Source organism: Elephas maximus, chromosome 24, assembly GCF_024166365.1.
Source record: "Elephas maximus indicus isolate mEleMax1 chromosome 24, mEleMax1 primary haplotype, whole genome shotgun sequence".
Taxonomy (NCBI): Eukaryota; Metazoa; Chordata; class Mammalia; order Proboscidea; family Elephantidae; genus Elephas; species Elephas maximus.
Genome location: NC_064842.1, coordinates 20,344,017 through 21,497,449, shown reverse-complemented (window position 1 = coordinate 21,497,449; position 1,153,433 = coordinate 20,344,017). Strand labels below are relative to the sequence as shown.

At 38.9% G+C, this 1,153,433-nt stretch overlaps 3 protein-coding genes and 4 pseudogenes across 25 annotated transcripts; 2 read left to right on the top strand and 5 right to left on the bottom strand.

Annotated features, from left to right (window-relative positions):
- Nucleotides 1–36,241: 36,241 nt before the first annotated feature.
- LOC126067092 (uncharacterized) lies at nt 36,242–36,360 on the bottom strand (annotated as a pseudogene).
- An 18,237-nt stretch (nt 36,361–54,597) lies between these two features.
- On the bottom strand, nt 54,598–56,210 carry LOC126066686 (UPF0711 protein C18orf21 homolog; annotated as a pseudogene).
- Nucleotides 56,211–392,643: 336,433 nt separating this feature from the next.
- Nucleotides 392,644–526,185, bottom strand: CEP170 (centrosomal protein 170). 11 transcript variants are annotated; one of them, XM_049868119.1, is made up of 21 exons: nt 525,762–526,179; nt 494,865–495,010; nt 479,493–479,582; nt 469,282–469,360; nt 463,466–463,524; nt 463,208–463,370; nt 462,036–462,167; nt 454,767–455,243; nt 449,642–449,805; nt 449,162–449,455; nt 438,611–438,760; nt 434,910–435,036; nt 431,385–433,214; nt 423,193–423,427; nt 409,825–410,002; nt 407,436–407,606; nt 403,595–403,683; nt 397,916–398,009; nt 397,125–397,176; nt 394,841–394,966; nt 392,644–394,357 (listed from the first exon to the last, which is right to left on the bottom strand). In XM_049868119.1, exons 2-21 carry the CDS (start codon nt 494,967–494,969, stop codon nt 394,347–394,349), a joined length of 4,626 nt encoding a protein of 1,541 aa, XP_049724076.1. In that variant the 5' UTR covers nt 494,970–495,010; nt 525,762–526,179; the 3' UTR covers nt 392,644–394,346. The 11 variants fall into 11 exon arrangements, with proteins under 11 accessions (XP_049724076.1, XP_049724070.1, XP_049724073.1 ...); XM_049868113.1 differs by lacking the exon at nt 392,644–394,357 and having other exon boundaries at nt 394,364–394,966; XM_049868116.1 differs by lacking the exon at nt 392,644–394,357 and having other exon boundaries at nt 394,364–394,966; nt 409,906–410,002.
- Nucleotides 526,186–526,641: 456 nt separating this feature from the next.
- SDCCAG8 (SHH signaling and ciliogenesis regulator SDCCAG8) lies at nt 526,642–769,059 on the top strand. 8 transcript variants are annotated; one of them, XM_049868124.1, is made up of 18 exons: nt 526,642–526,923; nt 546,531–546,683; nt 547,396–547,481; nt 550,706–550,819; nt 553,388–553,513; nt 560,054–560,194; nt 563,713–563,777; nt 566,878–567,066; nt 575,834–575,972; nt 588,719–588,871; nt 601,981–602,115; nt 605,588–605,704; nt 645,279–645,421; nt 679,982–680,109; nt 682,207–682,315; nt 693,071–693,202; nt 756,718–756,844; nt 768,752–769,059. In XM_049868124.1, the coding sequence occupies exons 1-18, from the start codon at nt 526,857–526,859 to the stop codon at nt 768,779–768,781; spliced, it is 2,154 nt and encodes a 717-aa protein (XP_049724081.1). In that variant the 5' UTR covers nt 526,642–526,856; the 3' UTR covers nt 768,782–769,059. The 8 variants fall into 8 exon arrangements, with proteins under 8 accessions (XP_049724081.1, XP_049724083.1, XP_049724085.1 ...); XM_049868126.1 differs by lacking the exons at nt 756,718–756,844; nt 768,752–769,059 and adding an exon at nt 732,011–733,239; XM_049868128.1 differs by lacking the exons at nt 756,718–756,844; nt 768,752–769,059 and adding an exon at nt 711,278–712,514.
- On the bottom strand, nt 570,088–570,312 carry LOC126066660 (FXYD domain-containing ion transport regulator 4-like; annotated as a pseudogene).
- A 1,668-nt stretch (nt 769,060–770,727) lies between the features above and the next one.
- Nucleotides 770,728–1,096,345, bottom strand: AKT3 (AKT serine/threonine kinase 3). 6 transcript variants are annotated; one of them, XM_049868133.1, is made up of 14 exons: nt 1,096,186–1,096,342; nt 1,085,466–1,085,622; nt 934,956–935,081; nt 899,620–899,731; nt 898,844–898,988; nt 884,517–884,648; nt 872,145–872,210; nt 870,708–870,776; nt 840,746–840,868; nt 832,535–832,663; nt 817,974–818,188; nt 810,177–810,264; nt 783,560–783,662; nt 770,728–774,312 (listed from the first exon to the last, which is right to left on the bottom strand). In XM_049868133.1, exons 2-14 carry the CDS (start codon nt 1,085,509–1,085,511, stop codon nt 774,227–774,229), a joined length of 1,440 nt encoding a protein of 479 aa, XP_049724090.1. In that variant the 5' UTR covers nt 1,085,512–1,085,622; nt 1,096,186–1,096,342; the 3' UTR covers nt 770,728–774,226. The 6 variants fall into 6 exon arrangements, with proteins under 6 accessions (XP_049724090.1, XP_049724094.1, XP_049724092.1 ...); XM_049868137.1 differs by lacking the exon at nt 1,096,186–1,096,342 and adding an exon at nt 1,021,857–1,021,918 and having other exon boundaries at nt 1,085,466–1,085,616; XM_049868135.1 differs by lacking the exon at nt 934,956–935,081 and having other exon boundaries at nt 1,096,186–1,096,345.
- LOC126066659 (60S ribosomal protein L36-like) lies at nt 920,559–920,875 on the top strand (annotated as a pseudogene).
- Nucleotides 1,096,346–1,153,433: the final 57,088 nt, after the last annotated feature.

Sequence of the window (1,153,433 nt, the reverse complement as noted above, 5' to 3'; positions counted from 1 at the left end):
AGCTAGAATCTGTAATTGTTCATATGTAATATTACATTTTCAATAATTACCAGATATTCTAAGATATCGGATCAAATAAATGAAAAGAAAGAAAGAAAACACATAGTGGAGTTATGACCCAATGATTTTTAAATAATTTTAATTAATATGTTTAATAAATTCGATAAGATATAGATTTCAGCAGATAATTAGAAACTGTAGAAAAGAGTTCAGTGGAAATTCTAAAACAGAAAATGTAACAATTGAAATTAAGAACACAATAAATTAATTTATCAGTGATTAGACATAGTAGGAGGGAGAATTAGTCACCTGAAAGATAGGACAGTAGAAAATATGAAACTTTGAAGCACACAAAGAAGAGAAAGATAGGAAACACCGAAAACAGTATAAAAGAAGAATGGAACAATGTGAAAAGCTTTAATATACATGTAATTGGAGCCCCAGAATGACAGTAGAAGTAGAATGGGTGAAGCAATATTCCAAGAGTAAATGGCCAACAATTTTTGTCTAATTGTTGAACAGCAACCATCGACTTAATGAGTACTACAAACACCAAGCAGCATATATAAGAATAAAACAAGATCAAGGCACTTCATTTTAATACTGTTGAAAGTACAGAAAAAGAAAAATTAGATCAGCCAAAGAAAAAAATAAATTCAGAAGAAAATAGAGTAATATCTTTAAAGCACTAATTGAAAGACATTCCCTCTTTAGAATTTGGTATCCGCAGAAAATATCCTACATAAATTAAAGTGAAATAAAGATATTTGCAAACAAACAAAAAATCTAAGAAAAATGCTACAAGGTCTTCAGGCGGATGTAAAAATTGATCCTAGATGGAAGCACAGAAATTCAGGAAGGAATGAAGGCCACTAGAATGTTAAAAAGTTGGGTAGATATACATTAATGTTGACTGAAAAAAGGAAAAATAGAATTTTTCTAGAGTTTTAAATGTATGTAGAATTAAAACAGTGAAAAGAGAAAGAGAGGGATAAATAAAAGTATTTTAAGGTTCTTATATTTTCTGGAAAAAATGGTAAAAGTGCTAATTTTCAGCAGGCGAAATTAACATAAGATGCATGGTTTAACCTTTAGCGTACCACTATTATTTTTAATTTTTTTAAATTATTTTTAATAATGATTAAACTAAAGGAAGACAAAAGAAAAGAAGGAAAAAGAAGAAAATCAGATCAGTGTAACAGAAAACAAATAGTGAATGGTAGATATAAAATATGACTGCAACAACAACTATATACAATATAAATGGACTACTCACTCCAAGTAAAAGAATTAAAGTATCAGACTGGATGAAAAGAAAACTCTATACTGCTTACAAGCAGCACACCATAAATATAATGACACAGAGAACTTGTAAGTAAAAGAATGAAGAAAGATGTACCACACAAACACACTAATGAAAAAAAAAAAACTTGTGTAGCTATGTTAAAAACAAACAAAGAAGACTTTAAGACAAGAAGCACTACTAGAAATAACAGGTATATTTCATAATGATAAAAAAAGTCACATCAATAGGAAGATATAATAATTTTATATTTTTAAGCATCTAATAACATCTAATAAACAAACCCCCCAGAGCTAAAAAGAGAAATAAACTCACAGTCACAGTGAGAGATTTTAAAGCACCACTCTTAGTAACTGATAAAACAAGCAGACAAAATATCAGTAAGAAGAGTTTTGAATAACATAACTTTTTTAATTGGCATAATTCACACACATATAAAACACTGCACTCAACAACTAAGCAAAACACTTTTAGTAGGTGTACATGAAATATTTACCATAATAGACCATATGCTGTGATACAAAACAAGATTCATTTGACAATAGTGTAATTAAATCAGAAATCAATAATAATCAGATAACTAGAAAATCCACAAATGCTTGAAAATTAATAATCTATGGTCAAGGTAGAACTCACAATGAAAACTAGAAAATACTTGAACTAAATGACAGTGAAAACATGACAGATACGTTAACACTCTTGGGATGGGAGAATTCTGCTTCTGCTGAAAGTCTAGAAAGTGGTGGGAGAATATCACTCCCATATTAACAAGAAGAAAAACCCAGATAATCTACAAAATTAAAACTTTTTTGACCTCAGTGACCTGAGGTGTTGTCATGGATTGATTTGTGTCCCCCCAAAATACGTGTATCAGTTTGGGTAGGCCATGATTTTCAGTATTGTGTGATTGTCCACCATTTTGTCATCTGATGAGATTTTCCTATGTGTTGTAAGTCCTGTCTCTATGATGTTGATGAGATGGGATTAGTGGCAGTTATATTAATGAGGAAGGACTCAATTTACAAGATTAGACTGTGTCTTGAGCCAATCCTTTTTGAGATATAAAAGAGAGAAGTGAGTAGAGACATGGGTACCTCATACCATCAAGAACCAAGAGCCAGGAGAATAGTGCATCCTTTGTACCCAGGGTCCCTGCACTGAGAATCTTCTCGACTAGGGAAGGTTGCTGACAAGGACCCTACTCCAAAGCCAACAGAGAGAGAAAGCCTTCCCCTGGAGCTGACTGCCTGATGACTTAAGACAGGTCTGAAGGTGACAAATTACATGGAATTCCATAGGGTTGTGAGCACTTCCAGGGAGAGATGACTCAGAGTATATGACCTATGTCACTTTTGGTAAAGCACAGAAAATAGAAGACTACCCAAATTATTTTATAGGGCTAGTATTACCCTAATATTAAAACTATACAAAAGAATTGCAAGAAAAGACTACTGTACACCAATACTATTTATCAACAAGTATGCAAATTCATTAATAAAATATTAACAAAACAAGCCCAGCAATATAAAAAGGAGGAATTTTATGTGAACAGGTTCAGTTTATTTCAGGAATCTAAGGCCATTAAAAAATCAATGAGTATAGTTCACCATATCTACGGATTTAAAAAGAAAAACCATGTAACCATATCAATAAATGTAGAAAAAGCACTTGACAAAATTTAACATTCCTTTATTATAAAAACCAAGAGCAAACTAGAAAGAGAAACTTGTCAAGATGACATCTACAAAAGACTTAACACTAACCTCATATTCAATGGTGAAAACTGAATATCTTCCTCTAATATCAGGAGTAAGAAAATTTTGTCTGATCTCACCACTTCAACAGTATGCTGGGGGTTCCAGTCAGTCCAATAGTACAAGAAAGAAAGTGAACACAGTTTGGAAAAGAAGAAATAAAAAATCTTTATTAGCAGATGATATTATGGTGTACGTAAATTTTTTTTTTTAATCTACCAAAACAAAACAAAAAAAAAGTGCTATTAGAACCAGTACATGACTTTAGCAAAGCTGCAGGATACAAGGTCATTATGTTGTTGTTGTTAGGTGCCATTGAGTTGCTTCCAACTTATAGTGACCCTACATACAACAGAGTGAAACACTGCCAGGTCCTAAACTATCCTCGCAATTGTTATGCTGGAGCCCATTGTTGCAATCACTGTGTCAGTTCATCTTGTTGAGGGTCTTCGTCTTTTTCGCTGACCCTCTACTTTGTCAAGCATGATGTCCTTCTCCAGTGACTGGTCCCTCCTGATAACATGTCCAAAGTATGTGAGATGAAGTCTTGCCATCCTTGCTTCTAAGGAGCATTCTGGGTGTACTTCTTCCAAAACAAATGTGTTCATTATTCTGGTGGTCATTATAAGTCAAGAAGTTTTATTTCTATGTAATTGGAAATTGAAATTTAAGAATACTATTTATGATATCATCAAAAGTATGAAATACTTAGGGATATATTCAACAAAATAGTTGTTAGTTTTGCATGCTTAAACTAGAAAGCATCGATGCAAGAAATTAAAAAAGGACCAAAGTAAATGGAAAGATGTACCTTTGTTCACAGAGAAGAAGACTCAATGTTATCAAGATGTTATATACAAAATAAAAAAAACCAGACTTGTTTCCATCAAGTCGATTCTGACTCATAGCAACCCTATAGATGTTAGATATTTCTCCCCATACTGCGCTATAAATTCAGTGCAATTCCTGTCAAAATCTGAGTAGGTATTTTGGGTAGATATTTGCAACTGATCCTGAAATATGTATGGAATAGCAAAAGATCTAAAATACCCCAAAAACAACACTGAAAAAAATCGGATAAATGGCAGCACCTGAATTAAAGACTTCCTCTAAAGCTATAGTAGTCAAGACAATGGGTATTGACCTAAGGCTAGATATACATATCAATGGAGCACAATAGAGAGTCCAGAATTAAACCCACCTCCATCCTTTCTTCACGCCATATACAAAAATAAATGCAAAATGGGTTGTAGGCCTAAATATAAAACCTATAACTATAAAATGTCCAAAGGAACACATAGGAGAAAATCTTTGTGGTCTTGGCTTAGGCCAAGATTTCTTAGATAAGCACAAAAAGCATAGGCCATTAAAGAAAGATTTTTAAATTGGACTTCTTCAAAATTAAAATTTCTGCATTTTTAAATAAACCCTTAAGGAAATGAAAAGACAAGCCACAGACCAGGAAGAAAATATTCTGAATATACATATCTGATGAGAGATATTTATCGAGAAAAAAATAAGAAAATTTTATACCTTAATGATGAGAGGTCAAACAACACAATAAAAATAAGAGCAAAATATTTAATAGATACTTCAATAAAGATTTGTAGATGGCAAATAAGCACATGTAAAAATGCTCGGTACCAATAGCACTCCAAAACCGAACCAAATCCATTGCCGACGAGTCGATTCCAACTCATAGCGACCCTATGGGACAGAGTAGAACTACTCCATGGGATTTCCAAGGAGTGGCTGGTGGATTTGAACTGCTGATCTTTTGGTTAGCAGCCAAACGTTTAACCACTGCACCACCAGGGCTCCAATATCACTCCCACTCCTAGGTAATCACCCAAGAAAAATAAAAACAAATGTCTGTACAAAAATCTCTAAACAAATGTTTATATAACGTCTTTATTAATAATAAACAAAACCTTGAAACAAGCCAAATGTTCACCCACTAAGATGAACAAATTGTTGTACATCCGAACCATAAAAAGGAACAAATTCCTAATACTTGGAATAACATAGATAAATCCCAAAGGAGAAAGTGAAAAACACACACACACACACACACACACACAGAAGGCTACATACTGTGATTACATATGACATTCTGGAAAAGGCAAAACTGTAGAGACACAGAGCCGATCTGTGATTGAGAGAGGTTGGGGTGGGAGAAGGAGACTGATTACAAAGGGGCATGAAAGAATCTTCTGGCATGATGGAAATATTCTATGTACCTGTTTTGGTGATGGTTGTCATTGTTATGTAACTATATGGTTATCAAAATTCATCAAGTTGCACACTTAAATGTGAATTTTACTGTGTGCAAATTATAAACTTTTCATTAAAAGAAACTGACGGCATATGTTGTTGTTGTTAGGTGCCATCAAGTTGGTTCCGACTCATAGTGACCCTATAGGACAGAGTAGAACTGCCCCACTGGGTTTCCAAGGAGCGGCTGGTGGATTTGAACTGCCGACTTTTTGGTTAACAGCCATAGCTCTTAACCACCGCACCACCAGGGCTCCAGATGGGATATAGATAAAGCTATTCTTAGAGAGATACGCATAGCCTCAAATCCCAACATTATAAATGAAGAAAATATAAGGATTAATTCTCTAAATATGTATCTCAAGAAATTAGAGAAAAGGGGTGAATTAAACCCAAAGATTGCAGAAGGAAGGACAATGTGATACTGGCAGCAATGCTGGACAAGTGGACCAACGGTACAGATTAGAGTCCAAAAACAGGTCCACACATATAAGGGCTTCTGATGTATGACAAGGTGTCACTGCTGTGCAATGGGGAAAGAATAGTCTTTTCAATAATGGGCCCTGGGTCAATTGGATATACAGATTTAAAAAAAAAAAGAAAAAAAAAACAGGTTCTTGATCCTATCTCATGCTATTTACAAAAATCAATTCCAAGGAGATTGTAGAAATAATTAGTAAGATAAAACTAAAGCTTCTGGAAAATCATATAAAAGAATATCTTCATGACCTTGGAGTAGGAAGATATGAAACTAGAAAAACACATTAACTAAAAATAATATTGAGAAATCAGACTTTATTAAAACTAAGAGCTTCTTTTTACCGAGACACATAAGTAAGAAAGTGAAAAGGCAAGCCGCAGAATCTTAGGAGATGTTTGCTACGCAAATACACACATCATAAAACAGTCATTTCCTGAACATATATGAAACTGTTATAAATGATAAGAGACAGTGAGAAAACCCTGTAAAATGGGCAACACACCTGGATAGACATTTTACAAAAACCTGGAAAAAAAAGCATATTAAAATTGCTCAACCTTATTAGTCATCCAGCAATACAAAATAAAACCACGCAAGATGCCACTATACATTGCTGAGTGTTGACAAGGTTGTACTACACCCGCAATTCTCGTGGACTGATTGGGGCCATCTAAATTCAGGAAAGTTGACACTATCAGCTGAAGCTTACTATATACATACCCTATGACCCAGCAAATTTAGGCATATACTAACAGAAACAAATACATGTAAGCCACACAGAAAAGTATAAAAATGTTCATAGCAGCATTATTTGTAGTAATTTAAAAACTAGAAACAACTCAAATGCTCAACAATCAAACGGATAGATATATTGAGTCATAGTCATACAATGGAATAAGATACAACAATGAAAATGTATGACCAGTTGTGGCATGTTACAACACAGAAAAAACTCATAGTTTCTTTGAACAAAAGAAGACACACAAAGAATATATACTGAACAATCCTATATATGTGTGTGTGTGTGTAGTATAAAAATATGCAAAACTAATCCATGATGATAAAAGTCAGGATCGTGGTTACCTTTGCTGAGGGTCATGATCAAGAGGGTGCGTGAGAGAGGCTTCAGTGCTGGTAACATTCTGTTTCTGGATTTGGATGGTGGTTACCTGCGAATGCTCATTTTGCAAACATTCACAGAACTGTACAGTTATGATTTGTGCACTTTTATGCATATAGGCTGTATTTCCATTTTTAAAAACTTAAGAATATGGTTTTTAGCAGCTGCACAGTGTATGATCACACGGATATTCATTATTTAATTCACCCCCTCTTGTTGAATTAAGGTGTTGCCGTATTTTGCTATTATGATCAATATTTAACTATTTTTGCAATTATTGTATTTTACTTTTGTGTTCTAAATCTTTGACTATTTTCTAAAGATAAATTTCTAGAAGTGGGCAGACTGAGTCAAAGAATATAAACATTTTAATGCCACTGAATGCATATTGCCAGTGAGCCCTCCAGAAAGATCATCTCACTGTTACAATATTGAAGGTCAATCTTATTCAAGACAGATTTAAATGTTCATAGCCCTTATTCTGCATGACCTTTACAATACTTGACAGTGCAAACCATCTCTTCTTCTGTAAAATTCTCACCTGCTTCAGCTGTCCTGGCATTGCCCTACCTAGCCCATTCTCCTCCCCCTCTCCCTATGCCCAATTATGCATGTGCCCCAAGGGGCAGCTCTTGGCCATTTTCTTCTCTCATTTAGAGGAATTAGCCTCTTGCATTTTTACTTTCACCTATATATTTGTGATTTTCTATCCTCTCTTTCCAGCTTCAACCACCTATCTTGTTCTACTTTTCCATCAGCTGAGCAGTGTCTATTTTTAAGTCCTATCATCTCAAGGAGACTTGGTGGTGCAGTGATTAAGAGCTCAGCTGCTAACTGAAAGGTAGGTGGTTTGAACCCACTAGCTGCTCCTGGTAGAGAGATGTGGCAGTCTGCTTCCATAAAGATCACATCCTTGGAAAACCTATGGGGAAGTTCTGCTCTCTCCTATAGGGTTGCTATGAGTCCAGAATCGATTCTATGACAACGGGTATCATTTTCTCAAATGTGTTTCAGTGTTATGAACAATGGTGAATGAACTAATAAATATCTGCAAAGGCAGAAAGAATGAGTGATAATATTCTGAAGCTCAAAGACCACATGAATAGCGGGACACATCCTCCAGCTAACATTCCCTTCAACACTAATAACCTCTCTCTTTCCTTCTTTTCTCCCCCTTCTTCTTCCCCTCTGCCTTCTCGCTGCCTTCTGAAAATCTCTTTCCCATTTTTGTTCACAACATTACCATTTTTTTTTTTCATTTTGCTTTCTGTCCGTACTAAATTCTATAAAACATGTCTGACTGTTTTATTTTTCCATTTAATTTGTTTTGGGAATATAGTTTTATGATCCTAGTTTTCCAATTAAAAATCACTAAAATTAAAATTAAAAATAGGTGAGCTAAGTATCTTGTTTTTCTAAGAGAAAAAATAAATTTGCTGTTTTGAATGTGGACTCTCCTAGGAAGAGTCACCCTAAGGCTGTTGATTAGTGCTATGCCCTTATTCTTTACAATATTCCTTTGAGGAATCTATTATCTCAGATGAGAAAGTGAGACATAAGCAGAGCGTCTTGGTAGGTCACATTCTGGTGAGTGGCAGAGCTGGGATTCAAACCCAGGTCGATGTGACTCCTGAGTCTGTGCTCTTAGCCACTATTGGGAGCTCAGTGAATGCCACTTAACTTGAAAAGCAACGATCTTTCTGGTGACTGGTCTCTGGGGGAAAGGAACAGACAATACACCACACAGGAAGAGATAGATATTTAGTATGTCTCTCTCCTTGCCCCTTCCCCTTCTATAATCTCCTTTGATTATCACAAGATAGATTAATAAAGTTACTAGTCTTATTGGACACTTGGGGAGTGGAAAGGTCATCAGAGTGGAGGCCCTGCTACCCACACTGAGCAGTACGCTCAGAGTAGAATGTGGCATATAGGTCACAGGTTAGAGACCTACGAGACAGACAGACATCAATTACAGTATCCCGTATATGATCTCTCTATTTCATTCCATGTCATCTTCACCCCTAAAACCACTGGGAAAGAAAACAAAAAAGAAACATGGCCCAAATATATCTTGTTTGTCAATTCTATGAGTTAAAGTGTGCATTAGGAAAGGGCTGTCTGAAATCATATTGTTAATATGTAAGCCAGAGCTTGTTGTTGTTAGGTGCTGTAAAGTCAGCTCCACCTCCTAGCAGCTCCACGCACAACAGAAAAAAACCTTGCTCGGTCTCGCACCATCCTGATAATTATTGCTATGCTTGAGCCCATTGTTGCAGCCACTGTGCCAATCAATCTCATTGAGGGTCTTCTTCTTTTTGCTGATCCCATACTTTACTAAGCACTATGTCCTTCTCCAGGGACTGGTCCCTCCTGATAACACGTCTGAAATACGTGAGACAGAGTCTCACCATCCTAAGGAGCATTCTGGCTAAAGCCAAGGCTTACATGACAATAATTGATCAGTGTGGTCTTTTGACCTCTCTGGATTCCTGTCTTATGTATGGGTGAGGTTTTACGGCTGTGTTGGTTTGGCATTTGGGGGTGCTACAAAACTCTGCTTAAAACCCTTCCTCTCCTTTTTTGTTTGTATGTTTTGTTATAAACGGATAAGTTTTATTTGCCTACATTATACAGTGGGTAGCAGAGCATCACATTAATTTATTTACACCTGTCTTCACATAATATAGAATTTTGCCCGCTTTCTTTATCACATGCGTGTGCACATGTATACGTGTGCATGTGTATATATGCACATGTGTGCATGTGTACTTGTGTGCGTGCACACACACACATACCTCCATCACATCTCCATTCATGTAGGAAAACTCAAGATATGATTGTTGTGGAATTAAAGAGTGATGAAGCGCTCAGGGAACGGAAAGCTTTCCTTATGGCTGAGAAACCAAGGAGGATTAAAGGTTGTTGGTCTAACCATCAGGCCTGAGGAAAGGGTGGCAACGCATCTGTGCTTTTGTGGAGAATGGGATCTGTACTTCTCTACCACAGCATCTGACATTTGCAAAGCACTTACTCACTCTTTAAGACCTGGTTCAATCATTATTCTTCGTGAACCGTTCATGATTCACAAGACTAGTGACTCACGCTCTTTCCTCACGCTCTTTCCTTACCCAGTATATACTTTCAAATCCAAGTAAAAACTTGGGTGTCAGCTGGTTGCAAAACCACGGAGACTGTGTTGGGCCTCCCTGGCTTGAAACCAGGAGGAGAATCAGCTTGAGGCTCTGTAGAAGGACTTTGGGGGTCCACCAGTTCCAGGTGCTGTTGAGTCGACTTCACCTTATGGCGGCCTCATGTGTGTCAGAGTAGAACTGTGTTCCACAGGGTTTTTAATGGCTGCTTTTTCTGAAGTAGATTGCCAGGCCTTTTTTCCAAGGTGTCTCTGGGTGGACTTGAACTGATAACCTTGCGGTTAGCAGCAGAGTGCTTACCCATTTGCACTGCCCAGGGATTCCTTGGAGGTCCACAGCCTATGAAACTGGAGAACGAAGAAGGGTGGTTAAAGCAAAGTGATGGTTAAGGTTGTGTGTCAGCTTGGCTGGGTGTGGTTCTCAGTGGTTTGGCAGTTACGTAATGACGTAGTTCAGCAGTTCTGTGATGGTATAATCATCCTCCATTTTGTGACCTGATGTAAGCAGCCAATCAGTTGAAAAGGGAGTTTCCTTGGGGGTATGGCCTGAATCCAATACATGTGGATAGTTCAGCAAAGCTCACTCCCTTGCTCTGGATCCTGCCTCTGGCTCATCATCATCTGACCTCTAGTTCTTGGGACTTGGGCCAGCGGCTTGCTGTCTTACTTGTGATCTTGGTTTCATAAGCCCCTGCAGCTACGTGAGTCAGGAGAAGCCTCCAGCCTGGTGCCTGACCCATGGACTTGGGACTTGCCAGGCTCTACAACCACTTGAGCTATTTCCTTGAGATAAATCTCCCTTTCTCATGTTCCCCTGGTTTTGCTTTTCTAAAGAACTCAGCCAGTTGTTGCTAGGTGCCATTGAGTCAATTCCTACTCATAGGGATCCTATGTACAACAGAATGAGACACTGCCCAGTCTTGTGCCTTCCCCACAATCCTCGTTATGCTTAAACCCATTGTTGTAGCCACTGTGTCAACCCATCTCTTTGAGAGTCTTCCTCTTTTTCACTGACCCTCTGCTTTACCAAGCATGATGTCCTTCTCCAGGGACTGATCCCTCCTGACAACATGTCCAAAGAATGTGAGACAAAGTCTTGCCATCCTTACTTTTAAGGCACATTCTGGTTGTACTTCTTCCAAGACAGATTTGTTCATTCTTTTGGCAGTCTGTGACATATTCAATATTTTTCTCCAACACCACAATTCAAAGGCATCAATTTTTCTTCAGTCTTCTTTATTCATCATCCACCTTTGACATACATAGGAGGCAATTGAAAACACCATGGCTTGGATCAGGCACAAAGTGACATCTTTGCTTTTCAACACCTGAAAGAGGTCTTTTTAAGCAGATTTGCCCAATGCAATGCGTCTTTTGATTTCTTGACTGCTGCTTCTATGGGTGTTGATTGTGGATCCAAGTAAAATGAAACCCTTAACAATTTCAATCTTTTCCCCATTTATCATGATGCTGCTTATTGGTCCAGTTGTGAGGATTTTTGTTTTCTTCATGTTGAGGTGAAATCCATACTGAAAGCTGTGGTCTTTGATCTTCATTAGTAAGTGCTTCAAGTCCTCTTCACTTTCAGCAAGCAAGGTTGTGTCATCTGCATAATGCAGGTTATTAATGATTCTTCCTCCAATCCGGATGCTCCGTTCTTCTTCATATAGTCCAGCTTCTAAGATTATTTGCTCAGTATTCAGATTGAATAAGTATGGTGAAAGGATACAACCCTGACACACACCTTTCCTGACTTTAAACCATGCAGTATCCCCTTGTTCTATCTGAAAAATTGCCTCTTTATCTATGTACAAGTTCCTCATGAGGACAATTAAGTGTTCTGGATTTCTCATTCTTCGAAATGTTGTCCATACTTTGTTATGATTCACACAGTCGAATGCCTTTGCATAGTCAATACAACACAGGTAAGCATCTTTCTGGTATTCTCTGCTTTCAGCCAGGGTCCATCTGACATTAACAATAATATCCCTGGTTCCAAGTCCTCTTCTATATTGGGCTTGAATTTCTGGCGGTTGCCTGTCGATATACTGCTGCAGTCACTTTTGAATGATCTTTAGCAAACTTTTGTTAGCATGTGATATTAATGATATTGTTTGATAATTTCCACATTCTGTGGGATTGCCTTCCTTGGGAATAGGCATAAATATGGATCTCTTACATTTGGTTTGCCAAGTAGCTGTCTTCCAAATTTCTTGGCATAGATGAGTGAGTACTTCCTGCGCTACATTCATTTGTTGAAACATCTCAATTGGTATTCCACCAATTCCTGGAGACTTGTTTCTTGCTAATGCATCCAGTGCAGCTTGGACTTCTTCCTTCAATACCATTGGTTCCTGCTTATATGGGACCTTCTGAAATGGTTGAACCTCGACTAATTCTTTTTGGTATAGTGACTCAGTGTGTTTCTTCCATCTTCTTTTGATGCTTCCTGAGTTGTTTAATATTTTCCCCAGTAGAATCCTTCAATACTGAAACTCAAGGTTTCATTTTTTTTTTTTTCCGTTCTTTCAGCTTGAGAAATGTACAGCATGTTCTTCTCTTTTGGTTTTCCATTTCTAGGTCTTTGCACATGTCATTATAATACTTTAGTTTGTCTTCTTGAGTCAATCTTTGAAACCTTGTGGTCAGCTCTTACTTTGTCATCTCTTCCTTTCACTTTAGCCACTCAGTGTTCAAGAGCAAGTTTCAGAGTCTCTTCTGACATCCATTTTGGTCTTTTCTTTCTTTCCTGTCTTTTTAATGACCTCTTGCTTTCTTCATATATGATGTCCTGGATGTCATTCCACAAGTTGTCTGGTCTTCAGTCATTAGTGTTCAACGGGTCAAATGTACTCTTGAGGTGGCCTCTGAATTCAGGTGGGATATACTCAAGGCCGTACCTTGGCTGTCATTGACTTGTTCTAATTTTCTTAGCTCAAACTTGCACATGAGCAATTGATAGTCTGTTCTGCAGTCTACCCCTAGCCTTGTTCTGACTGATGACATTGAGCTTTTTCATTGTCTCTTCCCCCAGATGTAGTTAATTTGATTCCTATATATTCCATCTGGTGAGGTCCAAGTGTATAGTCACCATTTATGTTGGTGAAAAAAGGTATTTGCAATGAAGAGGTTGTTGGTCTTGCAAAATTCTATCATGCAATCTCTGGCATCATTTCTATCACCAAGGCCATGTTTTCCAATTGACGATCCTTCTTCTTTGTTTCCAACTCCTGCATTCCAATCTCTAGTAATTATCAGTGCATCCTGATTGCACATTTGATCAATTTCACACTGAAGAAGTTCGTAAAAATCTTCATTTTCTTCATCTTTGGCCTTAGTGGTTGGTGCCTAAACCCAGCCTAAGACAGACAATATTTCCAGATCTCCAGGGTCAGAGAGACCTAGCCAGCACCGGGATCACAGCTGTATTATTGCACATAAACAGTATGGTAAATATTTGTTGATGTTCCTGCCTTTCCTACTAAGAAGTGACAGCCTTAAAGGCAGGGATTTTGTCTTATTCACACTTTTACCCTGTCGCCTAATAGAGAGCTGGAACAGAGCAGACGCATAATGAATGTTTCCTGAGTGAACACATGTAGACAGAAAATGACATTCAAGGCAGTAAAAACACTCATCCAGGAGACAATGAAACCAGTCAAGCTCATGATTTTCATTTTCTCTACAGAGAATGAAATAGAGAGCTTACGCTATTCATGAGCGTCACAACACCCTTCCCAAATCAGGGTTTCTTTTACCCCATACGGAGGGTTGACAACGTTGTACAAGGCTCCCTGCTCAGTGCTGTTACCATTCTGCACATCTCAGCCAGGTCCCTGGGAAATTGACTGTGTGACTGGCAAGCTTTTAGTACCAAGAAACCTTTGGAAACATGTAATCTCCAAGGGAAGATAACAGGGGAAAAAAAAAGCCAAGCCAATTTCCATCAAGCTGATTCTGACTCATGCTAACCCAGTGTGTGCAGAGTAGAAATGCTGCACAGGGCTTTGAAGGCTATGATATTCAGAAGCAAAAAACCAGGCTTTTCTTCTGAGGTACCTCTGAGTGACTTCGAACTGCCAACATTTTGCAGAGCACTTAACCAAGGTGATGAGTATATATTAAGTCCAGTTACATTTTCTTAACTGGCTTACAGATATAAACACTTTGGAGTTAGTGGGACATTTCTTGGACAAGATATATCAGACCAAAGCAAAGCTGAAGACAAAGTAGTTGTTCATCTATCTGTGCCACAGAGGTGAACTGGAGCCAAGCCTCTCAGACAGCTGGTTCCCTCATATACTTCTATTGATAAAAGGTCCTTCTTATAAAAAAGGCAAAAGGAGACAGGACTGGAATTTTAAACTCAATTCTCTTAAGAGTGCTCTTTCATAATCAAAGACTGTAATTGCTTTTCTCTGGGGCCCCAGATCCTGCAGAGAAGTTTGATTTCTTTCTTGCTTTTTAAATTTCAAGCTAAAAAGCAGTTTCTGGATGCAAGGATAAGCTACAAGGAAAGACTGGGGAATGTAGAGGATGCTGGTCAATCTTTTTTTTTTTTTTAAAAAAAACATTTTATTGTGCTTTTGGTGAAGGTTTACACAGCAGTATGGGGACCATTCAACAATTTCTACACAAACAAATTGTTCAGTGACATTGATTATGTACTTCATAATGCATGAGAATTCTCATTATTTCCGTCCTGGTTGCTCCATTTTCATTAATCTAGTTTCCCTGCCCTCTCATATTCTCATCTTTTCTTTAAAGTAAGTGTTGACCATTTGGTCTCATATAGGTGATTTTTTAAAGGCATATAGAACTTCTGGATGATAGTCATTATTTTTTTAGTTAACTTGTTATTTACGTGTAAGGTGACCTGAGGGTTAGTTTCAGTTCAAGATTTAGGGTATCTCAGGGTAACAGTCTCAGGGAGTCCTCCAGTCTCAACCAATCCAGTAGGTGGGTTTTTTTTTTTTTTAAGGAATTTGAGGTTCTGTTCCACATTTTTGTCCCATTCTATCAGGGTCTCTCTATTGTTGCCCTGATTAGAATCATTGGTAGTTGTAGCTAGGCACCATCAAGTTCTTCTGGTCTCAGGGTAGGTGAGGCTGCAGTTCATGCAGACTATCTGTCCTGCAGACCAGTTTCTTCTTTGAATTTTTGATTTCCTTTTTTCTCTTTTGCTCCAGATGAGTAGAGACCAATAGTTGTATTTTAGATGGCTATTTAAAAGCTTTTAACACCCCAGACACCATTCACCAAACTAGGATGTGGAACATAACTTTATGAATATTATGCCAATTGACCAAGATGTCCCAGGAGACTATGGCCCTAATCCTTCAAACCCAGAAATTCAATCCCATGAGATGTTTGGTTATATCTAAGAAGTATCCATAATTGTACTTCCTATGTAATTTATTATATGAATACATGTACATACAGTCAGATAGATGCATATATATATATATATACATACACCTATGTAAAAACACATACATACATAACTACATGCAGCCGCGGTGGTACAGTGGTTAAGAGCTTGGCTGCTAACCAAAAAGTCAACAGTTTGAATCCACCAGCCACTCCTTGGAAGCCCTAAGGAGCAGTTCTACTCTGTCCTGTAGGGCTGCTATAAGACAGAATTGGCTCGACGGCAATGTTTTTTTTTTTTTTTTAAATACATGTATATGCTTACATATAATACATACATACCCACACATATACTTTTTGGTTGTTTTTGCTATTGTTTGAAAATTATGTATGCCATAGCAATTCTCAGTAAGTCCTTTTTTCTTGTGTACTTTTTAGTGACACTATTTACCTTCATCAAGCTGTGCACACTCCACCCTCATTCGGTGTTACCTTTCCCATCACCAAAAATAACAAGTGTCTACTACCTAGAGCTGGGCAATCGTCATACTCTAAGACTGTTATGCCAGCTGCTGTCAGGATGACCCTGACTCATGGCAATTTATGTACAACAGATGAAAACACTGCCCAGTACTGCATCATCCTAAGGATCACTGGCACGTTTGAGTCCATTACTCTGACTACTGTGTCTCCCATGACCTCATTAACCCTCTACTTCACCAACATGTCGTTCCCCTTTAGCAACTAATCCTTCCTGATGATCTGTCCAAAGCAAGTAAGTCAGGCAATATTCTATCGTGATCTACAGGGTTTTCATTGGTTAATTTTCAGGAGTAGATCATCAGGACTTTTTTCCTCGTCTGTCTTAGTCTCAAATCTCTCCTGAAACCTGTCCATAGTGGGTGACCCTGCTGGTATTCGATATTCCAGTGGCATAGCTTCCAGAGTCACAACAACATGCAAACCACCACAGTACAACAGACAGATGATGGACTGTAAGACTAAGGATATAAATTCAAGAGCATCGCTTCACTCAGGGAGAGGTAGAAGATGTCAGTCCTTGGCCTGGTCCTTTCATCCAGGCAGGGAGCAGTGGAACCAACACTGGTCCCTCCATCCCAACAACCAAGGCAAAAAGCTGTCCATTTCTGAGCAGACATTGGGATGGGGGAAGGGTGGTATTCTGAAATGTGAGAGGGGAAGGACGTCAGGCACACATGGGAGAAGTTACACAAGCATTTAAAACTGGTGAAACCACCAGAATCCCTTTGTGCCTATAGTGTTCCTGTCTCCCTACACCCTAACCTCAACACCACCAGTGTTTAAACAGGTCTCAGGGAGGATTAATTAAGGCCATTTTCCTGGGTGGTGCAAATGCTTAACTTCTTGGCTGCTAACAGAAAGACTATAGGTTTGAGTCTACCCAGAGATGCCTCAGAAGAAAGGCCTGGAGACCTACTTCCAAAAATTCAGTTATTTCAAAACCCTATATAGCACAGTTCTACTCTGACACATGGGGTTGCCACGAGTCAGAGGTGGCTCGACAGGATCTGGTCATTTTCCTCTCAGAGCAAACTTAAGCCAAAGCCTTTCCTCTTCAGAGGTCAGTTGCACTTCAAACCTTCTATTTAATTGTGGGAGCCCTGACGGCATAGTGGTTAAAGCACTCAGCTGCTACCTGGAAGACAGGTCAGCGATTCAAACTTACCAGCCACTCTACTGGAGAAAGACATGGCGGTCTAGTCCATAAAGATTTACAGCCTTGGAAACCCTTTGGGACAGTTCTACTCTGTCCTATAGGGTTGCTATGAGTCAGAATCAACTCAATGACAAGGGGTTTGGAGGTTTTTTATTTAATTGTGACTCATGACTCTGACCTCTTCATAAGAGCATTTAAAGTGCCAGGGAGAAGGTAAAGGTGATACTTTTGTACCACCTTTCCCCGGCCAACATGGGCAATGATTCATTCTGCTAGCTCTGATGCAAGGTTGTCTTCATAGGAGAACTTCATCCTTGGTCAGGTCTGTCCTGATACGTGCTTTCACTGTATCTTATAAAATTGCTTTCTCAGATTCCAGCTAGTTAAAACAACATATACAAACTCAAATACTCTTTGAGTCATCTGTTACTATTTCAACTATGAATTATTTGCCATACTCTCTAAGTAAGAAAAATGTTTCACTCATGTGTTGATTTATTAAGTATTTACTGAGAATATTAACTGTACGCCAGGTACTGGGCTAGATACTGGAAACGGAGACCTAGAGATTTTAGAGGAACTTGAATTTCGAGTAACTTAAAAGAAGCTGAATATTGATGAAGTGCTCAATTTGATCTGACTCAATGTTAAACTGTCATACTGATTTATTTGTTCATTGAAACATTTAGTAAGTTCTCATCATGTGCCAGGCACGTAGACATTGATGGAACAGCCCAGACAATCTGACTCTAGGCTCTCCAGGTTTAAGTTTGACTCTACCACTTATAAGCTGTTATTTAAACCCTCTAACCCTCAGATTTTTTACCTTTCGGTTAGGCATAATAACAGTAAATATCGTAAGGATGTTTTAAGAATTCCGTGAGGTAATCCAAGTAAAGAAAACCTGGTGGTGTAGTGGTTAAGAGCTACTGCTGCTAACCAAGAGGTCAGCAGTTTGACTCCACCAGGCACCCGTTAGAAACTCTATGGGGAAGTTCTACTCTGTCCTATAGGGTAGCTATGAGTCAGGATCAACTTGATGGCAATGGGTTTAATCCAAGAAAAATGCTTATTACGTGATAGGCACTCAATAAACATTAGTTATTTCACTGGGTATAGGGAATGATGTCTACAGTTATCTGGAAGAACAACCTGGGGTTCGATTCATATATCAGGTTGAGAAAGATATATTTCAGGAATAGTTAGAGCCATTGGAGGCCCATAGACCTATAGAAACAGAAGGTGCACTCCGGTAGATAGAGTGAACTCTTCCGCATCAGGTGGTACTGCACAAGAAGAACGATCATTACTACCTCTACCGACATCATCACTATCACCACCATCACCACCACCATCGCTACCACCTCCACACCATCTCCACTATTATAATCACCACTATCACCATCACCACCATCACCATTACCATCTCCACCACTACTATCACCACTATCACCATCACCACCGTCACCATTACCATCACCATCACCATCCCCACCATCATCACCAACACCATTCCCACCATCAACAACCCATCAACACCACCACCCTCAACATTGATTATTACCACCATGCATCTCAATGTTTTTCAAAGAATGGCCAATCACCACCTGATTCAGAATCCTCTGGGCCTTTTATTAAAATTATAGCATCTCGTGGCTCACCACAGAATCACTAAATGAGAAACTGTGGATAAGTCTCCAGAAATCTGCATTTTAAACAAGCTCCCAGGTGATTTGTTGGAAGCTCAACTAGGAAAATAACTGAACTTGAGGGTACATGAGTCCAATAAACCCAGGTGTTTCATTCACAGAACTAGATTCCCTAAATTTCCATTGAAGCCTCTACTGGGAGTTGACTTCATTAAGGCCGGTGGAACGTTTAAGAGATGAGTTAGTTCATAGGCATCAACTCATTACAAAAATCGGGATGAAACTAAAGGAATGATCAAAGGCTAAAATGTGCTCAGACTAAGTGCTTAAGCACTCTGGGCAGCTATAGGCTCGATGACATCTCTCTGGCCCTGGATCCCTCACGGGTAAAATGCGGAAATGCCTCAAGTCACACAGTTGCTAATGCCAAAGGCAGAACCAGAGCCCATGTTTTCTGGCTTTCAGTCCAGTATGGTCGGTTTTCCAAGGAGCTGGTCCAGGGGAAGGGAGGCAGATGAAACAGCAGCAAAAGCAGATTGGTTTGGGGCCAGCTGTGACTCAGCCCACGGACACGACTGAGTGTGCGACAATAAGGAAGATAATGATGTGTAACCAGGGACCAGGCCTAGCTGCAAACATATGAGAGAGGAACATTTGTCTTTGGACACTGATTTCTCTTCTCCATTTTCTCCTTTCCCTTTGTATTCACCCTCCTCCTCAGTCTACTTCCCATAGGCTAGTTACATCAGGGTCTGCCCTCCCGTCCAAATCTTCTGCTGCATTGCCCTACATGATCTTCCCTCTCCTACCTCCCAAACCACATCTGCTGCTACCTTCCCCTGGACCTGCTGCTCCAGCCACAAGGAACTCCTGGCAGTATTCCTGGAACACATTAAGAACCTTCCTACATCAGGGGCTTTGCACTCCGTGGTCTTTCTGCCCAGAAAGTTACTTGTCTCTCTCTCTCACTTCTTTTCTATCTTTGTTTAAATGCCACCTATTAAATAGACATTTCGTAGTAGGCCTGTGTAAAAATATTAAGCCCTCACTCCCTATCCCTGTACCAAAAACCAAACCAGCTGCAATTGAGTTGATTCTGACTCATGGCAACCCCATGCATGTCAGAGTAGAACTGTGTTCCATAGGGTTTTTAGTGGCTGAATTTTCAGAAGTAGATCACCAGGCCTTTCTTCCACGGTGCCTCTGGTGGACTCAAACCTTCAACCTTTCAGTTAGCAGCAAGGGTGTTAATAGTTTGGACCACCCTGGGACTCCCCCTCCCCATCCTTTTACCCTGCCTTATTTTTCATTATCTGACATATTTGTTGATCTATTTCTCTCTCTCCCCTGGCGAGAACGTAAATTTTTGAGGGCAGGGATATAACGGCTGTTTTATTCAAATAGTGCCTGAAAGGTAATATCAATGGATATTTATTACTTCAATTAATGAATATCCCTTTCTGTTGGCGTGTTAAACTCTGCTAGCACACGTGCCAGTTCATATCTTACGTCTTTCCAGCTGGCACATTTGCGTTAGACAAGGGCCTTCAGCAGGGACTGTTTCAGTCCAAAGAAATAACTCTAATGGTAGATGCTATGGCATCCAGTCAGTTCAGTGAGGTTGATATTTGGAAGTGCATTGCTCAGCCACCCTATAATTGTTCTATGATTATCGTTCATCACTGTAAACCCAGCCCCCTGCCCAGGATCTGGCACGTGGTAGTTGTTCAATAAGTGCTTGTTGAGCTTGACTGTGTGGGAGACTCTGTTTTGCCCACACAGAAGGCTTGCTCTATATGTAATAATCCAGTTGTCACTTCCATGAGGCTTCCTGTGATTGCTGCTACTCTGTTTGCAAAGCTGTAATCTCACAGCCAGGCTGACGGCTGACACAAACTCAGGTATTGCCTCCCCGTTTGCTGAGGACTTTGCTGCCTATTATTGCAGTTTCTCTGCGTGTAACTCACCGACAACAAGGAGGTAGTCTCACAAAGAACCCGGGCTTTCTTTAGAGAACAAACAATTGCTTAAGTTCACCGCCAATTAAGAAGTTTGGGATCCAATTGTTTGTTTTGCACCAGGCTTTTGTAGTAAGCCATTTCCCTGGGAGGGAAAGAAAACCCTTGTGCTAAGCAATTGTTCCTTTACCCATCTTGCAGCTCAACGATTTAGTTTTTAATCAGTGCTAAATTTATCAGATCTCGCCTGGATTTGCAATAGAACAGCTGCCAAGCAAACTGTGAAGGAACAGAACGCATCAATGTTCAGCTGAAACCAACAAGGAGATCCTTCCTAATCAAAGCCAGTAGTCACCATCAAAATGAGCCCACCCTGAGTGACTGCCACTGGCAAATGAACACCCTGCCTCCAAAGCTTCTGCAAAACAACCTGAACACGTGTCCATGGGCATTTTACACCTCGAGCGAAGAATTGCCATTCTCTGGGCAAGGTGCCAACATGGCGAATCCATTTTGTTTATGCATCTTTAGTCATGTCAATCGTGAACTCACCATTTATTGCTTGTAATTTTCACCCATTAGAAAGTCTTGTTTTCAAGATCTTGTTCATTTCACCATTTATCTCATTTAACTAACTTTTGATTTAACAGTATCTTTCTTTATTCTGGAGCCTTGGTGACACAGTGATTAAGAGCTACAGCTGCTAACCAAAAGGTCGGCAGTTCAAATCTGCCAGACACTCCTTGGAAACCCTATGGGGCAGTTCTACTCTGTCCTATAGGGTCACAATAAGTCGGAATCAACTCAGTGTCAATGGGCTGCTTTTTTCTACCCCAAATTTAACTAAAATATCACAGCACTCATCTTCTCAACAAGCATCCTCTGGTGAACCCACATATCATTTTTAAATCCCACAGCACTCTCTATCCTTCTTTCCTATTTTCCTGTCCTTCAAAGCTCTTGTCACCATCTAACCTACGATTTTTGACTTACTTATTTTGTTTAGTACTTGTAACCTACCCACTCACGGCCCCTAACTAAACTGTAAACTTCACAAGGGCAGGAATTTTTATCTGTTTTGTTTTCTTAGAGTGTGCCTGACCTCTAAAAGTTGCTCAATAAATATTCGTTGAATGAATGAATGAACAAATGAATGAACAGTGGTTAAAAATGTTAGCTCCAGAGTCAGGCTATTTAGATTGATGTTCAGTCTCTATCTTGAAAAAGATGTTTAAACTTTTTAGGCCTCAGTTTCTTCTTCTGAAGAATGGGACAATGATGATGATGATCATCATCATAAATCTCACAGTGTTATGAGCGGCAAAGGAACGTCGTATATAAAACATTAGCGACATTCTGTACACTTAGAATGCTCTTGGTAAGGACAGCTGCCCTTCATTGGTTTTATGCTCCAAGTAGCAGCCCCAAAGCCCTCAGGAGCTGAGTGGGCATGTGCCTGGAGACCATGGGGTTGGGAATCCAGGCCCCAATCACCAGCTCCTTCAACCGGAGTAGCTAGTTTGTTAAAAAGTATATTGCTGTTTAATTCGTTTACAATTCTAGGTCAGATTTCATTTGAAAAAAAAAGTGTTCTACCCTTTGAAAAAGTTTAAGGACCACCGTTACCAGTAGTTAGAAGAGAAAAGTCCTTTAAGCAAGTTAACTGCCACTCTTGTAGATTATACCTTCACTTTCATCTAAGGGGTAAAGCGCCCATTCCAGCCAGGGGACAGGCAGGGATCTGAGAGTAAATCTGAGAAGGAAGAAGGGAATAAAGTGAGTCAAGTTATGTTGCTTGCCAAGTACAGTCTCTGGCACCTAGCATGAGCTCAGGAAACAGTGGTCCCCACTGATTCCTTGGAGAAGGCATAAGTCGCCTGACAAACCCACATCCAAACAGACAGCAAACTTTCCCAAGTGTCAGTGCTCCTAAAGTGAGGGCTGCCTGTCATTTTGGTTCATTCATAGCACAGCTCCCTGCACAGTGGCAGCTAGAAAGGTCTTACAATTTCTTGAAAAGATTTCAGGAACTTCAGCTTGAACCTCATTCCCTTCCCCCCCTTTTCTTCTTTTTTTCTGTATTAACTGCCAAAACCACCAGGATTCCCAGAGAAGCTGGAGCTTGCCTGCCAACCCCACAGCAAAGTCAGCTCAGCCATCATCCCAGGGGAGCCACACCTGCTAGCATCTGCACCAGTATCAGGCAGCCAGCTGGCCCACCCCTGGGATCCCTCCTCAATAAATGCTTTATTATGTGGAGATGTTATCAATTGGGTATTAATAGGTTTGCTCTAGAAAGCCTCTCTCCTAGAATCAACAGCCATGCCCATCGGTGCATTTGTAGAACGGTGCTTGGCCACCTCAGCTAATGACGTCCCCAGGCTCCCAGGCTGAACTCTCACCTCCTTGAGATTATAGTGAAAGGCCTCCCTCAGCAGACAGGTGGGATGAGGAGGGCAGGTTTGGCACAGGGCCAGCACACTAGGGCTGGAAGCAGGATGTGGAGAACCTGAGAAAAGACAAAACTGGGATTCGGGAAATGGTGTTCCCCATCTCTGATGGGCAAAGAATGAGATTTAGGAAATATCTTAGGACCCCTCCCCCCCACTGGGCTGAGTTGTCTAGGGCTGGCACTAGGTGATCGCGGACAGTGAGTCTGCAAAGAAGAGCACTTGAGGAAAGTGATGGGAAAGAAGGAAGGAGAGAGGTCGGTGATTTCTCAGACACGGTACAGACAGAAGAAACAAGCTAGGACTGACCCTGAAGCACAAAGCCTGGGTTTGGCCTTTGTCAAGGTCTCTGCCTAATTCGAATCTCTGAGCCCCAAACCTGGCCTGACTCCAACTTTGGCTTTAATCTCTGGCTCACTGTGAACACTGCTCAGCCCACCAGAGGTATCCACTGACCCTCATCGTGAACACCACTGTAGAGTCTCCACCCTTGGCCTTGTAATCATCTTTTCCTGGGCTCGGCTCCATGGTCAAGCTCCTGTTCTGACCCCGGCTGGCAGCTGGCCTGCCTTCCCCTGGCCTGCATCCTGCCTGCCTCCCTGCCTACCTCCAGTCCTTCAGCATATTGAGTCCAGTAGGCCAGGCTCTGTACTGGAACTAGAGATACAGCCATGGAGAAGGTTCTGTCCATGGCTTCCAGGAGGTTCAGTGTAGCATTTGCTAAAACCTTTTCCAACCTTAATTCACAGCAAGAAAAACCTTTTACATCATGACTCAATGCTCACACACACACAAATAAACTTACATGTTTATGAATGTGTGTGAAAATAAAACAATGACAATTTCACAAAACGATACTTATTAAAAAAATTTTTTTTTTTTATTAAGGAGCCATAAAATGAATTTTTTTACTTTCCGTTCTATTTTCTTCCATTTCTTGTTGCCAATCACAACCCACTAAGCTGATTTTGTGGCCTGCAATTTGAAAACCTTGAATGAGTGCAGGAGACACAAAAGGAAATAGACAATCATAATGCAGTCTGGGAGTTGTCATTACACGTCACAGCCAGGACGGGACTGAGGCACAAGGGAGAAGCAGCCGGCCCAGCCTGAGGGCAGATGACATTACAATGCTTCCAGCATCTAACTACGAGACTGTGCTCTGAACCACTGTGTACACTGCTTCCTGGGGGCTCCAAAAGTAGGCAGCAAGTGTGGCTTCTACACTTTGGGATAACAGGAGTTGGATAACCAAAGAGGAGACAGGTGGGGAGAAGCAGGAAAAAGTGTCCCAACCTGAGGTCACAAGGTGTTTGCACACTGAGAGGCCACACAGCTGGTGATGCTTGAGAAGATGGACAAGAAAACAGACAAAACCAAACCCATTGCCATCAAGTCGGTACTGACTCATAGTGACATTTATAGGACAGTGTAGAACTGCCCCATAGGGCTTCCAAGGCTATAAATCTTTACAGAAACACCTTTCTCCCAGAGAGTGGCTGGTGAGCTTGAACCATTAACCTTTTGGTTAGCAACCGAGTTCTTTAACTACTGCGCCACCAGGGCTCCTTGAGAAGGTGGGTATGAGCAAGACACAGTGTGCTGATCCCAGGAACTTAGTCCTGCGGGTGCTGGGAGAATTTGCAAGGGGTTTTACATGGATGAGTTTTATGTTTTACCTTTTTGAGCGCTAATAGAAAAGAAAATGTGTTGTATCATCAAAAACAATTAGGGGCAGACCTTTTGGGCTCACTATTTACTTGGTGGTATCCTTAGTTAAGCACTAGACTACTAAATGAAAGGTTGGTGGTTTGAACCCACCCAGCAGTGCCTCAGAAGAAAGGCCTGGCAATCTGCTTCTGAAAAATCAGCCATTGAAGACGATATGCAGCACAGTTCTATGCTGGGACACGTGGGGCTGCTGTGAGTCACAATCAACTCAGCGGCGACTGGTTTTATTTTTTTGTTTACTAGGTTTTTTAACAGCAGGGGAGGGCAAATAGAATCAAAAGACTAAGATGCAACAATGATTTGCAGTTTCTGTTTTCTACTCTTCAGCTTTCCACTCTACTGTTTTGGCTTCCGGAATAGAGAAATTTCAGGCTACAAGTCCTTTTAGAGTCGGCCCAAGAAGGCTGAGGACAGAGGGAAGGTGACTGCGAGAAGACAAAGAGACCATTACGTAACAGGACATTTTTTTGTGTCTAAATTTGTCCTAGAATTTGTGTTGTTCAATATGGTAGTCAGTAGATTCATACTGCCATTTAGATTTTAATTTACGCTAAGTGAAAAAGAACAGATTTTAGGAGATCTTCCAGACTAATATGGATTAGGAAGAAAGGCCTGGCAATCTACTTCTGAAAATCAGCCAGTGAAAACCCTATAGATCACAATGGTCTGATCCACAGCCACTCCTGGGGATGGTTCAGGATCAGGCAGTGTATCCTCCTATCGTGCTTGGGGATGCCACAAATTGGGGTCTCCTGGATGGCAGCTAACAATGACAATGATACCTGTCCAGAAGGTGAGCCATATAGAGTTATTTTCCCCACTTTGACAAACCCTTACCTATTCGTCATTAACATCTCCAGTGAATGATCAGATAGAAAACCATGTCGATTCTGCATTAAAAGCAACAAAAATGCATCCCTAGTATACCAGGAGCAGTGCTACTATAGGGGATCAATACAGAAGTCCGCTGATATCTCGTTCATTCCTTCCACCTAGATATTACATACATGCGTCAGATTTCTTACACTGCAGGTAGCACTGATTGATTTCATGGCCTTACCCTTCTTATGTTAATTAGAAGAACCAAAGGTATCATTTAGGTGGCAAGAGAAGCAAATGTTTACAACCCGAATGTTGTCACTGTGGTTCTGTATATGCAATAGGGTCTCAAGTGAGCAGTGAGATGAAATTTCATCCTGCTTCTGGGCACTTCACCGTGGGCAGCTGCCAGGGCCTAGAGTATGCTCTGTGTTCAGCCAGAGAGGGAGGAGAGAACAATGCTGTTCAAAATGTGATGGGAACTGGGCTTTGCCTCTGCATGTTCATAACTTCTTTTCTCCCAGAAAATGCTATTTGGGCCATCTAACAAGGTTACCTCAATTGCATCCCAACAGCCCTGGCTGTTTTATGGTCCTCAGCAAAATAGAAAGTGAACCCACCTCTGCCAGCTTTAATAACAGCGCCAGATTGCTGTTTGCTTCTAAAATAATAAATAAATAAAATTTCTGAGCTTAAAGGGCAAGACTCTTTAAGAGGAGCAAACATCTCGGTTTTCTTCAATACATTTTTAAAGTGACAGTTCCCACATTACCCATTTACCACTACGACTTGTGTTTTATTTTCTAATTTCTCATTAAGGTCTCCTTACTTGATTCAGATGTTTCCATTTATGGTGCCTACTTGTATTTCCAAAACATACAGCACTTCCTGTCATTTCTGAGTCATGAAAATGAGTTTAGCTTTTTTTCCAATGCAGTTAGTGTTTGAAGTAAATGAATAAAATCAATGCATTATTTATCATTAGGAGGGATAGGCAGCAGACCACAGAACACACCGGTGCCTGTGGCTTCAGTCTTCCCCTGCTAAGGGTTCTCCCTTCATCCTCTGTCCCCTAGTGCCAGAACTAACCACAGCAAGTACTCATCCGAGTTTTCCAGACTCCCATCTTCCAAGTATATTTTAAAAAAAAAAGAAAATGAAGACAACAAAAGAGAAAGCATTTAACTACTTCTAGGTAAAAATTTTCCCCTTTCAAGAAGCCCTGGTTGGACCTTGGTTAAGCACTCAGCTGCTGACTCACAGGGGTTCAAACCTACCAGCCGCTCCACAGGAGAAAGACGTGGCAGTCTGCTTCTGTAAAGATTTATGGCCTTGGAAACTCTCTGGGGCAGTTCTACTCTGTCCCATAGGAGTCGGAATTGACTGGAGGGCAGTGGATTTGGTTTTCGGTTTTGTAGGTAATTTTTCTTTAGAACTTTTAAGCCCACTGCTAGTATCTGTATGAAGGGAGATTAAATATTTCCCCACTCATTCAAATATTCAGGAAGACTGGCATGCTGCTAAAGGATCAGCATTTTAATACAACGATGTACAGACTCATGGACGTCCACCTGCTTATGTGCAGTACTGTCGTTGTGCTTAGCTGCCCTGGAGTCTGCCCCCACCCAGCTTGTGGGTATCCTGCAGGGCCCTGGTGGTGCAGTGGTTAAGAGCTCAGGTGTTAACCAAGAGCTCAGCAGTTTAAATCCACCAGCCACTCCTTGGAAATCCTATGGGGCAGTTATACTCTGCCCTATAGAGTCGCTATGAGTCGGAATCGACTCGACGGCAACGGGGTATCCTGTATTTTATCTGGAAAAAACCCTGTCCTCTACTCCCCCTTCCCTCTGCCCTCCCACTGGGGCAGCTCCACCATTATCCATTTCAAACATTGAGATTCTGTATAAGATTGTTTTAAAAAAGGGTTCTGGTGCTTTAAAAAATGAAAAAAAGAAGATATTCACTGAAAATCACCATCACGCTGTAGCAAATAGATTTTATCTCTGTGCATATAAGGGAAGAAGAATGTTCACATAGTGTAACTCCATGGAAACAAGTTTTTAAATTTATTCTATTACCATTTGACACCCTCCAAGAAAAGGCACATGTAGTAGATTGGACTATTGATTTCAGCTCTTCACCCTTTCCTGTACTCTTTTAGCTCTGTAGCTTTGCAGTTCCTCCCGCTAGAGGCAGAATGCATTTCCGTGCCCTCCCACTAGAGGCAGCATGCATTTCCCTGCCCTCTCACTGGAAGCAGCATGCATTTCCCTGCCCTCCCACTAGAGGCAGCATGCATTTCCCTGCCCTCCCACTAGAGGCAGCATGCATTTCCCTGCCCTCCCACTAGAGGCAGAATGTATTTCCCTGCCCTCCCTTCCCGTACTTTGAGCTTGACTACCTGTCTGCTTTGGCCAGTGAGATATTAGCAGGTGTGCTTGTATGATTAGGCTTGCCCTTTTGCACTCTGCCATGGTCATTAGGAGAACATGCTTTGGGAGGTTGCCCACTTGTTCCAGAAAAATGAAATGATCAGAGCAGAGCTAAATTGAGCCTGTGGCCTGGAGCCAAGCCCAGCCAAGCTGACTCTCATATTCCTGAGCTAGAAATAATTTTTTTTTTTTCTGTATGACCCTAAATTTTGTTGTAGTTTGTTATGCAGCATTACTGTGGCAAAAACTGACTGATACACTCTCCCTCATTACTCTCAGGGTCTTTACCAAGGCTGCCAGTTGCTTCAAGAGCCCAGATTCACAATCGCATGCATGACACATATTTTTTCCATTTACAAAATGATTTTTTTGAGCAAAAAGTTTAAAGGCAATGAATTCCCAGGATTTGCCAAGATTCACAGAGAAGCCACTCACTAAATGAAAATTACCATTCAGATCGCTTATAAGATTATCACTAATCTGCTCAATTTAAAAACCAAATGTTCTTCCCAAGATTGTTTTTTTAAAGTATTCCAAAGATGGAAAGAGGACTAGCTACCATGAGAAATTACAAAACTGAACAGCTGTGCAGGCAGCTCATTTATGAGAGTAAGCATTTAACTGGGCAGAAGATGGTGATTGTTATCCCCCCTTCAATGTATTTTACATCCAGAATGTATGTTCCATTAAACTTGATATTTGCAGGAGAAATTCAGTATGTAGCAGATGAGAAGGTTAAAGAATGATTTTTTTATTTTAGTCAGCAGTTTTCTCTAGAGATACCTGCCACCAAATTTCCTCCCTCTAAACCCCTCCTGGAAGAATATGTCAAAACTCCACTTCAATTTCTACACTATTTGCCTCCTACAACACCACCTTTCAATGGGATAAAGCCAAATATTTGTACTAATATTTCTAAACACCACTAGAAGAATTAAAAATCTTCAAAAAAATCACACTGCAAACTATATTTACACAATTTCCCCACGTTTGGAAATCAAAATGAACTCTTCAAAGGTGTCTTGTTCCAGAGACGGAGTCAAGAACTAGCATCAAGTTGCCACTGCAAGCAAGGCAACAAAATAGTTTTTAAGTGGAAACTTTAAAAATCACTCTGCTGAGATGGAATATTAACTTAAATTAACCAAAAACACAATGTGATTCCAAAAATACAATGTGGCTTTCAGGAGTCAGTGCAGAGGAGCTTAAAATATTGCTTAAACATCATAACACTCACCCTCGCATGTAGTGTTAAATAACCGAAGTTAAAAAAAAAACCAAACCCCTAGCCGTGGAGTCAATTCTGACTCATCACAACACTATAGGACAGAGTAGAGCTGCCCCATAGGGTTTCCAAGGAGTGGCTGGTGGATTCGAAGCGCTGACCTTTTGGTTAGCAGCTGAACACTTAACCACTGTGCCACCAGGGCTCCAATGTCAAGTAAAGAATGGTAGATTATTGCATTAAAATCAAGTTTCGCAGAACTTTGTATCAAAAATATTCTTTCAGACAGAGAGGAGAGAATCTCAATAGATCTATATGTTTAGCTTAAATTGGCTTCCTGCAAGTTAGGTGTTTTATATTAAAAATTCATAGGATTTTTCATTCCATTTCATAATACATCCACATGGTTTAACATGAAAAAAAAAAAGTTCCACTTATCATCAGGACAAATAAAGTAGTTTCTTCAAAGTTCATTGGTTAATAAACAAATCCATGGATGGAAATGATCAGACTTGGGAAATTGGTCAGTCATCGAGTGCTGCTGTAACAGAAATATCACAAGTGGATGGCTTTAACAAACATGAATTCTCTCACAGCCTAGGGGACTAGAAGTCTGAATTCAAGGCACCAGCTCCAGGGGAAGGCCTTCTCTCTGTCAGCCCTGGGGGAAGGTCCTTGTCATCAATCTTCCTGTGGCCTAGGAGCTTCTCCAAACAAGAACCCCTAAAAGACGCCCCTGCTCCCCGCGCTGCTTTTCTGGTGGTGTAAACTCTCCCTGTCTCTTTGCTTGGTTCTCTCTTTTATATCTCAAAAGAGATTGATTTAAGACACAACCTAATCTTGTAGATTGAATCCTGCCTCATTAACATAACTGCCTCTAATCCTGCCTCATTAACATCATAGAGATAGGATTTACAACACATAGGAAAATCAAATCAGATGACCAAATGGCAGATAATCACACAATACTGGGATTCATGGCCTAGCCAAGTTGACATAGATTTTTGGGGGTGGACACAATTCAATCCATAACAATTAGGCTACATTTAAGAGTCTTAAATCTGCATAATGGTTAATCATTGTGGCAGCTTTAAAATATCTCTGACTTGGCGTCACAAGATTTTGAGTATTCAGCTCCACATAAATAGGGAGAGACAAGTAGCTGCTCCTTCAGTCCTTTAAAGCCCGTGCGGTGAGGAGTTAATGGCAACAGGTGGGCCCCACTGGCCTTGAGTATGCACTCCTCTACCCCCAACTTGAAACCCACCGAGATGATAGAGTCAACCTGGGTGGCTGCCTCCTTCCAACGCAAACTGCCCTGGGACTTTAAAGATGAAGCCTTTACTCCAACAGTTGCTTGGTAGGGTGAGACTAAATAGGGAGGCTAACTGTGGTTTTTGGTGGCCACGGCTTTCACCCCTAACCATTCCTCTCCTAAAGCAAGCCAAGTTGTTGTTGTCATTAGTTGCCTGCGCCGAGTTGATTCCAACTTATGGTGACCCCATGTGTTACAGAGTAGAACTGCTCCATAGGGTTTTCTTGGTTATAATCTCAACAGAAACTGATCAGCAGGCCTTTTCTTCCTCGGTACTGCTGGTTAGATTCGAATTGCCAACCTTTAGGTTAGCATTCCAGTGCAAACACTTTGTACCACCCAGGGACCTTTAAACAAACCATAGAGAATACAAACTAGATTAGGGCTGGCCTTTAGTCTGCTCCTTGAAAACCCTAAGGGCAGTCCTATTCTGTACTACAGGGTTGCTATGAGTGGGAATCGACTTGATGGCAATGTTTTTTTTCCCAGTTCTTCCTAATATGCGTTACCCAAGGGAAATAAGCTTATGGGAGATAGGGAGAAGCGACTAAGACTTAAAAAAAACGAAAGAATAAAATAATCCCAAATTAAAAATCTGGATAATCTCTTCAAACCAAGGGACACGACAGTATGCTAATACTTAATAGGTGGAAGCTATAGATATTAATTTTTTCTCATATAAATTTTTGAGACAAAAATCATCATTTTAAAGAGTAAATTTAGTAATTTTTAATATATTCACCGAGTTGTGCAGCCCTCACCACATCCTAAATCCAGGATATTTTCATCACCCCCAAAAGAAACCCTTACCCACTGGCAGTCACTTTCTATTGCTCCTTTCCCCCAGCCTCTGGCAACCACTAATCTACCTTCTGTCTTTACAGATTTGCCAATTATGGACATTTCATAGAAATGGAATCATATATGCGGCCTTTTGTGTCTAGCCTCTTTCACTTAACATACGGTTTGCAAGGTTCATCCATGTTATAGCATGCATTAATAATTCATTCCTTTCTAAGGCTGAATAATATTTCATCATATGCTTAGAACATATTTTTTTAATCCGTCAAGATGGAAATTTGGGTTGTTTCCCCTTTTTTACTAGTATGGGTAATGATGCTATGGTTATTTGTGTGCAAGTTTTTGTGTGGACATATATTTTTAATTCTCTTGAGTATATACCTAGGAATAAAATTGCTGTGTTATATGGTAAATCTATCTGTAATTTTCTGAGGAACTGTCAAACTGTTGTCCACAGCAGGTGTACCATTTCACATTCCTACCAGCAATATTTAAGAGTTCCGGTTTCTCCACATTCTCACCAACACTTGTTATTGTTTATCTTTTTATTTTTTTAATTTTTATGGACATCATCATGAGTGAAGTGTATCTCTTTGTGGTTTTAATTTGCATTTTTCTATTGACTAGTGATGTTGAACATCTTTTCATGGTCTTATTGGCCATTTATACATCCTTCTTGGAGAAATGTCTATTCAAGTCCTTTTCCCATTTTTTGATTGGATTGTCTTCTTATTGTTGAGTTGTAAGAGTTCTTTATATATTCTGAATCTTAAGCACTTAGCAGATTTTTGACTTTCAAATAGTTTCTCCCATTCTATGCTGTCTTTTTGCTTTCTTGATAGTGCTCTTTGTAGCATAAAAGTTTTTCATTTTGATGAGGAAAGTCTGATATATCTATTTTTTTCATGGTTGCTTGTGTTTTGTTGGCATATCTAAGAAACAGTTGCCTGATTCAAGGACACAAACATTTAACAAAATTTTTATTTAACTATTTATATAGTTTTAGGTCTTACATTAAGCCTTAGATCCATTTTGAATTAATTTTTGTATATAGTATAAGGAAGGGGTCCAATTTATTCTTTATACTTGGAGATTCAGTTTTTCAAGCACAATTTGTTGAAAAGACTATTCTTTTCCTAATTATTTTGGCATCCTTGTTGAAAATAAATTAACCATAAACACATAGATTCATTTCTGAACTCTCTTTCATTGGTACATATGCCAATTCTTCTGTTAATGCCACACTGTTTTGATTACTATAGCTTTGTAGTAAGTTTACTTGATGTCAGGATATCAGGATCAATGATACCAGGAAGTGTGAGTCCTTCAACTTTGTTATTTGCCAAGATTTCCACTTTGGCTTTTCTGGATCCCTTACATTTCCACATGCCTTTTAGGATCAACTTGTCCATTACTGGAAAAAACACAGCTGGTATTTTGATAAGGATTGTGTTAAACATGTAAATTAATTTGAGGAGTATTGTTACCTTTAAATTTATTAAGTGTTTCAATCCGTAAACATGGGATGTTTTTCCATTTATTTATGTCTTCTTTAATTTCTTTCAATGACGTTTTATAGATTTCAGTGTTCAGTTGCTCTACTTCTTTTGTAAAATTTATTCCTAAATATTTTATTCTTTTGATACTCTTGCACACGGAATTGTTTTCTTGATTTCATTTTTAGATTTAGTTCCAGTGTGGAGAAATACAATTCATTTTCTGTATGTTCATCTTATATCCTGCAACCTTGCTGAACTTGCTTATTATTTGTAATAGTTTTTGTTGCCAGTTGTTAGATGCCATCAAGTCAGTTCCTACTCATAGCAACCTTATGTACAACAGAAAGAAACACGGCCCAGTCTTGCACCATCCTTACATTTGTCTCTATCTTTGAGCCCATTGTTGCAGCCACTGTGTCAATCCATCTCTTTAAGGGTCTTCCTCTTTTTCACTGACTCTCTACTGTACTATGTGTGATGTCTTTCTCCAGGGACTGGTCCCTCCTGATAACATGTTCAAAGTATGTGAGATCAAGTCTCACTGTCCTCGCTTCTAAGGAACATTCTGGCTATATGTCTTCCAAGACAGATTTGTTTATTCTTCTGGCAGTCCGTGGTATATTCAATATTCTTCGCCAACATCACAGTTCAAAGGCATCAATTCGTCACCATTCGTCCTTATTCTTTGCCCAATTTTTGCATGCAAATGAAGCAATTTAGTCCTCAAACTGACATCTTTGCTTTTTAATGTTTTAAAAAGGTCTTTTGCAGCAGATTTGCCCAATGCAGTATGTCATTTGATTTCTTGACTGACACTTCCATGGGTGTTGGTTGTGGATCCAAGTAAAATTAAATCCATGACATCTTCAATCTTTTTTCCATTTGTCATGATGCTTATTGGTCCAGTTGTGAGGATTTTTGTTTTCTTTATGTTTTCCACCTATATTCTGTAATTCATCAGTAAGGTGCTTCAAGTTCTCTTCACATTCGGTAAGTAAGGCTGTGTCATCTGCATATCACATGTTGCTAATGAGGCTTCCTCCAATCCCGATGCCCGGTTCTTCACATAGCCCAGCTTCTCAGATGATACGCACAGCATACAGATTGACCAAGTATGATGAAGGAATACAACCCTGGCACACATCTTTTCTGATTTTAAACCACACCGTATCTCCTAATTCTGTTTGAACAACTGCCTCTTGGTTTATGTACAGGTTCCTCATAAGCACAATTAAATCTTCTGGAACTCCCATTCCTCGCAATGTTATCCATACTTTGTTATGATCCACACAGTTAAATTCCTTTGCATAGTCAATAAAACACAGGTAAACATCTTTCTGGTGTTCTCTGCTTTCAGCCAAGATCAATTGACATCAGCAATGATATCCCTAGTTCCACATTCTCTTCTGAATATGGCTTGAATTTCTGGCAAATCCCTGTCGATCTACTGCTCCAACATTTTTCAATTATCTTCAGCAAAATTTTAATTGCATATGATATTAATGATATTGTTCAATAATGTCTGCATTCTGGTGGACCACCTTTCTTTGGAATAGGCACAGATATGCATCTTTTCCAGTCAGTTTGCCAGATAGCTGTCTTCCAAATTTCTTGGCATAGATGATATGTTCCCTCTCGATTTTTTAGTGGAGTAGAAACTAATTTTTAAAAGAAAAGAAAGAGTAAAGTAAAACAGATAATAAAGGATATCTTGAAATAAAAAGTGAAAGTATAGAATAAAAGTTCAAATAGCCAATAATCAAAATAAATATAAATGGACTGAGCTGTTCTCTTAAGAGACAGACTTTTAAGTGACATTTAAAAAAAATTCCACCTATAATCTGTTTTCAATAAATCAACAACAGTGTAAGACACAGAGATTTTGAAAGAAAAAGAATATAAACTACATAGCAGAGAAATACAATCTAAAAGACTGCCGGTGTAGCAATATTAATAGTAAAAATTTAGACTTTAGGACCAAAAAAAAACACCATTTGAGATAGAGAGGTTCACTGTTGTTGCTGTTAGGTGCCATCAAGTCAGTTCCAACTCATAGCAACCTTATAGGACAGAGTAGAACTGCCCCATAGGGCTTCCAAGGAGCAGCTAGTGGATTTGAACTGCCGACCTTTTGGTTAGCAGCCAAGCTCTTAATCACTATGCCACCAGGGCTCCAGAGAGGTTCACTATGTGATGTAAAAAAAAAAGTTTTAATTCATTAAAAAATACCAATTCTAAGCATGTAAAAAAAATAACATAAAATAATAAAAATAATAGTAATAGAACCACAAGAAGAAATGACAAATCCAAAACGGGAAATACTGAATTTCTGTCTCTCCAAAACAATGAAAGAACTGTACTTTTCCCTATTCCTCCCACTAAGTACAACTAAAAGCCCAGGACATTACATAGGATACAATCATAAGATTGTGAGACAGACCAGTTAGAGCTCTCTGGGCCCAAAGAATGAAACAGTGGTAAGCTGTCTGGGTTTTCTTTTGGCTACATGCATCCCAAATTTGGAGTTGAAAAATCTGGAAACCTGAAAATGCCAATGGACACAGACAAAAAATAGCACCAACACAAGCCTACTCCTTTTCAGCTAAAGGACCAGGAAAGGTGAAGCATATCAAGACAGAAAACTTTAGACAATAACTGCTTTAATCCAGCCAAGAATCACAGGAAAAAAAAAAAAAAAACTGGCTCCATCCTCACTCATGACATCAAGGCTGTGGGGGAGAGCCTCAACTTCTACCCTTGTGAGGCTGTGACTAGGCTCCCCAATCCCCTCTCCAGGGTGGTGTCAGAAATGGCTGAGTATGGAGTCAGGCAGCAATGAAACTCCCCCTCTATGGTATTAATGGAGACCATGTAGGAAACTGGAACTTCCAAGCCCATTTCATAGTAATGAGGTGACTCTCCATCCTGCCACTGGGGTGGTGTCAGAGGAAACCTAGTAGAAAGTTTGAACTCGCATCTCCGCAGAAATAAGGAGCCCTTCCCTACTAAGGTGTCAATGGAGACTGAGTGAAAAACTTGAACTTTTACCCTCATCTGGCGATAACATGATGGTTAATTCCAACTCATAGCAACCCTATAGGACAAAGTAGAATTGCCCCATAGGGTTTCCAAGGAGCAGCTGGATTCAAAGTGCCAACCTTCTGGTTTGCAGGCACAGCTTTTAACCACTTGACCGGCTAGGCCTGATAAAGCCTGCAGCACCTGGCATTCCCAGGCGGTCTCTCGTCTAAGTACTAACCAGGCCCAACCCTGCTTAGCTTCCGAGATCAGATGAGATTGGGTGCATTCAGGGTGGTATGGCCTTAGACACTTAATTGTGTTCATAAGGAATCTGTGCATAGATCCAGAGGCAGTTGATCAGACAGAACAAGGGGATACTGATTGGTTTAAAGTCAGGAAGAATGTGCATCAGGGTTGTATCTTTTCACCATATCTATTCAATCTGTACGCTGAGCAAATAATCTGAGAAACTGAACTATATGAAGAAGAACGAGGCATCAGGACTGGGGGAAGACTCATTAACAACCTGCGTTATGCGGATGACACAACCTTGCTTGCTGAACATGAAGAGGACTTGAAGCATTTACTAATGAAGATCAGAGACCACAGCCTTCAGTATGGATTGCACCTCAACATAAAGAAAACAAAAATCCCACAACTGGACCAATAAGCAACATCATGATAAAGAGAGAAGAGGTTGACGTTGTCAAGGATTTCATTTTACTTGGAACCACAATCAACAGCCATAGAAGCAGCAGTCAAGGAATCAAACGACGCATTGCATTGGGTAAATCTACTGCAAAGGACCTCTTTAAACAGTTAAAAAGCAAGATGTCACCTTGAAGACTAAGGTGCACCTGACCCAAGCCATGGTATTTTCAATCACATCATATGCTTGTGAAAGCTGGACAATGAATAAGGAAGATTGAAGAAGAATTGACACCTCTGAATTGTGTTGTTGATGATGAATATTGAATATACTATGGACTCCCAAAAGAACGAACAAATGCATCTTGGAAGAAGTGCAACCAGAACGCTCCTTAGAAGCAAGGATGGCAAGACTGTGTCTTACACACTTTGGACATGTTGTCAGGAGGGATCAGTCCCTGGAGAAGGACATCATGCTTGGCAAAGTGCAGGGTCATTAGAAAAGAGAAAGACCCTCAAGAAGGTGGATTGACACAGTGGCTGAAACAATGAGCTCAAGCATAACAATGATTATGAAGATGGCTCAGGACTGGGCAGTGTTTCTTTCTGTTGTGCATAGGGTCACTATGAGTTGGAACCCACTTGACAGCACCTAACAACAACAACCTGTTAGACTGATACTCTACTAAAGAAATCTGTATGAACGCAAAAAAGTCAACATTTGACTCGAAGCAAAGATAAGGAGATAAGGGGGCAGGCAAACTAGAGTACTGGAAATGGAACAACCATAACACAATTAATGAGAATGTTGAGAGATGTCCCAAGATGGTGGCTTAGTTAGACAAACCATGTTGTCCTTCTACAGCAAACACCCAAGAAACCAAGTAAAACATATAGATGACAACCCTGGAACACTGAGCATCAAAGAGAAGGATAAAGAATTAGACTGAACACTGACTGGAAGGACAAACTGAAAACAGCAAACGAGGAGAGATACAGAGTAGAGGTGCCCTGCCAGCCGGCCTGGCCCAGTGTGGTCATCTTTTTTTTTTTTTTTTAATTAATTTTTATTAAGCTTCAAGTGAACATTTACCATTCCAATCAGTCTGTCACATGTAGGTTTACATACATCATACTCCCTTCTCCCACTTACTCTCCCCCTATTGAGTCAGCCCTTTCAGTCTCTCGTTTCGTGCCAATTTTGCCATCTTCCCTCTCTCTCTATCTTCCCATCCCCCCTCCAGTCAAGAGTTGCCAACACACTCTCCAGTGTCCACCTAATTTAATTGGCTCACTCTTCATCAGCATCTCTCTCCCCCCCGCTGACCAGTCCTTTTCATGCCTGATGAGTTGTCTTCGGGGATGGTTCCTGTCCTGTGCCATCAGAAGTTCTGGGGAGCATTGTCTCTGGGATTCCTCTAGTCGCAGTCATATCATTAGGTATGGTCTTTTTATGAGAATTTGGGGTCTGTATCCCATTGGCCTCCTGCTCCCTCAGGAGTTGTCTGTTGTGTTCCCTAGCAGGGCAGACATCGATTGTGGCTGGGCACCAACTAGTTCTTCTGGTCTCAGGATAATGTAGGTCTCTAGTTCATGTGGCCCTTTCTGTCTCTTGGGTTCTTAGTTGTCGTGTGGCGTTGGTGTTCTTCCTTTGCCTTTGCTCCAGGTGGGTTGAGACCAATTGATGTATCTTAGTAGGACCCCAGGCACCACAATTCAAAGTGGGATGCAGAATGTTTTCATAATAGAATTATTTTGCCCGTTGACTTAGAAGTCTCCTCAAACCATGTTCCCCAGACCCCAGCTCCTGCTCCGCTGACCTTTGAAGCTTTCATTTTATCCCGGAAACCTCTTTGCTTTTAGTCCAGTCTAATTAGGCTGACCTTCCTTGTAGTGTGTGTTGTCTTTCCCTTCACCCAAAGCAGTTCTTATCTACTGATTGATCAATAGAAAACCCTCTCCCTCCCTCCCTTCCCCCTTTGTAACCACAAAAGTATGTGTTCTTCTCCTTTTTTTCTATTTCTCAAGATCTTATAATAGTGGTCTTATACAATATTTGTCCTTTTGCCTCTGACTCATTTCACTCAGCATAATGCCTTCCAGATTCCTCCATGTTATGAAATGTTTCAGAGATTCGTCACTGTTCTTTATCGATGCGTAGTATTCCATTGTGTGAATATACCACAATTTATTTACCCATTCATCCGTTGACAGACATCTTGGTTGCTTCCAGCTTTTTGCTATTGTAAACAGAGCTGCAATAAACATGGATGTGCATATATCTGTTTGTGTGAAGGCTCTCGTATCTCTGGGGTATATTCCGAGGAGTGGGATTTCTGGGTTGTATGGTAGTTCTATTTCTAACTGTTTAAGATAACGCCAGATGGATTTCCAAAGTGGTTGTACCATTTTACAATCCCACCAGCAGTGTACGAGAGTTCCAATCTCTCCACAGCCTCTCCAACATTTATTATTTTGTGTTTTTTGGGTTAATGCCAGTCTAGTTGGTGTGAGATGGAAACTCATCGTAGTTTTAATTTGCATTTCTCTAATGGCTAATGATCGAGAGCATTTTCTCATGTATCTGTTGGCTGCCTGAATATCTTCTTTAGTGAAATGTGTGTTCATATCCTTTGCCCACTTCTTGATTGGGTTGCTTGTCTTTTTGTGGTTGAGTTTTGACAGAATCATGTAGATTTTAGAGATCAGGCACTGGTCTGAGATGTCATAGCTGAATATTCTTTCCCAGTCTGTAGGTGGTCTTTTTACTCTTTTGGTGAAGAAGTCTTTAGATGAGCATAGGTGTTTGATTTTTAGGAGCTCCCAGTTATCTGGTTTCTCTTCATCATTTTTGGTAATGTTTTGTATTCTGTTTATGCCCTGTATTAGGGCTCCTAGGGTTGTCCCTATTTTTTCTTCCATGATCTTTATCGTTTTAGTCTTTATGTTTAGGTCTTTGATCCACTTGGAGTTAGTTTTTGTGCATGGTGTGAGGTATGGGTCCTGTTTCATTCTTTTGCAAATGGATATCCAGTTATGCCAGCACCATTTGTTAAAAAGACTATCATTTCCCCAATTGACTGACACTGGTCCTTTGTCAAATATCAGCTGCTCATACATGGATGGATTTATATCTGGGTTCTCAATTCTGTTCCATTGGTCTATGTGCCTGTTGTTGTACCAGTACCAGGCTGTTTTGACTACTGTAGCTGTATAATAGGTTCTGAAATCAGGTAGAGTGAGGCCTCCCACTTTGTTCTCCTTTTTCAGTAATGCTTTGCTTATCCGGGGCTTCTTTCCCTTCCATATGAAATTAGTGATTTGTTTCTCTATCCCCTTAAAATATGACATTGGTATTTGGATTGGAAGTGCGTTATATGTATAGATGGCTTTTGGTAGAATAGACATTTTTACTATGTTAAGTCTTCCTATCCATGAGCAGGGTATGTTCTTCCACTTAAGTATGTCCTTTTGAATTTCTTGTAGCAGGGTTTTATAGTTTCTTTGTATAGGTCTTTTACATCCTTGGTAAGATTTATTCCTAAGTATTTTATCTTCTTGGGGGCTACTGTGAATGGTATTGATTTGGTTATTTCCTCTTCGGTGTTCTTTTTGTTGATGTAGAGGAATCCAAGTGATTTTTGGATGTTTATTTTATAACCTGAGACTCTTCCAAACTCTTCTATTAGTTTCAGTAGTTTTCTGGAGGATTCCTTAGGGTTTTCCATGTATACGATCATGTCATCTGCAAATAGTGATAGCTTTACTTCCTCCTTGCCAATCTGGATACCCTTTATTTCTTTGTCTAGCCTAATTGCCCTGGCTAGGACTTCCAGCACGATGTTGAATAAGAGTGGTGATAAAGGGCATTCTTGTCTGGTTCCCGTTCTCAGGGGAAATGCTTTCAGGTTCTCTCCATTTAGAGTGATATTGGCCGTTGGCTTTGCATAGATGCCCTTTATTATGTTGAGGAATTTTCCTTCAATTCCTATTTTGGTAAGAGTTTTTATCATAAATGGGTGTTGAACTTTGTCAAATGCCTTTTCTGCATCTATTGATAAGATCATGTGGTTTTTATCTTTTGTCTTATTTATGTGATGGATTACATTAATGGTTTTTCTGATATTAAACCAGCCTTGCATACCTGGTATAAATCCCACTTGATCAGGGTGAATTATTTTTTTGATGTGTTGTTGGATTCTATTGGCTAGAATTTTGTTGGGAATTTTTGCATCTATGTTCATGAGGGATATAGGTCTAAAATTTTCTTTTTTTGTAATGTCTTTACCTGGTTTTGGTATCAGGGAGATGGTAGCTTCATGGAATGAGCTGGGTAGTATTCCGTCTTTTTCTATGCTTTGAAATACCTTCAGTAGTAGTGGTGTTAAGTCTTCTCTGAAAGTTTGGTAGAACTCTGCAGTGAAGCCGTCTGGGCCAGGACTTTTTTTTTTGTTGGAAGTTTTTTGATTACCGTTTCAATCTCTTTTTTTGTTATGGGTCTATTTAGTTGTTCTACTTCTGAATGTGTTAGTTTAGGTAGGTAGTATTTTTCCAAGAATTTATCCATTTCTTCTAGGTTTTCAAATTTGTTAGAGTACAATTTTACGTAGTAATCTGAAATGATTCTTTTAATTTCATTTGGCTCTGTTGTGATGTGGTCCATCTTGTTTCTTATTCGGGTTATTTGTTTCCTTTCCTGTTTTTCTTTAGTCAGTCTGGCCAATGGTTTATCAATTTTGTTAATTTTTTCAAAAAAACAGCTTTTGGCTTTGTTAATTTTTTCAATTGTTTTTCTGTTCTCTAATTCATTTAGTTCAGCTCTAATTTTTATTATTTGTTTTCTGCTGGTGCCTGATGGGTTCTTTTGTTGCTCACTTTCTATTTGTTCAAGTTGTCGGGACAGTTCTCTGATTTTGTCTCTTTCTTCTTTTTGTATGTGTGCATTTATCAATATAAATTGGCCTCTGAGCACTGCTTTTGCTGTGTCCCAGAGGTTTTGATAGGAAATATTTTCATTCTCGTTGCTTTCTAAGAATTTCCTTATTCCCTCCTTGATGCCTTCTATAACCCAGTCTTTTTTCAGGAGGGTATTGTTCATTTTCCAAGTATTTGATTTCTTTTCCCTAATTTTTCTGTTATTGATTTCTAGCTTCATTGCCTTGTGGTCTGAGAAGATGCTTTGTAATATTTCGATGTTTTGGATTCTACCAAGATTTGTTTTGCATTTTTTTTTTTTAATGTGGTCTATTCTAGAGAATGTTCCATGTGCACTAGAAAAAAAAGTATATTTTGCAGCAGTTGGGTGGAGAGTTCTGTATAAGTCTATGAGGTCAAGTTGGTTGATTGTTGTAAGTAGGTCTTCCGTGTCTCTATTGAGCTTCTTACTGGATGTCCTGTCCTTCTCCGAAAGTGGTGTGTTGAAGTCCCCTACTATAAATGTGGAGGTGTCTATCTCGCTTTTCAATTCTGTTAAAATTTGATTTATGTATCTTGCAGCCCTGTCATTGGGTGCGTAAATATTTAATATGGTTATATCTTCCTGATCAATTGTCCCTTTTATCTTTATATAGTGTCCTTTTTTATCCTTTGTGGCGGCTTTAAGTCTAAAGTCTATTTTGTCAGAAATTAATATTGCTACTCCTCTTCTTTTTTGCTTATTATTTGCTTGATATATTTTTTTCCATCCTTTGAGTTTTAGTTTGTTTGTGTCTCTAAGTCTAAGGTGTGTCTCTTGTAGGAAGCATATAGATGGATCGTGTTTCTTTATCCAGTCCCTGACTCTCTGTCTCTTTATTGGTGCATTTAGTCCATTTACATTCAGCGTAATTATAGATAAATAAGTTTTTAGTGCTGTCATTTTGATGCCTTTTCATGTGTGTTGTTGGCCTTTTCATTTTTCCACATACTTTTTTGTGCTGAGACGTTTTTCTTAGTAGATTGTGAGATCCTCATTTTCATAATGTTTAACTTTGTGTTTGTTGAGTCGTTAAGTTTTTCTTCAGTTATGGAATTGATATTCCTTTTTGTGGTTACCTTATTATTTACCCCTATTTTTCTAAGTAAAAACCTATCTTGTATCGTTCTATATCACCTTGTATCACTCTCCATCTGGCAGTTGAATGTCTCCTATATTTAGTCCCTCTTTTTGATTATTGTGATCGTTTATCTATTGATTTCCATGATTTCCTGTTATGTGTATTATTTTGTTTATTTATTTATTTTTTTGTTTTTGTGCTTTCCCTATTTGAGTTGTGACCTTGTATTGTGCTGGTACCTGATATTATTGGTCATCAGGCCAAACAATCTCCTTAAGCATTTCTTTCAGTCTTGGTTTAGTTTTTGCAAATTCTCTAAACTTGTGTTTATCTGTAAATATCTTAATTTCTCCCTCATATTTCAGAGAGAGTTTTGCTGGATATACGATCCTTGGTTGGCAGTTTTTCTCCTTCAGTGCTCTGTATACGTCGTCCCATTCCCTTCTTGCTTGCACGGTTTCTGCTGAGTAGTCTGAACTTATTCTTATTGATTCTCCCTTGAAGGAAACCTTTCTTTTCTCCCTGGCTGCTTTTAAAATTTTCTGTTTGTCTTTGGTTTTGGCAAGTTTGATGATAATATGTCTTAGTGTTTTTCTTTTTGGATCAATCTTAAATGGGGTTCGATGAGCATCTTGGATAGATATCCTTTCGTCTTTCATGATGTCAGGGAAGTTTTGTGTCAGGAGTTCTTCAACTATTTTCTCTGTGTTTTCTGTCCCCCCTCCCTGTTCTGGGACTCCAATCACTCGCAAGTTATCCTTCTTGATAGAGTCCCACATGATTCTTAGGGTTTCTTCATTTTTTTAAATTCTTTTATCTGATTTTTTTTCAGCTATGTTGGAGTTGATTCCCTGGTCCTCCAGAAGTTCCAGTCTACATTCTAATTGCTCGAGTCTGCTCCTCTGACTTTCTATTGTGTTGTCTAATTCTGTAATTTTATTGTTAATCTTTTGGATTTCTACATGCTGTCTCTCTATGGATTCTTGCAACTTATTAATTTTTCCACTATGTTCTTGAATAACCTTTTTGAGTTCTTCAACAGTTTTATCAGTGTGTTCCTTGGCTTTTTCTGCAGTTATCCTAATTTCATTTGTGATATCTTTAAGCATTCTGTAAATTAGTTTTTTAAATTCTGTATCTGATAATTCCAGGATTGTATCTTCATTTGGGAAAGATTTTGATTCTTTTGTTTGGGGGGTTGGAGAAGCTGTCATGGTCTGTTTCTTTATGTGGTTTGATATGGACTGCTGTCTCCGAGCCATCGCTGGGAAACTAGATTTTCCAGGTAATCAGCTAAAAAAAAATGCAGTCAGATCCCTATCTGAATTCTCCTTCTGGCTCAGGGTATTCAGATGTTAATGGAGCCGCCTGGGGAGGGTGGGGGAGGGATCAGAGAGCTAGGCGTGTAGCACCACAGAATATAGAGCTGATTCCCGCGTTCACGCTCCGCCCCAGTCCGCCAGAATCACGGCAGGACGGCTCCCCAGCTGGGATGCTACTCTCCCTGCTCCAAGATCAGTCACTTCCTCCCAGGGATTTCTCCCTCCGGTGCACCGGACTGCTCGCGCGAACTGAGTGGGCGTGGCCCTCACGAACAGCTGGGCTCGCCCCCGTGGTCTATTCAGGGGAAATCGCTCACACCCCGCCCACTCTTGCCAAGATCCCAGCGGGACGGCTCCCCGGCTGGGACGCTGCTCTTCCCGCTCCAAGACCTGTCACTTCCTCCCAGGGATTTCTCCCTCTGGTGCGCCGCACTGCCCACTCTCGCCAAGATCCTAGCGGGACGGCTCCCTGGCTGGAACGCTGCTCTCCCCACTCCAAGATCAGTCACGGCCTCCCGGGTGTTTCTACCACCGGCTGCGCCACTACGCCGCCCGCGCCAACCAGCTAGACTCCCTCCCGGGATGGGTTGGGGGGGTAGGGCTGGGCCCCTTGTCTGTGCCATCTGCCCCCTGGGCTCTGCCCCAGCCCAGGCTCCGAAGGTCACCTGCCTGGTATGCTGGCTCTTAGTTCTGAAATCGATCACTGTCTGCCCGTATTTGTTCGTTCTCCGTCTCTAAGTCTGTGTTTGTTGTTCAGAGTTCATAGATTGTTATATATGTGATCGATTCACTTGTTTTTCCGAGTCTTTGTTGCAAGAGGGATCCGCAGTAGCGTCCACCTAGTCCGCCATCTTGGCCCCGCCTCCCAGTGTGGTCATCTTGAGACAAAGCCAGCAGTGATCCCAGGTGAGGAGCACAGGAAGGCAACTGCATGAGAACCCCAATAGGAGACAGAGAAACTATATAGACGTACTTGGAGTGAAGCAATGTGAGCAGGACATGAACTGGATCTAAGGAGGGAAAGTTGAGGAAAGAGGGCAAGAGCTCCAATGATCCTGGAGTCCACAGAGCAGGAAAGGAGCCAGGATCCAGAGACAGGGCCACTCACCAGCGGCAGTCCCTGACCTCTCGGGAGGTGGCGCATATGGATTAATAGATCCATAGGATGTCAATAGAATGTCCTGCACCCAAACAAACTTTGGGTAACACACCGCTCCTTGCACTTGGTCAGGGCCAGGTCCCAAATGAAGCTGCAGCCAGTGTGAGAGCCCAGGCACCCACGCCCATTTACCAAAGGAGCACGCCCCCCTTCCCTCCAACCCTGCCTCTGCACCCACCTGGGGACTGTAGTATGAACTCCCCTTATCCCTCCCACCCTGCCCCCACCCAACTCCTTCCCCTCACCTGGCAAGTGATAGCAAGAACAACCATGCCACTGGTTGCCTACCATTCTCCCTCCCACCCATTACACTCCTGCACTCACCACACCACTCACCCAGCAAGTGGCAGAGAGTGCTCCCACTCACCTGGTCAACCATCACACCAACCCCACCAGATGCCTCATCTACCCAGTAAGTGGCAGTGAGTGTGCCTGCTCTGCTGGTTTCCACCAAACCTTCCAGCCCCCCCACCCTGTCTGCCCACCCAGGAAGCAGCAGTGAGTGCTCTAGCACTGCTGGTCACCAGCTAAACCCCCTGCCTGCTGCCCCATCCACTCAGTGAGTAGATGTGAGCACATTCACCCCACTGGTCACCCACTATACCCTCCACCTACCACACTCTACCACCCACCTCCCTCCAACCTGGCAAGTAGTAGTGAGCATGCAAGTGCCGCTGGTGGCCCTCCACATCCCCCTGCCCACCACCTGGCCACCCAGCAAGTGGCAGTCCCAAGTTTGTGGGTCAGACTGAAGACTTCTGACTCACATAGCCAAAGATGTTGGCAAATCCAAGATTGAAAGTTCAGATAGGAGGCCTCTGGCTCACAGTCTATGGAGTCTGATGAATCCCAAGATCAGGAGGTAATACAATAGGTAAACTGCTAGCTCAAGTCTCAAGAACCAGAGGTCAGACGAATAGGAGCCAGCTCCAGGATCTGGAGCAAGCAAAAGCTAGTGAGCCTTGCCAGAAAGTTCACCTATATTGGATGCATGCCAACACCCAAGGAAACTCCCTTTCAACTGATTGGCTGCTCACAACAGATCTCATCATGGAGGTGATCACATTATATCGAATCTCATTATGGAGCTGATCACATCATTAAAAAGCTGCCAAGCCAAATCATAACTACCAGACCACTGAAGGTCATGGCCCAGCCTAGCTGACACACAACTTTAACCATCATAGATACAGAAGATCTAAATCAACCAACTTGACCTCATAGACATGTACAGATCATACCACCCAAGAGCAACACAGTACACATTCTTCTCCAATGTACTTAGATCATTCTCTAGAATAGACCATATTCTAGGCCATGAAGCAAGCCTCAATAAATTAAAAAATATCGACATAATACAAAGCATCTTCTCTATAACGCTATAAAACTAGAAATCAATATGAGAAACAAGAAGGAAAAAAATTAAATACATGAAAACTGAATAACACTTTACTTAAAAACTATTGGGTCATAGAAGATTTTTAAAAAATAATTTTTATTGTGCTTTAAGTGAAAGTTTACAAATTAAGTCAGTCTCTCACACAAAAACCCATATACACCTTGCTACACACTCCCAATTACTCTCCCCCTAATGAGACAGCCCGCTCTCTCCTTCTACTCTCTCTTTTTGTGTCCATTTCATCAACTTGGGTCATAGATTTTAAAAATGAAATTTAATAATTCCTAGAATCTATTAAAAATTTTTTTTTTTTTTTTTTTTTAGAATCTATTGAGGGTAAAGATGCAACATACCAAAACTCGTGGTACACAGCAAAGGCTGTGCTCAGGGGAATATTTACAGAAATAAATGCACACGTCAAAAAAGAAGAAAGGCCCAAAATCAATAACTTAACCTGACACCTTGAACAAACAGAAAAGAAACAGCAAAAGAAGTCCACAGTCACCAGAAGAAAGGAAATAACAAAAATCACAGCAGAGATAAATAAAAAAAAAATAGTGTTGACAAAACTAGAAATTGGTTATTTGAGAGGATCTATAAAATTGACAAACCAGTGGCCAGACTGACAAAGGAAAAAAAATGAGAGGACACAAATAACCAAAATAAGAAATGAAATGAGTGACATTACAATAGAACCAAATGAGATCATAACAGAATATTATGAAAAAATGTACTCTAACAAATTTGAAAACCTAGAAGAAATGGGTAAATTTCTAGAAACACACTGTCTTGGTCATATAGTGCTGCTATAACAGAAATACCACAAGTGGATGGCTTTAACAGAGAGAATTTTATTCTCTCACAGTCTAGCAGGCTACAAGTCTAAATTCAGGGCTCCAGCTCCAGGGGAAGGCCTTCTGTCTCTGTTGGCTCTGGAGGAAGGTCCTTGTGATGCATCAGTCTTCTCTTGGTCTGGGAACATCTCAGCACAGGAACCTTAGGTCCAAAGGATACACTCTTATTCCAGCACTGCTTTCTTGCTCACTTCTCTTTTATATCTCAAAAGAGATTGGCTTAAGACACTATCTAATCTTGTAGATCTCATTAATAAAACTGCCACTAATCCATTTCATTACATCATAGTGGTAGGATTTAAAACATGAAGGGAAATCACATCAGATGACAAAATGGTAGACAATCATGTGATACTGGGAATCATGACCTAGGCAAGTTGACAGATATTTTTGGCGGACACAGTTCAATCCATGACATGCACTATCTACCTAAATTGACACAATAAAACCTAAATAGACCCATAACAAAAGAAGAAATTGAAGATGTCATAAAAATTTTTTTTTCTTAAAAACTCCAAATAAAAATAAGTCCCAGCCCAGACGGCTTCACTGGAGAGTTCTACCAAACATTCAGAGAACAGCTGACACCAATTCTACTCAAACTATTCCAGATAGTAGAAAAGGAAGGAATACTTCCTAATTCATTCTATGAAGCCAGAATAACCCTAATACCAAAGCCAGGCAAGGATACCACAAAAAGAAAATTACAGACCAATATCCCTCATGCATGTAGACGCCAAAATTCCTAACAAAATTCTAGTCAACAGAACACAGTACCATATTGAAAAAATGATACATCATTATCACATAGGATTCATACCAGGGATGCAAGGGTGGTTCAATTTTAGAAAATCAATCAACATAATTCACCACATAAACAAAAAAAAAGAATAAGAAATCATATGAGAGTTTCAAATAATGCAGAAAAAGCATTTGATAAAATCCAACACACTTTCCTGATAAAAACTGTCAGCAAAATAGGAATAGAAGGGAAATTCCTCAACATAATTAAGGGCATATATACAAAACCTATAGCCAACGTTATTCTCAATAGAGAGAGATTGAAAGCAATCCCCTGAGAACAGGAACAAAACAAGGATGCCCATTATTTCCACTCTGATTTAATATTGTACTATAAGTCCTACCAAGAGTAAAAAGGCAAGAAAGAGAAATAAAGGCATTCAAAATGGTAAGGAAGAAATAAAACTAACCCTATTCGCAGATGACATGATTCTATACATAGAAAATCCCAGATATTCCACAAGAAAGTAACTGAAACTAATAGAACTTTCAACAAAGTGGCAGAGTACAAGATCTGCATACAAAAATCATTTGGATTCCTCTACAATAACAAGGAGAACTCAGAAAAGGAAATCAAGAAAACAGTACATTGGAATAGCTCCCAAAAAGATAGAATACCTAGGAATAAATCTAACCAGGGATGTAAAAGACTTATACAAGGAAAATCACAAAACATTAATTCAAGAAACCTAAAAAAATGGAAAAACCTACCACACTCATGGATTGGAAGACTTAACATGAAAATGTCAATATTACCCAAATCGATCTATAGATGTAATGCAATCCCAATCCAAATCCCAAAAACATCCTTTAATGAAATCGCAAAACTAATCTCCAACTTATATATGGAAAGGAAAGAGGTCCCAAATAGCTAAAGCATTATTGAAGAAGAAGAACAAAGTAGGAGGCTTCACACTTCTCCATCTCAGGACTTACTGTACAGCCATGGTAATCAAAACAGCCTGGTACTGTACAATGACAGACTCATAGGCCAATGGAATAGAATTGAGAATTCAAGAAGAAAATCTATCCAGCTGTGGACAGGTCATCTTCAGCAAAGGATCAAAGCCCATTCAGTGGGGGAAGAAACAGTCTCTTTAACAAATGGTGCTGGTGAAACTAGATGATCTATTTGCAGAAAAATGAAACAGGGTCCATACCTCACACGACACACAGTAAATAACTCAAAATGGATCGAATAAATATTAAACCTAAAACTATAAAGTTCCCAGAAGACAACATAAAGACAAAGCTAGGCATCCTAATTTATGGCATAAATATACTATCAAACATAACTAAAAACTGCACAAACAACAGAAAATAAACGAGATAACTGGGACCTTCTAAAAATTAAATACTTATGCTCACCAAAAGACTTTACTGAAAGAGTAAAAACAGAACCCACAGACTGGAAAAAAAAATTTGGCAATGACATATTTGGAGAGACTCTAATCTCTAAAATATGTAAATATATTTATATATATAAATAAATGTAAAATATATAAAAACTTCAACACTTCAACAACAAAAAGGACATTCCAATCAAAAAATGGGCAAAGGACATGAACAGACACTTTAGCAAAGAAGACATCCAAGCTGCTAGCAAACACTTGAAGAGACGCTCATGATCATTAGCCATTAAAAAAAAAAAAAAAAAAAGCCATTAGATCATTAGCCATTAAGAGAGATGCAAATCAAAACTACAATGAGATACCATCTCACCTACGCAAAAATGGCACTGATCAAAAAAACACAAAACAACAAATGCTGGTGAGGTTGTGGGGAGATTGGAACTCTTTTATAGTACAGGTGGGATTGTAAAATAGTACAACCACTATGGAAAACAGTATGGCATTTCCTCAAAAAGTTAGAAATAGAAATATCACATGATCCAGCAATCCCACTCCTAGGTATATATCTTAGAGAAGTAAGAGCAGTGACATGGATAGACATATGCAAACCCATGTTTACTGCAGCATTATTCACAATAGCAAAGAGATAGAGACAACCTAAGTGTCCATCAAAGGATGAATAGATAAACAAAATGTGGTACATACACACAATGGAATACTATACAACAATAAAGAATAATGATGAGTCCACAAAACACAACATAGATGAATCCGGAGGAAATTATGCTGAATAAAATAAGTCAATCACAAAAGGACAAATATTATTTGATACCACCTTGTTTACCAACAAAGAATGTTGTTTTTTGTGTATAAACCTATTCTTGGCTTTTTATAAAAAAAATTTTTTTTTTTTTTTTTATAAAAAGCCAAGAATAGGTTTATACACAAAAAACAACATTCTTTGCTGGTAACCAGGGTTGGGAGTGGGATGGAGAGAGAATCATTTACCAGATAGTAGACATATGTTAATCCTGGTGAAGGGAAATGCAATACACAACATGGAGGAAGTCAGCACAATGTGACCAAGGTAAATGAAGACACTGAGAGGTGTGGAAGAATAAAGGACAAGTACTTAAATGCTATAACGTGTACAGTTCTGCAACAACAGTAATATGTAGCCAAACCAAAAATTTGTGAGTGGCTACATAGGCAGATATGTATGCTATCTAGGTGTGGGAGGGCATATGGGAGTGCCTGTGTGTACATATATAGGTATAGTTGTGGGCATTTGTACATACATATTCGTATGTGCTACAGATACATTCATATGTACAAGAGAGCACACAGGTGGAACAGTTATGGAAATTTCCTAGACATATGCAAATACCTCATGGGACTGAGTTACTGGGTTTGAGGGCTCAGGACCATACTGTCAGTGGACAGCTTGGTCGATTGGCATAACATAGTTCACAAAGGTAATGTTCTGCATTCTAGTTTGGTGAGTAGCAACTGGGATCTTAAAAGCTTGTGAGCAGCCATTTAAGATAAACTATTGGTCTCCTCTCATCTGAAGCAAAGGGGAGTGAAGGAAATCAAACACTCAAGGAGACAAATAGTCCGTAGGACAAATGGTCCACGTGAATCACTGCTTCCTCTTGCCTGAGAGCAGGAGAACTTGATGGTGCCCGTCTACCACTACTGACCCTTCTGACACAATAGGAGGTCCACCTATATTGGATGCATGCCAACACCCAAGGAAACTCCCTTTCAACTGATTGGCTGCTCACAACAGATCTCATCATGGAGGTGATCACATATCAAATCTCATTATGGAGCCAATCACATCATTAAAAAGCTGCCAAGCCAAATCATAACTACCAGACCACTGAAGGTCATGGCCCAGCCTAGCTGACACACAACTTTAACCGTCATAGATACAGAAGATCTAAATCAACCAACTTGAGCTCATAGACATGTACAGATCATACTACCCAAGATCAACACAGTACACATTCTTCTCCAATGTACTTGGATTGTTCTCTAGAATAGACCATATTCTAGGCCACGAAGCAAGCCTCAATAAATTAAAAAATATTGACATAATACAAAGCACCTTCTCTATAATGCTATAAAACTAGAAATCAATAAGAGAAACAAGAAGGAAAAAAATTAAATACATGAAAACTGAATAACACTTTACTTAAAAACTATTGGGTCACAAAAGATTTTTTTTTTAAATAATTTTCATTGTGCTTTAAGTGAAAGTTTATAAATTAAGTCAGTCTCTCGCAGTGCTACACACTCCTAATCACTCTCCCTGTAATGAGACAGCCTGCTCTCTCCCTCTACTCTCTCTTTTTGTGTCCATTTCGTCAGCTTGGGTCATAGAAGATTTTAAAAATGAAATTTAATAATTCCTAGAATCTAATTTTTTTTAATGAGGATAAAGACACAACATACCAAAACTCATGGTACACAGCAAAGGCTATGCTCAGGGGAATATTTACAGAAATAAATGCACACATCAAAAAAGAAGAAAGGCCCAAAATCAATAACCTGAATTTGGCCTTCTAGCCTCCTAAACTATGACAGAATGAACTTCGGTTTGCTAAAACCATCCGCTTGCAATATTTGTTACAGCAGCAGTAGGTAATTAAGACAACACTCTTTTGATCTGGAAATGAAGTCACCTTTAAGCCAAATAAGAGACTGGCCTATAAAATAAACAACACCCAGGAGGAATGTGCTCCTTAAAACAATCAACTATATGAGACCAAACAGGCAACATTTGCCCAAAAAGCAAAGACAAGAAAGCAAGGAGAGGCAAGAAAACTGGATGGATGGAAATAGAAAAAAAAAAAAAAAAAAAAAAAATCCATTGCTTTCAAGTCATTTCAACTCATAGTAGTCCTATAGGACAGAGTAGAACTGCCCACAGGGTTTCCAAGGATCGGCTGGTGGATTTGAACTGCCGACCTTTTGATTAACAGCCTGACCTTTTAACTACTGTGCCAAACAGGGAAGGGAGGGTGGAAATGGGGAGAGTACTAACACATTCTAGAGACAGCTGTGGAGCTAATTCCTATTCATAGCAACTCTGTAGACCAGAGTAGAGCTACCTATAGGGTTCCCAAGGAGCAACTGGTGGATTTGCACTGCTGACCTTCTGGTAAGCAGATGAGCTCTTTAACCACTGTGTCACTAGGACTCCACAAGTACCATATGACACAGCAATTAAACTCTAGGCATTTGTCATAGAGAAATAAAAACTTACATTCACACACAAAGCTGTACACTAATGTTTATGGCAGCTTTATTCATAATAACCAAAAACTGGAAATAACTCAGATGTCTTTCAGTGGGTGAATGGCTAAGCAAACTGTGCTAAATCCATACTATGTAATATTACTCAGGAATACAAAGAAATGAATTATTGATATACACTGAAACTTGGATGAATGTCCAGAGAATATGATGAATAATAAACAAAATCTAATTTCAAATGTTCCACAGTATATGATTCTATTTATATAACTTTCTTGAAATGACAAAATCATAGAAGTGGAGAATAGATTAAAGGTTACCAGTACCAGGGATTAGGTGAGAGATGGTGACATGGTGGTGAAGAACATTGAATATACCACGGGCTGCCAGAAGAATGAACAAATCTGTCTTGGAAGAAGTACAGCCAGAATGCTCCTTAGAAGTGAGGATTGCGAGACTTCATTTCACACACTTTGGGCATATTATCAGGAGGGACCAATCTCTGAAGAAGGACATCATGCTTGATAAAGTAGAGGGTCAGTGAAAAAGAAGACCCTCAATTATATGGACTGACACAGTGGTTGCAACAATGAGCTCAAACATAGCAATGATTGTGAGGATGGTGTAGGACCAGGCAGTATTTCATTCTGTTGTACACAGGGGTGGAAACTATGAGTTGAAACCACCTCAACGGCATCTAACAAGAACAGCAACATTGTGGTTGGGGGAAGGCAATGGGAGGGAAGTGGGTTTGCTGCTATAAAAAGGCAACATGTGGAATCCTTTTGAAGATGGAAGTATTCTGTGTTTCGACAGTACCAATGTCAATATTTTAGTTGAGTTTTGCAAGATGTTAGCATTGGGAGAAACTGGGCAAAGGCACATGGGATCTCTCTGTGTTATTTCTTTTTTTATAGTTCAATGTATCTAAATCATTTATTTAAAGAGCTTTTGAAAAGATACGTTGAATATAACTCTAGCTCCTCCTTTTAAAAAAAAAAAAAGTGTATCTATGTTCCAAAAAAGATTTAAGAACTGCTAAACCATTACTATGTTGTGTTCTGATGTAGTTTTTAGACCTAGAAATCGGTTTCAACAGAGCAAATTAAAATGTCACTTGAGGTGAAATACTACTGTAGGAACAATAGAAAATTGTAAAAAATGAAAATTTCTGTATCTTATTAAATCATGTATAATCAAGGCTGTCCCAGATATTTACTTTTGTGCTAGGAAATACCTTCAGATCTTACTGATACAGCTGTACAGATGACTGTGGGAACATAAGGACAAGTACACTTGACCCTTTTATTGAATTAGCGAGAAGGCTGTAGATACCCAGAAGAAAGCTTCACAAGTTCATTGACCCTCTCTAAGAGGTCTGAATTTCCTTAGAGAGAAAACGACATAAATAACGAAAACTTCTAATTAAGGGAAGGGAATATAAAAATACCACTCTATAGCCCTATATATCTTTACTACTTCAAAGGACCTTTCATATATTTTTTTGCACTGAGAGGTAAACAAGTTTCAGTTATTTATTCCAGTGAGGTATTTTCCCTATAAACACTGAAGAATACCAAGAAAAGTTTGCTCTTGGACCTAATATTCATGTATTCAAAGAATAAATAAAAATTTTTAAAAGTATTGTTTTTCTGATTAGATTTCATTTCAGAAATTACTTTCTATATTTCTTATTTTCAAAATCCATCCTTTACAGAGAAGGCAAGAAATTTCTGAAGTCCAGCTTTGGGTTCTTTTGGAATTCTTGGTGACTAAGCAACATTTTTTTGTTGTTGTTGAGAGAAGTGTTTCTTCGTTTTGCTCGTATTCTTTGAGGAAGAGAAAGTGCATGTTGACTGTTCAGATGTAGGTGTTCTGAAAATCAGTGCAGGGCTCTTGCCCTGGGAAGCAGACATACCGCGATTTGGCTTGGTGGAAGTCAGAGTCTTTCTCACCGGTGTCTTCAGGATGGGTTTAGTCGTAGGAGCGCTAGGCTTGCTCTTCAGTGATGATAGAAAACTCCTACATTTACCACGATGTTTAACTGTTCTCTTGCATGTTTTACAAGTAATCAACAATATACTTTTGGAGTCTGTACTTTTTCACAATTTTTGCTTCTTTAAAACTGAGTGTATAATTTTTTGCTTCTCGATTAAGAAGTTTCTTTATTTCGGGTGTCAGTTTGGGCTTGAGTTTGAGGTGCACCCAAGAGTTATCCAAAGCCAGCAACTGGAAACAGTATGGACATGTTTCTTCAAAAGTGTTCTTAGCATAGAGATAGCAGGCATGGCCTGGACAGCTAGCTTGTACTTTCTGAGCCTCGGCCTCAAGGTAGCGCTTTTGCCTCGTCGCTGGTGAGACAAGGAGACGCTGGAAGCAGCTGTGTTATTTCTTATAACTGCATGCTATATTGTGGTGAAAATGACTTCTAGCTACCTGAAACAAAACAGACAATTTTTAGTAATGATGTTGTGGGAAAAAAAGCAAGTGCCCAGAAGACTACGTACAGCATAAAAAAACTTTATATACATTTTACTAACAACTAAAACTAACAATGTATTTTAGGTATGCATATACTTTTTTTTTTTTTAAAAGCAGGGAAGCAATAAACCCAAAATTTGGGATACCGAGGATGGGATAGAAAACTGCTTATTAGAAGATATAGCTTATCACTAATGTTCTTGGATTAGGTGGTGAATTCATGAGTGATCATCACATTATTAAAATATATTTTAAAGTAAATAATATGAAAGGGGTTTACGAATAAATTAAAGATGACAAAAAGACATGAAACAGACTGAGGATTCATCAATAGTGGGTTCCTGGGGTCCATTTAGGGAAAAAAAAAAATCTGACAAACACTTTCCCATAGTTAAGCCAGTTCACAGCTGTCCTTTAAAGACATTTCTGTTTTCTGAAATATTTGTTTTAAGAAGATGATAATTTTAAGCGATTTTTTTTTAGAAAAGGCAAGTGTTTATCTCCCTGTTTTACTATCTGTACTGAACACACGGAGAAAGCGGCAAACCTCCTGAGGTGTGGTGTCTTGGTAGAGAGACAGTGGCTGCTGGTCTTTTCCCGGGCATATTAACAATCTGCGTGTAAGACATCCCTCTCCTCAGCTTTGCCTTTCACAGATTCAGCTCCATCTGTGCACTTGGCCATGCATGTTTTGAAATTGATACAGTGCCTGCTAAATACTTCATAAATCTCGCTGAAAATGTCCTCACCAGTTATTTTGCCAAAAGTCCTTTTTAAGTTGACAGCACCGTTGTAAATACGGTAACCTAAGACCAATAAACCAAGTGTGTTATTCACGTCCATGCCTTCAACCGTCTGTAATGGAAAGAACCAAGTGAGCCCCAGTCTCTCAGCTACTGTTTAAGTATGTCTTTGGAGCCCGTTAAAATGCACCACCTAAAGGTGTCAGCCTCTCCATTTGTCAGCCATTTTTGACCAAACAGAGATTCGAGTTCTCACTAAATAGTCTCCGTTTAAGGTGAGTGGAACCTAGAGAGAAATCCTGCAACTGACCTTAAAAGAGGCTTCAAAACACTTTTTTTTTTTTTTTTTAATTTGCTTATTTAATGGTACATCTCATTGGATGGTCTAACCAAGACTTGACTCATATAGTTACAGGTATTTAATTCTAAAGCGACATGAAGAAACCAGTTGCCGTGAAGTTGATTCTGACTCATGCTGACCTTATGTACGTAAGGGCAGAGTTGTGCTCCACAGGGCTTTCAATGGCTGCTTTTTCAGAAGTAGATCTCCAGGTAGCTCTTAGTGGACCTGAACCTACAACTTCTGTTTAGCAGCCAAGTGCATTAGCTTTTTCACCTACAAGGGACTTTAAATCTTGGGTTTCTTGTAATTAGTGCTGTAGGTTTTTATATGGCTTGTATTCTTTACTTCTGCACAAAAATAAAAAAGTCACATTCTAAATAAGCATATAAGTACGTCATATGCCTTTGGGTTAATGCCACCTACACCAATATGACTATTAATGCTCTAGGGGTGCTGGAGGGGGTGCTTCCATCTGTACCATCAGGTGAACTACGGGGAGCCCCCTTGATGACTTCCAAATGCTCTGAATTGTCCATTAGGACCCTGAGCATTTCCTCTGGGCTCAGGCTGAGACATTCTTGTGTTTAGCCATAATTTTGTGTCTCCGTTTGAAAATATATCTTCAAAGTTATATTCCTTTTAAAAGATAAAGAGTGACATTCATTTCAGAGAAAAGCCAAATACAGGCATCAGGGGTCTTAGGGTACTGGCAAAGTGAGTACAGTAGCAAGTAGATTGAAGTACAATTACAAGCTCGTCAGCTAAACAGTTTATAGTAATCAAGGCAAGAAAGTTAGACTGCTTTACGGTAATAGTAGCTTTTGGGTGTAATTGTTTAGAACAGAATCTCTTATTTGTATGATGAAAAGCTCATTAGAACAAACAAGCAAGTGGAGGGCTCATCCATTGCTGGTGGGATTAAAAAATAGTACAGCTACTGTGGGAAACAGTGATGTAGTTTCCTCAAAAGGTTAAACATAGAAATACTGTTACCCACCCATTACCACTGAGTCGATTCTGACCCACAGTGACCCTGTAGGACAGAGTAGAAGCACCCTATAGTGTTTCCAAGGCTGTAAATCTTCATGGAAGCTGACTGCCACATCTTTCTTCCATGGAGCAGCTGGTGAGTTGAAACCACTGGTCAAATTTTGTTTAGCAGCCAAGCACTTAACCATACGACCCAGCAATTCCACTCCTAGGTATATACCCAAAGACCTGGATGCAGAGACACAAACAAATACTGTACACCAATGTTCACAGCAGCATTATTCACAATAGCCAAAAGGTAGAAACAACCCAAGTGCTCATCAACTAGTGAATGGATAAACGAGATGTACATACATGCAATGAAATAATACTCATCTATAAAGAGAAATGAAGTCCTGATACACGCTACCACATTGATGAACCCTGAAAATACTATGCTGAGTGAAAAAATCAGACACAAAAGGATAAACATCGCATGACCTCACTTACGTGAAATATCTAAAATAAGCAAATGCATAGAGATAAAAGTTTATTAGTAATTACTAGGGGCAGGTAAGGTGGAGGGGTGTGTGGGAGAATCAGGGGTATCGTTTAGGGGATACTAAGTTTCTGTTAAGGGTGATGAAAAATTTGGAAGCAGATAGTGGTGATGGTTGCAAAACATGGGGACATAATTGTCACTGAATTAAAAGTATGAAAACAGCTGAAATAGCAAATATTTATTTTACCATAATAAAATTTAAAGTAACGATAGTAAAGGGGAAAAAAAAAAAAAAAAACCATTGCCATCAAGTCAATTCCAACCCACAGTGACCCTACAGGACAGAGAAGAACTGCCCCATAGGGTTTCCAAGGAGCTCCTGGTGGATTCAAACTGCCAGCCTTTTGGTTAGCAGCTATACCTCTTAACCGCTGTGCCACCAGGGTTTCCATAATAAAGAAAGATAAAAAAAAAATCATAATAATAATCAAACAAACAAGCAAAAACCACACCCTACCTGCCCCAGCCTCCAGTATATCTGGGAATGCTGGGATTGCAGCCTCTCCCCTCTGGCAAGTTGCAACTGCTGCCACTAGACAAACATCATTTCCTTCATAGCTCTTTTGCTCCCAACATGGTTAAACGCACCTGATTACCTGAAAACTCAAAACAATCAAATTTTCTCCTCACTCACTCCCCATGAGTTGTTCCACATACGTAAATAGTAATCTGCTGAGTTTACTTGCACACGCATGTTATAAAATATTTTAATGCCATAAGAATTCAAATCTTCTGTTCCCAAAATTGTCAGGTAAAATTAATTCTCCAAGCTAATGGGCCACATTAGTTATTCCCGGCTTAACCATTACGGGATGGCTCAGATTTCCAAAATCAGTCTTAGAGAACTGCATAACCATTCTAAAAATCATCCTGAAAAAGTAAATAAAAGAGAAATTCTCAAAGGAGAAATTTTTTCAAAAGCTCTGTAAATCTTGAAGTTCAGATCTTAAGATAAATATACTTCACCTTATACCATAAATGGTATTCTGATAAATTTTAAATGTCATTTTGATAAATGAAATCATATTTAGAATGTACTGGGAAAATCACTCTTTAAAACCATGAAATGGTTTGGCGACTCAAGCCAATCTCACTGTATTAGTTATCTATTCCTCACTCACAATGTTACCCCAAATTTAGCTGCTTAAAACAACACAATTTTTATCTCTCTGTTTCTGTGGGTCAGGAGTCTGAGCATGGCTTAGGTAGGTCTCTTGCATCAGGGCCCCTGAACACTACAATCATGGTGTCACCGGGTCCGTGGTCTCATCAGAGAGCTGGATAGTGGCCAGATCATATAGTTATGTGTTCATGAAATAACAAGTCTGAAAACCTCTTCTGCTCTCCCCCAATAAACTGCTCTTCCTGCATCTTCCCTTTTACAGTCATTGGCAGTTCTATTCTTTCAGTTACTCAGACCAAAAATGTTAGGGTCATCCTTGACCCCTCCCTTTCTCTCATACTCCACATCCAATCGGTCAGCAAATCCTGATGACTCTGCCTTGGAAATGTACCCAGCAAAGGAGGCAGTTTTTCATGGAGGCAATTAGCCACACATTTCATTTCTCCCTCCTATTCCTGACTCTTGTTCCTCTGCTGCTCCAGGTGAATAGAGACCATTTGTTGTGCTTTGGGTGGCCATTTGCAAGGTTTTAAGATCCCAGGCACTATGCAATGAACTAGGAGATAGAACAGAAGCACAAAACCTGGAATTAGGTCAATTAACTGGGATGTTCCATGAAACTATAATCCTAAATCTCCAAACCAAGGAACCAAAGCTCATCAGGTGTTTGGTTGTACATAAGCTGCTTCAGCAGCAACCTTTTTTTTTTTTTTTTGCCATTGTTGTAGATATATCTATCACACAAATTTTGCCAATTCAGCTTTTTACAGGTGTACACCTTTTTCACAGCCATTACATTAATTGGTCTAAGTGGGTGGTGCCCAACTACCATTATTAAACATTTTGATCAAAGATTCGATAGAGGAATCCTCATAAAAAGGGGAAAAATGCATAAAAGAATTTCAAATGCCCTAAGATAACCTTTAAACCTTAAACCAAAAATATACCCTGAAGTTTTCTTAAAATCATAGTTTAGCTTAACTAGTAGAGAATGTCTGTCTTGAGCATTATGCTCTTTTAAGATCTATTTGTATGGGATCAAACTGACAACAGCAACTTGAAAAATTAGATAGGAACCTTAGGGGGCAGTGAGCTTATGTTAATGGGGGAACAACTTAGAAAAGAAGGGTGAGGATGGCTTTACAACTTGAAGAAAGTAATCAGTGTCATCGAATTATACATGTAGAAACTGTTCAATTGTATTTTTTGTGTGTATATTCTCAACAACAAAATAAATTATTAAAAAAAAAATGTACCCAGGATCTGACCACTTCTGATAACCTCCACTCGGCAACTACCTTATTCAAGCCACTATCATCTCTCAGGGGATTACCGTAATAGCCCTCTAACTGATCTCTCCAAATCTGACCTCATCCCCTTTAGTCTAGTCTTTTAATATAGAGGCCCTAAGTGACACTGTTAAACTGCCATTTATTTCTGTTCCAAAACTTCCAGTATATTCTCATCTCACACAGATTTAAAAACCAAAGTTTTCAGCATGGCCTACAATGCCCCACATTTTCTTTGTCCCTCCCGTCCCCTGTCTGTTACAACTCTCCCCTAGCACACCAGTCCCCTGGCTATTTCTCGACCACACCACAGGCCCAGTCCCACGTCAGGAATCTTTCATTAGATGTTCCTCTGCCTGGAGCTGTCTTCCTCTCAGATGGTTCCATGAGTCTCCCCTCTCCTCCTTCAGGTCTTTCTCAGGTGCTACTTTCCACATTTTCAGGGAGGTTTTCCTCCATCGCCTTATTTAAAATCATACCACCATTATGCCCCTGAAGGGCCTTCCTCTTGCTCTGTTGTATTTCTCTCCAGAGCACGAAAAAATGGGTCTATTTCAGTGGTCCAGGTAAGAGATGGTGGAGGCTTCATCTAAGATTGTAGCAATATGGATGGTGATAAGTTGTTGGATTCAGGATATATGTTGAGATAATGCTGACCAAACTTGCTGATAGATGAGATATTGGGTACGAAGAATGGAATCTAAGCTAACTTCTAATATTTGACTAACAAAGGAGACTAAAGAAGAGAAATTGATGAAAGAGAAGGAAAATCAGAAAAATGTGGAGCATAAGGCAAATGTATTTAAAGAAGATGGTCATGATCAACTCTATCGGACATGTCAAATAAGATATTGAGTAAGGAAAGGAGAATCGACATTGGAGTCTGTTAAGATGGAACTTCTTAGAGATCTTGATAAATGACATTTCAGTGAAGTGGTGGCTGGGATTGACAGCTCTATTCAAGTGGAATAAAACGGGAATACGGAAACAGTGAGATAGCAGTTCAGTCAACTCCCACAAAAAGTTTTGCTGTAAGATGAGCAGGAAAGTGAGTTGGTAGGTGAGGGAACACATGAGTTCAGAGAAATATTTTATTAATGAAAAAAAAATGAAGGCATGTTTAAATGCTGATAGATATGATCAAGGAAAGAGAAAATACTTGATGGTACAGAAGGGGAATTGTGGGAAAATTTAAGAAATAAAATCCTTGAGAATGGAAGGGTAAATGGGATCCAAAGTACAACTGGGAAGGTTGGCTTTAGATGGAAGCAGGATGCGTCTTCAATGCAGCAGGGGTGAAAGTCAGACGTGAGAGCACAGACGCAGGTGGGTTGCTGCAATATTTGTTGACAGGATGGGGGTTGTCTAATCTGTGTGCCTCCATTCTGAGAGTTGGAGATATAAACCCAGTAAAAAAAAAACCCGGTGCCGTCGAGTCAATTCCGACTCATAGCGACCCTATAGGACAGAGTAGAACTGCCAGGAGATATAAGGACAGAAAAAAAAGTGTGAAATAGTGGGTGATGGAAGGGATGGTACAATTTTCTGGCAAAATCGAATAGCCATATGAAATTTAAGATGATAAATTAAATTTGACCATCAGCCTGGCTTTTTTTTTTTTTAAGTTTTCTTCAGAAATATTTAGCTACTCAGGCACAGGCACAGGAACAGGGTAGGGTGATGGTTAGACAAAACCAGAATTAGAATGGTTTCAAGAAAGTTAGATGGGAGGAGAAAGAGACAAGGGACTGGAGAATATATGTCAGTAATTAATATTGCTGAGTCATGGTTTCTAAAAGGGGTAAGCAGTGCAGTAAGGACATAAGGAAAGAGAACGGTGAGGGTAGGGAAAGCAGGGAAGTCAATGCACCAGAGGTCCCTGTGGCTTGAAAGATGTGGGAAGGGATTCTAGAAGATGAGAGCAGAGGGGTTAATAGTGAAGATCAGAGAGAAGTATGCTTAACTCACCTGGAGAGTGTACTGAAAATATGGATTCTTAGGCTAAACTGATGATCTATACTTTTGATGATCTATACTTTTCACAAGTGGCGGAGGTGATTCTGAAATAGTCTGTCCAAAGAAAGGCATTTGTTTTTTTTTTATGAGGTAACAAATATGAGAATGCCCATAAAAGGGTGTGATCCTTAAGTATACAGGTAGTAAGGAAGACACTGAAAGACATGGGACTTGAGAGGGACACTAACAAACTTGCTGACTGGCTCATGGGGTTCCATGGCAAACCCAAGTTGGTAAATTTCAATGGAAATAAACCCATTGACTATTACAGCACACACATTTCTTTAGGACTGGAGACAGAAAATTCAAAGCAATACCTAGGAAGGCTAAGGAAGCTGACCAAATTTCCCTAGATGAGAAAAATATTAAATGACTCACCCAGACACCCCAATTGAAGGCAACAATTACCACTGAAAACGCCACCTAAGAGTATGACACCAGAGTCAAAATACCTCAGGTGGGCATTGGAATTGTGTCTGGCCAGGAATTCTGTTGACAGGGACAAATGAAGCAATTTCCTCCCTCTGTAATCAGATGTCATGAAACCTTTACCAGGTGTCAAGAATTGAATTGTGTTCCCCCAAAATATGTGTCAACCTAGCTAAGCTATGATTCCCAGTATTGTGTGGTTGTCCTCAATTTTATGATCTGATGTAGTTAGTTATCTTCTATTTTATGTGTTGTAAATCCTGACCTCTATTGTGTTAATAAGACAAGATTAGGTTGTGTTAATGAGGACTGGATTATGTTTATTATGTTAATAACTCAGGTTTAAGGTGGGATGCACCACCCTTACTCAGGTCATAGCCCTGATCCAATATAAGGATGTAAGAGGAGTTTCCCTGGGCTGCGGCCTGCATTACCTTTTATCTTACAAGAGATAAAAGGAGAGAGAAGTGAGCAGAAAGAGAGGGACCTGAATACCATCAAGAAAGAAGAGCCAGGAGCAGAGTGCATCCTTTGAACCTGGGATCCCTGCTCTGACATCCTCCTAGGCCCAGGCAAAGATTGATGCAAGATCCATGGAGATCTCTATGGAACACCAAGGCCCACAGATTTTGAAAGGAAACAAGTATATTCCCCAAGAGCTGTCAGAGAGAGAAAGCCTTCCCCCAGAGCTGGCACCCTGATTTTGAACTTCAGCTTCCTAAACTATGAGAGGATTAATTTCTGTTTGTTAAAGCCATTCACCTGTGGTATTTGTTATAGCAGCACTAGATAAGCCTTTTTGGTGGTGAATGCCCATACAGGACATTGAGAGAAGAGGAAATAAGCAGCTTTTCACTCCCTGCTAGTTGAGGTTGAGAAATACACACTTAAAAAGACCTGCTAGGTTTATCAGAAGGGCCAGGTCAATTTGAGAAAATCGTTTGGTATGGAGTGCTGACTTAATAGGGTCTAAAAGAGGAAAGCAGTATGCCAGCACGGTGGGAAAAAAATAAACAGGTGTTGTCACTGCAGAAACACATTAACCCCGGAGTTATCAATATTGGCTATTTCAGTGTACTGTGAGTGGATGTTCAAAATTCTAGAGGGATTAGGTAATAGGAGACACACATACAAAAATGAGTAAGTCATTCAGAGATAGGTCTATCCCAAGTTTTCTATAAATGTGACTAGTGCAAAACTTTTCCCAGTGATAATAGGGACAGATTATAAAAAGGGAGGCGATAGAACACGGTAAAGAGCTAAAATTTTCTGGGTTCAATTCAGATTCTGTCACTTATTAGCTTTATAGCTTTGGTCAAATTACCTACTGTATGTCTCAGTTTCCTCAAGTAAAGAAAGGTGATAATAATAGTATTTAGCCCATAGGATTGTTTCAAGGATCTTTGTTGCTGTTGTTAAGCACCATTGAATAGGTTCTGACCCATAGGAACCCTACCTACAACAGAACTAAGTGCTGCCCAGTCCCGCACCATCCTCAGAATCATTGCTATGTTTGAGCCCATTGTTGCAGCCACAGTGTCAATCCATCTCACTGAGGGTCTTCTACTTTTTCAGTGACTCTCTATTTTGCCAAGCATGGTGTCCTTCTCCAGAGATTGGTCCCTACTGATAACATATCCAAAGTATGTAAGACGAACTCTCACTTTAAAGATCTTTAAAGAGATCTCTTGCAGCAGATTTGCCCAATGCAATACCTTGTGTGATGTCTTGATAACTGCTTCCACGGACGTTGATTGTGAATCCAAGCAAAATGAAATCCTTGACAACTTCAATCTTTTCTCTGTTTATCATGATGTTGCTTATTGGTCCAATTGTTAGGATTTTTGTTTTCGTTATGCTGAGGAGTAATCCATACTGAAGGCTGTGGTCTTTGATCTTCATTAGTAAGTGCTTTAAGTCCTCTTCACTTTCAGCAAGCAAGATTGTGTCATCTGCATAACAAAGCTTCTTAATGAGTCTTCCTCCAATCCTAATGCCCTGTTCTTCACATAGTCCAGCTTCTCGGATTATTTGCTCTGCATACAGATTGAATAAATATGGTGAAATGATATAACCCTGTTGCACACCTTTCCTGACTTTAAACCACACAGCATTCCTTCGCTCTGTTCAAACAACTGTCTCTTGGTCAATGTACAGGCTCCTCATGAGCACTATTAAATGTTCGGGAACTCTCATTCTTCGCGGTGTTATCCATGATTTGTTGTGATCCACACAGTTGAATGCCTTTGCATAGTCAGGAAAACACAGTAAACATCTTTCTGGTATTCCCTGTTTTCAGCCACGATCCATTCGGACAACAGCAATGATATCCCTTGTTTCATGTCCTCTTATGAATCTAGCTGGAATTTCTGGCAGTTCCCTGTTGATGTAATGTTGTAATCGCTTTTGATACATCTTCGGCAAAATTTTACTTGCATGTGATATTAATGATATTGTTCAATAATTTCTGCATTCTGTTGGCTCTCCTTTCTTTGGAATAGATACAAATATGTATCTCTTCTAGTTGATTGGCCAGGGAGCTGTCTTCCAAATTTCTTTTCAGAGACGAGTGAGTGCTTCTGTTTGTTGAAACACCTCAACTGTTGTTCCATCAATTCCTGGAGCCTTGTTTTTAACCAGGAAACCCTAGTGGCATAGAGGTTAAGAGCTATGGCTGCTAACCAAAAGGGCAGCAGTTCAAATCCATCGGGCACTCCTTGGAAAGTCTATGAGGCAATTCTACGCTGTCTTATAAGGTCACTATGAGTTGGAATCGACTCGTCGGCAGGGGGTTTGGTGTTTTGTTTTATTTTGTTTTTCTCCAATGCTTTCAGTGAGCTTGGACTTCCTCCTTCAGTACCACTGGTTCTTGATCATATGATACTTCCTGAAATGGCTGAACGTCCACCAATTCTTTTTGGTAGAGTGACTCTGTGTATTCCTTCCACCTTCTGTTGGTGCTTCCTGTGTGCCACTTAATATTTTCCCTATAGAATCCTTCAACATTGCAAATCAAGGCTTGAATTTTTTCTGCAGCTCTTTCAACTTGAGAAATGCCAAGCATGTCTTCTCTTTTGGTTTTCTATCTCTAGGTTTTTGCACATTTCATTATATAATACTTTACTTTGTCTTCTTGAGCCATCCTTTGAAATCTTCTGTTCAGGTCTTTTACTTCATTTCTTCCTTTTGCTTTAGCTACTGTAAGGTCAAGAGCAACTTTCAGAGTCTCTTCTGACATCCAGTTTGGTCTTTTCTTTCTTTTCTGTCTTTTTTAATTATCTCTTGCTTTATTCATGTGTGATGTCCTTGATGTCATTCCACAACTCCTCTGGTCTTCAGTCATTAGTGTTCAATACAACAAATCTATTCTTGAGATGGTCTCTAAATTCAGGTGGGCCATCCTCAAGGTCGTACTTTGGTTCTTGTAGACTTGTTCTAATTTTCTTCAACTTCAACTTGAATTTACATGTGAGCAATTGATGGTCTGTTCCACAGATGGCCTTGGGCCTTGTTCTGACTGATATTGAGCTTTTCCATCGTCTTTTTTCACAAATGTCACCGATTTGATTCTTGTATATTCCATCTGGTGAGGTCCATGTGTATAGTCACCATTTATGCTGATGAAGAAAGGTATTTGCAATCAAGAAGTTGGTTACAAAATTCAATCGTACCATGTCTGGTGTTGCTTCTATGACCAAGGCCATATTTTCCACCTACCAATCCATCTTCTTTGTTTCCAACTTTTGCATTCCAATCACTTGTAATTATCAATGCATCTTGATTGCATTTTGACCAATTTCAGACTGCAGAAGTTGGTAAAAATCTTCAATTTCTTCATCTTTAACCTTAGTGTTTGGTGTGTAAATTTGAATAATATTTGTATTAACTGGTCTTCCTTGTAGGTATATGGATAGTATCCTATCACTGACAGCATTGTACTTTAGGATTGATCTTGAAATGTTCTTTTTGACAATGAACACATGCCATTCCTCTTTGATTTGTCATTCTCTGCATAGTAGACCACATGATTGTTTCCAAATGTCCCATACCAGTCCATTTCAGTTCACTAATGCCTAGGATATTGATGTTTATGTGTTCCAATTCATTTTTGACTACTTGCAATTTTTCTAGATTCATACTTCATACATTCCACATTCTGATTAGTAATGGATGTTTGCAGCTGTTTCTTCTCATTTTGAGTCATGCTACATCAGCAAATGAAGGTCCTGAAAGCTTTACTCCAACAACATCATTAAGGTTGACTCTACTTTGAGGAGATAGCTCTTCTCCAGTCTTATTTTGAGACTTTCACCTTCCAGCACTATATCAGACAATGTTATGCTACTAAGGTTTCCACTGGCCAATTTTTTAAGTAGACTGCCAGGTCCTTTTTCCTACTCTGTCTTAGTTTGGAAGCTCCGCTGAAACTTGTCCACCAACGGTGACCCTGCTGGTATATGAAATACCAGTGGCAAAACTTCCAGTATCACCGCAACACACAAACCACCACAGTATGACAAACTGACAGACCCATAGTGGGAGTTAGGAATATGAGGAAGAAATGGAATGTTTAGCTAGTTGCCTCCATGAACAACTGCCTCCTTTGCAATGAGACCAAAAGAACTGGATAGTGCCTGGCTACCATTACTGAACACTTTGATTAAATGTTCTGTAAAAGAATTCTGATCAACAGGGAGAAAATGCAGAACAGAATTTCAAATACAGGTAGTCCTCAACTTACAATGTATTTGAGTTATGACAAACCAAACAACCAATTTTTTTTTTTGTACATCTTATCCTTAGTAATATGTACTAATGCAATGTTGTAGTGTATAAAAGGACCATATAGGCAATTCTCACTAATTTTCCTACTAGAAAAGCCATCCCCATTCCTAGGGATAATCCATATGATCCAGAACCTTCTACAAGTAGAGTTATTATCTCAACGGACAAAATGCCAACCCAGTCCATTTTTTTATGACTGTGTGTATTTTTTTACATATTTATGTATTAATATATTTGTAAGTTTAAATGCAATGTTTGCAACCCCCAAAGACAGATAAGGATCAAAGGCAATAATAATGAAAACTAAAAAAAAAAAAAAAAAAAGTTATTTAACTTATATCAGAACCAACTTACGGTGGAGTAGGCAGAATGCAATCCTGTTGTAAGTTGGGGACTATCTGTATATCGTTAATCCATTAAAAGACTTCTTGTAAAAGATGTCTGCTGGAAGATAAAACTGTGGTTTCATACTGTCTTAAGAAAAAAGGCAAGGGGCAAAAGCATTGTTAGTTGTTATCGAGTTGATTCCAACTCATGGTGGGTCCAAGTGTGCAGAGTAGAGCTGCTCTATTGGGTTTTCAGAAGCAAATCACCAGACCTGTCTTCTAAGGCACCTCTGGGTGGGTTCAAACCACCAACATTTTGGCTAGTAGTTGAGTGTTTAACCTCTGTGGCATCCAGGGACTCCTGCAAAAAACATTAGGGGAAAGGAAAAGAAGCTGACTTCTGCTGTCAGACCAGGCATAGTATCAGCCATTTTTCTATTCGTTTCCATTAATTCACACAAACACAATACAAGGTGATTATTATCCCATTTGCTAGTGTTATATAGCTCTTGTTCCCATTTTAAATGGTGAGTAAACAAAAATTTGAAAGATTAAGTTAATTATTTGAGACCACATAACCACTAAATTGATTGAATTCAAACCATTAATTTCTGGCTCCAAACCTCATGACTTTGTTTTGTTTGTTTCCCAATAAAATGTTATTATTTTTTTATTTATATCAAACTGTCTGCATCAGACAACTAACATCAAATTTCATTCTTCTCTGGTTTCACCCAGATGGGTTAAGAGTGGGAGATGGCGTGGTTCATTGTTAGGCTTTGGGATTTCTATATTATGATAAAGCCCTTCATATTCAACTGTGAATAAGAACTTCACACACCTCCAACCAGCCGGGACTCAGAACCTTGATTAAGAGGACTGCTCTGTCTGGAAGGGGTATCCTGGGAGCAGAGTGGCTATGTTTTGGATGGGGTTCAGTTCCCAACATAATGAGAACAGCTATTAAAGCCCATTTTATCTGCCTCTTTGCCAGGGTTGAAGATGATTGTTGATCATTAAAACATGGCTCAAAGCAGGGAAAAGATATTAAGCCAGGATGACCAAATGCCATCCATGAGCGTTCATCTGCTTAGTAATACATCTGGCTTACATGAAGTCTTCCGAGACATCAGAAAGTACTTGGAAGTAGTGAGTAGTCTAAGCAATGTACATTTGATTATATGCAAAGAGCAGAGCCAGCTGCAAGCAGGTCAAATACAGTCTCCCTACTTCAAATGATGAGGTTCCCTTGGAAGCCCTGCCCCTCCTTCCCTGCACTGATTTATGAAATCACAGCATTAGAGGCTCGTTTGTTTGTTTTGGAGTCTATCTCTTCCCATTAGATCTGAATTAAACTATAATTATCTTGTGAGAGATGGTACACTAAGATCCTTATAACATAATGAGGATGTTCTTGCCAGACTTTTGCTTGATTGGAAGGACAGTCCTCAGTTCCAGATTATAAAGATGGGAAAAGTAGCCGGAGGGGAGGGTACCTGAAGGTAGAATAACTGATTTAGCTGACTTTCCAATTTTATTTAGGACAGGGCCATATAACTGGTCCTTGCTTGCTGTTTTTGTTGTTGTGATTGCCAGTGAAATTAACTGCCTAACAGAGAACTCCCTGATGTAAGGTGGCTGGCCATGGAGTAGTGAAGGAGGGTCGGACCATGGGGGAGGGATGGGGAGAGATATTTCTAGTCACGTTGGCCTGAACAGCCAGATCCAGTGGACCTCAAAGATCTCCCAATTGGTAGGTTTGCATCCATGTGGAGATAAATGATGGTCACTCCAGACACTGAGGCTCCTACCTCCTGTACCCTTGTGATGCCTCTCTTCTCCAGAGAATAACATGTTCTATTACATCACTTGGAAAATCTAAAGATCATAAAGGTCACCACAAATTAAATTAACCTTGGATATACTTTCTGAAAATTGTATTTTTTCAGCTGCAGAATCACAGAATTTTAGTGCAGAAAAGAACCTCAGAGATCACCTGGTCCGACTATTCTCATTTCACAAATGAGGTAATCAGCAAAATATTTGAGATCTGTACCCATTTCATGACCTTTCAACAGAGACTCAAAAAACATTTTTTATACTCTTTTAAACCTCTTATAGAGAAAACAGATAGGAAGGGTAAAAGTCCTGCATATTCTTACAGAATAACTTTATTAGGAAAAAAAATCCTTTGCCTCTAATGTTTTATTTTTTATGGAGAAAATCTTAATAAAAAACACTACTAATGATAAGTACCTGTTGTTATTCTTAGGCATTTTAGAACACACTGACGTACAGGCCAAATGCATCTCAATATTTTTATATTTGCTTTGATTTGATCTCTTAAATCAAGCAGATTCAAAGTGGCAGAAGCATGACTTGCATTTCGCTTAAGAAACCAAGGTCCTCACTGATGAAAGTGTAAGGCTCTGCTTTATTATCTTGTTCGGATTTCCTAAACATTGCTCCCAGTAAAGAAAAAGAAAGTACTTTGTGTATGTCTGTGTGCGTATTTTTTTAATACACAGCACAGAGATGGAGATTTCTGGGTTAACACAGCAGCAAACGAGCAATGCATATTGGTTTGCTCATAACCTCCTATTTAAATACCAAAGAAAATAAAGTGGAAAAAAGTCTATATGAAACTGTATGCAGAGTATGATTCCAATTATATCATAAAACATAATTTGTCTGCATGTTAGGGGCCATCTGTGCTATAATCTTATGTGAGTTCATTACTAGAGATAATGGTATGAGATGTCACTGTAATTTTTACTCATTGGATGGATCACCCTGTATTCTAGTTATGGAAGAAATCAGACAATATATTGGCCATTGAAACCAAATATACTAAAACCTGGAGGACAGTTCCTCAACCTTACAAGGAGTGTCTTGACCAGCACTTACTAAGATTTCGATAAGTCATTCTCATTTCTCCAAGGCCAGTTGCTTATAGGAGATAGGGAACATTGTAATATTCATGAAACCTGTAATAGTCATAGCCCATTGTCTTAATTTTTTCTTCATAAAATTAGTTTCATTGATTAGGGGACTTCCAAGTTCTGCTTGGGATGTAGAGAGCTGGAGAGCATGTCATTCCCAACCTTACAATAAAAACAAAACAAGAAGCCTGACAAACTGTAAGTTCATGACTTTTCCTAAGCCCATCAGGAATCTGAGGTTTCAAGGCAACCAGCTAATCTGAGCTATAGAAAGAGACAGGTGTCTGCAAGGAGACACAGAACCTGAACACTTACTTATGTGGGGCAGACTCGGCTGGATGCTGGTAAGAGGAATTCAGCTAGAATTGTTGACAAAAGTAAAAGTAATAACAGACAACAAACCAGAGACCCAAGAACCCCAGAGAACACAAAGAAAATAAATATCTGTTAAAAAGAAAAACACCTACACACATTATATTTAAAGTACTAAAAACCAAAGATAACGAGAAAATTTTGAAGACAGAGAAAAAAGGCACATTGCATAGAAAGGAACAAAGACAAGAATTATAGCAGACCTTGTCCAAAACAATGCAAACCACAAAACAATGGAGTGACATCTTTAAAGCACTAAAAGGGGGTGGGGGGGGGACTTTTAACCCAGAATTCTACATGCAGAGAAAATAGCTTTCAAAAATAAAGGAGTGGGAGCTACCCAAAGAGGAGAGAAGAGATGTAAATGGAGTTGCAATCACAAGTGGGTCAAAGAACATTTGAATTTTCTGTCAATTATTTGAGGTTGAAACACAAGTAAGGATGTTGTCAGATTTTGGTTGTCTTTGTTAATGGAAGTGACCAGAGCTGTAGTTGCTCAGAGCTTGCTACTTGATATTCCAAAAGATTTTCTTTGTTAACTAATTATTTTTGGAGACAGATATTTGGCTGGACTTACAGTGTAGTGAACCAGTTTCTTATCTACATTGCTATGGCCCTTAGAATTGTGATTTTTCAAATCTCCTGTATTTAAACTAAGTTAGCATCTGACAGGTTGGTCTTTAAAGTCCCTTCTAGGCCCTGAAATCTTCTTAAAACCAAACAATAGTTTAGCTTAACTAGTAAAGAATATCTGTGTTGAGCATTATGCTCTTTTAAGATCTATTTACATGGGATCAAATTGAAAACAACTCAAAGGATTAGATAGGAGCTTTAGGGAGCAGTGAATTTATGTTAATTAGGAAAGAACAACACAGAAAAGGAGAGTGAGAATGGTTGCCTAATTCAAAAATATAATGAATGTCACTGAAATGTCCTTGTAGAAACTGTTGAATTGGTCTGTGTTTTGCTGTGCTTATCCTCAACAACAACAGCAATAGCAAAAATTAAATAAATTATTTTTTAAAAAAGCCCCTTCTAGGGCTAAAATCTTCAGAGAATGACTCTGTGTTCCCATACATAGCATGGGGTGCTACTGGGAATGCTACAATACAGAGCACACTCTCTGCCTAGATTCCATCTTAATTTTGCCCCTGAAGAAGTTTTAAGCTCATCCTTTTGACAGCTATTTCTTATGGAAATATGCCCTTAGTTTTATAACATGTCTGTGGGAAAGTATGGTTTGAGGTGTAAAGTTTGATTCGTATGCAAGTATTCAGGAGAACAAAGAAAAATTCTTTGAAACTTACTTTTCATTGTTTGATTTAAGCAGACATTAAAACTGGTTTGAACAAAAAATTGTAAGAGAAATATTTTCCTCAGACAAAAACTGAGAAAATTCATTGCCCTCAGATCAGCTCCACACACACACACACATGCACACTCACACACATGCACACACACACATTAAAAGAAGTTCCTAAGACAGAAGGGTTATGGTCAGGGTGACCCCATGAAATTTGGATCTATATAAAGAAATAAAAGTGTCACAAATGGAATAAATCAAGGTAAAAATAATAAAATTCATTCTTCATATGTTTAATTTCTCCAAAAGATAACTATCTAAAGCAAAAATAGTAGCAATGTGTTTTTATACCATATATAAAAGCAAAATATATGACAACAATAGCACAGATGGGAGCAAGAAATTGGGAATATACTGTTGTAAGGTCCTTAAACTACACATGGACTAGAAGCAGTACAAAAATATTTGAAAGTAGAGTCTTATTAATTAAAGATGTATATCATAAACTCTATAGAAACCACTGAAAATCTTTGAAAAGAAGTATAAATAATACTCCCTCTTATTTTAAATGTAATTATAATAAATGCTTAACCCTCCCCCAAAAAAGAAGGTAGAAAAAGGGAAAAAATATAAAAGATCAGATGGCACAAATATAAAAAAATCTAGCAAGATGGTAGAGTTTAATTCAACTACATAATAATCACATTAAGTATAAATAGTCTAAGCACACCAATTAAAAGACACAGTTTATCATATTGGATTAAAAAAAAAGTATGACTCAGCCGTATACTGTATACAAGAAATTCACTTTAAGTATAAAGGCATAGATAGGTTAAAAGTAAAAGGGCGGGAAAATATATACCATACAAACACTAATAAAATAAAGTTGGAGTAGCTATAGTAATATTAGAAAAAGTACATTTCAGACCAAGAAATATTACCAAGAAAAAAAGGGGTGTTACATAATAATAAAAGGGTCAATTTGCTAAGCAGATGTATCAATTATAAATGTAAATGCATCTTTAACAACAGAGCATGAAAATATGTAAAGCAAAAACTGATAGGACTGAAAGTAGAAATAGACAAGCCCACAATTATAGCTGAAGACTTCACACCTCTCTGAGTAACTGATAGAACAAATTGATACAAAATCAGTAAGGATAGAAAAGATTTGAACAACATCATCAACCAGCTTGATCTAGTTGACATTTATAGAACAATCTACCATACAGCAAGAGTAAATACATATTCTTTTCAAGTACACATGGAACGTTCACCCAGATAGACCATGTTCTGGGTCATAAACCTCAAGAAAATTAAAAAGAATATAAATCATACAAAGTTGATCTCAGACCAGCACAGAATTATAGATCTTAATAGCAGAAAAATATATGGAAAACCCCCAAATATTTGGGATAAAAAAAGAGGACATTTTAATTTTTTAATAAAAAAGAAATTTAAAGGAAAATAAGGAAATACTACAAATAACTCTGTGCCCATAAATTTAGCAACTTAGATGAAATGGATCAATTCCTTGAAAGATAAAAACTACTAAAATTCACTAGAAAAGAAATAAATTACCTGAATAGTATTATATATATTTTTAATTTTAATTTTCTGGTAAATTTGTGGTTTAAAACACACTAACAGAGAAAATTCCAGGCCCAGCTGGCTTCATAAGCAGAATTTACTGAACATTTAAGGGAAAAATATACCAATTAAACATAATCTCTTCCAGAAATTAGGAGAAGGAACATTTTCCAACTTATTTTACAAGGTCAGCATTACCCTGATACCAAAACCAGACAAAAGTATTTTGTTTTTGAAAACTACAGACTAATATCCCTTAAAAAAAAAAAAAAAAGAAAGAAAGAAAACTGCAGACCAATATACCCAATAAGCACAGATTTTAAAATTCTAAACAGTATTTTAGGAAATTGTATCCAGTAACATATAAAAAGATAATACATAATGACCAAGTAGGATTTATCCCAGGAATACAAGGTTAGCTTTACATTTAAAAATCAAAGTAATTCACTGCACTAAAAAACTAAAAAGGAAAAAAATTCATATGACCATTTCAAAGGAAACAGAAACGCATTGAGGAAATCCGACATGCAATCATGATTTAAAAAAAAAAAAATTTTTTTTTTTTCAGCAATCAAGGAATAGAAGAAAAATTTCTTAGCCTGATAAAAGACATCTACAAGAAAAAAAAAAAAAAAAAAGCTATAGCTCATATCATACTTCATGGTGAAAGACTGCTGCTTTCACCCTGAGATCAGGAACGAGGCAAAAATATCCTTCCTTGCCACTCCTATTCAACATCAGAGTGATAAATTGATAAGCTGAACTTCATTAAAATTTAAAACTTCTACTCTGTGAAAGGGACTAAGAAAAAGAAAAGACAAGCCATGGACTGGAAGAAGTATTTGCAAAACACATATCTGATAAAGGACTTGTATCCAAAATATATAAAGAACTCTTAAAAGTCAACAATAAGAAAACAACCCAATTAAAAAAAACTGGGCAAAAGATCTGACAGTTCACCAAAGAAGATATACAGAAGGCAAATGTGCATATGAAAAAAACTCAACATCTTATGTCGCTGGAGAATAGAAAGTCAAAATAACAACTGCACAACTATTAGAATAAATAAAATCCAAAACACCGACAACGCCAAACACTAAATGCTGGGAAGCAAGTGGAGCAATAGGAGCTCATTCATTGTTGGTGGGAATGCAAACTGATACAATCACTTTGAAAGACAGTCTGGAAATTTCTTACAAAGATAAATACAGGCTTACCATGTACAATCACACTCCTATATATTTACCCAAATGAGATGAAAATATATGTCTGCATAAAAATCTGCAAACAAATTTTATAACAGCTTCCAAAAATTGGAAGCAACCAAGATGTCCTTCAGTAGGTGAACACAAACCGTGGTACATCCATACAGTGAAAAGAAATGAGCAGTCAAGCTCTGGCCTCAATCTTATTAGCTCTGGTCCTTGCGGAAATTTCTTAAACTCTCTGTGCCTTAGTTTCCTCATCTGTAAAATGATACTTTTTAATGATATCTACCTCATAGCGTTGTGTCCTCTAACATAATTTCTAATATAATCTGAGCTATTACTTCCTTGAAGGAAGAGGAGAGGAATCTTGGCTGTTTTATGAAACCAAGCTATAGAAAGTAAGAATTTTGCATTTGACAAATATACTTAACCAACCTACAAAACGTATCTCATTGTTCTAAAAGAATGAGAATAAGAATGAACTTCTCAAAAAAGACTGCAACAATTTAAATCTTAGAACAGCAGTACTCAAAGTGTGGTCCACAGAACCTGCTGATCCCCAAAACCGTTCAAGAAAAATGTGAGGTCAAACTGTTTTCACAGTAACACTAAAACAGTATTTACCATTTTTATTGTGTTGACACTTGGATGGTTCAAAAGCAATGGTGAGAAAAACTCTGGCATGTGAGCAGGAATCAAGGCAATGGCACCAAACTACTTGTTCCCATTATACTCTTCTCCACCATGCATTAATAAAGAAAAAAAAAAAAAAAGTTTAACTAAAAAAATCCATGAAGAAACAGCAGAAATTGTTAATTTTATTAATTCATGAGTGCATGTCTTTTTAATATTCCATCCAATGAAATGGAAAGTACGCAAAATTTTGCTGCATACTGAAATTTTATATTTTCTCAAGAAAAGGCACTACTGCAATTCTTTGCCTTTGAGTTGTGAGCAGATGCAGCCACTTTTCTTACTGAACACTTTATTTGAAAAAACAACAGCAGACAAGAGACCAACCTTGGTTACTCAGCCTTAGACATTTCACAGACATTTTGTTGAAAGTAAACAGGGGTCCAGGGACTTCAGCAAAAACAAATGACAGTATTTACTGAACTGACAATGATAAAATTCAAGTTCCCAAATAAAAATTAGAATTTTAGAAAACCTGTCTACCACCAAGAGCTTGAAAATTTCCAAATACTTAAAGATAAACACTTTTCCAATGAGATTGGTGGTAGCATTTTAAAATGTTATTTTTTTAATATGTATATTCTATAATGGCATGTGGAGCCCTGGTAGCTCAGTGGTTAAGAGCTCAGGCTGCTAACAAAAAGGTGGGCAGTTCAAATCCACTCTTTGGAAATGCTATGGGCAATTCTACTCTGTTCTACAGGGTTGCTATGAGTCAAAATCAATGATGGCAACGGGTTTGGTTTTGGTTGGTATAATGACATGTATCAGTATTTCAAAGATCTGCAAAACTCAGTAAACCATTATTCTCCAAATAATTAATATGTGACATTATAGCTATTTTAAGTTAATATTTCTAAGGTTTTTCAGCTTTCATTTGAATATGGTAAATAACAATTGATAAAACACACAAATAAAAGCTCTTTGAGTCCTCAATAATTTTTAAGAGTATAAAGGAGTCCTTAGACCAAAACATTTACAAATCACTCTCTTGGAAGGTTAAATTATAGAAGGAAAGATATTAGAAATAGACAATCAGGGACACTTTGGGGGGAACTGATTACAAATATGTGATTTCTTCTCCCTTTTTGTTTTGCCACCAAAGCACTCAGCAGAAAAATAGAGGTTTGAGGCAGATGCTTCTAGTTGGCTCTGCAACAGAAATGCTCATTTTATCCTGGTGATAATGTGTCCGGCACCAGAGACTGAATCATATTAATCTGAGCTGTGCAAAAAAAAAAAAAAAAAATTTTTTTTTTTTTTAGTGCAGATCAGACTGGTCTGATCCCAACGTCCTTTGACTGACATTTGCTTTTCCAGCTTCCACTGCAGCTAGGAGTGCCCACATGACACACATCTTGACAATGAGATATAGCTGGAAGTCTGCTGTGGGCTTCTGAGAAATATTTTGCCTCTTGATTAAAAAAAAAAGAGACAGGACTGCAAGGAGAATTTGCTAACTGAGGCCTTCCCCTATTTCTTGACTTCCATGTGATGTCAGGATATGATTCCTGCGAAGGTGTCTAGTTTCTGTCAATCATTAGGGACAAGTATGAAGACCCAACATACAGAGGATGGGGGAGTAGAAAGTTTAAAAGATAACAACCTTGATAATTTTAAATTGCTGAATTAACCTTGAAACTATCAGCCTCTAGTCTTTTTGTTATGCTATAGAATTAAATATCTTCATTCAGTAAGGCACTGTTATTTTGTCATTCTCTGATTTGTCACTGATACAGATCTCTATATTAAAGAACTAAAAATTAGTACTAAGGAGGTAACCTGCCGTCTATCAGTTTGTCATACTATGGAGGCTTGTGTGTTGCTATAATGCTGGAAGCTATGTCACCATTATTTCAAATACCAGCAGGATCACCCACAGAGGATAGGTTTCAGCAGAGCTTCTAGACTAAAACAGATTAGGAAGAAAGGCCTGGTAATCTATTACTGAAAATTAGCCAATGAAAACCCTATAGATCACAATAGAACATTGTCTGATACCAGGCTGGAAGATGAGCCCTCTCGGTTGGAAGTTACTACCCAATGGCCACAACAATGGATTCAAACATGAAGATGGCTTGGAACCAGGCAGCGTTTTGTTCTGTTGTACATGGGGCCACCATGAGTCAGAGCCTACTCAAGGACAGCTAACAACGATAATAACAAGGTAATGCATTTGCCTCTGAAAAGGTGAAATCAGACATATGTATATATATATTATATATATATTTGTTAGAAATTAAAAACTGGAGGAAAACCACCTGAAAGAACTTGACACCACGTGTTTTAAAAATCTTGAAGAACACCTTCTAGAGCTTGTATGTGCCTAAGAGGAGCTTTAATTTTCAGAAAAAGTTCAAGAGAAGTTATTTGCCCTCAAATTTGGCAATAAAACCATCAGCAATGAAGAATGTTGGTATTTTGATTGGATTCCTATGTAGCTTCAATTGTTTTTCCCATCTTTTCTTGGCTGAGACAATAATTTTGTGTAAGCCAACCATGGGGACTTGCTGATAATGAAAATTACCAACTGGCAACTGTGGTGTATTTCCTGATAGACGTGTTTCCTGGGCTCTAGCCTCATGAGTAAGAGAATCGAGAAGAACCCTGGTCCTGGATATCATCCAAATTTACAAAGTGACAGCAAACATCACAGCCTTCAAACTGGGGAAATGGTACAAGGTGTTATTTCTCACACTATCTACTAGTTCTACTTCAGTGAAATGTTGGCAGGACAGGATTGGCTAGAATTGAAGAAACTCAGTTTGTCAATAAAAATAATTACAGTTTTACTAAGGCTGTGAAACTCTCAGCTTGATTTCCTTCTTTCTGTGAAGAAGGATACATCCATGCCACACACTGGGAGAAAAAGGAGAAATGAGCAATTCAGAAAATGTCTTCCTCCCCTTGCAAACTCAGATCTTTACAATTCTTCTTCCTGTCAGAATTTTTAATCCTTATGTTTGTGTTTCCACATATATAACATCTTGATCTGTGGAAACCAGATTACTCTTAAAACAACAACTAAACTCCTTGCTGTCAAGTCAATTTTAACTCATAGTGACCCCATGTGCTAAAGAGCAGAACTACTCCATAGGGTTTTCTTGGTTGTAATCTTTATGAAGACAGACCACAGGCTTTCTTCCATGGCACCTCTGGGTGGGTTCAAACCACCAACCTTTAGGTTAGTTGAGTGCAAATCATTTGCACCATCCAGGGACCTAGATTACTCTTACCTTCCACCAATTTGCCTAATTCCTAGTCCTCTTTCAGAATCAGCTGCATGTCTCTTTCCAAGGAAGCTTACCCAATCCCTCCAAAGTAAGTCACTTCCCCTACTTACCCCCTCACACTACCCTATTCTTTGCCTTGATAACACTTAGAATATTTGTAAAGAACCAATTAATTCTGTAATTTGTGCTTAATATCTAATTCTCCCGTGGACTGTAACTCCTATGAGTGCAGAGATACTATGTGCCTTATTTAATATTTATTGTGATTCTTATTAGAATCCTAATATCTTACACACAACAGACACTTAAAAAATATTTAGCCAATATTTAGTAAAATCTTGACCATAAATCTAAGCTTGCAATGAAATTAAATACTAAATGTAAAACATTTAGTCCATGGACAGGGCTGCAGGAAATCTTCAATAAAAGTTAATTGATTGCATTTTAGGCCTTTTATCAACCCTGGGAAATAGGTATAGCATGTTATATAAAATCCTCACTATTTTCATGCTAGGAAATGTTCTCAAAAGGGATGCAACTTGTTCAAGCACACATCACTTGTAACAACTGGGGCCCACACTAAAACTAAAGCTATCTCAATTCCTTTCCAATGCTCTTTCTGAAGTATTGAACTCTAAAAAGAGTGTACTTGGGGTGCTGAGGGCTCCTGTGCTTCTACAACACCTATTAAAGTGAAAAAATTCATTCAAGGCATCCTCAGTGTTGGGCCAGAAGCAAATATTAATGCAACTTGGTTTTTTCATCATAGTGGCAGAGGATGCTACTTACCATCCAATATTCATTCCCCATCTTTAAATAAGACTATAATTTCTAACAAAGACAGTAATGCACTCAGATAGAAAATATATTTTTTCCCAGCTTCCTTTGCTTCAAGGTGAAGCCATTCACTAAATTGGAGCTAATGAGATACAAATTCAAGGGATGTATAGGTATTTCAGGAAAGCTACTTAAAGATAGCTGATTCACTGGGAAGAGTGTCTTTTATTCCTGAATTCAGGCCTGATGACCGGTGCCCCAGCAGCCATATTAGACAATGAGGTGACCTTGAAGAGGGAAACGATGCCCTGAGGATGACAAATTGGAACTCTAGGCATCTGAACCACAAAGGAAGCTAACAAAGCTACCCATCAAAATAAAAAAGAAGAAAAACATAAAGGTTCAGTAAGCACAAAATCAACAGTAATGAAAGAAATGAAAAGAAAACCCATAAACAAAAAGAACTCACCACAGAAAATTATGCAGAACAAAGCAAGGCCAACACCACAAAAAAAAAAAAACAGCAAACAACAGGAGTAAACTCATACCTATCAATAATTACACTGAATGTAAATGGCCAAAATGTACCAGTAAAGAGACAGAGAGTGGTAGAATGGATTAAAAAGCATGATCTGTCTATATGCTGTCTACAACAGACACACCTTAGACATAAAGACATAAACAAACTAAAACTCAAATGATGTAAAAAAAATACATCAAGCAAACAATAACCAAAAAAGAGAGGAATGGCAATATTTATCTCTGATAAATTAGGCTTTAAAGCAAAATCCACCACAAAGGATAAGGAAGGACTCTATATAGTGATTAAAGGGTCAATACCAGGAGGACGTAACCATAATAAATACATACGTACTCAATAGCAGGGCTCCAAAATGCATAAAACAAGCTCTAACAGCATTGAAAAGAGAAATAATTCCACAATAATAGAAGGAGGCTTCAACACTCCACTTTTAGCAAAGCATAATCTAAAAAGAAACTCAATAAAGATACAGAAGATCTAAACGCCACAATCAACCAACTCGACCTCATAGACATATACAGAATGCTCCACCTAACAGCAGCAAAGTATACATTCTTTTCCAACACATGTGGAAAATTCTCCAGAACAGATCACATTTTAGGCCACAAAGCAAGCCTCAACAAAATCCTAAACATGAAATACTCAAAGGATCTTTTGTGATCATAATGCCATAAAGTAGAAATCAATAACAGAAATAGCAAGGAAAAAAAATCACATACATGGAAACTAAACAACATCTTGCTTAAAAACTACTGAATAATAGTAGAAATCAAGAATGGAATAAAAAAATTCATAGACTCAAATGAGAACGAAAACACATTTTACCAAAATCCTTGGAAACCCTGGTGACATAGTGGTTAAAAACTAGCACTGCTAACCAAAAGGCCAGCAGTTTGAATCCATCAGGTTCTCCTTGGAAACTAGAGACAGGGCAAAAGCAGTGCTTAGAGGTCAATTTATAGCAATAAATGCACACGTCAAAAAAGAAAAGCCAAAATTAAAACATTTAACCCCACAACTTGAACAAATAGAAAGAGAGCAGCAAAAGATGCCCACTGGCACCAGTAGAAAGAAAATAATAAAGTTTAGAGCAGAAGTAAATGAAACAGAGCACAGAAAACCAATAGAAAGAATGAACAAGACCAAAAGTTGGTTCTTTGAAAAGATCATCAAAATCTACAAACCACTGGCCAAACTGACAAAAGAAAAACAGGAGAGGAAGCAAATAACCTGAATGAGAAACAATATGGGTGATATCACAACAGACCCAAATGAAATAAAAAGAATCATAACAGAATACTACGAAAAACTGTACTCCAACAAATTTGAAAACCTAGAAGAAATGGACAAATTTCTAGAAACACACTAACCCAGTACCTACCTAAAATAACACAAACTGCGGTAGAAAAAGTAAACAGACCCATCACAAAAGAAGAGACAGAAGAGGTAATTGAAAACTCCAAACAACAGCAACCAAAAACCTTGGCCCTGACAGCTTCGCAGGAGAATTCTACCAAACTTTCAGAGAAAAGCTCACATCAGTATTACTCAAACTATTTGAGAACATAGAAAAGGATGGAATACTCCCAAATTCGTTCTAGAAAGTCAGCACAACCCTGATACAAAAGACAGGCAAAGGCACCACAAAGAAAGAAAACTACAGGCTAACATATCTCATGAATTTAGAAGCAAAAATTCTCAACAATATTCTAGCCGATAGAATTCAACAGCATATGAAAAAAATAATACATTGTGACCAAGTGGGATTCATACCAGGTATGCAAGGATGGTTCAACATTAGAATAGCAATCAATGTAATCCACCACATAAATAAAAGAATTATATGATCATCTGAATCAATGCAGAAAATACATTTGACACAGTGCAACACCCATTTCTGATAAAAATTCTCAGCGAAATAAGAATAGAAAAGGAAACTTCTCAACATAATAAAGGACATTTCTACAAAACCAATGGCCAGCCTCATTCTCAATGAGGAGAGCCTGAATGCATGCCCCTTGAGAACGGGAACCAGACGAGGATGCCCTTTTTCACCACTCTTATTCAACATTGTGCTGGAAGTCCTAGCTAGAGCAGTAAGGCAAGAAAAAGAAATAAAGGGCATTCAAATTGGTAAGGACGAAGTAAAACTATCCCTATTCACAGACGATATGGTCTAAATTAGATAGTAGAAAAGTATCAACTTTGGTGAAGGGAAAGACAACACGCAATATAAGGGAAGTCAGCACAATTGACCAAGGCAAAGGTATAGAAGTTTCCTAGACACATCCAAACACCTTGAGGGATGGATTTGCGGGGGCTGAGGGCTGGAGATTATAGTCTCTGGGGACATCTAGATAATTGGCGTAACATAGTTCATAAAGAAAACGTTCTGCATCCTACTTTGGAGAGTAACATCTGGGGTCTTAAAAGCTTGCAAGCAGCCATCTAAGATACATCTGTTGGTACCATCCCATCTGGAGCAAAGGAGAATGAAGAAAAACCAAAAACACAAGGAAAATGTTGGCCCAAAGGACTAAAGGACCACGTGAACCAGAGCCTCCATCTGCCTGAACCTAAGATTAACAGTTTGAGTCCATCAAAAGGCTAGAAAACTAGAAAAAGAGCTACCACCACTGATTGCTCCGACAGAGATCATAGCAGAGAGTTCTGGACAGAGCAGGAGAAAAATGTAAAACAAAATTCAAATTCCAAAAAAAAGACCAGACTTACTGATCTGACAGAGACTGTAGGAACCCCCCAAGACTATGGCCCCTGGATACTCTGCTGACTCAGGACTGAAACCACTTCCAAAGCCCACTTGTCAGACAAAGATTAGACAGGACTATAAAATAAACAATAACACATATGAGGAACGTGTTTCTTAGTTCAAATATGTGAGACCAAATCGGCAACTCCTGCCCAAAGCCAGATGACAAGGCAGGAAAGGACAGGAACTGGATGAATGGACCTAGGGAACCCCGGGTGGATGGGGGAGAGTGCTGTCACATTGTGGGGATTGCAGCCAATGTCACAAAACAATATGTGTATAAATTTTTGAGTGAGAAACTAACTTGAGCTGTTGAAGTGAAGCTGTAAACTTTCACTTAAAGCACAGTAAAATTAAAAAAAAAAACAAAACCTCTAGGCACCTGGATCCCTGATGCCTGGAGCCACCATACCAGCCTCAACTGCTTACCTCATGATTTCTTTTGTGTGTGTGAGCCATACATTTCCAGCTTATTTAAGCTTCTGTTGTTATTTTTTATGCAGCCAAATGTAATCCTGACTGATATGATCATTTGCAAAGCTATGGGGAAAAGGAGTTGGACTCATTGTTATTTTTTGATCCTCTGAGTGAGAACCTGAAGAAAAAAGAAAAAAAGTATGCTTTTATGGAATGTATTTTAAAGCAATACCTTGAGATTTGAATTGCAAATATTTCAACATGTCAGCATCAGTAAGTCTGTGTGAAGTATGCCATTTCGGAACTCATCAGGGTAAGATTTATGAGATAATTTGGGACCACGTTTGTCTATTTCAAGCTTTTAATCAGTTGCATTTGGGGAAATTTTTCTTTAACAGAACAGTAAGAGAGAGAATTTTGAAGCAGTTTCTTCATTCGTAAAAGCTTCAAATATAGAATTTCAAAGCAAGAAGGAGTCTTAGAAATGACTTATTCTGTCTTTATTTTACAGACATGGACACAGAACCAAAAAACCAAGCCAAACTCCTTGCCGTCGAGTCAATTCCAACCCACAGTGACCCTATAAGACAGAGTAAAACTGCCCCATACGGTTTCTAAGAAGTGCCTGGTGGGTTCGAACTGCCAACCTTTAGGTTAGCAGCTGTACCTCTTAACCACTACACCACCAGCATTTCCCATGGAAACGGGAATGAATAGTTATTATGAGATTTTCTACTATTTTCTCCCTGCTTTTCATTACCTTCCTCCCAACCCCCAAACACTTAGAAGGAAAGGAAGTTAATTGAATTGCTCAAGAGTCCAAGTGATTGATGTTGCTCCTTCACTAGTGAATGCTATCACGGGGTATTAAAGGCCGTCCTGACCTCTTCCACTGCCTTCTTTTCTATCCATCTCAGTGGGTCAGTTATACCCAGCCTGGCCTAATAGGACAGGTCAATGGGCCATCTCTTCCTTTCTCATGTTTGAACTTCTCTTTCAATGAAGCTGTGTGTTAATGAACTTGGAAACTGCTGTCAACTTTTGGATGGTATGGCTTGCATGCATAGCTGACTGCTGGTTGTGTGACAGCCTCCTCTGCTGTAGGAACTAGCTGAAGGTGGTAGTAACCCAAAGTTTCAATTCACACTTAGGGCAATGCAAGTGGCACTCCCTTAGGCTGCCAGCTTAAGCTTTATCCTCTAACCCAGCTTTTACCAGTCAACACCAGAGGTATTGGATGATAGCTTATACCTTGGTTCTCATTTGGCTGATGTTCTTTGAGTGTAGCTCCTTAGGCAGTGTGGTTGCAGCTTGGGTGGAACAGGTTGGGGCAGGAGAAATACCAATTTCTCCATGGCCAAGGGTGGGGCATTACCGCTTGGCTGCTAACAAAATGTTCTGAGGTCCTATCTGTGGCTCCACAGGAGATAAGATCTGGTGAGCTGCTCCCATAAAGATTAAAGCCTAGGAAATCCTATGGGGAAGTTCTACTCTGTCATATAGGGTCACTGTGAGTCAGAATCAACTCTATAGCACACAACAACAACGATCTCAATATAGAAGTCCCAGGGTGGTGCAAATGTTTACACAGTCGACTGCTTACAAAAAGGTTAGAGGTTCGAGTTCACCCAAAGGCGTCGCAGAAGAAAGGCCTGGTGACCTACTTCTAAGATAGCAGCCATTGAAAACCCTATGGAGCACAGTTCTACTCTGACACACATGGGGTTGTTGTGAGTTGGAATTACATCGATGGCAAGTGGTTACTGGTTAGTATCAATACCATAAAACACTTTCAAAATTTTAGTATTATACCTCCTCCCCAAATTGTGGTCAGATCAGCTGATGCCATGATATTTGATCATTTGAACAGGTATGGATTGAACAATAGCAGACATTGACTCAAATAGAATCATCTCATTAAAACTGCACGTTTACCTCTCCCTTACTCTAACCACACTTCCCCCACTAATGCTGCAAACATGAATAAGAACAATGAGCCAGATTCAACAACTTCCTTCAATATTCCCTCCTCTTTTTCCTTATCCCACCCTTTCCTCCCTCAGTCACATTTCTTTCTTCTGTCCTTTCTGAAACTTCAGAGCCAACTACCCATGGTCCTTACTCCACCACCTTCCTTGTCCCTTTTTGGATCCAGCAGCTATGTAAGCCCTCACTACCAGGTTGCTACCATCTCATTACAATCACTTAGGGCAGTTAAGCTGTTACGGGGCACAGTACATCACGTGGTCATTCCTTATCCTTACATCAGAGGTCAGGCAACTTTTATTTGTAAAGGGCCAGAGAGTAAATATTTTAGTCTTTGCATGCCATCCAGTCTCTGTCTCAACTACTCACTTCTGGCATTGGTGTGTGAAAGCAGTCATAGACAATCCATAAATGAATGAGCCTGGCTGTGTCCCAATAAAATTTTGTTTATGGACATTGAAATTTGAATGTCATATAATTTGTCTGTATGACAAGATATTATTCTTTTTCATTTATTTAAAACCATTTTAAAATGTAAAAGCTATTCGTGGCTTGAAGTCTGTACATAAATAAGCAGTGGAACAGATCAGCCCATGAGCCATTAGTTTGTGTTGACCCCTAGTTGACATGATGGTGTCCCTGAGTGGCATAAATGGTTAAGGGTTTGGCTGCTAATCTTAACAGTTTGAGTCCACCAAGAGTCTCCTCAGAAGAAATGCCTGGTGATCTACTTCTGAAAGATCACAGCTATTGAAAACCCTACAGAACACAGTTCTGCTCTGACACACATGGGGTCGCCATGAGTCAAAGTCAACTCAGTGGCAATGGTTTGGTTTTTGGTTTAATATACATGATACCCATTAGTAGTTTTTTTGAATGCTGTTTTCCTTTTTGCCTACAAAACATGCCTTTAGAAAGTCATCCATATTGTTGCTACCTGTTTACTCCTATTATTTTTTGTCGTTGTAAGTTGCCGTTGAGTTGATTCCTACTTATGGCAACCCCATCTATACAGAATAGAACTTTTCCATAAGGTTTTCAAGACTGTTACCTTTCAGAAGCAGATTGCCAGGCCTGTCTTCTGAGGCACCTCTGGGGGGGTTGGCATCACAAACCTTTCAGCTAGTAGTAGAGTGCTTAACTGTTTGCGCCACCCAGGGACTACTGATACTATATTATCAAACAATTCAATAGCCTTATAAGTAGCCCTGGAGGTGTAGTGGTTAACAGCTCAGCTGCTAACTAAAAGATTAGTTCATATCCACCAGCCGCTCCCTAGAAACTCTATGGGGCAATTCTACTCTGTCCTATAGGGTCTCTATGAGTTGGAATCAACTTGCCAGCAATGAGTTTGATTTTTTATAAGCTAGCTCAAATCAGTTCTGGAATAAAAGAGAATATATATAAAATAATATAAATACGTTTATTTCGTGAAAAAGCATCATTAAATTTCAAGTTTTCATTCTACGAATCTTGTGCACAAATATTCACCTTGAGGATTTCAGCCAATTGAATTGAGGCACACTTTGGTCATAAGCATAGTACTGGCTTGCTCACCACAAATACTCATCCATATGACATCTCTTTCATTCCCTTTAAAATCCCATTTGATTTTTGGCATGTCAAAATCTTTATGGATTAGATATTTCCCTTCCCACCTTATTCCTAGTAATAAAGCAACACTAAAACAATGCTCTGAGTTCTTTGGATAAATGTCCTATGGAAACAGATTATGTGATGGACAATTGGAATTCGTTAGGAATGCTTCCCAAGCCCTTCAAATATCTCAAATACATAAACGCCACTACAGTATATATGCCCTTAAAGTATAATAAAATATAGCAGAACTATCTCAGTGACTAATTTTGGATCTTTTATAAATAATAAATATAGGACCAAAGTCATTTATAAGGTTATTTACTCCTTCCATGAGAGTTATTGTGAACATAAAGAAGAGAAAAAATGTTAAAAGTGAACGCTGGTTTTCTGGAGAGGTCTACTTACTAGGTAAATGACTCAGTTCTATACGCCAGCCTAGCAGAAGACATTATTCAAGTTAATGCCCTAAGATCATCATAAATTAGGTCATTTCATGAACCTTTGAGGATCATCATGAAATTGGAATATGAATGCTAAGGTTCTACTTTATTTGAGCAGCCAGGAAAGAAGGGCTGTCTGTAATAAGATAAGTTATAGCATATTTGATTTCAGATCAATATAAAAACAATGAAAGTAAGAGGCCTCCCAAGATGGAGTGGGCTGTCTTGGGAGAATGCGAGCTCCTTCCCAGGGCACTGACCACTTGAAAGAATGATGAAGGGAGGAGCCAGGAGCCAGGAGCCAGGAGCTAGAGGGGTTGGTTAAACTGTTTCACAAATATTTTCCACACAGCAAAATCCCCTTGTATAAAGGCTTCTCAATGAAATCCTAGAGAGAGACCAGGTTTTCTAAAACACCAGACTAGATGGCCTATAAAAGCCATTCCAAGTCTAACACTTTATGACTGATAAGGAGCCATGGTGGCGAAATTGTTAAGCACTTGGCTGCTAACTGAAAGGTTGGTGGTTCGAAGCCACTTAGCAACTCCACGGGAAAAAAGACCTAGCTATCTGCTCCCGTAAAGATTAAAAAAAAAACTAGAAAACCTTATTTGGCCATTCTACTCTGTCACGTGGGGTTACTATTAGATGAAAACTGACTTGATGGCACTTAACAACAACATTTTTAACTATGAGTTAGAAAATTGTGACAAAAGAAAGAAACTAATCCTGGAGCAGCTTAAAAAGCAGCTTAACATGCCCCTAATCTTCTCACTCATTTCCCAAACTTGGCATAGGGTGTTAGCAATAAGAAAGGTCAGAGCATGGTTGGGCCTCTGCAAAACTGTGAAATCAGTGACTTCTGAAACTCAGAAGTCAGCTCCTGAGGGATTAGTCCTTTATTTCTAAGGAAAACTGGGGCTTAAAGCCAGCATCCCGCCCAATATCTGCAAGATTTTAGGAAGGCAAAAACCCGAGTGGGGCACTGCTCCCACCTGCCTCTCACTATGCAGCCCAGCTCCCTGAATGTTTGCTCTCTGCCCCGTTGTGTGCCTCTTTCACAGGTAGCATTTCTTCTGCACCACACAAGCCAAACACCACCACAAGGCATTGCCCAACCACTTGATGGCCCACAGCTCCATCAGCTCAAATCTGTGCATACATAGTGCACTTTTCAGAAGGTTTGAGGTAAAGGTCGGGGTGGGGCATGAGGCAGGGGGAACAAAATGGGACAGTCCAGCAAAAAAGCGAAAAATACACAATAAAACCTTAATATTTAATACTAGGCGTTTATTCCCTTTGAAGTTTTTCATCCATAACCATAAGCCAGGATTATTTTTTGGCCACCCCCGCCTACTGCTGTGTTGTTTGGCTACTCTTTTATCCCAGTCTACACATCTCAATAAATTTCAAAATGTTGAGAACGTACTGGCCAGATTCCCTGACTACTGTGCAAAGAAACTAAATTTTTATACTAGGAGAGCTTAGCAAAGAAAGAGCTATATACTTGGAAATTTAAAATCACTGCCTAAATAAATAAGAAATAAAAAGAGAAATGGCAGACAATTTAGAAAAACCCACAAAAGGCAGCCAGGGAAGCATTCATAGGAGTAATTATGACCACAAAATGAATTTTTAAGAAAACTTAATAAAAATGAATACATTGGCATTCAACTCAAGAAGCTAGAAAATGGACAATAAAGTAACTTTAAACTACAAGGAAAGGATCAATAAAGGTAAAATAAGAGATTAATGAACTCCATCTAAAAACACATGGTAAATAAAAGCAAAAGTTGTCCTTTCGTAAATCCCAATAAAACAGAAAAGTTCTGACATACTTGTTTAAAAAGAAGGAGAAAACAAAAATAAGCTGGATTAGAAATGAAAAAAATGCTTGAACTTTAAGTAGGAAGAAATTTTTTAAGTATAGAAGAATATTGGCTATAAATTTATAACAATATATTTGACAATCTGCATGAAATGGATAATTTTCTATAAAAGTATAAATAGCTAAAACTTAAGAGGTAAGAAAATCTGAAAATACAATTATTTATGCAAGAAATTTTAAATTAGCCAAAAAGCTCTTCTTAAAACAACAAATACTAATAGTGATAGTAAAACATGAAACCAGTTAAGTTCTGCCAACTCATCTAAAAAAACTATATAATACAAACTTTTGTAGAACATATAAAATAAAGAATAGAAAACTTCAAACAGTACAATAAAACTAACTCGACCTCAGAGATGTAAATATGTATGCAGAATATAGGTGCAAATCTTATTCTTAAAATCAGCAACTTCAGTAGAGCAGCGCACAATGTGTGCATCCCAGGAACACAAGAATTGCTCATGATTATGATAGCTGTGTTTTTTGCTTTTTTTTTCTTCCCTGACTAGAATGTTTCTTTCTCACCTCCAACCCCTAACCTTCTTTGGTAGCAGTTCCATTTTCCTTTAAGGAGTTGTTCTTCCTCCCTTCCCCAATAGCCCACATCACCCCTGCTCAACAAGGAAGTAGATATGAGACCTAAGTACACCAATCGGATTCTCTCTTTTTGAAATGTGGCTCTTGGAAAAGACATAAAGCAACAAAGGCAGTTGGAGTAAATCGTATGGTATTTGCATCGTAGAAAAATGGCCCGTTAGTGTCTGTTGGTCTATCTGCCTCCCCCAGCAGCCCTGGTTACTGTCATTCTTGAGCTCTAGTCACTCAGCTCCTCCTGGGCTTCTGTGAACTATCCCCACTATATTTCCAATACATCCTTTTTTATTGTTATTGAGTAGCTGTTTTTCATTGCTTGCCACCATAGACATTCAACTAGAATTATTAGAATATCTATAGATACAATTTAATGCATTGTCAGAGGTGGCGGTAGGTGGTGGACTTGGGGGGATCTGAAAGTGGCCACCTTACACAGAAGGTAGAGACAGACTGAAGAAAGAGGCAGACCACTCCAGGTTGAGTAAGCAGTCTAAGATTTGTTATGAGAAAAACTTACATACGAGGCGAGGTCCTGAGCAGCAGCAGGGCAGGCAGATCTCCGAACTGCTGCCCCAAGCTCCAGAGACTATATAGAGGAGCTGTCTTAGCCTGGGTTCTCTAGAGAAGTAAAACCAGAAAAGCATAAAAATATGTATACAGAGAGATTTATATGAAGGAAATGGCTCACACAATTGGAGAGGCTGGAATGTCCCAAGTAAGTGGGTCAGGATAGAGGCGTCTCCTGATTCATGTACCCCCAGGGGCTGGTGAACTCAAGATCGGCAGGTCAGACAGTAGGACACTTGCTCAGAGGCTGCAGAAGTAACAAATCACAAGATCAATAGACAAGACCAAGGTAAGTTGCTAGTTCAAGTCTCAAGAACCAGAGGTCAGATGAACAAAAGCAGGATCCAGAGCAAGCAATTGCCAGAATGTCCATTTATATTTCATTCAGGCCACATGCCCAGGGAAACTCCCTTTCAACTGATTGGCTAATCACAGCAGATCCTGTCATGGAGGTGAACACATTACATCAAATCTCATCGTAAAGTGGTCACATCACCCTACAACTGCCAAACTATTTCATAACTGCCAAACCACAGAGAAGCATGGCTCAGCTAAATTGACATGCAACCTTAACGATCACAGGAGCTAATGTGGATCCGTCGTGCAATCCCTCTTCCCTCAAATCCAAAATGTTATCGTTTGGATCCGGACTTCTTCAAATATGTTTCTTGCTTCAAGGATGTTATGTTACTTGGCCTTCTACTCATTTCAGGGAATGAGATTTTTGCCAGGACTGTGGTCAGCTTCAGGCCTGAAGTAGCTTGCAGGTCCTGGATTAGTCACATCTTCATTTGTCCTCCCAGTATACACTGATAAAGATAGAAAAACTATGAACTATCAACAGAAGCCAAAACAATTTGTTAAATCCGATGCTTAGTCCTAACTAAAAAAAAAAAAAAAAAAGCTTAATAAACTAAAAATGGAAGGAATTTTTCTCAACTTTATGAGTATAACTTCCAGAAAACATCCTAATATGATGGTGAAATATTAAAAGTATCTTCATGACAATCAGGATAAGAAAAGGCGACCTCATATCCATGCTATCATTCAGCATTGTCCTAGAGGCCCTGGCCAGTGCAGTAAAATAAGAAAAATAATGACAGAGGCAAAATCATTTGCCATTATCATAAAGACCTTGTAACTAGAGTAATGTGAAAACCATTCGGTCCATGATTTTTACCCTAATTGATGAGGGTCTGATAGGATACAGATGATAATTTGGTACTACAAAAAAGAAGCCATTAGCATTCAGCTTCTAACATGAAAATAACAATAGTGTTCTTTTGAGCAGAAAAGATACCATTTCTTCCTATGACTGCAAAGTAATATTAGAATTAAAAAAAGAGTAAGTTTAAATCTTTTCTGAGTTCAGAGAAGAAATGGATGCAGGAGAGCAAAACAGGCAAACATTGACATGATTCCCCCCCACCCCACCCCAGGCAAGGAAAGGGAGAGCTGTGTAAGATAAATGAGGATAAACTGAGGGCAGAGAGATTCTCATGTTTTCTGCTCCCCATTTAAGTCACTGAGAGGAGTCCACCTCCTAGGTTGCCAATTTCAAAAATGAGATTCAAGCACATCAACTCAAATTGGAGATAGGGTGTGCTCACCAAGAGTTGGGCATTAGCACTTAGCTTTTCAGACCAGTGTCAGCTCTTGGATGGTGGAATTCTAGGAGAGCCTGGGGGCCTGTGACCTGGGGGCCAGAGAGAGCATGAGACAGAGACTCAGGGGTGCAGCCAGTCAGAATGGAGAGAAGGGCACAATAATAAGATTGGGACTCAGGGATGGAGAGCCACGGGCTGGTGAGGGGGGAATACGGCCACTGCATCCAGGAGCAGAAAGGGAAAAGGAAAGAGTTTTATCACCAGGCACAAACTATAGTACTGGAGCAGAGTACAGCAAAGTTGTCACTGCAGAGAAGACAAAATATGGGCATTATACACACATTGGATCCCCTCCCCACCACCACCATGGAGACAGAGTAATCTCCTCACAAACCTAGGCGTCATCTTGGGGAAAACGAAGAGACAGGGGCAGATCTCCAAAAGACTATTCTCTTTGTTTTCCCCAGAAAGACAGAATATTCTAAAGAGACTCTTCAAATTATTAGATTGAACTAATGAGGCTAAACATGTAGTTGAATGTTTTTGCTGCTAACTAGCAAGTAGATAAACCAGATTGACTATGTGAAAAAGAAAGTGAGTACATTTTCTCTCATATGTAAGTTGCAGGATGATATAAATTTTATAACCAGATGCCTGTCCACTAAGAAGCTGCCAAAAAATCAGCTGGAATATTGTTAAAGATGAGAGTAAGGTAGCCAGGTATAATATCAAAGCCAAAAAGCCAGTGCCATCGAGTCGATTCCGACTCACAGCGACCCTATAGGACAGAGTAGAACTGCCCCATAAGTTTCCAAGGAGCACCTGGCGGATTCGAACTGCCGACCTTTGGGTTAGCAACCTTAGCACGTAACCACTACACCACCAGGGTTTCTGGTATAATATCAACATATAAAAATCAGAAGTTTTACTACGTACTAAACCAAAAAACACCAAACCCAGTGCCCGTTGAGTCAATTCCGACTCACAGTGACCCTGTAGGACAGAGTAGAACTGCCCCATAGAGTTTCCAAGGAGCACCTGGCGGATTCAAACTGCTGACCCTTTGGTTAGCAGCCGTAGCACTTAACCACTACACCACCAGGGTTTCCACTACATACTACAAAAAAAAAAAAAAAAGTAACAACTAATTAGGAATGTAATGGGGAAAAAAGATCCCATTAATAATACAATGAAAACTATACTTAAGAGAAGTGCCCGATCCGTACAAAGAACAAAAATGAGTGTGAGTGGCCATCTAAGATACTCCACTCGTCGCACACTGGAGCAAAGGAGAATGAACAAAAACCAAAGACACAAGGGAAAGGTTAGTCCAAAGGACTAATGGACCACAGCTACCACAGCCTCCACCAGACCGAATCCAGTACAACTAGATGATGCCTGGCTACCACCACCGACTTCTCTGACAGGGATCACAATAGAGGGTCCCAGACAGAGCTGGAGAAAAATGTAGAACAAATTTCTAACTCACAAAAAAAGACCACTGACCTGCCAGAGACTGGAGAAACCCCGAGAGTATGGCCCCCAGACACCCTTTTTGCTCAGTACTGAAGTCACTCTTGAGGTTCACCCTTCAGCCAAAGATTAGAAGGGCCCATAAAACAAAATGAGACTAAGTGGGCACACCAGCCCAGGGGCAAGGATGAGAAGGCAGGAACAAACAGGAAAGCTGGTAACGGGGAACCCAAGGTCGAGAAGAGGAGAGTATTGACATGTTATGTGGTTAGCAACCAATGTCACAAAACAATATGTGTACTAACTGTTTAATGAAAAACTTTCATTTAAAGTACAATGAAAAAAAGAATTCAGTGACACTAATCCTTCATAAAAAAAAAAAAAAAAAATCCTTCATACATCCTAACATATACAGTAGTCCCTTAGGCAATTGCTGTAGGAGAAGAAATAGAAATTCAGCTCCCAATTTTAGTTTAGCCTAATCTTCGTCCATGGAGTTCAGCCAAACCACTTCAATAGCCGTGACAGTTTGTCACTGGGGGTGCAGGATATCAAAGAAATCTCCCTTCCAAACACATCAGTGTGAAAATGCTCTTCCTGACCAGCTGCCAACAGATAAGATACATTCGAGACTTGAACAGAATCAGAAGAGAAGCTTGCCACACGCAATTTATCTTTGCCAATTGTCTTAACTGTTTTTTTCCCCCCACAGTTGACAGAAAAGTAAGTATCCTCTTCAAACCAACTGTAGCTCAATAAGTAACATATAAACTACCCAGGCAGAAAGGCCATTTTGTTCCCAGCTTATACTCCTGTATTTTTATATGTGTGGTACATAGAGAAGTATATGATGTTTCTTTAAGTTTTTGTTTTGAAATAATTATAGCCTCATAAGAAGTTGCAACAGTAATAAATACATGGAGTCCTGTGTGTTCTCCATTTAGTTTCCCCAAATAGTGACACTGTATTTAACTACAATACAATTTAGGGTTTCAGGTTAATGTTGAGTAATTTTTTTTAAGTATAAGTATGTCCCAGTATTATTTGTTGTTTATCTGAAATTCAAATTTAACTAGTCATTCTGCATTTTTGCTAAATTCTGGCAACCCTATAGATACACAAAATGTGGTATATACATCAAATGGAATATTACTCAGCCATAAAGAGAAATGAAGGCCCAATACATGCTACAATACGGTTGAACTTTGAAACTTCATTCTGAGTGAAGTAAGTCAGTCACAGAAGGACAAATATTGTATCATTCCACTTATATGAAATTTCTAGAATAGGCAAATGGGTAGAGAGCAAAGTTTATTAGTGGCTACCAGGGGCAGGAGGGAGAGGCAAAGAAGGATTAACGCTCAGGGCACAATGAGATTCTATAAAAGGTGATGGGAAAATTCAGGAACGGTTAATGGCGATGGTTGAACAACGTGATGAACACAATGTCACAGAACTGTACATGTGAAGATTGAAGAAATGGCAAATGTTTATTCACTTATATGTTCACCGCAACAAAAGTAAAAAAAAGAGGGAGTGAAATGAAATTCTGATACATGCTACAACATGGATGCATCTTGAAACCATTAGACTGAGTGAAATAAGTCAGTCACGAAAGAGCATTATATGACCTCTCTTACACGAAATATCTAAAATAGGGAAATGTGTACAGACTGAAGCTGTTGATGTTTTTGAAGGGTGGATGGGAGGGAAGAGGAAAGGGGTATTCATTTTTTTTAGGGGACACTGAGCTTCTGTTAAGGGTGATGGAGACATCTGGAAATGGATAGTGGCGATAATTGCATGGCATGACAAACACAATCTATGTGAAGAATCTTGAAATGGCAAATGTTTTGTAACATATATATTTACCACAATGAAAAAAAAAGATTTGGCAACCCTGAGTAGAATATAAAACCAGGAAATTGACATCGGTGCAATTCTGGTAACCAGACTACAGGTCTTATTCAATGATCACCAGCTTTACGTGCACTCACTTGCATGTCTATATATAGTTTACAATTTTTTTTAATTATTTCAATAACAAAAATAATCTGAGGGTTTTGCAACGCCAAGCCCAGTGCAGCTGTACCTAATCCTTGCCAGATATGCCATGGGGACTGGTGGGCCCGCCCAAGAACCTAGCTAAATGAACAGGCTATGTGCAGCAACATCCTAGGAAACCAAGAGGTTTAGGTTTTGCTCTTTTTCTAGAGAACTCAGTTGGCTTTCCGTCCGCCTGGGGAAGGTCTACTACTTGAATTTCCTTTGTGTTTATTGTCTCTGGACTATGATTTCCTCTGTGAATAGCCACACTCTAATGCTTTATAACAAGACGAAGAGCCAAATTCCTCCTCCTGGGCATAATTTATATTCTTTCTCCCAGTGATTCGATATTCAATCTCTTGGATATTTATCTTTATTATCTATGTGAACAGTGGTGCTAAAAATAAGAAAGGAAAACCATGCAGGGAAACAAATCCAATGCACACTGCCTAAGCCATGCTGATCAGGCAGCTTTCATTAATGACTGCTGGTCAGAGACACTATCAGCCTCAGTGGCCAACACCACCAGAGGAGCCAGGAAACAACTTGCAGCCCTTAGAAAAACTTACATTCCCCAGGTGAAGGGCAATGGTGTTTTCAGCAGCAGAATTCTCTCCTTCCGTGTGGGAGGCCTGAGTTCCATTCCATCCAACGCACCTCATACGCAGCCACCGCCCAGCTGTCAGGGGAGGCTTGTGTGTCACTGTGATGATAAACAGGCTTCAGGGGCACTTCCAGACCACGCTGGGCTAGGAAGAGAGGCCTGATGATCTACTTCTGAAAATCAGCCAGTGAAAACTCTATGGATCACAACAGTTTGCTCACAATGTTCTGATCCGGTTGCCCATGGGGTCACCATGAGTCAGGAGCCAACTGCGTAGCAGCCAACGACAACATCTCAGAAGCAGGCATATTTTAAATACGTGGGGTGGTGCTTTTGAAGAGTTAAAGAAAGAAGGCTTTTATGAAAGATACATTACATCAGGATAGTACCCTAAAACACAGGAAAAGAAATACGCAAGAACTTTGACTTATAGATAGCTGGGAGACCAGGGAAATCTAGGAAATCCACACCTAGGCCCTTCTCCTTTATGGAAAAGACACCTATTGTGCTCAAAATTATTTCTCGGACTTCTACAAGCCAATGGGGAAATTTTCAGTTTCCCGTCAAAAATGAAAAAAATGAGAATTCTGTATGTTTTTTGTAGTTATAAAAGTATGTATAAGACAACATTTGCTAGTTCAACATTTTTTACATGTACAATCCAGTGACACCAATTATGTCAATCACGTTGTGCAAGCATCACCCATAATCATTGCCAAATTTCCCATCACCTTAAACAGAAATTTAAAACCCATAGCTGTTGAGTTGATTCTGACTCATGGTGACCCTACAGAGCAGAGTAGAACTGCCCCATAGGGTTTCCAAGGCTGTAATCTTTATGGAAGCAGACTGCCACATGTTTCTCCTGCAGAGCTGCTGGTGGGTTCAAACAGCCCATCTTTCAGTTAGCAGCCGAGCTTAACGACTTGCCACCAGGGCTCCTAATAGAAACTTACTGCTTCCTAAACAATGACTTTCCCTTTCCCTCTCCCTCCCACCCCTAGTAACCACTAATAAAGTTTGATCTCTATGCATTTTCCTAATATAGGTATTCCATATAAGTGATAGCATACAATATTTGTCCTTTGTAACTCACTTCCTTCACTCTGCATAATGTTTTCAAGGTTCATCCATGTTGCAGGACTGCATTTCCAGAGTTCAGTGTTTCTTCTTAAAGGACTATCCTTTACTCTAAAGTATGTTCTTTCTGCTTTTTAGTACTAAAAACCCCAGGTCCAAAGGATATGCTCTGCTCTCACTGCTGTTTTCTTGGTGGTATAAAGTTTCCCTACCTATCCGCTTGATTCTCTCTTTCATATCTCAAAAGAGATTGGCTCAAGACACAATCCAGTCTTGTAGATTGAGTCCTGCCTCATTAACATAACTGCTGCTAATCCCATCTCACCAACATCATAGAGATAGGATTTACAACACATAGGAAAATCACGTAAGATGACAAAATGGTGGACAATACTGGGAATAGTGGCCTAGCCAAATTGATACACATATTTTTGGGGAACACAATTCAATCCGAGACATACTAAATGAGAGTTTTTGTCCTTTGCTGTTTCACTTGGCAAATGAACTAGTTATATCCACAATATGTAATTCAATATAACACACAACTCCCGTACTCACTGGTAGACAACACTAAGCATTTATTTCTAGTTCTCACGTCTATGGATTGGCTGGGGCAGCTCTGATCCATTGGTCACATCTTCCTGGGACCAACAGGCCATGTGGTACATGGTTTTCTCATGACAATGGCAGAGAAGCAAGAGGGCAACCTCAAACAGCCCTTCGGCCAAAGCAAGTCATACAACTGAGTCCAAAGTCAGGGGCTGGGAAATTACACCCCACACCCTCCTCATGAGGACAAAGTTGTGAAAGTGTAACACTGCTTGTTATAGAGTCACCTGTGACTCATGGAGATCCCACATATAACAGAATGAAATGCTACCTGGTCCCACACCATCCTTATGATCACCAGCGTGCTTGAGCCCATTATTGCCTTCCAAACTAGGGGCTTATCTTCCAACACTATATCAGACAATATTCTGTTGTAATTCATAGGGTTTTCATTGGCTAATTTTCAGAAGTAGATCTCCAGCCTTTCTTCCCAGTCCATGTTCGTCTGGAGGCTCTGTTGAAACCTGTCTGTCATGGGTAACCTTGACAGTATTTTAAATATAGGTGGCGCAGCTTTCAACATCACAGAAACATGCAAGCCACCACAGTAAGACAAACTGATAGACGGATGGTGGGTATGACTCTGCAAGGGAGCAGAAAACTGTGACTGATGCTTCAGTCTACCACATTCGACTGTGTGGATCATAACAAATTATGGATAACATTGCGAAGAATGGGAATTCCAGAACACTTAATTGTGCTCATGAGGAGCCTTTACGTAGATCAACAGGCAGTTGTTTGAACGGAACAAGGGGATACAGACTGGTTTAAAGTCAGGAAAGTTGTGTGTCAGGGTTGTATCCTTTCACCATACCTATTCAATCTGTATGCTGAGCAAATAATCTGAGAATCTGGACTATATGAAGAAGAATGGGGCATCAGGATTGGAGGAAGGCTCTCAAACAACCTGCGGTATGCAGATGACACAACCTTGCTTGCTGAAAGTGAAAGCGTTTACTAATGAAGATCAAAGACCACAGCCTTCAGTATGGGTTGCACCTCAACATAAAGAAAACAAAAATCCTCACAACTGGACCAATGAACAACATCATAATAAACAGAAAAAAGATTGAATTTGTCAAGGATTTCATTTTACTTGGATCCACAATCAACAGCCATGGAAGCAGCAGTCAAGAAATTAAAAGATGCATTGCATTGGGCAAATGTGCTGCAAAGGAGCTCTTTAAAGTGTTGAAAAGCAGGGATGTCACATTGAAGACTAAGGTGTGCCTGACCCAAGCCATGGTATTATTCAATTGCATCATATGCATGTGAAAGCTGGACAATGAATAGGAAGACCGAAGAAGAATTTATACCTTTGAATTGTGGTATTGGCAAAGAATATTGAATATACCACGGACTGCCAAAAGAAGAAACAAATCTGTCCTGGAAGAAGCACAACCAGAAGGCTCCTTAGAAGCAGGGGTGGCAAGACTGTGTCTTACATACTTTGGAGATGTCAGAAGGGATCAGTCCCTGGAGAAGGACATCATGCTTGGCAAAGTACAGGGTCAGCGGAAAAGAGGAAGACCCTCAATGTGATGGATTGACACAGTGGCTGCAACAGTGAACTCAAGCATAACAACGATTGTGAGGATGGCGCAGGATCGGGCAGTGTTTTATTCTGTTGTGCATAAGGTCGCTATGAGTCGGAACTGACTCGACGGCACCTAACAACAACAACCACATGTTGGTAAGTATATCAACCTCAGTTTTCCCTGCTATTTGCTGGCCTGAGAAACATAACAGTTTGAGAGCCACAGTTTCAAAGGATATTTTTGACCAGAAAAAAAAAAAAAAATTAACAGAGTAAACAGTAGTTTAGGAAGACGAGAGGTGGAGGCACGTATTAGAACTTGTTGCCATCACCAACACAATGGGTCCTCATTAGGCCTTGATTGTGTCAGTTTCAAATGTTCTGTTCCAACATCTCTCATTTTGTAAAACATGACAATAATCTGGGGTAATTTACAACAACTGTACTGTACCTGCCGTGTTTTTAAGGTATCTTTGCTATAGCATTTAGGTGTTTTGTATTGTCTTGTTATGAACATTGGAAAGAAATTTATTATCAGATTTCTGTAAGAGAACATAGGTAATTGATTCATTTACCTGGTCCAGCTTTCCCTATGCAAATGCACCCAGTCTCCATCTTAGGAACTTAAAGGCATTAGTTCATTATTAATTCATCATCCAAATTGTCCCTTTATGACAGATCATACCCTTTCAAGCTCGTTCACATTCAGCTTTGCTCAAAGCCTTTTAAAAAAAATTTTACTTTTTAATTAAAATTGCCCTTGAAACCCGTAACAATGGCCTCAAGTCAGAAAGTTTAATAAACAAACACAGAAAATTCCAAGAAATGGTTAGAGCGTTTTGAAAATTACCTACTCACTTACATTATGCTCTTATCAGAACTAGGGTCTCCAGCAGAGTCAACTAAGATAAATGGCTTGAACTTTATTTCAAGACCTTTCTCTGATTTGCTGAGTTGTAGTGGGCAGGGTGCTTAATTTCTCTGTTCCTTTGATTCTATGTTTACAAAAATATGTATGTGGGTGCGTTTCCAAGTTCTTTGGAAGAGAAACGATACCTGGGAATTGCTTCATAGACCTAGGAAGGATGTTCTAAAGCTTCAGCACAAAGTCAGAGGAGAACAACCTCCTCTTAACAAGGACTTAAATACCACACTTCTCCTTTCTCAAAAGAAAGCATTGCCTGGCCACCTGTTCCCCAGTCTGATTGCTGGGTGCAGCTACACAAGAGGAGACAAAGGCCTTTTGTTTTCTAACCAGCTGCATCTGGCCATTGGTCTGGTTGGAGAGTTCTGTAGAACAGTGAGGACTACAGAGCTTCTTGCTACTCAGCTCATCTCTCTGGTTTCTCTATGTTATAGGGTCCAGGGGTTTGTGTCTTCTTCAAGAAAAGGTCATTTGGCCATTACGACACCCTCAACCTTCACCCAGGGTCAACTTCAGGCAGTTTACGTCAGGTGAAAAGAACTTTTTTGGAAGTGGGAGGGAGACAGAGAGAACCGAAGCAGAGGGGAAGTTAGTGGGGAGCCTGGTAATTCGGTGGGGCACTGGCCGTTTGGTTTTGGTTTTCATCATAAACATGTGAATTGAGCTCCTTCATCACATGGAGATGGTATCTCACATGGTGCCAGGTAGCTTAGGCGCTGAGCTGAGAAGGCTGGTGAGACTCTAACCCTGATGCCTAATCTTTGAGGGAATGAGAAATGACATCCTCCTCAGAAAAGAATGACAGCTGGGAATTGACATTCTCTGCCCCCCCCCCCCCAAAAAAAAGTTAGAAAGGAGAGGAAAGAAGAGCAACAAAATTTTGGAAGCTAGGAAATAAAGGGTAAGTAACTGAACTAGGTTGAATAGTGTCCACCCCAAAACTTATGTCCAACCAGAGCCCCAGAATAGGGCCTTTGAAGATGTAATTGGTTAGTTACAATGAGGTCATACTGAATTAGGCTGGGGCCTAAACTGAATAACTGGTGTTTTCCTAAGAACATCACGTGAAGACACAGGGACACACACAGGGGGAAGAAGGCCATGTGACTGCAGAGGCTGAGATTGAAGTGATGCAGCTCTAAGCCAAGGAATGCTGAGGACTGTTGGCAACTTTCAGAAGATAGGAGACTTAAGAAAGAATTCTGCCCTAGAGCCTTCAGAGGGAACACGGCTGTCTTAGTCTCCTAGAGCTGCTATAACAAAATACCACAAACTGGGTGACTTATAAGAACCAAAATTTACTGTCTCTACAGGATGGAAGTTCGAATCAGGATATCAGCCAGTTGTTCCCTTCTGAGGGCTCTGAGGGAGCATTTGTTTCATGCCTCCCTCCTGTCTTCTGGTGGCTCCTGGCAATCCTTGGCACTCCTTGGCTTGCAGCTACGTAGACCTCCTTGGTCATATGGCCATTATTCCTTTTTCTATGTAGTGGCATCTGTTCTCTTTTATAAGATGTCACTCAGATGGGATTAGGACCCATCCTACTCCATGTTTGTTGTAGTTGTTAGTTGCTGTCAAGTCAGCTCTGACTCTTGGCGACCCCGTGTCCAGCAGAACAAGTTGTTGCCCAGTCCTGTGCCATCTTCAAAATTGTTGATATGCTTCAGTCCATTGTTGCAGCCACTTTGTTCTTTCCAACCTAGGGTGCTCATCTTCTAGGGCTGTATCAGACAATATTCAGTTGTGAGCCATAAATTTTTTATTGTCTAAGTTTTTAGAGGTAGGTTGTCAGATCTTTCTTCCTGACCCTTCTTAGTCTGGAAGATCAACTGAAACCTGTCCACTGTGGGTAATCTTGCTGGTCTTTGAACACTAATGGCATAGCTTCAAGCATCACAGAACGTGCAAGCCTCCACAGTACAACAAACTGACAGATGGATGGTGGTACTCTACCTTAAAAGACTATTTCCAAACAAGGTCACATCCACAGGTGCAGACATTAGGACTTCAACATATCTTTTTGAGCGACAAAATTCAATCCATAGCAACAGCCTCACCAACACCTTTGTTTCGGACACTTAGCCTCTAGAACTGTGTGAGAATCAATTTCTGTGGTTTTCAGCCACCCAGTCTGTGGTAATTTGTTAGAGCAGCCCTAGGAAATTAATAAAGTGACTTTGAAGTCATGAGAAAGCTGAATCTCAGCCAGCAGAGGGGCAAGCCAAAAAGTCACAGGATTTATACCATGGAGCTCCCCATGGTCTCAGGAGTTGGCAGCTCTGAGTAAGTCTAGAAGTGCAGTGATGGTGGGGCAGGAACAAGAGGATTGATGAATGGTCTCTTTGAAAAAAGCTAGAGCCACACATAACCTCCCCAGTTTGGGTTAGCCAGGCAACTGCCCCTGCCTGAACTGGCCAGAAGACTGGATGTATATTCTCTGATAGTATAAAACAGAGGATCCCTAGGCAGAGCAACACCCAGGCATGATGGAGAGCTGTAGGTAAGGGTTGCCTCAATGGAAGCAGAAGCTTATTTAAAATTCTGCATATTCTATTTTGAAAACCTCCCTCAACACTATCCTTCACCCCAGATTTTCCCTCACCACCCTCTGAAAGACTAGCAGCTGAATTGAAATCCTCAAGGCAGGATATTAGAGGAGCCTTCTCAGGGGAATCTCTTTCCTTAACAGAAAAGACTTTATGATACTGAAATTGAGGAGTCCCAAAATGAAACAGGCCACCCATGCCACCCTACAATGAACCTAGCAATAAGCAAGCCACATTCACACAGCTTCTAATCAAATTTTTAGCACGACTTCTTAAAATGTATGGGCATGTAGCAAAGAATTGTCTGACATTTGAGTAAAACTTTTTAATTAAAAAAAAAAAAAAGGAGAGGCCAAAACATACAAAGAGAAAAAAAAGAAATGTGGAGAAAACTATTATGCAATAAAAAAATTGCAAACAATTATTTTTCTAAAAACAAATGGGAAAAGGGTAGATCGTTTAGAAGGTGGTGTTAGAAAGACTGTTTTACCCTCCTGAGAATTTGAAGTTGGATCACTATCTAATGCTACAAAGAAGGGCTCTAGAAGGATTAAAAGCTCAGAATACACTGGACTTGTCCACAGCAAGGTTGTAATCTAGAAGAGAGTGAAGCAATGTCTTCAGAATTATGAGGGAAAAATGGTTTCCAATCTAGAATTCTATACACAGCTGATCTATCAATCTAATGTAACAGTAGAAGTTCAAGTTCTCAAAATATTCACCGCCTTGCACAGTCTCAGGAAGATACTGGAATATGTGTTCCATCCAAACAAGAGAAGAAACCAAAAGAGGATCCCAATAGAAAAGAAAGGCCAATGGAGTCCCCAGGATGATTCCTTTGCAGATTTGCAGCAGACCAAGAAATCAACCCACTCAGATCAGAGAAACCCAGAGGCTTTGGGGGAGACATTGTCAAGAAGATGGAAGATGTAAAAATATTTAATCTATTTGAACTTATTGAAAGTAGATTTATTATATAAGTAGCAAAGAGTTGGAGATAAATTAGCGAGAAGAACATGGAAAGCTAAGCACATACACATGCAAGATAGTTGTTAAATTCAGGGAAAACAAATTGTTCAAGAAAGGAAAATAACCAAAATACACTCTCATCACACCAGGAGGATACAGGGCCCTGAAATATGTGAGAGAGAACTAAATCCTCATCTTTCAGAGAGGTGAGTCAGGCAGAAGGAAGGCCTAAAACTGAAGAGATAAATACTAAAAGAATTAGTTATAAGAGTTGAAAGCTCTTTTAGCTCCTGATATAACTCCATGTGATTTCAATGCCCACACAGATGATCCTTCCAACATCCTGGTCCCTCAGTTCTTTGACCCTCTTGTTCTCTCTGATCTATAATCCCACCCAGGAATTGTTACTACCGATAAGTGCAATGCCTCCATATTGTCTGTTTCAAGAATAATGGTTCTCTGATAAACTCCTGCTATTTTCTATCAGACTCTCTCTAATACTCCAAGTCAAACAATTCTTTGATCCCTCTGGGATCTACAATCAACCAATTCTACCAGCTTTCACTTTTCTTCATCCCCTGACGCTCTTCATTTCCCTTCCATCCCAGCTTAGATAATCAGTAAATTAAAAATACCCTCAAACGTCCTTTCCCTTTCCTTACTTGTCATTCTCTCATCCTCATAAAACCTCAATATTGGTTAAATCCAACTTTCCTCTTACAAGGAACCCCTGTTAATCTGGATGTCGCTGGAGAAAACATACAATGACACTGACTAGCCTCACTTCACATTCATGAACACCAACTTCAAGTATGCCCTTAGTACTTCCCCCTTCAATTCACGCTGACACTCTTTCCTCAAATCCCAACAAACATTTCTGAATCCAAATCCTCAGCTGATGACCCTGCTCCCTACTTCAAGGAGAAACCAGAAGCAATCAGAAGAGAACTTGCATAGGCTGTCTCCACCTCCCACCACCTATGTCAATGCCCATATTCTCTGCATCCTTCTCCATCCTTTGAATGAACTGTCAGGGCTCCTAAGTCCAGGTCTTCTGTTTGTGAAATAGACCCCCTCGCCTACTCAAGGACATCTCTGAAGCACTTTCTCTCCTGTACCATTAATGGTTTTCCTTCTCTACTGGATCATCTCTATCAGCCTATTCACGTCTTATTTATCCTATTTTAACAACACACTCTCCTGACCCCACTTCAACCCGGTTTTTCTGCTAGCCTTCTTAGAAACGTCCCTAAGGATAGATGTCTAGACTCCTTGTCTTCAATTCTTCTCATTCTCTTTTTAAATTTTGCTCATGTAATATTTAATTAATACAATAGAATGTATGTAATTCAGGGAACATAAATAATAAAATAAACATCTACGAACCTCCTACTCCACTTAAAAATTAGAACATCACCAGTTTCATTGTATCAACTAATGTGTTCCTTCCCTCTCCCGTCACTTGGCCCTTTCTCCCCCAAATGGAGCACTTCCTACCTTGAATGTTATGTTTCTCATTCTCTTCATGCTGTAAGGTTTTATCACACACATGTGCACTCCTAAACAACACATATTAAACATGAGCAGTGTAGGTTTGTGTTCCCTTCACACTGAAGACATTTCAAATTTAACGTCTAGAAGCTCCTGATCATTTCCCACTCACCTACCCCCAGTCTTTACAGTCTTGCAATGTCATCTTTCTAGTTGCTCACACAGAAATATTTTAGTTATGTATAACTTCTCTCCTTTTCTTAAAACATATTATTCAAACTTTTAGAAAATTCAGTTGGTTTTGCCCTCAGAGTATATTCAGAATCCAACCACTTCTCACCTCTACTGCTTTCATCCTGGTCTAAGCACCATCCATCTCTCCTCCCCGTTACTGAAAGACCCATAAAACCATATCCCTGCTTTTTGCTTTGCTCCCAACCCCAATCACCCAAACTAAACCAAACAGTTGCCATCAAGGTGATTCTGAGTCATGGCAATCCCATGTGATACAGAGTAAAACTGCCTCATAGGGTTTGCTTGGCTGTAATCTTTATGAAACTGGTTCATCAGGCCTTTCTGCTGCAGAGCTCCTGGGTGCGTTTGAACCACCAACTGTTAGGTAAGTAGCTGACTGGAAACTATTTGTGCCACGCACTCACTCACTCACAGTCTATTGTCAACATAGCAGCTGTGTGATTATCTGAAAAGCTAAGCCAAATCATATTATTCTTTAACACTCTGCAGTGCAAAAATCGACAAAGGGCTACATGCTGTGGGCTGCCTCTCCCCTCACACGTAACTTTGCAGATTTCCTTTCCCACAAAAAAAGAAAAACAAAATAAACCCATTGCCATCGATTCTGACTCATGGTGATTCCATGTTTATCAGAGTAGAAATGAGCTCCACAGGGTTTGCTCAGCTGTAATCTTTATGGAACCAGATTGCCAGGCCTTTCTTCCATGTTGCCTTTGAGTGAGTTCAATTAGTAGCTGACTGCAAACTGTTTGCACCAACCAGGGACTTACCTCTCCCAGAGAAGAGACATTCACATTTCTCTGACCCATCTGATGTCCTCGAAGGATATCATGTCCACCATACCCCATTTCAGGGCCTCTCTCCATGCCACTCCCTCTGCCTAGGAGGCTCTTCACCTTGCACATTCTCTCCTCCCATGTGGCCAGCTGTCCCTCACCTCCTTCACTTCTTAAATATCCCCTTACCAGTAAGACCTTCCCCACCAGTCTGCTTTAAATAGCATCCTTAACCCTAACAACACATCTTATCCCTCTTTCCTGCCTTATTTTTCTGCATAACATTTATCACACTCTGACATACTGTATCTTTTGCTTGTTTGTCTGTTGTCTAACTTCTGCCACTAAAATATAAGCTCCTTAAAGGCTTCTATTTGTCTTTTTTGTTTGCTGCTCTATACCCAGCAATGCCTATAACATACTAGTATTATGGATTTAGTTGTGCCTTCCCCCCAAAAATATGTTGAAATCCTAACCCTCGTACCTGTAAATATAATCCTAATTGGAAATAAAGGTTTCTTTTTGATATATTAATGAGATCAGATCCGGTCGGGTAGTTACTAATTCTAATCACTTCTGAGTTATAAAAAGAGCAGACCAGATACAGAGACACACACAAGGGAAAAGGAAGACAGACAATGCTGACAGATGCATCTACAAGCTAGGGACACCACCTATTGCTGGCAGCTACTAGAAGCTAAAATAGACAAGAAAGGACTTCCCCCTAGAGCCATGCCCTGAATTCAGACTTCTAGCCTCCTGCTCTGTGAGTAAATATATTTACATTCTTTAAAGACACCACCTTGTGGTATTTCTGTTATGGCAGCACTAGGTAACTAAGATATTAAAAAAAATATTCACTGAATTAACAAATGGATGGATGAATAAATGAATGAGCGAATATAAGCAATCTTCTCACTTCTCTCATCTCGTACCAGCTACCAATATCTCATTCTAAACTCCATATCCCATCCCTTTTTGCTTAGCCCTAACCAAACCCCAGACCAAGTAAAAATGGTGGTTATCACCTAACCTCAGTGATTTCTACATGGTAATTACGCATTCTCTCTCTGCCTCTTCCTGGATCCTTAGCATATGTGCCCCACAAGTTTTACCTCTCTATCATTCAGCAATCCTGAAGGCCGTGTCGTAAAATTGTTCTTCTTGTTGTTGGGTGCCATCAAGTCAGTTCCGACTCATAGAGACCCTATAGGACAGAGTAGGACTGCCCCATAGGATTTCCAAGGAGCAGCTGGTAGATTTTAACTGCTGACCTTTTGGTTAGCAGCCAAGCTTTTAACCACTATGCCACTAGGGTTATAGAATCAGAAATTTTTAAATGTGTTCTTCTACAGCTAAAGAAAAAATGCTGTCTCCCTGGGAGTCATTATCTATATTTATCTTCTATCACTGACAAAAGTCCATTGTCAATTACCCACTCCTCACTTACTGACATGGTTAGGTTCCAAAGTCTATGTCACTATGCAAAAATCAGGGTTATGTGAAAATGGAGGATGACTACATCATTACATAACTGCGAAATTACATCATTGCATAACTGCCAAGCCACTAAGAATCATGGCCCAGCTAAGTTGACACATAACTTTAACCATCACAGCCAGTGTTTCTCTTGCCTCACGCCTCGGTGTTCATTACTGTCAGACATACATGCTTAATGTGAAAAATAATCAAATAGTAGACTTTTGCTATTGTCGTAAATGCAAAATGTCAGATAACGAGATAGATGATAAGTGAGGAGTAGGTGTATAAGGCCATTAAAGCCTGAAGCCTGAGCCTATGGGTGAAACATCTAATTTCTCAGTTTTCTTTTGCTTTTAAGAAGTTGTGGCATATTTGGATTTAATATTTCACTTAGAAAAATTAAAGGAAAAAGACCAGATTCCATTTACCCTTCCTTTGTCTCAGAAAGTTTTACATCAGAAAACCCTAAATTACATGAAGTTTACAAAATTAATTGCCTCATGAATAAATGGATTTATTATTCAACATGCTGGGAAGCACATTTTATTATTCAGTATCCTTGGAACAAAATATTTGAAATGTGGGATGAAATATTTTCCAGCTGCTTCACCAAAATGTGGTGGCCTACAAGGAGCACTTGCAGATTAACATAAAACGTTCATCAGGAGGCTTGCCGGCAACCTGGAAGGGAAATAGCTGCATTTTTTTTTATTGCTAACAATTACCATTAAATGTATGGTTTGTAGCCATTTTTATCGTATTGTACTCTGAAACTTACCTAAGATCACAGCAGCTATATCAAGAGATCTCATAAACTATCCAGGAAAGAACTAGAATCTTACAGAAATGTTCTTAAAAATTAGGAAGATATGAATGACCAAACAGCTTAAAAATCAATGGTTTCATTATATGTTTTGTTGAAGAATTCACGTTCAATATTCCTATAACCCACGAGCTCTTAACAAATATAACAATCAAGGAAAACAGTTTTCAATTTTTAACTATCTTGCTAAATTCCAATTTCCTGACATCTCTGAGCTCCCTCTTATCCTCCCTCTGAGTCTGGCTTCTTATGATGCACTGTTTTATCAAGGTCAAATTCCAAAGGTGAGTCATCCGCCTGAGCGTTTCCCTCATAACATTTTCAATAAATGTTGGACCCTTAGGGTCTTAAAGGCAAAGCGAGATACATATTTTTAAGTTTACTTTAATGAAAAATAGCACGGGTTTTATGTATCACTGATTTTAGAACAAAGTATTATCAAGGAGGAAAAATAAAAGTATTATCAAGGAGGAAAAATAGGTTAGAATAATACAATCTTTGAGCTGGAAGAAACTTTAGGATTTCCAGTTAATTCTTTTCCTATTACAAACTCAGAGAAGTGAAGTGGTTTTCCTAATGACAAATAGCCAGTTAGTTGCAGCTTCAGAATTGGAACTAGGGTGGCTGAATTGCAGCACTAGGTTTTTATCATCACCTTTTTAAAATTTATTTTTATTGTAGTAAAATATGTCCAAGAAAAATTGGCCATTTCAGCCATGAGTGGTGCAAATGGTTAAATGGTCGACTACTAGCCAAAAGATGGGCGGTTTGAACTCACCCAGAGGTACCTTGGAAGACAGGCCTGGTGATCTGCTTCCACAAGGCCACAGCCTTGAAAACTCTCTGGAGTTCTACTCTGCACACACGGGGTCTCCATGAGTTGGAATTGACCTGATGGCAATTAATAACAGCAACCACATGTATAATAAAAATCTGCCATTTCAATCATTTTTTTAAAATTTTTATTGTGCTTTAAGTGGAAGTTTACAAATCAAGTCAGCCTCTCATACAAAAACTTATACATACCTTGCTATGTACTCCTAATTGCTCTCCCCCTAATGAGACAGCAGGCTCCTTCCCTCGACTCTCTATTTTCACATCCATTCTGCCAGCTTCTGACCCCCTCTGTTCTCTCATCTCCCTTCCAGACAGGAGCTGCCCACATAGTCTCATGTGCCTACTAGATCCAAGAAGCTCACTCTTCACCAGTATCATTTTCTATCCCATAGTCCAGTCCAATCCCTGTCTGAAGAGTCGGCTTTGGGGATGGTTCCTGTCTTGGGCTAACAGAAGGCCTGGGGACCATAACCTCCAGGGTCCCTCTAGTCTCAGTCAGACCATTAAGTCTGGTCTCTTTAAGAGAATTTGGGATCTGCATCCCACTGCTCTCCTGCTCCCTCAGGGGTTCTCTGTTGTGTTCCCTGTCAGGGCAGTCATTGGTTGTAGCTGGGCACCACCTAGCTCTTCTGGTCTTGGACCAATGCGTGCTCTGGTTTATGTGGCCCTTTCAGTCTCTTGGGCTCATAATTACCTTGTGTCTTTGGTGTTCTTCATTCTCCTTTGCTCCAGGTGGGTTGAGACCCATTGATGCATCTTAGACGGCTGCTTGCTAACATTTAAGACCCCAGACGCCACTCTTCAAAGTGGGATGCAGAATGTTTTCTTAATAGATTTTATTATGCCAATTGACTTAGCTGTCCCCTGAAACCATGGTCCCCAAACCCCCGTCCCTGCTACATGGGCCTTCGAAGCATTCAGTTTACTCAGGAAACTTCTTTGCTTTTGGTTTAGCCCAGTTGTGCTGACTTCGCCTATATTGTGTGTTGTCCTTCCCTTCACCCCAAATAATTCCTATCCACTGTCTAACCAGTGAAAACCCCTCTCCCACCCTCCCTCCCTCCCCCCTTTCATAACCATCAAAGAATATTTTCTTCTCTGTTTAAACTATTTCTCCAGTTATTATAATAGTGGTCTTATACAATATTTATCCTTTTGCAACTGACTAATTTCACTCAGCATAATGCCTTCCAGATTCCCCCATATTATGAAATGTTCCACGGATTCATCATGGTTCTTATCGTAGTATTCCATTGTGTGAATAACAATAATTTATCCATTCATCCATTGATGGGCACCTTGGTTGCTTCTGTCTTTTTGCTATTGTAAGCAGTGCTGCAATAAACACGGGTGTACATATATCTGTACGTGTAAAGGCTCTTATTTCTCTAGGATATATTCCAAGGAGTGGGATTGCTGGATCGTACGGTAATTCTATTTCTAGTTTTTTAAGGAAGCACCAAATTGATTTCCAAAGTGGTTTTACCATTTTACATTCCCACCAGCAGTGCAGAAGTGTTCCAGTATCTCCACAACCTCTCCGACATTTATTATTTGGTGTTTTTTGGATTAATGCCAGCCTTGTTGGAGTAAGATGGGATCTCATTGTAGTTTTGATTTGCATTTCTCTAATGGCTAATGATCGTGAGCATTTCCTCTTGTATCTCTTAGCTACTTCAATGTCTTCTTTAGTGAAGTGCCTATTCATATCCTTTACCCATTTTTTAATTGGGTTATTTGTCTTTTTGTAGTTGAGTTTTTACATGTAGATTTTAGAGATCAGATGCTGTTTGGAAATGTCATAGCTAAAAACTTTTTCCCAGTCTGTAGGTAATCTTAATCTTTTGGTGAAGTCTTTGGATGAGCGTGGGTGTTTGATTTTTAGGAGCTCTCAGTTATCTAGTTTTTCTTCTGCATTGTTAGTAATGTTTTGTATACTGTTTATGCCAGGTATTAGGGCTCCTAGCGTTGTCCCCATTTTTTCTGCCATGATCTTTGTTGTTTTAGATTTTATATTTAGGCCTTTGATCCATTTTGAGTTCGTTTTTATGCATGGTGTGAGGTATGGGTCTTCTTTCATTTTTTTGCAGATGGATATCCAGTTATGCCAGCACCATTTGTTAAAAAGACTGTCTTTTCCCCATTTGACTGATTTGGGGCCTTAGTCAAATATCAGCAGGTCATATGTGGGTGAATTTATGTCTGGATTCTCAATTCTGTTCCATTGATCTATGTATCTGTTGTTGTACCAGTACCAGGCTGTTTTGACTACTCTGGTGTTATAATAGGTGCTAATTTTTTTTTAAATCAGGTAGAGTGAGGCCTCCCACTTTGTTCTCCTTTTTCAGTAATGCTTTACTTATCCAGGGCCTCTTTCCCTTCCATATGAAGTTGGTGATTTGTTTCTCCATCTCATTAAAAAATGTGGTTGGAATTTGGATCGGAATTGCATTAAATGTGTAGATCGCTTTTGATAGAATAGACATTTTTATAACGTGAAGTCTTCCTATCCATGAGCAAGGTATGATTTTCCACTTAGGTAGGTCTCTTTTGGTTTCTTGCAGTAGTGACTTGTAGTGTTCTTTGTATAGGTCTTTTACATCTCTGGTAAGATTTATTCCTAAGTATTTTATCTTCTTGGGGGCTACTGTAAATGGTATTGATTTGGTGATTTCCTCCTCGATGTTCTTTTTGTTGATGTAGAGGAATCCAGCTGATTTTTGTATGTTTATTTTGTATCCCAATATTCTGCTGAACTCTTCTATTAGTTTCAGTAGTTTTCTGGAGGATTGCTGCGGGTTTTCTGTGTATAAGATCGTGTCATCTGCAAATAGAGATACTTTAACTTCTCCCTTGCCAATCTGGATGCCCTTTATTTCTTTACCTAGCCTAATTGTTCTGGCTAGGACCTACACCACGATGTTGATTAAGAGTGGTGATAAAGGGCATCCTTGTCCGGTTCCCGATCTCAAGGGGAATGCTTTCAGGTTCTGTCCATTTAGGATGATGTTGGCTATTGGCTTTGTATAAATGCCGTTTATTATGGTGAGGAAGTTTCCTTCTATTCCTATTTTGCTGAAAGTTTTTATTGCGAATGGGTATTGAACTTTGTCAAATGCCTTTTCTGCATTAGTTGATAAAATCGTGTGATTCTTGGCTTTTGTTTTATTTATATGATGAATTACACTAATTGTTTTTCTAATGTTGAACCATCCCTGCACACCTGTATGAATTCCACTTGGTTGATATGTTGTTGAATTCTATTGGCTAGAATTTTGTTGAGGATTTTTGCATCTATGTTTATGAGGGATATAGGTCTGTAATTTTCTTTTTTTTGTGGTGTCTTTACCTGGTTTTGGTATCAGGGATATTCTGGCTTCATAGAATGAGTTTGGGAGTATTCCATCCTTTTCTATGCTCTGAAATGCCTTTAGTAGTAGTGATGTTAACTCCTCTCTGAAAGTTTGGTAGAACTCTGCAGTGAAGCTGTCCGGTCCAGGGCTTTTTTTTTTGTTGGGAGCTTTTTGATTACATTTTCAATCTCTTCTTTTGTTATGGGTCTATTTAGTTGTTCTACCTCTGTTTGCATGTGAAAGCTGGACAATGAATAAGGAAAATCAAAGAAGAATTGACGCCTTTGAATTGTGGTGTTGGCAAAGAATGTTGAATATACCATGGACTGCCAAAAGAATGAATAAATCTGTCTTGGAGGAAGTACAGCCAGAATGCTCCTTAGAAGCAAGGGTGGCGAGACTGCATCTTACATACTTTGGACATGTTGTCAGGAGGGATCAGTCCCTAGAGAAGGACATCATGCTTGGCAGAGTACAGGGTCAGGGGAAAAGAGGAAGACCCTCAACGAGGTGGATTGACACAGCGGCTGCAACAATGAGCTCAAGCATAACAACGATTGTGAGGATGGCTCAGGACCGGGCAGTGTTTCGTTCTTTTGTGGATGGGGTCGCTATGAGTCGGAATCGACTCGACAGCACCTAACAACAACAACAACAGTCACCTCTGTTTGTGTTAGTTTAGGTAGGTAATGTGTTTCTAGGAATTCATCCATTTCTTCTAGGTTTTCAAATTTGTTAGAAATCTAACACTTGGAAACTCAACAATACTTTGCTCAGAAACAACTGGTTGTAGAAGACATTACAGATGGAATAAAGAAATTCATAGAATCCAATGGGAATGAAAACACTTCCTATGAGAATCTTTGGGACACAGTGAAAGCGGTGCTCAGAGGTCAATTTATATCAGTAAATGCACACATCCAAAAAGAAGAAAGGGCCAAAATCAAAGAATTATCCCTACAACTTGAACACATAGAAAGAGAACAACAAAAGAAACCCTCTGGCACCAGAGAAAACAAGTAAAAAATTAGAGCAGAACTAAATGAAATAGGAAACAGAAAAACAATCGAAAGAGTTAACAAGACCAAAAGCTGGTTCTTTGAAAAAATCAACAAAATTGATAAACTATTGGCCAAACTGACAAGAGAAAAACAGGAGAGGAAGCAAATAACCCAAATAAGAAATGAGATGGGCAATATTACAACGGACCCAACTGAAATTAAAAGAATCATATCAGATTACTACGAAAAATTGTACTCTAACAAATTTGAATGTACACATTGCACATTACACAGAGATCATTAACTCTGAGTGCAATGATATGACTGGATAAGACTTTTGTGTTGACTCCCTTGGGAAGGACATTCCCATATTTTATGCAAATAACACACATTCTGAGATTTTTTTTTTCCCAACCACAAGGTATTTTCTTAAGTGCACTATACCAATTTTTTTCATGTTTGTGCAAAAAAAAAATTAGCATAGCATACTTACAAAAATACCTCACAAGGTTGGAAGGTACTATTGGCAAACATACCTAAAACTCTTGCAATATTTGTGTAAAAATATGATATGTATCTGCATGGAGGAAGGTAGAATGAACCAAATATTTGACGTCTAGATCAGTGGAATATGGTAGATATTAGTATCCCTGGACAATATTTTCAGTTGTTATCCATCAAAACAAACAGTAGGATTACACCTCTGTGATCCCGTGAAACTAGCTTTAGACCATGTGTGGCCATGTAACTTGCTTTAGGCCAAAAAAAAAAAAAGTAAATAGGAATGATGTGTGTTGTTTCTGGATGCTATTATTTAAAAGCCAAAGTACAATTTTCCACCTCTCCTTTATCTGCCATGTTGATAAGAAACTTTCCAGATGGTGAAAGTTCTGGAGTGAAGACAATATGATGAAGTAAAGAACTCTACCGCACTGACCTGTATTTGAAATGCAACATACGTAATAAATGAATATTTGTTGTATTAGGCCACTGAGTTTAACATGTGCATGACCCCTGACCTAACGATTTCACTCTTGGACGTATATACAGCACATCTTCACCAGGGACACATACACACGTTTTTAGTAGCATTCTTTGTTGCAAAAAAAAAATGGCTATATCCAAATATTCACCAATTATAAAAAAATGTTCACCAATTATAGATTTAAATAAATAAGAATCAGTTGCCATCAAGTTGATTCCAACTCACATTAACCAGCATGTGTCAGAGTAGACCTCTGTTTCATAAGGTATCCAGTAGCTGACATTTTGGAAGCGAATTGCCAGGCCTTTTTTTCCAAGGTGTCTCTGGGTGGACTCGAACCTCCAATTTTTTTTTTTTTGGTTAGCAGCTAAGTGCTTTAACCATTCCCACCACCCAGAGACTCCTTGAAATAAGTAAGTTGTGTTATGTCTGTAAGAATAAGGAAGACTGAAGAAGAATTGATGCATTCGTATTACGGTGTTGGCGAAGAATATTGAATATACCATGGACTGCCAGAAGAATGAGCAAATTTGTCTTGGTAAAAGTTCAGCCAGTATGCTTCTTAGAAGTGAGGGTGGCGAAACTTCATCCCACATATTTTGGACATGTTATCTCCAGTTCCTGGAGAAGGATATGATGCTTGCTAAAGTAGAAGGTCACCGAAAAAGAGGAAGAGCCTGGATGAGACGGATTGACACAGTGGCCGCAGCAATGAGCTCAAACACAGCAATGACTGTGAGGATGGCTCAGGATCAGGCAGCATATTGTTCTGTTGTACATAGGATCGCTATGTGTCAGAACTGGCTCGACTGCACCTAGCAACAACATATCTGTAAAAAAAAAAAAAAAAAACCAACAGTGTAAGGATGAAATGAGTAATACACAGCAATGAAAATGACTGAACTATAGCTACAGAAATCAATATGGCTAAACCTTTTAAAAACAATTTTAAGCAGCCATAGAAGAACACATTGGTATGATTCCAAATGTTTAATACAATCAAAATTAATAAATATATAGAGATTCAAAAGATTTGTAGTAACAGCAGGGAAGGAAAGCCAGGGAGTAACAATCACAACATTTAGGCAAACGACTACCTCTGGTGGATAAAGAAGTATGATACAATGGGAGAATGCACACGGAGAGCTCCTGGGTAATAAAAAATAGTGATTCATTTTTCTGGTGTGATTCGTGTACACATGGTGTTAATTTTTAAACTTTTGATCTTTAAACTATATTATTTGTGCTCTTTTTCCTATTATATATTTTGCAACCAAATTAAATCTTGGGTAAATGTATATGCAAAGCTTTGGTTAAGGAAGTAATTTCATGGTCATTTCTTCCATAAAATGAAGAAAAAATTTTTTGCACAAATAATGGCTATTTAACTCACTTGTGTGGCGTAGTGATTAAGAGTTTGGCGGCTAATCAAAAAGTCAGCATTTGAAATCCACGAGCCGCTCCTTGGAAATCCTGGGGGCAATTCTACTCTGTCCTATAGTGTCACTATGGGTCAGTATCAACTTGATGGCTACAGATTTTTTATTAAACTCCCTTGTAACCCTTTACATTTCTTGATTTTATTAAAGCAGGGCTAGTCTTAAAATTTTAAAAGTTTTGTCCTTTCCTTCTTATGAAATCAAGGAGGAAAAACAGAAAATCACAAACATATGAAGCCTTCTTTTGGGGTAGAGAAAGAATTTCCCCATGTTTGTTAAACAGTCACTCTCAGCATATTTCCATTTTTCCCTTTATTTGTTTTTAAAATTTTAATGGCTTTCCTTTAAAATTTTTACCGTAAATATTTTCCATAACAAAGAAAAATTAATATGTAACTGCCTTCCACAATAATAACTTTGTAACATTTTAATTCTTATATCCATCCTGCTTAATTACTTGCTCTTTTTAAGAAATGTTTTGATTTGCTCCAGTTTTAAATGCTACAAAAAAAGTTTTTTTTTAATTTACTTTATAAGACAAACTTGTTTGGATTTACTCACAGGTTTAATAATTTTTTTGCTCACATATCACTTGCATCTCAGAAGAATCCTCCAGGGAAAGCCTTTGACTTCTTGCTAAAGCATGCTTTACAAATTCTTAGTGAAGGTCTGAGCTGCTATGAGTGGGAACCAACTCAATGGCAAAGGATTTGGTTTTTTTTTGGATGGTAAATGCAGCACTTTTTTCTTCTCCTGAAAATGTCTTTATTTTTCACCAATTTCAGAAAGAGTTTTTCTAGGCACACAATTCTAGGTTAAAATTTATTTTCTCTTAGCACATTGAAGGTATTGTTGCACTAGTTTCAAGATTCCATTGTTGCTGTGAATAACTCTTCTTAGTCTACTTGTTTATGTTTAGGTCATCTGTCTTTTCTCCTTATCTACTTTTATGCTCTTCTTTTTGTCTTTAGTGTTTCATTGTGAGGTATGGATTTCTTTTTATTTATTCTGTTATGTATACATTATTTTTCTGGAGGTTTTCAGGCATGTGTTCAGATATTGCTTCTTATCACTCTCACTATTATCTCCTTCTGGGATTCCAATTAGATGTTTGTTAGGTCTCCTCACTCTGTCTGCCATAATTCTTAACGTCTCTTTCATATTTTTCATTTCATTTTCTCTCACTGGTTCTATTCTTCAGAACTGTCTTCTATCTTACTGATTATTTTTCCAGCTGTATCTAATCTGCTATTTAATTAAGTTTTTTTATTTAAACAATTATATTCTTCCTTTGCAAAAAATTCTATTTTGTTATTTTTCCAGTCTTGCTAGTCGTAAAGATTTTTGTTGCTTGCTTATTTTTTTAATATCATATTTTATTTCTTTACACACTTTATATGTTATTATTTTAGATACTGAAGTTGGTCACCCCAATATACAAAGTCTTTGAGATCTAAATGTTTTATGCTCTAACTGCTCTGTTTCCCTGTGTGCTTATTGATGACTGATTATGAGCTAACATTTACTTGACCACCCATGGGTATCCTGGAGGAATTACTCCAAAAAATTCATGTTTTCTTCTGCCCAGCTTCTAGGGGGACAACACTGACCTATTACCGCTTTAACCCTCTTCCAGGGTCCCAGTAATAATTGGGGATCCCTTGGCCTGCCTCCCTCACTTTGCTGCTGATGCAAATTCTCCCAATCTTTTAAAGATAAAGATAAAATTTATCTTTAAAAAATCTGCCTCTTGTGTTGGTTTACTGCTTTCCTCTCCTTCCTCTGGTTAACTTGTTTTTTGCTGGGAGAAATAGGGAGCTTTAGAGATTTCCTCAATTCCCTGTAAGCCCAACAATGCAATAAAAATGACAGTGTTTTGTTCCTGTTGTTGTTGCTGTTTTCCATTTTTTTAAGCCCAAAAGCTCTCCAGGTATAGTTTTTTCCACTAAACCCACTGCTGTTGAGTCAATTCGGGCTCATAGTGACCCTACAGAATAGAGTAAAACTACCCCATAGGGTTTTCAAGGAGTTGCTGGTGAATTCGAACTGCCAATCTTTTGATTAGCAGCAAAACGGTTAACTACTGTGCTACCCTCTAAATGTGTTCAATTTGGCTTACTTTTTATTTCTAGAAAATAAAAAGGCAAGTTAGTTTATTTCACTTTATTTGTAAGTATTAGAAGGGCTCATAAATTTTTTATGTTTCGTACCCAAATGGCCTCAGTCTAGGAGGGTTGGATTCCTCAGGGGCCTGCCCTTTAACCTCTAGGATAATCTGTCTGTCGAATGATTTTCCTGGGGACACAATAGTAGCAGTGACCTAAGGTCCACTGACATTGGATAAATATAGCATAATGATGTGGTTTAAAAAAACTGCCATATTTAACAATATAACTACTTATTTTTCTGTCATAACTCACAGATATTCAGACCTTAAGCAATAAAATGTCTAAAACCTTTCCTGCTGCCCTCACTGTTATAATTTCTCTTTCTAATATTGGCTTAGCAAACTCAAGTTGTAACTAGATAGCGTGTATTGCATTTGTTTAGCCTGTAATAAGTCATCCAGATCCTTTCCCCAATGTCCTATAACACAACCTTGGAGAGTATAAACACTGAGGTATTTTATTCCTCTGAGTCATGTTTATGTGAATTTACTAGACTGCTTCAGCTCACCAAATGCACCCACCACCTCACCCTGCATTTTCAGGGCCACATCCCCTGACCACCTGCTCTAAAGTGGAACCCTTATTCTCCATGTCTGCTTAGAAATACTCTAGGTTTGCTATTTGGTGGCTTTAGCTGTTATTACTTCAAGGGCAGAAAAAGATTTCAGGGACTCAGTGCATTTTCAGGGCTGACCCAGGCAAGTTTTTGGAGTAGTTCAAGTTTGTTTTTCAAATCTCTCTTCCCTCTCTGGCATTTCTCCCTTCCTTATGCCTCCTAGACCCAACAGTGTAAGAACCTGGGTCCATCAGTGGGTTCAAAGTCTCTACCCACGTAGTGCACGTGCTCCAAAATATCTTTCTTATTCTCTCAACCAGACTGTCAATCTTCCAGGGATGCCAGCCATGAAAAAGCTGGGAAAGAAGCTCATTTAGCAACTAACTGACATCAATGTGAGAATAATTGATAATGTTTACATTCCCAGAAGTTTTTGAATTTTAACACTGGATGAGTCTTAATGTAAAGAATCTCCCTCATTAATAAGATTTCAGGAAGTGTGAGTGACATAGGTTGCTTTTTTCCAATCCTTCACCTTCATCCCCACTACCCTGTTATACAACATAGAAGAGAGAGAGAGAAAAAGAAAAGTAAGGAAGGAGTACAGATGGATAAGAAAAGAAAGGATAGTGAAAATACTATGATTAGGTAGGCTAATGATGCTATAATTTAGAATAGCTTAAAAAATAAGAAGTAATCAACACAATTACAATATGTGTGTGTGTTGGGGGGAAGAGGGGTGTCACAGTTGTTAGTTACCAAGGCAGTAGGCTAGTCCAGAACTTAAATGTGAGGCTATAAATGATTTTCAGTCCATTCTCTTTCTCCTTATTTAAAGGCTCTGTATTTGATCAGAATTTCAGAAACTGCATTTCTGCACTCATTCTGCCTCTGTGACCTTTAAAATCAGAATGATCCATCAGAGGTCTCTAAAGGGTTTATTGGGATAAAAGCACATTATTTACTAAGTGGAGAGAGGTGAAAGTGAAATAAACTCGTTCTTTAGAAATGACCATCGAAAAAACAGGAAAAAGAACAAGTCCAACACGTAATAATGTACCTTCACTTACAATAAAAAAAAAAAAATAGAATCAATGGATTACCCCCTCCCCCCAAATGGAGATAAGTTAGGAGCCCTGGTAGTGCAGTGGTTGAAGCACGTAGCTGCTAACTGAAAGGTCAGTGGTTTGAACCCTTCAGCTGCTCTGCAGGAGAAAGATGTGGCAGTCCACTTCCATAAAGACTTATAGCCTTGGGAGCCCTGTGGGGCAGTTCTACTCTGACCTATAGGGTCACTATTAGCTGGAATCAACTGGACAACAATGAGTTTGATTTTGGGGGGATAAGATAAGTAAATCTAGCATATTCCATCAATGAATTACTATACTTCCATCAAAAAGAACAAGATAGAACTATGTGCCCTAAAATGGGAGATTCCTTAATACCAATGTAAAAAAAACAGGTTACAGAAATATGTAATTGCAAACTTAAAAAAAAAGGCAGAAAATGAGAGAATGCTCCCAACTCATTTTATGATCCTAGAATATATATCCTTGATAGCTAATCCAGACAATATTTGTACATTAAAGAAAAATTATAGGTCAATAACATTTATGAAAAGACATGTATAAATCATAACATAAAATAAAAGACATTACATGATGCTGAAGTTTAGTTTTTTGACAGGAATGCAAGTTGTAATTAACGTTGGAAAATCTATTGCAATTCACCTCATTAACAGATTAAAAGATGAAAAATGAAGTGATTATCTCAATAGATACAGAATTAAAAAGACAATAAAATTCCACATTTATTCATAGTGGGAATAGAAAAATATAAAACTCTTATCAAATTAGGAATCTATGGGAATTCCTAAATCTAATTAAGGATATCTACCAAAAACCCAAAACACAGGTCACAATAATAAACTGTTCCTAACAATTCTGTTAATTAAGAAAAAAAAATTTTTTAAAGAAAAGACAAAGATGCTTTCTTCAGTAAAATGATGGAAGGCCTAGTCAGCACAGGAAGACAATAAATTAGATAAAAAATGTTAATACTGGAAAGAAACAAAACTGCAATTATTTGCAGATGAGATGGTCTATGCAGAAAATCATAAAAATCAATACAGAAATCATTAGAGTTAATAGAATTTAGCAAAGAGACTGAGATGTAAAATCAATATAAAAATTAATTGCATTTCTATAATCCATTAATAATCAGTTTGAAAATGTAATTTCAGTGTGCCACTTATTCCAGCAGCATAAAGCCAATTGTAATAAACAGAATCAAATATGTTAAGATATTCACCGAAAAAATTTCAAACTTTCTTATTGTATTCCTTACATGTACATTCTATAAATCCTCTTATGAACTATTTCATAGTACAAAAGTAAAATAAAGAAAATTATATTAAATTATTGTAAAATTCCTATGGGTCAAAATTTTTATACATAAACTCACCAAAAAACACAGGTAACAAAATCTTATTTAGGGAATAAGTATATTAATTAAAATGTGTTTGGGTAAATTACATCTTTTTTTACATAGAAAAAAGCCTGGAATTATGTAAATAAAAAGGTTAACTTTAACTGTGTTTTTCTGACTATATCATTTACTTAACAAAAATATGTTATTTGCTATGTAGTGGACACTATTATGGAAACCCTGAGGGCAGAGTGGTTAAAGAGCTATGGCTGCTAACCAAAAGGTCAGCAGTTTGAATCCCCCAGGTGCTCCGTGGGAACTCTGTAGAGCAATTCTATTCTGTCCTATAGGGTTGCTATGAGTTGGAGCCGGCTCAACGGCAGTGGGTTTGGTTTTTTTAGTTTAGACACTGTTTTATAAATATTAATTCACACAATCCTCAGAACAATTTTAAACAATACGTACCATGATCCCCATTTCAGGAATGATAAAACTGAGGCAAAGACAGATTAACTGATTCACACATTCACACAGCAAGTGGTAGAATCAGAATTAGAACTCAGGCAGTTTGGTACCAGAGTCTGGGCTTTTTATGACTACATGACAATAGAATTTATGTAGCGATTTTTTGTTTCTTCATTAAACTTTTTTTGAACCGTGCACTTTTGTAATGAGCACATCTTACCATTAAAATCAGGTATTAAGTCATCCCATTTTGGACAGCAAAGTAATGCATTATTGGCTTTGTTATGGAACATGGAATTCACATAAATGTAGCATAAGGGGGAGAACAAAAGATTCCTTCAAAAGTCAATACACACTCATCCTGAATTATATAACTTACACTTTAGTATTTGGTTCTGTATACTTAAATGCTTCAAATGATGCTGTTTCCACTGGGGAAAAAATATGTTGGTGTTACATCTTAATTCCTCAACTCTGGTTCTTCCTGAGAAGACAACTGGAACAAAGAAGCTGTTTAAACCTCTCGTTGTGTAAACTATCTTTTCTTCTCTACTAGTGTTGATGATTTTCCAATAAAACTGTCAGATTTCTCTCAAGGTACAAGTAAATTAACTACAGCAAAAAAAAGCTTCAGTTTCTCCAAGATCATCTTAATGCCAAGTTCGGGAATGGGTAGTTTTAAGTCCTAATTGAACAATTTATGGCAGAGTCAGAATTGATGCATTTCATTGATGCTGGCGAAGAATATCTAATATGCTGTGTATTGCCTAAAGAACGAATAGATCAGTCTTAGAAGATACACAACCAAAATGCTCCTTAGAATTGAGGATGGTGAGACTTCATCTTGCTTAGTTTGGACACATCATCAGGAAGACCAAACATTAGAAAAGGATATCCTGTTTGGTGAAGTAGAGGGCCAACAAAAACGAGTGAAACCCTCAGTGAGATGGATTGACACGATAGCCACAATAGCGGACTCAAACGTTCTGTTGATCAAGGAGATGGCTCAGGACTGGGCAACGTTTCATTCTGTTATGCATAAGGTCCCCACGAGTTGGAGCCAACTCACTGGCAGCTAACAACAACATGGCTGATTCCAACAGCCCCAAAAGTTTGGCCTTGATTCAATGCTTGTTAGAGAGAGAGTGCCTCCTGTTATCCCATCTTGACTCATTTCATGGGTTTAAAACATATTTTAATAAGTATCTGTGAGGTTCCAAGGACTGTGCTAGGTAGCCAGAATACAGCAGCAAATAGCCATAGTCCCAGCATCAAACAGTAGAAGGACATGATCCGGAATCATAAAGTCAAGGGCCAGATAGGTGGCAAGAATAGGGCCCTGGGGTAGAAGAGAAAGCCAAAGAGAGAGGAGTTCAGCAGACACTGTACAAGGGGCTGCCTTTATTCATTCCCAGCAATTTGTTTTCGTGATAGAATGTGATATCAGTGTTTCCACATTTCCAGTTTTTCAAAAGAAGTCAGATATTTATAAGAAATATCTCAATTTTTAAATGATAGCAAGCTATTCAAAGTTTTTTTTTTTTTTTTTTTAAATATTGTGCAACTCAAATAAAATGCATCATGGCAGCAGCTAGGGAAGGTCATGAATTTGCACCCTAATTTACTTGACTTATTTTTGTGGTCTTTCACCAAAGAACCTCCTATATGTCTCCCTATGTTCAAATCTGAATGATCGCTCCAAAGGCAGTTGGGTCAAACCTTCAGAATTCTGGTCTATTGGGCACAGTTTCCAGCAGTGACAGGTTAATGCTGCTACCTTGTCCTCATCTGAGAATGCGCACTCACACAGCTCTTCCCTTGTCACCAAGGTCTTGCATAATCCGGCCATCTCACTGGCCTTGACTGTTGACAGTTTCTCCATTCACTTTTTGCTTTGTAATCAAAGAAGTCATGCTCCTTCTCAGTTCATAGCCTTTGTATAAGACATTCTTCTGCCAGGGATAATTCCTCTCCCCGTGCCTGGTTAATTCCTGCCCATCCCTCAGATCTCAGCTCAAATGTCTGTTCCATAAGAAAGCCTTTCCCAGGCTAGGTTATTGTATTAGTTTCCTGTGGTGTTGTAACAAATTACCACAAACTTGGTGGCAGGGGTGGATTAACCAGTAAAGCAAGTTATACACAGGCTTACAGTAAGCAAGGTACACATAGGCTTAGTTGTGTTGATTTACTAATTTGCAGAGCACAATTTCACATGGGTTTCACTACATCAAAGATGTGGTAAAAGACAGGTGAAATTGTCCACTACAGATTAGTAAGTAAGCACAAGTAAGCTTTGCTTATTGGATAACTAGTCCCTGCTTGGAAATTTGTTCTCTCACAGTTCTGGGGGCTAGAAGGCCAAAATCAAGGTATAGTCAGGGTCATGTTCTCCTCCACAGGCTCTAGGTGAGAACCCATCCTTGTATCTTTTAACTTCTGGTAGCTCCAGGTGTTCGTTGGTTTGTGGCTATGTAATTCCAGTCTCTGCCCATTACTCACATGCTGTCTCCATGCCTGTGTCTTCTCCTCTTCTGTCTCTTACAAGGACACTTGGATTTAGAGCCCACCGAGATAATCCAGGATGATCTCATCTTGAGATCCTTAATGTAATTGCATTTACAAAAAGCCTTTTTCCAAATAAGGTCACACTTACAGATTCCAGGGGTTAGGACAAGGCGATGTCTTTTGGGGGACACAATTCTGCCCACTGCAGCCACATTGCCATATTATACAGCTCATGGCAGCTGAGCAGGGAAATCCATCCACTGATAAGCTTAGTTGTACTATTGATGCTAAAAAGGGTTTAAACATATTTCTGTGTAAATGATAACAGAAAGAGTCCAGACTCCTCAAAATCCCAATGCTGAGTCACTCACCCACCTAAGGCACTCAAATGGATCTGGTCACAGAAAGAACCAAGGTTTCAAAGGCAAAGGCCATTCATAAGTCTAGCCAAGGTGAGGTCTGAGGTCTTAAGAGCTTGTGAGCAGCCATTTAAGATACTTGACTGGTCCCACGCCACCTGAAGCAAAGGAGAATGAAAAAAAAAAAAAGACACAAGGGAAAAGTTAGTCCAAAGGACTAATGGACCACAACTACCACAGTCTCCACCAGACTGAGTCCAGTACAACTAGATGGTGCCTGGCTACCACCACCTACTGCTCTGACAGGGATCACAATAGAGGGTCCTGGACAGAGCAGGAAAAATGTAGAACAAAATTCTAACTCACAAAAAAACCCACTGACCTGACAAAGACTGAAGAAACCCCAAAAGTAGGCCCCCGGACACCTTTTTTGCTCAGTAATGAAGTCACTCTTGAGGTTCACTCCTTAGCCAAAGACTAGACAGGCACATAAAAGAAAACAAGACTAAACGGCCACACCAGCCCAGGGACAAGAATGAAAAGGCAGGAGGGTACAGGAAAGCTGGTAACGGGGAACCCAAGGTCGAGAAGGGGAGAGTGTTGACATGTTGTGGGGTTGGCAACCAATGTCACAAAACAATATGTATATTAATTGTTTAATCAGAAACTATTTTGCTCTGTAAACCCTCACCTATAGTACAATAAAAAAAATCAAAGAAGTTCAGCCAAGGTGAGTACATCACAGAATAGTTTCATCTATCTAGTCCAAAACCTTTGTTTTACAGATAAGACAACCAAGGCTTATGAAAAAAAAAAAAAAATTTTTTTTTTTTTAAGGCTTGTAGGAGACAGATAATGAGAGAAAAGAGGATGCTCCCAAAACCAGAAAGTTGCTTCAAAGAGAAAGGGTGCACTTCATCTGTTCCAGAGCATTTCCCCCAGGAGATCAGGGAGGGGACTGCTGGTCATCTTAGAACCTAAAACGAAGCAAGCTAGGTAAATTCTAGCCCTAAGTCTGGAGAGAAAATGTGAAGAGACTCATGAAACATTGAGCCTGAGGGTGCCTTAAAAACTAACTAACCTGAAGAGTTAAGTTTTAAGTTGTAAGAAAACACGTGTACATATCCACATAAAAAACAGTTACCACTGAGTCAATTCCAACTCATGGTGACCTCATGTGTGTCAGAGGGCTTTCAATGTTTGATTTTTCAGAAGGAAATCATCAGACCTTTCTTCTGAAGTACCTTTGAGGAGACAAAAACCTCCAAACTCTCAGTTAGCAACCAAGCAAGCTATTTAATCATTTGCTCCAGCCAGGGACTCCATACATATATATATGTGTATATATATATACCCACTATACATACACATTTTATATATATAGTGGGTATATATATACACTTACATATATATATGCTTATTGGTCCAGTTGTAAGGATTTTTGTTTCCTTTATGCTGAGGTGTAATCCATACTGAAGGCTATAGTCTTTGATCTTCATCAGTAAGTGCTTCAAGTCCTCTTTATTTTCAGCAAGCAAAGTTGAGTCATTTGCATACTGTAGGTTATTGAAGAAAAGAGGAAATCCCTCATCGAGATGGATTGACACAGTGGCTGCAACAGGGGGCTCAAACATAGCAATGATTGTGAGAATGGTGCAGGATCAGCCAGCATTTTTTCTGTTGTAGGTGGGGTTGCTAAGTCAGAATCGACTCAACAGCATTTAACAATATATATACATTTCGGTATAGGGTCCGTATGAGTCAGCAGCGACTCGAGGGCACTGGGTTTGGTTTTTGCTTTATATACATTTTATATATATAATACACACTCATCAGGGACTTATTTTCCTTTTCTTCACTTCCCAGTTTTGATAGTTTACTTGTCAAATACCTAAGGCTCAAACACTGTACCTGCTTGGATGCCCAAAAGAGCCATAAGAATCACCTGGAGGCCGTGTCTAGAATTCAGGGCACATCCAACGAGCAGCAAATGCCTGTAAGTTTTAGATATTTTCAGTGAGGGTGACTGCCTCTCCCCCACCATTAGCGACCTCTGACTACCCAGTGTCCAGTGCCCTCGAGTCGATTCCAACTCATAGCGACCCTATAGGACAGAGTAGAACTGCCCGATAGAGTTTCCAAGGAGTGCCTGGTGGATTCGAACTGCCGACCCTTTGGTTAGCAGCCATAGCACTTAGCCACTACTTCACCGGAGTTTCCAACCTCTGACTAGTCACTGTATTTCCTGAAGCAGTGGTTTAATGTGTATCAGAATCACATAGGGATTGCCTAGGGAGCTTGCTAAACCTGCCATTCTCAAGGCCCTGTGGACTCTGATGCAGAAGATTGGAGAAATACTGTCCGAAAGCATGATTCGGTTGAACGTTCGCCCCACGTTATCACATGATCAGACTCAGCAGCCTGTGCTGAGGTCATCTCTAAGAGCCTGTCATAAGAACAAGTAAGGCTGAAAGCTCAAGTGTGTTATGGGAGAAGAATGTTGCCACACAGCTGGTACCAACACTTGGTGTTGTTTTACTCTGTGTCACCAGGGTGCCACTGGATGGTCTTGTCATTTAAGATATGACTGCACATCACACAGGCTAAAGGCTAAGCTTCCCTACTAAATAAAAATCTGTACTGCCCTGGGTAACTTATGAATTGTTGCTAATCTAAAGGAATCTAAAATATCTCCTCCGTAATGGAATTTATTTATTTATTTATTTTTAAGGGCTTACTTTACTTTTCACCTTGTAAGCCTTCCTTTCAAATTCTTTAAAATGAGGAGTGAGGAATAATCCAGCAAAAGATAAGTCAGAGGACCGTAGCCACACTTTCCCAATATAGGCTACGTATTTTTATCACACCAGTCTTGATTGTTTCCTACCCTAAAACACTCTCTGTGAGGTGATATAGAATAATTTCGATGGCAATTATAATGAGAATGCTTTCTGAATTGCCCAATAGCATATCTCTGATCAAGCAAATTAAGTCATGCATCCACCCACTTTATTTCCTACAGACGCCTACATAAACAGAAGGAAGGTAATGTGTTATGCCTTCAAGGTATGACTCAATGCATCACAATTTATTGAATTCCTTTTGTCTTCTTCTGCCTGGAGTTAAGTCTATGAGCTCCTCCCCTCAAGAAGCTTAAGTCTTCATTTTAAAATTGTCAACCTGGCATCCTCCCCTCCACCAGAAGCAATGAAAATGCACAAGTTTTCATTGTTTTCTTACCTAATTGATAACAGCTTTTTGCTTAAACTGGGAAACACTGGTGGCTAGTGGTTAAGTGCTACAGCTGCTAACCAAAGGGTTGGCAGTTCGAATCCACCAGGCACTCCTTGGAAACTATGGGGCAGCTCTACTCTGTCCTATAGGGTCGCTATGAGTTGGAATCGACTCGACAGCACTGGGTTTTGGTTTTTTACGCTAACCTAAGAAAACTCTAAGCGGTGGTGGAACACAAGGAAAAGTGGGCTGTGGTGAATTTTATGTGCTGAGGGATACTTCAGGTACAGGACAAACAGCCTGGCCTTTACAGCCAATTAGTCAAATCATTAAAGGAAAAATAGGAATAAAGTGGCTCTTATGATCACCTTATGTTGGTCCTTGCATTTCACTACAAGTTTTCATTCAGCATCTCTTTTGTAAGGTGCAGTTCACTAGGTAATGTGATATTAATTAGACACAAATGACAATCCAGAGAGTAGATTTCCATTTCTTCATTACAGAGGCAGGTTATCCAATAGGCAAAGTAAGCATGGTGCTTACCTTGCTTACCAGATTATCTGTTGTGAACAATTTCACATTTTATCACCACATCAAAGGTTCTTCTTCTAGGTTTGGCTGGCATCTGCCTCTCTCCCAATCCCACAGCACCGTCCTATAGAATCAAAGCCTCTTTTCAAATCTACAATCGCTGACAGGGGTGAATAACCCAGTAAGCAAGGTTAGCACAGGCTTACTTATGATTACTTACTAATCTGGCGTGAACAGTTTCGGTACAGATGATCTAATACGCAAGCTAAGCACCGTGCTTACCTTGCCTATTGGATAATCTGCCCCTGTTTCAATATCAGACAAGTGTTATCTCCTGTGGATAGAAAGTCATCCACTCGAACATACCATTAGCTGCATCATTTTAGCAGATCAGCTCTGGCTAATAGCTGAATTGGTTAAATGGGACGTTCTCTGACATGCAGCCCTGGGAGTGATGAGAAAATAATGGGTTCTCGTGTTTCGACAAAAGAATAATTAGCAATAAGGAGTAGCCCAAGTTCAATTAATTAATGATTTGTCAAAGCAATGAGTGAGACATTTGAATATGGGGTCTAGTTCAGAATTGGTCTGAAGCAAAATGAATAAGCAAACCTGTTGTTTCTTCTTCCTTTCTTTAGTCCAACCTCCAGGCATTTGTCAATCAAAAATCTTGCCTAGCTGAGAAAGCAAAAATGAAACTTCTACTGTCTAAAGAGATAGGCGACATCTCGGTTTGACAGAGGTTTCAGATTTCACCAATTTATTGCTGATTCCCAAAATATTTCAGTATAGGCCACCCTGTGAATACGGAATCAAGGGATATCCTAACTAATCTGGAATGGTGGGGAATTTTAGGTACAGAATCAGAAATCACGTTAGCTGGCTCAGCAGTTGACTTCCCTGCCTATTTCCCCAGTTAAGTGTATCTCCTCCATCAAGACCATGAGACCTGACTTAGTGGAACTCAAAGAGTTGATCACAAACACCTATCACAGTCCATCTGAACATCTCAATGGTTCCAAGCCCTTGGTGTGCATGTAGATGTGAACTTCTTATTTTCTATAGAAGAGGAAAGTGGGTGAAAGAAGTTGTTTTGGAGATATATGCCATAAATAGCATGTATGACAAATATTTGGACTTCCTGAAAGTAAGTTGCTGTAGTCTAGTTGTCCTTATGCCCATCCTGTCATTAGGAACACCTGGGGAACATCTTAAAAATTTCCCATCCCCCCACAAAAACAAAGAAACAAACAAAAAAAACTCTTTGCCGTCGAGTCGATACTGACTCATAGCAACTCTACAAGACAGAATAGAACTGCCCCATAACATTTCCAAGGAGTGGCTGGTGGATTCAAACTGCTGACTTTTTGGTTAGCAGCCATAGCTCTTAACTACTGCGCGTGCTTCCCTAACTTTAATATGTGTAATAATCTCCTGGGGCGGGGGTGTTAAACTTCAGATTCTGTTTTATAGGTCTGGGTTGGGCGGTCAGATTCTGCATCTCTGACAAGCTCCCAGGCGATGCTGATGCTGCTCGTCCATGGCTGGTCCATGATTCCTGTAAGCATTGTTTTTATATGAAATCATTCTTGTAAAAGTGCTCTGTAAATGATAAAGCGTCACATAAATTTAAGTTTTACAACAAACCGGGACTGTATTATTAAAATAGCCATGTAACAGCCCATTTTAGATATGCAGTAATATGGGCCTCAAAATGTTTCCTTTTATCTCTTAATTGCGTGGTACTTTTAAATCCAAACTACTAGCAAATTCTGTCTGTGCTACTTTCTGTGACCTCTTTCTTTCACTCAACATCAACTGTGTAACACCCGTTCATGTTGTGCATAGCTACAGTTTATTTATGCAAAAAAAATATATTCTAATAAAAAATCATAAATTCAGATCTCAATCTCACACCTTATTCTAAAATAAACTGTAGACTGACTTTAAAAAGCTAAATACAGGAAAAAAAACTAAATATGGGGAAGGACTATCAGAAAATAGAGCAGAATGTATTTATAGCTGTAGAATAGGGAAGAGCTTTTAAACAAGACTGAACAACACAAATTATAAAAAAAAAAAAGCACTGATAGAACTGATCACACAACAATTAAAATTATCAGCTATGATTTAAAAAAGGGACAAGTGACAATAATCACAACATATATAACCAAGCCAGTTTCCATCAAGTTGATTACAACTCATGGGGACCCTCTGTGTGTTAGAGTAGAGCTGTGCTCCATAGGGTTTTCAGTCACTAGGCCTTTCTTCCAACGTGGCTCTGGGTGGGCTTGAACCTCCAGCCTTGAACCTCAGCTGGTTAGCAGCTGAACATGTTAACTGCTTACACTGCCCAGGGACTCCCACAGCATACATAGCAAAAGATCATATCCAGAATTCATAAAGACCTTTTACAAATTCATAAGAAATTGATAAATTCTCCAGTAGGAAAAATGGTTTAAGAATATTAACAGACCAGTCATATAGGAAGAAAACTAAATTGCTAATAAACAGTCACATGTGCCCAACTGACTTGGGTAATCATGGAACATAAGTTAAACCATTAAATATAATTTCATACTTATCAGATTGGCAAAAATGAAAAAGTGTAACAACACAGAGTGTGGATAAGAGCATTATTAATGGTGTACCTATAAATTGGTAATAACTTGAGGAGCAATCTTGTAATCTCTAGTAAAGCTATGTTCTCTCAGCCCTGAAATTCTACTTCTGGGTAAGAAGACATATGTGAATCTTCCTTCATTGCAACATTGTTTGTATTAAAGGAAAGATGATGGCCATTATGATAATGACACAGTAGAATTGGGCAGAACTGCCCCATAGGGTTTCCAAGGCTGTAACCTTTACAGACGCCGACTACGTGCAGACCAGCTGGTGAGTTTGAACCGCCAACCTTTTCGTTAGCAGTTCAGTACTTAAACACTGCACCATCAGGGCTCCTATATATATGTATACATAATATATAATATTATATATAATATAGTTATATATTATATATTTATATTTGTTGTTGTTAGTGTGTTTCTGTATAGAGTGCATGTTTTTCAAAGTAAATTAAATGTATACAGGATAGGGTTCATTGAGGCTGTGCTAATATTTAAATTGAAGCTTACACCCTGGAGCCCTGGTGGCACAGTGGTTAAGGTCTATGGCTACTAACCAAAAGGTTGGTAGTTGGAATCCACTAGCCACTCCTTGGAAACCCTTGTGGACCACAGACGCAGGAGGTTGATGTTGGTATAAGAATCATGGATTGTGTTGGCAAGAGAAGCATGGTTTGTGTTAATTATGGAAGTGGGTGTGGATCGACGTCAGTCTTTGGAGTAAATCTGATGCTGTTTGGGTGACTTCTAAAGGATGAGGCTGTCACTGACTGGCTGACTTTCTGAGGTGTGTTCACTGAAGTGAGTGGTCATTGACTTATTAACTGGTTGCCATTGAGTCAGTTCTGACTCTTGGCAACCCCATGTGTTTCAGAGTAGTACTGTGCTTCGTAGGGTTTCCAATGGCTGGGATTTTTCTGGAGCAGGTCATCAGGCATTTCTTCCTATGCACCTCTAAGTGGATTCAGAACAACCTTTCAGCTAGCAGCCAAGTGCTTAACTATTTGTACCACCTCACTGATCTCTTAGAGGGACCGAAAACCAATTCTGATGTTTACTTGTTACCATGGCTATAGACCTATAATTAATTGAATAAATAGGTGTAAAACCAGTTGCAATGTTTACTTATTACTTTTAAGAGTGTTGGGGCTTTTGTTTTTCTTATTTATTAGGAAGGGAGTCATGAAATCTTTGGTGAAGACAAACTACAGAATATTAAATACAATATACTATTAATTATGTAATTTTTCAAAAATAGTAATATATAGTGTGTATATGTATTATTCCTGTGCATTCCCCACACAGAGATACACAGGAATCAAACTGACTACATCTGTGGAAAGAGTCAATGGAGGTATCCCTCATTCCATGTCCTCTTCTGAATCCAGCTTGAATTTCTGGCAGTTCCCTGTTAATGTAATTGCTGCAACCGTTTTTTAACTATCTTCAGCTACCTGCATGTGATAATAATGATATTGTTTGATAATTACTGCATTCTGTTGGATCACCTTTCTTTGGAATGGACATGAATATGGATATCTTCCAGTCAGTTGGCTGTCTTCTGAATTCCTTGGCAGAGATAAGTGAGCACCTCCAGCGCTGGATACATGTGTTGAAACATCTCAAATGGTATTCACACAATTCCTGGACACATTTTTTTTTTTTGCCAATGCCTTCAGTGCAGCTTGAATTTCTTCTTTTGATACCTTCAGTTCTCGATCATATGCTACCTCCTGAAATGGTTGAACATCGACCAATATTTTTTTTGTTACAGTGACTCTGTGTATTCCTTCCATCTTCTTTTGATGTTTCCTGCCTCAATCAGTATTTTGCCCACAGGATAATTCAATATCGCAACTCGAGGCTTGAATTTTTTTCTTTAGTTCTTTCAGTTGAGAAATGCCAAGGGTGTTCTTCCCTTTTAGTTTTCCAACTCCAGGTCTTTGCACATTTCATTATAATATTTCACTTCGTCTTCTCAAGCTGCCCTTTGAAATCTTCTGTTCAGCTCCATTACTACATCATTTCTTCCATTCGCTTTAGCTACTCTAAGTTCAAGAGCAAGTTTCAGAGTCTCTTCTGGCATCCATTTTGGTCTTTTCTCTCTTTCCTGTCTTTTTGATGACTTTTTTGCTTTCTTCATGTATGATGTCTTTGATGTCCTTCCACAACTTATCTGGTCTTTGGTCATTAATATTCAGTGACTCAAATCTATTCTTGAAATGGATCTCTAAATTCAGATGGGATATACTCAAGGTGGTATTTTGGCTCCAGTGGACTTGTTTTAATTTTTTTCAGCTTCAACTTGAATTTGCATTCGAGCAATTGATGATCTGTTCCACAGTTGGCTCCTGGCCTCATTCTGACTGATGGTATAGAGCTTCTCCATTGTCTCTTTCCACAGATGTAGTCCATCTGATTCCTGTGTATTCCACCTGGAGAGGTCCACATGTGTAGTCACCATCTATGTTGTTGAAAAACGGTATTTGCAATGAAGAAGCCATTGGTCTTGCAAAATTCTATCGTTTGATCTCCGGCATTGTTTCTGTCACCAAGACCATAGTTTCCAACTGCCGATCTTTCTTCTTTGTTTCCAACTTTCACATTCCAACCACCAGTAATTATCGATACATCTTGGTTGTATGTTTACTCAATCCAGACTGCAGAAGTTGATAAAAAATCTTCAATTTCTTCATCTTTGGCCTTAGTGATTGCTGTAAAAAATTTCAATAAAAGTCATATTAACTGGTCTTCCTTGCAGGCATATAGGTATTATTCTATCACTGACAGTGTTATACTTCAGGATAGATCTTGAAATGTCCTTTTTGACAATGAATGCAATGCAGTTCCTCTTCAGTTTGTCATTTCTGGCACAGTAGAAATGATTGTCTGATTCAAAATTGACAATATCAGTCCATATCAGCTCATTCTAATACCTAGAATATCCATCTTTATGCATTCCATTTCATTTATGATGATTTTGAATTTTCCTAGATTCATACTTCATACATACTACATTGTGATTATTAATGGATGTTTGCTGCTGTTTTTTCTCATTTTGAGTCATGCCACATTAGCAAATGAAGGTCCCAAAATCTTAACTCTATCCACATCATTAAAGTCAACTCTACTTTGAGGGGAGCCCTGGTAGCATACTGGTTAAGACCTCGGCTGCTAACCAAAAGGTCTGCACTTTGAATCCACCAGCCACTTTTTCGAAACCCTATAGGTCAGTTCTACTCTGTCCTATAGTGTCACTAGGAGTAAGAATCAACTCAACAGCAACTTTTTTTTTCTACTTCGAGGAGGTAGCTCTTCCTCAGTTGTATTTTGAGTGTCTTGCAAACCGAGGGGGTCATCTTCTGGCACTGTATAATCAGACAATGTCCTGTTGCTATTCATAAAGTTTTCATTGGCCAATTTTTTCAGAAGTAGGCTGCTAGTTCTTTCCTCCTAATCAGTCTTAGTCTGAAATCTCTGCTGAAATCTCTCCACCATGGGTGACCCTGCTGACGTTTGAAAAACCGGTGGCATAGCTTCCAGCATCACAACAACAGGCAAGCCACCACAATAGGACAAACTAACAGACTTATGGTGGAACAACATGTATACTATATTTATGTGCATGTGTAAGTATAAATGTTTATATATATATATATATGGTGGCATAGTGGTTAAGTGCTACGGCTGCGAACCAAAGGGTCAGCAGTTCAAATCCACCAGGCGCACCTTGGAAAAAAATATATGTATATATATACATACACATATAAAGAGAGCGAGAGGGAGGGAGGTGGAGAGAGTGAGAGAGAGAGATTGGATACACCAGATTCATAATTATGTCTAACTTTGGAAAGGGTGGGAAATGGATTAGGGAAGAAAACCCAAAGAGCTTTGAAGCAAATGTTAATACTTGTTAAATTGGGCTGATTCATTTTTCGTGTTTCTGTATATAGTGCATGTTTTTTAAATAAATAAAACGTGAGGTTTGAGTAATCGTTTTCCTTAATCACTGCACAAACAATAATCTAAAGAAAAAAAGTCTAAAACTATGACTTGTTCTACTTGCAAAATAAACATAAAACTGAGATTGAATCTGTGCAACTCATCTCAAAGCACAAATAAGGGAAGTTTTAAGTAGAAGGATAAATTCTTTCCCCCAGTTCTGTATTGTTGTTGTTGTTATGTGCCATGGAGCTAATTCTGACTCCTAGCAACACTATATGACTGAGTAGAACTGCCCCATAGGGTTTCTGAGGAGCAGCTGGTGGATTTGAACTGCCAACCTTTTGGTTAGCAGCCTGAGTTCTTAACCACTGCGCCACCAGGGCTCCGTTCTATATTTAGGTCAGTCACATTCTAACTGGTTCCATTCTCCTCAGCCTCTATAATTTCTAATTTAGTAGAGATAAACAAGTTTCTCTCAAAGTTTTCTTTCCGGTTTTTCTCTAGAAGAAGACGGAATTTGCTAGATTAAAAAAGGTCAGGAGAGTATAAACAGCACCCTCTTTTATCTAAACTTTTTGGGGTAATTGTAGATTCACATTCAATTGTAAGAACTGGTACAGAGAGATCCTGTGTACACTTTACCCAGTTTTCCGCAATGGTATTTTTTTCCAAAACTATAGTATATGGAACCCTGGTGGTACAACGGTTAAGAGTTCAGCTGCTTACCAAAAGGTCAACAGTGCAAATCCACTAGCCACTCCTTGGAAACCCTGTGGGACAGTTCTACTCTGTCTTATAGGGTTGCTGCGAGTCAGAATTGACTCGACAGCAAGGTTTTTTTTTTTTTTTTTTGGAATAGCATAATATCACAACCAAGATTTTTGTATTGATTAATTAATCTTATTCAGATTTCTCCAGTTTCATTTGTACTTGTGTGTGTGCTTGTGTGTATTAAGTTCTATACAATTTTATCATGTGTAGGTTCACGTACACACCACATCAGTCAAGATGCAGAACAGTTCCAACACCACAAGTATCACTCATGTTGTCCTTTTGTAATCACACCCAACTTCCTCCTGTACCCCTCCAGTCCATAATTCCTGACAACCATTAATGTATTTTCCATTTGGAAAATGTTATAGAAATGGAATAATACAATGTGTAACCTTTGGAGACTGACTTTTTTCACTAAACATTAATTCCCTGGAGATTCACCCAAGTTGGTGTGTGTATCAATTTTTCCTTCCTTTTTGTTGTTGAATAGTACTCCATGGTGTCCATGTACGACAGTTTGTTTAAACATTCACCTGTCGAAGAATATCTGTATTATTTGCAGCTTTTAGCTATTATGAACAAAGCTGCCATAAATATTTGTGTACATGTTTTTGTGTGAACTTAATTTTCATTTCTCTGGGATAAATTCTCAAGAGTACAATTGTTAGGTCAAATGTTAACTGCATCTTTTTGTTGTATAAGAAACTGTCAAAGTGTTTTCAGAGTGACTGCTCAGTTTTACACAGGAGTCCTGGTGATGCAGCAGTACTAACTGAAAGGACAGCAATTTGAACTCACTGGTCTCTCTTCAAGACAAAAATGTGGCAGTCTGCTTCTGTAAAGATTTACAACTTTGGAAACCCTCTGGGGCAGTTCTACACTGTCCTAGAGGGTCTCTGTGAGTTGGAACTGACTCAGTGGCAGCAGGTTTGGTTGTTGTTGTTGTTTTTAGTACCATTTTACATTCCCTCAGCAATATAAGGATCCCGGTTTCTCTGCATTCTTGCCAGGTTGGTGTTGTCACTAGTTTTTACTTTAGCCATATGAATGGGTGGGTAGTGATATCACATTGTGGTTTTAATTTGCATGTCCCTGATGGCTAATGACATTGGACATCTTTTCATGTGCTTTGTTGTCATCTGTATGTCCCCTTCGATGAACGGTCTGTTCATGACTTTTGCCCACTTTCTAATTGGATTATATGCTTTATTAATGTTGACTTTTGAGACTTCTTTATAAATTCTAGATACTTGTCCTTTGATGGATATGTTATGTATAAATATTTTCTCTCAATCTGTAGCTTTTCTTTTCATCTTTTTCACTTTCACTGAGCTTCCACAGAAAAGATTTGTTTAGTTTTAATGAGGTCCTCCTCATCAATTTTTCCTTTTATGGAAAATGCTTCTTGTTGTCAGGTCTAAGAACTCTTTGTCTAACCCTAGATCCTAAAGATTTTATGCTATTTTTTTTTACTACAAGGTTTAAAGGTTTCCATTGTAGCCCATGATCTACTTGGAGTTAATTTTTGTCAAAGGTGTGAGGTTTAGGTCAAAGCTTTCTTCCACCCCACAAAAAAATGTATTTTCCCTTCATATACACACCCACACACCCCCTCAAACCTTAAATAGAAGCTATAACAAATCAAGAGAACAAATAATTTAAAAAGTTGTTTTTCATTGTACAGAGAAAACTCACAGATGATGTTCATTGCAGTACTGTTCACAATAGCAAAAAGATGGAAACAACCTAGGTGCCATAAATGGATGAATGGATAAACAAATTATGATATAGTCACACAATGGAATACTATGCAATGATAAAGAACAATGATGAATCCACAAAACATCTCATAGCATGAATGAATCTGGAAGGCATTATGCTGAGTGTAATTGGTCGGTCGCAAAAGGACAAATATTGTATAAGACCACTATTGTAAGAACTCAAGAAATGGTTTAAACACAGAAGAAAACATTCTTTGATATGGTCACAAATGTGGGAAGAGAGAAAGAGGGAAATTCACTAACTAGATGTAGAAAAGAATTATCTTAGGTGAAGGGAAGGACAGTACACAATACAGAGGAAGTCAACACAATTGGACTAAACCAAAAACTAAGAAGTTTTCTGAATACAACCAGACACTTCGAGGGACAGAGTAGCAGGTGCAGGGGTCTAAGGACCATGGTTTCATGGGACATCTAGGCCAATTTGCATAACAAAGTTTATTAAGAAAATGTTCTGCACCCCACTTTAGTTGTGTGGTGTCTGGGGTCTTTAAAATTAATGAGCACCCATCTAAGATGCATCAGTTGGTTCCAACCCATCTGGAACAAACGAGAATGAAGAACACCAAATACACAAGGAAAATATTAGCCCAAGAGACAAAAAGGGCCACATAAGCCAGAGACTCCTTCAGCCTGAGACCAAAAGAACTAGATGGTGCCTGACTACCACCAATGACCTCCCTGACAGGCAACACAACAGAGAGTCCCTAACAGAGCAGGAGAAAAGGGGGGTGCAGAACTCAAATTTATGTAAAAAGACCAGGCTTAATGGCCTGAGACTGTAGGAACCCCAGAAGACATGGCCCCTGGACGCTCTGTTAACCCAGAGCTAAAACCATTCCTGAAGCCAACTCTTCAAACAAAGATTATAGGACATAAAATGGTACTCATGAAGGGTGTGCTGCTTAAACTAGATACATGAGACTAAATGGGTAGCTCCCATATGGAAGTGAGATGAGAAGGCAGAAAGGGACAGGAGCTGGTTGAATGGACACAGGAAATCCAGGGTGGAAAGAAGGAGTGTGTTGTCACATTATAGGGATAGCGACTAGGGTCACATAACAATGTTGGTATAAATTTTTGTATGAGAAACTAACTTGAGCTATAAACTTTCACTTAAGTGCGCACACATACACAAAGAAAAACTACCAGGTGATTAATAGCATCAATCACTTCTGGTTTTGAAATGTTATAAATACTCTAAATAAGGAAATGGAAAGTCTACTCACAGCACCCTTACTTTCTGTTATTCTATTTTATATTGAATAGGTAGTATTCTTTTGGATGCTTACAAAAAGGTTAAAGATTTGAGTCTACCCAGAGGTGACCCGGAAGAAGGCCTGGCCATCTACTTCTGAAAAGTCAATCATTGAAAACCCTATGGAGCGCAATTCTACTCTGATGCACACTGGGTCGCCATGAGTCAGAGTCTACTCAGTGGCAATTGGTGGTGATGGTTGTATTAGGCATCATAGATTTGCACAGAGAAATAGATAAATAAAGGTCACTTATTCTTTCCACGTCATGTCCTGGACATTCCCTCTGCCAGGCACTTCATCTACAGAGAAGAAGTTTCAGTTTCAGGACTCCAGGAGCCAGCAGTCTAGGGCAGGGGCCACATATAGTTCTTCATAGAGGTTTGTTTACCTTGAATCTATACTGGTGCCCTTCTGAGCTAATTGGCTATTCTACATAAAGCAAATAGAGTTGCCTCCACCCCTAGGGAAGAAGTCACCTATAAAGTGTAATCTGAGGTTTTCTGGAAGGTTTCGTTTCTTCCAAATCTGTCCCCAAACTTTTTCTATTTCCCAGTTCAACCTGTATCTTTAACTTGTCCAGCATGAGGGCACTTGATCTCAGGGACATATGCTTCCGGAGATCATGAGTCAAAGTACACCTGGTTTAAACCAGAGAAGTTAGCACATTAAAATCTAGTAGCGTCTATTAAAGCTGGGTTAACTTGTCTGATATGGATTCAGAAAAGGCTGAGACACTGCAGGGAAAATTGAAGTCCTAGGAAAAGGCTAAAGAACGCTGATACAAATTTTCTTAATTCTGATTGGGTCTAGGTCTAACCCTGAGAATCAATTCAATTCATGAATATTTGTTAGGCAATGAATCTGCCAGATTTAGCTCAATGCTAAGACATTAAAGGTGGGTTAGAAATAAGCCCTCCCCTGCACAGACATTTGGATTCAAACCCTTGCTCTGTCATTTAATAATATATTCAAATAATTTTACCCATTGGTACTCTTACCTTATCAGTAAAATAAGAACAAGAGTAGAATCTACCTCATAGGGATTTAGTGAGGATTAAATAAGATAATTTTTTAAATAAGCTCTGACACACAAAAGGGGATAAACACACGATTAGATAAAGACTAGAATGACCAGGAAAGACTCCCCCGAATAAGTGATGCCTGAATTGAGTCTTGAATTCTTAAGCAGTTACACTCAAGGATGGAGGCAAGATGTCAACCTGGCGTGGGGAACAACACATACCACACCTCAGATGAAAAAAGACAGAAAAATGCGGGTATGGTGAGGGATTAGGAAGGGAAACTGGAGACTACGTTAGGAGCGGAGATCATGAGGGGAAAGTTACAAGAGATGAAGCAACATTAGTGGCTCAGCTCATCTCAAGTAGGACTAAAAAACTGGTACTTTGTCCATAAGACTTTGTGGGGAGTCACTGAAGGATTGTAAGTCAGAGAGCAAAATAATCAAATTTACTTTAAGAATTATGACTCAGGCAGCAATGTAAAGAATGAATGAGCAAGGCAAGTCGAGTCAGGTATTAGAAGGCTGATGGAATACTCTAGGTGAGGGATCATGTCCGCCAGGTCCTGAATCAATAAGACTGAGTGACTGATTGAAGCAGGGAGTGAGGCACAAGAAGGCATTTGAGATGGCTCCCAGATTGTTGGTTTGGATGACTGAGTAGGTGATCACGCCATCAGTTGAAAATGGAACCATAAAAGGATGCATAGGTTTGGGGTGAGGAGGGGAGAGGCAATGAATTTGGTTTGATACCTGCCATTTTACAGAAGCTGTGAGATATACAAGTGAAGCTGTACAGCAGCAAGTTGAATATAAAACTCTGAAGCTTAAGACAATGGTTTAGGAATGTAGGAGTGTGGCGCCATGAAAGGCCACTGGGAGAGAATGCATAAGATGAAAGGGCGACACAGGATACCAGTGTAGACAAGGACAATCAGAAACTGGAATACAAAGAGAATAAGAATGAATCCAGTGAGACAGAGATGTTTGTCAACATAAATAAAGTCACTAAATATTGATATAAATTTGTAAGCACTTAGATATCTCTACACACATAATCACAGTGATTTTAACATCACTCCAAGCTAGTGATGAAAGTGAAAGAAACTAAAAGCTGGACAACTCAGATAATTGCATGACTAAATGTGGTAGATACATGGTATGAATTGACGACTTATTTTCTGGGGTTTGTAACAGGTTCTGGTCATTGAATATTCAAACTTAAGAGGTTAATCTAGCTGAGATTTTAGATGAATGCAATGCCCTAGAGAGTGAGGACCACGTCTAATTCACACCTCCTGATACCCAATGCAGCATCACATGCAAGGAAACCACGAATGCCTGCTTTGCCCAGTGTTAATGAAATCTGCAAGGTCATGTCTACTTCTAATTCTACTTTATTTCCTAAGAAGAGGGACTGTCTCCAAACACAACAGGTGCTTTTACAATAACGATCCTCAGAATGAAAGAACACTCCATAGAGTTACAAGTGGGAGGCGTGCATTGGCCTTTAGCATGTAAGTGGGTGGCAGGCTGAGAGACTGAGGGACAACATTGTAAGCTTCTATTATTCCTTGGGGTGGGAGGAGGAGAACTAAACCCAAGTGTTCAGGTTTTTAAAATCACTTAGAGAGGAAGCTAAATAGAATAATGATTAAGAACACGGGTTTGAAATCAAATAGACTTCAGTTTGAAATCCTAGATCTACCTCTTAATATTTAATAATGTTTCTGGAGGGCTTACTAGGGCCAGGTACTAGTCAGAATGCTTTGTATTAACTTACTAAATCCTACAGAAAGGTAAGACTGAAATACAGAATAATTAAGTAAATTGCCCAAGGTCACACACTAAGTGGCCGAGCAGAGATACGAATTTAGGCAGTCCAATTCCAGGGCGAGCACCCTTAACACTACGTTTTTATGCCATGCTATCTGTGAGACTGGGAAGCCACAAACTCTCCAAAACGCCATTGTTTTGCATCTAAAGTAGAAAACAATTTTTACCTCATACAGTTATATTGAACAGATACAAAATAATGTATACAAAACACGTAGCATAGTGCCTAGAATACACTGAGTATTCAATAGATGATGGCTGTACTTAATTTTATTAACTCCTTTTTAAAAATATGTACTCGGTATTAAAAAATGAAAGCTAACGCAAGTGACACAAAACCACATTCAAGTCTGCCCTCCGCCACAACAAGAGTAAAGGACAAGTATGGTTGGCATCTGAAGTCTCAATACGTCAAGGCTTTAGATTTATAGATGGCCATGTTCCTGTCTCAAGAACACCTCGCTTTATCCATCAAAACCTGGTGGCAGGTTAACTGAGTGTGAATGATCTACAACAACCAGAATCTGAGCTGTGAACTAGAAGCCAAAAGGGGGGAAATAAATTGTTAATTTGTGAAGAGCATTCAGATGATCTAATATGCTATTCAATGCAAAACTGTTAAGGTGAAAGGCTCACAGTTGGGTAATCTCTCCCCTTGGTTTTGAGACAGAATACCTTGCTTGCTGCATTGATTTGCCCATCTGCATTTATCTGCCCATCACAGATCAATATATTCAAGGAGAAATTTTAAATTAAGCAAACAATTTTACACAGGTACTATTGACCTAGACCCAAAGCCATGTTTCCTCCTGACTTCTAGTGTTTTTTTCTATCTATTGTTAATATAAACATATCAAGAGTCAGTGCTGCCTCACCAGGACAACTATAAATTTTTTTCAGATTACCTTTCTCAAACGGTGGTGAGAATTAGGATGGATTGACACAGTGGCTGTAACAATGGACTCAAACAAACATAGCAATGATTAGGAGGATGGCACAGGACCAGCCAGTGTTTCATCCTGTTGTACGTAGTGTCACTTTGAGTCGGAGCTGACTCAAGGGTACCTAACAGCAACAACAAAAACTGATTATAGTGTAATGAAGGAGTCCTAGTGGCACAGTGGTTAAAGTGCTCTGCTGCTAACCGAGAGGGTGGTAGTTGGACCTACCAGCTGCTTCATGTGAGAAAGATGTGGCAGTCTGCTTCTGTAAAGATTTCAGCTCAGAGACCATATTACTCTGTTCTGTAGGGTCACTATGAGTCAAAATCAATTCAATGGAATGGGTTTGGTTTGGATTTTTTATAGTATGGGGAATAAGTTTTATATTATTAAAAAGTAAAATAAGAAATCAAAACTGTAAGAAAGTGTCTTAGCTATCTAGGGCTGGCATAACCAAAATACCACAAATGGGTGGCTTTAACAAACAGAAATTTATTCTCTTAACAGTTTAGGAGGCTAGAAGTCCAAATTCAGGGTGCTGGCTCTAGCGAAAGGCTCTCTCTCTCCTTTCTCTTTCTCTCTCTCTCTGTCTCGGCTCGGGGGGAAGGTCCTATCTCTCATGTGGCATGGTATCTATCTTCCCCCATCTGCTTTCTTGATGTTTGCTTAATCTGTTCTCTTAAATCTCAAGAGATTGATTTAAAGCACACTCTAATACTGTTTCTTTAACCTAACCTAACCTAACCTAACCTAACCTAACCTAACCTAACCTAACCTAACCTAACCTAACCTAACCTAACCTAACCTAACATAACATAACATAACATAACATAACATAACATAACATAACATAACATAACATAACATAACATAACATAACATAACATAACATAACATAACATAACATAACATAACATAACATAACATAACATAACATAAGAAAACCCTAATCCCAGTTGGGAATATAATCACAGGTATAAAACCCAATCCCATTGCCGTCAAGACAATTCGGACCCTATAGGACAGGTTAGAATTGCCCCATAGGGTTTCCGAGGAGTAGCTGGTGGATTCAAACTGCCAATATTTTGGTTAGCAGCCTGAGCTCTTAACCACTGTGCCACCAGGGCTCCACCATAGGTATTGTAGGATTTATAACACATATTTTTTTTTAATAATTTTTATTGAGCTTTAAGTGAACATTTACAAATCAAGTCAGTCTGTCATATATAAGCTTATATACACCTTACTCCATACTCCCACTTACTCTCCCCCTAATGAGTCAGCCCTTCCGGTCTCTCCTTTCGTGACAATTTTGCCAGTTTCTAACCCTCTCTACTCTCCCATCTCCCCTCCAGACAGGAGATGCCAATCCACAACAGAAAGGGGGAGTGGGGGAGAAAACACTATTTTAAAATAAATTACTGGAACTTCCAGAAATAAAAATTCAATTAGTTAAAAACCAGATTTGACACAGTTAAAGAAATCATTTTTGCACCTCCAAAAAGATCTGTGTAAATTACCCAGAAAATAATATAGGGAAAGAAAGATAAAGAAAATGCAAAAAGGCAAAGTAACAATAAAAATTCTCATATTTTGTGGAAGGGAGCACAACTTGGTACAAAAAAAAAAAAAACTAGTGCTGTCGAGCAACTTGAAAAATAATATGAGATAATCTAGTAAAGATGAAGATCCACACACTCTACTACTCAGTATTTTTCTCTTAAAATAAATCTAGTGATGCTGGAGTGCACCACCCAGATCCCACACCTCAGCACCCAGGCACTAGCTTCCTCTTAGGAAATTGCTCTGATGGAAGGGAGCTGACTCACCCAAGGATATACGCACCCCCTCCTGGAAGGTAACCTATATATCTAACATAGGTTATGAAGGCCAAGCCTTTGGCACAGATTTAGGACAACATGAAGGACCACTTCAATTCAAGAACTGAGGTTTCTGCTATAATGACATTGAAGTTTAATTTTTACCTTTACCCAATTCTGCTTCCTTCAATTCCTTACAGGTGTTGTCCCAAAGAGTACTACTTAGTACATTACCTAGAAAGCATCCTGAAGATCTCAATCTAAACTATTCCCTAGAGTAAAACTCATCCAAATGGCACCAAAACTCATATCCACGTTCACTGCATCAACAGAAAAAAACTTGGAAACAACAAAAATGTCATCAACAGGAACATGGACAAATAAACTTGATATCCTCCACGTATCTGTCAGTTTGTTGTACTATGGGGGCTTGCATGTTGCTGTGAAGCTGGAAACTATGCCACCAGTATTCAGATGCCAACAGGGTCACCCATGGTGGACTGGTTTCAGCTGAGCTTCCAGACTAAGATAGACTGGGAAGAAGGGCCCGGAAGTCTACTTCCGAAAAGAATTAGCAGGTGAAAATTTTATGAATAGCATAGAACATTATCTGATATAATGTCGGAAGATGAGCCCCCCATGTTGGAAAGCACTCAAAAGACGACTGGAGAAGAGCTGCTTCCTCAAAGTAGAGTCAACCTTAATGACGTGAATGGAATCAAGCTTTCAGGACCTTCATTTGCTGATGAGGCACAACTCAAAATGAGAAGAAACAGCTGCAAACATCCAATAATAATCAGAATGTGGAATGTATGAAGTAAACCCAAACCCAGTGCTGTCAAGTCGATTCTGACTTATAGCGACTCTATAGGACAGCGTAGAACTCCCCCATAGAGCTTCCAAGGAGCGCCTGATAGATTCGAACTGCCTACCCTTTGGTTAGCAGCCATAGCATTTAACCACTACACCACCAGGGTTTCCTGTATGAAGTGTGAACCTAATTTAATTGGAAATAGCCAAAAATGAAATGGAATGCATAAACATTGATACCCCAGGCATTAGTGAGCTGAAATGGACTGATATTGGCCATTTTGAATCGTACAATCCTATGGTCTACTATGCCGGGAATGACAACTCGAAGAGGAATGGCATTGCATTTATCCTCAAAAAGAACATTTCAAGATCTACCCTGAAGTACAATGCTGTCAGTGATAGGATAAAATCCATACACCTACAAGGAAGACAAGTTAATGTGACTGTTATTCAAATTTATGCACCAACCACTAAGGCCACAGATGAAGAAATTGAAGATTTTTACCAGCTTCTGAAGTCTGAAATTCATCAAACCTGCAATCAGGATGCATTGATAATTACTGGTGACTGGAATGCAAAAATTGGAAACGAGGAAGAAGGATCGGTAGTTGGAAAATATTTTCTTGGTGACAGAAAAGATGTCGGAGATCAGATGATAGAATTTTGCATAACCAATGATTTCTTCACTGCAAATACCTTATTCACAACATAAAGGGAGACTATACGTGTGGACCTAGCCAGATGGAATACACAGGAATCAAATCGACTACATCTGTGGAAAGAGATGATGGAAAAGCTCAATATTATCAGTCAGAAGAAAGCTAGGGGCTGACTATGGAACAAACCATCGATTGCTCATATGCAAGTTCAAGGTGAAACTCAAGAAAATTAGAACAAGTTGACTACAAAGTACGACTTTGTGTATATCCTACCTGAATTTAGAGACCATCTCAAGAATAAATTTGACGCACTGAGCATTGATGACCGAAGACCAGATGAGTTGTGGAATAACATCAAAGACATCATCCAGGAAGAAAGCAAGAAGTCGTTAAAAAGACAAGAAAGAGAGAGAGAGAGAGAGAAAAGAAAGAAAGAGAGAGAGAGAGAGAAAAGGAAGGAAGGAAGGGAGGGAGGGAGGGAGGGAGGGAGGGAGGGAGGGAGGGAGGGAGGGAGGAAGGAAGGAAGGAAGGAAGGAAGGAAGGAAGGAAGGAAGGAAGGAAGGAAGGAAGGAAGGAAGGAAGGAAGGAAGGAAGGAAGGGAAAAAAGAAAGAAAGAAAGGAAGGAAGGAAGGAAGGAAGGAAGGAAGGAAGGAAGGAAGGAAGGAAGGAAGGAAGGAAGGAAGGAAGGAAGGAAGGAAGGAAGGAAAGAAAGGAAGGAAAGAAGGAAAGAAAGAAGGAAAGAAAGAAAGACAGAAAGAAAGAAAGAAAGAAAGAAAGAAAGAAAGAAAGAAAGAAAGAAAGAAAGAAAGAAAGAAAGAAAGAAAGAAAGAAAGAAAGAAAGAAAGAAAGAAAGAAAGAAAGAAAGAAAGAAAGAAAGAAAGAAAGAAAGAAAGAAAGAAAGAAAGAAAGAAAGAAAGAAAGAAAGAAAGAAAGAAAGAAAGAAAGAAAGAAAGAAAGAAAGAAAGAAAGAAAGAAAGAAAGAAAGAAAGAAAGAAAGAAAGAAAGAAAAGACCGAAATGGATATCAGAAGAGATTATGAAACTTACTCTTGAACATCAAGTAGATAAAGCAAAAAGGGGAAATGAGGAAGTAAAATAAATGAACAGAATATTTCCATGGGTGGCTTGAGAAAACAAAGTGAAGTATTACAATGACTTGTGCAAAGAGTTGGCGATAGAAAACCAAAAGGGAAGAACATGCTCGAAGTTTCTCAAGCCAAAAGAACTAAAGAAAAAATTCAAGCCTCAAGTTGCAATAGTGAAAGATTTCATGGGGAAAATATTAAACAACGCAGGAAGCATCAAAAGAAGATAGAAAACATATACACAGTCATTATGCCAAAAAGAATTGGTCACATTCAAACATTTGAAGAGGTAGCATATGATCAGGAACCCATGATACTGAAGGAAGAGGTCCAAGCTGCACTGAAGGCATTGGTGAAAAACAAGGCTTCAGGAATTAACGGAGTATCAATTGAGATGTTTTAACTAAAAGATGCAGCACTGGAAGTGATCACTCATCCGTGCCAGGACAGTTGGAAGACAGCCACCTGGCCAACCGACTGGAAGAGATCTATATTTATGACTATTCCCACTAAAGGTGAGCCAACTGAATGCAGAAATGAGTGAACAATATCCTTAATATCACATGCAAGTAATATTTTGCTGAAGATCATTCAAAAGTGGCTGCAGCAGTATATCAACAGGGAACTGCCAGGATTTCAGGCTGGATTGAGAAGAGGATGTGGAACCAGCGATATCATTGCTGATGTCAGATGGATCCTGGCTGAAAGCAGAGAACACCAGAAAGATGATTAGCTGTGTTTTATTGACTATGCAAAGGCATTCGACTGTGTGGATCATAACATATTATAGATAACGCTGTGAAGAATGGGAATTCCAGAACACTTAATTGTGCTCATGAGGAATCTGTACATAGATGAAGAGGCAATTGTTTGAACAGAACAAGGGGATACTGGGCGGTTTAAAGTCAGGAAAGGTGTGCTTCAGGGTTTTGTCTTTCACCATACCTATTCAATCTGTATGCTGAGCAAATAATACGAAAAGCTGGACTATATGAAGAAGAACAGGGCAATAGGATTGGAGGAAGACTCATTAACAACCTGCATTATGCAGATGACACAACCTTGCTTGCTGAAAGTGAAGAGGACTTGAAGAACTTATTGATGAAGATCAAGGACTACAGTCCTTCAGTATGGATTGCATCTCAACATAAAGAAAACAAAAACCCTCACAACTGGACCAATAAGCCACATCATGATAAATGGAGAGAAAATTAAAGTTGTCAAGAATTTCATTTTACTTGGATCCACAATCAACACCCATGGAAAGAGCAGTCAAAAATTCAAGAGAGGCAGTGCATTGGGCAAACCTGCTACAAAAGACCTCCTTAAAGTGTTGTAAAGCAAAGGTCTCACCTTGAAGACTGAGGTGCACCTGACCCAAGCCATGGCACTTTCAATCGCATCATATGCATGTATAAAGCTGGACAATGAATAAGGAAGACTGAAGACTTGTGGTGTTGGTGAAGAATATTGAATATACCACGGACTGCCAAAAGAACGAACAAATCTGTCTTGGAAGAAGTACAACCAAAACGCTCCTTAGAAGCAAGGATGGTGAGACCGAGTCTTACATACTTTGGACATGTTATCAGGAGGAATCAGTCCCTGAAGAAGGACGTCATGCTTGGTAAAGTAGAGGGTCAGCAAAAAAGAGGAAGACCCTCAACAAGATGGATTGACCCAGTGGCTTCAACAAAGGGCTCAAGCATAACAACAATTGTGAGCATGGTGCAGGACCAGGCAGTGTTTCATTCTGTAGTACGTAGGGTGGCTATGAGTCGGAAACAACTCGATGGCACCCAACAACAACAAACTTGATATATTCATACAAAGCAATCATGCAAAATATTACTGAGAACCTACTATGAGTTAAGTTTTAGAAATGCATCAGTGAACAACAACAACAAAAACCCCTGCCTTGATGAGAGTTAGTTACAGCATTTTAAAAAGATTCTAAGTGCTTTTGGAGGAAAGGGAAAGGTAAGTAGGCTATTGTTGTTAGGTGCCATCAAGTTAATCTCAACTCATAGTGACCCCATGCAACAGAGTTGAACTGCCCCATAGGATTTTCTAGGCTTTAATCTTTACGGAAGCAGATTGCCAACTTTCTCCCACAGAGCTGCTGGGTGGGTTTGAACTGCTGACCTTTTGGTTAGCAGTTGAGCATTTAACCTTTGGGTTAAGAAGGCTAGGGTGCTATAATTTTAAGTAGAGTGGTCAGGATAGGTACATAAGATCGAGATAGGAAATTAAGAGATTGGTCATAGGCTGTCAAGGGAAAGAGCATCCCAGGTGGAAGAAAGATCATGTGCAAAGGCCCTGAGGAACAATCCTACCTGATATGTTTGAGGAACAATAAGAAGCCCAGAGTGCTAGAATAGTGAAAGTTGAGGAGCAGAAGATGAGGGAGGACAAGATCTTGTAAGGGTTTTGGCTTTTACTCTGAGTGAGATGGAAAGCAGTGGAAGGATTCTGCACAGATGATTGGCAAGATGCAATTTAGGTTTTAAAAAGGATCACTTGAGTTATTGTGCAGAAAGTAAAACTGCAGGAGACAACGTTGAAAAGGATAAGAAGTTGAAGACCATTGGGATAATCTAGGCAAGCGATGACGGTTGCTTATACATGGTTGGAAGCAGTGGAGATGCTGAGAAGTGATTGGATTCTGGACATATATTGAAGGCAGAAACACAGTATTTGTGATTAATTGGTAGGGGAGGTGAGGAAAAGAAGTTCAGGAATGACCAAGGTTGTGGACCTGATCACTAGAAGTATGGGGTTGCCATTAACTGCAATGGTAAAGAATGTGGGAGGCACAGACTTCCAAAGAAAAAATCAGAAGTTTGACTTTGAACATGATATATTTGAGATACCTATTAGACAACCAAGGAGATATGTCTAATATGCAATTGGATACATGAGTCTGGAGTTCAGGGAGAAGTCTAGGCTATAGATATAAATTGAAGCTTCGTCAGTGTGTAGATGGTGTTTAAAGTCATGAGACTGATTGAGCTTATCAAGGTAATTAGAGAAGAGAAAAAGAAATACAAGGACTGAGCCCCAGACATAAATGTACAGGTAGTCCCCAATTTATGAAGAATTCGAGTTACGGCTACCAGCACTTACGACCTGGCATCCACTTTGTGCTTTTTTGGGGTATATCTTATCATTAGTAATATGTTGCAGTATGTAATTTGCTGATGTTATCATTCTCAGGCGGTCACTCAGTGATATTCTATTTTATGATTTGCTGTGAAAAACACTGCCAGATTTATAAAGATACTTATAATAAAAGGCAATAATTAATGAAAAAAAATTTTTTTAGTGCAGTTTTAGGCTTACATGAGAACGAGCTCACGATGGAGTCATCTGTAAGAAAACCCTGTCATAAGTTCGGGACTACCTGTATATCAACATACACAACCTGTATATCAACATATCATATCATAATTACACACTCACTGCCTAGAACATTGAGCGCCTGTAGAGTAGGCACCCAATAAATATTTATTTACTGAATGAGTGAAAGAATGAATGAATAACTTCTGCACAAATTTTCAGTTGAAGACAATATTTAAAAGCTTTTTAAATGTTTAAAAACCGTTGTACTTAGGGATTATATGTCAAGGGGAGCTTTAGTTTTATTTGAAGTGTTCTCATTTTAATAAAATTTTACTCATATATTAACTGTCTAATTAGAACTAAAAATATGTTGAAATGGAAAAATAATACCATGAGACTAGAGAACCAAAATAAGAAATGATTAACATTGCTAAGTGCAACAAAGAACCCACAATAAGAACTGAAAAGTCCCCTAATATTAGATAACTAGAAGGTCATTTATGAACTCAAAGAACTATTTCAGTTAAATAAATGAGAACTCCTCAGAGTCAACTAATATTGGGAGAGTCTTGGCTATGAGGGAAAAGAGAAAAATCACCTGATGACAAGATACGGAAGATAAAGATCATGTCTAATGCTGATGGGAATGGACTAAGAGGGGGAAGAGGCTAAAACTACAGGAGAGCAATAACTGATACAATTACTGGTCATTTATGTATAAGAGGAGATAGATCCAGAGCCTACCTGGTAAGATTTATCTTAGATGAGGGAACCAAAAACCAAACCCATTGCTGTTGAGTCAATTTCAACTCATGGTGACCCCTTGTGTTACAGAGTAGAATTGTGCTTCATAGGTTTTTCTTGGCTGTAATCTTTATGGAAGCAGATTGCCAGGCCTTTCTTCTGTGGTATTGCTGGATAGGTTTGAACTATCAACTTTTAGGTTAGTAGTTGAGCACAAACCATTTACGCTACCCAGGGACCTAGATGAGGGAAGAAAAGAATAAATTATAAAATGTAGGGTCAGGTACATTTTTTAGGGTGATGATCAGGAACTTTGTATTTCTTCTGTGGAGTAGGAGTTGTCTGACATATGTCAAGAGGAGAGAGTAGGAGAGGGAACTTGAAGAGAATGGTGAATATTTTCAACAGGTTGTATAAGGAATTATCTAGTGATAACCTCGAAAGTTGTAAGGCATTGCTGAGAGCTTACCTGTGACCAGAGGCATTGACATCATCATGGCACAATTGGTATAATTTTGTGATTTTCCTCAGAAATCTTCAGAAACTAGGAACAGAGATGACAACTAGTTAGATGGATCTCGAGGAGTGGGAGTTAGGACAAGGGCAATGGAAGACAGAGGGAATAAGATAGTGGTGGAACTAATAAACCACTGGATCTAGAAAAAAGTGAAGATTCAAAATATTTACTATGTGGGAGAAAAATAAGGGATCAAGAAATTAAAATTTGTAAGAAATTGAAGAGCAGATATAACGGGGAATGAGACTGGAAGAGCTGGAAGTTTTTGAAATTGTCATCAGAAAGTGTGATACTTCAGTTCAAATTTTCAGTAATAGAAATGTTCTGACCCCCTCCCCCCCCAGTTGTTGTTAGGTGCCATCGAGTTGGTTCCGACTCATAGTGACCCCATCCACAACAGAACGAAATACTGCCTGGTCCTGAGCCATCCTTAAGATTGTTGTTATACTTGAGCTCTTTGTTGCAGCCACTGTGTCAATCCACCTCATTGAGGTTCTTCCTCTTTTCTGCTGACCCTGTACTCTGCCAAGCATGATGTCCTTCGCCAGGGACTGATCCCTCCTGATAACATGTCTAAAGTATGTAAGACACAGTCTCGCCATCCTTGTTTCTAGGAAGCATTCTGCGTGTATTTCTTCCAAGACAGATTTGTTCGTTCTTTTGGCAGTCCATGGTATATTCAATATTCTTCACCAACACCACAACTCAAAGGCGTCAACTCTTCTTCAGTCTTCCTTATTCATTGTCCAGCTTTCACGTGCACATGATACGATTGAAAATACCATGGCTTGGGTCAGGCACAACTTAGTCTTCAAGGTGTCATCTTTGCTCTTCAACACTTTAAAGAGGTCCTTTGCAGCAGATTTACCCAGTGCAGTGTGTCTTTTGATTTCTTGACTGCAGCTTCCATGGCTGTTGATTGTGGCTCCAAGTAAAATGAAATCCTTGACAACTTCAATCTCTTCTCCATTTATCATGATGTTGCTCACTGGTCCAGTTGTGAGGATTTTTGTTTTCTTTATGTTGAGGTACAATCCGTACTGAAGGCTGTGGTCTTTGATCTTCATTAGTAAGTGCTTCAAATCCTCTTCACTTTCAGCAAGCAAGGTTGTGTCATCTGCGTAACATACGTTGTTAATGAGTCTTCCTCCAATCCTGATATCCTGTTCTTCCTCATATAGTCCAGCTTCTAGTATTATTTGCTCAGCATGCAGATTAAATAGGTATGGTGAAAGAATACAACCCTGACGTGCACCTTTCCTGACTTTAAACCAATCAATATCACCTTGTTCTGTCTGAACAACTGCCTCTTGATCTATGTAAAGGTTCCTCATGAGCACAATTAAGTGTTCTGGAATTCCCATTCTTCGCAATGTTATCCATAGTTTATTATGATCCACACAGTACAATGCCTTTGCTCTGTTAAACCAGAAATGAAATCATTCCCGAAGCCCACTCTTTGGACGAAGATTTGACAGGAGTATAAGACAAAAAATAATACATGTGATTAGTGTGCTTCTTAGTTCAATCAGATAAACAAGATCAAATTTGCAGCTCCTATCTGGAGGCAAGATGAGAAGGCAGGAAGGTGCAAAAACTGTCGAATGGACTCAGAGAGCCTGGGGTGGAAAGAGGGAGTGTGCTGTCACAGTGTGGGGATTGTAACTAATGTCACAAAACAATATGTGTAAAAATGCTTGAATGAGAAATTACCTTGAGCTGTAAACTTTTACCTAAAGCACAATTTAAAAAAAAAAAAAGAAAGAAATGTTCTGACCAATGACAGAATCCAGGATGTCCCTGGGTGGGCAGGTGTGACTAGAGATGAAGGATGTTGATGCTGAATAGGTCAAATATCTGCAACCATGTTTGATGAGTCATTTAGTTCCAACACCCACATCCACATGGATAAAGGCAGCCCTCGAAGAATGGAGCAAATTGTTGCTAGGGAGATGGTTCAGGGATCAGCAATATTCAAGGTACCTGGGAATGCATATGTCTAAGGTACTCAGGAATGTAAGTCGTACTGGGTTAACTAGCCTCAACGATCAGAATGGAATCTAAAATAAAATTATTCATTATGTGCACATACTGACGTCCAGGTGTCTACCAGAGGCCTAATGATATCTGTCCAAGTTTTTAAATGAAGTTCTTCTCCAAAGATGTCTTGTGGCATCTGCAAAGATTCAGCAACTGGTAGGGACATACATTGTTGTTGTCAGTTACAATCAAGTAGGCTCTGACTCACGGTGGTCTTACGTATAACAGAACATAACATTGGCCCGGTCCTATGCAACTGGGACATACAGGAGAAAGGAAATCAGAGGATTTTATGCAGATTACCTCATTTAATCCTCCCAAGAATCCTTCCTTTTAAGAATCTAGAAAGGAAGCCAAGGCTAGTACAATTTAAGCAATTCACAAAGATCATACAGCTATCAGTGATGGGTCTGGGCTTTGAACCAAGATCTTTTTACTCCAAAGTCTAATAATTTTTCAGTACAATTTAAGAGTCATGCAATTTAGGAAGAATTGATTCCCCCTCATGTCCATAAATGGACCCTGATTGGCTTAAGTAATCTGCATATTTCCTTCACCTCCACCAAAGCAATTGGCTCAAGGAATTGGTACCTGGTCCAAATGAGGCCAATCAAGAACACCTTGGGTTCAATTCCAGGATTAAGCTTTCAGGTTTGTTGTAGCCTGCTGGAAAGAATCAAAGGAGATTATATTTCTGGAAACTGCTGGCAGGCATTTTAGGACTAACACCAGGAAGTAGAACTGAGAAATGGAGGGATGAAATACGTAAAATGCAAAATTTGTTTTGAGTACAGACCTACCTCCCTTTGAGCATCTCATTCTTGGTCTCCCAATCACCCACTTGGATAATATCTAAAGATTCTGTAGATGGTCCCATTCTTTTTTCAGGAATAGGTATATTACACACAAAACCCAGCAGTGTTCTTTTTTTCCTCTTCCTGCAGGCTCTCCTCCCTAGACTTTCTTGAAAATCTCAGAGTCAAAGCCAAGATGGATTCAGAAGTAGCTTCTCCTTGGCCCTGCACTGAATCCCTGGCAACACGCTCATAGCTGTCTGAAAACTTGAGTTTTTCACATAATATCCATGGCCATCGAGTCAATTCCAACTCATAGGGACCTTACAGGACAGAGTAGAACTGTCCCATATGGTTTCCAAGGAGCAGCTGGTAGACTCAACCTGCCAATCTTTTGGTTAGCAGCCTTAACCACAGGGTGACGCATTAATAAAGCTAATACATGGACTGGGTGAGGTGCTAAGATTCATCTTCATTTGTTGCTAACGTGTGCTTAAATATACTTTGTTTATCTTAAATTTAAAAGTGAGGAGGAGAAAAGCAAAAAAAAAAAAAAAAAATCCTCCAAGAAATATCTTGGAAGATATTTCTTTTTAAAAATAAATGAGTTAAAAAAGGTTTTTAGATAATCTAAATATTTTATCACTTTTGAAAATATCTGTAAATATAGAATACACCTATCAGAAATTGGATTTTCAGGAAAAAAAAAAATCCCAAAGCTGGGTCAGTATTTACTATTTATTCTTATATTAATTGTCAGGCAATTACAATGTGTAGCTGTGCCCTGGCTGCTCAATTCATACGTAAGAGTTATAATCCTTCTCTTAAACTCCCCTATTACATAATGGGCTAATTGGGCTTGAACAACGTATCACTTTTAGGAATGCAGAATTATGAAAACAAAAAACAAAACAGAGGACTATATAGTGGGTTAGGAGCTGCTTGGAAGAGGTAGAGATCATCTAAAATTAAAAAGGTAAAACTTGAAGGAAGAGATGCGGTATAACAAACAGAAAGAAGACTACTGAGTAACCTGTCAACTTGTGGGCTACAGCAAGTTCTAGAGCCAGAAACATTCAGGACTTATTACCCAGACTTTAGAGGGACATTGGTGGTTCAGTGGTAGAATTCTCACGTTCCATGTGGGAGACTCGGGTTTGATTTCCAGCCAAGGCTCTTCGTGCGCAGCCACCACCTGTCAATGGAGGTTTATGTGTTGCCTATAATACTGAACAGCTTCCAGACTAAGGCAGACTAAGAAGAAAAGCCTGGCAATGTGCGTCTGAAAATAAGACAGTGAAAACCATATGTATCACAACATCTACTCCCTAACTGATCATGGGGATTGTGAAGGACTAGGCAGTGTTTCATTCCCTTTTCGATGGGATTGCCATGAGTTAGAGCCAACTCAATTGCAGCTAACAACAACAGTAATCCCAGCTTTTGCAAGATCTCTCAGACTTAGTGCTGAGTTTGTCTTCCTAATTCCACTGTCTAGCACAGGGCATCTATTTCCAATGCCCAGATGGCCATCCTGGACTCGAGCTGGCCCCTGGCCATTCTCTGGTATAATCCATTCAAGCACCCTCTCAGAGAGCCTGGAGAAGGCATCATCAAGGTTACAAATTACACCCATGACAAGAGTCCTGAGGGTTTTACACTTAGTAGTATAAATATTTACGTAGCGAATAAGAACAGAGATATACTCAGCTGGATAATGAGGTGTCTGAGGTAACATCAGCACCAGGGTTCTGAAATGGGGCTCCTCAGAGCCACAGCGATGCACTTAGACAGCAGACGCTGCTGACAACAGCCCTCATGAAATGGGCCATGCCTGGTCTGGGGAGAGGCTATTTTTATCACTCCATATTGTTTAGAGTTGGCAGTTCTTTGATATCGTGTGGGAGCTTCCTCACAGAATTCAGATGAGTCATTCTCCCCAGTCACAGTTCTGAAGCAAACATTCTCCTACACATTTGTGCTGGACAGAAATTTCATTAAAAGGTTATCCTCTGGGTGTGTGCCTGGACTAACATTCCTTACCAGCTGGGATCTGGAGTCAGACCCAGTCCTGGTGCCTGCCTCATCTCACACTAGCTTACAAAGGAGCTCTAGCAGATTCTACGTCTCCCTTGGCAGCAACAGCATATGGCTCACCCAACAGAGCATCAACAGAGCTAGAAAAAAAAGTAACTGCAGTTCTTTCTCACTATATGTATATTTTTACATATTTAAATATTTACAAACACACATGCTTCAACAAAAACAAAAAGCAAAACAGAGATAAGTCCAATAAAACATTGTCAAAACCCTGGCTATGCACTTCCATATTCTTGCCTGGAAGACATGTTACGTGTTTTGAACTCCAGTGGAAATGTGATTAAATTCATAATTAAAGTTATCTTTCTAAACTTCCTGATTTTTCTTTGCTTTCAGGTTGATTATGTGCTTATTGAGATGTCTACTATCCCAGAAGTCTTAAAAATAAAAATACATTAAATCATTTATTCTTTTTATTGAAAAACTACCATCTACGTAAAATGCCTTCAAAGCATTTTATAAGCATTCCAAATATGAGGATTTCATCCTCTTTTTACAGATGAGATGCCTTCTCACAGAGTAGCCAAATTAGGCTGGTTTGGTTGCTATGACAATTCCTTGACCAAAAGCCCCCCCGCCCCCACACACTCCAAAAAACCCTGAAGAAAATAGTCCTGGTAGTCACAGATAAAGCCTCAGAATTAAAAATGCCTCAGCACTGAAAACACCAAAAATACCAAGACACCATGTTCTCTGAAATGCCACACCACTTTTGTTTCCTGGGTTTACCTATCAATGATACACCTAATATTCAGAAAGATACAAGATAAGAATACAAATTAGTTTTAGATATAGATGGGCATGCATAGAAAAAGAAGAGAAAGAAAATACAGCAAAATATTAGTGACTGGGTTACCTCTGCAGGTTGTGATCAATCTGTGTTTTCTTCCATTTAACCTTTTCTGCTTTTATACATTTTCAACAAATACTTCTATAATAACAAATGTTTAAAGCACTTCTCTTTCTTTCCTTCTCCTTCCTGATCATTTCAGTTCTCAGCCTATTAGTTAAAAAAAAAAAAATTAGGGTAGAGCAAAATAGGCTGGAGGGGATGGGATCAGCCACAGTGGCTCAAAGTGGGGTTTCACAGCACAAGTGAGGCAACGGGGCATTTGCATAGAAGGGCTGCCTGGGCCGGGGTGGTGGAGCCCCAGCAAGGTGAGGAGGGTGCCACCAGCTGGGATAGCTTGGTATGTGGAATCAGAGTCCCAGCAGGTGAGAAGGGCATCTCTGCAGAGGGGCAGCCCAGCATTCAGAGTTGGAGTTGAAGTAGGGTGAGGAGGGTGTTCACATAAGAGGTCAAACCTGAGCAGGTTTAGAAAGGCACCCTTACAAAGGATTGCCTGGCATGGAGCATTGAAAGCCAGGCAGAGTGAGGAGGGAATTCATGCATATGTGCAGCCTGAGGCAGGGACTGAAAGCCTGAGGGGTGACAGGGTATATGTACCGGGAGGAGGGAGTGAATATGCCAAGAGCAGGATGTCAGGAACCAAGTGGGGTGAGGAAGGTTAACTCAGGTTGTCAAAGTCTGAAAAGGGTACAGAGAGCCTCAGGCAGATAGCAGCCTAGCAGAGCCTGAGTAGAGTGAGGAGGGATCTGGGCTGGAGGGTGCAGCCTGGAGTGGGTATCTAATTCCAAGCAGGGTGAGACAGGCAGCCACGCAAAGCAATGCCCTAGCATAGAGTTGAGAGCCCAAGCAGGGTGCGGAAGTTATCAGAATGGCAGAAGGGATGGTGGCCAAGGTGGAAGAATGGTTACGTACGGGGGGGCTGATCGAATAAGTAAATGTATTAAAGAAAATGCAAGCTAGGTTTGTCATTCTTGCAAATATTGAGAAGAAGATAATGGTATAAATGATATTGGATTCAAATTGGAGGTATTGGTGCGAACACATGGTGTGAATGTGTATATATAGACAGACAAAGAAATAGATACAGGTGTAAATGTGTGCGTGTGCGTGTGTGTGTGTGAGAAATGAAGAGTGAGAGAGAAAGAGAGAATGCATCCCCAAATCTGTTCTTTGAGAGGAGCTGGCAGTAAACACACTCTAATAATAATAGCACTTAGCGCCTGTCTTAGTTACCCAGTACTGCTGTTCGCAAACACCACAAGTGGTGGCTTTAAAGAACAGAAATGAATCTTTTCACAGTTCAGGAGGCTACAGGCCCAAACACAGGGCGGGGCTGTACATGGAGATCCGTCGTTGCTGCCAGCGATCCAGCAGTCCTTCCTTCAGGCTTGTAGATGCATCTGTCTCTGTTGTCGTCTTCTTCTGCCCCCTGTGTGTGCCTCTCTGCATCTATTTTGCTCTTTTTTATATCTCAGAAGTGATCAGCTTTAAAACCCACCCTACTCTGGTATGACCTCATTAACATAAAAAAAGAAAATCCCTATTTTCCAAACAGGGTCATATTTACAAGTACTGGGTTTGGAATTTAAGCACATATTTTGGGGGGAAACAATTCAATCCATAACAGTGCCAAAACCTTGGCTTTTAATTATCATTCTCCACAGAAAAAATGAGCCAGTGCTCTTTAGGGAAATGACTGATTCCAGGATTGGGGAAGGGAAAATATAAGATAAGACACGCCCAAGCCCAGTGCCATCAAGTCGGTTCCAACTCATAGTGACCCTATAGGACAGAGTTTCCAAGGAGTGCCTGGTGGATTTGAACTGCCGACCCTTTGGTTAGCAGCCTAGCACTTAACCACTACACCACCAGGAAAAATCTTGTTATGTAAGAAAGCAAGGAAGTGCTCAAAGAATGGTGGGGCTGTGTCTACAGGACATGGAAGCCAGCCCAAGGGCTCCCACTGGCCAAACCAGACACAGTAGAGCATCAAAATTAATAATGATAACAACATATTGAATAAAATAGGAAACCATGAGTCCATTAAATTAAAACTTCGATAACTAACAGCTTATTAAATAGTTCCAAAGAACTTCTTTGAAAATGCTTATTATTTACAAAGGAGAGAAGTATATCTATACAGTGGAGAAGACTGGCAGACATTACCTTAGCCAAGTGATCAACGTGAACATCAATAGTAATGGGGTAAATCAAAATGACATGCCCCAGATTGAATGCAATAAGAACACAACTTTAGTTCTGTGATATTCCTGCCAAAGGTGCATAACACCAATCTAGTCATAAGAATACATTGGGAAGACCCAAGTTGAGGGATATACTAGATTAAAAAAAAAAAAAAAAAAAACCTATTGTTGTTGAGTCAATTCCAATTTAATGTGACCCTATTAGACAGAGTAGGACTACCCTATACGGTTTCCAAGGAGCAGCTATGGATTCGAGCTGTTGACCTTTTGGTCAGCAGCCAAGCTCTTAACCACTGTGCCACCACGGCTCCAGATTAAATGACGTTGTTGTTGTTGTTAGGTGCTGTCGAGTCGGTTCCAACTCATAGCGACCTTATATACCACAGAACAAAACACTGCCCAGTCCTGCGCCATCCTTACAATCCTTGTTATGCTTAAGCCTATTGTTGCAGCCACTGTGTCAATCCATCTTGTTGAGGGTCTTCCTTTTTTTCGTTGACCCTCTACTTTGCCAAACACGATGTCCTTCTCCAGGGGCTGACCCCTTCTGATAACGTGTCCTAAGTATGTAAGACACAGCCTTGCCATTCTTGCTCCTAAGGAGCATTCTGGTTGTACTTCTTCCAAGACAGATTGCTCGTTCTTTTGGCAATCCATGGTATATTCAATATTCTTCACCAACACCACAATTCAAAGACATCAATTCTTCTTCAGTATTCCTTATTCATTGTCCAGCTTTCTCATGAATATGATGTGATTGAAAATACCATGGTTTGGGTCAGGAACACCTTAATCCTCCAAGGTGACACCTTTGATTTTCAACAGTTTAAAGAGGTCCTTTGCAGCAGATTTGCCCAATGTAATGTGTCTTTTGATTTCTTGACTGCTGCTTCCATGGCTGTTGATTGTAGATCCAAGTAAAATGAAATCCTTGAGAACTTCAATCTTCTCTCCATTTATCAAGATGTGGATTATTGATCCAGTAGTAAGGATTTTTGTTTTCTTATGTTGAGGTGCAATCCATACTGAAGGCTGTGGTCTTTGATCTTCATTAGTAAGTGCTTCAAATCCTCTTCACTTTCAGCAAGCAAGGTTGTGTCATCTGCATAAGGCAGGTTGTTAATGAATCTTCCTCCAATCCTGATGCCCCATTCTTTTTCATACAGTCTAGCTCCTTGGATTATTTGCTCAGCATATAGATTGAGTAGGTATGGTGAAAGGGTGCAACCTTGAAGTGCAACTTCCCTGCCTATAAACCACTCAGTATCCCCTTGTTCTGTCTGAATAACTGCCTCTTGATCTGAGTACAAGTTCCTTATGGGCACAATTAAGTGTTCTGGAATTCCCATTCTTCACAATGTTATCCGTAATTTGTTATGATCCACACAGTCGAATGCCTTTGCGTAGTCAATAAAACACAGGTAAACATTCTTCTAGTATTCTCTGCTTTCAGCCAAGATCCATCTGACGTCAGTAATGATATCCCTGGTTCAACATCTTCTTCTGAATCCAGCTTGAATTTCTGGCAATTCCCAGTCTATATACTGCTGCAGCCACTTTTGAATGATTAAAAAAAAAAAAAAAATTCTTTTTTTTTTTTTAATCGTAGTAACATATTAATGATGATTTCCTGATTTTGGTGGCTTTGTTTTGGTTGTGTGGAGAACGTCCTTATCTGAAGGAAATGCGCAATATAGCATTAGCAGATGACAGGCAACAGGTCAGCACCTAACAATCAAATAGTTCACAAAGAAACATTCCTGTGAACTTTTTTAAAAGTTTGTGATTGTTTCAAAATAAAAAAATGATAAAATTTAAAAGCACACTATAGCTGTTCTTAAAGGAAAATCTGTAGCTTTAAACATTTATGTTAGAGGGAAGAAAGTTCTAAGAACAATAATATAAGTGTCCGCCTTGAGAAAGTAGAAAAGGAGAATAAACAAACCCAAAGTAAGTAAAAGAAAGAAAATAATAAGTATCCGAACAGAAATCAATAAAATAGAAAAAGAAAATCAATAAAATCAAAAGTTGTTTCTTTGGGGAAAAAAAATCAACAAACCTGGTAAAACTCTAGCTAGACTGAAAAAGAAAACAAAAAGAGAGAAGACACAAAGTATGAAAATCTTGAATGACAAAAGACCCTACATAAATTAAGAAAGATTACAAGGCAATATTATGAACTTTATGCCAAGACATTTGACAACTTATAAAAAATGGATGAATTCATAGAAATAGTTACCACAAATGAGTCTGAAAGAAATACAAAAATCTGAATAGACCCCTATCAAGTAAAGACTTTGAATTAGTAATTTAAAATCTTCCAACAGCAACAACAACAAAAAAAATTCAAGCCCAGATGACTTCTTTAGTGCGTTCTAGCAAACATTTATGGAAAATAATATCATCTCTACATAAAACTGTTTCAGAAAATAGAGGAAGAGAAAACACTTCTCAACTTGTTTTATGAGACCAGCATTATTCTGATACCAAAGCAAAACAATAACATTATAAATAAACTACAGACCAATATCAGTCATGCACCTAGGCCGGTGGAGTTCTGGTAAATGTTTAACAACCAGCTCTCCAGGGTGTGCTGTTGCAGTGGAATAGGAGGAAGGCCTAATGTGCAGTATTTCTCAATTTAAAAAAAAGTTGCCATGGCGACACTACATGTGTCACAGTAGAACTGTGCTCCATAGGATTTTCAAGGCTGTGGCCTTTCAGAAGCAGACCACCAGGTTTTTCTTCCAAGTCACCTCTGGGTGGGTTTGAACTGCCAACTTTTCAGTTAGTAATTGAGTTCTTAAGTTTTTGTGCCACCCAAGGACTCCATTTACCAATTACCATGGTGTAAACACTCTCGCCATAGTCTATTTCAACCTACCAATGATGTCACTGAATGTGGAGTTGAAAAGAAATGTGCAAATTGGCTCTCATGAGCTGGAGCAAGCAAGTTCCAGCACACCACTATCACAGATGCAAAAATGCATAACAAACTATTAGCAAATCAATTCCAGCAATAAATAGAAAAGGATTATACAACATAAACAAGTAGAATTTATTCCAGGAATGGTGTTTATCTAACATCTGGAAATCAATTAAGGTAATGCAACATATTAATAAAATAAAGAACAAAAACCATATGATTATCTTAATATATGCAGAAAAAGCACTTGACAAAGTCCAACATCCCACCTTCTCTTCCTTTTCTTCTCTGTCTTCTTCATCGTCCTTCTTGACCAACTAGAAATGGAAGGAAACCTCCTCAAACTGATTAAAGATAGCTACCAAAAAACTCCACTATGTGTCTATCAGTTTGTCGTACTGCAGTGGCTTGTGTGTTGCTGTGATGCTGGAAGCTATGCCACCGGTATTTCAAATACCAGCAGGATCACCCTTGGTGGACAGGTTTCAGTGGAGATTCCAGACAAAGACAGGCAAGGAAGAAGCAATATCATGATAAATGGAGAAAACATTGAAGTCGTCAAGGATTTCTTTTCACTTGGATTCACAATCAACCTCAACGGCAGCCTTGTGACCAGCTGCAGAAGTAAAAACTGTCACATCTGTGAGTCTTTTCCTCTTCGTCGTGGCCCTCATATATTTTAACACTTTTTTTTCTTTCCTCTCTCATCCACTTTTATTTTTAGTGAAGGTATTTAGTTAGGGGTTTACCTTCCATGTCATCCATAAAAGTTACATAATGTTGAAGCAGATGAGTCACAGCAATGTACATCTCCTAACGATCTTGGACTTACTGTTTGAGACAAGAATTGACTAGCTTTTAAGTGATCCAATTTTTGTTTTATGAAAGAATATTTACATTTTCCTGGGAGGGAACATTTATTAAATTGCAAGGACAAATTTTGGAAAAAGGGTATTATTGATACTGAACCGTTGAAACAGTAGACTAGGGTAAGCACTAATCTTTTCTTTGTTTTTATTTCTTTTTCTTTTCATTTTTGGCTATCATCTGCTAAACCCCAAGCTCTGATTCATCATCATCATCACTATTGTTATAACTTATGGAGTATTTATTTTGTGCCCAGGACACTTCTAAGTACTCTACATGTAATTAACATTAATTCTCACAACTCTATGTGATCGATATTAATATTACCATTATACAAATGAATAAAATGAGTAACTGAGAATAAATAACCTTTCTAAGGTTATACAGCTAGAAAATTGTGGAGTAATCAGTAGCCAATATTACCTTTCCAAGAAGCAGAGAGGAAAGAGAATTGATTCTGGGGTCAGAAAGTCACAACAGTAGCAGCAAAGGTAGCAACATCACTTCCAGAGGCAGCAGTGGGGCAGCATAAAGTGTCTAGAAGTATCTAGAATGCCAGAAGTGTTGATGATGCCAGCTGTGGCATCTAAGAGCTTAGTGAGGGTGGTGGTTGTATCCTCATTGGACCAGATCTGCGATTTTGGCTGCAGCTCTGACTGCAGAGCCTCCAAGGTTAGTTATCCTGCCTTCTTTGCAATTCTATGAGTTTCCCAACATCCTTTCAATTAATTCCTTTTCTGTTCATATTAGGCAGAGTCCAGTTCTATTGACTGAAACTAAGAAAGCTGAGTGATAGCACATCCAGAGTCTGTCTTCTCAAATGAACCCAGGTGCCCAAATTAGCAAAGGAATTCTCTGACAGACCACCTAATTTAAAGCTAGACTTAATTCAATACAATAAATGTACATTGAAATCCTCTGTGTTATGCACTGTGGTTACAAGGATGAAGAAGTCAAATCTGCCCTCTGCCCTCAAGTTTATGATCTAATAGGGGAAACAAACATCCAAGCACCCAGGTCATGGTGCTCTAATAGGAAAGGTACAAGGTGCTGTGGGAGAACATTGGTCAGCACCTAATCCTGCCTTAGGTGTCAGAGGAGCATTCCCAGAGGAAAAGATACCTTACCTAAAACCAGAATGAAGTGGGTCTTAGCCAAGAAAAGGTATACGGGAGGCAGAGTATGGTGCAGGGCTGCAGGTGGATTGGTGTCCTAAAGCAATGGATTCACTTGTTATGCAGTGATCTAGAGGCAAACGAGCATGGCAAGTCCAAGGAAACTTGAACTTCAATTCAATAAAGCAAGGCTGCGGTGTACAAGGTAAGGAATGCCAGGAGATGGGAGCCAGGGTTAAGGTCATAAAAGGCGTTGGGGGCAGGTTGAGGGACTAGGACTTTAAAAGCAATGGGGAGCCATTAAAAAGTCTTAACCACAGGAATGATGTGATCAGATTTGATTTTGGAAAGGTTACTTTGCTGGGAGTGTGCAGAACAAGTTAGAGTGGAGTAGTTCTGGAGGCCAAGAGGAGAGAGGCAGAGGCCTTAGGACAGAGGTGTAGTAATGGAGAAGAGAGATGTTGGTGCCTTTGTTTGGTTCTGGTGGGATAGAGAAAAGTAGCAAATTTTCAGGCACTGTATCTTCTCTACCCCCATCATTGAATCTACGATGTGGGGTGATCGAGCCCTTGGTTCTTGTTTTGGAAAATAAGATTATTATAGTCATAGTTCTGACGTTTTCGTACACACACTGAGAGAGAGAGAGAGAAAGGCAGAGAGAATGGGCCAGAATAACCAATGTTTTATATATTTTGAGTTTGGGCAGCTTTGTAGAATGTAAATTCCATAAGAGCAACGACTTTGATTTGTCCATCACTGTATCTTTAGTGGAGTCCCCAGGTGGTGCAAATGGTTAACATGCTCAACAGCTAACTGAACAGTTGAAGGTTTGAGCCCACCCAGGGGCACCTCTGAGAATAAAGACCTGGAGACCTACTTCTGAAAAATCGGCCATTGAAAATCCTATAGAGCACAGTTCTACTCAGACATACATGGAGTCATCATGAGTTGGAGTTGACTCAATGGCAGCTGGTTGACTGGTTTGGTATCCTTAGTGACAGTAGGAGTACCTACCATAAAGTAGGCACTTCATAAATATTTTTGAACAAACATGTAAAGTTATATAAATGTGCACAGGCATTGTAAAATCCTATAAAGTCTTTCCCCACATGCAAGAAGTCCTTCCTACACACACGTGGACATCTGTTATTTGTGTGAATGCTGTTCATTTTACTCAAGTAAGTGAGTCCTGGGTATCTACATATGGCAAGCTTAAGCATTTCTCAAATAGTCAGAATATGACCTAATTCTCAAAGAACATCTGAGTCATAAAAGGCTGAGCTACCAAGGGTTTCATTTTACTTGGATCCACAATCAACAGCCATGGAAGCAGCATCAAGAAATCAAAAGACACATTGCATTGGGTAAATCTGCTGCAAAGGACCTCTTGAAAGTGTTGAAGAGCAAAGATGTCACCCTGAAGACTAAGGTGTGCCTGACCCAAGCCATGGTATTTTCAATCACATCATATGCATGTGAAATCTGGACAATGAATAAGGAAGACCGAAGAAGAGTTGATGCCTTTGAATTGTGGTGTTGGTGAAGAATATTGAGTATACCATGAACTGCCAAAAGAACGAACAAATCTGTCTTGGAAGAAGTGCGACCAGAATGCTCCTTAGAGGCAAGGATGGCGAGACTGCGTCTTCTATACTTTGGACATGTTGTCAGGAGGGATCAGTCCCCGGAGAAGGACATCATGTTTGGCAGAGTACAGGGTCAACAGAAAAGAGGAAGACCCTCAAAAAGGTGGACTGACATAGTGGCTGCAACAGTGAGCTCAAGCATAACAATGATTTTAAGGATGGCGCAGGTCCAGGCAGTGTTTCGTTCTGTTGTGCACAAGGTCACTATGAGTTGGAACCGACTCGACGGCACCTAACAACAACAACAACACCATTATCACAAGGCATCCAGGACGAAAGCGATGCCTCTAGTGGTGCTGTGAACTGCTGGGCTGCAATCACTGGGGCGATGCTAATTGCAATAATCTGTTAATTTATCCCCATAAATCATAAGAATATCTTGACAACGTTGGTATTTTAGCATCTAAGTTTTATCTCCCAAAACTGCCCCTCATTAGCTTTAAATAAAATAAAACATGAGAGAGAAAAGAGATGGATCTGGATGAATGTCAAAATGACATTGATGTCATTGAAAAAATGAAAGGAAATCTTCCACCGAAGTCATTTTGTGCCATAAAATTTTTAAAAATAGTCTGTTGCTTTTCATTCGGGTTTTATTGGTCACAGTCTCTCCTCATCCTGGGCTAGAAGCAAAGGCTCCTCAGCTGTATCTGTGTGATGGGGTTTGTGCGCTTAAGTATATTACTCTTTGTGTTCACACTCAGGCAGAACGAAGGCAATTTTGATGTCTGATTCACCCCACAGGGCTCTGATAAAGGAATCAAGACTTTGGAAAATGGTTTTAAAAAAAAAATCAGCAAACAGAAGACAAGCATGCTATTTCACCCCTGCTTTCCATGTCCACAACAGATACCATAATCCAAAAAATACTCTTTCCCACCAGGAACCCCTGTCTCAGAATCTTTTTCAACTCCAGTTTGCCATTACAAAATCAATAGAAGTTGGTACAGAAGATGAAATTTAAGTGCCAACCTTGATATAAAACTAATTGAAATTCTTGCTTAACAGGAGCTACATTTTATATTTATGAAAAGAAAGTATAGCAAGATATCAAAGTACGCTCAGAACCTGTGGGGAAGAAGCACATGGAGACTAGCAACAACCATGCAAACATTTTAAAATCTTAGAATTTATAGGATGCAACTCCTGCCAAATGAAACATTAACCCTACCCAGCACCAAGAAACTCTTTGAGTGCTCATTTAGCTCATGGTGTAGGAATGTAATAATTAATTGGACATGGAATCATCTGAAATTTCAACATCATGTCAAGAGCAAAGCCCACACAACTTCCCTAGAGGACGTTGAGAGCCAACATCAGGTAACCAGGAAATATCCAAGCTGCCTTAGTTGCCTAGTATTACTGTACCACAAATACCTCAAGTGTGTGGCTTTAAAGAACAGAGATTTGTTTTCTCACAGTTGTGGAAGCTGAAATCAGGATCTCAGCTGTGCCGATTCCTTCTGAGGGTCCCTTGCCTAGTTTCCGTGTCTTCCAGCAATCTTTGGCATTTCTTTGCTTGTAGACAGGTCTTCACATGGCATCCGCCTTCCACCAAGCATGTCTCTGTGTTTATTTTGATCTTTTCATAACTCAGAAGCGATTAAGATTAGAACTCGCCCTGCTCTGGCATTACCTCGTTAACATAACAAAAGAAGAACTCCATTTCTAAACAGGATCACAACCACAGCTATAGGGATCAGGATGTCCACGCATATTTTTTGTAGGGATACGGTTCAAATCATAACACAAGGAGTTGTTATGACCACAATCATTTGTTTCAAAGCCCCCCAGAAGGCACAGAAGAATGGAGGAAATTGAGAAAGAGGAAAAGCAGAAAAGTGCATGATGACTCTTGTGAAATACGAGAGAATGTATGTTCTTAACAATAAAGCTTGGAGTAATGCTAGTCATGGCTAACAGTTACGCAGAGCTTGTTACGGTCTGAGCACTGTGCTAAGCACTTGGTGACCGATATCTCATTTAATACACATACAACCCTTTGAGGGAGGTGGTTTTATGTCCACTTTACAAATAGAGCACTAATCTCAAGAGGGTAAGTAATTTGTTCAAGGTCAGGTAGAGCCTCGATTCAAACTGAGAAGCCTGATTCCGCAACCTTATGTAAAATTACCTCTCCGTCCCATGAAAAACTGTAGTCAAGAGAAAGGATGTGTCAGAAGGCAAATGCAGATGACATTTGGGATATTAGAGCTCCATTGCTCATAAAATTGAGCATTTCCTTGGCAGACTTTTTTTTTTTTCAATTGAAAATTAAATATTAATTCATGTGAGTGTGTCATCTGAGCAAAAAAAGAATTATAAACACTGCTTTCAAGAAGGAAAATGTTCCATAGAGGGGATGGGAGGGGTTTGTAGCTAATATATTGTCTGAAAGTTAGAGGAAATGAAGGAAGCTTCAGGATACTCCACAAAGTTTAGTAGATTTTCATTCAGTCAGCAGGCAGCATCTTAAACAGGGATCCCCAGAGCCAAGTGAGAAGTAGCCAGTACTGACCCTTCGACTACCTCATAAGTGGTCAAAGGAATCAAACAGAGGTCGCGATAGAATAAAACTGAGTGTTGAGAAGCACAAAGGAATAACCGTCATTAGAAGCCCAATTCGAATTCTGAAGGATGCAGACCAAAACTGAGGGCTGTCACACTGTGTTACTCAGTGATTCCAAAAGAAGTGGAATTTGAGCTGGATTATATTATAGGGCAGGCTTAAATAAAGACAAGAATGGGAAGGGGAATGAGCAAAGGCACAGGGCAAAGGGGTCCAGCAGTCTCAGAAGTTTCAGAGGGGGACCCCCGAAAGTGTTGTAGGTTGAATAATGAGCACCCAAAGATGTCGAGTCTTAATCCCTGGGTCTTGTAAATGTAACTTTATTCGGAAAAAGAGTCTTCACAGATATAATTTAATTAAGGATCTTGAGGTGAGGAGATTACTGTGGCTTATTCAGGTGAACCCTAAATGCCATCACAAGTGTTCTTATGAGAAAGGCAAAGGAGACAAAGCAGGCACACTAGGGAGACAGTGATGAGAAGATAGAGGCAGACTGGAGTGACGCATCCACAAGCCAAGGAATACCAACAGCCACTGGAAGCTGGAAGAAGAAAGGAAGGGCCTTTCTCCTAGAGCCTCCAGAGGGATTATGCTTCTGCCAATACCTTGATTTCAGACTTCTGGCTTCCAGAATTGTTGAAGAATAAACTTCTGTTGTTTTAAGCCACCCAGTTTATGGTAGTTTGGTATGCAGCCACAGGAAATTAATATAAGAAATAAGAAGTAAAATTGTTTTTACTTGAGAGTAATATTATTTTGTATGTAAAAATCTTAAATACCTACCAAAAAAAAAAAAGCTACTGGAGTTAATACGTGGATTTAGCAAGTTTGATGCATATAAAGTTAATATACAGAGATCAGTTCAATTTTTATATATTTACTAATGGCAAATTTAAATTTTAAAATAATACTATTTATGATAGCATCAAAGCCTATCAAATTTCTGAAAATAAATCCAACGAAAATGTACAAGATGTCTACGCTGAAAACTGAAAATGCTGCTAAGAGAAAATAAAGAAAATCTAAATAAATAGAGAGCTATACTATGTTATTTAAATTGGGAGGCTCAATATTGTTAGGATATTGATCTCCCCAAAATAGATCTATAGATTCAATTAAATCTCAGTCAAAATTCCAACAGTTTCACTTTTCATTAACATTGAAACGCTGCTTGTAAAATTTATGTGGCGATGTTGAGAACCCAGAATAGCTAAGACAATCTAACCCTGTTGTCATTAAGCTGATTTTGACTCATAGCAACACTATAAGGCAGAGTAGAACTGCTCCATAGGGTTTCCAAGGAGTGGCTGGTGGATTTGAACAGCCGAACTTTTGGTTAGCAGCTGTAGCTCTTAACCATGGTACCACCAGGGCTCCGAAAGGGAAAATCAAATTTGAAGAACTTAAATTGCTAGGTTTTAAGACTTACTACATAGCTATAGTAAATAAAGGGAGCCCTGGTAGCACAGTGCTTTAAGTACTCAGCTGCTTACCAAAAGGTAGACAATTCGAATCCATCAGCCACTCCACATAGGAAAGATGTGGCAGTCTGCCTCTGTAGATACTACAGCCTTGGAAATCCTACGGGGCAATTCTACTCTGTCCAGTAAGTCAGAACTAACTTGACGGCAATGGGTTTGGTTTTGGTTTTTATAGTAAATAAACCAATAAGAAGAGCCTGGTAATCTACTTCTGAAAATCAATAAGGGAAAACTCAATAGGTCACAATAGTCCCATCTACAAATGATCATGGAGATTGTGCAGGATCGGGCTCCATTTGTTCAGTTGTGCATGGGGTAACCATGAGTCAAAGGCCAACTCAAAAACAGAGAATAGCAACAATGATAATAAATAAAGCAATATAATATTAGCTCAGGAAATAAAAAGAGAATAATGAAACACAATAAGAAAGACCAGAAATACATCCATACTTGATTTGCAAAGAAGGCATCATAGCAATTCAACGAGAAAATGATAGTCAATGAAAAAAACAAATGGTGCTGGAGCAGTCGGATAGCTGTTAGAAAAAAAAAAAGACAAGAAATTTGACCCCATCCCACTCCATACAAAAAAGTTAAAATTAAGATGAATCATAGATTTAAATATGAAAACTAAATGAATAAATCCTCTACATAAAAAAATAGGAAAATAAACCATTAAAGACAAATTTTGACAAATTGAACTTCAATAAAGTAAAGAATATCTAGTATATATCAAAGACCTCAGTAAGAAAGTGAATAGACAAGCCATGAACTAACACACACACACACACACAAAGGGCTATATCTAGAATATATAAGGAACTTCTACAAGTTAATAAGAAAAAGACAAACAGCCCACTTGTAATTAATAGGCAAAAGACTTGGAAAGGCACTTCACAAAACAGGATGTCCAAATGGCAAATGAGTATATAAAAAGTTACTGTCGTGGATTGAATTATATCCCCCCAAAAATGTGTGTATCAATTTGCTTAGGCCATGATTCCCAGTATTCTGGGGTAGTCCTCCATTTTGTGATTGTAATTTTATGTTAAAGAGGATTAGGGTGGGATTATAACACCCTTACCAGGTCACATCCCTGATCCAACGTAAAGAGAGTTACCCTGGGGTGTGGGCTGCATCACCTTTTAAAGGAAAGGGAAGCAAGCAGAGAGTTGGGAACCTCATACCACCAATAAAGCAGCACTGGGAGCAGAGCACGTCCTTTGGACCTGAGGTTCCTGAGCTGAGATGTTCCCAGACCAAGGGAAGGCTAATGACAAGGATCTTCCTCCAAAGCCAACAGAGAGAGAAAGCCTTCCCTTGGAGCAGGCACCCTGAATTCTGACTTCTAGCCTACTGGACTGTGAAAGAACAAACTTCTCTTGGTTAAAGCCATCCACTTGTAGTAATTCTGTTATAGCAGCACTAGATGGCTAAGGCACTCACCATTAGTCTTCATTAGAGAAATGCAAATGAAAACTGCAATGATATACTACTACCTCCCTATCAGAATGGTTAAAATAATAATTAAAATATATATGTATATAATATACAGATATCAAATTTAGGGGAGAATGTGAAGCACCTGGCACTTTCATACATCACTGTTGTCCAAGTAAATTGGTTCAACTACTTTGGAAAATTTTATGCTGTCTACTGAAGGTAAACATACACCTCAACAATTACCTTCCAAGATATATACCTGAGAAAAGAGTAAAATGAACCTTTATAGAAGCTTTATTCATAAAAGGCAAAAACATAAAATAATCCAAATATCCATCAACAGGAGAATAGACAAATAATTCATGAATTATTCATCCAACAGAATGCTGCACAGCAATAAAAAAATTAAAAAAACGAGCCACTAATACGTGCATCGTCATGAATGAATCTCCCATGGTACACATAATCATGAACAAAAGTTGTATTCCTTGTAGTAAAAACAGGGCAAGCTACTAGGAAATGTTGTCAGGAGGGACCAGTCCCTGGTGAAGGATATCATGCTTGGTAAGGTAGAGGGTCAGTGAAAAAAGAGGAAGACTCTTGACAAGATGGATTGACACAGTGACTGCAACAATGGGCTCAAACACAGCAACAATTGTAAGGATGGTGCAGGACCGGGCAGCGTTTAATTCTGTTGTACATAGGGTCGCTATGAGTCAGAACCAACTCCATGGCACCTAACAGAACCAACAGGAAATAGTTTGCTTTAGGGAAGAGCAGTGCCACTGAGATACAAAGTATGAATTGGTTCTTGGCAAATGTGTAGTACATATAAAAAGGAGACTCTTATCTGCTTATTACTGAAAATCAATGCTATTAAAATAGCAACAATGATTTATTGAGTTGAGTTTAGATTGGAATAATGTGGGTTGGAATCTTTACTAATGGAGCACGAGTCCCCAGCATGGCCAGTGAGCTTCCTTAGAGACAACAGATATTGTCCCTAAGTCAATATCCATATCCTGCTTTGCAAAGTCAGTAGTTGGTGGTCATAATCATGCCTCTTGACCTTGATTCAGCGTTAAAGAAGATAATGAAAACTGTGCAATCAGCTGTTTTAAGCTAGTGCACATCTTTTAAACAGGCAGGGCAAAGAAATAGGAAGTAGGATAAGACTGTGACTACTGAGGGATGGCCATTGAGTTCCTGAAATAAGGGAAGAAGAAAACGTATCTTCATGATATGGCAATGCAGTAATGGCCATTTCTGCAATCTCAAGTGGCCTAATTAAGGAAATTAACTCAGAAATATATATGAGGTCTTAAATAACCTGCAGTGTAACTTCAGGACCCAAGTATCATGATTTTAATCAGGTTTTCTAAGAAGCCTAACCAAAGAATTATGTAACTAAATTGCTAGGAATTTAACTTGGTCTCTATTTTTTGATGTTTTATTTCACTCATTAGGGAAAGAAATCAATCATGTATCATGGGAAAATGTTAAAACCACATCTGAATACTGCAACTCTTTTTTTTTTTTTACATTTCCAGAACAGCATGCAACCAGTGAGTTATTAGTGATCTATTTCCCACTATCTCCCAAGTTTTACTTTTGAATCTTCCAGCTTTTAAGTGTGACCTATTCTTTGCATGGACACAGCCACCAAGCACTTGCAACCATTCTAGACAAGATAAAGTTGTGAATCGGGTATTTCTATTTTGGTAGAAATAAAAAATAAAAAAACAAGTTGGCGTGGAATCTGATTAATGGCTCAAGTTACCTGCCCTCAAGCTGGATACAGCTACTTTGGTGAAAGTTCAAAACATCCTACTCACTGATGTGAATTATTATCTTAAATATTATAATTTACTTATATTTCAAATTTGTGAAGAATCCTTTAAATAATATTTACCTCAATGTGGTAGTCTGTGTTGGTTTGAATTGGTTTGTGGATGCCAAACCCTTGAGAGACACTGTTGAAAGTGATCCTGAAATTATAACACAATGGTAACCTCTTCAGAAAGTCCAGCCCTGGTCAAGAATAAACGTCAGATCAGCAAGTTCCTTATCTCCCACTTGAATTTAGCTACATAAAGTACCAAGGATAGTGCTTATCACATACCCCATTACTGCCGAATCAATTCTGACTCACAGGCTGTAATCTTTATGGAAGGTACCCTGGTGGTGCAGTGGTTAAAAGCTCCCTGCTAAGCAATAGATTGGCAGTTCGAATCCACCAGCTGCTACTTGGAAACCCTATGGGGCAGTTCTACTCTGTTGTATAGGGTCGTAATGACTTGGAATTGACTCGAAGGCAATGGTTTGGGTTTTAGGTTATAATCTTTACAGAAGCAGACTGCCACATCTATCTCCCATACAGCCTGGTGGGTTTGAACCCCTGACCTTTTGGTTAGCAGCTGTATGCTTAACCACTTCACCACCAGGGCTCCATGCTTGTGCGTGTGTGTGTACGTGTGTGTGTGTGCGCTTATTATATTAAAAAAAAAATTGCCATTGAGTTGATTCCGACTCATAGTGACCTATAGGACAGAGTAGAACTGCCCCATAGAGCTTCCAAGGAGCACCTGGTGGATTTGAACAGCCAACATTTTGGTTAACAGCCATAAGCACTTAACCACTACGCCACTAGGGTTGCCATAGTAGGTGCTGAAAAGAAAATCTCAATTTGCCACCTCCATTCACTTTTGCTACTATTTATTTGATTTTATTATAGTTATAGGTGCAATAGAGAATATTTCATTCCCTTTTCTAAGGGGATATGTTACCTGGAGCCAGTAGTAGAGTGGATTCATAAAAGTCAGGAAACTCATCATCTTAAAAAGGAGACTAGAGACTTTGTAATTGATAAAATATCCAGTTTTCATTTTCTACCTGGGCATATGAAAGACCACACTCCCTAGGCCCTGTGAGGTTACACAGGGCTGAACAATGAGCTGTGTCCAGAAGTGTTGTGTATCATTTCTGGGCTGGAGTTATGCAAAGCTCCTGCATCCTTCTCTACTCTTTGTTTTGTTTTTTTCCTTTCCTGGTTATCAAAAAGGACACTTGTGGGGGTTTCACTGTATCTATTAGCCTGGGTCCCTCAGTCACTATTGGGAGCACTGGACACGTAGTACAAACAAAAAATTACCTTTGCTGTGTTAAGAAACTATTTGGGCTTATTTTGGTACTACATCATGACCTAGCCTATCCTGACTACTGTGTATCTAGTTGTCATCCTTTAGAGACAAGATTTATAAGCATGCTGAGCAAAAACTACTACTAATTACAGTTCCCCAAGCTCTTCATGATCCAAAAATTAAAATCAGCCTCTAGTATATAAACCAAAAGACAAAATTTTATTTTTTCTGCAAAAAAATATTGATTTATCCTAACTTAATACTTCTTTAAAATCTACAGGTATGGTAAAAAGCCTACTTTTCCCCCAAAACATCTGCTTTTTAATCTGCCATGAAGTCACTTTTTTCTCCTGCTTGGTTTGAAATTATATGAATTTCAGTTTCTTCATCTCTAGTGTTGGAGCTCTGAGGGCACAGTGGTTAAGAACTCAGCTGCTAACCAAATGGTAGGCAGTTCAAACCTACCAGCTGCTCCTTGGAAACCCTGTTGGGCAGTTCTACTCTGTCTTATAGAGCTGCTATGTCTTGGAATTGACTTGACAGCAATAAGCTTGGCTTGGACATCTATAATATAAAGATAGAAATATTATTTAAATACTTCCTGAAGCAATATGACAGAGGAAAGAGCTCAAGTCTTGGCATCAGACAGACTGCTTTCAAATACCAGCTCATATGTTCACTCATGTTTATTCAACCACAGTTTATTATTTAGAATGTCCCAGGCACTCTGCTAATTGCTGGCTGGGAGGAGAGAGGTAAAAGACATGGGCCCTGCTACTCTCTAGAAGTTTACAGACTGATATCTGAGCCTTCTTTATTCTATCTTATTACCTTCTCTTGCTCCTCAAATTCATTTGTTACCCTGAGGGCAAAGAGACCTTTTAAAAAAATCAAATCTAACCAAGTTCCTGGTTTCCAGTATTCCACAACAGTCACCCAAAACATTTCAGAGTCTTCCCATTCCTCTTAAGACAGAGATCAAAAGCCTTAATGTGACCCGATGCCTCATATATATATTTCTTCTCCGTGTCTGCAGCCACCACACTGGCCTTCTCTCTTTCCTCCAACAAACCTTGCTCCCTCATGCAAGGGATTTTTTTTTATTCAGTCTGCCTAGAAGACACTCTCCCCCTCTAGCCATTCACAGGTTCATCTTTCCAACATAACCTCCTGAATGAAGCTTTCCATGACAGGGTCAGTTTCTCTGATATAAGCTTCCATAGCACCATAGATCCCTTCTTAGCATTTATCACTGATGTAACTTTACCTTTTATAAAAATGGTATGATTCCTTGATCGATGGCTTTCCTCTCCCACCCGCACGCCCTCCTTCCAGCATAAGCTCTACGTGTGCAAGGACTGGGTCTTTTTCTTTGTTTACTCCGGCTCCATTGCAGGAGCTCCATAAATATCTGTTAATTAAATCAAAAGAGCAATCAAGGCATTTTAAGTGGAGTTGGGGTAGGGAGCCTGGTAGAATGCAGTCAGATTTACTCAGGCTACAAGATGTTGAAGGGTTTAGAGTAGAGCAAGAAGGAATAAAAGGAGACCATTTAGGATGTTATTACAATCCTACAAGAGAGCAATTATGGTACCTTGTTTTGTGGACGGTGGTGGTAGTCAAGAAAAGTGTATGGATTTGATAGTTATTTAGGAATCAGAGCTGACAAAACTTAATGGCTTGGATACAAAAAGTGAGAGAGAGGGAGGTATCAAGAATGATTCTGAGGACGCTAACGGAGCAGTTTGATGGTTGGGATGGCAATCATTAAGACAGGACATCTTGGAAGAGGTCCAGGGTGGAGATATTTGCCTCTTTGGGAATGGGACCTTGAGGAGGCTGCTTGGGTTTGTTGTTTAATATTGTGGAGAGATGATTTTTTAATCCAGCATGAGAGGGTCAAAATTCCTTGTCAGGTAACTATCTGTTGTCTTTAAACTCCTGATGATTTGCAAAACTGCCAAGAGTCTTAAAATACAGTGGAAATAAGCCTCCAGCTAGATGCCAGCATTTATTGCCTTAACTATTTTTGCATGGAAATTGATAATTAGAAACACATTAATCTTGCACCAACTTAACTTGAACTGCTGGCTGTCAAAGGCTGTTTTCCAAACTCGTTGCTCAATTTAAGACCAGAGATATTGAGTAATTAAGAAGTTTCTGATCCACCTGTTCCTTTGATGTTTTGACAATTACAGTAATAAAATCTGCCTCTGAAAATAATAAGCTAAGGTGACTTTATAGTATTAGCCCCTTGTGACCTGCTATGGATTGAATTGCGTCCCCAAACAACATGTGTTATAAATCTTAAACGTCCATTCCTGTGGATGTAATCCCATTTGGGAACAGAACTTTCTTTGTTATGTTAATGAGACCATATTACTGTAGGGTGTGTCTTAAACCAATCACCTTTGAGATATAAAAAGAGCAGATTAGGCAGAGAGAAGGAAGCACAAAAGAAGAAGGATACACACCATGGAATCAAGGAACAGAAGCTGAAAAGAGATGAGGACATTTCCCCACAGCTGAGTGAGAGAGAGAAAGCCTTCCCCTAGAGCCAGCACCCTGATTTCGTGCTCCTGATCTACTAAACTATGAGAAAATAAATTTCTGTTTGTTAAAGCCACCTACTTGTGGTATTTCTGCTATAGCGGTGCTAAGAAACTAACACACGAGCCAACTTTCTTTTTTTTTTAATAAGCCTTGGCAACTTCTCCACTGGTTTTCTCATTGATTCTCCCAGCTCTGCATTTTTCAGACAAAGAATCTGGTATATGATATTTTGTTGGTACAGAAAGAATTATGAAACATGCACCCCATACTTTCCACAAGAATTTGGGAAGAAGGCTGTCAGCTTAGAGCAAAACTAATAAAAACCATCTCTGATAAATGAGGTTATCCATTAGTAAGGATAATCTTCATTAGTAAGTACAATCTCGGAGATGACCTATCAGTGCACAACTGACAAGTTCTGAGGACACTGAAAATTCCAATCTTAATGGCCTGGGACGAACCTTGGAACTGTAATGTCGGAGTAAGGTTTAGTAAGCCAAAATGTAATTGACTGCATTCTAAGTGGGTCCCTGGGTGGCACAGATGGTTTGCTCTCAGCTACTAACCTTAAGGTTGATAGTTCAAACCCGCCCAGTGGTACCACAGAAGAAAGGCCTCGTGATCACCTTCCATAAAGATTACGGCCAAGAAAATCCTATGGAGCAGTTCTACTCAGTAACACACGGGGTCCCCATGAGTCAGAATCGACTCGACGGCAACGGATTTGGTTTGTTTTTGATATTCTTAGTGCCTGTTTGGAGAAGGCCTCTGTGAATGCAGTAGGATTCAGCCTAGAGCACCAATAAACAGTCAGCCAGACAGGAAACATTTGTCAGTGTGTCAGGAAGGGAGCCTGGGCGATGGAATACAAGGATGGTTTTCTAAGTTTATAAATAGTAGGACCATTTTTTTTTTTTTCCAAATTAAACCTTAAATAGAACCCCATTAAATTAAAAAATATATATATAAAGTGAGATGTTCTAGTGGCACCTTTGAATGGAGAGCCCAGCATTCCATCCACTAAGCCTTCCCCTTACCCATCAAGGATATCCAGTCCCTTTGACAGGCATATTCAATTAGCATTGTGAAATCAGAGACAAAAAGCTCTCACGGAATAGGTAATAATCATTACACGCATTCAATTCTACTACTCTCTCTTTCTCTGAGTCTATGCTCACCAAGAATCCCTGGGTGGCGCAAATAGTTAACACACTCAGCTGCTAACAGAAAGATTGGAGGTTTGAGTCTACGCAGAGTCACTTCAGGAAAAAAGGCTTAGGAATTTCCTTCCAAAAAAAAATCAGCCATTAAAAACCCTATGGCACACAGTTCTACTCTGACACACAGGGGGTCACCATGAGTCAGAATCAACTGGATGCCAACTTGGTTATGCTTACCAAAAAATCTTTTGATGATAACACTCATGTGTTCCTCTAGGGAGAGATTATCCTGATAAGGGGAGTCAAGTGTCTAGTCTGCTCAATAATTGTATTTCTAGTTATAATGTAGAGTATGGGTGCTCTGGTTTATACATCTACCTTTTATGACATTTTCTATCTTGAAGCCAGTGACACAGAACCCTTTCAACTCTTGGTGCCTTAGCCACATGCCGTCTCAGAACCTAACAAATAGAGACACAGACCCTGAAGCTGTCATGGAGTAATGGCAGCCCGGGAGGCAAGGTTTCAGTTGCTAGTAGGCTTCTTAACATGACCTGTGCTCATTGCTCCCCACCAACTGCCCAATTACTGGAATTTATATGATGGAGGCCTCCCAATGCCCTCTCCAGAGCCCTTTCATTTGCAAATCCCAGTTGTCATTCTAAATTAAGATTTCTCAACCTCAGCACACAACACTCAACATTTTGGGCCAGATAATTCTCTCTTAACTGCAGCAGGGGTGATAGAAGGGTGAGTAGTGGGGGCCAAAGAGCTGTCTGTGCATTGTGGGGTGTTTAGCAGCATCCTTGGCCTCTACCCACTAGATGCCAGTAGTGCCCCCAAGTTGTAACAGCCAAAACTGTCTCCAGACATTGCCAGATCCTCCCTGTGGTGGAATGGATGAGCTCACTCCCAGTTGAAAATCACTCTTCTAAATGAAGACTCTAAAAATGAAGACTCTTCAGCAGGGAAATTCTTACTTACGCACTGTTTCAGGGAAATGGAGGGTTCTAAGGAGTATGGACAGATTCCTATCATAGATTACTGCGTAGACAATTTTCCCATGTAGTTTTAATCCTGCGAGGTGTTTTACCTCACCAAAGCACCTTACCAAAGGATAAGTATCCCCTGAGAAGTATTGCAACATTTATGAGAGCAAATCCTTGACTGAATAAGAAAGAGAACATTTCCTGATAAGATGTACCCCTTTACCTATGGTGGCCAAGGTGGGTGTCTCAGGCTGGGTACTCCAGAGATGAAAAACCAGGAAAGTGCATAAATATAGAGAGATTTATATCAAGGAAATGGCTTACACGGTTATAAAGGCTAGAACGTGGCAAGCCTGTGGGTCAGGATAGAGGCTTCTCCTGATTCACGTAGCCACAGGGGCTGGCAAAGGTTGTCAGCTTAGAGAGCAGGGCTCTTGCCCATAGGCTGCGAAGATCGACAAATCCCAAGATCAACGGCAAGGCCGCAGGTAAGCTACTACTAGCTCAAGTCCCAAGAACCAAAGGTTAGATGAACAAGAGCCAAGTGCAGGATCCAGAGCAAGCAAAAATTCCCCAAGCCTTGCCAGAAGGTCCACTTATATTTGATGAAGGCTACACGCCCAAGGAAACTCTCTTTCAACTGACTGGCTACTTATAGCAGATCCCGTCATGGAGGTGATCACATTATATCAAATCTCATCATGGAAGTGATCACAACATCATAACTGCCAAACCGCTGAGGATCATGGCTCAGCCAAGTTGACGCACAACCTTAACCATCACAGTGGGCTTCCCAGAAGAAGTTACATCTTAACTGGATTTAGAAGTATGAAGAGGATTTTTCCACACAATCCAGATAGAAAATGGGATTCCAAGCAGAAGAAGGAACTGGTGTGAAATATGGGGGGGGAGGCGGTCTGAGTTTTAACCATTACTAACAACTCATTGAACTAATCCTTTGTGTTTAATGGAATTAATAAATTAACTCAACCAAAACTGTATGTCTCATCTAACCCCATTCTATGCAAAATGAAAGAGAGAGGGTAGGCATTATGAATGTGGGGGATTACTGAGACAATGACTGTGAACACTGACTCATCTCCCAGATGAGAGTTACCCACTATGATTATAGCTGCTGTTCCTCGGGCCCTGGAAGGAAACATTTGTAATTGCTTTATTAATGCTGACTTTAAGTTTTCTTTCCTAAGCTAACTGGCCTTAGTGCTTATTAAAATCTTAGAAGGCTCTTATTGTGATCCTAGTGTAAAAGATTTCATTACCTTTTTGCAATAAAAATCTTAGGGACAAATGAGCTTTCCCCTGCAGTTTTAATAAAGTTGGGGGGGAAAATAGCTCGTATCTGCATTAATGTTTGCTAGGGGAGCTGGCAATAAAAACGGGACTTCAGATACTGAGTACTATAAGGCTTGTGCCAGTCACCCTGCAGATGACCTGTCTTGTCATAAAAGCCATACTCAGAACTGCAAACAACTAGTGTTCTCTTCCCAGACTCTAGCCCCAGCGCACACATCAGAAACACTAAGACAATCATCCCAGAGCCTGGTGTGACTGACCCAGTGCTCACTTATCCCTCCACACCAGTGGCCCTTTATGTCCAAACACCTGGTACTGAGTCTAGAGAGTCAGGTTATGCTTTGTGAGTGTCCAAAACAAAGCACTGACAGGGCTATGTGCTCTCTACATTCATCTCTCTCTTTACCTCAGTGTGTGTGTGTGTGTGTGTGTGTGTGTGTGTGTGTCAGCTGTAGGGGAAGATGTTTTCTTGTATCTTTCAGTTTCTGTAGCCCCAGACATTTCTTGGCATTCCTTGGCTTACAGAAGTGTCCTTACATGCAGTCTGTCTTGTCCCTGTGTGTGACTCCACTTCTGTGTCTTTCCATCTCTTTGAATATACACCACTCAGAAGGGATTAGGGTTAGACTCACCCTACTCCAGTATGACTTTTCTAATTTAACTGAAAACCCCTGCAGAGAAAATCCCTATTTCCCCAAACAAGGTCATACTCACTGGTGCAGGGGTTAGGACTTGAACCTGTCTGGGGAGATGGGGGAGGGAGGACACAATTCAATCCGTAACAATCTCTTTCATAAAATAAACAATATTTCATTTAGTTGAAATTAAAGAGAAACCATAAAACTCAAGTTTCATTAGAATTTAATGAAAATCTAAAAAAAAAAAAAAAATGACTTTGGCACAAAAGCTTTACAGAATGCAGCAATGAGGCAGTCATGACTTTGCCGTGCACGTACAGGTGAGGGAGAAGGTTGGCGAGTTCTACCCAGACTGAGTTTAGTGGGCAAATGGTCAACATCAACGTGAGAGAGAAGCCTGAACACAGTCACAACTCTGAAGTATGGAGCTCTGTAGATGTAGAGGCATAAAGCTACATCGTATATTCCAGCCCCACATGCCCGTCAATTCAGACAAAACATTGGAAGTCAAAGTCAAGTGGACCGGTCCATTCCTTGCAGACAAAATAACTAGCTCACTGATTCTTCATATTTACCAGTGGCAGGTACAACGTTCTATACTTGGATCCTCAATAGACTTGCTGATAATTATGTTGACTAGTGTACCTTGTTTTATTCCCTTTAGAGCCTTTCCCCATGATAAAGACTTTCCTGACATTCAGCATCTGACAGATTGTTTTCCAGTTCCAAGTTCAAGGTACAACACATCCTGCTTTCAATCCCTCTGTGCATTCAAATGGCCCATTCAGTACATATGCATCTCTCTTCTACTAAAATTTTAATTAATCCAGATGCTCGGAGTATTTTGGCTCATTTAATATTCTGATTAACTGTGGATTAACCAGAGAGTTCCTTTTGTCCCACCTGAGTCATTGAAAACATGACTATCTTGCATTAGTTCACATTCTAGCCTAAATACCAAGAATTATAAAGTCTGTCCTGGAAATAATCTTTCCTTCTGGTATCCCAGAAAGAAAAAGTTCCTATTCAGGCTGCTTCAGTAGGGTAACTCATTTTCCTAAGTCCTATTTTGGGGATCCCTGGATGGTGCAAACAGTTAATGCTCTTAGCTGCCAACTGAGAGGTTTGAGTCCACCCAGAGGCATCTCAGAAGAAAGCCCTTGGCAATTTACTTCTGAAAAATCCTCCATTGAAAACCATTTGTAGCACAGTTTACTCTGACATACATGGGATCACCACGGGTGGGGATCAACTCAGCAGCAACTGGTATTATTGGGTAGGGGAGCTGCCTGGTGCTGAAAATTTGGAAACAGGCAGCCAAATTTATTAATTTAATCTCCCCACTCTCTTCCTAGCATTACACTCTGGCCACATTTTTATCCTGGTTCTGTATATGCAATGAACTGGCCTGAAATAATGTCTACATGGAAATATGAAGTCAGACAAATTCAGCCTTCTAAGTTTTTTGCCTGTGTACCCTGCCCATACACCTAGGTTTAGGGCTATCAGAGCATGCGTAAGTGTGAGGGTCGATTTTTACTGACGTTCGTCTGAAGACAGATTACCTTCACTATTTTAAGTCAAAAATAAATAACTGGGGGAAGACAATTAGACTGGAAAGTAGGAAGCATACTTTCTTTTCCCAACTACTGTCAGGTTTGGGATTCTGGGCAAGTTATTTAACTTCTCTTATGGCCTGAATTGGGTCCCCCAAAAACGTGTGCCAACTTGGCTAGGCCATGATTTCCAGTATTCTGTGGTTGTCCACCATTTCATGATCTGATGTGATCATCCTATGAGTTGTAAATCCTAACATCTATGGTGGTAACAGGGCAGGATTAGAGGCAGTTATGTTAATGAGACAGGATTTAGATTGTATCTTGAGTCAATCTCTTTTGAGATACAAATGAACGAAGAAGCAGAGAGGAAAGGGATCTCATGCCAACAAGAAAGAAGTGCTGGGAGCAGAGTGCATCCTTGGGGCCCAGGGTCCCTGTGCTGAGAAGTCCTAGACCAGGGGAAGATTGATGACAGGGACCTTTCCCAGAGCTGACAGAGAGAAAGCCTTCCCCATGAGCTAGGGCTCTGAATTCGGACTCCTAGCCTCCTAGACTGTGAGAGAATAAATTTGTTTTGCGCTGGATAATTAAGACAACCTCTATCTCTAAGTTTCCTGATATATATATATTAAAAAAAGGAGGGTATAATTATCTTTAATGGCACTGGGTTAATTATCTTTAAGGTCTTTTCTTACTCAGCCTTTGCATAAACCCATGAACTTCTTCAGTAGCATTCAATCAAATGGCAAAATATTGATTGCTGATTAAAACATATTTCCAGGAATGATTTCAATCTTGGTAAAACCAGTGTCTCACCTGATGTGCAGAACACATTATGATTTTTATTCCTCTCTTTTGGAGCCCCAGTAGTGCAGTGGTTAAGAGTTTGGCAGCTAACCAAAAGGTCAGCAGTTCCAATCTACCAGGCGCTCCTTGGAAACCCTATGGGGGTCACTATGAGTCACAATCAATTCAACGCCAATGGTTTTTTTCATCTTATAATCTTACCTCAACCAGTGATATTTTTTCAACTAACATTTATTATTCTTCTTTTCAAACAGCAGCCCTTGGTTGGAAGGAGTAACTCCACAAATCCTAGTGATCAGGGAGATAATTATTCTATAAAGTAAAAATTGGATCATTTCATCCTTCATGTATAAAACATCTCATATATTTGACAAAAGCATAATTACACTCAAAAGGATCATATCTGGCAGATTCCACTGAGCCCTGAACTGAGAACCTGGAATAATTAATATCCCTATCTGCCATCAGAATTTGGAAGAATCAACAGACAAATGGAAATTCCATTTTTAAGCAACCATTGAACGAAGATCATTTAAAATTTTTCTGGCACAAAGATATGAAGTTACTATTTTTCAATTCAATCCACAAGTTAATAAAATAAGAAAAAAGCATTATTATGTACTTGGTCATTTTTATGGATTAATTGTGCCCCCCCCCCACAAAAAAAAAAATAGGTGTTGGAATCCTAACTCCTATACCTGTGGGTATAATCCTGCTGGGAAATTGGGTTTTCTTTGTTATGTTAATGAGGTCATATTAGGGTAGGGTGAGTCCTAAACCTAGTCACTTCTGAGGTATAAGGAACAGCGTAGACAGGGAGACAAGGAAACAAATGGGAGAAGACAGATGTCACATGAAGATCACCAAGGAATCGAGGAATGCCAGGGCTACAGAAATTGAAAGGTACAAGAATCATCACCCAGAGCTAACAGAGAACCTTCCTCTAGAGCCAGGGCTTTGAACTCTACCTCTAGCCTCCTAAACTGTGCGAAAATAAATTTATTTTCTTTAAAAGCACTCACTTGTGGCATTGGTGTTACAGCAGCACTAGGAAACTAAGACAGTCATTATGCAATGCCATAACCATGACGTCCCTTCAGAAACAATATTTGTTGCAGCTACTTCCATCTTCTGTGTTCTTGGATCTGAATCTGAGTTGGTGATTTGTCATTTAGTTAACCCCAGTAATACAGACGTCAAGAAAATAGCTATACCATACAGAGTATAATGTAAAATACTGAAAAGTCCAAATCTTTGCAATCATCATTACTTTTCTGGTTACTTTTCTGGTTTCAATCCTCACAGTTGGTATGGTTTTTGGGGTGTGGGTTATGTTTACAATGTCACACAATGATTTATTGACTGGAATTTCAATATCATACTCCTCCAAAGGGTATTAACACCTTTTCAAAGAAGACTCCTGAACATAAAATCTCCAGTCCTCAATCACACACACACACACACACACACACACACACACACACAATCACTCCCATATTCACCCTTCCCTTCCTGAGAATATGACCAAGTCATGAGGAGGTTTTACCACGACAAAAATATTACTAGATCATAATTTCAAGTCACTCCTCCAAGTAGGAGCAAGGACAGAAAAAGTCTGAAATGTCTTTCAAGTACCTTGAATTTATATTCAGCCTTCTTCCTTAGAAGACTACACATCTTCTCATTTTGTTTTGCCATTCCCTTAATACCTTTTAAAATGAAAAAGCTCAAATATTCTTTTTCCATTAACTGATATTTCTTCATTTAGATATCTGCCTGTTTCTTTCTTCACCATCAAATGTGATCTTTTATATAAAAATGGGTCACATAAAACTGTTAATGTCAAGCCACTCAAGATCTATTAATCTACTTCCCAGGGCTTAAAAAGCAATATCTGATATTGCCAGGAAGCAATTTCAGGTAGAATGCACTAGCATCTCTCATATACCTCCCTAAGGAAGTGTCTTCCTTTGAAGAAAATGGGTCTCTTAAATATTGCACTTGTTTTCAATGGCTGAAAAGTCCTGAAATTCTAGGATCGGAAGATCGAACACAAAGAAGACTTTGTTACGTTATATGTTTTCTGAGAAATGATTCTTGGAAGTGAGTTTTTTAGAAACTCTTCAGACCAAGAGCGGATGAGGAAACACAATAAGCCTAAGCTTGGAGGCAGAAAATCTAGGTTCTACCTCTGATCTGCCACCAACAAGCTGTGGCAGGTCATACACTCACTGTCAACTGTACTTTCCTCTCTGGAAAATGTGGAATTTAGATGTTTTAGATCTCATAAAAGTCTGTGACATTTCTACAATTCCATACACATGTATTGACTGTTGACTTTGTACCAATCCCCGTTCCAGAGACTAGGGACACAACAGACAGCAAAGTGCAGTCCTGGCCACCCAAGATCCCAATGGGGTAGACCAGCAGGGAGATCCAGGAGTTCACTCTGAGGTATGGCTCATCTCTCAAGTATAATTGGCACGCCGGCTCCTATCACACTCCTCACCTTCCTGCTAAGCACACACACACGTCAATCCCCACATGAATATACACGCACTCAAGCAGCCTCCCCATCACAAGAAAGCTAGCTATTAAGCCAATGAATCAGATTCTAGCTTCACATGACTAAAACGTATCTCTTTAAATGGCTGAATTTTTTGGTATGAATCTGGTTGTTAGAAATCCAAACAGATGGCTGAAAACTCTCCATCATGACTGTAGAAAATAAACTAATTTAAAAATTCTGTCCAGCTGAAAGTAAAAAAGGACCAAGCATTGTGACCAAGCCTGGAAGAAATGACCATCTTGCACTGAAATGTCCTCATTAGTTTCTCATATTGTCTGAAATTCAACTATTAAACACTTATTGCTTTGGTTTAAAGCTATAAAACTAAACCGAAGCTGTTGTCGCCAAGTTGACTCTGACTCGTGGCACTCCCACGTGCTTCAGAGCAGAATTGTGCTCCGTACAGTTTTCAGTGGCTATAATCTTACCAAAGTAGATCCTCAGGACTTTCTTCCGTGGCACTGCTGGGTGGATAAGAACTGTTCACCTTTCAATCACTAGCCAGGCATAAACCATTTGTACCACAACCCCTGTTAAAAGGTAAACCTTCATAATATAGATTATATGCTCTGTCTTTTCCAACCATTAACTGCTTGGTATGACTTAACTTACCTGATTCTGTTTTTCAGCCAAAAAAAAAAGCAGTTTATTTCAACTCATGGGGACCCTATGTGTGTCAGAGTCGAACTCTGCTCCGTAAGGTTTTCAATAGTTGATTTTTTTGGAAGCAGAGTACCAGGTGCCTCTGGGTGGACTTGAAACTCCAATCTTTCAGTTAGCAACTGAGGGTGTTAGCAGTTTGCACCACCCAGGGACTTCGTATTTCATAACTTATTGAAGCAAAGCGCAGCTGAAGTTGACCAAGCCCCTCTGGTATAAGCGGGGATTATGGGCCTGACCAGGCAAAGGTTCTAGCAAGGAGGCTGAGCTTAGGACTGGGCTAGGCTGGGGGCTGTGGAGGGTAGCTGTGCGGAACCACAAGAGAGAACCAGAAAACAGTATCTAGAAGCAAAGTCATAGCCGAGGCTGGAGAACACAGATCTAAGGAAACGTTAATCCAGAGGGGGTTTGCAAGGCAGTAGAAATCATGAAACAAGATAAAGGGCCAGTGATAGGAAACCCTAACACAGAAGAATCAGGTTCAGAATGGGGAGTTAAATGTGGCATTCAAGAAACTTCCTAAGGTACTGAAGTATGAACTCACAGGAGAAGTGTATAGGAAGCTCTGAGGAGGGCCAAGTCCAGAAAGAAGTGTTGTTGTTGTTGTTGTTGTTGTTAGGTGCCGTCAAGTCGGTTCCAACTCATAGCGACCCTATACACAACAGAACAAAACCCTGCCGGGTCCTGAGCCATCCTTAAAATTATTGTTATGCTTGAGCTCATTGTTGCAGCCACTGTGTTAATCCACCTTGTTGAGGGTCTTCCTCTTTTCCACTGACCCTGTACTCTGCCAAGCATAATGTCCTTCTCCAGGGACTGATTCCTCCTGACAACATGTCCAAAGTACGTAAGACACAGTCTCGCCATCCTTGCCTCTAAGGAGCATTCTGGCTGTACTTCCTCCAAGACAGATTTGTTCGTTCTTTTGGCAGTCCATGGTATATTCAATGTTCTTCACCAACACCGCAATTCAAAGGCATCAAGTCTTCTTCCGTCTTCCTTATTCATTGTCTAGCTTTCACATGCATATGATGCGATTGAAAATACCATGGCTTGGGTCAGGCCCATGTTAGTCTTCAGGGGGACATCTATGCTCTTCAACATTTTAAAGAGGTCCCTTGCAGCAGATTTACCCAATGCAATGTGTCTTTTGATTTCTTGACTGCTTCTTCCATGGCTGTTGATTGTGGATCCAAATAAAATGAAATCTTTGACAATTTCAGTCTTTTCTCCATTTATCATGATGTTGCTCATTGGTCCAGTTGTGAGGATTTTTGTTTTCTTTATGTTGAGGTGTAATCCATGCTGAAAGCTGTGGTCTTTGATCTTCAATAGTAAGTGCTTCAAGTCCTCTTCACTTTCAGCAAGCAAGGTTGTGTCATCTGCATAATGCAGGTTGCTAATGAGTCTTCCTCCAATCCTGATGCTCCATTCTTCTTCATATAGTCCAGCTTATTTGTTCAGCATACAAGAAAGAATTGTAGCACAAGATAAATAAATTTACATGTCAGGAAGGAGGCAAAATTGGCCCAATACGGGAATGTCCTGAAGATGGGTTAGGAAATCTCTTTCAACGAATTTTGAGCTTTCTCAAGGAGTTAAAAGGAAGGTATAAATACGTCAGCAAAATTTAACGCCAAATTGTATTCTTCCCATGGAGACGCAGCAAGAATCTCCCATTATCTCTATTTTCCTTTGGCCTTCCTTCTTACCAATGTTCAAGTCTCTACCTTCCATATATGCCCCCAAAGAAAACAGTCAAAATGGGACATAGATTTCAGAGATTAATAGATCAAATGAGTTAGTAACATGACATTTTCTCACCACTCTTTTAGCATCTGAGAAGCTGCTGAGCCCAGCCTCTCCAGCACAGAACCCTTGCTTTGTTCTCCCAGATCACCCCCTTTATACCCTAACACCTCACTCATCAGATGTAATCGTTGTTAGCTGCTGCCTAGTCAGCCTCCAGCTCATGGTGACCCCATGTACAACTGCTCAGACCATTGTGGTCTATAGGGTTTTCATTGGTTAATTTTCAGAAGTGGATCACCAGGCCTCTCTTCCTAGTCCACCTTAGTCTAGAAGCTCTACCGAAACCTGTTTAACGTCATAGCAACATATAAGCATCCACTGACAGACGGGTGGTGCCTGTGCGTGAGATGCTTTGGCCAGGAATCGAACCCCGGTCTCCTGCATGGAAGGAGAGAATTTTATTACTGAACCACCACCGCCCCCTTAAGAAGTAATTACTAGTCTTTTCTGACTATCTTCTCTACTAGAAAAATTATTCTAAGAGGGCAGACAGGAACATTTTTGCCTGATCTAGGGTGTCTTCTGTGTTTGTTATAGAGTCTGGTGCACAATAGGTCCTTAACACACGTTTGTTGAATGAATGAATGGAAAGATGGACACCCCTAACTCACCTTACAGATCAAGTATCCAGATTTGAAAATATTCCTTTTTTTTTTTAAATCTACAACAAATTACCATCCAAATCTACACTTAAGCCCCTTTTCCTACATAAGATACAAAAAAAAAAAAAACCCAAACCCATCGCCAGCTCATAGCGACCCTATAGGACAGAGTGGAACTACCGCCATAGAGTCTCCAAGGAGCAGCTGGTGGATTGGGACTGCCAGCCTTTTCGTTAGCAGCCCAGCTCTTAACCACTGGCTACCAGGGCACCTTTGCCTATGTAAGATACAAGCCCAGGACAAAAACATTTCTTAATAAAAGCTGTTTGGGAACACTCATTTATTTGGGGGCCCTTTCAGTGTGACCCAAAGGCTTTCTTTGCCAGAGGATAATTTCTTTTTTTCCTGCCTTACATAGAGTACTGCTTCTAGAATCACTTTCTGATTACACCGCTCTCTATCTTAGAATGCAGCTTTATAAAGGTAGACAAGATAAGGAAACAGAGGTCTGAAAAGCTTATGAGGAAGCAGTTTTGAATTGGATTTTAACTACTCAGATGGCAAGAGACACTTCAGATTAAACAGTGCTTGGAAATTTAAGCTCATTCCAAAAAAAAAAAAAAAACACTTGTTGCCACCTAGTCGATTCCAACTCATGGCAATCCTATAAGACAGAGCAGAGCTGCCATATAGAATTTCCAAGGCTGTAAATCTCCAGAAGCAGACTGCCACATCTTTCTCCCGTGGAGTAGCTAGTGGGTTCAAATGGCCAACTTTTCAGTTAGCAGCTGAGCACTTAACCATTGTGCCACTAGGGCCCGTTTAAGCTTCTTAGTGTTCCTTAAATCCATGCAGTCCCCAAAGGAGATGATGGAAAACAAGACTGGGAAAAATAGGTTATAGAGGGAAAAGAATTTTTTTGTTTGTATTTTCTGAGAGAAATCCCTTGGAGACAAACACAGGTATTTTCTAATATAACTGAGAAAGGTGTCAATCAAAATGTTCTTAAATTGTTTTAAAGTTTGAAGGTATGCAGTGTTAAAGCCTCAGCCATCCTGGAAAACTCCTCATTCAGAATAATCTAACTCCCAGGGTTGTAGACAGTGAGTGCTGCCCTCTAATTTTGGTGGCTTTCCCTCTTCTTTTGCATGTGATCACTGGCATTAAAAAAAAAAAAAAGCCACACCAAATAGAGAACTGCAGAATGGAAGTGTCTTAGCTTCCTAGAGCTGCTGCAACAGAAATACTACAATTAGGTGGCTTTAAACAACAAAAAATATTTTCTCAGTGTTCTGGGGGCTTAAAATCCAAATCAGGGTCTTGGTCCTGCCCATTCCTGTCTTGGAGGCAGCCCTGGGCATTCCTTTGTTCCTTGGCTAGTAGATGATCCTCACATGGCCTCTGTCCTCCCTATGCAGGTATATACCTCTGTGTCTAATTTGCCTTTTTTATAACTTAGAAGTGATTAGATTTAGAACCCACCCCACTAGGGTATAGTATAATCAGCATAACAAAGAAAATCTTATTTCCAAATAGGATCACTTCCACAGATACAGAGGTTGGGATTCCAACACATATTTTGGGGGGGTCACAGAATTTAACCCATAACAGGATTAAGAGATCAAGTATATACGAGCCCTCTTTATGTAGAAATTATACAGCCAACGCGAGTTGTAACTGGAATTCTTCATGCTCTAGCTCTGTCCTCATTGGAGCCGAGAGGTGAGGAGGCTTCCCGCATGGCATAGAAGCTGTGTAGAAAACAGTTTCGTCTGTCACGCCATAGAGTATTTATGCAGCAGTGATTCCTCCAATGCATCAGTTTTCCCCCAACAGGACCTTTCCTGTTGGATACAGCATCTTCTCTGACCCAGACCAGGAGATCCAAAGTGCCATCCAAGGTTCCCATGTTAGAGTGGAGGCTTGAGGAGGGCAGATGATGACTGGAGTCCTGGCTCTGCACCATCCACAGTGGTCATTTCCCCAGCTCCCAAATGGATGTACTTAGCAGATGGCAGAATCCTCACATTGGTCCCTTGACTCAGGAAGGAGAGTTAGCACTAGGAAAAACCAAGAAGAATCCCCAGAAACTGCCCACTCCCTGGCTAATATTGTAAATAAAAATCAAAACTATCTCCTGAGAAGGATGGCAGAGATTTTTGCCAATCTCAAAAACTTAAACTTCAAGGTCCTGTGGTGGTGGACCTCGTCATATTCCCACTTAATTCCATAGCCTGGCCACTGAAATAAGCAAATGGATCATGATGGATGATGGTGGACTACCTTAAATCTAACCAAGAAATGGCCCAAACGTTAACACTCCTGCTGTCTTTATAATATTGTCTGGAGGGAAACTTATTGTCCGGATATTCCACAGAGCAATACACTGGTCCACTATGTTGATGACACCATGTTAACTAGACTGGAAAAGTAGGAAGTAGCAATCCAAAAAGTGGAAGATAAACCCTACAAAGATTCAGAGGCCTGCCATATTGGTGAAGTTTATAGGGGTCAAAAAGTCTTGAGGGCACAGCACTGACTCATTGTACAACAGAAGTAGCACATCCAGGAGTGGGCTCAAGAAAGCTGCACGACAGGTGATCAGACTACGTTACCAACCCTGCTGCACCAATTCCTCATCCTCGACTCACACCTGTAGGCTCACGGTGGAGTTCCCTACAATCAGTTCTCAGAGGTGCAAAAATCCTGGGGCTGGTTTACAGAAAGGTCAGCTTGCTGTGTTGGCATGAGTTGAAAAAGGACTGCTGCTTCACTATAGCTCCATTTGAGGGAGGCCCTGAAAAACAGTGAAGAGGGGGGAAAAAAAAACTCTTCCAGTGGGCAGAGCTTCAGAAAATGCATCTGATCATATTTTTTTGTTGAAAGGAAAGATGTACACAGATTACTACCGATTAGTGAAATGCTTCTTTGGTTTGTCAGAGATCTGCAAGGAGTAAGATTGCAAGATCAGAAGCAAGGAGATCTGGGAAAGAGACATGTGAATGGACTTATGAGAGTGGGCAAAAAGTGTGAGGCTCTTTATACTGCACTTTAATGCTCACCAGAGGGTATCCAATGCAGGAGAGGCATGAAGAAACCAGGTGGACAAGATGACTCACATGGTAAATGTCAGCCAGCCTCAGTCTTTGAGTATCCCAGTGCTTCCAAAATGGGCCAATGAGTGATGTAGTCATAGTGTTACAGATGGAGGTTACAGCTGGGCCCAGTACTAGTGGCTCTCTCTCACCAAAGCTGATCCACCCCCTGACATGCCTGCATATCTAACCTAAAAAAAAAAAAAAAGAAATTTTTTTTTTTACAGCATTACAAATCAACAGTAATATGGCACTCGCTTGAGGAGACTAACCAGCCACTTGGTGGCAAGTTGATTGCATGGGACCCCTTTCACCTGGAAAAGGCAGCAATTATCCACACTGAGACTGAGACATATTCCAGATATAGGTTTGCTTTTCCTGCCCTTATTGCCTCAGTTCGTGGTACTATGCAAGAGCTCACAATGTCCAGTTACCAGAATGGGATCCTATCTGGTAACATCACCCTGGGCCAAAGACCCATTTTTCATCAAAGGACCTGTAGCAATAGGCAGTGATCAGTATTTGGTGGTCCAACAACATACTATACTACACCACACAGACGCTGCTCACCTGGCAGAGCGATGGCTCAGCCTCTCGAATGTACAGTTTAGGCAGTAGCCTGGAGATGACATCCTGCAACCCTGAGGCACTGTCCTGTAGAATGTGGTGCATATCTTGAACCAGTGGTCCTTATATGGTTCTGTCTCCTCAGTAGGTAGAATACATGGGTCTGGAAGCCAAGGGGTGGAAGTGAAGTGGTCTCACTCACCACGACTACCAGTAGCCCACTGCAGGAATCTGTGCTTTCTGTCTCTGAAACTTTAGGTTCTGTGGGTCTAGAGGACCTTGTTCCCAGAGGAGGAACACCTCTACCAGGAGACACAGTAAGAATCTACCTAGAGCAATAGCTGCTGTTTGGTAAGCCAACAGGCAAAGAAGTTATGATATTGGCAGGGGAAATTGACTACGATGTGGAATTAGGGTTTCTGCTACATAACGAGGGCAGAGAAAAATATGTACGAAACTCAGGGTTTTCAGTGGAGCATATCTTGGTGTTCCTATGCCCAGTTTTTACTGGGAACAGACAGGTTAAGCAACCATGGCCTAACAAGGCTATGGTAACCAGGGGCTCATGTCCCTCAGGGATGAAAGTCTAGATCATCCCAGCAGGCAAGCTACCTAGGGCAGCAGAAGGTGTTAGCCAAGATGAGGAGAATCGGACGTGGGTGGTGGTGGTGATTGTTGGTTGCTGCCAAGTTGGCTCCAACTCATGGTAACCTTATGGATAACAAACAAAATGTTGCTCAGTCCTGTATCATCTTCACGATCATTAGCATGTTTGAGTCTAATCAGACAATATTCTGTCTGATCCATTGAACAGAATTTTAGGAAACATATCGCCAAGCCTTTGTTCCTAGTTTGTCTTAGCCTAGAAGCTCCACTGAAACCTGTTCACCATGGATAACCCTTATGGTATTTGAAATACTGGAGGCATAGCCTCCAGCAGCATAGCAACATGCAAGCCACCACAGTACAACAAACTGATAGATCGGTGGTGGGGAATGGGTCATAGACAAGTGAAATGATAAATAACAGTTATAGCACTGGGGACAGCCACACTAATGGATCAACTGCAGTAGCTTGCCCCACTAATCCTGCACTTATAAATTTTCCCCCAGAAGTTATATCCCATTGCGTGGTGTGATTGACTGCTGATTGATTACTTTTGTGTGGCCTTTCTAGCCATGGTCTTGTAATTCCCACCCAGGTGATTGAGCAGGACTGTGTGATAAGGTAATCCAAGGAGACTGGTCAGTTTTACCTTAAAAGAGCCAATTCCAGAGCAGAAGGGAGGACCCCTCCACCACCAAGGAAGGAGAGACCCAGCAGCAGAGACCCGGAAGCAGGAGATGGTGTAGTAGTCTCCCTGGCCCATGGAGAGAGAAAGCTGAGTGCCTTTGGGAGAGACATGCCTGTGAGCACAGCTGGCGAGAGGCTATCCTGGTGGAAGAACTATATCCTGAGTGTTCTTGAGCCTGAATTGTAACTGTTACTTCCCAAATAAATCTCATAATTGTGAGTATGGTCTGTGAGTTCTGTATGACCACTGCAATGAATTACCGAACCCGGAAGAGAGTGCTGTGGCAGAGATGGCTGGTGTCAGAGTTGGTAAAGTTAGTTGGCAGAGAGAGGAGGCATGTTTGACCTCTGCCTCATAGGAATCAGCCTTGGACTGACGATCTTGATTCTCCTTCCCCCTTATGGGGTTGGAGGAGGTCAGACACCTCCCCCAAGCTGTTTTCACACAATGCTGTCTTAAAGAATTCATGACAGAAGGGAATGAACTTATTGTTGATATACATACGGTGTGAGGGTGTACTTCGATGGACAATGTCAGCGTTCCATCAAGATCCCCTTGAAGCCTTTCCTGCTGTTTTTGTGTACCCCTCACCTCTCTTGCTTCAGTGTGCTTGTGCTTCTAACAACTCACACCTGCTGTATGGCTTCGGAGGGCTGCTCTCAGGCGACAACAGCCATGCTGCTCATACATGCAGAGAACTGGACGTTTTCTTCCCCTACCGCATACCAAGGTCCCTGGGTGGTGCAAACAATTTGTGCTTGACTGGTAACCAAAAGGTTGGCCGTTTGAACCCATCCAGTGGCACCACAGAAGAAAGGCCTGGTGATCTGCATTTGTAAAGATGACAGCCAAGAAAATCCTGTGGAGCAATTCTACTCTGTAACACACGGAGTCACCATGACATGGAATTGGCTCGTCAGTAATGGGTTTAACCTGACACCTTTACTTTTAAAAGATGGTTACTTAGGGCAAGTAAACGCTATGACCGTGGGACAAAACAGCACAGGATATGGAAACAATCTGAACCAATGGCCTCCAAATAAGTTAATGGTCCAAGGATGGGAAAGGCAAATTATCATTTCCTTTGAAAATTACATGCCTAAAAAAGAAACTCTTTCACAAGAGAAAACTGCTATATCCATATAACTCCTGTTTCTGCCATAGAGGATAATTAGCCAAACAATATCCTTTTTTTAGGGATTTAGAGGTCAAAGTCCGTGAGGTAATGCTGAGTATACACTGACAGATATTTGCTTGACAGAACTAAAACAACAGCATCCCCTTTACGTCAGATGGAAATGGCAGCTCCCCTTTTGTCAGAGCCAACGCTGGCAAAGGCCGCGTGTTTTGGACGGCTCCTTTCAGCGCCAGGAGTCTGGGCGCTCTCTACAAACGTCGATCTCAGTCTGTGGAAGGCCTAGCAGTTATCTTTGATTTGGTCACCTCTCTTTCCTCAAAACTTTTCAGCTTCCTTATCTCTAAAATAAACCATTCTGGCAATTTTCTATTTTGGAGGCAGCAGGAGGAAGACAGCTTATCTTCCTTTGTTTAAAGATTTATATACTGTGTGTTTCTGGAAGGACCCGAGACAGTTTTAACATATAACACAAAGGCACAAGGGGATATTTAAACATACAACACAAAGGAGCCCACGGGGCCCAAGGGGAAATAGTTGATACTACTAGATGCCACAGCTGAACAAATTCCTACACTTGGCAATGGCTCTGGGTCTATTTTTTCTAGCCACTAAAGCAAAAATGGGAAATCCATCTTGGTTACTTGACTTTAGTTTTGTAATACTGGAAAGCTCATAAAGTCCCCTTCCATCATGGAGTTATCCCTGAAACAACAGTGATCTTTCTAGAAATAATGTTCCCCCTTATTAAAGTGGAGATCCTCAGAATCTTTTCTGCAGCGAGAGCTAAGGAGGAGATGATGGGGGATATAGCCACCCTACCTTTACTGGCTCACCAAGAGTTGTCTTTCAAAAGGGGTCTAATTCTCTGCTGTAGGTGGCATAGACTTGCTCCAAAACTCCAAGAGCCTCCATTGTGATTCTGCCTCTAGGACTTGTCACAAATTCCACACGGCATCTTTTCCCACCCTGACACATCTACAGCCCATTACCAGGGCTGTTTCTATCACAGAGCTCTTTGCTGCTCTGAGACTACCAAAAGCCGCCAGCCTTTGTATTACCCAGTGGGGTATGGAATATGCTGCCTTCAGACCACAAGGAGGTTCACCAGGTATCATGTTCACTCCTTGTAGTGTAGTGGTTAAGAACTTGGCTGCTAACCAAAAAGTTGGCAGTTCGAATCCACAAGTTTCTGCTTGGAAACCCTATGGGGCAGTTCTACTCTGTCCTCTAAGAATCTACTCGATGGCAATGGGTTTGGTTTTTATCCTTGACAGGAGAAGCAAGATTCAGTGGTTGTTCTTTGTTTGGAGGAGATGTCCCAGAATGCCTGTGACCCCTGGATCCCTAAAACGTTCACAGATTTGACTATATTTGAAGGTTCTGAGGATTTCTCTTCTACCTTCTAGAGTACACCTACCTTATGATGGTCTGCATCATGCTGCCAATTTCTTGCTCATCCAAACAGAACAACATAATTTTTTTGATGGAACAGCTCTCCCAATGATCAAGATATCTCTGGACTATATTGACAGTGGGCAGGAGAATTAACATAACTCTGATGCAAAACTGTAAATAAATATTGTATCCACTCCATTTGATTTGAAGCTGTTTCCAATCCTCTTTTCTAACTGGAATAGAAATGAATGCACTGGCCAAATTCATAGCCATAGAAGGTGTGCCTGAGGCTATATTAATCTGCTTTGGCAAAGATACCACATCTAGAACAGACACTGGAATTGGGGTTACTACTTGGTTAGGTTTGCAGGATCCATCCAGGTTCTTCAGGGTCCAGGCTGGTGAATTAAAGAGTGATATGATAGAAATCACTGCCCCTGCTTCCTTTATAGTCTTAGAGATGGTACTAATTTCTTTCATCCACCTGGGATATGATATTGTTTTTTATTTACTTTCTTAATTAGGGGCACTAATTTCAAAGAACTCTCCTTGGCTTTTGCCACTAACATAGCACTTAGTACAGGTCCAATAAGGACTCAGTCATCCTGGTGGGAACCTCTGGAGCCAGCAGTGACCACCAGGACAGTCCCACACTGGGCCAAAATGGCCAGGCCTTATAACTAATTGGAAACCCTAGTGGCACAGTGGTTAAGAGCTATGGCTGCTAGCCAAAAGGTCGGCAGTTAGAATCCACCAGGTGCTCCTTGGAAACCCTGTGGGGCAGTTCTACTCTGTCCTATAGGGTCGCTATCAGTCAGAATCGACTTGATGGCAATGGGCTGGGGCTGGGCTATAACCCTTGTCATTCAGTTATACAGATGTGGGCTACCCTTGGAAAGAGTAACCTCAGTAGGTCTCAAGTAGGTCTCTGCAGCTGAGCAGGCCCTGAAGGAACTACATATGGAGGCCATTTGGTAACCATCCTCACCACGGCTCAGACAACTCCTTACTTAAAGAGGAATCTAGGCAGAGAAGTTCCATGCCCACCACAGGTGCCAACAACCAAGCTGCTTTGGGGTCCTGGTGCTGCCGTGCAATTTGTAATGTAGTGCCTTCCTGGCTATGGAGAGGGTTGTGGAAGGGCCACTTTTAAATCTCATTCCAAACAACCTCCAAAACATTATCAGTGTTAATTATATCAGGTGGACACTTGAGATTGTGTTGGCAACTCTTGTCTGGAGCGGGGATGGGAGGATAGAGAGAGAGGGAAGCTGGCAAAATTGTCAAGAAAGGAGAGACTGAAAGGGCTGACTCAAGAGGGGGAGAGCAAGTGGGAGTAGGGAGTGAGATGTATGTAAACTTATGTGTGACAGACTGATTGGATTTGTAAACGTTCACTTGAAGCTTAATAAAAGTTATTTAAAAAAAAAAAAAACATTATCAGTGGCACTCTGGCAGGGATCACAACAGAGGGTCCCAAACAGAGCAGGAGAAAAATGTAGAACAAAATTCTAACTCACAAAAAAAGACCAGACTTACTGACCTGACAGAGACTGGAGAAACCCTGACAGTATGGCCCCCAGACTCCCTTTTAGCTCAGTAATGAAGTCACTCCTGAGGTTCACCCTTCATCCAAAGATTAGACAGGCCCACTAAAAAAAAAAAAAAAGACTACAGGGACACACCAGCCCAGGGGCAAGGACTAGAGGACAGGAGGGGACAGGAAAGCTTGTAATGGGGAACCCAGGATAGAGAAGGGAGAGGATTGACACAATATGTGTACTAACTGTTTAATGAGAAGCTAGTTCGTTCTGTAAGCCTTCCTCTAAAGTACAATTAAAAAAGAAAAGAAGCAAATATATATACATATATTATCCGCAGCAGCAGCAGTGTCCATTTATTGGGCACCTATTATGATGGTTCAGTGGTAGAATTCTCACCTTCCATTTAAGAGAACGAGGTTTACTTCCCAACCAACGTACCTCATGGGCAGCCACCACCTGTCTGTTAGTGGTATCCTGCATGTTTCTATGATGCTGAACAGATTTCAGCAGAGCTTCCAGACTAGAACAGAGTAGGAAGCAAGGCCTGGAGATCTACTTCTGAAAATCAGCCAGTGAAAACCCTGTGGATCACAACAGTCCCGTCCACTACCAATCATGAGGATGTTGCAGGACCAGGTAGTGTTTTGTTCTGTTGAGCGTGGGGGCTCCATGAGTTGGGGACTAACTCGCTCGCAGCTAACAACAACCACATTACAAACCAGACACTGTTCTAAGCATGTGCGTGAGCTATTTCATTTGATTCTCACTACACCCAATGGAGTAAGTAGCCTGATTATCTCCACGCTACAGATGAGAAAAAATGAAGCCTGCGAAGATGAAATAACTTGCCAAGATCACACAGCTAGTAATGGTGGACCTAGGACACATTTCCTCATACTAACTATTCCATAGCGTCATATGAAATTAAATTGAGCTATGGGATTCAGAAATAAGTGAATAAATACATGGCGATGTAAGAAATAACTTTATATTGCTTTGTATTTTCTTGCTGATTGAAAGTGTGAAGAACTAGTTCTGCTTTATCGCTTCATTATCAGTTAATTACTCTTCATATTTTAATTCTAATGTTTAAGAATGGCCCTGAATCTTTTTTTATTATCATTATTCAATTAGAAACTGTGCCCCAGTTTCTATCCTTCAATAAATCCTGGAAAGGTGTCTGGTGAGTGCATATATGCATAAGAGAATGATAAGAGTCTCTAATTCTAAAAATATACCGACGCAGGAGAAATAGGTTGTACGTTAATTTTTTTTTCCCTAAAGAAGCTCAAAATGGCATCTTCCTCAGCTCATTAATTCTCGGATCATCCCTATAAAGATGGCTACCAAGTAGCTTTCCCGGGCTTCAGAATGAAAGCCAAGTAAGTGGATGGAAAGAGGAGACATCAAAACTCCAGGAAGAGCTAGCTTATTAGAAACTAGCTGTCTGCCAGTGAAGAAGCTAAAATCAGGTCTTAATTCAAAGCTGCAGTCAAGAGACAGTATCTCTTCTGGGAGACCGGTGATAAAGGGTACGGCAAAAGTATTTTTAGGAATAACTTGTTTTTCATCTAGAAAGGAGAATTTGTGGATACATGAATATTCATTATATTATTACCTGTATTTTCCCACATTTTCTCAAATTTTTTACTACAAAAAAATGGAGAAATCTAAAAAAAAAAAAAGGAAGAAAGAAGGTAAAGAAGAAAAGATGTTTCTATACACACTTGTCTCCTCTTCCTGAAAAGACAAAAAAAAAAAAACCTTAGAGAACCAACTTATGAAAATAACGCCCCCCCAGCTTTTCTTCCTCTAAACCCATTGCCATCCAGTCGATTCTGACCCACACTCTATTACTTTTCAAATTTCAAAACATATATGAGAAGCAGCATCCCCAGCAGCATAGTAAATAACTTTAAGAAAAACTTTGAATCCATCTCCCTGTTCTTTAAGCAGTTTCTTCTTACTAAGAGCACTAAAACGATTGACAACCCAATGGTTAAAAATTTGTGCGTTTGAGCGGGGTGTTACCATCCATGAAGTAAAGGAGGCCCCCGGGTGGCACAAATGGTTTGCCCCCTACTACTAACCAAAAGGTTGGCAGTTTGAACCCACCCAGCAGCACTGCAGAAGAAAGGCCCGGCAATTTGCTTCCATAAAGATTAAAATCAAACCAAACCAAACCCAGTGCCGTTGAGTCGATTCCGACTCATAGCGACCCTATAGGACTGAGTAAAACTGCCCCCTAGAGTTTCCAAGGAGCTCCTGGCGGATTCGAACCGCCGACCTTTTGGTTAGCAGCGTAGCATTTAAGCATTACGCCACCAGGGTTTCCTCCGTAAAGATTACAGCCCAAAAAGTCCTATGGAACAGTTCTACTCTGTAACACATGGGGTTGCCATAAGGCAGAAACTCAACGTCAACTGCTTTTGATTATGAAGTAAGGCAGTATTGTATGACAGAAAGAATGGCCTTTGGCACCAAAGTGACCCATATTCTAATTTGTAGTTCTACCATTTACTAATGGTGTGGCTGGGGCAAGTCATTTAAACTCCAGGTACCTCACTTTTCTTATCTTCATCATGCGGATAAGGAAACCTAGTCCCGACAGTCTTCTGAGATCTAAATGAGATGATTACCATAAAGTACCTGGCATAAGGCAGCAAACATTAGTAAACCCTTCTGCCCACTCAATCTTTTACAAATTGGCTTGAAAAGGAAGTTTCTCTGCCTGAGAAGCTGAGCTCTTCGGATCTTTTTCAGGTGCAGCACTTTGCACAAGAGCTCTTTTCTGCAATGAGCCCGGATGTATTTATTCACAGAAGTCTTCTTCACCATGTATGGTCATACCCAGGGCAGCATTCCCTCTCAGGGGTGACGTTGGGAGAAGCGTGGTGAACACCGTGACCTGACTCAGTAATAAGCATCTCCTTTGCTTTGCTCTGTGCAGTCAGAGCTACGGGGGCTCTTTGTTTTCTCTCATCTTGATGGTCCCTGAAGCAGCTGTGATGAGCTTCAAAGCCCAAGCCTCCTGGGGTTTGAGAATCTATTGCAGGTAAACAAAGGGTGGGCAGGACGGCACAAGCAGGAACACTGGAGGGAGCCGAAGGGGTATATTCACGGACTCAAATGAAAAAGAAAAGAAAGCAATCTGCAAATGTGATTAGAGGTAGTCTTCGCAGGGTTTAACTCAACCTAGACTGGATTTTCCTTCTGACAACATTTTTCATGTCCTGCTGGAAGAAGGTTTGCCGTGGGCAGAATTGGAGAAGATGAGCCCCGATGTCTAAAGGGAGAGTGGCCAAAAAAAACCAGAAGGGTAGCCGGAAAAACAAACCCGTTGCCATTGAGTCAATTCTGACTCGTAGGGACCCTACAGGAAAGGGTAGAACTGCCCCACAGAGTTTCCAAAGAGCGGCTGGCAGATTCAAACTGCCAGCCTTTCGGTTAGCAGCCAAGCTCTTAACCATTGTGCTACCAGGGCTCCGGAAGGTAGAAAGACAAACTTTATGTACCACTGAAATACTCCTAGAGGAAAAGATAAAAGCACTGTTAACATGCTGCCTTGTTAGGCCCTTTTGGTTATGAACGGCCTCTACTCCCGGTAGAAAGAAGCCAAGTAGCTCCATCTAAAGCAGATCCCATTCAGATGGCTCCAGTTGCTTCTCACTGCCTAGCACGTTGAGCACAAAGGTCTTAAACTGTCACCCAAACCCTTGTCTATTATTACTCCAATCCTATTTCTCAACCTTGTCTCCAGCCAAGCTCCTCTTTCCAAGACTAGATCAGATACCAGTACTATTCACCTCTAAAACACCTTGTCATTTTTCTTCATAGGAATTACGCAATCTCTTGTGCAATTGTTTGCTTAATATGTGTTTCACCAATATGCTGATCAAGCAAATTTATTCTTTCCCACTCACTATGCCTTTATTCTATTGGTATTTTGTTTTGTTTTTTCCTTCTCCCGCCTCAGGATGAAACTCCAGGCAGGCTCTGTGTCTTATCTGATTATTTTCAGTAACAGAAGATCCCCTGGAGAGTAACTAAAATCCTATATTAAAAATGTCAGTCTTAAAGTTGAGGTTTCTCCCTCCCTTTTCCTCACCCACCTCAGGACTGATACAGGCAGGAAGCCTGCTGTTGAGGGAGAGAATGTGGCTGGATGCTTCCCTTGCCCCTTCTTCTATCCCTCCTCCCCCATCTTAGCAGCCCCTGCTTCCAACACCTCCAGGGTTAGAGGCTGAGGAGAGAAGAAATAAAGGGACCAGAAAAGTTCTTACTTAAATATCACTTCCTGAACTTGGTAGTTTGTCTTCAGAGACCTCTATCATCCTGAAGCCTCAAGAACCTCTCAAGAACAAATACATCTCTCTTCTAGCTGGTTGTTTACTCCTCCCTCTAGCCCAGCTCTTCTCAAAGTGTGGTCCAGGATCCCTGAGGGTTCTCCAGACCTTTTCAGAAAGCCTGCAAGGTCAAAACTATTTCCACGATTATACTATAAAATGATTTGCCTTTTTCACTGTCATTCTCTCCTAAGTGTCCAGTGGAGCTTTCTAGAAGCTACATGATATATTCACAATTATCTGAAAAGCCTATTAAAATACTCCCTCTTTTTCCAGCCACATAGCTATGTGAAGCCAGATCTTCTTCCTACACTTCAACCAAAACAACATATTGCAACAGACTGAATGCAGAAGCAGATATGAGAATCCAGCTGTCTTCTATTAAGCTAGGCTTTAAAGAGATTTCCAAAACTGTAAAACAATGCAACTCTTCTCGTTGAATATTTTTGTTTGTTTGTTTTGGAAATTAATTTTTTTCATTTTATAAATGTTATGTTCATATATAATAAGATCATTACTGCAGTTTTTAAATGACTACATTAACGTAGTTAATTTTTTAGGTTTAATTTCTAATACTATATATATGAATAGCTATAACCCATATAAACAAGAGCTCTTCAGGATCCTCAATTAATTTTACAGGTGTAAAGAGGTTCCGAGACCAAAAAAAATTGAGAACCATTTTGCTAGCCCTAGACTTCCAGTGTGTACAATTTTTTCCTGCTGTGATCGGGTGCCCCTTCCAGGTAGCTGTCTTTCACAGGATATAAGAAAACACCACATTGATATGCTCTTCTGTGACCCAGGTCTGGCCCATGGAAGACACTCTCACCTCCACAAATTGGTAACGCAGGTTAAACTCAGGCAATTCTTCTCTAAAGCTGCAGAGAAGCCAACTTACCTCAGTATCTGCCCCTTTAGACATTTCAGGGTGAGTCCCACACAGTTGACTGTTCCCCCAAGGGTTTGGGACACACGTCGAGTTCAAAGATTGAAAAAGAAAGCCCCACTCTCATCTCTCTATGTAGGGGCCGTGGTGGGCAGCAGAGTGACAAAATCCAACAGCTCTGCAGAAAAGTCCTCTCTCCTCCTCCAACAACCCTCAATCCATTTATATCCACAAACTGGGTGCCAGGTTTGAAAAGACTGAATTCTCAACCTTTAATTGTTCTTCTTCTGAACCCCTGCAATACATTGCTTACATTCCTACTATGGCTTCGGAGTCAGTTTTGCTTATGGATACTCATGGTCATACCCAAACCTTGACAACTAGAATGTAAGCTACCTGAGAGTCTGATTTATACACCTTTGAATCCCTATGACTGAAAAGAATGGTGCTCATTACCTATCGGTGGAATTTACCAAGGCTAATTCTCATCTCCAGAAAGGAGATGACCCAAAGGAAGAGTCGCTGTCTGACTGAGCTCATCCTCTTGTCCTTTTAAAGTGTTGTAATAAAAGTTCTTCCTCATTTCTCTGGCATCTGTTCTCTTAGATTTCTTCTATATTATTGGCAACGACAGTGAAGCGATGTCACTGGAAAGACAAATCAGACACTGCTGGGTGGTGAAAGCCCAATCATCACAGCCTAAATGAGGCCCTTGAATGAGGCCATGGTGGTTTAGGAACATCATTAGTCTGTTCTAGTAGAAGACCAATTATTGACTGCAGCCTTTTATGCCATCCTTCAGAGCACTGAAGGAACAGTGACGCCATTATCCTCCATTAGGCACAGAGATGAGGACAGCTCATAGACTCATGGAAGATTTTACAAAAGGACCTTGAGACTTCTTCTGGTCCAACTGCTCATTTGCAAATGAGTTACTGATGTTGCTCAACTCCACTGATCTAATTGTAGGTCCCTCAGTGACTCCCTTATGGCTCCCAGTCCAGCACCCTTCCGACTCCACAGATAGTAAACGTGTATGGCTATCACACAGCACTATATCACAGCAGAAACACGGGGACAAAGTCGACTAAGAAGAAAACCATCAAGGGATATTTTGCAGAGAGAGGGCAAAAAGGAGGATGAGAGGGAGAGAAAAGAAGGGAAGAGGAAGGGAGGAAGGTGAAAAGAGAATATAGCCACAGACACAAAGGACATCATGTTTGGTAAAGCAGAGGGTCAGCAAAAATGAGGGAAACCCTTAATGAGATGTGTTGACACAGTAGCCACAAAAATGGGCTCAAACATACCAATGACCTTGAAGATGGCTCAGGACGAGGTAATGTTTCTTTCAGTTATATGTAAAGTCTCTATGAGGCAACTAACAACACAGGTACAAAAAAATTAAAAATATGTTTAATTTTGTAAAAGAAACAAAGCAAAACAAAACAAAACAAAAAAAAAAAAAACGAACCCACTGTCACCCATTCAATTCCTACTCAGAGCAACCGCATAGGACAGAATAGAACTGCCCCATAGGGTTTCTAAGACTGTAATTTTTACAGAAGCAAGATGCCACAGATTTCTCCCATGGGGAGGCTAGTGGGTTTGAACTGCCAACCTTTGGGTCAGTAGCCAGCACTTTAACCACTGCACTAAGACTCTGTCGTTTCTCATTTTCTTCTACTACAAGTCTGTGTGTTAGTTATCTATTGCTGTGTAAGGAATCACCACAAACTTTACCACTTAAAGCAACACTCATTTATTATCTCACAGTTCTGTGTGTGAGAAGTCCGGACAGGGCTCAGCCAGCTTCTCAGCTCAGGGTCTCACAGGACTACAATCAAGGTGTCAGCTAGTCTGTGTCCTTATCTGAATATTGGAGTTTTTTTTTTTTTTTTTTCTGAGCTCATTCAGGTTGTTTTCAAGATTCAAGTCCTTGTGGTTGTAGAACTCATGACAGCTTGTTTCTTCAAGGCCGGCAGGCCTGTCTCTGCTACTTTGAATCCCTCTGGCTTCAGAAAGGGCTCATTGCCCCTTTTAAGGGCTCATCTGATTAAGTTAGGCCCACTAGGACATTGTCGTTTTTATTAACTCAAAGTCAACTGATTAGAAGACTAATCACAGGAGTAATATCCTATCAAACTCACTGGCTTCACCACATTCAAAGAGAAGGGATTATATGGGGTGTATACACCAGGGGGCAGGGGTATTGGGGTCATATTAAAATTCTGCCTACCACAGTCTACCTTCCGGCCCCCATGATTTATGTTCTTCCCAAATACAAATACATTCCCCTCCTTCCAAAATTTCCAAGAATCTCATCCTGTTATAACATCAGCTCAAAGTCCAAAATGTCTTTTTCACTTATGGGTTTTCTAAAAATAAAATAATTCTAGCCACCTGTCAGTTAAAAAAAAAAAGTAGGTCTATTGTTTATAAATAAAGAGACATGTGTTACAACAAGAATACCATTACCATCTTCAAAGGCTATTCCTAGTTTGCAAATCAGCAGTGTTTTCCCATTTCTGCATAGTAATTAGAGGCCTAGAATTTCCCAGAGTTAAAAAAAGAAAAGAAATATCAGAGACTGTTCTCTGAGTGACACACACAACCAGTCTGTGATTCCAGCAGTTACTCTGGGTCAGTTTCATAATCTGTAGGACTAACAGGATGTCACTAAAAACGGTCTCTGACCCCTTATTCATTGGTTAATCTAAACTTATGACACAAGATGTCTTAGTTGCTTAGTGCTGCTGTAACACAAATACCACAACTGGGTGGCTTTAAGAACAGAAATTTATTTTCTCACAGTTCAGGATGTGAAAGTCTAAATTCACAGTATGACTGTAGGGGAAGGTCCTTCATTGTCTATTTCAGCTTCTGGTACCTGCCAGCAATCCTTGGCGTTCTTGGACTTGTAGATGTCTCTGTCTCCACTGTCTGCCTTCACCTTTCCCTGTGTATGTGTCACTTCTGCTCTTTTTATAACTCAGAAGTGATTAGATATAGAACCCACCCTTCTCAAGGAAGATCTGCATAACATAACAAAGAAAGTCCTATTCCCAAACAGGATTACATCAACAGGTATAGGGGTTATGATTCCAACACATATTTTGGGGGATACAACTCAATCCATAACCCAATAGTTCTCCAACTCCTAGTATGCAGGGAGACAGCGGCAGGCAGGTGAACTGGGCATCTGGTATACCTAAGGCAGCAGGGAGTGCTTGGGATTGGCTGTTGCTATTTGTCATCAGTGTTCAGATAAAAAGCAGACATGGGAGCAAACAGGGAGCTGGTGGGAGAATACCTCCCTGCTCTTTATCTTTTGTAGGCAAATGTCTGTTCTATCTCTCTGGACTTCACCAGTACGCCTTTCTTAAATATTATAACCTTATGGAAGTTATAGAAGGCCCTAATATCTGTTCAAGGAGCTCTGGTGGCACAACAGTTAAGCTTTTGGCTGGTAACTGAAAGGTGGGTGGTTAGAACCCACCCGTGGTTCCAAGGGAGAAAGGCCTAGAGATCTGCTCCCATGAGGATTACAGTCACATGCTGTCACTATGAGTCAAGGTAGACTTGATGGCACCCAATAACAACCATATCTGTTGTTGACTTGATGGAAAATTTTGGGGGGGGTTAGTACTTTTAGAATTAATGAAATAGTAATGAAATAATAGTCAAATAGTAATTGCCTTGTCACATTAATAATTTGAGATGTGTATGTTTAATTAAGCTGAGGAAATACCTTCTTATTTTACTTTATGGATAATGAACTATTTTGAATATTGTTTTGTTATCTATCGAGATGATAATTTTTTTTCTCCTTCAAACTATTCATATAGTAAAGTATATTGATTTATTTCTTAATATCGAACTATACTTGCATTCCTGGAATGAACTCTATGGGGTCATAGTGTGTTATTCTACTAACGTACTCCCAGATTCTACTGTGTGACATTTTGTTTAGTGTTTTTGTATCGATATTCAAAAGTATGATTAATCCGTAGTTTTCTACACTGTCATTGTTCTGGTACTACATCATTATGCTGAAATTATACGAATAATAGATGCTTTCTTCTCCCTATAGATTCTAGAAAGGTTTAAATCACACTGCAATTACCAGTTTTTCTAAAGTTTGAAGGAATTTAATTATGAAACCATGTAGGCATAGTGCTTTTTTGATATGGTAGATCTTGACAACTTTCAAAATCTCTTTCATGATATTTGGTTTATTTTGTGTGCAGTAAATGGTTAACTAAGAAAGCCTAAGTTGTCCAAACTGCATATTCCAAAGATATTTAGGTCTGGCCCTTGATCAGTGCCTGGGAGATAATTTCTAAACTCTTGGGTATCCTGTTTGATATGAGTGTCTGTATACTTGGGACCTTGGCCATGCCAGATAATTTATCCTAACAATACGATTTATGGTGAACGCCTGTTTTTGTTTTCCTGGGCTACTCTGCATTCATTTGACCCCTAGAAGGGCTGGAGACTGACTACCTAAGGTCAGTCACATGAACACTCCCTGCCTATGTGACTTACCCCCAATAAAAACCTTGAACGCCAAGTCTCAGGTGAGAGCCCCAGTTGGCAACACTTTGCACATGTTGCCACACACAGTTGCGGGGAGAATTAAGTGCTATCTATGTGAGTCCACTGGGAGAGGGCCACCAGAAGCTTATGCCTGGTTTCTCCTGGACTCTGCCCTATGCACCTTTTTGCTTTGCTGATTTTAATCTGTATTAAACTTTTCATTGTAATAAACTGTAAACATGAGTGAAACAGCCTTTTGGAGTCCTGTGAGTCCTCCCAGCAAATCATCGAACCTTAGGGTGGTCTTGGGGACCTCCAACACATTTGGTTCTGATGTTCTCTTGAATCAATTTTACTTATTTCTCTTTTTCTCAAAAACCTTCCTTCTCATTGAGTTATAAACTTAATTGCAGAATGTTTCTTATGATTATTTTGATTTCTTCTTCAATAACTACAATATTTCTTCTCTCATTCCTAGTTTTGTATATTTACATTTTCTTTTTTTGTTGTTGTTGTTGTTTTAAGATTTGCCTAAGTATTTTAACTACCATTGTGGTTCTATTTTGCTCAGAGGATTATTTCTGAAATCTGTGGATTTTTTGTTTGTTTGATTTATAATTCATTAATTCCTGCATTCATCTAAATTATGTACCTCCTCGTACTTTCCTCGTGTTTTTTAACCTATTTCTCACTTTAAATTGGGCACTTAATTAACTGATTTCCACTCATTTTTAAGAAAGAAAGGGTTCAAAGTTATGGATTTTCTTCTGAGTATACCTTCAGCCACATCCTTATAGGTTTGATATTCAGTATTCTCATCATCATTATTTTCTAGGTCTCTTGGAACTATAACTCTTATTTCTTCTTTGATCCAAGTGTTATTTTAGAAAGAGTGTTTAAATCTGTGATGGGGATATGAGTTCCACTTTTGCTATTTATTTCTAATTTTAATTAATTAAAATCAAATTATGTAGTCTATACTATTTTTACTTTGAGGAGCTTATTAATTGGTTTTTATGTATCATATGGTCAATGTCTGTAAAAAACTTCGTAAGTGGTAAAAAAAGAGCGTGTATTTTCTGTTTGCAGTATATAAGGTTTGGCATACAGCTTTTCATATAAGTATCATTATCTATAATATTAATATCTTCCATTTTCTTTTGTCTACATGATCTAGCAAAGTTCATCTGCCACAACTATTGTGCTTCTATCCATTTTTACTTATATTTCTAAGGATTTTTTTTTTTAATATTAAAGCATGCTGTTTGGTTTATAAAATTTCATTGAGAACTAAACCCCTCATCCTCAAGGAACCATCTAGACTATTTAATACCTTCACTTTGTATTTATCTGACAAACTTTCATTCATCATTTCCTTTCCAAAGTTCTCAAGTCACTTCATTTTAGCTAAGTCTCTTCTAGACAAAATATTGCTAGATGTTTAAGTCCATTCTGAGAGAGTTTTTCTTTCAATAGATGAGTTCACTCCCTTCTGCTATTAAAACAAATTAGTTTTGTTATTCATTCTACTCTATCTTTTATATTTCTGATGTCTCCATTATTTTCTTTGTATTTTTTATTTATATTATTTTATGTTTTCTTTGAATTTTTGTCTTTAGAATTTTGAAAGGTTTATAGTCTGTGTTGAGTTTAGCTTTAAAACTTTAAGCAATATGCCTGAAGCTACATTATTTAGGACCTCAACTTCTGACATAGGAGTTAAAGCAAGGGAATAATTATCTTTGGGGGCTAGGCACATGGGTGGGGTAAGAATGGAACCATAGGCAGATGCAAATTATGGATATTTGTTCAAGATCCTGAGTTGGGTGGTGGGTTCCAGGCACTTGTTATATTATTATGCTTTATAATTTAAATACACATTATTTATATTGTCACATATATGCCAAATGTTATTTTAAAAATAGAAATCTAATTATCAGAAAAAAGTTATCATTATTAACTTCCTCCCTGCCTTCTCTTGTTCTTTCCTTACCAGGAACCCCTCCACAATTCTCAACACACCAGGTTTTATTGTTATGCTCTGAATTTCTACCCTTCTCTTTTTGGGGTTTTTGGGTCTCTTTTAGATAAACTACTGTTTTGAAGTGGGGTGCATTGGTGGTTCAGTGGTAGAGTCCTCGCTTTCGGGGCAGGAGACTCAGGTTCAATGCCCAGCCAATGCACCTCATGTGCCGCCACCACCCATCTGTCAGGGAAGCTTGTGTGTTGCTCTGATGCTGAACAGGTTTCAGGGGAGCTTCCGGGCTAAGAAGGGCTAGGATAAAGTTCTGGAGATGTATTTCTGAAAACCAGCCAGTGAAAACCCAATGGATCACAGTGGTCCAATCCGTAACCAATCATGTGGATGGTGCAGGACAAGGCAGCGTTTCGTTCTGTTGTGTGTAAGGTTACCATGAGTCAGGGGTGGGCTCAATGGCAGCTAACAACAACTATTTTGATACCACGTGGCTTTTAGTTAAAGAATACCAAAAACAAAATGACACATACCCAATGATTCCAACAATACTTAAAAAGTTTAAAAGCACATAAGCAAGGACTAAAGAATATGACACAAAAATAAATATATTTCATGTTAGCATTATGGATTATGTATGACAGTTTTTCCGTGGAATTGTTCTTTGCTACATTGTCATTTGAATTAAAATATCAAAAGAAACAAGAAACGTGGTAGTACAGCTTTCTTACATACGCAGTGATGAAAATATACTACAAATTGTTTCTTAATTTTGTATATTGTGTTATATTCAGAAGTGTTTTAAATTTTCAGAAGAAAGTGGGAAGCAGTCTCTTTAGACTAATGGTTTTAGGAGATTTTAAAAGCCTAAAATTGTTGGCAAACTTACACCTAAAAAAAGTAATTTGATGCTAATTAGCTATTTAAACATGCAGAAGACAAGTGAAGTGAGGGAAAGGGGTAGAAAAGTCAGACATGTCTAAATAGTAATAACTCACAGGAATACAGAATACCTTCCAGCTGGGGAACTAAAATAGTCCTCTGCCTCCTCACAGAACAAAAGCGAGACAGTATTCTGAAGTCTTTGTCCCCATAGTGTGGAAAACCCATATTTGAAAGAACTTATCTACCAAACAGGAGTCCCTGGGTGATTTAAACAGTTCAGAGCTCCACCACCAACCAAAATGTTGTCAGTCAAACAGTGGCATCAGTAGAGTTGGTGTCACCCCGCGAGGTAACTGATGGTATCCCTTCTCCTCCTACACCTGGTGAACTCCCCCACCTCAGGGCTGAGCACCACCCCTCCCAGCCCTGCCCCGACAGCTCTTTCGTGGCTTTCATTGGCCAAGGCAAAGACCTTCCTCTCCACCCGAGGACTGGCAAGTGATGGGCGGAGGGGTGGTGACCAGTTACTGCACTGGGTGACACCAACCTTAGTGACTAGCGGGTGACCTAAGGCGTGACAAGTTACCACACTGGGTGATGGGTAACACCAACCCTAGTGACATCACTGCCTTTGGTGGCTCCTCCCCCCACGGCACCGGCCCACCTGCCACAGCCGCTGCTGCTGCCGCAGACCCTGGGGTCATTTTGGTGTCGCCCCCCTCTGACAGTGTCGGGGGGTGGAGGTACAGTCTGCACCACCCCCCCCACCCCAGATCCCGCTGGTGACACCACTGGTTCAAACCCACCGAGAGGTGCCTCACAAGAAAGGCTCGTTGTTCTACCTCCAAAAGGTCACAGCCTTGAAAATCCTACTGAGTGCAGTTTTTCACCACAACATGTGAGGTTGCCGGGAGGGCAACTGGTTTGGTGTTTGTTTGTTTTTGGTATCTACCAAGCAAACTGCGTTTTAAAAATTATTTCATGTTTTACCAATCAACTTCAAATTAGCATGAGTGTTCCTACGTGAAACGCTAAAGTAAAAACACTGTAGTTAACCTGAACAGCCCTGTCACAGGTAAATGGATAATTTCCTTTCGGATTTTTGAGATGTGAAAAATAGCCCTGGACTCCAGAGTCCAAGGTTGGAAGGAGAGCAGAAGGTGGACTTAGCTGATTGAACTTCCTTCAGTGATAGCAAGTGTCACACAAACCTTAGGAGAGCTGGGGGCATGTGGCTGGCATTATTTTTATCAAATGCCAGTGGCTCCCTTGCAGTTGGCAAAATAACTTAAATGCTCCTTATAGACAAAATCTGGGTAGCTTTTGACAATGGAAGAAATGCGAGAAATGTAGATCCCTCCATCCTGCGGACTTCTTCAGCTTCCTTGAAACTCAAGGTCACCTTCCTTTTCTTCCTAGAATAACCCCATTCCACACAGGGCAGAACAGAGCAGGACTCTGTGATCTCACTTGATCCCTCTTTCTCAAGTCTTTTTCTCCCTCCTGCAGCCAGTGGAATCACTAGGGAGGTGCAGGGGAGTGAGGAACACACCCCCTGACACTGCAGAAGGGGTGACACGAAAATGACCCCGGTGTCTGCGGTGGCAGGGGTGGCAGGGGGACCAGCGCTGCTGGAGTAGCGGCCGCCAAAGCAGTGGCATCACCAGGGTTGGTGTCACCTGTCACCCAGTGTGGTAACTTGTCCCCTTTGTATGGGAGGCAGGGTGTGACCAAGCTGTTCCACCCACCAGGGGGTTTGCTGGCTGGCCCCGCCCACCTAGGGCAGGTGACACCAACCCTAGTGGCGCTGCCATTGGATGCAGCCTCTTGTTTTTAACTCAGTTTGGTGTTGAGAGAGTAGATATTTGTCTACTGCTGTTCGGCCAAGCTGGTCCCTACTCATGGCAACTCTGTGTGTTACAGATATAAACTGCTCCATAAAGTTTTCTTGGCTCTAATCTTTTAGGAAGCAGACTGCCAGGATTTTTCTTCTGCAGAGCCTCCTGGATGGATTCACCGCCAATCTTTAGGTTAGCAGCCAATTGCAAACCCCTCACCACCTAGGCCCCTTAGCCTCTGGTTTTTACCTAGCACATTTTCTTCCATGCCTCAGATGCAAAAACGCTGACACTTCCATCTCACATCCTTCATGCCTTCACTCTCTCCCCATAGTCCCACGTCAAATGTCTCTGTTGGTGCTCTCCATGGCTACTGGTACCATGTCTTTGTACCATTCACTCGACAATGACTTATCAAGCATCAAGTCCCTGAGTGGCACAAATGGTTTGCGCTAAGCTACTGATCAAAAGGTTGGTGGTTCAGACCCACCCAGTGGCATCATGGAAGAAAAGCCTACCAATCTGTTTCCATAAAAATTACAGCCAAGAAAATCCTATGGAGCAGTTCTACTCTGTAACACATGGGGTCACCATGAGTCAGAATCAACTTGACAGCAACAAGTTTGGCAGGGGAGGTTGGTATTATATACAAGGTAAGGACCCTGGTGGTTAATGGTTAAGCATTCAATTGCTAACTGAGAGCTGGCAGTTCAAACCCACCCAGTAGATCCACGAGAGAAAGATCTGGCAATCCACTCCCATAAAGATTACCTTTCTTCAGAATGGGCACAGATATGGATCTCTTCCAGTTGGTTGGCTAGGTAGCTGTTTTCCAAATTCCTTGGCAGAGACCAATGAGCACTTCCAGCACTGCATCTGTTCATTGAAACTTCTCAATTGGTATTCCATCGATTCTTGGAGCCTTGTTTTTCTCCAATGTCTTCTGTGTAGCTTGGACTTCTTCTTTCAGTACCATCAGTTCTTGACCATATGCTACCTCCTGAGATATTTGAACGGTGACCAATTCTTTTTGGTACAGTGACTCTGTGTATTCCTTCCATCTTCTTTTGATGCTTCCTGTGTAGTTCAATATTTTGCTCAAAGAATTTTTCAATGTTGAAACTCAAGGCTTGAGTTTTTTCTTCAGTTCTTTCAGCTTGAGAAATGCCAAGCCTGTTCTTCCCTTTCAATTTTCTAACTCCAGGTCTTTGCTCATTTTTTATAAGACTTTGACTTCTTGGGCCGCCCTTTGAAATCTTCTGTTCAGCTCTTTTACATTATTTCTTCCATTTGCTTTAGCTACTCTGTATTCAAGAACAAGTTGCAAAATTTCTTCTGACATCCATTTTGGTCTTTTTTTTTTTTTTTTTTCCTATTTTTAATGACCTTTTGCTTTCTTCATGTATGATGTCCTTGATATCATTACACAACTCTGATCTTCAGTCATTAGTGTTTAATAGGTCAAATCTATTCTTCTCGTTGTTGTTGTTAGGTGCCTTTGAGTTGGTTCTGACTCATAGCGACCCCATCCACAACAGAACGAAACACTGCCCAGTCCTGAGCCATCCTTACAATCGTTGCTATGCTTCAGCTCATTGTTGCAGCCACTGTGCCAATCCACCTCATTGAGGGTCTTCCTCTTTTCCACTGACCCTGTACTGTGCCAAGCATGATGTCCTTCTCCAGGGACTGATCCGCCCCGACAACATGTCCAAAGTATGTAAGACGCAGTCTCGCCATCCTTGCTTCTAAGGAGCATTCTGGTTGTACTTCTAAGACAGATTTGTTCATTCTTTTGGCAGTCCATGGTATATTCAATATTCTTCGCCAGCACTACAATTCAAAGGCGTCAATTCTTCCTCGGTCTTCCTTATTCATTGTCCAGCTTTCACATGCCTATGATGCAATTTAAAATACCATGGCTTGGGCCAGGCACAACTTAGTCTTCAAGGTACCATCTTTGCTTTTCAAAACTTTAAAGAGGTCCTTTGCAGCAGATTTACCCAATGCAATGTGTCTTTTGATTTCTTCACTGCTGCTTCCGTGGCTATTGATTGTAGATCCAAGTAAAATGAAATCCTTCACAACTTCAATCTTTTCTCCTTCTATCATGATGTTGCTCACTGGTCCAGTTTTGAGGATTTTTTTTTTTTTTTTTTTTTTATGTAGAGGTGCAATCCAAACTGAAGGCTGTGGTCTTTGATCTTCATTAGTAAGTGCTTCAAATCCTCTTCACTTTCAGCAAGCAAGGTTGTGTCATCTGCATAAAGCAGGTTGTTAATGAGTTTTCCTCCAATCCTTATGCCCCGTTCTTCTTCATATAGACCAGCTTCTCAGATTATTTGTTCAGCATACAGATTAAATAGGTATGGTGAAAGAATACAACCCTGATGCACACTTTTCCTGACTTTAAATCAATCAGTATCCACTTGTTCTGTCCAAACAACTGCCTCTTGATCTATGTAAAGGTTCCTATGAGCACGATTAAGTGTTCTGGAATTCCCATTCTTCGCAGTGTTAGCCATAGTTTGTTATGATCCACACAGTCGAATGCCTTTGCATAGTCAATAAAACACAGGTAAACATCCTTCTGGTATTCTTTGCTTTCAGCCAGGATCCATCTGACATCAGCAGCGATACCCCTGGTTCCACGTCCTCTTCTGAAACTGGCCTGAATTTCTGGCAGTTCCCTGTCGATATACTGCTGCAGCCGTTTTTGAATGATCTTCAGCAAAATTTTGCTTGCGTGTGGTATTAATGATATTGTTCTATAATTTCCACATTCGGTTGGATCACTTTTCTTGGGAATAGGGATAATATGGATCTCTTCCAGTTGGTTGGCCAGGAAGCTGTCTTCCATATTTCTTGGCATAGACAAGTGAGCACCTCCAGCGCTACATCTGTTTGTTGAGACATCTCAATTGATATTCCGTCACTTCCTGGAGCCTTGTTATTCACCGTGCCTGCAGAGCAGCTTGGACTTCTTCCTTCAGTACCATTGGTTCCTGATCATATGCCACCTCTTGAAATGGTTGAACATCGACTAATTCTTTTTGGTATAATGACTCTGCGTATTCCTTCCATCTTCTTTTGATGCTTCCTGCCTCATTTAATATTTTCCCTGTGGAATCCTTCACTATTGCAACTCGGGGCTTCAATTATTTCTTCAATTCTTTCAGCTTGAGAAACGCCAAGCGTGTTCTTCCCTTTTGGTTTTCCATCTCCAGCTCTTTGCACATGTCATCATAATACTTTACTTTGTCTTCTCGAGACGCCCTTTGAAGTCTTCTGTTCAGTTCTTTTACTTCATCAATTCTTCCTTTTGCTTTAGCTGCTTGACATTCGAGAGCAAGTTTCAGAGTCTCCCCTGACATCCATCTTGGTCTTTTCTTTCTCTCCTGTCTTTTCAGTGACCTCTTGCTTTCTTCATGTATGATGTCCTTGATGTCATTCCACAACTTGTCTGGTCTTCAGTCACTAGTGTTCAATGCGTCAAATCTGTTCTGCAGATGGTCTCTAAATTCAGGTGGGATATACTCAAGGTCATATTTTGGCTCTTATGGACTTGCTTTGATTTTCTTCCGTTTCGGCTTGAACTTGCATATGAACAGTTGATGGTCTGTTCCACAGTCAGCCCCTGGCCTTGTTCTGCCTGATGATATTGAGCTTTTCCATCATCTCTTTCCACAGATGTAGTCAATTTGATTTCTGTGTGTCCTATCTGGCGAGGTCCATGTGTATAGTAGCCGTTTATGTTGGTGAAAGAAGGTATTTGCAATGAAGAAGTCGTTGGTCTTGCAAAATTCTATCATTTGATCTCTGCCATTGTTTCTATCACCAAGGCCATATTTCCCAACTACTGATCCTTCTTCTTTGTTTCTAACTTTTGCATTCCAATCACCAGTAATTATCAATGCATCCTGATTGCATGTTCGATCAACTTCAGACTGCAGCCGCTGATAAAAATCTTCTATTTCTTCATCTTTGGCCCTAGTGGTTGGTGCGTAAATTTGAATAATAGTCCTATTAACTGGTCTTCCTTGTAGGCATATGGATATTATCCTATCACTGACAGCGTTATACTTCAGGATACATCTTGAAACATTCTTTTTGACAATGAATGCAACACCATTCCTCTTCAAGCTGGCATTCCCAGCATAGTAGACTGTATGATTGTCCGATTCAAAATGGCCAATACCAGTCCGTTTCAGTTCACTAATGCCTAGGATATCGATGTTTATGTGTCCCATTTCATTTTTGATGATTTCCAATTTTCCTAGATTCATACTTCGTACATTCCAGGTTCCGATTATTAGTGGATGTTTGCAGCTGTTTTTTCTCATTTTGAGTCATTTTGATTCTTCAGTCATTAGTGTTCAATGGGTCAAATCTATTCTTGAGAGGCCTCTAAATTCAGGTAGATATACTCAAGGTCATATACTGGCTCTTGTGAACTTGTTTTAATTTTCCTCAGCTTCAATAGCACTTGCAAATCAGTCCTAGTTGATGTTCTGTTCACAATCAGACTTTGGCCTTGTTCTGATTGACGATATTGAGCTTCTCCATCATCTCCACAGATGTAGTTGTTTTGATTCCTGTGTATTCCACCCAGTGAGGTCCATGTGTATAGTAGCCATTTATGTTGGTGAAAAAAGGTATTTCCAATGAACAGGTTGTTGGTCTTGCAAAATTCTATCATGCACTCTCCGGTGCCCTTTCTATCACCAAGGCCATATTTTCCAACTAGCTATCCTTCTTCTTTGTTTCCCAAATTTCACATTCCAATCACCAGTAATTATCAATACATCTTGATTGCATGTTTCATCAATTTCAAGCTGCAGAAGCTGGTAAAAATCTTCAATTTCACCAACTGTGGCATTAGTGGTTGGTGTGTAAATTTGAATAAAATTATATTAACTGGTCTTTCTTGTAGATGCATGGATATTATCTTACCACTGACAAGGTTGTACTTCAGGATAGATCTTCAAATTTTCTTTTTGACAATGAATGTGATACCATTCCTCTTCAACTTGCCATTCCCTGCATTTTAAACCGTATGATTGTCCAATGCCCAATACTGGTCCATTTCAGCTCACTAATGCCTAGGATATCTACCTTCAAGCATTCCATTTCATTTATGACAACTTCCAATTTTCCTAGATTCATACTTTGAATGTTCCACATTCTAATTATTAATGAATGTTTCCAGCTGTTTCTTCTCATTTTGAGTTGTGCCACTTCAACAGATAAAGGTCCTGAAAACTTTACTCCATCCATGTTATTCAGGTTGACTCTGCTTTGAAGAGGCAGCTCTTCCCCCTTCATATTTTGAGTGCCTTCCAACCTGAGGGGCTCATCTTTCAGCGCTATATCAGACAGTGTTCCGCTGCTATTCATAAGGTTTTCGCTAGCTGACTTTTTTAGAAGTAGATTGCCAGGTTCTCCTTCCTAGTATGTTTTAGTCTGGAAGCTCCACTGAAACCTGTCCACCTGCTGGTATTTGGAATACTGGTGGCATAGCTTCCATCATCACAGCAACATGAAAGCCACCACAGTACAACGAACTGACAGATGAGTGGTGGGAAGCACCTCTGGGTGGACTCAAACCTCCAACCTTTTGGTTAGCATCCAAGGATGTTAACCATTTGCATCACAGACACCACCTAAGGACTCAGGCAGGTAAAATAGGTTTCCTTAAAGTAGGAACATGGAGGAAGAAAGAAGAACCACTGAAGAGCTCTGATAGGAAGGGCCTTAGCTAGAAGGAACATAAGAAAATACCCATGGCAAACTTTGCTTGAGATACCAAATTAAGGACCAATACGCAAATTCCGGTTCTATCACATATTGGCTTTAGAAACTGGGGCAACTTCTTCAACTTTGGGGATGAAAACAACCTTAGTGATCTCAGTCTCACCTCAGGCACACTATAGACATATCCTCTTCAGCATTCCCAAAAAGAATGAATCCATCTGTCAAAAAATATGGAGGATCTACTGGTGTCGGGCACTGTTCCAGCAGCTGAGGATTCAACAGTGAACAAAGAACAGGTCCTGCTCTCACAGAGCATATAGTCTAGTAGGCGAGACAATGAAAAAATAGCAAAGAAATACATAATATGCCAGATGGTTATGTGATAAAGTGATAGAGAGTGACAGGGAGTGGTAACTAGGCAGAGAAATGAAGGAATGGGAGAGCCACACAGATGTACTGAGAGCTGATGGTTATGGAAAACAGTCTGAAGCGTTTACCTACCTAAATTCATTACATGGATTAATTCTTTTAATTCTCATAAAAATCATATGGTATAGGACTGCAATTATCCTCATTTCACAGATAGGAAAACTGAGGCACAGAGGAGCTAAATAATTTGCCAAAACTATCTCTCTAGTAGAGGTGGGGTTTAAAACCAAGCAAGCTGGCTCGAGCCCATGTGCTTAACCATCAGACCACGTAGATTCTCTGAGGGTGGCACATTTCAGGTAGAGGGAACCTGAATTCAGGCAAACACCCTATGGTGAGGAGAGGGCTCAACACGTCTGAGGAGCCACCTCCAAGCAAGAGAGCCAAGGTCAGAGACATGGCCAGGCCAGATCCTAAAGGGCCCTGAAGGTTGTCATCAGACTTTGGATTTCTCTGAGTGAACAACACCACTGGAGGGTTGTGGGCAGAATAGTACATGATCTCTCCAAGATTTTAAAGTTCCCTCTGGTTGTGGAGTAGAGAATAATACTTAAGGTGAGTGTATTAGTGTTCTATTGCTATTATAATAAACTACCACCAATTCGTGGGTTATAACAACACAAATTTATTATCTTACAGTTCTGTAGGTTAAAAGGCCAACATGGGTCTTGCTGGGCTAAGATCACGATGTTGGCAGGGCTGTGTTCCTTTCTAACAGCTCTAAGGGAGAATCTATTTTCTTTTCTTTTCTACCTCCTAGAGGCTGCCCACATTTCTTGGCTCATGGCCCTGTTCTCCCATCTACAGAGCTATCAAGAATGAATCAAGTCCTTCTCACATTGCAGCACTCTGACCTCCCCTTCTATCTCTCTCTTCCAACTTTAAGGATCCATATGGTTACATTGGATCCGCCCATATAATCCAAGATAATCAAGGTCATTGACTTAATAACATCTGCCAAGATCCTTTTGCCATTCAAGGTAATATATATTACAGGTTCTGGGGATTAGGCATGGCCATCCTTGGTAGCCATTATTCTGCCCACCACTGTCAGCAAGACTAGAAGCTGGGAGACCACTTAGTAAGCTATCGTAATGGTACAGGTGACTATTGCTGGATTAATTACCTTAGACATTTATTCTAGGCTAATAGATATTCCGCATTTTACACATTATTTCATTGAAATCTTATAACAATGGTGCCAGGGAGGTCTCTCCATCATCCCCGCTTTACAGATGAAGAAACTGAGAGTTACAGCTTGCCCCAAATCACACAGTTTCATATACAACAGAGCTGGGATTTGCATACAGGTCTGCTTCACTCCACAGCCTTTTCTACTTTTCTACTGTGCCACACAACTTCAGTAATAGCAGCAAGAAAAAAAAGGTAATAATAATCAATGTTTAACCTGTCAGAGTGTAGGAGGAATGGGACATATGCATGTTGGGAGGTAGAAGAGGCTAAAGTCTTCACCGATGAGTCGATTTAAAGGACGAAGTAAAGAATCCCTGCAAAGAAATGAGCCTGACTCCCCAGCCCACTACACTTCCAGACTGTTCCGTCTTGTGGAAAGCCATTATCTCCAAAGTGTCATTGTTCTTTGTGTTCATGCTCTAATGCCAACCCACCACAGAATTAAAGCTTTCTGAACAGCAAGCTGGTCACAAAGGATGGATGGAGATTAGATATATAAATATATATTTTCCCTTGACCTATTTCTCACAAGGCATTTACTGGGTATTGCAATAGAAAACTCGTTAAGGATTTTCTTCCCCAATAGACCTTTTCCATTTCTTTCTTTCTGCCTAGCCTGCCCTGTTGCTCTCATTCATGTCTGTTTAATGTGTTCAGGCTTTAGGCTGTAGTGCTACCCAAATCAGATCGAATAATGCCTCAATCACTCATGCTCAGAACTGTCCTAATTGGAACACTTATCTCCTCTCTGCAGAAATGTGCCATCAGTGTGCTTGTTTCTCTTCCCGTCAAGGAAGCAACAGGGGTGAGTATATGGGCACTCTGGCTAGATAGATCCCCAGGTGTGTGGGGAACCAGTGTTGTTGAGGACTGGGAGAGGAGCAGTGTTTTGTTTTCTTTAGTTGCATGATATCGCTTATGCAGAGAGCATAGGGCAAAGGTTATGTCAAAATCCACCTGATATTCCTCTTCATTTACTTCTTTCCACCCAAAGAGTGTTTGGGTGGGAGAGAAAAAGTTGGTGGATACCTGAACCTCAGGGGCAGGGGTTCTGTGACTTGAAAAATCACTGTGGGCTTTGATACCCCTCAAATCGTGTGGTAGAGTAATTGTTCTTAAAAATTAGAGGCCAACAGGACTGAATTCATGGAAAGGGGCTCTTCGAGGATTTCAGCATCGTTCCTGGTGCTCTCATGGAAGGACTAATTGCACAATTGCCCAATCACAGCCAGAGATGTAGACATTGCTTTCCCAGAGTGAGCATGGAGTGTCTGGGCAGGTCTACTGCTCTGCAGCCCTGGGCTACGTCCTTCCTTAGACACCTCTGAAGTCCAAAGTGGATGAAAACCTTGGTGTTCACTACCTTCTTCCCATTGTAGACTTAGTGTTGGATAGAGTGCAGTCTTTCAAATTTGGCTCAGACTAAACTATAAACAAACCTTTCCAAAAGGTCTCTGCTTTCAGCTCTAAAATAAAAAGAAAGAGGGAACTACAATCTGATCAGAAACACAGAAGGCAGAGACCTTTTTTTTAAATGTCCTAGAGAAGGCTTTACCACCCATTTATCTGTCAGTTTGTCATATTGTGTTGGTTGGCATGTTGCTATCATGCTGGAAAGTGTGCCACCAGTATTTCAAATACCAGCATGGTTATCCATGGTGGACAGGTTTCAGCAAACCTTCTAGACTAAAACAGACTAGGAAGAAAGGCCTGGTGATCTATTTCTGAAAATTACTTAATGAAAACCTATGAATCACAATAGAATACTGTCCAATATAGTGCTGGAAGTTGAGGCTCCTAGATTGAAAGGCACTCAAAATATACAATGGCCACAACAATGTCATACCAAGGATAGTGAAGACAGCACAGGACCTGGCAGTGTTTCCTTCTGTTGTGAATGGGCTTGTCATAAGCTGCAGCCAACTCATTGGCAGCCTACAGCAACAAGATAAGCCCCAAGCTCACATTCACTGGAATACAATGGGTTGATTCTTTTGTTCTTTAATCTTGTTCCAGGGACCAAAAATGAGAGAGAGAGAGAAGGCTATTGCTTCATGGAGCCCTGTGCTTTAAAGGACAGCATTATATCACCTTTTAAGTCTGGCAGAAACCAGTAGCAGGCAGCAGCTGTTACCAAGTTTTAGTTAAAAGAGATTCCTTCCTAGAGGGAGAGCCAGTGGAAAGGTGTTTTAACTCTTCATTTTTAGTACGCTTTCAGTTTCCATGGAGACCAAGGTACAGCTGCTGCACAGATTTTTCTTGTAGAAGTCAGAGTGACATCATCACCCCTGAGCAGGCACTTGGGCCTCTGTCCTCCTGCCTCCTTTTCAGTCTACTACCCTTCAGCGGCACCCCACCCAGGGAAGAGGCACTGGGTTGGAAGCTCATGAATGTGCACGACGCTGAAGTGGAAGGAATTCTGGGCTGGCTACCTAATTTGCAAGGCCCAGTACAAAATGAAAATGTGGATCCTCTTGTTAAAAAGACAGGAGGAAAGGGCTGTTAAAGTTGCCAATCACAGAGAAATACAGAGATAGGTGATAGATAAATAGACCTTTTTCCTTTCTTCTGGGATCTCTCTCACTGTGCTTTTTATTTGCTCTTTAATGTTCCAAATAAGAAAAGTTAAAATGTGAAGTTATTAGCATATTCATCTTTTTATGTTCATCCTTATAATACCAGTTTAAAATGCAAATATAAGAATTGCATTTAACTAATGCAGAATCCCTGAAATTATACATTTCATATTTCATAGCTCATATGTACGTACACACATATTGTGTTCTTACCAGACAGTAGAAACACTGTACAAAACAACCCAATTGTCTTTTTTTCACTTCTGTTTTTTTCTTTCTTTGCAAAGCTTGCTGCTATATTTTGACATTAAAATCCTTAAATCTTGCACCATGCTGTAATAGGCATACTTGCCACTGAGGGAAAAGAAGAAGTCAAAACCCAAACTGATGGAAACGTCTGGTTGAAAAAGTCTTCAAGAACTGTCCAGAGTAAGAGTTATATTCACAAGATTTTGCCACTGAGCATGTAGGCACAGTTAGTACATTTCAAAGCCATTTATTTAGTGGGCCCTGTCCAGTAGACCTCTACTTTTTTTTTCAATTGTGCTTTAGATGAAGGTTTACAGAGCAAATTAGTTTCTCATCAAACAATTAACACACATATTGTTTTGTAACGTTGGTTGCCAACCCTGTGACTTGTCAACTCTCTCCCTTTCTCAACCTTGGGTTCCCCGTTTCCATTCGTCCATCTTTCCTGTCCCCTCCTGCTTTCTCCTCCTTGCCCTTGGCCTAGGGTACCCTTTTACTCTCATAAAAGTGGCTAAGCTACGTGTATTATTGTTTGTTTGACGGGCTTGTCTAATCTTTGGCTGAAGGGTGAACCTCAGGAGTGACTTCACTACAGAGTTAAAGAGTGCCCGGTGGTGGACCTCTCCTTTTTGACCTCATTAAATTTGTTCATTTTTTAGCTATGGTAAAATAGATGTTTTAAAAAAAAAAAAAATTGCCACTTCAACCAGTTTCACGTGTATAACTCAAAGACATTAATGACATTCACCATGTTTCAGGGGTGGATTATCCAGCAGGCAAGGTAAGCACGGGGATTATCTTGCTTACCAGATCACCTATAGTGATTAATTTCACTTTTTTCACCGCATCAAAGATTCTGCTTCTAGGTATGGCTGGCATCTGTCTCGCTCAGCCCCATAGCATCTTCTTGCAGAATCTATGGTAAAACTCATGTGAAATTGTTCACTGTGGATGGTCTGGTATTGGCCCACTGGACAATCTGCCCTGCCATGCTGTTTGGTTCACCTCTGGATGTGTGCACATTCTACCACTGCTCTCTGCCTTCTGCTTACTGTACAGAGAGGAAGTCTGAAAGGAAAAGAACTACGTGGTGCCCTGCCTTTTCCTTTCCTTCTAGGCCATCATTTTCAGCGTAAGTGGTTGACTAATGCAGGGATGAAACATGAGTTAAGAAAGGCTATGACAGGGATCTTTGGTCATGCTTGTTTCTTAAAATGCTATTGTCTTCTTTCTGTCTAGTAGGGTTGGGAGACAGACAGACGCCAGCCATAGCTAGAAGCAGAATCTCTGGCATGGTAAAAAAAAAAAAAAAAATGTGAAATTGTTCACTACAGATGATCCTGTAACCAAGGTAAGCACCATGCCTATTGGATAATCTGCCCCTTGGCATGCCCATGACTCCATCCCAGAGTCAGGTGATCTCAGCTGTCATGTTGATTCTTCCTCGGATTATTTATATGGGAAAGTGAAGTACCTATTGAAGCCTCAGTTTCCTCCTCTGTCAAGTGGAGGCAGAACATTAGGACCAAGGTGACTTCCAATATAAAAACTCTGGGCTTCTGGATTTGTGACTGAAATGAGCCCTGGAAACTGGTTAAGATGGCACAGCTCAAAGGATCTGAGGGAACCACAGCCCAGGAGTAGTCTGGGCATTGAAGCAGTTGATGATTACCTGTGCTTCCCCTTCCCAGAGTCCAAATCCATTACAGTTGTTTGCCTGACATGAGACACCCCTGGGATATGTGTTTAAAATAGGATCCTGAAGCCCCTCCCCTATAGAATCACATTTAATAGGTATAGGGCAATTCTTACCTTCAGGCAAGTTTCAGAAACCCTGTCCTCCATTTAAAAGACTCTTGCAGTAAGCAACAGAAAATCCTTTAAAAGATGTCCATTTTAGCCAAAGGCTGACATCTCATCTAATTAGACAAACAGATAGACAGATGCCATTGGGTCAACTCCAACTCATGGTGACCATATGTACAATAGAACAAAATATTGCCCAGTCCTGCATCATCCTCATGATCACTGGCTTGTTGGAGTCCTTCAAGCAGCTACTGCGCCAATCCATCTCGCCAAGGGTCTCCCTCACCCTCACTGGCCCTCCACTTCACCTAACACAATGCCCTCCTCTAGCTATGGATCCTTCCTGATGACGTGTCCAAAGCAGACGGGTGAACAATGTTCAGTTATGCTCCATAAGGTTTTCACTGGCTAATTTTTAAAAGAAGATCTCTAGACCTTTCTTCCTAGTCTGTGTCAGTCTGGAAGCTCTGCTGATACCAGTCACAGGTGACCCTGCTGCTATTTGAAATACTGGTAGCATAGCTTGCAGCATCACAACGATATGCAAGCAACACAGTAGGATGCACTGACAGACAGCTCATTTAATCAAGAGAATGATGCTTCAGTTTAACATTCACAAGTCCCCTGGGGTCTGTGTAGTGCACAATAAAACCAGGCAAGGGACTCAGGTCGGCAAAGACACAGCAGCAGAAATCAACACAGATTATTAGCGGGACAGAAAGGAGACACCTGCCTAAAGGGCAAGATCAAGGGCAGGGGAGGCAAGAGGAAGAATGACCTCAAACTGGGGTCACAAAGAAAATATAAAGCCATGCTGTCACCTAAACTAGCCTCTGGCATTAGCAGCATCAGAGCCTGGAATGGTTATTACTTTCAATCAAGACAAAGCTCAAGTAAAGCTTCTTACAGGTAAACCTGCTTACACAATCTAATTGCCCAATTTTTTTTCCTCTCTCCTTGATTTGTAATGTAGGTGAAGGGCTCTGTCTTAAACCTAGTAGTCGATTCAGATGAAATTTAAGCTCTTCAGGGAGGCAAAGTCAGCAAAGTGGGTTGTAAAGATGGAAGCTGATTGAATGTTTCACTTTAAACCCAATTATAGGACCTCAGGTAGACACAGCTTAGGATTGTTCTCCCTAATGTCCCTTCTCAGCTGGTAATGCCACCAGAATACTGAAGACTATTTCCAAGAAATCAATATTGAAAAATGAAAAGAACAGTGATAGAACAGAATGTAATGGAGTGGAATGCATTCCACTTGCACAGATCCCAGTCAAAGTACACCCATTCCTCACTTATTGACAAGGTTAGGTGCCAAGACCAGGTAAATAGGTGTTGTGCGAAAATAGAGGATGACCACATAAGATCACAGAATGGAGGATGACTAGATTGTTACATAACTGCCAAATTACATCATTACATAACTGCCGAACCACTGGGAATCATGGCCCAGCCAAGTTGACACATAACCTTAACCATCACAGCCAGCGTTACTCTCACCTTGCACCTCAACATTCATTATTGCCAGACATACGCCGTTAATGCGCAAGATTTTGATAGCAGATTTTTTACTGTTGTCGTAGATGTGAAATGTTGGATAACAAGAGAGTCAATACACGAGGTGTAGGTGTACAGATAGGCTTGAAACCTGATGAGCACTTTAAATGGGGTCTTTGGCCACTCAGGTTTCCCAGATAATGATTATTTCTGAAGCAGAGCTTCAAACCAGGTCGAACTGGTTTAGTCATGGCTGACGAAACAAAATCAGAACAGACATGAATTTTTTTAACTTGGGTAAAGTGGAATGATAAGCAGAGTAGGAAAAATTACAGGTAGAGGGCCTGGAATGGGAGACTTAGAAGCGGTGTAGTGAGCCCTTTCAGCAGCCTGCGCAGGATATTGGACTATTGCCATGACTGTGGAGAACATTCGAAGTGGTGTGGTCAGGCACCATCTTCAAGCAAAGCTCTGCTGTTTCCAACTCTGCCTATCAAGAGATCTGGTTGCTATGCAATGCATGCACTGCCTTGTTTTCTAAGAGGGAGATTGAGTTTCTAGCAGGGCTTCGACCTGTAATTTTTCACGTTCTGCTTCACCCACGTTTTAAAAATTTGGGTCCATTTGGCTTTCAATACATCAACCATGACTGAACCCGGCAGAGCTGCTTTGAAGCCCTGTTCTCAAGTCATGTCAGAGAAACCACTGGAGGAATACTTCTTACCAATTTGGCAAGAGAGACCATGTTTGTTTCTTACTTGAGAGAAACCTATGCTTACTTTCCAAGTGTGTATCATAGAAGTTAAGAAAGGTGTTGTTGTTGTTGTTGTCATCAAGTCAGCTCCAACTCATGGCAACCCCACATACAATGGAACAAAACGTTGCCTGGCCTCGCACCATCTTCATGATTATTGGTATGTTTGATTCCATTGTTGTAGCCACTATAATTTGAGTACCTTTCAAACCAGCGGGCTCATCTTCTGGCACTATATCAGACAATATTCTGTTGTGATCCATAAGTTTTCCAGAAGTAGGTCATCAGGCCTTTCTTCCTACTCTTAGTCTGGAAGCTCCACTGAAACCTGTCCATTGTGAGTGATCCTGCTGGTATTTGAAACACCAGTGGCATAGCTTCCTGCATCACAGCAACATGTAAGCCACCGCAGTACAACAAACCAACAGACAGATGATGGAAGGAAGGGGTGGGTGAATCTAAAACATGTTTACACATAAGGGAAAAAGCAAACTCCCCAGAAAACTTTTTTTGGTGCATTGTGGTGATGAAATTCATGTAGTAGAGTTCCCAGGTGGAGCAAATGGTTTGTGCTTGGGTACTAATCTAAAGGTTGGCAGTTCAAACTCACCCAGTGACACTGTGGAAGAAAGCCCTGGCCAACTGCTTCTGTAAAGATCATTGCTGTTATTGTTGTGTGCCGTCGAGTCAATTCCAACTCATAGTGGCTCTATAGGACAGAGTAGAATGGCTCCATAGGATTTCCAAGGGTATAATCTTTACAGAAGCAGATCACCAGCAAAGGCACTGGTAGATTTGAACCTCCAACCTTTCCATTAGCAGTGGAGCACTTAACCACTGTGCCACCAGGAAAAACCCTGTGAACCAGTTCTACACAGTAACACATGAGGTTGCCATGAGTTGGAAATGACTTGATGGCAATGGGTTGGTTGTGGGTTTAGTAGACTTAAGATAAATTCCACCCATGAAATCCCAATTATGCTGCTATTACCACACTTTTACCTTTTATATAGAAGAGTAACTCTTTTTGCACCTCTGTCCTTTTTCTTGGAGAAGAGAAAATCAGTGGTTATAGGTGTCAAAAGGAGAGCAATAATGTTGCTCATTGATGCTGTAAGATTTGACCTTTATTCACTCATCTACAAACTTACAGCAGAGATTTATGTGAAGCAGAAACTCATAATAAAAAGAGAAGTTTATTTTTATAGCTTGGTTTTACTATATTACCCAAAGAATGAAAGTTATTATCTCAGTAAATTACTGCAGTTTGATTTTAGCATTAAATATTAAATAAATATTATGAATTTACAAATGCTGATTCTGACAAAAAGTTTCACAGCTTCATACTTGGCTTACATTCAAATCTGCTGATGAATTTTTCTTTTGGAGAATAAAGTTAGATTATTGTATTTACTCTATTTCTGGGTAAATCCTTGGTAGCAACTTAAATTCTTAAAATAATTAAATTTTTAGGTACCCTTTTGTCTTGCTTATCTAGTGCTGCTATGACAGAAATACCACAAGTGGGTGGCTTTAATAAACAGAAATCTATTTTCTCAGAGTTTAGGAGACCAGCTCTAAGGCAAGGCTTTCTCTCTTTGCAGGCTGTGGGGGAAAGTCCTTGTCTCTTTGAGCTTTTGCTCCTGGACGATCTTCATGTGACTTGGCATCTCTCTTCCCCCACCTCTGCTTCCTTGTTTAATCATCTTTATATCTCAAAAGACATTGACTTAAAACAGACCCTACACTAAACCTGTCTCATTAACATAACAAAGACAATCCATTCCCAAATGGAATTATAACCACAAGCATACAGGTTAAGATTTACAACACATGCTTTGGGGGATGGTGGGGAGGGACACAATTCAGTCCATAATACCTTCCAACAGCTGTTGGATTATTTCACCCACTCAGGGCTTGAATTTCCCCCCAAATCCCAACCCAGTTTCCTATTCCTGATACTGCTTTCTTGACAAGAGAGAAAGATTTATTCTTTCAACAAATAAATATGGTGCACCTATGTGGCAGATGCTGTCTTAAATACTACAGGATATACAAAGATGAACAAACAGATAAAAATCCATTACAGTGGAGAGAAGACAAGCAGAAAAGACAAGTCAACAAATTTGTTCATTTCAGATAGTCATACTGTTGCTGTTATTAGTTCCTGTTGATTTTGGCTTCCCCACTCCTGACTCCTGGTGACCCTATTGTTACAGAGTAAAACTATTCCATAGGGTTTTCTTGGCTGTAATTTTTACAGAAGCAGTTTGCCAGGCCTTTCTTCTGCAGTGCCACTGGGTGCATTCAAACCATCTACCTTTAGGTTAGGTCATAGATGCTATGAAAAAAACAAGATAGGGTGATGACAACTATGATTCTCAAATGTGTTCACATTATGATATGCATAAAAATAGATGCTACCTGCAGGGCACAGAGGTAAAGAGACAAGACTGTGTAAAGATGAAGGCAACCAGTAGACCTTGGCCACCCCAGGCCTTCACTTTCACAGCTTCCTTTTAACCCGTTAGCAGAACACCCATGTACCGAGGCACACAGGTTGAGAAGCTCTGCCCCAGCAGTGACTAAGGTGGGGAGGGGTGCTCTGTTGCATAGGATCATCAAGGAAGGTTTCTCTAGGAGGTGATATTCAAGCTGAGACCTAAGTGATCAGAAGGTGAAGATCCCGTGTGGAATAGGGGAAGAGCAGCCCAGGCATAGGGAACAGCACATGCCAAAGCCCTGAGGCAGGAAAGAGCTTGGCATGTTTAGAAAGACCGCTGAGGCTGGAGCATAGTGGGTGACAAGGAGAATGCAAGGCGAAGCGGGGAGGCGGGGTGATGGGAGTGAGTGGCTAGCTCGCCCAGGAATCCCTAAGCCTTTGCAAGGACTTGGGATTTATCTAATAGCAATGGGGAGGCACTGGAAGGTTTTCAGTGGAGAGGGACATGATCTGTCTTACAAATGATTTGTAAAAAGTTACTCTGGCTGCTGCATGGAGTCTAGACTGTAGAAGGACCAGAGTAGAAACTGGGAGCAGTTAGTAATCAGATTGTTGTTGTTTTCAGCCATCGACACCATGCACAATGGAATAAAATACTGCCTGATCCTGTGCCACCCCATGATAAGTTGCAGATCAGACCATTGTGACCCAAGGGTTTTCACTGGCTGATTTTTAGAAGGAGATTGCCAGGCATTTCTTCCTAGTCTATCTTAGTCTAGTAGTTCTGCTGAAACTTCTTCAGCATCATAGCAACATGCAAGCCTGCACTGCTAAACAGGTGGTGGCCACAGACTAGCTTTTAATCCTGCCTCTTCTACTAAATTTCCCAAGTTATTCAACTTCTTGGTATATGTTTTACAATCTATAAAATGGGGATAACAAAAACTAACTTACATATCTGCAGGAAGTATTGTTAGGATCAAATGAATCATGAGTGAGGGGGGCTTTGAAAAATACCAAGCACTGTACAAAGCATAAAAGCATTATGCATTTCAGTCTTATTAAATCACCCATTCCTGCTCCCTAATAAGCATCCCAGCAACACTGCATCTCACACTGCTTGCTACTGTAACCTTTTAGCCTCTAACCTGTTAAGGTTTATTCTTTTGGAGTTGCCATGGTGTTCTGAATAGAAAATATAGTTTATACTGTAAAGTATTATGTTGGAAATACATAATAATGAAACAGTACCAACCCGCATTGGTTGAAATACCTATTTCTCTATCAAGAATGTTTCAGAAAGGTTAACATTCGGTGACTTCTTCTCCATACAGAAACTGTTTGCATAACATGAAAACAACATCCTTGGCCATGAAATCTGGAAAGCATATACACACTCACACACACTCATTTGTACACACACACACACACCCTGATACATGCACACAGTATATGTACAGAAATTTCTTAGAGATCCAGGAAAGTAAACATTTCAATTAATAACTCAGATGATTGTTCCCTTAATAACAAAATCCAGCTGTGTAAAGAAACAATCTGACAATAGGAAAGAAGTTCATAAGAATTTTCCTAGGTGTATCACTGAACCAGGGTCAAGACTCACTCATCTTCGGATTTATTCACTCAGCGAACATTTAGTTTGGTGTCCTTTCTGTGCAGTGTTTTCTCATCTAACTTTTATACAACCCTGTGATATAAATCATTTTCTGCATTCTACAGATGAAAAAACTAAGGCTTAGAGAGGACATATGGTTTGCCAAAAGCTTACTGCTAGTTAATATTCTAAGGAACCCTGGTGGTGCAACAGTTAAGCGCTCAGCTGCTAACCGAAGGGTTGGCAGTTCGAACCCAGTCTGCAGCTCTGCGAGAGAAAGACCTGGCGATCTGCTTCTGCAAAGATTACAGCCTGGAAAATCCTACGCCGCAGTTCTACTCTGTCATATGGGATGGCTGTGAGTCAGAATAGCTCAACAGCACCCAACAGCAACAAAGTTAGTACACTACTACTGCATTTTAATGCAAATAATGCGCACCTTCTATGTTTGTTTGACAACTGAAACCTCCACCTCCCTGAGGTATTTTCCTAAGTGTGCTACAATTTTTTTTTTTTACAGCAACATTTTTTAAAAATTGCCATAGCAAGCGGCCATCTAAGATGCATCAAATGGTCTCGACCCACTTGGAGCAAAGGAGAATGAAGAACACCAAAGACACAAGGCAGTTAGGAGCCCAAGAGACAGAAAGGGCCACATGAACCAGAGACTACATCAACCTGAGACCAGAAGAACTAGACGGTGCCTGGCTACCCCCAATGATTACCCTGACAGGGAACGCAACAGAGAACCCCTGAGGGAGCAGAAGGGCAGTGGGATGAGGACCTCAAATTCTCATAAAAAGACCAGACTTAATGGTCTGATTGAGACTAGAAGGACCCCAGAAGTCATGGTCCCCAGGCCTTCTTTTAGCCCAAGACAGGAACCATTCCCAAATCCAACCCTTCAGACAGGGATTGGACTGGACTGTGGGATAGAAAATGATACTGGTGAAGAGTGAGATTCTTGGATCAAGTAGACACATGAGACTATGTGGGCAACTCCTGTCTGGAAGGGAGATGAGAGGGTGAGGGGGGTGGTCAGAAGCTGGCGAATGGACACAAAAATAGAGAATGGAGGGAAGGACTGTGCTGTCTCATTAGGGGGAGAGCAACTAAGAGTATATGGCAAGGTGTATATAAGCTTTTGTATGAGAGACTGACTTGATTTGTAAACTTTCACTTAAAGCAAAATAAAAATTAAAAAATAATTGGCATAGTGGCACTCAAAGGGCAGGGAGGAATGGGAAAGAGGGTGAGGCTGGCAAACAAATATAGAAGGCACACATTATTTTTGTAAAGATAGGATAATTAGTGGCAGCACCAAGAATCAATCTTGGGTCCCCAAAGCCCAGCTCCAGTATGTGACCTTCTATATGGCTTAGACTCTACCTCGGCTGCTTCTAATTGGTGGTGGGGAAAAGGAGGCAGTGGAAAGGAAACCAAGGATGAATTTCAAAACATAGGAAAATTCCAGGCCAGAGGAAAACTAAAATCAAAGAATTAGTCTTTGAAAAACACTGTTGTCTATTTCTTCTTCAATGTATGGAGGTAACCGTAAGAATCAGACACACTTGCTCAGCTATGAAGAAAATGTAATTTATTTCGTATTTCCTGCACTCTCATTTCCAAGTGAGTAGGCGCTGGGAATCACTTTAGTGAAACAGAACAGGTGCATTGGGCTTGAAAGTATACCTGAATTTTAATATAAACTTCTCAGGAGAGAGGAGCCTTTGCTACTGTAACTCATGCCTGCAACCTGACAGCTCTCACGCTTCCTTACCTTCTTCTAACATCCACAGAGAGGAATCCACAGGCACCAAACTGAGAAATAGGTCAACTTGGCCTTCCGTAGCCTGCCTTCCCTGTCCAGTCATCCTCTTCCTCTCCTGATGGCCCAGGGCCAAAGCCCTTCATTTTAAACTTGAGCTCAGGAAAGGATTGGAAATCCATTCAAACTCAGTGAGGTAATACAGTTTAAAGCATGAACCCTTAACATACTGCCTTTCCTAAGGGTCTTTTGCTCTCTCTGAAATCAGAACCCTAAGGGAAATGGTCTGCTCAGCCACAGAAAGAAAGAGGGGTTACCAGCGTGGCCAAAACCAGATAAAAGTCCTGAGAACCCTTCTGTTAAGCAGCTACCTTTGCCAGTAACCCATAAGCCAGCCCTGCTTGACAGGCTCTGTCTTAGTCATCTAGTGCTGCCAAACAGAAGTACCACAAGTGAATGGCTTTAACAAAGAGAAGTTTATTTTCTCAGAGTCTAGTAGGTTACAAGTCCAAATTCAGGGCATCGGCTCCAGGGGAAGGCTTTCTCCACCGTTCTGGAGGAAGGTCCTTGTCCTCAATCTTCCCCTGGTCAAGGAGTTTCTCAGGTGCAGAGACCCCGGGTCCAAAGGACACACTCTGCTCCTGGTGCTGCTTTCTTGGTGGTATTGAGGCAGGTGGGGTTAACTGTGCTGGTGGCTGAACAAAAGAGCTTTTAAAATTTTATCATCTAGAAGTTGGGTAAACAGGAACCACACCCTATCGTAAGACAGACAAGGTTAACTGTGCTGGTTGGTGGAACAAAAGAGGTTTTAAAAAGATTACCACCTAGAAGTTGGGTAAACAGGAATCCACCCTGTCAACATGAGATAGGATTGGGGCAGCCCGTGATTTACCATCTCCTTCTTAGTGTCTTTCTAGTCCCCTCCTCCTTTGCAGGCTCCATATGTGCAGAGGAGCTGAGTGTGACTGCTGTTTGACCTTCCTTAGCCCTCCAAAGATGGCAATGTGGTGCCGAAGATCAAGTGTGCATGTGCTATATCTCATAATAAGTGATGCCAAGGGCTGCCAAGAGGACTCCATCTTGAATATCAGCAGGTTCCATCTTAGATTCCAGAAGGATGCACAACCTAATTAACATACACCGCCATTCTGAGAAGTACCTGCCCCTTGAAAGAAGCTCACTAAATATTCATTACTCTATTGTCTCCACTGAACCCATATAAGCCTCAGCCTTGCTTCCCTTTTCGAGTCAGTCTTTTGGAGAGGCTTAAATCCCCGCTGACTCCTTTTGCTTGACTCAAGCAAAATAAAGCTTGCTGAAGATAAAGTTTGTCTTTCACGTGTGTTCTTAACTCGGGAAAAGACAAAGACCCTTTGTGTCAGATTGGCAATTGGTAACAGTGTGAGGTCCTCAACTCTTTGCTTGCTTCCCTTTCCTTTCATCTCTTGAAAGATAAAAGGTGGTGCAGGCCACACCTCAGGGAAACTCCCTTTACATTGGAGCAGGGAGGTGATCTGAGTAAGGGTGGTGTTACAATCCCACCCTAATCCTCTCAACATAAAATTACAATCACAAAATGGAGGACAACCACACAATACTGGGAATCATGGGCTAACCAATCTGATACACACATTTTTGTGGGGGGAAACAATTCAATCCACGACAGGCCCCTTCAGGGAGACTATTCCATGATTAAACCATGGCATCGAACCAGTTTGTTCCAGTCCAAATACCTGCTGAGAATTTGCATTTCCATCCTAGATATACTGAATCAGAATCTACATTTTAACAAGATCCCCAGGTGGTTCTTGTGTATAATAAATTCTGAGAACCACTGCTCTGCTAGTGGTTCTCAGAATTGGTCCCTAACCAGCAGCATTAACATTGCCTGGAAACTTGTTAGAAATGCAAAGTCTTGGCACAGTTTCGAACAAACTGGTTCAAAACCCTGGATTAAATGACCCTCAGAGTTCTAACCGAAAGGTCAGCAGTTCGAACTCACCAGCTGAGCTGCTCCACAGAAGCGAGCAGACTGCTTCCGTAAAGATTTACAGCCTTGGAAACTCTATGGGGTCGCTGTGAGTCAGAATTGTCTCAACAGCAGTGTTTTGTTTTTTTTTGTTGTTGTTTTTGGTTTGGCACAGTTCTAATATCTGCCTAAATCTAGCTCTGGAGTTCCCTATCTCAATCTTTCATAAAAACAGAAAATAATAGTTTCCATTGTCTCTCTCTCATCCAAAACAAAACACAAATACCAAAGGTACTGCAAGATCCTCAATCTGTCCTCCTCCAAGCCCAATACACCTAAGTAAATTTCTCCACAGAAGAGAAGAGTACACCATCTCCATTAACCTTCATCACTACTAGATTACACACAAATAGATGTTTTTAAAACCCACATGACCTGTGAGGCAGTACTCATCACTCTGGGCTGCCAGAAGAATTATTTCAGCCAAAGGCAAGGTCAAAGCTGCCACCTAAAGTTTGCTACCCTAAATTCTTATCTCTGACTATACTTTATCACTAATATTTAAAGAGGCAAAGAAAAAAAGTAAAAATAACTCTAAAGATTTTAGAGATTAAGAACTTGGCTATTGTGTAGTTATGTGTCGGACTAAGAACCAGATTTCTCCGTCTTGCTCAGGCCACTTAAAAGGGACAGCTCTCTTGATGAGAAAACATGCCATTTGTTATGTCACCTGAGATAATCTTGGAAGGCAGTTAGTCCCAAGCATTGGTTTCACTTGTGTGACAAGCATTTCCTGGATAATGGACATGATACCTTTTTCATTCTAACTCAGCAGAGAATACAGTCAGATCTGACAGAGCCACAGAAAACCTCTTACTCTTAATGTGTTTTCAAGATGCATTGAGTCACTTCCATTGGCATGTAATAGCCTATTTTAGCTATAAATGCTTTCCCCCCTCCTCCAAATTCAAAGATATAATTTTTCAAGGCAAAGGTTTAACCAGGACAGTACACCCATAGCTACTTGGACACCTTTTCTTTAGGGCTCCTACTCACCTACACCTCCCAACCATTGACTTATCCACTCATTCCAGCGGACATTTCATGTACATCTCCCATGGGGCAGACACTAGGTGATCCCTGGGCCAGGAAGATGAAGCATCTCTCCACCACAAGCCCAGAGCCCAGCTGCGGAGAGAGTGAAGCTACTGTAATAACCCAACATGGTATGAAAGTAAGAGAGGTGTCATGGAATGTGTCTTAGTCATCTAGTGCAGCTATAACAGAAATACCACAAGTGAATGGCTTTAACAAACAGAAATTTATTTTCTCACAGTCTTGTAGGCTAAAAGCCCAAATTCATGGTCTCAATTCAAGGGGAAGGCTTTCTTTCTCTGTTGGCTCTGGAGGAAGGTGCTTGTCATCAGTCTTCACTTGGATGAGGAGCTTCTGTGCTCAGGAACCCCAGGTACAAAGGACACACTCTTCTTCCAGCCCTGTTTTCTTGGTGATGTGAGGTCCCCAACTCTCTGCTTGCTTCCCTTTCCTTTCATCTCTTAACAGATAAAAGGTGGTGCAGGCCACACCCCAGGGAAACTCCCTTTACATTGGATCTAGGATGTGACCTAAGCAAGGGTGTTACATCCCACCCTCATCCTCTTTAACCACAGCAAAGAGATTACGATTTATAACACATAGGAAAGTCAAAAAATGGAGAACAACGACATGATACTGGGAATCATGGCCTAACCAAGTTGACACATATTATGGGGGGACACAATTTAATTCATGACAGGAGTCTATGGGAATCCAGGTGGAGCAGATGTTAAATCCACCTGGGTGAGTCAGTGAGGGCCTCTCAGAGAAGGTGGGGAGAAAAGGTGATATTTAATCTGGGACTGAAGAAAATCCAGATGGTGGAAACATAAAGGGAAGAGAGGGAACTAAGATTTCTTAATAACTTCTAGACATTCTCACATCAGCCTCAGCTCCAGCTGGTCCACACCAAGTTTTTACACTTGGTTTATTCTCTACACGTTGAGAATCATGTGTCTGCCCTTCCAGGACATCTCTCATTTAAGCAGGAAAGGACTGCTCCACTCACAAGGCTACCAGGGCGTTCACTTTTTGTTGACCCCTACTCCACCTCAACATGAAACAAACCCTTACTGAGAGTGTCCTGGTATTTTACTTTGAAATGTCTCCTGCTGAAAGAAAAACATCCCAGCAGCTAAATGTCTATCGTGGAACACAATAGAAACACCGTCTCAGCAATTTGTGTCAGCCACTACTAACTCTCATAGCACAGGCAGAAATAAGTAAATCTTCAGTGTAATAAATATGGCTTGTTCTTTTCAGAATCACAAGTATATATACAATTATGTCCAGTTATGTCCAGTAGTCAGCTAATATTACTTAGAAGCCCATAACAAGAATATTCCACCGTGGCAGCCAAGATCTAGGACAGTAGTTGCCAACACTGACTCCACAGTACAACAGCCTGGGGAGCACTTTATACGCTAATCAATGCCCCAGAGCAATGGAAACCAGTGTGTGAGGTGATTCTCCTCAGGTGGGGCTGGCCCTCAGGCAAGTGGAGAGCCACTGGTCTTACAGAATGCTGGCCCAAGAGTGAGAAGATAGCTCAAGAATTGACAGTGAATACATCTCTCTTCCTTACTGAGCATTTGTTTCCTGATCTATAATATGGTAAGAGTATCTGGTCACCTTGAGGTTATTGTCTGAATAACATCAGATAGTTTGGGTAGAAATGCTTTATAACTGTCAATAATCCTTTAAAGAAAAGGTGACCCTGTTAATTGGTAGCCCACTGCTGTTGAGTATTCCAACTCATAGAGACTCTATAGGACAGAGTAGAACTGCCCATAGGTTTCCAAGGACTGGCTGGTGGATTTGAACTGCTGACCCTTTGGTTAGCAGCCTGAGCTCTTAACAACTGCTCCACCAAAAAAAAAAAAAAAGAAAACCCAAACCCACTGCTGTCGAGTCTATTCCAACTCAAAGTTGAACTATAGGACAGAGTAGAACTTCCCCCATAGAGTTTCCAAGGAGTGCCTGGTAGATTCGTATTGCTGACCTTTTGGTTAACAGCCATAATACTTAGCCACTACGCCACCAGGGTTTCCATTAATCAGTAGCAACACTTTTAATTTATGTATTGGGTTATGGGGACATGAATTGTCAGGTTGCTATCACTAGTAGTGTTGTTAACTGCCTGTCAAGTAGGCCCTTGAATCATGGGAACCCCATTGTCTTAGCCAAAGGACACACTCTGCTTCTAGTGCTGCTTTCTTGGTGGTATGAGGTCCCCCGTCTCTGCTCTCTTCTCTCTTTTCATATCCCCAAAGAGATTGGTTTAAGACACAACCTAATCTTGTAGGTTGAGTCCTGCCTCACTAACATAAAAACTAGTGCCATCGAGTCGTTTCCGACTCTTGGCGACCACTAACATAACTGCCACTAATTCCACCTCATTAACATCATAGAGGTAGGATTTACAACAGGTAGGAAGATCACATCAGATGACAAAATGGTGGACAATCACATAAGGGCTGGGAATCGAGTCCTAGCCAAGTTGACACACACCCAAGTTCTGGGAGGACATAATTCAATCCATAACTCCCACCTTCAATGTAACAGAACGCTCCCTAGTCCTGTGCCATCCCCCTGATCAGTTGCGGATAGAACCCTTGTGATTTGTAGGGTTTTCATTGGCTGATTTGCAGAAGTGGCTCGCCACACCTTTCTTTCTAGTCCGTCTTAGTCTGGAATCTCTGCTGAAATCTGTTCAGCATCATAGCATCACACAAGCCTCCAATGAACTATAGATGGTGGCTGTGCATGAGACGCATTAGCCTGGAATCAAACCCCAGTCTGCCACATGGAAGGTGAGACTTCTCCCACTGAACCATCACTATGTTACCTCTAGTAGCAGTTTACCTCAAATAACGAGCATTTAACTGTTTGCTTCACTCAGGGAATGCATTAATAATACTGACCAACAAAGATGAACATTTTGGGTGTGGGAGGTTTACTAACTTCAATTTTCATCTGTTAGTTTTGAGGTGCAGTCCAGGGGTCAACCAGGAAGCTGGACAGGTAGACTGGAGCTCGAGAGAAATCGGGGCTAAAGATATAGATTGGGTAGCAATCCATGTGGAACTTAGGTAAGACTGCGACTTCTAACTCACATGCCTGCTTCTAGTTCTTTTAGCCTTTCCTTTAATGTTTGAGTGAAATGGCTCAAGTTTTCATCTCATGTACTATTGGAAACCCAATGCCCTCAAAAAGATTTCTGTAGATTTCCAAGGGATGGAGGTGTCCATACAGATTATATTCTTACTGCACATTTTTCTTCAGTTAAATTTTCTATGACCCTCCTACTGGGTTACCTTTGACTCCCCAAAGCATCACAAGACTGTTATCTGTCCCATCCTTTTTATTAAGTTGTGGTGGTAACAGAGGAAAATAAAGCCAAGACCAGGAGAAATTTCACCTTCAATGTTGGACATCCCACCCTATCACCGAGAATTTCTGCCTGGCTGGACTTCTCCTCAGCCCTTGTCTGGGTCTCTGCTGCTTGTTTCATCTTCTCAACCCTACCTCCACACTCTACTAATAGTTCTTTAATTCTCTGCACTTCCTGTTTCATTTTGTTTTTCACTTCTTCTTTTTGGATTGCCCACTGAAACTCAATTTTTTTTCTCCCTTTACTGTGCAAATGAATTCATTTCTATCTTGTACTTAACCTCATCCAAGCATGTCCTATCCAGAAGGCTTCAGTTTTCTGCCCAAAAAAGGCCCCTCAAGTTCTATCAAACCATGTTCTTCAACGACAAATCGACCTCTTAAGGTAAATTACGATAGTTCAGTAGGTGGAGTTATCTTTTAAAATACATGTTTTTTTTCGTACTCCATAGAGAAAGAAAGGCCAGAGTTCTTAACAATTACATTAGCCACCATTTTTAAGTATATTCCATATAACCCATCCATTGCCACTGAGTCAACTCGGACTCATAGCGACCCTATAGGACAGAGTAGAGCGGCCCCATAGAGTTTCCAAGGAGCGCCGTAGCACTTAACCGTTAGGCAACCAGGGTTTCCACATTCCATATAATGATCCCAGGTATCTTGATAAGTATCTTATTTGCATTCCATTTGTTGGATGGTTACAACAAACCTATTTTACAGATGAGAAAACTAAAGCTCAGAGAGACTAGACAGCTCACCCAAGGTAACACAGTTATTGAAAGGAGTCACAAACCTGCCATGTCATTCTCCAATGCCTATACCCAATCACTGTATTCAGCAGAGTGCTGGGAAATGGTTAACTACTGGCTGTACAGGGGAAATCCCTGATTTGTAGAGTTTGTTGATTTCCATGGTGAAAATATTACCATCGAGGCTGATTTCAAGCTACCAATGTGACATCACTGAACAGGGAGTTGGGAATAAATGCTTAGTGACATACCTTTATATAGTATTTCCACATACAGACACAACATACAACCTCGAGAGCATAGATAATAGTAAAATATGGAAAAATAATTAGGAATCGATGCATTTTACATATTTATTATTATTATTATTGTTAGCTGCCTTTGAGTTGGACCCCAACTCATGGGGATGCCATCCATGACAGAATGAAACATTAACCGGTCCTGAGCCATTCCCATGATCAGTTCTGGATCAGACTGCCGTGATGCACAGGGTTTTCATTAGTTGATTTTCAGAAGTAGGTCACCAGGCCTTTCTTCCTAGTTTGTTTTAGTCTGGAAGTTCTGCTAAAACTGGCTCAGCATCATAGCAGCAGGCAAGCCTCCTCTGACCAGGGAGTGGTAGCTGTTTTAATGAGGCGCATTGGCTGGAAATCAATCCCAGGTCTCCCACATGGATGGCAAGAATTCTACTACTTAACCCTCATATGCTTATTAACTTTGTTTTTAATATAATTTAACTGTAAGTTCAAATAATTTAAATTTCTTTTAATGGCTGTATTTAACAAATGGCTTGCAAAATCTAAAAATTAGCTTGAGCAAGGCAGTATGAGCCAGCTATAGCACACCATGGACACACCTGGCTAAGAGGACTTAGGAAAGGAAATGACATTGAGATAGAAAAAAATAAAACTAGGACACTTGCGTTGTGTCAAGAAGGCAAAAAATTTTCATGAAGCTGAGGTTGGACATAGGCAAGTGTCTTAGTTTGCTAGTGCTGCTAGAACACAAATACCACAAGTGGGTGGCTTTCAAGGACAGAAATTTATTGTCTCGTGGTTTTGGAGACTAGAAGGCTAAGTTAGGGCATTGGCTCTAAGGGAAGGACCTTCTTTGCTGTAGTCCTGGGTACTCCTTGGCTTGTAGAGGAATTTTCACATGGAGTCTGTCTTCCACCTATCTGTATCTGCCTATTCTACTCTTTTTACAAGACACTCCTCAGAAAGGATTAGGTTTAGGACCCACACTACTCTGGCATGGCCTCATTAATATAATGAAAGAAAACCCCTATTCCCAAACAGGGTCATATGTAAGGTACAGGGTTAGAAATTCAGCATAATTTTTTGGGAGACATAATTTAATCCATAACGTGTAGGGAAAACATTTGATGTTAAACAATATGATAATGTTTGGAGACATATTTGTCACAAGTATCAAAATATGGTTCAATAGACAAAATAATTAGGGAGAACCATGGGGTTGCTTGGAGCCTTGGTGGCATAGTGGTTAAAAACTACAGCTACCAAGCAAAAGATCAGCGGTTTGAATCCACCAGCTACTCCTTGGAAACCCTATGGGGCAGTTCTACTCTGTCCTGTAGGGTTGCTATGAGTTGGAACCGACCGAACGGCAACAGGTTTGGGTTTTTCGTTTTTTGTTTTTTTTTTCCCAATGGGATTGCTATTTATCGATCATTTTGAAGTTATAAGCAAAATATGAGCCTAATGATTTCTTACAATTGGAGGGAAAAAAAAAAAGCATGAAAAAGCAGTCAGTGCGATGGTCTTGGATTTAGGAATGTATGGCTTGGTTTTGGGAAATAGGGCAATATCGAATCAACTCCAAATGTCTTTTAATTCATTATAAATTTTAAAATATTTTCATATTGGAACATTTATACAAGAATTTCACAGTGGTTAAAGACAATAATTCCCAAATACTTTTCATATCAGTCCCTTGCTGGTGCAGGGAGTGGGAGAAAAGACCATATATACAACTCCTACTATCATTCTGGGAAAACAGAGACCAAGAGAAGCTAGTGCTTTGTTGTAGAATAAGGGCAGGCTTGGACACATGAGCCCTGGGTTCTAGTCTCTGACCTTTCACCTACTGCCTTTTTAATTTGGGGGCAAGTAAGGTAACTCTTTCCTGCTTCAGTTTGCAAACCTCGAAAACTGACATTCATACCTGTCTTGTCTGGTTACTTACTAGTATGACAGCGATTACAGTGATAGTTACGATGGTTGATTTTATGTGTCAGTGTGGTTAGGCACCGATTCCCAGTAAGCTGGCCAAATACTAATCTAGTTGCTGTCATGGAATAATCACATGTGATTAAGTCAGTTGTCCTTGGGTAGATATAATGTAATGTAATCAATCAGTTGAGGTCATATCAGAGTAGGTTGGATCCTAAACCTAATCACTTCTTAGTTTTGAAAACACCAGAATAGACATAGAAACAAACACACAGGGCAAGATGGATGACATATGAGGATTGCCTAAAAGCAAAGGACCACCAAAGATTGCTGGCAGACGCCATAAACTAGAGAGAGGCTCACAGAAGGAATCAACACAGCCAAGACCATGATTTGGACTTTTAGCCTCCAGAATTGTGAGAAAATAAATTTCTGTTCTAAAGACACCTACTCGTTGTATTTCTGTAGCGGCAGCACTAGGGAACAGTAATAGGAGCCAGAGTCCCTAGAATTCAGGTCACCTTGAGAAATATTGGTTAAGCACATAGCTTTGTGCCAGGCACTGGGGCTACGATGGTGACAAGGCAGATGAGGTCCCTGCCCAGAAGGAACTTTCAAACTAGCAATAAAGTGAATGGTGCTCAGAGAAGTAAAAACCTATATACATTATATGTATTCCTGTTGTAGTTTCCTGTTCAAGGACATCCATTGGAAAAGTTGAGTATTGAAAAAGTATCCATGAACATCAGAACTTGCAGGATTTTCTACAGAGTCTCCTGAAATCCATTCAACATTCCTCCATCAGCCTGGATGAGCTATGTTTATGTAATTAAAAGAAAAGGACAGAGCTACACTGAGATAATGATTTTTGTAATAAAAAAGACCTATCATTAGCACCAGATCCAAAGCCAAGACAACTTCTACTTCTTGAAAATGGTATTTTTTTTTTTTTTAAGAAACTAAATAGATTTTTCCATTACAAATAGATAGCATGAAGACGATAATTACACGGTGAAAGGAAACCAAGACAAATGCCTTAAGCCTTTTCATTCTCTCGTACATGGCTAATGTTGGCCACAAGGTTAGTTTTAATTTGGACTCAGGATATTTAACCTTGAACGCCTGATTTTCATTTGCATAACAAAAAGTTCTGGCTACTGTACGCTCTGTCCAAAAATCTACACATCTATTATTACTTGGCTTAATGGCCTGTGTAACCTAATTTAAAATGGGAAAGTGAACTGCAGGTTCTCTCTTCAGTTTACTGTGAAGTCAGCGTTACCATACCATTGTCCTCTTCCTATCATTTATCATTTACGGTTTCTTCTAGTGAAAGGAACCTGCTGCATCATGGTGTTTGGTTCAAAGGTAGCTGGTTAGACCTGCCCAGAGCGAAACAGGGAAGGAGTGTAAACTATAGATGCAAAGGCATTAAGTTTTAATCTGGGTTGGCTGTGTGACCTTGAGCATGTGACTGAACCTATCTGGCCTCTAGTTGCCTCATCTGTGAAATGGGAACCGTCATTGCAGCAGACAGCTCCTGCAGGGGCTGCCTCCTCTGCACACACAGTGTTTTGGAGCCCCAGAAGCCATATCCAGCCAAGCCATAGTCTCACCCCTGCCACCACTGACTCGACCAACGGTGACCTTGGCTCAATACGAGGCAACTAAATTTGCTTTCCTTGAAGTTGGATGTTTGTAGATAGAGAGAAACCTGCGGGTCTCTGGAGCTAATAATAATAACAGAGGAAGCACAGACAGGTCTTACTATGTGTTCTAAGCTCTCTATACATATTGTTTAATCTTCAGAACCAGTCCACCTACTATGTCGTTGTTGTTAGTTGCCATCAAGTCGATTCTGACTCATGGTGGTCCCATGCGTGCAGAACAGAAGTGCTCCACATGGTTTTCAGGGCTGTCACCTTTTGGAAGCAGATCGCCAGGACTGTCTTCTGAGACTTCTCTAGTTGGATTTGAACCACCAAGCTTTCAGCTAGCCGTCAAGTGCTTAACCATTCCAGGGACTCCTTATGTACTATGCACTAGGTACTATTATCACCTCCATTTATCAGATGAGGAAACTAGACACAGACACATTAGTGGTAACACTCTGGGGAAAAGATGCACAAAGTCCTCCTGCTGAGGCACCTGGGCTGCCAGGCTCTGACTCTTTCTGAGTGTGGTCCAACTCTTTGGATTCTATGGGAGACATCAATATTCCCTGAGAAAAGAATCTTTTTGCTAAAGTTGGCCAATGTCAGTTTGTTTGCTAACATAAAAAGGTTGTTGGCAAATAAAGAAAATCTTAATGCAACACTTAGAACCAGGGTTGTTAGAATGAATTTATTTAAAGCAGCTAACAAATGCTTAACACAATTCCAAGGGAGATTCTGGAAGAATTTTAACACTAGACCTTCTCAACTATCCAATGTCCTTTACAGCCCCCATAGATTAGCCCTCAGGATATAGCTATGATACTAGTAAAAGTAGTAGTTATTAAAAGATTGTCCTGACCTGGTACTGCACTAAGGGCTTTGCTTACACCATCTCATTCAATCCTCAAAATGTCTCTGAGGTAGGTACTTTTATTTACCTCTATTTCACATGTTGGAAACCCTGGTGGTTAAGTGCTACCCCTACGGCTACTAACCAAGAGGTCAGCAGTTCAAATCCTCCAGGCAGTCCTTGGAAACTCTATGGGGCAGTTCTACTCTGGCCTATAGGGTCGCTATGAGTCGAAATCGACTCAATGGCAGTGGGCTTTTTGTTTTGGTTTATTTTACATGTGGCAATACGCACTTCTGGTTCCTTTCATACCCTCCTTTTCCCCCCTTCCTCACCCCTGAGTGGAAGGAGGGTTCGACTTAAAAACCAGTAAACCAGTTGCCATTGAGTTGACTCTGGTTCATAATGACTCACATGTGTCAGAGTAGAGCTGTGCTCCATAGAGTTTTTAATGGCTGATTTTTTGGAAGTAGACCATCAAGCCTTTCTTCCAAGGTGCCTCTGGCTGAACTCCAACCTCCAACCTTTTGGTTAACAGCTAAGTGCCTTAACCATTTACACCACTCAGGGACTACTGGGTTTGATTTTGTTGTTGTTGTGTGTCATCAAGTCCATTCAGACTTACAGAAACACTCTACGACAGAGTAGAACTTCCTCATAGGATTTTCTGGGCTGAAATCTTTATAGGAGGGGATGGCCAGGTCTGTTCTCCTGCAGAGCCATTAGTGGGTTTGAACCACTGACCTTTTTAGTAGCCAAGCTCTTAACCATTGAGTCACCAGGGCTCCTTTGGGTTTGACTGAGTATAGATAGCCAGACTCTGTTATCAGAAGCAGGCCAACATTAACAAGAGAAAAGTTGGTTTGTCTTGTAGATACCACAATTTACAGAATGTACAAGCCCTAAAGCTACCCATACCTGTATGTCTAAAGCTAGAAACACGGGTCATCAAGGTTGGAGGTACCCACCAGAGGAAGCTAGGATCCTGAAGGAGAGGGAGGGGAAACAGGGAGGTGGGTTGAGTAGAACAAGAGACCAGAGAGGGGGACCAGGGAAAAAAGAGGCTCCCCAACACTCACCAAGTCCCGCCTGGGGACTTGATGAGAAAAGTCAAGAAATCATCTGGATGTTGGTGTACTCCTCATCACCAAAGCCAAGATGGTTTCCTATCTGGTCATGAATGGCAAACTGACTCAATGTTGTGGGCAACACTGAGGGTTTTCATGAAAATGAGAAGACTTTGGCTGCAAGAACCTAAGTAATTTGCTCACAATCACACAGCTAGAGTGGTAGAGGCAAAAGCTGAACCCAGCTATCTGCCTCTGGAGTCCTGTTACTGCATACTGTGTCCTCTTTGGCTGCCAGTTGCTCTAGGTTTTACACCTGGAGCTTTTCTTGTCCTGCACTTGCTCACATCAAACCCCAAACCAAACCCATGCCGTCAAGTCGATTCTGACTCATAACAGCCCTATAGGACAGAGTAGAACTGTCCCATAGGGTTTCCAAGGAGCGCCTGGCAGATCTGAACTGCCAACCTCTTGGTTAGCAGCCGTAGCTCTTAACCACTATGCCACCAGGGTTTTCCAATTGAGTTCCTCAAGGACAGAGATATTTTATACATCTTCTGCTTTCCCCCACCCCACCCTGACACACACGCCACCACTCCCGTGGTGCTTTGCTCAGTTAAAACCAGTTGCCATCAAACCAATTCTGACCCATAGTGATTTCATGTGCATCAAAGTAGATCTGTGTCCATACAGTTTCCACGAGCTGATTTTCTGGAAGTAGACCATCTGGCCTTTCTTCCAAGGTACCTCTGGGTGACCACCCCATGTCCAACCTTTCAGTTAGCAGCTGAGCTAACCATTAGCACTACCCAGTGACTTCCCTTTTACAATTAACCTTCAAGAAATTTTTACTGAAGAAAGCAGGGATTCAAACACTTCAAACAACCACAAACATGCCACAGTCTCAAAGAGCGTTTCAAAGGCAAGTGTCTTCTTCACTCCGTCCCTCAAACTGGAACACCTGCATGATCCTATGAATCAACCAGCTTCAGGAAGCTTCTTCCAAAGATAGAGATATGGTATTTTATGAATAAGTCATCAGCTGACTGTGTACACTTGAAGAGTTAATTTCCTATCTAATTTAAATGCACAAAAAAGAAACTGGAAGGAAGACAGGATCTATGATTCCTTGGTGGAATTGATAGAATTTACCACATTTACTCTGGTCATTTCTCTGATGCCAATTTGGTACAGGAAATGGTTTCTTCACCTCACATGCCTCCCAGCTCCCGTCCTGGCGGTCAGCAGGGCCCAACGCCCCCTTGTGGCGACTTGGCCTGTTGTTGCCACTAAGGCATCTTTCCTGCTGCTGCAGCTTCTCAAGTTCCCACACTAAGCAAGAGACCAAGAGACCCTTCAACCCCCACCCCCAAGCCCCCCACCCCAGGAGCAATCTACCTAGTAAAACCAAGTATGGGAGGTGAAATATCTTTGGGAGGAGAGGGGACATTATAAGTAAAGATCATACTAAAACCTGTTACCTCAAACCACCACATATTAGTGTCAATGGGCTGTAAGGATGGTGCCTCTGAGAGAAATCGCTCCACAAGCCTGACAGGAAACAGGCCTTCTTCAGCTTCCGTTTGTACCTTTAGTTGTGTCGCTGCTAAGTGTGTATACCCGTTTGTGAGGATGATCGCAGAATGAGAGAGAAATGAAAAAGTAGTGTGCACCTTTTCCCTGGAGGCCTTGAGGATCCTTTCTGAGTTTTCTTTCGCAAGAGCAGAAATATCCAGGGGACAGTCAGGACTTGTCTGATAGGGTAGAGCCCTCCTCCTCACCCCACAAACCTCCCAGCCCACTGACCACACATGAAATACCCGCTTTTGTTGAAGTGGTTGTTTTCTAAGAGCTTAATAAAACATGTATGTGCTCACAATTCTTGAAATGGATTGAATGATTTCACTTTTCTCCTCCTCATTTTACATCTGGTAGATGTGGACTTACTGTGGAGATTAAGCTCTCTCATCCTTTTATGTACTTGTAGATTTCAGGAAGTAAGCTGCCCTCTTTGAGCCAAGGAATTTTCAGACTGTGGCTAATCCACAGGTTCCAAGTAGACCTCATATCTCATTTGAGCTCTAATCAAAAAGAAAAACACCCCAAAGCTCAGTAGCTGAAATTCCACTTCCTTGGAAGAGTTTTTTTTTTACAACCCGTTGTCAGCATCACCCAGAAACCACCACCTCCCCAAGCCTAGGATTAGCTGTTTACAACATTTCTGAGTAACATTCTAAAATACAAACACATCTTTATTGCATATCTACTTTCTGCTTCGCCCTCTGCTAAGAAGAGTGGTTGAAGTCGGCCACAAGGAAGTGCTAAGATGCGATCTAAAGGAGATCCAGAATTCAAAGGAGAAAGGGAAATAAACGAAGTCAAGCAGTCAGGGACACCTAGATGGAAGATTGGACTTAAGCTGAAGCTGGAAGGACAGGCTGTAGATCAGGAAAACAGCAGTGAGGAAGAACAGTCTAGAAAAGGAGGCAGCTTGAGGAGAGGAACTAGCTCAATATACTCGCAGGGCTGTGAGAACCGCACCGTGAGAGCTGGAAAAGGATATGTCCCTGTCGTGGGAAACAAGGCTTGAAAAAGTAACAAGACTGTGAAGGATCTTGAAAATGTATTTAGTAATTTAAAGTTAACATATGAACTTTTCAAAAATTCCTCACCCTTCTGCCCAGGTGCATTAGCTGCTTTTTACATTTTAAAACACATTTTTTTTAATTTAAATATTGTATGCCTAATTGAAAATTTAACAACTATTTATTGAGTGTGAGCATATGCCAGGAGTTCTGCCTGGGGCTGGAGATCCATAGATGAAAGTCTTGATCACACTCTTCAGTGGCATCACTAGGGTCTGTGTCCCCAGTGTGGTAACTCATGGTACCACTCCCCTCCCACCCTAATTACCACAATATTGTAGCTAAAACACCAGAAAGTTTGACAAAATCAACGACTATAAAAACACCAGCAGCAAAGAAAACAGTGCCTGCTTGTAGCACATAGAGGTGGAACCACGCGATTCGAAGCGTCATTGTAACTGGGTAATAATGGCAGCTCTGACCAGAGTGCATTAGGAGGGTCAGAAAGTAAATTAACATAGAGTTTTAGCCTTGTGGGTATACTGATACACATACACTGGGCTTAAGAAAAAAAATATCATTGTTATAACTATGGGGGTATTTTGACAAAAAAAAAAATAACAAATTTCTGCTGCAACACTGCATGAAAATTTTACAGACAGTCATTTTGGTGTCACCCCCTCTGACACTGTCACCCGGTGTGGTCTGCACGCCCCATACCCCCTAGTGACACCACTGATACTCTACTTTAGGCAGTGGAATTACATGTGGTTCTTATTTTCTTTTTTGTAATTTTCTAATTTTTTTCAAAAGTTCTGCAAGAAGAAAAGATTATATTGTTATTAAAATATCAATAATGCCTACTTAAAATACCTGGTGTAAAAAAAGATGGTATGATAGAAGTAAGAAATAGAGTGTTTAGAAAATAAGGACGAGATTTCCCTTATGCTAAGAAAAAAATAGAAGCTGAAAACCCTAAACCAAACTACTCTTGAGACGAGATTGTTTTCAAATATACTCATATAGAGATACTATACAGGAAGGTTCTGAGGCGACCCCCGCCCCCCCCCCAAAAAAATGACTAGGGTGGTGTTCTAAAATACACAGACACGTCCTCTTTGAAAAGTCCCCCAGGGATCAGCCAATTCAAATGTCCAACTGTTTAGGCCTCTTATCTCACTCTGAGAGTCCAGTATTTGCAGCCAGGGACTCAGTCCTGCTTTCCTTTCTTCTCTTAATAGCTCTGGGAGAGCCTGTCAGAAGCAATCTGAACCCCGGCTGCCTCCATTCACTGCCTTCCTGAGGGAGTCTGGGGCAAAGGAGCTCTTTAAATCATGTCTACCAGTGTCCCTTGGGCAGCACCTGGAGTCTCAAGGGTGGAAGCAACCTTCAGAGAACATCTAATTGGTTCCCTCACGTCTGTTCCTAACTCCCTGCACGCTTTCCTCTCACTTACTCATCTGGAGGAGGCAGGGAAGTGGTCTGGAGCTCAGGCTTTAAAGAAGACTGCTTCAGTTTGCTTTCTGGAACCTCCATCTGCTGCCTTTGTGAGCTTGTTAACCTCTCAAAGCCACAGCGGTGGTTCAGAGGTAGAATTCTCACCTTCTGCGCAATAGATCACCTTCTGCAATTCCCAGCCAAAGCACCTAGTGCATAGTCACCACCCATCTATCAATGGAGGCTTGCGTGTTGTTACGATGCCGAACAGGTTTCAGCAGAGCTTCCAGACTAAGATGGACTAGGAAGAAAAGCCTAGCAATCTACTTCTGAAGATCAGCTAATGAAAACCCTGTGGATAACAATGGTCTGATTCCACTGGGCATGGGGTTGCCATCAGTCGGGAGCCAACTTGACACAGCTAACAACAACAAGAACAAGCCTCCTAGCCTCATTTGCCTTTTCTGTTAAGTGGGGCTCTATTATGCATATTTTTTCCTAACTAAACTCTGTGCTTCCACTGCTACTGCTAATCCTACTTAAAATTTAATCGAAATTGTACTTGTATATACTTTTAAGAGACAAGTAATTCTACAGGTCTTCTTATCAAAAATGATAATGGTAAAGCTGACCCTTTACCATTCCGTTTCCTCCTCCCCAGAATCAGCCTTCTTCAACTCTTTTAGCTGATCCGTCGTATTTACTTCCATATCTCTAAATAATACCGCTTGTACACTAGGCTGTGATTAGTACATTTTAGGCATTATCTATTGACTTCCCACTATGAAAATGAGAATGTGGCTCTTACTCTCCCCTCCTCCACTTACCCACCTCCTAGTCCCCTTCCTTGGCTTCACAGTCTGCTAATTTTTATTAGATTAATATCAGGGTTTAAATTATTATGACTCTCTAAAGCAGTGATTTTTAACCTGGTTCAGTAACACCCCTCAAGAGGAAATTTAAAGTATGGGGCAGCATTTGGTTTGTCAGAGCATTACGGGTTAGGGGGGCTGGTTCAGTGCATTTAATGGGTGAGGGCCGGGGATGATAAAAATCTTCAATGTTTAGGCCATTGCTGTACAACAAAGAATTGTCTCACCTAATATGCCAACACTCCCTACTGAGCACTCTTTACTCCTAAGTCATGCAGTATACTATGTTTACTCTTTCTTTCTTGGTAACTTTTTGTCTTCCCTGAAGTTAATAATTGTCTTGATGTTTTTGTTTTTTTCCTCTGGAAGCGTTTATCGTCATCCCTTTGTTCCTCAGTGTTCTGAGATTTCACAGTAATGTGTCCTGGTCTGCTCCTATCCATCATATTAGGTTTCTAAATAGTGATATCACTAGAATTGGCGTCACCCAGTGCAGTAACTCATGATGTCACCCCTCCCATGAATCTCCTCCCATATCAGACCATACAGAATCCTTAGTAATGTTTTCCATACTAATGTTACTTGTAAATTGTAATTTCCATATATCATTGAATGTAATGGCAATAGGAGTGACATAAACAACTAGCAAAATTAAAATTACACTTCTAAATTACAATGTTATATGTACAACCTAAATACATTTACATTTTCGTAGTCTTGTCTGGTTAAAGTGAAAATTCAGTCAGAAAACAATAGAATTGGAAGTAAAAACAGTTAAGAACTACATCAAAATTATGTTCATTTTAATTTCGAACTTTACTGTCACGTGAGGTACATTAATGGATTAGGTTTGCATAGTCAGTAATGGCCCGATTAATGTTGAAGTTCTAGATAACTGCATATGTCTTAGTTATTTAGTGTTGCTATAACAGAAATACTGCAAGTGGATGGCTTTAACAAACAGAAGTTTATTCTCTCGCAGTTTAGGAGGCTAGAAGTCTGAATTCAGGGTGCCCGCTTCAGGGGAAGGCTTCCTGTCTTTGTTGGCTGTGGGGAAATGTCCTTGTCACCAATCTTCTCCTGGTTTAGGAGCTTCTCACACAGAGACCCCAGATCTAAAAGAGACACTCCGCTGCTGGCTCTTCTTTCCTGGTGGTAGGAGGTCCTCATCTTCCTGTTCTATTCTGTCTCCTTTTATCTTTTATAAAATAAAAGGTGATGCAGGCCACACCCCAGAGAAACTCCCCTCACATCAGATCAGGGCTGTGACTTATGTAAGGGTGTTGCATGCCATCCTAATCCTCTTTAACATAACTTAATCATGCCTCATTAACCACAGGCAGAGATTAAGATTTACAACACATAGGAAAATTACATCAGATCACAAAATGGAAGATGACTGCACAGTACTGGTAATCATGGCCTAGCCAAGTTGACACATATTTTTGGTGGATACAACTCAAACCATGACCATATTCATGAGTGAAATAATACCATAAAAACAAACAGGACCAAATCCTCAAGCATTTTAACACTTAGTGAACATCTCGACTAAATCAGAACTTTCCTTTTCTGTCCTTCAAAGAGCTGCAAACTTGTGAATGACTTTATCGAAATCAATGCCTTTCACCAACTCACTTTTTAATGTGTCACTATTTTTTTAACCATATTTCAATCTTAAACACTGAAAATTTCATTAAAGTCAGATATATATTTGCAAAACAGTGATGTTTTTAAAGAAGATTTTTAAAAAGACTAAAATTAAAAAAAATGGAATTTAAGATTTAAGTTATATTTCTAAACATCTGTCAGGACATACAGCATTTCCTCTACTTTATGTTTTAAATTGTCAATTTAGTTATCAGAGCTATATAATCAGCAGTTGTTATGCATGTAAGTTTATCATCAATCTTAATCATAGAATAATATATGATATAGTCGTAAATTGCATAATGTAATATTTCTTAGATTATATGAATGCTAACAAAATCATTTTGTGAAATCTTTCTACATTGAATTACACTAGTTACAACATTATTAGTAACTGAGCAGAAACTTTTCTCATTTTTCTCCATCTTTTCCTATAATTACTACTTCATTCTCAAAAAAGTTGTTGATATATTCTGCATCCAACTTTGAAGAGTGGTGTCTGAGGTCTTAAATACTAGCAAGCGGCCATCTAAGATGCAAAAATGAGTCTCAAACCACCTGGATCAAAGGAGAATGAAGAACACCAAGGTCACACGATAACTATGAGCCCAAGAGACAGAAAGGGCCACATGAACCAGAGACTATATCATCCTGAGACCAGAAGAACTAGATGGTGCCCGGCTATAACCGATGACTGCCCTGACAGGGAACACAACAGGGAACCCCTGAGGGAGCAGGAGAGCAGTGGGATGCAAATCCCAAATTCTCTTAAAGAGACCAGACTTAATGGTCTGACTGAGACTAGAAGGGCCCCGGTGGTTACGGCCCCCAGATCTTCTATTGGCCCAGGACAGGACCATTCCCGAAGCCAACTCTTCGAACATGGATTGGACTGGACAGTGATTTGGAGAGGGATGTTGGTGAGGAGTGAGCTTCTTGGAGCAGGTGGACGCTTGAGACTATGTTGGCATTTCCTGCTTAGAGGGAAGATGAGAGGGTAGAGGGGATTAGAAGCTGACGAAATGGTTACAAAAAGAGAGAGTGGAGGGAGGGAGCGGGCTCTATCATTTAAAAAAAATAAATCATTAGGGGGAGAGTAATTGGGAGTATGTACCCAGTGCCATCGAGTAAATTGTGACTCATATCGACCCTACCAACCTTTTGGTTAGCAGCTGTAGCACTTAACCACTATGCCACCAGGGTTTCCATTGGGAGTGTGTAGCAAGGTGTATATAAGTTTTTGTGTGAGAGACTGACTTGATTTGTAAACTTTCACTTAAAGCACAATTAAAATTATTTAAAAAACAACAACAAAAAAAAAAAAAGTTGTTGATATAGGTTCACAAATCTTAATTACTGCAATATTGTAGCTAAAATACCAGAAAATTTGACAAAACTAGCATCTGTAAAAACACCAGCAACAAAGAAAACAACAGCCATGCTAGTAGCGTGTGCCTGTAGGGCATGCAGACAAAACCACATGATTGGAAGCATCATTGTAATTGGGTAATAATGACAGCTCTGACCAGAGCGCATTAGAAGGTTTAAAAAGTAAATTAGCATAGAGTTTTAGCCTTGTAGGTATATTGATACATGTAAGCTGAGCTTAGGAAAAAAAAAATTGTTCTTACATGTTTTTGTAAAAAATAATAAATTTCTGCTGAAACACTACAAAAAACTTATAGTGCAGTCCACACCCCCCACACCCCTGTAGTGCTACCACTATTTCTAAAGGACCATTTCAATCTGGAGATTCCTGTACTTTATTTTTGGAATATTTTCTGAAATTATTTTTTGGATTTTGTTTTTTATTCTATTTTCTCTGATGTGTTTCAGAAATTCATGTCATTTAAAAATTCATGTTATTTAAGTTTTGGAGCCCCTAGTCCTTTAATTTCCTTTTTTCTCTGTTTTGTTGTTGTTGTCCTTGTTGTTTGTTTGTTTTGGTCTGTTTTGCCTGTCTTTTTGTTTGTTCTATTTCCAGGAAGATTTCCTCAAAATTTTCTTCCAACCCTTGTGCTAATTTTTGTTTCTTTTGGTCTGGTTTTTATCACAGCTATCCATTTTTTAAAGTCCCAAGATCTTTTTGTTTTCCAAATGTTCCATTTTTATAGTATTTTATTTGTGATTCACGGATGCAATACCTTCTTTTATCTTTCTAGGAAAATTAATAATTTAGAAATATTTGGGGTTTTGTTTGTTTTTACATTTTCTTTTCCTTATATTGAAATCACCTTCCTCATGCTGCTTTGTTCTGTTTATTTGGGGTTCTGGCTTCTGTGTTTTATACTAGAAAAAAATAGAGCCCAAATGTCTGGTGAGCCTTGGCTGTCTGTGAATATTTACATGGTGAGAAGTTCTTTGCACAAAAATAGAGCTTCCTGGCTATTGGTTTCCCCATAAGGTCTATCTGGCTATTTCCTTGGTAAACCCCATGTTAAAATTCCATTTGTTTTCTAAGATGAATAAAATTTCCCCAGAGAGAGCTTTCTAGTATTCAGCCTAGGTCATATAATTTTGGCCATCAACTTTCTGGGAACTCAGTGGGATTCCAACATAGGGTACATCAACTTTCACTTCATTCCTGTTTTCATTCTGGCTTCCCTTCCCTCAGCCATGTCTGATGACCCCAGTCCAGAGACCCTTTGTTTGTACCGTCTCCAGAGAATGAATCACCAGTCTTCTACAAGGGCCTGGGAGGGGCAGTTGCCAGTTGCATGGAATGGGGTTAAGGGGTGGTCAATTTGAAGGTCTATTTGCTTTTTAAACAGATCTTCAATCGAAGCTTCTGTTTACCACTTCCAGAGGTACCGGATCCAGTGATCTTGAGACTTTGTAGAGGCAGAAACAATGGGAAAGCCTGTGGCATAAATCAGATGTTTCTCTGCTTCCCTCATTGCCAGTGTAGACGTCAACTTTCTCATATCTGATAAACTAGATGCCACTCACTCGTTTTTCAGCTTCCAAATTAGGGTTGCTGTCATATCTTCTTCCATTCTCATTGTACCTATGGGTTCTGCCTTTTTATTTAGATTTCTCTATGGTCATTTTAGTAGGAAACTTCGAGGAGGCAGAGATTAATGGGCAAATTCCACTCACCATCATTTTAGAAACCCTATAATTTATTCTTGACACAGCAACCAGGGTGATATTTTAAAAATTCAAACCAGTTCATATTACTACCTTACACCCAACTTTTCAATAGCTTTTCATCATCATTAGTATAAAATCCAAACTCTTTCTCTGGTTTTCAGTTTACAAAGCCCTACATAACCTGGGCACTACCAATGATTTATTCTACTTGGATTAACAACCAACACCCATGGAAGCAGCAGACAAGATACCAAACACTGTATTGCATTGGGCAAATTTGCTGCAAAAAAAAAAACCTCTTTAAAGTTTTAAAGTGACTGAGGTATGCCTATCCCAACCCACGCCTTTTCAATTCCTTCATATGCATGAGAAAGTTGGATAATGAAGACAGAAGAAAAATTGACGTGTTTGAACTGTAGTGTTGGCAAAGAATATAGACTATATCTGTGGACTGCCAGAAGAACGAGCATACCATACTTAGAAAAAATACAACCAAGATGCTTCTTTAGAAGCGAGGATGACAAGACTTCACCTCATTTACTTTGGACACGTCATCAGAAAAGGCCAACTGCTAGACAAGGACTTTATGTTTGATAAGGTTGAGCACCAAAAAAACAAGGGAAATACCCTCAATGACATGGACTGACACAGTAGCTGCAACAATGGACTCAAGCACACCAACAATCGTGAAGATGACACGGGACCAGGCAACATTTTGTTCTGTTTTAATTTTACATAAGGTCACCACAAATTGAAGCTGACTCAAGGACAACAAACAACAACAGCCAACTTTTTTTTTTTTTTTTACCTCATCTTCTACCCCCTTGCCCTTATTCATGAAGTTCTAATCGTGTTGGCTGTTTTCTTATTCCTGCCATCCTTTTTTCCATCTCAGGGCTTTTGTACTTGCTGTTCTCCGTTAAGAAGGCATTTCCCCCAGATCTTATGGCAAGCTGTTTCATGTCGCTTAATTAATCTGTTTAAATTCACCTCCTTAGTAAAAGCTTCCCTGATCTCCCAATAGGGAAGAACCATCGAGTCACTTACGGTCACGTCACCTTGTTTCAATTCTCCACACAGCATTGACCATTATTTGATATCTGTCTTGCTCACTTGTTTGTTTTCTTTATTATCTCTCTCACTCAACAAGAACGTAAGCTCAGTGAAAGCAGGGACCTTATTTTCTTGTTCACCCCTTTATCTAGATACCGAGAACAATGCCTGGCATACAATAGAAGATCAATAAATATTTACTGAAAGAAAAAATTGAATAAATAAGTTCTCTGATCTATGGACTAGCAGAGGTAGATGGTGTTCAGATATACTTAGAAGTCAGTGGAGACTGTCTCCTTGTGCTCCTCCCACTGACATTATGATTCTTCCAAGTATCCCCAACTACTTGCAGACTTAGTTCTAAGCCTCTGTCTGATTGGCATCATGGCCAAGGCCAGTCTTTTCCCAGGCTCACAGTCCCTGCCTTGACAGGCCACCATGATAAGCTCTCAAGACCCTGCCCCAGGGCCTGACTTAGTTAAAGGATGCCAGTTTCAGCTCAGTAATCCCCTGCCCAAGCTATGCATGGCCCATGGAGCTGGAAGATAGCCTATAGAGGGAGGGTTTTGTACCTCTGAGTTTCAGGAGGAGCCTTGTCATGGGCTGAATTTTGTCCCCCCAAAATTCATGTCAACTTGGCTAGGCCATGATTCCCTGTATTGTGTGGTCATGCTCCATTTTGTGATCTGATGTAATAACGTGTTGCAAATCCTAGCCTCTATGCCTGTAGCTATGGTCCAGTTTGGGAGTGAGTTGACTGTTATGTTAATGGGGATTAGAGTGGGATGAGCCACCCTTACTTAAGCCACCATCCTTACTCAATTTACAGTCCTGATACAAGGTAAGGGGAGTTTCCCTGGGGTATGGCCTGCATTGCCTTTTATCTTACAAGACATAAAAGGAGAAAGAAGCTAGCAGAGAGAGAGGGACCTCCTACCACCAAGAAAGAAGAGCCAGGAGTTGAGCACATCCTTTCGACTTAGGATCCCTGTGCTGAGAAACTCCTAGAACAGGGGAGATTGACGACAAAGACCTTCCCCCAGAGCCAACAGAGTGAAAAAACCTTCCCCTGGAGCTGGTGTCCCAAATTTGGACTTCTAGCCTCCTAAACTGGGAGAGAATAAATTTCTGTCTGTTAAAGCCATCTACTTGTGGTATTTCTGTTAAAGCAGCACTAGATAACTAAGACAGGCCTTGGTATGTCTTCTGCAAGGATGGAAGGGAAGCTTCTGAGCATAGGAGGTTTAGGATGATTGAAAATGCTGTATCTCCATGCTACTGTGGACCATAGTGTGACTTTGGTTGGACAACCCACCCCTATAGCCCTCCCCAAAACTACTACCGTAACGATCTCCCCTCCACGATCAATAGATAAGGGCACTTTGAGGAAAGCCTCTGGTTGGCAGAGCAACTCTCTCCCATGATGCTTTCCAACTGATGGATCACACATCAGGTCCTTTCTTTTAGGGTCTGATTATGGAACTCCAGCTCCTGAGGCTGCGTGAGCATTGATCAAAGCAGGACCATTTAGGTATAGTGATCTTGTAAAAGAAGTAAAACATGGTCTCCAGCGGAAAGATCATAACTCTTGTTTTTGGCAAGATGCAATTCATCACTAATGCAGTGGTAGATTACGTTCCTAGCATTTAACTTGTTAGCCCACAGTTCTAGTAGGGAGGATGCAAGATTCTGGAGTAGGGCAAGAACTTCATGCATGTGATTATTGTATCAAATACTTGGTGACTTCAGTTATCCTCTAGGGCCACAGGTCTGAGTCATTGAGGTAGCGCTATGTGAGGAAGCTAGGATCCTAACATAATGTTCCCTGACATGAAAATATTCCTTCCTGATGACCCAGGTATTCCCACCTGGCTGTTTTCTACAAAAAGCACTAGTCCTTCAAACCTCCTTGAAAAAAAATCACAGGGCACCTCCTTCTCTATGCTTTCTGTTTTTAGTTGTACTTTATTCACACCCTCAACACAGCATATCTGCAATGTTTTATGGTTGTCTATTTATTTGCCTCCTCTGCTAGTCTATGAGCTACTTGAAGGTATATTAAGAATTAATTAATAAATAATTACTACAGTAAATCCAGGCAATAGCCATAATAAAACTGTGAATAATAAACTTTTTGGCAATCAAGAAATAGTATATAGAACCAACAATTTTATTCACTTTTAGCAATAATAAGTAGCTATTTAAAAACTTTTCACCACTCATTTGTCAGTTTGTTGTAATGTGGTGACTTGCATGTTATTATGTTGCTGAAAGCTATGCCACTAGTATTTTAAACATCAGTGGGGTCACCAGTGATGGACAGGTTTCAGCGAAGCTTACAGAAAAGGATGAAAAGCCTAGCAAGCTATTTCTGAAAATTAGCCAATGAAAATCCCATGGATCACAACAGAGTATTGCCTGATATAGTGCTCCCTAGGTTGGAAGGCACTCGAAATACACAGTGGTTTCAACAATGAACTCAAGCATACCAACAATCATGAAGATTTCATTCTATTGTACATGAAGTTGCTATGAGTCAGAGCTGACTCATGGCAACTAGCAACAGCAACATTTAAAAAGAAAACTTAGCAGTCATGTGCTGGGAACAGAATGGAAAATTAAAATGGCATTTGTCAGAAACAGTACATTTTATTTTAAAAATTGTTTTAGGACATTGACCAAAAGGAAAGATAAGAAGGCAGGGAGGGGCAGGGAAAATGGACAAATGGAAACAAGAAACCCAGAGAGGAAATAGGGAGAGTGTTGATACACATGGGGATGGCAACCAATGTCACTGAATGAAATGCGTATGAATTATTGAATGAGAAACTAATTTGATGTATAAACTTGGACCGAAATCACAATAAAATGTTCAAAAAAAAAGTACCTGGGGGGTGTGGAAATTGCTTTAGGACATTCAGGAACTACTGGTGGTTATGGGAATGAGAAATATTCTAGGGCAGTCATAATTACAGTAAGGTTTTTTTACACTGTATCAGGCTTTCCAATGGCAACTCCATACACATTTGGACTAGAGTAAACAATCACACAATTTAAAGGACCACGATCATTTTATTATCTCTTCATACCTTCTCCCTTGTTCCCCCCTTCACACAAATTAATTGGAAGAGATAATCCTCACCTTGGCAACCACCAGATATTGTGCAATGCTTGCAGTCCCCTTCATGGTTACTGTCTTGCTCTTTTCCCACTAGATGTAAATGAATTTGTGTACACCCTCTCCCAGATAACTCATAATTCTCAGCACACTTTGTTCAGCTGTCGGTATTAATGTTTTTTATTTAAAAAATTTAAGAAGTTTCTTCTTTTAGAATCCTCATATTTCACAAGGAAATCACTGATAGCCATTCAAAAAGAATGACCTGCTCCAAGCTACTTACTTCTCACCCAATCTTTTTCAGGCCTTATGATTTGATGCCATCCATTTATTAGACACATATCTAATCAAGCTCAAAACTCATGTTGGAAAAATGCAATTAGGGACATCTATCAGCCCTTGTCTTGAGCTTGAAGTTTGTAAATATATAGAATTTTATCCTATCTTGTAAAGGCAGCTGAGGAATTTCAAAGGAATGATTTAACTTGATATCCAGTCTCCAGTTGTGAACCCTGTCTCTAAAGACAGTCTCTTCTAGATTGGAGACGAGGCTTTGCCTTGTATGTCAACAAGAAAACAAGACCCCTAGATTTGAACCTAAGAGTGATGGTGTAGACTTCCTGTCCAAAAGTTCATCTTCAGTCATACTTGTTTTCCTAAAGTCAGCCAAGGCCAAACAGGGTACATCTCAACTTGCAAAGAATAACAGTAGAGCTCACGGGTAGAGTGCCCATGGCAGACCACACCCACGTGGGAAGTCATATTTCTCAGTCCGGCTGCCTGTCACTACTCTTAAATCATTCGCACACACAAAACTAAGCAAAATTTACTCTTCTTTTTCTTTCCCTTAACTTTTATTCACGAGACATTGATGTTTCAAAGGTAGAATTCTACCTTCCATGCAGGAAACGCAACCAATGAACCTCATACACAGCCACCATCCATCAGTCAACGGAGACTTGTGTGCTGCCATGATGCTGAATGGAAACCCGGGTGGCATAGTGGTTAAGTGCTATGGCTGCTAACCAAAGGGTTGGCAGTTCGAATCTGCCAGGCACTCCTTGGAAACTCTATGGGGCAGTTCTACTCTGTCCTATAGGGTCACTATGAGTCGGAGTTGACTCGACGGCACTGGGTTTGGTTTTTTGGTTTTTTTATGATGCTGAACAGGTTTCAGTGGAGCTTCCAAACTAAGATGGACTAGGAAGAAAATCTGGGTGATCTACTTCTGAAATGAAAGCCAATGAAAACCCTATGGATCACAGTGTTCTGATCTGCAACCTATCATGGGGATGATGCAGGACCACACAGCATTTCATTCATTATGTAAGGGGTTGCCATGAGTTGGGGATGATTCAAAGGCAGTTAGCAATAACAATTTTATTCACCTTCTGGTGCTAACAAATTCAAAAATAGCCAAAGAGTGAGCTGGGAGAAAAAAATAGAGGGAAAAAAGAGTTCAAATGAGAGTAGCTGCTTACTTACCCTCTAAAAAATTATTCTTTCGATGGGTGTAAATGCTAACAACTTTAAACTCATTAATTGCAACTAACCTGGCATCTTCCCTTGGAGAACTTGACTGACATTTCAAACAGTGATACCCACAATGTCTGTACATTTACTCCAAGGATTCCTGTTTTTGCCCTTTCTCAGAGAAAGACACCAAGATGGAAAGGTTTAAACATAAGAGAGAGGTGGCAAATTGGAAATCATCCCCAAAGAAGTAAATATTTCAAATCAACCTAGTCTCTTCCAGTGTGAATCTCAACTTTGAAATTTTCTTACCAAGTTAGAATGAAGGAAAGGGAATAATCAGGAGAACCAGAGAAAACAGTCTGCCTCCTCTATTTACGTGAAATTAGAACACCAAACTCTTTAATTCTTGAGCAGAGGCATCCAAAATGCCAGGGAGCTCCCAGAAGGAGCTGGTTTGCAGAGAAAAATATACCTATCTTGGCCAAAGGGTGAGGGAGAGTTCTCTTTGCAGAACTTGCAATTTAAAGGCTAATTCTGTGCTTGACACAGAGGACAATCATTCAGTAAATGCTGTTGACTGGCAAATAACTTGAACAGTGGTCTAAATGCCCCTGGAATTGAGGATTTCTTGACCCTTTCAGTTTGGCCTAGGGTTGGCATTTGAAACATCAACCCTGGTCCTCAGGATCTCTCTTTTAAAGAATAGCATCATTGTGGATTTTTTTGAGACCCTTCAATTAGACCCTATAATTTAATTTAGACTTTATAATTCCATTGACTTCAAAGGCTTAGGGTCAGCTCCACTGAGATCATTACTATGAATGTAGATATGCCTTCTAAGATTTAAAACAATCCTCCTTCAAATTGGGTTGCCAGTCATTGAATATACAGAGAAGTACACAGGGAAGCCCCCTGTAGTGGCTAATATTATCTATTCTCTTGGCTAGGCTATAGCTCCCAGTGGCTTGGCCAAACACTAGTGTAGTTGCTGTCATGGAATTGTTACATGTATCAAATAAGTTGGCTTTGGGTAGAGCAGATTACCTTCGGTAATGTAATATAATTACCTCACATGTAATATAATATAATGCAATTACCTTCCATAATGCAATATAATGTGCTTCAATCAGCTGAGATCATACCAGTGTAGGGTGAATCCTAAACGTAATCATTTTCGAGTTCTAAAAAGAGCAGCATAGGTACAGAGACATACATGGGAGAAGACAGATGCCCTGTGACAATCACCAAGGAATGCCCAGGGCAACCAACAAGGAAGGAATTGACATGATTAAGACCATAATTTGAACTTCTAGCCCCCAGAACTGTGAAAAAATAAATTTCTGGTCCCTAAAGCCACCCGCCATAGTATTTCTGTTACGGCAGCGTTAGGTAATTAAGACATGCCCCTTCCCCTACTTCCAGCTGATGCTCTAGCTGCTCTTGTAAGGAGCAGTTTCCAGAAAGCACAGAACGATACCCACCTACTTTTCCCACAAGGGCTGCTACCTCCAGTCTTAACCTCTCACCTCTAATGTTTAGATGTGTTGAGCAGTATGACCAGAAAAAGAACATTACAACCTCTTCCTCTCTTCTGCCTCCTAAAATGAATTACATCTTTGTGAACTTTCTTAGTTGTGTGGAAATTGGGTAGTGAGTGAGAGGAAGAATTAAAAGACATGGGCTGACTCGATTACACTGGAAATGGCAAGGAATTATTGGTTAAAGGAGTTTGGACTCGACACAGAAGATAAGATTAAAGGGACAAAAAACAGAGGCTTTCAGGGCAGGATTAGAAAGAGATTTTGGGAGAATGGAGTGTAGAGTTGGGAGAGTTCAGATAAGGGAGAAAGCTATCATGTTCATGAGTTGCTGAGTAAGAGACAAGCTGGAAAAAGGCTTTTAATAAACTTGTTCTGTTTTAAGAATGGTTTAGTGAATCATGCATAATATTGAAATTGCTTCTCAAATGTTTTTATTGGATGTCAGGTTGATGTTCCTTTCACTGCCATACTGTGCTGAACCTAGGTGCCTAGGGAGTTCAGCTTTATCTGAGTTAGAGAAGTGACTGCAGTCCTTCTCAAGTTTAATCTACGAGTTCAACAGGAACCATGTTCCTTTACTTGTCTCAACGCTGGTTAAGAAGGAATTTCTAAATTTCATTTCATAGAATCTAAGTGTTGGATGGGACTTTAGAATATATCTAACCCAATCCTAATAAACTTGATTTTTTTTTTTTTAATGAAGGTGAAACTTTCTATGACTTAAATCTATTTCCTTATATATTAAGGTCTATTCAAATTACAAAAGTCTCAAGTTTTTCATTCATTTTTTTTTGTAACTACTTTAATGAGGTACAATTTATATACAATACAATTTACCCACTGAAACTATATAATTCAATGGGTTTTAGCATATTCAAAGTTGTGTAACAATCACCACAATCAATTTTAGAACCTTTCAACACCACGAAAAGAAACCCCACACCCTTTAGCTATCATGCCCTATTTCCCTGTCTCCACCACCCCTAAAACCAAAACCAAACCCACTGCCATCAAGCTGATTTGGATCCATAATGTTACCCTATAGGAAAGCGTAGAATTGCCCCATAGGGTTTCCAACAAGCATCTGGTGGATTTGAACTACCAACCTTTTTGATAGCAGCCAATCTCTTAACCACTGAGCCGCCAGGGCTCCTAGGCAACCACTAATCTACATTCTTTCTCTGTAGATTTGCCTATTCTGGACATTTTATAGAAATGGATCATGTATGATAACACATGACATGTAGTCTCTTGTGCCTGGTTTCTTTCACTTAGCACAATGTTTTCAAGGTTCACCTATGTCATAGTGTGTATCAAAACTTCATTCCTTTTCATGGCTGAGTAATAGTCCATTGTATGGATATACCACATTTTGTTCATTCATCAGTGATGGACATCTGTGTTGTTTTCATGTTTTCTTTATTATTAATGTTGCTATGAACATTCACTTACAAGATTTTTGTGTGAATGTATGTTTGCAATTCTCTTGGGTACCCACTAATGGAATTACTGGGTCATAGAGTAACTCTGCTTAACTTTTTGAGGAACTGCCAAAATGTTTTCCAAAGCAATTGTAAACTTACCATTCCCACCAACAGTGCATGAAGGTTCCAATTTCTCCACATTCTCACCAACACCTGTTACCTATTTGAAGTAGTGCCTCATTGTCATTTTGATTTGTATTTCTCTGATGATAGAAAATGTTAAGCACCTTCTCATATGCTGATTGGCTGTTTGCATATCTTCTTTGGAGAAATTTCTACTCAGATCCTTTGCCCATTTTTTAATGGATTATTGGTCTTTTTGTTATTGAGTTGTAAGAAAACAAAAATCCTCACAACTGGACCAATGATAAATGGAGAAAAGTTTGAAGTTGTCAAGGATTTCATTTTACTTGGATCTACAATTAACAGCCATGGAAGCAGCAGTCAAGAAATCAAAAGACACATTGCATTGGGTAAATCTACTGCAAAGGAACTCTTTAAAATGCTGAACAGCAAAGATGTCACCTTGAAGACTAAGGTGTTCCTGACCCAAGCCATGATATTTTCAGTAGCATCATACGCATGTGAAAGCTGGACAATGAATAAGGAAGACTGAAGAAGAATTGACACCTTTGAATTGTGGTGTTGGCGAAGAATATTGAATATACTACGGACTGCCAAAAGAACAAAAAAATATGTCTTGAAAGAAGTACAACCAGAATGCTCCTTAGAAGCAAGAATGGCAAGACTGTGTCTTACATACTTTGGACATGTTGACAGGAGGGATCAGTCCCTGGAGAAGGACATCATGCTTGGCAAAGTACAGGGTCAGCAGAAAAGAAGAAAACGCTCAAGGAGGTAGACTGACACAGTGGCTGCAACAATGAGCTCAAGCATAACAACGATTGTAAGGATGGAGCAGGACTGGGCAGTGTTTTGTTCTGCTGTGCATAGGGTCACTATAAGTCAGAACTGACTCGACCGCATATAACAACAACAACAACAAAGGGTTCTTTATATAATCTAGACATAAGACTCTTATCAAATATATGACTTGCAAACACTTTCTCCCATTCTATGGGTGGTATTTTCACTTTCTTGATAGTGTCCTTTGAAGCACAAAAGTTTTTAATTTTGATGAAGTTCAATTTATTATATTTAACATAAAATTCTCTCTCCCTCTGTCATGGATTGAATTATATGTCCTCAAAAATGTGCAGTTTCCCAGTATTGTGTGGTTGTGCTCCATTTTGTGATTGTAATTTTAATGTTAAAAGGATTAGGGTGGGATTGTAACACCACCACTCAGATCACCTCCCTGATCCAAAGTAAAGCAAGTTTCCCTGGGTTGTGGCCTCCTTAAGAGATAAAAGGAAAGATAAGCAAGTAGACAGTTGATCAGGGGAAGACTGAGGACAAGGACCTTCCTCCAGAGCCGACAAAGAGAGAAAGCCTTCCCCCGGAGCTGACACCCTGAATTTGGGCTTATAATCTCCTAGACTGTGAGAAAATAAATTTATCTTTGTTAAAGCCATCCACTTGTGATATTTTTGTTATAGCAGCATTAGATGACTAAGATACCTTCTCTCTTCTCTCTCCCTTTCCTTCTGTTCCCTAATTCTAAGTTTTGCCCCCAACCCCTACTCTGCCTCCTTATTGATACCTACTCTAGCAATCTAATACAGAATTTTTAAAAATATGATTACATTACATAAAATAATCCCTGCTACTGTGTTAACTAGCAAATGTGTCATCTTCCTTAGATAGCAGTGCCTCCATCTGCAGTCTCGGTGATAAGAATTACACAAACTATGACAGAGGGGCGGTATTCTTGGTTGCGTTGGCACAGGAAGGTGTCAAGGGCTTTCTTTATCACTCTAATCACAGCATCTTGACAGTTCCAACTACAAAGATGACTTGTTCTGACCTTGCCTATAAAGCTTTCCTCCAGAGGGTACGGGAACTTGTTTGTATTCAAAGCAAGACAGCTGGATCTCTGCCACAGATTCTGGGGAAGGCCAAGGGTACCTGAAATCATTGAGGCAGTGCAGAACCTTTCAAGTTGCATCCCTCTGCAAAAGGATATGATTTGTCCTGCTGCTACGAAAGAGATGCTTAGCTGAACCCCAGGCAGCTACCTGAACCTCTTTGACAGGTTAGTTTAATGCTTTAAGTCAAGACTTTTCCAGACAGTAGTATAATCTGTGTCTAACAACAGCACTGATGACTGAATCTTTAAATACTGACTCTGAGGAAGAAGTAAATCTCCATAGAGTTGGCCATTCAATGCTCTAGTGGTCACAGTTATGGAATTGTTACAGTTCCTTCTCTAGTAATGCATTCATTCACTGTTTTCCACAAATATTTGTCACCTACTTACTCTGTACCAAGGACTGTGTCATCGCTATGAAGATAATAAGCAGAAACTCTGTACCCCAAAAGTCCAGACTTAGTGGGGAATGTGTCATGCAGTGGAATGTGTAGAAAGGAGACTTGCTACCAGACTAAAACCCTTATGCCACCACCAGAGGACTTAGGCAAGAAGACTGTATGACGGCCTGAAGTTATTAGATGGATTTAAAGCTCTAATGCAACATAATCAGAACAAGAATATAAGCAGGATCATTTCTGGGAAAGGTCCACATACTCCAGAGTTTCATAATCAATTCAATAAATATCTCTGAGCACCTCTATGTGCCAGGCATTGTGCCAAGTGTTGGATTACAATGTTGAATAAGATGAATCCTTTTCCACAACAAACTAGATGTAGTTCAATAACTAAAGTAAGAGAGCTCAGATATAAATCCATCCACCTATGGTCTTCTGATCTTCAACAAAGGCTCAAACTCTATTAAATGGGGGAAAAGACAGTCCTTTTAACAAATGAGGCTGGCAAAACTTGATGTCCATCTGTAAGAAAATTAAACAGAACCCATGCCGCACATCATGCACAAAAACTAACTGAAAATGGATCAAAGACCTAAATATAAAACCAAAAATTATAAAGATCACAGAAGAAAAATAGAGTCAATACTAGAGGCCCTAATATATGGCAAAAATAGAACACAAACCTTAAGTAACAATACACAAACACCAGAAAATGAACTATATAACTGGGGTCTTCTAAAAATGAAACTTTTATGCTCATCAAAAGACTTCACCAAAAAAGTAAAAAGAGAGTCTACAGACTGGGAAAATATTTTTGGCTATGACATATCCAGCAAAGGTCTAATCTCTAAAATCTACAGAAAATTCAACACCTCTACAACAAAAAGCCAATCCAATTAAAAAATGGGCAGAGAATATGAACAGATACTTCACCAAAGAAGACATTCAGGCAGCTAACAGACACATAAGTAATGCTCACAATCACTAGATTAGAGAAACGCAAATCAAAACTACAAGATACTATCTCATCTTGACATTACTGACACTGATAGATAAAACAGAAAATAACAAATGTTGGAGAGGCTGCAGGGAGATTGGAACTCTTATGCACTGCTGGTTGGAATGCAATATGGTACAACCATATTGGAAATATGACGCTTCCTTAAAAAGCTAGAAATAGAAATACCATGCTATCCAACAATCCCACTACTAGGAATATATCATAGAGAAATAAGAGCCATCACACAAACAGACATATGCACATCCATGTTCATGGCAGCATTTTTCACAACAGCAAACAGATGGAAACAACCTAGATGCCCATCGACAGGTGATTGGATAAAAAAAACTATGGTACATAAACACAATGGAATACTATGCAACAATGAAGAACAATGATGAATCTGTGAAACAGCTCACAACATGGATGAATCTGGAGGGCATTATGCTGAGTGAAATAAGTTAATCATAAAAGGACAAATACTGTATGAGACAACCATTTATAAAAATTCATGAAAATGTTTACACACAGAAACAATCTTTGATGGATATGAGGAAAATGAGTGGGGGGGAGGGAAAAATACTAACCAGATTATGTTGTTGTTGTTGTTAGGTGCTGTCAAGTTGATTCTGACTCATAGCGACCCTATGAACAACAGAACAAAACACTGCCCAGTCCTGTGCCATCCTTACAATCGTCATTATGCTTGAGCCCATCGTTGCAGCCACTGTGTCAAGCCATCTCCTTGAGGGTCTTCCTCTTTTCTGCACGCCCTGTACTTTACCAAGCACGATGTCCTTCTCCAAAGACTGATCACTCCTGACAACATGTTCAAAGTATGTGAAACGCAGTCTCGCCATCCTTGCTTCTAAGGATCATTCTGGTTGTACTTCTTCCAAGACAGATTTGTTTGTTCTTTTGGCAGTCCATGGTATATTCAATATTCTTCGCCAACAACACAGTTCAAAGGTATCAATTCTTTTTCTGTCTTCCTTACTCATGGACCAACTTTTGCATGCATATGAGGCAATTGAAAATACCATGGCTTGGGTCAGGCACACCTTAGTCTTCAAGGTGACATCTTTGCTTTTCAACACTTTAAAGAGATGCTTTGCAGCAGATTTACCCAATGCAATGGGTCTTTTGATTTCTTGACTGCTGCTTCCATGGGTGTTGATTGTGATTCAAGTAAAATGAAATCCTTACAACTTCAATCTTTTCTCCATTTATCATGATATTGCTTATTGGTCCAATTGTGAGGATTTTTGTTTTCTTTATGTTGAGGTGTAATCCAAACTGGAAGCTGTGAGCTTTGATCTTCATTAGTAAGTGCTTCAAGTCCTCTTCACTTTCAGCAAGCAAGGTTGTGTCATCTGCATAAAGCAGGTTTTAATGCATCTTCCTCCAATCCTGATGCCCCATCCTTCTTCATATTGTCCAGCTTCTCAGATTATTTGTACAGCATACAGATGGAATAAGTATGGTGAAAGGATACAACCCTGATGCACACCTTGCCTGACTTTAAACAACTCAGTATCAACTTGTTTTGTCTGAACAACGCCTTTTGATCTATGTAAAGGTTCTTCATGAGCACAATTAAGTGTTCTGGAATTCCCATTTTTCACAATGTTATCCATTATTTGTTATGATCCACACAGTTGAATGCCTTTGCATAGTCAATAACACATAGGTAAACATCCTTCTGGTATCCTCTGCTTTCAGCCAGGATCCATCTGACATCAGCAATGATATCCCTGGTTCCACATCCTCTTCTGAATCCAGCCTGAATTTCTGGTAGTTCCTTGTTGATATACTGCTACAGCTGCTTTTGAATGATCTTCAGCAAAATCTTGTTTGCCTGTGATATTAATGATATTGTTCTATAATTTCCACATTTGGTTGGATCACCTTTCTTGGAAATAGGCATAAATATGGATCTCTCCCAGTCAGTTGGCCAGGAAGCTGTCTTTCATATTTCTTGGCATAGACAAGTGAGCACTTTCAACACTGCATCCATTTGCTGAAACATCTCAATTGATACTCCATCAATTCTTGGAGCCTTGTTTTTTGCCAATGCCTTCAATGCAGCTTGGACTTCTTCCTTCAGTACCATCGGTACTGTTAACTAAATAATAGATAATAGATAAGTGATAACTTTGGTGAAGAGTAAGACAGCACACAATACTGGGGAAGTCAGCACAACCTGACCAAGGCAATGTCATAGAAGCTCCGTAGACACATCCAAACTTCCTGAGGGACTGAGCTACTGGGCTGAGGTCTGGAGTCCATGGTCTTGGGGGGCATCTAGCTCAACTGACATAACATAATTTGTAAAGAAAATGTTCTACAGCCTACTTTGGCGAGTAGCATCTGGGGTCTTAATAGCTTGTGAGTGGCCATCTGAGATACTATACTTGTCCCACCCTGGTGTGGAGCAATGGAGAATCAAAAAAACCAAAGACACAAGGGAAAGATTAGTCCAGAGGACTAATGGACCACAACTACCACAGCCTCCACCAGACTGAGTCCAGCACACCTAGATGGTGCCCAGCTACAACCACCAACTGTTCTGACAGGGATCACAATAGGGGGTCCTGGACAGAGCTGAAGAAAAATGTAGAACGAAATTCTAGCTCACACCAAAAAAAGACCTGACTTGCTGGTCTGACTGAGACTGGAAAAACCCTAAGAATATGGCCTCAGAACACCCTTTTAACTCAGTACTGAAGTCACTAATGAGGTTCACCCTTCAGCCAAAGATTAGACAGGCCTTTAAAACAAACAATAATACACATAGTTCAACCACGTGTACAAGACTAAATGGGCATACCAGCCGAGAGGCAAGGACAAGAAGGCAGGAGGGGACAAGAAAGCTGGACAAATAGAAATGGGGAACCCAAGGTTGAGAAGGGGAGGGTATTTACACGTCACGAGGTTGGCAACCATTGTTACAAAACACTATGTGTATTAATTGTTTAATGAGAAACTAGTTTGTTCTGTAAACCTTCACCTAAAGCACAATAAATAAATAACTCAAGGAAGACAAAGAAGTTCTGTCTTACTTGATGTCAAAAGTGATGGATTTCTGAAAGAGCCAAAAAAAAAAAAAGATAAACAAAAGCAATTACTGATTCAAAATAAACTAAATTCTGTGTAAGACACAACTTGCTAATTAACAGTGTTTCATAAAGACTTACGGTCTCCAAACTAAGTACTGAATTAAACCTGAATTGATCTGTTTCTCTTTAAACCAAAACCATAGCTGGAAAGACACCTTCCCCAAATCCCTGTAGCACAAGCCATTCAGTATCTTGTAAGAAGAAAGAAAACAATGTAAAATGAAACCTAGGTGTGCTGTGTAGGCCAAAATACATACTCAGGAAAGTTTTGTGTTTTTTTTGTTTCTATCTTAGACCAATAGCCCTAACATTTGCTTTGTGCTCACTCTGTAATGATTGTACGTCAGCATTGAGTGCTTGGGAAGAACAATGGAAACAGTTCTGTGATGAAGCCCCAGGCTAGATGGGTGTCTGCGCTGTGGACACAGGGTGATTCAGTTCTGGATCCCGTCCCAAGGAACTTACAGCCTAGGAAGAGAGTGGATAAAATTTTAGCTAGAAAGTGCAGTTCTGATCAAGCTCAGTCTGGGTGGGGAACTAACAAAGGAAAATATAAAGTGTGACCAAAACCATGGGATTGATTTTCACATGGTTGGAAATGTATTCTTATTAGTTAAGAATCCCATCTTGTGTGCACGAAGGCTACACGAGGGGAAAAATAAGATGCTAGGACATACAAGATTAGCCACTCAGAGATGCATGCGGAAGTTCTCGGGGCTGCTGGAAATGTTACCCCACCTGAGCTCTAGCCAAGCCCAAGCTTGGCAGGAGAGCACCTCAGAAAGGTCACCTAGACCAGATTTCGCATCCTGAGCCCTGGTGGAGCAGTGGTTAAGAAACTGGCTGCTAACCAAAATGTTAGCAATTTGAATCCACCAGGCACTCCTTGGAAACCCTATGGGGCAGTTCTTCTCTGTCCTATAGGGTCACTGTGAGTCAGAATCACCTTGACAGCAATGGGTTTGTTTGGTTTAAGGAGGAATGGGTGAAACAAGAGGTGTTTTTCCAAAAGGAGAAAGTTTACAATGCTAATGGTAATTACTTGCAAATGGGTAAAGCCCCATCACTTACCACCCTCCCACCGATGATCCTGTGCACACCTCGTCCCACCCCAATCACAATGGCCTACTTCTAGTTCCAGGAACATGACAAACTCCTACTTCAGAGTCTTCACACATGTTGCTCCCTCAAATGGAATATTCTTTCCCCTTTTCTACCCTGGCTAACTGCTACTCAGCCTCAGTTTAGAAGTTGGTTTCAAAACTACCTTGTCTGAGTCTTTGTTCTAAACAGAATGCCTCTTTTGGTCTCTTGTGGCATATTATACATTCCCCTCATGGTGTTTGTCACAGTCTGTGCTTATCTAAGAGGTCCCTGGGTGGTGCAAACGGTTTACATTCAACTACTAAGCTAAAGGTTGGTGGTTTGAACCCACCCAGCAGTGCTGTGAAAGAAAGACCTTGCAATCTGCTTCTATAAAGATTAAAAAAAAAAAAAAAAATTTTTTTTTTTTTTTTTTTTTTTTTACAGCCAAGAAAACCCTATGGAGTAGTTCTACTCTGTTACACAAAGGGGTGCAATGAGTCAGAATTTGTTCAATGGCAATGGCTTTTGTTTTTGGTTTTTTGGTGGCTGTATATTTGTAATTATATATATTTATTAATATGTCCCCACTACTAGACTACCTAAATGAGGACAGGAACCACATCTGTTCACCACTGTATACCCAGGGGCAAACACCTGGTAGGGTGCCAAAAGATACGTGATAACTAAATAATAGACTTAAAATGCAAGAGAGATTAGATTATTTTCACTGGCCAGAGCTGAGGCCAATGGAAAGAAGATTGTTCCAAGGCTATAATTAAATATTTCTATTTCTTATTACAATTCTAATTTATATTATGTTGATAATATAAATTAATTTTAATTTGTAGTTTCTGAATTATATGTCCTAATGATCTTGCTGGGACCCCTTGTAGAGCAATGGTTAAGTACCAGCTGCTAACTGAAAGGTTGGCAGTTCGAACCCAGCAGCCACTCCATGGGAGGAAGATGTAGTAGTCTGCTTCTGTAAAGATTACAACCTTGGAAACCCCATGGGGCAGTTCTACTCTGCCCTACAGTGTTGCTATGAGCCACAATCAACTCAACAGTAAGGGGTAGATATAAATAAGGAACTTGCCACGTCAATAAGTAATGAGCTCTCAATCACTAGAAATGTTCGAGTGAAAGCAAGGTGACAACATTGCTTCTGAAAATAATTATTTGCTGAGCATCTCCTTCCCCAAGGAATTTTGCTAGATGCTGAAAATATGGAAAAAAATAAAGTAAGATTCCTGATCTCCAGGATCTCGTAGTTGAGAAATATTCTTAGAGCATTCAAGCTAGAAGATTCATAATCATCCAAATGGGAATTTGTTCATCCGGTTATCTTAGTGACTTACCAAGCTCCAAGACGGGATCGTGGTGATGGTACTGCAAGAACCTTGAAAACAGCATCTTCTCTGCTTCCTCAGTGCCTATGACAGCACCTGTGACAAGATCATGGGTCAATAGATGATGTTTGAATTGAAAGATGCACGCCTCCCACTTGCAGTCCTGCGTAAGACACCGCAGGTGAAGCAGTACAGTGGGGAGACCTGGGAGGTCAGAGAGTAAGAGGGCCCTGGCTGGGGAAGGTGAGGAGTAGAGGGAGGTTTGCAGAAAGAAGGGGAAGCAAATCTTAAAGATAAGTCTCACTTATTTCGCAATTTTTACTTTAGAGTCAACTTGTTCTTTCCCCTCAGTCTTATCCTTATTAAAATGGGGCCACAGCAATGGGATGACATATATAAAGCCTTGAAGGAAAAAAAACTGCTAGCCAAGAATCATATATCCAGCAAAACTGTCTCTCAAATATGAAGATGAAATTAGGACATTTCCAGGTAAACAGAGGTTTAGGGAATTTGCAAAAAGTAAACCAAAACTACAAGAAAACTACAAGAAATACTAAAGGGAGTCCTCTGGTTAGAAAACCAATAACATCAGGTAATAATCCAAGACTAGAACACAGGACAGAGCAACTAGATATCAACGAAGGTAGGAAAATCACAAAAATAAATCAAGATTTTAAAAATGCTCAAAATGGTGCCTCTGCAAGAAAAAGCGACGCAACCAGAGCAGTCCTGAGTCTACACTCACGCTCATTGAGAAGGTGGAACATGTTGACCCAGAAGTTCCTATCACCTGGTTCAGCAATAAAATACTTTAGAGTAGACTTTTTTTTTTAATTTTTATTGTACTTTAAGTGAAAGTTTACAAATTCATTTTTACAAACTTATATATACCTTGTTACATACTCCCAGTTGCTCTCCCCCTAATGAGACAGCCTGCTCTCTCCCTCCTCTCTCTCTCCTCGTGTCCATTTCACCAGCTTCTAACTCCCTCTACCCTGTCATCTCCCCTCCAGGTAGGAGATGCCAACATAGTCTCAAGTGTCCACCTGATCCAAGAAGCTCACTCCTCTCCAGCATCCCTCTCCAACACATTGTCCAGTCCAATCCCTGTCTGAAGAGTTGGCTTTGGGAATGGTTCCTGTCCTGGGCTAACAGAAGGTCTGGGGCCATGACCACCGGGGTCCTTCTAGTCTCAATCAGACCATTAAGTCTGGTCTTTTTATGAGAATTTGGGGTCTGCATCCCACTGCTCTCCTGCTCCCTCAGGGGTTCTCTGTTGTGTTCCCTGTCAGGGCAGTCATCAGTTGTAGCCAGGCACCATCTAGTTCTTCTAGTCTCAGGCTGATGTAGTCTGTGGTTTATGTGTCCCTTTCTGTCTCTTGGGCTCGTAATAACCTTGTGTCCTTGGTGTTCTTCATTTTCATTTGATCCAGGTGGGTTGAGACCAATTGATGCATCTTAGATGGCCACTTACTAGAGTTTAAGACCCCAGACACCACTCTCCAAAGTGGGATGCAAGATGTTTTCTTAATAGATTTTATTATGCCAATTGACTTGCATGTCCCCTGAAATCATGGTCCTCAAACCCCCGCCCCTGCTATGCTGGCCTTCAAAGCATTCAGTTTCTTCAGGAAACTTCTTTCCTTTTGGTTTAGTCCAGTTGTACTGACCTCCCCTGTATTGCGTGTTGTCTTTCCCTTCACCTAAAGTAGTTCTTATCTACTATTAGTGAATACCCCTCTCCCATCCTCCCCCGCCTTCTCATAACCATCAAAGAATATTTTCTTCTCTGTTTAAACTATTTCTCAAGTTGTTATAATAGTGGTCTCATAAAATATTTGTCCTTTTGCAACTGACTAATTTCACTCAGCAAAATGCCTTCCAGATTCCTCCATGTTATGGAATGTTTCGTAGATTCATCACTGTTCTTTATCAATCCATAGTATTCCATTGTGTGAACATACCATAATTTATTTATCCATTCATCTGTTGATGGGCACCGTGGTCGCTTCCATCCTTTTGCTGTTGTAAACAGTGCTGCAGTGAATATGGGTATGCATATATCTGTTCGTGTAAAGGCTCTTATTTCTCTAGGATATATTCCAAGCAGTGGGATTGCTGGATAGTATGGTAGATCTATCTCTAGCTTTTTAAGGAAGCACCAAATCAATTTCCAAAGTGGTTGTACCATTTGACATTCCCACCAGCAGTGTATAAGTGTTCCAATCTTTCCATAGCCTCTCCAACATTTATTGTTTTGTGTTTTTTTTGGATTAATGCCAGCCTTGTTGCAGTGAGATGAAATCTCATTGTAGTTTTGATTTGCATTCCTCTTAAAGGCTAATGATCGTGAGCATTTCCTCATGCATCTGTTAGCGACCTGAAGGTCTTCTTTAGTGAAATGTCTGTTCATATATTTCCCCCTTTTTTTAATTGGGTTATTTGTCTTTTTGTAATTGAGTTTTGCAGTATCATGCAAATTTTAGAGATCAGGAACTAATCGGGAATGTCATAGCTAAAAACTTCTTTCCAGTCTTTAGCTAATCTTTTTACCCTTCTTGTGAGGTCTTTGGATGAGCATAGGTGTTTGATTTTTAGGAGCTCCCAGTTAACTAGGTTTTCTTCTGCATTGTTAGTAATGTTTTGTACACTGTTTATGCCATGTATTAGGGCTCCTAGCATTGTCCCTATTTTTTCTTCCATGATCTTTATCGTTTTAGATTATACATTTAGGTCTTTGATCCATTTTGAGCTCATTTTTGTGCATGGAGTGAAGTATGGGTCTTGTTTCATTTTTTTACAGATGGATATCCAGTTATGCCAGCAGCATTTGTTAAAAAGACTGTCTTTTCCTCATTTAACTGTTTTGGGGCCTCTGTCAAATATCAACTGCTCATATCTGGATAGATTTATGTCTGGATTCTCAATTCTGCTCCATCGGCCTATGTATCTGTTGTACCACTACCAGGCTATTTTGACTACTGTGGCGGTATAATAGGTTCTAAAATCAGGCAGAATAAGGCCTCCCACTTTGTTCTTCTTTTTAAGTAATGCTTTACTTATCCAGGGCCTCTTTCCCTTCCATATGAAGTTGATGATTTGTTTCCCCATCTCATTAAAAATGTCATTGGAATTTGGACTGGGACTGCATTACATCTATAGATTGCTTTCAGTAGAATAGACATTTTTATAATGTTAAGTCTTCCTATCCATGAGCAAGGTATGTTTTTCCACTTATGTAGTTCTCTTTTGATTTCTTACAGGAGTGTTTTGTAGTTTTCGTTGTATAAGTCTTTTACACCTCTGGTAAGATTTATTCCTAAGTATTTTATCTTCTTGGGGGCTACTGTAAATGGTATTGACTTGGCGATTTCCTCTTCAATGTTCTTTTTGTTGGTGTAGAGGAATCCAACTGATTTTTGTATGTTTATCTTGTATCCCGATACTCTGCTGAACTCTTCTATTAGTTTCAATAGTTTTCTTAGGGTTTTCTGTGTATAAGATCATGTCATCTGCAAATAGAGATAATTTTACTTCTTCCTTGCCAATCTGGATGCCCTTTATTTCTTTATCTAGCCTAATTGCTCTAGCTAGGACCTCCAGCAGTATGTTGAATAAGAGCGGTGATAAAGGGCATCCTTGTCTGGTTCCTGATCTCAAGGGAAATCCTTTCAGGCTCTCTCCATTTAGGATGATGTTGGGTATTGGCCTTGTATAAATGCCCTTTATTATGCTGAGGAATTTTCCTTCTATTCCTATTTTGCTGAGAGTTTTTATCATGAATGTATGTTGAACTTTATCAAATGCCTTTTCTGCATCAATTGATAAAATCATGTGACTCCTGTCTTTTGTTTTATTTATATGATGGATTACATTAATTGTTTTTCTAATGTTGAACCATCCCTGCATACCGGGTATGAATCCCACTTGGTCATGGTGAATTATTTTTTTGATACGTTGTTGAATTCTATTGGCTAGAATTTTGTTGAGGATTTTTGCATTTAAGTTCATGAGGGATATAGGCCTGTAATTTTCGTTTTTGATGGTGTCTTTACCTGGTTTTGGTATCAGGGATATGCTGGCTTCATAGAATGAGTTAGGAAGTATTCCATCCTTTTCTATGCTCTGAAATACCTTTAGTATTATTGGTGTTGACTCTTCTCTGTAAGTTTGGTCGAACTCTGCAGTGAAGCCCTCTGGGCCAGGGCTTTTTTTTGTTGGGAGTTTTTTGATTACCTTTTCCATCTCTTCTTTTGTTATGGGTCTATTTAGTTGTCCTACCTCTGCTTGTGTTAGTTTAGGTAGGTAGTGTGTTTCTAGGAATTCATCCATTTCTTCTAGGTTTTCAAATTTCTTAGAGTACAATTTTTCATAGTAATCTGAAATGATTCTTTTAATTTCAGTTGGATCTGTTGTAATATCACCCATCTCATTTCTTATTCGGGTTTTTTGCTTCCTCTTCTGTTTTTCTTTTGTCAGTTTGGCCAATGGTTTATTAATTTTGTTAATATTTTCAAAGAACCAGCTTTTGGTTTTGTTAATTCTTTCAATTGTTTTTCTGTTTTCATTTCATTTAGTTCTGCTCTAATTTTTATTATTTGTTTTCTTCTGGTGCCTGAGGGTTTCTTTTGTTGCTCTCTTTCTATGTGTTCAAGTTGTAGGGATAATTCTTTGATTTTGGCCCTTTCTTCTTTTAGGATGTGTGGATTTATTGGTATAAATTGACCTCTGAGCTCTGCTTTCGCTGTGTTCCAAAGGTTCTGATAGGAAGTGTTTTCATTCTCATTGGATTCTATGAATTTCTTTATTCCATCCTTAACATCTTCTATAATCCAGTCTTTTTTGAGCAGGGTATTGTTCAGTTTCCAAATGTTTGATTTCTTTTCCCTGTTTTTTCTGTTATTGATTTCCACTTTTATGGTCTTATGGTCAGAGAAGATGCTTTGTAATATTTCAATGTTTTGGATTCTGCTAAGGCTTTCTTTATGACCTATTATGTGGTCTATTCTAGAGAATGTTCCATGTGCACTCGAAAAGAATGTATTCTTGGTTGCTGTTGGATGGAGTGTTCTGTATATGTCTGTGAGGTCAAGTTGGTTGATTGTGGCATTTAGATCTTCTGTGTCTGTATTGAGTTTCTTTCTGGATGTCTTAACCTTCACCGTAAGTGGTGTTCTGAAGTCTCCTACTATTATTGTTGAGCTGTCATTCTCACTTTTCAATGCTGATAGAGTTCATTTTATGAATCTTGTAGCCCTGTCATTGGGTGCATAAATATTCTTGGTATATTGCCCCTTTAATCATTATATAGTGTCTGACCTTACCCTTTATAATGGATTTAACTTTAAAGTCTATTTCGTCAGAAATTAATTTTGCCACTCCTGCTTTCCTTTGGTTGTTGTTTGTTGATATATTTCTTTCCATCCTTTGAGTTTTAGTTCGTTTGTGTCTCTAAGTTTAAGGTGTGTCTCTTGTAAGTAGCATATAGATGGATTGTATTTTTTAATCCATTCTGCCACTCTCTGTCTCTTTATTAGTGCATTTAGTCCATTTACATTCAGGGTAATTATGGATAGCTATGAATTTAGTGCTCTCATTTTGATGTCTTTTTTTTGCGTGTTGTTGACAGTTTCTTTTTCCCACTTTATTTTCTGTGCTGAGTAGATTATCTTTATATATTGTCCTTTCCTCATATTTGTTGTTGTTGATTTTGTTTCTGCTGAATCTCTATTTGTTTCTTGTATTTTATTTTGATGTGTAGGATGGTTTGACTCCTTCATGGTTACCTTATTATTTACCCCTATTTTTCTAAATTTAAAACTAACTTTTATTTCTCTGCATCGCCCTATCTTCCTCTCCCTATGGAAGATCTACAATTACATTTCTTAGTCCCTCTTTGTTGTTTAATGTTGTCTTCTTGTACATAATAACATCGCTGTTACCCTGTTTTGAGCATTTTTTAAATCTTGATTTATTTTTTTGATTTCCCTGCCTGGGTTGACTTCTGATTGCTCTGCCCAGTGTTCTAGTCTTGGGTCGATACCTGATATTATTGACTATCTAACCAAAGAACTCTCTTTAGTATTTCTTGTAGTTTTGGTTTGGTTTTTACAAATTCCCTAAACTTCTGTTTATCTGGAAATGTCCTAATTTCATCTTCATATTTGAAAGATTCTTGGCTGGCAATTTTTTTCCTTCAATGTTTTATGTAAGTCATCCCATTGCCTTCTTGCCTGCATGGTTTTTGCTGAGCAGTCTGAACTTATTCCTATTGGCTCTCCTTTGTAGGTGACTTTTCATTTATCCCTAGCTGCTCTTACAATTCTCTCTTTATCTTTGGTTTTGGCAAGCTTGATTATAATATGTCTTGGTGACTTTCTTTTAACATCTACCTTATGGGGAGTTTGATGAGAATCTTACATAGACATCTTCTCATCTTTCACGATATCAGGGAAGTTTTCTGCCAACAAACCTTCAACAATTCTCTCTGTACTTTCTCTTATCCTTCCCTGTTCTGGTACTCCAATCACTCATAGATTATTTCTCTTGATAGAGTCCCACTTGATTCTTAAGATTTCTTCATTTTTAAAAAATTCTTTTATCTGATTTTTCTTAAAATATAATAATGCCAAGTGATTTATCTTCGAGTTCAGAAATTCTGTCTTCCTCTTGCTCAGATCTGCTTCTCTGGCTTTCTATTGAGTTGTCTACTTCTGTAATTTTATTGTTAATCTCCTGAATTTCTGATTGCTGTCTGTCTGTGGATTTTTCCAGCTTATTAGATTTTTCGTTATGTTCCTGAATAACCTTTTTAATTTCTTCAATTGCTTTATCTGTGTGTTCCTTGGCTTGTTCTGCATATTGCCTTATTTCCTTTCTGATGTCTTGAAGGGTTCTGTATATTAATCTTTCATATTCTGCCTCTGGTAATTCCAGGAATGCACTTTCATCTAGAAGATCCCTTGATTCTTTGTTTTTAGAGCCTGTTGAGGTGATCATGGTCTGTTTCTTTATGTGACTGGATATTGATTGTTGTCTCTGAGCCATCTATAACTTATTGTATTAATTTATTTTATGTTTGCTTACTGTGTCATAGCTTCTTGCTTTGTTTTGATGTGCCCAAATGGTTTGCTTGAGTGAGCTAGCTTGATTATTTTCACCTTTGGAGCTCTGACGTCCTGTACCCAGATGGTTAGAGTTGTTATGAGGTATATCAGTCTAGGAGCCCATTCACTTTTCTTGTGCAAATTCAGCTGATCATCAAGTGTGTGGTGCAGGCTCTGTCCTGCAGTCTTAGAGGGGCAGGGATGATTGGTATAGGTACCGGTATCTGGTTGCAGCAGGGTGTCACGCTCTGAACAAGGCAGAGGGCTGAGAATCATCCCCATTTGTCTCTGGGGAAAGTGTGTGCCTGGTCCCTAGAGTGTACAGGTGGGTGGGTTCTGCTGATGTATCATGGGCACCCATTGTTTTTGGTTGTGAGGACTGAGGGGTACCAGTTATCCATGGGTCCCTGTCATGGGGGGCTGGGTGACCTGAGTGGAGCTACCAGTCCTTAGGCCCCTGATGTGCGTAGATGAGGACCCTGTTTAATAGGCAAAGCAATGTCAAACATCAAACACCTACCTCTCTGCCACACAGCTGAAACAGTTGGAGTCTGCCAACAAGGGCCTATTCTCCTGAAATAGGCCCACACAGGTCCATGCGAAGCAGAAAGGTACTCAAAGTCCATGGACCATTTATGCCTGGACAGGAGCCGCTTCTGTCCTGAGCTCCCCCAGTTAGTGGAGCTGGCAAATTATCTTTTCCCCCAACTGCAATTTTTTTCCTTCTCCAAGGCTGGGAGGATGGCTCTAGGTGCTCAACAGGGCCTATCGCAGGCCCAGGGAAGTCACCCACTGAAGCCGGCTTGGGGGTGGGTGGCAGTAAAACATACGCAAGTACTTAGCTTTTGCCAAGAGCACCATTCTTCTCTGGTTCCGGAGGTGTGAGTAGGCTGTGTGGCTGGCTGCTTCTCCCTGAGGAAACTGCGACTGAATGCTAGTATCAGCCCACTGCCACTGCTCCCAGGAATGGTGCCTGAGGGCTCCTCACAATTCAGGTCCAGTAATTCCTCTCCACTTCTGAACCATCTCTTCCTCCCCCTGCCCCTCGGTTCGTTTTCTAAGCTTGTCTTTGATGCTCAGGACACCTAGCTTGTCAGAAATAAACTCGTTTCATTTGTTTTTTCGGGTGTTTGTTGTAAAGAAGGCTCGCCGGAGGCATCTATGCTGCCATCTTGGCTCTGCCTCCCCTTGGGTAAACATTTTTGAAGTACAGATTATTGGGGTCTGTTATGAATTTAATTGTGTCCTCCAAAAATATGTGTTATAAATCCTAACCTCTATGCCTGTGGTTTTAGAGCCCTGGTGGCATAGTGGTTAAAAGGTCAGCAGTTCAAATCTACCAGCTGCTCCTTGAAAACCCTATGGGGCAGTTCTACTCTGTCCTATAGGGTCACTATGAGTCAGAGTCTACTCAATCACAACAGGTTTTTTAAGGCTGTGGTTATAATCCCATTTGGGAATGGATTGTCTTTGTTATGTTAATGAGACAGGGTTAGTGTAGAGTGTATCCTGAATCAATCTGTTTTGAGATATATTGTTGTTGGGTGCCATCAAGTCAATTTCGACTCACAGTGACTACATGTCAGGGTAGAACTCCCTCATAGGGTTTCCTAGGCTGTAGTTTTTACGGGAGCAAACTGCCAGGTCTTTCTCTGGCTGAGTGGCCAGGTGGGTTCAAATCACCGACATTTTGGTTAGCAGCTGAGTGCTTAACTGTTGCACCACCAGGGCTCCTTAAAAAAATAAGGTTTCCAAGGATGTAATCTTTATGGAAGCAAACTGTCATGTCTTTCTCCTGCAGAGCAGCTGGGGGTTTGAACTGACAACCTTTTGTTTAGCAGCCAAATGCTTAACCACTGCTCATTTTGAGATAAAAAAAAAAAAAAGGAGAGATTAAACAAGTGAGCAGAGCAGAGATGGGGCAAGATAGATGCTAAGACACATGGAGATCTCCAGGGAACCAGGAAACAGAAGCTAAAGAGACAAGGACCTTCCTCCAGAGCCCACAAAGAGAGAAAGCCTTCCCCCAGAGCCAGTGCTCTGAAATCAGACATCTAGCCTCCTAAACTGTGAGAAAATAAATTTCTGTTTGTTGTGGTATTTCTGTTATAGCAGCGCTAGATACCTAAGACAGAGCCCACCCCAAACCTACTAAGTTGCACTATCTAAGAATCATAAGGAATCGTTTTATAAATCTCTTACCAATGTTTCCAAGGATTAGTTAGGTTTGAGAACCACTGTCTTCGGCCTTCAGCCTTCTGGCAAAACTAAGGACTAGTTTCTCAGAAGAAGGGTGTCATGCCTTTTCCATGCTACTCCTAATTTTTTCTTTACCCTCAAGGAAGCTCTGCAGACAAATGTAAGTAATTTAATTACTTGGATTGAACTGTACCAATAAACTTGCCAATAAGCTTAAAGAATTCACATTCTTCCATTCAGTCCTCTACCTACTACCAAGCCATTGCTGTTGAGTCGATTCCAATCATCTAGTCATTTATTTATCACTTGTTGCTGAGTACTCACTACATGTTGGGCTCAGTGCCAGATGCTGGAGATGGAGTGGTGGGCAGGATATAGTCCCTGCCTTCCATCCTGCCCCTGGATGTTCCTGTGCAGAAAGCTCCACAGTCTGAGGAGAAGCACTGGGATTCTTTAGCTTCTGGCTGCTGTCTTTGGTTGAAACTGGTTGTAGAATTCTCAAGGGGAGGAATGTACTTTTTACCAGGGTAGGGTGGGGGCTTCTCCTGAAGGTTGAGACCCAGTTGGAAAGGCAGCCACAAATCATGTTCAAGCTGATGGTGCTCTTAAAGAGTAAATCACATCTTGGTCTGATGTAGCTGGATGGTGGTGTGAAGAACGATATTGATTCTATACTCCCTTTCATCAAATGCCAGGACTATGTACAAGCCAATTGGGACATACCTATGCAACTGAATATGCCAATGTGTTACAGTGACAGCCCTGGGTCAAACAGCTTTTCCAGGTTTTTTTTTTTTTCATTGCTCACTGGTACCTGTGGTTCCATTTCCAACTTGGATCTACGGGTAACCAACAGGCCTGACTTGTTGGCCTGAGAGGAATAGCAGTGAAGTGGCATTTAGCCAAGCTCCATTTACCTGTTTGATTTCTGCCTCATGGTCTAAACAGCAGCTCTCTTTGCTTCTTTAGCAAGGATTAGCAGATTAAATGTAATTGTGTGAAAAGCAAAGGACACTAAGATACTCTTGATCCCTAAAAATACCACGTGGGTACTGAGGAGAGGATGAAACACAAATTAGACTTATCTGAAATATTGCTCTTTAGATATTTCCTTCTATTAATGAGTTTGATGGATGCATATTGACTCATGGTTTGAGACTTTTTTTTTATCCCAGCCCAGCTGATGCCCACAATGAGGAAATTCTTTGTGCCTTGCTCACTCTTATCTTGGTTTTGTGTTTATTGTCTTATGAAGTAGATACTATTTTTCTAAGACTATATCCACCACCTGTCTGTTAGTGTGTCATAGTGTGGTGGTTTGAGTATTGCTATGATGCTGGTAGCTATGCCACCAGTATTTCAAATACCAGGAGGGTTCATCCATGGTGGACAGGTTTTAGCAAATCTTCCAGGCTAAGACAGAGTAGGAAGAAAGGCCTTGTGATCTACTTCTGAAAATTAGCCAGTGCAAACCCTATGGATCACAACAGAATATTGCCCAATATAGTACTGGAAGATGAGCCTCCAGGGTAGAAGGCACTCAAAATACACAATGGCCACAACAATGGACTCGAGCAAACCAATGATCATAAAGTTGGCGCAGAACCATTCTGTTGTACTTGGGGTCACCATGAGTAGAAGTTGACTCAGCAGTAACTAACAACAATATCTCAAACTTTGAGACTTGCTAAATCTCTCCTCTACCCCCTCCACTCCTTGCAACGTTGTTTTTCTTGCCTCTTTAACGTTTGTGCTTTATTTAACCATATGAGTGAACCAAATAATAATAACAATAATCCTTAAGCCAATGATTCCATATGAATAGAAGTAAACACCAGAAATGCTAAGATCTATCCTTGCCTTTTGAAGAGAATTCTTTATTTTTGCCTTTTGACCAGAGAAAAATGAATTGCCATTAGAGACTGGAAGAATGTGAGCATGACTGCATTTTCTTGATCATCAGATTCCATTGTGTTCTCAACGTGTGGTTCTTTCTCCTCTCTGACCTAATGTGATTTGAATACTTTCCTCCTCTAGTTCACCTGGTTGAATGAATGTCAGTTCCCCACAACTGGGGAGAGAATTTGGTCTTTGAAGTAGGCTGGGACATTCAGATATTAACTTACCACACCGAGCTCTGGCAATAATGTACCATCAGACATAAATTACTTAACACTCCCACATACTTTCTGCAGAAGCCAACTCTCAACATTAAATTACAAGAATAAAGAGCTGGCCTCTTAAACTATGAAATGAGGGCTTATTAACAGGTGGAGAACATAATTACCAGTTAAATTCATTTATTTTTAACTTAAGTGTTCCTTTCATTATCAGAGTTTGGGCTTGGGAGAATAAGGGGTCAAAGAGGTAAAAAGAATACATGTGGCTTAGATTATATAATGCATCTTAACAAGGTAATAAAACAGGGCAATAAACTCCCTGGCATTTAATATTCAGAAGGACAGTTAGCAATGACAAGGACTAAACAGCTTAAGAAGTTTTCTGGCAGAGGATTGGCATGTCCTCAACCAAAGAACTGTGGGTTGGGATACTCGTTCACATTTTATTATAACATAGGATGGGGCTGCTTATAAACTGAGAAAATAAACCATGTCCATATTGCCATTGCTGATGTCAGATGGATCCTGGCTGAAAGTAAAGAATACTGGAAAGATGTTTACATGTGTTTTATTGACTATGCAAAGGCATTCAACTGTGTGGATCATAACAAATTATAAATAACATTGCGAAGAATGGGAATTCCAGAACATTTAATTATGCTACTGAAGAACTTGTACATAGATCAAGAGGCAGTCATTCAGACAGAACAATAGGATACTGATTGGTTTAAAGTCAAGAAAGGTGTGTGTCTGGAAGGTCAGCTCAACTGGACTGGACCAAAAGCAAAGAAGTTTCCGGGATAAACTGAATGCTTCAAAGGTCAGTGGAGCAAAGGCGGGGGTTTGGGGACTATGGCTTAAGGGGACTTCTAAGTCAATTGGCAAAATAATTCTATTATGAAAACATTCTGCATCCCACTTTGAAATGCGGTGTCTGGGGTCTTAAATGCTAACAAGTGGCCATCTAAGATGCATCAATTGGTCTCAACCCACCTGGATCAAAGGAGAATGAAGAACACCAAGGTCACACGATAACTATGAGCCCAAGAGACAGAAACGGCCACATGAACCAGAGAGTTACATCATCCTGAGAGCAGAAGAACTAGATGGTGCCCGGCCACAACCAATGACTGCCCTAACAGGGAGCACAATGGAGAAGCCCTGAGGGAGTAGGAGATGAGTGGGATGCAGACCCCAAATTCTCATAAAAAGGCCAGACTTAATGGTCTGACTGAGACTAGAGGAATCCCGGCAGTAATGGTCCCCAAACCTTCTGTTGGCCCAGGACAGGAACCATTCCTGAAGACAACTCATCAGACATGGAAGGGACTGGACAATGGGTTGGAGAGAGATGCGGAAGAGGAGAGAGCTACTTGTATCAGGTGGACACTTGAGACTGTGTTGGCATCTCCTGTCTGGAGGGGAGATGGGAGTGTAGAGAGGGTTAGAAACTGGCAAAATTGTTCACGAAAGGAGAGACTGGAAGGAGGGAGTGGGCTGACACATGAGGGGGAGAGTAAGTGGGAGTGTGGAGTAAGGTGTATATAAGCTTATATGTGACAGACTGACTTGATTTGTAAACATTCACTTAAAGCTCAATAAAAATTATTTAAAAAAAAAAGGTGTGTGTCATGGTTGTATCCTTTTACCATACCTATTCAATTTGTATGCTAAACAATCCTTGAAGCTGGACTATATGAAGAACAGAACATCAGGATTGGAGGAAGACTCATTAACAACGTACGTTATGCAGATGACACAACCTTGCTTGCTGAAAGTGAAGAGGACTTGAAGCACTTACTGACGAAGGTTAAAGACCGCAGCCTTCAGTATGTATTACACCTCGACATACAGAAAACAAAAAGCCCCACAACTGGACCAATAAGCCACATCATGATAAATGGAGAAAACATTGAAGTTGTTAAGGATTTCATCTTACTTGAATCCACAATCAACACCCATGGAAGCAGCAGTCAAGAAATCAAAAGACACATTGCATTGGGCAAATCTTCTGCAAAGGACTTTTTAAAGTGTTAAAAAGCAAAGATGTCACTTTGAAGACTAAGGTGTGCCTGACCCAAGCCATGGTATTTTCGATTGCATCTTATGAACAAGAAAGACTGAAGAAGAGTTGATGCCTTTGAACTGTGGTGTTGGCAAAGAATATTGAATATACCATGGACTGCCAAAAGAATGAACAAATCTGTCTTGGAAGAAGTACAACCAGGATGCTCCTTAGAAGCAAGGATGGCGAGACTGCGTCTTACATACCTTGGACATGTTGTCAGGAGGGATCAGTCTCTGGAAAAGGACATCATGCTTAGTAAAGTACAGGGTCGGAGGAAAAGAGGAAGACCCTCAAAGAGATGGATTGACACAGTGGCTGCAACAATGGGCTCAAGCATTACAACGATTGTAAGGATGGCACAGGATTGAGCAGTGTTTTGTTCTGTTGTGCATAGGGTCACTATGAGTTGGAACCAACTCGACGGCACCTAATAACAACAACATATGTGCGAGCTTGGGGGAAAAACTGGGAACCCAAACCATATTTATATTTGCCATTTTGAGTGAAATAAAAGCTTTCAGTAGATCAGCTGACTATTTTTTTGTTTTGTTTTTATTTTAATCACAAGGAAAAAAAGAGAGGCTAAGAAAGAAAGTAAAAGAAAAGCCATTGACCTTTTAGGGACAGATCACAAGGTCCTCAGTGCCATCTTTTCTTGGATACATTCATTTTTATTTTGGATTTTGGCTGTACTAGAAAATGTATCCAACAACTCAGTCACTAACCAGAAAGCACAGAGCGAGTGGTTAAGAACCTGACCCATATATTTTCAAGATATCTTTAAAAGCAATCTCTTTAAAGATACTCACTTTTTATGGTGACTCACCTAGCTGGGCAGTGATCCAATTTAGCTGTCCAATGTCATTTTCCATGAACCATTTCTCAGCAGTCAGGGGAGCTGCACTCAGTGAGTTTAAAGAAAACCCAATGAGGACTTTGACTTTGGCTTGAGATAAAGAAAGTTGCAAGAGAATGTCTCTCCCACTCTAACAATGAGAAAAAGCCCTGGAGTCTAAAAGCTTTTTTTTTTTCTTTTTTCTTGAGCCCCACAGAGAGCTGAGATTTCTGTGTAAACTAACGAATTAAAATCAATGCCCCTCTGAAGAGAGAGGGGACACACACGTGATTCACTTCTGACTGGTAGGTGGGAGGAAGAGACTATTGTCAAAGAAGCAGGAAGAAGAAAACCCTGCAGATCCTGTCAAGATTTCAAAACTTCCTCTCATGCTAAGCCACTTTAAAAAAAAAAAATCTATTAGGGTCCATCAACAGATGAATGGCTAAACAAAATGTGGTGTACCCATACTATGGGATATTACTTAGCCACATAGAGAAATGAAGTTCTGATACATGCTATGACATGGATGAACCTTGGAAACATCGTGCTATTGAAATAAATCAGACACAAAAAGACAAATATTGTATAATCCCACTTATATGGAATATCTAGAATAAGCAAATGCATAGAGATCAAATTTTATTAGTAATTACCAGGGGCTGGGGAAAGAAGGAATGGGGAGATAGATAGATGATAGATAGATAGATAGATAGATAGATAGATAGATAGATAGATAGATAGATAGATAGATAGATAGATAGATAGATGATAGATAGATAGATAGATAGATAGATGATAGATAGATAGATAGATAGATGATAGATAGATAGATAGATAGATAGATAGATAGATAGATAGATAGATAGATAGATAGATAGATGATAGATAGATAGATAGATAGATAGATAGATAGATAGATAGATAGATAGATAGATAGATAGATAGATAGATAGATAGATAGATAGACAGACAGCAATAATGGATTATATACATATATATTTTAATTTAAAGGGGCAGCACCAAGAAAATGTATTCTAGGACATCGTAATACTCTATAGTTTGACGTGTCCCTGACAGTAGTTACGCTTGTTAAGGAACTGAGTGTGCAAGTTCACTTGAAATGAATGTATGTTTCCCTGGGTGGAGGGGTGGAGCACTGGATAGGTAGGTAGGGAAGAGAGTTGACTTCAGTAATCAAGAGAGTACTTTACTATATATGCTTTTGTGTTGGGTAGTTTAGCAAAAATTCCTCAGATATAAGTGGAAGAATCAATTTGAAAAGCCTAGGTGGCAAATATAACAGGCTTTTAAAAAAATGCTTAACGTTAATATTCCTCCATTGGCAAGCAATCAATAGGCTGTGTCAGAACGGGAAAGAGAAGGAAAAGATCTATTAGTCATTTGCCAATTGTCATTGTTAATTACTAACAATGGCTAATGCTTGTATGTTATATGCCAAACTTTACATACTTTGCAACTTTCTACTCTTGAATCAACTAGGTTTTTTTTTTTTACTCTTGAATCAACTACAGCGGTAGGTAAAACTTTTTTATAGACAAAGAAACCAAAGCTTAGCAAAGTGATATAATGTGTCCAGTGGAATTCAAGCCTACTAGTTGGAAACCCTCCTGGCATAGTGGTTAAAGGCTACCACGGCTAATCAAAAGATAGTTCAAATCCGCCAGGCACTCCTTGGAAACCCTGTAGAGCAGTCCTACTCTGTCCTGTAGGGTCACTGTGAGTCAAAATCGACTCAACAGCAATGGGTTTTGGTTTTTTCGGGTTTAGTCTACAAAGCCTGTAGTCAGTACCACTCCACTCTTCCCATTTTTGTTCACAATCAGCATGAAAATCAGGGGGTGTTTATGGTACTTAAACTGCCAGAATAAGTAGGGCAGATGTTTTTTGAACGCCCAAGAAGTCATTGTGACAACCCTGGAGAGATGAAAAAAAGGAAGCTTTTTCTAATGTATGTATGCTTCCAACTTAACTGTCTAAAATCATTTGAGCTGACTATTTGAATTCTTGCAGAAATTGTGCAGGAAAATTAAAAGTACATGAAGACTAAATGTTTTTTGAATGGGATATTTGGATACCTAAGTTCACCATTCCATATTCACTCTCAACATTTTTTTCTTGAAGTGACATATTTCTGAAATCATTTTAAACGTGAATGAGAAAGTAGAATTCAAAATGTAAATAATCACTTGACACATATTTTTAAAAAGAATATTATAAATCTTTAAAACAAGAATAATCTACATTAGCAATGATATTTAACATGCCACTGATAAGTTTTAACATTTAGGATGTGACCCAATTTCTATTTCAGTCAACTAGATCAACGTGGTTGTTGCCTGCCCTTTTCATTTTACCAACCCGTAATAAAGATTGTCAAAAGGGAGGAAGCATGTTTCCTAATGTAGTTACAAAATTAAGCATTTTTTAAATTTTTTGCCCCTTTTAAATAGTTGTGATTGCTTAGCAGCTACACATTTCCGTTGGTTTTGTAATTACTCCCCATTCTTTGGTGGGAAGCAAGGGCTCAGAGGACTTGGCTGGGAGTTAACATAGAATGTGAGATACCCCTGTCACCCACTAGCTAGGAAGATGTTGATGGTGATGATGATGATGACAGATCATTATTAAATATTCATTAAGGTCTTTACATGAACCCACTGCCATCGAGTCAATTCCAACTCATAGCGACTGTATAGGACACAGTAGAAGTGCCCCGTAGAGTTTCCAAGGAGCACCTGGTACATTCGAACTGCCGACATTTTGGTTAGCAGCCATAGCTCTTAACCACTACGCCACCAGAGTTTCCAGCTTGACATTCTAGGATCTGTTAAATCCTATCTACGGACACAAGTAAAACGCACTGGGCCAGCTCTCACCCCTCCACCGTGTAAATCTATTAACCAGCAAGTGTTTATTTAGTGACAGCAAACTTGGGTGCTGGAAGGGATGCTGGAGTGTAGGTCTTTAGCATCTGCTTACAAATAACCACCTTCCTGCGGTTTTGTAAATTAGGCACTTTCTGAAGCAACTCTGTCATCCAAACACTGCTCATATACTCGGATCTCCAATGCTAGAAAATATTTTTTTTAAACATACACATACTCTTTTTTTTTTAATGGTAAAAATATATACAACAAAACATTTGCCAATTCAACAGTGTCCATGTATAATTCAGTGATGTTGATTGAATCAACTACTGCAATAGTTAAAACTTTTTTATAGACAAGGAAACCAAAGCTTAGCAACCATCCTCACTATCCTTTTCAGAATTATTCCACCACTGTTAACATAAACTCAACACCTCCCTACCCAAAAAAACTCCTCCGCTCCCCCTTTCTCCTCCCTCTTCCCCATGAATACTAATAAGCTTTGGTTTCTAATTATTTGCTTATTTCATATAAGTGAGATCATAAAGTGTTTGTCCCTTTGCGACTGACTTATTTCACTCAGCGTAATGTTTTCGCAGTTCATCCATGTTTTGGTGTGCATCAGAATTTCCTTTCTCTTTAGGGCTAAGTAATGTTTCGTTGTATATATATGCAACACTTTTTTTTTTTCAATCCAATCATCTGTTGATGGACATTAAGGTTGTTTCCACCTTTTGGGTATTGTAAAATTGCTACAATGAACATTGGTGCACAGGTTTCTGTCTGCACTCCTGCTTTCACTTCTTCTGGATATATACCTAGCATTGAGACTTCTGGGTCATATGGCACTTCTATGTTCAATTTATTGAGGGACTGCTAAACTGTTTTCCACAATGGCTGCACCATTTTGAATTTTCATCAGCAATGGATGAGGGTTCCAATTTGTCCACATACTCGCCAATACCTGTCGTTTTCTATTTTTTTTTCCATCATTCCCATTCTAATGAGGGTGAGGTGGTATCTCATTGTGGTATTGATTTGCATATCCCTAATGGCTAATGACATATTTTCATGTGCTTGTTGGCCATTAGAATATCCTCTTTGGTGAAATGTCTGTTCAAGTACTTTGCCCATTTTTTGACTGGGTTGTTTGCCTTTTTGTTGTTAAGTTGTAAATGTTTTTTTATATACTTTGGGTACTAGGGAAACCCTGGTAGTGTAGTGATTAAGTGCTATGGCTGCTAACCAAAGGGTCAGCAGTTTGAATCCACCAGGCGCTACTTGGAAACTCTATGGGGCAGTTCTACTCTGTCATATAGGGTCACTATGAGTCAGAATCGACTCAACAGCACTGGGTTTGGTTTTTGGTTTGGTTTGGTTTGGGTACTAGACTTTTATCAGATACGTGGGTTTGTACAAAATTTTTCTCCTAGTCTGCAGATTGGCTCTTCACTTTGTTGATAAAGTCCTTTGATGAACAAAAGTATTTAATTTTTTTGAGATCCCATTTATCCATTTTGTCTTTTGCTGCTTGTTCTTTTGTTGTCATATCTGATAACCCATTGTTAAACAGTAGGTCTATCAGTCACACCACTATATTTTCTTCTAAGAATTTCATGGTTTTCGTTTTCACATTTAGGTCTAGGTCCTTAATCCATTTTGAATTGGATTTTGTGTATGGTGGGAGGCATGGGTCCTGATTCATTCTTCTGTGTATAGAAATCCAAGTTTCCCAGCACCATTTATTGAAGAAATTCTTCTTGTGCCAAATGGGCTTGGCACATTGTCAGAAATCAGTTGACCATAGATGTATGGATGTAATTCTGGACTCAATTTTATTCCATTAACCTATATGTCTATTATTATACTAATACCAAGCTGTTTTAATTATTGCAGCTTTACAGTATGTTTGGAAATCAGGAAATGTGAGTCCTTCTACTTTATTTTGCTTTAGCTATCTGGTGTCCCTTGCTCTTCCATATAAATTTGAGGGTTGGCTTTTCCATATCCGCAAAGAAGATTGTTGGCATTTTGATAAGGGGTCATGATCTTTTTCTTAAAGAAATTTTTTTGAAAGAAAGAACAGTATGATAAACCTCTATGTACACATTACACAGCTTGAGCAGCTATCATCTGATATCGAATCTGCAATTCATGTAGCCACTTGCTCCATACTGCCCCACCCCGGATCATTTTGAAACAAATCCCAGATCTTAAATCATTTCATTTCTAAAATATTGCAGCTTGAATCTTTAAAAATAGTCAAAATTACACTTAAGAAATTGATAACTGCTTAATACCATCAAATATTCAGTCAGTGTTCAAATTTCTGCTGGTCTCCTAATTTTTTTATAGTTTCTTTAAACACCATGCTCTTCTTTATGATAACTATAAATTGTCATTTTCAGTGGCATCTTCTCTGAGACATTACTTAATGTTATGCAATTAAAAAAAGAAAAAAATTCTGTGGGCCAATATGTTTAAGAAAAAACTGAATTTTAAAAAAGTTAAACGGTTATCTTTACTGCAGAACTTTCCTGAGACTTCAACAGGAAAATGTGCAACAAGGTCCTCCAAAAAGGGAGGTCGAGTACGCAGTTTCTCCCAAATCTGTTTGAACGTGGATTTTTTTTTTTTTTCTTGAAACACACTTTAGGAAGTACTGCCATAAAAAAGTCACTTAATTTTTGTCTGAATTTTCTTTCCCTTGTGTGAAATTTAATGGAGTCAGTTTGTCCTTCTACAAGTCGTAACGGGGACCAGTATTGTCTCTACAATGGCGGCATTCGTGGTTCAGTGGCAGAACTCACCTTCCATGTAGGAGACTCGGGTTTGATTCCCGGCCAATGCAGCTCATGTGTAACCACGTCTGTCTGTCAGTAGAGGTTTGTGTGTTGTTCTGATGTTGAACAGGTTTCAGGAACTCTTCCAGACTAGGACAGGTTAGGAAGAAAGGCTTGGCAATCTACTTCTAAAAATCAGCCAATGAAAACCTTATGGATCTGGCTAATTGCCTCCGTCAACAACTGCCTCCTTTGCCATGAGACCAGAAGAAATGGATGGTGCCTGGCTGTATTACTAAACTTGTAGATCAAAGATGCTATAGAAGAACCCTGATCAAAAGATGTAAAATGCAGAATTTCAAATTTCTCATGAAATCCAGACTTTCTGGGTCTATGAAGGCTGGATAAACCCTTGAAACTATTGCCCTGGTATAATCTTTAAACATTAAACCAAAAACATCCCCTAAGTCTTCTTAAAATCAAATGATACTTTAGCTTAACTAGTAAATAAGGCTTGCCTTGAACACTGTGCTCTTTCAAGACCTATCAGTATGAGACCAACTCATAGCGATCCTATAGGACAGAGTAGAACTGCCCCATATAGTTTCCAAGGAGCACCTGGTGAGTTCAAACTGCCAACATTTTGGTTAGCAGCCAAGCTCTTAACCACTGCACCACTAGCAACAGCAATTCAAAAAATTGAATAGGAAACTTAGGGGGCAGTGATTTTATGTTAATGGGAGAGGAACAACTCGGAAAAGGAGGGTAAGAGTGGGTGCACAACTTGAAGAATGTACTCAATGTCAATGAATTGTACACATAGGAATTGTTGAACTGGTGTATGTTCTGCTGTGTATATTCTCAACAACAACAAAAATAAAATAAATTATTTAAAAAAAAAACACACCTGTGGATCACAACGGTCCAACTGGGTAGCATTTCATTCTGCTATTCAAGTACCAACTCAACAACAGCTAACAACAACATTGTCTCCACAAAGTTCGAATTCTGTTAACTGGCTGTTTCAGAATGATGGTTATTAATACAGTTAGAATGTAGGAAGACCAATGACCACCACATTTTTGGAAACAAAATTTAGTATGTTGGACTGATACATGGTCTGAATATACGGCCTAGCAAAGGTGCAGAACCTTCCAACTGGCACTGTTCTGGAAACTCAGAGCGTATGGTTAGACCTTCTGGTTAAACAAAACTCTTCTCTCAGAGAAGCAGCCCATTCTTGCCACAAAACAACTTCCATAGTAAGTATGTTTTCTCAAAACTATTAGAACCCATTGTTTTTGCAAAAGGATATTCGTATCACAAGGGGTCAGGAGTAAGCAATCTGAGAAATAGAGATTCAATATCTGAAGTTACAGGAAAGTTACAGAAATGACGTTACATTTTATCAGTTTATAGAAAGAACATTTGAAATCAGGAGTCTCTGAGAGATTTGAGATGTGCTATCTTTGAATGAGGAAGGTCTTCATAGATTTATCTAGTTCAAACACTTAAATCTTCTCTTTCTTCTGAGATACATGTTATATGTCTAGCACTTACCCTATATTCTAAAACCATACTGTAGAGAAAAAATGACTCAACTTTTATTTTAAAATAAAGAAAGCTGTGTTAGCAGAAGACAGTTCTTTCTATCTCCAGGTAATGGCGGACAGAGAGAGAAGGAAAGGCTTGGTAAACCCAGGCAAATCTGATGCTCTTGTAAAATTACTAGGAACTCACCATCCACCAGGGCTGTTCTTTGAAATCCCCTGCATAATGGGGTGGTGTATATCTGCCAAAAACCTTTCCAAAAAAGTTTCCTAAAAACGTGTATTTTAGGACAGTCATAAGAGTGCAGTAGCCCGAGGTTATGTTTTCTTTTACAATTTTACATTATTTGACTTGCTTTAGCTGGGACAGAAGCAGCAATCAACATGAGTGATGCTAATTAGGAAGCTGGTTGGTGTTGATTTCTATTTTCTTTTGTATTAGCTACTCTGGGAGCAAAGTTAGAAAAGTTTATTTTTGCTGGCAGCCATCAGGAACATGACTGCAATTACCACCCACTCATTTTGCAAGCAAGGGCCATAAAGAGAGAAAAATGCCAGTGTCTCCTGCCATTCCAATGACATTTGTAGAATTGCTAGTCTCTGAGCATGTCTCTATTGCCTCCTGGTTAATGGTTAGACACGTCTATTGAGTCATTAATACCAGAAATCTGCAGAGCGCTAACTGGGCTTGGTTATAAGGGCTATCAAGGTACAAATGGGGTCTGGACCTTGAGGTACTTGGAGTCTAACTGGGGAAACAAAGACACAATGACAAATCATGGAGCTTGTTATCATCTTTCTTTCCAATTTGTTATTATGGAAAATGTAACCAATCAGAAAAGCCAAAAGAATACTATACTGAGTACTCATGTACTCATTGCCTTGATGAAAACATTAATGTTGGCCTTTATTTGCTTTATTGCTCTATGTGCATATGTATGTGTCTGTGTACACATCCAAATATGATCCATATTGTTGAATAATTTGAAAGTAAGTTGCAGACATCATGAAAAAGCCTCTGAAAATTCTGCTACATCCTGAAAATCAAAAACATTCTTCTATATGGCCACAATTCTAATATCTTAGGAAAGAAATGTGTGCTAATTCCCTAATACCACCTAATAGCCAACGTATATTGAAATAGCCCAACTTGTCCCAAAAATATCTTTTAACCCTTTTTCAATTTTTTTCTAACTAGGATAGGATCCAATTAAAGTTTGCATATTAGATTTGGTTGTTCTGTCTCTAGTGTCTTTTCATCTACAACAGCTATCACCTCTCTCTACTTCTCTTTCTGCTTTTCTCTCTCTCTCTCTTTTTCATGACATTGACTCTCTGACTTTTTGGAGACCAGGTCGATTATAGAATGCTCCGCTTTCTGGATTTGTCAGATCACATCCTCATGGTGACCTTTAACATTTCCCTGTAAACCAAAAAAAAAAAAAAAAACCAAACCTGTTGCCATGGAGTCAATTCCAACTCTGGTGATCCCATGTGTAACAGAGTAGAACTGCTCCAGGGGGTTGTCTTGGCTGTAATCTTTACAGAAGCAGATCACCAGACCTGTAAAGTATAGGTATAAAGGTATATAGGTGTGTATACCTGTAAGTTAGGTATAAAAGCTTAATTAAACAAATCAAGTATATTTGGCAAGAAAATTTTATACCCTCATACGCTGCTAGTGGGAATGTTAAATGATGTAACTCCTTTGGAAAACAGCCTGGCAGTTCTTCAAAAAGTTAAACATAGAGCTACGATGTGACCCAGCAATTCCACTCCTAGGTTTACACTCGACAGAAGTAAAAGCATATACCCACACATGACTTAACCACTGATATTCACAACAGCATTATTCAAAATAGCCAACAAAATGAAAACAACCCAAATGTTCATCAGCGATGGAACGGGTGAACAAAGTGTAGTATATTCATACAATGGAACATTATTCGGCCATAAAAAGGAATAAAATACTGATACAAACTATGACACGGATCAACCTTGAAAACATTATGCTAAGGGAAACAAGCCAGTCCAAAAAAAAAACCCCACATATTCTATGAGTCCACTTATGTGAAATGCCCAGAAAAGGCAACTCTATAAAGACAGAAAGTAGATTAGTGGTTGCCTAGGGCTGGGGGATAAGGACAAATGAGAAGTGATTGCTAACAGGTATGGGGTTTCTTTGTGAGGTGATGAAAAAGCCCTGATGGCACAGTGGTTAAGAGCTACGGCTGCTAACCAAAAGATCAGTTCGAATCCATCAGCTGCTCCTTGGAAACCCTATGGGGCAGTTCTACTCTGTCCTATAGGGTCACCATGCATTGGAATCAACTTGACAGCAACAGGTTTGGGTTTTTCAGTTTATGGGGTTTCTTTGTGAGATGATGAAAATGTTCTAAAATTAGATTATGTTGATGGTTATACACAGCTCTGTGGATATACTAAAAACTTTTGAATTGTACACTTTTCATGGGGGCAATTGTATGGTAGGTCAATAAAGCTGTTTTTGAAAAAGATGTGTGTTCATGTTGTATCATAGCATACCACCCATGATTTCAAGTTGTCCCTCAGTTAATGATTCTTAGTTTGACCTCTTGGTTAAGGTGGTCACCTTCAGAGCTCTCCAGAGTAAAGGTATGTTTTCCATTTGCAAATAGTAAGCAAACTGTGGAAGTGACAGATTAAATGCAAATGGCCTACCCCTCAAAAGACATTGACAATCACTGCCTCGATCAATCATTTCTTTGGGAATTGCAGCATGAACATTTCTTTCAACTTTTCTTTCTGCAGATTCAAAAACTCACAGGGACGAACAGACTTGTCAGGGTCAATAGGCAAGTTGGTAGCAGAACAGGGACCAGAAGCCTTTCCTAGTCCACTGCTCATACCATTGTCTCAGGCTATGGCTCTACATAAGTAGAAAAAGAGCTTCTGTTTGAGGGGTAGGGAAGTGTTACACGAGGGGTGTTCGCTGCAAGGATACAGTAGCAAAAATCAGTGCCTCACTACCTGGACGGAATCCAGGGAGACTTCCTGAAAGAAGTTGGACTTGCTTTGGGTCCTGAATGTTAATTGATAATAGACAGGAGGATTCCAGGCTGGGGCAGAACGAGCAAAGAATCCTACCAGGAACAGCTCACGCACAAAGAGGAAAAACAGGTGAGCAGCTGAATTGCAGTTAGTACTAAAGTACCAGTAAAGAGCACAAACTCTACAGCCAAATTGCTGGGATTTGAACCCCAGCTATGTCACCTACTACCCGTGTAACCTGGTAAGTTACATCATCTCTCAGTGCCTCGTTTCCTCAGATGCAAAAAGGGGGAAAATAATAATCCATCCTCAGGAGTTCTGAGAGTATTAAATGACTTGAGAACATTTCTTGGCAATAATAAGGCCTCAAGAACATTGGCTATCATTACATTCCACAAAATGTTTGGATAGCAGTTTGCAAATAGGAGTACTGCAGAGACAAATGACAGAGAGACATCTTTCCTTCTGTAAGAATGGCACCCTCCTCCCCTACCGTTGCCCCCCTGCTCAGAAGGCACCCTGGGGACTGCTATTGCAAGCGACCAAGTAGATTCTAGAGAATGAAGTCAGGGTTGGAACGAGGAGATCTGGGTTGTAATCTCTCATCTGCCACCAACCACTGGGTGATCCAGGGCAAGTCCCCTTTCTTCTCTGAGCCTCAGTATCTGCAATGCTAAAATGCAGAGTTCAGACTAGCTGATACCCATGGTCTTTTCCAGCTCTCATCTTGTGATTCTAGGGGTTGTCAATGGGTGCCTCAGCCAGTCTGTCCTTGTCAGGGCTGCTAGGGTAATGAAGAATTGATTGGCTCTTAGAACTGTAAAATGTTGCTTCCCTGAAGTCAGGGTTGGCACACATTTGGGCATCCAAGGCCACCTCAATGTATCCTTCCAGCTCAGAAGAAGCCACCTTATTTAGCCGTAAAGCTGGCCAATGTTGGAACTCCTCTTGTCTTCTGCTTTCAGCAGCTTAACCTCAGCACAGGGCTTGTTGATCTTAAAAGGTCACAGCACCACCCACAACAGCCAAAACCAAACAAAAGTCCTCTCTAAAAGCCCACGAAAAGTTGGAGAGCGATTGTTTTGGTAGCTAAAGTTTTTTAAATGAGAATCTGAAACTCCTTCTGAACTCAGTGCCACTCGTTGCTCTCCCTAGCAAGAGTATCCAGGGTTATTTTACCCCATGTTTGGCAGGAACTAAGAGACTGATATTCTCCACAGAGATGGTGTCAACTGTGGTAGAATGGGGTGGAGAGAACACTGAGCAGGGGACCTTAGAAACAGAAGTCTGAAATTGAGCCCTGGCTTCTCCACATCAGCAAAGATAACTAACTGGCTGATGGACTGATGTTATTACAGCCAATAGTGGGAAAGGGGGTTGGAAAAATGTCTTGAAGCTGGCCCTTAACATCAAGTGCTAATGTTCATTCATGACAGCTATTCGGATGAAGCATTTGTTCTATTTACTGCTGGGTCTCCAGGACTTAGTGCCTGACACAAAGAAGACACTGGAAAAACATTGGATTCTGGAGTGGTTTTAAAATATGTTCACAAATTTTTTGATACCCTTCCCTTCAAGAGATGGAGCCTAACTTCCCTCCCCTCGAGCTGAATAAAGCAGAAGTTGGCAGTGTATGACTTCAAAGAGTAGGTCATAAAGTGTCCTGCAGCTTCCTCCTCTTTCACTCCTCCTTGGATCACCCGCTGGGCAGGAAGTTAGCCACCACACTGTGAGCAACCCAGTGGCAAAGCCCATGTCATGAGGAGCTGAGGTCTCCAGCCAACAGCCATGCTGGTGAGCCATCTTGGAAGTAGATCCTCAGCCCTGTCAGGCCCTCAGTTTACTGCAGTCCCTGGCTGACAGCTTGACTACAGCCTCATGAGAGACCCTGAGCCAGAACCACCAGCTAAGCCACCACTAGACTCCTGAATCTCAGAAAATGTGAAATAATGAATGATTGGCATTGTAAGCCACTGAGGTTGGGGTTATTCATTATGCAGCAATAAGTAACTAAAACTGATCCATACATCAATGAGTAGAAAGTGTGTTGCACACATAGAAGAAAGCCAGTATACAGAGGTCTTCCTTTTTTTTATTTCTCCATTTTATTCCTTATTTGGTTGTATTGGGAAATATACAGTCCTTGGGTTATTTTCTAGCAGAGCTGTCAAAAGTGACCATAAAAACATAATGGAATATGAACAGACCTGATTAAGATGAAGTTAGAAATATGAAAAGCTTAGCTAAGTGGAAGAAAAGCCCTAAAAAATCATACTGACAAGAGACAAAGATTCTTTGCCTTCTCTGTTGTTTCCATACTCACATATAAGCTGCCAGGCCCCTTTTTCTTCTCTTTACAGACAGTGAAGTTGTTTTTCCTGCTATTTCCTTTTTACTTAGGAAAAAGAAAAAAAACGCCTGTGGAGTGAGCGGTGTTATCTGTGAGAAACAGGGACATTTCAATCAGGGCTAAAATGATTTCTCTAAGGATAAAGGGACAAAGATATCTCAAATGGAATTTTCCAGGAGAGGAACAGATTATGAGTCTAGCTCTGAAGTTAGTTCATGAGCTAGCTGACTAAGAAGTCCGGATTTTCTGGTTGCATCTGTTTCAGACTAGCTGGGCCAAGTTCATAGTTTATTTCAACCTGGTGTAAATAAATCCAAAATTCTGAGTTTAGTAACTGCAGTATTAAAGGTAACACTGCTTTAACAACGAGAAATTAACTGTATTGAAGTTTATTCCCCACTCGCATGAAGACCAAAAAAAAAAAAAAGTGTTCCTGACCAGCAGGGGGCTCCCTTCTGAGACAGGGATCAGCCCCTTACCGCCTGTGGCTCTGCCATCTTCAACAAGTGGCTTTAAGCTCACTGCCTTCCCGCATCACGCCAATGGAGGGGGAACGCACAGAAAGAACCTCATGTTAGAGAACGGGTAGGCCAGGTCTTAAAGTAGCAGCTATCACATGTCATTGACTGAAAGCTTCTTGACCATAAGGAGGACTGGTATGCCCAGGAAGAAGGGGAGATGGATCCTTGAACAACTCGTCAGTGTCTGACCAGTAATGCCATCACTTAACCTTTCTATAGACATAGCTCACCTCCTCAGCTGACTCCTTCCCTGGACCCCTACATGCACCCTCACCCACCCAGAACAGCGTCAACTTCAACCCCCTTCCTCTCTGCTTCCAGAGAACCTGCATCTATCTCCATCGTATCGATCATCACCCAGTTACCTTCATGTGTGGATCTATTCTCCCATCGCTCTATTAGCACCTGGAGAGCAGAGATCACATCTTTTTACCTATGTATCTATGGCGTCTGGCAAAGAGTGGGGGCTCCTTTCGTGGGACAAAAGGATGGATTGATGAATGAATAAAATGTTGGTCACGACAAGGCCAGGTAAGAGAGTTTAGATAGTTGTATGTGTTGGCCACTCTAACACAATATGAAAAGAAAATGTAAGAAATCCCTTAGCTGGGCCATGGACATAAACGAAGGCTCTTCTGGTTCTGCAGCCTATCTGTGGAGGGCTTACAAGTGCCAAGAACAGAGCAAGAATTCTGGTGTTCATCACAGTCTGGTAATGAACGGGCAATGTAAAATCTCACTTCAACACTCAAACATTTTAAAATTTCCACTGTTTACTGGGGACCTGACAGGGACAAAGTTGGAGAATAATTACAGGGAGGCCAAGTTTGGCTGAATTTAATAAAGAGAATAACATGGGATTAAACAGTAGGAACCCTGATGCTCTAGTGCTGATTCTGCCTAGAACTGGCAACATGACCTTGGATAAGTCATTTAATATTTCTGTGCCTCAGGTATCTTGCCTGTAAACTAATGGTGTCCAACTAACTGGTCTCTCATATCTAGAGTTCTAAGATTCCTTGAACTAGCATTTTCCAACAAGCTACTTTATGAGGTAGTCGCTCCCCATCACGGAAAGTATTGACCTTAATAAGAGCCACATTTATCAAGTGCTTACTCGTTCCTGGTGGTGTGCTAAACACCTCTTTGCATATTTCCTCTTACAAACGCTATGAGGTAAGTACCATTATTATCCCCATTTTACAGATAAGGAAACAGACGCTTACAGAAGTTAAGCAAGTTACTGAAAGTCCCCCTGTTGCCAAATAGTGGTGCCAGAATTTGGATGCAGGCCGCTGTTCTTGCTCTGCACACTGGATTTCTACGCTTGGGTCAGGGGTCTGACTGAGTGACCTCTTAGGGACACCTCCTACTTAAAGATTTTATGTATTAAGAAATTGAGCAACTGACTTAAGAAGGAGAAATTCCTGACCGAATTAAAACCAAAAAACCCAAACCTGTTGCCATCAAGTCAATTCCAACTCACGGCAACCTCATCCTGTATTACAGGGTAGGACTGTGCTCCATAGTGTTTTCTTGGCTGTAATCTTTACTGAAGTAGATCTCCAGGTCTTTCTTGCATGGCACCAGCGGATGGGTTTGAACCACCAACCTTTAGGTTAGTAGACAAGAGCAAACCGTTTGTGACACCAAGGGGCCTTGACCAAACTAATTTCTCATATCTTTAGGATCCCAGAGTTTACGATTGCACTTCAGTTACCAGTAGAACTGTACAGAGCCCCAGTGGCGCAGTGGTTAAAGAGCTCAACTGCTAAACGGAAAGGTCTGTGGTTCCAGCCCGCCAGCCACTCCACTGGAGAAAGATGTGGCAGTCTGCTTCCATAAAGATTTACAGCTTTGGAAACGCTATGGGACACTTCTACTCTGTCCTGTAGGCTCAGAATTGACTCGAAGGCAATGGGTTTAAATTTTTTGGTTTATTATGAGTATAGGGAAGATTTCTGAGCTAGGAGGAGTAGCTGCTCTGTCTCTCTACCAAAGTAAGTAACAAGTGCTTGGCAAAGTCTTCTGCTCAGCCACAGACTATGGAGCACCTGAGGCTTATTTTAACTCACGTGGAACAAATAGGAATCTTGAGATGGTTCCGTTTCAGTGGGTTATTTAATGAGACATTGCCTTTCTAGCGAGCTTCAGAAAGGTGACGTAGCAACTTGTACCTGAAGACAGCAGCTTCCTCGGTCCTGTACTCTAAGGTTCCTCAGACACATAATAAAGAACCTTTCATAAAGGAGTCAGTAGAGGGTGTTGTGAAGATGCAGGTTCTGAATACACTGCCTGCGCTCTTGTCTTGACCGTGTGCTTTGGGGCAAGTGACCTGTCCTCTCTGTACCTCACCTTCCCCACCTACAAAGTAGGAGTGGTGACAGGACCTGCCTCACTAGGGTTGTGATGAGGATGACTTGAGTTCAAACATGTGAAGTTCTGACAACAGTGACTGGCACATAACGAATACTTAATGTGGCCATTCATTTAGATTCAAGTGCTTTTGGTTGCTGACTGGAATTTTATTTATTTATTCCACCCCCCCACCCCCGCTCCATTTGGAACCAATGATTCAGGGGGAAAAAAAAAAATTCATCCCAAAGTCATAAAGTGAAAGAGTGAAGAAGGTGAGTGGGCAAGAGCTAACTCAGCAGCATGGTACTGTCCTGGGAAGCCAGGATTATTCCAGAGTCATCTGGTCTCGATGTCACAGCCGTTACGAGACTGGCCAATCCTGCCCCTGCCTGAGCCCTTGTACTAGGAAGGCCCTTTTAAAACAGCTCTACCTTGTGAAACTATTTACAATTTTGCAGAGTGCATTTTCATTTTTTAAAGATACATCCAACTGGATATATAGCATCGCTGTTGAAACTGTTTTGATCATCTTATGGAACTACAAGAAAGCTTAGGGATGAATTAGTAAATATAGAATTGACAGGCACATAACTGTAGAATAATGTCAGCCATTATCCACACATACTAATGGAAGTGGGATCCCTGGGACAGACACAGAACGTTCCCAGAGGGAGCTGGCCCATTTTATTATCTTTATGTAGGTTCAGAAGTTATTTATTTCTCATATGAGGTTTAAAACGATATCTTATCCCATCAGCTATAACCCGGGCACACAGACTCATGCCATTTCCCAAAACAATACAACCACACAAACCTTTAGGCAACGAATGGAAGTGCATTCTCCCTCTCCCGGCCTTCTGAATTAGCAGACCTTCAGAAGAGAAGGCTCTGCTCTCTCAAGCCCCATCTTCAATCCCCAAAAGGAGCAAAATGAAATCAACTCCCATAGAGATCTCCAACCCAGGGCCTTTTAATTCATTAATAAGAATTAATAAAAGGACTCAATAAAGGCTGTGTTGACATGACATAAACTGCTCAATTCCCTGAAGACTTAGTAAAGATGATTATTTTGCATGATGTAAACCAAACATCTTGATGGTTGACTTACTCAAATGTTGATCTGTGGGTTTTGATGTCCTCTGTACAAAGCTTAGGACAGCTATATTTTAGCCAACACACCAGCTCCTCACTGAGCAATACTACTGAGTGGGTAGGAGCCTCTGGGGGTAGGCTGACCTCTCTGCACTCAGTTCAGGGGGCAGAACAGCAATGACCTGACATTTATGAAAACTTCCCTGTGGCCTGGCCTCACAGGAATTTGTTCAGTTAGTTTTATAAAAGCCACTTGATTCCACTGATTAAGAACAAAGGAAGTCATATGATGAGTTACAGAAAACAAACTATTTCCCTAATGGACAGCGTCGGTCAGAACTGGAGCAAGTGTGGAACTCTGATCCCCTGCTCATCTCATCACCCAAATGAAAACAAAACCAAAACCCACACTGACAGCTGGCGTCCTGCACTGCGCTCACGAACAATGCAAAGAAAATTAAAATAGGCTCCCTACCTGGAGTCTTTTCTTGGATCAGACACTTGGCTGTTTTTGTCTGACTGGCATTCTCCACAAATGCGCTCAAAATGATTGAGTCAGTAATTTGATGTGCTGCTTTCTGTAAGATTCTAAGGCACTCCAAAGAAACACTATAAAAAAATTTCACATTTCTGCACATCTGATGCGGTCCTCTTGTTCGCAACCAATATTGGGTTCTCTGGCAAGAGACCCACAGCAGCCCTGCAAGATAGTCCTCATGGATATTCCAACATTTTCCAGCATCTGGAGAGATGTGAGTAGGAACTGTGGCTCTGAACCCAGGACAATGGTGCCATCAAAGTGCCACCATTACTGGATGTCACCTTCTGAGATCCATCCCCACAGGGGGGCCAAAGCAAGCTTGCCAGATAACTGTTCCTCCACCTCCACCCTGGCTGGCCACGTAATCATCTCTCCATGCTGACACACTCCTTTCCTGGGGCTGAATGTGCCCGCACAAGGAAGACCTGGGAAATGCCCAGATTGCTTGAAGAAAGCCCCATTTTCCAGACCTCTGCTGCTCCCTCCTCCCCTAACCCATAAAGTGGCCCATTCTGCATGTCCCGGGCAGAATCTCATGGACCTTAAGGGATTTCAAGCCAGTCTTGGTCACCTCCTGTCTTAGTCAGGGTTCTCTAGGGAAACAGAATCAGAAAGACATATATAGCTGAAATCTGTCCACCGTAGGCGACACTGTGGTATTTGAAATACCGGTGGTATAGCTTCCAGCATCATAGCAACATGCAAGCCACCACAGTATATCAAACTGACAGCTGAGTGGTGGATATATATATATATATATATGGAAACCCTGGTGGCGTAGTGGTTAAGTGCTACGGCTGCTAACCAACAGGATGGCAGTTCAAATCCACCAGGCGCTCCTTGGAAACTCTATGGGGGAGTTCTATTCTGTCCTATAGGGTCGCTATGAGTCGGAATCAACTCCAGGGCACTGGGTTTGTTTTTTTGGTTTTATGTATATATACGGGGAGGGGGGGAGAAGCAGAGAGAGAGAGACCCAGGTTTGATTCCCCAGCACCAATGTACCTCGTGCACAGCCACCACCCACCTGTTAGTAGAGGCTTTCGTGATGCTATGATGCTGAACAGGTTTCAGCAGAGCTTCTAGACTAAGGTGGACTAGGAAGAGAGGCCTGGTGACCTACTTCTGAAAATCAGCCAGTGAAAACCCTAAAGATCACAACAACCTGATGTCATTGTGCACGAGGTCACTATGCGTCAGGAGCTGACTAAACCACAGTTAACAACGAAAGACAGAGAAATTTATTTTTAAGGAATTAGCTCAAGAAGTTGTGGAGGCTGGCAAGTCCAAAATCTTTAGGTCAGGCAACAGGTAGGATATTCCTGCAGCCTTGTGTCCCAAAATCTGTAGGTCAGGCACCTGGAAAAGTGAAGAGCAAGAAAGTTCTCATGAGACGTCTGTTTTTAGTTTGGAGACAGAATACACCCTCAGGAAAACTCCCTTTTTTGCTCATAAGGCCTTCAACTGATTGGTTGAAGCCCACTCACATTATGGAGGGTAGTCTGCATTATCAAGGAGCCCTGGTGGAACAGTGGGTATGTGCTCAGCTGCTAACCGAAAGATCAGCGGTTCAAATCTGCCAGCTGCTCCACGGGAAAAAAGATGTGGCAGTCTGCTTCCATGAAGATTTACGTACAGCCTTGGAAACCCTATAGGGTCACTATGAGTCAGGATTGACTCTATGGCAGTGGTTTGGTTTTTGGTTTCTGGATCTGTGTTACTTAAGATCAACTGAATTCACAAAATTAATTACTTCATCAACTACTAGCCAAAAGGTTGGCAGGTCAAACTCACCCAGAGGCGTCTCAAAAGACAGGCCTGGTGATCTACTTCCAAAAAATCAGCCATTGAAAACCTTATGGAGCAGTTCTACTCTGCACACATGAGGTCACCATGAGTCAGAATCAACTCAATACCAACAGCAACAACTAGTTCATAACAGTATCTAGACGAGTGTTTGACCAAACAACTGAGCCCCACAGCCTAGCCAGGCTGACACATGAAATTAGCCATCATACCTCCCTATTACCTCTCCCTAAAAGGAGATAGGAAGCCCATCAGTTGCTGGTGACAAGCTCCTTTGGTCCCCAAAGTTCAGGAGAAGCATCCATATTTTTCCTTCTTCGCCGTCATTCTGGCACCTTGGTTACTTGAAACAATCCATTTCTAAGCACTGACAGAGGCTCACTGTCCATAAGCAAATTCCACCTTGCGGGCTTCGCAAATGCTGAGTGAAAGAAAGTATAACCAGCCACATGACCTGGGGCCCACCTCTCACTCGCACAAGAACTCGGCACAGGCCTGGTGAGGGAGCCTACCTGCCAGGACTATCTCAGCCCATTTCCTGGTGGTTCAAGTGTACAAAGCCCGATCAGGAGTCAGGGGTTTGCACCTAGTTAGTGGTTCAGAGCTGCGTTTCCTTCTGGTCTAATTACACCCGCCCTATGGGGTCCTGGTGGCACAGTGGTTAACTGTTTGGCTGCTAACCAAAAGTTTGGCAGTTCAAATCCACCAGCCGCTCCTTGGAAACCCTATGGGGTAGTTCTACTCTGTCCTATACGGTTGCTATGAGTCAGAATCAACTCAACAGCAACAGGTTTGGTTTGGTTTGGTTTGGTTTGGTTTGGTTATGGGGAATAGAATTTTCCAGTAGGTGTGCCCTCTGTGAAAATTTGTCTCAGCCCAAAAAGTGAGAAAAGGTTAGCAGTTAATCTCTCCCCCACACAGTGAACTGCAGACACTTATAACCCCTATTGGAATCCCCTGCTGATCCAACCCAAAGGCAGCACTGTGGGCTCCTGGCAGCCCCAGTCTGTTCCAGCTCCGCTGTGTAGGGGAGAGAACAGAGGTTCCTCCCTGCCCAAGTCTTCGCCCCTTTTATTATCTTGACCTTCAAGGTCAGCCCTCAGGGTTCCCACTGTTTTGTCCGCTCCAGCAGGGCAGGAATGGGCTCTCTCAAGCTCTCTCTTTGGGGAGCCCAGTGCTGCCTCTTATCTTGCAATCGCCTCCTGTGCCTCAGGCCTTCCAGCCCTTCCTGGCACAGTACAACCTGGCGGGGGGTGAATTATCCCAAGCTGTTAAGAGTTTGAGTGAAATCACCTCTAACAGATGGAAAGGGTTTTAAAGAAAGAGGTTCCCTTATCCTCGGTTATATCTGAATTCAGCTGATCGCCTTCCATTCTGGATTTTAAAAGAAATTCCTGTTTTGCTTCTGGGTTTGGATAATGGTAAAAATGGAAGGTACCTAGATGGCCCTGGGCCTGCTGAAACAGCTTGGCACCCAGAGGAGCAAGGTTGATATGGCTGAGAGTGAGGCAGGGAGCCAGGGTTCAGAAGGCCATGGGGGCTGGACAATCCTGGGAGCCCTGTCTCAGATTCAGGAGCTGACCCACAGAGTCAGAACATAGGACAGAGTGACGTCACAACAGTCTCTGTGCCAAGTTAGCAAAAGGGATAAGTGGATATTTGCTGTTTTACATCACTTAGCAGCATTCATACTTCTTCTGAGAAACATCCCAATTTTCCTTTGGAAAGGAACCCCCTCCCCCAGTCTATATATTTTTGGTAGAGCTAACCACCACCACAGGAGTCCCTGGGTGAAAAAAATGGTTAAGCACTGGACTGCTAGCCAAAAGGTTGCCAATTTGAACCCACCCAGAGGCTCCATGGAAGACAGGCCTAGCGATCTGCTTCCAAAAGGTCACAGCCTGTAAACCCTACGGAGCAGTTCTACTCTGCACACATGGGGTCACCGTGAGTCAGGATCAGTTCAATGGCAACTAACAACAATAGTAACAATCACCACCACACCCAGCTCCAGGTGTGACATGTGACTAAGATGTGGTCATTGAGAGCCACTCATCCTCCTGAGCTCTTGTGGCTGGCTCAGGACACACATGTGACCCCATCAGAGCCAGAGAGATGCCAGGAGATCTTTGCTGGGAATTTTGGACTTGAGTTTTCTACCACACTTGAATCTGATAGGGTGTAAGGTCTAGAGTCGCTGTGGCCATTCTGTGACCATTCTGTGACAGTCATTTGTATCTGAGAATGAACCAACATAGAAGAGAGTGCAGCCAGGTGAGGAGAGAGAGAGAAACTGCCTCCCATGAGCCCCTAGATCAAGCCATGCCTGAAAGTAGTTGACCCCTGAAATTTTTAAATAAATTATCTTTTTTCTTAAATCATTTTGGATTGAGGTTTGTTCCCTTATAAACAAAAGTACACTAATGACACAGGGAATTCCAAGACAAAATTCAGAGACCCAGAAATGGGGAGTGTCCAGCACCAGAGTCCAGGCCAGCAAGGGAGGCAAAGAGACAGGGAGCATCTGAGAGGGTCATGCCCAGTATCCAGGCCCTGGATCTATGGTGTTCAAACTTTAAGGTGTGTAAGAGTCATGTGGAGAACTTAATAAGAACATAGATCCTCAGCCATTCCCATGGCCAATTCTGATCCCTAAGCCTGGAATGGGACCCAGGGTCTAGTTTGTAACCTGTGTCCAGGGAATTTGGAAGCAGATGACCCAGGGAATACACTTTGAGAAACACTACCCTACACTCTGAGCTGGGAGTTAAAGGGCTGGGTTCCATTCCCACACAGGAGTGAAGAAGAACACTTAACTGTTTGCACCACACGGGGACTCATATATATAAGCTAAAGCCCAAGCCTTGAGCAGGAAAGCAGGGACAAGCATGGCAACAGCAGCTCAGCTGGTACCTGGTGGCACACACACAGCCTGGACCACAGACAACGGTTTTAGCGCTGGAACATCACACTGCAGTTCGGAGAAGGACAAACAACGGTTTGATTAGAAGTACCATGTGAGCGCTTCCAAGTCGACAGATACCTTCATATGTTGACCTAACTGCTCCTACCAACCAATCGGAGGCAACCAGAGATTACCACCATCGTCACCAGCTGCTGTCGAGTCTGGCTCACGGTGACCGGTAGTACTATAGACAGCAGGGTTTTCAATGGCTGAGATCTTTCAGAAGTACATCACCAGGACCTTCTCCTCAGGCACCTCTGGGTGGATCCGAACCTCCAACCTTTCAGTTAGCAGCTGAGCACTTAACTTTTTGTACCACCCAGGGAGATTCCAAAAACAAAACCAAACCAGGTGCCTTCAAATCAGTTCCAACTCATGATAACCCCATGTATGTCAGAGTAGAACTGTGCTCCATAGGGCTTTCAGTGGTTGATTTTTCAGAACCAGGTTGCCAGGTCTTTCTCCCAAGGCACTTCTGGGTGGATTTGAACTGCCAACGTTTCAGCTAGTAATGGAACACAACCATTTGCACCACCGAGAGAGTCATATAGAAGGTAATGAGTGGTACAATAGTGATGGGGGTGGAGGCACAAAGAGGGCATGCAGCCAAGCAAGTTGGTCCCAGAATGGTCTTGGAGGCTGAGTGTTAAAAAAAGTTATCCAGATAATGAAGGAGAACCAGAATGAAAAAGAGGCTATGTCTGGTCAGAATTTTCTTCAAGGCCATGGAAGGAACTTCTGATCAAGGCATTTCAACACTCCTTAGAAATGCAGCCTAGAACTGAATTACTTTCCTAACCTGCTAAGACCAGTAGTCACCCTTCCTGACCTCACCAAAGGTCCAGCAGGTGACCCAGCATACCTTGTTCACAGCCTCTATCTGGGTAGCTCCAATCAGGGAACCTCCTGACCCTCATTGCTGGACAGTCAATCCTTGCATGTATATATAAGTGTTAAAACCAAAATCATATTACACGAATAATAGAAATTGATTGAAGTTTATTGGATATACTATTTGCAAATTGGGGTAACATTTCAACTAGAGTCAAAATGTTGCGAAGATGAGAGGACACTCTTATACCAAATCTTATCAGCATTTCTATGGAAAAAAAGTATTGGGACAGAACTGATAAACAAATTTGTGATCAGGAAGGATTTTCATACGCCATTGTCTTGAAGAACAACTAAAATAATTACCCGTTTACCCTAAGCATAGTTCCCAGTCTGACCCCTGGAGTCTGTTTCCTGAAATTCACTGAATTCTTCAAAAGAACATAAAGCCCAAGGCAAAATAGTCTTCCTGGTTTATCTAGGCCATTGTTTGACCCAAAGTTGACTTCCGGGAACCATTTCTCCAAGGTTCATGGTTCAAAAGGACATCTAAGGGCAAATGGCCTGGGTGGTAACCCCAACTCCATGGACCCAGAAATCTGAATTCCAGGGGAATTAAAACGGTTTCTCACAAGCAAGGAAATGGAACTTACCTGAATACTATTTTCTTTTTTTGAATTAACAATAAAAAATACAAATTTAATATCAGAAAAAAAAAACTTCCCAAAACTTTATCACCTGAAGTCAACCAGTGTCTTTTTTTACTTAAAAAAAAGTGAACATATTATGCATACTGTTTTATAAACTGCCTTTTATACGTATTCAGTGTAAACATCTTTCCATGTCAAATATGTAAACGGAATATAATTTTAATGCTTAAATAATATTTCATGCATCACTAAAAAAAACAATCTCTTATTATTAAATATTTAGATTGTTTCCAATTTTGTGCTACATTAATCTTTGTATATAACCTTAATTAAATCCTTAATAGAAATCCCTAGAAATGTTATCTCAGGGTCAAATGGCTTGGATATTTTTTGAACTCCTAATATTTATTGGGAAATTGCCTTCTAGAAAGGTTATAACAATTTACCCGGTTTGGAACAGCAGCAAAATCTGGGAAGTACACCAAAAAAAAACAAATCCAGTGCCGTCGAGTCGATTCCGACTCACAGCGATCCTATAGGACAGAGTAGAGATGCCCCATAGAGTTTCCAAGGAGCGCCTGGAGGATTTGAACTGCAGACCCTTTGGTTAGCAGCTGTAGCACTTAGCAACTATGCAGTTACCTAATATTTAACTTTGATAGATGTAAATCTCTTTCTTTTTCATTGTGTCCCACCCACTTGTCAGTATCTCTTCACACTAATAAGACAGTTGGCAAATGCTAACATTCACAGCTTGCAAAGCACTTTTACATACTTTTAATCCTCCTAAGAACTGTGAGAGATAGGACTCGTGTTTCTTATTCCCATTTGCAAATGAGGTCCAGAGAACTTGGATTTATCAAAGATTAGGCAGTCAGTAGTGACCGGTAATGAGATAAAAACCAAATCACTTATCTCTCCAGTCCAATGTTCTTTCCACATCAGTGATTCTCCATCCCAGCTGCGCATTAGAATTTACCATGCCCAGGTCCCATCCCCCGAGATTCTGATTGAATTAGCTTGGTTAGATGTCTGGGATGGGTGAACACTCACAGACCATTTTGAGAATCTGATGAAAATAATGGATTCTCTTCCCGGAAAAGTGGACACACATGCAAAAGTTATAAACAGAATTTCTAGAGGTAATCAAAAAGACCTGACACCACAAAGGTACCCAAGGTACAAAGACTCAAAGTTAAGATTTAGGTAGTGGATTATTGATTAACCCTTATGTGTAGGCCGAGTTTTAAAATTACCCCCAGTGGCCCCCCCCCCCCCCCCCCCGCTTTCGAGCAAGGATGGAACCTGTGTATCCCTCTGGGGACTATGTTAAATTATAAAACAAAAGAGAGATTATCCTGGGTGGGCCTGACCTAACCAGAGGTCAGAGACTCAGGGAGTCAGATACGTGAAGCATGAGAGAAATTCCACGAAAGGGAAATTCTCCTGCTGACTTTGAACATGGATTCAACCATGTGACAAGAATCTAAGAGTGGCCTTTAGGAGCTGAGAGTGACCCTTGACTGGCAGCCAGCAAGAAAACAGGAATTTCAGTCCTATAACCACAAGGAACTGAATTCTTCCAACAACCAGTGAGCTAAGAAGAGGGTCCTGGGTCCCAGGTGAGAACACAACCCTTGATTTCAGCCCTCTGAGACTCTGAGCAGAGAATCTAGCCATGTCATGCCTGAACTTCTGACCTACAGAAACTGTGAGGTAATAAATGGAGGGCATGTTGTTCTAAGCCACCAAGTTCAAGGTAATTTGTCACACATCGATAGAAAACTAAGATAATGTAAACACCTGCTAAGTTACCATTAAGATTCCTTTTGAAATGAATAAAAGAAGACTTTCAAATGTTTATTCCCTGCCTTCTATGAGCATTTACTGATGGATGGACAAACACAGCACAACACACACACATGCCTAAAGAAGGCAAACTATGCTGAGTGCTTAAACAAGGCTCAGACTTCCTTTGCTCCGGGCGTCCAGGGAAAGGAGAGCTTAAATGGAATAGAGTCACCATGAAAAGAACACCCACAAGCAGCAGGATTGTGAAGGGGCTTTGACGGAAGCATGCAGGGAGGTGTGCTCTGAAGGTAGGACACAAGGAACATTCTAGCCATAGGGAACTGCCTGGAGAGTAGAAACAACACAGGCCATTTTCTGGAAGTCATGATTAGATCCACCTTGCTGAAACCCAGGATAAGGGATGGATATGCTGTGGTTGTTAGGTGCCAGACTCATAGTGACCCAATGTATTGAAAAAAACACAAAACAAAACCAGTTGCCAGTGAGTCGATGCTGACTCATAGCCATCTATAGGGCAGAGTAGAACTGCCCCACAGGGTTCCCAACGAGCAGCTGGTGGACTCAAACTGCTGACCTTTTGTTTAGCAACTGTAGCTCTTAACCTCTGTGCCACCGCAGCTCCCAATCATTGTATAGTGGGAAATAATTCCAGGAAGGTAGGAAAAGATCAAATCGTGGAAATGGTTGAATCTTTGAGTGAGGCATTTGGACATCTCCCTGTGTGTAGTGGGAAGTCATGAAAGTGTCCCCGCCCTAGTGGCTTTTCCAAGGTAGAAGTTACGAAGGCTGCAGCAGTGTAGAGGGCTGGGGGAGGCCATTCCAGAATCAATGGACAGATGGACCAATGTATTAATAGCCATCTTGTCATTTAATTTCTGTGGTTTCATATTCCTGAGATAGTGAGGGCTGTGCTGAGTAAGTGACAGAGGTGTGGGTCCATACCCCTTCCCACCTCACCCCACCTCTGCTGATCCGTTCTCTGATCTGTAGTTTGAGCCCCAGAAGAAATAATCTGGTTGTCCCCTCATTTAATCCTCCCTCAGGGCTGTCCCTCCTCCTCCGGCGGTGTTTCCTGGTGACTTGCTCTTGAATTACTCTGCCTCAGCAGTAGGGAAGCAGTGATGAGCTCGCTCTTCCGAAAAGAGCACATCCCCACCGGTCCCGCCCAGGCCGCCTCACACCCTTCTCTTTCTCTCCTCTCCTACTCCCTCTTCTTCACTAAGTGGGAAGGTACACTTTCTCAGCGTGTGACAGATAATTTAATCTGCACAATTGCTCTTTCTGCAGGATGGTCTAAACCAGAGACCCTTGACATCCATTCCAAAGTACATGTGGTAACTGTTAAAAGGGTTGCCATTGCTTGGAATATTCCATCTGTCTTGTGCCAAACCATCATCAACAGCAGATCAGAGTCCATCTATAAAGAGGAAAAGTAATACCAGCCTTCATTCCATCAGCTCTGGGGAGTTATAACTACCATCAGTCAGCTCCAGAGTTGTGAGAACCAAAGAAATTGAATTTAAGGCTTGGAGTTGGCTCTTCTGAGCAGAAATTTGATGTGAAAGCTCTAAATTGTTGACCCTTTTTAAAGGGCTAGATTTGGAAAGCATTCAAAGTAAAATTTGTTCCTGGTTTCCCTTCTCATCCGACAGTGGAGTCCTCAGCACACACACTGTTCTGCCTCTTCCAGCTAGTGACGTAGCAGATTTTACCTATCCTTTCTGAGTCTCAGTTTCCTTCTCAGTTATATGGGAATAGGAACATGATCCAGGATATATCTGCCTCATGCTATGTCACAGAGGTAGACATTCTCTCCCAGGAGAAGACCATTGTGGAGGATTGAATTCTATTGCCCAAAGAGATATAAGTCCTTACCCCTGAACCAATAAATGTGACCTTGTTTAGGGAAATAACATTTCTCTTTGCAGATGTTATCAGTCAAGTTAATGAAGTCATATAGGAGTAGGGTGGGCCCAAAACATAATCCCATCTGAGTGGTGGTTTGTAAAAGAACAAAACAGAGAGACACGGCTTGTGTGGTGCGGGGGTGGGGGGTGTGTGGGGGGGAACACCGAGGAGTGCTGGGAGCCCCTAGAAGCTAAGAGAGAGATGTGGAAAAGATTCTCCCTCAGACCCTTCAGAAGGGCCTGAGACTAAGACACTGATTTGGACTTCCAGCCTCTAGAACTCTGAGAAAATAGTGTTCTGTTCTTTCAAGCTACCCACTTTAGTAGTATTTTGTTATGGCCGCCCTAGGAGGCTGACAACCGTGCTACCGATTCATCGCCTGTAAGGCATGTGTGTTCATTGCACACACCTTAGGCCTATGCCTATTGCCAGGACTGTACAGGCCTGACCCCCTAGCTGTGTTTCCATCTGTGCTCTCAGCTGACCCACCATGACTCTTAGTGCAGCGGGCCTCCAGCTTGCCTGAACATTGGAAACCCCTGGAAAGTTTAAAGCATTACCAATACCCTCCCCATGCCCAAATCTGATTTAATTGATCCAGGTGAACCAGGGCACTGGGATTTTTTAAATCTCCCCCAGATTTGAACACGCAGCCAAGTTTGAAAATACACAGGAGCCAGGGCTAGTGATGCTGTTATGGGCTGTTAGCCCAGTGGTAACTGCCTTGCTAAGTCCTTGAACTTGGCCTCATCAGCACCCAGCTGGTAACCACCTGCACAGAAGGAGGGTGAGGAGCTGGGTCAGGAAATACCACCAGGGAGGAAGGAGAAAATTAAGAAACAGGAACCCAACACTGACATTGTGTCCAAGGTGCCAGTACCTAGACCATGGCCTTATAATCAAGACTATTCCCCAAAAGTGAGAGCTCAGGAGGCATACCTGGCATATGACAGGTACAGCAGGTATTGCACCGGCCCTGCGCACATGGCACCACTGAGCAGTTTCTTTTAAACTGGTATGGGCAGCAGCACATGTACAGTAAATGGTGTCTGTGGCAAGCACTGAAATTGTGCCTCTGTCCAAATATCTGATGCCCCTCTTTTAGGTAACTTTATCATAACATCAGGAAACCCTGCTGGAGTAGTGGTTAAGTGCTATAGCTGTTAAGCAAAAAGTCGGCAGTTCAAACCCACCAGGCGCTCCTTGGAAGCTCTATGGGGCAGTTCTACTCTGTCCTTTAGGGTCGCTATGAGTCGGAATCGACTCGACAGCAGTGGGTTTGGGTTTTCTTTTCTTTTTATCATAATATCAGCTGAAAAACACAAGTCAGCCTTGTTAATCTTTTAGTTAACATATTGCTGTGCTTGAGGAAGGACGTTGGGCCACACTGGGTTACTAGAAACTGCTCAGTAGTGCCACATGCCCAGGGCCGGTGTAATACCCTAGCTACACCACTGCCAGCCTTTTGGGGCTTGCTGTCTTTCTCATCCTTCTTTTTCTCACGTCCTCTGCAGAACACCCTTCCAACCCAATGCACCACGTTCTTGGTTAATAAATCCTGGCCTGTTATCCTCATTTGCACTCAGAATCCGTGCGAGTTCCTTGAAGTGGTTAAAATATAAAGTTGATATTGGGAGGTCCTGTTAATGAAACAACCAACCAACAAAAAGTCCCCAAAACCTTTGAAAAAGAAAAAGCAAATACCTTTCTGGTAGAGACTCCAAAGCCCCAGGAAACCTAGACATATTTGGGATGTTACAATCTCAGGACTTTCTGATCTTTTTAGATTATGCATTGTAAGCAGAAAAGAGCCCTGGTGGTACAGTGGCTAAAAGCACTCAGCTGCTAACCACAAAGTGGGTGGTTCAAACCCACCAGCAGCTCCCCGGGAGAAAGATGTAGCAGTCTTCTTCTGTAGAGATTTACAGCCTTGGAAACACCATGGGGCAGTTCTACTCTGTCCTACAGGGTCACTTACGAGCCAGAACTGGCTCGATGGCAGTGGGTTTCGTTTTTTGGTTTTGTAACCCTTCAACAGATGAAGCAGCAAGCTTAAGGGTGGGCTACATAATTAAGGTTTAATTACTGCCATGCCCCCTGTGCTGAGATCTCGACTTAATATAAGTGCTGATCTCTTAACATGAATTTTAACTCAGCTACTGATCATACAAAGGTGACTGCTGACTCCCCTCCAAGTGAGTGAACCATTTCCAGGCTTCGTGCCATCACTTCTCTGAAGCCACATAGGTACAGCTCAGGAGAGATGAGATGCCAGCTCTGACCCCGAAGGAGCTGACCTCTCTTCCCCTCCAGGGCTAAAAGAAACCCCAAACTTGTTGCCTTCAAATTGATTCCAACTCATAGTGACTGTAGGACAGGCTAGGTAGGACTACTCCATACACTTTTCAGGGAGCACCTGGTGGATTCCAACTACTGAGCTTTTGGTTAGCAGCTATAGCTCTTAACCACAACACCACCAGGTTTCCATACCGGAAATGCAGGCAATGATTCTGCTACTTCTTGCATGCTAAGCGAGCGCTCTACCAACCGAGCTAAGAGGGCGAAATCACACCCACCGCCCCTGGAATGTGTGAGTTAAGTTTTTGGCTACAAGCAGTATGACTGTTTCCAGCAGCTCTGCCTGCTGCTGTGCCCACTTCTGTTTGCCAAAGGCTCTAAAACAAAGAGACTGCAGATGTTTCTATGAAATCTTCTGGTTCTCCAGGCCAGAGGAAAGCACCGCGGGAGAATGGGTTGATTGGCGCATGAGAAAATTGCACAGCTGTTGGGCATAAAACAATAAACATGAAAGCTGTATTTTCTTCAGAGCGTTTACTGCCACCAGAGATATATTTCTTTGATTACTTATTGCATCCCTCCTGCCAGAATATAAACTCCCTGAGAGCAGGGAATTTGTGAATTGCTGTATTCCAAGAGCCTAGAAACGGTGCCGTCTACCACCATCAGCTGCCGTCTAGTCAGCTCTAACCGATGGTGACCCCATGTGTTTCAGAGACCGCTCCACAGGGTTCTCAAGGCTGCATGTGATCTTTTGGAAGCAAGGCACCTGTGAGTGTGTTTGAGCTGCCAACCTTTCAGTAATCAAGGTCTTAACTGTCCGTGCCACCCAGGGACAGAGCCTGGCACCTGGTAAACCAAAAACCAGTTCTTTGGAGTCAGTTCTGACTCATGGAGACCACATGTGAGTCAGAGTAGAACTGTGCTCCACAGGGTTTTCAACGGCTGTTTTTTCAGGAGCAGATCACAAGGCCTTTCTCCTGGGGCTCTTCTGATTAGTAGCTGAGCATGTTAACCATTGCACCACCCAGGGTTCCATGGCAGGTACTCAATAAATGTGTGAGATAGAAAGGAAAGAAGAGAGGGAGGAAACGAAGGAAGGAAGAAGGGAGAGAGGGAAGGGGAAGCCACGTGGACTGTGGAATAAGACAGACTTAGATTTAAACCCTTCCTGTACCAATTCCTAGCTGTGTGAGAAACATGAATGAATGATTGAATTTGTTTGAGTCTCTTTCTCTATCATATTACCAATTAACGGGGTAAAGATCAGCAGCATATGTAAAACTGCTTGTCGTATATTAGGCATTGGAAACATGGGAGCTAATTACTGACATTATTAGTGATATTATCATTGATAATAAGTACAGCTCTGAACACCACTCATAAAGGTATGAGTATTAGCTTCTAGCGAGAGCTTATTGGATAAGAGATGTTCATCAGTTTGTCTCTGCTCATTGTGTTGTGTTGTTGTTAGGTGCCGTTGAGTTGATTTTGACTCATGGCAACCCCATGTGACACAGTAAAACTGCCCTACAGGGTTTTCTAGCCTGTAATTTCTGCAGGAGCAGACTGCTAGGTCCTTCCATTTGAGTTGCTCGGTGGTTTCAAACCACCAACCTTTTGAACCGCCAAGCTTTTGGTTAGCAGCCAATTGCTTAACTGTTGTGCCGCCAAGCTCCTTTTGCTCATTGTGTTAAGGACTTCAATTTATCCAGCAACACTCCAGGTTTTTCCGGTTTAGTGAAAGGTTTGATCTTTCCTCTTCACTCTCGTCCTTCCTGCTTTGTTGCTCCCAGTATCCCATTTTTTCTCCTGACATGAGTGTGTTAGCCATGATCCCACCCCAACCAACCTCCATATTTGGCTCTAGTCCAAGACCCTCATATCCAGAAATTAACCTCAAGTTAGCCATGAGAGAAAACAGCCCGTGTCTTAGTCATCTAGTGCTGCTATAACAGAAATACCGCAAGTGGATAGCTTCAACGAAGAGAAATTTATTCTCTCACAGATTAGCAGGCTAGAAGTCCAAACTCAGGGAGTCAGATCCAGGGGAAGGCTTTCTCTGTCAGCTCTTCCCCTGGATTAGGAGCTTCTCCACACAGGAACCCCAGGTCCAAAGGATGCGCTTTGCTCCAGGTGCTGCTTTCTTGGTGGTGGGAGGTCCTCCCTCTCTGCTTGCTTCCCTTTCCTTTTATCTCTTGTAAGATAAAAGGTGTTGCAGGCCACGCTCCAGGGAAACTCCCTTTACATTGGATCAGGGATGTGACCTCCGTAAGGGTGTTACAATCTCATCCTAATCCTCTTTAACATAAAATTACAATCACAAAACGGAGGACATCCACACAATACTAGGAATCATGGGCTAACCAAGTTGGCGCATATTTTTGGGAGACAAAATTCAATCCATGACAGCCCATTTCTATCCTTTTTACTTCTGACCAAGGGCTGGATCCAACAATTCTCACAGAATTCTTTCCAGCCTGTTTGGTTGAGTGGTCAAAGTATAATTTTCCACAAGTTATAACTGATTCTCATATAAGCATAGAGTGAGCATGTGTTATTCATTTAAGGAATGAGAGAATCAGAGGATGGTAAAGCTGTTCAAAGGATGATTTGAAGGGCAGAATTTTAGATGGCTATTCAGGGATGCTGAAGTAAGCTTGTTAACTTAGAGGCCAAACTGGTTGTTGTCCTATAGGCACTAGAATCTTTCTATGGGACAGAAATCATTCGCATCTCTACCCGACAAAAATCTACAAGTTACCATGTAACTTTGTAGAGTCTGGGCCCTAATCAATAGTAAATAGTAAGTGGAGCAAATGTACATTCCCCTAGAGAATTAAATAATCTTTAGATCGGTTTATTAGGCAGTGTTTCTATATGATACTGAAAGGACATGTAGTCATCTTATTTTATATTTCCAAGTTTTGGATAAGTTTTCTTAATGGAGTTGACCCCAACAGCCTAATAGATGTCCCTGAAGTATATAAAAAGAATTGTTTTGCTCTAGATGCCTGACAACACCAGATTCTTGTAATAGAAACTACCCATCCCACACCCCCTACTGACGGAGAAGCTGTGAGTGGCCATGTTCTACACTACACAACTTCCTGGAAGCAGTTAATTAGACCAGGAATAGAACCTGGCTAAAGGACAGCCCATCACATGATGGTCAATAGTCTACAACATACTCCAGGGCAAAAACTGTGTCCCAGCAGGGGCTACATAGCCCAATCCATTGTTGTTTTTTGTGTGTTATAGAATTTGTCTGAAGATACCTTGAGGAATTTGTATGGGAGTTATGGGGAGAACGTCTATTAACATTGGAAGAAGAGGAAACACCAGAAAAAGAGGCAGAAAAAGTGTAGCTGAGTCACAGAGATGTGGTGTCTTAAATAAGAATCCATAGACACCTCATTCTAAGGGCACAACTTCCTTTCAGGTCAATAGGATTGGTAGCAGGGACAAGAGAGCTCTGCTGCGTCCTGAAATCCCTCTGGTCTCCATGAGCCAAGCCCTGGCCAGAAGGTTCAAATTCTTGCCTTCCTTATTTCTATGTCTTATGGGTATCCTTACCAAAAAAACATTCATTAGTCCAGGTAACCTGAGTGATTGTCTTTTTTTAGCCATCAGTGGAAACTCACAAGCACAGAAGTGACTCCTAATCCCCAGAGGTTACACAGCCCGAATTACATTCTTATCTGGAATGGCAGACACAAAACTGTCTCTGAGGGCACCAATGCTCATTCAAGGATCATTAGAAAAACAGAAACTCAGTCAAACTAGCTCAAGTGAAGGGGGATCTGTTGGACGGACACAGGGAGAACCCAGTTTAGTTCTAGAATCTAGGTCTCACTATACAGTTTCCCTTTCTGTCTTTCTCCCTGGGGTCTGTAATCTCTGATGTCTGCTGCTTTCTGTGGTTCTCTTTTTTTCTTTTCTTTCTACAGACTGATTTCTCTGCTTACTTATTACAGGGCCACTCAAACTTACTCCAAAATGCCAATCTGAGTACTCAGGTCAACAGGACCTTCCAGTTACTAGTCACCTAACTTCCAGTTCTAAATTGCCAGAAGAGGGTATCTGCTCGTATCAGGTCAAGTGTCTATCTTGGTCCAAACAGCTGTGCCCAGGGAGGTCTTACTGGGCACACAAGGATGTCCATTTTCTACTACTGATACAGCGCCAAAAAGTAATTGTCCTCAAGTTACCTCTGACTCATAGCAACCCCATGTGTGTCAGAGTAGAACCGTGCTCTGTAGGATTTTCAATGGCTGACATTTCAAAGGTAGATCACCAGGCCTTTCTTCCAAGGTGCCTCTGGGTGGACTCGAACCTCCAATCTTTTGGTTAGCAGCTGGCACATTTACAGTTTGTACCACCCAGAGACTCCACTAGTAGAGCAGCTTCTCCAAAAAGAGGAATAGGCTGGTATAGAAGAAAAGAGTACGAGAGATAGCACTTCATCTCATGTTACCAGAGGCTGGCCTCAGACGAGAGAATTGTGATTTCCCCAAAGTTCCCCTCTAAGAGCAATGGTTATATCCTCCAACGGCTCTAGAAGAGTGTAGTGCTGCCCCTAGAAGGCTTTTAAGAATGGGGAGTGGGAGAGTTGACACGATGACTTACGACGCAAGCTGCAGTTTGAGAACAGTCCTGCTCAACAACAATTATTTCATCCCAAATATCAATATGAGAGACACCGAAAAAAGGTAAATGCTGCTTTGGCTAACATCCCTGTGCCTGAAGCAGGAAGCAAAGTATCAGAGGACGAGGCCTGACTATTATAGTCACCAGACTATTATAGCCACACAGTGGCCCACATCCAGTCCACACAGTGGCCCACAGCCAGTCCACTGGGGTTAGAAAGCATTGCTACAGTCCAAAGCCATCCATCAACTACCCATCTTCACCTGGCATTGGGCCTTTAGGTGCTCCGACAGAGTTGACCCACAGACGCTGTCTTGCGATAACCTCACTGTGAGTAAAGAGAAAGAAATTGCAACAGGGAGAAAATGACATTCCTTACAGTTACAGGAAGTGGTCCTGAGAGAGCCCCAGTTGAATGCTGCCTTCCTTACACATGTACCCAGCAGAGGACGTGTCTTAGGCAAGTGGGTAGAAAACTGAGGATCACCAGCTTGGTGCCCACAAGGGCATGTGAGCATTCAACCCTGGGTGGCGGGGGCATGAGCCCACCTAGGAGAGCCACCTCGCCCCTCCAATTCTACAGGTTTGACTCCACACTCCTGTAGACCTGTCACTAAAACCACCCTTTAGAGAGTTACGCGAAATGGGAGATTTTCTGTAAAAGGAGCAACAAATGGGGCTAAGTCCATTTGGCTCTCTCCCCTCTGGGCCTCGATGGCCAGCCTTTTATTGGTATTCTTCTTATCTTAGTATAACTAATGGATCTATTTTGAGTCAGGGCAGGTACAAAGCCTTTTGAGATTGCAGGAGAAGATGAGAAGCACAAAGCATAATTATAGAATTATCATCATCACCATTATCTCCAATCAACAAGTCATTCTCAGCAACGGTTCCTAAGAGGTTTGTTTTGGAAAGGTGTAGCCTCTCGCGCAAATGCGGGCCAACCAGCGCTGCACCTCGGTCCCATCAGAATTAGGAATGCAGGTCACTATCTAGCCCCTGTGATCCCTGGGGAAGGCAGGGAGCATCATTTCCATTTGCTGAGCAGAAAGAAATGGAAACACCGTGAGATGAGGTTAGGGCAAATATTATCTGTTCTTGAGACAACCAGTCAATTTGGTATCAAAGAAAAACTCAGTCAACTCGCATCCCTTGCTGTCAACACTCAAAATAGCTAGAGTCAAAGAAAGAGCACAAAGCGAAAGGAGGATATGGTCTAGTTCCTGTGAGAGCCTGTTCGTATTTACTTGTTATTGTTAGCTGCTGTTGAGCTGGCCCCCGGATTATGAGCACCCCATTCACAAAGGAACTAAACACTGCCTGGTCCTGCACTATCCCCATGATGGCTGTGGATCACACTGTTTATGAGCCACAGGGTTTTCGTTAGCTGATTTTCAGATGTAGATCACCAGGCCTTTCTTCCTAGTCTTAGTCTGGAAGCTCCGTTGAAACCTGCTCAGCGTCATAGCAACATGCAAGCCTCCACTAGCAGACTGGTGGTGTCTGCGCATGAGTGCTTTGGCTGAGAATTGAATCTGGTCTCCCACATGGAAGGCAATCTCTTCAGCCACCACTGCCCCTTCATGTTTTGTTAGGCATTGTCTAATCCAGATGACTCAGTTTCCAAAGGATCTTGCCATTTCTGATTTCAAAGCACATAAACTACGGGGCTAGTTAACCCAGTCCTTAGCTCTGTGCTCCTCCTCGGATACAAGCTCTTTGCAAGTCAGAAATGGTATGGGGGAGGCAGTGGTGACGTGCAAAGGAACAGAGCACTTAGGGTCAGACAAACCTGAGCTGACATCCGGACTCTGCCACTTGCTAATTTAACTGTATTGAGTTTCAGCTTTATTTGTAAAAATGTCCAAGTTGATTAAATCAAATTAAATGCTGTAATACACCTAAAGGACTTAGCAAGAGCCTGACAGATAATAAGCAGTTAATAAATTAAATGTTGATTCTCAAGAAGAATTTTCCAGAAAGATTCACTTTCGGTCTACTATTTTCCCAGGTTCCTTGGTCATGGGTAGAGGGAAGGATGATACGAGGGCAAGACTAAAAGGGAGAGAGTGGGCACAAAATACCACAGGCCCTGCCAACGATAAAGAACCTGTGCCTGTGTGTTCCCGTATCCATAATTTCAACTTGAAGCAGTTATTCTCTCTGGAGTCCCTGGATGGTACAAGCAGTTAATGTGCCCAGCTGCTAACCCAGATGTTGGAGGTTCAAGTCCAACACCTCAGAAGAAAGCCCTGGCAATCTACTTCTGAAAATCAGCTGTTGAAAACCTATGGAGCCCAGTTCTACTCTAACACACATGAGGTCACCATGACTCAATGGCAACTGGTTTGGTTTGGTTTGGTTTGGTTTGGTTTGGTTATTCTCCCCAAACGCCCATCGCTCTGCTTATACCACTTATACAATATTCATGAAATGTGCTGTGTTTATTGGAATGCATACATCTCCCCAAGAGGTGGGGAGCCTGTCCAGGTCGGGGGCAAGATCCATCCCTGGCTCCTGGCTTAGAATCTGGCACTTACTAAATAATAAATGTCTGTTCAATGAATAGATAAGGAAAGGTAGGAGAGTATGAAGGTGGGGATATAGGGCTCAGTCGGTAGAAATCTTAGCCATTGTGCCTGGGCCCCATCTCTCTGAGATGAACTAAAAACCCCAGCTGCTTTCGAGCTGATTCCGACTCATGGAGATACCATGTATGTTAAGAATAGAACTGTGCTCCACAGAGTTTGTTTGCTATGGTGAAAACGTATGCGCTAAAACATTCCCCAACACAACGATTTCCACACTTAACAATTCGGTGACATTGACTACATTTTTCAGGTCATGACACCGTTATCTCTATCCTTTTCCAAAATATTCCACCACCGTTAATATAAACGCAGTGCCCCTAACCAAGAACTTCTCCTTTCCCTCTGCCTCCCACCCCTGGCGACCACTCATAATCTCTGGAGTCTTTTGTTTGTTTTGCTTGTCTTTAACATTTTATTGTGCTGTAGATGAAAGTTTAAAGTTTACACAGCATATTAGGGCCTTCCTCTTTTTCACCAACCCTCTCCTTTACCAAGCATGATGTCCTTTGCCAGGACTAATCCCCCCTGACCTGTCCAAAGTGTGTGAGACAAAATTTCACCATCCTTGCTCCTAAGGAGCAGTCTGGCTGTACTTCTGAGACAGATATGTTCGTTCTTCTGTCAGTCCATGGTATAGTCAATATTCTTCGCCAACACGATAATTCAAAGGCGCCAACACTTCTTCAGTCTTCCTTATTCACTGCCCAGCTTTTGCATGCATATGAGGCAATTGAAAACACCATGGCTTGGGTCAGGCGCACCTTAGTCTTTAAAGCGACATCTTTGCTTTTTAACACTTTAAAGAGATCTTTTGAACCAGATTTGCCCAATGCAATTGTCTTTTGATTTCTTGAGTGCTGCTTCCATAGGTGTCGATTGTGGATCCAAGTAAATGAAATCCTTGACAACTTCAATCTTTTCTCTATTTATCACGATGTTGCTCACTGGTCCAATTGTGAGAATTCTTGCTTTCTTAATGTTGAGGTGTAATCCATACTGAAGGCTGTGGTTTTTGATCTTCATCAGTGAGTATTTTAAGTCCTCTTCACTTTCAGCAAGCAAGGTTGTGTCATCTGCATAATGCAGGTTGTTAATGAGTCTTTCTCCAATCCTGATGTTGAGTTCTTCTTCATATAGTCCAACTTCTTGGATTATTTGCTCAGCATACAGATTGAATAAGTATGGTAGAAGGATACAACCCTGACACACACCTTTCTTGATTTTGAACCATGCAGTATCACCTTGTTCTGTTTGGTCAACTGCCTCTTGGCCTATGTACAGGTTCTTCATGAGCACAATTATGTGTTCGGAAGTTCCTATTCTTTGCTATGCTATCCATAATTTGTTATGATCCACACAGTCAAATGCCTTTACATAGCCAATAAAACACAGGTAAACATCTTTCTGGTATTCTCTGCTTTCAGCCAGGATCCATCTGACATCAGCAGTCATATCCCTGCTTCCACATTCTCTTCTGAATCTGGCTGGAATTTCTGGCAGCTCCCTGTCAATGTACTGCGGCAGCTGCTTTTGAATGATCTTCAGCAAAATTTTGCTTGCATGTGATATTAATGATATTGTTTGATAATTTCCCTATTCAGTTGGATCACCTTTGTTTTGGCCAAGTAATATTCCATTATGGTATGTACACATCACATTTTGTTTATCCATTCATCTGTTGTTGGGCATTAGGCTTGTTTCCACATTTTGGCTATTGTGAAAAGTGCTGCAATGAACATTGGCGTGCAGGTTTCTATTTGCTTTCCTGCCTTCACTTCTTCTGGGTATGTCTTGGTCATCTAGTGCTGCTTTAACAGAAATACCACAAGCGGGGGGCTTTAACAAAGAGAAATTTATTTTCTCACAGTCTAGTGGGTTACAAGTCCAAATTCAGGGCATCAGCTCCAGGGGAAGTCTTTCTCTCTCTGTTGGCTCTGAAAGAAGGTCTTTGTCCTCAATCTTCCCCTGGTTGGGGAGCTTCTCAGGTGCAGGCACCCAAGGTCCAAAGGACGTGCTCTGTCCTGGTGCTGCTTTCTTGGTGGTATGAGGTCCCCAACTCTCTGCTTTCTTCCCTTTCCTTTTATCTCTTGAGAGATAAAAGGTGGTGCAGGCCACACCCCAGGGAAACTCCCTTTACCTTGGATCAGGGAGGTGACCTGAGTAAGGATACTATTACAATCCCACTCTAACCCTCTCAACATAAAATTACAATCAAAAAATGGAGGATTACCACACAATCCTGGGAATCATGGCCTAACCAAGGTGATACACACATTTTTGAGGGGCCATAATTCAATCCATGACATCTATAAAATACCAACTGTTTATGGAGCAGGCATGTTTTTAAAATCCAGCTTGTGCCTACAGACATAATTTTTGAATTTGCTTTGTTTCTCAATGAATAACTTGAAAGCCATTCTAATATACCAAAAAAAAAAAAAAAAACCAGTGCCATCGGGTCGATTCTGACTCATAGCGACCCTATAGCACAGAGTAGAACTGCCTCATAGAGTTTCCAAGGAGCACCCAGCGGATTCGAACTGTTGACCCTTTTGGTTAGCAGCCGCAGCACTTAACCACAATGCCACTAGGGTTTCCAAACAAAGGAAGGACTTAAATAAAAACCAGGAGGTGATTTTTGACTATCCATGTACATACCTTCTGATTCAAGTGAATTTGCAAATAAGGACATTAGAGAGAGTCAGCTCAAGGAAATTAACGAGCATTCTAATCACGCCTGCTGGCTGATGAACTCTATGTGATTTCCAACAATGATTTAAATATTGCACCTAAAATCAGTATACCTTAGGTATGGAATTGGATCTCCCTAAAGATAGTGGTAAAGTGCTACGGCTGCTAACCAAAGGGTTGGCGGTTTGAATCCTCCATTCGCCCTTTGGAAACTCCATGGGGCAGTTTTGCTCTGTCCTATAGGGTGGCTATGAGTCGCAATCGACTCCACAGCACTGGGTTTGGGTTTTTTTGTTTTAAAGATTACCGGAGGCCTAAATGGTCATTGTAACCATGACTGTGACAGGGAGACTTCTTGAATTTTGACCGATCACAACATACTTTACAAATTCATCTCAGGATTTCTTAGCAATAGTCAGTTGCCACTGAGTAAATTCAGACTCATGGTGACAGTAGAACTGTGCTCCATGAGGTTTTCAATGGCTGATTTTTTGGAAGTAAATTGCAGGCCTTTCTTCCAGGGAGCTTCTAAGTGGACTTGAACTGCCAACCTTTCAGTTAGCAGCTGGGCACTTTAACTGTTTGTACTACCCAGGGATTCTTCCTGAGGAGTACACTTTTTAGCCATATTCTTATCTCTCCTGCCCATCAAACAGGACTGGCTTATTCAAAATACTCACTTATCCTTTGGCCCCACTACCTAAAGTCTATAAACAATGAAATTATTTTCTTGGGTGGGACTTGACTGCTTAATAAAATAAGATGTCAGATATTTCCCCAAAACAAGGCTCAGTCTAACTTTTTTAAGCAGTATTTTTTTCAAAAAAACTTTCCATGGAACTTAAGTATACCAAGAACTTGATAAATAGAGAATTCTACTATATAACAAATTTGGCAAATAATGAGTATTAGACCTTCCTCTTGAGTATTTAGCCTCTCAGGTTATTACAGTCTAAGTAAACACCACAGTATTTGCTCATTTTTTGAGTGATACCTATTACCATTATGAAATGAATTCTCTATGAAATCCGCTTTGGAAAATGTATTGCTCAAGGAGACTCTTGCACATGAAAGCTGCTCATAATAAACCCATTCACAAAATCACACCAAATATATAAAATCACACCAAAAAGCTCCTAGAAATAGGTAGAATTGCCCACTTCTGAAATTGGGTGATTCTTTAGTAGCAATGACTGCTGTTCAGTGGGCCCTTGCTATCTCATTGTCTCCTCAGCACTATCTCACAAGATAGAGACAGTCCTTTTCATTAAAGAGAGGAGGGGAGAGGCTCAGAGAGATTAAGTAACTCGCAAACTCAAACCTGGAAACCCTGGTGACATAATGGTTAAGTGCTATGGCTGCTAACCAAAAGGTCGGCAGTTCGAATCCACCAGGTGTTCCTTCGGAACACTATGAGGCAGTTCTACCCTGTCCTATAGGGTCACCGTGAGTCAGAATAAACTCAACTGCAATGAGTGAGTGCGTGAGTGAATGTCAAACCACTGGGAAGAGGAAGAACCAGGATTTTGAAACTAAACTCAAAGATCAAGTGCTTAAAAACTATACAGTGATGAACTTTTGCACCAGAGCAGACCCTCCCTCATACTGTCTAAACTAGAGGGCACCTCTTCCTCAGAGAGCCTGGCCAGGCCTTCACCCAGGTGTTATGGATTGAATTGTGTGCCTGCCCCCTCCACAAAACTTGTGCTGGAATCCTAACCTGTGGATGTAATCACTTTCCACAATGCAATCTTATGGTATGTTAATGAGGCCATCCATATCAGTGTACGATGTGCCCTAAACCTAATTACTTCTGAGGTAGAAAAAGAGCAGATAGACACAGAGACAAACAACCAGGGAAGAGAGAGGCCACATGGAGATCACCAAGGAAGTGAGCAATCCCAGGGCTACAGAAGCTGTCCTCCAGGGCCGACAGACAGAGAAAGCCTTCCACTATAGCTGGTGCCCTGATTTTAAACTTCTAGCCTCCTACACGGTGAGAAAACACATTTCTGTTCTTTAAAGTCACCCACTTGTGGTATTTCTGTTACAGCAGCACTAGGAAGTTAAGACACTAGAACTCATGTGATGCAAACCAGACTGCAGCCCTCACGCGTGTCCAGGGAGTGCGGAGCCTGGGCCACACCAGGTCTTTCCACATCTTTCCCTCCCCCACCAATCATAGACTCAGGATCCAAGCTCAGCTCCTTCCCAGTGAGGAGCAAATGATAAATGACCTACGGTGGCCTCTGTGTTACAATGGGGATCAAATAAGCCAACCTAAGGAATGGACTCTGGTGTGTAACTTTATAGTTGTCAGGGTGCAGTGTGAACCCTGAGATCCCAGTACTCGTTCTGGATCATGATCCAAAAACACAAGCCTGTTGCCATCAAGTCAATTTTGATTCATAGCAACCCTAAGGGGACAGAGTACAACTGTCCACAGGGTTTCTAAGGAGCGACTGGTGGCTTTGAACTGCCGACATTTTGGTTAGCAGCTGAGCTTTTAACTACTGTGCCACCAGGGCTCCGTCCTGGATCATAGGCCCTGCTTAACAAAACAAAACAAAACAGCTGTGTCAAGTCGACTCCAACTCGTGTCAGAGTAGAACCGTGCTTTTCAATGGCTGTGACCTTTCTGAAATATATTGCCAGGCCTTTCTTTCAAGGTATCGCTGAGTGGGCTCAAACTGCCAGGCTTTTGGTTGGTAGCTGAGTACTTAACCGTTTGTACCACCCAGACAGCCTGTGCCCTGCTTAGAGCTGCTGAATGCTTGGATACTCCTGAGGTTTCTTTTCTCCAGTCCTGACCTCGGGAAGCCTGAGCCCCAATACTTAATTGTCATGCAGTAAATACTTAATAAGCCCCTAAACTAAGTCTGGCCCTTTGAAGGTGCTGGTACTACAAATGAATGTGGAAAAGTCCCTGCACTCATAAAGCTTCCTTTCAAGTGGGGGAACAGTTAATACAAAAAATAAAGGGAATAACATAATGTCAGGCAGTGTTACATACTCTAGAAAAATAAAGCAGGATAAGAAGTTGAGTGTTCTATAGGGTGCCCAGCACAGTCCTTTGTGAGAATGTTGCTTGTTGGGGTAGAGAGACAAGAATGAGGTGAAGGAGCAGCAATCAGAGGACGTCTGGAGGAAGGACGTCACACAAGGCCCTTCTCAGCTCTGTATAGCAGCGGCTGCCTACCTGCTAGATAGATGGCTCTGCACTGCCATCTTGGGGGCTGGCACAGGCTGGCTCTGGTCTGGGGAAGAGGGCTGGGAGCCGGAGGCACAGAGAGCAGGACTGTGTATTACTGCTTGCCGACCTGCTCTTTGTTTGGGAGTGAGTAGAGCAGGGGAGATTAGAAGGAACGTTACGATGGAATTCAGTTGCTGAGACAGAGCTCCATTTGATTCTTTACACCTACATTCCCTTTGGTTGGATTGGACTCTAGAGCCAGATTGCCTCGTTTTGAGTTTTAGCTGCACCTCTCAACAGTCTGGCGACCTTGAGAAAGTTACTTAACCTCTCTGTGCCTCAGTTCCCTCATCTGTAAAATCAAAAGGAATGATAAAAATACCTACTTCATAGGGTTTGTTTTTTTAATTTATTTATTTATTGTGCTTTAAGTGAAAGTTTACCAATGAAGTCAGTCTCTCATACAAAAACTTATACACACTTTGCTCCATAACCCTAGCTGCTCTCCGCCTAATGAGACAGCACACTCTTCCTCTCCTCCCTGTATTCCCCATGTCCCTTCAGCCAGCTCCTGTTCCCCTCTGCCTTCTCATCTCGCCACCAGACAGGGGTTGCCCACATAGTCTCATGTGTCTACTTGAGCCAAGAAGCTCACTCCTCACCAGGATCATTTTCTGACTTATAGTCCAGTCCAGTGCCTGTCTGGAGAGTTGGCTTTGGGAATGGTTCCAGTCTTGGGCTAACAAAAGGTCCAGGGACCATGACCTCCAGGGTCCCTCTAGTCTCAGTCAGACCATTAAGCCATAGGGTTGTTATGAGGATTAAATGAGCTAATATATATAAAATATTTAGAAGCAGTACCTGATACATCAAGGCTCTGAACAAATAATAGCTTTCGTTAAAATCCTGTGTCTGTGTCTAAGTTTGTATGCGTGGTAGATGGACCAAATGATCTCTAAAGTCTCTTTTAGCACTAATTTTTTTCAGTTTCAAGGTTTGCCTGATACTTCACATTGATAGCTGTCCCATAGGCTATCAATAAGACCTACTAATTTAGGGTCTTACTCCCATTGTCATATCAGATTTTATAGTGAAGAAAACTGAGGCAAAGTATAGGCTTACTACTCAGAAAATTAATAATTACAATGGTAATCACTGTGATTATTTGAATGGCAGCATCAGGATAAAATTGAAGCCACCTGAAATATAGAAGAGTCATTTCCCACAGCTAAAACAAGGGTCTCTTTATTTGCTTCTGCTCATTAAAAAATCAGAGCTAAAGATACTTACACACTACAGTTAAAATGGCATGGTTCTCTGTTGGCTTAACGAATTCTCTTATGAAATCAACTCGAAAATGTTACCCATCATAAATGGTGAAATGCAATCTTCCTTGTTCTCTCCTGAGCTATGCAGTTAGTTTTAAAGATCCCACAGTGTTTACATCTGTTCTATAGGTTGCGGGGTAACTTTTGCCCAGAAGAAATAAAATTCTGGCTTTCTGACTTATATGTGTGCTCCTCTAACCAAAAAGGAAAATATGCTTTATTTCAAGTTGACAATTATTGGTGGTGTGAATTTTCTTGTTAGTCCACTTCTGAGGTCTATAAATGTATACTGTCTGTACAACTGCCCATCAAAATTCTACATGGGAATGCTTTCTACATCTGAATGACTTCAACTCCGGTGGCCCTGATGACATCCAGGAGGCCTAGAACTGTGGCTAGCTGAGGCAGAGAGGGTTGCACTCTGGATAAGGTGGACCTAGAAGCTCCAATCACAGAAAAATACTCTGGTTTTATTTATAGTCATTAAAAAAAAAAAAATTTAAAACATATAAGATACATCTATTGGTCCCATCCTGTCTGGAACAAACGAGAATAACGAAAACAAAAACACACGGAAAACATTAGTCCAAAGGACTAAAGGACCACACAAACCACAGCCTCCACAGCCCGAGCCCAGAAGAAACAGATGGTGTCCGGCTACCACCAACCGTTCTGACATGGATCACAATAGAGGGTCCCAGACAGAGTAGGAGAAAAATGTAGAACAAAATTCAAATTCACAAAAAAAGGCCAGACTTACTGGTTTGACAGAGACTGGAGGAACACCTGAGACTATGGCCCTCCATACAACTGGTTAACTCAGAACCAAAGCCACTCCCAAAGTGGCTTTCAACCAAAGATTTAGACAGGCCTATAAAACAAACCCCGGTGGAGAAAAAAACCTTTGTGGCGTAGTGGTTAAGTGCTACAGCTGCTAACCAAAGGGTCGGGAGTTTGAATCCGCAAGGTGCTCCTTGGAAACTCTATGGGGCAGTTCTACCCTGTCCTATAGGGTCTCAATGAGTCAGAATCAACTCGACGGCACTGGGTTTGGTTTTTTCTTTTTATAAAACAAACAATAACACAGATGAGGAACGTGCTTCTGACCAAATGGGCAGCACCTGCCCAAAAGTGAAGACAAGAAGGCAGGAAGGGACAGGAAAACTGGACGAATGGATACTGGGAATCTGGGCTGGAAAGGGGGAGAGTGCTGACACACTGTGGGGATTGCAGCCAATGTCACAAAACAATTTGTGTATAATTTAATGAGATAAATAAATAAATACCGTTTAAAAAACTAAACCCACCATCTTTCCTTCTAAGTTTTCCCTCCTTCCCCCAGGATTCACTATCTCCAGGGTTGTCACCACTCTCTACCCAGTTTCCTCATCCAATCATCAAGTCCCACTAGTGTTGCCTTTTGAATATCTCTCAAGTTTTGGAATCTACTTTCTTCTCTGCAACTTCTGCTCCAGTCCTCAGCCCAACAAGTCATAAATAGACTACTACAATTGCCTCCCAAATGTTCTTCCTGCCTCCAGTCTGGGTACTTTCAAACCCATTGCCCACATAGATGACAGAGTAGCTTTCTAACATGAAGATCTGACCATGTCACTCCCTTGCCTAAACCCTTCTACAGCTTCTGATTAAGTCATAACTCCTAAAAATACGGACTATAAGGCCTTCGTGTTCTGTGTTCTGATCACTGTTTAACAACGTCATCTGCAATCAATACCACTCCCACATCCATATTCTCCTAATCATGTATCTACATGACCATGATGGGGGCATGGGACCATTTCAGTTATCCAGGGGCAGTGGTGGTACAGTGACAGAATTCTTGCCTTCCATCAGGGAAACCTGAGTTCGACTCCCGGCCAGTGCACCTCATCTTCAGCCATGGCCCACTTTTCAGTGGGGGCTTGCATGTTGCTTTGATGCTGAACAGGTTTCAGCTAAGCTCCCAGACTAGGACAGACTAGAAAGAAAGACCTGGTGAAAATCAGCCAGTAAAAACCCTATGGGTCACAACAGTCTGATCTGGTTGTGCATGAGGCTGTCATGCATTGGGGGCTGACTCGATGGCAGCTAACAATTTTAATTATTAATTGATGTATAATAAACCACCCCAGAGTTGAATGGCTTAAAACCACATAATTTATTTTCTGCCTGGGCTCATTCATGTGGCAGCATTCAGTCAGAGGATTTACTGGACTGGAAGGTCCAAAATGGCTGCACTCATATGCCTAGATATGGACTGGGGCCTCTATTCTCTTCCATTGCCTTCTCATCTACAAGCAGACTCAGCCTTCTTATTTATGCCAGTCTCAGGTCACCATTTGAAGACAGTGAAAGCAGAAGCTCCAAGGCCTCGTAAGGTTGAGTCTAGAAAGTCACATAACATCACGTCTTCCATATTTTACTGGCAAAGCAAGTTGCAAGGCCTGCCCAGATTCCAGGGTAGACAGCTCCTCCCAATGGAAGGAATGCCAAGGCCCATTGCAAAGGGATATTCATAGCAGGTTAGAAGGATTTTGCAACCTGTGACATGTACATAAACTAAATGTTTTCCAAAAGGGGTAGGAGAAACAGGGGGAGTCCTTGACTACTCCTTTGGCCCTGATGACGTGCAGGAGGCCTAGGACTGTGGCTGACTGAGGCAGAGAGGGTTTCACCTTGGAAAAGGCAGACTAGAAGTGCCACGTACAGAAAGGTGCCATGGTTTGATTTATATTCACCACTCCCAATGTGCTGTGAGCAGGGTAGCCAACAGGAGGAGTACAAAGGAAGTAACCAGCACACCCATTCTCTCTCTGAACCTGTCATTTTAATCACTTGGAACACTTTTGTGTTTAAAATTTCCCAGAGTTAAGATATGTGTTAAAATGAATACATTGCTGGGAGAGTCAGGTTTATATCATTATGTATCAGACGTGTCTTAGTTTCTTAGTGCTGCTGTAACAGAAATACCACAAATGGGTGGCTTTCAAGAACAGAAATTTATTTTCTCGTCATTCAGAGGCTAGAAGCCTGCATTCAGTGCACTAGCTCTAGCGGAAGGCTCTCTCTCTGTCCTCTCTGGGGGAAGATCTATGTCTCAGCTTCCTTGCTGTTGTTCCTCAGCTCCTAGGAGTCTTCACATGGCGTCTGTCTCCACTCCCACCCCTGTTCATGCTTGCTTATCTCTACTCCTTGTAACTCAGAAGTGATTAGGTTTAAGACACACTGCACTGATAGGGCCATATTAACATAATAACAAAACTTATTTTCAGACAGGATTACATCCACAGGTATAGGGGTTAGAATTCCAACACACATTTTGGGGGAATAGAATTTTAATAAATAACAAGAAGCAACCATTGCAATAAGAACAAAAACAGCAGCATGACACTAGGGCACTTTCTGAGTAACAGCACGTATTTCATTTGTGTATGCTCATTGCAGAAAGTGTAGATGAGTCTAAAGAGGAAAATAAATATTTCCCATGAGACCATAGCTCACAGATAACCACTATATAGAGTCTGGCGTAATTTTAACTAATAGGCCAATCTTGTTAAGTACCATCAAGTTGATTCCGACTCTTAATGACACCATGTGACTGGAGTAGAATGCCCTATAGGGTTTTCTAAGCTATAATCTTTACGGGAACAAATTGCCAGGTCTTTTCTCCCGGAGCTACTGGTGGGTTCAAACCGCCAACAGTTCAGTTAGCAGCTCAGAGCTTCACCATTGTGCCCCCAGTGCTTTAATAGACCAATGGGCACGGTCACTTGCTGTTCTGGCCTTCCTGAGTCCCAACATGAAACACCAGCATCGCAAGTTGCTCCAAGGCTGCAGGTTTCTCGGTCTATAAAGTCTGCTCTAAGCTGGGGCCAGAGTAAACTTGGGGACCAAGCTGAAGAATCATGGTATCCAAGCCACACTGGAGAGGGAGGGAGCATACCTACCCAAGGACGCACAAGGACAAATCAAGCAAAGGAATTCAGGGAGGAGATGACACTATTTACTAGTTCTCTCCTGCTTCTCAATGTCGCTGGAAGGAGCAGTGGGAGGTCATCAAAACTGCTGAGGGGTGTCCTCCATCACAGCCTGAGAATTTTCTGCTGCCTGGGAGCCAGGAGAGGAAGGGGGTTGGAATTTATCCATACCTCTTAGGGAGATTGTGGGCACCTTCAGTGTTAGGCATACTGGGAGCCAGTTTCACAAAGGAGCCTCTGGAAGATGGAAATGTTAAGTACAGGCTGGGAGATTTATAGGTCCCAGGAAAATGTAAACTGCCAATGGAAAGAAAAAAAAAAAAAAAACCCTCTCAATGAACTTATCTTTATGTAAGTCTTATGCCAACAGAAATTGAGATTTCCCTGGAGATGACAAGGTCACTAAACTGATGAAGTTGAAAGGGAAGCAACCCTAAAGGCAGCCCTCTATTTACCTGAGAGGGCACAGGCACAAGGCAGGTGTCTGTGTTGCTGGGGATGGGAAGGTGCTTCGAATGTTTCCATTGTTTCCTCGGTAGATAATAATGAATGGGCAAGGTCCCTAGTCCCTGTTGTTTTTGTTGTAGCTGCCGTGAAGTCAGTTCTGACTCAAGGTGACCCCATGTGTGCAGAGTAGAACTTCTCCATAGGGTTTTCAAGGCTGTGACCTTTCGGAAGCAGATCACCAGGCCTGTCTTCCAAGGAGTCTCTGGGTGGGTTTGAACTACCAACCTTTCAGCTAGTAGTAGAGTGCAAAACCATTTGCGCCACCCAGGAACCCAACAGTCACTGCCAGTAGGAGGAAATCTAAGAAAGTGATTTCTGATGCCCTTTATACGATACAGGGAGACACACACAAGGCAAAATCACAGTGAGTTATAAAAAATGGTTTTTCAAGGCTAGCAATAAATTCTGAAGGGCGAATATGGGCTCCATACTGCAGAGGGGCACACCAACACTTTACTTGCCACTGGGTTGAAAATAATTCACCAAATCTCTGCTAGTCACCACAATGGGCTCAAAGCACACTTTTTATAAGAGCAACACCAAACTATAGACTTTGAGACTTAATGAGCTCTCAGCTTTCATTATTATTTTTTAAATATTATAGTAGCAGTTATAGGTTCCAACAGGCTAAGAAAGTGTTGATGAGTTTGTTTGAGTCTGAACACATGGGTCACCATGAATGGGAATAGACTCCATGGCAACTCCTAACAACAACAAAGAGAAAGTAGCTCAGAAGGCTAATCCCTCATAAAAATAAAGCTGCCAATGTGATTGAAATTTCTGGGTCTTGTTGTGTGTGTGTGTGTGTGTGTGTGTGTTAAGAGACCAAGTGGTAAAAAAATGAGAAATAAAGAGTAAGAATCCTAGATCAAAGGCCTTCTATTTAACAGATGGTGTAAGAGGGGCCCTGGTGCAGTGGTTAAGTGTTTGGCTGCTAACCAAAAGGTCGGCAGTTTGAATCCACCAGCCACTCCTTGGACACCCTATGGGGCAGTTCTACTCTGTCCCATAGGGTCATTATGAGTCGGAATTGACTTGATGGCAAAAGGTTTGTTTGTTTTCCTTTTTTTTCTTTTTTCTCCCTGTAAGAAACACTAGTGCTATCTTTAGCTAAAGCTATACTTTATACTTTAGCCCGAGATGATATTTCCATAACGACACCTTGTGCTTGCTTTGTGCCATCTCTTATGTTCTTCCTGCATAGGCTCAGAACCCCAGTTTTCAGCAATAACATTCCAGGCAAATTTTGTGTTCTGAATGAACATTGGCTGTACTTATTTGATACCTAAGCTACTGCTTTATTTTGTCAGTTCAGCAAGAAATAAGACCAAACGGTGGTTTCATGCTGTATTGTCTTGGCTATCAACTTGTTTTCCCTTTTCAGCAAATTATTTAATACATGGTTAAATTGAATGATATTGATGCCACAGTCATTCCACAATTATCTTAAAAGGCTGTTTAATTTTTCCCTTTGGCCTATGTTATTCAGATTTCAACCTCAGTTCTCAGTATTTCATTTTATTGAGGATATTGAGCCCATCAGTAAAATCTCCATCAAGCCCACCATGTCAGAGTTGTAAAGTAGATCTTTAAAGGAAAAGGAAAATTTTTTATTTCCTTTTAAGAGCTTCCTGCCTCGTTGATAATATAGGACAATCACACAAAGAAAATAGAGTAAACTTTATAAGACAAGCTATAAGCAAGGACTGTGGTAGTGACTAGAGCTGGTTCTCCTTCCAGAAATATAATAGGACTGCACATTCTCTCTGCTCTTGAACTTAGGAAGTTAGGCAGGGCTATGTGACTTGCTTTGGCCAATGAAATATGAACAGCATATTCATTTCAATGAAATGCTGTTTCCAGCAGAAACTTTAAGAGCCTGTGAGCAATTTAATTTTTCACCTGCTGTAGCCAATAGACCATGATGGGCAGAGCAACCTGTGTTAAACCACAAAAATTGGGGGACTGTTTGTTAACACCACATAACCTAGCCCATCCTGACTGATCCAATATAAAAATGTATAATAAAGAAGTCTATCAAAGCCGAGAGAGATTGTATCAGTCAGGACCTTAGGCTCCAAGTCTCAAAATCCATTCTGAATATTATAAATAGGTTAAAAAATTAGAGAAAGTAGGAGTCAGAAGACTCACAGAAGTAACGGTGAGTTGGAGAGCAAGGCTTGGAAAACAGGTCAGAACAGAGTTCCCTACAGGAACACAGCCTGCCACAGGAACATTCTGGTCTACCTATGCCTATGTAGCATGTCTACCATCTCTCATTCTTCAAAACCCCATTGAGAATGTCTAGATGGCCAAGACTAAGTCACACATCTCCCCCACTCCAACTATACTCCCACAGTAAAGAATTCCTGATGACTATACTAATCAGAATTGTGAGATGTTTCAAAGCCAAAAAATGATAACTACAAAGGAAGATGAAGAAATCCTTTGAGTGCTGTTCATCATTTACATCAGAATCTAGACAGAAAATTAGGCAATTTATAATCCCCGGAGTTCTCAATCTCCTACCATCCCATCCTAATATGACAGAAGCAACTCCTCAGCTACTTCTTAGACCTGTGGCTTACCTCCAAATGCTTAGCCTGCCAGATGACTTCTTGGAGAGATCACATTCACTTTTCTCTTTCTTTTATCACTGCTGACTCATTCTAGCTTTTAAAAATGCCTTCTTATCCAGGAACCTCACCTCCAGAAAGGTCATACAAGTAGTACTCAGGAGGCTACATGGCCCCTATATTCCTCCAACCACAATCAAGAGAACAACTACAATAGATAAGAGAAGCTCCAGTAAATATTATGATATGGCAGGTTAGGATACTGAAGTGAAGGTCTGTAAAAAGTGATTTTCCAATTTTCTGATATTTACTGCATGCTGTAGTCTCAGTGGCATTCAGCAAATATCACTGACTAATTGATGAAATATGGCCACTTGACTTCATCATGAAAGATGCCCTTTTCCTGGCATTTAAGACATCAGAAGATGGCTTAGAGAGCAGAGCTACCTTAATTATATCTGCATAGGAGAAATACATTGATGTGTCTTACTAGTAACAGTTTTTTGAAAATCAAATATAAATGAACTTCAGTCTATTTTTGTGCATGTGATAAATGAGAGACAAGTTTATTGCTCTGTATTAAGGGGAAAAAAATGCTCTTGAGATCATAACAGAAGAGCAAAGTTCTACTCTCACCAGCCTCAGTAGCCTCTGCTTTGCTTTTCTGGCCATTGCTCAGATGCCCACCGTACACACAATGTCATTTAGCCCTTGGGAATATTCAGTGCTAAATCTGGAAAATAATGACACGGATTCAACACTGATGCTCTCAGCTGAGAACAATTAGCAAATCCTTTGTGTGTTGCTTGCTCTTCTTCAATCACATATAAACATTGTTAAAAGCTTCCCTTCTTTTTACCAAAAATTGCCTCCCAGGATATGGAATGAGGTTTGGTTTCCCACATGGCTGCTTGAATCTCACACCATTTCATGGTTTCAGGGACCCAGATCCAGTTACAAAATTGCATATAATAGTGAGTGCTGGTTAATACAAGTCAATGTGAACTGGGAGGGGACGCTGGTAGAGTACCACAGGGTCTCCCCTTGATTATACACGGTCTATGCTTTCATTGGGAAGTGTACGGTGATGTCAGAGAGTCTCAGGATAAGACTAGTTGTCAGATTTCCAAAAGTCCTCACACGCAATGGCTTGCTGAATTCATAAAGTTTCAAATTCTGGCTCTGAGAAGGTTTTTTGTGGGTACAAAAGATAATTTATAAATACCTGAGAGACGATGAGTCTTTCTGGAGGTGATGTCATCACACTAACTAAGCTCACAGATAGGAATGTATAGAACTAGGTTACCAGGGTACATCAAATATAGTGAGACTTCTGTAGTCACATGGGCTGAAATGTCAGCATTGTCATACCTAGCACATTCTCTCCCTGAAGATGAAATTATATGGGGTGCTGAATTATAATAAGAATAGTATTTGGTAAGTAAGGAACCACAACAAGGAACGTTAATTGGATAATTTTTTAGAAAAATGTCTTAGTCAAAATAGCTTAAGGCTTTCTCCTTCACCATAAGGATAATCTTGCCAATGAAACAGTAATATTGAAGATGCTAGGAATGATCCCTCTACTAGGACTAGTCCTGGGCTTGCACAGCCCAGAAGCCTTCAGTTAAGCCTTATACAAGACCAGAAGTCAGTTTACCATCTTAAATTCACTCTCTATATCTCTGTTCTACTATTGCACAGTGCTCAAAACACTGAAGCAGAATAACCACGATGTTTCCTGGACCATGTGTGCTGTCCATGGTGCTGAACCACTGTTCCACCCTGAGAACTTGCTGACTCCTAATCAAAATTCCCCCGGAATTTTTAAACTTGTGCTCTAAACATCAGGCAAGGTTATATTCAGGGGGAGGGGGACAGATCTTTGTAAAGGGCAATATCCAAAATTTTGCATACAAAAAAATTTATGTCTAATTTTTATGCGTAAAAAACCATGAAGAAAAAACTTCATGAAATAAAAGTAGATACAGAAAAATGCTTTGGTAAAATGAGACGTTAATGCACGATAGAACAAGAAGTCATCAAAGAAAAGATACACATATACAAAATTATATAGCAAAGCCCATAACCAGAAAAATGAAACACACTGCATTTTTATATCTCCATGAAATATTTACAGTCATCCTTTGGAATCCATGGAAGATAGGTTCCTGGACCCATACCCCTGTGGATACCAAAACCCATGGAAGTTCAAGTCCATTATATAAAATGGTGTAGTATTTGCATATAACCTATGCACATCCTCTTGTACACTTTAAATCATCTCTAGATTACTTACAATACCTAATACAATGTAAATGCTATGAAAATAGTTGTTATACTGTATTGCTTAGGGAATAATGACAAGGAAAAAAAAGGCTGTTCTTTTTTTTCCCCGAATATTTTCTATGTGCAGTTGGTTGAACCCACAGATGAGGAACCCCCCAAAATGGAGGGCTGATTGTACAAAATTGAACATATATTAGACCTCTAAAAAATCTGAGCAAAGTAGAGAAGGTAAAAAAAAAAATGCTACAGATGATGTTCTCTGATTATCATGCAATAAAACCAAAATTACAACGTGTTGTTGTTGTTGTTAGGCACTGCTGAGTCAGTTCCAACTCATAGCGACCCTATGTACAACAGAACAAAACACTGCTAGGCCCTGTGTCATCCTCACCATCACTGTTATGCTTAAGCACATTGTTGCAGCCACCATGTCAATCCATCTCATTGAGGGTCTTCCTCTTCTTCACTGACCCTATACTTTACCAAGCATGATTTCCTTCTCCAGGGACTGATCCCTCCTGATAAAATATGTGAGATGTAGTCTCGCAATCCTTGCTTCTAAGGAGCACTCTGGTCATACTTCTTCCAAGACAGATTTGTTTGTTCTTTTGGCAGTTCATGGTATATTCAGTATTCTTTGCCAACACCATAATTCGAAGGTATCGATTCTTCTTCGGTCTTCCTTACTCGTTATCCAGCTTTCACATGCATATGAGGTGATTGAAAACCATATGGCTTGGGTCAGGCATACCTTAATCTTCAAGGTGACATCACTGCTCTCCAATACTTTAGTGGGTGCAAATACAGTGAAATCCTTGACAACTTCAACCTTTTCTTTGTTTATCATGATATTGCTTATTGGTCCAGTTGTGAGGATTTTTGTTTTCTTTATGTTGATGTGTAATCCATACTGAAGGCTGTGGTCTTTGATCTTCATCAAATGATAATGTGGGGACTTAAAACCTCTCTCATAAATAATTTTTGTGTCAAAAATTAACAAAAAATTTGCAGAATATAAAGAAAATAGTGAGAATAAAAACATGACGTAAAAATATCTGTAGCAGAATGAAAATGAATACTGTATATTAAGTGTTCAACAAGAGAAGGTAATAAAAGATGAACAGCTACTCCTAGGAAAGCAGAAATAATGCATCAAAAAACATGAAAGCAGAAATTAATTCATTAGAAAACAAAAACATAGAACTAATTAATAAATCAAAGTGTTATGTCTTGGCAGGAAGGTGGAAAAATTCTGAATTAGGGGAGGGAAGAGATGGCTGGAGTGAAGAAGAAAGAAGGCAGAGAGGACTCAGTGAACAAAGGCAGCTAGAGAAGGAAAGCCACTGAAAGACCGTTGTTGTTAGTAGCCGTCAAGTCTCAGCTCCAACTCATGGTGACTTCATGTAAAATGGAACAAACCATTTCCCAGTCCTGCTCCATCTTCATGATCATTGGTATGTTTGAGTCCATTGTCCTGGCTATTGTGTGCTGTCTTCCAACCTAGGGGGCTCATCTTCTGGTAGTATACTGGACAACATTCTGTTGTGATTTGTGGAATTTTCATTGGCTAATCTTCAGAAGTAAATCACAAGGCCTTTCTTCCTAGACTGTCTTCCTAGTCTGGAAGCTCCACTGAAGCCATTCCACCATGGGTGGACATGGTGGCATTTGAAATACTGGTGACATAGATTTTAGCATCACAGCAACATGCAAACCACCACAGTATGACAAACTGATATACAAGTGGGACTGAAATATTCCTGGGGTCAAAAAGAATTATTCAGTTTGCCGTCTTTTTCAAATGACTGCAGTTACAAAGAAATTCTTTTTCTCCATGGCATAGTGGTTAAGAGCTATGGCTGCTAACCAAAAGGTGAGCAGTTCAAATCTACCAGGCACTCCTTGGAAACTCTATGGGGCAGTTCTACTCTGCCCAGTAGGGTCACTATACACTAGAATTGACTCGACGGCAATGGGTTTTGTTTTTTGGGGTTTTTTTGTACAGGGAGTTACAGGGGCAGGTCATTTGTCTACTCTTCTCTTTCTTTCTCTGTCTCTCTTTCACACACACACACACATGCACACAGTCCATGCTTCTTTCATTCTATGCTTACATCTCAAATGCCATTCTTTTTTCCCTTATTTCTTTTGGGGCTAACTCACACTTCCTTCCTGTAATACACATCACAGCCCCCATTTATCAAATGCCTGTCATTAGCCAACGAGGGCAAAGTGGCTTTACATTTTTGCGAAACTCACATCAAATTTTTCAGGCATTATGCTATCTTATAGATGAATAAATTAAAACTTGGGGACTTTAAGTCACATGGCTATTAATTTAAATACAGCTCTACCTACTCTAAAGACTCTTTTCCATCCTGATATTATACTGCCCCTCCATGGATGGAAGCAGAGATCACATCTTACTAGAATTCGTATGCAGTTGGCAAATTGTTGGGAGACAATGCTAAGACCATGCATGATTAAATCAAGATCCAAATAATCTCAACAACCTAACCTAAAATGGTTAGCTGACACCAACATGAAGAGCTCCTTGAGGGGTAAATGGAAAGTACTGTATTTGGGAGTTAAAAAAAAAAATTATTTTATACATACAGAATTAAGAAGATCTACCCTGGTTGGTGTACCCTGGTGAGGTTAATGTGAACAATTGCTTAGCATTTTAATGGTTTGTATGTCTCTGTGTGCTGCAAACAGTTAAGCCCTTGACTACTAGCCTAAAGGTTGACAGTTCAAACCCACTCAGAGGCTCCTCGGGAGACAGGCCTGACGATCTGCTTCCAAAAGGTCACAGCCTTGAAAACCTTATAGAGCAGTTCTACTCTGCACACACGAGGTCACCATGGAATCAACTCGACTGCAACTAACAACAACATGCTCCCTACAGCACTCAGGGTTCCAACAGGAAATTGTGGCACTCTCAAAGTGTCTAACAGAGAAGAGTTTAATGAAGGGACTAACAAGAAATGGTGAAACACCCAGGGACTGGCAACAGCTGAAAGCCTTTACCATCCCTAGGCCTGAAGGGGTAAGAAAAGGGAGTGGTGTTACCAGAATGTGGCAAAAGCTGGGACTATGGAATAGGAGCTTCCAAACAGGAGCTAAGGCCATATATGGAAGAACACAACCACTGTTTGTTTTAAAGATCCAATATCTCTTTGCTCTTACTCTCTAAACTTCTGCCTGGGATTTTCTCTGGCCAAACTCAACCTGAAACTAGAGAGCAGGGGAACCTGGATAGTGAATTCAGTAGAGCTCAGCCTCCTAAGGAATATTACAGAGAGGAGAAGGCTAGAAACTGTATCTGATAGGGGAGCAAAGAGAGAATAAGCAACACATCCACCCTTATCCAACAGAGTAACTCAGATGCTAAAAAGCAAAGCTATTTCAGTCTCAGGGTCTATTAATGTATATTCTAAGGCTCAGTCACCAGGGATCACAGTCCTACTGTCCTCTGCACAGACAAGAACACTCTTGGAGGTCATGATCAATCTGATTTGCACAAAAATAATGCATTCAGAGGCACTTACAAGAACTAGGATGTTTTGGGTAGAAAAGAGCCTTCCGCTTACGCACAAGTAGACTAATTTATGGTCCAGAAAGCAGACATTATGTACATTCAAGAGAGTAATTAAAAAGCAGAATTTATCTCAGTATAAACAATGAGTTCCTGGTCTCTGGAACTATCCATCAGTGACATGGATTGCAATTGGCAAACATAATCCCCTGCCACTTACAGGGTCAATTATAGGCTAGGCTACCACCTGCTGTTGGGGCTGCTGTAGAAGAGATGCCCTCACTTGAAAGAACATTGGGCAGGAAGAGCATTTCATCCCCTTCACAGCTGTAAGGGTCTGACTAGGTGACCTGATGCCAGTACTACACACACCAAGCCCCACTTAAACAAATGACTGCCTTCACACTGAAAGCCATGTAGACAAATCCTGAATGTGTTCAGCTTTCTTCCCTGCTAGTGATACATAAACACCTGTGGAAGCAGCAGTCAGGAAATCAAATGGTGCATTGCATTGAGCAAATCTGCTGCAAAAGACCTCTTTAAAGTATTGAAAAGCTAAGATGTCACTTTGAGGCCTAAAGTGTGCCTGGCCCAAGCCATATTTTCAACCACCTCATATACATAGGAAAGCTGGACAATGAATAAGGAAGACCGAAGAAGAATTGATGCCTTCAAATTTTGGTGTTGGCGAAGAATATTGAATATACCATGAACTGAAGAAGAATGAACAAGTCTGTCTTGGCAGAAGTACAGTCAGAGTGCTCCTTGAAAGGGAGGATGATGAGACTTTGTCTCACGTACTTTAGACATGTTATCAGGAGGGACCAGTACCTGGAGAAGGACATTATGCTTGGTAATGTAGAGGTTCAGCAAAAAAGAGGAAGACCCTTGACAAGATGGATTGACACAATGGTTGCAACAATGGGCTCAAACATAGCAACAATTGTGAGGATGGCACAGGACCAGGCAGTGTTTTGTTCTGTTGTACATAGGGTTGCTATCAGGTGGAATCAACTCAACGACACCTAACAACAGTAACTAATGACACACAAGCATTAAACTATTAATCCCTCCATAAACAGTCTTTAAATTTTGCCACTCCTCAGAGGCTAACTGTTGGTAACTAAGTACCCTGAAGCTCAGAATGGTTCTAAATCCTCTCAAAACACAAAAATATTGCACAAAACAGACCAGTTCTGCACTTTAGACTTCATCTCGCATCTCCTTTCTTGGCAATAACCGCAGCCACAATAGCTCTTTCCAAACAGACTTGCTGAAAGTATGGGGCCTCCAGATAAAGAATAAGATACCTGATTCAAGAGAAGGCCTTGGCTGTGGTAATAACACAGATAGCTATTTGTAATCTATTCAGTGAAAAAAACTTATGAAACAATATATATATAGCATGAAATTGTATGGATATAGATTCACACACCTGTATATGCATATATAGGCGCGTGTGTATTTATATATATGGAAACCCTGGTGGCATACTGGTTAAGTGCTGCAGCTGCCAACCTAAAGGTCGGCAGTTCGAATCCACCAGGTGCGTCTTGGAAACTCTGTGGGGCAGTTCTACTCCGTCCTATAGGGTCGCTATGAGTCGGAATCGACTCGACGGCAACGGGTTTGCTTTTGTTTTTTGTATGTGTATATACACACACACAATCTACATAGAGAGTTAAAAATATATATACCCAAAGAAATAATCATCATATCTGAGTAGTGGGATTATATAGTTGCCTTCTATTTTCTTCCTTTTGCTTCTCTATATATTCCTTAAAAAAAGTGTATTTTTAACAAGAAAATAGAAACTTCCTGTTGTGCATTTTTGTTGTCTTTTGTTTAAGAGAGAGGGAGGCTACATAACTACATGACTAGGTAAACTTTCAGGTCACTGGGTGGCACAAATGGCTTGCACTCTATTACTAAGTTAGCAGTTCAAACCCACCCAGCAGTGATGCAGAAGAAAGGTCTGGCAATTTACTCCTAGAAAGATTATGGTCAAGAAAACTTTATGGAGCTGTTCTGGCCTGTAACACATGCGGTCACCATGAGTCGGAACTGGCTCCACGGCAATGGGTTTGGTTTTGGTTTTTAGGTAAACTTTTAGAAAAACTTGGCTACTTTGAAAGTTGATATATCCTTATGTCTTCTGTGGTTTGGATTCTGACCTAGAGGGGGCATAAAAATGTGGATTTGAGCCCTATCTCGGGTGAAACACTTCTACTGCTGAAGGAGTTTTATGGACCATGGGCTGAAAATGCCACTTCAGCAATAAGAGCATTAAAAACAGAAAGCACACGTGATCCAAGACAGACGCCAGAGAACAAAGAGCAAGTCAGGAAAAGCAGGGGCCTTTGAAAAGCCCACGATTAATTACCTTTTGAAATGAGGTTGCACTCCGCTCTGCTCCCCAAGGTCCCCTGTGCAATTATAACTTGAAATGCCTTATTCTGTAAAACCCAAGAGTCCCCCAGTGATGTACCTAGGGCAGAGCGGTGGGAGCATTCAGCCCAGAGGAACCAATAAGGCATTGTCCGTAGAAAAGTCAAAAGTAATAATAAAGCTAAGTAAAATCCACTTTCTCAAAATCACTATGCATCAACAATTCTAAATAATGCCAGTGCTGAAGCAGATGTCCCTGTCACCCTACCCTTGGGACACCGCAGAGGACATAATAAAAACACCCCAGGGGGGAATTAGCTGATGGGACAGGGGCTTTCTTTTCCAGTCTTGAACAAGATAACCATTTCTGATTTTTGTTCTATACCTTCATTCCTCTCTTACTTTTGTATTTCCTTCCCTCTCTTAACTACTCTTCCTCTCTTTCAATTGTCTTTGGGAGCATGTATTCCTTTAACCCTTTTAAGCTCCCATTTTTTTGTGTTTTGCCGTTTTGGATGATGGCCTGTGTTTTCTGTAGTGGAGTGAAAGCTTACTAATTGAATGTGTTCAAAATTGTGGTTGGTAATATGGATTTTGAAAATTTCACTTGGGCATACATTTTCCCACAAACCATTGGTGGTCGTTGGTGCAATGTTTAGTGGGCTTCATCTGTACGAAGGATCTTTGGAGGGTGGCACCTTCCATTTTGCTACATTGGTTTTACGAATATGACACACACACGCAAAAACCAAACCCACCAAGGCTCCCTATTAACCACACAGGAAGCTATAAATCTGCTTGCAAGGATTATCTAGCTGTAAAAAGCCGAAAGAGACAAAGGTTTGGCCCATTCACACTTCCTGGATGTACGGCCTCATACCTAAACCCTCTAGCTTAGTGAATTTTTGCCCAAGAATGTTTCTATCATTTTTTACCACATTACACAAGCCCCCACTGGAGGGCAGCATATATTTTCAGTGGGAAAAGCAGCCTCCCGAGAAGCCTGAAAACTCAAAAATATTTATGGGCACATTTTGTCCCAAGGAGTATAAAAGAGTTAACTAAGGTTCCTGGGTGGTGCAAATGGTTTGCACTAGACTACTAACCCAAAAGTTCATGGTTTAAACTCTTCCAGCAGCCCCTCAGAGAAGTAAAGACTGTTGTTGTTGTTGTTAGTTGCCATCAAGTCAATTTTAACTCATGGCAACCCCATGCGGACTTTCAGAAACAGAGCACCAGGCCTGTTTTCCTAGGTACCTCTGGGTGGGCTCAAATCACCAAGCTTTTGGTTAGTAATTGAGCACTTAACTATTTGCGCCACCCAGGCTACAGCCAAGAAAACCCTAATGAGCAGTTCTACTCTGTAACACATGAAGTCATTATGAGTTGGAATCAACTAGATGGCCATGGGTTTGGGTTTGGGTTTGGGTTTTTTATTCCTTTAACTACAAATAGTGTCAAGAAATCACCTGTGTCCCAAAACCCTGGCAAGGAGAGATTTCAAGATGGAACCATTTCTTTTATTTATTGCTTTCATTAGCATGACAGTCCATCTTAACTGGATTTTAGGACCATATTACTTTTTCTCCACTTAGTGGCAACATATGCCCAAAAAAGCTCCCCAGTTCCTTGAAAAACTAGTTTTCTTTCTTCTTTTATTCACTTCTGCATTTGTATGCATCTTTTCTGCAAATATTAGGGTTCGATCACAAAAGAACACTTTTTGAGGTAAATTTTATTTTTTACATGCTGTATATTGTTTTCCAGATGTCTTATAATATTTTTATGCTAGTAAATTCAACATCACTATGTTATTAGACTAATGTCACCTTGTTTTTGAAAAGCTAAGCACTTTCTTACTACATCTCTGACTGTACAAGGTCGGTATAACTACAGATTTTCCAGGGATGGAAGTATCTTCAAAAATGTATGCTTTCCATTTTTATTCATATGATATTTTTAGGTTTGAAATTCTTTTCAGTTAAGGTTCAATTCCAGGTACCAGAAAAAACACCCAAAGGAGCAATTCTATTATTAAAATCCAATTGTTCTAGTTCAGCTGGATTTTTCTCATTTTAGCCACAATGAAATCTAGACAGAAAAGAATATATTTGATTTATAGACTTATATCATCTCCAAATCTTCAACCTTTTGCAAATAGCAGTGAGAAAGATCAAGGTGTTGGAAATGCTAGAACCGGTAGTTTCTCTATAACCCAGTTATATCCCATTTAAAATGTAAACTTTCATGGATTTTTTGTTTTTCTTTTCTTTTAGCATTCCTTATAGATAATGAAGAGAACTTTGGTGGTTCGGTGATAGAATTCTCACCTTCCATGCAAGAGACCCAGGTTCGATTCTTGGCCAATGTACCTCAAGCAAAACCATGACTCGTCTGTCAGTGGAGGCTTGTAAGTTGCTATGATGCTGAACAGGTTACAATGAAGTTTCCAGACAAAACAGGACTAGGAAGAAAGGCCTGGCGATCTACATCCAAAAATCGGCAAGTGAAAACCCTATAAAACACAATGATCGGATCCGCAACTGACTGTGCAGATGGCGCAGGACTGAGCAGCATTTGTTTCGTTGTGTATGGGGTCACCATGAGTTGGGTGACTCACCAACAGCTACAGCAACGTTGTAATGAGCTAGGCTCTCCCCAGCATCTAAGGTATTATCAGTCTGGAAACAGAGGAACTGAAGGCAAGTATAGTCACGTTGTAAGTTTCTAGGGCTCTAATCTTTTCTCTTTCAGCTTAGTTTATTTATGAAACCTAGCGGTACAGTGGGAACCATGGATTTTTTCAACAAAGTTATTCAGTAGTTTCACTTTTGTGAATTTTTTTTATCACAAGGTTGAATCAATTAACAAAGATGGACAAAATCTCAATGTACTGGAATAGTACAAAGAGTGTCAAGACAATCCTCCTTGTTACACAACCATATCCCCTCGGGTAGATTTATAAAGGTACAGTTCAATATTAAAAATCGTAATTATCACAAAATTAATAAACATCACTTATTGACTACATGCAATGTGCCCGGGACTGTACTAAGCACATTTTATACATTTTCGCATTTAATTCTTACAATAACTCTGGTATGTAAGCATTACTAAGCCGTTTAATGGATGAGGAAATAAGACAGTTTCATCCATGGGAACACACTTGAAAAATAAAGGTTAATATTTGCTTTACCCAAAAAGTCTAGTACTTGATCTACCTTACACAATTTGACCTTTCACGGAATATGACCTAGTAACCCTCAAAAAAACTGTATGCTTATACTATGTGTTTTCTTAGAGAATGCCTTTACTACCACGGAGACTTTCTCTTGTTCATTTTCTAAACCTAACAAAGGGTTCCTAATGTAGGCACATTTTAAATTTCCAGTAAAGAAACAGTCATGCAGACATTTCAAGTGCCTTCCCCAAATGTTACAAAGCAGGATGGATGACCAAAACTGGAACACAATACACATTTCCTTACCTCTTACCCAAATCTGCAAACAGGCAAAGGTGTACTATTTGTTTGAAAAATACGCTACTATTAAAAAATAGCTTTAGACATATTACCTTAAAATTGTGGTTTGATATAAATATCTCTTCTATTTTCTTTTTTTTTTTGTATAAATGTTCTTGAGAAATAATGTTTCAGGGTACACCACAAAGTCCTCATATGGATTTTTATTTCTTAAGCCCAATGGGCCAGGAGCTTGTGGCATGCAGTGATCCTATAGTGGTTAGTACTTTGCGTTGTGGCTGCAGCAACCTCGGTTCGAGTCCGAGTCACGGCATTGTCTGGTGTCTACCATGGCTGAACTTGGTGTATCTTTGGAAACTCTGGTGGCATAATGGTTAAGTACTGTTGCTGCTAACCAAAAGGTTGGCAGCTCAAATCCTTGGAAACTCTACGGGGCAGTTCTATTCAGTCCTGTAGGGTGGCTATGAGTCGGAATTGACTTGAGCACAAGGGGTTTGGGTTTTTTGTTTTTTAAGCCCAGTGGTTGCAGCGGTGGCTCATGATGTGTGGCAGTGGCCCACCAGTAGCAGTGCTTCCTAAGTAGGGGTACTTGTGTCATGACCTGGACTGTGATGGCAGCTACCTAACTGTCCTTAGTCCTTGAATATTCATTTTCCAAGCCTAGTTCTCCAGTCTTCCCATCCAGTTCATGAGCTACCTGATGTTCTTTTGGTAAATTGCTTTTCTGTTGTGTTCTTTCACAAGACTTGGTTTCTATTATTTGTGACCAGGAAGGCTACTACACCCAGTTTATGATACTAAACAGAAGTCAAAGCAGCCTAAAGGCTCTGTGTACTTTGTGTAGCTGAAAGTCCCAGTTGAATTTTTTTAAGGAAGTTACCCCCAAAGATGAATTGAATTCTCCCTTTGTGGTACAAAACACTGCTACAAACTCTTAAATGGCAGGCACCTGGATTAAAAAGATAATCATCTCATTCTCTGTCAAACAGCAGATTTCACCAACATACCATTGTGATACCTGCAAGTGGGTGGAGTATAATGTTAACCACATCCGGTATCTGCATCAGGACAGGAGAATTGGCTTACCTGGCTTTTGTTATTTGATTTCATTTATCATACATTGCTTGCTTGAGGCTTAACTAAAACATCCATAGAAAAGGGGAATAAATGTTTCACTTTAAGGAGGGAAAAAAACAACCCCTATTCCGCTCTATACACACACACACACACACACACACACACACACAGAGGGAACTTTTTTTTAAAGATATTTTGGGTACATGCCACAACATGGATGAACCTTGAAAATACGCAGAGTAAAATGAGCCAGACACAAAAGGACAAACATTGCATGATCCCACTGACATGAAATATCTAGAATAGACAACTGCGTAGAGACCAAAGTTTATTAGTGGTTACCAGGGGAGAGGGGAAGGGGAGAATGGGGAGCTATTAAGAGTTTCTGTTTGGGGTGATGAAAAACCTTTGGAAATAATGATGGTGGCAAAACGTGTTGGGTGTAATTAATGTCACTGAATTTTACACTTACAAATAGTTAAATGACAAATTTTACCACAATAAAATTATTAAAAAAAAAAAAAAAAGATTTTGACTTAGATATATTTAGGTGACTTGGCTTAGGCAGATTCTCATATTTCTTTGCACTGAAGTTATCTTCCCAGGCAACTGTGCGCTCTCTCCACAGAACATGGCGTTGTCAGCACGCAGGGGGCTTTATCTCAAATCAAAAATGGACACCGGCCTACCAGGAAATGCTCTCTGAGGCCAGCAAAAATAGGGCAGGCCTTCTTTATGGGCTGCCATTACTTCCCTGACGAAGACTTAACCTGATAACTCTCTTTCTAAATTAATGTTCTGAGACAGCTTGGCCGCCAGAACCCACTTGGTTAATCACATTCCTCTCACACTCCCCACTCGTTCCTGGCCCGGTGAAGATGCTCTGAGTATTTCTTGCTTGCCAATTACTGAGGAAATCTAAGTTCACTTCGAAATATGGAACACTGCCATGTTCAGATATTCATGACACTCAGGGAAATCTGAAGTTGCCGCCCTTTCTGCAAGTTCTGTAGAAGTTTTTAATCCTTTCCCTGTACTCACTCACATTATCCCCCTGGCAGCCTGTTAGAGCCCACTGCTGATACCCAGGTTCTCCGGATCCTATCAAACAGCACAATGGGGCTGCACTCTTTCCCACCCATCACACTGGCAGCTGGCCTAGGAAATACTTCCTCCCCAGATCTTGATTCCAGAGTGAATATGGGAGATTTTCTGCCTCCCTTCCACTATTCGATCCCCTCCTGCCCCGTAGAAAATAAATAGATTAAGGAGGAGGGAACACAAAGAAATGAAATTCGTATACCTTCAGCATTCTCCAGGTGTCAGATTTCTTATCATGTCTGCATGATCACGTACCATTTATTTAGCAAGCACTCTACAAAGTGCTTTATATTTGAAATGTTGCTGTCAGTTGCTGCCAAGTCAGCTCTGACTTGTGGTGACCCCAAGTACAACAGAAGGAAACGTTGCCCAGTCCCGCACATCTTCACAATCATTGATAGGCTTGAGTCCATTGTTGTGGCCACTGTATATTTTGAGCGTCCTCCAGACTAGGGGGTTTATCTTTCAGCACTATAGCAGACAATATTCTGTAGTCATCCATAGGGTTTTCATCGGCTGATTTTCAGAAGTAGATCACTAGGCCTTTCTTGCTAGTCTGAATCTAGAAGCTCTGCTGCGGCTGTCCATCATGAGTGACTCTGATGTATTTGAAATGCCATAGCTTCCAGCATCATAGTAACATGCAAGCCACCACAGTATAACACACTGACAAACAGATGCTGGTGAGAAATGCACTGTAATTCTCTTTACAACTCCAAGAAAGGGGCCTTGGTGGCATATCGGTTAAGCACTATAAATCAAAATCAACTCAATGGCACACAATAAAACAACACAACTCTTAAGAAATTGATACTGTATTATTATCAACCCCATTTTACAGATGAGGAAACTGAGGCACAGAGAATTAAAGTTAGGTTCTGTTAAAGCTCTGAAATTCTTGCTCTTAACCATCTCCAGGCTATTCTGCATGACTACCACACCATGGGCTATGTGTTATAATTGGGTATGTACCAAATACCTTGGGAGCATCAAGGATGTGGTGATAGGCAGAAACATTTCCCCCCAAAGATGTCCGTGTTCTGATCCCCAGAACCTGTGACTAAATTAGGTTATGTGGCAAAAGAGAATTAAGACGACAGATGGAATTAAAGTTGCTGACTTTAAAATAGGGAAATTATCCTGGATTATCAGTGTAATCACAAGGGCCAGAGAAAGAGATGTGAGATGGAAGCAAGGCCAGAGAGATGTTCTGTTGCCATCTTGAAGTGGAAGGAAGGGGAGCACAAGGCCAGGAACACAGGTAGCCTCTAAAAGCTGGGAAAGGCAAGGGAATGGATTCTCCCCTACAGTCTACAGAAAGGAACACAGGCAACACCTTGATCTTAGTCCAGTGAGAGCAGTGTCACACTTCTGAACTATAGAAGTGTGAAATAATAAATGCGTATTGTTTTAAGTGACTAAGCGTGTGGTAATTTGTTATGGCCGCAATAGAAAACTAATACGGATGCCCTGTCCTGGGTGTTCAGGGAAACAGAAGAGGCAATATCTGAGCAAAGTTGGGAAAGATGTGTAGGAGCTCACTGAACAAGGAAGAAGTATGGAGAAGGGAATCCAGAAGAGGAAAAGACCAACGCTGAGGCTCTGTCATGACCCAGCATGGTGTGGGGAGGGAAGCATGGTTGTCCTGGCAGGGCTGGGCACGGGGTGTGAGTCAGCAATGGAAGGAGGTAACTCCAGATGGGCCTAAAATGCCAGGATAACAGTGGAGATTTTGTGTTACAGGTAAAGGGTAACTGTTAAAGGAATTTCAAGTAGGGGTATGATATAGTCAAATTTCGATTTCAGAAAGCTTTGGTCACATTGTTTACCAATAGCATCGAATATGGGGAACGGGCTGGAGGAGGATTGGCCCAGAGACTGGGAGATCTAATCAGGTTTATTTGCTAAGTAGATGTAGGCAGTAGAAAACGTCAGCTTAAGGAACCCGGAGAGAAAGGGTATGAAGAGTGGTGTGGAGCTTGGTAGGAAATGAGGAGAGGGGTGGTCAAGAGCTAGGTAGAAGGATCCACCTTGGCTAGGAGGAGAGACAGATGGCTCGTCCTTCAGCAATAGGGGATTAGAAATAAAGGAAGAGAAGAAGGATGGAAACACGCAAGTTTAGAGGAAAGAGTAGAAGAAGTTGAATTTGTTTACATTTAATGTTCTGGTGGCATAGTGGTTAAGTGCTACAGCTGCTAATCAAAGGGGTGGCAGTTCAAATCCACCAGGTGCTCCTTGGAAACTCTACGGGGCAGTTCTACTCTGTCCTATTGGGTCGCTATGAGTCGGAATCGACTCGACGGCACTGGGTTTGGTTTTTTTTGGTTTTTATGGTCTCTAGGAAGGAGCTGTGGTAACATAGTGGCTAAAGTCATCTGCTAACCAAAAGGTCAGCAGTTCCAGCCCACCAGCCATTCTATGGGAGAAAGATGCAGCGGTTGGCTTCTATAAAGATTTACAGCCTTGGAAACCCTATGGGCAGGTCTGCTCTGTCCTACAGGGGTTGCTAAGAATCAGAGCCAATTTGATGGCAATGGGTACAGCCTCTAGGGAGTCCCTGGGTGATGCAAATGTTTAAGTTCTCAGCTACTAAATGAAAGGTTGGCGGTGTGAACCTACCTAGAGGCACCTTGGAAGAAAGGTCTGGGGATCTATTTCTGAAGGTTCACAACTTCGAAAACCCTATAGAGCACAGTTCTACTCTGCAACACATGGAGTCTCCATGAGTCAGAAATAGTTTGGTTTTCAGGTAGACTCTTTTGCAGGGGGAGCAGTGATGGTTCAGTGGTAGAATTCTCGCCTTCCATACTGGAGACTTGGATTCAATTCCCAGTCAATGCACCTCATTCTCAGCTGCCACTCAACTCTCAGTGGAGGTTTACGTGTTGCTATGATGCTGAAGGAAACCCTGGAGGCATAGTGGTTAAGAACTACCACTGCTAACCAAAAGGTCAGTGGTTCAAATCCACCAGGTGCTCTCTGGAAACCCTATGGGGCAATTCTACTCTGTCCTATAGGGTCACTATGAGTCAGAATTGACTCGATGGTGGTGAGTTTTGTTGGAGTTTATGATTAACATCATAGTGTTGCTGTGAAGCTGACATGAGATGATGTTTTTAAGGTGCCCAGTACATTACCTGGCAAATAATACAGGCAGTCAGTAAACTGTCTTGGAAGAAGTACAGCCAGAATGTAACTGCTCAGGACAAACTTCATGATTCAATTTCTTTGAGTTTTTTATTAATTTTTAACAGTTTGAATCCTGAGTCCTCCATATGTTGGGAAAAATCTTCTAAAAACAAAATTTACTCCCAACCCAGAAAACCCATAGGCCAAAGCCCATTGCCGTGGAAGCAAATTGCCACATCTTTCTCCCTTGGAGTGGCTGGTGGGTTCGAACCACCAACCCTTTTGTTTAGCAGCCAAGTGCTTTAACCACTGTGCCACCAGAGCTCCTTAACTCAGAAAAGCTCTCCACAAAAAATAGAAGAGAAAAAATAGTTTTGTTATTGAATAAACAGTAAACCAGAATGGGGTGCACCAAGCGTAATCCTTAAAGAAGTTGCAAAGACAGAAAGGAATCTGACCCTTAAATAGATGAGCGGATCTAGCTCATTACAGTCATGTTCTCAGGCAAGATTGCTGATTTTCTAATATCTTTATGGCAGGATATCTGAAGTTATGCTAATCTCCTCCCAGGAAACTAGGGGATTAGAAGTGTGATCTTTCTTGATGATTATATTTCAAAAGAGATGACTCCCAGGTCCCTGAGGAAACATCCTTTATTTATATATTTTTCAAAAAGATGAAGATTTTTACAATTTTAAGTTATCTGAAGCGAATTCTGAAGGAACAGGAGAGGGAAAATCTTCTCCAAGGAAGAAATCTCTTCCCTTATCTTCAACAAGAATTTAAAACCTCTTGTTTTTAATTTCTATTTGTCCTAACATACTAGAAATGTGACTTTGGGAGTCACATAATTTCCCTGAGCCTCAGTTTCCTCATCGGTTAAATGAGTGTACTAAAACCTAATGTAGTGGCTAGGAGGATTAAATAAAATCATATGTGTATGAAGTTCCCAGGTCCAAACCAAAAACCAAACCCCTTGCCATCAAGTTGATTCTGACTCATAGTGACCCTATAGGACAGAGAAGAACTGCCCCACTTAGGTTCCAAGGAGCACCTGATGGATTCGAACTGCTGACTTTTTGGTAAGCAGCAGAGCTCTTAACCACTATGCCACCAGGGATTCCATAGTGTGTGACCACCGAAGTTCGCTGGGCTGAACTGCAGAGGAGTTTGCTTTTGCACTAGCAGCCCCTTATATCTGGTTCCCCGCTCTGCAGATTGAGGAGCCTCAATACGTGCCTTCTTGCAGTGTTCCTGGTTGCTGATAGCTTGATGGATTTCTACTCCAATGCCATAGTCTCAGAGAGATTAAGAGATTTAAATCAATAGGGTTAATTCTCTCATTTTATAAAAAACTGAGACCCACAGAGGTTAAACAAGCCGCCCAGGTCACCCAGCTAGCAAAATGCAGCATGGCACAGAAGAAAGGGGAGTAAGTACGGATTCGTCTGGGTCTGCCACTTGCTTGTTGCTTGACTTTGGGTAATAGCAATAATTACCATTCGTTGTTATTAGATGCTGTCGAGCTGGTTCTGACTCATAGTGACACTACGTACACCAGATAGAAATACTGCCCAGTTCTGCACCATCCTTACAATCATCGCTATGTTTGAGCCCATCGTTGCAGCCACTGTGCCGATCTATTTCCTTGAAGGTCTTTCTCTTTTTCGATGACCCTCTTCTTTACCAAGTGTGATGTCCTGCTCCACAGGCCAGTTCCTCCTGATAACATGTCCAAAGTATGTGAGTCGAAGTCTCGCCACCCTCGCTTCTAAGGAACATTCTGGCTTCATCTCACATACTTTGGACATGTTATCAGGAAGCACCGGTCCCTGGAGAAGAACATCATGGTTGGTAAAGTAGAGGGTCAGCAAAAAAGAGGAAGACCCTCAAGGAGATGGATTGACACATTGGTTGCAACAATGAGCTCAAGTACAACGATTGTGAGGATGGCACAAGACCAGGTAGTATTTCATTCTATTGTACATAAGATCACCATGAATGGGAATCAACTAAAAGGCACCTAACAGCAAGAACAGAGTCGCTGAATCAGGAGGCAATGGTTTTGTTGTGACTGTCCTTTTCTAGCAAGAAAAGACAAATTAACGTTGCTTTAGAGCAGGTTCTGGCAGAAACCAAATCAATGTTTTTTGCAGTTTGGGTCAGGCTTTTTAGGTTAATATTTGGTTTTGTGGACAAGAAAAACCTTAAAATCCAAGTAAGATATCTGTTCTTAATTTTCCTCTTCAACAAAACCCAGATATATTTGAATCCAGAATTCATGATATTTCTACCACTTCAGGTCCCAGAAAGCTTCTTAAAGAGTGCCTCTCTAAGGAAAAAACAATCAGTTACAGGCATGGTGAAATTACAGCCCTTAGGTAAACTCAAGAAGGTGGACAAATTATAATAGGATAGTTCTTTTAATATACTAAACTGTAAGATAAATTGGGAAAGGCTTTGGAACTTAGTAATGAGATCATCCTTTAGAGCTATCTCCACATGTCATTGTCTTTGACCAGGCTATTTTACAACTCTGTGGAGATAGAAGTTGTGATCTTCAAGGTTGTGTGTCAATTTGGCTGGGCCATGGTTCTCAGTAGTTTGGCAGTTATGACGCAGTTTGGCAGCTATGTAATGATGTAATCATATCCATAATGAGATTTGATATAATGTAATCAGATCCATGATGAGATCTGCTGTGAGCAGCCAATCAGTTGAAAGGGAGTTTCCTTGGGGGTGTGGACCACATCCAATATATGTGGACTTTCTGGCAAAGCTCTCTAGCTTTTGCTCACTCTGGATCCTATATCTGACCTCCAGTTCTTGGGATTTGAGCAAGCAGCTTACCTGCCAATCTTAGGATTCATGAGCCTCTTCAGCCTGTGAGCCAGTAGCCTGCCACCTTACCTCCAGATCTTGGATTTCATAGGCCTCCACAGTCGGTGAGCCCGAAGTCTGCCTTGTGACCTGCCCACCTGGGGTTCATCCACCCTGCAGCTACATGAGTCAGGAGAAGCCTCCAGTCTGACCCACGGACTTGGGAATTTTCAGTTTCTATAACCACATGAGCCATTTCCTCAATATAAATCTCTCTCTCCCTCCACACAGACACACACACAGACACACACACACACACACACACACTCTTCACTGGTTTTGCTTCTCTAGAGAACCCAGCCTAAAACAGAAGCTAACTATAGAAACCTAACAGTAATGCAAATAATTTCTGCCATAGAAATGCAAATTACATCCTTGGGCAGTTCTATTGACTTCCCACCCTGACTGTACAAGAAGCCAGTTTCTCACCTATTAAGCAAATACGCTTCAGTATTCTCGGTGGCCTATAATTGTTTCTGCTTTTGAGTTTCTCCTTTGAGCCTGTTGCAATATCTTTCTGGTTCCCACATTAATTAATGAGTTAAATAAAATCTTTAACATCTGTTCCTTTTATATTTGTCCAGGAGTCATAGTTTATTCTTTTTAAAAACCAATGCATTTTCATCCTAGGTTGTCCCTACTTTCAAATGACTCCCTAACATTGGAATATTGTCTGATACAGCAACGATTGTGAGGATGGAGCAGGCCTGGGCAGTGTTCTGTTCTGTTGTACACCTGGTCCCTCTGAGTTGGAACCAACTCAAAGGCACCTAACAACAACAACCATAATTATAGTCTCTTCCTTAGTGTAACAGAAAGCAGCTTGTCTACTGTTAAGACTAAGCCACGATCTGTGTCCCTGCGAAGATGGAGATGATGTGAGCCAAAAGCCTGGCCTTAAGCCCTGATGGAGTGGAGAAAGAAAAAGCTAGGTGAGGAAAGATCACTCAGCAGCACCCTCCTTTCCTCATGCTTACGAATTGAGGGTGGCATGGGGATGGGTCTGAGGAAGGAATGAGGTAGGTACGAAAGCATTCAAGAAAACCGGGCCCCATTGGTAGGGTGGAAAAACCACACTCTTCTCCTGGAAATTCCATGTTCAGATTGTTAAAATGAAATTTCCACAAGATTAAATTTGTGTACAAATTTATAAACTTCATTTGCAAGTCATGAATTAGGGAGCATCTAGTTTGAAAGTCAGACTAGAGCTTTGAAGGACAAGGGGAAGCTATATAGGCAAAGTTGTATAAGAACAAGGAAGTAACACTGGGCAAATGTGAAGAGTTAGTTCTAAGTAACTTTCCTTATATGGCATGGTGGGAACTTTCATAGCCAGGTCATGCACTATAGCTGAAGCAGCAAGCTTGGATTGGTTGACTTAGGTTTCAGCTCCTGGGACGGTCAGGCATTATAGAAAATAAAAACTTAGCTAGGTTTCAGGTTTGCCAACACAGGGCTTAGAGTAAATGACTCTATCTTGGGCCTAAGTATAGTCAGGTTAACAAGATTCACAAAGGTGCTGTGGGGTGGTACTGGTGCTGGTAAAAGGCTGGAGAGTTGAGCCTGAAACATCTTCTGCTCCTCTCAGCCTGTACTGGTGTGCCAAGGTTCTAGAAGTGACGTCTCCTGGCCCTTCTCAGCCTGTACTGGTGTGCCGAGGGTCTAGAAGTGATATCTTCTGGCACCTTTCAGCCTGTATGGGTGAGCCAAAGGTCTAGAAGTGATGTCTCCTGGCCCCTCTCAGCCTGTACTGATGGGCCGAGAGTCTAGAAGTGACATCTCCTGGCCTTCTGGCCCCTCTCAGCCCATACTGGTGTGCTGAGGGTCTAGAAGTGATACCTCCTGCTCCTCTCGGCCTGGACTGGTGGGCTGAGGGTCTAGAAGTGTCTGTGCATCAGTGCAGGATGCTGCAGGGCTCCCAGACCAAATTCGGGACACCGAGTTAAATCTGAATTTCAGATAAACCCCATAAACCCATTGCCATTGAGTTGATTCCAACTCATGGTAACCCCATGTGTTACAGAGTAGAACTGCTCCGTAGGGGGTTTTTGGCTGTAATGTTAACAGACGTAGATCTCCAGGCCTTTTCTTCCACAGCGCCACTGGGTGGTTTCAAACTGCCAAACTTTAGGTTAGCAGTTGGAGCCCTTCGTGACACCTGGAGACCTGAAATATAAATAATCTGTTGCCATTGACTCAGTTTTGACTTATGGAGACCCCATGTGTTGCAGAGTAGAGCTGAGCCCCATAGAGTTTAAAATAAACCAGACTTGTTGCCATCAAGTCGATTCCAACTCACGGCAACCCAGTAGGACAGAGTAGAACTTCCCCATAGGGTTTTCCAGGCTGCAATCTTTACAGAAGCAGACTGTCACATCTTTCTCCTGTGGCTTCAAACTGCCAGTCTTTAGGTTAGCATCCAAGTGCTTAACCACTGTGCCAACAGAGCTCCTTTCTGTAGGGTTTAAACCTGAAACCAAACTCGTTGCTGAGTCAATTCTGACTCACAGTCACTCATATAGTAAAACTACCCCATAGGGCTTCCAAGGAGTGGCTAGCTGGTAAATTCGAACTGCTGACCTTTTGGTTAGGAGCCGAGTTCTTAATCACTGTGCCACTAGGGCTCAAAATTATAAATAGACAACAAATAACTTTTGAGTACTTTTTTAGTCCCATGCTTAATTTAAAAAAATTATTCATTGTTTATAATTTTTATTTGCTGTATCTGACAACGTTGGCTGAGAGGACTCAGTAGTCAGAGGCCAGAGGATATACAGAGAACTGCCCCATAGAGTTTCCAAGGAGTACCTGGAGGATTTGAACTGCTGACCTTTTGGTTAGGAGCCATAGCACTTAACCACTATGCCACCAGGGAGAAGGACAGACAGGAGAAATCTGAAAGCTAGTATAACCCAAACAGGACCATTTAAAACGGAAGAAATTTTGTTCCCGTTAATGGACAAATTTAAAGTTGTTTCCACCTCTCCTGTAGATAGGACTCATGCAGAAGACTATCGGTTGTAAAGAAAAAAGAAGCTATGTTTTTCTTTGCACATCTAAACAGTGTGGGTATTCGTTTTCACCCTGCCACATTGGCTGGAGACAGATATGTATGTGTATGTGGGAGGAGGTGGGGGGGAGTAGGTAAGGTTATGGAAATTTCCTAACAGGAAGAGCCAAGGATGGTCCAGCGTCCCCACTGAAAGAAGTGCTCAAAGTTCAAGATACACCCGAGATCTGGGCAAATGCTGCCTGCCTGCTGGAGCAGCCCACTCCGCTCCTCCCTGTCAGCGGGGCTGGAAAGTGTGTGGCTTCCCCACTTTCTATCATATAACTGTGAGGACCTGATCTCTGGTTTTGTATAGTCATTGCTTTTGCCTTTGGCACATCCAGAGAACCACAGGGAACTTTTGCAAATGACTAATAGAGTAATTAAGTTAAATCCAGCAACTAAAATTTCCCTTAAACGAAAACACCTGAGGTCCTCTCGGCAGGAAGGAATTATACTTTCTACTTCACAAAGCTTTTATGAAGATTAATAAATTGATGCTTTCCAAGGTGGTTGAGAACTCAGGATAATTGTGTCTATATTGCATGCTTTAGAAAATACAAGATTTACATTAATGAGGCACTGACTTTGGATCCAAAAAAACAAACCCAAGAGTACCCAAGTACAATATGGTAGCCACTTGCCATATTGAACTATAGAACAATTAAAATGTGTCTAATGTGACTGAGAAACTGAATTTTTATCTTTATTTTATGTTAATCAAAATTTAAACGGCCACATGTCGCCAGTGAGTACATGTTGGACAGCACAGCTCTAGAACAATCACAAAATAGGTACATTTAATATTTAAACGGTCTGGCTCGTGTTGTTGTTGCTAGGTATTTTAGATGTCTAGAACAGAGTTGGTGGGGTAGAACAGAGTTCTCAAATTGGCATTGCAAGTAACACTTTTCCCTCAGGAAATAATAAGTGGGCTCAGTTTAGTAAAATGATTAAACAGAATTAAACAGGGCTTGTCAAATCCTTTAAAGTTAATATGCACTGTGATTATCCAGGAATAGGTCATAGTGGGAAACCTTTTTCAATGTTTCTCCCAAACTTTAATTATTCCCAGAATCTTTGTCTATTAAGTATCTATTAATATTTCCTGAAACTTGTATTTCAGAAATCCCCTGAAACACAATTTTGTTGCTGAACCTAGAAAGGTGGGTCCTTGCCCGGCACACTCAGATCTGCCAATAACCTGGACACCAGTCTTTGAGAAAGAAACAGTAACTTTATTGCAATGCGAAGACCAAGGAACCAGGAGGAAGCTCCTTAGATTCAACTCTCAAAGCTATGTGGAAGCAGGCCTTCTGTTGGATTTGGGCAGTAAGGTGGCGGCCGTGCAGGCAAACCGAGGAAGGAAAATTCTAGAAGGAAGACATTGCAGGAATCACAGTGGCCAGGAAACGGGGTGACATGGTTCTTGTCAGACCTCTAACTTCGGAATGGGGTCCTGGTGATGATTTCCCTCCTGATTCATTCCGCCTGTTGCTGCGTCCTCTGTTGAGGTCAATTAACAGACACACCTGGCCTTTCTGGGCATTCATGGCAGGCCAAATCTGGTTTAAGGACTCATGGAAATTTACTGCCATTCAGGGTCAGGTTACAATTTGAGAAATGCTGGAGTAGAAAATAACCGAACTAGTCGCTGTCAAGTTGATTCCAACCCATGGCGACCCGATGTGTCTCAGAGTAGAATTACGCTCCATAGGTTTCAGTGGCTGAGAGACACAATAAAATTTAAATCTTGAATCGACGCAGTACTACCTTTGAAACGAGCCATGTCAGGGCACAGCAGTAGGACTTAATACTCTTTATTGCTTTTAGGTTTTTTTTTTTTTTTTCTATCACTATTTCTCTTTTTCTATCACTATTTTTTCCTTATTCCTTGTCCCTCAACTGCCTTACCCTGAATTCTTTCTTGGTTGCTGTCTTCATCTCTTAGTGCTGTATAACAGAAATACTTCAAGTGGGTGGCTTTAACAAACAGAAATTTATTTTCTCACTCTTTAGGAGGCTGTTGTTGTTGTGTGCCCTCGAGTAGATTCCAATTAATGGCAACCCTACAGGACAGAGTAGAGCTGCCCCACAGAGTTTCCTAGGCTGTAATATTTATGGGAGCAGATCGCCAGGTATGTCTGCCCGAGGAGCCACAGCTGCGTTCAAACCACCAAACTTTCAGTTAGCAGTCAAGCAGCAGATCTAGGGGAAAGCTCTTCCGCTATAAACTCTGGGAAAAAACCTTTTTCTCAGCTTCTCTAGCTGGCCATCCCTGGAGTTCCTGGGCTTGTAGTCTGCCTCTGAAGTCTTCAAATAGTGTCAGTTTTCCCCCTGTGTCTGCCTTCTTTTATGCCTAATCTCAAAAGTGATTGGTTTAAGATATATTGTAGAGTGACATGGCCTCATTAATATAACAAAATCAATCTTATTCCCAAATGGAATTACATCCACAGGTATAGGGGTTAAGGTTTACAGCACATATTTTTCTCGGGATGCAATACAATCCGTAACAGCTGCCCCACAGAAATAATTTCCATGATAGAGCCTGTTGTTGTTAGGTGCCATCGAGTTGGTTCTGACCATAACGACCTTATATACAACAGAACAAGACACTGCCCAGTCCTGCGTCATCCTCACAATCATTGTTATGCTCAAGCCCATTGGTGCAGCCACTGTGTCAACCCGTCTCATTGAGAGTCTTCTTTTTTGCTGACCATCTACTTTACCAAGCATGATGTCCTTCTCCAGGGACTGGTCCGTCCAGATAACATGTCCAAAGTATGTATAGATGAAATCTCGCCATCTTCTCTTCTGAGGAGCATTCTGGCTGTACTTCAAAGACAGATTTGTTTGTTCTTCTGGCAGTACATGGTATATTCAATATTTTTAAGCAACACCGTAATTCAAAGGCATCAATTCTTCTTTGGTCTTCCATATTCACTGTCCAGGTTTTGCATGTATCTGAGGTATCATGGATTGAATTCTGTCCCCCAAAAATATGTGTATCATTTTGGCTAGGCCATGATTCCCAGTATTGTGTGATTGTCCGCCATTTTGTCATCTGGTGTGATTTTCCTATGTGTGGTAAATCCTATCTCCAGGATGCTAATGAGATGGGATTAGTAGTAGTTATGTTTTGAGGCAGGACTAAATCTACAAGATTAGAATGTATTTTAAGCCAACCTCTTTTGAAATATAGAAGAGAAAGGTGAGCAGGGAGACATGGGGACCTCATACCACCAAGAAAGCAGCACCGGGAGCAGAATGCTTCCTTTGAACCTGGGGTTCCTGCACAGAGAAACTCCTAGACAAGGAGAAAATTGACGACAAGGACCTTCCACAGAGCTGACAGAGAGAGAGAGCCATTCCCCAGAACTGATACCCTGCATTTGGACTTCTAGCCTACTAGGCGGTGAGAGAATAAACTTCTGTTCGTTGAAGCCATCCACTTGTGGTTTTTCCGTTAGAGCAGCACTAGATAACGGAGACATGAGGCTATTGAAAATACCATGGCTTGGTTAGGCACACATTAGTCCTCAAAGTGACATCTCTGCTTTTTAACACTTTAAAGGGGTCTTCTTTTGCTCCAGATTTGCCCAGTGCAACAAGTCATTTGATTTCTTGACCATTGCTTCCATGCACCTTGATTGTGGATCCAAATAAAATGAAATCCTTGACAACTTCAATATTTTCTCCATTTATCATGATATTGCTTACTGGTCTAGTTGCGAGGATTTTGTTTTCTTTATGTTGAGGTGCAATCCATACTGAAGTCTATAGTCTTTAATCTTCATCAGTAAGTGCTTCAAGTCATCTTCACTTTTAGCAAGCAAGGTTGTGTTGTCTACATATCACAGGTTTCCTTCATATAATCCAAGCTGCACTGAAGGTACTGGCAAAAAACAAGGCTCTGGGAATTGACAGAATGCCAATTGAGATGTTTCAACAAACAAATGCAGCACTGGGAGTGCTCACTTGTCTATGCCAAGAAATTTGGAAGACAGCTACCTGGCCAATCAACTGAGAGAGATCCATATTTATGCCTATTCCAAAGAAAGGTGATTCAACTGAATGCAGAAATTATCAAACAATATCTGTAATATCACAGATAAAATTTTGCTGAAGATCATTCAAAAGCAGTTGCAACAGTACCTTGACAGGGAACTGCCAGAAATTCAGTCCAGATTCAGAAGAGGACACAGAATGAGGGATATCATTGCTGATGTCAGATGGATCATGGCTGAAAGCAGAGAATACCAGAAAGATGTTTACATGTGTTTTATTGACTATGCAAAGGCATTTGACTGTGTAGATCATAACAGATAATATTGCTAAGAATGGAAATTCCAAAACAGTTAATTGTGATCTGCGAAAACTATACATAGACCAAGAGGCAGTCATTTGAAGAGAACGAGGGGATACTGAGTGGTTTAAAATCAAGAAAGGTGTGTGTCAGGTTTGTACCCTTTCACCATGCTTATTCAATCTGTCCACTCCCCGTCTGTCAGTTTGTCATACTGTGGTGACTTGTGTGTTGCTGTGATGCTGGAGGCTGTGTCACTAATATTTCAAACACCAGCTGGGTCACCTTGGTAGACAGGTTTCATCAGAGCTTCCAGACAAAGACAGACTAGGAAGAAGGACCTGGCACTCTACTTCTTAAAAAAGTGGCCATGAAAAACTTATGGATAGCAACAGAACGTTGTCTGATATAATGCTGGAGGATGCGCCCCTCAGGTTGGAAGGTACACAAAATATGATTGGGAAAGAGTTGCCTCCTCAAAGTAGAGTTGACCTTAATGACTTGGATGGAGCCAATCTTTGGGGACCTCCATTTGCTGTTGTGGCATGACTCAAAATGAGAAGAAACTGCTACAAACATCCATTAATAATCAGAACGTGGAATGTATAAAGCATAACTCTAGAAAACTTGGAAGTTGTAAAAAATGAAATGGAACACACAAAAATTGATATCCTAGGCATTAGTGAGCTGAAATGAATAGATTTTGCCCATTTTGAATCAGTCATATGGTCTATTATGCCAGAAATGACAAATTGGAGAGGAATGGCATCACAGTCATTGTCAAAAAGAACATTTCACCATCTATCCTGAAGTAGCATGCTGTCAGTGATAGGATAATATCCACATGCTTACAAGGAAGGCCACTTAATATGACCATTATTCAAATTTAGGCACTGAACACTAATGACAAAGATGAGGAAATTGAAGATTTTTACCAGCTTCTGCAGTCTGAAATTGATCAAACATGCAGTCAAGATGCATTGATAATTACTGGTGATTGGAATGTGAAAGTTGGAAGCAAAGAACAGGTATCGGTAGTTGGGAAATATGGCCTTGGTGATAGAAATGATGCCAGAGATCACGTGATAGAATTTTGAAAGACCAATGATTTATTCACTCAAGTACCTTTTTTCAACAAAATAAATGGCAACTATACATGCGGACCTTGCTGGATGGAAAACAGGAATCAAATCACCTATATCTGTGGAAAGAGATGATGAAAAATCTCAGTATCTTCAGTGAGAACATGGCCAGGAGCCAACTGTGGAACAGACCCTCAATTGCTCATATGCAAGTTTAAGTTGAAACTGAAGAAAATTTAAACAACTTCATGAGAACCAAAATATGACCTTGAGCATACCTTACCTGAATTTGGAGACCATCTCAAGAACAGATTTGATGCATCAAACATTAATGACTGAAGACCAGACAAGTTGTGGAATGATATCAAGGACAGTATACATGAAGAAAGTGAAGGTCATTAGAAAGACAGAAAAGAAAGAAAAGATCAAAATGGATGTCAGAAGAGACTCTGAAACTTGCTCTTGAATGTAGAGTAGCTAAAGCAAATGGAAGAAATGTTGAAGTAAAAGAGCTGAACAGAAGATTTTAGAGAGCGGCTTGAGAAGACAAAGGAAAGTAATACAATGAAATATGCAAAGACCTGTAGTTAGAAAACGAAAAGGGACGAATGTGCTCAGCATTTCTTAAGCTGAAGGAACTGAAGAAAAAATTCAAGTCTTAAGTTGCAATTTTGAAGGATTCTATGAACAAAATATTGAATGATGCAGGGAGCATCAAAAGAAGATGGAAGGAATATATAGAGTAACTGTGCCAAAAAGAAATGGTCCAAGTCCAACCATTTAAGGAGATAGTATGTAATAAAGATCTGATGGCACTGAAGGAAAAGTTCCAAGCTGCACTGAAGGCACTGGCAAAAAGCAAGTCTCCAGGAATTGACGGAATATCAGTTGAGGTATTTCAACAAATGGATATAACACTGCAAGTGCTCACTCATCTATGCCAAGAAATTTGGAAGACAGCTACCTGGTCAACTGACTGGAACAGATCCATATTTGTGCCCATTCCAAATAAAGGTGATACAACAGAACGTGGAAATTATCAAACAATATCATTAATGTCATACACAAATAAAATTTTGCTGAACATCATTCAAAAATGGTTGCAGTAGTACATGGATGAGGAACTGCCAGAAATTCAAGCCAGATTCAGAAGAGGATGTGGAGTGAAGGGTATCATTGTTGATGTTAGATGGATCTTGGCTGAAAGCAGAGAATACCAGAAAGATGTTTTCCTGTGGTTTATTGACTATGCAAAGGCATTCGACTGTGTGGATCATAATAAATTATGGATAACATTTCAAAAAATGGGAATTCCAGAACACTTAATTGTGCTAGGAGCCCTGGTGGTGAAATGGTTAAAATCTTGGCTGCTAACCAAAAAGCAGGCCATTCAAATCTACCAGTTGCTCCTTGGAAACATTATGAGGCAGTTGTACTCTGTCCTATAGGGTCACTATGAGTTGGAATCGATAAATTGCAAAGGTATTGGTTTTGGTTTGCTTAAAATCGTGCTCATGTGAAACTTGTGCATAGACTTAGAGGCAGTCATTCAAACAAAGCAAGGTGATTCTGCATGGTTTAAAATTAGGAAAGGTGTGTGTCAGGGTTGTATTCTTTCACTGTATTTATTCAGTTTGTATGCTGAGCAAATAACTAGAGAAGATGGACTATATGAAGATGAACTTGGCATCAGGATTGGTGGAAGACTCATTTCAACCTGTGGTATGCAAATATCACAACCTTGCTTGCTGAAAGCAAAGAGGACTTGACGCACTTACTAATGAAGCTCAAAGACTACAGCCTTCTGTATGGATTACACCTCAACATTAAGAAAACAAAAATCCTCATAAATGAACCAGTAAGCAACATGATAAACAGAGAAAGGACTGAAGTTGTCATGGATTTCATTTTACTTGAATCCACAATCAATGTCCATGGATGCAGCACTCAAGAAATCAAATGACATATTGCAATGGGCAGATGTGCTAAAAAAAGGCCTCTTTAAAGTGTTAAAAAGCAAAGATGTTACTTTGAGAACTAAGTCGTGCCTGACCTAAGCCATGATATTTTTAATCACCACATATGCACGAGAATAGTGGACATTGAATAAGAAAGACTGAAGAAGAATTGATGCATTTGAATTAAGGTGTTGATAAAGAATACTGAATATACTATGGACTGCAGAAGAACAAACATATCCATCCTGGAAGAAATACAGTCAGAATGCTCCTTACAAGTGAGAATGGGGAGACTTTGTCTCACGTACTTTGAACAAGTTATCAGGTGGGACCAGTCCCTGGAGAAGCAGGTCAGGCTTGGTAAAGTAGAGTGTCAGTGAAAAAGAGGAAGACCTTCAACGAGATGGGTTGACACAGTGGCTGCATCAATGAGCTCAAATATTGCAAGGATTGTGAGGATAGCGTAGGATCCGGCAGTGTTTCATTCCATTGTACATGGAGTTCTTATGACTGGGAGCCCACTCGGCGACACCTAACAGTAACAGGAAGAAAGACTGCTCTGATCCCATCATCCTCACAAAAACAAGTCTCAAAATAGTCAATCTGTTTTCATTTAACTTAACTGAATATGACAACAAAGCTCAAGAATATCTATAGGAATATAAAAATATCCAACACTCCAAAAAGTAAAATCCAAAATGTTCAGTATCTGATCAAATATTACCAGGCAGGCAAAGAAGGAGGAAGATGTGATCCATAATAAGAACAAAAATGAATTAATAGAATTGAAAAAAATGATACAATCAGTAGGCAAGGACATAAAAACAGTAATTATAATCATATTTCTTTTTTCTATATTTTATTTATTTTGTTGTTGCGAGAATATACACAGCAAAACATGCACCAGTTCAACAGTTTCTACACTTACCATTCAGTGACACTGATTATATTCCTTGAGTTGTGTGACCATTCTCACTCTCCTTTTCTTAGTTGTTCCTCTCCCATTAACACAAACTCACTGCCCCCTAATGTTCCCATCTAATCTTTCAAGTTGCCGTTGTCAGTTTGATCCCATATATAGAGTTCTTAAAAAAGCATACTGCCCAAGGCAGACCTTTTTAAGCTAAACTCTTGTTTGGTTTTAAGATGGCTTCAGAGGATATTCTTGGTTTAAGGTTTTAAGTTTCAGGGGTTCATCCACCTTCCATGGTTCCAGAAAGTCTGGAGTCCATGAGAATTTGAAATTCTCTATAACCATATTTCATATGTTCAAAAAGGTAGAGGAAGGATGGAACATGGTAAGTAGTCATACTCATTACTGTTGAGTCTATTCTGACTCATAGTGACCCTATAATACAGGGTAGACCTGCCCCATAGGGTTTCCAAGGAGTGGCTGGTGGATTCCAACTGTCAACCTTTTGGTTAGCAGCCGAGCTCTTAACCACTGCTCCACCAGGGCTCCAAGCAGCCATGGAAGATATAAAAAGATATTTTTAAAAAGAGACACAGATCAAACTGTCTGAAGCACAAACTGGACCCCATGAAAACAGACTGGGATCCTTGTCAGTTTTTATACCTGCACTGGGTGGTATGGGTGTCGTGCAGAAGCCAAACCCTTTGTCACGAGCTAAATCCATACCCTGGCCTAGAAGCAGAAGGAAGATACCGGGGAAGGTGGTGCAGATGTTGGCCTGACAGCTGTTTCACGTCAATGAGGTGAACCAGCAGATAAGGGACAACGTGCGTGAGCTACAAAAAAAGCTGCAGCTTCACTTGCTCACTCTAAGTCTCCCATAAGAATGTGTCTTGTGGCCCACACTCACGAGAAATCAATGGGAAAGGGAATTCTATGAATGTAATTCAACCTAGATAAATTGACACATTAAAAAACCACCACAGTAACTAAAATAGCATTTGTGGGATGGCAGAGAATTTCAATTATCCATGCTCTTTCTGGTCCTAATTAGCATTGATAATCAAAACGTGTCTGTGGGTGGTCTATTTAAGTTTATTGCATAATGAAATGCTTTATAATCACCTTTCCCTGTATTTATAGAAATCTTGCCAGAGCCCTGTGATGAATTCACCATGTACTAGTGGCTCACATTGCCTTTTTAATGGAGAAGTCACACATTAGATAAAAAGATTACAAATCCACTAAATAATGCCAAAGAAAGATTCCATCTGTAGAGACCTTCCCCTCTATAGCCACAAAGATGCAGGAAGGAGGTGAGGGAACCTGCTCTCTGAAAGGAAGATGTTGTCAACCTACAGAAAGAGCTAGAATGGAACTAGGTAGTTAGTGAACTTGAGTCTTGCTGCCTCTAAAGGATGGTTTTCCAAGCATGAACTCTAGAGGTTAATGTCGTCTGATACAGAAAAGAGGTCAGTGGTTGACAAAAGAGGCAGCACAATCTCTCTTTCTTGGGGATGACCCAGGGGTCAGTGTCCCTATTAAGGAGGAAAACAGGAAACAGCTTAATTAGGACCTCAGAGTATTTCAGTGCTGTTAAAAACTGGTGGGAGAAGGAGCCAGAGTTCTTCACAGACATGGTGGCTAAGGAGGTCCACTAATGAGAGCCAGACAAATTTCAAACAGTCTCCAGTGGAGGTAACTTTGGAGCAATCCTTGGTTGTCTGAGGACAAGAACACAGTATCCGGAAGAGAAACATGTGGAGATCAGCAGGCAACAGGTGGTGGTGGGGTGAGGTCTTCTCCTTAGGAATAAGGTTTCTGGGAACCAGGTAGGAAAACAGGCAGACACATCACCGCTATCACCACCACTGTTGTTGTTAGCTGGCGTCAACTCACCCCAACTCATGGTGACCCCGGGCACAACGGAACAAAACACTGCCAAACCCTGTATCATCCCAGTGATCGGTCATGGACCGAACCATTGTGATCCATAGAGTTTTCACTGGATGATTTGCAGGAAGAAAATCTCTCTGGAAGTTTGGCTGCAACCTGTTCAGCATCATAGTAACAGGCTTGTCCTTCACTGACAGACGGGTTTTGGGTGCACATGAGGTCCACTGACCGGGAATCAAACCAGGTCTCCCTCATGGAAGGCGAGAATTCAACCACTGAACTACCACCGTCTCCCACCATTGTCTCTGTTAAAGAGTGAAAAGGACACTGTAACAATATGCGGCTTCAAGTTCTGAGTGTTGGCAACATTTTTACTTTAATTCCTATCAATAAAAAGATAATCAAGATGGAACAATGACCTATATTAGGTCATTCAAGGACTATTGACTTTTTAAAAATTCAAGGAAACTTGGGGGCAAATTTTTGTGTTAATGAGCTAAAGCATTTGTCAATTTCTTATTTCCAGGGGATCCAGGGCTTCAGATTTCTGTCTCGAGTTCCTGTTTCCTGTCACCATTACAGACAATACACTTTTGATTCTTAATACACCCCACTGAGGTAATCAGTTTGATTTTCAGAACAATTCAACTTGACAAAAGCAGCCTAGTGACTGAGACATACTGAGGATCAGTGCACTATGGAATAGGCCAGAGTCATCCATCAGCTTCCACCAAGAGGCACCTCGTAAACTGCATTATGAATTGGACACCTGCACTTAAGATATGCGGTGAGCTTTTTATCTGTTGACATAATTACATTTGCCCAGAAAGGATTAATGGTTTCTCAGCAGGAGGAAACTCTAGTGAGATGTGAGGTGCCTGCTTGTGGCTAAGTGAAGATTAATGAAGTTTTAGTGTCATTAAAGGAGCCCTGGTGGTGCAGCAATTAAGTGCTTGGCTGCTAAGCAAAGTGTTGGTGGTTCAAACGCGCTCAGTGGCTGCATGGGAGAAGGACCTGGTGCTCTGTTCCCTTAACAATTACAGCCTAGAAGACCCTGTGCGGTTGTTCTGCTCTGCCACATGGGGTCTGTATGATTTGAAAATCAATTCACAGCACCTAACAACAGGAAGTGCCCTCCGCCAAGTATTAAATCACGAGCAGGTAATTTCTAGGCTTGACTACATCGATGCTTGGGTTTCAGTTCAGTTCTCCACTACACACACAAATCCCAGGGAAGCGCAAAATGGGAGGACTGAGACTATTTTTTTCTCTCTGCTGAAAACTACTATTGGCCCTTGGTATTCTTGTATTTGGTTTGTTAAAAACGTCATATGTTATGAATTATCAGTAAAAGTCTTCATCAAGCACATGAGTGGAGTTCATAATCAGTCTTATATTAGGCTTCCTAATGAATCTATGATGCAAGTAATTCACTGTCCCTCATTTCCCCAGTTCTGCACTCCAGCAAGGATTAATAACTTACTTTTGTTCAGGAATTCGCTAGCTGTGGTAGATTGAATTATTGTCCCCAAGTGATCCTCCCTCCTGAATCTGTACTTTGTACCATGTAAATTTGCAGTTCTTTCCACTAAAGATACAAAATTTACCAACCTAAAACTTTGGAGGTAGCCATGTGTCTTAGTCATGTGTTGTTGTTAGGTGACTTCGAGTTGGTTCCAACTCATAGTGACACTATAGGAGAGAGTAGAACTGCCCCGTAGGGTTTCCAAGAAGCACCTGGTAGAATGGAACTGCTGACCTTTTAGTTAGCAGCTGAGCTTCTTAGTCATCTAGTGCTGCTATAACAGAAATACCACAAGTGAATGGCTTTAAAAAACAGATGTTTATTCTCTCACAGTCTAGGAGGCCAGAAGTCCAAATTCAGGGTGCCAGCTCCAGGGGAAGTCTTTCTCTCTTTGTTGACTCTGGAGGAAGGTCCTTGTCATCAATCTTTCCCTTGTCTAGGAGCTTCTCCATGCAGGAACCACAGGTCCAAAGGACGAGCTATTTTCCTGGCTCTTGTTTCTTGGTGATACAAGTCCCCTCCTCACCCCCTCCCGTCTTTCTGCTTGCTTCTCTCTTTTGTATCTCAAAAGAGATTGACTTAATATACAACCTAATCTTGTAGATTGACTCCTGCCTCGTTAACATTACTGTCTCTAATCCTGCCTCACCAACATCATAACCCAATCAACATCAACATCATAGAGGCAGGATTTACAACACATGGGAAAATCACATCAGATGACAAAATAGTGGACAATCACACAATACTGAGAATCATGGCCTAGCCAAGCTGACAGATATTTGGGGGGGACACAATTCAATCCCTGACACCATGTAACTTCCTTTGGCTAATTGAATGGTGACAGAAGTGGTAGTTTGACAGTTCTGTGCATGACCTTTAAGAAGCTGTATGAGTTTTCTTTCTCCCTCTTGGGCTTCTTCCATTCCCATGAGAAGAACATGTCCCAACTAGCCTGCTAGTCTAAGGAGGATGAGAGACATGTGAAGCAGAGCTGGACCCACCCTGCAGCTCACAGCCAAGCCCAGCTGAGCCAAGAATAGATCAGCCCACCCCCAGCTAACCCACAGATCCTGAGTGAGAATAAGAGAGTTGCTTTAAGTTGTTGAATTTGGGGGTAGTTTGTTGAGCTAACTGGTCAAAATTGCTGAGCCTCTATAATATTCCAAACATGGGTTAGGAGCAGGGCACACAGAGCTACGCAAGATAAAAGTCCCTGCCCTCAAGGAGGTCCACTTTCACCCAAAGGTTCTACCCGTCCACAAGGAGACGACTTCTGATTGGGCAGGAGTTATAGGGAGTCTCGGGTTTGTAGAGACTCCAGCTTCATGTGCTCATCAGCGGTACTAATATGAACAGTAATTGCCGCCGTGCCCATAGAGAAATCTTGTTAAAGCGTAGTGGGAACTCTTAGTAGCAGCCACATTTTCAAAGGATTTTTTTTTTTTAATTTACAAAAAACAATCATCATAGAATTCCTTTAAATCTGTGGTTCTCAAAAAGCATCATAGAAATCATTTTGGGAAGTATTTATTTTCATTTTAAGTTCAGAATTCTCAGGAATTCTGGTTCAGTACGGTCTGGGATGGGGCACCTACATCTCTGTATTTTTGCCTTTACCAAGTGAAATTATGGTGCAATAAGTCTACAGGCCACATATTGAGAAAACTTGCTCAAAATAGCAAGGTTCTTGGAGACCTCATGTGACAAATTTACATACTCCATTATGGATTGGACACCTGCAGTTAAGTTTGCAGTGAGTTTTTTGCCTGTTGACATAATTGCGTTTGCCCAGAAAGGACTAATGGTTTCTCAGCATGAGGAGACTATAGCAAGATGTGTGGTGTTTGCTCGTGGCTAACTGATGATTAATGAGTGCCATCCATCAAGTAGATGAAATCCTAAGTTTCTTACTGACAGAGCCCTTTGGCCTTTTTCTAAACTTCTACCTGCTTTCTTGTTCCATTATTCCCACCATCTTACCTTCTTTCCTGATACCTGTCTCTTGACCTGATCTGCCTGTATGCTGGATATTGCTCTGCAGTTAGTAGGTGCTCAATAAGTATTTTTTGAATGAACCAGTAAGCTGACACCTGTCAGGACCCAGAGCCCTGCCTGTACCTCCTGGCCTAGCTGATCCATCTGTGGATTGAACGCTGGCCTGACTCTATGGGCTGGCCCGCCCATTTCCAGCTGATTTTACTCTGGGCTGTGACTCATCCTCACTCCTTCGTCCTGTCCCCCACCCCACTTAGCCTTCCTGGTTGATAATTCTCAGTGCTGAGACTCTCTGCGTTTTTTGTTCTATAGCCAGTGGAAGATTAGACCCCAGACCAGAACCTTAGCTGTTGTGAAACTGGTCTGAACACCCACAGCTTCAACATCTTAAGGAGGGAGATGGAAGAAGTTGAAAACTAGTTTCTACTTGTAAATAATAACTGGCCACCTGTGAGTTGGCTAAGGCAAAGCAGAACCAAATGCCACCCCGGACATGTCAACACAGCCACAGTGCAGCAGGCACGTTTACATGCAGTTCTACGCCATGTGAGAAGCATGGAAGCACAGTCCAGAATACAGAGCAGCTGGCTCCTTAATAAGGATCAATAAATAATTCCAGCACACAGAGAAATGACAACTCAACATTGCCATCTGGGACTTGGTGCTCACACACTGACTAGAAACCAGCTACCTGGTGCCATTATATTTCTACCCTGCCTATTTTAAAAGAATTCCACAATATGCCAGAGCATAAAAGGAAAAAAATTAGAGAGTATGAAGTTCAAATCTGGTCTTTGTGTTTAGGAGTTGCTCTCAGACATAAAACTGAAATTTGTTTTGCTCTGTCTTTATAAACGGAATTCTTTATTTAGTGGCCCCTCTGACTTTGGCATTCTGCCTTTTTAAGATGCTGTTTTACATTGTTGTTGTTGTTAGCTGCTGTCGAATCAGCCCCCAACTCACAGTGACCCTAGTACAAAGGGACTGAACTGTTGTGATCCGTAAGGTTTTCACTGGCTGCTTTTTGGAGATAGATTGCAAGGCCTTTCTTCCTGGTCTGTCTTAGTCTGGAAACTCCACTGAAACCTGGAAAGTATCAGAGCAACACACAAGCCTCCACTGACCGATGGGTGGTGGCTGTGCATGAGATGTCTTGGCAGGGAATCGAACCTAGGTCTCCCATGCGGAAGGCAAATTTTACCACTGAACCACCACTGCCCTCCACTTAACATCAATTATCGCTTCAACTCAATGCAAATTGAGGAACAAATACAAGGAGGTCATGGAGTGATATCCTTTACCCAGTAAATATGCGGATAAAAGCGGCACATAAATTCAGTCGTGGTAGATCAAATTACGTTTTTAATTCAACCAGGAAGGCTGCTGTTTACAGAATTCCTATGGTAAAACTAAAAATCCTTTTGAAATATGTAAATAAGAACTGTTCTTTTATATTTTGGTGGACACAAATTTCACACAAATGTACGCAGTGTTTTTCTGTAGCTCTCCAAAGGCACGGATTCCTTTCTTTTGCTCTAGCATCTGCAGGTAGCTGTACTGTATGCCTGGCCAGTCTATTCACTCTTCTAGTCATGGGTCACCCTGATCTTTGAATTCTATTAGCACTGAACTCACGCCATGAGTAAAGTAGGCATTGGTATTTGTTAAACGAGTGAATATCTGGAGGGTACAATTTGTATATCTTTATGCAGCAACCAGGACACATATAACTCTCTTTAGTATCAAGAAGTGGCATCAACTGAAAACGTGAATCAGCTTTGGGAGGAGTTTAGCTATTTTCAGGATGGCAGATCTGCTGATGGTATTATCAGAATGAAATTGCCCTGAATTTTTGAGGGCAGTTAACATTTTCTCCAATAAAATTCCAGCAGTGTCATTGTCAGAAAAGAAATTTTAAACAAGTTTAGTATTCTTTGCATCATTAGGTTCCCAGAGTCATTCACAATTCTTTAGCTATAGCCCAAATAACCTTCAATTACCTCCTACAACCTGGTAAGCCTGCCTTTCCTCACAAACCTTCACTGTGCTGTCACTCAACCTTTATCAAGTGTTGTGGCATCACCTTCATGGTATTTAAATCTTGGGTTTTTTGTTTGTTTTTGTTTTTTAATTCCTGAGGTCAAGGACTGTCTTATGGTTTCGTCTGGGAGTTTTATTGTTTATTACATGGATTGTCATGGTTGTATATGCAAAATGCAGAGGGTCAGTGAAAAAGAGGAAAACCCTCAATGAGATGGATTGACAGTGACTGCAACAATGGGCTTAAACACGGTAACGATTGTGAGGATGATGAGGACTGGCCAATGTTTCTTTCAGTTGTACGGAGGGTCGCTATGAATTGGAAGTGACTGGACGGCACCTAACAACAACAACATGTGCAAAATAGGCACTCAAGAAATAAATTTACAGATTTTGTTGAAATTAGGCTGGGAAGAAAACACACCATGGATGAGATTTTTCATGTAATTGTTGTGTGCTACTTAAATACTTTTTTTTCGGTACCATAAAGAGCAAACACACATTCAAAGTTTTGGTCATGTGACACACTCCTAAAATATTTTCCCATAAAAAGAAAGATATATTAGGTAGCACTACATACACAGAGTCATCGTGAAACTAATGTTTGAATAAACATGTCTGTGATATAGTCGTAAGGGCGTTAGTGTTGGGAGACTCTATGCATCTCCATGGGTCTCATAGCTCTCATAGGCTGGAGAAAACTACCGTAATTTTAAACTTCTTTCTATTCCTTGAAAAATCATTCTTTTTAAAGAAAGGATGAAAAGGAGCATTGATTAAAGAGAACTAAAGGAGACATGACTGTTACTGGATTTTTTTTTTTTCTGTAAATTGCAGGCAAAGAATTCTAATACAGAAGGAAAGAATCTAGTATTATATAAAATATTTTGACTTTGTTAATCTTCTCTAGTTAAATTTTTAATTTGAGCACAATTGTTTTTTGTATACCATTCACAATATTCACACAAATTTTATGCAACCCAAAATAGGGCTGCACAAGGGAGATCATCACAGAAGGGTAACCATTGCAGAAGCATGAACTCTCAATAAAACAGCAGTAGGTATACTTGGAGACATGTCACTTGAAATAAACACCAACTACGGATAGAGGAAAGCTACTCTGCCATCCCACCTGGGGATGAAGAGACCACATGATTCTGATTGAGGCAAGGGGGAGAGATTTGTCAAAGCTTTAACACTCAAAATGGACCAATATCAGTACTTTTCTAAACTGTCAAGGTTCTAATAAACAAGGAAAGACTGAGAAACTGTCATGGACTAGAGGAGACATGATAACTAAATGCAATATGGCATCCTGGAATAGATCCTGGCACAGAAGGAGAACATTAATGGGAAAGCTGGTGAAATTCAAATAAAGTCTGGAGTTTGGTTGACAGTGTTGTTGTTAGATGTTATTGAGTCAAGAAGAAAAATTTGCTCAGTCCTGCACCACCTTCACCATCACCGGTATGCTTGAATCCACCTTCGTTAACAGTAATGTATCAACATTTGTTTCTTATTTTTGACAAATGTACCATGGTAACATAAAAAGTTACCAATAGAGGAAACTGGGGAAGGGGTATATAAAAACTCTCTATACTATCTTTGCGCTTTTCCATAAATGTAAAATTATTCCAAAACAATAAAAAGTTTATTTTTAAAAAATGGATCACTAACAATTATGAGAGAAAGAAATTCTCTTCTACAGCTGTTGAAAAGGCAAAAATTTGTTTCACCCAGTCATCTAGTTGTACATTTGTTTGTTGAGTAATTATCATGATTAGATACTGTTAGAGGCACATATAGCAGTGAATAAAACAAGTGTTTTGCTCTCTTGGGGCTTGCATTTTAGCTGTGGAAAAGGTTTACCAACAATTGGCTGGTAAATAAATCAGTGTATGTCAGGCAATGAGAAATGCTATGAAGAAAATTCAGGTGAAGAGGAACAAGGGTGAATAGCTATCCTATAGGGTGTTATAGATTGAATTAAGTCCCCCCAAAACATGTGTTGAATCCTTGGCCCCTGTACCTGTGGACATAACTGTGTTTAGAATCAGATTTTTCTTTTGTTATGTTAATAAGATCATAATAGAGTAGGGTGGACCTAAACCTAATCACTTCTGAGTTATAAAAAGAGCAGAATAGATACAGAGACACAGAGGGGAAAGACAAGCACCAAGAAATGCCAAGAACACCAAGAAATGCCAAGAACACCAAGAAATTCAAAGGAGCTCCAAGAAACTTCTGGGGTTACCAACAAGAAAGAACTCTTCTGTAGAGCACATGCCCTATGTGGACTTCTAGCCTCCAAAAGTGGAAGAAAATAAGTTCCTATTCTTTAAAGCCACCCACTTGCAGTATTTCTGGTATGATGGCACTAGCAAACTAAGACAGAGGGTATTCAGAACAACTAAGTAGACCCATAACAAAAGAGATGGAAAAGGTAATCAAAACACTCCCAACAAAAAAAAGCCCTGGTCCGGATGGCTTCACTGCAGAGTCCTACGAAACTTTCAGAGAAGAGTTAACACCACTACTACTAAAGGTATTTCAGAGCATAGAAAAGGACGGAATACTACCAAACTCATTCTATGAAGCCACCATATCCCTGATACCAAAACCAGGTAAAAACACCACAAGAAAAGAAAATTATAGACCTATATCCCTCATGAATGTAGATGCAAAAATCCTCAACAAAATTCTAGCCAATAGAATTCAACAACATATCAAAAAATAATTCACCATGACCAAGTGGGATTCATACCAGGTACGCAGGAATGGTTCAAATTAGAAAAACAATTAATGTAATCCACCACATAAAAAAAACAAAGGAGAAGAATCACGTGATTTTATCAATTGATGCAGAAAAGACATTTGACAAAGTTCAACACTCATTCATGATAAAAACTCTCAGCAAAATAGGAATGGAAGGAAAATTCCTCAACATAATAAAGGCCATTTATACAAAGCCAACAGCCAGCATCATCCTAAATGGAGAGAGCCTGAAAACATTCCCATATTGAGATCAGGAACCAGGCAAGGATGTCCTTTATCACCACTCTTATTCAACATTGTGCTGGAAGTCCTAGCCAGAGTAATTAGGCTAGATAAAGAAATAAAGGGCATCCAGATTGGCAAGGAAGAAGTAAAAATATCTCTATTTGCAGATGACATGATCTTACACACAGAAAACCCTCAGGAATCCTCCAGAAAACTACTGAAACTAATAGAAGAGTTCAGCAGAGTATCAGGTACAAGATAAACATACAAAAATCAGTTGGATTCCTCTACACCAACAAAAAGAACATCAAAGAGGAAATCATCAAATCAGTGCCATTTACGGTAGCCCCCAAGAAGATAAAATACTTAGGAATAAACCTTACCAGAGATGTAAAAGACTTATACAAAGAAAACTACAGTACACTTCTGCAAGAAACTAAAAGAGACTTAGATAAGTGGAAGAACATACCTTGCTCGTGGATAGGAAGACTTAACATTATAAAAATGTCTATTTTACCAAAAGCGATCTATACGTTTAATGCAACTCTGATCCAAATCCCAAGGACATTCTTTAATGAGATGGAGAAGCAAATCACCAATTTCATATGGAAGGGAAAGAGGTCCCGGATAAACAAGGCATTACTGAAAAAGAACAAAGGGGGAGGCCTTACTTTACCTGATTTTAGAACCTGTTACACCGCCACAGTAGTCAAAACAGCCTGGGACTGGTACAACAACAGATACATGGACCAATGGAACAGAATTGAGAATCCAGACATAAATGCATCCACATATGAGCAGTTGATATTTGACAAAGGCTCCAAAACAGTTAAATGGGGAAAAGACAGCCTTTTTAACAAATGGTGCTGGCATAACTGGATATCCATCTGCAAAAAAATGAAACAAGACCCATACCTCATTCCATGCACAATAACTCGAAATGAATCAAAGACCTAAATATAAAACGATAAAGATCATGGAAAAAAAAATAGGGACAATGTTAAGAGCCCTAATACATGGCATAAACAGTATACAAAACATTACAAAGTATGTAGAAGAAAAACTAGATAACTGGGAGCTCCTAAAAATCAAACACCTATGCTCATCCAAAGACTTCACCAAAAGAGTAAAAAGACTACCTACAGACTGGGAAAAAGTTTTTAGCTATGACATTTCTGATCAGCGCCTGATCTCTAAAATCTACATGATACTGCAAAAACTCAACTGCAAAAAGACAAATAACCCAATTAAAAAATGGGCAAAAGATATGAATAGACACTTCACTAAAGAAGACATTCAGTTAGCTAACAGATATATGAGGAAATGTTCACGATCATTAGCCATTAGAGAAATGCAGATCAAAACCACAACGAGATTTCATCTCACTCCCACAAGGCTAGCATTAATCCAAAAAACACAAAATAAGAAATGCTGGAGAGGCTGTGGAGAGATTGGAACGCTTATACACTGCCGGTGGGAATGTCAAATGGTACAACCACTTTGGAAATCAATTTGGTGCTTCCTTAAAAAGCTAGAAATAGAACTACCATATGATCCAGCAATCCCACTGCTTGGAATATATCCTAGAGAAATAAGAGCCTTTACATGAACAGATATATGCACACCCATGTTTATTGCAGCACTGTTTACAATAGCAAAAAGAAGAAAGCAACCAAGGTGCCTATCAATGGATGAATGGATAAATAAATTATGGTATATTCACACAGTGGAGTACTACGCATCAATAAAGAACAGCGAGGGATCTGTGAAACATTTCATAACATGGAGGAACCTGGAAGGCATTATGCTGAGTCAAATTAGTCAGCTGCAAAAGGACAAATATTGTATAAGACCACTATTATAAAAACTTCAGAAATAGTTTAAACTGAGAATAAAACATTCTTTTGTGGTTACGAGGCGGGGAGGGAGAGAGGGTGGGAGAGAGGCATTCACTAATTAGATAGTAGATAAGAACTACTTTAGGGGAAGGGAAAGACAGCACACAATACAGGGGAGGTCAGCACAATTGGACTAAACCAAAAGCAAAGAAGCTTCCTGATAAACTGAATGTTTCGAAGTCCAGAGTAGGAGGGGCAGGGGTCTGGGGACCATAGCTTCCACGGACATCTAAGTCAATTGGCTTAATAAAATCTATTAAGAAAACATTCTGCATCCCACTTTGGAGAGTGGCATCTGGGGTCTTAAATGCTAGCAAGCAGCCACCTAAGATGCATCAATTTGTCTCAACCCACCTGGATCAAAGGAGAATGAAGAACATCAAGGACACAAGGCAATTAGGAGCCCAAAAGACAGAAAGGGCCACATGAACCAGAGACTACATCATCCTGAGACCAGAAGAACTAGATGGTGCCCGGCTACAACCAATGACTGCCCTGACAGGGAACACAACAGAGAACCCCTGAGGGAGCACGAGAGCAGTGGGGTGCAGACACCAAATTCTCATAAGACCAGACTTAATGGTCTGATACTAGAAGGATCCTGGTGGTCATGGCCCCCAGACCTTCCATTAGCCCAGAACAGAAGCCATTCCTGAAGCCAACTCTTCAGACATGGATTGGACTGGACAGTGGGTTTGAAAGGGGTGCTGGTGAGGAGTGAGCTTCTTGGAACAGGTGGACACTTGAGACTATGTTGGCATCTCCTGCATAAAGGGGAGATGAGAGAGTGGAGGGGGTTAGAAGCTGGCGAAATGGACACAAAAAGAGAGTGGAGGGAGAGAGTGAGCTGTCTCATTAGGGGGAGAGTAATTGGGAGTGTGTAGCAAGGTGTATATGGGTTTCTGTGTGAGAGACTGACTTGATTTGTAAACTTTCACTTAAAGCACAATAAAAATTATATATATATAAAAAGATTTTGCTTAGAAATCTCCTTAGCTACATATTCAAGTTCATCACTTGCAAGCCCTACTTTCCATCAAACATTTGAGCATAATTCAGACAAGTTCTTTGCCACTGCATAAAAAGCATCACCTTTCCTGCATTGGTCCAATTACATGTTCATTATTTTCTTTTAAAGTCTCACCAGAAGCACATTTAACGTCTACATTTCTAGCAACATTCTGTTGCTGGTGCCATATGTATTCTCTAAGGTGATAGAGACCTTCTCTATAGCACTCCTCACTTCCTTCTGAGCCCTTACCAGAATTGCCTTTGACATCCACAATTCTACCAACAGTCTCTTCAAGGCAATCTAGGCTTTTACTATTAAGCACCTTAAAACTCTTCCAGCCTCTACCCATTATCCAATTCCAAAACTGCATTCACATTTTAGGTATCTGTCAGAACAGCACCCTATTCCTGGTACCAAATTCCGTCTTAGTTATCTAGTGCTGCTATAACAGAAATACCACAACTGAGTGGCATAGCAAACAGAAATTTATTTTCTCACAGATTAGGAGGCCTAAAGTCCAAATTCAGAGCGCCAGCTCTAGGGAAATGTTTTCTGTCTCTGTCATCTGGCTTCTGCTTCCTGGTCCCTTGGGGATTTCCATGTGTCTTGGCATCTATCTTACCCCATCTCTGCTTCTCTCATTTGCTTGTTCAATCTCTTTTGTATCTCAGGAGTCCCTGGGTGGTACAAACAGTTAATGTACTCGGCTGCTAACCAAAATGTTCAAATCCAGCTGAGGGACCTAGGGAGAAAGATCTGGTGATCTATTTCTGAAAAATCAGCCATTGAAAATCCTACGGAGCACAGTTCTACTCTGACACACGTGGGGTCACCATGAGTCTGAATCACCTCCACGACAACTGATTGCAACTGGAGGGAGTTTCAGCTCCACCTGCCCACCATGCTCTCACTGCATGCGCCCTGGTCACCAAGACCTAGTGACAAGCAATCTCTCAGCAAGTTCACAGCATCAGCTCTGTATTTTGGTTTCCTTTTTAATTCTGGTGCCCGGGAACTGATGAATTCAGTTATGCTGTTACAATTATTTTTATTATGTTTTATCCAGTGTTTCTATATGTTCAGAGGGAGAGGGATTTGGAAATCTGGTTGACATTGCTGGAACTAGAAGACCAGTATAACATATCCTAAAATATATCTTCTTATGGATTCCTCTCCTCCTCGGGACATACTGATGACTCTACAAGAGTTTTAATAAAATGCAATAGCTTGAAAGTCAGAGAAGGTGGTAAGTTTAGAAGCACCTTGGGGACAGATTTGCTGATCCACTGGCTACAGATTCTGAATATGAAATACTGGGATTTCAGGACAAGGCATCCATCACTTGCCTCCCTGAAGCCTCTCAAATGGGACCTTCCCTTAGAACCTACTGTAAAAGTAAATAAGTAGAGGCGATATAAGGTTTGATCCTAGAAATTCCTGCAGATTTGGGAGGAAGGCAAGAGAGATAAGTGGGCTAAAGTTCTCTCTCCAACCCACAAACCCCCAAGAGGCTTTGGGAGCTCTGAAAATTTTGTATCAGAACTGATTCCGGACTAGGAGATCAGCTTCAGCTTTCAAAATCCCAGAAAGCTCCAGAAGCTCAGGAACTTTTCTGACATTCTTATTTCTGTACTCCAGGCCAATCACAGTGGCCATAATGAGTAGATGTTCGATAAATTGTCCCTGACGAAATAGATAACCCAGTACATTTTCAAAGGACTGAAGCACTCTGGCTAGAGAGGCAGGGGGAAAGGGAAACCAAAGTCATGTTAGAGGCAGATTTACAGTGAATCCAAAGACGCTTTTGTTTAATGGCCCTTCACTTGCATAGGCCCCTTCCAAAGCCTGGGATGGACCTAGCAATGTGTTCACAGGGTCACTTGTTTTATGTAAAATTTGCAACTGGCTAAGCCTATTGTCCCTGTCCACTTTGGATACTGCTCTACCATACTTCCCCTAGTGTCAGGTGACACTGAAGTGGTCATGGACATTTTGGGGATCCAGCTAAGGGGAATTTGAGTTGGGGATATATTTAGTTTGGGTTTAGTAGGCTCCATATATGTGGTTCACGCATAGTTGTTACTACCTAGTGTGGGGATGGCCTCAGTAGGTCCTCCTGCCAACCACTGGTGCCAACTCAACCTGCACAGTGACATGATGGTGCAGGCAGGATATGAATGTGTTCTGTAGTGCCCAGCACGGGAAGTATGTGGATAGTGTAGGAGAAACAGAGCTTGAAATGCAGAGCTGGAAGCTGGTCTGTACGGCATTCTTTCAGTCATCAGATGTACAACACTGTAAGTGGAGGAGTAGGTTTTCTACCGCTTAGTCAAAATTGGGGATGAGTTGCAATTGACTTGACAGCAACGGGCTTAGTCAAAATCAAAGTTCTCCTCTGCCAGGAATATGCTTGCTAGTGCAACATTAAAAAAAAAAAAAGTTGTCATTGCATCCAGCTCACAGTGACCCCATGTGTGTCAGAGTAGAAGTGTACTCCATAGGGTTTTTGATGGCTGATTTTTTGGAAGAAGCTCACCAGTCCTTCTAACGTGCTTCTGAGTGGACTTAAAACTCCAGCCTTTCAGTTAGCAGTTGAGTACGTTAACGATTTGTACCGCCCAGGGACTCCAAAGCAGCATACACGATTATAAATGTACTATTAATAGTTTTTCTTTTTTTGATGGGAATAGCAAAAAATAGATTTCATCAGAATTTGTGTGTTTGTATGGAACAAATTACAGCAACACTATAAATACCAAGTACACCTAGGTGTAAAGTCACTTGCTTTGTGTACCCTAACAATCAAAAACTTAACTTGATCAACCATGCTGAAAGACTGAAATGTCTTTCTATCCCCTCTAAAAAAAAGTTATATTATAAAATTGTCATCCTATGTGTTTTTGTTAGGTGCTGTCAAGTCAGTTCCAACTCACAGCAACCCTATGCACAACAGAACGAAACACTGCCCAGTCCTGCACCATCCTCACAATTGTTGATATGCTTGAGCCCATTGTTGCAGCCACTGTGTCAACACGTTCTGTTGAGGGTCTTCCTCTTTTTCACTGACCCTCTACCAAGTGCGATGGCCTTCTCCAGGGACTGATCCCTCCTGACAACATGTCCAAAGTGTGTGAGACGCAGTCTTGCCATTCTTGCTTCCAAGGAGCATTCTGGTTGTACTTCTTCCAAGACATCCTATGTAGAGTCTATCGAAGGCAATGCAGCCAAAAATGCAGTGGAAAAAGGTATTGTAGAGGTTTCTTTTTCTGGATTTGGTGATGCTATGGCACCTGTCATCTTGTTAAAACTTGAACTTTGTTGTGATTCCTTTTCTTATTCTAGATAAATATTTACTTCAGTGCCAAATCTTGTATCAATAATTTTATATTCCTTTTCTTTAAAATTGCACAGTGGTTAAGAGCTATGGCTGCTAACCCAAAGGTCGGCAGTTCAAATCCATCAGCCGCTCCTTGGGGGCAGTTAGTTCTACTCTGTTCTATATGGTCACTATGAGTCAGAATCGACTTGACAACGTGTATGGTTTTTTTGTTTTTTCTTTTAAACAGAACCTGTTGGACTGGCTGACCCCAGATACCGGGGACACTAATTGAACCAGAAATGACTTATACCTCCCTTGGTGTTCTTCTGAGTCCTTCTCCTGCATGTGTCTGCAGGCATTCTGAGCATGCCCTGGGCATGGTGATGAGGGAAGAGACACTCAAAAGCCACCTCTCCAGCTGCCAGGTGCCTGACTCCATATGGCTGCCAGTACCGAGGACTTTGAAGAAAGCATCCCACCTTCAGTCCACACTGGAGTCCCAGCTTCAAGCTCCTGGACTCACTCTGGTACTCTCAGCTTTCGAGAATGAGTCAGCAAGCAGTGATGGAAAGCACTGTAGGCATCAAACTTGGGTGATCATATAATTTATTGCCCAGATGGAGACACTTTTGGGAGTGAAAGAGGTTGCTACTAATAATTGGTCAGCACTGTCCCAGACAAACTGATCTGGGCTGAAACATTGGCTCTGCTTCTACTAGACGTGTGGCCAGGGGTAAATAACCAAATCTACACTTGCTTCACTTTACCTGTTAAATGGGAATAAGAACTTCCTCACTACATTGGTAGAGCCCTGGCAGCCCAGTGGTTAAGCGCTCGGCTGCTAACCAAAAGGTCAGCAGTTCAAATTCACCAACCACTCCTTGGAAACCCCGTAGGGCAGTTCTACTGGTAAAGGGTAAATTGCTTGTATATAGAAAATAAAGCTAATATATATGTGTGTGTGTATATATATGTAACCCAAAAAACCTCATAATGACTCTATATACGTAGAGAGAGAGAAATATCACATTTTACGGGTGGTACAAACAGTTAACCCTTTTGGCTGCTAACTGAAAGTTTGGAGGTTTGAGTCTACCCAGAGGTGTCTAAAGAGAGGTCTGGTGATCTACTTCTGAAAAATCAGCCATTGAAAACCCTATGGAGCCACAGTTCTACTCTGATACACGTGGGGTCATTACAAGTTGGAATCAACTTGAGGGCATCTGGTTTATAAGCCCAACTTAACAATCATTTCAAGCTCCCTATCATCGCAGGCTGGGAAGATACTTTACTTCAGCCTTTTGAATTATCTCACTGACTCCCACAATACACACTATGTCACAATACACAGAATCCCACTGTGTCAAATTGTCCACAGAATTTACCCGATAGACTTATCTATCATCCCTAGGAACTTGACTCTTCAGTCTTACTGCTCTCTGCTCCTTTCATGCAATGCTTGATTAAAAAGGGACCTTTTCCAGCCTGCCCACAGTTCTGACTGCTCAGACACACTGTGAGACGGCTTTTCCTCTGGGATGCGGCTCTCAGGTGGCTCTGCTGTGATGCCATAGCAGGTCCCCTTTCCCTCTGGGGACTAAGGGTCTTCATTTTCTTGTGTGGAAGAAATCTTCTATTCAAATTACAGCCAAGACATTTTGTCAAAGCCTGAGAATTTGTTTTCATTTCTTTAAAAATCTTATCAATTCCCTTAAGGGTTTTAGTCTGTTAAAATCCTAGAACTGGAGAGAATTGCAACGTAGTTTTGCTTTCTACTCCGCCATATTCCAGAGACTACGAGCAATTGCTTTGGCCAAAGGGAGAAATAAGGGGGAAAACAAAATCTCGAAATACTGCCCTGGCCACATAGTACCTCGCATATACGAGGGCTGCAGCGAGTGCCAGTTCTCTTACCCCCTCTTCCTGGAAATGTTGCTATGAATTCTAGGATGTCCTGGTTCGTCCAAGCCACCGGCGGTCTCTGTACCGGCAAAAGTGAAATGAGCAAACTATAATGGTGAAAAAAGTGAAAGATTTCATCTGGGAGAAGCAGCTTAAGGAAGAATAACATGAACAAAAGGGTGAGCAGCTGAGAAGGAAGGCGAGGAAGTGGGCAGTAAGAGAGGTAGTTACTGTACAGAAAACAATATGTGTTTCTATCATGAATCTGGGGGGAGCAGTATCTGAAGGTCACAGAAGTATAAACTAATACAGTAGGAAGATACCTTAAAGATCAGCTCATCAACTCCTCTTGAAGAAAATAAGGCTACAGTTGAGATCACTTGCCCAAATCCAGTAACACATTTAGTTGCAAGACTCCCAGCTCTACTGAGTGGCTTCGTACAGCAAGTGCACTAGGTTGTCTCTTCATGACTGAAAATAAAGAGCATTGAAGTAGTTGGCTGGACCCAGGTCAAATTCTGACTCACTTTGTAGTCTAGAGCCTCCTACTTGGCTCAAGCTTCTACTTTTCCTGGAAAAGGAGACTAGCAATTCTTATCAAGCTGCATTGTTGTGAAGATTAAATGAGGTAACAGAGGACCTAGCACAGTGCCAGCACATACTGGTTGCTCATTTTGGGGATGATACTAAAATTCTTTTGTAGGGACCCAATATTGACTCTGAAGGTTTGTCCTGGCTTCCGGTTCTCCCTGTATAGTTCATTTTGATAAACCAAGACATTCATGAGAAAGATACCATTTTCAGTCTTTTCAAAAAGTAAACACATATCAAAGATTTTATTTCACTCATTAGTTAATTAATTGAGGGAAACAAGACCAGGCAAAGGAAAATCCAGAGGACAGATATACATAGGCAAGGAGGAATGCTAATAGACTGCAAATCTGGCCACGTTCAAGGCACAGTAACGTTGCATTTTCACCTGAAATGCATTTCTTCTTTTTTGTAATAGATTTGTTGAAATATAATTTACATACCATAGATTTCACCCATCTAAAGTGTACAATTCAATGGTATATTGGGTTGGACAGTGTCCTTCCAAATTTCATGTCCCTCCCAGGACCTCAGAAGGTGACCTTATTTGGAAGCAGGGTCTTTGCAGATGTAATTAGTTAAGATGAGGTCATACTGGAATAGGGTGGGTCCTTTATCGAATATGACTGGATAAGAAAAGATACAGACGCAGGTAAGACAGCTTCTGTGAAGACAGAGGCAGAGATTGGCCATAAGACAAGGACGCCTGGGGCTACCATAAGCTGGAAAAGGCAATAAATCATTCTCGCCTAGAGGTTTCAGAAGGGCCTGGTAGTGCAGTGGCTAAGAGCTCAGCTGATAACCAAAAGCTTGGCAGTTTGAATCCACCAGCCACTCCTTAGAAACCCTATGGGGTATTAGTTGTAATAAATTTATAATAAACCCATTGCCATTGAGTCAATTCCAACTCATAGCGACCCTACAGGACAGGGCAGAATTGTCCCCATAGATATTCCAAGGAGCAGCTGGTGGATTCGAACTGCTGACCTTTTGGTTAGCAGCAGAACTCCTAAGCACAGCACCACCAGGGCTCCTTAGTAGTAATAGTGACTCTGATTTCAATCAATTCACAATGTTTGCTGAGCATTTCATCAGTATGTACAAGAGTACTAAAGAGAGTACTAACTTACTAAATACTCAAAAAAATTCGTTCTAGGTGTGAAGTGTTGTGCTAGTCAGATTGAGTGGGACAGCTGGGAACTTTTCCTTAGGGGCAAGATACAGGAAAAGAAGCTACAAGAGGTATGAGGCTAACTAACCATGCCTCAGTATTACAGATAACATTGAAAAGAACAGGATTCAAGAACACTTAATTATGCTCATGTGGAACCTGTACATAGACCAAGAGGCAGTCATTCAAAAAGAACAAGGGGATGCTGCAGGGTTTAAAATCAGGAAAGGTGTGTGTCAGGGTCATATCCTTTTGCCATACTTATTCAATCTGTATGTTGAGCAAATAATCCGAGAAACTGTCTATATGAAGAAGAACGTGGCATCACAATTGGAGGAAGACTCATTAACAACCTGTGTTATACAGATGACACAACCTTGTTTGCTGAAAGTGAAGAGGACTGGAAGCACTTTTCAATGACGATCAAAGATCACAGCCTTCAGTATGGATGACTCCTCAACATAAGAAAACAAAAATCCTCACAACTGGACCAATAAGCAACATCATGACAAACAGAGAAAAGACTGAAGTTGTCAAGGAGTTCATTTTACTTGGATCCACAATGGTAGCCCATGGTAACAGCAGTCAAAATGACATACTGCATTGGGCAAATCTGCTGCAAAAGACATCTTTAAAGTGTTAAAAAGCAAAGATCTTACCTTGAGGACTAAGCCGTGGTATTTTCAATCACCTCATATGCACGCAAAAGCTGGACAATGAATAAGGACGACCAAAAAATTGACGCATTTGCATTATGGTGTCAGTGAAAAATACTGAATATCATGGACTGCCAGAAGAACTGGTGGCATAGTGGTTAAGAGTTCAGCTGCTAACCAAAAGGCTGGCAATTCTAATCCAACAGCAGCTCCTTGGAAACCTTACGGGACAGTTCTACTCTGTCCTCTAGGGTCACTATGAGTTGGAATCAACTCAGTGGCAATGAGTTTGGTGTTTTTGGTGCTCAGAAGAACAAACAAATCTCTTAGAAGTACAGCTAGAATGCTCCTTAGAAGTGAGGATGGTGAGACTTCCTTTCACATACTTTGGACATGTTACCAGGAGGGACCAGTCCCTGTAGAAGGACATCGTACTTGATAACGGAGGTCTCAGCAAAAAAAAAAGGAAGACCCTTGTCTTAGTTATCCAGCGCTGCTCTAACAGTAACACCACAAGTGTATGGCTTCAGCAAAGAGAAATTTATTTTCTCAAAGTCTAGGATGCTAGAAGTTCGAATTCAGGGTGCCAGCTCCAGAGGAAGGCTTTCTCTCTCTGTTGGCTATGGGGGGGAAGGTCCTTGTCGTCAATCTTCCCCAGTTGAGGCGCTTCTCAGCACAGGGACCCTGGGTTCAAAGGACCCACTATTCTCCTGGTTCTTGTTTCTTGGTGGTATGAGGTCCCCATGTCTCTCTGCTCACTTCTCTCTTTTATATACCTCAAAAGAAACTGATTTGAGACACAATCTAATCTTGCAGATTGAGTCCTGTCTCATTAACATAACAGCCTCTAATCCTGCCTCATTCACATCATAGGGGTACTATTTACAACACATAGGAAAACCACATCAGATGACAAAATGGTGGACAATCACACAATACTGGGAATCATGGCCTAGCCAAATTGACAGGTATTTTGGGGGAACACAATTCAATCCATCACAATTCTCAGCAAGATGGATGGGCACAGTGGCTGCAGCAATGGGCTCAAACACAGGAATGATTGTGAAGATGCTACAGGACCAGATAGTGTTTCATTCTGTTGTATATGTGAGTTGGAACCAATTTGATGGCGCCTAATAGCAACGACCATGCCTGGAGGTAGGGAGGGAGTAGGGGACTCATTTAGGCCAGCTCAAGGAGGACATTAAACAGGCTTTGAATTGAGAGCTACAGAGTTCAGATATTCCTCTGCTGGACTCCCATTACTGGCTATTCCAACATCCAAAACACAAAAACAAAAGCAAGCATGGATTTCTCCAAAAGAATCAAAGGATTTATTCTTTCCCTTTTTTGCTAAACCTTGGAGAATATATAAGTAGTTATTTGGTTAACTGATCAGAGTATCAGCAATTCAAGTAGCAGAAGAAATAAACAATCATTGTATAAAGTTCCAGAAACACTTTATTTAAAAATGGAGTTTAAATGCATAACAAAATAACATAAGTAATAAATGTAACAAAAATAAATAAGGAGAATAATGTATTCATACAAAATAAAAATAACATAGTAAAAGGCCAAATGCTTATCAATGAACAAAACTGTGTAAACACTTAAACAATAATGTAAGTAGATTCTAATATTTTCTTAAACAACTCCTTACCTTCTACTTCCATGTGGATATAAACGGTACCCAAACATTAAATAAGAGGGAATAATGGTGATTATGGTGTTTGCTTTTTTTTTTAAATGGTGTTTGACGTTTTAAAAAATGGATTGACCCTGTTTTAATGTTTTGTTTATTCCTTCAATGCATTGTTATCTTTCCATTCATGTTCTTTAAAACTTCTTTTTCAGTCTTCCTTTATTAGAGAGAATGAAGAATTTAGCTTTAAAAGAAATTCATTACCTTTTTTTTTACATTAAAAAAAAAATGAGATCCATTATACAACAGACTTTTGTTTTCACATCTCTACAAAAGTTTTTTTGCATCTTTATTAACTCGTCCATCAGTACAGGATTTTAAAAATCCTATAAAGTTTTGCAATGTACAGGATTAGTTTGTTCCTTAAAGAAGTGTAGCACAAGATTATGCTGAAATATTAAAGACCATTTCATAAAAGTTGCAGTTTTAACCTTTACATACTGATGGGATCAAGGGAAAAATCCTGGTCTACTAATAATATTTAACTGTATTACGATTCACCCAAATTATAGTGCTCTGGAAACACAAAGATAATTACTTTTTTATTAAACTTATCCAAATGTGAACTTACGGGAAAGAAAAAACAAGTCTATATAGAAGATAATTTTCATAGGCTTCCTGTTAAGTAGCAGGGGCCCCAAAGCCTTTGTCATTGTCGTCTTCCAGAGTCCTTATAAATGTAAAAGACTGAGGCAGGAATTACTAGTGGGTCCTACAGGGAAACACACAAGCAATTTATTGCTTGGGAGTGCAACTACCAACTAATCTTATGCCTACTGGTTCTCCAAGTCGCCTAAAAAAGACAATTTTAACCTCATGATCATTGCAAGGGAATTTTTTTTCAACTGTCACATATAAACCTGGTAACACAGGACCAATATACATGTTCTTGGTTTTAAAAATATACTCCACCTAAACTATCTGTCTAGTTTAATTTTTCTAGCTATCATCTGACCTAAAATGAGACAAAAACCTTATTTCCATTTTAAAAAAAAAATTGAAAAAAGTGCCAAATTGATCTTTTCGAAAGTGGAGCAAAACACTGTGGAGTTAAAACAAATACAGTATTAGCAATTTCCTATGTACAAAAAAAGACAATTAGTCCTTATCGATATATAGATACGTCCACCTACCACTCCCAGCAAATCTTAGTGCAAACATAATAGTTAATCTCCATAAACCCCAAGACAATTTACGTAGCAACAAAGTTTATAAATCACATATATGTCGGAAAATTTCAAGACACAATGAATGTTTTGAAGGTCTGTTTTACTGTGAAAGTAATATTTCATTGTATCCAATGGTAATGAATACTAATATAAATCCTAGTATTAAGAAGCAAATATAACTGTTTAACAAATCTGTACAGATGAGGAGGAAGTCCATTTCAGGGAGCAGCTTGGCACAGGAGACAAGGGGTTTCAGAAATGTTGGGTATTTAGTTTGCTTGTAGGTCACAGCATGGCTTTAAAAAAAAAAAAAAAAAAAGATCTATGAAGGGAAAGGATGCAATTATAGAATTCAATTTGAAAATCATAAAACCGCAAAAGGCAAAAATGCCACATCAGCTTTTTCCTATCTGTGCATCAAACAGTTATCTAAATGTCTTCAGAGGATTAATACACCACATTACAGATAAAAAAACAAATAAATAAAATTCAGAAGACAGGGAGAACGAAATGGTAGTTGACCAAGCTGTCTTGTTTTATGTAAGTCAACACTATGCTCCTTCCAATATTCCTAGTCACTTCACAGGTAATTATTTTTTAACAATCAAGAGAAAGTCATTCATGTACTGTAACATCTTCCTCTTCCCCATCAGGGTTGAACCTATTGAAATGTATACTGAAATCGGCTTCAGATTCGGCATTCTCAAACTCAGCTGAGACTGAGACAGCAGCAGGATGAAGAACCCTAGCTTCTGGTTGGCAAAGTGTCGGTGTCTGACCGGGGCTGCTGTGGTTATTCACAGGACTGGACTTCTGTTTTGGCGGAGATGGCAAGATAGCACTGGGAAATCCCATGTTATTCAGAGCCTCCAAAGTTCCATCTGGGTCAATCATAGCATTGATCGCTGAAAGAAAGGAAAACAAATTAAAAAAAAAGGAGTTGGGGGAAAAAATATAATTCTAGACACAGTTACATTTGGATACGAACACTGCTTATGATTTGGATAATATTTCAACCATCGGTACTTATGTGATCTTAAATCTGGCTAATCCTTTCAATACTCTATTTAAAACCCCATTCTCAGCAATTATGTGGCTGACCTATGGTACTGACTATACAGACCTGAATGCTGTTCCCGGTTGCTTGGCTAGGCTCACTTACGGGCATTTCAGAACCTGTTAGAAGACTGGGATTTGGAGATGTGAAACTCAAGACAGACCTTTTTGAAATTCGCTTTCATTAATGTGAGAGGACAGTGGAAATACCAGTTTCAATTTAGATAAATACTCCCAGCCCTACTTATCCCTCAGGTAACTGTTGCTAACAGGGGGTTCAGAGTAACCTAAAGGTTGGGGTGGCCAGAATGCTCTCAGCATACTTTGAAAGCTACCACAGCATGCTGCTGCTCACCCTGGTGAGAGAGCTAGGACATCAGCCACGTACAAGCGTATATGTATCATTGAGCCACAAAGGTCCCCTCATAGCCTAGGTACTAATACCCCACGGCAGTCCCAACAAGCTAAACAGACTTTGTTCTCTTCCTGGGAGGAGCCAGTTAAAGACCAGCTTTCAAGCCAAAAGACCCTTCGCAGGATGAGAAAGTTCTTGGGCAGTGATTTTCAACTTCACATTTGGTAGGGTGGGGAGTTGAGAAAAGAAAACATTATAGAAATAAGAATCATTTAGGAGGTCCTTTTTTCCTGTTCTACCAGCTAACAATCATTGTGATAGCAAGCCACTTTTACTCTTGGGAGTATATCAGAACCCTCAGGTGTGCTGGGACTGAATGAAAATGAAGAATCACATAGATAACCCAGTGCCGTCGAGTCGATTCCGACTCACAGCGACCCTATAGGACAGAGCAGAACTGCCCCACAGAGTTTCCAAGGAGTACTTCGTGGATGTGAACTGCCGACCCTTTGGTTAGCAGCCGTAGCACTTAACCACTATGCCACCAGGGTTTCCATCACATAGGCAGGATCTACAAATTACGCCTATTATCAATAAGGACTGAGGAGAATTAGCAGGTGGCTCTGGAACCTTCTTGTTGCACCACTAGGGACTTTTCTAGGTCAAGACATACAGAGCCATTCATGCATGATCTAAATGTGACACTAACGAAAACAATGTCCCTGGCAAAATTTAGAGGGCAAATTGTCTCTTTCATTTTCTTCTCTCCTTACTTTTCTCGTCCCTATGGTTGCATAGTGGTTAAAGAGCTATGGCTGCTAACGGAAGGTCAGCAGTTCGAATCTAGCAGATGTTCCTCAGAAACTCTATGGGGCAGTTTTACTCTGTCCTATAGGGTCTCTAAGAGTTGGAATCAACTTGACAGCAGTGGGTTTTGCGTTTGGTGTGGCCAATACGGAGCCCCAGTGGCTCAGTGGTTAAGAGCTCGGCTATTAACCCAAAGTTTGGCAATTTGAATCCAGCAGCTGCTCCTTGGAAACTCTATGGAGCAGTTCTCCTCCATCCTATAGGGTTCGCTATGAGTTGGAAACAACTCGACCACAAATTTTTTTTATGGCCAGTATGCACTTATTTCTTGTGGTCCATCCGAGCAACTATGATTTGTATGAGTATAAGTTTACTTGAGGTTATACCCCCAAATATAATTTAAGATTTTTCAAATCAAATAAATAATGCAAATTGCCAGTATTAAAATAAGACATATTAACAACGTGTATGTGTTTGTAGAAGTAGAGACACCAGACAAAATTTTTAACTGCATACACACATTTAATTCATTATTTTATATATATTTATACATATTATAATAGAAAACAGAAAATTGTGAACTCTTTTATAACATTTAGCCCATTATCAAATTTAAGCACCAAAACATGCCCCAAACTTAACTTTACTATCTTTTTAATTTTTTATATTAGGTTTTAAAACTTCCTTTTGATGAGTAATTTGGAGATACAGAACTCTATATTTTATCTACATGTCATTACATTTAATCAAATGATAGCTTAATAAGAATATTTTAAGAAATACCACTTAGAACACACTTATCCTAAATTATTAGCTTTTTATACTTAATTCATAAATAAATATACCTTGTAGCTGCTTTTCAACTCTTTTCAGTTCTTGTAAGATAGAAGAAATCTCCTGCAGTGAAATCAATGATAAAAATTAACTTACTTTAACTAAAACATTCTTATTTGACAAGCAATGAATCTCACTCTCGTTTTATTTGTGACAATGTTATCTACATGGTACTACATTAGTACCAATGTGGAAAAGGTAATTATGATATGTAGTCAACAAAATTCAAATTTTAAAATCTTTAATGTTGAAATATAATTTTTCAATGAAATAATGTTAGTGGGTGATAAAAAGTTCAAGACAATTTACTACCATATGAGCAAAGATTTTGTAAAATCTCTTATAACAATGGCATAAAAGCACCTAAGGATTTTCTTTGGAAAAAAAATGCATAAACTGCAACCTCAATATGTGGATGACTCTGAGCAATGAAAATCTACTAAAATGCTTGAAGAGGAGACAAGCGTTCCAATAAGTAAATGGAAACAAATCAGACCAAATGAATATCTGAGTTTGGCTCTTATTTCACAATTACATATTCATAATGCATAACTACATAAAGAACAAGAATGTGTAATAGTGAGAAACACAAAAGGTTCCTCCTTTATGCTCTGCAACTTTGAAGCAATCAATATTTTAAAGTCCTATAAGAGGGCTGAAGGCATAAACTTTCCCAAATTTGTATATTAATATCTTTTTATAAATGTAAATAAAAAATGGTTCAAAAACAGGCATGCTATCTTTTCCTTAAAACAAAACCCTGCTATTAAAATGTTTTAATATTCAGGAAAAACTACCATACCATGCTTGAAGTTTTCACAATAGGGACTTCACTCTCAGTTCTTAACTTGCTTTCTATTTCTTCCCAATTCCGATCTTTGTCTTTAAACAATATTCTATAAATAAATAAATATAACCATGTTACTTTTCATATTTAAAAAGCCTATCACACATCTTTGTAATTATAATACCAAAAACATATCTCTTTTAGAAGCTACACGAAGTGAAAAAAAAAAAAACCAACAAAAACCCAACCATTGCATAAATTGAGAATACTGAGTCAACATTAACAATAAAATCATGTATGTGAGAGATCTATATTAAAAAAGAAATGGAATGATTAATACATGTATAAACACTTCACTATTTATCTCATTCTTTAGTGAAAACTAAAAATAAAAGAAATGTAGATAATGATAACCCCAAAACCAAACCCGTTCCCGTCGAGTTGATTCTGACTCATGACAAACCCACAGGACAGTGTAGAACTGCCCCATAGGGTTTTCAGGGAGCGCCTGGTGGATGTGAACCACCAACCTTTTGGTTAGCAGCTGAGCTCTTAACCACTGTGCCATCAGAACTCCGTAGATGATGATATAACCCTAAAATTTTATCTAATACTTTTAATTAATATGACTTACAATAAAAATACAACTTTATTCAGATACATGTATTATAAACATAAGATGAAATTAAGATGTAAATAGGTTGAATTAGGTATGACATAGAAAATTACATAGAAAAAGCATATCATATTACATAGAAAAAGCATCTTATTGGTTGAACAAAATATGGACATTATTTAAAAGGTTGAAAATTGAAATACTGCGCTTTTCTTTAAAAACTTGAATTCATTAAAGTATATTTGTTAACAGTAATCTATTAGAAGTTAAGATCCTTTTGATAAAAGCAATTGTCAAAAAGATAATTATCCTTATGTTAAAAACTAAATTTGAATATATTATAAAATGAAGTACCACAAAATTTTCATTTTTGTATACCTTTCTCCCCAGTATTTTGGAATTTATGAGACATGATTCAACAGTTTTAGATGTAAATTCTCATCACTTTTTAGACTTCTTTTTAAATGTCTTCATTGAGTCTGGAAATCTAGTTTAACTGTCCTATATAAACATCAGTATTGTAAAACATTAAGTAAATTATTACCACTGGAAGCTGGTTAGTATTTAAGTTGTTGTTGTTAGATGCCATTGAGTCAGTTTTGACTCATAGCGACCCTACATACACTTGAACAAAATGCTGCCCAGTCCTGAGCCATCCTCACCATCATTGTTATGCTTGACCCTACTGTTGCAAGCCACTGTGTCAATCCATCTTGTTGAGGGTTTTCCTCTTTTTCTCTGACCCTATACTTTACCAAGCATAATGTCCTTCTCCAGGGATTGGTCTGACCCTGTACTTTACCAAGCATAATGTCCTTCTTCAGGGATTGATTCCTCCTGATAACGTGTTCAAAGTGTGTAAGATGAAGTCTTGCCATTCTTGCCTCTAAGGAGTGTTCTGGTTGTACTTCTTCCAAGACAGATTTGTTGGTTCTTTTGGCAGTCCATGGTATGTTCAATATTCTTTGCCAACACCATAATTCAAAGGCATCAACAGTATTTACGTAGTAAACTAAATTAACATTCTTATTTGTATTTATTCCAAGGTCAATATGCCAGGTTCACCTTATTTAAATACATGAAATTCATCAGTATCAAATCAAGTCTGGAACATGCTTAAAAAGGTAATAATGGCTCTAGAATCTGGTTTAAGAATAGTCTTCTGACCTACTACTAAATTTTCTAAATTGAAAACATCCCTGCCAGCCATCTTTCTAAGAACTGCTATCCTGTGATATTAAAAACCAGTTGCCTTCAAGTCGATTCTGACTCCTGGTGATGCCATGTGTGTCAGAGTAGAACTGGCATACGGAGGGTTTTCACAATGGCTGGCTTTTCAGAAGTAGATAGCCACGGCCTCTCATCTGAGGCTCCTCTGGGTAGACCCGAACCTCCAACTTTTTGGTTAGCAGCCAATCACATTAATCGTTTCCACCACCCAAGAACTCCACTATGACATTAAGACATAATTATGATGTGAATTTGGAGACTTTATTTCTATATAAGATTATTTAATCAATGTTTTACTTATTCCTTTAGTTATTTCATTTATTTATTCCTTTTTTTTTGTTAATAATCCTTTTATAATGTCCCAGTTTTGGAATACAACTCTAATGGAATTATTTTCAAAATGATAACAATTAACCTTCAACTACACATTGACTTCTTGAGCCAAATCTGAGGCATGAGCCCTAGTATTAACAGTAGGCAGGTGATTGGGCCCTACAGATTTTTTAATTCAAGTATAATAACTAGTTATCATGAAAAATTTTCACAAATTTCAGCTGGGCTCTAGCCCAGAGAATAGTGGACTACGTCTGTCTCTGGCCACATGCTATATGCCCGATCAGGTGGATGGGTTGTCATAGTAAAGGAGAGCTCTCACAGTTGTGAAAGAAGATGAGATTAGCAAATCTGGGAGTGACATGGTCATTGAAGGAACCTATAAACGATACCAAACTTAAGACGGTGTTAGAGTACTAATCACTTTATCACTGAGCATGATTAAAATAAAAACAATGGGCTCATTTACAAGCCCAATCAGACTTCATTAAAAAAAAGTTATTTATAAATAACATATACTATTTCCCTAAAAGCAATTAAAAACTTAAATGTATATAATTCTTAACCTAAAATGTATACATTCAAGTGAAAAAATGAAAATAAGACAAATCAGACATAGACGGTAGAAACAGCTAACTTTAACACAAGTTGATTGGCTCAAATGAATGAGCTAAAATGTAAATTCCATGTGAGCAGAGAGATTTGTTTTGTTTAATGTCTAATTAAACAGTGCCTAGAAAGTGCTTTATGGCTATTTGTTAATGAATGAATATTAAAACTATTATTCTATAAAAAAAATTTTATTTAAAACTTGGATAGGTGAGAAATGATAAAGGTAATTATACTAAAACACAATGTATCACAATATAATGGTAGTCATTAAAATAGTTTTTAAAACTATGTTTTCATAATCCTTACAAAAAGCCAAGCATGCAATTGCTTTTCACTATTAAGGCAGTAAGTGCCTTGTATCCCAAACAAATCTGGAGAGGCTGTCTATACGCTTTACTGATACTCTTTTGAAAAAGTAAATATATTATTAAGTGAAATGACCAAAGTGCAAAACAGTAAATATATTTGGTCCCATTTATAAAAACCTTTGAGAAATGAACCTGGATGGAAGAAGTATTCATTATACATACATCTCCATGCATTACTTTTGTTAAAAATGTAAATTTAAAAATAAACAGAAAAAAGGATAAGATAGTGCCGATTACATTTCTTTTTAACATAGTAAGTTTTAGATTAGTATTTTTCTAGAATGTAATAAACTGAACAGAGGGTTTGGTACATTTTTAAGAAATATAAAGACATGAATTCAAGAAGGCTCAATCCATTACTTAACATGCCAAGTAAAATTTAGCTCCATAGATCAACCTTTCAAATTTGACTGGAAGATAAAGCAAACTTCTTTTACAGTAGCTTAAAACATGTTTTTAAAATGGTTGTTCCCAAAAAATATATAAAAGTTTTAAAAAAGATACTTTTAAAATCATTTTGAAAATATCTTAATTACTTCTCTTAAACTGGATAATTAGCATTATAATACAATAAAAATGGTGTTCAATGTGCTTTTACTGTTTACTGGTACTGATGAAACACTGATAAAATGTATTATCTCAACACATAAGCAATACAAAACTACATTTGCATGTAATATTACAATTCACAAAGCATGTGCAGACATGGTTTCATTATATTTAAAATGTTTAATTATAGGAATTAGAAATAAATTATTAAAAAAACACCCATTGTCATCGAGTTGATTCCCACTCATAGTGACCCTACAGGACAGAGTAGAACTGCCCCATAGAATTTCCAAGAAGTGCCTGATAGATCCAAACTGCCAACCTTTTGGTTGGCTGCCATAGCTCTTAACTACCATGCCACTAAGGTTTCCAAATTAAGTTACAGACAGCATCAATGAATTTCTGAAATATTTTTATGTAAAGTCTTCAAGTTTATGCTTTAAACGATTAATGAATTTAAAGTTGTAAAATAGGACTTGATATTTACTTTGAGGCTAACCTTTTCCAAGGTAAGCACACTCATTCCAAAGGTGGAAAATTTAATTTTGACAAAAAGAAACAAAAAGCAAAAAGGGGTGATATTTAGTTTTAAAAACACACAGGAGATAATTATATATATATATATACACACACATAGCAAAAACATAAAAAAATTTCTCATTACATACATGCACACATATATGTATACATAGTAAAAACAAAAAACTTCTCATACATACACACATGTATATACAGTAAAATAAAAATTTCATATATACGCACTTATACATGTGGGTATATATATACACACACACATATATATATATATAAGATAAGAAATTACTTTCCCCTCTCACAACAAGCCCACGAAGTATACAGTGAAAGTATACTTATTCCTGTACAAGATGATGAAATTGGGGCTCAGAGACAACAGGTAGCTTGTTCAAGGTTACATAGTAAGCGACAGAGGTAAAATGTATGCTCAAGTGTTCTGCTCATTAGTCTGGCCCACTATATTCTACACTTCATTAGGTCCTCTTTTCCTCCACCTCCTTCACTCCCCCAAAGTTCATTAATATAGTCCTTACTTTCTCCAGCCCCCTTTTCAATGGCTCTTTTCTAGCAGCAGTCAAGCTATAAAGAAACAAAGCTATTTCTTCATCCATTCAATTCAACAAATATTTATGGAGTATGTAATCCATAGCAGGGCACCGAGAAACATAACATTCAATACTACATAGTCCCTATTTACCATAATTCAGGCTAGTGAAGGGATCAGACACTGGAAAAATTAATATAATTCAGTATAAATACATAATTAAAAACAAAGCAAATCCAATGCCGTTGAGTTGATTCTGACTCATAGCGGCCCTACAGGACAGAAGAGAACTGCCCCATAGGGTTTCCAAGGAATGGCTGGTAGATTTGAACTGCTGACCTCTGGTTAGCAGCCTAGCTCTTAACCACTGTGCCACCAGGGCTCTAAAATATATAATAAAGGTATTAAAAAACATGAAACTAAAACTGCACCACCTATAGTATTTTCATTTTCAAGAGGTTGCTACATAAATTTTCTCTCTTGAGTCTCCTAAGAGTTCACATGTTGTCTCCATTACTGATGAGGAAAATGAGACTAGAGTGAAGTTTTAGGTCATATAAAAGAAACTCCAGAAGTCTGTTAATTTAAAATATTTACTATTATTTTGCAGAAGAGTAAAAAAGTTTCCAGTAGTTAACAAAATTAATCTATGGAATCACAGCTGTTAATTCTCAGTTATAAAAAGTCTGATTATCTAGGACATTTCTTTCTCTTCTTGTCATCTTCATGACGTCTAGCTTACGGTTATGACCTATACACAAAATGTAAGGAACACGGTAGTAGCAGCAGTGAGATTCAGTTCCAATGGCTTTACTAGTTCCCAATAGCTATGGTAGCAGATGTGAAAAGAGTTGAAAAGGTGATGGTTAATAATTTAAGTGAAAAAGGTTTAAGGAATAGAACAGTACCTGATCTTTCCAGCTGTTTTATCTATAGATTGTCTTATTTTCCTAGAGAACTGAAAGACAGATGACAGCAGTAAATTATCTCCCATGACCTGAAACATCCAAAGAAAAGAGTAAGCATTAAAATATTACCACTGTATTACATAATCACCAAGAGTACTAGTCACAGATCTATAGGGCATTTAGTATTTATGCTAATTTTAATTAAAAAATAATTGAAGAATAAAATTAGAGTAATATGTAACTAAACCGAGAAAAATAAACATTATTAACCTAGGAGTTTCTTTGTTAATTAACTTATCAAGTTTCCAGTTATTTCGGTAATATCCATTTTAAAAAAAAATCCATTTTATTCTATCTTCAGTTACTATCATAACCCTGTTTCTCATACCTTCAATTCAAATGATCATAATAGGAAAGGTGCAGTTTAGAGTACTGTATTTTTTATTCATTCTTTCACCAAATAATGCGAATACAAAGATCGAGAAGAATATATTCCTTGTACTATAACGCAGAGTCTAGTGGGAGACAGACACAAAGGTTTCCGCAAAATGGTTTATGTTTTGGTGCTGGGCGGGGGGTGGTAACACACCAGCTGAGATTCATGGGCTAACCCAGGGGTTGGCCAGCTTTTGTAAAGGGCCAGATAGCGAAGATTTTAGGCTTGCAGGCGATATGGTCTCTGTCACAACTATCCAACCCTCCTGTTGGAGCGTTAAAGCAGCCATGGGCAACACACAAATGGGCAAGGCTATATTCTGAGAAAACTTTATTTTCAAAAGCAGGTGGCAAACTGGATTTGGCCTATGGGCTGCAGTTTGCCAATACCTGGGCTTGACCTTGAAAGTCCTAACTAGTGTACTATGCTCGAAGCAGCACTGAGTTTTGGGCTAGATGTGGGTATCCAAAGCAGCTCTTACACTGTCAGAACTGCACCCAGATTCTGTAACAAAATATTAAGATGCTGTATCAAATATCAAGAGATATCAAGAAGCTTTAAAGACCAGTGGAGGAGATAATAGTAATACACAGGAAATGTTAGATATTTAATAAGAAAGTATGTAAAAAAAGTTACATTGTAGATTTTGTAACTCAGTGTTATAAAAAAGAAATGGAGTTCAATGAAAAACCCGTTGCTGTCGAGCCATTTCCAATCTCACAGTGATCCTACAGGACAGAATAGAACTGCTCCATAGTTTCCAAAGAATGGCTGGTGGATTTGAACTGCTGGCCTTCTGGTTAGCAGCTGAGCTCTTAACCACTGCACCACCAGGGCTCTGGAGTTCAATGAAGGGCGACATAAATAAAGAAGTCATCGAGGAAAAACTGGAACTTCGGAATAACAAGTATTTGAATTGAGTGAGGGACAAAAGGTCATGTAGGATGTTTAATGCAACAGAAACAAAGGCAATGAAAGGATAAACAGGCAGTATGGTATTTTATGAGCCTCGAGGAAACAAGCCAAGTAAGGATGGAAAAAACCCAAAACCAAACCCAGTGCCGTCGAGTCGATTCCGACTCATAGCGACCCTATAGGACAGGGTAGAACTGCCCCATAGAGTTTCCAAGGACCGCCTGGCGGATTCGAACTGCCGACCCTTTGGTTAGCAGCTGTAGCACTTAACCACTACGCCACAAGGGTGGAAGATACATACTAATTAGGAGAAATGAGAAAGGGCAAGATAGCTTAAAGAAAGATTTTAACATAGAATAGGACATCTCCCTTTTCTATCCCATTTAGTTCAGTACCACAATTTATTAAAAATACTAAATAAATTTCTGCTATCAACCTTGAGCTAATTATCAACCTAGATGTTTCCATCCTCTTTAAAAATATAAACTTCATCTACCACCCAAAACAAAAGTGAGGACTTTACAATAACCACTGTGGCAGAGTAGATACTGTCAAAAAATATTCGCTCCCTCTACTGTCCCCACCACCACGGAAGTATACTTCCATTCCTCGCCTTTGGCTTCAGCCACATGACTTGCTCTGGCCAAGGGGATGTTGGTGGATAGGACACAAGAAAAGACTTGGAATGTGCTTGCTTGGTGGGGCTCTCTTGTGCTTCTGAGATCACCTGACAAGAACCAGTCCCAGCTAGCCCAGTGGTCCAAGATGCATAAGAGAACTTGCAGCAAACCTAGACCCAAGTCTGCAACTTTGAATTGCCCAATTGAATCCAGCTGAGTTATCTAGTAAACCTACACGTGAACGATAAAGTGCTTGTTGCTTGAAGCCATGGAGATTTTTGTGGTTGTTATGTAGAAATAGCTGACTGACATAATCTACATCTAGTCTTATGATTTCCTCCACCCCATCATCCCATCTTCCTGACTCCCTCCAAGGAAGGTAAGCATTATGCTGAATCCCATTCCATCATTCCTTTGCTTTCCTTTTTATATCATTTTGTTGGATCTTCTTTGTCCCAAGTATATATTTTAATGTTTTTATTTATGAAAAAAATCACACTGCATATAATTTTTTGAGACTTACTTTTGTTCATATAAAGTTACAGTGGTAAGATTGATCCATATTGTTGCATGTTACTATAGTTCACTTGTTTTGACTATTTTACAATTGTTCAATTTGTGAATATACCAGTTTATACATTCACTTTTCTGCTGATATAAACACTTAAGACTTCCCAAGTTTTTATTATTGCGAACATGGCTACTATAAACGTTTTTATGCATGCCTTCTATCATCAATGTGAAAGGGTTTCTCTTGGGCCTACAGCCCCCCTGCCCCCCCCAAAAAAAACATTGCCGTTGAGTCAATTTCAACTTATAGTGACCCTACAGTACAGAGCAGAACTGCCACATAGGGTTTCCAAGGAGCTCCTGGTGGATCTGAACTGCTGACCTTTTGGTTAGCAGTGGTAGCTCTTAATCACTACGCCACCAGTGTTTTCCTTGGCCCTACACTAGGAGTAAAACTACTGGGTTATGTGGTATGCATAAGTTCAACTTTAGGAAATAGTGTCAAATTGTTTTCCACGGTGGCTGTACCAATTCACCTCCCACCAACAACATATAAGACAGCCTATGTATCTACATCTTCATTAACAATTAGTATTTTAAGACTTTTTAATTTGTTGCCAATTGAATGGATATAAAATAATCCCACTGTAGTCTTGAAATACATGTCCCCAAACACTGAGACTTTCCCTGAATACACGGTTTCAAAGAGGTAGGTAAGTTGCCCAAAGTCAGAGTGATTAAAAGTAACGAGCTAGGATTCAAATCCAGGCCTGTGTAGCTCCAAACTTCATACACTTTCACTATAAGATCCTGTACCACTTCCGTAAGTGCTAAAAACGTCAACATGATTTGAGAAGAACTAAGACAAGCAGACAAGATGACTAATTCTGGTGTTAGCATGTTAAAAAGTTTTAACGTAAAAAATTATTGGCATATTCTGCAAAAAAAATTATGCTGCATAGCCAGAGACTATTACATACATAAAAAATGAAGAACAATAATAGAAAATTAGTGTCCATAGCTAGATTTACTTAGTTAAGGGAGAAGATTCTATGGGCAGACCCCCTTGTTTCAAATCCTGACTCTATCATTTACTAACTATGTCATACCTTGGGCAAATAATTTTACCTTTCTGTACCTTCATTTCCTCATTTGTAAATGGTACTATTTCAGCATGCTGTGAGGATTAACTGACCTTCTATTTTTATCAACTCATCATAAAGCCCGAAAAACGCTGATAGCATCTCCTCTTCTGCTGAGGAGTCAGGTGAATATTCTTTTTAAAAATAAACAAATCACTTTTCCTGATCTTTAGTCTTTTTGAGTAACCATTTTCCTTGGCTTATGTTCTATGACTCACTTCATCTCTGCTCCATGTTCTCCGCCTTGTAATTGTTAACTGATCGGGAGTCTCTGTTGGTTGAGGTCTTGGATCACCAGACCGACAGTTGTTTCCTTCTGGTGGTTTAGAATGAACTAATGGAGGAATCTTTCGGAAGTTGAGGCTTTCATCAAAAACACGATCAACCAACTAATGGGACAAAAGCAAATCCTTATGAGAACAGAGTAATTTGGAAAAGTAGAGATAATGGCATAATTTTTTTATGATTAGACAGATGTTATTCCATTCTCAAGTATTAATAGAAGCATGATATCTTCAATAAACCAATTACTCTTTCTTTTTTAAGTACTTCAATGTTATCTGCTTTATAAAATGTTTGTCCAGATAGATTTCATTTTTATAATCCAAAACATGTAACTGTGTTAAATTAGATTCTTCCATGGATAAGATTTCCCCCCTATGGAAAACAGACAGTAAACAGAAAAAAACTGAGCCATGTAGATGGACTATGAGTTCATTTTGGTCACATTGCCTTACCGGTATAGAATAATGTTTCTTTTTCTTTTAGTTTCCTAGCTTGTTTTTTTCCTTATTTTCCTCCCCAAATTCAGGCGCCAAATTTCTTCACAAGATACACAAATTGCAATTAAGTTTACAAAAAGAAAAAAATTTTAAATCTACAAAGTATTTCAATCTTTGTCAGATAAACTTTCAAAAATGCTATAAAAATGACATATTCTGGTAAAAATGATATACTGCCATCTACAGTGCAAATTATACAAATACAATAGTAACTCAGGTTTACTGAAGAGGGAATAAACTCTAGTAGGATAATTTAAAATAAAAAAAGGAAAAATGGAAATATATTCAGTGAAATGTCTGAATAATTCTGCTATGTCTGAGTGAATGTATAATTGTGTTAGGTAAAATTCAGTTAGACAGCTGAAGAAATAATATCTTTATCATTTTAAATGTGCCAGAAGAATTGTGTATGTCTTGCCACCAGGAAGATCCTTTTGTTCTTCATCAATAAGGATGATTTTATATACATTTACAATTGATCGATGTGGTAACAAAACTCTACACAAACAGACCGACAAAACAATTTATGAAAATTAGATAGCAAATGAAAAAAAAATCAAACTAACATAAAGTGACCATTAAAGAACTAGATTAAAAAAGAAATGTGACAAAAGGCAATGAAAGAAAATATTATCAGCACAGGTTACCAAAATTCAATCTGTCAAAAAGGCTACCCATTTTTGGCTACTATTTACATTATTTTAAAGATTAACAAAGTGGAGTTATCTATATCAGGCTGGTACGCCTTTCTGTAAAGCACCAGATAATAAATATTTTAAGCTCTATGACCATATAGTCTCTGTCTCAATTATCCAACTGTGCCACTGTATAAAAGCATCCATGATGTTGCTGTGGGGCCGAGTTGATCTCAACTCACAGTGACCCCATGTGCCACAGACGATAAGTGAGTGTGGCTGTCTTCCAATAAAATTATTTACGGAGACTGAAATTTGAATTTCATATAATTTTCTTATCACAAAATATTCTTTTGATTTTTTTTAACCATTTAAAAATGTAGAACTCATTCCTAGCTTTTGGGTCATACAAAAACAGGTGGTGGGCCATAGGTTGCTGACCCATGAACCTCAAAAATTCATTCTCTCAAATTCCAAGCCTTTGCTTGCACTTCTGCCCCAGATCAAGATGGTCAACATGGCCAGAAAGTACAATTCATTTTGTATTATATGTTAAAGACACCTTCTGGAGCAATGTTATGTAAACAGTGCCCCCTGACGTTGTACAATAGGAAGACTTGCTTCTACATGGGCAACAGTAGTCTACGTATGTTAACTTAAGCTCCAGAGTTTACAAGAATATTTGCAACTGAAGAGATATGTATTTGTGCGTGTGTGTATGCATTTCAATTTTCAAAGTATCTTTGTGTATATATATGCATACATACACAACTCATCAACAGGATTATATAAAATAGTGAATACTGTAGAATTTTTCTATTTCTTTGCTATTAGAAATACTTCCTAGTTACCTAGGTATAAAAATATCTTTTTAATTATAGTATTTTCATAGCCAAACCTTATACAACCATTTACCAAATTTTGGTTTGCTTTTCAGGTACCATCTATATTCGTATTTTAAGTGAAACCATGGACCCATAATTAGCAAAGTATTTATTCTAAATAGTTTTACAGTTTCATGTTAATAGTAGATCAAATGTCAGCCTTTACTAGTTTGGTTACACAAACAAAAGAAATTTGTTAAAGCAAAGTTGGAAAATGCAGTGCTTCATGCAAACAGGGTGGGTGGATATAACTAAAATAAACTAAGCAAAAGGCTAAAAGCAAAAGAAATAAAGAAAAGAAAGAACCTTATGCATTTCTCCATGAAGATCTCCTACCTCTTCTCTAGTGTCTATGGCAGAGCCAGGGGTGGTGGCAGCAGTGCTTACTGTGGTACTAGGGGCAGTGCCTGATGAGGTCACTGAATCTATCTCTCCTGCTACATCGTTGATCTCCCGAGCAATGAGAGCAAGATCTTGGCTGATCCTGGTAACAATTTTAGAAAACAAGTTTAATCCCTTTTAATTACAGCTCTAGAAAAAAAATCACGTATGACAGAATCAGTTACATAAATTACATATCAAGTTAAAGGTGTTTGTACACAAAACTTAAGATTCTTTGGAAACACTATTAAATATCTTGATACTCAAAATGTTAAACTTTAATTTCACAAATTAATATTAATGAAGCTAAATTCCAAATAATCTACAATATACTACCTTAAAAAAATATATTTTAAACAGCGTAAAATAGTGCTATGTCATATTTTAAAATACCCTGTCAGTGTGACTGACCAGCATTTATATATCACAGGGGTTCTTAAATATGAAGGTGGCGATGGACAGAACTCAAGGAGGGGTCAGTGAATTTGGGTGAGAAAAATAAATCTCAACTTTATTTTCACTTCTAACTGAAGTTTAGCATTTCTTTCAATTACAAATAGAGACAATAAACTGTACTGATATTAGGAATACTGGTGACTTTTGTCATCAATAAAAATCACATTATAGTTGCTATGAGTGTTTCAAAGCATCATTTACACTCACTGTTTCTTCAAAATTACTGCAGTCACTAAACTCATAGCAATGTTTTATTTACATGTTAATAAAGAACCACATATTATTATATTACTTTAAAAATATTTTGATGGCTGTATTTTAATATAATTGAATTCCTTTGTTAATTCTAAGTTATTTTATGTTTATGTATTTAAAAATGTTATTCTGAGAAAGGAGTCCATAAGCTTCACCAGACTTAAGGTACCAAGAAAGTTAAGAGCTCGGAAGTTAGTAAACCTTACACACTACTCTATGCTAGCACTTTATACCAATACACAATTGAGGCAAAGCACTTTATACCCATACACAATTGAGGCTCACAAGATTTTTACGAGGTAGGACTCAGCTTATGATTTTTTAAATGAGGACACATTCTCAGAGAAGTTGAGTGACTTGCCAACAGACACAAAATTTAAAAGTTGCTAAGGCAGGACCAGGTTCCAAGTTTATAGCTAATTTCCATGAAGTCTTTTGTGTTTTCAGCCACATGGACTAAACCCAAAAACCCGCTGTTGTCGAGCTGATTCCGACTCCTATTGACCCTATAGGACAGAGTAGAACTACCCCATAGGGTTTCCAAGGAGTGCCTGGTAGATTCAAACTGCCGACCTTTTGGTTAGCAGCCATAGTGCTTAACCACTACGCCACTAGGGTTTCCACATGGCCTGAAGAACTAAATAATTATCACTGACAATCAAAGAAGAAATAGAAATTTTTTTCCTTAGCATTGTTGCAAGTTTTCCATCTTTGACAGGGTGCAGTCTTACCACTTTTCTCTCTCTCCTTTTAGTGGAAAATATATGAGTTTTCCTTCTCTGACAGGTTTCTGCCTTTACACGAGTTCCATCTTTTAAGTTTTACTGTATACAGTTTATAACAAATGACAGATGGTTAAGCCCTCTTTTATTTACCAACACAAAAAGGCAGGAAGAAAGCCAACAAATATTTACTGAGCCCTTAGCATAGTGGTTAAGAGTTTGGCTGCAAACCAAAAGGTCAGCATTTGAATCTACCAGGCACTCCTTGGAAACCTTATGGGGCAGTTCTATAGGGTTGCTACGAGTTAGAATCGACTCAACGGCAATGGGTTTGGTTTTCTGGTATTATGTGCCAGGCACTGTGTTAGGCCTTTAGAGTCACAATGGTGAAGAAGGCAGACGAGGTCCCTGTCCTCATGGAGTTTAGAATAAATATAATAAGCAATATTATATCATAATATGAAAAGTATCATTATATCATAATCTACTAAGCACCATTATAGAGAACCTGTATATTCATTATCTCATTTAATTCTCACAACTACCCTGTAAGAGAGGTATAAATCATCTTGTTTTACAGATGAGGAATATGAGGCTTAGGAGAGGTTATGTGACCATCTTCCTGGCAAGGTCACAAATAGTAAATGGCACAACTAGATCTTTTTATTATGTCATGCCAAATCTCACATTATCATTCACGTGTATGTGTGTGTATACATATGTGTATATCCATATATATACACACAAATTTTTTCTAAACTAGTTAACTACTGATGTTATTCTTTTGAGAAAGGATTTAAAATGTTCTCGTAGACACTAGGTTCAGTTCTTACCATTTTCTATAGTAAATGAATTAGGATGAGAAACAGAATAACCAAGCTTAATGAGATAAAAAAAAAAGTATTAGCTTATCTAAAAATCAATTTTTCCTTTATTTAAAACTTTTTGTGCAGACATTTTACACAATGAAGTTTCTAGTATTTATGAAAAGCAATATTAGAAAAAACAAGGACGATAACAATCTCAACATGTTTATGCAGTAAAAATTATACTCAAACATCTCTTAATGAACACAGTAAGCATCTAAAACGCATTCTTTGAATACAAGTCTGTTGTGTATATCCCAGCTGTTTTTCTGCATGGCAATTTCTATTTTAAAGCTTACTCAATAGTATAAACCACTAAATTAATTCAAATCCACATTCCTAAAAAAAACTTAGCACCTACAAAACAAGTATTGTTGTTGGTGTGTGCTATCCAGTTGATTCTGACTCATAGCGACCCTATGTGACAGAGGAGAACCGCTCCACAGGGTTTTTTAGGCTTTAATCTTTACAGGAGAAGATTGTCAGGTCTTTTCTCCCACGGAGCCAACTGGGTGGGTTTGAACTGCCAACTTTTTGGTTAGCAGCTGAGCTCGTAACTACTATGCCATCAGGGCTCCTTAAAAACCAGGATACGAATTCTAAAAGGCAAATAAAATTATGGAGAAAAAACCCAAAGTTATGAACATCTTACAAGTAGAAAAACTAGATTTAAGATTCAATACAGAGTATGGGTCTATTCATACGGTTGTTAAAATAAATCTCAGCTTTCATATTAATTTTGTAATTATTCTAGATTATGCTTACTTGAATATTTTATAGTATTGTGTTTCTCTGTATCTCTTATACATACGTTCTTCAAACTCCAAGTACACAACCTGTCCTCATTCTCTACCCCTTTCAAATCTGCTAGAGGAGGAAACTCTAGAATAACACTAAAACATTTTCTTTTGAGCTTATTTGGATTTTATAATCTATCTCCTTCCTTTGCACTACCAATAAAAATTCAATTTGAAAACCTAATAGGTAATTACATTTTATTAAGAAATTTGGATGATATGATAGTCCCTAAGGAACAAAATGTAAATTAAGGATTAAGTTCTATAACATTAATGCTAGTCTGTCAGAACCACTGATCCAATGTTAAAAAGGCAAGCATACATTATTTGTAAAATGACAAAATTTAACACAAAGGAGGCACTTAAAGTCATGAAGTTTATGATTTTCTTATGTAAACTATCTCAGCAATATTGTCTTCTCTAGATCAATTAAAGGTTATTTTTCACTGAAGGAATACACACAAGGAAAAATAATAATATGCTTTTGGTATATCTGAACTTTAAAGGAAACAGTGAAAATTAGATTCCCAGTGAAATGTATGCCTTATTAAACATAATATTTGTAACCAAAACGCATAACAACAAACTTTCAGATTTCATTGATTTAAACTGCCAACATAAACACTCTTTTAGGTTTTAAATTAACTATAAAAAGATAAAAATCTGCTTTATCTTTTTAATAGCATATTAAGTTTCAAAAATTTTATATGTAACTAGAGTTCCAAAGGATATACTTAAAAACCATTAGAATCAAGTTTTCTTTGATGTTAATGGAAAAAAACCAACTGATGGGCTACAAATGAAGCATACTAGCTTCAAAATCCTAACACTGAAGTTAATATCAGCAAATCAAACCTCCTGTTACCTTAACGGAAACCCTGGTGGGGAAGGGGTTAAGAGCTACGGCTGCCAACCAAAAGGTTGTTGGCAGTTTGAATTCACCAGGTGCGTCTCGGAAACCATGGAGCAGTTCTACTCTGTCCTATAGGGTCATTATGAATCGGAATCGACTCAATGGCAACGGGTTTGGTTTTTGGTTTTGGTGCTGTTTTTATAGATTAGCTTTTAATCTCCATCTTGGTCATAAACTCCTTTAGATATGAGTGGTGAAGTTTTAAGTTTTTTATCTCCCCAATAGTATCAAGTACCAGGCAGGTGATTAAGAAAAAAGTATCTGATTTATAATAGGAAGTACCAGAGGAACATTTTAACTGATAAATAAAAGGGATCACGGTGATGTGACATGAAAAGAATAAAGTACTGAAGAATTCAGAAATTCCTGTTCCTCCAGCTCCTGGCAATGATGGAAACACCATTAACCCGAACAATAAAGAACCATAGTTCTTTCTGAAAGCCAAGAAGCCTGTGCTGGGCACCAAAATTTCAGAGGCAGATAAGAAGAAAAAGCTATTTGATATATAAACCTGTGACTTAAATACAAGTTTTCTTTCATTAAATGTTTGCTTTCACTTATATTTTTGTCTCAAGTGACTAGCTTTCATACATGCTTGCTTTTTCTCAAATAGAATAATCAGTATAATGGTTTAGGATTTAGAAGGCATGGAAAAAAATAAGGGCCATTAATATATTGACTTACTAAAATTTTATTTAAATTTTTAATTATTTATAATCTAGGAAAATGCACTTTTAAAAGACCATACAATAATACAAAAAATCCATTGCTGTTGAGTCGATTCTGACTCATAGAGACCCTACAGGAAAAAGCAGAACTGCTCACAGGGTTTCCAAGGCTGTCATTTTTATGGAAGCAAACTGCTACATCTTTCTTCCATGGAGTGGCTGGTGGATCTGAACCATGAACCTCTCGGTTAGCAGCCAAGCACTTAACCACTGGGCTATTATATAGGCTGTTATATATTATATATGGGCTACCTATATAATAGCATACAAAGGTGGGAAAACCCTCAAGTTAAAAAGTACCCAGATGTGGCTTTAATGGTCATAAAACTGTAATTTTTAACAACTTGCTTGGTTCATAAGTACTCATAAATATATGTTCCCTTGGAGCCTTTTCCTAGTTTAGGTCCATCAATTTCAGATTATTTTTCTCAGCTGTTAAAAATAGAGACCATATGCACATTTAAATGACTACTGCGCTACTTAACTAGATCTCTTCTTTCTTCTTTATTAGAAATCACACAGTTTTGATAAGGCCTTTGGCTTGTTGTGAAGCTACTCTCCAACTTCAGTTCTTCATGACATCCCTTTCATACAGGAGACATGTTATCACTGTGAATAGCTCAAGTGGATCCTACCAAATTCATTTAAGTTTTCCTAGAAATGGGATTCAGCATGATTTCTGAATTTTAAACTCTGATTTTTAAAATGAGCTAAACTATTTTGTAATAAAATCAACATATGTACGTGTGAATATAAATAGGCAAGACTGACTTCATACACGGATCTGTGAAATGTTCCATTACTGGTTAATCATATCTTATATAGTGATCAATGTAATCACTGTAAGAAAGACACAGAACTTCTCACATCCGATCCTGTTTCCAAAAAGCTTCATAATAATGGATCTATGACAAAGGATTTATGAGTAAAAACATTTTAGGTTTTGATTTTAAAAATTTGAAATTGGATGCCCATCAATAGAAGAATGGATAAACAAACACACAATGGAATACTATGCAGCCATAAAGAATAATGATTTCTCAAAATATACTATAACGTGGATGAATCTGGAAGACTTTATGCTGAGTGAAATAAGTCAATCACAAAGGAGTAAGTACTGTATGGTCTCACTATTATAAAAAAACAAGAATAGGTTATACACACAGAAAGGAACATTCTTAGGTAGTTACCAGGGATGGGATGGGGGAGGGAGGGGAAATCACTTTCTAGATAGTAGACACTTGTTAGTTTTGGCGATGGGTAAGGCAATACTGAATGAGTCAGCACAACTTGACCAAGGCAAAAGATGACACTAAGAAGTACACAAAATAAGGTATGATTTTGATAAAAGCCACAACATATGCAGTTCTGCAACAACGTAATAACAATCAAAAAATATGTGTGTGGTTATATAGGTAGATATGTATGCTTATATATGTAATAAATGAATATATGGGTATGCATATACCTGTTTCTGTAGGAAAATGTATATACACATTTATATGTGCTGCATGTACATTCATATATAAAATAAAGCATATGGGGGCACAGTTATGGATACTTCCTAGACATAACCAAACACCTTGTGGGACTAGGTTACTGGTGTGAGGGCTTAGGACCATAGTCTTGGGGAACAACTCGGTCTATTGTCATGACATAGCTCATAAAGGATAATGTTCTACATCTTGGTTTAGTGAGCAGCGTCTGGGGTCTTCAAAGCTTGTGAGTGGCAATCTAAGATACAACTATTGGTCTCTACATGTCTGAAGCAAAAGAGAAAAAAGGAAACCAAAAGACTCAACGAAGAGCTAGTTTATAGGACTAACAGTCTACACAAACCATGGCCTCACATGCCTTGAGACCAGAAGAACTAGATGGTGCTCATTTACCACTGCCAACTGTTCCAACTAGGGACACAACAGATGGTCCCAGATAGAATAAGAGAAAAATATAGACCAAACTCAAATTCCTAAAAAAGGCCAGACTTACTGGGCTGGTAGAGACTAGAGAACCCCCCAAGGCTATTGCCCTGGGATACCCTTTAAACTTGGAACTCAAACCACTCTTGGTGGTCACTTATCAGCCAAAAGACAGAGTGGCTTATAAGATAAATAATGTCACCCATGAATACTGTGCTCCTGTAAACAATCATCTAAATGAGACCTAACAGTCAACATTTACCCTAGACCAAAGACAAGAAGGTAAGGGGGGGAGCAAAGGAAGCTGGATTAACGGAAAGAGAACCACCAGAATGGGAATGAGAACACTGACACACTGCAGAAAGTGTAACCAATGCCACTGAATAATATATACAGAAATTGTTAAATGAGAACCCAATCTGCTATGTAAATTTTCTCCAAAATCACAATAAAATATATATTTTTTAAAATTTTAATTTGGAGTCTTAGGTATTTAAACTAGTCAAGGAACGATAATGAGTTGTGAATGGACATTTTAAAAAAATACCGAAAGGAGACAAAGACAAATTTGGAGAGAATCTAGGCTTCGTTTATTCTACAACATAATTTGACATCTACAAAGCCGCGGTTATGAATGGTTCCACGATCTGACACTATAGTGAAGAATCGGATGAAGTCCAGCCCTCCTGAGTCTTAGAGATTAACTCATATATTAGATTTAGGTACAGACTAGAGGGAGGGTGAAAAAAAAAGGTTTTTTATTATTGATAAGGAAAGCTCTTCCTCTTCTTTTGGTGGAAATTGTCAGTTTACTACATGTTGTTAGCATTTTGATCCAATGTTGGAATATCTTGATGAGAAAGAATTCTGGCAAGCCATCTCTCACAAACTTTCAATGAAAGCAGAGAGAATTGGGACAAACAGGCAAACCGGATCACAAAAGACTGGTGTAGGGTGGGATAGTAATATGCTGAAATCAGAGGTTTCTCTTGAGCAGCAAGAAAAAATTAGTGGCCCAAACAGAGGGGTGGAATTTGAATCAAGTGACATCAAGTCTATTTATGGACATGAAAAGAAGTAGGGATTTAATTAAAAAAATAAATAAATAAGGTAGGTCCCATTATTGTCAATAATGCAAGTCTAAATGCTAGCTTAGTACCACAGATAAGTTATATTTGACAAAATATAGAAAAAGTCTTAGAACCAGACTTATGAATATGTTTCAGATAAACTGAGCAAGTCATAAACAAAGAGGTGATGGTAAAATACCACTCTGAAGATCTAGCACACTGTTGTACATCAATAAACACTTGCTAAACAAATGGGAGGTGGTGGAGAACACACCATTTCCACCAGAGAGACAAATACTTGCAAATTAATAGATGAAGATGGCCTGAAGTCATCTGACAGGAAAATGCTATCCTTATTCAATGAGTAATATTTGAGATAGCCACACTGTTCACACAAAAGTAGTGCAAGGCACTTTTTACAAAGATGGTGCTGAAAGCAAAGAAGGAAGCCCCTGCTTCTCCCAAAATTGAAGCCAAAGCAAAGGTGTTAAACGCCAAGAAGGCAGTGTTGAAAGGCATTGACAGCCACAAAAAAAAAAGAAGATCCGTACTTCGCCAACTTTTCGGGCGGCCCAAGACACTGAGGCCCCCAGGAAAACCAAGCTTGACCGCCAGGCCATCATCAAGTTCCCCCTGACCCTGAGTCAACCATGAAGAAGACAGAAGATAACAACACACTTATGTTCACTGTGGATGTCTAAGCCAACAAGCACCAGATCAAACAGGCTGTGAAGAAGCTCTATGACATTGATGTGGCCAGGGTCAATACCTTGATCAGGCCTGATGGAGAGAAGGAGGCAAAAGTTCGACTGGCTCCTGATTATGATGCTTGGGATGTTGCCAACAAAATTAGGATCATCTAAACTGAGTCCAGCTGGCTAATTCTAAATATAAATTTTTTTTACCACACACACACACACACACACACACACATAGTAGAACTAGGCACCCCCATGTCAGAGAACAGGACCAAGGGATGACAAAGTTGAAGGAAATGTTGAAAAACTACACAGAAACCAAAAAATAATTTTCACCTGAACCTGCGGGCAGATGTTTTATTCCCGTATTCTTGCTGTTTGGATCTGGCCTAGCCCAAAAGAAATACAGAAACAGGCTGGGTCTAGACTTTAGCCATTATGAACCGATTGATCAGGTCTTAAAACTGACTTAGCAGCTATGTTGTCTTCTTTGATAAAGTAATTTTTATCTCCATGGTATTGTCAAAGCCTGCTTCCACCCCCACCCCCAAACACACTGTCTCCTGCTATACTGTAATTAAAAACTATTTACCAAAATCGACTGCAATACAAAAAAATGTTTTATTACATTAATCTGCAGACTACATAGAAATTCACGCAATTTAATTTTGGCTACCAAGTTAAACTGGCTCTCGTCAAAAAACAAAGCTAAACTAAACAAAAAGCACAGGGCATTTAGTAATGTACTTAAATGCATTTCAACTGAAAACAATCTTTTTTTTTTTCCTTTTACTGTTAGGATCAGAGCATATTCATAACTTTAACTGCAAATATTTTAGACTTGAAAAATAAGAGCCACAGCTCTATTTTTAAAATGTTTTAAAATACACTTGGTCAGTATTCTTTCCATTTGAATTTCTCTAATAAAACTAAAAGACTTAGTAATAATAAAGGCCTTTTTCATCTTGACTTTAAATGCCAAGTGATTTTATTCTGGGGCCAATCAAATGGAGGAATGGGACTGGTGAGTGTTCTGTGACACATCTATTCAACAATACTTTTAATATTAAAAAATGGACTACTTATAGACCAGTGTCCTTATCAGGAATTATATAATTATATAATATTATATAATATCTTCCAGCATAATTTTTGGGTTACATACATTTTATTTGGTCATCTGTAAAGGTGGTATTATAGCTTTGTTTACACTAACATTCATAAAACCAGTATAATCTGTTACATTCACGCTGGAAGGAAATTTATACCTACATAGTAACAGAGAAACTGAGACAGGAGCTACATGTATCAGGGGTCCCTAGAATAAAAGTTTCTTCAAACTGAAAGACCCAATATGCTATACTTTCTTTTACACTTTATATTCCTGATGGATCCTGTTTTTGTGCTTTTGAGTTTAAATGCAGGTAAAGAATTACTGCATACAGGCTGAAAGAGTGATTAGGTGATACAGCCCTCAATGCAAAACAAAAAGAATAAGCCGAAGCATAAAAGACTTTTGTAATAAATTAAAATTCATCGTTACGTTTTTTAAATAAAAGTATCTTGATCTATGGCTCTGTAATAAATAACGCCCTCAGAATGTGTTTTAAGTGATTTATAGGGGTAACCCCTCTAACGAAATAAAATTATCACATTCTATTTAGTTTGTGGTTGACAGCCATTTGAAAATAATATTTCTTATGTTAAGCAAGCTTGTCACTGCCCTGAAGGAATATCAAATAGTGACATTAACTTTCTTTCCATGCTTTCTATCTTCCCTTCTTCCACACCATCTCCTTTTTTTTTCCCCCTTAAAAATAACATCTTTGGCTTTGAGATAAATGGCTGAAAAATATACCCTGAAAAGTTAAAACCCCAAAGGCAAGTTTTATGAGAACAGCGCTACTGACAAACTAGTAGAAAAAAGCATAAAATCATGACAGAGTAAACGGCTGGCCTTCAACTGTTACAGACAGTGAAAACACATAATCACAAAATGAAAAACATAATGTGCAGCCCCTATTCCCTTACCCCTTTGTCATGGATTGAATTGTGTCCCCCCAAAATATCTGTCAACTTGGCTAGGTCATGATTCTCAGCATTGTATAACTGCCTACCATTTTGTCATCTGATGTGATTTCCCTATATGTTGTAAAGTCCTATCACTATGATGTAATGAGGTGGATTAGCGGCAGTTATACTGAGGAGTTCTGCAAGGTTACATAGCGTCTTAAGCCAATCTCTTTTGAGATATAAAAGACAAAAGTAAGCAGAGAGACATGGGGACTTCATACCACCAGGAAAGCAGCACAGGAGCAGACCACGTCCTTTTGGCCTGGGGTTCCTGCGTAGAGAAGCTCCTAGACCAAGAGAAGACTGATGACAAGGACCTTACTCCAGAGCCAACAGAGAAAGCCTTCCCCTGGAGCTGATGCCCTAAATTTGGACTTGTAGCCTACTAGACTTCGAGAAAATAAATTTCTCTTTGTTAAAGCCATCCACTTGTGGTATTTCTGTTAAAGCAGCACTAGATGACCATGACAAAATTTGGTAACTGAGAGTGGGGTGCTGCTAACAGATGCCTAAAATGTGGAAGCAGTTTTGAAACTGTAAATGGATAAAGGACTGGCAGCAGCAGAGAAGCAGCAGTGGCAGAGGACTGAGAGCAGTAGACAAGTGGCAGCAGGAGAAGACCTGCAGCAGAAAAGGACCCGCAGCAGCAGGGAACTGGTAGCAGCAAAACCAGGAGACCAGCACCTGATAGCGCTGAAGCCAACCCATGGAGTGAGAAAGCTGAGTGCCTGTACATAGAAGGCTTCCTGGCAGAGTTGGTGGAGCTAGGCTTACCAATCCATGGAGCGACCGAGCTGAGTACCTTTTGGCCAAAGTTCACTGGCAGAGTGGGGTGCCTTCAGGAACTTATCGTGGAGCTACAGAGCTTTGGAACACTTGCTCCAGTAGGGGAGATGCAGGTATGAGGCCCAAGGGCCAAGAGGCCAAGGAACCAAGAAGCAGAAGCTGAAGAGATGGAAACCTCATGCCACTAAGAAGGAAGAGCAGAAGCATGTGTCCTTTGGACCCAGGGTCCCTGCAATGAGAAACTCCTTGGCCAGAGAAAGAGTGATGACAAGGACCTTCTTCCAGAGCTGAGAAGAGAAAGCCTACCCCTGGAGCCAATGTCCTGAATTTGGACTTGTAGCCTACTAGACTGAGAATAAGTTTCTCTTTTTTGAAGCCATCCACTTGTGATATTCCTGTTATAGCAGCACTAGATAACTAAGATACCCTTGGTATTATAATCTTTTCTATCTGGGAGAAGGGAAGTGGCCTTTCTAGTTTAGGGAAGACGGTTTGAGAGGGGAGGCCTCCTAGAGGAGACAGACGTACACGTCAGTTCCCTCAGGTGCCACCTGAGCTTGTACAGCTGGACATCTCATCTCCACAGGAAGAGGAAAAAGGATTAGACAAGAGCAAGGCCTGGTGTTACCAATCATGTCCAGAACAACAAAAAATGTGTCAAGATTGTCTCACTACAGGCACTTTGTGAGCCCATAATGATCCGTAGCTTCAAAGAACATATATGCCCCTCTCCTAACCAGGACAACTGGTTTAAAATGTTTCAACAATTAGTCTCATAAAAAGCTATTTATACGGTACAATAAAAATGTTCTAAGCAGTATAATGAGACTAGAAGGACATGTTCTCCAATAAAAGCAAGTGAACAGTCATTAAAAACAAAAAAATAAACAGTACATTAAACTAATGAGCCAGAAAAAGCACAATTCACAGAAGTCAACAAAGAAAAAAAAGACAACCACTGATTAAACTATGGTAAAGGTTTCTTTTTTTAAGCATCTATGGACTACTACATATAACCCTTTTAATAATGTTACCAAGTGCAAAACTCAAAGCATGGCTAAGGCAGAAATAATTTTAGTATGTATACGGTGAAAATATTTAGGCAACATCTAAAATCGGTATAAAACACCCACGGTCATTGAGTTCTTGACTCACAGCAACCCTCGCTGAGTCAATTCTGAGTCATGGCAACCCATGTGTATCAGAGAAGAACTGTGCTCCACAGGGTTTTCAATGGGTGTTTTTTTGGAAGTATGTGGCTGGGCCTTTCTTCCAAGGTGCTTCTCGGTTAACAGCCGAGCAAACGTTTAATCATTTGCACCATCCAGGTACACAAAAACATGATAAAATCTAATATCTTATAAACCTTTATAAAAAGAAAAAAAAAAACACTTTAACTACTACAACATCTCTTTGAGCATAACCTCTCTTAAATGCTGAGCCATAATGTTACCAATTAAAAATTTTGTCTGCAGCACAAATTTTATTTATTTTATATAATCTGATTTAATATTCAAAATACGTATATTTTGACGTAATTAAAGATACAAGGTTGAACAAACTATACTTAGTGAATTCACAAAAGTCAGAGTAAAAAGCTACCTATTCTAATTCTCCCCAAAGAACATTAACAACCCATCTCTAACAAGCATACTATTAACCTCTTTGGACGTTAAGAATAGTCATTTACCACCAGAAGTCTTAATTATGTAGAGCTGATACTGTCTTTCAATAATTTTACTAATTCATCATCATCTCTATTAGAACTAAATAAAGGGGGAGGGAAAAGACCAAAAAATAATAATTCTACAATGTGTTAGTAGCACTGCAATTAAAAAAAAAAATGAAAAAATGCTGGGTGGAACATAACTACAGATAAAGCTGAGTTCACAGTTATGAGTGGATTTCATTTCTTGGACTACCAGTACAAATCAACTGAAAGCTAAAACTTCACACCAAGATGAAACAGGGAAAAATGTCAACTCTTAAAGATAATTCATTAAAACCAACCTCGCTATCTCCTCTCGGTGAGCAGTCCAATCTCGGATGTAGTCTTCCTGTTCTTTTATTCGATGCTTGAATGAAGAACTAGTAGACATTGCTGATCCAGTGCTCTGCAATCGAGTGGTTTTCAGGGCTGGAGAAGTACGTAGACGGGTATGTTTAGGGGAATTACGGTTTGATCCAAATTCATCTTCTGAGGTGGAAGCATAATCAGTAGGAAAGCGCCTCCATCTTGAATTTACTAAATTAGTTTAATTATTAAAAAAAGAATTATTATGTTATCTTTTAAAGGAGATAAAATAAAAATCATGATTTCAAAAACACCATGACAGTACACACAGCACAATTTTCAATAACTGACATACACATACCTCACAAAAACCGTAAGTTTACTACTCCTTAAAGAGAGAAACATTACACTTAGTGAAATAAAAACAATGAATAATTCAAATCAATTGAAAGACTGTTTTCTCTAGCATGGTAAACAGACATTCACATGAAAAATTTCACTAATGATAACTAAGCAAGCTCTATTCATAAATGTTTCACTTGGATACCTTTTAATTGCAAATACTTCTTCTCATACAAGTGAAGATGTGGGTTTTTTTTTTTTTTAATGACAGGAACAACACAACGGAAATAAAAACACAGGAAAAGATTTCCTCATGCCACATGGACTTTCAACATGGAGATGGTAAAAACCCTCTTTTCCCAACATACAAATGTGCATAATTCCTGCTGTGGAAATTATGCCTTTATGGCAGGAAAAAAAAAACAAAAACAAAAAAACATTACCTCTGTCATTCAACATCCTGTTACGCTATGGTTGGAAAAAATCTTTTTACATGGTAAAAAAAATACAACAAAGCATCTTCAGTACAACTCTCTGCTGCTTTGACACTGAAAGCATATGGTGAAAATAGACAATGGCATAAAAACCTACACAAGTGGATCTCTACAAGTTATTCTCACAACTACTGACATTTAAGCACAGGGGATGCTGTGAATACCCACATTAAAGAAAGTGGAAATCACTTTCTTTTTTAAGGTCAATAAAGACAGTTTAAAAATGGTATTGTCAACACATTTGAAAAATCAGAAGACAAAGCAGACACTTCAGTTCTAATATGAGAATCAAACATACAAGTAATTTGTGACACATAAGTAGAGCTAAAAATAGAGCTAAAAACAGGGAGATAATGGCTAGTTCACGTGAACTTCATGAGGGTAGGAACTCTGTACGTGTAATGAGTGGTCACGTATATCTGGCACTTAGCAGAGTGTCTGGCCAATAGGTGTTTAACACATATTTTTGAATAAGTGAATGAGTTCCTAGATACAGAACATTTGCTTTTCTAAAAGCAGGAAAAACTTACTAAGCACACATGGATATTTTTGGCGGCTGAAGCGATGAAAGCTTAGCATCTGCTAAAGAGTTACAGCTGTTGTTAATAACAGGCGAGTCCTTTTCCTCTCATTCTCTCTCTATAACACAAACTCACCCTAGGCTGTGTGGGCTGGTCAAGTCCAGAATTCCTTTATCCTACTTCACCAGAATTTTATACCTTTCATGTCTTTTCCTCCCAAAGCTACATTTTTTTATGTTTCTGGCCTGGGGCTCTCTAGAACTGAGTTGGCACTAAGATAAAACATACACTGTCACTAGAGTTGGCTTAAAAAGCAGAGAAATCTACAATTAGGAATACACTATTAGAGTGTACCCATTTCTCCTGATTCACACCCTTTATGTTTGGTCTTATTTCAAACTCCTGAGGCTTGGAACCAGACTCATGGCTGTGAGAGAATGAGCACATGCAGCAAGTCCATGGCTTCCTTTAAAAATGTATGCAAATACATATACAGAATTGTAGATAATTAATCACAGATTTTTTGAAGGGGGGTTTAGGTATAATTTCTGATTTTACTCATTTTTAAACATTTTAAAACTTCATGCACTGATCTGACCCTGAGACTTGAGCACAATAAGTAAGCTGAGAATTCTTATTTATAACAGAAAAAATCATGTATTTACTTGTGTGAATAACATTAACTGAAGTTTAGAAATAAAAGCAAAGAGGTTTAAGGAAAATTAGGAATGTAGCAAATGAACTGCCAGATTTGTACTCTTGAATAAAATCACAAATTTATTTTTATACCTTAGAATATTTTTCATAAATAAGTAAAAGATCATTTGTTAGATTAAATTTCCTAATTTTTGATGGGGAAACTATGATCACTATGTGTAAAGCTGAAAATTGTTTGTACAGAAAGCCAGTGACAGAGTTTCAATAAATAGCAGGAGATATGAAAACATAAGCAAGTATGATGGAACTAGGGCAGTTAATTTACAGGTAATTTGGCAAGAATGGCATCACTGGCTGATATATTTTATGAATGGCAGAGTACATGAAAACCAAATGAGCAATTGTGTATCAAGTGCTATTAAACCAAAAAAAAAAACCCACCCTCGTTGCTGTCGAGTTGATTCTGACTCATAGCAACCCTACAGGGCAGAGTAGAACTGCCCTGTAGAGTTTCCAAGGAGTGCCTGGTGGATTTGAACTGCCGACCTTTTGGTTAGCAGCCGTAGCACTTAACTACTACGCCCCCAGGGTTTCCAAAGTGCTATTTTATTAATGTATATTAAATGTCAGGTGAAAATACATTAAGTACAAGTAGCCCCCAACTTATGACAAGGTTTCGTTCTGATGACTCTGTCATAAGTCACTTCTGATGGAAGTCTAATATCACTTTTTTAATTTTAATTATTGCCTTTTATTATCAGTATCTTTATAAATCTGATCTTTATTTGTCTTTGGCGGCTGGCCTAAGAATAATAACCTCAGAAAATTATATGCTCTGACACTGTACGTGGTACACATTACTAACGATAAGATGTACCAAAAAAATAAGAAAAAAAGACAGTCACACAGTTCATCATAACTTGAATACGTCGTAAATCGGGGACAACCTGTAGTCTGAATCTACCTGCAGTCTGTAAAACAATTACATTTGGGGGGAGGGGAGGAGTAAAACTTCCTTTTCAAAAGAAATTCATAAACTTTCCACCTATTTTTATAAGTCAATTTAGAAGACAATTAAAACAGTGAACCTTCTAATGATATCTTCAAAAAAGAAAAGCAATCAAAGGAATAAAACATATTTTAAAAACTGAAAGATATCTTTAGGTTTGTTTTCTTATAAGTGAGGGCAGAGTAAGAGGATAAAACACGGAAGTATATGAATAAGTAGGGTATACCAGAGAAATGAAAGTACGATTAATAAATCTTCAGGTTGCCAAGGGATATCTTTACCAAGGGAAAACAAACCATGCACGGTGTGCTGTGATGCAAAGCTCAAGTTACTTCACACCTCTTAGCTTGTACAACAGCAGAGAATAAAGTTGGGACTGGGTGAAATGATGACTACTAGTGGAAAAGGGACTGGGAAAAGGCAGTTTAATGCCAGGACCTCTAACCTGTTATTTTTCATAGAACTTTCAAAGCTTTTCACTTTCTTGGTCTTTGCTTCCAAACCATAACAGCTATAAATTTTATCTGAAGAAAACGGCCTAAAATTTGCTAGTTAATGCAGAGAAAACTTCAAGTTAGAATGTTTTTAGCTTTCCCAAGCCATCTTAATTTAATATTATTCTAGTACTAGAACGGACAGACACAGTGGCTGCAACAATGGGCTCAAACATAGTAACAGTTGTGAGGACGGCACAGGACTGGGGTTTCATTCTGTTGCACCTAACAAACAAGAACGACTGCAAACATGATAGTCCAAATTCTTCAGTTTATAAAGAAACAGGCTGTGCGTTTTGACTTGTTAAAATCCCTGTATAAGAACTACTGACTCCCAAAGTTCAAAATGCACAAATGCTTTACAATTAAACGTTAGAAAGTCTCTTTATTATATTTCTAATTAGATGAGTTTTTTAAAAAGACTTTTGCAATTTCTGATGGAACGACAGTTTTTCTGTTTTCTACCTGTGGAAAGTATTGAAGAAAAACTTTACTTTTTCCTCCTGGATTTTATTCTGCTTAGCTAAAATTATTTATAAAACTAAACTTAATTTTATATAACCAGGCTTATTTGACAGCAACATAAATATTACTAAGGTATTTAAGATGGATCGTTAAATTGAAAAATTTATATATTGAAGATATTTAAAATGCCAGTCTCTAAGAGGTGCCTTGGCTGACAGCAGAGACTTCACCATCTAGTAAAATGAGAGACAGTTCCAAGATAGACAACCAATTCTGTAGCTCACCTGAAGCTTAATTTAATTATATAATTATGCAATACTCCCTCTTGTGGCAGTACTAAGCAACTACGTTCACTATAAAAAAAACTATTCATGATTTCTAGAGTATTAAAAAGGGGAAAAGTACTTAGGATCATGTATCTGTGAATGGAAACCCCGGTGGCATAGTGGTTAAGTGCTAGGGCTGCTAACCAAAGGGTCGGCAGTTCAAATCTGCCAGGCGCTCCTTGGAAACTCTGTGGGGCGGTTCTACTCTGTCCAATAGGGTCACTATGAGTCGGAATCAACTCGATGGCACTGGATTTGGTTGTTTTTTTTTTGGTATCTGTGAATGTTCTGATTTCTTTTGGTGTTAACCAAAACTTCCTTGACATTAACACATATTTATATCTCCAGATTTAACGAACACCTTTCAGAAAACAAACATAACCTCTTCATGCTTTGTATCAGAATATTTCCGTGAGAAATTAAACTACAAACATGTTTCCATGTACATTTATGTGCACGCAGGCATATGATCATTTTGGGGAAAAAAAATCCCTAACAATTTTCTGTATGAGCTTTTGGTATGGAGGAAGAAATAACTCAAGCTATGCGTGCTCAACACAAAATTCCTACCATCTATAAATTTTGACGATTAGAATAAGAAAGGGAAAGTAAATAGTCTAAACAAATTTCTAAGGACATAACCAATGTTTTTATTTTCTAGATTATGCACTTAAAACATTATGAAAACCAAATGTTTTATTTTGATAATTCAGGGTACTTAATTTGAAATATATCTTATGAAAAAATCTGGAATCTCTTCCTAAATCATGCTTTATTTAAATATATTCCTTTTTAAAACTAATTAATTATTTTAACTGTATTCTTAATTTTTAAAAAATGCCATGACAGTTATTTATTACAACTTGACACTGAAGGATTATTTAAGGAATTTTAGGGGAACACCACTAACTCTTAAGAGCAAATCACTTCAGAGCTAAAGAAACATAAAATAATTCTTATCCTTAATTTAGCTAAATCAGAGACTTCCATTTCTCTATTTTTGTGACACATACTTCTTTGAAAAACATTTTTAGACACAGTCTAAAATATGGAATTTGAAATAGCACACAATTATTTTTACACATGCCAATAGGCTCTACAGTTAGATCTTTCCAAGATCTTCAAAGTTTACAGTGGCATAGCAATGTTGAAAAGTCTGATTTCATATTCTTTTAAATCATATTTTGAAAGCTCAGAACTTTTCTTTTTCCATTGAAGGTATTCTAAGTCTTAAAGAGAAATATCATAATATTAAAGACATCTCATTTAGGAATACCAAAAAGGTTTTTTTTTTTTTTTTTTTTTTAACCTACCCCATGCAACTATTTCAATATCCTCCCCACTGACTGGTCATTTCGAGAATCCAAATATACAACCTTGGATGATCACAATGTAGCCTTAGGTCCATAAGGCAGAACAGATAACAGGAGCTGGGTAAAATACTAGCATCATAAATCCTAAAGTGAACAACACCAAAACCTTCATATGTAAAGTGATTTTGTATACACTTGGATAGTAATTCAATACATTTTGGCCGTCCTCTGGATGCCTGCATAGGGTTCAGCACTCAGAGACTATTCTGTAGAGCTAAAGTAGATAGAGTAGAAAAAGCAAATGACTGGAAAGTAAGAAACTTGGATTCTCATCTTGTCCTTGCCATAGACAGCTATGTGACCAGGGCAGGTGAGTTCATCTCTTGGCCTTAGTTCCTAACTAAATAACTATCACAGATAACGTATCCTTCACGCTTAAATTTCGTGATTCTAATTCTTTAATACACTGCTGTTAAGTATGAAGAAGCCTAAAGTCATGTTCCACAATTTCTCCTAAGGAATTTAGTTAAGCAATTCAAGGCACTTTTCAGACACAGAAAACAAGAGTGTTTATCAAATTCTACATTTAAAGAAACAAATCAGAATTTATCTCTAAAGACACATACAGAACATGGCATCTTATAGCAGTTACTTAGTCTTGTTGAAGTAATTATATTTGATTTGAATTTCAAATAGGCATCTCCTGTTACACTAAGGAATGAAACCAGATCATTCATGTGTTAAAAGCTAGTCAACCGGTACAGAAGGAAGAGGTGCTTCATGTTATTTGGTACCATACACCTTAGGTCACAGCTTAAGTTAAAACTGGAATACTTAGACATTTTAATGTACTTAAATGGAGATGAGGTGACTAAACAAACAGTTGACAGAAGAAATTTTATCAGAATACACACCATAGTATGCAGCACAAAGAAAACGTGAACTGAAGAGGTAGAGCCATAACAAACAACAAAATACCACCACCAGATAAACATAAACCAAAAATAGTTAAGTTTAAAAATACTTGGCAATAAATCCATTAATCACCAACCAAAGCTTGAAGTATGGAAACAAAAGGGACTGGGGTAATAAGGAAAATGCCATTTACCCTTTTTGGAACCATGATCTTATGTCATCTATCTGCAGCCTACATCCACTCCTACCACAGACTATGATCATTATCACCACACCCTCTGACCAGCAGAGAGATGGAAAGGTAAATGGGGTGAAGGAAGGCAGCAGTAAAGACAGGAGGTATAAAAAGTGGAAAAAAAAAAAAAAGCTAAGTACCACTGGTATTCCATCTTCTAGGACATACTGTGGTAGATGTAAAACAAAAATAAAAAGATTGCATACCAACTCACCTTCCACTCAAGACTTAAGGCTCATTTAGTGGCTTGTTGACTGACAATAACTGTAAATCTTCCAAGTCTTATAAACAGCTATCTCCCCCACTGGTCTTTTCAGCTACACCCCTACATGAAGCTGATTATGAAGTAATGTGACCATTCTTTCAGCATACACATCATTATCTGCCTCATTAGTCTGGTCACACATGTCCCCTCAGTGGCTTCAGTTTTGAATATAAGGTACACAAAAAGACAAATATGCCAAAAGCAGCTAGATTCTGATAGAGAGATAAGTAGCTTCTGCAATTATTACATTTAATTATTACATGTGGCACAGTGGTTAAATGCTTGACTGCTAACCAAAAGGTCTGCAGTTCAAATTCACCAGCTATTCCTTGGAAATCCTATGGGGCTGTTCTACTCTGTCCTACAGGGTCGCTACGAGTCGGAATCAACTTGATGGCAATAAGTTTTTAAACGCTGTAACAACACCTCACAAGATAGAGCTCAGCTCAGTTAAATTCCTCCAGCCCATTCTGACCCACATGCACTGAGTGATTGCCCCATGAATTCACCTTCTTCAAGCTGAAATAAATTAAGGGTTAGTTTTCACCTGTCCCAACCATAAACAGATCTAACTTTTCAAAAAAAGTTTAAGTGAGGTATATGATCCATTTCAAAATAAGCAAAAAAAAAAAAAGGGCAGGGGAGGGGATGTGTGAATACAGATCACTTCATTTAGCTCTGAAAGGAGAAACCGCTTACTCTAAGGATAGGTTGATTTCCTTCAGGTTCATAAGGCCTCTGAATTATGTGAGGAGACTTAAAGGTTAAAAACATGGTTTTAGAAGTACGATGTTAATTCTTATTATTTACACCAGATAATTCCTAATCTAATTTTGACACACAAATCCAGATACCTCACCTACTGAACAGTAAAAATTTCTAAATCGGTTCAATGTAATTCTAATTTTGAAATCAATATTTTGCCCCAGGACATTAACTGGAGGTCTACATAACTTTTGAATTTTCCACTTACTAATCTAAATAAAAAGTAATTAATTTTTATAGGGGAAAAAAAAAAAAAAAACCCTCTCTCTGTCTTAACCTCTCTGCTGAATATTTTGGGAAAACAACAACTAGAGATTTATTTTTTTAAATAAGGATTCCCAAAACACAGAATATGCTAATATTATAAAAAGTCTGAATTCAACTTACCTGAGGGAGAGCCATGCGATGAGGCCATGCTTTTGACCTTGGAGTCTGACAGTCGAGAGATACTGTTAGCTCTAATTCGAGGAGAAAACTTATCTGATGGCACTAATCTGGCTCCACTCCGAATGACGGCCTCTGCGGTACGTGAAGAGGCACTACCTCTGGATATTGTTGCTTCGGAGTCACTACGAGCGGATAATGAACCAAGCCTTGTTCTGCGGGGCTGAGCCAATAAATCGATCCTAGAGATGCTGCGCCTTCCTGTGGGGGGCTTTGACGTAGAACTTGTTGTGGATACCTCAGAAGCAACGGACGCTTTGTCAGCATCGGCCAGTTCACTGTCTGAAGCTTCACCAAGTCGTGCTCTGCGCAACAGGGAAGTCCTGGTAGGTCGTGGCCTTGGAAGAGTGGTTGATTTACTGGATGACCCAGATGCTGCTGCAGAAGTCTTAGATTTGGTGACTTTACTTCCTTCCAGTTTGGAATGTACATGTTCATCAGCTGAGGTAAGGGGAGTCCTCCCATGAGGTTTACAAGGGTAAGTCTCCTGATCAGATGACAGAATATCAGAGATAGCAGAATGAGGTACACTAGAGGTTTGGTCGTCATCTGTTAAATCTACCGAAGGCTGTCTTATTCTTCCACTGGATTGTACAAATTTACGACCATCTGCTCGTGAGCCTACATCTGTGGATCGACTTTTTGTTTTCTTTTCAACCTTCTCCCTAGCTGAAGATGATGCTTTTGTAACATCTTTGGAAGGAGAACCTGAAGAACACCTATCTTTATAGAGACTAGTGAAGCTCTTTCGCTTTTGGGTTGACTTTCTTTCAGTTTCTCCAGTAACCAGACTGATTGTACTAGCTGTATCCACATCAGATTCTGGTGAAATAGAATTGTCTCTATTATAACTGGGAGTATCTGGGCCGTCATCAGCTTTATTATCTTCACGCAGTTTAGCTTCTAGAAAAGCCATTACTGCTTCTGTGTCTTTGAGAATAAGGGTTGTGTCCATACTAGAATCGGTATCCATAGAGTCGCTTCTGTCTCGTATTCTACTTGCAGAGGTTAATGCTAAGGAAGGGGGGGTAGACGAAGTCTGTTTATTTATATGGGGAATAAGTTCTATGGGTATGTTTGGGCTAGGCTTTTCTATAGTGAAGCTCCCTTGTCGAACTAATGACTTGGAAGATTCCTTCTTGTCGCCTCCCTTTGAAGTTTGACTTTTTAGAATTTCCTCAGCTTTTCTTCTCTTGCCTTCATTTTGTATCATTCTTTCTCCTTTACTTGTCAAATGTCCAGGAATTTTTTCTTGAGGCTGTGACTCTTGTTTAAGAGATTCTTCCCTGCATTTATCTACCTGACCTGAAACATTTTTTGAAGACAATTTAGTGGGTGTCCATTCTGCCTGCTCTTTTTGTTCTTGTTGCTGAATTTTAGCTAACGTTTGCTTTACCAAAGAAGCTTCCTTATCAGTTTCACTTTTCTCCTTCCCAGGAGCAGAGCTGCCGAAGTTAAACAGTGTTTTGTTATCTCCAGCAGTCTTAAGAGTCTCACCATTTACTGTCCTGTTCATTTTACTAAAGCATCTGTCAGCATCTTGTTTATCTTTTTGCGATACCTGTGTTGGTGTTTCTTTCTCCTGAAGTTCTGTGTCTTGTTTTTCTCCTATCTCTGACCTCTGTGTTATAACCTTTGCTCTGGAGCTCTCAAGAGACTTTTCCTCATTTGGAAGCTGGGGAAGTGTTCGTCTTCTTCTCTCTCCCTGACCAGCCAAGGAAGTTGCTAAGCCAGTACCTCTCAATGAAATGCCAGAGTCAATAATGTCTGTATCTGTAAATTAAAAACCACAAATATGAAAGTCATTAGGGCAAGAAGAAAAACGTAATACTGTATCACATTACATTTTGAAGTAAGTATAAAATCAAAACACTTTAAATAAGCCAGTATTATAATCAAGTCATTTAAAAAGTACAATTCCAAGGTGCATAAATAGGCAGCTTATTAATAAAGGAGTCAGGAAAGCAAACTGTGAGTGAGATGAAAATTACGATCACTTGACCTTAAACCTACATCGGTTGCTCTCTTTTTCTTTTAATGTGTTTTGTGTCTGGGCAGTTCACTGTGTGCATTCTTTTTGTGACTTTTCCCATCCTGGAAGTTTTACTCCAGAAAACAGACTGGAACCAGTGTATTGTAGAAGAGAGATGATACTTAATAAGCATTGTTTATCTGTTATCTCTCAATTTTAAGAGTAGAAAATTACTTAACAAAAGTGGAATATGCAGAATACTTTAAGAAAAATGCTTTTTCAATTCTAAAGCTGACTAAATGAATTTTAAAATTATTAATACCTGTTATAATTTTACATATGGAGGGATTTTTAAATTTTGGCCTTCTGTTATATTAAGGTCTCAGAAAGAAATAAGATGATCACTTTCTTTGTTTCAACTAAGTAAGAAAATATATACTTTGGTGTTTCAATGTGAGGAAATCAAGAAAATATTAAGGAGGATTCTCTTGGTTGTTAAAAATGAAATAATTCCTAGAAAAAGATATATATTTTCAGGAAAATATAAATTAAAATTATAAAGTATTCTAGTCTTTTGGGAATCAGTGGGGAAAAGATGCTTGATACAGCATTTGTGGATCCTTTTATCCTTTATAATTCTAAATGTTTGGCATTTAAAAGTCATGGAAATATAATGGCTATGACGCAGAAAAACATCTACCAAAACTTACTGATTAACTCAGCATTTAATCACGTTTTATCCCATTATTTATTTTTTTTCCTGTATATACATCTTATCTCCTTAGTGTGAACCGAAGCACCTAAAATCCAATGACTGTTTTACCTTTTTGTATTTTTCTAGCATTTCTCCCACGATCCTGCCCCTAAGAGATGCTCAATAAATACTTTAACAAAAAAACTTTTAAGATTTAGGAAGATTTTTCAGTTTATCTAAATTATTTATCTAAATAAACTCATTTAAAACATGGTCAAACAGGAATGAAATAATGAAGGTCAAGTGGCCTATTATTTTTTATAACGAGAATAGAATTTTGCTTTCAACAGTTAATACTTGATACTTTCTATAATGGATTTTTTGGTAAATCTATCTAGCCCCTCTGTCTGGTCTATTTGTCTGTCAAACGGTGCCTAGTGTATGTGAACCAATCTGCCAGTTCCTCTCACTGGAAAGTAAATGAACAGGACAGTAAATGGGTAGACTCTGAAGACTGCTGGAGACAATACAGCCTTGTTTAACGGAGGCAGCTTTTCTCCTGGGAAAGAAAAAAGTGAAACTGATAACGGTGTTTCCTGTACAGGTTGTCTCTTTCCCCCTTTTCCTCCTCAGTCAGGGTCACACTTTAATGCTGTCTGCATCATCAGTCAAAACAAAACCCCATCTCTTGTATGAACATGAGGGTAATATGTGAACGTAACAGTTTATTTCTCACCATCTAAATTTAGTTTGTTTTTGAAAAACTGTGATGTCTGGTCAAAAAGAGTGTGAGAGAGAATACCATTTTCTAGAGGAAGAGACGCAGACAACTCCATTATCCTTTCTTCTTGATCATGTCTTGTATGATTAGCAGCCAAACTAGCCCACTGTGAAACCCAACGTTTATTTCCAGGTGAAGGTGCGCTTTCCTAAAGGTGAAAAGCAAGAGAATAAAATAATGTAGCCTGGTCTACTCTGATTCTCACAAAACAAAATTCCATCTAGTCACAATAACATGCTATACAAAGTAATAATTAAAGCTCACACTGCTATATTATCATTTAAATTTCCTCGTATATAAAATGAAGGTTCTCTAAGGTTCCCCTTTTGACTACAACATTCTATTATTACTGTGAATGTAGCATAATTTTCAGTATTAAATACTAATAATGTTACTAAAATAAACTCTTGGAGCTTAAAATTTACTGCGTTGACAGATAGGTTCAGGTGTGTATCATAGTTTTGCGGCTACACCAGTGAGTTAGTTCCCCAGTCTAAGAACAGGGAGTCCAAAAGGTTTATCCCAAGGTTGTTCTCTCTAGCTCTCTAAAGGTCTCTCGAAGTCAGATTGGTTCCAGTGTCTGAGACAGCATTAAATCTGCTAGGTCATGTCTTCAGGATTTCAACAACAAACACAACCTTTAGACGTCTCTCTACAGCACTTTAAACATTTCTAGAAGGAGTTAGAAATTACTCAACCTTTAAGAATCTTTCCATAAACTGGTCTGATCTACACCTGCCCATGTCTAGATCTGTCCTTAAGGCAAGAACTCCTTGAACTTTGAAACCGAATTTAACTCATGATATGGTCTCATGGACTTACTGACATATACTGACAATCTTTCCAACAAAGGCAATCTAGGCATTTAATATGGCAATATCTAGAGGATATAGGGAAAAAAAAAAAAAAAAAGCTCCCTTTCACTAAAAATCTATGCCAAGGTTTAACACTGAAACTGGAATGACACTACGGAATGGAAAGCTATGACTGAAAGTTTATTTTGAACCGTTCAAAACAAATATTTTATCAAAAAGTGTCAGATTTATTGTACTAATGACGACAGGTTAGATACTGATGAAATAAGTATTTCATGCCGATTATGTACTATGTGATTTCAAAAATAGTAGATTAATTATACAGGATGCTGTACATACAATGAAGCCTCTGGGATATTATTTGATGCAAGTAAACCAAAGCCTGCTAAATCCTTGAATTCACTTTCAAGGTCTTATGGTACCTGTCTGTCCTATAGGGTCGCTATGAGTTGAAATCAATTTGATAGCACTGGCTTTGGTTTGTCTTTTTGGTATCCACAGTTCTGTGTACTAAAGACACTACCAGGGCCATTCACACTATGCCAGGAATACAAATTCACACCATGCTAGGAATACCCACAATAAGGTGGGTTTCATTCATAGACTTTTATTTAGAGCCATTCTGTGAAAATTATTATGATTGTCTGTTTAGGTAACTCCTACCTAGGCAGGTACATGCTGGGCTATACATAGATTTTACATGGCCTGGGTTTAGAAATGGAGAACAGGGGGGTGGGGGGAGTCTAAGTTCACACTCATCAGAACCTTTCCTGGGTTAATCAGAATACTCACACAGTGCCTCGAATAAATATTACCTGTTTTCAATAAGTAAATTGAACACCTTATAGAATAAAAACCAGAGTAAAAATTCTTCAAGATCAAGGTGGGGAAAAAAGAACACTAATATACAATAATTGCTTTGACAGTTTTCAGGATATGGCAGACCATAAAGTGACAATTTTAACATTAATTCGAACACATATAGGTCTATTTACCCTTGCATAAAATAAATATTTATATTTTATTTTACTTGTAAAATAAGTAATTTTATCTGTATTTTATTTTGCTTATATCTTAAGGTTTTATTCTATTTATATTTAATTATCATTTGTATATTTTAAATTAACTCATTTCCCAAGAAGCAGTACGGTATAACAAGTAAGAGAATGAGTGGAGAAATCAAGGCTGCTTACACTTCAAATTTGGCTCTATGAGGTACTAGTTATAAGACTCAGACAAGTTAATCTCTATGTATTTCAGTTTCCTTATTTATAAAATGATGCACTGAGAGCTCTCATTGAGTATTAGCTCTTATTATTTGAATAAATTAATTAATACATCTGAGCGATATACATTTTTTACAACATTTCTGCACATCAGTATGGGATGAAACCCTAATGTCTTTTACAAGGCAATAAACATTTGCTGAATGCGTAAATCTGAAGCAGGTGCTATACTGGGTGCTTTATGTACTTCATTAACCTGTTGCCATCTAGTCAGTTCTGACTCATAGTGACCATACAAGACAGAGCAGAACTGCCCCATAGGACTTCCAAAGCTGTCATCTTTACCAAAGCAGACTGTTAGATCTTTCTCCTGGGGAGTGGCTGATGGGTTCAAACTGCTGACCATTTGGTTGGCAGCCAAGAGCTTAACCACTAGATACCAGGGCTCCTTGTACTTCATTAAACTTCCTTTAAATACAATTTAACAAAAATACTACTTACATGAGTGATCTCAGCTAGTACCTTATTTTCACATAAATAACGCATGCCTTCTACATTTGTTTGCCAACTGCTCCCTCCCCTCAACCCTGAGGTATTTTCCTAAGTGCTGCTGTGTCAGTTTTTCTTTTTCATGTTATATAGTGGCACTTGGGAAAATACCTCACGGAGGGAGGTTGTAGAAGGCACAGCATTGTTTGCATAAAAATGCGTCAAGTGGCAGTTCTGAGATTTGAGCTCAGGTCTTTCCAGCTCTACTATACCATTCTGACTCCATACTATATTAACCAAACTCTTGTTAATTTTACATCATTTTAATTACGCCCTGGGCTATAGTGCTCTGGCATTTATTTAGGTATCTAAGTTGTATCTATCACATACTACCTTGCACGTGGTTACTGACATGACATGCAGGTCTTTCCGTTCCAGATACATGACCTCCTAGGAGGTATAAACAGTATACAATTGTTATCGACTGCATTGTGTCCCCCCAAAATATGTGTTGTAGGTCCAACCCATATACCTGTGGATGGAATACCATTTGGGAATAGGGTTTTCTTTGTTATGTGAATGCAGCCATGTCAGTGTGGGGTGTGTCTTAAGCCAATCACTTTTGAGATATAAAAAGAGCAGATCAGGCACAGAAGCAAAGCAGCAGAGATAAAGGGAAGGCAGATGCCACGCCACATGAAGATCACCAAGGAGCAGAAGCTAAAAACAGACAAGGGCTTTCCCCAGAGCCAACAGAGAAAGGCTTTCCCTAGACCTGTGCCCTCAAGTCTTATTTCTAACCTCCTAAAATGTGAGAAAATAAATTTCTGTTCTTTAAAACCACCCATTTGTGGTATTTGTGTTTTAGCAGCACTAAGAAATGAAGACAACAATATTTCTTGTTTTAGCTCATAATGCCAATTAGAGCAGTTACCATACAGCCCAATAACTGTTCATTGAAATTTAACATTTTCCTCACTGAATAAAGAATATAAATTAAAAAAAAAAAAACAGATTAACAAAAACTAAAACTGAATTGTTAAAAAATTGCTTTAGGCTTTCATTAGAAATTGTGAAAATTTGGTTTTTAGAAGTGTTTTATAAGAGGATATATTACTTAATATAATTAACAAATGATAAAAATTTACCTTTTGTGCATGTAAAAAGTTAAGTATGAGAAAGAGATGTGTACCTCTGAGTTGTGAAATCCAGGTGTACTCAGTGGTTTTCTTTCTTCCATTACTACTGCGGCAGAATTGATAGCCCAGTCTTTAATCAGATCTTTATGTTTTTCATTGATAATAGGCCTATTATAATCCTGATTGTCATCTACTCCAAAGACCTAGGGGGAGAAAATTATTTTATAAATAAAAATGGAAAGCCTGAGCACCAGATTAATATGTGAATATTATTATTAGTAACAGCACAGGCAAATAAAAATATTTTAAATTAATTTCAATAAGAAGGAAAACTTTTTAATGACAGAGTAACACCCAACTGGTATGATGGCTGGAGAAAAAAGAGGGAAATGACAGCTTACATAAACATAACTATCTTTTTAAAATATATAGCCAATGTACTATTGGATAAAAAGAAATATTTAGGGTATTATATTTAATTTGTTAAAAGATGTTTATAATGCTGTCAAACATCATAATAATGCAAAGAGGTAGCAAAGAGTACCTCTTCAGCTTGTTTCTTTGCTCTGTATTGTTTGAGAAGCATACTGAAAAACTATGAACATACGACTGACTTTATCTGTTCTTTCCCTAAGAAATGTCTAACATTTATATGAGTTAAATTTATACATACACTTTTGTAAGGGCCCAAATAACAAATTTTACTGTATGATCTTTGTAGAGAGTAGAGCATAACTCTCAGACTTCATTGTGCCTAAAAATTACCTAAAGACCTTTGTTTGAATGAGAATTTCTGAGCCTACTCACACAAATCAGCATTTTCAATAAGCACGTTGTCTTGGTCCAAAGTTTTTAAAATATCCTAAATACAGAGACCACTAATTATGTTTTTTTAAAGGGCAGAACCTGAGTCTTACTCATAAGGCACATAAGAGGTACATAGTAAACCAAAAAACCAAACCCATTGCCAATGAGTTGATTCCGACTCACAGCATCGCTACAGAACAGAATAGAACTGCCTCATACGGTTTCCAAGGAGCGCCTGGTGGATTCAAACTGCCGACCTTTTGGTTAGCAGCCATAGCACTTGACTACTGCGCCACCAGGGTTTCTAGGTACATAACAGGCCCTTGGAAACCCTGGTGGCATAGTGGTTAAGTGCTATGGCTGCTAACCAAAGAGTTGGCAGTTCGAATCCACCAGGCGCTCCTTGGGAACTCTATGGGGCAGTTCTACTCTGTCCTATAGGGTCGCTATGAGTCGGAATCGACTCGATGGCACTTGGTTTGGTTTTGGTTTAATAGGCCCTTGGATACCACCCAACAGACTGGAGAAAGGTGCTACATAAACTTTAACATTCCATCTTACTAATAAAATCTCTGCTTCGTTCCCATTGGAGCCCTGGAGGCTCAGTGGTTGAGCACTTGGCTGCTAATCAAAAGGTTGGCCATCTGAATCTACCAGCTGCTCCTCGGAACCCTATGAGGCAGTTCTACTTTGTCTTACAGGGTCGGTATGAGTCGGAACTGACTTGGCAGCAACAGGTTTGGGTTTGGTTTTTGATTGTTCCCAATGCTTATTCTTAATTAGTTGTGGATATGATTATTGCAATCATGAAAAGTATTATGCATTTGAATGAGTAATTTGCAGAAAGGATCCTTGGAATCTACTTGAAGAGCCTTTATTTTCTGTAACAAGAGAAATACCTTGGAAACCCTGGTGGCTCAGTGGTTAAGAGCTACAGCTGCCAACCAAAAAGTTGTTAAAATTTTGTTAAATGGTCATATGTACTGCTATCAGGTAAGTTTTGAAGTCCACATTTAGTAAAATTGGTATTGGATTTTCAAATTCACTAAAGCTTGTAAATTTCACCACTAGATGGCCTTATTACTTAATATTTAATTCAAATAGAACTCTCACTTTGAAAAATTATGATCTAATATTCTGTTGAGTGGCAACTGACTTGACAGAAACAGGTTTGGGATTTTTTTTTTTCTTCTGTTGAACCACTCAGTACTCAAATTATCTTTGCTTTAAAAGCAAATCGTATATTATTAACTTTAAATCCAGTATGAATTTTAATAATACTTGGGAGCAAAATATACAAAAGCAAAAAAAAAAAAAACTGCTTCATTTTGTTAAACATTAGAACGAGTTAAGTTTAACAATACTAGTAAAAAAAAAAAAAAAAACCTGAGTAAACCTTTCTGTATCTTCTGCGTTTAACCCCATTTGTAAAGGAAGCTAATTAGAGCTACTCAAGTTATTTCAATGTCTGTCTTTAAAAAAAAATTAATTAAAATTATTTCTAACACAAGTAATTTTCTTCCCCTAAATTTACTGGTTTGTTTCCTTATTTTTATGATTACTAGAAAAAAAATCTAACTTAAAATTAGAAATAAAAGGTAAAAATAACCCCATGTGATTATTTGAATTTTTACATATATTTCGCATGTTAATTTAGAAACTGCCGTAAGTAATTACCTGATTTCAGAGATTTAATTCTAATCCATATTCAAGACCTGATTTCCTCAAATATTTATTAAACACACCAGTTTAAAAATAAAATATAATATGCCCTGCAAATCACTTCTGACGCTATTCTGAAATGACAACAAAAGGCATATACAAAAAGAACTAATGGTTTAGGGAAGGGAAGCTAAAAGTTGTATGGAAAGAACATGAACAGCTTGAATCTATGTATTTTAAAGCTATCATACTTTTTAAAATTTAAAAAAGTATATATAATCTGATATATCTAACAACTGGACAGAACTTGAAAGTTCCTCAAAGCTGAAACCTGGCTTGCTTGCTTTCTTATGTTCTCATTCTATATTCTGTCCCGTGGTGATTTCATCCATGTCCAAGGGTTCATACTTCCATTACCAACTATATATAGCTGCTTATCTGTCAACTCTGGATGGCTGTCAAAGGTACTTGAAATGCAGTGTTTAATACTACAATTCGTTTCCCCTCTACTCCACCTTGATCTGGTCTAAACCAAAACCCCAAATTTGGTTTTGTCTATAAAATCGTGGTCTCTCACCAGCTAGGGACTTCCTTAGGCTAGAAGCCTGTAGTAGGAAATGGGGTCAGGTTCCTGTCTATTTTTATGCTGCTTCTGTAACAGAACTCACCACCCCAAGTTTGCTAGTTAGTTTCTGACTATTCCAGGGTAGAAGCAAAGGGAAGGGGAGTGGTACAGGAATAAAACATATTTCTGAACTTGTACTATCTCAGCTCTCTGGGGCTACTGGATGTTTAGAGAGAACTCATTTATCTTGGGGCTGGGGAATGGCTCTCACATGCTCTTTCTTACAGTTCCCTTGACCTAGGAAGATGCATCTCTATTTTGAGGAGTGAACCTATGACACTTCCCCAGCCTCTAGGTTTGGGGTAAGAAGTTAGCACCTCTCTCCCCACCCTACTCCAAAAATTACGGCACATCTTTTTCTATGAATATCTGCATGTGATGATTTGGCATTTCACTTTGGGATTTCACATCTATATCTAGGTGTTTATGCTAAACATCGATTTTAACATCCTGTTGCTGAAATAAGGTACTTATTTATCTGTAGGACAGGAGGCTAGCAACTATACCAAAAAACCAAAACCACTGCCATCGAGTCAATTACGACTCATGGCGACCCAATGTGTTACAGAGCAGAGTTGCTCCATAGGATTTTCTTGGCTGTAATCTTTACAGAAGTAGATTGCCAGGCCTTTCTTCCATGGAGCTGCTAGATGGGTTCAAACCACCAAACTTTAGGTTAGTAGTCGAGGGCAAACCACCAAGACAGAGGATTTAAAAATATTTATGACTTAGTCCCTGCTCCCTCAGAGGTTAGAAAACCAAAAAAACCAAACCCCGTGCCGTCGAGTCCATTCCGACTCATAGCGACCCTACAGGACAGAGTAGAACTGCCCCATAGAGTTTCCAAGGAGCGTCTGGCGGATTGGAACTGCCGACCCTTTGGTTAGCAGCCATAGCACTTAACCACTACGCCACCAGGGTGGTACAGTATAAAACAAACCAAACCAAACCCGTTGCCATCAATTTGATTCTGTTCATAGTGACCCTAGAGGACGGAGTAGAACTGCCCCATAGGGTTTCTAAGGAGGAGCTGGTGGATTTGAACTGCTGACATTTTGGAAGAGGAGAAATTCTTTAAGAGGATAGAGTATCAAGCCCTGTACCGTGACCGAATGTTTTCTTTTCATTTATTGTTTAGCTTTTTGTTCTCACTACAAGTTTTTGTGATTTACCTAGAAGACTAGGAAGGAACCTGGTACTCTGATGGATTTTCTAAGGAGAGGGATATCATAGTGGCAGGAGTCAGGGGAGAGTATTATTATTATTATTATTATTATTATTATTATTATTATTATTATTATTATTATTAGAGGTGTTATAGTTGTTAGGTGCCATCAAGTCAGTTCTGACTCAAAGCCACCCTATGCACAACACAATGAAACACTGCCAGTCCTGCACCATCCTCACAATCGTTGCTATGTTTGAACCCAATGTTGTAGCCACTGCATCAATCCATCTCCTTGAGGGTCTTCCTTTTTTTCACTAACCCTCTACTTACTAAGCATGATGTCCTTCTTCAGGGACTGGAACCCTCCTGATAACACATTCAAGGTATGTGAGACAAAGTCTCACCATCCTCGCTTCTAAGGAGCATTCTGGCTGTACTTCTTCCAAGACAGGCTTTTTCATTCTTCTGGCAATCCACAGTATATTCAATATTCTTTACTAATACCATAATTCAAAGGTAACAACAATACCTCTTCGGTCTTCCTTATTCACTGTCCAAAAAAGCTTTCACGTATATATGAGGCAACTAGAAATACCATGCCTTGGGTCAGGCACATCTTAGTCCTCAAAGTGACATCTTTGCTTTTTGACACTTTAAAGAAGTCTTTTGCAGCAGACCTTCCCAAGGCAATCCGTTATTTGATTCTTGACTGCTGCTTCCATGGGTGCTGATTATGGATCCAGTAAAATGAAATCCCTGACAAGCTCAATCTCTTCTGTTTATCGTGATTTTGCTCTTTGGTCCAGCTGTGAGGACTTCTGTTTTCTTTATGTTGAGGTGTAATCCATACTGAAGGCTGTAGTCTTTGATCTTCATCAGTAAGTGCTTCAAATCCTCTTCACTTTCAGCAAGCAAGGTTGTGTCATCTGCATATCGCAGGTTGTTAATCAGTCTTCCTTCATCCTGATGCCAAGTTTTTCTTCATAGGGTCCAACTTCTTGGAGTATTTGCTCCACATACAGACTGAATAAGTATGGTGAAAGGATACAACCCTGACACACACTGTTCCTGATTGCACACCAGGCAGGGTCCCTTGTTCTTTTCAAAAGTCTGCCTCTTGGTGTATGTAGTTTCCACAAGAGCACAATTACGTGTTCCAGAATTCTCATTCTTTGTAACGTTATCTACCTTTGTGACGTTAACTACCTTTAATCCAGGCAGTTAACAGCATAGTGCTCTCCTCAATATAAGTTTGGATATATAATTTAGAGGTCTTCATAAATATCATCAGGCATTATGTTAACATCACAAAACGTGAATCTTGCGACAATACATAAAATAAGGTTACCTACTGAGAACCACACAGAAAAAAAAAAAGAACCAAACACTATAACTCCGTAATTTGGGAATGGGTGGATAGCTCATGTTTTGAACTGAATTTTGCCCCCAAAAGTACATTGTGTAAATCCTAACCTTTAAGCCTGTGGTTATAATCTCATTTGGGAAGGAGTTGTCTTTGTTATGTTAATGAGGCAGGATTAGTGTAGGGTGTGTTTTGAGTAAATCTCTTACAAAATAGAAAAGAAGTAGATTAACCAAGCAGAGATGGGGGAAGACAGATGCCAAGACACATACAGATATCCAAAGAATCACGTAACAGAAGCTGAAAACACAAGGACCTTCCCCCAGAGTCAACAGAGAGAAGCCTTCTCCTAGAACTGGCACCCTGAATTCGGGCTTCTAGCCTCCTAAACTGTAGAAAATATATTTCTGTTTGTTAAAGCCATCCACCTGTAGTATTTCTGTTATAGGAGCACTACATAACTAATACATCTCAGTACCTATTAACTTCTACAGGCACAGAAAAACAAGGATATGGCATTTCCACTTGGTCATCTTTTTACAGAGATCCTATTTTAATAGCAACTTCTCCCAAGTTAAGATACAAATATATATTCTGCTCCCCTTTAGACTTAGGAATACAACGTGTTTTGGGGAAAACCTGATAAGGTGTTAGTGCTTATCTTACATCTGTGTATCATTTGGAACTTTTGCTTACTCTTGATTTCTTTTGACTCTGCTTTGCTTTTGATTTCAAGACTCTATTTTCTCTTACTCCCCTGTATGATCTTTTTCAGTCTCTGTTCACTCTTATTCTTTTGTCTATCCTATAAATTTTGTTGCTAACAATTTCATCTTTTGTCTATTTTCACTCTATACATTCTCCTCAGATGTTCTCATCTCTTATTTTGTACTTAGCCATCTCCTATTCTCTAATAATCTCCAAATCTGTATTTCTGGCCTAGACCTCTTACCTAAGATCCAGACCTTTATACACAACTAACTACTGGACACATCAGCAGCTTTCCAACTACCTTCTCTACTGCTGGCCTTTCTGATTTACAATTCATTCTTCATTCTTCCACAGTAATTTGATTATGTCACTGTCCTGTTTAAATTCTTCAACAACACCCCACTACCTTCAGCATAAAAAAATTCTAAAGTCCTTTACACAACAGCCTTCAATATCTAATCCAATTTCATCTCTCCAAAAGTAACTGGGGTCATCTGAACAAGCCCTACTCTCTCTCCTACTTCTGCATTTCTCTACAGGCTGTTTCATATTTTTTTGAAAGCTCTATCCTACACCATGCCTGTTATATGCCTGTTATGGGATTACTGCACACATTTTAAAACTAACTCAGGTGGCAATTAAATTAAATGTTTATTGAGCACATTTTATAAGCCAGTATGCCAGGCACTAGATTCCTGAACTCATGGAGTTTACATTCTTTTGTGTGAGTGTGTTTGGTGGAGGGAGTGGAAATAAACAGGTAACTATCAAGTGACGATAACGGTTATGATTAAAATTAAACAAGTTGATTTGACAGTGACTCTGGGGCTTCTGTAGGATGGATGGCTAAAGAATTCTCTGAGGAATGGATGTTTAAGCTGACATCTCCTCTTGGAAACTACTGGTAGTCTTCCTCTAACATCTCGTGTCTATCAAAGCATTTATCATATTATTTTTAATTTATCTATTTTTATCTGTGTATTGCCATCCCAGTTCTTGAGGGGAAGAATTCTGTCTTTTCAATCTGAATCTACCCCAGTGGTGCAATGTTTAAGAGCTCACTTGGCTGCTAACTGAAAGGCTGATGATTTGAACTCCCCCAGTGGCTCTGCAGGAGAAAAGGCCTGGCGATCTGTTCCCATAAAGATGACAGCCTAGAAAACCCTATGGGTAGTTCTACCCTGTCACATGGATAGCTACGAGACAGAACAGACCTGATGGCACCTAACAACAAAAACTCCTAACACAAAGCCTGGCACATAGTTGATGATGGATAAAAGTTGCTAAATGAATCAAGGAAACAAACCAGCTCTCAAATGATGGAGTGAAAAAGGAAAGCATTAGATTGCATGCAAACTTTCAGGACCAAAGAACGTATAAGTTCAAAAGGACAACAGCTGATGGCCTCAATCCCACCTGAGACATCCAAACTTCAAAAGGGAGAAAACAGGTGACAGAGCTCATCCAAGCAATTTGATATGATGCCTATATCTTGCTCCTTTCCTCCCAAAAGGCTTCTTATGCCTTGATTCTGATTATTCTTGGCCTTTGTTTTCTTCACACCCACAGATTACTTCATCTTCTTCAGACATTTGATCCCTGGTTCTCTGGTTTTTGTTTCTCCAGAGACTGACTTTAGTTAACCTGAATTTTTGGCTTTTATCTTTAACTACAGCTAGTGGAAACATCAGTTCTTTTTCTCTGGTATTCACAAGATAATGTAGTGATCCTGGCTTTTCCCTATAGTTATGGTCTAGTTTTGTTTTCTGGTTTATGCAAACTAAGAATGACTCTGTGCTATCTACCCAATCACATACTACTACTACTCCCTTAAATGAACCCTGATACAAAATCTTGGATTTATCTATAGTGTGCCCATAATACTTTGTTGTCAAAACAGGGTCTCTCTTTGAGAACAAAAAGATGTTATTAATAACTACACACTCAAACAACAGGTGTGAACCAGGTTTTATGGTCATCCTGTGCATCCAGGGGGTCCTGGCAGCACAGTGGTTAAAGAGCTCGGCTGTTAACCAAAAGGTCCGCAGTTCAAACCCACCAGCTGCTCCTTGGAAACCCTATGGGGGTAGTATGACTCTGTCCTACAGGGTCTCTGTGAGTCGGAATCGACTTGACATCAATGGGTTTGGTGTCTAGCCAGGAGTTTCCTAAAGAGTCTCATCTGCAACAATGACTTGTTTCTTGGCATTCTGCTGTCCTGGCCTAGCGCGTCCCTTGCACTGTAGTTTCCCCCTGCACTTTATATTTGACCCTTTCAGTATTAAAAGCACTTTCAAGGACTTCTCAGTACCCTGCATAGAGAATGATATACAGAAACTTCTAATAAGGGTAATAATAAACACAAAAAAACAAAAACCAAATCCACTGCCATCGGGTTGATTCCAGCTCACAGCGACCCTATAGGACAGAGTAGAACTGCCCCGTAGAGTTTCCAAGGAGCAGCCATAGCACTTAACCACTACGCCACCACGGTTTCCATCGTTTATAAAGCTGTTATGATAAGCTAGGTATTGGGATAAGCCTTTTTACATATCTTACTGAATTCTTTTAATAACCTAAGTGAAATCTGTCCCCTTTTACAGATAAAAAACCTGAGGCTTAAACCCATTAATTTACCCAAGTGCACACACCTAATACATGCAGAGCTTATACTTGATTTCAGACTTGACTGCTTGCAAAAGTCCATGTTCTTAAATACTACAATATAATCCCTCACTGTAAAATAATCTTTTACTAGAGAACATATCAATCATTATGAATAAAATAGCCATGAATCAAACAAGGGCATAGTAGAACAAATACTAATCTGAATTTTAAAACTTACCATTCCCTTTTTTTTTTTTTAACTTTTATTTCCTGACAGTCTTTAAAACAGCAAACTACTTGTTCTCAATAACCATTGAAAGAAAATTATGGATTTTGAGATAATTTAAAAGAACTATGTATCATTATCAACTCACAATGATGAATATAATTCAAATTCATCAAGGGTCACTCTCTATACCAACAGTGTGTCCTTATTCAACTTTCTTTAACATAAGCAGGAAACTTGCTTTATTCATCTAATGTTTCTCAAATCCTGTATTTCTTCTTCTTAACCACTACAACAGAATTTATTGCATGACATCTATTCCTAGACTAATAGGTCTCCTAAAGTTTGGAGTCGTACACCTCAATAGTAAAACATTTTGAGCGTGCACTCCTCAATAAACATATATTTAGAAATTACATGTGTATATCAATGTAGTAAGAGAACACACTCTAAAAAATAGAAATAAAAAATGATATTAAAAGCAAACCTAAGTGCCAACATTTTTCCTCCATCCCAAAGAGTTATCTTGTGCACCTCCTGAGAGATCACTTTGGAGATAAGCTAAACTACAGCATCTCAAACATTATTATGTATATGAATCACTAGGCATCTTATTTTTAATGCAGATTCTGATTCAGTATGTTTGAATAACAAGAACTTAAACGAAAAAATCAATGTTCAGACAAACTTATATGGCTATTTCCCGGGGAGGGGGGGGGCAGGAAATAGCTGATTCTAAAGTCAACGTTCTCTTGCTGTGGGTAAAACCGGGGGAAACTACTTTTTAAACCAAACAAAAACTATTATACACATAAACTAATAATACCAAAGAACAATCTGAAACATAAAAAATGATGATTACTAGGCATATACTTGGCTAAGTTAAGAATATCATAAACAAACTGGTTTTGTTTTCAATACTTCTTTTCTATCACAAAAGACAACAGTGAATGGAAATTAAGACAAAAAGGATGAAGAAAAAATTAATTTACATATATGTATTTTCACCTGCTTCCAACATGCAATTAGAACACAGGAAACCTGTGGTTAGGTATTATCAACTAACATTTAGGTTTATGATAACAAAGTCATAGCAATCTGATTTTTTGGTTATAGGGTTTTTTTTTAGTGTTTAAATAAATAAGTGAAAATACTATTTCTGAATTGTATCTTAAATTTATACAACTTTAAATATCACAATAGTTTCAATGTACAGGATTTTTTATATTTGAAACTCAGGAAAATTCAGAATACAAGCAAAATAAAATCAGAAGGCATTTTGGTCTTATGGTTACTCTTGCCACTGTCTACTAAAACCCTAAAGTTTCAGTACCACAGACTGCATTAGGACACTTCAAGATGACTTTCCAATAATTTTAAACAGTCAAATATGCCATGCAAGAGCTAACATCATATACACATTTCAATTATTTACCTTGTCAATCATTTTTCTTGCTTCCACTTCCTCACTGTTGGGATTCTCTAACTCAATGGTATAAGTACCCTTGTCACTTTGGTCATCATCATTATCCTTTTCAGAAGTAGCAGAAGCAGCTTGATTTTTTAACATTTTATCCACTTCCTGGCTTGGTCTGTGCCCAAGACTCCCTGAACTTCTTAATAATGCAGTTTGCAGGAAGGGTATTGACATCGATGGCTCCTCTGATTTCTGTTTTAACAATTTCCCATGTGGAACACCATGCCCCCCTCTCTGATGCGCAGAGCTAGTCTGTAAAGACAAAGAAACCACTTTGGCATCTGCTGTTGGAGAGTTTGCTTTTTCAAGTTTTGTATGTGGTGTTGAATAAGTAGTTTCCTGACACAAGATTCCCGCACTCTGAGTAAAAGAATATGACCGTCTTTTTCTGGGATTGTCTTCATCAAAGAATGCAATCATAAAAGCAGTTTGACTTACAACAGCTTGGTCTTGATGCTTTTCAGTAGCCTGGGCCTTCTGCAGCTTTTTGTGCTCTGAATGGTGGCGCCTTAAGTGTTCTTCAAGAGTTGCCCGTTTGCTACAGCGCCTGTGGGCCCCAGCATTCTCTGAATCGCTTTGTGTGCCATCATCATGTTTATTTCCTGGACACAAAAAGAAACCATATAATAGACAAGGAAGAAAAAAATCCCATGTAGAAAATTAGAAGCATATACAGAAGTGCTATTTGTTTTGCCTTTCTCTCCCTTTTCAATCCAGAGTCATATGTTCTTTTCAGTAACAGGCTCTGCAAACTTCCCTCAATTGCAATGCTTACATTCAAATTTTATCAGCTAACAATGAGGTCCTTTATAAACAATTGAATAGGATTGCCTTTCTTTCTCCAAATTTTAACTTTATAATGACTCATCAATGCCTTAATAGATAAGCAATGCTATATCATCTGTGATAGTTTGTATTCATAACACCAATAAACATCCTGACTACAAACCTTGCCTTATTTAAGCAATCAAGACTCTAGCATTAGAGAGAACGAGAGATAGGAAAAGAGTGAGCCCACTAAAATGGTTATTTTTATACAGGAAAAGAGGGTACAAATGTAATAAAAATGTGATGGATCTTAACTTTTGATAATGTTCAATACTTCAAAAAGTATATTTCTTTTTTAATAAAAAGACTCAAATTTGTAACTCCCATCAATTATTGTACCATTTTCCCCCAAATATCTTTGGAGCTTTGAAAATTTGCATTTTTGTGCTCTAAACTCTGGTAGCTTCAGAGTTAAATAAAGCATGCCACAAGGCCTATCAAAGAAGAGTAAATCTATGAAATAACTATATAAAGCTATTGAGTAAATGGCATGATGCTAAATAAAACCAGATAAAAAAATCTACTTCTGTCTTTCCCATAAAGAACATAGAGTCAAGTTAGAATATATTTGGTTTTTGAAACATTAGCTTCCTAGAGGTTTTTCTGTATCATAATCAGTAAAAACCATTTAGTTACTCTACGTGGTTCTCTTAGTGATTAGATGTGAAACTATGAAAATTACTTGATTTTTCACTGATTTAGAATTCTCATTACCTAAAGAAGTATATTAAAAAAAATAATCAAATGGTAACTATTATACTATTACAGTATGAAATTAGTAGGAAGTCAAGAGTTATCCTGTGCATGTTTTAGAGTGTATCACAAATCAGGGCTTAAATAATGGCTTCTTTAGAAGCTACAAATGAATCTAGTCAACCAGGTACGTTCTAATACTTCTGGGCCTAAATCTGATTTTCGGATTTCCCTGGGCTACAAGTTTTAATCTGAGTACCTGCTGAATAATGTGGCACTGAACAAGATGATTATATGAGCTGAAAAGACTCAGGTACAGGGGTCTAGGAGGGAAAAAATTGAGTTTTAATGCTCATGGGTTTGTTTCTAACGGTTTAGAGCTTACCAATTGGTGCTAAGTGATTTGCAGAAAATGGCAGGTTAGAAAAATGCATACAAAAGGAAGGAAAAGGCTCAGAAGAGAGAATGGCACAGCACACAGGAAAGGTAGCATTTTGGAAAAGTAACAGGCAAGAGAAACAAAGAGAATGAGTAAGAGGAACAAATGGAGTGAGACTAAAATGAAGGAGGCTGGGGGAGTACTTCCAGCAGAGCAATAGTGACTAATATCATAAAGCTCAGGTATGATCACAAATATGAAAATCTTCCTTCAAATTAGTCATTATTCAAAGTGCAATCTGAAAAGAAAAAGCAGGTGTTTAATAAATGGAACCCTTGCCTCGGGGAATTAGGCTAAGAATCAAAGATATTGGATGGCAAGCAAAACTCAAACAAAACCACTAGTTCAAACGCAAAATTAAAAATATTACATTTTACAAGCAATTTCTCTGTTCTATTGGCTATATTGGAAAGGTACCTAGTTAGTAATATCTGAAAATAACTCCAATATGTATTTCTTTTGTAAAAAATACGGCATTTAAAAGTAAATTACAGTCTTGAATAATAATATATATAAATACACAAATCATTTTAATGACAATACCATCGTTACAGAATTGAATTCCTGTACCAACATATAATATTTGGTACTTCAGTGGTGTTAGGCCCTTTCAGTGTCTTTCCTATCAGTTATAGTTTAAAACTTCTCTTAGATACTAGCCATTTTCTTTTTCAGAAAATTATATTTCTCAGCATTACACAAACCAAAACTTCTGCTGAAAACTGTAATTTCCTGTTTTCACTCAACAAAAAGATCACTAGAAAACTCCCCTCACAAAGTTTCTTTCTTTCCATTTTTTCTGTCATTAACTAAGTCTACATATGTTAAAGTTCTGTCAGCGTTTTTTTAAGAGTAGAAAAAAAGCCAAATCACTTGTCATTGTTGTTAGTTGCCATCGAGTCAATTCCAACTCATGGCGACCCCACATCAGTAGCTGTACCCAAAAGAAGCTGCAACTCTCCTAAAGGGTAAAAGTGTATGGGCTTTGTGAACAATATTTTCCTCACTGTCCCAAAGCGCGTGCACTTTACTCTTGTAGGAGCAAAGTTTTTTTGGTTCTGTTTTGTTTTGTCTACTTTCAAGCTTCTGACTGATCTAAACAGTTGCTAAAAGTCTAAATATTATAAAATTGTGACTATTTCCTATAATTACAATTTTTTCCGAGTCTGGGTATGTGGGTATATACTTTTGATATCCTAAATTGTGGAAAATCTTTATCCGAGCAGGCCTGATTTTTGGAAAAAGTCAAATGTCATTTGTAAATATGTCTGCAGAAATAAAATGGATCTATCTTGGATCAAAAATGAGTTATAGTCATAAAGACATTTTCTTGGATGGCTTATAAAATGCTCTGAAGGCAAATCCAAAAAAAGGTTCTAAAACAACTTTAAGCAATGGCAATGTACTGGAATATATGTTTACCTATAAATCAGCTTTGAAGGATAATAGTAATTTGCTTGTATATTTCTGGTAAGGTCTTTACAGTCTCAAATCATTAATATGTATTGTATTTTCATGCAAATAACTTACACTTTCTACGTTTGTTTGTCAACCAGAACCCCCTCCAGTAAGGTATTTTTGTAAGAGTACTATGCTAATTTTTGTTTACAGCAACATGAAAAAAAATTGGCACAGTGGCGCTTACAAAAACTTTGTGGGAGGAGGCCACAGTCTGCAAACAAACAAAGAAGGTACATGTTATCTGTGTGAAACTACGATGTATATATACATCAAAATCAGGCTGACTCACAAATGGGCCTTGTTCGAGAGTAGAAACCATCTTAAAATCATTACTTAAAAATAATGGCTCATATAGAAAATACAATAGCACCCTGTCAAAGGTGTAAAACCTGTGAGACCCCGAAAAACAAGGCAGTCCTGTCAAGTTCCAGCTCTCACAGGTTTCACTGTGTTTTCTACAAATAGACAGCAATAGAAAAGTGGTTAGCTGCACCCTGTCAGAGGCAGAAAACTTCTGAGACCCAGAAAAAAAAGGGAGTCCCTCAAGTTCTGGCTCTCGCAGGTTTCACTGTTTTTTATAAAAAAAAAAAATAATAAAATAAATTTTTTTTTTATAATGAATAAAAAAGTTATAAAAGGGTTTAATAAACATTTTTTAGAAATTGTCTTTTAAAAGGCTCTTTTAGCTCATTTTTTTTTATATTAAGAGTGGTTTAAAACAGACTAATTGAATTGTTTCTAAATTTTGAAGGTTGACACTGCCTCATATATTATACTAGGATATCAGTATTATTTATTTATTAAATCCATAAAATGGTCAATTTACAAATGGATAGTTTTTATTCGTATGCTTTAACCTACGCATACACATATAGGTCTCGATTATATATTTAATGCTGTTTTTACTTTTTTAGTAGAAGTAAAAGATCATTTGTTGCTTTGTGTGCCACTGAGTCATTTTTGACTCACAGTGACCCCATGTGACACAGCAGAACAGCCCCATGGGGTTTCTTAGCAATAATCTTTGTGGAAGCAGATCATCATATGCCAGGTAATTGCTGGTAACTACATTTTTCATAGAGTAATAGGCCCCAACAAAGAATTAGATAATCATACTGTCTCAGTAATGTAAAATAAGCACAGGAATACATTTCCTCTTTATTTGAGAATCCTAGGGTATAAAGTGCTGGTTAAGCCAGGGATCACGCTGTCAATGACAGTGAATCTATTCACCATTCATTCAAATTACTGAATGCATAGCACCTGCACAAGTCCTGGGTGAGGTGTTACAGACAGCAGGTAAGTCACAGTCTGACCTCAAAGCACTTTTTTAAAGCCCATTAGCTCCCCGTATAATAAAATAGTCAGAGTAACATGCAACCACAATTTGCTCAAAACTGTTTTCCTTATGGACAGCTTGTTAAAAGTAACACAGAGTAACACAAATCTGTAGTCAATTGTAAAACAAATTTAACGGGCAAAATCAACTGGGGAAAAATGATCAGCTGACACAGGTGTGAAGATTTACTTATTCGGCCAACTGTTAAATAAAGGATATATATTAAGTAAATCACAATGAGCATTTAATTGTGACTTTCACAAAAATTTTTTAAATTAGATTAATAGATTCCTAGCAACTATCTCTAAACCAAAAATCTTTGTTCTATGAGAACGGCTTGAAACACTATGAACAATGTGACTACATTCCCAAAGTAAAACTTTTGCCCCATTATCAAATGGCTTAAAATTTCTTTCAAAATCTAAATATTGATATTTTGCTGGAAGCATCATGATAGAGACGAATAGAATGTATCTTTTCCTTAAATTAAGCGAATGATGGGATTTATCTTCTAGGGAATTCCACTAGTAAACTAAACAAATCTTGTATTTCTATAGAAAAAAGAAACATATTTAATGATATAAATACAAATTCACAAAACCAATCTGGTTTTGGCAAGAAAATGAAGAAAGACTATTTTGAATAAGTAAGTTGGACATGAACAGTGTGGCTTGCTTTTAAGCTTTAAACTTAAATATAAACCTTTGAAAAAGCAGAAGTTTTCTACCGAACAGATAGTTCAGTGAAGAGCGAATTTTCTTTATCGTAAAATAGGAAGTTCTCAAATGATCAATTCACTTTACCTTTCAACCTTTTCAAGTAAACTGGAACATCACTTTTAATGCTTTTGGAATCCACTTCTGTTCTTTCCCATATCATTTGAGGAGGGTTGTTCTGTGCTAGCCAGTCAGCCACTTTGTTTTCTGGTGCCATCATCCCTGTTTGAATTCCCAGCAGGTCTTGAGTTCCAGGAGAGGACTTCTTTGACTTGTGGCGCTGATCAGAAGTAAACTTTGTCACGTGGTCTCTAATAGTTACCTTTCCTGGGGTACTGTCATCAAATTCAATGGTAAATGAAGCATGCCCTGCACCTGTTGTGTGGGGACTTGGTGTGTCTTTTGTTGGGATTTCATGAATAGTGCTCTCTGTTATTTGTGATGGTTGCTGGAATTCTTTTGTAGGGATTTCAAAATAACTTGGTTCCCTACAGAAAGGAAAAAGTACTTCTTCACTTGCAGCTGCAGGTTGTTCCTCAACTCGCTTGGAATCTATGCTGCACCCTAATGAGAAAAATAAGAGAAAATTCAAAATATTTGGAAGCTTCTAGCACTTGAAGGAGTCCAGCAAAGACCACCTGAATTACTCCTTGAGAACCGAAAGGCAGATCCCAGTCTGGATGAAAAACAATGGCATTTGTATCAGAGAATAAATGTCACAGAGAAGAAGAATCTTGACTATCAACAGTATGCTTTAGTGAATCTGCTGACGTCTATGTAGTATTCACTTAACAGGAGAAGATGCAAGTTAGGCAGCAGCAAACGCAAAAGGACAGCAAAGCAAACCGAGATGGACCTTGCATGGCTAGATCCATTATCTTTTCCAACTTGGATCTAGAAATCAGAGTACAAAAGAACTGAAATGTATACATCTAGAGTGACAGAAAAAGGATGAATATCCTTGTCAAGTCATCAGGATGAGATAAATGAAATATCTATGAATATAAGCAGAGCTCCAAAAACAGGTACTCAAAAGAGGATACAGAAGTAAATATGTAAGCGATGCTCTAGAAGTAATGACTGCACTTACCACTCTTCACCATCACATTCACAGACATGACTTGCAGAATGATATAAAATAATATTACCGATGTATGATCCTTTCAAAGAGATACATACATTTTATAAAGAATGGTTAAAGATAAAACTTGTGGGTTTGCAGCATTGCAATCCAAGCAGCAGTGTGAAAGAAATAAGCTAAAAATAGAAAATTGAATTGCCAACCAATAATTCCCGAAAAAAATTAGTGTACGTCTGCTTATAGAAGGATGTGCACAGAATGTCAAAAATCCTTAGAGGAAAGCTGAATTATAAATCTCAGATCATTAACAATGTGGCTGAAGGAGCAAGCACCTCTAGGACACTATCACTATTCTTCTGTTGCCATAAACACTAACATAGAGGCATAAAAATAAATACATTTACAAATATATAAAGGAATATACATGAAAATAACAATTGGAAAATTTTAAGTATGTGTTATTAGTGCAAATGCAAAATAAAAAAGATTAAACTACTCCTGTTCAGGAAGTAAAAGAACCATGTCTACTATCAAGATGGTGAAGAGTGAATTCAAATGATATGTATTCCCCTAAAGCTCAGAGAAGCATTCAGTTTTTAAACAGGTTGACCGAAAAATCATTTGCACAAGAATTTACTAGGAAGAAAAGGCAATATAGGGAGACTAAGTTGTTTTCAACCATTTTCTAACTAAGTGGAGTATTTAGACTTTTGAAACATCTTCTCAAATATTAAACCTTAATGGGATTCATCAGGTGTGATAACTGGTTTCTTGGCAATACTCTGAATATGAAACAATCATAAAATGGTTTCCTTTTAAGTTGTAGAATGGGTCAGCTAAATCCCTGTAATCAAATGTGTGGTGTAGGGTATGGAAGATGTCCATTTCTAAGAATGATAAACTTTCTAAAGGGGGGAAAAAAAAACTAAATAGGAGGCAAAAAGATTATATTAACAATAACAATTTTAATGTAAAAATTATCTTTTTAAGAATCTACTTAGTTTTTCTTTCCACTGAAAACAAAAGAACGTTAGAAAAATGTTATAACAATATAGCAATAATGACACAACTCATAATACCCTAAAGTCATTTTAATTTTTTTATTAAAGAGTTAATTTGTCTTTTTCTTATTAATTAAATGTCCACTTGGTGAATGCTTGGGCTGAAGGTCTGTCACTTAAAATTTCTATGAGAATAAAATGAATTACCTACTCCTCATATATTCACAAACTCATTAATGTTATTTGTTTTATTTTTTAGTCATAAATTCATTTACCATACATAATGTACGGAACTTTATCAATTCCGTACAGTATAATTAGTTTGTAAACCTATCCTATCAATCTTTTTGTGCTTTTGCTCATTATTAGGCTAGCAGAGTAACACTGGGGCCAAAAGGTGGTAGTTTCCTACCACTGTCTTGATACCCAAATAAAAGTGATGTGGTTGAGCTATGAAGCAAAAACCTCAAATAGCTGGTACAGCATTTGTCATCCACTTGTCACTTATCCATCAAGGGAATATCTCCTCCTTTTTCCTCTAAGAAAAATTCAAAATTAATACACATATTCAATGTGTCCCATTATATTAAAACATCAGAAATGAACAACTCCGCACACCACTTTTTAAAAGGGTGCCATTCCATAAACTGGTCCTACTTCAAAACTGCCTTTACCCACACGACTAGAAGCCTGTAATTTATACAGGGTAACACCTACGTAAGTTATTCAGAACTCGCTTATCCAACAATGTCAAAGAAGCACAAGAGAGTGGAAAGGCAACACGTTATGATTTAGCGATCAGAACCAGGCAGCCTGGCTTAGTGAAAACCTGACTGAGATTTGAAATCAGATAAATCCTGTCTCTATCAGTTTTGTATTCTCATTTTCCTAATCAATAAAATGGGGAGATGATATCTACCCACAAGACTGTTGTGGAGGTTTAGTGAGGTAACTATTAAGTGAGATTATTTAAATTACCCAGAACAAAAGCTTGGTACAAAGTAACCACAAAAATAAACTTTTCTTCGAATTCTCTTCCTCCAACTCTCCAACACAGGAAGAATGAGGGAACCAAGAACCTAAAACAAAAACTCTAACTCTAAAAAGCTCAAGAGACAGATAACATTTATACTCTAATGTTCATGAACTTTTCTAATAAAACACATAATCCAGAATAAACGTTCCCTTCCTTTTTATGTATTACAGTAAATAAAAATATAAAACTAATTAGAGATGACAAAGACTATAATTATGAAGGCTCATTTCATTTAAGACATTCATGCAACCTACTCTATTCCAAGTACTTTAAATTAAACAGACTTGGGAATCTCCTTTTGCTAAAAAGGAGTTACAAATTAAAAGTTATCAAAATTGGTTTGATTGGATTAAAATACATTCCTTAGAGCTGGACACACATGAACACCTTTTTAAAATCTATACAACATTCAAAGGCTTTTAATTGCAACCTAAATAAATGTTTAAACCAAGCCAGCAAGTAGAAGAGAGGGTATAGCTGAGCATAGGTGAAGATAAAATGAGGACAAATTTCCCTTCTTTATAACAAAAAATCCATTGCCATCAAGTCAATTCCGACCAATGGCCATGCGTTACAGAGTATAACAGCTCCATGGGGTTTTCCTGGCTATGATCTTTAAGGAAGCAGATCGCCAGGCCTTTCTTCCATGGTGCCACCGGGTGGTTGGAACCACTAACCTTTAGATTAGTAGTCAAGCGCAAAAAAACCAATTATGCCGCCCAAAGGCCTTTCCTTCTTATTAGGACTCAAAACACTCACGCACTTTCGGGAAGCTGTGATTGCTCTAATGTACATATTTGCTTCCAGACTACATGGCAAGCCTTTAGGAGATTTCGGATGCATGTGAACTCACAGAGAGGGACATAAAAAATTCCTACACAGCAGACACCCTATTATCCTTCCTGGAATGCTCACTTCTCAAAATAAGTACTAGATTTTTAAACTCTAAAAATTGGTAGCCAAGAAGAAAATCATTTTTTGTTTTTACCTTAAAAGTATGCTTAGAGCATAAGTTATTAAACTCATTATTTACATTGCATAATCTCAAACTTTTTTAAAAAACTACTTTAATTTCAACGTGATCAAATTAAATGAGAGCTTACTGTGGTACACATTTTCTAATCTGATTCTACAATTTCTGCTTGCTTCAGAAATTATTTTAGGCCAGTAAACTATCTCCCTCACCCTGCATTTTAAGAAAACCTCAACTTAGGAAGTTGAAACAACCACCACCTCATACTCAGATTATTATTCGGATACATCTGACAAGGCTCTTTAAGCTATTTAACACAAGAGAGACCCTCATAAGGCTATTATTCAGATACATCTGACAGGGCTCTTTAATATATTTAACCTAAGACCTTAGTGAATTAATTCTTTATTACTCAAAAACAATACAAGATTATGAGGCAGCTTCTGGTCATCTGGCAGAAACCACACTCCATGAGATACACCACACAGTCATTTAAGAATTCAGTTTCGTTCACATAGCTGAAATTACTGCTGGATGCTTCACAGTTTGAAACGCATTTTATTACAGTGAGGTATGAGGGGTCAAGTTTTTATGCCTAGCTTTCTACAGTTTAAATCTTTGCACCCTATGAAGTATGTCCTTTTGGAGTGATAGTGACTGTGTGTGTATGTTTATTTACAAGAGTATCAATCAATGAAATATCAATTGCTTATGATTAAAACCATGGACTGCCTCCACTTTTTGCCAGCTGGGTGACCATGGTAAGTTAAATTACCAAGGCTGCACCTCAGTTTTCTTATCCATAAAATGAGAAAAATAACAATACCCACCTTCAAGCATTGCTGTGAGGATTAAGTGAGTAAATGTAAGGCAAGCATTAAAAAAAAAAAAAAAAAAATGGCTAAAGTCAATACCATAGAAGAGTCAGCTATTATTATAAATCGGGGTTCTGTTTCCAGTAAAAAAAAAAAAGAAAAAAAAGTGACGTATACATTTTATTATATTCCAGAAATTTATGTTTTTCAGATTACAGAAGTTGTTTTGTATACCGGGTAGGGCCAAATTTTTAGTGTCTACATAAAATCACTATCACAATTATTTTTAGAATTTGCAATGTTTCGATTCCACTATGTTTTCTTTTAAATTAACCACCTAACTAGTAAGGTTGCTATTTTTGTTCTGTTTTTTTCCTACCTCTCTCTACTAGATGGCTCTAGTTCACCATGATCGTGTAATATGTGGTCCTTGAAGTCAGGAACTTACAGTTTAGATGAGAAGAAACAGTACAGTATGAGACTCACCCATTGATATCGAGTGAATTCTGACTCATAGTGACTCTATAGGACAGAGTAGAACAGCCTAGGGTTTCGAAGACTGTAAGCTTTATGGGAGCAGACTGCCAAATCTTTTTCCTTAGAAGTGGCTGGTAGGTTTGAACTGCTGACCTTTCACTTAGCAGCCAAGCACTTAACCACTGTGCCACCAGGGCTCCTTACAGAATGAGATAGTGTTTGGCAGGCAAAGGGCAGCTACTGTAGTTTCTTGAAAAAAGGGAATAAAGGACAGTTTAGGCATAAAAAAAAAAAAAGGCATGTTATGTGAAATAAACTGCAGGAGGGGTGAAACTGGAAGTAGGAAGCTCAATTATGACTCAGTGAAAAAAAAGACAACAGAATTAGGTAATATATTTAAACAGATGAGGGGAAGGGAACAAAAGTCACAAAGACGTCAAATAAAATGGATATTCTTGATTGCCTTCCAATATCCATTTCCTGTTCTTCCCTCCTAAAGGTATTCATTCTTCCCTGACACAGTCCACATGTCTGCCTGAGAGGATAATTAATCCCATACTCAGCTTCAGGGTGGACAACACTGGTTTAAGAATATTCTCATATTCCTCGCCAGGGATTGGTTCAGAAATAAACAGATGACCTACTCATGAATCTGTGAGAGGCCAATGAAATAAGTCTTGAGACCTACTGGGAAGTTCTTTCATTTTCTGGAAGTCTCCTGGAAGCAACCTTTGAGCTTTTCTGCTGGAAGTGATCAAAGTAGCATATAACCCTGACGGCTGCTCATAAGCAGCCCTTGACTATGAGGGGAAACCATCTCGGTACGCAGCCACTGTGGACAGCAGGGCTGAGACAGAGAGAAACTAGATACTTGATGCTGGATTCACCTACTCTGAAAGGGTTCAGTTACATGAACTAGCAAATTTCCTTCCTGTTGAGTCTTGGGTAGCATTTCTATAATTCGCATAGGAAGGCATACTAAATAATACTAAGGTTTTGAGATTGGGAAGGAAGAAAACTGTTGGTGACACAAAAGAAGCAGCGATGGAAATTTATTTGCAAAGTTGACTTCAGTATGGGGCACTGTAAGATCAAGCTGATAATTCCACCTTTCTTAGATTTGTACCCTGATAGAGTATATTTAAAGAACAAGTGCTGTTATTTTCCAGCTAAGTGTCTTACTGATTTTGTAAGACTAGTGTCACGAGCAGAAAACTGACAAGAGCTCAGACTGTTTCTTCCATGCTGATGCCTGGTGCCTGTGGTTAATTTCTCCAGGTCTGGATCCTTGTTTGCTGTTATGACAGAAACTGTGTGCTCCATCCTTCAGTTTTATTGTATTTACCAGGTCCTTACGGGAAACACAACTGATACCTCGTTTATTTCCTGGAAATCTTGACTTTCTGGCTTACAGACACTTAGGTCACTACTAAACCCCTCCAACAAAAGAATATGTTCCCTGACTATCAGTCTGAGAATCTGGCCCAGAACTATTTCTTTTTTTCTGATTGCCAAACACAGCTAATCTTCCTGTTACTATATCCCAACACTGTATCCTGAGATTTAAAAAAAAAATTTAATTTCACATCACATTTCTGAACATAGTAGAAATTACTTGTTTTAAATTATGACATGATTGTAAATATAATGAAAACATGGAATATTAGTTTGTACTATTTTGGTTTCATTGATACATTTTAATAATTATTTTAAAATACTAAAAATGGCCAACTATATCATTATTTTATTTTTCAAGTTTTAACAATCTCATAAACTAGAAAAAAAATAAAAGTGCATTATAAAGATACTGTAATAAATATACAGTGAGACTCATTCAAGAATTTAAAATTAAAATATACATCAATTATCAAGTTACAGAGTAGCAGATAACTCTTTTCAAAGCAGAATTTTGCTTAGATTATAAATTCTTCCCAATATATTCACTTAATGTCATAGTCATTGAGATCTTTTACCTGACATCCCAGTTTCATTTTTCTCTTCAGGTTTGCCATTTGACTTGACAGCACTCTGTTCATCCACCTCATCATCCCCCCACCACGATGGCTGCCCGTATAATGGAGTACCACGGGGCATAGCAGAAGTATCTGGAAAAAGGTGGGAAAAGTCTGTCAAAAGCAGATGAAACAGAAAAAAGGTACGCTTTTGCAGAATGCTAAAATTGCCTTCTTGGTTTATTAAGTGAAAAAAAAAAAAAAAAAAACAACAAAGTATAGTCTAGATACCTGAAAAGCACCCTAAGTTGAATAACAGTATTGTCTAAGACCTTGTCAGTGTTGGACATGACTAAATAAATGAAAATTTACACAGCAAGTAAGTAATGCAACCTGCTATCTCCCAATAGTTTTTTCTTCAAGTGTACGGTTTCTTTGGTAAATAACACTTATAACAAATGGTCCTTGACTTGAAAATTTAGACAGAAAGTGGCCTTACTAGAACAAGTTCAGAGAAACTAGGCAATAATCAGCTAGGGAAAAATGAAACCAGTCTGTCAGCAATGGCTCATTAAGTCTAAATATAAAAGGCAAAATTAACGTTTGCCATGAGCAACCGTTTTTTATTTTTTTAAAAGTCCAGTGGCATTGCACAGTAACTAGATTTAAACTAGTGTTACCAGGAGGACTAATACATTTTTATTTGGGCAAATTTGGTATTACCTATTAATTAAAAATCTTGCTTTTGTTTGAATGAAATTATGTAAAGTATTTTTCACAGTGCATGAAATATGCTAAATATGATAATAATAATTTCAATGATGTAGCATTATCGGATATCTTATTTTTTTCCTTTAAGTCATATTTCAGTTACAATTCAGAAAAAATAGCAAATGTGAAATAAAAAAAAATTATGTGGTAAACTTTATTTCCCTCAAATAAACATTAAATACACCTACACACAAATGTCATATGTAATTATGCATCTTATTATGCTTTCTAATGAATGCATTAAAAAAATTGGCTACATTAAAACCCACAAAGAGATAAACCATACAAAACTCTTAAATCATCATTATTATTATAACTCATTTAGTAAACACCTAACAAGACATGGCCAAGCTTTTAAGAAAAAGCATGCCATTTCTTCACACTCAGTTACAAATACGGTATTTTCAAAGAGGCCAACTTACCCATGGATTTTTCCTCAGACTTTAGTGCTTCTGTAGCTTTGTGCTGCGCTTCTGTTGCAACGTCTGCTACCTTTGAGTCTATGCTTTTGGCACATGCAGATTTTGATAATTCTGATTCTGAAGATTTTTGGGACAACTGAAGCTGAATAGTAAACTTCTCATGCTATAAAACATTTAAAAATGGAATTGAAACACCCATGAGTGAAATCAACCCTAGTAAGTGGTAGGCAGGGTTACAAAACAAATAAAAATTCTTACCTTAAGAGCTTCTTCAGGGACCCTCATCTCTCCTTGTACTACAGTGAAAAGATTTGTATGTAAACAGGGCTAAGGAAGAATATAATTTCAAAATCTGCTAATTAAGCTTAAAACAATCGGAACCGTCCTGCTTTTAACAGGGAATTACAACAGGATTATTATATTCCTTTTAATGGTAAAATGTTAAAAAAAAAAAAAAATCCTTACGAACACGAAGTATTTCATTTTGAAATGCGAAAGAAAATACTCTCAAAATCCAGCAAGTGTTTCTAAACTTATGTGATGAGTTGCTTTTTCAAAAAGGAAACAACTAGATGAGTAAGGGCACCAAAGACATTTTCACTTTTAAATAACCACAGTGAGGAAAAAGCACCAGGATCAAATTATATTGATAGCTAATCATATACATGTGAAAAGATGTACCTCACCAGTGATAACTCAACAGCAAACCTTAAAGGAATTTGATTACTCACACTTCACAAACACTGATAAAAATGAAGTTCATTTTGTAAGTGCAAAATAAATGCTATAATTAGGGTCCTTATAGTAACCACAACCACCCCTTTCCACCACAAATTGCAATCAGGGTCATATTACATTATCAAACAACTGACCCTATACAAATGCTAGATATAATGAATGCTTTCATTATGAAACCAAATAGAACAATGCTTCTGTATATAAAAAGGGTCTATTTACTACCCAGTAGAGGTCACATTTCTCACTATTACTTAACCCTGTAATGAAAGGGCTTTTTATAAGCATGCACTAAATTCTGTACTTCTTTACCCATTCAAAGCATCCACAACTACAAGGGTTGTTGTTGTTGTTAGGTGCTGTTGAGTTGGTTCTGACTCATAGCGACCCTGTGTACAACAAAATGAAACACTGCCTGGTCCTGTGCCATCCTCACAGCCATTTCTATGTTTGAACCCGCTGTTGCAATCCATCTTGTTGAGGGTCTTCCTCTTTTTCACTGACTCTCTACATTATCAAGCATGACGTCCTTCTCCAGGGACTGATCCCTCCTGATAACATATCCATAATACGTAAGATGAAGTCTCACCATCCTCGCTTCTAGGGACCATTCTGACTTTACTTCTTCTAAGACAGATTTGTTCATTCTTCTGGCAGTCTATGGTATATTCGATATTTTTCGCCAACACCATAATTCAAAGGCATCATTTCTTCTCTGGCCTTCCTTATTGTCCAGCTTTCACATGCATATGAGGTGACTGAAAATACCCTGGCTTGGGTCAGGTGCACCTTAGTCCTCAAAGTGACATTTTTTATTTTAACACTTTAAAGAGGTTTTTTGCAGCACGTTTAATCAATGGAATATGTCGTTTGATTTCTTGATTGCTGCTTCCGTGGGCATTGATTGTGGATTTAAGTAAAATGAAATCCTTGACAACTTCAATAGTTTCTCCATTTATCATAATGTTTTTTTATTGGTCCAGTTGTGAGGATTTTTGCTTTATGTTGAGGTGTGACCCATACTGAAGGCTGTAGTTCTTGATCTTTATCAGCAAGTGCTTCAAGTCCTCTTTGCTTTCAGCAATCAAGGCTGTAACATCTGCATATCACAGGTTGTTAATGAGTCTTCCTCCAATTTTGATGCCCTGTTCTTCTTCAAATAGTCCAGCTTCTCAGATTATTTTCTCAACATACAGATCGAGTAAGTATGGTGAAAAGATACAACCCTGACGCACACCTTTCCTGATTTTAAGCCATACAGTATCCCCTTGTTCTGTTCGAATGGGTGCTTCTTGGTCTAAATAACAGGTTCCACGTGAGCACAATTAAGTGTTCTGGAATTCCCATTCTTCGCAATGTCATCCATAATTTGTTATGATCCACACAGTCAAGTGCCTTTGCACAGTCGATAAAATTCAGGCAAACATCTTTCTGGTATTCTCTTCTTTCAGCCAAGATCCATCTGACGTCAGAAATGATATCCCTAGTTCCATGTCTTCTTCTGAATCAAGAGGACACAATAAACCTAAGCATTTATCCAACTAATAAAAGAGGTTCAAATTACATGAAAGAAAAACTTCTGCAAGGAGAAATAGATAAAACCAAAATTAATGTATGAGATTTCAATACCTCTCTCAATAATTAGTAGAGCAAGTACACAACATATCAGTAGGATAAAAAAGATAAGAACAACAGTATCAACCACCTCAACCTAATTGCATTTGTGGAAGTGAGTAAAAAACTTGTAAGTAACTTATGAGTCAAAGAAGGAAAATTAGAAAGTATTTTGGATGCTAAAGCAGTACTTAGGAAGAAATTTGTATCAACTAAATGCCTGTATTAGAAAAAAAGGCCTCAAATGAATGATTTCAATTTCTACCTTAATAAAGTAACAGAAGAGCAAATTAAACCAAAAGTAAGTAGAAGAAATGAAATTATAAAGGTGGCACAAGTCAAACACGAAACAGAAAAACCATAAAGAAAATTCAAGGAAGCCAAAAGCTTGTTGAGAAGTCTTCCCATTTTCTCCAAACTTGCTCCATGCACAGAATTCTCCGTATCAGTTTATGATGGACTCCATTTGACATTTTTCCAATTAAAAAAGAAAAAAGCTTAGGCCAAAATCTTGGATTCAACCTTGACTCTTCCCTTTCTTTCATTCTCTACATTCCACCTAATCAGGAAACCTTACTGATTACACCTTGAAAATACATCCAGAACTCTATCATTTCTTGCCATCTCCACTACTCCCACCCTGATCCGTACCTCCATTATTGCTCACTTGAATTAGTGAAATAGCCTCCTAATTGTTCTGTTTTTTCATTCCTGCTCACTCCACCCTCAGTCTATTCTTTGAACAAGAATAGAGTAATCTTTTAAAACAAGTCATATCATGTCAGTCCTCTGATCAAAACCCTGCAATGGCTCCATTTCACTTAGAATAAATATTAAAATCCTTATATTAGCCTATTAGGGCTCATACATTCTGCCCCAATACCCATCCCATCCTACTCTTCCCTGGCTCCAGCTACACTAGCTTTTAATGCTGTTTCTCAAGCATGCCAAACATGCCCCTGCCGAAAGTCTTTTGTACTTAACTCTTCAATCTACCTGAAGAGCTCTTTCTCCGTATTGTCTATATGGCTAACTCCTTCACTTTTTCGACATCTTCGCTCCAATGCTGGCTTCCCAATGAGGTATCCGTGATCATCCTTTTTAAAATAACTTCCCATGCACCACCACTGGTTGTCTGTACGCCCCTTTCATACTTTTTCTCCACAGCACTTCTAACCCTCCAACATCCCTACTTTGTTGTCTGTTGTCTGCTCTCTCCAACCCATTAAGTGTAATCTCCAAGAGGACTGGGATTTTTTTGTCTGTTTTATTCATTACTGTATTCCGAGACCACTGGGACTGTGTCTGGCAACATAGAACAAATTTAATAAATCACTTAGGCTTGCTTATCTGCCACATTTTTGGCCACCTGGAGATTTATTAGCTCTTTCTCAAGTTTATCTTGACTGTTGTGGCATTTTATTACCCCTCACAAGTTTACTGTCACTTTTAAAACTTGGACATTTCACAGAGTACTTGCTTTTGCAAATTATCACTTGATTTCTTTAGTTAGAAAAAAAGACTTTTGGCATATAAATTTTGTTTCCTCGTTCTAGTCTCAAGCCATGGTAAAATGTTCTTTCTATTGCTGTGGCATTTTAATCAGTTTTACTCTCCAAGGTACAGCAGTTTGTAAACTGGCTAACAACTATGATTAATCTGGTATGTGAATAATGAAGAAATGAGTTAATAAATAAAACACTACAATTCCTTCAGTCTATGGCAGTCCTATTCTGTCAGATGGGGTTGCTATGAGGCGGAAATCAACTCGACAGCACCTAACAGGATAGCTAAATACAGAAAAAGTAAATGTAATATATAAAATCTGTTTTTAAAATTTCACGCAATATAATTTCTGCCACTGTAACAGCCCAATGTTCACTTACGTATAACACTCAAAAATCATGACCAATATGACATGCTATTTAAAAATAACAAAATTAACTGAGTTTAGCCTAGGCCTTTGGATAGTAGCTCTGGCTCAACATTGACTGTAGAATCCTAAAAAGGACACTTGGGAGAAAACATTTATCCCAGCAATTTTAGTCAGACATATTATGAGCCGTTACATATGAAAGAAATGTTAGCTTTCAGTTAAGAAATTACTGTACAATTTATAAAAGCATGAATTATTTCTCAATAGTTTCTTCTTGACTTAAATTTCAAAGTTAACCTTACAGAATTTTATCAAAACTTGAATGTCCTAATGTGCATTTTCTCATGTTTTGAAACAGCTGGTGTCAAGTGGATTAGAGGATGTACTTAAATTCAAAAGATACCTGTGCTTCTTTTTGATGAAAATTACATAATTAATTACATAACCATAATTATATAATTAATAAGCCTATTAATCAAGACTTTAATGCTAATTCTTAATTTCTTCATGAAATACACATTTTTAAAAGTATATAACTCAAAATTACTAATGTTTAATGGTTTCACCTTTAGTATATTCCTTTGACTCTACAAGTATAAATGTTATATGCTATAAAACTACTTTTTTATAAACTTTAAGCTTAACCTAAAATAAAAACTAGTTATGCTCTAAAAACAATTTTTAAACAATGTTACTAAATTTACTTTATCTGAGCATCAACTCTATTTAGCTGAGACTACATTTTCTCTGCTAAAAAAAAAAACCCACTGCCACCAAGTCGATTTGGACTCATAGCAACCTTACAGCACAGAGCAGAACTGCCCCAAAGAGTTTCCAAGGAGCACCTGGCGGATTCAAACTGTCGATCTTTTGGTTAGCAGCCATAGCACTTAACCACTACACCAGCAGGGTTTCAAAAAAAAAAAAACCCCATTACCATAGACTGGATTACAACTCATAGCAACCCTACAGGACAAAGCAGAACTGCTCCATAGAGTTTCCAAGCAGCGCCTGGTGGATCTGAACTGCCAATCTTTTGGTTAGCAGCTACAGTACCTAACCACTATGCCACCAGGGTTTCTCTGCTTGAGTGATCAAAGTCCATCAAAAAGTCCACATACATACAGTAACGCAAAAAACTAAAACTCAAGGAAAACATTCAGCATAATGTAAATATATTTTAATTGAACACAAATAAATCCTTTTGATAAACAGAAATTCTTTTATTCTTCGATCCACTGTGTACCATCTCTTCACTAGTAATTCTAGTCATATCCCTGTTCAGTTCTGAGAATCCTACTTCTAAACAAAATAATTTTAAATACACACTAAATGTATAATGCACTTAATCAGGGAGCCTTGGTCTTAAAAGCCATGGGATATTGAAAAGTTTGAATTAAATAGGCAATACAGATAAAGCTAGAAATGGAAAGAAAAGTAGGTTTAAATTATTCTATTTCTCCCAGGAGGGTGATCTGTGCCACCATCATTCACCTGAAAACATCCCTGGGCTGGGCTAAAATTAAAAATTCCTGTCGTCTCCCCAGTTACACTTTCTGATACCCAAATTACACATGCAACAGCACTGTGGGGAGATCTCTGCAGAAATGATATAAATGTATAGTTTAAAAAAAAAAGCTGAGTCCCTCAACTTTTTCAGGATAATTTTTAGGAACAAGCATAGCAACCAAAGATAAAATATAATTTTTAAATGTATGTTAATATGCGAAGGCACCCAATAAATGGAGATTTTAGCATATTTATATTGTGAATACAAGAAATGTTCATTTACACCAAAGTAAAGATTTTTTAATATACTTAATAAATGTACAAAATCATGTAAGGATATCATATCCAAATCTCAGCTTATCTTCAAGTTTCAAGGTGATATAAGTCTGTTCTGGAATCCTTACATCATTCACAAAGGTCTATAAGAAAAAAAAGATGTTGGATTACATATGAAATTTTAATTCTTATATTTCAGACAAATTCTCAAACCTGATACTTTAAAATACGTATTATATGGTTTGTATATTGTAAGACATGCCATGCATCCTATAGGCTAATGATTTCATACTAAGGCTAATAAGTGACTTCATATTAAGGCTAATAAATGATTTCATACTAAGCCTTTTATCACTATTACAGGTACCACAAAATGAACCAGGTTTCAGTGCCTCTACGTCCCCCATGCTGCCAAACAAATTTAGGCAGCTCAAATAGTTTCTAAAAATGATGCCAAGGAAAGCTCTTAACCCAGAATTGGAAAATTGTAAAAGGGAAAAAACTTAACTGGCAATATACCATCAGGGTCCACTGGACCCAATTTTAGCTTTTTATGGAGGCAATTCTAACTATATGTAAAGCGTGATGTATCATGACTTTTATTTTTAGAGAAAATTTACTTAAAAAATGAATAAAACTCATTTCATCCTGCAATTACCACATGGGTTCTTTGGACCCATTTATAAATCTAAGATACATTATGGGATCTTAGTGATCTTATTTTTTCCATATCTTGAAACATTCTGCTACATCCTAGTAAATATTTCATCGTTATTGTTGTTGGGTGCCATCAGTCGATTCTGACTCATAGTGGCCCCAAGTGACAGAGTAGAACTGCCCCATAAGGTCTTCTTGGCTTTAATCTTTATGGGAGCAGATGACCGAGTCTTTCTCCTGCGTAGTGGTTTGATGGGTTCAAACGATCAACCTTTCGGTTAACAGCCAAGCACTTAACCACTGTGCCACCTTATGATTATTCCTAACTATGCTGAAAAAGACTAAAATAATACAAAAACCGATTAATAATAGAATTAATGAGAACATTCCTACTCAACAGAAATACATTGCAAGCCACAAATGCAACCCAACATATATTAGATTTTCTAGAAGGAAGATTAAAAAGGTAAAATAAAAAAAGAGGTAAAATTAATTTTATTAATATATTTTTTATTTAACCCAATATATCCCAAACATTATCACTTCAACATACAATTAATTAAAAAGTTAACAAGACACTTTGTATTTTTTTTATATGGCATAAGTTTTTGAAATTTAGACGTGTAACACTTCATGTACTCAATAGACACAAATGGCTAGTGTCTACTGTAGTGGGAAGCAGAGACCTAGAAGGATGACCCAAAAGTGAAATAAATCATCACTATTTTATCATCCTTTGGTTTTTTTATTGCACTGTCCAAAATATCATATCACTTTTCTAAGAAGATATAAAAGGCATCTGGAGACAATCTTTTTACTTTCTATTTGTTTTAGTTAGCAAGGACCACCACTGAAAATTCAAATTTTTCATTTACCATCCATAAAAGCAAAGAGAAGAAAAGTGACTAAAAGACATTTCACAATTATACAATGAATACAAAGAGACAGCTAGCAGCACTCTAGACTCCAATAATGATGGTGAAACTGATAAGGTAAGAAAAATGCCAGACTATGAGTCTTTGGATGAAGATATCCAAAATGAATTTTGTCTAACATGAATTTTTCTTAAATTTTTTCAAAATTTTCTCAAAGAGGAAAGAAGAACCAAAAGAAAATACAGTATTTTCATGCAGTCAGTCATTCAGTAAGAAGGGCTTCAGGCAGTATTTTTCAACAAGCACAACCGTTCTGTTTTTTAAAATGACTTGTGACAGTATTCTTTTCTTTATGTTTGTGCTCCAAAACTTATTTGATATGGTTAGGAAGCAGGTAAACACTCAAAGCAAGTACCTATACAAAAGTGGCTACAAGGAAATAGATGGAGAAATAAAAATACTGAATTGATCTTTCTAATTGTTCATAAATCTAAAAATGAGAAATGTTTTGCAATTATGGAACAAAGAAGATGGCCATCCTCTAACAAAACTATGAGCTGTTAAAGTTTTTAAAAATATTGCACTTTGACAATTCGAGAGCAAGAAGAACTAGAAGTAATATTGAACTAGAACCAATTAGAGATGTACTTGAAATCTGGAGTCAACATTTATGAAATGGATATATATCCCAGGTTAATAATGCATGAAAACTGGTATGCAGTTAGGTGCATTCAAAGAACATTGCCCACTTTGTATATTACATATCTTTTGAAAGCAGGAAAATATGGCATAAAAATTTGAATTCACTAGGCCTAAATTTTTACTAAAATTTCAGGCTGTTTTTCACTATTCCTTTCTTCTTACTCCTGAAAATTATCTGTAAAAAGACTATATACATATATATACAATTATATACCCGTTTCTCACTAATCAACATAGTTTAGTTCCAAAGACCAGGTTGTTACGCAAAAACGGAGGATGATCACATCAGATCACAAAAGTGGAGGATGGCTACATCATTACATTACGTAACTGCCAAATTGCATCATTACATAACTACCAGATTACATCATTACGTAACTGCCAAACCACTGAGAATCACGGCTCAGCCAAGTTGACACATAACCTTAACTATCACAGCCAAAGGTACTCTTGCCTCGCACCTCAGCATTCATTATTGCCACACATACATCATTTATGTGCAAAATAGTTGGATAGTGGATTTTTTGCTATTATTATAAATGCAAAATGTTGGATAAGGACAGAGTTGATACATAAGGAGCAGGCGTATACATACATACATGTATATATACATATATATATACAAAAGGATACATCAAATACAGATGGTAAATGGTGATGACTATTTTTTCCTAGCACACTGAAGATTAAAAACCTAGAATCTGCTAGATTTATAGAACACAGGAAAGTGTTATACTTAACTGCCTGCTATGCAGACATCATGTAAATACCCAACCATTTTTCCTTTGATAAATTAAAACTTATTCTTTCCTTTTGAATTTCATCTTTTCCATCTTCTATTTTATTAGATTTGAGTTGGCCATAATACCTTATTTGTGAAGGCTCCCTCCATGGTGAAGAAGTTTAGAAGGCTCTTGAATGACATGCAGTAAAGCAGATAAGGGGATTTTGTTATTGCGGTCATATTCTCAAATTCCAATGCATAACTGGCACTTTGAAATATGTCATTAAATACTAGTTTCTAAGTCTACACACGCAAAAAAAAAAAAAAATTAGAAGAAGATACAACCGTGTTTCAAGCACAGATACATGGAAACTGTGAAATACTGCTAAAACTTCAGCTCACACCTTAGTGGTCCAAAATCATGGGCTTCCAATATACTTCACAGAAAAGTGGAAATGGTAACACAAAAAAATCCAAAGGCTTCCTGGACTTACAAACTCTAATTTCAGATTCATTTCCAAAATTAACATTTCAGAGTGTTTTAACTTATGTCTTGAATTTAACTAAACAAATTATTCTAAGTTAAATTAAAAAATAGAATATTAAGGATAATTACAAAAAAGAAAATGATGGAAAAGAGAATAAAATATTAATCCATTTACGTTATGCAGAAGATAAATGACTGGGTATGCCATGGAAGAGTAATGTCGCAGTTTTAAGTCAATTTTATTTAGAACTCGCTAATAACTTAAAATAATATATTTACTCAACAAGGCCTAAGATGACCTATAATATCCATTTAAAGCTTAAGACTGTAAAATTCTCTTAAATATTAAGTACCTAGTACATCAAAAAAAAAAAAATTTTTTTTTTTTATATCAGGTACTCTGAGAGATCAAGAAACTTTGAATATTATCGGCTGTATTATATCTACTAGTATTTTGCCATGCTGGCACATACAACAGAAAAAAAGACTTAGGAAGACTTAAGCTAGACTTAAAGTTTCAGCTCACAAAAATGCAAGTGAAAACACCTGGGGCAGAAAACAGTCTCCCAAAAGTCTAAAATTACAAAAAAAGGAGAGAAAATTTTTAAGAGCAGCAGGAATAAAGGCATTTGAGTAAATCAAATACAAAGCATTTTAGTAAGTTAAATACAGAAGAAAAATAGATCTTGTTTCTTATGTCAATGCCACCTGATCACACCTCTATCTGGTAAGTAGGACAGATAAGGAAAATAAAGCACAGAGAGTGAAGTAACGAACAATACCTCAGAGTGAGAAGTGTAATTCTGGGATTCAAGCTTGAGTCTCTGTGATAGTTAAGGCTGTGTGTCAACTTGGCTGGGCCATGTGGTTTGGTAATTATGATGTAGTTTGGCAGTCATGTAACGATGCGATCATCTCCATGATGAGATCTGATATGTGATCACCTCCACGATGGGATCTACTGTGAGCAGCCAATCAGTTGAAAGACAGTTTCCCTGGGGGTGTGGCCTGCATCAAATATTAGTGGACTTTTTGGCAAGGCTCTTGGGCTTTTGCTTACACTGGATCCTGCAGCTGGCTCCTTTTTATCTGATCTCCAGTTCTTGGGACTTGAGCTAGCAACTTACCTACTTTCTTGCCTGCCAATCTTGGGATTCATTGGTCTTTGCAGCCTGTGAACCAGAGCCCTGTTGTCTGACTTGCCGATCTTGGGTTCACCAGCCCCTGCAGCTATGTGAATCAGGAGACCAGTCTGACCCACGTTCCAACCTCTACATCCGCGTGAGTCATTTCCTTAACACAAATCTCTCTATATATATGAGTTGGAATCGACTCGACAGCAGTGGGTTGGTTTGGTTTGGTTTTTGGGTTATATATATACTTATATGCTTTATTGGTTTTGCTTCTCTAGAGAGCCCAGCCTAAGACAGTCTCTAAACTCCAAATCTCATATTCTGTCTCTGTTAAGGTTGGGTGCCCAAGCCAGACCTGCTCTGAATACACTCCTATCCAAACCACTAACCTCATAGAAGCAAACCAAATTAGATAAACACCTATTTAATTTACATAAATAAATTGCATAATTGATGGTAAAAATCATATAACCACTGTCTTAGTTATCTAGTTCTGCTATAACAGAAATACCATAAGCAGATGGCTTTAACGAAGAGAAATTTATTCTCTCACAGTCTAGGAGGCTGGAAGTCAAAATTCAGGGTGCCAGCTCCAGGGGAATGCTGTCTCTCTCTGCTGGCTCTGGAAGAAGGTCCTTGTCATTAATCTTCCCCAGTTGAGGAGCTTCTCAGTGCAGGGAACCTGGGCCCAAAGGGCATACTGTTCTCCTGGCTCTTGTTTCTTGGTGATATGAGATCCCCCCTGTCTCTCTGTTCACTTCTCTCTTTTATATCTCAGAAGAGACTGACTTAAAACACAACCTAATCTTGTAGATCGAGTCCTGCCTCATTAACATAACTGCCTCTAATCCTGCCTCATAAACATCACAGAGGTAGGATTTACAACACATAGGAAAATCACATCAGATGACAATATGGTGGACAATACTGGGAATCATGGCCTAGCCAAGTTGACACATCTTTTTCAGAGACACAATTCAATTCATGACAATCAACATTTATTTCAGTGGTGCTATGGGAAATTGAATAGAGTGGCCAGGGACACAACCACCTCAACCATTGAACCCTTTATTTCAACCCTTTAGTGAGGACCATTCCCCACTCTACGCCAAGTGAGTCTGATGTTGGCAGGAACCCCAGCGTGAAAACGGGTCACAGCAGCTACTGGAATACAGTTAGCTGAGGGGGGCAGCCTAGTAACAACATGCAGAGCTAGAAAAGAAAGAGAGTGGTATGGCAGAGACCACAGTGGCATCAGAGGGGCAAGTGCTCCAGTGGAGGAAGAAGGCAGGAAGCACTGAAGGCAAACAAGGGTTTCCACAAAAAGAGAAGCTTCAAGGGGCTTGCAGGTAAATGGCCCACCAAATGGCCCATCAGCAATAAAGTGTTCCAGCTTCCCTAAGCAGAACCACATCATTTTCACAGCAACAACATAAAGTGTGTATCTAGGGAGTATATTTCTGGGTGGGATTAAATAGCATAAGAGTGTAAGTAGTCACAGGAAGATTTATTTATACATGTGTGTAATCTAGGTCTGAACTCATCTACATCCACAAGATAAGACTCAGGATCAGCACAAAGCTGATTCCTCTGAGGTGGAGGTCAGACATATCTCCACTTTTCACCTTTGTCACCATTTCTGACACCAGCTGTCTCCCAGGACCCCCGCCACCGCTGTCACTCTCTACTTCTTTGCTGAGTCCAATAATTTGTTGCAATCGCCACACAGATATCACAGACCATACAGTTATGTCATTTATTAGGGAAGTAACAGGCTACAACTTGTGATCAGGATCAACTTGGAAGTAACAGGATATAACTCAGGAGACAGCATACAGTTCATCAGTCAGAATAGCTTCCAACCAGGATAGCTCTCAGCTCCTTCTTGGTCATGCCAGCAAATGACCCTTCCCTAGGTCATTCCCGCAGGCAGGCACTTCTCTTGTCCCATGCACATAATCTTCTTGGTCATACACGTGCCCTTCTCTGCCTTTGGCTTCCCTGCCATAAGAGTTTCGACTGCTAACTGGCCCAACTCATGGCGGGGCAGCAGCATCCTTAGCTGCTGTCCTAGCAGCAGCCTTCTGGGGTCATCACCAGCTCTGCTGCCAGGCCCCTCTTCCAGACCCTTCTGCTGATAGGTCCCTCTAGGCTTCTGCGCTGCTCAGGCAAGTGTTACTGCTCTTTTGGCTCCATGACAAGTACCCAGAGGCACCCCACTCTGCCAACAAGCCTCCTGCCCAAAGGTCCTCAGCTCTCTCTCTCTCTCTCTATGGGCCGACAAGCCCACCATAGCCATCTTTCTCTCTGTGGGATGGCAGGCCCACCACAGACATCTGCCAGTGCCATTGCTCCTACTGCTCATACTACTGCCTCCACTTCTCTGCCACAGGGCCCTACTGAGCTTGCTGCTGTTTCTCGCCATCTTCAGTGTTATAGCTCTCTCTTCTGGGTCTAGGAAGACCTCCATGCAGGGACCCTGGGTCCAAAGAATGTGCTTTGCTCTAGACTCTTCTTGATGGTAATTAGGCCCCCCGAACCTCTATGGGATTGGCTCTTATATAAGCCTGGCAGGTTGGCAAAACTGAACAATCCCCGAGCTGGGCGACAAGGGGCTCAATTCTATTGGATGGATTTTCAAGCCCATATTTGCACAGTAACAGACCAATCCCTTGTAAGATCGTGGCCCAGCCAATCATTTTTGGCAGAATTATAAACCTAAGGCTGGAAAGGCCATATATAAGAGAAACCTAGTGCGCTGTAATGTGTTTGTTAAGTGCTTAAAAAAAAATTTAGCACCGTCTTCAATGAAAAGTACATAGGCTTCAGGATGCTAAACTTCTCTCAACTGCTTTTCTTATAATAATAATAACAGCAAAGAACATTTTCTGGATGTTACTGATTTATATATAACAAGTTGTTGTTTATAAAAACAACCTCTAAGGTAAATCAGTACCATTTTATCATGTTCATTTTACAGATGGGGAAATTGAGAAACAGAGAAATAAGTGTTTTGCCCAAGGTTATATCATTGGTAAGTATTCAAGCTGGCCTCAGAACCACTACACTGTGTTCCTGATTCTGAAATTACTATTGTAAACCTGATGCTCAAATTTCTGGAATTATATGAATTATTAAGAGTAAATAAGCCGTGAATAACAGTATACGAGTTCTCCTATGAATAAAATGCATGGTAGTTGGTGATTAATAGACTTTCCACATTATTTGGACTACCCAAAGTTCTTTCTGTCTTATTTCCTAGCTGTCATATGCACAACCGTACATTCATCATTTGTACAATGCTTTAAAGTGCTGGAACAGGCGCACACTCAGATGTTTTACCACATCTAATCCTCATAACAGTACTACACATCAGGAATTATTATTTCACTATTTTACAGCTCAGAAAAGCTAAAGAAATTCTCATTAAGTTTTCATTTCCATAAACTTCAACTCACTATGTTGTCAAACAACTTTGGGAGATAATATGAATACATATGAGGAAACTGAATTTCCGAGAGATTAAGTGATTTGTCCCAGGTTACGCAGCTGGTATGTTACAGATGTGGGATTCCAATCCAGGTCCTCATTTCACGTTCAAAATGCAGATGGTTATTCTCTGAGGTATTATATTTCATAAAATTGTTGAGTATTATCAAAGTATGAGAAAGGCCAGCCTAGAGAAATCTAGTTCATATTTCACCTGAGTTTTTAAAAATAGCTATTACAAGTTATGTTTATATTTGATCACAGTCTTTTAAAAGACTACAAGACTGTGATGTAATTCTTACTCGCTATGTTCCAAGATTAAGACACCATACGAGCATCACTGTGGTAAAGATGAAACTTCCTAGGCTTAAAAACAGAATATAACATTGTTATAACAATATTATAAATATAATACTATAAATATAATAAATAATATTATAAATATAGACATAGATAAAAAATTTCTCTGTAAAGTCCATCAAAGAGCAAATTATTCAATTCCACTGAAAACAGATTTACTGGGTTCACACACTATGCTAGCTAGGCACTGTGGTATATTTATGGAAGCAAAAGGCACATGACCTGTTTAGGAACCATAATCCAGCAGAGAGACAAAAGTGTAAAAGTAGACTTAATACAAGTATCCAAAATAAGAGATTAAAACAAAAGTTTATGAAAGTGAAGAAGGAAGAAAGCAATTCTGGAAAATAAGAGCTGGAGCTCGAAACCGCCTACATACATGTCTCATGTTAAACCAGTTTCTACCTAGTCTGCCTATCTCTTTTCACTTTAATCCATTCGACATGCTAACAACAATATCAGCAAGTTAATATTCCTAAATATTACACAAGGGCCTTCTTTCTGTTCTCTACTTTCATAAATGGCAAAAGAGATAAGAGAGCTACTAGGCAGAAGAAAGCTATCTGGAGAAGGAAAATAGTATATCAGGAGGACTACTGTTCTGGAGGCAAGGCAAGGCAAGGGAAAGCGTGATGGAGCATAAATCTGCAAGACTGAGTAGATGCCAACTGTGAGGAATTTCAATGCAAAGCCAAATAATTTAGACTTAAATCTACGTGCCATGAAAAACAAATAAAAGCTTGAATAAGACAGAAGATTATGCCCACACATGGAAACCCTGGTGTTGCAGTGGTTAAGAGCTATGGCTCCCAACAAAAGGTCCACGGTTTGAATCTACCAGGTGCTCCTTGGAAACCCTATAGGGCAGTTCTACTGTGTTCTAAAAGGTCGCTATGAATCGGAATCGACTCAATGGCAACGGTTTTGGTTTTCTTGGTTTACACACATACATACACACAATCTCAAAGAATACAGAAACCCTTCATTAGCAGGCCAATTAAGAACTGGGGCAAAAAACGTTGAACTGAGTTTGCCATATTTCTGCACGTTTTTCCATATAATGCTTTGATGTATACTTTGAAAAGCAATAGCATTTTGAAGCAGGTGGGATACACTTCTGTTGAATTCATTTTAAGAATTTCAACAGCACAGACATGAACGATACTATATATAGAACAAAACTGCATATGCTAGTAGAGCCAAGAGAAATTGAGAAAAGATAAAATACTCAATACTTCAGCATTCTCTTATATTATGTCAATGTGGAAAAACTAAATGAAAAAAAATTACCATAGTAACACAAAAATATCTTCAAAGTAGGAATTCAAAGAAGCAATAATGAGCATTGTGTTTAGTTCCTGTTAAAGAAAATGGATGTCTCACTTCTTTTTATCCTAGTACAGAAGGTCCTCCACCATCTGGCACCAAACTACTTTTCCACTTTGATTTTCTAAAGTTAACACACACTTTTCTGTCCCCTAAGAGTGCTTTTCATTCTTACTCTCATGACTTCCCATTGTTTTCTCACATAAAAATTTAAGTCAAATATTAAGGTCAAGTGTAGGTCTCATTTCCTTCAAGAAGTAACTTTAACCATTACAAATAGAAACCAACTCCCTTATAAATTCCTGAAGTATTTATTGCTTACACAGTTTCTTGGGAACATAAGTTAGTTTCATATTCCTCTTGTGTGGTCCCCTAAGTGCTATGTACCTAGTAATCATTTAGGAGTAAAATACAAGCTAAAGAAAAAGGAAATACAATATAAACAGGGAATGTAATATAATTTGTCTTCTTATAATATGAAACAAATAGTCACCTAAAACAAAAAATAAACTCTTAACTTACCCCGTTTAGGCTGCCCAAATCCTTGACCAAGTGTTCATCCGTAGAGGCATCGTAATTGATTACAGCATGTTGCTTATCCACACTACGAGACTGAAAGGAATTTTTAAGTTAATAAATACAAGAAAATACTGAAGTGTGATATAATACCAAAACACAAAGATTTTGGTTAGATACCTATTACAATAGTATAATAGCGTAAATACAGGAAAATCTCAAAGTAAACTTTGATTAAATGAGAATAAATCTGTGCTACTTTACAACAAAAATTTGATATCACTCCCCAAAGGGGAAAGTAGACAAATTTTTAAGATACTCCTTTCTACTAAATTTACCTGATGTACTTTTAAGAGGATTTAAATCAGCTGACTTTGTTGAATGTATTAAATGCCAATCATTTTTTTATTTGAAACTGTTATATGGAAATCATGTGAATTATAATTTTATAATATGTTGTGTATCTAATTGTAAAAAACAAAAAGAATTATCTTGTAGGATATTCTTCTTTCAATACTGAAAACATAAACTGCATCAAGAAACAACAAAAAGGCACATGAAAATAAAGGATTTTACCCATAAGTGCAGTGACTCTAAAACAAAGATGAGAAGATAAGGGAGCAGAGAAACTAGAGTACTAGAAATAGAACAAGAACACAAAGAGGATGCTGACACAACTGTGACAAATGTAAAGTCACTGAACAATTTGTATAGAAGTTGTCAAATGGGAACCAAATTTACTTTGTAAACTTTCACCAAAAATACAATTTTAAAAAACTGTATAAAGAGTCCAAAGATTTAAAGAGCCATAACGTGATATGTTCCTGAATAAAATTATCCTTACTTAAAAGACTGGTTCTAAAACTGGAATTCATGAGGGAATGCTAGGACAGATAGTCAAAATGAATAAATACTACAATGGCAAACTGCAGTTTCTGAAAATTGCTTTTAAATCTCTTATATTTCCTAAGTCCTCCAGTGCCTGACTGCCAAATAGGCTTTTTAGAGTATACACACACACACACACATACACCAGAGTTCAATGAGTTGTTTGCAGATGGAAGCATCTGAAAGATGAACTCTAAGCCCATGTAATCTTTTATTGAAAGGAAATACCAGAACAGTCACAAGAAGAAATAGTCTGAGAACCACTTACTCTAAACTTGATAACCATTTATTACAGGGTTACTGTGTGAACCTTGGTAAACTAAAAGCAAAGGGAATATACAAAACGGGGAGGAGAGGTTCAGCAACTGATTAAAGTAACAATACATGGTCTCTGTTCGCCTGGAGCAGCAGAGGAAGCAAGCCAGTCAGAAATCAGAAAAGGAATCAAATACACATTCCAGTGCTTCCATGAACAACTCCCTCCTTTGCAATGAGACCAGAAAACCTGGATGACGCCTGGTTACCATTACTGAACATTCTGATCCAAGACTCTATAAAAGAATCCTGATCAGAACATGGGAATATATAGGACAGAATTTCAAATTCTCATGGAATCCCACTTTCTGGGGCCACTGAGACTGGATGATTCCCCAAAGCTACTGGCCTGGGGTAATCTTTGAAATTTAAACCAAAATTATTCCCTGAAGTCATCTTTAAACCAAACAATACCCATTGCCATAGAGTCAATTTCTACTACAGCAACCCTACAGTAGAGGGTAGACCTTCCCCACAGGGTTTCCAAGGAGGCCCTGGTGGATTCAAGCTGTCAACCTTTTGGTTAGCAGCCATAGCTCTAAACCACTATGCCACTAGGGTTTAGCTTTATTAGTAAAGAATATCTGCCTTGAGCACTGTGCTTTTTTAAAGAGTTATTTCTACGCAATCAAATTGACAACTACAAATAAAAGGTTAGATAAGAAGCTTAGGGGGCAGTGAGTTTATGCTAATGGTGGTGGAATACTGTGATGACTAAGGTTGTGCAACTTGGTTGGACCATGATTCTCAGTGGTTTGTTAGTTATGATGTAGTCTGGCAGCTATGTAATGAGGCAATCCCCTCTATAATGAGATCTGATATAATGCAATCACCTCTGTGATGAGATCTGGCATGAGGAGCCAGCCAATAGAAAAAGAGTTTCCTTGGGGGTGTGTCCTGCATCCAACATAGGTGGACTTTCTGGCAAAGCTCGTGTTTTTTTGCTCACTCTGGATCCTGCAGCTGGCTCCCGTTCATCTGACCTCCAGCTTTTGGGATTTGAGCTAGCAGCTTACCTGTCATCTTGCCTGTCGATCTTAGGATTCATCGGCCTTTGTAGCCTATGAGCCAGAGGCTTGCTGTCTGATGTGTAGCTACTTGAGTCAGGAGAAGCCTCTAGCCTGAACCACAGGCTTGGAACTTTCCAGCCTCCATGTGAGCCATCTCCTTGATATAAATCTCTCGATATACAAATTTATAAGCTTTACTGCTTTTGCTTCCCAAGAGAACACAGCCTAGACAAATAGTTTGTAAAAGGATAGTGAGAACAGCTGCACACTGGAAAACGTAATCAGTGTCACTGAATTGTACGTGTAGAAACTGCTGAACTGGTATCTGTTTGGCTGTGTATGTTTTCACCAAAATAAATAACATAGCTATAAATCCTAGTTGAAGTGATACCCTTTTTTAAATATTATTGAAAATAAAAATTAAAAATCTTTTCCCCAATTAGCTCAACATTCCATATTGAAAAAGTTTTGTTTTTAATGACAAATTAATCATCAGTGATGGTCTAATGACAATTACCATATTTTTCCCAAAAATGTACCCACATAAATAATGTGCGCACACATACAACGCACATAGCGCGCCTAGGAAAATGATGCGCGAGGGGCTTGCATGGTTGGCAAAAAAATGTATAATGCATGTGTTATCTGCATAAAAATACAGTGTATTAAATGTCACTAGGAAGAAACAGTGTATTATCTAAAATGATCTATTAACAAAAGCTAACCATTTATCATACTCTTGTTCTTCTTAAAAATTTTAAACGTTTTATGTTTGTTTTTCTGAAATCTTAATTTATCTAGACCAATAAGTAACATAATGATAAACAGAGAAAACAGTGAAGTTGTCAAGGATTTCATTTTACTTGGATCCACAATCAGTGTCCATGGAAGCAGCAGTCGAGAAATCAAACGACATATTGCATTGGGCAAATCTGCTGCAAAAGACCTCTTTAAAGGTTTAAAAGCAAAGATATCTCTTTGAAGCCTAAGGTACACTTGATTCGGCCCTGGGATTTTCAATCACCTCATGTGTGTGGGAAAACCGGACAATGAATAAGAAAGACCAAAGAAGAATTGACGCCTTTGAATTACGGTGTTGAGGATACTAGGCCATGGACTGCCAGAAGAATGAACAAATTTGTCTTGGAAGAAGTATAGCCAGAATGGTCCTTAGAAGCAAAGATGGAGAGACTTCACCTCACATACTTTGGACATGTTATCAGGATGGACCATTCCTGAGAGAAGGGCATCATGTTTGGTAAAGTAGAGGGTCAGCAAAAAAGAGGAAGACTTTCAAGGAGATGGATTGACACAGTGGCTCAACAACAAGCTCAAACACAGCAATGATTGTGAGGAAGGCATGGGACTGGGCAGTGCTTCGTTTCTGTTGTACATGGAGTCACTATGAGTCGGAACTGACTGGAAGGAACCTAACAAAACAACAATAAGACAAATTGTTAACCTGAGTATTAAGAGGAACTTTATGGATAGTATTATTACTTCTACTTCTCTACATCTTACCTGAAAAACCATCTATTGTGGCAGTTTACAACTGTCAACACTGTAAACCATCAGTATAAATCCAAAATTACTTACACTTTATTTTTTTTGTTTTAAATTGTTGCTCTGTTTAAATTAATAAAGTAGTAAATTTAGTTCATAGAATGTTAAGAAGCAACTGTAGCACCACCAGGCAAAAGGAGTTGTGGATTTACCACATTAAGTTAGCATAAGGATAAACAACTCTACACGTTACAAAGCAAGTGAGACTTCAAAGTACATGTGAGCTCTCAATAAATACTGAATATATCATCATAAATAAAGTCTCTGTGAGGAAGACAGTAGAAACAGCGTAAGTCCTTTGAACAGTGTACTAAAAATTGAGAGAAAAAAACCCCGGAATTAGAGTTGAGAAAAGAAAAAACCACAGAGGAGAGTGAAAAGTGGCTGTTAGGTGTGGGAAAGAAGAGGTGGAATGGCTGCTCAGGAAGCCACAAAAAACAGCTTTCAAGAGGGAGTAGTCAATTCGATTTAGAGATATTGAGAAAGAATGGTTTGGGGAAGAAGTAATCTAGGAGAGGCCACTTCACTAAGTTCACAACTTGCTAGAAACCTGAACAGCCTGAATCTGATGTGCACCCTGCCCTCAAATTGCTTATGGGGGTAGATAAGTACATGAATATCTGTAACAAAATAAAGCACACTTAAGACACAAGAGGCTGTCCCAGACCACTGAGTCAAGATACCATTCCAACTCTGGGGGTGGGGAGTGATGGAGTGGGGAAGTTAGGTGGGATTAGAAAAAGCATCTTTTTCTGTTTTTGCTTTTTTAATAAAGAGGGTTACAACTTTTCAAGAAAAGGAGTCTTATGAATTCAAGGCATGGAAATAATATCAGCTTTGAACCCAGAGAATAAATCATTTCCTTTTGTGTAACTCTTTAAAAAAAAAACCCAGTGCCATCAAGTTGATTCCGACTCATAGCGACCCTATAGGACAGAGTAGAACTGCCCCATAGGGTTTCCAAGGAGCCCCTGGCGGATTTGAACTGTTGACCCTTTGGTTACCAGCCGTAGCACTTAACCACTACGCCACCAGGGTTTCCAAAACTAATGAAAGCAAATAAAAATGACCATTTTGAGTTATCATATGCAAGCAAAGCATCAATGCGTTTCAGTACTCGTCACAACAATGAAGCAGAAAAACCAAGATTACAGAACATAATGTATCTAGTAAGTGAGCAGGAAAAACCAAGGCAACAAGCAGGATATGCTATTTACATCTAACTATATAAGCGTTAAGCTATTTTCATTTCCTGACAAATTCACATTTCCTTTAGATTAAACTGAGCCAGGAGAAGGCATGTTACAATGTAATTTTTACAACCCATTTGGATGTTTCGATCAAATTTAGTAACAACTTCTTAGAAACATTTAATTTGACCCCAGACAAAGATTATTAACTTCAAGTCAATAATACTAACGGAAAAACCTGAACAGATCCAGGGTTAAAAACCTCAGGCAGTCAGTGTAACCACTCTCCTTATTCCCCTTACCTTAGGCCTCTGGTGAGAAATGCAAGATCATCCAGTCACTGTCCCCTTACAGTCTGTTTTCCCCTACAGGAATCTATGCCTTGTAAAAAGTGCTGTCAATTCTCAAGCTCTTGGAAGACAGTTACCTCCTACTTCCTTCCTTTAACTGAAATCTGGCTCTCCTCTGAGGAGACTATGTCCCCTGCATTCCTTTAGAGTGAATACTGCCCTCCTCCTAAATCCCACATCCTGTTGAGTTCAGAGATGGAGTGTGAAATCTCCCAGTATACTACTGAGGCTTCCAGACCATTACTTACTTTTCCCCTTCGATGAAAATCCTTTTACTTTTTTGAAGTTCTTGTCATCTACCTGTACACATACCAGCCTCTCCTTGGTTGCTACAATCTATTAAATTTGTAGCCACTCAACTTTTTGACTAAAGATTTTGGATTCTGGTTCAGTTTTCCTTCTCATTCAAACTCCTATTTTATCATGAATGATTTTAAATTTCTGTGCGGATGACCCACACAAAAACTTAGCCTTGTCAATTCCCACAACTGAAATCCCTACTGCATCTTAGCATACCACTCTCGTTGTTACACCTTATAATGTGAGACTGCATCTACCCATGGAATTCTAAATCACAGTATTTCTCTTTGACTACATTCTTCTATTCTTCCAGTTTTCTAAATTATTTACAATAATTTACAGTATCTTACCTCATTTCCTTGACAGCAGCAAGACATCACCTATTCTGGCCTTTTCCTTTTCTCCCAAGGAATCATACCCTCTTACCCTGATTTTACTTCCTTCTCCGTATAACCTAGACCCCTCTGGCTTCAAATATGCCCTTTATGCCCTTCTGCTCCAACTACCCTCCTCAGCTTCAGATACTTATTTTCAGCTTCCTGCTGAATATTTACATCTAGATGTCCTTTACCGTACCTGTTGCTGACGAGTCAATTCCAACTCATAGCTACCCTAAGGAATAGAGTAGAACTGCCCCCACAGGGTTTCCAAGGCTATGATCTTCATGGGAACAGAATGCCACATCTTTCTACCATGGAGTAAATCTTAAACTCATCATCTCATTCCTCAAAAGTATAATTTCTAAACCTCTATTTCACCTATTTCCATATCAGAAACCTTAGGTCTTTAATTCTTTTCTCTCCCTTTCTCATATATAACTAGAGATCATACTCTAACTCTTTTATCTCTCTCTTACTGTGTCTTCCTTTTCTTATTTCAAATAACACTCTCTTCTTCACAACTTTACCACCTCTTGCCTAGAAAATTAAAAAAAAAAAAAATCAAACCCATTACCCTCGAGTCAATTCTGACTCACAGAGACCCTATGGGACAGAGTAGAACCACCCCTAGGGTTTCTAAGGAGGGCTGGTGAATTTGAACTGCCGACCTTTTTGTTAGCAACCGATCTCTTAACCACTGAGCTACCAGGGCTCCTCTAGATAGACTCTCCTAAATGTTCATCTTGGGAAACCCTGGTGGCATAGTGGTTAAGTGCTACGGCTGCTAACCAAAGGGTTGGCAGTTTGAATCTGCTAGGCGCTCCTTGGAAACTCTATGGGGCAGTTCTACTCTGTCCTATAGGGTTGCTATGAGTCGGAATCAACTCGATGGCACTGGGTTTGGTTTTGGGTTTTGGTTAAAAGTTTATCAATCAACTAGACGGCAACGGGAAATATTTATCCTCCTCAAATTCCTGGGGAGTAATACAGAATAGTATTTAAAGCACAGTGCTGGAGTCAGAAAGAGCTGGTCCAGCATTTGCCAGCTATGTGTCTTCGGTGGAATTACTAATCTTTGTTTAATCATCTATTTAAAAGATATGCCTACCTCATAGATTTTTTTGTGTGAGGGATAAATGAGAAAATGCGTGTAAAACATTTGGTAAGGTAATACTGCGCTGCTTAAAAGCTCCTCAGTCTTCCTACTGCCTAAGATAAAACATAAAGTCTTTAATACAGCATACAAGGTCCTCCAAGATCTGGCCTCTTTTAACCTCCAAGTCTTAATCTCTCAAAATGTTTGCCATCACATCCTACATAATAATTACAAGGAATTATATGAATTACCTGAACAGGCACTAAATGCCTGCAATCTTGAATACCATGGCCTCAACTACATGTGTTGTGAGTTGAATTGTGTCCCCCCCCCAAAAGATATGTTGAAGTCCTAGCCCCCTGTACCTACGAATGTGACTTTATTTGGAACTAGGGTCTCTGCAGATGTAATCATATTAAAATGATGTCATAACGGATTAGGAAAGGCCCTTAATCTAATGACTGGGGTCCTTATAAGGAGAGATTTGAAAACAGAGACACGCAAGGGAGAATGCCACATGAAGACAGAAGCAGAGACTGCAGTGATGTGTCTACAAGCCAAGGAACACCAAAGATTGCTGTCAACCATCAGAAGCTAGGAGAAAGGCAGGGAACAGATTCTCCTTCAGAGTCCCCAGAAGGAACAAACCCTGCTGAAACCTTAATTTTGGACTTCTAGCTTCCAGAACTGTGAGAGAATAAACTCCTGCTCTTTTAAGCCATCCAATTAATAGCAGCCCTGGGAAACTAAAACAGCACCCTAACCTTCCAGAAGCCATTTACCCATCTTTAAAATTATTCAGCTCAAGTCATCTTCTCCCCATGGAGTCTTTCCAGATTTCTCATCCCCACAGTCCCCTGCAGGCAGAAGTGACCAGTCTCTTCTTTTTGCATCCAGTGCAACCCACACAAACTCCCTTCGCTGCCCTTTGTCATGCTATTTATACTTAAAAGTTTACATGTCTGTCACCTTCTACAAGACTCTTAAGCTCTCAAAGATAGAGAAATCATATTTGTGTAAGTGTTGATTCCCCTAGCATCTATCATTGTGCCTAGCACATAGCAGATGATTAGTAAAGGTCTACTGGAAAGAAAATAATCCAGTGTTTTTTTCTGTTGTGCACAGGGTCGCTACAAGTCGGAACTGACTCAAAGGGAGGTAGAAAAAAAAATTTTAGATAAGAACAGAAGTACTGAAGTTACAAAGTTCAGACCAAATTTTAGGTTAGTTGCCACTGAAGTACATGTCTCAAAATAAAAATCAATAAATATTCCAGTAGCCATGATTAAAAAAAACGAAGCATTACTTTCTGGATTTGACACATTATTTTCCTGTAGAAGTCAATAAAATTGTAGGAAATGAGTAAGACACTAAACTACACAGCAAATCACGATCAAGAAATACTGTGACCTATTTTCTAGCACATACAGAAATGGATGCTTTCATGAACATCTGAAAATGCTTTGTACTATTCAGAGAGAATGGATTATACATGGATCATGGCTGAAAGCAGAGGATACTGGAAAGATGTTTACCTGTGTTTTATTTACTATGCAAAGACTTTTGACTGTGTGGATCATAAATTATAGATAACATTGTGAAAAGTGGGAATTCCAGAACACTTCAATATGCTCATGTGGAACCTGTATATAAACCAAGAGGCAGTCGTTCAAACAGAACAAGGCAATACTACGTGGTTTAAAAGCAGGAAAGGCGTGTTTCAGGGTTGTGTTCTTTCCCCATACTTATTCAGTCTGTATGCTGAGTAAGTAATCCAAGAAGATGGACTATATGAAGAAGAACGTGGCATCAAGATTGGAGGAAGACTCATTAACAACCTGAGTTATGCAGATGACACAATTTTGCTTGCTGAAAGTGAAGAGGACTTGAAGCACTTACTGATGAAGATCAAAGACTACAGCCTTCGGTATGGATTATACCTCAACATAAAGAAAACAAAAATCCTCACAACTGGACCAATAAACAACATCATGATAAACAGAGAAAAGGTCGAAGTTGTCATGGATTTCAACTTACTTGGGTCCACAATCAACACCCATGGAAGCAACAGTTAAGAAACTGAAGGACATACTGAATTGGGCAAATCTGCAGCAAAACACCTCTTCAAAGTGTTGAAAAGCAAAGTTGTTGCTTTGAGGATTAAGGTGCGCCTGACCCAAGCCATGGTATTTTCAATTGCCTCATATGCATGCAAAAGCTGGACAATGAGTAAGGAAGACCAAAGAAGAATTAATGCCTTTGAATTATGGTGTTGGCAAAGAATATTAAATGTATCATGGACTTCCAGAAGAATGAACAAATCTGTTTGGAAGAAGTATAGACAGAATGTTTTTGTTGTAGTTGTTAGGTGCCAGTGAATCGGTTTCGACTCATAGTGACCCTATGTACAACAGTACGACACACTGCCCGGTACTGTGCCATCCTCACAATCATGGCTATGTTGGAGCCCATTGTTGGAGCCACTGTGTCAATCCATCTCCTTGAGAGCTGTCTTCTTTTTCACTGACCCTCTACTTTACCAAGTATGATGTCCTTCTCCAGGGACTGGTCCCTCCTGATAATATGTCCAAAGTATGTGAAACTAAGATTCACTATCCTCTCTTTTTGCAAGATAGCCCAGAACCCCAAAAGCAAGAGTCCAAACAAGGCATATGCTGTATCAACTTTTCTAACTTAGCTTTGGGAATCACACATTTCTGTCACATTATGTTGGTTACAATCAAGTCACAAACCCACACAAGTTCAAGAGGATGGAGCCAGCTTCAAAGACTGCAATCAGCCATGGGCTCTACAATGTAAAATCCCAACCACCAAACAGTGTTTGCCAGCTCTGTCATTTCTGGTTCCAGGTTAATCTCAAATGTTAATTTCTATCTTGAAGGTTAAGAAATAGGGTGGGTTTTCTCCTTAGGTTTCACCTCTGGCTCACAGTCCTTAATTTTTTGGCCTTCCTTGAGTAAAAAGTCTGTATTCCAGCTTTGAAACAAAACCAAATTCCTCAATTTCAAACTGCCTTTTGAAATTACAATATTATCTACAACTGGATAAAAAATTTCACTGTGAGGAATTCTATTTCACTATCAATCAAAATGGAACCCCTCCCCCACATTGTTGGTACTTTTCAGAATTAGAAGGAATACGATTCTTCCTTCCAAAACCAAAAATCAAACCCATTGTTGTCAAGTCAATTCCAAGTCATAGCAACTGTACAGGACAGAGAAGACTGGCCACACAGGGTTTCCAAGTAGAGGCTGGTAAATTCAAACTGCCAACTTTTTGGTTAGCAGCCCAGCTCTTAACCACTGTGAAACCAGGGCTCCAGTTCTTCCTTCAAGGTACACAAAAGAAACCAAACCAAAACAAAACAAAAATATGGCTCTGAGATATGACCACTGTAAAACCAGAAAAATTTGGAAGCTTAAAAAAAAGGAATTAAAACAAAACAATAATACCCATTCATTTGTTTAAGCAATACTTCCTTCCCTATAAAACAAAACAACAAGGAAAAGCCCGACACTGAATAAAGTCAAAATGTAAAAAACAATTTCAGGGCAAGAATAATGAAAAAAAAAAAAAAAACCAAGGACTCAAATCAACTAATTTCTAAATAAAAAATAACACATGAAATGGTATAAATGGCTACCTCTAAGGGTATGTAATGGCTACTGAGCAACATTATTATTACTACTAATAATAATAAAAATTCTTTTTATTACTAAAGAACTAAGAGGAAGAAAAAGAATAAAGACACAGAAAGACATGGATACATAAACTAAGTAAAACCTAAAAGGCAAAACAGATTTCCACTGCGTGCCATCACTACTTTGAATTCTTTAATATACTGTAGCTAAAAGACTCTTTAAAAGCCTAAGCACATTTTTACAATGACAGTAGTAAACAGATTTACCATGTGCTGTGCCCCTAAGGACAGATAAAAATGAGTTACCTATAATCTTCAAGGAAACCCTGGTGGCATAGTGGTTAAGTGCTATGGCTGCTAACCAAAGGGTCAGCAGTTCGAATCTACCAGGCGCTCCTTGGAAACTCTATGGGGCAGGTCTACTCTGTCCTCTAGGGTCGCTGTAAGTCGAAATCGACTTGACGGCACTGGATTTGTTTTTTTTTAATAATCTGCAAACACATTCCATATCCTTCCGGAAAATATTAAAATAAGTAAGTCATATATAATTTCATTACACTTTCCATTATGCGTTAGAAAAAAAAAACCAAACTGTTTAATTGGCATGATGACATTTCTCAGAATTCAAAATTCAAGTATACAGTATAATTAAAAATTCATGAACATAAAATTAGTAATTTAGATGTGAACTTTTCATAATGTAACTCTATTTGTATTAGAAGTATCCAATATGTTGTAACAACAATTTGAGCATGTTTACTTGCATAAGTATGTTATCAAACTCACTTTAGGGTGCATGCATGCAACAGCAGCAGCAGAGTGGTAGGATAGAAAGATCATTTGATCTTGCCTGAGTCAGGATACTGAGGTTCTAATTCCATTTTCCACCACTTAATGGCTATGTGACCTTAAGCCAGTCACAAAGTCTTTCTAAATCTTAATATTATCATCTGTAAAATGGGGATAATTCTATCTTCCAGATAACTGTTGAGAGGAACAACTGAAATAATGCAAATACACACTGAGAACTAGAAAGTATCATTCAAATGTGAAGTACTTTTAATAGTAGTACTAACATTAACGTGTGTCACTCGAAATAAAGGCAAGTATAATTTTTATCCAGTAATTATACTTCGTAGCTTTTATCCATTGCTCACCAAAGATTAACTGTATATAATGTCATGTGAACTACAGTACAAATCATCTTCCTATAGCTGGACAAACAAACACAGCAAGTCTAATTTGCCCAGCCTTCCTGACTACTTGCTAAGTGGCAGAAACAGAACTCAAATTCCAGAATCCCCAGTTAATCACCTCCTTTTTAATCTCCAACCACATTTTCTTTCTAATGATCACATTCTTTAGACTGCATTTTTTAGAATGAGGTGAAATAACAAAGGCACATTAAAAACTCAGGATGTAAATACAAGTATACCCAATGATTTTGAGAAAAATAATTTAAATTGTGGTCAAAGGGATCATGGGAATCACTTGTTTCCTTTTTGCACTGAGTTATAAGACATATGATCATGAAAGTATTTTAAAGAATGCCAGCAAATCTGTTTACAGTTGAAATCCTTATTGTAAGGAATTATCAGAATTATTCAGAGGCAGAGATTCTAAAGCCTAGCCAATTTGCTTCCAACATGTTAAAAATGAGATAAATACTTCATTTGGTTAATCAAATTTTAAGACCTTTTTCTTTTTACTCATTAAAAAGCAATCATACTATTTTTACTTCTAACAACTTTACTTATCACACTGACCCAACTAATGTATAATCATTTAAGCTATGTAAAACCTTAAAATGAAAACATAATCTCATCAACTCTCCAGCTCTAATCTTTCAAAACAAATTATATTTTACATTTATATATTTGTAAAATTCTTTACATTTTTAAGGCTATAATACATACATAATCTTAGATCACTTTTGAGAAATGATATAAAAAGAATATGCTAGTAAGTTTTCAATAATTCATCTATGCACTAATATACTATCAGAAAGTAAATTAACATTAAACCATTTTAAAACTAAAGATAACTTGCAAAATTTTATTCTTACTTACTTCCACAAGATGCGTGTCTCTGTGCTAAGGACAGTTCCATTAATTTGTAACATCGAGTCAGACTACCAGATAACCAGCATGCCAATCTCACTATGGAACTTTTTCAGAGTACACTGCATCTAGGGCAGTGCTAAAAGCACTGTACTTCTATCAGATAAAGATCAGATGTTTAGGGCTGGAGTCACAGGAACAGGTCAAAACTGTCTTGTTTTTTCTTGCCTGATTATGCAGTTTCCTCATCAACTTTATATTCTACTAAAAAAAAAAAAATGACAAATAAAAACTGTCATAAATAGGATAGAGGCCCATATCTGAAATATTCCTGAAGTTAAAATAAAGGTTAATTTAATTTTTGGTTTCTTTTCATTTAAAAAAAAGATGTTTGCTTTAAGTTTGTTATAATGGCAGTACTTTAACTATGAGACTTGAAACAAATATTTTAAAATTGTATCACCTTTTTTATTTTGCCAAACTCTTCAAAGCCAACAAATCTTTTATCAGTCCTTACTGTGGGTCACATCTTCCTGCTTCTTTGCAAGCCTGGTAATTTTTGACTGAATACCAGACACTGAGAGTTTTACCTCATTAAAAAAATATTTTTGCATTCCGATATATATTCTTGAGTTTTATTCTGGGACCAGTAAAATTACTTGAAAACAATTTGGTCTTTTTGGGTCTTGTTTTTAAGATTCAGGTGACCAAATAGTGCTCAATGTAGGGTTAATTATTTCTAACTATTAAGGAGTTAGAGGCTACTGTCTGATGAATCATGAGGTATTCCAGTCTGGCACTGGAGAACAAGCACCATTTCTGACCCTATGTTAGTACCAGAGACTGTTACCTCTGATCCTTTTGGGCATTTTTTTCCCCTGGCTTTAGGTAGTTTCCTCACATACATGTGCTGATCAGCTGAATACTCAAGGAGGGCCATCTGCAGAGTTCTTTGTGCAACATTTTTCTCTCTGATACCATGTCCTGAGAACTGACCCCACCTTGGTTTCCTTGGACTCTTAGATCCATCTCCTCCACTCAGAAATTATCAGAAAACTTACATGTATTTCAGGACACAGGTACCTCACTGGTAATGTCTCAATGGAACATTCTTAGTATTCCTTTCCTCCATGTGAGAAGTGACTTATCCTACAAACTCCTAACCACAGGGCCACTCCTACCTTCCTTGGGATGCTTCTCTGCCAGGTGATAAAAGTACTACTCTTCCACTCCACGATGAATGAATTCTCCGAGTCGACCCAGTTCCAAGAAGCCTACACTCAAACAGTATCATTACCACCTTTTTCTCAGTTACCACTCTCACTACTCCATCACTGAGGGAGCCAGAAAATCTACGTCCTACTGTATTGTTCACTGGATGTGTTTAGTCAAGGTGTCACTGTATACACAACTTATTCATACACCTGTATACATGGTGGTCTTATTCAAAATTACAAAATAAATTCTTCAATTTTAAGGTAAAAACACGTACATACACAAATTTGATTCTCCTATGTTTCTCAAGGAAACCCTGGTGGCTTAGTGGTTAAGTGCTACAGCTGCTAACCAAAAGGTCAGCAGTTCAAATCCACCAGGCACTCCTCGGTAACTCTATGGGGCAGTTCTACTCTGAATCGACTCGACAGCACTACACACTACTGACATCTTGGGCTAGAAAATTCTTCGTTGTGTGTGTTGGTTGGGTGTGGGTGTATGCTGTGTGCTGTAGGATGTTTAGCAGCATCCATGGTCTCTACATACTAGATGTCAGTAACAACACCCCAACCCCACCAATTATGACAAAGGTCTTCCCCAGTTGACAACTGGGCTAATAAAATAAAAATTTTGGCTCCAAGTACAATTATTAACCAAATAAAGGGAAGAGAGGAATAATACTTTATTCTATATTGCCAGAACCTGTCAGATTCGCCTCCTAATTCACTGCACAGGCTAACTCTAATGATGACATTATTTAGTTTTACCCAACTAATATATAATAACTAAATAACTATAATACCAAGTTCTCAATAATCTGAAGATCCATTTTTCTAATTACCCTACTCAAAAAAAAAAGAAAACCCTACTCAAAGTTATCTTAAAAGTATCTTTTATAAACAACACCTTTACACATGATTCAGTAAATACCAATAATATTTAATTATACTGAAATTACTGGAAGGCATCAGAATAAATATCTCTAAAAGAAGCAATGGAACTAATTTCAGTACCAAAATCCACGATTAAAATTCAGTTTTACTCCATGTTATTCTAATTTTATAAATTACTTGTCTTATTTTAAAAGTGTACAATGTGAAACTTCCTACTTCCTAAGAATGAACGAACTCTATTCTGAGACTTCATTTTGCAGGTCCAAAATATAATCCCCAAGAGTTAGAACTCAGATGGCTCAAGGGGGAGAAATTTACTGAACTGGTAGCTACAGCTAAAGAAGGGCTAGAAAGCCAGAAAGTTCACATCTAAATAGTGTTCGCCAAAGGAGTAGACAAATATTTTATACCAATTCCAAGTTTTGAGTAGACACACATGGAAGGCTGATGCAATTACCTGCAACATGAGCTCACAGTCATCTCTTCCAACAAAAATCATTTCTCGTGGCAGTCTGTGGCGAGTGCCTCCACTGCTCACCAAAAACCAGGATGTTAAGCTCATTTTCTGCTTAGCTTCTAAGTCTTTGGCAAAGCTACGTCATCCTGCAGAGAGAGATGCAGAAAAACACACATTGAGATTTTTTAGCTTTCGTCTCTATTCACCAAAACCCTCAAGGAGACCTAAGAACAGAACTGGATTCATCAGCATTTATACCTGACTAAACAGACTGTCCATGGGTCCCAGGAAATAACATATCTACCAAATACTCATCAGTAAAGTAAGCTCAATTAATTAATTGTGCTCAAGGAACACAAAAAAGAAACACATTAAGTCAGTTAAGCAGGTCATCAATTAGTAACCAGTTGTATAGTCCTGAAAGGCTTTGGGGGCCCTGGTTGCACAGTGGTTAAGAGCTACGGCTGCTGTCATGGATTAAATTATGTCCCCCCCAAAATGTGTGTATCAACTCAGGCCATGATTCCCAGTATTGTGTGGTTATCCTCCATTTTGCAAGTGTAATTTTATGTTGAGAGGATTAGGGTGGGATTGTGACACAACCTTTACTCAGATCCAACGTAAAGGAGTGTCCCTGGGGTGTGGCCTGCACTACCTTTTATCTCTCAAGAGATGCAAAGAAAGAGAAGCAAAAAGAGAGTTGGGGACCTCATACCACCAAGAAAGCAGCACCAGGAGCAGAGCATGTCCTTTGGACCTGGTGTGCCTGTGCCTGAGAAGCTCCTCGACCAGGGGAAGATTGAGTACGAGGACCTTCCTCTAGAGCCTACGGAGAGAGAAAGCCTTCCCCTGGAGCCGACACCCTGAATTTGGACTTAAAACCTACTGGACTGTGAGAGAATAAATTTCTCTTTGTTAACATGCCACCCACTTGTGCTATTTTTGTTACAGCAGTACTAGATGACTAACACAGCTATTAAGCAAAAAGCTGGCAGTTCGAATCCACCAGGTGCTCCTTGGAAACCCTATGGGGCAGTTCTACTCTGTCCTATAGGGTCACTATAAGTTGGAATCGACTCAGCAGCAATGGATTTGGTTTTGAAAAGCTTTTAGCATAGCTTATAAATGCCTATGAGGTCCCCAGGTGGCACAGTCTGTGCTCATTTACTAAAGGTTGGCAGTTAAACCCACCCAGCAGCACCACGGAAGAAAGGCCTTGTGATCTGTTTCTGTAAAGATTACAGCCAAGAAAACCCCATGGAGCAGCTCTACTCTGTACCAATGGGGTCACTATGGGGTCACCATGAGTCAGCATTGATTTGACACCAATGAATTTGGCTTTGGTTTTATAAAGATCTATAATCCTCAAGAGCAGCCCTGGTGGTGCAGTGGTTAAGGGCTTGCCTGCAAACCTAAGGTCAGGGGTTGAAGCCACCAGCTGCTCTGCTCAGTGGGACAAAGATATGGCAGTCTGTTTTCATAAAGATTATAGCCTTGGAAACCCTATGGGGTGGTTCTATTCTATCCTCCAGGGTCAACATGAGTAGGAATCTACTCAACAGCAATGGGTTATAATCCTCAAGTAAATGATCATGTGAATATCAGAAAGAAATAGCAATATTGTACAAATAAATGTAACTTATAAATGGTTTGAGAAAGACTCAACTCCAAATGAATGTATCTGATATCTAATTAAGAACAATGGAGACCAAGCAAATTGCTTCTTTGTCTACCAAATATAGAATCAGTGACTGCAACAGTAACATTTCAAAAACATCTCTTCCCTTGAGGTAGAGTAGATTCCACTCATGGTGACCCCATGTGTATCAGAGTGGAACTGTGCTCCACAGACTCTTCAATGGCAGATTTTTCTGGAAGTAGAATTGCCAGGTCTTTCCTCCAAGACACCCTTCTCTTTTCTCACATGTACTACTTTACTTTCTTTATACATTTTCCTAGAGTAGCAATTCTTATGCTTTTTGTTCTTGGGATCCCTTTAGTCTTAAAAAAAAAAAAAAAAGGATCCCAAAGAGCATTTGTTTACATGGGTTATATGTATTAATATTCGCCATATTAGAAATTAAAGCTGAAAAACTGGTATTTATTTATTAATACATTTAAAATAATAAATTAATTTCATATAAACATATCTAACATTTTTATGAAAAAGAAACTATACCTTTCAAAACAAAAATAGTGATAAGAGTAGCACTACTTTACATTTTCACAAATCTCTTCAATGGTCTGGCTTAACAAAGATTCTCACCATCTGCTTCTGCATTCATTCAATCTATTGCCGTATATTGTTTAATTTGAAAGCATTTGAAGAAAATATGGCTTCACACATACATACAACTAAGAAAAAAAAAAAAAATTCATTGCCATCAAGTCAATTCCGACTCATGGTAACTCCATGTGTTACAGAGTAGAACTGTTCCATAGGTTTTCTGGGCTCTAATCTTTATGGAAACAGATTGCCAGGCCTTTCTTCCATGGCACTGCTGGGTAGGTTCAAACTACCAACCTTTAGGATAGTAAAAAACCAAACAACCCGTTGCCGTCAAGTCGAGTCCAACTCATAGCGACCCTATGGTTTAGTGGTTAAGTCCTGTGGCTGTTAACCAAACGGTCAGCAGTTCAAATCCACTACGTGCTCCTTGGAAACTCTGTGGGACAGTTCTACCCTGTCCAATAGGGTCGCAATGAGTTTACGATAGTAGACAAGTACAAACCATCTGTGCCACCCCGGGGTCTATAGCTATGTCTTAGTCATTTAGTGCTGCTATAACAGAAATACCACAAGTGGGTGGCTTTAACAAAGAGAATTTTATTTTCTCACAGTAAAAGTAGACTAAAAGTCCAAATTCAGGGTATCAGCTCCAGGGGAAAGTTTTCTCTGTCGGCCTCCTCACCAATCTTCCCCCAGACTAGGAGCTCCTCTGAGCAGAGACCCCAAGTCCAAAGGATGCACTCTGCTCCTGGCACTGCTTTCCTTGATGGTATTAGATTCCTCGTCTCTCTGCTAGCTTCTCTCTTTTATATCTCAAGAGACTGCCACAAGACACAATCCAATCTTGTAGGCTGAGTCCTGCCTCACTAGTACAACTGCCGCCCATCCTCCCTCATTAACATTATAGAGGCAGGATTTACAACATATAGGAAAATCACACAATCCCTGGAATCATGGCCCAATCCAACTGATACACACATTTTTGGGGGGACATAATTTAATCCATGACATGCTAGAAAAGGGAGATGTATTCTAATAGTCTTTTCAAATAATTATAGTTTATTTGATACATCAAAACTTCGAAGGTGGTAGTTTCTTGAAGGTTATTTGCACTGTGGAATACGAAACCAATTGTATGAACCTTTCATATTCTATTCCATGAATATCCATTGGTTTATCTTACACTCTGAATGGGTTTGATTTGGTGACATCATGCATTGGTCATTTGGAAAATACAGGTTCCCTGAGTTATGCAGAGCTTCCAAATGTTCACACATTTCATTATATTATTTAAAAACATCACATTCAGTAACATTACCACCTATCACATCACGGAAGTCTTTAAAGTAGTGGGCCTTATCAAGCTCAAAGTGGCAGATTCAAGTTTTCCAAAATTCTAACTTTCTCCCGAAAAGCACAAATGTTATCACTGCGAGCAAATGAGTCAGCTGTTTTCCCTGAAGTGGTAGGCTCACTCTGTCTGCCAGATATCCAAATCTGCATAACCATAATTTGTCTGCCACTCTCAAGTAAAAATGGCATTCTCTAAAACAAGTGGTTAGTTCAGCTCACAACTTAAATAATGACACAAATACTTTGCCATGAGATGATCCCAGTACTCTAGTATGCAGCACAGGTAAGTGCTTTATGTACTAGTTGCACAGAATATTAACAAGTCATGACTCAAGAGTCAAGATTTAATAAAATTAATAATTTTTACTGCTTCATTAAGGTCGTTTTTCAGTGAAAATGACTTTTTATTTATTTATTTATTTTACTGCAAATGCATAGCAGTAAAGAATACAATTACTACTAGTACAGTTCTGGTGTCACTGCCTTGACCTAAGGAGCCAGCAGTTGTACCCATTGTTGTTCTTGTACCATCAGTGCAAATGTGAACACAATAAAAAGGCAATGATCTGATATTATGAAAACAGTTTTGACCAGTGAGTCTCTGAAAAGTTTCTCTGCGGCTCCCAGAGGCCTATGGACTAAGCTTGAGAACTGTCTCAGAGGAAATAAGGCTTTGTTATTAGGAGCATAGGCCTTGGAGTCAAACAGACAGATTGAGAGATAAGAGCTTGAGTCCTGGTTCTACCACTTTTAATCTGTGTGACTCTGGGCAAATTATTTATCCCATGTCCTTTAGTTTCCTCTTCTGTAAAACAGGGGTAACTGATAGTATCTAAAAATATTTTTTCCATGAGATGGCAATGACATATTCTACACATGAATTAGACGGAGACTACACTACAGTGAAATGAAACATTCTGTAATAAGAAATATATCTATATACTAAATGACAATCCTAAAAATATAGGGCTTTATATTAAAGTAAAAATCCTGTATATAACAACAACCAGTTTCACCAAAAGACCAATGTTTTTCTGTGAAGCTAAAAACAATCAAGTCTTCCCTCTTCTCAGCTTATCTAATTGATAGTCAATTTACGTGGATTCTTACGTCTCCCATTCACCTAACTCCTTGATGCAGATGTTATTAGTCTTCCATCTGTCTACTTTGTGCAAAAAGATATCCTTGGAAAAAGCCATCATGCTCGGTGAAGTAGAGGGTCAGTGAAAAAGAGGAAGACCTTCAATGAGATGGATTGACACAGTGGCTGCAACAACGGGCTCAAACGTAGCAAGGACTCTGGGAATGGCCCAGGATTAGGCAGTGCTTCGTTCTGTCGTACCTAGGGTCGCTATGAGTCTTGAAGGCACCTAACAACAACAGCCCAACGTTTCACCTACACAGAATGTTTGACCAGCAGTTCTTAATGAATGAATGAGTAGCTCTGGAGCTACTTACTACAAGTCTTCTTGATGAAGATGACATTGAATTCTCCAGAGTTAGGAGGTGAGAATCACCTAACTTTTGTTAGCAATTAAACCTAGTCATTAAATTCTAGTTACCACCCCTTCAGTTGTCTCTCTCTCTTAATTTTTATCCTCTTGACATGGAAGGCTTTGTTTTCAGCAGCTACCTAAAAAAGTTTCAAGCTCAGACATGTGGAGGTCATTCGGAGATAAACACTGACCCAGCATCACAGTCCCATTTCCATATTCCTGGAAGCTATAATTAGCTTTGAAAATTGACTCTCTTCCTAGATCTGAGTTCATTTCAGGATTCAATGGGCTAAAAATTTAACATTTAAGCTTTAAATGCTTCAAAATAAATAATAAACTCCTCTGCAGATGTTCAGCAGCACTCACAGCTTCACTACAATTCTAGGTTTCAATATAATACGTATTTTAGTGTTTTTATTTACATTTTAAAATGTTGCTTCCAGTCAGTTATGAGTCAAATTGAGGAGTGATGGCTCTGAGTGATCTTAATTACTATAACGCTAGAGCTGAGAGGCAACAATAGTGTACTTGATATGTGGTAAAAAAAAAAAAAAAATTACAATAGAACTACGAAATAATGCATCACACAACCCACAGCAAAGTAATAGTTGACTCAGATTAGAGGGTTTTTTTTTGGGGGGGGGGAGCTATTATACAAATGATAATAAGTGTATGCAATTACTTCGGCTAAAACACGTTACGGGCAGTCTATCCTTATGCTTCTGGTAATCAACAGGCTGATTCATCACCAGATGGCTTTACAGAGAAAACGAGCCTCCTCTTAACACCATAACTCCTGCCACTGCAGGGTAAGAAATCACTGGCTTCGCATTAGGACTATTTGTCTACATGTTGACATGCTTTCCTCTAACCTGTACAACTGTCATTTTAATAAACCAGTATCCATTTATGCATCCATGTGTCAACTTTTCCTCTGGTATCAGGACGCATGAAAGGTTTAAGAATTTCCCTGGGTGTGGCCCAGTGCCTAGCTCTGTCTCCTGAATGAACAGTAACCCATATAAATAGTAGGAGAGACAAAATGTGATTTCCATAACAAAATAAATGAAAATTTAAAAGGGAAAAAAGTGACAAACTTTGCCTCCCAAAACTGTCATTTGAACCAGCAATAAATCTTATAAACACTAAGATGGACTTACTAAGCCACGTCATCAGCTGACACACAGGCTTTCTTAACTTGTACCATGTCTTTTTAGCCCGTCATATCAACAAGGACCCAAAAGATAATTGAATAAAATTTTAAAGAAATGTACAAATTCAGGATTCCTATTTCACTTTTTTTTTTTTCTTTTTTTACCTCCTGCAAAGTCCTTAGTAGAAAATATACTCAACATAAAGTCTCTGCCTTTTGACACTGTGCATTTCAGGAAATGAAAAATATTATAATTAAGGTTACATTCCAGCTAAGAAGTCAGGATCAAATAAAGTGCAGATATAACCAATCATATGTTATAAAAAAAATACAGGCTTATGATTTTGTATAATCCTATGACTGCTTACTATGTACCAGGCATTGTAGCTTACTTCATATATTTATACGTAATTGTTTTAACTACGAAACACTAGTGGTGGTGTGGTTAAGGGCTACTGCTGCTAAGCAAAAGGTCTGCAGTTTGAATCTACCAAGTGCTCCTTGGAAACCCTATGGGGCAGTTCTACTCCGTCCTACAGGGTCACTATGAGTCAGAATTGAGTTGATGGCAATGGGTTTGGTTTCGTTTTTTTGGTTTTAACTACAAAAGTTACAAAAGCTTAGAAAATAGACATAAATATTATACACTGATTATGCAAGAGGTCTCCATTTTATAGAGTACTACAAAATGAATCAATCCATTCTTTTCTTCATCTACAAGTACTTAAGTAGTAGGCTCTATACATACTAGAGAGCGCTGCGATCAAGAGAAGTCCCAAATCTCATGAAAGCAAAAACAGATAATAAGAGCTAAATAAATGAGTAAGACAACTTCAGTGACAATGGGAAGAAAGCAACCTGAAAAAACAAAGAGAATGGTTTGTTTTAACAGTTTTAGGATAGTGATCTTTTAGCCTGGGTGGTCCAGGGAAACATCTCTAAGAAAGTGACACAGAAATAGAAAATATTCAAAATTCAGCTCTGATTTGTAATTAAACTGAAAAGGGACATATAACAAAATGCACTCTTTGGAGAAAATTCAACTTTTAAGGCCCCACCCCCTACTTAAAACTGTACAGTTAATCCAAAAGATAAATCCACAGCTGTGCTGTTTTTGGATACCAACCAAAATACTTGTTCCATGCTCATATGAACAAACTCTGTACTACAGAAACTTTTGTTTTCATATATTCATGATTATTTTGGAATGAGTTCTCTGCATTTTACCTTTACTACCTGCCATATACATTATTGGGGCCCTAGCAGTGCAGTGGTAAAGAGCTTGGCTGCTAACCAAAAGATTGGCAGTTTGAATCCACCAGCTGCTCCTTCCTTGAAAACCCTATGGGGCAGTTCTACTCCGCCCTACAGGGTCACTACGAGTCGAAACTGACTTGATGGAAACGGGTTTGGCTTTACATACATTATTAATTAAATCTTTAAAAAGCAATTAAAGAAAATGTACATTAAGAGAAAACGTAATTTACAACTTTCATCTGAAATATCGTTGTTGTTGTTAGGTGCCGTCAAGTCAGTTCTGACTCATAACAGTCCTAAGTACAACAGAACAAAACACTGCTTCGTCCTGCGCCATCCTCACAACCATTGCTATGTAAGAGCCCACTGTTGCAGCCATTGCATCAATCAATCTCCCTGAAAGTCTTCCTCTTTTTCACTGACCCTCTACTTTACCAAGCATGATGTCCTTCTCCAGGGACTGGTCCTTCCTGATAACATGTTCAAAGTATGTGAGACAAAGTCTCGCCATCCTCACTTTTAAGGAGCATTCTGGTTGTACTTCTTCTAAGACAGATTTCTTTGTTCTGCTGGCAGTCCATGACATTATCAATATTCTTTGTCAACATCATAATTCAAAGGCATTGATTCTTCTTCAGTCTTCTTTATTCATTGCCCAGCTTTCACATGCATATGAGGCAACTGAAAACACCATAGCTTGGGTAAGGTGCACCCTACTCCTCAAAGTGACAGTTTTGCTTCTCAACACTTTTAAGAGGTCTTTCGCAGCAGATTTGCCCAAAGCAATATGTCATTTGATTTCTTGGCTGCTGCTTTCATGGGTGTTGATTGTGGATCCAAGTAAAATGAAACCCTCGACACCTTCAATCTTTTCTCTATCATGATGTTGTTTATTGGTCCAGTTGTGAGGATTTTTGTTTTCTTTATGTTGAGGGTGCAGTCCATACTGAAGCCTACAGTATTTGATTTTCATCATTAAGTGCTTCAAGTCCTTTTCATTTTCAGCAAGTAAGTTTGTGTCATTTGCATATTACAGGTTGTTAATAAGTGTTCCTCCAATTCTGATGCCACGTTCTTCTTCACATAGTCCAGCTTCTTGGATTATTTGCTCAGCACACAGATTGAATAAATACAGTGAAAGGATACAACCCTGACACACACCCTTCCTGATTTTAAACCACACAGTATCCCCCTGTTTTATTCAAACGACTGCCTATTTTTCTATGCACAGGTTCCTCATGATAACAATTAAGGGTTCTGGAATTTCCATTCTTTGCAATGTTATTCATAATTTGTTACGATCCACACAGTCAAACGCCTCTGCATAGTCAATAAAACATCGGCAAACATCTTTCTGGTATTCTCTGCTTTTAACCAATATCCACCTGATATCAGCAATGATAGCCCTGGTTCCACATCCTCTTCTGAATCTAGCCTGAATTTCTGGCAGTTCCCTGTCGATGTACTGCTGCAACCATTTTTTAATCATCTGCAGCAAAATTTTACTTGCATGTGATATTAATGGTATTGTTCGATAATTTACACATCCCACTGGATCACTTTTCTTTGGAATGGACATAAATATGGATCTCTTCTAGTCAGTTGGTCAGGCAGCAGTTTTCCAGTGTTGCATCCGTTTGTTGAAACATCTCACCTGGTATTCTCTCAATTTTTGAAGCCTTGTTTTTTGCCAATGCCTTCAGTGCAGCTTGGACTTCTTCCTTCAATACTGTCAGCTCCTGATCAAATCCTACCTCCTGAAATGGTTGAATGCCCACCGATTTTTTTGGTACAGTTACTCTGTATTCCTTCCATCTTCTTTTCATGCGTCCTGCGTCAGTCAGTATTTTGCTCACAGAATCCTTGAACATCGCAGCTTGAGACCTGAATTTATTCTTCAGTTCTTTCAGCTTAAGAAATGTGCTTCCCTTTTGGTTTTCTAAATCCAGATCTTTGCACATTTCCTTATAATCAGTGAAATATCATGAAGGTAAAAAAAACACTTCTCATAAAACTGAAGATGACATTCCAAATATTAAGTCATATATTCTCTTATTACATATTTTCAAAAGGAAATAGATTTATGGTATAATTAGATGATTTACTAAAACATAATTTCTTCATAAATATCATGCTATAAATGCTTAAATGCTTAAGAGAAAACAAGTTACACTATTCCATAAATTACCTAGGCATTAAAAATTCTTGCCAAGCTGTCTCTAACAGTTCATGCAAAACACGAACTCTAACTTACGTCCTGCTATAAAACTGTGCTAGTTTTTAAAACACAAATCATTTAAGACTTACATTCAAACATTTAACAAGTATCTCCTCTGTGCCACTGTACTAGGTGCTTACGTTATCATCCAACTCCCAAAACAAGCATGTTAGAAACTTTTTTTCCCCTTGAAGAACGCTGAAGTTCAATGATCTGTCCAAGCTCACATCATATTAAACAGGAGCCATCTGGATTCCGGCCTGGGCCTTCAAATACCAAGTTCTGAGCTTTTTACACAGCCACTCTCTCCTATGTATTTTTCTCAAATGAAAAAAAAAAAACCAAACCCACTGCTGTTGAGTTGATTCTGACTCATAGCAACCCTACAGGACAGAGTAGAACTGTCCCACAGGGTTTCCAAAGAGCAGCTGGTGGATTTGAACTGCTGACCTTTTAGTTAGCAGCTATGGCTCGCCTTAGCTTTTCACCACAGCACCACCAGGGCTCCATATACCTTAAAATGATGCTGGTGATACCAATTCCTACACTCCGATTTGGCTAAAGTGTTTGAGTATGGCTAATAAGCAATGTATTTTTTACCTAGGAACATGTTCTGTGACACTATCTTTTGGGCAATAAAATGCTGACGGTTCATGCAAAATCCAGGCTCCTCTTTGGCCAACAGTAGGCTCTAAGATCTTCTTCCTTAGGAGTCCATAGGCAAGAAAGAATCGATCAGTTTTGATTAGAACTGGAGACCCAAAATCAAATGACCAAATTAGGGGAATGAGGCATTCTTAGGAAATCAGGGTACAGGCATGGATCAGAAATCTAGAATCCCGGCAAAGGACTTAAAAAGACATTTCTCCCAAGGAGATATACAAAATGGCTAATAAGCACATAAAAAATGCTATATAGGTAAGTCTATTCTTTTATATACTGTAATTCTTCAGACTATTGATGCTTTAAGTGATTATGTTCATCATCACCAGAATACCACAAGGTATGGAATAGTTTGCCAGAAATTTTGTAGTGTATTTCTGAGAAGGTGAAATATAGGAGTTCTTTTAAGAGAAGAAATTTCTAGGCATAGCTGGTATGGAGCATGATTTCCCACTGACACATTATTATTTAGAGAAGAGCTTCTACAAGTTTGAGGATTAAAATTAGCTAAAAATAGATAAAAAGATTACCGGTATTTTAAGAAGAATTATTACTAGGAGATAATACTCTGAGTCCAAGTGAATATCAGAATATTTCCTCCCCCAAGCCCCCACCCAAAAAAAAGTTTTACCTTCCAAAAACTTCCCTTTCTTCAATTTTACCTTTTCCCCTCCTTTGTCAGATCCTCTTTCTCCTTTACTCATCTCTACTTACCAACATATATCACATACATCTTCCGCTTCCTTTGACATTCTTTTATTCTTGGTTTGTTACTCTAAAGGCCATAAACAAAAAACTGAATAGTCTAAATTTTTCATATAAATAATATTACTTTAAAGGTTGGGGATAACCTTAGAAATTATCTAGTTTAGGCCCTTTATTTTTACAATTGAGCAAAATGAGACACTAAGATTAAATGAGTTGTTCAAAGTCATACAGCTAGGTTGTAACAGTGCCAAAGCTAGAATGAAAACTGTAGCAGGTTGAATTGTGTCCCCAGAAATGCATGTCCTTCCTGGAACCTTCGAATGTGACCTTATTTGAAAATAAGGTCATGGCATATGCAATTAGTTAAGATGAGGTCACAGTGGAGCAGGGTGGGTCATTAATCCAGTATGACTGGTGTCCTTATAAGAAGAGAAAACAGACACACACAGGGAGAATGCAACAACGCAGCCAGAGATAGAAGTGATGGGTCTACAAGCCAAGGAATGCCAACAATTGCCGACAACACCAAAAGCATTGCCGGCAACACCAGAGGAGAAAGGTGTGGAACAGAGTCTTCAGAGCGAGCGTGGCCCTCCCAACACCTTGATTTTGGACATCTAGCCTCCAGAAGTAAGAGAGAATAAACATCTGTTGTTTTAAGTTACCCACCTTATGACGATTTGTTATGGTAGCCCCAAGAAACTAATACAGAGATCTAACTCCACGTGCAAGAATTCTTTTCTTTACACCACGATGACTAAGTATATGTAAGCGCATGTATGCAAATGTGTGTGTTTAACGTTAAGATCAGGAAATGACTGGAAGTGTTCTGTGACATAAAAGAAGCTAAGCCATCTGGTTTTTTAAGTAGCAGACATCTGATGACAGTATTTATTAAATAAAATGATATATGGGTTTTAAATTTATAAAACAGATTTAGGCTCACATAAGCATTGGCTCAAAAAAATTTTAATTATGCTCCTGCCTGCATGTGGTCCCATTTCTTTCCCAATAGTTTTACAACTTTTAACAGTAAAATGGTTCCCATGGCTGCATTAAACAGATAAAATCATGTCACACAACTAAAGACTAATCTATGGGGTAAATATTGGCAAAAGGAAATATATACTAAATTCATTGGCAAAATTTATTATTAGTGAAAGCTATTGGATTGCTACTGTTAATTTTTTTATCTGAACTAAAGTTTACTGCTACCATCAGACATTTGAGAGTCTTATCAAAAGACATAATACTGCATTTCATAGATGTTCATTAATTTCATATTTATTTCCTATAAGGACTTTGATCAGACATTTAGACATGATCAAATAAAAAACAGTGAAAATATGAAAAGAAGCAAATCATTTTTGTGCCTAATAAGTGCTTAGTGACTGATTCATAAATTCCTTAATTATTCTTCCCTGCTCTAGAGGACAGCCCTTACTCTGTCCTTGTCTTTGATAATGATACATTTCATTAAAATTTACATTTAAGCTGGATCCAACACGATACCTTCATTTTAAAACAAGTGATTTGATCAGTATATTTAAATTTTGGCATACAGTTAATAATTTGGCATATAGTAAACTTACTTTTTAGAATGTATGGTATATATAGATGTAAAAGAAAACTACAATCACCTAATCAGAAAGTAATTCTGTAACAGAACTCAGTTCACATGTTAGTAAATTTGAATTTCCAGGGTCAAAGTAACTTTTGGATTTGAACATAATACCACAAAGTTGCTTCACTAATTTTAAGTAAAGAAACTTATTTTCTGTTAAGACCCTTTAATCCAGCTCTTTATGACCAGCTCCTTGGATATGCAGCAAAGTTAACATATAAGAATACAAATGTCCACTAGAATCTGAGGATACCTTAGCCTTTCACATGCTATATACTAAAATTAACGGACTTTCAAAATAAGGGATTGATGTATTGTGACATGTTTTAAGAGCTTTTTTTTAATGTGAGTTTTACATGTTGAAATTAGAATTGTTAAAAATTCACCTTAAAAGAAAGTACTTAAAAGCATGAAAATGAAATTAAAAAAAGCAAATAGTTCATTTAAAGGATCATTTACCTTTTTTCCTTAAGTGCTAGGCTTTAAAGAGTAGTCTATGATTTACTAACAGGGTTTCTGTCCTCTCTCTTCCTCTCAAATTGCCTTGAGAAGCTATGGAAAAAAGTGACCTCCTGACTGATAAATCAACGGTCTCTAACATTTCTATCTGACATCAGTGATCGTTACGGTCTTCTAGAAACATCCACTTTGGTTTCCTCTCACTCCCATGGCTACTCTTCAATCTCTTTCAAAGTCTCCACTTTTCCTCTTTGCTTTAAATCTTGTTTTTTTGAATGGCATTCCTTTCTTGTACGTTATCCCTTTGGGGCTTCTTTGAAGCTATGGGCTTCAAACACCGCTTAATGCATTAAGTGACACATCTAAATTTCAAGTCAAAACCTATAAGATCCAGGCCTTACCTCTAACTGACTATAAATCATTTTGAGTTCAATGTTCCCACTGGCACCTCGGATTTAATTTGAAAAAAATTGAACTCTTCCATCACCTGAACAAAAAACCTGCACTTCCTCCTGTTTTCCCTGTCTTGGTGAATGGCATTACCAACCGCCCAAGTTCACTAGTTCTTCTGGGCTCAGGCTGGGGGAGGCTGTGGGTCATGTGCTCCATTAGTTCTTTGGACTAATATTTTCCTTGTGTCTTTAGTTTTCTTCATTCTCCTTTGCTCTGGATGGGATAGGACCAATAGATGTGTCTTAGATGGCCGTAAACCAAGATTGTGTTCCTATTAAAAAAAAAACACACAGTTGCTGTAGAGTCGATTCCAACTCATAGCAACAACAATGGGTTCCAGATGTAGTGCTGCAAACTACAGGGGTGTTTAACTAAACTAGGGCGCCCAAAACCAAAAAAAAAAAAAAAAGCCAGCACTGATTTGAACACCTTATGAAACAGTGTTAACAACATCCATTTTTTACAGAAATGCCACTAGTACTGAAACAACAGCTTTGTAGATTAAACATATGGTAAGAATGCTCTGTCTCTAAAAAACTTAATTTGAACTGAATTTACAGTTCAAATGTAAAAGTATTTCGAAAGAGGAAACCCTGGCGGCGTAGTGGTTAAGTGCTACAGCTGCTAACCAAAGGGTCAGCTGTTCAAATCCGACAGGCGCTCCTTGGAAACTCTATGGGGCAGTTCTACCCTGTCCTATAGGGTCGCTATGAGTCAGATTCAACTCGATGGCACCGGGTTATTTTAAAAGATGAAGAAGGTAATGTTATGATTAGAGTTAATAAAAAGATTATCTTAACTTCATCACGAAAATGTGTTACTTCCTAATACCTTAAAAAGTCCTTCAGCTTGGACTGGATGGGTTGACAACATACAAGGATGTGGATGGGTGGAGTAGGCTGTAAGTGCGAAGAACTAAAAAGAAAAGAAATAGAGATACCACCGCACAGGAAATGCACAATGTGTTGATTTAGAATGCAGAGATTGGAGGAACCAAAAACCAAACCAATTATCCTGTATTTAATTGCATTCTATTTGTTCCTACCACTTCAATTTAGCAATTTTGAATTCCTGGTTTGGTACAGTTGATTCTTAACATTCTGGAATTTGTTATATACCACTTAGAATCACGGGATCAAACAGTGCTCTCACCTCAAGCGAAGGCACTAGTGTTTTACTGAACAGTCCAACACAGAGTTCTCTGAAGGGTAGGGGAACAGTGGAAGTGGAGGTAATGAGATGTAAAACTTAGAACAATATTTTCACTCCTGGATTTGCTACTGAAGGAAATAGTACAGCCACTAGATTCGCAAACACTGTATGTTTCCTTCCATAACTCTTCAGCTTAAACAAAAAACAAAATTCTATTTACTGTACTTCTCTTTAAAAGTACACACAAACACACACACATGCACACCGCCCACTCCCTCCCCCCAAAAAGGGAGAGCTCAGTGTCAATTTTTTTAGCTAGTTATTTACAGAAACAGAGTTCAGTGATACTACTGAATAAAAAATAGTGCATTTCATTTTTAAACTGTCATCTGTTCAATACAGCCATGGCAGGCTGGAAAATAATTCAATAGCATAAATCATTCAGAAAACTTAAAAGTGAAACATAATTAACACCAAAGGATTTAAGAGCACTTTACACACACACAGACACACACACAAATACTGATACCTGCATTTTACTTTGAAATGTACCCCAAAAATAAGATGAATTGATGAACAGAATGATGGATAGTTGGATGTGACAAAACTAATTTAATATAATGTTAATGGCAGCTCCAAGTTGGCAGGTATATGAGTAAAAAAAAAAAAACTGTGAAATTCTTTCAATTTCTCTGTATATTTGGTAATTCTCATAATAAAGTAAATTTGGAAAAAACAGAGAACAATAACCATACACACACACACACACACACACAGAGCTCCTTGGGTTTAAAAAAAAAAAAAGTTTCAAAAAAAGAAAAAAAACTTCCAAAATAACTAATAAAAAAGAGAATCAAATACCAAATAATTCAGAAAGTACAAACTCTGAGAATACTGTATGTGAAATCTAAGGGCTGCACCTGTAAGTTGTACTAAGAAAAAAATTATAGCCTTAGAGGTGTTTCCAACAAAACTAGAAAAAATAAAAATAAATTCATTATTCAACAAATTAGTAAAGCATTAATGATCTAAAAAGAAATTAATGAATTAAAAACATAAAAATAATTTAAAAAGCAGATTCTTTAAAAGAAATAAATATAAAAACTTGACAGGTTTTCTTATTTTCTTCACTCATCGTAAACACTTACCGTTGTAAGGAAAGGATATAACCACAAAGATTTTTTTATTAATAAAATCATTACACCTACAACTTTGTGCTTCTAAATTTGAAAACTGCAATAAATTAGTAATCTTCTAAGAAAATAAAAATGACCTAACTGACTCAAAATGAGGTAGGAACTTGAATAGATCTGAAAATACTATCAAAAACTAAGGCACCCAAACACCTATTTCAGAGTCCCCTTATCTTCTTTCAAATAAAAAATAAACCAATAAACTCAGTGCAATCTCAATCAAAACCCAAAAGGATTTTTTTTTAATGAGCTTGTCAAAATAATTCTAAAAGACATCAGGAAAAGATAAGTATATGAAAATAACCAGGTAAATTCTGAAAAAGCAATTGTAGTGTAAGAGAAATAGTCTGTCCATTTATACATATAAACTTATATTTTAAGAATATAGTAGTAATATAGCAGTGAAGGAATAGGCAGATAGGTCGATAGAACAGGATAAAAGATCCTGAAGTAAATCTATACGTATTAAGACATTTCAAATAGTGACAAAATGAAGAGTTATGCAATAAATGATACAGAGACAAAAGGGCATACCTGTCTAAATATATTTTAGATAAATTAAACATTTACATGTAAAAATTAAAATCATAAATGTAAGAAAAAATAGATATGTATTTAATAAATTTTGTGCAGTGGGATTACCTCACAAGGAAATGAGAAATTTGGGTATACACATATTAAAAATTTTAGTGGGTAAAAATAACATAAAAAGGATGAAACGACAAGCTAGACAAAAATTTTACAACATATACACGTAACGAAGGAGCTGTTACAAATGAATATGACAAACATTTCTTTAGAAGAAATGAGCAAAGGGTGCATATACAAGAATTCCTATTAGAATATAATGGACAATAAACATACATTTAAAAAAAACTGTTAATATGAACCACTCATAAGAGACATTTAAATGACATTATTATTCTATCAAACGGGCAAAAACTTGAATAATATATGTAACATCCAGCATCAGTGAAGCATATCCAGCATATTGGTATAGGAGGGCGACTTCATTAGAAAAAGTTTTAGAATTCTGCAAATTCTTTGATTCAATTAATTTCCAAAATATTGCCTAAGAAAAACCATGATATGAATAGAAACTCACATTTAAAAAATGTCCACTGCAGTGTTGTTTACAATTTCAAAATTTTCCATAAATTACAAGTTTGATAAGATGTACTCACTCCTAAGCCACCTTTAAAAAGTCGAATCAGAAAGTTGTACCTAAAGGTAAAATGTTAACAGGTTAAACCAGTATGTACACTGTGATCCCATGATTTTTGGACATGAATATGTAGCAGCGGTGTCACTGGCTGGTGGCATTATGAATGTGTGCTCTTCTTTTGACTTACTGGTATCTCCTAAATTTTACACAATGCATAAGAATTAGTTTTACAATATGAAAAAATGAATCAAACAATAGTTAAAATAAAGTGGTCTTCAATTTGCAGTGCATTATTTATTTAATGAGAAGTTACTTATTAAGCAAAGGATCCCTGGTGGCACCAACAGTTAAGCACTTGGCTGATAACTGAAAAGCTGGCGGTTCAAACCCACCCAGCAGCTGGCGATCTGCTTCTGTAAAGATTACAACCAAGAAAGCGCTACAGAGCACTTCTCCTCTGTCACACGGGGTCTCTATGTGTCGGAATCGACTTGATGGCATCCAGTAACATTTGTTGAGCAATCAGGGCAAGTAACATTGCATAAAGCCCTCGAGATACATATTCATAGCTATAGCCCTATTTTTGAGTTACAGTCTCAAAAAGCTTACCACAGAATGTGCTCTATTTGCAGTGTTCCTTTTTTCACCAAAATAATTGTTTTATACTTTACATCATCAAGTAGGCTCATTTCCCCATCCCCTATTTCCTTAACGCATTTTCTAGGTGGCTGCCTGGAGTTAAAGACCCCTTACCAACAAGCTTTGAATCTGTCCTTTTTCAATTCCATGTGACATATAAGAAACAGTGTGACAAACTCCTATCTGGTTGGATAACCTCTGAAAAAAACCCAGTCTTTATAAAGGAGGAAATTTCTCCTCACCAACTGGCCTGCTTACTTTTTTCTGCCTTCTTTCTCATTATTTAGATACTCTGCTTATATTGAAGAATGAGCTTAGGAATGAAGAAAGGTATTATCTCGAACCCTACTGTACTTTTCTTCTTCCAGCTTTATGCCCTTTTCTCTCCTCCTGAGAATATTATAAAATGACGTGCAAACTGCCTAGGGGGATGGAAAGCACACGAAGTGAAGAACTATTCTTACAGAGTTAGAATGAAAAAAAAAAATTTACTACTTGCCCCAGACAATATATTTCTTCAAATTTATCACGATCAAGTTGGTACCACATTTGGGGCAATGCAAAAAGGATATCCCTAACTGCAATTTCACCGTTCATTTGTTTTTCACATCTTCTTCATTTGGTCAAAACAAACCTCTGAAGTAGTTTGACTATCACTAGCTTTATTTTACAGATTAAGAAAATGAGCTTCCAAAATTAAGTGACTTGCTTAAATCATACAATTCTTTTGTGGCTGTGAGGCGAATCCTAATAGCAAGCTCTTTTCTCTGAAAAGCACTGCTTTCCTGCTCAAATCTCAGTACCAGCAGCCTCCAAGTCCATCCATGGAGAAAACAGCAGAGGTCCCCCATGAGTAAACATTTCTTCAGGGCTTTAGACTTTTTTTTTTTTTTTTTAGACTTAGTAGTTTCTGGTAGAGAATAATTATGAACCCCCATCAATAAATTACAATCAAGAAAGGTCTAATAAGTAAACCTCCACCAAAAACACAATTAAAATATTTAAAAAAGAAAAAAAGGTCTAACAAAACTTTTTTTTTTTTTTTGTCTTCTCAGAGATAGCTCACAAAGAAAGAGAATACCTGATTTCTTAAGAAATATTTAGGTGACAATAGGTGATTCATCACTCCTTGCTCTAAGAACACTTTCTCACTTGGCTTCAGGGACACCATTCTCTAGAGTTCTCATCTGACTGGCCACTTCTTTTCAATCTTTCTTGATGGCTTTTCACTTTCTAAGCTTTCAATGTTGGAGAATATCAGGTCTCCATCCTTGGACTTCTTAAACTAATAAACTCTCCATCTAAGTGATCTCTTCCAGTCATATGGCTTTAAGTATGGGCAAATGGTGATGCTTAAAATTTAGATATCTTCTAACCTCTCCTTGAAGCCCTGGTGGCACAGTGGTTAAATATTTGGCTGCCAACCAAGGGTCAGCAGTTTGAATCCACCAGCTGCTCCTTGGAAACCCTACAGGGCAGTTCTACTCTGTCCTATAGTTGCTGTGAGTCAGAATTGACTGGACAGCAACGAGTTTGATCTGGTTGGGTTTTAATCTCTCCTTCTAATTCTAGACTCGGAAACCCTGGTGGCATAGTGGTTAAGTGCTAGGGCTGCTAACCAAGCAGTCGGCAGTTGAAATCTGCCAGGCGCTCCTTGGAAACTCTACGGGGCAGTTCTACTCTGTCCTATAGGGTCGCTATGAGTCAGAATCGACTCGACGGCAGTGGGTTTGTTTTTTGGGTTTATAACTAACTGCCTACCTGAGATCTCCACTTGGATGTTTAACAGACATTTCCAACTTAAGATTTTTTTTTTCTTTTTAACTAGAACGTGATAACCTTCACTATCTCTACCACTCTAGTCTAAATCATTAACAACTCTTATTCTGGATTACTCCAATTATTTCTTAGCTCATCTTCCTGTTCCTATTCTTGCTCCCTCCAGTCTATTATTCACAAAACTACTAGAGAGATCCTTTGAAAATATAACCCAGTCCTCTTGAAATTCCCCTGCTCAAAACCTTATAATGAACTCCAATGGCACTTGCAATAAAATCCAAATATCTATCCAACCTCATTTTCTTCCTACTCTTCCCCTTGCTCATTCACCTCCAGCCACAGTGGCCTCTTTGTTGTTCTCTGAATTTACCTGCCCCATTGCTGCATTAGGGCTTTAAGGCCCAAGTAATATACTCTCCAACTAGATACCTACATGGCTTGTTTCCTTAACTAATGCAGGTCTCTACTGAATTTCATCTTCTCTGAGAGAGGTCTTCCCTTAAAAATAAATTTAAAAATAGCAGCCCTTCATGACTTCCCAACACTTTACTCTGATTTATTTTTCTTTACAGCACCTATCCCTACTTGACTTTATATCATATCATTATAATTACCCATATCTCCACCAAACTGTAAGATTCACCCAATTCCTTTAGTACTGGAGGATACAAGGCTTTTCTTCTTATTTAAAAGAACAACATTTAAATGGTTTTCATTATCTCTGTGTCACCTTTCTCTGTAGCATATTTTATTTATGTAACATGTGTTCTATTTATAAAGCTACATGGCTTTATCCTTGGCTATATCCAGAACATGGCCAGGATGAAGTCAGAGGGCTGGCTTGTTAAATTCATAAATGTCAAAAGCCAGGAAGATAGCTAACCCCTTGGATTATAGAATCAAATTAAAGACGATCTCAAGTTTTAACTATGGCTACTTTCAAGGAGATGAAATTCAATAGGGAGCAAAGGGAAAACACTGCTTCAAAAACATCACATATATGTATATACAGAATGGAAGCGACCTAACTTAACATGAAAAAGATGTTAGGTTTACGCTGACTACGTCAATGGTTTCCAGACAAGAAGTTTCCCAAGAAACAAAATGAAAACCTGCATAAGGTTGTCAACTTTTTTTTGGTTAATTAGGAACATTGGAAAAAAATAAAACCCCAAAACTAATGCCAAAAAAACTTACCACCTACTATCATTTCATTAAGAAGGCCATTTTAACATTAGAGAAGTACAGAATCTCAAAATAAAATATAATCTCTAGAATTATATAAATATAACTTTAAAAGAAACATTTTTTTTTTTTTTGGCCTGGAATTGGCAAAGATATTACTGTTAAAGAGTTAACACAATTTTAGAAAAAAACGAAAGGGATAGTTTCACTACACTCTGCATTCAGACCATAAATGCAGAACTAAATATTGAAAGCCAGATCAGAACAAAAAGAGTAAGACCGACAAATTGGATTGGATCAAGCTAACAGAGATGGGGAAAGGTAAAAGAAACCGTATCACAAGCAGTTATAAAAGTTGTAACATTTAATTTAGAAAAGAAAAAATCTAGCAGGGACCCAATACGTTGGGAGGTGGGATGGAGGGGGGGGGCTTTCTGTATCATACACTTAAACCTTAGACAGAACTGGAACCAATGGAAAGAAGTTACAGTAAAGCAGATACTAGCTCAATTTAAGTACGATCTTTCTGTTAGGCTTTTTGAAAGTCAAATGGACTCTCCTATGCCTATGCTATGAGTGTGAATGGACTCGACAGCACTGGGTGGGTATGTCTATGAAAAGGACCCCTGCTGGTGCAGTGATTAAGCACTCCTCTGCTAACTGAAACGTTGGTGATTAGAAACTACCAGTAGCTCCAGGAGAGAAAGATGTGGCAGCCTGCTTCCATATTTGCCTGGAGCAACAGAGGAAGGAGAGTCAGGAATAGGAGAAGGATATGGAATGTACGGCTAAATTGCTTCCATGAACAACAGCCTCCTTTGCCATCACACCAGAACTGGATGATGCCCAGCTACCATTACTGAACATTCCGATCAAAGATTCTACAGAAGAATCCTGACCAAAAACGGGGAGATGTAGAGCCCAGTTTCAAATTCTCACTGACTCCAGGCTTTCTGGAGCCATGAGGGCTGGATGAATCTCTAAAACTACTGCCCTGAGATAATTTTTAAATTTTAAACCAAAAATATACCTTGAAGTCTTCTTAAAACCAAACAACAGTTTAGCTTAAAAAACAAAAAGAAAAAACCAAACCCATTCCGTCGAGTCAATTCCAACTCATAGCAACCCCTTGTGCATTATACTCTTTTAAGAACTCTTCTATTTTTTTTTTAATATATGGAGCCCTGGTGGGGCAGTGGTTAAGAGCTTGGCTGCTAACCAAAAGGTCAACAGTTTGACTCCACCAGCCGCTCCTTGGAAACCATATGGGGCACTTCTACTCTGTCCTACAGGGTCGCTGTGAGTCAGAATCAACTCAACAATAAGGGTTTTTTTGTTTTGTTTTGTTTTTAACATGAGATCAAAGTGACAACAGCAACTCAAAAGATGAGACAGAAACCTTGGGGGGAGTGAGTTTATGTTAGTGGGAATGAACTAAGAGAAACAAAAAGGAGGGTGAAAATGGTTGCACAACTCAAAGACTGTAACCAATTTCACTGAATTGCAGATGTAGAAACAGTTAAATTGGTGCATGTTTCGCTGTGTATATTCTCAACAACAAAACAAATCAAAGATTATAGCAGTTCTGTCTGTTGTATAGGGTTGCAGTAAGTCGGAATCGACTCAACAGCAACAGGTTATGCCCATGGAAATGTTCATGGAGAAGCTAGAGTCTATAAAATTTCAGGAATATTCTAAGTACCCTCCAATTCTAAAATTCTATGATTCAGAATAACAATTACATACATGTGGCCTTTTTAACTTACTAAAACAAACAAAAAAAGATGAATGGAAAGATTTTCAGTTTTAGTCAAAAATAGATCCACGAATGCTTCAAAGGCCAGCATAGCAGGGGAGGGGGTTTGGGGACCATGGTTTCAGGGGACATCTAGGTCAACTGGCATAACAAAATCTATTAAGAAAACATTATGTATCCCACTTTGGAGAGTGGCGTCTGGGGTCTTAAACACTAGCAAGTGGCCATCTAAGATGCATCAATTGGTCTCAACCTACCTGGAGCAAAGGAGAAGAACACCAAAGGCACAAGGTAATTATGAGCCCAAGGGGCAGAAAGGGCCACAAAAAGCAGAGACCACATCATTCTGAGACCAAAAGAACTAGATAGTGTCTGGCTACAACCGATGACTGCCCTGACAGCGAACAAAACAAAGAACCCCTGATAGAGCAGGAGACCAGTGGGATGCAGACCTGAAATTCTCATAAAAAGACCAGACTTAATGCTTTGACCAACACTAGAAGGACCCCAGACCTTCTGTTAGTCCAAGACAGGAACCATTCCCAGAGCGAACTCTTCAGACAGGGATTGGACTGGACTGTAAGACAGAAAATGATACTGGTGAGGAGTGAGCTTCTTGGATCAAGTAGACACATGAGACTACATGGGCAGCTCCCATCTGGGGAGGAGATGAGAGGGCAGAGGGGTATAGAAGCTGGCCGAATGGACACAGAAATAGAGGGTGGAGAGAAAGAGTGTGCTGTCTCATTAGGGAGAGAACAACTAGGAGTATATAGCAAAGTGCAGATAAATTTTTGTATGAGAAACTGGCTTGATTCGTAAACTTTCACTTAAAGTACAATAAAAATTAAAAAATAAAAATAGATTCAGTGATTTGTGACACTGAAGCAACGTTATTCTCTAACTCAGAGCCTCAAATTTTTCAACTTTAAGTGTATAAAATCATAACTTACAAGACTTGCGTGAATTAAATACAAACACACACGACACACACACGTACAGCCTAACACCTAGTAGATACTAAATGCATGATAGGTGTTATTTATTTTTTCAGTAAATATTATGTACACCAAAGGGCAATATTGTCTACATCATTAATTACCGATATATTTAAATAATGACTTTTACTCCCTGTTATGCCTCACTTTTTGCTTTTCAAACCTAAACCATGCATGCTTGGGGTTCTTCCCACTTCTATGCCTTGTGCAAACCCTATTTGTATATAAGTAATTTTTCTAAGGTTTTTTTCTTTTTTTTTTAATCTTGCTTTTGTTCGTTTCCTCTTACCTTTGTCTGACATAAAAGTGGGCTTTACCTTTAGTACGTATTGTCTATGGCATTCATTTTGTCAAAAAATAATTGTAATATACTGTTGCACAACCTGGCAGATTCAAACTGCTGTGACTCGATGGCAATGCGTAATGGGCTGCACAACCACTACGCAACTGTTACACAGATTACTTCAACTATGTTGTTAGCTACTATTGAGTCAGCCTCCAAATCATGGTGACCCTATGCACAACGGAATCAAATCGGTGTGGTTCACAGGGGTTTTCACTGGCTGATTTTCAGAAGTAGATCATCAGGCCTTTCTTGCTAGTCTTAGTCTGCAAGCCCCAGTGAAACCTGTTCAGCACCACAGCAATATGCAAGCCTCCACTCTATGTCCAGTTTAATCAACCATATTATCAGATACATGTTTCCTTATTCTTTTATATCCTCCACAATGGCTAACTCATTGCTGAACACATCCTTCAAGAAATCTATGAGAAAATCAAAACCTATTTCACCAAAATAATTGATACTGGAAATTGGTTAACAAAAAATCTATAAAATAAAAATGGTCTGAGAGTTCTCCCATGAGAGGAAATCCATTTCTTAATGAAACAGATCAATATTTAATACTCCAGTCAATATTATCTACTCACCAACCATTTTCAGATGGCATGTAATTCCCTTTTTGTTATAATACAGGATAATTTACAACTGTATGCATACGTTAACTGACAATTAAACACAGATGACTCTCATTCATAGTTATGTTCTATAAAGTCACTGCGTACAGTAAATTAGAAAATACCCAGGTGTGATGGTTAAGGTTTTGTATCAACCTGGCTGGGTCATGATTTTCAGTGGTTTGGCAGTTATCATGTAGTTTCGCAGTTGTGTAATGATGTAATCATCTCCGTGATGAGATTTGATATAATGTAATCACTTCCACGATGAGATCTGCAAAGCGTGGCCAATTGGTTGAAAAGGAGTTTCCTCAGCATATGGCCTGCATCCAATACATGTGCCCTTTCTGGCAAAGCTCGCTGGCTTTTGCTCTGCTTTGAATCCTGCATTCAGCTCGTCAACATCTGACCTCAAGTTCTTAGTACCAGCAGCCTCCCATCTGACCTGTGGACCTTGGGTTTCTCAGCCCCTGCAGGTACATGAGTGAGGAAAAGCCTCCAGCCTGATGCCTGATCCACGGACTTGGGACTTCCCAGCCTCTACAACCATTTGGGCCATTTCCTTGAGATAATCTCTCTCTCTATATATATGTGTGTGTATATACACACATATACACACACACAGACACACACACTTCACTGGTTTTGCTTCTTTAGAGCACCCGGCCTGAGACACCAGAGAATACCAAACTCCCAGGGGGAATACAAGGTTAGGTTCCTGTAAGCCTCTGGTCACAACATTTTCCTCAACCAATCAATACATAGCCTTGTTTTGTGTGTGCTCCTGTTTAAAGACACCTTATTTAAGATATATTTCTTACGAATAACTGCTCATTATTTCCTTGTGATAAAACATTAGGTGAAAAAGGTTTAATGTTTTCCTGACCCTAAAAAACCCACTACTGTCAAGTTCATTCTGATTCACAGCAACCCTATAGAAAAGAGTAGAACCACCTCACAGGGTTTCCAAGGAGCAGCTGGTGAATTCAAACTGCTGACCTTTTGGTTAGCAGAGGGTAACATGAATTTCTTTGGTTTTTAGCCTCACGATACCAACCACTACAATTTTTCTATCCATCAACATCTTAGGAATCCACAAATTTAGCTGTGCTTCTTCCATCTTTTCCATAGCTTCATCACCCGCTATAGATACTACTTTAGTGCTTTCCAGAGTGGCCTCACATACAAAGTGGTTAATTTCCTCTTCCTTTTTCTGAATGTACCATACTGTCGATCCATTAATATTGAACTCACAATGGCACTATAACTCATGACTGAATGAAGCTTATATAAACTTCAAGCATGCATTTTCTCTGTAAGGCATATCACAGCCTTCTTACACTTAGGAACACTAGACAGCACTTCAGTACTACACTTGGCGGTCATTTTAAACACCAAAATCACCAAAAAAAAGCACAAAAATGCAAAAAATGTGGCACTAAATAGACTGCTATTCATAAGGTTTTCACTGGCTAGTGCTTTTCAAAAGTAGACTGCTGGGTCCTTCTTCCTAGTCTGTCTTAGTCTGGAAGTTCAGCTGAAATCTGTCCTCCATGGGTGACCCTACCGCTTTCTGAATACTGGTGGCACAGCTTCCAGCATCAGAGCAACACGCAAGCCCCCAAAGCACGACAAACTGACAGACATGTCAGTCACCATATCTATTCAGTCTGTATGCTGAGCAAATAATATGAAAAGCTGGACTCTATGAAGAACGGGGCATCAGGATTGGAGGAAGACTCATTAACAACCTGCGTTATACAGATGACACAACCTTGCTTGCTGAAAGTGAAGAGGACTTGAAGCACTTACTAATGAAGATCAAAGACCACAGCCTTCAGTATGGATTGCACCTCAACATAAAGAAAACAAAAATCCTCACAACTGGACCAATGAGCAACATCATGACGAATGGAGAAAAGACGGAAGTTGTCAAGGATTTCATTTTACTTGGATACACAATCAACAGCCATGGAAGCAGCAGTCAAGAAATCAAAAGACACATTGCATTGGGTAAATCTGCTGCAAAGGATCTCTTTAAAGTGTTGAAGAGCAAAGATGTCACCTTGAAGACTAAGGTGTGCCTGACCCAAGCCATGGTATTTTCAATCGCATTATATGCATGTGAACGCTGGACAATGAATAAGGAAGACTGAAGAAGAACTGACGCCTTTGAATTGTGGTGTTGGTGAAGAATATTCAACATACCATGGACTGCTAGAAGAACGAACAAATCTGTCTTAGAAGAAGTACAACCAGAATGCTCCTTAGAAGCAAGGATGGCCAGACTGCATCTTAAATACTTTGGACATGTTGTCAGGAGGGATCAGTCTCTGGAGAAGGCCATCATGCTTGGCAGAATACAGGGTCAGCGGAAAAGAGGAAGATCCTCATTGAGGTGGACTGACACAGTGGCTGCAACAATGAGCTCAAGCATAACGACTGTAAGGATGGCAAGGATGGCTCAGGACCGGGCAGAGTTGCGTTCTGTTGTGCACAGGGTCGCTATGAGTCGGAAATGACTTGACAGCACCTAACAACAATAACAAACAGACCACAAAAAGGACACTTGTTTACAATGTTGAGAATCGAAAAAAAAGAAGGTAGAGCATAGCCTTGTTGGAACTCAGCTAGGATTGTACACATAAAAGAAAAGTGATTGAAATTTTTCGCCACTCCGCACAAGTCCACAAATGACTGTGAAGCACCACAAGTATTGATTTGGGGGTTACAGGTAAATTTTAGCGAGTAGGAAAATTCACAAATACAGAATCCATGAATAAGAAGGATTGATCTTATCATGTTTTGTTAGATACTTATTATTAGAATAGCACATGTATGCTTAATGACCCCAATGTTCAAGTAAGAATAACATCATTATAAGTTAATTATAATCATAAGAATTATTTTTCAGGAATATAATTTTGTTGAATAAAAACATGTTGATGAAAATAACACAATGAAGCATTATTCAGCTGTAAAAAGAAAGGAAGTTCTGACACATGCTGCGACATGGATAAACCTTGAGAACAATGTAACCCAGATACAAAGGACAAATACTGTATGATTTTACTTATATGAGTTATCCAGAATAGGCAAATGTATAGAGACAAAAGTTTGTTAGTGGTCACCACGGGCTGCAAGGAGCCCAGGGGGCACAGTGGTTAAGTGCTCAGCTGCTAATCACAAGCCACTCCAAGGGAAAAAAGCCACTTCCAGGGAAGAAGGTGGCAGTCTGCTCCTGTAAAGATTTAAAGCCTTGGAAACCCTATGAGGCAATTCTACCTTGTCCTACAGGGTCACTATGAGTTGGAATCAATTTGACAGCAGTGCGTTTGGTTTGGCAATGGGTACCAGGGGCTAGGGAGAGGAGCAAATGGGAGTAATTGCCAAAGATACACAGAGTTGCTATCTGGGGTGACGTAACACTTTTTAAAAATGGATAGTCATGACAGTAGCACAACATGGTGAATGTAATTAATGTCACTGAATTGTACACTTAAAATGGCAAACTTTTTGTTATATATATTTTTAACTGTAATAAAATTTATTTTTAAAAAATAACGCTAAGCTTAAACATATACAGTATTGAGTACTAGATAAGTGATGTCTGATTACTATCAGGTGCAACAATTAAAATTATTTCTATTTTTTAGTAGATAATAGAAGAAAATGATAAATCACAAATCACTAAACACAGAATTTTTAAATACACTGATATTTGCATTAACAAGTATGCAGAATGTATGCTAATGTCTACAGTGCAATTGAGAGAAAACATGCAGATTTACTTATTTTCACACACAATTTTAAAACACTGAAATTTATCAGTAAAATATATTTAAAGTCTAATTTAATTGTGCATATGGGATTTAATTACAGACTACTTTTTTAAAACTAAGTCGAAATTTAAATGAAGTATTACTAAATTCTAAAGAAAATATGTTTATAAAAATCCAATGTGGGAATTAAAGGATAAAAATTATGAGGCAACATAAAAGGATTAATGGCAAAATCAACTCAATAAAAAAGCTTAAAATTTTGAAAAACAGTCCAACATGAATTTTTTCACAGTAGGTAACTTCTAACTTAAGTTAAAAATATTATAATCCATTAATCAAAGAAAAATGAACTTAATAGGTTTTTCTTATGTGACAGTTTTAGTTTTAACACAGTTTGCAGAACTGATCATACTATAAAATGCTATTGAATACCAAGAAATATATTAAAACATGGTCGCTAATTCCAACAGTCTCTGTCTTTATGAAAAACCGATGTTAAGGCATCTTTCCTTATACCAATAAGTTACTTTAAAAAACTAAGTTCCATTTCAGCAGAATTGCTACTTTCATCACAAGGAAAAAGGACTAGATTAATACAACTGGAATACCAATGAACTTGATTCTTAAGAAACAGTCGAAAAAGCATGTAGAGAAGGTATCCATAAATCTTCACAGCGTAGGAGTACTAGGGTTAGAAGACAAGGCACACAGGAAACAGCACTCTGCAGAACAGATCGTGGTTTTATCCGGCTCTGCCTTCCATTAGCAGTTTGGCTTGGAGACAAGTCAGTTAACTTTCAGACTTTTAGTGTTTCCCTCAGTCAAGTGAAGGAACCCTGGTGATGCAGTGGCGAAGCACTAAGCTGCTAAACTAGAGGTTGGCCATTGAAACCCACCAGCTACACTGTGGGAGAAATATGTGGCAGTCTGCTTCCGTAAAGATTTACAGGCTTGGAAATCCTATGGGGCACTTCTACTCTGTCCTACAGGGTCCTTACGAGTGGGAATCCATTCCACAGCAGTGGGGTTTTTTTCTTTTTTTTCTGTCAAGTGCACTCAGACTCTTCTGTTTTAAAATACCAAAATTCTACAGTATCTACAAAGTTGGAAAGAACAAGCAGCAGCCCTGGGGAACATAAAATAATGGCAGAAAAAACAAAATTCTTGTAACCTGCCATTCACCAATATAATATTTCCAGAGCTGAACTCTGAAATCTTTGAAGCATGCCTGTAACTTGGGTTCTATCAGTGAAGATCTAGATACCGTATTCAGAATGTAACTCTCTCCCACAATCTTACATTTTTCCTCCATCTGCTCCTCCCCACCCTGCTTCATTCTCTCTTCTGCTAATCTTAAGTAGAAACGCCCGCAAACGTTGTAAGCTTAACGATCAAATCATCTTAAAAGATTTTTTCCCAATCACATATTATCTGCTTCACTATAATTCCTCCCAAATGGGCGAAATTTCATTAAGAGAATGAAAAATGTTAACAAACGACTTCAGAAAGAGGAAATATACCAGGCCTCTTTTTTTGTTTGTTTGGCTTTGTTTTGAGTTCTTAAAAAAATGTAACGGAAAGATGTGTCCAAATCTATTCTCTTAGGAATACGAATACGTTACCCACCCAATGAAAAAACAATTCTGCTGGTTCATTTCCCTGCTACAAACAGCTGCATTGTCAGTCCCTTCGTAGCCCGCTCTTCATCTAGTAATTTCATATTGATCACCTTGGCAGCGTTTGGGCTCCAGCAGCAGGCACAGTCCCTGCTATTCAGGACCTTACATTCTTCAAATAAAACTCAACTAAACACCCAAAGCAGATTCTACGACCTAGACTACACTTCTTCCCGCCCTGTGTTAGGCAGATATTTATTTATTTTTTTCCCCTTGCATAAAACGAAGGGGACCATACCAAACCCTACACTTGGATTTCAGGACAATGAAACCGACAGGAAGCCACTCTCTCCTCCCCCGGGTTTACTATGGAGCTGGAGCCTACGCGGTTGACATCGCCAGGCGGGGTGCGTGACACCACGTCTTCCACGCCCTCCAACTGCGTCCAAAAGGGCTCCTCGCTCGACCTCCCCCAACCGTCCCACACCCCAAAACCGACCACACGAAAAGGACCGGCTCTGTCCGCTGCCCCAGCAGGGCTGCGGATCTGGGAAAAACCCCCTCCCCGCGCCAGCGCAGCCATTCCCTCGGGCCCTGCGTCCGCACCCTCCACAAACCGCTGCTGCTACGGGGGTGGGGGTGGGGGTCGGGGGTCGGGGGTGCACCGCACAAAGCCGGCGGGGGCGCTGGAAACGACTCTAGACGTTTAGGGGAAGAGAGGCAGTGGCCCGGAGAAGGCCGGGCTGGCGGCACGACAGGGGGACCGGTGCGGGGGACCCGGGGTGGCGGACCCGGGGTGGGGGACCCGGGGTGGGGGATGGGAGGGGCGGGGGACCCGGGGCGGGGGATGGGAGGGGCGGCCCCGCCGAGCCCCTGAGGCGGGCGCGGGGCGGGGTGGCGGCGCCGCGCGGAGCATCCGGGAAGCGCCCCCTTCGCCTCCCGGCCCCGCACCCCGAGCCCATGCCGCAAACCCGAGGCTCTCCCAGGAAGAGGAGGTGGAAAAGCGGCGGCGGCGGCGACATCAGCAGCGCCGAGCCAGAGCAGCCGAGCGCATCACTTACCCCTGACTGTGGCGAGAGGGACCGGACGGTGGAGGCGGGGCGCGTCGCGTCCCGTGAGTCTTTCGCACGCCGTCCTCCTCCCACCCCGTCGTCGTTGTCGCTGTCGCTGCTGTCGAGCTCCGGGCCCCTCAGCTCCGCTGGGCAATAACGTTATTCCACACACGCCCCACACATAGCGGTAACGGCAAAGAGCGACCGGCTAGTGCGCAGGCGCCTTGGGAAAGGGCGAGGAGCCGAGCCCTATCCCCTCCTCCTGCCCTGTCCCAACAATCCCTTACTGCGCAGGCGCCAAGACAGACAATGAAAAGGGGCTGTGCGGAGGGTCTCACCCACACGCTATTTCAGCTGCCCACTGCGCAGGCGTGTCCCAAGAACATCTCGAACAATGAACACGACCCAGGCATTCGCGGAACCGCAACCAACAAGGACTACAGTTCCCAGCGAGCAGTGCGCTAACGCCAACGGGAGGTCGGGTCGCCGGGCAAGCTAGGATTTGTAGTGTCGGCCGCCTTCACAAGCTAGACTGTCTAGGCTGTTCGGAGATATAGAGCTTCTTTTTCTTGAGAATTGATTTGGCCTTTGTGACAAATTTCAAGGATGAAAAGATTCAGAGCTTGTCATTTGAGTCCTTCAGAAGCCTTAGAGGTCAGCCGCGTATTAGAACATTTCGAAGACTCCCAAGGCCGACCGTGAAATCTTTCCGTCAGTTAGGTGGTCCAGACAGAAGGATGGCATGAAGGCCGAGCTATAGGAAAAGGGCGGGGCCTCCAAGCTGTTTCTTGGCAACCGGCTCTGGCAACCGAACCGCCGAAGTTGCTCCTGGAGCGCGGTGTTCTCTGGGAATTGTAGTGTAGTTGGAAGGGCTTAGTATCTCGAGGCTGGAGGTCCTGAGCCTGTGGACTACCACTCCCGACGTCCACCATTAGGGCCAGTGGGTGGGAAGAGCCCCCACGAGCTCCGTCCCGGGTTCCAAGCTCCCCAGTGACAGCAGCTGCAGGAAGCAGGCGGGCCCTCCCCAGGCGGTAGGCCTGTTCTCTGAGCGGAGCCCTCTGGACACGTCCCACTTAACTCCCATCTTGGGCCCCGGGTCCGGGCATGGCGAAGTCCCCAGGGAACTCTGCCGTAGAGGAGATTCTAGGGCAATATCAACGGAGCCTCCGGGGTGAGTTGCTCCGAACCTCTGTGCCCCAGCCCCTTGGTACCCAGGGCCTCGTGGACGGGAACTGACCAGATGCGTTTCCTGACACCTTGGTTAAGCCCCAGCCTGGCTGTATAGGAAGGAGATGGGCGTTGCTCTAATCTTTAAGGAAGGATGAAATCGTATGAGTTTGTTTGACGGTTGAGCGGCGTTGCTTCCCTTGATTCCACCCGAACCAACTCTCTGATCCTGATTTAGGCATCTTTCTCAACCAGTGCCAGCAGAAACTTGTGGACAGCTCTATGTCACTTTTGCCCAGTTCTCATACTTGGCTCTTTAATCCAATTAGTTTCTGATTCACACTTTTTACACATTCAAATTCTGATTTAGTAAGATGAAAGTGATTTATTGGATGGGGGAAAAACAATAATAATGGTTTTAATCGAAATAGCTTCTATTTAGTGGTCTAGGCTATTTACATACATTAGCTCATTTAAAACTTACAGTAACTTTATGATTATTCCTATTTTACACATGGGAAAATCGAGGCTCAGAGAGGTTTAATTACACGCTAAAGGCCACACGGCTGGTTACTGGCAAAGCCAGAGATTGAATTCAGTCCTGTCTTCCTTCAAAGCCTGTCCTTTTGTTTGTTTGTTTTAATCATGTCACAATCACTGTTACTGCAACCTTATTCATTTAATTCAGATTATTTTAGTACAGTTTCCCATAAGTGAGTATCTATGGAAGTGATGGTCATATTTGTAGTAGATGGCTCTGCCATCTTGGACAACTTATATAACCCTAGAAAGCTCAGTTTTGTTTTTTTAAAGTAGAGGTTGATGTATTGTCTACAGGGTTAAATGTGAGGAGCAAACAAAATAATCCATGTAAAGCAGAAATTTTCCTACTTGTTTTTCCATGGTACCCCAGGGTAAGAACTACATTTTACGTGGGACGTACACATGGGGCAAATATAACAAATATCGCTAAAGAAAACTTATTCTATTACGTGTAATAGACGCTATTTTCCATTATGTTTCATTTGCATAACCCACAGTTGGAGAAAAAAAATTATTTAAACTATTTAGAACATTGACTCGTTTGGTAAATGTTCACTGCCTACTGTGTTTACACATGCTAGGTGCTGGGGACACAGTAAGGAACAAGCAAGGTCCCTTCCCCAATGGAGTCTCTGGAATAGTGGGAGATAAAGATGATAAAATAATTACAGATTATTATAATAGAAAATAAGGGTAAGAATCAGTGCTTGGCACTTAAGAAACAATCATTAAATGTTAGCTGCTATTTATACTTGGTCCTGCAACAAAGTGAAGATTTTTCTAGGAGATTACAAAGTTTATCTTCTAGTAACTCTAGACTTTATAAAGGTTATTTATTGTTTACAGCTGTCAACAATGTTACAACCTGTCGACATTCTCAATATTCAACCTAGAGGAGTAAAAGAATCAGTCTAATGATGTTTCAAGCATTGTTAGATATTTATATGATCACTTAAAACTTTTCGTTTGAAAGCAAGAAAAGTACTGCGCTGAATGAATGGTTCTGCTTAGTTTTTGAGGTTGGTAACATTTTTTGGCCTCCATAAAAGTTTCTCCTAATGCTTTTGACGTAATTTTGAGCCTTTATCCAAGCATTGGAAACTGTTTAATATTAGACATTTTGATACAGTAAAAGAGTTAATTGTAAATTAATGTTGCAGTAATATGCTACAGTGGTACTGCTTTCAGTAATCAAAGAGTAAATAATTTTCTTTTGAATGTAACAAAATTTAAAGTCATTTCATTTAATGTGATAACAAAATACTGAAAACATATAGCCAGAAGGCAAAGAATATAGTAAAACAGTGTTTAAATCCTACTTTTAACAGTGTATCAATAAACGGGACCTGAATTTATTGTGGGTTTTTAGGATTTATTTTATTATTTATTTAGTAGCATTTTTTAATTTTTATTTGTTTATAGCACAGCTTCTGTAAGGAAAGAAAACATAACTGACTCTAAACGTACCACTCATTTAAAGAGTTACTCATTGCCTTTGAGCCTGTTCCTACTCATAGTAACCCCACATGGCAGAGCAGAGCTGTTCCATAGGCCTTTCTTGGCTGTAACCATTATAGAAGCAGGTCACCAGGCCTTTCTTCTGCAGTGCCCCTGGGTGGGTTCGAACCATGAAAAGATAATGCCCTTTAAGACAGAAATTTGTATTCCCATATAAAGTATGTTAGAGTTATTTTATATGTGGCACTTCATTATTTTGAGTGTGCCTAATAATTTAAGAATTATGTTAGTATGCAATCAGATAAATTGCGGCTCGAAATTCGTTTGTCTTGTATTGCTTTTGTTGATTTATTTGGTTTTGTATATTCACCACTGTTTTCCCAAAATGCCTTGCCTAGTTCATGCTCAAAGGAAGGCTAATAAATATTCTTGGTCTTCCGTGACAATTATTTCTCTTTTATTAAATAACTGTACATGTCAACATTACTGATACTCCTTCATTTATGTTCAGCTAGGAAATAAAAGGGACCCCTGGGTGCCTCAGTGGTAAGAGCTTGGCTGCTAACCAGGAAGTCAGCACTTCAAATGCACCAGCCTCTCCTTGGAAACCCTGTGGGGCAGTCCTGCTCTGTCCTTTAGGGTCACTATGAGTCAGAATGGACGCGATGGCAATGGGTTTGATTTCCATTTTTTGATTAGGAAGTAAAAATGCTAAATGCTTTCGCAGTTTTCCATGATAGTTCTTCCATTTTTATAGATTTTCTTAATTACTTTAAATATAATTTTTTGTACTATTATAGTATTTTAAGATTTTAAAGCTCTGACGTGAAAAGCAGAGTCAAAGTTTACTTTTTTGCTTTCAAAACTTAAGTGGAATTTTTCCTCTCCTTGATTCTGACTGTCCTGGAACAACCATGGAAGCAGCATGCCCATCTGCAGATGCCATTTTCACCTCTCATCCTTTCCTTTAAACTTTTAAATGCAGTCCTTGTTTGACCCCTCAGAGAATAGCTCCTGGTTTGAGTTGTTTGTGGCCTCTCAGCAAGAAATTGGAGAGGTTCAGTGATTCTTCTTTGATATGAGAATTCTAGCAGAAAAACTTAGTTACCTCACAGTTCTGTAATATTGTACCGACATAATAAGTTATCTCAAAGTTTCCAGTGTGATTTAAAAAGAAAAAAAGTGGGCATATCCCAGGTGTTAATCTAGAGTTGGAAGTGATTTGGGAGGTCTCCTGGCAGTATATTTAGGTGTCGTTCACTCTTATCTTCAATTATAAGTAGTTATAATTCAAGGTACACAGAGTGGCTGAGAACTATATTAGTAACTGGGAAGGATAACAAATGCCCCTCCTCTAATTTAAATTCAATGCACCATTATATAAAGCTATGAGGTTTAAAATAAACTACTTTGGGGCCAAGAAGGGGTCAGAAAAGCAAGAATAACAGGCAATCCAGGATCTGGTTTTAAGTTCTGTAAACTTGAGTGTAGGAATATATTGGACTAGCTAGGAAGAGTCTGCCTTAGTCTGGAAGCTCAGCTGAAACCTGTGTTCCATGGATGACCCTGCTGCTATCTGAATACTGGTGGCATAGCTTCGAGCATCGCAGCAACACGCTAGCCCCCACAGTACAACAAACTGACAGGCACGTGGGAGCTAGGAAGAAGGACCCCGCAGTCTACTTCAGAAAAGCATTAGCCAGTGAAAACCTTATGAATAGCAGCGGAACATTATCTGATATAGTGCTGGAAGATGAGCCCCCCAGGTTGGAAGGTACTCAGAAGATGACTGGGGAAGAGCTGCCTCCTCAAAGTGGAGTAGACCTTAATGATGTGGATGGAGTAAAGCTTTCAGGACCTCCATTTGCTGATGTGGCATGACTCAAAGTGGGAAGAAACAGCTGCAAACATCCATTAATAATCGGAACCTGGAATGTACAAAGTATGAATCTAGGAAAATTGGAAATCGTTAAAAATGAAATGGAACACATAAACATCAATATCCTAGGCATTAGTGAGCTGAAATGGACTGGTATTGGCCATTTTGAATCGGATAATCATATACTCTACTATGCTGGGAATGACAACTCTAAGAGGAATGGTGTTCCATTCATCATCAAAAAGAACATTTCAAGGTATATCCTGAAATACAATGCTGTCAGTAATAGCATAATATCCATACGCCTATAAAAAAAAAAAAAAAATTTTTTTTTTTTTATAAGGAAGACGAGTTAATGTGACTATTATTCAGATTTATATACCAACCACTAGGGCCAAAGATGAATAGAAGATTTTTATCAGCTGCTGCAGTCTGAAATTGATCGAACATGCAATCAAGATGCATCAATAATTACTGGCGATTGGAATGCAAAAGATAGAAAGAAAGAAGGATCAGTAGTTGGAAAATACGGCCTCTGTGATAGAAACAATGCCAGAGATTGAATGATAGAATTTTGTAAGACCAACGACTTCTTCGTTGCAAATACCTTCTTTCACCAACATAAACGGCGAATATACACATGGACCTCGCCAGATGGAACACACAGAAATTAAATTGACTACATCTGTGGAAAGAGACGATGGAAAAGCTCAATATCATCAGTCGGAACAAGGCCAGGGACCAACTGTGGAACAGACCATCAATTGCTCATGTGCAAGTTCAAGCTGAAACTGAAGAAAATCAGAGCAAGTCCACGAGAGCCAAAATATGACCTTGAGTATATCCCGCCTGAATTTAGAGACCATCTCAAGAATAGATTTGACGCATTGAACACTAGTGACTGAAGACCAGATGAGTTGTGGAATGACATCAAGGACATCATCAATGAAGAAAGCAAGAGGTCATTGAAAAGACAGGAAAGAAAGAAAAGACCAAGATGGATGTCAGAGGAGACCCTGAAACTTGCTCTTGAGCGTCGAGCAGCTAAAGCAAAAGGAAGAATTGATGAAGTAAAAGAACTGAACAGAAGACTTCAAAGGGCGTCTCGAGAAGACAAAGTAAGGTATTTTAATGACATGTGCAAAGAGCTGGAGGTGGAAAACCAAAAGGGAAGAACACACTCGGTGTTTCTCAAGCTGAAAGAACTGAAGAAAAAATTCAAGCCTCAAGTTGTAATAGTGAAGGATTCCATGGGGAAAATATTAAACAATGCAGGAAGCATCAAAAGAAGATGGAATACACAGAGACATTATACCAAAAAGAATTAGTCGATGTTCAACCATTTCAAGAGGTGGCATATGATCAGGAACTGATGGTACTGAAGGAAGAAGTCCAAGCTTCTCTGAAGGCATTGGTGAAAAACAAGGCTCCAGGAATTGATGGAATATCAATTGAGATGTTTCAACAAACAGATGCAGTGCTGGAGGTGCTCATTTGTCTATGCCAAGAAATGTGGAAGACAGCTTCCTGACCAGCTGACTAGAAGAGATCCATATTTATGCCTATTCCCAAGAAAGGTGATCCAACCAAATGTGGAAATTATAGAACAATATCATTAATATCACGTGCAAGCAAATTTGCTGAAGATGATTCAAAAACGGCTGCAGCAGTATATGGACAGGGAAATGCAGAAATTCAGGCCGGTTTCAGAAGAGGACATGGAAGCAGGGATATCATTGCTGATGTCAGATGAATCCTGGCTAAAAGCAGAGAATACCAGAAGGATGTTTACCCGTGTTTTATTGACTATGCAAAAGCATTCGACTGTGTGGATCATAACAAACTATGGATAACGTTGCGAAGAATGGGAGTTCCAGAATACTTAATTGTGTTCATGAGGAACCTTTACATAGATCAGGAGGCGGTTGTTCAGACAGAACAAGGGGATACTGATTGGTTTAAAGTCAGGAAAGATGTGCGTCAGGGTTATATTCTTTCACCATACCTATTCAATCTGTGTGCTGAGCAAATAATACGAGAAGCTGGACTATATGAAGAAGAGTGGGGCATCAGAATTGGAGGAAGATTCATAAACAATCTGTGTTATGCAGATGACACAACCTTGCTTGCTGAAAGTGAAGAGGACTTGAAGCACTTACTAATGAAAATCAAAGACCACAGCCTTCAGTATGGATTGCACCTCAACATAAAGAAAAGAAAAATCCTCACAACTGGACCAATAAGCAACATCATGATAAAGGGGGAAAAGATTGAAGTTGTCTAGGATTTTATTTTACTTGGATCCACAATCTACAGCCACGGAAGCAGCAGTCAAGAAATCAAAAGACGCATTGCATTGGGTAAATCTGCTGCAAGGGACCTCTTTAAAGTGTTGAAGAGCAAAGATGTCACCTTGAAGACAAAGGTGTGCCTGACCCAAGCCATGGTATTTTCAATCGCATCAGATGCATGTGAAAGCTGGACAGTGAATAAGGAAGACCGAAGAAGAATTGATGCCTTTGAATTGTGGTGTTGGTGAAGATTATTGAATATACCACGGACTGCCAAAAGAACGAACAAATCTGTCTTAGAAGAAGTACAGCCAGAATGCTCCTTAGAGGCAAGGATGGCGTGACTGCATCTTATATACTTTGGACATGTTGTCAGGAGGAATCAGTCCCTGGGGAAGGACATCATGCTTGGCAGAGTACAGGGTCAGCGGAAAAGAGGAAGACCCTCAACGAGGTGGATTGACACAGTGGCTGCAACAGTGAGCTCAAGCATAACAACAATTGTGAGGATGGCGCAGGACCGGGCAGTGTTTCATTCTTTTGTGGATGGGGTCGCTATGAGTCGGAATCGACTCGACAGCACCTAACAACAACAACAACAAGCTAGGAAGAGAGAGTGCTAGAAATGCAATGTCCTAAACTTAGTAACGAAATCATGTCTATTAGTGCTGTATTAGGTATGGATAGCATTTTTTATTGTAAAAATGGCACAGTGGCAGTGTCTGATCTGCTCTAACTTTACAAGGGAGGAGGAGAATCAAGATCAGTAGCCCAAAGCTGATTCCTATGAGGTGGAGGTCAGACATACCTCCTCTCTCCAACCTTTTTTACCAATTCTGACACCAGCCGTCCCTCCCACAGCACTCTCTACTTCTCTGCTGGCTTTGAAATTTTGTCACAATGGCCACACAACTCACAGACAACAGTCACAATTATGGGATTTATTAGGGAAGTAACAAATGACAATTCAGGATCAGAAACAACTCAGAATACAGTACTTTGATCAGGACATCTTCTTCCCAGCCATGCCCGCAGGCAGGCCTCTGTCTGGCCCTCAGCCTCTTGGCCTGGCCTCTGCCCTGGTGGGAAAAGTGTAACAAAGCTCTTTAGCTCTGCTTGTTAAGTGCCAGAAGCACCCCACTGGTTCAGTAAGCCTCAGCCTGAAGGCACTCAGTTCTCTTGCTCCGTGGGTCGGCATGCCCACTGTAGCTGCCTCTTTCAGCGGGCCTGAAAGCCCACTGCAGCTGTCTCGTGTTGGCTGCCTGGTTCTGCTGCTGCCGTTTTTCTACTGCTGGATTCTGCCATGCTTGCCACTGATTCCCATCATCTCTGGTGTTACATCTCTGTCTCCTCGGTCTAGGAGGTTCTCAGCACAGGGACCCTGGGTTCAAAGGACATGCTCTGCTCCCATCTCTTCTTCTTGATGGCAGTGAGACCCCCTCTCCTGCTCTGGGGTTGGCTCACTTTAAGCCTAGTGGGATGACAAAACTGACCAATTCCCTTGTTAGGGTCCCATACACCTTATTTGCATGGTCCCACACAATCATTTTGTGGGAGTTACTAGACTCACAACTAGAAAAGACCATATAAAAGCAATTCACTGCACCACAGTTGTTTACCTAGTTCCTAGCCACCTTTGTTCGAGTGGACACGCACACAAAAAAAGAGAGAAACATGTAATACGTCAGGAACACAATTTCTTTTTTATATACATTTTATATGCTGTTCCCCTTTTTCTTTCAACATTTTTATGTTTCAGTGTTTTGATTGAATTTGATGGAAGTAATATGATGTAGTAGAGGGTGAGAGGATAGGACTAAGAACCAGGTCTCGAAAATCTTTGTTGCCTTGCTAATAACCATTTGTGTGACCTTAGAAAAGTTAATGAACTATTCTTAGGTTCCTATTTCATCATCTATAAAATAAAAGGTTTGGACAGATGTGGGAATTATTGTCTTTAGGAGCTAGACAGATGGCAAAATGTGTGATGGAATCAGTGGAAGACAGTAGGGAATGGGGAGACTTATGTCTGTTTTGGACAGTTTATGCTTTTTATTTAAAAAATTCAATTTCGTCTTTGCTCTCTCTATCTTCCATCCCTGCCTTTTTTCTCTTTTCCCTTACTCCCTCTCTTTCTTCCACATTGTGCTGGCTAAGAAAAACACACTGAGAGCAGGCTCATCCTCCAGGCCCCAGTTTCTGACTCCTGGATTTTTAATGTCCCCTCCATCAATAATTGACTCGATGGCACTGGGTTTTCCATCAATACTATTTTAGCGCATGTGGATGATAAAGGCTGGATTTCTCTCACAAAAATGAGAGTAAGGAATTAAACTAGGTATAGAGAAAGTGAGAAGATGAATATAGGAAGGGAATGTATAATTTTAGAGATGGTCCTTTTGTTTGTAAGTTGATGTAATTCAAGAAAAACTATGATAATGATATTCTGTGTTTTACTTGTATATGATTAGCACTTTTCTTCAAATCCCACAACATGTTTTTCTCCTGCTAGGGAAGGGCCCACATCTGTAGTCTTATCAGCCAATAATTTTGGTAAGTTAGCCAGCAGTGATATCATTTGGACCTTTGGCTCACTTGAGAAAACATGTGTATAAATTAAGTAAAAGTTCTTTTTGTCAGTTTTACTCAGAAAACTTAAATTTCTGATTCTAATGTTTCCTTTGCTTTTCTCGAATGTTTTCTGAATATTTTTTGTGTTTTTTATTATATATAAAGAATATATAAGTATAGGTATATATAAATATAGAGTCCTGGTGGTACAGTGGTTAAGAGCTCAGCTGCTAACCAAAAGGTCACAGTTCAAATCCACCAGCTACCCCTTGGAAACCCTGTGAGACAGTTCTACTGTGTCCTGTAGGGTCACTATTAGTCGATTTTGACTTGACAGCAATGGGTTTGGTTTTTGTTTTATATATAAATATATGTGTGTGTGTATATATAAATATATATATAAAACATATGTACTATATAAATATTAAATGTATATATATGTATATATATATTTATATATTCTCCACAGCTAGTATTTGTAGTATTTGTTTTACTGTCAGTCTAATTGAGACCAAATAGCCAACAACTATGTGATTCAGTGTTATGAAATTGTAAAGACATTTTTACTTTTTCTTGGCTATGAAAGGAATAGACAATTGATCTCAAGCTTCTGAATTAATTATGTTCTCTCTTTGGATGTTTAAAGACTTCTGCTCTGGTCACTTCAGTGGTCTGTGCTAAGGTTTCACCGTTTTAGTTATTGACACTCTTCTCAGGATCCAAAGGTAGAGAAGGTGGCATGAAATGTACTTGTGTACTTGCCAAAGTGACCTTGATTATGGAGGAGCTTCATTGAAGCCCACGCCACAAAACATAAACCAAACCCATTGCTGTCAAGTCAATTTCAACGCATAGCTACTCCGTAGGACATGGTAGAACTGTTCCATGGAGTTTCCAAGGCTGTAATCTTTAAGGAAGAAGACTGCCACATTTTTCTCCTGCAGAGCAAGTGGTGGGTTCTCATTGCGGACCTTTTCGGTTAGCAGCCAAGTGCTTAACCACTGTGCCACTAGGGCTCCTTTCAAAGCCCACTGACATATTGTAAAGAATGAATAACTGTGGTAGCTTTGAAAAATGATGGTAAATATTGCTTCATGTGTTAAGCCTTGAAACAAAATAAAGCTACGTATTAATACTGAGCTCCAGATTACAATGGCTACAACACCCTTCGGAGCCCTGGTGGTGCAGTGGTTAAGAGCGTGGCTACTAACCAGAAGGTTGGCAATTTGCATCCACCAGCCACTCTTTGGAAATCCTATGGGGCAGTTCTACTCTGCCCTATAGGATCACTATGAGTCAGAATCGACTCGACAGCAATGAGTGTTTTTTGTTTTTTTTTTTTAATAATGCCTGTCATGGTAGTGAGGGTGGCAGGTTATGCCCTACCACCACCACTGCTGTGACAGAATAGCTCTCTGTCCTGCCTAGCTTTCATCAAGAGTTGGCTGCATTTACAGTGTAGTAATCTCATGGATTTGATGGGAAATCTTTCCTCTAGGCTAATTTGGTAACCGTTGTGTTGATCTAGGCCCGTGGTTCTCAACCAGGGATGATTTTGGGGTAGAGACCAGAATGCTGCTAAACATGCACAGGACAGCCCCTACCACAAATAATTATCTGATCCAATATGTCAGTAATGCTGAAATTAAGAAACTCTGATCTAGAAGTAGTAAGACTCTGCTCATAGTCCTTGCTCTGCAAGAATAATACTTAAGAGTAATTACAATAAGGACACAGATTATAATGGCTGGTGATTTCACCTATGTTCTTCTGCCATCCTGGCTAGGATTACTTCTTTATGAAAAGTGACAGGTGCGTAAGCCCTGTCAGTTGATGCCAAAGAGATACCAGGTGTATCCCTCAGAATACATACAGCCAATCTTCTTGATTTGCCAAAAGCCATACATCATTAATGATCTACAGAGTGCTTTCTTAAGATCTTTATATTCTTGTTCAGATTATCTTTCACTCTTGGCGCCAAGCACTTTAGCACATTTTTTTTTTTTAGCTACGGCATTGGGTATTAGAGTCTTATGATTGTATTTTCTTTGAGGTTTTCCTGTTTCTGCATAGTACTTTTAATCTTTTTCTCCTGTTATAACTGCTGTTTACAAAGCTGGCTTTGTCTGACCTTGGATTATGCTGTTTTATCTTGGTGTGCTACCTGTCAGCCCCCTAGTGAACAGTGACAGCAATCTTCTGAACTAGGCTGAGGCCCAGTCAAGTGTGGACAGACACATATATCTCTTATCTTGCTCGGTTTCATTTTTCTGCCTTTCGGCCCTAGTCTAAGCTTGTGTGGGGAACTGCAGTGCCTCTCCTATCCCCGCCTAAGGAGGTATGCTTCATTGCGTGCTTTCCCAGAGACAGCTGGGTGCTTCACAGGGTGTGGTTTCCTCTCCCTGTCACTAAGGCAATTTGCTTTCACGTTTCCCAGTACAGATGGGGGCTGCAGAAATTAATAATTCACACACGATGTATAAGTGGTGATCCTTCCTAGACTGAGATATGTTTGCATTTTGCTTGAAAACATCTTGGTGAAGAGAAGCCCATCAGTGAGCTAGGAGTTAGAATGTACAAAACTAGATTAGGAAAACAAATAATAGAGACTTAAATTAGTTGGCAGTCATCAGCCCAATAACCAGTACTCATTGTACTGATAAATGTTTGGATTGCAGAATGGCAGTAACGTTATTTATTACATAATGTTCCAGTGAGTCTATGGGGCTCACAGGCCCTGTTTGTATTTGTATTTATAATTACCTTTTTTCTATTCAGCATGCGGTGGGGGGCACTGGGCTAAGCGGTGCTGGGGATAAAAAATCAAAATGCGTGTGAAATACCTTACTGCCCTCTCAGTAGAAAAGACAAATGAGTATTCTTTCTACACCTCTTGGTTGTAGATAGAGAAAGCTGTGTCTCACTAGCAGTGGCATACGAAATGATAACCGGAACCTCCTGTCTAATCTGGTTGCCTTAAGTGTAAGCAGCAGGTAATATATCCAGGCAGTAATGCTCTTAGTGAAGATCGGGGGGCTCCGGTTACAGTGGCTCCAGTTGAAGAACAATGGTGTCTCATCTGTGTTGAATGATCTAAGAGTTATTATCTTTCAGGATTAACCGTTTGTATGTTAAAGTGTATAATTATGTTGCTCTATATGTATTTGAAAGCACTTACCATGTTTTGAGATGTAGAACTGAAATAACTTAAAATACCACTCACCTCTTTAGTTTTAGTTTAAGGGCACAGTTCTTGCACGTTCCTCCTCTGCCTTTTGTGGATCAGTTCTTTGATTATTTCCTTTGTTCCTTTCCAGAAAGTTGTTTAATATCTCACTCAGTATTTTACTTAATACTGTTTTCATTGTACAGTTTAACATGTGTATGAATGCTATAAATTCTAAAAGATTAAACAAGAATATTAGAAAAGGGATTAAAAGAGTTCATAAAATTCTGCCATCATTGTAATCTAATGAAAGAACTCTATAGGGATTTTCAACTATGCAATTTTTTTTCAGATTTATTCTTTTTCCTCATATAGCTTTTCATCAGATTAGGTATAAATAAATAATTATCCTTTTGTCTTAGATGTGAAATCATTTGATAGCTCCACAGAGCACGCTTTTAATGTTAGTCAACCCATCAGTTTCCTTCCTAATGGATGCAATAAAGATAAGTGCTTGCTTTGTACATTTAAGTACATAAATCTAAAGCTCCAAGAGCTGAATTGCTTTATCATGTAACACCCTGATTTTCCTTTCTGATTAATAAGTCTCTTTAGAAAATACTACGTTATTAGAAAACCGTTGCTCCTTTTTATTTTAATAAAACCAGGAACGCATCTTATCTGGACTTTTCTTAAACTCACGATGAGTAAGCAGAGGACAGAATTAGTTAATAAAAATACTTAATTCGAGACAGAGAAAGATCTGTCTGTAAATAAGGTTGGTGTAGGAGAAAATGTAGTGATAAATTCACTGGATCTCTTGTGTAGCTGAGTAATATGAACCCTGGCTTGGAAGACCTGTTTTCTTTAGTTTCATGCTTGTCTTAGGCTGGCTTCTTTAGAGAAGCAAAACCAGTAAAGCATATAAATATATAGAGAGAGATTTACTGAAGGAAATGGCTCATGCAGTTGTAGAGGCTGGAATATCCCAAGTCCGTGATTCAGGATAGAGGCCTCTCCTGCTTCACATAGCCACAGGGGCTGGCAAACCCAAGGTCAGCAGGTCAGAGGGTAGGGCTCTTGCTTACAAGCTGTGAAGATCGATGAATCCCAAGATCAGCAGGCAAGACCGCAAGTAAGCTGCTAGCTCAAGTCCCGAGAACTGGAGGTCAGATGAACAGGAACCAGTAACAGGATCCAGAGCAAGCAAAAGCCCACAAGCCTTGCCAGAACGTCCACTTATATTTGATGCAGGTCACATGCCCAAGCGCCCAAGGAAACTCCCAGTCAACTGATGGGCTACTCACAGCAGATCCCATCATGGAGGTGATCACATTATATCGAATCTCATCATGGAAGTGATCACATCATACGACTGCCAAACCACTGAGAATCATGGCCCAGCCAAGTTGACACACAACCTTAACCATAACGGTACTCAAGGTAGAAAATGAAGTGTTATAAGTGAAGAAACTATGTTAGATATTTTGTAACATAGGGTGTATTTTTAACTTCAGTAATGTGGTTATTTTTTTCTGTTCCGAATAGCTAGATGTGCTGTTGGGGGTGCTGAGCCTGTCTCATTCTTTATGTAGTTTCAGGGCTTCTCATCTGAAAATTTAAAATTAATGAGCCTGGAGAAAATGGGGCCTGTTTTTCATAGTCCAGTAGAATATATGTTTATGAATAGGTTCCTATCTCGAAGGTACTGAGTTATATGTGATTGGTACCAAAATATATGTGTATTTGTGACTTTCTTAGGCTTCCCATATAGGTGGCAAGGAATAAATAGGTGCTTCTCCTCTTTTTTCTCCTCTAAAGGGCACAAAAAGAAATAGTCCTAAATTGTTAAAGAAGGGTCTAGGTCAGAAGAGAGCAAGAGCTTCTTGGCCATTATTGTTACATGTCTCTCTTAGGGAAAGTTCCTCCTCTGAAGATCTTAAAAAATTAGTTTAGATGGAATCCACATGAAATAGTTTTGCAAATAGCTGGGGATGTACTTATATGAGTTTCATCTTTTTCAAATACAAATGTCTTTGTGATATGTATGTAAATGATTTGTGAATCAGTAAATTAAAAATAACTTTCAAGTACAGATGTCAAAATTTGAAAATGGGGACTAAAATCTGGGCCTCTGCTGTACTATGCAAAGCATATTCTTTTAGTTATTATTTACTAGATAGAACCCAATGAAATTAATCATAAGAGATTAACAGGAACAAGAAATTTAAACCTGAAAAAATAACTGGACCTTAATTAATGAAACTATCAATTGATTACCTGGTTCTCCAGTTGTTGTAATGCAAAAATATCCATAACCAACCAAAAACCCATTGCCATCAAGTTGATTCTGACTCACAGCGGCCCTGCAGGACAGAGTAGACCTGCCCCACAGGGTTTCCAAGGAGTGGCTGGTGGATTCAAACTGCCAACCTTTGGTTAGCAGCCATAGCTCTTAACCTCTGTACCACCAGGGCTCCAAAAATATCCATAAGGGGGGTAAAATTTTTAGTAATGTTATCACCAGTGTGTTTAGTATAGTTCTGTTACTAATGTAAGTAATACTTTGCTGCAGGCCCTTTGTTAAAAATGTTTGTAGGTGAGTATTTCATTGAATAATTATTTCTGTTATCTATTACTGTGTAACAAACCCGACTCCAAAACTTAGGGGTAGAAAACAGCAACTACAACCATTTTATTGTCTTCCTCAGATCTGTGGATTGACTAGACTCAGCTAGGCAGTTCTTGTGGTCTTCCTTGGGACCCCTTTCACAGTATTGCAGTTAGATGGCCTCTGGTACTGGAGTCATCTGGAAGCTAGATGGGCTATTGGGAGTGCTGAGCCTGTCTCCTTCTCTGTGTAATTTCAGGGCTTCTCCTCTCCACGTGGCCTGTTCACATGGTCTGTCCAGTAGTCAGACTTCTTATTAGTGGCTTAGGGCTCCCAAAAGCAGGCATTACAAGAGAGAGGAAGCGGGAGCTACCAGTCATTTTAAAGGTGAGGCCTGGATCTGGCATGGTTTAACTTCCACTGCATTCTCTTCAGTTTCAGAGTGGGAGGGGACTATATAAGGGCATGATACTTAGGAGGCCATTTTTAGAGATGAACTGCCATAGTAATTGTGTGGTAAGGATCAGCATGAATCCAAACCCCACAAAGTGGAGATGGATTCAATCCTCACATTCCCATTTCCTTGTCTCCAGCCACCGCTGCAATATTCTCTCTCTCTGACCCTGGCCACCTGGACCTAGGTCAGCACTTACAAGTTCAAAGGTCACTATCCCTTGGCACAGAAAATAAAGGATGTTATCCATGAGTACAAATCAAAAATTAATTGCTATCAAGTCGATTTTGACTTATGGTGGCCCTATAGGACACAGCAGAACTGCCCCATAGGATTTCGAAGGAACAGCTGGTGGATTTAAACTGTCAACCTTTTGGTGAGCAGCCAAGCTCCTAACCACTGTGCCACCAGGTTTCATTCCATGAGTACGGTGCTCCATTAAACTATCTCTATGAGGTCAAACAAGGCCCCCACATATCTGTCAATTTGTCATACTGTGGGGGCTTGCTTGTTGCTGTGATGCCGGAAGCCATGCCACTGGTATTCGGAAACCAGCAGGGTCACCCATGGAGGACAGGTGTCAGCTGAGCTTCCAGACTAAGACAGATTAGGAAGAAGGATAATCCGAAAAGCTGGAAAATATGAAGAAGAACAGGGCATCAGGATTGGAAGAAGACTCATTAACAAGCTGGGTTATGCAGATAACACAACCTTGCTTGCTAAAAGTGAAAAGGACTTGAAGCACTTACTAATGAAGATAAAAGACCACAGCCTTCAGTATGGATTGCACCTCAACATAAAGAAAAGAAAAATCCTCACAACTGGACCAATAAGCAACATCATGATAAATGGAGAAAAGATTGAAGTTGTCAAGGATTTTGTTTTACTTGGATCCACAATCTACAGCCATGGAAGCAGCAGTCACGAAATCAAAAGACGCATTGCATTGGTTAAATCTGTTTCAAAAGACCTCTTTAAAGTGTTGAAAAGCAAAGATGTCACCTTGAAGACAAAGGTGTGCCTGACCCAAGCCATGGTATTTTCAATCGCATCAGATGCATGTGAAAGCTGGACAATGAATGAGGAAGACCAAAGAAGAATTGACACCTTTGAATTGTGGTGTTGGCGAAGAATATTGAATATACCATGGACTGCCAAAAGAACGAACAATCTGTCTTGGCAGAAGTGCAACCAGAATGCTCCTTAGAAGCAAGGATGGCGAGACTGCATCTTACATACAGTGGACATGTTATCAGGAGGGATCAGTCCCTGGAGAAGGACATCATGTTAGGTAAAGTACAGGGTCAGCGGAAAAGAGGAAGACCCTCAACAAGGTGGATTGACACAGTGGCTACAACAATGAGCTCAAGCATAACAACAATTGTAAAGATGGCACAGGACCGGACAGTGTCTCGTTCTGTTCTGCATAGGGTTGCTATGACTCGGAACCAACTCGATGGCATCTAACAACAACAGCAGTAACATGAGGTCAAAAGGTCAGCAGTTACTCTAGAGCAAAGATAAGAAGATAAGGGCGCAGGGAAACTAGAGTAGTATAAACAGAAAAACCAGAACGCAATTAAAGAGGATATTGACACATTGTGAAAAGTGTAACTAATGTCACTTAACAATTTGTGTAAAAATTGTCAAATAGGAACCCAATTTGCTTTGTAAATTTTTACCAGAAACACAATAAAATATTAAAAAAAAAAAAAAAGGACATCATCCTTAAGTCTATCAGATAGGCAGTCACCAGCCACAAGTTTGAGGAGTCCATACAACACCCCAGCCTTCTGATCTGCTGGCCACAAATTCGGGGGTGATTTCCCACTATGCCTTCAAGCTCTGGAGTTCACACAACACCCTTACTTTCTGACCTGCTGGCTCCTACTACCACTTTGGGCTTGATAATTCACTGGAACAACTCACAGAATTCACGGAAAGTATACCATACTTATAACCAGAGATTTAGACTAGCCAAAAAGGATATAAATGAAGGGATGCATAGGGTGAGGTCTGAGAGGGTTCCCAATGTGAGGCTTCCATGTTCCAAGGGTTGCACTACTCTCCCAAGAGCAGATGTTCTCACCAACCAGGAAGCTCCTTAGGCCTCTGTGTTCAGGGCTTTTCTTTGCGAGTCCTGCATGATAGAGTAAATCATGCCTCCTGAAGCTAGGTGATATTTGCCTTCCAGGTGAGTCTTTTCTGACCTGGTCAGCCTCACTTGCCAGCACAAATTCTCAAGTGTCACCTAGAAGTCCCAGACTATGGTATCCCAGTTACTCCTATGGTTATTTCTCCAGAGCCAAGGATGAAGGATACCTTACTTAGGGTAAAATTAGGTCCCTTACCCCACAATAATATACCTTAAAATACTTTATTTTAGACATTAAATGTTATGTATGTGCTAATGAGTTAAAGAAGCCCTGGTGATACAATGGTTAAGAGCTTGATTGCTAATCAAAATGTTGACAGTTTGAATCCACCATCTGCCCCTTGGAAACCCTGTGGGGCACTATGAGTCACAACTGACTCAACAGCAATGAGTAGTGAGTTGAAGCTCAATTCTAGGGGCAGTCAATTACACTAACAAAGAATTTGTATATGAAGTGCCATATATAGGAAGGACTATACTAGAGGGGCTGCCACTATAAGCACTCAGCTATTCAAATCTTGATCAAAGCTGGGCCAGAGAGGTACAGTCATAAGCAGCAGTTGGAGTCACAAGTGCGGTATGAGTTCAGGGAGCGGGGGGCCAAGAGCTAGAAGCCAGTCAGATCTCTGCAGTAAGGAAGATATCCATCATCACTCACTTCATGTATGACAGCCTTGACTGCGCCTGCCAGACAACCGTTGGAACTGACTTCCTGTCTAAGATAATGTACTTGGAGGATTGAACAGTTCAGCTACAGCTATGGAACACAGCTGACCAGGAGCATTTTTGAAGCCTATTTCCTAGATACATTTGTGATTCAGCTATTACAGTGGTTGTCTATGACATCATGAACAGTAGTTCTTTCAGGAAGACAGATAAATGGATAGAGGATGTACAAGCCGAAAGAGTTGATGATACCATCATGTTGGTGGGTAACAAGAATGATCTGAACAACAAAAGACCAGTCTCTGCAGAGAAAGGGGAAGAAAAACCCAGAGACCTCAACATAACATAATGTTTATTGAGACCAGTGCCCAAACCAGTTACAAAGTGAAATATCTATTCCAGTTTGTAGCTACCACCTTTCCTTTCAAAAGTGATTCACCTCCCCTGAAGGAAGGGGAGAGCCTTGGGTGAAACCTTCTTGCAGCACTGGGGGATTCCACCCTTTCTTCTCTGACTGCTGAAAGATAGCTATAGAGGATGCGTTTCTACAGCAGATGGGATACCTCAAAGGCCAATACAATTTATTCTTCTTTTTCTTTTTTTTTTTTATTGTGCTTTAGATGAAGGTTTACAGCGCAAATTAGTTTCTCACTAAACAATTAATACAAATATTGTTTTGTGACATTGGTTGCCAACCCCATGACGTGTCAACCCTCTCCCCTTCTCGACCTCGGGTTCCCCATTGCCAGCTTTCCTGTCCCCTCCTGCCTTCTCATCCTTGCTGCTGGGTTGGTTTGCCCATTTAGTTTCATTTTTTGAATCTGTTTAATCTTTGGCTGAAGGATGAACCTCAGGAGTAACTTCAACACTGAGTTAAAAGGGTATCTGGGGGCCATACTCTCAGGGTTTCTCCAGTCACAGTCAGACCAGTAAGTCTGATCTGTTTTTGAAATTTAGAATTTTGTTCTATATTTTTCTCCAGCTCTGTCTGGGACCCTCTACTGTGATCCCTGTCAGAGCAGTCAGTAGTGGTAGCCGGGCACCATCTAGTTGTCCTGGACTCAATTTAGTGGAGGCTGTGGTAGTTGTGGTCCATTAATCCTTTGGACTAATCTTTCCCTTGTGTCTTTGGTTTTCTCCATTCTCCCTTGCACCAGATGGGGTGAGACCAGTGGAGGATCTTAGATGGCCACTCACAAGCTTTTAAGACTGCAGATGCTACTCAGCAAAGTAGGATATAGAACATTTTCTTTACAAACTATGTTATGCCAACTGAGCTAGATGTTCCCCATCTCCACTCTTTTCTTATCTGCTCCTTCAATAATGACTGTCCTTTGAGAAAAAAAAAAACAAAAAACTAGGTCACGTAGTTGAGTGTCCCTTGGTGGGAGAGGAGTATCTCAGGCCAGTGGGGACAGGGGCTTCCTGGGGCCAAGATTTGGTGTGACAGGGTCCCTGTTATCACTTGACTCCTGTGTCTCCAGGTGTGGTAGGGGATTCTTTCGCCTGGGAGGGAAGCAGCTCTTCCTCTGGCCACGTCTTGTTGAAGGGGGAGTGACTCTCCTTGCTGATGATGTTATATATAGTGAATATGAGCCATTGAGGTGACAGGGACCTTAGAGATCATCAAGTCTAACCTCTAAACCATGAACTTTATCTCCTCGTACTTACCCTGGCATGTTCCTCCACAAGCTGATCACAGAATTCTGCATTTTTTCAGAAGGTTGCTTTCTCATATACAAACTGCTATCTTGAACAAGTGTCCATGTGGTACACCCATATTTCATTGGCCTTGACTTTCATCATGTTTGTTGTAGAACGTGCCAGTAGAAGCATTCACCAGCTGAAATGCGCCCTGAGAGAAGGTGATGGCACAGTTGGAGAAGATACACTAGATCCTTCATATAGTACCAGTGCAGGAAATGATGACACTGGGGCTGCCTGGCATGAACTGCAACACAGCCATGCTGGTGAGTTTGTGAATGTCAGTTCTAGCTGGAACAATACAGAGTGAATTCTTTAACCTCCGTAGAGTAACGTCTCCAGTCAATCGTCCACGTTACTGCTAGGATTTTATTTCCGAAACACAAATCAGATAATATATTCCTTTGCTTATTTATTTATTTTTTTCCTTATGCAGTTCCAATTCCTGTAGGCTAAGGTCCAAAATCCCTAGAATGACATAGCAATGTTTTCCTAAGATGGCTGTGGCTTACGTCTCCAGCCTCACTTCTCTATTGTAAGCATTGATCCCATGTAACCATGTTCTAGTCATACCAATTTCCTGGCCATACTTCTTTGCCTTTGCATGTTCTGTGCCTTGTAACTGGAATGTTTCTCATCCTTTTTGCTTGGTAATTCTTGTCCATCTTTCATGGTGAAAACAGGCACAATTGGCTGCTTTTCCTCTTCTCGTAGCACTATGTATAGCTCTAGGTCTGCATATAAATGTGTTATACTGTTTTGTATCTGTAAGAGTATCTTTCTTGCTCTCCAGATTCTTAGCTTTTAAGTAGCAGAGATTTTTCTTATATTTATCTTTGTATCCGCAGTGAATAACGGAGTTATTGATGCATAAAATACATTTAAACAATATCTGTTGGATGGGTAGAAGGATGGATGGGTGGTGATAAACCATGGATCTCAAGTAAGGTTAATAAACCAATTGCTTTTGCTCTGTAGTTAATCAGCTCAAAGCTTTGTTGCACCGACAAGCAGCCAAGGAAAGTGAGATATCGCCATCAAGAAGACGAAAAATGTCACCTTTGGTGAGTATCAATTTCTGCAACTGGACAAAAGCATTGTTTTTCTAGCTGTGTTTTAACTTTACAGTGTCATTTTAACAGTACATGTTGTAAGTAAATTCTAAGCGGGCATGCTAATAAAGCAAAACATTAAAAGAAAAAAAAACAGTAAAAAGAAATTCTCTTCCCTCTGATTACTTTGGATGAAGAAGAGAGACTTCCGTGGCAAAAGGAATCCTAGTAATTTTACTTATTGTTTACTTGAAAAATGGAACAAGAGAACAGTTTGGAGAATTTACTTTGTGACTGTTAGCAAATATATAAAGGGAACAATACATGGAAAAGATAATGTTTAATCATTCCTTTTTTAGAGGTCAAGCCGATAGCATTATTGAAGTTACTTAATTATAATTCTGCCTCCTTTGTGATACTCTTTTGAGTGTCAAAACTGAAGTGTGTGGTATTATACTGCATTTTAAAATATATGATTATAAAATTGTGAGAGATGAGAAGTTACACTCTATTTGTTCTGAAATAGTTCTTTTACTGCTTTGATAGAATGTATGATTCCTGACAGAAGCAATGTGATATGCTAAAGGCAAAAATAGGTGTGGAAAAAAGATCTCTAGATTCTGCTTAGATGGCTAAAATAAAAACCTGAGCCTTAGATTTATCTCGGGTCTACCATGTACTGTCTAGAAAAGATCTATCTCCAGAGCTTTTGTAATAATAAGATAAGATATTCAAAATTCTTTAGAAACCTCTGAAATGTGACACAGATATAAAGTATCATAGCAACAGTAAGCACTTTGCAGTTTCAATATGTGACTATAACTGGACACAAACTCTACATGTTGGAAACTATGGAAACATGTTACTTTACTCAAAACTGAAATGTCAAAACCCCCATATTAACTCTTCATTCCAGCCTTTTATGCTTAATTCCTACTTTAGAGCAAAGACCTTCATGCTCTGATTTAAAATCAGAAAAAGCGTGTGTCAAGGTTATATCTTTTCACCATATTTATTCAATATATGCTGAGCAAATAATCTGAGAAGCTGGACTATATGAAGAAGAACATGGCATCAGGACTGGACAAAGACTTATTAACAGCCTGCTATATGCAGATGACACAACCTTGCTTGCCAAAAGTGGAGATGACTTGAGGCAGTTACTGATGAAGATCAAAGATCATGGCCTTCAGTATGGATTACACCTCAAGAAAAAGAAAAGTAAAATCCTCACACTGGGCCAACGTGATGGATTGACACAGTGGCCACAACAATGGGCTCAAGCATAACAACAATTATGAGGATGGCGCAGGACTGGGCGGTGTTTCGTTCTCTTGTACATAGGGTTGCTGTGAGTCCGAACAAACTCAACCGCACCTGACAACAACAACAGAACAACTTATTTTTTTAACTGTGGATATTCAAAATGTATATCCCAAAATGTATATAGCCTTTTCGGGTATATATAAGTGATTTCTTGGCACATTTTCCACAGAATGTTAGCTTGAGTCCCCCCCCCCCATTAATTTTTCTCTATGTACACATAATAATAATTCAGATTTGCCTATCTTGTGGATCCAACTATTAATATAAAATATGTAGACATTATTGCTTTCTACTTACCACAGGTAATGCATTTAATTAAAGTTACTTGGATTTTTAAATCTCTTAAATATGTCAAAAAGCAAAGCTGTCCTTAATTATTCTGCCCTCAGAGCTGATACTTCACCATTATTTGGAATCGGCAGGACTGAGAAACAGGCTTTCCTCAGGGATCATCTAACCAAAAAAAAAAAAAATACCAGTCGATCCTTATTCTCCCTTTTCCTGGTTTCCTTATCTTTCTTTCTTTTTCTTTTTTTTAGCCTGATGACATGGCATACGATTTTATAAGCCGTTTCAAATTCTTCTTAGAACAATGTCAGATGTACAGTAAAGGTCAGTTCCAGGGAGGCTACAGAAGCAGGTAGCGTTAACACTTTTTCTGAAATCTCTTCACTGAGCTCTTCAGAGAAGTGTATCTCACAGTTCTGTACGGTGCTTATCTGCTTCAGAGTTCTGATCTCAGAGGCTTTGTGCTCCAGAACAGCATAGTATCTCTCAAATTGCCTTCAGTACCAGGATCAAAATTCAAAAACCATCTTATTGCTAACATGGCCTTTATAAGAAGCAATTTTACCTCATGGGCATATACTTGGCATCAAACACCTATCTAAAGAGCTCTTCTTTAGAGAGCTGTTATGCAGTTTTAGCGAGTGATCCTCTTCCATGGCAGTTACTAGGAGAGCGTTGCCCCCTTGTATCTGAGCATTACTGAATGGGATGACACATATTCAGAAGGCTCAAATAGTTGGCTCATCCCAAGACTGTTACACTATTCCAGCATTTTTATGTTTGTCATGTACTTTTTAGAGCTACTTTTACTTTCTTTAAAAAATATTATTAGCATCCCTAAATCTTGTCCATTTGTGGAATGTATATGACAGAGAAATAAATACCATTAACTACATGGTGATCTCTTTCTCCTCGATGTATATATATCACAGTGTCATGGGTTAAATTGTGTCCCCCAAAAATATGTGTCAACTAGGCTGTGATTCCCATTATTTTCTGGTTGTCCTCCATTTTTGTGATCTGATATAATTATCTTCCATTTTATAATGTGTTGTAAATCCTAACCTCTATATGTTAATGAGGCAGGGTCAGTATGGGGTGTATCTTTAGGTACAGCCTTACGAGAGTCATACCCTTACTCAAGTCACACCCTTTCTTGAGTCATACCTTTTATGTTACAAGAGAGAAAAGGAGAGCAAAGTGAACAGAGAGAAGAGGGACCTTACTACTACCAAGAAGGAAGAGCCTGGAATGGAGCATGTCCTTTGGACATGGGGTCCCTGTGCTGAGAACCTTCTAGACCCAGGGGAAGATTGATGACAAGACACATGGAGATCTCCAAGGACCACGAGGTCTACAGATGTTGAAAGGAGACAAGGACCTTCCTCCAGAGCTGACACAGGGAGAAGGCCTTCCTCTAGAGCCAGCAACCTGAATTTAGATTTCTAGCTTCCTAAACTGTGAGAAAATAAATTTCTGTTTGTTAAAGCCACCTGCGTATTGTATTTCTGTTATAGCAGCACTGGATAACTAAGGCACACAGCAATGCTATATTAAGTATGGAGAGGTTATACTGATTCTTTGCTAAATTTAACATATTTAATTTGGCCTTTTTACTTCAGAGTTCATCAACAGATGAGGAAAACGATGTGCCTACTTTGCACAATCTTGTCCCTATCATTAATGATCAGTCTCAATACATTCATCACTTAGAGGCAGAAGTAAAGTTCTGCAAGGTAAGTTTTCCACTGAGAGTTTAAATCTACCTAAATTAAAGTTATATATTAATTATTGCTTGTATAAAATTTTGCTATTGTTAATTTTCATTTTTATACAATACATTGACAATTGCCATCCTTATATGATTGAAGGGAGTCTCTGCTGGCACAAATGGTTATGAGCTGGACTACTGACTGAAAGGTTGGTGGTTCAGACTCACTCAGAGTTGCCTCAAAAGTAAGTCCTGGCTGTCCGCTTCTGAAAGGTCACCACTCTGAAAACCCTATGGAGCAGTTCTACTCTGCTTGCATACGGTTCACCATAAGTCAGAACTGACTCCGCAGCGACTGACAACAGCAACACGTGATTGAAAAGGCCAGTGTGTTACAGCAGCTTGGGGATGCTGGCTCTTGACCATACCACTGCTGAGTGCTTATTTTCCCAGTAGCCCATAACTATGTCTAATTGTTTGATAATATGCTCTCAGGTTTCCAAATTTTTCCTTTCTACCTCATTTACTTTAGCACAGCAATACTTTGGAAAACTAATACCAATCATTCTCCCACACTTGTCAACCTACTAAAACTGTAGTGCAACAAGCAGGGATTCTAAGCTGGTAAACTAAATTTGTTCTGTTGTCAGTATTAAGTGTCTTGCCTTGACCTTGAATAGTAACAATGGCTCATAGAGAATACTGAGAATAATGATGAAGAAGCCCGATGCATTTGTAGCACTGGAAGGTTACACTTCTTGACTATATGCAGCTTAGTATGTCATTAATGCCACTGGAGTCTTTCTGCCTTCCCAAAGCACATTATTTTTTTTTCTTTTTCTTTCTTTCTCTCTCTCTCTTACTTTCTCAATACCAGTACATCATCAGACAGGGTGATATTTTTATAGAAGTTACTGACAGTTTTTACATCATGTGTTACATTTTTCACATTTTGGCTACTATTAAGATGCAAGGTCAGTATGTAGCATAAGGAGTCTTTAGACATCTCATTGTTTTGACTTTACAAGGACGTTCCTGATCTTAGCTTGTCATTTTCTGTTTCTTCCTGGAGGACAAAATCATTAATACGCAGTGTTCTTGAATTACCAGTATAACTGAAATAATATCCTGGGAATCATTCCATTAACCTTCCCCTAAGGTATTGTGGGTAAAATTTACCATCAGAATAACAAATAAAATAAACTTACCATTTTGTTGGGAAGATAGCACTATTACCTACGAATACCATGGCCAGCAGTACAATCCAAAACCCACTGCCATCAAGTCGATTCCAACTCATGGTGACCCTGTAGGACAGAGTAGAACTGCCCCATAGAGTTTCTAAGGAGCGCCTGGCAGATTTGAACTGCCAACCCCTTAGTTAACAGCTGTAGCACTTAACCACTACACTACCAGTGCCTCCAGCAGTACAATAGAGAATATAATGTAGTCCTTCACTCCCTGGTGCCAACTATAATTATAGTAAGAGGAGAATGTTACTAAAAGTTAAGAATGTTAACTTTTATGTTTTTATGGGAATGTAAGATCTTGACACAGTTTTAAAGGAAAAGGATCATTTAGGTTGGCAGAAGGGAGAAGAAAGGTATAGAGAATGGTTAACAATGAAAGGATACATTCAGGATGAATGTGGTTTGTTTGCGGGGCCATAAGGTATCCTGTCTATCTTCCTACAATGGAGGACATCTCTTAGAAATAAGTAATATATAGCAGAATTGGTAAAGTGGAAGATTATGGAAGCCTTCAAAGTCAGACAGTTTTAATTGGAGACTTTTAATAAGGGAGTAATGTTTCAGAGGCCTAGAAATACTTTTTAATAATAGCTTTGGTCTTTTTTGAATAAAATAATAAGGAATTTTCATATATTACATAATAGCTTTTGATTGCACTTGTAATGACGAGTAAGTATTTTACCATCTGTCTATATCAATATGTTTGGCACATTTTTTCAGAGTGGCATACCATGTAATAGCAGTTCTAATTGTTCCTTATCTGTAATTCCTTGTACTACACCCTGAAGGGCCAAGGAAGCCCTCATTATCGCATAACTCTCAGAAGAACTGTTTTATTCACAATTTCCCTCCACCTGGCTACCAGTTCATAGATAATCATTTTCATTTTTTCGTGCCTTTCTGTCTCAGAGTGTCCCACTGTGTAGTCCTCTGTTGGCTTTCAACAAGCTATTAGCATTTAATCATGAATGATAATATATTGTATCATATTTTTTCAGCAATCTAACTTGTTCTTAAAAGTCTTTTAGGTAAATATTTAATTAAAGTCTTCCTATAATCCTTTTTTATAATCCTTGATCCCTTGGAGAAAAAAAGTTGTCAGAAACCATGCATTAAGAGATATGGCTATCAGCAGGCCCTCTCCTACACACCCCAACTTTCTTTTTGTTTGGTAGCTGATGTTTGAATTACCTTTTTGGTCTACATATAATGATTGCATTTCAGGAAATACAGAGCATAAATCTCCCATGCTTAATATTATGTTGAACCCTTTAGTAATCAACAAGTAAAAGCACTGTTTAAAAATATTGAACATATTTGATCTTTACTTCTGTTTTTTATAGGAAGAACTCTCTGGAATGAAAAATAGAATACAAGTAGTTGTGCTTGAAAATGACAGGCTCCAGCAAGAGCTGAAATCTCAAAGAGGAGAAGATACGATGAGAGAACAAACACTTCTGGATGCATCTGTGAGCGTTTTTTTTTTTTTTCTTCTGGCGTCTTTTTTTTTTTTTAATTTAAAATTTTTAAAGTGTGCTTTAGATGAAGGTTTACAGGACAAACTCACTTCTCATTAAACAGTTGGTATACATATTGTTTTATGACATTGTTTAACAACCCCATGACATATCAACACTCTCCCTTCTTCACCTTAAGCTCCCTATTAACAGCTTTCCTGTCCCCTCCTGCCTTGCCCCTGGGCTGGTGTGCCCCTTTAGTCTCGTTTCGTTTTATGGACCTGTTCAATCAAAAGTGAGCTAAAAGGGGCCATATTCTTAGGGTTTCTCAAGTCTCTGTCAGGCCAGCAAGTCTGGTATTTCTTTTTTAGTTAGAATTTTGTTCTAAATTTTTTCCCCAGCTCTGTCCAGGACCCTCTATTGTGATCCTTGTCAGAGCAGTCAGTGGTGGTAGCTGGGCACCATCTAGTTGTACTGGGCTCGGTCTGGTGGAGGCCGTGGTAGATGTGGTCCCTTAATTCTTGGACTAATATTTGCCTCGTGTCTTTAGTTTTCTGCATTCTCCCTTGCTCCCGAAGGGGTGAGACCAGTGGAATATCTTAGATGGCTGCTCACAGGCTTTTAAGACCCCAGGTGCTAGTCACCAAAGTAGAATGTAGACCATTTTCTTTATAAACTATGTTATGCCAGTTGAGCTAGATGTTCCCTGAGACCATGGTGTGAGCATTTTTTAAAGCCATAAATTTTATTTCCATTTGCTTAATTGGGAAAAAAATTCAAACCTAAAATTTACCTAAAAAAAAAATCATACACAGGAGTGTACAGTGCTGCTGGGAGAGAGAGATTTGAAGTCCTAAGAAAAGAGGGTACCTTGCTCCAATTACATTTGTCTTTCTTCTTCTCACCCCAGACATTCCCTCCTGTCCTTTCTTCTAGCATCTCAACCGCTAGAAGTTTGGCAGTACTATGCCAGGATTTGCTTGAGGCCTCAAAAATTAAAATTCACTGTGGTGGAATGAATCCTGAAATAAAATGATTTGTTAGTGGCTAATATCTACTCCAGTTTCCTCTCTGAACATACCATTTATGTTTTTTCCATATGGAAACAACAGGTTTGAAAGCAGGAAGTGTGTTATAGAGGAAGGACTTTGAGGCCTTGTGTTAAATCCAGAAGCTGCTCAAAACCTTAGCTTAGATTTCTGTTGTATTTCTCTAAATTCCCCTTGAGCACTGAAATCCTGTAAGTCTGATTAGCAGCAGGGTGCCACAGAAAGAACATCGGCCTGAGGGTCAGAGGATCAAAATAGTAGTCTTAGCATTGTCCCTAACAAGCTGATTTTTAGCAAGTAATCGTGGAGGGCTTTCCATGGCTTAACCTCTTGTCTCCTCAGTTTCTTTATTAGTAGTTTGAGAAGACTGACCTACATTAGGAGTTCTTAGATTTTAGTATGAATAACAATTATTTGGGGTAATTGTGGACAGTGTAGATTTCTTTTATCCCCTAAAAGTCTGATTGAGCAGATTTGGGTTGGGTCCTAGAAAAATGAACTTTTTAACAAGTTCCCCATTTGATTTTGAGGAACAGTAGACTAGATGATCTCCAATTCTGTGACACAAGATTCTTGTGGTGATATTTAAATAGCACGCCAACTTATTATCTGTTTATGTTCTTTTTTATGTCTTATCAGAGATGCTTCTGTCTTAAAAGTTTTTCACTCTTTTGCTATAAAAACCAGACCCAAGCCTGTTGCCATCCAGTCGATTCTGACTCACAGGACAGAGTCGAACTGCCCCATGGATTTCCAAGGAGCAGTCGGCGAATTTGAACTGCTGACCTTTTGGTTAGCAGGCAAGCTCTTAACCTCTGCGCCACCAGGGCTCCAGCTCTTTTGCTGTAGGAGGCAGTTAATCACAGCTTGTTTTGTTTTTTGAGACAAATTAATTCAAGTTACCATGGGGGAAGCTTTAATGCTTGTCTGTTGCAGCTTTGCAATGGACTTTGGTAGTTTTGACTTAGTCGTCATTATGCCTTAATGCTTTACCTAGACTTCCTATAATTTTTATTTTTGAAGTGTTTTTTTAACCTGATAGCTGAATCGACTCGATGGCACTGGGTTTTTTGTTTTTTTTTTTTTGGGGGGGGAGCTAATATTTCATTTGTAATCCTTGAGTTCTGTGTGTTTTAGAATTTGCCATTTAGAAGAAGCTGATCCTTTTAACTCTGAATAATAAAGTGGGCTGATTAGTGTTTCAGTTTAGCTTTCCGCAGTTACATTTTAGTTTGTAATCAGTTCTTTTCTTTTCACCATAAAGGTTTATTTCTGAAGGTTTACGTAATTATTAATATTAATGGTTAAAAATTCAATCTTAGTTGCTTATTATTTTTGTGTCAATTTGAAGATGGCATAAACCAAAACCCATTGCGTAGATTCGGACTCATAGTGACCCTATAGGACAGAGTCGAACTGCCCCACAGGGTTTCAGGGGAGTGGCTGGTGGATTCAAACCACTGACCTTTTGGTTAGCAGCTTGAGCTCTTGGGCACTGCGCCACCAGGGCTCCTGAAGATGATATAGCCATATAGAAAATACTTAGAAGTAGCTCATTTTAAAGTTTATTCTTTTGTTTTTCTTCCAGTGATATAGTCACTTAGCAAGCATTGACTCAGTTATTCATAGTCTTCAATATTTATACAAGGCAAAGAAATGGAAGAAGGGGAAGTGAGATGAGAAAGGAAATTAGACAAGTGAATCAGAGGGCAAGAGAAGTGAGCAATGTAAAAGGGGAAGGAAATGAGGGTAAAAGCACATAGGCCTTTCCTTCACATGAACAAAGGAAACTGCAGTCATAATTACAGACGGGACAAGGTCTTAGAGAGGTTTTTTTTAGTGTTCACACGAGCTAAAATGCAATGCAAATATTTAAATGATTGTTGTAGATATATTGTGTCACCTTGGTATCTGTTTTAAATTTTTTTAATTAAAAATTTTTAAAAATTTGGTGAAAGTATACACAGCCAAGGATATGCTATTTCAACGAATTCTACATGTACAATTCTGGGACCGTGATCATACTCTTCAGGTTGTGCTACCATCCTCGCTGTCCTTTTCCAAATTATTGTACTGTCATTATCTTAAACTCATCGCCCCCAAGCTTCCCGTCCAACCTTGTGAGGCCATTGTTAATTTGATCTCACATAAATAATTCTTTGAAAGATCACAATGCTCAAAGCAGAAGTACTTTACTAATTAAGGTAAGCTATTTTTTTATTTTTTGGTTCAAAGAAGACATCGAGATAGTTTTGGTATAAAGATTATCTCAGGGTAATAGTTTCGGGAATTCATCCAGCCTCAATGGTTCCAGAAAGTCTGGATTCTATTGACAATTTTAAATTCTGTTCCTTTTTTTTTTTTTTAAACCCCTTTTGATCAGGATTCTTGTATAGAACTTGATACCTGCTTTGATGTTAGTTTTCTGGGTCACTTTGTTGTTACAGAATTGTCATTTTTTACTTGTGTAAGTGAATTTAAGCATATCAGCAGTGCATACATGGTGCTGTACCATGGAGTTTAACTTAAATAAAACTTTTTAGAATATCTTAGATATAAACAGATCAAGAGATATTCTTTTTCTTTTTTTGATCCTCATTAATGAGTCAGTTATAATATTGATATTAAATCTTGCCAAAGCAATTAGCTGATTTGAATATAAATTGAGTGTTTCATAATGCCTTCTTTTGCAAAATGATTTAAACAGTTAATATTTAAAATTATTTAATATTACTAATAATAATTAACATTTACTGATGACAATTATTGGTGGTTATAATGTGCCAGGCACTGTATCAGGCACTTTATTTACATTATCTCTTTTCGGCTTCACAGTAGCCACAGAAGGCCAATGTTATCTCTATTTCAGATGAGTAAATTAAGGTACACAGAAGTTATGTAACCTGAGTAACTGGCATAATGTCACAAAGCTAGAAAATGGCAAAGCAAGGAAGGATTCAAGTCCAGGAATGCCTGACTCCTCAAATCCATCCTCCTAGCTTCTAAGGCTGTCCATTCTGCATAAATTAGGAATAACTCGTTGATATTGAATCAAACCATCTTTATTTGCCAGGAAATACAAGTGTCCCACCAGCAGAGAACAGAAAAAAGCCTCTTTGTTGCCTCTCAGTTTAGCCTTGGACTTGGATAGGTCTCTACATGACTTTTAGCTTTTTGCCTCGTTTATGACTTAGAAGTTGTAGAAGTGAGCAGATTATGTTTAAAAATATAAAACCGTTAGAAGTATGTTATAATTCATTTCTATCTTCATTTTTTTTAAATCATTTTTCCTTCTTATAAAATTTCTCTTCGTGGAGGGCTTTTCTCAAAAAAAAAAAAATACATTATTAGAAATTTTGGCATGTGTACTCATTCAAGGAACTAAGGTTTTTTTTCTACATAGAAAGTTTCTGAACCATTTCTTCCATGTCTTTTCTCATTCCCTTCCACTACCAATCCTCCTCTCAATTAAAGTCAGAGGCTTTCAGTGATCTTCAGGGATATAAGCATAATTAGATTTTTTTATCTTGGTCAAGTACCAGTCAAGTTTTCTAAATTATCTGTGACAGAACAAAAATTTCAATTAGACTATGACTTTTTCCAAAGACTGACAAAGGTTTTATATCATGTCAGCAATCTGTAGTCTATATGCTTTCTCCAATTTCACCATAGGAAATTAGTATCTCACTCTCTCATTGTTCTCAAAGGCAAATATGAATGCCATCAAATCTTGAGAGATTTGCCCTTGCCTCCAGAATCAAGTACAAGCTCATTAGCGTGGCATGCTGCACTGTCAAGACCATTACCAGAAGCTTCTGCTTCATCTTCTGACACTCCTCGCCTTGTACTTTAGCCTCTGGTAATGTTGAATTGCCTAAGGGTTCCCTGAAGGCAACGTTACACCTCTGCGACTTTGCTCAGGAGATTCCCTTTCGTGGAATGCCCTTCGCATCTAGTTGACTCTTATTCATCCTTCAAGATACCACACAGGAGTCAAACTTCTCCAGAAAACTATCCTTGAATCTCCAGTTGTTGTTAGTGTCCTTCTTCTGTTCTGGCATAGTCCCTCATGCACACCTCTGGCAGAACACTTACCTTATTAATTAAAATCATTTGCTTAAGTGTTTGTTTCCCTCCTTAAACAGTAAACTTTTCAGGGCTAAGATTGGTCCTGCTCATTTTTGCCTCTCAAGCTCTTAGCACAGTGTCTGAACATATTAGGTGATACACAAATATTTGCACTAAACTGAACTTCTGGAAGAATATAGAATAGAATCTCAGAACACTTTTTTCACTGAGTACAGTTTACCACATCCTAGCATGAGTGATGCTACCATATGTTCTGTGTGCTAGGGGACCTGTCCTCCTTTATGAATATTACCATATCCTTTGGGGCTTAACAACAGTTCAATAATTATTTGTTTAATTAAATGAATGTATTTTAGTCATTGTTGCATCCATAAAGTACCCAGATCTCTGGACTGCTGATTTGATTGGACGTTGAAAGGGTGCCAGAGGTTGCAAACTGACAGTGGGTGTACCATATTCAGCTCGAAGACGTGTTGTGTTTGTTTGACAAACTTTGAGCCAATATTTAACAGTGTTGCAAATGAAGATCCAGATTTCTGGCTTATCTAAAAAAAAAATCAAAAGGTAATATAAGTTTGTGTTCCCCACATGGCAGTACTTGACTGAAACTGAGTATTGGCTTCTTCCTTTGGATGGGACATGTTTCTATGGTTCACTGTGGTCACCATGGTTCACTGTGGTCACCACCACTCCTTGTTGAATCCTTGAAACTCAGGTTGCGTATCCTTTCTGTTTATCACAACACATGTAAGGTTTTTCTTATTTAACATAAATATTTTTTTTTCTAGAAAGGAAGACTAGCATAGTAGTTTAGGGCATGGCCTTTGGAGCCAGATTGTCAGGGCTCAAATCCTATCTCTGCTATTTATTAGTCACTTTCTCCCTCTGTGACCCTTAGCAAGTTACTCTGCATGACTCAGTTTCCTCATCTATAAAATGGAAATTAGAATAGAGCCTCCTCATAGGGTTGTTGAAATGATTAAATGAGTTATTATATGTAAAGCACATGAAACTGTGCCTGGAACATAGTAAATACTATGTGTGTTAACAATTGTTGTTGTTATTTCTGCCTCTCTGAAATGTGGGAAAATGAAAGACAAATCAAGAGAGGGCTTTCAAGAATGCATGTCTTCAGAAGAGTAAGGAATAATTCTGCTTGTTGAATATACTGGCATCCAGCCTTCTTTGCTCATTTACATTATTGCATGTACCTGTCGGCCTTTGAGCTGTAACACCTTATGAAGAATATGGCCCTAATAGCCCAAAACTATAAAATGGTTCCTGAGTTGTGGCGTAGAAGCATATGCTCTCCTTTTCCTTTCCTCGTAAATAAAAATCAGCGTTCCATTTGTAAAGCGTGTGTGTTTATCTTAAGTTGAATGGCAGCTGCAATTACTGGCACGCTTTATTTTAGGGGAACATGCAGAATTCTTGGATTACAACAGGTGAAGATGCTGGGGTGGATGAAGCTGCCAAGAGACCATTGTCCCAGTGCAACGCGGATCCAGTCAAAGCTGCATCTGCTGCTGAGGCTGAAAGATGGAAAGTAGAACTGGTGAGGATTTCGTCGCTTCCCTCTTCTGCATCGCTTTCGGTTCACCGCTTGGGTGTTATGTATTTAAGGCTTTGATTGCTAATCTAGGTATGGATACTAACAGTTTGTGGAAAATTATATTTTCTTTCCCAAATTGAAGAATCGTCTGAAAACTACTATTTAATAAATATGAGAAGAAATGGTTATATTTTGAAAAATAAGGCAGAATGATAATTTATATAAAAAGCATAACTGTCGAGTTTCTAAGTTGTCTTTGCTATCTTAATTTCTGTATAGTAAGAAAAGTCAGTGGGAAGCTAGGCTATCACCAGGCTTTTTAATCAGAGGAAGGGAGGCTGGTTTTAAGATTCAAATATTTCCTGACAGCCTCATGAGAATATACTTGGCAGATACTCTTAATATTTGTGTTGAGGGCTCAACTGTTTTTAAGGATACAAATTCAGGAAAGAGCCAAACTCTTTTCTCAGAGACAATAAAATACAACACTATAGATTGTGGGGAGAATTTAAATTATAAATGCACACAGCACTAAAGTAAGTATTCACTAAAATGTTGCCTGTAAAAAAAAAAAAATTGCCATCGAGTCAATTCCAACTCATAACGACCCTACAGGACACAGTAGAACTGCACCACAGGGTTTCCAAGGCCGTAATCTTTACAGAAGCAGACTGCCACACCTTTCTCCCTAGGAGCAGTTGGAGGGTTCTAACAGCAGACCCTTTGGTTAACATTCCAACGCTTAACCACTGAGTCACCAGGGCTCCATTCTTTAAAGATTATAACCCGTTGCCGCCACCCAGTCAATTCCGACTCATACAGACCCTAGAGGACAAAGTAGCACTGCCCCATAGGGTTTCCAAGGCTATAAATCTTTACTGAAGCAGACTGCCACATCTTGCTCCCATAGAGCAGCTGCTGGGTTTGAACCTGACCTTTCAGTTAGCCACCCAGTGCTTAACCATTGTGCCACCGGAGCACCTTAGAATAAATAAAGAGTATTATTAATTTTCTTATGAGATCAAATCACTTGTTAGGATTCTATTCCTCTACTCTCATTAGACTTTTTGTTGTTGACGTGTGAAACATTGAATATACGAGAGATTCATGTTAGCCTATATAGCTAGCAGAACAATTTTTTATTAAAAAAAAAAAAAAAACTACACTAAAACCTTAGGTGTCTGGTCTTATTATGTTAATAATTAATTAACAGGTCTATTATTCCTCCTGACTTTTGTCTGTTTGTTGTTATTTAATTATGCCACCTCTATTCGATACCTACTATATGCCAGCACTATCTTGGGAGTTACCAACCAAGGAAAGTGCATTTTCTCTCCCCTGTAAACTCACAAGCATGTAGGGGAAAAAGACTCAAGATAAGTGGCAGCACAGCAAAAAGTGCTAATATAGGTACTGACAAGGAGTCCTGGCCACACTTAGGCAGGAGAGCTTAGGAAGGGATGAGGGAAGAAGAAAAAAGGGACTCAATCCAGGAGGGGAAATTGCTTGGTCTTAATTCTGTTTTAAGACCAAAGGATACTTTTAAATCCTTTGATCTGTGTAACAAACCTTTTTTTTTTTTTCTTGCTAACTGGAAGTCTGGCTTGTATTAAATTTGACAGGTCAGAAAGATCAGCAACGATGAAAGAGCAAGAATGACACTGTAAATGGAATGCTTCCAGGGTAATTCAGAATGAATCATAGTTCAGGCTCTTATTATCATTTACAGGTGTTCCTACAGTTTCCTAAAGGCTCTCTTTGCCTTCCCTCTCTTCCCTATCTCAAACCCTAAGCCAAGCTTTATTTTACATTTTAGGGAAGAGTGCCTTCCTTTAAAAAAGCTAAAAGACTAAATTGTATCTTTTTTTCCACCAGAATAATCTATGGTCTGAAACCCAAACCAAACCCATTGCCGTTGGTTGAGTTGATTCCAACTCATAGTGACCCTGTAGGGGTTTTCCAGTCACTGCCCCTTCATTCCCTTAAAGCTAATCACTGTCCTACTTTCGATGGCACTGGGTTTTTATCCTACTTTATGAGAATTGCCCAAGCATACATCCCTAAACACTCTGCTTGAGTTCTGCCTGTTTGTTTGTTTTTAATTATATAAATGGAATCATATAGTATGCATTCTTTTTCGTCTGGCTACTTTTGTTCAACATCATTTTTGTGAGATTCATTCATGTTGTTGCACGTGATAATCTTTTGTTCATTTTCTTTGGTGGGTCTGCTATATGAATATGCCACAATTATTTATTCATTCCACTGCTGTTTCCAGTTTGGGACTGTTGTGAATATCATATCTGTGAACATTCTTTATATTGGTGTGCATTGCATATATTCATGTGGGATATGTACCTCACAGTGGAATTTTTGGTCTTAGCATATATTTATGTTCAACTTCAATAGATAATGGCAAACTTTTCCAAGGTTGTTTTATGAGTTTACACTCCTACCAGCAGCATGTAAGTGATAACTATTGTTCCACATTTTTGCCAACACATGGTATTGTCAGTTTTTCTTGTAGGCTTGTAGTGCTATCTCGTTGTGGTTTTTATTTTGCATTTCCATGATTACTAGTGTGGGTGAATATCTTCTCATATTTATTGGTTATTTGATATCCTCTTTTGTGAGGTGCCTGTTCAAATTTCCTGTGTATTATTTTTATTGAATTATCTGACCTATTGATTTATGAGGGTTCTTTATATATTCTGAATACAAGCCCTTTGTTGTTTATATGTATTATAAATATATTTTCCCATTCTGTGACTTACCTTAGGACTCTCCTGGTAGCTTTACCTCCCTTCTTTTCCTTCCTTCCTTCCTACCCTTTCTCCCCATCTCTCTTTTTTTTCGATCAATAGAATTTCGACTCCACAGCAACTAACAACAGTATATATACCTCACTAACAACAACGTACCTCACTAGAGCAATTATATGTAATTGAAATTATTCTTTTGCCTTTCCATTCCTTCCTAAAATATAAGCTCCTTGGAGTTAGCAGAAACTCCATCTTAGATATCCCGTAAATATTTGCTGAATGAAAGGACAATTGGATATCAGCAGAGCCTTGTAGATAGTGTGTCCATTTGGCCTGTCACTATGTGACTCGTAACTTTATCTTTTATCGTCCATCCAGCACATATTTATTGTATGTCACATATACAATAGGCACAATGGAGGATTCCAATGTATATGTAAAATTTGATCCTTGCCCTCATGGACCTTACAGGTTATAATTGAATTTTTCCTTTTAAGAGTAAAATACGATCAAAGCAATTTTAAAAAACAAATTTTTTTCCAGTAATCATCATTTTTGCATCTTTGCAGGCATTCACCTAAGAAAAATTAAAAATTTTAAGGGGACTAGGAAAAGTGTCTCCTGAAAGGATGAATATTTTTTTTTCCTTCTTGGGTAAAAAGAGACAAAAATATTGAGTTTAATGTCAGTAATTAAAATTTGCTTGTAAAACACAGGACATAGGGAAATACACCTATAATATTTTTTTCTTTTCTGAAGGAGAGGCTAAAGCTTATTTACATGGACAAGAGTGAAATCCTGGAATCTCAATTGATGTTTCTGAGGTAAAGTGGAATCATCCATTTAATGTCATAGCAAAAACATAATGATCTTAAGAGATTATATTTAAATGTTTGCTGGAATGCCAGTTTTAGTCAATATCAGAATTATATGATGCTATTTTGTATTATACGCGATACAATTTTTTTTCTCAGATTATTAAAGGGTAAAGAAAGGGGCATGAAATTGTGAAGTCCTTTTCCAAATTCCATTTCAAAGAACCATGAGCTAAACTATAAGTTTTATCCCTTCTTCAATTTTAAAATATTTGTGCTTTCTCATAAAAATAAGAATTACTAGCTGCTCTTACAGAAATTATGATTTGAAAGTAAATTAAGTAGTAAAAGTAAAACACTCCAGTTTTCAAATTACATGCAAATGTTCTTTTCTAGGCAATTATTCTTCATTTAATTTTAAAATTGCAACAGTAATATAATAGCTTGAGTGTATACATGATGAACTTGCATATGCATTAATTTGATATACATGATGAATTTTCATATATTTTTAATATGTTTTGAAAATCTCTGGTGCCCAGCTACTACCAATGACCTCCCTGACAAGGAACAAAACAGAGAGTCTCGGACAGAGCAGGAGTAAAATACAGAACAGGATTCAAATTCACGTGAAAAGACCAGACTTAATGGTCTGACAAAGACTGGAGGAGCCTCCAAAACTATGGACCTCAGATGCACTGTTAACCCAGAACTGAAACCATTCCCAAAGCCCATTCTTCAAAGATTAGACAGGATTATAAAACAAAAAACAATACACGTGAGAAATGTGCTTCCTTACTTCAATCAGATATACAAAACCAAACGGGCAGCTCCAGCCAGAAGCAGGATGAGAAGGCAGAAAGGGACAGGAACTGGTCAGATGGACGCAGAGAACCTGGAGTGGAAAGGGGGAGTGTGCTGTCACATTGTAGGGATTGCAACTAATTCCACAAAACAATACGTGTATAAATTTTTGAGTGAGAACTTAATGTAAGCTGTAAATTTTCACCTAAAGCACAATTAAAAAAAAAAAATCCCCATAAGACCTATGTTATAGATTAATCATTAGTGATTTATCATATGAGGTGCCTCTTCAAATTTCCAGAAATTAATTAATTTTTTTAAAGCTTATTTTAAATAGTGGCAATAAAGTAAATATTTTAAAAAGGGTCTAATTTTTGCTTTCTTGCATTTATCTTATTTTTTTATATTTTGATTTCTATTGTGATTTGATTCTTTGGTTTTTGAAGTAACATATTTCTAGGTCATTATACCTATGCAGATGTGACTTATTTTGTCACATTCAGAATTCAAACATGCCGTCCTTAATTACATTAACATATCAAGTTGTAATGAACTAGACTTGTTCTCTGCCTTCTGTTTTTTAGTTTTCTTTTGGCATAGTGTAAGATTATTAAAAGAGGCATTTTGTTAAAGATAAAATCACTACTCTTAGAAACTCTGGCTTAATAGCGCCTTTTTCTTTTTCATTTTCTCTTTTGCCATTTCAAGTAAGCAAATCTCCTTGAGTGTTTTGGGTTTGAACCTGACAGAAATAGTAATGGAGACCCTTTGACTTTGGAATGTGCTCCCAGAGTTCTTTTTTAAAGGCTTTGAAAGTCAGACTTTCTCCACATGATACTTGGGAGAAAACTTCTTATGTGGGAGATATTATCTTGGGCATAGGGCAGAACAGCTCCCCCCCTTTTTTTAACCTCAGGCTGTCATCAGATTAGCTTGTCTTCTAACACTTACATTGCCTATGGATCCTTTCCATCTCCCCCAGGCTGCCTGAAAGCCCCCAAATCCCAAATGTTGGGGTGGTGTATGACAGCCAGCTGCCTGGTTTGTTGGCTTCTCCTTTGGGACAGTGAGCAAACTGGGATAGCTCTAGATCCCTGAGTATAGTAGAAACTTTAACTCTAGGGAGTAGACTAGTCCGGAGATAAAGTGCCTGCCTTCAGTAGTTCGAGAACTTAAGGACAACTTTCTCCTTTTTGAGCTCAGAAGTTTGTTTGCTTTTTAAACATACAGTAGGACAGTGAGGTCCAGGCAAGGAAGCTCCATTGCCCAAGTTGACTTTCTAAAAGTTTTTCTCAGGGGATGGAGAAAAATATAACCTATACACTTGTCACTTAACCTTAAATAGCCAACTTGAAGAAAAACTTCACCCAGGGGCTATCCTGTAAAGTAAAAACAAACAAACACAATTTCCCATCCCTTTCTTTTAGCCCTGGTGGTGCAGTGGTTAAAAGCTCAGCTGCCAACCAAAACGTAGGCAGTTCAAATCTACCAGCTGCTCCTTGGAAATCCTATGGCGCAGTTCTCCTCTGTCCTATAGGATCACTATGAGTCAGAATCTACTTGACGGCAACAGGTTTGGGTTTTTTGTTTGTTTTTCTTCTTTTAGCAAGCTGCATGCTTCTAGTTAATAGCGCAGCTGCCTATAACTGCTTATGACTGGCAAGTTTTATATAACTTCTTTCTTTAGCCTACTTTTTTTTTAACAGCTCTTTGTAAGATAGTGTCATTAGACCTTTTTTTTTTTTTTTAATATTTTCCTCCTGAAGAAAATGAGCAATAATAGATTAGTCATGGATAAAAATCCATACTCTTTATGGTGATCTTTGATGGTATCCTTTACAAATTGTACTTTAAGGGGTTGACATTTGAAATAGGGTATTTCCGTCACTTTAAGAACGTTGTGTTATGCCTCCTCCATCCCCTGTATTAAGCAAAACTATTTAGTGTTTGTATTTGGAGTTGTGCTTTTGTTTTGTGGGTAACGTAAGTAACAGAGGTGGGATCCTGTGGAAAGACAGCCAGCATCAGAGCCAGATGAATCCGTGTTAAACCCTTATAAGAACTTGGGCTAATTATTTTATATATCCAAGTTTCATTTTATTGAGCATATCAATATAGATACCACACCTACCTCTCAGGGCTGTAATAAGAATTAATAAGGTGTTATATGTAAAACACCTTGTATGATGTTTGGCTAATAAATGATAGCAGTAGTAATTATCACTATTATGGTACATTTGAAAGTTGTGGACTTTTATGTGGTCATTTCCTAGAATTGGTTTTCTGTTTTTTTCCCACTTTTTAGGAAAGACTTAGCTGAATATCAGAAAAAGTGTGAAGACCTTCAAGAACGACTAAAGCATAAAGAGTCTCTTCTGGCTGCTAATATTTCTAACCGTGTTGGTGGCCTTTGTTTGAAATGTGCTCAGCACGAAGCTGTTCTTTCCCAAACCCATAACAATGTTCACATACAGACCATTGAACGACTGACTAAGTAAGTATGCTTATACGCACCAGAGTCTTTGGCAACATAGAAAATTATGTCTTTAATGGGACATTGTGTATTCTTATCCCCCATGCTAAATCAGATGTGATTAATATAAGCTTCAGATAAAACGGATTTTAAAAGATTCCTTCATGGTAGCTTTATTGATGACAGAATTGCGGGGGGAGGTGGGGTTCTGCTAACTGTAGGTAACCATGTCACTTTGGACAAGTAATTTTATTTCTCTTGGTTTCAGTCTTATCTGTGAAATGAGAGAACTGAACTAGAGAATCTTTATAGTTCTGCCCAGCTCTGTGAATCTGTGGCTGTACATTCAATCCCATTAACAAAACATAAATTTGGAAGGTGTTCTTTTTACTTCCACACGTCTTGGATTATCCTGCTATAGTTTAAGTAGAGTCAGTTATTACCACGTCTTCATTGTATGCCTGTTGTGAAGAATACTATGAGTGCACGGGCATAAGGACCCACTATGTTGTTGTTCTCGAATTATTTGCTCAGCGTACAAATTGAATAAGTACGGTGAAGGGATACAATCCTGACACACACCTTTCCTGATTTCAAACCACACAATATCCGCTTTTTCTGTTTGAGCAACTACCTCTTGGTCTATGTACAGGTTCTGTACGAGCACAATTAAGAGTTCTGGAATTCCCATTCTTCCAAATGTTATCCATAATTTGTTATGATCAACACCGTTGAATGCCTTTTCATAGTCAATAAAACACAGGTAAACATCTTTCTTAAGGAAGACCAAAGAAGAATTGACGCCTTTCAATCGTGGTGTTGGCGAAGAATATTGGATATACCATGGACTGCCAAAAGAACAAACAAATCTGTCTTGGAAGAAGTGCAGCCAGAATGCTCCTTAGAGGCAAGGATGGTGAGACTGCGTCTTACATGTTTTGGACATGTTGTCAGGAGGGATCTGTCCCTGGAGAAGGACATCGTGCTTGGCAGAGTACAGGGTCAGCAGAAAAGAGGAAGACCCTCAACAAGGTGGATTGACACAGTGGCTGCAACAATGAGCTCAAGCATAACAACAATTGTAAGGATGGCGCAGGACCGGGCAGTGTTTCGTTTTGTTGTGCATAGGGTCGCGATGAGTCAGAACCGACTTGACAGCACCTAACAACAACAACAAACATCTTTCTGGTGTTCTCTGCTTTCAGCCAAGATCCATGTATAATCCATTCTTTCTGAATAGTGCAAAGCATTTTCAGATGTTTATGAAAGCATCCATAGGTGGTAGAAAATAGGTCACGGTATTTCTTGATTGTGAATTGCTCTGTAGTTTAGTATCTTAGTTATTTCCTGCAATTTTATTCACTTCTAGGGGATACCTTACTATGTAACTGTGGTAAAGTTATTAACCTCTTGTGCCTCAGTTTCCTTGTTTTTAAAATGAGGATAGAAATACTTAACTCATAAGGTAATTTTTGGAAACCTTGGTGGTGTAATGGTTAAGTGCAATGGCTGCTAACCAAAAGGTCAGCAGTTCAAATCCACCAGGCGCTCCTTGGAAATTCTATGGGGCAGTTCTACTCTGTCTTGTAGGGTTGCTATGAGTTGAAATTGACTCAACGGCAATGGGTTTGGTTTTTTTTTTTTTATGAGGAGTCATTGTGAGAATACCTATATAGTGGTTAAAACAGCCTCTGCCATATAGTAAGTCCTCAATAAATATTAAAACTCTTCTGTACTTACCATACTCCAAGAATAATCAATAAGTCTGATAGCTATGGTTTCCACACATGACTAACCTATTAGCTGTTATAAAAATTAAATTCCTCCAGTTGTAGAATGGTATTTTTTATGATCTGTGCTGATGATCCTTTTTTGTTGTTGTTGTTAACTGTTAAATACATTTTTAGATCCAAGTAATATATACCGAACATTAACTATATGTTCAAAAACCATGCCAGGCTATTTAAAAACATAATCTCTGCATCCTAGAGAAGCTTGTGTGAGGTAGATATTATTACCTTCATTTTAAAGGTAGGGAGACTGAGGCCATGAGAAGTTAAAAGTGTTCCTGTTTTTATTGGGAAAGAAAAATAGAATAACACTTAGCAAAAATAAATTCGGGATGGCTTAAGAACTTGGATATAGTTCAGACTATAAAAGTACTAGAAGAAGATACAGAAAAATATCTTTATGACCTTGGGCTAATTATAGTCTTAAAACATGACATGAGAAGTGAAAACCATAGAGGAAAAGATACATTTCTTTAAATTAAAAAAAAAAAAAACTTCCCTCTTACAAAATATTAAACATTATATTAAAAGACTGAGAAAAATAGTTGCACCATGTGTAACAGAAGATTGGTACAATGTATAAAGACTTTCTTTTGAAACATACAACCAAGAAAAAAAAAAAGAAAGAAACTAAAACCAAAATCAAACCCATTTCTGTGGAGTTGATTCTACCTCCTGACTAGCCACGAGCAGAGTGTTACAGCGTAGAACTCCGCTCAGGAGGGTTTTCACAGCGGTGACCTTCTGGAAGCACGTTGTTAGATCTTTCTTCTGTGGCACTGCTGGGTGGATTTGAACCCCAACTATCTGTGCCACCCAGCAGCAACTACCCAGTTGCAAAGTACATTAAGAGTAGAATTTGATGACTAATAGAAGAAGATGTCATCAATGGAGAAGGTATTCATTCTGTGAGTATTCAAGAAAATACAATTAAAAATTTTTTAAAAACCCACCATATTGGCAAAAATGAAAGAATGATAATAGCAAAGTTGGTAAGTTCATGAGTAGGTGAATATTTTCATACCCTGTTTGTTTTTATTTTTTTTTTTTATCTTTGAGGGGTGAGAACATTTTAATTTATTAATAAGATTTGGATAGCCTCCTCCCACCCCATCAGAAGCTAGCCTAAGGGCTGCCCTGGGAGAGGAAGAGAGTCCTGGAGGTTAGAGCCCCCAGATGGAGAGGGAGTGGCAAAGGGCCAGTGTAAGGAGACGGGGGCAGGTCCTAGAGTTCGAAGAAGCTGGTCCTGGGCTCAGCAGTTATTGGCAGAGCCTGGAATGATGAGTAGGGTGGCTTTCTCAGGTCAGGGGTTGTGCTTCTGACCGGACTCACATTTGCATTTACTACTCAAAGCCAGCATGATTCCTGCGATGTACAGAAGCCCTGCACAGATCATGCCACCAAGCTGGAGGCCTTCCCAGTCAGAGTAGAAGGGGTTATCTTTATCAAGGATGTCACTGGCTTCCAAGGCCCCATGTCACTTCTTCCATGTCACAAATCAGGCAGGGCAGGGACAGCTGTGTTGACAGGTTACTAAGACTTTCTGTGCGTCAGCGTTTTGAGCACCCCACACCTGAGAGGTGGCACAACTACTATGGAGGGTGATTTAGCACTATCCATTAATATTTTGTGCATTTCACATTTCATGATGAAACACTGATAGGGAATGCTTTTGGTAGCATTGTTTGTAATAGTGTGAGCAACCTGAATATCTTTTAACTACATATGATTTAGCTAAACATGATTTAGTCAAACTATGAAATACTACACACAGCAAAAGACAAAAAACAAGAATGAGGTAGATCTACCTGTGCTAATGTGGGACAATATCCAACATCTGTTGTTGAAAGAAACAAAACAAGATGGCCAAAGATGCACCCGGTGTGAAAGCATGTGTGTTAAAGAAAAAGTCCACACACAACCATACGTATTTTTCTCTAGAGTCATACGTATGCGTAGAAAAGCATAGACAAAGATTTGAAAGTTTAAATGCTAAATATTTAACAGTGGTTTCCACTGGAGAAGTAGAAGAAGGCATTACAATCGGAAGTATAAGCCTAATACGTCCTTAACCGTACTGACAATTAATTTTACAATGAGAATGTAATAAATTAATTTAAAAAAAGAAAAAGCATATTCAAAATCACATAGATTAAAAAATAACAGAGTTTAGAACTAGGTAGTCTAGCAAAACCAACCAAGAAATAGAACACAGGGTTTTTGTTTTTGTTTTGTTTTGTTTTCCTATTACATTGCCTTCCATATTATCATTGTAGATAACGAGAAAAATATTTTTAGAAAGAACCGTTGGTTCCAAGTCTGGCGGTCATTCAGAAATTACATTCTTGCTCAGTTATATATTCGTTTGTCTCTACCCTAAATTTGAGCTCTTAGCCTCTTAAAGTAAATGTCGACCTTCTTAGAGCAATTTTCTGCTTTGTCAGCATATCTTTGACTCATGTTCTTCTTTAGCAACAGAATACAATGAACGGTTTTTGCTTTTATTGTCTGTGGAAATCTTTGACTATATGACTCGCTTGGCCTAAGCTGGTGTGTACTTCTTTCAACTTCTTAATGCAGGATGTTGAATACTGAGTGCCATGCTGACTTTGAAGGGTAGCCAACACTTTTTAGGTTTGCCTATCTTTTCCGCATAGTTAGAAATCTGACCCCCTCAGTACGCTGTTATCACAGCATTTCCTGGCTTACTTTCATATGGAATTTATATATGTATATCCCAAATGCAATAAATCAGGAGAGCACCCTGGCCTCTTTTGGAAGTGTGGTGTTGTGACAGCAGCTAAACCTCCTTCATCGCTTCCTTTAGCATGTACTATATTGAATGAATTACACGAGAATGAGTAATGCAGTGGACAAGGAGGGGATCAGGTAGGACTTGGAGACAAGACCATCCATATTTGTGATGTTTTGCTAAGACCTTAGGACTTTCTGGAGACTATACTTAACAACGGTCGATGACATTGGATATATTTTTAAAATTGATATGGATGTCTTCATAGTGTTTCTGAACTTCTGCCTTTCGCTCGGGCCTCACTGTACCATGAGGCAGGTAAGGGAAACAGTAACCTCTTTTTCTTAGTCAATAATCAGAACATCTAGGATGGTAATTGAGATGGAACTGTTGTATATTAAATTCCTTTCTGTTGCACGTAGTATCTTGGAGAAGTTTCAGTGTACTTTTCAAAAAGGAGAAGTTATTGCTACTGTACTATCCTGGGACCTCAGTCCAGCTTGTGATTTTGGGATGGATCATTGGCAGTGTTCCTTATGGTTGGCTTAGCAAGATTATAGCCAGGAACTTCCCAGAAATGAGGAACAAGGAACTGTTGTAGTCAGCCTCCTAGACTTGCTTCTTAAAAGCAGTGGTAGTAATGCTTTGAATGATGCTTTGTAATGCTAAACATTGGTCATAACTGTGGAATAACTTAGAAATTATAAGGCATTTTTGGGGGACTCCATATATCAAGATAAAGCTATTGCATACCTATCAAACCAACTTTCTCTTTTTCTTAATCACTTGGCCAAGGTTTTTTAGGGACTTTCTCGGTTCTTTTTGCTCTGACTGTTGCACTAAATTCCTTAAATATTACATGCTCACTAGTGTTGTGTAAGTCCATGCTTTTTCATTCCAGAACTGACACCAAGCTCCTTACCTCATCTTTCTGCCTTAGCTGCTCTTTCATCTGGATCATGAAATGTTGCAGCACCAAGACTGTTTTGCTTGCTTTGCTACAAAAAACTGCTTTACCACACCCATCGAAACATTCACATGATGCTGGTGAGCGGTCACAGAACTTCTGCTGTAGGACATGGTGGTTTGGAGGAGTGCCCGCTCACTCTACATGTTATCTGTACAACTTCCTGGTGTGAAAGACTCACTCAGGCCTGTGGACTGGGCACCCTGGAGCAGGCCCCAGCTGACTGTGTTGTTACCCTGGATGGCTGGAATGGACTGTTGCTGAGGGACAGCCCAGAGGATCTCGAGCCAGATGATGAGTACATTGTTAGACCCAAAAGACAAGTGTGGGGCTGAAAATGGGAGATAAATCAAGAAGGTGACGGCTGTAGGAATAGGTAGTGTGGCTGTGGTGTGTGCTGAGGACACAACTGCCATGTCAGAGCTGCTGCTACTCTTTTTTTGGAGTGCTTGCTATTTGGTATAGGCTATGTTAGAACAAAACAAAACAAATACCAAAATGTAGCCACAAAGTGAATAATCTTAACTTGCCAAAATGGCCCCTGTACCTGCAAGTGTAGGTGTCACTTAGGACGATCTCCTGGACTACCCAGATGGTCTGAGGGCCACCTTGAAGCATATAATGTATTTGCAGGTTGGAGTGTATCAGTCTAGTGGTTACACGGATTTTTCGTACAATTATTTGATGGTCTCATTGTTGAACCATGAATTTAACAAGACGTCAGTGTTTAGGGGTTTATCTTTGGTGATCATCTGTTGTTCAACAGTCAGATGTTGAGGAGTTAATATTCTGAAAAATTTTTGATCCAAAGGAAGCTAAACTCTTCATTTCCAATTCCAAATAGCCTAGTGACTTTTTAAATTTAGGTAATAAAATCTTAGAACTTGAAGGGAGCTTAGCATCACCTCTTTTGATGCTCACTTATAGCAGATTTTTTATTCATTTGTTATTTTGTCATTCATGTCATTGAGTATCTGCTGTGTGGCAGACACGCTGCACTCTCAGCAAGAGGATATTCTGCAGGACATTAAGTGTGTTAAATATAAGTCCCCCTCATGGAGAAATTTGTTAGATTTTAATCCTGCTGTGATATGTCTATGGAGCCCTGGTGGCTCATCCGTTAAAGCGCCTGGCTGCTAACCAAAAGGTCATTGGTTCAAACCCATTCTGCAGGAGAAAGATGTGGCAATCAGCTTCCGTAAAGATTTACAACCTTGGAAACCCTATGGGGCCGTTCTACTCTGTCCTGTAGGGTCAAAACAATTTGGAGTCAACTCGGTGGCGGTGGGCTTAGTGATATGTCTACTTATATATTTATAAGCACAGAGGTTTTTTTCTTAATTCTTTTCATTTGGAACTTTGGCTTTGAGGAAGGCGTGGTATCAGGAGCAGATAAGGATGCCATTGAATTGTAACTTGCCTTTCACTAGGTTTTAGAGCTTTAAGAAAGGTGGCTATGCGATGCCTGTACTGACTTGCTACTCTTAAAGAGTAAATTTTTATTTTCTTCCAGAACCACAGGTCCTAGCTAGATTATATGTCCTAGGTGAAGCGAGACTCTTTTATGTTGTATGGCTTTTTTTTGGGGGGGGGAGGGGAATACAGATGAATATTCAATTTTGATTGCATTTCATTTGTGTTTTTTATTTAACTAGAATAATTTAATCTTGCTTTGATTCTTTTACTTTTTCACATTAGTATTGTGTTTGATTATGTATCATCAATTATCTTTGATCATTTCCTTTAGAATTAAATATCTAAACCAAGTTATGTTTCTCAATTTAAAACAAAACAAATGAGGAAATTCTAAAATGGAGCTTACCATGCGACCATGAATTTTATAATACTTGAAGCAATTTATTGGCTTTTTCAACAAGAGTTTTTGTGAAAGTGTTAATAATTATAACTTAGCTCAGTATTATATATTTATGAAAATGTAGCTGATTTTCAAATACTACGAATAGTTTAAATAATTTTATCTTTAAAAGATTTTTATGTATAGACATTGCTTAATTCTGAAAGCGATTTAAGCTGTGTTTATAATTTTCTAAACGATGTCTCCTTAAAGTTAGCTAAATTTTTGAAAAATCACAGTTGGCTTTTGGCAAATAGTTTAGAATTTGGCAGTAGAACAGAAACTGCAGCAGTATTTCAACTGAATTTGAAATCACCACTGAAGACTTGAGCTCTTACACAGTAGTTTACAGAAGAGTCCAACATGCTTTTTTTTTTTTTGCTGTGTGTATAGAACATGACTCTATTCATAAGAAATAAATTCCAAAAATCCTTCTTCCTATCTTTCCAAATAACTTTTTAACACCTCTAACAGGGACTTAATGCAGCTATCGCCTCTTCCTTTATCAATGTTCCTGCCTGTTATTTTGATTGTGCTTGGTGTATATGTTTAATGTACACATTGTCTCAGCCCCCCTCCCCCTTTGGTTTTCTGGTCATTTTTATTCAGTGGATCAATTCCAGTTAATCCTGGCATGTTTTTATATGGAATTTATTAGCCCACGAGATTGGATCCTTGCCAGTTTACATGCCAAAGCATTTTGGCATTCAGTTCACTTTTACCCCCAATAAATAGCTTAGCTTAGAGTGCTTCTGCAAATTGCTGAGTGGGGGGATGGGACTCGGCAATGAACAAACCCAGTGGGATGCGATTTGGTTAAATTATGAGTTAGGCATGACCAAGGCACTTGAGGGGTTCAACAGTTCTGCCCTTGAAGAAGAGAACGTGTTACTAAATGAGGAAGGATAGAATTTAATTGAAAGGGAAGAGAGAGAAAGAGCGTTGTGGAGGAGGATAAAAAGGAAAGAACATAACTTTGTTCAAGTAAAAGAGAGAGAATCAGCAGTGTAAACAAAACGTTAGTAGCCGCCTTTTAAAGTGTTCATTCAACATCGAGATACAATTCCTACCTTCCCTGTTTTGCTGCTTTCTTCCTTTCCAGCCTTACTTTTTTTTTTTCTCCTAATTTCCCCTTTTCTGGGCTTTCATCTGCAGCTATGAGTGTGCCAGTCCCTTGCACAATAGGTTATTGTCCCGCCCAGATGCAGGCCTGCCACTAATGCTCTCAGCCTTTCTGGCTGCTCTGCCTGCCTCCCTCTCGCCAAGTAAGGACAGAGGACCTTTCTCTGGGGCGCGCTCTCATACGTGCTGAGCTGGCCCGCCCTTGCTCTTCTAATACATGTGAATGCTTTTCTCTTCCTGACTTATGACTGCACAAAAGTTTGACCATTTCTTGTTGCGAATGTGCTTTTTTTTGCTGACAGAGAAAGAGATGACTTAATGGCTGCACTAGTTTCTGTAAGGAGCAGCTTGACAGATGTGCAGCAAAGAGAAGCAAGTGCTTATGAGCAGGTGAAACAAGCTGTGCTAATGACTGAGGAAGCCAACTTTGAAAAAACCAAGGCAAGTCTGATAAGATTACAATAAAGGCATGGCATAATTGCTTTAGTTTTTCTTTTTGTCTGAGTAAGTCTTTGGTTATTCTTCCAGAACTAAACTCTCCTTTGCAAACACACACACAGTGAATACCAACCTGTTAATGTTAACTGTTTTCAATTAAACAATTTTACTATTTGAAGAATTGTTACTCTTCTGGGAACACTCTTATATCATTAGTCACAGAATACAGTACAATGTGGTCAAGTGCTTCCAGAGACTTGCATGTTTAATCTTTTTGTCTGCTGATTACTTTTAATGCTTTCAAAATCTTCACACCCATAGTCACCAGTTTATGTATGTTCATGTGTGACTAAAGACAGATGTCATTCCTCTATATGTGCGAAAATTTTGAGAATATCCAAATATGCCACAGAAAATAAGAAGTATGTTTTAATAGTGTCTTTAGCTATGAGTCTGGATCCATTGTATATTAAATCAAACATATTTAATAATAATGACAATAGTAGTTAACATTTATTGACCATTTACTGGGTTTCAAACATCATTCTAAGCACTTTATATTGGGTTATTTCTTTTCTATATGAAATATTAAAATATTCCATTGAATAATGGTAGGTAACAGTGATTCATTGCTGCGAATGAATTAAGGGACCACATCTTAATCCATTAAAGTTGCCATGTATTTTCCTGGCTATTTAAATTTATGTTAAATAAAATGAGAAACTCTGTTCCACAGATACACTAGCCACACTTGAAGTACTTAATAGATACATGTAGCTAATGGCTGTAGGATTGAATACACAGATATAGAATATTTTCATCATCATAGAAAGTTCTGTTGGACAGCAGTGGTCTAAACCATATAGTATTATCAATATTTTATTAAAAGTATTTTATTAAAAGATTAGGGTTGTTCAATTCTATATTATGCCTCTTCTCAGTAATTGTTTTATCCTTCCAGAAAACTTGCCCACCCTCTCTGTTTAGAAACCATGAATATGGTGGTAGCTGCAAACCCAGTTAGTCTGTAACTTCTTCTAATCAGTTGCTTCTATCCAATTCATCCTTAACTCTTTCCACGTTATTTGACCCTCACTGCCTCCATTACATTGGAGCTGTGGTGGTACAATGATAAGAGCCCAGCTGCTAACCAAAAGGTTGGCAGCTCGAATCTACCAGCCGCTTCCTGAAAACCTGTCGGGGTGGTTCTACTCTGTCCTATAGGGTCTCTATGAGTTGAAATCGACTTGACGGCAATGGATTTGGTTTTTTTTTTTTTTTTGGCCTCCATGATTAATGCTTTCTGTGTCTTTTAAAACTTATGTTCATTCTGGACAAACTCCCTAACATACTTGGTTGTTTCCTCAAACATTCCTCCTAGTTCTTCCTTGGTGCCAAATTCTAGCTGTTCCCTGATGATATCATGACCATAAAACCTTCAGTGAAGGTCCTTTTACCACTTACTAACCTCCTGGCACCATGATGGAGAAAGCAGCGTTCACTTCACTCATTACTGCCATTCCCAAATTTGTTTTGGCACCTAATTTCAGTTACTTCAGTTGCTCTTAGGTGTGAATGTCATCTCTCCTTTCCCTAATTCTGATTAATATAAACTATCATTGTAGAAGATACTCTGACACTTTCTAAAAGCTTTAGCATCTAACCCTTTACCCTCTCCAGTCTATCTCCTTTCATCATCCTTAAAGGTTTCAACATCCATGTTGTTAATATATGCAACACCTTACTTATGTGTTGAAAATTGATTCAGCAGCAACTGTAGCAGTCTCAGCATGCCTCTAATATTTTGCCCTCCTCCACTTTAATTCCCACGTGAACTTGCCCATATAATCTCAAATTCTGAAACTAACTGCCTTCTATGACCAGCCTTTTCTTCTCTTCCTATCTCAGATTTACGCTACATCTTCATCTTTCCTCTAATTCTTCAGCCTCCTTTTGTATTTCATTTCATTTGTTGTCTCCAGGCTGGCCTTCTCCCCTTCCTATTTAAGTAGAAATCCCAAACTGAACTCTTTGTGTTCACACCAGTAAATCTGCTGCTCTTTCTATGTTCTTTAACTCACCTAATGGTACTTTGTCCACTAATGTGTCCTGGCCAGAAGACTGAATGCCATCCCCTTTCTCAGCCCCAACTTCTAATCAGTCACTAAGAACAAGTCTTACCTTCTGAATTTTTCTTGAATTCTTCCCTTACTGTTACCTTTCCTCTTTTTTTTTTTTTTTTTTTGCATTTTCTGCTATAGAATTTTTTCCTGTGATGAAAATATACACCCCAAAACATTCTCCAATTCAGTAATTTCCACATATATAATTCAGTGACATTGATTACATTCTTCATGTTGTACAACCTTTATTGCTATCCTTTTCTAAATCATTCCACCACCATTAGCATGCCCCCTAAGCAAAAACTTCTCCTTCCCACACCTACACTTACCAAACCCAGACTAAACTCTTTGCTGTTGAGTCAATTCTGATTCATAGTGACCCTATAGGACAGAGTAGAACTGCCCCATAGGATTTCCAAGGAGCAGCTGGTGGATTCGAGTGGCTGACCTTTTGGTTAGCAGCCCAGCTCCTTAACCACTGCACCACTAATCTTTGACTTCTATATATTTGCTTATTTCATATACATGAGATCATAACAGTATTTTGTCTTTTTACAACTGATTTATATCAGTCAGCATACTGTTTTCAAGATCCATCCATGTTGTGGCATGCATCAGGATTTCATTTCTCTTGATAAAAGACTGCATAATATTCCGTTGTATGTATACACCACATTTTGTTTATCCATTTGTTAATGAACATTTCAGTTGTTGCCACATTTTAGCTATTGTGGATAGCGCTGCAATGAACATTGGTGTACAGGTTTCTATTTGCATTCTTGCCTTCATTTTTTCTGGGTATATAACTAGAATTGGAATTGTTGGGTCATATGATGGTTCCAAAGGAGCAATGATAGTGCAGTGGTTAAGCACTCAGCTGCTAACCGAAAGGTCAAAAGTTCGAACCCACCAATTGTTCCATGGGTGAAAAGACCTGGCTATCTGCTCCTGCAAAGATTAAAAACAAAACCAAAACCCACTGCCGTAGAGTCAATTCTGACTCATAGCGACTCCATAGGGCAGAGTGGAGCAGTTCCATAGGGTTTCCAAGGAGCAGCTGGTGGACTTGAACTATCAACTTTTTGGTTAGCAGCCAATCATTATGCCAATTTTATGGTTTTAGTTTTCACATTTAGGTCTTTAATCCATTTTGAATTGGTTTTTGTGCATGGTATTAGGCATGGATCTTGATGTAGTCTTTTGCATGTGGAAATCCAGTTTTCCCAGCACCATTTCTTAAGACTGTCACCTTTCTCAGGCTACTATAATCTCTGGATTTAGGAATTACAACAGCATCCTAACTGGTCTCCTTTCCCTCAGTCCATTCTCTGCACTGCAGCCAGAAGTGATCCTTCTTAAAAGCGATTCGATCACATGACTCTTCAATTGAAAATCCTTCAGTGATTCCCCACTGCCTTCAGAATGAACTCCATCCAAACTTCTTGGCATGCTTATGAGGTTCTGAGCCTTCCCACCATCCTCACTTCCCCAGTTTCACTCTTAGCACTTCCCTTTCAGCAGATGGCTTACTTCTTACTTTACTGAGATCAAGACGAACTGATGAGCTTCCTCTCAACATTTTTTCTTCCCTCAAATATGTCTTCTACTCTTTTTTTTTTTTTTTCTTGATTAGCTGGCACTGTTATTTCTCAGTATGAATCTTTCTCTGTAAGTCCCTGATAGCCACTCACTTCTAGGTGTTCAGAGACCCTGAGGCATTTGTCATCACATCTTTCTTGTATCTTCAGTCCCACCCACTCAACATTGGTTTTCCCCCTCATTGTATCCATCCTACCTATAACTGTTTTCTTGTTTGAATAAATAAAACACAGCCCTCCTGTGATCACCTTCCACTTGGTTTATTACCTTCTGTTCATCATTTCACTGGCAGACCTTTCAAAACCCTTGTCTACCCTTGCAGCTTTCCATTCACTCCTCAACACATTGCAGTCAGGCTTTCAACAACCTATAATCTGATTTTGTGCTACTAAATTGCTCATTACTGATCACCAGTCATTTCCTGAGTGCCAAACCCAGTGACTTCATCTCAATCCTCACTCGACTCAAACTCTACAGCTTTGGAAACCATTAGCTATACTATCATGGAATTCCCTTTCCCTTGATTTCTCTGACATTTCGCTCTTGTGGGCCCTCTTTATATCTCTCTTGTCTACTCTTAAGTCTCTTTCAACTTATTTCATGTAAGCCTGAAATATAGACATTGTTCAGAGTGTGTCCAAAGCGCTCCCCTCATGTTGCCCTCATTTCCAGGGGTCTGTATTCCTCTGGAGCTCTGGTGGCAAAGTCGTTAAGCACTGAGGCTGCTAACCAAAAGGTTGACAGTTTGAATCTACCAGCCACTCCTTGGAAACCCCATGGGGCAGTTCTACTGTGTCCTATTGGGTCTCTAGGAGTTGGAATTGACTCTACGGCAATGGGTTTTTTTTTTTTTTTTTTCAGTTTTGGTGTTCTCTGTCATGGCTGAACCATTACCTTCATTTGAACAACTCCAACCCCCATATTATGTCTTTAGTTATAACTGCTCTCCTGAGCCCCAGACCTACATTTCCCGCTGCTACTAGACCTCTTTTATATCAATGATATTTCACTAGCATCTGAAATCTCCACAAGAAAATTAATAATTCTCTCTACCTTCCTGTTTACTGCTCCTTTTCTTTTTACTATCTTCTTTTATGTGCTTTTTCAGGTAGTAGCATCACTACCTTGCCAATAGCCCTAGCTTGTATCCTTTAAAATACCTTGACTCTTCCCATCCCTTTCTTGGCATCTAATCAGTTGCCAACCTTCTCTCTTCAGTGTCCCTTAACCCTTTCAGGACTGACAGTGAATATAGCTTCCACTTCCTTTTTGGACCTCTGGCATTCATTGGGAAGCTGCTGTCCCACTGACAGTAAGTGCCGTCAGCAGGCAGGACCCTATATAACAGTTTAAAACAGAAAAAAAAAAAAAAAAGGCATGTGCTGTAAATTACTGTTACTACAGAGTATTGTTGGGAGAGCTCTGGTGGCGCAGTGGTTAAGAGCTCGGCTGCAAACCAAAAAGTTGGCAGTTCGAATTCATCAACCACTCCTTGGAAACCATATGGGGGCATTCTACTCTGTCCTGTAGGGTTGCTGTGAGTTGCAATTGACTTGATGGCGATGGTTTTAGGTATGAGGTGTTGCCAAACTGCTGAATTTTTGATAGGAAAAACATGAACTTTGAAAATTTTTATTCGGCACACATATGTACCCCCCGGGCTCTGGGGGTAGATTTGGTGTTCAAAAGGGGTACTCAGAACTCTGAGGGTATGATTTATAGAATGAGGCATAAAACAAAAACCATATTACCTACCAAAAATTGACACACACCCAATGATTCAGCATGCCCTCCACTACTGAAAACACTATCAATGAAAAATTAAAAGGAAAAAGTAATTGGGTCATGAAATTAAGTATCTCCGGTCCACCCTTCCATTCCTATACTCCTATCCTGGTTCAATTTTTCACCTACTCTTATGCAATCTGTGCAGATGAGTGCAATAGTCTTCTCTTGGTCCCCTCTGGGTCTCTTTCAGTTCCACTATATATTTCACATTGCTGCCTTGTCTTCCTGAATTGTAAATCTCCAAGTTCAGGTAGCTCGCCATCTTGCAGTAGAATAAAACAGGAATTCCTTAGCATGACCTTCCAGATCTTTCACAGCCTGGCCCCACTCTAACTTTTCCAGCATTATCTGTCACTATTTTTTTTTTTTATAGTCCTTCATATAACCGATGCAGCTTCCAGAACATGACCTGCAGTTGACCATTTCCAGAATTTTTTCGTGCTGTTCTTTCCTGTATATTCACAGATACATTCACTTGTGAAATATTGATTCAACCTTTGAGAGTCAGCTTAGACGGCAGTCTTCCATAAAGATTTCCTCAGCCCCTTCTTGTTTGAATTAATCTCTGCCTCTTCTATATTCCTGTTAATGTTGTGTTTGTTTCTTGTGGCTGTTTACGTTGTTCTCTCCACCAAAACACGATAAGCCCTTAAAGTCAGGGTCTGTGACATCTATCATTGTATATCTTACATGGTCATTTACATAGTAATTGCACAATTAATGTTTGTTGAATTAAATTAAACTAAATTATTAGTTTTAAATGTTAATGTGAATTTTTATAGTTATCACTTTTTAAAATTCAGAACTATAGAGAATATTGTATATTATGAATCTATGGCATTTTTTCACTGAATTACTAATGAATGAAAGAATTGATTACTGAACAGTTTATAAAATATAATGGAGACCTAGTTGTCTTTATCTTGAAGGTTTGCTGAAACATATTAGGAAGTTTGGTTTCAGAGGGTAGAAAAATGTCAGAAGGCATAGATATTCTAATTTAAAAACCAGCTACTTCATTATTGAGCCGTGAAATGATAGGTACTTTGCTCTGATGGGATAATGGTTGAGAGCTACCAAAAGGTCGCCAGTTCAAATCTACCAGCCGCTCCTTGGAAACTCTATGAGGCAGTTCTACTCTGCCCTGTAGGGTCCCTATGAGTCAGAATCAACTCCACTGCAACAGGTTTGGGTTTTTTTTTGGTCTTATAGATCATTGATATGTGTTGCCATCTAGTGTTCCATTTGTATATTACATCCTAAATAAATAGAAATTATATACAGTATTTACATTTATAGTGGAGACGAAAAAGCCTGAAGATTTTGTAAGAAAATAATATATGATGTGAGAAAATTATAATGTCATGCTTTCTGAATGCAGTTTCTCTGAAATTGATCATTTCAACTAATCTGATATCTTAATTGTTAATTATTAAATTACTAACTAGACTTCAGTTACTATAAGTAGTCTAAACTATTTTTAAATGATTTCTTTATGAAAACACGGTATAATATATAGTTAGAATGGTAACTCTTTTTCTTGGTGTGAAGCCATGCATAGCTGATAAGGTAAGAGATCCCATGTAAATTCTATAGAATATTAGAAAAAAAGTAATATTCTTTACTCTGAAGACTTTAATTCTGAATGGAGTTTTGACTAAAGCTAATTAAAGGGTGAACTTTCTAAATCCCAGAATACCCTAACAAGGTAACACTTTTTAATTTTAAAAGAGAGCCCCTTAATAAATGAATTTTTTTTTTTTATACCAGTTGCTAATATATGCACCCTAAAAGGATGCGGTAAATTCAGGGATATAGCAAAATCCCAAATTGGTTATTAAGAGGAAAAGAGATTCTTGGATTATATCTCTCCTCTTTTGAAACCGAAGTAATTAATCTTCCCCAACCCCTCCCCTACTTTCATTATTATTCAGTGTTGCTTTCAGCTGTAAACTATTGCACCGTTTGAGACAGGATTTCATATTTCTTTAAGATGTTGCCATTCCGTTTCACCATCAGAACTTAGATGGCATGGGAAGAGAGTGCATTGCGTCTCTAAAGCTCCTGGACTACATGTCTTAGGCACATAGTCATTAGGACCCACCTGTGTATTCTAACTAATTGTGCTGTATTTCAGCAATCACAGACACTTCACATTGAAGTCAGTCAGAAAAAGTTATAGGCTTGTTTTGAAACAGCAGTTCTCTTCCTTTCACCCTCAAAATACTAATTCAGTAACCACACCCTGACCCTGTGCTATAATAGTATGCAATGTTTGCACAGATTTACTATTGTATAACTTTTCCTTGACCATGAAAAATTTGATTCCAGTGTAGGTGGGAGGCTGTATAGTAAGATAGTTAGGATCGCAGATTCTAGTGTGAAACTATGTTGGATCAAATCCCTACTCTGCCACTTTCTAGGTCTGTGATCTTAGACAAGTTAAAGTCTCAAGCCCTCAAATTTCTTCAATTTAGCAAAAAGGACATCTGTGGACTAAAGAATTTAACTTCACTCAGAGAATTTGGTCTTTGTCCTTGGTTCCTGAGAGAGAACCTCTAAAACCTTGGACTTTCCCCAGTAATTGAAATGTCTTTGATAAGAACTCCAGATCACACCTGAGGCATTATGGCTCATGTTGGGTGGGGACGGACTATGCCAGAAAGACCCACTGACTTCAGCAGGGAGGGGCTGAAGTTTGAATTACATAATGAGACCTCCATTGAAAGCTCTGGACACAGAAGCTCCATGTGCTTCCTGGTTGGTGATAGACATTGATGCAGGTGGGAGGATAGTGCATCCTCTGGGCCATAGAAGCTCTGCATTGGGATTCTTCCCAGACCTTACCCTGAGTATCTCCATATCAGATTTACTGTAATAAAACCATGATTATAAGCACAGTGCTTTCTGTAAGTTCTGTGAGTCATTCTAGCAAATTACTGAGCCCAACGGAATAGTGAGAGCCAGCAGTTCAAATGTGGGAGGACCCCAGGGACCCCTGAGATTATAGCTGGTGTCCTGAGGGGGTAGGGAAAACCAGCAGGTCAGAAGTGAAGGGGAGCACTGGGCATCTCTGAGTTTGCGGCTGGTGTCTGAGGTCTTGGGCAGACTTGGCAGTCTGGAGGCCTGTGTCCTTTAACTTGGGAGCTCTGACCTAGCTCCAGGTGGGTAGGGTCAGGGGAAGAAGTGCCACATGTGTAGCATGTGTTAGGATAGAAGATAGAAGTACTACAGAGAGGAGCAGACCTGACTATAGATTTGATTTGCTTCACATTTGGTGTCAGAGGAAATGCATTTGATTTTCCCCAGCAAGCACCTAAAAGTTATTGAGGAGATTAAATAAATTATCCGTGCAGGCCATTTAGCAAAGTATCTGGCACATAGTAAGTGCTCAGTAAATGTTAATTTTGTTTGCTTGTATGAAAATTATAAATCATGACAACTGAGGATAATTTTAAAAGTGCCAGAAATGGAACCTGAAAATAAATGAGGGTGGAAAAGTAGAGGCTTTAGCTGTTATTCCTTGGTAAAACTATAAGAAGCAGACAAAAATGTTAATCAGGTCTTAGACCTGCCTGATTGTGTTAGAAGGGAAGTTGTTGAGAGGCTTGTGAGAGGACTGGAAGGCACAGGCTTTAGCGTGAAGCTACCATGAGCATATCCATGAGGTGATAGCCTTCCAAAGAACATTGTTTTACATACAACTATTTTTTTTAATTCTTTTTCAAGTATTGAATTTATTCTGTTTCTTGAACTACACTGGGATCAGACAATCAGGAATTAGAAACCTGGAGTTTAAAAAAGAGAAAAAATCAGGATGGCATTGAGCATTTGAATACAGGCGCAGGCATAGAAAGTCCTGCCTTTTGGTATGCACGTTATATGCAGCAAAACAAAAACAAATTATAAACACGTTGAAAATAAAAGATAGGAAAAGACTAAGTTTCCAGTAAGCAAGAGATTATAAATTAAAATCAATAGTTTACGTTATTCGTAAGTTAAATGCTTAAAATGTTTTGGTAGTCATTTTTATTTTGTGGGATTCATTTTATTTTATAAATATGAAAACATGTTCATAAGTTTTTAAGTTCATAAGTATAAATCTTGTATTTCTCATAAGATCTTTAATTCTTTAGTCATGAATTTCCCTATCACAAAAATTTCTAGGCACCTAACCCTAACAGTTGGAAAAGACTTTCACATACCCTAAAATAAGTTGTGTATTTTAAACATGGAATTGAACAGATATAAATTTTATTAGGGGAATTTTTTTTTTTACTTTGTTAAGATAGTAATGTATACCCTTTGACTTAATAAAACCAGGACTGATGATATCAAGGCCAATAAATTATGTTTTGAAAAATGTGTTACTGTGGCCACCATAGAATGGCTACAAATGAAGAAATTTCCATAAGAGAAAGGGTCCCTTCTGGATTAAGTCTGGTGGGTGGGGGCAAGTGTAGTTCTATATAGCTTTCTCCCCAAGACCTGAAGCCATTTCCAGCAAGGAGGGGTTATGCCCAAGGAAAGGAAGAAGCCACCACATACATGCCGGGATCTTCTAGGGAAAATGGCCCCAACTTGGCTTGGCCAACTACAAATATCTATTAATTACTATTGATCAGTTACTGATGTAACCTTTGAGAATTCAGTTATTATGTCTTTATTTAATGGTTAGAAGACTCTAACCAATCAGCTAGAATTCTGGAAACTAGGAGAGGGAGCCCTAGAGTTAAATGAGAAAGCTTCAATGGAAATAGTATATAGATATTGGTTTGGTAGACCCAAATCTTTTAGTATGTGTGGTCAATTATAAGAGAGATGTCTTCGAAAAGATTAAATCACGTTTCTGATTCCAAGTATCACTAAGCCTTAATGCTTTCTTCATTGTGACCAGGCATGTATATTCAAACAAAAGCAAAAATTATTTTATAATTTATAATCATTGGTTACATACCAAGAGACACAGATGGCCAGTTTTTGACTTATATTTTTTTTATTGTTTCATTTTTCCTGTTATACTTCTTGATCATCACCCATTGGTATACAGAGATCTATAGATACATAAAAATGCCATCCACAAAACCAACGCTTCAGTATTGATTTTATTTAGGTGATTTGCAACTTCTTTCTTTTTGCTTTTGTTTATGTCATCTTATCTTGATGTCAGTCCAGTTATCCTGGGCTAATGTCAAGGAACAGGATCATTTCCTGTTCCTTATTCCTTGGTTGACTGAGTTATTTAAATTGCTGCTTTAGGTGCTCTTCATGCTAGCCTGACCTTCAGATCTTCAGCAACTCCCTCCCTTATCCTGTATTTAGTGATGCTGACACCTGTGTTTTTGTTCAGTTAAAAGCCTTCTTTACATAATAGGAGCCCTGGTGGCCCAGTGGTTAAATGCTACAGCTGCTAATCAAAAGGTTGGCCATTTGAATCCACCAGCCGCTCCTTGGAAACTCTATGGGGCAGTTCTGCTCTGTCCTGTAGGGTCGCTATGAGTCGGATCGACTCAGTGGCAATGGGTTTTGGTTTTTATATAATAAATATATAATATTGGTTTATATTCAGTAATTATTTTATTCATTCATACCAGTGTTTTTCATTGTATCAGACAAAGTTATGGGCATTTTTATTAGGTTCGAATAAAACATTTTTCACAAGAACAATTGCATTCTGAAGCACAATAGTTACTAATTCATATTTCAAGCTCTGAGAGCTTAAAAAAATAGAATTATGCTTTCTCATTTCTTTTAAAGTCTAATTTAAAACTTTATTTTCCAGGCATATTCAGCTAAAACTGGACTTGGGACAAACTCCCTAGGAGAATCATTTTTAGTCGTTGTATTTGCTCATCAGTTAATATGAGACAATTGAATTTTACCTTCATACTTTATGCCTAGGAGAACAGAAACTTTCCAGAAAAGTCTGAAAGAAATTGGGCCTTAATGCTTTTCAGATGAAGAGAGGAAATTTCACATCCTGTATATGTTTTGTCTGTATTTATTTTAGCTTTCACCAGAGGGAAGCATAGCCATATGTAAAACTTAAAATGCTTCCCAAGACCCTTTTCATCTACATTAACAATGAATGTGATTATCAAAGTTATAGTCATATAATATGTAAATAATATGAGACTTGAGTGTCTTTCTACCAATTCAGGGGAAAATAGAGGTTGGGGATTTTGATATTGTAAATAACAGTCACCATACAATGACTCAGATATTTTATGTTAAATAATTTTATTGGGATTTTGAAGTCATATTTTATTCTGGGATATTACATATAAAGATATCATGAATATGGCCAAAAAAAGTTAGAGAGCTTTTATTTCTGGAAATGCCTAATGGGGAATTTAGATTAAAGGTCAATTACGGACTTTTAAATTACCTGAAATGGAAGGCAACGATTCCCATTTTATAAAACCAAGTAGTGAATGCAGTTTTGAGCCTTTCCTTACCTTAAGTTTTGGTTGTTACCTATGTTTTACATTAGTTATGTGCGCGAGGGGAGTACACTAAATCTCGTCTTAGTTATCTTTAGGAGACTTGATTATTATATAATGTTAAGCAATGTTGTTGTTGTTGTTAGGTGCCGTTGAGTTGGTTCTGACTCATAGCGACCCTACGCACAACAGAACGAAACACTGCCCGGTCCTGAGCCATCCTTACAATCGTTGTTATGCTTGAGCTCATTGTTGCAGCCACTGTGTCAACCCACCTCCTTGAGGGTTTTCCTCTTTTTGCCAAGCATGATGCTCTTCTCCAGGGCCTGATGCCTCCAGATAACATGTCCAAAGTATGTGAGACATAGTAATGATGTTTCTCATTTAAAGTATTCAAATAATTTTTAATCACAAGCAGGTAAAAATCAGTAATATGTATTTCATTTAGTGTAAATATGACATGTAATAAAAATACTGGAACAGTTGGTTTTTCTGGACACATTTTTTTTTTTTTTCCCAAAATTCTGGCTCATCTCTGGCCCTCCTCAAGATCTATGACCTGAATTTTCTTAGCTGATTAGTCAATGTAGCCTTTGTTGTGAAAAGATGTGAATAAAAGTAACATTTTAATACTGTTTTAGATCAGTGAGTGGAGCTGGTGAACAAATGTAAAATTATTCTAATGGATTTTACAGGGAACTGTAACTACTTTAAATAAAACTAAGTCTAATTGTCTCATTTTCCCCTTCCTTCTCCAAATTCTAAGCTGCCATTTCACTCTGTCTTCCCCTGGCAGGCTCTAATCCAGTGTGAGCAGCTGAAGAATGAGCTGGAGAGGCAATCAGAGCGACTTGAAAAAGAGCTTGCATCTCAGCAAGAGAAAAGGGCCTTTGAGAAAGAGATGATGAAAAAAGAAAGGACCAAAGAACGGGAGGACATGGAAGCAAAGGTACCCAGGAACTCGGTTTGTTATCCACATTGCAGAAGACACGTTTGTGGTGATGTCCTGATGATTCTGTAGCCTGCAGTTCTTGAACGAACTTTAGATTTTAAAACCTTTTATTAGTCATGCTTGGTAAAGTAGAAGGTCAGCAATAAAGAGGAAGACCCCCAAGGAGATGGATTGACACACTGGCTTCAACAGTGGGCTCAAAGGGCAACGATTGTGAGGATGGCGCAGGTCGGGGCGGTGTTTCCTTCTGTTGTGTGTGGGGTCACTATGAGTCAGAACTGACTCAATGGCACCTAACAACAGCAATTTAGTCAAATTTTCTTATAATTTAGACTTCATAAACATTTTCTGTTTTCCAAGTGTTTCTCAATAAAATTCTATTCTCTGACCTTTTCAAACAAAATAATTAAATTCCCGGATATAGAATTATGAAATTAACTTTCATCCTGCCTTTATGTTTGATTCCCTTTCTCAGGGTTTGCCAGCGGAGACCAGGTGCTCTGCACATTTTATTTCAACCTTTCTTCAACCTTGACTAAATCAGACAGGGATGACCCCCACCTCAGCTCCCACCCCTAAATTGAACTCGCAGAAGGTAACACACTTGTAAGAAACTGAAGCCAAGAGATAGTGATTATACACAATGTAGGATGTAGGATTTGACAAATTACCTTATGAATAATGAGGATACTAGATGAATTGAAAGGGCAAAAGGGGCAGAGAACTTAAAATGCACAGTGTTTGGAAAAATAGTAAACTAGAACACGAAGGTGACAGGAACATAGCTTTAAGATTGCTGACAGTAGAGTAAAATTGAGTATGAAGTAAACAAAGCAACTGTGTTATATTAGGTTTTTTGTTTTCCAAGTGGACTCACTTGCGAGTTGCTGTGATGCCGGAAGCTATGCCACTGGTATTCAGATACCAGCAGGGTCACCCATGAAGGACAGGTTTCAGCTGAGCTTCCAGACTAAGACAGACTAGGAAGAAGGACCCAGCAGTCTACTTCTGAAAAGCATTAGCCAGTGAAAACCTTATGAATAGCAGCGGAACATCGTGTGATATAGTGCTGGAAGATGAGCCCCCAAGGTTGGAAGGCACTCAAAAGATGACTGGGGAAGAGCTGCCTCCTCAAAGTAGAGTCAACCTTAATGACGTGGATGGAGTAGAGCTTTCAGGACCTTCATTTGCTGATGTGGCATGACTCAAAATGAGAAGAAACAGCTGCAAACATCCATTAATAATTGGAACCTGGAATGTATGAAGTATGAATCTAGGAAAATTGGAAATCATCAAAAAGGAAATGGAACATATAAACATCGATATCCTAGGCACTAGTGAGCTGAAATGGACTGGTATTGGCCATTTTGAATTGGACAATCATATAGTCTACTATGCTGGGAATGACAACTCAAAGAGGAATGGTGTTGCATTCATTGTCAAAAAGAACGTTTCAAAATCTATTCTGAAGTACAACGCTGTCAGTGATAGGATAATATCCATACACCTACAAGGAAGACCAGTTAATACAACTATTATGCAAATTGACAGACCAACCACTAGGGCCAAAGATGAAGAAATAGAAGATTTTTATCAGCTACCGCAGTCTGAAATTGATTGAACATGCAATCAAGATGTATTGATAATTACTGGTGATTGGAATGTGAAAGTTGGAAACAAAGAAGAATCAGTAGTTAGAAAATATGGCCTTGGTGATAGAAACAATGCCAGGGATCGAATGATAGAATTTTGGAAGACCAACAACTTCTTCATTGCAAATACCTTCTTTCACCAACATGAACAGCTACTATACACATGGACCTCGCCAGATGGAACACACAGAAATTAAATTGACTACATCTGTGGAAAGAGACAATGGAAAAGCTCAATATCATCAGTCAGAACAAGGCCAGGGACCAACTGTGGAACAGACCATCAATTGCTCATATGCAAGTTCCAGTTGAAACTGAAGAAAATCAGAGCAAGTCCACAAGAGCCAAAATATGACCTTGAGTATATCCCGCCTGAATTTAGAGACCATCTCAACAATATATTTGACGCATTGAACACTAGTGACCAAAGACCAGATGAGTTGTGGAATGACATCAAGGATATCATCCATGAAGAAAGCAAGAGGTCACTGAAAAGACAGGAAAGAAAGAAAAGACCAAGATGGATGTCAGAGGAGACCCTGAAACTTGCTCTTGAGCGTAAGGCAGCTAAAGCAAAAGGAAGAATTGATGAAGTAAAAGAACTGAACAGAAGATTTCAAAGGGCGTCTCAAGAAGACAAAGTAAAGTATTATAATGACATGTGCAAAAAGCTGGAGATGGAAAACCAAAAGGCAAGAACACGCTCGGTGTTTCTTAAGCTGAAAGAACTGAAGAAAAAATTCAAGCCTCGAGTTGCAGTAGTGAAGGATTCCATGGGGAAAATATTAAACGATGCAAGAAGCATCAAAAGAAGATGGAAGGAATACACAGAGTCATTATACCAAAGAGAATTAGTCAATATTCAACCATTTCAAGAGGTGGCATATGATCAGGAACCGATGGAACTGAAGGAAGAAGTCCAAGCTGCTCTGAAGGCATTGGCGAAAAACAAGGCTCCAGGAATTAATGGAATATCAATTGAGATGTTTCAACACACAGATGCAGTGCTGGAGGTGCTCACTCATCTATGCCAAGATATATGGAAGACAGCTTCCTGGCCAACTGACTAGAAGAGATCCATATTTATGCCTATTCCCAAGAAAGGTGATCCAACCGAATGTGGAAATTATAGAACAATATCATTAATATCACACACAAGCAAAATTTTGCTGAACATCATTCAAAAATGGCTGCAGCAGTATATCGACAGGGAACTGCCAGAAATTCAGGCTGGTTTCAGAAGAGGACGTGGAACCAGGATATCATTGCTGATGTCAGATGGATCCTGGCTGAAAGCAGAGAATACCAGAAGGATGTTTACCTGTGTTTTATTGACTATGCAAAGGCATTCGGCTGTGTGGATCATAACAAATTATGGATGACGTTGCGAAGAATGGGAATTCCAGAATACTTAATTGTGCTCATGAGGAACCTTTACATAGATCAGGAGGCAGTTGTTCAGACAGAACAAGGGTATACTGACTGGTTTAAAGTCAGGAAAGGTGTGTGTCAGGGTTGTATTCTTTCACCATACCTATTTAATCCGTATGCTGAGCAAATAATCTGAGAAGCTGGACTATATGAAGAAGACCAGGGCATCAGGATTGGAGGAAGACTCATTAACAACCTGCGTTATGCAGATGACACAACCTTGCTTGCTAAAAGTGAAGGGGACTTGAAGCACTTACTAATGAAGATCAAAGACCACAGCCTTCAATATGGATTACACCTCAACATAAAGAAAAGAAAAATCCTCACAACTGGACCAATGAGCAACATCATGATAAATGGAGAAAAGATTGAAGTTGTCAAGGATTTCGTTTTACTTGGCTCCACAATCAACAGCCATGGAAGCAGCAGTCAAGAAATCAAAAGATGCATTGCATTGGGTAAATCTGCTGCAAAGGACCTCTTCAAAGTGTTGAAGAGCAAAGATGTCACCTTGAAGACTAAGGTGCGCCTGACCCAAGCCGTGGTATTTTCAATCAGATCAGACGCATGTGAAAGTTGGACAATGAATAAGGAAGACCAAAGAAGGGTTGATGCCTTTGAATTGTGGTGTTGGCGAAGAATACTGAATATACCATGGACTGCCAAAAGAACAAACAAATCTGTCTTGGAAAAATTGTGGCCAGAATGCTCCTTAGAACCAAGGATGGCGAGACTGCGTCTTACACAGATTGGACATGTTGTCAGGAGGGATCAGTCCCTGGAGAAGGACATCATGCTTGGCAGAGTACAGGATCAGCAGGAAAGGGGAAGACCCTCAACAAGCTGGATTGACACAGTGGCTGCAATGATGAACTCAAGCATAACGACGGTTGTAAGGAAGGCCCAGGACCAGGCAGTGTTTCATTCTGTTGTGCATAGGGTCGCTATGAATCGGAACCAACCTGACGGCACCTAACAACAGCAACAAGTGGACTCACAGCTTATGCTCTGAATGCAGTGTCATTAAAATATCCTGATGTGTGATAATTAGCTCATTCAGCAAATTTCTGCTGATTATCTGCTTTGCACTAAAAAAAAAAAAATTTTTTTTTTTTTTTTTTTTTTTTGCACTAGGCAATGTGAAATCCTGAGGATATATAGTCACTAATCCTGTCCAGTGAGTGGTGAGCTGAGGCATTTAGTGTTGTCTTAGGCTGGGTTTTCTAGAGGACCAAAACCAGTGAAGTGTATATATAAATATAGAGAGAGAAAATTATTTCAGGGAAATGGTTCGTGCAATGTGGAGGCTGGCACATCTCCAAACTGTTGTTCAGGGGCTGGAGGCTTCTGACTCACATGGTGGTAGGGCCTGGTGAACCCAAGGACCAGAGGTCAGATTATGCAGGATCAAGAGAGAGCTTTGCCAGAACACACGTTTATATCATGGATGCAGGCCACACCCCCAAAGGAATTCCTCTTCCAACTATTGGCTGCTCACATCAGATCACAAAATGAGAGTTGATTACATAGTGTTTGCCAAACCAGTGAGAATCATAGCCTAGCCAAGGTGGCACATAACATTAGCAATCACAACTATAAACTCTCTTGTCTGTCTTTCTGCCCCGTTTTAAAATTGTGCTATCGGTAAGTGTGTTTCCCTTCTTGGCACTGGCTTAGTGATTTGGGCTGGTGAAAATCCCATGACCTTGCAGATGGCACCCTGTACACTCATGGTCTCCAGTGTCAGTGGTTCTTTCAGTACTTTCTACCAGCCCCCCGCGTTACATACCTCTCTCCCTTTCATTCAACATTAAACAAATATTTATTGAATGTCTCCTATTGCCAGGGCCTGGGAATATGGTAGTCACAGGACCGTGTAATTCCCTCATGAAGCTTTGAGATTAGTGGGAGAGGTAGACATTAAACAATACCTCCATAAATGAGTTTTCATTAACATTGTGTTAAAGATAAGAAGGTACAGTATAGGGCCCTGTGAGAACGTGTATCGGGGAATCTGACCTAGTCTAGGCAGTAATGAAAGGCTTTCCTAAGAAAGAACTTCTGAATGTGAGCCTTGACGTGGGGTGAGTAGGAGTAGACTGGAGAAGTGTTGAAGAGAAGAGAGTTTCAGGACCAGAAAAACAGCACACCCAGGACTCTGAAGCTAGAGTTTCAGGGAACTTAGAGAAGGTCTAGGTGATTGGAGTGTAAGGAGTGAGGGACAGAGTGGTGGAGGATGAGTTCGGAGAAGTATGCAGGAGCCAAATCGTAATGACTTTAACAACCAGGTTAAGGATTTTAAATTTATCTAAAAAAGCAATAGGAAGTCATTGAATGGCTTTAAATTGGGCAGTGACATGATGTCGTTTATATTTGAAAAAAATTATCCTACTGGCACCATTGTCAATAGATTGGAGGGGAACCAGAATAGATGCCTGGAGGTCAAGTGGGAGATGATTACAGTACTCTGGGTGGGAAGTGATAGTAACTTGGACCCATTTATTTAATGTCACTTTTATTTTCCTTAAATTCTCAACTCTACCATCTCTCTTCCCCTTCTCAGCAGACAGTGTTACCTGATGAAGCACAAACCATTAAATGGTAACTACCTCTACTGTTTATCACCCCCCCTTCTGCCCTAAAATTCACCTGCATCCCAATCCTAACCAAATGGAAGAGGCTTAATCTTAGTCCTTTCCCCTGTGTTCTAGCTCCCCTTCCCCTTCCACCATCTCAGGGACCTCATTCCATTATTTCCCCCGTCTTCTGAACCTTCAGCCTTTCTCTCACTACCAGCCAGTTGCCATCAAGTTGACTGATTCATGGTAACGACCTGTGTGTCAGTGTAGAACTGTACCCCATAGGGGTTTCAGCGGCCGACTTTTTAAAAGTAGATCCCTAGGACTTTCTTCTGAGGTCCTCTGGGTGGAGTCCAAATGCTAACATGTCAGTTGGCAATGGAGTACGTTAACTGTTTGCACTACCCAGGGACTTCTTCCTTCACTGTAGCCTCTCTCTTATAAACAAGAAAATATTCTCAAATTTCTCTTACCTGTTGAAAGAAATAACCTTTCTTCTAGTGATTCTCAGCCTCGGCTACACAAGAAATTCTGAAAATCTCATTCCCCAAACTGCACCCAAAACAATTACATCAAAATTTTTTGATAATGAGATCCAGACATCAGTGGTTTTGAAAGTTACCCACGTGATTCCAATGTGCAGCCAAGGTAGCAAAACCAAAAAAAAAAACCCGTTGTTATCAAGTAGATTCTGACTCATAGCGACCTTATAGGACAGAGTAGAAGTGGCCCATAGGGTTTCCAAGGAGCAGCTGGTGGATTCAAACTTCTGACCTTTTGTTAACAGCCAAGCTTTTAACCTCTGCACCACCAGGGCTCCTACCTCAGCAATCCCACATCCCTCTTTTCTCTTCCCTTTAATGGTCAAGCTTCTTGAAAGATTTGTCCATACATGCTGTCACCTCCTATTTCCTCTTCAGTCCACTGCGTTTGAGTGTCTATGCTCACGGCCAATAAAATTACCAACGCTATGTTTACTGATTGGAGTCCTGGTGGAACAGCGGTTAAGAGCTATGGCTGCTAACCAAAAGGTCGGCAGTTTGAATCCACCAGCACTCCTTGGAAACCCTACTGGGGCAATTCTGCTCTGTCCTATAGGATCGCTCTAAGTCAGAATCGACTCAGCGGGGTGAATATTTTTCAATTCTTATCCTCATCCTTGAAAGGTTCTCTTTCCTTGCTTTCTCTGAATCCATATTTTTGATTTGGGAGAAAGATTACTCTGAGTTTAAAGTGGCTTTGAGACAATGAAGTAGACACATCTGGAAAGCAGCTCCATAGAAAGTTCTAGAGTTCAGCAGAGAATTGTGGATTTAGGTGTCTTTTATACATCTGTGACTTTAATTCCATATACAGTAAAACCTGCAAAAGCTGGAATCTGTGTAAAGTGGAAACTTATCAGAAGGAAAATGGAAATATTTTCCACTAAAGGAGCAGTAGAAAAGTGGTAAGGCTATACCCTGTCAAAGACAGAAAACTTGTGAGACCCGAAAAAACAAGGCAGTCCTGTCAGGTTCCAGCTCTCACAGGTTTCACTGTATATGCTATTTTTTCCTAAATCTTTAGCTGTCTACTGATCTTCCAAACCAGCTTCTCCTCCCATCTTCCCAGTGGAACCACTGTTCATCACAGAGGAAACACTTTTCATCCAACTGCCCAGCTCAGAAGTCTTGCTGTCATCTTTGTCTCCTCCCTTTCCTCACTCTACACATCTCTGCAATCACCATTCAGTTCTAACAGTTCAGGCCCCTAAACATTTTACATGGCCATGTCTCTCCATCCTACTGCTACCCATATTTCACCCTTGCATTCTTCCTACAGCACCTAATGGAATCCTTGTCTTCGGTCTTGCCTCCTTCTCATCTGTTCCCTAAACCATAGCTAGAGTGATCATTCTAAAATGAACCTCTCACTATCGGGCAATTCTCTCTCTCCTATAGGGTCGCTATGAGTCAGAATTGACTTGATGGCATACAACAACAAAAACGACAAAATATTTGGAGGATATCTTTTAATAATATTATAGTAGTAAAAATAAAATGAACATCTCAGTGTGCCAGTCTCTTGCTTAAAAATGCTTTAATGTCTCCCCGTGACCCCTTGAATAAAATTTAAGACCCTTTAGCATAGTGTATAGATACTATCTTCTTGCTCTTTTTGGCTCTCATTCTTCCTTGTATTCCCATCATACTGACCTATTTGCACTTTCCCAAACATGCAAACGTGTCAATTTGCCATACAGTGTTTTTATTTCAGGCTTTGCATGTGTTTTGCCCCCTGCCTAGAAGAATCTTCTTCTGCCCTCTCTGACTGATCTCGCAGGATTCATCTTCATACGGTTTCCCCTCAGAGCCTCCCACTGCTGAATTGGGAGCTTCTCTGTGTGCTCCCATAACTCAGCTTATTGCAAATGCTTGTTGAATTCAGTCTCTCCTGATTTACTGTGTCTTCAACATATGACCTGTTCACACACTCATTGTTTGGCACACTCTTCTCATATAGAATGTTCTCTCTCTCTCTCTATATGCACATATGCTATTGTTAGGTGCTGTCAAGTCAATTCTGACTCACAGCAACCCTATGTACAACGGAATGAAACACTGCCCAGCCCTGTGCCATCCTCAAAACCATTGGTGCAGCCACTGTGTTAATCCATCTCGTTGAGGGTCTTCCCGTTTTTCACTGACCCTCTACTTTACCAAGCATGACGTTCTTCTCCAGGGGCTGGTCTCTCCTGATAACATGTCCAAAGTACACAAAACCTATCTATCTATCTGTCTACACATATTTTTTTTTCCTTTTCAATGAATGAGTGTTATACAAGGGGGGAAAGGCCCTGTGCCATTAAAAAGGTGTGCCTAAAGTGCTGAGAGTTCAGAGGAACAGAATGGATCCCTGTCTGCGAGAGATCGTGGAAGACTTTGTGGAGAAGGTGGCATTTAACTGAGCATTGAAGAATAGATAAGATTTGGAAATGCAGAGTGTGGAGGAAGGACATCCTGGCTATAACCAACATGAATAAGGCATCAGGGGAGGTAAAGTTGTGAATTGGGTATTGTGTATGCAAGAGAATGGCATCAATAGCAAAGACAAGGTATTGTTTATACCTAGAAGATTTTTATTTTCTTGGTTTATAAGGTAGAAACCTTTTGTCTTGCTGAGTAGTTCTACTGTATAAAACTATGTTGATAAGAATTACTGATATGAAGGGAAAAAGGAAGGCTGAAGCAATTATTTTATGAATAAGGGTGTCAACAGAACTGCAATGCATCAGTCTTTTAAGTTTATTTTGCCCACTCTTGAGTCATGAGTAAAGATGAGTGAATAAAGAGCTGAAAGTGAAGAAAGCACCCTCACCAGGAAATGGCAAAAGTTTAGAGGCAGTGGACGTAGTTGAAAGAAAGTGGCTTTAGAATAAAAGAATTTAGGATTGAATCCAAATTTCACCTCTCTGTGACCTTGAACAATTTCGCTTAACTTCTCTAAGCTTCAGAGGAGTAAATAATGGAGTTAATAACACCTACTTCAAGGAACTGATAGGATTAAATGAGATTATGTTTTGAAAATACCTAACATAATGCCTGACTTAGTGTAGACATTAATCAACTTTAGCTTGCGACTACTATCATTCTGACTATAGAGAATAAAACCAGTAGCCTTATCGGAGAGTTCTTGGATCTTCATGTTAGTAAACGCAGAAAGACTTGGAAATGAAGCTGAGCTTTTATTTTATTAACTTGAATGAGCTTTGGGAAAATTACTTAATTTTCTGAATCTTGATTTTTTCAAACCTGAAATGAGTCCAATATAATCCCTTCACCAAGAGGATTAAAGGAGAGAATCAGTATCAAATTGCCTTTCACAGGGGCTTGGTCTAGAAGGGGGACTGACCAATTGATCACAACATTGTGAAGTGCTATATAGTTGGCATTAGACCAAGCCTCTCTGCATTCCTAACGGTAAGGACCCCTTGTAAGACTTGTAGAGCTTTCTTTTTCTTTTCTTTTATCCTTCTTTCCTTTCTGCCTTTTTTTTTTTTTTTTTTTAAACTCCATCTGTATGGACATTCATGAATTACTCTAGGAGAGCAGATGCCTTCCACCTAGACAGGCTGAGTCATTCCCGCACCAACGAGTTTGCTTTTGTCTTCAGTAATAGTACTTAGGAACCCTGGTGGTACACAGGTTAAAGTGTCTGGCTGCTAACCAGAAGGTGGGCAGTTGGAATCCACCAGCAGCTCCACAGGAGAAAGATGTGGCAGCCTGCTTCTGAAAAGACTTACAGCTTTGGAACTGCCGTGGGGTAGTTCTGCTCTGTCCTATAGGGTCTCTATGAATTGGAATTGACTTGATGGCAGTGGATTTGGTTTCTTTGTTTGTTTAATAATAGTAGTTGATTGCACTCAAGTTTGTTAGTTCATTCAATCATCCATCATATATTTACTGAGCACCCCTTATGGTTGAGACATGTTCTTAGTTGGTTCCCTTGATAATAGTCTATTGCTAGAGTACTTAATTCTTGTATCTCCTGTGTAGGGAGTACTGCTTCACACCACGTTCACTGCTCTAGGAACTGCTTCAGTGCAGAAATTTCTATTAAGCTTTCCCAACCTGGGTGTCCTTGTCTCTTCCTTGCCCCTGTCAAAGTTTAAAGGACTTACCTGATGTCAGTGCCCTGGACATCCAGCAGTGTTGCAGCTGTGTCTGTGTTACTTCTGTCTCCACAACAGATGTGGATGGAGAAGCTCCTGCAGGGTAATGTTGACTTCCAGATGGAGGGCGTAGGGGAAAAGAAGGTGTGACAACAGGAGGGGAGACCTTAGGAAGTGGGTGACAGGAGGGAGCAGACAGGTAGTGGGCAGAAGACAGAAGTGATGGGTGGCACAGAGAGGGAATCATATGGAAAGGGCAAGGCTTGATACATGTCTTATAATAGAAACTGTCTCAGAATGTACAGTTAGAAAAATAAGTGTCTACATATTTACTTAAAAAAAAAACACACAAAGCTAATGTATCTATCATCAGATATATCTCCACATAAATAAGTAATATATGACTTTTAGTAGCTGGCGATTAAGGCTTATTACTGTTGTATGATTCCAGAAAAGCTGCAGTTATACATATATCATATGGATACATGTGAACTTGAATTTTTAAATTAAGGAAATTACATTGATATTTTTGATGTATTGCATTTCACTTCTTTTGACCTTCAACTTTAGGTTCAGACTGTAATGTGCCTAGGAATATTTTGTAACTTGGTATTAGTGAAACTAATTTTATGTGCAAATTAGATTTGTAGCCGGCCTTTTAGTGATGCAAAAGACATGTAAACAACCATAAGTCAAATATACAATTGTCCACAATCCCCAGAAAAGCTAATTAATGTGCCTACTGCCTGAATTAGAGAACAGCTACCAGGACTCGTTATTTTCCTATGTGTCAACATTAGCTAGTTCTTCAATTTAAAGGCAGACACCTATCTTGCTTTTATTGATGTAAGACACTTTATTTACCTAAAACTTTGGTTCACTGTTCATTTTTATCACAGAATTTTAGTTACTGGTTTCAGTTTTAAGATTGAATTCACACCCATGTCAGTGTACAATGGTAGATTTCAAATGTCATTATTTCAAGTCGTTACCAGTTCTTGTTTTAATAAATACAAACTGGTAGATATCCCTGAATGTTTTGTTCTGGGGTAGGATAGCATTTCTTCTTTATTTTAAAATTGCTCATACAATTAAGAAATTAAGTGCCCAGAAAATTTTGACTTTCTGAAAGCAGAACAAAACATAAGTGCAAACAAAAAGCCATAAAGGATAAACCTAAGCTCTAGCACTTCTAACCCCGAGAAGAAAAACTAAGAACCTGATACCCATAGAGTCACTTGGAAAAGCCATTTATTGTAATTACTCATTCATGCATCAAATGTTTGATGCCTCTTGAGGAGCTTGAGGACTTTCAGTCTAAGGAGAGAGCAAACAGGCAACTAGAAACAGTGAGATAAGGTCTTAGTTTCCTATGGCTTCCATAACAAAATACCACAAAGTGGGTGGCTTTAAAGAACAGAAATTTATCTTCTCACAGTTCTGGATGCTAACAGTCCAAGCCAGGGTGTTGGCCGTGTGGATGCCTTCTGTGGGCTTCTGTCTGAGTTTCTGATGACTGCTGCTTATAGATGCATCCGCCTCTGTCGTTACATGTTGCATGGTGTTTTCCCCTGTATGTCTGTCCCTCTGTCTGTACTCTCCTTTATAAGACATCACTCAGAAGGGATTAAGTTTAGGACCCACCCTACTTAGGTATGAACTCATTGACATAACACAAGAAAAGCTTTTTTTTTTTCAAACAGGATCACACACAGGCACAGGGGTTAGGACTTCAACATAAATTTTGGGGGGACACAATTCAATCTACAGCAGATAATTACTGTGATAGAGATATACAGAGATTGTCATAGGAACACATGCCAGAATGTTCAAAATATTAAACAGCCAGTACATCATGGGCAGCGGTCAGCGAGAATGGACACCAGCTGTGAACAACAGGAACGGCTGTCGCCGTGCACATTCGCTCTGTATCAACCTGAGTATTTGAAGCGGCACCTATTTTGTACTGGGAGCTGTGGTCAAGGAAGACTTTCTAAAGGAGAGGAGATGACGCCTAAGCTGAATCCTATAGGAGGAATAGGAAGGTGCTAGGTAAATGGGAGGACTGATGTGGTTTTCCCAGCAAAGGAAACCAGATAGAGCCTTCGTTAGGTTTGGAGGAGGGAGAATGGGATTCATAGCACACCAGTATCAGTACCAGTTGCTATTGAGTTGATTCTAACTCATGGAGACCTTGTGTGTTTCAGAGTAGAGCTATGCTCTATAGGGTTTTCAAATGGCTGATTTTTCAGAATTAGATTCCCAGGCCTTTCTTCTGAATCTCCTCTGGGTAGACTTGAACGTCCAACCTTTTGGTTAGCAGCCAAGCACGTTAACCATTTATAAAAAATACCACCCAGAAACTCCTAGAAGTAGCTCTCTCTAAATAAGTCTTCACCTCTAACCCTTTTATGCCCTTCATTTGGAAGAAGGGTTTGAGTTGTATGATTCCTCAGCACCTCCTCTGAAATTTATTCATGGTGGTCTATCTCATAACTGGGTATCTGATACCTGTCATCTTAGGGTTTCAAAGCTGTGATGGTAGCATCTTGTTGTACATTTTCCAAAATGAGGGTAGAGACCAGGGGAATGATTAGGGAGGAAGTACATATTTTGAGTCATTGGAGATAGATGAGATAAGGAGGTGAAGAAATGGACTTATCCAGCCCACAGAGAGAAATCATTTACAGACAGAGCTCAGTGGCCATCCTGAGACTCTCTTAATTCAAGAAATTTTTAGTGTTTATTTTTCCAAATGATGTAATTGTTTAGGACATTTATTTCTTCTTACAGATGATGACCTTGTCTCAGAACATTGCCCAGCTGGAAGCCCAGGTGGAAAAGGCTACGAGAGAGAAGATTTCAGCTGTTAACCAACTAGAGGAAGTTCAGAACCAGCTCGCTTCTAAGGAAATGGATGTTACAAAGGTACAAAGAGGAATTTTAGGCTAGTAATTATTTAGATAAATATGTTCTTTTAATAGCTTTTCCTCAATGTACAAAGCTTTTACTGGTATCAGGAAAGAGTTTGGAATGTAAAATTTTTTTTTAATTTCAAGAATAATAAAAGTCTACCAAATGATCATTCAGCAAACGTTGACTTACTCTCAGCAGGCCCTTTGCTGGGTGCCGCAGATACACAGATGAATTACATGTCCTGGCAGAACTTAAGGAGAAAGTGGCAGAGTCAGACTTGTAAACAAGTAAAGTATATTACTTTAATTATGTGAACCAAGGAGTAAAATGTTTAAAGGTCTTAACTGGCTACTATAAACCCGTTGCCATTGAGTCGATTCCAACTCACAGTGACCCTATAGGACAGAGTAGAACTGCCCCATCGGGTTTCCAAGGAGCGCCTGGTAGATTCGAACTGCTGACCTTTTGGTTAGCAGGTATAGCTCTTAACCACTGAGCCACAGGGTTTCCCAGCTGCTGTAAGGCACATCTTTAAGAAACACTGGAAGTCAATCTAGATTTCAGGAGTAAATTGCTTTGAAATTAAAAAAGTAAATATGGGCATACATGATGTAAGAAATCAATTTATTTTTCACTACATACAGTACACTATACTATATGCTATATACAGATAATTTTTTTTTTAAATGTGTCTTTTTCATATTGCACTTTATCCTTTACATATTTTCCCAAATTTTGGCACATTTTTAGTGACATAATTCCTTTAAAATTAAGTAATTAAAAGCACTTAAAATTAAAAATTTTAAAGTGGTTATAATTACTTCTTATATATTAGGAAAGGAACCTGTTTTTTTTTTTTTTTCTTGGATTTCTAAAATTCTGCATTTGCTTTCTAAGATTCAAGATAGTTAACGCAGAAGATCATAGTTGCCAGTACACTTGATGTGTTTGCGTGGGAGCAGGGTGGAGGCAGGGGACTGGTGCAGAGAGATGGAAACGGTCACCCTAGATTTATGGGTGAGAGCTGTGGGGAGATAGTTTTCAGTTCATTATAAGGAGACAACTTTCTGTTGAAATGTAATACAGCACAGAATAATTCTCTGTCTCTAAAACTGTCCAAAAGGACTCAAACGTCAGAGGAGTAATTGTACTAACTGGCCTTGAAGTTGCTCCCAACCCTGAGATAACATAATTCTAGCTCAGCTTAATTTGTTGATTCACTTTAGATGGGATTTAAGTATTATAGATAAATTTAGCACAGAGAAAACTAAAAGTAGGAAGGCAAGGGAACTTTAAAAATAAAATTAAGGGATGACATAATTTTTCTAGAACCCCGATGCTTGACATTTAGTACATTATAAGTTTGTAAAGTGTTGGGTTTTAGACATTGTGGTTGTATAATTGGTATTTTCTGACATTATCGATTAGGGATTTATCAGTTTATTCATAGACATAGATCAAATAGATAGAAACAGTGAAACATTGAGAAAGAAAGTAAATTAGGGCCCTTCTAATTGTCTCACTCTTAATTGTTAACTTTTCTTTAGTTTTTAAGATTAATAGCATTTTGTAAGTTACTAATTTTTTTTAATGGGAAGTTTTAACTCACATAATGAAGGCATTGAATGTCAAATAGAATTTTTAGTAATTTACTTCTTGTTCCAGCTTTCTGACCAAAATTGAAGTGCTAAATAAGTATAACCACTGGATAATATGATTTTTAAAAACCTAGTTCTTGTACATTAGAAGCAGATCCAGCAGCGAGAGCTGTGTATTAATTGCTATTTGTACAGGTTCTCAGTTACCTCAAAGGCACATAATTTATTTACTGATTACATTTTCAAAATACACCTCTATGTCTGTAGAGGCCCTGGATTGTAAAATAAATAAGACAAATTGTGTAAGTTGTCTTTAAATTGAATTTGTATGTAGGTTGGAACAGTTAGGTACAGTTTGTATCTAATGTCAGTTAGTCAAATGTTTGTCTTAGTATATAGTGTACCTTTCTATGCATAAAAAACATTAAAGAAATGCTTCCAGATACAATAAAACATCTTTAACCTAACAATATATGGTAGTAATAATAATAATGTTTTGATGCGTGTCACAAACTAGCACCTGTTTGTTATTATGAACCATTGTATGTACCTCAAATTTTTAATGTAATAGGCATTATGGAGGTTGATTCTTAACCACAAGTTATATGTGAGTTGAACATTTGTAATGCGGTGACTGCCTTATTAAAACCATTTTACTTAACGTGGTGTGTGGTTAGTTCCTGTCTAGTACTTTTGCCGGATATCTTTCTTAAATTGATTAGGCAGTATTGTATGTGATCAGATTGACTTTGTCTAGAAAATTTGCAGTAAATACTAGGTACCATCCATTTAAATGGCCAAGCAGTCTAAGGCCCTGCATTCAGGTAGCAGTCTCCCTGGGTGGCATGGGCTCCTATCCCACTTTGGACTCGAGGACTTTTTTTTTGGAGTCCTGGTGGCACAGTAGTTAAGAGCTTGGCTGCTAACCAAAACAGTCTGCAGTTTGAATCCACCAGCTACTCCTTGGAAACCCTATGGGGCAGTTCTGTTCTGTCCTGTAGGGTCACTATGAGTTAGGAGTGACTTAACAACGGGTTTGGTTTGGTTTGGTACATTTAAATAAGGAGCCCTGGTTAAAACACTCTGCTGCGAGCCAAAAGGCTGGTGGCTCAAACCCACCATGGGCTCCATGGGAGAAAGATGTGGCAGTCTGCTTCTGTAAAGATTTACAGCCTTGGGAACCCTGTGGGGCAATGCTCCTCTGTCCTGTAGGGTCACTATGAGTTGGAATCAACTTGACGGTAATGAGTTTGTTTTTTGTACACTAAATACCAATAGTATAGCCTATCAGCTGACAAAGAGAAAAATCCTTTTATAAGTTTCCTTAAATAGTTAAATGTTGAAGTCTTAAGAGGAAAATTTTATAATATTTAATTTTTTTTTAATTTATTGTGATAAAAATATACATATCAAAACATACACTAACTCAACAATTTTCACATGTACAACTCAATAACATTGATTACATTCTTCAAGTTGTGCAGCCGTTCTTGCTATTGTTTATAATATTTAATTTAACCAAAATAATTTGAGTTGATAAGAATGTTGTTAAATATTTTAATCAATAATTTTATCTGGTTGCAATTTGGTTGATAGTACATTTTGGATGATAATATGCAATTGAAATTGTTATTTTACATAATCTTGAGCACATTACTTAAATTCCTTTGTTAGGTGTTTATTTATCCGTAGTTTGAAGTTCTTAGATCTGATAATCCCTGATAACTCTCTCCAAATCTTAGGCTCTTCTAACAGAAAATGCCATTCTTAAGAAAACTTCTATTGTACTTTATTTATATGACCTCTAGGGGGCACCAAAAGATCTAATTGCGGGCATTGCCTGGTAGATTCCAGCAGCTATTGATCTTGTTTTTACAATCTAACAGGTGTGTGGAGAAATGCGCTATCAGTTGAATAAAACCAAAATGGAGAAGGAGGAGGCAGAAAAGGAGCACAGAGAGTACAGAACAAAAACTAAAAGGGATCTTGAAATTAAAGATCAGGTAAGAGATGACAAAAGATGCTTAGAGCAATTAAACACGTAACTAATGTTCTTTCTAAAGTTGATGTGGTTTTTTGTTCCTAAGTTGTTTATTTCAATTTTATTGTATCTAACTAATAGGACCATCCGGATTATACTATTAAAAGAGTTTCATTTATAGTTGCCTAAAATTATCACCTTTCATATGAAATGGTGAGACTACAGCTGCATGCATATCAGACTCCAATCTGACAGGTCATAAATATACATTTGGGTATGTACATCTATTACTTACAAAGTAAAAAAAAAAAAAAATCTTCTAATGCACATTTTGAACCTAAAATACACGTACATAAACTTCTTGAAAGATGCCAACTTGAATCCAATTTTAAATGAAAAAAAAGTTTAAAATTTCTAAGATGAGATGGGTTGATATGTAAATATGTCAATCAAATTGATTGTTGGCAGAGTGAAACCAGTTTAACTAAGATAACCACACGTACTTTTGCTCAGGAAACCTGAATACAGTGAACTTATAAACGTTAGGGAAAAAATGCAGCTTATTTCAGTTTCGGGTGGAGCAGATGTTTTATGTTACATCTTTGGTGCGATCATTTAGATACTCCAGTCTTAACTGACAACGCAGATAAAGTTTTTGGAGAGACAGTTCTAATAAACTGACTTTCGATTTACTATTTTTATGTGACAGTAGAGAACATTGAAGACTCATTTTTTGTAGATTCAATGAAATCAGATTGTTTGATTTGTTCTTATTAAAATAATAAGATTGAGTTCCCAGTGTCAGTATTTTAAAGAAATTACTACAATTTTAAAGTATGTAGCCCCAAGTAAATTTATTTCAAATATATTTCTACTTCAAGGATTTTTGTCATATTTTTCAACACATCTTCCCTTTAACCTAATTAACTCTTTAAGACAAATAACACGAAAACAATGAGAAAAACATTCAAAATGAAAGTGATATGATAATGAAATTTATTACAAAAAATTGTTCAAGTTGTAACTGAAATCCCAGCCACTAAATTAAAATCCAGACAACTAAAATAAAATTCTTTGTTTGTATCACTATATTCAAAGTGTTTTAATAAGTTTTTAGTTTTCAGAAGATTTTTTCATTGTTAACATGTACAAGTAGGGAACCGATTTTATTTGATCCAGTTGGGGGCGTGCCTGGTAGAGAAATTGAAAATCCTTTCTACTGGGCTGAAGGCCTAGAACTACCAAGTCAAACACAGGGGACTTTTCTTTCCTAATTTAATATAATTGTTTTATAGAAGGTATCATATTGGCATACTCACTAGCATTATTATATTCGTTTTGTATTATTCTACAGCATCCTGCCAGTATAATATTTTGGACTTACTGGAAAAATGTAGCAAGAAAGATTCTCTGAGTTATTTGAAATTACAATTTTCTAGAGAAAAAAACCCCTATAGGATCTATAAGAATATAATATCACTTGTAAATAAATAACCTGTTTAGAAGTTTTAGCAATACTTTTTAGCACTGTATGTCATTTCAATTAACCGGTAATAGGATGGAAGCAAAAGTTGCAAGATTTTAAAAAGAGCAGTTTTCCTTTATAAAAATTTCCTGATCAATAGTGAACCGTTAGCAATTTCCACAATGGTTTTTATTAATAAGTTTTTTTACATGGAGATGTGCCTTTTGGGGTCATAGCATTAGGAATAAAACCCCTGAACAGTTATAAGATGTTTGTGATGTGATGTGCTTTGTTACCATTTTTCTTGCACAGAAAGTGAGGAAATCTTATAGGTGCTCTTTGTAACTATTTTGTGTTGGACAGACAGTTTCAGAAAAGAAAGTAGTGGTATCTCATTCCAGGGATAATTTGGACTCCCAAAGCAGCAATTGTTCTGTGGTCTTTCAGCCATGACCTGACCTTCTGTGTGTAAGACCAAAGAGCTACATTGCTTGGTCCCCATCTGCACTCAAGAGAGAAATTTACGTTTAACTTTTAAAAGCTGGGCATGTTCAGCATTAGTCTGAAATACCTTTAACAGTATAAAATGTGTTTAATTTTGTCAGTGTTCTATATCATGCAATTCAGAGTAACAGGAAGGATACCTCTAGGTTTACAAACAAGGTGCCCTTCACAATATAGTCATTTTACCCATATTCTAGTTAATCTGACCACTTGATACATTTATAAAGTAAGTGGGAAATTGTGAGATTGGAATGTGGTGAGAACAAGAGCTTTTTTGATGTAGGCAAAATAGGGCAAATGGTTGACGACCAGAATCATTTTCCTTGTGACCTGAGCCATGACTCTGGCATAATTAGAAGGAAAGGTTACGAGAATAACAATGGCAGGCTATTCCTCCCACTTTCTCCTTTTCCTTTTTTTTTTATTGTGTCAGGAACTGATGGGTGGATTATCCTTCCCATCAACTCCTTTGTATCCCTTCAGTTTAGAGAGCTCCTGTCAACCTCAGAGGATGCTTGTTGCACACACAAAAAAAAGACATTTGGTATGGAGGAGAAGGAGAAATCCATGCCCTGATTTTATTAGAAAGATTTTGTAGGCAACAGGTATACACACAAACACATACACACATACATAGATACGCACATGTAAACACTCTGTTAGGGACATTTAAAAATATATATAAGGGTAAAAGGACTATTATAATGGATTTCCACATTTTCATCACCGAGGTTCATCATTTTGCCAGTCTCATTCCATCTATGTCACTTTTTTTTCTCCCTACTTTGTCTTCTTCGTCATCATCTTTTTCTTCTTCATCTTCCTCTTCTTCTCTGTCTTCTTTGCCTTTTACTGAGGTTTTAAGGCAGTTCTCAGACATTATGTTATTTCACCCATCAGTACTTCAGAGTTTATCTATAAAGGAAATTTTTTTTACATGAACACTGTCATTATTACACCTAACAGTATTAACAATAATTCTTTAATATCATATAATGCCCAGCCCAGATTCAAATTTCTTTGACTGTCTTAAGAAACATATGTTTTATAGATGATTTATTGAAATCAGGAAAATAGATACACTTTTGTACGTTAGAATGCTATGGGATTGCCTTGTTCAGTAGGGAATAAAGGGAAGTCTCAGTAAAATTTCAGCTTTCTTTGCCTATTGTTGTCTTATGAAATTTCATACATAATATTTTTATTTTGCCCTGTATTTATAAGATGCCTTACAGTCATCGTAAAGAAACATGAATTAACCCTGTAGCAAACTCTTTGGTAGAAATGGTTACCATGCAGCATTCCCGATTACCATATCCAGAAAGCAGCCCCTTAGAGCCTGACACCAAAATGCATAATTAATTTCAGAGCCTTACGTTTGAGAGTTAGGAATGCTGTGGGAAGCCCTGCTTAACCCTGGCATTACAAGGGTTAGCTGACTCTGAACTGAAAGATGCATGAGTGGAATTTTCTTCGTCAGCCTCCATTTTGGTAGATGAATCTCAGAAGATGATTCTTTTTATCCGTTAACCTCTGACCAGAATCCAGAGCAAAAAGAAAATGCAGGCCTCTTGTTCAAAAACAAAACAAGTTTTACTAAAATATAAAACTTTTTCCTTTCTTCTACAGCCTTTCTCATGACCTGTCATGGTGTTTTTTATTTGCTATTGAATGTCAGGCTCCCTCCAGCACAGGGATACTCACGGGCGAGTACAGACCTCACAGGTACCTGGGGGTCTGCCCCTTGGCTGGGCATGTATATGTAGTCCACTGGCTACTTCTGGGTTCCTCGTCCTGCTAGCCACTGGACCTATACACTGTGGCCCAGCTGGGGGTTGGGGAGTCATTCTTCCCTTCCCAAGGCCTCTAGGCAGGTGCCCTCCAAGAGATTGCACTAGAGCATGTTTGGTACCTATATTAGGGGTGTGCAAGCTCAGACCCAAGTTGCCTGCTGAGTGCACCATGATGTTGCCATCCTGGAGCAAGGATGGTCATCACATGCCCTATCCTGATATGGCAGGGGTGTGTATTTCCAGGTTCACATCCTCCCACCCTCCAGGGGCAAAAAACAAGGGTAGAAGACACACCTCCCCTTTACCCACTCCTACCACCAATATGACCTAGTCCCCACCCTGGGTGGAGGATAGCAATGGTCACAGTTTGGGGCAGAAAGAAGGAGGCTGGGTGGGGAAGAAGTGTCTGAGAACTGCCCCAGGCTCCAGGGAGGCAGTGGAGAGGCAAGGCTGCAGTGGAATCAAGGCTCCAAGCTCCCAGCGAATGTTCCATTGTCCTATCAGACTTTACTTACAAAACATATTCCAAGGTAAAATTATCAAGAATTTCAGGACTTCTTAAAAATTGCCATGGTCTCGGGGAACATCTAGCTCAATTGGCCTAACATAGTTTATAAAGAAAATGTTCTGCATTCTTTGGTGAGTAGCATGTGGGGTCTTAAAAGCCTGTGAGCAGCCATCTAAGATACTCCACTGGTCTCACCCCTTCGGGAGCAAGGGAGAATGAAGAAAACTAAAGACACAAGGGAAAGATTAGTCCAAAGGACTAGTAGACCACAACTACCAGGACCTCCACCAGACTGAGTCCAGCACACCTAGATGGTGCCTGGCTATCCCCTCTGACTGCTCTGACAGGGATCATAATAGAAGATCTCAGAGAGAGCTGAAGAAAAATGTAGTACAAAGTTCTAACTCACAAAAAAAGGTGAGACTTACTAGTCTGACACAGAGTATGGCCCCCGGACATCCGTTTAGTTCAGTAATGAAGTCTTACCTGAGGTTCACCCTTCGGCATAAGATTAGACAGGCCCATGTAACAAAATGAGATTAAAGGAGCACACCAGCCCAGGGGCAAGGACTAGAAGGCAGGAGGGGACAGGAAAGCTGGTAATCAGGAACCCAAGGTTGAGAAGGGAGAGTGCTGACACATTGTAGAGTTGTTAACCAATGTCATAAAACAATATGTGTACTGTTTAGTGAGAATCTAGTTTGTTCTGTAAACCTTCATCTAAAGTACAATAATAATAATAAAAAAAGAATTTCAAGACTTCAACCACAGAGCATTAAAGTGCGAGTGCAGGGCCCTTCTGAACAGGAAGCCCTATGCAACTGCGCTTGTCACCTGCCCGTGAAGCTGCCCTGGCTATGGGGATAGGCCAGCAGAGATTTGGTTTGCTAATGTACGTATACAGACATGCATGCATATTTAACATGTCCATGCACCCTGTATCTGTGAAACTAAAAACCAAAAAAACTAAACCCAGTGCCGTCGAGTCGATTCCGACTCATAGTGACCCTATAGGACAGAGTAGAACTGCCCCATAGAGTTTCTAAGGAGCCCCTGGTGGATTCAAACTGCCGACCCTTATGGTTAGCAGCCGTAGCACTTAACCACTATGCCACCAGAGTTTCCATCTGTGAAACAGGGTTGGCAAACTACCAGCCATGGGCCAAACCTGGCCTGCTGCCTTCTACAGGTAAAGTTTTATTGGAACACAGTCACACCTATTAATTTACATCTTGTCTATGGCTGCTTTCGTACTACAACAGCATAGTTGTGGAGTTGCAGCAGAGACCGTATAGTTTACACAGCCTAAAATATTTACTATCTGCCCCTTTACAGAAAAAAATTGCCAACTCCCATACTAAGTATAGAAATGCAGCTGTATTTTTTAAGCTTCCCCTGCGTTACTAGACTGTGGAGCTTTAAGTTTGAAGACCCATTAATCTTAAATTCTAACATAATGGTTTTTGAGTATTTTGTAGTACAGCAAATGCGCCATATCCCCGGTCTCTGAGTTATCAAGTGAGTGTACAACTGGCTTTAGTGCCATTACTAGTGGTGCATGGCTTGATGGTATTGTTTTACATTTACAAATTTGTTTTTAGATAGGTACCATTTTTCCCCCCCAGAGGTAAGAAGAATGGTATAGAAGGCTTACATATCAGTATTGTATAGATTATAAATTTGGAGTTGTGACTACTATTAAGTATGGAGCACTGAAGTTCAAAATTCCCCTTAATGGAGTAATCAAAGGAAATATTTAAGGGTGGAGCACATAGGGCAAAAAAGAATTTGAGGATTGCTCATGTCTACAGCAGTATGATCCAGCAATTTAATACTGACGTTAAACATGGGCTGTATTAATGCAGAAACGACTTTCTAAGTTTAGTTGAATTAACTGGATAGTTTGTTGGGAGAAGCGAGTCTGTTTTTTATGGCTTTGTGTAAGATGAGAGGAAGTCCTGCACGTCCTTTATAAGACAAATTATTTCAGGCCAGAGAAATAAAGGCAGTAAAGAAGAGTTGAAGAATTATATCTTTTTACTTAAAAAAGACTGAAAAATTACTTCACTATCTTCCAGGACTTGACATATTATTTCAAGAAGAAAGTTAAACACCTGTTCTTGATCTTCAGTATGGAAAGAACAAGAACAAAATGATCTAATAACAGCCACTGGAAATCACAATAACCAAAAATAAGAACTTTTTGACAGTAAAAAGATTTAAATAGATTACTACAGCACACTTTGCAACTTTCTTCACTGAAATTTCTAGGTTTAAGTAGTAGCAGCAATATGCTTTTTGCCTGAAGAACCAGCTAATGGACCCCTTGAGGTCCACTGTCATCTACTTGATTCTGGAAACTTCCTAGAAATGTATCATTGCATCTGTTAAAAGTAGATGACAGCAGCCTTTTCTGCTTGTAACCTAGCACCTGCAATGAAAGGAAAGTCAACTCCTGCTCAGCTCTGTTCTCTGCTTCGTATTTGTAAAGCTATGCATTCGCTTAAGCAGGCTTTTTGGGAATGTATTGAGATATAGTGGTGGCTTCTTGAGAGCTAGACTTTAGAGACTTACCCAGCTACCGCCTGCAGTCTCACTTCTGTCTCTAAAAAATGACTGGGAGAGGGGCCATTGTGCATGCCTTCAGCACATGTAATCACTCTGTCCCGGTGATGACAGAGAAGCTCTCCAGTGTTCGTCACACCCTCTTTCAGTGCTGTAAGGCTTAGCACATTCCTTTCCCTGCGCCTCACTTCAAACAATAATTGTTAGAGGGGGCCTGGCTTTCCCAGACCAGTACACTAGACACTGTGGGGGTAATGACCGGAAGATGCGGGTCCTGCCCTTGGGGAGTTTATATTCTAGTTGAGGAGACAGAGTACACATACAAATGCGCCTTGTGAATATTTGCGAAGCAGTGTAAGACAAGTGCAAATTAATGTAGTGTGAACTTCATGCTGGCTACAGCCCATGAGAGGGAGAATCTGGTTCAAAGTGTGTGATGCAATAAAGCTTTTTTTTTTTTTAATAGCATCTTCCCTAAGTATGCCCTAAAGCATTGTTCAGCACACTTAGATACATTTGCGTTCTTACCACAGCCTTAATCAAGATTTCTGAGAAAATTCGTCAGCCTGGCGTATGTCTAATAAATCAGCCTCTTTTGTTCCTATCCTATGTGAAGCTTGAATGGGACAAATAGGATTTATTGGGTTATGCAAATAATTTAAATTATCCCTATTTAATGCAAGTCTTAAATTACTGAACTTATTATTTTTCTTAAATTCCATGCCAAATTAGTCTGTTCATTTTTAACAATAATTTTGTTGGTAAATTCACAAAATTAGCTGTGAAAAATTAAGCTTGATTTTTTAATAATATATATACAAAGGAACAGTGTAGAATTAAGTCAGTAAAAAATACCAAGGTTTTTGGAATATTTAGCATTTAGTAAGTTCGTTAATGATTTAGACTGCAGTTTTAGGTGGTAGTATGAAATTGATATGCTCAAAAAAGACCCTGCCAATTTTTACTTGTCATCTAATTTTCCAGAAAATAATTTATTTCAACCACAATAATTTATTTCAAAAAAAAAATCAAATGTATAAGCATAAACAGCATCTCTGAAAACAGCCATTTCAGTCTATTTAGCACTGACAAGCATACATAAGAAATAAAATAAGTCCATTTAGAAATAATATGCCTTATAGAATAAAAATTTAGAAATAAGGGTTTGCCCTTGGATAGGACTATAAAACTGTAAATGAACTCAAGGAATATTTTTGTATTTTAGTCATAAGGCTCATCTGCTACTGCCCCTGAAGAAAGTTTTTGCTGTATTTTCGGTTTCAGTAAATGATATATATTTTTGTCCCTTAAAAAAAACTGCATGCTTATTGTAACTTTAAAAGTTTAGACTCACAAGGCCAACCTGCCAGCCTTGCAGAATGTCTTCTGAGGAACCAAGTCTGCAAGTCTGATAGCTACCAGGTGGCAGCAGTTTTTCAAATGTGTGTTCATGTGGGCCAGCAGGCTGAGAGGCATAGGAAAGCTACATAAGCTTTTTTACAATACAGAAATATTAGCACCAATATCCATATAAATATTGCTAATTACTACATGTGTATACGCTTTAAAACAATATTTATTATATAAACATAAGCACATTCACAGAAGCCAATAATTCCATCACCCAATAGAGCAAACTGCGTTTTTCTGTTTTACCTTCCACTTTTTGTCCATATGCATATATAATATTTGATGGTAGTAAACATAGCCTAGATGTAACTACAGTTTTTGCTTGTTTCACTCCACGTTATCTTAAGCATTGTTCTGTGTTGCTTCCTAGTCTTCATAATATGGCCATTCACATGTACTTTCAAATGAAAATTATAATAGGTCCACTTTTGAAGAGAACACAGACTGTTACAATTTTAGAAATCTTTTTCCTAAACTTCACTTGTTGCTTTAGAAGGAGAGATGACATCCTTGGAGGGAAGTTAGGATATTGCCCAGCATAGATGGGAGAGAGAGACATTTGGTTGGGAAGTCCAACATGGCACCTTGAGCAAAGGAATTGGGGGGTAGGAAAATAGGATATATTCAAGAAACATACATGTCTTATGATTCCATAGCATTTTTGGATAACTGACCTCATTACCTCAAGTGCTACATCTCTGTTATAATACATTGCCTGTAGAAAAGGGGCTTCTCAAAATGCAAGTATAATTGCCTACTTATACTGCATGCTCTATCATCAGACACAGAAGCCATATTATATTTTGGGAATCTTTGAATATGTTTTTCATTTTCTTAGTAGCATCTTCTATGTAATGGAAATTTTTTAAGATTTTCACATTTCAGATAACATATGATAAAATGTAATTTTATTAAAATGTTAGATTTCAAGTAGAATTAATTTTCTAGAAATAAGGAATTGATGATTTATTATAGATTTCTACATGCCTAATGATGGAAGGTGAAACCCAGAATATAGAGGTTACTCCTTTACCTGTGGACTGGGAGTCTTATAAAGGCTTGGCTTCTTGATTAGGCTAACCTCCTAAGAAAACCTCTCTGAGCCTCAGTTTCTCTCCCTGTGTAGTGAGAAGGTTAGGTAAGTGATTTCTAAGGTTTTCTCTAGCTCTAAACTCTTATGGTTCCAGAAATATTTCCCTCTTTCTTAATTATGAATTATATTATTAAAATCAATAAAAGTGTCACTCTACGTTTTCCAGTTATCCACTCTAAGTTTATAAAAGTAACACTTCTATTAAGATCGTAAGAATGATAATTCTATTATGAAAACATTCTGCATCCCACTTTGAAATGTGGCATCTGGGATCTTAAATGCTAACAAGCGGCTATCTAAGATGCATCAATTGGTCTCAACCCACCTGGATCAAAGGAGAATGAAGAACACCGAGGTCACACGATAACTATGAGCCCAAGAGACAGAAAGGGCCCCATGAACCAGAGACTTACATCATCCTGAGACCTGAAGAACTAGATGGTGCCCGGCCACAACCGATGACTGCCCTGACAGGGAGCACAACAGAGAACCCCTGAGGGAGCAGGAGATCAGTGGGATGCAGACCCCAAATTCTCATAAAAAGACCAGACTTAATGGTCTGACTGAGACTAGAGGAATCCTGGCAGTCATGGTCCCCAAACCTTCTGTTGGCCCAGGACAGGAACCATTCCCGAAGACAACTCATCAGACATGGAAGGGACTGGACAATGGGCTGGAGAGAGATGCTGATGAAGAGTGAGCTACTTGTATCAGGTGGACACTTGAGACTGTGTTGGCATCTCCTGTCTGGAGGGGAGAAGGGAGGGTAGAGAGGGTTAGAAACTGGCAAAATTGTCACGAAAGGAGAGACTGGAAGGGCTGACTCATTAGGGGGAGAGTAAGTGGGAGTATGGAGTAAGGTGTATATAAGCTTATATGTGACAGACTGACTTGATTTGTAAACGTTCACTTAAAGCTCAATAAAAATTAAAAAAAAAAAGGAAAAACAAAGAAAAAAGATTGTAAGAATGAAATTTTACTGTCATCAGCAGTAAAATTTGGTTCATATTTTTTTCCATTGTGATTAATAATAGAATCATTAACAATAAAATATCTAGGCTTTTAAACAGTTGAATTTAATTACAAGACAGACATTGTTTAATTTGCAATACAGGTTAAAGCCCTATACTGAATTAAGAATGAAGTTCTACTGGAAAGATTATAGGCACCACCAACCTGTCTCTGTCAAAGATAGTATTTTTAGGGAGTAGCCAAACCCACTGCCATGGAGTTAATTCTGACTCACAGAGACCTTATAGGGTTTCCAATGCTATAGGTCTTCTTGTTTTTTTTTTTTTAATTGTACTTTAGATGAAGGTTTACAGAACAAACTAGATTCTCATTAAACAGTTAGTACACATATTGTTTTATGACATTGATTAACAACCCCAAGACGTGTCAACACTTTCCTTTCTCAACCTTGTGTTCCCCATTACCAGTTTTCCTGTTCCCCCCTGCCTTCTAGTCCTTGCCTCTGGTCTTGTGTGCCCCTTTAGTCTCATTTTGTTTTATGGGCCTGTCTAATCTTTGGATAAAGGGTGAACCTCTGGAGTGATTTCATTACTGAGCCAAAAGGGTGTCCAGGTGCCATATTTTTGGGGTTTCTCCAATCTCTGTCAGGCCAGTAATTCTGGTCCCTAATTTACGAATATCTGCTGTATATATAGTGATTTAAGCCCTAACCAGTAAAACCAAACCTGTTGCCAGGAAGTCAATTCTGACTCATGTTGACCTCTTGTATGCAGAGTAAATCTGACCTATGAAGTTTTCATGGCTGTGACCTTTCAGAAACCAGCCTTTTCTTCAGAGGCACCTTTGAGTGGGTTCGAACCACCAACCTTTTCAGCTAGTAGCCAAATGCTTAACCATTTGTGCCCCCCAGGTACTCCTATTTAAGCCCTACAAGGGTTTATATAATAAGAAACAGGTATGTTTTAGTCTAATTTGGGAGTCAGGACAGACTAATGGATGTATCAAGTATCTATTTATGTCTATATTTTAAAAAATCGATATGTGGATATATATACATACATATATGTGTGCATGTATATATATGTATATATGTGTATATATAACTCTATAGGACAGTTCCACTCTGTCCTACAGGGTCACTATAAGTTGGAATGGACTCGGTGGCAACAGGTTGGCTACCAGCTGAAAAGGTTGGTGGTTTGTATCCAGGAACTGCCAGAAGTTCATGTGAGATTCAGAAGAGGGCGTGTAATGAGGGATATCATAGCTGATATCAGATGGATCTTAACTGAAAGAAGAGACTACCAGAAAGATGTTTACACGTTTGCGTGTTTGACTATGCAAAGGTATTTGACTGTGTGGATCATAACAAATTATGTATAACATTGTGAACAATGGGAATTTCAGAACATTTAATCGCATTCATGAGGAACCTGTACATAGACCTAGAGGCAATCGTTTGAACAGAACAAGGGGATACTGCATGGCTTAAAATCAGGAAAGGTATGTGTCAGGGTTGTATCTTATCACTATACTTAGTCTGTATGCTGAGCAAATAATCCAAGAAGCTGGACTCTATGAAGAAGAATATGACATTGAGATTGAAGGAAGACTCATTAACAACCTGTGATATGCAGATGACACAACCTTGTTTACTGAAAGTGAAGAGAACTTGAAGCACTTACTGATGGAGATCAAAGACTACAGCTTTCAGTATGGATTGCACCTCGACATAAAGAAAACAGAAATCCTCATGACTGGATCAATAAGCAACATCATGATAAATAGAGAAAAGATTGAAGTCAAGGATTTCATTTTACTTGGATCCACAATCAACACCCATGGAAACAGCAGTTGACAAATCAGACAGTGCGTTGCATTGGGCAGATCTTCTGCAAGAGACCTCTTTAAAGTGTTGAAAAGCAAAGATGCCCTTTTGAGGTCTAAGGTGTACCTGACCCAAGCCGTGGTATTTTCAATGGCCTCATATGCATGTGGAAGCTGAACAATGAATAAGGAAGACTGAAGAAGAATTGATGCCTTTGAATTATGGTGTTGGCAAAGAATATTGAATATACTATAGACTGCCGGAAGAATGAACAAACCTGTCTTGGAAGAAGTACAGCCAGAATGCTCCTTAGAAGTGAAGATGGTCAGACTTCATCTACCAAAGAACTTTGGACATGTTATCAGGAGGGACCAGTCCCTGGAAAAGAACATCATGCTTGGTAAATTAGAGAGTCAACAGAAGACCCTCAACAATATGGATTGACACAGCGGCTGCAATAATATGAATATGGTATATTCAGTATTCTTTGTCAACACCATAATTCAATGGCATCGATTCTTCTTCAGTCTTCCTTATTCATTGCCCAATGGGCTCAAGCATAGCAATGATTGTGAGGATATCACAGGACCAGACACTGCTTCATTCTGTTGTATATAGGGTCATTAGGAGTCGGAACAGACTAGACGGTGCCTGACAACAAAAACACAGAGACAGAAAGTAGATTAGCAGCTGATAGGGCTGGGTGCATCAGGAAAGGAAGGAAATGGAAAGTGATTGCTAGTGGATATGGAATTTCTTTTTGGGTTGGTTAAAATGTTCTAAAATTGTGATGATGGTTGCACAACTCTGAATATACTAAAATCTTTGACTTGTAAATGGGTGAATTCTATGGTATGTGAATTATATCTTAATCTGTTATTTTTTTAATGAAGTCTACAAGAAGGGTAATATTTCAGCATAGTGTGGAAGGAAGCAGAGAGAGGTGGGAAGGGAAGGCCATTCAGGCAAAAGGGATGGAATGAGCAAAGTTCCTTATATACCCAGAGGGCAAGAGAAGGTGTAACAGGTGGGAATGGAAAGATATTTACAATGATCTACAAGGTTCTATACAGTCTGGCCTCCTATTACCTTTGTGCCCTCATCTCCTGCTTTTCTCCCCCATTACTCTGCTCTTGGTACACTGGTTTCCTTGCTGTTTCTCAAATAGATACGTTCCCACTTTAGGATCCTTGTACTTGCTGTTCTGTTTTCCTGGAACAGTGTTCCCTTCTATATTTTTATGAATCACTACCTTAATGCCTTCAAGTCATTGTTCAAGTGTCACCTTCTGTAAGCCCTTTTCTGACCACCTTATTTAAAACTGTGTACTATTTTTACTATTCTCCTGCCAAAAAACAAACCAGATCTGTTGCTGTCGAGTCAATTCTGACTCATAGCAACCCTATAGGATAGAGTAGAACTGGCCTATAGGGTTTCCAAGGAGTGCCTGGTAGATTCAAACTGCTGACCTTTTGGTTAGCAGCTGTAGCTCTTAACCACTATGCCACCAGGGTTTCCACTATTCCCCCAGTAGTACTCCCTATTTCCCTTTCTGCTTTATATTACTTATTTCTTTTATTGGTTATCTGTCTTTCTTCGTAATAATTTTAACTTCATGAGAGTGTGTCCTCTTCAGTTCATACTCTACACATTAGCAAAAGCAAAATGTAAATTGAATCACATTGTTCTTCCATTTCACAACTTTGAGTTGGCTTCCCATTTGCATTTAGAAACATAAATCTGAACTCCTTTTCATGGCTTATAAGGCCCTGCATAATCTGACACTCCCTGTGGTCCCATCCTCTTCTTACACACTCTTCCATTCACTTTAGCCTCAGTGGTTTTCCTTTAGCTTCTAAAATACGCCAGAGCCTTTGTACAAACACCTACTTTGTATGTTCTTCCCCACTCTTCCCTTTACTTGATCAGCTCTTTCTTTTCATTTAGTTTCCACTTAAATGTCATGGGCTAAGACAGGACCTTTCTGACTAGTAAAGTTCACCCCCCTTTTGTAATTCTCTCCTCATGATTTGTTTGCTTCCTTCATGGTGAGTTATTATAATTTTTTTGCTGTTTTATTATTTGCTAATTAAACAAATATGTCAAGGAGGAGTCTAGAGCAAGATGTCAGTTTGAGGAGTTCATGCTCCTATTTAAAAAACACCAAAAAAAAAAAAAAGCAGAAACTGCTAGAACCCAGAACCAACTTTGTCATACTCTGGAAACCAGTCAAAGAGTTACACCAGCTAAGCAAATGATGAGTCAAGAAAAAGGCAACCTCTGTATGAAAGGAAAGCTTTGGTTTTCTACTCACCTATGCTCCATACACTTCCCAGCTCAGTTTAGCTTTCTTACAGGGAGTGGTGGCCTGCCCTCCAAGAGAGGAGCCTGATCTTGGCTCTAAATGAAGCAGAGAAGACTTTATTTGCAAATTATTGTCTGTTTCTTTTTTAACTTGTCTGGGAGCTGCTTGGAAACCCTGGTGGCGTAGTGGTTTAGTGCTTCAGCTGCTAACCAAAGGGTCGGCAGTTCGAATCTGCCAGGCGCTCCTTGGAAACTCTACAGGGCAGTTCTACCCTGTCCCTTAGGGTCGCTATGAGTCAGAATTGACTCGATGGCACTGGGTTTGGTTTTTTGGTTTGGGGGCTGCTTAAAGGACTATATAGCAAGGCATTTGTCTCAGTTTGACCTGTCTTGAAGCTCACACAGTACTGAGGGGTAGCAGGCAGCAATGTAAGGCTGTAACCACCTGTAGTTGCCTGGAGCTAAAGAGTATGATCAGGCATACAATAGGCAACTAAGGATTTGAAGTGGAAGCCAGGGAGAGTTTCTTTTGGAAATTAAGCCTTCCAAAAGCACCTTGTATATGGGGGAGTTGAAAAAGTCACATGCATGTTTAGGGAAAGATACATGCTCAGAAGTTACCTAAGAAAACCTTACATTTTCACCTCAGGCTGGTCCCTAGGTTCAGTACAAGCCTGGCTAAGTGTTGAAGGAGGGCCTGGCACAGAGCCAATTTATAAGGACTGACAGAGGGCTTTTTGTTTGTTTGTTTTATTTTCCTTTCTCAGGTGGTCAAGGAAATCTCTGTCTAAACACTGAATGCACTAAGGAACAGAGACTTCAATGTTCATACAGGTCCAACAAGGCAGTCTTTGCAAAAATAGTTAGGGAAAGTCACTAAAGAAATGGATGACTACAGCCTTCAACAATTAAAAACAAAAACAAAACTATCAAACTTTGGGGAAGGGGAAGAATCTGATTTCCAGAGTTACCACATTATAATATTGAGATGTCCCAGTTTCAGCAAGAAAATCATGAGGTATGCAAAGAAACAGAAAACTGTACCCCATTCAAAAGAGCAAAATAAAGTGACAGAAAATGTCCTTGTGAAAGCTCAGATAATGGACTTATTAGAGAAAGCCTTTAAAACAACAATGTTAAATATGCTCAAAAATATAAAGGAAAATATAGAAAAAGAATAAAAGAAACCAGGAAAAAGATACATGAACAAATTGAGAATATCAATAAAGAGATACAAATTATAAAAAACCATCAAACAACAGTGAAACTGAAAAAGGCAGTAACTGAAGTGAAAAAAAAAATCAGTATTCAACAGCAGATTTGATCTGGAGAAGAAACATGAGTGAACTTGAAGACAGGACAATTAAAATTATTGAGTCTGAATAATATAAAAAAAAGAATAAAGAAAAGTGAACAGAGCCTAAGGGACTTGTGGGACACCATCAAGTGGACTAATGTACACATTATGCAAGTCCCCAAAGGAGAAAAGAGAAAGGAGCAGAAAGAATATTTGAAGAAATAATGACCAGAAACTTCCCAAATTTGATGAAAGACATTAACCTACACATCCAAGAAGCTCAGTGAGCTCCAGGTGGAATAAACCCAAAAAGATCCATGCTAAGATGTGTTATAATCAAACTCTCAAAAACCAAAACTAAATAGAAAATCTTGAAAGCAGCAAGAAAAAAAATGAATTGTCATATACAATGGATTCTCAATAAAATTAAACACCAATTTCTCCTCAGAAACTTAGGAAGACAGAAAGCAGCAGGATGACATATTTAAAGCAGTGAAAGAAACCAAACCAAAACCAAATCCACTACCGTCGAGTCGATTCCAACTCATAGCAACCCTATAGGACAGTGTAGAACTGCCCCATAGAGTTTCCAAGAAGCGCCTGGTGAGTTCGAACTGCCAACCTCTTGCTTAGCAGCCGTAGCACTTAATCACTATGCCACCAGGGTTTCCAGTGAAAGAAAAGAACTGTTAATAAAGAATTCTATTTCCAGCAAAACTGTTCTTAAAAAAGAGGGTGAAATTAAGACGTTTAGTTTGTCACCACAGAGACCTACTCCATAAGAAATGCTGAAAGGAGTTCTTCAGGTTGAAACAAAAGGACACTGGACAATAACCTGAAGCCATATGAAGAACAAAAGATTTCCAGTAAAGGTAATTTCATGGGCAAATTTAAAAGCAAGTTTTATGGTATTTTTGGTTTGTAACACTGTTTGTAATACCCTACATGATTTAAAGACAAATGCATAAAAAAATGATAAAGTTATGTTATTGGGCACAAAATGTAATTTGTGACAACAATATAAAGAGAAGGGAAGCAGAAGAGCCATATAGGAATGGAGTTGTTCTAAAAAAAAAAAAAAAAAAAAATTTTTTTTTTTTTTTTTTTACTGAAGTTAAGTTGGTATCAATTTAAAGCTAGGTTGTTATAAATTTAGGATGTTAAATGCAAGTCTCATGATAACCACAAAAAACTAAAAATATACGGAAAGAAACGAAGAGAATTTAAGTGATACACTACAAAAAAAATCAACTAAACATAAAAAAGGCAGTATTAGAGGAAATGAAGGACAAAAAATATACATGAAACACATAAAACAAATGATGAAATAGCAGGAGTAAGTCCTTTCTCACTGGAAATTACTTTAAATGTAAATTATTTAAGCTCTCCAATCAAAAGGGAGAGACTGATAGAAAGGATAAGAAAACATTATCCAACTATATGCCGTCAGTAAGAGACCCACTTTAAGGTGAAATAAGTCAGACACAAAAGGACAAATGTCTGATTCCACTTTTGAGTTTTTGATCAGGACTAAGGCAAGGATGCTCACTTTCATCACTCACAGTCATCCCTGTACTGGAAGTTCTAGCCGGAGCAATTAGGAAGAAAAAAGAAAAAAAGGAATTCACATTGGAAAGGAGAAAGTAAAATTATTTCTATTTGCAGATGATATGATCCTATACATAGAGAATCCTAAAGAATACAAAAGAAAGCTACTAGAGCCAGTAAATGAATTCAGCAAAGTTGCAGGGCTCAAGATCAACATGCAAAAATAGGTGTTTCTGTACACCAGCAATGAACAGTCAGAAAAGAAAATTAAGAGAACAATTCCATTTACAACAGCATCTAAAAGAATAGAATACTAGGAATAAATTTAACCAGGGGGTTGACAGACTTTTACACTGAAAACTAGAAAACATAATTGAAAGAAATTAAAGAAGACATAAATAAATGGAAAGAAATTCTTTGTTCATGTATTGGAAGACTGAATATTGTTAGATGTCAATATTACCCAAAGTGATCTACAGATTTAACAAAATCCCTATCAAAATTTCATGAGCCTTTTTTGAAGAATGGAAAAGCTTATCAAATTTATAAGAAATTGAGAAGGGTCTCAAATTGCCAAAACAACCTTGAAAAAAAAAAAAAAAGTTGGGGTACCCAAACTTCCTAATTTCAAAATGTCCTACTAAGCTCTAGTAATCAAAATATACTAGTATAAGAATAGACATGGAGACAAATGGAATATAATTGAGATTCCAGAAATAAACCCATAAATCTATGGCCAATTGATGTTTTTACAAAGAAGCCAGATCCATTCAATGGGAAAAGAATAATCTCTTTAATAAATGATGCTGGGACAACTGGATCACCCACCACACAGAAAGAATGAATTTGGGTCCATACCTCACAACATATATGAAAATTAATTCAAAATGTATCAATGACCTAATCAAACCATAAAACTCTTAGACGAACACAGAAGTAAAGCTCCAGGACCTTGTTTTTGACAATGGATTTTTAGATATGACACTAAAAGCATGAGTAACAAAAGAGAAAATAAATTTGATTTCATCAAAATGGAAAACTTTGTGCATCAAAGGACATTATCAAGAAAGTGAAGAGGCAGCCTACATAATGGAAGAAAATATTTGTAAACCATGTATCTGATAAGGGTTTAGTATGTAGAATATTTAAAAAACTCCTACAACTCAACAACATAAAGACAAACAACTCATTAAAAAATGGTCAAAGGACTTGAATAGATATTTCTCCAAAGAATATATACAAATGACCAATAATCATATAACAAGATGCTCAGCATCATTAATCATTACCCAAAAATTCATTGCCGTCAAGTCGATTCCTACTCATAGCGACCCTATAGGACAGAGTAGAACTGCCCAGTAGAGTTTCCAAGGAGCACCTGGTAGACCACTACACCATCAGGGTTTTGTCATTAGTCATTAGGGAAATGCAAATCAAAACCCCAATGAGATACCATTTCACCCGCACTAGGATGGCTGTGGGGTCCTAATGGTGCAGTGGTTAAGTGTTTGGCTGCTAACCAGCCACTCCCTGGAAACCGTATGGGGCAGTTCTACTCCATCCTATAAGGTTGCTATGAGTCAGAATCAACTTGAGGGCAACATGTTTAGGTTCTTTGTTTTGTTTTGTTTTTTTAGGATGGCTATTATCAGAAAATTGGGAAATAACAAGTGTTGGCAAGGATGTGGAGAAATTAGAATCCTCATGTTTTGCTGGTGGAATTTTAAAATGGTGCAGCCATTGGAAAACAGAAAGATGATTCTCCAAAATTTAAACAGAACTAACTACCATATGACCCAGCAATCCCACTCCTAGTTATGTAACCAGAAAAAATTGAAAGAAGGGACTCAAAGAGGTGCTTGTACACCAGTGTTCATAGCTACATTATTCACAATAGCTAAAAGGTGTGAAACAACCCAAGTGTTCATCACAGATGATTAGATAAACACAATGTAGCACATACATACAATGGAATATTATTCAGCTATAAAGAGAAACAAAGTTCTGTTACATGCTATAACATGGATGACCTTTGAAAACATTATGCTAAGTGAAATAAGCCAGATACAAAAGGACAAATATTGTATGATTTCACATATATGAAATATGTAGAACAGGCAGATCAATGTTTATGAATAGTTACCAGTGACTGGGAGAGCCCTTGGTGGTGCGACAGTTAAACTCTTGACTGCTAACCAAAAGGTCATTGGTTCCAATCCACCAGCTGCTCCACAGGAGAAAAGACCTGGCAATCTGCTCCCATAAAGATTACAGCGTAAGAAACCGTATGCAGTGATTCTACTCTGTCCTATAAGGTCACTATGAGATGGAATTGACTTGATGGCACACAACAACAAGTGGCTGGAAGGAGGGGTGAGTGGGAGTTCTTGCTTAAGGGTTACTGATTTCTATTTTGGGTGGTGAAAAACTTTTGGAAATAGATGGTGGTGATGGTTATACAAAATGGTAAATGTAATTTCTGGCACTGAATTGTGCACTTACAAATGGTCAAATTGGCAAAATGTTTGTTATATATATATTTGACCACAATAAAATTTAAAAATCTGTCTCTTGTATTTGAATGTAAATTGTTTGAGGGCAGGGACTCTACATGAATTGTTCACTTTTGTATTCCAGTGCTCCAGTGCCTAGCATAAAATAAGGGTCACAGCAATTATTTTGTAGATGGATAGGTCAATGAGTGAGTGGTTAGCCAAGAGTTCAGGCTCTGAAAGTCAATTGCCTGAGTCAAAGTCTCACTTCACTACCTACCACCTAGTGAATTTAGGCAAGTTACTTAAGACTTCCAAACCTTAGTTTTCTTTATCTGTAAAATGAGGATAAATATAATCCTACCTTATGGATTTTTGGAAAATTTAAGATAATCTATGTTAACCTCATAGCACAGTGCATGGCATATAATGACTACTCAATAAAGGTTAATAATCGTGATTTTCTTAGTCTTGCTATGATTATTCAGATTCTCCATTCTCACCTCTTTCCCCTGACTTAGTTCCATTTTATCTAGTTCCTTTCCAGAGTCATGATGATAATTGAATACACTTTTGGTGTGACCCAACCAGTACACAGAAGTGGGATTGTCACCTAAATTTACATTAATCTAGCTTCAGAGTCAGTAATCCTTTGGGTTATATGTTTATCAGACATGTCACATTGTGAACTCTTACTGAGCTTAAATTCAGTTAAAACCTCCAATGGCACATATCTATGGCCAAACACATAGGCAGTAAATACAGGCATTTGCGTTTATCTCTCTGAAACTTGGTCATATTAGTTAGTACTTATTGCTTCAGCTTGTCTGACCCTTTTGGATACTGTTTTTGATATCTCACCATAATAAATTATTCCTGTCAGATTTGTGTCACAGGTAGATTTGATCAGCACATGATCAATGTTTTCATGAAGTCAGTGGTTTAAAGAGGATAGCACCAATCTCAGGGCCGAGCCCTGCGACCCACAGCTGAAGACTTTTTTATAGCTTATTCCATTTTCCATATTATTTGTCTTAACTGACGTGTTTGTTTTCTGTTTAAGAACCAGACATTTGCCTTCTTCAAAATAATTCTAGTTCAGTAAAAAAAAAAAAAAAAAATTCATTTTTGTACCTACTAAAAAAAAAAAAAAAAATTATGTACGGTTAAACAAAAAAACAACTGGCGTAGTGGTTAAGAGCTAAGGTTGCTAACCCAAAGGTCGGCAGTTTGAATCCACCAGACGCTCCTTGGAAATTCTATGGGGCATTTCTACTCTGTCCTGTAGGATCACTATGACTCAGAATTGACTCCAGGGCAATGGATTTTTTGGTCTTTATGTACACATATTATACTTAGCTACCACCAAGCCATGTGACAGGAGATTACATTGATCACAAATGATGAAGAAATTATAAAGGGATGGCTAAGGAATCAAAGTGCCTTCGTAAATATGGAGGAAATTTGTAGTTGGCAGAATTTAAATCTGTATTAGGAAGTCCCCAATGAAAGCGGAAAACTGAAGTGGACTGCCTGAAATTCCAATTTGTTTATCTAAATAATCTGGATAAATGGGCTAAATTGGAGATTTGAGGAAGTAGGGTCTGTAAAAACACTTTTTTGAGCTTTCTTCTGTTTGTTCTATTGGCCCACTCTCCTTTTTTCAGTCTGTATTTTAGAAGTGTTTTGTCCTTGTCATTATCCTGTGTTTATCTGTTCTATGCCTATGTTATTTTTCTTCATGAAAATGAGTGAAAGCAAGAATTACGTTAGTATTCTGTCACAGCATATAAAATCAGTAATGTATGTGAAAGTGTTTTCTAAACTATGAAAAGCTGCATCCACACATAGCACTGTTATGATTGAATACATGGTCAGTAAATTGAAGAGATGAATTTACTTCTTTGTATGTGGACGATGTTAATGGAAAAGAATTACATTTGAGATATTTATTAGCTAAAGCATCTACTTCACATTGGAAGCTGCTTGAAAAAACTAGTTAGAAAATACAGGTTATTGGAGGTTAAAGAGCAATAAATTCTTAAGTGCCTCAAATAGAATTTTGCAGAAATATTTCTATAAGCCACAGCTAAAGTGAGTTTTCTAAAAACTCCCCATAAGGTGAGATCACGTATGCTAATGTCTCAGTACAGAAGGAGTTTTTTTTTTTTTCTTTCAATCAGTTATGTACCTAAAAATAAACCTGATTTTATTGCTAAAATTTGCGGTTTCCTGCTCACTTAAGAACGTGCCATTAATTTTGGTGAAAACCTTCCAACAAAATAAGGTTAAACTGACCAGTTTTCCAGTGGAACAGGCTTCATTGTGTGTCATCTGTGAGTAGCTTTACAGAGTAGCAGCTAAGAGGTAAGCTGCACACAGACATGCTGTGTAAGTGGTCAGAATATTTTCAGTCTGACCCTTAAGTGCTCAGGTGAGAGAGCCTGGAGGTTTGAATGTTCTAGGTGAGATTTTAGTAATCCTTTCTGCCTCGCCTATTCTCTTTTTGGTTTCAGAGCCAGAGCATTGACACTGATGTTCTTGGTAATCAGGTACACCAAGGAGTAACAGAGAGACTGGGTAGGTAGAAAGAGAGGTGACCTCATCCAGGTCCAGTACATTTACACCGGCAAGAACTGTTTTCCATTGTCCGTACTGTTAAGGGCTCCAGACTGCAAAGATGGGGGGTTTCCATTTTCAGTCATTTGAAGCTGATTTTAGTGAGAAATTAAAATATGATTTCCTGTAACGTAAAATTTTTCTGTTTGAAGCAAAAGGCTAAGATTTAAATGGGTACAAATGTTTGAAGTTTTATTGGTTTGGGACAAGAGAAATATAGAAAAGTAAACACTATGTTTTGTCCCAGTACCTGTATTAAACAGTAATGTTGAAAAAAACCAAATTCAAGAAAATGTATTTTTTTCTCAACTAAGGATAACCTATAAGGCTTTTTGAAACTAGTTAAAAAAAAAAAAAAAAAAAGAGGTCTGAGGCTTAAATTTCTTCTGATTGTCAGAGAATGACGGAGAAAATTTGACTAACAAGAGAATACACAGAGGAAAAAGAAACAGAGATAACTTGTTGAATAACAGTTGTCAGAGGAGAAACAGATGATGTGTTGTCTTTACTGCATTTAAAAAAAATTAATTATTGCCAATAGAAGCTTGTTTATGCTTGTCACTTAGCACTGTGGCTGGCGCGATTCCACATTTGAAGGGAAATGGTATCTGGGAAGGAGGCTGGAGCCTGGGTTCTAGTCCCATTGTGTGGGCATCAGTGAGGGGTTCAGTCTGACTGGGCCCCAGCCTTTTCATCTGTAAAAGAGGGGATGGATTCAGATGACGATGGGTCTCCTGTCCCTAACTGTGTGGGGTTTTTAAAGGGGGGAAGAGGTTATTAAGCAAATGAACAAAATTTTGATGTAAGCAGGGGAGTTAACTCCCAAATGTCTTAGGGCCCTTTTGTACCAAACCACTATTTAAGGAAGAGGAATTTTATTTGCTGAATTTAAAAATGTACGTTGAAGTCTTGAAAGTTAGATGCAAAAGAACCCAGAATGTTCGTTTTATTTTTCCATTTAGGAGTCAGAATATCAACTGTTGGTTTCCAGACAACTATAAAAAGTAACTCTGAGTTTTAACTTTTCTAGTTGAAAAGTGATAAAAATTTGTATATTATCTAAAAGACAAAGTAGTTTTGTCAGGATTGCCTGTTTTTCTAGTTAAGAATAAGTGGGCCTAATTTTTTTTACATAATAATTTTTTATTGATTATACAATAACTAAACTATGCTTACTATTGAAATAGTAATTGACCTAATATTTATCTAGTTTTTGGGGGGGAACTTGTGGTTTTGTAGATGTCAGAAATTCTATATCTACTAAAAAAAAGTTGTTTTTTAAAAGCATATCATATTGATATTCTTGTAATTATAAGTTTATCTTAAAAATATTATTTTTGAAGCATAAACTGAAAACTTAAGGAATTGTTGAAATTCCATCCTTCAATGATCTTTATAGTGCTAGTCATTTAAGATAATAGTGCCAAGTGTGAACATACTTTTTAAAATCACAGCTATTTGTTCATTTTAGGATTATGAATAAGCATTCTCATTCTCTTTTAAGTATTTTTAATCTCCTAATGAGAACTTGGAAGCATTATAAATACATTTAATAATAAAAGATATATTTCCTACACATGAAGCAAATAATAAATATCTCCTGTTTAAATTTACTTACAAAGTTTTCCTGTGGCTAAACCAAATCTAATATTTGCAATAGCAATGTTCTCAGTTCATTTGAAATTCATTTTATTTTTATAGATAAAGTATGTTTATCTCACTATGAAAATACCTTTCATACTCTTGTTTATTAAAATCATTTTAGTGTGGTTTTTATATTTAGATTTGTATCGTATTTATGTTTAACCATATTTCTACACATGGGGAATGTTGCATGATTCAGTAACAGCAATGTTGCTAATTATAATGAGCCATGTGACAAAAGTTATTTTAATCTTATATTTCAGTCAGTTTTCAACTGAATTATTCTATTGGAAAATATTAATAACTTTAATAAACAGAGATAAAAATGAACAAAATTACCCCGCAAATATAGTAATATAATGAGAAAGTGACAGATAGATTTCATTTTGCATGAATTCAGGAGTAGGATATTTCCTGCTATACATTTATAATGTTAGTTTCCAGTTTTTATAAGTGCTAAACAAGAGCAGTATAATAATTTTTATTAATTTACTGTAGTCCCGATGATTCTAAATTTCAGGGGGGAATGATATGATAAATTAGATGTATCATTGCATTTGCTGTTTTTAATAAAATGATAGGGAATGGATTTTATATTTTAATAGTCATGAAGGGCAAGGAAGAGAGTGAGGTTAATAGGTAGGGAGCTGGACAAATTAGATATTAAGGTGTGTGTGTGTGAGAGAGAGAGAAAGAGAGAGAGAGAGGGAAGTACGAGTGTGTACACGCATATAACCAGACATGATGTTTGGCACATAGTAGGTACACAGAAATAGTTACAGTGTTGAGTTGAGCTCTTGGGAAGGAGTTGTTTAAGGGAATAAACCACTGTAAAGAACATCTACTTTATTATGCTGTGATGTTCTTCTGAATTTGCGGAAAATACAGGTTTTTGGGTTTTTTTTTTCCTTAGAAATTCTTTTATCTCCCAGCTTTAGTAAAAAAAAGAGAAAAGCAGATGAAACAATTTCTTGGCTTTTGAAAGACTACTGTTTTTAAATGGTGATGGCCCACCAGAAAAAGGACATTCCTGTTTTTATTATAGGTAATACGGTCGCTATGAGTCAGAATCGACTCGACAGCAGTGGGTTTTTTTTTCATTTTTAATTTTGAGAGAAACAATTCCAGGTTTATTTTTCTTTTGAATATAGTTATTAAATGAGCAAAATAGTTTTGAAGTACGTTCAAAAGGATTGGGTCAGAGTCAGGCCTAACATTTTTTTTTTTACATGAAGTAAATTTAGAGTTGCTGTAAAAAAGAATTGGGTTAATTTGTTAAGCAAACTCAGGTCAAAACTCACCTGCACTGGTGACTCTTGCTTCAAAAGGCAGTGGGCTTATCTTCAGCAACCACCCTCTCCTGCCTCTCCACCAGAAGGTCAGAGCCCTGTTCCCAAGGAAGGAGTTCCATTTTCTTCTTGGCTCTTTTTTTTTTTTTTTTAAACAGGGATGGCTTATTAAATAGCATAAGAAGTTAACTTTAATATATTATATATATTTAGTATATGCATACATGTATTTTTCTTGTTGTTGCTGTTAACCCAGACCCAGTGCCATCATTGCTGTCTAGGTACTCTCAAGTAGGTCCTACTCATAGTGACCATCCTCACAGTCATTGAGACTTGGGCCCATTGTTGCAACTGCTATGTCAATCCATCTCATTGAGGGTCTTCCTCTTTTTCTCTGACCCTCTACTTTACCAAGCATGATGTCCTTCTCTGGGGACTGCTCTCTCCTGTCCAAATTACACAAGAGGAAGTCTCACCATCTTCGCTACTAAGGAGCATTCTGGCTGTACTTCTTCTAAGACAGATTTGTTTGTTCTTCTGGCAGTCCAGGGTATATTCAGTATTCTTCACCAACACCTTAATTCAAATGCATCAGTTCTTCTTTGGTCTTCCTTGTTCATTGTCCAGCTTTCACATGCATATAAGGCGATTAAAAATACCATGGCTTGGGTCAGACACACCTTAGTCCTCAAAGTGACATCTTTGCTTTTTAACACTTTAAAGAGGTCTTTTGCAGCAGATTTATATATAAATATATTTTTAAAATATATGTGTATATTTAAATGAAGGAGCATTGGTGGTGCAGTGGTTAAATATTCGACTTCTAATCAAAAGTTCGAGTCCACCAGCCGCTCCATGGGAGAAAGATGTGGCAGTCTGCTTCTGTAAAGATTTATAGCCTTGAAAATCCTATGGGGAAGTTCTGCTCTTTCCTATAGGATCACTGTGATTCAGAATTGACCATAGAGTTAAGTATATTACATAAATATAGTTTATAAATAAAGTTATTTTATATATTAACTTCTTAAATGGAAGATGGTCTTTCCTTTATATCTCAAAAGAGATTGATTCAAGACACACCCTACACTAATACTGTCTCAACATAATAAAAAAAACTGTATTCCCAAATGGGATTATAACCATAGGTATATTTTTTTTTTTCTTATAGTAGTATTTATGACACATATTTTTGGGGAACACAATTCAGTCCATAACAGCAGGGTAGTCTAAGATTGTATCCACTGAGGCTGTTGGCATCAAGCTCTGGCACAGAAACAGGGAACCATTCAAAGTAGAAAATGAAGAAGGATACAACCTGAGCAGCAGGCAGGTGTGGTTGTGAAATTGTAGGTTCTTTCTTTACCTCATGATTGATGGTTGTTTTTTTAATATTTACCGGTTCTTGATAAATTTTCTGATATTAAACCAATGCAAAATTTATCCTCAGACAATCTTAAAACTCCATGCCATTAATAGATGACAACTGGTGACGCTGACAATTAGCAGAGATATATATGAATTCTTTACTAAATTTAAGAGTCTCCCATTTATTTCAATATTATCTTCTTTAACTTCTTTATTATGTTTTACTCACAATTTTGGGTCTTCTTTGTCTATTTCAATCTGTGATCTGCACTTAGGTCTTCCAGTCATTCTTAGCTATATTCATGATACCTTATCCGGTCTTCTGTCATGCATCATTTGCCACACATCATTTGAAAAAATTATCACCTCTTTTTTTTTCTTTAACAGTGGCTGTCTAACAATCACGTATTATTTCAGATTTTACCACATTCAGTGTTAAGTTAATGTTCTTTATATTGCCAACAATACTGTAATCCTAACACCAGCAAAAGAGTCAAGCTCTTTATCCATGGTGTTTACAATGTGAATGTCTAAGCATACAATGTCTTGAACACTGTTAACATTTTACTCTTTTTAGAACATTGAAGGAGTATGAGAGAATTAGGGGCAAAAAGGTGTCTCAATATTTTAAAGGAAAAAATTTCAATGTTGTAAATAGCCTGGTATATTGTCTATGATGAGAGAAGAAATTTACACTCAATATAGTACAAAGCAATCATTTTTTCCACTTCTGGAAAGCAAATTGTTTACTAAACCAGTCCAAGAAAGTAGTGTTATCATCTGAGCATTTATTGTAAACTGACTATAGAGCTGCAATGATTCTTATTTTGCCCCTGAATCTCCTGCCATCACAGAATAGCAGTATAAACATGGCTTTTCTATAAAGTCTGCCATATTGTCACGATGTAACAGAATCAACTTTAATATACTCCCTTCCAGATATCTTAAATTCTTCTCTTCTTTGGATACATAAGTTCAGAAAGGTGCTTCTTTCTTCCCTTAGTCCTATCTCATCTGTTTTGAATGGTTATTTTGCCTGAAAGCTATTTTACCTCTGATGAAGTCTTTCTGAATTAAAATGATCAATTGATGTCACTTCTCTTAATATAGGAAGAAAAAAACAAACTTTACTTAAAATTCTTTAAAAAATATTTGCTCATAGTGGCCATCTAAGATGCATCAATGGGTCTCAACCTACCTGGAGCAAAGGAGAATGAAGAACACCAAAGACACAAGGTAATTATGAGCCCAAGAGACAGAAAGGACCACATAAACCAGAGACTGCATCAGCCTGACACCAGAAGAGCCAGATGGTGCCCGGCTACAACGGATGACTGCCCTGACAGGGAACACAACGGAAAACCCCTGGGGGAGCGGGGGAGCAGGAGAGCAGTGGGATGCAGACTCCAAATTCTTGTAAAGAGACCAGACTTAACTGACTGAGAGTAGAAGGACCCCAGAGGCCTTGGTCCCCAGACCTTCTGTTAGCCCAAGACAGGAGCCATTCCCAAAGCCAAATCTTCAGACAAGGATTGGACTGGACTATGGGATAGAAAATGACACTGGTGAAGAATGAGCTTCTTGGATCAAGTAGATACATGAGACTGTGTTGGCATCTCCTGTCTGGAGGGGAGATGAGAGAGCAGAGGAGGTCAGAAGCTGGCTGAATGGACACGAAAATAGAGAGTGGAGGGAAGGAGTGTGCTGTCTCATTAGGGGGAAAGCAATTAGGAGTATATAGCAAGGTGTATATAAACTTTTGTATGAGAGACTGACTTGATTTGTAAACGGTCACTTAAAGCACAATAAAAATTAAAAAAATTTTTTTTTGCTTTTGAAAAACTAGATGCTTTCCACCCTGAGATCAGGAGTAAGACAACTGGACATCCACAAGACAAAGATGTTTCCTTTTGCTATTCCTATTCAGCATCATACTAGGAATTCTAGCTTAGTCAATTATACAAGAAAAAGTGTACGGATTGGGTAGTAAGAAATAAAACTGTCCTTGTTTGCAAATGATATGATTGTCTATGTAGAAAATCCTGAAGAATCAATTCAAAAAAAAAAAAAAACCTCCTGGAACTAGTAAATGAGAATAGCAAGGTTGCTGGATACAAGACTAATATATGAAAGTTAATTGCTTTCTATATACCCAGCAATGAAAATTGTAATTTGAAATAAAAATATAACTCTATATTAACACCAAAAAAATGAAATATTTAAGTATAAATCTGACAAAATATGTATAAGATCTATATGAGGAAAACTAAAAAAACTCTGATGAAAGAGATCAAAGAAGTGCTAAATAAATGGAGAGATACTCCATGTTCATAATAGAAAGATTTAATACTATTAAGATGCCATTTCTCCCTAACATGAGCTACAGATTCAATGCAATCTCAATCAGAATCCCAGAAAGTTATTTTGTGGATATCAACAAACTGACTCAAAACTTTATATGGAAAGGCAAAAGACCCATAATAGCCAACACGATACTGAAAAAGAGAAAGTTGGAGGACTAATACTACCTGACCTCAAGACATACTACAAAACTACAATGATCAAGACACTATGGTATCGGTGAAGGAGTGGACAAATAAAAAAAATAGATCAGTGAAATAGAGTAGAGAGCCCAGAAATGGACCCAGACAAACATAATCAACTAATCTTTGACAAAGGAACAAAAGCAATTCAATGGAGAAAGGATAATCTTTTCAAGAAATGATGATAGAACAACTGGATATGCACATGCAAAAAAAAAAAAAATGAATCTAGACACAAAAATGAATCTTTCCCCAAAAGTAACTCAAACTGATTCGTAGACCTAAATGAAAGACGTAAAATGATACAACTCCTAGAAGATAACAGCAGAAAATTTAGGTAACCTTGGGTTTGATCATTACTTTTTAGGTAAAACACCAAAAAAAACATAATCCATAAAAGAAAAATGGATAAGTTGGACTTCTTTAAAATTAAAAACTTCTGGTGTGTGAAAGAGACTGTTAAGAGAAAGAAAAGGCAAGCCACATATTTGTGAAACACTTATCTGCTAAAAGACTTATATCCAAAATATACAAATAAATCTTAAAACTCAACAATAAGGAAACAACCCAATTACAAACTGGACAAAAGATTTGAATGAACACTTCACTAAAGAACCTATACAGATGGGAAATAAGCATATGAAAAATGCTCAACATCATGTATCCTTACAGAATTACGAATTAAAACAACAATGAGATACCACTACACACTTGTTAAAATGGCTGAAATCCAAAAAACTGACAACACCAATGCTGGTGAGGATGTGGAGGAGCAGAACTTTCAGTCATTGATGGTGGGAATGCAAAATGGTACAGTACACTTTGGAAGACAGTCTGACAGTTTCTTACAAAGCTAAACATAAGCTTACCATACAACCCAGAAATTTCACCCAAATGAGATAAAAATGTATGTCCACATAAAACTCTGCTCACAATTGTTTATAGCACCTTTTTTCATACTTGTGAAATATTGGAAGTAACCAAGATGTCCTTCAGTAGGTGAATGGATAAAGAACCTATGGTACATCCATACAATGGAGTATCATTTAATGATAAAAATAATATTTGTCTAGAGTAAGAAGAAGCAATTGGAAAACTGTAAAGTTACACGGAAATGTTATCTAATTTATTGTGAAGGCTAAAAGGTCAAGTCCCATGTTGGTTCTTTTGCTGGTTGTAGAGTCATCATGTCATAAAAGTTGTAGACTGGGACCTAAGGCTAAGCAAATTCAAACTCCAAGACTTCTTCAAGTCACCAACCCTAATGGAAAAATGTTACTTTAGAGTGAAACTTGGGCCAGAGTTTTGCCAGTTGAGATTCTTGTGTTTGATAGCATGGTAGTTGATCCAGTCCATTTTGAATCTTATCTTCTCCAAATGCCTTTAGGTTATTTGAACCAAATGGTGGTTCAGTGGTAGAATTCTCACCTTCCATGTGGGAGACCTGGATTCAATTCCCAGGAAGCTCACCACATGCACTGCCACCACTTGTTCTCAGTGGAGGCTTGCTATGATGCTTAACAGGTTTCATCAGAGCTTCTAGACTAAGAAAGGACTAGCAATTTACTTCCAAAAATCAGCCAGTACAATCCCTATGGATGACAGTGGTCTGATCCTCAGCTGATCAGATCATGGGGATGATACAGTAGTGGGCAGCATTTCATTTCATTGTGCATGGGGTCACCATGAATTGGGGCTGAGTTGGCAGCATCTAACAACAACAGCAAACCATTCTAAATTGTAGGCCCAGGGGTTGTAGAAAGCAGATGATGTCATTTCCTCTTTATCTTCTGTTACATCTCAAGGGTCTATTTAGGGAGACAATATGGCATAGTGGAAACATTATGGGACTTGAAATCAGGGTAACTCAGTTTTGAATCCCAGGTCCATCACTTTCTGACTGGATTATCTTAAGTAAGTTACTTAATGTTTGTGCATTTGAGTTTTCTCATGTGTAAAATGAGGATAAACCAAACTCAAATCCATTGCCGCTGAGTCAATTCCAACTCATAGCGACCCTATAGGACAGTAGAATTGCTCCATGGGGTTTCCAAGGAGCAGGTGATGGATTTGAACTACTGACCTTTTAATTAGCGGCCGATCTCTTAACCACAGTGCCATCGGGACTTCAATATGAGGACAGGATACTTATTTTTATAAGATTGACATGAGCATAAAATGAGACTTTAAAATACAAAACGTCTAGACAGTGCCTGGCACATGATAAGCACTCAGAAATGATAGCTAGTATCAGTATTTTTTTTTTTTTAAGTATTACTCTTAGGCCCACAAAAAAACTTATCAAATCAATGTCATGTGCCCTCAGCAATGGTAACCATGAACAGAACTTCTAGAATGGCATCAGCAACTTTTGACATCTGCTACAGTAAAGAAGACAATCATTTTGAACATTTTTAAAGTGATATATTTATTAACAGTAATAGTCTTTTATTCATATATGCTGGTGCTACATGAGTCTAATGTGGAGATGTGTTTTACAAATAAATTTTTCTGTACTTCAAACCAGAGCCCTGGTGGCACAGTGGTTGAGAGATCGGCTGCTAACCAAAAGGTCAGCAGTTCTAATCCACCAGCTGCTCCTCGGAAACCTTATGGGGCAGTTCTGTTCTGTCCTGCAGGGTCGTTATGAGTCGGAATCAGCTCAATGGCAATGGGTTTTATTTTTTTTATACTTAAACCAGTGCTATCTAATAGAATTTTCTGTGATGATGAAAATGTTTTATATCTGTACTGTGAGTTGTAGCCACTATTTATTTTAATAAACTTAAATTTAAATAGTCCAGAGTAGCTGTGTAGCTCTAGGCAAAAACTTTCCAGTGATTTGGTAAGATCATTCTTAATATCTACAAGTTAATAAAAGTATCAACTGGTAAATACAAAATTTCTAAGGAGCACATGCTTATTACCCACACAGAGCTAGGTACTATTCTCTCCCAAGTGATAGGCTATTATGTTTCAATTTTTAATATCATCTACAACCTTAATTTTCAAAATGTGTTCTGTGAATTTTACATGAATTTTTGAGTGGTAAGTTCATATTGTCAACTTTTGTTAGCTTAAAAACTACCCAGTTCTTACTTACTATGCAAGGACTTCCAGTGTCTGTCATTTTATTGTTTTCTAAACTTTTCTCCCCATTCTTTTGCTTCTCTTACACAAATAAGTCACTGTATATCAAAGAATGTGAAATATTTTAAGTCACGTAATGTTTAGTGGAGGTCTCTGGGTGGTGCAAACAGTTTGAGCTAGGCTACTAACCTCAAGGTTGGCAGTTCAAACCCACCAAGCAGCACCACAGAAGAAAGCCCTGGCATTCTGCTTCCATAAAGGGTTCCAAAAACCAACCCAAGTCCACTGCCATCAAGTCGATTAAGACTCATAGCAACCCTGTGTGTTACAGAGTACAACTGCTCGATAGGGTTTTCTTGGCTGTAATCTTTTATGGAAGCAGATTGCCAGGTTTTTCTTCCATGGCTATGAGTTGAAATTGACTTGACGGCAGTGGATTTTTTTGGTTTTGTCAAATTGCAGGGTTCTGAAATCAGTTTTGTGGTTTGAAACCAAATGTTTAAAAAGAAATGGAATAGGATATGAAGGAATAGGAAATTGAGCGTATTAACACATAGTAAGAATTAATACTGTTTCATAAAATTCTTGTTACATTTGTGCGTGTGTGTGTGTGTGTATTTCTGAATTGTGATATAAAATGAATTTCTCACTGTGGATCTTGGGGAAAAAAATAAGTTTGAAAGCCACTTCCTAATTTATGGTATGGTATGATGGTTTTTTTTTTTATGATGGAGGTAGCGAAGTCAGATGATATGATTCAAGGCTTGGATCTACTTGTTTTGGAGAAGCATTTAATGCCTTTGACTCTCAATTTCTTATGCATAAACAGGGATGCCTGCCTTATGTATTTGTTATGGTTGTTGTGAAGATCAAATAAAATTCTAACACTCCTTATTTCTTTGAAGTGGTTTTGTCAGTCATTTTAAGTGACAATGCTCAATGGCTTACAACAGGAAGCATTTATGCTTATGTTTATGAGACTTCAAGTCAACTGGTGATTGAACTAGGCCATATTTGACTGGATATCTCTGCTTCAGGTTGTGGGATGCAATTTCCCTGGGCTATGGTTCAGGTTTGGTTCTTCTTCACATGTGTTCATTGTGTGGTCCAAGCTGAAGGGGCAGTAGCTACTGAGGCAAGCTTTTGTCATGGAGAATCACCAGAACACAGTAGCAAAGCCAAACCACATAAACATATTTATGTCTTCTGCTTGTGTTACAGCCATGAAAATTCCTTTGGCCAAGTGAAGTCTCTTGGCTAAGCCCAAAGTCAATGGAAATGGATATTGTATTCCACCCTCAGTGGGATCAGGATGGCAGTGAATATTTGCTGAACAATAATCCAAATCATTACATCACTCAAAAATCATTACACACAAGCTTTTGTTAACTGTCTCACTCTTGAATATGAAAGTACAGCGAAACATCACCATGTATTTGAAGAATGAATATATATCAGAGGAGAACACTTAAACTACTATAATACTCTAGAAGAGAGATAAGAAGAGATAAGATATTGTATTCATAAAACAAAAATAGCGTGCTACGTAGAAGGGTCAATGAAAACAAGAAAATAGTTCGTAGAAATAAATAATAAGGTAGAAATTTTAAAAAATAGAAAGTTTGGAAGATAAAGTCAAGAAAATTTTCCAGAAATTAGAATCAGAAGATGAAGAGAAAGAAAATATAAGAAAATTAGATGACCATCCCAAGAGCCAACAACCAATGTCCAAGAGTTCCAGAAAGTACAAATATAAAAATGTATGGCATTTTACACGAAAATAAGTCTCCAGATTTAAAAGAACCCACTGAAATATGAGCACAAAGAATAAAAAAGGCTTATTCCTAGGCCCAACACTGTAAAATTTCAAAATACCAGGGGAAAATAGGTGGTTCTAAATATTTCCAGAAAGAAAGAGCAAATCATAGACCAAGAATTCAGAATCAGCATGACACAGGGCATTTCTGCCATGATATGATATAATTCTTTTGGCCAAGTAAAGTCTCTTGGCTAAGCCCAATGGAAATGGATATTGTATTATTCAAGATAGTAGAGTAGTCCCTGAAAAATTCATAGTAAAAATTAATATTTCAACCTAGAATTCTATACCTAGCCAAACTATCAAGTGTATTTATAAAGTAATTTTCAGAAATACAAATACACACATACACACACAAATGTTTCTCATGTACCCTCTCTTACAAAAGCTACCAGGAAAATGTTCTTCAACCAAAAAGGCAAGTAAACTGAGAAACAGGATGACTTGGAACTCAGAAAACAAGAAATGCAATAGGTGCACGGTGAAGGCTTGACCCAAGACAGAAATAAACCTGGCCAGATATTAGGCACCAAGAAGAATATATCCAGGAAAAAAAAAATTAAAAGTGAACTGATAATATAAGTGATGTTTTTGATTATTTGAAAAAAATGTTATTGATGGGTATTTGACAGATCTGTATGTTAAAAAAAAAAATTCAGAAAATAATAAACATTCAGAAAAAAAGTCAGTTACTTAGAGTAATAAACATTCAGAAAAAAAAAGTCAGTTAGTTACTTTAATGCATACTATTAAAGAAACCTAGGCATTTAATTCCAGAAAAAAAAAAATGTGTAAGAAAATTAAGCTAGGTAATACTTGTCTCAGTACTGAACAGTATTTCCATAACCATTAAAGTTGGCCCTCTGTATCCTTGGGTTCCGCATCCATGCATTCAACCAATTGCAGATTGAAAATAATTGGGGAAAAAAGAAATCAAAAAAGCAAAACTTGAATTTGCCATGTGTTGAGCACTACACTGAATCCATGCAAATGAAATTATGTGTAAGCACACCTGTAGCCTCCCAGCATTTCTCAGATCCTTAGTATCCAGCACTCATCATTTGAGCATTGTTTGCCTTACATCTTATGATTATTCTCTAAACAATACAGTACTGTATGACAATTGTTTACATGACATTTACATTGTATTAGTTACTATAAGTAATATAGAGATAATTTAAAGTATATGATAGGATGTGCGTAGGTTATATGTAAATACTATGCCATTTTATGTAAGGGACTCAAGCATCCACGGATTTTGGTATCTGGGGGAGGAGGATTTTGGAACCAATCCCCCTCGGATACCACAGTATGACTGTGTAATGTAGATGAATTACTGACTAATGATTTAACCAAAATTGGTACATAACTGTATAGGAGGATTAGATGCGTATATTGGATGGGTGAAATAAGAGACCTCAATCATTACCTTTTTTAACATAGGAAGTCAGTAGGTAATGTCTAATATTGTAAAATCAAGAAATTTTGTTATTTAGAAATATGGAGATAAATATTAGATGCGTTGATAGTGTTTGCCATTGGGGATTAGGCTTGGAACGGATGAGGAGACAGGCATGGGCACTGCTCTTCTTTGTTATGAGCAATTGAGTACTGTTTGACTTAAATTAGGTACATTACTTTGATAAGAAAATTTAATCAATAATAAAAATAAAGTTCCATATATCTGTGGTTAAGAAAAAAGCTTCCTACAGTGTTTTTGTTGTTAGTGGCCATCGAGTCACTTCCAACTCATGGCGACCCCATGAGTGCAGAGTAGAACGGTTCCATAGGGTTTTCAAGGCTTTGACCTTTTGGAAGTAGATTGGCAGGCCTGCCTTCCAAGGTGCCTCGGGATAGGTTTGAACTGTCAACATTTCAGTTAGTAGTAAAAAATAGTAGAAGGATATAAATGAAGCTTCATACCCCATCCCCGGTACTGTTCTTCTGAGGTAACTGCTTTTAAGAGTTTCTACTTTTCATTATTCTGGTGATTACATTTATAACTTGAAGTGTATCTCTTTGGTAAAGCATAAAGCTATCTGGACTTGCCTTTGCCTTAGTTAGCCAAAAGATGTTTAGTTGGCCACATTAAACTACACTGTAGACATTGCAGGTTAATAGTGTACTTTGAGAGCATTCTACAATTGGCCTATGACTCTTGTTGGTCTTTCATTCCTGGACCACTATATTCAGCCAAGGAAGCAGCCCTGACCTAGTTGGGTGAGGCAAAGGGTTATTTTGCCAGTGGGAGCTTGACATTTCTGGCAAAAGATTTCTCTTCTAACTGTTGGAGTTGGTGCCATGGCAGATTTTCCTAACTCAGGGTGTAAGTGCTGAGCCCTGGTCCAGCTGGTTAGATTATTTGTTGATTTTGATTATCTGCACCAATAAGCCTTTTTGCTGGCACGGATAATCAGAAGCAGGCAGTAATTTTCCATCTTCCTAACAAAAATGCTTTCTGGATTTTAAAATTGTAATAGGTAAAGTTTTATTCCATTTTCACCAAACTAGTGGTTTATAGAGATGGGGGAAATTTTTAATGAATTAAATTGAGAACTCTTCAGTCCTCTGTGATAGCCATATATCTTTAGGCAGATTTTTTTTTTTTTTTCCTACTTATCACTTGGCTTTTCTTGACAGATAGAGGAAAAAATCCGTAATAATGATGATAATAAAAACACTCATTGTCATTGAGTTGATTCTGAGTCATAGCCACCCTATCGGACAGAGTAGAACTGTCCCATTAGGTTTCCAAGGCTGTAATCTTTACAGAAGCAGACTGCCATATCTTTCCCCTGTGGAGCAGCTGGTGGGTTCAAACCACTGACCTTTTGATTAGCAGCCAAGTGTTTCAACCACTGCACCACTGAGCTCTTCTTATGTGCTAGGCAGTCTGCTACATACTCACTGAATCTTCACAATAGCCTTAGGAGGTTGGGGCAGCTTTCACTCCCATTTGAGACTGAAGAAACTGAGTTCTGCAGAGTGGTTGAATCATCTGTTCAAGGTTACTCAGCTGCAAAGTGCTAGAGCTGTTTCTAGAGCCCTGATTTGTGTTGACTCTAGGGCCCATGTTCTTTACCTTGTGTTTGACTAGCTTACAATTCATTATGCGGCCTCTTGCTGAGTCTTTTCCCCCATGAGAATAAGAAGTAGCTGATTTATACTTAAAACCTAATTACAGTGTAAGGTTGTTGCACAGTGCTTATAAAAATTGTTGTATCTTTTCATTTAAAGAAAGTTTGGAATTTTAGAAGTTTCCCATTTCTGTCATTCTTTTGTATCCTCTCAGTTCAAAACTCTAGAGTCATCTTTGATTTCTCCTGATACCTCTGCTTTTATTCCCATATATTTACTATGTTCTCCTTATATTTCTGTTTTAAGTCACTACTGCTCACGTTTGGAATATTGCAACTATCATTTCATTGGTCTGTCTTCTTCCAGTCTCTGCCACCTTACATTGATCTTACGTACTCAGTTTCTTAAAGCTCAGCTTCTCTCATACTGCATACCTGCTTAAACCATTAACATCTCCCCATTATTTATAAGCAAAATACAGGACCTTTCGTGATGTGGTCTAAATCTATCATTCCATGAGTTTATGTGCCCTTAATCTTCTTGTGCACTTCCCTTTTCTTGCCTGTGCTGATATACCCTCGTCTGGTCCTGAATTTTCTCCACTACTCATTTGGCATTTTTTATATGCTTTGTATTTTGACAGTCTTTTTGTTTGTATATGTCTCATTTCTCCAACTGAATTGTTACTGAATTCCTGAATGTACCGATGGAGACTCTCTGAGTCCACCACAAGATTTAGTACAGTGCCTTGTATTTTACTGTGTAAAAACACTAGTGAATGAATTTCTGCATTTTTAAAGTCAACATATAATTCTAATTTTATACTTTTTTTTGTTTTTATGGGTTTCATAAATATTAGAGAAGTAAAAATTAATAGACTTTTCTATTATGTCCTTTTATCTCTTTAATTATATTTATAATTGGAAGTACACTGATGTAAGTTTAATAATTTAAAATATTTTAAAGAAATAAATCAGGCTTATTTAATAATCCAACCACCTGAAAGATTTTGCAGATCTACTCCGAATTAAAGTGATATACTCATTATTATATACATTAAAAAAGAAAAAAAGCAGTATTTGAGAACTTGCAATAAGTTTTCATGATTTATTATATTGTCGGTAATGTATGGTTTTGATGGGGATAAACTGAATATTTGTAGGTTACGAACATAAGAAAAAATATAGAGATGAATTGCTGAGTTTATCTTGCCTGATGAACTGCGTACACCCCGATGGGCTGAATAGGAAATTGTTCAGAATATGGAGTAATGACATAGAAAATTTTAAAATGTACTTAAATAGTAAATTTAAAACATTCTACTTTGATGTGATTTTATTTTCCAAAAGGTGGCTGCATTTTTGTGTATTGAAAATGCTTCTTGCTTTCAACTGAATTTGAAATATTTCTGCCTTTTACTCACCCTTCTCTTCTTGCTTTTTCTTGTTGTGAGAGTATAAATATTTTTTAAATGTTCATCTCTTTCATTTTCTTCTGTTTAATTTTATAGCCATTTTATAAATGCAATATTTCTACTTTAAAGTATAAATTATTTAAAAGTATGTCCTATATAGATAGGGCTTTTTCCTTGACATATCTGATTTTCAGTAAGATGAGGATAATTTCATCCTGAAACCAAGAAATACACTATCATAAATTTTCATGTATTTTAGATATTCATATTTAATTATTAGCCTAAGAGTGCTTCTGTTGCCTTTTTTAAATGTAAATTTTACTGTAGTAGTTTTTTATTTTTTAGTATTTTACTTTAGCTCAGAAACCTCATACACTCTAAATGCTTAAAGGTTCTTACACTGTATTTTTCCCAAATTATGTTTTTTCCAAATGATTTTGAACATCATAATGATGCCTTCTTTTACACCTCACATGTTTCTAAAACATATTTTAAATTATCTGATCCTTTATCTTGGCTTTTAAAACATGTAAACGGAACTTTAATTGTATCTTTCAGAATGAAGAGTCACAAATATTTGCTATAAATCCCTGCAAGTGTCTTGTCTAATCTCACAAACAAAATGTTAAATCTTAAAAGTAGTGGCGTTTTAAGTTAATATTATTTTTTAAAGGGAATGAGCCTTAGAATGAAAGGGTAGATAATCCATTTTGACCACGTACTTTCATTTAATCATTTTGTTTTTAAAATTAGGCTTTGTCTGACAATCAAAAAAACCCACTAATGTGTATTTTTGGATGTGTTAATTCCTTTTGTCATAAAATGGAAGCTAGCCTAAATTTTCTAATAATTTTTCATCACATTAAAATTCATGGCAAAAATAAAAATGAAGTTAATTTTGAACTCCAGGGCATACATTTTACATAGATACTTTTTTCCCTTTCTTTCTACCTAAGGAAATAGAGAAATTGAGATTAGAACTGAGTGAAAGCAAGCAGCATTTGGAACAGGAGCAGCAGAAGGGAGCCGGAGCCAGAGCCGAGTGCCTGAAACTGACAGAACTGCTGGGCGAATCTGAGCACCAACTGCACCTCAGCAGGTACTCCCTAATCCCATTATGTGCCACAGCACCGATTTCATTCCACTAATTTCTGCCACAGGCTTCCAAACAGTTGTTAGAGTTAGTCTTAGTCATTCAATTCACACACAGCTTTCAGGCATATTAAGAAAAGTGGGGATGTGGTAAGCAAAACACCCAGACATGTGAATGATAAGTGTGGCAGGGAATTACTGATATATTACAAAACCTTTCATCTGCAGTGCTCAAATATTTAGGTGATTCTCTATCAATACAGGCAAAATGACATATTTCTCCTACCACTACCTCTTGTGTTAATTCTACATCTAATAAAAAAGCCGAACTGAAAAGTCAGAGAATTAGATTTAGAAAAATAATCAGACACTGTCAGTGGTGAAAGAGTGAAAGTAAAAGACATCCTAAAAAGCAAGTTGCGATGGAACTGATACAAAATAAGAAATCTGGGTCCTGAGGAAATATAAAATTTAGAGATGAAATACGTCTACTGTCATGGTTTAAAAGTGTATTGTTTCCATCATGAAATATTGTGATGTGATCTTCATTGTCATCAAACTTCAATAAACATATAGCTCAGCCCCAAATTACAGCAAGACTTCAGGTAGCAAGCATCGTGAATTTACTATATTGGAACACACACATGCACACACACAGATAACCACACTGAGAGGAGAATTCAGAAGAGATAGTAGATATTTTACATTACCACTTAAGTAGTTTTTCTCCCTTTGAGTTTTAGTATGGTTTTTCAATTTGCAGGTCAAACCTATGGCTTTGTTCAGTTTTTAGAGAGAATTTTGTCAACATACACATGTAAGTTTGTGGTATTTGGCTTGGCTCCTAAATTAGAAAAACACTGGTCATAGTAATCATAGTAATATGTTGAATTTAGACTATGAAAAGGGGACTGATCCCTTTTACATTAAATATGACAATGTAATTCTGAGCACGGTATGGTAACAGATGGAGAAAAACACCACTTGCACAGTGCCTGCATTTGAAGAAAAAAATATTCGAGAGGTTGGTGAACCCCCCAAAGTTTTGGGTTAGTGTTAAGATGCCTCTAGTTCTGTTAAAACCAAAGTTTGTTAAAAACATTTTGTTATGATAATATTCCAAATGGTTTGCCAACTTCCTTTTTAAACAATGAAAGAAAGAGAGAGGAAAGAAAGGGGAAAGAAATCATCTAAGTGTTTGTGGTATCAGGGAAAAAATCCCAATAGATGAAACACTTCCACGAGAAAACAATCGCTTAATACTGCAGAATAATAACTGCTCTTTTAACGCTCATTTAAAGAATTATCATTGTAGAATTGAGAATGTAATGTTAGCATAGCTCCTATGGTTATTTAATCGGTTACTTAATCTTAGAAGTTTCAGATTTTAGCTTCATCATGAGACTGTTAATAGTTTTTCTTCTCTGTCAGACTTCTATTGAGAATCAACCATTTGTGTGCTGAGCACTACCAAACCACAGAACTAAGACAGCTTTTAATGTTTCAGTGTGGCTTAGCTTCAGTAAATAAATATTAATGCTGGTTTTGCCATTCTGTCTTATTCAGAGAGTTAATTTCTGAAGTCACAGTCCGTAGAGAGTTTTCGGGTGCAGTGTCTATTTGTACTGTCTGACAAGATCAAGTTCTTGCGAGTAGAGCATATTAAGATGCGGCAACTGCTGAAAATGGACGAGTGGTAACTAATTCCTTTGTTCTTAAGAAAAATGATTTTGCTTCATTCCGTGGAACGCTTTTTCTGTTGAGTTGTATTTACAGCAATGCGACAAAAAATTTAAACCTAGTTTTACAAAAAATAAAACGTAATTACCTATCTTCTAAGTACTACCCTTTTGGTAAGCATTTTGTGCTTCTTCATCTGTGTTCGTGTTTTTCCAAACTGACACCCATAAATTTAAAAATGACAATTTAAAATGCAGGGAACTGTGTGTCTATCTCTTTTGCACTGAATATGTGACTTGGTCATTGGCCTAAGTATTTCTGACAACACTTTTCAGGGATTTTTAGATTTTGCTTTCCCATACCATTCTATGTTGATTCAGAATATACAGGTGCATAACAATGAAAAGGTATGTCTTTCTTTTTTCGTTGTAAACTGGATGAAATAACTCCCAGGCAGGTGGTTCCTCACTACTTAGTCTCAAAATTTCCAACATGCTCTAAACAAAAGTTTAAAATTTAATATGGAAACCGTGTGATAAAGTAATGATGGAATAGGGACCCAGATCTTCAGGGACAAAGAAGATTTTAAAATGGGAGTAGAAACCTGTAGATTGCTTTGAAAGAAAAATAATCTACTGCCTCCTTGGTGTTTCCCTTTATTGTTCAATTGGACTTAAAAATGGAAAATAGAAATTGAGAACTTATGAAATAGGACCCAACTGACAAGCATAACATTAATTTTTTCCACAAATATTTATTGAGCACTTAATATCTTTTGAATCCTTTCTTGGCCCTGGGAATAGAGAGATGAATAAAATCCAGTGTCTACCCTTCGTTTGCTTACGCTTTGCTAGAGGAGCCAGACTTCTACGTAGCAATATAACAGAGTGTGACAGTAAGTGCAACATTAGAAGTAAAGATACCACAGGAGCACGTGGGAGGGACAGTTGGCTCATTCTGCATTGGTGGTAAAGGTGATAGTCAGGGAAAGCTTTCTGGAGAAGGAGATGCTTGGTAGGAATCTTGACTAATGAGTTCATGAATAGAACTTACCAAAGTGGAAAAAGTTCCATTAAACACAGCCACAGATGTCCTCTACATAATATCTCTGGCTGCTTTCTCACTACCATGGAAGAGGTGAGTAGTTTCGACAGAGACCAAATGGCTCTCAAAGCCTCAAAAATTTACTCTCTGGCCTTTTACAGAAAACATTTAGCAACCCCTGATTAAGAGACTCTTTAATTCAAGTAAGAAGCCAAGAGAAGCTGAACTAAGACAAGTTGAAATGGGTATTTATAGAAGGTTATTGAGAGGTATTGTGGAAAATCCACTGTTTGAGGAAGAGATCATTGGCAAAGACCCCAATTAGAGTACAGCACAACAGTCCAGGGGATAGTAATGAAATCTGGGCTGTGGCTGTACCAGTGAAACGGAAAGGAAGCTACATATTCGAGAACTATTTAGGGTAGCAATAGGAGAGCACAGAATTAAAGGTGGTTCCAAGGTTTCTAGCCTAAATTGACTAGATGATCCATTAATCCAACTAAGGAATTTAAAAAAGATTACCAGAGAAAAATAATGAGTTTTATTTTGGAACTTGGTGGAGATGTCCAGTGCAGTCTGGTGTGAGGAGAAAGGTCCTGAGTAGAGGTTTTTACCTAAAGGTATTAGTTGTAGCCAAGGGATTAGGTGAAAGCACAGAGAGAGTACCATGTTTTAAATGTAAGGTTGAAAAAGAACCACCAGCCAAGAAGACTGAAATGGAGCCTTCAGCTAAAATATTAAAAAATGTATTATTAAGGGACCCTTGAAAGGGGAATGATTTCAAAGAATGCTTTAGTGAAGTAGCAATTAAAACCATATGCCTCTCCTCCCCAGGCAGCCTGGGGTTGAGGAAACCTGAGTTTTGGGATCCTCCCCAGGCTTTCACTATCTTTGCAACTTTTGACAGATTACTTAATTCTTTGGGCCTGCTTACTTATTTGTAAAATAAACTTAAACTAGATGATTTCTAAGTTTGCTTTTAGTTCTGATAGTCAAGCATTTTAACAATGATTTGAGACAACAATAATTAAGTTCCTGTTTCTGCATGTTAGGCATTTAAATTGTTTGGCATATCCTTTGTCTAAGAAACTTCCTTAGTTCGAATTTCAGAGGCTTTATAGAAGCGTCCTTCGTACTGTCCACTTGGATTCATCGTAATTTAGGTTCTTCTGACTTCTCAGAAAGGTTATGAAAATGCCTCCTCGTACCCTTCCAGTCTCTTTTGCAAACCACTGCCAAGTGAACATTCATAAAGCACTGCCTCGACTGTGTTCCGCTACTCTCCAGACCTTCCATGGGGCTGCTCTGCCTGTCACAGAATGTTCAGACCATTCACATGGCAATTTAAGATAATTCTCGGTGAACTCCCAACCCTCCTGTCTTGCTTCATCACCACTAGCCGTCTCACATGCCGGTTTCCAGCCGGATTTGAACACATGCGTCCCCCCTTGCACTTTTAGACTTTTCTCTCCTTCTGCTGTTCCTGAGACCTAGAGCACCCCTTTGACCTTCTCTTGCCCTGTTAGAATCTTACCTTCTTTCCCAGGCCTCCCTGAAATCCTGTTTTTTCCATTGTAGCCCTCCTGGCTGACCCCTGCCAGAAGAGAAGGCTTCTCCTTCTGAATCTTCCGTCCCACTTTGAGCTGATGGCACTCACTCCATACAGAATGAATCACTCAAAAGAGGAAAAATGGAAATCTAAAAAAAAAAAAAAAATGAAGTAATTCTTTGAAGTTTTTTATGTACATGATTTTCTTCCCTTCTGGATTTCTCATCCTTCAAGCTGAGGGGAGGTCTTATTAATATTATATTTCTCAGAACACCTACCTCAGCATTTTTCAAAGAGTTGGAACTCAATAAATCATTATTATAGGAATGGTTAATATATTGCAAATTTGACTCTTTTTTCAAAGTCTAATATCCATATATAACTAAATAGATGTATCTTCTCAGATATATTAAGGTAAAAAGTCTGAGATGGAGATAATGAAATTTTTAACTGGGAATTTTATTCATTCATATCATACTACTTGTATTAAGATTTTGTAATAGTTTGTTTTTAACTTTACGTGCACATCCATATTTAAGTATAGCAGAATCAAATGATAATCATTTTAACAATGCACATTGGGTTGGTAAAGTGTACCACACATCTCAGTTAATTATACACATTTAGCACACACACTGTTTTAAACTACAGTTCCCAGTGATTAGTCAACATGATTTTTCAGCATACATGTTGTTGTTGGGTGTCGTCAAGTTAATTCAGACTCATAGTGGCCTCGTGTAACAGAGTAGAACCACCCCACAGGGTTTTCTAGACCATAGTCTTTACAGGAACAAATCACCCAATCTTCCTCGTACAGAGCCATGGACTATGTTTGAACAGCCACCCTTTCAGTTAGCAACCGAGCGCTTAACTATTGTGCTACCAGGGCTCCTTTCAGAATACATAACCTAGGCATATATCAAAACAAAGGCAAGGCTGCTTTCTTCCAGTTATCTCTTTATTATAATATTATTCAAAATACTTCTTTTGTTGTAACAAACTTTCAAGTACATTTTTATATCTGTTCATTTATTAATTTTTATGTCTGTTCATTTATTAATCATTACACATGGAGCATTTCCTGCTGCAAGACACTGTGCTAGGGATGATGGGAGATAGAGAGGTAAGATAGCCTCAGATGCTGCCCTTCAGAAGCTTATAGGCTAGTGGGGAAGAAAAGATCATACACACATAGTTGGTAAGGTAAAGGATAGGTCCAGAAGGACGGTTCCAGATAAAGTGTTAGAGGACCGCAGAAGAGGGTCAGGTTACTTCTTGCTGATCTTGGTAGGATTTGGATATAGGAAAATGGGAGGCGAAAGACATCCATGCAGGGGAAGCAACGGCATTTGGGGCTACACAGTGTATGTATGAAAAAAAAAGAAAGGTAAATACAAGCACCCTATTATTTAAATTTGTAAAACTACAAGTCTCTGAGGTTGAGAATATTTTAGTTTCTGCTTAGTACAGTGTTACATGTAGTAGTTGTTATTATTGTTAGGTGCCATTGAGTCAGTTCCAACTCATAGCGACCCTATGTACAATAGAGTGAAACACTGCCTGGCTCTGCACCATCCTCACAAGCATTGTTACGATTGAGCCCCTTGTTGGAGCCACTGTGTCGATCCATCTCGTTGAGGGGCTTCCTCTTTTTTGCTGACCTTCTGCTTTACCAAGCATGATGTCCTTCTCCAGGGACAGGTCCTTTGTGGTAACATGTTCAAAGTATGTGAGATACAGTCTTGCCATCCTTGCTTCTAAGGAATATTCTGGCTGTATTTACATGTATTACATGTAGTAGCTCTTTAAAAAATAATGATTGAGGTAGTAGTTAACAGCAGTAGCTAATATTTACTGAGCCCTTACTGTCTTCCAGGAACCAAACTGAGTACTTTTCATTTAGTCCTTCCAATAGCTGTATAAGGTGCAGACTATTATTTTCCCTGTTTTACAGCTGAGGAAATTAAGGCACAGAGAAGTACAATGATTTAGCTATGTTCACACAGCTGATAGGTTATGGAAGCAGGCTCTGAACCCCAGTAATTTGCCTATGTAAATTATTAGGAAAATGGATTAATGCGATTATTCCTAAAAAGACAACTAAGAGAAATGGTAACAAATTTATAATAGAAATGTTAACTGCTCCCTTTTGTACTAATATAAATATGGGTCATTGGATTTTTGCCTTGGCTTTGGCACATCATTTGCCTTAATCATTTAACATACTACATTACAACTTTCTCTTTGCTTCTTCACTTCATTTTTACCCAAGAGGAAAGAGGAACTTTTATTTTTAAAAGAAAGTAGAATTTTTTTCACGTATTTGTTATTGACATGTCAAATACCTTCAAAGACCTAGGGGATTTAAATCCCTCTCACAAGATTGACATGTATGTGGGCAGATCATGAACGTTTATGTAACTGTTTTTAACCACTTACTGAGGAAAACACCCATCTCCATACTTATTGCATATGAATTGAAACACATTCTTTTGAATCCTGCATCTTTTTCTCAGAGATCATTTGGCACTGATTTGTAGGGGAAATACTGCATGAAGCCTTCTTTTGTTTAGAACATGAATTGCCCTCGGTACAAAAGGGAGACCCACCTGCCGTTATACCTGCAGTGAAGTTCCAGTTTTTATTAGCAGAGCTCTCCTTTAAAATTCTTATTTCCTGTTTTACATAAATGATGTTTTCAATGATTTATGCTTCAGAGAATTCCTCAGAGTAGGAATCTAAGTGAGAGTCCATAAACTGGATATTATGCTATGACCTACTTACACGATCCAAATGCGAAGGCCTGACCTATGGCCTAGAGAGGTAGCAACTTGAACTGTAGTATTTGTATCTTTTCCAAAAGGAGAAAGGTTATAACAGAGCATTCACCAGGTTACCCTCTCATGATGGATGGATTACCTGGGGAGAGATGATTAACGCTTCCTTTCTAGAGCTTATTATATTAACCTTTAGCTTTCACATAATAACCAAATAAATAAAACCTGGTACCGTCAAGTTGATGCCTACTCATAGTGACCCTAAAGGACAGAGTGGAACTACCCCATAGGGTTTCCAAGGAGTGCCTGGTGGATTTGAACTACTGACCTTTTGTTTAGCAGTGGTAGCTCTTAACCACTACGCCACCAGGGTTTTCTTCCACATAGTAAAAAAAAAAACATAGTAGATATTGTAAATTCTCTCATGAATTTAATTGACTTCTCAGACTACCAGTAGAAGTCAGGACTCTTTGGTTGAGATGACAGAAACTCAAAAAGAAGGAATTGGTTAATTTTTATAACCAGACCATGTAAGATCCAGATGCAGCTGGCCTTGGGGTCTCTTGGGTCAACACAGCACCAGAATGCTGTCTTTTCTAACTTTCATCCATTCTTTTGGAATGTCAGCTTAGTCTTCCAGGTTCTTCCACACCATGGAGTCACATCCTTTAGCCTGAAATTGAAGAAAAAGGAGATGCCCTTGATATCAAACTGTAAAGATGTGACTTACTAGCTCCTCTACTTCCAATTTTAAAAATGTCAGTTCCAGAACCACCCCTGGGACCCAGATGGAGTCATGTGCACACTGTGGGTACTTTGGCTCACAGCCTCAACAGAACCACGTGGAGTAAGGGAAGGAGAGTCACACTAAGGAAGGGGAAGTATCTTTCTAGGGGAGGGTGCCAGGGATACTGGGCACATAAAACAACAGGTGCCACTCTATTCCCTCTATTTTCTTTTTAAAAATGCAATCCTTGGTTTTTCCTTTGACTGTAGGAATGGTTTGAAGAGGGAAAACAAAGGATATCTCTTTTCATGCTGGTTTGAGAGTAATATTCCCTATGGCCAACACGTTATGTAAGTCTAAGGAGGCATAGTCAGTTCTTCACAGGGTGGTTTTTTGTTGTATTCAGAGAAATCCAAGAATATAAAAAGAGAGATGTAAAGGACACATCAATGACTGTCTAGCACGTGCCAAGTCCTGTGCCTGGTTCCCTGTGGCAGTGCTACACACAGGGTGGTCTCTGGTGGGCTGTTTGTTACCAGTTTGCGACAAGAGAAAAATCGACAAGGGACAAGTACAAAAATCAAGAGTGAGTATTTGGAAACATTTTTATCAATTTTAAGTTACTGCAGTATTCAAGGGCATGATCAGTGACTTTAAAAATATGTATTATTTTATTGTGTTTTTGGTGAAAGTTTACACAGCAAATTGGGTTCCCATTTAACAATTACTGTACCAATTGTTCAGACATTAGTTAAAATAGTCTTTCTCTCTTTTTTTATCTTTAAAAAAATCTTATTTTTCTAGTAATTCATTTTTAATGCATTTTGCAAAACTAATGTTGCAAAGGATTAGAACTTACAAAGGAAAACAAACAAAAAACCCAGATTTTTTTTTTTCTTTACCATAAAGAATTTGAAAAGCTCTGCCTTCTTAAGCCTCACAGCAACAAAAGCCTGAGGAAGAGCTGTACTTCATAGATGAGGAAGCTGAGTCTCAGAAAGATGAAGCATGAAGTCATACAGCTGGGAGGGCTGGAAAGAGTGAGCAGGGGAAGCAGGATTTGAACCGAGCCCACCAGTTCCAGACCCTGTGCGCTGGACTCACGTTCACAAATAAGTGCGAAAACATATTTCAAAGCTAAATCTCAGCTGGAGGGTCAGAAACCACAGCTCTTTCATTTTTCTGCATCCCCAGCACCAAGTTAGGCAGTAGGCATTTAGCAGATTCTCTATAAATGTTAAATTCACTTCTGGTCTGTTGTTAGAGAAAATTAAGAAGGAACTGCTCTCATCTTCAGGTGACAACTAGCTTAGGTGAAAACAACAGACTCCAGTCTCCGTTCGTTTGAGGAGAGCACCATTGACATGTAGTCTTGCAGTGTTCCACAGTGAACTTCAGCTGTTTTTTTTCCTCCTGAGTTTTATTCAAGAATTTTTAGCCTAAAGTTTCCATTTTTTCCCTTGTACTTCTTTCATGAATAAATTAAGCAGAGAATGTGTCAAAAAATAATTTTAAATGGATATATGTGCAACCAACATCTTCAAGTCTTGAAATAGATGGCCTTGGTGCTGTTTTAAATTGCGTCCTCTTCTCCTTCCCCCACCCAGTATCAGAGAACAGGCTGTCAGAGAGTCGGGAAAGAAAAATTGCATTTTACCCTGGTGGACACCACATTGCCCGAGCCCACTCGGCTCCACCTGTCTGACAGGCTGAGAACCCTGGTCTCAGGGAGACCCAGGGCAGGAGAGGCTAGAGAGCCAGAGGCTGCCAGGGAATGTGTCTGCAGGTTCAGCTTAACGTTCCATGGCTCACTTCTCTCAGTTCTGCGAAGACCAAATGTGTGTGCAATGAACATCGGTGCTTGGGATACGTTCTTCTCCCCTGCCACACAGGCCCACAGCCTGGAGCATGGTGGCAGTAGCAGCCAACTCATTTTCTGAAGAAGCCCAGAGGAAACTGAACAAAGTATTGCCCACACCACTTGCCTGACTTAACAACAGTGAGCATCAAGTTCAATAAAAATAGAAAAAAAAAAAAAAAAATAGAGTTGTCATCACAGTCGTCCTAACTCATAGAGTATTTTTCTTAAAAGAAACTTTTGATCTCCAATATTATTTTAAGGTAAAAAGAATAAAAGGATAAAAATCACCAACTTAATGATGTTTCATTTCTTCTTAAACACCTCCTCCTAATGGAATGTGTTGGTTGGGCCAATTATTAAGCATTACTCACTTGTTATTTAATGTTTCCCTGATACCCACAAGTGTATTACACAGTGACTCATTGATTGATAAATCTTGGATTCAAAGCTCAATTTCAGGATTCTGAGAAAGGAGGAGGCTTGGAAAATATCCAATCTTTTCAGCACCCCGTGTCAGTCTATGTCTCATGGGGGACCAGCACCCAACTCAGGTAAACATGTTTTTATTAACTACTCTGTTAGATCAGTTGACTTGAGGATACAATCGCCTGAATTCAGGAACTCAGAGTGGGCACCAAATGGATCAGAAAATGTTTGGAAGGAGGCTGTTAAGGTGTCATCCAGCTAAGGGGACAACTCTGCTCCTCCTTGACTCTGCGTGGCCTCTCCCCAGCAAGCGTGGGGCCAGCCCATGAGAAAGCCCAGCATCTCCTGCCTTGACCAAGCCATGGGCTGTTAGGGTTGCCAGGTCTCAAAGGGATTCCTTCTACAGGGAAGGCACTGGTGTCTAAGCAATGTATACCTGTAACACATGTGTTGTGTCTTCCTCCATGAAGCATATTCCTCACCAGGAGACTTACCAAACAAAAGTGTACCATGTTTTGAGGGGGTAATTATTATAAATATAATTAGACAAATGAAGTTTATAAAATAAAATATCAAGTCACTGTTGGAACACATACAAGGGACGGAGGTAGAAGGTGTTCAGGATGAGGACTTAAAAGTGAGTGTTAGAAGTGTTTAAGACTAGCCCATTTTTAATCTAGACATCATTTGACTTTGGCACTAGCCATATTTCTGTTTGTGATTATCTTTGGTCATCTTGGCAAAATCTCCTTCTGTACTTTATTCCCTACAGATCTTAACTGCAATTTTTTGAGTACATGTAAGTGTGCAAAATCACATTAACTCATTCAGGGTTCTTGTAAATCTGTGGTGTGGTTATCTGTTAAAGGAACTCCAATTCTATTAATATAAATTCATGTAAAATAACAATCTGCAGTCACAATGCATTGATCAAATCTAAAAAACTTCAGGGCAGTTGAGGGTATATGATCAAATTACTCCAGCCTTTTTTGCCAAGAGGGTTGTGTTGATGAATTAGGGACACAAAGAGAGTATATTGTTAAATATATCACTTTCTGTTTTCTAAAGCTTCAGTGGCCGTCTTTGTCTTTAGAGGGAAAACCATCTTGCCATTCCTGATGTTAACTCTTTGTCAAAAGAGCATCTCATGGAAGCAGCTCTGCAACCTGGGGGCTCTTTAAGTCTGTTTTGTTGCACCAATGACAATTCTCTATTCTTATTTCTGAAATTAGGCATTTATTCAGAACCATTCTCTTTTGAATCAGTGGGCAGTGTTTGGGTTGAGGAAAGATGATAAATATATTAAGTAATAATAAAATACACGTACAGTGAAAATAGAGCCCATGGCAAAACTGTAGAGGCACTCAAATTCAGACCCTGCACCCAGGCCGGTTTGCACAAAGAATTATCTGTTAAAAATGAGAGAAAGAACAACAGCATGAGACAACTCATGTAATTAATAAACTTTTTAGTTGCTGTTTCATATGTTTGCTTTTCATTAAATTCAGGAATGGTTGCAACTGTGTTGTTGTGATTCAGTCAACACTGATTCCTATCTGTTTTTCATATACAAAGGCTTCGGGATGCCAGAAAATAAACTGTTAACGGAGAATTAACTTCTTTGGCATGCTTTCATACTTATCTTCCAAATTAAAGAAAATGAAATGGGCAGAAACAGAGTGTAGATTACCTCCTTTTTGTCAAAAATGGTGGGAATTTGAAAATTAATAATAAAAAAGGGAACAGATGCAGTAACATGCCAGAGGGAGATTAATGTGGAGAGTAGAATCTGTGAGCAACAAAACTGAAGCAAACTGAATCAGTGGGAGGTGGTTGTACAATCAAAATCAGGATAAAAGAGAAATTACAAACAACCCTGCACTTGTCAAAGTAGTAGTAATGAAATCCTGACTCTGCCAGCAGTGAGAACCTGTGTTAGCACTTTGGGGTAAGGATGGTAGCCGGGTGCCAGGTAGGAGGGCAGTGTTAGGTTGCTGGGCAGCAGCCATCTTGTGTAGAACAGATGGCACTGAAAGCTGGCAGGGGAGGGGCTCCTTAGCAGAACTAATCAGACAGTAACAGATAGGGCAGCTGGGAAGACTGACCACAGAGAGGGAGTCTGCGGGGTAGCCGAGTGCCATGATGTTTGCAGTGGTGTGCCCATTGGTCTGAGATAAGACCTTGCAATGTCTTTCCCATCTACGGAAGAACTGAAACTTTTGTTCCAAAGGAAAAAATTGAGTAGAACTATCAAAATTGAGGTTGTGTGGGTTTTGGGGTAGAGACTGGGGAGGAAGAATTTGTCCATCTCTGGATTTGTTGTGAGTTTTGAATTCTAGCTTCCATGGCATTTTGATTTTTGCTGTTTGTAAATGGTTCTGCCGTTCTAATGTATACAGCGTGGCACATGGAATGATCACTTTATATATTTTATGCATCAAAGAGTTTGCAGTATCAAAGCCATAGTTAAAATTAGAAAGGACATTGGATATGATTTCTATCACATAATGCCTTTCATAAGTGAAAACTAAAAAACAACCACACAATACATGCATTTATACTTAATAATTTTTTATAACCTAATTCTGTTTGGCTCAGAGGCACTTGCCCTTCTCTTTTTCCCCATGTAACTGTGGGTAGAGTATCAAAATATAAGCATAATTCAGAGTAAAAAAAAAATCTTAAAACAAAAATTAGGTTAAATCATTCTGAAAGAAATGAAAGAGAAAATTGACCTATTAAATGTAATAGCAAATTAAAGAGTCATGTTTTTTAAATATAGAGTTGGGACATTCGTGCTAGAATTATTACTTCAACAAAGAAATCCATATCTCCTACATCTGTTTTTGAACTTGTATATTTCTTTTTTTTTGCAGAAGGTTTATAGTTTGGCTCAATTTATTCATTTTGGAGGGGGAGGGGGAAACATTACCAGGATTTGAAATAGGTGGTATAACATAGCCATATGCTATTTATGCAGCAGTTTCTGCAATAAATCTAATTTGGTGCTGTCAAAAAATTAGACTTATTTGATGTAGCAGCACATTAGTAAATGATTGTGGCAGATTTAAAGTTGTCATTTAGTCTCTTCTTACTCTTAACAGAATCTCGCAAATCCTTTTTTCCCCCTTGATCAACTCAGTGAAAATGTCTCAGTTCTTTGTCCTGCAGTCCTGCAAATATTTCCACATCTGAAAGAAGGTCTTGCCTTAAGGTAATTGAGGAAGGGGGTGGAAGAACAAATATCTTCTGTTGTTGAAAGGCTTCATGAATGCATAGGCAGAAAAACCAATCAACCAGAGGAAAAAATAAGTTTTTATTTCCTTATTTTCAGTTCTTAGAAAAGCAGAAACTGTTGGTCTCATTCAGAATGTAGATAAATTAAAGGCAGTTTTTTAATGTGTGAAGGAGTTTAAATATTTTTACCTCCATCCTTCATCTATATGCCATTTTAGGAAAACTGGTATTAAAGAACATGAGTGACATCAGCTCTTCGTCTTTACCTAGCAGTGCCCTTAGGAACGGCTACCCTCCTGTACTGTAACCTGGCAGCATTGCTTCAGTGCCTCTTCGTTTTCTCCTGTACAATTTGTGTTTCAGGTGTTGGTATCAAACTATCTAAAACTCTTCCTGGTTTTTCTCTTTAAAAGTAAAATAAGCATATTACACCTTAGGCAGATACGCATTAACTGTATTCCTAAATTAGTCCATTTGTAAAACTAATTGTAACATCGTTTCCCTTTTCTTTTTCTTAAATATTTATGGAGTGGAGAGTGTGTGTGTGTGCACACTCAGGCATCTGTGCGTGACTGTAAATGATATTAAACCGGGTGTTTTTTCATTTCTGTTCTTATCAGACAAATCTTCCGAAAGAACGCTACTAGTGTGTTTTTTTGAAATGCAGTTTGCTAAGATTGAAGAGCCTCTTCATGGTGATTTAAGCAGCCTCTATTAAACTAGCGTTTTGCTAATACTTCTTTTTTTTATAAAGCAAATCAGACCACGGAAGTGATCAAATTACCAGTATTCTTTCAGTGCTGTTCAGAAGCAGGTATCCAGGTAACCAGACTACCGTCAAGCACAGATTACGCTAAAGGGAAAAAATATCCAGAAAAGGGTTAACAAACTTCCTGGGTAAATTAGGTAATATTTTCTGAAATATTCTCCACATAAACAGAAATTATTTAGAAATTATATTTTAGGAAGATAACAAAGAAAGCATCTCTTAGAATTCATATTTTGAGTTCAAAATCTATATTTTAAATGATGTTGTATATTACATAAGAATGATTTATAGTAGTACCTAGGATATCTTTGAGGCTAGTAATAAAATGGAAACTACAAGTCAGAAGAATGTTTCTGTGCTTGGATTTCGAACTGTTTCTTTGGGGTTTTTTGCTTTTGTATTTAGCATTACAGTGATTTTCTTTAACACATTAAAAAGTTGAGTTGATAAAGTCTTTTTTTAGAAATTATAAATATTTAGTCAGGAATTTATTTTCAAACTTCAAATTTAAAATTTCATCTTTTCTGGACCACTTTTATTAATAAAATCTGCTTTCAATTTTATATCAAAGAAGTTTTAATTTTTATCTTTAAAAAAATAACAGGAAATTTTACAGATGATCTAGTATAAGCACATACAATAAGATTAAACCTTGTAATCATCCTTCAAAATATAAAAGCAGCATTATGAACGAGGTGCCCTTTAGGTTAATATATCATGTTCACATTTGTAAACAATACTTTGGTTAAGATTTTTGCCACATATTTTCTCCTAAAAAAAAGATTTTCCTTTTTCTTAAAAGAAATTTGAATTAGGTCATTGCTTTGCCTTTTTTTCCAAAAAAAAAGATTATCTAAAATAATGGTAAATAATTGAACATAAGTAATTTCATGTCTGATTTATGAAGGGAGGGTGACCACTCTAATAGCTGTGAATGACAAAATAAGTTTGAGATTATAAATTTCACTTAACTTCTCTGAGTTTTTTTTTTTTTTCCCACAGAGTGGGCCTGTTGATACAATTTATATTTCTTTCAGTAGATTATTCATTTGTTTGGCAGCATACATTTCAGTATTATTGAATCAGGACTGTTTATCTTTAAAATGGTGGAATCTAAAATATACATGAGTTGATTTGTATACTATGGGCTAAATTTTTCTAAGCAGTAATGGAGCTGTATGTTAATGTATGACTTACAATTGAGATGGTACATATTTATACATTTTAAGCATTTCAGTGTATAATTTCTTAATTGGAATACTTTCTCCCTTGGCTAATTCATTAGTGAAAATATTTACTCCTCAAGTTAATGCTATATAGTATGAAGCAATTTTTACATAGTGTAAACTTGTTTACAATATTTTGATTTCACTTTGAAACTTTTATTTTGCTTCCTATCCATATAGTTCATACTCAATATAATAAGAAGGGCAGACACACATGAAGAAAATACTTATCAGCTGTCTGGTTTTACAAATGATCATTAAAACACCACGTCTTCCTACTCTGACTCCAAGTTATTGTCTTCCCAAACCCAAAAAGTAATTTTCACAAGTACATTACACAACAGAACTTCATCTTCTGCTGGTTAGCAGTGGAGGATTTAAATCCGTGCCGACAGTTCATTTGACAATGACCTTGAGGGGCTTTGCTTCTTGAAGAAGAAAGCAGAAGCTTGCGGTAAACAAAGTTCACTTCTGACAGATGGATTGAATGACAGAAAGGTTGCGAGTGCCAGAATAGCCCTGGCAGAGGAGGAAATGTTCAGTGGAATCCAACAGGAGAGGAGGTGTGAACAGGTGCAGGGTTGCTGACGGAAGGGGAACCAGATGGAAGGAGCCAGAGCCAGTTTATTTAAAGGAAAAGGCAGAAAACATTGAAAGGCTGTGCGATCAGTGGCTAAAAGTGTTCATAGAGGAAGGTAAAAATTCACAAAGCAAAACTGCACAGTGGGGTAGCTCGCACTTAGCATAATGGTAGTAATTTGTGAGTTTAGTTTGGAAGTTGCAATTGAAATACATTCATCTTGGCTCTTGACACCATCAAGTATAGATATTTAAAAGTTGTTTATTTTTTTTTTAAGTTTCTAAGCTTTTTTTTAATCCATCCATTAATTTAATTTTTTTTTTTTTTCCAGCCAGAAGCTCAGTTGAGATAATACTAAAATTGTATCATCAGCTAGGAGAAGATGAAAATTTTAAGTGAAGGTTAACATTCCATTCAAATGTCTCTTGCTATGCCTCAGTTTTGTTCACATATGGGAAGCAAATGCACGCACTGTTGGGTGACATCTGTAATATCTAAGAAATTTGCAATGTTAGGATATGATGCCTTTGGCTGCTTTTGTTGTTTTGAGCCCCTGTGTTCATTTCGTGAAGTCCAGTTTGACTGTTCCAGTTGAAATAATACCCTCTAAAATATACCTTTGCCTGCCATGACCCGTAGGTGAATTTCTGCTGCTGAGTTTGCCCTGATTTCCACTGACTTTCAATGACCTGCCTTCGGGCAGACACCTGCAAACTCGAGTACGATTTACAGTGGGAACAGAAGACAGTTAGATGAGGAAGGAGAACTTTCCCAGTTTCTTAGAGCTATTCAAATTGAACTTTCTCTTCTGCAAACCAAAGGCATCCTTGGTAATTCTCTGCGTGGTGAAATCAGACATGCCCTTGATGTGGGCCCAGGCCTAACACAGTTGTCCTTGAAAAGCTCCCCTGCATTACACTACCAATAAAGAGATGCCAATGGAGGAGCAGCCATTACGAAGCAATTGCCAGGAAAAAACATTAAAAATGCACAATTGTTTAGAGATTTTAAAGATCTAGTAATTTCTTCACCAAAGTTTCTGCACACTTTTCACAAAGATTAAATACACAGAGTAAATTAAATGGACCCAGTATTCACATGTCCCATCTCACAGCAGCTTGGATTAAATACAGGGCATTCCATCAGACTTGGGTTTGGGGGACACTGGTTTTAGGGACAATGTCTGTGACCATGGCAGGCTTTTGGTCAACAGTTAAAGAAATGTGATCAGCAGTTACAGAAGTGTTTATTTATCCCTCTGTTGTTTATGGTAATCGATGGCTAACCGAAAGGTTGGCGGTTCAAAACCACCAGCAGCTACGAGGGAGAAAGCCATGGCAAGCTGCTTCCATAGAGATTTACAGCCTTGGAAACCCTATGGGGTTGCTATGAGTTGGAATCAACTCGACGGCAGTGGGTTGGGTGTTGTTTATGGAGATCAGGACTTTTGGTCATTTTTGTTTGTTTTAGTCTGGGTGACTATTTTGAAGAAAAAAGTAGCAGGTGATTTCTTCTAATAAAAGGAAATTGATAACCAGCATTTTAAAATCAGCTCCAAAATGTGCCTCTCTCTCTCCACTTGTTAGAAAATTTTCTTCTAGTAACTGTTCTTATCCACATAAAATTTTACTGAAAATTGATTGATTGGTATATACTTGTTTTCATTGTAACGCACTGATTTTGCCATCCGTTCTGTCATAGCTACTGAATACCTTTGTATAATAATGCTACTAGCATAGTTGTTGTTGTTGGTTGCCATCAAATCGATTCCAACTCATGGCAACCCCATGCATGTCAGAGTAGAACTGTGCTCCATAGGGTTTTCAAGGCTGTGACCTTTCAGAAGTAGATTGCCAGGCCTGTCTTCCAAGGTTCCTCTGGGTGGATTTGAACCACCAGCCTTTTGGTTAGTAGCCAAGTGGCTAACTGTTTGCGCCACCCAGGGATTACTATTAGCATAGTGCTGCTGTAAGAACAGAAAACTTATCTGGATATGGGATTCAAATTGAAAAGCAGAAAAAAGAAACTGTAACAATTGATGTCATCATTTGATATTCACACCACAAATTAAATTGTAAGCTCTTAATAGGTGGAACTAATAGCTTCTTAGTAATATTTAATTTAGTTGTACCCAGCGTAGTATCTTACATCATAGGAATCTTGAATGTTTTTGAATGAAGGAATAACAGGTTTACTGCTGTTAAACAGACATTCACTCACCGTTTATTGAGTACATGTTCTGTTCCAGCTATACTAGGCACCATGTAAATTTTAGAAATGAAGAAGGCATGATCTTTTGTTACAGGTATCCTATAGCCTAGTGGACAAGATTTATATAATTCCATATGTGTGTTTGTGTGTGTCTGTATGTGTGTAAAATCTAGTACCCACTATGTAGATTTACAAATTTTCCGTAATTCAAGGTCATCGTAAATGAATGAAATAATAAAACTATCCATTTTGCCCAACACTCATTATAACATATAAGAACTGAGATGCAGAGAAGCTAAGTGACTCGCTCAAGGTCAGCAGTTACTTAGTGGCAGCTAAAATGAGAATCTCCATCTCCTTGCTCTTAGTCTAGTGCTCTTTCTTGTATTCCACATTATACTCCTTTGTACTTGTTGATAATGACTTGCATGAATAAACCTATTAAGAATCTTTCTGTAGAAGTCTTCTTCAATCTTTTACTGAAAGGAAAAATCATTTTATTTTTGGACTTTGGCATATGGTTAGTAGTTCTGGACACAAAAAAAGCAAAGGAGCTATAGCTTACAAACAGCATTTACCAAATTGTATTCCTTGGAACACTCCTTCTGGGGATGGTAGTAAAGATAGCTCCTCGCATACACTGCTTACTCTGATGGGCTCGCTATACACGTTTACTCCTCTAATCCCCATGCAGCCTAATGTGGTAGACTTTGCCATGATCCCTGTTTTACAAAGAAGGAAACTGAGGTATCCGAAGGTTAATAACTTGACCATGGTCACAGAGCTACTAAATTGTGGACCTGGGATTCAAACCTAGGCAGTCAGGCTCCAGACTACATTGTTTTATCCATTATACTGTCTTGCCTCTGGGTATTGTGAAAAGTGGGTTCTGAGGTCAATACATTTGGTAAAGTTGTATTAAGGCTAAACAGGGTTCTTGACAGTAGCCTTTAATAGGCTAATTCACATTGTGAATTTCTTAGGAAATTACTTTGTAGTATTTCCCAAATATATATGATTATTGAGAATTTTCTATTAAATCTCCATACATCTCCCAGGAGCGTATTCAGGAATACACTTGGAGAAAACTGATCTAAATTAGTTTGTGGTAGGACAACTGAGCATTGAAAAAGGTGGAAATTACTTGTTTTTCTGTCTCCTCTGTCTATGGAACATCACTTACCACCCCCAACCCCTACTTCTCTTCCCATATAATACATGTGGTTAATGAAGAGAACAGGTAGGTAGGTTACTTTCATATTATATTTAGTCTGTCCTCTAAAGTAGGGGTGAAGGGGAGAGTGTTTTTGACCATTACTTGAAGAGTAGCTGTGTTAGAGTTGTATTGCAGTAAATTCTTCCATATCTTACTATCCCAACTTTGCCTTTATGTGTTAATAGTTGTGGAAAATAAATTTGATAAATAACCAGATGCCAATCAGTTAACTGAATTTAGACACCTTTCAAAGCTTGACTCTTGGAATAAAAGTTCATAAAGTGTTTTCATGGATACTTTTCAATATAAATCTTTTTGGACAATCTTCTGCCAGGTATTACTGGCACATATTTAAAGTATGGGCCTCTAAGTCAGATACTGCAATCAATTTTATTCTACTTTAACCCTCAGTGTACCAATATACCCTCCTTTCCGTATGTATCCTCTCCTGTGCTCTGTAGAAATGGAGCAATCATAGGCAGTAGGCGCTAGAAAATGAGTTTAGCACTCGTAGTGTACTAATTCTTCTGTCAGTACAATTGGAGGTGCTTATAATTTATGATTATTTTAAGCAGCTTCTTCAGGTGAGATTTTCTACAATTGATGATCTTGTAATAATAACAATGACTAGTATTGTGATTCTCATGAGGGTTTATTATGTGTGGTCCTGGCTTTCTCACCCACCCCCCTTTCTGGGTTCTTGGATTATACTTCTTTCCAACAAATCAACTCCAGCAATTTTTACAGAAGTTTGAAACCATTCACCAGCCTATTTGCTTTCCACAAAGCACAGATAATGTTTTGCAGTAAGTGAAAACTACAAAGGTAACAGATTAACTCACCAGGCAGTGGGATAGATTGCTAAACTGACAGATTGACTGACTGACTAATTTGACCTTCATAATCCTCTTGATGAACTTTGAAAGTGTTAGATTCTTACTGCATATGAGTAATGATATGAGAATGATTAGTGGAGACTAAGAAAAGAAATCTGTGGAGAAATATCTCTCAGAGAAACTGTTACTTCACATTTAACAATTATAACCAACCCTACTGCCGTCGAGTTGATTCCGACTCATAGCAACCCTATAGGACAGGGTAGAATTGCCCCATAGAGCTTCCAAGGAGAGCCTGGCGGATTCGAACTGCCGAGCTCTTGGTTAGCAGACATAGCACTTAACCACTACGCCACTAGGGTTTCCTTTAACAATTGTAGATTTTGCAAATTGTACATACATTGACTTATTAGAAGCCTGTAATCCATGTAGATAATTGGATGTTTTTATCTAATTTGCCAGCTTAACTGTATAGAATAACTTTTTCATGTGCTTTATAACTTAATTTTAGATATGAATATATATTTTGGGAGTTGCTTCAAACCAGATCTGATTTACAGGAGAAAAAAAAAAAGTTGTATCACTTACATTTGTATAGTATGGTGACTTCTTCAGCTGTTCTCAATTTTTTAATCAGAATTCTTCTCCTTTGCTTCTCCTTTCAAGCAGGGTTGCCAGCCGGTTTATTCCACTTCTTACAGTGGTTCTCAAAATATACATAACAATCACCTGAGTATATTGCTAAACTATAGATTCTGATTCAGTATATCTAGGTGGGAATGCACATTTTCAGCAGATGTTCAAACTGGAACAAACCAGTTCAAAGCCGTCCTTTAAAGTAATAGTGATTGGCTGACTTAAATGAGAAACGTATCAAGGTAAAAAAAACCTCATTTTAATAGTTTTTGCTTTTTATAAAAATTATGAGCTTTGATATCTTTATGAGGCGTTTAAATTTAGTAGTTCTGGCAACATGATTTTTTTTTGACTTATGGAACACCGGAATTAAAAATGATGCTTTGGTATAGGGAGGTAGACAAAGGAGTTACACTTTGTCCAATAGAAACATAATGGGAGCCACAAAATTCAAACCGCACATGTAATTTAAAATTGTCAAATAGTTGGGTTGAAAAAAAGTAAACAACAGATGAAATTAACTTTTGGGTTAGCACCAAGTGCTTTAACCACCGTACCACAAGCGCTCCTCAGTTTTAATAATACAGTTTACTTAACCCAATATATAGAAAATAATATCATTTCAACATATAAGCAATATGTTCAATTAATAAAGACATAATTTTTACACTAAAACTTCAAAATCCGGTGTGTATTTTACACCGACAGCACCTGTCAGTTTAAACGAGCCACATCTGAAGTGCTCAGTAGCTACCTGTGGCCAGTGACTGTCGTACTGGGCAGCACAACTCTGAACCTTTTCAGTTTTCCCAGCTTTCCCACATGTAGGTGCAGAATTGGTTTCTCATGAATATAAACCCTGAATTCTATTACTGCAATAATTGAAATCACTGTACCTATAAACAAGGACCCTGTCAGCTTTTTATTATTATTATTTTGGAGTTAGTAACCGGGACTCACTTTGGTTAATCCTGTTCTGAAGATTTGGCATTTGAGAATAAGGAGGATGAGGGAAGCTGCTACTTTCTGGCTGTTCCTTCAAGAGGAGCTGAACAGTTATCTAGTTACTGATACCAGCATCACATCACAATAAGCTCTTATCTTTGCCTTTACATGTTAATAAAAACCCATTGCAGTCCAGTTAAGTCTGGCTCATAGCCACCCTATGGGACAGAGTAGAACTTCCCCATAGGGTTTCCAAGGAGTGGGCTGGTGGATTCGTACTACCAACCTTTTCGTTAGCAGCCGAGCTCTTAACCACTGTGCCACCAGGGCTCCCTTACATTTAATAGTTGTTGAAAATACATCTGACAGACGATCAATTAGATAACAATTAGAGGCCAGCCAGTTAACTGAGTTTCAAATGGTTATATGGCCTGGACTTTGCTGGTTCCTTTGTGTGGAATACCTCACCTAATCCTGATAATATCATTTTAGAAGTGAGAAAACTGAGGCTGGGACTGAAGTGAAATGCAACTCTATAAAGTCACATTTTGTACATGGTGGAGCCAGCGTTCAAACGTAGGTTTGTGTGTCTCCAAAGCCCAAGCTCACATCCATTTTGCAATGCCATCTTCCCGTATGTAGCATGTAGCAGTAAATTGAGGGAAACTTTTCTTCTTTCCCCGTGGGTGTATGTCTTAGAGATAATTACATTGATTGTTACACTTTGAGTATCTTCTAGGAAACAATGACAATAATAATAGTACTAATTCATATTTTTGAACACTCACTATGTGTTGCCACTGTACTAAATATACTTTACTTAGGATACTCTGGTAGTCCTAGACGGAGAGGTACCATTGTTAACCCCATTGTGCATTTGAGTCCTAGAGAGGGTAAATAACTTGCTTAGACAGCACTGGTGGGTGGAGAGCACACAGCTGGGGCAGCTGGGGCTCCGAGGTCAAGTCTGGCTGACACCAAAAGCTGTGTCTCAACCCCTGCCTCCTCCTGTGCAAATGAATGACCCAGCCCTGCTGGCACTGGAGCCTGTGTGCTACGGGATAAAGGCCGAAAGCATGCTTGTTTTTTTAGAGATATTTTAGGATTTCAGAAAAGGAACCCTGATGGCACAGTGGTTAAGCACATGGCTGCTAACTGAAAGTTTGCCTGTTCAAGTCTACCAGCCCTTCCGTGGGAGAAAGATGTGGCAGTCTGCTTCCATAAAGATTTATAGCCTTGGAAACCCTATGGGGCAGTTCTACTCCATCCCTTAGGGTCACTATGAGTCAGAATCTACTTGACAGCAATCAGTTTGGTTTGAGTTTTTGGTTAGGATTTCAGTTGCTTATATACCTTTCCACAGGGCACCCATTCTCCTGGTTTCAGTAGGCCCAGGGCTGGCTCTTTGTGAAAATGGGTTTGAAGATGGATTTGGAATAAAAGAAGAAGAAGGTCTTCAGGAATGGAAAAGGCAGCTCTGCAGCTGTAGGACTGTTGAGGGAAAAGGCTAAGAAATGGCTATCAACAAACAACCAGTGCCGTCGAAGAGGAAAATCCAGCAAACACATTACGGAAGCAGAGGAAACCATAAGAATGTAGATAACAATAGTTACAAGCAAGTGGTGTGTTTTACAGTCAAATATGAACAATGTTAAATCATAAAGTGACTAAAAGGAAAACTGTTTTGATCAGGAAAACAATCCAGTTAGTGGCAAGAACAATAATTTTACTAATCAAAGAGTGAGACTGGACTTGATCTGTTAGAAAGAACACTGGACTAGGAATCAGACAACACAGGGTCAGGTCAGTTTCCACTTCTGTAAATGTAATACTTTTCAGCTCTAGGACTGCGCGCACGAATGGAGATGTTACAGCTCTATAAACGAATGGTGTTTGTTATTACACCAAGGTTATCAGTCAACAAATCATAATCCTAATTTCAATATACAAACACATTGGGGGTCTGACCAAAGGCACACCATTTCAGCAGTAATGAAAATCCTACAGCAGTCAGTTCTCCACTTACTCAAACTTAAACTTCTGGCAAATTCAGCCATTTGAAACATAGCCATAGTTAAGCTATAAATTTAAAAGTATTCCTAAGAGTCAAATAACTATTATGAAGTCCTTGCACTTTCCTCTGCAGGATCAATGGAACTATCCTAAGGCATTGCTTTTAGGCACTAAACAAACAAAAAATGGCAGCAAATTACAACAAAGACAAAAAATTACAAGCAGCGGATCAGTATGGTTGTGTGTGCTTTTGGTTGTTCAGGAGAGCATCCAGGGCCTTTCATGCAGCAAATGTTATTGAGTGCCCTGTGTGTTTCCAGCAACTGTTGGATGCTCAAAGATACAACAGTGAGCTTCCTAGCAGAGGAAAACTTCATTTTAAGTTAAGAACCATAGTAATCAGGAAGCTTTTGTTAGATTTGGTGTACCTTGTATTAAGAAGGCAGACACATAAGTACTATGTTTCAGACATATTTCAACAGCAAATGTTCAGAACCCTATGGGTATAATGTCTGGAAAAGTTTTTCATGTGGAGCATTTTGTCTCCCAACAATTCCAGGTAAATGAAGCATTGTTCTATCATGCATGAGAAATAAGATGCTATAATGTGTATTTAATAATTGTAATTATTATTATTACAGCATATTGCTGGATAAATGTAATGGCCTCAAGGTAACCAACATATTCCCCCATTTAATAATGGATCCTGGAAACTAATTTCAGAAACATGTTAATAATAGAAGAACTCCCTTCAGTCAACTGCAATACAATTTGACCCCGGTGCGCATCCATTGGCAGGTTACAGAAATGCCATTATAATGCATATTGACCATACTGATGTCTGATTAGAAGTTACTCATCAGAGAAATTAATTACTAGGAATATCTAGATAAAAACTGATAATTTTCAGAGAGGAAAGGCAAGAGTTGACCAAAGTAATCAGTTAACACAGACAAATCAGAGCTGGAAAATACGAATATTTTGGCAGTTTGAAGGCACAAAGGCAAAATAATAGTCTCATTTATTTTATCCAATAGTGTATGTGTCTTTGTTCTTTCACCTGGAGAATTGGGCACATGGTACTTTAAAGTAGCTCACAGGAGCGCCTTACTGTCTCACAAGAAATTTTTTCCATGCAGTCACTGAATGCATTGGAGACTTCCGAGCTACCACAAGAATTTTAAGGGTGAATACTAGTGAAATGCACACTTGATGGCTGTCCAGCCTCCTATCCACCTATAGCATCTACTGTATCTAAAGAAACAATCACAGAAATTGCTCTTCCTGTTGCTGTAGTAATAAGTGCTCTCCCTGCTTCTGACGCTGTCCCTGCCCCATCTGTTCCCCACGCTGCAGCCAGAGTGATCCTTCTAAAGCGTGAGTGTGATCACAACACTCCCCGGCTTAAAACCCTACATTGGCTCCCTAGTCCCCTCAGGATGAAGTCCTTAAAAATAGCTTCATGTTCTGGCTCCCGCCTGCATCTCCAGTCTCATCTCTCTTCAATCTCCCCTACGCCAACTGCTCGCTTCTACCCCACAACATATATACTCCACCCTCCAGTCATGCCAGACTGTCTGCAGTTTTCCAAAGGCACCTGGTCACTTCTCTTTCCTGGGTCTTTGCACATGCTGTCCCCATCACTTGTAACTATATTCTTTAAGCCTCTGATTTTTTAAGCTTCTGGAAATCCTCCCTCACTGTCCCTAGCCACCCCCCCCCAGCTCCTGTCCTATGCATCTGTATAATAGCAGGAACATAGTCCCATTTTAGTGTTTGCCGTACTATTTTAGTTGTTTTTGTTTTTACTTAATATATTTTCTTCACTAGACCACAGACTCTTTGAAGGTAGGGTCTGTGTCTTGTGTACCTTGGTGTTTGTGTTGTTGTGTGCCATCAAGTCGATTCCAACTCATAGCGACCCTATAAGACAGAGTAGAACTGCCCAATAGGGTTTCCAAGGCTGGAATCTTTATGGAAGCAGACTGCCAAATCTTTCTCCTGAGGAGTGGCTGGTGGGTTTGAACCACAGACCTTTTGGTTAGCAGCCAACCACTTAACCACTGCACCACCAGGGCTCCAGTACGGTGGTACCGCCATACTTGGCACAAGTAGGTGCTCAAGTATTTGTTGAATGGATGAGCAATACACTGTTTGATTAAACACACCGCCCCTGTGAGGCAGTGCCGTGGAGTGGAGAGAATACTGAACTTGGAGTGAGAAGACAGGTTCTGCTTCCAGCTCTGCTCAGAGTGGCTTTGAGCAAAAGCTCTTAATTCTCTGATCTTGAGATGCCTCATCGGTCCAACAGGGCTATCAGCTTCGTTTCCCTGCCTCACCAAGTTGTTACGAAGAGGGAGGTCAATGTATTTAAATGTGCTTTGTAAACTAGAAAGCACAGACGAACATGGAGGACGTAATGGTAAGAATCTGTGATTTTGTTCTAAGTCAACCTGAGTTGTACAGAAGGTGTAATAGAAGCAGGCAATATCTAGTCAAGCATACCAACCTTTGCCTGGAAGGTAAGAGTTTTTTGAATTATTTTGCAGGTACTGTCAGAGAACATTTCGGGAGGGAAAAATGTTTTTAGGAATGTTTCTGTTAAATATTTCCTTCCCTTTGTGTCTGTTTCTTGGAAACAAGTTGCCCCCTTTCTCTTCCCTGCTTTCTTTCCTAGAAGTGCTACGTGCTCTGATCCCATCATTCATCTTTCAACATTGCATTTAAAGTTCTGACATACTTTGCAGTGATGAAAATAGAAATAATTTACTCTAGGAAATATATATGATCCCATTAAGTTTTTTGCATCCTTGAGGAAATAGAGGTCACTGAATCCTAGGTCTCTTTTCCTGTTTGTTCCCTCCCATATTTCCATATTTGCTCAAATATACCAGAACTCTATTATCAATAAACAGCCATGGGACTTTGGGTTCCCCTCAAACACAGAAAGCATCATACCATCTACTAATTTTCTATTGTTTTTGTTTTGACTTGATTGTCAATAATAACAAACTAAATGAAATTCTAGGCCAAAGTGCAGATTATTTTATCACATTCCTTCCTGTTGGGAAAATGGGAAAGCAGTCTATCATGCAGTCTTTCCCAGCCCCCACCTTGGTGGTCTAATCAGAAGCTTTGGGGCCTGGTAATGAAAGCTGGGAATGGAGCCTCTCTTTCCCAGTTTCCTCTCCTTCTCTAGGAGCCTCCCTCCCTGTTCTGGGTACACAGTAACTTTCTCTGTTCTGTTCATGTATGGGTGTTATATGGCACCTGGCCAAAGCCACTTCTATCTCTGTTCCTGGTGGGGTGGGAACACGGTCTCTCAACTACAGCACAAGAGGGGTGCACGTGGACCACCAGCCCTGTGACAGCTGTGGGGAGTGATCCACTGGCCACAGGGAGCCAGTGCCCACTCCTGAAGCTGACCTTGCTCTGTCTCTTCTCTATGTCAGTAAAGCGTTTTCTTCTACTGTCTGTGTGTAAGCTATGCTTTCATTTGCAACCCTGAACCCCTGACCTTGGCTCAACAGTTTGGTGCTGTGAGTTGGTGCAGAGAGCAGGATCAACAGTTTGATATTTCCGCTAGTCAGTAGTAAACAGTCCTTTCTGTATCAAAGCAGTTGTTCATTCATTCATTCATCAAATATATTTGTTGACCACACAACTGTGTGCCAGGCATACCACTCCAGGATCTTGGGATAAATTAGCAAGACAGATGAAGGGTGCTAACCTTGAGGTGCTTACATTACAAATAAGAAGCAACTGTCTCATATTCCCTAGGATTCTGTGTCTTGAGAGGCAGGAGATGTGTTTGTTTGCCTTTTGTGGTTTTAGCAAAGGTCAATATATTTATTTGAGCAAGTACAACTAATGGTTGGTACTGCTGTAGGAAGAAGTGATCCAGTAACATATGGGAAAAATGGGAGAGGGAACTAGTTTGGGATTTGACTGTCAAGATAGATAATATAGATATGAAGTGACACACACACATACAGATAATTGAAATAAGACTCTTTTGTTGTCCTTTCAACCTTTTCTAATTTATTTGCATCCTTGGTAAAATACGAAATTGAAGCATAAGTGGTTCACACTGCAGACTTTGGCATCAGGTAGACCTGGATTTTCTGGCTCTGCCCATTAATAACTAGATGACTTTGGACAAATGTTATAACCTCTCTAGGCCTCAGTTTCCTCATTTATAACGTAAGAATAATAAGAGGATCTACCTCAAAGGGTTGTTGTGAGGGTTAAATAAAAGACTACATATAAAGAGTATAGTGTATGGTAAACATTAATAAATACCATATTTTTACACAAATAACATGCACCTTCTACGTTTGTTTGCCAACCACACACTCCCACTGTGAAGTATTTTCACAAGCGCCACTATGCCAGTCTTTTTTATATGTTTCTACAAAAAAATTAGCATAGAGTGCTTACAAAAATACCACATGGGAGGAGGACACAGTTGGCAAACAAACCTAAAAGGTGCACATTATTTGCGTTAAAAATACAGTAGTAGTTTACTAAAATTGTCAATCTTTTAAGGTAGGAGTTTTCTGTTTTGCCGTGTTTGAAGAACCCCAGGATTAAAGGAGTTAAGTCATCTGTCTATGATCACAGTAATAGGAGGGTAGGTGCCATACTTAGACCCTGTAGCTCTGTGAGTTTTCTACTATACTCCACTTCCTCTCGACATGATCTTCCCAGAACACCAAAGAGAGTCAACTGAAAATGGTATATATGAATTTGTAAAAATCAAAGTAAAATAAAAATGTGTAAATCAATATTTAATTCTAGTCACTGGTAGATTTCATTCTTGTTACTAGTAGATTTGCTTTTCATAGTACATTAGCAATCTTGAAACAACTTTCTATATATTTTAAGTTTGAGCAAATGAGTAAATATGTTCAGATAAGGGGAGGCAGGTTTCTTACTGATGAGGAAGAAAGTTACAACTATAAAAACCAGGAGGACTCAGATATACCCTATCCTGGAAATGGGAAATATCAGTATGAACATATATGTATGTATTAATGAGAACACATTTATATTCATATTTATACATTTATATTTATGTTCTTATCCTGGTTCTGCCTACAAAGATGACCTAGAAGCAATGATGTCTCAGCAATGAACACCACTTAGAGCTAGATCTTGGTTTCTAAATACCATTCTCCACTAAAGGGCACAAGAGCTCCTGGGACAATGCTGATTCCGAGACTGGTGCAGGGATAGTACAAGATGAGCCTGGAACATCTTGTGGTGCTAGAATGTCAAGACATGCATAAGAATAATGGAGATGTACCATCTTGAAGGAGTTTCCACTGGCCAAATCCAGGGCAATTTGAACATAGAAATAATGGTTGTAATAGATTATAATTCACTGAATAAAATAAGAATCCATGACTCCATTGTGATAGCAATAAATTAATAGATGGGAGAGCAGGGAAAGCTCTTCCTTACAGCAGAATGTTAACACCATTCAAAGGAATGATGAAGTTAGACAAGTTACCATTGAATGCTAAAACTAGGTGAGAGTTCTAAGACTAATAGGATATTTGCACAGTCTTCATATCTCCAAACTACTTATTAATTATAAAAAGAGGAAACAGTAACTTTACGGTAGAGAAACCTGGCAGATACCACCTAACCGGTGGTGTGCTGGGACCAGTTGGCCCCAGCTCATGACAGCCAGTTGTGGGTATTTCCTCCCAAATTTGTGTTCAGTAATGTCACTTTGGTAGCTTGAAACAGGTCATGGTGGTGGTATTGACAAATCCTACAAATCAGGGATTTTTCCCCCGGAGACTATTTTTAAACATTTTTCCAGCACACCACTGACTTTAACCTATGAACAAAGCTAATGTCATCAACGTTGGAACAAACAGACATTATAGGCCTTACCTCACAACAGGACCCAGTGCCTCCCTGCTACTTCTCTCCATCAAGAATGGCTCTCAGCTGGTGAGCATGTTAAAAAGGGTCTGTCTTAGTTATCTAGTGCTGCTATAACAGAAGTACCACAAATGGGTGGCTTTAACAAACAGAAATTTATTTTCTCACAGTTTAGGAGGCAAGAGGTCTGAATTCAGGGTGCCGTCTCTAGGGGAAGGCTTTCTTTCCCTGTCAGTTCTGGAGGAAAGTCCTTGGCTCTTCTGAGCTTCTGCTCCTGGCCAGTCTTCATGTGGCTTGGCATCTCTCTTCCCTGATCTCTGCTTGCTTGCTTGTCCTAACTTGCTCTTTTTATATTTTGTAAAAGATTGACTCTAAACATACCCTACCCTAATCCTGCCTCATTAACAGAGACAACTCGTCCCCAAATGGGATTATAACCACAGGCATAGAGGTTAAGATTTACAGCACATATTTTGGGGGGCCACAACTCAGCCCATAACAGGGTCTGATAAATTTCATCACACTAATACGCAGCTGCTCCTAGAACTCTCTACGTTTTACTTTAAAAGGGAAACACCTTTCAATCAAAAGCATTGTATGTCTAATATGAGAACTTCAGACATCAGTAAACAGGTGAATAGCAACATGGCAGGCAGCTTTGCTGCCTTAAATCGCCTTCACTACCAGGTCTTTATTCTCAGGAAGGCTTGAGGCATTCATCATTTCTGTCCCAGGTTCATTATGGAATTTTAGAATCACCAGAAACTCTCAGTGCCTCAGTCTAGCTATAAAATTGAAAATGTATTTAAAAAAATCTGTTTAATAATTCATTTTTGTGTTTCGACATGCATATTTTTAAAGTAGCAAGTTTTAAAATAAAAAATGATACGGAAAAGTTGAGAAACAGAAATGTAAAATTAATTCTTCAGTTCCATTTTTTAACAGGATGTTAAATATTGTACCAGCCAGTTTTTGGAAAATACAATTATCCACAAGTATAATTAGAAACAAGGAATGACTAAACCTCTGTGGGCCATGTTTGAGGCCATGTTTGAGGCCTATCCAGTATTCGGTCACTCCTTTTAACTCTTTCTTATAAAGAAAACATTGACATGGTTCACACATGTGTGAATTAAAGGCGATAGGAATAACTCGGGGATCAAGGTGGAAATTCCTATTCTAGTGCACTTGCTTTTTTAAAAATCAGCTTTATTGAAGTAAATTTACATATAATAAAATTAAACAATTTTAAGTGTGCAAATGAGTGTGTTTTGACAAATGTATACATCACAATAATGATATAGAACTTTCCCATCAACCAGAAGTTTCCCTCGTGCCCCTTGGTAGTCAACCCCTTCCTCTCCCTTCTTCTACCTCCAGTTCCTGGCAAAATAATTCCGCTTTCTATCACTCTAGTGTTGGCTTTTCTAAAAGTTCATAGAAGTGTAATCATAAAATATGCAACCTTTTGTTCAGGCCTCTTTAACTTAGCACGCTGCTTTTGAGGTTCACCTGTGTGTTGTGTCAGCAGCTTGTTCTTTTTTACTGATGAGTAGTATTCCATTGTAAGGCCATGCCACAGTTTGTTATCTATTTAGCAGTTGGGCATTTGGGTTTTTTTCCGTTTTTTACTCTTATGAATAGATCCTTCAGCCCCATTTTAGTATTTACAAAGACATTTTTCTTTACCTCTCTTGCTTTTACTCTAATTTGTAAAATAGGGCTAATTACAGGTTTGGGTAAATGAAGTTATTGATGTTTTGGGTGAACTGAAAGAAGTCTCTTTCAGTCATCTTAGCTAGCCTTCATGAGGCTGTCATAACCCAGTCTCATACCCAGCTAAAATTAACCCCCATTTTCTATGCTTGGAGCCCGCAGTGATGTAAACAGTTAATGTGCTGGGCTGCTAACTGAAAAGTTGGAGGTTTGGGTCCACCTAGATTCCCCTCAGAAGAAAGGCCTGGTAATCTACTTCTGAAAAATTAACCAGCGAAAACCCTATAGAGCACAGTCCTACTCTGACACACACGGGGTCACCATGAGTCAGAATCGACTCAATGGCAACTGGTTGGTTTGTTTCTATGCTTGGGTAGGTTTTATTTATTTATTTATTTACCTTTCTTATGGTGCATTTCACCTTTTAAATTCTATTTTTGGCCGTTTTTAATCCCCTGCTAAACGGTAAACCTCTTAAGGGCAAGGACTTTGCCTTAATTTTCTTTATTTAACCCAGTGCATAGCTGAATGTCTTATATATCAGAGTTATTAAATATATTCAATGAACTGATATGAATTTTTCTCTTCCTTGGATACCTAAGTGGTTTTTTATTAATTCTTTCAATCCGTTGTTTCATTACCTCTATGGCATTATAAATTTCCCTAAATCAAGATATTTTGAATCCCACTTCTGCCTTTAAATCACTCACTATGAAACATTTGAGATTTCTAATCCTTTATGGCTCTCAGTTTTTTCAGCTATAAAGTGAAATTAAACAAATGTGAGATTCCCTTTTATTCTAACATTAAGAGGTTTTATAAAAGACTATTAAGTCAGAAAAAAACCTGTAGTAGGAAAAGGCAACATAATAGGAAATGGGCTAAAGAAGAGGTAGGAAAGCAAGAATATGTCACAGTTTTAAGCAATGAAATGTAAAATGTGTTGTTTCTTAAACAGTGAAAATTGAGGAAGGATTCAAGAAACGTCAGTTGATGTATAACTCAGCAGTTATTGATAGAGAGTTCTTTTATGGAGAACTACAATATGCTGGCAGTTCCTTTGCTATAGTAGATTTAGGATGTCAGTAATTAGGCAGCTTCTCATTCCAAAGATTGATAGTGAGATTGACAGCCCCTTTATGCAAAGGAACCAGAAACCCCAGTTTATGACTGTTTTCTCAGTACAATTATTAATAGTATCCCCTTTCACTCTCAAATAGGTGTTCGTTTTGGACAATGCATTAAATGGTCACCTGATTTTTGAGTTCTGGGAGCCCCAGGTCTCCCTACCTATATTCCCTATTCTAGCTAGGGGTTTCGACTTGGAGACGGTTTCTCAGTTAAAGATGGCACAGGCCGCTTCTTTAGGCAGGCCCCTTTGGCTGCCTGGTCTCTGGCTAGCAAACCCATTAGAGCTATTCTCTTCCAAGCACTCTTCTTTGCTAATATGTCTGTAAAAGTTTTTGCCGCCTCATATGAGACTTGAGCTGATTCTCCAGCTTCACTTAAAGACTTCAGCCTTCCTCCCCCCAGCACCCCTCCCATGGCAAGGGTATAAGGCCATATCTTCATTAAACATTCACCATCCACTTCTTACGTGCCAAGTACTGAGCTAGGCTCAGGGTATAGAGAGACAGAGACGACAGAGGAAGACAGACATGTAATCCACTAACTAAAATATGATTAATATTATCTGAGTAGCATGTTCACAGCATGTATTGAGATCACTGAGGAAAGAATAGTTAATTTAGGAGCAAAAGGGATGAGAGAGGATGAATTTTGAGGTAGGTCTTACAAGACAAGTATACGTTGTGCTGAGGGTGGAGGGAAGAAGGAGCAACATGTTCAACAGATCTATGGCCAGAAACTATGTGGTGTGACTGGGGAGGAAAAAAGTGGCCATTTGTTGCAATACATTAGTTTGGAACTGAGTGTGAGGCAACACCTTGGACCACATCCAAGGGGTGTTATTAGAAGTCCTAGAGGGACCTTATTTCACATTTAGCATGGCCCCCTGATGTTTCCATTTGAGCAAGGTGTGGGTGTATTTTCATTTTACACTACAACATTACTACATGCCTTGACCAATTTCAATACTGGCTTTCCTTATGTTGCTTTATAATTAGAAGCAAGTGAATTGAAGTTCCACAGCGGTACGTAGACTAGGAGTGATAGCTTTATGGAATGGTTTATTTTTAGTTTGGCAAAGGCGAGACAGTAAATATCTCAATTAGTAAACTAAAGCAGCATGGATGAGAGATGCCCACAAGGAGATCAGGAGTTAGAAACAACTGAGTCAGTTAATTGAAGGGAACTCTCATATCACTTAACCATATTTAGAGTATAAAGAACCAACATAATGTGTATCTGCACAGTGTCAGTATCTACAGTGCTGCCAGCCATGAGGTCCTTTGAATTCCTCGGGTTCTTATTGTTAGGAAATTTCTCTCTTTAGGAGTCACTGTGATTGGCTATTGACCCAGTGGGATGGGGGTCAATATTATATTACAGTGGGATGGGATGTTGTCCCTGCCTATGGAAGCTTTTTTTAATCCAGCATGTTCTTTCGACTGGACCCAAAAAGGGATTTTATTATCAAGAACCGAGGGGGTTATTAATTTTCATATTCATATTTGTGTTCTTGGTATATGGCCTAATGTCTGAAAATATTTAATGAAAACATGCACTTGGTACCGCAGAATCATTTACTGGCCTCTAAATAGAGTCTCCTATGTTACATTTGACATTTCGTTTTAAGTTGGGGAGGAAAAACGAAGATGGTCTTCAAATCTTAGCTTTGGTGTATTGAGTCATGTTCTTCCTATAACCCCAGAATCTTTGGGAAATATTGACCATTCAGAAGATAAAAGACTGTGTGGCAGTACAAAATAGAGAGTAAGACTGTTACAGAAAAGGGCACTTGTTTTTCAAAGGTATAAAATGCCACGGTTATAAACTAAACCATTATTTAGTTGAAAATTTTTTTTTTTTTTTTTTAATTTTTAAAGCTGTGTACTTTTGTCCATTTGGACTTTCGGCATGTCTTTTACATTGTACGAAAAGGTCCTTTGATTTCCCCTCTAAAACAGGTCTGTAAAAAGATGATTGCCTTCTTATTCTTAACCATTTACTACATCTCAGCTCGCTGTGGCCTGTAGGGGGTACGATGGGGGTTGTGCACCTGCAGATTAAACTTCTGTACGTCTCCTCTGTTTTGTAGGCTGGAAAAAGATAGCATTCAGCAGAGCTTTAGCAACGAAGCAAAGGCCCAAGCCCTTCAGGCCCAGCAAAGAGAGCAGGAGCTGACACAGAAGATACAGCAAATGGAGGCCCAGCATGACAAAACTGGTAGGTGGTAGGGAAAGATTAGAGCCTGGGCACTCGCTCACAAGCCAGGCCCACGCCTTACTGTGAAATGACATCAGGAACACCTGTAACCTTTGGCTGGCCGAAGGGAGCAGATGCTAACTACACCGGAGATTCCGAATTACATATTAGTTAGCGTTTAAAAGAGAAAATGGAAAGTATTGCCCACTGTCTGTTGATTTCAGAGTGCTGCTCTCACATCTGTTGCACCATCTGGATTATGAGTTTATTTACCTGTGTTCAAGAAACGTAAAGCTGAGAGAGACCACAACAAAGTAGAAAAACAAAGGGCTTGTTTTTGGCTGGGTTTTCAGGCACACATGTTATATAAAGAAAATAGCATCAGAAGCTCTGCGGGAAATGCTCTGAGCTTACAGTTAGAGTCTCCAGAATAGCACTGAACAGTTCCCACAGTACACACATTATAGCTACTCTAAAAGCCTAATGAGTTTGCTTCAGCATCCAAACTGGAGAAAAGCTTTAGCCATTAATCGGTTCTTAATTCACTGTCGCAGCTGGATGTAATTCAGTGGTTCCAAATTGATATGTTCCTTTATTTAATATTTGCAGCTTCAAACATTTTTAGCATTTGTATGATTTCCCCACCTCCCCCACCCCAGATGAGAGTGATGTTTAATCCCTTGCATTCTTCAAGTTCTCACAACTGCTGTTAAAATCCACTAATACAAGGCATTGACCACAGCTGGCAGCTTGGCTAAAAACTGCCATCTTTCATCACATTGGCACGATTCTGCAGATGGAGTTGGCCAGTAACTCTTTACCTTTAATTTGAAAGTAAAATCCACTTTGAAAATAGGCTGTTTGATTTGTTCAGTCGGAGCACTGTGTGGTGCCTTTCACTTTTGAGTTGTGTGTTCACAGACAGCGTTAGTCAAAACAAGACGGTGTCAGTCATTATAATTCCACACCACATACTCCAAGCTGATTGTACTATTAAAACAAAAGTTGAATTGATCCCGTCTCTTCCAGAAAAATGTTGCTTAATTTTAGTGCCTTGATTTATTTTGCTTTGTATGCTATATGCTTTTTTGCCAGTCATTAGCTAATCTTGAAAAGAAATAAAGGGCTTTGCTTAACCTGACACTTAAAGGTAATTTCCACATGATTCAATGTGTACTGTATTTGATGATACAGTAAAAAAATGATCTCTCATCCTGCAAGTGAAAAATGGCTAACATAAAATTTATTAAATACTCTATTCACTTATAAAGAGGTAAACATACCATAAAAAAAAAAAAAAAAAATACCATATCGACTCAGAATTCCTTCCAGCATTTTCAGTGGAGATTTTCTTCTAACAGCCTTTGGCTGGAAGAAGTGAACATTCACCAGACTTAGTGTTTCTCCACTAAAAAGAAAAGGAGGAAATTACAGGATGCATTACTGTTTGCCTTCACAGGATCCCAGTGATCAAAGGGTCTTGGACAGAATCTCTGAGTGCTGTAGATAAGAGCATTTAACAGTTAAAACATTTAGACCACTAAAAACATCAATCTCTCTTCAATTTATTTGACCAAATCTTCACTGCAGCTCATGCTGCCGACAATGAATCCAGCCTAAGGAAAATTATGTATCTCACCTTCAAAATTACAGAAGTGTATGCCAGATGGGGGGAATGAAATAGGTGAGCAAATATGAAACATAAGCCTGGGTTACAGGGTAGAAGAGAGTTCCTCAATGATTTTAAAGTATCTGGTTGTGATCATTTTTGAAACCGTGTATAGTAAATTTGTGAAAATATGTTCATAACATCTTGCATATTATAAAGATATAAGCATCTATGACTTCACTTGGGGTATTCGGCAATTTGTTGAAATGTTACACCAACCCGATATGATCAAAAATGTTTCTGGTATGTAATTATCAGGAAAATATATGTCTCGCAAGATTTAGTATCTTGCCAGATGAGAGGTCCTTTGACTTAGAACATTAAAGTAACCTAATGGTTTATAGGAAATGTGTAGTGGGCTTCGTACTTTTACCACTCTACAAATGGAAGCACTGCAGAGCTACCACCATAAATATCTTATCTTGGCGGGGGTTTATTGTTATTTCTAGAAAATGAACAGTATTCATTGCTGACCTCCCAGAATACATTTTTGACAAAGTTAAAGGAAGAGTGCTGTACATTAGCCAAGAAACTGGAACAAATCTCTCAAAAAAGCAGGTAGGTAATATTATACAATAGCACTGTTTGCACAAATACTGTAATTTTTCCTTAAAAATTTGTATTTCCACTACTTTATAGTCTTAATGTCAAAATTAAATATCTGTTGGTATCAGTTTTCAGTGAAAATATTTTCTTTGTATGGACATTTTTTTAATTGCTCAAACAGACATCTTGATATTTTTCCATGATTACGTATGTATACTATTATTTAACTTTTTTTAATGTTAAAATTGAAAACTCTGAAATTTCAGAAAACAAAGGTCAAGGTGGCAATTATTCTAACAAAGGATGTAGGTAAATCAGTTAAGCAGTTTTAAAATCTTGTCCTGATACAGTTAAGCCATTTTTATCTGTTATCACAGTTCTTGATGAACACACAAAAGCTACCTTTAGGTGAAATGAGAATAAGCAAAATGTGCATATATAAAAAAAAAAAGAAAGTAGATCATTTTTTAGGTCCACTGCTTTTTCACAAATCCATTGATTGGGATCTTAATGACTTTTTTTCCCTGCATATTTTATAGTTAGATTGTCTCACTGAATAAATTATTTTATATTCTAAAGTGTGAGAGGCCTGAGTTCTCATCTCAGCTCTGACAATAACTGGGTAGCCTTTGACAAGTTTATTTGATCTGTTTGGATTGTCATTTCCTCTTTCGTAAATGAATGTTATTGTGCAGAATCACTTTGAATTGAATTGTAAAAAGCAACATTCACATAACTGTGTTGATGTCAAGTATCACATTACATGAGGATCTAATGGAAAAACAATTTTTATCTTTGCTTCTGCATTTTTCAGAAACTTACTTAGATCCACAAAGAGCAAACAATATGCCTCATCCAACAAACTAATGGCTTCTGAATCTCATTCAGAAAGAATTTCTATGAGGAGCAGAGCATATCTGATCATCCCGAGCCCTATCCTGGGTTCCTGCATCAACAAGCTGTCTTAGCTGATGGACTCCTCATCCCTGACATTTTAGGGAATCAGAGTGTGTGACTTTGATTTTTCCTGCTCACAGGGAGGCAGAGGTTTCTATAACCATCCAGAAAGTGCTCCAATGCTCCAACACACACACACATTCTTATCAGATACTGGATGAATATCTTGTTCGGATGAGGGAAAAGCTCAGGGTACCAAAACACCAGATATTTTTAGGAAATTTGGTAAGGAAAACCTTTTTTTGGAGTCATGACAGAGACCCTCATAAAAGATCAGCAGTAGCTATTCCTAGCCAGAAATATTTGATTTGCCTGACATAGATCCAAAAGTTAGGAATTTGTTAGAAACAAACAACCAGGTTATTTAATTTAGGGAAAAAATGACTTTGATCTGGAGGTTATAATATTATATACTCTTTAAGCCTGCCTTGTGAATTATTATTAATTATCTTGCTCTCTAATGAGCTATAAATAGAAAAATTGAAGCCTATAAAAAAGATGGAAGTGCTACATTCCTTGATATATGTTATTTAATTCTCACAACAGCCTGAGACAGGAATTATTATCTTCTTTCACAGATGAAGAAACCAAAACTCAGAGTGTTTAACTGCTAAGTGGCAGAGCTAGAATTCTGACCTAGGTATTTCTGATTTCAAAGCCTCTGGTTTTTCTTAGCATAATTACAATATTTGACATTCACAACTAAAGAAAATCCAAGCTAAAGTAGTTATGCCTGGAAAGTTTGAGAAAGAAGATTTAATCTTTAAATTCTTGTGAACAAATAGGCGTACTTTGCATGTAGAGGTTAACCTGAGCTGCTGGGTGAACCTGTACCCTACGCCCCTAAACCAAAACCCAAACCAAACCTGTTGCTGTCGAGTCAATTCAGACTCATAACAACCCTACAGGAGAGAGGAGAACTGCCCCATAGGGTTTCCAAGGAGCAGACGGTGGATTTGAACTGCTGACCTTTTGGTTAGCAGCCAAGCTCTTAACCACTGTGCTACGGGGCTCCCCCTATGCCCCTATGTCCCCTTTTTCTTGCTTTAGATCTATCAGCTTACCCTAGTTGAAAGACATAGTGAACTCGAACCTCAGCACATCTCTGGCACTTCTTGAATTTGACTCCTATAGTTCCTGAGCACTACTTGAACATGTTCTTTTATGTCTGATACATAGATGACATTCAGTATTTCTTGAACAAATGAATGATGAATGAATGAAACAAGCAGCATTAGTGCTACATCCTACATTTTGATCTGATTCTGATGTCAGCCTGTTTCTTGATGACAGGCAGTGTGCAGTAAAGAACACTGGGGAACTGAGAACTAGGTTTGAATTTCGCTCTGCCTCTTAGCTATGCAACCTTGCATACATTGCCTAATCTCTCCAGACCTCAGCTTCTCAATCTTCAAAAAGAAAACCATGTTGCAGGATTGTTGTGGGAATGAGGGAAAAACCATATGCATACACAACTTGTGGCACAAAGTAGCTGTTATTGTTATCATGGATGGCATTCTTTTAAGAGTTTTGACTGATAATCTTGGTATCATCTCACCCAGCTATTACTGGAAGATTTGAATCTGGTTGTGTTTCCGGTCATGCTCTGCCACCTTGTTTTGTAAACCCAAAGAATTAAAATAGGCATCTATTAAAACTTTATAAGTTGATTCAAAACTAAGGACCAGCAAGTAGTAAACACTTAATAAATTATAAATAGTTAACTGTCAATGCTTTTAAAACTTTTAAACCTCATTGTCATTGAACTGGTTCTGACTCATGGCAACCCCATGTGTTATGGAGTAGAACCGTTTCATAGGGTTTTCTTGGCTGTAATCTTTACGGAAGCAGATTGCCAGGCCTTTATTACATGGTGCTGTTGGGTGGCTTCAAATCCCCTATCTTTAGGTTAGTAAGTTAAGCGCAAACCACTTGCACCACCCAACGATCTTTTAAACTTTTAAGGGGCCCTAAAATATTTTGTTTGCAAAGTGTGCATTTTGTGTGCCTTACAAGAAAGATAGGATAAATTGTGATTTTGAAGTGTTCTTTAAAGTTTTTTTTGTTTTTTTATTCTTAATTTCTGTTTCATTTCTCTCTGTGTCCTTATATGAAATCTGTGGCATTTTCAGTTGCTTATTTGTGCAAAATTTAACATTCCATTTTAATGTTAATTTCTGCTTTGAAGCCACCTATAAAACTTGAAATCATTTTTTAATCTTTTAAAATAAAAAGTATAAACTTATTAAGTCTTGTGGAAGCCCTCCAAGAATATATAGCTCTGTACACCCTATACCAAGCTTTTGAAATGAAAAATTTTCCCTGTGCTTTGAGGTGTGTACATCTTGGAGTTTTTGAATCTTCAACAGTTTTATCATTGTGGAAGCTCAGTGTCCAAAAGAATTCTTTAAATCATAGGGATAATTTTGACTCAGGTTTTTCTCAGAGTACTGTATTAAAACTTTTTATGAAAGTAGATGTATTTATTTTTTATTGATCAGTAATTTAAAGCAAAAATTTTTATCCCCATTCCTTGCTAGTGACATTTCAAAATCCCATGTAAACAAATGAACTCCTACCATTTAAAATCATCCTTTTTACTCACAGATCTAGTCATTTGATTAAAGCAGAGGTTCGGTTTGGGCCCCTGCTGAGAATTTGCATTTTTAAAAAGTTCCCAGGCAATGCTAATGCTACTGGTTAGGAACCAGTTCTGAGAACCACTAGTAGAGCAGTGTTGTCAAAATTTATTATACATAAGAATCACCTGGGAATCTTGTTAAACTGTAGATTCTGATTAAGTATATCTGGGTTAGAAGTGCAAATTATCAGCAGTGGTTTGAACCAGAGAGAAATGTTGGGAGCCCTCTATTGAAGCCCATGCAGACTCACTAGGAAAGCTGACGAGCCCGAGCATTCTTCCTTACTCTTTGCCCAGCCTCATGCGAGGCCGCTCTAGGAAAGTGTTTTGAAATGGCTCCTCTGCGTTTGTGTCTGCGGTAGTATTTTCTCCCCAAGTAGGCCCTAAGCTGCATTGTGGCAATGACTACTGCTTCTGTTGCCTGGAAGTCCTCCACCGTGATTAGCACGGTCCTTTCTGCACAGTGTCTATGCCACACGGCACACGTAGGCGGGTCTGTAAAGCCAAGGTTTGCGAATGGCACATTCCATTTTAAAACTAAAATTGAACTGCCGATTCTGTGCATTTTATATAGCTTGTTTTGACCATCGAACAAGAGAATTAATTCCATTTTTGCTTTTAATTAGCACCAGGCAGACAGTCTGGCTGATTTTAGTTGAAGCTCACGTACTTTAGAGCCTCTCGTCTGTATTCCCAGTACTCTGAGAGCTTATTGCAGTGGCGGGTTTGTTTTAAACGGGGATATTTAAATATCTTTGGTGTAGCTGTGATTTTCCTTTACCAAAGTGGAGGAAGTGTTTCTGTCTCCCCAGACGTTTAGAATAATCAGCAGTAAAACGTTGCAGTGCTATACGCAGTGTGATCTAAAACGTGGCCGGGGGAAGGGCTCTGGAAAGATAGAGCGCTGGCTAGGGGGAAACACTTAAGGCTGCGGAGGGGAATCAACTCCGGGCTACGTGGGGTAGCCTCTCAAAACTTGCAAGTTGAAAAGAACACTGTATAGTACAGAAGCAGGGTCTCTGTGGCTGTGCTTCCCGTTTTTTTCTTCTGTCATGTCACTTTCTGGGTTGCCAGGCTTGTGGAATGATGTCTAACACTGCCCGTTGTGTATTTGTGATTTGCGTTTTGTAATTAAGAGGAACAATGGGAGTCCATTGGGTCTCGTTATATATAATGGTTGGTTTAATTTGTTTCACTTCTATCTTGTTAATTGTAAATTGATCATTAAGATTTGAATTCTAATCTGTCACCAGGGTTGTGAGCATTGAGGCTAGAGCAATGAGCCTGGTTTTAATCACTGATGATGAGAAACAAATTTTATAATTTTGGTACATATTGCAGTTCATATATTTTAACACTGTATTTTATGGTGTTATAAATATTGTTAAATGACTTTTAGTATAGTTTTACAGTGTGGACTATAATGTATAAATTATATTACTGTTTTGGCAACAGTAGGTATCCAACTGTGTGAGTTTAATTGAAGTAAAGAACACACACCCGGTTGAACTATTTTTTTTTCCCTTGCATGTTTAGATGATGTTAGGTTGGGATTCTACAAAAATTACATTCTACAAGAGAACGCTGATATTGGCCTCTGCTAATTGTTACCAAAATGTCAAATCAGAATTGAAAGAATAAAAATTAAGGTGTCATGTTTTCCCTTAAAAAGCAATTACCATTGTAATTCCAATTATAGTAGTAAAATATTATCTTATAGTTCATGCAAATGCAATTACGCAACATAACTGGTATATAAAAATGCAGAGAAAAGTTCATGCTTTTATAAAGCCAGATATTACCTAGATTTTGTATGAAAATGGATTAGAGTCAATTATCCTTTTATATGGCACGAATGTAATCTCATGCCACAAATGTAATCTCAAAACTAATGTAGAAGATGTTTAAGTTTGCTCTTTGAACTTTGCAAACTACTTGTTCTATGAATATATCATGGGCTGTAGATAGATAAGGGATAATGGCTGTGTATACACACCAAGTATTTCTTGAACAATGCAATTCTCAGACAAATGACCATTACAATTACATTATAAACAAATACATATACACACATGTACATATATATCCACATACGTAAGCAAAGCTGAAAAAAGGACTGTTGCAATAACACACTCAATAGTAATATATACTTACAAATAACATTTATATTTTTGTGTATATAAGTAATACATTCTCAGTGTAGACAATCGGGAAAATACAAAGAACTAAGGAAAAAATTTCCTGTGACATTAGCACTTAGAGATAGCTATTGTTCACTGATGCCACGTTTCCTTTTAGTTATTATCCATGTGCATGTAAATGTGTGTATACTCATACATTTGTGTCTTGTCTGAGATTATCGATACCGTTTTACATCCTGCTTTTTGTCATTAGTGTCATCTAATGAGCATTTTTCTCCACCTTTACGTACTCTGGAAACATAATTTTAATTGAATCGTTTGTATGCATAATAATTTGTTAGACATTTATGGTTCTCCAATTTTTAACTGTTATGAATAATAATATAATAACTTTGTACATAAATCTGAATTTTTGATGATTCCCTTAGTTGAAATGCCTGCAAGGGGATTGCTGGTTCAAAGACTATGAACCTTTCTGAGGCTGTTAATGTGTATTACTCTGCTCAAGTATTACACTAAGTTCTGTTCTGTATGGATGTACCCATGTTTGTATGTGACATTAAAAATAAGTGAGAGACAACATTGCTGGGTGGGTGCAGCATCCCCTTTGGAGCTGGACAGACCAGCATTTGTTTCTGGGCTTGGTATTCATCATTTGGGTGACCTTAGGCCAGTAATTAAACCTCATGTTTACCTCACAGAGAAAAGGAAATAAACACCTTGTAGGGTTAATTGAGATCGTAAATGTAAAGGATGGATTGCACTATCTGGCACAGAGTAGACATACAATAAATATTTGACAATGGTATCTGGTTTTACTATGCATTTCATTGAATAATAGTGAAATTTAATATTTTATAGATGTTTAATGACCATATATGTTCCTTCTTTAGTGAATATCTTATCCTATTCCTTGTACAGTTTTTTAATTGAAATTCTCATGGGAAGGGGGTCTACCACTTTAATGATGCTTTTAGCTTTTATGAAAACCCTGGTAGTGTAGTGGTTAAGTGCTACAGCTACTAAGCAAAAGGGCGGCAGTTCGAGTCCAGCAGGCACTCCTTGGTAACTCTATGGGGCAGTTTTACTCTTTTATAGGGTTGCTGGGAGTATGAGTCAACTAGACGGCAATGGGTTTTTTTTTTTAGCTTTTGTTCTTTTTATAAATGTTCTTCCAGTTTTCATTTTGTTTGATTATGAATTTTTTTCAAAATCAAAATGACTTTGTTTTTTTTTTGTTTTAAATATAATACATAAAAAAAAAATACATATCCACTGTAAAAATTTAGAAAATATGGAAAAGGATAAATAGATTAATCCCACCACCCAAAAATAATAAATATTAATATTTTGATATACATGTCAAACTATTTTAACTATGAAATAGAATCACATTAACTCACTGCTACTGAATCGATTCCAACTCATAGCAACCTCTGGGACAGAGTAGAACTGCCCCACAGTGTTTCCAAGGCTATAAATCTTTATAGAAGCAGACTGCCCCACCCTTCTCCCAAAGAGCAGCTGGTGGGTTCGAGCTGCCGACCTTTTGGTTAGCAGCCGAGCACTGTAACCAGTGTGCCACGAGGGCTCCTTAGAATCCCAGCATACGTGCTGATTTACAATGGCTTTCATTTCTTACCAATATGTCACATTTTAGGTCAATAAAAAGCACCAATAAATGGCCACATCATCTGAATAGCACCTTGATATTCTATTAAATAAATAATGTAACTGATTTTCTAGTGATAGATTTCTGGATTAGATTTCCAGGTATTGGATTAAGGAGCAAGTTACTTCTAGAAGCAATGCTACAATGAGCATTCTCATAAAAACCTATGCTTTTTATGTGTATAAATTTTATATTGTAAAATCTATTTTGACCTTTATAAATTTTTCTTTTAAAATGTCTCCTTTTGTGTGTAAAGTACCTGAGAGCAGATAAACATTCTTTTGCATCTTTTTCCTAATCTGATTTAAGGATATTTTTTTCTTCTTTTGGAATTCAATGCACAATGTGATAGGAGATACTGATCTTGGAGTAGTACTAAATTAACAATTTTGTTATAAATGCCCCTAAATTCTTTTACATTGTTTGCAGTTTTGAAATGAGTAACGTAAGTCATTATTAACTGTTATTTAGACTATTTCAAGTATGGGTAAATTCTTATTAAACATAGCAACTGTAGATTGAGCCCTTAATCTGATTTTGGAAATAAGATGATCCATGCCCATGTGTGATCCAGTAAGAAAGATGAGGCACAAAACACAATTCAGAGGAATAAATTATAAGCTAATATTTGTGTAAAGCCTAGAGGTAGTTTAAAAAAATATGCTAACATATTGAGAACTGGGAGATATTCATCCGGGCAAGCTTCCCTTGAGATGACACTTAATCCAGGAAGAAAACAAAATGAGGAATGAGGTGAACTAAAGTGAGCAATTATACCGTATGTGTGAAGCAGCTTGGTGCTTGGGATGACCAACTCCTGAGGTGAGATTTTCCTTAGCAAATCTAAATCCTTTCCTGACCAAGAAGAGAAGACTATCTTACTTAAGGGAGGAATCCTTTCTTTGGAGAGAAATAATTCTATATCAAGAGTCTTACTTTAACTCAGGCAACAAATCCCCAGTCATTAAGCTGAAAACTACTTATATTACAATATGCAAGAGGTTGTATTTTTCAACTTTCACTTCTAATGATAAGGCAGCGGAGCATGAGGAGATGGTGGCAGTGGGAGCAGTGGGCAACATTTAGACTTTAACTAAAACAAGGACAGAGATATTTTGATCTTCACATTTTGAAACTTGAGATACTCATCATCCAAGACACTGAAAAGGTAATGTATTTCATGAGGGACATCAGCCAGCACCTAAGGAGATACCTGTGATTCCAAATAGGATATGTGAAGAGAGAAAGAAGCCTGGGGGAATGGTACTTGACTTAGCACAGCAGAGGAAAATGAAATTAAATGTCTACAGAGGGGGATACATATATGGGAAGCAAGCTTGTCTGCTCTCAGAATTCAAGAAAAATTTGGAAGGCAGTGTGGGACATAGGGCTGAAACCAAAATTGACAATTTTATCTGCACTCCATGCAACCAGGTGACTGTCCCTCCTTTGCCCAAAAGCCTAGAGGCATTCTCTCTGAAGAGATTAAACCAGCAGGTTCTGGTTAAAATAGGGCATAAAAAAGAATCTCAAACCCACTGCCTTCAAGTCGATCCCAACTCATAATGACCTTACAGGACAGAGTAGAACTGCCCCATAGGGTTTCCAAGGCTGTAAATCTTTATGGTGCAGACTATCACATCTTTCTCCTGAGCAGCAGCTGGTGGGTTCGAACCGCTGACCTTCTGGTTAGCAACCGAGCGTTTTCACCACTGTGCCACCAGGGCTTCTTCAAAATAGCACATGGAAGTTAAAATAGAGGAAGTAATTGAAAGTCTGCCTTCTGAAAGGTAAGATTTCCCATCCACCCTTTCCCCTAGACTGCTTACAGCCAGTGTTGTATATAACAAGCAGGAAACTGGGCGAGCCTTCTCGAGTGGTCAGAGAGGAAAGAGTTACAGATACTGGTATCTTGGAATATGCCATAGGAAAAACGGCTTACCATTCAGTCGCCCTACACTAAAGCTCACTTGTTTGGAAAAAAAAAAAACGTACACACGTACAAATGCAATCATAATACACTCCTTGCATGGCGAGGAGCAGTATTTATGTAGTTACTATAAAATTCCAAACTGTGACATACTGGTAATTACTTGACAAGTGGAGATGGAGGAAGGGGAACAGGGCATATAAAAGAGTTTAACTTCATCTCCCATATTGAGTCAGTAGGAGAATTTTAATAGAACAAGAGATAGTGGTATAAGCATATTTATAAATATGGAAGTAAATAGCAGAAGAAATAGCTTTAACAAAATTGAAAGCATTCGTTGCTGTCTAGCTGGTTTAGGAGTCAGAGGGCAAAGGACTGCTGTAGTGCCATTAAATTAAAACCCACATAAATAACCCACTGCCCTCGAGTCGATTCCAACTCATAGCTAGGTTAAATAAGAGAAACAACTCTTTGTTATAGAAATTAGTCTAAGGATTCCTCCTTTAATAGTATGATGGCTGTCCTATAATAGGCACTCAGTAAATATTTGTTAAATGAACGATTGCCTTTAAAATGGGGGATTTGATCATTAACACATTTGTTTTTCCTTAGAAAAGCCATCTCTATTAGAATAAGTTGTTATTTATTAATCTAATACTTAACCAACCCCATTGCCATCGAGTCGATTCTGACCCACAGTGACCCTATAGGACATAGTACTGTCCCATAGGGTTTCCAAGGCTATAAATATTTACGGGAGCAGACTGTCTCATCTTTCTGCCTCGGAGTAGCTGCTGAGTTGGAACTGCTGACCTTTCAGTTAGCAGCCGAGCACTTTAGCCACTGTACCACCATAGATTACATTTTATTATTTTATAATAAAATATGATATTATAAGTAATGTATGATAGTATAATGTTTTATATATTGTGTTATGTATATATATTTAAAAACCCAGTGCCGTCCAGTTGATTCTGACTCATAGAAAAACCAAACCCACTGCCATCGAGTCAATTCCGACTCATAGCAACTCTATAGGACAGAGTAGAACTGCCTTTTAGAGCTTTCAAGGAGTGTCTGGTGGATTCGAACTGCCGACCTCTTGGTTGACAGCCGTAGCACTTACCCACTAAGCCACCAGGGTTTCCATATATATATATAAAAACCCACTGCCATCGAGTCGATTCTGACTCATACTGACATATATATATATATTTTGTTTTACATATATATATATATAGTACTTGAATCCTTGAATCTCTACAGTTCATATATCCCCTATTGGGCTTTTTGTAATTTCTGAAAATTTTCTTTTGACATAAAATAATTTTTGTTTAAACTGTTATTTTTATGCATGGAATTTAGGATAATGTTATAGTAATAAAAAACTCTTACATCTTTCATTTTCATGTTTTGGCCTCTATAGATCTGAAATAGCTCAGCTCAGTCAAGAGAAAAGGTATACATGTGACAAACTGGAGAAGTTGCAGAGAAGAAATGATGAATTGGAGGACCAGTGTGTCCAGCATGGGCGAGTACATGAGATAATGAAACAAAGGTAATAAAGATCTAATACCCTTTTTTATTGCCACATATTGAATGTGTTTGGTTCACAAACAGAATGAGAATTGCTATGAAATAAACAGAATTCATGCTTATTGTGCTATTCAAGGGACATATGCAAAATCTCAACGCTCTTATTTTATGAATTCATGCCTCCTTAACTTAGGTTGTTCTATAACTGTTATATACAGAGGAGAGCATGCCCCCATTTTGCTGTTCTCTAAAGACAGAATTTGGTTTAATATAATATATTGTAGGAAAACCATTTACCTTTAAGGTATAAGACGATAATACTGTAATAATATGGAGGAATTTAAAAACTTTTGCTCTAGAAATTAGGTTTTGTATTCTTTTTGTAAGATAAAATATGTACTAGGTCTGAAGAGGTAAAATATCTTATTAGAGGTTGTACTGGCAGTATTACTAGAGCCAGGATTTGAGTCCAAACCCTTTGCTTCTTTCTAGTGGTGTTACTTTGAGCAAGTCACTTAACTGCTCTGAGTGTTGGTTTCTTCATCTACATATTGGGGGTAATAATATTTACTTTGCAGTTTGATATAAAGATCAGATAGATATATGCGAAGTACCTGATAATAGCCACCTACTAAGAGACATCAATAATTATTACTCTGTTTTTGTAGATGAGAAAACTAAGGTTTAGAGAGACTAAGGGATTTGCTCAAAGTGACAGATTAAGCAGTGAAGTTCAGACTTGAATCTTGATCTTTGGACTCTAAATTCCTTTCCTTTTTGTGCACTACTTTTTTAAATAAACACTGTAACTTATTTTTTCTTATGTCATTTCTAATTTTTGTGTAATGATGGATTCTCCAGAAAGCAATAATTTGTGGCATACAATGAATTGGCTGCTGTAGATTTGAACTTCCACAGGCAATCGCATACATAACAACAGCCGTCAACCTTCCAATGGAGATGGTTTTCTTGAATTCCAGTTCCCAACTCCACCCTATTCCCCAGCCACCCCATGCCTTCTCTGTTTCAAAAATAGTTGTTGATACAGTTCATGGGAGATAAAGATGTTTTGGGATTCTATTTTTTTAGTTTAAAATAAACATGAAGTGGGGTTGCTTATTTTTACAACTTCAGTTACGTGCTCTATTGGATAGAAGAAAGGCAGTGAGAAAATGGCAAAATATTAAATGTAGGTATATTTGCAAAGTAGTAATTGTTCATTTATTCATTCATTCACTCATTAAAATATTTACTTAAGTCCAGACACTGTTCTAGGCCAGGAGTCAACAAACTTTTTCTATGAGTGTCAGAGAGTAAATATTTTAGGCTTTGCAGACTACATATGGTTTTTGTCACATGTTCTTTTTTTAACAACTCTTTAAAAATATGGAAACCATTTTTAACTAGACGGTCAACAAAACAAGCCTCAGGATTTGGCCCTTGGGCCACAATGTGCCCTTCAACTAAGCAACTAAGGCATCTGTTTAATATTCCTTTCCTTATATTCGTGTATTGCATTAGAATTCACAAAATGCACTCACATATATAATCTCGTGTACCTCAAAACAAACCCAGGCAATAGCTATCAGTATCATGCCCATTTCCAGATGGGGAAGTAAGGCTCAAAAATATATATTTGCCGAGTGAAGGTCATATAGCAAATTAATGATTTGTTCATATGACAAATATTTATTGATTGTTACTGTGTCCTATGGGGTTGCTATGAGCCAGAATTGACTTGACAGCAGTGGGTTTTGGTTTACTACGTGCCAAGGAGCCCTGGTGGTGCAATAGTTAAGTGCTCAGCTGCTAGCCGAAAGGTTGGAAGTGGAACCCACCCAGCAGCTATACAAGAGAAAAGATCTAGCAGTCTGTCCCCATAAAGATTATAGCCTAGGAAACCCTAGGGAGCAATTCTGCTCTATCACGTGGGGTCGCTATGAGTTGAAAATCAACTAAAGGGCACCTAACAACAACAACTGTGTGCCACACTCTTCACCATAGTGCATATGGAATAAAATAGCAAAGTAGGTAGTGTTCCTACTCCAATGTAGCTTATAACCTTATAAGGAAAATGGATTTTGACAAAAGAATTTCACAGATATTAATTATAGTAATGATCAGTACTTCAGTGAAAAAGTGACACTCGAAATGAGTCAGTCAGTGATGGGGGAGGGATTATTAGCCTTCTAGAGCGGAACTGGCAAACTACGGCCCCAGCCTATTTTGTATGGTTCAGGAACACAGCCACGCTCATTCATTTACATATAATCTGTGGCTGCTTTCACACTGCAGTGGCAGAACTAAGTAGTTGTGACAGACACTGTATATGGCCTCTGGGCCCACAAAACCTGAGATATTTACTCCCTGGCCCTTTCTTAAAAAAGTTTATCAACTCCTGTTTGAGGGAAAGGAAACTGTAATTGAAAGTCCTGAGGTGGGAAGGAGCATGGTATTGCTGAAGAGGAGACGGAAACTGTGTGGTTAAATTAAAGAATAAAGGAAATAATGGCATGTTTAGAGAGGTAGGCAAGGGCCAGACCTAAATGCAGGGCCTTTAAGTTTTCATAGACTTTTTACTTTCCTATAACTGATGGGAGAAAGTCAAGAGGTTTTTTAAAAACAGAGGAGAATGGTATGATCAGATTTGCTTTTTAAAAATAGGGTTCTATCTAGCTCCTCAGTCGAGAATGGATTAGAGTAGAGGCATAGTATTTACACAAGACCAGTTAGGGTACTACTGAAGTAGTTTAGTCAAGTACTGAGTGCCTTATACAGGGGAGATAATAATGGTGATAGAGAGAAGTTAATAGACTGGTGAAACATATAGAAGGTAGACTCAATGTGACTTAGTAATTGATTGTGTAGAGAAGGAAACATGTCAAGGATGACACCAGATTTCTGGCACGAGTGATGGATGGATATCAATGCCACTTATCTAGACATATTCTTTTCTTTCAATTGTGTTTTAGGTGAAAGTTTCCAGAGCAAATTAGTTTCCTATTCAGTAGTTTGTACATAAAGTGTTCCATGACATTGGCTGCGTTCCCTTCAATGTGTCAGCACTCTCCCCGTTTCTGCCCTAGGCTCACCATTTCTTTTCATCCAAATTTTCTACACCTTCCTGCCTTCTCATCTTTGCTTTTGGGTTAATGTTGTCCTTTTGATCTTATAGAATTGATTTTTCTAAGGAACACATTTCTCTCGGATGTTATCGTTTATTTTTTAGATGGCGTTCTAATGAAGAAGTTAGTTTGTGGTTGAGATGGCCTAGATTTGGGATGAGACCAAGTGTTTGGTTTTGGCCATGTTGAATTTAATGTTTGAGCGCAGTTTACAATGCAGTGGGCATAAGAGACTAGGCTTAGAAGGCAGGTTTAGGCTGGAGATAGAAATCTGGACTATTGAGAATATTTGAAACCTCGGAAGTATATGAGATCACCTACAGACCTACAGGAAAAAAAAAAAATAGAGCAAGAAGAAAGGAAGGCTTGCTGAGCCCTAAAGAACACCACTGTTTTTAAAGGCAAGGTAGGAATTGGCAAATGAGACTGAGAAAAAGTAATATGAGAAATAACTGGAAACCAGAAGAATATGTTATCATACATGCCAAGGGGCGGGACTGATTCAGGAAGAGGAAGTGATCAACCAGATGTTGCTGAGTGATTAAGAAGACTGAAAAGTAGACTCTCAGTGACTTGCCATCATCAATTATATTTGTAAAAATATTTTTAATAGAAGAGTGAGTGTAGCAGCCAGATTAGAGTGAATTGACAAATTGGTGTGAATTGAAAAATGTGAAATAGAAAATTTAGACCACCTTTTCATGAGGTTTAGCTGTAAGGGAAAGCAGGAAAGATGGAGACGAATGGACCACCTGGTGGTAGGGGCGTGTATTTGGAAGGAGATTTTAGGACAGGAATTTTTTTAAGTTGGAGTAGATGCAAGTGTATCAAATGCTAATACTGACAATCCAATAAAGTTACATTTCCCAACTGGTGGTTTGGAATACCTGGGATCCACAAAGGTGGTCCAGGGAATTCATGTTGTTAAAGATAATAACGGCATCTTTTTCTATTTCAGTTTTAAAATAATGAGTATTTATTTCCATATCCCCCCTTCCTAGAAAACAGAACAGTGTGAGAGCCCCTCAGTACACACAGAGTCAGTGGAGATCCATTGAGAGTGCTCCTGTGTTTTCATGTACAACAGTCAAATTCTATGTCACCAACCACCAGCAGTCCTGGTTGTTTGGTTAGTTATATAGTTTTACATTGTTTTCCTTTCTTATAATGGTATATTGTTTAAATTATATACAAAATACCATTGTCTAAAGACATAAAGCTATTGATTGAAGCATAAAATATAATGAGTTTAAAATTGATTATAATTCTATAAACTAGCCTCAGAGCAATCCGTACCAAATCCATAAGTCCCATTTTTTCTAATACTACCCCATTGCCGTTGAGTCGATTCTGACTCATAATGACCCTATAGGACAGAGTAGAACTGCCCTCACAGTTTCCAAGGAGCACGTGGGGGATTTGAACTGCTGATCTTTTGGTTAGCAGCCATAACTCTTAACCACTACGCCACCAGGGTTTCCATTTTTCTAATAGAAGTCTTAATTATTCCAAAATCAGTGTTAAAAAGAACTATAGTGATGATTTTATCTAATTTGACATTCATGTTTGAGGAATTAACACCATCACTATTTTCAGAGAAATGCTTGAAAATTGAAGCCTGAAATCTTTTATTTCATTTTTTAAAAACAAAACTAGAAGGCTATAAAAGTAACAGTTGAATTTTACATTCAAAATATAAGAATTGCAAAAATGTCTTGAAGGTGTTTTTATTTTTCATTCTATAACATAAATTTAATTTCAAATCTATGTTTTTGTGTACATTTTGGCCCTAAAGTATATTGTTATTGGCCAATCATGCCTTTTTTCTTATAAAATTAATGTAAGAACTTACATGTTCTTACATGTAAGAACTTATTTTATGTAAATTAGATAGCACACATTATTTGTTAAATAGAAAAATTACTTTTAAAATGAATTTTATGTTGCTGTTGTTGTTGTTAGGTGCTGTTGAGTCAGTTCTGACCCCATGTACTCATACCAACTCTGTGTACAACAGAACGAAACACTGCCCAGTCCTGCACCATCCTCATAATCGTTGCTGTGTTTGAACCCATTGTTACAGCCACTGTGTCAGTCCGTCTCTTTGAGGGTCTTCCTCTTTCACTGACCCTCTACTTTACCAAGTATGATGTCCTTTTCCAGGGACTGATCCCTCCTGATAATATGTCCAAAGTATGTGAGACAAAGTATCACCCTTGCTTCTAATGAGCGTTCTGGCTGTAGTTGTTCCAAGAAAGATTTGTTCTTTCTTCTGGCAGTCCATGGTATATTGAGTGTTCTTTGTCAACACCATAGTTCGAAAGCATCAATCCTTCTTCGGTCTTGTGTTTTATGTCTAGCATTTTTATCTGCCTCTCATTGTGATTTATATGGGAGAGAATGGAACTTGCTGTTGCTTCCTGAGGACGAGAGGCAATGGTATATGAGGTTGATTATTAAATTTTTAGAAATTTGCGAGTCACTTAATATCATATTGGTAGTTTAAAATCAGCCATGATTAAGTATTTCTATCACAGAAACTGGTAGACACTATGAATCAGTATTTATTTTTCCCCTCAAGAGCCAGCTGTTAAACATTTACCATCCCACTGCCGATGGATTTTGCTTCTACCCCTCACTCAGTACAGTTTACCTTTTCCTAGGACCAGGGCCAAGAGAGTTTCTGTTCATCTCCTAGGGACAGATAACTTTTGCTTCTAATCTTTCCTCTGAGGTAGTGAACCTTTTCCTGGGAAGGTTTCTTGACCCTCTCCAGCAACTTGAAACTTTTGCTTCATATGAAAAATAGAGTCTGGTAACTGGGGGAGTTTTGTGCCTATGTGTCGCCTGGGGAAGATTTCTCAGGTTTCCTGCCATGCTCCAAATCTTTCTTGTAAGCATCTTGTGGAATCACTTGGAAAAGTACTTAAAAGTGAGGGCAGACTCCTCTTGTGTCTGGGACTCCCAGGGATTCTAGACCCTCCACACTAGTCCACATTCTGAGAATCCATTGTACTTCAGCTGCCTTCTTCTCACCTGCTTTGTGGTGGCCATTTCTTTTTGTCATGCTCTGCCAGAGATGAAACAGGTTGAATGCTCTGCTTCTCTGAGAGGAGCATGCTGTCCTTTTGAATTCAGTTCACCTGATTATCTTGCAACCTCAACTCTCTCACTGGCTCAGGAAAGATGATTTTGTAGGTTATCTGACCTCTTCTTATTGTTAGGGTACGAGTGATGCTCTCGTGGCTTCTATATCCTAAGAGGAAGTGGAGCCCCAAGAAGTTAAATCTTTAAGAATCTTTTTCTTGAACCAAGTAAAAATGTTTGAGATTTGAGCACTGTGAGAAATGAGCCCCTGAAGGGTTTTAAGCAAAGGGGAGATGTTTTAAGCAGGGAGTGATGTTAGCCTTTTAAACACTGTGATGCCTGGCTTATGGTTAGTGTCATGGATTGAGTTGTGTCCCCCTAAAATACGTATAACAATTTGAATAGTCCATGATTCCCAGTCTTATGTGATTGCCCACTATTCTGTCGTCTGATATGATTTTCCTACGTGTTGTAAATCCTACCTCTATGATGTTAATGAGGTGGAATGGGAGGCAGCTATGTTAATGAGGCAGGACTCAATCCACAAGATTGGATTGTGTCTTGAGCCAATCTCTACTGAGATATAAAAGTGAGAAGTGAGCCAAGAGACAAGGGGACCTCATACCACTAAGAAAGCAGTGCTGGGAGCAGAGCATATCCTTTGGACCCAGGTTTCCTGCACGGAGAAGCTTTTAGTCCAAGGGAAGATTGACGACGAGGACCTTCCTCCAGAGCCAACAGAGAAAGCCTTTCCCTAGAGGTGACACCCTGAATTTGGACTTCTAGCCTGCTAGACTGTGAGAGAATAAACTTCTATTTGCTGAAGCCATCTACTTGTGGTATTTCTGTTACAGCAGCACTAGATGACCAAGACAGTCAGAGTGGCTCCCTGGTAGTTTTCTGCTTACCATTTCCCATCTTTCATTTTGCAGTTTGTTTCTCATCCCTGAGTTTATTGACGTTTTCACCAGTCATTTTGCTTATATTATCAGACTACTTCCATTTCTATATCTTATGCCTCTGTCTTGTATCTTTCCAAATTGTTTTCAGATATATTAACTAACCAATTTAGCGATTTCAATGAAGATTTTGCCAATTTCTTCATTCCTATTTTCTTAGAACCTGAGCAAGGATTAAATGCTAATGTTTATTTTGGCTGCAGTCCCCGGGCAGCAAGAGTAGGGGAAAGGAAGGTGAGGTGTGGAAAGATGGGAAGCCACCTTTTCTTCATTTTCCCCCTGGAATCTCTCCTTTGACTTCTCAGCTCCAAGCAAGCATGGCCGTTGCACTCCTTGCATGCCTGAGACCTCCTTAGTATTAGCTGCCTGACACACTCCACCAGAGACAGCTACTCCACTTTCTCCAAAAGCAATTCAGCATTTACACCCCCTCCTCACTGTCAAATGGTTAGGTTCCAAAGATCCGGTCGTTAGGCAAAAATCAATGTTATGCAAAAATGGAGTTAAAAGGCAGAGTCTACTACCTTGCCTTACCTTGCACTCAAGCAGGTCATTACGCCCTGGCGTAAAGCAGTGTTCAGCTCTGGAGAGGCCTGCAACTGGACTAATGGGGCCCAGCTACAGCTGTGCTGGGCCCGCGACACCCACCTTCAGCCAGTTGCCCAAATTGCAGAATGCGCGACCAGGACCAAAAGAAGTTGACCTTGAGCATGAGCGGGGCCCTCACCTTCGTTGGTCCCAGCCTGGAGGTGTATAAGGTGTTCTCTGCCATTGACCTCCAGCGCCGAGTACCTCCTGGACATGATCCTGTGTGCTCCATCCCCCAATTGGCCACATAGAAATAATGGAGACTTGCCTCCCTCCTCCCTCTCCCCGCACGGCCTCCTCTGCCAAGAAGGGCTGCATTGTCCTGTCCTCCACCTGGAAGACACCAGGGCTAAGTGCAGTTGCCAAGCAAGTGACCTGAGAGGCTACAAAGCCTGTGCGGCATCTCAGCATTCGTTACTGCCAGGCATACATAATTGACGCGCAAAATAGTTGGATAGTAGATTTTCACTATTGTCAATGTGAGACAGTAAATGAGGAGCAGGCGTATTTCCATTTATCCATATTCTGTAACTTTCACCATTCATATTGTAAGCAGGCATCATGTCTTCAATGGAAACAGCACATTATAGTAAAGAGAGAACACTCGATAGGAAACAAAAGCTCAGGATTCATGGGCCATGTCACTTGCTAACCATAAGATTTAGGATAGGCCAAATAAACTCTTTCAGACTCAACTTCCTTATCCATGAAATAGGGATTAAGTACCATGCAGAATAGTTAGAGGGTCAAATAAGACTATGTGTATAAATTTTTTTTTAAAAACATAAGTTCTGTGTAAATGTGCCAGTTACCAGTTACCATGGACTCAGCTCCAACTCATGGTGACCCCACGTGTGTCAGAGTAGGACTGTGCTCCACAGAGATTTTAATTGTTGATTTTTCAGAAGTAGATAACAAGGCCTTTCTTCCAAAGCATCTCTGTGTGGACTTGAACCTCCAATCTTATGGTTAGTAGCCAAGTTCGTTAACTGTTTGTACCACCCAGGGACTCCATGTAAATATGTTGTTGTTGTTGTTAGATGCCATTGAGTGGGTTCCAACTCACAGTGACCCTGTGTACAACAGAATGAAACACTGCCCAGTCCTGTGCCATCCTCACAATCATTGCAATGTTTGAGCCCATTGTTGCAGCCACTATGTCAATCCATTTCATTGAGGGTCTTCATCTTTTTGGTTGACCTTCTGTTTTACCAAGCATGATGTCCTTACTTCTGGCAGTCCATGGCATGTCCAATATTCTTTGCCAACACCATAATTCAAAGGCATCAATCCTTCTTTGGTCTTCCTTATTCATTGTCCAGCTTTCACATGCATATAAGGCTATTGAAAATACCGTGGCCCGGGTCAGGAGGACCCTAGTCTTCAGAGTGACACCTTTGCTTTTTAACACTTTAAAAAGGTCTTTTGCTGCAGATTTGCCTCAATGCAATATGTCATTTTATTTCTCGACTGCGGTTTCCATGGACGTTGATTGTAGATCTGAGTAAAATGAAATCCTTAACAATTTCAGTCTTTTCTCTGTTTATCATGATGTTGTATGTAAATATAGTGGGGTATTATTATTATTATCAACTATAATCAATTATTATTATAATCAATCCAATCACTGACTCACAATATTTGTGAAGTACACAGGACCTTGTAAATCTCTAGTTTTATACTTGAAGAATCTGCAGCAGAGTCCATTTTAATCATCAGAGCAATTCTATTGAGATAGTATTGTCTCCTATTTAGATGGGGAAACTGAGGCTCTGAGAGGTTCTATAACTTACCCAAGGTCGCATAGCTAATATGTGTATCAGCAGTCTTGAAATGCAAGATGGTCAGCTGCCAGAGCTCATGCTTTTAATCACAGTGCTGTAGAGCCTATGCAAGGCTCCCCAACAAGCCAGCATCTGAACCAGCATGGACTCTCGGTGCCCAGATTCCCAGTTTCTGAGGCATCCTTCCTGATTTTCCCATTCCAACTCACTGGTGGCAATGTTACGTCTAAGGTCAAATTCTCTTCTGGGAGCTTTTCAGGCTAATGCTATGCCTCAGAGCTCTGCCAAGGTTACAGTAAGACTAAATGAACTTCTAAAAGTTTTTTTTTTTTTTTGTAGTTACTAATGGGTCATATGTGCATAGCAGTTAAAATATGCAGTTTCTGAAGCCATTCTTCCTGGGTTCTAATCCCAGCCCCATGACTGAACCTGCCGTGGACCTTGGACAAGCTACTTCACCTCTCAGTGACTCAGCTTCCTCATCTGTAAAATAAAAAGAAAATAAAGAGTCCTCACCTCATAGAATTGTTATGAAACTTAAATGAGTTTCTAAACCTGGCTGATGCATAGAAAGCAAGGTGTTTTTGTTAAAGTTCTTGGGTTTGATTTGGCAGTTTAAACTTAATTGTATATCATTATTAAATGAAAAATACAGCAATTAAAAAGAAAAAGCAAAAGAGTAGGCTTTCCTATAAAGCTGATAGAGGGGACTCCAAGACCCTCACATTCATCTCAAGAAATACTTAGTTCTAAGCTGCTTTTGTGGAGTTTTGTTCCAAGCCAGACATTTTTCACCTCACTTGGGAAGGGAGGTTAATTCTGTCTGTCAGAGAGTCTATTGGTCAGTTAAAGGAAGAATTGCTGGAATTCTCTGCAATGGTGGGAGGGCTACTTGGTGAATTGAGTATATATGTGCAGTCCTTTTGACAATAATGTTCATTGGGCTCTTTTACTACTTGATGTCGCACAAAAGATTGAAATCTAGAATCAATGGAACATGATGAATTAATTCCTTTGTGGGACACCATGTTGTTTTTGATGTTTCTTTGATAATTTTGAACAAAATAACTTCTGAAGTGATTACATAAGAAGAGCAATGCTTTTGAGTCATTTTTAAAATTGTTTCTCTTTGCTTAGTTGAATGCATATATTTAGTGGGGAAAGAGACTTCAGGCATTGCTTTGGCCTTGTATGGCACGCATACTGCTAGTGATGGAAATTTAACAGATTAAAGAAAATATTCGGGAGGCAGGGCCAAGATGGAGGAGTAGTCAGATGCTTCCAGTGAACCCTCTTACAACAAAGACCTGAAAAAAACAAGTGAAACGGTTATATTTATGACAAGCTAGGAGCCCTGAACATCAAAGGCAAAGTTAGAAAACAGACTGAGTGGCAGGAGGAGGGAGAGATGGTTCAGAAGCTGAGAGGAGTTGCCAGACCTGAATCACCGGGATCCCTCAGGCGCCATTCCTGGGAGTGGGCTGGTAGTAGCGTTCAGCAGCAGGTTCCCCAGGGAGAAACAGCCAGTTCAGCTGCAGTTTCCTCAGGGAGAAACAGCCAGCCGCACAGCCTACTCAAACCTCCGGAACCAGAGAAGAACGGCGCCCTCGGCAAAAGCTAAGTATTTGCGTATATTTTACCATGCCCCCAGCTCCGAAGCTGGCTTCAGTGGCTGTTGATTTCCCTGGGCCTGAGATGCGTCCTGCTGAGCACTCTGAGCCATTCTCCCGGCCTTGGAGAAGAAATAAATTCACAATTGGGGGAAAAGATAATCTGCCAACTCCACTAACCTGAGGAGCTCAGGACAGAAGCGGCTCTTGTCCAAGCATAAATGGTCCATGGACTCTGAATACCTTTCCCCCCGCATGACCTGTGTGAGCCTATTTTAGAAGAATAGGCACACTGCAACTGTTTCAGATGTGTGGTAGAGAGGTGGGTGTTTGATGTTTGACAACTTTGCCTATTAAGCAGGTCCTCACCTACCCACATCAGGGGCCTAAGGACTGGTGGCTCCACTCAGGTCACCCAGCCTCCTGCAACAGGGGTCCAAGGATAACTGGTATCTCCCAGTCCTTACAACCAAAAGCATTGGGTGCCCAAGGTCCATCTGCAGAACCCACCCACCTGTGTGCTGTAGGGAACAGGGACACGCTTTCCTCACAGACACTTGGGGGACAGTTGTCAGCCCGCTGCCTTGTTCAGAGCGTGACCCCCTGCTACAACCAGATACCGGTACCTATGCCAATCACCCCTGCCCCTCTAAGACTGTAGGACAGAGCCTGTACTGCACACTTGATGACTAACTACCTGGACACCTGCGCTGAATCCATACAAGAAAAGGGAGTGGACTCCTAGGCTCATATACCTGGTATCAGCTCTAGCCATATGGTGACAGGACGTTAGAGCTTCAAGGTGAAAATAATCAAGCTAGCTCACTCAAACAACCTACTTGGGCAAAACAAAGCAAGAAACTAAGATACAGTAAGCAAACATAAAGTAATACAATAACTTATAGATGGATCAGAGACAACAGTCAATATCAAATCACATAAAGAAGCAGACCATGATTGCTTCAACAAGCTCTCAAAACAAAGAATCAAGGGATCTTCTGGATAAAGGTGACTTCCTGGAATTACCGGATGCAGAATACAAAAGATTAATGTACAGAACTCTTCAAGACATCAGGAATGAGATGAGGAAGGAGATCTGGCAATACGCAGAACAAGCCAAGGAACACACAGATAGAGCAGGTGAAGAAATTAAAAAGGTTATTCAAGAACATAATGAAAAATTTAATAAGCTGCAAGGATCCATTGAGAGGCAGCAATCAGAAATTCAGAAGATTAAAACAATAAAATTACAGAATTAGACAACTCAATAGAAAGTCAGAGGAGCAGAATTGAGCAAGGGGAGGGCAGAATTGGTGAAACTGAAGATAAAGCACTTGGCACCAATATATTTGAAGAAAAATCAGATAAAAGAATTTAAAAAATAAAGAGACCCTAAGAATCATGTGGGAGTGTATCAAGAGAAATATCCTATGAGTGATTGGAATACCAGAACAGGGAGGGACAACAGAAAATACACAGAGGATTGTTGACGATTTGTTGGCAGAAAACTTCCCTGATATCGTGAAAAATGAGAGGATATCTATCCAAGATGTTCACTGAACTCCACATAAGGTAGATCTTAAAGTCACCAAGACTTATTATAATCAAACCTGCCAAAACCAGAGACAGAGAATTTTAAGAGCAGCCAGAGATAAACGAAAAGTCACCTACAAAGGACAGTCAAGAATAAGCTCGGACTACTCGGCAGAAACCATGTAGGCAAGAAGGCAATAGGATGACTTATATAAAGCATTGAAGGAAAAAAATTGCCAGCCAAGAATCATCTATCCAGCAAAACTGTCTCTCAAATATGAAGGTGAAACTAGAGCATTTCCAGATAAACGAAAGTTTAGGGAATTTGTAAAAACCAAACCAAAAGTACAAGAAATACTAAAGAAGAGTTTTCTGGTTAGAAAATCGATAATATCAGATATCAGCCCAAGACTAGAACACTGGACAGAGCAATCAGATATCAAACCAGATAGGGAAATCACAAAAATAAATCATGATAAAAAAATGCTCAAAACAGGAAACAGCAATGTCATTATGTAAAAGAAGACAACATTAAAACAATAAAGAGGGACTAAGAAATGTAGTTATTGATCTTTCATATGGAGAGGAAGACAAGGTGATATAAAGAAATAAAAGTTAGGTTTAAACTGAGAAAATATTTGGTTTTGTGATAGTATCTTAATGATATGTAGTGATATTTTCTGGGCTTGTGTTTTTTAGAAATTAATTTCTTTTTCAGAAATAGCTATTATCCATGAAATAAATTTTTTGTGTGAGATGGGCAGAACCATTTCCCCTTTTCACCCCTGGGAAATAAGCAGCAGTTTCAAAAACAGGTATTTCAAGGGCATTTGTTATAAATATAGAAAAGCCATAACAAGTGGCTCTTGAGTAACTCTTTTCCACTAAATGCAAATTTTTGTGTTTTATATGCTAAGCAAATGCATCATTAAAAGAAAGTAGGCCTCCATCTAGCTGATGTATTGCTGACTCTGGCTGCTAAGTGAAGCTCAACCAGTTCTCTGCAAGTGTGGGTACAGGGGACGGATGGGTATTAAGATGCCAAACATGCTATTCATGCTGAATTGTTTCTAACCACCTAGTGCTGTTTATTTGCGCTTTTTTTTTTAATCTCCTCCTCCTCCTTTGCCTATTATTCCTCTCACCTTTACATTCCTTTCCCTCTTTTACATGGTTCTGTTGATTTGCCTTCACTCTTCATTTCTAGAATATCCACATGTGGCCAAATTTTGTGCTCTTACATAGTGAAATGGTATGCTGGGGTGTGGCATTTTATTAAAATTCACTCTGGTAAGCTGTATTACCCAAAATCTGAGACTTACTCATTGTGAAACATGGACTCTTCATCAAACACCTAGTTGCCAGAAATCTCTGGGTTCCTTAAAAAAAAAAAAAATCTAGGACATGTAGACTTTGAGCTATCTTAACACTGAGGTTGTTTTATGTAAGCCAGATCAGCACTGAGGAAGAAACAAATCACAACTGTAGCTGATCGTAATGTATTGCCCCTTCTGGACTTCGTTATAGAAAGAAGTGCCTTATATTTGGCTTGATTCTTTAGCATCACAGAAATTCATTCAGGAAGTTGGATGAATAGGAGAAATCTGTATTCACTGGCCCAAGTCTTAATTTATACTCCGTACATAACATCTGTATGTCTGTATATAACATCTGTATGGTGCCTAAATTAATAGTGCCAGTTTTTCAGGACAGAAATAGTCTCTTTCAATATTGAAGTGATTAAAATCTTGTATTTTCAATTCCTCAATTATCTCAGTTTGATAGCAGTTAAACTAAATCCATGATGGTTTATAATTGAGGGATATGGTTCATCATATTCTACCCAGAGGAGACTTTTACACCTATATCAACAGTGTCTTTGAGGCTGAGGGTTTGAGAAAAAGACCTTGGAAGGCTGCAATTAGGGGCAGATGTGCCCTGATACCTCCGGCATGACTGGTTGCAATTTAACTATAAAAACGTTGCAGCCATCTGGGTAGCAAAACGGTTGAGGTCTGCTCTTGCCCATTTTTATAAGTATGGAGAAGATTTGTTTGACTTCATGATACTGGATTTGTTAGAGGAGATATGTCAAGCAGAAACTACCGGTATGTGGTGCGCAGCCGGAATGCATCTGCTGCCAACATCTTGGGGAGGCCTTTCCCTCAGTTGTTCACATGTAACATTCAAGGGTGTCTCAGTGCCTGGGTAACACAGTGTCACTGAATTGTACGTCCATTTTACATTCAGGGTAAAGCTGTGATTCTCATAAATAGCCTAATCATTAGAAGGAAAGAACATTAAAAAAAAAAAAAAAAAAAAGCCCTTCCTACTACTAATCTGTAGATTTCCCCAATTTTTCAGAGAGAAGAAACCAAATTACAGCCTCACTGTCACAGAACCTTCGAATTCTGAAAGTTAACGGCTGGCTTCCTTTTCACAGCAAAAAGCTTACTAACCTTTTTGAACCACTGTAGCATCAGTTCTGGAGGCCACATTGTCCTTCCTGATTTAGATAAATGTTTGGCTGTGTACCTCCACATCTAGAGCTACTAGAGTTTTTGCTGATTTGCTTGGCACATCTCCAGCAAAATAGTCCATTAAAATTCAAATCCTTTCCCAATAATTGAGACAATCAATTTGCATTAAACAAGGCACAATTATAATTTTATGTACAATTTAAATTCTATAAGAAATAATCAGTGTGTAATGAAGAGGGACACTTATTTTGATGCAAAACGATGTTTTTAGAGTCTGCATTAAACAAATCTTTCATATTTTCAAAATAGTCCTGTCATTATCTTTGGTGTAGGGGAGCTCTATTGTGTTTTAACATAGGGACTAGTGTATCCTCAGGACCACTTGCTTGGTTAGCAATGTGACTTTCTCTCAGTGGCATTTAAATTGAAAGCAGTGAGATAGAAGAAGTAGGTACTTGTTTGCTACTTAATATGCAACATTTCTTATACAAAGAGCAAACAAAGAGGACACACCTGGAGCGGGTTTGTTGCCTCTGTACCAGCATTAGCTCAAAAGGCATCATTGATTCATCATTGCCTTTACCTTTTTGTAATAGACCAGCTACTTGTTCCTCAAGCAGAGATCTTGTGTTGGTTCCTAAGGAAATCATTCGAAGGCATTTGAGAAGGTAGCGTAGGATAGGGAGGTTAAGTTGCCCTGGTCTGCGCCTTTGTACTGAAGAGCGCCTGGGAAAGCTTCAGCCCCCCAGCTAGCAGCCGTGCTAGACAGCCCGGCGACAGGACGGTGCCTGGAGGCTCTGCGGAGTTCTCTTCCTCTCATTTGTAAGCTCTTAATGAGACTGGTATTGTCCGTTAGGAAATCTAGAATACTGGAGAAATATTATTAGGAAGAATATAGTAAAAATAATGACAAGACAGAAAACAAATCCTGTCAGAGCCCGAGAATATATTTGGCTTCGGCTTGCTGTGTCTGTCTGTTTCCATAAACGGTCCAAAATAGAAACCGGATGTTTAAAATCTCTCTCCCTCTCACATGCTCTCCTCCCCCTGCAGCCTTTCTTCCTCTTCAGTATTAGGAGACTTACTATTTTTATTTATATTCCCATTTTTCAATATTTGCCATTTGTGTGGATGACACATTAATTTTTAATGAAATATTTTCAGACTCTTGGAACTCTTGGAATAGCTGAATCATAAAAGAAAACTTGATATAGACTCAGGCAGCATATAAACTGAATAGTACACTTAACATTATTTTCCCCATTCACAAATGGCACGTGGTTCTTTTAAAAGATGAAGGCTGTTTACATTTAAATTTCTTATCATTGTATGCAAGTCTAAGTTATATAACTTTTATGATGCGAGGGTATTTAGGCACCATTCTAATTATTCATTTTAGAAAGAAATATAAAAACAGTATGTTAAGCAGTTCTCTCCAGTACTTTTCTTTTTATCTACGAACATGTTTTTGACAAGCTACATTTCTGATAAAGAAATACAGTTGTGACTTTTCATTTTAGCTCTGTTGCAGTTAGATTTTAAAGAAGAATGCATTTGTTTCTTGGGGCAGTTCATTTTTTTCAACCAGTAATTGTTTTTGTTTTGTTTTTTTTATACTTTATTTTATCTTTTCGTTTTTGAGAATATACACAGCAGCACACACACCAATTCAAGAGTTTCCACATGTACAATTCAGTGACATTCATTACATTCTTCGAGTTGTGCGGCCATTCTTACCCTCTTTGCTGAGTTGTTCCTCCCCCATTAACATGAACTCACAGATTACTATCTAATCTTCAAGTTGCTGTTATCAATTTGATCTCATATACATCTTAAAAGAGCATAATTAATGCTCAAGACGTTACCGGAATAAGGTTCTTGCTTCTCACTGGTCAAGAATGAGCAGGTAAGGAACGTAGTTTTCCACAGGATCAAAGCTTTATTGAAAAGGCTCGCAAGCTGAGACAAGGAGGGCCTAGAGCAAAGTTTACCCTCCTGTCAGAAAACAAAAGATGGGCCTGAGTTTTTAAAAGTTAATGGGCAGGAAAAGATTCATGTTTATTCATAGGCACAGGCGGGAATATGTTAACTAAGGTGCTTGCGCAGCAGCTTTCCAAGATAGCTCCTGTCCTGGAGGCCTCTGGGGTTCGAAGCAGGACTTATTATGGGGTGTCACGCCTGCACAGTCTGCTGCTCTCTGGGTTCAATTCCCCGGCTGGGGCTATGGCCCCTCACTGCCCCTGGTGGAAGGTCACACGGCAGCCACAGGTGGATGTTCTGTGCCTGTCCCTGGGCCTGGTCTTCCCCATTTGCTTCTGAAAGGCAACTTTAAAGAAGTTTATGGGCTGTTTTTAGATACCCTGCCCCGTTGTTCTGGGGAATGGCTTTGTTTCTGTGCCCTGGCCCATTTCTTGTTACTTTGTTTGCAGATTTGGGGGCTCCTCTGTTTTCTGTCTTACCCTATTACCTCTCTGATGATATAGCCTATTTCTCTTTTACTTGCTTCTCCTCTAACCACAGCAGTCTCTTCACTATTTCTCAAACAGGCACCCTCTGATCTCAGGGCCTTTGCTCCCTGTCTTAAAGGCAGACATTCTTTACTTGTTAAGCTAAACTATTGTTTGGTTTAAGAAGACTTAAGGGGATGTTTTTGGTTTAAGGTTTAAAGATTATCTCAGGGCAGTAGTTTTGGGCATTCCTCCAGCCTCCATGGCTCCAGAAAGACTGGAATCCATAAGAATTTTAAATTATGGTCTGCATTTTCCTTCTTTTGATTAGAATTCTTCTATAGCCTCTTTGACCAAAATGTTCAGTAATAGTAGCCAGGCACCATCCAGTTCTGGTCACATGGCAAAAGGGCGGAAGGGGGGCAATCAGCCATTCATTCCATTTCCTCCTCGTATTCCTGACTTTCTTTCTCTGATGTTTCAGGTGAATAGATTCCAATTGTTGTGGCTTGGATGGCCGCTTGCAAGCTTCTAAGACCCCAGGCACTATGCAACCAACTAGGAGGTAGAACAGAACCATTAAACACGTTATTAGGCCTATTAACTGGGATATCTCGTGAAACCATGACCCTAAACCTCCAAGCCAAGAACTGAATCCCATGAGGTGTTTGGTTGTACATAAGCAGCCTCAGCAACTATTCTTTTTTGTTGTTGATGTTGTTGTTGTAAATATATCACACAGTTTTTGCCAATTTAACTTTATACATTTGCCTGTTCTTGTCTTTTTATGTAAGTGAAGTCATACAGTATTTGTCCTTTTTGTGGTTGACTTACTTCACTCAGCATAATGTTTTCAAGCTCCAACCATATTGTAACGGGTATCAAGACTTCATTTCTCTAACTGGCTGAGTAGTATTCCATCATATGTATGTACCACATTTTGTTTATCCATTCATTTGTTGATGGAAATTTAGGTTATTTCCACCTTTTGGCTATTGTGACTAGTGCTGCAATGAATGTTGGTGTACAAGTGTCTGATTGAGTCTCTGCTTTCATGTCTTCTGGGTATATACCTAGGAGTGGAATTGCTGGGTCATATGATAGTTCTGTTTTTAGTTTTTTTAGGAACTGCCACACTGTTTTCCACAACTGCTGTACAATTTTGCATTCCCACAAGCAATGGATAAGGGTTCCAATTTTCCCACATCCTCACCAAGATTTGTTATTTTCGTTTTTTATTTATTTTTTATCTTAGACATGCTAGTGGAAGTTAAATGGAATCTCACTGTACTTTTGATTGTCATCTCTCTGATGGCTAATGATGCTGAGCATCTTTTCATGTGTTTGGCAGCCATTTGAATGTCCTCTTTGGGGAAATACCTATTCAAGTCCTTTGCCTATATGTCTCGGTTATTTGTCTTTTTGTTGTTAAGTCATTGACGTTTTATGTATATTTTGGTTATTAGGTTCTTATCAGATGTATGGTTTATGAAGATATTCTTGTTGATAGCTTGTCTTTTCACTTTTTTGGTAAAGTCTTTTGGTGAACAAAAGTTTTTAATTTTTATGAGATCCCATTTCATTTTGTGTTTTACTGTTTTTGTGCTCTTGTTATATTAGCTCATCCATTGTTAAAAGCTAGTCCCAGCAGCACTGCCCCTGTATTTTCTCCTAAGAATTTGATGTCAACTGGTAATTGTTTTGAGTTTTGTATTTGTAAAATTAAAATTAATACTAGAAATTATTTAAACAACTTTATATTGCATGTTATTCTCAGAACTAAACCCAGAACTATAGCTTTGTAATTAATTTTGGAACTGTAAACTAATAAAAATAACTTCTTCCAAATGTTTTTCATTGAAGCTAGCATGGACATTTAAAGTGTCACATCTTACAAATTTTTTCCTATTCTCAAATAACAATGATATCATTTATCAATTTTATATTGGTAATTTAAATTTTATTTTAATCTATGTATAAAGTAAGTTAACTTTGTATTTTCTTCTTCTTAATTAAAATTCCTGTATATTTTTACCCTTCCCGAGTAAATTTACTCATTTTCAACATTAAAAATGATATTTTTTCTTCAATTTTTTTTATGTAATATATCCTTAAAAACTAATAAAAGCTTTAAGGAATGCTGCCTGTCATATATGAGTTGAATTGCACAGAATAGCATTTTAAAGAACCAGAGGAGACTGGAGAGATAATCTAGTCTGACTCCGTTTCATAACCTACCACTCACCCTCCATCCCTACCCCTAACACATACACACACATTATAGATGAGAAAACTGAGGCCCAGCAAGGTAAAGTGACTTCCAAGGCTATGGTCCAGGTAATGACTAGAATCTGTTTTCTGACATCTGGTCTAGTATTTTCTACTGTACATACATACGTGGTTTGTATGTTCCCAGAAGCAGGGAGGTGGGGTAATACTAATAATCAAAAGGAAAATGATAAATGGAGGTAAATAATTACATTTTAAGTCGAAGCTGTCTTATCCATTGAGCTTGAGGTCAAAAGTAGGATGGTTAATTGGAAGGTCAGGAAATCATAACAAGTGATGTATGTTGGGTCAAGGCGTTTTCTTTGTGTGTGGACAACCTGATTTGGAGTGCCACATTGTTTTTCCTGCATAAACCTGTATCTTTTTTTGTACCAATTTTGGTTTCTTTAAGCCAAATGAGGATACTTAAAGACACTGGGAAGCAGCCTCCATACAGAATTCTCTATTTTAATGAACCCCTCCCCATAAAGTTTTTTACAGTTCTCTCATTAACACCTACCATGTTTTTACACAAGTAACACACGCCCTCTACATTTGTTTGCCAACCGTGCCCTCCCACCTCTGTGAGGTATTTTCATAAACACTGATATACCAATTTTTTTAACATGCTGCTGTAAAAAGAAATTAGCATAGCGTGCTTATGAAAATACCTCATGGGGGGAGGGCAAGGTTAGCAAACAAACATAAAAGAGTGCGTTATTTGAGTAAAACATGGTAATTTGAGACTTTTTTTTTAAGAAAACACATTTACTGAGTTTTTCTAAATCATTCTACGTTTTTAAACAATCATATTTCTGAGCTCACTAACCATTAAATTATGTTTATGTCAGCAGCATAAAAGAAAATACAACTGACTTTCAGAAGTATAACATAACTGGTGGGAGCAGAAGTGCACGGTTGTCTTAGGGAGTAGCGGCCATTGGCCACACATATCGAGTGTGCCCTGGACATTATTCATTACATCTTACAGAGAGAAAAGGAAAGTGTTGGCGAATTGGGTGATCAGCATAAGTGGTGATCCGTTCCCAGAGCTTCTATTCTACTTCGAAAGGAACTACTAGAGTCAGATAAATGAGAGTATGCAATATAATAACTGGTTTTATAAGAAGGAGCTGCGTTTTTCACACAATCTTTCCATTTCTATCAGAAAGAGACCAACCTGAAGGCAGAAGAAGGGAACTTTTTCTGTTCCTTTCTGCTTTCTCATCCCCTAGGTTAAGAAGCCCAGCCTCACACCAGCCAGGAGCTGGGCCAGTGGAATGTTCTTATACCAAGCAAACATTGCCCCAGTGTGCATGGCAGTAAAAGCAGTGGCCACATTCAGTCTAGAGAATCACCCCTCAGGTGCAAGTTCCAAGTGACCTGCTGCCCGGTTGAGGATGCCTGGAGCTGTAGCCCTGCTTTCTCAAAAGGGGAGCTGGTCTACTCCTTACACAAAGTCACAGAAGGGCTTCCCTAGGGGGCTGCACTGCTGAAGATGCGGATGGTTTCAAAATAGGTTCAGATAAATTCTTGGGTTAAAAGCCCATGCCTAATTCTTAAGAGGTACTGTGAATGTATTAGGGATCATTCCTAAGTAGTGAATAAACAAGTCAGCAAGTAATGAACAACAACCCTCCCTCTCTCAATTAAATGAATATAATCCTTCCACCTTTCCTTTTGTTGTTGTTGTTGTTGTGTGTGTGTGTGTGTGTTGATGCAAGCATCCATTCATTTTCCTTTTTTAGGACATGGTATTTATCAAGATGATGATTGTACATGGTTGCTTGACACACACACAAAAGAAAATGTTTTACCTAACTCGCTCTTCATTCCATTGCAACATTTGCAGTGACCTAAATAGGTGGGTCGCTATGAGTCGGAATCGACTCGACGGCACTGGGTTTTTTCTGGGTTAAATAGGTGGGGCATAATTTTTCCAAATGTGTTCTATGGACACCCAGTCCTACAAGATGGTCTTTAAAGAAAGAATTGCATAATGTTGTAGTTTGAGGACACATTGCATGAACTATTCACATTTTGGAGATTCAAAATGCACATTAATATGTTAAAAGACTTGGTAAGTCTTCGAAGTGATTCATTATTTTTAAAGCTTAAATTAATTTTAATTAAAATAATATCATGGAAATACTAGTGAAAACTTAAAACCTTTGGAATGGGCACAAATATGGACCTCTTACAGCCAATTAACTAGGAAGCTGTCTTCCAAAGTTCTTGACAGAGAAGAATGAATACCTCCGGTACTGCATCTGTTTGTTGAAACATCTCTAGACATTTCTCATCAGAATTACTCTTCCAGGGGTGAGGGTTGAGGGGCTGGAAACTGTTAAGGTTTGCAGAAAACTTGAGCTCCCACTAGTGGTTAACATTCCCTAGTTCTAGGCAGTTAGTCACTCCCTGTTGTTTGTAGTAATACCCTTATTTTCTAGCACTTAGAATTCTGTATTTCATGGTGTTTTATGTCTTTCTCTCTCCTTAGATTGTGAGATCTTTAATGAGAAGCATGTGTTTTCAATCTCTGAAGTCCCAGTGCATAAAACTATGTTGAATCATGAGGAATTCACTAAGAACTGAATTTCTTTTAATTCAAAAGCTATTAGCTCATGGTTGGGATTAATACTCACTGATTCCATGAGTGTCCTCAGTTCTTTCCACCAGCCTTTAGGATTTGAAATCACCTGGCCTTATTAGCTGTTTTTCAATCTTTCCAAGCTACAGAAGTTTCATCCATTAGAACAACAACAACAAAAAGTGATTGAATACGTGTCACATGATTGAAACTCTACCAGGCCATATGTGTAAGATAAATTAAACAATCACTGACTAACAGAAATTCACAGTCTGGTGGGAGCCAGAGAATTGTTAAGCCCTCACTCTACCCCAAGCGGTCAAGATTTCATAGAAATATGCATGTATCAGTATAAGGTCACAGAAGAGACACAAACCCAGCCTGCGGGACCTCAGTAACTTCATGGAAGATGGCCTATCAGAGCTTAGCTTTAGAAAACATACAGGTGTAAACTAAGGAAAGGGCAAGGATTCATGTCAGGCGTTGAGGAAAATGAAGGAAATTTCTGGAGGAGAGAAAAAAACATTACACAGCTCAGAATAACAAACTGGTCAGTGTTGGAGGAGTGGAAGGTGGGAAGCAGGGAGTGCACTGGGCTTCCATGCCAGGGACCTGGCTCTTTAACCTTGTAGGTGTTGGGGAGCCAAGAAAGCATTTAGATAAGGGCATAGTAGTGGATTTGTGTTTCAAATAGCTCACTCTGGTGGCAGCATGAGGATAGATTATAGAGAGCCAGACAGAGAAACCAGATAGGAAATGATGAGTGCAGGTAACAGGAGTGGAGAGGAGGGGGTGGGCTAGAGAAATATTTAGCAGGTAAAATTGGCTAGTTATTGATGGGTCATAAGAGATGAGGAAAAGGGAGGAATCAAGTAATTTTTTCTTCTATTACTGTTAGTACCTGTTTTTTTGATCTAATCCCAGTGACGTTCTTTGTGTCACTGAGAAGGAACTTGCAGAATGCCTTAAAAGCCCATGATTTTAAAATGACATTTGTTGGTTGTGTCTTCATCTGGTTTAAATTTTCCTGAAGCAAGCCTACCTTCTTATTTTCAAATTTAGGTTTCCCTATGTCTATGACTGTTCAAACTAGATTTATTCTTTTTGTAGCATTTTTAAATCCCAAGAAATGGATCTCAAGAATTGTATCAAAAGGGGGATTGGTGCTGACTTTTTCATCATTCTCTCTCTAACTGCTCACATCGCCATTATAATGCCTCCCTCATCACCCCACCGGGTTTATCTCCCCTCTCTGCACTGTGATAGCATTTTCCATCTGTGTACCTCACTTATGCAATGCACTGCCATACACCTGGTACTGTTCTTGGTGCGAGGTAGAAATCCTACCTTACAGGACAGATGTTTACATAAATAATAAAATATAGTGTGATAAGTATTATGATAGTTTTCTTTGACCAGTTCTACTAATTATGAATCCAAAGCAATATTATTTCTAAGAGAAGAACATTGAAAATAATCTAAATAACCCAAATGTCCAACATCAGATTAGTTACATAAACAAGACACAAACCAAAAACAAACTTGTTGCTGTCAAGTTGATTCTGACTCATGGTGACCCTAAGGACAGAGTACAACTGCTCCTTAGGGTCTCCAGGGAGCAGCTGGTGGATTCAAACTCCCGACCTTTTGGTTAGCAGCCAAGTGCTTAACCATAGCACCACCATAACAGGTGATATATATTTTTTTCCTGAAATTGTAAAATGCCATTGAAGTCACTTGGGGGGGGGGGGGGAGTACTTATTGGCATTGCAAAATGTTCAAAATATATTTCTAAGGGGAAACAGGATAAAAGTAGTATATATTATATGATACCATTTTTGTAATAAATGTGCACTCAAAATACTATATATTTTTCATACTGTAGCTTGCATATCCCACATGTGGACTCAGAGTTTCCCCATGCCAACTTATATATAAAACTCAGAATCTCCTTGAGTTCCCCCAAAGACTTCATATGCACAAAAATACTGCTGATCTAGATGGACTTCCCTGAAGATATAAGAAGATGGAGAACATTTATACTACACATCCCTCAGAAATAATGTAACAGGCTCCCTTGATCCTTACTTGTCTCCTCCCAAGTCCTTTCCTTTGTACTCCCACTCTGGAATTTTTTCCTCTCTCCTTTTCCTCCTCCCTCCAGGTAACATTCAGATTCTTTGGCTTCTCATACTCCTGCGAAAACCACAGATTCCTTACTCCTCTATCAAGCAGAATAATCCAACTCTGCCCCAGCTCTTATCTCAAATGTACATGAACTCAAACTACCCTAGTTCTTGACTAAGAGGTAAATTTAACATTGCAACCTTTTACACACACGTGTACACATGTGCACACTAGAATATAATACGTTAACGGTCTCTGGGCAGTGGGATTATTAGTGAATTTTCTTCTTTTTCATTCTGCAATAATTTCTAAGCTTTCTGCACTGGGCATGTGTTACTTTTTTTTTTTTAAGGAAATGTAAACTGTTAAAAAAAAAAAAAACACTTAGCTCAGGTTTTGCCTCTTCTAGTAAACCTTCCCTGACTAACCCCCTCCAAGCAGGGTTAGATCCCTCCATCCATTTTTTCCATTTTGCCTTTTTAATTTCTTTATCCCTCTATCCATGTACTTATCTCATTCCCTTATAATTACCTTTTTTTTTTTTTTAAAATCATGTTTTCCTCCTCGTTCTCAGATCCTTCCTCCTGAGTTCCTTTGACTCGTAGGACCTATCGTAGACCTTCTTCTCTCCCTCTACAACAGATTCTTAAGCTGAAATCCATAGTTGGGTGTGTACCTCCAGAAAATGTATACAGAATTTAATGTTTATTCCCCCCCCCCCCCAAAAAAAAGCAAACCCAGTTATTTCTTGAGTGCCTACATTATGCCTGGCAAGGTTCTAGGTGCTAATCCTTTCTCAGACTCTTAAAACCCTTAAAACTACTGCACCACTGGTCCCTGTACTCCCCCTGCTGGTTCGTTGTGGGTTTTCCTTATCTAGGACGTGAGTCCCATAAGGCGAGACCTTGTATGTCTTGATCTGATTGATATGTTTTCCTACTGCCTAGAAGACTGCCTGGAACATAGTAGCCACTCAAATAGTATAATGTTTTGAATGAGGTAGAAGGGCATTTATTGTGATCTCATTTTTCAGAGTTGAGGAGGCAGGAAGTAATCAAAAGCATTCTAAGACTCTGGGACTTCAAACTGGGCTTTACACTTAGTCCTGTCACAAAATTGATCTTGGAGGAGCGTTCAGCTTAGTGCCTGGGTAGGTGTCTGTTTCTTTGCCTATCAGGCTGCACTCTGTGATCTCCTTAGCCCTTTCTGACTCTAAAATTACACTACTCTTGGCTGACTCAAGATCCGCCTCTAGGTCAGCAGGGTCAGTGCAGTATAAAAGCCCGGGCTTCCTGGCTCTTGGGGTAGAGATGTGGCAAGGTGGCAGCTCTCGAGTTTGACGTTCCCTTTGGCTTCACCTAACATGGATCATTTTGTTTTGGGAGGTAGTTTTTTTCATAGAAACCAGACAGCATATTGTTTAAATAGTAGGCTTGATGTCTCAGTGTAACATATTGGCCCACTGAGATCTCCAGGAGTGTGAATCACAAACCCGCCTCTGTATGTTTCTGATATAGTGTGAATGTTCTGGGTGTAAGAAAATCCTGTTACGAATGATCAGGTTATCTCATTTTGCCATCAATCACGTTTTGAAATATTAAGTTGGTAGAATAGCTACTAAAAAAACCCCACTGCCGTCGAATCAATTCACTAGTCCAGGGTAAATAGATTCTTTCAACTAGAGCAAAATATTTTAAAAAATCAGATAGTGCAGTTTCTAGCCCAACTTATATTTCCTTTATTTTCTTCAGACTGTATCTATGCCTGGGATTGTGTGTTTAAAGTTCAGCTTTGTGTGTGGTATTCCTGTGATAATTTCAGTACATAAAATAAGCTGTTTACAAAAGCCAACCTGAGACCGATACTCCACAGCAGTTTAGCAGCAAATTTCTACTCTGGGTATTTAACAATAATTGAGATCTTTCTATTGGCTTTACATAAACTCCGATTAGTAGTAAAATCTAAGTACCATCCCATTTGGCAAACCCTTAACACTTCAAGCAGTCACGAATTTGCTTCTGATTGTGCTTTTCGTTCGCACCTAGCTCAGAGTTTTGCCTGATGCTTTTTTAAATCCTCTAATTTACAGGCTGTGGTAAATTTAAAATGAGGCCAGATGAATGCTGCTGAACTTTTGTATTGCACTGATGAATATGGTATTTTGCTTCAACTATCTACCTGTTATATATTCAATGACCTTTAAAACATGGAATAGATACTTCTTTTTGTATATGCTGTGTAAGGTTGGTTATTAGTATTGTCTTCCTTTTGAGAGACATAGAGGCCAAGCAGAGCACCTGGGAGCTAATTTCAATGAAACAGAAATACAGTTTCCTGTTCATGGAGCTCACAGCTAGTCAGCTGAGCAGAGAGGCCACTTTTGTATTTGGTTTTCTTGGAGCTGTGGAAGGTGATCATCCGCCCTAAAACCATTTCTCCATCCCCTGCAGCCCCAATGTGCCACAGGGTTTGTTATGTAGGCCTGTCTATGTACCTTTTTGGGGTTGTTAGAACTTATTTTGTAGCTTTGAGTAAGAAAAAAGGTAGCTTTTTTTTTTTTACTGGCTCCTACTAAATGCTTTTAATGTGTTATCACATTTATTATTATGGGTAATAATAGTCTTGTTCTCCAAAGAGCAAAGTGAGTCTTGGAGAGGTTAAATTACCCCTTAACGAGGTTATCTACAGCCTGCGTCATTTCTGTGATCCTGCACTGTCTTCCTGGTTACACAGACCTGTGTTTCCCCCTAGATGGTGAGCGACTAAAGAAAAGTGTTTATTATGTCACTGCATCTTGCGCAGTGAGCAGCACAGTACTTTGCACCAGGCAGACCACCTAGCTATGCAGAATTTCAGTAGACATGACAAGTGTGCCCACCACTAGGCTGGGAGTCTGGGGTGGTCGGAAAAACTTCCTAGAGCTGGTGCAAATAAATACTTGATAAAGTAAGTTGAATCTACATCATATATATAACTTTGTGATAGTGTCGATTTGGGTTACAATAACCAAAATCAATATTAATTTTAAAATTATATACACTACTTAGGATAAAAGTTCCATAATTCATAAGACAAGAAAAGCCTAGGGTACATTTTTAAAGAAAAGTACAATTTTCAAAGGAGGGAATCTTTCTATTTCAGAAAGAAAGTGAGAAAAATTTTAAAGTATAACAAAAAATTCTTAGGGAAAGGGACCACAACTACCACAGCCTCCACCAGACTGAGCCCAGCACAACTAGTTGGTACCCTGCTACCACTACTGACTGCTCTGACAGGGATCACAACAGAGGGTCCAGGACAGAGCTGGAGAACAACATAGAACAAAATTCTGACTCACAAAAAACGACCAGACTTACTGGGCTGACAGAGACTGGAGAGACTCCCAGAGTATGGCCCCTGAACACCCTTTAGCTCAGTAACGCAGTCACTCCTGAGGTTCACCCTTCAGCCAAAGATTAGACAGGCCCGTAAAACAAAATGAGACTGAAGGGGCACACCAGCCCAGGGACAAGGACTAGAAGGCAGGAGGGGACAGGAAAGCTGGTAATAGGGAACCCAAGGTCGAGAAGGGGAGCGTGTTGACATGTAGGGTTGGCAACCAACGTCACAAAACAATATGTGTATTAATTGCTTAATGAGAAGCTAGTTTTTTTTTTAGTATGCCCCGTAAAGCTTCATCTAAAGTACAATTAAAAAAAAAAATTCTCAGGGAATTTTGAGATTTTGTTTTACCCTATCATGAAAAAGTGGACCAGTTGATAAACAGTTATTGTTTTACTTCTATTTGTCTTGATCACACTCAATTGCGTTAAGAGACTGTAGGCTCCGATATTTAGTAAATGACCCTAATTCAAAATGTCTTACTTCAAATTCAGCCAGATAGAAAGCCAGACTGTTGTTACCAAATCTTACTTTAAGCAAACCCAGATTTTAAATCCACATTTACAAAAGAGGCTATTTACGTGGTCATTCTTCACTTAGCAATGTAAGTCGTCGTAGTAAGTTCTCTTTGCAATGCTTGTAAATGTGATTCAGTTCATTAGAAATCTTCTTATGCAGCACATTGCAAGTACAAAGTATATTATTCATCAAACCAGCAGCTTCTGATTGTCAAAGTATTTGGTTTTGTCGTTGTTGTTAGGTGTCATTGAGTCAATTTTGACTCATAGCGACCCCATGTGACAGACTAGAACTGCCCCATAGAGTTTTCTTGGCTGTAATCTTTATGGGAGCAGATCACCATGTCTTTCTCCCGTGGAGCAGCTGGGTGGGTTTGAACTGCCAGCCTTTAGGTTAGCAGCTGAATGAATGTTTAGCCGTTGCACCACCAGGGCTCCTGATTTATTTTTTAAACAAAACCAAACTCATTGCCATCAGGTCAGTTTCGACTCTTAGCAGAGTAGAACTGCCCTATAGTGGTCAAGAGCTCAGGCTGCCAACCAGTTTGAATCCCCCAGTTGCTGCTCCTTGCAAACCCTATGGGGCAGTTCTCCTCTGTTCTATAGGGTCTCTATGAGTCTGAACTGACTCAAAGACAATGGTTTTTTGTTTTTTTTTTTAAATAGGGTTCCCAAGGCTGTAAAATCTTTATGGGAGCAGACTGCCACATCTTTCTCCCATGGAGTGGCTGGTGGGTTCAAACCACCAATCTTTTGGTTAGCAGCTGGGCGCTTAACCACTGTGCCACCAGGGCTCCTTATTTGTTTTTTAAACATACACACACGCACACACACACACACATGCATACAATTATATATATGCATGCACATAAAATCATTCTATTGAGCACCTTCTATGTGTTGGGCACTGTCCTGGGCTCTGATGAAACAAACAGTATGTCAGTGCACAGTCAAGGAGTGAGGACCAGTAAAGCAGGGTGAGGGCAGCGATCACGGTGCCAGGGGCTGGGGAAGCTCGAAGCAGGGGCTCCCTTCTTTGGTCTTCATCATCCTCGTATTCTGTCTCTTCTAATTCCTTACCCAGTGGATGAACCAGGAGCATGCACAGTTCATCTTGGTGGAAAGCCCTGTCCCTCTGCCTCCTCTCCTTGGCCTCATCCACAGAAAGGGGAAGCCTAGCGTGATCAGGCTCTCTTCTCATCCTAATCCTACCTGGGTCAGAGGGGAACTTCACTTATGAACAGTGTGGCTGGCCTGGGTCATGCAGGTGACGCAAGGCCACTGGGCTGCTCAGGTCGTTGAAAGCTAAAAGACACAGAGTGCTTCAAGGGGTTAGTTTAAATGAACCTGCAGAAATAGAGCCAGATGACTATTTAGGGATATAGTGGCAGAATAAATAGTATTTTGTTTAATGGATATACCAATTCTAATCACCTAAACCATTTGATAAACCAGGATATGAGAAACTGCTTAGAAAAAAATGTGATTAGAGAAATTAGAAGGAGCTGTTAGGTGTGCCTATAATTATTTTCATGCAAATACATAAGGAAAACCAGTCTTTTAGCTTTTGTTTTGTACCAGTATGCCTAGGTCAAAGGCATATTGAGTCATTCCTAGGATTTAAAGGGGTGTGGTGGTTTGTATTTGGTGGGGGAGAGGTTATTTTTTCTTTTCCTTTTCTTTTTATTTTGGAGACAATTTTCCATCTTTATCACTTTTTTGTTATTGTTTTTTCCCTGGACCTTTTGCTGTGATCATGTTTAACTTCTCATTATGGAATTGGGCTGGAAGAGCTAGAGTTCAGCCTGAAGATCTTTTCATCTCTAGATGATATGTTTTTAAGAAATGCTAAATACACTCATCATACTGTCTTCTAGAGAATATTTGTTTTTAAGATCCTTGTACATCCATCTGGGAAAAAAAAATAAAAAGCAACCAAATAGTCTTTATTCAAATTCTAAATTCTCTGGGAACAGATTGTCACAGAACATACAATGATGAAAGTCCAAAAAGGAAACCTGGGTTAGAGGAATCATAGGTATTCATCACACATGCCAAATACAGTAATGCTTTTTAAGTAATACATGGACCTTCTGTTGTCTTTTGGTTAGATGCGTCCTGCTTTGTAGCAATTCCTTTATTGACTGTTGTTGTGTCCCATCTAGTCGATTCCAATTCATACTCAAAGCGACCCTACAGGACTGAGTAGAATTGCCCCATAGGTCTCCGAGGCTGTAATCTTTATGGGAGCAGGTTGCCATTATGCCACCAGGGCTCCTTTTTATTGATTGTTTCATACTTTTTCTTTATGGAAAAAATCTTCTAAATATTCATATTCAGCATATGTCTATTCTGCTGATCCTAAAGATGTGAAAAAGGAGGTTCATTCTCCTTGTCACATCAACAGTGAAAATTATCACAAAACCAAAATAATTGATTTGAAAGCTCATATAATTCAATAATTGGTTTTAGGACCAAACCATACTTATTTCTTTTTAAATCAGTCATTCAGAGCTGACAATTTTAGATGTCATATAGGATCCCTGTGGAAATAGGAAGAATCCATCTGTTAAGTAAAAATGCGTTGGCTTTGCTTGGCCTATCAGTCTCCATATTCGCAGTGACTTTCCAGTGTTGACTGGCATTGTGCGTTGAGAAGCAGTCTTTCAGGTACGGTGTGTGTATGTCAGAGCTTCCTACTAGTGGCACTCCTTGTGTAACCGTGACGTTTGTAATGCTGGTGATTCGTGTCAAAGTACAGTATCTAAGTCCAATTTTTCATTGGTTTTAGAAGGCTTTTGTCTTTAACATATTGCTTTAAGTCACTTAAAATTGACTCTTGAAAGAGAGACCATTCTGTGTTTACATAATTGCAACCTCAAGTGTGCCTTATGGATTTTGGTAGGCATTCTTCAAGCCTTCTGTTGTGTAGTTATCAAGGGTGGTTATTACCATTTACCATGTAGGAAACCAAGAGATGTTTACTGACTTATGCTGGGTGACAGCATTGCTGCTAGGCTTGTTAGCTGTTTTCTTCTCTTTTCTAAATAGATGAAAAAATTTACCTGCAATACAATGAGAAATATAATTGTCAGATGTCCAGGTATGAATAGAGATCTCCATGTAGGAACCTTTGGGATCCATCCCAAAAGGAAGCACAAAACAAAGTTATATTAGATCATGATTTTTGTGTGGGTTAGAATATTTTACTAATTTCAAGAGTATTCTTCTTATAAAGAACTATAGCTACCCAACACAGATGATTTTAAGATTTTTGTTATAGAAAAGCTCAGCCATACCTTTAGCCTTCTTGTCTCAGGACCTCATTTTGTGCTTTAAGCTTTCTTGGTTCCTGGCCCTCCTCTTGGTTCCTCAATTTCCATAATTTGATGGCTACTTGACATTGTATTATATGTCCTGCTACCATGTAAAAATCCCTATACACCTGTTATAATATCATTATTGTTGTGGTTATTGTTATTACAGCAGCTAACTTTATATAATGCTTACTATGTGCCAGCCACTGCTCCAAGCACTTACCTGTATTAGGCCATTTAATTCTCAGAACAACCCTATGAGGCAAATGCTAGCATTATCTACATTTTACCAGTGAGGAAACTGAGGCACAGTGAGGTTCAGTAACTTGCTCAAGGTCGGCTCACAAGTCTATGAAGAAGGGATGTTGATGTTAAAAATCTTAGGAATAGTTTAGTTGCCATAATAGCAAATTTTTGAAAAGTTCCCCCTGTATTTCTAATTAGACATGGCATTATTTTATGTTACCACCTTCTGTGCTCTCTGAGCTGCTTTCCCACCATTAAACCACTACTATTGTCCCACAAGGACCACCTGATCAGTTTCTGAATTGAGTCCCAACATACACGTCTTAAGCTGTTGCACACGTATGTTAAGGCTGAGTGTCCTCTGTCTTACATGAAATTCTTATTTTCTGATGAATGGGATAAAATACAATGGAGATAGTGAAATGTTAACAGTTCCAAATGTGTTTCTGTTACTTTAAATGTAAGGGAGATTGACAGTGAGAAGGAGAAGAAGAGAAGCAATAAGTGGAAATAAGAGAATGGCAGAAAGAAAAATCCAGTAAAGTGCCTTCCTTCTGTAATAAGGAACAAACAATTCCTGGTAATTTAGCACTTACTATAGCATTTTTTTTTTTATAGCATTACACTATGTGCTCTACAACAGCCCTCCAAGGTTTACCCCAGTTTATAAACAAGGAAACTAAAGATCAGAGAGCTCAGGAAATGTGACCACAGTTGCACAGGCCGCAAAAGGCAAAGCTAGAATTTCAACAGGCTTGCTTGGCTCCAAAGCTGGTGCCTTCTTCACAACACCACGCTGTTTTCCTGCCTCTCAAGAGAAGATGTTCCCACTGGGATCAAAACTAAGTGGCTCCTACAGGCTTGTCAAGATGGAGTCACATGGAGGCCTGAGACTCAGCAGGCATTGCCCGGAACAAAAGTCATGGAAAAATTAGAAAAGAGGAATATTATAAAAAGGCTAAAAGAGGAAAAAAGTAGTTGGATAGAAAAGGAAATAAAATGGACAACCTTTTGAAAGAGTGGGAATGGAAGGCCATGGTAAAATATTTAGGAAAGCTAATAAGAAGTTTGTACTGAGTTGGCAGAGTCCCTGAGTGGTACATACAGTTAATGTGCTCAGCTGCTAACTGAGAGGTTGGAGTCCACCCAGAGAAGCCTCAGAAGAAGGCCTGGTGATTTCCTTCCAAAATAACCAGCCGTTGAAAACCCTATGGAGCACAGTTCTACTCTGACACCCATGGGGTTGCCATGAGTCAGCGTCAACTCAAAGGCAACTGTTTTTTAATCGGTTGGTCCATGGTTTTGAGTATGTTAGTTCTTTTCATGTATTACCAGTCCACAGTGAAGTGGTAATTCCAAGTTTTTTAGGAAGGGCTTTTTACCGTCAAATATCGTTGTCACATCAGGGTTTATTCCATATATGTCTTATTTTTGTTTGTCTTGCGTGGTTTTATTACGGCCTGCTCTGCCTTTCTCCTTTCTGTTACTATGGCAATATCAACACTTTGGATATGGGTGGAGTCCGATGTTATTCACCAGTGTGGCACAAGCCTGACTTATGAAGTATCTATTTAGTAGAGCAATTTATCAAGTGTTAATAATGTTCATATGCTTTATGTTTTTTTGTTTGTGTTTTTGTTGTTGTTGTTGTTATCCCTTATAGAAGCGTCAACTTAAGGTGGTTAATAAAGAGGCACAATTTTTCCACAAAATGCATGGTTTCTTATTTTGAGCACAAAATTTGTATAATGAGCACTACTTTCTAAAGGAGAATTTATAGGAAGATTTGCAGTAGCATGTTTGTCATTTTTCCCTGAGGCACCTGTGAGAATGGAAGAGGTGACAGGCAGAAACAGTCACACTGAGCAAGCCCAACTTGCCAAGTGCTCCAACGCTACCTCGACATTGTAAAAATGGGACATGTCCTGTTTTCAGGAAGTTGAAACAGATCAGTCTTGAAGAACATCTAACTGGGCATTTTAATGTGGAAGAAGATGATTCAGAAAATAAACAGCCCAACTTTCCATTTTCACAAGCTCAAGGAATTGCAGCTTCAGTTGATTTGTGGCAAAGTGTGAATGATGTGTGTTCATTGTTAAGAAAGAGGTGAACAGGCTGGAGGAGGGATTTACTTAACTTCATTTCTGTAATGTCATGGTCATACAAATAAGCTCCAACTTCCAGTGTCCCTGGTAGTTTTTCCTTCTTCTTCTTTTTTGTGTGTACTCCCACCACAGCTTCTTGGGCTTACTCCGTTTCTCTGGTGGCTGAAGGCAGCGACCCTTTAGCCTGTACCTCACAACACACCTAACCAAAACCAAACCTAACCCACTGCCATCAAGTCAATTCTGACTCTTAGCGACCCTAAAGAACAGAGTAGACCTGCCCCCATAGGGGTTCCAGGGTTGTAAATCTTTACAGAAGCAGACAGCCACATCTTCCTTGCACAGAGTGGCTGGTGGTTCCAGCTGCAGACTTTTTGGTTGGTGGCCCAGCACGTTAACCACTGTGTCACCAGGGGTCCTAACACACCTAAAAAAATAAACCCATTGCCATCAAGTCAATTCCAACTCATAGCGACCTTATAGGATAGAGTAGAACTGCCCCATAGAGTTTCCAAGGAGCACCTGGTGGATTCGAACTGCCGACTTTTCGATTAGCAGCTGTAGCTCTTAATCACTAGCACACCTAAGGAGAGCCACAGTTCCCAGCAGGGCACTGCCTGTTGTGTCTTACTGCTTAATTATTATACCTATTTAATGCTACTTAGAACACTGTCAGCTGTTGAGAAAAGGTAATTATCACTAGTCAAATGAAAAACACTTTTTTTGGCTGCCTTACGGATACACATTTTACTGGTACCTTGATACATAATGAAGCCTGATAGCAAAACTTTTGCTTGTCTCTTCTTCAAGCCACAGCTGTTTCCCTGCTAAATTCATCCCATCTGTCTTCCCTTCCGTAAAGCTGTAGGCAGTATAGCATAAGTACAGAAGCAGTTCAGTGCTATTTTGGATAAACATAGCTGAAATTTGAATCTTTGCCATTTGCGATGCACACATTTTGTTTTACTGCTGTAAAGAGAGCTGTCAAAATACAACTACATGGATAATTTACTAAAATACAGTCAAATATAAGGTTGATCAAAGGAAAAGTACATTGGGTCAGTCTGCCGATTTATTCCAGTATGTGATCTGACGGCGTCACCGCCCTCTTGGTCCCCCGGAATTCTGGTTGGGGAGAGCAGAGTCGGAAATCTGTTTCAGTCCTGCAGCCTGATTTCCAGGGGTTACTGATTCCTTGTAACTGATTGTGACATGACTTGCAGAGTCTTTGAGACTCTGCACTTTCTTAGTCTCCAGAAAAGATTTGCATTAATGGGAAAGGTTTTTTTTTTTTTTTTCTTTTCTTTTTTAGCACATACAGTCAGATTTGAGCTATCTTACTATTCTACTGTGTTTTGACATTTATTGCATTGAAACCTTTGTTACCAGTGGAACAGTCTATTTCGTTTACATCCTATTCCTTACTTCTGATTATTGGTGCATATAAATGCACCATTATGCGCTTTTTTATCAATAACACCAATGCATTAGACTCAGAGGGGACATTTCTTGTGTGAATTCCTCTTCTGAATTCCAAGACCACTCACCCACTCCTAGACCATTCCCCTCACATGCACATTCACTGCTTGCTTTTTTCCATGTGCAAAGGTCTTATCTAGACCCAAATAGTTGTGACCTCTTTTGGGGAAGAGGCCAACATCTAATACATTTTGGTAGCCACTGTTCATAAAATGTATTGTGGACTTATTTAAACAAAGGTAACTGAAACACAACATCTTTGGGATGAGACCATTGAGTAATTCATTAATTTAAAGTTTAGATTTGATTTGTCTCCTCCCCAGTGCTTCTCAACCCTTTTTCTAGCTCCGATAGTGTAGCTAAGAGAGAGTAAGGAGGATTGCATGAGAGCATTTGGTGGCCAGGCCCAGGGGTGGAGCCCAGCACCAGCTCCCCACACTCCATTGGCCAGAACTGAGTTACATGGTTCCACCTAAAACGTAGAGGGCCAGGAAGTATGGTCTAGAAGATGAGAAAGTGCTGGCATTCTCTGCCCTATCATCCCTGCCCCCCCCCCCAAATAATCCCCAATAAATAAAGTGATAGGCACAGGAAGCCCATGTACATAGAGCTGTGACAGAAAGCCATAATTTTTAGGTAAAGGGCTGTATGGCTACAAAGGTGAGGATACTGACCAGTGAGGTTTCTCTCCTAGCACTTTCATAGAAGCATCTTTGCAAAATACCCACAAATGTGGATCCTGTAACAACTCCGTGAGAGTAGAATCTTGTCTGTCTGCTCCACTATATCCCCATACCCGATAGAGAAGAGAAAAGACATTGTTAGTGCTTGGTAAATATCTGTCGAACAAATGAGCGAACAAGTAATAGGACAAATGAGCACTGTGGTATTTCTTTCCCCTTGCCTCAAAGTTCCTGCCTCTTGGTCAGCTAGAAAACACTGGCATCTATAGTGTATTGTATATAAACAGCTTTAGCAAAATTATGATGCTGCTGGGTCCCCAGCTGATACCAATGAAATTGTTGTTCTAGAAGTCCCCAAGGCCTTTTCTATGCACCAAGGCATTGCCCTCTTTCATATAGTTATCTTTTATTTAAAAAAAAAAAAAATAGCTAAAGCTCTTTGAAAGGCATAAGTAACGTCACTGACACAAATGCAACCATGGAAATGGAAGACTTGCCATTGGGTCTTCAAACTGCCAACTTTTTGGTTAGCAGTCGTAGCTCTTAACCACTACACCACCAGGGTTCCCAGTTCTTTGAAAGCTGTCCATATAAAAAGGATAAGCAAGCATTTAAGTTTACACTGTGATGCCCTCTGATCAAGGGCCAGCAGGTGCTTTAGAATCAGGCAAATGCTCTATGATGTCGTCATTAAAATTCATTCTTTCATTTAACCCTTGCATGTGCCAGACTCTGTGTTGGATACTATGGGTACCAGTAAGATTCAGCCCAAAAGGAGCTAACGTTTTAGTGGTGGAGACAGATTTTCAGACAGTCATCATACCCTGTGGTAAAAGCCATAATGTAGAGCACAGGAAAAGGAACAAGAAGTACAAGGAGACCAGAAAAGGCGCTGTAGAGGAGTGATGCTTGACTACTAAGGTGACCCAGAGTGTAGGCAGCTAGTGGAATATAGGGCACTTTCTCTCACACTATTCTTTGTATTCCACACTTTAGAAGACCATTTTAGAGTTATGACTCAAGATGAGAGCCAGTGCATGACTTCAGGCTGACCACCCTTATATGCCCAATACTATGACATGGTTCTACACCTTGTTGAACTAGCCTAGAAGTGGACCCGCACTATCCAGCTCCAAGACCACTCTGACTCAAACCACTTCTTACAGTGCCTGTGCAACACAACCCAATCACGGTGTGGGCTGATGGGCAGATTTTAACGTTGGGAGAAAATAACACAGATAACAAAAAATGTTATCTATAGCAACATTACTCATTAAACTCACCATTTGATGAGTTTTGCAAGGTTTTTCAGTAATCCTTTGACACCTTCTCCCCATCTTTATGATAATTCTAGAGCATATACCTTTGGCTCTGTTTGCATGAGAAACACTCTCTGCCATCTGTGATAGGGAAGATAACACCATGCTGCCAAATGGGCACATGCCCACACAGGCTGTGTAAATAATGATCTCTCCTGGAACTATCTGTCCAAGTAATTGATTCAGTGCTCCTGAGAGTCAGCAGGCATAGGTGGCTGTTAGAGAGAGGGCTGGAAATAACCGCCTTTCAGAACCTCGTGGAGAAAGTTGGGTTGCCTTGGGCAGGTCCTCTTGACCTGGGATCACTGAAATGGTTGGATAAGATGTTGTTCGTAGAATGAAACAAAGTTGGCTATCAAGAGTTAACAAGACCCTGATTGACGTTTCATCTCAGAATGACGTTTAATTTTGTAAATTCCAATGTAAATTATGTGGTGATGTTGGTTACTTCGAAAACTTTTTTTTTTTTTTTTTCCTGAATTTTCTGTACTTAGGCATTGCAGTTGTGCTGTTTCTGGGGAGTTTACATACTTCTTACCATCTCTATAATGGGCTAGTTGCTATATTGTTAATTTTAACCTTCCCATCTGCTTCTGTTTATATTCGTGGATGGTCACAGCTTAAATTCTGTTTAGTATTCAAGCAAATGACTACTCAGTAGTGGATTCATCTAACCGGAGTTTGACTTGAAACGGAAAAAAGCAATTAATAGCTGTCTGAGACTATACTTAATATTTCATTGTGCAAGTAAACTGCTACCACTTAGTCGTTGACTAAGATGCCAAGGAATTACTAAAAAAACAAATTAATACACGTTATTAAACGTATTTACACACACCAAACTATTTCAAACCAGTAATGCTGGAATAAAGACAAAATAATACTGTGTATTTACATAACACCGTAACACCTTTCGTTACAAAAATCTCAAGCCTTTGCAAACTAACTAAGCTGCACAACACGCTGTGAGGTGTGTAGGAAGGAAGGTAGAACAATAAACAACAAGATGATGAAGAGAGAAAGGCAAGTGCCCTCGGAAACGGTAGCAAAGACTCCTGCTGGGTAGTCTTGTGGCCTTCAATTTTAGGTTACCCCACAGTAAGGAAATTTGGGATGAAAATGCTTGTAGAGTTCACAGGTGATTATGGATTTTAGTGTTCATTTTTTATGCTATTGTTTTCCAGACTAAAATCTGATTGACTGCAGTGATGGACCAAAAAGGACAGAGCTAAATCCACACTGAGCTATGACAGTGATTCCTCATCTGGTCGTTTGACCCATTGTTCAGCATTCCCTAGGACCAATTTGGAGCCCTGGTTGCTCAGTGTTTAAGAGCTTGGCTGCTAACCAAAAGGTCAGCAGTTTGAATCTACCGGCCACTCTTTGGAAACCCAATGGGGCAGTTCTACTCTGTCCTCTAGAGTCACTGTGAGTCGGAATTGACTTGACGGCAACAAGTTTGGTTTTTTCGTTTTAGGACCAACTAAGTTACCTAGGTAGTGCAAACATTTTGTACTTGGGTACTAACATAAAGGTTAGCAGTTCAAACCCAACCAGCAGTTTCATGGAAGAAAGGCCTGGCAATCTGCTTCCATTAAGAAGCCAGGAAGACCCTATGAAGCAGTTCTACTCTGTAACACATGGGGTTGCCATGAATAGGAACCCCCTCAACAGCAATGCATTTTTGGTTTTAGGACCAACTTTTTTTAAGTACTATTTCTGTGTTTTTTCCCTTAGCCAGAATTTTTTATCCAAGTGTCACAGTCCATTCTCAGGAAATGCAAAGAGACAGCCAGTCACATTCTAGTAAGTGGGAAAGGTGTTGGTGAGCTCTGGCCTCTTCTGGGAGGGACAGAGCTGAGGAGAACTGAGTAGAGCTCAGGCCTGCCCCTGTGGCTGCCATGCCCAGCACCTCCATAACAGGCGTGACCTCAGCCCCCTGAGAACATAGAATTTACCAGGACTTCTGTGGGCACCTGTGGCAGGCCTGGAGCTTGATGTAGTGGAGTGCCAAGATGAACCAATTTGAACCCAAGAATATCAACGGGCCAATGGGAACAGTGGTTGTTGAATTTAGAATTTTAAAAATGGCATATATTAGCTTCTTTGAATAAAATTTGAATTAAATATTCTGTTGAATTTCCAAAAAGTTTAGTACTAGAACTTAGCACTCATTCCGTTATCCTACACATTGCATTTATAGACCTGATTCTTTGAGGAAAAAGAAGAACTTTCTATAAGTCTTTCTCTCAATGGAGTATCTTGGCTTAACCTTTCAGATTTTCGGATAATTTAGGTGCCACAGATACCCGTGATAGGATGGTTTTCAGACACTATAATTTAAGTGTCTCTGAAATGTAATAAATAGAGCTTTGTCTGGGTTTTGGAAATAATGTTTTCTTCCCAAACAGCTGTTCATTTGTATTAACATTTTCTCTGTCTCTAGAAAGGCAGCATTTATTTTTTATATATAATCTCCTTTCCCATTTCATCATGTTAGCTGTGTTCGGTCTGTTGCGGCGGTGTTGGTTTTAACGTCACTGTGCACTGTGGGCCAGCTGTGAACCTGAGTTCAGGGGCTTCCAGGAGAGAAGCTTCCACTTGTTCTGCTCTTGCCTATTCTATTGCTTCATCTAATTTCCCACAGTAGCAGTATCTTATTGGAAATGGCTAATTTCATTGCCTTTTCAATTCGTCTGAGACCGTTTTGGTAAAGGCATTTATGTACCAAATGCAGTATGAACCAGTCCTAAGCAAAGCATAGGATTCTTCATTTTCACTTTGTAGGCCCCAATTAGCACCCGAAGGATGGCAATTTATGAGGCTACAATGAAACTAACATTTATGTGTGTGCGTGCGTGTGTGTGTGTAGAACCTCAGGGGGTCTTATGAGGATTAAATGAGTTATTACACAGAAATGTTCTGAACAGTGTCTGGCATGTAGTAAGGGCCCAGCAGACATTGGCTATGTGAGGTGCTAAAGTGTTCAGTGCAGGGAACAATGTGTAACAGGCAGCAGAGATTATATAATTTTCCAGGAGGCAAATGTTAAGTGGTCCTATCCAGAGGGGACAAGCTGGCTCAGGAAACCAAACTCAAGTCTGTTAGGGAAAGTCTGTCCTACCCACACTTTTAGAAAGTTAGAATAAAAATAGTATTTTAGTTGTAGAGCCACAACCCAGAACTACTCTAGCCTATGAATCAATGAAGGACAAATCGTTTTCAACGTCTGCCTCTGGGGGAGCCTAGTCTCACTGTCAGTGGGACAGTCAATATGCAGACCAGAGAGCTGGTTCAGAATTGAATGCATACCAGAAATACTCTCAAGCAGCTTTCAAGATCTACATATACCCTTTAAGTTGGAAACCGTGGGGCACTTTGCTCTTATCAGCAGCCATTCCAAGAAACATCTCTCCATTCACAATCTATTGTGCCCAGACCCTCCCTGAAACTGCTCTTGACCATTGACTGATGATGTGATCAAAGATGTGTGAAACTGGAAGCTTTGTAGTGATGACAGAGGCTTTCTTTTGTTTGCTTGTTTGTTTTAAATCCTACTTCTCTTTGAACAGGATTTAAGTCATTAATGAAATTAGGGCCCTGGAAGCCATGGTACTGGAGGAGAGACCCAGTAGAAGGGGCCTGGCTTGGGGAAATCATTCCAGATCAAATCAGGTGAAGGAGACTCAGGGAGGGAGAGATGAGAGAGGCAAGCCCACCTGGGATTGCAGCATTCTTATCCGGTGACATCAGTGACAGGGGGAGACTTCACAGAGAACCACAGCGGCATTATTTAAGGAGGCTTGTCTGGTTAAGCACATATGTGCACCATAAATCCAGATTTCAGTTACACCCGCTCACATTTCTTCCTGTTAGCATCTGATCAGCAACCTCCAAGTGTTCTAGCATCTCTCGCAAATGATTTTGATTTGGAAGACTTCTGCTGATAGTTAATTTTTATTGGAAGGCTATTCTCTTGATAAGAAATTTCTGACAATTCCAATGATGTTGAAATGGCATCCAAATATATATTGACAGCTTTGTTGATGTGTGTGTGTTTATGTGTGAGATGCATTTATATGCATACTTCACGTCCTGCCACCTTATAAGGAACACCGCCTTAATTTTTAACCGTACTCCAAGGAGCACCAGCTTTCGGCCTACAGATGAGTGTGTATAAACACAGGTAGGACTCTTTACCGGTAGCTGTATTGAATTCGGTAGCATTTGGTATAGAATTTGGTAAGGACGAGGATTTTTATGCTAGGAAACTTCTTGTCAGATGTCCAGTAGCTTTAGGCAAGTTTCTCCCAAGGACACTGGTACCAACAAAAGGGAACAGGATTTTAAACAGAGAAAGGTGGCTTTCAGCCCTGTCTCTACTGTCTTACGGCAGTCGTTAGGGTCATGGACATAGGAGAAAAACCTGGGATTGTGTTCTGGCTCTACAACATACTACCCATGTCAACTTAGGCAAGATATCAGTAACATCCCTTGGCCTCCATTTCCTTGTTCCTGAAATGAGGATCATAATAATACCAATAATACCTTCTTTTTTTTACAAAGCGTTGAGTGAAGATTAGAAAATGAATATAAAAAGTGCTCAGCACAGTAACTACACATAGAAAGGGCTCAATACATATTGTTAATTGCTTTAGTTATTTTTATTACTGAATCTCAATTACCTCATTTTTTAGATAGAAGAAGTACTTCCTGTGTTAGGGTTGTTTTCAGAATTGAATGAGCTAACATAAGTGAAAAGCATTTTGTATACTCTGGAGCACTATATTAAAATTAACAGCAATAATGACTGTCCTCTCGTTGAGGACCTACTAAGTGCCAATCACTTCCCAGACTCCAATTCTCACAAGAGAATCTCTAATTCTGACAACAGTAAAACCCATTGGTGTTGAGCCGATGCCAACTCATAGCGACCCTACAGGACAGAGTAGAACTGCCCCATAGGGTTTCTAAGGCTGTAATCTTTACAGAAGCAGATGGCCACATCGTTCTCCTGCAGAGCAGCTGGTGGATTCAGCCAAGCTCTTTAACCATGGTGCCACTAACAGTAGGTAATATTATTTGATATTGCAGATGAGGAAACAGGCTCTGAAGAATTTGCCTAGGATAAAAAGGATCACAGCAGGGCTGAAATTCATGCTCGGATTTCAACCCAGATCTGTTTTATTTTAAACTTAAACTTGTCATTCTGCATAGCTACATCTCAACAATAATAATAACCCTAAGAATTGTTAATAATAGTTGGTTCTTGTTGATGATAACACTGGGATCATACTGTCTAGCCTGGGCTGATATGTCACCTTTGAGTAGTATAGCATATTTGATATTAAATGATGTTAAAATATGTGATTTTGAAGAAATGCACTTAATACAGACTCATTCACAAACCTGCATATGTATCCACTCACAAAAGACAGCTATTTGCAGCACTTCGCCCTAGGGGATGAAGGCAGTTCCGAAAGAGGAACATGTCAGCAACGTCCTAGCAGTGGCGGTGGGTTTAGAGTACATATGCTATCTCCAAGGTGAATAATATGAAGGGCATACATTTTGAATGGATAAATTCTGATTTTCTATTATAATTCTCAATGTTTTTTTAAGTTCTTCTTCATGTTTTTACATTTTAGTTACATGAATTTTCATTCATATTGTAGATTACAAGCAAACTGAATTGACAGTTTGATACCCCTGCCTGCATACTAATTACAACTAGCTTATTTCTCACTAGATAACAGTGATCTACTGGGATTGACAGATCTGATCCTGGGAGTCCCAGTCAGGAAATGAGTTAAAATTGTGTGTGTATAGGTGCACCTGAAAACCTGGAAGCTGGGGTGATGTCAGGAGGGAAGCGTGGGCTTTTGTATTTGGCCGCTTCCTACTTTCAGAGCTTTGAATTTTTAAACTTTCGAAGCCTCAGCCTCCTCACCTGTAAAACTGGAATACTAATACCTATCTCTTAGAGTCTCTGGTCAGGTAAAAGAGCTGTTTCATAGAATGTGCCCAGCACTCAAAACATATAACTTGCTTTTCCACCCTTCTTTTATGAAATCCACTTTTGCAAAACTGGAACATTTGCTTTAATTTTGGGCTGTACCATATTTCCTCAGACATGGAAAACCAGGCACGACAAACGAACACATGGTTCAATAGATTTACAAGATTAGACACGTAGCTCTTCACCTGTGGCTGAGGGGGCCACCAATGGGGCCTTCTTATCAGCAGAGTGCCGTCTGCCCTGACGTGGAGCAAATGTCCTGGCAGCCCCTGATGTGGCTGAAGCTAAATAGTCACCCCGCACCACGGCCTTTCAGGGTTTTGTCCTGAAGCCAGCCAGCATCCTGTCCTTCATCACTCACATGTGTCTACCAGGTTTAACTTTTAGTTTGGAAGGAGCCCATTTTTCACCTGTGTCTTTTGGAATCCTGGCTTGACAGTATATTTTTCTAATGTCCTCTCCCACCCCCAACTGCTCAAAGTTACAAATGGCCAGATTTCAGTCATCAGGAGAGTAGAATGCACTCTTTTTTTTGCAGCCTGTCTCACTGGGGGCCGGAGTCCAAGGAGGCAGCCCGTGTGCTCACAGGCCAGGAGAGCCAGGATTTCAACAGTGTCAACAATCTTTGCTCATCATACCAAAAAAGCAGGGTGTCAGTGCCGACTCATTAGCATACAGTCACGCAGTGCTTGCTAACAAAGCAGGCTTCGGGTATTTGCTAGTTTCTCAGCTTGTCTGTCTTCTTTGATCGAAAAGAAGAGGAGAGATAAAGCTTCCAGGAAAGGTGCTGTCCCTCTCCATGGCAGGAAAGCATCGCCATGATTCCAAGAGAGAGTGCTTTGAAGTAATTTTAAAATAATCATTCTTTGGAGAAACAGCCATCATCTTTTGTTTTCCTAATCTTGTTTGAAATCGTTGACAAGCAAATTAAATTGCCATGTTGTCTAGTTAAAAATGATCTAGCCCTGAATAATTCCCAGCCATCCTTTTAATATTTTGTTTTATTTTGTAATAGTGCTTAAAGAGAAATAACGGTCCAGGCAGAGAGCTCCTTGCCTACCCTCCTCTCTGTCTGTCTCTCTATCCCTCTTTTGTTGGGGGGATGGAGGGAAGAAGAAACGTACAAGCAGATGTGCCGCTAGATCTACAGGCTTCTGCCAACCATATGGCATCTTAAAGAAAGATGGTTGGAGCGTCTGGATTAGTAAAGAGTCGGGATGGGAAGCCATGTGTCGTGTTGGTACAGGCAGTTGTTTGAGCTCTCTCTAAATGGCTTCAGGAGATTGTGTAATGGAACAAATGGTCCTGCGAGCCCAGGAACAGCCTTGCCGCTGCTGGAGAGGCAATTGGCCCTCAGGCGGGTACTGCTTCCCTTTTTTCCCCCAGTATTATGTATTCCTCTTTTAATGTTCTTCGAACTCTGAAAAATTAACTCAGAACTTTTCAAACTTATAATTACACTCGTGCGTTCTCCTGTCCCTCTGGTCTGCCTGATTTTCTCTCTCTCTCTCTTTTTCTTTCTCTCATTTGGTAATTAAAAATTTGCTCATCCCACTCTGTAGGTCCCCGTCTGCAGGGAGTCCAGACACACACAGCGTGCCAGCCTCCTTGGTGCCCACGCTATTGCTCAGCTATCGGCAGGCCTGTGTTCTTCTACCAGAATTCCCAGAAACCCCAGAAGAAGGGAAATCTTTCATTTCTTAGTGAGTCAGCTGAGAGGTTTATGTGGTCCCGGGTGTCCACCACGTGAGAGATGTGTCCCTTCACCGTTTTCGACCTCATGTGTGGCAAGTAGAGTGAGCCAAGGGCAGAGGATTGCTTGTCTCAGAGTTTTGTGTGTGGCTTCACGAGGCTGATGGATTTTTAACTCAGTTTCATGGTGCTTGCCCACAGTAAGGCTGACCTTGAAATGTTTCTATCCCTAAGGCATGGTGCTGCCCCAGAACTTAAGTAAGAGCATTTTACTTTTCACCCATGTTGTAGGTGTTAAGATGTACATTTAAAGTGTGAGTTGGAATGGTGCCTCATGCAGAATTGTCTTTCTAAATACCTAAATAAATGTGTATAGCTATAGCTGTAGATACAGATGTATTTATAGATGTAAATATATATACCCATAAAGAGAGATAGATATATAATCTTTTAATTACGCCAATTCCATAGCAGTGAATCCATTCTACTATTATGGCACATGCCATTTAGTCAGCAATCGGAGACCTTGTGATTCTACTCCCTAATAAAAAGTAAGCTTAAAATGACAAGTTTTAAGAATTGAGACACTGGGATGCTAGCAGCACAAGGGCAAGATTTCAACTGTGGTCAAGTTCTCAGGCCGTTACTCTAGTTTTGAGAGGATGGAAGCAGAAGCAGCTGTGAGGTCCCCTGTGAACCCCAACTAGAGTAAATCTTTGCTGTTTTCTTTGCCAAGCGCTTTGTACATTTCACCTACAGTTCAGGGCAAACAGCTCTCGTTCTGTTGCCATTTCAGGGCCGGTGCACAAATAATGCGTATGTGCAACTGCTAGGAAAGCTAGGCTCACCTGGTCAGTGGGATAGAGAATTAGCTCTGAGGCACCAGGTGTGTCATAAACTGTGGGTAATGGAAGGTGAAGTCACTAGTTTGATTAAGTCAAAAAAAAAAAAAAAAAAGTCAAAGAACGGGTCAATTTGGTTGAAGTAAGTAGTCAGTTTGGGTCATTGAGGGTGGCTGGTCAGTGCCTAGTTTATGCTACACACCACAGGAGCAGGGGACACTGAGATAAGACTGCCATAGGGTCTGAGCTCACCAACTTCTTCTCAGAGGCAGTGACACCAACTGTGCCACAAAAACAAAACAAAAACCAAACCCGTTGCAGTGGAGTCGATTCCAACTCATAGCAATCCTGTGGAGCCTTGTAGAACCACCCAAAAGAGTTTCCAAGGAGTGGCTGGTGGATTTGAACTGCTGACCTTTTGGTTAGCAGCCTGAGCTCTTAACCACTGCGCCACCAAGACCTCCCAGAAAATGGAATCAAGTAAGAAATGCAACATCAGGTTAAAATGAATCACCTGTAGTCAACTGCGATCGGCGAGCTGAGTTACTGCTTAGGTTACCAACTTCTGTCAAAGGTACTTTGAGCAATGAAAACACATTCTAATTTATTTTGCTGTGTAATGATGAAAAGGCTTCCCCCCTCCCAAAAAAACCTAGAGACTGTGTGACTGGGATCCAATAGGCGAGAAAGACCCAGAGCACTGAGAAGTCTGAATGTGTCTTCAAAGCTGCCACCATGTTTACATAGTTGCGTTCAGGAAAGTGATTTTATCATTTGAATCATTTGAAGCTTGTTACCAACTTCATTATAAATAACTATTTCTGCAAGGATAATGATCTCAGAAATTTCAAATAAAGTGCCATTTGAATTTCTTTGTATTAAAAAATTTGTATTTCATCTAATATAAATAGGTTAAAAACACTTTTCTGTTTTTTATTTCAGAGCTGATTTCAGGCTGAATAGGTTAAGTGTGAGAATATTCCTACTTTGTCTTCTGACTTTAAGGTCTGCTGTGGGGGGGGGTCTGTGGGAGCATGATTTTGATATCTACTGATTCCCTCTCAAGTGTGTACAGTCCCAAATTTGCAAGCATTAGCATCCCTTGAAACAATGCAATTAAACAGCAACATATTTCTTAACATCCTTAATTAAGACAGAGACTGAAAAATGTAGATTGACAGAAGTTACTGTTTTTATCAACATATTTTCTCTCTTTCCTGCCACCATCACATCCCCCCCATCCTCTTTTTTGCTTTAAATGTCTGATGTCAGTTTCGTCCACATGTACATTATGCACGTGGCACTGGAGAAACAAAGTAAAAAAACTCTCTCAATTCTGTGCTGTGTGCCCAGCGCCACATGCACTGTCTGTTACATGTCGCTTCTTATGAGGTTCATGCTGAGAGTTTCTTTTTAAAGGCAAAGTGTTTCTGAAGGAAAGAGTTCAGGTTGGGCAGATTGTGTTAGAAAAATCTCACTGTCTCCGAGCGGAATTAATATACTGATTATTCCATGCAGGCTCAAACTGGCAGCCTGTGCAAAAGTTCAAGAGTGTCTGGGAATTGAAATATGGAGGGGAAATCGGGAGAGTGAGCAGAAACAAAGAATTGGAAGTAGGGCTTCGAAGTGAAGCTAAATGGTAACTTTGTGAAGGGGGGAGGGAAGTCAAGTAGGAACAACTGCCTTAAAAGAACACTCAAAATACTGTTATGGAGTCAGGAAGGCCTATCTTCCGCAGCACGAGAATGAGAAAACCAAAGAAGTGCCATGCCCATCACCTTTGTATTTTCACTTTTTTGGGCTCTTAAGACCCTTGCCAGTTTCAGTTAAGTCATTTGAGAAGTTTAATCGCTAACATAGAAATTGAAATGGATTGTACTCTTTCTTTGGCCTTTATTTGCCAAGATTTTTTTTCCCTGCTTAATTAACATTTGAGTCCTGCATGATCATGAGCACACCATGATTAATTTCTCTATTTACAAATAAGGAATTAAAAGGAAAGAAAACAAGTACAATCACGCAGCGCCTTCCACATCACGGGAGAATCAAACTTTTTCTCACTGCTTCTCAGGGGAAAGAAATTGGGACGTGAGCATGGAGTTAATGAAGCTTTCACCCATCTCCTCCTTCCCTCAACTGCCACCTCGGTTTAATCCTCTCCTTCTGCCAAAGTCCAGAGGCCCCGCGAGCCCCCGCGGAGTCTCCGCAGCCAGCTGCTCCGCACCCAGCCTCCCGCTGACCGCGGCGGGCCGCCCCCGCCCCAGCCTCTGTCTCCAGGTGCTGGGCGCCCGCCCCGAGGCTGCGGGGTCCCCCGCGGGCTGCAGGATGGCTCAGCCGAGGCTGGGGCCGGGCGTTGAGAAGCGGTGCCGCTGCGGAGTCGTGATGGGCGGGGAGCCCCGGGAGGACTGGCGGGTGCCAGCTCCAGCACTGGTTGCTGGAGCCCGAGGCCCTTGACCGTGCAGGGAGAGGGGGCGCCTCCGGGTGCTCGGCAGGGCCTAGGACGGTGGGGGCGCCTGCTCACCCCACCCCCACCCCCCGCCCCGCGCTCTCAGAGGTGGCGGAAAGCAGGTGCTGATGTGTAGGAGGCACACTTAGAACTCTGGCGAGGATTCAACCTGCAGAAGCACAATTGCTCAGTATGGGGGTGGGAGATGGGGCTGGGAGTTCCCTGGACGCAGTGTGGCTCGGCCAGTGCTGTGCTTTGTGTGCGCTCTTGGACTAGCTGAGTATCAGAGGAGGCTCGTCCCGGCTGCACACAGCCACTCCCTAATTTCCCTAAAACTCTAAGACTGAAGAAGCCTTTATTAGCAGCATCTAAGATAGGGGGTAAAATCTACCTCCCGTTTTAGGCAATTGCTCTTTTCTTAAGCAGAAAATTCTCTGGGGGTGACTTAGTTTACAGGGCACTCCCATTGCCATGTGGGTCACAGGATTAGGAGAATGTCAGCACCCTGCCTCTTCCTCTTCCTCCCATGCACCTTAAATTGGTGGTATAGCAGCCTGTGAGGAGAGGGGCTGGCAGGATAAGGCTGCCCCCAACCACCACCCCACTGCGTCCATATCCTGTAGCTCCTCCACCCCTGTTGTAGTTTTCTGTAGGGGCAATTGTTTCTACTGCCTTTGACCCTTGTTTCTCCTCTGACCACTACCAAGGAGCTGACATAAAGAGATTAAATGCAATATGGACCATGTAACATACCTGGATTTTTTTCTTCTTAACAGCTTGGCAGTATTGCACAGGGAATTCCTAGTATACACAGTGGGGCTCTTGGGGAATGGGGGACATGGCTGGGAACTGTGGCCTGTACTCTGAGGAGTTCAGGGTGCAATGCTGAACCCACTGCTGGGCAGGCTATGTGCTGCCTGCTATCTCAGGGCGCAGCCCCAAGGCAGGATCTACCTCTGCCCTGATTATATCTGCCGTAATTTAGAAAAACGTGCATTTTTTTATTTTATAAGGAGCACACCGGCCAAGGCCTATTGAGAAAGAAAACGCCTGACCCTCTCTGGGACCATCCTGTGGGAATGCGCCCAGCCCTCTGAGTTAAATTTCAGCATCTTCCCTACTACCTGAAGGACTGCAAATCTTGTGCACAGAGGTGGTTTTTGGTTGGAACACCTAAAAGTTGATTGATGACATCGAGATGCTGTTAGACTGTATTATTCCAAAGCCATCGGAAACAGTTCTCTTTGCCACTTTCCTCAAGGCCAGGAGGTCTCCTGGGGTCCATAGGCATTCTGTTTACTTGTGCCACTTAAAAAAAAAAAAAAATGGAGTGAAGAGTGTTGGAAGTCTGGATTCCTTCCCTCACCACTCCTTAAAATTCAAAATTTGGCAGCCCAAATATTAAAAAATTGACATTGATTGTTCCTTCTTTCCAATGGTGGCATGTAACTTGGCAGGATCCATCTCTTCTGCTCTTGGTGCCCACTGGAAACCAAATGAGCCCTCCAGCAGGCCTAATCACTCTGATCTGTCATGGACCTTCTAGCTGGAAGAGTTATGCCATCATATTATCCCAACACTCATCACCATGTGGAAGACCCCCTTTTACTAAATGATTTATTACTCTTAGCAGAATTCCTTTGGCTGCAGATTTTATTTCTGAGTCACTCTGTTCAGCTCAACTGGTCGCCTTCAGTTACCGTGGCAACCAGCAGATGGGGTTCTTTGACAAGGGTCAGCAGGGAGGCTGCCTCGGTATAGACTGAAGAGGAGCTACATAAAAAGCTTTCAGCATTGGTAGTTCTATAGTGGACAGCCAGGAGTCATTATCGAATTACTTGCATTAAAATCTAATTAAGAGGTGTGCCAACAAGTGCGCTGAGTGATTGAATCTGGTTACTTAGCTGTTGTGGGCACCCTCTTGTTTGATCACACCTCTGTGACCAGTTCGCTGCCTGGAGGATGGTCAGTTATGAGGGAAATAGAGGCTGACGTCACCGCAGCATGGAACTTCATATACCATGGGCCTGTCTAGGACACTCCAAGAGGGTTTAGAGTCTGGAGCACCAGAAAGACCTCATCAGGGCACAGTCTTCCAGAAATTACAACTCTGACTCTAGAAACCCAAGGATGACAGTTATGCAAGACCCGATGCGTTCTGATAGTCCCATGTCTTCTTTTAAGACTATAGATGCTTTAGTTGCAAGTAGTATTTATCAAAATAAAAACAGGTCTGTTAACTGTTTCAGATTAAAGGGGCACGGCTTTTAAGTGCAGAGGATCCTTTCTGCAGGGGTAAAAAGGGTTATTGGGTCAATTGATGACATTGGAATTCAGTGAGTTGAAGGTATTATATCAGTGTTAAATTTACTGTAGTTGATAATATACTATGGTTTTGTAAGATAATATATCTTAGAAAGTACACACTGAAGTTTCTAGGGGCAAAGGGCAATGAGGTATACAACTTACTCTCAGCTCGAAAAAAAATCTTTTATATATATATATATACTATACAAAGGGGGCAAAATGATAACAATAGGTGAATATGGATAAAGGGTATGTGAGTATCCTTTATACTTTTTTTGCAACTTATTATAATTTTGAAATTATTCCCAAATAAGCAGTTTAAAAAGGGGGGAGGTGCTTCATTTTAGGTTGGGGATGGATACAGTATGAGAATCAGTGTGGGTTTTACTTCTAGCCCTTCTGTATGGCCTTGAGTCAGATTCTTGACGTGTCAACTCCTATCCCTGTTATTTCATGGTGTCGGGTTCCTCCAAAGGTATTAGAAGTTTAGTCGTGGTCAGATGGTGCTTATACTTACTTTAAGATGGTTGCAAGGTAGCAATGCAATAGATATTCCTATTAGAAAAGCATGAACCTGTACCTCTGTTTCCTGCAGAAGCATTGTTTTAAGCAGTTGGTCCATGAGTGAGTTTGGATGACACTGTCAGAGGCCTCAAGGGGCTCTCGAGGCTGAACATCTTGCCTTGGCCATTTGTCCATCTACTGAGTATGCACTGAGGGCCACCCACTATGATGCTGTGGGAGACCATCAGCAGCAAGAGTTTCCCAAGTTGGTTTTCAGAGTGTCCAATTTCCCAATTTTACATTCTTCACACCCACCTCAATCTATGGACAGGTCAATGCTATTCAAAATGTGGTTTCCAGCCATGGTCAGTCTTAAAACTGTTACTGCTCTGTGACAAGATAAGAACAGAAATCGAGAGTGTTTAGAAACTTTTATAGCAATTAGATATTGCTACAACATTTTTATTGTATTTCACAAAAATTTCAGCCTGCAGCAGATTGGAAATTTAAACAGACGTGCACATGCGCGCGCGCACACACACACACACACACACACACACACAAACTGGGCACTTCACTGAACTAGTATGGGAAACACTAGCCTAAGGATTTCTTCCTCTTCTCCTACACCCCCAACTCTCAGAAAATGATCCTATGAGTTTCCTAGTCTGTTACCTTTCTCAAGGAACTTGCCTTAAATCCTTATTTTTCAGTATGGGATAGAAGATTTTTCAGGATTTCTAAAAAATAACTTTGAAATGCTGCCAAGACCACTGAATTCAGAGTCAAGAGACACAGGTTGCAGTCCTAGATTTGCTACAGACAGGCTGCGTGACCTTGGGCAAGTTGCTTGTACTCTCTGGGCCTCGGTTTCACTGTAATGGCCTTGGATTAAATGATCTCTAAGGTGTCTCTGTTATTGGGTAAGGTGTCTCTCAGCTCTTATATGACATAATTCCTTTGGAGAAAGAAGCAGGGGTCTTTCCCTCCATCACTGCTCCTAGGCAGCCCCTTGTTCCACCTCTCCAGACATCCAAGGCTAATTGGGACTTTGAGGGAATAAAAAATTAAAGGGGCAGTACAGGAGCAAACCCTATGGGGCTGCTCTCCTCTGTCCTATAGGGTTGCAATGAGTTGGAATTGTCTGGTTGACACACAGCAACAACACAGGAGCATACATTCTCTTTATGGGAGGTGGAAACTCTTCACAGAATTGCTCGATCCTCAGAATGAATTTCTCTATTGAAAACCATCACTGAGTATGGTAGATTTGGGTAAAGAAAATGTAAGTGGCAAATCAGCCATTGAAACTGTCCTGACTTCCTGAGTGGGGATAACTAGTAGAATGTGTGCCAGATTCCTAAGCACATTGCTTATTCTTGATGACTCTGTGTGACCATATTAATGAAATGAAATTATGACAAAGGCAGCAGCAATTTTTAAATGTTGGAACAAAGTATGCAACTTTAATGTGATTTATTTACCAAAATTAATTACCTAGATCAGTAACTAGAGTAATTGGGTTTTTAAAACCTTAAACTTGGGAAAACTAAGTGTAATGTTATGACTACATAAATGGCAATATCTGAAGATAAAACCCATTGCCATCAAGTCGATTCCAACCCACAGCAACCCTATATATATATATATGGAGGCCTCGGTGTGCAGTGGTTAAGAGCTCAGGCTGCGAACCACAAAGGTCAGCAGTTCGAATCCACCAGCTTCCCCTTGAAAACTTTATGGGGCAGTTCTACTCTGTCCTGTAGGGTCGCTATGAGTCACTATGATTTGAAGATAGGACACAGTAAAATTCTATAAAATCACAATATTATAGAAATTTGGAGTTGGACAAGAATTTAAAGAATTTAGTCATCTTCTAACCTAGGGAATGACAATTTTTTTCTGTAAAGGGCCAAGAAATAAATATTTGAGGCTTTGCAACCCATATGGTCTCTGTCACAACTACTCAACTCTGCCATCGTAGCACAAAAGCAGCCGTAGACAATACGTAAATGACTGGGTGTGGCTGTTCCAATAAAACTTTATTTGTGGACTCTGAAAGTTGAATTTCACATAATGTTCACATGTCACAAAATGTTATTCTTCTTTTGATTTTTTTTCCCCAACTATTTAAATATGTAAAAACCATTCTTAACTTTCAAATTGTACAAAAGCAGGCAGTGAGCTAGACATGGCCTGTGGGCTTAAATTTGCTGACACTTGTAGCTATCCTCTCCTTTCACCTGTCGGGAAACTGAGATTCAGAGCAATCACGTGTTTGCTTACGGTCTGCTAACTGATGTCAGAACATTTTAGGAGCTGACTAGTATAGGTTCATTTTGACAGTTAGCTATTTTGGTAGTGAAAGTTGGAGTGAAACAAAAATTATCCTCCAGAAGAACTCATTTTGTATGTGTAATTAATATTGTGGATTATACTACACGTGAACATTCATCAGAGTCACACTGAGGGCCCATAGTGTTGGGCCCCACTCCCAGAGTTTCTCATTCAGTAGGTCTGGAGGTATTATTTTCTTGGTTTTATAAATGGAGAACCTGAGATTGAGAGAGAGATCTAGCCACTTCCTAAGGTGAAATAGCTAGTGAGGATTTTGGGGCCCGTGTTTTCAAGGCCACTGCTCATACAGCTCTTGTAGGGTTTTGTAACAGAATGGCAAATTCCATTAGTGTACTTAAAATTATTTAATATATATGTGATGCTTTTTCATGAACAAAAATATTACATATTAAAATGTACTTGTTCTACAGATGAAATTGCATGCCTTATATTTAGTATAAATTTTGTCCACTGGTCAGTCCTTCACTCGTTCAGATGCATTTATTGAGCACGGTCAAAATGCCAGGAACCTTGTTAAGTGGTGGAGATGGAGGGCTAGACAAGATCCCCTTCCCGCCTTTAAGACATTCTTAGTTCAGTTGGGGAAGCAGGCAAGCAGTGACAGTGGTCAGCGTGGAAGGGTGCTGACCTACCACGTGGAAGGATGACTCTATGCATAAGTTGCGTGGGAGCGCAGAATAGACCCCTCTTCCTATTGTCCCCAGAGGTGAATTCGGTTAAAGTCTTAGAGGACCGAGAGGATTTAACCGTAAGAGCCAGGAGAGGTAGAGGACATTCCAGACAGAGGACAAGGCACCCTCACAGCACCTGGAGGCACTGGGGCATTTCTGCAGAGGCTGAATGTGTGGCTGGGATGCAGGGTGCAGGTGAGGGCGGGAGGAGTTGTGAGAGAGGCCAGATAGTGAAGGTCCTTGTCACCACTGCAAAGAAGCTGGGGCTTATGCTTAGAGCTATAAAAAAGCATAGGTAGCCACTTCTTTCTAGCTATTGTGGGGAGTATGGACTCTAGGAGGGCAAGTGGAAGCAGACAGCCCCTGGCAAAGGCTTTTCATAAAGTTGGATGCGGAATGCTGACAGCCTGACTTCTGGGAGTGAGGGTGGAACAGCCTGGGGAGAGGTTTAGAAGGCTTGCTGATTTGCAAAACCGGATGGATAACTGGATGTGGGTGTTGAGGGAGAAGGAGCAGGCAAGGAGGACTTGGGAGACAGGATGATTAGGGCCGGCTGACCCACCAATGTGAAAGGGAAACGGAGGTGCTCTGAAGGATGAATCCAGTGTGTACATGGTGAGTTTGAGGTGGCTTTAAAGTGCCAGTGAGACGCCCAACTACATAGTCCCATAGAGGAGATACCTGAGGCAGAGATCCGGTTTTGAGAACCGTCAGCCTCTATGCGGTATTTGGGGCTTGAGTGCATATAAAACAATTCCCAGGCTGAGGGTCTAAAGCTTGAAGACCCAGCCCTGGGGCACACCAGCATTTGAGTTCTAATGGAGAAACAGAAATGCTTGAGAAGGAGGCGCTAAAGAGGTAGGGGCCCAGGAGAGAGTTGTGTCCCGGAAGTCAAAGGAGGAGAGTGATGAGTAGCGAAGTTGGTCCTTGGCGTGTCATTGGTGGCTTCGGTAACCCTGGCTATACATACCATTGCTATCTGTGTGAATTTCGGTAAGCGACTTACTCCTCGTTGCCTCACTTTTCTCGGTGCAAAATGCAAATGATAACAGTACCTACCTTGTGGTGTTAAATTAGTGAATGTAAAATACTCACTGTAGTACTCCCTGGCACCTAGTAAATGCTCAGTATACATTAGAGGGTACTACTGGGAGTAGTAGAGAAATGAGTTCATAGTTCACAGTGAAAATAGTTGCACCTTTTAAACCCACGTATTGGTTGAAAAGGAGCCCTGGTGGCAGAGTGGTTAAGTGCTGGGCTTCAAGAGGCCAGCAGTTTGAACCCACCAGCCACTCCTCGGGAGACTCAGGAGAAAGATGTGGCAGTTTGCTTCCAAAAAGATTTACAGCCTTGGAAACTCTGTGGGGCAGTTCTACTCTGTCCTATAAGGTCGCTGTGAGTTGGAGCCTACTTGTTGGCAATGGGTTTTTTGGTTGAAAGTTTTCTTCATTTACATAAGGAGGCCCCTTCTTTCATGGAAACTGTGGGTCTGAGCATTTTAAAAAGACTTTTCTAAGAAGGGAAAGGAAAAGCTTTGCTGTAGCCAGAGTGACCACAGGAAGGGACTCTGGTCTGAAAACTTTTTAGAACAAAAGACACTTTATAACTATAAAAAAAAAAAAAAAAAAAACCTCCCATCTCCAGCTCCCAGGTGAAATGACTGAGTGAAAGGAAAACCTCTGATTAAGAAAACATGCATGCGTGAGGCTCCCGGCTGCATGTTTTCATGCTGCGCTCTTGGAGAGAGAGAACGGGGCTGGGCTGGAGAAGCAGCAGAGGGCCGTGTCCCGCGGCGCTGGTGCTAGGTTCACAAGTGTTCATTTGATTATTATATCTCATAACTTATTTACACAGTGCATATATTTTGTATGTATCACATACAACATAATAAAAAAATTCAAATATATGTACTCACTTGCTTTCACAGTATTCATAGCAAATGAGTTTGTCTGAAGGAGAGGACCAGAGCTGGCAGCTTGCACTGGTTCTGTTTTGCATAAGATATTTTTCCCAGCCCACTGAGATCTATAAAGTTGTTTTGTATTTCACCACTTGCTCCATTTTATCTTGAAGTTTTGCATATTTAAAAAAAAATGCTAGTTCTGATCATGCTTTTGGCGTGTGGCTGAGAAGATCACCACTGGACCAATAGAGAGCTGCCCAGGCCCGGTAAGAGTCCTCTGAATGTTGTGTTCCCATGGTAACTGCTGCCCCTTCCACTCCTGTAGTTCCCGGGATGCCTTTGCTTCTGAGACCTGGTGCTGACCGCTCTGCCAGCATGGTTGCAGCTGCTTCTTCCCAAGACTCCCCAGTTCTGGCCTAGGGGTGGTGACTGTGTACCTGCAGGTCCTTAAGGAAATGGGCCCTGAGCCCCTGGTTAGGATGGCAACACTGTCCTGGGTTGCCGAATGGCCTAGAAAGGTCATTTCTCATGGGCTGGCTGGCCTGCCATGCCCCGTGAGGGCAGGGAGAGCACCAGGTGCTTCATGGGAGAATGGAGACCTCCCACTGCGTCAGGGCCAGGCCTGGCCATAGCTCCCGAGCATCATGACACCACTGCACAGATATCCAGTGTGTTCTGGGGGTCTCTGGTGAGACACAGGTCTTGGGAAAGAAGGGTCCAGATTAGGGATTGAGCTCTGAAATGGGTGTTGCTGCTGTCTCTCCTCCTTGCTGTGTGGGAGCCTGTGTGGTGTGTAGGCTGCTGGGTGTCTTTCCCGCGGTGGGAAGGCGGGGTTAGGGGAGAGGCTACTGCCTCCACAGACTTAACATAAGTTAAACGGCCCGGCTAATGGCAGTGGGCTCTCTTAATCGATCACTTTATGCCTGTAGACAAATGGCTAAAAACAAGAGTCCCAAACAGAACAAAAATTGCAACCTGTCGAAATGATAATTATGATCTGAACCTTGAAAAGAAGTTTCCAGACCTATAAAGATAGAGAGGAGTAACATTCCAGGCAGAGGGAAGGGCAGTTGGAAGGTCTCAGGTGGGAGGAGCAGAAGGCAGGGGGCTTCCAGCAGGGGAGGGGAGGGCAGAGAGCTGGGCAGCACCAGGCCTTGCCTGGGTCAGAGAAGGGGTGGGGTCTATGGAAAGGTTCAGTCGAGAGTGGCTGTGGCCACAGAACCTGTGTTCCGCCTCAGCTTGGCAGGTGTACTCCTGGCCCTAGCCAGTGCTCTCATCCCCCAGGGCAGCTCTCCCACAGCTACCCTAGTGCCTTCCCTCTTTTTCTCAGCAAGCAATCATGCCTTCTACCTGGGAGAGAAAATGGAGGCTACTGAATGTGAGCTCCCTCAGCTCCTGCCTTGGTGCCTGCTTTCCCTCTTGCTTCAAAGAAGAGGCTTCCTTCCATCCATTCATCATCCGCCTTGAGAATTTCTCCTCTCCTCTAGGGTCTCTTTCCCTCAGCTCAAGTCTCTCCCATCCACTGCACTTGCCTAGCTACCCTCTCTTCAGCCAAACCCCTCAGTCTCCCCTTCTCCCACCGCTATAACCACGCCTCTGCTCCTACCTTCTGTGCAGGGCTCTGGCGGACTGCCAGGCGCCTCTTCACTCGCCCCACCACTAGGGGGCATTTCACACAAATTGGTCACTCCTTGAGATCCTGGACTTCCTTGACCTCAAAGTTCTTCTCTCCTGGATTTCCTCCTACCTTCCTTCCTCCTTCCCGGTATCTTCCTGGCTTGTCCTCTTTTCAGTGTTGTCGTTCCCCAGAGCTCTGTCCCTGGCCCTTTCCTCTCTCCAGCACAAGTTCTTAGCCAGTAGGTTGTGGGAGATGTGGATATGTGTGTTTATAACAAGGTTCTCCAGCTATAAATCTCTGCTAGCCTTTCCTGGGTGAACCTGACCTCACTTTCCTGGCCTCATTCTTCAGCAGATAAAGCCCCAGTCCCGACTCATCCTTGGCCCCAGTCCACATAACTGGTTTGTGGGTGTCTCTACCTGCATGCCCCACAAGTCCCTCAGATTCATCCTAACCAAAACTGCTCCTCTTTGCTACAGACCAGCGCCTCCTCCTGTCCTGTCTTGGTAAACGGCACCATCACTGTCTGCAGGATAAAGTCCACGTCTGTCAGTTTGGCTTACGAAGCTTTGCTCAGTTCAGCATTACCTTCGTCTGAGCAGCCCTCAGGCTCTGCTCTCCCCAGGGCCCAGCTCGGAGCTCCCAGATGCTCCTATTCATTTGCAGTGCTGCCTTCCTTATGGCGATGCCCTGCCCCTGGCCCCTGCCAGACCAACTCACTTGTCTCTTCACATTCCAGTTTACTAGAAGAGTGACTAGGCATTTAGCCTGTCTGTGCCTCAGTTTACTCATCCTTAAAATAGGCATAGTAGTTTCTGTCTGATGGGATTGTTGTGACCACTAAGAAAGTTTAGAAATGATAAGCACTTGTCACAGTGCCTGCCACGTGGTAAACGCTCAGCAGATGCCATTATTGTTATGATCATGATGAGCTGCCTCCTAAGTAGAACCTTCCAGAACGTCCTGCCTGCCTTGGTGACCACTTGCCTTTCTGCCTTCAGAGTATCCTGTTGAATTCAGCACCTATTTGTTTCAAAATTGGCCTCTCATTAATTCACAGGGAACGCCCTGAGGGCAGGGGCTATTTGTCATTCTTGATGTATTCCCAGGATTGAGAGATGTTTAACAAAGGCTAGTGAATTTGCTAAATTAATTTAATGAATTAGTTAACCACTAACAGTGGTTAGGAAACTCTGGTAGCGTAGTAGTTAAGAGCGTAGTAGTTAAGAGCTACAGCTGCTACCAAAAGGTCGGCACTTTGAATCCACCAGGCGCTCCTTGAAACTCTATGGGGCAGGTCTACTCTGTCTTATAGGGTTGCTATGAGTTTGGAATCGACTCAGTGGCACTGGGTTTGGTTTAACAGTGGTTAAGAACACAAGTCACTGGATTTGAATCCATGCTTTACCACTTACTTGCTATGTGACTTCGCACAAGTTAATTTTGGCTCTTTTAGCCTCAGTTTTCTCATCTGTAAAATGGGGTGATAATACTGGCACCTACCTGATAGGATTGTATAGGAATTTGAATTAGATAATCAATGTAAAGTGATAAGCCCAGGGGCTCACTAAATATAAGTAGGGGTGGTAGTTGCAGCTGTGGTTGGCTGAAGACATGAACTTAAAAAGACAACAAAAATGAGAGCCATAACTACAATGGAATAAAAGATTATGTGCTTTGGGTTACCCTGAGAAATCTCTTCTAATTAACTGTAACCAAATATTCATTGACAGAGTGTAGGCTGGGTTGTGCAGTGTTTGGGGGACAGCTTTTCAAAAAATAGCTTTTTAATTTAAAAAATGTATTTATTTTTCTAATCTTCATAATGGCCCTTGAAAGAGCTGCCACTGAAATATATTTTTGTAACAACATTGCTTTTATCTAAAATCCATTTTATTTTGTTGTTTTACAAATGTGAGTCTGGCTTTGTTGTTGTTTTTACCTTTTCCAGGCTGTGATTGATTTCATTGCTGCATGTGGAATGACAGAAGAGACTAACCCCAGAAAAGGAAGGTGTATGATTTAAAAAAAAAAAAAAAAAAAAATTTAAATTTTTATTGTGCTTTAAGTGAAAGTTTACAAATCAAGTCAGTCTCTCATACAAAAATTTATATACACCTTGCTGTATACTCATAGTTGCCCTCCCCCTAATGAGACAGCACACTGCACCCTGTATTCCCCATGTCCTTTCAGCCAGCTTCTGTCCTCCCCTGCCCTCCCATCTCCCCTCCAAACAGGAGCTGCCACATAGTCTCATGTGTCTACTTGAGCCAAGAAACTCACTCTTTACCAGTATCACTCTCTTATAGTCCAGTCCAATCCCCATTCTAAGAGTTCGCTTTGGGAATGGTTCTATTGGGCTAACAGAAGGTCTGGGGACCATGACCTCCGGGGTCCTTCTAGCCTCAGTCAGACCATTAAGTCTAGTCTTTTTATGAGAATTTGAGGTCTGCATCCCACTGCTTTCCTGCTCCATCAAGGATTCTCTGTTGTGTTCCCTGTCACAGCAGTCATCAGCTGTAACCGGGCACCATCTAGTTCTTCTGGTGTCAGGCTGGCATAGTCTCTGATTTATGTGGCCCTGTCTGTCTCTTGGGCTCATAATTATCTTGAGTCTTTGGTGTTCTTCATTCTCCTTTGGTCCAGGTGGGTTGAGACCAATTGATGCATCTTAGATGGCTGGTTGCTAGTGTTTAAGACCCCAGACGCCACTCACTAAAGTGAGATGCAGAATGTTTTCTTAATAGATTTTATTAAGGTGCATGATTTTTAAAGGGAGGAAAACATGCGTAAGAGACACTGCTTGGGGTGTTCATGTTGGAATAGAAATGAGTCAACTGTAAGTCCATGCTTAGCTCTTCAGCCTGGATGAGGGTGAGGGCTTTGGCTTCCTGGAGGGAGGGCAGGCAGGAAGGCAGGTTTTCTCAAGGGCTTCTACTCACCTCTGCGGTGCTTGGGGCTTGGTGCTTATGCTGGGAACCCTGGTAGCAGGCTTCCTGCTATAATGCTGGCTCACACTGGGGATTTTATTCAGCCATCTGGGTGGGACCTGGGCCTACAGTTTGCACAGCACAGCCCGCCCACCAAACCCCATCTGGGCTCTGAGGACTCCACAGGAGCAAGACCTCAGCAGGATGACTCTGGATCAGGCAGTGTCCCTTTTCTGGAGCCCACAACCACATGCTGGACCCACCAGCCCACAGCCCCATTACCCCATTGAGCAAAGCCAGGCGAGGCACCACATGGAGAATGGCCACATTGGCGCCCTTCTTGCCATTCATTGAGCCTTAATGGTGGCATTTGTCTATTACGTGTTTCTGTTGCACTCCTTTCGAGCAAGTGGGAAGCCAATGGGCTGTGTCCTCAGTAGCTGTTACACCTGTGGGTCTTCCCCGCCCCACCTCCTTTTGGTTGACGGGAAAAGCCACCTGAGGGTCTAGAGAGATCAACTGCTAATGGAATTGTTGTCACCTGTCTGATTTAAATATTCAAATGGTAGCTCAGTCTGCTTCTCCAGAAGAAGGCAGTTATCATCTCTGCGTCTTCAGATGCATTTATCTGAGTGGGTGCTCAGATAAACAGAGGCTATGTGCATGTGTCAGTGGGCCAGCCTGCCCACGCAGGCTCTTGGGTGCTGGTACCTGCACCCACCAGGCTGCTGGCCAGGGCTTCTCTCCCAGGGTCTCCCCACTCAGCACGGTGGTGACGCAGGAGCTGGGATAGGAGAAGGTACTGTTTGGTCTGCCACAGTGGGGGGTCTGGAGACCGTGGTCTCAGGAAAAGATGGTCTCATGTCACAGGCATGACCACGTGGGGGACAGATTGTGCTTCCCAAAGTGGCGGTGCCTGTGACATCACCAGAAAGAGACTTACTTCTTCCTTTTCCGAGACAGAGGTAGGACAATGGGGCGGGGTGGGGTGGGGTGGGGTGGGGAGAGTGTTATCATTTATACAATACAGAAACAGGGACCACTCATAACTGGACAGAAGACCTTAGCTGTTCTGTTTAGCTCCATCTGAGCCAGGGAACTGGAAAGCTGGGCAGGACTGCAGCCAACCTGGGGCTGAGGGAACTCGGCCCTGAACAGCTACAGACATAGGAAAAGAGAAACAACCCGTGCCCTTAGTCCCCGCAGCTCTTCTGCAGTCAAGCAGGAAGCAGGATGCAAGTGGGCCCGTGGAATCGTGGGAGGCGGTCAGGCGGTTTGAGCATGCCCAAGGTGCCAAGGCTCTGTGGACAGCTGCAGGTTTCTCCTGTGCCACCACCCCCTCACCTTTGCAAATAACTGAGAGTAGCAGAATGCTGAGAGTGATTGAAAACAGGGAGCCACAGTGTTCAGAGGAGGGGCCAGGGCTGAGGGCTGGAGCAGCAGGAAAGGCTGCCTGCTGTGGCAGCTGGAACAAAGACTCAGGAGAAATGATCCAGGTTGAGAAGGGCAGGTGGGGGCGGGCGGGGTAGAGGGTAACACTTGGCAGCAGTGTCTGAGGAGAGTGTGAGTAAAGCACTAGAACACTGCTAAGTGTCCCAGAATGCAGTTGTACCTGTCCCCAGATGCTATAAGTCTACTTGCCCCCACCCTAAGGACAAATCTGTGGCCTCGTAAAGGCCTAGTTGTGCTCAGAGCCCAGCAAACGCAGCTGCAGGAGAACCTGAGGGCAGCCTGAGGCCAGTGTCTGTGGACAGGGTCTGCAACGTCCCTGACTGTGCTGGGCGTCTGACTGGAGTTTGAAAGGCACCCTGAGCTTTTTATCCCCCTTTCTTGTGAAAACACAGGCTAATTTCCCTGTTGGTGCTTTTAATCAGGGATGGCTGTGAGGAAGGGCATACGACATCTAACTGCTTTTCCAGAATGGTCTGGGTAGTTGTTCCACTCTAAATATAATCCAAAGCCTACATTCCACGTGTGTGTGTGTGCTACTGGCCGTCGGAAGCCGTTTGTGGACAAATGACGATAATAGTTTGAGTGAATTAACAAGTCTGGAGAGGAGAGCCCATCAGCAGAACGACAAATTTAGGATCTTTAAAGACATCTGGTCAGTGATGCCGCAGCTCATGATTGACTGAGTGATTAATAATGGAAAGCCCTTACTTTAGTGTTTCCATTGTCCTTCGCCCACTTCCCCAGCCAGGGCGGGCTGTCTGCTCAGCTAGTGAGAGCGTTTCCACCTGGCCACTGGAGGCATGTAGGACCTCATCTCTGACCTCTGCTTGTGAGCTTAAGGTTTCAGCTTTTCCTCTACTTACCCAACTCATCTCTGCATTTTCTAGTTGACCACTCATTGAGAATGTTCCCAGTTCCCTTCCACATTTGAGACCAGTCCAGTAAACTTAACAAATATGTACCAAGGGCCCACTGCTAGCTCAAACTTTGCACCATCAGGGCTTCCAGCTGATTACATTTTGGAATCATAGTGCTGATACAGGTAGCAGTCAAAGGTGTTTAAAGGGCCAGTGTCCTCTCCAACCTCTGATGTCTGTGAACCCCATGTCTCAGGACCTTTCTTTCATTCTGTGGTGGATTTTTCTCCAGGCTAAGGCAGCTGGACAAGCACAGGCAGGCCACCGCGCAGCAGACTGTGCAGCTCCTCAACAAGCAGACCGAGCTCCTCCTGGAGAGACAGAGCCTATCGGAGGAGGTGGCACACCTGAGATCCCAGGTACTGTATGAGCCTGGTGGCAGGGGTGGTCCTCAGTGTGGGGTCACCCACTGGAGGACACACTGGGGTCTGGAGATGGGTCCTTTTTGCAGTCTTTTTTCCAGAGCTCCATTTTTAGAATAGGCTGATGTTCCCATGATCACACTGCTCTGCTAATAAACTGGGAGAGATCTTGAGACTGTACTGGGCACAGTGGGGGACACCAGACAAGTGTGAGTCAGGGTCCTGTCCTTTAAAGGGAGCTGACATCAGGGACCACCACCTGTCTGTCAGTTTGCTGTACTGGCGTGGCTTGCATGTTGCTGTGATTCTGGGAGCTATGCTGCTGGTATTTCAAATACCGGCAGTGTCACCCACGTTGGACAGATTTTGGCAGAGCTTCCAGACTTAGACCAGGAAGAAAGGCCTAGCGATCTACTTCCAAAAATCAGCTGATGAAAACACTCTGGATCACAACAGAATATTGTTTGATATAGTGCTGGAAGATGAGCCCCCTAAGTTGGAAGGAGCTCAAAGTACACAGTGGCCACAACAATAGACTCATGGGGTCACCTTGAGTTGGAGCCAACTCAGCAGCAAGGGCAACTAACAACAACAGCAAAGTCAGGAAGGGAGGAGAGGTCATGGCCATGAGCCAGCAAGCTGGGCTGAGTTCTGAACTGCATCAAGCAGGCTATGCAGCGGAAGGGCAGGAGGGGGAGGGGAAGGGGAAGGACTGCAGGTCCAGGGAAGCTTTGGGGAAGAGGTGGGCCTTGAACGTCCTTGAAGGATGCATAGGATTTGAATTGGCTGAGGAAAGCGGTGTTCCCAAGTAAGGAGTCATCACCAACAGGATGCAGAAGGAATCTTGTCCTAAGCTAGCTGATGATTGAGCTGACATTTTGAGTGCTTGCAGAGTGCCAGGCCCCGTGTTACATTTATGATGGACATTAACTCTTTCCCCTTGAACAAGCCTGCAAGGTTGATATTATCATGTCTGTTTTACAGATAGGTAAGCCTTTTTTTTTTTTTTTTTAAGCCAAGCCTCAAACAAGTGTATACAGCTAGCAAGTAGGGAACCTGCAAATGGAACCTAAGGCTGATTCCACAGCCCAGGCTTTTGCTGTTCAGGTTAGATCTGGGGCCACCAGCAGGGATAATGGAGGAAAGACAGTGTCCAGGTGAGTTTAGAGTACAGAATTAAAGCTTTTTATGCTAAGTTGCTCTATTCTTGTCGGGAAGACTGTGCTTTCTGCCCCGACAAGCAATTTGTTAGGATAATGAGGAGGTCCATGGGCTGGCTGCTGTTAGTTAGGATTGCACCCAGGTGCTCCTGAGTGCCTGGCAAACTTCATGAAGAAAGTACTTGGGATGTTTAATGGGAGAAATGCATTTGGACATGAAAATGATGAGAAATTGTATGTCCCATTCTTCTTTCAAAATGACCATGTACTGACTGGATATTGGGGAACTTCTAAGTACTGACTTCTCCCACCCAGCCCACCAAATCCCTCTGCAAAGAAGTACTCATTTATGCCACAGATAGGAACTGGGTGCCTCCTGGGTGCCAGGCACTAGCTCAGGGCTGGAGTTGGGGGTTGGTATCTGCACCTGCCCTGTTCCCTCCCATGGTTCTGAAACTGCCCCCAGGGAAAAGCACAGTGCATGCTGCTTAAAGACCATGCACCCCCAGTCGTCCCAGATGCTTGTGAAAGGAATAAATAAATTCAGTTTCCAGGGACCCACCGCACATATACTGAGTCAGCGTTTTTTAAAAAGCTTCTGGGGAAATTCTGGAGGATACTCACATTTGAGAGCCTCTGAGGTGTTTGGTACCAGAAAGAGCAGAGAGTGATTCCAGACTCTGTCATTGTTCTGAGACCCTGGGAAAGTCTCTTACGCCTCTTCTAAGCCTGAGTTTTCCACATCTGCACAGTGGGTATTACACCAACCTAACTCCAAGTGATATTGGAAGTGTGAAATGAGTGCAGCTGCACCATGTGTGGCAGGCCTTCGTGCACCTTGTAGGCAGTAGGCATGTCAGGATTGTCTCTTTTCCTCTCTCCTCTCCTCTAACTTGTCCTGGGGGAGAAGCACAGGACAGGACAGAGACCCCGCGGAGCCAGCGGTGACAGGAAGATGCTCACTCCTCCCTGGTCCCTTCCCCCCCACCCCCACTTCTTAGATGCCTTCAGGCATTCTGTCCTCTCTTCCACCTGTGAGGGTCCGGCTTAGGTCAGAACCCAAGCCGCACTGGCAGTCCTGTGGGAGGGCCCCAGGTGAGCCAGCGTTAGTCCTGGTCAGCCAAAGGTTAGGGCCATTGGGGTCACTGGGGCTCCAGGCAGGTGCTAGCCTCTGTCACGACTGTAGGGACTGTTACTCATGGCATGAGCACACCTTTGGGCCTCCAGGAGCCACGACTTCCCTCAGAGCTAGTATTGTGGGGCGTCTCCCCCCCATTCTGCGCTAGATCACTGCAGTGTGGGGTTTGCCTTCTCACTCTCCATCCGCCTGCTTTACATCACACTCAGATCCTCCTTCACATGGACCATCAATGCCGAGAAACCTCTTCCAGGGCTTTAAAAATCTGGTAATTGCCAAATGAATTGCAAAATTTGCACAAAAATGCATTGAAAAAAGAAAAAAAATTTTAAAAATCCTCAGAAAAACTAGCGAGTCTTTCTTCCCTTGCCTGAAGTGACAGAAGCGGTCTGACCATCCTGTGCTGTTTGATGCTGGCCCACCTGGCTCATCTCTAAAGGGACCTTCAGATCCAAATATTACATTTGGAGTTATTTTCGTATGAAGATGACAAAAGAAACTTGGTAGAGAAAATGTTGGCTTTCTGTAGCAAACACTAGTGTCCAAAGAAGAGGTAGGGATCCAGGTTTGCAGCTCTCTGCTGAGCGTCTGAACCCAAAGCCTCTTCTCTCCACGCGAATGCTGCATTAGACTCTACTCGGGCTGTCATGTGCCCGGGCCTCCCCCGGGATGCATTTTCCCACTGAACAAACTTGAATTGTCAGTTAACCTTCAAATCAGCCCTTGAGTTGAATGTGGCAACTGCCTGACACTGAGCAGGTATCTGGGAGTTCATTGCCTCCTGAGGGTTCCAGGCTGACAAGCAGCACCGACTGCTTTTCTGGGGATTGTCCTGTGGGTACAGCTCTTGGGCATCCGGCTTTTGGAGCTGCCGTCTTCTCTGGTTTAGGGCTGGTTTAGCTAAAGCCTCCTAATTTCTTAGCCTGGATGAATTAGGCTTAATAACTCAATTTTGCATGTCAAATTCTAGAAAATCTCTGGCCACCCAATGCTCAAAAGAGAATGGATACTTTCTGGCTGGCCTGGGCAGCTGCTCTGAAGCTGAGTCACTTCCCTCCAGTCCTCTCCTGGGAGCTAAGCCTGCTGCCTTAACCCCGAGGACTAATGGTAGGGCTCGGGGCTAGTCTGCGCCTCTGACAGGAAGTGTCTAGCCTATTTAGAAGGCTTTATTATTCTAAATTGCTTCTGCCTAAATTCTGCAACATGTCTGGCAGAGGGAGATACTCATAAGCGTAACTATGCCACGGTGGCATTTTTGGCCACGAGTGTTCCCATTTTCCCCTTCATTGACGTTGCTGGCAGTGAACCAGCCTGGTGAGAGTGGGGCCGGCTCTGTGGGCTGACGAGTGGGCATGGCTCGGGCGCTAACCACTAAGCTCCAGGCTTATGCTTTGGCTTGCTCTTAATTTAGGGCTGAATAAAAACAGGGTTTTTTTAATCTGCCTCACTCTGGGGGAAAAAGAAACTTCTAGAAAACAGCTTTCAAAATGTCATAAAATGGCTTGGAGGAGAAATAGAGACGATAACGCATTTACTCAGCTCTACCCCAAACACACTTCCGTACCTCCCCTTCAGTCAGGTGACCGTCTCCAGATGGGCACTCTCCCCTCAGCTTTTGTGCTTGAGGGCTAGGTTGAACATAACACTCTTAACACTCTTGCCTCTTCTTAGGGAGCGAGGAGGGGTCTGGTTTGGTGGCGTGAGGGGTGGCGAGGAACTTGCCTCCCAGGGGAGGTTAGGCAAGGTCTGACAGCTGGTAGGAGGGTCAGGGGTTTGTGACCCAGAGCCCGGAGGCTCAAACATCTGGCCAGGAAGGGTGGAGCCAGCTGGTGAGGCAATAAGAGTCTTTTCTTGGGGAGGATGGCATCTGGGGAGGGGAGACACAAATTATCTGTACACTGAGAGGATTCTCTTAAGCATTGAGATGATTTTTTTTTTTTGTTTATGTATGCATTTGGTGACAAATATGGTTGCAACTTGTTTGCACTGTGTAGCAACCATCACCCTGAGCAGGCCGTTTGGCTCAGTCCTCAGTGCTCAGCCTGGGGAGCGATTCCCCATTAGCCCCTCCGTATGAATCACTTTTACAGTTCAGAAACAGAGTCTGCAACTGACTTATCAATGGTTAATCAGTTGGACCTATGACTTTTAAGCATTCTTGGCAGTGAATTTCCTTTTTAATTTGATTTAAAGTTGTGCATGGATCCAGCAGCCATATGTGATTATAGTCAAGATTGTCAACGTTATCTCATTACACCAAAAGACTCAGAGAATAGAGCTGAAAACAAGCACAAGAAGCAGAGACACAGACAGTGATCTAGGGAGGAAAGGCCAGTGGGTGACCTGGAGCAAAAGGAGGAAGGAGGCAGTGGGAGTCTGGCAGCTCAAGTGAGGGTGCACAGGCTCGGGAAGAGCAAGAATGAGTGGCTGCGGCCCACCACGTCAGGACATAGAGGTGTTTGCCTAGTTTGCTGTGTGGTCCCTGCCAGAGCCCTGGGTTCTTTGCCCAGCTGACTTAGGAGCTTCCCCAAAGTTAGCTACCTGCAAGACAGATGGTGCTTGAATAGAACAGCAAATACACTGAATAAAATAAATTAAAAAGCCTCCTCCTGAACCAAGATTTTTTGGAAAGAATTCTAAATAGAGGAAAACAAACAATTTTATTTCAACCAAATTGTTGTTTTTTTGTTTTTATCCTGATTTTCACCGGAATTGTCAGTCTCAAAAATAAACACTGATACATTCCCAGAAAATATTTTTCAAATAAAAACTGACTCTGTTAAAGTTTGCCCTGATTCTTTCAAAACTGTGTACAAGACACTGTCAACCAAAGTGACTTGCATATTTTTTTAAATAAACTTGAACATATGCAGCTAAAATGTCATTAACTCCCTGCTGCTGGAGTGTTTCTGCAGAATGACATAAGACCCCTGGAACCGCGTTTCTAACGACCCTCAGAGAAACTTCCCCATACAACTCAAACAGCAGTTTAAGTTGGTCTTTTTTTTTTCAAAGGAGGGCTTTGTGCATAATTAATATTGAAAAGCACTGAGGGCTTCATTTAAGCCAAACTTGCTCTTCCTTTAACAGTTCATTTTGTCCAAGACTGAATAATCTCAGAACAAGAATCACGGAAGAAAAATAAATTGAATTTTATATTGCTTCAGATACATTCGCTCCACTCATTGCTTCCGAAGTCAGACATTACATTTTGCTATATAAATTCACAATCAAGATTTTAAAGGGAGCTAAATATTTTAATCCAATTAGACAAGTGAACAAAACACTGAATATTACATGTAGTGTAGATAAGTGGTTCTTGCCTTTAAAAGACTGTAATTCCGTCACATTACAACCCCAAATGTCAATGTTGTCTTTATTTTTAACACTTTCAAACACGAGGCAGCCAGAGGCTCTGCTCTGTGCTGTTGGTGACACTGTCTGTCCTTTGGGAATTCTTAAAATCTATTTACCATGGAAACATGGCCCACATGAAACACAGACACCTGCCGGTGTGCAGGGGACACCATTGTGACTTGTGTGACTCCAGAACGCTGGAGGACTACTAACTTGGGTTTCCCCGAGTTGCAGAAGGAACACTGCCTGCGCTCTGGGAAGACGAGAAGGCGCGGCAAAGGGCAGGCCCGGTGCTGGCATTTCCTCCTGTGTGTGGTGGGGTGCTGTCCCCCTGGGTGGAGAGTCCCCTGTCCAGCTGAGATGCTATTTTACTGAGACCCGAAGAATCATCCTCTTCTAGCTTCTTGCCTGCCTGCAGCCTTTCCTGTGCCTGCCTTTTAATTCCGCAGCTTCCACAGTTCTGTTGCTTTTCGGGATCCCCAGACAGCCCAGCCAGGCCCCCTGGTCCAGGGAAACCAGGCTTTGAACTCTGTGCAGAGCTCCCATTGTCAGAGTCTGGCCTGGCAGTTAGGAGGAAGAATGAATTGCTGGGTGTGTGGTGACCTTGCCATGAACTCCTGCCCCGCTTTGCAGCTGGCAACAGGCAGATTCCCAGAGAGGCACTGAGGCTACCCCGAGCCAGAGGGAGGGCAGGGAGCCCCGCCGGAGTGTCTGTCACTTGTGTGGGAGGAAGAAAGGCAGAGCTACACCCACAGACGGCAGCTGGCTTGGGCCTGGAGGGCTGGTTGAGAAGGCTGCCTTCTCACAGTTGAGCGTCCACACTTAAGGCCTCATTTTCACAAAGTCTCACAGGATAATTGGTTGGGGCACCTTTCTCTGAAACAAATCAGTGACTACATAGTTCACTTGGCTTGTTTATTCCAGGTTACTTTCCAAATCTGACCTCTACTTAATTCCACAAAGATCAAATCTGGCTGCTTAGGTGCTCTCTCATTCATCTGGTCAGAATGGGCATTAAGACCCTGGACTTTGAGGTCAGGTTGCCTGCATGTAAATCTTAGCTCTGTACCACGTCAGGTTCATTTTTTGGCTTCCATATCAATTGGTTTCTGGTAAAGAAAAAAAATTACTACTAGAACTGGGCACCCTTTAAAGGGGAGCTCCCCACCTTACCCAGAGCCCAGCAATGATGATCATGAAGCCAACAGGATCGGTACTGAGAGTACTGTGGCCTTGAAAGGTGAATAATTTAACATCTCTTTTGTAGAGATGAAAAAATAAGGCCCAGAGAAATGAGGTGATTTGAACTGAGAAGTAAATGGACAGGGAAAGAATTTCTTCTAGAGAAATTCCATGGGCCACTGGCTGTGGTAAAAGGTTGCACAGAGTGGGAGCTATCCCAATGGGTGAGGTGGCTGCCATTCTCCCAGGGGAACTGCCACAGCCTCGTGTGGCCTGGAGCTGGCCCTGGCTGGGAGAACTGCAGGGCAGTAGTCCTGGCTCCCAAAACATGACTGGAGAGCCACAGAGAGAAGGTACTGGTGGCTACCGAGCAGCTCAGTCAACTCAGGGCAAGATTTTGGAATGTTCCAGATGGAGGTGGAGGAGGGGCTCTGCCCCATCTAGTTAAAAATAGATGCTTTATTGCCAAAGGCACAAGGAACAGGACCTCTTTTTTTTTTTTTTTTTTTTTTTTAACCTGGCAACACAGAGACAAAAGATGCAGAGGAGCAAGGCAGAGAACAAGACAGCATCCCTGGGTACTGCCAACGGTTAAGTGTTTGACTGCTAACTGAAAGGTTGGCAGTTTGAACTCATCCAGAGGTGCCATGGAAAAAAAACCTGGTGATCTGCTTCTGAAAGTCACAGCCTTTTCAAAACCTCATACAGCAAACCGCACGTGGGTTCCATGAATCGAATCAATTCAACAGCAACTGGTTTGGTTTTTTTTTTTTTCAGAGAGAGCAAGAAGGAGGGGGATATTCCATTTGGAAGGGCTACTAAGAGGCTAGGGTGGAGATGCACAGACAAACAAGGGGACAGCAGGTCAGGCCTGAGGTTGCAAGCTTTCCTATAGAGGTGAGGTAGGGCAGCAATATCCTGGGAGGGTGTCGCCTTTCAGGCCTGCTTAGGAACAAACAGAAAAGAAGAAAAGGCTCAACCCCACAGTGTGGTTGCCTGGGGAACAATTCAGGTCACCCAGAGCAACTCATTTTTTAAACTCCGAATTTAAAGTCAAACTTCAGAAATAAATTATAGGCACAAAAGTCCGGGTGTGTGGAGGTGCCCTGATAGGAATTAAAATGAGAAAAAAGAAAATGGGTTAGCAATAGTGGGCTTGCAGACAGGGAGTGCTTATGTCCTCTGTGGACAGTATTCTACCAGAGCAGCTGCCAGGGCGCCTGCTGGTCCCCTTGTGATCTGAGAGCACCACACAACTGCAGATGTGGCCACTCCACCCTGGAGCCACAGCAAGGGGCCTGGCCACACGTAAAAGGCAGAAGGACAGAAAGATGGTGGCTGAGGGCTCGCACCGCAGCTCTGACAGGCTATTGTGGATGTGGCATTTTCATCAGTCCTGTACAGCAAGACCATGGTCAGTGTACCCTGGAACAGTGTTCTGGAAATAAGCATCCCTAAGAAGTAAAGGCAGATTGCTTCTCAGATGCCAAATGCTAGATTTTGACAGTACCTGAAGTGTCCATTATCACTGGCAGGCTATGGAATCAGCACGGAAAGCACTCAGAAGGTCTTTACTAAAGATTCAGCAAACTGAGGGTGACATTATTTTAGCATGCCTGCATTTCGCAGACAAAACAAGGTCTGTCTTAGTCATCTAGTGCTGTTGTAACAGAAATACCACAAATGGATGGCTTTAACAAAGAGAAATTTATTCTCTCACAGTCTGATAGGTTACAAGTCCAAATTCAGTGCGTCAGCTCCAGGGAAAGGCTTTCTGTCGGCTCTGGAGAAAGGTCCTTGTATTCAGTCTTCCCCTGGTTGAAGAACTTCTCAGGTGCAGGGACCATGGGTCCAAAGGACACACTGTGCTCCTGGTGCTGCTTTCTTGGTGGTATGAGGTCCCCAGTCTTTCTGCTCCCTTCTTTTATACCTCAAGAGATTGCCTCAAGACACAGTCCAATCCTGTAGATTGAGTCCTGCCTCCCTAACACAACTGCCGCCCATCCTCCCTCGTTAACATCATAGAAGCAGGATTTACAACATATAGGAAAATCACACAATGCCAGGAATCATGGCCCAGCCCATTTGATACACATATTTTTGGGGGGACATAATTCAACCCATGACAATGACATACTAGAGTGACTTCTTCCGTCACACTTACTGAGTGCTTACCATGGGCCAGGCACAGTTGCAGGCACTGGGGTCGAACAATGAACAGTAAAGCACCACAATATAAAGTGAGGAGGAATTCAAGCCTTCACACCAAAACCAAATAAAACAGAAAACTGATGAAGAGGGAGCAAAAGCTGACTGGCTGCAGGAGAGCAGTCCAGGTCAATGCCATGGGCTCATGGGGAGGGCCCACACCTGTGTCCCTCTCACGTGGATCCGCAGAAGGAGAGGTCACAGCTTCAGCAGAGCCTGGTGTCCCCAGGGAAAGGATCGCACACTGATAAATTACTAGATGGCCCTGGATCCCTCAGGCACTGCAAGACTATGAGAAATGCCAGTTTTCCTGGAGCTTAGTTAAAAACAAAACTACATTTTACTTGTACTTCAGGTCTTTAGAAATATTTTGTATCGTGCGTGGATGGATGTGTTTTCTATCAAAAGTTTAATTTTTTTTTTTTTGAAATTTGCCTGTTGTGGTTTATGCTTGTATCCAAAGACATCTTTGAATTTGTAAGGTGAAAAAGTAAGACTGGGTTTCCAGAGCACCAGCCACCAGGTAGCTGTCCTTACTTGGCCAACCCGGGGAGCGAGGTAGGGCATCACTGAAACCAGTCATTTGACAGAACTGAACTGCGTCAGTTGGGTCAAGACGGAAAGGCTAATATGCTCTAGGTAGAGATGCTGTGTTTGATGGTAAAATCGAGTTGGCAGCCTCTGGGCCGGGTGTATTCTACTGAGGATAGAGGGCACCCCTTCTGCAGTGGCAGGGCTCCAGAGCAGACTCCCTGCAGCTGGCGAGGAAGGGCCCAGAGAACAGAAGGCCCCTGTGGGTGCGAAGGAAGAGAGAGGATCCAGCCATCTCCCCAGCACAGGTCACACCACACATTCACTCGTCCATTTCCCCAGCACACATCACACCACAGTCACTCATCCACCATCTACCCAGCACACGTCACACCACTTGTCCACCATCTCCCCAGCACACACCTCACATCACACATCTACTTGTCCACCATTTCCCCAGCACAAGTCACACCACAGTCACTCATCCACCATCTCCCCAGCACACGTCACACATCACACATCCACTCGTCCATTTCCCCAGCACGTCACACCACATATTCAGTTCTCCACCATCCCCCCAGCACACGTCATACCACATATTTACTTGTCCACCATCTCCCCAGCACACGTGACACCAGTCACTCGTCCACCATCTCCCCAGCAAACGTCACAGCACAGTCACTCATATACCACCTCCCCAGCACAGGTCACACCACATGTCCTCTCGTCCATCATCTCCCCAGCATACGTCACACCACACGTCCACTCATCCACCCATCTCCCCAGCACACGTCATACCACATTCACTCGTCCACCATCTCCCCAGCACACATCACACATTCATTCGTCCACCCATCTCCCCAGCACATATTCACTCACGAGGGAGCGTGCCCTTTTGCTCTAGCCCCTACCTTAGTTCAGTGCTAGATGGAACTGAAACCAAACCGCCATCAAGTTGATTCCAGCTCATAACAACCCTACAGGACAGAGTAGAACTGCCCCACAGGGTTTCCAAGGCTATAATCTTTACAGAAGCAGATTGCCACTTTTCTCCTTCTAAGCTGCTGGTGGGTTCAAACCACAGACCTTTTTGGTCAGCAGCTGAGTGCTTTTAACCACTGTGCCACTAGGGCTCCTTGAGATGGGGCTGTACACATATTCTAATTACCCTGTGTGAAACCATCCTCCTACAGGCTGAGTCATGAAAAAGTCATGATGAGTGTCGCATGCACTAGAAGGTATTTAAATATTACCTTTTCTTTTTTTTTTGAAGGCAACAGATTGGTTTTCATGTATTTCTCTGGCATGAATTCTAAATCTCTTGGTTTCATTCATTGTTCTCTTGGAAATCCCCAAGTAATCGTGGCTTACTCTGGGAAGACAAGAGTCGTCCTGTGATTCTAGTTTAGGAAATGGGGTTGGGGAGTGCCAGCCCACTTCTTGAACATGATCCCCAGCTGACGGAGACCAGGTTTGCCCTTCGATCCTACACCGCACTCTGACCTGTTAAGTGAGAATGGGGTTTGATCAAAGTCATCTGAGCTCCCCTCTCCACTCCCAGAGGGCAAGGACTCTATCTTACTTACATTTCCATGCACTACATGACAGGCACTCAGTTAACTGTTATGTAGAGTATAACTAGTTCCAATGGTTGCTAACATGACTTCTGTCGTGGTAAAAACTAATCTGAATAGCCACATCCGCAGCAGCAGGTAACATACTACTACCCTAAATTATGATCCCCCTTCCCTGGCCCAATTTTTATGACCTAGTTTTTAAACATAACTAAGAGATCATGTACACCAAATCCCCTCTCCCAGCAAACAGGGTTTTGCATAAAAAATACCTTTATATATGTTACAACAAATTGTTTTACAGCTAAAGATTTGCAGGTCACACCAGGGACTTCCAGAGGCACACGGCCCATGTCTGTTTTTGTTCCAGCTTCACCCACTGCATGGCTGAATCAATGTCCGGTAAAGAGATTCTGGCATAAATGAGCCTCTCTGTTCCCGGACAGGGAAAACACGGCTCTCTGGCCATGTCCTAACACCATACTGTCCTTATTTAAAAGGCACAAAAAATGCCTGGAATACAGGTTGTTTTCAGATTTAAAGCATTAAAATCATTATTACTAATATGTGACAAGGGCTCTGATCTGTGGTCAAGATGAGGCACAAACCTTTACATAGTTTCCACATTTTTAGCAACAGAAATTTTTTCTCCAAAAACTGAAGTGGTAAGAGGTGACTACACCAGTAAATGAGAAGACAAGTCACATTGACGAAGATATATTTAAACTTACTTTTTATTATAATTTTTTTCCAGTTACCCAGCATGCCTCAATCTGATTGCTGACCTGGATGAAACAGAGTGAAGTCAATCATGTACAGAGAGATTTACAGTCATCTGCTTTTAATACGCCACAATCCACCACGACCTTTCCAGCGTGACGCGCCTCAGATGGCAGTGGTGCTGGATGCTGAGCGTCTGGAAGGGCTGGGTCTGAAGTTTGATGTTCAATGAGAAGACCTATCTCCTGGTGTATGTTTTCAGAAATGATTTGCAGTCTATTATGCTTTAAACTCTGCCCATTTATATGCTGTTGCACATACGAGTTTCAATAAATGAATTTTTTAAAGACTTGAATTATACTGTTTTCTTTTTATCTTGGGGTAATGAACAAAACACACCAAAAAGGCACATAGTTTAGCTAGGCCAAAGTGTAATAAGGATCAAATCAACTTTTTTTCTGCCATTCATTTTGCTTCCCTCTTCGTGATTTTTGTATCATCCTTCAACTTTATTTGCCTTTTATCAACAACCCGTAAGAGTCCATTGTGACTTATCCTGCCAGGATGTGCACAATAAAGAGACACTGGGAAACACTAGGCATTATTCTCTCAACTCCATTAACAAAAAAAGAAAAGAAAAAGAGCGTCATCTTTGGCTCTGTGGTCAGATTTCTTCTTCAATATGCTATACTTGAGAAGAGCCTAAAAACATGTACTTAGGGAAATTAGAAAATTTACTTGAGTATATCAAGTATCTGTACAGAGGTCATTATTTATTTAAAATAGTATTTGCACTATACAGAGTTAAGCCCGCAAATGCTTTAAAGTAATAAAAACGGACAATGAAAATGTTGTGTTGTCTTTGAGCATGACACTAAAAGACTAAAGGCAAGGCTGCCATCAGGACACGTCACTGACCACAGGCGATTTGCCCCAGCCAGCGACCTACCAGCAGCAGCAGCAGCAGCAGTATTATTATTATTTCGACATAGATCTGATGTTACCATATGCTCAGCCTTGCTTCTCAAAATCCATGTGACTTAGGCTTGGGAGGCAGTGGCATGATTACAGAGCCCATCTGAGTCTCTAGAGCATGGAAAAGGTTCAAGCCTGAAACAGGGAGAACTCTTCAGATTCAGAAGTTTTTGACTTCATCAAAAATGTGCTAGACATAAAGACTGTCACCTAAGATATTTTAATTGTCCTTAATTCTGCTCTTGGAATACTGTGAATAAATTATATGATATTCTAAAAATAGCACCTTTAAAGAAATTAAGAGGTCACTTTATTCTGGAACTGTCCCCCAGTGGTTCTAAGAGAACAGCATGTGAAGAACACCCTCCGATCTGGCTGCCTGACACATATATGCCTGGCTAACTTGGGACCCAAACGCCGTTCCTTCACCTGCCTTCGTCACAGGAGTGAAACCAAGCTTCTAAACCAGTAGATTACGTTGGTATGTGAGGTACAATTGGAAAACAGGCCCCATCCTGAAGAATTCCAGGTCGACCAGATTGTAGCGCACTCATCCGACTCATCTATTCCCCATGTCTAAGTCTGCCGATTTGCCGTGAAGTCTTTAAAATGCATTCTAAGGAAGGAGTGTGCGGAGCGGTACGAATCAGGAAGACATCACTGAGGAGCTACACTCCTTCAGAGTTCTGGTCCAAACCGTCTGCTGCGAGGATTACTAGGGTCGGAAAGAATCTCCAAGGAGACCTGCTCCCCGCCGGCTTCAGAGAAGATATGCCCTGAATCCAGTGCAGAGAGGTCGGGAAGTAGCCCCTTCCTCAACGCTGTACCACCACGCTAGTGCAATCTCACTGAAGTAATAAAATAACCCCCTGTGTGTTTTCGGCTACCGGGAATTAACATAGTTTCCTATCACATTTCATAGAGGGTAGGTTAACACCAGGTGGGGCTATTGAAAATATATATTCGTGCCAGTAAAGAATAACGTTGAATTTTCTGCGATTACAGAACCAGGTCCCACAACAATAGGCAGAGAAGTAGCAGGTTGACATAGTGCTTTATTTCAGCTGTCTGTACGAAGGAAAATCATGTGCATCCCTATCATATACGTGTAAAAATACTAAGGATGTACAGTGTACAAAAACAGGTTCTCGTGGTTATTTCACATCCTTGTGGGTCATAGACTCAAGGAAAGCAACAGTTTTAGTATGACCAATAGTAATACGGTTTCTTGGGTTCATAGTCACGTCTGCTTAAAATCCTTAACCAGATGACTAGATCTTGCACGGATCTAATGAAAGAACTAGCAAGGTCAAGAAATGTCACAAACTATAAAGCTACAGGGAGGTAATTCAATTACCAATTTAGAGGTTTTCTTTTTTATTTAAATAAATACTTTACATTTCATGCTTGCCTGTAATGCACTATCAGGAGCAAGATAAGGAAATTCTACTGTAGACAGTACGAACAGTAGCAGCAAAGTGTGTACATTGAGGTGTAATATATAGACCCTGCAGTTAGTAAGGAAGGCCCTTACTTTTGTACTCTAGGATAAGCAAGTGGCCCCTGCAAGAACAGTCAGCTTTAAGAAGCCGGAAATCAGTTATGGGGAAATGGAAAACAATACTGGAATAACGCTAATTAGTGTAGAAAGCAAAGCTGTGAGCAACCCTGTCGAAAATCCAAGCAGAAATGGCCAATTCCTCCAAGATGGCTGTGTGATTACAATAGGGCAAACTCAATGAAAGTTAGTACAAGCTGGAGTCCGCAAAGTCTGAACTGTATTCTGATGGAATGATTCCAGGTTTCGGGCCTTTCCACCTGCCAGAATCCACAACTACAGCTATGGGCAAATTACAAGGAAGTTTCAGAAATCTCCCTCGACACACATTTTTTTCTATTATTCCTCCACGCCAGCTGATTGAGATCTGGGAGCAAAAGTAAGGGATTCAAAGAATCTAAGCCAAGAGAACACTTCTGTGATGCTCACAGGCTCTTCGAGGGGACAAGTGCCAAGCAAGCCCCAGGCCTTGGCTGGGGATGGAGAGCCAGCTGTGAGGAGTGGCCAGCCCAGGGCACTGTCAGCGGTGGTCATTAATCTTAGAAAGTGTCCTTCGCCACTGTCATGGAATCACCTTAAGATTACAAAACAAACAAACAACAACAACAAAAAAACAAAAGCTATGTGCTCAGTGTGTGGTGTTACACTTTCCCTCTGAAGGAAGGAAAACTCTGATCATCAGCCAGTCTCAGCTCTCTTCTGTCCTCTTATCTGCTTCTTTCTCATAGAATGGATGGATGCAAGACAACTTACAGGACACACCTTCCGGTCTACTTTCTTGTCAAAGTGAAACATTCAACATAATTCCAAGTTTAAAAAAAAAAAAAAAGGTGAGCTATATGTGCAAGAGTGAACTACCACTTACTGTAACTTCCCACTCAATATTAAGGATGAACTTCACTCAGATAAAAATATGAAAAATGAGGACAAAATCTACGTCTGAATATGTCTTAGCTGCCTTAATAAAATGCCCTTTAACCCCCTGTCAGTCCCAGTGGCCTGCCCACCGCCAGCAGTGGTTTCATATCTATAAACCCACACTTCCAGCGTCAAGAGGCTAAGACATCTGCATATGAATATGATTCATCCTACTTAAAAAGTCACTTGCTCTTTCGTACAATGCAATCATAATACTACGTAATGCTGTAGTCTTCCATTTGGGGAGCTGTCAGATAGCTGAACTAAAACACATTTCCATGGTCACTCCAGCGAGTCCGGGTTGCCGCCTGCTTGCTGCAAGAATGGCCCCCCAGCCCCTTGGACTTCATAGGCTGCTTTGGAAAATGTCAGCTCCTAGCACCAAAGGGTTTAATCTGAAGATCATCATTAATGAAGGAGAAAGATGAGGTTTGCATACATGTCCCCCGTCAGTGAGAAAGGTTGGAACTGGGGGACATGAGTATGTACAGAAAAAGGAAAGCTGGAGGTGTTCTTTTTTTGTTGTTTTTTTCCCTGATGGCTTAATTCAGTGATAAGTGTACCATGATCAGACTAAACACACCAGGTTCTAATCCTTTACTGCCTACTCGGTAAATACTCGAGATGTGTTCATATTGCCAAGGAAAGTTCATTGCTCATCATCGTTCAGGTCTCAGTTTTTTCCACCGCACTGTGCTGCCAGGCCTTCATCACAGATCAGTTCTCAACTGAGCACGTATCAACATCCATTGGTTTCATTAACCCCTTGGCATGGACAGTTGGGGATTTTCAGCACCGAGGGGTTAAACGACAGCATCTCTTCTCTCAAAGCCAAATTCTAACCACTATGTACAATTTCAGAGCCTCATCAAGATTTTTTTACAGAGGAGAAAAAGTGCGTGAGTCTCATCGGCGTGTACATTCCTTGCACATGGGTCAAAATAAGCTGCATGCAGTCTATCTTGTGTAAGTTGGAGCTGCATTTGCTAACGTGACATACACTCCTCATCACTAAAAAATAAATACTACTGCAATATAAACAAAACCATAAAAGGATATTCAAAGTTTTAACATCTGAGAGAAAGCTAATTCACGGAAAACTCAAAGTAGAAAATTAAAACAAATAAGGCAAACACCTGTCTGTCTACCTTGGTGTACAAATTTTGGTGAAAAGCAGGATCCTCATACCTGTCTATATTCTTCAGCCATCAGAGGTGATAAATATCAAGAAGAGAGAAACGTTTCCAAGCACAGGGGGAAAAATGCTCTCTGGCGTGAATCGTATCATGAGACCCTCTCTCTGCTGTGCATATGCCTTCATTTCTTGGTAGGACAATGTTCGTTTGTCCATGACTGCCCGTGAAGTCTAGATGTCCGTGTGTGATACAGGCTTCCTCTGGAGTATCCAATAGGAATTAAAAATATACATATACATATATATATATATATTTATCAGCGGTTGTTCAGTCCTTTTCTCAAGTGCTTCCTAATGAATTCCAGCCAGATCTTAGCGCTCAATCCCTACTTCATGCACTGAACTGAATGGCTTCACTAACAGTCTGCATACGTGCATCACCACCCATCCACGTTGCTGTGGATTACACACTAAATCTTCTTAGCCTAGTTAGTTTTTATCTTCTAGAAAGTTTAAAAATGTACCTAGAATCAATGTCTCTCTTCCAGCCTTCACTGTTAGGGAAAACAAAACCTAAAAAGATCAGAAGATGACAACTGGGGCACAAATGAACAATGGTGGACTCATGACTTCGAAAGATTGTAAAATTATCTCTTAAAGTTGCTATAATAGTAAGACAGTAGCAGCAACAGCATGAGACCTTAGACTGAGATACAATTTCATGCAAAAACAAAAGGTCGAGTGTGTTTGCATATATGTGTGTTTTCATGTGTGTGAAAGGTTGCTAGGGGTGAAGACCCTTGATTGGTCTGGGACGTCTGAAGGTGCCCCTGCTATCTGTAAGAGCTAGGACTGGTGGTGATGTCCAGGAACCGTTTTCAGTAATAAGTCTAGGATGACAGTGAAGCAGCAGAATGAGACAATTATTCTCGTCCACTTGCAGAGTAAGAAAACTGAGGGAAATGTGGCCGCCTCTCATTGTCCACGCAGTCCATGCCATCCTCGTCATCTGTGGGCAGGAAACAGCTATTTTAATCTTACATATTTTTTTGCCAATATTATCTCTGGTCTACATTCTTCTAACTGCTAATATAGGAAAGATGAACAGAGGCTGATAACTCCTATAAACTTGTGTTTATCAATAGAACATACAGTAATTACATTTACTTTAAAAATTTCTCATTTTCATAAACCTGTGGTCTACGAGAAAATAATACTATCAAATTATCTCTTTCAAGACACTAAAATTTGAAGACGTAATGAAACGGGAAAAAATAATACTGAAGAAAACAGGATTTTAATATAAGGAGGCACACACCATCTTCAATAGCCTTCCATTTCATGAAGTTACAATTTGTTAAAATTACGGAAGTCCTGGGTGCTAAGGCACCCACAGTGTGTATAGATAATTCATTGCTAAATGTCTTCAAATGCTTTTACTTCATGGTGTTTTAGATATAAATGCAAAATCAAGGTTTCTGTTACCCCATTTCATCTGTGTCCTTGATTGTGTTTTTAAGATTTTGTCTCTATTCAACATTTAACATCTACCTTAACTTCCTGTTCCCAATCTTCTGATGATAAAACTTAATGCTGGGACAGAGGGTAAGAGGGAGGGATGTCAGCATGGAAGTCCTAGTCCATTAGGAAACAAACAGGGAGAAGAGCCGTGATAGGACGAAAGAGGAGGCTGCTTACAATGAAGTTGTTCCTCCCCATCACCTTCCCTGTTTTCCTGTAGTTCAAAGATTACAAATCTTCGCCCAACCTTTTCCCACAACAGCTCTGCTGATTAAATGCTGCCCTGTCAGGATGCCCTTCCTCATAGGTGGTCATCTGTTCAGTCCCTCATCACGAGAAGCTCTGCAAACTCAGACTCGGGGACACAGCTCCGGGCAAAGTCCCTGTCGCCCTCCAGGGCTCACTTTCGCATGGGGGAGGCGCTCCCTTTTACATCTCTCCTGCTTCGCTCCAAGCTCATCTAACTGTACGCCGTCCTAACAGCAGAAATAAAGGAAAAGGTCTTTCAAATACCCAACCTTCTTTTCATCAAGCAAAAAATTCTATTTCCTCAAATATATACAGAAAATACATTAGCAAATCTTTTAATTTCCCAACCTCTCTAACAAGCACCAATCTCATGCCATGGGAGAAAAAATACAGGCCAGATCTTGCTATTCTGTGGATACTGACCCTGCCATACAACGAAGGATAGTGCTTTGCATTTGTCTGAAGGGTACGGAACAAACATTTCTGTTCTTTTCTTCTTGCTATTCTATTCTTAATACAAAAGTTTCTAAGAAATGTGATCAAGTTAAAAGTAACCAAAATTTGTGGCCTCTGATGTATCAGAAAATAGCACTGAATTAGGTGGGTATCAATCAACCAAAAAGCATCGGTGGCTCCCTGCTCCCCGAAAACCACTGAACCATGAGCACCTCTCTCCTTCGGCAAGCAGACCACAGCAGTGGTAGTTGGCATTTCTCGATAGTATTGAGTTTTAGGGAAATCTCTACCTCGTTATAAAGTATTGGTTCTGTACCAAGTAAACCACATGCATCTTTTAGATCAAATACCTTCAGCAATATTTTTAGCAACAGCAAGAACAGGAGGAGCTAGGGGATGATGGCCTATCGGCTGCTGAGTCACAGCATAAAAAAATTCTCTAGAAATATAGAAAAGGCAGCTGAAATCGTACTGTGCAGATTCTGACATACGTCAATCACATTTCCAAGCAACAGTTTTCCCCATTAACAGTCTTGTTTTGCTGGGTGTGTTTCTGCACCTCAAACATGCAGAGCCCAGGACCGCATGTGTGGGGAAGCCTGGTCCTTGTCCTTGTCCTGCCTCGTCCGCGGGAGGGATGCTGCCTGGCTCCCGGGGTGACCCAGCCAGTCAGGCTCTTGGTGGGGTTGGGGGCGGGGGAGGATGCTGGATTTCCTTTCACACAAGGAGTACTGATTGCTTTGTGGCTGGATGGGAGCTAAAAATTAAGAGTCTTCATTCTGTCAGTAACAAATTAATCACATTTCTGAATATAAAAAACCCGAATTTCATAAATAACCATGTGAACACCCCATACCTTGACAGTCTTTTAAGGCCAATATAGCATTCTCTCACTTCAGCTCCCTGTCTTTTCCTTCTCTCTTGGTAATGAAAAACCAAAACCCACTGCTGTCGAGTTGATTCTGACTCACAGTGACCCACTGGGTCCCAAGGCTGTAAATCTTTATGGAAGCAGACTGCCAGATCTTTCTCCCATGGAAACTACTTGATAATGGTGAGGGGCAAGTATAAGATCCCTATACCAAATGGTGCCACGATCCTGGGACAGGCACTGAGGCAGGCCCCTCTGGGTCCACACAGGCCCACAGCGGGATGGGGGTAGGGGGGCGCCCACTGTGAGTGACACCTGACCCTGCAGCTGAGCCTCTGAGTTAGAGACTGAAGAACATGGTACCCATCAGTATACACACAGGAAAGTCCCTGCTCTGAGAGGATGCTCACAGAGAACAACGATGACAATGAAGAGAACTCTGCCTAAAAACACATCTGGAAAAAGAAAACAGTCATCAACTCTATGTCTAAATCCCTGGGTCCAAGAAACTTCAGTTTCTTAACACGTTTAACAAGTGAAATTATATGGCAGTAAAGCTACCATATCTCAAAGAAATCCCATTTCTCTGTAACACAACCCACAGTTGTCAAGTCGATTTCAACTCACAGTGACCCTGTAAGACAGTAAACCATTGGGTTTCCACAGCTGTAAATTTTTACGGAAGTAGACTGCCACATCTTTCTCCCGCAGGAGGAAGGCAGAGGCCCATTAATGGATATAACACGAGACAGCACATTCCAAAAGCTGTTCAATTAGTTACCACCAGCAAGGGCAATCTGGCACGCTATTGCAGCTGTCTGTAGAAAATGGAACATCTCGCCTTCCTAACGGCTGGTTTGTTCTAAAAAAATAACTCCATTCTGTTTTGTAAAAGCAAGGTGGCAAGTGGGAAGACAATTGCTAACTAATGTTACTACTGCGGACTTTTATGAACAAAACGTCTGTGTTTTAGCAGTTAGAGAGCTGCAATGGTTTCTAACCAGCACCATTATTCAGGCCGCAAGGAGAAAAGACTACGTTAAATGTAATCACAGTTCATGGTTTCACTGGTTCTCCTTTAATCTGCCCCTTAAGCGGATCTAGGGTATATCCAGGGACTTTCAAACTAAAAACACTGCCCCTTTGCCCTGGAAAAACCCAGCAGCTGCAGTTAATCATCAGAGGCTGTTCTACAACAGGGCACTCTGGGCCCCAGGTGCTCAGCTGAGCTGGAGACACTGCAGGAGTGCTCCCAGGAGGGCACAGTGGGCTGCTCACCGCTGGACGGGGTGGCCTGCAGAGATACTGCTGCCCATCTCTGGCTTCACACACGCTGCTAAGCTCTTTGATCTGCCTGCCCCACTCCGAGATCCCGAGCAGGGAAAGGTAGCAAGGCCACACTACCCTGGGCTGTGGTAGGCCCGGTTAGACAGAGATGCTCTGCGGGACACTCACGTTCCTGAACCATCCAGAGCCCAGCAGCCCACCCCACTTCACACTTTCCCAGGTCTACAAATTTATTCACAGGGAATGCCCAGCATGGAAATTCCTACAATGTCTGGGCTTCCTATTAGAGCCCCTGGGCAGAGCAAATGGTTGAGCACTGGGGGTTCTAACCAAAAGGGGGGTGGTTCTAACACACCCAAAGATACATCAGAAGAAAGGCCTGGAGATCTACTTATGAAAAGGAACCATTGAAAACCCTGTGGTGCACAGTCCTACTCCGCACACACGGGGTCTCCAGGAGTCAGAACTGAGTGTGTGTGTGTCGGCTTCCTGTACATCTTTGTCTCAATACAGAAACGGTCCTTTTAACCTTTAAAGACATTAATGGGTTTATACAGGAACTTTCGCTGTTAGTCACTGTCAGGTCGGCTCCAACTCACAGCCACCTTATATATAACAGAACAAAATGCTGCCTGGCTCTGTGCCATCCTCATGATCATATACAGTGCTACTCACATCTAAATTATGCATATTCTTTTAAATAACAGAGTTAATGATAAAATGTGACATGCCAGGAAAAATGTTCTATTAATGGCTTCTATGTTGTTGATGCCTGTGAAAGCTGGACAATGATTAAGGAAGACCAAAGAAGAGCTGACACCTTTGAACTGTGGTGTTGGCGAAGAATACTGAATATACCAGGACTGCCAAAAGAACGGACAAATCTGTCTTGAAAGAAGTGCAGCCAGAATGCTCCTTAGAGGCAAGGATGGCAAGACTGCGTCTTACATACTTCGGACATGTTGTCAGGAGGGATCAGTCCTTGGCGAAGGACATCATGCTCGGCAGAGTACAGGGTCAGCAGAAAAGAGGAAGACCCTTAACGAGCTGGATTGACACAGTGGCTGCAACAATGAACCCAAGCATAACAACGATTTTAAGTAAGGATGGCGCAGGACCGGGCAGTGTTTCATTCTGTTGTGCATAGGGTCGCTATGAGTCGGAACCGACTCGACGGCACCTAACAACAACAACAACATGTTGAAGAATGGGAATTCCAGAACAATTATTTGTTCTTGTGAGGAACCTGTACAGAGGCCAAGAGGCAGTCATTCAAACAGAACAAGGGGATACTGTGTGCTTTCAAGTCAAGGTGTGCGTCAGGGTTGTATCCTTTCGCCATATTTATTCAATCTGCATGCTGAGCAAATAATCCAAGAAGCTGGACTATATGAAGAAGAACGGGGCATCAGGATTGGAGGAAGACTCGTTAACAACCTGTGATATGCAGACGATGCAGCCTTGCTTGCTGAAAGTGAAGAGGACTTGAAGTACTTACTGATGAAGATCAAAGACTATAGTCTTCAGTATGGATTACACCTCAACATAAAGAAAACAAAAATCCTCACAAATGGACCAATGAGCAACATCGTGATAAATGGAGAAAAGACTGAAGCTGTCAAGGATTTCACTGATCCACAATCAATGTCCATGGAAGCAGCAGTCAAGAAATCAAAAGACACATTGCATTGGGCAAATCCACTGCAAAAAGTCTCTTTAAAGTGTTAAAAAGCAAAGACGTCACTATGAGGACTAAGGTGTGCCTGACCCAAGTCATGGTGTTTTAATTGCCTCATATGCATGTGAAAACTGGACAATGAATAAGGAAGACTGAAGAATTGATGACTTTGAATTATGGTGTTGGCAAAGAATATTGAATATACCATGAACTGCCAGAAGAATGAACAAATCTATCTTGGAAGAAGTACAGCCAGAGTGCTCCTTAGAAGCAAGGATGGTGAGACTTTGTCTCACATACTTTGGACATGTTATCAGGAAGGACCATTCCTGGAGAAGGACATCACGCTTGGCAAAGTAGAAGGTCAGCAAAAGGGAGGAAGACTCCCAATGAGATGGACTGACACAGGGGCTTCAACAATGGGCTCAAGCACAGCAAGAACTGTGAGGATGGCACAGGACTAGGCAGAGTTTCATTCTGTTGTACACAGGGTATCTAAGAGTCAGAAGTGATTCGGTGCTACCTAACAACATCAACAACATATTGCTGATCCAGGAAACTCAAGAACTAGGTTCAAGATATGTTCTAACTGTGCTGGGGGACTTAAAAAACCCTCTAACATTTTTAACAGTCTTGTTTTAGAAGTTCTAGAAACTGAGCAATAAAATGTTTATTAATGGCTAACTCTCAACAGGACAACTGGCATGAAAGTTTGGAATGAGGGATAAAGCAAGTAGGATGAGTTTTGAATGGGTTCTGGCAATGGACAGCTAGGCTTCGAAATTCAAGTCAATCATGAAAAAATAACTGACTAGCAACGGATGTATATATCAACCACTTTTAATTTAACTTACTTATGATCAAAATGGATTTGTAAACTGTCTCTCAGTGGTCTTTCTAGTCTTACATTTCCTAACGTTGTATTTCAGTCAGCCCTTTTCCCATCCCCTGCCCCCTCATAGCCATTCTTTTTAGCTAGATATTGGGTTAGGCCTATTTTCACCCTTCAGGTAGTAGATCACAGAACAAAGTGACATAAATCGGGTGCTTAAATAAGATTAAAAATTCACACATGTAGAACTCCAGGTGTTGTTCCCAAAGCTTGTCCTAAATAGGCTCCTCAGGCACACTTAGAAAGAGGAAGGCAGGAAGACCCAGGCCTGCATACCCCCATTTACAGGTGAGGGAAACCTGGCCTCCAAGGGCAACGTGGCCTGCCCAGGGTCCAGACGTAGGAAGTGGCAGAGCCTAGGGCTAAGTCCAGCACTTTTTCAACTTTACCACTCTGTCTTTCATGTTGAGATTTTACTTTTAACTTTCTGAAGTAAAATAACTATCCAAGGCTTTGTATTTACAGAGCCTACCTATTTCTAGGACTTCCAAAATGAAATATTTAGTTGTCCTAAAGAGTCCACAGACGTCAAGAGTTCTGTTTAAGAGAGGAAACTGTCTCAAGGAGGACAAGGCATAGGACAGAGACATGTGAGGGCCTTGCTCTCTCGATGCTTTCTGTGGAAACTGAGTGGGGAGCAAGCCAGCCCAGCCAGCTTCTAGGTCCCAATGGGCAACAGCAGCATCTGTAAGTCAGTCATCCTCCTGCCCCTGAAGACCCCAGCACTCAACACAGTGTGCTTATTCATTCACCTCATAGGTAGTTATTGCGCACCTATGATGGCTAGGCATCTAGCTAGGAATTGAGGCTAGCAGTAAATAAGACAAACCAGATCCCTCCACTCTAGAACACTGCGGTCTAGTGGCAGAAACAGACAGTAAACAAAGACACAAGTTAACCAGAAAAATATCAGCAGGTAAAGGTGCTGATGTAGAGAATTAAGTGTGAGGTTATGACTAAGGAGCTATGTTGTTCTTTAGACTGGAGGTCAGAGAAGGATGTCCGCTGAAGTGACATCTAAACTGAGATCTGAAGAACAAGAAGGCACCAGCCATTCATGCACATATCTGGGAAAAGAGCATTCTAGGCAGAGAAAGCAGTAAATACAACATCCCAAGGGAAGGCGAGGTGTGGCACATTGGAGATGTGGCTGGAGCATAGAAACAATGGTGGAAGATAGAACAGAATGAGGTCAAAGAGGTGGAGAGGGTCCAGATCAGACAGGCTGTGCAAGCCAGTTGAGTGGTTTGAATTTAAACTGCAATGGGAAGCCACTGGAAGGTTGTAAGCAGAGAAATGATGGGGCCTGATTATAATTAGAATTATATCCACGTGATGGGGCCTAGTGGATGCTATACAGAGGGAACTGCCCATGCTCCAATCTAACAACCCACGGCGCTGCCCAGCATTGCAGACAACTGCATAGCTCTAGTTCATGCTGCAGTCAGAGGAACTATGCCAAGGCCTGTGTCCATTGTTTCTACTCAGAAAGCCCTTAAGCACTTGTCCACAACTTTGAAGGCTTTCTAACATTGTTATTTAACTCTTAGAAATCGTAAGATTCTATCCATGGCACATAAGATAGAGTGGAAGCTCACTGCCTCACTGCCCCACCATGGGTGATGTACTATGGGTAGCACTTCAATATACTGGTATTTTGCAACTTAACCTGGATATCAGCCAAGATGATGAGTCCTGCTCCTGGCTATGATGACACTGGCTGTGGGACTTGGAGCAGCTCAGCTTTTCTCTGGATTTCAGTGTCTTCACTTATAAAAGGAAAGTTAGGAGGTTCTTAGAGTATTCTGACATTATTTAATATAACAACATAAAGTAACATTTTAAATTTCAGAATGTTCAGTCACAGGGTGTTTTTAACTTCAGACTGTTCACAAGCCATGGGCCCCAAATGAAGAACTCCGGGCCTAGATGGCTCCTAGTTTGCATCCACAGATCCGCTGACCGTGTCCATGGCTGAATCTCCTCTCATGGACACCCAGTGTACATCAGCACTCTCAACTAATCTGCCTTTGAAAAAGGAAGGAGGAGAGAGTAAAACCCCAAAGAAAATAAAGGGAAAGAAACTAACATGATACTACCACTGTGTGAGGCAAAAGATACATGACTCGAAGAATATTTGTAGCCATCCAAATACCACCCTAAATCTCAATCCTCTCCTCCTACCTAAGGCTAGAAGGCTGGTAGATAAGGTTTGGTCTTCCCAGTCAGTAGTCTAAACACAGGCCCTTGAGAACCAACACTTGTCAGCAAATGGGAATGTTTATAAATTTTATCTAATGTTATTCTTCCATTAGAGCCCAGTTATTTAGGGTCTTTCTCAAAGTGTGGGACATATACTAGTGTATGTGCAATGAAAATGTAGTTTTAACAGATACGTAATTTACATATACATACATACATACATATGCATATATAAGAAAACCAAACCCGTTGCCGTCGAGTCGATTCTGACTCAGAGCAACCCTAGAGGATAGAGTAGAACTACCCCATAGGGTTTCCAAGGAACACCTGGTGGATTCCAACTGCCGACTTTTTGGTTAGCAACCGTAGCTCTTAACCACTATGCCACCGGGGTTTCCGATATCGATATCTATACACACACATATATTGGAGCCCTGGTAGCGCAGTGGTTACAAGCTTGGCTGCTAACCAAAAGGTCAGCAGTTTGAATCCACCAGCTGCTCCCTGGAGACCGTGTGGGGCACTTCTACTCTGTCCTATACGGTCGTTATGAGTCGGAGTTGACTGGACAGCAACTTTTTTTTTTTTTAAACATATATGTAAATACATATATAATTACTAGCAAACTAAATTATGACTTCGCAGATATTACTGATTAAGACAAAGCCAAATAAAAGGGTAACTCAATTTAAAGTGAACTGAAAAATTATTACATTAAGCAGGAGACAGAATTGGCAAAAGTCATAAAGGTGGTACTGAATGAGTAAAGTCTGGGACACACGGGAAGTCTCTATTTCAGAATCCTTTCAGCTGATGTCAAAAGAATCTACTGGAAAGCAGAAAAAAGGGCTAATGAGATTACAATTCAGTCTGTAATTCTCAGTCTACAATCCCTCCCTATGTAACTGCTCCTACCCAGGAATACTTTTCTCTCAACTTGCTTGTCTTTTGACATATTTTCATTGAGAGCTCCATATCCTTAAAGGGGATGGAATACGTCACTGTGGGATTTCATTTTGAAGCTGTCAAATGATTTTAAAAAAATAACTAATTTCTTTAAGTATATTAAAAAGTTCTCACTACCTTCTAGATGTACTTACATTTTTCAGGTGGTGTTATTGTAATTGTCTGAGCTGTAAATTCTTCATCAAAATATCTGGTGTCTGTCTCAGATGTTACTTGAGGCTTAAAAGGAGGTACAAGCTATAGGAAGAAAGGAAAAAGGTACTGTTAACAGATTTCAATTCAGGAAAATCCATACCAAGGATAAAATTAGAGAGACAGTAATTAAATGAACATTGCAAGACTAGAAAGCTGGTAGATATAGTACTGGACTTCCCAGTCAGCAGTCCAAACACCACCGAGTACTCAGTTGCTCTGGATAAAATTTAAGAGATTATGTGAAAGAGAACAAGGGAGAACCGCAGAATACAGTGGAAGGAGAATGCTGAGAAATCTGTCCCGACTTTTTCCCATAACAAACACATAAACAAAACCATATGGATGTAGGCCTCTGCAATAAAATGTAGGCTATTCCTTGTGCCTAAGAGCACAACCTTGCTGGCTTTTCCCTTCCTGGTGCCTGCCCGAGCAGGTTATTACTAAAAAGCACAATTTAATAACACAGCTATTCCCTATACAGAGTGCCGTCTCATACTTCACAAAAACTGTAACCACTCTGCTTGGAGGGCAGAAGTTAATGTCTGCCCCTGCTCTGGGGATTCTCGGCAGTCCCTGACATGACTGACATGCAAACGCTCTGTCCACAGCTTTCATCGGATCCTGAACAGGAGCCGTGGCCCCTGAGGAGATTTAAAGTAAAGACTCTGGGGGTCGGGAGAGCTGAATTCACTGTCTAGGACCTGCAGCAGGCATGGGTGTGGGAGGGGATCCCCTGGGTCGCTGGAGGTGGAGGTCATGGAGGTCTGAGCTGTGCGAGCCTCCACCTCAGCAAGCTCCACTGGCCAGGAGGAAGCGGAAGGCAGGGAAGGGGCTCCCCTTTCCCGGGTGCAGGTCTTGAGGGGTACATGGATCCTGTAGGTTTCCTTTTAAGACAGGAAGCCCAGTCCCAGGGCCTGGAGTGAGCGTGTGCTCTGATAAGTAACGTTCAGGACAGAAGACACCATTTTTGGAATAAAATCCTCACGTGGATATGAAAACAGAAAACGGAATGACAGAAATTAGCATGTTTTATAAAAACTTTACAGAAACAAAAACACACAATTGGCTTTAGATCAATGCATTTTCCCACTCCTACTGTCACCAAATTTATGTTAATTAGGCAAAAATCTTCAAAGTACTCTCTACACAGACCATGTTTTCTTAAAATTGTGGGATGAGTGCAATTCGAAGCACGTTTTCAAAATAAAGGACCACATTTCACTTGCCAGCACTTGTTACAAAGCACTTCTTACCTCTTTGTTTTCTACCATTTTTTACCATTTTTTCTGTTCGCCCCTAATACACAGCCATTCTAAGTCTGCAGAATCAGCAAGTACTCTACTGGGGACCAAACCAAATTCAAATTCCATTTATCAGCTAGCAACAGGTACTAAAGAACCCTGGTGGTGCAGTGGTTAAGCTCTCAGCTGCTACCTGAGAGGTTGCGGTTCAAATTCGCCAGCGGCTCCATGGGAAAAAGATGTGGCAGTCTGCTTCCTAAAGGTTACAGCCTTGGAAAACCCATAGAACAGTTCTATTCTGTCATTTAGGGTCTCTATGAGTTGGAATCAACTCTGTGGCAGTGGGTTTTTTGTTTTAATTGGTACTAAAGAGTAATGAAGATCAAAGACCACAGCCTTCAGTATGGATTACACCTCAACATAAAGAAAACAAAAATCCTCACAACTGGACCAATGAGCAACATCACGATAAACAGAGAAAAGATAAAATTTGTCAAGGATTTCATTTTACTTGGATCCACTATCAACAGCCATGGAAGCAGCAGTCAAGAAATCAGATGACCCATTGCATTAGGTAAATCTGCTGCAAAGGACCTCTTTAAAGTGTTGAAAAGCAAAGGCATTACGTTAATGCACCTGACCAAAGCCATGGTATTTTCAATCACATCATACGCATGTGAAAGCTGGACAATGAATAAGGAAGACCGAAGAACTGACACCTTTGAATTGTGGTGTTAGTGAAGAATACTGAATATACCATGGACTGACAGAAGAACGAACAAATCTGTCTTGGAAGAAGTACAACCAGAATGCTCCTTAGAAGCAAGGATGGCGAGACCGGATCCTACATACTTTGGACATGTTGTCTGGAAGGATCAGTCCCTGAAGAAGGACATCAGGCTTGGGAAAGTACAGGGTCAGTGGAAAAGAGGAAGACCCTCAATGAGGTGGAATGCCACAGTGGCTGCAACAATGAGCTCAAGCATAAGAATGATTTTAAGTAAGGGTGGCGCAGGACCGGGCAGTGTCTCGTTCTGTTGTGCATAGGGTCGCTGTGAGTTGGAACCGACTCAGCGGCACCTAACAACAACAACAACGAAGAGTAATATGGCTCATCTCTCAGTACCCTTTACCTCCCTCACCTGGAAGAAGCTCCTCTACCAGTGTTTAAGAGAAACCTGCTATTATGCCAGAACATATTTCTCTCTAGCTGCTCTGTCAGGACAACTTGACATAAGCAAGCAGTTCACTTCACTGAAGGAAATCTTCCCTCTTCTGTTCACAATCAAGTGCATTCTCCTCACCAGCACTGTATGTGTGCACACAAAAACACTAAGGGCGATGTGTACTCTGGAGCGGTTTGGGTTTCCTTTTAGAATCCTGAGAGCTAACTGCCCCTCCCTGGCAGGGAATTGGGTGACTGAGATTCTGGCTGTTGAGTCCTCTTGACTCAACACTCTACAGATGTTCACAAAGCTGAACTGCATCCTTCCATTCAAAAATTTACAAGAAATTCATTAGTAAAAATGGGCGTCATGGGGCGTTTGGAATAGGTTCTGCTTACTGCCGCCCCACCCTTACTATGCACTTCTTTCTGATGTCGAAAGTTTAAATGTACCTTCAGTTTAGGGGAAAGCTGCTGTTCTTTTAGACAATGAGAGAGAGAATGGTCACCTGTAACTTTATTAAAAAACCGAAATTTAAGAGCTTTCAAAAGATTCCAGGGGAGCTTAGCGTAGTCTCTGTTCGAACGTAATGTTATCACATAGGACTTCCCTGACCACCTATGTCAGTTACCCTTCCCATCACTTTCTATCCTCACAGTACTTGTTCTCCAAAAGATTTTTCAACATCTTATACACACATACAGGCACACTCTCACATATGTAAGAGATACATGTATTTGATTATTGTCACTATCATTGTATCTTTCTCCCCAGTAAAATATAAATTCCATGATGGCAGGGACTTTCTTTGTTTAAACAGTTTTACTTAGGTAGAACTGACATACAATAAACTACATATATTATGAGCATATAATTTGATAGTTCTGACATACGTATATGCCCAGAAACTACCACCGCCATCAAGATGATGAACGTATCCATCACTCCCAACGTTCTCTTGTGCCCCATTTAATCCTCCCCCTACCATGTCCCCAGCAGGCAATTACTGACATACTTCCTGTCACAGTATATTAGTTTGTATTTTCTAGATTTTTATGTAAGTGAAATCCTGTTTACTTCTTGAAAGTTTTACACTGAGAACTATGATCCATCTTGAGGTTATTTTGTATATGGTACAAATTCTTTTTTTTTTTTTGGCTTAAGGATATTTAATTCTTTTAGCAATTTGTAGATTTGTTTACTTTTTTTTGCAGTTCTGCTAGCTTTTGCTTCATGTATTTTGAGGTTCTGTTATTACGTGCATAAATAATACTGTATGTCCTTTTGATGAACTGATACCTTTATCATTATGAAATGATCCATCTTATCTTGGATAATATTACTTGCTTTGAAATCTACTTCATCTGGTATTTATAGCTACTCCAATTTTCTTTTGATTAGTGCTAGCATGGTATATCTTTTCCATCCTTTTAATTTATTTGTCTTACATTGAAAGTAGGTTTCTTGAAAGCAGGATATAGGTGTTCTTGCTTTTTATTATCTGACAATTTTAAGTGGAGCATTTAGATCATTTACATTTAATGTGATTACTGACATATCTATACAGATACACAGCAGTTACCGTCAAGTCAACATGAACTCCTGGTGACCCCATGTGTGCATAGTAGAACTGCACTCTATAGGGTTTTCAAGGCTGTGATGTTTCAGATGCAGATTGCCAGCCCTTCTTCCAAGGTGCCTCTAGGTAGGTTTGAACGGCCAACCTTTCAGTTAGCGGTCAAGTGCTTAACTATCCGCGCCACTCGGAGACTCTAATTATTGATATAAAGAGTTTAAATCTATCATCTTGCTATTTGTTTTCCACTTTTCCCTTCTGGGACTTTGTTTCATTTAGTGATGTATCTCCAGTTCCTACTACAGTGCTTGCTACAAATTAGCACTCAACGATATTTATTGAATAAATGAGTAAATCTACCCTTTAGTGTATTCTTTTAGAAATGAGAAAGTTGAGGCTGATATTGGTAAAATGGCTTACCTAAGATGATATAAATAGCAGCTGGGGCAACAAAAACCCATGTATCCTGATTCCAAGCTTGTTCTATGACAGCACTTACAATATGAAGACCACGTATGAAAGCTGCTTTATGCCTTTGCTTCTCCAGACATAAAGTCAAACTTTTACGCTGAGGGACACTACTCCTCTACACATGCGCGTGCACGCGCACGCGCGGACACACACACACACACACAGAGGAGTAGGAAGAGACAACTCAGTGAAATAGAAACACCTGTGAAGACCCTAAATTATGTGCATGGGCAAATCTGTGGGGGAGGGCTAGCAAAATAATTGCCACAGTACCTGAACGAAGGCACTCCCATCAGAAACCACTGGAAATACTCAGATGTTGGATTTCATAACAGATTTTCAGGCCATAATACTGTAAAAAAGACTTGATAAAAATTTCAAATACTGAATTTTATAGCTTGGCTTTAAATCAGTATCTTCATCTCTTCTTTTTTTTCCTCTGGACACATTTCTCAAAACACTCCTGTATCAGTTGACACAACATAAACCCCCATTTCGACCTGAAAAGTATTGACGAAGTCACAAGCACTGTAAATCTCCACTCCTTTTATGTGTTAATTCAACGGATGGCCATAGTGCTTTTAACTGTAAAATTAACAGACTTTTCTGACAAATGCTTTCAGCTGGGAACAGATCTTTCTTTGAAAGCACATTTTTCTTTGTAAAATGTAGTTCCCAATCATCTTAACAGGAAAATAAAGGTGCTGGGTTTAAAACACGGCTTTCAGTTTACTGAAAAGACATCTTCTGGAGCTGGGTTTACTTGTGTAGCCTCAAGTCCATAGAGTGGTAGCAAAGTCGCAGCCCCCTAAATCTTTTCATACTGACTTAACATTTAAAATTTTAAACATTACCAAACTACTCTACCACTTGCTATCTTTCTCAGAGTAGATACTGTGTTTCTCTTTTCAGTGTTAGTAACAGAACAGAGAGAAAAATTTTCTTGAATGTGTTAAAGGAAGTCCCATTCGCTACTTCTGGGGTGGCTGGAAGGACAGCATGGGCACAGGAACACCAAAGTCTTTGAAGGTCAGCTTCCCCTGACCTTCCTCAGCAGGGACACAATACCACTAGGTCTCCATGCTCTTTTGTTTTCGGTTCCAGATGTGTTGGAAACAGAAAGCAGAGATTGAAAGCTGACAGAACAGAATTACGGTACCCTATACTGTCTTGCTGATCTCGACAGCACCGGGTTTGGGTATATTGCCTTCGGAGACCTGGTGAGGCAGTGGGTAAAGCACTTGGCTGCTAACCGAAAAGTTGGCGGCTCAAACCCCCCAGTCACTCTACAGGAGAAAGATGTGGCAGTCTGCTTCTGTAAAGATTACAGCCTTGGAAACTACGTGGGGCCGTTCTGCTCTGCCTTACAGGGTCACTATGGCTCAGAACTGACTCGATGGTAGTGGCGTTTGGGTATTTCTTTAAAAACTAGGTTATCGCCACCACCCTGTGTTGGCATACATGGATCAAAAATACTGGGAACACAGATAAGACAGTAAAATTGATGAACACTATAGAATGCTTAGATTTGCCACAGGCAATAACTGGTGATAGAATTTTCACCTCTGAATCATTAGAGAGCAGCTAAGCTTAGCGGGGATTCTGGTTTATTTCATTTCTATTTTCCCTGAAAATCTGGTTTTATGCTTTGCGTACATATACAAGTGCATGTATGAGCAAAGCAGGAGTATGGTAAGATGGTTTATTTCTACCAAAACTAATAGACCCGTGGCACATATTTATTTAATCACATTATCTGCTAAGCTTTACCATGCCAATTAACCCTTCTTGACACAAGACTGGAAACTAAAATAACTATATTTATGCAAAACCACACAATAGTAATTCATGTTCATAATGTTGACTTTGATCCTATAAAAAAAAATGCACCGAGGGTCAAAGTATATACCACACTAATACATAACTGTTGTATCATAAATTGGACCCATCAAAATAAATATTTTAGCTATAACAAATATTAAATACATCTGCTTTCCCTGATGGAATTTAGAAGAGCTTTTTAACATGTGATATGGGTACTTTTGGGCTGCTTTAAAAATAATCCCCAGGCATTTAAACTCATGTTTTCTTTTCCTTGATAAATTTTCCTGTTTAAAAAGAACTTCACAAGCACTCATCCCACTGGCCGTGGGTCTGTGGGCAGGTGATGTTATTCACAAACAAACATCAGTACATTACCTGACGGCCTCAGTTATGCTTGGAGAGAAGTCATTTATGAGAGTAAAAGGGTTCTCATTAACAAAACCCAGGGGCCTTTTTGAAAGGCAAAGGAAGGTAGTAAAAAGACTTTGCTTCTAAGGTACTATTTATGGGCAAGCTGTGTGTATCATAAATCTTAGGACTGCACTGAGAACCAAGTGGTGTGGGCTGTAAACCTCAGGACTGCATTGAGAACCTGCAAATGAACCACTGTGTATCCCTCCTCCAGCTGATTTCATAGGCACTGTCCAGCATTAGTGGTACGGCAGCCACTGGTCACTATTTCTGATTAGAAATATTCAGCGACATGAGCAAAAGTTGAACAAGTAAGTAAGTTGGGGAGAAATGAGGCATAAACAATTTTCAATGTATAAGCCGGTTATGTTACAAAATGTAAGTTGGAAAAAACTTGGGACCTATTTCAATACAAACACCAAAAAAAAAAAAAAAAGAAAAAGCTATATAATGTGGGTAGGTTCTCAAGCAGTCACGTTAACATGTATTAAACTCAAAATTCAGAAAAAAATGCAATATAAATAATAATAAAGATCCCAGTCAATACTTATACTATTAGTTCTATAGAGAAATTCATATTATATTTCAGGGAGGATGGCTAAGAACCAGTCTCCTTTTGCCCAAGTTCCAGCAATGACAGCCATCCTCTTATCATCACACCAGACCAACCCCTGGAGGATTCAGTGATAAGGAGCTCCTGAGTTGGGGAATAAGATTTTGGTGAGAAGGAGGAGTAGGGGCTCTAACAGCTGAAGAGGAAGAGATGCAAGTGCAGTATGAGGGAGAAAGGCAGTGAACAGCTTCTACCACAGGTCAGGAAACTACTGGGAAAAAAACCCTATATTTATTGGGAGCTACTATATCCAGGCACTGTGCTAATTAACTAATTTTAGAAATTAACTGGAATTTCATGAAGGATCCAGAAGAAAGGAGCTAAGATATGAAGGCTGTAGCTTTAGCAAGCAACAGCTATACAGGGTTCACTCCAAAAAAAAAAAAAGGTAGAAGAATGGAGCGGTTCTAAACACACATCCAACATAAACCAATTGTCCATCGAAAGCTGCCCATGTGGACGTACACTGGACAGTTACGTAGCACAATGGTAAAATGCAAACAAATGGCAAGTCTCACTGCCTGTTAACCTAATAAAGTCTTGGTTAACCAAGAATTTAAATTATTTTAAATACCTATTCCCTAAGTAGAACAAAGTAAGATTTTTACTATCTCTTCTTTTCCGTGGATTTTTATTGAATTATCAAATATATGCATTGAAAAGAGACTTATAGACTTAGTCTAATTCCTCTTTTTAAAATGAAAAAAATTAGAGATCTAAAATTTTCAGACTAGTCGAAGTCATCCTAAAGCATCACAGTATGAATATATGAATAAGCTCCAATTAATTTTTATCAAATTCTGAAGTACAGGCTTCATTACAGGTCCTTTAAAGACTGGACTCGGTGTCCTCTGAAATGCTCCTACGACACCTCAAACATAGCCCTACACACTGAAATACAAACGGCTTATTTATGTTTCTTCTACTAAGCACATGAGCAATTTGAGGGCAGGGACCCTATTTTGCTTATCTCGGTATCCCTGGCACCTAGCATAATGTTTGATATAAACTATGTAAGAAGTAAATGTTTGTTGAATAAAAATGGAAAACATTCATAGAAGGTTCTTTGGCCCTTTAGCTACTGATGTGTCTACTTACCACCAAAAGGCAATGAAAATCCCACATCCCCTAAAATGGTATGAGTTTGCTACTAAGAACTGGGACAAGCGAGAAAGGGAACAGCTTTGAATTGTTCGAATTGTGGTATGCACTTAACTAATGACATTCACTGATAATTCACAGGCTTAAATAAGCTCTTCTACTTACACAAGCTCTTTAGAAAGTTGCACAAACGTGATTTGTGATATATCTTTTTGCATGAATAGAAAACAAATTACTGTGTCATGAGAAGAAAAGGCTTATATTTGGCATGCAATAATATACAATTAAGAATAACTGCTTCTAGGAGTGGCCAAGTAGCTTCTATTGGACCAATCCTCATGCAGATAACTATAAACTAAATATGAAAAACTACTACCAGAAGGTACTGGGACACAACTAAAAACAGGTGACTATTGAAGGGTAGTTGGACACCGGGAAGAAGACAATGGCAAGGGGTGAATTTCCCATTTTTGTGGCTTTTAGCCTCAGGGTAGGCCCCAGCCTATGTCATGAAGGGCTAAAAATTGGATCGGAAACAATATAACTGCCATGAAGGACCAGAAAACAGAGTCTGGGAAAAGTGTAGAACTTTTAAAGTAAGGGTGGGGAAACCCCATAAAACAGAAATGCAAATTGCTTATTTATCTCTATTGCTTGTGAGTAACTTGAGAGCAAGGACTCTATTTTATCTTTGTATACGTGGCACCTAGCATAATATTTGATACAGATGATATAAGAAGTAAATGTTTGCTGAATAAAACTAAGAGGGGAACTCCAAATTCTGTGTATAATCTCTGCCCAAATCTCTGGCCAACCCTGAACCATTCATGTACAGGCTAGACTCTAAGCTTCCTAAAAGAAGGCTAAACAAACAAACAAAAAACAAGCTGACCTGAAATTTCAAACGCCACCCACTGGAGAAGAGACAGAGTTTGTAAGCTGCATTCGGCCATCATAACTTGCCTATTAAAATGAAGAGATCATTACATTTTGCTGCAACCCAAACGAATCCAGAGGCACTATAACATGTCATTCAAGATGCCCAGGATACATTCCAAAATGGCTCGACATAAAAAGAAACAGGAAAAGGAGACCAATACACCAGAAAAAGGCAATCACAGTAGGCACACACACTGGGATGACCAGCATGTTGGAATTAGCAGAAAAGGATTTCAAAGCAGCTTTTGTGCCTATGCTAAAGGATGTAGACTAAAACATGTTCATAAGGAAAGAAAAGATGGGAAATCTCAGCAAAGAAACTGAAATTACATTTAGAAAAACCCAATGGAAGATGTAAAACAAAAAAATCAGTATCTAAAAGAAATTCACTGAATGGACTTACAACAAATTGAAGGTTACATAACAGTCAGTAAACCTGATGACCTATCAATAGAAATTATCTAAAGAACATAGGGGAAAAAATGAACCCAGTTCCAGATAGCTGTGGGACAAAATAAAAAGATCTAATGTATGTGTAACTGAGTTTCAGAAAGAGAAGAAAGAGACAATAAAGGCATAAAAAAAAAGAAACAATGGCTAAAAATTCTCCATAGTTAGTGAAGGATATGTTAAAAGGTTTAAAAAGCTCAGAGAAACCCAAGCAGAATAAATACAAAAAAATTCTCACCTAGACACATTATACTCAAAAGGCTGAAAACCAAAATGTAGCAGTCCATGGTTCAATCAAAACTACTGTGTGTATGTATGTGTGTATACACTTATATAAGATTCATCTCAAAACAAGCCAAAGATGCCAAATCAAAGAAATCTTCCCTAAATACCTCTTGGTCTTCACTGCTTTTATATTATGATTTTCTTTTCCTTAAAAAAAAAAAAAAAAATCAAGCTTTAAGAGTCAGCATAAAATTAAGCTCTGAAGTCTACAACCTCCACTAGGCCCTCAAGCACTATCTGTTACCTCTTTTCATGCCCCTAGTGAGGTTTCTCTCCAGTTTCCTCTCCCTTTCATACAGGCAATACTCTACTCAAACTTCTGATTTTGACCGCCTTCTCACTCTAAGAAGGCAGAACTCCCGTAATAAAGAAAATAGGGTTCTGCAGGCAGGAACTACCCGAACTTCCTGCCCAAATGCCTCTAAACACATTTGCTTCTGTGGCCATTCCTATTTCTTTTCAATCCACATCACTACAAAGGTGCCCCATCTCTTTCATAAAGGCTAATCCTTTTAGCTATATTTCGGGGATCGTACTCCATCTTACTTTTGCCTATATATCTCCACTATCAAAGCCCTTATTGGATCTTTCCCACAAGTATATAAGCAAAACAAAACCGAATATAATCCATTCTAAAGGCTGTGTTCCTCTTCAGCTATTGCTCCCTCTTTTTTTAGTCTTCAATTTTCTTGACAGAGTAGCCTGTGCTTCACGTTTCCATTTCTTTCACCTTCCACGTGACTTAAAAAACTATTTAAAGCACAAAGAAAAGAACAGAAAATAATATAACAGAATCCAGACTTAACAGATGTTAACATTTTGCCATATGTGCTTTCAAACTTTTGTTTTTTGAAGATATAAAATATATAGATGTAACTAAATCTCTACCCCCTTCCTCTCGCTGCTGAACCATGTAACATAGCTAATGTTCAACTATTTTTAACCTACAAGAATGATAATTACTTATAATTCAAACAAACCCTGTCCTGGAGTTACTGTCACTTGTGTATTTTTTTTTTTAGTATTTTAATTGTGATAAAATATAACAAAAACAATCACCATATTGTGCAACCATTGCTACCATCCACTTCCAAATGTTTTTCGTTACCTTAAACAGAAACTCTGTACCATTAAAGCAGTAACTCCTGCCTTCTCCCTCACCCTAGCCCCTGGTAACCAGTAGTTAACTCTTGTATCTATGTATTCACGTATTCTAGGTATTTCATTTAAATGGGGTTCTACAATATTTGCCCTTTTGTTTGACTTGTTTCACTCAGCAGAACGTTTCAGAATTTCATCTTTTTATGGCTGATTAACAACGATTAACAACGACTGTATGGGTGGTGCAGGACCGGGCAGTGTTTCGTTCTGTTGTGCACAGGGTTGCTATGAGTCGGAACTGACCCGACGGCACCTAACACCACCACCAAAACATTTTGTTTACATATTCACCTGATGGTGAACACTTGGGTTGTTTCTACTTTTTAGTTACCGTGAATAATGCTTCTATGAACATTGGTGTACAGTTTCTGATTCCCTGCTTTCAATTCTTTTGGGTATATGCCTAGGAGGGGAATTGCTGGGTCATTTAACTTTTTGAGGAACTGCCAAACTGTTTTCCACAACGGCTGCACCAGTTTACATTCCCCACGTCCTCCCTAACACTTGCTATTTTCTGTTTCTCTGATGATAGCCATCCTAGTGGGTGTGAAGTGGTACCTCATTGGGACTTTGATTTGCATCTCCCTAATAACCAGTGATTAAGAGCTATGGGTGCTAATCAAAAGGTCGGCAGTTCAAATCTACCAGGCGCTCCTTGGAAGCCCTATGGGGCAGTTCTACTGTATCCTACAGGGTTGCTATGAGTTGGAATCAACTTGATGGCAACAGGTTTAATGACCAATGACATTGAGCACGTTTTCGTGTGCTAACAGCCGCTGGTATATCTTCTTTGCAGAAATCACTATTCAAGTCTTTTTGCCCATTTTTTGATTGGGTTGTCTTTTTCTTGTTAAGCTGCAGGAGTTCTTAATATATTCTGAATATTAAACACTTACCAGATATACAGTTCCTAAAAATGTTCTCCCATTCTGTCTCTTCACTTTTTTGATAAAATCTTTTGATGCATAAATGTTTTTAATTTTTATGAAGTCCAAGATTTCTATTTTGTCTTTTGTTGCTTGTGCTTTTGGTTTCATATCTAAGAATCCGCTGTCAAACACTAGGTCCATCCATTGCTTGAGAAGCTGTGAATTTCTGTTTATGCTGATGGGAAACGTGGCATCAGTTATGGGTAATGGCTGCACAAGATGATTAATATAATTGATACTGCTAAGTTGTATGCTCGAAAAAGGTTGAATTGGCAAATGTTGTGTTACATATATTTTTACAACGATGACAACAAAAGAGCAGCTGCTGATGCTAAAAAAAAAGTATAAACCAAATACATCATAGGAATTATTTTCTTGGTTCAGAGGTTTAAGGTCATGATTTTGTGGGACATTCCCATCAAATGGACTAATATAACCTTTAATGTTTCTGTGCTACCTCCTATTTTGTTATGTAGTTCCTTGAGTCTTTAAAGCTTGCATGTGGCCATCCAAATTACAATTGGTCTCTATTTGCCTGGAGCAGCAGAGGAAGAGAGGCAGAAATTGGAGAGGGAACTAGAATATGTGTCTAACTGCCTCGGTGAACAACTTCCTCCTTTGCCACGAGACCAGAAGAACTAGATGGTACCCAGCTACCATTACTGAATGTTTTGGTCAAAGATTCTATAGAAAAATCCTGATCAAAAGAGTAAAGTGTGGAACAAATTTTAAATTTCTCATGGAATCCAGGCTTTTTGGGGACACTGAGATTGAATGACCCCCCGCCAAAAAAACTGATGCCCTGAAAAAATCTTTAAATCTTAAACTGAAACTATCCCTTGAACTCATCTTGCAACCAAACAACAGTTTAGCTTAATTAGCAAAGAATGTTTGCCTTTAGCACCGTGCTTTTAAACAATTATCTATATCTGATCAAATTGACAGCAGCAACTCCAAAGATGACATGAGAAGCTTAGAAGGCAGTAAGTTTATACTAACGGGGGCGGAATAATTTGAAAAAGGATAGTGAGAATGGTTGTACATCTTGTAGAATGTAACTGATGTCACTGAATTGTACATGTAGAAATTGTTGAATTGGTATGTTTTGCTATGCATATTTTCACCAAAAAAAAAAAAACAAACCTAGGTTGAGAGACTTTATCCCTGTTTTCTTCTAAGAGTTTTATGGTTTTAGTTCTTACATTTATGCCATTGGCCCATTGTGAGTTAACTCTCATAGATGGTATGAGGTATGGGTATAACTTCATTCTTCTGCATGTGGAGATCCAGCTAACCGTACATCATTTATTGAAGAAACTATACTTTCCCCATTGAATGGTCTTGGCATCTTTGTTTTTCAACAACTGACCATACGTATGGGTTTACTTCTGAACTCTCAATTGCATTCCATTTGTCTATGTGTCTATCTTTATACCAATACCACACTTTTTGATTACTGTAGCTTTATAGTTTGTTTTGAAATTGGGAAATGTAAGTCCTTCTACTTTGTTCTTTTTTTTCAAGACTGTTTTGGCATTTTGGAACTCTTTGCAATTCCATATGAACTTGATGATGTACTTTTCAATCTCTGCAAAAAAGGCTGTTGGAATTTTGATAGGGATTGTATTGAATCTGTAGATCACTTTGGGTAATACTGACATCTTAATAATATTGAGTCTTCCAATCCATAAACATGTCTTCCCATTTATTTAGGTCTTTAATTTCTTCAACAAAGTTTTTTCTAGTTTTCAGTGTACAAGTCTGTTACCTTCCTAGTTAAATTTATTCCTGGGCTTTTTATTGTTTTAGACTACACTGTAAATGAAATTATTTTCTTTTCTGATTGTTTACTGCTGGTGTATAGAAACACAACTGATTTTTTGCGTGTTAATCTTGTATCCTGAAACTTTGCTGAATTTATTTATTAGCTCTAACAGCTTTTGTTTGGATTCTTTGGGATTTTCTATATATAGGGTAATGTCATCTAAAAGAGATTCGCTTCTTCCTTTCCAATTTGGATACCTTTTCTTGCCTAATTGCTCTGGTTAGAACTTCTAGTACAAGCAAGTTTTTATACTTTTTCCACATATACAAGTGGTCATAAATACAAAGTTTTCTTTAGTTCATTTTCACTTATTTAAATAATGGCATCAGTTTCTAAACATCTCTTATAATTGGCTTTTTTTGCTAACATATTTTGTGATTTATCAATCTTGATACTTGTAAATCTAAGTTATTTTTTCCTTAACAGTGCTTCACTATAAGTCAAAATTTAATTATGTATTCCCCCATCAAAGGCAGTTTTCCCCCCTTTTAAAAATCATACACTCATTTCTTTTTCTTATTGTACTCTGCTGTCTAGAACCTATGGTAAAATGCTACCTAGAATCTTTTCTTGACAGCCTTGTTCCCAATGTTAAATATTTACAATATTTACCAGTAAGTATAATGTTTGTTGAAAGTTTTTGATAAAAGCCTATTCATGAGTTAAAGAAGGTTCCTTTTCATTCTCATTTGGTAAAAGGGTTTTTTAATATATTTTGATCATGAATTATTTCTAATTTCATATTCATGAAGTGTTCCTATAACGGTTGAGACTATCTTGTGAATTGTCTTCTTTAATCTCTAAATGTGATAAATTATATTAATAAAATTTTCTAATGTAATCACCATATTCTTAGAATAAATACTACTTGGATATGAAATCTTAAATATTTTTACACATTGTTGGAAATTTTTAAATATTTTATTTAGAATATATGAGTCTGTTCATAAATGGCTATAATTTTTCTTTCTGGTATTCCTCCTGTCAGGGTTTTTGATAAAAAGGTAATAAATTAGAGAAGCATTCAACTTTTTTTTTTTTTTTTTCTGAAACAAGTTGTGTAAAATGTTTATGATAGAGATTATCTTTCCTTTGAAGTTTTGATGGAAGTTACATACAAAAATCTGGGCTTGATTTACTGTTTCTGTATTGAGGAGGAAACACTGGAGTTGGATGGTAACAGATTTAAACTCATTTAATGATCATTTTTCTTGAGTCAGTTTATAATTTACATATTTAAAAAAATTATCCATTAGTTCTCTTTTTTCAGAGAAAAATTCTTCATGGTAGTTGCATCATATTTTAATGTTTATACTTGTAGTTGTGTCCCATTTTCATTCCTAATATTTTTTGTACTTTCTCTGTTTTCTTGATTATTTTTGCTAGAGATTTGTCTATTTCAGCAATCTTTTACATAAACATATCCTAGTTTTGTTGATCCTGTCAACTGTTCATTCATTTCTACTTTTACCTTCATTATGAGCTTCTACTTATTTTCTTTGGGTTTATTCTGTTTTGGGCATTTGTTTGTCTTCTAACTCTTTTGATTTGGAAGTTTAGCTAATTAGTTTTCAACCTTGCTTTTTTGTTTTGCCCCCCACCCTCCCGCAAGTGTTGTTACCTCCCACTGAGTCAGCCTCTGACTCACGGTGACCACATGCACAATGTAATGAAACACTGCCTGGCCCTGTGCCACCCTCACGATCAGTTGTATATTGGACTGTTGTGATCCAAAGGGTTTTCACTGGGAAGTAGATCGTGAGGCCTGTCTTCCTAGTCCCTCTTAGCTTGGAAGCTCTCCTGAAACTTGCTCAGCATCACAGTAACACACAAGCCCCCCTGACAGACGAGTGGTACCTGAACATGAAGTGCACTGGCTGGGAATTTAATCTGGGTCTCCCACATAGAAGGCAGAATTCCACCACTGAACCACAAAAGCCCGTCTTTGGCAGTATCACACAAATTTTCATTGTCATTGAGCTCTAAATATTTTCTTATTTCCATTGTAACTACTATTTTTTTTAATTGTAAAAATATAGATTTGTCAATTCAACATTTTTCATGTGTACAATTCAGTGAGACCAATTACATTAACCATGTGCAACCATCATGAATACTCATTGCCAGATTTTCCATCACCATAATCTGTAGTTCAATTTAGGGGTCAGCACATTTTTTCTTTGAAGTGCCAGATAGTAATATTTTATGCTTTGCTGGCCACATATGATCTTGCATTTAAAAAAGTGTTTTTGGTAAGTTTCATCCCAGCATCCCTTGGTTTGTAAAGGGAAAATTTCAGTTCGTTTTAGAAGTGGTTGCTGGATTTTATTAATGTTTTTATACAGATCTCTCACCATTTCCCTTCAATCAGTCCCCTCTAGATACAATGGCCTTTTCTGTTCCTCTAATTTGCTTGTTCTTGTCTGAGGGCCTTTAAACTTGCTGTTTTCTTTTTCTGGATGGTTTCTTCTCATTTTTCTGGCCTCCTCCCACCAGGCTCTATCCCATTACCTTGTTTAGATTTTCTTTATAGCTCTTACCACAATCAAAAATGATCAGCTTTGTTTATTTGTTTAGAATGTATCTCTTTTCTCTTGAATATATCATCAAGCACAAGGACTGGAGCTTTTCTTGTTCATGGTATTACTCAGTACTCCAAAAAAAAAAAAAAAATGACTGGCACATAATTGCATTGATAAATATTGCCAATGAAATAGATTACTGACAATAAATCTACCTGGTCAAAGTATATTTATCTTTTTCTATAGAACCAGATTTCAAATACTAATATTTATTTAGGATTCTAAAATCTACATTCATTAACCAATTCTTTTGTATTACTATGACAACTTTGTCAGGATTTAGAAATCAGGGTTATGCCAGATTGGTAAAATGAATTTGGAATTCAGCTTCTACTTAGATTACAGAAGGCTGCAAGAATTGTCATTCCCTTCCTAACAAAGTGAAAAGACTGGGAATCTACAAAATCATGACTTTTCTTGAGTCCATCAAAGAACTAAGGTGCCAGGGCAACAAACTAGACTTGAATCCCAAAGAGTAAAAATCCTCTTGGACAAGAGATTTAACACATGAACTGTTTCATCTTTGCAAGCATTAAAGGAAGAGGTGGCCATCAAACAAGTGGCCAAGAACAAAGCAGCTAAGTTCAATGAATTCTGCAAGGTCAAGTGTGGGCTAGTCTGACAGTTTAGAATAAATGAAAGAACCAGATATGGCGGAAGTACACACTCAAATCAAAAGCTCTCTTTTGCAGGCTTCTATGTGGGCTTTATGAAAAAGATTGTGGACAGGGCAAGAGAGTGGAGAGAGAACTCCTCAGTGGCAAATGGACAAAAAAATTCACCCACTTTTACCAGACGACTTTCACCATTTCACCTTCTTTCATATGAATTAACAGACAAGCTATGCGAGAGTGGCAGAAAATCCTCCTGCCCCCAGGGCTCAGATTCAGGTCCACTGCATCTGGGGAGGGAAGAAGATAATCGGTTTCTGAGGAGGTAGCAGGAACACTTTTGGGCCCAGGATTCTACTCTGATAAAAGCAGGGATCTGAAACTGCTAGAGAAGCAGGGAACTCAGCTATCCAAGACCCACCAAGAGTCAAGAAACAATTCGGCTTCCATAGGGGATGGTCAGAAACTCTGGTGCACGGGGCCTGCCTAGGACAGAGACTGGATGAGGAGCACTAAGGACCCTCCTATCCCCACCACCAGTCTAGCACCCAGTAACAAGGAATAGCAGTCGACTGCAGAGGGCAGGGCAAGAGTATAGAGAGAGAATCCCTGTATGGTGCAGGTGCCATACTAGGTACATAGTAGTATCAGCATATTGCTAGAGGAATATAAAGTCTGTGGTGCACTGAAGGTGAATACAGCAACCACAAACTCAAACCTAGTTCAATACTAACTAGACCAGGGATTGGCATGTAATGGCCCATGAGCTAAGAATGGTTGCTGTATTTTTAAAGGGGTATAAAATATATATATATATGTTGTTTTTTTTTTATAAAAGAAACAAAAAACAAGTACTATGTGACAGCAAACCTAAAATATTTACTATCTGACCCTTCAGAGAAAAAGTTTGAGAACCCATGGACCAAACTGATTCAATCCCCCATACTAGTGTTCTCACTGAAGAAGAGAGATGCTAATATCTACACATAAGAACAATTTGTATCAGTTACCACTCTTCTAATCCTAATAACTGACAATCAATTGAAATAAGAGATACCAAAAAAAAAAAAAGGAAGAAAAACAAACTATGGTCAAGAAACAAAACAATGAACAGCATCAGATCCACAGATGATCCAGACGTTGGAACAACAGGTGACTTTAAAATGACTATGATCAACATGTTTGAAGTGCCAATGGAAAAAGTTAACAACATGCATAAATGGATAGAGAATTTAAGCAGAAAGATGGAAACTAGAGAGTCAATGGAAATGCAAGAAATAAAAAACATGAAATCAACGATGAAGAATTCCTCTAGGACTGGCCACAGCTGTAAAAGAATCAGAGTACCTGAAGTTAGGCTAATAGAAATCATCCAAACTGAAACACCATAAAACAAAACAAACACAGGAGGAGAAAAAAGAGTAAAACAAAATAAACAACAAAAGCTACTACCGTCACAAACAAAAACAGAACAAAGCATTGAAGAGCTTGGGGACAACATGAAAAGGTCTAACACACATGTAATTGGAGATTTCACAAGGAACAGAAAGTGTAAATGGTGTGGAATAAATCTATGAAGAACTAATGGCTAAAATTTTCCAAAATTAATAAAACACAGAAAATCCCACTTCAAAAGCTCAAAAAAACACAAGATAACAACAACAACAAAAAGCAAGAAATAAACTAAAAACAAAAACACCCAACGTACCATGATCAAAATTGTTGAAATTAAAGATGAGAGAAAATCTTAAAACCAGCCAGGAAGGTAAATGCAGAGACATTTTAAAAATATTGAAAAAACAAACAACATTGCAACCCCAGAATTGTTTATCTGAAAAACGTATCTTTCAAAATCAAGACCAAATTCTTTTTCAGACAAACAAAAGAGAGAAATCATCACTGCAGTCCTGACATACAAGAAATATTAAAGAATATTCTTCTGGCAGAAGGAATATAATACCAGATGGAAATTTAAAACGATGCAAAAGAAATAAGAGAACCAAAAATGGCATGTATGAGTGTAAACATGAAAATATTTTTATTTTTTAAATCCCCTTAAAACAATTGCAACAAAAATTAATCTTGGGATTTACAACATTTACAATATATGTAAAGTAAAATATATGACAATAATAGCAAAAAGAATGGAGGTGGGTGAAAACAGAACCATACTGTACTACTCTGAAGCACATAGCAGTATCCAGAATGCTATATTTTTAGTTGAAGATGGAAAAAGAAAGAATAGATGGAACAAAAAGAAAAAAGTAGGATGGGAGAATTAAATCAAACCAACAAATCCAATAATTATATTAAATATAAATGTTCTATACACCGTAATTAAAAACACCAAGATTGTGAGATGGGACTAAAAAGCAAGACCCAACTATACGCTGTCTAAATGGAAACCACCTTAAATATAAAGACATAGTTAGGATAAACATAAAATACACACACACACACACACACACAAAGTAAACATTAATCAAAAGAAAGCTAGAATGGCTATGTTGATATCAGAACTCTGTTGATACCAGCAAAAGTAGACTACAGAACAAAGACTATCACCAGGGATATAGAGGGTCATTACAGAATGATAAAGAGGTAAATTCATCAAAAGATATAATAATTCAACATTTGGGTGCACCTAAAAACAGAGCTTTAACATTAAAAAAAATAAAAAAGCAAAACTGATAGAATTAAAAATAAAACAAGTCAAAGCCTTGATTAGAGTAAGAGATATCACTTTTCCTCTCTTAATAATTGATAAAATAAGTGGTCAAAATATCTGTAGAGATAAACGCATGAACAATACTCTCAGCTAAATTGACCTAATTGACATTTACAGAACACTTCACACAACAAGAACAGAATACACATTCTCTGGAAATATACATGGAGCTTTCATCAACATAACCCATGTTCTGGGTCATAACAAATCTCAATAAATTGAAAATAATTAAAATTATACAAAATATGTTTTCTAACAACAATAGAATTAAACTAGGGCCCCAAAACAAAAAGATAGCTGAACCATCTGGAAATATTTGTAAATCAAACAACACATTTCTAAATAACCCACAGGGTCAAAGAAGAAATGACATTAAATCAAAACACAATGTAACAAAATACACGAGATGCAGCTAGAGCAATACTTCCAGGGAAATACATAGTACTAGGTCTCTGGTGGTGAAAATGGTTAAGCATTCGACTACTTGCTGAAAGGACAGCAGTTCAAAGTCACCCAGCAGTGCCTTGGAAGAAAGTCCTGGCACTCTGTTTCCCAAAGGTCACAGCCTTGAAAACTCTATGGAACAGTTCCACTCTGAACACATCGGTCGCCATGAGTTGAAATCGACTCAACGGCAAATAATGATAAAAACAACATGTTTATACTATGAGAAGAAAGGAGGTAAGCTTCTAATTTTAGATATTGGAAACTGAAGACTGAATTAAACAAGGGCGAGCTGAAAACAGTAAAAAAAGTTTTTTAAATACATAAAACAGAAAACCAATAAAAATAAAGGCTAGTTCTTTGAAAATAATCAATAAAATCAATAAACCTGTAGCCAGAGTGATCAGAAAAAAAGGAACAAAGTGTTAATTTCAGGATTGAAAGTGGGGTCAACACTAGAGATCCTATAGGCACTAAAAGTGTAATAGGAATATTATGACTAACTTCAAGTCAATCAATTCAACAACTTAGATGAAATTTTAAAAATTCCTTAAAAGACACAAGCAACCAAATCTCATTCAAAAGAAACAGTTAACTAGTTAATTAGAATCACCCTTTATCTATTATTAAAGAAATGAGCTCCCTGGGTGGTACAAACAGTTTGCACCCAACTAACCTAAAAGATGGCAGTTCGAACCCACCCAGCAGTGCTATGGAAGAAAGGCCTGGAGATCTGCTTCTGTAAAGATTACAGAGAAGAAAACCCTATGGAGCAGTTCCACTCTGTGTCACACGGGGTCACCATGAGTTGGAATCAACTCGGCAGCAACAGGCTTGGTTTTTGTTTAAGAAATTAAGTTTCTTAAAATCTAGGCCTAGCTGGCTTCCTAGGCAATTTCTACCAAATGATATCAATTCCACTTAAACAAGAAATAGTATCAATTCCACACAAACTCTTCCATAAGATAAAAAAGACAGAAATACCACACAATTCATTTTAGAAGTCCAGCATTATCCTGGTTCCAAAATCAGAGAGAGAGTATCTGAAAATAAAAGTATACTCCAATATCTTTCACGGACAAAAATGTAGAAACTCTTAACAAATTATCAGCAAATCAAATCTAGCACAATATATAAAAAAGATAATACACCATGGCCATGTGAGGTTCATCCTAGGTACAGAGGTTGGTTAATATCTGAAAACCAATCAATGTGACTCATCATATTAACAGACTAAAAAACCACATGGTCACCAATGAATGCAGAAAAAGTACTTGACAAAATCTAGCATTCATTTATAATAAAAACACTTAGAAAACTAGTAATAGTAGGAAATTTTCTCAACCTGGTAGATGGCATTTACAAAAACGAACAGCTAGCATCATACTCAATGGGGAAAATATTTATTTTCCTAAGATTAAGAACAAGGCAAAAATATTAGCTTTCTGACCATGGATATTTTCCAATATTCAATCCTGACCCTCTGTGTTCTAGTTCCCTCTTCCTTCTCCCTCCTGTCTCTCTCCTCTCACCATCCTTTTTTTCATCTCTCTCCTCCTTATAGAGGTAGTCCATTCTCACAAATCTAATTATACTCTAAACTTCCAGATTTCAAATGTTACTGCTGTATTTTTAGCTCTTAGACAATCCCACTTGGAATTCAATATTACCAAAACCAGCTAGAATTCTCCCCCTTAAGCTTGCTCCCATTCTCCCAGGATTGTCAGACTAGACTGCCAATTCCTATTTCTGTATAATGCTGTTGGGATTCACACTTCCTTTTCCTTCCTCACTGCCATTAATCTGCCTCAGTCAGGCCTGTCACTTCACACTTATAGCACTGCAGTCGTCTCTAAATGAGATTCTCCTTTTTTTTCCCCAAGCCCTTCTCCCTAAAAGTCTATACCAACAAAACTCAAAAAGGTCTAATTACCTCATGTCATTTCCCTACATTAGAATCTATAATTCTGGTAAGCAACTGGGTCATGCAAAGCTAAACTTTTCAAAAATTACACAGTATTAACAGGCCCACTTCTCCACTTTCTTGCATCCAATTTCTATCTACCGTGAATTGCTGGTTCCTCCAATCGGCGTATCTTCATGTACTTCACTCGTTGCTACTTTTGTTTTTCTCACATTGTTCTCCTTTTGAAATGTCATATTTCCATTACTTTAGATCCTGTGTTTTCTTCAAATGCAATGTCTTTCCCTATGAATCTTTTCACACTCATAGAGGCCACACCACAGCACATTTCTCTGATATACACACAGGGTCACCATGAGTCCGAATCAATGGCGTTGTAGCTGGATGCTTTGAAGTGGAGTTACATGTAGCCTTAGGATAAAACCAAATCAACTGCCATTGAATCAATCCCCATTCACAGTGACCCCCATTTGTGTCACGGTGGAACTGTGCTCCACAGGGTTTTCAATGGTTGACTTTTTCAGAAGTAGATCGCCAGGTCCTTCTTCTGAGGCATCTCTGGATTGACTTAAACTGCCAAACTTCTGGTTAGCAGCTGCGTGCTTAACCATTTACACCACCCAGGGACTTCAGTCTTAGGATTAAGGCTACTTTAAATGTACCCTAACGAAAAACCCAGACCAGTTGCCATTGAGTGGATTGCGACTCATGGCAATTCCACGTGTTTCACAGTAGAGCTGCGCTCCATAGAGTTTTAAATGGCTGTCATCTTTTGGAAGTAATCACCAGGTTTTTCTTCAAAGGTGTTTCTGGGTGGAGCTCAACTTCCAACCTTTTGATTAGTAGCAAAACATTTAACTGTTTGTACCATCCAGGGACTCCAAATGTACCCTAAAGGAGCTTAAAAACAAACCTTGAAAAATTCAAACAAATCTGCAAGTGACTCTGTAGCAAAAAAGAAAAAAAAAAAGCCACTCTTTAAAAGAATACATATATACCTATATATATAGCTGGAGTCTCAAAAGAAAAGGAATGTGATGAAAGCTACTAAATCCAGAGACTCAAGAAGCTCATTTTTCTTTTGCCTGGAGAATTTCCTTTAACATTTCTTTCTGTTACATCCTACTGGCAATGAATTCTCCTAGCTTCTTTGGTGTAGTCTTCATTTTTGAAAGGTATTTTTTCTAGGTACAGAACTCTAGATTGATGATATTTTTTTCTTTTTGTACTTTAAAAGATGTCTTTCCATTGTCTTCCATTGAGAACTCTGTTGTCATTCTTACTTTTGTTCTCCATAGGTAATATGTGCCTTTTTCTGTTTTAGATTTTCTATTTCAGATTTTCTATCACTGGTTTTGAATAATCTGATTTCGATGCTCTTTGTTGTTTTTCTCTGAAACATTATTGAGAGAAATTAAAGAAGATCTAAATTAAGGGGCAGATAAACTGTTCACGAGTCAGAAGAGTCAATATGTTAAGATGCCAATCTCCCCCAATTCATCCATATATTCAACATAATCTCACATAAAATTCCAGCAGGCATTTTTGTAGAAGTTGACAAATTGCATGTAAAATGTATATGGAATTCTACACAGAAATAAATTCATCTAGATAAATTCATATTCTACAGCATCCCACCACAGAACCTTAAAGCTTGAAGGGACTTCAGGGATCCTAATTTTACGGCAGTAAATGACGTGTCCGTTTCCACACAGGAAAAAAAAAAAAGCAAATCCCAGACCAGGACCCCATCCTACATGTCATAGTATGTTCTTTGGAGCAGCACATCCTATTACTCGTAACTAAGATTAGTTCATTTGTCACTTTGCCAAGGGTGGGATTTAGGCTCCCCCAAAGATACCAGCATTTCTAGACAGGCCTTTATTCTAGATTTGCCACAACACACAGAAACATGGCCAACAAGTATGTCATAATGAACCTACAAAAAATAACCTTCTAAAGCTTTTTAGTAAGAGCTCTAATATAAATATCTGATCTTAGAGATAAATTAACCTTTTATGAGTACGTTACATATTAAAAGACATAAGGAATTCATAAAAATGTGTGATTTTGTAAATTATTTCATGTTTACTGTCCAAAGCACTAGAATTTTACCTGATTTCATTCAAAGAGCTACTGATATCAGGCTGGTTGCAATAATTTCTTGTTGCTTTGTGATGTAATACAAACCCAAATAGACCTACTCACACTCTCACAGCCTTCATCCTCTACTGTGAGCCTGTCCAGCCTGGCAGAGCTTTTTAACTGATGTGCAAGCTAGGTTCTCAGGGCATTCTCCAGGCAACGCCAAGCTACCATTTAGCACGACTAGCTGAAATAATGAGGAAACCATGGCAGCAAGTTTTAGTTTCATCCCAGCCCTGAGGAAGGCTCATGTTTTCCCTGTCTTTACGTTAGCAATGCCACATTGGTATCCTAACCGTTTTGACTCTTAAAGAAACATTTCCTTGTTTGGATTGAATCTTCACCAGGCAAGGTATACTGAATAAATGTTTACTTGTGGCTTATAGCTCTGTAAGCTAAAGAAAACCTCTGACCATGTATTGTTTCTGGGAGACAAAGTAAGACTGGTCTTTTTCAGGTTCTTTGGTGGTCAAACCAAATCCACTTTTGTCAATTCCATCTCATAGTGACCCAGTGTGTGTCACAGTAAACTGTGCTCCGTAGAGTTCTCAATGGCTGACTTTTTGGAAGCAGAGTGGCAGGACTTTCTTCCGTGAAGTCACTGGGTGAGTTCGAACCACCGCCCTTTAGATTAGGAGTCAAGTGCAAGCTGTTTGTGCTACCTAGGGAACCTTCAGATACACACAGTACATAGCTTATCAGTAGTCTTCCCATGTGTGCATACGACTCCTAAGAATCATCGCCAACAATATAAAATAGTTACATGAAGTCAGTAAACATCAGTACATCTAAGGATGGTCACATCCTCCTTGTAAGGGGTCTGAAGGTTTTGGTCATCACCACGTACCTTACACTGCAGAAACTCAAAAAGATGTGAGTTTAATTGAATTGAGTCTTTAAGTAGAGGTGCTGAATATACAATGCAACTATTTTAAACTCCTTATTACAAGAAGCGGAGAAGAAGTTAACACACTCCCTACGACCACCACAAAATAATAGAGAAACGAAGTACATGTATTACTTCCTTAGAATGCACATGCTATCATTCTGTCCTTACTTCAGGGGTTAACAGATGAGGATACCTTGCACAAAAGAGGCACCACACAAATGGTGATTGATAAATGCCTTTCCAGAAAAAAATATGGCAAACTGGAATAAACCAAACAGATGGAATACTTAAACAAAGTAAATAAAAATTTTAAGCCAATTACTGAATTATATAAAAATTACATCATAGAATATTTTTACATGAGCACCAGAAAATCAAAATATCAAAATCAATGTCTGCACTAGGAATGCTGGAAGCAGTAAATGAACAATCAATCGATATCTTCACATGAAACTATACAAACAGTAAAACTAATTCTTAAATGCAGAATTAAAAAAAAAAACTGACACGATAATTATTAACGTGAGAATAATGTGACTGTCAACCATGGGTTTACCCAGGTTTTGTGTTAAAAAGTCATCATGACTTGTATATGTTTAAAAAAATAGAAGGGTGAACAAACACAATAATTTCCCGTTACTAAACTTAAGCAAAAACTGCAGCATTAAAAACAATAAGCATATTACAATAAAGTTATATAATTAGCAGCATCCATTTTGTGGGCAATAAAGTTCTATTTCAAATAACAGAGTATTTCCAAAAAAGACAATTAAATTTATTAGTTTGTTAAAGATTAAAACTAAATTTCTTTAAACTTCTTTTGAAATATGGGCTTGTATACACAAATTGGAAGTTTTCACTTTAAATTAAAAATGTATGGGGGTAAAAAAAATTATGATTTTTTTTGCTGGTTAGTTTACATAAAGAACAACATAACATTAGGCATCTTTATTATTTTTTTAATGAAAGAAAGAGTGGCAAACTAACAATTATGAAAATTAAAAACAGAAAAATCAATTCTTTGACCACATTGAATAAAACGTCAAACTCCATCTTGGGAGTCAAAATTATGAATAAAACTTTGCACTAACAAGTCAAAGAATCACTTAAATGTCAGAGTAAAATGAAAAATGTCATTACTTCATCAAATCTTATTCATTGAACCCTCCCTTTTTTTGCTGTAAGTTCATTTTAGCGCAGTAGCCAAAATACATAACCGCTATGCCATAAATATATCCTACCTTTTTATCATATACATCTTGCCAGTTTACTCCAGAAAAGAAACTGTGCCTCATAATTTCTTTTGCATCATCTGGTCCACCACCAAGCCTACGAGGACAGAAATAAAATCTAATGAGTATGTTTACATAAGCCTGATGTGTGACCATTTTTTTGTGTGAAAGTATAATTTTCTTTGTGATAGCCTGTGTGATCAGTATCTATAAAAATAAAAACACTTTGCCATAAGATCTAATATACATCATACGCTATTAAGAAGAACTAGCCTCCGGTCAGTACAGTATTTAGAAAAGAGCACAGGCTTTGGAGAAAGACCTGAAAGGCAATACCAGCTTTGGCACTCACTGGATGTGTGACAATGGAAAGCTGCTTAACTTTGGTTTTCTTATCTGTAAAGTAGGGATCGTAATACCAATCTCGTGGGGGTCTGCAAGAGTTAGAAATAATATAGATGGGCACCTAGAACAATAAATGATATTACCATCACTGCCAATTTGATAAACCAAATTTCTTTCAGAATTATTCAAGTGAAAATGCACTCTTGTTAACACAAATTCTGAAATGACTAACTGGTTAGAAAGAAATAATTCATGAAGCCTTGTGAATGATTCATGTGTCATTTTAACCTCAAATTTTCACAGAAACAGTATTGATAATCTACAAAACATCACTGCCACTGCAGCGTAAACTAAAAAACAAGGAACACATCCCCTGGGCCCGTCATCCCCCATTTTTTGAAGGTGCTCTTATTTAACAATAGGGTTGCTATGAGTAGGCAATGACTTGACAGCAACTAGTTCAGTTTGGTTTGGGGCTTATTTAAGTGATATTTAACACAGTATTAAATTCAGGTGTTTTCTCACAGTTCAAAATCAGACAATGTGATGATTTCATATTATTTGGTATGCAGTACTGCTTCTTCTTTATATCCTTGTAAAACGGATAATTTTTAAACTAATACCATAGAGCACACCAAGAAGGAAGGAAGGGAGATAAAGTAAGAACAAAGGAAACAGAAAGAGAAGAAAAGGAGGGAGGAGAGAGAGAAAGGGAGGGAGTGAGAAGGAAGAAAAAAGAGAGAAGGAAAGAACAGAGAAAAGGAAAGAAATGAACTCTATTTAGATCTGAATTTGACAAGCTGTTGTCGCCATTAGTTGCTGTTGTCAACTCTGACTCACGGCAACTCCATGTATAACAGAACAAAATAGTTGTCCAGTCCTGCAACATCTTCAAGATGGTTTGTATGTTTGAGCTCATGGCTGCGGTCATTGTGTTCATCTATCTATTGAGATCAAGCTTAACATACCCAAACCAAACCCGCTGCTGTTGAGTCGATTCCGACTCATAGCGACTCTATAGGACAGAGTAGAACTGCCCCAGAGTTTCCAAGGAGCACCTGGTGGATTTGAACTACTGATCTCTTGGTTAGCAGCTGCAGCACTTAACCACGATGCCACCAGGGTTTCCAAGCTTAATATAGCAAGCTATATTTGGATTTGTTCATGGTTAGGAATGACAGTATGCTGGTAAATGCTTAACGACCAGCCCTCTGGGGGAAACTATGCATCTACAACACATGCATACATTTATTATAAGTTGTACTGATATAAAGGATGTGCAGCAGAAAATTTACAAAGAATAAAACAAACAATATTCTAGGTTGTAAATTAATTAGCCAATTGATTCTCACACAACACCTTTGTTAATTTTTGCTGAACTCTTGTATCCAAAGCCAGTCAATGGATACAAATGACTTCTAAGTAGCTCAGACATAAATATTGGTTAATGTTTTTGTTTATATAATTTATTATATTTATATTTTATTTGTAAGATGAAAGTGATACACCAGAGACATATGTCAGAATGTCACTTGTTTGTCAATGACATGAGTGACTTTATTGTTGAATGGTTAATAACTTTTGAATGGTTGCTGTTTGGTGCCGCTGAGTTGATTCTGACTCATAGTGACCCCATGTGCAACAGAATGAAACACTGCCCAGTCTTGCTACATCCTTACAAAGCAACCACTGTGTCAACCTATCTTGTTGAGGGTCTTCCTCTTTTTCACTGACCCTCTACTTTATGAAGCATGATGTCCTTCTCCAGGGACTGTTCTGTCCTGATTACATGTCCAAGGTACAGGAATAGTGGAAGAGTATTTCTTCACATTTTCTGCTATTCACAATGTAAGGGCTACAGACACAACAAACTTAAACTCTGCAATATTAACATTTTATCCATCACTTTCTAAAGTCTGAACAATCAAAAAAACAGCAAATCAAACCCTGATTTACAGTGTTTGCTGATTGCCCTGGTGTAAATACTCCCACCATGGCCAATTTCAAGCTAGCAACATGAGGTCACTCAACACGGAGGTGGTAAGAGATGCCCATTCATTATATGGCCTACCCAGAGATACAGCAGATGTAAAGAACCTTCAGACACAGAGCAGCAAAATGTAACAAAGTTATTAAGTGATGAATTTTGAACATCACCTTTGCTTTTAATATCCTTGATTTAATGGTAAGCTCACGTAATTTAATTCTTTATAATGACTAGGTTTAATAACCAACTCACACAATTTCTGCAAATATAACAACTGGCTCTCCAGAGTTGAGGCATGCCAGTTCTAACAGGTCACTGAGCAGAAAGCAAACCAAGTATGTCACAGAAAATAAACAACTGTGTAATTCTAATGCATTCTGGTACTGCCAGGTGTAGGAAACACGGGTTGAGAAGGACCTAAGGTCCTCCCACACAGTCAGAACGGAAAATAAAACAATCAGCTGATATCTAGAAATCTCTGATGATGATAAGTGTACTTACAACCTGGGTATCCTAGCCCCAGATCCAAAGAGAATTCACTAAATGGACCATCCTCCTGATACGGGACTTTTAGCTTAGATCAGGTCATAATAGCTAAGCTCCCGTTTGGAACCTTCAGACTGGCCATTCTGTATTTAGTTAACACTCAGCACTCCCTAGAATTGTTGACGTCCCCTAGACCACTGCAGATGCCTTTGAGGGCAGAGATCAGTACTGGATTATTCGAAAGCCTTTCTAAGCTTGTGTTCAGGAAACCAGAAAAGCACAAACAGTAAAACATACTTTTTGGAAAGAATATTTCAAAATGTGCATCAAAGTAGTCTGCATGAGAAAAATCAGAACTTCATTGTATTTTTTACCCTTATGCTACGGTTTATGTCAATTTTTTTTTCATTCTGAATTATATTTGTGGGGGTGGGTGAGGTGGGAGTTGGAGTGGAGAGCCATAATTAGTTTGTTATTTAGGGCTTCTAGAAGTCTGAATCCGGCTTTTCTCATTCGTTTTCATGTAGTCCCTCCAGTTCTCTAACTGTAGTTCAACTTTGGACCTAAACCAAAAAAATCAAACTCACTGCTGTCAAGTCAATTCTAACTCATAGTGACGGTATAGGACAGAGTAGAACTGACCCACAGGGTTTCCAAGGCTGTGATCTTTATGGAAGCAAACCGCAACACCTTCTTCCTGTAGAGCTCTTGGTGGGGTTTGAACCACCAGCATTTAATCTGTGTTCATCAAATACATATAAAACTAAGGCACAGGCCATGAACACTATGCAAAGCCTAAGAATATAACCTTAGGCTGCCATTTTAGAAGCTGAGATTGTTTAACACAAACTTCTTCAAAGTGTGAAACTGTCAAAAATTTCAATGTCAAGGACTCCTTAATATATAATTCAAGACTTCAAAATACGTTTTGACCTTGACGTATTTATAGCTAAGAATACGAAACTCCAACACCAGAATGCCAAACTAAATGCCCCCCTATGGATTATTCACTATTAAGAACATCACTCAAAAAAAAAAAAAAAACCCACTGCTGTCAAGTTGATTCCGACTCACAGCAACCCTATAGGACAGAGCACAACTGTCCCATAGGGTTTCTGAGGCTGTAATCTGTTTGCAAGCAGACTACTGCATCTCTCTCCCATGGAATGGCTGGTGGGTTTGAACCACTGACCTTTTGGTTAGCAGCCCAGGGCTTAATCACTGAGCCACAAGGGTTCCTTGCAAGAACATCACAGAAATCACATTTTCCTGGTGTTTCCTGAATGCAACATGAGGTCATAGTTTTCCTATGAAGTCTATATGGGAGGATAAATGAGATACTAATAGAACGACCATAAAGTAACACACAAATAATAAATAAAAGCAAAATCAAAGCTGACCTACTGACAGGACAGCAATCCAGTAAAAAATATCAGAAAAGTTGAAGCAATATTTAAAATAGCTGAATAACAAAAATAAAGATTATAATAAACATTATAAGTACACTACCATGCAATCTGCATTATTTTTCAGAAAACTTTGAGGGTCCTACATTGACTCCTCTTCTTTCTACCTCTTACATTCTGATGTTTCTCAGGATTTTTTCCTAAGCCCTCTTCTTTTTACACCCTACCCTATTCTCTGCTACCGTCATGGCTCCAGCTACCTCCCAGATGTTTGTGGCTCCCAAATCCATGTATTCAGTTACTGTGTTTCTCTTAAACTCTAGTACTACTATTCCCAATTGGTTATTTGACATTTCCATCCAGGTTTTCTATAGAAGGCTCAGACTCAGTATGCCCAAAGCTAATATCAGCATCTACCCCATCAGTGTTTCGTTTGTGGTACATGGGGTTGCTATGAGTCAAAACTGACGGCATCTAACAACAACAACCCCATCAAGCCTTCTCCTTTGTCTATATTCCCGTCTGTTAATAAAACTCTGTCCTCTCAAACTAGTCACCCAACCTAGAAACCTCCAGGTCTCCCTGACTCCTCCCCCTTCTTTGCCACTCCTACTGAATCATTCACAAAGCTCCATTTATTGCTCTTTTACCACAAAAAAAAATTTTTTTTTTTTAAATTTCAGGAGGGGCCATAATTCGTATCTGGATAATTCCATAACTGCTCTGGCTGCCTACCCTAGCCCTTCACTCTTCTAATTCATCCATGACAAAGCTGTCAGAGTTACCTTTTCATAATGGAGTTCTGATTACGCCATCCCTTGCTTTAAATGGAAACCCTGGTTGGTGTAGTGGTTAAGTGCTATGGCTACTAACCAAAAGGTCAGGAGTTCAAATCCACCAGCCACTCCTTGGAAACTCTACAGGGCAGTTCTAATCTGCCCTATAGGGTCGCTATGAGTCGGAATCGACTTGATGGCAACGGGTTTGGTTTTTTTTGTTTTTGCTTTAAATACTCCAGGGGCTTCTCTTTCTCTTCTGAATAAAGATTAAATATTTTCTAGGAAACATAAGGTCCCTTACAATCTAACATATCGGCTTTATCTCCCAATGTTACTCAACTCATATCCCACACTCTAGTCACTGAATTTCTCAAATACCATGCTTACTTGCAATTCTGCTTTACATGTAAATTTTTCTGCTTAGAATGACATTCTCTCCGTAAATTCCAACTCTTTGATGAATCAACTCAAGTCTTTCAATTCCCTTGAAAGGCTAATAATTTCAACAGCAATCTGTACTTAGCTTGACCTGCACATTTATTATATTCCATTGTAAGTATACGTTTTGTGAACATCTAGAGCAGAGGCTTGTTCATCTTTTTCACCCTTGCAGTCCCAATATTTAATGCACCAGTGCAGGAACTCGATACATCTATTATAAAAGGAAACATTAGATAATTGAAAATGCCTCATCTTCTCTTTGGAACAATACCAATCTCCTGGGCAGACAAACTATTAAGAGTTGCCCTGTATACCAGGCTACTAACATTCTAGAAATTTACCTCACATTTATTCAAAAAATTACTAAGTACCTATTATGTGTTACTTATTGGAATGGAGACAATAAAAAAAAAAAAGGATGAGATATAGACATGTAAACCACAAGAACAATTTTGTTTTACCAGCCACTTACAGAGGGCCACTAAGGAAAGGGTGGTAAAAGTTACCTCAAGAAGCCAGGGAAGAATAGAATGAAGATTCACTGCCCTTGAAACCTAAGCCAAATACCAGGTCCCAAGGTCAAACAGATAAAATGGAAATCATAGCTCTATTTAAAGACTTACCTGTCACTAAGTGCAAGTAATATTTCCTCCTATAATAGATGTATCAATTACATTAATCATGAAGTAACCAAATTTAATGGCACATATTTAAAAATCTGAACCAATTGAGAAATAGATACATTGTATATGAGACATAAAAGACACACTGAATAGGCACCAGACTGATTCCTATTCTTGCTTCTGCAAGAATTTTTGGGAGACCTTAGATAAATCACTTAACCCTATCTGAGCCTCTGTCTTCTCCCCAGTCAAAAAAATATCCATTGGCGTCCAGTTGATTCTGACTCATAGTGACCGTATAGGACAGAGTAGAACTGTTCCACAGGATTTCCAAGGAACGCCTGGCAGATTCAAATTGCCAAGCTTTTGGTTAGCAGCCGAACTCTTAAACACTGTGGTACCAGGGTTTCAGGGAGCTGACAATAATATCTGCCCTATCTACTTCACAAGGCTGCCAAAAAAGGCAAGGAAGATAAACAAGGTAAAAGCTGTTTGAAAGAAAACAAACACTTTACAGATAAAACACTTTACAGATAGAGGGTGATATCACAGTTACTATGATTATGAAGCACGTTTTAAAATGGTTTTTTGCAAAGCAAAAAGGTGTTATCTCTTTTATTATGTTTGCTTATTACTGGCTAAGGTAAAACCATGTTACTTATAAATTTAAAAGCATATAAGTATGTAATGAAAGTCATCTCTAAAGGTAAGCAAAGCCCAAATTTTAGAATTAATTTATCCCTTCACATATTTTATTGAGACTCAACCATAAATAGAACATTACAATAAAATGTTACGTTAGGTATTATGAAAGATGAAACACTATATAAAGGTGGCCCAGTGGTTAAGACTGCTAACCAAAAAGCTCGGCAGTTCGAATTCACCAGCCATTCCTTGGAAACCCTGAGACAGTTCAACTTTGTCTTATAGAGTTACTATGACTCAGAATCGATTCCTCGGCAACGGGTTTTCCTCAAGATGCTTATAATTTGATAAACTTGCAGAGAAATACTGATATGCATATACATCTACATGGACTATATAGACACAGATAAAAATGCACACACGCATTAAGGGGCATTTTTAAATTAATAACGATTTCAAATATGATTTATAAAATGTACGTTCAAATTAAAACATAAACATGAACAAACAATGCTGTAGCTCACTGAGCAAAGCATCAAGGGCTGCAGCCTCCTTCAGGTCATAGCTATAGCTACAAAAAATGGGAATAATAAGTATGGAAAGATTGGTTTTTTAAAACCATCAATTCTTTTACCCATGCATGAAAAAGAGTATTTTCAAATAACAAACAAAAAAGTAGTTAGCTATGTTAACACTGGTTGCGGGGAGGGAGTGAGTATAGAGACCAGTCCATTCTTTTCACAATGTAAACCAGCAGAAATGTAAAGGTCCAGAGACTGAAAGGAAAAAAAGAGATCCTCCCCTCCCCACAATATCAAACAGGGCAATTAAGAAATTGTGGACACATAATACGGATAAGAAAACGCAATAGCCTTCTTTGGAAAAATTTGCATAAAATTTCCAAGCTAGGAAAGCATTGAGGAAATTTTTTAAATGTTCAATATTATGCAGTTAAAAATAAGTCACTAATTCAGCAGGAAGATATCTACACCAAATACACTGTATCGTGGAGTCAGTTATGTGCGGATTAGTTTCTACATCATAATTTTTAACCATGTTCATCGTTAACTCAATGAGTATTATTGGAGACTTACCGTTTATTTGGATCCTTTATTAACAGCCCTGAAAGCAATGATTTTGCATCTGAAGAGAGCGTTCGAGGAAATTTAATGTCTTCCATTAGTATTAGTTCAAAAAGTTTCTCGTGGTCCTGGTTGTAGAAGGGTAGCCTCCCACACATCATTTCATACATGACAACACCGAGGCCCCACCAGTCCACTGCCCGACCATAGTCGTTATCTTCTAACACCTAAAAATGAAGCCAGTTAAAAAGATTATTACACTTTAACTTTCAAAGGATTATGCATAAAACATAAGATTTTTACATAAAAATGGACTGCAACTTTCAAGGTCTCAGTATGCTTGACAATTAAACGATGAAGCATCTGTCAAAAGATATAAATCACATCAAATACATGAAATGTCCAATATATACCCAGAAATCATCAGAGTACAGGCAGTCCCTGGATTATCAATGAGTTCCATTCTTAAGTCTGTCTTTTAAGTTAAATTTGTACATAAATTGGAAAAGTCAGGTACAGTTCACATCTAATGTCAGTCAGCCCAAATGTTTTAGTACATAGTAATATAGTGTACCTTTCTATGCATGAAAAATGCTAAACAAACACTTCCAGATACACTAAAATATCTTTAAGGTAATACAGTAATAGTAATAATCCTGATGCATGTTGCCAAGTAGCGCTTAATTGTTATTACAGACCATTCTATGTACCTCAGAATTTTAACATAATAGGCTTTAGAGGGGTTGATTTGTAACTACGGATTGTACGTAAGTCAGACATTCATAACCTGGAGACCTCCCTTACAAAAAAGGGGACAGGTCATGTAACAAAAGTCCAAGTAAATGGGTATATAGAGCTCTAAGGATAAAATGAAAGCAGTTAGCATATTTGTGTATTTTCTCTTAGGGCTATTTTTCATGTGGTTCCACAACGTGGATTTTAAGTAACGACTTATGGCCAGACCATGCTGATTAAAGAGCATACAGTGTGCCTTACACATTCTTGTATTAAAAAGAACTAATATGAATTGAATAGTAAAAGACAGGAGTAAATTAATGCAGTGTCATAAACAAGTGTATAGGGCATGAAAACCATTAAAATAAAACTGAAAGCTTTCAGAGGTCACGACATGCTTAAAATTTTTCAGAAAATATTTAATCAAGGAAGTGAATATTAAGGTTTACTGTTTGGGTTGCAACAAACTTTAGTATCCAAACCTTTAGTACCTTACAAGAAAAATCTTTGTTAAACTCAAAAAACAAAAATCATACTTAATATTTGTGTGGTACATGCCCTTAAATTTGTTTCCCAAACATGTATTACACACAAAATGAGTTTACTAAGAATTTACGAAACTACCAGTTAGGTTATGGGGAGCAATCTGCTCAAATCAAAAAACAGTAGTTTGCCATTTACTCAGAACAAAAATGTGGTTCTATCTGTTAGGTTTGTTTCTCATCCAATGAAATTTTCCTCATTTATATACAGCCTACCAGCCACTCCCCTTGAGACAGATGTGGCAGTCTGCTTCTGTAAAGATTTACAGCCTTGGAAACCCTCTGGGGCAGTTCTACTCAATCCCATAGGGTCGCTATGAGTCAGAAGCCACTCGACGGCAGTGGGTTTGATATTTGTTTTTTAATACAGAATTTTTGATGTTTTATTTTAAATAATTATATACAACCAAAAAATTACATATAATCAAATAACTAAGATTATATCTGAATAATCCTAGAGCTTACTTTATTTGATCCTCTCAGCCTAGGGAGAACCAGATTGAGAAAACTAGATACAAGAAATTTATTAATGCAGGGAAAAAAAACACTTATAACTGATTACAGTAAGAGAGAATTTGATGCAGAACAGGGTAGATCTCATGTGTTAACCTTTCTTAGTACAGATGACTTAAATACTTTACTGAAGATTATTTCCCTGTGACTTTGATTTAAACTTGACCAATAATTTCACAGAATTGCAGATAATTATATTTTTGGCAATAACATTGTAACCACCTATATATCTATAAAAAGGCATCTAGTAGAATATTTAAAGATGGAGGACATACTTTCAAGAAAAACAATTGTGACTTCAAAGATCTACTCAGTACATGCATTAGGAAAGTTATGAGAAAAAATTAAATTCAATTTTATCATTGTTCTGTGGCTGAAGAACACTTGGAACAGCACTGGCAATGTATGAACAAGTCTAGTTCCTATGTTTTTCCAAAAATCCTTTGTAAATCACAAACTAACCAAAATATTTTCTGGAAGAAAAAAAAAAACAACAAATTATAGTCTCTAAAGAAGTCAATCACAGAAGGACAAATGCTGTATGACTGCAGTTACATCAAAAGACAAATATACAGAGAACAAGGTTTACTAGTGTTTACCAGAGGTGGGAAGGAGGGGGGACGGGGGGTTAATGGTGATGGAAAAATCACATCGATTAAGGGCTGCACAGTCAATTATTGTAATTGCTGTCAATAAGTTGTATATCTGCAAAAAGTTGAATTGGCAAAAGTTGTGTGATAGACACATTTACAACAATGACAAAAAGAAAGTAAGAATGGTTGCTGGGGCTGATTATGTACGACCAACAACGTTATGGGATCTGGTTTCTTGGTTTGGAGGTTTAGGGTCATGATTTCCTAGGACATCCAGTTAATTGCTCTAATAACAGGTTTAGTGCTTCTTTTCTACCTCCTAGTTTGATGCATAGTGCCTGGGATCTTTTTAAAGGCTTGTAAGCGGCCATCCAAAGTCCAACAATTGGTTGCTATTGGTCTGGAAAAAAAGAGAGTCAGCAATAGGAGGATATGGAGTATGTGGGTAATTACTTCCATTAACAACTGCCCCTTTGTCATGAGACCAGAACTGGATGCTGCCTGGCCACTATTACTGAGCATCTTGATCAAAGATTCCTTAGGAAAACCCTCATCAAAAGGGGGAAATATAGAACAGAATTTCAAATTCTCATGGACTCCAGACTTCCTGAGGCTATGAAGGCTGGATGAATTCCTGAAACTACTGCCCTGAGATAATCTTTAAACCTTAAACCAAAAATATTTCCTGAAGTATTCCCGAAACCAAACAATAGTTTGGCTTTACTAGTAAAAAATGTCTGCCTTGAATATTCTGTTCTTTTAAGAACCACTGTATTTTTAAATAAATAATGCATGCCTTCTGCATTCATTAGTTGGCCATGGCCTCCCCCCACCCCCTCAACAAGGCACCCTCACAAGCGCCACCATGCCAATCCTCTTCCACATGTAGCTGTAAAAAAAATTAGCATAGTGTGCTTACAAAAAAACCTCATGGGGGGGGGTAAGGCCAGCAAACAGAGAGGGTGTGCATTGTTTGTGTAAAAATATAGGATGAAGTTGACAATAGCACCTTAAAAGATTAGATGAGAATTTTAGGGGGCAGTGAATTGATGTTAATGGGGGAAGAACAACGCAGAAAAGGAGGGTAAGAATGGTTTCACGACTCAAAGAATGTAACCAGTGTCACTGAACAGTACATGCAGACACTGCCGAATTGATGTATGTTTTGCTGTGTATATTCACAATAATAAAAAATAAAATTATATTTAAAAAATTAGTTTCCATCTTTAGTCAAAAAAACGTGAAATTTCTACTTATTTGAAGTAAGTAACATGAGAACAAATAGAAAGCAAGAAATAAGCGAGGGGACCAGAAGGAATTCTGCTGAAAGGAGGTGCTGCATATTTAACTTTAAAATATCAGTGAGCTTTTAAAATCATACTATCGCTTCAAGGACCTATCGCATGGTCAGTGAGCAAAATGTACTGTTGGTGGCCTTCATCTAAGTGATAAAGGATTTTACCGAATTACAAAAAGTTTCCCAATCTAAGTAACCTTTTACTGCACTCTTCCAGCAGCAACAAAACGGCAGCACACAGGCAAAAAGAGCCAAGTGCGGTTTTTAACCTCTTTTTTCATAAAACCATAAAAAGCATAAAAGCTGGATTAACTGCCTCCCGAACCCACACTTCGCCAGCCGGGTTCTCATCCCCAGCTGGCAAAACTGGCAATCCTTTATTTTTGTTTAAATACCTGGTTTGCAGCCAGAAGGGAAAGTGAGTACATAAAAAGGGGTTATATTTTTGAAGAGGAATAAGCAACTGAAAAATGAAACTGCATTGTAAAGAGATCTGATATTAAAATAAACTTTATTCAGCTATGTAAAATGAATACTGACTCTCAAAGTAAGTGGTTTTGCTTCTGAACATACATGTATTAACTGATATATACATCCATAATGCTATAATTGGAACAAAACTGATGGAAGGTATTGTCTTACTGACATGTAACTTCAGCAACGTGGAGGAGAAATACCTCAACAATCTAGCCAGCCCTCTTCACCAGTCTTTGCTATCAATTAAAAAGAAAGATCTTTGCTCAACCCCTGAAGAGCTGGAAGACGAAATAAACAAGAAATAAAAATAAAATGACTGCAATATTCTGCAATCTAAAGTATCTCAAAACATAGTGTTTTGAGATGCTATGGAAATCTCAGAGTCAAATTAACTAACTCAAATAGAGCCTCATTTTTATTATGTTTAAGACAGAATTTTTCTCCCTTACTCAAAGCTCTTCTTTTTCCAAAATACACCGTTATGGTTAGGTGCCATCAAGTCGGTTCTAATTCATAGCGACCCTATGTACAACAAAAGGCAATACTGCCCAGTCCTGAGCCATCCTCACATTCCTTGCTAATGCTTAAGCTTGCTGCTGCAGCCACTGTGTCAGCTCACTTCATTGAAAGTCTTCCTCTTTTTCACTGACCCTCTAACCTTACCAAGTATGATGTCCTTCTGCAGAGACTGGTCCTTCCTGATAACATGTCCAAAGTATGTGGAATGAAGTCTCTGCATGCTTGCTATGCTTCTTCCAAGACAGATCTGTTCATTCTTCTGGCAATCCATGATATATTCAATATTCTTTGCCAACACCATAATTCAAAGGCGTCAGTTCTTCTTTGGTCTTCCTTATTCATTGTCCACCTTTCGCATGCATATGAGGTGATTGAAAATACCATGGCTTGTTCTGGAGGTGACATCTTTGCTTGTTAACACTTTAAAGAGGTCTTTCGTAGCAGATTTGCTCAAAGTACTAACATAAAAAGTTTACATTCATTGAACCTAAGTGTTTCAATTATTTCAGCCTACTTCTGATTTTTTTTTTCCTTAGCAAAAAGGCTAGTTTATTTCATGGTTATCATGAGAACTGGCAAAGAGTGATGTGAAGTAGAGGCGCAGCAATGGTAAAGAACATTTCAACGCCATTAAAATGCACTGTATCATATGATCTGGACATAACTACAGATCAAAGCCTGCTCCTGAAGAAATAATCTGGTAAAAGCTTTATTTTGGAGAGTTAATCCAAAAAAGTAGCTCTTTTCTTTAAACACCAATGTTACTAACTCAAATTAAGTGCCAGATTTAAGTGTGAACACAGACATTTGGTATTTCTTTTTTTCCTATTGTCCTTCGTAACTATACATGTTGCTTTGCATTATACCTACATTTAAAACCAATGCCCAGATGGAGATAAAAGACAAGGAGATTTGGAACACTAAAAGCAATATAAAGTACAGAAATGGTGAAGGGTCACATCAAATCAAAACCGGAACAGAGTACAAACTCAAGGAAACAATGGTTTAGCTTCAATTTTTCCACCAGGAGTCAGAGATTCTGACATAATAAAACCTAAGATTCAAGAAAGTCACAGCAAGTACCAATTACTATTAAATATTCTGGCAATACTTGATGTGGACACTTCCATTTATTTAAAAAAAAAAAAAAAGTGATTTAAGAAAAATCACCATGAATAGCTTTTGAACGGTTACTAACCTCAAAGAATGATACTGAATAAGAAGCTATGCATTGTAAAATGATACTATCAATTAAAAGTTCCCAATGTAAATATTCATTTGGCTAATGAGCATTTTCCAAAAACATATTCTTTCCGATATTCTTTTACCAATTAGGATTTACTGGGAGTTTGAAGGAACATCTCTCTCGGTTGGCTCGCCAAGGCCACACAATGAACCCAAGGCAAGCAATTACGAAGTGGCTACCTATGCCCCGGAGTGGCGTACTGCTCAAGCTATAATCCTGACAGAACAGATGGGGGAAAAGAATTAAACATCTAAACAAACTGTCTGCACACCTATGTTGTGAAAGTAAACTGCGAACTGGGACTCACCAATCTACTGTTACTGCAAAAAAAAAAAAAAAAAATTTTTTTCTGGTAACCTTACATTTCAGGTAACTGGTATGTGTACGTTTTAAATATAAACATACATCTATACACTCTCTCATCTATGGAAGCCCTTTATATATGTGTAACATCATAGGTATATGCAAAAAAAAAAAGAAGAAGAAAGAAAACAAGAACAACAAAAGAACCAATAAATCTTCTAACGTTGATTTTAAACATTATCAATGAGTTATAACTTCAGGAGGCGTACAGATTTCATTCATGAGAAATGCAAATTCCATGGTTTCTTGGTATTTTCTTAATAGGCATTTTACAACCGGTATCATCTGCTGTAATAATTCTTAAGAGACTGAAACTTTAAATGCCATTGTCTGTGAATTAGAATACTGTAAGCTTTATGGACATTTCTAAGCATACGCACACAAACACAGACAGCGAACATCCATCGTACTTTCAAAAGCAAACTGGTTGAGCAGGCAAAATCTTTGAACAAGAAAAAGACTAAATGGACATAAGACTGGTGATTAAACCACACATACACATATCTTTCCAAAGATTTTAAACATTTCCTTTTCAACAGACATTATGGGATTCCAAGAACCTGAGTCTCCGTAGCTCAAAGTAAAAACAGTCACAGTAAAATACTATGGGGGTAATCACTAGTGTTCCCAACGAGGGCTAGTCGTGTATATGTTCCCTTGCTTCAGAGAATTTAAAAATGAACACTGTGCTTGTTTTAGAATTCTAGGTCTAGAATCATACCAAACTACTAAATAAAAATATTCTATTAAAGCCAAAGACCATGTAACACTTAAAAGAACTTCAGGTGGAAACAGCTGCTACGAGAACTGACAGACCTCTAGGCAAGTAAAGACTGACACATAAACACTGGTAGGCATTAACGTTGAACTAAAAAGACAATTTTAGTTCATATTTAAGCAATATCCAATTACGGGACAAAGTGGGATGGATTTTAATATTATCCAGAAGCAGTATAAAACAGCACTGTCATACAGAAAGACGTAGATTAAACACAGTCAATATTAAGTCAATTTACAAGGACAGTCAGAAATTGTTAACTATGAATTCTGACTATAAAGCAGAGAGCTTCTATCTGAATTCATCGCCATTCTCCTTTACTTAATAGTCTCTTTAATACTGGCCGCAAAGCCTTTTAGGAACTCTCAGGAAGAAAAAGGTTTTCAAAACTACTTTGGGAGGACAGGTGTTATAAAAATTACTAATCATTAAATAAAATATTAGTTGTACACAGTCAATTTTAGAAAGGCTACTGAAGCAACTTGTTCTTTTTACAAAAAGCTTAGAACTTCAAAGGCTAGTTTTACAATCTATGGAAATACAATAGACTTTTGTCCGAGGGCTAATGAACATGTACCTATGAATGCTACTATTTTTACCTACAGATTAAATGTGCAAACATATGTAACTTTGGCCTTATTCATTTCCCTTAAGATTCCCTAGAGAAAACATTGATAGGGTCTGTAAAATGATATCATTTGCATTTATGCTTTGTTGGATTTAAAATAAAAAATAAAATTGCACTCAATACATTTAAATCAAGTTAGGTTCTAAGCACACCCCCAGGTACACCATGTCCTTACCAGTACCACTCTTAGCCTTCATTTACGTGACTTTCAACTCATTCTGAAGGAGTTAACGTGTATCTTTGGCTTTAAATTTAAAAAGAATTAAATTTCCATTTGTGCTATTGATGTAGCATCACAATGGCTTTGAGAAAAATCTTTGTATCAAAATATTGTGATCTACTTCAGATATTTTCAAATTATTGTATTAAAGGAATGTTAAAGATAGTAGGCTTCAGAAGAAAAACGACTAAGATTACAGCAAGTACATGTTTTCTAAAAATGGGGTTCTGAAAACTAAGACGAATACAACAAAAAATGCATTTTCAGCCACTGGCAAGGAAAAAAAAATCGTATTTTACACTTAGATGAAAAAAATTATGTATTTTTTCTAAATAGCAACCACAACTAGATACCATATATTTCCCAACAATCAAGTCATTTTTCTGCCATCTTTTTGTTAGTTCTAACTTGATTACCAAAGAATTTTTATTTTTACACTATTACAAAAGTGTATTTCTCTAGGTTTCCAAAACCACCTTACTCAACCTCCCCCATCTGTCACCATCTGCTTCTTTTCAGCATGTACTTTTTGTGTGATCACATAAGCATGTGAGAAATAACTAGCATTCAGATGATTATCGGCTGGTACATTTGAGGACTGGGCATAATAAAAGTGAACTGCCAAAACGTACTTAACACGTTTAATTTTGTTGGGTCTTGCATGTAAGCTACATTTGATTTCCAAACTGTTTTACAGTTGGAAAGTTGATCAGGTACTGCTAACTCAAGAGCAAAGCTGAGACTCTAAATAATTAGCACTGCATAAAATGGTTTGGATTCAATAGGAGCCAAATCAAATAATAAAATTTTACAGTAAGAGTTTATATGTGATTTCTAATTTCTTTTATAACTTCTAGGTGTGAGAAGACCGTGTACACTAAAAAAAAAAATTTTCTCAAAGATTTTTATGATCCATAATTTACTGCGGGTCAAGTTTATTCCCCTGTAATATAAGAAAGAGCAAAAATATGCTCATTTAAAACTACATACAAATGCATTTTTAGATATTTAACACACTGCTTGCTAGGACTAGATCTTTGGAGCTGCTTTTAAAGCAAGCAAGCAAGCAAACTCTATATACATACATACGTGTGTGTGTATATACATATGTATATATACACATTCCGCCCCCCACCCCTTATGACGATAAAGATCTTTAATTCTTCCCAGGTTGGCAAAATTGCAACGTAAGCTCCATCCTTCATCAAAGGGGATAAGAAAACAAATACTTTATTTTTAATATTCTGTTTTCAACCAATGGCATTATTTAAACTACAAGCCTTATTTTTTCTGGTGGTCTTTGCACCAAGAAGAAACTGAAGTTCATTTAAAACTTAAGTTTATTTAAAAATCTCCTATGACTCTAAATTAGTACATTTTGATGAACTGGCTTTGGACTACTTTCTAACATTCTTTCTGAAATATTTTTGAGACACCTTGATCTATCTTTTCACAGCCAAGTATTTCCACCAGATTCAAACAATTTAAAAGGTAAAGGATGACCACAAAGTATAGGTGAAGTAAAGGTTGGGACAAAGATCTCTACGTAATGGGTAAACAAGACTTATATAAGACAGAAGGGAAAATACTGACAGGGAGTCATTTCTAAGATACGCAGTATTCAAGAATGTATTTCAGGTCTGATAAACAACGATTACTTATATTACTATCAAGAATAAAAAAAAAAAATAGGCTGGCATTAATAACAGCATGTACTAGAAATTTCCAAGTTCAAAAAAAGTGAGACACACCATCTGAAGGGACGAGACTAGATTCAGCTCTTGCCAATTCCTAACACCAACCATGTACATTTCATCACATCACTGCCTTGCTCTCAATTCAAGGGTGAATCTCCCACACCCACAGGATCAAATATAAACTCCTTGCATTCTAATCGCTACCAGTGTGCCCACCCTCCTCTCTTCCTGCTTCCTCTTTGCTGCCAGTGGACCTTCCCCACGGCGGTAAGCACATTCCTTTTTCTTCCGCTACACTAGTACAACACTCCAGTCAAACAATTATCTTCTTGCCCAGTAAAATTACTTTATATATCTTATCATCTTGGTAGGCAGCAAGCTATATGAGGGCAAAAAATATTTCTTACTATTTTTGTATTCCCAGCAGTGGCGTCACTGGCGGGGGGGGGGGGGGGTGCAAGATGTGGACTGCATCAGGTGATGCTGTCAGAGGGGGTAACCAAAATGACTGTCCATAAAATTCTTGGGAAGTGTTTCAGCATGAATTTATTATTTTTTATAAAAATATCCCTGCAGTTACAACAACAAAAAAATTTTTCATAAGCCCAGCTTACATGTATCAATACACCTCCATCCATCCATCCATCCATCGCCGTTGAGTCGATTCCGACTCATAGAGACCCTACAGGACAGAGTAGAACTGCCCCATAGTGTCCAAGGAGCGCCTGGTGGGTTCAAACCGTCGACCTTTTGGTTAGCAGCTGTAGCACTTAACGACTTACACCACCAGAGTTTCCATCAGTATATCTACAAGGCCATACCTCTATGCTAATTTACTTTTTGAACATTCCAGTGCACTCTGATCAGAGCTGTCATTGTCACCCAATTACAACAACTCTTTGAATCACATGGTTTTGTCTGCATACACTACAAGTACGCGCTGGTGTTTTCGTTGCTGCTGGTGTTTTTATAGTCACTGATTCAGTCAAATTTTCTGGTGCTTTAGCGACACTATTATGGCAATTAGCATGGGGGAGTGACACCAAGAGTTATCGCACCGGGTGACACCAACCCTAGTGATGCCACTGATCCCCAGCATCTAACAAAATGCCTGCAACCTAGTAAATATTGAATAAATATTTATTTAATGAATGAATCAATGACCATTGTACAACAAAACGGTCCATGCTGGAGACCAAATTAAGGAGTTAAATTCTTGTTTTTAAAAGAGAGGGTGAACACATTCAGAGTTACCTTGATGTAACAAAAATGCAGTATTGATACAAGCTCTTAAAATATAATCATAAGAATTAAATTACATAGAAGGTAGTTGTTTCGAGGTTTGTCGTCCTCAAACAGGAACTACAGAGATCACTCTCCCCTATAAAAATAGGGTGTCAAGATTTTAATACATTAATCAACGTGTATCAACCATGGGTATATAATCTATTTTCAAGGCCAGACTTCTGAAATATTAAAAAAAAAAGGTATACAGAACTGTTTTCTTGTCTTTAAAAAGAAACTGATAATTTCTTGTGAACTGTAAATTTTCTACTCAGAAACAAATGACTCTTCTTGCATTAAATTCTTGGTTTTGTTCTTCAGTTGATGACGTTTGCATAGAAAACAGTATCTTTGTTTCTTAGGAGATCATCTGCTTCTGAAATGACATGTATTTATCTTCTTCCGAAATAATTTCCCCCTAATTGTGACACAACTAATTCTGTTACTCTAAATATGGGATATCATCATCCATGGAAAATGTATAGCAGGGGTAATTGAACTCCAGAGAAACAAAGACTTTGTTTTTCATGACACTCACAGAACCAATCTTGTTCTAGAAAATATGATCTTGTATTTAAATAAACAAGAAACAGTGTTTCTAATATTTTACCTAATTCAGGCACAAAAATGGAGAATTTTAACTTTCTGCAGATTTGGTAACAGAGAAAGTGATATTTTTGCAGCCTTTGAGAAAGTACTGGTTGGAAATTCACTGTATGTCAAATATTAGCAATTATTTTCAATAACTCAACATTTGTGAGATTTAAATTTAACCCCTATTTGAAAAGAACTATTACAATAATAAACAGGCATGAGTTACTGTGAGTATAAAGAGTGCTAACACCACTGTGAATTCATTCTTACTTCCGAATTTCTTTTGATTATCTTTTCCTATTGGGCATTTACAATACATCCATTTTAAAAATTACTACTATTTATATCTGTAAATAGCCTTAAAATTGTGACTTTTTAGCCATGAGGTAGTTTAAAAAGTAAAAGTGGGCTTTAGAGTCAGAGGGACCTAGTTAGAATCCTAATTCTACCTCCACTACCTCCTAACTGTGTAGATCATACAGATTAGGTAAAAAAAAATTCTGATCTTCAGATCCCTCATCTTTAAAAATATCACGTTTGCTATCTATCACAAAAGATTATTCTGAATATTCATTGAGTTAACAGACGCAATGCACTTATACCGTGTGTGGTCCACTACAGCAAATAGTAACCCTCACCCATCGAAGATTAATGACTCTTTAGCCCTGGTGGTGCAGTGGTTAAGAGCTCAGCTGCTAACCAAAAGGCTAGCAGTTTGAATCCATCAGCCTCTCCTTGCAAACTCTATGGGGCAGTACTACTCTGTGCTATAGAGTCACCATAAGTGAGAATCTACTCAGTGGCAACGGGTTTGGTTTGGTTGTTTATTTGGTGCTAGCCATACTAACCTTCTTGGATTTTGTGAGAAAAACTGAGTTAGTTCTAGCCTCAGGGTTTTTTACACTAGCTGCTTCCTATGTCTGGAAAACTCTTCCCTCCTGTCTTTGCATTAGCTGCTCCCCCTTCTTTCCATTCAGGTCTCTGGCCAAACATTACTTTCCCTGAATATCTTATCTATGGAAGATTTTATTTTCCAGAGATGGCTGCAACAATATCTCCCATCCTACATGTCCTTCTACAATAGTCAGATGGGGTTTCTGTCTCTACCTTTTCAATCTTTGTGGGTTTAGGACTGCTTCAACCAATGAGTACATGATGGAAAAGTTGTACGACCTCTGAAACTAGGCCATACAAGGAGATGCATACATGAATGTCCACAGCAGCAGTATTCACAACAGCCAAAAAGTGGAGACAAACCAAATTTCCAGCAACTCATGAGTGGACAAACAAAATGTGGTATATCATATGAAATATGAAATATGATTTGGCCATAAAAAGCAATGAAGTACTGGTAATATGCTACAACACAGATGAACCTTGAAAACATTATGCTAAGTGAAAGAAGCCAGACACGAAAGGCTATATGTTATGATTCCATTTATGTGAAATGTCCACAATAGGCACATCCACAGAAGCAGAAAACAGATTAGTGGTTGCCAGAGTCTGGGAGCAGGAAAACTGGGGACTGGCTGCTAATGGGTATGGGATTTCTTTTTTGGGGTGTGATGAAGACATTCTTGTATCAGCGGTGATGGCTGCACAACCCGTGAACATAGCAAAAACCACTGAATTTCATATTTTAAAAGGTAAAAATTACTATATTTACTATTAAAATTAACATTTTCTGACGAGTTATTAGTTTTGCTAAATGGAAAAAAAAAAAAAAAAAACCGGGGTTGCAGCTTCCACCTTGTTCTCTTGGATATTTGTTTTTAGAGTCCAGAGCCTAAGGAGTCTGACTCTTCTGAGAAAGTAGGCTACTAGAGAAAGCCTAGGCCACATGGAGGGGCTGCAGTAGTGCTCCTGTCATTAGCCCTGTGAAAGTCCCAGCTGACAGCCAGCAGTAATTGTCATACATATGAGTGAAGATGCTTCCAGATGATCCCAACCTCCAGCCAGAGTCACTCTTTGGTCTTTCTGGTGGAGGCTCTGTACACTGTGGAGCAGAACTAAGCCATCCTGCCATCCCATCCTCATTCCTGACACACAGAATCCATGATTAGAATAATATGGTTGTTTTTCACCACTAAGGTCAGGGGTGGTTTGTTACACAGCAACAGTAACCGGGACACTATCTAACTGAGCCACCACCCCCACAGCCTTCCCCTTATCTTGTGCTTTTCTTCCTTCACAGTTCTTATTCATTATATAACACGTTATATATTTATTTTTATTCTTTTTCCTTCCATATAAGTTCCCGGAGAGCAGGGTCCTTTTCTGTCTTGTTCCTGTAACCACATTACCAGAACAATACCAAATGCATAGTACCAAAAAAAAAAAAACTAAACCCACTGCCATTGAGTCGATTCTGACTCATGGCAACCCTACAGGACAGAGTAGAACTGCTCCATAGAGTTTCCAAGGAGCGCCTGGTGGATTCAAACTGCCGACCTTTTGGTTAGCAGCCGTAGCACTTAACCACTATGCCACCAGGATTTCCAAATGCATAGTAGATACACAAAAATACATCATGAATGAACAAAGGAACGAATTACTGCAGAACCCTCAGCATGGGAAGCCCATCTGGTTGGAGCTTCCCTTGATGTGAAGTCCAAAACGTAGCTACCTTCATTTCATTAACTCTCCCAGTGAAATAACTTTCTATAATTAAGTACCAAAGCACACAATACTACAAATTCAGTCACTGTTTCTTTGTTTCTAAGCAAAGTCCAAAATGGTTTATGAAACTGTAAACCTTTTTTGTTGAAATCATTCCATTACTCTATTTTAATAAATGAATCAAAATGGGCATGACCAACAAATAAAATGTGTATCGCCAAGAAATAAAAACTGACTTAATCTACTTCAGTAGTAACTCTGTGCTTATAAAGTTTATAAAAATTAACTTCTATATATTCTTACCCCTATAATTCCACATTAAACAAGTGGGAACAAAATAAATTTGACTCAGGTTGAAATTCAGGGAAAAGTAGGAGGTAATGCAATTTTTTAAAAGTGTAAGTGTTTGTTACTTTGCAAAACATGATGTCAACATAAATTTTTCCTTTGAATGAGACTAAAGCCTACCTCTGGTGCCAGGTATTCTGGTGTACCACAGAATGTCTTCATGGTGGCTGCATCTGTGATCCCTTCCTTGCAAAGTCCAAAATCTGTAATTTTTATGTGGCCATCTTTATCCAGCATCAAATTCTCCAACTGTGTATTAAGAAAAAATGACATATATGTTCTATATAGTCTTCAACAGCAGGAAAATACAGTTTTGAAAATGACTGCATGCTGAGTAAAGTATTTTGGAAATAAATTTTTTAGTACTTACAAACCCAGTAGTTTCCTAACTTTGTGTGAAAAGAGCCATGTTTTATCATGTATTTCATGATGATAAAATGATTCATTTTTAAACCAATGGAAAAGAGGGCTATGCTTTAAGAGCTATTTTTGTGTGAATAACTAAAGCCTAATCAGTTCTTCAAAGCAAATAGCAATCCTCTTTTTTCCTTCTTCTTCTTAAAATAGAACGTGATCTAAACAATCCCAAAGAGATGAGCATCTTCTGCTAGGTACATACAGATGGTTTTCAACAATTTCTCTTGGGAATCTATTGCTATTATAAAATATTCACTTACAGAAATGTTTTTTTGGTGCTGGCTGTAAATCAAACCTAAATCTTATTTTGTAAGGTAAGGTGATATCCTCTTTTGTAGTTCTTTGCAATAAAGAAATACCAACCCTTTTAAACATAAAAAGAAAAAGAATATCAAAGTCAAACATTCAACAGTTAATATAAATATATAACACGAATGTTATAAAGTTAGAATCCCTCTGAGTACATTAATTCAAGAACACATAAGTGAATGCTATATCCGAGATTTCGCCAAGTGGCACAATTACCTGTCTTAGATGAAAGTCAGGATACACAAGGGGAGAGGCAGTTTGCATGAAGGCAGTGCCATTAAAAATAACAATATTTGAACCCAAAGTTACAATTCCCATAAAACAGAGATCCGTATGAGTCTACTTGTGATTCTACAGACTTAGATAGATGGGGCACCCTAACTTGGCCCAGTCATGTAGATACAACCCAAAGGTACACCAAATAGGGCCTTTTCTTATTATACACAAGAAATACAGTTGTGAAAAAAACATTATCAGGATGAATGAAAATTAACTTAAGGAGTATTTAATCTACTCCTTAATATGATGACATTTAAAAGGTCTTCCCTGAACTCTGAAGTTAACATCAAATTAAAAACAGAACACCACGTAAGAACATAAACAGATACCAATCATATAAAATGACTGTCATATTATTAAATGCCTTTTAAACCAGAAACTAGTTAAGCAAGTTACGTTCACTGAAGGAAAGATTAGAAGACACATAAGTCCTTTTATACAGTGCTTAAATCTGCTACCCAAATGAGTTAAATGCTCAATAAATAGTACATGTCCAGCATACTTCAGAGAAATCAATTTTCAATTTATCTACAGAAAGCTGAACAAACCCTAAATATATTCTTGAACCTTTAAAAAGAAAAGTCTTATTTTATATACAAAGATGTCGTCCATCTTCTTTATGATTTTCTAACTAGAATCTAGAAATCGAATCTAATTTGCAAGAATGAAAATAAGTCTTTAATAGTGAAAACTACCAGAAACATCGAGAAAAAGTCTCTCTGTCTACTTTCCTTTTTTTCCTACCTATTATTTCTTTCTCTCTGCCTTGGTCTGTCTTTTTCTTCCTCATAATCTCTGTCTGCATCCAGTTTTTTCTCATTTTTTCCTTCTCTTTCAAACATTTTCTTCCTCCATCCTACCCTAACTTGCCGCAATAGGAAAAAGAATTATATCATGGAGATTCTGTTGTTTTGTTGAATAAAAATATGTATGCCCTATTTTTAATTTTTTAAATGTTGATTATTATTTTAATATATATTAAAATAGATGAAGACAAAACAATTTAATTTTTAAAACGTAAGATCTTTAAAAATATTTAATAAATCTCACTTGCAACACATAAACATTTTCATAAAAACTTTAAATACATAGTACGAGTGAGTAACATTTGATTTGTACCACCATTTCCTTTCTTCTCTCATCCAAGTTGGGCCATGCTCTGCCAGTCCCTCTGTATGTGCAGTTGGAAAGTATTCACAGAAATATGGCACCTGCACTGTTTCTACACATTTTGACATAGCTATTTTCAAGTGGCTGACACAGAAGTATCAAAATGTAGATGCAGCATTTTTAATACAAGCAGTATATATTAAAAAAAAAAAACCTGACTCCCACTTAATTCTTTACCCTTATTGCTCATCTCTGAGCCTCACAGGAAGGGGTGTGACAAACAGGGATAAGTCAAGTCAGAGCTAGTATTTAAACCCCAGCCGGTGGCGTAGTCGTTAAGTGCTATGGCTACTAACCAAAAGGTCAGTAGTTTGAATCCACCAGGCGCTCCTTGGAAACCCTATGGGGCAGTTCTACTCTGTCCTGTAGGGTCGCTATGAGTCGGAATCGACTTGATGGCAGTGAGTTTTTTTTTTAATCCCTTACTAATGTTGGGATCAGGGTGGGTTATTAATTTCTATGTGCCTCAACTTCATCAGGTATAAAATAGGGAAATAAGTAACAGCACCAATCCAACGTGAGAGTTTTGAACATTAACTGAGATACTGGATGCAGAACTTAACACATGGTGAGCATTCAATGAAAGGAAAACTACGTGATGGATCACTCTTTTAAATGTGCAGAGTTTAATGGCTGATTCAGAAGTTGTCAAAACAGTCTGTGCTCTTCAGACTACACTGTATTTTAAAGGAAAGCGCCAAGTTCCAGAATGGACTCCGACAAAACACTTTGTCAGTTCACTGAATTTATTAAAAATACTTTTCAGTATACAGTAATTTCTTTTGAGTAAAATAATAAAACTTCTAAATATTTCATAATTTTCAGGTCAGGTATTTGGTAACTGTACAAATATCTTCCATCAGTTATTTTGCTTCTCTCCTCTTCCTAGGACGTTACTTGCTGAGCGTGGTTGACAACTTGTCCATCAAAACTATGAACAAACAGAGATGTGTCACCTCAAAAAAATGGTATCTGCGAAATCTCTGTTAGCCATTATATCGATAAATCAGAGGGCAACTAAAGAGATCCATGGACTAGTTACCTGCGGTGATGGTTGTGTGGCCCTGTGAGTGTGATTAATGCCAATGGATTGTATTCTTAAAAATGGTTAAAATGGCAAATTTTAAGCTTAACATATTTTACCACAGTTAAAAAAAAAAAACTGAGCATGACTTCCTTAGTGTGCCTAATATTGATATTAAGGGTATTTAGTCATACATTTTAGGAACCCTTCTACTGTGTAAAAAGAGGGAAAAGAATTTATAAATGATCTTTCTTTTGTTCTCTCTTCTAATTCTCACAGCTTTCCTTCTTTCCGTCGTTAGCTATGAAATGCAAAATGAATACTGTCACTAACTGCTCAGGTGCTATTTAGGAAGCTCTAACTGTATCTGTTTTCTCTCCACTGTCAGTCTCGAGAGCAGGTAGTATGTTCATGCCTAACTCACTGACTTGCAAAAGCAATGATGGAGTTATAAGAGATAAGCTAGTTAAAAGAGATAACACTCTATATTGAGAACCTGGGTAATACATGCTATTTGTATCAGTCAGGGGGTTATCATCTAACAGTTCATACTTTCGAGAAGAGAAAAAATATTAGACAAGTCTCACAGAATTTCCACAAAAAAAAAAAAAAAAAAAGCAATGGCAACATGTTTTTAGCCAGTTGAAATAAACAGGGATTATTTGATAGACGGTCTTGATCCACTTGTTGGAGGAAATAGCAGATTTTGGAATCTTTTTCCCCTCTGTGCTTACTTGTGTGTTGAGAAGAAGAAATTAAGACAAGCAAGTGCTATGCTCCTTTCTGCTCTTGCTGGTGCACAGAATAAAGTTATACCCTAAAAACACTAGCTGTCTTTAGTACACTGCTTCCCACCTTCTGCACTTCACAGCACAGAAGAGGAAACTTGAAGAGCACGCAAAGGTAACTGGACAAGCCACTCAAGGCCAGAAGAGCCTGGCCTGCAGGCTAAGGGAGGCCATATCTTGAGCATACCTGTAACCCATTTGTGGCACACAGGCTGGGAAGCTCTGTTCTACTATATGCCAGGCTAGTTATTAGAAATCTAAACACAAAAACACTACATGGGTAATTTTTGTATCCTTTTAGTTAAACGGCTGACATTGTGATTAAGCAAAAAATGAAAATAGCAGCTCCTAAAGGCTTTGGGGGGAAAAAAAAAAGACCCACTGCCGTGGAGTCGATTCTGACTTATACAGGCCCTATAGGACAAAGGAGAACTGTAATAAAGAAGGAGACCCTCAATGAGATGCACTGACAGTTGCTGCAACAATGGGCTCAAACGTAACAACGACTATGAGGGTGACGCAGGACCACGAAGCATTTGTTTCCGTTGTACTCAGGGTCGTTATGAGTTGGAAACAAGTCCACAGCACCTAATAACAGAGACTCTAAAGCCTGTTGGAGCAGTATCAGTAAATAAATCCCTTCATGCACTCCTAACTCCCATTGTAGCACAGATGCATCAAACTCAGCTTCAGGTACCAGGACGATCTCAGGCCCATGGAGGCAGTAAGGAATTTCTCCTCTGAACCTTGCAGACCGAGGTGTAAGGCATCAAATAATGAAAGGAAAATACTTCCTCACTTTCAGCTCTCCTAATCTAGAAAGGATCCATAATGTACAATAGTGGAGACTTGTCAAATTATTTCAGAATTCACTACAAATAAGGGACGTAGCCCAATTGTACAATTTGATTTTAGAGGTGGAAGGGGTTCTTAATAGCAGAGGCTTAAAATTTCTGTAAAGGAGAATATCAAAGTAACTGTCCGGTTAGAAGTAGGAATTAGGGTGTGTCTTGAGGCTAAGCATAGGGTTTTCATTTAAACTGTACATTTATTCGGGATGAACTTCCGGTAGTCGATGAGGGAGGGTGTAAAAGACTCTCTGAAGCCAACTCTTTGTGCCATAATCTGTTACTCTCGAGTCGATTCCAACCCATAGTGACCCTGTAGGACAGAGCTGTAATCTTCATGGAGGCAGACCGGCACATTTTTCTCCAGCGGCTGGTGCATTCAAACCACCAAACTTTCGGTTAGCAGCTGGGCACTTCACCACTGCACCACCAGGGCTGCTCTGTGCCACCACTTGGAAATGATCTAAATCTACTTAGTGGTTTCTCATGTTAATAAAGCAAATGGTTAAATACTCTGTGATTAGATAGAAAACACGGTTAGATGCTCAACAAGTAGAGTACAGCAGCGATTTACGTATTGCTTTTTTTTTCCTCTCATAAACTCCCGGAGAAATTAATTCTTAATGAATTCTAGTAACATTATATGAATCTTTGCAAATGCTGCTGTTCCGCCTGTTCTGTACTTGGATAGATATGGCATTTTAAATACAGGAAGTACTTGCAAAATAAAAACTGAGCAGGAAAAAACAAAAGATCTTAAAATATAATTCGTACCGTTGAAGAAGTCTTAGGAAAGATTTCTTAAAATTATTATATGCTATCATGAAGCAAGACCAGTTTTTCCTAAGTAATCTCAAGCAACTTGTGTCCTTAATAAAACAAAATTTTAGATCATGTCCTACAGTGATAAATTAAGCAATCTTACTTTCTAAAGTGCAACAAAGGCTTTAGAAATATATTTTTTCCTATGAATACCAAGTTATTATGATATATGAACTGATAATATGTAAAACATTTTTAAATTAATGTGCATATGAGAAAAAGCTTTGCCTCCAATGGTAACTGGACAGCAGCACAGGGTACCAATGGACTGGGAAGTGCTGTTACCACTGTCATCTCAAATGGATTTGCATTTGAATAAAAACAAAGTAATTAATAATGACACTTGAGATAAAGTTTGAGACTGATCTCAAAGTGGAAACCTACATCAGTTTTTGATGATGCTTTTTAAATATAGGTGGTATAAATACAAATATATTTGAAACCTTCATCCTTTTATGTTCAACAGCTTTATCAGAATTTTGGGTTTACAAAGGTCTCTCAGAGTTAATCCAATGCATTCTCTCATCTAGATTTTATTTATACTCTAGAAATGGAGAATGATGTCATGGAAAGAACACTAGGCCTGGAGCTAGGGTTCTTGGGTTGCAATAATCTTGACTGTGCCACCAACTTGGTCCATCACTTTAAGTGAGCCATTTACTAGACTTCTAGGCTCCGATTTCCTCACCTGTAAAACATGGACCAGCTCTAAATTTCTATGATTCTATCTAAAGGATCTCATTCTGTTATGCATAATCCTGTGCACTAGGGATAAAATAACCCTTGTGCAAATTTTGAATGTTTAGCTTATTACATTACTGTATATGTATTTTTCTTGGTGTATATTCATATGGTTTCTGTATTAAGCCGTACCATTTACTTAGACCTTTAAGTTAAAGCCATATTTTTAAAAAACAAACTTTGAGAGCACTTAATTGTCTAGTGAAGTTTAGTGATCTCTGCATACTGCAACTACATGACTGGCATTTGTAAATAAAATAGGTACTTTCTATTACAGTTTAATAAATTTAGTCTAATTCCATTATCAGAAAGCGTAGGGAAAGAAACTCATATTTAATAACCTTCAATATACTAAGCAAATGATTCATTTAATAAGAACTGATTAATGGAGAATATTGATCAAGACCATCTCAATGATATCACTCCTTAATCTATACTGGAAATCAAATGAGCACTCTTTAGGCTAATAATCTGACCTTTCAGTTTTAAACATTCTAAATATGCTACTGAGTACTTCAAAATTATCCTTGTTTCCTTAACCCAGCCCCCCTGTCCCATCCTTCGTCTCCTTCCACCCTAAAAATAGGGATTCATGAAACACAAAGTGAGTCTGGGAAAGTGGGCTCAAGCAGAGAGCAGCCATTTCTATCATATTTGAAAATTCAATACACATTTTGCTGTGCCATATAACTAACTTCTTTTAAAAAAATCCAGATTCAAGACATTTAAACATAAAAGGATTATTTCACCACCCAGATAAAAAGGATTATTTGACCATTCAGATATCTGATACAGGGATGCCGAAGTCTGCCAATATTCCTAGTTATAAAAAGCTTCATGGTTAAGTACAATCATACCATTGATTTGTATTCATCTCTAGCCCACTCTGGGATTTTTTTATAGGCAGTAATACATAGATATACCTCATTTTATATAAAACAGAATTTCATTAAAGTCATGTGTAACTTCTATTTGCAAATCAAATTATATTTTAAATAAGCTAATACTTGATAAATTCTGTGTTAAATTTTAATAGGTCAAGATGACTTACATGATTTACTTTTTAAGAAAGTAACATTTAGAATTTGTTCAAAATTTCTCATGGTACACACTTCTTTATTATGGCCAACCTAATTCAGAACAGTGTCATAAGTGTCATAAGAATTACTATTACCTTTTACGAACTACAACTACAGCCCATGTACCAAATCCAGTCTACTGCTTTTTTTGTAAATAAAGTTTTATTGGGATACAACCACACTCATTCATTTACATAATGTCTGGGGAGTAAAATGGCAGAGTTGAGACTGTACGGGCATATTTACTATGTAACCCGAAGGGTCTCAACAGAAAGGAACTTAGAAAAGCAAATTCACTATTAATGACTAAAAAATACTGTTTTTTAAATGTAAAGACAAAATAAATCAATGAAAGGCTATACTAAAATACTTTGATTTTTAAACCCATTAAAAAGTTTATACCAAAATCAAAATATTTTCCTTCCAACTAAGTAGTCTTATTTATTATAAAAGTTTCTTCACACGGTATTTCTTACAAGATGTTAGAATGTAATAAAGCAACTTAATTGTTTTTTAAAATAACACTTTGGAAGTTACATCTTGACTTTTAATCACATGTTTAACATTTCTAATTACAACCTTTACAGAAAAATGAACCTATTATTGGTAGATGATATTTGATCAGAGCAGTCGAGCAGAAATTATTCTGCACATCAGAAACTCGGACATAAAGGAAATACATACATATTGTGAATGCAATTTCCTGTCAAATGCAGTGACACACATTCTTAAACAGACCGCTTTTTTCCCACCTAAATCTGCTCTTCTCAAAACTGTGTAACTTTGTAATTACTTCATGTTGGTCCCTATAGTCTCCGCAAAAACAAATTTTGATTGCTTTTTTTTTTTTTTACCTTGAGATCACGGTACACAATCTTTCCGGAATGTAGATAGTCCAAAGCAGAGACAATTTCTGCACCATAGAAACGTGTGCGGTCCTCAGAGAACACCCGCTCTCTCGACAAATGGAAAAACAGCTGCAAGGTAAACAGCAGGGACAGGATTGTAATAATTACTGAGTTAGTGGGGGAAATTAACACAAACATAAAACACCTCTCATCACCATATTGTGATGATGGATAGTGTACTCTCAGTGGACACCGAGCACTCTTAGACAGCAGCTGGCTTATCTTTTCCAGGTTTCCAAGGGGAAACTGCGAGCTGGTAAATCAGCGTTTTAATCAATATACCAATCTTGTTTAAGGCATTCTGCTTGCTACCCATTTAACCTTCAGTTAGCAGAGGAAAAAAGTACATATCATAAGACTGCATTTTCTCCTCACTATACCATTGCTTCACTCTTTCAAGGATTTGGTATCGGGACATACTATTAAGTAGACACAAGCTGAACTGTAATACTTTTTACCTTAATTGCTTGATTTACATTTGACTTCAAAACAGGACTAGTGATTTGCTGGAACTAATTTATGAGAACTTACTATATTCCATAATTTGACTGATCATAAAATCTTTTCAAGACTTCAATCATTGTTTTCCATGGTGAGAAACTGTAAGGCTTTTTTTACTTTATTTTAGTAATGCCCAAAAATAGATTGAGATCTTCCATTGTTTCCATTACAGTTCTCAACATCTGTTACTTTTCTATTTCCAATAAGAATTAACTATGACTCCAACCTTTCCTCCTGCAGTCATTTAAAACTATAAGCCAATCCATTTCCTGGGTAACCACTTAAAAGATATGCCATTCAACAGTCAACAAATGTTACTGGGTGCTCACTGTGACCAAGCACCCGGCTCTTTATTTAGGATAGCTCTTCAATGAAGAGCCTGCGTACCTCATCTCTCAGCCCAACAATGTACATAAGCACGGAGCAGGTTTCAGCACCATGAACTGACTACTGACCCGTGTTGTACTATTTCACTCTATGAAGGGATCTACCAAGAACAATGAAGGATTGTTTAAAGTGCCAAGTACACCATTGGGCGCCATGGTCAGTACTCAATACATGTGATTAAAGACATGAGTCAATTACTCTGTGTACCCTGGACTACAAGATCAGAATTTAACTGTCTTCCATGCTCCTACGGTTATCTCCAAGACATCAGGGTCAGCCAAGATTTGTTCCAGACACACCAAATCAGAATTCCAAGTAACATAAAACAGGTGTCCTACAGATTCTTCCTTACCCTTTCCCACCTCCACCCTCCACTTAATTTATGCCTAACAGTCTATCATTGTTTTCAAATAAACTTCTTGCATGACCCATAAAAATGAATCATCTATTACCAAAAAAAATTAGTTCAGCATTACCTAAAAACTAAAATATATGGCAGATAGTCTCTAAACTTTAACTGATCTCTAAAAAGTTGTCATATTTTATTAAATCTAAAATGATATTGATCAGGACTGTATCATTAATTTATATAACATGAAGAAAAAAATGTTATCGATTGAAACGATGACACACCATCAATATAAAATTCTGATTAAAAAATGTGAAATGTGTCTTAAAAATGATGAATTGCAGTACACCAAAAATCAAATAAATTTAATTAATTGCTCAGGGATATTTGTCAAAATTCATTCGTTTCATATAGACAACTATATACTATTAATGTACTATTAATGAGGACAGGGCATAGAAGGAACTATGAATGATCAGTAAAACCATTCAGGAAAATTTCTGGGTCAAAATAATTTCTCTGTGCTTTATACAAAATATTACTAACTTTGATTAAGGAGCCTCTCTCTTACGTAGATTTATAGTAATCTTCTAAAGAGATATAAACAGTGGGTTAAAACCCATTGCCATCGAGTCTAGCAGCCCTACAGGACAGAGTAAAACTGCCCCAAAGAGTTTCCAAGGAGCGGTTGGTGGATTCGAACTGCTGACCTTTTGGTTAACAGCTGAATGCATAACCACTGCGCCACAGTGGTTAGGTTTCTAAGTTTTCTTAAAAGATTGTTAAGCCTACTATCCACTCATCTACTTTAGGATATGGATCCTCCCCAGAACAATATAATACATGCAGGATTCTAAATCTTTCTTAGGTAATAAATCCTCAATTTGTCTGCAGGCCAATTACTATAAAACTATCAGATAAAAAAGTGCATTTAAGGAGAAGAATTCTATTTCTCATTCTGCTGACATCTAATATTTACCCCTACTACTTTATGGAATTTATTCTTGTTAAGATAATCAAAAACCTCACAATTACCAAATCACTGATCTATTTACAGTCCCCACCCTTACTTCCTTGTTCTGGAGCTGAGACCATAACTAGCACTGTCCTCTCTTTCTAGAATCAGGTTCCTTGGCTTTGCTAATAGAACTCTCTCCTGATTTTCTTCCTAACTCTCTAGATAATCCTTCTCAATTTCAACCTTAGCTTTGAACTCAGTTTTCAATGCAGCACTCAATTACTGTGCTGGGTATGGAGAAGGGAAAAAGAGGGGATAGAGTGGTGACTGGGACATAATTCCTGCCCTTTAAGGAACTCCAACCCAGTGAAGGAGACATGTGTATAAATAAAAAGCAAGAGGACTGTGATACAGTTTATAACTCAGATATTAAAAATGCTTTGGAGGCAAAATGTGATTAACTTCCAATAGGATTATTTGGGGAGACTTCACAAATAAGGTAATATATCCCTTAAGTTTTAAAAGATGGGATTTTCAAAAGTGGAGAAGGTAAAATATGAAAGTAAGAGAAGTACAAAAGATTGCTACTCAAGTTCTTATTCATCTTTGTTTCTAACAGAGTCTAGTGCAGTACCTGCACAAAATAATAAATAAATGTTTGCAGAAAAAAAAACTAATTCTAAAGGGAAAACAACCCCAGCAATGGCAAGGAAACACGTGGGAAATACATAATGTAAGAAGCAGAAAAAAAGAATGTATTAACAAGGTGATGATAGGACTTAAAGGAAAAGAGGAGACCAGACTGTTTAGGGCCTTCATTGTCAGGATAATGAGTCAGAACTTTGTTCTGTAGAGAAGGGAACATCAAGGAGTTTGCGGTTAAAAATAAATAAACAAAACTGAACTCTAGCATAATTTTAAAAAGGCAATTCTGGCAGCAATTGGAGAATCAACTAAAAGGATCTGAGACTGCAGTCTGGTAAACAATTCATCAAGTACAACAAAAACACAGCTACTGAGCCTCATCCATTCAGTGCTAGCTGCTGTGAAAAGCTGCAGACACAATAACGAGGAGGAAACTGCACCATTCCTCAACGATATCGCTATTGGGGAGAATAGCCAGACACATAAACAACTCAACTAAAAATATGGTAACTATTTTAAAATAGTGAGCACATTTAAAGAAGTGAATAAGTATGTTTGGCAATATCAGAAGCTACCTTTGAGCTGGATAAGAGCTTCCTAGAGTCGTTCACCTAGGGTGGGAGTAAAGGCATTTCAAGACATTTCCAGAGGGAACTGGCCTGCAGAATTTGGGCCAAGGGAGAGAGCAATATTGTTGAGGTTTCCGTATGGTTAGCTGAGTAGATGCAGCTGCCGAGACTATAGAAGAAAAGAAAGGGGATGGAGATAGAGACGTAATGGGTTTTAACCCATCGACTTGTAAACAAGCATTGACAACACAGCCTTGAAACTATGGGTTCCAGGGTACAGAAATAGATATGGAGTTATTTATGTGAAGGATATAGTTAAAACTAAGGAAGTGCAATATAGCGCAGGAATTCAGTAGGAACTGAAAAGAGAGCTAAGGTCAGAATCTAAGGGTGCCATTACACTTAAGACCAGGAAAAAGAAGCACTGCATAATACTGACATAGAGTTCTCAAAAAAAAAGTCCAAAAGGAAACAAGAACACAGTATTTTAGAGGCCAAGGTAAAAGAAAGTTTCAGCAAATAAGTTGACTGGACTTAAGAATTCGGTCAGTTGTCACCCTTTCAGGGAAAAGGTGTCATGTGAGAAGCAAATGTGAGGTAAAGACAGAAAAAGAAGATAATTACGTCAGGAAAAATGAACAAGAGGAGGCAAATATTATTCAAACAGAAGACTTTTGCTGCAAGATATTAAATGATGCTTTCAGGAAAACTTCTACAAGAAAATAAGAGATACTAAAAAACTACAATTCATATAGAACAGACACACAAATTAAAGATCAATGAAATCCAGTACCAAGAAACAGGTTATTTTATATTATAAGAATTTAACAAATGATAAGTTGATAATGACAGTGAGAGGATAAAAAGTACATGAATAAAATGACTACTGAATAAATGTTGCTATGATAATTGCTTAACTTTAGAGAAAAATAAAATTGTATATCTCGCACCATAAAATTTCAAGTATAATTAACAGTTAAATATAATATACAAACTAATATTTTAAAAAACTAGAAGAAAATACAAAAGAAATAGTTACTGGATATCATGATAAAGAATGAATTTCTAAATAGAAAAGAAAAGGAACCAGGAAAAAAAAAACTGGTAGAACTATGTGAAATAACAAAAAAATATATAAAATTATTTATAAGAAATATGACAAAGAGCTCATATCTTTAATATATAAAGAAATAATATGAAAAATAAAATGTTACCTTCTGTCCTGAACAACTGCACAGAAATAAAACAATGGAAATAAATACTGGACAAATTATATATTAGATATGGGACAACAGGCAGTGTAGGACCATGACCCCTCTGAGAATGTAAACAAACAAGGTAAGCCCTACAGCCATCCCACCTTCTTTTCACGAGCACTTTCTGGAACACTATGCAGGAAAGGAAATCCCAAGCAAAACTGAGAGGTCTCGATGCTGGATGGAAAATATCAAATTTTGAAAAGGGTGAGGTGGATGGCATTTGCAGGGAGAGCACCAGAGAAAAACAAGCTATACAATCTGCAGAGCTGGATCTGATGCTAAATATTAAGCAGCGCATCTATATGGCTAAACTTTCTGCGTACAAGCGGAGAAGGAACGGGGAGCTGCATGTCAAATCATTTCCAGAGCTCACGCAGAGCTTACAGGTGTTCGACTTCTGACCAGAGCAGAGATTCATCAACGAACAACCAGGTATACAGTAGATGCCTCAAAAAAGTCAGAGAAAAAGTGAAACCTACACTGAAAAAGCTAACAAACGATATTGTAAAATATCAGTTAGATATGCAAATAATCTAACTGGCTGCTAGAACACAGTCTAAAACTCTTTGAAGGAAGACAACAAAATCCAGAAAATCAACAATGTAAAGTTCAAATTGTCTAGCACCCAATCAACAATTTTTACACATGAAAAGATGCAAGAAAATGTGGTCTGCAACCAAAAGAAAAAATCGGTCATTTGAAAGAAACCAAAAAAATGAAAGACATGATAGAATTAGTACAGTACATAAGCTTGAAGATGGGAGAAACGTAAAATAAAAATAGAAACAAATGGAATTTCTAGAGATAAAAGATAAATTCTCTGAAATGAAAAATTTACTAAACTCGAGAGTAACAATAGTTTAGACACTGAAAGAGAAAAGACCAGTGAACATGAAGGCATAGCAACAGAAACTACACAAAGTTCAAATGAAAGGAAGGGGGGAAAAATAGCCCTAGTGAACTGTTAGAATCTAGGAGTCAAATATATGTCTATCTACAGTACCTGCAAGAGGGGTGGGGAAGGGCACATTTGTGACCCAACACTTGAAAATTTCCAAAATAGGTTGGAAATGACAAATACACAGATACAAGAATCCCAACAAACCTGAACAGGATAAAAATTACAAACATGTGGGCATGCTCAAAACATAACAAGTCATAGTATATTCAAATTTCTGAAAAACCAGTGATAAACAGAAAATCTTTATAACATTCTGAGTTAAAAAAAAAAAAATACATTACCATAAGGAGCCCTGGTGCCACAATGGTTAAGCACTCAGCTGCTGACTGAAAACTCAGTGGTCAAACCCACAGGAGGCTCAGTGGGAAAACAGTCCTGGTGATCTGCTCCCATAAAGATTACAGCCTACAAAAGGCTATGGAGCAGTTCTACTCTGTCCTACAGGGTCACCATAAGTTGAAATCGACTTGATGGCACACAACAACAATTATGTACAGAGATAAAAAAAAAAAAAAAAAAAAAAACAAGAGAATATGCCTGGACTTCTTCACCCAGACAATGTAAGTAAGAGGACATTGTAAAATTTTAAGTCCAAGTTGCTGGAAGAAAAAACGTAGCCTAAAAATCAGATTCAGTGAAAATATCCAGCAACAACAAAAAAAGATTAGACATTTCTTATTTGACAGTAATTGAGTAACAGACACCAGATTTACATTCCCTTCTTCATTCAAAACACATGAAACAAGGATTTTTTTTTTTTTTTAACATTAAACATTAGAGAAAAGCCTAAAAGCAGCCAGAGGGAAGAGAAACAAACATTAAACACAAATGAACAAAGATAAAAATGAAGGCAGACTTCCTGTCAGAAGCTATGCAGGTCAGAAGACAGTAGAGTGACACCTTAGTAACAGTGAAAGATAAAACTAGCAAACTACTGTTCAATACCTAGCTAAAATATCTTTTGAAAAATCATAGCAAAATAAAACCTTTTCCAGAAAGATAAAAGGTTAGAAAATTCATCACCAGAAAAACTGCACTATAAGGAATGTTCAAGGTTATGTTTTAAGCTGAAGGAAAATGATACCAGATAGACTACTGAATCTATAAAGGTAAAGAGACTAGAAATGATTACCAATTACATGGGCAAATAACAATTTTCTTATGTTTTAAATCTCTTTAAAGTATAATTGGCTGTTTAAAACAAAAATTACAATGCATCATGGGATTTATAGCATACATAGAAATAAAATGTATGATAACAACAGTTTAAAGACTGGAACTGGGAAAAGGGTACCGGTGAAAGGATCTTACAACACATACAAGGGGTATAATATATAAAATGTGTTAAAAATGAGTTTGTCCCACAAAGAAAACTGCAGCTTCAAAAAAATTACTGATTCTACCAAACATTTAAAAAAAAAAAAAATTTATGCAAATTCTTCCAGAAAACAGAAGGGAAATACTTCCCAGGACATTATATGAAGCCAGGAATATCTTAATACAATACCATACAAAAACACTACATGAAGAGAAAAGTAGAGATCAATATCCCTCATAATCAGAGATATAAAAAACCTTAGGCAGCAGAGTACAGGGACCCTAGAAAAAAGGAAAAAATACAGTGATGACTATAATTGCCCCAGCTTGCTGTCTGGGCAGAGTGTCCTGGTGGCAGCAAAGGGAGGAAAAACTGAAACAGAGCCTGTTGGTATTCCTGAGGTCAGACTTTGGGGAGATGATAGTACCCAAGATTCATGAGACAGAAAATCAGAGAAAGGATCTACAAAGACAGAGAACTCCAGATATCTGCAATGGACTACCTTTGGGTTTCACTGAGTTTCATTACCAAATCAAATCCAACAATACATATAGAGGAGAATACATCATGACTAAGGGTTAATCCCACGAAGACTACAGCCTTCAGTTTGGATTACACCTCAACATTTAAAAAAAAATTTCTCACAACTGGACCAATAAGCACCATGATAAATGGAGAAAATACTGAAGTTGTCAAGGATTTCATTTTCCTAGGATCCACAATCAACACCCATGGAAGCAGCAGTCAAGAAATCAAACTAAGTATTGCACTGGGCAAATCTGCAGCAGAAGACCTCTCGTAAGTGTTAAAAAGCAAAGATGTCACTTTGAGGACTAAGGTGCGCCTGGCCCAAGCCGTGGTGTTTTCAATCACCTCATATGCATGCAAAAGCTGGACAATGAATAAGGAAGGCTGAAGAAGAATTGATGCCTTTGAATTATGGAGTTGGTAAAGAATACTGAATAGACCATGGACTGCCAAAGAATGAGCAAATGTGTCTCGGATGGAGTACAGCCAGAATGCTCCTTAGAAGTGAGGATGCTGAGGCTTCCTCTCACGTACTTTGGACATATTTTCAGGAGGGACCAATCCCTGGAAAAGTACATCATGCTTGGTAAAGTGTCAGCAAAAAAGACGACGACCCTCAATGAGATGGACCGACACAGTGGCTGCAACAATGGACTCAAACATAACGATGATCGTGAGGATGGCGCAGGACTGGGTAGTGTTTTGTCCTCTTGTACGTAAAAACCCGTTGCTGTTGAGTAGATTCTGACTCATAACAACCCTACAGGACAACAAAACTGCCCCAGAGAGTTTCCAAGGAGCGTCTGCCAGATTTGAGCTGCCAACCTTTTGGTTAGCAGCCATAGCACTTAGTCATTATGCCATCAAGGTTTCTCTCTTGTATATAGGGTCGCTGTAAGTGGAAACTGACTCAACAGCTACTAACAACAACAATCCCAGGAAGAGCAATTTAATGTAAAAAAGTCAATCGATGTAACTTACCGTGTTAACAGACTAAAAAGTAAAACCCCTATCATCTTAATTGCAGCAGAAAAAGGTTTTTAAAAAAGTCAATGTCCACTGACAATAAATACTCTTAGTAAACAGGAGAGAACTAAATCAATCTGATAAAGGGCATATATGAAAAACTTACAGCTAACATTACACTTACCATATTTTTACACAAATAACGTGCACCTTCTATATTTGCCAACTGCATCCTCTCCCCATGAGACATTTGTTAAGCGTGATATGCTAATTTTTTAACAGCAACATGTAAAAAATGGGCATAGTGGCGATTATGAAAATCTCTCGCAGGGAGAAGGCACGGTTGGCAAACGTAGAAGATGTGTGTCATTTGCGTAAAAATATGGTAGTAATGAAAGACTGAATTCTTTCCCCTAACACTGAGAAGCAGCCTTGGTTGCACAGTGGTTAAGTGCTCGGCGATAACTAAAAGGTTGGCCGTCTGAATCCATCAGCCACTCCTTGGAAACCCTACGGGGCAACTCTATTCTGTCCGATAGGGTTGCTATGAGTCAGGGTCGACTTGACGGCAATAAGCATTGAGAACAAAAACAACGATGTTCACCACTTCGACACTGTACTAGAGCTTCTAGCCAGTGAAATGAGGCACACGTAAACAGACACCTAACAAATAAATGCCATACGGATTGAAAAAGGAGTAAAATTGCCTTTATTCGCAGATAGCAAGTTGTCTGCACAGAAAACCCTAAGAAATACACACACAAAAAGGTACCAGAATTAGTTTGTGAGTTTACGGAGGACAAGGGATACAAAATGGAAACACAAATATCAACTGTATTCGAATATGCTAGCAACAAACAATTGGAAAAGGAGAAAAATAGGAATATGTAAGGATAAATTTGAAAAAAGTTTGCAAAGCCTGTACGATGGAAACTACAAAGCATTTCAACAGAAATTAGATAAGACAGAGAGAGATACCGTGTTCACGGATCAGAAGGCTCAATATTATAAAAATGCCAACTGTCACCAAACTGATCTATAGACTCAATGCATTCTAATCTAATCTAGGCTTTTTTTTTAAAAAAAAAATTAGACGCCGATACTAAAATTTATATGGAAATGCAAAGGACCTAGAGGAGCCAAAATGAGTACAAAGGAGTACAAAGTTCTTGCTGATTTTAAGACATGCACTAAAGTCACTGGAATCAAGGCTGCGCGGCATTGGTATAATGAGAGACGTAAGGTCAATAATAGTCCAGAAACAGAACTACGCATGTATGGCAAACTGATTTCCAACAGAGGATGCCGAGATCATTCGATAGAAGGAATGAACAGCTTTTTCAACAAAAGATGCTGGAATAAGCAAATATGCATTTGGGGGAAAAATAAATCTAAATATGTATCTTAAAGCATACATAAAAATTAACTTGAAATGGAGCACAAACCTAAGCATGGTAGGCAAAACTACAAAACTTTTAGAAGAAACTATAATACAAAGTAAGTGTGACCTAGAGAAGACAAAGATTTCTTAGATAAGAAATGACAAAAACTGACGAACAGGACTTCAAAATTAAAAACTTCTGGTCCTCAAAAGATACCCCGGAGAAATTGAGAAAGCAAGCTACAGTGTGAAGAAGCTTTTATTTTCTTTTTAATAAATTCTATTTTTAGAGCAGTTTTAGGTTTACAAAAAAATTGTGCAGAGAGTACAAAGTTCCTATATATCCACCCCTCCACACACAAGCATTGTTTCTATTAACATCTTGCATTCCTATGGTACATTTGTTATAATTAATGAAACAATATTGATACATTATTGTAATCAGCTGAAGTCCACCATTTGCATTAGGGTTCACGCCTTATCCAATCCTGTGAGTTTTGACAAATCCACAATTATCTACGTCCCTCATTCTAACAGCACACAGAACAGCTTCACGCCCTAACAATGCCCCGTGCTCCACCTATTCATCCCTTCCTCCTACCCCTGAGCTTCTGGCAACCGTTGATCTTTTTATTCTTTTGCCTGTTCCTGAATGTCTTCTAGTTGGAATCACACAGTATGTAGCTTTTTCAGAGTGTCTTCTTTCACTTAGCAATATACATTTAAAGGCCTTTTACATCTTTTTGTGGCTTGATAGCTCATTTATTTTTAATGCTGAATAATACTCCATTTTATGGATGTACCAGTTTATTCACTCACCTATTGAAGGCTATGTCGGTTGCTTCCAATTTTGGGCAATTATGAATAAAGCTGCTATAAACATTCGTGTCCAGGATTTTATGTGGGCGTACGTTTTCAACTCACATGGATAAATACTTAAGAGCACGGCTGCTGGGGAGTAGAAGCCTATGTTTAGGTGTGTAAGAAACTGCTAGGCTGTCTTCCAAAGGGGCTGCACCATCCTGTGTTTCCACCAGCAATGGATGGGAGCTCCTGCTGCTCCAAAGCTTCCCGCTCCGCCAGTACTGGTTTTCTCAGTGTTCTGGATTTTAGCTGTTCTGATATGTTTGTAAGGTGGCCTGGTGGCACAGTAGTTAAGCGCTCAGATGCTAACTAAATGGTTGGCAGTTTGAACCTACCAGCCAGTCCACGGGAGAAAGAAGTGGCAGTCTGCCTCCACAAAGATTTACAAGCTTTGAAACCTCATGGAGTTGTTAGAATTGACTTGATTTTTAAAAAATTTTTGTTATTTAATACATTTGTAATGGTATCTCACTGTTCTTTTAACTTGCTAATCCCTAATGACATGTTGAATATCTTGTCATATGCTTCTTTTCCTTAGTGAGGTTCTCTTGAAATCTTTTGCCCATTTTGTAACTGGGCTGTTCGTTTTATTGAGTTTTAAGAGTTCTTTATATATCTTGGATACAAGTCCTTTATCAAATGTGTGTTTTCCAAGTATTTCTCCCCGTCTGTGGCATGTCTTTCCATACTCTTAATAATGTCTTTCACAGAGCAGAAATTTCTGATTTTACTGAAGCCCTACTTACCAATTTTTTCTTTTATGGATTGTGCCTTTGATGTTGTATCTAAAGATCATCACTATACCCAAGTCCACCTAGGTTTGCAGAAACTTTTCTTAACACATATATTTGGCAAAGTATTTGTAACCAGAATATACAAAGATACCATGCAAATTCAACAATAAGATAAACAACCTAATTAATGCATCAGCCAAATATTTGAACAGATAATTCACAAAAAAGTATGCAAATGGCCAATAAGTATGTGAACCAATGTTTAGTATCACCGTAATCAGAGAAATGCAACTTAACACCACAGTAAGATACTTCTACCTACTCACTAACTCACTAGAATGGCTAAAATTAAAAAGACAGACCACACCAAGGGTTGGTGAAGCTGTGAAGTAACTGGAACTCCCAGAACACTGCCGCTGGGAATGGAAAATGACCCAACTACTTTGCTAAACAGTTTTAGAGTTTCTTCAAATGTAAACATCTGTTTACACTGATCTCAACAATTCTACTCCTAAATTTTTAATCATGTGAAAAGAAAATGCATGTTCATATAAAAACTTGTACATGAAAACGCATACCAGCTTTACTCATATTAGGTAGTAACTGGAAAGTCCAAACGTACATCACTAGCAAGAAAGATTAACAGTGTCATAACCATATAATGAATCCTACTTAGTAATAAAAGGAACAAACTACTAAGAAATGCAATGAAATGGATGAATCTCAAACACATTATGCTGAGCAAAGGAAGCAGACACAAAGAGTAAATACTGTCTGATTCCATTCTATGAAATTTTACCAAACGTAAATCAAATGTTTAGTGTCAGAAGGCAGATTAATCATTGCCTAGGGTGAGCGTACAGGGAGTGGGGAGATAGGAATTGACTGAAGACAGGCAATTCGGAATTTTTCGAGGTGATGGAAATGTCTATATCTTTATTGTGATGGGGACAACGTATGTATATTTGTCGCTGAACTATACAATAAGTGCATTTCGTTACATGTAAAGTATACCTAAATAAATTTGATTTAAACAAAGGAAACAATATAAATGTTCAATAATTTGGAAAGGATTTAATAAATTCTAAGTACATAATGAATTACTCACCACCCAGAGACTTCTAGACAACTAGTACATGAACGAAACGTGCCCAGTCCTGCGCCAAATGCAACAAACTTTCCCAAGATGTTCACGATCGTTGGTATGCTCAAGTCCACTGCTGCAGCCACTGCGTAATTTGAGCGCCTTCCGTATTAGGGAGCTCGTCTTCCAGCATTATATCGGACAATATTCTGTTGTGATCCATAGATTTTTTTCACTGGCTAAATTTTGGGAGTAGATCACCAGGGTTTTCTTATTAGTCTGTCTTTCTCTGGAAGCGCCACTGAAACCTGTCCACCATGGGTGACCCTGCTGGTAACTGAAATACTGGTGGCATAGCTCCCACCACCACAGCAACACGTAAGACACACAGTACAACAAAATGACAGACGGGTGATTGCTAACTGGTGAGACTTAGAGTGGTTTTCATCTTCTGCTTTATACCTTGGAAATTACTTCTAATTATTTGTTTAATATAAAAAAAAAATTTTTTTTTTTTATATACATTTCTTAAAACACTATGCTCTCCTTAAACGGAGAGAGACCATCTGTCCTGTTCATACAATATACTGAGCACATAGCACAGTGGCTGGCTTAAGCAAGCAGTCAATAAACATTTTTTCAATTGAGCTGAAATAACTTTATGGCTTTTTAAAGTTCCCTGCAGTAAACATTTATTGTTACTTTTATAATAATAAAAAAAAATCATTTAAAGGTTTCAAATAAATGTACTGTAAACCCATGTACTGATTTAGGCTTATGACAAATTTAAGGATGCATTAATTTTTTTTTTTTTCCTAGGCAGAGGCACAGGGAAAGGAGAAAGACCATGAAAGTATTCTTTATCTTTGCATCTTCAATACTATGCCTAGTATATGGGACATGTTATGTGCTTAATGAATATGTATTGCAAAGAATACAGTTAAATTCAAAATACATTCCAAAAGAATCATTTATAATGAAAATTAGGCTTAAAGCTTTGAAGGTAAAATACTTTTATTAAAGGCATAAACGTTATATACAATAACTGAATAAACTTTGATTTGCTGCTCATGCAGGGAAGAAGCATATCGTTAAGTTCTGTCAAACAGAGGCTACATGTTCTCTTTCTTTTCTGTGTTGTGCTTAGCTATCCTGTAGGAATACAGCAATGCAAGCAGATTATCTTTAACATTAAATATACAAGTCTATCTCATCACCTACCCAGAAGGCTTATTTTAAAAATAAATTGCTATATTTTGAAAAATAATTGTATTCTTAATGCAACAAGCTTTCCCAAGAAAGAAAGATAGATAGATTTGGACTTTAAAAAATGTCCTATGAATCATCACTGCAAATGGAGGTTTTAAACTCAATTTTCTCACTTCTTGCAAATACTGCCTATAAAATTTTTCATCATTCCTTTGTAATCCTAAAAGAGTGGCTATCTAGAGAGTAACAAAATATGCATAATACAAGTCTCATTAACTTCAGTGATTAGATTCATTATCATAATATTGATTGAGCTTGGAACCTGAGTATCTTTAAAGGCAACTAATTAATTAAGCAATAAGACACGCCAGTCTGGGCAATAATGCTGATTAACATCCCTTGGGTATACAAGAAGACCTGAGATGAAGAGAATGGCTCTAGCTTACCCAAGGGGAAGTTAATCAACAATACCATACTACAAAACTGAAATAGTATTAGTTATACAATAAAATGAACATTAAAAACACTTCCTTTTAAAACATAAAAGTTTGCTTAACATTTAATAACACAATTCATATTAGTGATCTTTTAGATAGTTCTGATCTTTCACAATCTGTGCTCAATAGTTTGCATGTACTTTATACAGAAAAAATTCAGGCAAAATCAATGTAAATTTACATTTAGTTTTTCAAGGAAGGTTTTTTTCAGAAAAGACAGTGATGTAGACATGACATATAAAAATGCCCTATCTTAGTAACATTTCATTATAAAAATTCTTTAAAATATAAAATTGATCCCCTAGGAATGCTACAGAACTGAAAGGTCTGTACTGCTGAATTCTGAAAGTTTCTTGTTGGTAACTGTGCTAGCTACAAATTACAAGGTATCTACCTCAAGCCCCCATCTCTTTCTCTCCCTTCTGTTTTACAATTCTGATAATGTAACAAGAGCCCTAGGTCACCAACTAGGTGCTGGAAGCCTGAAGCACTAACCTATAAGTTGGCAATTGTTAAAGAAGTGATGTGAGACAAGTTAAGGAAAGTTTCTAGGTTTTAAAAGTCACCAGATAAAAACATTTAATAAGATGATATGTATTTAAAAAAATCCTTAAAAATAAATTTAGTTTCCTAATTTTTATACTTAATTAATATTAAAATTATTTCGTTAAGAAAACTAAATTAATAAGATTAAAGAAGAGACTGCTCAATTATACTACATTAAAAGTTAACACAGTGTTTATTTGGAGAATATACTTTTAAAAGGGTAAAAATTATCAAGGTAATTATTTTAACATATTTAAGTCTATTAGGAAATATGTGAAATATCTGGGTCATTTATGGTACACATCCAATATGAATGCAATAAAAATAATAAACACTATCATTTATTGAATATCAAGGGCATTACATTCTAACAATCATGAAAGCTACATATTACTCTCTCTATATTACACATAATTAAATATTACTAGTTTTTTTTATTAGTATTAAAATAGGTACTATTTTTGTGAGTGCTGCTACTTGTTCAGCACTGTGTTAAGTACTTTACATGCATTATATCATTTAATCCTCAAAACAACCTTATAAGATAGTCACTACCTTATAAACAAACTAAGGCTTAGTGATGTTATCAAACTTGCCCAATATCACATAGCTAGAAAGTGGCAAAGCTGGGATTAAAAGTTAGGTCAGCTGATCCTAAAACACACCACCTTTTTATTTTACTAAGTAGTTTGTATTAATTTGAGACCATAAATGCATAAAATCATTCTATTATGAACAAATTTCACCCATCTGTCTATTTTATGATGGCATAATACAAGCTACATGAGACAATGGCCTTCATCTAAAGTCCTGCTGTCTTCCCAGAGTCTAGAATGGTACAGATAATTCAATAAATCTTTGTTAAAAGATCAGTGTATCTGCAATTATGTGCTGAAGTCTCATATTCAACAAGGTTCTCATCAGAACCCCTGCACCTGCAGTTCTTTCTGGAAACCCTCGTCCCCATACTCTTTGCCACCACGTCTCAATCAAAATGCTACTTCCACAAAGAAGGAACTCCATTTACAACAGGTTCTTCATTATTCTCTCTTATACCATGCCACTCCTCTCACTGCCATTGTAATGGTACACTTACTGGGTTTATGTTTCCCCTTCTAGAATTCACGGCTGTTTAGTTCATCCTAGTGCACCCTATGACTGTGACATAATTAATACTCAATAAACACTGTTGAATGAATAACCAAAACCCACTGCTGACCAATTCCAACTCCCAGCAACCCTACAGGATAGAGAACTGTCCCATAGGGTTTCCAAAGCTGTAAATCCTTACAGAAGCAGACTGCCATACATATATATACACACACACACACAAACACATACACACACACACACAAATCTATATCACTAAATGTAAAGGCTCTAAACTTTAAAAAGTAAAAAGAAAAAATTGTCAGACTGGATTTTTAAAAAGTATAACTAAACTTGTCTATATAAGAAAGCAGAAAAGAGGAATAGATAAATCTACAATAGTGATTGGGTATTTCAGCCATCCCCTCTCACTATTTGATAAAATAAGTAGACAAAATATCAGTAAGGGTACAGAACACTTCAACAATATTACATAATCAAACAACTTGACCTAATTGGTATTTACAGAAAACTCCACCCAACACAGCAAAATACACATTCTTTCTAAGGACACACAGAAGATTCACCCAGAATAAATATATTCTGAGCTAAAAAACAAGTCTCAATAAATTAAAAAAGATGTAAATCATAAAGTATTTTCCCAGACTGCAGTTAAATTCAAATATAAATCAATTGTTTTTGCTGTTGTTAGGTGCCGTCCAGTCACTTCTGACTCATAAAGCCAAAAACCAAACCCACTGCCATTGAGTCAATTCCGATTCATAGTGACCCTATAGGATGGAGTAGAACCGCCCCACAGAGTTTCCAAGGAGTACGTGGTGGATTAGAACTGCTAACCTTTTGGTTAGCAGCTGCAGCACTTAACCACTACACCACCACGGTTTCCAACTCACAGTGACCCTATATACAACAGAACGAATCACTGCTCATTCCTGTACCATCTGCACGATCATTGTTATGCTTGAGCCTGTCATTTCATCTACTGTATCAATCCATCTCATTGAGGGTCTTCCTCTTTTCTGCAGATCCTTTACTTTACCAAGCATGATATCTTTCTCCAGGAACCAGCACTTCTTCCATGACATTTGTTTATGTTTCTGGTAATCCATGGTATATTCAATATTCTTCACTAATGTCATAATTCGAAGGTATCAATTCTTCTTTGGTCTTCCTTATTCATTGTCCAGCTTTCGCATGTGCATCAGGCGACAGAAAATACCATGGTTTGGGTCAAGTGCACCTTAGTCCTTAAAGTGACATCTTGGCTTTTGAACACTTTAAAGAGGTCTTTTGTAGCACATTTGCCCAATACAATACGTCATTTGATTTCTTGACTGCTGCTTTCATGGGCATCGACTACGGATCCAAGTAAAATGAAATCCTTGACAACGTCAATCTTTTCTCCGTTTATCATGATGCTGCTGTTTGGTCCAGTTGTGAGGATTTTTGTTTTCTTTATGCTGAGTTGTAACCCTTACTGAAAGCTGTAGTTTTTGATCTTCATCAGTAAGTACTTCAAGTCCCTTCTTTCAGCAAGCAAGGTTACATCATCTGCACACTGCAGGATGTTGGTAAGTCTTCCTCCAATCTTGATGCCCTGCTCTTCATATAGTCCAGCTTCTCAGATTATTTGCTCAGCCAGCATACAGGTTGAACAAGTATGATGAAGGATACAACTCTAACGCACACCTTTCCTGACTTTAAACCATGTAGTATCCCCTTGTTCTGTCTAAACAACTGCCTCTTGGTCTATGTACAGGTTCCTCATAAACACATTTAAGAGTTATGGAATTCCCATTCTTTGAAACGTTATACATAATATGTTATGATCCACATAATTGAATGCCTCTGCACAGTCAACAGAACACAGGTAAACATCTTTCTGGTATTCTTTGCTTTCAGCCAAGATTCACCTGACATCAGCAACAGTATCTCTCATTCCAATAAAACAAAGATACATGAAAACCCTCAAGTATTTTGAAATTAAACAACACACTTTTAAAGAGTTCATCAGTCAAAGAAAATATCATGACAAATCAGTGTATTTGGAAACACAGTAACAGATGAAACAGACATGAAACATACAGAAACATCTAACAGCTATAAAGTATATTATATACGTTAACATATATAAAAATAACATAAAAGTATTGTTGCCTAGAGGGAAATTTATAACATTAAATATTTATATTAGAAAAGAAAAATGTCTTAAATAAATGATATAAGCTTCCACATTTAGAAACTAGGAAAAGAAAAAGCAAATTAAATTTGAACTAACCATAAGGAAGGAATAAAGAGTAGAAATCAATGAAAAAGGTAACCCAAAATTGATAGAAGAAAGTCAATGAAACCTAAAGCTGGATCTTTAAAAATATCAATAGAAATTATTAAATTTTGGGCAGACAGATCAGAAATCAAAAGAGAGACGGTACAAACTCCTAAATATCGACAACATGACCGCATTACTAACGTTAGCACAGATCCTACAGATAATAACAGAATAAGGCAACATCATTAACAATATGTAAATAAGTTCAATTTTTCAATGAACTGGACAAATTTCTGGGAACACACAAACTATCAAAGCTCTCTGAAATAAAATTAATAGTTCAATATATATTTTTATTGATTTTTTTTTTAATTAAAAAATTTCAATTCATTGTTAAAATCTTCCCAGAAAGAAAACTTGTGGCTCCAAAATTTCATCGGTGAGATGAAAGTTTTTTAAATTAAAAAATTTTAAATATCTATTGAGTTAATAATGTTCCCTTATGCAGTAAGCCTTTATGTAGAAATTGACAAGTTTATTGTATAATTTATATGGAAATGCAAAGAAAATAGAATTGTCAAAACATTGTTGGAAAAAAAAAGGACACGGCTGGAAGACTCAAACTACCTAATTTCAACACTTACTCCCAAGCAAAAGTACTAAAGACAGTGTGGTACTGGCATAAGGATGGATAGCTATAGACCAGTGCAACAGAATAGAGAGCGCAGAAATGGACCCACACATATATGGTCCACTGGCTTTTGGCAAAGGTGTCAAGGTAATTCCATGGGAGAAAGGACAGTCCTGTCAACAAATGTGCTAGAACAATGAGACCTCCATTTGCAAAAAAATGAACTTTGACCCTTATACAGCACCATATACAAAAATAAACTTGAAATGGATCACAGACCTAAACATAAAAGCCAAAACTATATCACTCTTATAAGGAAACATAGTAGAAAATCTTAACCTTAGGTTAAGAAAAGATTTTTTAAATTAAAACCAAAATTCATAAACCATAGAAGAAAACAACTGAGAAATTGTACCTCATCTAAATTTAAAGGATTTTGCTCTTCAAGAGACACTGGTAAGAAGGTATTATCAGTGGTTTCCAGGGCTGAGGGTAACAGGAAGGAATTGACCGTGAAGGGGAATGAGGGACTCGCTGAGGTGATAGAAATGCTCTCCATCATTACTGTGATGATGGTAAAACTACTGTATACACTTGTCAAAACTCATTGAGCTGTATACTTAAAATTGGTTAACTTTATCGAATATAAATTATACATGAATAAATCTGATTGAATAAAAAGACTGAAACAAAAATACACGCAAGAAAAAATTCCCTGTTAAAAAAATAAAAAAGCAAATCACACACTGGGGGAAAATATTTGCAAAGCATATATATAAGAAAGCCCTTGTATACAAAATACATAAAGTCTGATAGCTCAATATTAAGACAAACCACCCAATTAAAAACAGGCAAAAGATTTTAACAGATACTTCAAAAAAGAAGATATACAAATGGCAAATCAACACAGTAAAAGATGTTCAATATCATTATTGCTCAAGAAATTCAAATTAAAACCACATGACACCACTACACACTCACTGTAACAGGCAATATTAAAAAAAATTAACCATACTATGTGTAGTGATAGTGTTAAACAACATGCTGGGAGTGGAAAAAAATACAGCCAATTTGGAAAACAGTTTGGTAGTGTCTTGTAAAACTGAATATACGCTTACTAAAAATCCTAGAAATTGAATACCTATGTATTTACCTATGAAAATTGAAAACATACATAAGTCCACACAAAGATATGTACTTGAATATTCACACGAGTTTTTTGTTTGTTTGTTTTTAGTAATAGCCCCAAACTGCAAATAATCCAAATGCCAATCTACTGGTGGGTAAGTATAAACAAATTATGTTACATTCATACAATGGAGTAAAAGCCAGAAAAAGGAAGTAACTACTGATATATGCAACAACACTAATGAACTTTAAAAGTATTATACTAAGTCAGAGAAAGCAAACACAAAAGACTGTGTACTGTGGGTTTTTTTAAATTGTAATTTTAAATATTATTTTATTCTAGTATCCTGTTTTTCTTCTTCAGGGTCTCCAATTATACTTGTATTGCTTCTCTGTTTTTGTCCTCTTGAAATGCTTACTCTGTGCAAGAAGACTACCCTGAAATTGCCATGCTGTGCCATAACCATGTGCTGCAGACACATGGAGCTGAATCATGGAAATAAACAGATGCCTGGTCAGCCCCTGCAGTTCCATCCACCTCATCTGAGATTCTAGACACGTGAGTCAAAACCCTGGGTGCTGAGGCTAGTCAAGTCTTCTGATGACTTTAGCCTAATCTGGCACTTGATTGCAAATTTCCTATGAGAACTGCGTAGCTAAACCTAGCCAATCCACAGAGCCACAAGAGATAATCAATTGTTGTTTTAAGCAACCAAGTTGTGAGCGGCTTGAAATACAGTAATAGATTAAAAAAACACCATCCAATCTCCTAAGGGAACTTCTCCATTCCTTTTGATTTCTTCCCTAGAAACAATATTTTCCCAATACCATCGTTGATAATTATGCACACTTTTAAGTCTCCTTCTTGTAGTAACTGGAGCCCTGGTGGAACTGTGGTTAAGAGCTCTGCTGCTAACCACAAGGCCAGCAGTTCGAATCCACACTTGCTCCTTGGAAACCCTATGGGGCAGTTCTACTCTGTCCTACAGAGTTGCTATGAGTTGGAATCAACTCAATGGTAACAGGTTTTGGTTCTTGTGGTAAGTACTCTGACCTATCAGGGCCCTTTTCAGGTATCTGGCAGTAAGATTGGAAATTGTCTTTCTGGTGATAATTTTAGATCAATCTTAGGCATGCCATTAGCTTGTTCTTCTTTCTTCTCTAGAGATTTTACTGACTACCTTTAGTGTTCAGAAATGCTTGGAGCAGAAGCATGAGCGTTTACTCACTGGAATTTGATATCTTTTTTTTTTTTTTTTACTGGCAATTTGAAGTTTGGAGATTCCCCATTTGTTGATTATACTACTGAGGGCACATGTTTTGGGTAGTTTTATCTGTTCATCTTATTTTTTATTATATTTTAGACAATTTTGGGAGATTCAGATTTACCTTACAATTACCTCAGCATTTTTATTCTTTTTAATGTTTTATTTAATCACAATTCTAGAAATGTTATTATCTGATTCAAACTCACATAGAACTTTTATAATCTTTCTACTATTACTGCTTAAAAATCAAGTTACTTTAGATGCAGTTAGTATTATTTATTAGAAAAGAAAAAGGTCTTAAATAAATAAGGTTCCACACATTTAGAAACTAGGAAAAGAAAAGGCAAATTAAACCCAAACTAGCCATAAGGAAGGAAGTAATAAAGATAAGAGCAGAAATCAATGAAAAAGTAACCCAAAACTGATACAAGTCAACGAAACCTAAAGCTGGTTCTTAAAAACTATCAATAGAAACTATCAGCTTTTAGGCAGACAGATCAGAAATCAAAAGAGTGAAGGTACAAATTGCTAAATATCGAGAATAATGATTCATTTTAGGAAACTAACCTTGAAATGTCATAAAATTATGCACAAAAAAATATTCCAACTTTGTTTTGCCTGGAAATTTAGATATTAATTTGAATATTATAATGCCTCCTTGTCTTATGAATTTTTGAAAATGTTCTGGGTAAAAGCAATAGAATTCTGACATAACCTACATAATATAACTAATGACTAAAACAGTTAGCAAGGAAATTAGCTTGTCAGACCCCTGACAATAAAGATATTTATATTTCTATGAGTTTAGTAAAATTTTAAAAATCATCACTTCGAATATGAAATGGTATTTTTCATTTAAAAATCACCCAAATCACACCTCCATAAATTAGTAAGAAGAACTAGAATGCCGACTGCCAGCACTTCTGTCTTATATGAATTTAAAATGAGAGGATTTTGGTTCACTGAAGACAAAATGCCAGCCAAATAATGAGAAATCTGAAATAAGTCTGAGAGGATCTACAGAATGGCACGAAACTGAAAGCCGCATCCATCAAACAAAATTAGTTTTGTTAAAGAAATTAATACAGCATGTAAAACGAGCTAAGTATGGACAAGAAGAGTAAATAACCAAAAGTGGTAGTTCAGCTGTACCCACATAAGTTACATACAGGAATGTGAAGAATTTATCAGCTAAGTAACATTTCTACACAATGATTTTCCTTTACCCCCTTAATGAATCTTGACTTTCCAGGAGATTTCGGCCTTGTGAGAGATTTACGGAAGTCCAACTTATAAGTTTTACATAAATGAAGCTGAGTTAAGATTTTGAGGAAGAATCCTAAGTTAAGGACTTCCTAAAACAAACAACACCACCTTAGTCAATTTTGAGTTTATTTTTTGCCCAAAGTCTCTTTCTGCTTCTCACGGAAATTTAGTAATAACTAAGCTACTGGCGGCATAGTGGTGAAGAACTCAGCTGCTCACCAAAAGGTCAGCAGTTGGAATCCACCAATTGCTCCCTGGAAACCCTATGGGGCAGCTCTACTCTATCCTATAGGGTAGCTGTGAGTCAGAATCAACCTGATGGCATTGGGTTTGAGGTTTTTTTTTTTTTGGTAAGCTACAAAAAGAGAGTGGTTTGGATATGTTAGGAGCAGTGTAACTGGTCACCTTATTAGAGTTGTTTTACTATTGGTTCTACAAATGCTGACTACTGTCCACCATAGATTGCACTAAACTCATGTCTATAACCTTGTTCTACCGGGCTCCAAAATAACCCTTGCATATTCCGCACTACAGTCAAGGCACATGCCGTTCGTGCACCAATACAGAAATAAAGGAAGACTCCACGGTGCTCTCTTTGGGACCTACTAGACGTCAAAGCAAATGAGCATTTTTCCTTTGTTATCTTACAGAATTTAACACACTCTCTAATACTTAAAATACTCTCCCTTCTTAACTTGTAAGGTTTCTCTTGTCTGACACCTTCCCAGGATCTTCCTTTAACTTCTCTCATCACCAACATGTCAAAGGCACCATGCTTGGCCACGAATGTTCTAATTTCACAAACTTTTCTCTCACTGGACGTTTCTTCACTTCTTTGGTTTTAGTATTGATGATAACGCCTATCTGAATCTCTGTTCTATCTTTCCTGCCTCCCTGATATCACACTTGACAACTTAAACATAAGCACCCCAGAACTCAGTCCTCTTCCTGTGTTCCTTTTCTTTATGAACTGCAACAGCATACCCAAGCCAAACAAAAAAGCCAAACCAGTTGTCATGGAGTCAATTCCGACTCATAGCAACCCTACAGGACAGAGTAGAACTGCCCCATAGGGTTTCCAAGGAGCAGCTGGTGGATCTGAACTGCTGACCTTTTGGTTAGCAGCCAAGTTCTTAACCACTGCACCACCAAAATCACTCGACATTTCTCCTTCTACAAGTAGTCATAGGTCCTGGAAATTCTAATTAGCACTAGAATGTGATTCCTTCCCACTAACACAGCCCCAATTAATGCCCTTATCTTTTTTATGACCAGTTCCTAAAAACCTCCCAACTACAATAGCCTCCCAAGCAGTTTCCCTGCTTCCGATTTTGTCTTCTCCAATCCCAGCTTCATCCTGATCCAAGTATTCTTTCTAAAACATTAGCTCACAGCGATGCTTTCATGATACTCCACTACCCCCAGAAAAAAAATCCACTTTGCTTGGGGAAGAAGATCTGTCCTACTATGACCTTGACTCCCTATTCAGACTCTTCTGGGTTTCCCCTGCAGGACTTCATGCCTCATCCATACTGTGCTACATGCAGTATGGGGGCGGGGGGGGGGCACTTGCATGCTTCTGCACTTTATATATTCTATTCCATCTGTGTGAGAACACTTCCCTTCCCATCCTTCCTGATGTAACTTACCCTTTAAGTCTTAGCTCAGCAACTACTTTAGAAAGTGTTTCCTGGCATCTTCCCCTTCCTTTTCTTGCTTCATGTACCTCTACTCTGTTATCTCATAACATCCAGTGTTATCGTAGTAACAAGGACACTATAAAGTATAAGCCTATTCTCTTGTCAGTCTCCCCAATCAAACACTCATCTTCATAAAGGGAAGTACCATGAATTCCTTATGTCTGCATCCTCTGAGGCCCGACCCATAGATGCTCAAAAAATATTTGCTAGATGAATGGACTATAATAGAGTAGGTTCTAAAGTTAACACATAAGTTATTAAGTATAATTAAAATGTTGTTAGTTGCCACTCAGTCAATTCCAACTCATGGCGCCCCCAGGTGAAAATTCCTTGGGAAGGTACTACACTGGAGACCAACATCCTAGTTAAGCCTAGCATGGTTTTTCCTCCAGAAATGGAACAAGAATATAGTTTCTTTAGATGAACACTTCTAGTTACAATACACTTAACGACTATGTTTTATGAAGACTGTGTATTTTTAAACACCAGAATTACATCACATGAAGCTCTAGGGATGGCAGGTAGGAACTGAAATGGAGTAAAAGAACAGCAGGTTTATGTCTCTCATCTTGAGGTCACTCTGCGAATACACTCACCGAGAAGAATAGCAGTCAGAATGACCATACATTTAAATTCCCTATCTAGCTATCTAAGCACTTTCTTGCTAAACCCATTTAGTTAAACTCATGTAAATTAAATGCAAGTATGAGGCAACTCCATTGTACTAATATGCCTATAAGTGGCCGTGCTTATTTTTAATTACCAACATTTCTCTCACAATCCACTTACATCAAGATTATTTAGTGTTTTGAGTAATACCTGCAGACACAGATAACAACAAGCACGGCCACAAGCATGTTAAACTCCTGTGTGGTCTTTTGAAAGAAGTCCAGATATTACAAAATATACAAAAATGTGAAGAAAGTGTAAAACAAAGGAAACGTCTTAACTGTTTTTTTTTTATATCTCAAGATAAACATTCTAGAACCTGGGCCAAAAGAACGCTACTGCTAATTCAAAATGAACAGATAATTAGTATGAATTGAGAAACAAAATGGCCTAGGTATGGTTAGCTGCCTCAGCGGACCCACTAAGAAGCCTGTATCAAGGCAAAAACTGGAATGGAGAGTTTTGAGAATGCTGCCATGTGGGTGAGTACTAGCAATTTACCAGAGCTTACTTTTCAACAGACCAGTGCCGTCCTCTTCAAGTCTCCTAGTTAGCACACAGATATTACTCAATGGGTAAGTCATGGTATATGCATATGCACTGGTGTGGATTCCTTATGTGGGTTCATAGCTGTCCTTCGTTTACTCCCCTCTCTCTATTTCAGTCTTATTTCAAAAACATACCTATTAAGTTTGGTATTTTTTCTACAGCAATTAAGTTTTCTGCATCTCCAGAAAGCATTCCTGGACAGAATATATGGCAAGGTGAACCTAAAGCAAAACCAAAACTAAATATGTCACCATAAGGATATACTGAGCACAGATTTCCTTCCCAGCAATGATAAACTTCATAGTGACCCATGTGACGAAATAGAACTGCCCCATAGGGTTTTCTTGGTTGTAATCTTTGCAGCAGCAGATCACCAGGCCTTTCTCCCTGCTGGGTGGGTTCCAATGGCCAACCTTTCGGTTAGCAGCTAAGTGTTTAACCATCAGAATCTACTTGATGGCACCCCCAAAAAAGTAAATCAAGAATTGAAACAATCATATTAACTTCCAAGAACTAAATAACTACTGTAAGTGTACTTGATAACCTAAAAGAATAAAAAATTGGGAGATTACATATGCATAGATTTCATCTTTACCTAAGTTGTATAAATATAAATAATCCAATTTTCACTTTCTCTATATTCCTAAGGAGACATTTTAATATCAATGTTCCAAATCACTAAAAAGAACTAATTTGGACAGTAATAATGGCAGTGCTATAATTACTGCTTATGCCCTTTAAAATTACATATCACACACAGAAGCAGTTCACCTGCTTTGATAGATTAAATAATTAATCCTTATCTAGTACAGATAGCCAAAACAGAAATTATGGGGAAAAAAAAAAAAAAAAGAGAGAAGAAATCCTACACTAGAGAAATAACATAGGCGTTTCAATGCTAAAGAAAACCATCTGGCTAGTCTGAAAATCTGCTTTTGTGTGTAAAATCTTTTCAACAATCATCAATTAATTACTCTCAAAAGTACTCTAGGCTTACAATGGAAGTGCAGGTGCACCTAGCTCTCTCCGGGAACCTTCATTCAAGCCACCACGCAGAAATCCTCTCTCTCCTGTGACGTTCCATGGCCCTGAACACGTGCTCCTGATAAAGGTGATGATTATTACTTTATACTTAGGGTAGTTTTTGTTCCTTATCTTCTCCACTCAACTGTAAACTCTTTGAGCCTAAGATGTATGTTTAATTCAGATTTGTATGCCCCACAATAACTCCCAGAGTGCTGGGCTCACAGACTCAACAGTATGTATTTTATAAATATACTCAAAGATACTCCCTCTTGAATATACATTTTTAGCTTGTGCCAAAATAAACTACATTGTACATTATTTTCTATTTTTCTCCCTACTTCTTGATAGTTCCTGTTATCACTTTTACTAATTTCTCTTATCCCTGTTTCTTCAGGAAATGTGTTCACTGTTCATTCATTTATTCATTCAAATCATCTAATAAATATTTGTAGAATACCTACTTTGTACCAGGAGTGTGTAAGGTGCTGGGGTTACATCAATGAATAAGCTCCTTAAAGAGCTAAGAGTCTAGTGGAAAAAAGAGACAAGTAAACAGATAATTATAAAACAACGTGATAAGTGTTATATGTGAATACATGATACTATCTAACAAAATAAAAGAGACATTTCAGAGTGTTTCCCTACGTTTCTGTCTGAAGTTTATCTTTTTCCCTGTATTATTCTCTCTCTTGGTCTTTCATCTGTCTATCCGTCTGCCTGCTTGCCAAGCTTCTTTCCTTCAATTTTTTAAATAGCTAATACATGCATGTAGTATAAAATATAAAAGCTGTAGAACAGTACATAAGTGAAAAATATGTCTTCTTCCTACCTTATCCCCAGCCACCTAGTTTACCTTCCCAGAGACAAGTACCGTAATACTCAGTGCCTAATTCTAGAGATATTCTATGTACATACAAACATGTATGTACATATATATGGTCTTATTTTCTTTTAACACAAATGGTAGCAAAATTTGTACTCTGTATTTTGCTTCTTTCGCTTATAACGTATCTGTCATGGACTGAATTGTGTCCCCCCAAAATATATGTCAACCTCACTAGGCTGTGACTTCCAGTATTGTGTGGTTGTCCTCCATTTTGTGATGTGTTGTAAATTCTAACCTCTACATGTCAACAAGACACAATCAGTGTGGGGTGTATCTTGAGTCACACCTTTACTCAAGTCAAAACGCTTACTCGAGTCACAGGCTTACTCAAGTCACACCCTTACTGAGGTCACACCTTTTATCTTATAAGAGATAAAAGGACAGAGAGCTGAGCGGAGAGGGGAGGGACCTCACTACCACCAAGAATGAAGAGCCAGGAGTGGAGCCCATCTTTTTTGACCTGGAGTCCCTGTGCTGAAAACCTCCTAGATCCAATGGAAGACTGATGCCAAGAAACATGGAGATCTCCAAGAAATGCCAGGCCCACAGATGTTGAAAGGAGACAAGGACCTCCTACAGAGCTGACAGAGAGAGAACGCCTTCCCCTGGAGCTGGTGCCCTAAATTCAAACTTCTAGCCTCCTAAAATGTGAGACAATAAATTTTGTTTTTTAGCACCATCCACTTGTGCTATTTCTGTTATAGCAGCACTAGATAACTAAGACAATATCTTACAAAAAGTTCCCTATCAGCCCATATTGGGCTCCCTCATTCTTTTCAATGGATATAGAGTGTTCTTCTGCATGGGTGTAACACAATTTATTTAAATCCTCATTTAACTACAATGTTGCAGTGAATATATTTATCCCTATATCATTCTCCAGTATAACTGTGAGTAGTCTGTAGTATAAATTCCTGAAAGTAAAACTGATGGGTCCAAGAGTATGTACACTTTTTATTTTGATAGATATTGCCATATAGACTTCATCAATTTCATTCCCAAGGGCAAACTTATCCACCCCCATAATTATGAACTTTATGAGAATGTCTCCCAAACCTCTTATTTAAAGCTCTAAGCCTTATTTACTCTCTATGATATTTCCACATACATATTTTCTTCAAACATTAGGAAAAACTTTTTCAAGACCAAATTTACAATCTTTATTCTCAACATGATCTTCATAATTTCCCTAGATCTGAGAATTTACTTTCGATAACTCCCCTCTTGGTTTCTATGCACATCCAATTAATTAGTTGTTAAAACCCACCTATTCTACAATTCCATTGCCCCATGTTCTTTGTATTTTCTCAACCAACGTTTGACTACAAAGGTTCATTTCTGCATGCCTGGCCCATTATCTAACCACTCCAGTTCTTCTGGCCTTCATTCACCCCACCAGTGATCTGTTCACACCATCCTCTCCGTCTTTATGATCTTCTCAAATCACTTCCCCTGTTGAAATCTCATTAAGTATTTAAGGCCTTACCCTAAATGCTAGATCATCCAGAAAGCGTTTTCTTTTATGAATTTATTTAGCACTTAGCTCTTGTATAACACATTCTAATTTATAACAGTTATAACTTATAAACTCCTTCATAACAAGGATAATGGCTTAACACATTTATATAAATCCACACTGCCTAGGCACTCAAAATAAAGGAATAAATTGTTGCAATGAACCATTTCTTATAAATAATTCCATAGGAAGAAAAATTCTATAGAGGATATTTAATTACTTCTTTTGGAAAATAAGCCTGTTTTAAGTCTATGAGATACAAGCCCCTATTTAATAATTATATTTATTTCAGAATGTTCACAATGTAAAATATTTCCACTAAATTACAATTTTTCCTCACATTAATTTTGATCAAAAAACAGAAAGGAGAAAGGATAGGGAATAAAGAAATAAGTAAAACGTACTACTAAAATGACTGAATTTCTCTTCATTACAAGACACCTTGAATCTCTCAAATATAGCCACGGTTACTCTACTACCATGTACCAAAACCAAAAAAACCAAATCCAGTGCCATCGAGTCGATTCCGACTCACAGCGGCCCTACAGGACAGAGTAGAACTGCCCCATAGAGTTTCCAAGGAGTGTCTGGAGAATTCGAACTGCCGACCCTTTGGTTAGCAGTCGTAGCTCTTAACCACTACGCCAACAGGGTTTCCACATTACCAAGTAGGAGGAGTGAAAACACAGCCACAATGTGCCTATGGGCTAGTGTTCAATGGAGTTTAAGATGGGTAAAATGGCTTTTTTGCAAATTTCACAGAAAGCCTACTTAAGGAAAAACTTTGAAAAGCATCATAGATCCTGTGTTTCTGGCTTTCAAAATTCAGTAACATTACCCCAAAATATACTTGTGACAAAACTTTTAATATTTAAAAAATATTTTCAAATATATAGTATATATAAATATGTCTATGATTATGTTTCTCAATATATAAAAGTAGTTATATAGTAAAAAAAAAAAGATCATCACATATCACTAGGAGTTATTCCGCTTTCATCTACTCAGTAGTAGAAAAGAGGTGAGATCGACCCTTTTCCAGAAGCAGAGAATTGCTGTATTATGGCTTGTATTTTTAAATAATGATAACACTACCATGCAAATGAAAGTGCGAGATTTACTTCTTTGACTCACCTCTCCCCCATTAACATATTCCATCACAAAACACAAACGGTCTTTTGTCTGGAAGGAATATTTCAAGGACTTGAAATGAAAAAGAAAAAATGTTATATTATATATTATAATCCCACATTCTTATCATTATAATGATACCAAAAATAGAACACTTAGAAGTAGTAAAGCATGACTGAGTACCTGGATCGTTAGTGTTCCTTAAGAGTCTACCGGCAGTGTTTAAGTAACAGTGGATGGGAAACACCGAACTCATTTGGTTTAACTCAGCAATAGTTATATTGGGGGAAAAATTAAAATTTTAGGTAAAAGTGAACTTAATAATTGTGATGAGCACTTTTCAATCTACTCTGCCATCTATCTGAAACTGCAGTGGTCTCCAAAATTCTCATCCATGCTACTTCAAAGTGCAGCCTACAAAATTCTCTGGTGGAAGTCCCTCAGGATTACGATTACGGTTGTTATATTCAGGTTCCCGGTAAAGCTGGAACATCACTTTTTGCATACTGGGTGTAAAACATGATCCAACCCAGCAGAGTTGGCTGGTGCAATTTTATAGGTTATGAAAGATATCAAAATTTTAGAGCTATCTTATTACACTGAAAAATAAACATCTAATAATGTTACAAAAGAAGTCTAGGTATCTAGTGATACCTCTGAAAATTTCTTTAGATAATCCTAAAACTCTAAAAATGTTCCCCTTTTGAAAGTCTTGCTGTTATTTTTAATCTTACTATACTATGCTGGGACGGACAACATACAGAAACTTCGCAAACGATACCTCTATTACAAGGAACCTAAAAACAGGACTAAAACGTGAATTCATTTGTTTCAAAGCAACTAAGTTATATGCAAATAAATCCGGTTTTACTCTGTCTAGTGAAGAAAAGACATCATGATTTATCCTGTCTTTAACTTAATATACTCAGTATCATTGTATAACTTAACATACTCTATTCCTAAAAAAAGTCTGTTGCTATAAAAGTATCCAATAACTACTCCTCATATTTGAATACCATGTTGGCCGATTATTTAAATATTTACCAGAAGCCCATAAACAAAAGAAACATAAAAATCTTACATTTGATGTTAAGGACTGTTTTTAAAAGTCTACCATTTTCTCAGTGGTTGCCTCAAAATGCTACAGGTAGTTGGTTTGCTCTGTTTCTTTTTTTAAAAGGTCATAAAATTCATGAGAGAAAAAGTCTCAGGAAAGTAATGGGTGTACAATATTAACGTGAAGAGATAACAGATGTATACACACTGTAAACTTAATTCATACATTTAAATAATTTCCAAGAAATCTGACTCTGGTCTTTCCACAAAGAAAATGGCATGTCTAAATGAACAAGTCAAAACTACTGCCCACAACTTAGTTTCTGTAACAAAATTCCTTCAACTTAAATGTTAGGATTTTACATCTGTCCTCTAGTGACTTACTGTTAAAAAGGGATGTCTAGTATTCTTTAATACTCTGCTTTCAGTTAGAGTGTGGGCCACTTCATCCTACAAAAGACAAAGGCAAACTTTTAACATACGTTCTAAGCACGGATAATCTAAAAATTTCACGATTCCTCTAAGACCAGGAGAAGTTAAAGCTAGAGAAAAGATAGAAACAGGTTTTAAAACACAGTAGCATGCTTCCTTTAAGGCTAAGCTTCTCTTCTACCAAAAAAAGAAATTTATATATATACACACACACACATATATCTCAAATTCATGATTTCATTCAGATATCTGTGAATTTTTAATGCATATAAACTCACTTATACTTAACGTATATCAATAACGATGCAAAAATCAACAAGAAAAATTATCCAGGATACAGAAAATTAAATAGCAAGATTTTCCCCTTTTTTTTTTATCACCTAATATGTAGGCATGAGATAGTTAATATTTCCATGTTTGGAATACATTTTATTCATGAGAATATAAAGGATATATTTTAGTAAAGATCATGGAATCTATATATCTTCTACTTAAAAGAAAAAGATTTAATTCTAATTTAGAATTTTTAGAAATAAAAGCAGAGCATAAAAATTGCATCTGCTTGTTTGTGGCTTTTCAATGCATCCCCTTCTTACTCTGGGTGACAATTTGAAAATTTAGGTGAATAAATTACATTTCAAACCAAAAACATATAAAACATTTATTTGTCAGTCAAATCTCTTATAGTGTTAAGAATATATTGCCCCCAAACCACTATGCACCAGAGTTTCCGGAAAGTGAAGTTGGAGAGATTTTCCCAAACATATGGAGAACAGGAAAAAAAAAGTTCCAAATCTCAGAAGTAACACGATCTTAAAGAAGGAAGAAAACTACTGAAACTAACAAGGCATCTCTGTTCCAGGCTTCTGGAAAGGTCCTAAACAAAGGCACTTCTGGTCCAATTTCTTAACACTGTCAGCAAATCAAAATTAGATTATAAGTAAGATATGGAGGTCAGAATATCAGGACACTGCACTGTATTTAACATCTTTACAAAAGCACCTGACCATAGTGAAACGCAGAAGAAATGTGCTGCCCTTGAGTTGATTCCGACTTATAGCGGCCCTACAGGACAGAGTAAAACTGCCCCACAGAGTTTCCAAGGAGCGCCTGGTAGATTCGAACTGCCGACCTCTTGGTTAGCAGCCGTAGCACTTAACCACTATGCCACCAGGGTTTCCGAACCTAGAAAATAATCAAGAAATAGATTGATCAAAGACCCCAAAGCCATGCCAAGAGGGTGAGGCCAATTATGTCTGAACAGAAAGGCAAGTATAATTAACAACCTAGTATTTAAAATCAGTGAAGAAGGCCTGAGTATGAAACCGCAGCCTCTATTTTACAGAAGCCAGGTTTAAATGGTCAAGCGATACGCAAGCCACTGTCACATGACTATAAGCCCGAAATTAATTAGAATAGCAAACATCTTTATATGAAATAAATCAGAAGCAAAAATAGCACCGTAACATTGATCTTTTATGTCCACAGTACCTACCCTAGTATACGCTTAGCATAAGTAAGCACTCAATAGATACTTGTTGAACTGAACTGTTAATCCTAAGAATGAATTCTAAGATATTCAGGTATATGGACGTTCATTCAGTCATTCCTCCATTTAACAAATACATAACTAAGATATGCTGGGCATTGTTCTCGACACTGAAGATGGAGTAGTGAACAAAACAGCCCCAAATCCCTGCCTTCGTGGAGCTTTCATTCTAGTTAAATGGCAATCAGTGTTAATGGAAAAAAACAAAGAAGGGGATACTACAGCTTATGAATATAAAATACATAATTATGCAAGTGGCTATTTTCTATGTGATCTATAGAATCCATTTCATTCATTAGAAAAACAAAATCTTTGATGTGCACTTACTAAATACTAAGGACAGTACAGGTAGAAAGTGGTTAAAAGAATATAAAGACATGGTCCCTTTGTTCATGGAGTTGACAGGCTAGTGGGGAAGATGTAACAAACAAGTAAATGTCTAAGTGAATACATGATTACTAATGCTAATAAGTGGTACTAAGAATAAATAAGGGGAGGAGGGCTCCATGTTTTCAATGGGCAGTGAAGGAAAACTAATGCAATGGAAAGCTATTAGAAGAATTTAAGCTGGACAATGTGGAGGGAGGAGAAGTGGGGGCAAGGTGACACATTCAACTTATATTTTAACAAGTTTACCCAGGCTCCTCTGAGAAAGGCAGCAAAGATAGGACAGTAATGCCCTAGGAAAGAAAGGAGCACAGCTTGAACTGTTATGGTGGCAGCAGAAATAGGAAAAAAGGGGATAGTCTTGAGACACTGCTGAGATATAAAATCAACTGTGATAATCTAAAAGGTATATGCCTCCAATATGAGCAGGAATCCAAAGAAAAATTTCTTTAGGAGGTAAGAAAGAGCGTCACAGGAGAAATGACATTTGCCTGAGACACATTAGGGTGTTAACTGATTGGGTCAGTAAACTTGGAAAAGGCTCAAAAAAGGTAAGCATGAAACCCTTTCGGAAACAGAAAAGATAATCTAGTGCTTCAGAAAATATTTCTGTGGGAGTATCTCATCCTATTTTTAAAAAATAGGCCTATTACGTAGAGTAATCAATAGTTATTTTTTTTCCAAATCACTTGTTTCATGAGCAAAGATTAGTGTCTTTTTTTTTCCCCTAAACTCTCTCATCTGCCTTAGCACATCAAAGGAGACAAACGGAGATGCATGGAGACACAAGAAAAACCAGTATTTCTTTGTTGCACTCATGAATACCATGTGCCCATCTTTCATTTATTAAAATGTAGTTTCTGCCATATTTTACATCTGATCAGTTTAGAATTTTTTCCTGTTAATGCAAATCTAATGGTACTGTATTTCACATACTAATTAGTTTCTGCTAGGAAGATAAGGTAGGCTCAAGCTGAAAAGTAAACACAGATGCCAATAATTTTTAATTACAGTTAAAAGCAACATGTCAAAAGTTAAAAATAACAGCGATAAAACTTCGTGGTTAAAACAATGTGATGCTTCTGGAAAAATCCATTCATTTACCATAATTATAAGTGAAGAGTGCTATAAATGCTTGGGTATACAATATAAATATAATGATGTTTTCATTAAAAGGCTTTTGAAATACAGATATATCCACCCATGGGAAAATACTAAAGAATGAAAAAAAAAATGAGTACTTGTTAAATCTAATTTCTTTCATAGAAAAAATTTGGCAGGGTGGGGGGGAATGGGATTGTATTTCTTCAGGGTGTGAGGCAGAAGAGTGATTCTCTTTCTCGTATTATCTTCCCAAACCTTTCCCATTTCTCACTCACTCTACTACACATGATCTAAAAATGCTTTCTTCCTTTGCCCCATTTACTGATTTGTGTTACTTGTTTGTTTTGGGGGGTGAGAGAGGGAGGAGATGGAACAGAAGAAGAGAGAAAGAGGACCTCTACCCATATCAAGGACACCGAGGGTGTCATTGTCCTCAAACCTTGTAGCAATTCGGCAAGGTCAGTTTTATTAGTTCCATTTTATATGAGGAAAATGGGGTTCATGGAAGTTAAACTGCTCAAGCTCTAGGTGGAAAAGTAAATATTGACCCTCATCTAAGTTTGATGTTAATGATCATTTCCACTTTACAGCACTGCCTCCCATCGTCAAACAGCCTAATATCTACTTAACTAGGTATCTTTACTCTGCTCACATTATTTTTTTGTTTGTTTGTTTTGACCACAAGACTATGGTGACTGACTATCAGGAAGCTAGTTGAAATCAAGATACATCATGTCTAAAGCATTTCATTCATTCAGTCCCTGGGTAGTGGTCTGCACTAACCTACTACTCTCCAGGTTGGTGGTGTGAACCCACCCATCAGTACCACGAAAGAAAGGCCTGGTGGTCTGCTTCCATAAAGGTTACAGCCAAGAAAACACTACGGAGCAGTTCTACTCCATAAGACATGGGTTTACCATGAGTCAGAATCAATTCCACAGCAACTAACAACACCAATGGCAACATCCGGAGAAATAAATAAGACTCAGAAGAGGAGACGGAGCAAGATGGGGAGAAAGGAGGAAGAAGCTGCTACCCAGGCACACTACACTCTTAAACTACAATGACTATGGGTGATCATTATTTACTCTTCCTCTGTCTTCACAAGCCATATGTTAGCAATCTATATTTTTCCAGAGGAGAGATGTGACACTTATCAATCCCTAAATTTCTAGGATCTAACTTCCCCCCACCTTTTGAAAACCGAGTACTAGCCCAGATGCTAACTTCTAATATTTCTCCCACTCTCCAGCTGTCAGACTGTCGTCTCACTGATCCTTGATTTCTGTTTTTATTTTTACTCTATTTCTTGATTTCTATTCTCTTTTTTTAAAGATTTTTCTCCTTGATGGAGAAAATGGAAAATATCTATAAACACTATTATCACCTTTCTCAACTGTTATATCTGATACTTTGTTCTTGATCCTCCTGTTCCAATATTACCTGGATGGAGGGCTACATGAATTTCTGTCTTCCATCATGACACGATCACATTGGACCCTAGTTCTCCTTAAACTGCAGAGTATGTCACTTGTTTGTATTGCTCATCTTTCCTTCTGCCCCTCCCGATTCCCATTATTATAACAAGTCAACCCTACTGTCTCCTCTCTATATTCCACATCTAAAGAAAAGAAAAGAAAAAAAAAAAAAAACACATAAACATACAGACTAGCCCATTACAACTGCTCCTCCAAGCTCAGCTAAATCTTCTTGGGATTCTTTCACCCACCTTTATTTAGGTCACTCTTTAACTCACCAGTATAGTGCTTCCAATCTGTCCCAGGCCTCCTACTATGCCTGGAATGCATGTTGAATGTACACACTAACCCTGCAAGGTCATCCTAACCAGTTAAACTGCCGGGATTTGAACCCACGTCTGTTTGACTTTGAAGCCCAGAAGTTTTTCATTAAATTGTCTCTATCTCATCCTCAGTTCCTCACCATTTCAAAATGTGACCTTACTTCCTACTCAAAGAGAATAGAAGTTACTAATAACATCTGACACACTGAATCACTCCCTCCTCCTGAAAACATGTTCTTCCCTTGGCTTCCCGGACATCATAATCTCTTAGTTTTTCTCTTGCTCATTTTTTTTTTTTCTTTTTTCAGTCTCTTGCTGGTTCCTTTTCTACAAGCCTTTCTTCTACGAGTGCCCCAGGACTCAGTCTTCAGATCTCTCCTCTTGACTAGGTACACTCGTTCCTTTGGTGACATCATTCAGACAGATGGCTCTAATGACAACCTATATTGCTGATGAACTTCCAAATTTATACCTCAAGCCCAGACTTCCTTAAACTCAAGAAATGCCTTTTCAACATGGACATTTAATAGATGTCTCAAACTTGGGGATCTAACAGAAATATCAAATTGGATAAGTTCAAAGCCTAATTCCTAACTTGCTCTCAAAAAACCATGTTTCTCCCACAACCATCTCCATTGCAGTAAATGACAACACCATCCTTCCAAGCTGCTCAGGTCAAAAAATTTGGAAAGATCTTCAATTCCCTTCTTCTCTTTCACACTCTATAGTTAATCTGTCAGGAAGTCCTTTGGCTCCACATCAAAACACATCAGAATATGTTATGTCTCACCACCTTCACTGCAACTACCCCAATGTAAGCCACTATCAGCAATTACCTGACACATTGCAATTAAATCGTAATAAACTCTCTGCTTACAACCCACAGTTTATTCCAAACACTGAATCCAAAAAACTATTACAATAAAAATCAGATCATGTCACTCCATTGCTCAAAAACTTCCAAAGTCTTCACACTTCATTCAGAGTAAAACCAATATCCTTATAATACACGTTGCTGTTGTTAGGTGCTGTCGAGTTGGTTCCCACTCACAGTGACCCTGTGTACAACAGAGAAAAACACTACCCAGTCCTGTGCCATCCTCAGAATCATTGCTGTTTGAGCCTGTTGTTACAAACTTTACATACAAATATCTAAATAATTCCCCCACATCCTCTCCTATTCTCATTCTATACCAGTCATGCTAGATTAAGAACACAGTAAGTATTCTCCTTCTTCAGAGCCTTTTTCAATTGCTGTTCCCTCTATCTGGAACATTCTTCCTCCCAGATATCTGAATGGCTTGCTTCCTCACCTCTTAAAATATTTGTTGAAATTTCACTTCTCATTGAGGCTTTCCATGATCATCCTATTTAAATCCACAAAACCACAAAATCAGTACTGCCACTCTTATTTTTCCCCACAAAAAAAAAGTATGTATTAGTTTTTACATACTATATGATTTACTCATTTACTATATATGTTATTTATTGTCTCCTGACTAGAATGTAATGTACAAAAGAGGTGGAATTTTTTTGGTTTTATTTACTCACCTTAGCCCCAGTGTCTAGAATAGTACCTAGCAAGTAACTAGGTGCTCAACACACATTTATTAAAAGAATAAGTGAGTAAGTAACGAGTGAATGAAAGATGACCTCGGTACATGCTGCTAAAGACTGACAGAAGCATCACCAACTGCAAGCAGCAGCCCTAGAACACACATCAATGAAATTACACCTCTAATGGCACAGTGACAGCCGATGGAGTTACAGCAGATCAAACAAAACACTCATTAACGGCTCCCTACAATAAACCACCATCACTGATGCAACGTTTAGTAAGAGTTTCAAGAAACGTGGTGAAAGGATTGTTTGGGATAAGGAAGGAGACTGGCAGTGATGAGTCTTTGAGGCTTAGATGGGTGCTGTGTCGCCCAGTGCAGCACCCAGACAGTAGCTGCACTGCCATCAGTTACTGCAGGTCAAAGTTACTGATGAATTTAGAAATGACATGCCCAATTCCTGTGGAGCTGGCTCACTGGATACATAAAGAAATGCAAACTAATGAGAAACAAGCAAACAACTCAGTCAATTGGCATAACGTAGTTCATACGATAACTTTCTATATTCTAGTTTGGTGACTAGTGTCTGGGGTCTTAAAACCTTGTGAGTGGCCATCTAAAATATACCGTTGGTCTCTCTTCGTCTGGAGCAAAAGAGAATGAAGAAAAGCAAAGACTCAAAAAAGAAACTAGTCTACAGGGCTAATCGTTCACACAGACCACAACCTCTCCTAACCTGAGAACAGAACTAGATGGTACCTGGCTACCACTACTGGCCGTTCTGACCAGGGATAAACAGAAGGTCCCGAACAGAACGGGAGGAAATGCAGAACAAAATTCAAATTCCTAAAAAGGGCCATACTGAATGAACAAGACTAGGGGAACCCCCAAGCCTACCACCCGAAGATAACCTTTGAACTAGGAACTGCAGCTACTCCAGGAAGACACCTTCCAGCCAAATAATAGACTGGCTTATAAAACAACCGATATCACCCGCGAGTGATGTGTTTTCTTAAACAATCAACTATATGAGACCAAACAGTCAACACTTAACCAAAAGCAAAGATGAGAAGGCAAGGAGGGGAAGGGAAGCTAGATCAACGGAAACTGAAATAACAGACTAGAAACAATAAGAATGCTGACATATTGTGCAAACTGTAGCCAATGTCATGGAATAATTTGTATAAAAATCGTTAAATGGGGAAAAAAAAGATATATTTAGAGGAAAAAAAAAAAAACCCAGAATCCTTTCCTTCCCCTGGCCCATTTTATTAGTTATATTCTTTTAAACTATTTTATTTGTTCTTTTTCTTTTAGGAGAACTTTAAATACATGTATGCCTCTGCCTTTTTTTTTTTCCTTCTAATCTCAATAGCTTTAGACAATATGACTTCTCCCTTCTATTTAATATAAGGATATTAAGTCCTTACATATCCTCTATCTGTCCTCAATCTGCCTCTACCTCCTGATGCCTAACAACTATACCATTTTTTTTACACTGAGAGGGTTTCTAATAATTGCAGTCTGTTCTAGGTACTACTACATCTTGTCTGCTTTGTCTATTGATTGATTCTGAAAACTGAACACCAGTATTTGCAGTATTATAATTAATAATGCTGACTGCAGTATTATGATTAAGTAAATACAATTCACGGCATAACCAAACAATATGGTTGGACCTTTAAAGAAGGAAGCGTTACTCTACTTCAATACGCCGGGCTCCTCGAAAGACAATGTTCAAGTGTCTGGGTCAAATAGTCTCTTTTATACTTCATCCACTGCTCAAAATCATTCATATTTCACTGTTTCACATTTCAACTGTCTTTTCTGAGTAAATATTTGTTTCCTTGGAGTTACTAAATTTTTGTTTTCCTTCTTTATCATTAGGGTCAACCTCAGTTAAATTATCTGATACGGACTGTCTGGCTGTTACACATCTATCATCTTCAGATTTCTTATCATCACACTAAGAGTTTTTAGTTTCATCGTTTCATGGATCCCATCTCTGCCTCTTTCTTCAAGTTTCCTCTAAGTTTTGCTAAAAGTAGTATGAGGCAATTTGGTTGCCATTCCTTTGCTGGGAGGTAATCTGCTGTTCACCTTCAGAAAGATTTTATTTTTTATAGCCTTGATGTTCAGAAATTTCTTGATGATGTTAAAGAGTGTCCTCTTCTTTTTATTCTTTAAATCGGAAGACTTCTTCAGCTATGATAAATTTTATCTCTTTGATTAGTTCAGTTTCCTTGATTGAGGCTTCACGTCATAACTATTCTCCCTTTCTATATTTTTAGTTCTTCATTCTGAGATATTCCCCAAATTTGTTTCCAACCCTTCTATGGAATTTTTTTACTTAGACAATCATATGTTAAATTTACAATTATCCTTTCTTGTGCTTTACGTCTTTTTGTTTTATGCATGCTGTATGTTTTCCTCTGTTTCTACAAGTATAATTTGGAGACTGTTAATTTGCTGGTCTCCGTTTTATTTGTTTTCACCAAGGTCAATTATTCTTTTGTTCCTCTGGGTCCTTCTCTTTTATGCTCTTCAGATTTTTCTCATCTGCTTAGTAACTCTCAGTAGTGTGTTCATATTCTTGAACGACAAATGAGGTGGATTAGTAGAACATGGATTTCCTTGCTGTGACAGGAAAAGCTCACCATAGATTCTCCTACATGGATTGGGAGACATAAGCTGACATGCTTCATTTTAAAAGTATGAGGTGGGGAACTTAAAGGCAATTTGCCTATTCCACTCTGACCCCAGAAATGCCCAGCAAAAGAGAATGCCAATCCTCAAACCTAGGATCTTAGCCAAGACAGAACTCAGTAACAATACTAGTAAGTTCTGTTTTTATCCTGATAACATAAATACCACACCAAGCACTTTGTATGGCTGGGGATAAGGGTAGGATTAAACTGAGTCAGCTACTGTAACCTGAGGTAAGTTAAAACCCTGTATACTGTTCATTATTCACTCCTACTCTTAGAACTTGCTAAATAAGAGCTTGGGGGCTTCTGCGGGCTCTCCAGTTAACAACTCCCACCTCAGCTACATTCCTTTCTTTTGCCTGTTCTGGACAGTGATATCTTCTACTCTACTTACGTTAGTACTATATTATCTGCTTTTAATGTCCATGACTCTATTAAATGTTCTTATACTGTAAAAATAAGGTATTTAAGCCAGGGCTCCTTGGAGAAGTGCTTGAGTCCAAGGCCTGAGTAGGGAAAATACAAGATGAGCCTATAGAAACTTACGGTGCCAAAAAGTAAGGAGATGCTGAGGAAAAAAAAAAAAGGGATGAAAGTTTGTCAAAAGAGCACAGGTACAACCAGAAAGGCTGAAGGCGCTCCCAACACCTAAAGCTAGAACAATTTTCGCAGTAAAAAAACGATGGTATTTGATTATGAACCACAGAATAAAAGAAATATCCATGACTCCACTAACATAAAATCAAAACCAAACCCGTTGGTGCAGAGTCGATTCTGACTTACAGCGACTCCACAGCAGAGAGCAGAATTGCTCCACAGGGTTTCCAAGGAGCACCTGATGGATAAATACATAAGTAATTAAATAGATAAATAAATGAGGGAGAAAGACCAACTCTTCCTTACAGAAGAATTCCAATTAGCAAATGTAGAAGGAGGGAAATAGAAAAATCACCGTTAGAACACCAGAGTAATAACTGTTTTAGAAAATATTCACCGATGGATGCTACAAGTAGTAGGCAAAAGTTTAAGGAGAAGCACGATATTTGCCTAGTCTCAGAGTATTTCATCTAAGATATTTATTAATTACAAAGTGAAAAATAGTGACTTCACTGTAAAGAAACCTAGTAGACACCACTTTAATCAAGTGATTGAGGTTAACTGCACCAATAATAAGACACGTGGACGTCACTGATCCCTGATACAATGCTGTTAAAGGGCACATGAGGATTCAAACTCCAGGTCTTGTCAGACTCTGAAGTCCATGTTGTTAATCACTTGGCTATGAATAAGCACATTTTCTTTCCAGAAACTGATAAATGTGCTTATTGGGGGAAACAGTAAGGAACTACATCAATCAGGATATTCTACCATTTGTGAAATATGCCCAGTTCTGTGCAGTTATCCAGATAAAGTAGAAACAATCAATGAGGTAATACGGTGCCTAGAAGAACAGAACATTCTCGTGTCTGAAGAATAGAAATTAAACAATGGGGTAAAGGGAGGCTAACGAATAAAAGAAAAAACAGAATGATACTGACATTTAATGATGCTTGATACACAGCATGTGGTAATAACAGCAAATATTTGTAACAGTAATACATTTTTATTTAATACTATTTTAATTTTAATTCAGTTTATTTAGTAAGATATGTAATTTATTAAATTTATTTAATAATAAGCACAAATGCTACTACATTTATTTACTCACTTAACCTTGACAACAATCCTATGGGGTGGGTATTATTATTATCTCCATTTTGCAGATGAAGAAATTAAGGCATAAAATGTTGTGTAATTTGCTTGAGATCATTTTAATAACTGGCAGAACCTATTATACTTTACTATTTCCTAGAACAATATCAGTTCAGTTATTAATAAGTGCCAGATAGTATGCTGAATACATATTATTCTAATCCTCATAATATTCCTGTCCAGGAGGTTTTATTCTACCTATTTTACAAATGAAACAACTAAGGCTCTGCTGGACTGTTCAACATATTGCTTGGTGTCTACCTGGTGACTGTCAGTAACATCCCTGGCCCCTGACTCCCCTACCTGTTCCCCAGTCATTGTGACAAGCAAAACTGTTCCCAACAAACATTTCCAAATGCTCCTAGGGGAGCGGTACTCCTGAAAACACTGGCTGCTAAAGGTCATTAGGTGGTAAAATGCCAAAGCTGGGATGTGAGCTAGGTCGGCATGAATCCAAAGCTGATATTACTTCCAGTTACCAGACACTGACTTGCGAAGGAGTTGAGCCTGAAACCAATGTACAAAAACAAAGACAACACAGTTTCACACAGCATATGGAACACCATATTCCAGATGAGGAAAACTCAGTTGCAAACAACTGAAAGGTAGTCTATAAAGTATAACAACTGGTATTAAATGTCATTAGTTGCATTAAGAAAGATATAAAAGCATGGAGCAATTTGTGAAGTGTGTCAAACTTGTCTGTTCAAGGAACTGGGATTCAACTCAGAAACTGAGTGAGAACTGGCATCGTTAAGATATTAATGTCTGTATAGGTCTAAGTTGGATAAAGTTATGGGGAGAGGAAATTCACAAGACCTCTTGGAAGAATTTCAAAGACTACCATTCTTTTTGGTTTCACCACTCTAGTATTTTCAAATCTATTGAGGTTGTTTTCAATCTAACATCATATGAGTCTATCATAAGCTCTATAATTTGAGTACAAAATCATCTGTGCTATTCTAAGGACTAGCGTGGAAACTGAGAACTTTGGGAAGAAATATTAAAAAGCATCATCAGTATAGTTATATAAAAACCTCATTGCTGTCAATTCTGACTCATAGTGACCCTATAGGACAGAGCAGAACTGTCCCACAGGGTTCCCAAGGAGTGCCTGGCGGATTCAAACTGCCAACTTTTTGGTCAGCAGCCATAACACTTAACCACTATGTCACCAGGGTTATATAGGTAGGTCATAAATTACAGCAAAAAGATCCTCCCAAACCCACAAACATAGAATAAATGTCTCCATTCCCTCAAGGAAATAAAACAGATTTAATGTGTAATATTCAGATAATACTATAAACTTTTAAAAAAATTTACATCATAAATAAATATTAAAACCTAGATATTACTGTAGCAGTAGCCATCCATCAATCATTTGAGCACTTACATTCATGAGCACACACGCATTTGGACACAACAAACAAAAAGTTAGTAATCAACTCTAGGAACCTCATTTACCTTTGCAATAATAACTTCTTTCTTCAGAATCTTCATAGCATAATATTTCCCACTTGCCTTCTCTCGAACCAAAATAACTTTCCCAAAAGTGCCTTTACCTAGTAGTTTCAAATAGTCAAAATCATTCATTGTCTGAAAAATACAAATTAAACAATATGAAATATTTCAAGCAATTCTTTTGTAAACATATTTGTGTATATTTGCAATATTCACTCAGTCAAATTTTACCAATTTCTAAGCACTCTTAAATGATTAAGAATCAGACTACTACTGGCTGTCTCATTAACAATCACACCAAAAAAAAAAAAACTAAACCCAGTGTCATCGAGTCGACTTCGACTCATAGCAACCCTATAAGACAGTGTAGAACTGCTCCACAGAGTTTTCAAGGAGCACTTCGCGGTTTCAAACTGCCAACCCTTTGGTTAGCAGCCATAGCACTTAACCACTACGCCACCAGGGTTTCCTTAACAATCATAGATGCTGGACATAATTTAAGCAGTTCTCAGATATTTATGAAAATTATTTTGAACCTAGAATTCATTAGCCAGTCAAATTATCAGTCAAGGATAAGGACAAAAGAAAAATAAAAATCATTTTCACTCTTTTTCAAAGATTCAAGTTTTCAAGAGTTTAGTAGCACCCCTCTTCCTAGACAATGTAATAACCAAAATTGTCCCCCACAAAGTTTTCAAATGCGCCTAGGGGAACAATACTTTTGGAAGGAGCTAGTTAAGAATGCACTCCAGCAGGACAGATACAGAATGTGAGAAAGAGATGTGTTTACAGGAAGTGCTGCAAACAATCTTGGAGCCCAGTAAAAAGAAATACAAGGAAGACAGGCAGAACAGTTCCTAAGAAAGCAATTGGTACAATTCAGAACAGGAAGTCACTGGGAGCTCTAAGAACAGTATCTTTAATTATTCTTCCCACTTTCAATTTCTTTTTTCATTCCCAAGTTAGGTGATTCCCAGGATTCTGCCAGGCAGACCTGCTCCCTGCTCTCTACAGCCCCATGCATGCTTTCCCTGCTCTGCCTTTACCAACACTCTTCTACACTTGTCCATTAATGCCCCTCCCACCCAGCTTTTCATTTTTGTATGCTTGTTCCCTTTCAAAATTCCTTTACTATCATTTTTATGGGCTTTTTGACGGAAGGGGAGGTAAATGTGTGTGCTCAGATTACCACATTAAACTTAAATTCAGTTTAGAGGCTTATGAATAATACATTAAGGAATTTGAGTTTTATCCTACAGAAAAACAGAAGTTACCGAAAATTTCTGTGACTTTTTATAACTATTTTTTTCCTGTTTATTACCCATCTGAAGTGAATTTCAATGATTTCAGTTTCCACCATAAGAAACTAAAGAAGAGCAAATGAAACCCAAAGAATTGGAAGAGAGAAAATAATAAAGATGAGAGCTGAAATCAATGAAACTTTAAAAAGAAAGAAAATCAATGAGAATAAAAGCTGATTCTCTGAGCAGATCAATAAAGTTGATAAACTTCGAGTCAGACTGATCAGGGAAAAACGACAGAAGACACAGATTTCCAGTATCAGGAATCAAAGAGGCTGCATCACTACAGATTCTAAGAGGGTCATAAAGAAATATTAAAAGTGGCTTTATGCAAATAAAATCAACAACTTGAGATACCCACTGCCGTCAAGTTGATTCCAACTCATAGCGACCCCACAGGACAGAGTAGAACTGGCCCATAGTTTCCAAGGAGCGTCTGGCGGATTTGAACTGCTGATCCTTTGGTTAGCAGCCACAAAACTTACCCACTACACCACCAGGGTTTCCAACAACTTAGATAAAATGAACAAATTCTTTGAAAGCCTCAACCTACGAAACCTCAGTGAAAAAGAAATAGAAAACCTGAATAGTCTTATAGTTTTTAAGAAAATTGAATCTGTGGTCAAAAATGTTCCAACAAAGGAAACTCCAGGCCCAGATGGTTCACTGGTGAATTCTATATTTAAGAAAGAAATGATCCCAATTCTATACACGCTCTTGCAGAAAATTAAAAAGAAAGGAATACTTTACAATTCATTGAGGCCAGCATTACCCTGATAACAAATCAGATAAACACATTACAGAAAAAGAAAACTGGAGGCCATATCCCTCATGAGCATAGATGTAAAAATTCTAAGTATTTTAGAAGCGAATGCCTACATTCGTTTTCAACATTTATTTGCTGCCTACGGTTTTTATAATTTCCACCAAATGGCAAGTTATAATGTCTTAACTGTTCAATAGTATCTCTAGTTCAAAAGAAAAGCAGCAAAGGAAAAGAAGAGAAAGTTAAGAAATAGATTTGTTAATTCACCTAAAGATCAAACATGACACCAAGAAAGCATGTGTTCTTTGAACAAATAACAGGTGATATTAGGTAGATTTCATTTTTATTAATATATTTAAAAATCAGGGAATAGTACATAATCACAAAGGTATCTATGATACATGGTCTTCAAGGAAGATCGCCATTAATTTCCCAACTCCCTGTACGCATATACTATCCTTTCCAAGAAGAGGTGGCGTCGACTTTTCTGGATTGGCCTTGTGTTTTGCTTTGAACACAGCATGTGATCAAAGTGATACTGTGCCAGTTCTAGACCTGGCCATGAAGAGGCCTGGCAGCTTATGCTTTCTCCCTCTTGGAAGCCAGCTCTCATGCTGTAAGGAAGTCCAGGCTATTCTGCTAGATGGAAAGGCCCTAGAGGATGAGACACCATGTGGACACAGACGCCACATGTAGGAGAACCAAGGCACCACAACCAACAGTCAGCACCGAGGCTCCAGACATGTGAGCAGGCTTTCTTGGATTTTCCAGCCCAGCCCATACACCAGCGAATGTAGCTACTTGAGATCCATGTGAGACAGCAGAATCGCCCAGTCAAACCATGAAATCATGAGAAATAATACACTGTTGCCATTAAGTTTGACTGGGGTACTTTTTCCATGGCAATAAGTCACTGAAAGAATATTCTCCTAACCAGGCCACAACGCCGTTTTATTGCTCAAAGCTTCATTTGAGCAGTACCTTCCTCATTTTCATCTAAATGTATTAAAAAATGACATCTGGTCTGCCCTATCACTAAATATATAAAATGCAACTGAACTCTAGGAGAGAAGAATTTAAAAAAAGGATTTGTAAATCACTTTATGACTTTTTTTAGATGAAAAGCAATACATGATTATAAAACATTATTATATTCCTTAAAGATTACAATTCTTAAGGGCAAGAAGGTTTTTAAAAAAAGTCTGACAGCCTTATCAAAATTTCACACCTTCTGTCAGTTTTGCTGTCAACCTTAAAAAAAAAAAACAAAACGTGGAAATTATTATTAGTAAAAAGCATTCTATTTGATTAAATCAGAAACATTTAATATCTATTTTGACAAAACTTCAGAAAATTTAATAAAAAAGTATCTTTGATACCAAATGTTCATATTCAGCTCGGTATACACAGTAATTATCTAGTCTTTACAAACTAAGTGTAGCCTATTACAAAGTGTTTTCCTCTTTTGGATGGTATTAAAGAGACTGTCAGACTTAAAAACGGGAGCATGGATAAACTTCCAGAAAAATTAATCCTCCAAAACCCGATCCTAAAAATTTAATAGGGACAAATGTTGCATAGTCACATTCTTTCCTTTTACATAATCTCTCTCTATCGTGTTAATGTGGCTTTGTTAGCTTAAACGATCACACAGAGGTGGTGAAAAACTTTTGGAAATAGTGATGATGGCTGTGCAACTTGGTGAATGTAATTAATGCCACTGAAATACACACTTAAAATTACAATTTTTGTTATATATATTTTACCACAATAAAAATTCTAAAGAGAGATGCATTCATGATAACCACTTCTTATTTTGTTGTTGTTAGTAGCCATAAGGTTGATTCCAATTCATGGGGACCCCATATGTGCAGAGTAGAAGTGTTCCATAGGATTTTATATAAATGTGTTCAAAACCTACACACACTCGGAGTATAAGAAAAAAGACTATCTTGTTCACAAATGTAGGTTTAAAAAAAAAAAAAAAGAATATACAACTGATGAAGAATACAAAGAAATTCTCAGAAAAGAAAACGGTATTAGCATACTTGATTAGAAAAAAAATTAAATTCCAGATATGTACATTTACAATGTAAGAGCTAAACCAAAGAAAGCCCTGTGGGGCAGTGAGGGGAGAAGAGCTTCCATGGATTTCCACCCTCTGCCCACACTTCTGTCTAATTCCTCAGGTGCTTTTTCTTCTTTTTCTTTTTCAAAGGAGGAGGAGGGGTTAACCTAACGGGTCAATTTCTACAACACTAGTTGTGCCACTCTTCCTCTTTGTAGTAAGCAGATCCAAGCAGGTCCTACCATCCCTTCTTCTCATACTAGCCATTGCCTTATATTACTGTAGCGAAGTATTAGTTGATAAAATTCAAAGAACTAGAATCAGACTTAATGAGAAGGTAGAGGCACTGCTTAGACTTTAAACCTAAACCATGAGATTACAATCAACTGTTACCAGAGAGACAGGACATTAGTCAGTTAAAAATTAAGTGGAACACTGATTCTCATTGGGCATTTATCCTTATACGTGGTGCCTCTTCACACAGCTTACAGGGTCAATGAGAAGGGCAGCTCGGTGGACCAAGATTAAGTACTTCAAAACTCTGTCTTTCAATTCAAACACTGAACAGTACTTAAACGTGGTTGTGGAACTGCTGGCTCTTTCTCTACCAGCCGATATCTTTCCCCCTCCAAGAGAGTTTCTAACTGGCCAAGCAAATACTACGGCAATATTCTAACAAAAGGGAAGTAACCACGTGTCTGCTCCAGGCTGTCAAGAGACAGCAGTCAGGACCAGTCTCAGCATCTCAGCATAGCGACCACTATCAGTAGTTATCTTCTTCATCCTACCGCCCATTTTTCATAAAGTGAACAAATACATATATATATATCGTAAATTACAAGAGAAAGGCTATTCTTATTTGAGAATATTTCTGTTTACAGTCAGAAATTAAACACAAATAATTTGCACTTTTGTACTTCTTTTCATCGTAACTGATAAGCATAAAGTATAGTTCTAGAGTTATTTATCTTAGAAAAGTCAAAGTAATTTTCACCATTTTTAACTAATCCATTAGGACCATTATAGGATAACTGATATTGTAAAACTTTCTATTTTCTTCTGCACACTTTGTCATTTAAAAGTAAATTAAAAAAAAAAAAAAAAACTAAAAATCAAGAAGAACAATGGAAATCAGATATAGGAAAAATAAGACAGTAGACTCCAAATAAATTCAAAATATTTCTGATTCTTCCATCAATTTTTATTTTAATTATAAGAATTATAAGAGAACCTGCTTTAGAAAAACATTTATCTTTACGTGGATACAGCAGAATACCAGCTAAACATTTCCTGACCACTTACTATGTGAGCACCTTACGCATTATCTCCTGACATTGATCCTCACAACTCTATGAATTACTATTGTTAGTCCATCTTTGTAGATGAGGGAACTAAAGGACAGAAGCACTCTTGGAGCCAGGACTAGACCCCCAGCAATAGGACTCTGAAGTCCTTGCTTACCACCACCACCTGGTTATAAGTACTAAAAATACAGAGATTAGAGGTTCAGGATACATGAATCAAGAAAAAGAAATGGTGCACGTTGAAGTTGTAGAGTATAATAATTAAAAGAATTTATATTCTGCATCAGCAAGATACTTAACTTCCCTGAGTCTCAGATAACTTAATTATAAAATTATATAATAACAGTACCTACCTCAGATGATTCTCGTGAAGATTAAATAATACATAAAAAACTACTGCTCAGATCCTGGCACAAAACAAGCATACAATAAATGCTTTACAACTGATAATTAGTGATGGGGATGAATTTTAAGATGATCCACACTGGAAGTTGTGAACAGGTGAAAATTTATTACACTTTTATAGTTACATATAACCAGCTTTAGCAGAAAAAACACCTTCTATATTTCTCCATTTTTATATCTTTCAAAATGTTTGTCCCCATTCAAAATTCCTCTCCTGAATTTCCACATTCATTTCCAGAATTCTTCCGTCACAGTGCTTCTAGCGAGGGTATCATAAACTCCACTTACAACCTATAACTACCTTGGCAGCAGATTTTTAATCTTTGTCCTTAAGCAGCATTTTAGAAATTCCACAGAATTAAGTAAGGTATAGCTTTTTTTTTTTTTAATTTTTATTGTGCCTTAAGTGAAAGTTTACAAATCAAGTCAGTCTCTCACACAAAAATTTATATACACCTTGCTATATACTCCTAGTTGCTCTCCCCCTAATGAGACAGTACATTCGTTCTCTCCACTCTGCGTTTCTGTGTCCAATCAGCCAGCTTCTGTCCCCCTCAGCCTTCGCATCTCCCCTCCAAACAGGAGCTGCCCACATACTCTCATGTGTCTACTTGATCCAAGAAGCTCACTCCTCACCAGTATCATTTTCTGTCTTGTAGTCCAGTCCAATCCCTGTCTGAAGAGTTAGTTTCAAGAATGATTCCTGTCTTGGGCTAACAGAAGGTCTGGGGACCATGACCTCAAAGGTCCGTCTGGTCTCAGTCAGACCATTAAGTCTGGTCTTTTTACTAGAATTTGGGGTCTGCTTCCTACTGCTCTCCTGCTCCTTCAGGGATTCTCTATTGTGCTTCCTGTCATGACAGTCACTGGTTGTAGCTAGGCACCATCTAGTTCTTCTGGTCTCAGGCTGATGTAGTCTTTGATTTCAATGTGTCCCATTCTGACTCTTGGGCTCATACTTACCTTGCATCTTTGATGATCTTCATTCTCCTTTGCTCCAGGTGGGTTGAGACCAATTGTTGCTTCTTAGATGACCGCTTGCTAATGTTTAAGACCCCAGACACCACTCTCCAAAATAGGATGTGGAATGTTTTCTTAATAGTTTTTATTACGCCAACTGACCTACATGTCCCTTGAAACTATATTCCTCAAACCCCTGCCCCTGCTACTCTGGCCTTCAAAGCGTTCAGTTTATTCAGGAGACTTGTTGTTTTTGGTATACTCCAGTCGTGCTGGCCTCTCCTGTACTGTATGTTGTCCATCCCTTCACCTAAATTAGTTCTCGTCTACTATCAGTGTATCCCCCCTCCCTCCTCCCCCTCGTGTAACCATCAAAGAGTATCTTCTTCTCTGTTTAAACTATTTCTTGAGTCCTTATAATAGTGGTCTCAAACAATATTTGTCCTTCTGCAACTAATTTCACTCAGCATAATGGCTTCCAAACTCTAAGGGGCAGTTCTACTCTGTCCTATACGGTCGCTATGAGTCGGACTCAACTCAACAACACGGGGTTTGGGTAATGCCTTCCAGGTTCCTCCATGTTACGAAATGTTTCACAGATTCCTCACTGTACTTTATTGATGCATAGTATTCCATTGTGTGAATATACCATAAATTATTTATCCATTCATCCATTGACAGGCACCTTGGTTGCTTCCAACTTTTTGCTATTGTAAACAGTGCTGCAATGAACATGGGTGTGCATATATCTGTTCATGTAAAGGCTCTTATTTCTCTAGGATATATTCCAAGGAGTGGGATTGCTGGATCGTATGGTAGTTCTATTTCTAGCTTTTTAAGGAAGCACCAAGATTCCCACCAGCAGTGTATAAGTCCTCCAGTCTCTTTTTTGTGTTTTTTGGATTAATGCCAGCCTTGAGATAGAATCTCATTGTAGTTTTCATTTGCATTTCTCTAACAGCTAAGGAATGTGAGCATTTCCTCATGTATCTGTTAGCTACCTGAATGTCTTCTTTAGTGAAGTGCCTGTTCATATCCTTTGCCCATTTTTTAATTGGGTTATTTGTCTTTCTGTAGTTGAGTTTTTGCAGTAAGATGCAGATTTTAGAGATCAGCCACTGATCGGAGATGTCATAGCTAAAAACTTTTTCCCAATCTGTAGGTAATCTTTTTACTTTTTTGGTGAAGTTTCTGGATAAGAATAGCTGTTTTGACTTTTAGGAGCTCCCAGTTATCTAAATACTCTTTTGCTGTTTTTGCAGTTCTAGTAATGGGTTTTGGTAATGTTTTACATATTGTTTATGCCATGTATTAGGGCTCCCAGCATTTTTCTTATTTTTTCTTCCATGAACTTTATCGTTTTAGATTTTATATTTAAGTCTTTGATCCATTTTGAGTTCGTTTTTGTGCATGGTGTGAAGTATGGGTCTTGTTTCATTTTTTGCAGATCAATATCCAGTTATGCCAGCACTATTTGTTAAAGAGACTGTCTTTTCTCCATTTAACAGATTTTGGGCCTTTGTTAAATACCAATTGTGCATATGTGGATGGATTTATGTCTGGATTCTCAATTCTGTTCCATTGGTCTATGTATCTGTTGTTGTACCAGTGCCAGGCTGTTTTGACTACCGTGGTGGTATAATATGTTCTAAAGTCAGGTAGTGTGAGGCCTCCCACTTTGTTCTTCGTTTTCAGTAATGCTTTACTTATCCGGGGCCTCTCTCCCTTCCATATGAAGTTGGTGATTTGTTTCTCCATCTCATTAAAAAAGGTCACTGGTATTTGGATTGGGATTGCATTGTATCTATAGATCGCTTTGGGCAGAATAGGCATTTTCACAATGTTGAGTCTTCCTATCCGTGAGCAAGGTATGTTTTCTACTTATGAATGTCTCTTTTGTTTCTTGCAGTAGTATCTTAGTAATTTTCTTTGTATAGGTCTTTTACGTCCGTGGTTAGACTTATTCCTAAGTACTTTATCTTCTTAGGAGCTACTGTAAATGGTATTGATTTGGTGATTTCCTCTTCATCGCTCTCTTTGTTGATGCAGAGGAATCCTACTTATTTACGTATGTTTATCTTGTATCCTGAAATTCTACTGAACTCTTTTATTAGTTTCAGTAGTTTTCTGGAATGTTCTTTAGGTTTTTCTGTGTATAAGATCATGTCACCTACAGATAGAGATACTTTTACTTCTTCTTTGCCAATATGGATGCCCTTTATTTCCTTATCTAGCCTTATAGCTCTGACTACGACCTCCAGCACAATGTTAAGTAAGAGTGGTGATCAAGGGCATCCTTGCCTAGTTCCTGTTCTCAGTGGGAATGGTTTCAATCTCTCTCCATTTAGGATGATGTTGGCTGTTGGTTCTGTATAAGTGCCCTTTGTAATGTTTAGAAATTTTCCTTCTATTCGTATTTTGCTGAGAGTTTTTATCATGAATGGGTGTTGGACTTTGTGAAACGCCTTTTCTGCATCAATTGATAAGATCAGGTGGTTCTTGTCTTTTGTTTGATTTATGTGATGGATTACATTGTTTATCTAATGTTAAACCATCCCTGCATACCTGGTATGAATCCCACTTGGTCGTGGTGAATTTTTTTTTTTTTGATATGTTGTTGAATTCTACTGGCTAGAACTTTGTTGAGGATTTTTGCATCTAAGTTCATGAGGGATACTGGCCTGTAATTTCCTTATTTTGTGGAGTCTTTACCTGGTTTTGCTATCAGGGATACGTTGGCTTCACAGAATGAGTTTGGGAGTATCCCATCCTTTTCTATGCTCTGAAATACCTTTAGTAGTAGTGGTGTTAACTCTTCTCTGAAAGTTTGGTAGAATTCTCCGGTGAAGCTGTCAGGGTCAGGGCTTTTCTTCGTTGGGAGTTTTTGATTACTTTTTCCATTTCCTTTTTTGTTATAAGTTTATTTACTTGTTTTCTCTCTGCCTGTGTTAGTTTAAGTAGGTAGTGTGTTTCTAGAAATTTGTCCATTTCTTCTAGGTTTTCAGATTTATTAGAGTACAACTTTTCATAGTACTCTGTTATGATTCTTTTAACTTCAGTTGGGTCCGTTGTGATAGCGCCCATCTCATTTCTTATTCAGGTTATTTGCTTCCTCTCCAGTTTTTGTCGGTCTAGCCAATGGTTTATTGATTTTGTTAACCTTTTCAAAGAACCAGCTTTTGGTCTTGCTAATTCTTTCAATTATTTTTCTGTTTTCTACTTCATTTAATTCTGCTCTAATTTTTATTATTTATTTTCTTCTGGTGCCTGAAGGTTTCTTTTGTTGCTCTCTATTTGTTCAAGTTGTAGGGATAATTCTTGGATTTTGCCCCTTTCTTCTTTTTGTATGTGTGCATTTATCGATATAAACTGACCTCTGAGCACTGCTTTCACTCTGTCCCAAAGGTTCTGATAGGAAGTGTTTTCATTCTTATTGGACTCTATTAATTTCTTTATCCCATCCTTGATGTCTTCTATAACCCAGTCTTTTTGAGCTGGGTACTGTTCAGTTTCCAAGTGTTTGATTTCTTTTCCCCGCTTTTTCTGTTATTGACTTGTGCTTTTATGGTCTTATGATCAGAGAAGATGCTTTGTAATTATTTCGATGCTTTGGATTCTGTTAAGGCTTGCCTTATGGCCTAATATGTGGTCTATCCTAGAGAATGTTCCATGTGCGCTGGAAAAGAAAGAATACTTAGCCGCTGTTGAGTGGGGGATTGTTTATTTCTATAAGGTCAGTTTGGTTAATTGTGGCATTTAGCTCTTCCGTGTCTTCACTGAGCTTCTTTCTGGATGTCCTGTCCCTTCACTGAAAGTGGTATGTTGATGTCTCCTACTATTATTGTGGCGCTATCTCACTTTTCCGTGCTGTTAGGGTTTGTTTTATATATCTTGAAGCCCTGTTGTTCGGTGCATAAATATTTAATATGGCAAAATCCTCCTGGTTTATTTTCCCTTTTATCATTATATAGTGTCCTTCCTTATCCTTTGTGGTACATTTAAGTTTGAAGTCTGTTTTGTCAGAAATTAGTATAGCCATTCCTGCTCTTTTTTGATTGTTGTTTGCTTGATATATTTTTTCCATCCTTTGAATTTTAGTTTGTGTCTTTAAGCCTAAGGTGCGTCTCTTGTAGGCAGCATGTAGCAGATGGTGTTTTTTTTATCCATTCTGAAACATTCTGCCTCTTTATTGGTGCATTTAGTCCATTTATATTTAGCACGATTATAGACAGGTATGAGCTTAGTGCTGTCATTTTGATGCCTTCTTTTGTGTGTTGACAGTTTCGTTTTTCCACTTACTTTTTTGTGCTGAGAAGTTTTTCTTTGTAAACTGTGTGTTTCTTTTTTTCCTTGTGGTTAAATTTGTTTTTGCTGACTCTTTATGTTTATCTTGTTTTTTATTTTGAAGTGGAGTGTTAGCCTTCTTGTGGTTACCTTAATATTTACCCCTATTTTTCTAAGTTTAAACCTAACTTGTATCTCCCTATATTGCCTTGATTTCCTGTCCATATGGAAAATCTGACTACTTTATTTAGCCCCTTTATTGATTATTTTCATCTTTTACATAATGACATCACTCTCTGTTTTGAGCTTTTTTTTTTTTAAATCTTGATTTAGTTTTATTATTTCCCTATCTGAGTTGATATCTAGATGCTCTGTTCTGTTTTCTAGTGAGGGGATGATATCTGATATTATTGATTTTCTATGCAGAGAATTCCCTTTAGTATTTCTTGTAGTTTTGGTTTGGTTTTTGCAAATTTCCTAAGCTTCTGTTTATCCATAAATGTCTTAATTTTGCCTTCATCTCTGAGAGACAGGTTTGCTGGATATATGTATGATTCTTGGCTGGCAATTCTTCTCCTTCAATGCTTTATATATGTCATCCCATTGCCTTCTTGCCTGCATGGTTTCTACGGAGTAGTCCTAACTTATTGATTCTCCTTTGCAGGTGACTTTTCACTTATCCCTGGCTGCTCTTAAAACTCTTTTTATCTTTGGTTTTGGCAAGTTTGATGATACTATGTCTTGATGACTTTCTTTTGGGGTCTACCTTGTATGGGGTTCGATTAGCATCTTGGGTAGATATCCTTTCATCTTTCAGGGTATCAGGGAAGTTTTCTGCCAACAAATCTTCAACAATTCTCTCTGTATTTTCTGTTATTGCTCCCTGTTCTGGTATTCCAATCACTCACAAGTTATTCCTCTTGATAGAGTTCTTCATATTCTCAGGGTTTGTTCATTTTTTTTTAATTCTTTTATCTGATTTTTCTTCAAATATATTGGTGCCATGTGACTTATTTTCAGTCTCACAAATTCTGCATTCCATTTCCTCAATTCTGCTCCTCTGACTTTCTGTTGAGTTGTCTAATTCTGTAATCTTATTGTTAATCTTCTTAATTTCTGAATGCTGTCTCTCTATGAATTCTTGCAGTTTATTAAATTTTTCATTATGTTCTTGAATAATCTTTTTAATTTCTTGAACTTCTTTATCTGTGTGTCCCTTGGCTTTTTCTGTTTGTTGCCTGATCTCATTCCTAGTATCTTGAAGAGTTCTGTATATTAGTCTTTTGTATTCAACATTTTGGGATTCAACATCTGGTAATTCCAGGAATAGATCTTTATCTGGGAGAGTCCTTGATTCTCTGTTTTGGGAGTTTGTTGAAGCAATCATGGTCTGCTTCTTTATGTGATTTGATATCGACTGTTGTCTCCGAGCCATTTATGTTATATTAATTTATTTCATGTTTGCTCACTGTGTCCTAGTTTCTTGCTTTGTTTTGTTCCGATATAGCCAAATAGGGTACTACCATGAGCTAACTTGGTTATTGGAGGCCTTGAAGCACTACTGTCCTGTTACCAGATGGCTGGAGCTGTTACCTGGTATATGAGCCTTGGAGTACATTCACTATTCTTATATTGATTCAGCACAGGTGTCCTGATAGTCACCTGGTGTGTGGTGTAGGCTCTCACATAGTCACTTAGTGTGTGGTGTAGGCTCTCACTTACTATCTTACAGGAGCAGTGGTGATGGGTGTGTGCACTGGTTTCTGGTAGCAGAAGGGAGTCGCACTCTGAGGAAGGCAGGGGGCTGACATCTCTCCCTCCCTGTCACTCAGACCAATTCCTTAATTTTGCCTTTGATGCTCAGGGTTTCTTGCCTGTCATATATACAATCGATTCATTTGGGCTTTTTTGGGGTCTTTGTTGTAAGAGGGATCAGCTGAAGCTTCTGGCTAGTTCACCATCTTGGCCCCCAACTCTATAGCTTTTTTTTAGTGGAGTGGTTTAGAGTTTGAGGATAAGATTAATTAGGACTTGATCTTAAAATTATGAACACAGTCAAATTTCAAGTAATTATACATGTGTGCACACATAAATACAAAAGAAGCTTGCTTATATCTGAGTAAATAGTTAAGGCTAGGTCATGTTTTTCATTTTGCAAGTACTGAGGAATGGGATGGGGGAGGTGGCTAACTCAAAAGAAAACAGGGGTTCAGTTTAACTAACAAACAGAGGATAAATTTTCAAGAATAGCAGAAAGGGTTCTCTGACATTTGGCCAAGATCAAGCACAGAATATTGTTCTAATTAGAATAGAAACTTCATATAAGGGAAGAATAATTAACCACCTCTAAGCTGTGACTGTACATCTTCAAGTTCACACAGTTAGCATGTGGAAGTGGAAGGATCTGAACTCAAGCAGTCTAATTCCAAAGAGCTCTGAATCACTGTGCTGATAACAAATCATGGATAATACTTTAAAAAGGTTTTCCTACATGAAAATTAACAATCTATTATAAAAATATATGTACAATAATGTTATACTTATAAACGTATATATATTCTAAAATGATAAAAGGCATGTTCATCCCTTTACAATACCTGTATCTTTAAACTAATCTTAAAATACCATTATTTACATAAGAAAGGAACTTTTCTGTTTTCTAGAACTGTGAAAAATATAATATGCGACTCTCATAAGAATATAAATCAGCACGTTATTATTCTGGAGCACTGAGGGAAGAAAAGATTGTGTTGCTCATGGGCTCAGGCGCAGCCACTACAATGAGAAGCTATTACTTCCAAGATTGCTGACTTTCCTCCTGACATTAGTGAGGCTTGGGCACCAACAGGAGTATACCAGAGCCATTTCTGATTCTGCCTTCAGGAGAACACAGAATGCCAAACGGAAAAGGACAAAATCTTTGGTGAAAACATTGTATTTCCAAGTATTTAAAATGGCATAAAAATGCAAATTACAAGGTAATACAATGGCACATCAGTCAGGACTCCCTGGTAACAAGCCCTAGCAGCACTCAGTGGTAAAAGTGCCGAACCACTGAAATGAAGTGATGCTTCAGCTATTTGGTTTTAAACAACAATAGGTATTTCGGATTCACCTGAATAAAAACATTTGCATGTCTAAGATAATCAGCTAGCATCCATTTGCAAATGGCAGTTTATGGCATATTTCTTCCAGACAAATAAATGTGCTGAGTAGGGGAGTAAGTTATCACTAATTTCTACCTTTCTTTTATGATGTGTTGTAGAGGCATCCATCTCTTCCTCCCCAATGTTATCAATCTGTGAAGTTGGGCTACAATTCATTCTCTCCTCTTCTTGCCTCTGCAGTCTGTCTGCTACGGCCTGGATCGCTTCGGTCCATTCTTCCCTATGAAAATGAGGAAAATTTCCCATTAACAAACCAAAACCAAACCAAACCCATTGCCGTCAAGTCAATTCTGACTTGTGGTGACTGTGTGTGTTACAGAATAGAACTGTTCCACAGGGTTTTCTTGGAGCTAATCTTGAAGGAAGATCAACAGGTCTTTCTTCTGAGGCACCGCTGGGCAAGTTCAAACCACCAACCTTTAGGTTCGTAGTCAAGCACTTAACTGTTTGCATACCAAGGGATCTGTTCCCATTAATAGAAAATGATGTTATTCTCTCTCAACCAAAACCAAAACACCAAACCCACTGCCGCTGAGTCAATTCCGGCTCATAGTGACCCTATAGGACAGAGTAGAACTGCCCCACAGGGTTTCCAAGGAGCAACTGGTGGATTTGAACTGATGACCTTTTGGTCATAGCTCTTAACCACTACACCACAGCACATCTAGTAGTTCTAATTCAGTATTTCACAAGCCCCTGTTATTCGTCTACTATAACCAAAACACAAAAATCAAGGAACTATAGCATTGTACAACTATATTTACATATATCTACAAATGGCGAAGTCAGATACAATACATCTTTAGAATTATTGCTGCTTTTTCACAAGATTGGAAAAACAAGTTTCTTACCTTTCCTCTGGAGTATCTACATGAAATGTCCTCTCTATAACCGTGGTCCACTGGAGACATCTGATAATAAATGTGTTTGGCTTTGGTCGTTCTGTTTTCATTAACTGGCATTCTAGAAATAAAATAAAATGTCTCTTTAAATATATTCATATGCTTAAACCAAGAAGAAAATCGTTGAGAACTATAGATTTCTATTCTAAACAAAACCTACTGCAGCCTCACAGCTTTCTATGGATCTTCATTCAAGGTTTTCCAAAAACTGATTGCAGTATTCTTTTTAATTCCCTCGCCCACTCCAACCACATGCTCTATTATTAATCAATGAAGCCAGACTGCTTGATTTTCCCCAAACACATCTTGCTCTTTCTTCTATCTATACCTTCTCTCTAGCTGTTCTCATCATCTCAAATGCCTTCCACTTCTTCTACCCCATCCATAAGCAATCACCAACAGTCAAAACAATGCCTATCTTTTAAGGTCCAGATCAAACCCTACCCTTCCACACTTTTACATCAATCTCGCCCTAAACTGACCAATTCCCTCTCCATATTCACATTATTTATTACTGAATTCCTCACTTTTATTAGCATAATCTTGTATTGTTTATCATTTTAAGAAGGTATCCTTCTCCCTACCTAGATTGTAAGCCTTTGAGAGTATAAACTGCTTTTAATAAATTCATGTAATACTTAGCGCACTGTGTGTGACACATAACAAGCTTTTAGGTGAACACCTGAGCTTTTTAAAAACTAGGCAATATTTGACAACAAGACAAAGGGATAGGGTTGTCTACTGACACTCCTCTCTTAAAACTAATTTACCCCAAGTTGACAAATTCAACAGTCTTTTCCTGGTGCTCACTTGTTTTGTCCTTTCTCCATCATTAGCAACTATCAACTACCACTGCCATGCCTTCTGAAAACCAAGTCATTACTTACACTGGACTAATTCTTTACTGACTCTTTACACTGAAAGTGATTATCCACCCAAGGGTCTCTACTTAGCTTTCTCTTTTCTTACCACCTTCCATGGTTTCAGCCATCATCTCTCAGTCCAAAAACCAAAATTCAAGTTTCTTTTGATCTTGGATCTCTATTTAAGACACTGTACAGTGGCTATTTCTACCTGGTTGAAACACTGGTACCACAACCAAATCCAAAATCAGAAGTATTCCTCCCTAAATCGGTTCCTCCTCCTGGCTTACCTAATTTTTCCTTCACTTAGATTGAATACATGGAGTGATCTTCCATCTTCGTATCTGTAGTACTTGCCATTACCTGGCTTTCCAACAATACATTCTACTTCAGACTCTGCCGAATGCTTAAACCTCCCCAGCTGCCATAAATCCAGAATCTTTTTACTCAGGTATGTTGAAAGGCCAGATAAGGTAAAGTTACCGTAGAAACTGTGTTCTAAGAAATAGCTCAACAAGTCAGGAAGTGAACTCTCACTCTCTTCCAACCACTACCCCTACCAACCTCCACCTATAGCTTTCCCCATCTCAGATGATGGCAAGTCCATCCTTTCAAATGATCAAGTCCAAAACCTCGCAATCATCCTTGGTCCTTTCTTCTCTCACATCACTCCTGGAAATCCTGTTGGCTCTACTTTCAAATATATCCAGAATCTGATCAATTCCCACTACCTCCACTTCCATGGACCAAGCCATCAATATGTCTCAACCGGTGACTCTGATAATCTTCTAACACTTCTTCCCTGCCTCTCTCTACAGTTGGTTCTCAACACAGTCAGAAAACTTAAATGTCTGCAAAAAAAAAAAAATCTGCAACGTTTCCAATCCACTAGGCATAGAAGATAAGTCTTTCACTGGTCTATAAGAGTCATACATGCACCCTCCCACCTGTCCTTCTTAAGTTTCTGACCTCCTCCTCTAGTACTAACTTTCAGACCCACCCTACCAGCCACCCAGCTCCCTTGCATTTCCTGAACAATGCTCTGCACTCTCTCTGCTCAGGGCCTTTGGCCCAGCTATTCACTCTACCTGGCACTCTCTCTCCTCGCTTATCCCCTTGGCTAACTCCCTTATCTTCAAGTTTTAACTTAAATCTAACCTTCACATTGAAGCCTACCTTGACCATCCTATTCAATAATTCAGTCTGCACCCCTAACTGAGAATTCCCAACCCTCCTTATCTGCTCTACTTTTTATTTTCCAAAGCATGTTACCACCTTGTAACATATCAGGTTTGTTGCTTTCTTACCTTTCTCGTTCATTGTCTATCTCCCAAACTAGAATATATGCTCCACTGATATATTATCGGCACTAGAGCAGTGCCTGACATGTAGTGGGCACTCGATTCATATTTTCCGAATGAATGAACACTGATAGTAATAATCCAACAAAGAAGGTAGTCTTGATGATGCAGGAAAGGAGAACATTTCTGAAGCAATGTCCTCTTATAGGCAAGAAGTGACGGAATTTACTGGACGAGTAAGAGGGGTGACTCTAGTCATGAGTACAAACAGTTTAGTGATGTAACAGGAGAGAAAATAGGATAAAAGGGCCCAAATGCAGTTAGAGGTACGGATGCAACTAATAGGTTTGTATAAATTATTTTCTCTATGCTTCTATTTTTTTCAATGAAATAGGAAGCAAAGTAATCAATTGAGAACAAAGTTGGAAGAGGATGCACTGGGGATTTGAATGAGAGATGATATGAAATAATCCTCTCGTAAAATGGAAGAACAAACTAGGGAAATAGGCCATGACTGCTGAGCAACACTAGGGGCCCCCTTGAATTTTATGCTCCAGAATTTAAAGCATTCGCAGGTACAAGGTGTGGACCCCCTTCGCAGTAAACAATCTGGCCTTTGTTCCTGGTTCCTGAGAGATGAACCACTCCTGGGGCCAATGTGTGGGGCTTGACAAGACCAAGATGGACCACCTGGGGGCCTGATACTGACTAAGCCTCAGAAGGCATGATGTGATCTATTATGGCCAATAAAAAGCCTTGGAAGACAGAGGTTCAATGGTGCTTCCTGGGTGGTAAGCTCCAACGTCTACTTTTGAGAGGCTCAGTACATCCCCTATGGACATGGAAGCTCTGCACTGAGACCCCTCCTGGACCTCACCCTGCATGTTTGTGTTTTTTTTCACTGCTAGATTAAAGATAGCCCTTTCCTTGAAGCTTCTGAGTCATTCCAACCAGAGATGGATTATCCAATTGGCAAGGTAAGCATGGTGCTTACCTTACCTACTGGATCACCTGTAGTGAACAATTTCACATGGGTTTCACCAGATGAAACCCATGTGAAACTGTTCACTACAGATAGGTAAGCACAGGTAAACCTGTGCTTACCTCGCTTATTAGGTCACCCGTCCCTGTCAGGGACTGTAAATTTGAAAAGAGGCTTTGATTCTGTAGGAGGGTTCTGTGGGGCTGGGAGAGAGACAGATGCCAGCCATACCTAGAAGCAGAATCTTTGATGTGGTGAAAAAATATGAAATTCTTCACCACAAGTGATCTGGTAAGCAGGCTAAGCACTGTGCTTACCCCTTCCACTGGATAATCTGCCCCGGTTTCAACAGATTGTTGGATTTAAGTCACAGAGAATGGTCCAGCACCCACTGACCTAGCCCCAGGTGAATGGGCATGAGAGAAAAAGGCTGTGAGGAGCAGCTGGCATCTGAACTGACCAGGGAAGAAAGGCTGAGGTTTCTATAGGACGCAGCTGGTGTGTGGAGTGGGATTTACCCACTACACATGTGGCATGAGAGACAGATGATCTCAGCCTCCCTGAACTGGTTTGATACAACTGGTATAGTCGGCAGGATTAGCTTGAGAGAACCCTGAGAGCGCACCAGGTGACAGAGTTGTGTATCTTTCTTCAGATATTCAGCTGCATGGGGGCAGGTGGGGAATACACAGAGGAAAGGACTGAGCCAAAGCTGGGATTCAACCAAGTGAGTTTGGCAAAGCAACAAGGCGGAAAGGAGTAGGGGGTGTAAGGCAGGGGAGTGATTATGCTAAACACCTAAGAGTTTAAAACGGGCAAGGTGGGAAGTGAGAACATAGTGGAGGTTAGAGTCCTGAGAAATAATGAAAATAACGCAGAATCACATAGTGGAACTGGATCATAAATGTAATTATTTCATAGTTAAACCATGTATAGCGGTGCTACTTTTTTTTCAAATATCAAAGTTTAAAAACAGTAAATACAATATAGCAATTTATATTGTTAGAAATATAAAAATTTAAAATACCAAATACCTTACACCAATTTATAGCAATAAAGAACCACATTTACTGATTTACTTTTAAACTAATTTAGAGCAATAAAGAACCATATAATTTTCCTACGATTTACTTTTAAGATACAAATCAAATCCAATTCTCCTTCCAATACAACTCTTTCTTTTTAAAACTCCTATACCTTTTATTCTTGTCTGCTGCTTCCATGGCTGTTGATTGTGGATCCAAGTAAAACGAAATCCCTGACAACTTCAGTCTTTTCTCCATTTATCATGATGTTTCTCACTGGTCCAGTTGTGAGGATTTTTGTTTTCCTTATGTCGAGGTGCAATCCATACTGAAGGCTGTGGTCTTTGATCTTCAGTAGTAAGTGTTTCAAGTCCTCTTCACTTTCAGCAAGCAAGGTTGTGTCATCTGCATAACGCAGGTTGTTAATGAGTCTTCCTCCAATCCTGATACCCTGTTCTTCTTCATATAGTCCACCTTTTTGTATTATTTGTTCAGCATACAGATTAAATAGGTATGGTGAAAGAATACAACCCCGACACACACCTTTCCTAATTTTAAACCAATCAGCATCCCCTTGTTCTGTCTGAACAACTGCCTCTTGATCTATGTAAAGGGTCCTCATGAGCACAATTAAGTGTTCTGGAATTCCCACTCTTCGCAATGTTATCCATAGTTTGTTGTGATCCACACAGTCGAATGCCTTTGCATAGTCAATAAAACACAGGTAAACATCCTTCTGGTATTCTCTGCTTTCAGCCAGGATCCATCTGACATCAGCAATGGTATCTCTGGTTCCACGTCCTCTTCTGAAACCAGCCTGAATTTCTGCAGTTCCCCGTCCATATACTGCTACAGCTGTTTTTGAATGATCTTCAGCAAAATTTTGCTTCCGTGTGATATTAATGATGTTGTTCTATAATTTCCACATTCAGTTGGATCACCTTTCTTGGGAACAGGCACAAATATGGATCTCTTCCAGTCAGTTGGTCAGGAAGCTGTCTTCCATATTTCTTGGCATAGACGAGTGAGCACCTCCAACGCTACATCTGTTTGTTGACACATCTCAATTGATATTCCATCAGTTCCTGGAGCCTTGTTTTTCGCCAATGCCTTCAGAGCAGCTTGGACTTCTTCCTTCAGTACCATCAGTTCCTGATCATATGCCACCTCTTGAAATGGTTGAATATCTGCTAATTCTTTTTGGTATAATGACTGTGTATTCCTTCCATCTTCTTTTGATGCTTCCTGCATCATTTAATATTTTCCCCATGGGACCCTTCACTATTGCAACTCGAGGCTTGAATTTTTTTCTTCTGTTCTTTCAGCTTGAGAAACGCCGAGCGTGTTCTTCCCTTTTGGTTTTCCATCTCCAGCTCTTTGCACATGTCATTATAATACTTTACTTTGTCTTCTCGGGAGGCCCTTTGAAATCTTCTGTTCAGTTCTTTTACTTTATCAATTCTTCCTTTTGCTTTAGCTGCTCGACACTCAAGAGCAAGTTTCAGAGTATCCTTTGACATCCATCTTGGTCTTTTCTTTCTTTCCTGTCTTTTCAGTGACCTCTTGCTTTCTTCATATATGATATCCTTGATGTCATTCCACAACTCATCTGGTCTTCAGTCACTAGTGTTCAATGCATCAAATCTGTTCTTCAGATGGTCTCTAAGTTCAGGTGGGATATACTCAAGGTCATATTTTGGCTCTTGTGGACTTGCTCTGATTTTCTTCAGTTTCAGCTTGAACTAGCATATGAGCAATTGATGGTCTGTTCCACAGTTGGCCCCTAGCCTTGTTCTGACTGATGATATTGAGCTTTTCCATTGTCTCTTTCCACAGATGTAGTCAATTTGATTTTTGTGTGTTCCATCTGGTGAGGTCCATGTGTATAAAAAAAAATTTTTAAAAAAATGTGTATAGCTGCTGTTTACGTTGGTGAAAGAAGGTATTTGCAATGAAGAAGTCATTGGTCTTGCAAAATTCTATCATTCAATCTCCAGAATTGTTTCTATCACCAAGGCCATATTCTCCAACTACTGATCCTTCTTCATTGTTTCCAACTTTTGCATTCCAATCGCCAGTAATTATCAATGCATCTTGATTGCATCTTTGATCAATTTCAGACTGCAGCAGCTGATAAAAATCTTTGATTTCTTCATCCTTGGCCCTAGTGGTTGGTGTGTAAATTTGAATAGTCATATTAACTGGTTTCTTTTTATGCGTATGGATATTATCCTATCACTGACAACGTTGTATTTCAGGATATTGAAACGTTCTTTTTCACGATGAATGCAACACCATTCCTCTTCGAGTTGTCATTCACAGCACAGTAGACTACATGATTGTCTGATTCAAAATGGTCAATACCAGTCCATTTCAGCTCACTAATGCCTAGGATATCGATGTTTATGTGTTCCATTTCATTTCTGACGATTTCCAATTTTCCTAGATTCATACTTCGTACATTCCAGGTTCCGATTATCAATGGATGTCTGCAGCTGTTTCTTCTCATTTTGAGTCGTGCCACATCAGCAAATGAAGGTCCTGAAAGCTTTACTCCATCGACATAATTAAGGTCGACCCTACTTTGAGGAGGCAGCTCTTCCCCAGTCATCTTCTGAGTGCCTTCCAACCTGGGGGGCTCATCTTCCAGCACTATATCAGACAATGTTCCACTACTATTCATAAGGTTTTCACTGGCTGATGCTTTTCAGAAGTAGACTGCCGGGTCCTTCTTCCTAGTCTGTCTTAGCCTTGAAGCTCAGCTGAAACCTGTCCTCTATGGGTGACCCTGCTGGTATGTGAATACCGGTGGCATAGCTTCCAGCATCACAGCAACACACAAGCCCCCACAGTACGACAAACCGACAGACACGTGGGGGTCAAGAAATCAAAAGACACATTGCATTGGGTAAATCTGCTGCAAAGGACCTCTTCAAAGTGTTGAAGAGCAAACATGTCACCCTGAAGACTAAGGTGCGCCTGACCCAAGCCATGGTATTTTCAATTGCATCATATGCGTGTGAAAGCTGGACAATGAATAAGGAAAACCAACAATGAGCTGACACCTTTGAATTGTCGTGTTGGCGAAGAATATTGACTATACCATGGACTGCCAAAAGAATGAACAAATCTGTCTTGGAAGAAGTGTGTCCAGAATGCTCCTTAGAGGCAAAGATGGCGAGACTGTGTCTTACATACTCTGGACATGTGGTCAGGAGGGATCAGTCCCTGGAGAAGGACATCTTGCTTGGCAGAGTACAAGGTCAGCGGAAAAGAGGAAGACCCTCAATGAGGCGGATTAACACAGTGGTTGCAACGATGATCTCAAGCGTAACAACGATTTTAAGTAAGGATGGTGCAGAACTGGGCAGTGTTTCGTTCTATTGTGCACAGGGTCGCCATGAGTCGGAGCCGACTTGACAGCACCCAACAACAACATGCCTTTAAGGAAACCCTGCTGGCTTAGTGGTTACACGCTGGGCCTCTAATAAAAGGTCCGTAGTTCGAATCCACCAAGCGCCCCTTGGAAACCCAAAGGGCAGTTCTACCCTGCCTTATAGGATCGCCATAAGTCGGAATTGACTCAACGGCAATGGGTTTTGTTTGATTTTTGGTTATACCTTTTAAAACTTCTACACTTTTTTAAACTCCTACAGCTTTTAAAATTCTTACACTTTTTAAAACACCTACGCTTTCTAAAACGCTACACAAGCAGCCCTGGTAGTGCAGTGGCTAAGCGTCCAGCTGCGAACCAAAAGGTCGGCAGTTTGAACCCACCAGCTGCTCTGAGGAGATATATGTGGCAATCTGCTTCCATAAAGCCTTAAAACCCCTATGGGGCAGTTCTACTCTGTCCTTCAGGTCTGCTGTGTGTCAGAATCAATTCAGCAGAGATGAGTATACTGTCCTATACTTGTTTAATATATGTTAATTTGATCTTCTAGCTAAAAAAAAAAAAACATAAAAAATAGGAATCATGTATACAACACTTCCTCAGAGCACATTTACAGCAGAGCACAGCTATAGCCCAGAGGGTACAGAGGAGATACTTGATGGCTGACTGGCTTTTAGTAAAGAATGAAGAACAAATGTTAAGAGGGACAGGCCTAACAAAAAGACTCAAGAATGAACCACGGCGTACAGTGAAGTAGGAGGAGCAGAAAAGGAAAGGAAGAACATCCAACATAGTACTTTTACATAAAGATTCCCACTATGATAACCAGCTATGAAATTAGAAGAAACCAAACCCATTGCCTTGGAGTCTATTCTGACTCCTAGTGACCCTATGCGACAGAGTAGGACTGCCTCACAAGGTTTCCAAGGTATAATCTTTACAGAAGCTGACTGCTACATCTTTCTCCCATGGAGCAGCTGGTGGGTTCAAACTACCGACCTTTTGGTTAGCAGCTGAGCACTTAACCACTGAGCCACCAGGGTTCCTTTTTAAATTAGAGTACCACATTCAAATCCAGGCTCTGCTTTTAGCTGTAAAACCAAAACCAGCTGTCATCAAGTCAGTTCTGACTCATGGTGACCCTGTATGTGTCAGAGGAGAGCTGCACGTCCCAGGGTTTTTCAGTGGTCGGTCTTCTGGAAGTAGATGACCAGGGCTTTCTTCCGAGGGATCTCTGGGTAGACTCAAACCTCCAGCCTTTTGGTTAGCAGCTGACCATTTGCACTGCCCAGGGATTCCTTTATCTGTAAGACCTTAGGCAAAGTACTTTATACATTTCTAATCTAAAAGATTCCTCATCTTTTAGAATCACTATCAGGAATTAAAGTAAAAATTTTAAAGGAAGTATATTTTCAATACCACACCTAAATGAAGTTTAAATGCTGTAACTTAAAGAACTTCTCAAAGCTACAATTACAAGAGCTATTTAAACTACTACATATTTTTATATCATATTCTAAGTGATTATCAAATACGGTTAATTTATAAGGCTAAAATTGATAATAAAAGTTATTATATTAATTACCATTTCCAGGAAGAACACTGGAAAGAATTTGTTAAGAATAAAATGCATGTACTTATGGAGCAGTTTTGGAAAAAAAAATTAATATAATGATCTAAGTTGTTGTTAGTTGCCATTGAATTGACTCCAACTCATAGTGACCTTATGTATAACAGAATGAAATGTTGTCATCCTCACAATTGTTGCTGTTTGAATCCATTATTTCATATGCTGTGTCAATCCATCTCACTGAGGGTCTGCCTCTTTTTTGCTGACCCTCTATTTTACCAAATGATCTAAGTAGTTATGTACAACTTCTCTTTTTTGACTAAGTATCTGTGGACTGAGCAGCATACATGAAGTGCCAATTATGGGCCAAGCGCTCTGCCACATTCTGGACATACAACGGTGAGTAAGAAACTCTGTGAGCTCACAGTACACAGTATACTCAGTTATTAATCATTCTACACATTAATTATAAAGTACTTCACTCATGCTATAAAGGTTTTAATCAGGTCCTTGTGAAGCCTTCGGTCCAACAAAAAACTGTTACATGTAATTAAAAACACTATAATAAATAAAACTATATTTTATAGATTTCTATATAAATCATTCTATAAATAAATCCAATTTCTAAGTAATAATACCCATCAGATTGAGACTGGAGAAGAGAGAGGCAGCTACCAAAAGCTGGCTCGGGATATTTCCTGCAGTAGTTGGGTCACTACCCACAGAAGAAAAGACTTTACTGTAAGTCTTAAGTTTGGAGGCTGTACAAAAACAAATGTAATTAAAGGGATGAATCTGAATTCAAACCAGTTGGAACCCTAAATTACTATGTTAAAACCAGTGAGCCAGTATAGAGGAAAATTCTACAACTTTGGGTTCCTGTATGTTAGCCATAATACAGAATCATGAACACATCCTCCAGCTCTCTGTAAAAGAAGAAAAAAATGTGCCATGAAAGCTCTAAGTTTTCCAGTCACATTGGTTCATGATCTGAAAACTCAGATTCATAAAGGGGGCAGTGGTTAATAGATTAGCCAGTATTTCTTCAGAAGAATACTTTCCTTCTCGTTATATGAAGACCCCCAATTCAAGCTGAGTGGACACTTTGGGTAGAAATTCTAAACAGCTATCAACCAAATGATTATCTATGATTTCTGGAACCACGGAATATACATGAATGAAGTACACATTTTTATACAAAATGCTATAAAATACAAAATTTTATTATATTGATAACATGTGATACTTTTCAAGTTATGTTATGCTAGTATTTAAATTAGTTAAACACTGGTTAAACTTTCCTGAGCAACTTGAACTACAAGCTGAATTTCAAACGTTCTGTTTACTTTACACCATTCTGAACCACAGATGACAAAGTTTGTTGAAGCTGTAATTACTCTCTAAAGCCTGAAAACCAATTAGAGGGCCTGCAACATGCCAGTTCAAAAAAAAAAAAAAAAAACACCAAAAAGAATTTTTTGGGAGATCATCTGTTCAGATTTTATTAAAAAGTTTAACATTTTATTTCAACCTCTTTAACCCTTTCAATGCTGATTCTATTCTTTTAAAATAAATTCTACTAATGTTCAACATTAAAAAAACAAAGGCATAACAACAGATTCTATTCCTAATTAGAGAAGCTCTGGTGGCATAGTGGTTAACGCGCTCAGCTGCTAGCTGAAAGATCAGTGGTTTGAACTCACTGGCCACTCTGCGGGAGAAAGATGTGGCAGTCTTCTTCCATAAAGATTTTAGCCTTGGAAATCCTATGCGACAGTTCTACTCTGTCCTATGGGGTTGCTATGAGTCAATATTGACTCAAAAGCAATGAGTTCTGGTTTATTTATAATTAATCCCATTATGAAATAATGCTGAGTTAGAGTGACCATAAAGTGAGTTTAGTTTTAAGCCCCCAAATATAATACTAGCTATTGTATATTCTTTAAAAGGAACAAAAATCATTTTTGTTTAATGTTTTTACTAACCTGATAAAAAATATAGTGTTCAAGTTAAGACTGAATATACCGACATTAAAGAAATTCTTTTGCTCCACTGAGAGGGCAGGGTCCTAGGAGTGGCAGGCGCCCTGGTAGAAAGCAACCCCAGGAGAGGAGGTTTGTTGAGTGATCACTACGTGCCAGGCTGGACACACCGCATGGTTCAGAAATGTTACTCATTTAATCTGAAAGACAAACCTCACAAGCAAGTGTTATTTTCCTCACTTTATAGATGAGCGAATTGAGGTTCTGAAAGACTAAGTAACTGGCCTCAAAACACAGCTTGTGAGTAACGGTGTAAGGATTCATCTCAGGTTTACCTGAATCTAAATTCCACGCTCTTCTGATGAGAATACGCTGTGATGAAAAGCACCTTAAACAGTCGCTAATCATATGTGAAAGTGATGACACTGTGTTCCCTCTTCTATACCTTCCCTTCTCTGGTCTCTGACACCTTTTCTCCATCAAGGAAATCCAGAAAGATTTTCACTTGGATGACAGTGGTGTGTCTGATCCTGGTTCTGAACACAGGGCATGGACGGACAGGAGAGGATTACCCCTCAGGAGGATCCTGCCCTTGGCATTTATTGCTACTCCAGGGAGGAGTGTAGGAAGTGGGCGGTTGGAAGGAGGAGTGGGCTAGGCTAAAGGGAAAGAAGGTAGTAAGGGGGATAGAAAGGAAGTCATCAGAGCCTCTAAGTATTTTCACTGCTGGTTCTCACACCCTCAATACAATAAGATTAATGGTAATAATATTTTAAAATGAGTAATGATAAAAAAAAAAAAAAAAGTGTTTCTCAAACTGACATTGGATTCAGGCCCATTTTCCTGATTATTTGTGTCTGAACCATTTATCTCTTACCTAGAGTCAACATATCCTGAGTTTATAACATACTAAATCCACTGCCATAGATTCGATTCATAGCGACCCAATAAGAGAGAGTAGAACTGCCCCACAGGGTTTCCAAGGAGCGCCTGGTGGATTCAAGCTGCTGACCTTTTGGTTAGCAGCTGTAGCACTTAACTATTATGCCACCAGGGCTTCCTTATAACATACTAAGTCCTTGTAAGTGCTATGCAGAAGAATTAGGCAGGGTAATAAATTACCCTGAGTGACCGGGGATGAGGGTGGGGTGGGGGGGAGGGTGCTATTTGAGAAAACACAATTAGAAACAGTGTCTTTTAATGCAATGAGGAACTGAGCGAATCAGATACCTGTGTCAAGTGTGACCTGGCCTGAAGGAACAGTAAGTATAAAGACTCCGAGTTGGAGGGAGCCCACAAATGGGTTTGAGAAACAGCAAGGAGCCCAGTGTGCCTGACTAGAGTAAGTTTAAGCAAGTTAGAGAAGTGGTAGGAGATAAGGTCAGAAGGGTCAGCAGTGATCTGGTGAGGACTTTGGACTTTATTCTGGTAAGGCTCTCACAGGGCTTCACCTCAATTGATGACTTAAGTCTTCACTCCACTCTTATTAAGTTCCCTTCCCGTAAGGCACAAACAGAATGTTTCAAGGCCCTATCCTTACTGCATTCTCAACATATCCAAAAAGGTCTTTATTATTATTTTTTTTTAATTTTTCAAACTAAAAATTACTTGGCCAATACAATTTTTCTCTTCATGTTATTTCTGTACCGTTTCCCTAATCACCCAAGAATCACATCCTCAGTCAACTTGGACCAATCCCTCTCGTAAACCCACATGGCTCAACCAGCAGCATTCACATTAATGGGTTTTCTCTGTAATGTCTCTTACAGCCATTCCTTCTTTTCACTGCTGACACCCAACTTGGAAAATTCACTACCGAAACCTGGACCACTGAGCTCTCTCCCAGTCTCCTCTCTCTCCACGTTGTCCTACACCCCACTGGACGGATTATTCTTACTCAGACTCTTAGCCACTGAGCTCTCTCCCAGTCTCCTCTCTCTCCACGCTGTCCTACACCCCACTGGACAGATTATTCTTACTCAGACTCAGCCACTGAGCTCTCTCCCAGTCTCCTCTCTCTCCACATTGTCCTACACACCACTGAACAGATTATTCTTACTCAGACTCTTAGCCACTGAGCTCTCTCCCAGTCTCCTCTCTCTCCACGTTGTCCTACTCACCACTGGACGGATTATTCTTACTCAGACTTTTAGCCCATTACATCACTCCCTTCTCAAATAATGACAACTCTCGCAAGACAAAGATCAAATTCCTTTGCCTGACTTTCAAAGCTATTTATACAAAAGTCCTAATCTTTTTCAACCTTTATTCCTCATCACTGCAACTGTGAGTACTTTCCGATGGTAGATGTGTCTTTATCCCCTAAACACTCCCAGATTACTCTTAATTTCAGGACTTAATTCATGCTGTTTCTCTCATCGAAAGCACTCTTTCCTTCTAACTAGAATCCAGTCATTCAAGACCTTCTCTAATTATTTCAATTCATATTTTCCTGCCTCTGATCATCTACTGCACTTAGTATCTACATCCCACATCCTGGTACTTGATCATATGCTAGGACTGTCTCCTGTGCATCTCAACTATATTGTAATCTCCCAGGAATCTGCAATACTCCTCCTATTTCTCCTGTAGTCATCAGAGTCTACGTACGCACAAGCTGAATACAAATAAAGATTCTTCAGGAAATATTTCAGATTGCACAGAGCTTACCACGACTTATTCTTCTTTCTCCTCAAATAACCTGAATATTTGAAAGTTCAAATTCTGATAGAATAAAAATTTACTTTATCATCTCTTTCCCCTCAAAAATCTGACATACTTATTTCCTCAAAATCTGTACAGTCCAGTTTAGACCACTTCTGAGAACCTTAGTAATGAATATTCTTAAAGAAAACTACATGCTTGAAGCAGATACATATATAAAAAAAAAATACTTACGTATAAATAAAACCTAATAACATCCATCTGAAAAAATATACAGGAGTGGCAGGCGCCCTGGTAGAAAGCAACCCCAGGAGAGGAGGTTTGTTGAGTGATCACTACATGCCAGGCTGGACACACCGCATAGTTCAGAAATGTTATTTTCCTCACTTTATAGATGAGCGGATTGAGGTTCCGAAAGACCTCACACTCTTGACATTAGAGCCACAACGAATTCTGGAGACTTATGAATAGCCAACCCTAAGAATTTCATCAAAAGCACATATAAAGATAATCAAAGCGTCAGTACTGGAATCCGCCCTTTATCTGGACAACACTTTAATTTCTTGAAACTTCAGGGAGATGGTACTGGTATTTTTCTTTACATTCAGGAACTCTGATTCCAAATAAGTTAGCTTGACTTTAAAAGGCTTCCAACACAGCCACAAGGAGGTCTCTGGGTCTTTATTATAGCAAGAAAAAAAAAATTCCTTTTTAAATCTGATTTAAATAACGCACAGCAAGCTAAACACAGAGTTCACTTTAGAATAATCACTCATCTCTAAGAGAACAGAGAAAAAAAAAATCTCACCTTAAATCTTTTGTCAGTTTAGGTTATTAGGGAAACGTTGATTTCCATCAGGGTCAGAAACTAGCCCCATTCCCGCGTGTGTCTTTAAGAATGTGTAGGTAAGCTGGAACAGGTGCAGGTGGTCCTTCTTTAGACTTACTCTAGTTTGTCAGAATGGACTTGATGGCAACGGGTTTGGTATTTTTTTAGTTAGTGCAGGAAAGGGCTCAGAGCCTTTTCAATGACTTAAAACTGCATGTGCAGCGAATGAAGGTGATTGTGATGAAGAATTTGTTTCTACTAGGGGTGAGCTCAAGTGTTTCAAAGTGAGGGCAAACTTACATAACATTAAAGGAGCCCTGGTGTTGTGGTAGTTAAGAGCTCCACTGCTAACCAAAAGGTCAGCAGTTCAAATCGACCAGCTGCTTCTTGGAAACTCTATGGGGCAGTCCTACCGTTGTCATATAGGATCACTATAAGTCAGAATCAACTCGATTTTTTTTTTCTTTTTTTTGGTAAAGGGCAAGTAAGAGTTGTCCCTAAATCAGATGTTCGTAACTCAGGGACTGCCTATCCTTCGCCAAAATTTATTCTTTTTAAAGAATTAACTACCAAGTGATTATTTCCACTCAGTAATAGTTGTTTCACCACAACATAAGATTTCAGATATCTGACATCTCACTTAATCCTTCCAATAAAGTTCTAAAGTATTATCATAGTTTTCATTCTACAAATAAGAAAGCAAAACCTGTTTTGATTTGTAAGTCACTTGTTCAAAATCACACAGCTGGTAAGGTGGTAAAACCGACTCTCGAATCCAACTTTCCCAGCCCTAAATCCTTGGCTCTTCTCAGTATACCACATCCTAGTTTCAGGGATGTTAGTAGCTTACAAGAGAGGAAATAAAGTTTCTTTCTTTATAATAAGCTTTATATACTTAGCTTTCTACTTCTGTGCAAATCAATGATTCAAACAGGTGACACACGGAGTATTAAAATATTTTCCCCCAAAGAAACCTAACCAAACTTATTTAGTATTCATAGTAGCCATGCATTCAAGAACAATTGCTATTTTCCTGGTGAATATTACACTTAAAAGCAACAGTGGACTTGGAGCACATGATTGTAAGGTAGGGGAAGCTAATAAGCTGTCAAGAACAATAGTGTCTCAGGATGGCTTTATAGAAATTACATCTGAAAAATGCCTGTCAGATTATTGGCACATGGCTGAAAGCACATTTGAAATATTCCTTGGACAAAATGTTAAAAATCTAACATGAATTAGCATTAGTAACTACAGTTGTTCAGGTTTGTCAACCTATGCCCACTTTGCTGATTTCTTAGCTGTAATAAAATAACATGTCTATAAGCAAAACATGGGTTTTTGGTAGTAGAAAAAGAATAGAGATGTCATTTCTAAAGTCACAGAAATTCCAAATAATTTATGAGGTAAACAGTAAACCTGTAAATAAGTCTGACAAAAACATGATAACAAAACGTCCAATTTCCACAGAACTACTGTGAAGCTGAAAACCCTGGTGGCCTGACGGTGAAGAGGTTGGCTGCTAACCAAAAGGTCTGCAGTTGGAACCCACCAGGCGCTCCTTGGAAACCCTATGAGGCAGTTCTACTCTGTTCTACAGGGTCACTAAGAGTCAGAACTGACCCGATGCAAACAGGTTTGGTCTTTTGGTTTGGATTGTGAAGCTTGAAGGAAACAATGCATATGAATCATCCTATAAAGGAAGTATTTTATATTTATTTTTAACTACCTTACAAGAATATCCTATAGAGATGGAAACTTTATCTGTGTGCTTTTGGAAGCAATAACTGTTGCTGGTTGGATGATTCAATTGTCATGAACTATTCTGGCATGTTTCAAAAGCACTGCCATTTTAAAGAATAAAAAATGTCTAAAAATGCAACCGTGGTAATAGATTCTGAGGGCATGGGTTGGGGGGTGGAGGAGAAAGACAATGACAAATTGGTCCAAAAGGACACAGAGACTTCATAGTTGGAGGACTATTGTGCTGACAATTAGCAACAGAGGAAGCAGAGCACAAAACAAATGAATGAAAAAAGCTGAACTTGCAATGAAAGACCTTATTATAGTGCAGAAACACGATTGTAATAAAGAGGCAATGTACTCGCCTCTATAAAACCTTCAAACAAGCACCCTGTCTCTTCTCGCTGCCCCTGCATTTCATTTTTCGTTAGCATCTGCTTGATTATGTATTACCGCCACCCCATAAGAATGCCTCTATATCTTTCTTGCGTTCCACGGCTTAAAGCTTCTTCCCCACCACTGTGGCCTTGAACCTCATTTAACTTTACTCAAAATATAATAAATGCTTTTAAATTAACATAAGACCTAGGGGGGGAAAAACCCAGAAAGGTGGTGATTTAGCATGTAACACAACTGGAGAGGCGCCAACATAAACACGTGTCCCTGAAATCCAGCTTGTGAAAAATGCAGCGATTGTGTAATTCACTCTAACTAGCCAGACGATTCCACCTCTAAGAATCGGTGTTTCTCCTATGACTTTGTTGATATAATTGGAAAAGCCATGATGAAATCTTCACATGCTAGTGATTCCTCTGCAGTAAGCTTCAGTTTCCTTAAATGGAAGTACACAAAAGCCCTAAAACACATCTTCGCGTACGAGTTGAGAATGATAAGGTTAGATCAATGAAAAACCCACAAATAAAAAAAAAAAAAACAACTGCCACCCAGTCAATTCTGACTCATGGCAACCCGACAGGACAGAGTAGAACCACCCCATAGGGTTTCCAACAAGTGGCTGGTGGATTTCAACTACTGACCTTTTGGTTAGCAGCCAAACGCTTAACCACAGTGCCACTAGGGCTCCTACAAACCAGTATAAAACCAAAACCCACTGCCATCCAGTCGATTCCGACTCATGGCGACCCTATAGGATAAGAGTAGAACTGCCCCCATAGAGTTTCCAAGGAGCACCTGGCGGATTCGAACTGCCGACGCTTTGGTTAACAGCCAGAGCACTTAACCACTATGCCACCAGGGTTTCCATACACTGGTATAGAGACATGGAAAGCCCATACCCTCTGAACTGCTCACACTAGAAAATCTCTCATCTTCAAGTCCTAAAGTAGCCAGAGATGCTATAGTTAAGCAGTACTATGGAAAAAGCACTGGCCCTGAAAACTGAAAGCAGTTTAGCTCCCAGCTCCATTGCTTAATAGTTGCACGCTCAGTGGCAAATTCTATGAGCCTAGTTTCCCCGGCTATAAACTAGAGATACTGTTTATCCTGCCAAGATGTTAGCAGAACTGGCAATATGTAAGTGCAGTGCACAGTACAGAGGTGCTCAGCAAATGGCAACATCATCATCACCTTTATCATTGCTACTACTTCCCAACAGACTGAAAGTTTCAAGAAATTATCATTTGCTGCTGATAGGCAAATCACTGAATTTTAGAAGAAGAAAGGACTTTAGAGATCCTTTAATTTCCTCACTCTAGAGATGACAGAAAAGAGCCCTGGTGGGGCAATGGTTAAGTGCTCTGCTGCTAACCAAAAGGTCGGCAGTTTGAACCCACCAGCCGGTTCATCAGAGAAAAGATCAGGCGATCTGCTCCCATAAAGATTATAGCCTAGGAAACCCTATGGGGCAGTTACACTCTGTCCCATAGGGTCTCTAAGTCAGAATCGATTCTACAGCACCCAACAACAACACAGATGACAAAACTCTTGAATCCCAGGTTAACCGACAAGCTCAATATTACACAAGTTTCAAGCAAATAGTCAACCACCTGGCTATCACCTCCATGCTTGTCCCTTTGTTCTAGGACAGACAAGTACCATGTTTCGTAAAATACGCCTCTGGAGAACAGTGAGAGTTTGCTATTAACCTACGGAATACAATACTTGGCATATCACTAAGCAGTTGAAAGTGCTAACTAAACATTAATTGAAGGAGTAGTCATCATGAACCCCATATATAACTAATGGGGTTTAAGCTAGGTGTTAGACAGACCAAAGTTCAAATCACAATTCTACCATTTATTTGCTTTGAGCCTCTGGGAAAGTTTCTTAATCCCTCCACGTCTCAATTTCATTATCTAGTATTTACTTCTACAAATCTGTCTTGGAAGAAGTACAACCAGAACGCTCCACAGAAGCAAGGATAGTGAGACTGCGTCTTACATACTTTGGACATGTTGTCAGGAGGGATCAGTCCCTGGAGAAGGACATCATGCTTGGCAAAGTACCGGGTCAGTGGAAAAGAGAAAGACCCTCAACGAGGTAGACTGACACAGTGGCTGCAACAATGAGTTCAAGCATAACGTAAGGATGGTGCAGGACAGGGCAGTGTCTTGTTCTGTTGTGCATAGAGTCGCTATGAGTCGAAACTGACTCGATAGTACCTAATAACAACAACAGTATTTACTTCATGTTGTTCCTATGATGAGAAAATGTGAATATATAAATAAAGTACCAACCACAGGTAAGCTCTTAAAAAATGTCAGCTCTTTCCTTAGTTCCTTCCACCCCTATTTCCTATGAGCTAATCATAAAGTACAGTGGGGATTAAAGCACCAAATATAGGGAGCATATAGTCATTCTTCTAAGTACACTTTTTTAAAACTTATAATTACACACACACCTCTACTTTCTAAAAAATAAAAATTTAAAATGAAAGATATTTAGTATCTCTTAGTATATTTTAATAAATAAACATTAAGTCAGGTAGGTATCTACATTTAATTTAACCAAAAATGATCTATGCATTTAATTAAAGTATAAATGAGTATAATCAGAAAGGCATGCAAAAATCATTATTTTTACCCTTCTAATGCAGATGGGTGTCATGGAAGAAGATGCTGAGATCAGTAACAACAACAGTACAAGATTTCTTAGCTCAGCACCAAAGGCTGGCTGGTGTTGGGTGGTGGTACACATGCAGTAAATTTTTATCAGAAAAACTGAGATACATTTATTCATCATTAAATGCAAAGAAGTACAGGGTAGTCCACCAGCCTTATTACATACAGGCTGTAGGTGGTGACCAAAAGAACCCCTGGCACAGGTATGGCTTCTCTGCACACACCCCTCTCTCTACTCCCATCCACATGCCCTCAGATCTCCTACATAAAAGAAGTGAGATTTTGTTTAAACAGGTAAAGAGATAACATACACTTTTTGGGGCCCTGGTGGCACAGTGGTTAAGCATTTGGCTGCTAACCAAAGAGTCGGCAGTTCGAAACCACCAGCTGCTCCTTGGAACCTTATTGGGCAATTATACTCTGTAGGTTTTTTTACTCTGTCCTATAGCATCACTGTGAGTCGGAATCAACTTGACGGCAATGGGTTTGGTTTGGTTTGAGTACACTTTTCCAAACTAAAACTGCAGTTCGAAACTTTTCTAGCTAAACACAAAAACTGAGAGACCAATAATTTTTAAGGTGAAATTTTAAATGAAATATTGACTTGAGTCAGTAAATCTTTTTCACACTCAATATTGCTACAGAAACACATATAAAATGCCAGGCAGTTTAACAGGGTACCTAGTGCCTAACTCTGATCCTGAGAGAACTGTCTAGTGTGACTATGGTAATCTGTTAAATATTTCAAGTGCCAGACTTATTCCTATCATTTATCCTCTTCCTTCTTTTGTATTTTTCACTCTATACCAGGGATAGGGTAATAACATACCGACTGGAGCTTTCTTTCATTTCTGAGGATTTCATAGCCACTTAATTCAACAATAAGGGAATCAGCTAGTTTCTCAGAAATAATTTTTCAAATTAATGTTGGACCTATTACCTGGAATGTACTTCACTCTTTCAAATATGACACACTTTTCCGAACCATCTCAATTTCCAATGAAGCTTTTCTTGATGATCCAGTCCTTAATGACGCCTCCCCTTTCCTAAATTCTTACTGCATAGAGTCATTGTAAACTTACTTCAGAACTTAACCATAAAACACATCAAAGTACCAGTTCCAAGGGTTTATGGTGGATTTTTGCTATTTAGTCAATAAAGGCTTCAAAGCCCAGGGCAATATTACGCATCTGTGGAATAATGAAATGAGCATGGGCTTTGGAGTTACCATTCTGTAAGACATGGGTTCAAATTCTAGTGCTGCCATTTGCCAGATATGTGACCTTAAAGCAAGTCACAGAACCTCTCTGGGTCTCTTTAAAACAGGGAGTGTAATACGTACCTCACAGTGTTGTGAAAATTAAATGAGACAACATACGTTGAAGAGCCTAGCACACAGTAATCTCAAAAAAGGTTGGTTTCTTCCACCGCAGCAGCCACTGAAGAGCAGCAGCCATGGCTCTGCACTATCCCATGGCCATAGGCCTCAAATGAAGGCAACAAGGTGACCCCAAAAGTGAGCAGGTCCAGGCACAGCCACCACCATGGGTGCCTCACCAAGCATACTACGTTTATGTGGGAGCCTGTCAGAGAGGGATGCAGTTTTGCCCAGGAAGAGCCCACCATGGGGCTGCTTAAGGTCTCCAGGGACAAGCGGGATCTGAAGTTCATCAAGAAAAAGGGTGCTGACACACATCCATGCCAAGGGGAGGCAAGAGGTGCAGAGCAATGTCCTGGACACCATGAGGAAGGAGGCTGCCAAGAAGGCCTGAGCCCCCCACCCCTGTGCATAATAAAGTCTTGACAGCTAAAAAAAGAGGGGGCGGGTATGTGGTTTCCTTCCTTATTTCCATTCTTTTATCTCTCAGTACTTGGTACAATGTTGAGAACATAATAAATCTTCAATAAAAGTTTTTTAAATATTCACAAAAATTTGGATATCCTAAAAAATATATGTATACATTAATTTTTGATAACTCCTGTATCTCCAAATTTTGTTACTTTAAATTGTACACACATGCACAGAGGGGAGGAAATTTCAAGAAAGAATAAATGTGCAAGGAAAGACTAGGAAAGGAAGTCAAAGGAATAAGAGGTAATTTGGGGATAAATTTACATGTGGGGTGTTCCTTTACTTAAGCATCTTTGGACACAAGCGATCACTGATTTGACCTCAGGAGAAGTGGGAAGAGAGAGAAAAAGAAGGAAAGGAGGAAACGAGGGTGGAGGGGATGGGGGCAGAGAGGAAAGGAGAGGACAGTGAAGGGAAACCAGGGATAGGAAAGCTTATGCTGGGATCCCTCTTGTTTGCACGGATAACTTAATGTGAGCTGTTGAAGCTGGTCACTATTTGTCTGCCTTTTCCTAAAAACAATCCTCATTCCAGACTCCATTTTACTGAAAAGTGATCATCTAACCAAATTAATGACAATTTCCATTCCAATGGATCCTCTTAGAACAGTCCAAAAGGTACTTAATGATTTTATGATTTGTACCGAGGAGCCCTGGTGGCACAGTGGTTAAGTGCTTGGCAGCTAACCGAGAGGTCAGCAGTTCAGACCCACTAGCCGCTCCGCAGGAGAAAGATGTGGCAGTCTGCTTCTGTGAAGACTACAGCCTTGGAAACCCTATGGTGCAGTCCTACTCTGTCCTATGGGGTCGTTAGGAGTCAGAATCAATTCGACAGCAACATGTTTGGGTTTGGGGGATTATCTGTATTAAAAAACAAATCCAACTTCTGATTTAAAAGAGGTTATGAATAGCAACACAGGTCTTCCTCAGCCTACAGAAGCTTTGTCTTCAAAAGGACAGAGTTTTAAAAATTTGATCTGCACGCAGACCCTCTAGTCCCCACTCAAAGCCTTAAGGCAGATTCAGTAGTACTGCCCTTTTGGTCAATAATGTCTTATTTGCCCAGAAGGAGACCATGGGCAAAGTTTGAAGGTCTATCTTTCACTTTGTTTAGTCATGAGGACTAGCTGCTACAGATCAAACTTCTCTGCATTAAATGAAACTGGGATTTTTCCCTCAAACAAGCAGCTGGCCTAAACTGCAAGAGATTGTTGTGAACAGGTTCTCCTTAAAACTTGTAACGGACTTTAAAGACGTTTACTCTCCACTCCAATGTAATTTAGCCAGAGAGGGATGAATATCAGCCATTTAACTGAAAATCTTCCTTCCACATTACATTAATACGAGTTTTATTTGCATAGCACTTTACAAACTGCAAAGTGTTTTCACATGTATCATCTCATTTAATTCTCACCATAATCCTGGGAAATAGGTATTATTCTCATGTTTAAAGATGAGGAAAATGAAGGTCAGAGAAGTTATGTGATTAGCCCAAGGTCACACATCTAGTAAAGTTAGTAGAACCAAGACTCAAACCCAGGTCTTCTGACTCCAGGTCAGTGACCTTCCAGTATACCAGGTATTACAATAAATGCTAAAAGAAACTAAAAAATGAGCATACACAGTCATTGTCCTCTAGGTGTTAAAGCACCCCCTTGATCCTACGTAAGCTCCTACGCTCCTTTATATTCTGATGCATGGAATTCAGATGGCAAAGGCTGCAACTCAAAATATCAGCATAGGAGCAAATCAGGAAAGAGGGGTGAGCAATCTTGAAAGGTACTTGTAGTGATATAATGAAAAAACTATTAAAGCAGTAATAGGAAACATAAATGGCACACATATAAATTTATGTTTGTAACAGCACATAACGGATGAAATCTTTTAGAGCCGCAGAGAGCTGCTCACACGTGGGAGCTAGATTTGAAACTCTAGACTGCCATAATCGTTTCCATTAAAATGGGACTACACTTTTTTTTTTTTTTTTTATATTTCTTGTATAATGTAGACAAAAAGGGAGGAAGAGTAGAAACTTGAAGAATTTTTTTTCTTGTCAAACTGGAGTGTGATTTGAATGAGAGGAAGGAAATATGTGACTAAATGTGGTATTACTACTTTTTTCTAAAAACTATCTCCTTTTAAAGTAATTTTTAAAAAGGTGGTCTCCATCCCTAATTCTAAACTTGGTTTGTAAGTTAAATTTTGAAAATATACCACCACATATAATAATCTTTGTAATACTGTGGTGGCTTGTGTGTTGCTCTGATACTGAAAGCTATGCCACCTGTATTTCAAATACCGTCAGGGTCACCCATGTTGGACAGGTTTCAGCAGAGATTCCAGACTGAGACAGACTAGGAAGAAGGACCTGGCAGTCTACTTCTCAAAAAACTGGCCAGTGGAAACTTTATGAATAACAGCAGAACACTGTCTGATATAGTGCTGGAAATGAGCCCCTGAGGTTGGAAGGCTCTCTAAATATGACTAGGGAAGAGCTGCCTCCTCTAAGTAGATTTGACCCTAATGACATGGATGGAGTAAAGCTTTCAGGACCTTCATTCGCTGAGCGGGCACGACTCAAAATGAGTCAACAGCTGCAAACATCCATTAATATTCAGAACATGGAATGTATGAAGTATAAATTAGGGATATCTGAAGTTGACAAAAATGAAACAGAATGCTTGCAGATTGACATCCTAGGCATTACTGAGTGGAAATGGACTGGTATTGGCATTTTGAATCAGACAATCACATAGTCTACTATGCTGGCAATGATAAAATGAAGAAGAATGGTGTTGCATTCACTGCCAAAAAGAACATTTCAAGATCTATCCTGAAATACAACAATGTCAGTGACAGGATAATATCCATATGCCTATAAGGAGGACCACTCAACATGGCTATTATTCAAATTTATGTCCTAATCACTAATGCCAAGGATGAAGAAACTGGACATTTTTACCAACTTCTGCAGTCTGAAATTGATCAAACATGCCATCAGGATACACTGATAATTACTGGTGATTGGAATGGCAAAGTTGGAAACAAAGTAGGATCAGTAGTTGGAAAATAAGGCCTTGGTGACAGTAACAATGTGGAAGATCACATGACAGAATTTTGCAAGACCAAGGACCTATTAATTGGAAATACTTTTTTTCAACAACATATATGGTAACTATACAAGTGAACCTGACCAGATGGAATACACAGGAATCAAATCAACTACATCTGTGGAAAGAGTTGATGGAGAAGTTCAATATCATCAGTCAGCACAAGGCCAGGGGCTGACCATGAAACATACCATCAACTGCGCCTATGAAAGTTCAAGTTGAAGCTCAAAAAAATTAAAATAAGTACAAGAGAGCCAAAGTACAACTTTGAATATATCCCACCTGAATTCAGACAAGCTCAAGAATAGACTTGACACACTGAACACTAATGACAGAAGACCAGATGAGTTGTAGGATGACATCAAGGACATCATACATGAAGAATGTAAAAGGTCATTAAAAAGACCTTTTAATCTTTGAAAAAGATCAAAATGGATCTAAAACGAGACTGTGAAACCTGCTCTTGAACGTCGAGTAGCTAAAGTGAAAAGAAGACTCGATCAAGTAAAAGAGCTGAACAGAAGACTTCAAAGGTCAGCTCAAGAAGACAAAGTCAAGTGTTATAATGAAATGTGCAAAACCAGGAGTTGGAAAAACAAAAGGGAAGAACATTCTTGATATTTCTCAAGCTTAAAGAACTGAAGAAAAAATTCAAGCCTAGAGCTGCAATACTGAACGCTCCTATGGGCAAAAAAACTGAACAACGCAGGAAGCATCAAAAGAAGATAAAGGAATATACAGAGTCACTGTACCAAAAATTATTGGCTGGCGTTCAGCTATTTCAAGAAGTAGCACATGATTAAGAACTAACGGTTCTGAAGAAGTCCAAGCTGCACTGACAGCACTGCCGGAAAACAAGGCTCCAGGAATACACCAACTGAGATGTTGCAACAAATGGATGCCGTCTTAGTCATCTAGTGCTGTTAAAACAGAAATACCACACATGGATGGTTTTAACAAACAGGAGCTCATCCTCTCACAGTCTAGTAGGCTAGAAGTCCAAATTCAGGGCATCGGCTCCAGGGAAGGCTTTCTCTCTGTGTCAGCTCTGGAGGAAGGTCCTTCTCATAAATCTTCCCTTGGACTAGGAGCTTCTCAGTGCAGGAATCTCTGATGCAAAGGACACACTTTGCTCCCAGTGCTGCTTTCTTGGTGGTATGAGGTCCCTCACTCTCTGCTTGCTTCCCTTTCCTTTTATCTCTTGTAAGATAAAAGGTAGTGCAGGCCACACCCTAGGGAAACTCCCTTTATATTGAATCAGGGATCTGACCTGAGCAAGGGGGTTACATCCCATCCTAATCGTCTTGAACATAATCTAATCTTGCCTCATTAGCCACAGGCAGAGATCAGAATTTACAACATGTAGAAAAATTGTTTCAATCACAAAATGGAGGACAACAACATAATACTGGGAATCACGACCTAACCAAGTTCACAAGTATTTTCTGGGAACACAGTTCAATCCATGATAGATGCCAACACTGGAGGCACACATTTGTCTCTGCCAAGAAACTCTGAAGACAGCTACCTGGCCAACTGACTGGAAGACATCACATACTTGCCTGTTCCAAAGAAAGGTGATCTAACAGAACAGGGGAAATTATCAAACAATATCATTAATACCACATTCAAGTAAAACTATGCTGAAAATAATTCAAAAACAGTTGCAGCAGTACATCAATAGGGAACTGCCAGAAATTGAAGCCGGATTCAGAAGGGGACATGGAATGAGGGATATCACTGTTGATGTCAGATGAATCTTGGCTGAAAGGAGAGAATACCAGAAAGATGTTTACCTGTTTTATTGATTAGGCAAAGGTATTCAACCATGTGGATCATGACAAATCATGGATAATACTGCAAAAAATAGGAATTCGAGAACCCTTAATTGTGCTCATGTAGAAATACATAAACCAAGAGGCAATCATGTGAACAGAACAAGGGGATATGCATGGTTTATTATCAGGAAAGGTATGCATCAAGGTTGTATCCTTTCACCATACTTATTCAATCTGTACTTTGAGCAGATAATCCGAGAAACTGGACTATATGAAGAAGAACATGGCATCAGGATTGGAAGAAGACGCATTAACAACCTGTGATACACAGATGATACAACCTTGCTTGCTGAAGCACTTACGGATGAAGATCAAAACACTATATAGCCTTCACTATGAGTTACACATTAACATAAAGAGAACAAAAATCCTCACAATTGGACCAATAAGCAACATCGTAATAAATGGAGAAAATATTGGAGTTGTCAAGGGATTTCATTTTACTTAGGTTTACAACTAACGCTCATAGAAGCAGCAGTCTAGAAATCAAACAACATATTGCATTGGGCAAATTTGCTGCAAAAGACCTCTTTAAAGTGTTAAAAAGCAAAAATATCACTTTGAGGACTAAGGTGCACCTGACCCAAGCCATGGTATTTTCAATCGCCTCATATGCACGCAAAAGCTGGACAATGAACAAGGAAGACCAAAGGAGAACTGATGCATCTGAATTATGGTGCTAGTGAACAATACTGAATACACCACGGACTGCCAGAAGATTGAACAAATCTGTCTTGGAAGAACTGGCTAGAATACTTCTTAGAAGCAAAGATGGAGGGACTTCATCTCCTGCACTTTGGACATGTTATCAGGAGGAACCAGCCCCTAGAGAAAGACACCATGGTTGGTAAAGCAGAGGGTCAACAAAAAAGAGGAAGATCCTCAATGAGATGGACTGACACAGTAGCTGCAACAAGAAGTTCAAATATAGCAACAGCTGTTAGGATGGTGCAGGACCGGGCAGTGTTTTGTTCTGTTATATATTGGGTTGCTATGAGTCAGAACTGACTCAACGGTCCCTAAGAACAAAACAATAATGCAGGGTAGGAAAAAATTTTTGATTAACTGTAATTCATTGTGTGATGAATTTTTTAAAGCATGGCGTCTTTTCCTTACAATAAGACAAACTTATTACCAGATATCTGCCTAAAAACCTGACCACAAACAAAGATAAGAAAGCACCAAACCTTCAAATGATCAAGTATATAAAATGGCCTAAAAAAACTCACTTAAAAAAATATATATAGGGTTAGGAATTCTATATGCAATTGAACCTAACAGAAATGTAGCAATTTATGTCAAAAAAAAATTTTATGGAATATTAAGTAATAAAAGAGTAATACTGAAAATATTACAGGGTAGAGTTATGTTTTGGTATGTTTTTAATTGTGGATATATAATACATCAAAAAATGAGAATTCTGTTTATTTAAAGCCCATTTGCAAGGTTCTTTTTTAGGGGAGGGATGAGTCTTAAAAAGAATTTTTCCACAGGAGTGTTATAAATGGCGGTTAGTTTCCCTATCAACCCACGAAAGCCTATTAAATTCCAAATGCTGTTATATTTTGGTGGGGAGAGAGGTGGAGAGGCTAGCAATACAGGTGGGGTGGGCAAGAAATATAAACAGAAACTAGAATTTAATGCCAAATAATCGTTCATTTTTCTTTTTTAATCGTTCAACTTTCAAAATGACTACAACTTTAAAGAAAGTGAGGACGTAAGAGAGTCTGAACCCAAACTTTTATGGCTTCTTTAATTACTTAAGATGTGGAGGGAACTAATTCCTTATTTAGCTAATTTCCTGAGAACCTTGGAGCTTTTATTTTCCTTTTCTTGACTCTACCACTAGATGACTAGTATAATCACCTTTCATTTCCAGGAACTTTTGTCGAAGGCATTCCAGATAGAAAGAATGGCTAGAGCAGGAGAGGGGTGAGAAAAGGAGTAGATGACCAATCTGGAAGAGTTGGGAAATTCGGGTAATGATCAGATGTAGGGGGCACTAAGGGATTTTAACTTTTAGCTTATAAAAATGGAGAAAATGTGAGGCTTCTCTGGGCAGTGTGCACAAAAAAGGAGATGGTATCTGCAAAAGAATATTTTTTGAAGACAAATCTATGCTATGTGTTACTTCCAGATTACAGAAGAGAATATTTCAACGAAAAAGGGATAGACTGTTAAAGTAGGCCAGGTGGGAACCGATCAACCTCACTGAGAATTCTTTCCTCTTCCAAGCACGTACCAATCAAATATCCTCTGTCCTCCAAGGCTCAATTTAACCCCACCAACTATTTCTTCTCTCGACTCTACAATGTTTATTTTCGGTAAAATTCCCTTTGGCACTTGCGGGGAGAGGGTGGTCCTAGTTTTCCACGTCGCCCTAAGTTCCATGTGATTATCTTCCAGGGCCAACGACCAATGTCTACACACAAAGATGGCCCTGTGTACTTCTCTGAGCGTCCACTGTAGGTACGCTGTTGGTGGTGTTAGCTGCTGAGGAGCCGATTTCAACTCATGGCAACCCACGAGCACCGCACAGAACTGCTCCATAGGGTTTTCAAGGTTGCGACCTTTTAGAAACAGATCGTCAGGCCTGTTTTCTGAGGTACCTCTGGGTGGGCTGGAACCGCCAGCCTTTCAGTTAGTAGGTGGGTGCTTAACCATCCACACCACCCAAGACAGATAGACAAATGCTCAAGTCCTCCGTGGAGAAATGATTCCCATTTTTTGAGTTGGGCGAAGTACTTCATCTGAAAGACACTGGTAAGTGTCAAACTGTTTAGAGTCTGTGACTACTAGGTACCCTGAAACACAAAGGGCAGCAACCACGTTTGTGTGTATCCTACATTCTTTACAGCAGCAATGTAACGTTTCTGTACACAGATGATCTCAACCTAAAATCATCAGCAAACTGTTGAAAAAAAAATCTTATTTTTTACTCACATCTTTATAGCACTATATTTACAAGACACCTTCACATATAGTTCATATTTAATCTACCCAAAGGATGTTGTTGTTGTTAGTTGTCATCAAGTTGATGCCGACTCATGGGGGCCCCGTGTGTTACACAGCAGAACTGCTTCATAGGGTTTTCTTGGCTGTAATCTCAATGAAAGTAGATTGGCAGGCCTTTTCTTTCATGATACCAAAAGCATTCAAGTACAATTTGTTTGCACCACCGAGGAACCTTCAAATATTATTACCTAAGGCTTGGGGAATTTATACATTCTACATGCAAAAGGGTATCTGGCAATTTAAGTGCTGCCACTGCCATTCAAATCCAAATTCAGGTCCCATGACTCTAAATCTGGTGAAAATGTCATCATCCTGGGAAGAAAGGGGGTATAATACTGAAATGAGGATGGAGAGATTTGAGTTTTAATCTTCATACTTAACTACCACTACCTACTAAGGTGACCTTAAATAGGTTATTGACTTTGTAAAGGCCTAATTTTTCTCATCGAAAAAGTAAGAAATCTGGACTAGATGTTTTCAGACACTCGTTGGAAAATAATTAAGCCCTAAAATAGAGCACTGGGAGACGAAAGATAAATAAGACTAACCTCTTTCCTTAAAAGAACACATGGATTAGTGGATGAGACACACACATTGTACTGGATTGAAGAGTGTCCCCCAAAATTCATGTCCACCCAGAATCTGTAATAGATCCTTTTGGAAATAGGGTTTTTGCAGGTGTAATCAAGTTAAGATGAGGTCATACCAGGCAGCGTGAATCCCAAATCCAGTATACTGTTACCCTTCTAAGAAGAGTTAAATTTAGATACACACAGAGAAGAGGATGCCATGAGAGGATGGAGACAGACATTAAAGTGATGCACGTGCAAGCCAAGGAATACCCAGGACTGTCGGCAGCTACCAGAGGCTAGGAGAGAGGCAGGGAACAGATTCTGTCCCAGAGACTTCAGAGGGAGCACGGCCCTGATGACACCCTAATTTTAGTCTTCTAGCCTCCAGAACTATGAGAAAATAAATTTCCATATTATTTCCCAGTTTTGTGCTATTTATTATGGCAACCGTAGGAAACTAACATACCCAGGAATAAGATAACCAAGAAACAGTGTGACAACAATGTAAGATAGCTTTGTGAAGTAAAGACAGAGGAGTAACTTAGCAAGTAGTGGGGGTGGGAATTTAAATCTGAAATTAATCTTAATGGATGAAAGAAAATTATTTAGGGAACTAGGGGACAGAATATTCCAGTAAGAGAGAGTAGCATTAGCAGAGGCTCAGAGGGGAAAGCAGCATGGTTTGTATGTTGTTGTTGGCTGTCACTGAGTTGATTTCAACTCATGGCAACCCTATGTGTAATAGCACTCATTGCTCCATAGGGTTTTCAAGGCTATGACCTTTCAGGAGCAGATTGCCAGGCCTGTCTTCCGAGGTACCTGTAGATGAGTTGGAACTGCCAACCTTTTGGCTAAGAGTCAAGCACTTAACTGTTTGTTCTACCCAGGGACTCTATATACAACTAGGGTTGATAAAATGTATACAATGAAAGAAAAACAGATGAGAAAAATACAGGCTGACCATGGATTCCATGGAGAATGAGATAAACAAATGAAGCCTGGGAGAATCGGGAGAGATCAATGGACTAGAGATGGTAAAGAAAAGGAATGAGGAAGTTCAGTAGGGGCGGAGGTGATTTGTATAAGGTACCAGAAAACATTTCAGTACTGCTGAAGCATAACTGCAGAGCAGAAAAGAGATGAAGTAAGAGTTGAGAGCAGAAGCCAGACTGAGGAGATCCTTTGTGATATGTTAAGGAAGACGGACTTTACCCAAGGTGCAATGGAGATCCAAGGCAGGGCTTTCACAGGGAATGGCACCATTAGAATTTAATTTTAGAAATACTGCTTTCAGCCATATTTAAAGAAAGAATATGAGGGGTACAAACTAGAGGCAGGGCATCTAATAGGAATCCAGAACAGAGATGATCACGGCTTGTTCTAGAACAATTCCATGAGAACAATTGTAGGTATGGACATAATAGGTTCAACAAATAAGCAAAATAAGCAGGGCTAGAAATGAAGCCCTGGTGGCTCAAGGGTTAAGTACTTGGCAGTTAACCCAAAGGTTTGTGGTTTGAACCTACCCAACAGCTCCACAGGAGAAAGGCCTGGCAATCTGCTCCCATAAAGATTATAGCCTAGAAAGCCACATGGGGCAGTTCCACTCTGTCGCATGGGGTCACTATGATTAGAAAATTGACTGGATGGCACCTAACAACATCAACAGAAATGGATTGGGAGGAGGATTAAAGATGTGAAGGGAAAAAAGTCAAGGAATGGATCCAAGCTGCAGCTCAGGTAGAGACAGAACTGATACTAAACATGGGAGAAGAAACTGACAAAATTATCTTGAGTAAAGCTTTGGACATGTTGAATCTAAACAAAAGCTAGGTAGAGTTGGCCTGCAGCCATTTGAATATAATAATCGAATGTTCAGGAGACAGGCCTGGCCTGAAGATATGGGTGTGAGAATAAATTGCATACAGGCTGTAACTAAAACCCTGAAAGTGAATATGACCACCCAAGAAAAGGGCTGTTGCTGTCAGGAGCAGCTGAGTCGCTTCCAACTCATAGCAACCCCATGTACAACAGAATGAAACACTGCCTGGCCCTGCACCACCCTCACAATTGTTGCTATGTTTGAACCCACTGTTGTAGCCACTGTGTCAATTTGTCTCTTTTTTACTGACCCTCTATTTTACCAAGCATGGTATCTCCTTCCAGTGACTGGTCCCTCCTGACATTATGTCCGAAGTAAGTGAGACAAAGTCCCACCCTCTCTTCTAAGGAGCATTCTGGCTGTACTTCTTCCAAGACAGATTTGTTCATTCTCCTGGCAGTCCATGGTATGTTCAATATTCTTCACCAACATCATAATTCAAAGGCATCAATTCTTCTTTGGCATGCCTGATTCACTGCCCAGCTTTCACATGCATATGAGGTGACTGAAAATACCATGGCTTGGGTTAGGCGCACTTTAGTCTTCAAGGTAAAGTCTTTGCTTTTTAACACTTTAAAGAGTGTCTTGCAGCAGATTTGCCTAATGCAATACGCTGTTTGATTTCTTGACTGCTGCTTCCATGGGCATTGACTGTGGATCCAAGTAAAATGGAATCCTTCACGACTTCAATCCTTTCTCCATTTATTATGATGTTGCTAACTGGTCCAAGGAAAGGGTACAAAAATGAAAGAGTCCTTAGTCTGAACCCAGCTAAACACCAAAATTGACGGGACAGGCAAAGGAACAAAAGCAGGACGGAGAGGCACCCCAGAGCACGATGGGAGAGACAGCCCAAGAAGGAGGTGGGGACCAACAACATAAAATGCAGCCCAGAGGTAAATCCAAGAAAAATAAGAAAAGAAAAATGTCTACTAGGCTTAGCAATTAAGTGGTGACTGGAGAACTTATTAAAAGTGATTTAAATCAAGTGAATAAAAGGAAGCTAGACTGCAGTGCGTTGAGAAGCAAAATGAAGACAATACACAGGCTATCTTTTTGGAAAATTTTAAGCAGAAGGAAAGGAATCTGAAATTATATGAAAATTGGAATGATCAATTCTGAAGTCTCTTCCAATTCTTACACTCTGTTTTTTTATACAGATAAAAAGTATATTTCAGTAAAACTCCATTAAAAACATATAAGTTTGAAGTGACATTTTTAATTACCAGAAAAAATAGGGGATTCAAAATGTAGCTATCGATGAAATATACGTTTACATAACATTTCCTAGCACACCTTAGAAATACCTTGTCAAACAGTCGTCTTTTACTATACTAAGGAGGCTGAGGCAGAAGTGAAATACTGACTGGTAAGGTACCTCTTGCTGAAATTGCTCCTTCTCTTTAACAGAAAAAGATTCTTTGTCCCTCTCGGCCTGGAATGTCCTCCTTTTTTAATTTGCTTAACTCCTATTCACTCTTCAAGGACCTGATCAAATACCAACCACCTCACAATATGAGACCATGTAAGAGACAAAAAGGACCAAGGACCTGATCTCACAATATGAGACCATGTAAGAGACAAAAAGGACCTTACAAATTCATTGAATCATTGAATCCAAGTGTTTTCACTACACCAATAAAGGAACTAAAGATCAGAGAGTTTGGGAGAATGATCTGAGTAACATCATACTCCTAGCTGTGGCGAAGCTGAAATTTGAACCATTTTTTCACTCGATGCCCGTTTTACTAGACTCATTTTTTCCTAAGGTGATCATTATTTATAAAGTTGAAGTTTGCAATTAAGTCAGGCTGTAAGGATAAGCCACTTAAAATAGTTTTAGTCTAAGACTGACGTTAATAACCCTTCTGAAAACTAAGGAGTTGATCTACAATTCACTGATTAGTTTGAGCCACCTGCCTGCGACCACTTGGTCATCCACATAGAGATTACAGCCGTAGACTACCGTTTCTTTCGTCCCTAGGCTGCCTCAGTCACTGCACAGGCTTTCTCCCCAAGGGTGCAGCATTTATTTCACCCTCTGCCAGTGGAAGCGTTGGAGCAGATGTTGGCAGACTGTGACATACAGTATGTCTTTAAAACTTGTTGGGGTGTGAAATTTCATAAGGTCAAAAAATGCTGCATTTTCATCAGTGAATACAGGAGTTCTGTACTTTTATAAATTATTTCAGACAAGCCAATAGCATTTGCTAGTAAAATGGACGGACTAAGAAACTGCACTGGCTTTAGGTAGGAAATGATAACGTATGCTGCTGATGTTGCAAAAGCTGATTTCTGTCACTGTAACACAAATGTTCACCCATAAGATCTTCAGAACAAAAACGTATTCTTAAAGTCAATACAAGATATCTCAAATGACAACGGCATTTAAAAATCATTTTCTACTGAAAGAAAGCCATATATTTTGGGCATCTGAGTGGGGAAAAAGATACTTGCCTTAACTAATATATACATATGACGACTGTCTTGTTTTATTTAAAACAAAATCTCTGCATAAGAATCCAACAGTACAGAGAATTTTTTTTTTAAGGTAGTATCCTTATCATTCAAATGATTTCATAAACCCTTTGTTTATTGTTTTCTCTTTTCCCTTAAAAAAAAAAAAAAGACTATCCATTCTAACCTACTGAAAAGGGTTAACCTATACAAAACATTAGGGGCAAAAATGGTAAAATGAATTGTATAACATTCAAGGACTTTTGCTTTCGTAAATTTTTTGTTGTTGTTTTATTGTATTTATTTATTTTTTTGCTTAATAGTCGGGGAAATTTTCCCTTATCTATTCTCTAAATGTGGCTGGTAGACGACAACATACAACCAAAATCAAAATTAAGGATGTTACCTAGTTGATGGTTTATCTCAATGGTACACACTCTAGTTTTTATACAAGTTTATTTGATTTAACATACTTTCGAAATGCTTTACTTCTGAGTTAGCACAGAAAAACCCTTTTACTGATTAATCAGTAAATCTCAACAGCCTAAAAATAATAATCGTTGTCATCACCGTCATCACCATCATTCAGTTTTTTATTGTGCTCAAGCAAACACAGAATTTCCAAATAAGCTTAAGTCACAAGCATTTTTGTTAGATATTTGTAAGGAAGAAGAATTTGAGTATAAATAGAAAATCTCCCGGGGAGGGGGGGGAACTAACGTAAAACACTTGTTTCTCATGGTACTATCAATCAGAAGAGCTAAGATTATGATAGAACACTGATTAGAAATGCACCAAGTACTCCAACATTTTACAACCAAGTTCAATCTAGCAATCAAGTTCATAGGTTTTTGTTTAGATTTTATAAAGATAACCTACAAGTACGTATTTATCCTGTTCAAATTCTAACTATGAAAACATTCAACTATATTGCATTATGTAAGACCACATATCATCGATAATCCATATGCTAAGGAATTCAAAGTCTATCAAAGCTGAAAAATACTTTGCTATTAAATACAAACTTAAACTTTTGCACAGGCTTCCCATAGATCCTAAGATACCTGCCACATAAAGTCGTACAAAGAAATAGCTATAAGGTGAACCAACAATTATAATGAACTTACTTGCCACTGAAAAGTTGTTGAGAGGATAAGGTAAATCCACATCTTGAGGTTTCTCTTTATATCCTATGAATGAGCCATCTGTCTTCAAAAGGAAGTATCTTGGCCTCCAGTTTTTTATATATTCTCCTACATGAGGAAAGCACGCATGTTAATGCTGAAAAAAAAAAAACGAACAGCACTTTTATGTGAAAAATAAATTATTGTACAATATATGTCCTACAACACTGGCCTCCAAAAATTTCGTTAGGCAATTTTCTTTTAACTTAGCTTACAAAAGAAAATACATAAGCCTGCAATTAAGATTCAATAAAAACCCAAACATGTTTTGTTCTTAATGATTTCACACTTTGATAATTCATTTACACCATTATTCCTTCAGAGAATCGTTCATCTGAGTACACATTTTGCTCAGTTTCTTATTTTATCAGATGGTTGTTAGAGCATAATTTCAGCAGTTTAAAAAAGCCTTGGTAAATCATCCACACAGTATCAATGAATTTCGATGAATACTTATCATAAGAGGAATATGAAATAGATCTTTCTCTTCCATGTATCACTAATTGGGTCATTTTTTTAAGAGAGGAAAAAAGTCTATTTTCATCGTTAAATTTTGTTCACAACTCTTTTAAACATTTTATTATTCTGCATAAGAATATGACCTTTTGTACAATGCTATAAATAAATTATGAAAATGGACATGGGTTAACAGGGCTTAAAATCACACACATGTAGACACACAGAGGAACATAAAAACTCTAAGAACAAATAACAGTCAATAAATGTATATTTTACCATGTACTGATAGGTTACCTCCTAAAAAAAAAAAAAAATCCTAGCCACCAAAAATACAAAATTCTAAGCCACCAGATCACCATCTGATTACCTAAGCATGGGACAAAGAACAGGATTTGTCCTTTTGTCTCTGATTTCTTGAAAATAGCCCTTGGAATTCCCCACCAATCTAAGGTGTTTTTGTTTTTCTAAAACAGCCAAGCAACAATTAAGTGTGCAAATGAGGTGGGAGCCCAAGGACCCCACCTGATCAACTTGCCCTCAGGAAAAACGAGGGCAAGATGGAATCAGTAATGCAGGTTCGGTTCAGTCGTTTACTACACATAAAGGCCCTAGTCGAGCACATATATTGAGGTCCCAATAACTATTATAAACCAATACCAAACCAAACCCACTGCTGTTAAGTCGTTCCGATTCACAGCAAACCTACGAACTGCCCCATACGTTTTCCAAGGCTGTAAATCTTTACAAAAGCAGACTGCCACATCTTTCTCGCTCAAACTATTATAAAGGATCTCTGATCTTGGAGCTTGAACTTCCGGATTGATGATTGAATCTCCGTGGACCTGAAGCTCCATGCCGAAAACCACTTCCAAACCTCACCTGTACATCTCTTCATGTACACCCCTCGTGGTTATATTAAAAGGGGGGTGGGTATACCCTTACCCGTGAGTTCTGTGAGTCATTCTTGAGAATTACTGAACCCCGCAGGGGCAGTGAGAGCCAGCAGGGCCTGGCGTCTACCTATTTGGCAGTTGATTCTACTTGTTAAGACCCCAGTCTTGGGTGGCTGGTGGACAGGAGAGGGCTGTGCAGGCAGTCATTTTGTAAAGACTTAACTCTGGGTGGTTAGGGACAGAGAAAGAAAATGCCACATGGGTGGCTGGTATTAGAGATTAAAAAGTGGGAAAGCAGGGATGTGAATTAACTCCGCACTTTGAAGATCAGCCACGTGTCTATTATTATTAACGCACTAGGTTTCTCTAACTTTAAGCAACAAGGTGTTCCATGATACCGCAAGAGCTGAAAGGCTACTCTGGTCTCAATTTTCAGTTCTCTAGTGAGTATTGCTCTCTGGTTATTCTATCTTAAATGCTTATCACAGAACTACAAAAAGTTGCAAGCAGTCCAACTTTGTCTATAAATCACCTTCTTCCCTGGATCCCTAGTTATCCAAGCCAAAACCTGACATCCGACTGCTCCTTCCTTTCCCATCAGTTGCAGCTCAATGCTGCCTTCAGAAGTCACTCTGGAAAAAAAAAAAAGGAAAAAAAAATTTTTTTTTTTTTTTTCTCAATCAACCAGTTGCCATCAAGTCAATTCCGACTCATGGCAACACCATGTAGAACTATGTTCCATAGGGTTCCCAATGGCTAACTTTTTTGGAAGTAAATTGCCAGGACTTTCCTCTGAGGTATCTCTGGGTAGACTTGAACCTCCAAACCTTTCAGTTAGCAGCCAAGCATGTTAACCGTTTACACAACTCAGGGACTCCAGCCTAACCTAAAGTAGGCCCTTAAGACCTTACATCAGCACTTCTGCTAATGGTCTTTGACTGCTCCCTCTCCCCCTCCCCCAATTCTTCTTCCATCCTAATATATCACCTGCGGGTTAATCTTATTTATATACGTACCACTTTCCTGCTCAAAAATATTCTGTGACTCCTTACTGTTTAGGGTAAAGTACAAGTGTCTTAGCATAAAATGTAAAACCCTCCAAAATCTCACCAACACATACTACATTTTAGATATATAATCATTCCTCTGAATCTGTAATTCTCAAACTTTTTCATAGCAGAAGCTCTTTAGACTCTTAGGAACTGCTGAGAACCACGGAGAGCTTTTATTTATGTAGGTTATATCAATATTCACCGTATTAGAAACTAAGAAAAATCTTAAATTTTCATGACTTCATTTTAAAATAACAGCAATAAACTCACTACATGTAACATAAATAACATTTTTATGAAAAATAACCATTTTCTAAAACAACAATTTCATGAGAAAAGCGGCACTGCTTTACATTTTTTTGCCAATCCCTTTAAAGTCTGGCTTAATTCAAGACAGCTGGATTCTCGTATCTGCTTCTGCATTCAATCTGTCACAGTATGTTGTTTTTGTTGAAATATAGGAAGAAAACCTGGCTCACATGGATATGGAGCTAGAAAAGGGGGGAGAACTTTAATAGCTTTTTCAGATAGTTATGAATATCCTTCTTTGATACTACACCAGAATTCAACAAGCAGTAGTTTCTAAAAGGTTGGCTGCAGTGTGGAATCTGAAATCATAACAATGAACTTTTCATACTCCATTATGTGAAAATCCATCGGGCTACGCTGCACTTTGAGCGAATCTTTTACACCATGTATGACTTTGTAACACCTTGTACTGGTCTGAAAAGCACAGGTTCAGTGAGTTATGCTGACCTCCCAAATGTTAACACCTTTCATTACACAATCACATTCGCTTTCACTTCCAATCTCATCAGAAAAGTCTAAGTATTGGGAAGCTGTCAAGCTCACTGCAACAAGTATGTTTCCCAAAAGTCTAATTTTTGTTTGAAAGTTTGAATTTCATCACTGGCAGCTAATATTGTCAGTATTGCCTTACGGTGATAACTCCAAGTGCCCAACCTAATGTCTACCAGTTGATGGATGCTCAATACTAGTGTATTAAATGAATAAATAGTATATATGAACATCTTCCCCAAAAGTATCTAAGATCAGAAAAGGAATTTATGAGTCCCTCTTCCCTTCCTCTTTTATGTACCTCTTAAAGGAAAAGAAAAAGAAAACCCAACGCTCCCCCATACTCTGTCTTTCTAAAATAACTTGGCGCTAATGTCAACAAATAGACCAAAAAAAAAAAAAAAACTGGTGCTGTGGAGTCAGTTTCAACTCATGGTGACCCTACAGTGACCCTGTACGACAGAGTAAAAATACCCTGCAGGGTTTCCAAGGAGCAGCTGGAAGATTCGAACTGCTGACCTTTTGATTAGCAGCTGTAGCTCTCAACCACTGTGCCACCAGGGCTTCTGAACAAACACATGACTTAATCAAGTTTATCAAACCAGGATACTAAACTCACAGTTTCCATTTAAAAAAAAAAAAAAATGAAATAGTTCCTTTCAATTACCCTTATTATTTTATTTTTCCATTTTTATTTATACACTGCTATACAAAATTTAAAATCATTGGATATTAATTCTCTAATTAATGATGTAATATTTAGATTTCAAATGACGTAAGACAATATCAGATTTATCGGTACAGCATGCTGTAAGTTTATCAAGCTAAATAACAATAGTAATAGTTTAAAATGAAATTAATTAAAAATGAAACCTAAATTCACTTCCAAAATGTATACAAAGAAAACAAAATGGGATAATACGATTTGTTTTATAACAGTACTGATTACACTTATCCAAGAAATGTGAAATTAAAAGAAATAAAAAGGAAAAGCACCTAAATATTTATATCCTCAGATAAAAGACACAAAACAAACATCACATAAACCCTTTATCTTTCTTATTAAACATATCTTAGCAAATGTAAAATATTTCATGTAGTCTGTAGCAGAACTTCTTGTTGCTAAAAACTTATTTAAAAATAAATCTATTATGCATCCCTTAAATAATATATTATACCAAGATAGTGAGATAGTCATTCATGCAAAGGAAAAATGCAGAAGTCAGAATTTCCCTTCTTGATATAAAGTATTATTTCTGACAAAGTTTTATTAATAATTTTGAGTTGTTTCAATTAATCAACAATTGTACTATCATACTATATTAGTAAAAAAAAAAATTTTTTTTTTTTTTTTTTTAGTAGGAAACATCAAATTTCCAATGAAGGCTCTGGAATCCAGTTTATTTTGTCATTTTGCATCTACAATATGAACAGATGCTTATGAGAGATAATGATTAACTTATTAATCTGTTCTAGGTTCTGAGGACACAACATTGAAAAACACAGCTTCTAAGCACTATAACCAAAGGTTTGTTTACAGAACCTGTTTCCAAAAACAACAACAAAAAAACTATCAAGTTCTTGGCATGGGTGGTATAAGGACTTATAGTTAATACCTTCTGAATGCAAAAGGAAAAATGCCACACCACTCCTATAAACGGTACAGAATCTCATTTGGGAATTGTGCAGTTGGAACAGGCTGTTGAACAGAGCGGTTTTACTTAGTTATCATGACTTCAGATTCTGGATTTTTCCTACTTTCTTACCTTCCTTAATAATTTATTTTCTGTAATCTGGTAAACAAAATCTGAATGTTTTGGAGTGTATGTTGGCCACAGCAAACATTTTGGATTTCCCTACACTGTGCACAAATAATATTTTATTTTGGCTCTCAGGCATAATCTTCAATAACAACCTGAGACAGGAAATGGCATGAGCTTAGAGTCTTCTCACTCACTTTCAATCTCAAATTTTTGATGGAATATTCAAATGGATCATAGTTGTCAGGGATGATAAGCAAACAACTCAGGATTACCTAACAAAGTTGGCAGTGCTCATTTTCTGTTCACCTAATTTCAAATTTCATTTTTATTTGGGAATCTTCAACCGAAATTAGTCCACACATAGTACAGACCTATTTCATTATTCATTAGCACTTTATTGAGAATCATATTTGGACTTTTTAAAAGCTGAAGTTATCAGAAAGTGCCAAAGCAGGAGCTAAGAACGAGAACATATGTCTGTTGGCTTGATTAAAATGTTCAAAGGGTCTTACATCTAGAATAACTAGGGGAAGTTTACATGGAGTCAGACATGCAAATAGAAGATTCTATTCTAATACTCTCACAAATGGATTACATTGACGAACGTCTGATTCCATTTTAAGGCTAGAATGTGTTCAGATAGATTCCCTGGGTGGTACAAACAGTTAAGCACTCAGTTACTAACTGAAGGGTTGGCAGTTTGAACCCACCCAGGGCCCCTAGGAAGAAAGGCCTGGTGACCTGCTTCTGAAAGGTCATAAACTTGAAAACCTATGATGCCCAGTTCTACCCTGTAACATACCGCGTCATCATGAGGTGGAACCGACTCAACGGCAACTGGTTTGGTTTTTGGTGTGCATCTCAGGACGTGGTCCTAACTCTAACCTCACAAGAGGTAGAAAGTTAGATATAAGTTAAAAGTGAAAATGGATGAAAACAGTGCAGAAATACTTATTTATCTACTGGAGGTCTATCCCCAACTGTCAGGGACAATGCTAAAGACACAATTAGGTGGATTAATCAAGATTTTTTTAAGCAAAACAAATACAGATAATCCAATTGAAAAAAACCCTACACAACCGTAGTACTGTTTCTCACAAATCCCATAAAACCATAATCCTTTAAAATGCAATTAGACAAAACACTTAAGCATCATTTCTAAAATATGCTACTTGCCTAAGATAAAGTGTGAAAAAATAAAAGTCCCTGATTACTAACAGTTGTATAGCAAACAAACTGAAATTCCAACTTCTCTAATAGATACAGGTTATATAGCTTTTTAAGTTACCAACGGACAGTCACGCTTGTTATAACATGGGCTTCAAGTGCTAATCACTCCCTAAGGAACAGGGTGGAAGCATTCTTACAAGTGTGTTAGGAAGAGGCATTACTGTTTTGATCTATCATAAAGCTCAAACAACTATATCCTTAGCTTTACAGAGAATACACAGTTTTTTATACTTCCATGTTTAATCACAATCCAGGTTTTTAAGATACATTACTGTTTGTCTTGGAACATGTGTGGGAAAAATAAATAGATGATATCCACACTTAATGCAAATATTAATTTAAAAAAACAATCTCTTTCACAACCTTACTTACTTACAGAGAGAGAGAGAGAAACAGCCAATAGTATTTACGCAAAAAAGAAGGCGACCAGATGGTCACTTCATCACAATGTGGCCACATTTTCAGAATCAAAGAAACTTTATTTAAAACAAATGCTATCCAGAATAATAAAATGTTATGTAACAAATGGATGTGGCCAATATGAGATCAATAAATTTATCAAATTAGGCTTCAGGTTCCCCTTACTACTCCACCTCATCATTGAAATCCTTTAGGATGCAACACTGCAATGCAAGGACTCTGGAGCCATAAGCCTTGGTTTCCAATCCTGATCTACCATGTATTAGCTGCACTGACTCCACCTCCCTGTACCTCAGTTTCCTCATATGAACCACAGTAGAACTACCTAAGGGATTTTGTGAGAACCTAATGACTTAATACATGTACAAGCACTTAGGACATTAAATACATAGTAAGTGTTAGATTATGTTATTATTATTAAAAAAAAAATACCAGTTATGGTATTTTTTATACTTTTACAAGTTTTTGATAAATTTTATAAAAATTTTTGATTTTTTAATATAATTTACAAGCCATCTGCAAACCAGACATTAAATTTTCTACTAATCAGTATTGTACTTATTCAAGAGTATTTACTTGAATAAGTATCAATAATAACTTTACCGTCTCAGGAAAAAATCTGTTCAGCTACTGTCAGGTATATTAAACATGTATCCTACCTAAAGAAATGAAAAGGCTATGCAATAACAAAACATAACAATAATTTGATTAACACTCTTATGTTTTTGTTGGGGGGGCAGGAGAGAACAATAAACTAGTCTTTCAAAAAAAATAACAAAAGACTTAGATCTCTCTTAATGATTTCTAAGTAATACACACAAATATAAAGTACCATAAAAATTCAAATAGTTTAAGAATTTCCAAAACAAAACCCAAACCCATTGCCATCAAGTTGATTTCGACTCATAGTGACCCTATGGCACAGAGTAGAACTGCCCCACAGGGTTTCCAAGGAGTGGCTGTTGGATTCGAACTGCTGACCTCTTGGTTAACAGCCGAGCTCTTAATCACTGTCCTACCAGGGCTCCAAGAATTTCCAGAAAGCAGCTTTAACCTCCCCCACCAAAAAAAATGGCAGCTTTCAAGGAAAATATTTAAATGACTTTAAGAAACGATCTTCAGTAAAACTCACGAGTCAATTCGGACCTAAAACAAAAAGTTGAATGTTAATTTCAGGATAAAATCTAATTTCATGGTTCATAATATTTAGTTGCTTGTTGACAGATGTCAGCCAAATATATACATCTGAACTACCTAAAAGAAAAGATAAAGTCTTTTCTCAACTCGTGGACTGCCATAAATGAATACCAGTTGCCACTGTGTCGGCTCCGACTCACAGTGACCCCATGTGTGACAGAGCAGAACTGCGCCCCATATCGTTTTCAAAGCGGTGACCTTTTGGGAGCAGATCACCAGGCCTTTCTTCTTAGGTGCCTCTGGAGTCCGTACCACCACCCAGGGACTCCAAAATAAATACTAGTTTCACAGTAATGCACGTTAAAAGTATAGGAAGAATGTTCCTTAGAAGCGAGGACAGTGAGACTTCATCTAGCTTACTTGGACAGACATGATCAGGAGGGACCAGTCCCTGGAGAAGGACATCATTCTCGGTAACCGAGAGTCAGCGAAAAAGAGGAAGACCCTCAGCGAGATGGACTGACACAGCAGCTAAAACGATGGGCTCAAACACAGCAACGACCGTGAGGGCGGTACGGGACCCGGCAGTGCTTCGTTCTGCTGTGCTCGGGGTAGCTGTGGGTTGGAACTGACTCGACGGCACCTTACAATAACAACAACAAATGTATATATATATTATCTGTTGCCATTTGAGTGTTTTGAAATATGATCTTATTAATCGATATTACGCAGAAAGCCATGAGAGAAAGAGAGGTGTGATCAGTCTCTTAAAGCCTGAAAAGCTAAGGTGTGTTATATTATGCTAGATGAAAGTATCATAAATGATCTTACTGAGCTTCCAGCTTGTATTGTCATGAGGCTTCAGAGAAATGGGTGGTGCCTTGTCTTGGAGTCACTACAGCAGCCAATCATGGTCTTTTATATATATTATTACATACATATAATGAAATACGTACATTTCATAACAGTATGCTGTATCTCAAATGTCTTAAAAACAAATACAGTTACTGGAGAAATACATGACTGTAAACATAATAAAACATCAGGAATCTTTGAAATTGCCTGTCTATTTTATATAGATTACAAATACATTCCAATTACCCACCCAAAAACCCACAGCCTACTGAAGTCTCAAGAAGAAGAAATGTGCGCTCACTGAATTCATCATCACCCTCTCTTACAGATGACTGGAAAATAATCCTACTGGATTTGTTTACGTGATCTACAGCAAACAAACCAGCATAATAACAATTTTTCAACAGCAGGGGGATAATCTGAAATGAAGCTTTTTAAAAATGAAAGTGTTCTGCATATTGCAGGTGCTTATATTAAACATACGTTGATTAGATTTTCCAGCTCTCGCAAACTTAAAATTTTCAGGTTATCATTCTCCTTTTATTTAAGTCCATTCAAATATGTTCTTTCCTTGTCCTTAGGCAAATTACAAGTGTTAGATTCCACTGTGCCGGCTAAATAATCTCTCTGACCCATTACCATCAACCAGCTTTGAATGTGTAGTGGTAGTCTCTGAAAACTGGGTGATGGCTACAAAATATACCAAAAACATTACAGACTCCTGCCCAGCTCACTCATGATCACAATATATCACAGAATTGGGTCCTTCAAACATTTTTTTTTTTTTAATTAAGAATTGGAGAAAATGGGTTTCTAATAGATGCACTCATTCAACAAATACTTAGTGTCAAACTGTATAAGCACTGAGAAAGCAACGATGAATGATACAGGAAGAGCCACGGCCCTCACAGAACTTTAAGTCTAGCAGGCAACCATGAGAATGGAAAACTGGAGAAAAGGTGATAATGTGAGCAGTTAAAATTCATCATGAAAATTTCTACCATTTCTTTAATTAACCTTAGTATTGGGTGTCCTGGAAGTCAAACTGAGGGACGGCAATATCTCCTATCCCTCGGCATTTCCAAATAGTATCTTATGTGACTTGCAAAAAAAAAAAGGGAGGGGGGTTGCTCAATAGCTTGTGTTGGTTTGACACATTACTGTGGAGGAAGGGACCGGGGGAAAAATCAGCGTATGATCCTTCAATATTTCATGAGAGGACCATGGTTGGCTGCTACGTTGATTCCAAGACGAGGCACCACCCATTTCTCCGAAGCCTCATGACAACACACAGAAACTCAGTAGATCATTTATGATACTTTCATCTAGCATAACATAACACACCTTAGCTTTTCAGGTTTGAAGAGACTGATCACACCTGTCTTTTTCTCTCATGGCTTTCTGCACAACATTGATTAATGAGGTCGTATTTCAAAACACTCGAATGTCTCTTTAAGATGATTTCACCCAGGTTATCTGGCAATTGATTGCGTGACATCATTGAGAGATTCGTCTGCTCTCGCACTGGTCAACGTTACCACTGCCACTGGCCAGATGGAATGTGTTTACAATTTTGGTGATTTCGCACTGTGCTTCTAAGATGCCTTAAAAGCTTTCCAGATGCACCCACATTCCCCTGCTTTACCACATATGCTCCTTCGTGATTATTTTAAAAAGTATATTATAGACAAGAAACTTTGCTTCCACTGCATAATGCATGAACTTGTCATTTTATATCAAGCACAGTTTTCGTATCTACTTCCTAAAGAAGGCTGGGGTCCAGGTTTTGCTTTGAAGCTGAAGCAATGATGAGAAAAATACCTATGCACTGAGTATCACAAGATGTTAGAACGCCAACTTCCCGAAGAACTCAGAATGGCCAGTCTATCAATACTTTACCTGCTTTACAGTTTTCTTTTGGTATCCAGAAAATTCCACAAGCATATACTTGTTTCATGCTATTCTGTGAATTAATGAAAACCGGTTCCTTTTATTTTAGGAAGTCTATTACACTCTTAAAAAATGATACTTATTATTCTTTAAAACTCAAGAACATCTAAAAACAGTTGTAGTATCAAGTTTTATTCCAAGAGAAAAGTAAGGTGAGTGTTTAGAAGGAGAGAGGGAGGGAGGGAGGGAGCAAGGGAGAGAAAATGCAGGGTTCACACAAACTAGCCAACACGAAAACAGCATCCTGGCATGAAATGCAGAATAAACCATAAGATTAGTTTACATAGCAGGAGATACGTTGTGGAGAATTATTCAATCTGTACTCAGTTTCCTGCTGGGTTAAATGTGTGCTAAATGATTATTTTGCTTACATTTACGCCCTTGTAGGTTGTGAAAGCAGTGCTTTCTTTTTAATCTGCTTTCTGCTTTATAGCAAAAAGTCTCCAACTGCACACACTGCATTCAACACAAAGTCATTCACGTGCTCTCTTAACAAAGGAACTGTGGTCATAGAATTTTAAATTATTTCAAGGAAATGGGCCAATTAAAAAAGATGATTTTGTTAGAAATTTTACAACTTCCATTTTGTAAATATTTTCCATTTTACCATACCACATTTAAATCAATGTAATAATACCTATATATGTTGAGCTATCGTTTACAGCCTAGGAAACATTATATATCCATGGCAGTAAATAACTTTAATGACATCAAATATGGAAGCAGCAAGTCCCTAACACAAACCGATTCACCCATGGGTTCTCAACACCCACCACGAGGTCAGGCACGGGGCAGATTAGTAATAATTAGTACTGAATAAATTAAACAAACCTCCCACTATTCAAGGAAGCCCTGGTGGCATAGTGGTTAAGTGCTACAGCTGCTAACCAAGAGTTCGGCAGTTCAAATCCGCCAGGCACTCCTTGGCAACTCTATGGGGCAGTTCTACTCTATCCTGCAAGGTCGCTATGAGTTGGAATCAACTTGACGGCAACGGGTTTGTTTTTCTTTTTGTGTTTACCACTATTCACAATAGGAACTATACTCATGTCAGGGAAGTGCTCTCAAACAGAAGAGGCTTCCCAAAGACCCTGTATAGCTGGTATTCTCAGTCCATTTTTCAGTTATAACACACCTGATGGATATGATATACGACAGTTAACAGTGTCTTGTTACGGCAGTTGCTGGAAATTGACAGAGACAGCTGCAACACTTGCCCATCGCGGAGGGGTGGGGGCGTCTCTGCCATTTTAAAAACTCTCAGGTCATTCAAACTTCACCTACCCCTCTATAAAATTGACTCCATTATAGAAAAAAGGTCAATAAAACAGAATAGCGTTTTATGTTAGACTCTCATCAATGGACCTTCTCCCGTAATAAATTTCCAAAAGCATGGGCCCCAAAAATGACACTTCATCAAACTACAAGGTCTCTTATTCTGAGGGTGAGTCAAGGTTTTCAACAAACCATGCCCTTTGTATCTTCCCTCTTTCTTTTTCATTAGACAACAGATTTACTGAGATATATCATAGCGTGTAAGTGGTGAAAGGAAGATGTGAAAGAAAGGAAAGTTAAACGCAATGAGCCAAGCACTGTGCTCAGGCCTCCCCACAAGAGAGATCTTCACAATGACACCAAAAGACGAGTGTCCTCACTTTTCACAGAGCCATACTGAGCTTCAGGGATACTGATGACAGCTAAGTAGAGGGCAGAGTTGAGATTTGAAGAGATCTACTTGTATCAACAAAATCCTTGTATATCACACTGCTCACATTTTCAACATGAGGCAAAATCTCCCAGTAGCTCAGACTACACACCCTCAAGCCAGACTGCCCCAATTCAAATGTCAACTCTGCCACACACTGGGATGTGTGACTTTGATCACATCGCTTACACTCTCTCTGTCTCAGCTTCCTCATCTGGAAAATGGGGATAATGATAGTACTTACCTCATAAGGTCGTTGTAAAGAAAAAATTAGTATTTGTGAAGTACACAGAACAATGGCTGGCTCATAGTAAGGACTACACGAGTGTGTGTTAAATGAACAAAACATCTTCAAGTATGGATACGGAAACCAATCAAACAAGATTTAGTGAGCACCGTGGGGACCATAGTTTCAGGGAACTTCTAGCTCAATTGGCATAACAGAGTTTATAAAGAAAATGTTCTACATTCTATGTCGGTGAGTGGCGTCTGGGGTCTTAAAGGCCTGTGAGTGGCCATCTAGGATACTCCACTGGTCTCACCCCTTTGGGAGCAAGGAAAAATAAAGAAAACTAAAGACACAAGGGAAAGATTAGTCCAAAGGACTAATGGATCACATCTACCATGGCATCCACCAGACTGAGTTCAGCCCAGTGACCACCACTGACTGCTCTGACAAGGATCACAATAGAGGGTCCCAGACAGAGCTAGAGAAAAACACAGAACAAAATTCTAACTCAGAAAGAAAGATCAGACTTGCTGGCCTTTCAGAGACTGGAGAAACCCTGAGAGTATGGCTCTTGGACACCCTTTCAGCTCAGTAATGAGGCCACTCCTGAGGTTCTCCCTTCAGCCAAAGATTGAGCAGGCCCATAGGAAAAAAAAAGACTAAAGGGGCATACCAGCCCTAGGGCAGGGACTGGAAGGTAGGACGGAACAGGAAAGCGGTAACAGGGAACCCAGGGTTGAGAAGGGAGAGTGTTGACACGTCATGGGGTTGTTAACCAATGTCATACAACAACATGTGTACTAACTGTTTGATGAGAAACTAGTTGGTTCTGTAAGCCTTCGCCTAAAGTTCAATTAAAAAAAAAGATTTAGTGGGTGCCTAATATGTGCAATATATTAGACAATACAAGAATAAATCAAGTGTTCAAAATAAAATTGAGTTTGTTGATTTCAGTTGTCCAGACAATCACTACTCCACATCAGTTTAGCTGATTTTTGTGGAAAATTTTCAATGTTTGTTTTCCAATTTGCTTATCTGTCCTATTTCCATCCCTAATTATTACTGATAATCATAAACTGCATATTTATTTGTGCTCAACCAATTGAAATCTTTATTTCAAAACTGCTAAGTCTGTCACAGAAACTGTCTTCCTTAATTCACTATCAAATAATTCAAGGATAAAAATAATCAAAATCACTTCATTGGATTTACTACTAAACATCTTCAGTGTTTCTTTTAAATTATCTCATAAGAAAGTCACTGCACAGAAAAAGGAAAAAAGAAAAGCACATGGTTCATTAATCTGACATCAGTCTGTTCCCAGTCCTCTTTTTTTATTATACAAGTTAATCATCAATTAATCTCAAATACTCTGAATTCAGAATTATGCTAAATCACACATTAATATGAGGCTTTTATAAGTGCTAAGGGATAATAGTTTATTTTAACTCCTGGCATATTTATATTCACATAAAACAACCGCATACTCGTAATTATTCTTGATTTGTATTTTAAAGATGTTGACTATGTTTAAGTTTACAAAATTGAAGGGAAAAGACGCTGCCATTTCAATGACTGTTGATACGTATTCAAAAGTTTGGCTTCAAATAATTTTGAACACCAGGATATCATTTAACAAAGGAAGAGAAAGTAAAACACAAAGTAAAATCACCCTAACTTTCCTAGGCAGTTTTCTTATCCTCTTTGTAAACTGATCTAATTTGTCCATTTGTGGCCAGTCATCTGTCATCATTTTCTTTGAAAAGAATGAATATGCTTAAATGTTGTCATCAAACTGAAGTACACAGATATACCTAATGTTTTAAAATGAACAGAAGAAACCAAAGAAATGTAACCTCAAATCAAACATTTCAGTTATTCAAGTAAGCCCACTACTATTCCCTAAAGCTTATAAAAAAAAAAAAAAAAAGCTTATAGATAAGATAAATACCAGAAAAGCTGCTTCTGAATGTTAAAAACGAATTTACTTACCTTGGCCCTCTGAGGGCAGTATTACCTAACACATAGGCAGAAATTTCAGAAAATAATCTTTACCTACCATTCTAACAAAAATAATTTTTAAGAAACCCAAAAACTTGAAATGGGCATATATTTATTCATCATACGTAACTATTTCTTTCCTTGTCATTATCTGAATTTCTACAGGCATACTAATGCTTGCTTTCAAACATTTAAAACAGTAACTTTAAAAATATTTAAGAAAATATTTTCTTAAAACCAAGGTATCATAAAGGAAAATGCCTGAAGCTTCAATGACATAAATCATCCAAGATGCAATGCAATGAAAAATCATATAGATAATTCTGCATTGCGTAGACATTCTATGAAGTTCCTATTCCAATGGTCTCTGTAGGATAACTGGCTTTTAAAAATCGTATAAATGAACACATAAATCTTTCAATAAAGATAAATTTAATTCTATGAGATTAACATTCAGCACCAAACTACAGGTGAACAGGTCTCTTCTTAAAAGGAGTCAGCAGCGAATAGGCTCATTTATTACAAATCACCCGTTTATTAAGAAATGATATAAATGACAAACGGGCAGAGGAGGGTCAAAGCATCCACTTAGTTTTCATAATGATTCAGAAGCTGTAAAAATCTTAGGATAGTGTCAGAATTATCAAGTTACTTTCTAGAATCTAATATGCACAGGATGCTTTCTTCTTTACCTCAGAAAGTACATATTTCACAACAAGTAAAAGTTTTCTGGTATTGACTTGTAAAACAGTTTTTTGAATATACAAAAACACTGAATACCTACCCTACACAACCCTGTGGTAAGACAGGCCGATAATTAAAGAATATGAGAAGTGCTAATCTTCACATCAGAGTTTTACATATAAATTAATTAGTGATTGTCTAAGGCTAAACTGCACCCCCTTGATTAAAAAAAAAAAAAAAAAAACTTGCCTAAAAAAAGAAAAAAGATCTTACAGAGAGTGACCTATTGAAGGGACATAAAAATTGCCTCCAGCAGGTACATAAGCAAACCTACCTTTATGCAGTAAGACCACCTAACACATAGGTGCCATTTAGTAGACGTATGCTTTCATTTAGAATTTGTATTTACTTTTAAGAAAAGTACTTGCTTCTGTAGCTTAGGATATTCTGGAACTATGTCATTATCTGGCATAACTTTGAGCAAACTAGGTTTTTTGAAATTTGTACTATGGGAATTAAACAGGGTTTTTTGTTTTTTTTTTTAAGTTTACAGCAATAAGGTCAAAGAGAAATTTTTAACATTAAATTCCAAACTTTTTTCTGTTCTTTTAACTAAAACAAAAAGTACATCCTCACAATTAGTTGAACATAATGCAGAAAAGGAAAAGGTCATTTTATGAAATTCTTCCTTATAATAAACATACATATTTAAGTTTAAATATCTCCTCAGAAAGACGTCAGGGAACAACAGCTGCTGTTCTGTGCGCTTTCACTTCACGTATAAAATTATGAACTCTGATGCTGTGTTCCAGTCTCAGGCAAATAAGTCACTTGCCTCGCCAAAAAAATGCATGCACTTCACGGTTTATGCCTTTCCTGCCTCTGTATCTAATCATCTTCTGTTCTAAAGAGTGCTACCAAGTTTACCAACATCTTTAATCAGATTTCTTGAAACTGAAACACATTAAAAATTTTAAGCCAAAACATTTAGCAAGATGCCGTAAAGAATATGTCAGACAGTGAAATACTCTTCTGTTTTTAACATACTGGCCAATATTTTTTAAGATTACTATTCATGCAGGATCTTTCTGAGGCACAATTCAAATCCATCTATATACCATCAAAGCTAAAAGTTCCTGAATTTTTTTTGAGTTATCTTGAAAATATACCACATACAATTTCATTCACATATGAAAACGTCCTCATAGTTTCATCCTCATCGGTGATATGATGTTTCACGGCTATGAGATATTTCCACCTATTTGTTTTTAGTAAACATGACATCATTATTAAAAAAAAAAAAAAAGACTAACACTTTACTGTGTATTATATTAGCTTCTATCACCACGTGCCATTAAAAATTAATATAATCCGGTAGGAAATGAGCATTACATTTTATAGTATTCAAACTGTGGTTTATTTTTTCTAGTATAACCAGTTTATTCTTTGAAATCAAAACATTAGCCTTTAGTCACTATACCCAGTCCTATTAACCACTCTTAGAAACTTAATGTATTTTTATGCAAATAATGCATGCCTTCTACATTTGCTTGCCAAAAGCGCCCTCCCCCCAACCATGAGGTATTTTCCTAAGCACACTAATCTAATTTTTTAACAGGAACATGTTAAAGAAAAAAAACTGGCATAGCAGCACTTGGGAAAATATCTCATGTGGGGAGGGTGCAGTCGGCAAACATAGAACATGCGTGTTATTAGCATAAAAATATAGTAGTTACTGAATAATCTCTCATACCACACCAATGGGGTGACAGCACAGCAGTGATGCTTTAGTGGTAGAACTCTCACTCTCCACGCAGGAGACCCGGGTTCCGTCCCCAGCCAATGCTGCTCATATGCAGTCATCACCCATCCGTCAGTGAAAGCCTGCATGTTGCCATGACGCTGAAAAGGTTTGAGCAGAGCTTCCAGATTAAGAAGGACTAGGAAGGAAGGTCTGACAGTCTTTTTCCAAAACTCAGCCTATGAAAGCCCTACGGATTACAACAGTCCGATCCACAACCCATGATGGGGATGAGCCAGCACCAAGCAGCTCCATTGTGCACGGGTCTCCATGAGCCAACTGGACAGCAGCTAACAATACCACCACCCCAAAGTGCTTATATTCAATAGTTTTTTATTCTCTTTAAACAACTAATTTATCTCAAGATTTATGAAGCAAACTATTGAATGCATTCCAGGCATTCTAAATATATTATCTTATTTAGTCCTCACCAGATTCTTGAACAGCAGTTATTGTTTCTTCCTTTTTATAGATGAAGAAATTGAAGCTCAAACAGGTTAAGCAACTTTCATAAGGTCACTCATTTAGTTAAGTGATACTTAAATTTGGTCTGTGTAACTTCAAAGACACTCTACCTAAAGTATTTCAATCACTTTAATATGCATTCTTGCCTGTAATACTAAGATTTGGCAAATGGCTGTGAAAAAATGAGAGGTAATATGATATGATAAATACAGCACAGAACTAACCACGCTTTCGTACAAGCTTGCTATTGTTCAGCCTCTCACTAGCATCCTGACCAGTGGCACGCCACACTCCAGAGTTTAATAATACCTGTAACCTGGAAAATGGCACGTTGCTTGCCCTCAAACTGAGCAAGGATATGAAGATTGACTATGAAACTATAAATATATGCACATAATTACATAATTCTACATACAAAAATATGAACATATCTGTGGCCTTCCAAGTAAAAAAATAAATATATCAGACAAAAGAATAGTCCAGTATAGCCGATGATTTTTTATGTCTTTCCAACAAATACAGGTTAGAGACACTTGAGGGAAAACTGACAGTGAGATAGAAAGTCCTCTAGATTGACCTGGCCACTCTTTGTTTAATCCTTTCAGAAAGACAATACTCTGGACACAAACCTCTGTCAGCATCCTTTCCTGGCAACCACCCTTTCAACATGCTTTGCTAAACAATTATGCAGCAAAACCCTAAATGTTTTAGGAAAGCATGAATTTACCAAAGGTCAAAACATAAACTAATTCTCCACACCGATTTTTTTTAATATAAATGCAAATGAAGGAGAAAAAAAGAAAGGATTTCCCTTTTTGCTTTCTATTCATTTAACTCTTACTGTGGTTGGTTCTGAAATTTTACAAAAATATGAGACGTTCTAGTAAATAAGACTGATGTACTTTTAATGATTTTTACCTAACAGAACGGTTTCTTCTCAATTATCTAAGGTCAAGGTAGTAAAACAGACATCTAAATAAAAGCGTTCATTTCAACCTAAATAAAAAAAAAAAAAAAAAATATAAATGTTATAGCATAGAAAAATACTCTTAATCAAATTCCTCATACCTAATGACAAGAACGGATCAGAAGGACACATACAACCAACTCAGCAGTGCAGGATGGAAAGGCATGCCTGTCATTTCTAACATCTCAGAGGCCAAAAGAACATCAGCATCAACCAGCAGGGCAGGTTAGTGCGTAACTTTGTTTCTCAACTAGAAACATCTCCGTTCAAAGTATGATGGAACTACCTTCCTAAAAGGAACCTGGTACTATCTCACCCCTAGCGGTAGGCAAAAAATCAATTCAGTTTCAAGTAACAGTTGATGAACAGCGTTAAACTTTAATGTATGCCTTCGGACCAATGGCAATTCACCTGACTGATTTTCTAGCGGTTCATATCTAACATGAACCAAATGGATCAGCTATCATTCACACAGAGAAATAAAAAAGTTTGTCCTGCCATTTAAAGAAGCTGCTTTCCAAAACTAGAGATGAATAAGGGAGGGAAGAGGAAGTATTAAACCCCTAAACTAATTAACGAAATAAGTGGTGGGGGGGGCACGCGGGAAAACAATGATAATTAGTATGTACCCTTGGTTAACCAAATCCACACATACATTCATTCTGTATACGCACAAACATCAGCAGCATCATAAACCATCTCAAGTTCTAGCCATTATTCAGTTCGACATCTGCACATGTTTATGCGTCTCTCCAAACAACCTCTTGAACACCCTGCTGGAGCTGTCATTTTTTTCTTCTCCCTATCTGGCAGATGGCAAGTCAACAATCGACATCAACAGCAGCCGAGTATCTCCCCCTCCGTCCTACCCCCCTAAACAGACACAATAATAACTTCTTTGTGCTTCCCTACAATGCAGCTGCTTAAACCATTTCGCTACAAGGCTGCTTTGCCTTAAAAAAAAAAATCCCTTCTGTCAAGTCTAAAAAGCAGCATAATGTTAAGCAAGCTAAAGCCACAGCACAGCTGCAAACGGGCAGACACATTGACAGCTCCTCCCTTAACAAAGCCCTGTGAATTGAAGGGGGTTCATCTGAGGCTCACACAGTAATTAGTATAAAAAAGTCCGACAGCCTCTATTATGCTAAGGGAAAAAAAAAACTGGACAGAACTGGGCTGCTGTTTTGAGCAAGAGTTCTGCTGCAGAGTAGATAAATCATGTTGGGTTTTTTCCTCTCTTTTTAAAGACAGTAATAAGGAGGATGAGAGAAGCTAATTTGAAAACTTGGACACAGTAATTGTACCATATGGTGAGCATTTATCCTTTCTGAAATGCACGCTAACAGTCACTTACATGCACACTGCTTTGTTTTACAGTTGTTATTCTCTCTACCATATTCATAAAATGGATTTGAATATCTGATACTCAAGAGAAGTTGTGTGTAATTAGCAACAGAACTGCCTAAGTTTAATTTATTGGCCTTGCACTGCAATCTAGTAAAACACAAAACAAAATTAAACAATGTGTCCACTTTGTAAAATGGTTTTTCTTTAGCTCAATAACAAATGAATGGATGGAATATTTTCTAAGTTAAAGTGCAGTATATTTTGAAAATTCCACAAGAATTAGCTATGGCTGTTGGTAAGGATCTACCGACCCATTTCAAAGACAGTGTATTACCAAGATTATGACCTTTCATTAAGACGACCTGGTTCAGTTCCACATATGTCCAAGTGGCAGATATTAATCTTCATATGTCAGTAAATCTAGACGTAAGAGAATCTCCTCGTATGTGTCCTAGCCATTTTTTCAAGACACTTCGTCAGTTATTGAATACTTGTTAAATGCCAAGTGCCAAGTACCACGCTAGGCACCGGGAGGACACAATAGCTGAAAGTTTTCACATTTCTAAATACAATCTAAACACAGGCTAACTCAATATTTTAGTAAGTCTATTTCAAAATTCTGTAAGATTCTGCCTACTACTTGCAAACAGGCTTCAATAATATTAGAGCATTACTGCTTACCAAGGCCCAAAATATCAAAGTACCATATATCAAACTACAAAAAACTGTACAATTAATTTTTCCCCAACCAGAAATAAATTAATTTTATTGCCAGCTGTGTGCTCCTTTAGACAAAAATGTAAAGTGTTTATCTACCTGCTATAAATTATGTTGTAACTACTCAGACATACTTCACTAGGACTCACATGTACCCTTGAAATTTCAAGTGAAGTAAAATCATAGGTCTGAATTTATACAATTTACATGTGACCACAAGTAGCCATCTGCTCAATACTTTTGAGACAGGAAATAATAAAATATTTTGAGGAATTATTAGCTCAGTGCAGAACTAAACAGTCCCTACTCAAGAACAAAATAATCTGCCTTAAAAATGTATGTATCAATGGTAATAGTATCTAAATACTCCGCTAGACAACTGTGTCTGTCCCACCCAGGATGGGAGGCATAATTACATTCTGAAGGAAAAGCCCCATCCAACAAATGCCATCGATAAACTAATAAACCTCTTTCTTGGCTTAGGAAACATAAACTTCATTACCTGCTTATGGTATAGTGGATAACCTTTATGCTACTGTTATTGGGCCATAGAAGCAATTTAACTTAAGATAAAATTGCATCACTTTCGTATACTGCTTCACAGTCTACTGAACATTTCAAATATTAAAATGGTTCTCAAAAGCTCATTGTGCTGAATCAGAATTTGGTTTGATATATGCAGATGTCTTGTTTGGAAAATATCTGGCCAACAATACATGTCTGATTGTGTATACTTTCAAAGCAGGTGAATTCTACTGTATTAACAAGGCCATGCCACTATCTAGTGTTATATAATAAAGGGGCCAATGTATGGAAGGGGGAAAATCTACCTTTTCCTGAAAATACACAGAGAAACATTATATAGTAACTATCCTGGTTAATTAAATGTGGAAAAGAGAATAATATTGCTTGGTGCCAAGACGTGACTATCTAATGAGCAACCTCTTTATCACATAATAAGTAGCTATTCTTGGTAAAGAAACAAGAACTTGATTAAACTTAGTAAAGTCATGTTGAGGATATATTATGTAAGCCTAAAGCTCCATTTAGTTATAATACTTAGGGAGTTAGATATGAATATAAGGTCTACAAACTTAATGGAATAATGATAGACTTGACTTCAGGAAAGGTATTACCAGCATTTGATCAACAGTTTGTAGTTAAATCAGTCAAGGATTACTAAACTATCAGAAAGCATTTTGCATTATGTCGAAAAAATTAATCATCCATAAGGATAAAATAGACCATTTTAAAAACCTCTTCTAAAAAGAAGCATTTAACAAGAGTACAAATAGTTTAAATAGAATGCTTCCTTCGTGTAATTACATTTCTAAGACTATCCTTTATCTAAGGGGCTATGGAGAGAACTAATTATTTGGATAGAAGAACTTTTTTTTCTCAGTGTTGAAACTGAGATGGAACAAACCTGTAAGAAAATATTCATAAAGTAGAATCCCAGAACCATATAGTACCAGTATTTGCAGAAGGCATTCTCATTTTCATTTAACTACAAGATATCTCTTAAGAGCTCATATATGCTACAAAAGTAAAAAGTTGGTATTGTTAATTATGAATAACTGAAGTCCTCCTAACAAGTTCAACAGACACCAAATAGAATTTATAATGTATGAGATACTCTTAAATACTTAAAAATATTTGGTCAAACATTGTGACACCTACTAGGAAAACAAGGCAGTCATCCACTGATACCCTAACAATGATGGCAAAACCTGACCCAAGACCAATATTTACATATGAAATTCCTCAGGAGAAATTCGAGCAATGCATCAGTTTACAATTTCACATGTCTATTAACAGTGAATCAAGCAATAAGAATATGTATCACAGAATTCTGAAGTGAGGGGGCCTAGATGTTAAAAAAGGAATGATTACTTAATATTTTAAAATGATAACTTCCAGAAAAGAAGATGAGAGGTTATTTTAGGACAGTATTCAGAGCCAGGCCTCAGCCAACGTTGTGCCGGATACCTCAGTGCTCTACTAGGGCTCTTTAAGCTGCAAGGACAAAGACTCACTGAAGCTAATACAAGTAAATAGTCACTTATCCTAAGAATACAAACACCTCACCGAGGAAGGCAACTGCAGAGGCAGATGTTATATAATTTACATCTGGAAAGTGAGGAAACTGCCGTGTTGTTCAGGGATGGGATTTTGCACGATGTGGTATCTGTCTCTGAATCTCTCTAGGTCTCTGAACCCTGCTCCGCCCTACCCCCATCTGTATCTCTCTCAGCATGTCTGCTTCACTTTCCATATTCCCTCTGCCCATTAACTCCTTAGCTTATACACAGGTTTTGTTCCCTTGCAGCTCTTCCATAATGGCAATTCTAACCCTGACACAATGCTATGGCTGCTTAGTTTCTCCATCTCTTAGCTTCTTTAGTCTTTCATGTTCCCTATTCCTTGAAGGAGCTCTTGGGTCAGATGTCTACCCATCAGCGTGACTGGTAGCAGGTGCACGTACCCCAAGCCACAGAAGGTGCAGGTACAGCAGTGTCACTTAAAAGGGGCTACAGATGGAGCAATAAATCCTGGCATCTCTAGTACACTTAGCCATTCTGGTAGAGCATGTGTGTATGTGTACATGTGTGCACGTGTGTCTGTGTGTATGTCACATTCAAGAAGCAAATTTCTAGTTTACTGGATTAAAGTTCAGAAAATGGAAACATTACTAATAATTAAAGGCGTCATGGAATAAGTCACTGAAAATGTAAAAAAAAAAAAAAAAGGGTTTTTACAAAAAGGTCCACATAAACCACAGACTTCATCAGCCTGAGACCAGAAGAATTAGATGGTGCCCGGTTACCACCAAGGCTGCCTTGACAGGGAATACAACAAAGAGTCCCTGACGATTTGACAGGACTATAAAACGTAAAATGATACTGATGAAGAGTGTGCTTCTTAGTTCAAGCAGACACATGAGACTAAACAGGCAGTTCCTGTCCGGAGGCGAGATGACAGGGCAGAAAGGGACAGAACTGACTGAATGAACAAGGGAAATCCAAGGTGGAAAGGAGGAGTGTACTGACATATTACAGGGACAACAACTAGGGTCACAAAACAATGTGTGTATAAATTTTTATATGAGAAACTAACGAGCTGTAAACTTTCACTTAAAGCACAATTTAAAAAACTTTATGATTTATGCTTTCTATGATCACTAGGCAGAACTAGTAAAACATCCAGGAAGAATTCGAGTCTGTTATTCACTGTTAGTACATATACCACAGTCATGTTTTCATACTAGTAAATAGCTTTTCACACAACATATTCAAGAATAACACGAACCCTGTGTCAGAAGTATAACTTCCATGTAATTTCAATTTATATTATGGTCTTTTAATTAATGCTATTGTACACCAGGCAATCTTCCCAAGAAGAGTCTTGACCATTGGCTTTTAAGTTGTGGGTCAAAGTTTTTAATTTTTTAGGGCTATGGGTTATATTTTTTTATGGGTTAAGGAATATCAAAAGTACTCTGAGTACTGGAGGACTCTATCCAACAAACAGGTAGGGTTCCAAAGGTTAGTTAATTTATCAGGCATTTAAAACATTATATCATAGAAAAAATATTAATGTAAATGGTAGTGAGACCCTTACTAAGTCATTAGTTGAAAAAGCACTATCTCATAATAATAACACTTGATATTTTCACAGTACAATCATAGCTTACTTTCACTCCCCTTATTTCACTTGATTCTCCCTTTAATCTGGGAGGTGCAGGGCAGGTTTTAAAACTGACATCAGTATTCTCTGATTCTCTAGATGGCACAACAAAGAATAGTGGTCAAAGTTGTAACTACCTGTCAAAACATGAGAATGAGATACTGAGTTCCCTATCACTGGATGGCCATATATCAAAGATATTATAAAAGATATTTGAGCACTGAGTGAGCAGTTGTGCTAAAATGCCCTTTAGATGACTTTCAGCACTAAGATTTTAGGATATTATAATTTTATAGATTAGGATAATCCAAGATTCCGTCATTAGGAAACATGCCCCTGGTCCAGTTCTTTTGACATCAAGTCTATAGTGTTCCTCCAGCTAATCTGTCTACCACGTAAGTACATATTCTAAATTATACTTGAGGGAAATTCTGCAACTCACGTCACTTTTTACAGCATTTCTATTTTTAAAATGAATTATAACTTAAAATCCAGGCTACTAAATATAAAACATATCTATGATCCTCTACACCTATTGAAGCGTGGGAGTAAGTGGTAAGATAAAAGAAAGGAGCTATATTCTTTTTATGCTGGATGCCACCCACAGGAAGGAAAAGGACCTTCCCCTTCAGTTAGAGGTACTGGTAGTCCCCCATTTACGACGTATTTGAGTTATGATGAACCGCACTTAACAACGGTTCTTTTTTTTTATTTCGGCAAGAGGGTACATCTTATCATTAGTAGTACTATGTACTACATACAGTGTTGCAGCACGTAATTTGCTGATGTTATCATTTTGGGATGTTCACTCACAGATGTTCAATTTTATGATTTACTGTTCAAAACACTGCTGCAGAGACTTAGTTTTCTAAACTAAATCAGGGGCTTCAGTTGCTTGAAAACATGGACCGAAACACTGATTGCTTTGCTGAAGTCAACAAATAGATTCAGGAAGCAGTGAGATGTTACCAGCAAATATATGAAGAAAAAAAGAAAAGGAACATACAGACAACTCTCACTAGTTTTCTGACTAGAAACACCATCCCCATTCCCAGGGATAAACCTTCCACAAGTGGAGTTATTACTGCAACTGACAAAAAGCCAATGTCCTCCAACTCTTATTCATCAGCTGAGTAAACGTGCGTATTTTTTATGTATGTATTATGTATCAAACTATATCTGTAACTTTATATGTAATGTTTCCAACCCTCAAAGACAAAGATCGGATTTATAAAGATACTGATAATAAAAGGCAATAATAATGAAAACTTTAAATAAAAAAAAAAAGGAGGTATTTGACTTATGTCAGAACTGACTTTTGATGGAGCCTCAGAACGTATTCTCTCATAAGTTGGAGATTCCCTGTAGTTCCACAACAACATTCAAGGCATAGTTCAGATGATCTCTTACCACTTGGTTAAAAGAGAATTCCATTTGCAGCTGAAGAAGCTATGCACATAGGGTAAGGAAATTCCCACATCTTACAATCATGACCTCTGCCAACATATACATGACTTGAGACATGGATGTTCGTAAGTCACTGACCTTTTGATTCGCATCTGAGTGCTTAACCACTGTGCCACCAAGGCTCCTTTATTTTAATTTACAGTTATTTTTTTAAAGCTTTTTAAAAATATCTATCTAAGCCATAAACATTTTACAAATCTGCTTTCTTATTGGCTGGTAAAATCTCGATTTGAGACCCGTGATGGTTAAGGTTGTGTGTCAACTTGGCTGGGCCATGATTCTCAATGGTTTGGCAATTATGGTATAGTTTGCCAGTTGTGTGATGATGTGATCACCTCAATGATGAGACTTAATACAATGTGACCACCTCCATGATGGGATCTGCTGTGAGTAGCTGATCAGTTGAAAAGGAGTTTCCTTGGGCATGTGGCCTGTATCCAATACAGGTGGACTCTCTGGCAAGGCTTGCAGGCTTTTGCTCAACCTAGATCCTGCAGCTGGCTCCTGTTTGTCTGACCTCTGGTTCTTGGGACTTGAGCTAGAAGCTTACCTGCCATCTTGCCTGCAGATGTTGGGATTCATTGGTCTTCATAGCCTGTGAGCCAAAACCCTGCTGTCTGACTTGTTGATCTTGGGTTTCCCAGCCCCTGCAGCTATGCAACTCAGGAGAAGCCTCCGGCCTAAGCCACAGACTTGGGACGTTCCAGCCTCTATAGCCCCTTGAGCCATTTCCTTAATATAAATCTACCTATCTATATACACACTTCACTGGTTTTGCTTCTATAGAGAACGCAGCCTAAGATAAGACCCAAAAGGCTAAATGGTATCAAATTAAAATACGAATAGTATTAGTAAAATCAATTGAAGAGTGTTTTCCTTTTGAAATATTCTATCCAATATTTTACATGTATAAAACACAAGGTAAATGTCTCCTAAATTTAGGCATTGTTGAAACATGATACACTGAATTTTATATATGTATAAAACAGCCATAATTAAATCCTTTTTAATACAAGGAAACCTAAGAGAATGAACTAATTAGGGAAATAACTCAAGTAATGTTATCTAATGTCCCAGCACACAAGACATACAAGTTTGCAACTCTGTTCATTTAAATATGCCACCTTTTTCTGAGTATCTTGGTCAAGATATTCATTAACTAAAGCTGCAATAAGCAGAAAATACATCTGCAAATCACATGCAGAATGAGGTATTAAAAAAAAAAACAACTAATGTTTTAAATCCTATCTAACGCTCAGAGATGTGATCTTATTTCACAATGTCCCCTGCTCATCCAATTCCGAAGAAGTTTTCTTCTAATACGTTTATACTATAACTCCCTACTATCTGTCTGTAAGTTTTTTGTATTAATTTCCTAACACAATATTCTGAACTTTTCTCACTATCTTTATCTCCCCTTTTTCCCCATCGAGGTATTCCTCCAATTAAGAGTCACATCCAATATTTCATTCCCCAATTCAACTTTGTTTTCTTGACTCCTCTGCTTCCAATTTGCTAAAAAATGAGAGTTAAATTTTAACTAAACTGAGTTCCTCACCTAACCGAAGTTGAGTGTGTTAGTGAAGCTAATGCTAACTACTGAAGGAAATGAACCATGAGTTCCTAGTGGCTTAAACAATGGAAGTTCTATCTTTGGCTTCCTGTAAGTCAAAACAAATGCTCCTTCCAAGCAGTGACTCAGGAGCCCAAACTCCTTCCATCTAGAGGCTCTGTATCTCCTTGGGCTTCATGATTACCACCGGAAGGGAAAAGATAATGAGGATTGAATACGGAGATGTTTTTGGGCCAGGCCTGGAAGTGGCATCCATTAGTTTTGTCCATATTTCAGTAGCCAGAACTTCTAAGGCAGCTGGAAAACAGTCTAACTGTGTGCCAGGAAAGGGCTGACTTAGTGAACAACTTAGTCATTATTTGCTATATTGAGCATCTATGTATGTTCAGAATCCCCGGGTGGTGCAAATGGTTAACATTTGGCTGCTAACCTGAAAGTTAGAGGTTCAAGTTGACCCAGAGGTGCCTGGAAAGAAAGGCCTGGTGATCTCCTTCTGAAAATTCAGCCATTGAAAACCATGGAGCACAGTTCTACTCTAACACACAGGGTTGCCATACGTCAGAGATGACATTGACAGTAACTGGCTTTTTGTTGTTTTTTTTTTTTCATAATATTTTATTATGTTTTCAGTGAAAGTTGACACAGCAAATTAGGTTCCCAGCAACTGGTTTTTCTTTTGTATGTTGTAAATAAATCCTTAGCTACTTTGGTGTTATGAGGTAGAAATGAAAAAGAAAATACAAAAAAGAAAAAAGCAGCCTCTGCCAATAAGGAGCTTAAAATTTTTTTGGTGAGACCAAATATATATATGTATGTATACACACACACATATACATATACATACATATATAATATAGTAAAAAGACTTATTTCAATATAAGGAAGCACTAAGTCAAACACGAACAAGCATCAAAACATAAATACAATCTTCATGTGTGCTACCCTATTCCACAGCGCTCTATAATTTTTACCTTAAATATTCAGGTTTCAACCTGATTCCACATGGTTGCTCTGGTCTAAAAGATGTGAGGGAAGAAAAAGAAAAAAAACCCAGGTTTGGTAATATCACAATATTACCTTAATTTAAGTTTAATTTCAACCAGCTAAAGACCTACTCTCCTCAAATGTAAATAAATACCATTTAAAATTAAAAAGTAGATAAGCATTAAGGTTAATGCAGTTTGGGGCCAATCAAAATGCAATAACCTCTTCTCTTTTTTACTTTTTCTATTTTCCTGGATGTTCCTTCTATTCTCAAAAGCTTACACTGTTGATATGGATCAGAAAAATAAGCATGTAAACCATTCTGTTTGCTACAACACATTCTGTTGGCAAATAAGTTTACCAAAGATAAATGTATAGTACCCTTATGATTCTTCTATCCTCTTACTATTTTTTCTCATAATGGACAGAAAAAGGAATTAATAACAATGGGAAGTTTATTATTCCAATGAAATCCTATCTACTCACAGAATTGAAGAATTTCAGTGTTAAAAGGAAACATTAGTGTGGTATTAGGTAATTCTGCTAATTTTTTTTTTGAGTAAGGCGTATCGCAGGTGAGATACCTAAAGATAACTTTTTTAAATGAATAAAAAGCAGCCCAGGCATTATAATATCTCCCAGTTTTTATACAAGATTTAAGTCTCTGCATAATAATATCTTTTAATAAAATCTTTTAAAGAGCCACACATAAAACATTCTAAATAATTTCCAAACACATTCCGGAAGAACACACATTTTAATTTTATAGCCACTAAAATCTACATAGTTTAAAAGGTCACAACAGGTGTTATGCTATCCTCTGGAAAAAAATGCTTACCAGGAAGAACGATTCATACCCTGAGACACATCTGCAATGTTCACGTGCTGGACTGTTGGCTTAAGTTTTTATTATTATGTTATGCTTACGTGTGAACCTGTTACCATAAAAAAGAAACGCTGTGATACAAAACTTTAAAGATATAAAAATTGAAATAACAACCTAAATTTACTTTATAATATAAAAACATAATTTCACCTAAGCAGTTCCATCTAATTTTTTTTACAACTCTAAACCATACTCTATACATGCTTAGCACGAAAATAGAAGTGCTAATCAGAAAATGACATAATAAAATTTGGTTTACAAAAGGCATTTCTAAATTATCCAACTTCAGTATTCCCAGTGGCCATCACATTCCCAAGCCAAAGCCAAAGCCAATGAAGACCCTTACACTGCACCTGGAAGGTCAGCAAATTCTTCCAGACTAAGAGGATAAATAAATTCCCAGCTGGAGAACCCTGAATGAGAAGGCTTTGCCCAGGCCCCACTGGGAAAGAAGGGAGGTGTCTTCCTAAATGCCGAAAATAGATTTAAGATCAACATCTTCAATTAAAACATCGAATAATTCAGAAAAAGAAATACGACAAATGACACCTCAAATATTCTATCGGACATGAGTACAATAAATGCAAATACCATTGTAGGGGGCTTGTCTAGGAAAGTGCTCTTTCTCAAGAAATGGAAAAAATAAATCTGGGCCATTTTCAAAATTAAAGCCACTTTTCATGCAACAATTATCATTTTCATTTTAAAAGTTCAAGGCGAAATTTCTGATATGTACAGTTTCTCTTTTTCTCCTTATACATCAGATTGTAAATAATAAATAAGGTCTGAAAGATCATTTATAAAACTGTCTAGATGTCGTCATGATCAACATAAACTAAACATATTTTACCCACTTCTTACCAGATCCTTTACCAAAAAGCATTATTACAAAGTAGCTAAAAACTCCCTCCCACTATAAGGAAACTAAAGTGGGCTGGCACAGGGGAGTGTTTGGAAGTGCTTTCTGGATACCTCAGTCTCACACTCAAATCCGGAGCATCTGGCCGCCAACTGTCAAGATAACGTCTAGCCTAGGAGTTTTCCTCAATTCATCACTATTCATGGATGCCTGTCACTGCTCAAAAAAGACAGAAAGAAAGAAACACCCATACTTTCAGAGCTATTTTCTTTTTCTGTATGTCCCAGTAGATAGAATTTTCCCCTTTAAAGCTAGGCTACTCTAATTCACCTGCCCCTCCATCTCCACATCTGAGAAGGCAAGTTAAATGTTCTCCACCCTACACTGCCACTGATTAAAGGGTCCGACCCCCCTATGCATGAACTCTGTCCCGCCATTACTTTCACAGCTAGATATAGGATAAATGGCACAATCCAGCCATCTCTCCCCAAGGAAAATGCCATAAGAAAGGATAGGAGCTGGCTTCTTTTTAGATGACACTGCAAAATCCAAGTTAAAAAAAAGTTGTCTCTCTTCAGAAGCTTCATCTAAAATCACTGATTCCTATGAAACATGCGTCATTTTTTCCCAAGCCAGATGCAACAAATTCTACTTTCTAACAGACATATGAATAATCCTTGAATTACCCAAGAAAAAAAATACATGTTTTTCTGAGCCCATTGTGCCCATGCTGTGTGAGACAGCAGGGAAAGACAGAGCCCTTGTCCCTGAGGTCCTGGAAGGAAAGTCTTCACCTAGGAACCCACTGCAACAACACAAGGCAGGATGAAAGCCAAGAAAATCTGAGCGAAACCAAAACAACAAACCAAACCTGTTGTGGTGGAGTCGATTCTGACTCCTACTGACCCTGTAAGACAGAGTAGAACTGCTGCATAAGGTTTCCAAGGAGCAGCTGGTAGATTTGAACTGCCGACCTTTGGGTTACCAGTTCTTTGGGTTACCAGTGGTAGCTCTTAACCACTGTTTCACCAGGGCTCTGAACAAGAATTCAGCAAAAGGTAAAAATGTCCCTTACTGAGTAAGCAGTTGTAAGATTTTCTATAGAGTAATAAATTCTCTTGGTTATAAATCTAGTTTTAAAGTGTATAAAACCTACATATATTAGAATACATACAGTAACTAAGACCAAATATTAAGAGTCAGTAAGGAAGATAGTTCCCAAAGAAATATTTTTTTTAAATACAAAAGTGAAGAAATATGTTCCACCTTATAAAATGTACTGTACCTTACTATTAATTGGAAGCATTTTTGACAAAAGTATGTCTAAAATAAATATCTCTAAGCAGAAACAACATTTTTTATTGATTTCCATCATAATGTAAAAGAATGAGTCTTAAATTTTAGTTTAAATATGAATTACCAGGGGTACTTGATGCCAATGTATCCATCTACCATGATCCCAAACCTAGAAATTATAATTCCAGTTTCTGGAAAGTTGTATTTTTAACAAACATCCCAGGGATTCTAATACAAGTGGACTAATACAGCCCACCCTTTAAGAAATATTGACTTAAGAGTTGAATTTCTACTGAGGAAAAAAAAATTCTGAATCATAAAATATAATCTATACCTTACTCTTTCAGCAAATCACAAAAACAAACACAAGATGTCAGAGAAAAAAATGACCTAAGGCTACTACTACTCTGCAATCTCTTATAATATAAAAGGGGAAACTATGAAAAGCACACTATAGAAATGTTTGACAAAGTGTTAGCAGCGTTCTCGAAGGGAGGGTTCATTTTCATATAGGGACATCTGAAGACTGGATAAAGGAAGGGAAACTTGAACTAGATCTTGCAGGTTGGATGGGTAGGATTTCAACAGCTGATTAGGGTGAAGAAAGTACTCCAGGAGGGTAAGGTGCTAACTGCAAAGGCGCAGGAAGAGAGATCACAAGCTGTTTTGTTGAAAAGGGTGACCAATCTGGCTGGATAACGAAACAGCAGATCTCAGCCTTTTTTCTGCCTCTGCTTTACAGATAAGAATAATACACTCCAATAGTAACAAAGTTCACTGCACACAGAGGTTTTCACAGGCCAAGGGCAGGAACATCAACTAGCAAAACTAGGTCCTCAATAACAATAAAACTAAATAACATATATAAGAGGGCATATATTTTTACATTCCTTTTGAAGGTCACTTTGACTTTTTCAATATACAGCTCAAGTAATTCTTCAAAAACATCACTGTCAAAAGAATTAGTAAAAGCGGTCATCAGTGTGGGCATATTAATGAAAAGGATATACATGCCACAGAGATGTGGTTGACAGATGCCATAAATGATTGCAAATGAATAAACAATGCATTTTACTAAAATTTTCTAAGTATCAGTTAAAAGTATACAGAGAAATGAGGTTATGTATTTATCAAATGCTTAACAGAAGATCAACGTGATGAACATAATTAATGCCATGGAATTGCACATGTAAAAAATGTTGAAATGGCAAAAAAAAAAAAAAAAAAAACCTAGAATAACAACCAAAAAGAGTAGTATTAAACATAAAGAAAATTCCTAAATTCCCAAGGGAGCTGAGAGGGATGCCAGGACTTTTAACAGTGTGAAATGAAAAAATATGGGGAGGGAGCAAGCAAATAAGCAACAACAAACCCGAATCACAGCAATAAATAAAACTAGGCAAATAAAGAATAATTTTGTTACAAACTAGTTTAGTGCTCATAAAGGTTTAATATAGGGAGATCTGGAGCTTAACATTGACAAGGATGTGTCCGCTAGGTTCTGGGTGCTAATGGTCTTTTCAAGCCTGTTCTGATTACTCTGCTAGTGGGCACTGAAACAGATTTCAAGTTTGATGAATTTGGAGTTCCAAATAGGGGATAAACCACTCCCCAATATACAGACCGAACCCATTTCAATTATTTATGAAAGACGGCTAACTAACAGAACAGTAACGATGATGTATGTGTTAAACGATACTTAAATAAACTCCAGTGGTACAATGAAGAAGAAATCCCCAGGTGAAGAGTCAGACGAACAGGTGTCTGACTCTGTCACTTAAAGGTAAGTGAGTTAGGGCCACCATTTAATGCACTGAGATTTCATTTAATACCCGGAGGTTTCTGTTAAAAAATGGAAAAAAAAAAAAAAAAAAAGCACAAAATGAATGAATAATGTTGTGCCTCAGTGTTTTTTAACCTGTCAAAAAATCAAGTTAATATCATTTGACCTACCTACTAGATGTAAACATTTTTTATATGTATAATACAAATTCAGCTAACGTAGATAAAAACAGCAAATATTTAAGATGGTCTTTTAGTAATATCTAAGTTCTGTTTCTATAACTTACAACAGTAATTTCTAGGAATATCAGACATAATGTCTTTCCTGAAAAATTCAACTTAGCAACCAACATTCTCTCCTAATCACTGTCATGCAGAAAGTTAAGTGTCTATGGACAAGCAGTCAGGTCCACAGCAATAGAGGCTATGCCTAAAGAGCTGTCAGAAGAAAAGAGGGGAAAATACAGATACTTATTAAACACTTTGCAGGACTGGTTTACAGGGTCTTAAGGCTTAGGAAGGCTTAGTCTCATGGGACAACTTGGTCAACTGGCATAATATAGTACATAAAGTTTATGTTCTACATCCTAGTTTGGTAAGTAGCATCTAGGGCCTTAAAAGTTTTCAAGCGGCCATCTAACATATAACTATTGGTCTCTATGCAGGAAACCAAAGAAGAAACCAATCCACAGCATTTACAGTCTGCATGAACCACTACCTCAACTCTCCTGAGAGCAGAAGAACCAGATGGTGCCCGGCTAGTCTACTGACCATTCTGATCAGGAATACAACAGACGGATCCTGATAGAATGCGAACAAAATGTGGAACAGAACTCAAATTCTTAAAAAGTCCAAACTTACTGAACCAGTTGACACTGGAGGACTCCCTGAGACTACTATCTTGAGATACTCTTTAAACCTTGAACCAAAACTATTCCATGAGGTCATCTTTAAGCTAAATAACAAAACGGCTCTTACAATAAACACTATCACCGGTAAGTACTGTGCTCCTTTAAAAGAATCAGCTATATAAGACAAAACGGTCAATACTTCTCTAAAGCAAAGACAAGAAGGCAAAGGGGCAGGGAAACTAGATTACCTGAAATGGAACAACCAGAAAGGAAATGAGAAAACCAACACACTGTGTAAAATGTTAACCAATGTCAGTGAACAAATTGTGTAGAAATTATTAAATGGGAACCTAATTTGCTGTGTAAATTTTCACTGAAAACACAATAAATTATTATTTAAAGACGAGTTTGATATTAAATCTTTAAAAGCAAAAAAAAAGTGTAAAGACTGTATTTTATTAATAAAATTATATTAATAAAAAAAATTATTAATAGTACCTTGCAAATAGTAAGTGCTTGGTAAATACTTATTTAATAACTAGCTAGAAGGCTAAACAAATGATTATAAAAAAAGAATTTCCAAAGTAAAAAAAAAAACAGCTTAAAAATAAATTCTACTTTTCAAAATAATAATACTGAAAAAAAAAACCAGGGGAAAAAAAATGACCCACAGGTGTTTTTAAGATGCAGGCAAGGTCAAAATAGGTCAGATGCTCAAATTAAATATGTCCTTTTTATGATTCTCACAACCCTCAAAGTCAGAGCATCCTCGTAAAAGCAGCTTATTTGTCAGAAGGGATAAGGACAGCAGTAAGGAACCCAAGCCTGTAACATCCTCAACGAACTAGCAACATAAAGTCAATGCAAGACAGGTCGACTCTGCCAATCCCATGCAGTTGTAGGGTAGCACAGGTAGCCGGGCCGAGAGGAGAGAGATGTCAGCACTACCTACAACCTGCCTCCAGTCATGGCCTCCACTCAGTCTTCGACAGATTCTTTCCAGGTCCCCAGGTTATGACAGAAAATGAGCAATTCACACAAGTACAAATGTTTTCAGTTAATGTGCACACATTAACATGTAAAAGGAACCAAACCTACATAACACATACTGAGGCTGAATACGGGCTGCCGGTCAAAATCAGAGTGCAAAAGGACAAGGCATTTCAAGGGAGAGAAAAATAAAGAGCAGACCGACAAGAGCAGACCGACAACCGGTAACATTGAATCCTAGGGTCAGTCTTCATAAATCAGCCTACAATACCAAAATTTTATTGTACAGATTCTTACCCTTAATTGTAATTTATAGGTTGAAACATGCAAAACTGAAAACTCTACTCTTCTTTAAAGAATAGTTTAGGCTTATTTAGAACTCATGAAAGTACATTTCACGTTCTCTAAGGCTTCAGAAAAAGAGCCTCTTATTCCAAAGTACTTCTAAACACACACAAAAAAATACTTCTAGAAAAGAAAAAAACACATGGAACCAACAAAATAAGAGAACTGCAATGTTGACATTTTATATGAAGGGACTTAATATATGACACTGGTCTAGACCTCTCTAAAATAAGTGAAAAATCACCATACCAACAGCTGGAAGTGAAAACGTTTTAAGACTATGCTATTAGCAGTGTAACAGAAAACGATCCACCCCTATGCACAACTTGGGCACTGAAAATTGAAACTACAACTCTAAACAACTTCCTGTCTACATTAACGAGGCTTTATTATTCCACTGTCTTCATTGGCATGACTCTACTATTTCAGGATACTGGCTCAGGCAAATGGTTTCATTGTTCTTCACAGGAATTTCTTGGAAGGCCCAACAACTATAAAGTTTATTCCCTAAAATTTTTTAATTCCTTTCCTCAAAAATCCTTACCTTGTTGTTTCTATAACCCTTAACTGTTGTTTACTGATCCTTACCCACTCCTAATCAATCCCCATCCCTATAGTTGAAAGACAGCAAACTTTAAAAAAAAAAAAAAATTGCCATCAAATGGACCCTGACTCGTAATGACCCCATTTGTGTCAGAGTAGAAGTGAATTCCATATGGTGTTCAATGGCTTATTTTTTGGAAGTAGATAGCCAGGCCTTTCTTCCAAAGCAACTCTGGGTGGACTAAAACTGCCAACCTTTCAGTTAGCAGTCCAGTGTTCTAAGCACATTAAAGCTCTCAAAAATACCAGCATTGCCTTCTCTCCAAGACACTGTTAAAGCTCCATCTGATGGTGTTCTCCCTTACTGCAGTAAGCAATAAACTGTTTCCTCTTATCAAGAGGTTGTGCTGATACTAAACAGACAATAGATGTTAACTGGTAACTGTGGTGAAGCTTAAGACAGTACACAATACTGGGGAAGCCAGCACAACTTGTAAAGGCAAGGTCGTGGAAGCTCCATAGCAAAAAAAAAAAAAAAAAAAAAAACCCTTTGCCATTGAGTTGATTCCGACTCATAGCAACCCTATAGGACAGAGCAGAACTGCCCCATAGAGTTTCCAAGGAGTGCCTGGTGGATTTGAACTGCTGACCTTTTGGTTAACAGCCATAGCACTTCACCACTAAGCCACCAGGGTTTCTGGAAGCTCCACAGACACATCCAAACTTCCTGAGGGACCAAATTGCTGGGCTCAGGGCTGTGGAAACCATGCTCTCAGGGAACAGCTAGCTCAATTGGCATAACATAGTTTATGAAAAAAAATGTTCTATATTCTACTTTGGCGAGTAGCATCTGGGTTCTTAAAAGCCTGTGAATGGCCATCTGAGATACTCCACTGGTCTCACCCCTTCCAGAGCAAGGAACAATGAAGAAAACTAAACATACAAGGGAAAGATTAGACTAAAGGACTAATGGACCACATCTACCATGGCCTCTACCAGACTGAGCCCAGTACACCTAGATGGTGCCCGGCTACCACCATCAACCGCTCTGACAGGGATCACAAGAGGGTCCCGGACAAAGCCGGAGAAAAACATAGAACAAAATTCCAAGTCACAAAAAAAGGCCAGACTTACTAGCCTGACAGAGACTGGAGAAACTCCAAGAATATGGCCCCCGAACACCCTTTTAGCTCAGTAATGAAGTCCCTTCTGAGGTTCACCCTTCAGCCAAAGATTAGATAGGCACATAAAACAAAACGAGACTAAAGGGGCACACCAGCCTACAGGCAAGGACTAGAAGGCAGGAGAGGACCGGAAAGCTGGTACCAGGGAACCCACAGTCAAGAAAGGAGAGTGTTGACATGTCATGGGGTTGTTAACCAATGTCATAAAACAATATGTGTACTAACTGTTTAATGAGAAGCTAATTTGTTCTCTAAACCTTCATCTAAAGTACAATAAATCTTTTTTTTTTTTTTAATTTTTTGAAAAGTGCAAAAAAAAAAAGTTGTGTCAGTGATACTTGGGGAGCCAGCACTGACACACATTTTATCATCATTTATAAATTTTAATCATTTCAGAAAAACATTTAAAGACTTCTTAGGAACTTTCAGCTTGCTAATGCATCATTCTAGTAACTGCGGATCTGGATCATAAACTCTCTCAAATTCCCTAAAACTTTATGAAACCAAGGCGCTCACAATGGGCTTTGGGGAAAACTGTTCTAGGCATACAGTGTCAGTTCTTCCAAGTTTCAAAGGACAACCAACTGTAAGAAAATGTCAGAAACTAAACATCTTAATGCTCTTGAAGATCAGTGGGTTAAAATACAAATCCTCAGAATTACAAACCCCTTTACCGTCTTCAGACTCCAAGGCAAGAGTCCTGTGCCAGACATCCAGGGGAAGGGAGGAGTTATTAGGTAAAAAAGCATCGAAGAGGAGCCTCGTTTTCCTTAGAAAAGATGAGCCTAGATTGAGTCATTAGCAACTTCCAATATTTAGGCATCAAGTGGAGTTTCAAGACAAAAAAAGAATGGCCAGAGAGTTAGGAGAAGCCAACATAAGAGAATGTTTCGAGAAGGGCTGAGTTGCTAAGTGTGCTGTTAAGAGACAGAGAAAGAAAAAAGCAGAAAAGTGTTCACGGGCTTGGGAAACAGGATGTCATCAGTGATTCTGAAAAGAGCCTTTTCAGCAGAGTGGTGAGAAACGCGGTGAGACTCAAGTGGTTTAGAAAAGTAACTACACGGTGAGAAAGTGGAAACTGGAGGGGTAGGCAAATCGTCCAAGGAACTTTATTAAAAGAAGAAACAGAACAGAAGCAGTAGCTGGAGTGGGAAGCCAGGTGTCAAGAACAGGGGGCTTTTAAGACGGAGGATACTGGTGTGTGTTCAGGTGTGGATGTTAACGATACAGTTTAGTAGGGGAGAGACTGGTGATGCAAGAGAGGGGATAACTAAAATTGTAATGTTTTTGAGAAGGTGAAAAGGGATGGAATCCAAAATACAAGTGAAAAGACAGAAGACCACATTCACTGAAAAGCCATCAGAATATGGTGAGAACATAAAGCGGTCCAAGCTTTGCAGAAAAAAATCAGGTACTTTTTAGAGTATAAAGAGCTTTGCAATAACCGTATCTTTTGAACCAGTAATTTCACCTGTAAAAATCTATCTTAAAAAAAAAAAAAACTGAATGCTACCTTAACTGTCTAACAATTAAGCAGAATTGTTAGATGATCGTAGCTCAAATGCTTAGGAAAAGTCCTTAATGACATGAGAAAACAAATATAGAATTAAGAGAAAAAAGTAGGACGCAAACTGCCAAATGTGGACTTCATATATATATAAAATATGTGCGTAGACAAAAGGCAGAAACATAAATTGTTAATAATTTATCATGGTATAGGTTTATTTTTAATTTTTCCCAATGTGAACGGGTCTTTTTAATACCAGGATAAACTAATTTATTTTCATCTTGCCTATATTTTCAATGTCTCCTTCTCTACTGGCTCCTTCCTAAAAGCATTAAATATTTATGTTTCGGAAACATCTTTAAGTTTCCTCTGTTTATAGCATACAAATTTATCATTAAGTCTCTGGACATCAAAAGCAATTCACTACAAGCCAACATAAAAACAACAGAATGTACTGACCTGCTGTGGATATACATTACATTACTGTGGCACGTCATTCGTATTTCCTACAAACCATACTTTTAAGTTAAATGGCTTGACAAGGTCACCAGTGGTAAGGTCAGAGAGAAGAGACAACCCACAAGAACTTAGAGAATATTTACTCTGATACAGCAACAAAGAGAAGGAAGGGAGCAGGAGGAGATAACCGGGAGCTCCAAGTTGAACTTACTAGATAATCTCAGCAGAGCAGTAGCAGCAGGATGCACCCATCTTTCCTCTAAGCACACTGTAAGGCCAACTTCAAACAAGGAAGCACACAGCCACAGGTTTAGAAACCAGCAGCCACACGTATTTAAAAGTCAACGGAAAGATTATATTGATTAAGTCTGCTTATCCAGAAGTCCCTGGGTGTCACCAATGGTTAAGCTCTGCACTACTAATCGAAAGGTTGGTGGTTCAAATCCACCCAGAGGCACCTGAGAAGACAGGCCTTTCAATCTGCTTCTAAAAGATCACAGCCTTGAAAACCCTATGGAGCAGTTCAACTCTCTACACACATAGGGTCGTCATGTGTCAGAATCCACTTGACAGCAACTAACAACAACAATCAAAAGTAGTGTTCTATGAAGAAAGAAAGAGAAAAAAAAAAAGGCTATAGAACACTGAAAGATAATTTTTACATAGTTAAACATCTCAACTCCTGGCATTTACTGTATTTGTAAATTAAAGGTTCATCTCTTTTTAGGATAAAGTCTTTTGTCAGAAAGCTCTTGATTAGAATTCTAGCCCCTCTATTTACTAGCTGTGCAATCTTGAACCTTATTTTACTTAACTTCATATCCTCATTTTTAATTTGGGGATTGTAGTATCTTACTTACGAGCTTTCAAGAGGAAGAAATGAAATAAAAAATAGAAAACACCTAGTAAGATGTGTGAGACATAATTATAACAATATTTAGTTTCCTTCCCCAATTTCATTATTTACCAGCTTCACAATTTTTGTCATATCCACATATCAACTCTATTATTATTTACTGAATATTCTCTTTATATTTGCTCACCTTTTGTACGTAAATAAATTTAGCCTCACCTTATTACAACCAACTGAGAGGCTAAGTACACAAACAGACAAAGGCCAGACCCCGTAGGACAACAGAACTCTGATCCACAGCCTCTGCAGCAAGCAGCCGGGGAAACCAAACCACAATCTCTGTGGCAACTGGCCCAGGAAGTTAAGGACCTGGACAGTGACTGCCAGCTTCCCTAATTTTTATCCTTGTTCCAACGTGGGACCAATCGAAGAAAGCCAAATACACTCCCCAAAGCAATCACATAAGACGCCTGCCTCCAGCTTCCCGTGCCAGCAGCCTCCAACCACGGCATACCTCCTTTTCTCCCTACTGTAAAGCTTTCCCACCCCTCTGCCTGCCTTTGAATCTCTGTCAAATACAAGTGACAAAGGTGGCTGACTCCCTGGCTGTTGCAAGTAATAATCTCTATTCTCATTTGAAAAAGCCCTGGTGGCACAGTGGTTAAGTGCTCAGTTGCTAACCACAAGGTCAGCCGATGGAACCCACAAGCTGCTCTGAGGGAGAAAGATGTGGCAGTCTGCTTCCGTAAAGAATAGACCTGGAAACCCTATGGGGCAGTTCTACTTTGTCCTACAGGGTTGCTATGAATTGGAATTAACTCAGTGGCAATGGGTTTGGTTCCCCTTTGGGTGGTCTTCTTTTTATCCACACCATGAAAGCACAAGTTTGAGATGCTAGTCATGTTTTTCTAATATATTGAGGTGCGATGGATCACTTTTGTGTGGCCTTTCTAGCCGTGGTCTTACAACTCCCACTCAAGTGACTGGGCAGAACTGTGCAGATATGGTAACTGTGGCCCACAAAAGGGACTGGTCAGTTTTGCCATCCTGCTGTGAGTCATCCCAAAGGCAGGAAAGAGAAGATTCTACCACCACCAAGAAGAACAGCCAGCAGCCAGCACGTCCTTTGGGTCCAGGATCCCTGTGCTGAGAAGCTCCTGGAACTATGAGACAGAGAGGAAACTGTAACACTAGAAACAGCGAGACCTGACAGCAGGACACAGCATGGTAGGCTTTCCAGCCCATGGAGTGAGAAAGCTGTGTGCGTTTGGGCAGAGGCCGAGGGCCAGAGAGGCACGCCTGTGAGTATGGCTGGGAGGAGAGTGTCCTGATGGAAGAACTGTATCCTGTATCCTGAGTGTTCCTGAGCCTGAATTGTAACTCATTACTTCCCTAATAAGCCCCATAATCCTAAGTATTGTCTGTGAGTTCTGTGTGGTCACTGCAACGAATTATAGAGCCCAGCAGAGAAGTAGAGTGCTGTGGCAAGGACGGTTGGTGTCAGAACTGGTAAAGATGGTGGAGACAGGAGGCATGTCTGGCCTCCACCTCATGGGAATCAGCTTTAGGTTGTTGGTCTTGATTCTCCTTCCCCTTGTGAAGTTAGAAGAGGTCAGACACCACCCCCATGCTCTTTCTACATATATAAAAATATATACTTAACTATTCAAATTTTCTAAATGTCCCCCCCCCCATAATAATGTACCACCTAAAACAATCTCAAATACCACACACTGAAAAATGCTGCATTGCACCTGGGTTACAGGCAGGACTGATGGCCACCTGCAAGATTCTCAGTAAACAGGCTAACAGTATAACCTCGTGGGGAGATAAAGTTAAACTTCCTTCCTAACCTATAAAAAAAAGTGTCTTAACACTTCTGAATCAGAATTTCTGAAGTCCGACAACGCTATAAGAATGTTTTATGGAGACAGAAAACAACACTTAGACCTCTAGAAAGGTGTATCAGTGAGTGATCACTTGCTCACAGCTTTGCAAGGGATCAGATAGGGAAACCTGAGAGGATCTGAGTGCGGTGGGAAGGGGGAAAGGAAAACATGTATCCCGGCCTAACAGCTTCCATGGAAGGCTGTCTGAAATGCTGTGAACCTTATTTGCATCACAGTTAAAGATGCAAAGTTCTGAGGTCTAAATACTCCTACCTCAGAGCTATTCTCATCTGACACAATGCAAGAACATTAGCAAATAAGAGACTGTATTTGTGTTTTTGTTTGTTTTTCCGCTTATAGGCTAGACCTCTACATCTTAAATTTACCACCAATGTGGATTGAGTTTAACTATCCAATAAGCTTGACTGTTCCTCCATCTTTGGAATTACTAAACGTCACAATTTAAAATAATCACCTCAGACTAGCAATTTGCAACACTACTTCATAAAGAGTTCTTATACAACTGACACTGGTTCATTAAAAAGAACAAGAAAAACGGTAATAAAAACTTAACTCACGGTCAGAAAAATGAAGAATAAATATCAATGAACAAACAAGGACCCTCAACAACAATATAGTGACACATGCATTGTTCTCTGCTTTTGCCAATCAGTACTGTTATGGATCTACAAAGAATCCAGTGCACCAGACTGTAGCTAATTATGTATATTCAAGTGATTAGCAAGCACTTGTTGCCTCTTTCACACCACCCTCCAAACAGCAGCCTTTGAGAGGAGAATAGACTGCAAATTTATTGAGCGAACACTGTTAATCCTTTGGGGAGAACGTAAATGTAAACAGGACTACTCCACATCAAGGTGCTTTGACAACAACAATCATCTGCATAAACACATGCCCAACAACAAACAGGTGTTCTATTTCACAACTAGCACCCATTTGATGCTTTCAAGCAAGCATTTGCACAAACTGTCAGAAGTACTTTGAAATCAGCTGCAATTACTATAATTAGCTGCTTTCCTACACTTTGTTTTCCTGTTACCTGTTCTGTACTGTGTTACATGCCAATTCTTAAACTCTACGTAAAGTGACCACTTCAGCACTTTCACTCTTAAGGTATGGAAAGAGGACAGACTACAGTCAATTTCACCTCATCTGACCTGAGTCTTCTACAAAAGGGCTCAATCAAAAATACTAAAGGCAGAACTCAAAACTTATGACTTAAAACATAAATTAATGAGACAAAAGACAGAAGTTCCTTTTCAAAGGCTGCTTAAGTTTTGTCTCAGAAGAGACCCAGACTACTGTAGTGTCTATAAAGAGATGGGACAAGGGAAGAATATTCTAAGAGTCCATCAGTAAAAGAATAAATAAAATGTAGTGCTGTATATGCAAATAGAATACTATGCAGCAGTTAAAAGCCATGACTTACCCACATAGCTGTAATTATACAGCATGGCTAGTGCAGAAAAACGTAATACTAAGAATAAAGGAAAACTTTAGAATATCAAGAAAAGCTAAACATCATAGAAATATATATATTAACCAAATCAGTATCTATTTAACAATAAACATGATTCCAAACTTAGGATGACCAAGTTTATTAACAGAAAGCACAGATAATAGAAAAGTAAAGTATGGCAGCACCTCTCAACAGGAAAAATTTGGCTTGGCTAATCCTCCTAAATCCACCCCAATGATACACTGCCCAGTCCAGGAGGACAAGGACTGTGCCAGCCCCGTGAGCTGTCTGCCCTGTACCGAGCTAGCACTTCAAGTAAGCAGTAAGTATCTGGTTGATGAAAAACTCTTGAATGGATGAATGAGTATACAAATGAAGTTCACAAACAGGTGCAGAAATGTTGATTGCTTAAAAATTAAAACATGAACTATAAAATGGGAAAAAAATACCAGTGAGTTATATTGGTTTTTAAAACTTGTGAAAATATGGTTTCACTAACATTTGTGGAACTTTAACAATAGGCTAATCACAGCTGAAAATAATTAGTAACATTATTTTATAGCTGGAAAAATGAAAGTGTTTTGTTTCCTCTCGTAACATTTTCACCACCTTCCTTCATTATTAGAGACTGTTGAAGTAAATGAGCAGCCAGGTCTCATCACCATCATCATCACCTTATCACCATCATTGTCATCACCATCATTACTAGTTCTTTGGCTATTTCCATCCTTTTTAATTAGATTGAGGTGTAGAAGTGGGTACAGGTTTGACACAATCACATATGGAAAAAATATATATAAATCTAATAAAAAGGTCACACTGTAGAAGCACTGGGAAGGAAAGGAAGAAAATGGCAGATACCTGAGATGGTGCCAAGGAAAAATAAGTAGAATGGCACGTTGAATTTGAGGTTGAAAGAAAGGATTCAAATCCTATTAAAAAGTGAAATCACATCTGTTTGCTACTGTTAAACACAAAATATATCATAGAAAAGTATAACCCACTGCCATCAAGTCAATTCTAACTCCTAGCAACCCTATATTATCGAGTACAGTGGTTAAGTGATTTAGGAAGGAAACAGAGGTCTGGCAATCTACTTCTGAAATATCAGCCATCGATAACCCAACGGAACACAGTTGTACTCTGACATTCACAGGATCACCATGAGTAGGACTCAACTCAATGGCAACTGCGGTTTTGTTTTTTTTTTTTTTTTTTTAATGTTTATCTTTTACTATATTCAGCCTAACATATCTGCCACATATTTTTTTTTTAAACCTGCAAAAATAAGAAAATGCAAATACCAGGCAGAAGACTTGAGATGGAGATTAAAAGTATGTGCTTTGTAGTCAGAGATGTTGTTGTCAGTTGTCGTCGAGTCAGCCCCAACCAAGAGCAACCTTATGTATATATATCACAGAATAAAACACTGCTGGTCCTGCGGCAAATGACCTTTGATATTTTTGAGCCCGTTGTTGAGGCTATTGTGTCAGTCCACCTCATTGAGAGTTTTCCTTGTTTTTGTTGACCCTCTACTTTACCAAACATGATGTCCTTCTCTATCAACTGGTCTTTCCTGATGATGTGATCAAAGCAAGCAAGATGATACTTGAATTCAAATCGTGGCTCTGCCACTGAATATCAATGTAATCTTGACAAAGTTAGTACTTAATTCCTCTGAAATGCCATTACTGTCACCATAAAATTGGATAGTAATATAATAATGCCCACCACATAAAATTGCTCCAAGGCTTAAATTACATAACGTGCATAAAAACAATTAGCCTAGCGCGCCTGGCACATACTCTACCATCACCAATCATTATCATCAGTAACATTCAAAGTTGTTTCCAAAAACAGAGATAAGGAAAAAACAAAGACCTCAAGTGGCTGCAATGGATACACAATGTTAATGGATGTTACTAGAATTAAGAAAGGTTTGAAGGAGCCTGAAGGAAGTATAGTCCTGGAAGAAAAAGGAAAGCAAGAAATGGGAAGAAAAATGATTCAGAAGTCTGGAAAATACCAGTTATGTTAAAGAGATTTCAAAGGCAAAATAAAACAAGAATGGAGAATACATGTATAGGACAATCTTAGAGAAAGTAGGAGCCTTAGAAAGTGCTAAGTGCTCAGAGAAAGGAAACAAGAGCCTAGCTACAAAATTAGAAGGTCAGAGCATATGCTAGTTTAAAACAGAACAAAACACAGAGAGGCACAAAGACTTTGGTCAAGATTCAACTACTTCAAAAAACCCCTGACAAAGTCCATCTGATTCCATTCAGATAGATGCCATCCATCTTTCCATCTTCCCAATAGATAGGACCCACATAAATAGCACTTGATAGACTCCTACAAATATCTGCTGTATAAATGATGTGCAGGTATTCTCAAACTTACAACATATTTGAGTTACAATGAACCGCACTTATAACTACCCTTTTTTTGGGGGGGGGTACATTTTATCATTAGTAATATGTACTACATAGAACGTTACAGCATGTAATCTGCTGAAATTTTTTCTAAACTAAATCAAGGGCTTCAGTTGCTTGAAAATATGGAACCAAATGCTGATTGCTTTACTAAGGTCAATAGGCAGATTCAAGAAGCAGTGAGATGTTATCATGAAATACATGAAGGAAAAAGAAAAGGACCATACGGACAACTCTCACTAACTTTTCTAACTAGAAATGCCATCCCCATTCCCACAGATAATCCAAATGATCCAGAACTTCCAACAGTGGAGTTATCACAGCAACTGACAAAATTCCAACATTGTCTAACTCTTCTTCATCTTTGGAGCAAAGTTTTACGATTTGTGTATTTCTTTATGTATGCATGTATTAAAATATATCTATAAGTTTATAAGTAATGTTTCCAACCCCCAAGGACAAATAAAGACCAGATTTATAAAGATACTGATAATAAAGGCAATAATAATGAAAACTAAAAAACAGGTATTTGACTTAAATCAGAACCAACTTATGACAAAGTCGTTGGAACAGAACCCCACTGTAAGTCGGGGACCACCCGTATTGCACACTCAAATAACATTTGTAAAACATTATCTGAATACTTATCTCTCTAGCGTAACTTCTCACCAGTCCCTTCCTCACCGGGACCTCCAGGCCTACAGATCTACTTTCACTTCCAGGAAGGTGTCAGACTCCATTCTGTCACACTTTCTTGTGGGTCCCTCTTCCAGTAACCTGCTTCCCTTCACAGTGTACATGGTAACTCTCACTCTTCCTTCAGGTCTCAGCCTCAATGTCACAACCTCTAAGAAGTTTTTCTTGGTTCTGCTGCATACAAGATGTGTAAGCTTGGGTAAGTCGCTCTACCTCTCTGTGCCTCACTGTATTCATCTGTAAAATGGGGGTAATGTTTCCATCACAGGGCTGTTGCGAGAATTAAATGAGATAATGCACACGTAAAGTGCAATCGTAAGTGCTCTATAAGGCTTATCAGTCATTATCCCCGGTGTCTTTTTTTCTAAATACAGTTAAGAGCTCTTTTTATATATTATTCTTATCACCCGCTTTCCCTATAAAAGCATTTATCAAAGTATGAGTTTGCCTCCATCCTGACTAGGAATGTTACTGTTGTTACCGGGTGCCGTCAAGTCTATCCGACCCATAGCAACCCCATGTGACAGAACAGAGTTGTCTCATAGGGTGTTTTTGGCTGTAATCTTTACGGAAGCAGGTTGCTAGGTCTTTCTCCTGAGAAGCCACCGAGTGGGTTCAAACCACCAACCTGTCAGTTAGCTTTTGTGCCACCAGGGTGCCTTCCAATTAGGAATACCTTAGTATGATTTATCTCTGTGTCTTCACTGCCCAGCACAGTGTCTGATCACGTAAGTCATTCTCAATAAATATTTGTTGGATGAATACTTGATGAAGTCACTTAAAACTGACTTTTCTGTGACTACTTCATATTGTAGTATACTGTGAAATATTCCATCGTCCTGGGCATTAAGGTTTTCAATTTAAGTCAACACAGTCACACTCAGTCAGAGTGCTCTGCTCCCCTACCAGCTTGAACTGGTCTTAAAAAGTTAAAGAGTGTTATTCTGCTTATCGTTAGCCTTGAAGACTAACAAGCCTACCTGAGAAAGTGGAGGAAAAAGCCCCTAAGAGAAAAGATAAGGGTCTGGGAAAAGCCAGTTCACTGAGAACTCCTATTAAGCCAAAACAACAGTTGTATCTAAAATTCTCTACCATATAGAGGAGGGGAGGGGGGTAATCAGGGAAGAGAGATAGCAGAGGGGTGAGAGTAGCTGTGATGAAAAGACTATGATACCAGGATAAAATAAATTTGAAATTATAGCAGGTCTTTTATAATGTCTGAATGTCCTTAAGCAAATTACTTAACTCTTCTGTTCATGAGTTTCCTCACCCAATGGTACACCCCATGAAAGAGTTGCAGGGATTAAATAAATTAACAACGTAAAATTCAGAACAGTGCCTAGCACATAGGAAGGACTCAGTAAGCATTAGCTATTACCATATTCACTCAATATAAAAGTGTTATTTACTTCTCTGGGAAAGACAACCACACCATAAAAGATCAACAGAACATCATACCGAAACAAATACAATTTAATTTAGGAAACAAGTAACAATTGAAAAGAGATCTGGGGGGTAGGTGAGGCTGAGTAAGTCATGCCAGGGATTTTAAAATGTACCTAATTTTTAAATTCAAAAGAAGGATCCTCTGAACCCACTCTTGCACCACCCGTCTGTCATTTGTCAACTGGGGTGGTTTGCGTGTTGCCGTTATAGGGAAAGTGTATGATGCTGGCAGCTATGCCACTGGTATTTCAAATATCAGCAGGGTCGCCCATCCATGATGGACAGGTTTCAGTAGAGCTCCCAAGCTAAGGAGAGTAGGAAGAAAGGCCTGGCAATCTATCTCCAAAAATTAGTCAATGAAAGCCTTATGGACCACAACAGCCTAAACATCCATCAAGATAAATGGATATGCAAAGTGAGACATATACATACAATGGACTATTACTCAGCCGCAAAGAGAAATGAAGTCCTGATACATGCTACAGCATGGCTAAACCTTGAAAACATTATGCTGAGTGAAATACGTCAGTCACAAAAGGACAAATATCTTACAATACCACTTATGTGAAATACCTACGACAGGAACGTGTACTGAGATCAAAGTTTATTCGTGGTTATCAGTGCTGGATGGGAGAGAGGGGGAAAGGGAGACACAATGCTTAGGGTCACTGAGTTTCTGTTAAGGGTGATGGAAAAATTCGGCAACGGTTAATGGGGATGGTTGAACAACATGACAAGCATAATTAATGTCACTGAACTGTACATCTGAAGACTGAAGAAATGGCAAATGTTTTGTTACCTATGTATTTACCACAATAAATTTTTTTACATTAAAAAAACCTTACAGATCACAACAAAACACTGTCCGAATCATTCCCTTTGCGCATGTCATCAGGAGGGATTGACTGCTAAAGGAGGACATCATGTTTGACTAAGTTAAGGGCCAACAAGACCCTCAGTTAGAGAGATGGAGTGGCACAACAGCCGCAATGACGTACTTGAACACCTGGCAACTGTGAGGATGACGCGGGACTGGGCAACATCTTGTTCTGTTGTGTATGAGGTCACTTTAAGTCAGAGTTGACTCATCGGCAGCTAAAAACACCTACAACAAAGGTCATCAATGATGTCCACACTGTTAAATCCAATTCACAACCTTTACCTTACTTAACATTGCAGTTACATGGACCACATGATCATTCTTCCTTCTTGAAACACTTTCTTCTCTTGGCATCCTGGACACCACCTCTCCTGATTTTCCTCCTACCTCACTGTCTGTCCCTTCCTTGGGTTCCTCAGCTGGATATTCCTCCTCCTAGCTCTAAATGTCAGAAAGTCCCAGGGCTCAATCCTCAGACCTCTTCCCTGTCTACACTCACTTTCTGTGTGGCCTCACTGGTCTCCTAAAATCCACCGATAGGCTAATGACTCCCAAATTTGCATCTCCAGCCCAACTTTTCCCATGAACAACAGACAGATGTAACCAACTGTCTTCAGACATCTCCACTTGGCTCTCTAATAGGCATCTCCATTTAACAGTCCAAAACCGAATTCTTGATTTTTCTCCCACAAAACCTGCTTCCCTTCCTTGGTGAATGGCACCACCGCTCTCTCAGTTGTCATGGCCAAAAGCCATGACTTTATCCTTGCCTGTTTATACCTTATGTCCAATCCATTAGCAAATCTCTGCCTTCAAAATAAATTCCAAGTCTGACTACCTCTTACTTCTTCTAACATCCTAATCCAAGCTACCCTCATCTCCTGTTTGGCCTTTGCAACAATTCCTAACTTCTCCTGCTCCACCTCGTCGGCCCCAACATTCTAATACCATACAGCAGTCAGAGGGATACTTTCAAAGCATATGTCATGAGTCACTTTCCTATTCTCAGTCCTCCAGTGGCTTCTCATTGTACTCAGAATAAATCAGTGCATGCAATGAAATACAAGGCCCTACAAGATCTCCCTGGCTTTTCCCTCCACTCCCCCTATATTAACTTTATTCCCAACACGGGACAAATTTTCTTATCTCAGGGCCTTTGCATTTGCTATTCCACTATATGGAATGTATCCACTCTAAATATTCCTAAGATTTACTCCCATGCTTCTTTCAGGTCTCTGCTCAAATACCACCTTCCCAAAGAGGCTCTGCCTGACCTCTCTATGAAAATAACATCCTCAGTCACTTTCTATCCTCTAACCTTCTTCATTTTTCCTTGATAGCACTTTTTACAATCAGGCATTATGTCTCTGTTTGTTTGTTTATTTACTGTCTGTTCCTCCATTACAATTAAGCTCCATGTGGTCTATTTTGCTAATTGCTATATCCTCAATGCCTAGAATAGCAAAAGCCTGGTTAAAAGTTTAACAATAAAATGAGCAAAGACAGGAAGAACAGAGGGAGGGAGAGAGAGGAAGATAACATCTTATTATTTGTGGGCATAGTAGCATAGCATAGTAATTAAAATTATGGGCTCTGGGAAATTGTCTGGGTTTCAAACCCAACTCTAACTTTTAGACAACTTATTTTCCACCTTTCTGTACTTTGATTCCCACATCCATAAAATAGGAACAGTCCCAACTCCTAGGGTCGCTGTAAGGATTAAATGAGTTAGTACAAGTACACTGCTGGGCACAGTGAACCACAGAGATTGCTGTTACCGCTATTAGAATGAGAGCTCTTGAGGGATGGGCTCAACCCTTCATCTTTCCATTCCCAGTCACTGGCACAGTGTCTGACGTATCTATATCTGTTGGCTAAATTCATATATAAGTAGGTTTGAAATAAATACAATACTTATACATACATAAATAAATACAATAAATACAACTTATACTTTAGTCTATTCTTCAATTCCATATTATATTTTGCTAAGGAGGGATCAGTCCTGGAGAAAGACATCATGGTTGGTAAAGTACGTCAGCGAAAAAGAGGAAGACCCTCAACAAGATGGACTGACACAGTGGCTGCAACAATGGCTCAAGCGTAACAACAATTCTGAGGACAGAGCGGGACAGGACAGTGTTTTGCTCTGTTGTACATAGCGTCATAGTGTCGCTATGAGTTGGAACCGACTGGATTGCTCCTAACAACAATAAAGAAGATGAAAAATGCAAAAAGATAAAGAAAAACTAACAAAGACATAGAAGGTAAAAGGCCAAGTGAGGATTCCTCATCTTAATCTAGGAATAAAAACAAAAAATGACACCTAAAAACCAACCTAGGGCACACTTGTAAGGTATGAAAAGATTCCAAAACAACGAAAGTACTTTGGTCTTTTCCTACAAATTAGCCGTTCATTTTAAAATAATATAGACTAGTAGTATGGCCAGAGATTAAGATGAACTAATATACTCAAATTGCACCAACGACATGTATGGCCCAGAGAAGTTAAACAGAAGAAAGCAACAATGAATAGACTCTTCATGAAAAAAGAAATGTTTGTTTTTGCAGGTTAGCTTCACCATTTTTTTCACATTTGCATCCTAATAGTTCTACTTGGTCTCCCCATTATGCAACAGTTCTTTACAATACCGCCAGCTCCCCTGACAACTGGGTTCCTTTGCCAGAGTGGCTTTGTCTAAATCCTAAAGCTGTGCTTGGCTTTGCACTGAGCCAGTAGCTGCCTGTGATCTGAATGCCAATGAAGGGTACAGGCCCTGTTGTCTAACAAGCCAGAGACTAAAAGGTCTCACTGGGGTCAACACACTGTCTCGACTACTTTCATAAGTTTAAGAGACTGGAAAATGAAGCTAGAAATGCATTTCATTTCTTTGCAGGACAATGGGGGAAAGTATTAAACAGTCAACACTCATCAGATACTTCAGGGCTTCAACTTTAGTTAGGGAAGAGCCTAATCAAGTATTTGTTCTTTTAAATAGGAATAATCTCAATCTTAAAAATGTAAATAAATTCTATATTATTATTGTACCAAATCTGAAAATGTTTAGAGAATCTACACGACCAAAATTATATAAAAGCCTTTGGGTTCACTTGGTAATTGGTCCAAGGAGACAAATAGATTATGACAACAAGGAAATACAGAGGATAACTACTACACTGTAAAATCTAGTATTGTAAAATGGAGTATTCAGCTATAATCTAAGAAATGCAAACTTCATAACTCTAAAGAATCGATTAGTAGTACCTATTAAACAGCAAAAATTAAAAGGGCTAAAAAATTCAATGGCAGAAGCAGAATACATTGTTTTAAACATACTGTCAAAGAAAAATAACATGTACCGCTATTCTGTTTACATGTCTAGATTCAGCTACTATGCATTTTCTGATACATTAGTACTTGGAGGCTCCCTTTGTCTTTCTTCTCACTGATTCACCACCTCTCTTATTTAATCAAATGACAGATTCTGCCTGTTTTACCTCCTACATAGCTCTCAAATCCTTCCACCCTAGTTCCTGCTGCCGTAAGCCTCGCTCAGGTCACACCATGTCTCACCTGGATTCCGGCAATGGCCTCCCAACTCATCTCTAGGTCAGCAGAGCCCAACAAGTACATCATGCAAACCATGTATATAATTTTAGATTTTCTACAAGCAGCATTTTAAAAAGTAAAAAGAAACAAAATTAATTTGAATACTGTATTTAACCAAAATGTCCAAAATATTAGTATTTCAACATGTAATTAATATAAATATTGAGACTTCTTACATTCTTTTTTTCATATCACAAATTCAAAATCCAGTATGCGTTTTAAACCTACAGTACACTTCAATTCGTACACTAAATTGTTAGCAGTTAAAGTGAAACAGTCCTACTAAAATAATAAAGTTGTGTAAATCAAAAAATATTTTACACTGCCTCAAGTTTTAAATTTAAAAATTCAGTTTCCTAGGTCATAAGTCAGAAATGACTCAATGGCACCTAACAACAATTATGTCACATTAGCCCCATTTCAAGAGCTTGGTAGCCACATGTGGTTCGTGGGTGGCCTGCTGGGTGGCACAGTTCTAGGTCTTCAGTTTTTGCCTCTTCTAATCCAGTCTCAACATAATTAAAAAAATGCAAATCTCTTCACATCACCCTAGGGCTTGAAACTCTCCAACCACTTCTTATAAACACTTCTGACAAAACCTAAACTTTTACAAAGGTCCTCCAACATTGGGATCCTCTTCCTTTCTAGCCCCATCTATGTCCGCTCTCTCCCTCACGCTCTATGCTCCTGTCAATGCTTCTTCCAGACCTGGGGCACGCTGAGCGCTCTGTCACCCTTGGCGTATGCTGTTAACTCTACCTGAGCATTCTTCTCTTCTCCATCCCTGACAATTCTCCACCTCCAGCTCATCCTTCAGGTGTCAGCTGAGGTATCTATCACTTTTTCTTCTCAATACCCTAACTGTTACACCACACAGGATTAAAACCTCCTCTGAGGGCAGGAACCATGTTGTTCCTGTTGACAGTTTTATCCCTACCATCGTATCAAAATGCCTGGCACTTTGTAGGCACTTAGTAAATACGAATCCATCAACAGAGTAATCTGAGCCATCTTGAGTGAGGTGAAGGCATGTCCTCAAGCTGCCACAGGTGCAGGAAGAACACGGTCTTTGTGTGAGCTCATGACATGGTTATACTATCCCTAGCCAAAAATAGATTGACCATAAGACAAACTCTGCTGAAAATTAAAGCTGAAGCACCAACACTCTCAGAGTTGGAATACTAACTAAAGTTGATTGAGTATTTTAACACAGGAAGAACAGCAGAGGCATAATAGTATATAAAATACTTGCTATTTCAGTATTGTTGTTGTTAGGTGCTGTCGAGTCTCAGTACTAACTGAGGGTTATTTTTGTTGCTGGGAATTCTTCCTAGTGCAAAAATTAGTATAAGATACAAAACTTAAAAAAAAAAAAAAATTAACTTTGTGTAAAGATTCATCAATGAGAGAAAGTGAAGATGAAAAGGACTTTATTTTTCTAAATAAGTCTTCATCCCAATTAGGCTATATGTTCCTTATATTCAGAACACTCAACAAATAAATACTTGCAGGCTACAATACTGTTTTCATTATATATTCTGTCACATGCCTCCTGTGATAAGATCTGTCATCCTCCTAAAATGAAGAGTTTTTTAAAAATATATAAACCAGTTAAAATCATTTTTTAATGTTATAAAAATCATGGGATTCCAGTAGGTGATAAACATGACCCTAGGATTAGAAAGTTTCAACACTTACTTTCATGTTTTCTTCTCATTTGGTGGTTCAGCATTTGGTCTTTTCTTATTCTTCTTATTTTCCCAGCAGACACCTAGTTCTGCACATAAGCATAATCTCTTAACTCTAAGCTTTAAGAAAGACAGCATCCTGCTCACAAAAATCATGGGCATCAAATACCTCAGGAACTTTAGAGTATCATTTTTAAAGAATGTATAGACCACTTACTGAAGTGAAACTGTATTAGGTTTACACTGACCATTGCAACAGACAAACTTTGGCTTCGTCTGTAAACTTTGGAACACATGGTCTCCAAGGTCACCTTGACAAGGGAAAGGAATGGAGGAGGTGCATCAGCTCCTAACTGCCTCAGCCCGCCCAAAGTGACACGTTATTTTCACTTACGGTCCCTTAGCCAGATACAAGTCATATGTACCCAACACAGCTGCAAGGAAAGCTGAAGGATGTAGGAGCACACGGGAAAGTTAGCCTCTGCCTCAGAAGCACAGCTCTAAAATACTGCTCAAGGAAAACTCCAAATTCTACATTAAAAGAGAAGATTGTAATTGGCCACTAAAACTAGGATTGGTTAGACAGACCAACTTTAACTTATACTCTCTACAGTATGCTGCCTAGTTTTTTTTTCTGGAAGGAAAAAACTTACTTGTTTATATGACTCCATTTTGGTAATTTTGTTTTCAAAAATAACATCTATCAACTTGTCTGAAGAACACTTAAAAGATAAGCTTTTGAAACTAATTTTATGATTTGACATACAGAGAGTAGTTTCATTAACTCAGAAGAGATTTTCAAAGAATTTCACAACTTTTCACACAGCAAGTGATAATGCCAAATGTTTTAGATAGTATCTAATTTACAACGTCCCTCACGTAAAAGAAAAAAATTTTTTTTTTTCACGTAAGGTAGTTTAATTTTTTAAAAAATTGAAGTGTCATAAATTATTTTAGTACTCCAAATGCCACTGGGTGAGTTTGAACCACCAACCTTGATGTTAGTAGTCAAGCACAAACCATCTGTACCACCCAGGGACTTTGGTAGGTGGCAAAAACTGTTAAGCATTCAACTACTAACTGAAAGGTTGGTGGGTGAACCTACTCACAAGTGCCTTGAAATAAAGGCCTGGTGATCTGCTTCCAAAAGGTCACAGCCATGAGAAAGAACCCTACGAAGTACAGTTCTACTCTGCATACACGGAGTCACCGTGACTTGGAATCGCCGCAGCAGCAACTGGTATAGAGTGGAATATTGTGTCGCAATGAGTATGAACAAACAGCTGTACATGCAACACGACAGATGAATCTCATGAACATAATGCTGAAATAAAGAGACCACGTGATTCCATGTTCAAAAGCAGGCAAAGCTAATCCACAGTGTAGAAGTTATCTTGCTACCCTGGTAGGGAGTGGTGAACAGAGGAGTAAAGGCGAAAGCACCTAAGGTAGTGGGAATGTTGTTTCTCCATGTGGATGTTGGTTACAAGGCGTGCTCACTTTGTGATTATTCATAAAGCTATAGTCTTATAACTTTATTTTACTTTTCTGTATGTAGCTTATACTTTAAGAACAGTTCACCTAAAAAAATTAATACTGGTACTAGAAGCAGAATCTTTTGATTTATCCTATTTTGCACCATCTTCTATTAAAATTAGCATTCCTTAATGGTCAATAATAATTTTTGAACTGGTATTCTTGTCACCATTTGGAAATCTCACTTGTGATAAAACTATACTTTTCATTAGTCCTTGTTCATTTCATTATTTTTATTAATTTCTCAGAAAGATTTTTTTACAAGAAATGGGGGAGATTTTAAATATTCTTATAATGATCTTGTTGAAGGTCTCGGTTCCTAAAATAGAGGTATAAGGCTTGTCAATTTTTAAGAAAATGTGATATGACACCAAAACACTGATTTTAAAATATCACAGCATGTTATGATTTAAGTCAATCCCTCTTGTTTTACAAAAAAACGAGGTAAAATGACTTGCCCAAGGTCAAAAAGCATCTGGTAATACAAAGAAAACTACGGAACGCTACTGCAAGAAACCAAAAGAGACCTACATAGATGGAAAAACATAACCACGCTCATGGATAGGCAGACTCAACACTGTGAAAATGACAATCTTACCCAAAGCGATTTACAAGTACAATGCAATCCTGATCCAAATACCAACAACAGTCTTTAAAGACATGGAAAAACTAATCATTAACTTTACATGGAAATGGAAGAGGCCCCAGATAAGTAAAGAATAAAGTAGGAGGACTCACACTACCTGACCTCAGAACCTACTATATAGCTACGGCAGTCAAAACAGCCTGGTACTGGTACAACAACAGATACGCTGACCAATGGAAAAGAACTCAGAACCCAGATGTAAATCCATCCACCTACGGTCTCTTGATCTTCAACAAGGGCTCAAGGTTCGTCAAATGGGGAAAAGACAGGCTTTTTAACAAATGGTGCTGGCAAAACTAGATGTCCGTCTACAAAAAAAGAAACAGTACCCACACCTCACGCCAATATACAAAAACTAATCCAAAATGGATCTAAGACCTAAATATAAAACTATAAAGATCATAGAAGAAAAAATAGGTTCAACTCTAGAAGCCCTAATACACAGCATTAACAGGTTATAAACCATAGTTAACAACACACAAACTCCAGAAGATAAACTAGATAACTGCAATCTTCTAAAAATTAAACACTTATGTTCATCAAAAGACTTCACTAAAAAAAGAGAACCTACACACTGGAAAAAAAAATTGGCTACGACAAACCCAACAAAGGTCTAATCTCTAAAATCTACAGGAAATTCAACATCTCTACAACAAAAAGACAAATAATCCAATTTAAAAATGGGCAAAGGAAATAAACAGACACTTCACCAAAGAAGACATTAAAGTGGCTAACAAACTCAGGAGGAAATGCTTGTAATCACTAGCCATTAGAGAAATGCAAATCAAAACCACAATCAGATACCATCTCACCCCGACATGAGTGGCAGGAATCAAAAAAACAGAAAATAACAAATATTGGAGAGGCTGCAGGGAGACTGGAACTCTTGACGCACCATTGGTGGGAACATAAAACGGTACAACCATTTTTGAAAACGATGTGGCACTTCCTTAGAAAGCTAAAAATAGAAATACCATCTGATCCAGCAATCCCACATCTAGGAATATATCCTAGAGAAATAAGAGCCATCACGCTAATAGACATAAGCACACTCGTGTTCATTGCAGCCTTGCTCACAATAGCAAAAACATGAAAACAACCTAGATGCCCATCTACAGATGAATGGATAAACAAACTATATTTTAAAAAATATGTTAGTCCTCAGTTCTCCTGAACGAGTGTATATAGCTCCTCCCTGTAGACCATCCTTCTGCCCAGTTAATCATTGGCACTAGGAATGAACATTTTACTATGTGATGGAATTTACTACAGAATTGAAGTTGAATTTAATGAATTCAACACACATAATTATTATATAAAGTGAGGGATGACAGTACCAGTACTATTCATCTTAAAAAGTTTGTTTCTTTTTAATGCATTCAATAGACCTCCAGAAGTATTAATTTAACAAAATACGCATTGATTCCAGAGCACAAGTTTAATGTAAATATCAAAAAAACTGCAAATATACAAATTCCCTATACAGAACTGAAATGAAAAGATCTTTTAGGTTCACTGGACAATTTTTCACTTTACTTTTCTTTATTTCTAGTTGGACCTAGTTCAGTGCTTATTTTCTAAATTCAAATACAGGTAATATTTTATATCAGAGCCCTGGTGGCACAGCGGTTAAGAGCTTGGCTGCTAACCAAAAGGCTGGCAGTTCAAATCCACCAGCCACTCTTTGGAAACTCTATGGGGCAGTACTACTCTGTTCAATAGGGTTGCTGTGAGTCAGCAGCAAAGGGTTTGGTGGTTTTTTTTTTTTACTTTATATTCTAACATGTTTTTCTCTGTACATCTTTTTCAGTAATTTAACATCTGTCTCTAACTTGGCCTATCAGTCCCGTGTGTTTTTGGATGTTTCTCAATTATGGCTGTATTATATATTTCCATACCTAAATCATATCCTTCTCAGCTAAAACTTATTCCATCTTTACATTTCAAAGAACAAAACATAATTTACTATGAGTAATAAATCTGTTTTTTTCTCTAGATAATACCAATACAAGCTGATATTTGATAAAGCCAAATCAAGTCAAACCCGTTGCCATCGAGTCGAGGCTGACTCATAGTGACCCTATAGAACAGAGCAGAACTACCCCATAGGGTTTCCAAGGAGCACTTACCTGGTGGATTTGAACTGCCAGCCTTTTCATTAGCAGCTGTAGCTCTTAACCACTACGCCACCAGGACTTCCAATATTTGATAAAGCTAGCTAAAATTAAAACAAAACAAAAAACAAGTTGAGAGACTACTTCTTGCCCACCCGTGTCCATGTGCTTTATGTAAGTCATTAATTACTACCTGCCAGAACCTCATCTCATCAACACAGAACGACAGAAGAGATGAAGAAACTTCCAAGTTTGGAGAACTCAGTCACAGCAAGAACTGCAGACTGAACCTCTCATTACTGGGAAGAGGGGAAGCTCCACAGCCCCTGGGTATTTGACACATTTAATATCCTTTTAGAAATGAGGAGTTTATTAAAGACAGTGAGACACGAGAGAAGACAGAGTCAAAGATCCTTCCCTTGAAAATCTCCAGTAGATATTATGGATATACCTAGGATGGAAGTGAAATAGGAGGAACGGTGGACTAAAAAGCCATCAGCAATTTTCAGTCCCGTGTTTTCCCTCTGGAGAAGCCTTACTGTTGTGAAGAACGTGAACAAGGGGGTGGGGGTAGGGGTACAGGAAAGGAACAACTGCAAACTGCCCTGCTGAGCTTAAAGACAATCAGCAAAAGGGGCTTTGGGAGCTCACCAGCTGCAAAGTTTTTCTATTAGGCTGTGATTCCACTGGGACGATGGAAGCCCCCAAGTGATGATGTCAAAAGGGTTTTTACACACCCAGGAAGCTATTTCAAGCAAACAAAAATCTACATTTGTGCCTAATGGAGGTTACGGACTTTCAGGATTAGAGACAGAGAGTATAGATGGTTATTATCTGAATAAATATATCGTTCTTAGAACAGCAAAGAAAAACATTTCTAAAAATGTATGTATGATATTTTCACTATAAAACTCCAAAGAAATGAACACTTTTTTCGTGGGACAAGAAATAAAGTCAGGAAGAAGCTTCATTTTGAAAACTGTATGGCAAAATGAATTTAAGAATAAAAAGGAATTATAGGATTATTTCAAGAGGAATTTCATTATCAGAACACTTTTGTATGGTATTTTAAATGTTTGTTGTCCTAGAGGGTGTGATTCCTAATGACTGAGGGACAGATTTTAAGAAAAGAGAACTGGGATGCCACAGCTGGGAGTTTTCCTGACCCCCTCCCTTGTTCAGTGCTCTGCCAAGTGCACCTCAGTAAACTCAGCACTTATATGGCCATGTGTCCAAAAAGCAAAAGGATTTTTTTCCCCAAGACACAATGAAGACATTAAAGGAAGTGATTTATAGCTGATAATATTTTCAATTAATGGATGAAAATTTTACCTAACAACATTTAGTCTTGAAAACCAATGAAAAAGTTTTTTTCTCAGTCAAGGGTAAGTCTCATGCATAATTTTCAAAGCAAGTTACCTATTTCCAGTTATTTCAAATAATAAGCACTTTTACATTATTGTGGCTTACCAAGCTTGTGTCACGAATTCTGTTCCTGGCCACTTGATGCAAAAGGACTTTCCTGATTAATATTTGTTTTTACACAGACTATAATGATGTTAGGTGGGACAAACGGTTTGTGCCTGACTACTAACCTAAGATTGGTGGTTCAAACTCACCCAGCAGTGCCACAGAAAAAAGGCCTGACAATCTGCTTCTGTACATTACAGCCGAGAAAACCCTATAGAACAGGTCTACCCTATAACACATGGGGTCGCCAGGAGTCAGAGTCTACTTGAAGGCAACAAGTTTAGTTTTTTTAATGTTAGCAAAAAGGAAGCTTTCCAAATTAAAGTTTTAATATTACATTTGGATATATTTAATATTGACCTTGTCTGTAAACACAAATAAAACTCAATAGGGGTAAGTTTAAAACAGTTCACTTAAGAGACATAAAACGAAAAAAAACCAAACCCACTGCCGTCGAGTCAATTCCGACTCATAGTAACCCTAGAGAACAGAGTAGAACTGCCCCACAGAGTTTCCAAGGAGCACCTGGTAGACTCGAACTGCTGAAGAAACATGGTATAGGTTTTTTGCCAGCATGGCTAAAAATGATTTTAAGATCATAATAGATCGCAAGTTAAATAAGTGCAATGAAATGAGGTAAGTGAAAAGCACTGAGATACATGATTAGGCATGTCACATGTAGAAAATGTGGTGCTATGCTTTTTCTATGATAATGATCTTCAAATTGTCTTATGCTGAGACCTGACAGTTCTAGCAGCACTGCATAAACTCTTATCTCCGTTAAAAGGGAAAAAATTGACATGAATGAACATATAAGAATATAAACATAAAACGTACAGTTTGCCTGAGTATTGCTTATATGTGTGCTACTGGGGAAGTCTTCGGAAACCCTGGTGGCATAGTGGTTAAGTGCTATGGCTGCTAATCAAAGAGTTGGCGGTTCAAATCCTCCCGGCGCTCCTTGGAAACTCCATGGGGCAGTTCTACTCTGTTCTGTAGGGTCGCTGAGTCGGTATCGACTCAACGGCACCAGGTTTGGCTTTTTTTGGGCGGCGGGGAATCAACATGGTTTGTTTGCAAATTTATGTGCTGTTTGTATATTTGTTTAAATAAGTATACCACATAGCTTTCCAAGTTGTTCAGCAGTTTTGAAAGAAGGCAGGAAAAAGTTGTGGGGAGGCAGAAAGTCCGACAAAGCGGCTGCAGCAATGGGCTCAAGCACCACAACAATTGTGAGGATGGCGCAGGACCGGGTGATGTTTCGTTTTGTTGTACATAATAGGGTAGCTGTGAGTCCGAATCAACTCGACAGCACCCAACAACAACAGAAAGCCTGACAGGGTTTCTACACATGACCCCTTCATTTGGACGCGAAGATAAAGAAGCAAAACTGTACTTGGTGTTGCTTGTCCGGCTGAGACAAAAAACATGAATTGGATGCAGAAAGCTAGACAGGTACCGTGCTCTTCCTTATGGTTGAGTACATACAGAACAGAGGGCCACACAGAACAGAGCTTTATACTCACAGCTGTGGTGTCCACGTGCACAACCCTGACCATTTAGAAATAAGCAGTTTCATCAATGCTTATAAAAATTAGTCCCTATAAAACCAAAGCCAATTTAGCAGACAAATAACTAAAACAATATTAAGGGAAGAAAATAACTTCACAAACTTTAATGTAGAATTTCAGAAAATTTTACAGTTCACTGGAAGAATAGTGCTAGTGTGATTTACATAGTGAAAAAAATCAACAGAGCAAAGATTTAATAAAAAACACATGAACTCTGTACGAATAAGAAATAAAGTAATAAATAAATAAATGAGTAATAAAGAATCGATCTGCTTCAGCCCTTAAACACTGCCTGTTGATAGAAGCCTGATTTTCAAAGCGATGTATCAAGCGTATGTCGAAGCTAGCTAGCCTTGCCATATGAGTCAGAGTGACATCTAGTGGCAGCTCCATGGAACAGTACACACTTGGTACTTCATTACTTCTAACTATAAACAAACAGTACCTAGCACAGGGGAGGCACTCAAATATTGTTTCATGAATAAACTACTTTACCTTTAATATTTTAAACTAATATTTTAATTTCCTTACCCCTACTGAACTTCCTCATTCCTTTCCTCTACCATCTCTAGTCCTTTAATCTCTCCCGATTCTCCCAGGCTTCACTTGCTTATCTCATTCTTTACTGAAGCCATGGTCAGCCTGTATTTTTCTCATCTACTTTTTCATTGTACACATTGTATCAAACTCCACCCTAGATATATTACACAATCTGCTTTCTGTGTACCTGTGATATATTAAATCATGAAACTAAGCCAAATGAATCCACCATAATTCATGCAATCCTGGGAAATTATTCCATTCATCTCTAGTTGACTTGATCATATGCTTACTTACCAAAGCAATCATGCCAGCTCTTTATTCAAGCCCTTCTCCCCCAGTCCCAACTCTCATTTCTACTATAACCTGATTTCCTAGAGTACAGGGGAACCACTCAATGTGATAGCTTACCAACTCTCCATTGGAAACAGTCTATTTGGAATATTCTCTTTCCCTATTTCAAAGACATACACCGCCCCTCCCTCTTTTTTGCGTGTCCCATTTTTTGTCATCTATCTCTAAGCTTTGGTTACAACAATGATTATATCTCTCCTGAATCTTGAGAATTTTCTTCTGTATTGTGACCATTCTCTACAAACTCTGAACATGCTCAACACACCCCTATCCAAAAACCACCTTCCTTCGACCCTGCTGCAATCTATTTTCTTTTATCATAAAACAACTCAAAAGAATAACACATAACTTTCTCCATTTCCTCAATATCATTCGTTCTTCAGCTCCTTGCAATATGACTTTTACCTTCACTACTCTATTGAAATTGATCTCTAGAAGGTCACCAATGAAGTCATCAGTGGTCTCTTTTCAGACCTCACTGTCCTTAAATCTTTACATGATGGGATAATTGATTCATTACTTGCACAGTAGTCTTTCTATTTTCTCCCTCTAACTCCTTCCCTGACTACTTCTTCTCATACGACCTAAATGTAATACGGCCTCATATGTACTTCAGTAAAATAAAGAAGAGTCTTGTTGTTATAAAGCAGTCGATTCAGTTAATAAGTGGGAATTAATACGTCTGTGAACTCGGCCCAAACTTACATTCTGCCAATCTATCTCCCCTTTCTGCAAAACTCTGCTTTAAACTTTCTTTAAATTTTCTCTGCTTATTTCTAATCATAATTCTCTATCTCTACCGAACCAAATTTTGTATTAATGCATACATTTAAATCATCTTTAGATGTAACCTAAAAAAAAAAAAATAAGGTCTACCCAAATTTCACACCATGTTTACTTACAACTACCGTATGCCTCACTCTCAAGCATGTACACACACAGTGTTTTTTCTCTCTCCTCCAGCCCCCCTTTTCTTCCTCCTCCTCCTCCTCCTTTTTGTCTGTCTCCCCCTCTCATTTTAAGTGCTGCAAGAGCAACACCCTTGACTCCAATTCTGAGTATTTCTTCAACATTGTTGACTAAGTAATACTTAAATAACTGGTCAATTTAATAAAAGAAGAAAAAATAAAAATCATATTTAAGGAATAAGTAGAAAAAAAACTGATTTTCCATTTATTTTACCTGCTGGTACTGACACTATTAGCTTATAAATGTATATAAAGAACGTGTAATAATAGTGATAGCGCTTTTTTAAAAAAAATTAACTTTCTAATTCTGAGCTACCTGACCCAATTTTACTCGTGAAAATTGTCCCCTAATTTATCATAACTCTAATTTGCACAAAACCAGATATAATTTTTAAATAAAAAAAGGCTACTAATGAGAAGAAAGGACTTCTAGAAAATTAATACAGAAATGTGAAAAACAGCAACACATTTCAAGTACCTATGCAACTTTTATGACATGAAGACACTTTGCCAGAAGGCAGGTTCTAGTGTGTGCAACGCTCATTCATAGACCAACTTTACAAACTGTTTAAAGTCTGTCCATGACAATGATAAATGAACTGGACATTCTTGCCAAATGCTTGAATTCGGATTTAAATATCAAGAATGCTTAAATGATGAGTACTCTAAGAAATGCATTTCTATCTAAATTTTATGTATGTGATATTCTCTTGTTCCCTATTTGAGGGGAAGGGGGAAGATGGGTACTATACTCATCTTTTAAAATAATAAATTCTTTATGTATTTTTCTTTTCTCCCAGTTTGGTGAGGAGAAGGTAGGATATTCTACTCTGCGGCCCTGTTTTAAAAAAAAAGGGGGGGGTGGGGCCTTGGCAAATATAATCCAGCAGTTGGGGGAAATGGGCCCTTTGATCTGGGAGGGACATGGGAACTCAGATTCAGAAATGTAAAATGGAGAAGGTAGGGACATTTATTGCTGAATGGACCTTTGTCTACAGGAATAGGCCTGACACATGCATGGAAGAGCTGAAACAGGACACAGCCCACAGGGGAATAGGGTTGGCAGGGGAAAGAGAAGAGAAAAAAAAAAAAAAACAGAAAAGCAGGGCCTAGACAGCTATACGAGGCTGAGTTTCTAGGTATCAGGGGTTTCAGGAAGTTGGCTGGCCTCCAGGAACTTTAGCTCTGAGGCCTACAACTGCCTAAGACCACTTTGATTAGCCAATCTGCTATTCACATTGCTATCCCACCCAACCACAAGTGGCTTCATGGAAAGGTGGGGGGACCTGCAGAAGTCTGGCTATCTAACCATGGCCAGCTGCTAAGCCAGGGCTAAGGCTGGGCCAAAAAAAACTGCTGTTGAGTCAAGGTAGGGAGTTTGAAACGGTGCTTACTGGGAGACTATTTTATTTCTTAATATAATTAAAAGTTTATTTTTGGTACGAAACCAAAAATCACTACAGGAGGAAACTTTTCAAAAGGAAAAAAAGAATCTACTTAGACAATACTAGGAAGCACAAAAAAATGCAACACTCATTCAAAATCAAGCGTATAAGTATCTGAAAGGTATATTTATTAAAGTAGTATGGCAAAACAACTTTAAATAGTCATGAAATGTTACATTAATTATAGAAACCATGAGCAGTGCTTTCTGAACAGCTTTGATACTGAAATGAACATTCTTTGTATCTGATGACACTAATTCAGCCCTTTTTGTGGTTGATGCTATAAGTGTTACGGAAATTATGTACTGCCCATGTTCATTACCTCATTTTCACATAATGATAGGTCTGTTAAATTAATTTTTCCCTAAAATAGATAAAACAATTACTCCTTATTAAGGATTCATCATTTGCCAAATTTAATTTTCTAAAACAACCTCATTTCAATTGCACACAAGTGTTAGATCCAGTATTTTCAAATTTCTATTTTATTTTTTTAAACTCAAATACAGTTTAAAATTTGAAATACCAAACCTTTTGTAGGTTGTTGTTCTGTTTACCTGTAGTTTTGGGATACTCTGAACGCTTTGTCCAGAGCATAATGTATAAACAGTTGTAAAATTCAAGGTTATCTTCAGAAAGGTCGATTTAACTCAGTTAAACAGTACCAGACCCTACTAGCTAAACCAGCCCTAAATCTAGGTCCTTGGAAAGGAAGAGTGGGAGAAAGGAGGTTTATATTTTCATCCTCTTCCCAGGCACAGGACTGGCTCTAAGCAAATATCTGAAATGGGCAAGTGTACCTTTGCCATAATTCCTACCTCTTTTCCCAAAACATACTCTTCTCCCCATCCTTTTGTTATTTCTACCAGTTTCAAGGTCTCCATTCTTCTTCCATATGTCATACCATCTTGACCTGCCTTAACTTCTCAAAATGTCTCATATTTTAAAATTTCCAATCTTCCCTTCCCTGCCATCTGATCTCAGCCAGGCAACAAGAAGACTGTGAATCCATCCATAGGAAGAAAAGACATCCCTAAACCTTTTTAAAGGTAAATAAATTTTAAATAACATGATTAACTTAAATAAAAGTATAACTCAGGAGGTTCTCAGTAGTATAAGACATTAAATAAAAGTACCATTTAAAAAAAAATCAGGGAATATGAAAATATTTTGATGCCAAAAGGTCCTATGTAAGGCCAGCCCTGTTCCAAAGTAAACTTCTTAGCTTTTTACAGTTTCTTCCCTTCTTCTTTTCCATTCTCAAAATCTCCTGCTTTTTTAATAACTGTCCCTAAAAATAACAAAAGAAACAGAACAACAGTGTCCATTTATGCGTATGGATAATCTAGGAAATTTGTTTTCAAGCAGAGACTTACAGATAGTTGACTTAATTTAAGAAGTTTATCTATTAGCACATATATGTGATAGTGGTACAATACTGGTCCTTTGTAACTCAATGTGAATACTACTAAGGCTGGCAGAGAAAAGAATGGTTTCTTCCAGAGGGAATGACTTCATCGTGTTACATTCCTCATTGAATCTCTCCAACGGTTCTCTAGTGCCCATTAACATCAGGTTCGCACTCTTCAACCAGGTAGGGCAAGTAACAGAGGGTAACAACTGAATAGGAAAGGTTGAGATGTGGTAAAGAGAACTTCAAGGGCTAAGCTGAAGGGTTGGAATCTCATCTTTCTCCAGGAATCCTTCTATAAAATGAAGATGGAGAAATTACAACGAACCCCTCCTATACAAATAATATCACATATTTTAGCACTTCCTTTATATACTGTCTTGAATTACTCTCTGTATTTCATATATTGGTCTTGTTGCCTGAGTAGATCCTGAAAATCCTTATGTAGAATTTGACTCATTTCTACCTGATGTCCCAGCTTAGTTATTACTAGTGGACTCTCACTCTCAAAACGGTACTGGTTTGGATGGTACATTATATGGACAGCCGATCCTTAAAATAAAAGACCATGTCTTAACTTTCTTTTCTCACACCAAGTTCCAAATACAGTCAATAAAAAAACCTGGTATATGTTTGAACTCTAAATGTATTATGGAGTCATTATTTTCTTGGTTATAATCTTATGGCTCTCTGTACTTCTTTTAATTAGCACTTATTACAGTTGATAATTACATATATATTTATATATGTATGTAAAAATACGTGTAATATATTTTTTTGAAAAGTGTTGAAGAGCGAAGATGTCACTTTGAAAACTAAGGTACACTTGACCCAAGCCATGGTATTTTCAATCGTCTCATATGCATGCAAAAGCTTGACAGTGAATAAGGAAGAACAAAGAAGAACTGACGCCTTAGAATTATGGTATTGGCAAAGAATATTGAATATACCATGGACTGCTAGAAGAACAAACAAATTTGTCTTGGAAGAAGTACAGCCAGAATGCTCCTTGGGGGTGAGGATAGCAAGACTTCTCTCATGTACTCTGAACATGTTATCAGGTAGGATCTGTCCTTGCAGAAGGACATCATCCTTGGTAAAGTACAGGGTCAGCGTAAAAGAGAGATCCTCAATGAGATGGACTGACACAATGGCTGCAACAATGGGCTCAAGCATAACAACAGTTGTGAGCATGGTGCAGGACTGAGCGCGTCTCATTCTGTTGACATAGGATCGCTGAGTTGGAACTAACATGACAGCACCTAACAACAATAACATATGTGTGTGCGTATATGCATATATATAAATATATATTATTTATATGTTTTGAATAATTACATCTTTAACACCTATATCTGCAGGGAATTTTAACTTCTGTGAGCAGAGGTTCTCAATCTGGGGTGGTGATTTTTGCCCCTCACCCCCACCTCAGGACATTTGATAATGTTTGGAGACATTTTTGGTTGTCACAAGTGGGTTGAGTGGGTTGCTCCTGGCATCTAGCAGGTAGAAGCTAGAGATACTGCTAAACATCCTACAACACACAGGGCAGCCTCCCACCTCAAAAAAGAATTATTTGGTCCAAAATGTCAATAGTGCTGAGGCTGAGAAACCCTATACTATGAAGTAAAGTACCCTGCCTATTTTGACTCACAATCTTCCAGCAGGACAGTGGTGGTCAATAAATATTTAACAAATAAATGAATTACAGAAGATTCTTTACTAAGCCTTTTCATACAGGCCTCTTCTTGTTCCTTGACTGCCTTTTGCTTCATCTGTAAGCTCACCTAAAAAACTGGAAATTAAAGGTTAAAAACACATGGAAATATCTGAAATGTTCCAATAACTATTATATTGATAGACTAGCTGGTAAGAGAGCAAAACTACTAGCCAAATGAGCTTTATGTTAATCATGTTCTCCATGTTATCGGAATTATCAATTAAATTATAAAGAAAACTCTCAGGGTTCCCCAAATTATTTTCTTATATAGTATAATTTCATTATGGCAAACGGTGCTTTAGGCTAGCCATTAGTAAGTTCAAAACACAGCAAACCATGTTCATCAAGTCCAGAATCAAAGTCTAAGACTTATTCACACACTGGATCCCATCAAAAATAGTTACGAAAACACTAAAAGGTCCCCTTGTTATAAGGCAATTTCACCTGGATATCATTACATGAAGTTAAGGAATTACAAAGTATTCATTAAAATGTGATGGTATTTCTTTTTTTCTTTAAGTCACCAAACATGGCCAAGGGAGGCAGGAATCTATAGGCATTATAGGGGCACCCTAAGGGATGTGGGTCAGAGTCCAATTTCTGAATATGGTCAGGAATGATTGAGATACTCGTTACATACCAGGGGACTAATTAAATAAGCAACACACTGAGGAAAGTTAAACCCAAATTTCTCACTGAAAGTTACAAATATAGAAAGGGGAAAGCTAGACAGAATTCTGTGGTATTGGGCAGGAATTGAGATACCTGGTGAACTCAGTCTTCAATATACAGCAGCAAAAATTAATATAAATGTAAATGTGTATATGCAAACATGTATTTCCTAACTCTGCTCACTGAGAGGACCTGATAACAGTGACACCCAAAAGCAGTGAACACACTTAGTACCCAGATTTTGGATTCTAAATATCATTCTCCACTAACAGGAAACAGGGCTCCTTGGAAACAAAATCGCTGATTACAGAGCTGAGGTAGGAAAATTACTAAATGACCCTGGGACATTTCCTTGTGCTAGACAGTAAGAAGATACTCAAAGAAAGATTGCTGGTAGGTGCCCCGGAGCTGATTCCGACTCATAGCAACCCCTATGTACAACAGGTCAAAACACTGCCAGATCCTACATCATCCTCAAACTCATTGTTATATTTGAGTCCACTGTTGCAGACACTGTGTCAATCCACCTCGTTAAGGGTCTTCCTCTTTTTCACAGACCCTCTACCAAGCATGATGTCCTTTTCCAGGGACCCGTCCCACCTGATAACGTGTCCAAGGTACATGAGACAAAATCTTGCTATCCTCACTTCTAAGGAGCATTCTGGCTGTACTTCTTCCAAGACAGATTTGTTCTTTCTTCTGGCAGTCCATGGTATATTCAGTACTCTTCTCCAACACAATTCAAAGGCATCAATTCTTGTTTGGTCTTCCTAATTCACCGTCTACCTTTTGCATGCATATGAGATGACTGAAAATACCATGGCTTGGGTCAGGCACACCTCAGTTCTCTACGTGACATCTTTGTTTTTTAACGCTTCAAAGAGGTCTTTTACAGCACATTTGCCCAATGCAATATGTTGTTTGATTTCTTCACTGCTGCTTCCATGGGTGTTGATTGTGGATCCAAGTAAAATGAAATCCTTGACAACTTCAACCTCTTCTCCATTTATCACGATGTTCCTTATTGGTACAGCTGTGAGGATTTTCATTTTCTTTATGTTGAGGTGTAATCCAAATTGAAGGCTGTAGTCTCTGATCTTTATCAGTAAGTGCTCCAAGTCCTCTTAACTTTCAGTAAGCAAGGTTGTGTCATCTGCCTAACACAGGTTGTTAATGAATCTTCCTCCAATCCTGATACCGTGGTCCTCTTCATGTAGTCCGGTCTCTCAGAGTATTTGCTCACCATACAGACTAAGTATGACGAAAAGATACAACCCTGACACATGCCTTTCTTGATTTTAAACCATGAAGTATCCCCTCGTTCTGTTCAAACAACTGCCTCTTGATCTATCTACAGGTTCCACATGAGCACAATTAAATGTTCTGGAATTCCCCTTCTTTGCAATGTTATTCATAATTTGCTATGATCCACAAGTCTAATGCCTTCACATAGTCAATAAAACACAAGTAAACATCTTTCTGGTATTCTCTGCCTTCAGCCAAGACCCATCTGACATCAACAATGATATTCCTCGTTCCACGTTCTCTTTTGAATCCAACTTGAATTTCTGGAAGTGCCCTGTCAATGTACTGCTACAATGGTTTTTCAATTATCTTTGGCATAATATTATTTGCATGTGATATTAATGACACTGTTCAATAATTTCCACAGCCTGCTGGGTCACCCTTCTTTGGAATGGGCACAAATATGGATCTCTTTCAGTCACTTGGCCAGGTAGCTGTCTTCCAAATTTCTTGGCATAGACGAGTCAGGACTTCTAGCGTTGCACCCATTTGTTTAAACATCTCAACTAGTGTTCCTGTCAATTACTGCAGCCTTGTTTTTCACAAATGCCTTCAGTGCAGCTTGGACTTCTTTAGTACCGTTGGTTCCTGATCGTATGCTACCTCCTGAAGTGGTTGAATGTCTACCAATTCATTTTGGAAAAGTGACTCTGTATGTTCCATCCACCTTCTTTTGATGCTTCCCATGTCGTTCAACATTTTGCCCATTGAATCCGTCAATACTGCAACTCAAGGCTTGAATTTTTTTTCAGTTATATTCAGCTTGACAAATGGTGAGCATGTTCTTCCCTTTTCGTTTTCTAATTCCAGGTCTTTGCACATTTCATTATAATACTTTATTCTGTCTTCTCAAGCCGCCCTTTGAAATCTCTTCAGCTCTTTCACTTCTCATCATTTCTTCCTTTTGCTTTATCTACGCTACATCCAACAGCAACTTTCAGAGTCTTTTCTGGCATCCATTTGGGTCTTTTTTTTTCTTTTCTGTCCTTTTAATCCCTTTTTTCTTTCTTCGCGTATGATGTCCTCGAGGTCATCCCACTGCTCGTCTGGTCTTCGGTCATTAGTGTTCAATGTGTCAAATCTACTCTTGAGCTGGTCTCGAAATTCAGCTGGGATATACTCAAAGTCGTACTTTGGCTCTCGTGGACTTATTTTAATTTTCTTCAGCTTCAACCTGAACTTGCATAAGGGCAAGTGATGATCTGTTCTACAGTTAGCCCATCTTTGTTCTGACTAATGATATTGAGCTTCTCCATTATCTCTTTCCACAGATGGTAGTCGCTTTGATTCCTGTGTATTTCATCTGGTGAGGTCCACATGTACAGTCACCATTTATGTTGTTTAAAAAAAAGCTATTTCCAATGAATAAGCCACTGGTCTTGCAAAATTCTATCATGCAATCTCATGTCATCTCTTTCACCAAGGCCACGTTTTCCAACTATCAATCTTCTTCATTTCCAACTTCCGCATTCCAAACCTGTATCTTGATTGCACATTTGATCAATTTCAGACCGCGGAAGTTGGTAAAAATCTTCAATTTCTTCACCACCGGCATGAGTGGTTGGCTGGTACATTTGGGTATTAGTTGTATTAACTTGTCTTATTTGTAGGCCTATGGATAGTATCCTATCACTGACAGCATTGTATTTCAGGACAGATCTTGAAACGTTCTTTTTGATGATGAATGTGATGCCATGTTTCTTCAATTTGTCATTCCCATATGATTGCCTCATTCAAAATGGCCAATACCAGTACAGTGTCCTTGTTTTTAGGAAAAATGCACTAAAGTATTTAAGGGTAATGGAGCATCTTACTCTCAAATGGATCAGTAAGGAAGTCTGTGTTATTCCTATAACTTTTCTGTAAATACTAAATTATTTCTAATTAATAACTATAAATAATTATAAATAAAAAGTGATACTTCTCACACCTGTGTTCTCTATTTGTATTTTGATATTTAGATACATATTTATATATAAAACTGACAACAACTAATGCTCTTAATAGGTTCTAGTAACAAATTTCATTCATCCCTTTTGTTATTCATTCAACAAATAATTATTGAGTGCCTTGCTCTTTGACAGGCACTGGGAATACTGTAGGAAAAAGTAAACAAAATCACTGCTTTCGTGGAGTTGATACTTTAATGGGAGTGAAAGACAATGAGACAAATAAGAGTATTAAAAAAAAAAAAAATCTGCTGCTGTCGAGTCAATTTCAACTCATAGCAACCCTAAAGGACAGAGCAGAACTCCTCCACAGGGTTTCCAAGGAGCACCTGGTTGATTCGAACTGCCCATCTTTCAGTTAGTAGCTAAACTCATAACCACTATGCCACCAGGGTCTCCTAAAGTAAGTGTATAGTATGTTAGATTTTGATAAATGCTAAGCAGAAGAACATAAAACAGGGAATATACCGTGTTGGTAGGAGGGCTGAAGTTTTAGACAAGGTAATCAAGAAAGGCCTCGCTGAGAAGGTAACTTCTAAGGAAAATTCTAAAGACGAGATAATGCTAGAACTTTCTGGGCATAGAGAATAGCAAGGTTTTGAGATGGAAACGTAGCTGACACGTTCTAGGAACACAAAGGCACTGGAATGGTTAGCACACGAAGCAAAAGGGAGGGACTAGTAGGAAAATAACGTCAGAGAGAGAATGAGGAGCCAGGGCATGGAGAGCCTTGTACATCCCAGAAATGACTCTGGCTTTTACTCTGAGTGAGATGGGAACCACATCAACTGACTTCAGTTTTAACAGGACACTGGGGCTGTTGCCTTGAAAACAGAATAAAGCGGCACAAGGACAGATCTGAAAAGAAAAGAAGCTAGCAACATTAATCAAATTTAATTTCTCCATGATACACAGTCTCATTTTATAAACACAATAAAAACTTAAGTGAAAACTACATTAAGAAGTTACGTTTTGTACATACTCTACTTTTTCAAAATAATATGGAGGCTGAGTATTCAGTTCTGTGAATTTTTTTTTAAAAAAGGAAAAAACATAACAAGTTCAGGGTATTGTTCTGACTTCCAGATCTCATTTTCTTTTAAGTCAGTGACTTTATTTCTCATATTACTAATGCAATCTGAAGGCCACATCTCAGTACCAGCCTGAGAAGTGTAAAAATGAGGACAGTCATTCAATCCTGTAACAAGTAAATAAAATGTTTCAAAAAATAGAGCAAAAGGAGAAGAAGGAAAGACAGTGCTAATATGAAAAGAAGAAGGCAGGAGAAATTAAAATTAAAAGGGAAAAAGAAAGGGAGGTTCCACTTCCATAAATGTCAGATCAGGTAATTCAGATGCATACTCTACTGAGAGCAACTTAAAATGCTGAACAAAAAGAAAACAACAAAAAAACCACCTGTCAACATCAAATCAATTCCAACTCATGGTGACGCCATGTGTGTCAGAGCAGAACTGTCCTTCACAGGGTTCTCAGTGGCTGACTTTTCAGACGCAGATCACCAGGACTTTCTTCCAAGGCACCTCCGGGTGGACTCAAGCCTCCAACATTTTGGTTAGCAGCCGAGCACACTAACCATTTTTACCACCCAGGGACTCCAGATAAAATGAAGACTCCGATAAACCAACTCCCACTTTAAGGCAGAATCACAAGTGGCTATTCTCTAATAATAATGGGGAAACAAAAAATAAACTAGATCTGGCAGGGATCTGTAGCCTGACTTCACGTCATCTGACTGGACCGGGAAGCCTCAGGCCTTGAACTTGGATCACTGGCCTCCTGGACTGCTAATGTGTCCAGGATATCTAGCAGACACAAAACAAAATCCCTTCAAGGGGAAAATAACATTATTCAAGGTTTCACATTTCTACAAATAATTTTCAAATACAAAGCTCAGCACATCTTTATAACCTTGACCTCTCCAAGTATTTACTGAATTCCTGCAATTACGTTTAATGCCTAGGAGTTGCTGGGACATCCTTCCTGGCTCCTGAAAACTCAGACAAGCATGAAGTAATAACTGAGAGAGACTTGCCAAGTCCCTGGTCAGTTAGCAGTCTGCAACAGCATCAACATGCACCCATGAAGGGTACTCCCAGTTACCTGGATGTCTGGGCTCAGATATGACACACCATCTCCACAACCATGATTAGTGATTTAAGGGTCTTTGTCTGCTCCATTCTTAACCATTTAAATGCACTAAATGACATACTACATGCAAAGCACATAGCACTATGTCTGACAAATAGTAAGGATTTAATAAATGTTGGCTGGGAGGAGATATCCGTCAACTTGAAGATGGTAAATATTTTTAAGAAAAATTTTATGAATGTATTTTAAGGCATACAGTATGTATGCGTTTTAAGAACTATAATCTGTACATATTTTGCAGTTGAAGCAAAAATGCACAGAGCTTAGATTCCTTTATCCTGAAATCTCTTTTTCTGACTCAACTATTGATACTAATCCAAATCTAGTATCTCATCGGAAATTATCAAATAATTTCCAAAAGTCAAAAGAGCAGATTTTTGTCAGAACACCGAGCAATTGTATTTAAGTAAAGCATCTGTAGTGTCCCCAAATTTCTAAAGAATAAATTTAATATCTTTATAGTAATTCTGAGTTTCGAAGAAAATTGTGGCATATATTTAGTGGTTTAAGTATGTTAAATAGATAAGTATAAAACATGCTTATTAAAATTAATCTTTCATTCCAAGTGGCAAAAAATAACCATTTATTCTCCACCTAGACTGCTGATCAACTGGTCTTAAAATTTTTTATCTCAACAAAAAATACTAAAATGAAATCAGAGACAACAAATGTATTCTATATAATATGCTTTTTAACTGCCCTCCTTTGAAAACTTCTTTGTAATGATTTGATCAAGCTAACGCAACATTTTTCAACACTAAGTTATTTAGGGAAAGAAAGAAAATGTCAAGGTTATCTTTTTTATCTGATTGATGTATAACCAATGATCCACCCTCTGCAGATGGCCATGAAAGCATCCAAAAAAATGTTGCTACGTGACAGAGTGCATCGTGCTCCACAAAACGGACTGTTTTCCACACTATTAATAAGATATTAACATACTTCTTCTCAAATCCTTCTTTTCAATCCTAAATTCCTTCAAGACTTACTAGGTAATTTCAGAAAATAAATACATGATTTGTTGTAACACTGACCTTAGCACATCTGGCAACACAAATCCTGCACGGCAAGGTAAAGACTGTTGATACTCTATTTAAAATGTCAATTTTCTAATCCTCCAAAATCATTTACTTACTGTTCCAGAAACATTTCTAGAACAAATCATAGCTTTCAGGATTGGGGCCAAGCTTTTACAGTGAATTTTAATGCTGACTTTTACAGGTGTGATAATCTGTCATTTACCTACTTTATAACATAAAGAAAGACTAATCGGAATAGAAAATATTTTAACTTATGAAAGCAAAAAAAAAATGCTATTTTTAAGTATTATTACTCATCTATAAACTCGAATCAAATGTCAAATGTCCCGATTCAATGAAAATTTATCATCTTTCTATTCTTCATTCAATATTGCCTACTGGCTATACAGAATTAAATGGCTTATTACTTAATAAAGAAAAATGACCCAATTTAGTTTATGTTATTATTGCTGATAACTAATAAACTAAAACCAATCAGTCAAACTCTAAATTGTCATTTTACTCTACTGAAACTAAGTTTTTTAAAGTGAATAAATAGCCTATCCAATAGGGTTTAGTTTCTGTAGAGTCTTGTTCATTCTAACAATCTCATCGATTAAATTATTTGAAGTTTATAGCCCTAAGACAAATACTTCAGGTAATTTTTCAAACTGGTACACTGTTTTTCAGGGAATAGTGCTATTTTTAAAGCTGAGAGTTCATAAATAAGTAGGTAATAATTCACATTTTACGAAGGTCATAATGTGAGTAAGAAGCTAGTGTTTTACTATATAATCACTTAAAATGTTCCCCTTTTTATTTAACTTAAGGCTAAGCTCAAAGTTCGACTGGGACAAAATATTCCAGTAACCCCTCATGAATATTTGTATTTATCCACTGGCTAAAATAAATTAATAGGGACTTTTTTTTTTTAACAACATTTAGAATATGAAGGACTCACAGAAAAGATGTTCATACCAAAATTCTTTGTAGAATACTATAAATGAAAACAATGATGACAATATCCAAAAAGTTTAGTAAACCAGTTTAGGTGTTTTCTAGACTTGTTAGAACCTCATAACTGTACATGAATTTTTTTAAGCAAGCAAAGAGTAATATTCTGAGTAGAATCATAGAGTAGAAGCCAAGGGAATGTTATAGTTATCTGCTTAATAATTCTAGAAGTTACATACCATTTTTCCTTTAAGGTTTAAAATCGTATTCCATTTCAGTTTAATTCATTTTGAGGCACAAACACTACTTTTTTGGTTTCATTTAATTTCAGAAGACTTGTAAAATTTCCTTCTTTACGTCATCCATCTAATCAGCAGAGTACTGGGAATCAGAGAAATTAACTTGAACATACTCCAGGGGCTGGCTCTGCGGCGTAACAGCAAACACTCAGAGCCTGAACTCTTACTTCACTGCAGATACTTTTGAATGACAGATAGAAAATTTTAGACTTACATACCAGATAAAAATCATATAAATTTGGGGGAAAAAGCAACCTTTACAAAATGAAAACATAAACAATAAATCACCACTATAAATTTTCAATTTTGACTTAATTTTGAATTACGACTCAAAATTTCCTCTACCAATATTTAGATAAAGTATTTTAATAACAGACTGGTCTAAGAATAATTTCAATCCCTTTTTAATCTACTGTCATGATTAAGCAATATTCCAAGAAATTGTAACTCTATGAAGGAAAAAGGCCTATCAGGAAATCAGTCAAAATGCAAACGGTGTTTCTGAGATGAAAAAAAAGTAAATTTAAAAAACATGTAACTATATCTGCTACATATCAAGAGACAAGCACATTTTGTTTTTGGTCCTTGTTCAAGGATAATCTGACTGAAACAATGTCAAATATTAAGAAAATTCCCCATACATTTGATTTTTTAAAATGTATACTGTAATGCATATGCTAAGGAAAAATATTAACTGGCTGTATTTTTAAGAAATCTTTCACTAAAAAGTATGCCAATTTAGAATTGAATTATATGTTCATATTAACATTTTAAATATAAATCATTAAATCCCAAATACTGACCTCTAGAATTTAGCTTAAAAATACACGGTAACAAAGAATGGTAATGAAAGAAAAGAAACCAAAAAAGCCTATATTTAACTGACTGCTCAGTCATTAGAAAGGTGCCCCATAACTACCATATGTTACTCAAATATGTTATCACACCTACAATTTCATCATATGTCTCCCAAGAAATTAATTAGCTCTAACTTTTTCAACTTTGACAAAAACGTCTGCATCAGTCAGATTACTAGCTGTTGCAAACACTTCAAAATTCAAAGCTTTCTTCAGCTTATATTTAACCTTTTAATTACTATTAATCATTTAGCAACACTTAGAACAGCATTCATTAGACAGATGTCTAATTCTAGAACTTTGAATAATGTAAAGTCACTGACACATGTATTTACTTTTGGTGCAGAGTTGCCTGTTAATCATAAAAAATAAAGCCAATCTAAACTCTGAAACCACGTATTGATACAGTAATGAATTTTTACTGATATACGTCATTTCACAGCTGCATTTAGGCCACAGAAAAGTACCTACAATTTTCATTCTCTTAAAAATCTAGAAAGTTGTAAGAAGTTAATATCATATGACTCGAGGTAATAAATTTAATGATTATAAAACTGATTTTAATTTTAAAAAAGAAACTTATAGGGACATGTTCATTTAAAAAGGCTTGACAAACTACGGGCAGGAAAAAGAATAAGTAACTGAGAATTTTCATATAAATGCTCTCTTTACCACGAAAATTTACAAAAGAAAGAAAGAAAACTATTCTTGTTTGATATAAAATCAGCAGCCCAGGGTAGCGTCTACCATGAAAACCAGCTTCCATCCCAACCATTTTGTTTGAACTACTCTCTTTTTTTTTTCTTATACCTAGCAACGACATCCTGAGTATAAATTCAACCAGTATTTATTGAGCAATGAACTAACTAGACAAAACTCCCTGCCTTCCTGGAGCTTTCATTCTAGCGGGAAGGAAACAAAAATAGGCACAATAAATAACTGATTTTTTTTTACAGTATACTAATAGTGCTAAGTGCTAATGTCTTCTGATTCCTTTGTTAAACAAACAAGCCAAGCATGAACAACAGAAGCACACACTGGCTTCAGGAAAGACACACAGAACGCTACTGAATTCTTTCAGCTACCTGAGCTAACAAAAAATGGATAATCTAAAAATAATCTCTATCTAGTAAGGAGTTAAGATTTAAATTCTGAATTACTCTAAGGTAAAGTAAATGTTCAAGTTATCCAGAAAGAGGGCAGCCTCAGGAACAGCCAAGAACACCCTGCTGGTAGCTATCAGTCTTTTTTTTTTTTTTTTTTTTTGCAGCTCTTCGGGTTTTCACCTACTGCTACAGAAAATGGGAACTGTGAATTACTGTATATTTAAGCTGAAAAGGACCTTAGAGATATCATATGTCCTCTAGGAAGCTTTCTTTAACCTCTCAAGGAGACCCAAGCATTTCTTCCTCCTGATTTCTGAATTCCATAAAAAGCAGGAATGATGTTCTTAGTTATCTTTGTATTCCCTGAACCCTGTCTTACGCCTGGCACAGAAGGAGTTTGACTGGACTTTTCATTAATGAAAGTATTGTTTTAAAAAGATCAACCTGGTGGTAACAGAGCAAAGATTCCAAATCTAAGGTCTGTAACACTTGTGAAATTACTTGCATTTGGTATATGTGCATTCCTCTGCAACTGGTAGGGACTTCTAACAAGAGGGCCCACTCTTTTATTTAATAAATATTTACTAAGGTCCTACTGTGTGTAAGGCTATATTAAAGGACACAAAAATAAGATTGGCATGGCCTGTACCATCATAGAGGGTATACTCTAGAGGTTTGACAATGAAATTAAAAATAATAATAAAAATTTCAAATTGCAATACAAGTTCTGTGAAGAAAATACAAAAGGACATTCTGATAGAGACTCAACTGCTTTCATTAGATTCTCAAAGGGTTAATATTACTTTATTATACAGGATGGACTGCAAGAGAAATGCAAGACCTTAGGTAGAGGCTGCAGAAATATAGACACAGAGATTAGGAGTGCAACTTGCTCAACTATACATTGTTTCATGTACTATGATGCGGGCCTGGTAACACAAGTGGTTAAGTGGCTCCTAACCAAAAGGTCAGCAGTTCGAATCCACCAGCTGCTCCTTGGAAACTATGGGGGCAGTTCTACACTGTCCTATAGGGTCACTATGAGTTGGAATCGACTCAGCAGCAATGGGTCATGTTCTATGAAAGAAACATTAATAACACCCGAATTCATAGGTTTTTTTTTTTTTTTTAAGAGCTTGTATTCTAATGATAGAAAAAATATTTAAATAAATATCCTTGACTGTGGAGTATGCATGAGGGTTGTGGAATCACAGAAAACAGCATTTAGCTGAACCTAGAAATAGGAAGTTTCCAACAGGAAGAAAATGCCTAGAATATGAAAATATAAATAACAACATATCACAAAGGAAAAATTAACATTACAGGATTATAGCAAGTACATAGGAGAATGAATGGTTCTACCCAGTGATCTGAAGCAGCAGCCAAGTGATCTGTCACTAAAGGAAAGCTGAAGGGGAATCAGCACTGATCAGGAAGAAGGCAGACTCAGTTTTCAAGATCTGAATTTATGATGATTACGGGATACCACGGAAAAGCACTAGTCACCTAGAATACTACAGAAAGGTTCATATATGAGTTAGTCTAACAAACATTTAGGATTACATACGTAAGTAGCCACAAGTGCGAAGAGCTCACTAAGAGTTTACAGAGAGGGCAGAAGAGGCCCCAAACAGTCAGGATGGGAGATGGTCACATTTTATGGGGATCAAAAGAAACGGTGTCAGTAATGCAGCTTTCAAACGCAGGGAGTGAACCAAGAAAGTCAAATGTCAGGGAAGCCAGGGGAGACGTGTGTTTCAGTAAGGAGTAGATAATCCATAGTAATCACTGTGTCTAGATATAGACACATCCAAAAGTCCAAACAGAGTAAAGGACAATGAATATGATAAAGAGAGATAATTACTAGCTGCAGAGAAGAGTTTTATCGTGTCTAAGTGCTAGTTAAGGAGCCCTGGTGGCACAATGGTTAAATGCTTGGCTGCTAACCAAAAGGTCAGTGGTTCAAATCTACCAGTCACTCTGTGGGAGAAAAGACCTGGCAGTCTGTTCCTATAAAAACTGCAGCCTAGGAAACCCTCTGGAGAAGTTCTACTCTGTCATATGTGGTCACTACAAGTGGGAATCGACTCGAGGGCACACTACAATAACAAAGTCGTAGTTAACCACAACTAAACATAATGACTAATACATGAACTGCATTCTCATACTATCGGTATTATTATTTTGTACCCACAGACAGTATTTGTTTATTAGAAGGAATAATACGTAAGCAAATGAAAAACTGTTAAAGAGTAACAGACTATTCATTTCCATTAATGGACATTTTTTTAAATAATTTGTTTTCATAAGAAAAAAAATTCCAAGTTTTAAGCTTTTTAAACATATGCTCAATAGTATATGTTTAAAAAGAAAAGCATTCTTGTCATTTAGAGAAAAACAATACTTACATACGAAATGATACAATGTTTGACATTTGCTTCAAAATAATCTAGGGGGTAATGGAGTAGCTTAATACATAGATAAAATGAGTCTGGCCATGAGCTGAAAATTTCTCAAACTGTAATGGTTACATGGGAGTCAATCATGCCATTCTCTCTACTTTTGTACATTGAAATTTTTTCTTAATGTTTTATTACCTAACAGCAAATAGAAATAAATATTTGGAATTCTTCTAAACCTAGAATAAATGCTTACAAGAATATGAAATCACCCTCAAAACTGTCACAAGGAATGAAAACAACACAATTTTTATCAAATGGAAAGTTGGAAACTTGGCTTAAAATATATATATAAATAAAGGAGAGAGAAAATCTAGCATAAACAAATTCTAGATTTTAACTTTGATTTCATGAGAAGTTAAGACTATGAAATGCCATACATTAACATGTAAGAGGATGGAGAATCAAGTAATGAAAAATACTCATTTTCCCCAGAAGAAGCTCGGATATACATATTTTCGTAATAAACATTATTACGTTGCTTTGGTTCTCCGTGGAAAAGATAATTAAATGATTTAAGGCTAGAGTCTTTGAGATTTTTACATAGTGACAGGATCTTCCCCCTCTCCCTAATGTAGCTGAAATCAGCCTTAAGCTGTTCATTCTACCTGATTCCTCTCTGTTTCCTCATTCTCACTGCTACTACTCCTTTCACCTGACCAGCTCCCATTCATTCTTCAGGTCTCTGCTTACGTATTACTCATCCCGGGAGTCTCCTCCCAGCACCACAGGCAAATATCCTACCCCTATCATACAAAAAAAAAAAAAAAAAAAAATTTTTTTTTTTTTTTTTTTTTTTTATCATATAAAAAGTGCATTTTAGCACCAAAAAGACAAGGGCCATGTCTCTATTTCTCTTTTTTAACTTTTTAGTAATTGAGATATAATTCCCAAACCATAAAAACATCACCAATTTAAAGGGCACAAGTCATGGTTTTTAGTATATTCACCCACCAATCGTCTGTAGGTCTGTCATATGTGGTGGCTTGCATATTGCTATAATGCTGGAAGGTGTTCAAATGTCAGCAGGGTCACCCATGGTGGACAGGTTTCAGCAGTTTCCAGACTAAGACAGACTAGGAAGAAAAGCCTTGGAGATCTACTTCCAAAATTAGCCAATGAAACCCTACGGATCACAACAGAACACTGTCCAAGGTAGTGCTGGAAGACAAGCCCTCTAGGTTGGAACTCAAAATACAGTGGCCGAAACAATGTACTCAAGCACACCAATGACCTCGTGATGCTGTACGTGGAATTCTATGAACTGGAGCCAATACGGACATCAACGAACAAGAAAAGCAAGTATATTCACAAGGTTGTATGACCAAATCACCACTATCTAATTAATTCCAGAATATTCTCATCACCTCAAAAAGAATCCATGTGCCCATTAGCACTCAGTCCCCACTGTCCCCTGTTCCCAGACCCTGGCAACCACTAATCTGTTTTCTGTCTCTACGGATTTGCCTATACTGGACATTTTATACAAATGGAATAACACAATACGTGGTAGTTTCCAACTTACCACGTATTCGAGTTACGAGGAACTACACTTACAGCAGGTTTTTTTTTCTTTTGTACATTTTATCATTAGTCATAGGTACTACGTATGATGTTGCAGTACGTAATTTGCTGATGTTATCATTCTCAGACATTGATTCTCAGATGTTCAAAGATTGGATTTATAAAGATACTGATATAAAAGGCAATAATAATGAAAACTAAAATAAAAAAAAGAGAGATCTGACTTACATCAGAACTGACTTACAATGGAGTCATCGGAACAGAACCCCATTCTAAGTTGGGAGTTACCTGTATGTGACCTTTTCTGTCTAGTTTCTTTCACTGAGCAAAATGTTTTCAAGGTTCATCCGTATTATAACATGTTATCAGTGCTTCATTTCTTTTCTCGCTAGGTAATATTCCATTTTATGGATATACCATATTTTGTTTATCCATTTAACAGCTAATGGACACTGGGTTGTTTCCATTTTTTGGCTTTCTGAGGAACTGCCAAACTATTTTCCAAAGCCAATGTACCATTCTACAATCCTACCAGCAGTGTATAAGGGTTCCAATTTCTCCGAATCCTCACCGTTATTTTTTTATTACCTTTTTATCCTGATCATCCTAGTGGGTGCGAAGTGGTATCTCTTTGTGATTTTATTTGCATTTCCCTTGCATCTAATTATACTGAGCTTCTTTTCATGTATTATTGGCTATTTGCATATCTCCTTTGGAGAAATGTTTATTCAGACCTTTTGCTCATTTTTTTTTAATTGGATTATTTGTCTTTTTATTGTTGAATTGTAAAAGTTCTTAATACATTTGGATGCCAGACCCTTACCAGATACATGATTTGCAAATATTTTCTCCCATTCTGTGAGTCACCCTTTCACTTTCTTGATAATGTCCTTTGACACACAAAAGTTTTGAATTCTGATGAAGTACAATTTATCTATTTTTTCTTTGACTGCCTGTGCTTTTGGTGTCAAATCTAATAAACTGATGCCTAATCCAAGGACATGAAGATTTACATTTATGTTCTTCTCAGACTTTTATAGTTTTTTAGTTCTTACACTTAGGTCTTTGATACATTTTGAGTTAACTTTTATATATGGCATGAGGCTGTTGATGTCAGTTGCCACTGAGTCGATTTTGACTCATGGCGACCCTGTTTGTGCAGCGTAGAACTGCTCCATAGGGTTTTCAAAGCTGTGACCTTCCAGAAGCAGATCGCTAGGCCTGTCTTCTGAGATGCTTCTACATGAGATTTGGATCGCCACCTTTCGCTAGTAATTGAGTGCTTATACTATCTATGCCACCCAAAAACTCCTTATGGTGCGAGGTAGGGGTCAAACTTCATTCCTCTGTATGTGGAAATACAGCTGTCCCCGTACTACTTGTTGACAAGGCTATTCTTCCCCACTGAATGATCTTGGCACTCTTTTCGAAAATCAATTGACCATAGATGTAGGAATTTATTTCTGGACTCTCGATTCTATCCTGTTAATCAATATGCCTATCCTTCATGTCTCTTTTTGACTGCACCTAGCATAGCATAGGGTCTGGCTTGCAGGAAGCACTCAACAATATCTGCAAGTTGAATGAACATCTCTGACAAAGTAATAAAGTGATAGGATTTTTGAGCTGAGAAATACCTTAGTGAACATTATCATATTCAATTATTTAATAAACAAGGAAACTGAAGCCTAAGAGAGATTTAATTGACTAGTTAGAACTCAGAGATCAAATTCATTAGAGGCAAAAGTAGGATCAGAGCTTATGTTTCCTAACTTCCAATAAAGGGCTTTTTCCCTAGCATCATGGTACCTTTCAAGTAAAACTAATTGCTTCAACATTCACCAATGTGCTCATCTGTCTGTGAAAACCTTCATGTATATAAAAACACAGAGACATGTACATGCACGCTTAATCATAGTGGAACCCTTTGTAAGTATAACTCACCAAAAAGCCTTATAACCAAAATGGGCTGGAAAATGATATATAGCACAGATTACAACGTTTCCCTCCAGACAACTGTTCTCCAACTTTATTTTCAGCTCAAAAACATAGCTAGCCACACTTTGGTTTTCCAGTTATTTTTAATAGAAGAAAACAGTTTGTGTACCATTTCCTACCACTATTGTGATCCTTCATTCACTACCAAGTGTTATAAAGAACTGCAGAGAAATAGAGCTACCAACATTAATTTGGCTTTCCTTTACCACCCAGAAATACTTTGCTTGCTTCCAAAAGCCAGTGAAATTTAAGAGCTGGGGAGCAAAAAGACAAAGGGAAACAAATGAGCAGCTATAAGAGAAGCCTTCTAAAACATACACAGGTAGAGGGGATAGTTAGTATGATTTAGGGAAAACGGAAAAACTTGATTCCCAATAAGCAAGTTAGGTATAGGCTTACTTGTGCTTTCTTACTAATCTGTAGTGCACAATATCACATGGGTTCACATCTTTGCTGTGAACTGTACACTAGGGTAGTTAAAGTTAAGTAAGCACAAGCAAGCCCATGGGAATCCTGCTTCATGTAAGGCCGCGTGTACCTTGCTCACTGGTTAATCCACACCTGGAGCAGAATATAGTATGTACAAGCAGACTGTGAAATTTCTTGTAGTCAAGAAAATATTTATACTTCAGTTCAAACTACAACCTCTTCTCTGAATCTTCCGCTGAGTCCCCCAAGCACAGTAGCCTATTCCTCTCCCACTGTTGCCATTTTTCTTTCTACATCCTTCCACTGCTGTAAATATTATAGTGTCTTCTAATAGTTACATCACATACTTGTTTCCCTTCTAAACTATCACTGCACTGAGGGCAGCACAATGTGTTTTCAGTGGTATAGTCACTGCAGAATCTAGCATAGCCCTGGCACATGGTAAACACTTTATAACTCTTCGTTGAATCAACACTTTAAAAGTGTTTGTAATACTGAATACATCTGTTCAAAAGTGTCAATAACAAGAAATCTATTGATTCTTGCTGTGGTAATTCCCGAACGTTACAGTTCACACATTAAGTCACCAATACTTCCTTACGCTAAGTACAAACTTCAAAGGTAGCCAATCTGCTTTAAAAAAAGAAAAGAAAACTAATTCAATATATGTAAAACTGAATGTTGTGGCTGTCAGCCATCTCTGCTTAATAAGGCATTTCTCTACTCTAAAACACAACAAAAGGTACAAGACTAATCAACTACAAGCAGCCTGGTCTCATGCGGTGTTTCACAGGTGTTGAGGGACTATCTCTACAGAGGCATGTTAAGGAACTCCTGAGGAGAAATAAAGATACTTTTACGTGCACAGAAAAGAAGTATGGGTAAAACAAAAGACTAAAATGACTGAAATACTGGAGTCTGAAAGTCCTGACTGCAAGCTGCAAGATGTGTTTCCTCTGTGGCCTCCTTAGGAAGGTCAACTCCCTGTGTCTCCTTCAGTTTACTCTTCTGTTAGATGTGAACAGGAATGACTGCCTCACAAGCTCACTATGAGGATCAGATGACATTGTTTAGATAAAGAGTCTAGCACAGATACTCAGGACACTGGCATATAACAGATGCAAGATAATGCTAATTCCCTTCCTACCTGGGTACCACCAAAGACAAGATCTACTTTGGGATATGCTGTTTGCTACACACTTTTCCAAACTGTCAACTGTGTGCGGAGTCCCTGGGTGAACTGTGACTTCAGGGGCAGAGTCAAAAACACTCTCTTCTCTCCAAATATCTCCCCCAATGCATGTCAAATGCTTGAGATTTTACCATAAGGAAATCCTGTTTGGATGTTCAAGAGTTCCAATTAAATGTAAAATAATCTGTCAATACTTAATGTGTCTATTCATCTTTTATAAGATAATCTGTCAAGGCCCAAAGGTACTGGCCACCTCTTTTGATAGGGACAAAATGGAGAAGTCTATGAACGGTGACTACTAGATGAAAAGGTTGAGGGAACAAAAAAAAAAAAAGCAGTAGAAGGGTCCTAGAAACAAATGTTTGCTACTTTATAATATTACTTACGATCAGTCCCATCTAAAAGAATAACTACCTAAATTCATAGAAAATTCATAAATTCATCAGTCAACCAGAGTACATCGATTAAGTTTATTTTTATATTGAGAAATATATACACCAGCCATCGACTGCCCGTTGCCATTGTATGGATTCCGACATTGACCCCATATAATTTTCTCTCTTTAATACGGTTCCACTTTTACAGGCTCTACTCATCTTCCCACAATCTTTTCACAATTATAAGTCACTGCTTTCTTTGCATCATTGCTGCAATTCAAACTGTGTTGTATAAAATCACAGCTTTCAGTTTATACATTATATACTATAGTAAAGCTAATCTTGGGCACAGATTAATTTTCTCCTCAATAAAAATGTTTGTCACTTGATGATTAGTTTATATTAATACTAATTAGAGACTATCTCTGTGATTCTTCTGATTTTTCTCTGAAGTTTCATCTCTGTGGTCCCAAGAGGCTCGTTTGTCCACTTATCATAATTAAAGTAGTATTTATTACCAAGAGTTGAAATTTTTCTTATTAAAACAAAAAAGAAAAGCCCTAAACTGAAATGTCCTGATATATTCTTGACCACTACCACCGAAGACAAGATCTACTTTGAGATATACCGTTTACTACACATTTTCCCAAACTGTCAACTGCGTGCCAAGCCACTGGGTGAATTCTGATCAAATCATAGTACAGATGGCATGATAACTATGCCATGTAAGTTATTAATAAAAATTACATAAACAAAAAAAAATCAAAACCCTTACATTGTCTTCATAGGTTTCACCAAGACAATGTAGTGTCCAAATTTATTCTTCAAATTTTATTCCTATTTTTAAGGAGCAACCACGACCACGTTTTTCCCAAGTTCCAGCCCGAATTCTCAGTCACTCACCCGCCCGCCATCTTATGAATCCTGTGCATCCTCTCCGCCTGTGGGCTCCACCAAAGAGGACTCTATAAAGTAAATGTGGAGACAATTATTGCCGAAAGTGAAAGAATTAGGGGTTCTTAATAATTCTAGAAAGGTTAATAAAATAAGCCCTTGATTCATTAACTTAGAGAAGAGAAAGTCTAAACCCAAAAGCTAGAGAGTAGTAGGAATGGATTTCACTCCAATTTATTCCAACAAAAAAGCACACTATGCCTAAGATTTAAAATGTTTGAAACAGAATTTTTCAAAATCCAGCAAAAAAATAAATACATATGCAGATAAAGATCTAAATGGTGCTGGTACTTTCTCACACTCACATAAAAACCCATCCTATTTGTATCTATAAACTTATCTATATACGTATCTGTGAACCCACTGGCATCTGCGTCCACCCCCTCTCTCCTGCTACAGTGAAGAAAGCATATCTCAGCAGCATCCCTGCAGCCCTGTGCCTCTTCCTACTTTTCCCTTCTTAATTAATGTTATCACTATGCTCAGTCATTGAGGAACAAAATCACTAAATTATTTCTAATTTTCCTCTATTACCTCATATGTAAAATTTATGCCAAGTCCAAATAATGATGATAATAACAGACTAAATAAATACAGCATTTCTTACGTTCCAAGCAGAGTGTTGAGTGCTTTCCATAAATTACGTAATTTCCATAACTACCATAGAGGATAGGTACTATTATTTCCCCATTTTATAGATGAGAAAATTATGGTTTAGATAGACTAAATAATCTCTCTACAGTGGATCTAGGCTACAGTGGTAGAGCCAGACTTAAACCTGGCTTTAAGCCCTGTTAACAGCTTTTAACCAATACTGTTCTGCTGATGCCTCTCTTATTGTTGAGTGCCTAATATGTATCACTGAGTGTGCTACGTGTAAGGGATAAAAATAGAGTTGCCCTTAAGGAACTATCTAATCACTCCGCATAGACAAACACATGGACTACCAGTGATGGACTGCCACAGTATGAGTTCCCTGAGGTCTGGCACCCAAAAATTTGTTTACTGAAATAAACAGAAAAACTATCAAACAATACTACAATGTGGTAAGTGTCGTATGAGTGGGCTAAATAAAATAATAGAGGCATTTCCAGGAGGGAACAATTAATCCTGGGGCTGATTAAGGGAATGACTCTAAGACAAGGTAGAGTAAGAGAAAAGTCAAAAGAAATAAAAATGGAGTGCACTCAGAACAGCATACAATTGATTACAACTGGAAGGAAATTTATCAGGCGAGGATTACTAGCGGAAGTAACACATAAACTGTCTCTTCAAAGATGAATGGAATCTCACTGTTGGAATGGGAAAGGATTCTACGTTGAAGGGGCTCTACGGACAAAAAAGTTAAATTTGAAAATGTGGCTGGCTGTTCCTTTTTTAAGCCCACATTCTGCCTTGTAGTTTACAGTATAAATTACCTTAACAGGTAAGATAACACCTCTCATCCTCTTCCCTTCATTAACCATTCTACATAAAACATAAAAGTAATTACCCCAAAGCACAGATCTGAACATGATGAGTCTTTGTTCAAAAACAGTTAATACTCCTACTCTGCCTACAACATAATATTGAAATTTCTTAAACTGGAATGTTAGGCCTCTCACAATCTGTCCCTGTTTTTCCTTTTCTCCCCAATTCACCTTCAGTCTGATTTCTCTAAACTGAAGCCACGCGAGATTATCTGTGGCTCCTAACCAGGCCTGTTAAAACATCTCCATCTGGACTCTGGCCCATCTTTAAGACCCACGTCAAAGGCTTCGTCTGGAAGTATAACCTTTCCATTTGCCTATTATCTGACTTATTACACTCTGTCTTATGTTACACTCCTGCTTGTCTGTCTCCATTACAGACCATAAGCTACTTGAGGGATGACCTCTACCCTACAGGCAATAATACCAAAGAGAACACACTAGAGTAAATCTTTGAGTTCTATGGCTAGGTACTATAAAGGCACTAATCATTACAATGCAATGCAACAAGAGCAACAATAGACAAATACACAGAGTATAACAGAATCACTTGATTCAGCCTGCAGAGGTTCAGGATGACTTCCTGGAGAAGACCACATCAGCTGATTCTTACCAGATGAATATGAAGGAGATATAGACAAAATGTACACAAATATGAAACACGGCTATATGTGAGAACTACAAGCAATTTGATGTTGCTAGAATATAAAATATGAACCGGGGAGGAGCAAAGTATGAGTCTGAAAAGACAAAGAGCTTTACATACTGTGTTAAGAACATCAGCCTATGGTTTGGAACTAAAAAGTATGAAGGCATGCTGTGTCAAACTCAGGTTAACTTATACTGAAAGTCGTTTTTAAAATGTAATTAATTAAACAGGTGATAGATTCACATGTTAAAAATCTAACAAATTAAAAAGGTACAGTCTCATCCCCACCCCTGTCAATCACCTGCCAAGTTCATACTCTTCTTCCTCCACTGAAGTATTAACCCACTGCCATCAAGTCAATTCTGACTCATAGCAACCCTACAGAACAGAGCAGAATTGCCCCACAGAGATTTCCAAGAAGCAGCTGGTGGATTAGAACTCCTGACCTTTTGGTTAACAGCCAAATGCTTAATCACTGTGCCACCAAGGGTTCCTATTTTTCCTTCCAGAGTTCCTTTATGCCAATATAAGCAAATACAATTATATAACCTTATTTTCTCCCCTTTCACACAAAAAAGTAATGTTTAGTATGTTCTGCACCTTGCTATTCTGCGGTGATTTTTCCAAATAAATATATAGCTTCCAATTCTTTTTCAACTGCATAATATCCCACTGTTTGCTGTACCATGATTTACTCAACCAATCACCTATTAATGGACGTTTGGGCTTTTTTCTACTCTGTTGCGATACGTTGTTTCGGTTGACATATATGAAGAAAATCCAGCCTCATGCAGATATCAGTAGAACAACTGGACAAATATGTTAAAAGATGTTTCAGGTTATTGTGAACAATCTTCAAATCTTTTGTTATTACAAACAAAACTCATAATAATAGCCATATATATATATCGTTAAGAATATGCATAAATATATACGTAGGATACATTCCCAGAAGTGGTAATATACATTTGTAATTTCAATATATATTATCAAATTGCCCCTAGAGGGATGAAACCAATTTAGACTCCCCATGAACAATGCCTGACCATCGCAGTGCCTGGTTCTCCACGTCAAGGGCAGAAGCCTGGGGGCCTCTGCCTATAAAACCCTAATGAAGGAAGAAGAACCCAGAAACAGAATGTGATTGACATTCAAAGAGGTCAGAAAAAATAGGAGATTACGGGTTTCTAAAGGACAACGGTCTCTGGGTGATGCATATGGTTAACGTGCTCGGCTGCAAAAAAGGGTCACTATGAGTCGGAATCAACTCGATGGCACACAACAACGACAACAAAGGACAAGGGTCTCTGGTTGGTGCAAATGGTTAACATGCTCGGCTGCTAACCAAAAGGTTGGAGGTTTGAGTCCACCCAGAGGAAGAAAAAACAAAATCCAAACCTGTTGCCGTCAAGTTGATTCCAACTCATAGCGACCCTACAGGACAGAGTATAACTGCTCCATAGAGTTTCCAAGACGTACCGACCCTTTGGTGATATACTTCTGAAAAATTAGCCATTGGAAACCCTATAGAGCACAGTTCTACTCTGACACACACAGGGTTGCCCTGAGCTGGAGTCGACTTGATGGCGAAAAAAGAAAAAAACAAGGGACAAAGTATGACTGCTCATCAGTTTCAAATATATAGCAAAGAGATTTAATCAGATAATCAGATAATTAACTAAGACATAAAGCTAAAATAATTAAAGCAGTATGATACTCGTGCAAAAATTGAACAGATCAAGATAGCATAGGAAGAAATCATATAGTAATGAAGAACAAAGGCAATTAAGAAAAAAGGAAAGATAAAACTATTCTGTTGAAATAAACCAGAGCACCCTGGAGAAAAGGCTGGTTCTAAGGCTGAGTCAGGGAAAGTATATGAGGAGCCTAGAATATCTCATTGTACCAGTAAGTAAAAAAGTCTGCAAAAATAAATGGGAAAATGTCAAAAGAATTTAAGAGCTAATTAAAGGGGCTTCCACAGGCCAAATTTAGGATAATTTGAATATTCTGGAATAATGATAATAAAAGATTATAACTCAATGAAAAAAAATATATTTTTTTGGTAGGGGGAAAGACATCTCTTCCTTATAGTAAAAAACCAACAAATGAAAAAGGAAAGACAGAATTAGAACGTCACCACTAATAATTAATAAATGATTCCGGCGAGGACCATCAACAGATGCTGAAGCCAGCAGGCCAAGGTCTGAGAAGTAACCATCTATTTATGTAGTCCCAAAGTATCTCACTACAAGATTCTTACTAATTACAAAGGGAAAAATAACTACTATATAATGGAAAAGACACTCGGTAGACACCACCTTAACCACGTGATCAAAGTTATCATCACCGGAACTGGGACAAATCAACACCATGTGCCTCCTGATTAAAGGAGACTCAGACATGACAATTAAATTGAACTCATGACCCAGGAATTTGTTTTGGACGTGGAGGGCTGTAAAGGCAATTATTGGCAATATCTGGGTAGTATTAGTGTCTCAATATGGATTTCTTTACTTTGACAACTGTACTTTCATTATGTGAATAATGTCCCTCTTTAAGGAAGCATACACTTAAGAATGCAAGGTAAAAAGGGCACCACATCTGCAGTTTGCTCTCAAATGGTTCAGAAAAAATATACATATTTACATACAGATATCTCTGGGTGGGGCAGATGTCAAGCACTCAACTACTAACTGGAAGGCTGGTGGTCTGGACCCACCCAAGGACTCCTGGGAAGGGCCCAGTGATCTGATTCTGAAAGGTCACAGCCTTGAACACCTTCTCCAGTACAGCTCTAACTCTGGTACACATGGGGTCACCATGAGTTAGAATCGACTCAACAGTAACTGGGCTTTTGGTTTATATTAAAATATCATTTTAAAATGTATTTTTAGATATATTTAAAATCTCTTGATATAAATACATGTAAAATACCATAGATAGAGAGGAAGGAGGGGCAAAGAGGAGAGAGAGAAGGAACAACAGAGGAGGGAAAGGGAAAAGAGGAAAAGAGTAAGGAAACTGTGGAAAAATGTTAACGTGAGGAATGTGTATACGGAATTATTTGTAATTCTTTTAACTCTTTTGTAGATCTGAAATTACGTCAAGATAAAACTTTAACACCAACGAAAAGGAATAACGAAAAGATTACTTCTCAAAGAAACAAAACTATAGTGATGGAGAACAGATCAGTGGTGGGCAGGGGTCAGGGGTCACCAGAGGGTGAGTATTTTGGGGGTGGTGGAACTGTTCTTTATCCTGACTGTGGTAGCTGGTATACAAATCGAGGCATGTGTTAAAATTCATAGAACGGTACGCCAAGAAAATTACTTTTACTTCACATTAATTTTATAAAAATAAAAATTTTTAAAGTAGTATCTATATACGTAGTTCACACTCTTGAGAGAAAAAAGTCCATTTTGACCAACTCGCACTATACACAAAACAAATTTTATTATCTTTAAGAGTAGAAAAACAATTTAAAAGCGAAACTATTTTTAATAAACAGTATAGTATAGAACCAAATAGCTATCAAACCATCTAGAAATAGGAAAGAGCAAAAGCAGATATCATGGGGAGAGTTAAAAGGAGGAAAAAGAAAGAACACTAGAACAGATGTACCCATACCAAAAAAGCCAAACCTACTCCCATCAAGTCGATTCCAACACAAATTTAAAAGTTCTTTAGGCTAAAAAACAGACTCACAAGCCAAACACAACAAACCCAAAACAAAAAAGCACATAAAATTCCATGACAAACAGATTTGGGAAAATATTTACAGCAACTGTAACAAAGTATTCGTGATTATCACAAAGACAGCCTAGAAAAATAATTTTGTTTAATGACAATTATACAAAGGGTATGAATGGAAAATTTTAAAAGAGAAAACATACTTCTGTATAGGAAAACATTAAAAAAAATTTCAAGTTAAAACTTAAGCTGAATATTATCCTTTGCCTCTCAAATTAATAATGCTTCTAAGAGTATAATAAAATGGTTATTCTCATGCCTTGTTCATGAAGGGTATTAAGAAGTGATACACTTTTGATATTAATTTGACAACATGTATAAAAAGCCATAACTACAGTCATACCAAAAATAATTAAAAAATTATTTCATACTGTACAACTATTTTCTTCTTTCTTAAAAAAAGGGGGGGGAGCTGAAACAATCCAAGTGCCCATCAGTTGATGAATGGATAAATAAATGCTCGACTGCTAACCAAAAGGTTGGCAATTCTAATCCACCAGGCGCTCCTTGGAAACCCTATGGGGGCAGTTCCACTCTGTCCTATGGGGTCGCTATGAGTCGGAATCAACTCGACGGCAGCAGGTTTTTTTAATACCTATATGTGATAGAAGAATAATGGCCCCAAAGGTGTCCATGGCCTCATCCCTGGAACCTGTAGGAATATGTTCGTTTACACTGTAAAAAGGAATTAAGGTTGCAGATGGAATTAGGGTTGCTAATTAAGCTAATGTTAAATTTGGGAGATTATCTTGGTTCATCCAAACGGTCCAATGTAATCATAAGCATCCTTAAAAGTGAAAGAGGGGGCAGAAAAGAGAGTCAGAGAAAAAGATGTGATGACAGACACAAAGCCAGAGTAATACGACGTGAGAAGGACTCAACCCACCACTGCTGGCTTTGAAGATGGCCAGGAGCCAAGGAATGTGGGTGGTCTCTAGAAGGTAGAAAGGGCAAGGAAGCAGCTCCCACCCCACAGCCTCCAGACAGGAATCCAGCCTTCCTGACACATTAATGTTAGCCCAGTGAGACCCACATCAGACTTCCAACCTACAGAATTATAACATGATAAATTTGTGTTGTTTTAAGCCACTAAATTTGTGGTAATTTACTAAAGCATACAATGAAATATTATTCAGAAATAAAAAGGAATGAGGTACTGACACATGCAACAACACACGGAACTTTATGCTAAGTTAAAGAGGCCACTTATAAAAGACCACCAATTGTATTTTTGCAGTTATATGAAATGTCCAGAAGAGAGAGATCTACAGAGACGGAAAGTAGACTGACGGTTACTAAGCAGTTAGTTCACTACCTGAGGAAGTTGGGGGAAAGCAGAGGGGTGGGGGAAAGGGTACTGTTAAAGGGTCTGGGGTTACTTTCTGGGGAGATAAAACGTTCTAAAATTTATTACAACTCTCTAAATATACTAAATATACTAAGAACCACTCATTTGTACACCTTAAATGGTATGTGAATCAAATCTCAATAAAGCTGCTACCACAAAAAGTGGGGGGGCAGACCCAAAGAAAAAACCAAAACCAAACCCGTTGCCATCGAGCTGATTCCGACTCATAGCGACCCTATAGGACAGAGGAGAGCTGGCCCATAGAGCTTCCAAGCAGTGCCTTGCGGATTCAAACTGCTGACCTTTGGTTAGCAGCTGTAGCTCTTATCCACTACGCCACCAGGGTTTCCAGACCCAAAGAAAGCATAATAAAATGCTATAGGTTGTGCCTGGGTGGCAACATTATAGGTAATTTTTATTTTCTACTCAGAATTGTTCTTTATTTATTAAATTTGCAATAACCTACTTATTGAAATGTCACATATAATGGTGAAAAATTTGTCACTTATTCATGTAACAATAGGAATATATCTAAGTAAAGTCATCTCTCTTGATTAGAATATTCTGACCACACTAAACAAAATTCTTGAAGAGCTGGAGGGAACATGAAGAATATGCTTATGATAACAACTAATGACGATGATAGCAGGTAACATTTAATGAGCAATTATTCTGTCATATTCCATGCTAAGAACAAAGTAGGACATGATTTTGAAAAAAAAATCCAAATAATACAGAATTAAAGTCTCCTCTCTTACCATCCCACTGTCTCGGGTAACTATTCTTAAGAGAGCTGCACATAATAACCTTCTAGAATTTTTTTATGGACCAACAAATAAAAACATATATGCACATATTCTTTGCTATGAACATAACACCATATTATATAAACTATTCTTTCACTTACATTTTTCCTTCAACATTATGCCTTAAATATCCTTCCATATTAGCACATAACAGAAAGATATACATATATATTATTTTTTAATGTCTGCTTAGAATTCTACAGTAGGGATGCACTTATTCATCGAATCCTTTTGATAGGTACTTAAGATTGTCTCCAACATTTTTCTTTCCATATATAATACTACGTTGTTACTGTCAGTTCCAACTCATGGTGACCTTACATATAACCAAATGAAACATTACCCCATCCCGCACCATTCTCACAATCATTGCTGTGTTTGAGCCCATTTTTGCAGCCACTAGGTCAATCCATCTCATGGAGGATCCCTTGTTTTCACTGCTCAGCTACATGACCAAACATGATGTCTTCTTCTAGCAATTGGTCTTCCCTGATGACCTGTCCAAAGTAAGCAAGATGAAGTCTCACTATTCTTGCTTATAAGGAGCATTCTAGAAGGACAGGAAAATCCTGTTTATTTTTGTTTTATTTTACATTTGTCTCATCTTTTCACTTACTCTTAGCCATCTGTACTTCCTCCTTTGTCACATCCTTTCTGTACTTTTCTATTGGGTGCTTCTTAGTGACTCAGAGAAGCATATTATATAGTAAGAATATTAGCCCCTATTTTTCCCCAGTATATGAAACTTACTGCTGTAGAGATGATATCATTTTTACAAGATCAAATCTTTAAGGCTTCCTAATGCCACAACAATGGTGATGTTTGGGTAATGCGGCTATGGATGATTTTTGAAAGTTTTTTCTACTTATGTGTATTTACCAATCTTAAAAAAAAAAAAAAAAATTGCTTTTCTAACAAAAAAAACAAAAGCTACATTTTTCTCCTCCTTAAAATAAGCAAAATCACAACAGGGTTTTTCCTGGAAACTGGGAAACTGATTCTAAAATTCAGATGAATATATTTAGCCATGCCTCTCTCTTTATGGATATATAATGGCTCTTTGGTGAGACAAAGAGCCAAGCCAGTCATGAAGAACAAAAAGGGAGAGGCTTACCTAGTAGGTATCAAGACTTGTTATACAGTGGAACTGACATAAGAATAGGAAATTCAGCTAAAGGCAAACAGAGAGCCCAGAAATAAATAACACAGATATATGACAGGGGTAGCATTAAAAAAAAAAAAAATGAAGAAATAAATCAAGGGTCACACAATAAAAGGAATTAGGATAATCACCACATCTTTAGAACAATAGTAAGAGCAGATCCCCTTGCTAACATCACAGAGAGAGAGAGTGAGAGGGAGGGAGAGAGAGGGAAATTACAGATGGATTAAAGACCTAAATGTGAAAGAACTTTAGGTCTTTTAGAAAAAAAATACCAGTGACTCTAGCAGCCAGTTTCCAAGAGGGCCCCTAATGATCCTCAACCCCTGGTATTCAAGACCCTGTAAAGTCTCCTCCCACAATGGGTAAGACTGAGTGATAGAGTGTGCAACTTCCAAACCTAGGTCATCAAACACACTAGTTTCTATCGTGTTCTCTTGGATCAGCACTCTGGAGGAACCTGCATATAATGAGGATGCCCTCTAAAGGACCACAAGGAGAGAAACTAAGACTTCCTCCCAACAGCCATCATCAACTTTCCAGCCATGTGAGTGAACTACCTTTAAAAGAAAATCCTCCCATCCCAGTCAAACCTTCAGATGACTACAGCCCTGACTGTCATCTTGGCTGTGACCTCATAAGAGACCATGAGCAAAACCACCTAGCCAAGTTACTCTCAGATTCCTGAACCAAGAAACTGAGAGAGATAATAAATGTTTATGGTTTATTTTAAGGAACTAGGTTTTTGTGGTAATTTGCTATATGTAGCAATAGGTAATTAATAAAGAGACTATCTCTACATCCTCAATGCAGGGGAAAAAAACAAACACCAGGTGCCATCAAGTGGATTCCAATTCATGGCAACTCCATGTGTGTTTTCGAAGGCTGATTTTTTTTTAAAGTACATCACCAAGCACTTCTTCTAAGGAATCTCTGGGTGAACTTGAACTTCCAACCTTTCAGTTAACAGGTGAGAATATTAACTGTTTGCACCACCCAGGGACTCCTATGTAGGGAAAGAGGATCTTAAATAAGTTAAAAAAGTTAGGCCATAAAGAAAAAAGATTGATAAATTTAACTATATTAAAATTGAAAATTCAATTACAACAAAATTCAGTACAAACACAACTAAAAAGACAAGCCACAAACTGAAAGAAGTATTTGCAATGCAAATAACAAATGATTAATAGCCAAAAAACCTGAAGAATTCCTACAAATCAGTAAGAAAAAGACAAATCATCCAGTACAAAAAAAAAAAAAAGGGACGGAAGGGTAAATGACAAAGGACAGAAAAAACAATTACAAAATAAATAGGGTAAAAGGTATCCAAATTGGAAAAGAAAAATTATCTGTACTTGCAGATCACGTAATTCTATATGTAGAAAATCCCAAAAAGTTACAAGAAAACTTTCAGAGCTAAGAGAAGAATTTAGCAAATTTTGCAGGGTAGAGGTCAATAAGCAAAAATCAGCTAGGTTTCAATGCACCAGCAATGAGAAATCTAAAAGAGAAATTAGGGAAACGACTCCATTTACATCTAAGAGAATAAAATATCTATGAATAAATTTAACCAGGGATGTAAACGACTTCATACAATGAAAATTATAAAACATTGCTTAAAGATATTAAAGAAGAATTAAATAAATAGATGTTCCATGTTCGTGAATTAGAACACTTAATATTGTTAAGATGTCATTACTACCTACAGTGATCTACAGGTTCCATACAATCCCAAATTCCAACAGCCCTCTTCACAGAAACAAAAAAAACCAACCCTCAACTTCATGTGGAATGGCAAGAGGTCCCAAATAGCTTTTCACCAGAGGACATTCAAATGGCCATCAAATACATGAAAAGATGTACACAGTCACTCTATGTACAACAGAACAAAACACTGCCAGGTCCTGTGCCACAATCATCGTTATGCTTGAGCCCACTGCTGCAGCCACGGTGTCAATTCATCTTGTCGAGGGTCGTTCTCTTTTTTGTTGACCCTCTACTCTACCAAGCATGATGTCCTTCTCCAGAAACTGGTCCCTCTGGACAACATGTCCGAAGTATGTGTGTGAGGGGTGTGTGTGTGTGTGTGTGTGTGTGTGTGCGCGTGCACGCATGCGTGTGCATGTGTGCACATTAAGATTCACCCCAAGGAAACAGCTCATGCAGTTGTGGAGGCTGGCAAATCCCAAATCCATAAGTCAGGTTGGGCTAGAGGTTTCTCCTGACTCACATGGTTGCAGGGGCTGATGAATCCCAAATTGGCAGGTCAGATTACAGGCTGTTGGTCCATTGGGCTGCAAAGGCTGGTGAATCCCAGAATCAGCAGGTCAGACGGCAGGCTGTTGGCTCACAGGGCTGCAGAAGCTGGCAGATACTGGCGAATCCCAGAACTGGCAGGTCAGGTGATGACGATCCAGGTGCAGTATCCAAAGCAAGAGTAAGTTTTGCTAGACTGTCCATATATATATTGGATGTAGGTCACACACTCGAAGAAATTCCCCCTATAGATACTTGAGTAAGGCAGTGACTTGTGTACACAATACCACAAAATGGTGGACAGTTACATCAGATCACAAAATGGAGGACAATTACAAAATACTGGGAATCACGGCCTAACCAAGTTGACACATAACATAAACCATCATACCATATATCCTACAAGAATCTAGTAACCAAAATTTATATAAAACTTTTGACAACTCTACAACAAAAATAAAATAACCCAATCAAAAAATGAGCAAAGGGTTTGAATAGGCATTTCACCAAAGAGGATATTCAAATGGCCACCAAATACATGGAAAGACGCTCAACATCATTAACCATAAGAGACACAAATCCAAATCACAATGAGATACCATTTCACTCCCACTAGGGCAGCTAACATAGAACAGAAAATAACAAATGTTGGTGAAGATGTGGGGAAATTGAAAACCTTATCCACTGCTGATCGGAATGCAAAATGTTACGCCATTTTGGAAAACAGTACAGGAAGCTCCTCAAAAAACTACAAATAGAACTACCATTAAAAAAAATGACCCTTTAATTCCCCTCCTAAGTTTATACCCAAAAGACTTGAAAGTGGAGACTCAAACAGAGACTTGTACACCAATGTTCACTGCAGCACTATTCGCAATAGCCAAAAGGTGGAAACAACCTAAATGCCCATCAATGGATGAATGGATAAACAAAATGTGACACATACATACAATGGAATACCATTCTGCCAGTAAGTGAGACATTCTACAATATAAATGGAGCTTCAAGATATTATGCTGAGTGAAATAAGTCAATCACAAAATGACAAACACTGTACAAGCTCACTTATATAAAAAGACAAAATGAACTCACTGCCATCAACTCAATTCTGACACATGGTGACCCTACAGGACAGAGTAGAACTGCACCAAAGAGTTTTCAAGGCTGTAAATCTTTATGGAAGTAGACTGCCACATCTTTCTCCCATGGAGTGGATGGTGGGTTTAAACCATCGACCTTTGGTTAGCAGCTGAGTGCATTAACCACTGTGTCACCAGGGCTCCTTGTAAAAAGACAAGAAAAGGAAACATACACAGACCAAAGTTTAACAACGGCAGGAGGGAGAGGGAAAGGGAAGGTTACTGTTTATGGAGTACTGAATTTCAGTTTATAGGGACGGAAAAATCATATTAAGTGTAGGGTTGTACAGCTAATTAATGTAATTGCTGTCAATAAGTTGTACACCTGTAAAAAAGTGAATTGGCAAAAGTTGTGTGATAGATATATTTACAACAACTACACAAAAACAAAAGAAGAGTAGCTGCTGAGTTGCTTATGTACAACCAAACACTTTATGAGATCTGGTTCCTTGGCTTGGAGGTCATGGTTTCATGGGACATCCTAGTTGACTGTCCTAATAACATGTTTAGCGCTTCTGTTCTGCCTCCTAGTTCATTACATAGTGCCTGAGGTCTTAAAGGCTTCCAAGGAGCCAGTCAAGGCACAACAACTGGTCTCTATTCACTACGAGTAACAGAGGAAGAAGAAGAGTCAGGAATAGGAGGAGGAAATAGAATGTGTGGCTAATTACCTCCATGAACAACTGCCTCCTCTGCCATGAGACCAGAAGAACTGGATGGTGCCCACCTACCATTACTGAACATTTTGATCAAAGATTTTATAGAAGAATCCTGATCAAAAGGGAGAAAATGTAGAAGAGAAATTTAAATCCTCATGGACTCCAGACATCCTAGAGCCATGGAGGCTGGATGAACCCCTGATACTACTGCCCTGAGATAATCTTTAAACCTTAAGTGTGAAACCAAAAATATCCCCTAAAGTCTTCTTAAACCAAACAATAATTGAGCTTAACGAGTAAACAATGACTGCCTTGAGCACTGTGGTCTTTTAAGATCTATCTATGTGGGATCAAAGTGACAACAGCAACTCAAAAGATTACACAGAAATTTTAGGGTACAGTGAGTTTATGTTAATGGAGAAGGAACAATGCAGAAAAGTAGGATGAGGATGGTTGCTACAACTAAAAGAATGTAATCAATGTCACTAAGTCGTACATGTAGAAATTGTTGAATTGGTATACATTCTGCTGTGTACAGTCTCAACAACAAAAATAAATCACAAAAAAACAGAATAGTCAGTGAACATATAAAAAGAACACACGACCTCTCCTCTAACTAGGGAATACAAATCTAAAACACTAAACACCATTTCTCACACATCAGATTGACAAAAGCTAACGTACGACAAAACAAAGGGATGGCAAGGACATGGAGAAATAACAAGTCTCATACTCTGCTGGCGGAAACAAACTGGTGACAACCACTTTAAAAAGCAGTATGACAAAATGTGGTAAAGGCCAAAGAAGAGCACACCCTGTGACCCAACAATATTCTGCTTTCAGTTATAAATCCTAGAAAAAACTTCACACATACACAAAGTACTTACACAAAAACATTCACTGAACCATTTTTAGTAACAGCAAAAATACTGACAACCACCTAAAGGTACCTCAACAGACGAATAATTCAATAAGGTGGTTTATCCATGAATATTACATAGCAGTGAATATGAAGAAATTAAAGCTCCATGTGTCAACATAAATCTCAAAAACATGTTTTTAAAAAAAGGGTTCAGAGGCTATATGAAGAACAATACCATCTCTATTAAGTTTGAAAACTTACCAGCTCTACTGTTCTATTGTTTATATATGAATTTATACATGTTGTTGCTGGTGGGTACCATCAAGTCAGTTCTGACTCACAGCGACCCTATGTACAACAGAACGGAACACTGCCCGGTCCTGCGCCATCGTCACAATCGTTGTTATGCTTAAGCCCATTGTTGCAGCCACTTTGTCAATCCACCTCATTGAGGGTCTTCCTCCTCTTTGCTGACTTTCTACTTTACCAAGCATGTTGTCCTTCTCCAGGGACTGATCCCTCCTGATAACATGTCCAAAGTATTTGAGATGTAGTCTTACCATCCTGGCTTTTAAGGAGCATTCTGGTTGTACTTCTTCCAAGACAGATTTGTTCATTGTTTTGGAAGTCCATGGTATATTCGGTATTCTTCTCCAACACCACAATTCAATGGTGTCACTTTTTCTTTGCTCTTCTTTATTCATCTTCCAGCTTTCACACACATAGGAGGCAACTGAAAACACCATGGCTTGGGTCAGGTGCACCTTAGTCTTCAAGGTGACATCTTTGCTTTTCAACACTTTAAAGAGGTTCTTTGCAGCAGATTTACCCAATGCAATGCATCTTTTGATTTCCTGACTGCTGCTTCTACGGCTGTTGATTGTGGATCCAAGTAAAACGAAATCCTTGACAACTTCAATCTTTTCCCCGTTTATCATGATGTTGCTTTTTGGTCCAGCTGTAAGGATTTTTGTTTTCTTTATGTTGAGGTGTAATCCATATTGGAGACTGTGGTCTTTGATCTTCATCAGTATCTCAAGTCCTCTTTACTTTCAGCAAGCAAGGTTGTGTCTTCTGCATAACACAGGTTGTTAATGAGTCTTCCTGCAATCCCGATGCCCCATTCTTCTTCATATAGTCTGGCTTCTCAGATTATTTGTTCAGCACACAGACTGAATAGGTATGGTGAAAGGATACAATCCTGACACACCCCTTTCCTGACTTTAAACCACACGGTATCCCTTTGTTCTGCTCGAATGACCACCTTTTGATCTATGCACAGGTTCCTCATGAGCACAATTAAGTGTTCTGGAATTCCCATTCTCCACAATGTTATCCATAATTTGTTATGATCCACACAGTCAAATGCCTTTTATACATAGGAAATAATTTTCAGAATAAATTTAAGGTAATAATAAACACTGAACTTGATATGCCTCTGAAATAAGCAGGGAAAAAGGAGAAGGAATAACACTAGGGAGGGATTCAGAAGCATCAAGTGTATTTGTAATGTTTAATTAAAAAAAAAAAAAGGAAGGCTCTAATGCTAAAATCCACCATTTGTCTGTCAGTCTGTTGAACTGTGCTGGCTTGTGGGCTGCTATGATATTGGAAGCTCTGCCACTGGTATTTCAAATACCAGCAGGATTACCCATGGTGGATGGGTTTCAATGAAGCTTCCAGACGAAGACACACTAAGAAGAAAGTCCTGGCAGTCTACTTTTGAAAATTAGTCAATGAAAATTCTATGGATCACAAAAGAACACTGACTCTGTGCTTTAGGAACGTCATCAGGAGGGATCAATCACTGGACGACGGCATCATGAAGTGTAAGGCCAATGAGGGTGAGGGAGACCCCTAGTGTCTTAGCTTTGTAGTATTGCTATAACAGAAATACCACAAATGGGTAACCCATTCCCAAATGGGATTATAACCACAGGCATAGAGGTTAGGATTTACCACGCATATTTCTGGAGGACACAATTCAACCGTAACACCCCCCATGAGACGGACTGGCACAATAGCCTCAGCGATAAACTCAAACATGCTAGCAATTGTGAAGATGACATAGGACTGGTCAACATTTCATTTTGTTGTAATTAATAAGGTCATATGAGTTGGTGCCGACTCAAAAGCAGCTCTTCATCAATGTAATGCTAAAATATGACAAAGCTAGAGGATGGGTACTTGGGTACTCATTTTATTATTCCCTCTACCATTCTATTTGAAGTTTCTGTAACAACAATTTAACTAAAATGTAGTATTAAATAATTAGACTTAACCAATATTTGCTGCAGAAAAGATCAAAAAGGGAGTTTATGCCAACCTGATAAGACAAACCAGGATCATATTCAATAAATACACAAATGACACACAAAAAACTTACAAAATAAGAAAATGCACTAGTAAATAAATACTTGGCAAAATGTACAAGCTCAAACCCATTAGTAATTTTTCACTGAACAAATATCTACTGAGTATCTAAAATGCTTCAGGCACTACTACAGACTCTGGAAATACCACAGTGAACAATCTCTCTCATATATTGAGTTTGTATTCAAAAAGGGGGAAACAGTTAATAGCAATAAAACCAAAATGTCAGATGTTTGTCAGTGCTGTGGAAATAAAACATGTGATACAGAAGAAGTGAAGGAAGGAGAGACACTTTAGATTACATGGTCAGAGACAGACTCTAAGAAGACACCTGCCCTGAGAACTAATACTGAGAAGTCCTTCTAAAAGCAAATGAAGGTATATGCCAGGCAAGTGCAAAAGCCCTGCTGTGAGAACAAACAGAACCATCTGAGGTACAAAAAGATTCATGTGACTGGAATGCATAGTGAGTGAAAAGGTGAGAAAAGAGGCAGACAAGAGAAGATTCAGGGGTAAAGTAAGGTTTTAATGGAGCTTGAAACTTACACCATTTGAGGAAGGGCCTCCTTTAAGTAATAAAAAATTATGAAAGCCAAAACAAAGTTCTAAGCTGAGTATTTATTTAGAATGAAAAGGGAAATTACATCATCAAACTATAAATTTTTAGAAGTTGAGGACCACATTAAAAAAGGTTCTAAATAATAACACCTTATTTCCATTAGTGAACTCCCTGACATACTTTTATAATAAATTTTTCCTGTATATTTTGGGCACATAATATTAGATTGCCTCTTCATATGAAAATGACTTCGTAGTGTTTTTTATAGAGAGACCAAGAAGATAGTTTAGTCTTTCATCTAGAATAAAGGAGGGATATGTTTTTTATAACTGGTAGTTCAGAAAAGTTTCTTTCAGCTTCACAACTCACTATTGGTAGTGCCACGTAAATATTTCAAATGGTCAAATTTGTGAAAAGCCCTTTCCTATTTCCTTTACATGAGCTATAAGATAAGAAGAATGTTAAACAAACTTGCAAATGGCTCCACCCATTTCAATCTGTGTTTCTCCTCTATCGCCCACATCCTTCCAGTGCTGGCTAAGTGCCACAGGACAAGTTCACGCGGGCATTCAACCTTCATACGACAACGCCAGCTGAGTTGGCAGAGGAGGCAGCTAGCAGTGACTAAATCATACATGCAAGTGACAGCCAATCACACAAACATATTCCACCACTCCCACTCTCTTCTCCTTAGGACTCCAACAATGCCTGTGGCCTCTCCAAATGCCTGTGGTCACCTCACAGGACGGGAGCTGTGACAGGGAAGGAGTCAGGGTGGCAAACTATAATAGCCTTAAACCAACGTAGGTCAAGCCTCGGAAAGGGCCTGCACAAGTAAAAGGTCTCAGTTTTATTAGCTTCATGATAACCCACCTCTGACCGGATAATTCTGAGCCTTAAATATCATCAAGAGTAGTTTAGATTTGCTTCTACACGAGACAAAAAAACCAGTGGGGGTTTTCATCCTGGGGTCTGAATTCCGTTTTACCAGCATCCTGAGAAACACACTGGCATAAGGCTACCTACCCTCAGTCTGCTCAGAAAGAGTTATTCAAGCACAGCACGGACCACAAGTATGCTTTCGTCTCCTGAAAATCTGTTTCCTCTTTCTCCTCATCCCTGAATCTAAAACCCCAGAATATACAAATTGAGTCATGCCATCATCTTCCCCCATGACCTCTACTTGAAAGAAAAAAAAAATCCTAATTTTTCAACTTTTAAGTTTATCATTAAAGAGTATAACAGTTACAATATGCAATAAAGAACAGCAACCTTCAAAAGCAAGACACTAAGTTTGAGTGTTCCACTACAGATGTCAGAGATGGAGTCCCAACCCCTGGCTGTGTAGGAGCAATCCTGACAGCCTGGCCTTCGCTTTGATTCCGGAAACCCCAATATCTTTACTAAATCCTCTTTCTGCTTAAATTAGCAAAATTTACTACCGTCTTAATTTTTACTAACAATGAAGAAGTCTGAGTCTAACAGGTATGCAATAAGCAAATCATAGTAAACCAGTCAATCATGAACCCTGAAGTTAATAAAAGCACTGGGCGCAGAGATGGCAAGAGTGATTAGAAGCTACTGAACCAGCAATGCTGGTGGAGGGCTGCATTCTTCAGCCCTTGCAACTCACCCACAGGTCTCCTGTTCTGCCCTTCCATCCACGCAGTGTCATGAGAGGAGCAGGCAGTTCTCATCACACAGTTAGCCCTGCTACTGCAATGCTAAAGAAATAAAAGCTTCAAAGAAAAGGAAATTAAGGAAGGCAAAAGAACAAAAGAAATCCACGTAAGAATCCACTTGAGAAAACTTACAGCATAACGTAACACGTACAGAAGCACGTAATACAAATAAAAATAGAATGTATAAATTCAGGATTCAGAGACATGGAATAAAAGCACTGTAAAAAAAGGATTAGTTTAATACAGGAAATCTTTGCACTAGAGTGGCTGAAAGCAGCCGCGGTGGTGCAATGGTTAAGCACTCAGCTGCTGATCAAATGGTAGGCAGTCTGAACCCACCAGCGGCTCCAAAGGAGAAAAGACCTGGAATTCTGCTCCTGTAAAGATTTCAGCCTTGGAAATTCTATGGGACAGTTATACTCCGTCTTACAGGGTCACTGTGAGTCTGAATCAGCTCGAGGCCACATAACAACAACAAAGAGTGGCTGGTGTGGAAGAACTGCCAGCCATCACCTCCCCCATAAATAAGGACTTGTAGCTAAATAATGAAGACAGTAAGGTGGATTTATCTGTTTCAAATCCAGTTAGACACTGTAGAACCTAACTAACCTAACTGCTAATTAAGACAATACTTAAGCGAGAAACTAAACCAATCAACAAAAATTCTGCTCTAGAACAAGTCTAAAGTAAATGGATTGATTCTCTAAAATTCCAGGTTTTAGAAACAGAGCAGAATCACAGGGTGTTGAGGTTATTTGTTTTTATTTTTATCAATGTTACACATGCATATACATGTAGTTTTTAAACATCTACTGGATGTACAAGGTCTGTCAAGAAAAACTAGTCTCTGGGGCCCCTCACCAACATGTCCTTTCCCCAAAAGCTTTCTTTAGTTAGTTGTTTTGGAATTTATCTCCACATTTCTAAGTAACGTGTGTTTGCATTGCTCCTTCTTAAATGTCTGGGTTGGGCTACTGTCTAACGGCTGACCACTGAGTAATTATAAGATTTAGTTCTCTTCCTAGTTCTTCTACCCTCCACGCTTTCCATCCCCATCATGTCAATACAGTTTTATCCTAGTTTTAGTTAGATCAGTATTTAGGGTGTTTATGATGCCCTAGATGGCACAAATGGTTAAGCAAGCAACTAAAAACCTAAAGGTTGGCAGTTCGAACTCACCTGGTGGCACCACCAGAAGAAAGGCCTGACAATATGCTTCCATAATAATCTGAAGAAAACTCAATGAAGCAGTTCTACTCTAACACATGGGATCGCCATGAGTCAGAATCAACTCAACAGCAAGGGGTTTTTGTTTTATTACTATGACTACATACGGTATTCACAGTTGAGCCAAGTAATAAAAAATAATTACCTTTCTCTTCCTGCACAGCATTTTGCTTTCCTTGGAATTAATAACTGGTTTCTCACTTGTTTAGTTTTCTATATACTTATTTATATTTACTTATTTACTATATATATACTTATCGCTCATCCACCTGACTCCAGTCTGACAAATCTCCTTTGAATATATTCACTTATATCAGGTTCCTACCAATTTCATCTTCTTGAAGAATTCTCTCCCTGTGTCTTCTAACTTGCTCCAGGCTGGACTAGTTACCCTGGACGGGTGCACAGCTATCATTCTAGGTATTCCTTTCACCCCTCTGCTGGGTCTAAACTCTTTCCTCTCTCCCAGGTCTTCTTTCTTGATATGCTCCCTTGTTTTGATGGAAAACATCCCCAACTTCCTGAGGAAGGGTTTGTGGGAGATAAATTCCTTGAGATCTTATCGCTCTGAAAACATCTTTATTCTACCCTTACACTTGGTTAACAGTTTAGTTAGATAAGTTTGGGTATCATTTTTTTTTTTTTTCAGAATTTTGAAGGCACTGCTGCTCCATTGTCTTCCTGCTTCTATTGTTGTTGAGAAGTCTAAAGTTGTCCTGATCCCTGACCCCTTTCTTTACTTGTGCTCTAGGTTCATGAATTCCATAGTGATGTGCTGTACTGGGGCTCCTTTCAGTCTGAAAAAAATTCGTGTCCTTCAGTCCTGGAATATTTTCTTGATTTAGTTCATTAATGATTTTTCCCCTCTATTCTTTCTGATTTCTTTCTGGAAGTCTATAATTCTGATGTTGGAAACTTCTGAACCTGTCTTCTAATTATCTTAGCTTTTTCTCTATTTTCAATACCTTTCTTTTTACTCTACTTTCTGGAAAATTTCTCTACTTTATCTTCTAACCCCTCCAAAAAATTGTTGATTCCTCTTTTCAAAATGCATTTATGAAATATTCAATTTGGTCATAATAATTCAGCATAGCATATCTTATAAGTTCTGGCATAGACAGATTTCTTGATAGTTCTCACCGTAATAATATTAACTAAAGAAAAGGAGTTATGACACAAGAAACTCCTTAAACTAGGTATTTTTTAATTCATTCAACATTTATTTAATAACCACCTATGTAATACAGGCGCATGTCACTGAGGAGGAACAGAATGATGACGGCTAAGGCTTACTGAATAACTACGCTACGCCAAGTATTTTACCTGCATTATCTTACTAAATACGACAAGATAAGAAGATACATAACTTGTCCAGGATCACATAGCTGATAAATGGTATGGACAATCTAGGTTTGTCTGACTTCAGAGTCCAGGCTTTTAAGCACTTTGTCAAACTGCCATGTGTTCGCCAAAACCATTTCCTCTTCTTCCTAGAAACATGCTTCCCCGTTTCCCACACAGTTAAAAATGGCTACATGACCGAGTTCTAGCTAATCAAATGTGAGAAATGAGATGTGCCACTCTCAGGTCTGGTCCACTCAAAAAACTTCCCACTTGTGCTCTTCCATGCTCTTTCTCTTCCCAACTTCATGTGGATGAACATGGTGCTGAAAACGGTGGAGTCACAAGACAGAAGAGTCTATTAGTCAGGAATACTGTACTTGTTTTAGACTTTACTGAGAAAGAAACAAAATTCAGTTCTACTAATCCACTGAGATTTGGAGGTTTATCTCTTGCAGCCATCAACCTCTATACTATATTGCCTCAAGAAACTTAAAATCTTAGCAGTGATAAGCTACATCTACAAATATCTATTATAATCTATATGAGTATCATATATAACAAGAGTAGTACGAAGTCCTGTCTACAGAGAAAAGTTTTATGCACAGAAAAAGTCAACAGCATTTTCAGCTGGAGAGATTATGGCGTAAGCAGCATTTAATGTGAACTTTGCCGATGGGTAAGATTTAGGTAATTAAACAGCTGGCAAAAAAAGGAGGCGCATTCCAAGTAGAAGGAATGACATTATACAACATGAGGTGGTCGTGGTGGTGGCGGTGGTTGTGTGCCGTAGAGTCGATTCTGACTCATAGGGACCCTATAGATCAAAAAAAAAAAAAATAGAAGCTATAAAATCAAGAGCATTATAGGAAATGGTGAGTAGTAGTATCATTTGGGGATCCCTGGTGCAATGGTTAAGAGCTTGGATGCTAACCAAAAGGTCAGCAGTTCAAATCTACCAGCTGCCCCTTGCAAACGCTATGGGGCAGTTCCACACTGTCTTATAGGGTCATCATAAGTTGGAATCAACTGGAGGGCAACGGGTTTTTGTTTTTTGTTTTTAATTTGGTTTCCCTCAATAGGGAGGAGAGGAAGAAAAACATTCTGCCACTTGGCAGGATAAGAACAAACTGTGCCCCTCCAGGCTTCATCCAGTAGCTTTGAGCCAAATGAATCAACATGTTTATCTGCTCATACGGCTGAGCTCATTCTAAACTGTTACGTACTTGAAAGGAAATTCACTTTTTTTTTTTTTAAAAAAAGGAACTAGTAAAACTTAGGAAGATTTTTTTTTCTTTTTTAGCAAATTTAGGTAGGTACTTTGTTTATGAAGACTAAAAATTACTAGAATAAATCTTTGATCATGTCAAAGTGTTTATTACACAACTGAGGAAGATTTAAGGAAACTCAGGTTCTAAAACATTTGCTAGAAGGGTCAAGGCCAGTCTGATGTCTTAGTTCGGCTAGCAGTTTTAGAAAGTTGCTTCCTGTGCTAGGCAATGTCCACTGTTCTTGCACAAACAATAATACCAGTCATTTATGCAACCACCTTGATTATTCTTTCCTTTTAAATCCATTGTTTGGTAATAGCAAAGGCTATAATCCTAACTCTAACAGGCATTTTGAGCTTTTATTTTCCATTATGTTTCTATCATTTATTATTTATGGGGAAACAATGTTAATTTATTCATTCATTCAAAAAATGTGCCCTGAATGCCAATTATGTACCAGACATTACAGAAACAAGTCAGCCAAAGGGATGTGGTCACTGCCCTCCCAGAGTTTTCAGTCGTTTCGAAGAAAGATATCACAAAATTTTATGTGTGTATAATCCAGACTGCAAAAAGGGAAAAAGACCACATAACCAAATAACATAATCTAGCCTGGGGGTCAGGGAAGGATTCCTTTGGCTGTGACATTTAAGATTAGCTTTATGAACATTACAACGTGATTTAAAGCACACACATTCCATATCATCCTAGCAGAATGATGTCCATAACTATGGTGGGGGGCGGGGAAGGTAGAAGGGTCAAGGGTGAATCCACATGACTGAAAATAAAAAGGTGATGGCATCAGGTGAACGGTAGCATCAGATCACTTATCTCTACAGCAAGAAAAGTGGTGGCCACTCCTGGTATATTTCCACCAGGAGATTTCATATCTGGAACTATTTTCCAATGATAAAGCCAAACATCAACTATCAGTCCAGTAATCTCCAATTACCTCAAGTCCTCCGAAAATACTAAGCTGAATTTATAACACTAAATGTATCCCAAGTCATATAACACAGGTCTCAAAAAGATAACTTCAGTTTCACAGATCACAGGATCCTATAGTATTAGAGTAAAATAATTTTTTAGAAATCATCTTGTCATAAAACATTTTCATTTAACAATTCAGGAATATGAGACTCAAAGTGGGTAAGTAAATACAATGTCATACATCTATCTGGTTAGTAGAACAGGAGGCTAGCTAGACCCTGGACCTCCTGAGTCCCATTTCCTATGCTTTTTCCACAGCATTACAACATCAAATCTATACAATGACAAGGAACACACACGTTGCAAATAAATAAGGCAGACTTAAAGAGAAAAAATTCCACTTCAAAAATTTTATACATCTTCAACTGGTCTGCACTTGCCTTAAATTCTAGAAAACAATGTCCCCTTCTTGCTATATGCCATAGAAGGGTGACTGTGAAGGAAACTATCATTTATTGGGTGCTTTTTTTTTTTTTACCTACTTTGGAACTCCGGTGACACAGTGGCTAAGGGCTCAGCTGCTAACCAAAAGGTCTGCAGTTCAAATCCACCAGGTGCTCCGTGGAAATGCTATCAGGCAGTTCTACTCTGACTTGTAGGGTCGCTACGAGTCGAAATCAACTCAACCGCAACGGGTTTGGTCTTGGTTTTACCTACTTTAATCTCATTTAATCATCACAACTACCTTCTTAGTTAGATAATCTCATTTTACTGAGGCTCAGAACATTAAATAATTTACCCAAGGTCACACAGGAGAAAAATGGCGACGCAGAAGGGCAATGTGACACATCAACCCTTAAAACAGATACATTCTCTTTTCTTACCAGTAAAGACCTATTTGCTTTTGATTGGAGAAGTGGACACTAAGGAAAGTATAGATAAGAGGAGCTTTAAATATTTCTACCTAGAAATATCTGATAAAAACAAAACTTTTTACTTATATTCTTGATATTATTTAATTTCCTACAGCATTTTGTTCTATTGTCTTCTCTCCCTTGCCTTTAAATCTTACCCCACCACTTCTACAGCTCATTCCTAAGGCAGCAAGCAAGCATACTTATCTCCCCATTCTAAAAAATTCACTTATCTTGCTACTCATTCGACCTAAAATCCTCTCTATTCCCCTTCACCACATGAAGTTTCTTGGAAGTCTACCTTCTCATTTCCCATTCACTCTCCATCTCTCAACTTCATGGCAACAAATATGGCTGTCAACCCCTTAACACAGTCACCAATGACCTCCTCTCTTTGTTACTCATCATACTTCCCCTTCTGTTTAAATTCTGTTCCTTCTTCTAGATGATTTAAATTCTGTCAGTCTTTACAGAAGAGTAGGATAGTGGGAACCCAGGCAGATCTAGGTGTGAATCCTGGCTCTGACACTTACTATACTTTTCTGAGCTGGTTGACTCATGCATTGATCATCTTCCTAAGGAGTAAGCTACTTGAGGGCAGGTGTTAGTTTCATTCTTTATATGCCTGAGACTGGAATACCCTAGTACATAGGAAAAAACCCACAGTCACTGAGTTGATTCTGACTCATAGCGGCCCCGTAAGACAGAGTACAATTGCCCTATAGAGTTTCCAAGGAGCACCTGGTGGATTTGAACTGCTGACCTTTTGGTTCACATTCGTTAGCAGTTAACCACTATGCCACTAGGGTTTCCTAGTACATAGTAGACTCTCAGTACATATTTGTGGGACATAGGGAAGGAAGAAAGGAGGGGTGGAGAGGAGGGAAAAAAAAATACAGTGAACAGTTTCACTCATCTTTCGATTCCTAAATACAAAGCAGAAAAGTTGAACATGATAGAACCTCAATTAACATTTGGTAAATCTAACACAATGCATAATACAATGCTGCCTATTTAGTGGAGGTTTTTTGTTGTTGTTTTAGGAAGAGGTATGGTTTTGTTTTGTTGAATTTCACTGAAGAGTTACATTTAAAATTCTGAAATTATTCTTTTGCCTTAAAGCTCTGGTTGCAAAAACCGTATTACAGATAAAAATATTGTTAACTATAAAGTTGTAGCGGCTGACTTATTAAAAACTCCATCGTTTTAGAAACTACCATTGAATGAAATACTAAGACACTTTAACCTTCTTCAGTATCCAGATGGAGATGGGGCTGGGGAGAGGGAACACAGGGAAGCTGGGGTCCACATGAAATGAGGTGGAAATAGAAGAAACAACAATGACATTCTGGAGATGGGGTGGTGAGTAAGTTCCATACATTTCCTAAAATTAACTCATAGGTCTATGAAGAAACTGTCATAAATAAGTTAGGTCAGGTCTTAAAAGGCTTTCTATAAAGTCTTAATTCTGTTAAGGGAAAAGATATTCTTAAATTTAAAAACAAAGTAAACAAATCGCTTTAAATAAATGTTCATTTATTATATCTCAAGGAAAACCTATTTAGTACTTATCAAAGACTGAAACGGAAAATATTTCTTTCCAATTAAAAGAGGATGAACACGATTCTTGGGAGGGAAAATTAAAATCACCAAATTCAATTTTATATAAAGTCCACTCTTCTATTTTTAGCTCCTATTCTCTGTCTATGGGTCACTATGAGTCGGAATCGACTCGACAGCACTGGGTTTTTTTTTTTTTTTTTTATTCTCTGCCTTATTTCCAAGTTTCTATTCACTTTACTTGCCTTCAAATATCAGTATTCTCTAGGGTTCTATCCTCATCCTTCTCCTAAGTGTGTTCACTGAACAATTTCATCTACACCAGTCGGTAGCTAGAAGCATACTCTTTAGGAACCAGCTCCGCCTGTGTTTGAATCCTAACTCCACTGCTTACCAGGTATGTGACCTGAGGCAAGTTACTTAAACACACTGTGCCTCAGTTTACTCATCTGTAAAACAAGGATAAAATTGTACCTACTTTACAGGTTGTTGTGAGGCCGAGTCAATATATGTCAAATGATTAGAATGCTAGCTGGCACACAGTAAGTGGTCTAAAAGTGTTGGCTATAGAATGACCATGTAATTCATCATTCAATCCAGAACACTTCTGAGGTTGAAAGAAGAGACTGTGTGTGTGGGTGGGTGGGTGTGTGCACTCATGCGCACCTGCACATGCACGTATGTAGCAGTGATTACCTGTTTTGTTTACTTTTTTGTTTGTTTTTTTTGCTATTACTGAAACTGACCCACAGACAGTTGCTCCATTTTTGTGAAGGCCTAGAAATAGGTACCGTGTTTTACTTATAAAAAAGAAAAAGGCTTCTACAGCATCTTTATGAAACTATACACGAAGAAGCTGATGAAACGCATGTATAGAAGACTCAAAGGCTGATTCTTTCCTAAGGAATTCGATTTCAACACAAGGATTTCATTGGACTATGTGGTTTGTTACACAACGAATATATACATATGCATACAAACACACACACATACATAAGACTGGGAAGATAGGTGCCAAAATTTTACGGAAAACTGATATTAGGTGGTAAAATCATGAGTAATTGTTATTTTCATTTTAATTTTGAACAGGCAGTTCTACATTTTATTAACAATCTATTTTTTTTAATACTCATAATACACACATGGAGACTACTGAGGTTCTCAAATCATAAAAATCTAGAAACCTACCATACACCTGTCCTCCCAAGGCTTTGGGTTCCTTGCAGATGATTGAGGGGAACTTATATGGCCCTGATTCTCCTTTCTCTTCCCCTCCCTCCTCCATTCCTTTCCCCAGGCCTAGGCAGCACAGCTCTGGCAAGCTCCAAAGAGCCTGGATTGGGGATAGGTGGGAGAGTAAAGAACTTGTCCTTTTCTGCACATCTGAACCACTTCCTTCACAGAGACCCATGCAAATGGCTTATATATGATGAGAGACCCATATTCCAAAGTTATAGTAACCCAGTATAGCAGCCAATTTTAAAAAGCTTGCCTATTATCAGCAGTTAAAAAGATAACACAAACCAAGCAATGAAAATTTCACCACTTTTCGAATCAGTGTAACAGATGTCCTCTGAATACTCTGTCTTTCTCACAAGTGTTAAACTATTTCAATATTTTAGACATTCTGTAAATAATGTATCTGACAGGTTGTAATGAAATGTCGATTAATATATATGCAAGCATTCCAATTTTTAAAATCAAATACAAAATAAGAATTTCCTAGGTAATATTTTCTAAAATTTATATTTTTTTGCCTCTTCCATTCTATGTAAATTTAACCTCACTTAAATTTCCTAAGCAAACTGTTCATTCGTTTCTAACCTGTAAAATGCCATGCTGAGAACAAATGACTATTAACAGAAAATAACAGCTAGTATCTTGAGTTTGTTTTCAAAAGCAAGATAAAGGGTATCGAATAGGGAGGCACAAGAGGATTGGAAAGAATACATTTTCTGAATTCCATGATTATTAGATAGGTGGATTTGCAAATTACATTTCCATAGTTCAAAATCAGGCTTAGTGTAAGTTTAAGCTCAGATTTAGTATCTTTATTAATAATTTCAGGAACAGCATGAAGAGACTTCTATATGCTACCTGAGCTAATCTTGCTTCTCACTGTGAGAAATTAAGCCATCCAGTTAAGTCATCTGCTCCAAATCCTCATCACCCTCCAGGACCATCACCTCCCTTCTTGAACCAATCGTGATGAATTTGGCTCTGACGGCCCCTCTCCATTCTTTTCTCACTATCACCCTCAACAGCTTAGCACTTAAATCACAATTTATTAGACCACTGGATTTATGGTTCCTTTCCCATATCTTAACTGCTAATTTTTATCTTCATTGCAGATCTGGTATTTAAGCTTCACTCACTCTCCCCTTATTCCCTAGAAATCTGGGTCCCACACCCCAAACATTACAGAAACTGAATTCACAATGACATTCTTTTATTGTCAAATCCAATAAGTTTTTTCCATCTTTGTTTCCTTTATGTAATCTGTTACGTGCCAACACTATTACCCTCCTGTAAAACTGCCACTCCTTGATTCTAATGACTCTACTATTTGAGCTCTCTTCCTTGGTAAAGATTCCTTTTGCACTGCCCTGAAGAGGTCTCCTTTCCCTCTCATCCCCGAACTGTTAGTAGACTGTTTCTTGGGCTCATTCTTCAGCCCACTGTTCATCTTTTTCTGAAAAAAACATATCTACCTTTAAAATTTCTCCTGCATCGTATGATTATACACACACACACACACGAATAAATCTTCCAGAGTTCCATTCTCAGATTTATAACTGCTGAATAACCATTTCTATCATCACTCCTCACATCAGGGCCACTCCTGAATTTTGAGGAAACAGCATCACTAGTCTAAAACTAAGACATGGACAATCAGAGCTCTGAGTATTTTTGTCTATCCTCTTTGACTAGGGAATACTCTTCTTCTGATCCTCACCTAAAAAAAAATTCTACCAGATCGAAATAACACTCCTCTATAAGTCTTTTCTGTCACACACCTACAGCCCAAGGCAAATGAATTCCTAGTTCTCTCTTCTATACAACCATGACACTAAGTAGATACCTCATTATAGCGCTGCTATGATTTTATGTAGTACAAATTCCTGTTTTTCCTAATAACAATGTTTCAGGAGCAAGAGCCATTCTTTTTGTTTCTCTGGTTGCTAACACATGGTGAAAAAAAAAAAAAAACACATGGTAGGCACTAGATAAACAGATATGAGAAAGAATGTGTGAAACGCTCAGGTCAGAATGCTTAGGACACTTCATATACTTGGGCTGCTTTGCACATGCCAAGGTTCCAAGCGACAGCTTTCTGAACACTGAAAGAATTTACTGACTATACTAGTTACTGGGCACTAACGGCTCCCGGCTGTGAAGATTCTTCTACTTTTGTATGTATATGTGTCTTTTCTTCTCAACTGGATAAGTACTTGAGAGCTACAGTTTAAAAGGTTAAATATCTTGTACAATGATTCCTTGCACTTAGCAGGCAAGGAAAGTGACAAGTAGACTGTTTGATGAGCCTTCACTGTTAGGAATTCTAAAAACTGATCAGCAGATGTTACCTTATTATTATAAAATAATAATTATTATTATTTTAAATTAATTCATAGTTTTTCAAAATGACTCATTAAAAAAAATAAGCATTCAGGGGCAGGGGTTTGGGGACCATGGTTTCAGGGGACATCTAGGTCAACTGGCATAATAAAACCTACTAAGAAAATATTCTGCATCCCACTTTGGAGAGTGGCATCTGAGGTCTTAAACGCTAGCAAGCGGCATCTAAGATGCATCAATTGGTCTCAACCCACCTGGAGCAAAGAAGAATGAAGAACACCAAAGACACAAGGTAATTACGAGCCCAAGAGACAGGAAGGGCCACATAAATCAGACACTACCTCAGCCTGAGACCGGAAGAACTAGATGGTACCCAGCTACAACCAGTGACTGCCCTGACAGGGAACAAAACAGAGAACCCCTGAGGGAGCAGGAGAACAGTGGGATACAGACCTCAAATTCTTGTAAAAAGATCAGATGTAACTGTCTGACTGAGCCTATAGGGACCCCAGAAGTCATGGTCCCCAGATCTTCTGTTAGCCCAAGACAGGAACCATTCCCAAAGCCAACTCTTCAGACAGGGACTAGACTGGACTATAAGACAGAAAATGACACTGATGAGGAATGAGCTTCTTGGCTCAAGTAGATACATGACACTATGTAGGCAGCTCCTGTCTGAAGGAAAGATGAGAAGGCAGAGGGGGACAGATGTTGGCTGAATGGGCACGGAAACAGAGGGTGGAGAGGAGTGTGCTGTCTCATTAGGGGGAGAGCAACTAGGAGTATACAGCCAGGTGTATGTAAATTTTTGTATGACAGACTGACTTGATTTGTAAACTGTCGCTTAAAAAGCACAGTTAAAAGAAAAAAGGATTCGAAAACCACTGGAGTAAATGAAAAAGAAAAAGAAGGATTCATGGAACTCAATAAATGTCTCCAAATCCACAGTTCAAATAGTATATTGATTTTTAAAAAGGAAAATCAACTGTGCATTCTTTTAGGGTGGTACAGCTTCTTCCCTTACAAATATGGATCCAACTACACATGGCCACTAAAAGGCAATTTCCCTACAACTGACAATGTAATAACAGATTCAGGCAAGAATCTGCAACAGAGGTTTTAAAACCAAAGTGAAAGGGTGTTAGGAACTACCACCCCCACAGATTTATAAATGGGAAAATGTACCTTCACAGTGTACAGATCTAGTAGTCACTCCTTGATCCAACATACATCATCATCTATGTAGTATTCTCCCCCCAAAAAAGGTTCAACCGAAATCTAACACTGAGGAAAACTCGGACAAATCCAGAATGTGGGATAGTCTACAAGAAAACTGGCATAAAGTTCCCCCTTAAAAATGAGAATAAATATCACGAAAAGCAGAACAAATGTCAGATTTTTATTATTCTAGAAAAGAAAAGTCAGGAAAGGTGTGCAACAGGGTTGCATTTTTTCACCATACCTACTTAATCTGTATGCTGAACAAATAATACGAGAAGCTGGGCTATATGAAGAAGAACAGGGCATCAGGATTGGAGGAAGACTCATTAACAGCCTGCTTTATGCAGATGACACAACCTTGCTTGCTGAAAGTGAAAAGGACTTGAAGCACTTACTAATGAAGATCAAAGACCACAGCCTTCAGTATGGATTACACCTCAACATAAAGAAAACAAAAATCCTCACAACTGGACCAATGAGCAACATCATGATAAATGGAGAAAAGACTGAAGTTGTCAAGGATTTCATTTTACTTGGATCCACAATCAACAGCCATGGAAGCAGCAGTCAAGAAATCAGAAGACATATTGCATTGGGTAAATCTGCTGCAAAGGACCTCTTCAAAGTGTCGAAGAGCAAACATGTCACCCTGAAGACTAAAGTGCGCCTGACCCAAGCCATGGTATTTTCAATCACATCATATGCATGTGAAAGCTGGACAATGAATAAGGAAGACCGAAGAAGAGTTGACGCCTTTGAATTGTGGTGTTGGCGGAGAATACTGAATATACCCTGGACTGCCAGAAGAACGAACAAGTCTGTCTTGGAAGAAGTGCAGCCAGAATGCTCCTTAGAGGCAAGGATGGCGAGACTGCGCCTTACATACTTTGGACATGTTGTCAGGAGGGATCAGTCCCTGGAGAAGGACATCATGCTTGGCAGGGTACAGGGTCAGCGGAAAAGAGGAAGACCCTCAACAAGGTGGATTGACACAGTGGCTGCAACAATGAGCTCAGGCATAACAACGATCGTAAGGATGGCGCAGGACAGGGCAGTGTTTCGTTCTGTTGTGTACAGGGTCGCTATGAGTCGGAACTAACTCGATGGCACCCAGCAACAACAACAACAACAGAAAAGAAAAACAAACTAAAAAGAGGTAGCAACCAAATATACTGTATGAATCCTGATTGTATTCTAGATTAAAAAAAAATTATATAACATTTTTTGACTATCATATTACGTGTGATTATACAATAACCTAACTTTTTTGGTGTGTTAAGGATATTGTGGCTATGAATACCTTATTCCTGGAAAATCATACTGGAAGGACTTAGGGATGAAGCATCAACATATGCAATTTCCTTATAAATGGTTTAATCAAGAAGAAAGTATATGTAAAGCAAATGTAAATGTAAGGGTGCTTATGTGCTCCCCATGCTATACTTTCAGCTCTTCTATATATTTAAAGTTTTTCACAATAAAAAGTTAATCATGAAAGTAATTTCCCCTTCTTTCCATTCTCTTTAAAGATAATTGATAGGAGGTGAGTATACAGTCCTACTATAACTAAAATTATTCAAATACTTTTACAAAATAAGTTAACCTCTGAGAATATAAACTATGTAAACAAAAGTTCATTGACTAAAACAAGGCTAAACGATGAAGCTAAATTTAAAATAAGTATAAAAATTCTTGCACATCAAAAGTTCCCACACAGAACTCTGGAGGTCTTAGCAACAATTTTTGCTGGTCAGTTAACTCCTTTCTCCCATGTTTAGTAAAACATCAATTAATGAGAATTGTTGAGTTTATGTCTTCTTCCTAATGACATCTAGTTATTTCATGATTCTAACAGTTGATGAGCTTTGAAATCAGAGGACCCATTGTTCCCTCTGCATTAAATGTTCTCCCCAAACACCACTGCCTGCCATCTTTGCAGGGTTCTCTTCTCCTCAGCCTTCAAATCTCAGTTTAAATGTCACTTCATTAGTTATCTACCACTTCATAACGAGTTAGCATAAAACTTAGTGGCTTAAAAGAACAATAAGCCTTTACTATCTCTCAGTTTCTATGGGTCAGCAATTTTAGGAACAATGTGAAGAAAGGCATAGGAAAACTACCATACACACTCATGTTCAAAAAGGGGAAAAACAGGAGGGGCGCAGGAGTCACTGGTCCACAGCAATTCTGAAATCCAGCAGAACAGCAGGAATTCCTGGATTATGATTCAAGGCCTGGTTCTGCCCTCTGGGCTCTTGGTCTGCCTCCCGAGTCCTCCTCTCTTTTCCATGGAGGGTAGGTAGCCAGTGTTCGAAGCTGTGTAGTTTTCTCAGCACGCTTCCTGCCTGAGAAGCACAAGAGTCCAAAGACTGCTTTTCATTTTGTAATGTCTCTCTCCCTTTCAGTCCAAGTTGGCAGTCTTTCTGCCAATTCAATGCTCTTAAAAAAAAAAAAAAACTTTGTTGGTCTCCTGTAAATCTTATTATGGCTTGCTCCATTAGACAAAGACCACATCCACAAATCTCGAGATAAGCCCTTTCCTATCTTGGGCTTCTGCTGAGACGGCTGAGCGATAACTCTACCAGGGTTCTTAGAACCCTTACTGTTTGAATGAACAGTTCTACGAGGCAATGCCTTGGATCTTTCTGAGGTCTTAAAAGATTTTAAAGTCACACCTGAGTGTGCCCTGGATCTTTTCCCAGAATCCATTTTGTAATTTTAGCATCACCGGTCATATGGAGAGGATAGGAATTTTCAAAACCAATAGTTCCTTACTTGTGTTTCACAGTACTTCTTTTAGTTTATGTCTCTTTTTGCGGTAACAAGGAGAAACCAGGCAGTAACTTCATCATTCCGCTTGAAATAGGACATGGCCAAGATTGAGGAGTAATCTGACGCTTCCGGTGAACCCTCTTACAACAAAGACCCAAAAAAAGAAGTGAAATGATTATATTTATCACAAGCCAGGAGCCCTGAACATCAAACACAAAGTTAGAAAATGGACTGAGCAGCAGTGGGAGGGAGAGATGGTTCAGAAACGGAGAGGAGTTGCCGGACCTAACAGCTGGGAACCCTCAGGCTGCAGTGGACTGGTGATAGTGTTTGGCAGCAGTTTCCTCAGGAAGAAACAGCTGCACAGTCTACTCACACCTCCAGAACCAGAAAAGAATGGCGCTCTTGGCAAAAGCTAAATACTTGCATATATTTCACCATGCCCCCAGTCCCCAAGCCAGCTTCGGTGGCTGTCGATTTCCCTGGGCCTGGGATAGCCCCTACTGTGCACCCTGACCCATTCTCCCAGCCTTGGAGAAGGAAGAAATTCACGATTGGGAGAAAAGATAATCTGCCAGCTCCACTAACCTGGGGAGCTCAGGACAGTAGCAGCTCTTGCCCAGGCATAAATGGTCTGTGGAGTTTGGTTACCTTTCCCCCCTGCATGGACCCGTGTGGGCCTATTTCAGGAAAATAGGCCATTGTTGGCATTATGCAACTGTTTCAGCTGTGCAGTGGAGAGGTGGGTGTTTGATGTTTGACATCACTTTGCCGATTAAACAGGGTCCTCACCTACCCACATCAGGGGCCTAAGGACTGGTAACTCCACTCAGGTCACCCAGCCATCCACGACAGGAGTCCAAAGATAACTGGTACCTCCTAGTCCTTACAACCAAGAGCACTGGGTGCCCATGGTCCATCTGCAGAGCCCAGCCACCTGTGCGCTCTAGGGAACAGGGACACGCTTTCCTCACAGACACTCGGAGGATGGCTGTCAGCCTCCTGCCGTGTTCAGAGCATGACCCCCTGCTAGAAGCTGATACCGGTAACTACACCAATCACCCCTGCCCCTCCAAGACTGTAGACAGAGCCTGTACCACAAACTTGATGACCGACTACCTGGACACCTGAGCTGAATCCATACAAGAAAAAGGAATGGACTCCTAGGCTCACATACCTGATAACAGCTCTACCCATCTGGTGACAGGACATTAGAACTTCAAAGGTGAAAATAATCAAGCTAGCTCATTCAAGCAACCAATCTGGGTGTATCAAAACAAAACAAAGCAAGAAGCTAGGATATACTAAACAAACATAAAATAAACTAATACAATAACTTATAGATGGCTCAGAGGCAACAGTCAATACCAAAGCACATAAAGCAGCAGACCATGATCGCTTCAACAACCTCTTAAAACAAAGAGTCATGGGATATTCTGGATGAGGGTGTCTTCCTGGAATTACCAGGTGCAGAATACAAAACGATTAACATATAGAACTCTTCAAGACATCAGGAAGGAGATCAGGCAATATGCAGAACAAGCCAAGGAACACACAGATAAAGCAGCTGAAGAACTTAAAAAGGTTATTCAAGAACTTAATGAACAATTTAATACACTGCAAGAATCCATAGAGAGACAGCAATCAAAAGATTAACAAAAAAAAATTACAGAAGTAGACAGCTCAACAGAAAGTCAGAGAAGCAGAATTGAGCAAGCAGAAGGCAGAACTGGTGAGACTGAAGATAAAGTACTTGGCACTAATATATTTGAAGAAAAATCAGATAAAAGAATTAAAAAAAATGAAGATACCTTAAGAATCATGTGGGACAGTATCAAGAAAAATAACCTACGACTGATTGGAATACCGGAAAAGAGAGGGATAACAGAAAATACAGAGAGAATTGTTGAAGACTTGTTGGCAGAAAACTTTCCTGATATCGTGAAAGATGAGAAGATATCCAAGATGCTCATCGAACTCCACATAAGGTAAATCTTAAAAGAAAGTCACCAACACATATTATAATCAAATTTGCAAAAACCAAAGATAAAGAGAGAATTTTAAGAGCAGCTAGAGATAAATGAAAAGTCACCTACAAAGGAGAGTCGATACGAATAAGCTTGGACTATTCGGCAGAAACCATGCAGACAAGAAGGCAATGGGATGACTTATACAAAGCACTGAAGGAAAAAAATTGCCAGCCAAGAATCATATATCCAGCAAAAATGTCTCTCAAATATGAAGGCGAAATTAGGACATTTCCAGATAAAGAGAAGTTTAGGGAGTTCGTAAAAACCAAACCAAAACTACAAGAAATACTAAAGGGAGTTCTTTGATTAGAAAATCAATAGTATCAGATGCCAGCCCAAGACTAGAAGACAGGACAGAGCAACCAGATGTCAACCCAGATAGGGAAACCACAAAAATAAATCAAGATTAAAAAAAATACTCAAAACAGGGAAACAGCGATGTAATTATGTAAAAGAAGACAACATTAAAACAATAGAGAGGGACTAAGAAATGCAGTCACAGATCTCTCACATGGAAAGAAAGACATGGTGATATAAAGAAATAAAAGTTAGGTTTAAACACAGAAAAATAGGGGTAAATATTAAGGTAACCACAAAGGAGACTAACAATCCTACTCATCAAAATAAATAAATAGAGACTCAGCAGAAACAAATTAATAACAAAGGAGAGGAAAAGACAACATATAAACTACTCGGCACTAAAAATTAAGTGAGAAAAAGAAACTGTCAACAACACACAAAAAAAGACATCAAAATGACAGCACAAAAAAAAAAAAAAAACTTATACCTATCCATAATTACGTTGAATATAAATGGACTAAATGCACCAATAAACAGACAGAGAGTGGCAGAATGGATTAAAAAAGCACGATCTGTCTATATGCTGCCTACAAGAAACACACCTTAGACTTAGAGACACAAACAAACTAAAACTCTAAGGATGGAAAAAAATATACCAAACAAACAACAATCAAAAAAAGAGCAGGAGTGGCAGTATTCATTTCTGACAAAACAGACTTTAAAGTTAAATCCACCACAAAGGATAAGGAAAGACACTATACAATAATTAAAGGGACAATATACCAGGAGTATATAACCATATTAAATATTTATGCACCCAATGACAGGGCTGCAAGATACATAAAACAAACTCTAAGAGCATTGAAAAGTGAGAAAGACAGCTCCACAATTATAGTAGGAGGCTTCAACACACCACTTTCGGTGAAGGACACAACATCCAGAAAGAAGCTCAATAAAGACATGGAAGATCTAAATGGCACAATCAATCAACTTGACCTCACAGACATGTACAGAACACTCCACCCAACAGCAGCCAACTATACTTCCTTTTCCAACGCACATGAAACATTCTCTATAATAAACCACATATTAGCTCTTAAAGCAAGCTTTAGCAGAATCCAAAACATAGAAATATTACAAAGCATCTTCTCTGACTGTAAGGCCATAAAAGTAGAAATCAATAACAGAAAAAGCAGGCAAAAGAAATCAAACACTTGGAAACTGAACAACACCTGCTCAAAAACAACTGGGTTATAGAAGACATCAAGGATAGAATAAAGAAATTCATAGAATCCAATGAAAATGAAAACACTTCCTATCAGAATCTCGGGGACACAGTGAAAGCAGTGCTCAGAAGTCAATTTCTATCAATAATTGCACACATACAAAGAGAAAGGGCCAAAATCAAAGAATTATCCCTACAACTTGAACAAATAGAAGGAGAACAACAAAAGAAACCCTCAGGCATCAAAAGGAAACAAATAATAAAAACTAGAACAGAACTAAATGAAATAGAGAACAGAAAAACAACTAAAAGAGTTAACAAGACCAAAAGCTGGCTCTTTGAAAAAAATCAACGAAATTGATAAACCACTGGCCAAACTGACAAAAGAAAAACAAGGAAGCAAATAACCCGAATAAGAAATGAGATGGGTGCTATCACAACAGACCCAACTGAAATTAAAAGAATCCTATCAGACTACTATGAAAAATTGTGCTGTAACAAATTTGAAAACCCAGAAGAAATGGATAATTTCTAGAAACACACTACCTAGCTCAACTAACACAAACAAAGGTAGAACAATTAAATAGACCCATAAGAAAAGAAGAGATTGAAAAGGTAACCAAAAAACTCCCAGCAAAAAAAGCCCTGGCCCAGAAGGCTTCACTGCAGAGTTCTACCAAACTTTCAGAGAAGAGTTAACATCACTACTATTAAAGGTATTTCAGAACATAGAAAAGGACGGAATACTCTCAAACTCATTCTATGAAGCCAGCATATCCCTGATACCAAAACCAAGTAAAGACACCACAAAAAAAGAAAATTACAGACCTATCTCTCTCATGAACTTAGGTGCAAAAATCCTCAACAAAACTCTAGCCAATAGAATTCAACAACATATCAAAAAAACAATGCACCATGACCAAGTGGGATTCATACCAGGTATGCACGGATGGTTCAACATTAGAAAAACAATTAATGTAACCCATCATATAAATAAGACAAAAGACCTAGCTCATTAAGCACATTTTGGTATTTCCCATATTACTGCAGGTGACACAGCTGTTAAACTTCCTGACACTACGAACAAGAATCCCCTTTCCTTAAGTATCCAATGACATTTTTCTTTCAGCCCTCACCACAGCCTTCTCAAAGTCCATCGAACTTCTACCACCAGTCTATGGAGGCTTTCACTAATGCTTCAACATCCTTCCAACTTGTACCCACTGCCAAGTTCTAAAGACAAGTCAGTATTTTATATTTTTGTTATGGCAAAATAAAACCACTCCTGATAGCAAAATCTGTATTGGTTATCTATTGCTTCATAACAAATTACCCTAAAAGTTAACAGCTTTAAGTACAACGAACATTAATTGCACAGTTTCTGAGGCAAGGGGTGGCTCAGATAGGTGGTTCTGGACCAGGGTCTCTCACGAGCTTGTAAGCAATATATTGGCTAAGGCTGTGGTCATCAGAAGGCCTGTCCTGGGCTGGAACATCTGCTTCCAAATGGCCTACTCACATGCTTAACAAGTTCATGATGGCTTCTGGCTTAGGATTACATATTCCTGGCGGGAAAGGAACCTAAAGATACCCTACCTTTACAACGCTCTGGGGGATGTTTTTCCAAGTTGTGCAGCCAGTTGAATCGCTTTTTAAACTAGCATATGAACAGCTTATTTTACATGTTTCGTATGACAAAATTTGAGCAATTCACAATTTCACTGAAATGTTATGAGTAACTTGCTGAAAACATTTTTATAACATGTTGAACTCAGCACTTAAGCTGAGGAAGTCTCAGTCAAAATGGGAGACATCTGGTCATTTTCCACTAGCTCCCTATATCAAAAATTTGGGACCCTCAATGTCAGTAACAAAACATGGCAGATACTACCCTATTGTTCCTGACTCTGCCTCTAAGCCTGCTATCACACCTGTGATCTGTGTTCTGAATGAAAAATTTTAATAGACTACATAAAATTTGAGATGAAAGATACAAAGAATAGGGAGATAGCTAAAATGTAGAATAGGTTAAAAAAGAAAAACATAAGAAAAGCACGCAGACAGAGTAAAAACACAAGGGCAGAACTAAAAATCCACACCGTAGAAAGTAAAAATTTGTATCAGAAGAACAGAAATCTGAATCAGTAAAACAGAAGACAAACTACAAAAATTCACTGGAAATGAAGAGAGATAAAACTTGTAAGAGGAGAAATGACAGATATGGAAGATAGGATATAAGTATCCAATCAAAGATAATAAGGCACTATGCCACAATGGTAAATCAAAGAAAGCAATGAAGTTTTACTGCTATGGTGGATTAAAGAAGGCCACAAATTCTTTGCCACTCTTCCCAACGAGAGGTGGTCTCTTTCTCCTCCCCTCGAATCAAGGGTAGCCTTGTGACCTTTTTTGACCAATAAAACGTGCTGGAAGCAATGTTGTGCCAGTTCTGTAACTAGCCTTTAGTTTCTGCTCTTGGAAGCCTGCCACATGCTGTAACAAAGTCCAAGCTATCTTGCTGGAGAAAGGCAGCATAGATGAGAACTGAGGCACTTGCAGTCAACAGTCACCACCAAGATCCCAAATATAGGAGCAAGGCCTTCTTGGACCCCCTACTTCAGCCCAGCCACCTTCTAAATGCAGTCACATGAGTGATCCCAGGTGAGATAACCATAGAACCACCCAGTTAAACCACAAAATCGAGAAACAATTGTTGTTTTTAGCCACTAAGAGTTGGGTGGTCTACTATGCAGTGGATAACTGATGCAGCAATACTGAAGTGTAACAATCCAATACTGCCCAAATACATGGATGTATGTGTAGTCTGTGCTGTAAGACACTTGCATCCCAAGTCTTTGCTAGAAAATATCTTAAACTGTTTGAAAACTCAGCTTGTTTCAAAACCTGGCTGAAGTACTTCCATTCCACACATTATCTACTATTATTTACTCAAGTGAAAAAAGATACAGAAGGTTAAACACTAAATTTTAGTATTATTATCTGCAAATTTTACTGACATCTACTTTAAGTTTTAAGAAACCATCTAAAACTCTACCTGTGTAAGTGTATTTTCATTCTCTAATTCACTCATTCAACAGTTTGTAAGAGATTTTTACTATGTGCTATGGCTGCTAACCGAAAGATCTGCAGTTCAAATCCATCAGCTGCTCCTCAGAAACCCTACTGGGCAGTTCTACTCTGTCCTATATGGTGGCTATGAGTCAGAATTGACTCGATGCCAACGGGTCTGGTTGGTTCTTTAGGCATTAAAGCATTAAACAGAAAAGATGAAACTGAGTTGAGGGCAGGTAAAACTTTTACCTCTCCCCTAACTTTTCCAGAAAGCTAATCAGTGCCTCGTCTGTGCTCCCAAAGAACTTTGCAACATCTCTATATTATAGAAATAATCGTAGCTGATGTTTATGGAACACATACAATGTGTCAGGTGTAATTTTAAGCCTTTCACATGATTTAGCTCAGTTATACTTCACAACAACCCTCACGAGGTTGGGAGGTACTACCATTATTTCCATTTCATAGATGAAGAAACTGATTCATCTTAAAGAGTCTTTAAGATTAGACTCCAGGCTCCATGAGGACAGATGACCTGCCTTTTCATCTTAGTATCCTCCAGAGCACTTAAGTTAAATAATCAGTGTATCCAACTATTATAAATGCATATGTTTTGCTTGTTTTTTACAAGCATAATTTTTATTCCTCCTATAAGGCAGTTATATCTTTTTGGACTAGAGAAAAAATGGCTTCGTGTTAAATAAACATCTCTAAATAATTTTTTTTTAAATAATGGGTAAGAAACTTTTATGTAAAACAAAAGTTTATTCATTCATTGGTAAATACAACTATTAAGACCTAAGGCTTTATAAACAAGTCTAATTAGATAGTACTACATTTCATTCAGCACCATTTTAATGCTGAAGTTCCTGAACATCACAAAGACAACTATACAAACCACTATTGACACTGAAAAGCCAGATACTCGCTTTCTCGCAGCTAGGAGCGGCCACAAAACCTAGTTCTGGACAACAGGACATACAGGACGTCTGATAGGGAGCTTCTGAGAAAGCCTTTGCTTTTCTAATAAAGAGTGACAGTGTGGCTGACACCACCCATTTGTCTGCCTCGGACAGATATGCAATGCTTGTTACTACAGCCATCTTAAAGCCTTAAAGCAACAAGAATGAAAAGCCAACAAGCTAAAGGTGATGAAGGAGAAAGAACTTGAATTTTAATGATTTTATCCTGATCCGCTAACCAAACAGCAACTGCCCAACTTGACCCTTCTAGAATGAAAACAATAAACCTGCATTTGTCTGGTTACTGTTGGCTAGTTTTTCTGTCATTTTCAGCAGAGTCCATGCCTATTACATTTACAGGCATCTAGAGGATATAGTGTACAATTCATTTAATTAAAACAAGCCCTGGTGATGCAGTGGTTAAGAGCTTGGTTGCTAACCAAAAGGTTGGCAGTTCGAATCCACCAGCAGCTCCTTGGAAACCCTATGGGGCAGTTCTACTTTGTGCTACAGCGTCACTATGAGTCAGAAACCACTCAACGGCATCAGGCTTTTTTGTATAAATAAAAAGTAAAGTCATACTGATCAAAAACGTGTGGCCAATTACAATTTTTTTTCTGACAACAAAACATATGTATTCTCTTTCAAATATATTACTTAAGATATCAACCAGAAACCAAACCAAACCCAGTGCCGTCGAGTTGATTGTGGCTCAAAGCAACCCTACAGGACAGAGAACTGCTCCATAGAGTTTCCAAGGAGCGCATGGCGGATTCAAACTGCCAACCCTTTGGTTCGCAGCCATTGCACTTAACCACTACGCCACCAGGGTTTCCACTTAAGATATATAAATACATAAAACCAAACCAAACCCGTTGCCACTGAGGCAATTCTAACTCATCTTGGCCCTACAGCACAGAGTAGAACTGCCCCATAAGGTTTCCAAGGAACGGCTGGTAGATCCAAACTGCTAACCTTTTGGTTAGAAGTCCTAGCTCTTAACCACTGTGCCACGAGGACACCATATATGCAAGAATGTATATATAAGAATTGATGCCTCTAAATTATGGTGTTGGCAAAGAATATTGAATATACCATGGACTGCCAGAAGAACAAACAAATCTGTCTTGGAAGAAGTACAGCCAGAATGCTCATTAGAAGCAAGGATGGTGAGACTTCGTCTCACATATCTTAGACATGTTATCAGGAGGAACGAGTCCCCGGAGAAGGACATCATGCTTGGAAAAGTAGAGGGTCAGAGAAAAAGAGGAAGACCCTCAACAAGATGGACTGATGCAGTGGCTGAAACAATGGGCTCAAGCTATGACAACAAGGATTGTGAGGATGGCGCAGGACCAGGCAGTGTTTCCTTCTGTTGTACTCAGGGTCGCTACGCATTGGAAGCAACTCGACATCACCTAACAACAACATACACACACACACATACATATATATACGAAAATAATAATCTCACCAACCAGAGATAAACACTTTTAATATTTTGTTATATTTCTTTCCATTCAATTTTATACACATATTGATATACAAAATTATGCTTTTATATTTTCATACATTGGAAACGAGCAGGATATATTTTATTATTAATAAAGTACATGTATAAAGTAGTAATAATTCAGAATAAGTAAATAATTCAACACATGAAAGAAGAGACTTAAAAGTCTCTCTTCCACTATTCAACACATACACACTCATTCTCCATCCCACTTCTCAAAAAAGGGCACTTCTGATAATGTGGCACTGTGCCTCTGTTTCGTGATTCATCACCTGCAGCCACATCAACTGACTTCCCAGTATGAAAGGTGAGAAACTGAGCTCCCTCTCCCCCTTGCTTCCCAATTTTTGTGAATTTTCTCTCCACTTTTAGTTTTTCTATTGGCTGCTTTTGGATGACATTAAATAATACACATACACCTCTATTTCTTGACCCATGAATTTTAGGGAGATTGCCCAAGCACTCCATACTATGTGAAATAAGGAAATTAGTGTTCTTATAGGACAAATATTTTTAGTCATAAAGCTTAACCACAGGATTAAAAGAGCCATTTGGCTTTACCCAATCCTGAGGTGAGGAATAAAAAAAATACGTATACTCGTTGCTTTAGCACCAATTCATTTCATTTAATTAAGAAGTATTAGAAAAGACAGGAGGAGTACCGTAACAAAGGACAAATACAGAAACAAGAGCGCTTGGAAAGTCTATAATGAATTGCAAAAAAAAAAAAGAAAGAAATACTACAGACAAACATAAAGCTTCAAAAGATGAAGGCTGAGGAAGAGAGCAGAGCATTCAGACCAGATGACAGGAAAGGGACAGTCATCACGCCTCCTCTGCACCTGTCTTCTCCAAAGAGAAACACCACAATGAGAAAACTGATGCCCAAAGTTGCTGAGAAATAGCTAGCAAGTAACATCACTTTAAGTAAGTTCCAGTTAGCATCAATGGTCTTTGAGACACACAGAGCATCAGGGGGCATTTTAAATAAAAAAAAAATTTTTAAAGACCCTGTAAAGGGCAACCATCCTATATAAGTTTCCTATTACAGAGGAAAACAAACACTAAATACTAGGACTACTGTGGAACAGATCACTAAATAATAAATAGCAGCCAATGTTTATTAACTAGTTAGAGTATGTCCCATGCATTGTGATAAGAGCTAATCAAACATGATGATCTTTGACTCTCACAACCATATAAAATAGACACTATTATTATCTCCATTTTATAAGGAACACATTAAAAGGCATATTAAGGTTAAGTTTTTTGCCCACAGTCACTAATAAATAGCAAAGGCAGGACTTGAACTTAAGTTCCACCTTCTTAATCACTAGACTAAACTGACAGTAGGTATTTTAAAAAGATGGGACGTGAGAATGGATTCACTAAAAGCAAGTTTATTTTATTTTTTTCTGAAACGGTTACCATGTTGCAATGGCATGGGCAAACCTCCAAGACACATTGTTAAGTGACTGTGACGCCACTTATAGAAAGTGAAACAAAATAAAAATATAAAAATCTCGCTGTTTGAACTACCCCCCTTCATGGCCCAGCCCAATCTCTTGAAAAGCAGTAACTCCTTACTACAGTTGGGCGTGTATCTTTCTGGTTCTTACTTAAGGAAAATTTTGGCTTTATGTTGACACATCACACTTAACAGTAATTATTTCTGAGAAGGAAAATGGAGTGAAAGAGCCACAATTTACTCTGTAAATTAATTTACTGATTAAATCTTTTACAAGGGGAACTCATATTTTACTTAGATAGTACAATGTTTTCAATCATAAAGAAGCTCAAAAGAAAAAAAACTGGGAAAGGAGTTTCTAAGCATAACCTCTTTGAGAGTAAAATTTTGATATATTAGACTACGTAAGAATTAAAAACTATTCTATATAGAAAAAATATACCATAGAGTAAAAAAGTATGTTCAAACTAGGAAAAACATTTGCAATACGAAGAAAGATATTAATACAGATGTTCTGAGTATATTAAAAACTCATAAATAAGTAACAACATAAAATTATGTAAACTTGGCTAAAGACATAGGCCTCATATACAAAAACTGACTAAGGACAAGAACAAGCTGTTCGTTGGAGGAAAAAAAAATGGCTAAAAAGCATTGACAAAAAAGTTAGACCTCAGTAACAAAAAAAAATACCCAGTGCCAAGATGTGTAAAATAAAATAGCAATATAATGGCAAAAACTGAAAAGAGTAACACCCAGTAATGGCTATGGTATAAGAAAGCAGAAACCTTTACATAGTAGGGATAGGAATGTAAATTGGTAACATCTGGAGAACAACTTGGCATATGTAAATAATTTGTAGAACCAAAATATAATACAAGTTCCTTTAAAAGGTAAAAGGCAAAAAAGTGAATGCAGTGTTATACCGCACTGATACACATCGCAATGGATTGTGGAAGAACAGTCCTGCTGCACTCTTCCCTGCACTGACCACATCTGCAGTCTTACGTTCACTTCTGGGCACCGTGTTTTAAGGCAAACTTTCACAAACAGGTATTTCCACAATAGGACAACAAGACTAAGTAAGAAACTACTAGGAACCACATTACACAACAAATACGAGAATTCAGAACATTTACCTTAAAATGAAAATCTGGGGGAGGACATAATAGCAATCTTGGAATACCTGAAGGCCTAGCACATGGAAAACAGAAGAGACTTGTTTTACATTGCTCAGTACGACAGAACAAAGACCACCATTGCTCAGAGCTCTTAATTAATGAAACAGATAAGCCTTACATAGTGAGATTTTAGTCATCCACAATATCTGAAATGAATGATCCATCAGAAACACAGAGGAAAAGATTCTTCTGGTAGGCCTAGAAAGTTAGGTTTCATGAACTCCAAAGTACCTTCCAGTTCTAAAGAATAAAGCAAAAATTTCCCTTAAATACTTAAGATCCAGGAGGATACATAACACACAATAAAGAGTGGTTACCTCTTGCCAGCACGCTATGATTGGGCTGATGAACAGGGATAAGTGGGTGGGTGAGAAACGACACTTTCAGATTTTACTATATACAGTATATCTATATTGCCCAACTCACACAACCAGAATACATATTCATGTGTTACTTGTATACATAAATAAATGGATCTCAATGATTCTACAACATTCAACACTTTAGAGCTGATCAAGCAAATACATCTGAATGCTGAAAATGAGACAAAAGAATGCAGAATATGCAACAAAAATGGCGTCAACTAAGTGTACAGATTCCTGAATCTTTCAACCTTTCTGTGCAGCTTTTCAAAACACACATTTATAAGGAGACGAAAGCAAAAGATGGCTCAGAAATCACAGTGTAGGAGAACGAAAATAAAACAAATTGAAATAATAAATAAAACAAACTGAAATAATTCAAAACCTCTAGAATGTATCCATAACAATTCTGATTCTTTATCAAACATAACTGATACCAAGCCAACCCAATTAAAACTATAATTTAAATGCAAGATAAAAAACTATGTTTAAACCTAACCAAAACCAAAGACCCACTGCTGCCGAATTGATTCCAACTCATGGCAACCCTACAGGACACAACAGAGCTGCCCCACAGGGTTTCCAAGGAGCAGCTAGAAGTTTCAAAATGCCAACCTTTTGATTAGCAGTTGAGCTCTTACCCTCTCCACTACCAGGATTCCAAACCTAACCAAAAGTCTCCATACTAGTGCTTTCTCCTTATGCAAAAATACTGCAATAAAATTTCTTAACCCATATTACAATGGGTACAAAACTTCTCCAAATAGTAGCAGCACTATTGAAGGGAACCCCCAATTCTCTCCAACCTAATGAAGTCGTATCTACAGCTAGCGAGACAGTAAGCTCTAAGGTGGTGATGGTTTTTACCTGGTTTTTGCTCCCTGTTGCATCACCAGTGTCCAGAAGACTATTTGCCACATGGTACCATTTAACAAATAAGAACACTAAGAACGATTTGGAAGGTTGAGTGTTCTACCTAAGGCGAGACATTCTCAAGGAGTGTAGAAGAACTGGACAATGATTCCTTTGATTACAAATATGTCTCTCTTGCACTACATTATAAACAAGTCCTCAAGGTGAAATTGTTTCCGTTCTCTGACTCTAGTGCACAGACAGCATTATCCCTTGGTCAGCTGTTCCATCAAATTCAACATTGCAAATCAAAGCATTTAAGAATTTGAATGAGACATGGAAACGATGGTAATTAACACATCAGGGGGTAGTGATTAAGTTATAATGAATCCTTGCACATTGCCACCCAGGTGAAGAGTAAAGTAAGAAATTCTAATGCTGACCTCTGATTATGACTCATAACTAGTTCCTTTGAGAACATTTACTGCATCTGCTACTTCTTCCTTCAAACACAAACACAATGCACAAATTCATTTTCTTTACAATCCCTCTAACAAGCCCCCAAACAGAACTACAGCCTCATTTGCCTTGACTAGCCTCTGCTCCTAATCTCTAACACGTGGGCTGCTTCCTCATCAGTATGGACAAATCTTCCAGAACCATGACCATTACCATATTCCCACTTGCTGTTCCATTTTGCTACACCCAACCATCCAAAAAAAAAAAAAAAAAACCCAGGAGAAGCACAACATAGTTCTAGAATCCCACCAATGCCCTTACCAAAATCCTGTCCTGGGTATGAGGTGCTATCATAACTGTGATCTACTCTGTATCCCCTGCCTTACCTCAGCTGTTCCAATTCTAGTTCCTTGCCCTGAAATCTCTAACTTACTGCTCTTTATACCACTGGACCTGATATTTAATTCCTCTTCCTCATTCACTCATCAAATACTGATTCAGAGAGCCTATTATGTTCAAGGTTGTGCTAGACTCTATATGGTAAAGAAAACCAGTGGTATTAAGACACAGTCCCTGCCCTCTGGGAGTTTACAGTGCGGAAGGTGAAATGACAGATAGATCTACGTAATAACTGGTCTATAAAAAGCCATAACAAAGCAAAGGCACAAAGATGTTATAATTATTACAGAGAATTCACTCTAACGTTTAAGACTATGACCTGAGAAAATATTGATGAGATGACATTAGAATTTGGCCTTGAAGAACACAGAAGATTTCTGTTGAAAAGACAGAAGGAGAAAAATATCCCAAGCAGAAAACCCACCATAAGCCAAAACACGGAGAGAAGAAAATATGATAGGTGTATGGTTATCACATCCATAAGAAAATGTGACTGACAGAAGAATGTTGTTGTTAGGGGCCGTTGAGTCTGTTCTGACTCATAGTGACCCCTATGTCCAACAGAAAGAAACATCACCCAGTCCTGCACCATCCTAACAATCCGTTATGCTTGAGTCCACTGTTGCTGCCACCATGTCAATCCATCTCATTGCGGGTCTTCCTCGTTTTCACTGACCCTCTACCAAGCACAATGTCCTTCTCCATGGACTGGACCCTCCTGGTAACATGTCCAAAGTACTTGAGACTTTGACTCACCATCCTCGCTTCTAAGCAGCATTCTGGCTGTATTTCTTTCAAGACAGATTTGTTCGTTCTTCTGGCAGTTTATGCTATATTCAATATTCTTCGCCAACACCATAATTCAAAGCATCAATTCTTGAGTCTTCTACCACTTGTCTGTCAGTCCACCACTCGTCTGCCAAGTTTGTTGTATAGTGGTGGCTTGTGCGCTACTGTGATGCTGTAAACTATGCCACTGCTATTTCAAACACTAGCAGGGTCACCCATGGTAGACAGGTTTCAGTGGAGTAAGACAGACTAGAAAGAAGGACCTGGCAGTCTCCTGAAAAAACTGGCCAGTGAAAACCTTATAAATAGCAGCGGAACATCGTCTGACAAAAGAATGCTAACAGCTAATTAATGAAAATTTCACTAGGTCAAAGGACATAGAAACTTATAGTTACTCAAAGGATAATACCACTAGTTCAAGAGATACAACCTTCCCAGGTATCCCCGTATTCCCTCCTGGGACACAGAGCAGTAGAAGATACTATTTGCACAGGGTTAGAATTCCACCAGATGAAGATATTCCCTTTTCCATTTTCAGGGAGTTTTAAACCTGCCTACCCAACAGTTCTCCAACTGGGTACTAATAATAGGTTTAAAAAAAGAATTCTAATGCATTCCTGAGCGTTCACTGAGAAGATTAAATTGCCACAAGCCTCTTCACGAAGGACCATGCTTCAGATAGTTTGAAGTCCACTTCTAGAAGCGGGTTTGCAAAAAGAACAAAGATAACACTAGAAATACAGGTTGGAATTCCTGAAGGTTTTTGAATAGATAATGCTAGCTTATGAAGCTAAAGATGACAGTATGAAGTTGAGGAAAATATGAAAGCAAGGATTTAGGTCCTCTGTGCCATAAGTGTCGGCTGCATCTGGTAGTACCTTTAGAACTCAAGCAGCACAAGCCATCAGCACACAGCAAGAAAAATATTTCAGGGCCACACATACACCATCCACCCAAACTAAGCCCAGGTCTCTCTCCACTCCCCTTTATTTTCCCAGTTACTATCCATGGCTTCAGCTTCTAAATCACAACTCCAGCTTCGACCCAGATTAAGCTTTGGCAGCGCTCCTTCAAAGTGAATGTTTCAACCTCAGCCTTATCCTGGGAGTTCATCACTTACCACTCAGGCTGAATAAGACACTTACCACTCTTTTTCCTACAGTTTCAATATTTCTACTCCCTTCAGCAATAGGTTTGGTTTTTGGTTTAATGTTCGGTAAGGATCCCTGGTGGCCCAGTGGTTAAGGACTCAGAGGCTAACTGAAAGGTCGGCAGTTCAAACCCACCAGCGTTCTGTGGGAGAAAGATGTGACAGTCTGCTCCTGTAGAGATTGCAGCCTGGGAAACTTTATGGGGCAGTTCTACTCTGCCCTATGAGATCGCTAGAGTTGCTATCGACTTAGTGGCAACGGGTTTGGGTTTTTTGGTTTTAATATCTGGCACCATGAGAGAAAAGCCTATGGTCTGCTTCCATAAAAATTAAAACCAAGAATATGGAATAGTGCTCTCTATAACACGAGGCTGCCATGATTCAGAATCTACTTCATAGCAATGAGTTTAATTTCCCTGGAATAACCCTACCACATGAGGTGATAAGAAAATTAATTAACGGTGGTCGCAATGGAAACAGAAAGAAACAGACTTTTTTTTTTTTAATTCAACACAGAACAAAAGAACTGTTTACTTCCTCATCCTTCCATATATTCTCAGCTTTCCTTTCTACCCTTTCATTCACTCCTCAGTCACCACTTATTTCCTTCTTTCCTTCCTTTCTACTCCTACTTCCCTGGGCCCTTAAAATAATTAGAATATTAAAATTAAATACAGTTTAAAATTTGGGGGGAAAAAGCTTTCATATCTCTTCTTAATATAGAAAGTGAATTAGTTGAAAATTCTGTTTAATTCTAAGGAAGATATACATTTTTAAATATAGTTCTCAAATTATCTTCTTTTAATCATTCTATTTTCCTTTTATTCAAAATTAAAAAAAAAAAAAATACCCTATATTACTAACAACTTTCTAGATCACTGCCCTACTGGGGAAAGAAAACACACATCCTATAGTCCCTCCACGAGATGGCTGGACACAATGGCTGCAACAATGGGCTTAAATATAACGATCGTAAGGGTGGCGCAGGACCAGGCAGCGTCTCGTTCTGTTGCGTGCAGGGTCACTGGGAGTCGGAACTGACGGGATGGCACCTAACAACAATAACAAGTAGTAAAGGGAAGCAGTTACGGAACACGAAATAGCATAACAATAAAAAAATTCCAAGAACTGGTCCCGGCTCTGTCCCTAATACGACCTTTGTTTTCTAATCTGTAAAATAAACGGGTATTGGACTAGACACTTCCCAAGGCCCCTCTAGCCTGAAATTCTGTAAGTGTGCTTGAAGGAAAGCACCAGCTATGCTTTCACGTACGTGACTGGACCTCAGCCTCATAAACCTTTAGTTTCCTCAAACGTAACTGCAGATGGAATCTCCACTCCTCACAGGTTGTTATGGGCATTAAGTCAGGTAATAAGTAACAACCGTATGTGAATTTTGCAATTCACAAACTGTAAACAAATTCAAACAAAATTTTATACCTATACATTAAAATATGTATCTAATTAGTAGTAGAGTAGCTTAGATTAACCCCTATATATAAAATTAGAATCTCTACACAAAATACAAAAAACCACTATTTGAATGCAGTGGCAAACAGCAAAAACAGGTAGAAACCAAAGGTGAGTCGACCCTTAAAAGAAGAGAAACGCACTATGTAAGATTTCTATTTCCCATGTTTTTACACAAATAACACGCACCTTCTACATTTGTTTGCCAACCACAAATTAGCATGGTGCGCTTATAAAAATACCTTGTGAAGGGAGGGCATTGTTGGGAAACAAACATAGAAGGTACACCTTATTTGCAAAAAAATAATGTATACGGCTTTTTGCCTGAGAGGCTCCCCCATTCCATGAGATTAGGATGGTATGGCTAGAACTATGACAGAAAGCCAGTTTTAATGTTGTTAGGGGTCAGAGGATGTAGTTTAGGGCTGCCAGAATGGCTGGAAAGTAAAAGGGATATCCCCTAAAACAGGGAGACACAGACATGGGAAGCCCCAAAATCCACATATAAATTCTGCCCAAATCTTGGTTAACTCCTGAATTATGCATGCATAAGGTAAACTCCAAGGAGCCTGGCAGGAAGTAAAGAGTGGAGGAAAATGCAGTTTTCAGGTGCTGCCTACAACAGGGGAAGTAAACTTTGGAGTCTGAAGAGAATCAAGGTAAGTACCAGCTAGAACAACAATCAACACTCTTCAGGAAGTTTAACAGATCCAGAGTCTCTACAATATGTCATCACAATAAAGTGTACACAACTCAAGATTACCAGACGTGAAGAAACAGGAAAATGTAACCATAGGCAAAGAAAAAAAGAGTCAACAGAAACCAACCCTGAGAAAATCCTGATGCTGGAATTAGTAGACAAGGACTTTAAAGGATCCATTATACAAATATGTAAGGACTTAACAGAACATGTGGTCAAAATAAAGAAAGAGATGGAGAATCTCAGCAGAGGAACAGAACCTACAAAGAACCAAATGGAAAACTCCTCTGTATGAGCAAACAGATTAGAGACGACAGAAGAGCCCAGGAACTTAATAGATTACTAGAAATTATCCAGTCTGAAGAATAGAGAGGAAAAAAAATTAAAAAAAAAAAAAAATGAACAGAGCCTCAATGACCTGTGGGACATTATCAAGTGATGATTAAACAGATGTAACAGGAGTCCCAAAAGCAGAGACGAAAACAGAGCAATAAAATGTTTTGAAGAAATAATAGCCAATGACTTCCCAAGTTTGGTCAAAAACAAATTCATGGATCAAAAAATTTTAATAACTCTCAAGCACAATAAATACAAAGAAAACAACACCTGGGCATGTCATACTCAAACTGCTGAAAATCAAAGATCGAGAAAATCTTCAAAGCAGCCAGAGAGATATAGCATATTATATATACATGTACAACAATACAAAATGACAGTTGATTTCTCATTGGAAACAATGGAGGCCAGGAGACAATGAAATGACATTTTTAAAGTGCTAAGAGAAACAAACCTATAAATCAGAATTCTATATACAATGAAAAAAATCCTTCACCTGGACCAATTTTTGCCTCACTAGGGATGATATCAGATATCACTCCCCACTGTGAGTGTACGGTAATAGAGGGATTTAAATGAAATAAAGATATTTTACGATGAACAAAAAATGAGGGTATCAGTCACCAACAGATCTTCTCTTAAAAAAATCCTAAAGAGCTTCAGACTGAAGAAAACTATCACATAGAAACATAAATCAATAGGAAGAAGCGATGAAATCAAAAAATTGTAAATGTCTATATATAAATATAAAATGCTATAGTCTTCCTGCTGTTATTTTCTTTAAAATATGTATGACTATTTGAAGCAAAAAATAGAGCATTATATTGTAGGGTTTATAACATATGTAGATGTAATATATATATAACAAGAATAAGAATAGCACAACAATTTGGGGTGTGGGAGTAAAAAGAACTATGGTCTGATAAAGGTATATATTTTACATGAATTAGTATACTCTTAACCCATTATACAGTATGATAAATTAAGGATTCATAATGTAACCCCAAGGGCAAGGTTTCTCAACCATGGCACTACTGACATTTTAGACAAGGTAACTCTTTGGTGTTGGGCGCTATCCTGTCTGTGCGTTATAGAATGTTTAGCAGGATCCCTGGCCTCTACCCACTAGATGCCAGTGGCATACCCATTCTTAATTACAGCAATCAAAAATAGCTTCAAAACCAAACCCATTCCCGTCGAGTCAATTCTGACTCATAGCAACCCTATAAATATCTTCAGACATTGCCAAATATCCCCTGGGGAGCAAAATAATCTGGGTTGAAAACCACTGCTCTAGAACCACCACTAAAAAAGCAATGCAAAGAGGTATAGCTAAAACGATGACAGAGCAGTGTTTCTAAAACCATTTTCCATTAGCGCCCACCTAAGAAGCCTTTTTAGACTTTTTCTTCCTAATTGCTCTGCCACCCATATAAAATGTTATTCTCACAGATATACTGTATATCTGTTTATATAATGTGGCCCTTTGATGAGACACAAACCACTGTAATATCTAAGTTTTTTACACCTAAGCCCCCACCATGAACAAATTTTTGCTACACTGGGAACGATACCACCGCCACTGACGCCACTGAAAATGCCTGCTAAAGAGGAATTTAAGTGGAATGCTAAGAAATCAATTAACCCAAAAGAATCAAGAAAGGACGAACAGAGAATTTTTTTTAATGAGACAAATAAAAGTAACAAATAGTTACTATTAAGCCTAAATTCAACCATATCAACAATAACTGTATATATATTTTTAATTTTAAATAAGAGGCATAGTTCATAAGCCAGTTTAAAAATAAAACAAAACCTGCTGCCGTCAAGTCAATTCCGACTCATAGCAAACCCTAGAGGACAGAGTAGAACTGCTCCATAGTGTTTCCAAGGAGTGTCTGATGGATTCGAACCGCCAGCCTTTTGGTTAGCAGCCCTAGTGCTTAACCACTAAGCCACCAGGGTTTCCGTAAGCCAATGTGGAGATAAAAATGAAACATTAATACACTCGATCCAAAAGAAGGTAAGAAAGTAGTAACAAAGGATCAAAGAAAACATAGGATAAACAGAAAATGGAGCAAGACAACAGATTAAAACCCAATCATATCAATGATAATGGACTAAACACACTTTAAATAGACAAAAACTGTCCAGTAAGAAAAAAAAAAAGTAAAACCACGTTTGAGTATGCTGCAAATATATTCATACAGGTAATAAAGCACATACGTGTCACCCACTGCCATCAAGTAGATTCCAACTCATACACAGGGAGCACAATTACAGAGACTTTCCAGACATATCCAAACACCTTACAGCACTGGTTTACTGGCTTAAAAGACTTAGGACCATAGTCTCGTGGGATAACTCAGTCAACTGGCACAACATGATTTATAAAGATAACGCTCTACATCCTAGTTTAGTGAGTAGCGTCTGGGGTCTAAAAGCTTGTGAGCAGGCACCTAAGACACACCTATTGGTCTCTACTCATCTAAAGCAAAAGAGAATGAAAGAAACCAAAGACTCAAAGAATAAACTAGTCCACACGACTAACAGTTCACAGAAACCACAGCCTCTTCTACCTTGAGACCAGAAGAACTAGATGGTACCCGGCTACCACTACTGACCATTATGACCAGGGAGACAATAGAAGCTCTCAGATAGATTGGGAGAAAATTGTAGAATAAAATTCAAATTCCTAAAAAAGGCCAGACTTACTGGACTGATAGAGACTAGGGGAACCCCCAAGATTATCACTCTAAGAGAGTCTTTGACCTTGGAACTGAAGACACTCCTGGAGGTCACCTTTCAGTCAAATAATAGATTGGCTTATAAAATAATATCACCTATGAGTAATATGCTCCCTTAAATAACCAACTATATGAGACCAAACAGTCAACATTTACCCAAAAGCAAAGATGAGAAGGCAAGGCGGGGCTGGGAAGCTAAATCAATGGAAGCAGAACAAACAGAATAGAAACAATGAGAATGCTGACACATTGTGAAAACTGTAAACAATGTCACGGAACAATCTGTACAAAAATGGCTAAATGGGAACCTAATTTACTGTGTAAACTTTCACCTAAAAGCCTGTTGCCGTCGAGTTGGAAAAAAGTTAAGACCCAACAATATGCTGCCTTCCAGAGAGGCACTTTAAATACAAGACATGGATAGGCCAAAAGTAAAAGGGATGTTTGAAAAAGATGTAAGATGCAAACAGTAAGCAGAAAAAAAGCTGGACTGCTTATATTAATATTAGACACATTGAACATCAAGACACAGCATTACCAGAGATAAAGACGAACATTACATAAAAATAAAACATTCAATTCATCAAGAAAATTTAAGTCATAAATATGAATTCATCTGATAAGAACTTCCAAATATATAAAGCAAAGTAGGCAGAACTAAAGGGAGAAAGAAAAATTAACATAGTTGGAAATTCCACCTGTCTTCTCAGTAACTGATAGAACTAGAGAAAAAAAAATCAGTAAAGCTATAGAAGATATGATTAACTATCAATTTTGACCTAATTCACATTCATAAAACAGTACACCCACAACAGCAGAAAATTAAGATAGAACATATCCTGGACCATAAAAAAAGTCACAAAAAATTTCAGAAAACTGAAATCTTATAGCATGTTCCATAACTATACTCAACTAAAAAATAGCAATCAGTAACACTAAATATATCTAGAAAACTGCTATAAATTTGGAAATTAAAAAACTGTTCTAAATAACACGAGTCAAAGAAGAAACCAAAGGAAAATTTTTTTAAAAATCCGTACTAAATGATAGTGAAAATACATTATATTAAAACTTGTGGGATAGAGTTAAGCAGCACAGTAAGATAAATTCAAAACTTTGAAAGCTTACCTTAGAAAAAAAGAAAGGTTCAAAATAAATGATCAATGTTTCTACCTTAAGAAGCCAGAAAAAGACAAGCAATTTAAACCCAAGGTAAATGGAAAGAATAAACATAACAAAAAGTAATGAAATTGAAAATAAGGATAAAGAAAATAAACAAAAGTTCTCTGAAAAGATTAATAAAATGGCTAAATCCTATCAGGACTGATTAAGAACAGAAAACAGAAATTACCAATATCAGGATTTAATAGGGAGATGTCGTTACAGATTCTGAAGACATTAAAAGAGAAAGGGAACGTGAAGGAGAATCTTACGCCCCATAAAGTCCACAACTGAAAAGAAACAGACAATACCTTGAAAAGCACAACTTACCCAAAATAAAGAGCCTTACATCCATCAAAGAAATTAAATTTATTATTTAAAAATCTTCCCACCCCACCCCAAAAAAAAAAAATCTAGGCAGATGGCTTCACTAGTGAATTTTATCAAACAGTTTAGGAAGAAATAAAACCAATTTTATACTTTTTTTATCAAAAATAGAAGAAGAGGAACTCTTCCCAACCTACTTATAGTATATAAGCATGATATGCAAACCTGAAACGAAAATGACAGGCCAATACTCTAGTAAACATAAATGCAAAAAATCTTTAACAAAATATTAGCAAATCAAAACTGGTAATACATTAAAAAGATAATAAATCATGACCAAATGAGATTTAGTCTAGCAATAAAAGAAAGTCGCCACATTAACAAAATGAAGGGGAAAACCAAATGGTCATTTCAATAGATGCAGAGAAAAAAGAAAAAAAAAAAACATTTTCCACAAAATCCAACACCCACACAAGATAAAAACCTCTCAGTAGACTAGGAACAGAAAGAAACTTTCTCAGCCTGATAACGGGCAGCAAGGAAAAACTTACAACTAACATGACATTTAGTGGTGAAATAATGAATGCTTTCCCCATAAGATGAGAAGGCAAAAATATTCATTCTCAGGACTTTTGCTCAAATCGTACTAGAGGTCCTAGCCACTGAAATAAGACCAGAAAAAGAAATTAAACATATAAAGATTGGAAAGGAAGCAGCACAACTGTTGCTCTTGGCAGATGACTCGACTGTCTGTATAGAAAATCTTAAAAAGGAATTACTAAAATTAAAAAGCAAATTTAGCAAGGCTACAGATACAAGGTCAACACACAAAAAACAAGTGTTGATTGGGAAGGGACGAAAGTATGTGTGTATGTGTGAAACACAGCAACTTCAGAATTCCATAAATAACTTTAGAATGCATATGGAAGCTGGTCATTATTTGATGGTTGTCTCTTCATTTCATTGTCTTTTGGTTAAAATTTTCAAAACAAATATATTCAAATTGTTAAAAAAACAATTTTTATATTATTGTAAAAGCACTAGTCAAATCTCAGAGTTTTGATGCCATTAGAAAATGAATGCAATCCTTCCACGTATATTCTCCATTATACCCTGAACAGTCAGAGCGAGCTTCTCTAATCTATCATGTGGTTTACAGAGTCACTACCGCAGCTCTTTACGCTCTATGGAAAAAGCTGGCTGCCGGGTAGTAAACAGGAAATCGTAGTCATTTTCTTTCTCCTTAATCACTGTATAAATTATTTCTAAAGTCATACTGTGAATAAAACATGAACAAAAAAGCATACAAGTACACACAAAGTAGAGGAGAAGGAAAGGCCTGAATTTAGGTAAGGACCAAAAACAATGCGCATTCTGTTCTGAAAACTTGTAAAATTTGACGAAACCACAACAATCACACACTAAAACACAAACAGCTCACAGATTTTATGTTATTTAAGTATATTCTGCATAACAGGATTAAGCTATTTTTTAGGATATCTCACAGACTTTTAAAATTTTCAACTTGGAGTTAGCAACTACTAACACTCTAGTTGCAACACTGGACTCAAACGTAGCCAACAACTCTGAGGAGGCACCAGAGGGGCAGCATTTTGTTCTGTTGTGCACAGGGTTGCTATGAGACGGCACAGAATTGATGGCACCTAACAACAACAACAACAACACTCTAGTTCATCTAAACAAACTATATGATAGAATATATGACAAATACCATGAAAAGGACAAAATTTATAGACATCCCCCAACTGGAAATCATAAGTAAAAGGCAAACTAAGGGAAAAAATTAATTGAACGCACAAAGTGGATACACAGAAAGAACAGAACACAACACAAAAGTTCCACCTGTTAGTAAGAAAGACCGTAAGAAATGAACGTACGCGTGCAGCATTTTCATCAATCAAAACATTTTTGATGATAAAACAGTGTCTTAGATTTGCACCAATTCCAAAATGGTAAGATTTCAAATTGTACTTAAATGTAGCTAAATATATTATTTTTAAAAATACATTATAGATTTTAATTTGTTCTGAAGGAACTGACCTTCCACATTTAGAAGTGAATACTTAGGTTCTTAAGTAACAGTATTATTAAGCAAATGAAATTTTATATAAATTATAATAAACTCTTCATGTACATTATTGCAATTTACTTATTTTCATCATTTAGGACCTTTAAACTAAAGTCACACGTTAATAATGCACAAATAATACCTTAGATTCTAAATTATTTGGATTCTAAATAAATAATATTCAGGATAATAAAATAATTTCCACAAAGTAAATATCACCACTATCTGTAGGGGAACAAACTCTAAGAAAGCAAAATTTTTGGCATCTAGGTTAGAGATTGAGAGTAGCCTAGCATAGACATACAGACTGGCCTTTGAACAAGACCATGTCCTAAGTCTTTAGTACACACACAGGCACCTCCTACACTGATGTGCGGCCAGGCTGTGAGTTGCTCTCCTAGGTCTAACACGGAGGAAAATATAGGACAATACTTTACTCCATGCTGACTATATGAAGTTTCATTTATTTTCATTTGTAACACTAACAATACTATGCTATAACGTGTTATCTCAATTAATACTTGTCATTTTTCAACCGCTCCAGCAAAGTATGGAAAAGTTTTTTTGGTAATAACCAAGGTTATACTCTACACAATATCAGTATTTATCTTTAAGTCCTTTCTTTCTTTTCCAGGACAATATTTACAGAGAAGCACTTTATTCACATTACAAACCCATTTTCGTTGAGTTGACTCTGACTCATAGCAACCCGACAGGACAGAGCAGAACTGCCCCATGCAGTTTCCAAGGAGCACCTCGTGGATTCAAACTGCCAACCTTTTGGTTAGCAGCCTTAGCTCTTAACCACTAAGCCACCAGATTTTCCTTATTCACATCAGAAGTACAAATAAAATGACATTATATGTGAAAAGGAGCTATCAAGAACTCATTCATAAATACAGGCTTTATGAAAAAAAGACTAATATTCAAGCTAAGGGTTACATTATAGTTTTTTTACATTAATACCTTCTATTCATAAAGTATGTCATAGTTTAGAAACACTCCTAGACACATTATCTCGACCACACTGTGAGGTACAGAAGGTACACATTCTCATAATTCTTTTCAAAAGAGTACACCAAAGTTCATGTGGCAATAACCTGCCCAGGTACACAGGCAGAAAATTCTTTGAAACAAAATACAGTCAAGCAACATTTGGTATATATTGAAATTTACTTGACTGCAACCCAGAATCATTAAAATAATACTGTAAATCTCAAAAAGAATAAATTAGGATGGTGGAAGAAAAAAAAATGCCAAATTAGGTTTCCCCCTACTATTTCAATTAATGCTTTCAAGTATATGGTTAAATATTATCATAAACACTGCCATCACAAATCCTCATTTACCAAGTGAGATACTTGTAATAAACATAGCGAAAGCAAGTAAACTGTAAAAGTAGGTAAGAGGATACACAGAGCTGGTAGCAAGACCTACAAAACAGTAGATGAAACTACCAGTAAACTCAATTCTTCATTTGTAAATATAAACAGACAAACAGATCATCAGACACCTGAAAAAACTTAACACGACCAAAAAAGAATCAAAATAAACAAATTTCTCCTCTCAAAGAAGAGAAAAAAACTTAAAAATAAAATCTAGTTAGTGTCCTAAGATTCAAGACTGTTATTGTATCTATAAAATAAGAGCAGGTGGTTATAAACTTAAAAAAAAAGTTGTAATTGAGTCCATTTTGACTCATGGTAACCCCACGTGTGTCAGAGTAGAACTGTGCTCCACAGGGGCTTCTTGGCTGACTTTCAGAAGGAGATGGCCAGTTCTTTCCTTCAAGGTACCTCTGGGTGGACTTGAACCACCCACCTTGGGGTTAGGAGCAAGAGTATTAACCGTAGGCACCACACAGGGACTCCATGAACTAGGAAGAGTTCCCTGAAATATAAAATAATAGCTGAAATAAAAAATTCATTAAAGGACTGGGAGAAAAAACTCAAGGAAATCAAGCTCCAGGGGAAAAAAAAAAAAAGTGAAAGAGAAGAAATAATCAAAGAAATACAGATTTCCTGGAACTGAAGAAAGATACTCATATTCAAAGGCCCAAAAAATACTTTACTATATGAATATCGAAAGAACTATAACTCATCCTCCTTAAACTTCGGAACCTCAAGGATAAAGAGGCATCAATATAAAAAGCTTACAGAGGAAAAAACAGGTTATTTACAAAGAAATGATTCATATTAACATAAAACTTGTAAGTAAAACTGGGTACTAAAAAGCAATGGAATGCAATCTTCAAAGTTTTGAGGGAAAATTGTTTTAAACCTGAATTCTATACCCAGCCACGGTATCAACCTGGTATGAAAGTGGAAAACATAATTTCAAAAATTGTGTTGAAAAGTACCCACACATGTTCTAAAAAAAATTACTTCAAAAAGTACTCTAGAAATACCGTAAAAGAAATCCAGAACAAAAGACAAACATGAGATCTAAGAAAGCATAGAGCTTGTCCAAGAATGCAATTAAATAGCATAATATTAACTGTGCATCAGATCCAGAAAGAAGTCAGTTTTATATTACAGCTTTGACAGATAGTATGATTAAAAAGGTGGATAACCAAGGGATATGATGAACAAGATCGTTGGTTTTTTCCCTTCTACCAATAAGGGAAAAAACCAACGATTAAGAAAATCCAGGAAAAACAAAGTCATGGTCCAAACTAGAAGCCAAACTAAGATATGTGATGATCTTAAGTACAAATCCAGTATAAGAAATCCATTATGGATCCCATCATAATGCTTCGTTTAGCAGTATTGTTTATGTAATCATAATACTGTTTATTGATTTTCAGAATCAACAAATACAACTATGCTAAACCTTGTCAATATTAAATGAACGTTATAGCTAACATAAGTCGACAAGGGAATGTGAGGAATTCAAGGTAGAGATGGTGACAGGCACTGATTTCTATGTACCAAGTAGCATATTTAGAGATGACACCTAAAAACTTTCTAAAGTGTCCAAGAATTAGAGTTGTAACTATGAGGCAACCAAAAAAAAAGTAAAAATAAAAATATACCTAACAAAGACAGTGAGAAAAAAGGAGAATAGGTATTAAGAGTTAAATTTTTCATTGTTCACAGTGGGGAAACACTAGATTACTTAAGACTGATTGGCCAAAAAATAAAGTTTAGAATATTCTATATAAAATAGAATATATAAAATCACACATATATTAGATAATAATCAGCAAAAGAATTAAAAATGGAAAAAGTCTAAAATAGTAACCTTTGAAAAGTGAAACTAATTGACAGAGGCAGAGGGTAAAAAGATTTTTTTTACTTGTTATTTTATAGTTTTGTGTACTATTCAAATTCTTATTTTTATATGGCCATTAATCCTCTAAATAAACACACACACACACAGAGTCATTACACACCCCCTCCCCTGACCAGTGCGGGAAACACACAAATTGTTATTCATTTGTGCCTTTTCCTGCCTTCTATGCACTATATACCAACCTTCTGTTACGGTATTTCAGTCCAGACACAATTAATTAAATAGACTCAACAGCCACCCTAACGCTTGGTAAAATGTGGAGATGGGAACAGCTTACAGTAGTGTTTGAACTGTCAAGGCACGTTCACATCCATTATCTCAATTAATCCTCAAGACAGTCGTGTGAGCAGACTTTAGAAACCAGTACAGTTAAACTCCAGAAGGCTGAAGTGATTTGCCACCCCCCCAAAAAAAACAAAGTAGGAAAAATAATATAAATAGACAAATTAAAAAACAAGCAACACCACAAATAAACTTCACATAGCACTGAAATCTGAAAATGCTTTCCAAAAGTACAACAGCACGTGGAAGAAATGATACTTAACAATACAAATGGTCAGCCACTTGGTAATACAGTTTGGCAGTTCTCATGAATTTAAACACACACTTCTTATAAAGTTAAACATACACTTACCATACAACCCAGCATTTCATCCCTAGGTAATTACCCAAGAAAAATGAAAACATATTGGCACACAAAGATACGTAATCGAATGTTCATAGCAGATTTATTCAGAGTAGTCAAAAATTGGAAACAACCCAAATGACCATCAACTGGTAAAGAAATATGCAAATGGTGGTATATCCAGATAATGGACTACTACTCAACAATAAAAAGGAACAAACTACTTATCTACACAACAACATGGGTAGATCACAAAAGTATTACACTAGGTGAAAGACAAACAGACACAAAGGACTAGGTACTATACGAGTCCATTTATGTGAATCTCTAGTAAAATAAAACTGTAGCAACAGAAAGCTAGGACTAAGGGAAGAGGGCTGACTAAAAAGGGAACCAAAGGAATTTTTGTGGGTCATGAGCATGCTCTATATAACTGTAATATTGGTTACAAAACTGTTTTTACGTTTGTCGAAATTCATCAAACTGCACAATTAAAACTGGTCACTTTCCCTGCATGTAAATTATACCTCTACAAAGCTGATTTTCAAAAACTCAGTAACACATAATCACACTTTACTACTGACAACTCTTCAGCATAGGTATTAAATACAGGCCTTCAAATGATACTAAAATCAATATCTAAGAGGTAACTTTTAACCAGACAATAGATACACAGGAACTAAAAAATTCTGGAAATGGGGTAGTCCTCATCCTTGGGCATGTGGGTAAAGAATTTGTTAGTGTGTTGCCTAGCAACTCACCTAAACTCTAGATTTCTAATAAACACATTGATGACCACACAAGCAGATGATCTCACAAAGTATAAGCTAAGCTATATATTAAGGTGTTCTTCCTTTAATTAAAAAATAAAAGATGCATTTGAATTATCTAAAGTAAGAGTGAACAAGAAATACTAGATTATGAGAAATAAAATTATGGAACTAGATATAAATTTGAAGAAAAGTTTTTCTTATCTGGCCTTCTATTTTAGGACTTTACTTACCTAATTTATGAGATAGTTTAGTCCTTAAATTTGTAGGCAAATCCTTCCCCCTTTACTACTTTTTAAGCCCTTCCCCTGCCACCACCCAAATCAGCTTAATGTAATTAAATACTTTTATTTATGTATTTACGTGTTTTCAAATGCATACAGGACAAATACTTTTCTAGATATTAGATCAGCTTTTTAAGATACTATGCCACATTGTAGAAATGCAGAAAATGCCATATTAACTTTCTGTAACATGAATGCACACAACACATCACAAAGTCAAACCTGGCTTCACAACTGCATTATAAATTATTAAAAACAAGAACGACAAAGAAATTCCTAAGTAACATGCAAATTCCTAACACATATGTTAAATATCATTTCACTTTTACTGAACACAGCATGCCACAACTGACTTTGTTAACAGCATCAAAAAGCAAACAAAAAACATCAATTTCCAGCACACCATTAACTGTTCAGCAGTCTTACCAACCATGTAGTTTTCGGTTTTGTGGAGCACTTACCCCTCTTCTGAACCCAACCTTCTTTCACAATGGTAACATCGCTCATGATGGCTCCCCTCTGAGCCCCAACTTGGAGAAACGGTACTTTGTGATATCAGCTTTGGGGTTTGGATTCTCTGCTGCTGCTGCCCTTCCCACTCTCTAGTGATGACTCAGCCTGGAAGGAAGTATTGAAGAAAGAATTTCTTTTTTTTTTTCCATTCTTGCAACGCACATAGCAATAACAAACAACTAATTCTTTGTAAATGTCTTCAACTGGCCTGACCTCACATAAAAGTCTAGTTCTTCAAACTTGGGAACTTATTTATTAAATAGTTCTAGAATGAATGCACTTCCCCGGTCTTGTGACGGATTTCAAATGATAGTGAAACTTTTACCATAAGATGTTGCAACAGAAATGTCTTAAGAAAAGCTCTGTCCCACCTACACATACAATAGGGAAAATCTGTAGGGTGATGTGAGTTTGAGATGAAAGTTCAGTGACCTAAAAGCAAATCTTCATGTATGCCTACTTTCAAAATCCCTGTAATTTCAGAAATAGTTTTGGCAAAGCAATTATGAATGTTTTTAATTGCTGTACGTTACGTAAAATACCATGGGCCAAGAAACCAACATTTGTGTATTCTTACTCTGTGTTGTTCCAAGAAATATTTTGGGTAGATTACAAAAAATACACAATATAAAATCAATTATTTAAGTAGACAACAAAAGTGAAACAAAGGGAATATTAAAGTGGAAAAAATATTAACTTTCAAGAAGTGTCAAGAACTAATACAGGTACTTAGATCTATTATTCTCAGGTTACTTTAACAACAATTCTAAGAGGGTACTATTAACTCCATCTTATAGACAGGGCAATTAAGGCTTGCAGAGATTAAGCAGCTTGCCCAACTCAAACACAGCTAATGAAAGATGGAGAAAAGATCTGAACCCAGGCTATCTGACTTCAAGCCTGCATTCGTAACTCCAGAACTGTACTGCCTTAGGTAAAAAGAAGCTAGAGTCAAGAGTCTACGTATGTGTGAAAGGAGGGCCACAAATCTGGCACAAAGCTTTCAGGAAGACAATGCAAGTAAGGAGATACAATCAGTTTCCATTTTACAGTATCCATAAACTTTTTAAAAAAGAAAAAAAAGAGTTTCTCAGAAGGAATACAATTACCATTCTTCCTGGGATAAAAATCAAAAATTTATTCCATGAGTCTTCATAAAATAGCTTACAGTGTAATAAACAAAGTCCTCGAAAACATCACCCCCATACACAGAGCAATGAGTTTCAGAGCTATTTCTTATTGTTCCTCTCCATCAAAAAAGCAAAACGTCAACATACAATTGAATTCACTAAACCACTTCCATAGAAGGGGACCAAAAAACATGGTCCAGACATACAGTCGTAGTGGTCCAGGAACACAGGCATAAATTTTAGGTAACCAGAAAAATGGATGGATGAACCGCATAACTATGCTACTCTCTCAACTCATGTGCCCCAAATCATCCACAGTCTCCTATCCAGCCTTTCATGTTACTAAAAACACTGATCTGCAAAAACAATAAGGTAGATATTAGGTTTGTAATTTGCTTCCTAGGACAGAGCGAATTTCACCTCCTCCAACAGTCCTCACCTGTCTAGAATTTTATGCTATCCAATGAGCTATAACAGACAAAATTTATTTTTCTTTAAAGCTTATCCCATTAAATATTTCAATGTTGAATAATCTAATTTTTTCCCCACTTTTATAAAAAGTTTCACAGAAAATTCTTGGCAAATTTGATTCAGAAGTGACACAAAGCAGTTACACTAAAAGTACCTTCATTGAGAACTATTTGAAAATTTGATAATAATTGTATTTCAATGTCATTTTACAGTTTACAAAACATTTTCATATCTTTTACTTTATTTGATCCCATTATAATTTAGGCAGGCAATCTGACAATGCTTGGGACATTCAACAAACTGGAATGAATGAAGGAAAGTAGACACAGATTTCCACAACTATTAAAGACCAGGCAAAGTAAATTAATATCATAAGTCAACAAGGAGAATGGGATTAAACCATCTTAAAAACAAAACTAAATTTAAGGACTATGGAAGCACCTATATTAAACACTTAAAGTTATAATATTCTTCCCCATTCATTAGTGTTTCCTATAGACCTCTACTAACTGCAACACATTAAACACATTAAAATTATCTTTTCCTTCAACATTCTTTTGGCTGTTTTTTGGTTTTTTTGGATGTTGTTGAGCATATACAGAGCAGGACATACACCAATTCAACAATTTCTACAACTCAGTGTCTCTGATTAGGTTCAAGTTGTTCCACCATTCTCACCCTCCTTTTCCAAATTGTCCCTCCCACATTAACCCTTTCAAGATCCGTGGGCCATAGGGTAGCCTACCCACTTTTTATGCCTCTGGAGTTCTTTGGAAAGGGGGCAGCCCAATTTTAACACATTTAGCCTCAAGGTGGGAGACTCTGAAATGCGTGAAACTCAAAAATCCTGAGTGGGAACCTCATTTTTGTGTAGATCAAGCATTGTCTTAGGTGATGCCTCCCAGATGCAAGAATTTCCTAAAATGCTGACAGGTTTTGACAGGTCTGCCTCCTCAGTAGTTTCCCTTCTACTACATTCTCATGAGAATGTACTTATGGTGAGAATAAGCTATCACCAGTCTTCATTCAGTCATAGCGGCCATTTTCTCCTTTATGCCAGTCATTGTTTCCAGGTATCACTGGCTCCCTTCTTTCCTATCTTTTGAATAATGTAATATTCAGTAAATAATGCCTTTCCAATAAAGGATAATGCATTGCAGCAGCACTTTTCAAGAGACTGGAACTCCTATAAATTGTTCCTATCCTGCTTTCAATCTGAGGGTCCAATCATTGCTCCGACATGTAACATGTGGAATGCACCACTGTGAGCAGTTCTGCAGTATTCCAGGGCAGCTGTTTCTGCTTCTTAGCTGTTAGTACTACTTTTGTTATAATGAAGAACATATAGTAGTGGTAATTTTCCTGAGATTCAAATTCCTTTAGTTTTACTTGTTTTGCCTCTGAGTACTGCTTTTGCAGTAATGAAGAATGTATTGTAGTGGTAATCGTCCTAAAATTAAAAAAAAAAAAAACTCTTGGCTTTATTTATTTATTTGGGCTATAAGTACTGCTTCTGCAATAAGGAAGAATGCATTGTACCATGTTTTGAAAAGTTTCATGAAAAATAATAAAAAGGCTAAGAAGAAGGAGACTAGAACAAAATTTATGTGCGGTCATTGCCAGGTGCCTTCATGTTTTACCTCATGTTTTGCACATTTTCAAGAAATAAAATTTAAACCTAATTTTATCACTGACCCATATCAGCAAGATTTATGTCATCCAGAGACCACCAGGACATATGTGATGCCAGATAATGAGTATCAATATCCATAACTCATAACAAAAATTCTGAATTGGTCCTGTAGTCAGCATGCCTTCATTAGTGAAAACACATACTATCAACGAAAAATCCAAAAGAAAAATAACTGTGTCTTGAAAGAGTTAACTCACACCCCTCTAAATTTCCAATCTAATCTTTGAAGTTGCTGTTGTCAATTTGATCCCATAAAGATAGTTCGTAAAAGAGCACAACGCTCAAGGCAACGTTCTTTACTAATTCAACTAAACTATCAGGAGAACCTTCTGATTTAAGGTTCACAGATTTAAGGGAAATGGTTTCAGGGGTTCATCCAGCCTCCATGGCTCCAGAAGGTCTGAGTCCATGAGGATTTGAAATCTTCTGCATTTTACCCCTTTTGATCAGGATTCTGCTATTGAATCTTCGATAAAAATGTTCAGTAATGGTAGCCGGGCACCATCCAGTACTGGTCTCATGGCAAACGAGGCAATTGTTCATGGGGGCAATTAGCAACACATTCCATTTCCTCCTTCTATTCCTGACTTTCCTTCTTCCTCTGTTTCTCCAGGCAAATAAAGAACAATTGTTGTGCCTTGGTTGGCTGCCTGCAAGCCTTTAAGACCTCAGGCACTATGCAACGAACTAGCAGGTAAAACAGAAGTACTAAACAGGTTGTTTGGCCAATTAATTGGATGTCTGATGAAACCATGACCCTAAACCTCCAAACCATGGAACTAAATACCATGAGGTATTTGGTCGTATATAAGCAGCCTAAGTAAAAACCTTTTTTTTTTTTTGGGGGGGGGGGGGGTTGGGGAAGCAGCCTAAGTAGCTGCTTTTATTGTTGTTGTTGTTGTCTTTATAGTTTTGGGCTCTTAATATTGATGTCTTTTAATTATTTTTGTTGACATTAAGTTTTGGCTCTTAAAAAAAAAAAGACAAGCATCAACATTGCTCACAATTATCCATCACAGAAGAAAAACGGGAAAGAATGGCACATTTTCTTAATTATTCAAGAATTTTTAAAAAATAGTCATTTACTTATGGCAACCAACCATTCAATTTTAATAATTAAACTTTTTCACACATCTTTAAAAATTTTATCTACTCAAAAATGTGTAGTGTAACAAATCCATGATTTGTTATCAATGGGCTTTCACAAATGCCACCTCATTTGACTCTTACAAAAGATACCTGTAGAGTAGCTACTGCATTCACAATTTTGAAGCTACAAGAACTGTTAGCTGCAGAGTAACTACCTACCATTCAATCTGGGGAGTTTTCTACCAAATACCATAACATGAACTCTCAAAATTACGTAGTTAACATTTCCAAATAGTTCTGAACATCTTTTCAGTGTCAAGTTTTATTCTCACCAGTCCAGTAAAGCACAATATCTTCAAATACATTAAAAACTAAATATAATTACAGCATCACATACTAAATTATAACAACAGAAACTAAATATAGGCTGACATAAAGTTAAAAGGTACTCCAGCAATTCTTTTTATGAATAAGAACAAAATTCAAAGGGTAATAATTTCTTATACTGTTTAAGTTAAAAGCTACAATTCTACAACTTTCTCTAAACTACAAACTCTTGCTATAATTAACATTACATAAAATACACTTTTTGATATACTAGCTAAACTGAATTCATTAAAGACAACTAATGTTCAAATACAATAGAATGTTACTACCTTGAAATACTAATGATGGTCAAACTTCTTGCCATCAAGTAAAATTTGACTCATGGCAACCCTACAGGACAGAGCAGAAGTGCCCCACAGGGTTTCCAAGGAGTGGCTGATGGATTTGAACTGCTGACCTTCTGGTTAGCAGCCAAACACTTAACCACTGTGCCACCAGGGTCCCAGTGATGGTCAAGGGCAACTGTAATATAATTTTATGGCATTTGCTGATTTCAAGAAATAGGTAAAACCAATACTTGCCATAATAAAAGCATAGGGCTATATCAAACTTTTAAACAGGGTCTGTAGAAGAAAAATACTGAGGTAGAAAGGAATTCAAGACAAAGTGGCCTGCACCTCAAATAATTCTAAGTCAGCCTGTTCCTTTTAAGAGCATTATTCTGTTAAAGGCATATCATATATGAAGTAAATCACACAAACTCTATATATTGGATAACTTTCCTCTGCTTAGAGTATATTAATGCACTTTGAAAGAGTTCTTAAAAACCTTTCTATAGATATCTTCACTGAGTTTCACACTATGGCAAAATAAGCAAAGAAGAAAATTTCTAACTTTCACACAAAATAATAGTTCTTCCAAAATGCCAAGAGAATTCTTAAAAAAGCAACCTTACAAATGTTAAAATACAGATACAATTACATATTTTTCTCCTCTTCTCTATGCCTGTTTGGGGGTATCTGAGTTCCAATTCAACCAACACGTCCATGATGAATCAAATAAAATAGCAATGTGTGCTAGGTAGCATACTTAATGCCCTAATTTGAAACAACTAGGAAAAAGCTCATTGGATTGCTCTGGTTCACCTAAACCACTGAACAAGCCATTGGTAAGCTGTCACTACATTTCTCACATAAAGCATGGTTTATCTCTGTGTGAAGGCACCTGTAACAACTTGAACAGGTTGAGAATTGCTACTAAAAGGATTTTGGTTGTATAGTTGGCAATTTTTTCAATAATACTTTTCCATACACATGTAAAATCCTTCTGAAATCTGTCTTGGAGACCTCCCTGATTATAAAGTGAAAACAATCCACACATACATATGAAATACAATTGGTACATGGTCCACTAGTTGACAAAAAATCAGTCTCACAGATTTACCACCCGGTTAAACTGATAGCTAACCAGTACGTATGCAATCCTCTAACAAGGCTCATCACAGTGGTGTTACTAGAATGAGCACCGGAAGGACCAAAGAACGCGGGTCCTTGTTCCCAACTCTGCCTACCTGAGCGATGATGTATAAGGTCACTTTAACTGTGCCTCAGTTTCCTTAGCCATAAAACCCAGAGAATCAGAAAAACTCCCAATAGCTGTATAGCTCTCCCAGAGCTAATATTTGTGATTCTACAAAACCTACTGGTTATCTACTTCAGGTATAGACAGCACTGTAAGCGGCAGTATCACGTTTGCACACACTTTGTCCTCAAAAAGTTGAATGTATAGTTAGGAAGATAAAACATTCAAACTACAAAATTTAACTTTGATAAAATTTGAGCTAAAAACTGGTTGGTGAAACACTGGCTCTCCTCCACATCTCTCCTTTAACAAAATGTACTTAGAGGCCTTCTTACTCAAAACTAGGGGGGAAAATTCCTCACTTGAAAATCTTTTTTGTGTTTTCTCCCAGTAAATTTTTTTTTTTTTTTTTTTACTTTTTCCTCTGAGTATTAGTAAAATATACCCAGTTGGAAACACAAAATCTCTACAGTATTCTGCAGCTATAAGCAAAAAAAAAAGGTCCAAAGCAGAACCTTTAAATAGTGATATACACAACTTAAACTAAAAGTCTATGTCAAGATCATTACACTAAAAATTAATTTTAAGTTGGAAAAAAATTCACAAAATAATATCGTTTTCAGTATAAGCAATACTGAAAAGAGAACTAAAATAGAAATCCACAGGTCAAGAAGCATCTATTGACTAGTACTTGATGATAACCCAGTAAAGGAAATGTGTTTACATCTAACTTGAGAACTACTATGATGCTACAGTAAAATACGTACACATTTGAGGCATTTAATTTGGTATCTGAAACAAGTGAAATGAAAAGGAATGTTAATACATCAGTCATTAACAGTTTCAGGACACTTTTCTTACTACTTTGATTCCACTACCTTACCTAAATTTAGCAATGTCACTGCAAACTCTAATAATGGTGCAAACAAGTTATGAAAGAGACTAAAATAAAAAATGTTTTAAAATTAGGAAAGTTAAAACAGATTTTTACGATGCCAAAGTAAGTGTTTTTCTCATGTGAAAATCACTTTCAAAAGTGTAGCAGAGGTTGTTGTGAAGATTAAATGAATTAATACATGGCAAATGCTCACCAGGTACTGGCTAGCATTAACTCTAAAGTGAATCTAGCCCATCATACATAAAAACTGGTGATAAAACATTTAACAGTAAATGATTCAGGGCTAGCTTCAGGCAACTCTAGAAAAGCACATACTCTGTGACACCAGGAGTTAGAATACTGATGCACACTCTAACATCTGGAGGTAAGAAGAGTTAATTTTAAATGATTTAAATATCCCAACACAAATCTTATACAAAAACTATGTGCATTCATTGATATTAAGAAAAATTAAAATGCAAGTCAAATTACAAGGCTGAGTTGGTTAAAACAAAATGAATATGGTTGGTTTTTCTGTTCCTGAATGTTACTTAAATCTAAATGGTTTTATATTTAAATACTTTATTTCTTTAATACTATAAGAACAACCCAAAAAACCAAACCCACTGGTGATTCCGATTCATAGCAACCCTACAGGACAGAGCAGAACTGTCCCACAGGGTTTCCAAGACCGTTAAGTCCCTACAGAAGCAGACTGCCACAGCTTTCAGCCATGGAGCTGCTGGTGGGTGCTCGGGTTTGGGTTAGCAGCCCAGCACTTTAACCACTGCGCCACCAGGGCTCCTTCTATAAAGACAAGATCAAAAAAAAAAACTAACACACCGTTAACAATAATTGTCTTAACTTGTAAATGGTGAATTCTTGAACTAAACGGTAAAACAAAATAAAGTACAGTTATCTTTTCAGAAAAGTATGCAAAGTTTGCAAAAAGTTTAAACTTCTACAAAATCAGTTTGTAAAACAGGTTCCTCTTTCAAAAGAAACCCAAATAGTTGGAAATGTCCGTTGAATTTTATAAGAAAGAAAATGTCTTATATATTTAAATCAAAATTAATACTTTTTAAAAATCCTGATTTAGTCCCTACTTTATTAGCACAAGACCCTATGCTTGGTACATTTGTCCAATAGCAAGTTTCACTAAAATGTGCTTAGATGTCCAATGATTCTGAAAGCAAGTTTTTCCTAACGCTAGTGATCTTCTGAATGAAATGTAAATATTAAAAGTTTTTATTCAAATCAGCCCCTAGCACACAGTTAGACTCAAATAGTGGAATCAGTGAAACTTAACAGTCTTTTGGCGCTGTAAGCAAAAAAGAGTCCAAAGCAGAACCCTTAAATAGTGATATACACAACTTAAACTAAGAGTCAATGTCAAGATCATTAAACTAAAAATTAATTTTAAATTGGAAAACAATTCACAAATAATTAAGGAGAGGCTAAATATAGTAGGGCAAAATTCATATAATAAGTTCATAAACTTTTTTGCAAAATCACCTTAGACTAAATAGTATTTTTAAAATAATAAAACTTAAAACTCTAAGTACAAAACGCAAACATGAAACTGAAAAAACCCTACATTTAACTAAACCCAAATGCCTGTCCCATTCATGTGATATATGCACTCTACCATTTCAAAATCAGAAGCTTGAATCAAAGATACCGGGGTTAATCTCAGTAAGGGAAAAAAAAGTACATCTTCAAATGCAATCTTCTTAATAAGCTTTCAAAATCAAATTATGTAATAATTTAAAAAACCCTAGAGTTCCGATATAGCTTGTATACAAATCTGTATTGTCATGTACCTCGGAAGGCTAATAACCTACTCATAAATAGACCTTTTAATAAAAACATTTTCATGTTTTAGACAACCACCTTCAAGATATATGGATATTTGTTTACATGTATTTCACGAATGACACTCAAGTTCTGAAGACCCAAAAACCCAGTGCCGTCTTAATCATTATTTCCCAAACCATCTTTACTGGACTCTTCTACCTTTGTTTTTTCAACTAGTTCCTAACTGAATATATAACCTAATCAGCTCTTACCAAAAACAAAACTCAGTAGTTGTCTTAGTGATTTTACAGCCTTAGATATAACACTCCGATGCTTTACCAAATATGTAACAAGTCTAAATTGACGATCTGAAGCAACTGGCCATGTATTAACTGCGAAAAATCATTATTTTATATTCTTTAGCTCCAAGATGAACTAAGAACAAAGCGTGACCATTTTATCCTAACTTAATCAATACAAATACATAGATTTCAATGTTCAATTTCTATTTGGAAGGGTATCAATTACAACCTACTGGGCTTTCAACCAATATAAGACACTGGTGAAAAAAATTGGTTTTATTTTCATCATAGCGTATTCTGATGTAAGCAATGTAAGCATCCTAACCTTGACTTATGCGTATGCACCGCCTCTGCTTTCAGAAGATAAACAGTAAGTACTGATATTTGAAAACCTGGCCCCAAAGAGATTCAGTATCTCTAGCCTAGCTGTGGATTCCCGGGAAATCCCAAACACCGGGTGACCCTGCCCAGGCGTCAGGACGAACACAGCAACCAGCTAGGCTTTAACTTTGGCTCTGAAGGGCCCCACCAGCATCATGGCTGATGCTGACCGATGCGCAGGGGAAGGAGGTGGACGAGGAAGAGGCTGGTTTGTTTACTTGCAGCCTGAGCCGCCGCCGCCGCCAGCCGCGACAGCATCTCCGCACATTTCTATTCTTAGCACACAACTCCCAAGCGGATCAAAACCCCACTACTATTAAAAACACAGACAAGCGCGTTACCCACCTCCCACACACCCCCCACCCCACCAGGGCCGTCTTTTCCTGCGCGCCGCCCGCCGGGTGGGCTGGGGAGGCAGGAGACCCCGGGGACTCCTGCGCATCCTTGCCTTCACCCCACCCCACGCGCGCAGACAGCCCCAGCGCCAGGGCGCGCGGCAGACAGCACCCTCCCCCCCACCCAAACACACAGACGCCGGCCGCTCCACGCGTTACATAACCTCGCCGCCACCCCAGGCCAGGCCGGCGCCCCCTCCCCACGCCGCGCGGCCAGGCGGGAGGGGCGCGGGGAAGCACCGAGAGTTGCGCAGAGACTAGAGGCGCCGGGGCCGGAGCAGCCCAGACACGGACGGTACGGCTAGGCCGAGAACACCCCTCCCCGGCCCCCGTGCACCGTCGCCCCCCGGCTGCCCCCGGAAAGTGAGGGGCTGTCAGTGTCATCCGCAGCGGGCATCCCTCGGCCTCCCCACCCACACCCCAAAGCCTCCAGTGACCCAGCCCCCGCCCATGCCCCCGGCGCCCACCTCCCCGGCGCGGTGACAGCCCAGACGCCCCTGCTTCACCCCACCCCCGCCGCCACCCCCCGCCGGAGAGAGGCTGCGAGGGAGGACCGCGCCGGGGGGCCGGCGAGAGTACAGCAGACGCGGGGAGGGGGACGAGGGTGGGGGGCGGTGGCTGTTACCTGCAAAGGCGGCGGCGGCGGCCCCGCAGCTGCTCGGGCGGCGGCGGAGGATGGAGCCGGGGGGGCGGGGGGAGGAGAGGGGGCGACTCGGGGGTCCCCCCTCCCTCCTCCTCCCCTCCTGTCCTCCCCCCACCCCGCAGAGCCTCTGGCCCCCCTGGAGCCCGGTGCGGCCGGCGGGCGGGCGGGCGGGCGGACGAGCGAAGGGCTGCAGGGGTGGGAGGGAGGGAGCCGGCCGGGCCGGGCCGCGGAGCTGGAGCGGGAGGCGGCGGCGGCGGCGGGAGGAGGAGGGAGCGGGAGGCGGCGGCGGGGGGAGGAGGAGGCGGAGACTCTACATGGGAATCGGATATCGGCTACAAATTCAATTCATCACCAGAAAACACCGCTCGGGCGGGGGCCGGGGCCGGCCGGCCTGGCGGCGGGGGGCGGAGGCTCGGGGCCCCGGGGCGCGCCCCGCAGGGTCGGGGCGTCTGTGGCCTCCTCCGCCGGGCCGCGCCTCGCCTGGGGGACCCCGCCGCCGCCTCCCCGCCCCCTCCTTCCTCCCTCTCGGGGCCGCCGCTCGGTTCTCGCCGCCGCCGCAGCCGCCGCCGCCGCGGGGCTTGTTGTTGACTTTGAGGAAAACTCCTGACGTCAGGGGCTGGCTCTCGGCGACTGGCGGGAGCGGCTTCCCCGCGTCCCCGGCCCTGCCCGCCGCCTCTGCTCCCCTCCTTGCCGGGCCCCCCAAACCCGCAGCGCCCGGCGCCCCCTCTCCTTCTCTCGCGAGAACATCCCCCCAGCCAGCCAGAGCCTGGAGTGGGGGCAGTCGTTCCCGGGCGGGAAGTTCTGGGTTTCCCCGGCGCCCTCGTGGCCCCGGGCGGGCATCCGAGGCCCAGGAGCTGTGGCTGCCCTCCCGGTGGCTTTCGCGGGAAGAGCCCGCTCCCTGCCCCCACGCACCCACCCGCCCCAGCCGCAGACGCGCGCCGCCGGGAAGGGCAGCTCCGCCCGACCACCGCGGCTCCTCAGGGAGGTCAGGCGAGGCGCGAGGGCAGACACCTGGGAGCCCCTGAGGTGGGCGGGGCTCGATGGAGAGCGGACCCAGGGAGCTGGAGCCCGGCGCGGGCTACCCACCCGTCTGGACCTCAGGGAGGAGGGGCTCCTGCCCATCCCCAAACGCGAAACGAAGCCCCACTGTCCTAGGACACATCGCTGTGCTGCCCAAGCACACCTTTCCGACCTGCTAGCAATCCACAGCGCTCCCTGTGAGCACGCATAACCACACCAACTAGACAGGTTGCAAAAAAAAAAAAGTCCGTTGCCGTCGAGTCCATTCCGACCCCTATGGACCCTGTTAGGTAGGTTGCAGTGGAGTCCTAATTCATTCTTGAAATTACCACCTTTTTAAGAAATACTAGTTTTCATTGACTTTGGGGAAGCCATGATTTATTGCATTCACGACGAAGATACCGTTTCATTATTTCTTTTGAAGTTCATGGCCCCTGAGAATATTTGCAATGGAGACACTTTTTGTAAAATGGCAATATTTCTTTACCATACATTATACTCCAGAGAGTTATAAAACAAGAAGGTTACTTTTTTCGGAGACCATGTTTTGTCGGTTCTGGAAACACCTGGCAAAAATCTTTAGTATTCCACCCAGTGGTTCTAGCCTTGTTGATACTCGTGTTATTTTCTCCCAAGGCAAAATTCTTTTTAATGCCTTTGGCTTCTTTCTGTAGAAGATACCACGTCCTCCTTCTGCTATACACTTCCTTCTCTGTTTTTCCATGTCCTTAAACTCAATATCGGGTCAGAAGATAATCTTTTTGCAATACTTTTCTGACAACTGCATAATAAAAGTCCTTTTATACTTTTTCCACTGGTATTTATATTGTGGGTTGTGTTTTTACCTGTATGTCTACATCTTTTCTGTTATGGAATGCATAAGTATTGGGATTGTGGGCAAAAGTAGGAAATCTAATTTTTTTTTAATATTTTAAAATCAATCTTCTCCAATTTTAAGGGAAACTTTTTTATCCGAGCATTCTAGAACAAAATTTGCCATTTTAAGAAGCAGATCTGAGAGTGAAGTCCTTGGTTGCTGTCTTTCCTTTTGCCATATTTCCCAATAAGCCATGAACTGTTCGATAAACATAATCCATATCCTAATCCTATCCTATTCTAAAATGTACATAAATTATTTCCATAATTATCAGACCTATAACAGTCCTATTGGCAAAATGATTCAGTTATAGGCTTCTTGCTATAAAACACAAAACTGGGTCCGATTTATATTCTATAGTAACTTTTTTTTTTTTGTGTAATAGTCCCTTCTGAAATCGGCACTAAAAAGAGTGTCTCTGACACTTTTAAATACTTAACTCTGAGAGTTGTAGTGGTGTCCTGAATTACCAGGTATCTTTTACCCGCTAGGATTTTCAATTGTTTCCAATTTTAACATCAAAATATGTATCTTGTGAGTCAAAACCTGTTGCCTTCCAGTCAATTCCAACTCAAAGTGACCCTATAATATGTCTCCTGGTCTCATCTGAGGAGTTCTAGTGGCACAGTGGTTAAAGCACTGGGCTGCTAACCAAAAGTGTGGCCGTTCAAACCACCCAGCCGCTCTGTGGGAGAAAGCTCTGGCAGTCTGCTTCCATAAAAATTTACACTCTTGGAAACCCTATGGGACGGTTCTACTCTGTCCTATAGGGTGCTATGAGTGGGACTCGACTCTCCGGCAGTATGTTGATCTTATCAAATTGTAGTAAATCTTAAGCGGATTGACATCTAAGGGTGAGTATTGTAAAACTACAATGGATTATACACTCATGTATTTGAAAAATGTGAACTTTTATTTTTGCTCTTCCACTAAGTATTTTGGTAAATTTCTGTAATAACGACCCATCAGCTCATTTTTCTATTATTTAAATATCATGGCTTTTTCTGTGAGACTGTGCCGTTATGAATTTGGCAGAATGTGCCAATTGTGATATGACAATAATCCAGACAAAGTATATACTAGAAGTTTCCTTTTCTTGCCCTCACCACATCTGTTAATCCGTGGGAATGTCCCTCCTAAATTTCAGAGAGAAAACCCTCTTCATTAAATCAGGTATTCCTAAGGCTAACATTTCTCAGTATCAGTCATTTATTCATTCTTCTTGACTGTTTGGATTCCATTTAGCATACTACCAATCACTAAATTAGATACTGAGAGAGATTTCTTAGTACTTCCAGCATATCCTGGTAGTAACTTAAACTAGAAGGTACATTTAGAATTCAGATCATTCAAAACCAGTCGCCATTGAGTGGATTCCAACTCATAGTGACTCTATAGGACAGAGGAGAATTGCCCCATAGGGTTTCCAAGGGTGTAAATCTTTTAGGAAGCAGATGCCACATCTTTCTCCCTAGGAGCAGCTGGTGGGTTCGAATTGCCACCCTTTCAGTTAGCAGCTGAGCACCTTAACCACTGCACTACCAGGGCTCCTACAGGTTATTAACACCGCTTGCCATCGAGTGGATTCCAACTCATAGCAACCCTATAGAACAGAGTAGAGCTGCCCCATAGGGTTTCCAAGGAGTGGCTGGTGGATTTGAACTGCCAACCTTTTGGTTAGCAGCCAAGCTTTTAACCACTTTGCCATCAGGGCTCCTACAGATCATCATTACTGTTGTTGTTAGGTGCCGGGGAGTCGGTTCTGACTCATAGCAGCCCTGTATACAACAGTATGAAACACTTTCCAGTCCTGTGCCATTCTCACAATCGTTGCTATGCCTGAGCCCATTGTTGCAGCCACTGTGTTAATCCATCTTGTTGAGGGTCTTCCTCTTTTTGGATGACCTTCTACTTTACCAGGCACGATATCCTTCTCCAGGGACTGACTCCTCCTGATAACACGTCCAAAGTATGTGAGACATAGTCTCGCCACCCTTGCTTCTAAGAATCATTGTGATTGTACTTCTTCCAAGACAGATTTGTTCATTTTTTCAGCAGTCCATGGTATATTCGATATTCTTCGCCAACACCACAATTCAAAAGCGTCAGGTCTTCTTTATTCATCATCCAGCTTTCGCATGCGTACAAGGCAATTGCAAACACCATGGCTTGGGTCAGGCTTACCTTAGTCTGCAAGTTAACATCTTTGCTTTTTAACACTTTAAAGAGGTCTTTTGCAGCAGATTTGCCCAATGCAATATGTCATTTGATTTCTTGACTGCTGCTTCCATGGGCGTTGATTGTGGATCCAAGTAAAATGAAATCCTTGACACCTTCAATCTTTGGTCCAGTTGTGAGGATTTTTGTTTTCTTTATGTTGAGGTGCAATCCATACTGAAGGCTGTGGTCTTTGATCTTCATCAGTTAAGTGCTTCAAGTCCTCTTTGCTTTCAGCAAGCAAGGTTGCATCATCTGCATAAAAGATCATTAGGTAACAAGAATTAAATTACAACTCCTCTTTCTTAATAGAAAGGATGTTTTGTCTCCAATGCCTAGGATAAGAGATGGAACAAAGTCGGCACAGAATAAATATTTGTTTAATAAATGAATGAATAAATCTGTGCCCTATGTGCAGTTTATATAGTACTTTCCTCTTGGGCTGCAGAGTGGTTTATTTTAAAGAACTCAAATAAGCTTTGGAGCCTTGCAGACCTGAGTTCAAATCCTCTCTCTGCAACCTTATGAACTGTCATCTCAGACAAGTTCCTTAGCTTTTATAAGCCTTAATTTCCTCATTTGTAAAATGGCAATTCCAACTACTTCAACAGGTTAGTATGAGTGCTAAATATTAGCTAGTGTCTTTTTTTTTTAAACATAGTGAGTAGTAAGCAAACTAAAATTCCATTACCATAATGTGAATATATTTGTTAAGGTAATGCTATAGGGTCGCTATGAGTCAGAATTGACTCAATGGCTGTAGATCTGGTTTTTTGGTTTTTATGCTACCTGCTACAACAAACAAACGCAAAAATATATACTGGCACAAAACCATAGATGTGTCTTTCTCTTTCATGTAAAATCCTGAAGTACAGACAAGTCTCCTCTAAGCATTTATTTAGGGGCCCAAGTTTCTTCCATGGTAGGGTTCTGGCATGTTCAACACATCATCACAACATCATGCTGGCGGAAGGGAAGGGGGAAGGCATGGAGAATGGCCCATGGAAAGTTTTACGCAAATCACTTCCCCTTACATTTCACTGGCTACAACTGGCACAAGCCACCTAACTACAAGGCAGGTTAAGAAATGGGGTCTGGCCCAGCAAGAAAAAGCAATCGTTTTGCTGAACGACCAGCCAGTCTGTGTCATACTTGATTTCTGAAATAACCGTGTTAAATCCACAGCTGTAACTAATGAATATCCTAGATGAATAGAGCAGTTTTCAAAGAGCACAACTTAAATCCAAGCGTAAATAGTGGAAGAGGCAGTTGGTCACAGTTACCAGTACTGTCTTTTTTCTCTTTTTCACAGATGTCTTCCTTAAGGTATAGGTCAATTGCCCGTATACTAACGCATTAGAATACCTGAGGGACAGATTAATGTCACTAATCTGGTGCCATAGGCAATTGGAATAATTAAAGCCCTGTGGAAAGTTCCTTCTTATTTCATTGTCAGATTTTTTTTTTGTTGCTATATTACTGGAGTGTCAATGAAAAAAAAAATTCTCATTCATATGCCCTCTCTCTTTGACAGCTGAGTCTATTAGCAACTTCATCAATCTCTGGCCATTACCTTTAGTATTTCAGGGTGTTCAGGTCACAGACAGTTACTGACCACAATTAGATAACTGCTTGTGAGGCACTGAGCTAGAATTCATGCTTTAATTCCAGAGAAACAAGCATGCATAATTGTTATTCCTGGCTGTGCCAGAGAATCACGATATGCAATAAAACTAATACATACATATTGTAATTCCAGAGCTTCGTTTTGGTATATAATTTTAGCTTCCTTAGGTGTGTACATTTCTAGTTGTTTCAGAGTCCGCTCTGTGGAGACCGGACTTTGCAACACAGTAGCTAGCTGTGAAATGATGACAGTGAATTTCCGACCCTCAGCTAGGTAATGACCTCAACTCCTTCTTCATTTATCTCATGTAGATGCCATCCTGTTCTGGAAAGTTTCCCTGTCCATTTTAAAACACAATTTCTTCTTGTAAGAGAAATACTTTCAGAATCAGCTAGAAAGTTTCAAAATCTACACCTGACTTACTTTTTACCCACTGTAAAGTCTAGTTGTTGAGTCTGTAATATTTCATTAAAAATACTGGTTTGTAGACTTAATGGTCTGACTGAGACTGGAAGGACCCTGGTGGTCATGGCCCCCAGACCTTCTGTTGGCCCAGGACAGGAACCATTCCCAAAGCCAACTCTTCAGACATGGATTGGACTGGGCAATGGGTTGGAAAGGGATGCTGGTGAGGAGTGAGCTTCTTGGATCACATGGACACTTGAGACTATGTTGGCATCCCCTGCCTGGAGGGGAGATGAGAGGGTGGAGGGGGTTAGAAGGTGGCGAAATGGACACAAAAAGAGAGAGTGGAGGGAGACAGCGGGCTGTCTCATTAGGGGGAGAGTACTTGAGAGTGTGCAGCAAGGTGTATATGCGTTTTTGTGTGAGAGACTGACTTGATTTGTAAACTTTCACTTAAAGCACAATAAAAATTGTAAAAAAAAAAATACTGGTTTGTTTGTTATAGTGGAGCCCTGGCGGTACAGTAATTAAAGCACTCGGCTGCTAACTGAAAGGTTGGCGTTTCAAACCCACCAGCTGCTCCTCAGGATAAAGATGTGGTAGTCTGCTTCTCTAAAGATTTACAGACTTGGGAACCCTATACCAAACCAAAACCAAACCCAGTGCCATCGAGTTGATTCTGACTCATAGCAACCCTATAGGACAGAGTAGAACTGCCCCATAGGGTTTCCAAGGAGCACCTGGCGGATTTGAACTGCCAACCCTTTGGTTAGCAGCTGTAGCACTTAACCACTACGCTACCAGGGTTTCCAAGGGCTATTCTACTCTGTCTTGTAGGGTTCCTGTGAGTTGGAATCGACTCCACGACAGTGGCTTTGGTTTGGTTTGTTACAGTAGGAGGAAACCCAGTCTTAGTATTTTTCTGTTGACCTTTAGGTATTAGACCAAACCATGGTCACTGTAAGTTGCAAACACCATGAATCAGTAATTAGATTTTAATCAAAACTCCAAATTTGATTTGGAATTAAACCCTCTCCCTGTCCCCATTCCTCTTCTTTAGGCTGGAAGGCTTTAGGGGGAAATGAAGGCAGGCTCGGCTTCTCTACCTTGTTTTTCTCTTTCACCACACAAGGCAGTCCATGGATGATGGACAAAGCAGTTATTATTCAAACTGGTACCATTGTAAGCTAGTTTTACATGCTCCTGGACTGGCACACAGAACCACCAATATAATTTTCAGAGTTCTGTAAAATTCTGCAAAATCAAAATGTAGGGTACCTGATAAAAAAGAATTAAGAATTTCAAGATGGCAACCAAACCCAAAACCAAACCCGCTGCTGTCCAGTTGATTCTGGCTCATAGCAGAGCATTAAACCAAGTGCAGGACCCCACACAGGTGGCAGGCCCATGAAGCTGCTGGCACGTATATAAGGCTGGCTGGGTCTCCACCAAGGCTCTTTGGAAAGTTGTTTCTGGGTTCATGTAACTGCAATCCCTGTGATGTGGGTGATGTATCTTTTCCTCCACTGGGTACTCTTGATCACCCCTCATCTAGCTTACTCTGCTCTATGGGAGTCTCCTAGTGGAGTTCTCTCACCCTGTGGCACAAGGTCTCATAGGCAGGACTCAGCCTTGGCTCCAGGCAGTTCTCTCTCTCCCACGGGACTTTATCTGGGCTACCAGAAACACTTACACATCCTTTATCCTGCAGACTATTCTCTCCCTCTCAACTCTGTCACCAAAGCAGTTGGGCAACCTCCTCAATTTCCTGAGTGGGAGTCAGATCCCAGTCCACAGCATTCCACAATTACAGGGAATACATTCCAAGCTCCCCACGGAATCCCGTGAAAGCCCCCTGACTTGAGATGAAGTATCCTCCACCCCCTCCCCACTGAGGGAATGCAGATCCCAAATCTCTCCAGAATGGTCTCTTCACAAATCTCCTCTGTCTCACATTTTCTTCACTGTTTTATATTCTTAAAGTGAATAAGTGTGTCCAAGTCACAGAACAGGTTTTGAACTATTTCCTTCATGAGAGTGACCTAGTTGAAATGTTGTATTTTTGTATCTTGAAGGTCTCAGTTGAAATTTCAATTTTAAAATCCCATTACAAAGCGTATTCTCTGTGTGGCATAAGTATCTTCCCTGTTTGTCATTTAGATGTGTGCTCACATGCCAACAAATTACCTTTTTCATACATTATTACCTACATTGATTGATGTTAAATGTTTTTACAGACTCTCACCCTTGGTTAATTCCTCAAAAATTTTTTTCTTAAAAAATTGAGAATTGAACACAGTGAAATTTTCCCTCTGAAGATCCTATGATATGTAAATGTGCCACAAAATCAAGAATAAAAAGATAGAAGTACAATTTATACTGAGAGTCAGTCACTTGAACAAAAATTACACTGAGCCATGAAAACCCCAAATACAAGTGTGAATCTCAAATCAGATGGACTTTTTTTTTTTTTTAACAGTGTTAACAAGGCCTTGATTTCACTTTAAAGTCTGTAATTACCAAAGAGGAGTTGTTGCCTTCCTTCTTTTATTTTGTATCAGGGCACAAAATTATCAGAAAATGACTGGATTTTGGTGTCTAGTTTAAATGCTTTGGCCTTTTCCTTGCTCTGTTCTAGGTGCTATTGGGAGCCATAAGCATAGAATCAGAGAATAACAATTTACTAAATGCATGTCATGGTCAGCTACATTAGGTCTCTTTCCACCCCTCATGCTCTGAAAAGTTGCTTCCTGAGCTGTCCTTTTCTTCCAAATATCTGAGGAAGTCATCAACTTACCTGACATCTAGTAATTGTATTTGTGAGCAGAAGCTTCTTTAGATAATTTATTAAGAAGACTATACTTTCATGGGTTGTTTCTATAGTTCATTACTAGAAAATCCTTTAGGGAAAACTTATAAAGAGTTGGGAAAAAAGAAAAAAATTCCCCCTCCTTTTTTTTGTGCTTCACGTGCTTTCACCTTAATGATGGGTCGTGGTAACCTCCTTTTCTTGAATCTCCAACCAACGTTTATTTGTATATTCACCTTGTCACATCATCTTCTGTGATAAAATGTTTTAAGCCTCAGATCATACAGTTTACATTTTAACATTCAATTCCATTGAATTCCATAAACATTTACTCTCTGTACAAAGATCTAGCAAGAAATGAGTACAACATGCTGCCTACCTTCAAGATGTTCTATCTACCTGGAAGTCCAAGATAAATAAGCAACTATGATACAAAAAAGTGCTACAACAGAGATGTGTATAAAAGGGTATGAGAACACATCCCAGGAACAGTTCAGTGAGGAGAGGGAAGGGGTCAGGTGAACCTAAACAGAAGTTAATGGCGTTTTACCTGGGCTTTGAAATGAGGCCAGAGGTTGATCAGGCATGGAAAGTGTTACAGATTGAATTGTGCTCCTCAAAAGTGTGTATCCATTTGGCTAGGCCATGATTCCCAGTATTGTATGATTGTTCACCATTCTGTCATCTAATGTGATTTTCCTGTGTGTTGTAAATCTTACCTGTATGATGTCAATGAGGTGGGATTTTTGGCAGTTATGTGATTGAGGCAGGACTCAATCTATAGGATTAGATTTTGTCTTAAATCAATCTCTTTTGAGATATAAAAGAGAGAAAGAAACAGAGAGACAGGGGACCTCGTATCACCAAGTAAGAAGAGCCAGGAGAATAGCACGTCCTTTGGACCCAGGGTCCCTGCGCTGAGAAGCTCCTCAACCAGGGAAGATTGATGACAAGGACCTTCTCACAACCGAGAGAGAGAGAAAGCCTTCACCTGGAGCTGGTGCCCTGAATTCAGACTTCCAGCCTTCTGGACTGTGAGAGAATAAATCTGTTTGTTAAAGCCATCCACTTGTGGTATTGCTGTTATAGTAGCCGTACATACAAAAGACAGAGAGGATATTCCCAGGAAGTGAAAAGAATACAAAGAAAAGCAAGGAAAGAGTAACATCAGGGACTCCAAGAAAAGAAAATGGGCGCAGGGGAGGCTTCAGTGAAATGAGGATGTTTGAGCTGAATTTGAAGAATCATCCTGAGTTTTGTGTGAGGAAATAGGAGTCTTTGTGAACACAAGAGCAGTACCAAGGGAGAAGGATGAGTCTCTAGTGTAATTTATGATGTAGGAGCAACAGTGCTGAGTGACCAGATGGTGGGCAGAGGGATGGTAAAAGGAGGAAGGAACAAAGATGATGCCCAGCTCCAGGAGGAAGAGGGGAGTGTGAAAGAGAGAGAGAGAGAAAGAGCACCGGTACTCATATACTTAGTTGTTCTTGCTTGTTTGGGTCGGGGCTGTTAGGAGGTAGGATTATGAGGAAGAAAACAGAAAATGAGCTCTGTTTGAACATGTTAAAATTGAAGTACAAGAAAGAAAGCAAAGTCTCAGAGAAGAAACTAATCTACATGGCTAATAGCCTAGGTGAGCCACGGCTTCATCTACCCTGAAACCAGAACTACATGGTGCCTGGTTACCACGACCAACCATTCTGATCAGGGTCACAATAGATGGACCCCCAAAAAACTGGAGAAAAACACAGAACCAAACTCAAGTTCTTATAAAGTCCAGAATTAACTGGACCAGTTGAGACTAGAGGACTTCCTAACACTATTGCCCTGAGATACTCTTTAAACCTTGATCTGAAACTATTCCGAGGTCACCTTTTAGCAAAATAACAGATTGACACAAAAATAAAGGATATTACCCGTGAGTACTGGGCTCCATTTAAAAAAAAAAAGCAGCTATATTAGACCAAAAGGTCAGCAATTGCTCTAAAGCAAAGATGAGGTAGGGAAACTAAAGTACTGGAAATGGAATAACTAGAATGCCATTAAAAAGAATGCTGACACATTATGGAAAATGTAACTAATGTCACTGAAAATTTTTTGTAGAAATTGTCAAATGGGAACATAATTTGCTATGTAAACTTTCAATGAAAACAAAATAAAATATTTTTTTAAAAAATTGGAAGTACACTGTGAGACTTCCAGGTAGATATAATAAGAAATACAATAGCTCACATTATTGAGTGCTTACTCTGGGCCAAGCACCAAGTAAGCACTCTACGGGAATGACCTGACTTAATAGCAGAGGCATTTGGGGATATGAAAATACGGAAGTCTGACTAAAAGGTGGGGGTCTCGAGATGCAGATCTGCATCAGAACACAGTGACGGTGGCACCCAGTAGGGATGTGTGCGCTGACAGAAAAAAACGAACCTTGGAGAGCACTAACCCTTGAGGGTAGGAGGAAATGAAGAAAGAAAAAGTAAAATGGGTAGGAAAAGAAACAGAGGAAAGATGTTATGAAAGCCAGAATTTCAAAAAGGAGGGAGTGTTCAGCAGGGTGAAATGCTGCACAGAGGTCAAATAAAAGACAAACTTTGTTAATTGCCTATTAAATTTTACAACGAGAAGTCGGTTATCTTTGCGTTGATACTAGTAAGTTCATGGTATATAGGGTTTAAAACTTAATTACACTGAATTAAGGAGAAAATGGCAAATTGAGGGTATGGGGATAGTAGAGTGATGGGAGGAAGACTTTGTTGGACCTACTATGAGTTAGGAGCCCCGTGGTGCAGCAGTTAAGTGATGGTCTGGTAACCCAGAGGTTGGTGGAGAAAGATGTGGCGGTCTGCTTCCATAAAGATTTATAGCCTTGGAAACCCTGTGGGGCAGTTCTACTCTGTCCTGTAGAGTCACTGTGAGTCGGAATCTACTCCATGGCTACAGGTTTGGTTTTGGTTTGGACTATAAGCTAAGGAGTCCCTGAGTGGTTCAAAAGGTTAACACAGTCAGCTGCTAACTAAAAGGTTGGCAGTTCGAATCCACCCAGAGGCTCCTCAGAAGAAAAGCCTGGCAATCTACTTATGAAAAATCAGCCACTGAAAACCCTATGGTGCACAGTTCTACTGTGACACACATGGGGTCACCAGAAGTCAAAGTCAACTCAACCACAGCAACTAATGTGGTTTGTTTTTTGGTACTATGACCTAAGTTCTGTGCTGCCACTTTGATCAAAAGGGTGGCAGGATACTATTTTCAAACATAACTGTTGTTTGCTTTTTCTAGGAGTTCTGATTCTCTGCAGTCCTTAAAAAAACCCAAAACCACACTCATTGCTATCAAGTCAATTCTGACTCAGACAGAGTAGAACCGCCCCATAGGGTTTCCGAGGAATGGCTGGTGGATTTGAACTGCCGATCTTCTGCTTAGCAGCCAAGCTTTTAACCACTGTGTCACCAGGGCTCCCAGTAGTTCTTACTCCCATCCAAAATGAGTTAAGAGATTATTGGCAAAAGGAAGAGATGACAGAGCTATTAACAAAACCTTTCATGGCTTTTGAGTTTCAAAAGCCTAACCCTCAGGGGGAAATGGAAATGACTGTAGGTAGGCCTTAAATTAGCAGTTCTGGGAAAACATGTGATAAGAACAAGGCTTCACACACTTTTATGTGCGTCACCACCACTACTAGAAAAGATTGCTCAGGCTAGCAGGAGGAGTAGAGGAGTAGATGGGTGAGTTTCTGGGGAAGGGTCAGCCCTATGCCCTGCCCCATAGAGCCAGACCAAGTGGAAAAATGAGACAACATGACCAGGCTGCAGGATTCCAAAAGAAGAGCGAAGTTGTTCTGCCTTTCTTTGTAAGCACTTGGCGGGGAGGAGGGGACCAGAAGCTGACACCTTCCCATGGTTAATCTAGCCATTTAGGGACCTGTGTGATTTGGACAGCAAACCAATGATTCCTGTGTGACCAGTATTTCCGAGGTTGCACAGGGCTTTAGCCAACTTCTGAGATCCCATGCTTTACTAATGGTGTTCCTGGAGAAGAACATCATGCTTGGTAGAGTGTCAACGAAAGAGAGGAAGGAAGACCCTCAATGAAATGGATTGACACAGTGACTGCAACAATGGACTCAAGCATAGCAGTGATTTTGAGAATGGCACAGGACTGGGCAGTGCTTTGTTCTGTTGTACATAGGGTTGCTATGAGTTGGAACCAACTCAACAGCACCTAATAACAGTAACTATGGTGTAGACCAGCATCATGGTATCAGTGCATCAGCAAATGGCATTAAAGGGACCAGTGGACAACTCAGCAGCAACTTTCAAGGACTAACAACCAAGGGGCATTGGAGATGACTGACATCTCAAAGGATGCTGCTGCACATGACAAAGTCCAAAAGCCCTTCTACTTCCCAATGAATTGCTACTATGTATGTAAGCCATTCTCCCCACTTGCCTTCTTTTCAACCCCGAGTAGAAAAGAAGTTTCCAATACCTAGCCAAATGGAGGCTCAAAATAGAAATTAAGGTGAGTTACAGAAATAAAGTTACATTTCCTACACACCTGAATTTGGGGGATTAAATTCATGCCCATCATATATGTTACATGATATTTAACCCTCATTACAACTTCATAAAATTGGAATTAGCGTTCCCACTTTAAAACAAAACAAAACAAAAAATTGTTGTTGGGTCAGCTCCAACTCATGATGACCCCATGTGTATCTGAGTAGAACTGTGTTCCACAGGGTTTTCGATGGCTGATTTTTCTAGAAGTAGATTTCCAGGCTTTTCTTCCAAAATCCCTCTGGGAGGACTTGAATCTTCAACTTTTTGGCTAGCAGCTCAGTGTGCTAAATGGTTTACACTACCCAGGAACTCCCCAATTTTCATGTTGTTGTTAGCTGCCCCCGAATTCTCCCCTGACTCAATGCTGCCGAGTCCTCTACCATCCCCATAATCAGTTGTGGATTGAACTGTTGTAGTCCATAGGGTTTTCATTGGCTGATTTTTGGGAAGTAGATTGCCATTCCTCTTAGTCCATTTTAGTCGGGAAGCTCTGCTTGCAACACGCAAGCCTCCACTGACAGACACGTGGTGGCTAAGCATGAAGTACGTTGGCTGGAAATTGAACCCAGGTCTCCCATATAAAAAATAGGGAAGGGGGAAATTCCACCACTGAACCACAATACCTCTCTAGTATTTGCCAAAGCCAGGGCTCACACCAAGGTCTCTCACATCCAGTGTTCTTGCCACTATACCACTTTTCTCTTTCAAAAAAATTTTGGCAGGAAAATAGCCAGAAGGAGATTCAGCGACATGAAAGTTTGTTTTTAGAATGGGAAAAGCTAGACAATATAAATGAGGAGAGGGAAAAAGCCAGTTGAGACGAAGAGATGGAAAATGAAGGAGAGAGTGGATTTATTAAGGAATAATTCTAAAGGATATGGGAGAAGAATAACATAAAGAGATAAACCTTGACCAGAAAGTGGGTACCTCTCCAAAAGAAGAGAGAAGGTGGAAATGATTGGCACGGATAGAAAGAGGTTTGTAGGCAGGTAGGAGAAATTTGACAATGTTCAAAAAAAATTTTTTTTTTTTTTATGTTTCATAGCATGAAGGAGGAAGGGTCAGTTGGCAATGCTTGTAGGATGGATGTAGGATGAAGACTGAGTCATAGTGCCTTGGGTTTTAATTCCTTGAAAGTAAGATTATATATCTTGCATTTGAGTTCCTTCAACACTGTCGTGGATGTTTTTGTTACTGTCAAGGTCAGCAACCCCTCTTGCAGGACTGGAGCAGGCATTACCTCAGATACTGGGAATGTTGATTGTTGACACTTCTTAATTAAGTCCCTGTTATGGATTGAATTGTATTATGGATTGAATTGTGTCCCCTCAAAATATATATCAACTTGGCTAGTCCATGATTCCCAATATTGTGTGATTTCCACCATTTTGTCATCTGATATGATTTTCCTAAGTGTTGTAAACCCTACCACTACGATGTTAATGAGGTGAGATTAGCGGCAGTTATGTTAATGAGGCAGGACTCAATCTACTTGATGAGGTTGTGTTTTAAATCAATCTCTTTTGAGATATAAAAAGAGTAGCGAACAGAGAGACAGGGGAACTTCATTACCACCAAGCAAGAAGAGCCAGGGGCACATGTCCTTTGGACCTGGAGCCCCCGCCGAAAAGCTCTAGACCGGGGAAAGATTGATAACAAGGGCCTTCCCCCAGAGCCAACAGAGAGCCCTGATTTTGGACTTGTAGCCTCCTAAACAGTGAGAGAATAAAATTCTCTTTGCTAAAGCCATCAACTTGTTGTTTTTGTTATAGCGGCACTAGATAACTAAGACAGTCTCCTTTCCAAGAACTGCCCTCTGCTAAAACAGCCACTTTTAGGAGCTCTGGTGGCACAATGGTTAAGTGCTTTGACTGCTAATCGAAAGGATGGCGGTTAACCCACCCAGCAGCTCCGCGGGAGAAGTGATCTGATTTCATAAAGATTACAGCCAAGAAAATCCTATGGGGCAGTTCTACTCTGTCACATTGGTCGCTATAAGTCAAAATTGACTCTGTGGCACCTAACAACAATAACGAGAGAGCTGCTTTACCCCAGGTGACTTCCCCCGCCACCCCCCAGACACAGCCTGCATGCAATGACTGTTCAACCTGGGACATAGCATCCAGGCCCTTGCCTCAGTTCAGGACAAGTCTACAGGGCCATCCCAGCTCCAAGCCAGACCCCATGCTCCTGCACCTTCCTCCCAGCCCTGCCCGTGAGACAGGCTGAGACCTTTGTGTGATTGCAGACACTTCTCCCTCTGCCCCATCCTGCTTCCTTCACTTCCCCAAGAGTATTTACCCAAGAGCACTCCCCATGAACCTCCTGCAGATCAGTCTACGTCTCAGAGCCTATTTCACTGGGAATCCAACCTGAGAAAAACACAAACCTTTAGTGGGCGCAAGTCACTTGGAAGCAGAGTTGCACTGTAGGAATGAACGCCAGCATGCCTTTGGAGAATCGGAGTTAGTGAATGAGGAACTATGTGGTGGGACAACAGCCTTTCTTCCTGCCCTCTTGTTTTTAGGCTGACTTCTCTTCATCCCATGCTCCCTCCTCCCCAGGGACTTATCTGATTGAGGACTTTGGGGGGCTGGGGAAGTAACTGGGCACTTAGTCCATTCTCGGCTCCCCATTTATTTGGGTGCATGTCTGCATGTCTGCTCTCTGGCATGCAACAAGAGGCCTGCCCTGTGGACGTGGCTGATGGTTTTCTGGTTTTGCCAATGACTTCTGGGGTGAAGTATTATAAATCAAGCCCACTGTCTGCAGGCCTAAGGGCACATTTCCCAACTCAATGTTCACTAATGTAAAGCTGGTCTTTTCTTTTCCAGTGCCTATTTTTTTTTTTATCTTGTATTTTATTTCTCAACCGGGATTCAAATTCTAAAGGGGGAGAGGAGTTATTTTACTCTCTGAAACCTTTAAAAATCAGTTTCCATTGAGTAGATTTTGACTCATGGCTACCCCACCTGTGTCAGAGTAGAACTGTGCTCCATAGAGTTTTCAGTGGCTGATTTTTCAGAAATAGATCACCAGGCCTTTCTTCCAAGTTACCTTTGGGTGGACTCAAAAGGCCCACCTTTCGGTTAGCAGTAGAGCATGTTAACCATTTGCACCACCCAAGGAGTCTGAAACCTTTACTCCTACAGTATATGGGGAGGAAAAGGCATACTATTTAGTGTTTGGGGCTATTTAGGGTGAGAAATGGCAACTAAAGAGGACAAGGAATGTAAAAAATAAACAAACATGTTGTGGAGTGTGAGATAAAGAAAAATAAAACTGTTCCAATTTTTAGAAAATGTCCATGAGCTCTAATCCTGGATGCAAAGCAGTCGGTGCCTGAGAGAAAGAGCCAGTTCCTAATGGAATCTACCCAAGCTCGTAGTCATTAGATTTAAATCATTGTTCCTTTATTCTCCAGATTTTGGGCTTAATTCAAAAGATTCATAAAGAACCAAGAGTGTTGGCGCCGTTACAAAGAAGAACTGCTTCAGCTTTTTGCTCAAATCAGTTTTAGCATTAACTTAATTACATTTTATTACCAAAAAGATGAGTGTGCTAAATGAATCCACGTATCAAAACATTTATTATCAGTTTGCAGAAGCGACGGTGAGGATGACACTATTTTTATTAATGCTTCCTTTTAAATTACATTGATTTGACCTCATTTCCCCCTCAAATTACCCTTTGGGATAACTTCTCAGGCTTATTCCCAAGTTAAGAATATCTTTGAAACTTTTTCTGTAGTAAGAAGTTAGGGAAAAGTTGGGTTGTCTTGGGAATAAACAAGATGAGGAAAAACGTACATTTAAGAAGATCTGCTTTGGGTATAATCTTTTACAGATTTCATATTCAATATAATCCTAACTCTGATTATAATTTTTGTTTCTCCAGAAACTAACCAGGAGGAAAAAGGTTTCAAGAGTTAAAAAATCTGTGTTTGGCTTTTCTCATCTGCTTGGGTCAGTGTTAGAATTTCTAAGGCACTATTTTTTTTTTTTCTTAAGTATGGATGAAGGGAATCCATAAATCATTCTTTGCTTGCCAGTAGTACTGCGGGTCAATAATGCTATTAGCAGTTTCTTTTAAGGCATCCAGGTTTTATACAAAAATGGAAGGTATTCAGTTGTAATTTTGAGAATCAGGTGGTGGGGTGCAGAAGTGGAGGGGGTGTAGGCAGGCCTTCAACTTCATGACCCTACTGTAATATTCTTTGTCATATATGAGATGAAGAATGTATGAGATAACAAGTCTCTGCCCTCAGCGGTGTTGATGGGCTTGCTCTGAGCTATTGACACTCATACCTGGGCCTCCTGTGATCAATGACACACAATTTGGAGACGGCTGACTGGGGTTAATGGTGCAATCTGTGGCTTTGGAACAGAGTTCCTCTCTATGTGAAACTAATTGGCCCATATGGGGATTAAACTGGTAACGGTGTCCTCATTTGTCAACCCATCTATTCAGTGTTGGAATCTGCTTGCAGTTGAGAACTGCCCCAAATTCAGTGTGCTTCCAGATCACACTATCATAAAACTTCAGAAAGAGGAAGAGGTAATTTTTAATATACAAGCTATGTATCAACTCAAATCACTGTAAGGAATCATTCTAAATTAAATAAAAATTATTCTATTGTCAATTATTCTTAAATGAATATCCCCACACTGTGGGAAACGGAAGAACAGGAGACAAGTTTATTTCCCATTATGTACCTTTTCCACTGAACATTCCAGAATTACTTTCCAAATTGTCAGTACCTCACTTCAGACCCCTTTCTGGCTGCTCTAGGACTGCTTTGAGGGTTGTTGTTCCAAGCTATCCTCTGCTCTTCCCCAAAAAGTCAAGTTTAAAACTGGAACCTGACAGCCTTTTTTTCCTTTCTTTGTTTCTGTGTTCACAAGAAGGCTTTCTTTAATCCTGACCCCAGAGTATTTTTTTTAAATCCATTTACCAATTACATGACTAATGTTCTGACTTTGCAAAACGGGACTATTTGCCATGAAATAGAGAGCTATCCTTTAACTCCGGCTTAAAGGACGTATCTCAACCACACAGCATATTTAAATTCAAAACTTTGTTTAGATCAATTTACATTTTTCTTTCTCAATTTTCTTCATGGTTAACCTGATTGATGCCTTTCTCCAATTCAATTTATACTTAATACCTGACTAATGTACATTAAAAAAAACAGGTCCCAGTTTGTCAATAAGTGTGCTGTGGTAGAGCCTACAGCATTTTGGAAGTGAAAGGGTTAAGAAGGAAGATTAGGAGGCACTGGTAATGAAGTGCCAGGGTATCAGGGTGATCAGGATTATATCCAATGGAAGAAGTTTTTTTTCTTTTACTTAGACGTCCAATTTGAAAAGTATTTTCCCTTTTAAAAAGATTTTTAGAATACATGGACTTTGAGCAGTTAAAGAAATGGAATTTCCCACCAATAGTAAAAAAAAGACCCCAATACAGTAAAACCTGTGAAAGTCGGAACCTGTATAAGATGCAAACCTATCAGGGAAAGAAAACTCAAATATTTTCCGCTAACAGTGATAGAAAGTGGTAAACTGCACTACTATAAAACTTACGAAAAGGTTTACACACAGGAAGAAACAATCTTTGGTGGCTACAAGGGAGTGGAGGGGTGGGGATGGAAAAACACTAAATGGGCAATAGATGAGTGGTAACTTTGTTGAAGGGTAAGACAGTACACAATATCGGGGAAGCCAGAACAACTTGTCCAAGGCAAGGTCATGGAAGCTCCACAGATATATCCAAACTCCCTGAGGGACTGAATTACTGGGCTGAGGGCTGTGGGGACCATGGTCTTGGGGAACATCTAGCTCAATTGGCATAATATAGTTTATAAAGAAAATGTTCTACATTCTACTTCAGTGAGTAGCTTCTGGGGTCTTAAAAGCTTATGAGCAGCCATCTAAGATACTCTACTGGTCTCACCCCATTGGGAGCAAGGGAGAATGAAGAAAACCAAAGACACAAGGGAAAGATTGGTCCGAAGGACCAACAGACAACAGCTAGCACAGCCTCCACCAGACTGAGTCCAGCACAACTACATGGTACCCGGCTACTACCACTGCTACTCTGATAGGGATCACAACAGAGGGTCCTGCACAGAGCTGGAGAAAAATGTAGAACAAAAATTCTAACTCACAAAAAAAGGCTGGACTTACTGGCCTGCCAGAGACTGGATAACCCTGAGTGTATGGCCCTGGACACCCTTATCAGCTCAGTAATGAAGTCACTCCTGAGGTTCACCCTTCAGCCAGAGATTGGACAGGCGCATAAAACAAAACAAGACTAAAGGGGCATACCAGCCCTGAGGCAAGGACTAAAAGGCAGGAGGGGACAGGAAAGCTGGTAATAGGGAACCTAAGGGTTTTTTTTTTTTTTTTGACATGTCATGGGGTTGGTAACCAATGTCACAAAGCAATACATGTACTAATTGTTTAACGAGAAGCTAGTTTGTTCTGTAAACTTTCATCTAAATTACAATAATTAAAAAAAAGAAATCAATATTTATACTTACAAATAAACTGAATTAGAGATACTTTTTATATTTAAAAAAAAGTGGTAAAGTGCACCCTGTCAATAGCAGAAAACTTGCAAGATTCACAAAAACAAGGCAGGCCCCTCAAGTTCCAGAGCTCACAGGTTTCACTGTATAAGAAAATGACAGAAAAGTGTAACATCAATACAGGTGCGGGATGCAGAAGGGCATCAGTAGAACCAGGACAAAGAGGGAGTTTATGCCAACTGGACTGCGTAAGCTTATGCAGCCCCACTGGAGTGGAGTTATGGCAAACTACAGTTGCAAGCCAAAAGGTCGGCAGTTCAAATCCACCAGCCGCTCCTCAGAAACCCTATGGGGGCAGCTGTACTCTGTCCAATAGGTTCGTTATGAATTAGAAGCGACTCAGTGGCAACAGGTTTGGTTTTGGTTTTCACCAGCTCCTTAATGAAGAGCGACTGGAATGTAACATCAAACTCTACGTAATTTGTAGTAATATTTACATATGCTTAAATATTTGATTCTTATGTTGCCTTTATAAATTATTAAGAGGACTTCCTTAGATAAATATAAGTATAGGATATACACTACCTTATCTTGGCAATTAAAGTTCTAATTCCAAGAGGAGACAAAAGGAAAGCTCAACAGCTTTCCTTAGAAAAGAAGGCTTTATTTAGTTAGAGGATGCAACATACTATATTTGCAGGAGAATGTGAGATTGAAGTAATATGTGTGAAATGAAAAATGTACACATAACTCTTATCCCTGTATTGATTTTTTAACTTCATTGTGTTTTGCTTATTTAAAATTAGAAATAAACATTTATGCAGAAAGTATATAAAACATATATGTACAGATTGACCAATAATTTGAAAGTAAACATCTATGTAACTACCATGCAGGTCCAAAAAAAGAACATAACTAGCACCTCAGAATCCAGCATGCTCTTCCCTAATCATTGCTGTTAGTTGGTGTCCAGTTGGCTCCGACTCATGGCGACCCTAAGTGCAAGAGAACAAAACATTTCCTGGTCCTGTGCCATCCCCACAATCATCAGTATGCTTGAGTCCATTGTTGCAGCCGTGGTATATTTTTAGTTTCTTCTAACCAAAGGGGCTCATCTTTCAGCGCTATCTCAGACAATATTGCGTTGTCATGTGTAGCACTTTCATTGCCTAATTTTCAGAAATAGATCACCAAATCTTTCTTCCTGCACTGTCTTTGTCTGGGTGTTCCACTGAAACCTACCCACTATGGGTGACCCTGCTGGCATTTGAAATACCAGTCGCGTAACTTCCAGCAACATAGCAACATGCAAGGCACCACAGTACCACAAAGTGATAGAAGAGTGGTTGTCCCTAATCATAGTCCCTTGTTATGGATTGTCTCGTGTCTCCCTCTCCCAATATATGTGTTGAAATCCTAATCCTTGTACCTGTAAATATGACCCTGTTTGAAAATAGATTTCTTTTGTTATGTTAATGTATTCATACCAGAATAGGGTGGATCTTAAACCTAATCACTTCTGAGTTATTAAAAAAAAGCAGAATAGACAAAGATACACACACGGGGGAAGACAGGTGCTCTCTGTAGATGATGGAGACAGATGAGCCTACAAGCCCAGGAACTTCAAGGATTGCTGACGGCTAAGAGGAACGCTGGTGGCACAGTGGTTAAGCCTTTTGGTTGCTAATCAAAAGGTTGGCAGGTCAAATCCACCAGCAGCTTCTTGGAAACCCTATGGGGCAATTCAACTGTGTCCTACGGGAGTCAGAACTGACTCAAGGGCACCTAATGACAACAACATACAACCGAAGCTGAAATAGACCCAGAAGGATTTCTCCATAGAGCCACGTTCTGAATTCAGACTTCTAGCCTCCTGAACAGTAAGAAAATAAACTTCTAGTCTTTAAAGCCGCCCACTGTGCTATCTTTTGCTGAGGCAGCACCAGATAACTAAGACATCCTTTTCCTTCAAGGGTAACCACTATCCTGTGTTTTGGGATACTCATTTCCTTGGTTTTCATTATAGTGTTTGCTCCTATGTGTCAGTCCATAAATTATAAGTATTTTAAAAACTTTTCTCCTTTTTCTCAATATTATGTATTTGAGATTCACCTGAATTGTTGGAAGTAGCTGGGTTTTTTAATTAATTTTTTTGCTGTATAATATTTCATTGTATGAATAGATCATGAGCTTTTTTTAGGAGTTTGCTTATTTCATCTAAACTCTCAAATTTGTTAACATAGTTTTTTTTTTTTTTTTGGTAATGTCTGTTATTTCCTTTTTAATGTCTGAAGAATCTGTAGTGTTGTCCTTTTTTTCATTCCTGATATTGGTTATGGCTTGTGTTGTCTCTCTCCATCTTCCTCTCTCTTCCAGGCTTCCTTTCGCTCCTGGTTTCTTCTCACCAGGGGTTTGTCAATTTTACCTTTTTTTTCTTTTTTTAAAGATACAACTTTGGGTTTGTTGACTCTCTCTGATTTTATATTTGTTTTCTATTTCATCAATTGCTGCTATCCTTTATTATTTTCTTCTACGTCCTTTGACATTATTTTGCTGTTCTTTTTCTAGCTTCTTGAGATAGATGATAATCTCATTCATTTCCAGCCTTTCTTCTTTTCTAATAATATGTATTTAAGACCATACATTTTTTTCTAATGACTTCTTTATATTCAAAGGTGTTATATTTTCAGTTATCTTTCAATTCAAAATGATTTGTACTTGCCTTATGATTTCTCCTTAGAATTTTATTTCTTAATTTCCTCAAATATGGGAAAATTCTGCTTGTTGCTGAACCATTAATGTCTAAAATAATTATGCCGCTGTTGGAAAACATGCTTTGTGTGATTTTTATCCTTAAAAATTTTTTCCTTAAAAATTTATTGAGTTTTGCTTTATGTTCCAGCTTTTGGTCAATTTTTGTACATGTTCCGCATGTGTGCATGAAAAGGTAAATATTCTTCACGTGCATGGTGTGGTGCTCTATACATGCCCATTGGGACGTGAAAAAAAATCACACTGTTAAAATCTTTTCTATCTTTACTATTTTTTTTTGGTCTGCATGTTCTATCAGTTATTCCACTAGTATTAACAAAAACTCAATGTTCCCTAAGCAATGATTCCCTTTCCTCTCTTCCCCTCACCCTTAGTAACCACTGATAAACTTTGGTCTCTATATATTTGCTTTTTTCGTATAAATCCTTATTTCACTCAGGATAATGTTTTCAAGGTTTATCCATGTCATACCATGAACTAGAACTTCATTTCTGTTTATGGCTGAGCAATATTCCATTGTATGTATATAACACATTTTGTTTATCCATTCATTTGTTGATAAGCATTTAGGTTGCTTCCATCTTTTAGCTATTATGAACAGTGCTACAATGAACACTGGCATACAACTGTCTGTTTGCATTCCTGCTTTCAATTCTCTAGTAATGCTTTTGACCTTGAAGTCTGTTTTGTCTGGTGTTAATACACCAGCTTTCTTTTAGTTAGTATTTACATGGAACATCCTTTTTTGCCCTTTTACTTTAAAAGTTTCTGTATATTTATGCTTTTTATAGATTTTTTTATATGAAGTCTGAAATTTTATCTCTTAACCACAGCATTTAGTTCATTTACATTTAATATGGTAATTGACAAAATTGGGTTAAAAAATATGCTATTCTATTTGATGCTTTCTCTTTGTCCTATCTCTTTTAGGCTTCTTTTTCTCTCCTTTTAAAAGATACGGCCCTGATTCCCACCCTCACTTTCTAAGGCTTAGCAAGAAGCTAACTTAGCAATCCTAGTTCAGTGGAACGACATAAAGCCTTTGACAAATGACAGTAGCTGAGATCCAGAGACTCCTCCTTTCTAATAAGGCAGTTTTCTCTACTATGAAATTCCCCCCTCCAAGATCACGTTGGAGTCCCCTGACTCATTCGAAGTTCCCCATGTAGTATAGAATAGCAGAGGACTGGGTCCTTCTACTGGAGCTCGGTTCCTTAAGCATGCCTATGTATGGGGTAGAGAGAAATGGGGCCAGGGTAGCTGCTCTCTGCCTATGAATTTCCCTAATAAACCTGACATTACATTTATGTCCTGTGGTACCAGTGGTACATACATGCAGGGCCCTTTCCAGAACACCTTTCTTACCTTCTTTTTGATTGATTACTTTTTACTGTTTATTTATTTGTGTATTTATGGCATCTATTGGTTTGGCAATTACTCCAACATCATAGTAATTACTTTAGAAATTACAATATGCAAAATAACATATCAGAATCTAAAGTTAATCAATACCTGTACTCTCCTCCTGGTGTGATAGGGAAACAATGCTCGAACTCCATTTATTCCACATCCAATAATTGAATGTGTTTTTGCAATTGTGTATCTTAATTAAATCTCTTTTTTTAAAATAATTCCCACAAGACAATTTTATTAATGTTTATACAGTCAGTCATTGTTTTATTGATTCAAATATTTACCACTTTCTCTCCTTTCCATTTCTTTATGCGTCTTGGATTGTCCATATGGTATCACTTTCCTTCTTCTGAAGTCCATCCTTTAGTATACTGCTTCTTACGACTAACTATAATGAAGGACCTGTTGTTGTTTCCCTTTAATCATCATGGGCTAATATTTTTTAAAAGTATAATACAAATGAATTACTAAAAAAATTAAACAAACAAAAAAAGACATACAAAATGCAAGCCTCTCATTTTTATTATTAGATTCAATAAAACCAAACCAAACCCACTGCTATCATGTAGATTCCGACTCATAGTGACCCCACAAGGTTTCCAAGGCTGTAAATCCTTATGGAAGCAGACTGCCACATCCTTCCCGCACAGAGCCACTGGTGGTTTTGAACCACTGACCTTTCAGTTAGCAGTCAATCGCTTCCTCAGATTCAATAATAAAAAAAAATAGACTCTGTCAAATTTGCTGTAACAGTTTCTAAATTAAAACTCCCAGGTTCTGAACTTCTCTCACCTGGTCTGGTACCAAACACCTGAAGACTGGCACTAGTTCATGGACTTCACATTGAATAGCACTGCTTGAACACTTTCCTTACTGAGGATCTGCTAGTAATGTACTCAATTTTATGTGTCTGAAATGCCTTTTTAAATACAGGTTTTTAATGTAATACAATATACATACAGAGAACTGCATGTACCAAGTGTACCGCGCAATAAATCAGGACAAAGTGAACCCATCTATGTAATCACCACTAGATCAAGATATAAAGCGTTACCAGCACTCCTGAAGCCCCCCACAGACCACCCCAGTCATTACTCCTACCTTTGTCCTCCAAGGTAAACAATATCCTCACAGCTAACATCATAAATTCAGTTTGCCTGTTTTTAAGTTTAAAAACCCAGGGCCGTCGAGTGATTCCAACTCATAGCGACCCTATAGGACACGGTGGAACTGCCCCACAGAGTTTCCAAGGAGCGCCTGGCGGATTCGAACTGCCGACTCTTTGGTTAGCAGCCGTAGCACTTAACCACTATGCTTTTTAAGTTTATATGAGTGGAATCATACCATATTAAAAAAAAAAAAAATCTGGCTCATTTCTCTCAATATCGTGCTTGTAAAATTCATCTGTGTTCTTGCTTGTATAAGTGTTCCTTCATTGTATGTCACTTTTTTTTTTTTAAATGTTCGTTCTATTGTTGGATATTTGGCATCAGTTTGGAGCTGTTATAAATAAGGCTTCTATGAACATTCTTGTATGTTATTTGGTGCACATATGTATGCGTTTCTTTGGGGCAAGTAATTAGGAATGAAATTGTCCATTCTTTATAATTGTTGGGTTATATGATATGTGTATTCTCAGCTTTGCTGCCAAAGACTTTCCTCATGTGCTTGGTCCAAATAAGCCAATCTACCTGTACCAAAAACCAGAATCTCTGCTGTTACATTTGTATTTTGTATCAGGAGAATTTTTGCCTTTTTCTAGGTTGATTAATAATCCTTACTTAGAAATATATTCTGAAGTTCAATATAAATTTTATCAAGCTCCAAATTTGTTGTGAGTACAATAACTCTGCAGCACATATGTGTATGCATATTTATGAGCATAACAATTTACAGATAAATCATTATATTTGTCTTATTAATGAATGTTATTTTACCATTTGATAAGTAACTCTTTTCTAAGTGACTTGCCTTCCTTGGTATAGTACAGAGAAGCAGTGTTTTTCCTGAAGATAAAAAAATTAATTACATAACATTTTGTATTTCACAGTGATTAAAGCACTTGGCAGTTTGAATCCACCAGCTACTCTGTGGGAGAGAGATGTGGCAGTCTGCTACTGTAAAGATTACAGCCTTGGAAACCCTATGGGGCAGTTCTACTCTGTTTTACAGGGTCACTATCAGTTGGAATCAACTCATCAGCAATGGGTTTTGTTTTGGTTTTTATTCTTTAGTTAGATCATGTAGGTTAGAACCTTGACTATCATGTTACACTTGTGTCTTAGTTATCCAGCGCTGCTATAACAAAAATACCACAAGTGGATGGCTTTAACAGACAGAAATTTATTCTCTCACAGCCTAGGAGGCTACAAGTCCAAATTCAGGGTGCCAGCTCCCAGAGAAGGCTTTCTTTCTCTGTCGGTTCTGGTGGAAGGTCCTTCTCATCAATCTTCCCCTGATCTAGGAGCTTCTCAGGGCAGGGGCCCAGGTCTAAAGGTTGCCCTCCACTCCTGGCGTTTCTTTCTTGGTGGCATGAAGTCCCTATCTTCTCTGCTCACTTCTCTCTTTTATGTCTCAAAAGAGATTGACTCAGAATACAACCTAATCCTTTAGATTGTATCCTGCCTCATTAATATAACTGCCTCTAATCCTGCCTCATTAACATCATAACCCAGTAAAACCCAGTGCCGTCGAGTAGACTCCGACTCATAGCGACACTATAGGACAGAGTAGAACTACCCCATAGATTTTCCAAGGAGTGCCTGGCGTATTCGAACTGCTGACCCTTTGGTTAGCAGCTGTAGCACTTAACCACTATGTCACAACATCACAGGGGATAGGATTTATAACACATAGGAAAATTACACAAGATCGCAAAATGGTGGACAACCACACAATACTGGGAATCATGGCCTAGCAAAGGTAACACACGGTTTTGGGGGACACAATTCAGTCCATAACGACTTGTTAACAGTATGTGACTTAAAAAAGACTGTAATCCTATAAGTACAAAATGAGGGCTATCACTTAAAAATTCCTAAGGAGAGAAAGTTGAATTGGGGAGAGATTTAATACAAAGAACCGTTAAAAATTCGGTAAATGAGTTAAGAACTCAAGAGAGAAATAGTGATTTCAAGTACAATTTTAAGACTATTCCTGCTGAACAAAAGACAATAAACAAATTTACAGGTAGCTTGAGGTGACTTGCTCATTAATTTCTTCAGAGCATTAAGGAAGAAGAGGCTTAGGTTTATTAACATGTTTTCTAGAAAAGCCTGCACATAAATACGTGATAGAGTAGATCAGATAAAGGATTTGGAGTTGGGATTTCGTCAAAATGGGCAAAACGTCATGAAATTTCAATTTCGTCATCTGTAAAATGGAGATGATAATACTTAAGTCACTGGCTGCTGTTAAGATTAACACGAGAGACTTGTGAAAGCCTGGTAAGCTGAAGCCACAGAGCAACAATTCTGGGTCATAGGTGTATTATCTTTGGCTCATATGGTATTTTTCTAAAAATTGTAACTAGCTGTCACATTTTTAAAATTTGGATTTTCAGCTTCTTTTTTTCATTCAGCTTTTTTCAGGTATTATTTACATAAAATAAAAGGCATCTATTTTAAGAGTACAATTCAAAGAGATTTATGCAAATGTATACACCCATGTGTGTGTGTGATCACCACACAGTAAAAATAAAGAACATTTCCATCATTGCAAAAGGTTCTCTTGTGCCTCTTTGCAATCATCCTCCTCACCCCCTTTCTAGAGCCCCAGGTAAGCACTGATCTTCTTTCAATAACTATTGCTTTGTTTCATTCTTTCTAGAATTTCATATATACGGAATTATAAAACATATACTATTTGTACCTGCTTCTTTTGCTCGGTTTGCTCTTTTTGAGATTCACCCATGTTGTGCATATCAGGTGCTCATTCTATAATAAACTACTGGATAGTTATTCATTGTATGGATATTTCAGTATTTGTTCATTCATCTGTTGGTAGACATTGGAGATGTTTCTAACTTTTGGCTATCGTGAACAAAGCTGCTATGTCCATTCCTGTGTGTGGACATACATTGTCATTTTGTTCTGGTAAGTACCTAGAAGTTCAATTGCTGGTTCCTATGGGCAATACCAGGTGGTGACATGGTTAAGCACTCCGCTGCTAACCAAAAGGTCAACGATTTGAACCCACCAGCGGCCCTACCGGATAAAAGATCTGACGATCTGCTCCCATAAAGATTACAGCCCAGGAAACCCTCTGGGGCAGTCCAACTCTGTCCTATTTAGTGAGTCACTATGAGTCAAAATAGACTCAACAACATACAATAACAACAATAATGCATAATATGCTTAACTTTATAAGAAACTCCAAACTTGTTTCCAAGGTAACTGTTTCCAGTTCCAGTTGTTGTGGAGTCAATTTCAACTCATGGCGATGCCATGGATTAGCAGAGTAGAACTGCACACCATAGGGTTTTCAAGTTTGTAACCTTTCAGAAGCAGATGGACAGGTCTTTCTTTAGAGGATCCTCTGGGTAAGTTCCAACTGCCAATTTTTTGGATAGTAGTCTAGTGTTTAACCGTTTGCACCACCCAGGGACTCCTTAAAGTAGCTGTACCATTTTACATTTCCATCAGTAATTTGTGAGAATTCCAGTTGCTCCAAATGCTTGCTAACAATTAGTATTATCATTAATTTTAATTTTAGCCATTCTAAAATTAGTATTACCTCATTGTGCTTTTCATTTTCATTCCTAATTTCTGTTAAGTTTTCTTCTTTGATTCATGGTTTATTTAGAGGTGTGTTGTTTGATCCACGTATTTTGGGATTTTCCAGATATCTTCTTGTTATTGATTTATAAATTTAAATTAATTGTGGGTAGATATCATGCTTTGTGGTTTCAACCCTTGTAAATGCATTGAAATTTTTATGATCCTGCATGTGATCTATCTTGTTGAGAGTTCCGCATTCCCTTGACAAAAACCTATATTTTGCTGTTGTTGGGTAGAGTGTTTATAAATGTCAGTTAAGTCAGTTTATTGTTAATGTTGTTTAAGTCTTCTATATCCTCACTGATTTTCTTTCTACTCGTTCTATGAATTACTGAGAGAGGAATACTGAAATTTTCAAATATAATTGTGGATTTTTCCCTTTCTCCTTTCAGTCCTGCCATGTTCTTTACTTTTTTTAAGATCTTTGTTATTGGGTACATACACATTCAGGATTATGTTTTCTTATTTTATAATTATGAAATATTCCTTTTATTCATGATAATATACTTTGTCATGATGCTTACTTCAGCCAATATTAATATAGTCACTCCCACTGCCTTAGAATAAGCATTTACATCATATGTTTTTGACTTTCTTCTACTCAGCCAATGTGTCTTTGTATTTATAGTGTGTTTTTTTTTTCCTTGTAGATAGCATATAGTTGAGACTTGTTCTTTTACCTAGTCTGACAACCCCTGTCATTTGTGCGTGTGTGTGTGCTTTCATTGAACAAACATTTATTGTGGTAGAAGTATATATAACAAAACATTTGACATTTCAACATTTTTTACATGTACAATTCAGTGACACTGATTGTGTTTATAATGTTGTGCAACCATCACCATTAGCTGTTTACAAATTTTTCCATCACCCTTAACAGAAACTCAGTGCCCCCTAAGCAATCACGTCTTTCCCCTCCCCTCTTCTGCCTTCGATAACCACTAATGAACTTTGGTCTCTAAGCATTTCCTTATTCTAGGTATTTTATATAAGTGGAATCATACAATATTTGTCCTCTTGTGACTGACTTACTGCACTCACCATGATGCTGACAAGGTTCATCCACGTAGTAGCATGTATCGGGACTTCATTTCTCTTTGTGACTGAATGATGTTACATTGTACACATGTACCACATTTTCTTTATCCATTTTCTGCTGATGGACATTTAGGTTGTTTCCACCTTTTGGCAACTGTCACTAGTACTGCATGAACACCGGTATACAAGCATCCATTTGCGTTTCTACTTTCAATTATTTTGAGTATATACCTAGGAGTGGAATTGCTGGGTCATATGGCAAGAATGTGGAGAAATTAGGCCCTTCATCCATTGCTAGTGGGTATGTAAAATGGTACAGCTGCTATGGAAAACAGTTTGGTGGTTCCTCAAAAAGTTAAACATAGAATTACCATAAACCTGTTGAGGCTGATTGATTAGGTTCCAACTCACCAAGCTGTGTTCCATGGCAGCTGTACCATTTTACGTTCCCGCTAGCAATGGATGAGGGGACCCAATTTCTCCACGCTCTTGCTAACACCTGTTGTTTTCCATTTTTGTGATTATCGCATGGGGGGCGGGGTGGGCAGTGGTGAGGTGGTGCCTCGTTGTGGTTTTGATTTTTATTTCCCTAATGGCTAATGATGCCCGTTATCTTTTCATATGTTTGTTGGCCATTTGTATATCTACTTTGGTGCGGTGTCAGGGAATTCTTTGGAATTTATTGAGGTTTTATTTATGACCTAAGATATGATCAACTTTCATGAATGTTAATATGTACTTGGAAAGTAAATATATTCCCTAGTTTGGGGCTTGAGAAGTCAATATATATCTGTAAATCCATCTTATTGATTTTATTATTTAGATTTTCTCAGTCCTTACTAATTTTTTTACCCACTTGTAGTTTTTTGATCTGCCTTAGCTTGAGAAATATGTTAAATTCTTCTATTATTGGTATGCTTCTATCTTAATTCTCCTTTCATCACCTATGGTTTCTGCTGTATGGAAATTATTGCTCTTTTATTGGGTGCATAAATATTAATAACTTGTATCTTCATTGTGACTGTAGCTTTTAATACTATAAAGTGTTTTCTTATCTGCTTTTATGATTTTGTTATGAATTCAACCTTGTCCGAAATCAAGATTGTACACCCTGTCATTTACTCTGAGAGCTCCGTGTAAATATTTTTTTAATGCTGAACACTGGGCCTTGTTTTGATGTCTCTCTAGTTTTTTGTTTGCTTTAAAGTTCTAGTAGATTTCTCTAGAAGTCTTCACGGGAGCAGCATTATGTGGGTAAGTATTCTATGGTATGGCTATACCATGATTTATTTAATCTTTCACTTATTTTAGGACATTTTGATTGTTTCCAGTGTTGGGCTCTTATTAACAAAGCTGGTATGAACAATCATATGTAGTAGCTCTTTGAGTGGACATAAGTTTTCATTTCTCTGGGGTAAGTACCCAGAAATACAATTGCTGAATCATAGAGTAAATATATCTCTAGTTTGCTTATTTGTTTGTTTTAAGAAACTGCCAAACTATTTTCCGGAGTGGTTGTAACATTTTTCATTTCCACTACCAATGTATAAACGATCTAGTTTCCCCCAGATCCTTGCCAGCATTTGATGTTGTCACTGTTTTTTACTTTAGCCATTCTAAAAGTGCTAGCAGTAGCTCATTGTGGCCTTAATTTGCATTTCCCTAATGGCTAGTGATGTTGAATAGCTAAAACAATTTTGAAACAGAAGAATAAAGCAGGAGAAATCACCCTATCTCAAGAAAACTGTGTGATATTGCCTTGTATGCCATCTGTATATCATCTTGAGTGAAATGTCTCTTTATGTCTTTTGCCCATTTTCTACTTGGATGGGTCTTTTTTTTTTTAATTTTATTGGTTTTAGGTGAAAGTTTACAGTGCAAATTAGTTTCTCTTTCAAAAATATATACGTGAATCGTTTTGTGACATTGGTTGCAATCCCTGCAAGGTGTCATCACTCTTCCCCTTTCCCTTTACATCCTGGGTTTTCCATGTCCATTCGTCCACTTTCCTGTCCCTTCCTGCCGCTTGTCTTTGCTTTTGGGCAGGTGTTGCCCACTTGGTCTCGTATACTTGACTGAACTCAGAAGAAATTTCCTCAGGTGTGTTATTGTTTGTTTTATAGGACTATCTAATCTTTGGCTGAAAGGTGGACTTAGGGAGTGTCTTCAGTTCTGAGTTAGCATGGTGTCTGGGGCCCATATTCTCAGAGGTTCCTCCAGTCTCTGTCAGACCAGTAAGTTCTGTCTTTTTTTTGTGAATTTGAATTTTGTTCTACATTTTTCTCCTGATCTTTTTGGGATGGTTTTCCTTTCTTTAACTGTTGAGTTTTAGGAGTTCTTTACGTACTCTAGATATGTGATTCGAAAATATTTTCTTCCAGTCTGTAACTTGTCTTTTCATTCTCTTAACAGGGTCTTTCACAAAGTAAAAGTTTTTAATTTTGATGAAATTCAATTTATTATTTTTTTCTTTTATAAATCATGCCTTTGATCTCAAGTCTCAGAATTCTTCACCAAGCCCTAGGTCCTGAAGATTTCCTCCTATCTTCTAAGTGTTTTACAGTTCTGCATTTTACATTCAAACATATGATCTGTTTTATGTTAGTTGTTGTATAAAATGTGAAGGTTAGGTTGCGGTTCCTTTTTTTTTTTTTTTTTTTGCCTGTGGGTATCTAATTGTACCAACACTATCTCTTGAAAGGCGATCCCTCTTCTTTTGAGTTGTATTTTCATTTTTGTCAAAAATCAGTTGACTGTACTTGGATGGGGTTATTTCTAGGTTGTCTACGCTCTCCCATTGATATACGTGCCTATCCATCTGCCAATACCACACAGTTTCCTTGAGACAGGGTAGAGTGATATCTCCTGCTTTATTCTTCTGTTTAAAAATTGTTTTAGCTAGTCTAGTTGTTGTGCCTTTCCGTATAAATTTTAGAACAGTCTTGTCTAGATTGACAAGAAATATTGTTGAAACCTTGACATAAATTGCGTTCAATCTGTGTATCAGTTTTGGAAGAATTGAAAATGTTAAGTCTTCCTTCTAACCCATGAACATAGTATGTCTCTTCATTTATTTAGGTCTTTTATTTCTTTCCTCAGCATTTTTTGAGCTTTTGATGAACAAGTCCTGTACATATGTTGTTAGACTTACATCTATGTATTTCATGTTTTTTTGAAAGATTAAAAATGGTATTGTATTTTAATTTCAGTGTGCCTATGTTCATTGCTAGTACCTAAAAATACAATTGATTATTTTGGCTTTAAACTTCTGGAGGCTAAAATTCCAAATCAGGGTGTTGGGTATGTAAATTCTTTCTTTGCTAGTAGTCCCTGACATTCCTTGGTTCCTGCTTGTAGATAATCCTCACATGGCATCTGTCTTCCTCAGAGTGTGCACATTTCTCGGGGAATATTCTGCTCTTTGTATAAGTCAAAAATGATTAGGTTTAGGACCCGCCCTGTACAGGTATGACCTCAACTTATTGACTGATTACATTATATTAGATTACAGCCACAAGTATGTTATTGTTGTTAGGTATCATCAAGTCAGTTCTTAATCATTGTGACCCTAAAAATACAATTGATTTTTGCATGTCGATCTTGTATCCTGCAACCTTGCTGAACTCACTTATGAGTTTTAGGAGCTCTATTTTTTTTTTTGTAGATTCCTTGGGATTTTCTGTGTAGACTATCATGTCATCTGTAAATAGAGACAGTTTTTCTTTTTCTGATATGTATGCCTTTTATTTCCTTTTCTTGCATTATTTTTCTGCCTAGGACTTCCAGCACTATGTTGAGTAGCAGTGCTAAGAATGGACATCCTTGCTTTGTTCCTGTTGCTGGGAGGAAAGCACTCAGTCTTTCACCATTAAGTATGGTGTTAGCTATTGTCAAGTTGAGCGGCTTTCCTCTATTCCTAATTTTTGGAGAGTGTTTGTCATAAATGGGTGTTGAATTATGTGAAATGATTTTTCTACAATTTATATGTTCTCATTTTTTTCCTCTTTAACCTGTTAACATGAAAGATTATACTGGTTAATTTCAAATACTGGACCAGTCTTGTATCCCTGGAATAAACCCTCCTTGGTCGTTGTGTGGAGCCCTGGTGGCACAGTGGCTAAGCATTCAGCTGCTAATCAAAAGGTCAGCAGTTCAGATCCACCAGCTGCTACTCAGAAACCCAATGGCGCAGTTATACTCTGTCCCGTAGGGTCACCGTGAGTTGGAATCGACTCGGCAACAGGTTTGGTTGGTCATGGTATATAATTCTTTTCATACATTGCTGAATCCTATTTGCTAATATTTTGTTAGCAGTTTTTGCATCCATATTCATGAAGGATTTTGGTCTGTAGTTTTCTTTTTTGTACTGTCCTTGTCTAGTTTTAGTATCATGATAATACTGATTTCATGAAATGATTTAGGAAGTGTTTACACCGTTTCTATTTTCTGGAAAAGACTTTGTAGAATTAGCGTTTATTCTTCCTTAAACATTTTGTAGAATTTCCCAGTGAAACTATCTGGGTCTGGAGATTTCTTTCATGGAAGTTTTAAAAAAATTATGAATCCCGTTTCATATTTGTTATGTTGTTGTTAGATGCCATCCAGTTGATTCCAACTCATAGTGACCCTACGTACAACAAAAGGAAACACTGGCTGGTCCTGTGTCATCCTCACAATCATTGTTATGTTTGAGCCCATTATTGCATCCACTGTGTCAATCCAGCTCATTGAGGGTCTTTTGCTTTTTTGGTGACCCTCTACTTTAGCAAGCATGATGCCCTTCTCCAGGGACTGATTCCTCCTGGTAACATGTCCGAAGTATGTGAGACATAGTCTTGCCATTCTTGCTTCTAAGGAGCATCCTGGTTGTACTTCTTCCAAGACAGATTTGTTTGTTCTTTTGGCAGCCCACAGTATATTCACTATTCTTTGCCAACATCATAATTCAAAGGTGTCAATTCTTCTTTGGTCTTATTTATTGTCTAGCTTTTGCATGCATATGAGGTGATTGAAAACACCATGGCTTGGGTCCGGTTCATCTTAGCCTTCAAGGTGACATCTTTGCTTTGTAACACTTTAAAGAGGTCTTTTCAACAGATTTGCCCATTGCAATGCGTCCTTTGATTTCTTTACTGCTGCTTCCGTGGGCGTTGACTGCGGATCCAAGTAAAATGAAATCCTTGACAACTTCCGTCTTTTCTCCTTTTATCACGATGTTGCTTATTGGTCCTGTTGTGAGGATTTTTGTTTTCTTTATGTTGAGATGTAATCCTGAAGTCTGTGGTCTTTGATCTTCATCAGTAAGTGCTTCAAGTCCTCTTTACTTTCAGCAAGCAAAATTGTCTCATCTGCATAATGCACGTTGTTAATGAGCCTTCCTCCAATCCTGATGCCCCGTTCTTCTTCATATAGTCCAGCTTCTTGGATTATTTGCTCAGCATACAGATTGAATAGGTATGGTCAAAGGATACAACTGTGATGTACACCTTTCCTGACTGTAAACCACACAGTATCCCTTCTTCTGTTTGAATGACTGACTGCCTCTTGATCTATGTACAAGTTCCTCATGAGCACAATTAAGCATCCTGGAATTCCCATTCTTCACAGTGTTATCCATAATTTGCTATGATGCACACAGTCGAATGCCTTTAGTAGTCGTAGGACTGTTCAAATTATTTCATATTGGGTGATTTGTGGTACTTTGTGCTTTTCAGGGGAAAGTTTTCAGAGTTAAGCGTGTAGACTTATTATTCTTTTGATGTCTGCAGGGTCTGTGATTATGTCCCTTGCTTCATTCCTGATATCAGTAAGTTCTGTCTTCTCTATTTCTTTATAAATTCTGTCATAGGTTTGTTGATTTTATCGATCTTTTCACAGAACCAGATTTTTATTTCATTTCATTGATTTTTCTCTGTTTTTCTGCTTTCAATTTCATTGATTCCTGCTCTTTATTATTTCCTTTTTTTTTTTTTTTTGCTTTGGATTTATTTTGTTCTTTTTCAAGTTGCTTGAGATGTATTTTAGTTGGGTTCTCTAGAGGAGCAAAATCAGTGAGACATATGTGTATAAACATATAAAGAGTGATTACATCAAGGAAATGGCTCTCAAACAATTATGGGGGCTAGAAATACCCAAATCCATAGGTCAGATGGCACGTTGGAGACCTCTGCTGAATCATGGCATTGTGGGGGCTTGGGAATCCAAAATCTGCAGGCCAGGGGACAAGAAGAGTACAGGGTCAAGACAGAGCGAGCTCTGCCAGAACATCTATTTGTATTCCAGAAGCAGAATATATTCTGGAGACAGACTACACACCCAAGGAAACCACTGGGAATCAAGCCTAGCCAAGTTGACACATAAAATTAACCATCATGAGATGGGAGCTTAGATAGATTTGAGACTTTTCTTCTTTTTTAATGCATGCAGTTAGGTGCTATAAATTTCCGTCTCAAGGCTGTTTTAGCTGTGTCCCACAAAGTTTGATATATTTTCATTTTCATTCAGTTCTGTGTATTTTTAATTTCCTCTGAGGCTTCTTCTTTGATGCATGCATTACTTAGATGTGTGTTGTTTAGTTTCCAAGCATTTGGTGATTTTTCTGTTATTGATTTTTACTTCGATTTCATTGAGGTCAGAGAATACACTGTATACAATTTCAATTCTTTTAAATTTGTTGAGGCTTGTTTTATGGCCCAAAATAGATAGGGTCTTTTTAGTATTTGTTCTGTAAGTATTTAAAAAGAATGTATATTCTATTGTTGGGTAGAATGTTCTATAAATGTCAATTAGATCCTGTTGGTTGATGGTGTGGTTCTATATTTATTTTCTGTCTAGTTTTTCTTTCAGTTGTTAAGAGAGAGGTGTGTTAATGTCTTCAACTATAATTGCTGGACTTTTCTATTTCTTATTTCAGTTCTATAAGTTTTTGCTTCATGTATTTTTCAGCTCTTTCGTTTGATCTGTACACATTTAGGATTCTTATGTCTTCTTGGTGGATTGACTCTTTTATCGTTATGTAATATCCCTCTCCGTTCCTAGTAATCTTTGCTCTGAAGTCTATTTTATCTGATATAGTGTAGCTACTCCTGCTTTTTTTTAATTTATGTTTGCAGGGTATAACTTTTTCATCATTTTTCTTTCAACCTGTCTGTATTATTATATTTGAGGTGAGTTTCTTTTAGACAGCATATAGTTGTGTTATGCTTTTTCATCTACTTTACCAATCTCTGTCTTTGGATTGGTGTATTTAGATTATTTGATTTATATTTAAGGTAATTATTGATATTTTATGGCTTAAGCTTACAATTTCATGTTTTATTTGTTTGTTCCTCTCTTTTGTTTTTCTTGCCTTTGTGTGAGTTACATGAACTTTTTTAAAAAAAGAATTCCATTTATCTATAGTATTTTTGAATGTATCTCTTTGTAGTATAGCATTTTTAGTGGTTGCTATAGATATTACAGGAAACTCTGGTGGCACAGTGGTTAAGAGCTACAGCTGCTAATGAAAAGGTTGGCGGTTCAAATCCCCAGGTGCTCCTTGGAAACTCTAAGGGGCAGTTCTACCCTGTTCTGTACAGTGGCTATGGGTTTTTTTTTATTATTATTAAATAAGTATTACAAGGAGCCCTGGCGGTGCAATGGTTAAGTGCTTGGCTGTTAATTGAAAGGTTGGTGGTTCAAATCTACCAGCCACTATGCAGCAGAAAGATGTGGTAGTATGCTGCAGCCTTGGAAACCCTATGGGGCAGTTCTGTCCTATAAGGTTGCTGTGAGTCAGAATTGACTTAACGGCAGTGGGTTTGGTTTAGTTACAGGTGTTACATTACATATATATAACTTATCACGGTCTACTAGTCTTGACATTTTACCAGCTCAAGTGAAGTATAGAAATCTTACCTCCTCTCTTTATGTCCCTTTACCCTTATCTATTTATAATTGTCTTAAATATTTTCTTACATACATTGAGAACCACATCAGAATGTTATAATTTTTTGCTTCACTGTCAACTACGACTTAGAAAATTCAAGAGAAGGAAAATCCATCGTGTTTTCCGTATTTATGTTCTTTTCATTGTTCTTTTCTGATGTTCTGAGATTCCTTCTGTTATCATTTCTTTTCTGTTTAGAGACCTTCCTTTAGCCATTCTTTTAGGGCAGGTCTGTTAGTGACAAATTCCCCTATTTTTCTTATTCTGAGACTGTCTTCATTTTCCCTTCATTTCTGAAGAATATTTTTACTTGGTATAGGATTCTGGGTTAATAGGTGTTTTCTTCTGGTACTTCACACATGTTTCACTTCCTTATGGCTTCCATGGTTTCTGACGAGATATTGCTGTCCTTTAAAATGTTTCTCTCTTGCTGTTTTCAAGGCTCTTTTCCTTGTTTTTAGATTTCAGAAGCTTGATTATAATGTGTCTTGACATGAATCTTTAGGGTTATTTTGTTCGGGGTTCACTTGGTTTCTTGGATTTGTAGGTTTATATCTTTTGCCAAATTTTGGAATATTTCAGCTGTTATTTCTTTGAATATTTTTTCAGCCTCATTCTCTTCTACCTCTTTTTTGGGATTCCAATGACATGAATGTTTTCAGTTGTTTGTTTATTTATTTTACAGCCCCAGCCTCACAGGTCCCTGAGGCTCTATTCATTATTTTTCTTTTTTTTTTTTTTCCCCAGTATATTTCCTCTATGTTGTTCAGATTGGTTAATTTTTACTATTCTGTCTTCAAGTTCGAGATGGATTGACACAGTGGCTTCAACAATGGGCTCAAACATATCAACAACTGTGAGGGTGGCACGGGACTAGGCAGTGTATCACTCTGTTGTACATAGTGTTGCTATGAATCGGAACTGACTCGAGGGCACCTAACAGTAACATTTTCAAGTTCATTGATTCTTTCGTCTGTTCCCTCCATTCTGTCTTTGAGCCTCTCAATTGATTCTTTTATCTCAATTACTGTATTTTTTCAGTTCTGAAATCTCAATTTGTTTCTTTATATTTTTGCTGTGATTTTCATTTTATTTGCTGATATTTTCTATTTTTTAAATTCGTTTCAAGCATGTTTGTAATTGCTCCTTGAACCATTTTTGTAATAGTAGCTTTAATATCCTTGTTAGATAATTCTAACATCATTGCCATATCGTTTTTGTCATCTATAATTGGCTTTTCTCATTCAATTTGAGATTTTCCCGGTTCTTGGTATGATGAGTGTTTTTTTTTAGTTGAAACCTGGACATTCTGGGTTTTAAGACACTAGATCTTATTCAAATCTTCTGTTTTTACTGGACTCCTCTGACATCACTTCTGCAGGGAAAAGGGGGGGCACCACCTCCTTACTGCCAGGTAAGGGAGGAAGTCCAGGTTCCCAAGTCAGCCTTTGTTGAAGGAGGAAGGGGTTCCTCAATACTATGGAGCAGGGTTGGGAGTTATAGCTCCCTACTGGATCTCCTCTGATACACCATGGCTGGGAGGGGTAGGGGTGTCTCATTATTGCTCCCCATGTGGCCTCCACTGACACTGTGGGGAGTGGGTTGACCTCGTTATTGATGGATGGTTGTGAAAGTCCTGTGTCTCTTCTCAGCCTCCTCTGACAGCCTCAGTGGGGAAAGGGAGTGGTATCTCATTACCACTAGGAGAGGGTTGAAGTCCAGGTCCCCACATGGTCTCCACTGACACTGGGGTTAGGAGCATAAGACTTTGTTCTCACCCACTGGGAATGAAGGTTCTAGTTCCTCACCTGGCCTCCTCTGACATCACCCTTGCTGGGAGAGGTGCAACTGCAGAGGGTGGAGGTTGTTTGTGGTGCCCATCACAGCCTCATGAGAGTGGAAGTCTAGGCTCCCTACTCAGGCTTTGTTGGCGAGAGTTCGCGTGGGGTCACAGTTTTTTTCAGTGATGTATGGCTTGAGTAAATATTGTCTAAAAGTATTCTTTCTGGCTAGACTGCCTTCTTCCTGGTCCTTTGGCTAGTGAGAGTGAGATTTCGTTGGATTGTTTTTTTTTTTTTTGTCTGTGCTCATTGGCATTTACACATTGCCAGCTTCTCCAGTATCCAGTCTGGAATATATGAGATAAAACAAAAACCCAGGAACTCACCCCTATGTTGTTCCTTGGGTCTCAAGGTCCCTAGCTAGTCAGTCTTCTACCATTCAGAGTCTTCCTGTATTTGTTTTATCGATAAGGTCCAGGATTTTTTATTTTACTTAGTGGAAGGAGTAGGGAAAGGCACTTCCATCTTTCTGAAAGTGAAAGTGGCAGGGAAAAAAATATGCATATATATGTGTTTTTTCTGTAATATTAACTAAGACCAATTTTACTAGCAGAAAATATATGTACAATTTCATATAAGCCAAAAAAAAAAAAAACTAAACCCATTGCTGTTGGGTCAATTCTGACTTATAGCAACACTATAGGGTAGAGTAGAACTGCCCCATAGGGTTTCCAAAGCTAAAATCTTTATGAAGGCAGACTGCCACATCTTTCTCCCACAGAACGGGTTCAAACCATTGAATTTTAGGTTGGCAGCTGAGCACTTAATCACTGTGCCACCAGGCCTCCTTATATTGTTAGGTGTAGTATAAAATCATAGCAATGTGCAGATAAGACCACAATAAAAACTAAGCACAATTAACTGTTTCCAGGTGTTTTTGTTAATATTTATTTTCCAATTGTTTATTCATGTTGTTGCTTACTGGTGCTCAATAGCAGACAAGCAGGAACAGACAGTTAAGGATTAAGAAAAATGTATCAGGTAAAACTTAGAATTTAGAAAATCTTAGTGAACATTTTATTCTTTTTTTTTTTTAATTGTGCTTTAAATGAAAGTTTACAGAGCAAATTAGTTTCTCAGTAAACAATTAATACACATATTGTTTTGTGACATTGGTTGTCAACACCGTGACCTGTCAACACTCTCCCCTTCTTGACCTTGGGTTCTCCATTTCCATTTGTCCAGCTTTGCTGTTCCCTCCTGCCATCTCGTCCTTTCCCCTGGGCTGGTGTGCCCATTTAGTCTCATATACATGGTTGAGCTACTTGTATTATTGTTTGTTTTATGGGCCTGTCTAATCTTTGGCTGAAGGGTGAACCTCAGGAGTGATTTCAGTACTGAGTTAAAAGGGTGTCCAGGAGCCATACTTCAGGCTTTTTCCAGTCTCTATTTTTTTTTTTTTTTATCAGACCAGCAAGACTGGTCTTTTTTTGTGAGTTTGAATTTGTTCTACATTTTTCTCCAGCTCTGTCCAGGGCCATCTGTTGTGATCTCTGTTAGAGCAGCCGGTGGTGGTAGCTGGACTCAGTCTGGTGGAGGCTCTGGTAGTTGTGGTGCATTAGTCCTTTGGGCTAATCTTTCCCTTGTGTCTTTGGTTTTCTTCATTCTCCTTTGCTCCAGGCAGGGTGGGAACCAGTGGAGTAGCTTAGATAGCTACTCACAGGCTTTTAAGACCCCAGATACTATGCACCAGAGTAGAACGTAGAATATCTTCTTTATGAACTATGTTATGCCACCTGAGCTAGATGTCCTCCGATTATTTCTTATTTATGAACTGGAAAAGACAATTGTTTAATTTTCCAGTTTATAGAATACCCATGTCCTATGGTATACTAACCACTATTCTAAATGATGTAGACAAGCTGAGGAAGGTTCAGACAGAAAACAAATGACTGTTTTCAATGCCAAAGACAGCTTAAACTTCCCATGCTGGATTTCCTGTTCCATCTCACGTGAGCTTCTGTTCATGGAGGTCAAGTCCACTTAGGAGCCTCTGATTTCTATGAGCTCTTCTTGGCTATCAGGTTTTGTTGCATAACAAACCACCACAAGCCTTGAGGGCTTAAAATAACAAAGTTTATTATTCTTACAAGTCTGTAGGCTGGCCAAGCAGTTCTGCTCTAGGCAGACGTGGCTGTAGCTGTATGGTCTAGGAGAACCTTGCTCACGTGTCTGGGGCCTCAGCTAAGTTATCTTAGGCCTCTGTTTTGTGGTCTCTCATTCTCCTATTAGATAGACATGTAAATAGATAGGTTGATGATAGATAGATAATATTGTTGTTGTTGTTAGGTGCTGTCAAGTCAGTTCTGACTCATAGCGACCCTATGCACAACAGAATGAATCACTGCCTAGTCCTGCGCCATCCTCACAATCCTTGTTATGCTTGAACCCATTTTTGCAGCCACTGTGTCAATCCACGTCACTGAAGGTGTTCTCTTTTTCGCTGACCTTGTACGTTACCAAGCATGATGTCTTTCTCCAGGAACTGATTCCTCCCGACAACATGTCCAAAGTATGTAAGACACAGTCTCACCATTCTTGCTTCTAAGGAGCATTCTGGTTGTACTTCTTCTAAGACAGATTTGTTCATTCTTTTGGCAATCCGTGGTATATTCAATATTCTTCACCAACACCATAATTCAAAGGCATCAATTATTTTTCAGTCTTCCTTATTCATTGTCCATCTTTAGCATGCATATGAGGTGACTGAAAACACCATGGCTTGCGTTAGGTGCACCTTAGTCTTCAAGGGGACATCAGACAGATAAAAACCCAACCACTGCTGCTGAGAGTCCATTCTAACTCATAGTGACCCTGTAGGAGAGAGTAGAGCTTCCCCATAGGGTTTCCAAGGAGCAGCTGGTGGATCTGAACTGTGACCTTTTGGTTAGCAGCTGTAGCTCTTAACCATTGCACCACCAGGGCAATAGAGAGATAGATAGACAGAGACAGACAGATAGATAGATAGACAGACAGACAGACAGACAGGCAGATAGAAAGATAGACAGATAGATAGATAATAGACAGCTGCCGTTGAGTTGACTCATGGTGATCTTTTGTACGACAGAACAAAACGTTGCCCAGTCCTGCAGCATTCTCACAATCATTGGCCCTCTACTTCACCAAACATTGTGTCCTCTCCAGCAACTGATCCCTCCAGATTACATGTCCAAAGAGAGTAAGTTGGACAATGTTCTGTTGTGATCCATCAGATTTGCACTAGCTAATTTTCAGTAGATCACTAGGCCTTTCTCCCTAGCCTGTCTTAGTGTGGAATCTCCACTGAAACCTATCCTCCATGGTGACCCTGCTGGTATCTGAAATACCGGTGGCATAGTTTCCAGCCTCATAGCAATGCACAAGCCACCACATGTGACAAACTGACAGATGAGTGGTGGTGCTATAAATTAGCCCAGGTCTATTCAAATGGTCATGGAAGGGTTCCCAGTAGCAAGAGAGTCCAATGAGCAAGGATTTTTCAAGTTTCTGCTTGTGTCATCTTTTCAGATGTCCCATTGACTAAAGCAAGTTAAATGGCCAAACCCAGATTCAAAGAATGGAAAAATGGACTCCACTTGTTGGAGGAGCAGCAAAGTCACACTACAAGGGGACATGTATATAGTGATGGACACTTTGTGATCTGCCATACCTGGTTTCTTCATTATCTATGAATTCTAAGGCCATCTGAATTCTATTGCTCTTCAATGTCTGTTTCCTTATAGCTACCAACTGCTTGATGTCAAGCTATCTCCTGATTTTGAGTTAAGTATTTGTGGTACAGAAAACCAAAGAGTCATGATTTCTATAGTGTCGCGTTGTTGTTAGGAAGCAGCTTCTCAGTGAGGGTCTGCAGTTCCTGGTCACGCTTGCATCTATAAGCATCCATGTGATTAGTTTTCACCACTGGGATATGAGTGGAAATGATGTATATTACCTCTCGGTCAAGGAAGTTAAGAGTGTTTTCTCAACCATCACTTTTCTTATCTGCCTACCGAAGTAGAGGAGCCCTTAGAAGAGAGCTGAGCCACAGACTGGAAGGAGCTTGGGTCCCTGACTCACTATGTGAAGGCCACGCACCAACCAGGGACACCTACTGTGGACTGTTAGTTGAGAAAGAAATGTTTTTTTTTTTTTTTTTGGTATCAAGCCATGGAAAGTATTGTGGTTTGCCTGTGATAGTAGCTAATATTACCCTAATTATTGCAGTAGGTGTTTGCCCCTACAGGAGTCCCTGGGTATTGCAGATGGTTTGCGCTTGACTACTTACCTAAAGGTTGGTGCTTTGAACCCACCCAGAAGTGCCTCAGAAGAAAGGTCTAGAGATCTGTTTCGGAAAGATCACAGCCATTGAAAACCCTACGGAGCGCAGTTCTATTCTGCAACAGGTGGGGTTGCCATGAATGGAAATTGACTTGATGGCAACAGGTCTTTTTTCTTTTTTGCCTCTACAAAATGTTGTGAGCCTGATTCTAGACTTCTTTGAGGCCCACTTTCGGTATGGCATACTCCTAAGCCAGCTTCTTCATCTATATTAACACTGTGGTAGACAAAATCCTAAGATGGCCCCATGATCCCACCCTCTGGTGTGACTCCCTTGATCAGATTATGGTATAACAGTGGTTACTCTTGTGATGACAGCGGTCACTCTTGTGATTATGTTAGGTTGTATAAGACTCTGCCGTATAAGAATGGAGTGAGGTTTTCCTGCTGGCCTTGAAGAGGTAAGTCGCCATGTTGTGAGAGGGTCTTTGAGGGGACCACATGGCAGGAAACTGTTGGTGGCCTCTGGAGCTGTGAGCAGCCCTGCTGACAGCCAGCAAGAGAGCAGGGACCTCAGTCCTCTAGTTGCAAGGAATTGAATTCTGCCAACCCCTCATGAGCTTGGAGGAGGACCTGAATTCCAGAAAAGAATATAGGCTGGCTGAAACCTTGACTGCAGCCTACCAAGACCCTGAGGAGAGGCCACAGATAAGCCACACCGGACTCCTGACCCACATAAACTGTGAGATAAGAAATGTATGCTATTTTAATACATGACATTTGTGGTAATTTGTTACACAGCATTAGGAAACTAATAATACAGCACTCTAATTTCCAAGCCTTTCCTTTATCTCTGTGATCTCTTTCTCCCATATCCTACGCTCTGGATCAGAGACATAAATATAAACATTTTGGAGCATGCTTAATGATTTGTCTGCGGCAAAGACTGACAAAAACTTGATATATTTCTTGTCATACGAAGTAAGTGGGCTTGCTGGAGAATAGTATCTTCTGCCAAAAGTTGGAGGAAGCAACAGTAATAATAAAATTTAATATCTGAGGAGATGGTAACAGATGGACTGTAGGCTTTTAAAAAAATGAATACTGGAATCTCAAAGGTGAACGAATCCTTTATGACTAAAAAGTGGAAGACAGGTTTTCTAAGTATACAGCAAAAGGAATAACTAAGCAAAGTTGAATAACTAAGTAAAGTTCATGTAAGAGATTCAAAATAAAAAGTTAAACAGAAGAGATCTATGATTAGCCTCAAGAAGGACATTCGTGCCAAGAAGTTAATCAAAGAATAAAATAAAACAAGTTTAACAAGGGAGAGAGCAGTAGTAAATGTCTCATGTTAAGAAGCATGAAAGTCAAGACAAAATCACTGTGAAATAAACAATGATAATACTGGCATTGGTGCAAAAAACATCACCAAAGAAATGACTTTTCAGTCTGGAAGCACAAACATGTCAATCATTTCTTCCCCATTTCAAAACTCCAGAAGAAGTCAGGTCCAAGATACAGCATGAGTCTCATGCTAGCCAAACATCATTATTATTTTCTCCTCAATTAAGACTTCTTGGTGAGCTACAAATGTTTCCTTTGTTGTTAACCACTCCAGGTGGGCCTTGTTAGCTCCCAGTTTATTGCCAGATTGTTAAGCCCACTGCTCAACTGAGTGCTGTCATTTCCTCCTCTTCCCACATTTGCTACCTCCACTCTCTTAAATCACAGCTGCCTACTGCTCCCCCTCTTCCCTTGTACTTCCGCCTCCTCACAGTGCTTCCACAGGGCCCTGAATGGTGGAAACAAAATCCTCCTAGCCATCTGACATCACCTTTCTCCTACATACTCCTCCAAAATTGCTCACCTCTTCTGGGAAGACAATTCTGAAACTATTTGAATAACAGATTTAAGTAGCACAGAATCTACTTATCAAAGTAGCCTCTCTTTGCTCTCAGGGAGATCCATACTCACCCCTTCAAGCATAGTTCCCCTCCTTTCTGTATGTCTCGGGTCTTAAAAACCAAACCCATTGCCGTCAAGTCGATTCTGACAGTGACCCTATAGGACAGAGTAGAACTGCCCATATGGTTTCCAAGTAGTGGCTGGTAGACTCAAACTGTCGACCTTTTGGTTAGCAGCCATTGCTCTTAACCACTGTATCAACAAGTCTCCCTCTGCGTCTTACTGCTAAGCAAATATGAATAATGAGCCCAAGAGGCAGACACTAAGCCTGTGAGAATCTTCTAAGTAGTGTCTCTCCCACTGTTGGATAGCAAAGAATTCTTAGCTGATGGTAAAAAATGTTACTGAGAACTTAATTTCCCATTCTGAAAATTATATTATTTAATTCATTGATTCAATGATTAATTCAATAAATGTTTCTTGCTTGCCTATGGATGTACTGGGCACTGCTCTGTGCTATATGGACATTCATGGGGGTAGGGCAGACTTTCCAGTCTGGGAGACGGACTAGCAAGATTAAAGAAAAAGAACAGACTGGGATAAGTGTTGTGAAGGGAACCAAGAAAAGTTCAGTGATGAGCAGAAGGTGAGAAGGGAGTAAGATGGTTAGGGAAGTCCTCCCTAAAATTGTTGTCAGTGACCACATTTTTGCTACGTTCCTTTTCAAATCTGTTCCTTGTCTCTCTGATCTTCATGACTTCCTTTCCTGTTCCACTCTCATGCTGCTAACCCTTATCCGTTTTCTCTCTTCTTTACTCCTCAGAAGACAGCACCTACCTATTGCTTATCCCCTAGACAAGGAGATAAGTGTGTGCTGCATGGTGCTGGATTGAGTGGGCTCTGGGGTCAGACCTCCTCTAGCCTGTAATTCCAGTTCCTCCACTTAACACCCATTCAACCTTGGGCAAATTTCTTCTTGACATCTATATGACAAGCAGTCGCCATAGAGTCAATCCTGGCTCATGGTGACCCCATGTGTGTCAGAGTAGAACTGTGCTCTGTAGGGTTTTCAATGGCTGATTTCTTAGACGTAGATCACCAGGCCTTTCTTCCAAGGCACCTCTGAGTGAACTCAAACCTCCAAACTTTTGGCTAGCGGCTGAGCGTGTAAACCATTTGCACCACCCAGGGGCTGCATCCGCATATATATAAGATGGATTTGATATTGTTCCTTGATTCTAAAGCACAACATACAAAATCCTTAATACAGCTCTGGTGTAGAGCAAAACTCAATGAATGTTAGCTGTTGCTGTTATTTCATCTTGTCTGCATTTAAGATTAGCTGCCTCTGTGTGTGTGCTAATTTATGGTACCGTGGCCCAAAGATCCAGGAATTCCATGAGCATACATTATTAGGTTTAATTACAGATATTTTTATACAAATATACTTCTTTATTGTAATAGCTTTCAAAAAAACCCCAAACTCATCACCATCGAGTCGATTCTGGCTTATAGTGATCCTTTAGGACAGAATATACCTGCCCCATAAGGTTTCCAAGGGGAAGCTGGTGGATTCCAACTGCTGACCTTTTGGTTAGCAGCTGGGCTCCTAACCGCTATAATGACTTTGCACACATGTTAAACAGCAGCGCATTCAGCTGATCTACCTTAGAGTAAAATTTAAAGAAATATAAATACCTAGGCAAATACAGCACCTTTATAATTAATTTATTTGTAATCACCGTTTCTCGCAGATCCAGTTTTCCTTTAGAATTCAACAGGAATTAATAGAACAAAGGACATCAAACTCATTCTGAATTGCTTTTGGAGTCAGACTGCTTCTACGTGAGTTCTGAGACTTTAAGCCAGGTTGGCATTAAAACATTTCTGGGCTACCCAACCCTCAGCTGCTCTAATTAAAAGGTGACTTTCTTATTCTCTTTGATTCCACTGCCCTCATCTACTTAGGTTTGTGTTAAATAGATGGGCTTCTACACAGCCCTGAATTTGGGCGTTACGGTCCCTGTAGACTCCTCCATAGCGCTAGTTATATGCTTTCTCAGCCTCTACTTCGCTTTCCTACTGTAATGATTCCCTTAGGATTTTTGACATCTTTCCCTTCAGATCTCAACTTCTCTCGTTAAGGAAAGATTAAGGGCCACATTATTAATCTCCATATTTCAGTCACAAGAATCTTCATGCTTTCGTTTTTTTTTTTTTTTTTTTTTTGCTAAGTTGGCCCCATTGTCTCTGTTATGGGCTGAATGGTGTCCCCCAAAAAGATTCGCTGAAGACCTAACCCCTGTACTGGTGAATATGATCTTGTTAGGAAATAAGGTTTTTCTTTTGCTATCATTTAAGTTAAACTAAGTCATACTAGAGCATGGTGGGCCCTAATCTTAATCCCTTCTGAGCGGTGTTTTATAAAAGGGGAGAACAGACGTGGAAACAGAGCCGCACTCAGGAGGAAGACACCATGTGAAGAAACACCTACAGGCAGCAAAAGAACACCCAGGATTGCCGGAAACCACTAGAAGCCAGGAGAGAGGCATGGAACAGCTCCTCTCTCAGAACCTTCAGAAGGAAACGACATGACCAATACTCTGATTTGGACTTTTAGCCTCAGACCTGTGAGACTAAATTTCTGTTCTTTAAAGCCACTCACTTTGTGGGTTCTGTTATGGCTGTCCTAGGAGCAGGGCCGGATTAAGGTGTGTGAGTCCTGAACACTGATAATCTGTGGTGTGCCTCCCCTGCTTACTCATGCATTCAAATGGGATATGTGAGTTATAGTTTTGCATGTACATATATGAGAGGAGTACTGGTGGTGCAGTGGTTAAAGTGCTAGACTGCTAAAACCGAAAGGTCAGCAGTTCCAAACCAACATCAGCTCCGTGGGAGAAAGATCTGGCAGTCTGCCTCCAGAAAGATTACAGCCTCGGAAACCTTATGGAGTCACTATGAGTCAGAATCGACTCGACAGCAGTGGGTTTGGTTTTTTTTACATGTATGTGTGTGTCTTAGTTATCCATGACGTAAACTCTTTTTAAATATAGTATCAGCAATTGAACACAAAAGTGGTGTATGCCATTTTAGCGGAATGAGATAAACTGGACTATAAAATTTAAGTGGATGTATAGTACTAAAATTTTTACTATATACCACATTTTCTGCAAAAAAGAATATCCCACATATTCTATAGCAAAGACAATGAGCCTGCGAACTTAGTTTTCCTTTAGACAACTGGTGCCCCTGTTTTTTGATGCCCTAAGCACGTGCTTACCTTGCTTATTGGGTAATCTGTCCCTGCCTTGGAGACTAAGACAGGCTCCTTGATTTTAGCTCTTTGCCCTTTGAAACTAGAGCCATTCCTTCTCACCATAACGCTCCCGTATCACATCCATTGGTGTGGCTATATCTCACATTGGAGGTACCTCCTGGAAGCAGAGACTGTTACCACAGCACCTAAAACAGTGCTGGACACATAGTAGGTGCTAAGAAGCTTTGCTGAATAAATAAACAAAGCTTAAGTGTATTCATACACTTGCTGCAGCCTATAATACAGACTATTTCTTTACCACAGAATAAGACTTGTTCCCCAAATATAATAACATGTAAAATTTAACAAGGTCTGAACGCTGACATATAACTGGTTTTTTCACTGTATGTCTAGGTTTTTGTTAGGTGCCGTCAAGTTGATTCTGACTTATAGTTACCCTGAGTACAACAGAACAAAACACTGCCCGGCCCTGCGCCATCCTCACAATTGTTGTTATGCTTGAACCCGTCATTGTAGCCACTGTGTCAGTCCAGCTCATTGAGGGTCTTCTTCTTCTTTGTGACCCTCTACTTTACCAAGCATGATGCCCTTCTCCAGTGACTGGTCCCTCCTGGTAACGTGTTCAAAGTATGTGAGATGAAGTCTTACCATCCTCCCTTCTAAGGAGTATTCTGTCTGTACTTCTTCCAAGACAGATTTGTTCATTCTTTTGGCAGTACATGGTATATTCAATATCCTTTGCCAATACCATAATTCAAGGTTAGTATGTCTTTTTTTTTTTTTTTTTTATGTCTAGGTTAGTAGGTGGTATTTAGATTAGCAGCACAGAACGAATTTCCTGCCCTGAAAAACCAGCTGTCATCAAGTCAACTCCAACTCATGGTGACCCCATGTGTGTCAGAGTAGAGCTGGGGTCCATAGGGTTTTCCATGGTTGATTTTTCAGGTTTTCAGGCCTTTCTTCTGAGGTACTTCTGGGTAGACTCAAATCTCCAACCAGCATCTGACCACATTAATCGTTTGCACCACCCGGGGATTTCTTTCCTGCCCTAAAGATTGTGTTAATTATTGACATGGTTGTCAATTGTGGCAATAGAATTTGGTAGAGCATAAGATAACCTGGCTGTAGTTCTAAGTGAATTAGAATATACTGTGTGGCTCAGTGGTTAAGAGCTTTGGCTGCCAACCCTAAAGGTTGGCAGTTCGAATCCACCAGCCACTCCTGGGAAGTCCCGTGGGGCAGTTTTACTCTGTGCTGTAGGGTCACTATGAGTCAGAACTCAACGGCAACAGGTTTGGTTTGGTTTTGGTACTATTTGTATCTCTGTATGGCCAAGGCCCATTCCATATCTATGATTCAATATTAGATTGTGGATGTAGAAACGCTATAGCATGCTGAAGAGTTTAAGCCCATTTGGAGAAAAGCTATTAACAACACTAAGGCGCAAAACTAATAAGTCTTAATAAATATTTAAAAAATAAAATAACAGTCCATCTGGGAGAAGCATAATTTTTTTTTTCATTCATTAGGGCAATCCACTTACTGACTCATAATCCTAACTTCCTTTACTAATTTAAAAAATTAGTCACTCTACGTGGTGATATGAACATTGCAACGGAAGGTCTATTTTCTACTCACATAATTTGCAAATACTATCTATAAATATATTCTAGTATTTTCCTCAAAGCTGGGGATTATATAATGACAAAAGAAAACTCGAACCAACAATTTCCTCTTAAATATCTTAAACAGAGAACTTTATTCTAAATGAAAGTAAGAATAAAGGAGCAACTTTTTGACTAAGCAACATTTCCCTTAACAACCTTTTCTATCAATGTCCACTCTTTTAGTAAAACCTTTACCTTCCCTCCTCCTCCACTACCCTCAAAACAGGTTTAAAAGAGTGTGCTCGAAAAACCCTGCCCTTTTCAAACTTCCCAGAGATCGCTCTCTTCCTCTGTCAGCTATAATCTCATTCGGTCAGTCATTATTCCAAAACAGAAGCAGTAGTTTCTCTTATACTTATTTTTGTTCCAGTCACTCCCCTTTTTAACGTAGCTTTACTTGGGGTGGTGGGAATGGCTAATAGGCTTGGCTGCTCACTGAGAGGCTGGAGGTTTGAGTCCACCCAGAGTCGTTATTCTGGAAGAAAGACTTAAAGATCTATTTCTGAGAAATCAGCCACTGAAAACCCTATGGATTGTACAACATGATTAATGTAGTTGGTGCCATTATATGGTACATGTGTAAAACATTGAGTTGACACATGTGTTATATGTATTTTTACAACAATAAAACAAAACCCCTATGGAGCACAGTTCGACTCTGACACACATGGGGTCACCATGAGTCAGGATGGACTCTGGTTACTTGGTACAGGGAGAATCTAGATAAGTTCTTTGTGTAAAAAACTTTAATGGTTGAAATATTTTTTCCTTAAACACGCTGCCACCAAGGTTCCAGAACATTCTTCTCGGAAAGTGTTTAGAACTCTTCAACGCTCTTGCCTTTCAGAAACACTTAATATCCAGAATATCGCTTTGGAAGGGAAGCGAGAGAATGCCAGATAGGAGATTGGGTTTCTGGCAGAAAAAGGAAATGATAAAAATCACAGGCACATCATTGTATCATGCCTCAGGATTTTGTTCCACATATACGAGCCTGCCTGGCACAGACCCATTTCTGTCCATCGGGCCTGACAGAATAACACTTTTTGACTCCTTGCCTGCGGAGAGTCAGCAATGTGGAGTCTGCAGCAAAGGCCTCGTTTACAAATCTTCTTTTGCTGACGCTCCGGGTTTGCAGCGGGCTGTATTGTAATTTTCCTCCAAGGGGTTTTAAGGATGTGGAACTGAACTCCTGCATAGCTAATTCTTCAATGGAAACTGCCCTCCTTTGGGGGGAGAGAAAAATCAATCGTAGAGACACGGTAGGAGTTACAGGGGCTGAAAAGTGAATTGTCAAAAGGCAATCTGCTCCAAATTCCCCAGGTTCCGATTTTTGGACTGGGAGGAATGCTTGAGAGTGAATGAGTCATGATGGGCCCTGAGTGCTTTTGCTAGAACCTCAGGGGCGAGGTGCTTGGTGCTGCTCATTGCTTGCATCCGGATGGAACTACAGCTCTTAGTTTTTCTCAAGAAGGGCTTATCAATAGCAGAGGACTAAAGAAATAAGTGTGTGCCATGTATAGCATTTGAGGAAATGACCAATGCCAAGGAAGGTTTATCAGGACTTGCTGTTTGTTCTTGCTCTTCTCCTGGGGAAACAGATGTATTGATCAGATTTTCAGAGAAAAACAGCCTGTAATGGGTTCACTGTGCTGGGATGTGACAGACAAGGAGTGTCTTTCACGATAGCCCAGGAAATAGTCTGCCGGAGACTTGAAGGGCTGCTAACCTGAATGGCAAGGGGAAGGCTGTCACATACAGGGAAGCTAGAAGGTGTCAGGGCTGATTTCGGGTTTAAATTCTCTTAAGGTAGCACTGCTGACTCTGGAGATATCTTATTTAAAATCATAATATTACGAGTTGTTTTGAAAGGTTGAAGTTAAGGAGTCACTGATGAAAATAATCCTAAAGATGAACTATCTTTTTCTCCACGCCCACCACTAAGTCTCCAGCACGGTAAAATAGGCTAAAAATGAAAAACATTGCATGTAGCTATGAAACTGAAAGATGAAATATGCAAATAATTGAGATGTCAAACTAAAACTTAAGGACTAGATAAATGGGTGCAGCATTTGTGTGTGTGTGTGACTTTTAGTCGATTCCAACTCGTGGTGGTGACTCTGTAGGACAGAGTAGAACTGCTTCATAGGGTTTCCAAAGCTGAAGTCTTCACAGAAGCAGACTGCCAGGTCTTTTCTCCTGCAGAGCTGCTGGTGGGTTCAAACTGCTGACCTTTTGATTAGCAGCCGAACTCTTAACCACTGCACCACCAGGGCTCCTTGGGTACAACATAAGCCACATTATACTGGTATATGTACATGCTATAACAATTCCTGTTTTGGTTTTTATTTTTTTTCCTTGGCTGCACCCTTACATATGAAAATATATTTTAAGTGGATGTAAGGCAAAAAATAAACAAATTTATTGGATTATATAAATGTTAAGCTCAGAATTTCAGTTTCAGGCATAGCTGGATCTAGCCACTCACATGATGTCCTCAGGATTCTCTTCCTCCATCTTTCACCTTTGTTTTCATTCTCAGGGAGGCTCTCTCCATATGATGGTTTCTGGCAGTTAGAGGCCTACATTCTCAGTATCCTCAGGAGAAGGTTTCTTTCTCCCAATAGTTCTAACTGCTGAATTTCATTGGCCTGGCTTGTGTCTGAGGCCCGTCCCTGAACCAATTACCGTAGCCATGGCAATAGAATTCTCTGACTGGTCTAGTCTAAGTTGTACACCCTTAATAGACTGATGGTGGGTAAGGGGCTGGTTTCTCAAAGGAAATTAGTACACTGATATTAGAAGGAAGGATAGGTGCTGGGCAGACAAGCAAAAAGTTTACATTCAGTTGGTAAATACGTTGGGCTTATATAAAGAAATGGTACTTCTTCTTTTTTTTTTTAACAAGCATATCCATCTTTTACACCTAAACATGAGTGGCTATCTTCAGAGCTGCCCCCTTAGGAAGCGATAGGCTTGTTCAAGTCATGTTGTCTTTTGCTCAACATGTTTTGTGGAACTCCTTTTCTGAATTGCCTTCTGAATCAGTTTAAAAATCATAAAATAAAATTCATCTCATTAGTTTATGGTTATGTAACTTTTTTAATATGAAATATCCAATCATCTTCAATGGATGAGGACTCTTTTCCACTGTTGGTGAATGAATATGCAAAACGACATGCCCAAAGGCCCCGAAGAAATGGCCAAATGGAATCCTAAAAATGATCCGAATGGAAAAATTATCGGATTAAAAATAGAACCTCCCCAGGTACCAATTTTAAAAGGAATAAGACATGAGTCGTAATAATTTTAACCCAGTCCTTGTCCTTAAACAAGGCCCGGCCTCACTGTGGTCTGACTGTAATGAAAAAGGACAAGAAAATTTTATGCACTCAGTTTCAGGGACTGAGTTCCTACATGTGTCTTTGGAAAATGGAATGCTTAAACGCCAAGGACCAACTTATCTATCCGCGTAAGACTCAAACGTACTGCGCTCCCCCATCCTCGGTAATGCCAAGATTTGAGAACGGTACTCCTGAGCAGATGGTTTGACAGACTAAAGCATTAGTTTGCTGAGCCTCCGTGCTTGCTAATTAATTCTTCAGTTTACTAGGATTTAAAACGATCGTTCAAAACAAGACATCCCTTAAAATAAATGCTAGGTGAAAGTCTCGATGCAGTATTGATTATTAAGATGGTTATTTCAAACAGCTGAGGGTTGTTATTAAGTAACAAAATTGCCTTACCTGCTCTGTTGGTTTAGTTAAGCTGTTTGCAGCTTGTAAAAAGATTACCCACAGTTTTAATTTTCACGTTCTCCTGGATTGTGTTTTCCAATTTCCTAGTTAAAATGGTAAACAGAATTCATTGGTAGAGTTCATTTTACAATTCAGATATACGACATCGTTGACATTTATTACAGGGAAAGCAGGGTTTGCAGGTCTGTGGCTTGAATACCCTGGGAACTGAGAATTCAAAGTCATACATTCCAGTTTTGACACTGCTGCTTATGATGTTACCACATGTTGCCTAACTTCGGTGTGTTCCTTGTTGTCATCATTGGGTGCCATCGAGTGGATTCTGACTCATAGAGACCCCATGTGACAGACCCCCCCATTGGGCTTTCTTGGCTTTAATCTTTGTGAAAGCAGATCGTCAGGTCTTTCTCTTGGAGAGCCACTGAGTGGGTTTGAACCACCAACCTTTCAGTTAGCAGCAGAGCACTTAACCGTTGTGCCACCTGGGTGACCAGATGCAGAGTAGTAAGGGTTAACTAAGTATCTAATACAAAGTATATTGAGATCGTGTAGTATTTTCACTGTGCAAAAGATTAGGGAAGAAAAACCTAGGGCTTAAGATCTTTATTCTGTTGAATTATTAAAATTATTAAAAGGGTTTTGGGGTGGGTTTTTTTAATATTGGAATACTGATATTGCAACTGGGTGTGTGTAAATGTGAACCAGACAACTATTTATTTAGAGCAGAAAAGGAAATCTCAAGAGCATTTTTGTAATAAGACAGACTCTCCAAGTGTACGTTATTCCCTTAGAATGGGGAACACATTTTGAAAGATATAATAACTTGTACAGGTTGCTAGGCTCTTGTCATTTGAAAAAGAAGCACTAAAATCCAAAGGCCTGAGGTCAAATAGAACGGGATGAGAATTAAAAGACTGAATTGGGATAACAAAATCAAAACCAAAGGCAGTTGTTTTTGAGTTGATCCTGACTCCTGGTGACCCCATGGTACAGAGTAGAACTGTGCTCCATAGGGTTTTCTTGGCTGTAGTCTTTATAGAAGTTGATTGCCAGGCCTTTCTTTTGTGGTAACCCTGGATAGGTTTGAACTGCCAACCTTTAGGTTAGTGGCCGAGTGCAAACCATTTTTTGCCACCCAGAGACCTATTGGGGATGGAGAGGGGACATGTTTTTTAGTAAACGCAGAAGTTTATATGATTTTTGTAAGCTCAATAGAACTGTGAGGGCAAGGGCTGTGCCTGCCTTGTTTATTGTATCTTCAGAGGCTGGTACACATAGTAGGTGCTGAATAAGTCTTTGCTCAATAAGGGAAAGAATCAAAGATTGCTAGAAATTAAAAAGCAAAAAGACCTGAGCCCTGCCTTCTCATCCTAGTTGAGAGACAGGCTTACATATGTTTACGATTCCCATGATGATTGCTTTAATGAAAATTTGTAGAAGGCACTGTCTGGGAGACAGGAAAGGCTTACTGAGGGAAAAGCGCGTGAGCTGAGACTTGACAAATGACTAAGAGTTTCTCAGGTGCCATCAGAGTGGAACTGAGGCAGAGGGAAAAGGGCATATAGAGACCTGGACATGAGAGATCACGAGGCAGTGGTGGCTCAGTGGTAGAACTCTCGCCTTCCATGCGGGAGACTCAGGTTTGATTCCTGGCCAATGCCCTTCACCCACAGCTACCACCCATCTGTCTGAAGCTTGTGAGCTGAACAGGTTTCAGAGGAAGATGGAGTAGGAAGAAAGACTAAGAAGGAGTAGGAAAAAAGGCCTGGCAATCTACTTCCAAAAATCAATCAATGAAAACCCTGTGGATCACCATGGTCTTATACCCAACTGATCATGGGGATGGCGCAGAGTGGGCAGTGTTGGCTGACTCCAGGGCACCTAACAACATGTGAGACAGCGTAGCACAGACTAGAGTTCACGCGGGCTGTGCATAGACAGATGCCAAGACCCGCGGAGAAAAGACGGGGTCAGGTGAGCACAGCTCAAGACTTTAGAGCTTTGTTGTATAGGGAAGGGGGTTTAAAAATTGTGAGTCAGGAACACAGATCACGTTTGTATTTTGGAGACTCATTTGCAGTTTCGAAGGAGACAGAATTAGAAAAAGTGAGTAGTGCTGGTCTGGTTCAAGTTGTAAGCTGTAAACCGACTTAGTTAATGTGGGGTGATTGAAGAGAATCATGGGGAATGGAGGGAAGACATAAAATGACCCCAGCCACTGCACAGCCAGACCTCGTGAAAACTGGAGCCGCATAGTCCCTGGTTGTACACAGCTCTGGTCCTGGTCTGTCCCCTCCAGGGTCACAGCTGCTCTCTGACATTGCTTCTGCCGCTCCTGCCACTGCTCACTGACAGCCTCTGTGCTGTCTCAGCTCCCCAGGAGGGCCATCTGACTGGCTGCCAGTTTCCATCTGGTGCAGAGCTCCTAGTGGCCAGGTCTCTATGCTGGCCCTCCCCCTAGGCCTGCGGTCAGCTGTCTTTGGGTCCGATTCTTTCATCCACTGTACCCTGCATGTGGGTCTCGTGGCATAAGACTTAA

Bases quoted from the DNA above. Each gene is read 5' to 3' on its own strand.
- SDCCAG8 (XM_049868124.1), top strand. From the start codon at position 526,857: ATGGCGAAGTCCCCAGGGAACTCTGCCGTAGAGGAGATTCTAGGGCAA. The intron at 563,778-566,877 runs GTAAAGTGGAAT...CCCACTTTTTAG, and splicing joins TCTCAATTGATGTTTCTGAG to GAAAGACTTAGCTGAATATC. The intron at 605,705-645,278 runs GTAAGAGATGAC...TTTCTACCTAAG, and splicing joins ATCTTGAAATTAAAGATCAG to GAAATAGAGAAATTGAGATT.
- AKT3 (XM_049868132.1), bottom strand. From the start codon at position 1,040,639: ATGAGAACTGCCTGCTCCTCTCATGACACTGCGTGGATGGAAGGGCAG. The intron at 899,732-934,955 runs GTAAGTTCATTA...TTTTATTTCTAG, and splicing joins CAACAACTTTTCAGTGGCAA to AATGCCAGTTAATGAAAACA. The intron at 898,989-899,619 runs GTAAGAAACTTG...TCATTTTCATAG, and splicing joins GTAGATACTCCAGAGGAAAG to GGAAGAATGGACCGAAGCGA.
- CEP170 (XM_049868113.1), bottom strand. From the start codon at position 494,969: ATGAGCTTAACATCCTGGTTTTTGGTGAGCAGTGGAGGCACTCGCCAC. The intron at 462,168-463,207 runs GTAAGTTGGCCT...ACCTTTTTCCAG, and splicing joins GTCTGAGGAAAAATCCATGG to ATACTTCTGCTATGCCCCGT. The intron at 403,684-407,435 runs GTGAGTCATAGA...TGGATGTTTCAG, and splicing joins GAACATGGAGCAGAGATGAA to GTCATGGGAGATAATTTACT.